The 1,153,433-nt window shown below is 39.2% G+C and overlaps 10 protein-coding genes across 24 annotated transcripts; 7 read left to right on the top strand and 3 right to left on the bottom strand.

Moving 5' to 3' along the window:
- Positions 1 to 10,504: 10,504 nt before the first annotated feature.
- Positions 10,505 to 15,100, top strand: S100P (S100 calcium binding protein P). The gene is made up of 2 exons (XM_058024978.1): positions 10,505 to 10,642; positions 14,951 to 15,100. Exons 1-2 carry the CDS (start codon positions 10,505 to 10,507, stop codon positions 15,098 to 15,100), a joined length of 288 nt encoding a protein of 95 aa, XP_057880961.1.
- Positions 15,101 to 56,244: 41,144 nt separating this feature from the next.
- Positions 56,245 to 120,609, top strand: KIAA0232 (KIAA0232 ortholog). Of its 2 annotated transcripts, XM_058025366.1 has the most exons (9): positions 56,245 to 56,397; positions 74,258 to 74,761; positions 87,689 to 87,826; positions 100,770 to 100,836; positions 102,173 to 102,254; positions 103,490 to 106,787; positions 114,459 to 114,540; positions 116,888 to 116,985; positions 117,965 to 120,609. In XM_058025366.1, the coding sequence occupies exons 2-9, from the start codon at positions 74,531 to 74,533 to the stop codon at positions 118,142 to 118,144; spliced, it is 4,176 nt and encodes a 1,391-aa protein (XP_057881349.1). In that variant the 5' UTR covers positions 56,245 to 56,397; positions 74,258 to 74,530; the 3' UTR covers positions 118,145 to 120,609. The 2 variants fall into 2 exon arrangements, with proteins under 2 accessions (XP_057881349.1, XP_057881348.1); XM_058025365.1 differs by having other exon boundaries at positions 116,888 to 118,056.
- Positions 120,610 to 127,386: 6,777 nt separating this feature from the next.
- On the top strand, positions 127,387 to 191,629 carry TBC1D14 (TBC1 domain family member 14). 2 transcript variants are annotated; one of them, XM_058024585.1, is made up of 14 exons: positions 127,387 to 127,530; positions 132,800 to 133,529; positions 148,980 to 149,100; positions 164,288 to 164,406; positions 167,011 to 167,093; positions 169,155 to 169,272; positions 170,774 to 170,880; positions 171,733 to 171,813; positions 173,232 to 173,326; positions 174,354 to 174,425; positions 175,703 to 175,831; positions 178,768 to 178,877; positions 186,751 to 187,009; positions 188,245 to 191,629. In XM_058024585.1, the coding sequence occupies exons 1-14, from the start codon at positions 127,488 to 127,490 to the stop codon at positions 188,308 to 188,310; spliced, it is 2,133 nt and encodes a 710-aa protein (XP_057880568.1). In that variant the 5' UTR covers positions 127,387 to 127,487; the 3' UTR covers positions 188,311 to 191,629. The 2 variants fall into 2 exon arrangements, with proteins under 2 accessions (XP_057880568.1, XP_057880569.1); XM_058024586.1 differs by lacking the exons at positions 127,387 to 127,530; positions 132,800 to 133,529; positions 148,980 to 149,100 and adding an exon at positions 160,191 to 160,277.
- Positions 191,630 to 193,465: 1,836 nt separating this feature from the next.
- Positions 193,466 to 198,450, top strand: TADA2B (transcriptional adaptor 2B). Its single transcript, XM_058024554.1, has 2 exons — positions 193,466 to 193,735; positions 194,945 to 198,450. Exons 1-2 carry the CDS (start codon positions 193,466 to 193,468, stop codon positions 195,935 to 195,937), a joined length of 1,263 nt encoding a protein of 420 aa, XP_057880537.1. The 3' UTR covers positions 195,938 to 198,450.
- A 2,917-nt stretch (positions 198,451 to 201,367) lies between these two features.
- On the bottom strand, positions 201,368 to 207,734 carry GRPEL1 (GrpE like 1, mitochondrial). Its single transcript, XM_058024552.1, has 4 exons — positions 207,635 to 207,734; positions 206,302 to 206,470; positions 204,743 to 204,824; positions 201,368 to 202,283 (listed from the first exon to the last, which is right to left on the bottom strand). Exons 1-4 carry the CDS (start codon positions 207,703 to 207,705, stop codon positions 201,937 to 201,939), a joined length of 669 nt encoding a protein of 222 aa, XP_057880535.1. The 5' UTR covers positions 207,706 to 207,734; the 3' UTR covers positions 201,368 to 201,936.
- Positions 207,735 to 257,072: 49,338 nt separating this feature from the next.
- On the top strand, positions 257,073 to 792,518 carry SORCS2 (sortilin related VPS10 domain containing receptor 2). 6 transcript variants are annotated; one of them, XM_058023756.1, is made up of 28 exons: positions 257,073 to 257,181; positions 431,060 to 431,127; positions 560,190 to 560,289; positions 681,456 to 681,620; positions 686,321 to 686,394; positions 696,055 to 696,119; positions 698,551 to 698,669; positions 701,857 to 701,946; positions 711,777 to 711,956; positions 717,132 to 717,278; positions 718,643 to 718,745; positions 727,810 to 727,886; positions 735,082 to 735,173; positions 736,640 to 736,747; positions 749,132 to 749,252; positions 750,527 to 750,660; positions 751,237 to 751,365; positions 753,099 to 753,270; positions 755,699 to 755,885; positions 759,748 to 759,881; positions 761,022 to 761,145; positions 762,849 to 762,961; positions 764,579 to 764,704; positions 769,283 to 769,382; positions 770,889 to 770,991; positions 779,388 to 779,491; positions 781,654 to 781,733; positions 782,072 to 792,518. In XM_058023756.1, the coding sequence occupies exons 1-28, from the start codon at positions 257,152 to 257,154 to the stop codon at positions 782,093 to 782,095; spliced, it is 3,069 nt and encodes a 1,022-aa protein (XP_057879739.1). In that variant the 5' UTR covers positions 257,073 to 257,151; the 3' UTR covers positions 782,096 to 792,518. The 6 variants fall into 6 exon arrangements, with proteins under 6 accessions (XP_057879739.1, XP_057879735.1, XP_057879734.1 ...); XM_058023752.1 differs by having other exon boundaries at positions 779,388 to 779,533; XM_058023751.1 differs by having other exon boundaries at positions 779,388 to 779,545.
- Positions 792,519 to 797,725: 5,207 nt separating this feature from the next.
- Positions 797,726 to 910,779, bottom strand: AFAP1 (actin filament associated protein 1). 2 transcript variants are annotated; one of them, XM_058024614.1, is made up of 18 exons: positions 910,680 to 910,779; positions 859,311 to 859,439; positions 854,164 to 854,261; positions 840,069 to 840,177; positions 837,330 to 837,541; positions 834,149 to 834,328; positions 824,840 to 824,932; positions 823,272 to 823,356; positions 819,535 to 819,684; positions 816,124 to 816,335; positions 814,524 to 814,669; positions 810,970 to 811,087; positions 809,342 to 809,599; positions 807,403 to 807,517; positions 806,021 to 806,185; positions 805,262 to 805,452; positions 804,386 to 804,547; positions 797,726 to 800,045 (listed from the first exon to the last, which is right to left on the bottom strand). In XM_058024614.1, exons 2-18 carry the CDS (start codon positions 859,435 to 859,437, stop codon positions 800,019 to 800,021), a joined length of 2,448 nt encoding a protein of 815 aa, XP_057880597.1. In that variant the 5' UTR covers positions 859,438 to 859,439; positions 910,680 to 910,779; the 3' UTR covers positions 797,726 to 800,018. The 2 variants fall into 2 exon arrangements, with proteins under 2 accessions (XP_057880597.1, XP_057880598.1); XM_058024615.1 differs by lacking the exon at positions 809,342 to 809,599.
- Positions 910,780 to 920,950: 10,171 nt separating this feature from the next.
- Positions 920,951 to 1,051,796, bottom strand: ABLIM2 (actin binding LIM protein family member 2). Of its 7 annotated transcripts, none has more exons than XM_058023895.1 (22): positions 1,051,709 to 1,051,796; positions 1,015,198 to 1,015,341; positions 1,003,332 to 1,003,515; positions 993,101 to 993,216; positions 989,160 to 989,286; positions 987,024 to 987,117; positions 971,428 to 971,515; positions 968,765 to 968,823; positions 965,704 to 965,781; positions 960,996 to 961,142; positions 959,121 to 959,153; positions 956,391 to 956,511; positions 954,594 to 954,692; positions 949,099 to 949,200; positions 947,765 to 947,818; positions 944,379 to 944,431; positions 943,638 to 943,770; positions 938,268 to 938,326; positions 936,266 to 936,320; positions 934,889 to 934,953; positions 934,637 to 934,717; positions 920,951 to 922,702 (listed from the first exon to the last, which is right to left on the bottom strand). In XM_058023895.1, exons 1-22 carry the CDS (start codon positions 1,051,722 to 1,051,724, stop codon positions 922,589 to 922,591), a joined length of 2,022 nt encoding a protein of 673 aa, XP_057879878.1. In that variant the 5' UTR covers positions 1,051,725 to 1,051,796; the 3' UTR covers positions 920,951 to 922,588. The 7 variants fall into 7 exon arrangements, with proteins under 7 accessions (XP_057879878.1, XP_057879879.1, XP_057879881.1 ...); XM_058023896.1 differs by having other exon boundaries at positions 944,379 to 944,428; XM_058023898.1 differs by lacking the exon at positions 954,594 to 954,692.
- A 17,522-nt stretch (positions 1,051,797 to 1,069,318) lies between these two features.
- Positions 1,069,319 to 1,091,858, top strand: SH3TC1 (SH3 domain and tetratricopeptide repeats 1). The gene is made up of 17 exons (XM_058024825.1): positions 1,069,319 to 1,069,520; positions 1,071,785 to 1,071,859; positions 1,073,967 to 1,074,094; positions 1,076,524 to 1,076,629; positions 1,076,812 to 1,076,955; positions 1,077,605 to 1,077,779; positions 1,078,096 to 1,078,169; positions 1,078,984 to 1,079,179; positions 1,080,141 to 1,080,268; positions 1,082,897 to 1,082,938; positions 1,084,464 to 1,086,149; positions 1,086,522 to 1,086,702; positions 1,088,532 to 1,088,700; positions 1,089,781 to 1,089,903; positions 1,090,186 to 1,090,336; positions 1,091,212 to 1,091,408; positions 1,091,628 to 1,091,858. Exons 1-17 carry the CDS (start codon positions 1,069,319 to 1,069,321, stop codon positions 1,091,856 to 1,091,858), a joined length of 4,008 nt encoding a protein of 1,335 aa, XP_057880808.1.
- Positions 1,091,859 to 1,123,162: 31,304 nt separating this feature from the next.
- HTRA3 (HtrA serine peptidase 3) lies at positions 1,123,163 to 1,148,498 on the top strand. Its single transcript, XM_058024444.1, has 9 exons — positions 1,123,163 to 1,123,898; positions 1,131,974 to 1,132,073; positions 1,133,808 to 1,134,030; positions 1,134,659 to 1,134,853; positions 1,137,459 to 1,137,491; positions 1,138,168 to 1,138,282; positions 1,144,519 to 1,144,567; positions 1,146,190 to 1,146,285; positions 1,147,532 to 1,148,498. Exons 1-9 carry the CDS (start codon positions 1,123,475 to 1,123,477, stop codon positions 1,147,695 to 1,147,697), a joined length of 1,401 nt encoding a protein of 466 aa, XP_057880427.1. The 5' UTR covers positions 1,123,163 to 1,123,474; the 3' UTR covers positions 1,147,698 to 1,148,498.
- Positions 1,148,499 to 1,153,433: the final 4,935 nt, after the last annotated feature.

Here is a 1,153,433-nt window from a genome sequence, read left to right as displayed (position 1 = left end):
CTCGAGAATTTGATTTTATATACCTGTGGGAATAGGTCTTTGTGTACATTTCAGGCAGATCTTTAATTCTCATATTTTGCTAAAGAACTTACCTATGTATGTTTAGGAATAGGATGAGTTTTGCACTGTCCAGAAGAGCATCTGAATACCACAGCAGTGTGCTAGTTTACTGCATCAAAAGAGCATCCATCCAGAGGGAAGAGTATGATGGAGTTTTTTCGAAATATCAGAGTTAAAAGATTAAGGGGGTAAAAACATTTTCCATTTCAGTTTTCATAGAATCTGATCTGAACTTGACATCTTTAGTATTCTAAAAAGTATTTTGTGCCTGCTGCCTAATTAACGAAGAGAATTGAATCTGAACATAGGAAAGCTTTTCCTTTCAACATTAATACGGAAACATTCATTTCCTCTGTGATTGTAACTTCATGGCCTATGTTCCTTTGTGTTTCCAAGGGCTGTGCTGTGTTATGGGTAAAAGTTCATTTTACATCTACTTTATGGGTAAAAGTCTTGACTGACATTGTCTTTGCTTTTTAAGGCTGTGTCTTTGCTTTATGAATCACTTGAAATTTTATGCAATGAATCAGGAAGAAAAGATGACAAATCCGCTGCAACTATTGTGTCTAATGGAGAAGATGAGCAAATCCCACAAACTAGGGCAGCTGAAAAGTCTAGAATGAGACAAGGATCTACCATCTACTTTGACATTCAGAACTGAACAAAATATGGCTAAATAACTATGAAACTGAAAAATACGATAATTTGCTGCTGCAAGATGGATTACGTGTTTCCTGTCAAAAGCTTGTCAGTGGGACAATACAGAAGAAAAACAGTTGGCTCTAAGCAGTTTTTGAATGTTTTGTCACTAACAAAATATTCTAAGGAGTCTGAATTGGGAGGATATGTCATCTAGCAGACTGCTCTTCCTCTGGTCTCCAGAAATTCTCTCTTTACCACACTTTGAAAAAAACTTCTGGACTGAGCAACATTCTCTCAACACAAGCATTTCTTCAGGAAGCCCACGGATAAATAGGAGATGATGGAGACAAAAATGCATGGAGTCTGAGCTCTGAAACTGTCATCAGTTCTGACCACATTATAGACAGAGAGGTATGCCAGAAAGGATTATATTCCTGTTATATATAAAGGAACTGTTAGTGTTAATTCATTCACAAACTAGGAAAAGTCTTCCAGAGAAAGAAGTCTCCTGCACACAATGAAATACTAGATTGAAATGAAGATATATACATATATGTATATATATATATAATGTAAAAATGTATAATCCTTGTCTAACTGGTTGAGGAGGGCTGTACTTGAAGGAGATAGGGATGATAGTGCTTGTTCCACTTTTGCCAGCTTTAAAACTTTTAAAATAATCACTAAAGAAAAACCAAAGTTGAAAAAATTAAGGAGAACCTGGCTTCCAAGGTCAGAACACGGGGGAAAAGTTTTGACAGCAAAGCTAATGGCAGTTGTCCAAGGGCTGCTGAATGCTGAGTGGATATCTGAAATGTGAATGTGTTTATGTATCAGGGTTATGTCATCTTCTGTTAATGCTTTTTTCAGAGCTTAGCTGGAGGTTAGAACATCTTCCCATCAGTGCAGGTAGAAACAACTTCACTGCTTGAAATTTTTGTCCAGCTTGTACCTGGACAGTGCAATAGACACAATCCAGCTTTCCCAGAGCCCTTAAAAACTGCTTGTGTAGTCTAAATGTGTGACTGGCTTCCTCCTAAATGTTGTTAATGAAATCTTTGTGGCCACGCAGCACGGCTCATGGTGTGGCTCAGTCTGTGCTGTACTGACTGCAGTTCACAAAGCTACCTCCCAAATCACTGTAACTCAGCTGGGCCTCACTCTGGATCCTCTTTCCTGGATTACTCTGTAACCTCCCCTGAATTCCCTACTGCAATAAATATGCTGCTCTCTGAACCAGACTGTAATCAGTGCTCTGTGATTATGTCTTGTATGAGAGAAACTGTTACATCTTATGGTACCTATGTGTATTACTGCGCTTGTGTGGGTCGCAGCTGGTGAGAGAGAGACGGTGAATTTTGTTTCTTGAATCAGAAGGCTGTATTTATTTAATATAAGATATAATACATTAAGACTATACTAAATAGAATATAGAGAGAGGTTTGCAGAGCAGCTAGGCTAGCTAAGAATAGATAGAAAGAATTTATAACAAAGTTGTGTTTAAGGACTTAGTCTTTTAGCTTGCACTGGTGATTGGCCCTTAATTATAAACATAGAACATGAACTAATCACTAATTAAAATAGATGCTTCTGTTGCATTCTTTAGCAGTTGATAATAATTGTTTATGTTCTCTTCTGAGGCTTCAGCCTTCTAGAAGACACAGAAATCTGAAAGAAAGGATTTCTGTGAAAAAATGTCTGCGACATATGTGTAAATTGAATAAAGCAAAATAACATTCTTTTTCTCTTTTTAAAGTTCAGATGTTTTAAAATCCTGGTGGGATTTGCCCTGAAACTCACTATTACAGATCCATTTCCCTTACTGCATGGTGAAACTCTGTCATGTGCCATATTCCTTTAAGGATCAGAGATGGGGCTGCCCTGGATTCCCCCAAACCCTGTAACTTTGTTTGCCACACAAGAAAGTCATAATCTATAAAATGGCGACCTTCAGCCCAAGTCCCTGTCCAAGGAAGCTCTCAGTTATGCACGAGAGCTGTAAGTGGGTGCAGTAAATTTTGGTCTTTCTATATACTGCTGCTTACTTTTCTGTTTAATCACAATGAGATTTACAGTTTGCAGGAACAATGTTAAAGAAAACCACAGCATAACAGTCTTCAAATCTTATTTTCATTACAATTTGATTAAATGTGGCTCCTAGCAGCAAAGAATGCTGCCTTCTTAACAGCTGCACACATTTTGTATGTTAACATGGTCATTTCCAACATGTGTAGAAGATTACACCCAATTTATCATGAGCTATTTTTATCTGTGGCTGACAGTGGTGGCTATGAGCCAGCAGAGTATTTTTAGAGCTCCAGCTTTTGACACCTCTGCCTCAAATATATTAACTTCCCTGCTTCTGTGCCACTTGGGAAGCAATAAATCCTTCTGTGTCTTAATTCTTCTTGGCTGTTTTGTTAGCTTTAAAACAAAACCAGTGCTCTGTAATTAACCTCAGGTCACGTTCTAGCATGCAGTATGATCTCAGTTTTAACTGTCTGTTTAGCTGATGAGAATATAATGAAGGCATCTGTCTAATAATAGAACTAGAAGAGAGTCCTGGGCCCTTGCTTTTAGCCATTTTATTGGTTATTCCCTTTTGAACAAGCTGCTGAAAAATGATGGTTCCATTCCATTTAATTTGATGGCCAAAGCACAGGCTGAAATACACTGATTTAGGAGCAAGTCTGGCACGATGAATTCAAAAGCCTTGTGTGTGTTCTATGCTTTTAATGTCTCACCAATGTACTTGGCTTAGTCACAGCCCTACAAATGAGGCTCCCTCTCTGCTTCTGACCCTGGTTTGCAGAGCTAGTGAAATCTACTTGAGCCTGAACTCTCTTTCTTCCCAATCCCTTGCAAAACCATGCAAGGAGTCCCATCTTATTTACCCTACCAACATTTAGGTAGCTGCTCTTGGTGACTGAGTATGATCTAGCTTGACCTGGACATTTTCATCCAAGCCCAGGACTGGGGTCCCTTCCTCACGTTGCATCCATGGAAGAAGATCATGGAGCAGGCATTCCTGGCCCCATGACACCAAGGACCTCAGTGGCAGGCAGGATGATGAGGTGTCCCAATGAATGTACGTGCAGAACAGCCCTGTTTGTATGTGGTGCTGTGCCTGATGTTCCTGTGCCTGATAACGGGGCTGTCAGAACAGCAATGATGTTGTGAATTAGCCCTGTCTGGCAACTGAGCCCTGCACAGCCACTCACTCCCTCCTGCCTCCCCTGTGGTTACAACGGGGGCAGCTCTAAAGGGCTTTTTATTGTTGTTTTTACTAAGAGCTCTTCCTCAGTTCTTTGTAAACAGGAAACTGCAAATACAACTGACAAATACTCAGATCAAAAGAATGTGAAGCAGTTTCTCTAATAAAGAGAAAGGGCAGGTGATCATGTGTCAATGTTTCTTGTTTTCTACCTAATGTGAAATGCTGAGATGGGAGGAAGGATTTTTATGAACATTTAAATAAAACAGTTTTGGCTAAGGTGCTGTGGTCTGGTGCTGTATGCCAGTGAATTTTGCTGACAATGTGACAAAAATTAGTTCCTTGTCTTTTTTCCAGAGCAGAGTCTGTTGGCAGGGCTTGGCAGTATCTTATACAGCCGAAGGTGCCTTTTGTAACCCTGTTTCAGGAAGTATTCAACTCCACAGGGGTGGACGAGTATAAAGAGTGTAAGGCAGAGAGTCAACAAGTGCAGCATCCGTGTTGGGTATTATTAATGGACTTAAGACAGCCAGAGATCAGAGCAACAACTGAACAACTTAAGGGTTTGAAATCATAACAAGGAACTGGACCTGTCACGAACATTTGCTCTGAAATGTTGTAAATTCTTTTATCTACTGATGCCCTTGTCTTGTCCTAAACTTGAATGCTCAGCTCCACAAGCCAGGAGTGCTATATCTGTAAATTGCCAGGCCTAAAACAACTGCAGTCCATGGTTAGGATTTCTGATACTGCTGTGGAAATAAATCATGAGAGCAACTAATAGGTGTTGCTCCCTCCTTTACTTTTTAGCTTTCAATTCTGGAGAGAGGAAAAAACCCATAAGCTTCTCTAAGAAAGACAGCACAAACTGGTCAGGTAGTAGGGTGAAAGACACTTGAAAATTATATATATTTTTTCTTTTCTCAGATAGAAAAGCTCTGCTTTTTCAGTTTAGCAGCTATACAATGTTAAAAGGTGTCATTTCAAGTTCCTTTTTTAATACAGAATAAGCTTAATCTAAACTGCAGATCTAATCTCAAAGAGGGGCTGCTATCAAGCAAGAAAGGAAATGGAAAGAGTAGTTACCATTTAATTCCAACTGGTTACCCCTGGATAGAAAGGGTTCCAACATCTTTCTCGCCTCACCTTCAGATGAGCAGTGTGGCCCCAGAGCTGTGTGAGTGCTGAGCACGGGGACATCACACAGTGCAGGCTGTTCCCCAGACACCACAGCCAGAGTCCTGGCATAGCAATGTTAACACACATACCAGGCTGGGCATCTAGATAGGTATAAGCACATTTAAAGGATAAATTTTGGCCATAATAATGCAGTTCCTGTATTTCTATTTGTGACCACATTTCCTCAACAGAGTCAAGCATCCTGTCTTCTAGGTGAGACTCTATTCATGGTTGGATTCCCTCTCCAAAGCAAGGATTCTCTCACTTCTGTGCGGATGATTTTTTATTTTCCTATTTGTTGAAAGCTTTCTCTTTTCCTGATGAGTGAAATCTGAAGTTAAATGTTTTGTTACAAAAGCAGGCTCTAGTTCCATTTCCCACCCCTGCTTCCAGTATTTCTGAGCCCAGCATTTTCTGCCATTAGCAGTGGCAGAACTGCTAAAAAAGCCCCACTCCTTATCAGTTGCACTCTGTGATTGCTTTCAGGAAACTGCAAGCAGCCAGCTCTGTAAAATGTGTATGCCTGGGGAACTTCCACTCCAGCAATTTGCCTTGTAAATCTTCCTGGAGGCATCTATGGATATCACCTCACTTTACACACAGTCGTGGGATAGTAGGTCAGTCCGACCCATATCCTCAGTGTACACATAAATTCATATTTCAAAATGAAAAAAAAAAGTTTATTAAAAAGGGAAATGCATAGGTGTTTCTTTGATGTGTTTCCTGTGTGGACACCCAACACTAAAAAACTTTCTCTGAGGTATTCCTTCCTCTCAATTTTTTTTTTTTTTTTTTTGTACAATGAAGGAAAAAGTATATTGCTAAATTCATAATTAAGCATGACAGCTAACAGAGCCAAAATATTCCTCCCTGCATACAGAAGTCTCTTTAGAGCTTTGTTGGAATTGGCTTATTCATTTTTGCATATTTTATCTCTCTATAACAAATAGGAACTTCCTTTAAAAAGTTTACTCAATTGCTTTAATGTTGCAAAACTATCCTCCCTCCTAGCTCTTTTTGGGCCTTTCTGATTTTTCCTCTCTTATTCTTTTCCTCTTTGTCTTTCTTTTCCTTTCTCTTCTCTTCTTTTTCCCCTGTTTTTCCTGACCATGCAATAGACCAACTTCTTGCTATGCTCACCACAGCTCAGCAGTATTGGCTGATAGCTGAGAGGGATTTTACACAAGTGTTAAAGTAGAGCAAATGACACCTGGGTTGCTGGTGAGAGACTGGCTGAGGAATCATGGATTTAGAAGCTAGAGCACTTGTGTGGACAACATTTGGTTACCTTAGGGTATGACCTCTTTTTCTGTCATTAAAACCAAAAATAAAAAGTATTCTTTGAAGATTTAACGTAAAGAACCTTAAAACTGAAGTATAGAAGAACCCTGCAAAGAATGGAATCCAGGAAATTATTCAAACAAGGAGTAAAAACAAGACAGAAGTATTTACCCTGCAAATATTAATTTATTGGCTGTAAATATATTCATTGATTTTACAGTCTAATGTGGCTGTGTCTCGTGCACTAATAAATGTGTTTGATTAGAGTCAACATGCAGTGCTGAAAGTGAGTTTCCCATGGCACAGCTCTGCCAGGTGACAGTGTTGTTGCTCCAGCTCTCAGCTCAGGAAATCACGCAGCCAGATAACTGACCTCAATCTTATGATTTCACCTGCCTTTAAACTTCACTGAAATGGTATGTGAGATTATTAATTGCATTTTTTAATGCAATGAGGAGTAAATGCTAATAAAACAAGGAAAACTGGTCTGTCTGTAATAACAGAGCCTATCCAATGTGTCACTGAACACACTGGGCTTGTATGAACTCCTCTTCTGCCTGTGCCCCACCAGTGCCTGCTTAGTCTGCTCTTGTTTTACTTTCTCTGCTAAGCAATGTAGTAATTGCATTATTTAAATAAATTCACTGTGTATTGTGGAAATGAAATTATCTTTAAAAATTTAACCAGACTTTTAGAAAATTTTGAGAAGCAGTGCGAAGTAAATGAAGTGTGTTTATGCTTGAAGTTCAACAGACTGTCCAGGACACTGGAAAATTCAGGGAGTTTGATAATTTTATCTCAATGTAGAAAATGAAATGTTTGTTTGTTGTTCAAATGTTACTCTCTAGATAAGAGGAAAATAAATTTCTTTTCATATTGGTGCCAAGAAACCAGAAAAATAACAAGTTCATAATTTCAGGTTATATTTTCTTCCTCCCATGCTTCTTCCACCCAGATACACCCAGATTTATGGAAGTTGTCAAAATGTCCTTCTCATGTAGCTTCCTGCACCTTTAGGAATAAGATAAGGTGTAAGGGATGAAAAGCTCTAGTAGAAGTTTACCATTTCACCTGTCCCATTTCAAGTGTTCATCTGGCTGTGACACAAATGGACCTTTACAGTACAACTGAAAAATGTATTTCTTCAGACTTTTCCAAAATTGACATTGCTGCAAAGAGCATGGAACAAAATTTATTGTCCATGAGCATATCAGCACAAGGTCACACAAATCTTATGTAGGCCTGAATATCTGACCGAATGCCATAAAATTGGGGTACACCTGAATGGGTTTTGAAAATTTTGCATGTCCACATTTGTATCACATATATAATTTAAAATTTTGGTCCAAGTTAGGAACAGCAAGACCTAATTCTGTATAAACACTCAGTAAATGCTCATCCAAACTGTTGCCTATACCATTCTTCAATGAAAGAAACCTGAAAGAAACAAATAACGAGTATTATTTATATTATATTTATAATACAAAATTTAAACAAGCCCACGGCTTCTCTCACTGGGGAGCTGGACAGATGGATTAGCATCAAAATACTGCCAGCTCTCCTATGTGGGCTTTCTATTTGTACTCTGTTTTGGTTTTGCAAACAGCTGTAATAGTCTGAGCTGTGTGCACAAAGCTGCAATTCTTAATGACAAACAAATCATAAGGAAATATTTAAACAGTACAGAAAGTGTGAATTGAAAACTCTGAGCAGTACTGATGTGTGTGCACGTGCATGAATTCAGATAAAATGCGCATCAGAAATAAACAAACCCAGCCAGGCAGCACTACCATGGTGACCTTTCCGTTAGTAGAAATTCAAGCTCTGTGGTTTATTCTGTGTTTTAGCACTTTTGCAGCCATATCATCAAAAACTGTGAGTCACCCATGTTTGCAGGGGAAAATGTGTGAGAACACCTTCTTGCCACATTATGTGGGAGAGTTGTGGACATACTGACACATCCTGTTGACTGAAGCTGATCTCCCTCTCTGCCCTTTTGGGAACTCTTTCTTCCTTCTGTGTGGCTAACACTGATGTTCATGATTCAAAGTCATAAAAATGCATAACATACACATTTTCATTTTAATTTTTTTTCCTTTAGATGCAGGAATTTATTTTTCTTTACTGGCCATGTCTAATATTCATGTTGCAGACACATGTCAGAAAAGGACAAAGAAAAGTTCCTGGCGCTTGACACACCAGAGAGAGCCACTGTGTGGGTGTGTGCAAGGAGCAGATCATGTTCATAGCTGACCAGGGCCAGTTATTTGCTTTATTCTTGTTTCTTCTTCTGAAGAAACCCCACAGATTTCAACATGCACTTTAATGAAAAAATTTGAAGCTTCACTTAAAACCCTTATCCCTGTAATGCAAATCAGTTGCAACTATGTCATAAGGTTGAAGTCAGGAACAAATAATTCTCATTAACTGTTTGGATATACAGCCTGAGGTGCTGCTGTGATTTTTGGGAAATGCAAAATCACTTGTTTGGAAAATGTAAGATGGAAAATCACAGAGGTATTCTTTCAGAACAGTTCTAGATTTCTACATATACAGGATGTGTAGTCTTGCTCGGAGATATTGTTGATGTTAGAGGAGAGACTTTGCCTGGGGAACAGGTGGCTATAGGCATTTGAGAGAAAGGAGTTTAATTTTTAAAGTTTTGCTGAATTGAAAACCAATTTTTGCTAACTCATCTCTAGCATATTTTGAGTGGAAAGTTATCTGCAAGCATCTTCAAGGATATCCAAAGACATCCAAACTCAGGTTTAGTTTTGGGAATCCACAATCAGGGTCTTCTACAGAGAACACACCACCCTGAGGTCCATCAACATTATTCATGCACAATGAATAGTGAATGAATAGTGAATGGCCTAGTTTTGACGGGTTCCCCCAAATAATGTGCTCAGAGTGTGTCCATTCTGTAAACTCCACCTGTCACTCACCTCAAATGAGCTCCTCCAGGTCTGGTGTAGGCACTGGGAGTTCACAGAGACCAAGTTACCCTGTGCTTGGCCAGAAAGCAGAACTTGTACAAAACTCAGCATGGCTGGAGCTGATGAACTTCCACCAGCTGTACTCCCCTGTCCAGGAGCCTCCCAGCTCCCAGCACAGACCCTCAAGCAGCTCTGCTCTGGGTAGCTGTGAGCCCAGCCAGTTTGGTGTTTAATGATGGAGGACCTCAGTTTACAGGCAAGCAAAGTCCATCAAAGTTCATCAAAGGCCACAGAGGGACACAGGACTTGAAAGTGACTTTTTGTTTTCAGTAAAAGTCACTTTATTGCAAAATTTGTGCTGCATAAAGTAAATAGCAAGTTATTTTACTGCAGATGAAGATGGATTTTGATACTGGCTGTTTGCTCAAGTATCAGATTTATTGCTTCAGATATCTCTGCCTGAGCAAGTGTTTTGTGGAGCAGCTCTGCAAGGCTCCCTTTGCTGGCCCTGGGCAGATGCAGGGCTCCTTTTGCTGCCTGTGGAGAGATGCTGGTCCATAAGACCTGTTTGAGATATCTGCTATGGCCTGAGCACAAGCCCAGGAGGACTGTGGACGCTGTCTGCATGGCAGATCTCTACTTTTCATCCAGAGAATCCACCCCAAGTGTGTGCTAGTGATTGATGTAGTTTGTAACAAGGTCCTGAGTGTGGCAGGAGGGCAGTCCAAGCCTGCAGCCCCTCACAATCCCTAACTGTGGTGGTGAGGTACAGGTGAGATGCTCAATTTCCTCCTGAAGAGGAAGCTGATCCTGCACCAAAACTGGGCTGCCAACCCTCTGCTCCCAAGGGATATCTGAAAGAACAAATCTTGAGCAAACAGCCAATAACAAAATCTGATTTTTTTGTGTTAGTCACGCTGTGTACCTTAAAGGAGAGGCTGGTTTCTACTAGTGAGCAACTGGTTGTACCAGTCACACCAGGACAATAAACCTTGAGTTTTGCAAAGGTGTTGTCATGGAGGTGTGTACTCCAGATACAGGTGTTTGCTAATGGATGGCTGTCCCCTGGGTGCGCAGCCACTGATTGGAGGGGACAGATGCATAAAGAAGCCCAGAAGCAGAGCAGGCTCCATCCCCCAAGAGAGCCCTGGGGCTGTGCCTGCTCAGGAGAAAGCCAGGCTCCAGAAGCAACATGTCTCAGCTGGAAACTGCAATGGGAATGATCATTGCTGTCTTTGACCAGTATGCAAGGTCTGATGGCAACCGGCAAACCCTCAGCAAAGCAGAACTAAAGACTCTGCTGGAAAAGGAGCTCCCAAATTTCCTCGCGGTAAGAGAAGAGCGCGGCATCGTTTCTGTGTAGCAGGTGCAAGAGCAGCCTGCAGAAACTGTTTTTAGTACATTTTTAAGAACATTATATACAAGAATATGCAATGGTTTGTAGGAAAATATGAAATTTAAAAAAGGTTTTGCACAAATCGGTAAAACTGGTTTAATATGCAAGGCAATTCTCTGTTTGCTAAATTCATCACTTGAGATATCAGGAGAATGGATTTGAAATAGATTTGGTTTCAACTTCAGAATTCATTTACTTCTGTTTATCCCTGGATTTATCATCTCACTTCACGTCACAACTTCTATGAAGGTAGTTGTGCTGTCAGCAATTGAGGATCTTGATTGCAGATGGGGAATCTCTCTAAATATTTATACATTTACCTTCTCTAGGTATTTATACTGCATACTCAGTATGCTCACCAAAATGATGCATAAATCAGAACAACAGAAGAACTCAGAACAAACTGTTTGGCATTTGTCTTTAACAGCAAAAGAAAGACCTGGATATATATTGTACAACATAGATTTTTATGTAATCATAAAGTGCATCTCAGTAGGTATTCAAAGGGCTTAATATGCTCTAGTAAAAGCTTTAGCTGCCAGGGAGACAATTTCAATTGTTTTTTTAAAATTTGTTTCCTTTACTAAAAATCCAGAAAACACTTTTAAAAACATTGTTTTTTCCACATTGGAGTAATATTTGTACTGTCTAGTTACTGTTCTAAATGTTACTGTTTTGTTGCTATTCTAAATGGCAAAAGTCTATAACCAAATGCTCCTTGTGTGGCTCTCAGTTTTTATATCCAGCACTGTTCAGTTTGATAACAACTATTTCAGGGCACTGCAGCCAGGGCAGTTGATACAATTCAGTATCTTCCCATGCAAACTTTATGAATTCACCACATGAAATCCACACCTGCTCACAATTATGTCTCACAAATTAAAGAGATGCAATATTCAGAATGAGGACCTGGGTGGCTCAGGGGGGATAAATCCCAATGTTTCTGAGAAATCTCTGTAAGCCAGATGAGTGCTCGTGACCCAGCAGCATCACAGAAGGGTCCTGCTCCTGAGCATGGAGCTGTGTGGCACCCACAGCACTTCCATGTAAAGAGAAACTAAACCAACAACAAAACCATAATTCTGTGACAGCATGGAAATCCCCCAGACAGCTGGCATTTGGTCTAAATAAGACTGGAGAGCCACTGCAGTAAGCAGCTACCAAATGGGATGGTGCTCCCAGGTCTGTCCTGACTGTGGTCTGGTGGCCGGGCACCACCTCTTCCCCACAGCTGCTCTTACTGGCTATTTCCTACAACTGATGGGGAAACTAGAATTTTCCAGGAAGATAATTAGCTAATGGTCCTCTTATATTACAGTCTCCATCTCCCTTTCCTGCTTTATCTCTCCTCGGAAAAATAAAAACAAAACCAAAAATTCCAATCCTCCCACATTTTCCTGCCAATATTTTGAACAAATTTAAACCAATAATATTCCTTGTTCCTGTCTTGCCAAACTGATAACTACAAGACAAAAACCTCAGAATATAAGTCTGACTTCAGAAAAAGTTCTACCTGCATTTTCCTGCCATTTATATATGTATTTTTTCATTTTCTAGAAAATCTAGGGAACAGTGTTTTCTAATTTCTTGTGTTTACTTTTGGCCCTAGATTTGGTTATAGCTGGCACAGATCACAGCTTCCTGGAAAGGTCTTGAATCCATCAGGCATAAATATCACAGGACTGAAGGACTGGACTCAGTTATAAAGAATTTCCAAAAAACAATTTCCATTTTTGCATCTCAGAAGTAATTCAGATGCTACAACTTGTTCATATAATTCACTAAATTATTTGAAATATTAATTTATAAAATTAAAACAATGTAATTTACTAATTTAAAATTAATTAAACCTTCCAGATGCATTCATCTGTCAAATCTGAGGAAATTATTCAATTTCTAGCCATTTTAAAAGGTCTACACTTAAAGTGAAACATTAAATTACAGGATGAAAAATTTTGTTAATTAGAACATGATCAAAAAATGCCTTCAGATTTAAATTTAGATAGTAATAGTTTTAAATTGGTGGAAATTTTTCAGAAGTTGATATAATTTCCTTCTAGTATTGTCAGGGATTTTTTAATCGTCTGCAAAGGCCCCGCGATTGTTTCCTAGATTTAACAGGTCTGTGCTGCCATCTCCTGCTTAACGTTGCAATTGCAGCTTCGAAAATCCCTGTAGATTACGGGCGCCGAAAAGCCCTCCTGTAAATTTCTTTACTTTCTAATATATTTTGGCAAAATGAAAAAAAAAAAAAAAAAAAAAAAAACAAAAAAAAAAAAAAACAAAAAAAAAAACCAAACCAAAAACAAACAAAACCAAAACAAAACATAACAAAACAAAAAAAATCATACAAACACTTGTAAATTTGATTATGCATTTCTTAACGTCAGCCTTGAGATGCAGTGGTTCCCAGAGTCACAGAAGCACAGAATGTGCTGCCCACAAAGATCATTGAGTCAAAGCTCTGCCCCTGCACAGGACACCCCAGGTGTCACACCATGTGCCCGAGAGCATTGGCCAAACTCTTCCTGAGCTCTGTCAGGTTCGTGCTGTGGCCCCTTCCCTGGGGAGCTATTCCAGGGCCCAACCCTCTGAATGATGAACCTTTTTCTGATACCCAACCTAAACGTCCCTTGATACAACTCCAGGCCATTCCCCGGGGTCCTGTCACTGTCACCACAGAGCAGAGATCAATGTCTGCCCTTCCTCCTTCCCTCATGAGGAAGCTGTACCTGCAGTGAGGCCTCCCCTCAGTCTCCCCTTCCCCAGGCTGCCCTCAGCCATTCCTCACACAGCTTCCCCTCAAGGCCCTTCACCATCTCCACTGCCCTCCTTTGGACACTGTCTAACAGTCAGTGATGTTTCTTGTATTGTGGTGCCCAAAATTGTCCTCAGCACTCAAGGTGAGGCCTCCCCAGTGCAGAGCAGAGCAGAGCAGAGCAGGACAATCCCTCCCTGGCCTGGCTGACAATGCTGTCCCTGGTGTCCCCAGGATGGGGCTGGCCCTCCTGGCTGATTCACACTCAACTTGCCACTGACCAGGAACCCCAGGTCCTTTCCTGGCACTGCTCCCCAGCATATCATTTTCCAGTGTGTCCATACATCCAGGGTTGTCCTGTCCCAGGTACAGAATTCAGAACTTTTCTTGTTCCCTTCATATGGTTGGTGATTGCCCAGCCCTCTCATTTGTTGAGGTGTCTCCACAGGGCCTCTCTGCCTTTGAGGGAGTCAGCAGCTCTTCCTAGTTCTGTATCATCTGCAAACTTGCTCTGTATCCCTTCCCCAACTCATTTATGAAGATGTTGAAGAGCACGGGGACAAGGATGGAGCCCTGTGGAACCCCAGCAGTGACAGGTCCCCAGTCTGATGTCCCCCCATCATGCCCCACCCATGAGCCAGTTGCTCAGCCATCCCATGATGTCCAGCTTGTGCTGGACATTTTGTCCAAAAGGATCCTGTGAGAGGCAGTATTGAAAGCTTTACTGAAATCCAAAAAGAAGACATCAACTGGCTTCCCTTGATCAACTAAGGGGGTTACTTTATCATAAAAGGGAATCAGGTTTGCTAAGCAGGCCTTTCCTCTCATGAAGCCCTGCTGGCTGTGACTGATGATGTTCAGTCATTCCATCAGAACAATGGCAACTTAGAAGGATAATGGCAACTTAGAAAGAGATTTGCTGTGGTAACTCAAGCTCAGAATCCCACAGGCTTCACGAGGCACCTGTGGGATTCTGAGCTTGAGTTACCTCACCTCCTGTGAGCAGCTTCTGCTGGGCCATAAGGCCAGTGGCAGCACTCAAAGCACTTTCGAGGCTGTTTGCATATTTTCTGGGGTGGAAGTATTCAATGAAGCTTAAATTTTACATTTGCCCCAGGAAAGCATCTTTTTGCAAAACTGCGAACTGCCAGTGCTCCAGCTGAGCCAGGGGAATGGATGGGGAACTCATAGCATTTAATTCATCTGGGTGTTGTCCTCAGGGCTTTGTGCTATATAGTTTTAATGGTGATAAATGTTGTTTTAAATGTAGCAACCATGCCTCTCTGGGACAGCGCCTGACTGCAGCTCTCAGGTGTAATAAACCCAGAGGCACATGGTTTTAGCACTCCCTGTTGCTGTGCAGACAGTGGGAGCACGTGGCACCTTTCCAAGTGCCCAGAGCCCAACCAAGGACCTTGTCTGGAGAAGTTGCTGCATTGGGTTTGTGCACCCTCTCACCTCAACCTGCTCCTTTTCTTTTGCAGACTGGGAAGGACAGGAATGCTATTGATAAAGTCTTCAAGAACCTGGATGAAAATGGAGATTCCCAAGTGGACTTCAAAGAATTTGTCATCTTTGTGGCAGCTCTGACTGGCTGCTGTCACAAATATTTTGAGCAGAATGCAGCCAAATAGCTGTCAAACTACTCACAAAAGCTGTCTTTGCATGTGCTCCATATGCCAGTGATATGGATCCCTTCACTCCTTCCATGTACTGCTGTGAAGTTTGCAAGCATGTTGGACTGTAAAAATAAACCCTACTGAGCTTATTCCCTATCCTGAATGCTAATTTCTTCTCATTTGTGGAACAGCCTGGGTTTAATGACTCCCACTAACTCACACTGAGTAGTTTCTCCCTTTCTCTGGTTTTAAAATTCTTTTCTTAGCCAAAAGGTTCAATGCTCATACCAATGCAGAAGCTGCACAAGAAGAAGGGCTGCTGGAGCCATGAATCAGCTGGAGGCTGTTTGATACACCCGCATCTCTGGGAGGCATCCCAAATCCACACATGTGCCAGCACAGCTGTACAGGACAGGCTCACTGGCACTGTCTTTGAGCCTGTTTGGTACCCTCAGCTGTGTGGCTGTTGCAGAGCTGCCTTGTAGGTTCTTTCTTGGTTAAAACAACAAAACCACCCAAAATACCTTTTCTGGGGTTTTTTCAGCATGGAGGATTCTGTGCAGTTTTGTGTGCTAGTGAGCCACCTCACCCAGATCACATAGATTTATTTTCTCTGACACCATAAGGCTTTTGTACCAATATATTGATATTACTTTAAAATAAATTTAAATATCCTCCCAAATAGTGTGCCATAGTACTTTTGCCTGAAGCAAAAATGGCAGCAATCGTTACTTCCTTAGCTGAAAAGTGTCTGTGTGGGGAAGTGGCAGAATTTGCTTTCAGAGGAGAGGCAACAGACATCAGCTGAACTCTGCAACTGAAGCAAGACTGTACACAGAATCAAATCTATATTTTGAAGCACTTTGCCGGTGAGCATCCCAATACAAACTGCAAAAACATTAAATTTAGTTCCTTTATCTACAGAACAATATTGTTCAGTGCTATTCCTATGCTATGCCAGTAGCCAAATATTTCCCTGTCCTACTGTGTGTGCAAATGTGCTGTGTAGGTAGAGGTGCCACAAGTCCCTCTGGAGCCCCTGAAAGATCGTGCAGCACAGCAAAAGCAGGAACAGCAGCTCAGTTTCACTGTGTTTCCTGAATCTGAAGTTATACCACAGGTTTGATCCAACCCTATACAAATATACCTTGTTTAGGTGTATTCATCTTCGGGGGAGCTTGATGGGAAATTTTGGTCTTATTAGATTATTTCAGCCTAGTTCATTTCAGCCTGTTTTAACCATTACAGGTTTTGTTTCATCTAGCTTGCTCTGGTGCTGGATGGCTGGAGATGAATTGCAACACATCCATTACAAGTACCATTACCTGTCTCATTGACAACAGCAATATTTTTCTGCAGTACCTGAGCAAGAAAGCTACTCATCACCAAAATGTGCAAAAGTCTTCCCAATCTGGAGATCCCAAATTAGCTTTTTCTTCAGAGACTGCTCCATATTACTGCCATTTTTGAGATACCTTTACAGCTCTAATCCAGCATGGCTCTGCCCTGTGGCTGCTGTGCCACTTGCAAGGGCCAATCCCACTATCACACCTCTCACCATTTTGTCAAGGCAATAAATGAGCAAAATACTCTTCTTTGCTGTTGAAAAGCAAGCTAATTCTAAACACAGGGTCAAAAAATTCCTATATTGCACATTTATCTAGCTAGTGGTACAAACCATCCTCAGACAAAGAAATCTTGGTGATACAGATCACAAATTGATCAGTATATCCTAATTTTTTTAAATGTATTTTTACTTTTACAAGTTTAGCATTAACACCTAATGTTCTGCATTGCTTCAGAATATCCAGCCTCACTGTATTTTTTTGTTTTTTACCACTATGTGGCACTAAATGCACCCTTTTTATTGTTCATTGAGCCCAGAAGTCCATGCATTATTATAAAATGGAAAGAATCTGTGCTAAGATTAGAAAAAAAATCAGAAGTGTTCATAACATGGCAATAAAATGGCAATTTTATGTCTGGACAAATACCTTATGTCCCATCCAGGGCATTCTAGTGATTGCAGTGGAAACAGCAGGAGCTGAGGACCAGGTAGAAGTTCCATCTCCTGAGCTTTTGGAAGGGTTCAGCTGCACCTTCCCAATCTCACCCTTGTGAAAGTGTTTCCCCTTAGCTGTAAATTGCAAACCCCCTGTGCAATTTATGGCAGCATTGTTCCCCACAGCATTGAAATTGCTTTTAAAACATAGCTCCTAAAGAGAATGTTGGTGAAAAGCTCTACCAGTCTTGTGAGGCAAGGGATTCACCTTGTTACTCCATTTTATCAATCTGATCTCTAAAATTATGTTATTGAGCAGTGAGAGCTGTGACATACCCTACATTTCACTCTTGTTTCATAAACTCCCGGCCCCCAGTCCAATAACCACATCATTTCACTCACCCATTAATGCCATTTTGTCCATTTTTCTGAAAACCTGCAGGTTTTTCAGTGCTGGAGGGCTGCTCACAGCAGTGCTGGTCCAGCAGCCCAAAGCTGCTTTGTAACCTCCCCAAAGGGGCTCTGACTGACCATGGTGAGCTCAGGTACCTTTGTGTCCTTGAGGGAGTGCCAGGGCTGCCCCTCACTGTTCTCATTGTTTCTGCAGCTCCAGCCCTCAAAACTCTGACATTTGTTCTGACCTCTTGGTCCCACATGAGGAGACACCTGCAGAGCTCAAAGCCCCTGCCCAGAAGCACACGGATGCTCTGCGCTGCTTTGCTAACCCAGGGGAGCTGTGCCTGTTCAGAGCTGCATGAACAGGGGGAAGAAAAGGGGTTCAGGGCTTCTTCTTCCTTTTCCCTACAGATTTTTCAAAAGCTGTAACTCTGTGATGAATATTCATTTCAATGTAGTACTGAAAACTCAACTTGATGACACCTCAGAGAGAAAATGATCCAGGAATAAAAGAAATTAACATATAGCTCCCACCTTAGCATAGAACAAAAGTGACTTTTCAGAATATATTATTTAACCTAAAAGCATCTGAACAGAGTCACTTTAGTATCTTTCAATCCATTAATTTTCTTTCTCAGTATTATTAATTTTCACTATGAACATACAGTTTATCCAGAATATATTGTGTATTTCCTTCCCTCAGTAAAATTTTGTAACTCAAAGTTCAAGCTACAGAGATGGTAGACCTGTTTTAAACCTGCCATTTAATTTCAATTTTTAGGCCTCAATATCTTATGTATGATGAGATAATTTAAGAAATTATATAGGCAGGTAGGGGAAAAGAAAAGAACATAAAAGAGAGCTTGGAATATGTAAGTTGGCAGTTGTGGCTTGTGCACATTTGACCTAGCTATCTGAAAGGGAAAAAATATATGGGAAAATTTGTTACCATCAAATGACAATATGGGAAATCATCATTTGTGATGAGTTACAAATTAAGCAAGTCTTAAAGGCAGAGGTGAGAAAGTCAGCTAAGCAGCAAATCAGCCAATAGGTATTTTTGCAATACAGAAAAAATATAAATTTATATTAACATCAGATCAGTTCTATGGATTAAAATACTCTAGTATCTGCAGTTGCCATTTTGAAATCTAGTGGGCTACTGTCAACAGTCTTCAATTTTTAAAATGGCATATTGAAATCGGATTTCTGAGTGTGCATACAGGAGAAAACAAGCATAATGTTACCTAACCCTTAAGTCACTCATGGCCACTTACGCTGCAGTTTTAGCTGGGAATATTTCTCATTATTTTACCTTAAAGTTCAAGGAAAAAAATTGGAAAAAAATAATTCATCAAGTCAAGTACACTGTTTATGTCCCCAGTAACCCCAGTTTGGGGCTGAACACAGGAAGATTTCTTTCCCCAAAACCTCTGAGCATCCTAAACTTGTGCACTTTCAACACTTGACCTGGAGTGCCAAGATCCAGTTTTTGACAAAACACATTTTAGCTGCTGGGTTCCTTACAGAAGGCGGGCAGGGGAGGAGGAGGAGATGTTACCTGTCTTTTATGTAACAGCCTCACTGTGAAATGCTCCTGTAAGAGCTGGGAAATTGTGTTCAAACCTTCCCCTGAGTGAAACCCACCCACGCCAGCTGCGTGCACCAAACAGCAGGAACCCAGGGCACCTGACAGTGACTCCCTCCATCGTGGCAGGTGCTCCTGGGGCTGAGGAGGCCTGGAAAAGGGCATGAGAAGCACCCTGGAAAAGGGTGCATGAGAAGCAGCACATCTCTCTGGCCTGGTAGATGGAGTGTATGGCCAGTCCTGCAGGTATCTGTGTCCCAGAGACATGGTAAGGACACATTCTGTACCTTAGTCATTTAATACAGACTATTTAATACAAAACACACAGCTGGCATAGTTGAAAAGATGTTTCTTGCCAGGTGAGTTCCCAAACCACTGAACAGTAGAAGTATGATCATTGCTCTGGTCCTCTCTCTTGGACAACGTTCTCTAAAACAGGCTGAAAAGGTGACAGCAGAGAACAAGAGGGAGCACCTCCTCCATCATTTTCTCCTCCTCCTTTTCCTTCTCCTTCTCCTCCTTCTTACCCTCATGCTCTTCCCTGAGGGACAGCCTCCTCCTCCTGCCATGTGAGGCAGCAGGTGATGTTCACCACCAGCAGAGTGAAAGTCCTCCTGGCACATCTCTCTCACCTTAACCACTCAGCAGTGCTCAGAGAAGCTTTTAAGTAAAAATTAAAAGCTGACTCCTGCTCAGGTACCTGGAGGGAAGGATTGAGGGCTCTGTTTTGCTGAAAAGGTTCATGACTGCAGCCCAGGGGAGGTTCAGAGCTTGCCTGGCCTCCTCTGGTCCATGCCCCATGCCTGTGTCACAAAGCTCCCCAGCAGATGTGCTCATGCTTTTGGGTCCCTTGCTGAGGCACTTCTCCCACGTGCTGGGAGCAGAGCCTTGGGGCTTAACACAGGTTTCTGCAGTCTGCTCAGATCCACCCACCCAGAAATTAGTCATTCCAGCAGCTAATTGACTATGCTTTTGTACAGCTTTTACAGGCCATTTTCTTCCCCAGAAAAATTCCTTTCTTTTTCCTTCCTAGTCAACAATTTTTTCTTAATCCTGTACCAGCCTCTAAACCTCTGGGTCACAGCTCCATTCTGGAAGCTGTTCATTATCTGAAAGGAAAGAAAATTCCATTTTTTTAAGGATACAGCTCTGCTGCTCTCCAGCAGTTGATCAATAGATGCATACACTATATTATACTGCAGGACTAGGTACCAGAATATTTTATACTGGGTTATATTTATAAATAGATTTGAGTTTGTCTTTTAAATCTTTCCATTGTATCCAAATAAGTCTTTTCCTCCTGATTTTATAACTTTCTATTGAAATGCAATTGCCAGCAGTATTTTCTTTTGTTTCATGACAAGAAGAAGCAGGTCTCTGTAGTATTAGGTAACTATTTACTGTTGCCTTCAGAAAGAACAAAAGATTCCTGGAAAGAAATGGATAAGAAAGCTGAGCAGAGATCTGCTGTGAGAGCCAGAAACTTCCTTTCCAGGAGGAAAGTAGTGAACACAGAGACTGAAGAAGCCTGCAGGTCCCTGCTACAGTTTTAGTCATGCTATTGTAAGCCTTCATCAAACCTGATGAAGGCTTGAAGACCCAGGATTGTGGGTTTGTTTTGGAAGCCTTTTAATGTTCAAGTATTTATTTCTTTAGCCTGCAAAATCCTTGTTGTAATGATTATAACTCTTTTCTTTCTCCTCATTTCCAAGCCCTACTCTGCAATTTAAGTCTGATGCTTTGACCAAGTGGTTTCAGATGGAGATGTTCTGGAAGCCACCAATACAACACAAAAGTCAATTCTGTGTTTCTGAATTAACTTACCCACCTGTGCTGACCTCAGTCTCCCCATAGTCTCTGTGAGATTTCCTACCTGTCAGTGCCCAGTTAATATGTTTAAAACACTGAACAGTATAATCTGCAGAGCAGGCAAAAGGTCAAAGACCCAGTGCCCTCTGTTGTTCTTTCTGCAGGTACTAAGAGGGCTGTCTGAAATGAATATTTAATTTTCTATGAGAAAACCTACTTCTTCCTTCCTATCACTGACTTCCCAACTGAAATGGATGAGAAAAAGAGAAAGCCCAGAGTTGCAGCTGTAGGGGAACTGGAAAGGCTCTAAAGTAATTAAAAATCCCAAGTAAGGCAGGGATGATGCTAGGCTTGTCTTGGAGGGCTCTCTAGTTGGTGGTGAACATGTGTGCCTTGCCTAAGGCTCAGCCTGGGACTCAGCCTGGGACTGAGGCTAGGAGAAAGAGAAAGCCCAGGCTGCAGTTTTAGAGTGCTGGAAAGCACCTTCCAGAGCCAGCTTGAGACTGCTGCTTGAATGTTTGGTCTGAACATGTAACTGGGTGCCCAGCCTTGTGCCACCTTACCGAATTCACAGGCATGCTGAAAAACACATACTCTTTAGGCTGGTAGTGCCCCCAGCCATCATTTCAGGGGTAGGTTCTTTTAGTCTGGTTCTTTTTAGTCTGGTTTTGGCAGGGATAAGTGCAACTCCTGCAGATTCGGGTACTGGATCTTTTGATGGGGAGGTTCTGCTGGCTCTCCCTCGTGCTGAGGCAGCAGCAGGTGCTCACTGACAGCCTGGCCCTGCACAGGCTGCAGGCACATCACCTCAGCTCTGGGAGCTGGACAGGCAGGGGACACAGCAAAGGGCCAAAGGCAGCAGAGTGGGGTGAGGCAGACCTGCAGGACAGGACACTTCCCTATAGCCTTATTTTTCCCTGCTTTTCATGCTTTCCTTCTTTTCCTTCCTATTTTCTTCCAGCTTCAATATGAAGGAGCCTTTCAGCAGAAAGCTACTGTGTGGTTTACTCTGTAAATTACAAACCAAAGCATTTCTGTCCCCCAAAGTCCCCCAAAGACAAGCAAATGAGCTGTCCTCTTCTCAACAGAGGCAGCTCTATTTTGGCTCATAGTCCCACCCTGCTGCATGGCAGCTCAGCCTTTCAGCCCTCAGAGAATGAGCACATTAGGGGCTGAATATAAGCAATGTGTGAGTCCAATTTGCTCAGGCTATGCCCAATTACTTTATTAATGGGCTGGTTTGCAGCAGGGTTCAGATACAACAAAGCTGTGCTTTAGGCTGGGTTTTGCAGGCCTCTCAGTTTTAGAGCAGTAAAAGTGAAGCAATGTTAACCTTCTTTCTGGAGGATACTGTCTACAGGAGCATGAGCTGCAGATCTCTCCATGGGCAGCCTGTCCTCTGCAGAGCTCAGTGCTAATGACAGCAGAAGGACAAATAATTTTATTTTCCTGATACCTTTAATTGGGAAATGATGGTTCTTCAAGAGACAGTTCAACAGTACTAAATAGCTGTTTAATCTTTATTTCAGAAAGTGCAGTGCCAAGCAAGTCCAGGGTCCATTTGGCTCTGTCTCCTCCTGCAATTATGCTTTTGGATTAAGCTCTCCTCCACAGGAATGTTTTAGGTAATCAGGAAAGCTGGGGAAAGGCTTTTTAGAGAGATCCAGGGAAGCTCTGGAGCAGTTCTCTGAGGATCAGGAACAGAGCTGCTGACACTACATGCAGGTATAATAACCACATGCTTCAGGAAAAGCTGAGCAAGGAACCCTGCCAACCCTGGACAGGAAGGGGAGAAAGGAACCACCCCCACCACCCACCTCACATATGAGGTCTGAGTCCCAACAAGATGACAGCAAGAGGAGGTTTACATGGGTTTCTACCATTGCAAAGCATAATTTTAGCCACATCCATACTTTAGTTCTCAGAGATGAGAGCATCTCTGGGCTCTCACATTAACTGGGCTTGGAAATGTTTCCTGTACAATCAGCACAGGCAGAACCATCTCCTATGGAGCAGTAGAAGACACAGAGATGTAGAATCACAGACTCTGCAAGGCTGCTGTCCTGAGGGATGATGATGTCCAGGGCCTGCTGTAAAGTGGCCCCATGCCTGGACTGAGACTCAGCAGCTGCCCCACCTGTAACTCCAGGAGGTCATCTATAATCCAAAGGTTTTAATGGTGATCACTAGCTGCTGTACTCTGTACATGCTGGTATGACTTCACCCTTTCTTCTAAATCTACCTATTCTTGGAAAGAATAATCTTCAAATTAAAATAAACCAATTATTAGTATATTTTACCATCCTGTGGGGCCTATTATTGAATATTGTTTTTTTAAAGTTTTCTTAGATTTCAAATTTTTAAAAATGAAAAAATTATTATTTCCTTAAAGACTTGGGCTTCATATAGTGTCGTAAAATAAATTTAAAATAAAAATTTTTTGAAAGTTTTTTTAAATCTCTGAAAATGTACATAATACTGAAGCACATCTAGAAAAGAACATGAAAAGAAAAGCAGAAGTACCGCCCTGGTAAATGTGTCACAATTTATAGCCACACGATCTTTCCAAACAGCATCAAAAGTCAGCTGTACTTGGACCAGAAGTGGTGACCCTCCTCCTGCCTGGCTACAGGAATGCTGATATCTGGTCATCAAACTTTGGACCTTGGCATAAACATGTGGGGATTAAGATTTTTCATTGGAAAAGCCCTTAATGTGATTTGAAAAAAAAAAATGCTGGGTGCCCAAATCCAGTGGATAGCAAAGAGTACTAAGTTTCACAGTTTGTCAACAATATGGGGTGATAGAAGACAATTCATGATAACACACAAAAGAGCCTTAAATGCTTTGCTATAGGACATGGTTTGTTCTCTGTTTGCATAGTGCCTTTGTTTCAAAGTACAAGCGAAGGATAACAGTAGTGAAACAGAAAGCAATACTTGACAATGAAAGTAAACAAGCATCAGCTCTGGACCTCAAGTAAAAACAATAGATGGGCTCACAGAGGAAAGAAAAGACAAAGACAGTGGGAGAAGCAGCATAAAAGGAAGGAAATAGATTCCTATGACTGTATTTAGAGCTGAAATTGTGAATGATAAGGAAATACGTTTTTTGCTGCATCTCCTTGAGGGGAGAAGCAGAGACCATGTCTACCTTTCTTTCAGACCTCTTGTAGTGTTCTGCTTTGCTCATGATGGTGCCTAAATCTGCAATACCCCATTGGAATGGCTGCCACGAGTTTTGGATTATCTAGAGTCTGCCTACCTTGCACAGATTTATCTGACCTTCTGAGAAGCATTGAAGTACTGAGCAAAATCATTTTAGCTTTGTTTTTGTCCCTCAAACAGCCAAATTGCCCATGCCCTTTGCCCTCTTCTCCACAAAGGGATTCTGCCTCAACCTTGTCATTATCCACCCTCCACTAGGAGAGCTGGAACCTCTACTCTCCCCTCCCATGTGCCATGCAGTGCTTGTCTGCCTCTGCTGGGCTGCGAATCACAGCAGCCCCAGCAGACAGCAGAAGATGATGCAGGAAGAATAAAAGGTACTTTTATAGAGAGTGTGGGGGAAGGATGGAGATGGCAGGAGACTGGGAAGGGTGTGGAGAAATCACTTCTCAAGGCATTAAAGCAAGCCTGCAGTTACTCTTTCAGTGCAGGAAGGATCCAAGCCCTTCACTGTTGTCCCAATAAAACCAGATGTATTAATTTCACGGGTAAAGAAATGCAATGAACAACCAGCAGCTGAAGGACTAACAGTGATGTCTGTGCTGCTCTGCAATCATTTCCAGCCTCTTGCACTGCACAGGAACAGACTCTGTCTTCCCAGTCCAGCCTGGGAAATCTTGAAAGCAAACATTTTGGGCATATGGAGAAATTTGAGGCCTGGAGATAAATGAAGATTCTGCAAAAGACAGGCAGTGTTAGCAGACACATCACAAGAAGGTTTTGACCTTCTAAAAACCCAGGAATTAAAATTATAATTAACAGCTGTGCCAACAGGTTTTGGCTCCATTTAACATGATCCCTCCAACCAAGGCTTGAGCCTTCATTTTCTTCCCAGATTGGCTTCTGCAAGATCAAGGACTATTTGCTCCAACAGGCTGGCCACTGACCTACATAGAGCAGCAAAGCTCCAAGAAATAAAAGGAAAAGCCAGACTTCCTTTTTAAAAATAATCTAAGTTTAGAAACAATTTAGATGCTGATGTAGCTGTGTGGCTCCAGAAGCTGCAGAGCCTAAAGCTGGTGGTTTAATCTGTACCTGGCTCTTGGCAGATCCTGTTCTGCTGCTGATTTTCCAGCTTAAAAAATCCCTATTTAAGGAGTTATTAGTTCTGAGCAGCACAGACACACATGGAGGCACAAAGCAACCATATTTCTTAATATGTAACAGTTTCTAAACATAGTATTTTATATTCATTTAAAGAAATCTGCTCTAATTTATGCATGATGCTCAAAGGAAGTTCAAATTCCTGATCTAGGTCCTCAGGCAATTTGACAAGAGAAATAAAAAGTGTTAATAATATCTCTCATTATGTCTCTAGTTGCTTACAAGTCTTCTAACAGCTTTCAGAGCTGGGATCTTCCAAACTCCTCAGTGTTTGTCTAACTCCAAGTTGTTGCTTCCAGTGATTGAAGGATTCATTCAAAAGAGATCCCAATATGAATATATAGTTTTGAATGTGGAAGTAAATTTATTTCTATTCTTATGGGGTAGTATTTTGATGCTTAAATCACATTGAGTCAATCTTCTGTCATCCCTCATATAATTTATCCTGGTAGAGCCTATGTTCATCTCACTCTTGTTGAAAGTGGTTGATGTTTGATGACCCAAGCACACAGTCAATCATATAATTTCTTAATTTGTGTCAGGAGATTTTAGAAGTACAACTCATAACATATCTCAGCAAAAAACCCCTTACATGTGACATATTACTGGCCATCCATTTTGTGATCGAACACATACAGCAAGATTAGTTATCATCTGTAGCTCAGCTGTTATTTTTACTGGGTTTTCAAAGCCATGGGGAGGATTTTGTAAAGCTATTTAGCCTGAAGGAAGGGATTAAAGAGGTTTCTCCCCATGAAACATCTGTTGCATATGTACTTTCTAATATTCAGAACAGAATGTTAAAATTAATCAGAAAGGGCAGGAGTCTCTTCCCTGGTCAGCAGCCGTGCTGTGCTCTCTGCTCAGCCATCCCACTGCTTATTTCCCAACCCAAACCAGAAGCTGCTCCCAGCACTATGGACCACAGGACTTCTTTGATTGTTGTGCCTTGATGGGATACTTCAACTTTTTCCATAAGCTCTCCTCCCTTTTGTCAATTGATGAGCAAATAGGACTTGAAGTGACTGTTACAGCCAGAAAGTCCAACCATCCATGAGCTCCTTCCCTTCCTGCCCTAATTCCCACACTCTCCATGTGCTTTTGGTACATGCACTTGCACACACTTTTTTTTCCGAACAGGTACCTGCCGGAATAATGCATAACCATGCCTACTTTGATTATTTTCCCAAATGGAGCCTTTCATCTAGAATCCCCCTGTGTGATCTGTGTGATTTTAAAACCAAAATAAAAGACTAGAGAATTAAACAAACTTGGATACTGGCACTTCTGATACTAATATTGCCCAAAAGCTGTTGTCTGTACCTTTCTCCTCCTCACACAGGGCCCACTCATCTCAGCCCCAGAATAAAGCCTGTACTCCAGGGGCTAGGATAACTTTTTTCTCTAGTAGCAGATAGGATTAGACTCTGTTTTTGTAGAAAGCAGTGAAGGGGGAAAGGAAATATCTGGTAATAAACAGGCATATTCACTATAGAGCAATATATACTGAGCAAATTCTAGTGCTAAAAGAAGTTGGATAAAAACAAATTCTCAGTTATTCTTCTGGTTTGAGCAGAGGAGATTTCCAGAGAAACTGAGGAGACCCAATTTAGTCTTGGTGCTTTCATTCATTATTAAGTTTAAGAAAATGGTCTGGGATTTTTTTTCAATATAAGTGGGGAAAAAATTATGAAGTCATGCTTATAAATGCTGGGCTTAATAAACTGAAGCCTCAGGATGGTGGGGGAATGGCTTACTGTAGCATCACAGCAGTATCCTAGTCAGAGCCATAAGCGACACTGATCACCCTGCATTTCTGTCCTCAGTTCATCCAGACAAGCTATGGACCCTTTAAAACCACAATATCATTGCTGCTGCTGCCCCTGGTGCCCCATGAAACACAAGAACAGCAGCAGCACAGCTATGGAGGCTGAAGAATGCTTGGCAGGGCAGAGCTGTCCCTGTCCCTCCATGCCCCCAGCTCAGGGGCCAGGCTCAGCACCAGGAAAGGCAGTGCCAATCAGGCAGTGCCTCATTCCCTGGCCAGGCTCAGCACCAGGAAAGGCAGTGCCAATCAGGCAGTGCCTCATTCCCTGGCCAGGCTCACCTGCTGCCAGCAGATGTGGGTGCAGAAACAGTGCTGAGGGTGCACCTACAGTGCCTGTGCTAAGAAACAACACAGCAAGGATACTAAGGCAACAAATCCTAAACCTGGATGCTTGGGGACCTCCCAGGAGAGCTCTGACACTCTGTAGTCATCTGGGAGTGGGAGAGATTTATTCTCACAGAGCCAGGCTGTGCTAAGTGAAAGGAGAACAGGCATTTTTAAAGTACTTGTTTCAGGCTGATCTATGGGAGAGTCAGAGAGAGAATTTCCAGTGCTGAGCATGAGGACAAGGTTGTAAATAAGAAGGCAACAGTAAAGCTCCAGCAAATGGCTGTACTTACTGCTACATTGCTGAGCAGGAACACTGAGGCTGTGCCAGAAATCCTGGTGAACACATCCTGAAATCTGAGAGGATACAATAACTGAATGGCCAGGATTTCTTTCCAAGACAATGAGGAAGTCTTTTCCCATCATTTATAGGCACAGGCCATGCTGTGATAATTTGTGAGTCCACCTTCAGTGCTTTTTCAGACCTTGTAGCTGACAATAAAAAAAAAGTGAAACATGTGAGCTCCTGCCTACTAAAAACTGGAATAAATCCAGAGCAATGTCACAACAGGCCATAAACCAGCCTGTAAATAACTGCTGAAAACCTGAGCTGTATTAAAACTGGTGATATGTGATTAAGAAAAGCTCTTGTTCCCCTCAGACTCTGTGCCCACAACAGGGTGACATGCTGCCCCCTCCGTGGGGATGGCTGGGACACAACAGTTGACTTGGCAGCTGCTGCTGTAATAAAATATTTTCCCTCTGGATCAGAAAGCAATAAAAACATAGTGACAAAATGCACCCTGCATTTTTTCTCATGTAATAAATCTGCTTTTTATATTTAAAGAACGTGCTTTTTCTCCTGGGAGGCCACAACTATGGAATATTTCTCTCTTCAGAATACATCATAGCAGCCCCATTTCTGTGTAAAGGGGTGATGCAGAAGTGCAAAAGAGGGGTTCTGTGCAGGCTGCTGCTGACGGAGGCACAGAATATGTTCAAGGGACATCCATGGGCTTTGCTGGAGATTCTGCAAGCAGCAAGCCATTACACATCTTGCTGGCTCAGCTGGCTAATGCAGGACAGAGGTCTGCCCAAGCCTTCCTGACCTTGGGAAGGACAGTCGAAGTCTGCCACTCTAACACACTCCTGAGGATAGCCCATGGCAGGTAAGAGCACTTCTGTGTGCTGCAAGACCCCTACAGAATATGTGCAGCAGTTGTGACCTGCTCTGAAAGCCTTTTGACTCAAGATATTCAGATAATTGCTTTTGTTCAGGGGTGGGTGTATGAGAAAGGAGCTAAAGCAATTTCCAGGAACATTCTGCCTTAGGGGGCCCCTGCCTGGCTTTGGGGGACATGAGCTGCTGCCTGAAAGGGGTAACTAGAAATAACTGCAATCTTACATGGCATCTGCAGCCAAATCTCAAACACCTTGCCTTGAATATATTCTTGGTTTTTCTATTTAATAGAGGTATCTATTCACTAATTACCAGCCAGGTTTATACAGCCTTCCCAAGTACAGCAGAATCAGGATTTCTGGTGTGCATGGCAGCTGCCTCTTTTCCTACATTTTTTGCAAAATAAAGGCATGCAGTGAGGCAAGCCTCTGAAACACATTTAATTAGATAGGCTGAATCTGCAATGTAGAATTTGGAAACTGTCCAGACTCAGGATGGATAATTCAGTAATCTGGCTGGTGATAGTGGACCCTGCTGATTTGTGTGTGAATCAGTTAGTGCTCTCCTGGCTTCCCCCTCCATCCCAGAGATGCATTTGACCAACCCTTCTCCCTCCTATGGGTTGTGGGGTGTTTCACATTGACATGCCTCTGCCCTGAAACACAAACACACACACACAAACACACACAGGGGAGTGGAGGAGTGGAGGTGAACAGATGAACTCGCACAATATTCTGATCTGGACCTCAAGGTGCCTGTGGTCCTTGCCCAGCTAACTGCACCCAAACTATGGAGTGCTGAAGTTAATTCACAATGAAGTTAATTCACAATGCTGCTGAAGTAATTCACAATTATCCCAGCCACCATTATTTAACATTGTCTGAGAAGAGTTGGAAATGTGCACATCCTCTGCATGCCCATTTTTGGGGCCAGAGACAAAACCCCATGGGGTAGAGGGCACTGGGGAAGGGGCAAAGCTCCAAGTGATGGGTCCTGCTGCTGGAGGAAAGAGGGAGACTGAGACCTGGGGGGAATGTCTTCAGTGGAGGACAGAAAGCTCCAATTCTCAAAGCTGCACAGCAAATTAAAAAGAGGACTCATTGCCGGGCATTATCTCTCTCAACAGCAAACTGCTGGCCAGCTACTGGGAAAGAAAACTCATCAAATTGCTTCCAGTGTCACCTGGAGATCTAAAATAATTCTTAACTAGCTTGAAAATATTTGAGCTTAACTGACTGTGGTAGTGCTGGAACCCCATGAAATAATATGGTGAGGAGGGGGGACACAGGCTGAAAATGCAGGAGAATGCTGTGTTTGCACAGCAGGCTGCTGCTCCCCTGGCTGCCTGGCATCACTCCCTGCTGCTCAGAGCAGGTGCTCCATGTGTGCCTGCAACACAATAACACAATAACACAATAACACAACAACACAATAACACATCTGTGCTCCAGAGGATGCCTCAGCTTCCCTGGCCTATGAGCAGGGATCGAGGGATGTCTGACAAATGAAGAATTTGAAAATGACAGATCACATGAAGGTTGATTTCAGAGGGCTTTGTGTGCTTGACTGGGTGATTATGTGTGTAATAAGGTGCAGGCAGTGATTGAAACATTTCCTGCAGCTCTCTCCTCCCTCCTGTGAGCTCCCTGGTACTCACTAGCACATTTGCTTTCACAGTATAATCTGCCTTACTGTGAGGAGTGCTTCTTTTCATCTGCCTCCCTGACAAAGTTTTGCAAGGCTGTGAAAGCAGACCAGCTTTGAGACATCTAAGACTCAATTCCTTTAGGTTGAAAATTTTGGGCTTCCATTTTGGGAAAACAGTTGTTGTGTAGCTCCACTGCAGGAGACCTTTTTAAAAGCCTGATTCTCTTTCAATTAATCACACTTTTGAAGACAGTTTATTTTATAGGTCAGAGTTAAACAAAAGTGCACATATATGCAGATGCAAATAAATTACCTGTTCAATTCCAATAGCATCCAAGCCTCATGAAATTCCTTTGCTGGTAGCTGGATGGATTAGCTAAGAACATTCTGCATGAGTATAACTCTTCAAATTAGAGCTTAACCCATTGTTTTTGGTGACAGGGCAGTAAGGAAGCCTGTGCTTTACCACCTTTAATAAAAATTAAAAAAAAAAAAAAAAAAAAAAAACAAAAAAAAAAAAAACAAACAAGAAACCACAGGTTTTTTTCCAAGGTTCTCCAGTGAGTATTTTTCATTACAAATATGTTTACTTCCTTCAAGGTAAATATATTACTCTTTTGCTGGTAGAAAAATGAAGCCAAAGAATCTATATTAATCTCATTATTTTAAGCTGAAAAAAGCCACCTGTATGCTAAGAAGCTAAGAGGAATAAATGGTTGACCAGCATCAAGGTTTCCACTCTGATTTGACTCTTGTTCTGCATCTGCTGTCCAGATAATTCCTGAGCTACAGAGGCCAAAGTCAAAGTACTGCCTTTATACTGCACAAGAGCACTTCAGCTCTAAGCAGGTTTAGCTGTGGGCTAAATTCCAAGTCCATTTCTTCCAACAAAGATCTCCCCATTTGTCTCCCCAGCACATACCAGCATCTTTTCTGCAGAACAGTCACTACCACTGCTGGTCCTGCATTTAATGTTCACATCTGTGCAGACAAAGAAAGAAACTGAGGAAGTCTCAAGCTAACTTAAATGGCATAAACTCCAGTACAGGAGGAATTTGGTGAGACTGGAATAATCTAATTTACATTTAACAAACCAAATTCTGGCTAATTTCTATCAAATCTGATACACAGCTCCAGAAGTCAATGAGAACTGAGAGAGAGATGAAAAAGCAGACAGAAGGTTCCCTACAAAACCAGGAAAAATAAATCACCCAGGGACTCCTTTGTCTTGTTAGGCCTCAGCTTAGAGAACATACACCACTCACATGCAAATTCACAAAAGGGCAGGAAAAGCTTCTTTAGCAGGTTGAAAGTCATGCTGACATGCCGCCCTATGTGCATGTCTTATTGCATGCACAGATCTTTTCCAAAAGACACCTTCCAGCTGTGTTCCTATTTCTATGTGGGACAGATGCTTGGCCAAAGCAGTACCTTTTGCACAAAAGTCCTATTCTTACCCCACTGAATTTACCAAGGCTTAGAGTTCCAAAGTGTGTAGGGGTAAAGGCAGCCCAAGACTTACTGTGGTAATTCTTCTCCTTTGGAAACAGCCAAATGTAAAGACAGAATGATCTTGCAATGTGCTACAGATGCTTTTTACCTCTTGCACAGAGAGTGTGACTTATAAAACAAAAATTTAGGATTTATACATGTCATAAAAGGGAGGTATTAAAAACAAATAAAATATTATTGAACAGATTTTTATATTTCTTAAATCCTTCCCACAGTCTCTTCTGCACCAAGACCAGTCTAAAAGTATAAGGCCCAAAATATATTTCTCTTAATGTGCAAAGGTAAATCCTTTTATCACATCTGATGTAAATGTGAAATTCAGGGCAGCATGTTGTCCTAGACATTTTCAGGCACCAGCATCTCATTTACACTAAGATCCAGTGTCTCAAGGGTGCACCTCAAGCAGTGGCACTTTCACTGGGATGGAACAGCTTAGCATGACTTTAGAGAAATCACAGAGCTTCTAAGGAATATCAGCAAACACCTACAATGGTAAAGGTTGTGTGGCACAAAGAGGGAACTGTGGAATTCAGCCTTCAGAGGATCATTCTGGCCACAGATGCAATCCAGGTTTAAAGGAAAATCTATAAGGGCCCCAAGACCCATCAGAGTGAAATTAAAACTGATATGTACTTCAAAGGAATGAAGAGCTTAGTTAATTTTTTAAAATGTCAATTCTAGCCTGATACCATGAAAAAAAAATTATATTAAGGTGTTCAGAAGTTCTTTATTGAGAAGTACAAAGATGCCTTGGTCAGAGGAGGCCTAAACTCAAGTGTTATTAGTAGTTGGATGGTTACATGCGCTTCCACGAGAGGATAAAACAATGTTGAAAAGTTTCCACACTGAAAATAACACTAATATATTAGGATGGGGTTTAGAAGGAATTATTTATTTTTAAAAATATCTAATGAAGAAACAGAGCTGCTAATCAAAGTGATGACCAGCCCCAGCTGTGTGACACTTTGTTTGGGTGCTGTACCAAGATAATTTTAAGATTGCAGCATTTTCTCCCAGGTTAAAATCCACTGTCCAGGTGGACTGTCAGATTAGCCCCATTCCTGAGCAGATTTGCCTTTCCCTTTTATCTCTCAGATTTCACTACCTTCTGCCTTTCCCCATCTGATCAGATGAATTATCAAAGCATATTTTTGCTGAGCAGAAAACCTCATCCCAGTGCAGCATGGACAGATTTTCAGAAGAACACAGTCTTGGTTTTGATGGACAGAGAAGATGAAGCCTGATAGTCCATGCAGAGTCCACCAGGTGCTCCTGGAGGTTCACCAACGGGTTTCATTTCTCTGAAAAGCCTCTAAGACTTTACTGTTTAAACTCAGGCTCCATCACTGTCACCTGTCTGTCTCCACACCCTCCTCTGCACCTTCCTGCTGCCTCCTTGCCCTGAGCTCTTGCTGACATCTGCCACTTTGCCTTGTCCCACACCTCTCCTGCAGCCAGGGCTGGAGCCAAGCCAGGCAGCCTTGGTGGAGTTTATCAGCTCAGGATCTGCCAGCAGCAGGGCTGGAATCCCTCTGGGCTGGCATTCCCTGCCACCAGGGCGTGTCTCTGGCACTGGAGCAGGGCAGCACTGAGGAGCCTCAGTGTCCCCAGGGCCAGCAGGGACCTGCAGCACTGTCCCCTTCAGCCACGCCAGGCTGCACCAGGAGTCTCTGTGCAAATCACAACATCTGTGCATGGCTGGGCCCTGCCTGGCCCAAACTGCACCTGTGGTTTGCAGAGGGTACAGGGCTGCTGCTGCTGCTCCTGGGCTAATGAGCACTCACTCCCAGCAGGGCCAATTAGCCTGGGGAGGATGACGAGTTAATTCAGTCACAGCACTGGCTCCTTTTCTAGCTGTGACCTTGTTTGCCTCTAATTTGGGTACCTTGTTGTCACACTGCATCCTCAGACCTGGCAGCATCCATACTGCTTCAGAAATGCCACTTAGTCCTCCACTTCATATGAGCTTCATCACGCTCAGCAAAGCTCTACATAAATGCATTTTAAACATCAGGCACCAGCACACTTCTCAGGTGTTTCAGGAATCCAGCCCACACAGCCATTTAATGCCAACCTGGGAATGGCTAATTGCTGCTTCATGCAAAACCTGGACTGACATATTTTTTGCTGCATCTATCACAAAAGAAACCAAAATGCAGCATAGAATACAATAATCAAATTAAAATTCTAGTGATCACCACTAGATCAAATTAAAATTCTAGTGATCACCCTACTAGTTCATGTGAAGAGGGGACAGCTAGAATGGGCACCTAGAAGGCTGAAAATGCACAAGAAAATCTAAGTTTAATGACAAGTCTTGAGAACTGATTACATTTATTTGAAGAATGAAATCCTGTTCTGTCTCCCTCACTTGCTCATGAGGGAAGAAACTAACACTTGAAAGTTGTACATAAAGCCTTCAAGAAAACATTTTAAATGAGGTGACTGTCTTCAGTTTTACTTTCAAAATAAATTCCCTTACACTGGGCTCAAAGTCACAAGGCTCAAGGCAATGGTAGCAAAAAAATTTAGTAGGCCTTTACCATAAAGACATAACTTAAACAAAAAAAAGAGTTAAAATTTTTTAAAAATCATAAGAAAATTACTCATTAATTACATTGCAATAACCTGAATTATTGTACCATACACATATTTTAATTTTACCTAGCCATTCAGGTTCAAATATCATGTTATTGCCATACTTCTCCAAGTTACAACTGTATTACTAAAGACATTGTGAGAAAAATATGGAATTTTCCCGATTAGTAGAAGCAGTGTAGCAGGACCAAAAAAAAAAAAAAAAAGGAAAGAAAGAAAGGTTTTATTCAGTATGTTTGAGACATAGACAGAAGCAAATTTCTGTCAAATTTTCTCTTTCATCTGTCAGAAAATTGAGCCTGTAATTACATTTTAGATCTTGGTAGAGACTTCATATTTATATAATTGTTATCCAGTTCTTCTTTAGATGTATGTTAATGTGCCATTTTTTCAGTTTTCATAATTTTCATGTATAGATGATTCATGTTCAGCAGCAGCAAAGGAATCTTGAAAACGTTAATCTCTTTTTTCCACACATTTTTGCAAATCCGGCCATAGCTCTGCATGGATGGGAGTTTGTAACCGAGTATTTTCAGGCTGCATATTTACAGAGACAGCTCTGCAAAGTTAACACAGAGAGCTGTGACAGGCTCCCTGGTCCTGCAGCTCTGAAAGGGGATATTGGGAAGGAGGTGCTGTGCAGAAGAACTCTGTGAAACAGCGAATACAGATGTGGTGGCTGGGGAGCCGCGATTAGCGGGGCCCGGCAGGGACAGGGTTATCACCCCGGGGATCCTGCCAGGTCACGGGGCACCCTTTCCCTGAAGCACACAGGCTGCCATGGGACTTTAGCCATAATAATAAACCAGGATAAAGTCTGTTTTCGTCAACACGGAGAGGACGCAGCCCAGCACTGCAAAAACAGCTGTGAAAACTGTCGGGGTTTCCTAGTCTGATTTTATCAGCTTCAACACTTTAGATGCTTAACCCTTCATAGAGCATTTGAACAGGAATCAGGGGCCATGAACAAAAATTTAGGGTCTGATTGGGGTGAACATATTTTCAATATGTTGTTTGTACAATATGGTGTTTGTACAAACAGAAGGAATTGAAGGGGAAAAAGGAACTAAACTTTTTTGTCAGACACATTTTCCCACAGGATGATCAGCGAAGCACAGACACTCGTTTCAGTATGTGCAATAGCCAGTTTAGGGAAGTGTGTGAATATCACAAGGGGAGTTCCAGAATTAAATGTCAGGATCTCTCAGAGCTGGATTCTGCACAGAGAAACCAAAAGGGAAACCTCAGGCACTGCTGGCACTTCCAAGATTGCATCAATAGCTGTGTTGCTTCACTCATGGCATGCTTGCTGCAGGGTGGTATTTTTGTCTGCAGTTACAAAGCTGCAGCACAGTGATAACTCACTGGGAAAGTGTGTGGGGCTTCACTGAGTGGTTTCCTCTGTGCTTGGGCTGATCATTCAGTGCCTTGGCAGGACTCTGGGTAGCTCTGTTTCACACTATGTCAATGCCTTTTTTTTTTTTTAATTATAAGAGCTTTTCCTCATTTAATCCTTAAGTCCAGCTCAAATTTTAGAGATTTGTCAACGGATAAAAGAGTTGCATGTGGGCACCTAAATGTTTGCTCCAGCTCTGTGTCTATTGCTAGATGACTTGGGCATTACTCATATACTCCTGTACAGCTCAGAGAGCTTGTGCTCACAGTCCTTGCAGGGCTGGGGCCACACTTCATGAGTTAAGAACAGCTCTCCACGCTCAGCCATGTTTGGCCTTGGCATGTTGCATTTGACAAGGCCAGCTGTACTCGTCAGGGTCTGGGCGTCTAATCAAGCAGAAAGAGCAAGCAGCTATCTCTGGCGGCCTCCCCCATTCCCCAGCAGAACACATTTTTCCAGAGCCACTGATACCCTTGCAGCAAGTACCACAGACTTTACAGATTTCTGACTAGTGCCCTCAGGAGCTACTGCAGCGTTCCTACTTAATTTGCTAGTAATAGTTACAGTAGCACAAACTGATAACACTTACAGAGGATCTTTCTGTAAATTACTGGTATTTACAGAAAAAAAAATTCATTAATATTTCCTTTTTATTCCAACATTCCATTCTGTCAATATGTGTGCTCCTGCATTTGTATAAAAATATCCTCAAGATACTCATGCCCAAAAATCACTGAAAAATGCACAAATACATATATAAATTTACAAGAGAAATACAGTATGGGAATTAAAGAAGAGAAATATACTCAATATACTCTATCAGAGAAATTGCACTAAAGAAATACCTGTTTTAAATTGCCCACTCAGCCCACACACAGTCCAACAACTACCTTGTGCAGTGGGAAGGTCCCCTCCGCTACTTTCAGCTGAAGTACACAAAGCTCAATTTAGCAATTAGATAAAAAGGTTCAGCTAGTTTCTAATTTCCACATGTTCAAGCACATGACTCAATGAGCAGAAACATTTTGTGGATTAGCTTTTGCAAGCCCTGCTAGGGGGGCCTCATGTTCTGAGCCTTGCTGGAACTGCCCACGGATGAGCTAATGCACAGGTGAAACCTGCACAGCCCCGTGCTGCTCACTGGAAACACTCTGCATGTGGGGGCAGGCTCTCTTCTATTCTCTCCAAATGTTTCCAACATCTCAAAATCAATTGTTTGATAGAGGGCAGTGAAGAAAGGTGAGAAGGGCTGTCCCTTTGACCCCCAGTGCAGTGCACTGCAGCAGCACGCAGCAGCCTCGGGTGGTTTTTATGCCCAGGATTAACAGGGATTGGGAATGATGCCGAAGCAGGGTGCTGAATCAAGGGTCAGAATCGCTTTGCAGGGCAATTTTTCTGCTAAGGTGAAAAACAACTATGATTTCCAAGTGCAAGTAAACATCCTAATGCCCTATTTCCAGAATTTGTTTATTTAATCTCAATTTTTGTACAATAAATGATGCAGTTAAGACTTTGATTGGATGATCTAACAATGTTGTGTTTCAAGGCACACAGGCTTGGCTGCAAGTGACAAAATTATCAGAAATTTTGGGACAAGTGATGCAAATAAGTTTGTTAGACTTTGACAGCAAATGAGAGAGAAAACAGGACATATTTTCAATCAGAGACATGATATTATGCCCTTTTTTTCCTTATTAGGGAAAGCAGTGAAGCATTTCTACTTATGCTGGACTTGCTTCTGGTAGCTGTGGATACAATTACTTTAAAATATGCATTATTTTTAAAAATCTGTATCTTCCAACTCTGTATTGAACTTCAACAACAGCAACAGAAGAATCTCTTGGATCCATTCTCAGTCAGATGGATTTGTACCTCTGCCTTTATTTTCCTCCTTATGCTCATTTTGGCCATTTGAAAAATTCAGTATTAGGGAAGGTGAAACATTTCTTTTGCTGCCAAGTCCTTTGCTCATAAAAGGATCATGCTTTTTTTTTCCTCATTTTTGATCCTCTGTGTCTTTGTTCCATTTCCTCTCCATGGTGTCCAAGCATCACAAAAGCCAAAATTCTCTTTTCCCTGGGTTTCCAATAATTATCTCTTACTTGTTTCTACAATTTTTCTTCTATTCCCCCTTTAAAAAAAATTGCCAATACTCTACAAACTGCATATTGAATAATAAAGAACTATTATTGCATGCATAGCTATAAGCACGCTTACAAATTATTATTTAAGTTTGATTGTGAATGAAGATTTACATTTAACTTTGCCTCAGATATATACATCTATTGAGAATTTCAGTAATGTATGTTACAGACAGAAATGTCTCCAAGTTTTCTGGGACAAGAGAAAAAATCCTGTCTTGATTTATACTATAGCAGTCTCAAGAATATGACTGTGGAAAATAAAAGTGCTTTCTTCTTTACCCTTAACTGAAGGACAAATTCACAGTTCATCACGCCGAGCTAATATATTTATGGTCCAAAGGGTTCTCCTCACTCCCAGACTTCAGGCTTCCAGTGGAATCCAAGGTATGTAATGATGATATGAACATGATATACTTCACTGTAACCTGTGCCTCAGGCAGCTGTTAATGCCACTCTAGCTTTCTGCATCTTCAGCCAAAGGAAAGCTGTCTGCAGCACATGCACAGCTCCAGTCCTGTGAAGTCAATGGCATCCTGAAGTAGATGCCACAGAAGCAAACAACCATTTGTTGAAATTCAAGTTTCAGATGTTACCATGTATTTGGGATCATTTCCCTGCCTAAGAAAGAAATTAATTTCCTTCCTGCCAAATTAGAATTGCAGCAGTGTCTAAAGTCTCGCATAAAGACCCAGAGACACATTCTGCTAAACTTTATGGGAGAGATGGTCAGGCTCCAAAGAGATAAAAGTCAAAGGTGGCAAAAAGGTCAAAACACCTTTCCCAGAAAGGAGAAACCAAGAACTTCAATGGGAAGGGAAACAAAGAGAAATATTGACCTCTTCACTCTGCTGAGCAGATCAAGAGCAGAAGGATTTGAACTCAGGCTGTGGGTACCTAGGCTAGTCTTCTATTGCATGCTGCTGCTTGTGACAGTCTGGCTCAGGAGGGACATGCCTTACTCTTTCAGTATTGCCCAAATAATCTCCTTTTAAGTTGTTTTTGTTATGCAGACCCTTATATACCCCTAGTGGACCAAGTAGTTTGCAGATGACACTAAATTGGGAAGAGCTGTTGGCTCCCTTGAAGGCAGAGAGGCCTGCAGAGAGACCTTGAGAAATGAGAGGACTGAGAAGTCACCAACCATATGACTGGAACAAGGAAAAGTTTTAGATCTTCACCTGGGAGGGGGTTAACTCTGGATATACAGACAGCCTGGGGAATGAGATGCTGGAAAGCAGTGCCAAGGAAAGGGACCTGGGGTTCCTGGTCAGCCAGAAGTTGAATGTGAATCAGCAGTGCCCTGGCAGCCAGGAAGGACATCCCTGTCCTGGGGACATCAGGCCCAGCATTGCCAGCCGGGCCAGGGAGGGAATTCTCCAGCTCTTTTCTGCTCTAGGGTGGCCTCTCCTCAAGTCCTGGGGGCAGTTTTGGGTGCCACAATAAAAGGAAGACATGAAAATATTAGAGAATGTCCAAAGGAGGGCAACAAAGACGGTGAAGGGCCTTGAGGGGAAGCTCTGTGAGGAGTGGCTGAGGTCACTTGATCTGGTCAGCCTGGGGAAGGAAGAGGAGACTGAGGGGAGGCCTCACTGCAGTTACAGCTTCCTTGTGAGGGGAAGAAGAAGGGCAGACATTGATCTCTTCTCTGTGGTGACAGTGACCCTAGGCAATGGCCTGAAATTGTATCAGAGGAGGTTTAGGTTGGATATTAGTTAAAGGTTCATCATTCAGAGGGCGGTTGGGCACTAGAACAGCTTCCCAGGGAAGTGGTCACAACATCAAATCTGACAGAGCTCAAGAAGCTTCTGGACAACACTCTCAGGCACATGGGGTAACTTGGGGATAGTGCTGTGGAGGGCCAGGAGTTGAACTGGATGATCCTTGTGTGGGATCCTTTCAATTCAGAATATTCTAACATTTTACAATCCTAAATTTTGAGCCCCAGTTTATGCAAGTCATGTGTTGCTTTATTAAACAGAGATAATTTTTTTTTGTGAGTGCAAATGCTTTCAGTGGCACTCAGGTCAACAATATCCTACTCCCTTAGTGGTTCTGGTCCTGAGCTGTCAAGGAAGGGAATCAATCAGTCTTGTTGCTTGTCCTTGGACTCCTGCTCTCATTGATCTGCAAAAAACAAGTACAGGATCAATTTTGAAGTTTAAACATTCAGAAAGCTAAGTAGTGTGGAAGGATTATTTGGTTTTATTTACATACAACATTTCTTCTATGACATCCTCATAGGATGTTTATTTTTGTGCAGCAGTATGACATTGCTTACCTATATGTTGTATAGGTATATGTGCTCTTTTCTCTTTTTCCCTTCTTAAAATATTTTTTACACTGAACTGCTGTTGTTAAGCAGTTTTTATTTTCAGATTATTAATTTTAATTCAGTAACATTAAATGATGTTTATCAGTACCTAAATGTATACCACAACTATGAAAATACTAGGTGAAATATTATCAAAGGCTTCATTAACCTCATCACATATACTTACAGCTTCTCCCTATACTCCTACTTATGAGCATACATTAGTGAAAATAATGGCACCATCTATTGATTCTACTATGGATTAGATTTTAATTATTACAGCTCATGGAACAAAGACATCATTAAGTTCATGCAATGCACAACTGTAGGATAACTTACCTCCTTTGCAAAATCTTCAACAAATCCATTTCCCTATGATGCTTTTAATCACACTCACAAAATATAGAACTCTGTTCATAGTTCAGGTGCTGAACACCAAGTGCATCTTCAGTGTGGGGGTCTCAACAACTTTTTGGAGTGGAGGGGCATCAACCATGCTTGCAAAGAGGTGAAGCTGAGCTATGGTGCAGCTATCACGTACATCTGAATTTCTCTATTACAGAGCCACCTATTGAGGCTGCATTTGCATGCGCACAGTGACAGGCAGACTTTGTGGACAAGGGAAGATAAGAAGGTGCAAAGTTTGCAGCTGATCAATGTGGACAGCACAGACATGCTATTTATCTTCCCAAAGCTCCTTGGAAATGGTTCAAGGCACCTTCAAGGGCATTTCCTCTTACAAGAGAGAAAGTGAGTTCCTCTGTGGCTAAACTCCCTAGTGACCTATGAAGGATTAATTGTAGGATGAAACAAGAACAGCCAAAGTTGAAGAACTGATTTTTGGCTGAGCGAAGCACTCAAAAACAGTACAGAATTCATAGCAGCAGGCAAAACTGATTTCTTGGATCTAGTGCTGCACTGAGTTATGGAAAGGGTGTAGACAGGAAAAGATGACAGCAAGACCACAGAGCAAAAACAGAGAGTTAGTAGCTGGCTGCATGTTAAGAGGAGATGGAAAAGAAGGCAGAAAAGATATTAATGTAAATTTTCTTTCCCTAAAATCCACATATTCTACAATTTTTTCAATTATCCTACAATTTCCATGAATGGTACCTGCTCATTCCAGTAACAAATCTAACACATAGTTTCTAGATCCCATTATTTAATGAGTTTTTGTAACATTGTAATTTGATTACTTGCACGTCTGATTATTTGTAGGTTTCTACTGAAGTACTTGTCTGTGTGACATTCTGATCACTACATTCATCACAAAACACACTTTGGAGTAAATGTGACAGAGGGGGTTTTGCTTGCCAAAGCTTTTTAAAAATTAAAATGCAATTCCAAACCAGGACCTAACCTGCATGTGCACCATCATAAGACTGCTTTAGCATCCTTCAAACATGTTTGCAAAGAGCAAAATTAACCATTTGAGCATGCTGATCAAGGCATTGATTCTGCAAATACTTACTACCAGGCTTAATCCCTTTGAAAGCACGGGGACGATTCATGGTCAGAAAAGCTGTGCCTGTGAGTAAACATTTGCCTCTCTCAGCCCTTGAAAGCGATTGCAGGCAGTATTTTTCCTCTGGATGGACAGTGCTCTCTTGTTGGCAGTCCACAAGTATGAAATGACATATAGTATAATTGTGAAAATGATACAGGTCTGCCCCTAATCACAGTGTGCAGGCAGCAATTGGCTCGGTGGTGAGAGAGAAGCGCTTAGTCATGCTGAGAGGCAGGCAGGAAATGTCGAGATGGACTGGCGCAATTAGACACGTGTTATTAGTATTTATTAAAACACAACTAGTTACACTGGTTGTGCACATTCTGCAGGCAGACCTTGTGCAAACCCGAGTAATCTGGCCTTAGCTGTGCAATAGAGACCTTGTTTACAACAGGGAGTTGTGCTGACCTAACTACATTAGTGCACTTAAAGCTGTACATCTCCAGTTTAGGAGCTGGGTAAGAATAGCTTCTTTTTCCTAGCAGAAGTAAAACCAGTGTCAGTGTAAAATACCTTCATACCAGTATACGCATACATCATTTTAAACAGTATAATTAAATGGGATGAAAAAATTCACGTAGCTAACATAGTTAATTTGGTATATGATGTATGAAGAGACAAGACTCACTATTTCACAAATAAATGTCAGTGGATGAATCTCACTCCTCTTTCATGTGAGAAGGAGAAGTGAAAATAACCAGTGTTTACGATAGAACCTTTTTGTCTGAGCAACTTGTGACCTAACCAGCATTTGCAAACTCAGGGAAATGCAGTGTATTCATTTGGTGGCTGCCTGTGGAAGCACTTGAATCAGTCTAAACTGATTCTTTGCATAGGAATGAAGAGGGAATCACTAGGGCTGGATGGAGTAAGGCTGCTCATTTAAGAAAACAGTAGAAGATCACAGAAGAATAAATGTTTCTGGCAGCATACATTTTACTATGATGCTCTAGTTTCTCATCTTGAAAATGGAAGGGATTTTCCTTCAATTTTTTCTTCCATTTTCACTCTTCCAGTCAGATAAAGTAACACCTATACATGAATAAGAAAAGGCCTGTGCTATGGCAAAAGCTGGCTCATACTCTCTGAAGATTTCTTTTTCCCAGTGATCACTGATGAGCACCATGGTGCTGGTGGACAGATGGCAGAACCAGGCAGCAGAGAATGGGCTTCTGCTTGGGCCCCTGACTCTGGCCTGCTGTAAACCTTTGGTAAACCACCTTCTCTCTCTGAGCCACAGTCTTCTTTAAAAAATGAGAGAAAGTCAATTTGCAAAGCAATTTGAGAAGTAGCAATGGCAAACAACTGCTCTATATTAGTTGGGTGGAATTCTTACTCACTTCTACACCTTCTTTTCTTGTGCAAGAGCCACCACTGCAGACAGAAACTTCAGTTTTGCTTATTAGATAATTTACTAATTTTGGATCTAAATCTGAATTCAGATTTCAAGTAAAGATGAAAGTTTCAAATTATCAAATGTGTTTTTTCATTTTCCTGTTAAATAAAATGCAAACTTTCATACAGAATATTTCAATAAAACATTTTGTTCCTACTTATGATGATGAGTATCAAAATGGAGACAAACTGGTTCAGCAATCTTTTGAAGACTCCCCTCACTATGTATTTATAGAGAAATTGATCCAAACACTACCAGTAATTCCATTAGGTTGAATCACTGAGTAACCTTGTTTCTGACACTATACGCAGATATATCACATGAAAGTAGTGAACTGAATGCATATACACAGGGTGGCTCCTGAGAAAGATATACTGAAACTTAGAAAAGATAAAATAGCACACAAATATGGGATCCAACAAACTAAGCAAGGATTTGGAGCCCTTTGTTCCTTGCTGTATCTTACTAGTAAACTCACTACAATTACATTGACAACAACAAAAAAGTTTTGATTTGCATAATTACCTGTAATGTGGCACATCTTTTACATAAACTCTAAAATATGGAAATGAAACTATTTATGTGTCAAAATATTTTCAGGATGAGAAATGATACACAGTCATGGAATCATAGACTATTTTGGGTTGGAAGGGACCCTTAAAGCTCATCTAGCCCAACCCTTTTGCAATGAGCAGGGATATCTTACATTAGACCAGATTACCCAGAGCCCCATCCAGCATCCACTGCCTCACTGCGCAACATGTTTCAGTGTTTCACCACCCTAATCATAACAAATTTCTCACAGCTAGTCTGAATCTCCCTTCTTTTCATTTCAAACCAACAGGTCCATGGCTTTTTTCTGCAGAGGATCCCAAGCAGGATGCAGTACTCAGGGGGGAGTCTCACCAGAGGGGAGAGCACAGGGGCAGAATCAGCTCCCTTCACTTGTCACCCACACTGCTCTGGATGCAGCCCAGGATACTTCCTGAGCTCCAAGCACACACTGCCAGCTCATGTCCAAATTTTCACCCACCAGCACACCCAAGTTCTTCTGCACAGGGTTTCTCTCAATTCATTCATCCCCCAGCCTGTAATGACACCAGGCAAAGCAGGTGCAGGACCTTGCACTTGACCATGTTGAACCTCATGAGATAGCCATGTGCCCACTTCTTGAGCTTGTCCAGATCCCCTGTGCTTAACTGAAATTGTCTCTATTTTTTTTATCATTGTCTCTATTTTGTATATACTAGCTAAATTTATGCACATTGATCACACATTTTACATTTGAAATATTTCTGTTGGTTTTTTGTTGATACAGCACAGAAAATAATCTAAGGCATACATTTTAATACATTCTTTGTCAAATTATTGAATCTATTTCATAGTGGACCACTCCTTTACTTTTTTATTTTCTGTGGTTTTGGTAAGTGCAAGAAATTCTCTTTATATGCCATCAAATCTATGCATTATAATAATACATTATTTTCTGCAATATAGAAACTCTGTTGGTATGAAAATGGTTCATTACACAATTCCTGGTAAATTTTGCCAATATTTAAAGGAATGATCCTGAACACCGGTGACCCAGACCCCACTGGCTTTATCAATATGAATTTTTGTTGAGCTGTTTGCCAGAATGCACACAGTGATACATGCTAATAGCTTTTGTTTTGCTAATAATCTTTTGGGTATCATCCCAGCATCTTCTGGGCATTCCAAATCATATTTGCAAGAGATGGGTTTGAAGCAATTCTCCAAATTCAATGACTTCTCAGCTCAAATTCAGAGGCAGGCTCTGATGTACTCCCTTCTCTTACCAAACTCTAATTCTGCCCAGATTTGTATGAAAATGGATTTGTAAACATGCACATATGGATGACAAGAGCAGTCTAGGAGCTAAACAGGTTTTCTTCTTCAGTTGTAAACTATCTTTCTGGCTCTAACTCAGGAAACCACTTTAACCTGTGATTAAATCCCAGTGAAATCAAGACTTCAGCACACAGTTAAGGCTCTGCCTACACTTCAGTGCTTAAAGGGGCAGATTAATAACATGCATTCCTGAAAGAACATTTTCCATGGTAAGCCATTGTTTCCCCGTGATTGGAAAACACCAAAAGAAATTTATGAGATCATGAGACACTTGAAAATATATTAAATAACACTGAGACCACTTAAATATTCAAATGTGTGAAGTCTGACGTAGTAAGTTTGGTAGCTCCACCCTTTCCATACCCTGCAAGTGACTCCTGGCGTTATCTCAGTCCTCCACAACCCCCACTCCCTTATCATTCACCTTCAAGAATTCAGTTTATCTCTTGAAACATGCATGGAAATGATGTACACTTATACTGAGAAATGCAGAGATGTACCATTCACCACTCCTTGCTGAAAAACTCATGTAATTTATAGACATGAATATATAGTAGCATATGCACGTATATTTATGGATTTCTGCTTTCACTTTTATGCACCTCTGCAACAAACTTTGCAACACCAGTATTTTCTTCTTTCTAGGGAAATAAGGACTTTGTGTACATTAACCAAGTAAAGGTAGATTCATCTCTGTGTAGCACCTTACCTGACATCTGTCTGAACTGCAAATTGGCTGTATCAATGTTATTCTGTGCTTTCTAGAAGTCCTTAACTAAGTTGCCAGCATGATGAAGGTGGGAGATTATTAGAATATTCTATATATGCTATATCCTGTCAAAATATGGCAGAGCTCATATGGTCCTTCCACAGACACCTTCCAGGTATAGGATTTTACAGGGTGGATTCTGATCTGACAGAACCAAATGTACACCACATTGCTTAATGCAACTTAAATATTTTAACTAATGCTTAGTCTTCAGAAGCAGGTTTTCCTATGTCTTATAAATGGAAATATTCTGTGGTGGCTTCTTGTGAAGGACCTCACATTGTAGTTGTACAAATGTCTCTCTTGATCATTCCATGACATGGAAAAGGGACTGAATGTGAAAGAAACAGTCCTAATTCAAGATGAAAGGAGCATTCACAGTTATGTTTTATAAAACCTTCCCAAAAAGATAAATTATGAAACTTATTTTTTTTCATTGGCATTACATTAACTTCTTACCAAGACAGTCAGCCACTGCAAACAGCAACTGATACTGCCTGCAACTATCATACACTACCATGGGTGTTGTTCCAGCCAAATGAGACAATTCCTGTCATATCACCATTACCATCTTGTACAATCTTGGGCTGGAGATGAAAGGAAATTACTAACTCAGGAGGTGCATAAATCTCAGCAGAAGTTGCTGCTCCCTGTTGTCATCATAGCACAAGAGTTCTATTGTCATTACATTGCAAGGGTTCCATATTGCTAGAGTTTCATACCTCCCTTCCTTGATGTTTCTTGTAGGCAGCTCCTCCAGGCACTGACTCTTCCTTGTCCTCACAGGACCCAACCGACTCCAGTTCCCCTCAGCCAACCAATCCACTCTTTTATAACGCTCTCCTTATTGGCTACAGCTGTGGCCTGTTAAAATCAGGCCTGCTCCTAATCTTTAATAATTAACCCAGCTGCAACTCTTTAGGGGACAAGATTACTTGTTCTACTACCTTTATTTACCTATATTCTATTCTCCTACAGCTCCCACATGAAGGAGTGATTTGCTATTGCTTTGCAAGGAAACACTGACATATTTGTCCAGCAGCTCAAGGGTTACAAAAGTGGAGGAAGCAGGAGCATGAGCCTTCATAAATCTTTACACCTTCTAAGAATGGGGTGCTGCTGCTGCAGTGACCCTGTCTGTGGAGTGTTCTGCCACCATTCCAGTGAGTGCAGAAATGTTTTGGTAGAACCCTTCTATTCAGCCCTGGGTAGCCTGAGAGCCTGGTAGGGCCAGTGGAAAGACAGAGCCTTTACCAGCAGAGCAGCACCACACTGTGCCAAGGATGACATACTCCTGACAGGTGGTAAATCATGTCAACCTCTCCAGCTGCCATAATGTTTCCATTGTGACCATATCTATGCATCTATGGTGATGTTTTATCTTGCAGATTTTAAATATAATGTATTAAAACATGGTGCAGAGTAATCCAAATGCAATTAAGCAAGTGACTGTAAAAGCCAAAATTAGGGTACAAAGAACAATGTATTTCAAGTTAAGTGGGAACAAGATTATTTGCTAGCTGAAAATAACAGGCACCTTCAGTGCCTTATGGGTATGCAAATGACAGGTGAGCCAAAGGAATATAATCTCAGCTGGCATTACAAAATCCACCACCATGAAAAATAAGAGCAGTGCACTGGAGAATCTAATCACTATGGAATTAAAAGAAAAATCTCCCTAAATCACAAGCAAAGAAGAATGTTGATTTAACATACAACTGCATAAACTCAAAACCTACCTGCCCCCAGTGAGACATGACTCGAGTGAACATCTAAAATGGGGTGGTAAGCAATTAAAATGTTCTCTGCATCTATAGTTAAAAAAAAGAATTACTAAATCTTGTTATCATCTGTACGATAACTGTATGATAACTGTACATAATTCTGTACAAAGCAGAATAGTTAATGCAAACAATCACACACTCCAAATTTGAGACCAATCACAGAAAAATGTAAGCACTTACCATTGACTTTGGATGAGACCAACAGCAGCAGTAAAACCAGGCAGTTATTAAATTTCAGCTGAGCTATTGCTAGGATTTTCTTTGTGAAACAAATGAGGAGATACTTTTCATGTACATTGGAAGTACTTTCTACCACAGCTCACGGAACAGTTTTCAAAACTCCCTTGTCACAAATAATGACAAGCAGTGACTGTCTAGAAAAGTCAGTTAAGGAGTTTGCTGAAAAGAAATTGCAGCTGAATACCTCACTTTCACTGCTACATTAGAAAAGTTGCAGCTGAATGCTTCACTTTCACTGACACATTACCAGGCAGTTGGTGGTGAATCTATGAAACAAGGAACATGGACTATAGTATCATATAGATGGATAATTTCAGTCACAGAAGGAAAACTACACAGACATACAAAAAATGTATCAAATATCTTAAGGAGTTGAATCCAACCTACACAAATTTACTCCCTTGTTTAAAATTAGGTGATTGTAAGCAGGGAATCTGCCTTCTTTACTTTTCCAAATGTGCATGTCTTGAAGATGAGAGGGCAAAAAACATGTTTCAGTTATAAGAGCCTATTTCTGCTCCTTGGTCTTCCTGCTAGTTTTGTAATAGCTCCAGTCTGCACAGTGTCTAAAATCCAAGAGAGCTATCCAGATCACCTAATATCCATGGAAGAGCTTAAAATACTAAGTCTCCATATTGGACTTCAAAATTTTCTATATAGAGCCCACCCCCCCCAGATACTTAAAAGTATCCCAAACTGAACTCTTAAAGTTGTAATTGAGAAAGAAATGCCTAAGTTCATCCCCAGAGAGGCCATTCCCACACCTAACATCCATGAGTAGCTCTGAATTTAGCCCAAATTCCATTTAGTACTCCCAGCTGACATTAGCACTCTTATCCTGCACGTGGAGTGAGCTCTTCCAGAAGACTGCTCTAAGCAGTAGTGTAGAGAATACCTTGGGATGAGGTTCATATCTCCCTCCTTTCAGCTCTCAGTAACTCACTCATGAGATAGACACAGTATTCACAGTTTGCACTGCAAAACTGGGTAAACTGCATACATATAAATGGAAACAGAGTTTGAATCCCAAGACTTTTAGGCTTGTCATTTCAAAAGAGGATCTTCAGCAACAAGATAAAGGGAGTTTAGGTCTGGTTTTATATTTTTCTTGCTTCTGTCTTTCCTGTCTGAACAATAACCTAGCTGCAACAAGAGGGATGGAGAGTAGCTGTAGCCTTGGGCATGCTACCATTTGCTCATTCCTTGGGAAAATCAGACTTGGTGGGTTCAACTCACTCAAGACTGAAAAGGTCCTAGACCTGGAAAAAACATTTCTGTCTTCCAGGATAAATTCCCAAAACTACAGGTACCTACAGGACGACATAGTACCTAACTGTCAGCACAGCTGCCCAGCATCACCAGGAGGTTGCACAAGCCAAGAACCATCTCTGACAGGAAACCTGGATGGAGCCACACTGGCTTCAAGGAGTGGGAAGAGAGAACAGTCATGCGGATGTGACAGTGGGAGCCTCTCATGGCTCCTACTTGTAAAAATGTCTTGGTGTCAAAAGTTTGCTCTGGCAAAGCCAAACCTGCTGACTCTTTAGATGATTTTCAAAAATGTTTTGCACTGATGAGCTCTAAGCAGTGCTCTGTTTCAGCATGTGGGAGTGCTGGATCAGCTGGCAGATGTAGGCAGTCAGAGCAGAGGAGCTGGTGCCTCACACAGGTGCCCTGAATTCCTTTTTACAGGGCCTTATAGTTTTCCATTGACTATGGAAGAAATGTTGTCATAATATTTTTTGCCACGGCAATACTTCAATTCCAAATACAGGAATCACTTTTATGCACCAGAGTGAAGCATGGAATTTTCACCTGGCTTCTTAAGGATATGATTTCCTACCTGGAAAAGTTCAAAGTCAAATACTGTTCATTGTACAGAAGAACATGCATCTATGAAAGTATGCTCCCAGGAATAAAAATCTATAAAATCAAAACATTGCAATAAGCTAGAAAGCAATGCCTTTGGCTATCAATTCTTATTCAATGCCATGAATACTGACATTTACATTTAAGAGGAAAATATTTATTCTGAGAAATAAACTATTCTCTTATTTAATGTGGCTGCATTCATTTTACCCCTTTAACAAATAATGTTCAAATGATCCATCTTGTAGGATTATGCTCCCATCTGTGATCTGTACTTGTGGCCCAATCCTGCCCCCTAATATTCTCCTCTGCTGTACCACCCTGCATAGCTTGATTAGCTTGGTCTTTAGTGCCTCCTCCCTATGTAATGTGAACACAGTAGGGCCTGCAGTCAGCCTCAGAGAAAAAAAAAACTTTCTCAGGGGAAATGACCCCTACAAAAGAATGCTCTACACCTGGAAAAGCTGGCTAGGATTAGGCATTTAAATGTTCATTTGTTCATTTGTTTCATGACCTCTTCAACTGCCAAAATGTGTGGGGGTTTTAACTGAGATTGCTGTCTTTTAACACCAAGACAGCAATCTCTGTTCAGCCAGTTAAAGCTATGCCTGCCTTTTTGTTTCTTCACAGTTGATATTGAAATAGTATAAAACTCAAAAGGCAACCCTATTTTAACCAAAAAAAATGCTAATGAAACCAGAAAACAAGTAGTTTTCATGTCAACAGCGATAACTCTATTGAGAGAAAACACCTTTTTAAAATAAACACATAAACCAGCCTTGGAAAGTGAGGTAGTTTTCTTCCCATTAACAAGTTCCAATGAGTAACTCTTTAAATGAGCATCTAATCTAATTCAGTTTGAATTACAAGCCAAAATATCATGAAATATACTTTTGAGAGCATATCAGTCTAGTTAGAGAATATTGAAATATTAGCTACTTCTTGACAGAAAAATACCCTCTCCTTCTCTCGTGCTGCTCAAATGGTTTCTATTTCAGGCTGACAGCCCTGCAGTCAATCACAGCAGCTAGAAATCTCTTCCTAGAGCAGCTTTGGAAATGCAGATACTAGAGCTCTGCATGTACTGCCAATGTTTTTCCCCTTAATATCAAAATAGTAGTATATTTGGTTGGGATTCAATACCCGTTTTTAAATGATGCTTTTTCCAAACCTGACTTTTTCCCCTATTGTAAATGAACTCATTGTAATGGCTACTGGTATTAATCAGCCACTTAACAGTCCTTTGGGATCTACAGAATGAGCTATTTATTTCTAATGGCAGCACTTCCCAGCCTATCAGCTCTATCGGAAAGCAGCAATGGCCATTTTGCAGTTTGCTTCCACATAGATTAAAAAAGTTCTCGCAAATAAAAATACCAACATTTTTATTATTAAGAACAACAATAATAATCTTACCACAGTCTGTAAGTCGTGTATACAGATTCCTTCACTTTCAAGTCTCAGCTTTCAAACCAAGTTTGAGGAGGTTTTTTTGGTTTATTTAAGCATCTGAAAACATGCAACCTTTTTGCTTTGCAGTTTTTTACAACGGGATCAGATAAGAAAACTTTTTGGTCAGTCAAAACATAATGTCAAAGTGCCAGGATAATAAGCCATTAATACACAAAGGATTACTTTTATTACCAGGGTCTGCAATAGAATATCTAGTTAAGAAAATGCTAAGGAAAAGAATAATACCTTCAGTGCAATTGCTTTAAGAACTCAATAGAATTTCAAGTGTTTCTTTCACCCTTCATTTTTTATAGATCATTAATAAAGACGGTAGTACATTCATTCCAAAATCTGTGGTCAGATCATCAGCTATGAGAATGCATTCAACTCTGCTGTCAGCATTTTCTCTGACTGAGAATAGGGTCAGTATCTGGAGAAAAGAAATGGTGGAAATAGTGTAGAACAATATCGTATCTCTGATGAGCAAGACAAGGATTGGATGCTGATGCTGCAGGCTACTCAAGGATGTTTAATTGTATTCATGAACTATTTGTAAGACAGTGAGCTGCCAAAACCTCAGACATTTCCAACATGGTAATTCTGGAATGGCTGTAGTATATAGGAAAAAACAGATGTCATAATGTGTTTAATCTAGTTTAAAACTTAACATGTAATTAATTTAATAGCTTGACAATAGCTGATGTAGCAACAAATGCAATGCAATTAAATTCATACCTCATTATGACATAAAATTCTTCCACGTATGCATTACAAAAAAACGATCAGATTTTGAGACACTGGTATATTTAATGGTGACTAATTGTCCTTAAAATGCAATCGCATGTAATACTTGCTTTGTATTTCATCACTTGTGAAAATGGTTTTATTTTTGTAACACTGTACTTCCTTTCATTACACCACAAGTGAAAGCTATTCCTTGGTGTATGGTTTCAAATGCTGTATCTAGGTACTTGGACCTTTACATTCATCATGTAGTGTAATGTTTTCATTTTTCTAATCTTTTTGTATTGTTTGGCTTTTTGTCCAAACTGCTGCAGACAATTATCATGGTTCTTTATAATTTTCTCTGAGTACTTTTTACAATAGACCTCAGGTGGTCTGTTTTAGGCACACAGCACCATGCTGAGACAGTCCTGTTCATGCATTACTTTGGGCTGTCCAAGGGTTTCTCAAGGTATTATTAGGGTTTCTCAATTGTTAGTGCTGCAGGATGAAAAAGGGTAAGAGTAACGCTGAAGCCAAATAATTTTTAAAAATGTAGAGTCCTAAAGAAATACCAACACCAAGCCCAGACACTTGTTACAGAACAGCACTGCCTGACCTGCAGTTTCTGTGACAGTTTCCTACATGCAGTTTCTGTTCAAAGAAAACAGAAATACATTTTGAGGTTATAGTGATCAAGTTGGATTAAACAGAAAATAAATTTACTTTGAATTATGTAATTGATTTTTCAAGTGACTCAGATCTTCCAAGCTCACCACGCTAGTGTGTTCCTGTTAAAGATATTGAAACCTCTTTGAGAGGAGTCTGAAGGGAGAAGGGTTGAACTGTGGCCTAATGAAAGCCCCACTAAAATTTAATGTCACATTCCATTCACTGCAGTAGATGAGGTCCTCGATGCTGACAACAGAGTGGTCCTCTGATTCTGTGGGTATGTACAGCTTGGTTTTTGGTACAGCACAGGGATATTATTAGGAAAGAGGGATCAGTAAAAAGGAATCGGAAACCTGATCTAGTGCTGAGGAATGCCTTTTGAATGTGTCATTTGAACCAAGTTATTACTTCTGGGAGGTGTGAACATCTTTGCTCAAAACCTGAAATGGATCCTGAAAAGAAGTAAAAAAGTTAGGCAAGCCTTCATGGAATTAAGAAAAGTAGTTTCAAAGAGATAATTATAGTCTTGAATCTGTGCATCAAGATTTCAAATACAACTCATCATGAGTCTGTTGGATATTCCCTGTTTCAGTTAACACTAATGTCCATCCATTTTCTAGATTTTAAAAACACATTATGACTTTACATATATATTTATATCCTGCACATTTAGATGGTATTTTAAGTTCTTGAACTACATTTATTCCCACATGAATGGTACTGTAGCTGTTTCTAAAATGCTGAATGGGCAGATTGTTTTTATCAAGCATTTCATATGAACATTTTATGAACTGTGAACAAGAGAATTATCCACTGATTGGTTATCATGACTTTCAAAGCTAACTGATACTTCATCCCTGCTCAGGGAAAATCAGGGGATTTTTATTGCACCTACAAGGAAATTTTAGGGAATATTATAAACTGACTGATTTTAAGGAAGTAAGAGGAATGGCTGACAATAAAATGCTTACAAGCTGCGGCTATGTAATACTGAACTGCTGTGCAATTCCTCTTTCAGTAGGTTACTTCAAGGAAAAAATAATATATTATGAAATGGATACATTTTTAGAAATTTACTGGAGACCTTTTTAGCAGGGATCACCATGATGCTACAGGTAAATGGTGCTACTTGCTGAGGCTGACAGCTAAAGTCCATCAGTCACTCAGCTGTGGTTTAGCATTCTTTTCAACACAGATCATTTAGCCTCCATTTTCCAAACAAGTGCTGTCACCTACCATGCACACCCACACAGTTGTTCTCAGGGTGCAGGTTGTCACAAAGAGGCAATAAACAGGGTTCCCACAGAAAACTTCCATCTTTGATAGCACTTCAGAAAGCAAAACCCGCTGATTGCAGCTCACGTGCTCTATCCCTACAGCTTTTTGGAGGAAAAGTTCATTAGCTGCTTTGCATGCCAAGGGACCAGCTGTCCTTCAGCACATGGAGCTACTCTGATTGACCAGGAGGACAAGTGGGAAATAAGCTCACAGCAGTGCCAGCACGGCATATGGTCGTGTACCAGCTGTTTCTGAAATGCTTGCCAAATGGAGACCAGAACTGGGTTGGTTGTTAGGAAAATAAAACCCAACAAAAACCAACAAACAAACAAAAAATTCCACTGTTGGGATCCCTGAGATCTGACCACAAAACCAGAACTGTCAATTTGAAATGTCACACGGCAACTACGTGAATATTCAGAATAATCTGTCATTGGCCTCCATGCTCTGATTTGCTCCATTAGGAGAACACCAATGTTCTGAGCATCTGTTCCTTCTACAAACCTTCAGAGAAAAAATGTTCAGAAAGGGTGAAATAGAATGGATTCGTATGGATGATACACATTACTAGTACATTGAGGATATGTACAGAGGACTACATGGAGATTGATTTAAATTGGTGCCAATTGTTACTACAGACAGATCCCAGGTGCCTCATATTTTATCTTATTCTACCTTGAAAAGGGGAATTCAAATTGTGAGCTCCTGAACAAAAGGAGATTTGATTGCGATTGGCGCGAGTTGTGTTACAGGGGTGGTGAAACGCTTCTGATAAACCCAGGGAATGACTCAGCAGAAAACAGTCAGCAGGATTTTTCCCCAAAGCTTTTCAGTTTCAGCTTTTCATAACAAGAAAATAACTTGAACGGTAATTAAATAGTTCAGAGAACAATTCTGTCCTTTTATCACACAGTTTAAAGCACTATTTTCTCTTTAGATTTCTCCCAAAATACTCCTGCGAGGTCTGGAGAAAGTAACTGATTAACTGCACTGTTCATACAACATCAATTACTGCCTCAGCGACATTTAAGAGAGTGCTGGTAGTTCATGTAGCTACACAATCTTGCATACCTAACTTTTGGCTAGCCTAAGTCAGATTTATGACTAAATTAAGTGCTAAGGATGTTCAAAATTGGCAAACCCTAGGTAAAACAAAAATAAGAAGAATGTTGCTCTGTATCAGGAAATGAGTATATAGGCTGGGAGGCAGTGTTTGCATTCATGCTTCTTATGAGAGGTATTTTATATACAGACTTAACTTGTTGAAAGGCCTAAATGGGACCACATCCGGTACTGGGGGATCATGTTTTCAAAGGCAATCTTGGTTCCATTGACTGAAGATGTTGTGCACAAAAGAAGTAGTATGAGCCAATATGGATGACATACTGCATTTTGGAACTCTAGGAGCCACACGTTGAGCAGTGAACAAAAGGAAGAAAACCTCAGGATTACACAGACAGAAGACTTATTTTGACGTCTTACATAATATTGACTTTCCTCAGGCCCGTATGTGTTCATGTATTTGAGAAATGTGGGGTGGTAGTGTACACCTGAAAAGGGCATCATTATTTTCCCAATTAAGAAGCTTAATGAGTACTTTGGTGTGTCTTGTCATATTTTCAGCCTTACAGTGGCCCATTTTCACCCATCTACTATGCTAAAAATGTTGCCCTTTCATTACTCCACGGCTGTGTAAACAGTTGTGATTAAACTGGCATTTAATCAATTGGAACAAAATCCCCGCGGCTCCCGAGGAGCTCACCTACTAAACCCGACTTTCAATGGCAACAATCCCCCAACAGACGACTTCCCTTCCAGACGGGCTTTCATTGCGCAGTAAAATAAACTTTTATTTGCTAACCTTGCTCTCGAAGTCGCTCAGCGTTTCAAAAGGACCTCACATGACAAACACCGCTACGCTCCATCATTATCCCCCGCTCCCTCCCCCGCATTCCTGCGCCGGCCCTGCCTGGGTGTTCCCCTCCCGGCGGCACAGCCCTCCGGAGGGGCGCGGGAGCTTCCGGCCGCCGCCTCTGCCGCCTCAGCGGCGGCCCCGCGGCCCGGCACCGCTCCCGGCGCTCGCCCGGTGCCTCCCGAGCGCCTCGCCCGCCGCTTCCCTGCTCTGGCAACCGGCGGGCAGCGCGGCGCTCTGCCGGCGGGCGGGAGGCTGTACAACCAGGGCAAAGGACACTTCCCCTCCTCCCCCGCCCTTCCTGCGCCGCGGCCCCGACATGAAGGCGGCTTGCTGGCGCCCGGGCGCTACGGCCGACAGAGACAGGGATGAATACGGCACAGAGCAGAGCAGACCGGTCCCATCATCTCCTGCCCACCGGCGCGATGGGCGCTAGCCCCTTCCCTCCCGCCCGGCTCAGCCCCACGGATCGGGATCAGGGATCCGGACGGCCCTCTGGGCGGAGGGATACGGGGCGGAGCCGGCGGCGCGGTCCGCCGGAGAGCTGAGTCCCGTTGCCGGGTGACGGAGCGGCCGGCCCGGCCCCCTCCCTCCCTCCTTCCCTCCCCGTGGCGCTGGAACCGCCGCCGCCGCCGGTTTACGTAACGCCTCCCGGGGCAGGTCCCGGCTCCGTCCCGCCCGCCTCACTCGGGGACGGCAGCAGCGGGACGGAGTCCGCTGCCTCCTCCGGCTGCCAGAGGCCCCAGGGCCCCGCTCTGCGCCACCACGGCAGGTAAATGCCCGCCGCGGGCCCGGGGAGCAGAGGGAGGGGCAGGGATGAAGGGAGGGAGGGAGAGTGGCAGCCGCCCTGTCCGTGGAACGGGAGGACGGAGCCGGGAGGCGGCAGCGGGCGCCCTTCCCCTCCCCCGCTTCTTTCCCACCGCTGCGTTGGGACAGGCGGGCTGGACCCCCGGGAGCGCCGGGCCGGCGGCTCGGGGCCCGGCCGGGAAGGCCCGCGCATCCCTGCCCGCTCCGCTAACAGCCCGGGAAGAGGAGGAGTTGCGGGGCCGGGCCTGGTCCCGCCGGGAGGACGGGTTCCCGGGATGGCGCGTCCCGCTCTTGGGTTGCGCCTGGCGCAGCGCGGCGGGAGCGTGCCGGGGGGCGCGGGAGGAAGGGGCCGGGGAGGGGGTGACAGGAGCGCGGGGGGCGGCTGCCGGCCGGCGGCGGGCCGGGCTCGGGGGCGGGGCCGGGGGCCCGGCCGGGGTGCCCCGGTCAGAGCGCTGCCCGGGAGAGGAGCCGAGCCCTCCCTGGCTGCCGCCGGCTCCGCGCTCTTCCATCCCGGCGGGACCCGGCGCCAGGTGAGCGGTTTGTGCCGCGGCCGGGAGGAAGGCGCCAGCCTGGAGCGGGAGCAGCGGCTCGGTGCCCTCGGGCTGGTTCACGCCAGGGAGCAGAGGAGGAGAAGGAGGGAGGGAAAGGCGGCACCCCGAACCCACCCGCCGCGGGTGCCGGCCCGCGCCGGTGTCATCCGGCGCCAGCAGACGGCAAAGCGGAGGATGCGGCTGTTCGGGGTCGGAGTAGGGAGATCCCGATCCGGGCAGCGCCTCGCCTGCCCCGCCTGACCCCGCGGTTGAGGTGACGGGCTTGTAGCGCTGCCGGGCCCGGCTGGCGCTCACGCCGTGACCTTTCATCCTGAGCGGGCGTTCAGAGCGCAGCGGCGGCCGCGCACCGGGGAGGGGGAGCTGGGGACGGGCTGGGGCCGATGGAACCGCCCCGGCTGAGCCGCGGCCTCACAGCGCTGCCCCGGGGGCTGCTCTGGCGGGGCTGGCTCGCTCCGCTCCCCTCTTCTTTTTTTTTTTTTTTTTTTTTTTTTTTTCCTCCTTTTTTTCCCCTTCCAGCAGCATTGTCCTTTAGGGCCTATTGAAGGCAAAAGGCAGATAGGAGGGCTAGGGCTGCTGCTGCTGGGGGAGGCGGAGCTGGGCTGATGGCAGAGTGACGGGAGCCGCAGCCTATGGGCGCTGCGAGCCGGGCGCCGCTGGGGCGGGAGCGCCGGCCGCGGCCTCTCGCGGGCGATGGGCGGGGTGGGGGACAAGGTTTGGCGAAGGTTACAGCTGAATGCAGAAGTGACACAAACTGACACTTCGCTCCGGCAAACTCGTTTCCATCTTCTCCTCGTGTCGTCTCGATTAAAAGTATACACGTATTGAATCGCGTTATGAAACTTTAAGAAAGCCAGAGTGCGGTGCTTTTTTTCCCTGTTGTCTTGTCTTTGTTTTAATTACTCATTGCAGTACCTGATACTGATCTGAAGGGTGAAAATAGTACGATTTGCTTGTCCTTCCTTTCAAATAAAACCCATTCCTGTAGTCTGACGTTTTCTGTGTATAAGTGATTTGGGCTGTAATTTATAAGCTTGGGATCAGAGGCCTCTGTGGTATGTGTAGTTGCTTTTCTTCATTCAAGCCCTTTAAAATGTTTATGATTTCTATTGTACACCATATATTTCTTCTGTGTTCCTGAAATGAAGTAGGAATTGCCAATTGACTTTGGCTTCTTAACTGTCAAAAGTGAACTCGTGATGATTCAGTAGATAATTGTGTAAACCAAAGTACTTCACTGCAGTGCTTAAACCCTAGGTATTGCAAACTCCTCACAATCCATGGGAGTCTGTAATTGACGTTTTCCTTTATTATTTAAGGCAAAAATATGCCTTACAAAAGTAAACTTGACTGTTACTTGACATGTAACTGTACAGATTTTATTTTGTACTAATCCTCCCTCTGCCGTTTCTTGTTAGTATGGATATGCTAAAATGGTAGTGTACAATCATTGTCTTCTAGTCAATAAAGTATATCATATAGGTATCAAAATCTTTTCATCATTGAGATATAAGAGGGCATGTAAGTGACTTGAATAAAATGAGTAGCATGTTATCTGTTCATAATGTTATTTATTTTCAAAGACTTGACAGGTATTGGGGAAATCCTGAGACAGGCCATTAAAAGCCTCAGCAGTGCATATCCCCACCATGTTCTGCTTGACAGATATTAAGTTCTGTACAGTGACAGAACTTTATCCATCTGTTTGGGGCACCATTGGGGATAAGACCCTTTGAGTCTATGGATTCTGCAAATTTGGGTTGGGTATATGACCCTCCAGCTTTTCTGCTCATGAGCAGTGGAACTGTAAGGAAAGTAAGGGTCAAAGAGATCTATATGTGACCCAAGAAGAAAAAATGGAGGTCCTGAAGTTCTCTTACCTTATTATGCCTGTTTCATAGGCATATTTCAGCATCTCCCACTGCTTTTGTTGTTGCTATTTGCTTCCACGTAAGAGAAATTCCATAGGGGTAAAATGATGTCAGCATTTTCCTTTGCTCATTTGCTGTACATTCTAACAGGAATTAGGGTCAGAGGAAGATCTAGATACTGTTCAAAACTCCATTAATTGTCCATCTTGAGCATCTTGTTTCTAGGTAAATAAAGCAACCAAGAGGCTGAACAGGTGAATTTTCTTGAAGGATTTTACTCGGTTTTAGGCATAGTGTTGTAAAGTCAGAATAGACACTTTATATACTTAGCTGGAATCCCAGCAAAATCATGTTTCAGTTTGCTGCTTCTTTAAGCAATAGCTAATGACTGAAAGTAACAATACTATAACAGGATAGGCAACAATATCTGGTAAAGCAGAATGTGGTGAAGGCAGTGAGACTTAGGATTCCTGTAGAGTTGGAGAGTTGGCAGGAAATATTCCCATTATCTGCATTGCTAATGGAGCTTGGAATACAAATTATCTTGTAGAAGCTATTTAATATGTTCTGTTTATTGGGATAGTCTGTTTTTAGGATATTCTTCTGTCTCATGGAACAGAGATTGGTATCCTTCATTTTTGTCCAAGAAAAGTGATAAGCTGGTTGGATGATTTGTAAATGGGATTGCAGAAATGAGTCGTGTTGTCCATCCCCATAGTCCTGCCCCAAGAATTTTTTCCAACTAAAGTCAATTACATGATACAAAAGAAAAATATTCAAACGAGTATTGGTGTGCTTAGTTATGTTTCAATACACATACAAAAGGAAAATTGTCTGATTGGAAGGAAAATTATGTTTTTTTCTTAAATTGGAAATAATTTACCAGATTATTCTAGTCAGAAGTACCAAAACATTCTGACTGTGGGACTGTCAGAATGTTTTAGTAGAAAAAGATCTAGATGGGCTAGTTATAATGTTTTACTAAAAAGCATCTTGCTCTACTTTCCTGAAAGTTGGTTGGGTAGGTTTTAATGGATGTTGAGAGATTTAATGTGTATTTTATTGGCCCACAGAGGTGGTTGGGGGTGCGGGGAAGGGTTGAGTAGCTTAAACATTCAGTACAAAGATTATTCTTTCACAGACATCTTACTAGCAACTATTTCTGTAGCTTTATTGGAAGCTACTGAGTATTTTAAATTTTTAATTATCTGCTTCCTTTATAATTTCATATGCAGGATGTTTGGATCTACCTGCATAATACTATACATTGTTTGTTTTATTTCTGCATCTAAATTCTGTTCATAACTTTGATACCAAAGAGAACATATGGAACATGACTTTCCAAGAGATTTATTTCTGAGGCAGTAGTGTGGAAATTTAAATAATGAAATATTTAAATTAATTTTTCACTCTTGTGATATTACATGTGATATTTTAATTATATTAGTGTGGAAATATAAATTATGTATTTAAATTAATTTTTCAGGTCTGATATTTCATGTAAGTTTTATTATATCCTGCTAAGTCTGTGCTCAGGTTTGCTGTAGTGTTTTTAATTTTTACTGTAATTTGGGAAATGTTTAAATTTCTGGGGTTTGCTGTCTTGAGGAAGAAATTTCAAATATGCAGTCTCTGCTAATGTTAATTGTGTCTGTAACTTTCTAGGCCTTATTCTAGAAAGGATTGCATGTGAAAATTTGTACTCTGTGCAAAAATATTTGTTAATAAATAAAAATAAATTGTAACAGGGATGAAATCTGAATAATTTTGTGGAGTTTTTACAGCTTTTAAAAATCTTTCTCTAGTTACTATTAAATTACCAAAGGAACAAGGTTTGCTGGATAGAGTGCTTGGCTGAGATTGAGCAAAGAGACCTGCATGAAGTTTTCTGTCCGCTGTATTACGGAGTGAATTCAAGTGAAATTTCATTTCTGTGTGCTTGTGTTTAAGGTGCTGTATGGAAAGGAGCAGCTGTTACCCCTTTTGTAGGTTGTTAAATTGTGCGAGTTCGTATTTATGGTTTGGTTAGATGGACTAACTTGGTTGTAGAATTTGAAGGGAGACATGATTGCCTTGCCTATGAGATTTTGCATATATGGACTGTGGAAGAAAGTACAGAGAGACAGATAAGGGAGTAAGAGACTGGGGGTGGCTGAAGGCCAGAAAAAATAAAGCAACCTGACATAAGATGGTACAGCTTTAACATCAGAGCAGCAGAGTGGGGTTGCAAGGTCTGTATCCTCTGCAGGGTTATTCCAGGTAGTGTTTGCATAGTCAGGGCTTGGATTGAGATAATAATCATCAACAGTAAAATGGGAAAGCATGATAAAACATGCACAGATTGATTAAAGAAGTTATTTTGTTAATTTAGCATGTGTCATATGTACTTTTTAAGAAAAGAGTGTTTTAATAGCCTAAAGAAAAAGGTCTGCTTGAAGAATCACTAATGAAGAAATCAGTAATGCCTATTGCTGCCACTGGATGAGTAATTAATTCTCACTAGATCCTTGTGACACTGTAATGTGTTATTGTGAACTTGAACCAAAATTGAAGACTGTGGCTGAGTAGATGTGCAACTTTAAAGCATTGCATTGGATTTAGGACACTGGAATGTCCTAAAAGAAATGGAGCCAGCTTCCATTTATTTGTTGGGTTCATATCTTGACTTTTTAAGGTACAGGAAAAGCTTTTACTGTTTCATGATATTTGATTCTGCTCTCTGAAGAGTTTGAGCTAATTACTGGTACTAATTAGCTAAAGACTACTGTTCAGTGAATTCCTGTTCTGGTTCTGTTTTCTGAGGTAGAAGTTCAGTCCACTGTGTATTGAAGTCTTGCATTTGACAGTGAAACTGAATTACCTTTAGTGATTTTTGTTTTATTGATGTTTTTATAGCAGTTTTGATGGAAGTCATGTTGAATTGTGTGAGGTGACACAAAAGTTTTAAATTGCCTCTTTAAGTTCAGATATTAGTTTATCATATGTAGATGATTTTTTCACCAGTCTCTCTGAACTGAATATCTTACTGACTTCAGGGAAACCTCAGAGTTCCAGTTTTTAGTAACTTTGTTCTTGAATTGTGAAAGAAATGCCTTGGTTAACAGTACAGTAACTTCCTTGAAGAGAATTAATGCAATGCTGACCTGCTGTTTTTGTAAGAGGTTTTCTGGTTGCACTTTAGTAAAATGACCTTTTTATCTGTCATTTGAAGTATCAAGCAGCAAATATATTATTTTAAGAGCAATATTAAATTGTCCTACTTATTCAGTTAGTAAACTTTTTTTAATAATTAGTGTTTTTAAACAACATACCTAATCATAAAAATGGAGATATGATAACAAATATCGTCACTGTTTTTATGGAAAAAGCCTGGCAGCCTTACAACATAAACTGAACAATAAATGCCTATGCAAATTCATTCAAATGTTAAAATATAAATTATTTCATGTTGACTTGCTATTCTCTTCAAAATTGCAAAGTATCCTACTTTGGATATCAATTTCATAAATAGAAGTTCATTTACTAATATTTTGCAATAAAAATCAGAGGTGGTAGAGGGGCAGGGAAAAAGTATTTGAAACTATTTGCTTTGTAGGCCTGCCATATTTTATGTGCTGTAAATTCAGTATCTTCTCTGCTGGTTAAGTTTTAGAGCTTGAAAATTCAACTTGTCAGAACTCTGTGTTTACTGAGCCTCCTGTGGCTGACACATCCTGTAAGTTTTTACACTCTTATTAATGAAAACATTGTCTATATATTACTTCCAACTGAATTTAGAGAAACTTCTTTTTATTAAAATAACTGTTGAAAAGGCTATATAGTTAGGTGAAGTTATATTTGTTCTTAAACTCTTTATGAGGCTATTTAAAGCTTTTCAGCAAGATAGTAATTAACTCCCTGAGCTGCAGACCAAGTATAGAAAACATCAATAGTAAGTATTCAGAAAATAATTTCATACAAATTAAAGAAATTAATAAACCAGAGTAAAATATATAGTGTGGTCTTTAACAAGTTTGCTGTTTATATACATATGGATTATTAACCTTGCAAGTATAAATAGCAGGACAAATATCGTAGCCTTTAAACGAACACTGGTGGTTGGATCTTTGGCATTCATAATTCATTCTCCTTTCTTTGCCTGACTGAAAGATGCAGTGTGTGCCTGAGAGTAAATTGTATATTAATTGAAATAAATCTTGTATGGTTGCACTACAAGAGTGGCCACTGGATTCCAGCTGATATGAAGAGCAGTGAATATTTTATCAGGGTGGTCACACTGGTGGCCTGGAGGATGATTCCACCTGGTGGCTGCCTGTTCCTTGGAGGAGTCTGCAGCACATTTTGGGGTACATGGGTGGGTGTCTGTGTCTCTCACTGAGCTGTTCAGAACTGGGGTCACATCTGTTTTAATGCACACGCATGTAACTTCTTGCATGGGCCTCCAAGCATTACCATCCCACTTGGAAATAGAGTTCAAATACAGGCAAGTACTTGTTGGTAGCAGATAGTTTGAACTGCTCTAAAAGTTAAGTAAATAAAGGACATCAGGAGGGCAGGAAAGAAAATGATCAAATAGTCAAGAGCATATATCTTAGTCTTTCCATTACTTGACTGCATCCTGTATTGTGTTTTGAAGTCCTGCATATATGCTAGGTGATGATAAGGCTAGTAAATATAGTGAGATACAAGTAGTAGAAAGCTTACAGAGTTTACCTGCCAAAAATCCTGAAGATAAATGTCTTGGTGAACTCAAAATATGTACATCTGTGTGATTGCAGTTCTGTTTGGTTTTGTAGTCTGTTAACTCCATTAATGTTTCCCTAAACCTGAGGAAGTGTTATTGAAGTATGATGATGGTAATCAGTGATGTGTACATAGTAAAACGTATTGCTTTTGATAGATAGTGTCCATGTGAAGATTCTCATGGGACTGAACAGAAAAGACTGTAGCTATCTCCTCCTTGAAGTTGCATCTAGAAAAGTATTTCTCCCCAGGATCTCTCAGGTCCAGTAGCAGCCCATCCAAGCAATTCCTGTGTAATAAACTGAGCTGAACAAGATACATGTCTCTGGCATTGCCCTGCTACACTGCTAAGATCTGCAAGTTCAAACTGGAAAACTTAAATCATACCACTGTGTTCAGTGGTAAAAGAAATATAGCAGAAAGGTCAGAAAGCTGATGTTAGTGGTACAGAAATGACTGTGATGGTTGGAGGGTAAAGTGTGAGGTGAGGCACTGCCTCCGTGTTTGAGGTCTGCACTACCACACATTCTCCTGGGTTCTCCACACTTGGGTGATCCATCCTGTTCTCAATTAGTTACAGAGCAACACCTGCCTCTCTCCCAGCAAATCTGAAGGAAACAGTAATTTCTTTGTTATCGCCAGGCTACTGTTTGAGACTGAGTCTGCTGGATGTTACGAGTACAGGGTGTGATTGCTTGGGTGCCTAGTGAATTTCTGTAAAAATATCGGAAGTAAATGTCATACCTGTTGAAGTACCTGAATTGGCTTGCACACTTCACGTTCCTTAGAATAATTATTGTCTGAAAGACTTGGATTTGAATTAGCTAAAATGTAGCTTGTGCATTCTGCCTTCCTAATGTTTTCTTGTGATTCTTAAGTGGATCTAATAGTGGGTTGCTGCTGAAAGGGGCAACCCCACTTCCTCTCTTCTGCCACATGTAGAAATTCCGTGGCGAGAGAGCGAGTTGATCACTGACTTGTATTTTTTTAAGACTGGGTTACCAAAAATGAAATCTTTCCCTTTGCAACAAAAAATTGATACAGTTCATCTATGCAGCCACGCAGTGGATGTGTTAAGTACAAGGACAAGAGGGTGGAACATGGAGGAGAGGATGAGAGCAACAGTGGAATGTCTTGTCCTCGCTTGGTGGCAATGTGCAGTTCCTGTTACCCTGACTCACCTTCAAGTCATCCACAGAGGTATCTCTGTCAAAATGCTGCTGCTGTTGTTCTCTTGGAAGTTAGTAACTACTGCTATAAAAATTATCACTTCTGGTTTTTGCAAACTTGTGCTGGCAGCAGTAGTAATTCCTTTAAGTCTATGTATGACATTGTTTTAGTTAATTTTTAATGTGAAAAATATTTACCAAAATTCTTTGTCATTAGATGCTGTATATTTAAAGTTCTAAAAAGTTATCATACGTCTAAGTTATGCAATATGTGTACATTTTTTCTTTTTCAGCCAAGATTTAAAAAAAAAATGTAGTCATGTTTAAACAAAGTAAAATTTGGTTCAAACAGCAGTGTAGACAGTAACAAACTAAATAGGAAAAAAATTCTCATGTCAGTATATGTTTGTTTTTTAAGGACAGAATGGAATTATTAGTACTCTGTTGGTAGCTAGATAACCTTTTGGACAAATTCGTAAATAATGTAATTGTTGCCATTGTTAATGGCAGATGGGCATTTGATAATAGTGAGGCAGCATTTCATTGTCTAGATTCAGGCAATTTACAGATCTAGAAATCTTCCCATTTCTTAAATCTGTTTAATGGACATATTTTTAACAGTTTCAAGTCCTTCTTAAATAGCAAAATTTTTGGAGATACAATTCTTTGGGTTGAGGTGGTTGTAGGTTACAGATGTGCTGTACTTAAACTCATCTGGTGCAATTGCATAGTCTGTGGTACCAGAGATTGTTTTGTCATGTTTTATTTTGTCAGAAATGCTCTGAGCTCCATTCTGTTTATTGAAGTGGTATCTATGTGCTGCATAATGACATGCTTGCTTTTGAGTTTTTTTAATGCAGCTTTAATATTGAGTTGACCTCCTGAAGCAGTTTCCTGAGTGATGCTATGAAATAAAAATACTTCCGTCCTGAAGATAAAATTTGTTTCCCAAATTATCAGGACTCCCACTGAACCATGATCTGCAAAACTTGCCAACTATTAGGCTTATTAATGATTTTTTAAGTCATATTATATATACTGAAGGACCACTTCATTAGTCTCCACTCTGCAGAGATGATTCTTTACGAGCCTGCTGCAATGAGGACCTTTCCAAAAGAGTCCTATTTATGAAGCACATTCAAACCTTGCAACTCTATGAAATGATGTTTTGGGGTGTACACAGTGTCTGCAGGTTTTGTTCTTAGGTCATGCTTTTTCCCTTTCTGTCTTGCCTTTTTTTCTTAGCTTAAACATTTTATATTTTCAAGCTTACATGCATATTTGTTTTGCAGAAGTAAAGAATACACAGATGACAACATTTGGGGTCTCTGATATGCAAGTGACCCCCTAGGGCAAGTGTCTCACCTGCTGATTCTGCTGTCCCTTATGAGCTGTTTCCCATAAAGTCCTGTGAGTTAATAATGTGCAGCCCTGTGAGTGGATCAGCTTGTTGCACTCCTCCAGCAACTGTTTTTTGAAATGTTGTTCTTGTGTGATGGTAAACGTAAAAGTTTTATAAGAACAGCTGTACTGGTTCAGACAAAGGCTTTGACAAACCCTGCACTTGTCTGCAGCATCATCTCTAAAGGAGCAATTAGGGACAAAAACAGAAGAGGGGAAATGATACCTCCCCTAAATTCTCCCTCAGCCATACACTATTTTTAGCCTAGGGGATTTCCTGACCTTGATATGGTTTGTCTAGTTAAAAACTCTCAAGGGATCTCTCTTACTCGATTTCCATTGAAGGCCATCTTTTTTTTTTTTTTTTTTTGAGTCTTTGGTATCTCTTGCAAGGAATTCTGCTGGCTGTTGTGTGAAGTTTTGTATGGAGCTCTTACTATCTCTTTAGTACTTTCTAGTAACAAAAATTAGATGTTGAACAGTCAAGTCTCTGTCCATGGAGGGATTAATAGCTCACAACTCATTGATTTATGCCTCAATAGGGTGGTTATTGTCCCTCGGCCTCATTTCAAGTTTGCCTATGCTGTATTTTGTTTACTTTTTTATTGCCCAGTCCAGTTTCATAATGGCCATCTGTATTTTTTCAGTTGCTCTGAAGTCACTATTCCTGGTCACTTGCTGTCCTTTGGTAGCTTCTAAACTGTGTCACCCATCTTATCTTCCAGGCCACTTAGGATTTTATTAGGTAATACAGGTCCCAGAGCAGAATCTTTCAGAACTGTATTGGTGACTTCCCCTGGTGTCATCTTCATTATATCTGTTCTTTTTCTTTGCTAACCTAAGTAACTAGGGCTTACATGGTAGCTCTTGAATCCTTTGAGTAATTCCATTAAGCTTTTATACAGGATTAGCAGCTTCAGATTTTCATTTGGATAAGTGTTATGAAAAAAAGATTGCAGATTCGCAAGGGAAAAAATCTTGCAGTAACACCCAGGCACTGATTTCTGTCTCCCCTGTAGGTTCTTTGACTTGAGTTACCCTAGAACTGTAAGCCCAGCCTCATTAGACATCAGTTCCCTATAAAGCATAAACCCATTACAAATGGGACTGTATCACTCTTGTACCTCTTGGTAATGCTTCTTAGAAAGGTTGGTTTTATGTATGTTTAAAGTTGATTCACGGAGCTGCTTTTATTTTTCTGACCACTTTTAGTGCTTTGATAGCAGGCAGGTGTTTAATCTCTGTTTCTCATGGCAGGACAATATTTCTGTAGTGTTTCAGTGCCTTGGTCATGAATCAAGCTACTGCTCTTGCTGTTTGTTGTGCATAAAAAAGCTCTGAAGACTACACAGTCAAATTTCTTAGATTATCAAGGAATGTGGTTAAAAAATAGCAACTTCTCTTACTTCTGAATTCGCATGTCTTTTAAATGCTTTTAAATACACAAATTCCATTGTTTGCTAGACTTTATATAGGCTTTGGTTTTGAGCTTTGACAGTGCCTTTTCCAGTGTGTAGCTGCTTGGTTTTTTTCTATTAAGGATTTGTTCATCATTTTTGTGGAAAGAAACAAAAGAAATTAGGGTAAAATTGCAGATTCTTCTACAATATATAAGAACAATATGGAGTTCTGTTGCCATCATATAATTTGGCCATGCTTTTGACTATCAGTTTTCTAAAGGGGACTGAAATTTACTGCACTGTATATGTGATTTTAGTATGTTGTTGACCAAACTTGACCAAGTTTTTATTCTTTTAATATTAATTAGGATTTTCATAATTTTTCCCCACTTGTAGTTGCCAGAGAAAGGATATACTGTTTGCTTTTAATAAAACCATTCTGGGAAAAAACATTTGTTTGAAAAACATTGTTCTGGTTAAAAAATGTGGACTATATATATATAATTTAATTTTTTTTCCCGTGTTCATTTTATAAATGAACAGTGTCAAAGTGGAGAAAAAAAAATTAAAATGAGAACTGTTAATTTAAACTGTGTCATGCACTGGTGTATTTCAAAGAATAATAGAGGAAACTTTGTATAAAACAGCAGTTTTGACTTAACTATTGTGTGAGAATATGTTTAGTCTAATTGTTAGCATGTAGCAGTAGGCAGCATGAAACACTGGAAACACAGATGTTTTCCCTTTTGAGAACTGAAGGAAGGAAAAGTATCTGTGGATTATCCAAGAGATTGGTTTCTTTGTAGAAATGTATCAAAATGTGTGAGGAGTAAATTTGAGGTTTTAGAGACTCACAGGTTGTACAAGTAAACAGTGTATTAGTTTCCAACCTCTTTCAATATGTAATCCAGTAACTTTTTTTTTCTAGTGATAGTATAGACCCCAGTGTAGTGAATTTAAGCCTGCTTCCTTTTCAAGTTACCTTTTATGATCCCCAAGACATTGTGTGTGGACCTTTACCTGATGGGACAATTGTAAGGGGTATAGTTTTTACTTTCTTATTCCAATGTCTTCTACTGCTTTAAGAGTTGATAATTAAGAAAACTTGAAAGCATGTTAAATCATTGTCTTGTTTGGGTTTTTGGTGGGTTTTTTTGGGTTTTTTTTTTTTATTTACAAAAAATGTTGGTTTGGGACTTTGCTGCATGGATACACAATTTTCAGAAACCTCTTGGTGCTGATGAAATAGAGATTAGGTTACTTTAGATTAATTCAGTGGGTTTTGTGGTTTGGCTTTGGTGACTGTTTTCTAACAGTATGCAAGAGAATATGGAGAAAAAAAGCTGTTAAAGACATGGAATTGTCTTGCTTGGCACGAACTTTTAGTTAATCTTTCTGTTGATAGTCCATGCATTAGCACTTTATTGGTGTGCTTGTATCAAGCTTCATTGAAGAGTGATTTAATTACACCTTTCTTTTACTGCATTCTTTGGTAATCTCTGATTTTATGCTATCATCCTATATCCCATAGAGACAACTGCCACAAGAAGTTGTTTGTGTTACTTTGATTATTGTAGTACCAAGACACTTAAAAAAAAAAGTTCTATGTATTTGTTCTGACAGCACCCATATTCCAGTTATTTTATGGAGAAGACTAGATTACTTAGGCTTCAAAAAAGGTTATTTACTATGAAAGAGCAAATGTGTTGTAGGGAACAAACCTGGGGAGCTCCAGCATCACTTTCCATATCATTGATCCTCCTTTCTGTTGCTTGCTATAGGTTATTTAAAGTTGTTGCTTTGCTGTAGCTGGATCTAAGGGAGACTAAGGCTTAGTTATTTTCTTCTGCTGTCTATTGTAGATCAAAAGAGTATTTAATGTCTATCACATGGAATACAATTTTGAGAATTACATGTATTCTAAGACAGTCCGAGCTGAAAAATCAGAGTGTTTATACAATATTGTGTACTCAGTCTTTAGAAGATTCTTCATAACTTGGCCCTTGTGCCTCTACTGGTTAAGCTGCTGACAGTTTAACTAGTGTGACCTTGTTAAGGCCATTGATCAGTATTGCGAAAACTGAAGGTTACTTTAAAGGAAAAAATATACTAAGAAGTGGAGTAAGGAGAAATTATTTTGAAATAGTTTCAACATGTATTTTTTACTTTGTAAATAAAAAGTACTTTTCAGAAAGTATTGATGCAGATGTTTAAATTTGTATTTGGTAATTCTTGTTAAAAGGCATGGCCATCTGTCATATTTTATAGCTGGAAATGGAGAATTCTTTCCGACTTAGTTAAAATAACTAGGCTTCCACTAATTATTTAAGATGTAATGTGCTCGCTCTGTTCAGATTAGCCCTGGCCTTGTGAGGATGGAAAACTTACTTTTAGTGAGACAGTGTGAAATAGATTTAAGAGGGATAATAACTTATTTGTCAGAAAGTGTTATTTCTAAAATCAAGCTTCACATCTGTCAGCAGAAATGTTTGCTCTTTGAGTGACTTGTATTAATTTGATATGGAAAATCTCTAGTACTGGGATAGAAAAATACTCCTTATGAAATTTTGTTAAATTTAAAACATAATGGAAATGCTTAAGACCATCTGTGAAACAAAGCACTTGAGAGTTGTAAAATGAGAACTCTTATATAATATTTAATAAATTTGTTTAGATTTCCAGGTTTTATATCATGTAACGAAATGGTAAAAGAGGTAATAGGATATGATATTCAAAAAAGCTGAAGTACAAAACAAATTACAAACATTTTTTGTCTGATTTCATAATTCCTCTTATAATCTGTCTCTCTCTTGCTGTCTTTTCCCTCTCTTCCCCATCTAATAAAAACAAGACACACTTTAACTGGTCAGCTGAAGTCAGTCGGATTTTGTTAGCTTAGGTCTCAAAAACAGAATTTCTCAAAAGTCTCACTTAAATAAGTGTTAAGATAGAAAAGAGAGGCACCATTATCATCTCATTCATGGAAAAGCTGAAACACAAACTCAGTCCTTACTAGGTTTAGCTAAGGAGCTAAACAATGTGCCAGAGTTTTGGTTGAAGTGACTCAGTATCCAGAAGCTTTGCCATAAAGAATCGGAATGGTTTGAGTTGAAAGGAATCTTTCAAGATCGTCAACGCTCACTTCTGTGGGTGGGAACATCTTTCATTAGATAAGGATGCTCAAAGCCCTGCCCAGCCTGACCTTGAATGCTTGGAGTAGATCATGCCCAGCTTCTCTGGACAAGTTGTTCAGTGTCTCACCCCTTCAATGTAAAAAATACCTTCCTAATGTCCAATCTAAATCTACAAGTTTTCAGTTTAAAACTCTGTTACTACAGACCCTTATAAAAAATCTGTCCCCATTTTTCTTCCAAGCACCTTTTAAGTTCCCTCGGTACCTAGGGGTGCATTTCATCAGGTTCCATGGATTCATGTCCTTCGGGTTCCTTAGATGGTCTCAAATCTGACCTTGTGCTGCAGTGAGCAGTTCTTCATTCTCCCAGTCCCCACGTTTGCCTCCAGGGAGTGGGGCAGTGTCTGGAGCACTTGCTGGTGAAGACCAGGATAAAGAAGTCATTAGGTATCTCAGCCTTGTCCATGTCCTGGGTCTCCTTTGAGATAGGGCCCTTTTATCACTGATGTACCTATAGAAGCTTTTTCTCTCTTCATCAAGCTTGATGTCCCTGGCCAGATTTAATTCTATCACAGCTTTAGCTTTCCTCCCTGATTCCTGGCTGATTGTACAATTTCTCTGTATTCCTCTCAAACTACCTGTCCTTGCTTCCACCCTGTGTAGGCTTCATTTTTCTGTTTGTATTTGTCCAGGAGTTCCTTGTTCAGCCATGCAGGTGGCTGGTGTTTTGCCTGACTTCCTTTGGTAGGCATGCATTGCTCCTGAGCCTGGAGGAGGTGATCCTTCAATATTAACCAGTTTTCTTTGGCTCCTCTACCAAGCAGATCCCTGAGAAGGCCAAACTGTGCTCCCTGAAGTCCAGGGCAATGAGCTTGCTGTGCACCCTTGCTGCCCTGAGGATCTTGAACTCCACTGTTTCACAGTCACTGCAGCCCAGGCTGCCCTTGAGCTTCACCTTCCCCAGCAGCCCCAGCATGTTGGTGAGAAGGAGACCCAGCATAGCACCTTTCCTTGTTGGCTTCTCTAACTCAGGGAAGGAAGTTATCACCATTATCACATTCCAGGCACCTCCTGGTCCTGGATTGCTTATGCTCTGCTGTGTTGCCCCTCTAACAGATATGGAGGTGGTTGAAGTCCCCCATGAGGACCAGGGCTTGTGAGTGTGAGGCTGCTCCTTCGGTCTATAGAGGATTTGATAGTTCAGTCTTCCTGGGTGGGGAACCTTAGCAGACCCCCAGTATAACATGGCCTGTCCCTTTCATCCTGACCCATAACCTTTCAGTCAGCTCCTCTTTTGTTCCATGGCAGAGCTCCATGCACTCCAGGCAGTCACTGACATAGAGGGTAACATCCCTTCCTTGTTTCCTGTGCCTGTCCTTCCTAAACACCCTGTATCCTTCCATTCCAGCACTCCAGTCATAGGAGGCATCCCACCATGTCTTAGTGATGCCAGTAAGATGATAGACTGCAGGCATGTGCGTGTCTCTAACTTCTTTATTTCAATTGTCTTTGCTTCACGTGTTTCCATTTTAGCTGGGCTCCCAATGGAGCCAGCTTGCTGGCTGGAGTGGCAGAAGTTCCTTTGTGCTGCTCTTCAGGTGCTCTCCTGCTGATCTACAATCCCTTTCCAGGCTCTGAGCATCTTTTGGTGGCTCTAGCATCTAACTGGTAGCAGTGGGATGGATTGAGGCTCCTGTTCCCTTGAACCTTTAGGTAGTTCTGCACCATGTCTCAAAAAAGAGATATGAAGAGTGTTAGTTTTCCCATATCTATGAAATGTAGGATTTGGGGGCCAACAAGGGTTATGGCATTGACTTGGGGAGAACATTCATTACACGTTCTACTGTGGAAAGCCAGCAGGACTGAACAGATTTTCTGGAATGTTGTTCTTCAACAAGTAAGATAGTATGGACTTCTGAAGAGTTTGGACCTGTGACTCTTGGATTTGGACTACCTTGGGTCACAATACTAGATTTTACTTGTACTTTCTGTTCTCTAATTGTGTGATGAAGCAGTAACCTCCAGTGCCTTGCAGCATGTTTCTACCTACTGTGTTTTGTGCTTACTTAAAAGATTTTGACTAATTGAAACATGCTGCTGAGCAATATTGAATAATTTTGTGTTTTCTCCTTTCTCAAAATGAGCACTGCAACCAGAGCAGTAAGGTCACTTTAGGAGAGGGAAAGGCTTTTGTAAACTCGATAGCAACTGATCGTAATGGGTTTCTGTTTGGTGATGTTGAAAGTGACTTAGAAAAATCTGGAATATACATTTGTACTTGTGTGGTGCTATAAAGAAAGCTCCTAAAAACTATCATCTTTTGTTGTATTGACATGTATCAACTTTCAGTTTTGTTTGTCTGCAGAACACATGCTGCCCACATGAAATGCTGCCCCCAGTACCTAGTTCAGATAGTTGTATTAGGTGATGGCTGTTGTGTGCTGGTTATCTTGCACCGGGGTTGAAACAGAACAGCAGATTTTGCTTAGTCACTTGAGTCTATTTTGTTTCCTTTCAGTAAAGGGATATTTCCTGCTTGGAGTTGAGCTTTGTTTTCTAATGCTAAGAAGCTGGAGAGGAGAAGGAAGGCCTACACAAATGCCAGATTGGCATGTGGCTGATAAGTAGACCAATCCAAAAATGCCTTTTTTGGGCTGACATTTTCTGCGTTTGAGAGCAGAATGCTGACGTGTGTGGTGCTTGCACCTTCTGCCCCTGGCTTATCAAGATTGATTTGTGATTGTGGGTGGTGTAAGTCTTAGGATAGTTTGTCTATTTTAGGACATGGTTTAGAGTTTAAGCTCTCAGGTAGGACAGGTGTATGCTTTGTGTAAAGAAGGTTAAATGTTAATTTTTGGCACAGATAAATTATGTTCTGTTCAAATTTTGAAGTTATTCCAGGGATTTACATTTTTATAAGGACAGTTTTTGGATGATAAAATGTTTAACTGTCCTGGAACAAGGCAAATAATTGAAACTAAGAAAAAAAACCAAAAACCACCACCGCCAAAACACCTGAACCTGAAGGTAGTAGTAACCATTTAGTAGTAGGATTTATGAAACTCCTGATCAGATGAATTTCATTAATTCAGTGTTTTATAAACAAAACACTTCTATTCTAGAAATGGGTATTGCTGCAAAACAGTAGGATTATATTGTCTTCTAGTGATGCAAAATATGCAGTCTTTATTCAAACTAGCATAGGTTTTTGTTTTTTTTTTTTATAAGAGTGGCTTTTTTCAGCTGATAATGAAAGTAATAAAATCTCAACTTTCCCATAAAGCTAGGTCAGACATATGTTTCAATTGACAGATTACTTGTGAAGTGTTTGATGAAAAAGTCAGTCTTCCTAAAGTAAAAAGAACCTTTTCTAAAAGTCACCTTTAAACTTGTAATAATTCCTGTCACTCCTCAAAATGACACTGAGTAGATGTACGATATGTTTGGAGTAAGCAGTATGTAAATGACTGCTTTCTACTTTGGGTGGTTTTTTTCACTGTTTAATGTTATTCATGTATGGATACATATTGTCACAACTTATCATTTTTTCCTCTTTATAGGTCCTGCTGGGGACTTGCATCTGGCCTCAATGTGAAATTAAGGTAGAAAAACACATCTACATATGTGTTTGCTATTAGGATTTAGTTTATTCACTGGTCATGCCTGAAGAGTGATGTTCGTCTCTAGTCGGCTAACAGCCAGGAAATATAAATGATTGTCCTAGAAGTCAAGCCTCTCTCCTATTTACTGGAGTGAAAATCACCTCCAGATACCGACGGAAAATCAACTCCAGAAAATGCTTCACGTTATAAGGATGCCAACCACCTAGATTCATGCGCCCTATCTGTACAGTTGTTGTGGATGGTTTGCCATCTGAAAGCTCCTCAAGCTCTTATCCAGGCCCTGTATCTGTTTCTGAAATGTCTCTGCTACATGCTTTGGGTCCAGTGCAGACCTGGCTGGGACAAGAGCTAGAGAAGTGTGGCATTGATGCCATGATTTATACTCGGTATGTCCTCAGTCTTCTGCTGCATGATAGCTATGACTACGACCTGCAGGAACAGGTATTTACATATTTTAGATGTTGTCCAGTGAAAGTGAGTTTTTGTATCAGTTATGTTTTGTGTATTATACCTGGGTATGCTTCAGCTGTGGGGATGGTTGTCTTTAAATGTGTGGGTGGAAGGAGGGTATAAACCACACAGGAGTCAGAACTGATGGGTGAACTGAGGTTAAAGTAGTTAGGTTGCTGTATGGGCAATTACATTAAACAATGCTTTCATATGGCTACAATGATATCAGAATTGTTAACACTGGAATATCTGTGTCCTTAATGGAGACCATCACAACTTGTGATTGGAAGCTTAATTTAATATTGGAACATTAGTAAATGAATGTAATTCTTGTAAACTGTGTCAAATTGCCCAGCTTCACAGTAGTTTGTAGACCCCCCCATCACCTCCCATGGATTTCATGTTGTGCTATTTTCAGTAAAAAATAAACACCCCCTCCAAATATTTTTTAGTCTTCAGGTATTTGAAATACATTATTATACATACATAATTTATTCTAAAATAATGTTAATGCTGAATGCTGATAAAAAGCATGCAAGAGAGTTGTGACCCTAGAACATACTGTTCAGTCTCGATACCTTTTTTCTTTTTTTTTCTTTTTTATTTGTCTGCATCATGAACCTGTATAGAAATACTTTTAATAGTGGAGTTAACAGATTCAGGACTCAGAAATTACAGTTTTCAGAAAGGGCTGATGATGCTGTTAAACATAGCCTTTGTCTTAGAAGGTGGCTGTGGTGACAGTGGGAAGGAAGAAAAGCAAATGCCTATTATTTGATAGCTTAATTATTAGTCCTTTTTCATTACTGTTGTTTTGGTTATACTTCAAGCATTGCTGCCTAACTGCTTCAGAAATTCCATTGTCACCTAGTTTATCTTTTTAAAAATCCATCAAGAACAGAGCAGGTTATTGTGAGATAGATGTAAGTGTAACTGAAGAACAAAAAAATTCATGTCAGATGCTGTCAGTGTTTGAACTCTTAGCAACTATTACCATCCATAAAAGCCTTCATGCTTCCCTTGTGCAAACCAGAAAACTTGTATCTGTAAAAGTTTGTTTCTTTTTTTTTTCAAAAGTGTATCTGGCAGCAGCAGGTGACATCAGCAACATCCCCATGATTAGTAATAATAATAAAAATTTAAAAAACCCAGTGTAAGCACTTTCTGGAATGTACCTTAACATGTAGGTCTTGGCCAGACATGAATACCTGTATTTTAGAAGGGGGCAGAAAAAGGTTCCAAATCCTGTTTGAAAGGAGCATGTGGGATGAGGACATTAAAAACGAAACCAATTTAATTCACATGAGAACTTGAGGAGCTTTAGAGATAGGCCAGTGGCCCTGGGGGAAATGAAGACTTGTTTCTTTTCAGTCCATTTCAGACCACTGTCATAACTTTGAAGTTGCTACTGTGATATTTCAAATTACTGAAGTGCCAAAATTAGTTTTCTTTTTATCAAGCTTTGCAAGAAGCAGGGTAACTATATTATGAAAATCTCATTCAGTTTATTTCTCATTTTGATACTTTAACTAGATCCTTTGTGGGTTTGACAACAGAGCTTTTAGGAATGTGTCTGTTCTCTTTCCAAGTTGATTATCTGAACCTAATGAGCCAAAGGGAGAAGAATACCACATGCTGACAGGGTAGCCAAAACCTGTGCTGCTGAGTGGATGCTGTGGTACCGACGTGTCTTCTGAACAGCATTGGGCTTTGCAGCTGGAAGATTTTTTTTCCACCACCTCCAATGTGTTCCTGTTTATAACATACTTTTACCATGTTCACCCTACTTCAAATAACTGTTTTCTAAGTTTTGAGGCTTAATATCCATTTAGTTTTGGGATTATATTCTGTAGTAATGATTAGATGCACCTGTTATGAAACATACTGCTCCCTAATTCCTTCCTCAAATAGCTTAGTCTGTAAAGCCTACAAGTACACATTTCTAACATAGAATTGAGGAAATATTTAAATACATGTGTTTTGTTATTTATTTATTACTGATTTTAATTTTTTTTCTTGTTACTTACTGGTTCTTTGTATCTCCTGACATTTTAAATTAGTTTTGTTAGGTGAAGTTATTCAGAAACAAAAAAATCTTTACTCTAAAACATGTATTTAGGTATAAGAAATTTCAAACCAGTTTTAGTGATGGGTACAATATTAAGACAAAGGGGAAAAACATATACTAGTGTTGCTTACAAGTAGAAGTCAAGGAAGAGAACAGGAATTAAATACCTAAATGAGAAGTAATTTAGGAGTAAAATACTTAGAGTTGTTGAGCTTCTTTAACCCAGATTAATTCCTATTGAAGATTTGGTCCTTGGCATCTCAGGAATTTTTTCACTCATGTGATTCCTTTAATTCTTAAGAAAGATAAGAGAATGTCCATGGAAAGAGCTATTCTCAATAGTGGGCTTTTTGCAATGATTTCTCTCCAACTTAGAGGACAGCTACAGAAAGGACTGAAGCAGTCTATTCTCATGGAGAAGATGAGGGACAATGGGTACATGTTGCGCTGGGGGCAGTTTCATCTTGATATGAGAATTTTTTTCTTTTTCTGTTTTCTTGTAGTGAGAACAGTCATTCACTGGAACAACCTCCTCAGGAATGTGATAGAATCCCTGTTGCTGGAGGTTTTTGAGATGCAGTAGGATGCTAGATAGTCTTATGTAGTCTCCTTTTCCCTTGGAAGGGTAGACCACATGATTCTTTGAGGTCCCTTCCAGCCTGAGCTGTAATGTGATTCTGTGATTCTTTGCTTTTAGAGCTCTGTTTTTGGGGATATTTAGTAGTCATCCCTTTTTTCTCAAAATACAGCAGTGGCTTCTCTTTAGAGCAGGTTACAAGGAATGTATAGTCTCACAATGCATAGGATTATGCATAGGAACAATCCATTGCAGTTTGCTTGTTTGGGGGCTGGGAGTGAGGAGGACTAATTTGGGAAGTCTTAATCTTACAGATACTGTCATCTTCATTAGAAATGTTACAGACTGAAGTTCCACCTCAGGGTGTTGATGGTATCATTAGCACTGTTTTAGTTGCTTCAGGGAGCCTCCTTCAGTGCTTGATTTATAATGTTCTAGTGTCATCAAGTGTGGCAGGGAAATAGAAATCTGAAGTCTGGACTGAGGTTCTGTCAGGTAAGTACAAAAAAATTTAGTGTCAAAAATAAGTAAGAAAACCCATTCCCAACCTTACTAGGCATACACAGATATTTAAGATATAGCTGTTGTCATGTTATCATCACTTCCGTTTACAGTTAAAATAAGAATTTCAAAGGAATATGGGAATCTTGATTGACTATGGGAGTCTTGATTGATTAGATCTTCAGGGTTATTTTTGTAAATAAGTAGGATGTTCCCTTCTGCTCTGTTAGTAATATTTAATATGTGAGTTTTGGTCTTAATTCTGATGCAGTCTTCTTCAGTGTTACTCTGGTGCAGATTTGTGTGGCTTTCTCCAATATAATCTTTTTTTGTGCAGTGAGCTAGTTTGATGTCTGCATAGAAGATAAGACTAAGGATGTGTGTGTGTGGCGGCGGGGGGGGGTTGTGTTGGTTTTCATTCCCCTTTATTTGTATGTATGTGAGGGTGGACTGTTTTGTTTGGGTTTGTTTGTGGTGTTACGTCTATGCCTTGCCCAATTAGAATGGTTTTTGTTGAGTATTGTTATATGGATTCAGGCTCAGTATCACAAAATGTTGGATTGGTAAGTCATGAGTTTTCAGAGAGTTCATAGCAGATTTTTGCAAATACAGAAAACATAGGTGGAAGTAGAACCCTAATACACTGCAACCAAATGTTACTGGAATGTTTGTAGTTTCTATTCTGGCTCATTGGCTTAAACTGAAATAGCTATTAAAATATTGGGAAAATTTATAAGCCAGTATATCTTGTCCAGCTGTATTTCAAAGGAATAGAGAATTTCCAAGAAAGGAATCTTGTTTATGGTAAACTGTACTGTGGTACCAGGGTCTTCAGGACTGCTTTGGTTATACACGTGTTATTCATACCTATCAAGAATTACTCTAAAATTCTCTAAATATACACACTTTAAATGCTTGGTTGTTTGTTTTGAAATACTCAAGTACTGAAGGTAACTGAGTTATTGTTGGCACCTAGAGCACAATTCTTATCCAAACCATGCTTGCTACTTTTGGAAGTGAGTCTCAGAGCTCAAGATGTAAAAGTTCTTAAGAAATACTTCCTTCTGATTGTGCATTCTTTTTTCCTTTTTTTAATTTCCCTCTCCCCTCTGTTTTTGTTTGGCAGCAATGATATTTCTGATGGGAGGATTTAAGTGGGTGGAAGTAGGAGGCTCTTTGGGACTTTTTTCCCGAGTATTGACTGATGGAGTAGAAAATACAAAGATAGTATGAACTGGGTTTGCACATTTTGCTTGATTCTTGTGATACAGTTCACCGAAATAGTTTTGAGGGTTTTGTGGCTAGTTGAGGTTTGTCATATCAGAAGACAAGTAAGGATCTCAGTGGTAGACTTGCCCATTTTTTTCCGACAACTGAAGATATTGCTTGTGTACCATCTTTCTAGAGAAGAATTCTCAAATTGATTTGCACATATATTAGATGTCTACATGGCCTAAAGATTACTAAAGAAATCTCTTGAAACATGCTATATAAGATATTCATTATTTAGGGATTGTGTTAGGGAGTTTACTTGGTTCAGTTTGGTTTGATTTTTTTTGAGGCCTGTCAATGGTCTCTTCAGAATGTTTGGAAATCACTGGTATTTTGTGCTGAGATAGATGACTTTTTAGTGACTTCTGGTCCATTAAGGAAAACCTCATAAAATTCGTGTGGATTTACAGACTGTTTAATGTAAGTAAAGTGCAGAATGTTTCTGCCAAATACACATTTTTTTGCCATTTGCATTTTATTACTGAATTTACTTACTTTGGATAAATTAGGCAAAATCATGAAATTGCTGTCAAGTTTGTAACTTTTGGGGACCCACAGAATTGCTGTTGGTGGAGATCTGAATATTGTGAGACAGCATTTTGACTTAGTGCTAGACTTACTTTTGATCAGAATACCTTGCTCATTGTTTCCTAGTAGCAAACCAAATGGGTGCTTTTAAGATTTGATTGTTGTTTAAATGCTGATAAAAAATATATTTGTAGATGTATGTGTTCTCAAACCAGTTTATGATACAGCAAATATGGCATTAAGATAATATAATCTGTTTGAAGCAGAAGGCGTTGCCTTAAAATATACTCTGTGTGAAACATTATTTCGTTGATTATTCTTTATACAGTATTAGAATCAGTGTTCTGTGTTATATCTTTCATATACTGATTGTAAACTTAACTGATTTTGAATATAACAAATTTATGGTTTAGAGCTATAGATTTGTTCCTGTGGACTGTTCTCCCTTATAGAGCCTTTATTTAACAAAAACCCCAAAACCTAACCCAAACAGCTAGACACTCTGTGAGATAAAGGCTTTGTTTGTAAGCCTTTGGTCGTGCAGCAGAAAGATTGAAATGCATTTGTTATGCCTACTTTCCAAATCAAGTGTCTTCTGTTGCTTTTGATCTACTTCTTTCAACTCATTTTTGGAAGTTACAGTTTTTTTCTGAACCTCAAAAGTAATTTTTTTTTTAAGAGAATGTTTTCCTAACTCTCAGAATTAATTGGCTATTGCACTGCAAACTATGTACTTTTGTGGCCAGGTTGAGATTTTTTCTTTTGATTTTTCAATTTTTAACAGAGAGGCTTTTTTTGCAGGAAGACTAATTATTTGTAGACTGATTTGAAGTAGTTCCATTCAGGTAGTCTTTTATATGGAAGCATAAAAAGTCTTCAGAATGATAGTTACACTTCTGCTGACTCTGATCAGAGTTTTTATTCTTGCTTTTTGATAATTGTCACTTACATATTAAAAGTCCAAAATGTAGTTTTCTTTTTTATTTTAAGAGAAAAAGAGCCGTGGAAGGGACACCTCAGCCCATATGTGATATATCTGAGGGCTTGACCTTCTGGTTTTAAGTCCATAAATGATTTTGGCCTATCCCTCTGCCCTGGGATGGGGATATCATTGCCAGCTTTAGCTGTGTTTGGCTTGCATGTGCTGAACTGGGGATGCATTAGGTTCCCAGATCCAGTGGAATGTGCTGTTAGTTCTCCTGCCATCCCATATTAACCCAGTAGAGGGAACTGATGTCTGGATTTATATTCTAGTAATAGATACTAGTTTTTCCCATGTATATTTTGGGTGAAAGAGGATGTGGGGTTTTGTATGTGTTTTGTGTTTTTGTATGTCTCATCCATAACCTAAAGAGAGGAGGTGAAATCAAGATTTGGTCCTGTGCATTCCACTAACCATGTGTTAAATGTTCATCTGGCTGGTATGCCTATTTTGCAAAAATAACAATGCTGCTTCTAGTATAGTTACACCTATTCTTTTATTGTCCCTAAGAAATGCCTTTGGGTCACTCAAACACATTTTTTGATCAGGCATTAAATATGCAGAATGGGTTCAGCTACAGTGGGGAAATGACTGCTGTACACAAGTGTCAGTAAATTTCAAAGTTCACCAGCAACATGTGGAAATAAATTTCTTGAATGCAAAGCATTTTCTGTTTAGTTTGTATTTGTGTTACTGCTTATTAAGCTGTATAAGCTTAAGCTTATATTTTTAAGCTTATACTGCTTATTAAGCAGTCCTGTAGGAATAATTTTTAAAATTTTCTGACCATAGTTTTTTAGTCAGTACCCCAACTAAGTATGTAAATTTCAAATTGTGGGAATCAGTGTATGAAGAACAGAGTAGGTAGGAGGGGGAGCTGTGAGACCAAGACTTTTAGCTGTACTTTTTTATATGACTAATTCAAAGTCTTTAGATTACTCAAATGCGTATCTTTACAGCAATGGGAATAACCCCCTTCTTCTTCCCATACATAAACATGTAAACTGAAGAAAGGACCAATTAATCATATTTAGAAAACAGTATTATATCTTAATTAATATACCCATAAAGCTTATTCATACAAAAGTTAAACCACTTTTTAAAAACTCAGATAACTAAGTTTTAAAGTTTATAGAGGAAAACTTAGCTGTGGTCCTGCCCTCTATCCCTTTCTAGGAAGGGGGTGCTATAGCTGAGAGCTATGTAATTCAAATTTTGGGAAGTAATTTTTTGTGTGCAATATTAGTTTTTTGAGAAAAATTGGGTGGATATGGATTCTTCTTCACTTAAGAAATGGAAGATGGCTGAAATGTCTTCACTGTAAAAGCATGTGGCTCAGGAAACTGATTTATTGATTTTTAGTTGGCATTTGTTTCGTTAATTGTGCAGTAACTGAACTGTTTTGTATTTCTCTGTCCAGTGACTGTTAGATATGGAACAGGTTTGGAGTATCATGGATTGTGAGTTTGTATTCTTTATTCTGTTTTAGGGGTGGCAGTTGTGGTGGCAGGGATTGGAGCTCAGCTGTAGGCTTGTGCAATCTGTACAGGTTCCAGGGCAGTCAACTTCACTTGTGTGTTAGTGCAGCAGAAAAGCAAGTCATTCTCAAAGCTGTGCTTAGCTGAGAAACTTTATTTCCACACTCTTTGCTGCATTTGTATTGCTGTGAGTGATCATGTTGAGCTGCTCGTTCCTTTTTTTTACCAAGTTGTGACTGCTAATGTATTCTCACAAAGACTTACATAATACAGAGCAGAGGTAGAAGCTCAAGGTTGGAGTCCTCCTAACAGTCAGGATTTCTTTGCAGCCATCTCTGGGCTGATACAATTGTACTGTTTGGATTTCTGGGCATAATTGAGATACTTCCTTGGTTTTCTTTGGGTATATGTCATTGCATAACAGTACACTTGCTACATTTCTCCAAGCATAAACATGTGCTGCCCATTTTCTCTGAAATCAGATGATTACAGTGGTCTGTGATGCTTGACACACAACTTTATCTCTAAAGCCAAGAAAGTAGCCATAAATGTTATGAAATAACTTCTCCAGTCATGACATGCCCCTTTCAGACACCTTGACTCTGTAGTGACAGTTTCTATTGAGTTCCTGGCTTTCTTTTCTGCACTGTAAGTCAGACATGTAAGTAAATGATGCCTTTATAGCTCTAGTTATAGCCTTGCTAAATTTTCTTCTTTCCTGCTTTTACTTTAATGGGAAAAGTCTAAAGGCAGTCTGCTCAACAAACATAAGATTTTAACAGATGCAGCATTTGCATGTTCTCTCATTCTTTGGAGTGGGTGTGACAAATTTCTTCTCCTTAGTTTTAGCCTAGAAGTAACTTCTAATTAGTGAACATCACATAGACTGCCCTTTCAAACTGGTAGGATTATAAGCAAAAGTTTATAATTGACAGAAACTCAGATTACAGGATTTTATACTTGGATTGATTAGTTTTGATAAGGAAGAATTCTTTACTGCCTGCCCTCAGTCCCCAATACCCTGAGGTCATAGCAGTGCATGTTGTGATCTGCTACATTATCAGCTGTTCTTTACAGTCAGGTTCTGCAGGGTTATAATGTTCTGGTTGGGACATCTGGGAATGAGGTGACTTTCTAGTGAACCATCCCTGGTTTTTCATTTTGAGTCTAAGATGAATTCTTTCCATGAAAATACCTGGATTTGGAGTTATTATCTAACATTAAAGAACATTTCCCACTCCTCTCTGTTCTGTGTTTAGCAATGGTTTTTTGCCATGGAGAAAACTTATGACTTGGTGTAGTTGACAAACTTGCTGAGGGAGCATTTGATCCCTCTGTCCATGTCACTGACAAAGGTGTTAAACAGCATCAGTACCAATGCAGACCCAGAGACACACTTGTCACTGGCCTTCACTTTGAGCATCAAGCCATTGGCCACAACTCTGAGTGTTACCATCCAACCAATTCCTTGTCCACTGAGTGGTCCATGTGTCAAATCCATGTCTTTCAGAGGCAAGGACAGCGTCACAAGCTTTGCACAGGTCCAGGTAGTTGACATCATTTACTCTTCCCTTACCCACCAAAGCTGTTATCCTGTCTTAGAAGGCCGTGAAATTTGTGTGGCATGATCTGTCCCCAGTGAAGCCATGTTGGCTGTCACCAGTCACCTCCCTATTTTCCATGTGCTCTAGTACAGATTCTAGGAGGATCTGTGCTATGATCTCGCCAGGCACAGAAGTGACACTGACTGGCCTGTAGTTCCCCAAGTCTTCCCTTTTTTCCCTTTGTAAAAACAGGGTATGTTTCCCTTCCTAATGTTGCCATTTATGTGGATCATGATCTTCATAATGTTTTTATTTCAATCATATGGCAAGGTGTCACATTTGTTTTCTTACAGATAGTAGATATTTCTTTTTACAGCAAATGAAAGGAGAATCATTATCAAACTTCCTTTTTTTTTTTTTTTGCTTCTCCAATTTCTTATAGTTTAGAGGGAGGTGGTGGAAATTGCTACTTTTGCATAGCTGAATAGAATAAACTATTTCAAAATATTTCTAAAATTTGTGCCTGTATCTCAATTTAAAATTGAATTAAGCACTCAAAATAATGGCTTTCTTGAGGCACCACTTGTGTGAAGAATACAGATATTTCATCAATGTTTCTTTAGCCATATTTGTAGTTAGGAAGTTATTCTTGTCAGGAAACTGCACTTTCAGTGTCTTCATGATTGAAAATCTCTAATGAAATTATCTAGTTTTGTAGTAGGTAGATGATAGTAGGACTCTGAAGAGCAGATGTTTGAATAACTGTTTAGATATAAGAACTTGGGTTTTTTCAGTATCCAGAGGACATTGGCTTTCTTTTGATACCTCTAATATTGGAGCGTCATCTCTTGAAAATGTAGGTAAAGGTAGTCTGGTTTAAATATTTGAGCTCTGTAAACAAAATTTTAGGTTTTTCTTCTGTGTATATGCACACTTTTTAAATCTGTAAGTCCAGAGTGGCATTGCTTTTGTGAAAAGTTCAATGACCATTGTAGAGCTCTTGCATTAAAACGAGCATTATGTTTTAATCTCTAGTTCTGTTAGGAAACATGGTAAATGAAGGCATCTAGGAGGTGAAGAGATGAGAAGTCCTTGGTTATTCTTTGCACGTGGAGGAAGTAGTTTTCCTGTCTTCATGCATACAGAATGTTTTGCTTAGCTGCTTTCTTTCCTGTTATGAACTTGATACTTTTCAGTCTAAGGAGTAAATGTACTGATGGGCTCCTGACTGCTGAAGACAGGGAGCAAAAGAGAGGGGAAAAAATTTAAGAGACTTATTTAACCAATTTAAACCATTAAATTTAACTAATTTAAACCATTGGAACTACTGGGTTGTCTTTTTTTTTTTTTTTTTTTTTTTTTTTTTCGACAATTTAGTCATCATAAAAGAAGAGGATCACTCTGTGTCTCATTGTTCTACAAACTCACTCTCCTAGGGTGTATTGCATTTCCTTGTTTCTCAGGCATTTTACTGTAATGTTGGGCTTTGTAAAACCTTTTTGTGCTTGATCCAGAATGGTTCTGATACACAAGAATTATGCCTAAGGGTTTTTTTTCTTCACTGTTCTGTAGGGTTTTATGGGTGTGGTGTTTGAGTCCTCAGTAACATAGGCTCTATCCAATACATATATAGTGCTGATAAATGCTGTAGTTTAGATGAAGATTTTAAATGCAAAATTTCTCATGGAATAGCTGTAATCCATGGTGTTTGCTAGTTTTGTAAAATCTGAGGCTATAAAACTGAGGAGTTTGTCCTAGAAAAAAAATCCAAACCCAAGTTTTAAACTTGGCAGCCAGGTGTGACTGAAAACCATGTCTCCAAAATTTTTTTTTTGTTTGTGTATTGTATGAAGAGGTAGAAAGAAAACAAGGATTCTGTCAGAGCTATGTCCTCAATTGCTGCATCCTGAAGGACAAACCATGTTGTTCTCAAAGTGCAAAAACAACTCACTCTGGAAGGAGGGATGACACCATGATACCACAGCTCTAGGGTGGTGGCCTGAGAGAAAATTCCATTTAGCTTCCCTTCCCCCATTAAAAAAAACTGCATATCTCTTAAAAGAGATTTTTCAGTTTTTAAAAGTTGAAAAAGATCAAAGTTTGCAGACAAGTGTCAGATATTTTTGAAATTACATGTGTGAAGGACTGAATGAAATACTTTGTAAATTTCTGTGAGCATGAAGGTTCTTGCTGCTCTGCTGACAGAGTTGGTAAAGCTGTGATCTATCGGTACAAAGCAAACCTTTGTTAGCATAGAGAAAAACAGTAATACATAGCATTTTGGGAATGTTTTCCTACTGCAGATGTTGTCTTTATGAACTTTGCACATAAAATCAGAATAAATGAAGTTAACCAAGTACAAATTTGCTGGTGTACCTGGATCTTTACCCAGCCTATTTACTTATTTGCAGCTGTGCCCATGTGAATGAGCTGGAGGGGTTTTGGAAGCTGGTGGGGAGTAGATGGTTCTCATCAGTTTGTTTTCTTTCCCATTAATATTGGGAAGAGTTAGAGTGCTCTACAACCTTGTTGTATAAAGAAATATATAACTGCAATTTTGGAAAAGACTTAAAAATTTATTTTTTAAAAACGAATTGTAGATATGCACAGAATTATTCTCTGATTTATTTTTTTTCTTTTCTATTATTTCTTTTGTTATTTCTTCTAATAACAGTACCGTAGCCTGCTCAAATTTTTGGTTTTAAGTGAATTATTGGCACCTTGCACAAGTGCTGGGAAAGTGAGAGTGACTGGTAGCTTTTTGCTCTTTCAACACTAAATGCAGTTCTCCAGTTTTGGTGCTCAAATAAGACTTTAAGCAGTAAATCCAGCAAATTGCTCTGCTCCTTCTCATGAAGTCACAAATGGCAGCCCTTTGATGGCTGTTTCTGAAGATGTTTGGTATCTCTCTTGGCTCCCATTTTTTCCCCCTCTTGTTCTTTGCACAGGAACAATTATTTGCACTGACAACTTGTTTTACTTTGTTTTAAAACCATGGAGAATTAGGAATTCTTTTAAATGAGGGTAGGCCTTAGCCTGGTTTTCTTTGGAAGCAGTAACAGATACATTGAAAACATTGATACAGGTAGGCTGAAAAGTATCAGATGTTTGTGGATCTCTCTGCAGAAGATCATTTTAGACAAGCATACATTTTAAGATGTTAAAGACTATCTCACTGACAGCCAAAATACTTATTTCATGAGATGAATATGGCAAATCATGTATGTGTATGTGAACAGACAGTGAAGAACAAGCAAGTCCGGTAATAAATTTTGTAAATTCTGAAAAGCCATATAAAAGGGATTGCAAAGGATGCTGTCTTCAGATGATTGCATGTAATACAATAGCATTCTACTCTGATGTTATTGTTCTTCATCGTTCTTACGTGTGTAGGAGGCCAACCCCACCTACTCACCCTAACTTCTCAATTACTTGAATTTTCTTCTGAAATAGTTCAGGTTTATTTTATGACAGCTACTGCTATCTCTAGCTGTAATCATGTTCATTTTAACACTGAGTTGGAGGCTTCAGGATCTAACACCACACTTTCTTCTTCTGGCTTGTTTAACTTTCTCTTAAGTTTTATCTTAAGTCTCTGAACTACTTGCTTCTCCTTCTTATTATTTCAGAGATCAGTGAAACTAATGTATTTTGTGTAAATTACAGTAATACATTCAACCATAAGTTGGCCATAAAATTTCCTTTGTGGATATTCTTTGCAAAAATTGGAAAATGTTACAGTGAAGTGTGAGTTGCCTCCATGTCCTGTGAAAGATGCATGTGCTTTTCTGAATAGTAAGTGCAAGTTTTATGTAATCAAACTGATCTTTAATTTGGCTAAAAGTAATTTTTAGCAGATATAATGGGGTTGGTTTCATTTTGCTCAGTATGTTATTTGTAGGCCTCTTCTGCTATAGTACTGAGATACTAATGTATTTAGATAATGTAATTTCTTTGTTTGATTTTAGGAGAATGACATCTTCCTGGGCTGGGAAAAGGGAGCTTACAAGAAATGGGGAAAGAGTAAGAAAAAGTGCTCTGATCTAACACTAGAGGAAATGAAAAAACAGGCTGCTGTCCAGTGTCTTCGCTCTGCTTCTGATGAAGTAAGTTTGGACTATTGAATAGATTCTTAAGGCTTTATGTCCTTCTATGTGCTAGATGTATTTTGCTTGTGATGCTTATATTTTAATTTGTGGCTTCTTAAAGTGCTAGTTTGCCAAGAGTTCTTCAAGAATTGTTTATTTTTATTTAGTGAATCATGATATTGGTGTATGTTAGAATGATTTCACAAGAGATTCTGTACTATGTGGTGTCATGCTTTCCTTTCTGTAAACCCTTCCCTATTCCTGTCAGGGGCACCAGTTTGAGTTGAAATTACCACAAATCTTTGCATAAAGGTAATTCTAAAAATTCTAAGTTGACTTTTTGTTGTGTGTGGATAGAAAGGACTGGATCATGTGGGCAGAAGCCATCTTGTTCTGTGCATGTAACATGTGTAATCCAGAATTCCTAAATAAAAGCCATGTATTGTAGCAAATGTTCACTTTGCAAGTTACATGATTGAGTGGAAGTGGAGTTGAAGTGCACTGACTAGAGCAGGTGAGGAGAGGTGAAGGCAGCAGGTTGAAGGAAGACAGCAGAGGCAGCAGATATTATGTAGATAAACAGACAAGTGGACAAAAGGCGAGGCAGTTGAAGGCAATATTTAAAAAGAAAGAATGATCTGTAGCACAAGTCAAAGGAAGCTCTCCAGGGAGATTTTTCAGACAGCAAAAATGAGAAACTGTTTTTTTTGTAGTTTACAGAACTATAAATACTCTGATCTGTCACTGCTGTAAGAAGAAACTACCCCACCTCTGCAGCCCAGTTGCGTTACAGCTCTCCACACCCTCCTAGTCATAGCTTGTGCTTGCACAAGCATTTGTGGGGTTATGTGCACAACTGGTTTGGGAAAGTGAATCAGTTTCCTGAGATTACCCTGGTTGGGGCAGAGGAAATGTTAACCCAGAGAGGTTTCCTGGTCAAATTTGTGGCACAGGCACTCGTCCCAGCAAGGCTGTGGCAAAGTAATCAAGGAAGTGGGGAAGATGTGGTGGTTATTCCCACCACCTTCAGCTGCATTACCATCACATTCTGGCTCACTGTGAAGCTACTTGAGTATTTGTTTAGTTACTAAATTGCTAATTGACTAACTGGGAGATTTCTGACCTCCCATTTTCCCATTACTTATTATCCTAACAAAGTGATGCAAAGTACGGTTTTGTTGGTAATTTGCTCTTCTCTCAAAGTTACAGAATATTGAGGTCAGCACTCCAACTACCATAGAAGTTAATTTGAATATGAAGCAAATACAGAGAAATAATTGGAGGAAGTAATGTCTTGAGGATATGTTTGTCTTTGTATACTCATTTTATGAACAATAAAATGTAGGTCTAATACATAGATTGCAGGAATACTGATGATTGATTCTTAACTTCAGAAATTACACTCTTGATTCATCTCAGCATAGCTGAAAATCAAGAATCATCACTTAGAACTAAATTTATGTTATATAGAGAAATTTCTTTGCAGAGCAAAAGGAAGGAGGGGAATTTATTAATAATCTTTAACAGAGAAGGGAAGAAACTATTCAACTACAGTTTTGAAAGAATAAAAATACATGAGATCTGAAAGGTTGAAAAATAACTTCACCTTTGACCTCTGTGACACTAACTACCTTGTTAGTGTTCAGCATTAATCTATAATCTGCAACCTGTAGACTTGAGTTATTTCAGAGCTATTTTGACTTCTGTTGCCTGCTCAGACAATTAAGCTTACACATTTTTTGTCATTAATGAAATTGCAGGTCATAATTTTTATAGCGTATATTCACAGAATTGAACCTTTAAACCTTTTAAAAAAAGTTTTTACTTAAAGCTGCTTTGTAGGTAGTTTAACACAAGCATTGCATGAAAGAAATACAGACTTTTAATTTTTCCCCCAGAATTAAAGGGAGGGGTGATCCTACTTAAATGCTAGTAATACTTTAAAGTAACTTGTAAGATATCTTTTATTTCTGATTTTTGAAACACATTTCTGATGTTGTTGGGTTTCTGTATTTAAGTTTGTGTGCTGATCTGATGGGAATAATGAATAGATTTTGGACTGTGAAAGATAATGTTAAAATAATATTTCTACTGAGGCATTCAAGCTGCTTCATACAATGTTCATGGTTTTTTCTCTACAAAATTATAAAAATATTCTGTGAACTGTAGTTGAAATGGTAGATCACTTGCATGTAAGGAGTATTTATCAAAATTATTGAAATGCATATAAATACTTTTTTCCAGGGCCACTTGAATTTTTTAAAATGGTTTTCTGAATCGTCTGAGAAATGTTTACCTGTGATTTTTTTTTTGTTGTCAGATTAGGTAGATGTGTTCATTAGGATGTTCTCTTTTTGCAAATGACCTGATAAATAGTCCACATGGGCAGTTATGGAGCTTGTTTATAGTTTTGCTTACCTTCTGTGATCCCTTTTTCAAAGTAGGCGGATGCAGAAATGCCAATCTGCTCACATGGATATGGAACACTTGCTCTTCCAGCCTAACCTCTGCTTTCAACCTTAGTATTGGAGTTAAACAAGCAAGTTTGAGTCCCTTTAATGGGAATAATTGGGGAACAGTCTTAGTGGATTTCAAGTTGAATGTATTTAATTAAATTGTATTTAAGTGATTGTACTGTTTACCCTGTGTGTGTCTGCAGACAGACTATGTATGTATACACACGTGTGTATAGGCACACACAAACACACGCAAAAGAGCCAAAGCAGGGTGACAATTCAGTGAAGACTTTAGGATTTTGCAGCCTGATCGTTTTAGAGAGAAAAGCGTGCAGAGGATGAAAAGGTAATGTGGGTCAGTAGTAACTTTTCTAACTCTCATAGGAAATTACAGGTATGGTTAATGTAATTTTGATTTTTGCATTTAACTATTTAAACCAATAATGTGTTAAGAAATGGCAGACAGTCTGCCTCCTCCCCTACCAGTAACCAAAAACCTTAAAATTGGGCGATCACTTCAAGAAGGTGCTTGATGAAGAGGGGAAGTGATGAAATTGATTATATGAAAATTGGCTTGATAGCAGTAAGTACTTTTTTTGTCAGACTTTCATTTAGTTGAAACAAGTATTTTGAAATAACCTCTTGTGGGTTTACATTTCCACAGTATTCATTCTTAAGGTACTTCATTTATACATTTATACTTAATTTGTATTTTACATTCATACTTAGGTGCTTCATTTGGTAGCTTAGTTTTGCTTCACTTCTGTTCTTCCTCTTGTGTTAAAAAGAGTAATGCTGTAAAACACTAATCTGAGACAGAAATCCAAGGTTCTAGTTTTAATTTCACAGGGCTGAAAACAAAGATCTGACTTGAAGAAGCCCAAGTTTGGTGTTTATTTCTAAAACATTTCCTACATGGTGGAGAATGAAGAGTCAGAGAAGCTGCTCTGCCTCTCTGTGTCTTTGCCATGGCAGAGCCTGTTGTGGACTAAAGTGTGTTTGTGGGGGAAGCCTGATTCTGACAGGCACCATCTGGTATATGTGAGAATGCAAATTGTTAATGGGTGTACATTCTGAGGACAGTATTTTTTGTTTGACAAGCATTTTGGTGTCTCAAATTGTCTATATTTGTATAAATGAGTCTTTGGCTGCAGATGCTCTTGATGCAGTCAGGAGCAGAGGAAATGTAAGTACACTGCAACTCTCCAGAAAATGGAGACAGAATGATGGTGAGAAAGACTCTAAGACAAGTACTTTAATGCAGCAATCAATTGCTATTTTTACTGTAGTTCTAAAGTTTATTTTTTCTGAAACACTTGAATAAATCGCAGTTTAAAGACATGCTGAAGAATTGCTCAAATTTTGAAAAACTTGTTAGTATTGACCTTGAGTAGAGATTTTATCTTAATTTTTATCCTGCTAAAGTATGGAAGAAATTTTTAAAGGTTGTTTTGCAATTAACTGCTCAAGTAGGGATATCCATTCTAATGAAACATTGGGTAAAAAATCCTAATGGTTAGGACTGGGGAATATTTATATAAAAGATCTATTTATCTATTAAATTTCTTATCTTATTTGAAGATAAGAAATATTATCCTGAAATTACTGCCTCAAATTTTAAGTAAAAACGGCTGATCTGTCAACATTAAATAGCTTGGTGATTAGTTTTATTGTTGTTGTTTGTAGAAACATGATCAGTTTGTTCAGGTGCAAGTGGAGGTTCTTTTTTTTCAACCTCCTAATTCTGAAATTACATACTTTTGTATTTGAATAATGAAACTTGTCATTACTTGTCTTGTTACTGTAAAAAGACAGAATGCAGTATCTTTGAGACTCAGAAATTTATTAAACAAATAGGAGTTTAGAAATTCACTTGTGTTACTTTTTACAAGGTGGATACTGGGAGTAAGGTTGGAATTAGAGGTTACTTATGGAGACTGATACATGTAAGACTTTTCAATAAGTGTATTTCCTAGTAATAATATTAAAGTTACTTATGTGTCCATTGGTTACAAATCCAAGCTTAATTAGCTTGTACCTGACTATTTTTCTGCTAAAATTGGCATTGTTCAATAGAGCGAGCAGGTCTCCAGCTGTGTTGTTGCAGTTCAGTCACCAAACACCTGCAGTGTGCCCCGTGAAACTGCACCCCAAGATGGTGCCAGAGTTTCAGTTCAACCAGTTGCTGTGACCTTCTGCTGAAATGTGGGAGGACTTTTTAAGAATGAGCAAAGGAGACAATTCCTGTGATCTTACTTTCTGCACAGATGAAACCAGTGCTCCAAGACTCTCCTTCTCCCTGTGTAGGGGCCACTTTACCTAAGCTGGTCCACAGCACATCCTGAGACAATCCTAGTATCCAGTGCTGCTGATGTCCCAAGGCCTGCCATAAGAGGGTTCAAGCAGTGTGGTCCATTCTGAACTAACCAAGCTCTCAAAATCTGCTGACATGAAACAGTGTACAATGTGTTAAAGCAAGAGCTCATCTTGGTTGATGGATTCTGTGATGAATTTTGAAAGAGAACTACTCTAATATATTTGACAAGAACACACAGTGCCTTCCATCCCACTGTTCTAAGAAATTACTGCTTGGATATAACATAGAAACATAATTGGTGAAACTTTGTAACTGTAATTTATTTTAAATTACTCAGGTGTGGCATGCTAACAGCACAGAGCATTGGCTTTGCTTATCGAGTCACGAGGGGGGAGTATAACTCTTCTGATACTTGTGTTATCATATGGGGCCACGTAGAGGAACAAGTGTGGCTCTATTGAACGCTTCTGTTAAAAATTTAAAATTATAATTTTATTCTCAAATGTGCCTTGCTTTCAGCACAGAGTTGAGATGTGTCTAAAATAAGATTTTTGTTGAAATTTTCTTAGTGTTTGTCATCTTTCTTACTTGAAGTGCAGAACTGTCAAACTTTCATAGCATCATAGAATCCTAGAATGGTTTGGTTTGGAAGGAACCTTAAAGATCATCTCATTCCAACCTCCTGCCATGGGCAGGGACGCCTCCCACTAGACCAGTTTGCTTGGAGCCCCATCCAACCTGGCCTTCAACATTTGCAGAGGTGGGGCATGCATGCAGTTATTGCAGTTCTGCACATAAATCTTCTTTGATGAAATAATCTGCTAGTCCAGGCCAAATGAATAAATTGGCTATGATTGCACATCTGAGCATGTTTTTATTGATGGGTTACTTTGGCCAGCTATTGCTGCCTCCAGAGATTATGGTATCTGTGTGACATTTGGCCTAGGTCACTGTTGCGTAATCTGCCTTACACTTTGCAGTAGTGATAAAGAACTGAGAAAAATGGACTTCTGGAATTTGTAGCAAGGGAACAGTCTTTCTTTTCTTCTTAAGTAGAATGGCACCTTAACTAGATGATTTAAAATTAATTTTAATCAGTGATTTATTCCTGCTGTTCCCTGCTTCTTTAATGTAAGCCAGTATTAACTAGATAATACACACAGACCACTACACTGGGATATCAGGGAATCAGGTTATAAACATCAGGTGGTTTCTTGAGTGATTTAAATTGCACATTTTTGTATAACTAGAAGTGACATGAATGAGAGTGGTAATGTAAAGATATGGGACATCACAAGAATGAATCAAGTTGTGTAAAAGCCATCTTAACAAATCAGAAAAGTGAAGTGCATGTTGAAAATTTGAATTTATTATAGCAAAAAAATGAAGTTAAGATTCCAAAAGAGCCTTGATGGTTCTTGAAGCATATATGCTGACTAGCTCAGTAGTTAGCATTTTTGTGTGTCTGATTGTTCAGAGTCTTTTACTGGAAAATGCCAAGGCACTTCCTTCACAAAGTCAATGAATATTGTCTTTCCTTTGAGTTGTGTCCAGTTGCCCTTATTGAAAGGGATATACTAGCAGTTTCCAGAACATGCAGCGTTGTTTAGAAAAGAATTTTAAAAATAACTTTAGATACCATATAGAAAATGAAAGTAATTTGTCTTGCCAAGGTAACCATCACAGAATAGATTAATTACAATAAATCAATTTCTTTTGCTTTATGACTATGGCACTAAATAGATATTCAAAATACCACATATCTGATTTCTCTTGTTACTGAAGCCTCTTTGCTGTCAGTAATAGTAACATTCATTGAAGTTGACAAAACTTATCATTATTCCAATTTTTGTATGCATTTTCTCAATATAGAAAAGGTACATATTCCTTGTGGGAGCTTAGTCTACACAAAAGTGGCTTCATAAGCATTATTTCCAATAGTACAGATGACTATCTTGGAGGCTGAAAGTGTGTGTTCAGTGTGATTAAACGTTATTTCACCTTGTATGTGCTTCCAATGAAAATGGGAACAAACTGGGGCAAAGCAGATCTGTCCTCATACAGCTTCTCTGCTAAGCCTGGGACAGAAGCAAAGTTGGCGTATGTATTTCTGGGAGGGAGGAGCAGCACAGTCTTTTAGGCACAAAGGAGTGGCCAGGAAAATGCCAGAGGAGTTGGTTACAGAGCTCTCCTGAATAATGCCCTGTGTTGCCTCACAGAGCAGTGTTATTAGATTATAATTTTCCTTAATGCAGAACAATCATTTTCACCAAAAATTTGAGTTGGGGGTTCATTATGAATTCTTACCCTACACACAAGCAAACTTGAACAAATTTGGCAGAGCACCTGCTGGGGAAAATTCAAGTGTCCTTTCTGCAATTCGTTTGATGCAGAAAAGAGCCTTTGCATAATTGGTGGGAACACACTTTATGAGTTTCTCCCATTTCATTGATGATACAGATAAGAACGTTTTAGGATGGGCAGGCTGAAGTACTGTGATTAAGTGAAATCTCAGCAGCACTGCTTACAAGGATAGCAAGTCTGTTGTGGCTTTGAAGTCAGCATGTTTGTTTATATGTGATGAATAATAATCAGGAAGAATAGTTTCTAGTGAGGAATTATCCTTTCTTGGGGGGATAACTTCTATTTCAGTGTAGCCTGCTATGGGAGGGATCTAAAAGAATTAAGTTTTAAATAACAGAAGTCAGATTAGCTGCTCTAGTAACCTACATTTAGGGATAGCATGTTCATTTGAAGTTAATTTGAAGTGGCAGATGATCTCTTTTATCTAGAATTAGTAAATAACATGTGCTATTTATTATCTCTCTCTCTCTTAGAAGGTGTTGTGTGAAGTGGTGAATCATAGCTCTGAAATCTGAGCCTGATCCTAGTTATGTGCTACATATGTAATTTACCTTCCCTAATGTTGTTTTAATACCAAAGACACAATTAAGAGAGATGTAGGGAAGTATTTTTATTTCCTTGTTGAAGATTGATTGCTGTCTTGTTTCTTAAAATAGCTTGGATTTTTGTGATATTAACTCAGTTTGCTTGGAAATTGATATTCTGAGGTCACACACTGATTGAAGATTACTTTGAATCAAGTATTCATGAGCCCCAAAAAGAGACGTTAATAAATAGAATCTTTTTTTCTGACTGGTCCAATATCTTTGTTGTAAATCATTATGTATTCAAGTGAGCAGATAAAGATTTAATTGTGTTTTTACTTCTAAAGGGTCAAAAAGGTTGTACATACTATTAAATATTTCCTAGTGTCATCCACCTCATTATGATGGAAAAACTTCCATAATGCAAGCTGGAATCTTATTTTATTCCTTTGATCTCCACCTGGGTTGAACACCCCAGAGAAGTTACTGTTTTAATGGATTGATTTATTTATTCATTCATATAGTGCTGATCTTGGGCCAAGATTTTTTTTAGTCTTTTTTCAGTCTGCATTGAGCACCTCTTTTCAGAGTACTTGTAATCAGATGAATTATACTGTGCCAGAATGTTAAAAAATTAAAACCTAGACTTCTAACTTTCTCTCATCATCCTACAAAATATAGAAATAGATGTGTGGTTGCAGTGAATCACATTTTGTGCCTTACTCAGTTCACGTGGCTTAACAGCTGATTCATATAGGAAAGCTGTTTAATCCTGCACTTGGTGACAGGAGACATGCCAAGAAAACAGTCCTGGTTCAATCACAGTGCCATCTTCTCTGGAGAGCCTATGGCCTGTTAAATCAATGATTTGAAAGTATGAATATATTGATTTACTCTAATTTCTAGATTGCTTGAACTTGTATTTTGTGAAAGGAGTGTCAGTGTTCTCTAGGTTATCCTCTTTCAGCAGGAGTTTGGACTAGATGATCTCCAGAGGTACTTTCCAACCTAAACAAATTCTGTATGTTTGGGAAAAGGAAATGAGGATTTGTTTTGAAAGTGTAAGCTAGAAAGCTCTCAAAAGCCTAATAGCAAATGAGTGATTATTTTATTTGTTCAAGTAAAAGGAATTGTAATGCTTTTGCTTTTCAAAAAGATTGAAGAGGGGCAAGGACCTTTCCCCATACCTTACAGGACTGAAGTAACAAACCATATTTAGTAAATATTTGCACTGCACAGTTCAAAGCTTCTGGAGGAAGCTTTTAACTTATGTTAGACTAGAGGCAAAAAAACTGAACATGCCAAAAAAACTAAAGCCAAACGGCATCTCCCTAAAACAACACTTCCCTTTGAGTTGTATAATCTGATGGAATTTTTCAGTTACTATGTCTATATTAATGATCTGTCAGATGTGGAAAATCTCCTTCTAACTACTGACTATCAGAAGTTTGTTTTCCTTTGTTTTGTCCTGAAGGCTTGGCTATTGCATATGTGCAGAGCTGCAGGAAAAAGTATATGTGTGCCTGGCCTTTTTTTGCTGGAAATATGAAACCCATAACCCAATGATATTATTGGGTGATGGGAAGAGGTGAAAGCTCAGTGAAAATGAAAAATTTTGTTGAACAAACCCCTTCTCAGTTCCATTGTATAGCTATGTGAAATAATAGTGGTGCTGTTTGTGATCAAATGCAGGATAACTTTTGAAATTTTCTGGATGGTGACTGTCCTGTGCTTGTTTGCTATATTCAGAAGTAACCTGCTAGCAGAGGTCAATATCAGTTAAGAATTCAAGTGATTTGTCTAGCATTTGAGAGGAGCTAATGTTTCACAGCTTCTTACTCAAAACTGTGAACACGTAGGAGCCAGTGCCCACTGTTAACATAGGCAACAGTTTTTAGTGAATTTCAGTTTGGTGCACATAATACAGGATTTCTCCATGGTTCATGATAAACTGAACATTTTAAATTTATAACAACTACATTCAGAAGTAACTACACTTACAGATTTAATATTTTCTGGGGGCATTTTCTGCTGCTATACAGAGGTGTCAGTGTATATACAAAAGCAATTGGACTGCTTTAGGCTAATGAGTTACCACTTGTCATCTCTGACTGCTCTACTTCCAAAGCAGAGTGTGTTCAAAAGGTCTTTGATTTAATATTTGACATTATATATATCTATGTGCTTGTGTGTTTAGGGGAAAAAAAATCCAACCTCAAAAAAAGTCAGAAGTACCAAACATATTTACAAATATGTATAAAAATTTGTGTGAGCTTTACTCTTCTGTTTTCCTTTTTTTTTCTTTTTTTTTTAATTGGTCCTATTCTTCATTAGGCAGAACTGCATTAATTAGGCTCTGAATAGGGTCATGGTGGTCAGTAAGGAAGACAGTGGTTATTGGAGTCCTGTAACTCCAGCAGTCAGATTGACTGTTCTTGTTCATGCTGGGTGAGTTCAGAAGCTTAATTTATCTGTTAGCACCATCACTCCTATGCCAGTAACATAACACCTATCCTTTATGTAATCCTTCCCTTGCTGCAGCCAGCTGATAAAAAGCCAAAAAGGACAACTTTTGGTGAAACTGGATGTATATTAAAGTAGGGGAAGGAAAGAGAAATATGTTAAAAACAGTAGAAGAGAATAAAATGGGTTTAGGTGTGCAGGAAATATTGTCATGCAAAATGAAAAATATTAATTAAAAATCATGCACTGTCCTTTGTAATTTGAATGAGAGAAATAGGTTGGTAGAAATCTGGGCCAGACAATTTTGAAATTTAAGCCTTTCATGATGGAATTAAAAAAGCAATCGTAATTGGGCACTAAAACTTCCATATTTCAAAATGTTTTAAGATGCTGCAGTATTTGTACTGTATGGGGACTGTCTTTAAATTTGAACATAAGCAAAGTAATTCCAGCAGATCCCCTAGCTTTGTTCGCTAGCTGTGTCCTATTGAACCAAGCCAGTGCCTGGAACATGTTACTTTCAGGCCATGGGGTTGTTACAGCTGCAACGCATTAAGGTAAACAAGAAAAAAAGTAACTAAATCTCATATTCTGAGAACACCAGTGTCACACATTAAATACCTGCCGTGGCATTTGTTAGGTTACGTCTGCAGCACGTTTCCATGTGCTGCAGTGGGGAGTTGAGCAGGGGTCTCTGGAGCCCTGGCGTTGTGCTCAGTGGGTCCCACCCCCGTTTTTTTCAAGCGAGCGCTGTCTCCTTCAGCGCCGGGCAGGACAGCGGGCGGTGTCAGCTGACTCCAGTATTAGTTTCATGGTCCAGGAGGAAATGAAACGTTTGATTCCAAAAGTTTTCGCTTCTTCGGTGTAATGGTAAGAATATTGTTACTGGTTTGGGGCATTTTTTTAGCATGATGTTATATTAAGTAGGTGAATCTGTATTCCTTGGAGTGTTTGCTACAGGTGTCTGTTCGATTAGACAGTTTGGGGAGCTCAGGAAAACCAAGGCCAGCTCCTCCTCTGTTGACCTTTTTTGAGGGAGGAAGGGGGAGTCAAGAGTGGTAAGGGCATAAAGTGACAAATTATTACAACTACATAGCTTTGTCCATATTACTGTCCTGCTTGGTTCTTGCTGAATGATTAAATTTGTACTGGTAAATTTACTGATATAGAAGATGCCTTCTGAAGTTTGATATTGCTAAGTCATCCTCAATTAAGTATGCGGTATAAAGGTTTATATTTAGCACTTCAGTGCAGCAATACAATTGGGAATAGAACATTGCTTTCTTTCTCACTTGGCTGCAAATAATTAAAGTTTAGAGTTAGCATATAAATCATTGCTTCAGTGTATGATTTTTCAAGTGTGTTTTTCTGACAGTGAATTAAACAAGCTAGTCTGACCGAATAAATGATATTCTCTTTTTCATAGTACTTAGTTGTGCTTTAGCGACATATATTCACATTTCTCAGCAATTTCTGGACAGCAATCAGGAGAGATGAGAAACTCTTTTATCTTGGAAAAACGAAATCTTTATACCACCAGGGTGACACAGCAAGTCAAACTCTTTTCTGTGCATTTCTGTAACTTGATATTTGATTGGTGTTGCCTTTGGAGAGAAAACATCCCATAACTATATGCACAATAAGACCATGTTAAATTCAGAAGATGAGATAATTTTCTCGAGGGTTTGTGTAAATTTATCCAAGTATAATGGGAGCTAGACTTCCAACAATGGAGCTGATACTGAGGAAAGTGTGAACAGGATACAATAAGCTGCATGGTCTTCCCTCCTTACCACTCCCAGCTGTAGGATGACATGCAGGGGACCTCTGGGGTCTTCTTCACTAATTCCAGTTTGCTGTGTTTAGCTGTGATTCCAGCTCTGTTTGCTGTTATGGAAAGTGTGAAGTGCAATCTCTGAGCACAATTCCTGAGCATTGAATAATGACAATACAAATACCCACACCTAAGTTTTCCCTCCAGCAGGAAGGGTCATTTCAGGCTCTAAGTTGCTATTTAGTATTTAACTGACTGGAATTCAAATTTTATTCCATTGGAATGACATGGGGTTTTCCTCTGTGGGTAATATATTGGACTATTTTGTGTGTATGTTTGTTATGTAGAAGAATAAAAGAGGAAAAATAGAGACTATAGGAATATGAAGATGTTTATTTTTCCCTCTTCTGTCCTGTGTTGTTAATAACACAATGTTTAAAAAGAAAAAAAATGCCTGGTCATTTTGAATTGGCAAGACTATGGGAGGGTTCTGCCTACAGATGCTGTGGAAGCATTTCCTCTCCCTTTCTGTCACATATGTGGGTACGCCTTCTTACTGTTCTCATTTCCACCTTCATACCTGATTTTCTGTATCCTTTTAACAGTCCCATTCCCACAGGTATAAACTGTGCAGCCAGAAGGATCAGGCCTAGCTTTTTGAAATGAATCTTAGTGATCAGTGGGTCATTGAACTTCTGTGCTGAGACTCCTGGCTAAATCTGCAGCAATACCATGCAGTAAATGTGACATGCTGTGTTTGCACAGCTTTGGATATCCAATGGTGCAACAATGTGACCTGTAGTTTGAAACCTCTTTGTGAATGTATCTTCATGTTCCATGGAATCATTTTGACCTCTAACTAATGTATTTATAGGATTGGATTTATACTAGGAATAATGTTTGTTGATTTTTTCATATGTAGTTACTGTGCAAAAAGAACAGTATGTCTGCTGAGATATGTTTACTGTATTGGTATATTTCTATGACTTTAAAATTCTTTTTAGTAAGTTATGTTTTCTGTTTTTCTTTTCTTTTTTCCCCATGTGGTTTTGTTGTCGTGCAGAGCTCTGGGATTGAAACGTTAGTGGAGGAGCTTTGCTCCAAACTGAAAGACCTTCAGAGTAAGCAAGGTGAGGAAAAAATGTTTAAACTTCTGAGGCCATGTATTGTATTTATCAGCTCTGCAACATTCTGAGACAGGGGTGGGTGTGGGGGAGTAGGCTGTTTTTCAATAGCTTTTAGTACAGGCCATGCAATTTTAAAATACATTTGAATAATTTCATTCAAATAATTTAAGCAATTTTGTATTGCTATGCTTTTTTTACTAAGAAATAGCCAGTCACAAATGGAGCTTTCTTCATTAAAAGCTATAACTATTCATATCCAGCTGTGCCTGCATTTTTAGTAAATATTCCAAATTCAGCATCTCCCCTTTCTACCAAAAGTAATGAAAATAAGGTAGGCTTGATTCTATTCCTTTTGTGTATTGGTGCTTGCAAAGAGCAGGTTTGCCTCAAAATAATTATGTGGAAACAATTTGTGTGAAAAGCATCCAAATAACCACCACTACTTAAAATTTCTGGGCTATAGGGGAATGATAATGGGCACTTTATGATGTCAAGCTCAGGGGAGAGGGAACATAATGTAAAGTTGTATTGTCTCTAGTGAAAGGTCATCACACCTAAATGTTTACTCAGGCACACAGCAGCAGCCTTGGACAGTTAGAGTAAAATTAATATGCTTATTATGTAGTATAAATAGCTGTAAATAAGAGAAACATTTACCTGCTTAAAGCATGGTTTTAGCTGTTTCTATTCCCTGTTTTTGTTTTTAAACTGTAATTCTTAGCTCTTAGTATTTCATAATGCTGTGAATTTCTTCTTGAACCAATGTGATATTGAGCATTTATTTTGGAAAATATAAAATAAAAAAATAGTATGTCTCTTTTTTTTTTTAATTTTAAACATTGGAATATAAAGAATTAGAAAATATTCAGTCACCTCTCACACAGGAAATATGCCTTTACATCCACTCAAAGCTCAAAAATTACTGCTAGGATATTTCCTTTTAGTGGAACACATGAGAAGTGTGTGGCCAGTAGTAAAAACATTTAGTTAAACAGTTGATTTTTAAGAAATATTTTTTGTGTCTGTAGCAATGCAAGAATGAGATAAGGATTTGGACATGGAACAGTTAAACATTCAGCAGTGGGGCATTGCTAGCCATGAGGTTGCATGGAACTGCTGGCTGGTCATGTTTGGTCAGATTTGCAGGACTGGACAAGTGTGAAAAACTTGAATCTTGGGTGGTAATTCATAATTTCTTAATGTTATTTACAGTGTTGTATGGAAATTTTACTACTATTATAGTTATACATCCTGGTGCTTTTTGTTAAATACTGTTATAAAGTGCACAGTCTTTTTTGGATTTTTTCTGTTAAACATTTGGAATTTTCTTCCAAAACAGAGGAGAAGATTCACAAAAAGTTAGAAGGCTCTTTGACTCCTGAGACGGATTTATCTCCCACAGCAAAGGATCAAGTAGAAATGTATGCATTTTTTTTATTATTATTATCTTAGATGCTTTTATCTTTTTATTCACATATTTTAACACAGTGAAGTTAACTCAGTGGGGAATCTGGAGTTTTGTGGATATTAAGAAATACATTTCTTTTCAAGCCATCTTCTTTTGTTAATCTTGTATATTTAAATATAAGCATTTGGTATCATGGGCTAATTTAATTTCTGTCAAAGCCCAGACTGCGTTCATTTGACTATATACAGCATTCAAACCATACTTTATTTTAGTTTCCTGAAGACTAAATCAACCAAAAACCTTTAAAACAACATTAATTGACATGTAGATTTACAAGGACAGAATAATTTGTTTCCTGGATTCAGATCTCGCTGTCTTCTATTGCAGAAATGGCAAACAAACTCTTGTAACCTTTAAACTCTTGATAACCAAAGTGATCTCCTAGTTAGCAAGTACCTGAGTCCATTGTTACTGAACTACCCAGGAGTTTTGTCATTCACCTCTCTTGGAGATACAACTGCTTCTGTATCTCTTAATAGTAGCAACAGCCTGGTAGAAATGTTACTAAATGGATGATTTGTCTACAGGGAATTGATTGTGCTAATGTGCATTTCATTTAACTGACTTCTAACAATTTTAAATAAGTTTTCATTGAAGTATATGTGATTCAGTAAAAAGCTCTCTCCTACCAAACACATAGTACTGTAAATGTTGCAGAAAACCCAATTTTAATCTTGTACTTCTTGCATAAAGCTATTAAGCATCTTAAACTACTCAAAACCTACTCTTTTTTTAATGGCTTTTTCTTAATAACTGGATGATCAAACTATGTATAACGTAACAGATTGTGTCTCATTTCATAAAAGAAAATTTTAAAAACTGAAATTCAGGACTTTTTCATCTAAATCAAACATTTAAGAAGACTGTAGTGAATTACCACAGTATCTAATAAACCTGGAGCCAGTGTTGTCAGCATGTAAGATTTCTCTCTACAGTGATGTTTGGTGGTCTCTGAAAAGGAAATTGTTTTACTTGTATGCAGTATATTTCTAAACATATATTAATATAACCACTTTTAAAGCTCATTTTAATTTTCCTTTTGATATCATTCAAATAGTGCAGTGAGTGGCATGTGCATATGTAATGCAAACTAGATTTTTAGCAATTAGACTGGTAGTGTTTTGCTGTGGTTTTTTAATACTTATCTGAAGCTCTACAATCCAAATGTCCCTTTTGTTTTGCTTTCAGGTACTATGAAGCATTTCCTCCTCTTTCTGAAAAGCCAGTTTGCCTGCAGGAAATTATGACTGTATGGAATAAATCCAAAGTATGCTCTTACTCTAGCTCCTCATCTTCATCCACTGTTCCACCAACTAGCACGGATACATCTTCTCCAAAGGACTGCAATAGTGAAAGTGAAGTAACTAAAGACCGAAGTAATAAAGTATCTGCCACTGTACAGGAAAGAACCCAGCAGAAGAAGAGTAAAAACGAGAAAGAAAACAAGTTCAGTAACAACACCGTTGAGGAGAAGCCTGTTTTGTACAAAAAGCAAGTCCGACATAAATCTGAAGGGAAGATGCGTCCCCGCTCCTGGTCATCAGGATCCAGTGAGGCTGGCTCAAGTTCTAGTGGTAATCAAGGTGAATACAAGGCATCCATGAAATGTATTAAAGTGAGACACAAAACAAGAGAGGTTCGGAGTAAAAAAGGGCGGAATGGGCAGAGCAGGCTGTCAGTGAAATCTGGTGAAAAGGTTGATAGAAAAGTCCACAGCGGAAGCAGCAGCAGCAGCAGCAGCGGGTCCATCAAACAACTGTGCAAAAGAGGTAAAAGGCCATTAAAAGAAATTGGAAGAAAAGAAGCTGGCGGTAGTGATGGAAAAGATTTGTATTTAGACAGTAGAAACGAAAAGGAATATAAAGAAGAGCCCTTGTGGTATACTGAGCCGATTACGGAGTACTTTGTTCCTCTTAGCAGAAAAAGCAAGCTGGAGACTACGTACCGCAACAGAGAAGATATATGTGGAGTAACATCAGAGGCTGTAGAAGAGTTGTCTGAATCAGTGCATGGTCTTTGTATTAGCAACAATAATACTCATAAAACATACCTCGCAGCAGGTACTTTCATCGATGGTCACTTTGTAGAAATGCCTGCAGTTCTAAATGAGGATATTGACCTCACTGGGACCTCAATATGTTCTCAACCAGAGGACGACAAGTATTTAGATGATGTTCATCTGTCAGAACTAACGCACTTCTATGAAGTGGATATTGATCAATCCATGTTGGATCCTGGTGCCTCAGATACGATGCAAGGGGAGAGTCGGATTTTAAATATGATTCGACAGAAGAGTAAAGAAAAAACTGATTTTGAGGCAGAATGTTGCATAGTGTTAGATGGAATGGAGTTGCAAGGGGAAAGTGCAATATGGACTGATTCGACCAGCTCTGTTGGTGCTGAAGGGTGGTTCTTGCAAGATCTTAGTAATTTAGCTCAATTTTGGGAGTGCTGTTCATCTTCTAGTTCTGGTGATGCAGATGGGGAAAGTTTTGGAGGAGATTCTCCGATCAGATTCTCCCCCATCCTAGACAGCACAATGCTTAATTCACACATGCTTGCTGGCAATCAAGAGCTCTTTTCAGATATTAATGAAGGGTCTGGTATAAACTCTTGTTTTTCAGTGTTTGAAGTGCAATGCAGTAACTCTGTTTTACCATTTTCTTTTGAAACACTCAACTTGGGAAATGAAAATGCAGATTCTAGTAGCACTGCTAATATTCTTGGGAAAACACAGTCTAGATTGCTAATATGGACCAAAAATAGTGCCTTTGATGAAAATGAACACTGTTCTAATCTTTCAACAAGAACCTGTAGTCCATGGTCACACTCGGAAGAAACACGTTCAGACAATGAGACTATAAATATTCCATATGAAGAATCCACGCAATTTAATGCAGAAGATATTAATTATGTAGTTCCTAGAGTGTCTTCGAATTATGTAGATGAAGAAATTCTAGATTTTCTGCCAGAAGAAACCTGCCAGCAGCAAGCTAGAAGTTTAGGAGAAATGCCCACTTTGATTTTCAAAAAGAAATCTAAGCTAGAATCTGTCTGTGGTATTCAGCTAGAACAAAAAGCAGAAAGTAAAGACTATGAAACTACACAAGGGTGTAGGGAAAGCAGTCCACATGGAGATGGCTACAGCTCAGGGGTTATTAAAGATATTTGGACAAATATGACAGACAGAAATTCTGCAGCAATGGTAGAAATAGAAGGAATAGAAGATGAATTGTTTTCAACTGATGTAAATAACTATTGCTGCTGTTTGGATACAGAAGCAAAAGTTGAAACCCTCCAGGAACCCAATAAAGCAGTGCAAAGATCAGAGTATCACCTTTGGGAAGGTCAAAAGGAGAATGTAGAGAAGAGAGCCTTTGTCTCAAATGATTTATCAAAAGTAGATGGTGGTGACTATACCACACCATCAAAACCCTGGGATGTTAACCAGGATAAAGAAAACTCATTTATACTTGGTGGTGTGTATGGGGAGCTCAAAACATTTAACAGTGATGGAGAATGGGCAGTGGTGCCACCTGGTCACTCAAAGGGGAGCTTACTGCAGTGTGCAGCTTCCGATGTGGTGACAATAGCTGGCACAGATGTTTTTATGACTCCAGGTAATAGCTTTGCCCCTGGGCACAGGCAATTATGGAGGCCGTTTGTGTCATTTGAACAGAACGAGCAATCCAAGAGTGGAGATAATGGATTAAATAAGGGTTTTTCTTTTATCTTCCATGAAGACTTACTGGGAGCTTGTGGGAACTTTCAAGTCGAAGAACCAGGACTTGAATACTCATTCTCTTCCTTTGACCTGAACAATCCATTTTCACAAGTTCTTCATGTAGAGTGTTCGTTTGAGCCAGAAGGAATTGCATCCTTCAGCCCTAGTTTTAAACCTAAGTCGATTCTGTGCTCTGATTCAGACAGTGAGGTTTTACACCCCAGGATATGTGGTGTGGATCGAACGCAGTACAGGGCTATACGGATTTCTCCCAGGACTCACTTTCGCCCAATTTCTGCATCTGAACTTTCTCCAGGTGGTGGAAGCGAGTCAGAATTTGAGTCGGAAAAAGATGAGGGGGGTATTGCTGTCCCTCCCCAAGTAGATGTATTTGAGGATCCGCAAGCAGATCTCAAACCTCTGGAAGAAGATGCAGAAAAAGAAGGGCATTATTATGGAAAATCAGAGCTTGAATCTGGAAAATTCCTTCCCAGATTAAAAAAGTCTGGAATGGAGAAGAGTGCACAGACATCATTGGATTCCCAAGAAGAGTCGGCCGGCATGTTGCCAGTAGGAAACCAAGATCCCTGTTTAGAATGCAGTATGAAAGAATCTCTAGAAGGGAGAGTGGTGGAGAGCTCCAAAGTAAACTGCAGAATAGTGGAGCCACGTGAGGAGACTGGCAGGTTTTGCAGTTGTAAAGCAGGGTGTCATTTCCCCACGTATGAGGATAATCCTGTTTCTTCAGGAGAGCATGAAGAGGTATGTGGATATATAAAATTACAGAATTTGCAGCTGGCAGCTGATAACCAGCAGTTTGTCATGTGACAGTTCAGCTTAAATGTTTGTGATTGTATAGATCTTTAGAAAATACAGTTTTGTAGAGAAACTGGAGGTTCCATCTGAACATAAGAATAAACTCGCTAATTGTAAGGGTGACCGAGTGCTGGCACTGGTTGCCCAGGAAGGCTGTAGAGTCTCCATCCTTGGAGATTTCAAAAGACATCTGGACCAGGTCCTGGGCAGCCTGCTCTACTGGGCCCAGCTTGAGCAGGGGGAGTTGGATGTGATGACCTCCAGAGTTCCTTTTGAACCTCAGTCGTTCTGTGATTCTGTGAAAAATTAGCCATCTTCAGGTATTTTGGTGTCATCTTGCATACCTTTAAAAATATATGCATGTGTACACTCATGTGACTTTAAAAATCTGTTTACCTTAGGTTTTTAGGTTATCTGATTTACATATAAAATGTTAAAATGTGCATAAATTTTGAGTAATGAAATATTACTGATTTTGATTCAAACATATTTTAAAATTCTGAAGAAAAAGTTCTGAAGTCAGTCTTTTCAATATAGAAGTATACTCCAAGTAGAAGAATTTGGAGTTGAACTACTGGATGTAAACTTCAGCAAAGAAAGACTTGTAAAAAGGCTTAATTGTCAGCATAGAGCCAAAAAGGAATAAAACGTGGATGCAAAATATCCCTCACTACCACAGTACCATGAGAAAGCCTCAGCATAACTGTGGGTTAAGCTCAGAAAGGTTTCTTTCTGATAATAGTAGCCATAAGTTAAGTAATAATCAAGATAAAAAATCCTTTCTAGCCAAAAGTACCCTGAGTTTTTCTTGCTGTGAGCTGCCTCTGTTCTTGAGTAGAAACATTTAACTATCAAATGAATTAGATGTGTGGCCAGCCCAGAGATATTGTCTGGATAGCTATAAGTTACATCTTACATTTTCTTTTCTTTACATTGTACATTTTCTTTTCCTCTTCAGCCTCCTCTTGCACATACTCAGCAATTGTAGTATTTACATTTGGAGGAAGTTTTTCCATTTTCAACTGAAGAGTTGCACCCAGCTTGTGTTGTGCAATTGCATATTTCTCAGTTATAAGTTTGAAACATTAACTCATACATAGGCAAGCTAACCTTTCTCTTGCTAAAACTAAAGCTCACCTTTTTGTTTAACAAAATCAGACTTTCTTGTTTTCCTTCTTTCTTATTTGTTTCTTCTCTCATCCTTCTTTAAATTAATTGCTTCTTTTCCCAGCATCAGTAAGCTGATATCTGCTGCTTGCACAAGAGAATCAAGTTTGTGACTTTTCCAGAACCTTTCTAGACATCTTGGTTCCTGCAGCTCTGTTAAGTTAACAGAGAAGTGGCTTCAGAAATCTTTACTGGAGTTTGGGAGGTTTCTGTGTTTGTGGCAGGCCTTGCAGAAAGAGTCATCAAAAAACTTAATCAACTTAGACTGTAAGTCAGAACAGATTCTGGAATTGCCTTTACCAGGAGTAAGTGAAATGTAACTTCATCATGCAGTAGGGCATAATGAATGAACAAGTGATTTTACAGTTATTTGTGGCAGCAAGAGCCTGAAGTTCCTTCCAGCCCTTTTCAGATCTTCTTTCTGGATGTGTAATGATCTGTGAGGTTGCTTATTCTCATCTTCACTTCAACCACTTATCCATTCAAGTAACTAGTAAGTGGCTGGTATATACAGTGGTGGCATAGCTTATGGTAGCTCTGAGGCTTATAAAAGGTCTTTTGGTAGTGAACAGTGCTCAGAAAGCCCTGGTATTTCATTTTATTTGAGTTCCTTACTGCAAGAGGAAAACTTACTGCTTCCCTTGCTCAGGTGACATGATTTTGTAAGCATTTTCATAGCTTCAAAGTGATAAACCACTGAGAAGTACCAAGGGCCAACAACCCTCTCAGCAGTCTAGACTCCAGTTTGGTTTGCAGTTCAGCTCTTCCTGGGGGGCTTGGGGAGCTTCATTACCCTCTAAGCTCAGACTGCCTGGGTTAACTTGTCCCCCTCTGTCTGCCATGTCTCCAGAAGGTGTGTGCACACTCTAGGCTTTTCTAAGCACCTGTAGTTGGAGTCTGAAGGTAATTGGCTTTTGGGCTCAAGAGTATTTATTTAAATTTCTTATTGTGCTTAAAGGTCTGTAAAAGATGTGTGTGAGCTTTTTTCTTTTAAGAGTGATATTATTTATTTTCATGACCATTAAGCTAAATCAATATAAAATACCTAGAATTAGGACAGTCTAGGAGCAACTTTTTTCATGGACACTCCACACATACATGCATGGGGGAAAAACAGGCACTGTGGTGTGGATTTATTAGTATAGATCAATATTTGTAAAGATTTTTTTAAAATGAAATCTCCTGTGTTTCTGTGCTTGACTTTGGACAGAAATGAAAGTCATTGTTTAAGTCAGTCATCTAATATAAGGTTTGAGTTGTGTTCTGAGATACCACCAGTATTTTTGCAAAAATAATGAATGTGAAAATACTAATATAAACCACAGTGTAATAGTAACACATTCTGGTTTGCATCACTTAAACTTGAGTTATATATGTGCTGTGGAAGCACACATCTCTGAATACCTCCTATTTATGAACAAGATTGTAGGAGAATCTGGTTCAGTTTCCTCCCTCTTACCTTCTATATTAGAGCACTTGCTTTAGAATTACAGTGTATTTTGCAGCAGGAATTTGCAAAAAGCTCCTGCAGAATTTTTTCAAACATGAATGATATTTATATATCTAGCCATAAGATTAAAAAAAACTAAAATTAAACCAACAAGAAAATGAAACCAACAAAACAATTTTTAAAAAAAGCCTAAACCAAACAACCTCTACAAAAAACCACCAGCACATGCCACCCACACAACTACATAAAACCCCACAAACAGAGCTCCCTTGTCCCCCACAAACTACAGTCCTTTTTCTTCTGAGTAAATGCTCCTACTGTTTAGCTGTGGAGTCATGGGTAAGTACACAGTCTGCACCAGGTAATGGCCTGTGAATATACCAACACTGCATCTCCTGTCAAAACATTTTATATGGGCTCCAGTCCAGCAGGTGTGCTCAAAGAATGCTCATCCTGTCTGGTCCTTGAGATAAATAAAAGGACCTCTGGTGTTTTAGGGTCTGAACCTGCCTGAGACACTGGTTTTGGGGATGAGGAAATTCTGCTGTCAAAAACGGTGTTTGTGTATCACATGACTGAATTGGCCTTGAGATTTGGTGAGGGTCTGTGCTGGAGTGGAGTAATGCAGTGGAAGTGCATAACACCTTTGGAAAGAGCTGTCAAGAGAGGAAGGGAAGAGGAATGATTTATAAACATTGGTTATGAGGTCAGCAGGGTAGAAGGTAAGCTTTCATATATCCAGGTAGTGGTAAGGGGGAGACAAAATTTGGAGGTGTCTACTGTGTGCCTTAAAATCAGGGAAATCGAGTGGAGAAAGAGCATGTAGAGTCATCCACATGCAAAGCAAAGGGCTAACTGTAAATAGTGAATAATCTGGGGGCTACCTAAGACAGGACTGGGCCAGATAGTCCTTGGTAAGTGCTGATCATGGCAGGTGATGAAAACACCTACAAAGACTTTTAAGCTCTAACTTTCTAATTATGAGAACATTATTTTGCAGAGATATTGAAGGGATTGTATGAAAGAACTTCAAAAAGATAGAGTTCACAATAACAGTTTAAAAATCATGAGGGAAAAACCTCAAGGTTTAAACAAAGCAAATAAAAAAGATTTGGTACACCTGAAATTCTAGAAGTAAATCAGAAACAGAAAGATGACAGAAAGATATTTTATAAACAGAACTAACAAGCTTGGAAAGCTATGAAAAGGTAATATCCAAAGTATTGATTAGTGCATCTGTTGTCATTTTTTATGAAAATACAGATATTACACTGTTTCAGTGAGTCATTGCAGTATTAACCTGAGTATCATGAAGAGCAGCAACTAATTTGAGAAAAGCCTACTTGTTTGAAAACACATGGAAGATAGAAAATATATAAAGAAGCAAATCTTGTTTTTAAAGAGGAAAATGGAACTCAGGGAAAATGGAACCAATGACCCTCTTAAATTGCCTAAACTGTACTGTAAACTGTAAATGGCCCAAATGAGTGAGTAGCAGGAAGTTTCCAAGTATTAGTTTAGGAGAAAGATTGCACTCTCACAATAACAGTCAGTGGCTTACTAGAGGACAACAGAGATGATTATTTTTTTGAGTATGTGGCATGTTTATGAAAATCCCTGATAATAACAAACTGGGAAGGTCTGCAGGTACACTGGAAGACAGGATTAGAATCAAAAAGTTGTTAAATCTGAACAGCATCTGAAACATAAAATGCAATACTGCTGGGACAACTAAAATTTCTACAGAAAATAATAACCCTCTTTCCTAACACTATGGGAGGAGTGACAGTTGAGGAGGTGATGTGGAACAGAAAAGCATTTTCAAATACATCATAGTTTAGTGTATATCAGGAATGATACACTGCAAAAGACAGCAACATGGAGATCCCTGAACAGGAATACCCTTCTGTAAGAGCAGAGTTGCTGTGCTGGAGTACTGGGCTCCTTGTATGAGGAAGGATGTCTTGAGGAGAAAACACAAAAAACACAAAGGTCACTACTTAGGAAAAAAGAATGAAGGAACTGGGGGTGTTTTTTCTCAAATAAGAGAGACTCTGAGCAGAGGCAGCAGTTTTGCAGAAGCCATGTTCATAGTTAGAGGAGATAAGGGAAAAGCTGTGTTCTCTGTAGGCTCCAGTTAACACAGAGGAACTGGATGTGATTACCTTAAATCACACTGAGGGAAATTGAGGAATGAGAATTGTAACCAGACAAGGAGCATACTGTAAGGCTCAGTTATTTTTTAGGAAAGCAGTGGAAATTCTGCCTTGATGAGACTGAATGAAGGAATAGTACGTTGTAGTTGATTCCAGCTTTGTGCAAGAGTAGAGGCTAGATTATGTCATAGAGTCCTTTCCACATATATTTTCAGTAAAATTCAAAATTAGTTTACTGCCAAATAGGTTTTAAGAATATAAAGTCTAGACTCAGCTCCCTTTGTTCATTTGTGACTGGCTTCTTGAGCCAAGTGTATCTTCACTTGGTGTCTGTTGAACTAAAATTAGGGCCTGATGTTTTGGAATGGGAGTCAATGGGTTCCTTACTGCTTTGGCTTCTGAATTATTCATGTGTTGTATTCTTCCTGATAGTAAGGGCTTGCAGAGCAGGTTCAAAGAAATATTTGCTTACAGATTAATATGATTTTTTCTGTCAGTTGTAACACTTCTGATAATATTCATTCAGGCTATACTGAGGCTTTAGTGTTTATTCTGTTCACATTCTTCAAGCCTTTTGTTACCCTTGTCAGCCATGATCCTTGTCAACAAGTGTTGTGAAGCAGTACAGCTAGTCACTGATGGTGTTTTCCAATTAGTATCTCATAGTCTGGGAGAAGCCTCAGTTACCCTATGCCTAGCTTTAAAACCAGAAAGGAAACCCATCAGTTTTCTCTCTGACCTGCAGCAAAACTGGGAGTCAAACAGCATTGTAGCTGGTTTTGCCTTGCTGTCTATGAGTTTAACTTAAGAATAAAGTAACATGAATATGAATGGTTTGAGAGAGGAGAGACTTCCAGTCACAATATTTATTATCACCATTCTAAATAATAGCTATTTAGATGGTTAGTTGGAAAACTTAATAAAACTTTTCATAAAACACTGGAAGTGTATAGGAGTACATGTGAAAGAGGAGGAGAAGGAGACATAAATTGAAAATCCTGTTTTCAAAAGGAAAGATTGCCAACAAAGGAAGATAGACTCAAGCTATTTGGGAGTGGGTATTTTGTATTTCCTGACTGGGAACGTCTCTTTAATTCACAGAAAATTTCACAGTGTGAGACTGCATTTCTAGGAAACACTTCAGCAACTGTAGGAAAAAACTTTTCTTTTGCAAATGTATAAAATGGACATTAAAAGTGTTCTCTATCCCCTCCCAAACAGAAATTCAGCAATGAGCTGGGAGCTCTCTGGGAGCTGCCCCAGCTCTCCAGGTGTCAGGGCTGTGATGGAAGCACAGGGGGGCTGAAGCAGCCAGTGCTGGTTCAGCCATGGAGCCATCCCAGAGCAGGGGCTGAGCTCTGCTGGTGCCTCAGCCTGGGAAGCAAAGCTGCTGCAGCTCCTTGTGCCCTGCCAGACTCATGCTGGCTTTGCCAGTACCTGCTGAGGTTCATGCAGCTTATCCCATGTGCAGGTGTGACAGCAGCAGGGGAGAGACTTTGAAGTTAATAATACATTGTGCCTATGGAGTTTAGATGCCTCTATCTATAATCAGCACAGAGTGAGGCTTCCATGATTGAATGTATTTGTAAATGCACATATTTCTTACTATGTCCTGCTTATACCCTTGAGCTGCTTCTTTTTTTTTTTTTTTTTAATGTTAAAAAAGGACACCAACCGATGGTTTAAGTTCCTAAGAATTTTTTTTTCTGGAATTAAGGATTTGAATTTTTGGAGGGTAGTTCCAAAAAGTCTGTTCCTGGGTCTTATGACAGGAAACCAGCATGGATAAGTTCAAAGAAGTTGAATCTAGGACATGTCTCTAAATACAGCACTCTTGAGTCACTCCTTTGGTTTGAGAGGGGCTTCTCTTTATTAAGGAGTGAGTGTTTGTCAGTTTAAGTTCTATGAGTGTGTAGTTCTACAGCAGGTTAAGGAGGAACAAAAGGATGCTTATTAATCTTGCATATTTAAACATTCTCAAGTTTACTGAGGAGGAAGCTGGCTAGAAAGTCTGTGTTGAAGCTCATTTGTTCATGTTTATTGTAGGCGTTTGCACTGTTGTTTGTTTTTTGAATCATTCTAATATCTATAGAGGATGTTACAAGGTGGCATAATCTTTTGAAAGCTAATGGGGTTACCTGAGGGACAGCACTGAAACTGGGGGCATGTGTGTTGTGGCAAGCCCTTGCTATTTTAGCCATGTCCATCAATGTCATAAGGAAAGGCCTCTGGTAAAATTAAACTAGCATTAAAATATGGGGAAAGGGAGAGAATTTTGGCAGTCTTAGTGAACGGATTACTTCTACCATAAAGACAAATCATTGATCATCCTCATAACCTCTTTTTCCTTGTGTTTACACATAATTCTCTAATTTTGTGTTTTTCCATTGATTAATTGTTCTGCCAATTCATCCTCCCAAACTTTAAACATGAAATTTTGCCACTTTTTGTCCTCTGTCTTCTCTGTCTTGTGTTACAATGAACTGTTTGTCATGTTGGCTAACATGTCACTGTACTTCTATCTCTTGGGTAGCTCTCTAGATTCTAAAGTGTAGGGCTGGAATTAAAGTATTGTTTTCTGTATTTCTGTAACTCTGTATGGGCAAAGTCTGAGCTCCAGCATGGAGTTCATATTGGCTGTAAGAGTTCAGAGAATGAATGTTCCACTGTAGTTTGACAATCATTTCCCATTAATGTTACAACTTGAGCTGTGTGACCTGTAAGGCTTAGGAAAATTCATTGTAATACCAGAATTTCCTCCTCTACATGTAAGTATATTATTTATGGCAAAATGAAGTGTGATTCTTGTCTAAACACTTTCCTGTATTGAATACTAATCTGCAGAGAATGAGTGGCAGCCAGGAAAAGCAATGCTGGTGGGAAAAGGCGCTCTATTCTCCCCTTTTTCCTGCGTCACAATGTGAAGGTAAGCACCTCTGCCTGTTAGAACTAACTTGCTGTTGCACCCATATTAGAATGAAATGCTCCTTGTTACGGATTAGAATTGCTGCAGATGAATTGGATTTACTGTCTGTATTTTAAAAACCCACACCAGTAAGCTTCCACAAAAAAATCTCTCATCTGAGAGAGAACTGGGATGCTTCAGTTGCACTTGTAGTAGACCTCTAGCATGATTCTAAATTGGTTTTAAAAGAAAGTGGTTTTAAAATAATCCTAACATTTACACATGTTTACTTAATTCCAAAGCCTGAAATTAAATAAACAGGAAATCTCTGATTGTGAAAACACTTTATTACATTTTTTAATGTTTCATCCTGAAAAATACTTCTTAGGTAGATAAGTCTATAAGAATGCGAAAACACGATGATTACCTTTTATGGGTGTGCATAAATAACGTGCCAGTTATTCAGTGAATGTGTGGAATCTCTTTGAGGCTGGGAAGGAGAGGGATTTGCCACTTGCCCACTCCTTTCACACTGACAGACTGGGAATTTTTCTCTCCTGCACAGAGAGCAAGTCCAGTCTTAGTAGGCAGGCTGCTCGTGACCATAGCAGGTGTGCTTCCAGCACTCCCAGGAATGCCTAGCATCTGACAACTGACTCAAGGCCAGGTTTTCAGTGGACCGGCAAGAATCCCAGCAGCATTTTTTGCCCGCATACCAATTCACTTTTTCTGTCTCCAAAGCAAGAAGCTAAACAAGACCATTCTGAATTAGTATCCTGAATTGACAGGATCTCTGGTGCTTTCTGTTAGTACAGGCTCAGGGTGAGAAAGTTTTGATTTGAGACCTGGTTCCTTAGTAGTTTGAAAGAAGATTAGTCAGCTATTATTTTTGAAGCACACCTTTAAGCGCAACCAACTAAAACTGTGTTGCTGGTTCCAGAACAACCTTACTTTGGTGTTTAGGACAGTTTGGGTGACTTCCAAGAACATTTTAACTTTTACTTCACTCCCAGGTGTAGAAGTGTGCCCAGTGCAGGAGCAGATGGATGCTCAGAGCTGCCACATTGGCCAAAGCCGTCAGTCAGTCCGTCAGTCTTCCCACAGGGGGACCAGGGTCCCCCGCCAAGCCGCGGCGCCGGGGCTGCCCCCTGGCGGCCAGCGTCGTGTCAGGGACAGGACAACACCGTGTGTGTCAGGGACAACACCATGTGTGTCAGGGACAGCGCCATGTCTGTCAGGGACAACACCGTGTGTGTCAGGGACAACACCGTGTCAGGGACAGCACCATGTCTGTCAGGGACAACACCGTGTGTGTCAGGGACAACACCGTGTGTGTCAGGGACAGCGCCATGTCTGTCAGGCATAACACCGTGTGTGTCAGGGACAACACCGTGTCAGGGACAGCACCATGTCTGTCAGGGACAACACCGTGTGTGTCAGGAACAGGGCCGTGTCTGTCAGGGACAACACCATGTCTGTCAGGGACAACACCGTGTGTGTCAGGGACAGGGCCGTGTCTGTCAGGGACAACACCGTGTCAGGGACAGGGCCGTGTCTGTCAGGGACAGCACCGTGTCAGGGACAACACCATGTCTGTCAGGGACAGCGCCATGTCTGTCAGGGACAACACCGTGTCAGGGACAGGGCCATGTCTGTCAGGGACAACACCATGTCTGTCAGGGACAGCACCGTGTCTGTCAGGGACAGCAGAGCCACGGTTTGCTCTGTGTGACTCAGTTTTTAAACAAGACCGGGACTTGATCCTCACAGCTGACATTGCTCTTCCACAAAGCTTTTTCTGTATCCAGTTTTCAGTATGGGTACTTTTTATATGTGGGTGTTGATGCATGTGATCCTTATGTATCTATCTACATGATAGATGTTGATGTTCTATATACAAGTTTACTCTGGTAAGTAGAAATCATAGCCATTCACATCAATTGGGGTTCTTGAGTTTCAGTGAGGAGCACGCTACTGTTTCAGTCTACACAGTATGGGTATAGAAATCGGAGTGATGTGGAACACAATGCAATATCAGAATTGAAAAATGGACTGAACCATTTATCATCAAAAACATCATTCTTGTTCTTTGATATTTTAGGTGTTTTCATTAACTAAGTAGCTTCTTCTTTTACTATTAGTTATTCAGGTAGGATTTGATGACGTTTCCATGAGGTATTATGGTGATTTCTTTATGGGTGTCAGACCATAAAAACCCCCACAAGCACAGAGTTTACATGGCATAGAGTGTGAATTCCAAGAATACATCTCTGGATGCTGAAATTTATGGTAAATGTAAATAACAGTGTTCCTCAATTCTGTTTTTTCTTCCTTTGCATCTGAAATACCCCCACAAAAACAATATAAGAGTGCTATACAAATGCCAAGGGAGAGAATGGTGTAGGAGAACTTGCAGATGTAAAGGAAGTATCCAATGACGATGAACATCTTTTAGATTTTAATATGGTAAGTTTGTCAATGGTTTGGGGGAGGAAGTTTATTTCTTATTTTATAAGGGTGGGCTACTGCATCTTTCCTTTCATCACAGTTCTCAGTCTACCCTCAAATGAAATTCCTGCAAAAACCTTCAAAAGCTTCTCTTCTCTTACTTTGTTTTTTAACGTCCTCTGCATCTTGAGCATCTTTCTAAAAGTTCCTCAGGGTGTTGTACTTTGGGGAGTACAACCCTTTGTACAAACAGCTGTGCTTCTAGTAGATAAGCAAAGCCAGTTTCCTTTGGGAATGCTTGCCATTTGCTTGTCATGAGTGTTAAACATGAGTCTTCTTTACCTTCAACTTCTAATTTCAGTAAGTGTAGAGTGAGATGAAGTGCACTATGAGGGCAGAAAGGACCAGCAAATAAAGACATAAAGATACTATATGCTGAATACTGTCCTCATTGCAAGCAAAAAAACTCTGGTTTTTTCTCTAGTGAAAAAATTTCATGTATACATGTGTTTATTGATATACCTTTAAACTTCCGAGTGACGATAGTGCTTAGTTTAACATTGTGACATGCTTGCTATGGCTTTACTCATTCAGATGAAAATATATTTAAAATACATTTGCTTGAAGTTTAGTCAGATCTGTGCTGTGTTTTCCTACTATTTAATACTTACTATCAAGTTTCGGAGATAACTTTTACAGTAATTTTTCTAACATGAACTGTGATAAAGATACATCCTGAGTTCACTTTTGATTCTCTTGCTGTGTTGTGCAAATCCTAAAATTAAGGAATAGGAAAAAATAATAAAAGCACCACCTTTTTTCCCTGCTGTTCTGCAGTCCTTTCTACATAGTGGACTAAGTCAGGAATGAGGAGGACTTGCCCTGTAATCGTGGCATCTCTCTTGGACAACTAAAAATCCATATAACCTCCCAGCCCAGAGAAAAGCAAGCATGTTCTTTATTGTTCCCCATCAACACTGTCAGTTTAAATCCTTAGGTTTCTTCTGTTTATGAAGCAAGATGTGCAGATGATATAAATGCTGAGGCAAAACCAAATGGCTTCAGGAAGAAGATCTACTCCAGTGATAGCTCCAGCTCTGAAGACACAGCTTCAGAAGGTGGAAGCGAATGGGCTGATCCATGTGAGGAGGAGCTTTTTTCTCGAACTCAACTTTAAAAACTGCAGAGTAGAGCAGATGATTGAAAAGTACCATGAGATGGAAAACTATCTTTCTTGAGGGTCTGTAGCTCTAAAACAACAACTTGAGTTTCCTCTTCAGTTAATGGATTCAGATGTGTATTTATCTTTCTCTTCTTGCTTATTTTATAGATGAGGACACAGCTGTCCTGTTGAAGATTTTTTTTCCCAAAAAATACTGTTAAATTCTTGGCTATTTGAACTAGACTAGATTGTGTTGTCAAATCAAGAATGGATGTGCATGTGCTTGTCTTAGTAGTACCACTGCTTTTTTGCATCTTAATTGCAGTTATTTTCTTTCGTAACTGTAGCCCTACCACTATTACGATCTTCTTAGCATCGCAGTGTCTACAACTACTTCTGCTATTCAGAGACTTCAGCTTTCTGCACATTAGGCTTTGTTCTTTAAGAACTGGGAGATAAATACTTAACACTGTAATCTATCAGTGCCTTTCTGAATGCAGGAGAAAAGCATGAATGACTTGTCCAGTCTTCATTCAGTAAATCTCATAACTTTGAAGTAGGAACAACAGGGTTGTGCTTTAGAGACTTACAGAAACTGTGTTTTCTATCCTATGATTCCCCCCTCCCACAAACCAACACTGAGGATACCATGGTTTGTATTTTTGCTAACTGGAGAAGCCAAGGATTTTTTGTAGGTATGGAGGCAATGTGGGTTTTATTTTTTTCCTTTTTTTCTTTTTTTTTTTTGTCCTTTTTAGCAATTTGCCAATGTGGGGCAGAAGTTCAAAAAGTAACACCAAAAATAATAAACCACTGGGGTGATGTGTGGATTGTTGTGAATTTTGTTAATGAGTAATGAGAATGTTGTCTTGTTGCAGATGAAGGCATTCATGTAACCTGCAAAAGCATCCTGTAACTGAACTTGAGCCTGAATGACTGAAACTCTCTAAAATGCTCAGTGTTCAATGTTTTAAATGCAAAGGGTCAGTGCTTCACTTGAAAGAAATCCTGTGGCTGCTGCAGTTAGCTGCTGTTGTGGCTGTAATTTAGTAAATCTCGTAGTTCATTTTGTGTTTCTGAGAGAATGTGTGGGGCAAGTTATGTGTGTGGTGGGTGGGGGTAGGGAAGGTGATGACTTACAACATACATGTGTGATTGCAGTAGTGATTGTTGCTTTATGTGACTTGCTTTTAAATTTTCTTTTGTTAACTTAGAAAGTCAATACATTGTCAAGTTGCATCTGTACAAGACTATCAACTCCTTCTGCTTTTAACACATTATGCAAAATGTATAAGCCAGGAGGAGCAATATTTGCAAAACTAAACATTCTGAGTTTTTAACAACTCCTAGTTTTAAAAAATGACAACAACTAACTAGTCTACACGATCGCAGCATGTCTATAACACCAGGAAGTGCAGAAAGTCCAATACTGACTTGAAAAGCTTCACCATTATTTTTGACAGGCAATAAACCTCACAAGAAACATAGCTGTTTGAAATGTGAGCTGAACTGCCTTTGAAATATGTTCTGCGCTAGAAATGCTTTCTGAGTAACTGGGTTTTGTTGCCTTTATTCAATTGACAGTGTAAGAATTGAAATACGTGGTTGGGAAACCATGCCGGTCTTCGTGCAAGCTTTTGGTGAGATCCTTACTAAAACTGGCTTGGTTGCCCTTATCCAAGGACTTTCTTTTGGTCCTCCTCTTAGATTATGTTTTAGGGTTTGTATTCATACAGCAAATCTTTTGACACTTTACAGTTTCTTTTCTTAATTTATTTGCAGACTTTGAATAGATTTTATATATTTTACTTTCTTCTGGAGCTTCCTTGAGAGGTTGTTTAGCACCTGCACTGAAACTAGTTAACTGTAACATGAAAGAAAAAAAGAACTTTACACACAAATTCTTCAAATCACTACAGTGAAGAATGGAATAGAATTCATTTGAGAACAGGAAGTGACCAAGTGGACATATTTCAAACACAAACTTCAGCTCAGTTAATTCTGGCTAGAGCTTCTTCCTTGGTAAGAAAGGGCTCAAAAGTAACAAAGGTGTTGCTCATAGTTACACTGTGGCATGTAATGATTCCAGCACCTTTGGGGAAAATAAAATCCTATCTTGAGCTTGGGCAATAACAAATTGTCTTTACTCGTTTTCATAGTTTAATGGCTAAAGCTCTAAGGCTTTCAGTGAGAGTTGAAGTGTGGTTTTTAGTTTTTCTATATGGATAGAAACACACACCAACAACAATAACAACAAGAAGAGCATTAAAGGTTGGCATACGCTGAACCGCACTGTGGGATGAAGCGCATTGCATATCCATAGCATTGAAGTATCAGTTTTCCATTCCTGGGCTGAAATTTGTTTCTACTTTTTGCTTCAAGTGGTTGTATTGTTCTGATTTCACGTACACCAGAGTAACTGATTTTGTTTTCTTGTGGAGTTACTTAACACCGAATAAAAATATAAAAGGACAATTGGATGGTGTGTGTGTGTGTCTTCATTTTCTTCAGCTAAGGTGTATAATATAAATACAACATGCAGTTAAGCATTAAATATTCTGAACAAATGGCATGACATACTTAATTTGGGAGTCCTTTTCATTGCTGTAATTCATGTTTAGAAAACATGAGACTTTTTAAAAAAATCAAACCCAAGCAAACCTAGACCCTCTCTCACATAATAGTTACAGAACTTGTATGTAATACGGGATATAACCCAGCAGATTTCTATTTCTGCTTTTAACTTGTGTTCAGCCATCAAGTAACCAGTATCTCACTAATTCCATGGCTGCACCTCCTTTCAGAGAAAGGAAAAAAATCCCCAACAGCTCACATTCTACTTGGTGGAGCCTTGTGCATTTTGGTGCTAAAATCTGCAGGCAAAGTAACCTGGGATTCCATGCAGAATGAATTCTGCTGAATTAGAAGTTCAGTGAAAACAACATGGAAACACACACTGGGAAATAATGGAAGTGCCTCTGTAAGGTCCTTGAGTGAATACTTTTGTATTGGCAGTTAAAACTTTTAAAGGCATATGTTATTTTCAATTATTTCTTAAATACAGCAGAAGTGGTATATTTTCATTGCATTTATAGAAGATACTTGATAAAAGAACTACATTTCATCAGTCAGGTTTTTCAATTCCTGTATCTGAATTAATATTAAATACACATATAGTAAAGAATTAGTTTCCAGTGTAAACAATGCTTCTGTCATGCAAAAACTGCCACTGTATAGTCCTAGAGCAAGTGCGTCCATCAATGGTAGGACAGGCTGGCTGTAAATGCCTGTCACACTGTGCCTTCATGGGAGTGTCTGATGTGAAAATACAAAGGAAGGCAGTGAACCTTTTGGAAAGCCAGGATTCCTTCACAGTAACTCATTCTTTCCCTGCCAGGACCAGCATAGTTAAGTATTATCCCCAATGAATTAGTCATTGCCGTCCATCTCACATAATTTTCTTTTATTACCTGTGAAACTAATAGCAAAAAGACTCCAGAGGTTTGGGACAAAGGAGTCTTTACTGAAACATTTTAGCTTCCTACTGTAAGACTTCTGTTCCATTGTTCAAGTTCCTCTCAAAATGTAGTATTACATGCAAATGCTTAATAAATGTTATGGCCTACCTCTGCTCCAATGGGGTGATAATGGGATGAACAAGAAAACACAGCTGCCAGAGCTGACAGTGGGCCAGTATGCTGCTGAGAAAGTCACTGAGTGACAACACTGGTGTCCCTGCCCTACTTCATATGTGTATAACAACTTCACCTGTAAACAGTGAGGACAGAGGCTGAGCTGAGAGGCTGCCATGGGCACTGCCTTCTGCCTGACAGCCTTCTTGTAGGGCAAATGGTTCTGGAAGAACAGTGTCTGCCATTACTGCATTTGCAGCTAATCCAAGAACCAGGGGCTGCAAAAGCAGTACAAAGTCTCTGTCCCTCTGTTAACAGCAGTAACAGCCATTTAAAGTGCTACAACTGCTTGTCACATAAAGATTTTGGGATTTGCTGATGAAGGGTTAACTGCAATCATTTCTGCACAGGCCTTATTTTACTCACTGCAAGCAGAGACACGGGAGAAGCAGCAACTCTCCTTGTCTCATAAAACTCAGAACATTCAAACTCTTGAATTTCTTCTAAAACCATTTTTACTTTTAAGCAGTAAAAATACTGTTAAAAAGTATAGATGAGTACATTTTCAGATTCATCTCTGCTTTCCTGTTGGTAGCCATGGAAATGCTCAAGCAAAGAAAGTACAGTACAGTAGCAGTACTGAAAGCAAATACATAAGCACTGCCTAAAAAAAGGGATGCCACTTCCACTGCTAGAGATTTTTAGGAACATATTAGACAAATGTGTCAGAAATTATGTAATGACCCACCAACTTGTGTAGTTTTTCCTTCATTCATCCCCAATTTATGTTTGAAAAAAAATACAACTTGTGTATTGTTTAGGCCTACTGTCCGAAGAATAATTTGCCTCATTAATCTCTACCTGCTATGATGGGCCTGCCTGATCCCTTACAGATACAGGACAGAAACTAGTGTTGAATTTTTCATTTTTGCCATTACTTTATTTGTGCAATAATAAATATTAAGAACATCCTTTATGTTTCCAATACCCTTTTAGTAGGATTTTGCCTTTTTACTTTTTTTCTTACATTTCGTAACTTCTAATTTTTTCATTGCTATTTAGCTTCTAAGGGTCTTCACTTTGCAATGGAGTTCTAGCCCTCAATCATTTGCCTCTGGAACCTTCATCTATTTGACAACAAAGTCTTCTTCAGGAAGTCTAAGTTGTCATTCATGGGTTTTAAATATTTTCCCACCATTTTTCCTGTTAATATATTCAGTGCAAAAAAATTAAATTCCTTGAATCACTGCAGTTCCATGGAGGCATAATAATCTGTTACCTGCCAAAAGTGAATGTTACTTAGTTTCCTTCATCCCTACTAGGTCTAGACAACAATTGATTTTTAGTCCAATACTTCATTTTTTCTTTGTAGTGAGTTCCAATAGATGCTGCCATGTTGGTAACTGCTCCAGAATAGATGTGTTATCTTTTGGAAATGTAATTTAAATAGTGCTTGCTTTATAGAATAAATGTAATAGAACTCCAGCTTTGCATTACGCAGCTGTGCATAATAACAACTATGTTTCCTTCTCTGGCATGATTTAATGATGAGTGAAGATCTGTAACAGAGGTACCATGGAGGCTTAGTGAGTGATTATTTATGGGCACTAAGGATTCTGCAATTCTGAGATATTATGCAAGGAGTAATGTTTTTAGTTGATACAGTTTTACTCCTTCACACCTTATTACTCATGTTGTCTTTCCCAAACAGCTTGTAGACAGCGATAGAAACAATCCTGTCACGCATCGTGTTTCAGTAATATCAGTTCAAACATGCTGGGGAGTCTCACACACTTTCCCCTGTCTTTCCTGCTCTTCACTTTCTTGCTGTCTCATGGAGGGAAACCATCTCAGTCTGTTCTTACCCAGTGGTAACAGAAGTGATGCTAGCTATGGATCAAGCTTCCTCATCCTTTATCAGGTCTGAGTTTCTATAGGAAGAGGCAGCCTTTTGGGATAATGAAATAGCATGTTCTCCAGCTGTTCCTGATTCACCCCAAACCTATTACAATGGCCTGGTGTACAGAGAGTCCACCTCTAGTAGGAATACCCATGCAGATGGTGGCTGTGCTATCAAATACAGGCAAAAATAGTTTTGTGTGAACAAAATTCATTTGTTCAATTGATTAATCTGAAGTAAAGAGCATAATATTTATTCCTCAAAAACATCACCATTTGCTTCCAAGGTATTGAATTTTTCACAGAATTATTACCCTTTTCATTGCTACGAGTCAGTAGAAACCTGAATATATTCATTGTTCCCTTTTCTTGTGCCATATAACATGAATGAATTATTTCACCGTGCCTACAGGAAATCCTGTAAAGCAAGGAGGCAAAGGAGCAATGTTTCCTGTATTGCTAACATTTGCTTTTCAGAGAGAGCTTCTCTGTCTCTGATGGATAACATCTGGGAGTGTCCAGCACTGCCACACTTGGTACCCCTGCGCTCAGGCCTGGCTGAGCCAGAACTGCCTTAAATCACAGAGATGGCAAATGGAGGCAGGAGCTGCTGGTCAGCTCACAGTGACGCACAGCTGCTGTACATTCACAACATGCTAATCTTTTCTTTAAAATAAAGAAAAAAACCCTGTCCTCCAGCTGATGGCAGAGAATTACTGACTTTGAGGAGCTGCACAGTGGATTAAAATGAAGCTCAGTTTGGCTGGCTCTGAAAGCTGCTTGCATCACACTTGGCTTGTGATGAATTAAAATTCAATCTAGATGTTCTCATCTAGCTCTTAAAAAATAAATTTGAAGTTGTATCAATTACAAAATTGCTGAAGCTTCAAAACAGAACTGAAAGCCTAAGCAGAGAATGCTTTCTCACATCTACAGGCATAAGAAGCATGACAGAAAATTGCATTTCTGTTCCTTGGCTCTACCAAAACAGAGGAAGGACAGGTATTTGGTGTACTTTTATCATATGTTGTATATTTTAGAGAAATCACCAAGACAGAAGAGAGCAAAAACTCTTCATGCTTTCTTGCACAATACCCATAACCCTGGGATATCAAACCCTACTGGCATTAATATGAGCCTGTATGAGAGAGCTTTTGAACAGAATGTTTTTAAAAAAATTAAATTCTCTAGCACCAGGCTATTAATAGACATGTAGAAGTTTTTTTGCCCACCAGGTGAACATCAATTGCCAGTTTGAGGCTGCTCTATGTAACATTTCATGTCTACACAACAGCTGCATGCAAGACACTCTTAAACAAAACATGATTTTATTCCATGAATTTTTATAAAATTAAGTGTGCTGCAGGTTTACTTGACCCTGAATCAGTGACAAAAGACTGATAATAACCACACTGATTTTATGTGCTACAATTAACTTCTTATCACACTCTGAGGATTTACTTACAACGCACGTGTTTAAACAGGAGGAATTGATTTCCGTGTGCCCTTCTGTGTGGACTTAAATTTTGCACAGCTGCTGCAAAATAAAGGTGCTAAAGGTCCCCTTTATGCTGAGTTATGCTTTTGTACTTCCTGTACCTGGAAGTACCTGTTCTGTTTCCTTTCAGTAATTAGCACATGCCACACTTCATCACAGCTAGTGTGTGACTAGTCACAATGTGAGCCCTTCAGCTTTTCCCCAAACAGAGAAGTAATAATACACAACATTTGCAGACAGAAATTTACCTTACCTGGGATGGAGGCGGCATGAATGGACTGATACTAACTGCTAATGCAAAACACCTTTTGGGAATAGCTCATGACAACCAGAATTGCTACTTCCCCTTTCCTAGGAGTTACACAGCCATTCACGTACAATACAGGGTTGGTTCTTTTATATTGACTAGGCTGCAATTTTCTGTGACTTCCCATATGCTTTGCTTACCACTGAAGGATTCTGCAGCACGTTTTTCTAATTGTTTCTTCAGCCTAAATGATATTAAGCTGGGAGCATCATTATTTCCTGTGCAGGCACTCTGCAGAATTGGAGAGTTCCTGACTATTGCCATTCTTTTATTTACCCTAGGAACCAAACAACTGACCTAGGTAAAATGACACATCATGATGACAATACTCTCTTCTGGTTGTTCCAACAGAAGAATTGATTCATACTCTCAAAAACAGAAGAAAAAAATTTAAAAGGAATTAGTGAGAGTATAAGCTCAAAAAATCTTTTGCATATAAACAAGTTTATAGTGCCTCAAATTGGTTTGTTTTTATTTACCTTTATTTATTTACATTTAACATGGAAGCTCTCTTACAGAGATAGTAATCATTTTCAAAAGAAGATAGGGAAAAATTAGTGCCAATCTTAAATCATTTTATGTTGATACCCATCTTAGAAATAAAGCAGACTAAGAACTGATCCAGTCACAGAAACAAACTATCTGCAGAGGTATAATTTTTGATTGATGGTAGATTTTCAGAGCAGTTTCAGAACAATCTAATTCTTATCTTCATAGTATGGAATTGGTGTCAACAGGGTCATGGTGGCAAGTACTTCTGTACAGGTTTACCTCAGCCTCTCACGATTCATTCCAGTGTAACTTGCCCGTCTCAAAGCTTGAACAATCATGGGTTTGCACCACTTCACAGCGAACCAGCTGCCCCAACACAAGTTCAGATATTTGTGTCTGCTGCCCTCACACTTCCAGCTTCAGTGTAGACAGGAGAGGTGTGAGGTGACGGGAGTGCTTAAATCCTCGGTTCAGATGGGAGCAGCTTTATCTTACCACCATTCTAGAGACATGATCACGACTCTAGGTGCAAAACATGTGACCTCTGCAGAAAACAAAACCGCGCCGAGTTTCACAGCTGATAAGGAAACACGACAGCTCTGCTCCTATCAGGTGCTGACTGCTCGGAAATCAGTGTGGGGGTAGAGCAGGGTGTGCACAGCTCCACCCCCAAAAGGGCGCACTTTGAGACGAAGGTGAAGAGAATGGAAAGCTAAAAATGCGAAAATCGCAATTACCACCCTAGAGCTTCCACTTTTGGCGTTACAGAACATAATTACCAGAGTTCCACAGAGCTAGGGACACACCTGCGCACGCTACCTCCACACGTTCCGCAGCCCACACTTCCACACCCACTGAAGTTTGGTCTTCCCCAACACGAGTGCAGCCTACCCACCCACCTGCTCCCCCGGGCACGGCCAGGGCCGCCAGCCGGCCCCGGCAGTAACGCGGGACGGGCTGCAGCGCCTGGCGGCCAAAAAGTAGCTCCCGCCAAGCCCGGGGCTCCTTGAAATGAGCGCTCTCAGCCACAGCCCCGTTTCTCTCCGCTCCGGGGGCTCCTCGGAACCAGCGCCTAAGCCACAGCCCCGCTCCCGGGGCGCCTCCACTGCCGAGCCGGGCGGGCACCACCAGCGAGCCCGGCACGGGCTCTGAGGCCATTCAAAATGGCGCCCGGCGGCGGCCGCCCCTCGCCCCCCTGCGCGCAGGCGTTCCCTTCCCCGGCGGGCGGGGCTTCCCCGGCGCGCCGGGCAAGGGGAGCGGAGGCGGGGCGGGAGGAGTCCGGGCTGCGGGGGTTGGAGCATCGCCGGAGGAGCCCGGCACCTGTCCCGCAGCCAGGTGTGCGCCGCCGCCGCCGCCATGGGAGGCCCCGCGCTACGCCGAGGGGGCCGCCGGCGAGGGGCGGCTGCTCCGCCTCAGCCGCGCTGAACCCGGCGCTGCTCCGCGGGGACCGGAGAGCAGTGACATGGAGTGCCCGCCGCAGCCGCCGGCCGCCTCCTAGTCCCGCAGCAGCGGCTGTGGGGCGCGTCGGGCATGGCCCAGCGTGACGAGAGAGACGGAGAGCAGCGTTACCCCGGTGAGGCGTCCGGGCTCCTCGGGGCTGTTCCTGCTCGCCGGTGCCGGGGGTGCTGGCCGTACCTGTTGGTGCGAGGGGCAGAGCCCGGGGCCGAGCGGGGCGGGCGGGAGCGAGCAGCCTCAGCCCCGAGGGGCCGCGCTGGCTGCCGGGCTGACTTACCCGGCCGCGGCCACGTAAAAAAGTTAAGAGGAGCAGGTGAGCTGAGCCCTCGGAGTGTTCACCGAGTGGATTGAAGACCGTAGAGAAGAGTGAGCGCTGCTTCCTCAAGGCTCTAGTTGTGGCTTTTTTTTTTTTTTTTCCGGTTGTTTCAGTTTCTTTGGGTTGTTTTGTAAGCGAAGGCCGCTAGCTCGGAACCTTCGCAGAGCGAGTCGGGTTGAGCCCGTGAGAAGGAAGCAACTTTCATCTCGCTGCCTCTCTTCTAGTCGATGTTTCCCAAGCAATTCCCAAAGACCAAACAAAACTACATCTCACAGCAGCTGAAGTTCTTCTGACGTTGCTGCTAATTTGATGTGGCTCAGAGAGTTTTCAGTAACAATGGTGCGGGGAGGGTAAAGCGCTCCTGGAGCAGAGGCTTTAGCAGAGCACTGTAACTTGTTTGTGTTGCCCGTCTGACGGAGCAGAAACAGTCGGAAAGCGGGGAATGGCTTACTTATGATTACTCTCTGAGCACTCCGCTCAGAAGCCGGCTTTGTAAAGCTCACACTTATAAAAGGTCACCAGCTGAGAGTTAGATAATAGTCATCTTAATTAAAACAAAATTTAAAAAATCCCCACTAGTTTCTTTTCTTTTTGCCGGTAATGTTTTGGCAGTACTTTTATAGGTAACCTTAATTGCAGTATCCCATGTTTAGTTGAAGGGCAGACTTTTTCTAGTTTCAGGAGTTCTACACTGTTGGCAGTGCTGTGGCTGTTAGAACGTGCACACAAATGGAACAAAGAAATCTTTAATAAACAAAACTGAGTTTGATGCTCTTGTGCACCAAGGTCACTCAAAGCTGCCCTTGATAACAGCAATATGTTTCTTGGTACATGCAACAAAAATAATAACAAAAGCATGGAGAATATAAGTCATTAATTAAAAAAAATCTTTAAGAAGAAAAAAAGTTGCAACTTTGTAATTGAAGAAATTCCTTGTTCTTAAAAGTTGGAGAAAAAGTCCTAGCGGAAGTAAGTGTTGAAGAGGTAATGTGTGATGTTAGCTCTTAGAGAACTGAGCTGTGTATGCAATCATTCCTCTTCTCATCCCTGTGAGGCAGGAAAATATAAAGCCTTTTTTTGCAAATTATTGTCTTACCCTTGTTGCGTGCCTAAACTGCATCATAACTCTCAGCAAACTTGGAATAACGGGCCTTGAGTTTGCATCTTTCTGGTTTTGTTTTACTCTAATGGTTTGGCATTGCTGTTATATTTAACTTTGATATCAAAGTGGGTTAAAAAGCCATTTTATTGTAGATCTTAGAAATTATAATCAAATATGACTTGTCCCCTCTGTATGGTTGAGTGATATGCAAAGCCAAAATGTGTTTTAAAGCCCTCTGGTTATTGTCAGAACATGCCTTCTTGCATGCTGTGATCAGAATCTGGGGAATGTGAGGCTGTACAGACAGACCTACTGAGACAGATGGAAACTCCACCTGTCAGAAAAAAATGTACCTAGGGGAGAGTCTGAAAGCAGAACTGATGTATGTTGATGTTTTCTTGAAGTTCTGATACTTGCGCTTTAGAGCCTCTCTGAGTTTTGCTTTGCTTAAGAATCATCAGTGATTTTGTATTCCCAAACTTAGATGTAAATTTCTTGCATCCACAGTGTTGTGACAGAGTTGCACAGGTTAGCTGCCCTTTGTGTGAATAGTTGTGTCCTGATGTTAATTTTGAACCTGGCTACAAAACTGTCTTTATCATGTGCTCCTTAGCACTTCAGTTGGAAGTGTTAATGAGTAAATAGCATCTACCTGGTCTCTCATTGCCACTTGTGATCTTGGCTGTGTTTTCCTAACTCCCTTTTCCTTGTTATTTCCTGTGGGATGTTCCCTCTTATGAGATCATGTTCTCGATAAGACATAGGATATTAAGACTTTACAAATATTGATTTTATTTCCATCATAATATATTTAAATAAACAATGGGAATTATGAATCTTGTGCAGACAAAATTGCATACTATTTCTCAGTAGTGTATGGTACTCAGATGATAATGTTTCCACATGGTTATGTTAATAAATGCTTTATGGAAAGAAGTTAGCATTGGAGTACATGACAGAATATTTGACATCAATTGTCAGATTTTGCACTTACCAATGAGGCAGCTAAAACAGAGTATAAATATCACTCCGTCCTTAAAAACAATCCTACAACAACTGAACTCAAAATGAATCAAGGAGTTCTCCTGTGTGTCCCTGAGAGCTGACTGCATCTCAAGTTTTCATTTAAAGCCCTTGATGGGTACACTTCAAAGCCTCCCACAGTTTTGCTGAACTGTGTAAAACCTTTGTAACTTGCTGTTGCATAATTTGCTCCAGCAAGCTGTAGTGTTGTATACTTCTGCATTTCTTGCTTGCCCGTTTAAAGGATCTTTTCCTGTTATGTTTATTGCTTGAAAAAATACCAAGTCAAGTTAAAACAAAATTTCACACCGGGTACAGAAGCTATTTTCACTTTTTTTTTTTGTAATTCTTTTGTTTACAGTATTTGGCCTCTTGAGCTGCTGTAGTTACTGCCTCTGCCAAGGTCATTTGGGTGCTTACCATTTGTAAGCTTGGTTGAGAAGAGCAGTGTAATTAAGCTAAGGACTGGCTGCTGCTTGGGAAAATCATTGAGCAGAAGTAAAGGCAGTCATGGGAGGAATTCATTATGGGAACATGCTTGTACTGTTTACCCAAACATCATCAAAGCTGTTCCTGACAGATTACATTTGTGTTTTTTTTCCTGGACTGCACTTTCTAGATGCATTCCAAAGTTTGAATTCCTGTAAGTCAAACCCCTTGGTTACCCTGTTCTGGAGTGTGTCTGTGTATATGCTTTAGAGTAACAAAAGGGGCTGGGGTGGGCTGTGGGTTTGAAGAGCACTGTGAAGTACATGAAGGAATAAAGGTGAAGATAGGGAGAAGAACAGAGTCAGACTTATGTTAGAAAAATAAGTGAATTCAAGTAAGAAGGTCTGAAAACAGGAGATTCCAGTATATACAACAGTAATTACATCTAATGCTCCATGTTCTGTCTCATTTGTACGTTTGAGCTATCACTGTTGACTCCTGGAGTATAGTTTGTTGCCTGCATTCAAGAATTGCTGTTTAGGGTTTGTTTTTTTGCTGGCCCTTGGAGTTTCAATTTAGTGAATAAAGAATTTATAATGTACACAGTTGGTGTGTCAGCTATTTCAAAACATACTTTAATTGCAGGGGATGTAAACTTTTCAAACCATGGTAATATGAAAAAAAAAAAGTTGCTATAGCAACTCTTTAAGAGAAGACTTCACACATCTTCACAAGCTTTTTAGTCAAAACAATACACTTGAAACCTTGCTTAGGCAGAGGATTAGGCAACTGGTATATTGATTGATTTGGATGGGTAGCATAGAGTTGGTTGTTAAAAAGTTCTGAAGAGGTCTAAAAGATGAAAAATCCAGGGCTGTCTGTCCTCAACTTTTGCCTGTACTTAGGAGTGGATTGAACTGCTGGCAAATATTGTTTGGGTCGTAAGTTAAAGATTTAGCGTAGCATACAAAGTACAGTTGGATTCCTGAACTTTCCACATGACTGAAAACTTATGGAAAAAAAATTCTGTTTGGACCAGTGAGATATGTTTGAAATGAGTTTTCTCTCACTCACTGCCTGTTGGTATCACAATGCTAAGCTGTATTGATGTCCTCAGATCTAAGAATGGACTGTGTGTCAAACCCTGGTGTTTGGCAGGGCTCAGGTGACATTAACCAGGGGTTTAGAACTGCTGTGAGATAGCACTTTTCACAGACATTGGGAATTGACAAGTTTGGGGTTTCTTCTGAGGTACATGTGTATTTGTTTTTTAAAAATAGAATGTGGGAAGGACCTTCTAGAGAACAACCAGGACCTTTAATTGAGTGCTCTACTTGAGAGAGAATAGGAGACCAGGCTTCAGGAGCTGTCTAGAAAGCAGTCTGTTTGCAAGATGGAATGAGTGCTCTTCACTCATTCACACTTAGCCCAGAGTGTTTCAGAGAGAAGAAATTGAAGCAATATGTGCATATTTGTTCTGCCAACTGCTGCAGAGTAGTTGCATCGAAAACTTCAGAAGAGCTGTAGACAATTTACTAGTCATATGGAAAAAGATCTGTGTAATATATAGTGTTCTATAGCTCATATAGTGTTTAAGTGTTTAAAGGGTCAGTAGAAGTTCTGGAAGCCAGGGCAGTACTCCTGTTGGTGTCCCAGATGTATTAAAGTTCGGTGCCTCCAACCTGTAGCTCCTTTTTGACAGCCCTTGCTTTGCAGGTCATTGAGATTCAGACTGGAATTGGGGCACTGACTGGATTAACTGACCTGCTGGCAGCCCCTGGGGAGACAGCGTGGATGCAGGATCACAGTCCCTGAGTGCAGTAAATTCAGTGTATTTGCAAATGTCATTGCTACTAAACGTGCACTGATGAAGTGCATTGTGCATATTGTCAAAACATTGACTCTATGGATAGCTTTATAGCTGTTCAGAGTTTGCATCTCTTCCTTCATGCAACAATGATACTTTATGCATTCTCTTCTGGGACAATTTTATTATCAGTTTATAGTTTGCAAAAGAATGCTGAGAAATTCTGTTTAAATGAACAATTATGAATCTGGTCTAAGTATAAGGAAACAAGTTTTGTAGCTCTCTGACATCAGCAAATATGAATTTATGACTGTATAAAAATAAATCTCATATATTTGCCTCAGTATTGACAGGGAACATTAAAATACTGCATGTTTTATAGTATGTAACTTCACTCCCAGGAGATGTGGAAGGAGCAAACACGGGCACACAAACTGCTTATGAAAAGCTTTTCGTGCTTCACATTCGCTAGAAGCCTAATTTAAGTTGCCATTGTCCTGGTTGTTCATGCTGGGGGAAGGGATAGTAATCATGTCCAAGAGAAGACAAATAATTTTTAATTGAAAGCCTAAATTAGGACAGGACTGAGTGCATTAAAAAAACAAACCAAGAAACAACCATGAAAAAAAAACCAACCCTACAAAACAAACAGTCGAGAACAAACCACAACCTTCCTGCAAACTCCTAATCTTTTCTTTCTTTTTAACCAGTTACCAGCTGGGCCAAGACAACTGATGCAAATTTATCCAACTCTTTAAATGGTTTGTCCTTCATGGGAATTGTGGATGCAAGAGTGAGCAGCAGTATCCAGGGCCTTCAAAACCTGAACTCTGGGACCCCGAGAGATCTCTCATTGCCTGAGTATGGACCTGGCCTGCTGTCCATAGAAGACTGTCATAGCCTTAAGTCAGTGGATTCTGGTATTCCAACTCTAGAAATAGGAAATCCAGAGCCTGTTCACTGCAGTGTGTTGAATGTGAAGAGAAAGCAGTCAGAGCCCGAGCTGGTGCCTGACAGAGCTTTCCAGAGCGCGTGCACGCTGCCGCCGTACGTGCCTCCGCACGCGCCGGCTGCCGAGCACGAGCACGCCGTGCGCAAATCCTCCACCTTCCCCAGGACTGGCTATGACACCGTCAAACTCTACAGCCCAACCTCAAAGACGCTCAACAGAAGCGATGACATCTCTGTTTGTAGCGTGTCTAGTCTTAGCACAGAGCTGTCAACAACTTTATCAGTTAGCAACGAAGACATTTTGGACTTTGTGGTCACAAGCAGTTCAAGTGCAATTGTGAATCTCGAGACTGACGAGGCGCACTTTTCAGACGTTACCCTGAATTCCTCTAGAGACAGCACTGACCAGAGCCAGCAGCAGTATTGTCATGGGACAGACGTGGACAGCAAACGGAAAATACTGGGACCTTTTACAAACTTCTTTGCCAGGTAATGTTTCCGTACAATATATTTTAGTGGACTATGTAAGATCTTAGGAGAAAGGTCCTCTTTGATGTTGTACTTTGAAAAATATAATGCCTTGGTGTCTTAATTTAGATCAGTATTAACATATTTTTTCTATTACGAGTAAATAGGCAAATATTGCTGGGGTCTGAGGCTCTGCATCCTACTCTGTTATGTTCATGGTGTATGGAAGCATCTTAAATCTTGGAACATTCCTTCTGTGTTACAGTAAAAGAATTTCTGAGCAAGGTCCTTTTTCTTCTGAACAGTGGCTTCTCCAGTGATATCTTTTGTGATTTTGGCCAAGGTCTTTAATCTTGTGTCACATAAAAAGATAAATATAGGTCGAATCCATACCTGTGTTAAAGAACTTTGACATCTGAAGATTCATAAGTAGTTTAGTAGTGATGGAGTATTTTATTGATCATTCTAAGGGTATGAAGCTTAAAATACAAATACTTTGCAAACACGTGGTACAACTACTCTGGTCTTTCCAAGTCTCAGTTACTGCTTTTCTAATATCTTAATACCTGAATTTTTGTGTGGAATAAAAACATCTGACATTGTGTCACCCACTTGTTGAAATGATGGCATTGGCTACCCAAAGCAGTTTCTAAATGTGGCCTTTGTATGAATGATAAGGTTCTGAATGCAGATACCCCAGGGAAGTGGGGAATAAGGAAGAGGACTAATCTGCTTTGAGGAGTTGAGCTGTTTGCTAGTGGGTTCTTTTTTTAAAGTTATGTAAGGCCTTCATAATGTTTCTAATTTTTAAGTTATATCATCTGAAGTTTGATATATTTAAAATAAATTGTTCTAGAAAGAAATTTTAGGCATCAAGTGGAGCTGGCTGTAAATAACCTGTTTTGCACATGGCTTCAGCTAGTATCTCTTTCCTCGTGCAATTTTTCTTTTGCATGAGACAAGTGGGCTAATAAAATACATCAAGAATTGGCAGAAAACATTCTTTGAAAGGCTGCCTTATTTGCAAAGCTTAAGAAAATCAGTTTGTTTAGACCTAAGCTGACTGAAGCCTTTGTTGATTTTTATTCTTAGGTTAAAGTACTGTGCAGCAGAGCTCCAGTCATCAGTCATGTTTGAGGTGCTGATGCTTTTGTGGACCCTTGTCTGTGTGTTGCCATGGAACCAGACTTAATTCTGAAGCAGGAGGCTTCTCAGCACTTCAAAGCATAAACTTTTGTTACCCGTTCTGGTAGCACAACTGCTAACTCAAGCAAATGCTGTCCTTCAGCCTGGCAGGGAGCAGGGTGGAACAGGCACATTTAGACCTCACTCAGAGTAGGATGTTTAACCACTTCTCAACTTTTCTTATCCAACACAGCAAAGCCATGTGTCCAAATTCTGTTCTAGTGTAGTCTCTGGTGGTTTTACCAGTGTTGCAGAAACTGTAGTACTCACTCGACTGAGCTTTTTCAGCTGAATCTTTGCAGCAACATTGCATGCCAGGAAACAAAGGCTGTCATTACTGCCTTTTAAATGGGGAGCAGATAATTTTGGTCACTGGATGATGTCATTGTAAGAATATGAGGATTAAGTTCAAACTAGATGATCGGCTTTGAAGTTCCAGGTGCTCAGTCTGTAACCTGACCTTGAATATCCTCCTCTTTGGCATCCACTTCCTGCTCTGTTTTGGAAACAAGAGCTGCCCACTTTTTGTCTGTACTTGCACACCACACCCCCATATTTTATGCACCGGCTCATGTCATGAGGCCTGGTGGTGAGTTTCACAGGTATTGAACACACAGGGAGCCTTGGAGGTTGTTCTGTGCCACAGGGAGTACTATTCATATTTATACTGTCAGCATTGTACAGTTTCAAAACATGCCCTCGCTAGTTTTTGTTGGTGTTTGTAATCTGCCACGCCTGGGTTTGAAAAGTCCCTGTTCCCTGGAGCTCCTGTGGGCTCCTTGGATTCCCAGGACTTATACCAGTACTGAAGTAAATGAACCTGGTTCTTGCAGTGTTTTGTTTGAAAGTAGCTGCTTTCTAGAGGCCTTCCTACTCAGCTCACCCTGTGCTGTGTACCTGGGTTTGTGTGCAGTGTGAGAGGAAGAGGAGGCATTTTGAACAGTATTGTTGAAGACCAGCTTGCTGAGAGGGAGCTTCCTAAAGCAGTTTGTTCCAAGTGCTGCAGTGGTGGGTGTAAACAAAGTCCCAGAAAGGAGTGTGTTCTTAGCGCTGCACTCTGCTGAAAGTTGTGGTTCAGACTTGCATGTTGAGTGCATAAACTTCACTTTAGAGAACCAAATGTGAACCATGGCAGGAGAAAGCCAAATCGTCTTGGCTTTGGCCAGTGGCTGGCACACATGTGTACAACATGGACTAATGAGACCTGAGTGCTTTGTACGCTGCCTTGCAGCAGCCTGATGGTCATGGGGTAAGGCTGCAGTGCAGACTCAGCCTTAATCTGCAGGTTTAGCTCTTTGAGGGCTTCTCTGGGTAATAGGATACAGGTTTGAGCCATTGGGAGCAAAGATGAGTCAGCTTAATTTTTTGCACAGGTTGTTGATATTTGGTAAAAGGGAGAAACCTTGCCTCCTGAAATGGCACCTCTGCTTGTATTGAACCCCATGTGGCCTCTGAGAATGTGCTAATTTCTCTGATCTTATCAGAGTAAACTTGGCCTTGACATGTCAGTTAAGATTTGTGGCTGCCTGTAGAGATAATACTGACAATAATTAGATGCCTCCAGTGCTTGGTCACATGTGCTTAAGCTACTTACATATCAGCCAGGGGTAAGTCTTTCTCAATACCAAGAAAATGCTTAGAGAAGTGGTTGCTTTAGAATATAAAGTTATTTTTTGGCACTCTGTACATTCATTTTTCTTTTTGAGACTGTATGCATGTGTGCATGTGCACTGTGCACAAGGTTGCATATTCCATGTCAGTTCTGTGGTGTGTTATGAAGTTTTGGTTTGAAACTGCATTTACAAAATGAGTTGTAGAAGAGATCAAAGGAAAAGGGAGCACTATTGGCTGATTTCCTTCAGTTCTGGCACCTTCAGGATCACTTGGGAATGGAGTGCTCCTGCCCTGCCTCTTTGAGCACTGTGGTGAAGAAATTTCCCTGGCCTGCTTCTGTGGCTCAGTTTGTGTCTCCAGCAGTTTGAGTATCCATAAGGCCTGCTTGTTTCCTCAGGCTGCATCTTGGGGTGTGGCCAGGAAGATCAAAAGGGAGAAGGAGGCTGCTTTCTTGCTTACACACAGCTTTCCTCTTGGATTAGCTTAAGGCACCACAGGTACAGTGCTCTCATTAGGCTCAAGGTTGGCATATGGAAATGAATTACTGCTTCTGAAAGAAGCTCTAGTGCTGACTGTTGACAAAAAACCCTGACATGTTGATTGTTTTCAAGTGTCACTTGTATCAGCTTTAAAAGCCCAGAGGTCTTTTACGTAATCCTGAGTTGGAATTAATTTCCTTCATTTGAATATATGCAGGAACTTGGGTTGAAAACTAGTGTGAGCAAATAACTGGGTGGGAGACTAAAGAGTTGGTGGCTTGTCTGTTGCTTTGCCTCATTGACCCAGAGTAGTGTGGGTTAATGAGTTTTACCTTTGGACTTTACTTCTGTACAGTACTGCTGAAACTTTTTAAATGTGTGCATCTTAAACAGCTTTGCTGAACCAGGACTGTAGTGATCTTACTGCGGAAGTTTCTCTTTTCATTTATCATTTGCAATTTTCGATTTGGAGACTGAGAATGATGATTTCTGTGCTTACATGGAGAGTGACCATAAAGGGGTCACTTTGTGTAAATAATAAGCCATGCAGTTTGTTTCATTTTAATGGATTACAAGCAGCCTAAGTCTTTACTTAGTCCACTGCCATGCATATTGTCTATTTTCCCAAGAATCTCTATCTTCTTTCTTTTCAAGCTACTCCCAGAAGTTTTAAATCTTAATGTTCTAAGTATTTGGATGTCAGGAAGCCCCTAAGGAGCATAGGGACTGCACATGAAATAAAGGGCTTTAAGAAGAACATTTGCAAAGAATCTCTGCATTTCTGGAAGAAAGCTTCTGGAGCAAGATTGGCATCCTACACCATATGTAGAAATGTACCTGTGTGTTGTGGTGTGCTTTCCAATACCCGTGACCTTACTTGTAATCTGATAAGAAAAAGGTCTTAAATTTCAAAATAGTAGCTACTGCTTTCAGTAAGTGTTTTAAGTCTGAAATCATGTGAATTTAATATGTTTATATTGCATATGTACACCCATGTTTTGAGATTACTGGTCACACGTAATTTGGAGTTCTGAATTTAGGAATTAGGTCCATCAATGGCAAAATTCAGTCATGTGTTAATGGATAATTGCAGTTTGTTGCTTTTAATGAGAGGACAGCTTATTATACTTCTGTAATTTTGCTATTAAAAGGAAGGTGGAATGACAAGGAGCATTGTAGTGCTGATTTCCCACTTTCGTGTCTACAAAAATGGGAATTCACTGACCACAGGAGGGAAGGAAAATTGTGATAATAATTGCAGTTGACTAATCTGAGATATTTGCTATGATGCTGTCCTCTTTTCTATGGAAGTTTCTTTTCAATGAAGCCTGTTAGAGTACTGGCTGTTCAGGAGGAGAGGCTGAGAGCAGGACTCAAGTGTGTAGGCAGAGGAACAGACAGAGCTGGATGCACTGTGGGGGCAGACAGAAGTCACTGCTTCTAACCACAAATGAGCAAAGCCAAAGTGAGCTGCAGGTGCAGCTGTCCAGAAGCTGGTGGGAAGGACTCCAGCCTGTGATGGAGGGAGCCTGCAGGGCCACCCAGCACAGCTGCTGCCCTGCCCTGCTGTGGGCTGGGCTCCCAGGTGCTGCAGTTGCCCCACAGGGTTCCCTGCCCTGTTGGAGGGAAGGGAGCAGCTGAGTGGCAGTTCTGTCCTTCCCTGCTGCTTTCCCTGGGTGCCTTTCTAGCAAATTGTTGCCAACAGCAGGCGGCTAAAAGGGCTGGGGAGAGAGGAGGGCAAACCAGCTCATGCTGCAGTGTGGGAACAGCATGGACACTGTTTAACACAGGATCTGCTTAAGACAGGATGCTGGCAGCAGTCTTTCAGCAGCCTGTGAGGCATTCAGGTGTGCTCATCTGAAAGGTGCTTCCAAAGTGTGGTTTTGGATAGTTCTTCTTTGAAAGCCACTCTCTCTCCTGGAACTGACAGACTAAAAGTCCTCTCCCCACCTGCATTTACTACCACAGCTCTGTGTGGAACAGAAGAAATTAGCAGAATTTTCTGAAATAAACATTCTCTCTCAAAGCAAATCTTGCACAGGTGAAAAGTTGGAGTTCTACGAAGGTAACAGCCTTTGTTTTTGATAAAGGTTGAAAATTGTATGAAACAGTTTTCAGATTTCCTGTCTTATTCAGAGAATGAAGTTTTGAACTTTGTCATGTGGCCTGTTCTCCACTAGGTGTTGAACTGAAACTGTCTAAATTAATTGCAATCCTTATTTTCCCTTTTTGTGTGGGATAATGTAACTCTTTACAATTGCAGTTCTTTTCGTTCTACCTTAAACTTTTCACTAAGTTTTGAGATGTGGTTCTTTATTATAAAGAGTAGTAGATTAATGTCTTAGTTTTGCTGTTGAGTAACTGGAAACAGTTTTACACGAACAAGACTTTAAACAAAGAGGCTTGTTGAACTTATTTGTTCATTATAGAAACTAAACGAAAATCTGCTCAATGACAATTTGAGTTTTGGAGGTTTTTTTAGTAACTACGAAGCTATGCAGTAAGTGAGGACTTAGTGTGGTCTAATTATTACTTCAAAACAGGTGACACATGCATGTTTCTTTTCTAGTGGCTGGAGGGAAGCATTACAGAAATCTGATACTGGCTGGTGAATGCAATTTCTAACATGGATGGGTGTTGAATGTTTCTTGCAGCATTGAGCTGTAATGCTTCCCCCACCCTCCCTGCCTTTCTGGGGTCACAGGTCCTGCCAGCAAACCTGCTCCATCCTGGGCTTCTCATTCCAAGGGGCCACACGTGCTGCCAGGAGCCTCCTCCAGTTCTAACAGGGTCAGCGTCCTTGAGGCACGTGGGGTCCTCCATGGGCTGCAGGTGGGTCTGTGCTCCACCCTGGGCCTCCATGGGCTGCAGGTGGGTCTCTGCTCCATCCTGAACCTCCATGGGCTGCAGGTGGATCTCTGCTCCATCCTGAACCTCCATGGGCTGCAGGTGGATCTGTGCTCCACCCTGGGCCTCCATGGGCTGCAGGTGGATCTCTGCTCCACCCTGGTCCTCCATGGGCTGCAGGTGGATCTGTGCTCCACCCTGGTCCTCCATGGGCTGCAGGTGGATCTGTGCTCCACCCTGGGCCTCCATGGGCTGCAGGTGGATCTGTGCTCCATCCTGGGCCTCCATGGGCTGCAGGTGGGTCTCTGCTCCATCCTCAACCTCCATGGGCTGCAGGTGGATCTGTGCTCCATCCTGGGCCTCCATGGGGTGCAGGTGGATCTCTGCTCCATCCTGGGCCTCCATGGGCTGCAGGGCCCAGCTGCCTCACCATGGGCTGCTCCAGGGGCTGCAGGGGAACCTCTGCTCTGGCCCTTGGAGCACCTCCTGCCCCTCCTTCTGCACTGACCTTGGTGTCTGCAGGGCTGTTCCTCTCACACAGTCTCACTCCTCTCTTTTGGCTGCTGCTGCTGTTGTGCAGCAGGTTTTTTCCCCTCTGAACTGCCAGGGAAGCTACCATTGTCCCTATTGGAGTCAGCCTTGACCAATGGCAGGTTTGTCCTGAAGCCAGCTGGCATTGGCTCTGTTGGGCATGGGGGGAAGCCTCTGAGTGCTTTTCACAGCAGCCACTCCTGTAGTCCCCCACTACCAAAACTTTGCCTTGCAAACCCAGTACAGCACTGCGCACACTTGCTTTGGAATAGAAAGTGAGAACTACAAAAGTTTCTCACAGATGTGCGTGAGACTTTAGGAGCTAATTCAGATTAATGAAGTTAAACTCTGGTTTCATTCTGATTCACTGTCTCTATGAAGGTTTAATGAATGGGTGGGTTAGATGGTCTTTGTATCTTCATTTAATTTGCAAGAGCTTTACTGGTGTTTTCCTTTGTTAAAAGGAGCTATGAGAAGTAGATGACATGAGGAATGGAGAATATCAGCACAATTACTGCTGTGCGATGCTCTATCTCTCCATCTGATCAAAGTACTATTTATTGTTCCGCTGACTTTTTCTTTCCTGAAAAATGCAGTGAGCAAGATGAAATTAAATGGAATAAATATATTTTTTACTCCTTGATGTTTTGATTTACACAGTATCCCTTCCTGTGTTACATAATCTGGAAGAGTTGGAGTCAATATTAACTTTGGTTTTAAGCACATTTTAAAAGGCTCAAACAAGAAACAGTCTGTTGAAGTTTTTATCCTTACATAGAGTTTTATTGACAGAACTGGTACATGGAAACCATAAATTTTCTGAATCCATTCCTTATTTGTGTTAAGTCTCTCTTTTTAGTCATTAAATGCCTCCAAAGTTCTCCAGCCGTATCTTAAGAATAATAATAAAAAAACGCGTTCAGTAAGTATTAGGGTCATTTTCACTTTGGAGCTGACAGAACAAACACAAGAACTTGGGAGCAGTTGGACTCCCCTTGGTGAGCAGGAGCCTCCTGTGAGTGTGGAATCCAGAGCAGCTCAGCTCAGGGGGGTTTCTGGAGCTGTTCCCAAGCTCCTGCTCAGTGCAGGGCTGGCTTCAGCACCAGAGCACATTCCTCGGGACCCTGAGCAGCTGTGAGTGCATCCCAGCTTGGAGCTCGCCTCCCTGGCTGCACAGTTCAGGGTTTATATTCTGCCACTGTGGGTTTTTTTCCTCTCCTTTTATCCATTTGAAACATGCCTCGCAGCAGCTTGGGGTTTTTTCCTCATTGGGGTTTTTCCCTCATTGCATCTCTGAGGATGGTCATCCAGGCTGAATGAAAACACCTTTGTCAGCATCCCTGCTTGTGTGGTGCAGGCCTCAACACCTGGCCATCACAGTGGTCATCCATTGGGCTTCCTCCAGCTTTTAATTCTTTGTTGTAGTCCAGGAGCCCCACACCAGACACACATATGGTCTTGTAGGTACCAGGCAGAGCTTTTATTCACTTTTTGCTTTTGATCTTAATGCAGACAGGTCCATATTTAATTTCTATTGCTGCAAGGTCTTAGAGTTTACTTGGGTTCAGCTTTTTGCTTAGGATGGTATTTCATGTATTCTGTTTTTTTATTTGTGTGCTAATAGTGCTCCGAATCAATGAAGAAATCTACTTTCAAATTTTAGGAATGGAATTTCAATTACTCTGGTAATATGAGAATAACTGGGAATTTGGCCAGCTAGAAAAGGATCATTAATTATAGCTGGTTGATGCTAATATATTAGTTGGAAGCTGGACCTGAGTGTTGATTTTGTGTGACAGTCCTTACTTGCTGAAACTCCAGTTTCTGAGAGTATTCTTATACTTCAGTATTTGCATGGTGGACCAGGACTGTGTGTTATCCATGTGCAAAATAGTTCCTGGCTTGCTGCAGCCAGTTCTAAAGCTGAACTCTCCAGGTTACTGCCTGATTTATCTTTGCATGGCTTGGATACTTCAGAGCAGTCAGCTTTGTTCCCCTGTAAAATGAGGGAAACCTGTAAGAAGAAAGATACATACAGAATACTGTAGTTTTGATAAATATTAAATTTTATGACTATTAGATTATTAAACCCTGCTATTTTCCCCAGAAATCTAGAGAAATTTCCAAGTTATCCTATTGCAAGCTATCAGTTATCCTATACTGCTAACTTATATTGTATTACTGCTTCTCTCAACTGTGAAGGTCTTTTTTTTTCCAGACCTGCAGGTGTTTGTTACACTGTAAAGTGTTATTGTTTTTGATTCTTACTGAAGGTACTGGAATGTTAGTGATTGGAAAACTTTGTTTATAAAGTGTGGTAGGAATTTATAAAACATTGTTCTGTGATTAGTTACCTCTTTCATAGGCAGGTCATCTTTGGCTTTATTTCTGTTGGTTTGTTTATCCATAAACCAAGCATTATTCTTCCTTTAGTCTGACCTTTGGCAATCTTGCAGAGACAAACTTCTGCAAATCCTGCTTTTGTATGTAATTCTGGAATCTTATTCAAAGCATAACTTCTGACTTGTTTATGGAGGTTCTTGGCAGGAGCCAAAGTACTTGAACTTTTTTGATGGTATTCTGTCTCTTGGTTGTGTTGATGTATAGGTTGACTGAGAGGTGATCTGGGTTTGAGAGGAGGGTATGTTAGAACTGCATCTAGTGAATTATTTCTAGAAACCAGCATTACTGGGTACCAGTTGTTGCTTTTCCCTTTGGAGAATGTAGATTTAGGCCATTTCAGGGGACTTTGGTGGGTCTCCTGACAACTGTGCCTTCTCAACTTCATCAGTCTCCAGTCATCATGATTTATGTGTCAGTTTTGTTCCTCCACTAATCAGGTAACAAAAATTCCTTTGATAGAATATGTTGCAGAATTTTCAGGATTTATTTTCTCAGTCTCTGGAAATTGTTAAGATGAGCAGATTAGAAGCATCTAGAGGTGAGAATTTTTCTTCTTTTATTGATAAGTTGCAAAAGTTATGATTAGTACAGAATAGAAAGAGTCATTGGCAGATGAGAATAAAATGATGTTGTTAGGAATGTTTCCTAGTTAGTGATAATTAAATTAGTACCACATCAGATAAGGTGGCTGGACATTTTTGCTGACAATGCAGCAATATTTAATAAAATTTAACTTACTGTATTTTTAGCTTAATAGGTGCTGTATGTTATTTAAAATGTCTTGTTTCAGTGTAGCTTTCTGGATGCCTTGTGCAGTAATGTCTGTGGAGACATGTCTCACAGTGCCTGTGTGCTCAGTGTGGGTTTACCTTATGATAATGGTTCTTATGATTCATATCTGCTTACTTATCTCAATATACAGGGACCTGAGCCTCAGCCTGGCTGAGGGGTTCACCACCTTGGTGCTCTCTCCTTGTATAGTTTAGAGTTATCAGGGGAGTCTCAGGGTCTTCTTTCAGGAGCAGCTGAAATGAGCTCTGACTTGCCTCTGTTTCTTTCTTGCTTCTTAAGAACACATGCCAGTCTGATACTCATTTGAAAAATTGTCTTTTGAGATAAAATTGTTCTACAAAACTGAACCTTTTGAACTTTCTCCACTGTCCTTATTTTACATCTGTTTTGCTCATGAGACTGGTAAGTCCTTCCAGTAGTTAATTTGCATACCTATTCCACTTGTTTTGCCTTCTGAAAATAATCTTAATTGAAAGACAAAATTTGGAGCATGCATCTTGAGAACTGGAGATGTGTGTATTTTTAAAATATGTAACAAAAATTTACATGTATTTGGAAATCAGTGTTGGTTAAATGCAGATTAGAAATTGCAGTTTGCATGAGCTGGGTCAGTTTCTAGACAATTTTCATACGTGTTTCTGTACACCAACCATCTTTTTAAGAGTAAGGAACCCCTTTACTTGGAAATGTAATCTCTGTGTTAGGTCAGTGTAAGTCTATCACAGAGCAGCATTTGCCATCTCACTTTTCTATTGCTTGCAGTTGTGATTCTGTGCTGCGTGCCAGTAGTTCAAGTACTGCAGAGCTTCATCTAAGGAGCCCTGGCAAAACAGTCACATCAGTAAAGTTGAAATTCAGATTTTCTGAATTACCCAGATGCTCTGGTTGTAAAAACTCCTAAATCCTAAGCTCCTCTACCCTTTTGTTTCAGTAAACTGGTTATCTTGGGCATTCTGGTAAAAAGCTACTGTGTGTTGCCTGAAGCCCAGAGGGGGGTGTGTGTGTGCCTGCCTTGCTCAGCTCCCCTCTGACAGCTCCTGTGGGAGCTCATCCTTTTTTCCTGTTGTTTCAGTGACGTGCCAGAGAAACAGTTCCTTGACTCTGGTGGTACCAAACTTCAGAGGTATCTGAATGGGCTCCGTGTTGGGCCTGCCTGGCTTGAGAAGACTTTGAGACTTTTCAGGAAGGAGCTTTGCAGTGACTTCAAGACTTGGAGTAAATTGGCAACAGAAGCCATGGCAGCACTGTCTCTGCTGCTTTAGTGGATAGGTTTGAGTACTGAAGAGGGGGATGTGGTGGAAGGGAGTAACCCCTTAGGAGGTGACTTCACAGAAGTGACTGGCCTTGCATGGAGCAAAGCATAGCTGAAATGTGGAAAAAATTAGTATCTGAGTGCTTGTGGAGCTGCTGCTCTCAACTACTCATGCAGCAGTAATTGCTGGCAGTTGTGTTGCAGACCTCCTGTCTTTTTGGAAAGAAAATTGGACAGAACTAGATAAACTTTCTTCAGTGGTGATGCTTTTTTTAAAAAGCAAAAGCTTGAAAATGCTCCAACAGGTGCAGTATGGATAGGTTTGACTTGATTACTTGTTGTTGATGTTGTTCTAATATCTTTAGAAACACATTTTTTAAATTTGATTGAGGCTTCAGCCTGATCATGATAGCATACAAGGCTACTTAAAGAGTAGCAATATACACATGTGCAGTACATATATTAGCAGCTATTTTGTAAGTTGATTTGAGCAGTGCTTAGAGAACCAAAATGGAATTGTTTCTTAAGTTTTATTAAAAAATAAGATTTTCCTGACGCTGCTAAACTTGCCTCTTGGTGTTAACTTCCTCTTTTTCCCCACAGAAAAGGCAGCTGGGCAGATCAGTATAGAATGGTGATGCAATATCTGTTGGCTCAAGCAAAAGATTGTTCCATCTCTGTCCTGTACCACAGGATGTTCTTTGTATGTAAAAATTAACTCTGGAGTTAGAATTAAATTCTCTTCAGGTAGGTAATCCCTCTCCACAGCTCAATTAAAATAACAAGGTTAAACAGCTGTTTGGTGCCAAATACTGTTTGTAGGGGACTGTGAAAAAACAATTTTCTAACTGAAATTTGATCTCAATTTAACTTCTGTACTTGGCTTTTCTAAAATAAGCAGCTACAAATACTTAGTGTAAAATAGTGGGCATGTACAACAGGAATGCAGATGTGATCCATGACACTGAAATGACTCCACACTAATGAGGCTGCAGACATCATGCATCATGTCAGATGGTCTTGTTACTATCCCTATTGTAAATCATCATGATGTGTTCTGATAGTTTGGAAGAGGACAGTGAAACTGAACTAATGATGATCATGTAATCTTTTCTTTCAAGTCATGTCAGCACTTTTTTACATTCAGGACCTCAAATTTAGTTTCGTTATCTTAAAACACTTGTAATGAAGCTTTGACATTTTTTACCCTAGAATTTCTGGGCTCATCTTCAGAGTAAAGATCTGTTTGTTTAGGGTTTTGTTTTTTCAAAAAGAGAAGTTTTACTTCTTGTTAACGTGCATTTTCTGTTAGTAAGCTCTTCTTAAGTTACCTTTAGTGTGGAATATTTTGAAGTGAATTTGCTCAGAAGTGAAATGGCTTAGTGTTTTTCTTGAAAATCCGAGGGAGCTGTGCAAAAATAGGAGAAAAATTATTCCTTTTGGTGCTGTAGCAGCAGAAAAATGAAAGGTTTTGCTATGAGTTATTTGCTCTGACATATATATGGCAGCAACTTCCTCCTAAGGCAGTTGCATATTTTAAGGGTTTACTTTCAGTTCAGGAATCTTAAGGAGTGGCTTTATCAGAACCCTGTGGTGTTGTCCTGATTTATTTATTGCAAAGCTCTGTAAGAAATTGAACGAGAGAACATTCCATAGTTCTTTTTTGGTTGTGGTGGGGCTTTTTTTGTTTGTTGGTTTTTGTTTTGGTTTTTTTCCCTTAAGTTTTCTCAGAATAGATGAAAATTAAGTTACATCTCTTCTGCTCCTTCCATGCCATCCTGGCATATATTACCTTTGCTGTGTTTCAGTGTGGGGCAGATCAGGGTTTAATGCTGTGTCCTCAGTCAAAGCAAGACCACATTGTAGTTTGCTCTTTTACACAGGTTTACTGATTTGTGGCTGCTGATAATGTTAAGCCTTTGGGGGCCTTTGAGACTTTTTGGAGTTTGTAAAGGGTGTGGACACCAACCAAACACTGGGATTTAGGCCCAGACACAGGGTGGAGGAAAGGGACAGTACAGAATGAAATTTGTATATTGACCATGCCTGCTGCTTTCAGTTCAGTATATATATATATTTTCAATTAGAAGTGAACTGTAGGTCCCTGACATAGTTCAAAGGGAGGAAGAGATGCCTGGTGCCCTAGAATGTAGGGATAGAGAAGAGTGAGCTGAACAAGTGCAGTGCCATCTGCTAGATAAGCTGTAGAACAGATTATTTATTATGACGCTGCTGCTAAAGGGAAAGTAGATAGGATTGTGGAATTGAGTTGAGAGGAAGTGTGTGAGATTGGCTTTTCAGATTTGGTTCATTTTATGCAGGCACTTGCAGCAGAGAACTGTTAGAATTTATCATTCCAATTCATCTTTACTTTGTTCTGAGGGTAAAGACCTACTGCTGTTCTTAAAATCCCTCAGAGGAGACTGGAGTTGTTGCTTGTACTTACACTTGTGCTAGGAACCTTTAATGTGGATAGAGATAGAAAGAAAATTGCCTTTAATTTTTGTGTTATTGTGGTGCTAGTGAAGTGTGATGAAAGCCTTTTACTTGCAAAAGGATTTGAATGTGCACAGAGCTCTCACAGAGATGTGCCTCCTTACAGGGCAATTCCAGTGGCCCTGATGCTACAAGTTCTTGTTTTCTCTGAAGATGGTTTGGAGTCTGGATTTTGCTTGCTTCTGCAGTAATAACAACCTGAAAAAAAACCTTTTGCAAGAACAGCCAGTCTTGCATTGTGTATCCTATTCACATGCAGTAATTTTGTTATGTTATTTTTGCCATGCTTTCCTTTTTATTCTTAGATACATTTTAGGACTTGCTTGAAGCATCCTCTCAGGCTTTAGTTACCTTACAATCTCTGCCTAAGTTAAAGGGTTTGGAGAGGTACAGTTACAGCTTAGCTTTGGCATCAGATGTAATTGACTTGCATGGTTCCTGTACATAAACACTTTGTCCTTATCTTTTAATATGATAATCTGTTCTTGGTTTGAATTTCAAGGTAACTGTACCCTTGTGATACAGAAGCATGTGATAATTTGTATAAATATATGCATATTTAAGGATGGCAGTGCATACTATTAACTTTATAATATATTTCAGCACACTTTGATGTTATAACCTTAATTATTTTTCACATATGAAACGTATCTCTTGTATTCCAGCAATGTTATCTCTGTTGGTATAGCTATGGTATTTTTCATGGCAACTGATACAAAGTGACCAAGAAAAACAACTTTCTAATGCCTAGATTGTTCCTGTTGCAGATGTGTATTCAGCTTTTCTAGAATGTGAAAACAGTTTTATTTCCCAAACAATCACACTTTTTATGTAAAAAACAATGTGTACTTGATGGACCAACACACAGGGCATTAAGGTGGTAACTGTAAGGAAAAGCACAAATGTCAGAATGGAAATGTCTGTGATTTGAAGGTGCTGGAGCTGCCTGCTGATTGCAGTAGGAAAAATGCTTTTGTCTCAGTGGATTTACTTTTTATTTTGATGAGGGAGCAAAAAAACAATAGTCAGTTTCCAGAAAAATCTGCCTTGAGGTGAGTAGGACATATAACTAGGACATAACTAGGACATATTTGAATATGTGATAAACTGGACAGTAGGACAAAAGAAAATTGGTTACTTTAATAATGCAGGCATGCCATGGAGAATATCTGTTCTTGGAGGAGCTGAGTGCTATCAAAATCGTGAAGATTGGTATGTGCTGTGTGTCCAGTTTTGGAAAAGTAGCTGTGATGTGAAGATGCAAGTCTGGCAAATCTCTTTATGATTAAAAACTAACAATGTCAATAAAACTAATCTAATTTTCAGTGGTTTTGTGTCTAGCTTTCTAACTGTTCCTACAGTGTTAAAGCTAAATATTGGACATTTCAGAGAGACTTCAGAATTAATGTGTTTTGATAACTGTTTTTAAGCTTATTTAGAAAAATAATCTTCTGTGAAAGCAGATCAAATACAGCAAAAGAGTACCACGTCTCCAAGTTTTTTGTTTGTTTTGGTAGTAATGTGTTGTAACAGGTGGGTAAAGAATGTTTGTGCAGCAAGAGATTCTTAATTGTTTTTTAAAGAGTGAGGCTGAATGATCTCCAGGAATGCTAAAGAAAAGTGTCCACTTTTAGACGGTTGGAAAATGAACTTTTTTTATCTACTAAAAGTTGTAATTTAACAAAATCCTTTGCCTGGTATGGTGATAATACTGCATGATGTTCCTTTTGAAGCTGGGAAACAGTGTCTGTCAGCAGAACCACAAGAGAAGTTGGAATATATCAGTAGATACATATGGTTAGCAAATGTTCATCCTTCTTCTTATAATTAATCAACCCTTTTTCTTAATAAAACTTTTTTTTTTTTTTTTAGGAATTTGTTTACCAGAAAGCAGAGTGCAAGATTTGAAAAACAAAATGATGTGCGATGGAAGTTGTTTGGAAAAGTACCTCTTGGAGAAAACTTACAGAAAGACCCAAAGAGAATGCAAAAGGTATTTGTTTAATTCTGTGTTAGAATTAGTGGTGAATGAAGAAGCCAGTTAAGTTTATGATCTGTAAATAGGACTGTGCAGCCTGTTTGTTGGAGTTGCACACAATTTCAGTACCAGAAAAGGCTCTTTGTTGAAATTTTACTTGTGTTGCAACAGTGCTGTTCAGAAGAATGTGTTCCACTTGGTCATTACACTGAGTACATGAGGCATGAAGAGCCTCCCTTAGTGTGTCATAAGAGAATAAAAAACCTAAGTGAAACTCACTTTTCTCCAGCATTGTTGAAAGCAACATTTCAGAGAACTGGTTCTACTAGAGATGAACCCAAGCTCTTGTCTAGTGAATCAAATGATTTGTCTTTCCAATGGGGAAGATCTTGTGAAATCCAGCTACATGATCAGTAGCTCATGAGCTGCTCTTTCAGTGGCAGAAAAACAGCCTCTTTCAGTCTGACTTGGTCTGGGATTTTTGGATTGCATGTAGCCTTTTTGTTTGGAGCTTTTTCTGTATTTCAGTAGTCACTTCCTTGTTCAGATGACTGTGGGAAAAGTAATGTTTGCATGGAAAGAGACCATGTAGTGAAACTTTAAAACCAGCTGCTGTGTGTGAAATGCAAATGCTGATTTGAAGGATGGTGCTGCTTAATTCAGGGTAAAGTATTCTGGAAATCCACGTCATGTGACTGTTCTTAGCTGTAGTTAGGCTGTTAAGATGAAATTGAGGTGGCTTTTTGAACTTGTCACTGTACTCAACCATTCAGACTTTCTCTACAGCTTGTCTTGACACAATTAATTGTTCTGAAGTGTCCGCCAAAGATTTTTGATGTCAAAATTGAAGAGGTTTAGTAAGTGCAGTACTCTGACATTTAGCAGTATATTTTGTTGTAGTGCATGTTCTTTATTAAGTGGGTAAATAATTTATTGACATTTTGTGGTTGTTGCTGGTACTGTGAATATTTTTCTTTTGCATCCAAACTATCTTACATTACAGCTTTGAATGATTGTATTTGTTACAAAACAGTCACTATTAAATTAGTAGTGTGGTATGGCATCCAACCATTAGCAAGTTTCTGGCAAAATTGCAGCCTAAAACAATTGTCTGCAGTGCCTCTTGGGTAACAGTAACTAATCCTTCCTAAATGATTTGGTGCTTTTTTGAAGTTATTTTTGACAGGTAGGCTTTGAGTCATGAGTAGTGCTGTAAGGCACCAATTGAGCCTCAGCAGCACCTAAAAGCACAGCCTGATTTAGGTGCCCCCTCACCAAAACAATGCTCAGCCAGGCTTTGTGAGCACATGAGCCTTTCCTCAGGCCCTGTAAAAGCTCTTCTGACAGCACTCTCTTGTTCAACAAGTGTATATACAGCATAGCATCATACTGTAATTTAACAGTATAGGAATTAAAACCACTGCAGCTAAGATGTTGCTTGTCCTGTTTTTGATGCTGAAAATATATGTATTAGTCTTCTGATAGAGAAGCAATACTGGCATATGCTCAGGCTGGGTTGCTTTACTGGGTCACTGAGAGCTTTTTTGTAGTTTTTATCCAGTTAAATGTTTTAAAACTCAGAAGCTGTCAGGATGAGTAATCTTGGAGAAGCTGGAAGTGCATTTGCAATGGAGGTTTGCATGATTAATGTTTTATATCAGTTCTCTTAAGGAATTCTGCTTGAGCAGAACTGGTTATGCTAGTTGCTTTTGCAATTGGTGTTTGAAAATGCACAAAGTCAGTCAGATGACAGAACTTCACCAAGAATAACCACTGAAGTAAAGTTCTCTTCTCTCCCATTAGACTGTAGAACTGAACTAAGCTTTGCAGCCACTGTTTCTTTTAGAAACTCTTTTCAAGCTTGGCAGAAGTATATGTAAATACCATTTATTTGCAGCAACTTTTCTTCCCCCAGTTTTGTTAATGAATGTTCTTCTAAAGAAATTCTTTTAAAATTCAAGAATTAACCAGCATATCATTTGGTTGTCTCTCTCATGTGATCTGTCTTCACAGAATTTGTTTGCATGTGACCAGTCAAGATTTTGTATATTACAAGAATAAGGCATATAGAGGAAAGCCAAATTTTGGCTATATCCTAGAGACATGTTACAGCTTTCATCCCCAGTGATTTTTTTTTTTTAATATAATGTATTTATTTTAATTTTCTTTTCTATAATAGCAAAATCAATTTTTAATCAGCAAGCTTTGGGTTGTTTTTTTTCCCTTTCTAAGTGTGCTTTGACCCTATGAGGGTTGTAAGATTTAGCTTTCACTATATGAATTCTAATCAGAGCTGAATGGAATATCTTTATTTTTTTAAGTTTCAATATTTGTAAAATTCAGTACATATAACACTTGAGGCCTTTCAATTACAATCTTTGATCAAAAATTCAGGTCTAAATGTTTTATAATCTCATTTGCTGATAGTCCATGTTGGAAAAATTGTAATGGTAGTTCCTTAATAACTAAAAATAACTGTGATTTTTAACTTGGTGATTATAATTTTCCCAAATGTTTTTTCTGTAATAATTAGGATATGGCTATATGTGGGGGGGTCAACATTCCAGTCAATTGCCATCAGTTGTACTGAAGAGGCTCACTCTGCAGCACATGATAAAGTGAAAATGAGCTCTTGAAACAGGAAAATAAATTGCTTGGCTCACAGGTGATGCTTTGTTATGGGATGAACAGTAAAGCTTTTGATATTACTATAGGAAAAAACTTTGTAAGTTGAATTGGGTTAATTATAATTCAATTCAATTTTCACTTGATTTAAGCTATAATCCTGATTGATGAAGTAAAGAGATTTTATCAAAGTCTGTTTTCTGGCTTAGATCTGTTAGATGGAAAGGAGTTTCAAAGCAACAGTGCCCAGCAAGAAATATGGAAATAATTTATTACAGCCCATGCTTTAAGCAGAATGATGAACTCTCCTGTTATAAGCAGTGTCTTTTCTCCAGGTTAAAAAAGGCCCAGAGCAGAGCAGAGTCCCCAGAGTGCTGATGTGGGGAGGTGCTTGTGCACCTGGAACAGGAGGAGCAGCTCCCCACACTGCACAGATTCCACCCACGCACATGGAATTTGTGCATGTGAGGAGCTGCTGGAGGATTCTGGATGGAATCTGTGCAGTGCGGGGAGCTGCTCCTCCTGTCCTGGATAGAATTTGTGCAGTGTGGGGAGCTGCTCCTCCTGTCCTGAGTGGAATCTGTGCAGTGTGGGGAGCTGCTCCTCCTGTCCTGGATGGAATCTGTGCAGTGTGGGGAGCTGCTCCTCCTGTTCTGGATGGAATCTGTGCAGTGTGGGGAGCTGCTCCTCCTGTCCTGGATGGAATCTGTGCAGTGTGGGGAGCTGCTCCTCCTGTTCTGGATGGAATCTGTGCAGTGTGGGGAGCTGCTCCTCCTGTCCTGGATAGAATTTGTGCAGTGTGGGGAGCTGCTCCTCCTGTCCTGAGTGGAATCTGTGCAGTGTGGGGAGCTGCTCCTCCTGTCCTGGATGGAATCTGTGCAGCACGGGGAGCTGCTCCTCCTGTCCTGGATGGAATCTGTGCAGTGCGGGGAGCTGCTCCTCCTGTCCTGGATGGAATCTGTGCAGTGTGGGGAGCTGCTCCTCCTGTCCTGAGTGGAATCTGTGCAGTGTGGGGAGCTGCTCCTCCTGTCCTGGATGGAATCTGTGCAGTGCGGGGAGCTGCTCCTCCTGTCCTGGATGGAATCTGTGCAGTGTGGGGAGCTGCTCCTCCTGTCCTGAGTGGAATCTGTGCAGTGTGGGGAGCTGCTCCTCCTGTGCCACATCCACATCTGCAGCCTCTGCTGATGGCCAGCAGTGCTAAAAATACAGAGCTTTTCTGAGCTCTGCTTTGCTGCCTTCCCATGGCCCCTTCAGGGCCTTTGGAGGGGAAGTAGTCTGTTCAGGCTGGCTGCTGGCTGTGGCAGGAGCCAGAGCTACAGCTGTGCATGGAACACTGTCTCCTGTTTGTACAGAGCTTGTCTTTGGGTAGCCTGGGTGTGTCATTGTGACTGATGGCTATAGCTGCCAATGGGGTGAGTGTTTGTATATAGACTTCACTGCCACTTTGAAGCTAGAAAATGTGTAGTGCCTATTTTGTGTTCTGCATGAGAAGTCCAAGGGTGAAAATGAGTCACTTCCCATGTTCTCCACTGTTGGGTTCATTTCTATTTGTCAGCCTTCAGAAAGGCAGGATTTAGATCTGTGGTGCAGAGTTCCTTTTTTTTAACAGGAAGAAGCAAGTGCAGTGTTAGAAGGTATAGTTAGAAAGTTAGTCTAACCTATGTCTATTACTGTTACATTCCCTGGAAATAAAGTTGTAACTAACTTCCTCACTTAACAATTATAACCCAAAAGTTGCCTGAATGCACAGCTCTTTTGTATCTTTCCTTCTGATCCAGTTACAAATACCTTTATTTTATTGTAATAATATGTAAAGGGCATCTAACTTTTGTGAAGGTAAATATAAATAAGGAAAAAAAGAAACCTATTATGTCAATGATGTCCTAAAAAGTCTTTTTTTCTCCAACAAGAACGGTAGTAAATAGATTATTCAGCAATTCCAGTAGGCAGTATTAATCTACAAAGAGTATGTTGCCCTTGTCCTGTCTTGAAAATCACCTGCCTAAAACAAAAATACTATCATATTTAAACAGAAAAAGCAAGAGTAGTAGCTTCCATTCACAGTAAATGAAAGCTATGTCAGGATGATTGTTCCTGAGTATTTTAATAATAAAAGCATTTAATATGACTCAGATATCATAATTTAGCAGAATGTAGCTGACAAAGTGCTGCTTTAGATGCTGTTGGAACTTTTTTCCATATGTTAACAATGTGTGAAAGTACATTATATTACAAGTACAAAAATATACTACAAGCATTAGACTAATAGAAAACAGGTTTGAGTATTGGTTTAAATAGATATGACAAGCTACAGTGTTTTTGAAATCCTTTTCCAGATTTAAAGCTTTTATTTTAGCTTTCTCGCTCTCTAGAATGCTTTGTAAATTGTGGGGATCAAAACCCTGGAAGATGGAGGGATCCTGAAGAGGTGTTGGAGGATAAGTATGTGCTTTCAGGAGTGCAGATACTAAATAGAAATACAAACTTGGTTGGTTGGTGCTGCAGTTACAGTGACAGCTGCTGGTCTCTGCTGCAGGGTCTGTCTCAATGCTGTGGCATGTTTTGGGGAAGTGCAGGAGCTTTGAAGTTGTTCCCTTTGTCGCAATAGGAACAGTTACTTTGTAGCCCATGCTGATAATTAGCATTAACTGGAATATGAATGCTGATAGCACAAGATTATTTTTAAATGCAGGAAGCCACAAATTCCTGGAAAAATGATCAACTTTTGAGTATCAAATGCACAACTCTTTCTAACCCCAAAAATTCAATGCCAGAGTTTATAACTATTCAGCACAGCTGATACATCAGTGGAAGTTTGTTCTCATTTGTATTAAGTAAGAATCCATCATGCAGCTGGTACTTGTGTGTCTTCCATGATGGTAATAGAAAGATACTTAAACACTTACTTCTCTGTGTAGGCAGTAAGTTTTTTTTCCATGTAGTAACCTTCCACTGGCAATACACAGGAGGCTTTCAGGTTCCCCCCTCCCCTTGTGGGTTTTTGAATGAAAATAGATGTCTGAAGAGACCAAGCCTGGAAATAACCTCATGTGCCTTTGGCTGTTGCATTGCACAAACACTTGGCAAAGCATTGCTGTGAAGCAGAGCTGGCAATAAATTTTTGAAAGCAGGTGTGTAGCCCCTAAATATTGTGTTGGAACTGCCTATTCTAACTGGAGACTGGAACATTTCTGTTGCTGACATGTAAAATTGAGAAAGCTTTGCTAGACTTCATTGTGCTAATTGTGTGTTAAGCAGAAGCAAGCTCCCAGGAAACTTGACCCAAAGGTTTTCTTTGTCTGTCTTCCTGTTTATACATCTCAAACTTCATCTAAAATTAAAGAATGGGGATAGATACTGGTTTTGAAAGGCTAACTCTTACCATGCTCACTAGCAGCAACAAATAAAGCTGATTTTCTTTAGCTCTGCAAAATGAATGGAGGTACTGTGTGTTGGTGGAAACCCTGAAGACAGTACCTGAAGATGTGGATGTAAGGATTTTGAAAAGCCAGACTGGTACTTTTTCCTGAAGTGTCTTTCTGAAGGAAGACTAGCCAATTTTATGTTCTCATTCTCTCTCTGAGGATTCTTGGTCCTATTTTTTACCTTGATTTTATTAGAAATTTTTCATGCCTGTCAGTATTTTCACATAATTTTCTTGTGCTCTATTGAGAACTTGTCACTTGAGCATGACAAAGTTCAGTGGAAACAGCTTCATGAATATTAAAGCCTGAAAATAGTCAGCACTTTAAGCCACACTATGAAGGTATGTTGCCTTCCTTCATATATTATATTTGTGTGTAGCTTTAAAAAGCTACAATTTCTTCTTGTCAAGACTGAACTTTAAGTTGTGAAGATTATTTTTTTCAGGAATATTACATTTTTATATAGTTTTTTTTTTTTTAAAGAAAAAAGAATACACAAGGAACTGGCCAAGATGAGAGAAAATATGGTGCACACTCAGTATAAGTACAAAAAAAGCTTTTTATTAAGCATGTAATAAATTGGCATCCATAATGGCTTCAAAGATAATTTCAGGGATCAGAGAAGCAAACATGGGTGGAGAAAAACACTCAGAAGTTTTAATGCAGTAGACTTATTAACTTATTTTTCTGTAATTTCCAAGGGCAGACAAGCATTAAACTTGAAGGGGTCTGAGACCCTTAAAGATACCGAAGTCTTGATGAGGAAGCAGAAGGGAGATTAGCAGAGAGATTTAAAACCAGGGGAGAAGTAGAATATGGTTAAAAGTATCAAGTGAAGTATCTTTCCCTACATTAGTGTGGTGTATGTGCTGGAGTCATGGAGCTGGATACAAGTGTGCACATACTTACCTACAAAGCAACTGTTTGAAACAAAACAGTGGCTGTGTGCTGTGGGGTGTCTCTCAACAGCATAAAATACAAGTTTTTGTGCATTGCAAAGTAGGAGGCATTCTTGTATTGAAGATTACAAGTATTGGTGTTTGCAACGGATTTGAGAACTTGCAAGATGAAATGGGATATTCCTGTGACTCCTTTCCTCTATATCCTGGAGTTAATCTGGATTTTTGGCCATTTCAGAGTGGTGTTAGCATCAGGTTGATGTGGCATGGAGAGTCCTTTTATTTTAGTGTCTCTCAGAATGAGAAACACAGTTCTGACATGATCTTCAGCCACAGTAGAAGTGTTGAGACTAGATAAGAAAGGTAGGCTTTCTTCTGAAACATCAGCACTAATGTGAAATGTCAGAAGGAAACCTTGCTGAGAGGTTCTTTGGAAGGGTATGATGCTGAGCCTACACAGAAAATAAAGGTGGAGAGATCAGTGAGTAGGCATACAGATTAAGTAAAGTTACATTTTCACATGAAGTCCATATCCAGTGGAATTCCAGTCCCTGGAAGTAATGTTAATGGGATATGCTGAAAACAAGTGTTTATAGCATTTTATTCTGGCAGATGCTCACAAGAAAATAGCGGTAAAATAAAACAACCATTTAGCTCGTGTTTTCTTGCTCAGACATTTCCCAGATGCTTGTCCTGCTGGAGGCCTTTCCTGCAGATGTTTCCATTTGATTAACACTGCAGTGTACCAGATAGTGTCAGTAGCTAGGGAAGGTGTGCACACTTTTGTATGTGCAGATTAAATTGTGTCCTTTGCAGGGTTCTAAGCAGGAGGGTGTTGTTTTCTTGTTGTCACTGTGACTCATGTTGGAGTCACTCGTAACATTACACTGCACAATCTGATTGAAGATCTTGCTTTTGACAGTAAAAAGCTGTTTTTTAGCAAAATGGTTCATGGTATGCTTTGTCTCTGAGTACTTCAAATATTTTCCTTCCTTTTGTTTTTTTTTAATGAAGCATGTCACTCTATATAACCAAAACCCACTTAAATTATTTACATATAGCACAAGGGAAATGTGAACCCTGAGGGCGAGAACCACCTGATACACAGCACATTGAATGATTAGAGGCAACAGACTTCAAAACAGCAAGCTGTTATTCTTTTTGGAAGAATTTACCTGGCCTTGTCTGTACTTAGGTTTTAAATGTTCCTTAATCTAAATCTCACTCAAAATATGATGTTATAAAAATATGTATATGGAAAAATTGTTAAAATAGTCCAGTGGCTGGAGCACAGGACTGCAAAACAGAGTATGTGGCTTCTCACTCTTTTGCTTTACTCGTAACTTTCTGTAACATGTATGGATTATTTTTTCAATTAACTTTAGTGTGATTGCGTGGGATCACATCAGTTGCCATCCCAGGTTGTGTGTCCCCTGTAATCTGAAAGAAAAAGTAGCTGCTTCCCAGGGAAAAAGAGGAAAATTTCAGGGCACTTGAAATTATGCCTACAAATAGTGTGAAGTTTTCTTTACAGCCTGGCCATAGTATCTTATCTTTTACATTGCTTAGACATTCCTAATTGGTAAAGTAAAGAACAGGAGAATACTGTGCTACTAAAGATGAGAAAGATGTCCTGGTGGAAGATAAAACTTCATACATATGTTATTACCATCAAGTTCTGTCATGTCATTGCTATCTTCTGCTCATATCCTTTCTTTAATGTAAGAGGATTAAACATAAATATATACACATACAGAGAGCTGTGTAAAGCAAGTAGGGCTGATGGGTTTTGAACCATTAATTATTTTTAGAGCTTGGCAGATCGCTAAAGTGTACAGGTTGGGTGTGCAGTTCTGATTTCTCAGGTTGTTAGATCAGTAATTAATAAATTATTTGCATTTCAGAATAGTTCTGTACTGGTTTTAAAGTTATATGTAAAGATCCCTAAGAAATTGTTTGACAGTGTAATATCTGAACTCAGAAGTATGTATTTATTCTCCATTAAGTTTTGAAGGATAGTCTGATAATCTGATCTTTGCCTATGGTTTCAGTCCCCTTAAATTCTCTTTGATTATTGTAAATATAAGGGTCTTTATTAAAATTATTACTTTCTGGCCTGGTGCCCTATGAAGAATCAGATCTTAGTTTCCCAACCCAAAGACCATAACAAATTTCATTATCTGGTAGTCCTGCTGCATATTCCTTTCCTTTTCCTTTCAGTTTACATTGCCCCACAGCAGGCATTGCAGGAACAGAACAAAAGGTGTGGGTTTGGTGGTGTCATTTCCCCAGTGCAGCAGTTTGCAATCACATGTCTGATTAATGGTGGCACAGAAATGGGGTGGGGGACAGTGAAGTGCTGGGTGTGCACCAGCTAAAATTTGTCTGGTAAACTATTTCATTTAGAAAAGGGAAGAGATTTCAGGTGGAGATGCATTAGACAGTCATGAAACAATGGAAGACAACTGTTGAAGCACTGTTGAGGTAGTGGCAAGATTTAAAAACCAGGAAAAAATAGTTTTCTTTTTGCTTGTGCAATTCTGGTCCAGTTCTTATTTCATATGCTGGGTGAGGCCAGTGGAAAAAATAAAATGTAGTTAAATCTTGTGCACAACCTGTTTAAGTAGTCTCAGATACTGTTGTAAATGCAGCAACCTAAAAATAGTGACTGCTACCAACTCTAACATGTGGCCAGCTGTGGTTTGAGTTACAGGGAGTACTTCACTTTTTACCCTGTGTCACCAGCATCCCTCTCTCCTGGTCTGCTTTGCAGAAGAGCTGCAATATAATTCTATTTTTAGTGGGAAAGCACAGACATCTACTGCAGGAATACCACTGTCCGTCCAAGGGTGCTCTTCCTCAGGAGCTGCTTTTTGCCTGAATTAATAGCTATAACTTTACATGAATGGCTTTTTTGATATGTGTGATAACTTAGTTTGGAGCCTGTCATGTTTTGCATGAGCTGTGCTGACTTTTGCTTTGACATGAGATGTTTGGATGGCGGGTGTCTGCAACTAATTGGCATTGGTGGGAATGGAGCTGAGATACTTTTAAACAGTGAACGAACTGTTCTGTACTTGGTATTGTATCACTGAATCTGTGAAATAGATGTGAAGTCACAAGTTGAAAACAATAGCTGGTATAACACCTAGCAATTCTGAGAAAATAGTTTAGCTTCTACAAAGCCGCCCATTGAAAGCAGAATACTTAAGTGATTGGTTGTTTTCAGATCAGTCCTTGCTGATCATTTTGGGATTGAGGGTCAGACTTTGATTAAAAGATCATGAGCAATTCACCCTGGCAGCTGCAAACCACAGTCAGTGATGCTTAAGAATATGAAATCCTTAGTGCAGAGCTGAGAACATAGCAGCACTTGCAGGTCAATAGGTATTATTTGAAAATGCAAGTCTGCCAAAGATGAAGCCGGAGCAATTTGGGTGTCTCTACTGAATTAAATTATAGAGCCTTTGAACAAATTAAAATTAAGGTTGATAATCTATCCAGATTGAGGTAAAATATTTAGCAGGAGGTAATGTGGAAGTTGTCCGAACTGCAGAAGAGATTTATATATCTATCTCTTATAGCTGCCAGAGGTGGACAGAGCATGAGTGGTACTGAAAAGATGTTTATGCTGAAGGGAAGTATCGCATCCTTCGGTACTGATGTAGGGGTTGGTGAGTTTTAGCTGATCTTGCACTTCGGACAGGTACCGAGGCTGTCTCAGCAAGGCAGAGCGGGACTCGGTACAAGCAAACGCCTGGCTTGGAGCCAGGGACGCGGGGAGGGGAAGCGGCAGTGTGGGAAAGCAGTGAAGCGGGATGTCAGTGTTTGGGGGATGCAGCTGCGTCCTGAAGGCACCCGTAATGCCGAGCTGACAAAGACTGCGGCTAATGCAGACGAGCTTGTGGCAGGCTTGTGTTGTCCGTCACGGCCCCGGATCCGCACCGGGCAGGGCCGGGCTGTCGGGGCGGCCCGGGAGGCGTGTGCCAGGCGGTGCCGTGCGTGCCCAGGCAGCGCTGGGCGAGGCGGAGAGAAGCGATGCTGTGCGGCGGCTCCGCGGGTGATTAGCGCGGCTGGCGGGGCGGGGCGGCCCGGCCGGACCCACCCGCGGGAGGCGGCCCGGGCGGGGCGGGCGGGCGGCCCGCGAGGCCGTGCGGGCCCGGGCGGCGGGAGCCAGGCCCGCGGTGCGGGGCGGGCAATGGGGCTCCGGCGCCGCCGCCCGTGAGGGACCGCAGCGTTCATGGTGAGCGGAGCGGAGCAGCTGCGGGCCGCGGGGGTCGGGGCGGGCGGGATGGGCGGGCGCGGACTTGAACCGTTGTGGGTGAACCCGGCCTCGTCCGCTTCTCAGTCGCCGCGCCGAGTCCGGGCAGAGGCAGCTAACCGGGAAGGGGATTCTCTTTGTGCGGGGCGGGGCTCCGCCGGGATGGAAGGCGGCGGCGCAGCTCTGCCGGGTGTTCGGGGTGTCGGAGCGTGGGGGCTGCAGGCTGGAACCTGGCTGGAACCCGGCCGAAACCCCGGCCATCCCTCCTGCCCTGCTGCCGCCCCTGGAGCCAGAGTCCCGCAGCCCCCGGCGTCTGCCGCTCCGGCAGCCAGCATGAATATTTCATATTCGGCTCCGTCGGAAAGTGGCTGCCTTTAAACACGCAGGGCCAAAACAAGATGACCTTGATAGAGCAGTTTGTGTTATTGTAGGTTCGGTTCTGCCGTGCTGCTGGAGCCTGGGGAGGCTTGGGCCGTGTGGGAAGTCCCACAGCGCTCTCCCGGGCAGAGCAGTCGGTCTTTGAGCGCTTGACCTGGGTTCTAGAGGGTTATTTGTGTCTCTCGGCAGAGATTGTTGAGAATCCCTTTGTAGGTTGGCTTGTCTTTTTTGAAGAATCGCAGAGAATCACCACAGTCAGAGCTTCTTGCATCTTAACTGCAAAGCTGGCAGGTTCCACCCAGAATTAAACTTGGTTTCAGGAGGCGTGTTTCTGTGGGTTTTCTTTGTTTAGTTTGGATTATTTAAATCAGTGCTTTAATCTACAGCACGCTCTTAATAGAACATCTTCAAACCCTTGTTCAGCTCTTGTGAACAGCTGAAGGCGAAACCTGGAAGAAAGCCTAAATGATCCAGTGATAAGGCTGTATTTTAAATTGTAAATGGTCAGCTCATCCTAAATTGATCCTAAAATTAACTTGCAGCTGTATCAGGTTAGTAACCCCTAACTGCAGCATAGCATTTAAACAGATCCTGAGTTATTTGTACCTGTGAGAGATTAGAGTCCGATTTAAAGGAAAAAGCTTAAAACGAGCTATTGTGTAGCCCAGCCTATTGCAATATGCCTGTATGTGCAAATACTTGCACTTGCTCAGTCAGCAGATACTCTTAATATGAGTTTGTGGAGGCTTCAGTGTGCTTCATTGCTGTATCATACATTGTGCTCTGAAATAGCATTCACTTCTCACTGGGGTAAAAGATAATTTTCATGAACTTTTGTTTTCTGTGAATTTTAGGGTGTTGGGTTTTTTGGGGGGGGGGACTGGGGTAGGAGGTTTTGTTTTGTTGGTTTTTTTTTTTTTAATTTCCCCTTAATAAAAAGCAGTCTTGTAGATAGTATCACAAGAGAACATTTTTATTCTTTTTGGCTACCACTGAAAAGGATGAAATTGGTACAAAGGAATCATACTTGTAATCTGATCAAATGTGCCACTCCCATTTTTGTGCTGGTCTGGCTTTTTTACTGTAGGGTAGTGCTGAGTAGAACACCAGTGAATACTTGCTGAAATGCAGGGTGGGCTTTGGCTCTTCTGGGAGGTTTGCGTAATTGTCCTGATGTGCTGATACTGTAACTAGCATCCATATTTAGGAATAAAACATTTTCTTAACCAAGAAATTCTTGTAAGGAGATGTGTAGTGCTGATCTGGAGAACTTTTTGCTTAGATGAAAGGGATTTCCAAATCAATTTGGGTATTCAGAATAAAATTCCCATTGCAGCCCAGTGTGGACATTCTTTTCTCACTTTCCAAAAGCAATTTTGCTCTCCAGTTGGCTTTCAGTGAAAGTAGACCCTGAATATAATTTTCATAAGTCAAAATTAAGCAGCTTTTCTGGAATTTCTGCTATAATAAACAAGGGGTGCATATGTTTTAATGTCAAATTCTGAGATGCTTTAGGGAGTAAGAGAGGTTAATATTTGACTATGTTAATTTGTGAAGAAGGGCTCATTAAAAAAAACAGTCTCTTAATAGAAACTGGGAAAAAGAAAAGCCATTTGCTTCATTGCTATCAGCATAGTGGATTTGCTCTGCAGCTGGTGCAGCTGAAGCCCATTATGATGGTGCACTTACACTCTAGTCACTCTCAGTTGTTTGCTGGTGCAAGTGACCAGTGTAAGCCTGTGCCTTCTCAATATGCTCTCTACCTCAGTATTTTTTATAGTAGTATTTTGCTTATTTTTTTTTTCTGGAGGTTTTTTAGTGAATGGCTTTGTCAGCATGAGCACTGTCTCTTTACTTGACAAAGCTAGGTACTACTCTGTAGTTTAAATGCATTTTCCTTGGTTCTTTTCCTTGTTTTCCAGCTGATGTCATGCATAGCAGTATTAGCTGGTATTAATGAGCCAGACATTCCAAATTCATGACCATGTTTCCCATTACAGCAATGTAGTCATCATAGGATTGAGGCAGTGCCCAGTTAATAGACAAGGAAAAATAGGGATTTTCTGTGTCCTGAGGGCTGCACAGACCTGTACCCATGAGTCCTATGGAAGTAGTTTGAACAAGGATTGAACTGCACAACACAGAGTAGATGACCAAGGCTCCACATTCATGCATCATGTCTTGTTTTCATCCATCCCCTTTTTTAAGGTGTGATTGGAGACAGCCTTTCTGGAAGGGATGGATCCTGTTTTAGTTGCTGAATGAACCTCACTGGTTGGAAACGCTGTATCTCATGCCCAAGGAGGTTTTTATGAAATGGAGAGGTTAGGTTGAGAGAAAGAAAGCAGAACCATCTGAGGAACTCTTTGTGCTAGCAGGAAAAGGTCTGTGGCTGGAGCACTCTTCATAGTGCTCATTGATAGCATACATTTATGTTTTTCTAAATTTTATTTTAATAAAAATTGAATTAAAAAGTTGTGCATTAAAGCCTTTGGGTTTTGGAAGTGGCAAGAATCATTATAAAGTTGAATGTAGAAGTAACTATGTATAATGTGGATGTGATTTTTCCTTAGGACGGTTTGACCATGTTTGTTGTTTGTGTATCACTGATACTTTGCATATTTAATGTTTGCTGTAATACTTCAAGCACTGAAGTACATGGAAGTTGTGTAAAGGTTGTTTTATCCCATTAGGCCATGGTCTTAGTATACTTTCTTTTAAACCAGTGTTTGTAGGGAAAGTAAAAATAAAATGGTACCTGAATGCCAAGTCCTCTGCTGTAGGTCAGGGTGATGCAGTAATTAAGGGTAGAAGGAACCTGAGGGGCTCACTCTCCTCTCAGGACAGAGTCTGCTTTAACCAGGTTCTCAGGGCTCATCCCCCTGAGCTTTGAATGCTTTCAAGGTTGGGAATTTTGTCACAAGGCAACCTCCTCTCCCTGCAAAGCCTTTTCCTCTGGAGGCTGAGCAAACCTGGTGCTCTGGGCCTCTCTTTGTGTGGCACTTGTTCCACACCCTGCCATCTCAATGCCTCTTTGCTAGCCTTGCTCCAGTGTGTCAGTGTCTGATTACAGACACAGGTTAACGTGTTATGCTCTACTGTGATTTAGGATTGTCCAAGGCATTGTACCAAGTGTGGTCTTTCTGTCTAACAGTGATTTTAACCTTTTTTTCTCTCCCCATTGTCGAGCTGTTGCATATGAAAACAGCTTGTGTAGGAGAGATCTTACAATGAGATTTTAAGACATGGAGCTCGTGGTAATTTTTTACTTTAGTTTGAAAAGAGTGTAAATTAATAAAAATTTAAATAGGTCCTATTTTTGTACCTCAGAAAGTACCTGCTGTTTGTAAACTCCTTAGTAATACTTTGGAAAAGCAGACTGTCAGCTAGAGGAACTTAAGATGTGTTTACAAACAGAAAGAATGGAAAAAAACATTTTGTTGGTGTTTTCAGTGTTGAGGTTGCTCTAGTTGAAAAGTTTCAAAGGGACTGTAGTAGGGCTGAGATGTGAAAGCATTGTCTTAAAAATTTCTGTAGATCCCTTTTTAAATTCTCAAGTGCATCATCTTGGTGCTCTGCACTCGTGTAAGTTTCCCTGTCCTTTTCTTCTCTAGGAATATGAAGAAAAAACTGGACGAGCTCAGAGACCACTCTCTCCTAAACAGAATGTGAGGAAGAATCTTGATTTTGAACCACTCTCCACTACAGCACTTATTTTAGAGGACCGACCAGCGTAAGTTTTGGAAGTGCCACAGTGAGGGTCTCTTTAAAACCTAGCAAGTATTTTCTAACTCAGTGTATTTGCTTAGTCTAACCTCAACAGATAATTTAAAATCTAAAGTAGATTTTTTTTTTCTTCAGACTAGTGAATATGAAATTGGGGTGATTATGAGAAAAATTATTCAAACAGAAAGAACTTTATTTTATAATAAAAGCAATGGCTTTTTGTGAAGGGAGTTAATTAGGATATCAAAGTTTTGAGTAATTCTACCTCCTAAACATGATTAAAGGATTATTTTCCATGAGATAACCTAAGCATAAAAACAAAACTGGTAGATGCTAAAGAAATTGAGAAGCAAGAATACAATGTCCTGTTTACACAGAGAAAGGCCACACCTCCATAAATAATGAAACAGTATAGTGATTGCTCTGCAGGGAGTTCAGCATCCCATTTTAAGGGTTGTCAAGCACTTGATGAGTTGTTTCATACCTTTTACTGCAAGGAGATTTTTGCATATGCAGGGTGACTCCAAAGCCATTTACCAGCAGCTGCTTTACCGTGTTTTTCTCCTGAATTACACAAATGCAGTCATGCTTAGTCAGTTTATGATTATGAATGTGAGCTGGCTTTATGGGTATGACATCTGCATTTTTAGTATAACTGTGCATTGATATGAATAACTGGCAAAACATAGATCTGTGTTTTCATCAACAAACCTGTATGAAAAATGCTCACATCAAAGCAGTCTAATTGTAGGGTTACTTAAGGAACTTTCTGGCTTGGCTGATGGACTGTGTGGCAAGACATTGGGAGATGTAGAAAATGTAAGAGTGATTATTTGTTATAGCAGGCAATGTTATGTTATTATGTCCAACTGGAAACAAAGTGTACTAGGTTATCTGTTGTATTTAAAACTTGTCTATTAAAAATCTCTTTTTTGTGGGATAATCTGAGTAGTACAGTGTTCATACAGATGAAGTTAGTGTTACATTACAGGGAATGTTCAGATTTTGCTTTCTTTCCTACTGTTGATAGAGTGGGGAACTTGTAGCAGAAAGGTATTTTTAAAATTGAAGACAATTGAAACATCACTTCTTTCATCTAATGGGAAAACTGCTCTGGACAGCAGTGCTGTTATCTGACTCTTACTAAGGAATCTTTTTTTTAATTGTTTACCTACACTTTGTATACTATTTTTTATGTTTACCTATTAGTCTTAGTTTCCTTTTTAAGGCTTCAGACAGAACAGTGGAGTGAGATTAATTTTTTTTTTCAAAATACCCACTCTTGATTTCACACTCATTTGTAGGTAAAACTTAGGCTTAGGTAAAACTTCACAGTATAAAATCTATTAATATTCCATGGTGCCTCTAGCTTCAACTGGAAAAAGCATTAGTTGAATTTTAATAGATACTAAACACCATCTCACATGTTTGTTGGCAATGTTAAGACATAGAACCAGTAATTTGTGTGGTAGAATTTAAGTTATCAATACTTGTCTTCTTTCATCTGGTTTTCCTTTCCAAACTTCCCCTAACTTAAATAATTTCTAAAGACTTGGATTTAAAAAAAGGATGCAGATCAATTTACCAAAGTGAAGCTGGATAAAGAGATTGGTCTGTCTGGTTAACAAACCAACATTTCACCAAAGTGAAAATTTACTTTTGTTTTTCTACTAACGACCTTGATTTGGAAAAGTACTCGTGGGCCTGTATGAGGTGCTTATGTGTACATTACAGGCACTGTGATTACATTAATAGTAATGCATGCTAACTCTTAATGGTGATGGGGGCTGTCAGCTGCCTGATGTGTGACACCTTACAGGAGCATGAAGGTGAATTTTTGCATAGCTTTTCTATTAACCAGAGATATAAACTGTTCTAGGAATAAAATACAGTGTTCTACAGTACAGAAGAACAAAATAGTTAGTCATTTCCTGTTTTGCTGATGCTGTAGCTGTAAGAGATACACATGGTTATGTTCGTTACAAATAGGATTAGCTGAAAGATCGTGTGTTTTGACATATGAACACATGCATTTGTATGGCAGAGCCTTAATCACAAATCAAAATGTTTTGTTAGTATTAAAAATGGAGAATATTGAGGATGACTCCAGTGCCACTTGTTGCTCTAGAAGAGAAGGGAAAGAGTTAACTCTTTAAAATAGAAGTGGAGTTTCAGAGAGCAGGAAAAGGCTGGGTTGGGGAGTCATTACATGTGGGTAAAGAAAGTTGTGAATGTAACTCTTAAATAAGGTGAACAGTAAGAAAGAATACAGTCCTGTATCTTACCAGTTCAAATCAAAAGCAGCCAGTTTTGTATATACCAGTGGATTCTCTCCATGAAGACCAGCCTGTGGGTTCAGTTGGTTTAAGAATAAAAATGCTGAAATTACCAAACGTAAGGAAATTACTCAGCGTATTTGGTGTATAAACGTAGTCATAGCTGGTCAGTGTTCTTCCCTTCTGCTGACTCTGGCAAAAAAAGATTCTTTCCAAGGATCTGTTGTTCTGCTCTTTGACTGGATATTTTGACAGGAAGCAGAGTGTGCTTTTCCTTTAGAAGTGTCTAGAATTTTATTTAGACAGTCATGCCAACTGTAAATATTGTTTTTTAGGAACCTTCCTGCAAAACCAGCAGAAGAAGCCCAGAAACACAGGCAACAGTACGAAGAAATGGTGGTTCAAGCGAAGAAAAGAGGTGATGAAATTTCTTGTCTTCAGATTTGAAAAGTATAGGGATATTTCTAAACCTGGAATGCACTTGTGTCAGTCTGTTGCTCTGTAATGTGAGGGATCTCTGCTTCCTCTCAAAGAAGAATCACTCCCAAGAGAGAGGAACAAAGGTAGTTTTGTTGAAAAGCCCAGCCCCAAGGTGAAAAGAAAATGGTCCTGGAATCCAGCAGGAAATAATTTTTTAATCCATAACTCTTAAATGAGTGATTGACAAACTCATTATTTATAGGTTTAAAAACTTAGTAGTATATTGAAGTAGATTGTTGGTCAAATTAGTGAAGACTGGACTTGAAACTGCAGGATATTTGTCAGTTTCATGCTGGAAGCAACCTGTTCAGGCTGTAGTACATAAACACATAGTTTTCCACACAGGAAAATGTATGCAGTTATGTTCATTTGATAATCTCACTAAAAATTTAAAGCTTTCTCAAGGATTTGCTCATAATTTCTTGCCTGATGATATTTTTTGCAGAAGTGTCTTAGTAACACTGTACCATGACTATGAGGTAGAGGTGATGGTTGTGGTTTCTTTTGGCTGATATTTTTGACCATCTGGGTTTTCTAATTCAAAACAAGCATTGCAATAATAGGAGATTTGGACTTGAGTTTTGCATCCAATGGAGGCTACTGGAAATATATTTTTCCAGCTGGTCACACCCTTGAACCGTATGAAACAGTGAAAAGGGTATATGAACACAGGACTTGACTGCAGAATGCAAGTGACACACTAATAGAAGTATTCTCTTGTGATCTTGAACATCATGTACCTACCAGTGAAGTTCTGCCTTCGTGGGACTCCTGTTCAATAAATCTGCTACTTTATGTGTAGTGTAAAGGACTTTGCCTGTTCTTTCTCTGCATGTAGGGTGGGTGGATTGGGGAAAATGGGATGACTGTTAGGTGATGGACCAAGTCCTTGTGCTGTCTTCATTGAACTGGAGTATGTCATTCTGCCCAGGTAAATACCATGACAAACCCATTTTCCCTGAAGCCACTCCACATGAACAGCTTTGCAGGGTGATACATTGTCAAGACGTCAGGAGATCAAAGACTGTAAACACCCTCTTGTTGGTTAGAGAAAAATTGAAAACCTGCATTTCAGCAGGCTTGCAAAGGGCTTGTGTCAGAGCTGAAAACATTATGAGGCAGTTGCTATGGTTCTGCTCGGGCACAGTTTCTGTGGGGCTTTAAATTTGAACCCACAGTTTCTGTGGGGTTTTAAAGTGGATCCATCAGGTAAAATGTGTCCATTCCAAAGACCTTGTTCATGGTACTGCTTTTCTTCAGTGAGTTTTGCTTGCCAGGTGAGCACCTCCTCATACTGTAGATAGCATGTGAATGCACACCCATGTCCTGCTGTAGAGATTGCCTGCATTTGTTTGACAAATTTGCCAGTGGAAAAAGCAGTAATTGATAATGCAGGAAGAAATACCGAGTGATAATTCAAACTGCAAAGTACATCTAAACTAGACATGAAATTTGTTTTCTTCCTAGTGAACTGAAGTTTTCCATTTGGTGTGTGTAACATTTAGATTATCCATATGTGAAGTAGAATCAGAAATGTGGCTCTTGTGATTTCATGACAGTATACCTAAATTGTAATAGAAGAATGAAAACAAAATAAAAATTTGTATTAATTTGACCTGTAGTTTTGAGTCTGCCATAAAAGGGGTGGGGATTTATTAGGAAATACTCTGACCTGTTCTACTAGGTGAAGCTGTTGACTGACTGAGGTGTTAATTTAAAGTTAATAGCGTGGTTAGATTTGAAGAGTCAAAGAAGTCATACATTATCTAGTTCCCATTGTCTCATCTGTGGAAAATTAAACTTATAGTTGCAGTTTGTTCTTTCTTCACATTTGCAATCACTGCTCAGCTTGCTGTGTGCCTGGGAAATTTTCAGCATTTGAACAGTCCGCTGTACTTTAGGGTGAACACAGTGTGCTTTACATGGTTTCATAGCCATGACTAACTGAATATTTAGTTTCTGGTTTTATTAACTTGGAGAGGAAATTCCTTTTTTGCAGAGCTTAAAGAAGCCCAGAAGAGAAAGAAACAACTGGAAGAACGCTGTAAACTGGAAGACAGTATTGGCAATGCTGTTTTAACTTGGAACAATGAAATCTTACCCAACTGGGAAACTATGTAAGACAGTATGTTATATTGAGTTTTAATTAAAATTGCAGTGCATATCCTGAAGAGAAGTTGCAAAGTTAGGAAGTATAAATTTTAAATGATCTTGGAAGCTTTTGTTAGAAAATCATTCTTGAACAGCTACAAAAGAAATAAGCAACATCTTTATTTCTACAAGGTGATTGGAAGTGATGCAGTGCTGAGTCTTATTACTTTAATGAAAGCTCAAGGTACTCAGAAACTGTGAAGCACTGAGGAGTGATCTGTGGTAGAGAATGTAAAAGCATAAGGCATAGTACTTGAACATCCATTTATCAGAAATGAGCTTTCCTTGACTGAGCTGTTAATGCAATATCAGTGTAGATGGAGGTATGTGAATGGTTTATGAAGCCTCTAATTCTAGAATGGTTTATATCCTGGGATAATCAAATGATGAAAAAGAGAAATAGGGAAAAAGTTATTTATATTAAGTGCAGGAAGATTTCCTTCAAAGACATGGCAGAGCCAGTTGATAAAATACCTTGGTGATCTTTGCTAGTCATATTAAAAGAGCCAGCCCCCAGTGCTCCAAATACAGCCACCACAACATACCTATAAACCAACAGCACTCAGAACTGCAATTTGCTTAACAATGAAATTCAGTTATCCTGAAAATATATATTAAAAAGACTGACAGAATTTATTGGAAAATGTGTTTCTGGAGAACTGAAGTGTAATAAACTAAGTCTAAACAAATTGTAGATTTACATGTTTGTCTTTAGTATTTGAAGATGCATCTGTTGTGGTTGCTGTAAGAATTAGACCACCTTTTCCTTTATTGGTTTATGAATTCAGAAGTTCCCCAACGTATTCACTGTTTTACATTTTAGTTTTCAGAATCTGCTGAGGGATAAAGGGATTGTTGTGGTTTTACCACTTTTCATTTGTGCTTAGGTGCTATTTTGTTTCTCCTCCTCCTGGGCTCTCAGATTGCTGAATGTCAGCTGCATCCATTTCAAAGCCTGTTTAAGACATTTAAAATGTCTTTCAAGCTCCCACCTAAAAGTTAATCCTTGTCACATCTTTGTGGATTTTTCCAGAGGCACAGAACTGCAAAGATAGGTGGGAAGCTGCATGTCTTTGCACAGCAGGGTGAAGGCAGAGAGCAGACTTTCATAACTTGTTCCTGTATTTAGTCTTGTATGGAGCTGTCCAGTCTTTAGCATAGGCAGTGACATAGGTGTGGAATTCCTTTCCATTTGTTTGCTTTTCCCCTATGATTTTTGCTAATCAAGATTATGTGTATTGTGATTGCTGTGCTTCTGTCAATAGAAAGCCTTTACATTGGAAGGAAAAAAGATTTCCTTTACAGTTCAAAGCAAACTAGTACTAAAGAATGTGCAAATTGTGTTTTACTTCTTGGGCCATTGATGTTCGTTTGGGTTTGAATCCCATCAGCAGTGACAGGATGATACATTTGCAATTCAGCTGGCAAGGAAATGTTTCTCAGAATGAGCTGTTTTACTTTGAGCAGGTGTTGTTCGCGTAAAGTCCGAGAGCTGTGGTGGCAGGGCATTCCCCCGAGCGTGAGAGGCAGAGTCTGGAGCTTGGCCATTGGAAACGAGTTAAACATCACCCACGGTGAGGCTGCTGCTCTGTAGACATTTCTCACTAAGTGAGATAGCAAGGGGACATTCTTGTATCTGTTGTGGTGTGGGTGTGAGGAAATGTTACCTCGTTATGCCTTTTTTGTGCTGCTTTGATGTGTTTTGTTCAAAAATACAGCGTCTTTTAATCTTGTAGCTGTTCTAGGACTGCTGCTGTGAATTGTTTCTGACTATTGCTGTCACTCTCTTGCTTTGATGTTGGATGGAGATGGTCAGAACTAATGACTCAATTTTTTTTTCTTTTTGAAACATAAAATTGTTGTTAATTTTGCAATGCCTATGAGCATGTGTATAGTGTGCTTCCTTTGATTTGAAGTAAGACAACAGATTTGTAAGAGGTTAACAGACCCCTGGCAAGATTTGTACTTTGATTTGTGAAAATAGAAATAATCTATTACTTCTGAGTAGAGAAAAATTCAGCTCTGAAAGATTAACTTATGTAATTAATTCCAACATGGAAATTGGAATTAATTCTGCCTGTACTCCTGCTGTATTGTGCTGCTTTTCTGTGCATTGCTTAGTCACCTTGGGTATAATTCTTACATAATTTACTAGACTTTTCTAATTATCTGTTCGGACTGTAATTTTGAACATCAGTGTTCTGCAAGGAAAAGCAAATATTTGAATGTAAAATGCAGTTTAGATTGCCTTTGCTTTTCAGTTAATATGAAGTTACAGGTGAGTAGAACAGGTCTTTCAAAACTGTAACCCAGTTAGAAGTTCTGCTGCTGTTAATGCCTAGGGCAGCATTGTCCATGTGGTGGGTGATTAGTGAACATGAGCATGTACAAATAATGGACTTGGGTTTATGTTTTTCTTTCTCCAGAACTATATGATATTTGCCTGGCTCGTGCCAAAGAGAAGTGGCGATCACTTAGTACAGGAGGGCCTGAAGTAGAATGTGAAGGTAACTTTTTGTAACTAATTTCTGCTGTGTTATAGAATAAGACATATTATAAACTAGTTCCTTAAAATGAAATCACATATTTTAAACAAACAAACAAAAAAAAAAATCAGCTCTAAAGTTGCGTTCTGGTAAAAACAAAATGTCTTTTTGTGAAAGCAAGGAATAGCTGTATTTTTCTCAGTGAAATTCTGGTGTCATACAAAACAAACTTGTTTGAGCTTTTTTAATAAACAATCTCTGGGTACAGTTCTTACTTTGATGCAAATTTGTAGGAAAACTCGAATAGTAGTTTGGGGATTATCACTGGAATTGGAACACTGAAATACTTTTCTAGCATACTTTTCATAGTTTTGGTATTGCAATTGAGGTTAGAGCAGAAAATTGCATTCTAGTCCCTTATTGCAACTTTGAGCTCAAGTCATTGGTGTGTTTCAGAGAGCAGCAAGTTTTTTTTTTTGCAGATGAAGTAGTTTGAGATTTACTAATTGAAAGAGTTGACTGTTTTTGAGAGATTAGGCAGCTACATGCAAATGATTGAAATTGCCTTCAGTAAGTAATTATACTGAACAGAGAAAAAAAAGGACAAGACAACCTTACATACTGGCATTTTTAAGCAGAAAAATATTTTTGATTGGAAATTGCCACTTTGTTCCTTTGAGATTGTTTATATCTCAAATAAGATAACACCTAGTATGTTTGCAGCTTCCTCTTGCACTTCATTTTCTGGAGTGTAGATGCTCATGTGATTGATGCTCATTGTCTGTTGGCAGCTTGTTCAGTAAACAGCAGTAGGGGTAATTCCCAACTACACAGAACAGACAGAATACCAGTAAGACATCTTGATACCAGAATGAAGACTACTGCTATAGGAATGTACTTGGTGTTGGATCTGTTCCAGTTATGGAGACTGTATTATAGTATCAGTTACAAGATCTACAAAGGCTAAATAAACATGAAGCTGAAAGGAGAGTAATAGACATAGGTGGCATCCATCACAGGCTGCCACTTTAGGACTTCCCTCTTCCACCACAGCTTTTTCACAGAGCCAGCTACCTCAGGATCCACTGAGAAGCCTTGTTGGTGGTGAGGGGTCACAAGTTAACAGGCTTGTATCTGTCCAATGATTTGTCAGCAGATACACAAAAAGTACCTGACCTGCCTTGCCCTGTATCTTTCCCCACTTTGCTTCAAAACATATTGAGGGTCACTGGGCACTGTAGGGTTGCTCTAGGTCAGGACATACTTTCTGTTTAGCCTGTCTGCTGAATTTCAGGAATTGCTCTGCCTGTAGCCTTATTCCCTAGCATTCACATCAAAATACACAAACTGTGCAAAAGGTAAACCTTGCCGGAAGATAAAAACGAGAGCGAATGTTCACTGAATGTTGGTAATAAATGTAGTAACTTTGGCTTTTGCAGATGCTGGTTTTTCTGCAGCTGACAGAGAAGCAAGCTTGGAGTTAATAAAATTGGATATCTCAAGAACATTTCCTAGTCTCTGTATATTCCAACAGGTAAGCAATGCTAACTTTTGTCTTGACATGTTGAGGAAATTAGTTTTACGTATTCTGGCCTGTCCCTTGGTTGGAACAGGCTGTTGAGTTCTGAATGAGCACTCATCTTGAGAGGATGAAGTTCCTAGAGATTTTGGAAAAATAGAAATAATCTAGAGGAGAGTAACATCAAGGTGCATGCAAAACCCCAAACTGTTTGGTAATCTCTGATTTGTCTAACAAAGTTCATGCTGGTTTCTGTCTGATGAAGTGATGCAGGTGACTGTTCCAAAATCAGTGAATCAACATTGCTGGTTATAAATACACAGTGAGAGAGAACACCTCAAACAAATGGGACTGGTTGACCTTTTTTTGATTTGAGGCAAAACTAATTTAACTTGTATTGTTTTTGTGTGCTCACCAAAGTGTGCAAACTGCTTTTGGTTTAGTGACTCACTTTAATCAGATTTTTTCCCTCTATGCACAGATTTCAGCAGCCCCCTAAAAGTTTTAGATTGTGGTAAATTAACAATTTTAGGCAAAAATCTTCTCCCTTTGGAAATTCTCAGTCATTTACAGTACTCAGTACAAGATATGGCAGCTATTGATAGTCAGCAATGTGAAATTCTTTTTAGCTGTACATGTCCTTCTCAATATGCTCATTCTGTGTTATGGCATGTTGTTGTTCATGGTTGACTTTTGCCTCCAGTCTCAGAGACAATTATGTGGTTTGCATTATTGTTTTACTTCCTTGGCACTATTGCCAGAGTGCTGCTGAGCTGTAAGGAATCTCTTAGGCTTGCCTTCCTATTGTATAGGTATTAAATATCTAATCAATGTACTGGATGAACTGTATGTATTTATAATAAATGGGTTTGAACAGTTGTTTCATTCTGTTATTTGGAATAGTTCAGCTGTTCTAAGCTGCATTGGGAAAGAGTATTACTGCTACTTTGTCAGCAGTAATAGAGACCATCTGTAGCACTGAGGGTTTTTAGCATGCTTGTTGTATAATCAGATGTATTGTGCTGTTTCTGTTTAATTATAGGGTGGTCCTTACCATGACACGTTGCACAGTATTTTAGGAGCCTATACTTGTTACAGACCTGATGTAGGCTATGTAAGTAAAAAATTTATTTTTTCAGGGGTGGGTAGGGAGATGTTTTTAGGGGGAGGAAGGATTTAATTAATTAGTCATTTTTAGACCTGTATTAAATGGTTTGGGGGGATATGTGTGTACTTTTTTCTATTCCAGTACATGCTTGAGAAGTGTGTATAACATTTATTTTGCTAGATTTAAGCTTTTTACAGGTTAAGTAATTGGAAAATCCATATTTGTACTGAAAAGTACATAGTTTGAAAATTGGAATCCAAGACAAGGTGTAGTTATGTCCTTATTGTCAGTACCAGTCTTACTGAGACTGCTGTTGAGTTGAAATGATTGTTATTTCTGTCCCTTAGCACTGTGAGTTTCTGGACCAGTCTCTAAAGCAATGCCCATTGAAGCTACATGAGCTCAATCATAGTGTTTGAAGTAGTGATTATGAGGGGGCTGAGTGATTTTGTGTAGTCTCTGTGTGCAGAGCAGGGTTATACAGAGAGGCTGGTTCTTTATTGAGGAGCAGTTTTAGACAAGGCAGGTGTAGAGAGGGAACATTCCTGCTTTGTAGGTAGCACATAATGCTTGGCAGGAGCTGCTGAACATGACTGCTGGGAATGAGACAAAGGGCAGATCAGCTGCTGTGCCTCATGTGGCCCAGCAAGAACCTGTTGTGTTGGGAAGGAGCTTGTTCCTCAGGTTTGCAGGAATGGCAGTCACACCTTGCTCCATGTGACTCACAATGGCAGCACTGCACCCTCTGGGTGAGAGAGCTTTGCCTGGATTCCACACCAGGCTTTGTAGAGAAAGGGAACAATCTCAATAAAACAAAAGTATAGTCTTAGAATGGTTTTGTTTGTCAAATGACTCAGCACAGTTGTTTTTAACTGCTGGTAATTTATTGAAAAACAAAAGTACAGGCTTTGTCTCTAGCTTTCAAGTTCAGCTTTCCTCAAATAAGTATCTAGATGATCCATTCCTGGGAGAAAAGGGATTTCTTTGAAACACCTAATTGTTAATAAAAAAAATCTTTATTCTGTATATTTGAAAGTGTTGTCAACCTAGCCTATCCTAGGACTTCAACTTGGAGCCTTTGAAAGAAGACAACATGAGAATTGTTAGCTTCCATGCACTGAACATGTGATATCAAGGGGCATGTGGGTTAAAAAGCCCTACTTTTCTGAACATTTCTCAAGACGCAGCAGCTCAGTGAGTGCATCAAATACTAGTGAACATGAAGAAAAATGAGGCAATATAATAAAATTACTGCTAGAGAGTAACTCTTCTCCTTTCTTCAGGTGCAGGGCATGTCATTCATAGCAGCTGTATTGATCTTGAACTTGGATACTGCAGATGCCTTCATTGCTTTTTCTAACCTTTTAAATAAGCCCTGTCAGATGGCATTTTTCCGTGTGGACCATGGCCTTGTAAGTATGCAAAAAAACCTGTAATCAACATGCTGTGGATAATAAAAGGGAAAGTTTAGGAAAAGTTTAAAAAAATAAAAAGTTATTATTTCAGTGGCTTAGAAAAGAAGTCAGAATTTATTTTAAATCAACACACTTTATTAAAAAAAAACCCAACACACATATGCAGAATCTCTCAAAAAAGTCAACCCAAAGATCACCCTATCAACCTTTTTGAAAAAGAGGTGAATGAAATTGTTGAGTAGCTATTTTATGATGCTCAGAGAATAGTTATGAGAATATTACTGTAGGTGGTTCTCAACAATGCTGCAGTTGAAAGCTGAAAGCACCTTAATGAAAGTGTCTTGAAAGCACTTTTTATCAGAGGCTAATAGGTTGCTAAAAACAGACTGTTGCAGGGAGAACCAGGTTTTCCATATCCCTGTAGCAGCTGTGTTTGAGTCCCACAGGCTGTTTTTCAGCGAAAGAAACCTCTCACCTCCCAAGTTTTCACTGGGAGCTGATTCCCTTATTTTTTCTACAGTCTCTAAAATTCCATGTGAGCAGATACACTAGCAAAATAAGACACAGCTCCTCAGATGTGGTTTTAATTTACTTTAAAGGTATTTTTGGGTAAAGTATATGGCATTCTGTATTTCATTCTCACCTCTTAGCACTATGAAAATAGGATCTGCCTCTTAAAGAGTTCAAATGCAAGAGAATGAATAATGACAACAGTCACTGTTGTGGTTTAAAAACTAGACAATAGAAATCTTATCAGTATTCCTGCTGGAAAAGTATTCCCTGTTCAGTCTCTGAATTTTGTCAGTTGTAAGTACCATAGGAAAATGTGCCACAGGGCAGCCAGCACTGCTAGGAGCTGTATCAGCTATCTCCATTACAGTACTTGGGTAAGGAGGACATGCTCATGCATTCAGTGTGTAAATATGGCTTTTGTGAAGATGGTTTTGGAATTGAATTGGATAGAATTAGATAAATATTTTTTTAGCTGAGCTAGTGGGGTTTGCAATTCTTTCAGATAATGCTGTTCAGTTCTGTTAGGCTGGCCAAATAGGGATATGGGATAACTGTGTGCTTACAGAGGGCAGAGATGGTGGTACATGAAATATTAATGTCCTGAAATCAAATCCATGATTTAACCACACAAAGAAAATGTCATCCAATATTTCAAAGGGACTAGTGACACTTGAGTGAGACAGTTTTTGCTTTCTGTGGTGAACATACTAATCTGCAGTCTACCCTCATCTATTTGTGTCAGCCTTATAACCAAATGCTGATTTTTTTTTTGTATAGTAAATTAACCAAAAATAATACCATTGTAAGTTAGTTGTGTGAATAATATTAATTTATGCGGGTTTGTCTTGACTTCTTTTGTTGGTTAATTTTATTAAACAGTATTTTTTTTATTACCACTAAAAGGAAGAGTCTTGCTGAATGTTGATTTGATCAAAATACTGCTTGTACTGCTGCCCACATTGCCATCAATAGAAATGACTGTAGCAGTTATGTGTAAGGTCCTGCCTCTGCAGTACTTTTGAGTGTAGGAACTTCAGTACAAGTGTCTTGTAGTGGTGCCAGCAGACTCTTTTGAAAGTAGCACTGTCTGATGCATTACCTGATTCCTTCTTTATACTCACAGGTCTCATAGGTGCTTGGATTTCATGCATTTAACAATCCACACTGGGGAGCTGTTTCAGGGGTACAGTTCTCTAAACTGGGTTCCTGCATTTCTGGTGTCTTGTTTGACATGAAGCTGTTTCTCTGTAACTGAAGTTTCAGAGATTCCAGTAGTTTCAGTTATTTCTCTAGCATGCATCCATCTCTGATTGACTGAAAGCCTTGTAGTGACTGCCAGGCTGAGGTGTTTATTTGTCACTGTTAATGAAAGTAGTCCATCATCTGTCATTCAGAGGAAATGGGAAATACTTCTGTAAAGACATTAAAAAAACTTGGGAGATAAACTCTTCTTTAAAAGGATTTCACACAGAAGTTTCCAATAAGATCCCTTTTCTCTTTACTGTCATGATGTTTTGGGGAAAAATATGCTGTTACAAGTCATACTTAAAAGAAATCACAGCCTTTCTTTATTGCTTTTATTGGGATTTGTATTACTGAATCATTCAAGGACTTTGCTTAGTTTTCCTCCCTATAGTGTTAGGGACAGTGATTAAATAATCTTTTGGTTTTGACTCTTGCTTGAATTGGAAGATATTTTTAACATGTTTTCTGTTAATAAATTTGACTAAATACTTGAATTCTAAAATAACATAAAAGTCTTTGTGTTAAAAACAATGAAGTTGAGTGGTTATGATGTCAGAGAGTTACAAACTGTTTCTCTTGCATAGATGTTTTGTCCCAGTCTTTGAATTTTTTGTGTGAAACTCGTATCTTCCTTTTTGCAAAAGAAATGCCTATTATCTAAATGTAGAATGTATGGTGTTATGTTGGTATTAGACTATTAGAATAGCTCTGCTATTAGATTAGATTGTGAATTATGACTGGAATATACTGGACTCTTCACTGTTGCTGTGGCATATTAACATTATTTTAGTTTTGTATTTCTTTATGTTCCGTTGGGTCTTGGATTTTATTCAGTACAATATTAAATTACTGCCACAAGCATAAAACACCATTCTGTTATAATTATTTTGAGGAATCAGCCAAAAACTTTCCTCCTGCTGCTATTTTTCTTTCCAAAGGAAGCTGGCCAAGACCCAAAGAAATTGTTACATTGTTTAGTATGAGGATCATATATAGAGTGGATCTTAAACTCTTAGTGCTTGCTGATGCTGCCTTTTGTGTAAATGCTTAACTGTTTATAGTATCATGTAATTCATTGATCCTATTTTTGAAGGGTGTTAATCCTACAGCAGATAATACATTTAAGCTTATTAATAACACAGCTAACTGCTTTTCTCCCTGTTATATTTTCCCAGATGTTGACTTACTTTGCTGCATTTGAGGTATTCTTTGAAGAAAATCTGCCAAAGTTATTTGCCCACTTCAAAAAAAATAACTTAACTCCAGACATCTATCTAATTGATTGGTAAGACTTGAAAGAGTAATTACTAATTTGAGTGGTATGCAGCTCCATGTCAGTGTTCATGACAGAAATGGGAACATTCTTACCTGGTTTAATTTTGTTCTGAGATAGAGGCTTTATTTTTTGTTCAGTACTTGAGTTGTCAATCCAAATCATTCCCACTTACTTCTGTGATGTTTAACATTTGCCTAACCTTTATTACTGCACTTGTGTTAAGTTGGAAGCTTGTTTTGAAAGAATGCTGACCTTCTGAGAAAATTTGTCTGTTGCATATGCAGGTGTGTACCAGGGCAGTCTATTCAGAAAATATTTCCAGGCTTGCATTTGAAATGTGTACTTTGTCCTGCACAGATTGGGAAAAGTGTAATTAAAACATGTGACCATACAACATAAAACTCAAAGCTACAGAAAAGCTATTCCACTTAGCAGATGGGCAATTAGGGTCTTTTTATTAGATGAAACTGTCTTTCCTTTAAGTTCTAGTATAGTCAGAATATTTTCCTTAGAGAGGGACAAAGATCTTATTTGCACTTTTGCCCAATTTCAGTGAGGTATTATGCGCTCCAAATTGAGCACTTGCATTTATGCCTATCAGACCTTGGTTTGGGGCAGTTAGAAAGTCTCTTTTCAGATAGACTTCATTGTCAGTTTTGGGATGACATGAAAGGTTTTTTGTGAAAAATTGGTTTGCCCTTACATTGTTGACAGTTTCTTCTATTGTCAGGTATCTGACAAATACCTTAAGTAAGAGAATAAATTCCCAGTGGTAACATTGGGATTTTTCCCCTGAGATTAATGAGCTGTTCTTCTGGAACAGCTTATTATTCTGGAAAATATTTGTAGTGTTAATGTGATTTTACCTGAACATCTTTAGCAATACCATGATCTTCAAGACCAGTCTTTTTCTTCCCTGCAGATGCAGGAAAGCTCTTCTTGTTGTCCTTAATGTCCTTTGGTTGATTCAGCTCCATCCAAATGGACTTCTTGTGCTGCCTTTGCTTGATTTGCATGGTTTGTATGAGGGTGGTGTAACCCTCTGTGCAATAGGCATATACAAACCATGGGCTTTGTGATTTGGCTGTTACACTGGGATTAAACTTTAATGCATCATGTGTAGGGGAATTGCTGGGGATTGTAATGAACAGGCTCATTTCTCCCAACATTTAATGGGAGAAATACCACTGGAAAGAATTTGTGACTGAAAGCTGACAGTATTAAACTGAAGTAGATCTGTGCACAGAGAATAGAAAAAGTACTGGGATAAGACAGAAGGGAAGAAAGAGAGCAGAGGCTGGTGTGTTCAGTGATAAGAGGAAAGATGTTGAAATTGTATTCCTCAGTGTTGTGAAAGCCTGTGTGTGGACAAAGCAATTGAATAAAAGGGACATCAGAATAAGATGACTGTAAACATACATGTGGGAGAGTAACTGGATAGACAACACTGAAATCACCAGGTTATTGGATTTTTAATGGACAATAATGTCAATAGCAGTCCAGAAATTCTCAGCCTGTTACATGACAAGCATAGTCACCTTACCAGCAGGGACACAGACTAGGCAGAGATATTTAATGCTGTCTTCATTTTGGTTTTTAACAATGATGATGGTGATGTGCTTTGGGGTCCCAGAGCCCTGAGCTGGAAGAGCATGGCTGTGAGGATGATAAACTTCCATTTGAACCTGAACTTGTGGGATTTGCTGCTCCAGCCTGATGGTCTGTGGGGCCTGATGGGATTCATCCAAGAGCTGGCAGTTATCATAATGAGATCTCTCTCAACTATTTTTGAACAGTCTTGGGAATCTGGAGAGGTTCTGTTTGTCTGGAAGCTGGCAAACATTGTCCTGATTTTCAGGAAGGCTGTCTCTGGCAATGAAAGGCCTGTCAGAGTCACTACAGTGACTGGTAAAATTATGGAGCCATAAGGTTATTCTGGAACATATTGAAAGACACCTGGAGGATAGCACAGCCAGCTGTGCTTTCATGAGGTGAAAGCCCTGCTTCATCAACTTAATTTCCTTTTATGACAAGGTTACTCCCCTAGTTGGGTAGATGTGATATTTTTAGACTTCACTAAAGATTTTGATAGCATCTCAAAGTAGCCTCTCCAGATTCTGCAGCTGGGATGGACCAATCCTGGATGTGCAGACAGACTGGGGAATGAGATGCTGGAAAGCAGCACCACAGAAAGGGACCTGGGGTTCCTGGTCAGTGGCAAGTTGAATGTGAATCTGCCAGGAGGGCCAGCCCTGTCCTGAAGGGCATCAGGCACAGCATGGCCAGTCAGGCCAGGAAGGGATTGTCCTGCATTGCTCTGCACTTGGACAGCCTCACCTTCAGCCCTGAGGGCAGTTTGGGGCACTGCAGTGTAAAAACCATAGTTTACTATTAGAGAGTGTGCAAAGGAGAGCAATAAGGATGGTGAATGGCTTTAGAGGAAGCTCTGTGAGGAGCAGCTGAGGTCACTTGGTCTGTTCAGCCTGGAGGAGACTGAGGGGAGACCTCACTGCAGTTACAGCTTCTCTGTGAGGAGAAGAGGAGGGGCAGGCAGTGATGTCTTCTCTGTGGCAACAGTGCATGAAGCTGTGAAATTCAAACTAAATATTGGGAAAAGATTCTTCTTCCCAGAGGGTGGCTGGGCACTGGCACAGGCTCCCCAGGAAGGTGGTCAGAGCACCAAGCCTGGCAGAGTTCCAGAAGCTTTCAGACAGTGCTCTCAGGCACATGATGTGATCCTCCAGGTGGCTCCTGTGCAGGACCAGAAACTGGACTCAATAATCTTTGTGGGTCCTTTCCAACTCGGTGTATTCTGTGATACTATGGATTACTAATTGGATATGATGCTGTCATAAATAAGGTGATTGCTGTGTAGGAGGAACTAAAATTGAGCATCCTCATGGTACAGGCATGTTAATATCATGCTATTGTTTAACTTTACATTGTAAAGAAGAAATCCTGAAAAACAGTATCAGAAATTAGAGATTTAGAAAAAAAGATTGTTTTGACAGAAGATTGAAGGTTTATATTCCCTTCAGTAATTTTGCTTTTATAGAATACTCTTTATTTATATTTATATTTCTTGAGTAAACATTTACGTGATTAGTTGTTTTCTCTTAGTACATATATAGGGAAAAAACCCAACACAAAACCAAAACAAACCAAAAGGAAAATGACTGACTTGTAAGTGAAGAACTGAAGTGATGACGTCTGTGTTGAAGTGCTGTTGAAGTCTTGGGGCATATCAGGTCCTCCTTTTGTTACCTCTGTGGTGTCAAGAGCACTTGAAAGAGAAGTCAGTGGGGAGTGGCTGTGGATGATGCTTCTCAAGGTCTTTGCATCAGTGAACTGATAATTAACATTTCTTGCTGACTACCTGCATCCATATTCCAGCTGTTTATTTTAATTCCAAGGACGATTTACTGTGTTCCTTCCCATCCCTAGAGAGTTACAGCACTGATCATGCACAGGAATGTAGGCTCTTTGAGATAGACCTGCCCAATACTGTATTTAACTTTTTCACACTTGTCTTGAACTACACAGCTCATACCACTCTGTCCTTAATTTTATTAGACTGTAAAGGTTGTATGTGTGTAAAGCTTACATATTTTACTTAAATATATGTGTAAAGATATTCGTGTGTGTGTCCTGTAGGAAGCAGATTTAGATTTTTTTTTCTTTAAATTACTACTAAGAGTGTGGCTGCAGTGTATTTAAAGTCAAGGAAGAATATGGTACAGCATTGCTTTGAGTAGGCAGACCTTTTGCATGTAGGTAAAAATCTCTGTGAAACAGCCTTGCTCTGGCATTACTTTTATTTAAATGAACACTTGTTCTGAGCTCCAAAGGGGATGCCTGCTGTTGTTCCAGTGGCTGGTGTGGTTACTGTGCAGGCATGTGTGCAGTAAATCTCTGCTGCTGCCAGCTCTGGGAGGCTCCAGTAGCCAGTGCTGCACACACCAGTTGCTGGGAAGCCTTCCTGCTCCTTCCACAATTAAAATGGAGACAACTAGTCTGCTTTGTGCTTCTTGCTGTCACCTGTGCTGCAGGGAACAGCAGTAAAATTGGTGTGCTTGAATCATTTTTGAAGGGATATGTTGCAAGAAAAAGAAATAGGTGGACCCAGCTGTGCAGGTTTTCTTGGAACTGGTAGAGGACTTAGGGAGGAAAGCCTCCCTGCCAGTTTAGTTCCACTGCTGCCTTCTATGATGGGAAAACTCCAAGAGCTGAGTAGTTTAATTAAAGGTACTGTGACATGATTGTTGGGGATGCCACAGGTAAGGCATCTCATTTAAAAAGGACCCATGTGCTCTAAGCCTAAACTCCAACTGATAAATCTTGTAGAAAGAATTCAAACACTGTACAGGGTTTTACTTTTTTGGTGAGTATAAAGAGGATCAAAAAAAGCCATAAAGAACAATGTGGAGTCAGGTTCACAAAGAACAGAGGGGAAATAGTGTGTCTGAATAGCCCAGTTTTGGCCTCTCACTCTGTCAGCTGATATTCTGCAGGCTCCTGTGAGCAGAGTGGAATGTGGATTTGCCAAGGACACATGCTGTCTATTTATGGCCTGCTGCTGCTATGCAAACACCTCTTTATCCCTACTCAGGAAAATGATTTTGGCAATAATTATAGCCAAGGGCTGTGTTTGTACTGATGGATTGATCAGTGTTCTTTAGTATTACATGGAGTGTGATTGTGCTCCCTGAACACAAAGTTTCTATTGACACCATGTGCTTGTTAGGATAGAGGTCCAGGCCACTTTGTGTGGCCATTTTTGGTGGGCACTTCCAGTAAAGTATGTATAAGTTTGTTTTCTGTTACTTTGAGAAAAGCATAGTCTGTGCCCCCCAGAAAATGCTCTCTTGCAGTCAGCATTTAATTTATTTTCCAAATAAGAAATGAAATAAACACTTATACTATTTTTTAGACTGTAATGATTTTTAAATTTACAGACATGGGAAAGGAATGTGTAGTGCAAGAATACATAAGATCTGATTTGCATCAATGCAATGCTGTGTGTGAATTGCCCATCCAAAATCTGTCCTACCTGTCTGCATTGCTCTTGCTGATATCTTATAAAGACTTTTTAATTAGAAAGAAAAAGAAAAAGGAAAGGGAGGAAGAAAAAACAAAGGGAAGAGGGATGGAGCTTATGATTATCATGGTAGCAGTGCTTTGCTTTCTAGATGACTTTATGGTCATATGCTTTTGCTGTGAGCAGCAAACCAGCCAGGACTTCATCTACCTCAAAGTACACTTTCATCAGAAACAGGGTCAGGGAGGAACAGGAGCCTCTGGTGCTGCTTCTCTTCCCCTTCCAACCAGAGAAAGGCCAGGAGCCTGCATTGCTCTGACACTGCACATCTCTGTGTGAGTTTAGCTGTGTTGTCTGCACCTGCAACACGGAGAGTTGCAGGAGAGCTGCAGACAGAAGTCACCCTGCAGTACAGTGACAGCAGCTCATGTGCAAGGAGTGTGCCAGTGCTGCTGGAAGATGCTGCTGGAACTGCCTCAGTCTAGCAGCTGCTTTATTACCCCTGTAAATTCCAGCAGAGTTCCAACAAGTAGCTCAGATGTCTAATAAAAATGTCTTTCAGTAGGAAATGTTTGAAAGGATGAAATGCTGTATCTGCTCTAGGAATCTAAGCAGTGATTCCTACTGGCCATTCACTGCTTATTCTAGGGGGCCCAGTCTCTGCTGTTAGGTCTTGATGCATCAATTCCATGCAGATATTAATGAAAGGTAATTGTCTTGTTAAGTTCCTGCAAATGGCACTTCCTTCCAAATTATGAAGAGCTCAATGGCAAATACCTGACTTGATGTGACAGCTTTTTTGATGCGAGTAAATCCTTTCATACAAAAGAAGTGTTCTCATAAATAGTTCTGTCTTTTGACAGTTAATTTTCTGCATAGTTGGAGATTTAATACAAATGGGTTATTCAGGTTAGGCCTGAATCATGACAGAATAATTGCTTTTGTGAATAACAACGGGTCTGTAAAGTTGGCATTGTTATTTATCTTTAACCAGGACTTGTTTCTGGCTGCAGTAGTGTTCCCCTGCTACTTGGTAACCAGGAAAGGACTCAGCTGAATTGCTTCTTATTACACTGTTACTTTAAATTGAAACCCTGTTTCTGTTTCCTCTGTGTGTGTGTGTACAGACAAAAGTCTTAATTCTTCCATGTAGCTATTCTGTGGCAGTACTGTTTTATATGGTCTGTGACTGTTCAGAAAGATTGAAAGAGTGTATAAAGTAAATGAAGTCTGCAGTGCAGGATCAGCCAGTAACCCAGAGAAAGAGCTTGTATCATGCTCCTCTTACACCTTCATGTATGTGTGACGAACAAGTGTCTGGGTTTTGCATCCCAGATCTATACTTCTTGTTTATTTTATAATTCTGACTTAGCTTTTTGGAGAACAGGATTTAAAATGTTTCCACTTGTTATAAGAAGATTGCAATGAGATGTAAAAATAGGAAAACCAGTAAAATCCTAAGGATCTTAAACTTGCAATTCACTTGTCACCTGAATTTGTGCAGATGTTAGTTTCATCAGGATGTTAATCAAATGAATATCTTTTCTCTTTTTTCTAAAGTGTGGTGATTCACACAGAAGCCATATACTTAACAACACATCATTCAAATAAATTTTTATATAGTAAAAAGCAGATAATGTAGAAAACTTTTGATTATTAGACTTTGCTGTGAAAATACATTACTTCATATTCTATACCTATGCATATAGGTGTGTGTGTATATATATCTGTTCCATTTTATATTTTTAATGTGAATCCAAATTTCCCAAATAAAAAATTGGAGGGGATAGAGGGTAGTTTTAAACATGTGAACACTACTGTTCAATTCAGCATACTTGAAAAGGAGTTTTTTGTTAAAAGCTTTGGAAAGGTTTGATTGAAATTTGAGCCTTTGCTGACCTCTGCTGGGGAGAGAATTCTTTGCAGTTTTACAGAGATTTTTGTGCAGTGCATCTGTGGAAAAGTTATTTCTGAATTCTGAAGGATAAAACTCCTGTAACTCTTTCCCCTTATATACTGTAAAACAATTCCAGGAAAGATTCTCATCACGTGCTGTTAGGTCATTGTTGGCAGCAATGCTCCTGCTCTGCTATGCAGTGAGATGTTGGATAAAGGAGAGAGGAGGGAGCAGCTTCTTGTTTCTGGCTGCAAGGCTGTCAGCATTTTGGTGAGGGAAGAAATGTGCTCATGCTCACTAATGAGAATAGAGTTTTAGCAACTGGGATGAAGCTGTTGCTTCTGGTATTACCCTCGGAATCACATCTGCAGAGGCACACTGAGCCACCATCTTATCACCACTATCTGCACCTCTCTGGACATCCTGCCTTGCCTGTTTCTCTCAACTCAAGGGAGTTCAGGCTGATCCTTCCTCCAAAACTCATGCTAATATTACTTTGCCTGTCAATCAAGCCTGAAACACAAGAGTTAATTTTACTCATCTCCTTTATCTGAACCACAAAATGCCCATTGCAGTTTGTCTTAAAGTTCAGCTTTTTGAGGTTTTGCAACTAAAACTACATCAATTCTCAGCTCTGAAGTGATGATTAAATAGGCCTTTGATTATAGCTGTGGTCATCACATGCCCATTGTAAAACCATGTATATTGTTTTTTCTGGTATGATCCAAGAAAATCCAACTTAGAGACCACGCTTTAATAGTTGTACAATTTTCTATTATTTCATGGATTGGTGTGCTGCAACTAACAGAAGTCCTCCTGATATATAAAAGGGATGTTCAATGACAAATATTTGAGAAGCCTCAAACTTACTGATGATTGGTGTGTGTATTTCTGTGAGTATCCAAGACTTCTTGTCTAATAAGTGAGAATTTTGTTCTGTCTTTCAGGATATTCACATTGTACAGCAAATCTTTGCCACTAGACTTGGCTTGTCGTGTCTGGGATGTGTTCTGCCGTGATGGAGAAGAGTTCTTATTCCGTACAGCGCTGGGAATACTCAAACTTTTTGAAGATATTTTGACCAAAATGGACTTCATTCATATAGCTCAGTTTTTAACAAAGCTACCAGAGGACTTGCCTTCAGAAGAATTCTTCACATCTATTGCTGCCATTCAGATGCAAAGTAGAAACAAAAAATGGGCTCAGGTAAAGAGGATGCTAATCTTGGTTAACTGATGATTTTACTTTACTCATGAAAATGGGGTTTGGCAACATCTGGAAGAATGTTTCAGCAGAGCTAGTGCTTGATTTTATGGGTAGGTAGGACTGTGAAGCTCACTCCATGCTCTTGGCATACATTGAGATGAGTGGATTCCCTCAGTTTAATCTCCTCTGGAAAGGGAGAGTCAGCCAACATTCAAATTGAAATATTGAGTGAAATTTATGAAGTAAAAAGTCAGACAACTTTGAAATTTTTTTAATTACAAAGGCTGCTAGCAACATTACAACTTGATACTTAAAAGAAGATATCCACTCTTTGGGAGAAGTTGTCACATGTTGTCATATGATAATACAATCATTCTAATCTTCTTGAACAGTACTACTCTGCCTAATTTGGGCTCTGCAGAAGTGATTGCATTTCTGACTTCTTTATTGGGATTTAGCATGTGATTTCAGAAATTGTTTCATCACTGTAATTTTAACTAAATTTTAGTTTAAAGAAAAAAAGATGTGTCATCTGAATTTGGAAATCATTAAGTGGCTGTAGCAGCCATTCATGTTGGAGAGTGGAAACACACCCTTTTTTTTTTTTTTTTTTTTTTTTGTTCAAAGCAGCAATACAGCCCACATTGTGAGTCATTCCATAACAGCTCTGCCCATTTTACCCAACTGCTTTTATGCAGAGAAACTGAAAGGTGGTGTTAAATGTAGGGGTTGGGGCAATTCAGCTGCAACTGGGTGTCTCTGGTTCTCTCCTGGGGTAGCAGTGCTGTAGATGCTGGGGATTGCCAGTTTTCTCTTCAAAATGAGCATTTTAACCTTCACAGCAGGAGTGCCTCCACAGGTTGTTCAGTTGTCTCACCTTCCTTGAACATGTCATGTGTGCATGAGGATTGCATTCCAAATAAATTGCCAGCCTGCTGCTGTTTCCCTTGTGGGGAAGGACAGATAAGGGTGCTATTCTGCCAAGAACCCCAAATAAGGCTTCAAAAGTGTGTGTTGGGGGAGATGGAGTTTAAACCTTTGTTGAATCTGCTTCTGTGCACCATGTCACAAGGACTTACAGGAGAGGTCTCTTGTCAGGGGAGAAGTTTTCTAAATTTAATTACATTAAATAGTTAAAGTAGTGTTGTTTAGACATAATTAGAAACTCTTCAGAATGAATTATTTATTTTTAAAATCTATTGCTTTTCTTCTCTCTCATACCCTGAAATGTCTAGATACTGGCTGCTCTGCAGAAAGATAACCGGGAGATGGAGAAAGGAAGTCCTTCGCTGAAGCGTTAACGTTGGGTTCGCCTCCAGTGGCTCCCAGGAAAAGAGCTAAAGTGGCAGAAGTATTGATTACTGTTTGACATGTATGAGCCTGCACATCAAAGTGTTAGTTCAGAGTTACATTTAGTAGTAGAATAGCCTTAAGGGGGAGAGAAGAAAATTGAGGAGGAGGAGTGAAAAAAAAAAAAAAAAAAGAAGAAAGGAAATTAGGGGATAAACCCCTTATAAATTAAACCTAGGCTTAGCCTTAAACTTTTAGTGGTATGCGCATATGCTGTGGAGAGCATTACACATTCTGTACTTCTAATGAGGGCAGTGAAACAAAATAACACCAAGGGTTTGGGGGGTTTTCTAATTTTTTTTCTTAGATGTTTTAAACAACTGGACATTCAGCAATGTCGGTTGCTTTGACAGCTATTCCCGTTCCATTCTTAGGCAGGATATATTTCCAATACCTGTAAGAGTAGCTGGATCTGGATTTTAGATAACTGGTGCTTGAATTCTAAATGATGTAAGGACCATTTCTTTAGAATTGCTTCTGATTTTATAGGATGTGGGTCCCATTTACCAAAGAAATCATGTAGACATAGAACTACATTCCTTTCTTTAATAAGAAAAAGTTAAGTAGAAAGTAAGCTTGGAAGAGAAGTCAAACTAGCAGTGCAAAACTAATTATTCTTCAAGATGCCTTGGAAATTTATTTTCCAATCTGGATGCATATGGAGGAAATTCCATTCATCAGACTAGATTCTAAACTCACCAAGAGGGTTCTGGTATTAAGGTGGCATAATTTCCCAATTGTGCTTTCTTTCCTCTGTTGAAAGCCAAGGTCACATACCACTGAATGCATGTTTCCATGCATGTGTCCTTCTCTGGGGCACTGCTGTTTCACAATGTTCTTCACAACCTTACTGTGTGCCATGTGTCCAGTCATGGAGATAGAACTGGACTTAGCAGATAAACTGCGAAATGGTTAAAACAGATTTTGGTAGATCCTTTGAACCAAGCTTTGCTCACTGGCAGAACTAAGGAGGAAAGGTTGTAGGGGAGCTGTTAATATTTGCCAGTGTTGCAGCTGAAAAGCAAAGGTTTTGTGGAATCTCCAGAAGCTGCTGCCACAGTGGGAAAGTTATGTGGAGCAGATCCACAAGTGACAGGTGAAAGAAGTTTATTGGGAAATGTGCCAGGCACCATCAGGATAAGTACAAGCTGTCATGTCTGAGCGTTTTATCTGACCTCTGATACATGAGGCAAGTTACAGCGGCCATTACATAAACTCCTCATAGATTGTAGATCCTCTCTGCATTCAGGTGAATGTTGAAGGGCAAATCATGAGTGCCTCTGATTTACAAGAATGTTTATTGCATAGTGTGTAGTGTAAAACCTATTTAATGCTAATGGTGATCAGTGAAAAGGGAAAGGTAACTGAAGCAATATTTGTGTTAACTGTGAACAGGCATTACTAAATCCTCCAGCTGTACGGTCAGCAGTTTCCCAGTGCTCTTCAACTGCTTTATGCTGATTATTTTGGCATTGTCTGAATAAAACCAAGAAGAATAGTTGCCCACTGCTCAACTCAACATACAGTGTAAAGGACTGTGGGACATAATCAAAACACTGTCCTTTGGTACAGACATTATTTCTATGAGGGATAATTTGATTGTAATATTAAGAAGAGTGAGAACAAGATTCCCTGGTAAGTGAGGACTCATAATCACTTTGAAAGATGTGTAATGCAAATACAGCCTGCAAGTCCAATACCTCATTGACCTCTTCTCCTGTCCACTTTGTGTAGCTGGTGTAATGGATGTGGTTTTTGTTGGTCATCTTAATTCCACCACAAGACGTCACCTCGGTCATCACTTACTGAAAATAGACATTAAGATGTGATAGGAAACTTGTTAATTCACTCAGAATTTGTACAGAATTTGTCCTCCAGTGACTGGTACTTGTATGCTCCATTGCTTTGAAGTGCAATAGAAAGCAGGAAGGTCAGTAAGTGTTTTTTAATATCACTTTTTCTATTCCTACAACAAATCTGCCTTTCCATGAAGAATACGAGAGGCCTACCATCCAAACATTTGCACTATGCTTTTAAACGGTTTATGGAACACAGAGATCACTTTTTCCTCAAGATACATGTTTAGGTGGTACTGTACCTGGCTTTGTGATTTAAGTCTTCATTGCAACTACATTTGTATTTTCTTTTAAAGCAAGTCTACAAGTGTGGCTCATTTGTTTGGTTAAAAAAGCAGTTTTTAGCTACTAGGTATCTTGGCAGCCATCACAGCCTGTTCTTTTTCTCTTCTCAATAAGATGTTGAATGTAACAGTGACAGTGGGCATAGTTGTGGGGAAAAGGCCTGCTGCAACACTTGTGCACTGTTTGTTACTTGCAAATGTAATTACTTTGTTTTGTGATTTGATCTGTTCTTAGAAGTTGTATATATTTTCTAAATGATTTCTTTGTGTATATAAGGTATGTTCTTTAATGAAGAAACAGCAATGCAATAAGGAGCTTTGCACAGTTTATTTTCAAACAAAAATACATGTGAAAAAAAATCACCTGCCTAAACATGCAATTATTTCAACTTCTCAATTACTTGATTTGAAGGTAATGCTTGAATTTTGATAAAAACAGAGTTGAGTAGCAATGGCATAGAATTTGTTGCCACTGAGCTTTTCAAGTTTCTTGTAGTATACCAAATCTCTTAATTAGCTAATACAGAAATCTTCTCTAAGAAATTCAGGGAATTGCATTAAAAAATTGACAATTTTATTGTTCAGGTACTTGAACGTATCTGTAACAAGATGCATGAGATCTTCTTTCATGGAGAAAATGTCCCCATCAAGCAAACTTTCTTTTCTTCATGGATGTAAAGAAAAATGGATCTGCTGCAATACGTGAAAAGTACCACTGTACGTGCAGTAGATCAGAGAAACCAGAAAACCCCAGCCAGCTTTGGGATTCTTTACAATCTGCACTTTATAATAAAGCAGTTTTGCAACTTCGATCTGCAGTCAATCAGTAATATTATTTCATTTAGTAAACAATTTCATTTGGGAAAAAAGGTACCTTGTAACAGCTTCTTTTTGAATGTTTTAAAACAAGAATGATATATAGAGAAGTGTTGGTACATCTCCTGTACATCATGTTTAAATTGGGTTATGTAGTTACCACATTTGTTTTGTTTAGATATGTGCATCAAACTGGAACTTTTTTCAACTGTAAATATATGGTTTTGTTAAATAAAGTCATGTAAAGTTATCTTAATCAACTGTTGTCAGTGTAATTCAGATATTAAAAATTCCAGTTCTAGTCTTTTTCTTCACAGGTGGCTTTAGCAATTTTTGTCTGTTCAACAAGAGGACTTTGGGCTATTTGTTAATTGAAGGTAGAGGACTTTTTGCTGATGCTTTTAAGTTCTCATGTTGAAATACCTGTTAAATACCCTGAGACATTTAGAAAATCTGATACTTACTGTGCCTGTGGTTTTATCCCTTTTCATGCATCTTTCTCTGGACTAGGCCTGAGGTCTGATAAATGTATTATGAAAAATAGTTGTAAATAAATATTTATGTATTTTCAGAGTTCACCTCATCCCAGCTTTGCTTCAAAAGAAATCTTAGTTTTTTGCAAGTTTCATAATCACAAAGCATTTTTGTGCTCAAGTTAAGTCAGTGTTGTTTTACTTCTGACATAGGCATAACTTCAGAACTTAAAGTAGAGAAGCTTCCTGTTGTGGAAATGAAAAGAGTTTGAAGGATCAAATAAAAGGGGAGAGAACTCTGGCAGTACCTGTGCACCAAGGGTATGTGCAGAACCCAGGCAAAGCCTTGGCTGCCATGGTTCTGGTTGATCCAGCAAGCAGGTGTCCCACTTCCTTCCACTGCAGTATCTCCTGATGGGCAGAAGAGGAATGTGAAATCAGGTTTGTTCTCTCTAACACCGATTTGATACTGAAAGAGATTTATAATGTATCTGTTACAGGAGTTGCACACATTTGTTCAAAACTAGATTTACTTTGTTATCCCAAATAATAATTTCTTCAGCCATGCTCAGCAAGGAAGGAGGAATTTGCTTTCTGACTTTTCATCTGAACTTCCCCTACAAGCAGGGGTCAGCCCAGCATAGTGACATTTCTGCATTTCCAGCTGCTGGCACAGCAGCTCCTACAGTATTTTTCCCAGAAGTCTGAAGTGATGTCTCAGTTCCAAGCACCCACGTTTCTGCTGCAGTTCCAGGTTGTTTCTCCACTTTCTCCAGAAGGCTTTCAGGTTGTTTCTCTGGCTGGCTTTGTTTTGGTGAGGATATCGCTCTCTGACACCTTTCCATGCCCACCAGTTCAGCCTTTCTGCCTTGGCTTTCAGCTTCCATTAGCTCCAGTTTTTTTCATGCTGAGAATATGGACTGAGTTCAACAAGTTCTTTTTGAGCTTCAGGATTTCATCCCAGATTGTCAAACTCTTCCGTCACGTGCTGGCAGTGCAGGGAGCGCTGAGCCCTTCTCTCCGAGCACTCACGGTGGGTCCAGTTTGGACTTCATGCCTCAGCCTGATGTTTTCTGTGCGGGCTGAGAGGAGTAGAACTAAAAGAAGAATCTCTTTATTTCTTTATTCCTCACCTGCTCGGGAAAAGGTGCTTCCATTTGGGATGTCACACTGACACTGACAATAACACACTGACGCTGGCAATGACACTGACAATGACACACTGACAATGACACACTGACACTGACACAATGACAGTGACACTGACAATGACACAATGACACAATGACAGTGGCAGTGGCACTGACACAGTGGCAGCGGCGCTGACACAATGGCACTGACACTGCCCAGGCTCCTCCCGCCGGGCCCGGCCCGGCCCCGCTTCCCCCGTTGCCGGGCACCCGCCAGGCCCCGCCCCCTGCTCGTGCGCGGCCCCGCCCCCTGGTGGGCGGCCCCTGCGCGCAGCTCCGCTCGGGGCGGCTCCTCCCATTGGCCGCGGGAAGGGCAGACGGGCCCGGCTCGGCCAATCGGAGCCGCCCCTTCGCGCTGACACCCCCCGCGCCCGCCAGGCCCGGCCCCATTGGCCGGCGCTGGCCGCGGCCCCGCCCCCCCAGCGCGCTGCCATTGGCGGCGCGGGCGGGGGGGGGCGCGGCCGCGCGCGCGCGCGGGCGGGGTAAGATGGCGGAACTGGGGAAGAAGTACTGCGTGTACTGCCTGGCCGAGGTGAGCCCGCTGCGCTTCCGCTGCACCGAGTGCGCCGACATCGAGCTCTGCCCCGAGTGCTTCTCGGCGGGCGCCGAGATCGGCCCGCACCGCCGATGGCACGGCTACCAGCTGGTGGACGGCGGCCGCTTCACCCTCTGGGGCGCCGAGGCCGAGGGCGGCTGGAGCAGCCGCGAGGAGCAGCTGCTGCTGGACGCCATCGAGCAGTTCGGCTTCGGCAACTGGGTAAGGGCCGGGGGACGGGGACGGGGGCGATCCTCCTGCTGGGACCGGCGGCCCTGACAGCAGCCCCGGGGCGCGTCCTGCCCTGCGGAGCCCGGGCTGCCCCTCGCTCCCCGGAGCGCACCCGCCGCTCGGAGCTGTCGCTGCTCCACGTTCTGCCTTTGCCTCCCCACAGCCCGTCCGTGTCACGGAGCTGGCACCTGCCTCTGAGCCTGTGCCCCGGTGTGTCCCGGCTGGGGCTGGCTGCTCGCCTGCAGCGGCCCTGCACAGCCAGACCTGGGTTAACTGCAGCAGTAGGAAAGCGTCTCACAGGCACAGAGTGGGTCAGGGCGGAAAGGACTGCAGTGGTCATCCCGGAGCACTTGCACAGAACTGCATCCAGACGGTTCGTGGCTATTTCCAGTGAGGGAGACTCCACAGCCTCTCTGGGTAGCGTGTCCCGGTGCTCGGTCACCTGCACAGTGAGGAAGTTCTTCCTCACGTACCTGTGGGATTTCCTGTGCATCAGTTTCTGCTTGTCACCTCTTGTCCTGTTGCTTGGCACCACAGAGCAGAGCCTGGTCCATCTGACACCTCCTTTCAGATACTGATGGACTTTGGGGATGTCCCCTCTCAGTTGTCCCTTCCTGAGGCTGAACAAGCCCAAATCCCTCAGCCTCTCCTTGTAAGAGATGCTCCAGTCCCTCGGTCACCCTCATTGCCCTCTGCTGGACCATTTGATTCATTTCTGATTTATTTGATTTGTTGTTACTTATGTTTTGTTTCATTAAATATAAAGACTGTTTCAAACCCTTAAAGTGTACAATCATTGCAGCTTGCTTAGGTTCTTAAATAACTAGAAAATAATAAAAGTTATTACTCTTACAGTAAATAGTGTTTATTTCCATGTTGCTCCTCAGGAATGTGATATAAAGAAGAGAAACCCGTGGGGTACAGTGCTGTTGGTGTTGGCTTGGGGCTTGGAAAGCTTCCTGGTTATGGTGAGCTGGCTCTGTGGGAGTCACCATGGGGTGCTGTTTTCATGGCTTATCTGCCTCCATGCACTGTAAATGCTCATCCAGAGCTGAAATCACAGATCTGATAGAAATGTGGTATTGCTAGAGAAGTTTAGGTACTGGGAGTTGACTTTTGAGGTGCAAGGAGAAAGTCATGCTCATTATGCTGGAGATGTAACGGGAATCGTTTCATCACTGCTCCTTTTTTCCTGTTTAGGAGGACATGGCCGCTCACGTGGGCGCATCCCGAACGCCTCAGGAGGTGATGGAGCACTACGTGAGCATGTACATCCACGGCAACCTGGGCAAGGCCTGCATCCCTGACACCATTCCCAACAGGGTGACGGACCACACGTGTCCCAGCGGCGGCCCGCTGTCCCCCAGCCTGACGACGCCGCTGCCGCCGCTGGACATCTCGGTGGCCGAGCAGCAGCAGCTGGGCTACATGCCCCTGCGCGACGACTACGAGATCGAGTACGACCAGGACGCCGAGACGCTCATCAGCGGCCTCTCGGTCAACTACGACGACGACGACGTGGAGATCGAGCTGAAGAGGGCTCACGTGGACATGTACGTGAGGAAGCTCAAGGAGAGGCAGCGGCGCAAGAACATCGCGCGAGATTATAACCTGGTGCCGGCCTTCTTGGGCAAGGACAAAAAGGACAAGGAGAAAACTCCCAAACGGAAGATCACGAAGGAAGAGAAGGAGTTGAGGTTGAAACTGAGGCCTTTGTACCAGTTCATGTCTTGTAAGGAGTTTGAGGACTTCTTTGAGAACATGCACAAGGAGAGGATACTTCGAGCGAAGATTCGGGAGCTGCAGCGGTACCGGCGGAACGGCATCACCAAAATGGAGGAGTCGGCGGAGTACGAGGCGGCCCGGCACAAACGGGAAAAGAGGAAGGAGAACAAGAACATAGCTAGTTCCAAGAGAGGGAAGGAAGAGGGTAAAGAAGGTGAATTTGCTGCCATTGAAAACCTGCCTGGCTTTGAACTCTTGTCGGACAGGGAAAAGGTGCTCTGCAGCTCTCTGAACTTGAGTCCTGCACGTTATGTGACTGTAAAAACTATCATCATTAAAGACCATCTCCAAAAAAGACAAGGAATTCCTTCAAAGAGTCGCCTTCCCAGTTACTTAGATAAGGTACTGAAGAAAAGGATTTTAAACTTTCTGACAGAAAGTGGTTGGATATCCAGGGATGCTTCATGAAATTCAGCTGATCTCAAAAAACACAGCAGAGGCCCATTACAGCCTCAAGGACTTCGTTATTGTTTCCTTCCCTCCCCAAAGATACAGAAACCATGTCGGTTAAAAACACAAAAGAGCAAATACACAAACCTCCAGAGTCATCATGATCCATGGTGGTTTAAGTAGACTTTTGCTTTGGATCATGGAAAATACTTAATTCTGAAACTTCTACATTGGATTTCACTGCTTTTGGTACATTCTTAGAACAGATTTTTTCATGTGAACTTACTCAAGTCCGGTAGTCCCAGAGTAGTTGCTTTAGTTTGTACTATTGGATAAAGGAATATCAGTGTAATCCTTGCTTTTCTCTGAAGGTAGGAGATCGTTTCATTCACTGGAAACTTTCTTCACCCTTTGTTTTGTGGTTTTTTTTTGGCATAATGCTGGCAGCAAAGTGAAGCTTACCAAAGCCCTGTGCTCAGGAGGAGGTGAGCAGGGACTTTAGTGAGCAGTGCTAAGCTTTTGGAACATTCTCCTCAGTAACTACAGCCGAGGCGTGGGGACGCCGGGATGAGAGTTCCTGTTGGGAGTACAGCAGGGCTGAGCCGTGGCAGGGAGAGGAGGGAAGGAAGGAAATGGGGTAGCTGAGATGCCTGCAGGGATTTGTGCTGTAGAGGGGAGTTCTTGAAGAGCTCCAGCTGATCTGGGCATTGTTTTGGCCTGAGTTTCCTGAAACAGACCCCTCTGAAGAGTTGACGTTTCCTGCTTGGTACTGGAGTGTCAGGAGTCCCCAGCAGCTGTGGTGCTCTGCTCCAGAGGAGGGGTCAGCTACAGCAAGGTACCTGGTTTGGGCCAGAAATGGCATTTGGGAGAGTAGGCAGTGAGGTGTTTGGCAGAAGTTGAGAGCCTCAGGCAGCAAAATCACTTTTTCCTTACTGGGGGAGCCTGCTTCTCCTCCTTTAGGATCTTAACCCCTGAGCTCATAGAGCCTGAGGAGGTGTAGCTGCCTCCTGAATTTCGTTGGGAAGTCAGGGAAAGGGAGCAAGATTCTCAAATGGGTTGTGATGGCTGAGATTGGTCTTTAAAAACAAAAATAACAATTGATGCAGATTTGGTCAAAATGCACAAAGTGTTCCTAAATTTGGAGTGCCTAACCAGCCACTGCAGGGTTCTAATTGCACACACCTTGAGATGTACCAGCCCAGGCACATTGAATCTGGGTGTCCTGACAGGGAGAGGGGCTGTGCACCTTGGGAGGGAGCTCCTCCAGTTCTGACAGCTGCTGCCTGCAGAGCTGCTGGAGCCAGCTGGGATGTAGCACAGTGAGAACACAAATGGCCAAGCCACAGTGCTGTTCTAATGAGATCTGGTGATAAATGGAAAGATGTTAAAAGAGGATTAGAAAAAAAAATTATGCCCATTTCATCCTTCTATTCCCTGCTGGTGTTTAACCAAATGAATAAAAACCAGTGGTTGCCACATGGAAGATGGCACAGTTACTTGTGCCTGAACCTCTCTGCTGGTCATGTCTGGAGCAGGAAGCTGTGGCTGGAGGCAGGCTGGGCAGGTCTGGAGTGCAGGTGTACCAAACTTGGAACCTGGCTTCAATCTGACTGCAAGACCTGGAAATGTCATCTTGCTTTGATGCTTTGGGCTGTAGTCAGTGAGGATACCACAAAATCTTCAAACAGTATTAATTCTGCAGTTTGGCAGAGGTATTCTGATCAGAACTGGGTTTCATTTAATACATCCAGCATTACCAAACTAGTGTTACCAGTGAGTTTAGAATAAAAAGAGTACAATTACAAAGCCAGCATTTCTAAGGAAAAAAAACCAAAACTCGAGTGCCTTTTTCTTTTGAGCTTATGTTGTGTCCCTTCAAAAAAGGTAAGGGCTATGTCCTCTGGGGTGTAATACTTTGTTTGGCTTATCTGTAAGTGGTTTGTTGTGGCATACTCGAGACAAACTGTCTCTTCTTGGCAGCAGTGGAGCTAACTGCAGTGTGCTGAGTAGCTTTAATAACCACTTCCACCCTGTATGCATGTACAAGCAGCACACAAGTTCATTAGGTATAAACCCTTGGTTATTTTCTCTGTCCTGCTCTTGTGAGAAGGAAGCTCAGTCTTTCTTTTCAGCATTCTAGTTATGCAATTTGGTTCTTCTTGTAACTTGGTTGTTTAACTGCCATAACATGCTGTTTTGAAGTCTCAATTCTGCATGTAGCTGGGAGTTTAAGAGAATTATTTTGGTTTTGGTTCTTCTGGGGGTTTTTCCCTCAAATCTGTGATTTTCATATTTTGACACTGTTTTGGCACATCTAAGTTAAACTGAAGCAATAGCATAAAGCCCATCTGAACAATAACTTAGGAAAAAATCTAGGCACCAATGAGTCATTTAAATGTTGAAGTGAATTCTGCATTTACACTTTGTAGCTTCTTAATTCCTCAACCCCTCCAAAATGTTTCTTTGGTGCTAGATGTAACTTATTGAACATCAAAATGAATGTAAAATAAAAGTATTTTTAATGTATGCAATATGGATATCAATATTTATTTTGTACTTGCAATCTAACTCAAGGTGGTAAATGTTTGCTTTAGCAAATGTTAGTCCCTTGGAACGGGCTTCCCTAGAAGCAATGTCTCATTTTCAGCTATGCTTTTAATTTTAAAGGTGACTTGCACTAGAGGATGCTGCTGTTCCATATTTCACATGGAACTGATTTAGTCTAAGCATTCCTTTGTTATGAGCTGCTGGTTTTCTGTTTGATTGCTTATAAATTGAGATGCAGTTAATGTTAATTCAGCAATTTACTACAGCTATGCTGCTTCTCTTCTGTGGTGAAGGGGCTGAGATGGCAAAGAGCTCTTTCAACTTGTATTTTGTGTTGATCTGGAAGTGCTTCCTGTACTGTACAAATAATCCAGCCTTCATGTTGCTAATGACAAGGTGTTTTATATGCTTAATGCTCTTGACTTTTCTAATTAAAGTTGTTACTAATGATAGTATCTGTCTTAACACCATTGATGTAAGCCTATGGAAAAGCAACACTCCCTAAGCTGTTGAAAATACCGATTTTGTGCTCTGGGTGGGGCTGTGCTGTGTGTCCCACCCCAGGGCTGTGCTGGAGGGAGCCTCCATCTCCCTCCATTACTGATCCTGTGCTCTGGGAGGGGCTGTGCTGTGTGTCCCATCTCCCACCCTGTGCACTGCCCAGCTGGGCTCGGATGCTGCAGTGCTCTGGCTCCAGCCCCTCGTGCCCCTGCTCCTGGCAGACCCGGCAGGCAGTGAGAGCAGGGCTTGTGACCATGAACTGCCTGGGAAATCTCCCAAACTGAGCTCTGCCCTTGTGCCCCACTGCATTCAATCCCTTTGCGACTGGAGCAGGCTTCATTAACCTGCTGGTTTACTCTTCTCACAAAATGGCTTTGCCTGAGCCCCAGTCACTCCCAAGTGATGACACACTCAATGCTGTGAAGCAAGATACCCCATGAGCATGTTCAGCTCATCAGCTTTTCTTCCTTAAAGGGAATGTTGCATTCATTTGAAGTTTACATTTGTAGCTGTGCCAGACACACAAATCCTGTGCTGAAATCACACAAAGCCTAACTGATGTTTGCACACAGCATTTTACTAATTTTTGCATTGTGAATTGGTAAATAAACTTGTATTAAAGTTTCTTTCCATGACTGATTTAACAATAATGTAGCTTGGGCAATGAGGAAAATGGCTTAAGTCTTTGCAATAACATTTGGAGATGCATTGTAGCTAAATGTGATGGGTGGAAATGTAGTGTATGAGAGCTAGTAATGGTGGTAACTTTGTTAGGTGCCTAAATTTCAGAACCTCCTTCCTCTGTTCCTTGGTTTCTTCAGTGCTCCTTCCTGGGCTAAGGCAGAATGCACAGGTGGTTGGAGCTCTCACTCCAGCCAAAGCCTTTCTGAGGGCAGGGGAACCACTCAAATGAGAGACTCAGCTACCAGCTTCAATGACCCTTGTGCAGAACATTAACAGGAGCCTGTGTTTGAGAACACCCGTAATGAACTGATGTGGCCCAAAAATGACACTTTGTGTGAAGCACTGGGAAGCTCATTAACAAAATCTTCATCTGCTAGGGAACAATGTGTCCCTTTGTTTCAACTCTCTATTACAAAAACTTCTACACTAAGGACATTATTATTACATTTAGTTTAGATCCAGAGGGATTGGGAGGGGACATAACACATGACAGTTCTTTAAAGGTATATAAAATGGAACCTGGTCCTTTTTTGACATCACTGTGAGAACAGGTCCCAATCAAAGTGCAACAAAACCATTTCTTCAATCCTACTTCACACAATTACAGTGTCCCAGAGGAAGGAAAGATAGGTCCAAATTCAGTACAGGGAATCCCCTTTTTCCCCCCTCTATTTTTAAACTTGATCTTTGCATTTTTTCCCTGTACTTGATTAGTTCAAAAAATTTAACACTGTAGTTATCTTCACACATCAGATAATTACTCTCCTTCCTCTGCCCAGTCCAAGCATTCTTTTGTAGAGTTGAGAAAGAATGAATTCTTACATATGATTAACATGACTAACCTCCAAACAGTTTTGTGCACTTAGGCTGTTCCTGGTTAACTGCTCAATTCCCATGAAAGAAACCAGCTCTGGGAAGAATGGCTTAAGGAATGAGTAATCACTTCTCACTATGAGTAGGTCCAGTGTTCAGTAAGCTCTTGGCAACTCTCTATCTGAATCACAAAAAATATAATCAATACTTTAGGGTAAGAAGCTCCTTAATCCACAATAACCAGAAACATGGTAAAAAAACCTCAGAAGTACTTACTTTTTACAGGACCTAGTAACTTCAACTTCCCTAAGTTTGAAGATCCTGTCCTGTGTGTTAACAGTGTGGGCTTTCAGAATCCAAGAGTGCAGATCCTTTGTCAGTTGTGTCATTTGCCAGGTTCCACCCACACCTATCCAGGTGACCAGACAAATGTTGTTCAGGTAATCAGGTGCTGTGTTTTGTGCTGATTCTGCAGCATTGGGAGCAGCAGGTGGAGTCAGACATGGCAAGAGTTGCATGGAGAAAAGTTCTGGTGCAACCCAATATCCAAGCTGAGTAAATGTAAGAAAGCAAATGAAACTAAGTTCACACTTTGGTTTGAGCCACTTACATGCAATGATTTATATAAGTCTGAAAGAAATCATATACCAAACTCTCAGCAATTCACTTCTTTGGGTGTTCTGGCTCCCATCAGGATTGTAACTACAGTTTGCATAACAAACTGATTGCAAAGCTGGAAGTTACAAGACTATAAAAATTATTTAAACCAATTTATACAACATTAAATTAAAAATCCAGAGATAGGATAAATTCTATTGGTTCTTCAATGCCATACAAGTATTAGATGGTTTTCCTGATTCAATGTTAGTACAGGACAAAAAGGTTGAGCAATTACAAAAGATATCTAATCTCCATTGCCATTTATTTACAGTTCAGAATTCACACAGGTTTCAGTTTCAGTTGTTGAGAGATTATTTTTGAATAGACAAAACAGGGCATTTGTCACATCAGTGTGTAAAAGCTGATGGGTGCTTGCAGAAGGCAGGTTCTTTGTACTACATCACCCACTTCTGCAAGGTGAGATTCTACAAAACCAAAGGAACTGTCTGAACCACTATCTGCATTTTCAATCTACACACAGTGATAAACTCGAAATTGCACCACTCTTGTGAGCGTTTCATTCTTTTCAATTTAATTCACCATCTCAGGAGCAATAGTTGTATAAAACATTATCTAATCTAAAGCATTAGAGGGCTTAATGGCTCTCTTCACACTGAAGAAGAGCTCATGGAACAGTGATGTCGAAGGCCACTAAGCAGGAGAATTTCATCGGTTACTTCATTTTCACTGGGAAACCTCAACCAACTCATGTAACCCTCTCAGGGAGCAGAGGAACGAGGGAAGCACGGTGTGAGAGAAACCATGCAGCTGTTTAATAGTGGTACGGCCCCGGAGCGCCCCGGGCGGAGCCGCTACGCGTCCTTGACCACGCCCACGAGGGCGGGCCGCAGCGTGCGGCCGTGCAGCTTGTAGCCGACCTTGGAGACGAGCGCGATGGAGCCGGGCTCCCGGCCCTCGGCCGCCGTGTGGAACAGCGCCTCGTGCTCGTACGGGTCGAACTTGGCCCCCACAGGGTTCAGTCTGAGCAGGCCGTGCTTTTTGAACACCTTCTGGATCTGCATCTCGGTCATGACAAGACCTTCGTACAAGCTCTTCAAGTGAGGGTTTTCATCTTTGATTTCTTCTTTTGGAACGCTTTCTGTCGCTTTCTCCAAAATGTCTGCAACTTCTAGTAAGTCCTTACAGAAGCTCTGGATCCCTGAAAATGTATAAAGGAGGAGAGAATGGGATTAGTCCGCTGAGGGAAACAAGTGTTCAAATCCCCCAACCTCACAACCCCAAAAGCTACAACAATAATCTGCACTCTTAGACTTTTAAGAATATATGAGATACTGTAATCATTTGGGGTAAAATATCCTTTCCAGTTTTGGATGATTAAATAAATTACTATTAGAGATACCTTGAAATCCACACCATCTCCTCTACTTCTATGGAAAACAAAAAAAAAAGTGATTTTAACTCAAACCTAACAATAACAGAATTCTTACCAAAGTTACCAAAACCTTCAGTTGGCTTCAAGTAGTTTCCTCAGGTCTCTCTCATCACCTAACTCCAAAGCATTATGTTGCCCTATTCCTACCCTTCTACCTTTTAATCTGATGTCAGAAAAAGATTTGCAGAAGACAAGCATGTAATCAGACTCATGAGCATTTCAAGAGATGAACAAGGATTCTTCCTTGAATGAAGAGAACTTGCACCTCTCCCTCCCTCTACAAACCTCTTTTACAGAATCAGCAGCTGTGCCTGGCAAATACTGAGCAATTTCCAGATTAATCCCAGTCCTTGTCCTGAGGCTGTTCTGTGGCTCACACTAAGAGAATCTGGACTATTTTCACTTAAGGCATCAGCAGTCAAGAAAAAATTAAAACATTTCAATAAATTAACACATTCCTACAAAGAGGTAAGCAAAGGACAAACAGCACTGGGTTTCAGTTTGGGTTTTGATTTGGTTCTTTTTTAAGCTGGATTCAGCCTTTTTAATTCTAGATCACATTCTGGATGGGGCTTTTTCCTTACCAAGAAGTGATATGACCATTACCAGAGGCCACATCCCTGGTTTAAACAAAAACCCCCCCAGCTGTAGAAGCACCTTACAAGATCTGTGGGATCAGCTAGTTGTCAGGAAAGGGTCTCTCTAAAAACTGCTCAGCTCTGTAGAGACTCAAGCTCTTTATAGAACAGTGACTAACAATGTCCAAGTAGTTCCAAAAATCTGAAAAAAAAAACCTGTCATGGTTTCAAACTAGAAACTAGAGCTGTGATTGGGGCTGAACTGTACCAAATATAGAAAATCAGCTGTCTAGTTATCTGGATCAAACCAAATAACCAAACTCTTCAAAAGATGGTTTGGTTTGGTTTTTTTATTGCATACATTATGTTTGCAAATATCAGTGACTGCAACTCCCAATTTATGCAAGTCTCAGAAATGACTTTCTCCTTTTTCAACAGAACAAGCAGTCATGCATAAGCAGTAAAACCTACAGATTCTATGTAATCTAGTTTTCAAAATAAATTAATTTCTATTGTAGCACCTCTAAGCTGAGACATGACTCCAAGTACTCTGCAGTAAGTAGAACATTAGTCAAACAATGCTTATTGCCAATCAGCCTCAGGATGAAGCACTCAGACATCCATGAAAAGGAATGCAGGAGTGCTGTGTCCTTTTCTTCCAGTACACATTAACTGGAGACCCTTGTTCAGAAATGAGAACTTGAGTACTGAGAATTCAACTACAGCTGTGTATGCTGTGTGGTGAAAAAGAGAACTCATTTTTCAAACACCAGGATAAAACAGCACTCTGCTGCTGCAGCATTTGCACACAACTTCTGTTTTACAGATTTGTGCTGGGAATGTCAGAAAGCTAAATCAGATGCTACTAGTCTGGCTCTTAAAGGAAGATGTGCTTCTAGCACTCCTCACAGCCAGTGATTGTACATTTCTACCACTGAAAAGAATCCATTCATTCGGAGGTATTACTTCTATTTGAAAGCTATCATCTTCAACAGACTGTAAAAGGCTAAAAAAACCCCACAAAAATAACCCAAAATCAAAAAAGGACCAAATTCAAAACACTAAGAACAGAAAACAACAAAAACCCTCAAACAAAATATAAAAACCCCCAACCAACCAAAAAAGCAAAACAAAAAACCTCAACCAACCCAAGAACACCCCCCAAAAACCAACCAACCCCACAAAAAAGCCCCCAAACAACCTAACATCCCCCTCCTCCCCCAAAAAAAAACAAAACAAAAAACCCCCAAAAAAACAAAAACACCCCAGAAACCCAAACCAATATTCTATGTTCTTGGTGAGATCTGAGACCAAAGTACATGAAAAGGCAAACTTCAGGCTGCAAAACTTACTAAAAAAAAAATAAAAATCTACAAATGCAATACACATTGTAGGAAACCAGATACTAAATTTAGAGAAAGTGTCAGCTGTTGACTTCATCAGTTGAAGTCTTGCCCTTGGCTGGGGAGATGGTCACAATTCTGATGCAAACTGAGGAAACTGTTCAGACCTCTCTGTCTCAAACACATTATTTAAGCAAGTAGTCAGAATCATTGGGAAGCAGAACTTGCCAATACAATAATAAGCCAGTCAGTTTCATTGTTCCAGGTTTTGCATTTCCTGGGTCTCACAGTGAACACCACTGACCGTATAACTTTGCCTCCTCCACCAGTTTCTGGCTCCTTTGCCTCACATTTTCTGCATCTGCCAAGGCACGCTTGTACTTCTCCTAAAGAAGAAAAAACAGTAACAGGAGTTATTCCTCCTAGTCAGGCAGCTGACAACAATCCAGCATAGTCAGTATAAAACAGCATTTTAAACAGCTTCATACCCTAAATCCACCATTAGGGGAATCTGAATGAACATGCCAATTATCACCCCATCCCTCCTAGCAAGACTAAAGTTTGCTTCACTTCAGAAGGACAGAAATGAGGGAAAGGAAATCAGATGGTTTTCCAAACTCTTAGCATTTGTCAACAGATTAGCTGGAAAAAATGTTCTCTCTACAGAGAATGAACCCAGTAATTCTGCTTTTTCTGCTGTGGGCTCCCAGAAATCCTTCATCAGTCATGAGGTGCAGTGACACCACAGCAAATCAGATTCAACCCAGGCATGACTTTCAAACCATCTCTTCCCTCTCCACAAACACCAGAGAGTGCCTTCAGTTTTCTCAGCCTTTACAAACTGAAGCCTAACTCCTCTCTTGTTTAGGTCAAGTTTTAGTCTATTCCTAGAAATATGGGCATTCACCAGGAGCTGCACTATGATGTGAAATACAATAAAATTAATAAAATAAAAATTCACACTGAGTGCTTTACCAACTAACCCTGAATATGCCTGAGCTTTGAATGCCAGTGAAGAATCTCAAAACAGAATAAAAATACTCAACAAGCTGCCTGAAGAGCTCCATTAAGCAACCAACAGCAAACTAAGGCATTAAATGACATCTCCAATTTTTCCTGTAGAGCTTTGGGAAGGGCAACAGAAAGCAAACTCAATCCAAGTATGATCCACAGGTGCTGGTTCTACAGAAGAGTCTGGGCTACCTCTTGAAGTCTCAAATGTCAGAAAGACATTTCATATAAAGCACTCATTAATATTTTAGCTTAATGCCACCTCCCACCTCCCAGGGCATCCTTCAGCTGCTGCAGTTGTGCACAGGAGAGAATGCAAGATACACGAGGCAACACAGAAGGGATGTGACACTTCAGCCTCGAGTCTGAAGGGCTCTCCAACAGAAAAGGTTTGAAGCTTCCTAACAATGGCCTAAATACACTATTGTACAAAAGCTAAGCACCATTAACTCTGACCTTTGGAAAGCCAGCAGCTGTTTCCATGAAGTCTACTGTTAACACACAGAAATGCACACACCAGAGACACATTCACACCCTTCCATGGCTCACAGAAATTGCTTCTCCACTGAGCAAAACGTGAAAATCAGTAACCAGTTTTCTGGCTGGAAAAGGTCCAATTCCATCCAGAAACTGGAAAGAAATTATCCAAGATATTCATTTTCAACCAGGGATGCATCCCAGATCTTGTAGGACATGTACTCTTAAGTTTAAAGAAATTATTAAATTGTGGATTTTACACAACTGAACAGAAGTCACATAACCACATCCAGACTGTGCACTGAGCTCCCACTGTGCAGGCTCTTGGGCACACAGCTTGCAACATGTGCAACCTAATAACCCAGGGGCACTTACAGTAACTTCTCTTAGCTGTTCTTCCAGTTTGGCCTTTTCTTCAGCTAGCAGTTTTTCAACAGAGCTGGGTTCCACCTTCTGCTCATTTTGGCTCTGACTCTGGTCTTCTTCCAAGTTCTGGCCAGTATTTTTCTGTTGTGTTGCTGCACAAAGCAGTCGTGGCGATGTTCTAAGGCAAAAAGATGGAAATTATTATTCTGGTGCCTATTTTGTAAGATATCAGAATTTTCTAGATATAAAAGACACTTTGACACATAACATCCACAAATTCCCACATCAAAGCACGAATTCATACAATTCTAAGCTTGTGAATACTGCGTGCAGAACCCGCTGCCAGAAGCAGCAGACCTCCGGCCATTTAAACTGTAGCAGTAAGTAACTGTAGCAAGATATCAGCCTGTAAGTGTCCACTACACTCAGTTTATAGTCACTGAACTTCACAGAGCTTCAAAGGGGAGTGCGCGTTTTCAGCCCTGCGCTCTATGAAGAAACAAATTCCGTGATGCAATCGCCGGCAAGAGCCTCCCAGAAAAGCCAGGCGCAGAGCCGGGCCTGGCCGCTGGAGAGGCACCCCCGAGCCGCCTGTCCCCTCAGTAGAGAGGCACCCCCGTGCCTCCTGTCCCCTCAGTGTACCGGCACCCCGTGCCGCCTGTCCCCTCAGCGCACCGGCACCCCGTGCCTCCTGTCCCCTCAGCGCACCGGCACCCCGTGCCTCCTGTCCCCTCAGTGTACCGACACCCCCGTGCCTCCTGTCCCCTCAGTGTACCGACACCCCCGTGCCGCCTGTCCCCTCAGTGTACCGACACCCCCGTGCCGCCTGTCCCCGCTGTGCACGGGCACCCCCGTGCCTCGTGTCCCCTCAGTGCCTCCTGTCCCCTCAGTGTACCGGCACCCCGTGCCGCCTGTCCCCGGCAAGCAGCGGGGAGCCCGGGCCCGCCCGCACACACAATGGCTCCCCATGCCCCGCGGCGTTCCCAAGGCTGAGCGAGCCGAGCCACCCAAGGACGAGGCTGCGGGACCAGCGCCGCGCTCGCACAAGGGCTCTATCCCCGCCCGCCGCATGGACGCTCCGGGCCTGGAGCCTCCGCTCTCCCCGCAGTGCCGGGCCGAGCCGGGCCCGCTCTCCCGGAGAAGAGCAATGGAGAGCACCGAAGAGCGGCGGGGGATGGGGGCGGCCCCGGCCCAGCCCGGCCCGGCTGTCGGACAGGGTTCTTCAGGGCTTGGGAGCCCAGCGCGGCGGGCCCGCGCCTCGCTCTCCTCCCGGTGCGGCGGCGAGCGCGGCCCCGGCCCGAGTGCCTGGTGTCAGGCGAGCGGCGCGGCGCGGCCCCCTCACCTCAGTGCGACGCTCAGTAGCGGGAGGCGCGGGCGCACCGCTCCCCGCACGCACTGGGCCACGGCCGCCATGGCGCCTTCCTGCCCTCCGGCCTCCTCGGCCCGCCCCCCGCACCCCGCCAATCAGCGAGCGGGCGGGCCGGGAGTGACGCGGTAGAGAGCCAATCAGCAGGGCGGACGCGCCGCCCCGGGCCGAACATGCGGCTATTCCGGGGCGCGGTGGAGCGCCCAGAGGGGCGCGCGCGCCTCGCCCCACCGTGACGCGCGGAGGGCGGGGCCGCGGGCGGGGCGCGGGCTGGCCGCCGGCTGGCCGCCATTTTGTCTGAGGGGTGGGAGGGGGAGGTCGCTGTCTTGTCCGTACGCTCGCGTGATCCCCTCGTTCCAGCTGTGACTGGAAAAGTTTGAAGATTTTAGTTCATTTAAAGTGCTGGATAAGCCCTTTACAAATAACACCTTGTAGCACCCGTCAGTAATTTGCAAATCTCCACAGAGCGGTTTCGATCCATACACATTCACTCTAACTGCTGTGTACACTCGTGCTGGACAATAATTTCATTTAATGAAATCTCGAGCTTTCATTAAGTGGGATAATGTTGCTAATCCACTAGTTCCAGATTGGGCCACCTGCTTGTGCAAGCTGTTTGTGCAAGTGTCCTGTGTCACTGGAGGCCGGGGGAGCCCTGCCCGTGGTGCTGGGATAGCTGAACTCGGGCAGTTCCTCTGCTGCTTTGTCAATGTCTTGTTAAAGGGCAGGGGGAAATAAACCCGGGTCACGTATTTATTGTGCAGCCGTGAGGCTCAGTGCTGGGTTATGCACAGATGCCTGAACGCCAGCTGTTAGCCTGATTCCTGCACACGTTTGTGCACTCTCCTAATGAAATCTGAAGGATAAAGATGCAAATTCTGTAATGGAAGTTTAGTAGTTGTTATACTTAAGTGAAAAATTAAACTGCATACTGAAAGAAAAGGTGTACAGGACATTTTTGGCTCGCTGCATGAGGATCCCGTGGGACCTTGTTTAGTACAGTGGAGCTTTGCCAGAGCGCACCAAGGTTCCAGCAAGGCCTTTATTCAGCAGATTGCTTTGCCTGGCTTGGGCTGTGCCACAGCCTGTGCAGAAAGCAGGATAAATGGAACAGGTCAGTGGCCTCATACCACGGCAAGTTTAGATCCCTCTGAGCCTTATTTTGTCTGTGGCTGTTCTGTGATGTGACACTGGTACATTCCCATAACACAGCAAAGAGGAAGGTTGTGTGCCATGTCCTGTCCACATGGAGTGGTGGTCAGTATCTGCTTTCCAGAAAGTTGATGAGTCACAAATTTCAAGCTTTATCCTCAGAAATACTGAAAGAAATAATTGAGGAAATTTGTTAAGATAATGATGAGAAAGAATCAGAGAGAACAAGGAGAAAACAAAGCTATAAAGGATGATGTCTACCGAAAACCATGAAGAAATGAGACCAAGAAGGCAATTGGATCTTTAGGTCTGATGTTTTTAAAATGTTTCCTGAAAAGATTCTTCCTTGCAAAACCTAGACAAGGAGTCTGTCTGTATCATATTTCTTATGGGTTGTTTTTCCCCACATCTTTGGATGTAGATTCCTGTTTCAGCTTGTCTCCATTTCTTTGCTGCGCACCATCTTTGGAAGTCATGCTTGATTAGTGATTGATCACAAAATCACAGAATTGATAATAAAAGATTGAGAAGAACCCACTGCCAACATATCTCAACAACTGAGGATATAAATTAGACTTTGTATGTCTGGAACAATACCCTGCTTGTATGAGAAGCCATTTACCCCAAATGACATTTCACTGCCCTTCAGCAAGTAACCTTTCAAGGTAAGGGACAGTGAAAATGTATTTTATTGTGAGTCATGCAAATTTCCCAGCTGCCATGAAAAACCTGCAGCTGGCTTAGATGCTGATGGGTCAAGACCAGACAACATCTGCAGCTTCACAAGAAGAACATGCAAGTTTACTGGAGCTTGTTTGCATCCTGGCTGCTGTTGGCTGTAAGTACTGTCCCACTCAAGACTTTTTCATGTCTTGTTTTGACTCAGGCTATTGCAGGCTGTTCTGGGTTTATTGCAGAGTCAGCTCTGGAGTTCAGTGTTTTTATACTCAGCTCCTGAATATTCAGCATCTGTTGCTGGGCCTGGTTGGCTGTCATAGTGTTCAGGAACAAGCACAGTTTTTTCTCATCCAGTCTTCTCCCTATCAAGCAATCTTTACTTCTTCACATAAATACTGGGTTTGAATATGAATTGAAGATAAATAATGCTTATTCTGAATTCTAAACAGTCAACCATCATCCCTGCATAGGCCATTCACTTAAGAGATGGACTCAATGATTCTTGTGGGTCCCTTCCAACTCAGAATATTCTGTGATTCTGTGAACCAGCTGCCACTTTTCAACTTGTGGTTTGAAAGTGATTTTAACCTCTAATTTCTCTGAGCCTAATGATAAAATAAAATAGGATAGCATTCCCACTTCCTCTAGTGATTAACTTTGTGATTTTGGGCAGTTACTAAACCTCATTTCTACATTTCTACAACTACAATTAAGGGCAGTAATCTTTCAGGACCTTACAAGAAAGTTGTGTAGTGAGTACAAAGAAATTTCTATGATATTTTGAAAATTCAGAATATCAACTGAATGTCTCTTTTTATTAATATTGCACTTGCAGTAAAAACCCATAATACTTCAAGATGAGCAATGCCACAAGTGTAAGATCTGTGCTTGAAAACTTAAATGAAAAATTAAGGCATTTCTATTTCTCTAAAAGAAAAAAACCCCAAACCTTGTTCAGAGTCCTGATGCTAGGATGTAGTTTGTTGCTATTCAGGCAGCAAACAGAATGTCATTACATTTGTGTTTCAGATATGAACTTTCTTATTAATGTTTTGAGGGTAAAGGAAAAAAGGCTATTGTATCTTCTCCAATCAAATGTTCTATCCCAGCCAGAACCAAATATTGAGCTGTGGTAGGAGCAAGCTTGGGGTGGGGAGGAGACCACCAAAAATATCTCTGTAAATATTCCAGCAGTGACCTTTCAGGCCAGTAACCAGGAAATACCTAAATCAAATTAAAAAATAATAATGTAGCTGTAAGCCTGTTACTGAACCATACAGCAGTGAAGACAAACATTAGTACCTCTGCCCTTTAGAAAAGATCACAGATCACACCACACAGCCAGAATCTTCCATAGTCTGCTCTGGGAAGATGCCTAGTGGCAAATTAAGGGACTGATCCTTGTGTATTAAATAATAGCAGTTCTTCTTCTGTAAGGGTTATCAAGACTGAGAATCAGATAATCCATGGGTTCATTTCAGACAGAGGACAATAAAGTTGAAATCAGTACTTGAATTCAGAAACTTTTAATCCTGAAATGCAGGTTGGGATGTGTGTGTAGGGAGACAACCTTATTTGCTTTTAATTACAGCAGTACTAAAATAGTTAATCTGTGCATTCAGAATTTATCATTTTTACTGTAAACATTTAAGAAAACTCTCCCAAGAGTGAATGTGTAACACTTACATTCTGCCTGGTTTCTCCCTAGGCTGAAAATACAGAATCATACATCTTGCTCTGATTATAAAGAGTACTTTTGAGCTCCCATAGCCTTTTGCTAACTAGTTTGAAGGGTGTATTTTGTAACCATCTTGTTGCCTGGAGAATGTTGTCGCTGTGTTGGAAAGCTAATAGCTATAGCCACAGGGCTCTGAAGAGCACTAATTAGAGCAATTGAGAATAACAAAAGTTCTGTTCCTGGGAGGACACCGAAGTGTTCCTTCCCCAAAGCAGCATGCCACAGTTTCAGAGGCAATTTATTGTAATGTAATGCATAAGTCATCTGGTATCCCAAGGATTTACAAATCTGGCTATCTGTTACAGTTCTCTTAGCCCTCATATTGTTGTGGACACTCGTGTATGCCTCGTGTAGCATTCCTGGAGTGATAAAAATGGGAAAACTCTGCCAATCAGGCATTGTCTATCTTACTTTATTTAGTTACCAGTCAGAACCAAGCTGTTCAAATGCACAGAAACAATTTACTGTCATGCTGATGTGGCTTTCCACCTTGAGACAAAATTATGGAGCATTGAGAGAAGAGTTGTCAAACCTGTTGTGGTTCTTTGAGTGTGGTATAATGGCTTTTCTGAAGATTTTTTTCATAAAAATCAATTGTTGCCTCTCAGTTTACCAGACCAATTGGACAGAAGGGGAGATCAGCTCTCTGGTCACATTTAGGTTTGCCAAGAAGAGAGCAGTTGTTGGTCTCTATTTCTGCACATAGGCTAACAATGGAATGGTATTTTGACATTCAGATCTACATTTTCCTCTCTTAGTTTTTCTTTAAGATTTGATGAATTAGTTGCTGTGGGCTTTTTTCTGCTGCCTTTGTGTACAAGTGATTTGTATTAGTCAGAGCAAGTGCTGTACAGTGAAGGATTGCCAGCCAGATGCTGGCAAATGGGCTGCCAGTAGCACCACAAAAGCCTGAGGTGGCTGTGGTGTGACTTTCTCCTTTGCTTATGACATATTTTTTGTGATGACTGACAGGATGTTGAACAGCAGGGTTGGTTGGGCTGGTGCAGGGAGCTCTGTTTCATTGCAATGTTTCAGGGCTCAGAATCCCAGTGCAGTCCCAAAGGCTTTCTCTGAGCTCCCAGATGGTTGACAAGGGGGGAATGCTCATTCTGCTGACGTTGTGCAATGGTTTTGAAAAGCTATGAATGAAGGAAGTGTAAGGCAAAATTTAAAAAAATATTATCTTCTGCTTTTATTTAATTCTAGAAAGCAACAAGAGCTTTTAATTGTAATTCTGTGCCTCATTAATGAGGGGGTGAACACTCCTGTGGGACCACTGCTGTGCTCCCTTTAATCCTAATCTGGCTAGATGAGTCTAACCAGAATGGGGACAAGGAGTTCAGCTAAAAATAGCTGTAGTGGGAGGGAATAAAAAGCTTTAAAATTTTGCCACATAAAGAGAATCTGCCTAACACATTTTTGGCGCTTTGTGTGAAGATCACAGTCTCTGAAGCTGGACTTGAACCTGTCCCTAAAATGAATGCTTCACATTTTGTTTGCTTTCCACAAGCACCTCTGAAGGTGCAACTTCAGCCATGTTATAGGAGCTCACATCATCATTAAAGCTATGCCAATGACATTTAAAGCAAGTGTGCCTTTTTGTCAGATTTCCCTCAAAATCATTTGGGTTCTGTCTCTATAGTATATCTCCAGGTTTTGGATGTAAAATTAGAATGTAAATCTCATGCCAGGCAGATACAGACAGAACTTAAGGAAAACACCTAATTACATCCACAGTGTTTGCACCTTGTTCAGAAAGCAAGAACATGGCCGCTTTAAGTTTTTAAACAGTTGTCACACTTCCACTGCTGTTCTAAAGGTCACCTCAGATTCAATGAATCACCTCGGGTTAATGTGTTATTAATCATCAGAAACTGCATGAAAATTACTGGTTCAGCATTGTGAATGCTCTTGTGCTAGATGAAAACAAAATAAAATGAAATAAAATAAAATACCAAGAAGGACATCTGTACTTTAATGATTGGTGTTAAATAGAAATTATTCTGCTGTAGCTGACACCATGTAGTCTTCCCTTCTGGCCCCATTGCCAGCCCCTGGTCTCTGCACTGTTCTCTGATCTGATGAGCTGTTTCTCATTGCCACTAAAACGCATTGCTGGTCCTTGGCTTTTGTTCTTATGTTGTTCTTTCTCCTTCCTCCTCTTTTAACTTCTACTCTTTGCCTTCCATCACCACATCTGCTATGTTTAGAGTGGAAGAATCTCTTTAACACCTGCTTCTGTCTCTGCTTACTCATTCTCAGGTTTGCCAAAGCTGTGTTTCCTTTAGATCGCACTGTGATCAAGAACCTCTTCAGCTTTTTGTTACTGACCAGTGCTTCAAGAGCGCTGCGTTAATCCCTAAAGATGGTGTGACAACACCTGCTGCTCTGCTCCATGGTGTTGGTGTTGGGTGGTAATTGTGCCTGTGCTGTGAGAAAGCATCAAGGTGGAGAATGCCTGCCCCACCAAGGCTTTTCTTTTAGTTCATCATAATTACCAAACAAAGTAGGCTCTTCCATTTCAAAGAAATAGCTTTTCTTATTACTACTGGTGTCTGTATTTTTATTAGACCACTTTGCTTGTTTAATTTGTATTTTGATATTTTAAAAAGTATATATATATATTTCTATTGTGTCTTTTTTTCATGTGTGTATAACTTCTTTATGATTCCCCAAGTGCTTTGGCTGGCAAATAAAATTACTGTCATGTTACAGCTATAAAAATCTGCTCCCTCCTTGGAATGGCACATGCAAGTTTGAAGACGCTGAGGAAACTAAGAATCAGATTCAGATTCAGAATCACTTCAAGTAAAATAGAAATACAAAGGAAAAATATTTGTAATAGAATTGTGCAGTTATGAACTGTTGAAGCGTGGATCTTCCCCATTCTGCATTAAGCACATGTACTGAATGGTGTATTTGTGCTATTTTTATAGTCTTGGCTCTGTAGGACAGGTCCACCCAGACTAACTTGGTATAAGTCGAAAGCTGACAGTAATCAGAAAGTACCAAAGAATCCTGTTCCAGCTAGAAAACCTGCTGAAGTGTCCTGGTACATTGTCATGCTAATTAACTCTGAGCTGGTTGTGCTTTTGGAAAGCTGGAGTACCTGAGGCAACTTCTATCTCATGCAGCTCTACACCGCTCTGCAGATAAATTAGTAACTGTCTACACATTGATCTGACAGTTCTTCTGTTATTTGGGACAGAAGGAGCTGCTTGGCACTGTTGGTTGTTTTTCAATAACTATTATTAATACTTTGGTACAAAGCCAAGAGAATAAAATATGGATAAACAAGAAGTTGTGGATTCAGAGATAACTCTGAGAGCTGTAAATAGATGCTGTAGTTTTCTGCCAGAAGACAGCATGACAAACTCAGAGGATCTGTTCTCATGGTCCTCTGCATTGCAAATAACTGTGTTTCAGAGCCAAGTTCTCCATAAACTCCAGCTAAACTATGTAGATCCTGTTAGCAGTTGGCCAGCACAGCTACAAGCAAGGTCAAGCAAGAACATAGCATAGAAAACATTTATGCTTTAATGGCAATTTTGTTGTTACAGCTTATGGTTTGTTAGGAATAATTTCCCAGCTGGGGGCAGTTCCAAGGCAGAAAGCAAATTTACCCAGCTTCTTGCTTTTTAGATATTACCTGCCTTTATAAGGACTCTGCAGATCACAAAGTGCATGCAAAATGCTGATAAAAGTCAAGTGATGGCTTGAAGTCAGTCTCAGCTTCTCCAGCAGAGCCAGTGCATGGCAGAGACAGGGTACATCTGTCTTCCTCTGGTGACACAATGTGATGCCAGCAACAAAGCACCCACCAGCCCCTCTCTTACACCCTCCCACAGCAGGGTCCAGGGAGAGAATTGGAAGGGTAAAACCAAGAAAAACTTGTGGCTCAAGAAAAGGACAGTTTAGTAAATTAAGAAAAAAAGGCAGTGCTCACCCACAGGCTCGTGCCCAGACAGTGTCTGAGCCATGACTGCCTTGGCAAGATTCCCTCCCCAGCTTTATTGCTGAGCAAGGCACATGGCACGGAATAACCTTCTGGATAACTTGGGTCAGCTCTCCCAGCCATGTCTCCTCCCAGCCCCCTGCCTGACCCCAGCCAGTTTGCTGGGGGATGGAGGGAAAACCAGAAGTGGCCTTGGCACACTGTAAGCACTGCTCAGCTTCAGCTGAAAATCAGTGTGTTATTAACACAGTTTTAACCATGAATCTAAGACACAGCATCTTGCAAGTTGCTGTGAGGAAAATTTACTCCATCCCAGCCAGAGCCAGTACATAAAATAATAGTTATGCCTGGCCTTGCAGTGAGATTCACACCCTGCTAACTCTAAATATGCCCTGATTCTATTTGTGTCTTTGTAAAATTTTCTTTACTCCATGTTAATGACATGTGTCCAGTTGTCATAAAGAAATACCAGTATTTAAACTTCCAATACATTTTATGAAAGCTATAGGCAAAATTTTCAAATGTTATCGGTGAAATTGTGCACTGGTAGCTGATCTTTGCTTATGCACATAAATATTTTGGTCTTCAGACATGTTCTTCACTTGTAGTTCCAGAAAATTTGTGCTAGGCCTAATTTTACAGTGGTTGTGTATTCATTAGTTTTTATTTGCTTTTCATGATATATTTTCATTGTATATTTAGGTGAAATGCTAGTTAAGTAAACCTATAACCTAGATAAATATAAACCTCTGGTTTTCATTGTATATTTAGGTGAAATTCTAGTTAAGTAAATCTATAACCTAGATAAATATAAACCTCTGGTTTTCATTGTATATTTAGGTGAAATTCTAGTTAAGTAAATCTATAACCTAGATAAATATAAACCTCTGGTTTAGAGAAACTTGCTCCTGCAGAACTGTCTCGGTTTTCTTCTAGAAGAGCCTGGGCTGCCCTGTGGTGAAATATCACCTTGTTTAGGAACTTTCTGGAATTTAAGTTAAAACAATCCTCCATTTGACCTGTAAGCACTCCTACTTTATTTGAACTCATGTTTTTATGCGAAATTTATTACATTTATTTCTGGAATTGAAGACTACTTGAAACACAGAAGCTGAGATGACATACAATGTGAGATAGAGGTGGTATTAGACTGGAAACAGTAATATTTTCAAAACCAAGTAATGTTTTGACATAGAAAGGCTAACAGGATAAGGAGACCATCAGGCTTTGTTTTGTTTGTCCAGTGAGACCACTGTGGAACTTCTGTATCTGTCACTTGGGCTGACTGAGTTTTGTCTTTTCTACCTCATCAGTTATGAAGTAAGTGATGCAAGTGCTGAACCTGTGCAGTCCTGTTGTAGACAACTCATACCCCACCTGGCCTCCAGCTGCTGTTCCAGAAGTGCCCAAGTCTTAGTGAGTCCTGCTCTATTTCCACCAGTCCCACACTGATACCTTTACACACCTGTTTTTGGGCACCTGAGTCACTTTTCAAGCATCAGTTCTAGTGGATAAGTCTGCACAAATCCTGTAAGGCACAGTTCTACAGGTGCTATATCAGCAATATCAGTGGTGCTGCTGTACAGGCTCCTCTCTGCATGCCAAAGAAGGGCCTCTCAAAGATATTTGAGACTCTGCAAGTTGCTCTCTGCCTTGTAGTCATCACACAGCTTTGCTTCATTTGGGTTTGTCTGCCTGTGCATCCCCTGTGTTTGTGTGTCTGCTTGGCTTTTGGCAAAATTATTGATGCCCTTTCCCGTCTGCCTTTCAGGATCATCCTGAGGCCTTTGTTTGGCTCAGTCTTCTGGTCTTCAGTCTGTTTTTCCTGGCTCTTCTCTCATCTGCTTCACAGCATTTCTTGTGACTCTGCCTCTTGTCAGTGGTTTACCCAGCTATTTCAGGAGGTGTTTTCAGTCTTGACTCTTCCATTTTGTGCTCTGTCTTGTGAGTTGGAAAGAAATGTGAGGGTCACCATAACCTGGATTTAAGTCATCTGAGTGCATCCTTTTATCTCATATTGAATTCCTAGATACTTACCAGCATGTTCTTCTTGCTTTGAACCCTAAGACAACATCAAAACACAGACTTCTAAATGAAACCATTGGCCTAACAAGGCTTTGTATGCTCCTTAAGATCCTCCTGTAGCTTGGATAACTCATTCCTAGAAAGGGAGATCAAATGTTTGGTGCTTGGACCATGTTGAAAATAAACCCCACTGCATTTCACAATAAATGCTGCCTCAAGTGCCACAGAGAAGTGGCAGCCAGCATACAGCAGATTGGAAAGACCTTCTGTTGTTTTTCTGAAGTTCTGAAATGAAAAGAACATGCCTGTGAATATATTTAAGCAATATATTCTTTTTATACTACACTTTGTGTTCTGTAAATGCCCCTGAAAATCAATAAAAACAAATTGTACCTAATGTATTCTGTGTTTTGCAAAGAGACCAAGCCTTTCCTCCTGATTTATTGATGTTTGGAAAAAAGTCATTGCACATAAAAATCTTATATTAAAAGTACTAATTCATGATGTTTTAATATCTTTTGCTCATGGTTAAGAGTAGGAAGTATAGGAGTATTTTTTTTTGTTGCTCTGAAAATATTTCTATTTTTTGACAGTAACTGCCATCAAGAACAACAACAAAAATAATAAACCATACTGAATATTTGTCCCCTGATGTTTTATGTCTACTCAGAAAAGATAGGATACAGACAATTGTTCACCTGCAGTAAAGTTCTCATTTTTGTTGTGCAGAGCTAAATTTATCCTTGCTGTAATTTTTCTGAAATCAGCAGAGTTATTTCTGCTAGGCAGGAGAGTGACCTGCTCTGATTGTGCTGCTGTTCCAGGAGGGGCTGCACTCCAGCAGAATTCCTTCTCTTGGGTTGAACACACCTGTACAGGCCATTGTGCTTACCTGTTCAGCTGCTTGTAGGATTGCAGCCAGCACAGGCAGGAGTCTTGAATCTGAGCCTTTCAGATGCAGGGGATGAGCTCCTGTTGTTCCAGGGCAAGGATGCTGCTCCTTATCACATGCTTCATCTGAAAAGCTTTACCACAGACATGATTAGGCAGAAGCCTTCTTCAGAATAAAATTGGGGTTAGTACTTATGGGATGTCCAGGCTTGGTATTTTCTAGAGAGTTTCCTGAAATTGAGGTGGGGAAAGCTTTGGTTTTTAAAATAAGCTTCTTGTGTTGTAGCAGAATATTTTGTAGTTATGAAAAAAAACCAAAACAACAAAACCAAATGAACAGGTGGGACAAAAAAAAATAGGCCAAAATAGGAGTTTTCCAAGGCTTCTATTTTAATAAGTATGTCAGAAAGGAATAGAGGAATATAAAGTTTAGACAGAAGTAGGATCAAACTGAGATTTTTACATCCAATTTCTATTTTGATATTATTAATTTTCTCCCTCTTAGAACTGTACAGACCCAAATTGCGGAAGTTCTCCACAAACTGAAAATTCACAATTGACTCTCAAGATTTCATGTTCCGGTCTCCCTTGCATTGATTTGAAAATCTGGATTTTTAATAGAGCTGATTAATTTTTTCATCTTCTTTGGAAGTATCATGTTTCCAGAAATGGATATGGTTCATTTCTGTGCTTATTTTTATTTATTTTTAATGGGTTCTCTCACTCTCATCAGTAGCATATGTATGGTACAGGTTGCCATGGTAAACAATGAATTTTTTATTAACATTGTAAATATTAATTTAAAACATGAGTAGCTGGTAACTGAGATGTTAACACTGCTTTAGAGATTTTCCTGCTCCTGAGTTGACAGAAATTATATACGGAGTTAAAAGTGTGAAAAGCAACGTGTCTTGGGAAGGAGGTTCTTTAGTGATAGTAGAGCAGCCTAAGGGCACAGAAATGTAGGATATTTGGACTGTGAAGCAAAGACAATAGAAAATCAGACATAAGCTGCTGAATGTTATTACTAGAGATGATATGGAACCAAGGCTGAAGTTGTAAATTCCTTCCTTACATTTCTGGGCCTCTTGCTGTCAGTTCTTTGCATCAGAGTGTGACCAAGTGGCTGAGCTGAATCCAGTATTTAAAAAAGAGAATGGAGTGTAAAGTGATGTGATCAGCTTCAATGCAGGGATGGGCACAGTGCTGGTCCCCTGCTGTTTCATTAATGATGTTACATCTATCTTGCTGCTCTAATCAAGTCATTTTAGGCACATTTTCGAACACTCCTTACCCACATTTCAGTTACCCACATTTCACTGAGCTCAGTGGGAGCTATCCGCTAGAACATTCTTGAAAATTCATTTTTCTACACATGGAATATCTCTTAAACTCATGTCCTTCATTCCATTGTGAAATGAGTCCAATGCTGCTTGCTTTCTTGGAAGATAAGAAAATGGAAGTATTTCTGGATAGGAGGTAGTTTTGTCCAATGGCTTTTTTTGCATAACCTGTGGTTCCTGATGAGTTTCTATTCATCCATTAAGTCCTTGGTGACAGGGTGTTAATTTTTCACTGTACATTTGCTTTTGGAGCAGAAAGTTACAAGGTGGTTGCTGTATTGCCTGGGGACTTTGACTCATATTTGATGCTGTCACTGAAGAATGATTTTAGAAGAAGCTACATGATAAGAGGTACTATCTTTCAGCTGATATGTTAAATTGAGGTCGCTTCTGTCAATGGCCCTCTTAAAAATCACCTCTGTGTCTTGTCATTTCCCAGTGAAATTAATTCTAAAAATCAAGGACTGTGTCTGAGATATTACAAAGCCCATAATAGTGGCTCTGTTTGCCCCATCATCTTTGGCACTACTGGTATTTCACTTACTATTTTTGTCAGGACTTATATTAGAAAACTCAATTTTCCTCTGTTCTGTATCACAAAGCAGCATATGTCACCCTAACTCTACTGAGCAGAGTAAGATTACTACATGAAATCTTATATCATCCTGTGATATATATGTACACACAAGATTACTCAGAAAATAACTTGTCACTATTGTAGACACTTCATGGTTGCTGGAAAGAGCACTCCATGCTGAAGGTCACATGTGTATATACACTGATTTAACAGCTCTATTCACCCTTTGTAGAACAGTGCTGGTAGCAGAATGACAAGAGACCAGTAAAGCTTCATACTTGCAAGGAAAACTTTCTGATCTCCTTTGTTTAAAGGGCTGAAGTTCATTATACTTAATACTGAATAAAACTTATTCACTACATTGTTTTGTAAAAGTAAAAGCCCTTTCAACTCCATTTCACCTTGGACTCTATTATAATTGACTCCAGATATGTGACAAATGTTGCTGTACAGAATACCTTATTGATTTCAGCATTAGATTTGACTTTCAGAGTGTTAATTAATTGATTTGAATCATGTTGGGGATTTTTTTTTTTAAGTGCTGATAAACAGTTTGTGTAGTTCAGTGTCTCTTTTACCTGAGATGTTATAAAGCATGGCTCCTTTCAGATTCCTTGTAGTGTGAAATCTTAAAACCCATTCACAAGAACAGGACTTTGGAAAGCTGGTTGTAGTGCATCTCTCTCATCCATATTTTGTTTACTCTCCAAAGGCAAGAAGACTTTCCTTCTGTTGATCTCAGGAAAGCCAGGTAGATTTTGCCATATTGTAACCTATTGAAATGTAACATTTACTATTAGTGTCCTGTGCCTTTGAGGCGTCTCCCAAAAGTCATTCTCTTGGTGTTCTGACTTACCGTGTGTCTAGAACTAAAGTTCGTTTTGCCTATGTGAATCTGGTTGTCTTACAACATTTCATAAAACCACTAAATTTCTTTTACTTCTGTGGAATATATTGGATAAGAAGCAAAAACATTCTACATTCTTATTTTGTCCACAAAAATTATGTTCTGAGTGATTTATTTGACTTCTAACAGACCCACACTCAGTTTCTTTCACAAGGTTCTGATCTGGCTTTGTGTTCATTGATTTTGTTTATGGTTCCAGTGATATCTTACAAAAGAAGAATGTTAAATGTGACCCAGTAGTGTTGTGTTCTTTGTAGTCCGTGGAAGACACCTGAAAACTAAGCTCTAAAATCATTAGTTATAGATATAGGCAAAGGTGGAGGTCACTCGCTGTCAAATATCTCTCCCTGTCCTATTTCCTAAAGAAAGGAAATTCCTATTTCCTATTATAAAGCAGGGTAACATTTATGAAATCTAGTGACAATGCTTATTTTTATATATAAATTAGACAGTACTTGTTGCATTTTGGAAATGCAATGGAAAAAAATCAGTGAGCAAAGTTTCTGACTTGTTTAATAAAAATTGAGGTCTCTTTCTGAATTATGTAACAACTACAACAAATCCAGAAACCTCATTGTGTTCACTGTCAGTGTCTCTGGGTGGAATTACTTCTTGATTATTAAATGGCAGCAGAGTCTCTCAGAAATTTTACAACAAGCAGGCTGGAACCTAAATTAATATTCTACCTCTTTCATATAAATTTTAGCAATTATATAAAATAAATAGATAGACACCTTTTGATATTTATTCAAGTCCTGAATGTTGAATTGAAATGCAGAACTCCCTAGTTATGTCAAATGCTGTCATAAAGAACTCACTTGAAAGCAATTCAGCCATTACAGAGGAGTGTATGGCTTAGCCAGCTTATTTTTCTTTCATTTAACTTGAGTTCTAATGTGAAATTGCTTTAAAAGCTTTGTTTCCTTTTTAAATGTTTTGTGGGCTTTCTTTCTCCACAGAAATTTTAGTTGTCATATTTAATTTAGGAATCTTTCCTTAATGAAATTTGTATTCATAAAAATTGCCAACCTTGTAGGCAAAATGCTGTGTTTATTCTCAGGCCAGATATAGCATAGACAAGAATGTAGTGCTGTGGCAGCTGGGCGTGGTAATTTGGGTCAAGCTGCAGTTTTGGCCACCACAATATAAAAAGGTATTGGGTAGTGAGCAAAAGAGTGCCATGAGATGGTGAAGGGCCTTGGGGAGAAGCTGTGTGAGGAGTGGCTGGGGGCACTTGGTCTGTTCAGCCTCAGAGGACACTGAGGGGAGACCTCAGTGCAGTTAGAGCTTCCTCATGAGGGGAGGCAGAGGGGCAGGCACCAATCTCTTCACTTTTGTAACCAGTAACAGGAGTTGAGGAAATGGCCTGGAGTTGTGTCAGGGGAGGTTGAGTTTGGGTATCAGGAAAAGGTTCCTCACCCAGAGAGTGGTTGGGCACTGGAACAGCTCCCCAGGGAAGGGCTCACAGCTCCAGCCTGACAGAGCTCAAGAAGCATTTGGACAATGCTCTCAGGCACATGGTGTGACTTGGGGTGTCCTGTGTAGGGCCTGGAGTTGGACTCGTTGATCCCTGTTGACCCCTTCCAACTCAGCATAGTCTATGATTCTATTAATTAAAGTCATCCCCACAGCCCTTGGTAATGGCAGCACTGTGTCCAGTGCTCTGCATTGTGCAGGTGCTCTCAAAGCATCTCCTGGAAAAGTCAGCTGAGACATCCAGCTTTGCATTGAAGGAAAGGAAGAATATCTGCTTGTTTCTTCTACTTGCAGAGGTTTGAGGGCAGCAGCCTATGAGGGATAGGAACAACCCTCTGTAAATAATTGATAACTGAGACATTCTTCCTGCAAGCATGCATGTGAACCATTACTTGAACTTCCATTTCACTTGTTCAGTGATACTTCAGGTCTTACTTCGAAGTAGAAGAACAACTTCCAGCATTACAGATGTCCTCATTTTGTTCTGCAACTTTGCAGCATGGCTTGTGATGCAAATTGCCAACACCAGTGTAATGGGAATGAAAAGCACTTTTGCTGTGAGTTAATAACACTGATCACTTCTGCCTTATCTTAAATAGCTGAAAATTATGCAGAGCTATGATCTGTAGAGCTTTGGGATCTTTTCCTAGGGACTTAGTTAGCACAGTAGGGACTTGTGCTAACTATATGATAACTAACATGTAAAAATTGTAATGGTATATGGTATGTACACAGCCTGATTTTCTATAACAGACATAATTTTGTTTGTTTTTAAGGTATTATTTACAAGTAATTGTAATTCTCCTTTTTGAAATGTTAGCTTCTGCATAAGAACTGCTCTACCCACTTTTTTTTTAAATTTTAGCATAAAGTTTTCTACCAGAACCTGCAATTTTGGTTTGAGCTAAAAGGGCACGGTTGAACTCCTGTTTGAATCTTTGCTGAGCCTGTGTAAATGCTGATGAAGTGTGGGTAGACCTGCTATCCAGAAGGTGGGTAAAGGGACAGACACACTTTTCAGCTGGAGGTTGGCATGGCTCTTGCAGAGCATCAGATTGCAAATGATGCAGTGTGGTGCAAAATCAGGCACTGTAGCTCCAGTCAAGACAGGCATGGTTTAGGGTAAGCTTTGACCTTGTCCTGGGGAAATGAGGACTCACATATTCTCACTCCCCTGCTCTAATGCAAAGGGAGTCATTTCAGCCAAGCAATGGCAACATGCAGCTCTAGGGCACTGACACTGCCCAAGGCAATGTTAGGGCAGTAACTGCTCCAGACAGCTGCTAAAAATCTAGTTTTCATTTGTTAGTATTGTACCATAAAAATATACATGTAAACTCCTAGAAACTCAAAGAAGCAGATGTAAACTACGCAGGTGTTAACCAGATTAGATGTAGCACAAGAATGCCATAATATTCATGCATAATACTTGAAAATAGCATTCATTAATCCCATTCAAGTCACAAAGAGATTTGTGGGGAAGGAAAGGTACTGTATTACAAAGATTAAGCCCCACTGTCTAAATCAACTTGTGCATTGAAAAGAATAAATGTCATGGAAAGTCAATAATATTTGGCTCCTGGGTGACCCATATTATTTTAAATGTCATGCTCTGTACTAAATAGTGACTAATTGTATACATGTTACTGGTTTGAATTTTTTTTTTAATTATCTAAATTATCTATATTGGACCAATGTGAGTTAGCCTGTGAAAGGAATAGTCACTCCCTTGCCATCTATTTCTGATTCTTTGATTCTTTAATATTGATCCCTCTGCAAAGGGTCTAAGAGAAGAAGTGATTCATAAACGAAAGATGATTGAAATGCTTAGTGAAGTTCTGTAGCAAAGAAACCAAAGGTGTCAAATGCTGTGTGAATTCTCAGAAGTGTTATGCAGAGAGGCAGACACACTCACAGCTCTTGAAAGTAGTTTGGGTCTGAAAGAGGGTTTCTGGGTGTACTTCAGATTTTCCAGAAAATATTTCACTGAAGTTGTGCTTATGCTAAAATAAACATCTTTAATTTATTGAGGTGAAAACTTTAGTGTTTTCCAGTTATTTCTCTCTCTAAACTGTGCTTAAGTGTCCTCCACGTAATACAGATGGTTTTGATTGCCAAATAGTTGTTAACTTTGAATTCCAGGTTGTTTTCTAGAGGAAAGTTGTTTTTTCTGGCTGTCTGAGAACAACTTCAGATTGAATATATGCTGGTCTCTACATTTCCTTCATATTACTCATGTACTCAATTGCTTATCAAGTGGCAATGAATGGCTTAGTCTAACACATACTGAAAGTTTAATAGGAGCTGGACTTCTGAAGAAAAAAAGACATCTTCTGAGATGAGAATTGAGTTTCCTTTCTTCAATTTAAAATATCTTTCCTGAATTTTTTATGAACATGAGAGAGATTTGAGAGAAGCATCTCTAAGTCTACAAGAGAAGTTGAATAAGCAGAAATATCTTGTCTTGTTTCTGATCTAGCCAGATAAATGATTGATGTCCTCCTATATGACACCATGGAAAAGATCTGGCAGTTAATAGCTCTGTTTCAATAATTGTGTGCTTTGGCTTCAAACAGCATTCCATGTGGAAAATCTGCACAGCAGGTGTCTGCTCAGGATATTCAGAATTCCTCCTTCCTCTGCTGCCACATCAGACACAGGAAACATCGTAAGGATTTTGTGGTTTCATGTTCCACTGGGCTGTTTTCCATTCTAATTGTGTCTATTTTGCATCCCATCTATTGTTCCACAGGTTTATTAAATTAATGAGGTTCTACAGAAATGCAGGCAGGGGCACTGTGTGAACCACAGGCTTGGTAGCGTCTCTCAGTCCTTGAAGAAGTTGTGGAGAAAGTCATGTTGAAAGCTACTTCCTAGCTATTTGAAGAGCAGGAAGATAACTAAGAACAGCCCTGATTTACCAGGATAAGTGATGCCTGACCAATTAATTGCTTTCTAGAATGAAATGAATGCTCTGTTGCAAAGGAGTAGCTGTGAATGTTGTTTACCTTGACAAGTCTTCTGATGTGATCTCCCATGCCATCTTTGGGGCTAAGTTCAGGTGAGACCTGAATTGGGTAGTTTTGAAAAATTGGACTGTTTGCTCAAAGAGACTGCTGTATGGTTTGGACAAAAACTGGCAGGTAATCTTCCTCAGCAATCAGTATAAACCTATGATGATGTAATTCTATAAACATCATCATAGGTTTGTAGAATTACAGAATCATTTAGTTTGGGAAAAACTTGTCATATCATTGTATCCCATAGTTAAACCAACTCTGCCAAGTCCACCACTAAACCATGTTCCTAAGCACCACTTCTCCATGTCTTTGAATACTTCTAGGGATGGTGACTTAACCCCTTCCCCTGGGCAGCCTGTTCCAATACATCAGCCTAAAGGCCCAACGTGCACCCTCAGCAAGTTCATAAATAGTGCAGAATTGTGTGTGTGGAAGGAGAGCAGTTGGTATGCTAGACTGGGGCAGAGCTTCCATACAGAGTGACCTCAACAAATGGTCGGAATGGGCTGGTAGAGTCATCATAATGTTCACAGTACACAGGCTGTGTTCTGCTGTGGAGGGATAGAATGTAAGAAAAGATAGTGCAGAAGGTAGTTTCACACCTGAGGAGCTGCAGCTGTGCTAATCACCAAAGATGAGGAGCAGGCCTGCCCTTAACAGGCCACAGCTGTGTCCAATAAGACGAGTGCTGCAAAAGAGTGGGTTGGTTAGTTGGGAGGAGATGTTGGAGTCTGTTGGCTGTGCTGTGAAGAGAGATGCAGTTTATTGGCTGTACTGTGAAGAAGAAATCGCTGCTGTGAAGAGCTGCCCATGAAAAATCACCGAGAAGGTATGGAACTTTTACAATTAGATGACAGCATTCTGCTAAGACAGATTAGTGCAGGCTGGGGGCCAACTCTCTCAAAAGTGATGCTGCAGAGAGACCTGGGGGGTCCTAGTGGGTGGTGAGGTGATCATAAGTAAGCAGGAACATGTTCAGAGCAATGAAAGCCAGTTGCATACTGGGCAGCTTTGTCAAGTCTGTAGCCAGCAGGTCAAGTGGTTATTCCCCTCTGCTCATTATTTTTAATACCCCCTGTAGAGAACTATGTTCAATTTAGACCTGCTGTGCAAGAGAGAGAGGAATAAACTGGAGTAGTCCAGTAGGGAGTAAGATGCTTGAGAACTGCAGCATAGGAAATTTGGGATAGCGCAAGGAAAAGTTGGGAGCACTGTGGTTGTTTATGCTGGACAAACTAAGGCTAAGGGAGGCTCTAACTGCAGTCTTCCACTACCTCTAGGAGAGATAGAGAGAGAATGGAATTAGGAATGTACAGCAGAAGGGCCAGATGTAATGGATACACGTTTCTGCATAGGAATTCAAAGGCATTAGTCAAATTTCTTAGATATGATGTAGTTTTATTTTGCAGGGAGGGGAGGGTATTTAAGTACTGGAATAGATTATCTGGAGATGTTGTGGAATCCCCATCCTTGTAGATACTGTAATTTGTTAAGTCCTTGGGCAACTCAGTTTCACTTTGGAATTCACCATGTTTTCAGGAAAAGGTTGATCTTAAGAGGTCTTTCTCAAACTGATCATTCCATAATTATCCCATTCTATAGCAAGTCTTAACCTCTGGACACGACATCCTTCTGAAATGTAGGACAGGTAAAATGGAGATGGGAAAGAACTATGAGATTTCTAAGTTATTCTGTCCACTTTCACAGAAGATGTTTTACATCTTAGACAAGTCCTTGAGTCATCTTTCCTCCTGATTTCCATGGATGTATCTTAGAAGTGTCACAGAGCTCAGGCAGCATGGTCCCACTTGGAAGTCTGAGCTGGCTTTGGACTTGACCATACTTTTGCCTTGATAATGTATGAAAGTCACTGGTTTGATTTCCTCTGCCATTCTTTCCCTATTTAGACTGCAAACCTTTTGGCTCAGGAAGTGGATTTTAACTAGCTGTTTAGCGTACAGCACGCCAGGGCCTCATACTGGGTAAGCCTCTAAGTAAAACAGCATCTGAAAGTGAACAATACTGTAAAAATGCAAAATGTTACAGCTGGAATTTCTGTCTGACTACATTGGTCGTTTAACACTGAGAGAAAATGAAAGTCCTCAGTGTTGTATTGCTCCCAGAGAGAGACTTAAATTAACTTGTATTATAAATGGGAGTGCTTGCAATGTTGACTGGAAACTGGGATTGAATTAGAGTAATGTGGAGTAGAGAGGCTAGAGAACCTTGTTACAGTTAATGGGGCAAGACAGGGGAGAAGAATCTATATTTGCTCATAAGACTCTGCTTGTATCTTGGCTCCCTTCCCTTCCCTCCTCCCAAAATAAAAATAAAACCATAGGGCTTTATTTGAGACTGAAATCCTTATGTTACTTGGTGGAAGACTTTCTGTACCTTCTGTAGTGTTAATTCCTGCAAGGTACTGTGAACTCTTGACTTCCAATTAATGTTGATGTAAAGTGCTCACAGGATTTATGAGCAATAATTAAGAAAAATAACTGATGTGGACTGCTGCTATAGTCTGAGATACTTTTGTAGCTAACTTTGCTGCCACTAGAATTGTTTCTGGCAAAGTGCTGCAGCTTCCTTTTCCAAAACAAGGAGATGGCTGATCATGTTTCCCTGCAGCTTCTTGCAAAGGCAGCTGGAGCAGCTGTTGAAATGTAGAGTTCAGAAACCAGTGGACAGTTCTGGTTATGTTGCCAACCACGAGGCTACAGCAGAGCAGCCCTAATGCCCACCCCATGGGCAGGTGAACTCACTCGTGGAAAAGCTCTGTTTTTACTTTCTCCTGGTCTGTGCAGCTGAGGGTACCATCAGGACATGATGGGGTGCTTCAGCAGTGTTAAATGCCTGAGGAGTCTCTCTTGGGTCCTACACACAATACCTGCCACAGCAGTTTCTGACCATTGGGTAAGGGAAGTGTGAACTGTTTGCTGATTTTTTTTTTTTTACCTTTCCCAAACTGAAAGCCAACATCTGAGACAGCTCAGGATGGGCTGAAACTTTAAAAAATATTAGTTCCCATCAGTTCTTTTTCAGAATTCACCCTTCTCATTGAAACAGCAACAAGGATTCTTACCTACTGAGAGTATAAACTATGACTTAAATTACTCTGGAGATGATATTTCTAAAAAAAATACTATTTTCAGGTTTATATTAACTTAGCCTTTGCTCAGTTTTGCTCTGATAGAACTCCTATGAACATACAACAGGTATGTTGAGGCTCAGAAAGCTTTAAATTTCATTTTGTTACTGCTCCTGCTTGTCTCATTATTCCTTGTGAAGTTCCAGGCTGTGATCTATAAGGAATGTATTATTTATTATATGCAACTAATATGGTAATGTTGGTCTTGCAGAGAATCACAGGACTTGATGACAGGAGATATGGGTTTTTCCAGCTTTGTTATCTTTGGGGCCTCCAGAAAAATCACTGGATTTTAGTGTCTCACTGTACCTATCTGCCTAAGTGGGCCCTGTCACTGCAACAGAGACTCAGTACTTATGGTGAACTTCTAATGGACTGTTAGGTGGAAGTTAATAATATGATTTTGTAAGGCTCAACCCAAAATTTAGAGCTCACCCATGCAGTGTGTCTGTTGCAAGCACTGCTGTTCTCAGCTCTGTTGTTTGGAGACTGGGTTAAAGCGTGTGCAAGGGAGGAGGGTGATGATGGCTGAAGTCTGTGAAGAGGCTGCAGAGTACAGCTTCTGCCTTTATGTGCAGCCTCATTGCTGTCCATAGTTACAGTGCTTCTATGATGGTCAGTATCAGAGGAGCTCCAGAAGAGGAACTTACTCAAATTCTTGCCTTTCAGAAGGATGTATCTTGACTAAATATGTAGGCGAGGAAAGGTCTCTTCCAATAGCAAATTTTCTGACAGAAAATTCTTGATCTGTGATAATCCTGGGAAAAACTGATTTATGGTGTAATCCTGTGCACAAAATAGGTTAATAGATGGCCAGCAGTAACCTGATGTCTAAATCAAAGATAACAGTCCTATTAGATTAAGGCTTTTTTGGATGGTTTATTTTGTTGTGGATTATGATAACTGTTGTGCTTGGTGACACCTGACAAAGAGCTGAGTAAAGAGACCATTCTAAAGCATAATCTATCATCTTTAATTTTTTGTCAAAACACATTTGTGATCATAGACTTGATTGTTTTGTTTGCTGAAAAGGAAGGATCTATGCACATAATTCTGTAAAACTCAGTTTGACTTCTATTACTTCTATATTTTTATATGATTTAGAGAGGGAGATGAAGTGATAAAAGAGCCAGAAAAAACAGTTGAACTATACTGATCTCACACTGTGTGCTGGAGTCACGGGTCTGTGTAACTGCAGTATGAATAATTCTGATTCCTGAATACATTTTCTTTGGTCTGATGATTTTAAAAGAAATCTTTTAAAGTTTCTATATTTTTAAGGATTTAGTAGTTTTCTTTAAATTATGTAGGGCTAATGGATTGACTTGTAACATAGAGAAGGCTGAGTAAAATTTTTTCCTTGGGCTTATGATTCTGATACCTAGAAGCCTGTCCTTGCAGCTGATTGAAATTTGTATTGATAAAAAGTTGATTTGAGAATGGATACTACCTTTAGTGTCCTTGACGTACACTCTACAAGGATAACCCCTAACTCCTGTTTTTTGCAAGTGGTCTAATTAATTTCCACCTAAGTGGAAAGGTGTTACAAGAATCAAGAATTTTTATGGGTTTGGGGACTTTTAAATTGATTCCAAATTAGACATTTAGATGAGCTCTGTTCTAAGCTTTGGCATCAAAAGGCATAGCTCTGTGCTGCTAACTAGCTGCTGTGTTCCACTCCATTGTTTGATTCCTCTGTCTGCCTTTAATTATTTGATTAACTGGGAGGTACTATTGGTGTCTGCCAAGGGTTTTGAGATCCACATATGAATGGTGGTGTAAAATTGAAAAGCCATTCTTTGTAAATGCCATAAAAACAGGCATTGCTTTGGATGTGCCCCTTGGAGTTATCCTCAGTCACTCCCTTATCATTACTTGGCTTTATGAAAAAATAAATAAAACAATGGGGTATGACCATGCTCATTGAAAGCATATTTCATTATTAGGATTCCTATAAAGAACGTACTGTAATATCAATTTTTGGCTTCAGCTGTTTGAGAAAAGAGAGCATCAAGGTGCATGAACACCAATATGCACAAATGGTATAGTCATTGATTTTCATAGGACTATGGGAGTCAAAAATGGGAATTGATATTGCAGTGATGACCTGGGTAATTGACCATTTAAGTGATTCAGGAGTAGGCCTGTAGGTAAGGGAAGTGGTGCCCTTCTTTGGTGCCTGTTCCATATTAATGAGTTTCATACTTAGTCTTTTATGCTTGTTTCATTCAGAGTAGAGCTCTAAGTACCTTATCTTGACTTGAGAGTACTTGGCACCTTGCAGGATCAGGAACTGTGCTTGCTGAAGCTTGCTGCATTTAATTCAATTGTATCATTTTATTCACTGTTACTCACTCCATCTGTCCCAAAGGGAACATAGAGAAAGGAAAAGAGAAAGGAAAGAGTGCCAGTAAACCATAATAGCAGAAAGACTAATTTTAAACTGCTTTGAAGCGTTTTTTCTGTAAGCAATGTTGTCTTCCCAAGTGACAAAGTGCTTAATATAGAGGAGAACTGCAATAAACTTTGGTTTCCTTCCAACAGCATAACATAGTGTATTGATAACACCTGCTTATAAGCACTGTCTAAAATGTTTTTTTTTTTTTTAGCCTAGGGAAATTATCAAGTGGGTAGGATGCAAAAAAACAGAGAAATTCAGGTTGTGGTCATAAGTTACAGTCAGGATCATACAGAGGGTCAATAAAAGACTTCACAGATAGTTGAGTAAAAGGAAATCAGCCATTACAATCCAGTAGGTTGTTTATGATCATTGCCTTTAACTAGAGATTAAATTTTCTAATGATGTTGTCAGCCTTAGTATGTAAATCTTATATATAGCAATCTGCACCATCTTTGTAACATTATGCTCATTTAACCTTTAAAAAATATTTGTAAATGAAACCTTATTGTAAGTGCAGCCCATATTTTGTGTTGCTGGTTTCCACCCTGCAGCATGCTGCTTGTTGTGCCGATCAATATTGTGTTATTGCTTCTGTATATTCCCTCATCTACCTATATGTAAGAAAAGAGGATTTTTTTTTTTTTAGATTAGTATCCCCTTGCTCCTGTGGAACTGTGTAAATGTATTTAGTTACACACACAAATAGCACAAATGGCTTCCAAGAGATCAGTTCAGGAAATGTCAGGATGGATGTTACCTGTTCCAAAACAGGAACATGCAACCTCCATGTGAAGGGCTCCAATCTCACAGTGGCTGAAATTAGGAGTTAAGCCTCTGTGTGGTGTTGTACATGAAGAGCTGTTCCTCCCCTTTCTCCTATGCCTTGACATGTATGTGCCAGGACCGGCCTGATGGTCTGTGTGGAAGGAAGATCCAGGCTCCAATGTGTCATTGGTGGATTCTCTGCCAGCCCAGACTAAAGCAAAAGAGTATTTTTGAAGCAGATCTCCTGGTTGTCAACACTTACTGTGCATTTCCGTCCATCATAGAGCAGTTGCAGCTTGAATGACCTAAATTGCTTTCAGAGGAAACTAAACCAGAAGATTTGCTGTGGGTATGTACCAAATATGCCCCAATCCTTAACAATGATGATTGAAACCATGAATTATCCTCAGCCCCTTGAAGGTCTTTAGTATGAGCTGGACACACAGCACAAACAATCTCCTGGGCATTTGGCACTTTGTGCAGCAGCCAGCAAACACCTGCTGTGTCCTCAGTTGGTCAGAGCATGGTGCTGAGAATGCCAGGGTTGTGGGATTGTGAATGACCCTGTGTGGGCCATTCACATGAGAGATGGATTCAGTGATCCTTGAGAGGCCCTTCCAACTCAGATAATTCTGTGATAAAGTCCCACATGGAAATTATGCCTTGATATTTGACTGCTGTTGATCACCTTGACATTTGCTCCATTTTTTTTTCTTTTCTGGGACTCCTCCTTCTTCAATATTGCTTTTTTATTTTTTCCTTTATAAGCATTTTTTTGTCTTGCAGTCTCTCTTTGCTGAACCTTGGTCTCTTACACCATATCTCTCCTTTTTCCCAGCTTATTATTTTAGTCTACTCATGTCTTGCTGCTTCAGACTCCCAGAAGGTCTAATAAGGTACATGCTGAGGCCCCAGGAAAATGGTCATGTTTATTACCTGCATGAAAATGTATTTATTCCTCTTTCTTGACCTGTGTGATAATGAAAAATCAATTCTAATAAGTTCTATATCAATCTGGCTTGTAATGATAACTTAGAATTAAAACCAAGTAATTTTAAATTATTTTAAAAATTTAAGCTAAAACTATTTTCTTTTTAAAATACGTGTTAAAAAACCCTATGTTTAAAACATGAGTATATAATAACTTATGTTATTAGTAAAATATACTTCTAGTTACTTTTTAGTTTTTTATTCCATAGAGGTTTATTATATTGCAAATATTTTCAGTTGTCAAAACACTGGTCACAGAGTAAGTGTTTTAAACCATTGATTACTGAGGCTGGAATACAGGTTTAGCTTAGGTTTTTTTTTGTTCTTTGGGTTGTTGCTGTTTTGTTTGGGTTTTTGTTGTTATTGTTGGGGTTTTTGGATTCTTTTTTTCAAATACAAAAAATTCTGCCTTATTTTGGACTTTTCAAATAGCTCAGTTCAATAATTATTTAATGCTAAGCTGAGAACTTGACCTGTTCTGAAAGAGCAGATAAAGTTGGTTTTCTCTCAAACTGTTGATAGGATGATCAGATCTACTAATTAAACACTTGGTGACAACAGAAATAAGAGAAAATCAGATTAGTTTGCTAATTTTAGATTAGGAAAGCCTTTCCTATCAATTAGGAAGTTTTGTAGAGAAAATAATAGTTGACATTTTTCTTCATGTATACAGCAGACTAAAGATTTTTACTTTTCATTTAATAGCTCCAAATGCTGTGTTATACATTTGGGATGAATCAGAATTTATAATCCTAATTCATTTTGACAGAAGTTACAAAGAGGCAGACTTTAAACAAACAAAACAGATGCTATTCACAGGAGTCTGACTCTAAGACCCTGAAGAGTCCAAACAATTGTGTATTACTCAAATAAGTTCTTAATTTATTTTTGTCAGTACAGAGAAAATAACAATGCATACCAACAATGAAAATTAACTAAGTAAAGAATACAATTGCAAAACAAAAGCGATGATTATTTAAGGTTTTCTACATGGTAATTCAAATTATCATTAGATCTGTGGCAATCAGCATAGCTGCAAATTGCCTGTAGTTCAAAGTCAACAGCATAGCTTTCTTTACTTTTCAGACAGTCTCACTATACAAAGATAGAAATTTCTGTGACAAGACGGGAAACAGGAGAAAGATTCAGTGGCAGTGGCCTGACAATTATGTTTGCAGTAATTCCTTAGTGGCACAAGGCTTACTCAGCAGTTAAAGCTGAATTGAAATGTTCTTCCCTCTATTGAAATGCTAAGTTACTCTGCAGGAAATCCCATCCACTGCAGCTTTGTGTTCAGTTACATGGTGCTTGACCAGTCTGTGACTATGGATGGTCTCTTGCCTCTTTTTTTTTTTGTATTTCTGTCTTCTTATTCCTTGTAACACCTTCTCTTTATTTTTAACTATAAGTACATAAAATAAACTGACCACCATAAGGAAATTGAGCCAACAAAAGCAGCTGTCCTTTGGGTATGAACAACAAAACAAAAGTCCTCAGAAGATCATTAATTTGGGCTAAAATGCTGAGCTGTGTTTTTAATTGTAGCAGCTTTAAATTCTGGGCTGTTACTTCAGGTTGTTTCACAATGGATTTAAATGGTTTGTGATGAATAAAATATTGATTGGTGGTTTTGGATGACAGATGCTTCTAAATCTGAACAAACGTAACTAATATGAAATTCAAATTCCGATCAAACAAAAAATTAATATGAATCTATTATTTTCTTTCTTTTAATAAGCACAGATGTCTTGCCAGTGGCTCAGGCACTTTCAAGCATCACTGCATCACTTTTTGTGGGCTCAGACATGAAGGTGTAGAGCTCTTTCTATGTATGTGCCTTGCATGCAGAATCAAACTGATGGATATTCAAGCATAACTGATGTTGCCTTTCTTGAATGGAGACTGTGGTCCTCATGTAAAAATCCTGAAACACTTTGCTTTTTGGGTACAGTATGTATTCAGTAATTTAGGGCCAGAAGGGTCCTGCCTCATCAGTGAATCCTGTCCTGGTCTTGCAGGTAGTTTGAACATAGAATCCCATAAACAGGTTGATGCAGCTCTGGGCCTCCTACTGACTGACAATGGGTAAAAAAAGATAAAATTGCTGATATTTGTTTTATCTTCTGCCAGGTTGCTGAAGATAACCAATACCCCAGTCTAAATGAACAATCACTTTAGTGAACAATGGAGTATATGAGCACAAGAATTGCCGTGTATGTCAAAGTATCATGTCTCTAGTCTGGTATCCCAGGTCTGACAATGGCCTGTTCCACAGTGAGATTTGAGGAGCCCTTTTCTAAAATCACACAGTGACCTTCCTCTGTAAGGGCTGTCACTGAGAAATCCCCTCAAACATGAAGTTAAATGTTTGTTTTTTTTTTTAATCCTGCTATAAAAATTGTATGTTCATCCTGTTTATATAAACATTTAAGATTTGTTTTTAATGCCTGCTGGTGATGAATTTCAGAGGTTAACTGACAATTTTTGTGTTCAAAATACTTCTGCCTTTTGCCTTCACTACTTCCTTCAGTGAAGCTGTACCAAACCTTGGCTGACAGTGGCTACACCATTGATTATACATGTCCATCATATGTCTCTTCTTGTTGACATCTTGCTGAAGCACTTATTTTCAAAGATAATAGAGGAAAGTAAGATTCTCAGAACTAAATGCACTATTTCAGCTGAAGACATACTAATGGCTAAAATAACACTCAAGTATTTTTTTACATTGATCCATTACAAAAAAATAAGTCTGAGAATCTCAAGTAATCATGTTTTCCCCTCCTTCTCCCATAATTCTACGCATTGTTTGGCTTTTTATTTGCAGTTGTGTGTTGATCAGAAGCTTTTGTATTCAATCTGTTTACAGTAGTGCTCCTGTCTCTATCCTGAAAGCTTCTAATTAATTTAGAATTTATCTGTGCCTAATTAATTCAGACAGGATTAATGTATAGTGAACCATGTCTGGATTAAAACCCTCATGTGTTGGATTGCTGAGTGGACTGGTGAAAGCACACAATGCCTTTCTAAGGCATTTTGATATGGTAATGGAAAAGAAGTTTCACCAATGGGAACAGAAGTTGTGGTGGTGTCTTCTTGTCAAGTTTTTCATAATTGATATGTTTTTAGGAAATCTCCACCAAGAGGCTAAGGCTGGCATGAACCAGAGCCTGTGCAGGTGTCTTGGAGAGGTGGGCAGGGAGTGACAAAGCTGACACTGATGCTTGCTCTGCATTATTGATTCTAAGAAGGCCCAGGGTAAGGGCAGCGAACTATTTTTGGGGTTTTTTTGTCAGCCAGGGACTTAAAGATATTTCTGTCCTTCCCAAAGAGATGTCATGACTGTGTTTTCATAGAAATGATACAATCCTAGAATGGTTTGTGTTGGAAGGAATGGTAAAGATCATCTCCTGCTGCCCTCCCTGCCATGGGCAGGGACTCCTTACACTAGACTGAGTTGCTCAGAGCCCCATCCAGCCTGGTTGCCTTGAACACTCCAGGGATGGGGCATTCTCTGGGCAACCTGTGCCAGTGTCTCACCACCATTACAGTAAAGACTTCTTTCCTAATACCTAATCTAAACTTTGTCTCTTTCTGCTTAAGGCCATTTCCCCTTGTGCTATCACTTCATGCCTTTGTCAAAAGTGCTTCTCCAGCTCTGTTAAAGGCCCCACCTTGGGTATTGGGAGGTGCTGTGAGGTCTCCTCAGACCTTTATCTTCTCCAGGCTGAATAACCCCAACTTTCTTAGCCTGTCTTCACAGCAGAGGTGCTCCAGTCCTCTGAACATCTTCATTGCCCTCTTCTGGACAGGCTCCAATAGATCCAGGGATGCTCCTTGGGTCAATGAGTCAGACAAATGTGTTATGTCATTCCTTTAACAGCCTGAGCAAACTCAGCTAAAGATGGGCTGGTGACTGCAGCCATGGCCAAAGGATCCAGCAGGGATAATGTATCCTGATTGGGAAGCAACAGTGCCTGAGAATTGTAGCTTCATTAGCTGCAATTAGCATGAATAAGCAACATGCTGAGATATGTTCAAGAGTTCAGGATGAGAAAAATCTGAAGAAAATTACATCCCTTGTCCTCAAAACTTAAAATGAACAAAAAATGTATGCCTGTGGAGGAGCAATACAGTGTATAGTCTATTATCTGGTTGAGTCCTGATGTGCATATAGATATGACAATCTCATTTCATGGCAAGAATGTACACAGTGTGTTCAGAGAGTGAAAGGATACAATACACTGGGTACACAAATTAACAATGTATGAGTAGTTACATATAATTTTAGATTCATACAGAGAGTAGATATATAGTACATTGATATATCTAGTATATGTGCATATATATTAGATACAGGAATAAAATATATTTTTGCCTAGTAGTATACATCTGCTATCTTATTAATTGCACACAATTTAGCTAAAGAGCTGAATGATGTGATGGAAAAAAAAGAATTTGTTTCCAGAACTTTCAATTGCACAGCAATTAAAAAATCTGAGGGTTCATGATACACTCTCTGTGGTTAAAAAAGAATCTTCACTTAATGCATGAGTCAACCTGTCATGCTAGGTCTTACCACAGATCCTCAATTGTTACTTCCAAATTCAGCATTCATCCCTGGTGTTCCTCCTTGTGGCAGTGGGTCCATGCAAGGCTCACCTGAGATTCACTGGAACAATGTGGCTCTGTCTTGTACTGAGTTGTTCAGCAGTCTGGCCCTGCTCACCACTGTCAATGTCTGTCTTTCTTGGAGGAGCTGCAGAGGAGCAGGGCTTTTCTCTGTTTACTGCTGCAAGAGGCTGACAGCAAAGTGTCTGGCTTCTAGAGTCTAAGGTTGAAATGGAGAAACATAAAAATAACCAAAAGAAATGACCATTCCATGTGTAGAGTACACATATGCATGTATCTGGGCACACATTTTTGCCAGAGTAAGTAAAAAACCCAACCATTTAGCTTAATTACATGTTAGCTCTCTTCATCTAAGCATCATGGCAGAGGTGCACAATGATAAAAATCTCTATATCAGGTAAATCAATTCTAAAGTGGTAAACCACTGATACTGAGAGACCTGCTGAGGTTAGGAGTGTCATTCCCTTGTCCCAGTCTTTAGGTTTGAGTCCACAGAGGGACCTGGCTGAATTGATAGTCCTCATACAACACAAACTGGGATTTGTTTTTTCAGTGCTCATAGCATTAGGTACCCTGTTCACCTTCTGTGCTCTTTTCATAATGAATTATTTGCAATTAATTATGCAAAGTACAGATGCCCAAACTGGTAATTTTTCATGACACGGAAAGACTGATTTGCTATACTGAATAAGCAAAATCCAGCTCTCTTTCTGCTTTTCTCCTCCTTACATTGTTTCTGTAGCTGATGCATTATCAGCCAGCTGATACAGTACAGTTTTGTTTGTCTTGTTTTTTGCCAGTTTGTCTTCAGATTAGCTCACAGCACAGCAAATGCTGTAGCTACATTTTCTAGTGAGGTATTTTAAAATTCTAATGCAGTCTTGCTGCTGCTCAATATGTCTGCAAACTGTCAGATTGTTCATAGCCTTCACATCACTCAGTGGTCTTCTGTGTAAGGACATGTTGCAGCACTTGAGCAGCTTTCATGCTTTCAGACTACTCACTTCTGCTGCTATACATTCTGCATGGAACTCAGAATTCACCAGCATTTTTAGAAGAAGAAAATAAAAATATTGGGTGGAATTTATTTATATATCTATTTTGTTGATTACATCCTCTTTTGTGAGTATAAATTACAGAATCTACTATTCCTTATATCAAGGAATGGGGATTTTAATAAGGGTTCACCTGCAGTTTGTAGTGAAACTTTTTAAATTTTAAATGCATTTTCAGGTGGGGTCTTTTTTTGGTTGATTGGGTTTTGGTTGTTTGTTTGGTATTGTGGGTTTTTTGGTTGGTGGGTTTTTGTGGAACATAAATTATTTATTATATTTGTCTTATCCTTCTGATGGAGTGTGAAGATCTCAAGATCTTATGGAGCTGTATTTCCACAGTGCACCTCCAACAAAGCTGCTTTTGATTTCAGTAGGTGTCATTGCAACAAGAATTGTCCCTCTGATTTTAAAAGTGCTGAAAAGAATTAGCTTTTATTCAGAGATGTGAAAGTGACAATTCAAGAGAATGCTACAAATTGACCTAAGAAGAATGGCAGCACCAGATGCAGCCATAATGTGAAAGAAGGGATGCTGCTGGATGCTATGGCCAGTATCATGTGCTCCTCCTGGTCCACTGCTTTCCTGGCACCCACAGTGCCTTTATGAAGTGTAGGGACAGAGGATGGAGTGAAGCACCATGCCCTGACTTTGCTCCACAACCACTCTCTCAACACCAAGAAGCTCCTTCCTTCAGGGTCAGATTTTGACATATTAGAAATAATCCTTCCACCCCTTTTTGTAGACAATGCTGTGTTCTTGCAGATGGAGGTTCCACTTGTGATTTTAGCTTCCTTTGTCCTTTGAGCAGCATCAGTACATTTTTTTGAGTCATTTAGTGACAATAAGTAATAACAGCCTCTTTGCTAGGGAAAGACACAGCCAGGTCTGGTTTCACCAATAGTTATGCTTAAATCACCAGAATTTGAAAGGGAGTAGAAGTACAATATTCCTGCGTGTTTTCTGAGAACAAGTTGGCTGGTGAGGGAGGTGTGACCTGTTTGTGTTGGAATAGCTTTGATTTAAATGTGTTCAGGCATCTGTGTCAATCCATCTTGAGTTTTCTTAATGCTAGTAGTTGTTGAAGTACATATTTTAAACCAGAGGAACTCACTAAAACATGGTTTATTTTGATTGTAGTTTATAACTGGAAGGCTTTGTCTGAGAAAAACTGGATTTTTTGACACTTTTCCTGCAATTGCTTAAACTAGACAACCTTTTGAATATACAAGAAATAACTGTTGAAATTGTAAATGTTCTCAATGTCCTTAAAAACTGTTGAAAAAAAATTCTAATTTATTTATTTGTAGAGGAGAGTTTCCACTGCAAGAAGCTGAAGGCAGATATCTCAGCCTCCCTAAGAATCCTTATCACCTCCCACATATTTTAAGAATATACTTTTAGATATAACACTCAGATCCTTATGTTAGATCCATTTTTCAGACTCACAGAAATCAGATACATCATGATGCTTTCAGAATGTAAATATTTAATACTGACTTTTTGCAGGAGATGGAACCATATTGATCCCTTGTTCCTAATCTTTACAACTTTGTCATTTGTCTGACTGAAGTTTGTCTGACTGAAATTTTTGGGGTTTGATGTCCTCTTTCCATTTCTGAACAACCTAAAAAACCCGAAACCATTATGTGTACCATTTTTTGTGTAATTCAGTTTCTCAGCTTTATTGGAACAATGTGTTTTGATTCATTATTGAAATAGACTGCACTTCATAAATAAACTGTAAGCTGAGAGTCCAAGTGTGAATGCAACATTCTGAATTTTATACTCAGAAGGTGTAATTGAAACAACAAAGCAGATATTTTTCAGAAGGAGTACTCATTAAACAGAGTAAAATCAAAGCTTCCAACACTACTTCTATGTTGAGGTTGTGAGTTAGGATAATAAAAGTTTTACTAAAGAGAATTAATTAAATGAAGTTATATGCAGACCATAAGTAAGAGAACATTCACTATGACTGTGATGAGAGGGCACTTGATTTTAGTAGAATCTGCTCTCTTTTTATGAAATTAATTATATATGTTTTCCATGCCTTAGAGCTAGAATTTTAATAAGTAGCAACTAGACCTTAATTCTATTCAGATTGATATTAATTATATGATAGAGACCATAATTTATGGTATTATCTGTTGGTGACAAGGCTTTGCCCAATCAACCTGGAATAGACTTTGCACCTTATTATAATGCAAAGGAGCAGGTAGGTGCCATGTAATGCTCTAGGAGAGTAGGTGATATAGAGGAGATTGGTGTGAGCAAAAAATCTAAAACTGAAGTTGTCGTCCTGCATGAGGCTAAAACTGAATGTTTAAAAACCTAATAGTTTGCAGCTCCTTTTTCTTGGTGAACATTACTAGAATTTTACCATCACTGTGCATTAGGAAGAGTTCAATAAATTTTAACCAAAATTGCTGCTGAAAATGTCTAGTAACTAATAATAATCTATCCAGCAGATGCAGATTTCTTTCTACAGTTCTGTTTTTGCCAATATATCTTTAATCCTATTTGTCCAGAACACATACTCCACTCTACCCTCACAATTTCTAAGACATTACATCATGTCATTTTCCTAAATTCCTCTGTGACTAGATGATGATTTCTTACAATTCAGCAATCTTCCACCACTTCCTTCACTGAAACAGCACATTCCTTAAGAGGGAGACTTCAAGCTTGGTGCTTTTGCACCAAGATTCTCGGGCCCCAGATGTTCACACGGCTGACTTGCTTAATATCTTGCAAAAGTCAATTAAAGGTCATGAAATTAATACCATTTGGACAAGATCCTGGTAGTTGTCTGGCTAGTTTGATAATGCCATCATGTCAGCCATTGAATTTCACATGCCTTTGTTGTTATTTAGTTATTATTGCTTTGTATCTGAGTGTACCTGAAGGGATAGAAAGGTGTGCTTGCTGCTGTGCTCTCCTTTTATAGTTTAGCTACTTTGCATTTAAAAAGTTAAACTGATGACACAAACAAAGCAGAGGGATATAAATAGAACACTTTCTCTCAATATCTAGTAACAGATGGTTGGAGAAAAATAAAGGAAACAGGGCAAATACTGAATAATCTTTCCCTGGTGCCATCCAGCCTTTCTGTAAATTGCAGCTCATGGGCTTTCAGACCTGGCTGGATGTTCCACCTGTATCATGATGCTCAAATGCCTTAATGTGCCATTACCTGTCTCTGCTCTCTCTTTATACTTCTGCTTCTACATCTCATGTGGAGCTTAATTATACTAAGAAGTGTTCCTTTTAAAATGTTTTAGCCTTCTGCATGCCAAATTCATGAGCTACTTTCTCTCTACCAATTATTTCATAGAACTATATTGTAGTCCTCTTCAGTCATCCTCCAGCCAAGCTCAAGAGTCTGACCAGCCTCTTCACATACACACCAGTGTTGCTCAGTTTGCACATTCCCTTCTCCCTTTCAATCATCTTTGCAGGTTCTGTTACACCCTTTGTGAAATGGCAAGATCAGCACTGCGCACAGAATTTCATGGAATCATTGAATGGTTTGGGCTGGAAAGGACTTTATCCACCACCCCCTGCCACGAGCAGGGACACCTTTCACGAGAACAGGTTGATCAGAGCTCCACCCAACCTGGCCTTGAACACTTCCAAGGATGGGGAATCCACAACTTCTCTGGGCAAAGTATCAACACAACAGTGATAGCTGTGTTTGCATCTATTCCCAATTTCTTTTTTTTTTTAATGTGACCATGCTAGGGGAAAATCATGTTTTAATACCTTGTCATGATGTTTACTAGATCTTTACAGAGCATTTACCTTACAATCAGCTGTGCAGTTCATCCAGGAAGTTGTGAGTTTACCCCTTAATCTCATCCAATGCACCTTTTCCTAGTTTTAATGATTTTCAGAGCACCCAAATGGTGAAATTTTCTTCACTGGATATGGCAGGTTCTGTAGGAGATAACTTCTTTGACCTGTACTTTCTTTAGCCCTTTCCTTTCTGAGTTCCACAGCTGCCTCTGACTGCTTCTTTGGTGTAACTGCTGCTCTTTAGGTTCTGTGTGCAAACTCCTCCCCAGATTATACAAGCCAGTACCTGCCATGTATATGCCACACATGTACTGTAAGTATGTACATATACTGTATGTGCTCCTTCTACATTACTTTATCAAGTGATAATTATTACAATTGAGATTATATTTTCTTGTGCCTTAGACACATCTTCAAGATGTCAAAACCCTCCAGTTCTCTGCAGCTACAGTAATAAACATACTAAATAAATTGCTAAATACACAGTAAGGTTAATAACAAGCACTTCCCATCATAGTATTTTATTCACAGGAAGTGCACAGGAAGTCTTTTGTACTCATGACATGATAAAAAGTTATTATTGATAGTTGAAACATCTGCTTTAAAAAGCTACAAAATATTCCATGACTAACAAACTTCTACCTAAGATATATTTTTCTCCTTGTAATCTTAGACCTGTATGTACAACATGTAACGAGTTGTGAGAATAATAAATGAAAGTTGCTGTAGAAATAATACAAGAGTGGTTAAGAATGACTTTTAAATGGTTCGGTGAAGTAGATACTAGAAAAGCAATCTAAATTCTATCAGACAAGGTAATGGAGGGTAAAGAAGCTGGCAAGCAGAGTGACTGGAAAACTAAATGATAATATAAGCCTAAAGCATAGAAGAGCTTTAAAAATCTGTATGCAAATGGGCCAGGAGACCAAGGAATACAAGAAGGTCTGTAGCTTGAAAGGAGTTCAAGGAAAATCTGGTGGAAAAGGGGCGGAGGATAAGCTGAGCCAAAGGTATCGCTCAGTACTTGTGCTCTTTTGAGGGCTAAATTCCTATTTGTGGTGTTGTGGTTTAAAATAAAGCCTGTGCACATATAAAATATAGCTGGTAATGCCATCTGGTGAACCTCTTGGCTCTGAACCAGGGTCAGCTGTACCTCAGCCATTCTCCAGAAAGCCTTGTTCTACTGTGCTTAAACAGGTGCACAGGGATCTGCAGTCACCAGGGGCATTCTCTTCCAAGTGTTGCCAATTCACCTTATGGAACATTTCCTGAAACCTCACCTTAACATTTCTTTCTGCATTTCAGACCCTTTACTTCCAGCCACCTCCTCAGCTGATGAGAATGAGATCTTGCTGCCATTTTAGCTTTAATCTCAAACTTCAGTTCTTTGCTCTCCAAATCATCCCTAATGTCTGTGTGATATGCTTGGGCTCTAGTCTGGAGTGATCTCATTGCCTCTGGAGACAGGGAACATGTGTCATCAACAAAATAGGAGATGCTGCATTTCTTTCTAGTGTATTTTACACAGAAATACTTGCACATTGGCCTGATGTAGCTACTTTTTGGATGAATATCTAGCACTCAATTACAAATTAATGCACCATATTAATCCTGGAAGAAATGCCTGGTTTTAAAAGGAGAATGCTTCTTAGAGAAATCCATGGGAGTACAACCTGGGGGGGAAACATTCATGGCTGGTGAATTCTAATTTGAATATTTTTCATGAAAAGTGTTGTGACAATAGAGTGATTACTGATATCTTTTTGAGAAATGCATACTAAAAACAGCAGAGAGACAAATTCAGTTCTCATATGAAACAATTGCTGAGAAAGGTGTTCCCAGTGCTTCTCTAGATCTAGATAAGTATTCACAGGTTTCTTTAGCAATAAAAAGTGCTCTGAAAAGAAAGCTCAGCACCACAGTCCAGCCAGATGAATCAGTGTATCACATGCCTGTCACAGGAGGGTCCTGTGGGAGTTTCAGAGATTTGGTGTGTATTGATGGCCTTGCTGCTGTTGAATATGGTAAAATAACAGATGCTGTGTTGAAATTTTGTGTGAGGAGAGGACTATTTTTAAGTATCTCATTCAGCATGGCTCCTTGAGCATTTGGGAAGAGGGATGTTCAGACAACATGCCAGATGAATGCCCTTTCTGTACTGGTCAGTCCTACAGCTGCACTCAGTCCACAACCAAGCCTAAGCTCAACACATATGCTGTTTGGCACAATTAACTCTGTTGACTTCAAAGGGGTAAGAATTTGATGTAATTTTCTCTGTTTTTAGCCAGTTGGATAGTGCCATATATTATTTAGTTTTGATTAGCTTTGTGGATGCATAGAGCTAGTACATGTTAAACACTAAAATTAATCATACAGCAGTGCCAGTTACCAACTCTCAGCATTCTGATGAGAAGAGCAGCCAGAAGTGCAGATGTGCAGATGAGGAATGTTGTAGCATTAAGAGCCAAACCTTTCTGCCTCTTACACCTGCACATGTTTGGAAAATAAATAGAGCCAATGAAAGCTCTTCTAAAATATTATTGTCCAGGGATTCCCTACCCAAACCCTTGTGACACACATATATTAAAGAAGCAGATGCTGTTGTGAGAAGTGTAAAGCATGATATTGCACAGAAGGTGAGGTGATGTACTGATGCTCATCAGAACAGCAGGAGGTATTTGATTACCTGCAGAGTCGGGCCCTGACTCAGTAGAGTGGTGTATTCTTATCTAAAAAGCCTCCTCTTGCTCTCTGTTAAACCAATGACTGTGTTCTCATCTTGTTGTCATTAGTGGGTCAACTCTTGGCAATATTTCATGAGATTGTATTCACATTCATGATCTTTCAACTTAAATCTTTGCAAATATCTTCTTTCTTGTTTATTTGTTTTAGGGGAGACAAACTTTCCACCTGTATTCTGTCTTTTTTTTTTTTTGTTATCTTTTTGTAGGTTCATTTAATTAACACAAAATTAGAGGGTCAAACTAACTGCAGAAGTAAGTGGAGCATTTATTAATTAAGTAATAAATGTCTCATTCACAATCTGGATGGCAAAATCTGGGTTTTGTAAGTAAACTTACTCTGAACACTGCTGCTCTACTTTTTTGAAGATGTTGATTCAGAATGCTTTAGAAATTGGCTCAAGTAAATTTGTGGAAACAATAAATCCCATGGGATAATATTCTCTGAAAGTTGCACAGACCCTCATGAAAGTTCTGCTGCTGAAAAGCAAGGCCCTCTTGTAATACAGGATGCACAGATGCCTAATATGTATCTTCTGGAGATCTGGAGGAAATAGGAAGACGAAGAACAGTACAGAGCATTCATAATCAGGGAACCTTTTATGAAGAAAACTGAGATCCTGACTAGCCACTCCAGGGAGCTCCCTCAGGAAAAAGCAAACATGGATGTGAATCTCTGCCTGTGTCCAGTGAAACGTCTCAGGGAGGAGTTGGTGCAGTCTCTGCTGGAGTTTCAGCTGCTAAGGCAGCACTAGCCTAGCAGCCTGGGTGACAGCTGGGGCCAGCACACCTGAGCTTAAGCAGAGCTGGTTGGGCTGTGTCTTACAACCCCATGTGTGAGTCTAGTTTAATGTGTAAAACTCAGGGAAACCACAATTGCAAGATGACAATAATGGGGAACTGGCAGAACTCTTTAAGGTAATAAAAAATAAATCCATGAAGAGAAAGAGTTAAACTTTTTGGAGAGATTCTAAGGATATCTAACTAACTGGAAATAATGGAAAATAGTGAAAAAAAAAGAGTTAGGAAACATATCTTATTTGCATTATGGCTTTAATGGAATCTTTCTTGGAACATTTTCTTCCACTTGAGCTTGTGTAAGGCTTACAGCCACCTGAAAAAGATCCCTGCAGGCTTGGTTGGCATGTCAGTAAGGCTATCTAAGGGTCACCCCCAACATTTATAGTAGGAGAAACAATACGTGGATGGCTGTAGCTGTTAAGACAACATTTAAGTTGATGTATATGTCAGAGGTGGTAAACTTCTGAATGGCCAGAGGCTGCTTTTATTCTCTGGTAGGTGTTTGGTGGCCAGAGGCAGCAGCAGTATTTCTATTGCATTGCATGACCTGTCCTAGATTAGCATCCTCTGTAATATCCATACACTGAAATATCCTTTAATTTGGCTGGTCTGTTGACCTGATGGCACACTTAGGATCCAGGTGTCTCTCAGGTGTCATCCCTCTAGGACCTAAATACCTTAGATTACCAAGTGGCTTCTCCCTTTAAATGTGCTACAAATGGGTTTCCAACCTGGTTTAGGGATCACAGCATGAATAAGGCTAATAAGGTAAATAAGTAAGGTAAATAAAAGGTCCAGATGACCAACATGACAGCTTACATTGAGGCATCAGTAGTATGGGAAATACAACCATGAAGTGAATCCTTCTCTGGAATGCTAATGCTCAGTGGATGCAATCGACCTGGAGTGAATATTTGCTCATTTAAACTCTTTTTAAAAACTCATTAAAGTATCTTATTTCAAGGGATGCAAAGGAAGATTCCTAGTGAAATTAGTAGATCCATTTGCATGATTTAAATGAGTTAAATATGTGTTCAAGGTCTCTGCTGATTTGTGAGCCTTGGTAAAGGATCTTCCTTTACTGGTTTTTTGGTAGGTTTTTTTTTTTTTTTAATTGCAAAATCAGTAATATATTCAATACATTCTCCAGAATTTATAACCTAGCAGTGACAAGCACTGTATCAAATGCTGCTTTGTTGACTGATTAAACTAATGCAGTCCAGCAGCCATTGCAATACTCCACAGCTGAACAAAGAATTAGACTGGTTTTGGACATGGAAGGATACTTGGGCATGCACCTGATTCACAGTAATACTCATATCCCTAGGGATAACTACTAATACAGCTGAAGTGGAAAAACTAGAAAATTAAAGAGCTTTGAAAATAAAGTGGTAGAAATAAACTAGAGATGAGAAATTTTGTAGCAAGATATCTACAACTGAATCTCTTCACTAATATTTTCTGCTGACAACAGAAACCCCATGAGAAGTCTTTTTTTTTTTTATTTTTTTCTTCCAGATCAGAAGATTTGTATCCTTTCATGCAGTTCTCTGCAGGCTGAAACTACAAGAGCTGGAACTACTGCTGGAAAATTGCAGGAACAATGATTTATGCCTGTATCAAAAACTGAAGAGAAAACATATAAACACTGCACTATAGGCACAAAGGGTGATTATTTTTGCCACAGTTTTAAAATTCATGGGAAAAAGTAATTTTTGACAGTATGGTGTAGGTGGTTTCAGTCTTATAAAAATAGCTATGGATGGTTTATTTGCTTTTCTGACTGTTATTTTTGTTCTGCCATTCAGGTATTTTTAATGGCTTTTCTTGACTAAGACTTACAGTAGTTAAGTTTATGGATGGATGAATTTATATGATTACAGCAGACTAAAACTGCAGAATCTTTACAATGGCAGAAACAAATCTGTGGGCTTACTGCATTTTTCTTGAGCAAGTTGTCTTTGAAGAAAAGATATGATCATTCTGTTTGATTGGGGTTTTTTTTAACACTATTTATTTTCAGTGTTTCAGTTCATATATGAAATGAGAGTGAGGAGTGAGACTTTAGCAGTAGTGTTGTCACTAAAATGTACATGAAAGTAATTCTCTGTTTCTTTGTCATTTTTTACAGTTTGGGTGATGCAAATTCAGATTTCAAACTCTCTTTCGTGAGCCCTAGGCGGATTTGTTTTGTTAGGTGTTTCAAATGTAATTTTCCCCAGATTTTGTGTTCTGTCTTCTGTAGTTCAGGGATACAGAATTATCAACCAAAGATGGAAAAAAAGAATTTTAGATTAAGTTCCTTTTTCATAAAAATGACTTTCCAAGGCCAGGCTGGATGGTGCTTTGAGCAATCTGATCTAGTGGAAGGTTCCCTGCCCATGGCATCTAGTCAAAACTGGATGATCTTTAAGATCCCTTCCAACCCAAAGCATTCTATGATTCTGTGATTCTAAGTATCATTTCAAAAGCAGAAGCAACCATCTCAAGTCCAGTAATGTGACAACCACCAAATGCTTTTGCACGTTCAGTCAGGCAGAAGATGGTGAGAACATCATGCTAGACCCTTTGCCACAGCGCTGTGAATGAAAAACTAAAATGTTGAAAAATCATGAGAATGTCTTAAATAATGTAAAATTAACATGAAGTTCTTGATCCCTCTTTCTTTGTTTTCCAGTATCTTGAGTATAGAGGATTAATTTATTCTGTGTTTTCAGTCTTTCTTTGAAGACGTGAGGACTGTCACACTTGCTAAAGCCAGCACTGAGACTTTTATGTAATCTCCTGATCTTACAGCTGGAGCTCTATGAAAAATATCGTGACTATAAGCTGTTGTATCAGCTTTATGTATTAGAATCACTGGATGGTTTGGGTTGGAAGGGACCTTAAAGATAATCCAGTTCCTGTCATGTGTAGGGATCCTTCCACCACGTTCCTCAGAGCCCCATTTAGGCTGGTCTTGAACTCTTCCAGGGGTGGAGAGTCCACAGCCCCTCTGGGGCAAGTGAATTATTTCCCATGGACACACATTTGCTCTTCCTTACCTCTCACATGGTGCTGATTGCCAGGTTCAAAGTACCAGAATGATGTACTAGGCATATGGAAAAAACACAGATGTTTGCCAGACTTCCCTGTTCTTGATAATTCTGAAGAAAACTGAAACAGCCACTAATGCCAAATTTCCAAATGCAAATTCATTTTCTAATGCATATGGGCTCTTAGCTCCCATTGATCTTCCTAGAAATTAGGAACCAAGAACATTGAAAATGTCTACCTGCATTTTTAGACATTTAGACACATTCAAGATTCTGGGTGAAAGGAAACTTCATAGTAGGCCACAAATGTTTGGGACTGGAGAGAAAATACCACATAGAAAACAAAAATGATAGATAAATACTTCACCTTTTCATCCTTTGTGTTTATGTGAGGTACCAGTGATAGGATTTATAGGGGGTTGTTCAAAACAGTATGATATTTATGTACCAGTCTGGTTTTTCTCAGGATAGTTGGGTCATCCTGTGTTCATAGGACAATGACAAAAGGTATATAGTTTATATACCTTTGTTGTCTTGATATAAGTAACCTGGTTTTGTGCATAAAATAAGATTTTTAAGATGTTAAAAATATGGTAGGGTTTTGTTTAACTGCTCAAATGCAGAGCAAGAGTGACTTCAAGGAAATGAATTCTTAAGTGGAGAAATGGAATCGATAAGGGGAGCTTTGGAAAGTGTGAAGTGCTTTGTATTTCTCCAGTTCGTGATTCCAAAGCCCTCCAGCCTTTTACTTACATAAAACATCTGCCTCCAGCTGTTTTGCTTTTCAAAAACAATAGTTTGTAGGAGGAGAATTGGTACCAGTTGTCTATTATGTTTCTATTACTTTAATTTTCAGTATTACTCATACAGCTTTTTTTTTTTTGAAAATTATCTTCTCCAAAATGTGTGGCAGTCAGGTTCCCTGGCATCTGATAGTACACATTTTTCACAGTGCTACGTTATTTCAGTAACTTCCTTTGCTGGGGAAAGACTTATCTCTATATATTCACTGAGACCATGCAAATTTTTATAGCAAGCAAACAAGGAAAAAAAAAAGGACATGAAAAAGAATAAGCCAGCTCAGAAAAAAAAAAAAAGTACCACCTAAACAAAATTCATGTACAGTTCTGTTAATTATTTAAAGAAGACACTCCTGAAGGCTGTTACTTTAAGTAAATCTATTTCACAGCTTAAAAATAGCGTGGTTTTCTATGGTGTTTTAGCTGAATATGTCTTCTGCAGAAAACCCTCTCATTTTTCTTGGTTTGGCTTTGAACCAGCCAATGCTGTATCTGCAGACCTCAGCCATGAGACAAAATTTAGCACACTCCCTGGAAAACTCAGAGCAAAAGCCTACCCCAACCCTTAGAATAGGCATGCAAGACCACACAGTTAGGTCCCAGTCCCACACCCACTGGAGCTTGCATGCTTGCAGTAGAAAGGATTTGTTCTATGGTCAAAAAACATATTAACCATGAATTGGAGCCTACTCACATTTGCATTCCTTGCTAAGCTCTTTCCATGAAGAGTTCAAGGGGACTGAGGTAGCTGTAAACATGTCATACTGACTTCCCACTAAACATCTACCAGATGGGAACATCTCCTCCTAGAAAAATGGTGCCTTTATGTGGTCTCCAGATCTTACAGCTGGAGCTCTGGACCCTTTGCAAAAGACTGATTTAAAATGGTTTGGTTTTAGGTGAGCTTAATATTTATTTTTCTCACACCATTTTCTCAGAAATGCAACTGTATTAGCAAACTGTTTAATAAAATGACACTGATAAAACTACTGTTAAGATTAGATCAGAATTTAAGTGGTTGGTAGGACATTAACATTATATTTGAAATAAAAGGAACTTAATAGACAAATATGCTGATGAATGTAAACCTGAGGATTACATCCTTCACATCACATTGTGATTGTCTAAATACCCAAATATTTCTCAACTTTCCATATTTTGCCAAATAAGCTACATGAAATTTTAGGGCAGAAAAGACACGAGTGAAAGCTATTCTGGGAAAACCAAGTTCCCATAGTCTAGCTGGCCACATAAAATGTTTTGTTCTCTTGTGAGCTCTTCAGGTGTAGACAACTCCCACGTTTTCAGAACTCTGCTCATTAATTGTTGATGAGAAATTATGAAGGTTGCAGATAGATAATCTTACAATAGCTCCCCCCAACATTACACTTCACCTTTTATTTTCTGTTTCAGATTAAACCACTTTGTGGCATAACAAATGTGCACAGGTTAGCTGTTTTTTTTTTTTTTCTTTTGATTGATAGAAGATAAAACCTAAGGAGATCAAGACAGCTTGTATTAATTGTCAGCCTGTTTTCTCAGTGACAGCGATTGTACAACTTGTCTTCCCTTTTATTTTATGAGCTAGAACTAAACAAAATTATAATGTGTGTTTACCTACTCACTAGTAAAAGTGCTGAGTGACATTGAATCAGTGACTGCCTGCTTACAGGCCACTGGCCAAGGGGTGGTTCTGTCAGTTTTTTCTGTGTACATGCTGCTTGCTAACTTGACACTGGTAAAATTGGAAGCTATTTAGTTTTTCCTTAAATCACTTCCAGCTCTTCCAAATTTTTTCTCATAACTGCATGCCAGCTAGTATACCCATACCTGGAGAGAGCTCTCTGGAATAATCAAAGATAATACACTATACTAAAATCCACTCTTTTATATTGTTCAAATTTGAACAGCATAATTGAACATGTACTTTGTAGCTTAGTCAGTTCTTCATAGAACAAAGGCAGTTACTTTTTTTTACATCACAACTTCCCACAGAAGTAGAGTTTTTTTCTTTGTGACAAGGAGTGCTACCTATTAATTAAGCTTTCTTCTGTGGGCATCTGGACTGGCTGCTGACAGCAATGCCTCAATGAATTAATGAGAATAAAACAACCTGACACCTGCTTTGTTTTTTATTCTGTCAAATGTAGCAACTACTGAGAAAAGTGTTAAGACACCTAGATTTGTTGACTATAGAAAGTTTTTTTTTTGGTAGTTGCAGTATACAAATAAAAATTATTTTGGAACCTCAGAGGCATAGCTAAATAAAAGCTCTGCTGTTTGGCATAAGAGTATGGCATTATGTATAATAATTTTCAGAAAGAAGAAAGCATTTGGGTTTTGTTAATTGAGTAATGAGGAAGTAAAGCTTTGCTGTTTATTAGGTTGTTATCTAATGATATGGTCATTGTGAATCATAAGGTGTTTTGGAGGTGGGCATTTTGATAAATGTGTGAGATAAGTTCCTTTCATGCATGAGCATTTTGTCAAAAAACCTGCAGGGCCCTGTGCTTGTAGTGATGTGATCAACATAAACACAATGTAACTGGAAATTGTTTTGTATCTAATGAATAGAGCAAGGTATCCTACATGCACCTTGACACATTAATTAAAATCAACCTTTAAAAGAGGAGAACAATATATGAAGAGCATGCTTAAGTGGGTAATTCTTCTGTGATTTTCCACCATATTGTGCATCTGCAGTCATCTTGATTTATCAAGCTAAGGCAGCTGTGAGGGTGAAACATGTAACAAATTGTTATCAATATTTTTGTTTGCAAACAAAAGGAGTATTAGTGTTGCATCTTGGTTTCTGCCTGAGCAGAATTTGAAGCTTTCTGTAATATTTCCAGTATTTTATCGGAAATTGATGTGGTAAAAATAAAGTGGGTTAATTGAAGCCTTTTAATCTAATCTGACAGTCAGTAAAAATGTAAGTAAATGTTATTAGTATAGCTCTAATAATTCTGCTGCTAACAGGAGAAAACTTGCCTTGGATTTTTGAGCCGTTTCTATTTTGGGATGAGAGGAGCTTAGAGGTTTGTGATCCTCAGTAATTTACCTTTTTGTCTGCCCCTGTGTATTTGCCGAGCCAGAGTTCATAAGAGACATAAAAGATTACAGACATTTAGGGAAGCCTCTTCGTTTTAGGAATTCTTAAACTAAATCTAAACCATTCTTTTGGCACCTCTTAAGAAGTTCCAGTGAAACAAGATTTGAAACTCCTCACTTATCAGAGTTGGTCTCTTACATTGCTTAGCTTGCTTGGGCTCTCTAGAAAAAATTATATTTGCCAGTCTGTCAGTTAGCTTCCTTCCTTTATTATCAACCTTGATGCTAACAAGCCCATAAAAATCAGCAGCACTTCTCTTGTGTTTGCATTTCACCTAAAATAGTCACAACAGAATAAGAAGTAATTAAATATTCTGGTCATGCTTTGGACTAGAAGTGTGTTGTTTTGATTGTCCTTTGCATAACCAAACATTGTGGATGGAAGCTGGATCAACCTTTGTTTCTCTTTTTGTACAGTACCTACCTAAGCCAATTGGGCTCTGACCTGTGATGCAGTCACCTGACTTTGGACAAAATAAAGAAATAATTTTATCTCTTAGGTGACTTAGCTACAGGACTTTGAATGCATTAATGGGAGTTGTATAATGAAGTTTCTTTTTCCAGTTTTGGAAATCTTAGCATTTTCATCCAATCTGCTCCATACTTGTATTTTGAAACTCCACTGTCATTAAGTGTGCACCACAGTGAAATAATGCCATATAGGTATTGGTTCTACAGCATCCTTTGTCTAGAGATACATTTTATTTTTGTGATTTACTGATATATTAAATATGAAGTATTTATTAGATTGCAGTATTCAGTAAGTATGTATTAATCTGGTTGATATAAACAGCCATTGAAGAAGCCAGGCAAATGTCCTTCACTAAGTGCCAGAGACAAGAGATGGTGCAAAGATTTCATTGTGTTGCGCACACATCTGTCTTGGTTATGATAATCTCTAAAGGAAGGAAAATGGAGAAGTTACTTTTGATTCCATTAAATCCTTGACCTCTTAAAAGCCTGATACTAAGGGATTCAATTAGTGACAAGTATAGTTGTAGGTTGAGTGATTCATCCCCATGTATTCAAGTCTCACAATTCGTACATAAGAATTACATCCATTTCTCACAGCTTTAGCATTCTTTAGGTAAAATATTTAATTAACTTGCCTCAGAATAAAAGGCTTGATTAGTCTTTGTCAGTGAGTGATTCATTGGGCTGTGGATTTGTCCATCCACCTTGGCCAGATTCTTCTGAACCCTTAAGACAATTTCAACTAAATTGGCGAACTGGGGGCAATACAAAAATAAATGGCAAGTTTTGTGATTGGGCAGACAAGAAGAACTTTATTAGTGGGTTTGCTAGGTTCCTGTGAAAATCATGGAAAAGATATTGTCACAGTGGGGAAAGACTCGAGCAGACCTTGCAGCTGACCATAAGGTGCAAGGCTGGAGGAAACCAGGCTTCATTAGCTCGGCAACAACTGCTTGGTTTTCTTTTCCTTTTTAAGTCTCATTATGGGAAGTGTCAGTAACTGACAGATACAGAGAGCTTGACTTTTAGGAATGTGGATGTTACCATCTCTTTGCTGCTGCTCTTGGGAGCCCAGCCTGTCAAACACAGTGGTGAATGCAAAATGGATGAGCATGACAAAGTCCAGCCACATTTATTCAGATGAAGTATTAGGTTTTGCATGCCAGTTTTAACATGTAGGGACTTGGGCCCTTCCATCTCTTCTGAATACTTTTAGGTTATTCTATAAACTGTGGGTAATATCCACAGTTACACAGGAGACCGGGCATGATGTAAGAATCAAAATTATTGTATTCCTAACAATGGGGGAAATGACCCCTTCATGTTGGTAGATACAGTTGTGGTTGGTCAATGTTTCCTTAATAATTCTGCATTGCATTTTTCTCTTGTTCCTCTTTGTGCAGAGGTGCAAAAGATGGAAGGTGACTCACTCAGAGTGGAACTGTTATTCCAACAGGAATCTCTTTATGCTGATGTGTCTTCTGTGAACTGTTGAATCACTGCCCACCTTCTGTGTCCCTAAAGAACAGGCCCAAGCAGCAGTGATTCAAACAAGTGTTGGACCACAGCTGTCCTTGAGACCAGTGTACAGGAGTCAGGAGGGTTTTGTCTGGAAAATTAACTTTCTGCTCACTTAAACACAGATGGTTTTTGCTTTACAAGGGTAGTGTTTCAGAGGGATGAGATACTGTGAGAAAACGAAATGGATGCAAAGTCAGTCTTGTCTCACACTCCTGTTTCACATTCCTTAGCTCCCTATAGCTTCTCCTAGGCCTTCTGAGCTTTTGATATTGTCTCCAGAATCAAGATCTGAGACCAAAAATTAACTTTCTCTTGACACAAAATGTACTTCATAAATGAATTTAATCCACGGCACTTCAGGAGTCCCAGAGGCAGCTATTGGTGACCTGGGTCCGTGGTGCTGCCAACCTGAGTTTCTGTCACTGCCTGGGCTCCTGTTGACAGGGTGTTTTGAACAGAATATCCACAACTGGCATCTGGAGAGTCCTAGATAAGGAGCAATATCTTCTTTTGGTTCAGACACTGTGCTGGAGGAACAAGGGGGAAGGCTGCACAGAGGTTGTTTTGAGATGTGGGGCTGTGCTTGGAACTCTGAAAGAGGATTTTATTGGGAGCTGCAGAAAAAGTGCATGAAATTAAAAAAAATTACTATTTTAACTTTTATTCTGCATTTCTTTTGAAATGGAGAGTCATCCTGAATTTGAAACTGCCTTCTGGTTTGAGCTATTTCAGTAATAACAGGGCAGGTTACCATAGGTCTCCTAGCACTGAAGGTGTGCAGCTAATACATAGTCATATAGCTTGCTGGAAGTAGTTTTTACATGAATTTGGTATAACCAGGTCACTTTAGGTCACTGTGGTAGTCATCACAGCCCTGTAAATGGTACAGTTAAACCAGTGGATACTATTTTTTCTATTAATCTTCCTAGAAAAGCCTTTGTAATCCTAATTTTCTAGGCCATTAGGGTAAAGGCAGATTACAGCTAAAGCTGGTTTATTAACTTTACTCACCTTGGATTTAACCAGCCCAGATCTCCTTTGTTGGGTGCCTATACCTGGAGTCATTACTTTTGTGAATGGTCTTTCAAACTTGTTTTCTTACATTTAGGCCTGTGTATCCTTATCTTACCATGAAGTTGTTTGAGCTTCAGAGCTGGCCCTCAACTGAGCAGCAGGTTGCAGGTCCCTGCCAACCTCAGTTATTTTGAGTTTCTAACTTGTGCCCTCTTCACAGCAAGTGAGGCAAAGTCCCAATTTATTCACAGGTACACAGCACACTGCACTGAAGCAGCAGGAGCCCCCAAACTGTGATGGCTGAATCTTCTTCCATCACTTCACCTGTCCGTTGAGCTGAATCTTCTTCCATCACTTCATCTGTCAGTTGAGTGATGCCACTCTGCACAGGTCCAGTCATGGTCCCTCCTGGCTGTGCCCATGCCAGGAGAGCCTTTCTTGGATCAATCCCAAATTACAAGGCACATGTCCCCACAGTGGACAACACCGGGTTAGCAGTTGGCTCTGGACAGTGCAGGTGACGAGCCTGGTGCCACCGATGAGCTGAGGGGCAGAACAATGGACAGATCCTTTTCCCCAGGGAAGCGCTTGTCTTAATGACAGAAATCGTATTTTTGCACGGGCTTCATTTGCTCCTCAGCTCTCAGCTTCTGGCACAGACCTCTTCTGACCGTTCACTGCAGCCTGCTGGGACGGAGGGCCGAGCCAAGGCCGTCCATCCCCGGTGTCCGGAGAGGCAGCTCTAGGTGCTCGCCCCCGCGCCCCTCGGGCTGCAGCGCGGCCGCGCCGAGCGTCTGCGCGAATGTTGCTGGGGCGCTCTGGGAAAGGCTCTGCCCGGAGCTTTCGGTGAAAGTTCACAAGCGGCGGGGGAGAGCCGTGCCCGCCGCGGCTCCCGCGGGGCGCGAGTGTCCGTGTCCGTGTCCGTGTCCGCGATTGCCGGAGCCCGCCCGGCGTTTCGGCGCGGACCAGCAGATGGCGGCGCCGCCCCGGCTGGGCGCGCAGCCCCGCGCACGGCGCTGCCGCTGAGCCCCGCTCCGGTTACAGCCCTCCCCCGCCCCCGCCCTCCGCCGCGGTGTCTCCCTCCCTCCCCGCCACCTCCCCGCCTGTCACTACCACGCCGGAGAGCCACCATGGCGCACGGCGGGCCACGCGTGTCCGCCGCTGCCGCTCCGCGCGGGGCTGCCCGGCTGCCGCCGCCGCTGCTGCTGCTGCTGCTGCCGCCGCTGCTGGGCGCCGCCGCCGCGCCGCGCTGCGCGGAGCCCTGCGGCCGCCCGCGCCCCGTAGCCCTGACCCGCGGGGCGCGCAGCCCCCCGGAGCCGCGGTGGAGCGGCGGGGCGGCGGCGGAGAGCAGCCGCTCCAGGAGAGCATCCTTGGCGGGCGGCCGGGAGCAGGTCTCCCTCATCAGCACCTCCTTCGTGCTGAAAGGGGACGCGTCTCACAATCAGGCGATGGTGCACTGGACGGGCGAGAACAGCAGCGTGAGTACGAGGGGCAGCGCGGGCGGCTTTGGGGTCCCTGCCCTTGCCGTTGCTTCGCTCTTCCAACTTGCGGGGAGCAACCTGCGCTCGGTGCGGCCGGAGCGCGCTGCTCCCGCCTCCCGCTGGCCGGCCCAGGGCGGGGGAGTCCCCGCGGGCAGCGCTCGGGGTGCTGCGGACGGTGAGGTGCCGCCGGGAGGGTCGGCCGGTCCCCGCGTACCCCTCGCCACTTCCCCAGAAAGTTTGGAAAGTTTGCGAGCGCGCATCTTGCAGAGGCGCCGGGTGCGCGGTGTGCGCCGCGCTGCGAGGAGGAGCAGGAGGAGGAGGAGGAGGAGGAAGGCGGCTTAGCTCCGGACCGGCCAGGCGGTGTCCGTGTGCGGCCGGCGTGCCCCCGGGTCTGTGTCCGGGTAAAGGAGAGGCACGGACGAACAGCGGTGCGGGGATTATCTCCTCCAGCCCCGCATGAAGTCCCAGATTAAATTGTCGAGGCTTAATCGATTCACCGCGATTCAGTCATCCCCATGTAATCTCCCCCGCGCCGCGCTCTGCCTCCTCAAGCGCCGGGGAAAGAAAAACCCGAAACAAACGGGAGATGAAATAAAACGTAGCTCTGGGCTTGAGGTGGTGTGAGCAGCAGGAGTGAGAGAGCGGGACGGCGCCGCAGGTGCGTAGGGAAGTCCCGCAAAGGTCCGGAATAGCAGCAGCTCTCCGAGGGGGCTTTTACAGCCACATCGGTGCATAAAAACCTTGCTCTGGGACTAGTGATACTGCATTAGAGCATCAGTGTTCACAACTTTTCACGGTTAAAGCAATGTGTCTTGCCTTTACTATCTGTTTTAGACAGTAACTCTTACAGTGGATGCCGCTAATATTTTTTAAACTAATTTTCAGTTTCAGCTAGTCTTCACTTCTTTATGTATTAATCCATTAATGGTTGTGTATTTGCACGGGTGGTTTCAGGGATTTGCTGCTTCTAATTTATTCTTCACTGAAACATTATATCATAACAGTGGGCGTCATGGGTAAATATTACACAGTACCTTGCACTGTCTGTGTAACTTCATAGTCAGGAAAATATCGTTATGAAAGCTTAAGATGAGCTTTCTTCTGGAGGATTTTAGTGTTTCTGGAAAACTCTTGAGTGTTTTAACTACATTCAGCTAAGCTCCGACTCTGCTTGAACTTTGTGAATTTAGTATAAAGTTTACTTAAACTTGGCTCAGTTCAGAGTGTGTGTGTTATGCTTCCCATAAGTATGTGAATTATCATCCTTTCTCTAGGACCTGAAGTCCCGGGTTTTTGCCTGTTTTGCTAGGGAGTCAGCCAGGATGTGAGCTACTAAGGCTCCACTGATGAGGATGCAGTGATTCCCTGAACATGCTGAGCGCTTATGTTAATGCTCTTGTATAATCGGGTGTCAGAGTTGAAGTCAGCATCATAAAGCTTGACACTTTCAAAGGCAGTTTTTGGTTTCCTCAGGAAGGAAGTGTAAGATGATGGTCATTTTCTGTGAAAAGAAAATGTTGCAAATCAGCAGTATCAGCTATTCTGATTCTGTCCTTCCTCCATTTCTCTGCTATTAGATGGCTGCTGTTTTTTGTGGACAGTGCTTGCAGGCTGTTAGGACAGCTTCCTTGAAGAATTCAGTATTAAAAAGTTGGCATAAGTTCACTTTTTGACATAGAAGGCAAGTAACAGCTTTCATGCAAAGCATTCTGCACTCTAAAATGAATATAGTAGAACCTTGCTAATCCACAGTTATGACTAGCGGTCTCGCCTCGCCTCTCTGCAAAGATTTAATAACAGATGCTGCAGTGAGGGCTTGTATTGCTAAAATGTTATTATTTTTTCACAGTATGCTACAGCTCCCTTGCTAGAATACTACCACATAGTCTCTTCAAAAGCAAAGAAAAATGGCAACTGTCAGAAGAAATGAAAGTGGTTACAGTCTTTGCTGCAACTTAGCTCTTTTTTGTTTGCTTAGTTACTATCTACTAATTCAATATTGCAGAAGGACACAGTCATCATGAATGCCTGCAGACCTACTGTGCATTATTTATTCATTCAATAAAAAATACTTTTGCAAAGTTCCTTACAAAGTATGATGCTTACTCTGCCTGCCATCAGCTGAATACTGTCAGGAAAGACAGTATTTGAACAAGTGACCTGTTAATGAAAGACTTTGCTGCCTTAACCCAAATGAAAGCAGCCAGTCTTTGCACTGGATGTTCTACAATATGACTGTCAGCATTTTTTCAGCTTTTTTTATTGTTAGTTAGCTTTGTTTTATTGCATGCTTCCAGAAGAAGGGCTGATTTTAACAAAGGCTTCCAGAGAAAAATGATTTGTAAAGACAGTTCTTAGAATATTTTTTCTTTATTATTTTTTTTTTAAATGGAAGAAATACGTTAAGCTCAAAGGATGGCCTCCAGAGGATTGGAGAGAATTTTGCTGCATGTCTGTATGTTATATTCAAATAATTGAAAATAAGCACCTGATCCCAAACATATTTAAAGTAGTCTTGAATGTCTATTTCTTTAAGTAGATATGTATGAATTTATTTATATTACTCTGGGTTGTTTGCAGGTAGGAACACTATGATCCAGTGCTTCTCAAACCTGCCACCTTATTCTGTGTTCTTAAATCTGTGGCAAGTTTTTCCTTGTCTTGGAAGTACAGGCTTGAGTGTCAAAACTCTGTTCTGTCCCAGGCACATTGCAGCCAAGGGAAGGGCTGTCATTCCTGCAGTGGGGTTTTGGATCAGGCCCTGTGAACCTCAGGAGGCACTCAGCAATCTGAAAGTGTCACCACACACATTTGGCACCTCATTGGAGGTACTCAGCACTTTGTAAACCAAGGAGCTAAACTAGTTTCTTTACCCTTTACAGCTGTGGCTGAAAATTTGACAGTGATGAGCTCCAGATGATCACATATCCTCTTAAACACCTCACCTAGTAAAATAAATGAAGAAGAAATATGCAATAGGATTATTCCTTTGAGCTCCATGATGAAGAGATAAATAGCTATAAAAGCAGAGGGGGCAGCTACATCCCTCAGGGATGTTCACCTGCATGAACAGCTCATAGAAAGTGCTGCCGTGGAGTACTCGTGTGTGGATCAAGGGCAAGTACATAAATGTGAGAGGGGCAGAGGTTAGGTTGATGTGCAGATGGAGTTTTAAAAAAATAATTTCCATTGTGTAAATTATCCTGTGCTGCAGTAGTAGGGCTGTGAGATTTTTGGTTGCATGAGATGACTTGAGAGAAACTAGGGAGGCTATAAATTAAATTGATCCTCTCTCTTCCCTCTTCTCAGTACTGTAGAAGTCTGATGTTTACTTATTTACTTATTATCCTCTTGTAATGCTGTAAGTTTGGTGAGTTAGAGAAATGGTGGCTTTGGTGGCAAAGCAGAGGATGTGGTTGCATGGCTTGTAAAGTGGACTGGAATCACTGGGAAGATCAGGATACAATTCCTTCCTTTGTCAAGAGAGAGCTGTACTGTGAGATAGGCAAATTGCTTCCAGCTTTGTGTCCTCGTTACTTTATTTTGTAGTCTAATAATTATTTACAAATCCTACGAACAAGAAGCACGTCCCCAACCTTTCTTTGCAGTGGGATGTATAGTCAAAACCATCACTGGTGATGTAGATCTTGCAAAGCCTGTACTTGTCACAGCAAGAATGTATCTGGTTAGTGAATTCCTGCAATTAGTATTTCTGCTCTCTGTCCCCTCTGCCCACAGAAAGCTGTTGTGTGGTCTTACTTTCAAACAAAGGCTCATGCAAGTGGAACTAATTTTCCTGCCAGTCTTAAAATATCATAAACTGAAGGCATGGCAGGTGGGTGGTGCAACACACCACGTACTGTGGGAAGGGCAAGGAATTGCCATCCGTGTAATGATAAATAACACTGAGAATTGGGATATATACAGGTGGCATGCTAAAGGAATAGCCCTTGGTGTGTTAAGCTAAATGTGCATGTGCCCAGATTTACTAAAAATATGCAAGCCTTTCTGATTTGGGGGAAAAATAGTCAATTCATGACAACTTTTAAAAATCCTACTTTTCCTTTGAAGAGACCTTAGTCATCCCAGGAGCTTTTTTTTGGTGCTAGATAAGCAACTTTGTTTGCAAAACTATATTCTTTTTGACCCTCCTGAAGAATTCCAGTTCTGCATTCATACTAGCCAATTAAAAAAAAAAAAAAATCAAAGCCAAAGCAGAAATAGGGGGAAAATGAGACTTGTATTCACAATTGATTTTGATTCAGGGGCTGCTCTTCATGCTGTGTGCAGACTGCTAAAGCAGTGTGAGCAGGACTTTGGCCAGCTTCTTCCAAGTCTGCAGTTTCGTGGTGCTGGTATTTAATTTTTTTGTTTGTTGTCAAAATATTAAGTCCATGCAGGTGCTTATTTGTCCAGTAACTTGATGTCATGATCCCCCATAAACATGTTTGTTATGGAAAATAAATATAAATATGCACATAAATTTTTTTGAGTCCCAAAAAGCAGTGACTTACCACAAAGAAAGATTTATTGCATGTCTACAGATATTGCTACACACAAAAACTTTATCTGATACAGACTTGTTTATATTTGATAGACAGATACTTTGTTTAATTTAGAAACTTTCTCTTTTTGATACAGTTTCACCATTGTGATTTGTAGAGGCTGGCGATGACTACATGTATTCTTCTGGCAGATGTTTTATTTAATTGTTTTTTTGTTTTGTTCAGTTGCAAGCAGTTGTGAGGAAAACTATAAAAAACATTGAGTTCAACATTACTGTAGCAGTATCTGTAATGGTAAATGTAGTTATCTATGCAAACATGGGCTAAAGTCTATTTCTGGTAAGGTTTGGGTGGTGGTTCTGCAGAGTAGTCAGGCTACATTTTATGAAACTAAAGGGAGCATGAGGTCAAAAATCCTGACAGCTCAGACCTTTGATAAATGGCAGATATATTGCAAAGTGAAAAGTAGATTTCCCATAGGGAAGGTTTTTCTTAAAATTCCTTGAGATGATAGTGTGATTATAAAAACAAACAGAAACCAAACCCAATAATCATATTTGAATGGAACAGCAGAATCCCACATGGAAAACAGAATGATTTAAATCTGATTGAAGTAAGGAGTTTAAAATTTCTTTTTCCTTTTTCTTTTTTACTGGTATGAAGTTTCTGGCTTACTTCATCTATTTGCTTCTACCAGCCTCTGTTTTCCCTCTCTACCAGCATTACATCTGGCTGTAAGTCATATTGCTGCCTGCTGAGCTCTATCCTCATCTCAGCAAATTCCAGCTGCTAAAGGAAAGGGAGATAGCCCCTCTTCTCATCCCCTAAGGAGACATTTAAAATTGATATAAACTTTAATTAGTAAATGTGTATTTCAAACATGCTTCAAAGTCCTCCTCCATGAACCTGCAGCCATACCTGGTTTTACCTGGTTTGCTGGTTTGACTGGCATTACCTGGCTTGCTTAGGAACAAACTATGATAACAAAATTACTGTGCTGACACTAGGACAGCTCAGTTTAAATCTAAGAGGGAAATTTGGCAATGTACACTTAGAGAGAGACCAGACTGAAATCCTCCCTGTGATACTGCTGGTGTATTACACGTGCATGATAAACAAAGCAATCATAAGGGATGTGTTTAGGCTGGGGATAGCAGCTCACATATCCCTGCGGGAACATAATGCATTCTTCCCAAGCTGATGGTCTTAGAAATCTACTGATATACATCTTTGGAGAAAGAATTGAGGACATCCCTTTTGACTTTATTAAAATTCAATAGAGTAGAAGATCCTTTTTTTAAAGAATGGAAAGGAGAAATTATGATATTTTCATAAAAACAGTAATTGTTCTGCTAAAATGGGAAGCTTTGTAAAGTATGGACCACCTTATGAATTTAAAACATGAAACTGCCCAGGCTACAGAAGCTTTTATGCCAAGTCCTTTGCCTGTCCAAATATAATATTTTATATTTGTGTCAGTTAAGACCAAAGGTTGTTGACATAAAGGAGAGAGAATGGGCAGTACAATCAAGTGGATCCTTCTGTTGTTCTGAAAATTCAACCTCATTTATGCAAAAGCAGAAAGTGTAGGTTGAAACTATTCTGCAGTATATGACTTGTTGCTGTAGCTCAGAATGAAACTTGATAACCTGCAACATCTTCAGAATTTTTATTCTCAAAGTCTCACATTCCTTGCCAAACATTCCCATCTCCAACTCCCTGTCCCAGTAATAATAATTTAAAACTCTAACAAATCACCAATGACAAAACCACTTTTAAAGAAACAATGTGTGGGATCCTTTGCTGTGCTTTACTTCTTTAGGAAGGAGGAAATTCTCCACTGCAAGGGCGGTGAGACACTGTAAAGAGTCTGGAGAAGCTGTGGGTGCCCCATCCCTGGAGCTGTCCAAGGCCTGGCTGGATGGGGCTTTGGGATACCTGGTCTAGGGGAAGGTTTTGTGCCTATGGCAGGGGGGTTGGAACTAGATGAACTTTATGGTCCCTTCCAGGCAAAACCATTCCGTGATTCTATGATCCAGCCATTAAGTCTAAGCTTAGATTTCTGCAGTAGGAAGGAGATGGGGAAGGTCTCTGTTTGACCCCTGACAATGTTAACAGACATGCTTGAGGAAGCTGGACTTGCTGACTCTAGTGTGATGAGTAGAGAAGTGCTGATGAATCGTGCTGGGGGTCACCAGCCCTGGGTGAGGCTGTTGTGGGAAGAGCAGAGATGCTGAGGTGCTGCTGCCTTGCAGCCTGGCAGAGCTGGTGATGCTCTGCACAGCCCTGTCACCACTTCTGTGAGCTCTAAGCAAGAATTGAGGTGCAGTTGATGCCTGGGGGAAATTTAAGGCTTGGCCAGAGACAGAGCATGAGGTTCCAACAGCTGTAGGATTAAATTGAAGCTGGATAGTAGTGCCAAAGAACTTTTGCCAGTTACCTGACCAGTATCTTCTGAAATATCTCTTGCCTTTCATAGATGATTTTGCAGCTTCCTTCCTGCAAGGTGAGAATAATAGTACTTCTCCATCTCTTAGGATGGCTTTTGTCTAAAAATTAGCTTTGCACTTCGGTATTAAAGTAATGGTTATCACCTAAAAGAGGCAGGACTATCAGATCTGTGACATTTGTTCCTTTGACAGTACAGCCCAGGAATTAGAAATGAAAAGACTCTCACAAGTCATGCAAACTTGTCTGCTTGTTCTGATGTTTGGTTTGATCAAGGCTCCTTTTATTGTGTAGTCCAGTTTAATTTAAATGCCTAGACTCTGGCACTTCAAGATCCTTGAACAGTCTTAAGATTATGTGACTAAAAACAGTATCAGTGAAGCTTAAACTGTATTTAATATGATTTTTCTGCCTTTGTTTAGCAGCTTAATCAAACAACTATGTTTCTTTCTCAGTGTTTGTACTTTTTCTGCTCTTGTAAACTAATAATTATTTCTCGGAATAATATTTTTTTTAACTTTTAAGTTTTCTTTTGTAGTTCGCTTTTTCTAGCTCTTTAATTGCACCATCTGGATAGGACAGTACCTAGATACCAGGATACACCTATTGTGTATCTGATGGGCACGTTTTTAGAAATGTACTTGCACACAGAGATTATTGTTAATTTCTGGCATCCTTCTAATCATCATCATGATTATCTGTTCTCCTAAAGAGAAAATCACAGAACAGCAAATAGTTGTTTTTTTCTTTTTTTAAAAGAAGTCATAGAAACTTAATTTGTTCATTGGCAAAAAAAGCTGGTTTTTTGTGGTTTCTATGGAGTAACACTATTAAAAATTTGTTCTAGTAGATAAAGTAGATGTATTTAATGTTTTTTTTTCCCCCATTCAGTTTATGAACTTTGTCTCTTTGTCACTGGCGGCACAGTAGAGCTGCATGAGTGTTGCAGCATCATATTTGGGAGCACCAACCCCTGTGAGTGTCCTCACTCCTGTGGAGCAGTACACCCCTGTTTACTGGCCAGTGTGTTAAGTTTTAGCAGATGGCAAGCTACACTCTGTGAAAACACTTTTTTGTAATCACAGTAACTGTCTGTGGTCTGGTCCCTGGACTGCAAGTGCCCAGGGAAAGAGCAATATTCCTGCATGTGTATGAGCAAGATGTGTCCTGGGGTTCTGAGTTGGTAACATTTAGGTGCTGTGTAATACCAATAAATAATGATGATGATGATTGAGAATCAAGCTGTTCCACCTGTAAATTTTACCAATGTGCAGCTTGGCCGCCCTAACTGAGCTATGGTGGAGAAATGTTGCTTTTCTCAGGTGGTGAAAAGAGCCTGTTTATAATTAATGTATTCCCATGCTTCCCTCCACCAGCAATTGTCACTGCAAGATAGGTGCCCAAGGGAATGGAGCTGGAGGCTGAGAGGAGGATGTTGGAATCACTCTTTGAGCTTTCAGCACTGTTTCACAGTGGTAAATGTGACTGAGTCTGAAGAAATTGTTGTTTCTTCATTGAAAACACAATTGTATCAGTGGTAGTAGGTTGCCATAAAATCCTCCAGGGGTACAATAAGGTATTTTTCCTGTGTTTGCTAGCAGAAAGATACCTTGTAACTTGGTCTTTTCAGAGGATTGGAACTGTTTGTGAAGTCTGACAGATCTAAATCTGCAGCAGCACTCATTAAGTCTTGCCATTTATGGAGAGCAGAATACGCTTCTCTCAGCTCTTGTTTTATGCTCCCAGCAATTGTTTTGGGTGTTCAGCCTGAGGAGGCACCACTGTTAATGTAGGCAGAGATAAGAGTGTAAGCCTGAGGGAACTCGTGAGCCCCTTGTGTATGGGCAGCTCTATTTATGCATGGCTTTTGAAGGGCTCCATGGATGAGATATAAAACCAGAAATAAACCAAACCAAAGCAGCATGTGAACAGGAACAGGTGGATTAGGGGACTTTTTTCTTGGTGCAGAGATCTTTACTTCAATTACCACACCCCCAATGGGGTCCCAATGGATGTCATGCACATATACAGTGCTCTAACAACCAGCCTGGTACAGAGCTCATGAGGTGAATTCTGGGGAGATTTGTGGCACCAAATGCCTGGAGATTCCCACAGACCTGGCTGGTGATGCTAGAGCAATTGGACTGCTGGAGCAGATGGATGTCATAGAAAGACTGATGCTCTTGTGCCCACCTCACCTCAACCTGCAGTGGTTTTCCCAGTGGAAAAGGAAGTCAAAATCAGATTATCAGGATCTGCTATGCATGTGTGTGTTTGTACTTACTGGCTCTAATCTTGATGATTCTTAACTAAAGAAACAAACCCCTGTATCCTACTCCATGGCAGGTTGGAATCAGTAAATTTCTATCTGTAAGTTCCCAGCTGGTTTTAGCAGGGATCCCTCTCTGCTCCCTCTTTCTGAGCACTTTGTGGGGCCCTGTTGAGAGCAGTGAGGGTTCACATTAATGTGGCTGGCTTACACTGCTCTGCACATGTGCTAAGTGAACTTCATTTCTTCTGACCTCTCTCACTTCACTCTTGTAACCAGCACTCATTGAATTGCTGTGCATGAGGGTTTGGAATCTTCAGTATTGTTGTATTTTATGAGGTTAGAGCATAGAAAAAGCTTTCTTCTCCCAAGCACAGATGCCTCCTCAAAGGCAGTAGGACTTCATCAAAGTTGCAGCTTTTGATGTAAAAGGCCATTTCTTATTTTGCTAATTTGTTTTGCTTTTAATCAGTGGTTTCCTGTGTTTCCCTGCCTGTTGCCCAACCACAAAATGGCTGGTATGTGGAAAGGTCTCATCTGCCTTGAGAGCAGTCCTGAAACTTGTTCTTTGCCCTGAGAAGTACAAGCTGAACAGAAACTATGCAAAACATTTATGCTGAAAGCTGTGTCCTGAGCACCAGTGACAGATTACAGAGGACTGACACTGAACTCTCTGGTTGCCCTGAACTGTATTGGTGCTTGGGGTAGAAAATTGAGAAGCTGTTACTGTTGGTGGTTCTGGGCTTTTCTTTCTCCCTGGGTGAGAGAAGCCAATACTGGTGGAGTCAGCTGAGATCTGATCCTCTTCTTTTTGTAGTTTCCCAGCCTGATAGGAAAAACAAATATGAAAGAATCCAGAGTTTCTTCTTTCCTCTCTTGTATGTGACATCCACCAAGGTCACATGGTGCTGCTGACCACATGCAAGAGAGAAGATGCTGTGTGGATAGAGCAAAAGTGTCCATGTTTTTTGAGCAAAGGTCACAGATACTATTATTTAACACTGTCTAAAACCACTTTAAAGAAGAGAAGCAAAAAATATGTTGCATGTCAGCTGAACAGCATTTTGTAGCTCTGTGAAACCCACTTTCTGATTCACTGATTAAGTTGTTGGTTCCTGTCAGCTTCTGTGAAGTAAGATGCAGAAGGAACACATTCCCTGCATGTCGGCTGAATCAGGCACCTTTGCTTAAAACTTGTAGCTCAGTGCACACGTTTTCAGTTCATAATGAAATACATATGTTCATCTTCCTGCAGCCTCTCTCAAGGGCTACTGGGCAGGGCACTGAGGGCTACTAACAAGATCTTCTTTTCCTTCCTACCTTTCTTCCTCCTCTTCCAACTGCTTTAAACCAGATGTTTTTTTATAAAGTGGGCTTTGTTTAGAAGGCTTTGAGCCTTTTAGTAATCTCATTGCTCCTGGAAAACCCTAAGAGAGAATTTTTAAAATTTATTATATAAGCACCTTGTGCCCTCTGTTCCATTCCTTGATTTAAAAATCCTTGATAGGGAGATGACTGATATCAGACAACCATATGTAATCCATGTGAGAACTGAGTTGTTAGCTGGTAAATTATCAATCTAAATTGCTTTTTTTTTGTGGTGTAGTTAACTGCAGAAAGGCACTTCTTAAACTGACATGAACTGCTACAACATAAGAATTGAATAAAAGACAAGTTTCTTAATCAGTGGGTGAACTTGGTTTAGTTTGATCAGTCTGCAAGCACACAGGAATGTTTAGGGTGCTTTTGTGTGTGTTTCTGAGGCAAGAGATGCTTTATGAACACTGGAGCTGCATGAAAACTTCCTCCACTTCCTGTTTGAATCCATGTCCATCTATTGGGAGGGATTACATCTTGGCTCTAATGTTCCTATAATGTTCCTAACTGTGAAGGCACTGTTCCTGAAGATGGGAATGTAAAGCTACAAAAGGATGTAATTTTTATCTTGTTTGCAGAAACTGCCAGCAAGTCTGGTTATTGCATTGCTGTACTTTGTGAAGTGCATCAAGGCTTCCCTGAGGGAGCAGAGCTCAGCCCAGTGTGATGTTTCACAGGGGTCTGTAGCTCAGAAGTTGAGCCCATTGAGATGAGAGCACTGAAATTCACATTTAGGCATAGACTCTGTGCTAGGGAATAATATAAAGAGTTCATAGTCTTTGATCCACAGTCTGTTGTATGTGGATGGTTTGCACAAAACAGGCAAGCTTTTATTTTGAGACTTATATTTATTAAGTGAACCTGATTGTCACAGTCAGTATCAGTGAGTCAGAAACTTTGCTCCCTTTCAGGCAAGTTCTGCAGCTGTCCATTGTTTCTGTTACTTCCTCATCTGCTTTTTTTTGTATGTCTCATTCCTCCTTCCTCCTTCCTTTGTGTGTCTCCTTTGTTAGTCTCCCTTCATTTCCTTCTCAGTATTAAATCACCTTTCTCACCCTTGAGGGCTTGAATAGCATCACCTTCCCCATTCCATCTGAAAAATAAAGATATTGAAAGCCATGGTTAGTTATGGTGCTGACATGTCATCAGTTTGGGAGTTGTCATTCCCATGAAAATAGATGTTCACACTTGGTCACATGTTGTGTGTAGAATTGGGCACACTCCATGGCATTGCTTAAGGAAATCTTGTGTTCATGGCAGGACCTGTGGCTCTGGAGCATAGCAATAGCAGACGTTAAAAAAAAACAACTGTCCCCAAAATACATCATCTTACTTGAAACTGGCCCAGGAATGTTATATTTCACCTAATGCCCCAAATTGAAAGCTGGGAAGAGATCCCTTAAACTTACCTAGGGTTAGTTTTGGATTGGGGACATACTATGAAGTACACTGCTTCTGTGTTAAGCTTCCAGGTGAGTTTAAATAATCATGGTTAGAAATGAAATACTCAAAATTCCATTTCCAGCTCTGTGATCTGCACATGCCATCTAATAAGAATTTGAAATGACTTGGTTGATCATCCAAGTGTAATAGAAAAATAATCATAATCTATTCAGTGTTAGATGTAATATATAAAAGAGGTACTGTGAGCAAAACACAGCTTCTGAAATGTCAATTGCTGTGGATTTTATTGTCTGGGTTAAGTTCAAATATTAGTGCATGTCATTCTCATACTTGGGTGATGTCATTCTGCGGTGGGACTTTGCCAAGTATGCCTCATTATTATTTTTTGCAGCTGATAGGCAATGAATTCTTTTTCCTTTAAATGAAATTAAATATTTACAAGCTGTTACTTACTGCAGGAATTTAAATGAATGAAGCTTGTTTTGGAAACAAACACAATCTGAGGAAAGCAGAGACAGTAAATGAGTTTGAAGCTGTCACAGGAGGCAACTTTGAATCTCATATATCCAAGCTGTCACTTTATCAGAGCCCTCAAAACACGGGAGTCAGAAGCAGAAACATGTAAGGTCTTGGTTTCTGGCATAGCTTATTTCTCTGATGCAAGTGCACTTGCTGTGTAGTCACTGAGGTTCATGGACTGAAAGAAGATGAACAGATTTAGAGTGCTTTTATCTAACATGAAATTGATACTGTCTTATGGGAGTGACTTCTAGGAAGAACATGAGAATGTCTGTACTAGGCTAGACCTGTGGATATTTAGGGAAGAACATCAGACTCAGATGAAAATTTTGTGATCCTTCACCAGACAGCACTTTGTGGCTCAGGAGTAACTGTAAAAGCTTCTCAGGTGCAAGAAGCACCTTGTTTGTAAACATGAAATGAGAGGGAGGATGAGCTCATGTACTTGCTAGTACTGGATTTCTATTATCCTTTCCATAAAGATAATGAGTAAAAATTTTGGGGTATATTCTATGAGTAATTTATATTTTGTGGATTTGTCTCTACATTTTAGAATTTTAAAACAATTTATTGATTCTTATTGACTTAAATAGTATTTAAAGTCAGAAAAATTATATGAAGTAACAAGTAGATCTATCAACCCAATGTCCAAATGGTATGTTTTTTTTTCTATTGTAAGTTTCTCACCAATATGAGTACTTTAAAGAGTGTTACTTATCTTGAGTCAATGCTGTTTCTGGAAAGAAAGATGCATGGCAAAAGCAGTTTTAGATGTCTTTTTGTTTCTTTGGAATTTATTAAAGCATCCTTTTAGATGTGTGGATGATGGTGCTGTCATATACAAAAAGCACAAAGTATCCCAAATGTTTTCCTTGGTTATTTGAAGTTGAATAAATGTTCATTAAATGGACAACTTCATCTAAGCCAGGATTAATTTTAAATTCAAGCCATTATTCCTTTGGTAAATAACCAATGCTTTGTATGTTGTTATCAACAAGTGAGTCTCATTTTTAATTTATGGAAGCTTACCTGAGAGTATTCAAGTGTCTCACCCCTTCCATGTATGAAAATATGCCTTTGATGTCTCAGCATTTGACTTTAAAACAGCTGATCTTCTGGTGTGCTGTATAATAAAGTTGTTTTGATACATACAAGAAATTCTGCTTGTTTGTTCCAAGTTTGCATGGCACAGTTAAGCTAGGTTTTTGTTCAGTAAAAATTGGTGATTCTTTTGAAATGGAAATCAATCCTTTTCTCTTAAGTTGCTTAAAAGGTTTATTAAACAGACATGATCAAGTTTCTTAGATTTTAAGAAGTGCTGAAGGTGAATTTTGAAAATTTTGTTCATTATTATTTACAAATAGCCCATCATTTTTAAATAGAGATTACTAGTGCTCTCTTTCAATTTTAAAAATTGATTTGAAGGTTGTCAGTAAAAACATTCTATCTATAGACTCTCTGGAAACCTGGGCTGTGATTGTATTTCTCAGCTATGAATGAAGCATCACCATTTCATTGGCTTAAGTTTCATCCATTATGGAAGGATCCTTGGCTTTAATTTGTCTTACAGGTAATGGAATGCTAACAGTAATGGGAAGAAAGAGGTACAAGAGCCTAAAAAATGGACAAAAGTAAACAGAAACAAGTAATAACCCAATATATAAATAATATATATATATTGGGTTATTTTATATATATATATATATATATAAATAATATAATATATAAGTAATAACCCAATATATAAAATTATATTTTAATTGTTGAATTCCACACTGTTCTTCCTCTTCATTTTATTTACTCTAAAATTCTATATTATTGCATTTATCTAGAACAAACAAGCCTCTTTGCATGAGCTGAGGATTGTTGTTTTTTACCTTTCTTTGTCTTACTCTCTCTTACTTCCCTACCTTCCTTTCTATGGATTGGTTAATTGAAATTTTCTAGCTGCTTTGTGTTCAGCATCACCAGGGTCAGCCTGTTACATATGGAAGACACATCAGCTGAAGGAAACTAATATCCCAATCAACTTACTACCAGTGCAGGTAGAGGGAAACCAGCTGGCATCAGTGAATTGATTTCTGCATCAATCTCCTTGCTCAGGCAATCAATTCAGCAGAGAGAAACGAGACCTGAGTCCTCATCACTTCCCTGCAGCAGAAGGCTCCCTGTAGTGGAGTTCCACTGTCCCGAGCTCTGCTGCACTCACTGAGCTGCCAGAGCAGGGCTTCTCCCTCTGGTGTCACTGAGCCCAAGGCTCTGCAAGGCCACAGCAGCTCCAGAGTGTTTTGGGGCAGATCCTTGGGCTGATGCTGCAGCCACAGTGGTCACCTGTTAGTTACCAGCTATTTAAGCCCCCAAAGCATTAGGTGGCTCTCATCTCTCTTTGCTAACAGCAGGAGGCTCATCCTGACAACAAAAGCAGCACCAATTTGTAATTTTTTGTAGCTTCTGAATCACATGCTCATAATTCTGGGGAATGACACAAAAGTAGGCATCATTATTATATCTACATGGGAGAAATAAAAGGTTTTCTTCCTTCGCCTTTTTTTTTTTTTTTTTGTTGAAGGAACAGTGGTGCAGCAAACCAAGTCTGTTCAGTACTAAAAATTTTCAGGGCATTATAGTGTGTAACTTAGGTAATTGCTTAAATAGTCAAGTTAAGGAGAAAATAATTAGAAGGCTAATTTGGGTTCATCCTTCCCTATTACCACTTAAAGATGTTGACTATAGAGTTCTGTTACTGCTTCATTTAGCTTGACTATTTCAATGAACTAACTCCTTGTATGTCAGGCTGTCCTTGTTCAGAGGTGTTGCAGGATCAGAGCATGTGGCACTTGTGGCACTCCTGGTACCATAAAATTAGGAGCAAACAGGCTGACATTGGCTTACACAAGGGAACAGACTTGCTCTGCTTTGGTCCCAAAGGTGTCATTGATTCTCTTTGCACTACATGGTCAAATACTTGTCCATGGTATCAGAGAGGTTAACAAAAGGTTGTTGTAGGGCCATGTTTGTCACAAATAGTGACAATAGGATAGTATAATGTCAGCATGTCGTGGTGCAAATGTCATCATTTTGTGTGACAAATTGTCCCCAAGGACAGACTCTTTAAGAGATCCTAACAGATGTTGGAAAAATGAGTAAGTTTAGATTGATTCTATTTGTGTCATATTCAGGAACAATCAGAAGTTTAGAAAGCAAAGCTTGCAGCAATTTGTATCACTTTTCATTCTTGAAGGGTCTTTGATAATGTCACAAACTTTGGTCATTATATACGTGATGCTTCCTTAGCAGGCAAATTTGTTGATATATCATGCTTCAAGGCAGCTCCAGAGATGACAATTTTTCAGTAATAAATATGTTTAATTGGACTGTTCTCCATTTGTAGCAGACTGGATTTTCCTATTTTAACCACAAAATAGTAGGAGAATTTGGACAGTTTCTAGTCTGTCAAAATTTAAGTGCAATAGGAAGTAAGATAATTTTGTTTGTATTTGTTCTGTCCTTCATTCAAACCTTGTTAGAGGCAACTGTGAAGCATACTAAGCAGTGCTGCTTATACTTTATCTTCAAGGCAAATTCAGCTGGGATGGCTGTGCTGTGTTAACACAACTAAACCCAACCACACGTAATATTTGATATTGCAGTATATTCCTGGGCCCCTCCTGTGTATGCCTGACACATACTGGGAGAAACTGGAGGAGAGGATGCTCAGTAGTTTCCAGAAGACATTTTAAATAAAATTAAGACATACAACATGCACTGAAATCAGGGCCTTTGAGAATGCTGATTGGATTTCTTAAATATGAAGGAGATATTCTGGTGAGAGTGGAAGGCTGCAGCTTTTTCTGTGGAAATAGTAGATTTCCTGTTCTGTAGAAATAGACTAGGTGGAAAAAATTGTTTGTCCAAGCAAAAAATAATTGAATCATACATTTGCTCTTTAGGTGAGGTGTTTCTGGATTTAGTTATGAAATGTGGTCTTAGACAAGCCTAGTCATTCTTCAGGGTGGTGGCAGCATGCAAGGCTGATTCTGTCAAACATGGGTCAGAAAAGCAGCATGTAACAGCACTAGCAGGCTGCATGCTGGCCCCTCTTCCTGAAGAGTTTGTGCTCATTCTAAACTGGACTTCAGGTCTTGTATGAAACTACCTTCCTGTGTGTCCTGGTTCCAGCCAGGACAGCTTTTGTTTTGCAGTATCCAGGAAGGGGGCATGGCTAGGACACAGAGGTTATTCTATGCCACCTCTCGTCATTGCTGGGGTGGGGGAAAAGGGAATCCATTCTGGGGAGAATTCCTTCTGTTCAAGAAACATGGTGGAGGGATCCATCTGATATTGTCTATTATTGAGAGTTTTTATATGTGAATAAATTATTTTCTTTTACTTTTTGTTATTAATATTGTTGCTGTTATTGTTAATTTAATTTTTTTTTCTCATCGCTATTTCCAGCAAATTGTTCTTACCTCAATGAGTGCCTCCAGTTGGAGGTGGGAGGAGAGGGGCACGTGGTTTTAGAGGAGTACCAAAGTGGAGAATATCATTCCTAAACCACAACAGCCTTACTTGGCAACAAAAAGGACTGTCATGGTTTCACCTCAGCTGGCAACCAAACCCCAAGCAGCCCTGATTCACTCACCCACCAGTGGAAGGGTAAAAGCTAGAAAACTGGTGGGTTGAAGATAAAGACAGTTTGATAGGGAAAGCAAGAGCCACACACACAAACAAAGAAAAACAAAAAATTAATACCCTAATTCCCATGTGCAGGCAGGTGTTCGACCACCTCCAGGACAGCCAGACCTACCATGGTAACAGTGACTTGTGAAGACAAATGCCACCACTCCAAATATCCCACCCCTTCCTCCTTCTTCACCTCACTTTATACACTGAGCATGATGTCACATGGTCTGGAATGTCCCATTTGTCACTTTGGGTCACCTGTCCTGGCTGTGTCTCCTCCCAGCCTCCCACTGAGCTCCAACTCCCCTGCCAGAGTGGAGAGTGGAAAAGCAGAAAAGGGTTTGGGCTCTGTGTAAGCTCTGCTCAGCAATAACAAAAACATCTCTGTGTTATAAACCCTGTGTTCAGCACAAGTCCAAAACCCAGCCACATACCAGGCACTGTGAAGAAAATGACCCCAGCCAAAACCAGCACACACTAGGTATGGAAGATCTGTTGAAATTTGTGCTTTCCAAGTCTGTATATTCTCAATTTTCTTTTCACATAGAAACATATTTTATCTTAAACACTTACTCTGCCTATATAGTTTGCAGATTTAAAGTTTGAGCTGCTGCTCTTTGAAAACACAGATTGGTGTAAGTAAAACATAGTATATTCTAAGTGAGGCTAGGATGGGCAATCCTTGGAAAACTCCTCCCCAGGAGCTGGGGAAGCCTGTCCACTCGTGTTGGCTTTAACTGTGACACTAATATCAAGAGAACTGTGCTCCTATGAACTTTCTTGCTGTACTTGGCCAATACTGAGCTAATTCTCTGAGATTACACCTGGCTGTAACTTCCTGTTGAGGTGGAGAAATTGAATGAAGAAAAAAACCATAGTGTTTGATGGATATTAACAATGTTGAACAAACTTCAAACATCTTTCTAATCAAGATATTTGCACATTCGGCTCTTTTTTCGAACTATTATTTCCAGAGCTAATGCATATCCAATCTTTCTCCTCAGTAAGATCCAATCTTTCTCCTCAGTAAGATCCTAAAGTAGGAGATTTTTGCTCAGATTGCCAACAGTGGAAGCCTCTGTCTCTGTAGTTTCTGTCTCAAAACCAGACTTGAGGTGAGTTGTGGTTTCTCTACGAGGACTGCCTGGTTGCACCTTGATGTTTTCCTGCAGAAATGGCAAACAAGGAGGGTCCAGTTGTTTTTGAATCTCTTGGGCTTCAGGACCAGTTTTGGTTTGCAGGGCTGCCAGAGGCTTTCTGTTCAAACTTGAGCAGGTAACTTGAATCTTTCCATATCTAAATGTCAAATATGGAAATCTTGTTCCGCCCTTTGGTCATAAGGGCAACATCAAAGATCATTAAATTGTTGGATATTTTGGAAATTTATCATGTTACCATAGGTAAACAGAAGGGAAATAGTGGCAATCTACACAGGGAAGTTATTTTTCTGATGTTAGTCTGATATGAGGGAATCTCATTTTACAGTCCCTTATCCAGAGCTTTTATGTGGCTTTACATCCTCCCTGGTATTGCTTTTTAAATGCTGTACTGTACAAACAGTAGAGCATTGTGAAAGGTTTTTCATTTTCATAGATTTTTAATGTCTTATACTTGCATTAGTGAAAAATCCTTCTTATTAAGCCACATTTCATTTTGATCTATATTATTTTCTCTCATAATTTTAAAATTCTTGGGAAATGTTAACTTCCTTAAGGAATGTTTGGTATTTTAAAAATTGTTTTTCTCAGCTATATGTTTTTTTAAATTTTAGTTTGGTAAGAGTTATAAATTTATTAGAATCATTGCATACATAATAATTTGAAATGTGTCTGGCATTAGTTCTGTAAAAACAATCTGGATGTTCTCTGATCTGGATATACAGAGTCATAAAATATATATGGCACTGTATTAAGTTTTATAATGCTCATTACTTCACTATTGTACCTGTTGGGTAGAAAATCACTGAAGCGAAGGAAGAGTATTGCTCTTTGGGCAGCAGAAATATTGGAAGTGCTTTCACATGGCCCCTTCTAGAGATGAGTTTCACTGCAGGGTTCAGCAAAGAAATAATTAGAATTTAAACTGTTGGTGAAAGAATATGACTTCTTCTCCTGAAGAAGAATTACAAATCAGTCAAGTGCTGCAGAAGTTTTATTTGAGCTAAAATAATTGCCACATGAGATCTTCAAGTTATAATGAGGGATATCTGTAGTCTAGGAGAGTGAGCTTATAACTCATCATAGTTGGACCTTGTTTTGATTCCTGAATCTTTCAATCTATTATTGCAATTTGGGGCAATGCTTTTGGTTCCTGTTCCACTTCCTAGAGCTGTATTAGTAACATAATCTGTGTGTCTTTAATATTAACTGGGCCTTCATATTTAGTTACTTTCAGGGTCAACTGCTGAGCTACTTAGACAACAAATTTAACCTACCTGATTTGTAATCACTGTAACTCTATTCTGGAAGGCCTCAGGGCTCTACATGTGTTGTACAACATTGACCATTGTACTCCAGCAACGAGGTTAAATATTTAGATAATGCTAGCCAACCTTCTGCCTATAGCTAAAGCCTTCATAAACTTCAATAATTGTCTTGACAGCTTTCATTTTTGAAAGGGATTTTAATTTATATTCTATGATAGATGTATTTATTTAATGAGGATTTCATTTGCATTGCTAATGGTCATAATATGTTTAGTTTCAAAAGATACTTGCTTTGAAATTTACTGCAAAATAGTGTAAGTTCAGCCATTTCCTTGGGAGTGTCTAGGAGAAAGTCATGTTGATATTTTAATTTTAGAATATGTCATTGTAGCATTCCACTTTCATTACTGAAGAGCCAGTTATTTGTTCTCAGGAGAGTTGTATAGGGCATGAAACAGCCCTGTGAGCATGGTGGTGCAAAGCCATCAGAGAAGGTGTAAGTTTGTGGTGAGTGTGTAATCCCAGTGCAGTTCTGTGTGATGAGAGCTTGCACTCTAGATCTTGGATGGAAGCAGTTCCTGAGTGTCAAGCATGGCATGCAAGTCCCATTCATTGATGTGAGTAGCTGAGGTTCACCTGTCTATTGGTGGGTTTAGATGCTTTGCAGTATGTTGAGTTTGCATTTTCCCTGGTTCTAGCCCTCTTCAAACAAACCCTCCAAGCCCAAGATTATTTTTACGTGTGCTGGTGCTTGGTGCAGCTCTGCAGCCACTGTGCTGACACACCTGAGATAGATCTGAGACAGACAAGGGGCAGAGAAAATGTGGCCAAAGCAGTGTGGAAACTGGAATGTTGGGAGAGTGGCTTCACTGCTGAATCAGTGTGTTGTGAAGCAGATTCCTTGATGTACAGTTTGCTACCTGTTTGTCTGGGTAGCAGGGCTGCCTTAAGCAGCGACAGAGTGTTTCCAGACTTACACAAACACTCCCAGCTGGTTTCACTGTAGTTGTTTGTGGAGAACTGAATTGGAGAGAATTTATTGTGATAACAAGAACCTGGACTGCTGAGTTAAACTATTTTCTTTAATGTCTGATTTAAATCTGCTTTGCTTCAGTTTACTTCTCTCCTTATCCACTCCATATGGAGAAAAGTTTATTTCCTGTCTGTTTTCATCAAGCTTTAATATCTCTGAAAGCCTTTATTAGACTTCTCCTCTGTATTGTGTTCTTTAGATTTAATACCCTCAACTTTTTCATCCTTTCCTTGTTGCTTGCTTGTTGCTGCTTTCTGGACTGCTCATCATTTTTACAGTGCTCTTCCAGGCTCTTTCCAATTAATCAGCATTAGTCCTGTGATGCTCTGGCAGGAACACACTCTTCCAACTGTGGTCTTCTAGGTAGTTTTGTTCCTTTTATTGGTAAACTCCATGAATTTAATTCTTTTTCTTGCTGACTAAAATAATGTATAAGGAAATTAATCTTTTAGAAAAATAGGAATTTTTGTATTTCTGTGGCTTTTACTTGTCATGGCAAACTGTAGTTTGAATTAGTGCATCTACTTCAAGTCTTGCATAGTGTCATTGGGTTTTGCATGCTGTTGCCTGGATATTCTTCATTTCTGGCATATGGGCACACAGCATATGTCCTCTCACATCTCCTTTCACCTCTACCTCACTTCACTTTTACTGCTGGGCAGTCTCCTGGTCTCCTGTAATCTGGTTTTTTTGTTTGTTTGGCTTTTTTTTCTTTATTTCTTCTATTTAGTCTTCTGGCACTGCTGGAATTTTCTTTCTATCTCCCTCTACACTTTAATTTTTCAACCTACATGAGCTTCATAATACATTTCTGGATTATAGACATTTTTGGTAAATTTTATATAAGCAATGTACTCAAGTAAAACCAAGTTCTGTTCAAATTAGAAGCTTATGTGCGTGCAGATATACTTATTTATGTCTCACTTGAATTACTTTGTAGGTTAACCTCTGCTTTATTTTCTTCACAGAAAATCATTGAAACGTTTACAAATAATGACCTCTGTTGCTTTGGTTGAACGTTCCCTTTTGTCTGTCACTTTTCCCATGTGACCAGTATGAAATCTGTGCTTCTCAAACAGTACCTTGTATATCCCTTAGATTTTGGTTTTGGAGTAGGGCATATAGATGCCATGGTAAAGCAGGTAATAATATTCAGCAGATGTTAATGCATTAAACATAGGAGTTCAGAGGCAGGATTCTCACTTTTATTATTATTACTGCACAGCTTTTAAGTGTCCCTGCATCTTTCTAGGCAGATAGCTGGAATTTATTGAGTGAAGTAAATTCCTTCTGGGTGTTTACAAGAAAAAGTGACAAATGTGATTTGATAATACTGATGATTGGAAAATTCCCTTTCTGCTGATGAATTCAAAACATCTTCTGAGAGCAATATGAAATTAAGCGTTACCAAGACCAGATATAGAATTAAAGTAAAACCAAACATTGGTTAAACCCTCAGAACTGCAGAATTTCTTGCAGAGACATTCAGAGAACAGAAGAAAAAAAAAACCACCACAGAATATTAAGCTTTACATCTGTAAGAATTAAACTGATTTTTCAGATAAATAGAAGTGCATGACTTGCTGAAGAGACCAAAGAAGAAGCATTTCTGGTGCTTCTACCAAGCCATTGCTACTGACAGGGCAAAGAAATTGTTGAGGAAAGTCTATTGAGGAATAATCAGTGAAACATGGGACACCAGTGAGCAGAGTGTGTCTGCTCTGCACACAGGAGTGCTCTGGGAACTTCACACATTTGAGGTGAAGTTTTTGGTGCAGTTCATGTGCAGCAAGATGCCTCACTGTCTTGCATGTTCTACACTGGAAGCTGAGGAGGTTTCACAGGCTGCTGCTGGCGTCAGTTTAGGTATGAGATGACTGAAAACTGCAGGGCTTGCCATGAATTGTGAGGAAACTGAAGTGCTGAAGGCATGGAACTGTGTGTTTCCCAAATATGTTTTCAGAGGTCAGTGCAGCTTTAGCAGCAGTTATGTATGCTGTCCTGGGGGACCTGTGTTGTGAAGAAGCAGTTTGAGTTGTAATGTAAGAATTACCTCTGGTAGGGTCCAGGACTTCATTAGCTAAGGACAGTACAAAGCCAGAGTGCTAAAGGAAGGCTTAGCATCCCAGAAGCAAGAGGTCTTGGATCTTCAAGAGACATTGTAAAAGATTTCGCTTTCAGTAGTTTCACTGAATATTAAAGATTGCTCTGGATTTGACATTTTTACTGCTTGGACTGTTTTTTAATGCAGTCAGGAAGGTTTTGGAGCTCATGGTGTTCTGGTTGTAGGAAGAAACAAAGGTGAATTGTGTACATACCTAACAGAGGCTCTGAAAATAATTCGGGACCTGGAAACAAGGAGCAAAGGAGATTGGGCCAGTGGGAGTTGCTGTTGCAATTTAAAGTCTGCTGCCTCTCTTGGGATCAGGAAGTTTAGCTCTGGGAAGGAGTGTGGGCTCATGTTGAATGTATTTAGAGATGTGGGAGTTTTGTGATGGGGAGTAGTGATGCCGTTGTCTTCAGACTCAGTTTCCCACTTTGGCTCTGCTACAGCCAGGTTGGATTTTTCAACCCTGAAATCAATCTCTTTCTTGATTTGAATAATCTACATTTCATTTTTATTTTGATGCTTTTAATCTCTCCAGATAAAACTCCAGGGGAAAAGCAGTTTCTTATCATGCATTTCTGTGGCACAAAAGTACAGAGGAATCCCAAATTCGAAGAGAGTTTTGAAGTTCTATAACGCGGAAAGTAGAGTTCACCAAAAGCAGAGTCAATGCCCATTATTTTGCCTGCAGAAGTGTAGCAGATCTTTAGAAAAAGTTTACAGACAGAGCATTGGCTCCACTTGTCTAATAATCTATGCTTCAGTAGTTTGTGATCCCACATATGTTCCGCTTCAGGCTACATAATTAGTGTTGCCAGTGGTTATCTCTTTCTGTGTAATAACTCCTATCTGTCCTGGGCTGCAGGATGAAAAGCTTCTGGTGCATCTAAGGCTTGCTGTGCATCCTCATGCCACTGGATATACAGCACTTAATCAGTAATAGTCTCTCTGGATTTTCTTGCTCTTCCTTTTCTGTGCCAGTGAGCATCTTTCAGGCTTTAAAAGAGAAAGAGTGTGGGTGATACATTTCACTGGGGAATGAGGACTGTTAAGAGCAGGTCATGCTGTGGTATTTTGTTAACTTGGGTAGATAAGACTTCCTTTCATCAGGGACCATATTTTAAACTTCCAGGGTGAGAAAAAATGCCTGTGACTTTGCTTCCTGAGTGAGAGACATGTCATACAGGGCCATGCAGCATGTAGAGCTTAACAGGAATATTTAGCCATTGGTTTGTATCAGCACACACAAAATTAGCCTTTAGAGTTCCTGATGGTGGTGGCAGCTTGTGTAAAGATGGAATTCTCTGTGTCTGGACAGCACCAGTGGCTTGGAATGGGCACAGGTTTGACTCTATGCTCCCAGTTTTCTTGGGAGAAATGTCACAGCATCCAGTTATGACTCAGGAGTAGAAGTGGGGAGCAGGAGATCATTGCCACAATTTCTAAATGTAAATACTCCTTCAGTTAGTCTTTACTCTGTACTGAATCTAAGTCAGTAAGGAATAAGCAATGAGGAATAGGCAGAAGTTATGAGTGAGATGTACAATGTAACTGAGTTCCAAAATGTTTACAAGATCACACTTTGATTTTTAAACAATTGCTTAAACAGATAGTTTATTGATAGAGGGATATTTCTTGCATTTGAAAATGATTTACGGTTTATACAGTAATTGAAGTGGCAGTCACTTCATCACACTTAAGTTTATTGATTCCATTAGTACATTGACCTTCTTTCTGCTGAATCACCAGCTGGAATGTCTGTGCTGTGTGGGATAAATAAAAAGGAAAAGATGTCATTTTTCCTAACTATGCAGGATCCAGTTTTCTGCAATAAATAAGGAGATGAAACAAGAAAACAATGTTTTAAATCTCTCTAATATTTGATGGATTTTTCAAAGTAACTTTGTGTCTATCACAGGGTGTGTTTTTTGCTGGTCAATCATGGGTGCTGAGTTAGTTTGCTGTGTTACAGTGGCCAGCATCTGTATTCTGGCAGCTCGAATCCACAGAATTCCAGAAGAATATGAAAACTGTCATATGAATGGGAGAACAAGGCCAGCTGGAAAATTATTTCTGTGTGATTCCACTTTGTATATTCTACATGTTAAATAACAGTTTCCATACTTTTATTTTTCCCCAGAAAGATTGCTCATAGTTGGGTGACACTCAAAGCTGCAAAACTAAAATTGGAGAGCATTGGCACATGTGAGCTGGAAGACAGAAATCACAGAAAGAAATTGCAGAAAGACAGAAATCCCTCTTTGCTTATGTTCTGCTGGGGCAGCAACTCCCTCCTCCTCTGGCCTCTTTAAGAGCAAGCTGCCTTCTGCACTCCTGTTCAATCTTATCTCTCCTTTGGGAAGATAGTGGTTTTCTGCACCAAACTGCCTGCAAGAGCAGGAATTGCTACCTTGCCAGAAGCAAGGGATTCTTTGTCAGTCCTCCTTGAATTCCTGGCCTTGTTCAGCTTCTGGCAGTTCCCTGGGACAGAGTGCTGTGAAAGCTGCTGCTGCTCTGCCATGACACTGAGGGCTCATCCAGCCTGAGCACAGCACTGAGGAGGGAACATTTTGGCTTGTGCTGTGTGTCCCTTAGATTTGATAGGTTTTCTCTTTCTCCCCTTAATCACTGATGAAAGTCAGCCAGACTGAAAGGACATGTTTTGCTCTTTGTAGCTGGGAAACAGAACAAAACAAGGTAAAGATTTGGCCCTTGGGATAACTGAAATGAGAATAACCCATCGTTCTGTGTCTGTTGGAAGGATAGGTAATATTTTTACCATTGATAGTATATGCTGGGCTAATGGATTTAAAGCTTCCAAAGCTCCTGTAGGATATTTATGGCCAATTAATAATGCAATTCTGAAAAATAAAAGACTTTGATTACAACCAAGGCTCCATATGACACTGTCAAGCTAACGTTCAATGTTCTCTTAGTGCTACTTAGTTAGTGGTAGAAGAGGTATTTAGCAAAGTCATCTTAGGAGCACAGTATTTTTAACAGTATGGTTTGTGCCTGGGTTACCACAAAGTGGGCTTTGACAGGATTCCAAGAGCACCTTTTCATTGGACTTGGCCCAGGCATGCTGTGCTTTCACTGGAATAAGCCTGGAAAAGCTAAAGGGGAGAAAAAGAAATTGGGAGCTGTCATGCGCTTTCCAGAAGATTTTTTCAAGCAGATTTGTTTTCATCCTATTATATCCTATTGCAAGAGGGAAACTTTTGGATGCAGAGTCTGATTCAAAGGGATCACATATTCTTGCCTTTATTAAATTGTGATGTGAGTTGAGCCATATGGCACAGAAGTGGAACAGGGAGACTGTGAAGGGTTTTCTCCAGGGATCCAACTCTCTTTCTGTGACTGCAGTAGATTTATTGCCATTTTATGGTGTAGGCATGCTCAGGTGCTGTGCTGAGAAGTGCAGTACAGAAATCTGAACAGGACTGAATTAATTTCTTCTGTATGACAACAGAGTCTCTGGCCATATTTTGAGGTTGGTTATATTAGTGTTGTTGCTCAGAAGTTTACACGCTTTCTAACAGCCAAGTGGAAAGGGCATTTCTCATTATTGTACTTATGCATGAGACATTAAATGCTTGATGTTGTGTTCACAAATGAGTGTACAGATTTTTGGCAAAACCTAAGAGTCAGATTCAGTCATGCAGATTAAGGTCATATTACAGTCTCTCCAAGGGGGTTATATATACCCAGGTTGAACCACTGGGTCTTTCATGTGAAATAAGGAGTTGGTTTTTGCTAAATTGATACCATTGACATAATATTTTATCGGACCTTTCTTTCTTTTTTTTTAAAATCCATTTGAATAAACAAGAAAACAGGATCTAATTTTTCTTCCTGATTGCTGTAAAAATCTGTTTTACTCACAAATTAGAATTTCTGAAAATTTTATCAAGCAAATGCTTTTCATGTGACAAGGCTGAAACTACAAAGTTGCCAGGAAACCAAAAATCTAGTGAGATGTTAATTAGAGAAGATAGTCTGACTTTTACTTTTGCCATCTAACTCCATTTTTCTATCTTTGCATCATTTCACAAAGCTCAATAACTATTTTAGATTCAGTAGCCAGCTGATTGTCCTTTCTTTAACATTGCATAGCATAAATGAAAAAAGAATTTATTTGCAGAAGTATAATGAAATAGTTGTCTGTGCTACCTATGAAAATGCAGTGCATTTTTCAGATTTTAAGTAGCCTGTGCTTAAATGAGAAAAGGTGGAATAGTAACCAAAAGAGTGGCTAAGAACATATAAACTCCAAGAAAAGCCTTCCTCAGGCTCATTGTTTTCCTTTTATTAGAATGATGATTAGGAACCAATATGAATACTTTGAATACAGAAAGGCTGTGCTTCCCCCCTTCTGATTTAAGGAGATGCATAAGAATGAAATTAAAGCAAATATGCCTGTAATTTGCTGTGTTGTGTGCACTCAGCAAACTTGCTCTTTGACAAGTATCCAGCTTTGTTCAGTGCCAGCTTCTTCCTCACCAAGTAATAGATGGGGCTGGAAGGAGCTGCTCAGCAAATTCTGGTTGAGTTTTGCTGCTGGGTAAAGAGGTTTAAGGGGGCCAGATGCAGAATAAGCAAGATGAGGCAGGATGCTACAGGAGCATGGATGCTGCTTCAGCTGCTTGTTGTAGGCTTTATTTATAATTTTATTTCTTGAAGGATCATTGGTTAAAGTGGGGATAGGGGATATTAAAGCAGTGGATTTATTGTCTGCAGTTGTTTTGTGTATACTTGTGTCAAATGAAGTGATCCACCATCTACCTGGCTAAAGATTGCAGGACTTTCTAGAAGAGGTGATTTTGGATAGATCTATCTTGTCTTTGTTGCTAGCCTGAATATTAGTTACCTTTGTTGACATTTAGTTTTCACTATAGTGGCCTCTCACCTTGTAAAATTTATAAACACCTGCTTTCAAAAATCCCAAACAACAAATTAAGAAGAAAATATGAATTTAAACTGAAGCTTCTGGTATCACAAGGACTGCCCACATTAATTGATCCACAGTGTGGATGTATTAGGACTGCATCTTCTTCAAAGAAAATTAAACCAGATATTAGGAATGAGTTTTTACTGTCCTGTGGAAATACTGCAGGATAGTGTGAGTTTAGACTGTGCCATAAAGTGTATCCATTTTTCCTGGAAGTATTTATATGTAATTTTTTGAAATTTTGGTTAGAAACTTGACTTTAATGGAATCCTTTAAGTCACAGTAAGAGAGATTGCTTTGTGTTTGATGATGGATGTCATAGTCTTGGATCAACAGGAACCAGATCAAAGTGACCAATCCTGGGATCTTGAGCTTCTGCTTTGACTCTGTGAAGTTAGAACAGCAATGGTTCCTTATGTACACGTAGTTACCCTGAAAATTAATTTATTAACCTCCAGCTGCTGCTGGTGGTGGTGTGGGTATTGAGTATAATTACATACACACTATATCTGTGGAATACACAGTAATATTTTTGAGGTTTTCTAAAGTTTGGTACATTGTAGTACACTGAGATGAGGTCAAAAGTGGAATCAGAAGTTCTTATTTTTCTTGAAGACTACTCAGTTCTTGTGACTCTTCTTTGGAAGAATCTTTGGAACCTGAGATTCTGCTCTTTCCAATCATGGTCCAAGTTAAAACAAAAGCAAAATAATGTTTTGCATTGTATTTAAATAGGCACTGGACATGCATTGGATATGTGCATGTGCCTTGATTATGTTATAAAATCATGTAATAGCAATAGCTGTGGTTTGTGTTAGAGAGCTGAGTCCTGCAGTGTGCTGGACACTCCTGCCAGTTCTCACTGCCCTTGCCTTGGAGTGTTCAGTGTGCCCCTTAGGATTGTGGAACCAAGCAGAAACACAATGCAGCCACAGTATTTATGTTTTCATTCTGCTGTTTTTCTTTCTCTCTTAACTGTTTTCTTTGTCAGGCTTTGGGCTCTGAATATTCTCAGTTCCATGGATTGTTAACAGTTTTCCACTACCTGTCTACTTTGTATTCCCCAATGGGAACCCTTCTATGTAAGAGTAGAAACCTTCAATCTGTGAAGATCTGGTGAGCCAAGAAGATTTTTTTTCAGCTAAATTAATTTTTTATGGTGTATTGATTCAGTGTCTAGCTGCTTACATGTCAGAGTGTATGAAAGTCACCATTTGTCCCATCACTAATGCATTTCCTTTGAGCAGTCACTCTTTGTGCATCTTTTTGGTTTTCATTTTTTAAATTCAGGACCTTGAAATGCTCTGGTGCTGCTTTGTTACCTTTTCCTTAGTAAGAGTGGATGTGTTGGCAATCAGGGCATTGGTGAGAAGCTGGGAGTGCAGACTTTGGGATGCTGGTGCTGGGACCAGGTCCTGCTGCTCTTTTACTGCTGCTCCTTCCCAGAGTGTCTGAGCATCCCAGCCAGGGAGCTGAACATCTTTGTTTTGTGTGTTCAGGACAAATAGCACAAAATGGGCTTTGGAGAACAATTACAAATTTGTATGAATAAAATTAAATCTCTAAAATTCATGCTCCAAGTATTTAGATGAACTTGGCTGTTGGTTTGTTTCCAGCAGGGATATTCTGCTTTTTTCACTCTTACAAAGACCAAGGGCCTATCTCCTCCAGTAACAAAAAGAAGATAGCAAAACCAAGTGTTTTAGAAGTGATTAATTGTAATGATATATTTACAGCTATTTAATTATTTCAAATATTTAAGATTTTTGGATACCCATTTTGAGGTTTTTTTTAAAAGGATCATTTGAAAGGACTGAGAACACAATACTTCCTAAGAATCAGATCTACTTAAGGCTGCTTAAAGTGGAGATGAGCGTGAGTCAGTTCACCAGTCATTTTTGAAAATCTGCATCTATCTAATATTGAGGAGCCTAATTTAAGGTTCCTGTTTTGAAACAATGATGCCTTTTTTTTCCCTAGCTTCATTTAATCATTCTGTGCAGGGGACTAAAGAGATGCACTTCATCATATTCTTGTCAGAGTTAATACTTTTGAAAGATTCTGAATGCTTCCCAAATTACACCTCTCAATAGATAAAGTATGACTTTATATATTGTCGTGGCCCCTGGTGGACACATACTTTGCCTATCTGTATCTCCCTAAAATGAGCATGATGGTGTTATTCTGTATTAATTTTTTTTTCTGTGGAGAATGGAAACCAGTTGATGGAGATAGGGAATTTTCATGAGCTCCCCCTTTGCAGGTTTTGAAGCTCAAGTTCCTTGTGCCACACTGCTAGCCCCTTAAGCTGAAATCTTGAGCTATTTCCATCTCTTGTTTTGATGCCTACTTTGTAAAATATTCCTATTAACATCACATTTGTGTCCTGCATTATATCTGGAGCTGCTGTGTAGCTGAGAGATGCAGGCATTTCAACCCAGAGTGAGTTTGTGGCTTGTATTCATATTCAAATTTTGGTATCATCGATCTATGAAATTATTCATCAGATTCCTGTGTGAATGCTTTTAATGGTTTAATATGTTCAGCTGATAACAAACTGCATGCTCAAACCTAATGTTGCTCTTTTTAGACTTGATTAGACTCTATCCTTGATTGTGATTTAATGGCTGTTCACAAGCTTGTTCGCTCTTGCTGTTGCATATTAAGTACCAAAGTATCCAGCCAGGTCTGCCAAAGTCTTTCAAGAGACCATGGTTTCTCAAGGAGATGAAAAGCCCTAAGTAGGCTAACGTTTTGATTCAGGATTTGGATTGTTCTTGATCACCAAAGATTTTGTCCATAAATCCCTCTGGAAATGTTTGAAGTGTTCAAAGACCTGTCTCAGTGCTTAATTTTACTCTCCTAAAATGCTATCTAAACAATCAAACAAAATCTTTTTAAAAGCAATTAGTACAAGCAAAAGCAGTCAAAACAATTCCAAATACAAGTTTTATTCACCTCCTTTTCCCAAATGCCTATCTGAGCTATTGTGCCAGAAAACGCAGGGTATGATCAGAAGTCAGCTTCTTCTCATATGCTTTGTGAATCATCTCTAACCTCACATAGTTGTGTATTGTGGGTACTTGCATGGCCCTGGTTACCAGAATCTTTACTTTTTAGCAACTCAGATGTTTAATGTACTGACCTGGTGCCCCTCTGGCGCTCTACAAGCACCATGTCCTATTAATACGCATGGGATTGGCCTAATACTGGACCTGGGAAATACATGATCTAAAAATACATGTCTTTTTAGATCAGCCAGGTGTGGTACTATAAGGCATCTGAAATTGCACAAAATACTTATTTTAATTCCAGTTTAAATGCCTGGAATTCTTCTGGCTCCATCTATGCACAGTTAGCTCACAGCTGGCTGCACACCTGTGCCTGGAAAAGATACCAAGCCACCAGCCTTTCATTAGGCAGAGGTTTATACTTAGAAATTAAATGCAAAGTTTTGTACATGAAGGAATGATTTTGCAGTAATAAGTAATGTGGTAAATACCAGTTATAAGGGAAAAGCCATAGGAAAGATGCAATTTCAACCACTGGTGAGGTGCTTTTGACTTTTGAAATTAATCTTACAAGGAGGCAAGTTCTTGTATCCTTCTCTAAAATGCTTCCAAAGAGTAAAACCTTCAATATGCCTGTTCCCATCCAAGTGGCTCTTTTCTGCTTGTATTCAATCCCATGCCTTCATCACTGCCTACTGAAATGTCCTTCATTTTTCTGTGGGGAAATAACCACCAGCTGAAGTGTATCAAGAATTACTTTTATATGGATCATACTCAGCAACAAGTTTAATTACAGTTGAAGTGGCAGATATTCCCCTTGTGACACATCCTCCCTTTATTGGCACCAGAAGAAACATTTAGCAGTGGAGGAATTTCTAACTTCCAGGAGAATATTGTGCATTTCTGCTGCTCAGACCAAGTAGCTCTTAGAGCTGCCCATTTCTGCTTCCTTTTAGGAGAGAAGCAATATACATCTTGTGCTTTAATGTGTACCCAGCACAAGGATAGAATATGAAATTTTGAAATCAGCAAAATATTCTTCATACTTTAATTACATGATAGTGTTTTATTAATGCAGCAACTCTGAATTTTGCTAAGATGCAGTGTAGACATTTTAATTTCTTATTAATCAAATCCCAGATATGTCAGGAACATGGTTTTGTTCCTACTTAATAATCCACTAAATGCAAATATTTGATCTCTTTAAACAAGCTAAATATTTTTCAATTGAGCTTGATGAAGCTGGTTAAGAAATATCTGCAATAAGTTGTTTTAGTTCCAGTGTAAACTATTGGTTTAATAAAATAAATTACCACCCCATGGAAGTGTAAAGAGAAACAGTGGAACATAATAAGGGCAAGGTATTCAGAAGACTCTTTGTAGTGGCTTAACTCTGCTCTGTGAATTTTATCCTTCACTTCAAACAGAGGAAGGTGAGGGAAGTACCCAGTGTCCATCTTGCACAGAGTATGCATAAACATTTTTCTTCGGTGTTCTTTCTAAAATGTTTGTTCAGCATTGCTATGAAATCTTAGTTGTCTTGCTAAAATTAAAAGTCTTCTGCCAAAGGCAAGGACAGGTTAAACTAAGTGAGCTGAAAAACATCTGTTAAACTCACTGGCAGTACTTTATTGTCTGTGTCTTGTTAGCTTTTTGTTGGATTTGGCTCAGTTCCTTGAGAAACAATCCTATCTCTTGAAGAAATAAACCTCATGTTACCACCTTAAAATAATATGAAAAGTACTTGATTCTTCTTGCTAAATTCCTCCCATCTTGTCTTTTTAAAGCTGTGTTGTTTGACCTTTTTAATGTCAGATTCTTTCAGTACTGAACCTGATACCTGTAGTATTTTACATTGCTATGCCCTAAAAACTCAAGCATTTCACAGAGCTTGCCAGAAGCCATTCAAGTAAAACACTACCAGATTATGAAATATTTTTAATTAACATGCACATACTCATGAGAAATAGGCTGTATTGAGGACTGTTCAGCCAAACTAAGCATTGTGCTGTTGTTTTTATCCACAGATCTCCCCTCTTTTCCCTGAATCTCTGTTGAATGATAGCATTAAACTGCAGGTCCTTCAGAGGGTGATGCCTTTGGGTAGTTTGCCATGGGGCTGGGCCCCACCCTGCCTTCTGGAGCCTGGGAAATATTAAATATTAGACCATGCTGGGGAAACAATGTGGATCCAATTTGAAGTCGGAGAAGTGAGGATGTTCTGTGGCATATCAGAAATTCACAGCTTTTAACTCACTTTCTCAGGCGTGCTCTTGCCAATGTCCTTGAGAGCACAGCAATCCAACATGACCCACAACAGCACTACCTCAGCTAAACACAATGGAGTGGGGGTGGGCAGAGCTATGAATTTTCCATGGTTTTTCACTTTGAATTTTCCATGGTTTGGCAATAGATGGAGCACAGCTCGGTGTGGGGGCTGATTCACACATGCACACTGTGCATTCTGAAAGGAAGGCACCAGGGCTTCCCTGATGCTCCAGGTGGCTCTGGCCTCCTGGAGAGCAGGACAGGCTTGTCAGGCAGCAGCACTTTACAAGCTTATGAACCAGCAGCTGTTCACAGCCACCTCCTTTGCAGAGCACCCAGATTGCAGCTTTATTAGTTGTTGTTAATGTCCTTCTGGATGGTGATGAAATACAGAGTGAAAATTGGCTAAATGGTAACTGCACTTTCTTTTCTTTTGGATTCTGGCCTTGGATGCATCCTGTAATGTCAGTTGCACACTGAGTAAAGTGAGTAAAGGGAGTAAAATGTCCACTGCAAAGTCATTGCTGGAGAAACTGGATGCGATTGCCTTTGGGAAGTGGATGTATTCATATCAGGACCTTGCTTATTAAGCTTCCATAGAGAAAGCAAAAGAGCTTTCTGTGTGTGATTCTTTTCACACAGATTGTGAGCACCTCTCTTCAGCCCTGCCTGTTGTCTTAGTTCTGTGCTAGCTCACAGATAACTGCATTTGCACATTGAGAAGGCTTTGGTCAGGCAGAGGCCTAAGTGAGGTCCTGTGGTTCATGTCCAGTCCTTAAGCCTGAATGTCTTTGCAGACTTAGGCCAACATTTTTTGAACAGCAATAATGCCAACATTTTTTGAATGTTGATAGCTGAAGTTAGACATCCAAATTTGTAGTTAAGCATAAAGTAGGACTGCTCTGATTTTTATAGATGCTAACTCCCACTGTGTCTTTATGCATTATGTTGTGTGGGGGTTTGCAGCATTACTGAAAAACTAAATGAGGATTTAGGAGTGTAACAGAAGTCAGCCAAGTTTGAGAATGTCAGCCTTGACGTACACACTGGAATTTTTTGCTCCTCTGTTCAGCTAACCCAAAAAGGCTTACCTTGCTGAAGAGGAATGCAGAAGGAATAATGGACAGTGCGTTTTGATCAATGAGTAACTGATATTTTCTAGCATTTATATAAAGACAGTAATTATTACAAAATAAGGAGGGAGATTTCTTCAAACCTGTTGCTCAAACATAATGCAGCTGTCATGTAGCAATCTAATACATTTCTGAATATCAAGAGTGTGCTGTTAAACACAGCCTGGTTTGATCCACCCTCTACCAAAGCAGATGAACTACAGTTTCTTAATAAGTAGTTATACAGCTTCTTAGAGACATGTGCAATGTCATACTGATGAGATAAAGGCTTCTTTGTGGTACTCTGGATTCATAAGTATGCTGGCTTGATGGGTTGGAGCAGAATGTTGGAGCATTTGATTGAAAAAAACATAATTTCCACTGTTTTGGTAAAGTTTTGGGGCCACATTCCAATCTCATTTTCTTGACATAACTCTGGCATAGAGAACAGAAGATCTTGCAGCTACACTGGAATCTAAATTCCTTTTCATCACATGGGGACCAAAGTGTAGAACTCTCCTTTTAAATTCTTCTGCTCAGGGTTTACAGTGGCAAGGCCATGTTAATTTTGCTATATATTAATATAAAGGAAGTGAGTTCTGTGGCACACTTTAAAAGACTAGTTGGGATGTTAGCATGTAAAGTTGTAGCTTTCAGCTTGTTGCAGTTATGTTCCAGAGTGTGCATCTTAAAATAGAAGTTCCCAGTGAATATAGTATTGTTTGCAGGCAGAAGTGTCTTCAATTTTAGTATCTCTCTCCCTTCCGTTTCGTGAGGGCTGTCACAACTCTGCCCCTTTGGGGACAGACCAAAGTCTGATGCCGGTTTGTGTGGAACGTGTATCAAAGCCTACTTTTGTCCTGCTGAATTCAATGGGAATTTTGTCTTTAAATGTAGTGGCAGCCTGACTGGATTTCTTCTGTTGTTATTTATTCTTTAGGGAGTTTATGTCCAAAAGTACTGACTGCCTCTTGCTGTCAGTGACTTAAACATGAGCTGACTGCTCACTGCTCTTGGAAGGTGTGGTTCTTCACTGCAGAAGATCCCAGTTTATACTGACAGACATAATTGCTCAGAAACAAATTTTTCCTCTGCTTTGATGCAGAGGTGTGACAGTGCTTTTCCTGTAGTTGGGTTAACCCTGAAAGTTTTGTCTATTTTGACTATCATGGTGCAATTTTTCCTTTAATGGGTGGAGAACAAATACAGAGACAGTATCATTCTGATTGCCAGAAAAACATTCTTCAAGTAAATGGTTTTATCACATACTTGATCAATCTTTCAAAATCCAGCTGTTGAGCAGAATCAGCTCAGACAATTGTGTTTTTCATAGTTTTAAATAATGTATCAGAAAGGACCTTGACTGTTAAGAAATGCACTGCCTGTGTTGTTTTTTCATTCTGAAGTGATGGAGCTGCTTTGCTCCAATTTGGATTCAAGTGTCTTGTGCAGCACAGGGCTGTGTGCAGTACACAACTGCTGGAATTGTTTCTTTTTTTAACTTAAGTGATTGGCAGCCACTTGGATGAGTCACAATAATGAGCCTAATTTTAGCTGGTATGTATGTGTTGGGAGAATCTACTGGAGACAGTTGCATCTGAAGGGTTGAGAGAGGTGAAGTCAATTTAGTTTTGGGGCTTATTAGAAATCAGCTTTTGTGTCTGAATTCTGTTTCTTCTCTTTTGGTTCTGTACAGTCATATTATATGACCTTTCTGGTGGAATACACCTATTTCCTTCACCTTCAAAGAATTTATCAGGATGAGACAATTTAGAGCGACAACATCAATACTTCGATTGATGCTTCTTTGGTATGTGTTTGACTTGTGTTTGTGTTTTGAACATAATGAAGTGCAGGGTTTAAGCTGCCCATAGTGTCCCATTTATTAATTTGTCCATATGCAGCCTCTGCTGGTTTCCTCCAGCTGACCTGGGAAATAGCATCCAGGCAGGTGTATGGAGTTTGAGAGGAGTTCAGTGTATGCAGTCAGAGCCCTTCAGTCACGAGGGCTGCCGTATCTGGCTGCCAGCACTTACACACTGTTTAACAGCTGCTGCTGTTCGTTTAAGGCAGTTCTGTTGAATTCTCAATTCTGCTCTTTTGGTCCACCTGTATCAAAGAAAAGCAACTTCTGGTAGGAGCTGGTTCCTATTGTGGCAGTCTGTCAGGAAAGCAATGTGCACAGTGATCCCTGCCTTTAAATGCTGTGTATGTAAGAAAGAAAAGGCGTGTGCTTTTCACGGCACCTTGCTGTTTCCTAATGCATTAGTCCTGTTTACTGTGAGGCAAAGGTGTCAGACTGGGTTGTGCAAGGAGATGGAAACCAAGTTGTCATTTAGTGCCTGTGTTCTGAAAGCATTAGTAGTACCCAGGTCCCTCCTCTGCTTTGTGTTCTGCTCAGCCTCTGTGTGTGCCTAGGTAGTAAACTACCATATGTTGTTTATAGAGAATGCAGAGGCAGTGTATCCTTTTCCACTTAATCAGGGGGTTCCTAATCGGGAAATTGCCCAGAGAACTAATAAAGCCAAATGCACTCAATAACTACTGTTTAAGAGACACAGTAATTCTGCTTAGCAGGAACATCCTCAGGTGATTTACAGGTACCTGGCCATGTCCCATTTTTAACTTGAATGTGGCCTCATTTCTCCTAGGAGAGCTTTTAACGTTTGTCTGAGTTACGATGCTCTTTGGGAGTGTCTGTACAAACAACTTGTCTCACTGTCTGATCAGTATTGAAACTCTATCTTTTCTAGACCAGGTGAGCAGAGTGTCCTCACAGTTGCTGCTGTGGCTGGGCAGCAAGCTGGGCTCTTGCCCTGGACAGAGACACTTCTTTCATTGCCCCAGGGAGTCTCAGGCTGTGGGCTGCTGGTACTGATGTGATGGTCCTGCTTAAGCTTTGCTTATGCTGAGCATAAACATGTCCTGGCCCTGGACACGTGTTCCTGATTTGTGCTGCTTCTTGTGTAGTCGTGGCAAACTATTTGTTCAGCTGTGCAGCAGCTAAATCTGCAGCACAGCTAAATCTGCATACTGATCTGGCTGAAAAATAACTTACAGAATAAGGGGGAGGAAAGAAGAGAGGTGTCTCATCCAAATGGTTTTCTAGCCTGGTTCACGATGTGGCTGCACAAACAGCTGTACAAGCACAAAGAAGGGAGTGGTGGGAATAAGTGGGTGAGGTCAGGGAGAAAAGAAGCTATTTAAGCCAGTACTGCTGCCAAAACATTACTTGCCAAATTACTTTTCAGCTCCTCTGTTTTCTTGAACATTTCCTCACATCTGTTCTGTCACAGTAAACTCTTATGGATGTTACTGCTTCTGCATAATAACAGCTGTACTGGTTCAGACAAAGACTTCATCTAACCCAATATCCTGTCTCCAACAGTGGCCACAGTGAGTAGACCCAGGGGGCAAGAAGGGGACAAGCCTGTATGATGTTTCCATGAATGTTCTCTCAGCTTCAGATAATATTTATCTCAGGGGCTTTCTTGAACCTGATATGGTTCATTTACACAGTAACTGTCAATGGATCTCTTATGTACCTGCCCAATTCATGTTGAACACTGTGTAAAATCGTGGTTTTCATGATGGCTTTTGGAAGGGAGTCCCACAAGTTTCCTACTTGGAAATGTAACCATGAAGTCCATAGGCAGGGCAGACCTATAATTTTTATTAATATGTCTTGATTCACCTATGCAACAGATAAAAATATTTGAGAAAAGACTTCCCTGAAAAATTGGAAGAATCATGGGGTTGGTAACAACTGCTTACTCCTGCTCAGTGATGGTGAAATGTTTTCCAGTATGGGAAAGAAAGACGTGAAAGGATGCTTTCCATAAGCCAGTGAAGGGTAATTAAGTTCTCAGTGTGCTAAGCCAAGATGACTGGAAAGGAGTATCAGGATGTGCATTACTGCTCTCTTCTGCTCTGAGATGAATGAGTTGAGTTTATATCTAAAAACATACCAGTCAGTGGAAGAACTTGCAGCCAGCATCAATTCTGTGTGCAAATGAAATTTTTAAACATTTTGATGCTTGTCTAATTTCATTTAGATTCATAATAGATTATAAACTGGGTAACTCTGAATGCCATCCTGAGTTGCAGTGCTGCTTGGGAAGGGTGGAACAACTGAGAGAAGGCTGTGCTGACAAACTTGGGAAAATTTTAAATGTTTGTTTGGGGATGTGTTTGCAGGAGATTATAATTCTTCCTAGAACATGCATACCCATTTACCAGCATGAGAGGGAAAATTACCCATCTTTTTTCCCCTGATGCTCATTGTGTTTCTCTCAGTGACCAGGCCAGGGATGCAGTCCTGGTTGCTGCAGTGCTGCCTGAGCCACCTGAGTTGCTTTGTCAATGATGAACACAGGGACAGAGAATGAAATTACCTGGCACCTATTTGCACAGGAAGATCTTTTTATGAATGGAATGTACAGTGCTTTCTCCTGCCCCCTTGGGATGTGATTGCCCCTCTGTAAGGTGCTCACCATTTATGTAAATGATTGTGATTGCCAAATTAATCAAACCAAGGACAAAAGCTATCACAAGCACTCATCTAGCATCTAGCTCCCACATTAGCTTCTACTTCATTAAAATATATATGACCCAATTCAAGAGCTAATTTGGACAAAACCATTAGGCTTCTGTCCTCATCACTGGTAGAAATCTGAGGTTCATTTTCACACATGAGTGAGCAGTTGCAGCTTTAAGATGCATGAAGGTTATTGCTGTGTATGTGATGCACATGAAAGGGAGAGGGAAAGCAGCAGTGGATGTACTCTTTATTTCTGTGACTGCATCACTTTATAAGGTCTTATTTGCGCTCCACCTGTGGAACTCTAGACAGGATATGAAAATATATGGCCAAGTTAAACACAGGAAAGGAAAATCAAGCCTCTGAGAAGGGAGAGTGACAAGATGATCATATTGCATTGTGTGTTGTAGGTACATTGTTGTGTACCTAATACAAAAATTGGTTGTGATCTCAGTGGAGTCCCTGGTGGAAGATGTGTAGTTGGATTTCCAGAGGTGTTTGGACCAGGTACAAAGAATCTCTACACACTCTGCAAAGTTGCTTGGTTTGGTTTGGATTTTTGGTTGGGTTGGTTTTTTTGGTTTCTTTTTGTTTTCATATTAGGTAGCTGTTTTAAATGCTTATAATTAAAAGAAACCCTTAGCAGAGAGAGTTTGTAAAAATACTTTGAAAGTCCACAGATTCAGAATCTCAAGATATTTTTTAATCCAGCAAATCCAAGTAATTTATCCCCATAATATCCTAGCCTTGGGGAGGACGCCATGCCTAGATGGCGTCACTAATATCTGCTGGCGTGTGTGGCTGGCAGGGGTTGCTTTCCTGGAGCCACTATCTGGGGTATCAAATCGCTCTCCAGACTGATGGATGAGTCACCAGAATCTCTGTTTTGTTTGTGGGTTTTATCAGAGCTCATCAGGTAGCCGTCAGTGTGATTGACTAACTCTGCGCCAAGTGTCAGGCAAAGGGAGCTGAAGTGAAGTAACACAAGTGACAGCTGAAGAATAAGCAACAATCTGTCTTTTCAAATGAGTTGTTCTGTTGGCAATTTGACAAATTGTACGGTGTAACTGGAAGTTCTAGTTAATGTGTTGCATTACTTTATTTCAAAATATTCTGTTATGAATTGCTTACATTTAAATTCTGGCAGTTAGAATGCTTAATGAAATCAGTACAAATACAGTAGAATTGGCATAAAAATACTGAGACAGTGCATGACTTCTAAGATTTATTCCTAAATATACTCACAAAGTCCTGCTTCAGCATTTTTAAAAATAATTTGACAATTTTGTCTTCTACCAAATAAAATGTTATGGGATAGTTCTTGAATATAAATGGACAAGAGAGAGAAAGGGTGGGATTAGAAACAATTTGTTTCCCTGTAGAAAGCCTCCTGCAAACTTTTGTTCAGCAGATTTATTTGAGTGCCACACAACTGTTTGATGTAATTTATTTGCCTTGCATGGGTAATTCATGTTTTTCCCATTCTAAAAAACATCTGACTTTCTTTTTTAAGTTAGTTTCATCAAAATTACTCTGATTCCATGACATTAGGATGAAATTTTAATGGGATACGTAAATAGGGAGTATCTTCATGAAATCCAATTTTGTTGTACAAGTATGCCAGCAATGTTACAAGAATTTTCTCCCAAACCTTTGTTTTTGCTGTCTGGTAATGCTTTGGGAAAACTCACAGCTCTTGTGAATGTCAGTGATGACCCCATAGTTGTATTAAAAATTACTCTCATTGTATAAGAAAGTGTGAACCATGGTGGATTGAGCACTGGCTGCGTTATGACCATGTTTCAAGGTCTTATAATTTATTTCTCACAGGCTGTCCAGTCTGTGTTGTTTTTACATGGCCAGCTTGTAAAAAGCTTTACTGGAAAAATTTAAGTGTGATTTTAAACAATTCCAGATTTACTGATATATGTCTCTATGGGGATATCTGTATTCTACAGTGATTTTTTTTTTATTCCTTTTTTTTTCCTAGGCTGACAAACCAAATTTGTGACTAAATTGAAATAATCCCCTCTGATTTCAGAGGAAGCATCCCCACATGAAGAGCTGCTTGCAAGCAATCAAGTGGTCATATATTAAAAACTTGCTGTGGAAGGGTTTTATATGTCTTTGTTTTATTTTGTATTGCAGAGGACTGGGAGTGTACTCTGTCAGCTACCATGCTCAACTGAGAGTGCTGAGTCAATCACTTGATCACTGAAAATGTTCATTGTATTGTATACTCCATTTTGGGCTAAGATTGTTTGGAGGTTTGCATCAGTTTGCAGTATCTAGGTGCTTTAGGTTTCCTGTCATGCTTGTTAGTCTGATACAGTGTGAAAACACACTAATTCTGTTGGCAGGTTGCAGCTTAAGCACCATTTGTATAGCAGCAGATTTCTGGTTTGTCTTCCTCACTGCTACCTGCTTGTGGTGAAGAGTTACCCAGGAGTCTCCACGAGAGCAAGAGCAGACAGCAGGAACAGGTTTTCATAACTATCATTTCTTATATGAGACCTTGCAGACAGCAGAAGTTTTTTGTTTTTTTTTTACACACAGCATTGCCCAAGTTTTAATCTCATCCGTCCTGATACTGCATGGTTGCAGGGAAGAAGCACAGAGTGCAGTTATCATCATTATGTTGGGATTTGGGACTAATGCAGAAGACAAGGGAAATCTACTTCCTAGTTCCCCTGCTGCAAGCAAGGCAGCACCTTCTCAGTGTCACTCTGGTGGGGCTGGTACTCTCCCTGCTGATGCAAAGGCTCTCCCTGATGTTTTGGTATGGTTTAAGCACCATTGGTGTCAAAATGTGTCACTCTCTTCTAGTGTAGTGAGATGACAAATTTCATCCTCAAAATATGTGGTACTGAGTTCAGATAGTGGCTAGGTGGTCACGGTCTAGCATGGATGAGAAGGAGCAGAGACCTTTTAAATAGAAGATTACCAGCAAGTTATTGCAGACAATATAACCACTACTTGCCCTGAAGATATTTATCTCTTCTCTAATAGCTGAATTTGCAATGACATTGTAATGCCTGTGGAAACAAGAGCCACAAGAACCTTTGCTGTCAGATACCAGCTTCGTGCCTCAGCTTTCAGAGGCAGAAGCTGGAGCAGTGTGTGCTGGAAGCAGCCAGGCTGAGCTGACTTTGGCAGCTCCTGCTGCAGCTGCAGCCAGGATGGGCAGTGTCTGTGTGACTGGTGACCCTCGCTGCATCCTCTGCCTTGGGACTACCTGCTCTGCTGCTGGGGAGGCAATTTCAGAGAGGGGAGGAAGAAAAGGGAGAGCTCTCAAACTTCCCTCTCCCCTAGTCAGCCTGTTTCTGTGCAGGGCTCTCCTCTGATGAGAGGATGGGTTTTTTGGAGGACTTGTACCTGCCAGCATCATTCCAGAAGGACATGACAATGCTTTTGAGATCCATCACGGAAAGCTGTAGGTTGAATCTCTTGGCAAGAGTTTCAAAAAGAAAAAAAAGACAATTGTACTAACCTTGTTTCTCTATTTCACTTTAAAAGAACTTGGATGTTGGCATTTTCTCTTCCATTTTTATAAGGATGACACTAACCCAGAGGTGATGATGGTAATGATTGATGGGTTTACCTTTGTCGTGGAGTGACTGTTGTATTATCTTTTTGTTCCATGGCTTATGATTAAAAGTAAAACTGCTGACAGTTCTGAGAGTGCAGGGGAGGTTTGGCTAACATACATATCAAAATTTTAAAAAATTAGCCTGAAATAAAATCACATTCTTTATTAGTGAGAATGTTTCTTTCAGCCTAGTTTTTCCAAGGTTGATAATAAAATTATTTTATCTAAATTCAAACAACTATATCTAAAATATTTTATTACTTTGTTGGCTGCCTTTTTATTATATATCCCCAGACTTTTGAAACAGAGGTCATCTTCTTAAAGAATCCCACCATTGCCTTAGTTTGAAAATTAACTTCTTGAAATATCAGCTGTACATATCTTGCATTTATTAAATTAATATATTAAAGAAGCTAGGAATTGATAATTCAATTACTGTGAACCAAACATCCTAGTATGTTAGATGAAGCATCAATAAAAAATCTATTTCATCAGCATTTCTTAGCAGTGAACTAGCTGTTTGGGAACAAAGGAGAGTGCACACATGCAAACCCCTCTCTCTAAATATTTTCAGATATGACATGACTGAAACACAAATGTCTTGTGCAGTACATCTGTGTATAATCATGGGATTTGTTGTGTGTGAAATGCAATTTGCATTTCACTCCTGGAAGAAGGTTATATACATTTGTTTGTATCATGTATGTCTGAGTGAGAGATATGGATCCCACTAGTAAGAAACACATTGTAAAATCTACATGCAGAGAAAAAAATGTGTATTTAAACACTAAAACTATGCTGAGTACTGGCAACAGTCCAGAATCAAAACTGTTATGATTTGTATGTGTCTGCCTGTTTCCTTCTTCCTAAAGATTCTTAAATCTTTGCTTGACAGCAGGCTGTTCCAGGTAGTTCATAGAGAGTGCTGCCAAATACTTCTCATATAGAAGTCACACAAAGCAAAACAAGTTTTACTGCACGAGAATGAAAATATGTGTTTATTTTGAGATGTGGACAATAGAATATAATGACAATACAATATAATGAACTTTAGCTTTCTGTTGTTCCATTTGGATTTTAAGCATGCAAGCTCCAGGCCATTGCTTGCCATTGTAAATGTCTACAAAATAATGATTGTGCTGGGCAGCAGTGAAATTATTGCACTTTTGTTGGCATATTTATTTAATAATCTGCAATTTGTATTTGCAATTTGGATTCTTCAGGCCAGGTTTTGTGCTCTTCTAGGTAAGTATCAAACCTCTGATCTTTGACAAATGTTGACTGTGGTTTGTGTAGTGTGCTGAGATTAAGGTCATACCAGTGCTCTTTTTCTTGTGGCTTCAGTAGAGTTCCTTCCCATTTACATCTGAATAACTAAGATCAGAGTCAGCTAATTGGTGTTTGGAGCCTTATTTTTATTTCTTTCTGTATGAAAATCCATGTAATATATTCATCTGCTGGATGAATTTTGAGGAAACCAAATTAAATATTACTTTGTGGTATTGAAGTCTTTCCTATATTTGATAAGTTTTATTTTGAAAATAAAATCATGCAAGCTAATTTTAATGCATTTTGCAAAACTCTGCTTGTGATCTTTGGTTTGTGTTACTGCATATTCTCGTCTAGCCTGAGATCTCCCAAATAACGCTGGGAGAGGTTATAAAGGTAGAAAAATCTCTATTCCTCTTTCTAGGAATCTGTAAAAACTATTACCACCATCACAAATCTACGCAGATGAAGGAAGCAAAGCAAGTTACACTTAAGACAGATTAATGTCCCTCTTCAGCCAAATATTTCAGCATGTATTTGATTACAGACGTGGCTTTAATCCATTTTTAGTCAACAAGTCACTTCAGCAGGTGACCGAGTCCCACTGCCTTCCCGTGAGAGGTGAGTGTGGGTGTGTGCTCCTTGCTGGTTTGGAACCTGTTCCAGTGTGACTGCAGGAGTCTGATGGCGTCGTGTGTGTGACGTTCGTGCCACGGCACTTAGGTGTGAGGCCACAGACTGAGTGTGAATCATCAACGTCACCACAGCAACACAGCTCCTAATACTCAAACCCTTTCTCTCTTGTGAGACACAATCTCTTCCTACACTGCCTTGGGAGAGCATTAAGGAAATTTTTATTGGAACAAGCTGAGCAGGTGGCTTGCATGTGTTGAAGTTCAGCCACCAACCCTGCTTTGCTTTGCCCAGGATATCTCAGTAACTGCAAGTGCTGTAGTTGCCTTCTGGACACTGCCCCAACACTCTCAAGCACTTGTGTAAAGCTGGGCTCATCCCCATGCTGATAGATATGAGGAGAGGAGCACTGCTCCCTGCTGCTCCCTGCATTGCTTCTGCCTGCAATCCAGAAAGGATCAGATTTGGTTAAACTCACAAACAGTTGTGTATCAGCAGAAAGTGCATCTAACTGCACCACATAGGGCCATCCATGAAATTGAATTATTTAATATACCAGATTGTCAACTGGTGAGATGCAGTGCCTGAATTAATTACAATGATGTAAACATGCCAAGGGGAGGACCCATCCTTCTTCCATTTGGCGAGTTTGCTCACTGAAGCAGACATCTGAAGTGTCGTTGTGGGTTTTTTTTTTTTTTAATAGAAGCATAAATTGATTATTTTAAGAGAATGCAAATGTTCAGAATGAACCATGTTTTACCTGTTTTGGGATTTGAATGATTGTTCCAGAAACTGAGGCTGGTATCTCTTCTAGTCTTCAGCAGGATTTGGAGTTTCATGGAATGAATCTGGTGTTGTGCTGCTCTCACAAGCAGGGTTACAAATGTTTCTGTGAGGACTCAAAGAGAAAAGATACTTTTTCAACCTTTGATCTATTTTTCAACTTGATGCTTTAAAATTATTTAAAAACCATGTGTCAAATGTTTTATAAGGCTTTTTGGCTTCAGTATGCTTTTCTTGATATGGATAAAGCGCTTTAAGCTGAATTTAGAGCAAGAGTCAGAAGAGTGGCTACAATGAGGTGACCATCATGGGAGTCTTTTTTTCCCCCTATTGTATTTATTTTGATAATAAAGCTCTTGATGGTGGTACAGAGGAGATTCATGTCTGCTTGTGAGCAGAAAGGCATTGCAGGCATACCAATGTTGGGTACCCATTTGAAGAGTTGGCTGATATTTCATTTGTTGTGATAGTCTGAGGTTTTTTCTCTTCCTGAAAAACAGCAGGAGGCAGAGAATATTAAAAACTATACTGAAAAGACAGAATTATAGAACTGTAAAATGGTTTGGTTTGGAAGAGATTTTAAAGACCATCTCTTGTTACAACTCTCCTCCTACAGCCGGGTACACCTTCCACTAGACCAGATTGCCCAAAGCACCATCCAGCCTGGCCTTAAACACTTCCAGGGATCACACATCCACATCTTCTTTGGGCAACCTGTGCCAGAACCTCACCACCATCACAGTAAAGAATTTCTTTTTCAATTTAAAGTAATTCTTCCTTGTCCTGTCCCTCCTTGCCCTAGTCAGAAGTCCTCTGAGCTCTTCTGCAGGCCCCCTTTAAGTACCACAGTAACTGTTCCCCAGTTGCTGGCTCTTGCATCTGTATGCCTTATACTGTTCTCCACCTCAAGAGGTATATTTGGAGGTAGTAGAGATACCCCTAAATTAAAAAACACAACAAAACAAAATCAACAGAAGAATTTGTTATTGAACGTGGAAAAGAGACGCAAATGTCTTTTTTTTTTTAATGACAGCCCTTGTCTTGGAGGTTGTCTTGTGGGTCTGACTCTGCCCATTTCCCAAAATTTATATCCATCTCTAATCAGAAGTTAATGTGGTAGAGTAATTCCAGTCCTGCTTCTGTGCTCTGCCTCTGAATTAAATTACTTGAGACAATTGGAGGTGAATAGGGGAAGTGCCATCCAGAAGCTGAAACCTTCTCCTTTCAGGAATTAAGAGCTATTTTGTGGGTATTCCCCTCAGAAATAAGCTTCCTTCCCAGATGAATACAGTTCAGTTTAATAATTTATGTTTGCACCAATATCTGTTAAACTAAGATTTTGTGCCAGAAGAGTGCCAGCTAGGGCTGAAAAGCCTTTTCAAATGCTCTGCCCATCTCTTCCAAATGTGCATTGATATTAATATGACACTGTCTGTGGAGTTCACTGACTTCAAGGTGTCATCTGACTTTGGCCTGGCAGTACTTGTATAGTGTATTAAGCACATATTAGCTCTGAGCTTTAGTTCTGGGAACTCTTAAGGTTTGCTTAGTGACTATATTTATAGTTGATATTTTGAATTTTTAAGTGCTACCCTGAATGTGTTACACTGTGTAGTGCTCACTATGATGAAATACTTGTAAAATTTGCTACCTGTCATACTTAGTTTTTATCATTTAAAGAAAAAGAGGACACTAATTCCTGAGAATACTTTGTTCTGTGTTAATAGATGAGATAAAAAGGGTAGAAAAGAGTGTAGAGTAAGAGTCTGTTAACACACAAATGCACAGGAGATTTAGAAAGCATGTAAGAGGACATTTTCCCCAGGTAATATATACCTCTAGCTTGTTGCATTGCAAAGCAGGTGATGTGTTAAGTGTACAGCTCAGGAGACACACTTGCAGAGTAGTTTTTGATCATTTCAACTGGTCATGACCCTCATGACTTCTCAGCCTTGAAGAAATAGGTTGCTTTTTTTTGTCTTGAATTTACCATTACATTTGTAGTTCAGCATTATTTAAGTACTACATAAACTTGCAGAGCTTTCATTTCTCTTTTGATGTACAGATTATAGTAATTTTTGGAGACAGAGTAGTCCTTTCCAATCACAATATTAGAGTTGCTGATTAGTTCACATTATTTCCTGAAATGTTTACATTTCTAGGTATATTCCTGGAGAGGAGGCAAATGTAACATAACGTTATGGTTTTCTTTTCCATCTACACGATTAATTTTTTTCTCATGATCTGGATACAACCTAAGATTTATCTCTTTCAATTTATCAGGTCATAATGGCCTTCTCTCCAGATGTAATATATTGAGCTCAACAGACAGCAGCCTTTTAACATTTCTGCCTTTTAAATTGCTATTTATGTGGGGAATATGAGTCAGTGGAATCAGCTGGAATCACATTTTCCCAAGTCTTCAGAATGGAAGACACAGGAGGAAAATAAACTTCTGAGTGCCTTCTGGGTCTAACTGGGAGAGGTGGGTTATTCTCTGCCTGCCCTAATATATCATAAGTTATTATTTGTGATCCACAAGCTAACAAATTGTACTGTGTGCTAGCAGGGAGTGTAAAATATGACCTCGAGAATTTGATATCCTTTTATATTGAGGGCTAGATAAGACATGGATTCTTTATTTACCATGAAGATTCAGAAATAGTTTCATATTTAGTGGCAGCTATTGATTTACAAGGATTTGGAAAAATGAGTTCTTTTGCTCATGCGTGAAGTCACAGCAAAGATAATTTTCAAATCCCAGACACATCTAAAGGTATATCCCTAAGTCAGCATAAATTGTTAGTCTTTGGATTTCTTGCATTGCTCTGTCTTTCCTGGAGAGGAATCAGAGGAGATGGGGATTAGCTCCGCCCTGTACATGGAAAGGCACTCAGATGTGTCACTCCTGCATCAGCCTGGCCCATGGAAACCTCCCAACCCCAAATCTGGGATGTGTAGCCCATCTCATAGATGAGATTTCATCACTCCCTCTTAAATAACCAAGTGACCTGATCTGTATCACTGCTAAGCACTCATACCTTCTAATAACTTTAAGTAAAGTTTCATGGTGTTCATCATTTGGAAACAAGTTACTTTGATAAATTTTTTCCAGCTTTAGGATGACGTTTTCAGTATTTCAACCTTTATTTTAATGATTTAATCATAGGCTTCAGTGCTGTTTTCTGGAATAGTCTTTTAGGTGCATCATCTCTTTGGCTGCTCTTATCTTCACTCCTTCCTTCTCCTGTCTCTCTCCTTTGCAATCCCCTGAGCAGTTGCAGCTGCTGTTCTTGCACTGCTCTGGGTCAGCTGTCATGGATTCTGCCGAGTGAACACAAAACCATCATTCCTTCCCACCAGGACATTATCCATTCTCTCACTCACAGCTGCCTGGAAGAGCAGGGATGATCTGTGTGTGGGTGCAGTTCAAATGTCTGTCAGTGTTTGCCAGAGTTCTGGCAGCTCCAGGCTATTGTGTCTGCCTGTGTTCAGAGGTTGAGGAATGGCAGTAATGTTCATTTTGCAGCTTCACAATGCAGCAATGTCTTTGCTGGATGCTTCTGTTCATGACCAGTTGATTGCTTGCCTGACAGCAGCCCTTTGGATACTTTGGAGATTTTGCAAGGACACTTTTCCATAGACAACTTCACCCATTCAGTCTTTTAAGGCAGAGAGCACAGGCTTTTTATTTGTAAATTTGTTAATGAGGAATTTATATTGTACAAGTAATAGTTCAGTGATTGATTGAAGTAGGAGATTTTATTTGGCTTTTGTATGTACCAATGTTATTTATTGTCTTTTTGTCTTTTTATACATTCATATGCAAGGTGGCAAACTAAGCTGAAAAAATGAATTTATATAAAGAATAATTTATATAATTGTTTGAGCCAGTAGTTTAGAGGACGAACTCATTCCCAAAAAAGGAATATTTGAAATACATTAAAGAAATTCTGTGCAAACTTTGCAAAACAAACAGTTGAATATCTTTCAGTGAGGGTTGATGTTTTCTCTAGCTTTGCTTAACTCATTGAAAGGATCTGCTTTGTGATGTACCTGAACTCTATATACCTCACTGGGAATTTAATCCACTTATAAAAGACATTTTTATCTATTAGGTAGCTTGGTGTATTCTTAGAAAGAAAACTTCAAGATGTTTGAGAAGGATTTGGTATGTATTGAATGAGTACATGATTTGTATAATGCAAAAGGGGGAGAACTGATATACCTTGTGATTTCTTGCTTATACAAAAGCTTGCAATATGTTAACTAACTTGGGATGTGATTTCTACACATACTTGGAAAGCCAAGCTATTGCTATTTGGCTTCAAATCTAGTAAGTAAATTTTGATTATTTAAATTAAAATATTCGGTTTATGTAATTTCATAATGCCTTGATAACGCAGAGACCTGTGCTGCACACCTGCAATGTCAACTTCACATAATAGCTGCTCTCTGGGAGGAATATAATAGCAAGTAGCAGAATAAAAAAACATATACACTTGCTGGTTTTACCTCTTGGTTACACCAGGAGTTTTACAACATTCTTGTTCTCTAATACATGTTTCATGTATTCTGCCAATACCCTCAAATAAACATAACATTTTTGAAGAATGAATTGTCAATTTCTACTTAAATAGCTCTTCAGACTTCTGTTGTCTGGTTCCATAGTGGGATACTGGCTGAACTTAATGCAAAGCCGTAGCTGTTCCCCACAGCATTTCAGGACAGTGGTTTGTGGCATTTGGGATGTGGTACCATCCAAATGCAAAGGCATATGGCTAAAAATGAAACAGTATTTGTAATACTAGTTTCAGAGCATAAGCATCAGTTCTCTTTTTTCTTTTTTGTTGGGGAACATGGAGGTCACTCAGTGGTGCCTGTTGATTCAGAATAACCCTATTCTTCAATGGACAGAATTCTGTAATTACCATAATGCCCCTGCTGGGTTTGCTGACAGGGCTGGTCTATCTGTAAGGGCTGTGCCTGGAATTGCAGCTGCTTCTGTCTTGGGCAAAGAAGAAAGGAATTGTATTTCTTAGTGGAGATAGTGCATAGCTGTTCTTTAAAGGGGGAATTTTTTAGTGAGCCATAGATATTAATGTAGATTCTGGTTTCTGATAGGGTACTGCCCAAGCAGACAGCCAGGTTGTTGCTTTCTAAGCTTAAGATACTTGCATTGTTGGACTGTAAATATAAAGCTGTAATCAATGGGCTGATCAGTTTTCTGCAAGCAAAGAGAGCAATAGTGTATGCAATAATCACTTTGTGTATATGTACCTTGTTGAAGTGATTAGAAAAATGACGACATCAGCCTTTTTATTACAGCTGTTGGATTAGTTAGGGCTTTGGTTTGCAGTATTATCTCAGAGATAGCAAGGAGATAAAGCAGCTGTTAGGGTAGCTTTGCTTGTTTCCATTTACAAGGAGCTTGCACCTGTACTTGTTTGTTTTCCAGTGTGTGGGAAAAAATGCTGAGAGCATAAAGCCACTAAGTGGCCAGAAATGATACCAGTCCATTACAGTTTTCATGGTTCATATTTTTTACTGTGCTATGTGTAATTAATCCAAGCCACCCATGGAAGCACACATAAACCATGTGCCTCCCCTATAATAGAGTATGGAAATACTACTGTTCCCTTAGTCTCTTGTGAGTGATGTATTCCTCCTGGTTATGTAGCCTTCTTCCATGTTTAACAGTCCTGCCTTAAATGTGATCCTGGCTCAGCAGGACCCTCTCTAGAAGTACAGCTTTGTGTGTGGGAGAAGCTGCTGAGTCAGGCTGTGATTTCTGTTTTCACTTCCCAGGTGCATGGATTTCTACTGCTTATTGATCAAAGGCAGTAGAAATAAATATACCCATGCCAGGATTAAAACATACAGATATCGTGCAATCCTTCCTTTCTTTGGTCATATATGATTTGAAAGGTAGGTTTTAAAGTTTGTTTGGTTTTGGGGTGGGTGGGGTTTTTTTCTTCAAAATTGCTGCTTAAATCCTCCCTGGGCTTTGAAGTACATGGTTTGATTTTCAAAGCACTGAAAACAGAATCACCTGACATCAGACACCAAGTACTTTCAAAGATCTATAGATGAAGATTTAGAAACACAATTTAGTTTCCACTGAGGTATGAATCTTAATATGTTTATTAACCTTTATTTAAAAAAATAAGACTATCAGTATTCATTCCCATCAAGACTCTTATTTCTCTGCATTCACAAGGATTCAAACATGCTTTTTTCCCCTTGTGGGGATGATTTTTATCAATGGTTTACCTAGAGAAAGGTTTCCCCAAAATGTAGTTTATGTTTGGAGTTAAATATCAGTCTTTGGCAAATTTCTTTTGACAAGGACTTTAATATTTGGCATCCAGCCATTGAAAATACGTGGTCCTTGCTGCTTCACTCAAAGCTGCATTGTTTCTCGAGAGCAGAGCTATCCTGCAAGGCCATGGAAAATGAGGGGATTGTAGAGGCAGCCTGGCTAAAGGATTTGCAAATTTAAGACAAGGCTTTAAAATATTTTTGAAATGAAAAAGAAGCATTCATGCACTGCAGAGATGTGTTTGTGTAGGTTCCTGCTTGCCATGTGTGTGTCATCATAGTCATCTACCTTGTCCTAAACATAGACAGATAAAACCGTATCAGATCTGTACAGAAACAATAGGCCACTGTTGAATCTGCTTCAATAAAAATGTCCTGCTGTTGATATTATTAATTAAAAGTAGGAGGCTTCCTTTAACATTACAACACTCTCAGGAAGAAAGGTGATCTTAAAAATAGCTCGAACCTAACCTTTCATAGCTCAGCACCAAGATCCTGAGCTGTATTAGGGTTAACAGGGCAGATACATGGTCTGAAAATTTGTTGTGTTCCTTGTTGACGGCTGCTTTCTCCATTGCTTGCAACTTTTAAGTGATCCACAACTGCTCCATGTAAAAATCAATACAGTAATCCAGTCTGGAGGTCCCAAGGTGTAACAGCAGTGGCAATTATGCTTTGACAATAGAGTCCCTGTGTGTGTGGTATGGCTTCATTACAGTGAATAACTTTAAATATACTGCCAGGTTTCTGATGCTACTCTGATCAGGGCTGAGCTGAAGGGGAGATCTTAAATCAAGACAGCTCTATCCATTAATACCCCAAGCAAAGGGGTATTAATGGTGGCAGCTAGCATGGTATTGAAAATCCATTTGCTTGGTGCAGCACCTATTGCTTGGTGCAGCAGAGATGCCACAAAAGTTTGTCTTCACATGAGTGGGGGCATTATGACTTGTTTAAGGTGGCCAGGACAGATGGTTAAAGAAAATTACCCACCCGGCATTTCAGGGGAACAGGAAGATTTCAGATTATTTGTGCTGTGTTTGTTGCTTTTTTAAAAGTGTAGACATTTGCAAAGATTACTTTAATGTCTACATAGCTATAGAGAAACTTGTAGTTTATGCAAAGAAGGATTCTAACTTGCACGTTTATCTGAGATACAGAAGATATTTAAAGCCACTAAAGAAATAAAAACATAATGATAGAAATAAGCCCATATGGATATGAAATTATTGCATTTGGTCTTCCATTTCCAGCCTTTGGAGTTGTAGTGTTTTGCTGTCTTTTATATAAAGATGTGGCCACTGATTTAGGTGGTCAGAACTGGAAGTTACTTAAATCAGAAATCAGCGTTGCCTGTTGAGACTTGCAGTTGTAGGGGACTGTACTTTCATCGATCAGATCAAGATGGATGGCTGCAAAATTGGATCTCCAGCCTCACTGAGCCACACTGCAGTGTGAAGGATGCAGGCAGAGGAATTGTGCTCTGGCTTGGCCATTCAGCTCCAGCTGTAGCCCCAGGGCTGCTGCTGCTGTTCCAGCCGTGTCTCTTTTGGCCAAACTGCTCCACCCTTGAGGGATTGAAGATAAAGGAATGTGTGTTCTAGTATTAAAAAAAAAAAAAAAAGTGTTTCTAGCTATCAGTACAGTGTGTGTAGCAAGCCTTTTCTGCTCTAACTTCAGGTTCACATGGGAATTAAAAAGGTCAATCTCTTGCAAAGTAACTGACAAGACAAAGTTAAGTTGCTCAAACAGATATCCCTCTGTTTCTCTGAAGCGTAATCTGTCAATCAGTTCTCAGCCTCTTTCTTTGCTGTCATGAGATGATGGAAAATTAATTGTGTGTCTGAACATCAAACTTCTAAGTGCATCTATGTGCTTCTCTGCAAAAATGTGTTTCAAACGGTTTGGCAATTATAATTTTAGTGAACACTGTCCTTCACCCTTCACCTGTTATCCTTTTGAGTCTTTAGACAATCATGGAGAAGAATTTAGCCTGGTTTTAAAAATAATTTTAAGTTTTTAGAAACTGGTGATTATTAACAGAGAAGGATGACTCCTAAGTGGTCTAATCTGCAGAAAATGCAACCATCTCCCTAAGAACTGAAATCTCTTTGTCGCACAGATTTCTCTAGCAAGCTGTCCTTATCAATGGGGAGGAATTTTCTATGGAATTGATTCCCTTGACATTATAGCCGCGATGCTTAAAATAAGTCAAAATACAATATTTCTCACCATTTTTGAAAGGGCAGCAGGCTCCTGTGAGTTTGTGTGCCTAGCTGCAGCAAATGGGGGTCTTGGCCGCCTGTGCACGTGCTGTAGGATTGACCTGCAGAGCCACATGAAAGGGTACAGCTGTAGTTTCATTCGAAAGTGAGCCTTAAAAATCCCATTCTTCCCATTCTTTATTGCTTAAACTGATTAGAAAGACCAGCACCTTTTGCCGGGCATTTGTAAATCCTAGTTCTGTTAAGATAAATATCTAGGTCAGAAGCTAGTGGTGCCATCACCTGTTATTTCAAAGCTATGGTATGTTTGAAAACTCTTTAATAAAGTTGGATTGCTATAAGGAATACAGTGGGTTTCTAAAGGCCTCATTCAATTTAACCTGTAAAACTCGACTTCCAGCAGGTTAGCTGAGGATTGTCAGCTGATGCTTTCATCTTGGCTTAGTCTGACATGAAAATTTTGAGAAAAAGCAAAGAAAAAATTCAGTGTTCTCTTTATCCTATTCACATGCTTTTGGAGCTCTTCTCATTTGGCTCACTTCCTTCATTATGCTGCAAAATGGAGCTTACCTGTCTGTCACTGAGCACACTTGGCCGTGTGTCCCCGTTGTGCTGCTGCTGCTGGGGGTAGCAGTGAGCCCCGTGCTGCCAGGCTGGGGCTGCTGGCACTGGGGACACCCAGCAGAGCAGGAGCTGTGCTCAGTCCATGGGCTGAGCCTGGATGCAGCAGCTCTGCCTGGGTTTGCAGAAACAGGACACCCTGTGTGTGCTGGATAAGGCAGAGAACCTGTTATTCTGAAATGAGCATCTTTGTCCTCCAGGACTTTTTGAGACTGTATGTACCTTGCTGGTGACAGTCTTCTCTCTTTTTTTTTTTTTTTTTTTTTTTTTTTTTTTTTTTTTTTTTTTTTTTTTTAATTTTCTGTTATGAAGTGGTACTTGTTACTTTGGAAGTCAATTTAGAGAATCAGCTGACTGTGACCTCTGCAGAAGATGCATCCTGCTGATATCAAAACACATGAATTCTTGTTTAGATGTTTTTTTCTCTGACTTCAAGAAAAGAAGATTTTTAAGAGCATCTAGTTACTTAAATATTCAGACAGAGGCCTCATGAAATTTTAAAAACAAACCTGTTCATAGCCTGCAGTTACTGTAGGTGCTTAAATGCCTTTAAAATTTGCCCCTGACTTCTCTACTCTACATATTGCTAGAGTAAAATGAAAATATATCCAGGATGAATTCACTAATAGAAAGGGTGTGGCAGATGGGCAGAGTGCTGAGGATAAAAACAAACTTCCAAGATATCAAGGAATCCAAGATATCCAAGAAATGTGAAATTCTCACAATGTCTTTATTAGACCAAAATGAAATAACAGGTCTGACATGGTGGAGGTAGTAGGAAGAACAGGTATTTTTTCACATACACTCTTAAGAAACAACACCCTCTTAATGGCAGAGCTCTGGGGTCCTTCATTTCAGAAAGCAGACTGACAGCATTTGTAGGTTGAATGAAATGAATTAGAGAACGAGTAATTATGTTTGCATGTAACTTTGTTAGGATAATATCCTGTCCATCTTAGACCTGTCATATCAGACATATTTAATCTTTGTGACTCATGGGGTGTTATATTGTGTTTGACACCTCCTAAAGGAAGAAGGAGAGAGCCTGTAATTGGAATGCTGCCATTGGATAATAATGAAGAGCACTTCTCATCTTCAAAGGGCTTTCAGTCTCCCCAGCTAATCCACACATCCGCTGAGTTAGGAAGGTAAATTTGATCCCTGTTTTACAGATGGGGGAGCTAAGATGGAAAAGAGTCGCTGCACTAGAACTTGAAGTGCCTATGTGCTAGTCATCCTGTGTAAAATCAAAATTAATTTTATTTGTGAACGCAAATGAAGTAAATGTGTTGTTTAGATTTGGATTACATGGACTACATTGATCATCCTGACATTTGACCTTTCAAATATAAAGTTGGTCTCAGCTATACCAATGTAACAAGTCTTTTCTAGTAATCATATTACTGTTGAGTTCAATAATCTTTACAAGCAAAATGTTCAGAGTTTGCACTTGAAAGTGAAGATCTCTTCCTGAAAGCCTTCTGGATATAAAATCTGTTTTGTAATTCTGGAACTTCAGACTCTGAAAATTGTGAGAGTATCACTCATTGCACTGGCAAACCTTCCACTAGAGTGAGGAGCTTCCTGAGCAATTTTAGTTGTTGGATTGCCATGTTAAGTCAATTTGAGTTTATTGGTTATTCAAATGATAAAACAAACTCAGTTGCTGAAATGGAATCTTCTTTTCCCAAAAATGATTGCTTTTGGAGTTAAACCACTAGTGCTTTAAAAACAACATTTTCTTTTAAAGTCTTTCACTTACATGTAGAGTTACTTATGGTTCCTTAAAATGGAAAATGTTTTAAATTTATTTTGCCCACTACAGATTCTGCTTTGTATTACAAATTGTTTAATTTCAAAAAGAGGTAGGTCAGTTATCACACATATTATTTTCTGTTGTCCAAACACCTAATAAACATGAAATAAACATTAGAGATATTTACAGAAAGTTTTAATGAGAAAATAAATACTAGACTATTTTCTCCTCATTTCAATTTAGTAAAAATTCCCTAATTTTATTGTACAGAGAAGTCATAAACAAACATACTATTGCCCCTTACTGGAAGCCAGTGAATTAAGTTAATGTAGCTGGTGAGCAGACACGGAAATATTCTGACTGATGACACTACTAATTAATATCTAGGTGGAGAATGCTTCACATATACAAAAACCACAAGCAAAATTTGCAACATTTAAAAACCTCATTAATAAAACTTGAAATACTGTCTTTTCCTTTTTTGAATCATCTTCCTTCATGCAACCATCCTTTTTATTTTCTTTACCTTATTTCTGCAGAAATTCCTACATAGTTCCCAAATAAAGGAAAACATTTTAGTCTTTACCTGAGTTCTATTGGCTGAAATGACAGCACTGTTAAAAATCAATGTTTAGAAAGCTGGATCATTACTGAGGTTTCCCCTTGAACACTTCATAGGCACAGAAAACTCAGGAAAACAGCCTGAGTACACTGCATTGTGATTGATTTCAAGTACATCTGATGGAGTATAATTATCTACCCATTCATTTCTCTTCATTCTCCTCTCTACATGCTTCCTCTTTTGTGATCAGATAATCAGTAGCAATAATGAAAAGCAGTAAAAAAAAAAAAAAAACAAACAAAAAACCAACCAAAACCCCCCCCCAAAAAAAACCAACCCCAAACCCCACAAACAAAGCAAAAAAAACCTCCAAAAACCCCAAACCAACCCCCCCCTTCCCCCCCAAATCCTCATAGAAATAATTGCCCATAAGGTTTGTCTGCAAAACTAAATAGTAGTAGCTTTGCATTTAATTTATGAATTTCTCCATTCCACTATAATATTATCAGAATCTTTGGGAAAGCCCTGACTCCACTTTGGGTTAACTTAATAAAAATGCACACTTGGTTTATATTAATGGTTATGCTGTTAGTGGCATTGAGACTAAATTTTCAAGCATGTCAACATCATCATCAACACCTTCTCCCTCTTAATTTCTTTTGTAATGTGGCAAGAAAATCAATACTTTCAGAGGTTAGGATCCTAACATTTCTGGGTGGTTGTTTGTTTGTTTGTTTGTTTGTTTGTTTTGTTTTCCTGTGATTTTTTTCTTAATTTTTTAATTTATAAAAACATTTCTGGAACTCAAAATGGAATCTCAAGTTCCAATTCAGAATGTGTGACTCTTAACTGGTCTCTTTGAACAGAGCATTAATTGTGGACTATGCTCTGATACCTACTCAATATAAAACCAGATTATTGGACTTATATTGATAAACTTCCTTCAATAGGAGTCCAAATTAAAAGAAATTGAAATTTTTCTCGTATTCTTAACCTTGTAAATTTACATAATCACAAATTCTACTCGAAACTCTTTATATGAGAAGAAATTGTTCCTTTATGATTACCTGCCATGGGCCGTAAATCACACCTTGCTTAAAATGTTAGTCTAGAAATTATTTATGAATTGTATTCTTGCTTTCAGGCATAAGCAAATATCTTAAGGCAATGTTTTGGTTTTCTAAAAAGTATATAATAATACTGTCATCTTATTTATGTATAGGTCCAACATACCTGAAAATTGCTGGTACAGCACTGAAAGGATCTGTTGTGATGAATGCAGGTGGTTTGGGTTCCCCATGAACTCCTTGCTGTAACTGCTCTCATACCCTTGAGGATATTGTCTGAGAACTGGGATTTCTCGACATTCTTTGCTCATGTTGGATGTTACTTTTGACTGCTCTTTAGTTCTAAATTGCTCTCTCAAATAATGCTTTTGTTGGTACATTCTGGGGTTCTATAGTTCCAACTTGTTGATATTTTAAGTATTAAGTTTACCAGTGAAAAACTGTGCTTATTTTTTCTGCCAGACCCATAGACTCAGTTTTGAAATGTGAGAATTAAGTTATGTTCCTTCTTTATCTGTGTGTGTGCTTAAATCCATTTCCAGTAAGAGATAAGCTGCTTGTGGCAGAAGGTTCATTGACTGTTATCAGAAAAGAAAAATCTACTTTTTTTAGATTATGCCTTCAGTGATCTCACTCACTGAAGGTGATGGAACTGTGCAGTGAGAACAAGGTTGTGAGGAATGAAAGTAGTAGTATTTTATTTTGTTCAAGTGTCTTGCAAGGAGCAGATGCTGTGTAAGAGAAGGTGTCGTTCTGTTTTGAAGCTCTTCAGAACAAAACAATACTTTCAAGTGTCTGAAGAGTCACATCTCCTGTCATTTCTACAGGGAGATCATTATACACTTTCTAGCTATTCAAATGGTTTCTCCTTTTGCACTAAGTTTAGGGTGTACCCAAATCCTTCCCTTCTTTCATCTTTACTTTTCACCTAGTTACTTGTGAACCACATTGATGTTTCCTTCTCTCTTCTGCAGCTCATAGGTTTTGCTTCCTTTGCAGTTTCATTGTAGGTGAGCTCCTCCAGCACTGAGGACATTTTGTTGCCCTCTGTGAGAGCTCTTCAGTTTAAAACACCTTTCATTAATACAGCAAATAGAAGTGCTGGTTGGGCAACCAGAACTGTGTTAATACAGCTTGTTAAGAAATGCTTTAAATGTTTTCAGCTGTGTTAACACCTTGATACAGATAAATTTGACCAGTAAAATATTTGCAAATATTTTCGAGTTCTGTATTGCACAAACATTTCTACATTCTGCTCCTATTTTTTTTTACTTCCTTTAGGGATTGCTATTTACTTTTGCCATTTTGGAGGGATTGTTATATCTGTTTCTAAAAAGCATAAGATGACATTATGGAAGAGAAGGGCCTATCCACAATGAGACCTTCAGAGATAGTGAAGTTTTAGAGAAAACAGCAATGAAATGTTTTCTGAAGAGAATTATAATTGCATTAATTAATTGCTTAATTGTATCAATTTTAGAATACAAGCTGACATTGTGTGTCTTTTCATTGTCTCAAAATGTGTTTTCATTTCAATTAAGCAAGATAGCATAAGGCATAACTTCTCTCCAGTTTAAAATAAAGAAAAACATTTGAGTCTACTCAAAAATGTGTAGATTGTGTGTTTGATATCTACCTTCTTGTATTCTCTTGCTTCTTGTATTTCAGGGGAGTTCAGATGTATTGGTATAGTCCATGAAAAATGTTCAGCAAGGAAAATCTGTGGAATTTGACTCTGAGTTGAAGATAAAGTTCCACACACAATTCTATTCCTATATTTAATGAGATTCCAGACTATTTTTTTAATTTTATTCATTATTATTAAGTAGAGATGATTAAATTGCCTTGCTTTAGGTTATTAAAAAAATTAAAACCAACCATGGGCCATGATAAACCCCTTTAGTTACATATCCATAATCAAACAGCCAGTTGAATTCTTGGGAGAAAGATTCTTATAACAAATGCAACAGCTGATGTTGCACGGTGTGACTAATTCACAGGTTTGTTCCAATTGCATATTAAAACACAGGAACACACACTTCTGATTTCATCTGTTTCCAAGCACAAAATTACACACTGTTCCTCATTAATAACATTCTTTTAAAAATAGTACAAGGATGGACTATCTCTAATAATGGTATCCTGGAGCATTAGAAATTCTACAAACTTCTGATCTTGATGTGAAAATGGTGAGCAAATGAAAAATATCTGTTTATCAAGAAGGCAGTGAAGTCTTCCTGAATACTCTAATGTACTTTTTTTGTTTTGGTGGATTTTGATCGATACCACTGTGGTTTAACTCTTGTCCAACTTAATACATTAGTTTCTAATTACACTGCTCTTCAAACCAGCAGAGTTCTCCAGGCTGTTTTTAGAGGTGATGGTTTAAGATATTAACATGGATTATGAATCACAAAAGGTGTTTGTTACTGGACATACAGAACTGTGCTGTTCATAGAAAGGGAAGTCTATCTTGTGCCTATGAAACTTGAGAGACTGAGACTTATTTCTTTATCTTCCACAAATTTCCTGTGCTATTATGGGCAAGTTTTTAGCCTCATAAAAGGACTTGGGTCCTAGCATTTACTACTTCTACTGCTTATTTTCCCTCTTACCTTTTCTTTTTTTTCTTTTTGAGTTGTAAATACCTAAATAATCCATTACATGGGCAGTAGAAGTGTTAGAAAGTATCTCTGTTCCAATCTTTTTAATGGTCTGGCCAGTAGAAGACATTCTACCAAAGCAAGAGGTGCATGTTTCACTGTAGGACCAGAATTGACTAGATAAGTGTTTCCTCCTTTGTATTAATAAATAGAATTGTGAGTAACTGAGAGTTGTGAATGACAGTAAAAAGCTGGGAATAATGAGTGCAAGTACATGCATAACTGAATTAACTCCTTTGCCAGGAAGCTTTGCATTTTCTTTGTTGCTTTCAGTTATTTAAACTTCTCAAATAAAACTTGTTCTGTGACACTTCTAGAGAAAAGAGCAAGAGGAATTGGTTTGAACAAAAGTCTGCCATTGGGATGAAGTGCTCTCCTCAGAGTCCTTGAGAAAATGGTTTTGGGAAATCTACCTTTTGATAGAGCCAAAAAGAAACCATAGAGGGGTCATAACAACAACAATAACATCAGAAGCAAACAAAAGGACATTTTTGGAAAGTAATACAGGAGGACTGAAGAGCAAGATACTGGAGCAGCCTGTCAGAAGAATCATTTTCTTGCTGCCATTATGATTGTGTGTACTAGACAGAGAGGTGAAGGACTAAAACAGAATCACCTGTAAAGAAGACAAAAAGGTGCAAATCTCGCTGGCAGGGACATCATAGCTGATATTTCTAAATTGATGCTTTCAGCTCTGAATACTGCAGAACTGTCAGGGCAGTTGGCTAGGCTGAGACTAGCAAGACAGATCTTTGTAGGGGAAATATATGTGGTTCTTATAGCTGGGAAAGTGCAACTGAGAAAAATGCCTTAAAAAATGAAGCATCCCTGCTACAAAGGCACTATGATTGTCACCAGTTTAGATTGTTCAAAACTCCTGGATTTCCGCTTCAGTTCCTTTTTCAGTGCTTTGTTTTTTCCCTCTCTCTACCAAGGTTGTTTACATTTCATTGCTGTGTCTGGCTTGTAGGCTATTTAGTCTCTATAAAGAACCTGTAGTAGAAAAAGGTCTAATAATGTGAGATGCTCAGTTCTTGTTAGTGCAGCTGCCAGTGGTGCTAAGGGAATTCTGCATGGGTGGTGTAGGTGTGAATTGAAAAAAATGGGGAGGTGTTGGAGAAATCGAAGGCGTTGTGAATGGGAATGGAAAAATTGGATTGTTGAACATTTCTTGTCCTGCAGCAAAAACCAATTATTGATGAAAGTTTTACTCTGCAAAAAATCTGTTTCGAGCTTTGTGCACGCGAGAGTTTCCATTTGATGTGCAGATTTAACTGATGTGGAGAATGCAGTCTCTTTTAGAAAGTATCCACTGATGATAATAGCACTAACCTGGCATTTGTTTCTATTTCCTGTGAGTTAGGCAGAACTGGCTAGAAAAGCACTGAGCATCCTTTGCTGTTCTCACAATGAAGAGAGCTGATCTTTTGCACTGTGCTTTGGGTTCCTCCAACTCTGCTGAATAGATTATCTGTTGCTTTTTCAGGAAGAAGTTACAATAATTGTATTGATTGTCTTTCATTTGACTCTTGACTGAGAGGAATAAAAAGCTTCACTATTATTGATTTAGTTTGCACTCAAGTATGTTACTTTTGTTTTCACTTCCCACAGGACCTAATCCCAAGGCCATTTATGCAGTTGTGTAAGGCCTTAATGCAGTAGAGGCAATGCAGCCTGAATCAGCAGACATCCTGTGTGCCTAGCTCCTTGCTCAGGCATTTATATCATCTCAAAATATACCTAAAATTGATTAGGAGAAGGTGATACAAATGGATTTTTTAAAATTCTTTTTATGAACTTGTCTTTTCTCTTATGCACCCAAATGACTTTTAGGTAGATCTTTGCTGTATCTACCCCTGTCAGTAATCAGTACCAGAGGGGCAGGAACTCAGGGCTAGAGATTTTCAAGTGCCAAGCCTGCCCTGATCTTATTGCTCCTAAAATGCTGTATCTGTCATAGTAGACATGGTCAGTGCATTGTGCTTTGGAACACACTCTAGCAGGACTTGGGGAAGGTTATCGGAGTCAGCACTTAAATTTTAGTGTTTAAATATTATTTTATTCTCCTTACACCCAATTCTGCATCCTCAAACAAAGCAGAGCTCAGAAAATACTGATCCAAATAATTCTGTAGGAAAGGGAGTTGAACTCCATGCGAGCTAGAAAGGAGATGCCCCGCTCAGAGGCTGGAATTAAGAATATTTCTTTCAGTCTCTCAGTGCTTCAGTGTTTGTCCAAAAGTGTCTCATGTAAATGTGTTGAATTTTTTGCTTAATACTGATTTCTCAAATTCTCTTATTTGGAAAAAAAATTAACACAACTTCTTTATCTGGCAGCTTATGCACTGTGCCTATATATGTAGTGCCAGTATGTGCATTACTAAAATCACACAATCCTGTAATGATGCAAATTTGTCTTAGACTTCTTGGACACCTTTCTTCCATCACTTTCAAACATTTTCACAGGAGTTACATTGGTGCTATATCCCTCTGCCACTTTATTTTCTTGATGTTGCAAGTAAAGTTTTCCTAACACTATGAAATTCTTTGGGGCAAAAGGTGCTGTGTTTAAAATTGTTTTATTATATTAATTAATCTTCCACTCCTATCTGAAATACTGCCTTACGCACATCAAAATTTTAGGAAGGCAATTAAATGTATTTAAGCCTAAGTCAGATATGGTCACATGAACAAGGTCCTTTCTCCCAGGATGGTTGGTACCTAATAACAGAGTCAAGTTTTCTAGTCTTAGCTTTCACTTAGTGGGTGGCCTTGGCAAATCTTTTCTGTCTTGTCCTCACTTAAAGATAAGGAGGCAGAGATCCATTGTACAATCCTTTGTCATCTTTTGATGAAAAATGCCATTCTATTTCCAACTTTTTGTTGTTTTGTTACCATCCAAGTCTAGTTGTTAGTATTGTGTTTCCTTGAGAGCATTAAACCCTCTCCAACCTGTGCTTTTTTCCTCCAAAAAAATTGTGTGTATTTACCTTACATCCATGAACCTCCTGGTATTTTGGAAAGGTTGGAGGAGAGCATGTTCCCTGTTTTACAGCTATAACCATGAGGAATCTGTAAGGAATAAGATTCTTCTTGAATAATATACATCTTGCTCAATGGTTTATGTTCTTGTCTCCCAGCAGCTTTAATTGCTGGACAACTTTGCTACCCTTTGTAAGAGAGAGAGGCAGAGGAAAAAGCCCATCTGCTGCTTGTGGTTGCTAGGGAGTCACATGCTGCCCTCAGGTTAGATTGAGCCACTTTCTCTCACATTTGTCTTGGTTTGGACCACTGCTCTGCACTGAGCTGAAGTTAATTTAGCTCTTGGTTTTTAACTGCCCTGCCCAGTCGGATGGCAGCTGGACAATTCAGGGTGGGCTGCATGAATTTAAATGCATAAACTCAATACACACATGCAAAAAGGGAAAACAAATGTAGATTTTGTAAAGTGTTGCTCTTCTACTTTGCTCGTTGTCTGAGGTATGCAGCATGGATGAGGAAGAAAACTGCTTTTACTGAAGAATTCTCTCACCCGAGACACTGGCAGAATACTGAGGTTTACAGAAATCTGTTCATTATGGCTCTGTGGGGAATTTCCAAATGTATTAGCATTTTTAGGTCCTCTTATCAGCACTTCAAAGATAAAGTGGCGTGAGATGAACGCTTCTCCCTTTGTGTGCCGGGTTTTACATACACTGTGCACCCAAAATAGGTAGGAAAGTCTAAAAGGGATTTATAAGCAGATGTTAAAAAATGCAGTGAATGATTTTTTCGGATGGTTTTTAATTATGATTTGTCATATGGCTTCTCATAGGAGCATAACCACAAGGCATATATTCACTGATGATTTATTTAAAGAAAAAAGAAGAGAAGGAAAGGCAGGCTGGGTAGTGTTTTTGTGAGGTACTGCTGTTGGGGGCTCTGTGTGTCTCCATAATGTTTATCTCCCTGCTCACTGTCGTCATGGAAGCTCAGAACCAACTGGAAGATCCTGCTCTGCATGGGACTGGATTACTGACCCTAACACATGGAAAATTGAATGTATTAAGAAGCAGCCGCATTTTCAACCCTAAGGACTTCACAAGGAATTTGAAACAAAAGGCCAGAGACCTCTGAGGAGATTTTCATCCCAGGGGGGAGTCTCATTTTTAAAAAAACAAATTAGCATCACCATAGAGAAGCAGCTTCCAATGACCAAAAATTAGAATACAAAATGAAAGATTTTTTCATTCTCCTGGGTGTCGCCTTCTATCTTTTTTTGCCAGCTGAAGGAGCTCTCTTGTCTTAAATGTAGCTGAGGTGAGCTAAGCTCTGACCTCAATGCAGTCAGTTGCACTCATATTGGAAGTGGGAAAACTAGTGACATCAGAATGTCTTGGCAATCTGTGGGTGAAAGATAAAAGAGACTCATTCTTTTATAGAGAATGTTAACAACATTCTGTTAACAACAGTGCTCTTTATTTATATGTATATAAACTCACTAAGGTCCATGAAAGAAGAAATCTACAGGAATTAATCTAGCAAGGACTGTTAGGTGGATATTTTCCCTCCTTTTCCTCCTTGTGGCAAATATCACAGATGCCTAATAAAAGACAGAATTATGAAAAAATCTGTGAAAGAGAGCTCCTGAACTGTAAAAGCTTGGCTTGCATTTACTAGCAAGTGGAAAATGTGGATATCCTTCAGAGCAGGGGTAGCCAGGAGCTTTGGGAAAAGGGCTTAAAGGTTTGCCTTTGGAAGTGCAAAGGATGGAATGGCCAGATGTAAGGCACAGGCAATGACCGCGTGTCTCCTGAACTGCAGTTTGCTGCTCAGCTGCACAGATTTGTGTTGCAACAACTTTCTGTTGAGGTGCATGGGGAGGTTAATGGCAGATTTGTGTCTCTGTGTGTGAAATGGAGGGCACAGCACAAACCTGAGATGCTTGTTTTGCCATTTTGCCCCCTGGGGCAGTGGCAGCATAGCTTCTGCCAAGGAATTCTGTGGGGACTGTGTGCTGAATTAATGCAAAATGTGTTTCACTTCACTTTTCCTGTGACAGATGCTGTCCCCTGAGTTGATGGTATATGTTTTGAACTCCTCTAAGGAGCTGTTTTAGCCTTGTCATAAATGGTAGCAGATTTATTTGCTAACAAGCTTATACGGATGAGTATTTTCACCTTAGGCCTGGCTATCCAAATGAAATAATACTCTGCAGATTTTTCCCTGAAGGGTGCCTGTGTAGCCTGTCACTTTAGAGGATGTGCATTAAGCCTGAAACAACACAAAGAATAAGCAGATTTTAATGATAGCTGTTGTCATATGAGATTTTGTAAGTGAAGCATGAATTTTTGGTGCAACCAAACCAAGAGCAGACCCAGCAGTAGTCACTGTTTTTTGATTCTTTGCTGTAGAAAAAGACTAAAAATATCTACAGCTATTGGGTTTTATAGGCAAAACACTTTATAATTATTAAACAACTAGTTCTCACCAAGTATACATTCAAAGCCAAATTTGTCAGAAGGCTTCCTTAACTCTCAGATTGTTTCTTAGTTTCTGTCATCCCAGAATTATTTGTGCACATTTGTCCTCTGTGTTGATTTGGTTTTGATGGGATAGTACTGGAGTATAGTAATAGGTAACTACATAATTTACTTTAAAATATCATATGCTACAGCATCCTTTAGTATACTTGTGTATAAGTCTATATGTGGGCATGTGTCTCTGTACAATTCACAATAGTGAACTGACACAGCAGTTTCACCACCAAAAGCTGTGGGTTTAGACACTCTGTAGGACATATTGAAATCTTTTATTGTAAAGGTGGCAGCAAAATATCCTTTTTTTGGCTCTGTACACTGAACACTTAAAGGTCACAGTTGTCAGAAATAGCAACTTTATTTTTGTAACATAAGTGAAGTGTTTTGTACTGGTTTAGGCATTTTACTCTGAGTTGTGGTGTTTCTAATGTGACTTTGCACTGTTCAAATTCAGTGAGTGTTGGGTGACACACTACCCCCAGTGGGGGCTCAGGCAGAGCAGCACCACTCTGGTGTGATTTTGAAAAAGAAAGATGCTGAATCATTGTCTACTGTGAACAAATCTCCTCCAGCAGCACAGTAAAGATAAAAGGAGAGTAACTTCTCAACTGTGATACTGAGTATTTATTAGTATGAGCATGTAGTAATGGTAGGAAGTGGGATAACCAAAACATTGCACAGGGTAACATTGGACAGAGTAAAGATAAATCATGACAGGGGAGAAAATGGAACAGAGATCTTTTCTCCAGTGCCAAAGGTATGTGGGAACATGGCAGAGGGGAGAGGGTGAGAAAGGACATGTGACACCACCCAAAAAAACCAAACCAAAAACCAACAAACAACAACAACAACAAACCAGCAAGAAAGCAGCAAAACTCAAAACAACAAACCCGCACTATGATTAACATGGCATAAAAGCAGAGATGCTGGCATGCCTGTGTGTGAATGAGGAGAAGCCAGTGGTGACAAATGGACCCACGACAGCCCTCCAGACATTTGCAGCTGATTAGAAGCACAAGAGACGAGCAGCTGTCATGCCAATGCAATATTACAGAATGGAAATGAACTTACAGCTGGTTGGGGTGACACCCCTGGTACTTCACTTTTATCACTACAGCTCCAGGCTCCTACTCTTTACCCAGTCAATGAGTCTCTCTATCTCCCTGCATGCATCCCATTTAATTAGGTTCACTTTAAATCAAAATGGGGCTCAATTCCAGCAAATATGTGTTTTCTAAGGTGGTGAGATGTGGAGTAGACTCTAACTGTTCTCCTGGAGCACAGCTGAGATTGGGTAGGTTATCACTGGTACGAGTGATGCTGGTCAGCTAATAGCTGGGAAGGTTTGGAGACCATGAGCTTTCAAAAAATTCTGCTATCACTCTGCTTTCTGCTCTTCATTTATCTCGTCCTTCTTTCCCATGCTCTTTTTCCTCTAGCACTGCACAGAAAGCTTGTTAATATTTTGTTCAGCTACCAGCTAACAGAATGAGGTTGCAAATAAGGGAAATACTTCTGAAGTAGCTTTATCCTTAAAAATATATGCTTATATACTTCAAATGCTGAGCTTTGGTATAGCATGTTTAACATATATTTGCAGATCATTTAGTTCAAGCCATGGTGTGAAAGGTAAGTCTAATTGACTGCTGGGAAATAAGAAGTGTAGCCTCTCATTTTCTGCTTTCAGTGCTGAGCTATTCATGGAATCTGCAACTTTTTTTTTTTTTTTTTTTAAATCTCTATTATTTTTCATTATTCTCTAGATTTAGCGGCTTCTAAATCCAAAGGAATACTCTGGATTTAAAATATTGCCTCCAGGAACAGAAAATCTGTTTTCCTGTAGGATGGATGTTTTGCTCTTGAGTCTATTAATTATGGCCTTTTCTTTCAACAGGAATAATTGTGTTATTAATAGTCTTTTCATGAACAGAAGAAAGGCCTCTTTGGAAGGAGAATGCTTTTGCTTCACAAAAGGTTTCTGATAGCCTTAAGGTGGATTTATCTGGTAGAGCCTTGCCTAGCCTTCATATTAAACAGACAGAAACAGTTTAGGGAATTTGGGGATGTGAAGCAAATTAGAAAATAAATTAAAAGCATTATAGCTCAATAGTATAAATTAATGCAGCTGCTGTAAGCTTCATCCTGAGAGAGTTGTCAATATCTGCAAAGCTCCTGCTATGGGGAAGAAAATTAATGTGTATTTTAACATTTGTGTTTTGCCCCACAAGAAGCAATTTGAAAGAGTCCCCTGTAGCTTTGATGGTTTTCCTTATCTTAACTCTTTCCACACCAGCACCCCGGGTATCCCAGGGGACTGCAGAGGGAAGGGGCTGATAGCCCATCCCAGGCAAAGCGTGTTGTGAGTAAAAGCTGTGCACAACAGCTGCTGATGGCAACACTGATGCCCAGGCTTCCCTCTGCAGATGCAGGTTGTGGCAGGCTTGGTCCAGCAATTTCACCATCTTGAAAATCATTATTTGTTGAGTCTGATGATTCTGCAGAGTAAAAATCTCTTCTGTTCTGCTAATATTTTATCAGTATTGGTGGGAGAAGGGCACTAACCTCCCTCCCCCTCCTGCATCCCAGCCCTCTGCCATGCCATTCCCTCTGCAGCAACTCTTTGGGTCTGCTCTTCCCAACAGAGATTTTACTGGTGTGCTTTTCCTCCCCAGCTCCTGGGGGCACCTGGGTGGAGGCTCTGCCAAGAGATCAGAGAGGGCAGTGGTGTGGCTGTTTTACTTACAGGACAGAATGAGAAGTGCTGGTCATCCTAAGTTTGAATGAGACAAACCTCAAAGCAGAAAAGTGCAATATACAGGAATTCTGTCTTCGGCATGGATGGAGTCATTCAGAGTGCTTACGTGAGAATTGAAGTGAATAGAAAATACATGCTCAATTGCTGATTATAAAGAAGATTTGTATGGTGTTTATTTTGTCTGGTACTCTTAATATGAACAGAAACTGCAAACTGGTTGTATTTATACTCTTGTTGTACTGGGCACTCTCAGTCAGATCTGGTCCATAGTGCTCCAAGAACTGTGCAAACACATAGTGGTAAATGAGAAATGATGTTTCAGGGAGCTTGTGATTTTGATCAAATTAAGATATTTCAAAACTTTTGAAAGGATGGAAAGTTGTGATGACAACCATGATGTGGCCCATGGCTGGCTAGGCAAAAATCAGTCCCTAAGGGTAAGCAGAAGGAGGTAGGGTCCGGCCACAGTTAACTGCTAACCTCTAAGAGAAGTAGATTTGACAGAGGAACCTTTTGAGCTGGTCCTGAGACAGCCTTTCACAGGCTGGATGTGTCAGAGTTGCAGGTGACAGGACAGAAGGTGTTTGAGGTTGCTGGTACAGGAGTGTTTGAGCATACTGGAGTGAGACAGGCAGTGCCAATGTAGGCAGTGCAAAAGCTTCCTGCTGAGGCCAAGGAAGTGTCCTTGAATGAGAGCCAGTGGAGGGAGTACAGTGGTAAGAATGATGTGTCAGAGCTTTATGATGGTCCTCATGGGGATGAGCTCAGTGCTGTGAAAATGTTGAGTTTGCATGCTGTGATGAGAAGGAGAAGGCAATCTGTGGCAGAATATGTCAGCAGCAGATCTGGAGAAAATTTGATACATTTATCTAATTTGCTGATATCTATGAGGAGATATCCTAAAGACACCGCATTCCATGGCTGCTGATAACATAGAAGATGTTTTTCTGAATTTTAGCTTGCAGGGTCTTTTTAGGGTTTTTTGTCCCTTAGTTTTTAACAAAAAAGAATGAGTTCTGTCTTTAATACATGCTGCTAGTCTTTGAGTTCTAGTCCTAGCACTGTGAAATAGATTATAGCATGCTTCTGGTGGAGCATGACTTGCTTCCAGAGCAAACAAGGAAACTCATATCTTGAAAATCCAACCTTTGCTTAATTTCTTCCTACTTCTCTCTGTGTTTCTCTTGTAATTTTCTTTTTATTTAAACCACGAAAAAAGTGCGAATATTGGCTTTGTCTTTCTGCCTTCTTGAAGGTACTCAGTGAACTTTAGATGACTTGTGACTTTCTGTGTAAGGAGAAGGATGTGCAAGGAAGAAAAGGAATTGCACATATGTGGAGAAAGATGAAATATAGTATTTGGAACAATGTTGGACTGACAAATTTATGTTAAATGAAAGCTCACCTAGGCATAACTTTGCATTTGGTATGTAGCCTAAACTTCTCAGAGCCTCTGCCCAAAACTAGAGGAATGCTGTCTGGGCAATTTGTGTGAGCTCCAAACAGTATGAATGGAGCAAGGAAGTCTCACATGTGACAGCAGGTGCTAATATCTTTATTCTGCTGCACCTGAAACCCTGACATTTCCCCTGTAATGCTTCTGAAAATGCAGGTCAATTAATAGGAGTAGAGTTCTCATTTTTGATCCTGTATTTAATTCCCTGAAGCTATTATTGCCTTGAGGGAGTGGGGGAAAAAGTGGAGAAGATAATTATACTTGACCTTGTGCTATGGACTTGTGCAAACTCCTGGATTAGCAATGAACACTGTCAAGGCTTGGTTAGCAAGCAGTGAGGGATACAACACTTTGTAAAGCGTGTTGCTGAATATGAAAGTGACCAAAATTGAAATGGAGAGGACAAGAGAGAAGCAGAAAACAAATATTGAGGCCAACTCTGAAAGTGCAGTTCTGTCAGGAGTTAATGCTTTTTTCTTTCTTGTTGTCAGAACATCAGTGATAATCAGACAAAATGGTACTTATTGGAGAGAAACAATTAAGTTGGGCCTTCACAACCCCAGTGATTAAAAAAAAAAAAAATAGGAATTACACTGCAGGAATGTGTTAGAACAGAACCTGTGATGGCTAAGCAGCAGCTGTGCATCAAATAGATGGAGTAGAGAACTGATTCTTATCACCTTTGCTTTTCTTTACCATGTACCACTGCACTTTCTCTCACATTATCCTACTATTAGCATTACCAGCTTCCATTTTGGTAAGGATTGCACTGTCTTGAAAAAGCCTTTTTTGGGAACCATCTGGCCTCAGATGTCAAAGAACAGCTGTAGATAGAGCTGGCTTCTAATGTAGCTAAAGTTCACATCTCTCTGTAAAATAAAACAGAGCAGTACCCACATTGATGCTGACATAGCAACACTGAGCCTTGGGGAATTCCACTTCTCCTTTTGGTTTTCTTTGCCTTCAGCCTCTTCCTCCACAAGGGATTCTTAGCCAAATCCTGTTCACCTTGCTGTGTGAAAATAGTTTTTGTTATCAGTAGAATTATTTACTTGCATTTTTAGACCATAAAATCACAACCCTAAATGTAGATGTTATTTATCAAATAAGGATGAAAGGAAAAGAAGGTGATATGAAACTCTGCATAGATTTAGAAATTTTGCTATGATTTAAATTTTGCTAAATACTTTTTTTGGTTTGTCTGTGTCTTTGTGGCACTGGCAATCCAAAATCAAAAGCAGTTCAGTGAATTGAAACACACCAGAAAACACTTCAAAGAGTTGGGCTGGATTCTGTTCTCATTTCTTGTGGTGTAAATCTAGTGCAATGTGGACATCTTACAGATTTATGTAGCTGTCACAAACTGTACCCAACCTAGGAAATTAAAGTGATTATTGTTTTCAAAACTGGACTGTGTGCAGGAGGGAGAACTTGACATGATTTATGAAAATGTAGTAATTTTCTGAATTCCTAGGACTTAGCAGGAGCATTACAGCTCAGCTGGAGCTTAATGTGAAGTTAGAAAATTTCAAAAGCAGCATTAACAACCAGACTGCTTCCAAGAGTGGGCACGTGGTTGTTGCATTCCCTGTGCATGGCTCCTCGAAAGGAGAGCAGTGCCATGACCCTCTCCTTTCTTTCCTGCCCCTGGGGCTTGGCACAGTGAGTGGTGCTGATCTGACCCACCCCACTGCAAAGGGATGCAGAGCAGAACATAAAAAGATACGCTGTCTCCATAACCTCTTCTGGCTTTTGAGAATCAAGCAGAATCTAGAAATGACCTGCCTTGCTGCTCATCCCTTTCTACTTCCATTTCAGTAAGTAAAAGTACCTGTGACTGCTGTGTACTGTGGAGCAAGCAGAATTGTATTTGTGTTATTGCTTTAATAATGGGCTGTGCTGTCAAAACAGCAAATGGGGAATGAGCAATGAGAGAGAAAAGTAATCCCCTGTTTATACCAAATCATTTTCCATAGCCTTCTTTGAAAGGAACAAAGAGAGTAAAATAAGGAAAGAGGGTGCTGCAAAAACATGTTTTGATTGCTTTATGAATTATCTGTTAACATTTGTCTTTAAAATTCACTAAGCTTCAGTGATTAACACTGCACTTAACATGGGCATTTTCCTCCAGTGCACCCAGATTACCCTACCCCTGACCTCTTTCCTTTGTTTGTTCTTTTATTTTTCAAGTGAATTTTTGAAAACGAACTGCAAAACAAAATGTGATTCACTGTTTTAAGTGCTCTCTTTATTTTTCTGTAGTCTTTGGCTATTGAAGTAATTGCCTGTAGAAGACAAGTATGTTCATGTCATGAAAACCATTCCCTATAAGTATAGTGTACATCCAAACTCATGTCCTTATCCTGATCAGATTTATTTTTTAGATAAAGTGCCCTTGCATATAGTCTCACATTTAACAAAGTGTCTTGACCAATAAATATTCCAGTGAACATTAAATGAAATAGGTATTGGGCTGGATGAGTTTTAATATTTTGTACTTCCTCCATGGAGTCCCTGAAAGTTAATCCAAACCCTGCTTCCCTTGGGCTGCCAAGTAATGGGGAACAGAAAAAAATGAGGAAAAAAAGAAGAAGAAAATCTTAAGCAAACTGCAGGGTAAAAGGCTATTACAGGAGGAATTAAATACTAAAAGGAGAGGTTAAAAACACTGCCCAGCCACACTGTAGGGTTATATCAGGATTACATAATGAAAGCACAATGAGAGGAGCATGTATGGTATATGGAAATGTGATGTAAATGTAAATTATATTATTATTATCCTACATCTAAGGGCATAGATTAACATTTATATATGAGATACATTTTGATTAAGTACTGCATAGGTGAATTATCTGAATTCAGGGGGCTTGGGTGATGTGCTGTAGCTACTGGGCCAGTTGCAGAGCTGAGATTAACTTTGAGTAACCTCAGAGCAAGGTACTGTGGTGTCTGGTGGATCCAAGAGCAGAGCTGGGATTGGAGCTTCCCTACATGAAATGTCCATCAGGATAAAATTGCAGATCCTACACAATGTTCTGGTCAATTAAGACTGAAAATAATTTTTTTTATTCTTTTCTGTTTCAGTTCTTCTGGCACCTCTCTCAGTGTGTCTGTGGTCCTATGGTTAGGCAGCAGTCAGTGTTCAAGATATATTCATGAGCTAACTTGGTGCTGAGAAGCCAGGTTTTACACTTGTTCACTTCTTTGAAAAAGAAACAGGTTGTGATTCTGAATTACCTTCTGTAGGCTTCTATCTCCGGAGACTTTGCCATGCATGAATTTATTTAAAATTGACTTCTTTCCCCAGGCCATAATTTGCTTTGTGAATGTCTGGAGTCCTGCATGAAGACAAGGGAAGGATTGGTGCTGCCTTAGCTATTTCATGTTCTTTTGTTGGTATCTAACCAATGACTTTCTGGAAATGAGCTTTCTGGAATTGAGTCTCATTTTTTCCTTGCACCATGGTTCTTCAGAAGGTTCAAACTCACCACAGGTGTTGTTAACCAGTAAATCAGCTGAGCCATTGTGACTTCCTTTGAGTGTGTGTCCATGAGGCTCATGCCTTAACTGTGCCCTGACTGCTCCCAGAGATCTCCAGTGAGATGGCAGGGGTTTGACTGGCTGCACTAGCTTGCTATCTGCTCTCCTTGTTTTTCAAAGGTGTTTTAATAATCCTGAATCAGAAAAACGATTGAAGTTTTTGTTTGTGTTAGTCTTTAAGGAAGATTATTTTTTATTCATCCTAAAATTCAGTTCACTGTCTTTTCCCCCCCTCTTCTTTTAAATCAGGATGTGTATTACTTGATAATTTGATCAACTCTTCAGCAACAAAGGCCAGGCAGTGCCTCATTGCATGTTGTGCCCTCTGGTTTGAATAGTAACAGCACATTTTCATGCTGAGTTTAGATGAATTGGCTCCTGCCTGTGTGTGCTGGGTAATGTCCTTTCATATTCTTGGCATTGGTAATGAATAGGATTTTGAACACTGCTGTAGATGTTAAGGCTTATTGTAGGAAAAATGCTCACAAAACTCTAAGCCTCTAATAAGTGCCAAAAGCCAAAGAGGGTATCAGAATTATGGAACTAATTCAGTTGCTATCCGTTGCTTTCTTGATCTGTAATTGCCTGTACATGCACTTAAACTCATTTGCCCATAGGTGATTTCACTTTACATTTCTCGGGGGTTTTTTCCTGTCCTTTTGCCCATACATGTGAGAACTTTGTCAATTGTTTGATAATAGGTCTGCATTCATTTTTAAAATCCCAAATATCTTCTTGAACCTTGGTAGTTTTTTGGCATCTTTATTAAAAAGAAGTTTGACTTGTTTTTTTGGGAAAAAAAAAGCTCTTTTACTGATACCATGGTTTGCAATAGGGTAAAAAAACCCCATCAAGAACCATAACCAAAAACCTGATAACTCCCCAAAACCCCAAGACCCTACTAAAATGTCTTTTGCCTGAAGATGGTCAGAGTATTTGCCACTGTGTGATTTCTTGTTTGGAAGATCGGAAACTTTGAAAATTGTCCATTTCTTATTTAACAGAGTGTATTTCTGAATAGTAGTACAAATTATACACAGCTAACAAATAACAAATTGCCATTTTTGAGGAATTATTGTGATTTTGATATCCTATTTGATTTTACAGCAGAGTAATGCTATTGAAAAGCTGGATTTAACACAGACAGTAAAGAGGGATTCTGTATGTTGAAGGTTTTTTTTATTGTGGGTTTGGGTTTTATTCCCAAGAGAGATGTTTATTTCAGCTGTGGATTTAATCCTTCCTTCAAAGAGAACTGGAGAATAAAGTGAGTGCCAGAGCAGCACTGTGGGTTCCTACTGTACTTTTGTTCTTTGCTACTGCAGTGTTAAACAAGTTTCTGTTAATGTGGTGCAGGTGGAAATGCTGGAACTTCATTAATGGTCCTGCTGATGAAGTGTGGGCCAGAATAAAACCCAGTTCCTCCTCTATTCACTGAGTTAGATTTGCAGGATGAGAAAGCAGCATGCCCTGCTCATGTTATTCCACTGAACAGATTTCCCTGAGACTCTATAGGGGCAGTAGAGTAAAACAAAAATAGCAATAAAAATGTGAAATCTTTATGTAGTCACATTTCTGAGTAAAACCAAACATCTGAGACCTTCCAAGTGATACTTTGCAGGCAAATTACAATGGGTCATCTGTGCTGGAGCCAAAACACACTGAGGAAAACGACTGGAGAATGACACATTAACAAGGAAAAGGTAAGGAAATGAACACATCGTTTTACCTTGAAGTCTGTGCAATTCAGCAAAGTGTCAGAGAAGGGGCTCAGGCTCTGACACAGGCATCTGTGCCTGATTTGGTACCTCCTTAACTCTAGCATGCATAAAATGGATGGTCTTGTGGCCAACAAACTCTCTAGGTCTTAGGAGTAAATCTGGATGAATAATAATGATTCTTCCAATTTCCTAGTTAGAATGAACTAAAATTTGGAAACCAAATAAAATGTTTTAAACCAGTTTAAAGCCATTGTTGTTTTTCCTACTTCCAATTGCTCCCCAACTCTCATATGAAAGTAAATTCAGAGCTATATATATACTGTTGCAATGGATAGTTTTAAGAGCCAGGCAGTGACAAAGAAAGTCCTGTCCAATTAAAGAAGTAGCCAGCTCATTGATGAATTACAGTAGATGTTAAAGGAAAACTTGGTTTTGTTCTGCTTTTCATAATCTCGCTGGTAGAGCTGTTTTCTAAACAATATTTTGCATAAACCAATTTAACTCATGTTAAAGAGTGCCTCAACATGTTTTTTTAAGGGACATGAAGAAATAAAACCTTTTTCAACAACTGGAGTGCGTCTAACAATTCACTGTTCCTAAGTATCACAATACAGAGGAAAATGAAAAATAGAAAATCACAGTCAGGTGAAGATGGCAACAACAGAAATTCTTTAAAAACCAGTGCTTCTCGTCTCTTGGTAATGCAATCAGTATATTCTCTAAAAGATTTAAGGCAGTAAGAGTTTCTTTAAATAGTAGAGTAGATTTGAAATTCCCTTTTATATCTGGGTAGAGCAACATTAAATCAAGAGGCAGCATCATCAAACTTGCTTTGATTGATGAAAGAAAAGGGGTATTGGTTTTTTTTTTTTCTCCAAGAAATCTTGCCAGCTGAAAGTCATTTGTGACAAAAATCAGATTTTGTATCCCTATTACCTTCCTAGGGAGATCTCTGCAGTTCTAACCAGTGCTTTGCCTTTCTCCCTAAAAATCACCAAAATCCTTACAATCCTTACTGTTTTTCACTCAGTCATATATACTGGACACTTTCCTTATTTCCCAGGGCACACTTCAGATGATGCATAAAACTGAGGTCACGAGCACTGGCGGTAATTAAAGATCTGTGGTATGTATGTTCTAGGTTGTTAACTTGGGTATCTGGGCAAAATTCCAGCTTGGGTAATTATGTGCTGTCTCACTGACTTCTGTCATCACCTGCCACTGGGCAAGGTATTGCATTCAAGTCCTGTCGTACAAAAGTGTGTAATGTTATTGTGTGTTGGTGTATGAAATCCTCAACATGAGCTGGCCATGTGCACTGACAGCCCAGAGAGCCAAAGCTGTCCTGGGCTGCATCCAAGGCAGAGTGGGCAGCAGGGCAGGGAGGGGATTCTGCCCCTCTGCTCTGCTCTGCTGAGACCCCACCTGCAGGGCTCATCCAGCTCTGGGGCCTCCAGCACAGGGGGGACAGGGACCTGCTGGAGCAAGCCCAGAGGAGGCCACATGAAGGCTGGAGCATCCCTGCTGTGAACACAGGCTGAGAGTGTTGGGGTTGCTCAGCCTAGAGAAGAGAAGGATCCAGGAAGACCTTCCAGTACCTAAAGGGGGCTACAAGAGAGGTATGGAAGGACTTTTGACATGGGCATGTAGTGACAGGACAAAAGCTAATGGCTTTTAGCTGGAAAAGGGCAGGTTTAGGTCAGATATTAGGAGGAAATTCTTTACAGTGAGGGTGATGAGACACTGGAGCAGGCTGAGCAGAGAATTGTTGATGCCACATCCCTGAGAGTGTTCAGGGCCAGGCTGGATGGGGCTTTGAGCAACCTGCTGTGCACTGGAAGGTGTCACTGCCCTTGACAGGGGAGCTGGAACTAGATGATCTTGAAGGTCCCTTCCAGCCCAAAATATTCTATGATTTTGTGATTCTGTTGATTGCTCAGTCTCCTGGGCATGTGTTCTAGGAGCAAATTTACTCTTTGAAAAATCACTAATTACTTTATATGTCTTGTCTTGTTGCCTCATAAAAACATCCTTATCACTTACTGAAAGACAAGTCCTTTCAGTATTCCTTGTGAAATAAGGCATGTGAAATCACCAGGTATTTTGGAAAAAATAAGCTTTCATCAGAAATTCAACAATTTCTGAGCATGTTTTGTTGACTCCTTTTCCCCCCCAAATATTCCCTCATCTGCCCCCAGTAACACTGAATTTATGAGAATACATGTATCTTAGTGTCAGAGATGAGTCAAGGAGAACTGCAGTTCATGCTATCTTTATGGAAAAGAAGTCAATTAGTAGAAGAGAATTCTTGTTGCTATTGTCTTAATGTATTTGTGTATTCATAAATATTGACATTATGTTCCACTGTCTTATCTGAATGTTAGCTGAAAGCATTTGAATATCTAAATCATTATTGCTGTAATAGATTCTAGTTCAAGGAAAATAATGCCACTTTTTATCCCATCAGATGCTTTGTGAGAACTGTATTTTGTCTTGTTCATGCTCTGCTGGCAATTACTGCTAAGTAGCAAATTCCTGAAGATATTGGAGGTGGAGTTCTAACAGCACCTTATGCTGCTTAGAACAGAGGGCTAAATATAGCTCTGGTCATTTTTATTTTTAAATTTGAGTTTTATCATAAGAATACATTGCAGTAAAGTATCCCAAGGGACTACTGTGATGAACTTAATATAGCAGAGATTTTATGTTGTAACATCACCTGCAGCATACTGTGCTGTCACCAAAAACATTCTGCCATTATGGAAATAACCTCCTCAGGCATAATTTTTTTGATTTTTTTTGAATAACAGAAATGGAACTCCAGAATGAAAATTAAAAAAAAAAAAAAAATCAGAGACTAGCTATTAGTGGGATTTTATATATATAAACACACACATATATATATAATGCCTCAGAGAATAGGATACCCACAGACAGCCTCACCATCTGTAAGACTGTTGACTGCTTACACAGACTTTTCTTTCTGGTCTTTGAGACAATCATAGCAGTTAGTGTCATGGATTCTGAGCTGTCAAAAAAAGCAGATTTTTTTCCTCCTTTTTTTTTTTTCTGCTGCATTTTTTCCTGTTAAAGAGGAGATAAAAATGGAGAGGATACAATACATCATAGGTTGTGATTGGAAACTCTCTTTCCTATTCAGGTGGGACTAGCAGCAGTTCAGGAAAATTCTTGATCCTTTGCTTATGTTCTATAAAGAACATAAAGATATCATTAGATATTAGTATAAACTTTTTCAGCATGAAAGCCATTGGTAGTTAAGCACTACAACAGTTGTCCAGACATGTTGTGGGATCCTCACTGTTTTGCTTGGTACAACCCACAACAGCCTGCTCTGACTTGGTAGTTGACCCTGCTTACATCAGGGCATTGGATCTTATGACCTCCAGAAATCCTTTCCCTTATATTTTAGGATTCTAAATATGCATCTGGATATTTGGATGTGGATTTAGTACTTGTTTTTCCACTGGCTTCACTAAATTATAACTAAAAGATCTGTCCATGTGCTGTTACAGCAGGTGGAGATGTTAATTTTAACTTCAGTTGGAATTAGTACATGTTCCAAGTCTCGGTAGTCCTGTTCTATTGCCCATTAAATCAGACCTTATGACTCTTACTCATTTCTCTAATTTCTCTAATCCATTTATATATGTGACATCTATAATAGTGTGTGGGAGGCAGTTCCACAGTATTACGGTATGAAAGAAACTTTATTTTGTAGCCTAAAAGTTTCGCTACTGTTTTATTTGCATTCTTTCCCATTGATTTCCCTCTGAGGCTTGCTACAGGTTTGTCAGGCCATTTATATGAAGCAGAAACACTAAGAAAAACATCTTGAATAAAAAAAGCTTAGTACATAACACTGGATTGGGAACTGTCAACCATGACAGAAGATGAAAGTGTTGAAATTTAAATAAGCATCCTGGGCAGTGTATTTCTACCTCATCCTCAACACTAATATGCTGTGGCTGTGATGTTAAGACATTCTGCAGGCAGAAGATTCAGCCTCTGCTCAGAGCAGGACTGATGTGCAGTGGATTATTCTTCAGAACTTGCTGACTAGCAGTGAGGGCTTGGCTGGTTGAAGAGCATCCTTCCACCCACCTGAGGAGCAGCCTGTGAGTCTTTTTGCTTCTGAGAGGAGCCAGATTTGAGCTTGTGACCTGGAGGTGAAAAGCTCTGTATCCCATTAGCTTTTCTCTGGGGGTTGTTCAGTCTTTCCATTTTTAAGTGTTGAAGGTTTGCTGGATTTTCTCTGATGGCTGCATTTGGCAGCAGTGAACCGTTGATAAGAAATGAGATCAGACCTGTTCCCCTGAGGTTTCCTCCCTCACCCTCTCCACTTGTAGCTCAACAGTTTGGACAGTGAAGAAATCAGTTATTTACCTACAAGGTATGGTAGTTGAGCAGGAAAATGTCCTCACATCTCTCTAGGAGTCTTTACCTCCAAATTGTGCAAGACACTGCTCAAAGTGGCTGGAAATATGCATGACTGCAGCAAGACAAAAATGGTAATGGCTTTGTAATCAAGTCAAGCTGGGTGGTGTTGGAACCTTCTCAAACTAGTCTGTAAGGCAATTTTCAGGTGGAAATGGGGTCCATCATGTATGTACCTACTTCCCAGACTGCTCTTTAAAGCACCTTGCCAATGGCAGGGCCTCCCTGGGAGATGGGAGAATGTGGCATCTCTGTGTCTATGCAAGAGACAATTGAAAAAAAATAAAAATGTTGGCCATAATAACAAATTAGAGACTTTCACATTAGCCTGATTGTTTATTTCTGGAGGGTTTACAGTATAGGAAATTATTTTAGGCATTTCTGTCTTGAATCCTGTGTGAAAATGAGTGGTCCCACCTGAAAGAACATAAGATAAAAAATGAACAGTGATATTGATACTTTTTTAACAAACCAGCTGGGTTAAATTTTTCTCAGGTGCTTCTCAGTATTATATATATTATAATATATATCCAGCAGCCTGTTATAAACAAACCAAGGAAGACATCTCATGCTATGTATGGAGAATTGATTTGAGCATATAACCTGGAATGTGGGAATCTGCCACTACAGCTGATGTGCCACCAGTGAAGCTGGGTGACATTCCTTGTGGAGCCTGGCAGAAGGCCTCAGTGCAGTGCAGCTCTGCCAGCTGTCTCTCTTCCATCGAGTGCAGCACAGCCCATTTAGATTAAATTTTGTTTTTATTCTTTGATGAGTGTTTAATAACCATTTCCAAATCTCTTCACAGTTGGGAAGTGACGTTGTCAACAGCAGGTGCAGTCAGCTGAAACTATGTGGTAATGCTTGTTGTAACAGCCCTGGGAAGATGTAAAGCAGAAAAGTTTTATTTCCATCAGGGCAGAGTTAGCTAAATGGAATTGAGTTAGCCCAGAATAAAATAGTTACCCTCTTCCTTTGTCTCACTTTCCATTGTGAGAAGAATGGAATGGGATTTTTGGTTAGGAATAAAAATTCATATATTCTTATCCTAGCTTTTAGATCAGCTTGCTGGATGACATTTGAAAAATCACATGGACAAAATTTTGAGTTTATTTTTCTACAGCCAGGTGCTTATATAAGCCACCTAGTTTCTTAATGTAAACCCACAACTCTGCTTTTCATTCTGGAGACCCAACACTTGCTATTTCTGTAATTAACTTTATATTCACACTGACATTCGTGACTGAATGTTTCAGCTTTATGTTTGCTGTAGGAACTCTCTGGGTTTCCAGGAAAATTAGTGGATCTTAGTGGAATATAGAAGCATGCAGTATCTTCTGAAATGTTTTATTTCTTAGGTTTTTTTTCTGATTCAATTGGAGACAATAATTAATACATAATTGCATTTTTTGAGGCTTTTAATCAATTAGAGTTGGGTCCTGCAAGATCCTGAACATTGTAGGCTCTGATGCATATTAATAGCTGATCATGAAGAGCACCTGGTGTAAGAAGGAACCTAATATTGCTCTGACATCTTTGCTTTGAGATGCTTTTCAAGTGCTCAGGCTTATTAAGCTGTATCCTAATGGTAGGAACACACTTCTCTGTCAGTGGGGATGAGCTGTTTGTGGCAATGTTCTTTTATTCACTATATGTTTTACTGCATTTTTTTTGATCTTTTCCACTGACTGTTTCATATAAATGTTTCGGTGAACTCTGTGAGCACTCAAGAGCCTTCCTTCTTGCAACACTCCACTCTTCTTTCCTGTTTTCTTTTTCAGATACTCCACCTTTTTGTTTTGCTCCTTCAGTGCAGCAAAACAGCGGGCACAGAAATCTCTGTCCTCCAGAGAAAAGAATTACAGGGGTTAGATGTTGCAAAAGTATACATGCAATGAATAATTCCCATTAGAAAATCAGTTTGTTGACTAAGGGAAAGTAGCTGGGGAGGCAGGGAAGAGAAGAAAAAGATTTACTTGAAATTAGTGCTCCCTATTAAGTCTTTGTTAGTGTGAACAGCTGATGTCTGGGTAACTCTCTAAACTCCTTGCCTTAACCATGAATCCCCTCTTCATGGCATTAACTCCCTGTTTGCCAGCAGAGGGGTTGCCTCAGTAGATGGCAGTCTCTTTCCTCAGTCAGGACAGGAGCTGCAGGGTGCTCCCCTCTTGGGGAGAAGACACAAAGGCCCACCACACCCCAGTGACTGGGCTCACTCAGGACTGTGCACAGATTCCATGGAAATATGTGTGTTCCACCCCAGTGGCCTATGGCTCTCATTAATTACATCTCATCTTTCCAAGTTAACAGCTGCTCTTTTTTATTGTACCACAAAGTTTGGAAGCAACAGGGACAGGAGATCCAAGCTCTGTTTCACTAGCAGTAGCTTTGCATGGCTGCTGAGCTTTGGAGCTGCTGTTTATTCACACAGAGGAAATGGAAGGTGTGTCAATCCCAAACACACTTAGCAATGTGTTTGCCCAAAATGATGAGAAAAAGCCCAAGAAGGTAAGTAATACGGGTAAAACACTAAGGACAAATGATGTATGAGGAGGTGTACTGCTCCGAAGCAAAGCTTCTCACACAGAGACAGACTGGAAGAGAAACTATTTCTTATTTCACTCACATTATGACAGTTGCAGCAAAAACTGCACCATTTTTAGTATAACACAAAAAATAATTTACTTTGTAATTGTTAGCAATACCTAATTAAATGTTAATATTTTATTAAAATATTTTAGCAAAAAATGAAATCTGGTATGCATTCCTTGTTAAAATATTAAAAACTTTCAGTACTAAATTAATGAATTATTTTTAAATAGTCATTCATGAGACTTAAAAAGAATACAAAATATAACTTGAAGTTGAGAATTTTTGGCTTCTGGGAGAGATTAGGTATGATGTTACTTAAATCCAAGAGAAATTGGTGTGATTTTAAACAGTCCTTTTGGTTTTCTTTATGTTAGCTTTACAAGTCAAATCAGCTTCCAGTCCCAGACACCATCGTACAATGGCAGAAAACCAATTCAGGAGGTTCCAGTTGAGAGTCAAATAGTAGGATAGATTTGAAGATAAAAACTCTGGTGGTTGTTTGGTGGTTTTTGGGTTGGTTTTTTTTCATTTTACTCTCATCAGCAAGTACAGTGTCCAGAGCACCAATGTGTCTGTGAGACAGCAAACCCATTACTAATTGGGCAGCTGCCTCTTACATCAGCTGGAGTCTGTTAGACCTCTCCAGATTTCAGTTCCATGTTGTGTGTGCTGCAGCAGTCAGGCTTGGAGGGCACAAATATATAAATGATTCTTGTCTCCCACCCATTAATACAGAAGGACATACAGGCCTGAATGGATTAGTTACAGAATTCACTCCAAAATGTCCCAGCTTATCATAATTTTTGCCCTCTGAACTTGAAAAATAATTTAAAAACTTTATCTACTAAACAATCCTTCTAATTTTGGAGCCTCTGAATACATTTTAGTTAATTATTTTGCCTCCTGCATTTTGACATACTGTATGCTGTCATAGTGTTACTACAACACCTGCTTCAAATTCTTCTCTCTCCTACCTGTCAGTGCATCACTTCATGCTCCACTAAGTGGTGGGAATAGCAAACCCATCTGTTCATTACTCATGTAGCCATTGTGTGATATATGAATGAAACATCTCATGTCTGAAAGAGTCATTGTCAACTGAGTCCAGCTGCTTTGGCTGTATTCTGCTCAGAGCCTAGAGTCCAGTTGCTTCCTGCAGTTGTGCTTAGTCTCAGCTACTATGCAAGCAAATGTCTAATCTGTTACTCAAAATCCTCTGTTTATTCACCTTCTCCCCCTTGAAGTGTACTTTGGGGTTGAGATCCTTGCTAGGAAATTAACTGTGGCATGAGGTCATTCTTTGATTTTATCCTTGTAGGCACAGATAAGTGAATAATGTATGTGTGCATGCTTACAAATGAGGGAAAGAGATGAACTTGTTATGTACTACAGGAAGTTAATAAATGTTTTAAAGAGCCTGGTTTTCCTCCCACAGTATCTTTACTGAAATAAATTCCATTTGTATCAAAAGTTTTCTCGATCAGCTCTGGAGTTCCATTTCCATCAAAGCTATTTGTACCATTCAGTGGTTTGGCAGAAGGAATTGTTCCTTGGGAAGCCATCATTGTCAGTTCTACAGATCAGATGGCAATGGCTTCTAAAATAGCAGGTTAATATCCCTGTCTGACAGGATTAAATGCCTAACAGTGATTCTTGCTTTTACAGCTATCAGGGTAAGTGATGCCATATGCAATGATAAAGATGTGACATTGTTCAGCTTGTCTTTTGGAGAATGATTAAATGACATGCTCAAATCCTTTGTGGCCTCACAGTCTGCAGTGCAACAGAACAGCTAAACTGTATGTGAGGAACTATGGCTAAGATACCTACCTAAAACTTTTTTTTTACTTACAAGTTGCAGGAAGAAGGAACAGCACACAATACTGTCATTTGTGACTTAACAAAGTGAAAATTGTAAAATCTGTCTCTGGTGCAAAGTTCCCCACACTCTTCATGAAGGCATTCCTCTCTTTGGGGTGGAAAAATTTGGATGACAACACATCAGTAAAACCTGAGCCTGAATCATCCCTCTAGACCTTAGGGTGAGAGTCTGCTTTTAAATTTAAATATCTGAATAGAGTTTTCTACATGTGAAGGAAGCAGTAGGCAAAAATTCTTCTAGCAAGTCAGTAAAGATCTCGTTGTAGCAGTCTAAAGTTATCCAGGCTATGAAGTAACACAGTCTAGGGCTGTTCAGCATTGTGTACTGGTTGCTGGCATCAGATTTAAAAGCAGTGTTTGGAGTGGTAGTTTGGTCTGCTTCCACAGTTTTTTGTTTCTAGCATAGAATTAATTATTCATAATAAGATATTGCTGAAGATAGCATTGGGAAAGAGAAATCTCAAGTGCCAAAACAGTCATCAAAACCCCAAAGTCAGGATTAGCTGTGCCTTATATTTGGAGAAAGCCTTGGAAAGGTGGATCACTGCTGGCAGGTGCTTGGGAGCCTCAGCCACCACTGACATGCTGATAGTCCCATTGATGTGGATTATTTTACAGGTGTTTGAGGGATTTCTCTTCAAGCTTAAATTTTTCTCCAGTATGGAGGTAGGAAGAAAGTACTTTAACTTTGGTGTCTTTTATCTGTTAATCTGTAGTTCCTTAGTGTTCTTCTTTTGAGACTCACCTATTATTTCACATGTAGAAATTACATAATTACCAAAAATATTAGGAATTTGAGAATTCTTTGATTAAATTTTAATATAAGATTATGTTTTTCTTTTAAAATGAGAAGTAACTGTCTGGCATAAACCTTCTTTATCAAGAGCAAAATCTGTGATTGTTCAGTCTCTCTGTTATCTGGCTTTAAGAGATCCCCCTAATGGGAAATTAACCCTTATATAATCAGGCAGCTAACAATTTACAGTAGGATAAAATACAACCTGCAGGATTGCATTAAGTACAGTTTCCAGGCTTCTAGGACATGAGCAGGTTTGGGTCAGTCTTCATGTTAAAAAATGACTCAAAGTTCAGAAAGCTGGAAAGCTGATGGTGTTTGCTTTACTTAATAAAGCAAACTGTAAGCAAACATTTAATCACAGCACTCTGGTAACAGGGGCCCTGTTTTAATACAGCTCTTTTATTGGCCTCTTTGTACTTCAGAAATAATAAAGGCAATCCTGACGGATAAGGTGTTTTCAGTGCAACTCTCATGTGGAACTTTTATTTCCAGACACAGGCCTTGTATAACAATATGAATCACTGATGTGAGAGCTGTTCTGATCTATGGTGGTTTTTCCAGTAGGGAAATAACCTGCTGAGTTTATTAATGTTTGTCTAATTTACATCATTAGAGTAATTTTTTAAATAGCTCTGACTGTTTGCTTTATTGCTGACACGTGTGTGGGGAGGAAGGATGCCAAAGTGGGAGGCTGCTCATTTCTGAGTGGGGTGGGAAGCTCAGCCTCACGTCCTCCTGGGTGCTCCCTGAACAGGGAAAATCTCTGCGGCTTCAAACTCTGAAGGCCTGCACACCCCACAGATGTTCATGTTTCAGTGTGGTTTTTCTGGTTCAACAGACCTTTGTGGCATTGGGAGAGGAGCAGGGCCAGGGGAGGCAGGAGAATGGGGCTGGTGTGCTCAGCAGGGGGACAACACAACACCCATTTGAGATTCAAGATTTTAAAGGGGAGTTGGTGACATTCCTCTTACAGGTGTTACACCTATAAGCGTGCAAAGAGAGATTTTTGCAGCTCTTTGTGTGCTGGTCATTGGCAGTGCACGCAGACCTCAGCAGGATTGTTCTTGTCCTGCTGTGTTGGGAGGGGGCTCAGCAGTGGCCCTGGGGAATGCTATGGTGTATCTGAAGGGCTTGCCCAGCTCCTGGGGAATGCTGTGGTGTATCTGAAGGACTTGCCCAGCTCCTGGGGAATGCTATGGTGTATCTGAAGGGCCCTCCCAGCTCCTGGGGAATGCTGTGGTGTGTCTGAAGGGCCCTCCCAGCTCCTGGGGAATGCTGTGGTGTATCTGAAGGGCTTGCCCAGCTCCTGGGGAATGCTATGGTGTATCTGAAGGACTTGCCCGGCTCCTGGGGAATGCTATGGTGTATCTGAAGGACTTGCCTGGCTCCCACCCTCTCCTCACAGAGGTGGATTGCAGGAGACAGTTCTATGTCTGCTATTAACACTACTAATACAGTTTTTTTCCTTTTTTGCTGAAAAGGCTCGATTTGCAGCTCAGACTAAAATTCTGGGTTTTTTCCACTCCTTGTTCATTCTCGAAGGTGAAAAAAGGAAGGAAAAGGAAATAGTACAGTTGGACTCTAGCAGACCGAGCTGTCATCTTATTCTTAGTGAAAATCTGGAATCTCTCTTTGGTTTGCTAGTTACTCTGGATTTACTACAATGAGATAAGAATTTGATGAAGCTGCTGTAATTTTTGTGAACTGTTTGTAATTGGTATCTGTCTATCTACACATACATAGGCAATATGTGGACAGTTGTCTGTACTTCACCAAAATTGTACTTCATGGTTGTAGTGGCAGAACTAATTCAATTCATCATTTCTGGGACTAAATCTTTTTTACCTGAGCAGGAAAGCTTCAATGAGTTCTCCAGTCTGAGCTGTAATGCCCGTTGAATTTGCCCCCAAGAAGCAGTGAGGTGCTCTGCCCCATACTGCATCTAGCCAGGCAGGTAAAGCAGAGGCTGAGAGTTGGGAAAACCCTGATCATTTCTGTTTCTGAGTTCATATTAAGTTTCTGAGTTAAATTTAACTCTCTCACTCGTACACTGTTATACAGATTGCTTGAAGAATTGTGTTTGAATGACTGACTCTCTTTGTGTAAATACGTAGCAGAATTTAAGGTTTTGAGGTTATTTAGATTTTGGACATAAAGGAACTCTGAAGGAGCTGTTTAATCAGGTACACTGGCTATACTTAGTTCTGTATTTGTAGACTGTAAGGAAGAAGTTACAGGCAACATATTTTCTTCTTTTTCCTGGGTAGGAAATTTTTTTCTTCACTTTGTGTGGACAGCTGCTCAGCTGCAGGTAAAAAATGTTATAGTTTATGGGACTGCCAGCTGGAGCCAATTAAAATCTAATGGATCAGAGTTGGCACTAAAATATCTTATTCTGCCCTAGCAATGTAGAGGTTTGTATTGCTGCTTACACATGATTTAAAAGTTTACATGGCTGCTTACCATTTTGCAAACCAAATCACGTCTGAATTTAAAATCTGACACAGAAATATTATCATTTGGGTTCTTTAATGAGGTCATGGTTCTACTGAACATGAAGAGCTGTGATGGAGGGACTGTCCTTGCCTGACGTCCTCTCCTAAATATATGAGATGGAAGCAGAGAGCTGAAAGACATGCTTTGGTCACACCAAGGGTCTGCTACATACCTAGGAAAAAATGTGGGTCTTAAAATAATCTGTCTTAATTCTGACTGCCTCAAGCCAAAGAAACCTAGGGAAAGATGAGGAGATTGAGTTACAGTGTTGGAGAGCGAAAATCATCATTATTGAGAGTAACGTGGGCAAAGGGAGACATGGATCAGGTGTGCCCGAGGGACAGAACAGAGAGTTAGGGCTCAGCAAAAAGAATGGAGTTTTTGAAATAGAAGTCAGTTCATTTAAACTGGAATGAGCTGTTGTTTGTTCTTGAGAGTAGGATTCAGGCTAGGTTCTTTGTGCAAACCTGAATGCTTAAAAGGCATTTTTTCCCTCTTCAAAATCAAGTATTTTCAAAGATTGAATTGAAACTTTTCCACTTATTTTAGAAGGTGGGGGGATTATTTTTTTTTTCAAAACATACAAAAATTCACAACAGTGTGTGAAAAATGGCTCATATAGGCAATCTTTATATCTCAGAAACCTTTCAATTTCTTTACTTAATGGTAGTTTACATTAATTTAATTTCGTGTTTTGAGTGAGAACATTTCATCCAAGGTTTGTGTGATAAGCAGGAACTCAATTGCATGGGATTGTTTCTCCATGTTCTAAAAGATTGCTCAGGGCACAACAAGAACATTGGCAATCCTGTAGATGCATGAAATAGGAAAGAGATTATTCTTGAGGCTTAATCCTGGAGCATATTGTCCCATGGTTTCTACAAATAAACAGTCTGTGCATTTGAAAGAATGAAAAATGTGAATAGTGGGCATTTGAAAGTGTCCAATTTCTCTGTTTTGCTATTCATGGGACAGATCTAAGCTGCTTTTAAGCATTTAGTCACTTATTCAAAGATTCATGTATTCAAAGATTGGTCAACCGTTGCCACGTTTAATCCTGAACTAACCCAGGAATGGGTTATTCCATGGCTGTGTTCTTCTGTGCTGCAGGTGGACAAGCTGCTCTAGAGGGCAGAGAAAAGAGGATTGGGAGCAAAACAAAAAAGCATGAGAAAAAATTGAGTTTAAAGATAATTGTGTGGAACAGATTATAAAATGCCTGAAAAACTCGTCTATAGATGAAATGCTTCAAAATGTCCAAGGAGAGTCACAAAACCTAGATTGCATAGAGTGTAATGGTATTTACAAACAGTGCTGTTCGTCCTGCTTTAATTTGTCACAGTGTTTCATTGCTTCCTGGGTGACCACTCTGCTTATGGATGAAATAATTTCTGCTCCTGTTGGGATACAGGCAGTTTCTTGATGTCTTGGTGGAATGCCAGCCTTGGATGGGTTTGCACTGAGGAGCATTTATTGTTAGACCACTGTGAGGTGAAGATGTGTAGCTCAGAGAAAACTGTCCTCAGAGGACAGTCCCCAGCCCTAATTCAGTCTTAATTTTCATTTTTTCCATGTTTTTCTTTTTTGGTGAACCATTTCTAGGTATTTTTGAGACAATAAGTTAATTAAAATACAAATAAATTCTTAGAGCTTTGCCTAAGTAGTTTGTGATACGTTCAGTTCCCCTCAGTACTGAAGCCAAGGGTTCCAGGAGAAGTGGAGATGACACAGCTACAGTTTGGTTCTCAGGCACAGGATGAGACACTGTCACAAAACCATTGAAAATAGTCCACAGATGGTATTACTGTGGCTCTATCAAAGCCAGAGCACTTTCCTCTCTGAACTTGTCAATGTGTCACTTAAAATAGACATTAGTATTTGAAGAGACACAAAACTTCATAACATTAATAACAGCTTCATAATGTTAAAGAGAAATATATAACCTAATTGGGGAATGAATATAGACTTTTTTGGCTGCTCTTCAGACAGGAGATTTATTAGAAACACTGTAGTGTTCTAATTCCTAACTTATCTCTTTTCCCTCAGTTCACAGTAAGGTTCTCCTTGCCTCTCTCTCTTGAAATTGAATCTTTTTAGGTACCATTTTTTTAGTGAATGTTGTGGAGGAAAAGGAAGAAGAAACCAATCCAAAGCAGAATCTGGATGATTCATAGTAAGAACTAGTGAGGCTGTAAAAAGCCCTGGTAGGGATTCTGACGAGTTGGCATATCTCCTTCCACATCGATAAATTTGTCACTGGTGAAGCTGTTTATTCCTTTGCAGTTGTATGATTTATGCTGGACCTTTTGTACTGCTTATGTGGACCTATAGCTCATCCTCAAACAGTAGAAGATGAACTCTGACTAATAGATCCAGTGACTATCCTACAACTTATGCAGGATCAGTGTTTTAAAAGAGTAGTGTGCATGATTTAAGTAGGATTTGAGTATATAGCCATGGTTTGTCCTTTGCTGTCAGCAAAGCCATCCTAAGTTCATTTCTTTAAAGAAGCTCCAGGCCAAATGTCAGGAAAAATTAAATCAAGCGGTGATGTAGTCCCATAGGGAAAATGTATTTCAATTGTGAGGTATTCATGGGTATAATATGTCATCCTGTAGTCTGTGACTGTTGGGTGCACTTAGAGGCAATGTGGCTTGGTAATTGCTACTTGTTAAGAAATTTGGGCATGATAAAAAATGACCTGCCAGGGAGAGAGACAGTTTTGTTAATTTTATTTATGAGACTTTCATCAAAATTGGAATGATGTGTGTATGTAGCAGAAAATCCTCTTTGTAACAGCATCTTTTATTAAAGAACATAGTTTTTGTCTTCCAGCAAGGAGATACCGTAATCTTTTAGAGCTTTGATTTCTGCAGTCTGAGAAACAATTTGGACACAAGCTCCTTATTTTGCTCAACCAACATTCTGATACACAATTTACCCTTCCTGAGGGCAAATGTAAGCAAATTTTCCACCCTCCTAACAGATGTGGGACAAAGCTAGGCTTGTTGGATCAGCCTGAATCCAAACCTGGAAAGAATTAATACTATCTTCTGTAGTTTTGATTTTGAAGAAAGTTTCTTCTTTTTTTCCTGGCATATTCTAAATAAACCAAGCCAGAGCCTCCAGTTCAGATTATTTTTTATGTGGATACCTCACCCAGGAGCAAGACTGAGGAGATCATAGTTGGAGGCCTGGTGAGTTGAGATGGAGCCACAAGCTGCCTGTCCATGAGACACTTCCCTGTCCATGCAGCTGTATAAGCGTATTCCCAGCTTTTCTGGGGGCACAGGGGCTTGCAGGAGTTTTCTAGACCATCTTTAATTGCAGATAGGTAGCTCTGTGGTATCAGTAACTATAAGCACTCATGTGTAGCACTCAAGCATCTCTGTCATTCTTAGCTCCGTTATTTGATTACTGTGAAGCATTGCATGTGGAGCACACATATAATTTAGAATCTTTTCAAATGCAAATGGATGTTTAAATCAGAAGAAGCTGATGCACATTTGACAGCAGCATCCTTCCAGAATGGAAAGTTTTATCACCTTTTAGATCCTTACAGAACAATAGACCTAATCTCTCAGCTGGACAAAATCATTGCATTGCTTTGGGCTTTAGCAACTCTCTGACATTAATGATCTAACCCAGTATTGCTCCTGTATCTGAGGAAAAGGGTGATGAAGCCATATTTCAAGGATTTATTTTAAGGATGTGTGAAGTGGAAGAGGCCAGATTCTGCTTCAGTTTGTGTCACCCTAAGTCCAGAAGAGGTGAATTAAAGACCCAAAGTCATTTTAATCAGAGCACTTGTGTTATTCCACAGTAACACTTTCCTAGCCAGCAGCCTCAAACCAATGACAGAAAATGAATGAATCACAAGAATTTCTGAATACTTTCATTGTGCTCTAACACAATGCATGAGATGTTCTGGGTAAAAAAATAGGTTGCACAGAGTTTTGTAAAGGAAAAGTAACTCTCATTTACTTAACCCTTTAGAGTCTGTTACAGGCAGGAAAATTAAGGATGGGCTGTTATCAGGCAGTTTCATCTGGCCCTTGCATGTCTGGCAATCCAGTCCTTTTAAGGGAACATTTTGTTAGTCATGGCCTATTTAAAAAATAGGTATTTTCATATCCGATTCAGCTTTATTGCATTTTTTTTTGTTGTTGTTTTTTGGGTTTTAGTGGGGTTTTTTGGTTTTTTTTTTTTTTTTTTTTGGTGTGGATTTGTTGAATTAAAAAACCCATTAAAGGAAGACAAATTTTTGCTGCATTCTTTTGTATTCATGTGTCGTAGAAGAATCATGAATTACTCGAGTTCTCTTAGAATTCAAGTACTTCAGGATACAGTTAACCAGTGCTTTTCTTCACTGGAAAGGAACTTGGTTCACAGATCAAAGTGCATCTTTTCCATAATAGTGAGCAAAAGATTTTAATCAAGCAGCCCATATGACCATAAGGAGATGATGTCTTTCCCTGAGGAGTCAAGGCTGATTGTGAATTCATTGAATCTTTCCAGAGTGCATTTCATTACAGTGGCTTTCCTTTGTTGTATTGCTGGAATTTGTTGTATTGCTTGGATTTAGGACTTTTTCTCAGGTTGTTTCAGTGTCCAGCCCCAGTGATGCTGTGATCAGTGACGCTGACCCCCAGACATCTGTTTTAACTGTTCAGATTTCTAATAAAGATATTACATAAACCATCGATTTCAGGATGGAAACATGTTTCTTCATTAATTTCTTATATAAATACTTTTTAAACATTGGTACTGTCTGTTTAGACCAATACCTTATGTTCACAGCTCTTGGATTGAGTAAGCATTCATTACCATCCTTTCTTCCCCAGGGTCTCCTTTGTTCTGTTTCACAGCAGTTTTCCTGCCTTTGATATTGCTGCTTGCAGTATTTTTCTCCTTTGTTTTGTCTCCTTTCCAGTTATTTACCACTTCCTTCTTTGGAACCAATATTACTAATTTTTTTCTAGATAATTGATTTTCTCAACTGTTTTTCCTAGTTCCCTCTTTTTATTTGTTTTTTAATATGTTCTCTCTTGTTTTGTTTATGGAGATGCTCTTGCCTCTATCTTAATTATCTTTTATACAGGTAGTTAAAATATATTTCCCCCTTTTACCCTCATTATATTGGACATGAGATTGTGCTCATAGTGGCTGTTACCTCTTGTACAGTGGATCAGCAACACCTGCAGGCATTTCCTTCCTTTTTAGAGACTCATTCATTGCCTGCTGACTCTGGCTGAGGCTCCTGAGAGATGGAAGCTCCACTGAAGGTATGAGAAAAGGTTTGTTAAGAGGCAAAGAAAGAGTATTCTCTAATTGGTAAATGAAGCAATCTTTGCTAAGAAGATGGAAAACAGTACAGTTGTTAGTAATTGTGATTTCTAACTGTTCTCCTGTGACAAAGCAATTCATGCAGATGTTAGAAAAGGATGTTCTAGTGAGGAGAGCACAGCCCAGAGCCCACCTGTGCTGCAGGTGGCAGTGGGACTGAACCAGCTCCTCTCCCATCAGGGAGACTGAGCTGTCCAGGCCTGCAGCTTTCTATTTCTTTGCATTTAGCCTTTGAAAAGTGTGGTTACATTTTTCAGACTCATTTATGGAGTTTGGTGCATAATGATAGATGTGCTTTTTAACAGAAGCCATTTGTAGCACAATGGTTGTGTTACACTGTTATTTCTAAAGACTTCAGGGATTCTTTTCGGGCCATATGACTCACAACTTTGAAGTCACTGAGCAAAGGGTCAAGCCCTTCCTCACTCAATAGATGCTTTCAGCTCCAAGTGCTACTAGTACATTCAGGGCTAAAACTCTTGTTATTGAAACAGCTGTAGCTTCCAAATGTCGTGAAGCTGCACTAACGCTTCATTTCCTGCAGTGAATCATTTTACTTATGAAAGTATAAAAGCCAGGGACATTTAGGGAGAAAAAAAAGACAGAAATAGAAAGAAATAAACCTTCTGTGCTCTGAAATGGATCTTTTTTTTTCCTCCATTGGATAAGTTTGTCCTATCACAGCAGTAAAATGCAATGATATGGAATAATTATATGCTCCTAAGCCTTTCCAATTGATCTACTGTTGTGAAAATATATTCAGTAAATTCACCTAAGTGACTTTGGACAGCAAAACACAAGGACATTATGAATAAAAGAAACACTAATTTGGCTGATACAATGGAGTATTGTGACCACAGGAACATCATTGTCAACCTCTATTCTAGATTAGAGTAGGTTTGTTGTCAGAAAAATCAGTGTGTGGTTCAGAAGGTGACCTCAGTGATTACTTGTGGGTTTCCATATTTATTCCCTCCCTCTACTTTCCGTTCTTAAAATTTCATTTTGATTGGAAAACCAAGCTCACTTATTCCTGTTACTGATAGCAGGAAAGTGATTTTATTAAAAAAGTAAGTAATTAATTAAATTAATAATTTATTTATGATTTTGGCAATACTTCTGGGTGAGGAAACAGGAAAAATAAAGCCTAGATTTCTTCTCCTGATTGGCTTTCTGATACTACTCATATTTAAAGTATAATTTAGTTTTGAAAATACTCAGATTTAAGGGAGGAGATGAAAAGAAGAACGTGCCATTATTAGTGATTTGCATCTATCAGTAACTGTATTTTGAGGCAGCACTGTATTAGCACTGTGAACAATGAAAACAGAAAAATGCAGTGTCATAGATAAGAAGTATACTCATTACTATTCCCCTGTTTTCCTGGAAGTATTCATCTTCTGCATTTGTCAGCCATACTTTAAAATATGAGGTAAAAATTGTTTAAATGTTTGTCAAATGGGGATGTAGGAGTTAGGAAATGCTGTAATGAGAAGTTATTTCAGTACATGAGATAATATATGTTCTTTGTAATAGACACAGTTTGGTATTATTAAGACATTACTGCAGAATTAACAGATTTCAAAGGACACTATGTAACAGCCAATGATTATGATATATTGTAAATAAGGTCATCTTGTTATACAGCTAGAGGTAATAAATTTATAGTGCTCATGATTGTTTTTCTGTATACATTTATCCTTCAGTGGCATTTGAATGTTTTTCTTTGTGTCTTGAAACAGCAGAACTGTTTTATCAGAAGCAATGAAAATAGAAGGAAAATTAAGAAAAGAAAGCAGGCAAAGTGCATTTCAGAGGCTAAGCAGTAGAGGAGAATAAGTCTTCAAAAATACATGTTTATGTATTTTAATTTCAAGAGTATAATTTTAACAAGAGACTGTAACTTGCCCAGATACAGAGCTGCTTTAACAAAGAGAAAAGCAACCCTTTCATGCTTTGAGTTTTTGTACTATTAAAAGTTTGAAAATTTCAAGAGAAAGTTTACATTTTGTGGGTTTTAATTAAGTATTTGAATTTTAAATGCCATTTTAATCTGTCTGCCTCCTACTTTTTGATTTGACTACAAGAAGTGAAAGGATCTGGGGAAAGAAGGAAAAAACCCAACTACAGAAAAAAGAAAAAAAGGAAGACCATAAGTTTTGTCAAAGCAAGTAACAAAATCTCCCAACCTCTCTTCCAAAATGTTGGTATTTTTCCCCCTCTTTTTAATATGAAGTCAATTTTTGTCTACAAACATTTACTTTGAAAAAGTAAAACCTAACTAGTTTTATTTGTTAAATTATTATGGTAGAAGTGAGTGTTCAGAAGGTTTGTGAATGGTGTGACAATTATAATTACCCACAGAGGGAATAATTTTTGAGAGCAGAGGCATCTTCAATCCTGTTGTCAAAGACATGGCAAGAACATTTGGCTGGAAACCAAAGCATGACAAATTCAGGCAGAAGGTAAAAGCACAGGTTTTGAACTTGTGTGTGTGTTACCTATATGAACTTCTGCAGAGCTAATGTTTGGAGTAGCTGAAGAAGTGGGGAGATGGCAGAAGAATTTTGCTTACTTTTTCTTGGCTCTGTATCACTTTGAATGACAAGAACCAGGGTACTGTTACAGATTAGTAGCCTAGGATATGTAGTTCCCATTCACTAAAGAACACAGATCATGGCTGTCCAGAGGATGAAGCAAAGTAATTTTAGGTTTGCAGTGTAAAGCAGGGAGATAGAGACAACCATCTGACCAAGACAGGGACCTGTTTTATGCTATGGTCAGTTGTTTTATGCCATGGTGAGCTGTTCTATGCTATGCTCAGCTGCAGTTGGCTCCAGCTCCTGCTTTGCCCGGATTTGTGCCTGGGTGATGGGGCAGGCAGGGCAATGCTGTCTGCTGAGTTCCAAGTCTTTCCAAGGACAGGAGAAGGGCTGTTGTGTAGAGCTGAGGCTGTGACTCTGTGCCTTCTCAAGACTTGCTCTTGGGAGGAGACAGGAGACTGTTTGGTGAATTTTTTGCATCCCAGTGGATGAGCAGAAAGTATTATCAGGTTAACTTGCATGCTCCAATAGAATTAATGAGTTGAATCGTGATAGATCAGAGGGTTTGTGCAGGATTATTCAGCATTAGTACTGGGCCATTAGGAGTTAAATTGTTTTCTCAGAGTCTCAGAAAGGAGTGGAATTGGAGCCAGCAATTGAAGCCAGGATTTGAAGCCAGGTCCTGTGGATGGACAATGAAGCTCAGGTCTTTTTTCATGGGGTACAGAGCAGCTGGGTAGAAACATTTGTAATATATGAATTCAGAATATCTCCACAATTAAATTGTATCATCAATCCTTCAGCAGTTGCATTTGAGACCTCTGTGGACTAAGGAAGTAAGACTTCAGTAGGTTTTATATTTTCTAAATTGATATTGTAATCATGTTTTCACTATTTAAATTTTTCCCCTGAAATACCAACATTTGATATCCTTCCTCCATCTGTCTCTGTCCAGATTTGAATGGTTTGTGAGGTAAATTTAATGTCTCTGTTGCATCACTAGATTCAACAGCTTCTCAGAATTTCCATCCAAAGCTCTATTATGGAGGTCTTTGTAACTCATCCGTGTACTAGTGAAATTTGGACTTAAATGACTGAGATGTGAGTGGTTTCCCCCCCTGTTGCTTATGGATAATTAAAATAAATTGGTAAGGAATGTATCTTTAAGTTTGAGGAAGACCTAATGTTTAGACAGAGAATTGCTTAGGAGGTTGTTTATTTGCTGCTTACACTTAGGTAACACCTGCCTCATTAGTGCAGATTGCAATTATTGTTAATTAGTCCATGCAAAACAAACAAAGGGGATTGCCTAATTCTTTTCTAAATCTCATCTTTTTTAAACTGGTGTTATTCCAGCTTCTATTATAGAATTAATGTAGATTTACACCTAATGAGTACCATGACATCCTGAATAATGCTCTCCAAGTCAAATGTGTTTCTTGTTTGGTAAAACCTGAACTCTCTGATCTTCATTTGCACTGAGCAGTATCTCAGGTCAAACAAAGGTAGAGCTCATTTCCCTGTACTTCAGGCACCTCTGTTTTACTCCAGGCATTTACTGCTGGAAGCACTCTGTGCCCAGAGGGTGCAGATTTACACAGCTGTGTGCCCTCTTAGATGCAATTCACTTAAGCTATTTGCTGCACTGACACACAGGGGTAAAGAGTTGACCCAGGGCTTGTGGCAGCATGATGTCTGAACTCTGGCTGGCACCTTACTCAGGGTATCCTCACTTGGAATAGGTTCCAACTTTTGCTGTGGTCGACCTTAATTGTCCATCTCATTAGTCTTTTGAAATCTAGGTATGCACAGTGTGTACCTTAAGGACATTAAATCAGCTTTTGAAGTCACAGCTTAGCAATCCTGCCTTGAGTGTTCCACGTGTTCCTTGGCATTATTAGCCCCTTGCTCTAACCAGCTGAGCTAGTTCACCAGGAATGAGTAGAACAGAGGTGAAGGATATGGAGACAAATAAACAAGTGTGGTAGCTTAAAATGTTTTGAAATCAATTGCTCCCTGCATTAGGTATAGCTGGGAGAGGTCTGTGGTGTGCTGGGATGAGCAGAACCTGGACACGATGCAGACTGCACAGTATCTTGTACTAAGCCTGACATCCGAGAGGCAATGAAGGACCATTAGAAAATAAAATCAGGAATTAAAAGTATAAGTAAAAGTCTTTATATGCTTCCATTCACAACATAGAAGGAAGAAACCTAAAGGGAAATCTATTGCTTTTTACCAGAAGGATTTTAAATGAAAGTAGCAGTAATGAGGAATAAACCCCAAACATTTGTGGTGTTGAAGCAGGGGCCAGCCTGTAGCTTTTGTGCCACTCTGCTGCAGCCAGTGTCTGTTTCACCACTCTGGGGGTCCTGCAGGCTCTGGAGGTCCATTGCCAGCAGTCCCATTCTGAATCTGCATTTCTTCAGTTGTTTTGTGCTGCTTGATGTTTGCTTACAAAATGAATCTCCCACATTCAATGTTGGGTGAAATGTTGACTCATCTGAAATCATCTGGGCCAGCACTTCAAGCCAGGTCTTTCCAGTGTTTATGCTTTCTTCTGCTCTGAGAAGGACCAGGGATACTTCCAAGCCTCAGTACAAGAGCTGAATATGAGCCCTTCCTTTCCACTCCAATTCCATGGGATGGTTATTCAGGAATAGTCCTGATATTGTCAGAAATATTAACTGTATATGCCTTTGATCCTATGCAAGCATAAATAACAATTTTTTTATTTTTTCACTTGTCAGTTAGTTGTGTGCACATACTGTAATCCAGTACTCAGAGAAGTAAGAAGTCTCCAAAGTGCTTTTGACTTTTCAAGAATTTTAAACGTTGCAAATAAAGTAACTTTTGGCAGATGTCTAGTATGAAGGGTATGAGTAGAAAATAACAATCATTATGTATCTACTGTCATTGTTTCTGTGTTTGTTGAGAGCTTGGCAGTAAGTAATGTTCTGATTTGTGTTTTTGGGTGTATATTTTGTTTATGGTACAGGCAAGAGTTGCAAAAGCACACTTGTTTGTTTCAAGTTTCAGAGGAGAGGTAGGAAAGGATACTTGTTGAAAAAAGAGATTAAAAATGTGTAGAGGCTGGGACCACAAACCTTCTTGCTTGGATTGGTCCAGCCATTGCCTTGTGTGACTTGTAAGCACATGGACATCTATTGGATCTATGACATTGCACTTGTGTACAAATGGGAAAGAAGAAGGACTGCTGCCTTTGGTGGTGATCTTCCAGATTTGCTGAAGTATTGATAAATTTGTTTGCCAGAGTCCTTTTATTGAGCTCACTGAATTTATGTGCAGAATACAGTGGGCTACATAGTTGCTATGTGCTTGAATTGGTCTGTTTTATGAGGGAATGAAAACTAGGAGCTGAATTAAAACAACTAAACCTCCGAAGAGCTATTCAGTATCTTCAATTAAATTCAGTGGTTTTGTAGTGCAGGCTTGCCTTATGCTGCATATTTTTTCAGTCAAATGAGTGGCATCCTTGCACAATATTTAACAGGTAGAGCTGTGTGAAAGAAGATGCTTCCTTACAGCATAAAGCAGAGAAGCAGAAAACTGGTGATGATGTATCAGTTCAGCTGTGTTCTCTCCCTACAGGCTGAGAAAGTTATAACGTGACCTCCTGGTGAGAGAAGTTATCATTAAAATAGTTAAATTCAATATGGCTCAAATCAAAATAGAGATTTTATGCAGCAGTCACAGAGGGTCTTTGCTGCTGCTGCTGCTGCTATAAATGTTTATGACTAAATAGCTTTATTTCTTAGATGACAACAAATCCAACAGTTAGGGCCAAAAAGAAAAAAAACCAAAAAAACAAAATAGAAATACAAAACCTATGGATATGGTGTATTAAAATTGACCAATATCTTATATTTAAGTAATTCAACTACAGCTTGTATGTGTATCAACAGATTGGTGTCAAAAAACCCAAAGCTGCATGAGCTTATCTTGGTTTCTTACTTGAATTGTTTTCCCTGTTTATCTTGAAAGCTGACATATTTTTGTCATTGATATCTCTGTATTACCAAAATATTTTAGATAACAAGTTCTAACTCAATTTGTGGAACTGGACTGTATTTCTTGGTTTTCTTGGTTTTGCCACTTTGTATAAAGCTTAAACTGCAGATAGGCCAAAAATGAATTAAAGGGTATTAACTGTCCCTTAATAATAACCGTGTATATGGATATTACTAGGGAGTCCAGTGACAGCTGTGGCTCTAGGGACTTTTGGTGGAATAGAAAATTGAAACCAAGGCATTCTGTAATTTGGTTTAGCCTCAGGCAGTAAGCACTAGTATTTCTGAGGTCTGCTGGAATTCTGTAGGAAATTGGAACTGGGGTGAGCGCAACATCAAAGGTGATGGGTGTCATTGTCCAAATCTTTCTTGCACTCTTAAGAGAGGTTTGAAAGAACTCAGAGATGTGGAGGAATAGAATGTAAGAAAATAAAGTAAGAGACTACTTGCAGAAGGTAGTCTCCCACCTGAGGAGCTGCAGCTGTACCAATCACCAAAGATCAGGAACAGGCCTGCCCTTAACAGGCCACAGCTGTGTCCAATGAGAAGACGAGTGCTGCAAAAGAGTGGGTTAGCTGGGTGAGGAGAGAGTTGGAGCTTGTTGGTTGTGCTGTGAAGGAAAAGGAGTCAGTGCTGTGAGGAGATGCCCATGAGAAATCACTAAGAAGGTATGGAACTTTTGCAATAAGGTGACAACACAGAGACTTGGTAAAGGACATGCCAATGGGGCAGTGACGGGAAGATGCTGGTTTCTTTCTGTGTACTTTTAATTTGTCCTGTGTCATTTGTTGGTATTGCTATTTTGATATGGTGGAGCTATTCTTTCAGCTTTATTCAGCTTTTTCCAGGTATTTTATTTCCAAATGTGTGTTTTTTGTCTGTGACAAATGCCACTCTTCCTAAAGAAAGAGGTAGCAGGAGCTGGAGGATTTGGGTAAAGAAAGTACAAGAATTTGTCTTCAGTGCAGAAAGAAAAAACAACAATTTCTTGATCACTGTATTTTTGTAACTGATTTGACACAGGTCATTGGTGACTGGAGCCTACTAAAGCAATGTGGTCACTTCACACAGACAATCAATATATAAATACAACACATACAAGAGAGGCATGGTTTTCTTGGCTACTTGGCTGTTTCTTGACAAGTGCAATATGTAGTGGTCTGTGAGTGCCCTCCTTGCCATTTTCTCAGTGTGTGTGTATGGGTGAGTGATACTGAGAGGTGAAAACAAACTGTTTCATTCCCCTCCTTACATACTTATTTCTCTCTTTCTTTCTCATCTATTTTTTAAATTAATTCTCCTTTCACTTTATATGACATCAAGGAATGGCATTCACAATTATGGGAATTCGGTTAAAAAGGTTGGGAGTTTGGCGTGGGGCATATGCAGGCAGAAAATGTGTGTGTGGCTGATGTTTCTTCTTCTGCTGGTGAGTTTGGCTCCTGAGCTTTTGTATATATCAGAAATGTGAACTTGGATCTGACTTGGCAAAGAGCCCCTAGCTCTTTGACTTAAAACCTCAGGACAGAAGTCTTCTTGGTTTCCCATCAGCTACAGCTTTGAAATGTAAATTAGTTCATATTGATTTTGTGTACTCGTGTGAATGTGTTCATACCTACATACTTCCTTCAACCTCCCTGCCCTCCCCCAAGTATTTTAGAATTCTCTTTTCTGTAATTTTCCTTTCCTTGTGTTTTGTCCAAGGCGACACTGCTACTTCAATACATACAGGATGCTGTGGAGTAAAAATCTGTGTAGAGGTAACACCTTAAACTGACAGTCAGCCGTTTGTGTGGGAAGATGCACAGACCATTTGAAGGCACTCTAGTTTGAAGGAAAGCCAGTTTCAGAGGAAAAGTAATGTCTGAGAAATAAAACTCAACTTTCAAGGACTGGGGCACAGGTTGGATACCATTTGGATTTTTCTTCATCTTATTCTTTCTAAAATATTCTAGTTTTAGGTCAAACCCATGCTTCTTACAGAAATCCAGCAACTTCAAAGTCATTCTTCTGACAAAAGTTTCACAGCTTGGGCTGAAGTTACTGATATGATGGAAACTGCTGTGGGCTTTGAGACCTCATGGGGTGTTCTAGCCAAAATCTCTTGTTCATTAAAAATTGAAGTTAAGAGCTAAAAGCAAACCATAAGAAAGAATATGTAATGTTTTTAAAAGACTACAGTTTTAACATTAATGTATTTCATTCTGTTTTCTCAACGTTAAAAAATGCCATGTGGCATTCAGAACAACCCATTTTACTATTTCTGTAATTAGATTTTACCTGTTCCACCATCAGTTAGTATCTTGTCTGTTCCAGAAATGAACCAAGAAACCATTGTTACTGAAGGGATTCACAGTCTTAACATACAAATATTAGCAGTAGACCGAGAAACATTAGTATCTTACTGTGTAAATGCACAGGGAAAATTAGTAATTTGGGTTTACATCATCTTTATCTACTCAAGACCTGGATCCCTAGGAACAGAGCCCACATTTTGCAAAATCTCTGAAGATACGAAACTGTTTTGTATGACTGGGTGTGCCATTGAACAGGCCAGAATTATTTAAGAATCACATAGAAGGTGGCCTCCCCGGTGGAAGTCTCCCCACAATGTAATTTAAGTGTTGGTTTTCTAAGCCCCATTTCACTGATAGAGAACGGATAGAGAAGTGAAGCAGGTTTTCTGTGGCATTCCCAAAGCCAGATATCTGAAGGGGAGTTATAAGGCTAATGCAAGATTTTCCTTTCTTTCACAGTAGTTCACCTGCTCAAATTTCACTGCTGAGAAATGGGCAGAATCACAGTCCTCATTACTGAATGCCATTGATTAGTTGAAAGGCAGCTATGTGAAGGAGTCTAATACATACTTACACATGATCAAAGCAACTATAAAATTCCACCACTATGCTGTATTAAAAAAAAATTAAGAAAAAGTTGTATCTGTTAGTACTGAGTTTGTCCAGGCCTGGGCTTTAATGAAATTGAACTTTGAGTCCTATCTAGCCTTTTAGTTCTATGTAGAGCTAAACCATATAATATTGTAATGTAATAAATACAACTTTACCTTATGTTTTTTTTTTATTTATTCTTATCTGCTTGCAAAAATCAATTCTTTTTTTTTACTGTGATCTCTGTTAATTGAGCTCAGATTTTTATACATGCTTCCTAATATTTCACTGAGTTGGTTTTGAGGCAAAATAAATTCACCTTTTTGAGAGCAGTTTTCCTTTTAGTTAATCATCTTTGTCTATATAGCAGGAATTGTCTGAATGCTGTTTTTTGTACTAAATGTTTAGTTCAATTAATTTCTTATTATAAAAGCACTTTCTGTAACAGGATTGGCATTTATTTCAACACTACAAAAATGTTCTGTATCATTATCAAAGTAACCACCTGGAGTGCTGTAAGTAATGCACATACATGGAACAAAACTGTGCTTTGTTACAGATTTTCAAATGCAAAGTAGCTGCATGTCAATTTAAAATAACTTTTAATTCAGTAGAGTTTCTCAAGATTTATACATGTGTAATTGAGAACAAAATGCAGCTTCATGTATACATCTAATAATGGAGTAGCATTGCAGGAGAAGTAAATCTAAACTTTATTGCTGTCTAATAAATTATCTGGTAAGCACTATAATTAAACTACAAACCAGTTCATTAGTTGCAGGCGACATCACTAAATTGGGTCTAATAGAAGCTATGTAGTTGCAGAATGTGAGTGTCTGATTGTGAATATTATTGCTGTGACAGCAACAGTTAATTCAAATAATGATGGAACTTTAATGAATGAGGTTGTGTGACAGAATTAGCAAAAGTAGATTTGCTGAATAATTGGTTCTTTCTTGGTACAGTAACTCATTGATTTCTAGTCTCTCTCTTTTCCTCCCTCCTCCTACAGTTGTTATCATCAGTCTGGTCATATGTGCACAATGTCCTGAGACCTCAGCTACAGCTGCAGCAACAGTCTGGCACCTATCAGAGCAGAGCAGGCCTGGCAGAAGAAATGCCAGACCAAATCCAGCACCAAGCCTGCAGGCATGTGGTGCCAGGGGGGCAGGTTGTGAAAGAAAGGGAGGGAAAACTCTCGGGGGTGAGGAAAAGCCAGAGCTGGCACAGCAGTGGGAGCTCTGCTGCAAAGCTCTCCTACCTGTTCCTCACTGTTTTAAGAAATGAAGTTACAGCCTAATGTAGTGCTTTCAAAGTGATAAGTGATGTGTCTGCCCTGCTGATCTGATGTATTTGTTTTCTTTGTTCACCTTTCCTTGATTTGATCTTCTGCTATTTTACTTACAGATCAAATACCTTATCCTTTTCTCTTACAGTGTGGGTACTCATCCATTTATATCTACATGAGCCATGGTAGAGTGTGTGCTTGCATCGGAGCTCAAGAATGTATACATCTATACAGAGCGCATACTACAGTGTTTGCAAAGCTATAATGTCACAGTTTCCCAGCAAATGCTTTCTGGGTGTGTAGAATCACCTAATACATAATCCTGTTTAATACATTTTTTTTAATAGCACCAGACTATGTCTTGTACTGCCAGATTTAAATTGAAAGTAGTTACTGTAATAGCCATATTAAGGAGAAATGAAAAGTATGAGCTAAACCACTGGAGGCAGTCGGTTAAGATGTGGCTTGATAGGCAGGTGTCCAAAGATCAGATGTAGCTCTTGACTCTGTTTTAGAATAAGTCAGTTTTCTTGTACATTTCATCTTTTCTTAGTATTTCTCAGAAAGTTTAGATTTGGAGCTATATTTAGTCCCTCAAGGGCCCTGCTTTGATTTTGTTTTCGCATGCTGCAGGCTTTGATTGGACCTGTGTGTTAAGTTGCCATCACTTGAAGGAAGTGTTACACAGACTCATCAGTACTCATCCTGCCGTGCCCTGACTCCCTGACGTGTTTGCAGCAGGGGGGTGGGATGACAGCTCCCTGCTGCTGATGCCACTGCAGCCTGTGCACTCCTCTCACACACAGATTCTGGCTTTTAATGCCATATAACCGTGTTTAAGTGTTCAGAAATGTGGGACATCTACTTTGCAAACTCTGACAGTGCTGAAACAAGGCTCCTAAATAATTTGTGAAAATAACATTCTCCATAGGTCTCCACACATTGGAGTGACAGGTACAGGCTGTGCAGGCACAAAGAAAGCTGTTCCTTTTCTGTGTGCTCTGTGTCATATCCTCACCAATATTGTATGTTCTGGAATCACAGATGATTCCACATAGAATCTAGAATTCCTCTAATTTTTCATTAACCTTTTGGGTTCTAATTTCATAGAATAGTGAAATATTGACCCAACAACTGATGTAAGTGTCCACAGAGCTGGAGTAGAGATAGAAATTATTTAGATAATACACACATTTTGGTTCCTCTTTTTCTAGCACGCAAAATTTTTATTGGATTCTGGAGAGTTGGGAAAGTCAGGCTTTTTAATCTGCTGTCTGTAGGATACTTGCAGATGTTTTGCAAATACTTTCATACTCCAAGAACTCTGGACTGATCTTCTGCCAAAATTCAGGAGGTGTTCTGCTTTTTCTGATAAAGCAGGCAGTCTTGTTTTCATATCCTGTCAACTGGGATCTAGAGTAGCATAATGAAATATGTGCTGTTGTATTATAATCTTTAGTGATTACATTTTAAATAATTTTCAAATAGTAAACTCAGTTGCAGTTCATCATTATGGCCCCTAAAGATATAGGGTTAGGTACAACAGAGTAAAAGCTCAAAACTTTGTTTAAATATTATCAAATCTGAGGACTTTCTACATCTGTAACTTTATGCCTTAATTCTGCAAAGAATTAAGCATATATTATTTACATTGTGTGCAGAGTTCTATCATTTTCCTTTCCATCTGAGTAAGGTTTTTAAATGACAATGATTTTTGTTTTGTAATAATTTATAATATACCACAGACAATCTGACATTTACCCTTTGGCAGCATTTGGATGCTACTAGAGAGCTTCAGGTTTGACTCTGGCCATTTGTGTTGATAAAGCATTAGTTGCTGTTTAAATAGGTGCTCAACAGAAAACAGTTTTCATCTATTTCCTTATGGACCTTTTCTTACCAGTGCTCACTGCAGCATCCTGTTGAGGAGTGCTGCCAGGAACCACTGCCACTGTATTTTGATAGTCTGCATGCAAGCATCAGACAGCTCTTCATACCAAATTCTTTTCATGTTTCTAGTTTTGCAGTTAATAAAAGAAATGAGCAGGCATTCCCATTTCTTTTGAAGGTCATGGATTTGCCTGCGTTTTCCTAAGTTTGGTCTTTTCTTTCTGGAACAATAATAGATGTAAATTCACCAATGAGAAGATACCTGAAGGAGGTTGTGGCCAGGTGGGGATTGGTCCCTTCTCTCAGGCAGCAAGTGGGAGGACAAGAGGAAATGACCTCAAATTGCACAAGGGAGGTTTTTTACAAAAGGGGTTGTCAAGCACTGGGACAGGGAGTTCAAAGAAGTGGTGAAATCACTATCCCTGGAGGGGTTTAAAAATGTGCACAATTGGGGTTTTGGGACATAGTTAAGTGGTGTTTCAGCACCTGGATTAATTGTTGGACTTGATAATATTAAAGGTCTTTTCAAACCTAAACGATTCACTGATTCTAAGAAATTGTGGAATGGCATGTTATATACAAGCTTTACAGCAATTCATTAATAGTAGCTCCTGAAGGATATTTAAATTTAATTCAACATTTCCTTGCTAGATTAGCTTTCATCTCCTTCATCAGTATAATGAAGGTTTACCTATAAGTTGTATATACAATAATATAATATAAAGAATAATGTGTACAGTTGCTGTTTGAATCTTTGATAATTACTATCATTGGTAATCCTTAAAGATCCAAAAAGTTACGTGAAACAGGTATTTTAGAGCTCTGCTATCCAATGTACTCTAAATATAGTCCACAATTTATTTAAGAATGAGGAAAAATATACACGTGTTTAAATGGACTCATAGTCTTCCATGCACAACTGTTTATTTCTTAAAAAACAGTTGCATGAGTTTAATTAGCATTTAAATGTTTACTTATGGAAATTAAACCTATCTGAGTCAGATATATTTTTAAGGGTGACTGGATGGTGTTCAATGATGCAGTTTGAAATTACATTGTATAGGTACAGACACAACTGAATGTGGAATGACTAATTGGAAGTTAAATTGATTTAAACCATCCCTAGGGATGTTTCATATAAGTATCCACACAGAATGGTTGGTAAGCGGTAACTTCTTAAGTGATTGTAACTCCATGATTCTCAGCAACTGCTGGTACCTTCAGCAGAAACTTAGAGCTTAGACTTGTAATCAGTTTATTAAAGCTTAATAAATGACCTTGCATCAGCTGAGGTACAGGAGTGAAAGCCCAACAACATAATCTACCTTAAATCTTAGTGTAAGAGGTTTGAGCTCCATGGGATTACCTGGCTGTGGGCTGAGAGAGTGCATGAGGATGTCAGAGTTGTGGAAATGTGAATTTGAGATGATAATGAAGTGTGCTGGGATAAGTGTTTGTGTTTTTCCTGGTGCATTAAGATGCCTCAGTGGATTACAGCCACCAGTATGTAAATGAAGTATCTTTAGTAAAATTCTTCCAGTGGTACTGCTCAAGGCCTGTAAAATAATTACATAGGTATTAGAATTTTCTTTGAAAATTCCAGTAAGCTTGTGTTTAGATTTTTAAATTATATACCTTACCGTTTTTCAAAAATCTTGAGCTTTGAAATCGTTGCAAGTTGCTAAAGGTTCAGCACTTTGTAAACCAAGCCATGTGTTTAGGCTTTTAATAAAATAGGTGCATCCTCAGGATATGATCCATAGTCTATTACATTAATAAGAAGCCTTCAGTTTATCTTAAAGATATTAACTCAATCTGTAATCGATTCTGATTACTGCATATTTGAAAGTAATTTATTTTAAGGACTGTCCCATTCTGCAATGGATGGATTTCTGGAGAGGTATTCATGTACAGTGATCACATCTGTGTAGCTGTACAAAACAAACCAGTGACTTGACTTAGAAACAATAGTTCAGGGACTGAAGTCTCTACAATACAGGTCAGCAGGTGAAAATGCAGACTCTGTAATTGGTAGTGGTTTTGTTATTCACAGGTGTAGTGTTTGCTCTGAGTTGTTCTAAAAGATAAAAGATGTTGAAAGCCAATATTTTGATTTGGATTCCTCTCTGCAAGGTGAAACAATGCTCCAAGCTCACCTGCTTCCCAGCAGTGTCAAAAAGCAGCCTGAAGTATGTTCCTTCACTTGTTTTTCATTTAAAAAAGTCAGGATGCCAGGACTGTGGGCATTGTTCCATTGACTTGAATCCAGTCATTTCAGTAATTACAACCAAGTTGCTGTACAGTGCTGGTGTTTTCCCCATTGGATGGGTGGTAGGAAGTAGGCATTAAGACCTGGGTATAGTTCTTCTTGCACAAGCGTTTATCTTGCCTCACAAAGATGTGGCCATGATGCTGCACCAGCTGCAGGAGCCAAACCCAACCATCTTCTGTTGGACACCCTTCAGGGGAGCTCAGAGGGCTGTGGCTGGCCATGTTCTTTTGCACCTGCTTTTTTAATAGCCCAAGGATGGCAGGCTGTCACACTACCATACTGTCCATCTGCATCTCTGGTGTCCTGACTGTCTGAGTGATTGGGGAAGCAAGTAAGTAAAAATCTAAAGCACTCTTTTGAGGCTTCATTAATTTAGGACAACACACTCAGGTTTTCTGTTTCTTTGATTAATCTTCTTTCCAAGTTTAAGTAATATGTGTTTTGAAAATTAAAATGTATAAAATCAAGATTAAGTAGTAAGCTGGAATGATATTTTTAGAAAATTAGCCAAGTTAGAATCTTACTATCATCTAGTGAAATATTTTTTATTAATGTATTTAAATTTTCAAATTGGAAATGATCAATTAATGAAATTGCATTTGATGCAAATTTCGATTCATTGTTACTGTAATCACATTCATGTACATTGTAATAACATCTGTGGACTGAGCTAGTTCAAAAGGAACTCTGCCATGGAATGCATTGATGAGCACAGTTGGGAAGAGACTTGGAATGAGTCAGAATTGTGTATTTAATACTGAAAGATTTCTGTGGTACTTAAGTGATCTGTAAACACTGAGCTTGAAACAGTAGCTCATTAATGAAAACCATGCTGTCTTATGAAGAACAGTATAGATAACAACCCCAGACTGGATAAAGGATAGGCTTTGATTTCATTCTTTGTTTCCAGATTTCACTTTCTCCCATTAATTACTGAACTGAAATATTAGACTGAGAAAAGTTCATTGTTGTCCTCACCTTTTTCAGAGCTGAATATAATCTCAGGAAAAGAAATCTGCACAAACAATATAACATGTTTCTTATTCTGAGGTTAACAAATAAGGAAGAGATGACAGAATATTAAAGAACTAGTAGTTTCTTATCAATCCCTTACTCAGTTTTTGTTCTCTTTACAGTTACACAAATAATTTTTACTTGAGGAGCCTCCAGTAAAAGGCTCCAGAGAGCCTTTTACTTGAGGAGCCTCCTTTCGCTTCTAGCTCACGTTTTCTCTGGCCTTACTTTAGCAGACAGAAATGTACTTTCCTTTTCTTTCTGTTGTAATCATATCATATCAAGGGATATGTTTTATATTAGCATTACAATCTGTAGGAGAAAGGGTCCAAGACACTATCTGAAAGCACAGGTTTAAGAGTATGTGCTGCAAATGTCATTATGTGATTCTCTTGATAGACAGTCTCTTTGCATCCTTCCAAAAGGCTGATGACTTATTTGGATATTATTTGAAAGTAAATTGAGATGGGAGGAAAAACCCATGTAAGTGTTTGTACTGGAAGTGTGAAGGAACTCTTTCAGGACCCCACCTATGAATAACAGTGTCAGCAGTGGAAAGACAAATAGGACTGCCCCTGATGTGTTTCCTTTCACCCTTTATTGTCCTGGATTGTCAGCAGCAAACTAGAGCCTGGAAGATTCAGTGGCACTGTACAGTGCTGTGGCTCTCCTGATGAGCATTTCCCAATGTTATCCAGGTATGAAAAAGCCTTTGAACCCTTTCACAGATATGGCTGAGTGTGACCTTTTGTGGTGATTCTGTTCTGTGTTTTCTTACTCGGAAAGAGGGGCAACTGCCTCTTTTCTAGAAGCCAAGATCTGAAAGTGGGTAGTTTTAGTAGCTGTCTTTCATCATTCTGCTTGGAGGAAGAGGTCAGGCCACTTCACAATGATGAAGACTGATGTATCACGGACAGGGTCAGAAGCAGAATTTGCTTTAGTCTCCTAGAGTTACATTAACTCTTAAAGAGCTGGATTTTGCTCTGACTTGTATTCTGTAGGCAATATCTTCACTGATTTTTGTGAAATGGTTTACAGATAAAACATCCACTGTCAAGCTGAACAGTTAATCTTAATAATAATCATTGCTTATATAGATCTGTTTGTTCCCACCTATCATCACTTTGTGAACAACTGTCTTGCATTTTCCTTCTTCAGAGCTTTTGTTTTCTCTTCAGTCTGCTTTAGTCACTGAGTTGCATAAAATGTCCTCCTTGTAGCCAAGGTAGGAATTATAAAATTCCACTACATAAAGTTTCCTACATGGCATAATGGGTCCATTTATATTGGCAAATTCACTTGTGTGAAATACTGGCATGGAGCCTGTACTAAATCTGTCACTGATGGGAGCTTTGTGAACAGGCCCTTCCTGAGCCCTCCGCAGAGAGAAGTTGGCAAGGTCAGGATCACTTAGTGACCATGGTAGACCAAGTGCTTGGCTGAACCTGGATTTTGCTAGGAATTGTCAAGGTTTCAGAAGATTACTGCCATATGATAGCTGAGCAGTGACCTATCTTACTGCTTCATTTTTTCAAGTCCCTTTGAAGCTAGTGCCTTGAAGAGATGTGTCCTCTAATGCCCATATGCAAGAGCATTGCTGCTCCAAATGCAGAAAGGCTGATGTTGCTGCAGCTTTCTCCACCAGTGCCATGGCTATTGAGTCATTGTTGGTCTTTAATGTTAATGTGTCATGCTTAATAAAAGTAACTACTTCTGCTCTAATTTGATACTTTGACCCAGATCTGACAATCTTGGAATCATCTATCACACAGGAGTTTCCCTGTTCCTTCTCTTGACAGGTTATGAGCTTTTGTTTCAGACAGAGTTGATCTCTCCTCTGATGCAAATGCAGAGCCACTTTCCAGACAGTGTATCTTGGGGGAAAAAAAGTATTAATTCCAAAAGTCCCTCTCCTAACCAATTTGTACTAGCACCATCTTTCTTATCCATTTCCTTTTGGAAAGGTTCATAAACTAGCAGTGCAGTTAAAGGTGAATTGACAATGAATGCATGGAAAGGTGAGTCCCTGCAGGTCCAGAAGGTCCTGGTAGTGGCACAGTGTTCTCGTTCCAAAGATTTTGTTGTTGTTGAATTCCAGTAAATGAAACTTTCAAACGGAATGTGGCTCCTACTTAGAACAGTTTAATCTTTTGCTTTCTCGAATAGGATAATGAAAGAGTATCAAAAGCTTGCTTATTATGCTCATACTCAGTTCATAATGAACCACAGTGCAGCAAATTTTGGGGGTCCATCTGAGGTGGGAATTCTCATGACTTCTGATCATGTTTTTATTGGAGATTGTTTCCCAAGGATTCAGAAATTGTTCTTAATTCCTATATACGTAGGATTACATTTTCAAAAATGTCAATATAGTCTGCTCCCATTGGTTGCAGTCAAGGGCAGTTTTACTTCTGACTTCAGTGATAGAATTATGTGCCTACTCTACATGCTTTTAACAGTCCAATTCCCTCCTTGTTTTAAATTTGTATGTACTTATCCCTGACAACTGTACTTGGCTTAAGAAAATTCCTTCTGGACTTGGTTCTTGACCAGTATAACCTTGCTAATAAGGAATTATAAACTTGTAGGTGATTTCATCTGACCCAACTTTTCACGGCATTGCCTTTATACTCTCACTGTTACTATTTGATAACCATTTTGTCTTCCTTGAGCAAAGACTTTTTGAAACATTTCAAGCCTTATAAGAAATTCAATGGCAAGGGATTTGAAAAAGGTTTCTTCTTGAACATCCCATTAGCCAAAGAATACATGAAGGGAATAGTTATGGTACCATGAGGCTTCATATAAGAGTAATAGATTGGAAGGTAGTATTTTAATGTAGAGATTAGTGCTCTAGAAGAGACTTTACTGAGAAGTGCCTTGCACTGAATACACCAGTAGGTGAGATCATTGTTTAGGTGGTCATAGAAATGATAGGGAATATCTGTCTATTTCCTTGTTATTCTCTCCTTCATCCTCTGCCATTCTTTTCCTCTTGGTCTTCCCATTCAAATTCACCATGCAGAACAGCTGCCCTGGTCCAGCTCCTGCTGAGACAGGCTGATGGGAGAGCACAGATTTTTGTTACTTTTCTGTGCTAAATTGTGGGTGGGTGTTGCACGTAATAAACCCAGGCAAAAAAGAAAAAAAAAAGTAACAAGTACTGAAACAGAACCTGAGTGCTTTTGGGGAGGGTGAGATGGTGTTGTGGGAAAATACAACTGCTGTGTATTGCATCTGTGCCGGCATCTGAGAGGAACGGTTATTAGAGCAGGACCCAGAGCATCACACCTGCAGTCCAGTCTCTGTGGGATCAGTAATTACATGTTAATTAACAAGTCTGGAATGAGTGAGAGTTTGCATGTCAGCAGATAATCTGTATAGTGACTAATAAACTGCAGAATGTTTTCAATTAGCAGGCTTGAAAAGGAAATCCCAGCGAGTGTTTCCTTTGGTTGGGAAAGGACGGAATGAATGCACTCTGTTGTTAGTTACCCTCCAAATAGGAAAGTGGCAGATTTAAAAACTACATCGTAAAGATTAAGATCTGAGAACAGAAATGCTTAAATTACTTGCTACTACTGTGCATTGATGAAATCATACAGAGTAAACTTCAGTGAAATGAAATTTTTCACTTGATTAAATAAGAGCAAACTTGGAAAAAGTCCATTCTTGCATAGATTCCTTCAAGCTTTAAGGTATAAAATGTATTTTTATTGCAAGTTTTTTTAATGGACTGAAGTAAGGACAACTCCAGAACCTGTTCACCAGAGAAACAAATGTTGCATTCTTTCTTTGGCCTGAATTCTGGGAATCATTGACTATATTCCACCTCTCTTAGGCTTTTCATTGTGATCTCCAGGTGTTAGATTCCCTCCATTATAGGTTTACATAGTAATGTAAGGAGAATTTATTTCTTGGTGACCTGGCTTGTCTGTTTTCACTTGACTCTATTTCTGTTCTGTCCATGTTTGCACCCAGAGGCAGCATTTAAAAATGTAATTTACAAAAGTGTTGGAGCAATTTTATAATTTTTAATTTTTTTTCTCCCTAGGATGATATTACAAGAGCAGGCAATTTGGGACCCTGCTTTTTAATCAGCTACAAGTAAGGAGAGGTTATACAAGGGAACAATGATTAAACATTTGTTTGGGATTTACAATTTATAGAAGTGAACTATATAGTACATAATTTTGAACAACTTTCTAGCACTGCAGATGGATCAGAACCATTCAAATCAACCTGAAGTCATTGTTTTGAACTTATTTCTTGATAAGTGAGTTAGGTGATATACATTGTCATGACAGTGATGTATTTAGAATTATTGTTATGGAGATATACTCAAAATATGGATGCTTTTTGGCCTTGTGAATATCCAGAGCTACCTGTCTGCAGCTCTATATTGTGCAGGTGCTTTTAATGTTTTGTCCCAGAGAGATGCTTTTGAGAAAAGAAAGCTGATACAGATGTGCTTTGTGCACTCTTCAACTGCATGGCTCATCTTCAGCTCCTCCCAAGCAGGACTGGATCTGTGTAGAGCCTTGGCTGGGCTGAGCTACAGAAGCAGGATTATAAACTCCACTCCTGTGCTATTGCCACATCATATATCTCTGATAATGAACATTTTGCAGCAAGAGATTTCTTAAAATAATCTTGGAACAAGTGAAGCTTGGATATGAATAATGTCAACAGTTGGAGGTTTTCTTCTTAATAATCATCAGTCTTCAGGTTGGCAGTGAACTATTAGCCTGTCTGAAGTACAGAGCATAGAATCCCCCTTTACATCCTGTGTGGTACATCTTACCCCATTTAACCACTCAACTAGTTGTGCTCAAGGCATGAGTTGCCCTTTTTGGACCTTCTGTCAACATCAATTTCCCTCCCTCTGCCCCATGCCTCAGATTGTTGCTGCCACTGGAAGGGAAGCAAGGCAAAGGCACATGGAAAGGTGCTAGATCTTTTCCACATGGTGAGATGTAGCAGAACTGGGTCAGTCACTTGAAAAATCTGGATGCTGTGAGAAGTTTTCCCCAATTTCTCCTTTATGTTTTTCCTGCATATCCCTTCCTGGCTGCTACACTGAACTGATACTGGATACAAGAGATCTCAATACAATCTAAGGGATCATTTCCTTCATTGCCTTTTAATTAATTTGTATGGTTCTCTGTAGCACCTGTTAGAAATCAAATTGGATTTGGCCAAGCCCCTTCTAAGGCAGTCAGGCAGGTTTTCTGCCATTTCTGATAAACTATGATCCCAGACTTCAAGACTTTTCAGTTCTTACAGGGGCTTATCAGTGCTCACCTCCATCAAGTTCACAGTGGTAGGTTATTCGTAATCAAATTCACAATCTAGTTCACAATCTTCCCCTCCTCCCTTCCTCTTTCCCCCTCCTTTCCTTCCTGTATTTCTGAAGGAACCTGACCTTGCATCTCACTCACATCAGCTTGCAGATTTTTTAGTTTTCTTGTGTCCAATCCAGGGTTGGTTGGAGCACAAGATATGGGTTATGTTTTTCACTCTGAAGATAGCATGCATCTGGAATGATGTCCTCACAGGTAATTGAAGTGCTGCTGTTGTACCAGCCACTTCTTTTCACACTGTCAGGGAAAAGAGGTACTGTGGAAGATTACTAGCACTTCAAATCAGCAGTTGGTGTCTCCAACACATGCAGACCTTCACATGTATTAATGTGACATTTGTATTTACAAACACTAGGCTGAAATTAGAGGTTCTTTTGGATACAAGATGTTATTGTGGTCATCTTGTGTTGATCCCTTGGGTTTTCCACCAGTCTGACAGCTGTCCATAACTCACTGCCCAGAATGTTTGTAAAGGGATACCAAGTTATATTTTTCTTCCCTTATGTGATTTGCTCCAGATTGAATTGATCTAATTTAATTATTTTTAAATTTAAATTTCTCTCCTAATTTTGGGTGCACGTAGAAATTATGTACTCCTCTTAGAGGTTTGCACTTTGACAGGTTATACTATACAAAACGCTTAAATAAAAATATCAGTGAAACAATAACAGCAGGACAGGACTTTTCAATTGCTATGAAATGAAACCACATGGAAGTGGAGTGGAAAGGACTTGACTTAGGTTTTCAGATGTTCAGCCAACCTCATGGAAGTCATTTAATCCTCTGTACCTGTATGTCTCGTGTTTGCTATCACCCATATGATTTACAGTTTCCAGAAATTCCTCTCACAAGTGTCTCTGAAATGCTCTGAGACACCTGGATGCCAAAGAACTATAAATATTAGCAACTAGCCATCCATTTGTATTGCTGTCTGAACTGGGGTCACCACCATACCTTTAAAAACAGCCTTTCAAACCATGCAGTCTGAAATTAGAAGTAGTTTTAAAAAGCTGATGCGTTTCCCAAGGTCTACAAAAGCAGCTAATCCCAAAGAAAAGCTGATGTCCTTAATTCATCTTGCTTTAATTTCTGCAATGTTAATGCCTCTTGTCCAGGCTGTCAGCGTGGCTCCGCGGTGAATCCGTCTGTATCCTGTTTGCAGGGGCTGCTGGAAATGCCGTGGGATTCCTGAGCTGAGCGCCTGGCCAAAATCCTGTCCTGCTGTCTGCTGTGGGAGACTGCATTACCCCACCAGGCAGGGGGCCATGCTGGACCTGCTGGGTTTTTCACTGGGCATCATGAGTCAGACACTTTACTGTTAAAAGTGTGGGGTTTGGGCTATTTAATTATTTGTTAGCCGTAAGAATCTGAGGACTCACGAACCGTCTCTTTTGAGGAATGCAGTGATTTCATCAGATAAATGTTTAAAGCAGGGCTAAGATAGCAGAAAACCACAGCAGAAAAATATTTTTTCCTTTGAGATAACCTCTTAAATATATACATATTTAAAACCATTTTATCTTTTCTGTCTGATTCTAAGCACCCCTTCCATCAGCAGCAGACAGAATTAAAAAGAGAAAACCCTCAGTGGATACCTTTCGTTTTTTTTGTGAAATGTGTCAGATGATAAGCAAAATGTAACTGGGTATTTATTCTACTTTTCACGTGCCCTGCAAACTGTGGAAGGCAGCATGAGATAGAGCAGCAACAGCCTGATAAGCCTTGCTTTTCCCTTCTTGCTGGCTTGCTATTTACTTTACTTCCTATGAGGGAACACTGGGCTAGAGACCAAATGTCTTTACTCATCTGGGAGATTTTAAAGCTGCTGGGAATAGACTGGTGCAAAAAGCGACTCCTTGATTACAAGATTTGTAGGTAAATGTTACCCTTGCAATAATCATTTCCCCTCCATCTCCTCCACAGCACATTCTGTTCTAGCAGTCCTTAACAAACAATAATAGCAAAAATAAGCCATATTTTTTTTTACACTGGTTATTTTCTCTCTCCTTACTGAAAAGGACACATAATGGAATGAATCTGGTTTCCCATCTGTTGCTAGGTGCAATTCAAAGTGGCAGTTTTGACCTATAAAGATTTGGCTGTTTTGCGTCATGCGTACCCTAGAGACAGCCTCTCCCCTTTAATTTCTCTGTGTCTCCATTTTCCATCTGTGAAAAATCAGGATAACACTACTTTTCTACTTCACAGGGATTTTACAAGGACACATTTATTAGCAGGCACAGAACATAGGCTTTGTATTAGACATCATGCAAATATCTATGTCTACAAACTTGCTGCCACCTCAGTCCCACTGAACCCAAGTTGACTGACCTTCATTATGTGACACAAGGTGATTTGTTGTCCTAGGCTGCATTATGGATGTCCATCTTGTAATTTTTAAACACATTCATTATAAGATACTTGCAAGTCATCCAGCTGAGTTTGGTCTTTCCCATTAAATAGTTTGGGCAATCCCAAGTGTAGGAAATTAGCCTATCACTAGCCTATCATTAAGTGTGTTTATATGTTGCACTTGTGGGTCCCAAATAAAGAAAGGGCCAGTGGGAACCACAAACTATTAGACTGGAGGAGGTGTGTGTGAGATACTTAACTATTTGGGAATGTTTCCTCAGAGCAGGTATCTCCAGAGCTGTGGTTGCCTGTTGTATTAGAAGGGAAGTAGTTCTTCAGTCAGCTCCATAAATCAGTAGTTCTCAGGTGCATTTTTGCAGTCACATGCAGGTCAGGTTTAAGCAGTTCAGCATGCCTGTTTGAGAGAAGACATCTCCAGGGCATGTTGGTTGATCAAAGTGATATTTTAGACTTGTACTAAATTATGGACTTAGTACTGCAAGAGTTCAGGGGATGGGTAGGGGTGTTTTGAGGAGCAGTGGCTTTACAGCAGCAATCCTTCAGTGCAGACTCAGGGTATTTCATACATCTCCTATTTCCAATGAGATTGTTGGAATGACAGAATTCAAGCTCAGCAGTGGTAGTAGTTCTGTGACTGAACAGCAGACAGACAGCAGCTTTCCTTGTGGATGATTACAAGACATGGTCCATCAGCTAGATGGACTGTCTTGCTCATTTATGTGGGCTCTGTGCCTACCAGCTCTTTACAACCCTTAGTAAAATCTTTGGAGTCTTATTTCCAGGCTGTGCTAAGCATGGCTGGTGCATATGATGGTAGCCCCCAGTGGGGATATTGGTAGCTATTCCCAGTCTCACAGTGACAGAAAAGATGCAGGCTGTGCCAAAGCAGCACATGGGAAACTGTTACAGGGTCTATTAAAGATCATTGCAGTGTTTTAAGTTTTTCACCATATTACATCTGATATTACTCTATTTTTTCATAATATTATCTTTGTAACAGTAATGAGAATTGACCTTGTTTAATAAGAAACTCTTCTATTAAAATCCATTGCATTATGTGTGTATGCATACACAGGCTTTGCAGAAGATGCAAAGTCTTCTGCAGAGAGCTCTACCAGCTTAAAACCAGGAAAATTGGAAATGCCACTTTACCTCTCTAATCCCCCTTAATTGTATTCTTTGCAGTTATAATAAATGTAGAATTTTATTCTTTTTAGGTTTAGCTACCTTTTAAGAATCTGGTTGAGAGAATTTAGAATAAATAGATAAAAGGAAACTGCAGCAGAGATTTCTTCAACCTGTGTTTAGGAACATGTTACTGTAAGTGCAAATAAGTGGTTAATTAAAATTTAGCTTAAAATGTATTCACTTTAGTTCACTAAACAAAACAGAAGCCCCTTCATGTGAACATCAATGATGTGGAAGCTGCAGTTTTGTGGTTTGGCAGTGACACAGCTTTTGAGAACTGGAAAAGAAAATCAGGGAAAGATAGAGACAGGGCCTCATCCTGCAAGGCTTTACTGATTTGATAGCTCTTCTTATTTCCTTAGGGCATGTTTGCCTGTAGCACTGCATTCCAGTGGAAAGGCTCTTAATTTTGCTCAAAGGATGGGGTCAGGAGGAGGTGACATCTCCCTGCGTATGAGGGAGCAGGCAGGTCGAGCTGCTGAGCCTCCTCCTGCTGCTGCGGCGAGGAGCAGCGCCTGGGCAGGACCATGTGAGCTATCTCACAGCACCTCGTTAGCATGGGATGATGGCTTTATTGGAGGAGCAAGTCATAAAAAAGTTTCCTTCGGTTAAAAATGAGCAGTTTTATTTTAGTGTGATGACAGCCTCATACTGAGGATTGAATTTTTGTGTTGCAGCTAGTTTTGTGTGTGTGTGCAGGCAAGGGAAGGGGGCTGTGGACATACATAGCTAAAAAGCAGGGGGTGAAATCCAAAGAAGAAAAACTTGCAGGGATTTTTGTGTTTTTATTTTTTAAACTTCTGATGTTTTCATGGTCCTGTCAGCTGAATGAGTTTCTCTTTGAGTAGCAAATTGCTTATGTGGAAGTCCTGGCTCTGAATCTCACTTAAAAGAGATCATTTGCAGCTATGGGTGAGATAACGACCAAGGATGAAGGTTTCAGATGTAGTTTTTTTCCTGCTAGTTGTAAAGCAAACATTTAATTGAGGTATTGTGCAGTTCTGTATCTTGTCATCATGGAAACACAGTCTACAGAAAGATTCAGTGTTACCTGTTCCAGGGAAAAAAGCTACTCTAGAAAAATGTGACAAAAATCCTCCCACATAATGTAATACCAGCGTTTAAAAATCTATGCTCACCTTTCATGTGAATGTCTCAAAGTGGTTTTCAGATGGAGAAACTGGAACCCAAATTAATGACATAGTACTTCTGGCACCCTATTAAAATATTTATTCCATTTTTCTTCTGCATGTTGTTACTCAGGAAGGTTTTTGTTAAGGGCTCACACCAGAGAAGTGCCCTCGCCCTGCCCTGGAGGTCCCCAGGTGCTCCTGCAGTGTAAGCACAGCATGCCAGCAGTCATGAGCCAGGCAGGGGTGCAGCCAGCAGAACCCGGGCTCCAAGGCAAGTTTACCCGGACCCTAGACGAGATTGCCTCCCTAGTGCTGGTTTTCATCACTGATATGGATCCAAGGAAAACAGCACAGAGAAGGAGCCAAGTATTGCTGAAAACGGGGTCAGCAGGATTGCTACATTCAGAAGGACAGTACATGCATAGCTCACCCCCAAATACACGCGAATATCTGCTGTCTGTCACGCACTGATATGACTGTCACTGCATAACCCTGAAGATTATGGAAATTCTTCAACAGGAGGAGGAGGAGGAGGAGGCCAGGCCTCTCTCCACCTGCCCGGGCGGCGCGGGCCGCTGCAGCCGGGACGGGCCCGGCCCCACCTCCGGGGAGCGGCGCGTGGTGCGCGCTGGCCGCCAGCAGAGGGCGCCGGCACACGCCGGTCCCGATCGGCGCCTGCCGGAGCCCGGAGGAGCCCGCGCCCATCCCAAAAAAACCCGCCTCGATCCCAAAGGAGCCCGCGCCGATCCTAAAGGAGCCCGCCCCGATCCCAAAGGAGCCCGCGCCGATCGTGGGACTCCATGCCAGTAATGCGTTTCTTCACCCAGCGAGCGCTTAGGGCTGCTGGAGATTGAGTTCTCAGCACGCTCTGCAGACCTCGTGCTCCAGGTCTAACTCCGCTGGCAAGCACAGCGGCTGTGCTTGTGATGGAGGATTTTCTGCTGAAATAGCAAGTAATAGATGCAGATAATGAGTTGGGATATGAATGCATCTGTAATTTGGTATCCATATGTAATAGCCGTATTTAGAGAGTAGGTGGGGAAGGGGAGGAAGTGTTACAGATCTTGTACTGTTCAACCACCTTGATTGGAGATGAACCTCACTGGGAATACTCAATTTCTGCCCTCATTGATTAAGGTTTTAGGTGCAGCCCCTACTTGCCTGGATGGTGTAATGTACAACTGACATACAGACATACTACCTGCAAGGGAGGAACTAATTTAAAAATTATCTAATTTAAGAGGTATTTGGTGTTGTGGGCAGATGAGTAAATAAATTGATCGATTGTATAATCTCAAATTCTCATGTGAGATGCTGTGACCCTAGGGCTCTGGCCCATTCTCTGTCATATGTATTTATCTCTCTTCTATGTATTTAAAATATTTTTTCATGTGATGGCTCCATTTACCTCCCATTCTTTGTAAAATAACAAACACAGTAGTACCCAGGTTATTATCATGTCATATCACACCCAGAGACCCTGGGTATTATCATGTCATGAATAACAGTAATGTCATTTCCACCTTTAAAGCCTGTCCTGACCTCATCATGTTGTTTTATAAATATTGATCTTTAAATGGAGTTCATTGTTACTCTTCAGAAGAACTGAAAGAGGACTATCAGCTTGCCACAGACAATACTGAATCCCAGAGCAAACAGATCAGTTTTGACCATTTTGAGGTGTTTTGGTGCCTTTGTATTCTTCAGGGTAAAGGGCTATATATTCTTAGTGCTGCTGACCTGATTTTAATCCTAGCTAATGTCTTGCAGCCACTGAATGGAATATATTGAGTAGAATAATGAATTCAGTCTTACAGAGTGATGCTATAAGAGCAGTTTAAAAAAGGTCAAAGATGGAATTTATTTTCTCTGTGTTGTTGGAACTCCTGTGTTTGAGTGTTTAGAAACTTGATCTGCCTTTCTAGCAAGGGAATAAATCAGAGAGAAGCTGGAGCCTTACATTGGCAGTTCCTGAGTAGCTTCTCCTTGGAGGTAAATCAGTGAGAGGTAAAAGGTGTTGAATGTCTTCAGCTATTTGTGGATATAGAACAGATCAGAGCAGGATAGAATAGAATCCATCCATGAATTAAGCCACCACAAATTATTTTCAGTCAACACACAGTTTCTGCACATAATAATAATAATATAGAACTATACTATAATAATAAAGAACAGGGGTGGCTGTATCAGAGGTCATAAGGAAAAGCTGAAGTGTGTTAAATGTTCACATCTGTCAATCCTGTTCTTTTTAGGAGGGATGGAAAATAGCTGAAGAAATCATGATGCCTGTCCCAAATTACTCTGTGCATGCTATGGGAGGTCTCTAGGGATGGAATTTGATTCTGAACATACTATATTATCTCATCAGTCATAAAACTGGCATTGCATGTTGTTATCAACCTATTACCCAGTTTTCTGTGAAACACACAGAATCTTCTCAACAAGATAAAGCTCTGGATGCAAATCTCCGTGGCTCACAACAAACACTTGAACAAAGCAAAATTCGTACTCTGGTTTTCTTCTGATGATGTTCTGAGCCCTGTACGTTTAATATACAAACATAGCAGCAGTTGTAATCAAAATGAGAGTAACAGAGAGCCTAAAGACATGAAAATATTTAATGAAATCTAGTCATGAAAGTGAGGATTTTGTAGATTGCTCGCTGGAACTGAAAGATCCACTTCTATGTGATGCCTGTAACTTGACACACGAAGCTTGGATATGTGAAGCTGTTCTTACAGGAGAGGGGAAAAGGCTTCCTAGAGGATACAGTGCAGTTTCTTAAAAGGATTATTGGTGATTATAATTATTTTTTGAGAAATGGTTTTGACTCTACAAAAGTACTTAATCATCTGTGGATTTAAAGAAAATGCTGATGACTGAAGATAAGTATTTTTATTATCTTGGAGACTGGAAAGACTATAGGCTTAATATTAATCTTTCAGATTTACACTGACTGTGGTGGTATAGGACAAAAAAGGATTTCTCTGTTTAAGGAGGAAACCACTTTGGCTTTTTCTCTAGTGCTTAAGGTGTTTAACTTACTTGACATACATGTGCTTTTTGGTTTGTAGATGATATTGTTTATCTTGTACTGTTTTTTGATCTTTCACTTCTCTCAAAGTGAAAGAGGAAGCTTATTTTAAAGATGGTATTTTTAATGGAATCCTAAAAAAGTATCAAAAAGAAGTATCAGAAGTACTTAACTTACACAAAGTTTTAGAAAACATTTGTTCTTTATTTTTTAGATATTATGTCTTCATTCTAAAATTATGGCACTCATCACTTTTGAATATAGACAGAGACAACATAGACACAGGGAAACACAGACAAGGAAGACAGAGAAATTATTCCATGTATTCAGTAAGTTTTTACACTGAAACATACAATTCTTCTGGTGTTGTTTTCTACAGATGGTTTAGAGCATATATTAATGTAGAGTGGAGGCACATGTATGTAAGCCCTCAAAATCTGGAAACAAACTTTCTTATAATCTGTACAGGGCTTTTTAAAAGGAGAAAATTCTCTTCCTTGCTGTTCAGTAGAAGTGGCTGTTTGTAACAGGACAACAGCATTTCTAGCAGAAGTTTTCCAGATGTGTAGTAATGCCTTTGTTTCAAATTGAGAAGGCTTTAAAATGGCATTTCTAATTCAGTATATTTTGATATTCAGTAAATAATTTAAAAGATTCTGGATTAGAATGAATTTTTTTAATAAATGTATTTTAAATTCAGTAGGATTAATTTTTTTTTTTGCCTAGCTCCAAGTTGCCCATCAAGGCAAATTTTTTGTTAGCTTCAGCTTCTTCCCCATGTAAAGTCACAGGGGTCATCAGAGTTAATATATGCAAATGTTTTTGCCCAATGTCATTTTTGGTAATTTATGCTTAATTGCTCCACATAATTACAAAGAGTACTTTAATGGTAGTTTATGAGAAATAGTCTCAATGAACCATTGCTAACACCATGGCTCCACAAATGAAACATTGCATCACAGTCTGCTAGTTCTAGTACCAATTTCTGTGTTAAACAAATGAAAGGTGACATGAGTGGTTCAGCCTGCAAAAAAGAGTAACTTCCCCCACACCACATGAAGATTTCTTGCTCCTTGTATAATTTCCCTGCCCTGAGTGTAAGGGATTCTGTACAAGCCATCCACAAGAGTACCTGCTCAGTTAGGCTGGTGTATTCCTGCTTGGTATCTTTGGGCTATGGATGGGTTGTGATAATGGCACAGTGCTGAGTGTTATAATTGTATTGGAGAGTCTGCTGCTTACAGGTTCCATTTGTCCAGTGCCTGTTTTGCAGGGAGCTGTGTGTTTTAACTTGGGAAATAGCATCTATTATAACAGATTAGGCTAGCTTAAATTGATACTGCAACTCAGAACACTAAGGAGAGTGACACCACTAGTATAGCAATGGTGCCAGGGCCCCAGTGAAGGAGGAATGATGAGGAGGACTCCATTGATATCAGAAGGCTAATTAATTACTTTGTTATACTATATTGTTCTATACATTTGAAACTGAATCTGCCAAGCACTCAGCCCTGCACACCCTGCACTGAATCTTGTGACTGCCACTCAACAGTCTCAACACACGTGGAAACAAAACACCATGACTTTGGGTAAACAATCTTCATATTGCATTCTACTTTTGCACAAACACAGGCACAGCAAATGATAAGAATTGTTTTCCTTTCTCTGAGGTTCGGAGAATGTGAATCTCAGAAATATTCTTGGGAAGAATTGTGCCTTGCTTTTCTCTATGGAGATAAATGTGGAGCTACACATGAGCAGCTGTGGAGTAACTCATATCTGTTTTGTAAGTTATCTAGATGTATCTCTAGATATAAATAATACAGGTGTATAAATACATCTTCTGTTAGTATATAAACTTGCAGTAGATATGAATTCTCTTCTCTTCAGCTAGTCACAATATTTTCCTTCATTTCTCTGTATGGCATGAAGATTTCCAAGGTTTGAAAGAAGCTATTTCCTTAAATATTTTATTTCATTAGTATTATGTAAATACTAGGAATCTGGGGCAAGATTCTGGTCTGCTTTCATTTGCCAAGGTGTGGAGGAACTGCTCAGCTGAACTGTTTTAGACCTGTGTGACAAGGGAGGTCACAGTGTGGTCCCTACCAGAAAACGTGAATGCAGTCTCCCACTTGATTAATGTGCATTGTTCTCATTATCCTTAATGGATGTTTTGGACATATATTAGGAGAATGGGCCCTATTAGGAACTGTCTAAGGAGTGAAATGAAAATGATAATCACTTTCCCTTGGATGAGGTATTGTATTTATTCTATGGGATTTTAAAGGCTATTTTAGTGTTTAAATTATCTGGTGCATTATAGAATGGTTTAGATAGGTTTTGGTTAATTGACAGTGGTGGGTATGTTTTAGAAAATTATTATACACACTGGGACTTCAATTTTGCTGTGAATTATATTATTTTTAGAGATGTAAATTGCAGTCTCTCCCAGGAGAGAGAAGTAATGTGCTGCTTATTTGATTTTTAGCAATAATTAAAATGATGTGTTAAATTAGGCGCAGGTATTGTCATAGAACAGGACAAATCTACTTGTGTGGGGGAGTTCAGAATCCTTGAAAAAGCCATGATATTTTTGTAGCAAAATAAACTGTGTACCTTGTGGTTTGTATCCTAGAAATTGTCCTTCTACATGTATATCATCACAGAAGAAGGCCAAGTAGTCTGGCAAAGAGACAAGGCAGCCGAGCTGTTTGCTGAGATGGAGGGTGGATGCACTCCAAATGGGAATTAAACTAATTGAAGTGGACTGGAGCTATTGCCTTGCCTGACACTTAGCTGACACAGAAGACTGTAATTTTGAATGCTGTTGATCCTTTAATTTTCATCCCTTGCCATTCAGATCAGACAAGGCTGTGACTGAAGCAGTAAGTACCTTCCTGAGGGCTTCAAGGGAGGATTCACTGCCAGCTGCACAGTGCACAGATCTGCAGGTTACATCTCCCTTCCCAGATCACCAGCCTTTGTGCTAGGGCTGTAGGAGGGAACAAGGTTAAAAGAAAAATCATTTTGTCTCCTTGTTATTTGGACTTCATGGCTCCCTACTAGCAGCCCCAATTTAGTTAAGGTTGTTTTTCTCCCCCCAATAGTAGAGAAATAAGGAACATTTGTTACAGCTGATGGGAAGCAAATTGAGTGCAGTGGAGTGGGTGATCTTTATTGAGAACTGGGTGGCAATGTCACATATCACCCTGGTTGCAGAACCTGCAAGCATAAAAATCCTCTTTCCTTCCCAAGCAGAGGAGGGGGCATCACGTTAGATGGATGGAGTGAATGTGTGAGGACTTGGAGAGTTCTTTTATGCTGTAATTGAGAAGAATCTTAGATAAACTGGTAATCTCCAAGGGACAGCAAAGAAAGTTTTATCAGCCAGTTGACAGCTTTGTTAAGAGAAAAAGACTTAAGTGGGAGTACTATCAGTGCAGAATAAGTAGTTTCTAAAGAGGCCTGTGTGTGTCTGTGCACATCCTGAAATGCTCTAAGCACAAGGTGTTCTTCTGAAGCACAGGTGTGGGATTTGGAATAGCATTCCCATAATTTCCTAAATTCCAGCAAAACCAAACCTACCATATCAGGGATCTATGGAATTAAGGCTTAAATTAGTTTCTGTTGTACAGCATTGTCTGCAGATGCTCTATTTATAGTGAAATGTTTTCCAATTTAACCATGCCACTTCTTAATGAGGTCATCCAGTGCTTTGAGACCACTTATTATTCAGATACTGCAAGGAACACTAAAAATGGCTCTGATTTTTTTTCCATTTTTGTCCTGGGCCTTAGCACAGAAGGCTTTTATTCAACTTTATTACAAATCACTTAAGTATTTTTAAAACATGTAAATGACAATGGGTACTCACAAGTTAGGATGTTAAAATTCAGCTGTGCTAGGAACCTACAGTCTCCAGGGTCTCGCATTATATTTCTGTGTTTGTGAAATATAAATTAGCAATGTGGTATTCAAATTTTGTGGAATTAAGGACTATCAACCTAGGCATCTCTCTAAGCAAACTCTTACTGCAACTGTCAGCCAAACACAGGGAGAATGCAGAACTTGCAGTGTAGCATCAAAAGAACTGTGTGACTCCTGTAGTCTCTACTGCTAGGAATACTTGATTTTTCCAAAGACAAGGATAGAAGGTAGCCAGTAATATGTAACTGCCAAATAAATATAAATTTTAACATTACTGAGCCTTATCATATGCAGACTGAAAGAAGTAAGTAGTATTATGTCCAAAACATTATTTATAACATTTGAGTATTGATTGGATATTCTCTCAACCATTGTTTTTATTGACTTTGTGTTCAGAGCTGTTCATCATAGTACTTATTCCTTTTCTCATTCCTTTTCTTTTTCATACTTGAAGGCAAAAATGTCATCTCAATAACAATAGGACTTGATGATTTTCACATTCAAGAGAATAAAAAAAAACTGGAGAGGTTCCACAAATCTTCCACATTCTCAATTTGTATTTTTCTCTGTGACTTTTCCCAGCTTCCTGTGCTTTCATCTTGATGGCCACTTCCTTGGCAAATCAAAGAGTCTTCTTGTTGCCAGAGAAATTCCTTATTTCTTCTATCCTTTGGAACAAATTTTTCACATCTCTCCAGCTCATCAATTCACATTATTGACAGTCCTCTGTGCTTCACATTTTGTCTAAGAGTGTCTCTTTCTCCTTTTTCTCTGTACCTTATTTCTGTATCATTCTGCTCTGTGTGGGTATTGCAGTCATTAAGTATGTATTTTCAAAGTTAAAAAAGAAAAGAAAAATGGGTAAATTTTGTTTGAAAGACTCAAGATGAAATTTTATATTTCCTCTGTTCTGTCAATTCCCGAGGCTGCTCCCTGCAAAAATGTTCTGTAAATGTTCCCTATCAGTTCCCAGCTCTGTCATGCAAAGTTGCATCTTGATGTTGGTTTATCTGTGTTGCTTATGGCTGTGTCGAAAAAGAGGGCGAGCAGCATTATTTTCCTACTGTTTCTGTTAGACCAAATGAGAATCATTCCCTCTCAAAACCTCAGGCAAATATTATGCAGCCATTGCTGTGTAGCACATCTAAAGAAAAGCCATCAAATGAAAATATCTTGACCATGAAATATTGGTACCATTTTTCTAGAGCTGAAATTGTAAGACAGAATCTTAAAAGAAAAGATGTCTGGGATCATAGAGTCCAACCTTTGACTGATCTCCACCTTGTCAGCTGCGTGCCACCTCCAGTTGTTTCTTGGACACCCCCAGGGACAGTGACTTCCACCACCTCCCTGGACAGTCCATTTCAATGTTTAGCAACCCTTTCCATGGACAATTTCCTCCTGATGTCCAGTCTGAACATCTCCTGGCACAGCTTGAGGCTATAACCTCTTGTCCTGTCAGTAGTTGCCTGGGAGAAGAGACCAATTCTCACTTGGCTACAGGGTCCTTTCAGGTAGTTGTGAAGGGTGATAAGGTCTCCCCTGACCTCTTTTTCTGCAGATTAAACAACTCCTGCTCCCTCAGCCACTCCTTGTTGAATTTGTGCTCCAGACTCTTCACCAGCTCTGCTGCCCTTCTCTGGACTTAGTCCAGCTCCTCAGTGCAGTGAGAGGCCCAGAACTGGACACACCACTTAAGTTGTGGCCTCACCACTGCTGAGTGCAAGGGTAGAATGTCTTCCCTGGTCCTGCTGGACACACTGTTCTGGATCCAAGCCAGGTGCCATTGGCCTTCTTGGCCATGTTCAGTCACTGTCACCAGTGCCCCCAAGTCCTTTTCCACCAGTCTGCTTTTCAGCCACTCTGCCCCAGCCTGTGGCACTGCCTGGGGTTGTTGTGACCCAAGCACAGCATCCAGCACTTGGCCTTGTTGAACCCACTGCCATTGACCTCAGCCCATCAGTCCAGCCTGTCCAGATCTCTCTGCAGAGCCTTCCTGCCCTCCAGCAGATCAACATTCCTGCCCAACTTGGTGTAGTCCGCAAATTTGCTGAGGGTACACTCAAATCCCCTCATCCAGTACATCAGAAGAGGACTGGGCCCAGAACTGATCCCTGGGGAACGTGACCAGTGATAGGATGTTCACTGGATGTTTTGCTGAAACAGCAAATTTAGAGCTGAAGGGGGATTTGAGCTGGAGTAAATCCTGATGATGTTTTCACCATACTGAGAATTGTTTTGTACAGTAATAGTAAATGGCCAAAGTGGCCAAAGAGATCAGGGTCTGCCCCAACCACACCTAAGCTTGCTGTGTCTGTTAGCACCCTCATCTGTAAATGCTCTGTAAATAAGAGCATTGCTTGTCTGTTTCCCCAGATGGCTTTGTGTTAAGGAGCTGTGCTGTCCTGTGGGCAGGCTGCATTTCAGACAGTCTTGGCAGAGAGGAACTGTCTGCTCTTGTGGAGGGATGTTTTCCTCTGCTTTTGAGTGTATCATATGTTTTTCACTACAGAATTTCTCAGTCTGGATGTGATGCTGTGGCACGTGGATCAATAGTGTTCCTCTGTGGCAAGGTGTGCTGAATGCCAAATGTCTTTGGCCGTCTGTAATTCGGAGACAAGTTAGAGCCAAGAAGCCTGCACCACCACTTTCATTAGGGGTAATTATCCCTGAGCAGCTGGGATAGGAGCTGGAGCCTGAATGGTAATTAGCTGTCATTGCTAGGAGATGCATTTGCAGGTTTCTGTACCATTTTACTCTCTGTTTGAAGAACTGACAGGGAATTGTGATAAATCTTTAGCCCTTGCTGTTGGAGAAGAGCTGCCTGCCTACAGATCAGCTTAAATTAGGATGTTCTTTGCGTGCCCATCCATGTGGTCTTGCTGCAGTGAGAAATCATCCTGCACTTGGATGGTTTGGGTCTTTGCAGCAGCATGAACATTTTCCTGTATGTTTTCTCAACAGATGTGCTGCTTTATCACATTTTTAATGTTGTAGTAAAGTGGCAACTACTGCAAGTCTATTTCAGTTTTGTCAGAGGCAGAGGTATGTATGCATGTCACCTGTGAACAGAATCAACCGACTGGTAGAAGCAAACACAAATCTCAGTGCAGTGTAAGATCCATGTGTCTCTATCCATCAGTATTTTCAAAATGTACATTTTCAGCAGAAGTTTTGTGCTAGACTGAAATAGAAGAATAACCTTAGAAAAACATTTTCTTCCCCACAACTGTATTTAGTATTATGTTTTGGTATCAGTAAATAGCATTGAAAGAATTTGACAAGAAGTATGTCCTTCCTGCAAGATCTTTTCATGATATGTAAGAATTTTTAGAGAGATGGGAAAGAATTTGTAAAGCTTTTTTCATGCAGAATAAATCTGCTCGACACTTGATGACCTCTGCTTTGTTCGTTGATAATAACAATACTTATCCCTATCTACTCATGTTGATCTTCAAAACTTTTTCACAAGTATTAGTTAGTGAGTTTTTGGAGCACTATTTAACAAATAAAAAGAGGAGGTGCATGATGGAAAACTGAAGATGTTAGGCAATACATACTTGTCCTGTGTTGTATTGTATTTCTGTGTAGGCAACACTTCTTGTTAGACTGGAAGGAAAGAGAGCAACTGAAGGATTGTTCCTGTGCTTCACTAAGGACCCCTGAAGAATTGTGTCAGGGAGAACAAGGGCATTCAGCATGACACTGCTAGATGCTGGGTATGGTAGGATTTGTCCTAAATGTACACTTGTTTTCTGGTTGCCAAATTAAATTTCTCAACACTGGCATTTTTAGTGTACTATGTAATTAATGATTTCTGTTAACGTTGCATATGAGAATAAACAATAACAATCTCTGTTTATTACAGAGTTTTCCATATACCCTTAGAAATACCTTTTATCCTGCAACTTCAAACATTTGAGTTAAGGTTTTTCTGCTTTCTGTTGGAAATCGAAGGCCAGGTTCATTTCCTTCTCCAGTTATAGCAGAATTTCAGTATACAGCATTTATGACAGTATTGAGAATCAGTGATGCATTGCATTGGTGGGCGTGGAGAGGACTTCAGCAGAGGTGAAGGTGTTTGAGGGGACAGACACAGGTTTGATTTTTGCTCTATGCCTTGAGGTGTGTTTTTCAACTTTCTGAAAGCCTTTGTGGAAGTCTGCTGATCTCTGGAGGGGAGGCTGTGCTTGTCTATCTGTTAATCAGTAGAAGCACACTTCATTGCCAGGGATATTTCTTCCTTTGATATTTTTGCTCTGCAAACCACAAAGTCCAGCAGTTCATGTTCTGCTGTACATGTGCTTTGTTAGTGCTGGTATTACATTGGCTGCTGCCAATTTGTATAGAAAAGAATGTGGCACGAAGGCTTGGTTATAATGAAGACTAAAAGAAGAGAGCTCAGAGGATGGAGTAGAGACTTCCTGACTTTAAAATAATGATCCATTTATGAATAACAAAATCTCTTCACATACCTTCCCTTGCAGAAAATCTTCTCCCTGCCTTCTTGCCTTTTTTTTTGGCTGGTCTTCGTGTCCAGAAGCTTATTGCTTGTAGGTTCTGTGAAGTTACAACTTAATAATTGAAATTTCCCTATTGTCGGCTACATATAGGCCCCCTGGTGCCTTGTTAAGTGCTCTGTTACCAGTGAATATTCTTAATTATGTTGGGGAAGATGTTGTTCAAGTCACAAGTCATTTACTCAAGGTTTGGGCCCAGCAGGTTAAACATTTTCAAATTAATTTCAGTTGCTAAACAGGAACAACTTAGATCTCCTGAATGCTGATAACTTACACTTTCTACTGAATTCTGTGGGAGATTATGTTCTGTGTTTTAAAATCAGGCTAATTGCTGGTTGAAGGACAGGATAGGCTGATTCTGGTTTCCAACTTTAGAATATGCTGAGTATGATTCTGCTAGAGAGGTATCTATAAAGTCTCTGATTTACATATTTAGAAGGGACATGAATTATGCGTACTGAAAACAGACACCTGTAAAATTCTAGGAACAACTTCTGTTCATAGATGACTGAACACAAAGCTTTGTTGTTCTTCATCTTACCAGTTTTACATGAAGTAAAACAGTAAAGCTGTCTAAGAATTTTGATCATTCCTTTTTGCATGATATGTAGTATAGCAAATGCTCTAAGCATTGTAGATACTAAAAGTATTTGTAGGTGATTTTTTTTTTTTAGATCATTTTATCTAAGGACATATTTTAGGGATCTTCACTTACATGTATTTTTCTTCCTTTTGTTGGAAGTCATAGAATCTTTCTAATATCCTTGATGTCATTATCATAATCAGCTTTGTCCTCTGCCCTTTTTAATTAATGACAGCCACTAGAAACTCAGACAAATTGGTAGATTGTGTGTAGGATGTAGGCCAGGGCTGCACTGCTGATAGACATCGAACTTTGCAACAGCAGGTTTATATCTGGCCAAAATTAGATGCTGACAAATAATAGGGGAAAGTGTTCCCCTGCCTCCCATACTCAGTTGTAAATAAATCAATAAATAATGCCAGCAAACAAGTAAACTAAAAGCCTCTGAACAGATATAGATCTTTAGCCAAGCTTAAATAATTCAATCAGTTTTTAGTGAAGAAGAGCATCATGACGTCCTGCTGACCAAGAAGGGAATGTAAGGTTGGGAGTTTGTCATGAACATGGCCTCAGTTTATGATGGAAACATGCAACAATTACAATTATGCCTGAATTTCCATAACCGTAATTTCAACATATTTTTGTGAGCAGAAGCATAGATTGTTTTAAATATTATCATGGGTTTCTGTAGCAAACTTCAGCCTGGACATGTTATTATTTTTGTCCCTGGAATTGGGGACTCCTGTTACTGTATCTTGAAGTACATGCAGTTTTGTTTTTTATTCACTCTTGTGAATAAAAAAGTTTTGTTTTTACTCACTCTTGCTGTTGATAACGTGTCCACCTTTGGGAAAGCATGTTAGCTGTTTTAATCTGAGCTAGTAGTGGTGAATATCAATACTTTTCAGTGCTATACTTCAGTTTCCATCTGTGATTTTTTAAGTATAGAACTTCTGACTTCTAGCAAAGTGATCTTAATCATAGGAAGCCTTGAGCTCCCAGAAAAACTGTCAGCCATAGAATTTAATTTTATAAATAGCTGTAATGCTATACTTGTTAAGATTACTTTGGGAAAATACCACTTCAAAACACATCCACATCCACCCACAGTAAAAAAGATTATGGTTTTCTTCTTTTTAGCTAGGTAAAGCCAAAAAATTACTGTCAGATACTATTCAGGTTGTTCTGTCTGAGTTTATGAAGTAAAACCTCTTTATACATAAGTGAATTTATAATAAAAATGTGGACTTTCATCAGTGAATCATGCTTTAAATATTGTACATGGAGGGCATGGATGGGAAACATTAGACCCTGTGAAATGTATAAGAAATAGAGACCCGATGACCTCTCCTGCAAAGAAGTGGGAGAGTTGAGAGGCATCTGACAGGAAAGCTGTATGTGGATGGAGTGCTTAGTCACTGGCAGGTGGGTGGCTCTAAAAATGGGTTTGTGAGACTGGTGGTGTGTATTGAGCTCATACAGGTTGTGTGGGTATTTGACAGCTGGGTGTTGGTGGAAACTCAGGGACTCCTATTGGAAGAACAAATAAATAATGGGGATTTGGCCTACTTTGGACAGAAAAGCAAGTAAGTGCTTAGGAAAAAAGGGTCCTGGGTGCTTGAGGAGTGTAAGGGACAGCTGGATTTGGAAGAACATGAGATTGCTAAGTCAGCAGCAGGCCCCTGAGCTGATGGTTGTGCTGCCACAGCCCTGTGGTCTCTGCTAGAAGTGCAAGGCAGCTGGAGAGGAGGTCTCTGCCCTTTCTCCGGAGCTGGCATGAAGCTCTGGCTCTGCACTTGCTGTGTTCAGCAGCACTTGAGCTATGGGTCAGAAGCGGTCTGAGGTGTGGTGAGGACTTCTCTTCTGGTGAGTGGGCAGTGCACCAGATTTCCCCAAGTGAGCAGGCCAGAAGGACAGGGCTCCTGCTTCAGTACCTACAGGCACTTGGTTACGTGGTTAAAATGAAAAAAATACCTCAGTAGAGCTGACAGGAAAGGCAAAAGCTGCAGACATTGTGGATGTAGTGGTTAAAACACTTATGATTGCTTGATCCTTGTAATAGGGACTTCAGCCTCTTAACTTTTAACATATGGGACATTCTCCTTGTTTCCCTTTCCTCTGAGAACAGAGAGATAATGTGTGTCAGTCAGATTCTTCTGCCCTGCCTTCCTCCCAGGTCAATATAGATAAGAACTTGTTCCTTCTTCCTTAGCCACTGCTGAAATCTGTTTTATAAATAATCCTCAATTTTTTTTTCTTCCATCTGAAGTTCTGTTTACTTCTGAGCAACTTGCCACAATGGAGTTATTCCTGTGTGCCAGATGCCTTCTTCAGTTGTTTTGTCCCCAGAGGATTCCCACTCTTCCCTTTTGCTGGGGATATGAAGTTGTGCCTCTGCCTTTCCTAAGTGACCTACATCAAAAGGGACAGAGTTGACAAGAGTTATGGTGGCTTTCTCTGCAGCATATTTGTCCAACTTGCCTGCTGATCTACACATGGTTTCCTCTTTTGCCAGTCTTTTTTTAGTCACTTCAATGGGACAATGTCTCCTATAATATTCATACACTGATATCAAAGGGTTTATTGGAATTCAAGAAGCAGCAGTTGCTGCTATGTATCAGCAGTAATTAACATTCTTTAACTCCTCATCCATGACAATAAACATCAAAGACCTTGAAGATAAAGGAGCAGTAGCATCTAATGGTGTAGAGACTCTTTTCACCGGTTCATGTATCTGCATTTTAAAGTAAGCATTTGAAAGCAAAACTAGAAGTTCTATTATTTTTATTACTTAGCAGGAATCCAAATACTTTAGCCCATCACATGAGCAGAAGGTGTGTATACCTGCCCACTTGTATGAGGAAGAGCAAAGAGATCATGGGTTTGTTGCAGAAAGCTTCTTGAAGACTTCCCTGAGTAGAGGCTCTGGGTTTATTCTGCCAGTTCTTCATATCTGATACCCCACTGCTGTGAATGAAACATGCTGGGAAGTTACCATACTTTCCTTCCTGCATCCCTGTGTCATGGTTCATCTCCTTCCTTTCAGAGAAACCTGAGATAGTTTTTGTTGTATGAACTCCTCCATGTTTTTAATCACTAAGAACAATCTAATTACCTGCCACAGAGCAACACACCCCTGGTAGCCATTACCTGAATAACTGGGGCTATGAGAGCTGCACTGTATCTGCATTGTGCTCTCCCCCAAAAAAACCCTCTACTGCCCTGGACTGGGGTGACCTTCCTGAGAACACAGTCCTGCAAAACCTACAAACAGAGGCAAAATTATTAGCTAGATCAGTAGGCTGAACTGCTATTGAACTATTCCCGGCTCAGCAGCATTGCTTTCTTTTGGTAGATATATTGATGAGCCAACACTAATTCCTCAGGCTGTTTATACTTTATGCTGTCAGAAGACCATCTAATGCTTTTTTAGTCTCTTCTGGAGGCTGAGAGAAGACTAAGCTGCACTTTTCTTTTCTAGTAGTACACTGAAAGACATGTATTCAGCTAGTTTCAGCTGCTCTCCTTGTGTTTCAATCTCCCCAGCTGTCCTTACTGATCACTTGCACTAGTTTCCCTTGCTCAGCCTTTATCTTTGTCCACCTGGCATCAAAAATTAGTGGAAACAGCAGTCCCAGCTGGAGCTTTTTAGCTTAAAAATGTGCTTCTGGGTTTACTGCAACAATATCCTGGGGGGCATGGCTTGATTAGGCTACATGGAACTTCTGTGGACCACCAAAGGAAGCATTTTAATCACTTAGTAAGCAAGCTAAAAAGTCTGAGAATGAAAGGTGACTGCTTTGGAGGGACATTGGCTGGGACCACCTTCAACACCACCCAAAAGTAAGTTTGCTCTGTCAGTATGCCATGAAGTCTTGTGGTGTGGTCATCAAGGGTGAGCTTTATTTTTAGTACAGCAGTATTAGAAAGTTTTCAAAGTATGTGTGTATATACAGTGAGCAGAGACTTCTCATTTCATTGCAAGTAAATTTTTCCTTGTTGCAAAGGCTGGTGATGAATTATGACTATTCCTTAATTTTTGGATAAGTAAAGGCAAAAAGTCTCCATTCATAGTTCAGGAGTTTTATCTCTGGCATAGAATTGCTTCAGGCCTTGTATCAGACCACACTGTGGTTCTGCAGCATCTCAGAATGCTCAGCCTCTCCATGTGTCTGTACCAGACACCAGCAGGTATCAGGGCAGCATCTTGTGTAGGCTGCTGTGCTAATTGCTGCTGGTTACTCTTCTGCAGCAGCCACTTCTCAGTTCCCTGGCACTGCTTGACTCTGCAGTTCAATCTCTGGTGTTTGTTGACTTCATGTCATTGCTATATGTCAGCTGGTTGGGGACTTGCCTTGTAAATGATCTTTCTCATCTGATCCTCGTGACACCAGTAACTCACTTGCATATGGACCTTTTCAATTTTTTTATCCACTTCCCTAGCAGTTGTTCCTTGAGTTGTTACATCTGGTGTGAAGTAGTTGCCCTGAGGCTAAGAATTAGAGCTGATATCTTTAGGAAAAACCCAGATTTGGAATCTATTTTATAGGTCTGCACACAACACAGTCTGCAGGTTTGTGCAGTGTGTTTGCATTGCTCACCAGTGCATTAGGGAGCTCCTTTAGGAATTGTTTGCAAACTGACTTTCCACAGACGATGTCTTATGTCTTACATCTGGGCACAGAACTCTGGCTGGGATGCCCTTGCCAGGCCTGGCACAGCTGGTTTCACTTCACTTGAGCTGTCTCTAAAGACAACTGGCACGAGGAAAACTGCATGAATGTATTTGCAGTGCATACAAATAGGCATTCTGAATTACTTCTCCTGTCTGCCTTCTGGCTTGCCATCCCTTTCAGTGTTTAAGCCAGTATTAAATGCCTTCTCTCCTCCCTGGAAGAGCTGCAGGCTTGCACAGCTATCTCTAAGACTCACTGAGAAACCACAAGCAACAGGTTTTGGTATTGCTATTGAAAATTCTTATAGATGCAATGCAGCTTTTTCTTTAGCATTTTCATATGCAGAAACAACAGCTCCAAAATATGAGTGCAGATGTGCTTGTTTTGATCAATATGATCAGAAAGTTTACTTTTGTGAAAATGCTTTTGCCTCTGAATCTGTTGGCAGCACTTGTGATTATTTTGAAAGATGAGAATTTTTGAATGCAAAAATCTACAATTTCAGACATAGTTAGGATGCAGCTATGTGTCATCTACTGTAATAGATAACCACTGCATTGTTATCCAGCTTTAATGCTAAGATGCAGATCTGGAAGGTTTTTTGGCTGAGTAGGTATGGTTTTACCTGGTAAATGCAGCTGGCTTGCTGTTCTAGTTCACCCAGAAGTGATGCAGCAGATGATACTGGTTATCACAGCCAATATGACAGGGACAAGGTAAAGAATTTCAGAATGTAAAAGAAATAAGAGGGAAGAATAATATTTTTTTATAAAATATTTTAAAATATATTATTAAAATATGTGATCTCTCTATGTTGCAGAGGTGAAAATGTGATTTGTCTATATTGCAGAGGTGAAAAGGGAAAGGGCCAAATCATCTTTGTCCTCATGGTAGTACAGTTCTGTGGCAGCATAACAGTATTTCCTCATTACACAAAGAGGTCACAACCCAGCCCAGCCCAGTTGCACCCTTATTTTACTATCTATAACCATATAGTATTGGAAATGCTGTACTTTTGGTTCAGGAATGAGCAAGATAAATAAGCCAGGAAAGGCAAGGACAGAAATATGTGTGTTGGTGGTAACTGCATCATTAGCAGTAATACCAACTGCCCAGGGCACTTCTCGTGTCAGGCAGATGAGATCTATAATGCAGTTTTGTAACAAGAGACACCTCACCTTTTACACTCCTAAAAACAAACTAGCCATGGATGGAGTGTTATAGGGTAAAATTGCACCATGTGCTTGTGGGTTGTACTGAACCCCAGTGCAGAAAACAAGAAAATCAGAAGAGTTCTGCACTTCAGCAAAGGCAAAGTAGGTGTTTGGAGAGAAGGCTGATGGAGGTAACAAAATCACTGCAATATTCTGTCAGGTGCCATCATAATGTGGCTTGGTGCCAAGGCTGAATGAGCTTCTGGCCCCATATAACTGTGCCTCCTGCTGCTTCAGGACCCAGCTTGTCTGCACAGCCTGCCAGCATCTCCCTGCAGCAGTGGGCACAGGCTGGCAGCCAGAGGCTTTCCACAGAGCAATTTAGCCTTGAAAAGCTTCATCCTGCCTGCAGTAGTTCAGCTTTGGAGGGCAGAAGGTCTCTGGTTCAGGATGCATTGCCAGTGCACATGGCCTTGCGCTTAGCTTAGCTTCCTGTTTGTGAGGAAAGCATCCTGCAAACCTCATCTATTCAGAGAAAATAAAACCCCAAATGTGAGCATGGTTTCAGCAGTGCACATCTTGATGCAATCCCTCTTCTCTTAAGCTCAGAAGCTGGTCCCACTTTGTGGGGTTAGCACAGGGGGAAACGTGGGCAGTAGGAATTAGCAGAGGCCCAAACCACACCAATTGCATAGAAACTCTCCCTTGATGTAGTTTGCCAACATCTTCCCAAGGGGACCAGGCTCATGTGTTCAGAAAAACACATTGTTGTCCATACCCAGTGATTTACAGTCTCTTGGAATGTTCTCTTTAAACAGGTCTTTCATGCAGGCAGAGGCCAGTGACTTGAAGCTGTCACAAGCTATGGGAGCATGGGACAGGGGTCCAAAGAGCCTGCTTGTTTACAGACACAAAGGAGCTGTTCAGGATTTTTTCTTTTGTTTCTTTTGTTGGTTGTTTTGGTTTTTTTTTTTTTTAACTCATCACATGCTGTAGGTCCTAAATATATTTTTATTCTTTAGAACAATAGACTTAAAACACTTTCTTAGTATTGCATGGCCTTGAGTTCTTAGATACTTTTACAGAGTAATTAGGTAGTTAAGGCATTTTTAAAGCATGTGTAGAATTCAAAAGATTTTTGTTTTTACTTGTAAGGCTTTATATATGCACATGTATGTGTATATGTATGTATATACACGCACAGAGGAAGAATCACTTAAAATTTCTGATTGCATTTTATTGATGTGGAAGTGTAATATTTGCGAGAACTTAGGTGAAATGGGAAGCTTTGAGAGGGTTTTTGGCAGTCTATAGAGAGCTGCTATTATTTTTCCCTGGCTGAACACAGTGTTTCCTGCACATGCAATGACACCTCCCCCTCCTGTTGGCTTTATTTTAGACACTCAGTGCACTCAGCCTCTACACAGGGGATGGAGATCTTGACTCCTTTGAATGAGAAGTATTGAAATCATACAAACAGCTCGTGCACATTGATTGCTCCTATCATCCCAATTGGCCCAGGAGGAACAGCTTTTCCTGCTGGCGTTCAGTGCTTCTCATTTCAGCTGTGAAGGAAGATGCTCTGATGGGAATATCTGTAATGCAAGTTCCTCTCAGGTTCTTATCAACAGGGATCAAGGTTATTGGCATCCACAGCCTTTGAGATAGAAAACAAATCTTATGATCTGGAACTCAAAGAAAATGTTTCTTGGTTTTTGCTTGAGAGCACTAATCCCTCTTTTTAATTGGGAGGCAAAACTTTAACAGGAGGATTTTATTAGACTTCATGTTGCATGAAGTAAAAGAGCGATTTGTACAGCAACAGCTTTGTATTCCAATGGTAGTCAAAGAAATATTAAAGAAATATTTGAAATGGACATAAAGGTTGGCTAGAGATCCAGTTCAAGTGTGTAAAACATCTTTTATGAAAATGTTTCTGGCATGCTGTGTTGTTGGTTTTGTGGGGTTTTTTAGGGTTTTTTTGTGTATGTGTCTGGTTTTGTTTTTGTTTTGAATATACCTTTTCTGGGGGAAAAGAAAAAGAAATATACATGATATAAGTTTAAGAACTATTTCCTCTTGCTGGTTTTTTCATGTTTTTACTTAAAGCCATAGAGCTTTCATATTCTGAGTGTATCTGGAGAAATTGCTGTGCAGATTTTTTTCTTACACAGAAGACCCACACCTTGAGGATTTTCATGGGCCAAGAAGTTCAGTTGCTGGAAATGAAAGATAGTCATTACAAGGACAAACCAGAGTAACTTTGTCATCTTACTGCCAAGGAGAACACTATTTTGGTTTGGGTTAGTCTCAGTCTGCAGGTTGGAAGGGTTGACATCAACTTGTCAGAGTCCATGCTGTCAATAAGTATCCTGCTAAGGCTGGCCTTGTTTTTCCCCAGTTTCCCTTCTTAATGCAGTTGTACTGGGCTCTTAACTTTAGAGCTTGCAATCTTTCTGCCAAGCTTGTTGCAGAAGTGGTGAACTTTCAGCTGTGAAATTCTGAGTGAGGGGTATTGCAGAGACACAAACCCCTGAGGTAATTTCCCCTCGTTTTTCTCCTTCCCCTGAAAAAAAGGGATCAAAGTCTTATCTCGTATTTCTAATGACTTGTCCAGATTCTGCATCTCCCACTACACCTTGCAGTACAGAGTAAGCAGCTGGGACTGATTTTACTGTGGTAGGACATATCTGTGTTTCCAGGGGCAAGGAGAATCTTTAACTTAAATTCTTTAGCAGCTCTATTCAAGTAATTCAAGACGTAGCACATCTCTTGTAGATCTGATAGCTGAACCATGTGTCAGAGAAACACAATTAAATATAATAACATGTAGATTTGAATCACAGTTTGGCCTGAATGTAACCCTGAAGTATGTGCCTTATAGTAATATTTACAATAGATATAAATCATTGCAATTAGTAATAAAACTAATGAGACAGAAGCAAAATAGAAACCTTATTAAAATTCTCATTTCAGTAATGGAATGTTACTCAGACATTTGAAGTAAAAATAGATGCATGCTGATTAAATTTGAAAAATATTCTTTGAGTATTTTTCTTAAAAAAATTCTTACTGCTTGATTGGTCACTAAGCTTTGCGTTTACTTGTAGTGGAAATGCAGAGTTCTGTTAAAGTAAATGGAAGTCATCCCTGGAAGTGTTCAAGGTCAGTTTGGATGGGGCTCTGGGCAGCCTGTTGTCGTGGAAGGGGAGTTGGAATGAGATGATCTTTAAGGTCCCTTTCAGCCCAAACCAGGCTGTGATTCTGTGATCAGGAGAAGGAATAGCTGGAAGCTCTAATCTTATAGCAAGCTCCTGCTGGAACAACTTTGATTATCATTTATCTCTGGGGTTTGGTGTCTTGCAAGTTAGACACCATTTGCATAACCTAAAATTCTTAGGGATTAGGAGTATTTATGGGAGTCCTAAAATGTGATCATGCTACCAGATTTATTCAGAGCATCCGGTGTGGTAAACATGTAGTGATCAAACTACTGGGTTACTTATCCTATTTTAGTAATCAAAACAGCACTTTAAAACTGAAGCACTTAATTTCGTATTGCTCTTATGAATTTTCTGACAACTCAGACAGTAAAAGGGCAAATCCTTCTCACCACATCTTAGCCAAGAAATACATGTTTTAAAATGGATTCTGAGTACTTTCTGCAGCTTTCTCCTGCCAGGAATCCTGAGTTCTGATAATGATTATTATTATCAAGTTGCAGTCATGTTAGTCATAATGATAATAAAAGATACTTGCTACTCCAAGAAAATACCATAAGCTAGAGAATAGAAAATTATTTCAGTGCTGTCTTGGGTTTTGTAAGCTTAACATGTGTCTCATGGCTGCAATTTTTGCAAAACCACTTTTTCTCGCAGATTCTTTCCCAGCTTTTGATCTTAGAGAGTCTCTCTGTCTTCTTTTTTCCCCTCTTCATTTCAGACTTTCTTAATTGCTACAAAACCTAGCTCACAAAAGTCTCATCTGAATGCCTCTTGCAAAATCTTCTTGGCAGTAGCTGAATTGTCTGCCCTGGTTTTGGAGGTTTTGTTTGTTTGTTTATTTTTAAAGCCTTACTATATTAATTAAAGGCTTCATTCTGTTAATATTGTAAGGGTTGCATACAAAGAAATTAATCAGCTTCTGTCAGCTGTAAACCTGTATTTTCTCTTATTAAAAATATTTTCTGTAGCAGGAAATGCTGCTGTTGCCTGATCCTGTCAGCTTTCTACATTTGGTAAGCATGGGGAAGTACAATTGGCAGAATTCTAGGTAAACTGGGATTTTGGAATCACTTCCCTCTGCTCTTTACTATGAAGAATCTCCATTATTCCTTGGTTTTGGTGAGATTCTCCCTCTAGCTCCTCATCCTGGTGTTTAGAGTCTTAGAGAATTTTTTTGTTCAAGTTTGCACTTTCTTTGGCTGGTGAAAATTCTAAGAAGGCCCGGTGAATGCTGCTTTTTCATGTCACATCTGGACTCAATATTTGATTTTGAGATTAGTCTTCTAGAAGAGTGCTTTGTTTTGTTCAGACCATTAACATGCTGGAGTAATAGCTTGTAGAATGAGGAAGAAGCCTGTCATCAGTCTCTTTGGGTGCTCCTGTCTCATTTTGCCAATTGGATCCATAGATGTTTCTTATTCTCCATGTGCACATACAGGTGGTGGCTTCCCTGGGCCTGGGCTGCAGTGAGTAAGAGCTTCTCTGCCTTTGGTGCCTGTTTCATAGCCAGTATGGAACAGGCTAGCCTTGGCATTTCAGCAGAAGTTGCTGTGACTGAAAAAGGGCATTTTTTGACCAAACAAAAACTGAGTGATTCCAAGTTATTTTTGCATATGTGAAATTAATTTGTTTTCCATGCTCCCTCAGGTCATGGGTTAGGCACTCTGGCTCTAGGGTCCTCTAGTATTGGTAAGTCTTCTGTATATACACTTTATATGGGCTTATCTAGACTTATCTTTTGGGGTGGGGATCTTTTGGGCTTGGAGTTTGTGCAGCATCTAGCACTATGGGTTTAATAAGAGACCTATTGTGCAGTATCATCATGAAAGCTAATGCTCTGGTAAAGCTCAGGGGACAGCTGAAACCAAGCTTGTACCAAACTTCAGTAGGTTCACTGTCTTCTCAGGAAATCTTTGCCTTTAAATAATTCCACTTAAATCAAGAGCAGAATATACAGAACAGCTACAGAGGAGATGCAGGTCTCCATACTCTGTTGGTCTGTTCACCAGACTAACCATGCTGACTGTCTTGCCTGGCATTCCTATTCATTTTCACATGCTTTCAGAATGCTTTCATCCTTTCTCACAATTTGAAATACAGTCATTTTCTTTTCTTTTTTTTTTTTTTTTTTTTTTGTCACAACACTTCTGAACTTCCAGCATGTTGTTAGAGCCTCATCATTGTTTTCTTGGATAGGACTTTCATTGCTAACTGGGAATTTGATTGACAGGAGAAATTGTATTATACCTCTCTTCCTGGTGGTTTGGAAGAGAAATTTCCAACACATTGCACACAGGACATACCTGTATATGCATCTGTCACATGAGAAGGGGGGTTTTCCTTGATCCTTAGTGTGGGGAGATTTCTTCAGTCCTTAGTGTTTGGTTTGTCAGTGCCCCAGGAAAGCTGAGTCCCTTGTCCTGACCATTCTGTTGGTGTTCCATTCTAGAGCCCTTTCTACAAGGGCTGAGCATGCTGCTGGAGCAGAGGGGCTTTGACTGACTTAGGGGCACTCCAACAGCAAAAGGGAGACCCCTCTGTGGGTCCTCCCCCTTGTTTGGCTGTTGCCCACTGCTGGCAGCTATTGATGCCCATGAAGGACTCACGCCAACAGCTTATGGAATTACACTTTATAAATACAAAAATGTGACAGGTTAAGTTTTGAGGATTGCTGGTGATAGTGTCTGAATGCAAAAATATAGTCAAAGTAATACACAGACAAACTCTAATCCCCATTAAGAATATTCTGCATCCACAGAGTAGGATTCTTAACCAATAGATGTCCCTATGAGGGAGAGGAAAATTCAGCCCATCAGCTGATCCCAGCAGTTATGGTGGAATCTTCCCTGACTTTTCCCCATTCTCAACTTACTTTTGTACTATTTCTTTGTTTAGGTGAGCTTGAGTGACTCTAGTCATGCATACCTTTGTAACTGCTTGGTGTAAAGTTCTCTGACTTTGCTCCTAAAGTCAATGAATTCAGAGTGCCTGCTCAGTGAGAGGTGGTTTGTACCTTGGAGATGGGCAGCTTTGGTATGGACATGTGTGTTAGTATTACAATTAGGTTTTAATGAACCAAGTTCATCTGAGGAGAGCAATTTGAGCCCTGACTTGCTGGACAGCAGCAGGACGTCTTCCCCATGTCCCCTGGCTGGCAGGCCCTGGGTGATTTCCAGCTACCATAGAGTTCCCCTCCCTGCAAAGATTTCAAGAGCCTGGCAATGGTGCTCCTGCTCTGCTCCACCCTGCATTCATCCTGCTTAGCAGGTACTGTGGTTGCAGGTTCTGTGTGTGGGGAAGCACCATGGCAGAGGTTTTGAGCTGCCAAATGCATTCCACCCAGGGAGCAGCAGCTGCATTTTATCCTATAATTTCCGTAGTGTTGTAACTTTTGTTAGGATGTGAATACAACTTCTCAGTTTCTTCTAATTTTACCCCAGGCCATCTTTCCACACTCTCCCACTGCAGTTCCATATAAATTTGGTCCTATTACTGAAAGCTTTTGTTGCTTGATAGCTACTGCAAGTCATTCCCTCACGGGAAATATTTTGGCACTTTAAATTTTATTTACATCTGGATATTGTGCCTGCAGACTTACCAAAGTAAGATGCTGACTGATTAAAAGTAGTCTTTTTGTATTCCTGTTTAAGACTTCACCATCTGTGAACTGTAATCAGACTTCTTACTAATTAGATGAAACAAAACTGCACAATGCCAAGTTTGAGGAAAAAAATATTAGAAATACAATGTACCGTATGACTGATTTGTTTCTTTAAGTGTTTAACTGTAAATAAAATGTTCCTTTAATGTCCCCAACATCCAGTTTCCCACCCTGTAGGCTTTAAAAATTCCTTTCAGCCATTCATGATACTATGTTGGTTGCTATAGTGATACCAATTTCCTGTCTGAAATTATTGTACTTCAGAGGTACGTGGGGCCTTTTAATCTTCTTTACCCATTTCCCCTATTTCACTCTTTGATTTTACAGATGCTCTTACTCAAGGACTGGAATTCCTATAAAGTTGGTCTATTTTTTCCGCTATGTGATGGAAACCAGAATAAATATATGCCTTTCCCCCATAGGACTAATGAAGATTCCTGATGCCTTATTGGTACTCTCACTGAACATTGCTCTATATCAAAGCCTTACAATATTTATATTCATTTTTTTTATGGATCACTAAGCTGGGGAAGGACAGGCTCTTCACCTTGACCAAATCAAGAACAGCTTCAACCAAGGGAAATTTAAACACTTAGGAGAAACAGCTTGTCAGCCATGATGCTACTGAAAACCAGTATGAGAAGTCCAGTCGGGCCAGGTTTCCATAAGGTGACTTAATGGGGACTGAGCCCTGACTGAGACACTTTGCTGTTCCTGTGATGCATGTAATAGAAAGAAATCCTAAAACAGTGTTAGCTGATCAATATTCCCTTTATCTACCTCTGACAAAGTTTGTGTGGTGGTTGAATTTTCTGTAAGGTTTAGGGTCTTTTTGGAGGGTTGTCCCTGTGCTGCTCTGTATTGCTTCCCCTTCTCAGTGCACATCCCTGTGAGGGCTGTTCTGATCAGAGATGGGTGTCCATTTGACCTATTAGTCTTTTAATGCAGCATTCTTGTTGATTATGACACCTCAGTCCCTCTGAATTTGGTTATTCCCATGATGTAGCATGGCCACTGTAACCTTGATCATTAGTGTATGCAGAATTTGGTACATTTTGTGCGATGTGCAGCCCCAAGTAGGCTGAGTTCAAAGGTCTGTGTTGCTAAATGCCTTTCTGGTCAGGAATCACTCATACAGGTGAATGATGCTGTTTCTGATATAGATCACCTCCTGAAAAATCTGTGGGATGCGGTAGACTGCTGGAGTTTCTAAGCAGCAGGAAAAAAATCATTAGTGCACAGATTCCAGATGAGATTATTGGATATCCAAATGGACAAAAACTGTGTGGGGAGGGTGTGCATAGAAAACATTCAAGGAAGTCAGGAAGAGATCCATGTGGCTGGGAAGCAAGTGATGTATTTCTATTTTAGGAGGTAATACATGCTAAAACTGAAGGAGAAACAGGAAATGAAGAAGATGGATGTGTGTGGATCCTAGGAGGAATTATGATTTCACAGAATTAAGCAGGTTGGCAATGGTGATTGTATAACTGAGAAGAAATGTATAATAAGCTCCTTATGAATGTCTTTCTCATTTGTATATGTGCTATTCTACCCCCTTTCTAATTTAAGCTCTCTTCTGATTTTTGTCCCTTGAGTGGCTCTCTAGTGTGGTGGATTTATGCTGTTTGTTCAGCAACATTCCTACTCTTCTGAATTCTGTCCCATGTGCATTTAAGATAATCTTGGTTTGCGTTTCCACTTGCCTGCTTGTTTAGCTTTTTCTCCCAGGCCATTAGTTCACTTCTGTTTTCTTGTGGGGAAAAGAATTTCTTTCTGTGGTAAAAGTAATTAAGTCTCCTATGCTAAAACCCTCTTCTCCAGGATACTCCAGATTTATTCTATTATGATTCCCTTGAAATCCATATATAATGTTTTGGATTAGTGATAGGAAAAACTTGACTTCTCCTGCTCCTTTTCCTTAGGAAGGAAATTTCTATGGCTGAGCTGGCTGGCAGCAGGTGGGTCCTAAAGCAGTACCTGCACCACACCATTAACAGCTATTTGTTGTGGCTCCAGAAGCTTAGCCTGTGGTGTTGTCTTCTTTTTATTTGTGCTACAGTTCTCAGTTAGCAGCTGCTCACATCGCTGTCTTTTTCAGCTGCCTGCGTGTGGGCATAAAATCCATACAAAGATCACTGTCCTGTGGTTGTAATAGCAGAAAATAGATGTATTTTAATCTCTCAAAAGATCTTTAGATCTTTTCAAAGAGAAGTGAACTGTGATTGTGCAGGGTGAAAAGGGTCTTGTGCTTTTTAACTTCTATATGATGGCACAAGGGACAACTGCATTTCTTTCTTCTTTTTCTGTTCTTTTTATTGATGCTGGGAATTCAAGGCTTCTTTGGCTCAGGGGAATCCACAGGATTTATCTTTTCTTTCTCTTTTGTACTTATTTGACTTTTTGCCAATGATTGGTTTAAAAGTATTTCTATTAGCTTTTTAACATTAATTGAATGATGGTGCTGTTTCTCCACCTCAGCTGCAAGTGTGTGCTGTAACCACCTCTCTGAAACTGGAAGCATATTGTGAAACAAAGTAGAAAGAACAGGTCAACCAGGGTCTGGAAATTTGTAAGCTTTTAATTTTTTCTTGCTTTTTAAATTTGATCTGGGTTAAAAATTATGTAGAATGAGCATTTCCCTAGTTGCAGGAAAGATGTCAAGTCAAGTACAAAGGCAGGAGATCTAAGTATGGGGTGGGGGAACAAGCACAGCTCTGACACAGCACAGGGCAGGACTCTGGCAGAGCTGAAATGAAGATGGCAGGCTCTGCAATAGGAAGGGCATGGGTTGGGCTCCAAGGTGAGACTGACCATGGCAAATAAAGCCTGATGGTGCTTCTCAGGACTCTGAGAAATACAACTTTCTGAAATCATTTACTGGGAGAATCTTATGGCCAAAGTCACTGGGACAAACTAGAAGTGCCCAATAGAGCTGAAAGGTGGATGATGCTGACTGTGTTGAAAACAAGCACGAGAATCTCATGCAGAGTGAATGCTGATTTTCAAATAGAGCAATTATAAGGAAAGATGTAGAGGAGATATCATTGCAGCATCAGCCTGGATGAAGCCTCCAGGAACCTGTGATTCCAGTCCATGCTCTTTTGTAACAAGACTTCTTATACAGTAGAGGAAGAGGACAGCTACAATTCTTAGAACAGATGAAAAAGATGATAATTGTAAGTGATTGACTCTGAAAATAGTCAATGGACTTAGATGACACTTGCTACAAAAGCCTATCCTTCAAAAATATTTTTGTGCTTTTGATCTGTGAAAGAATCTGCAGGGGATACTCAGGTCATGCTCATATCAAAATACCTGGTTTCAGAAAAAAAATCAAGTCCTTAGAACAAAAAATAGTTCAGTCTGTGGTGGTATCATTTCGGTGAACAACATGGATGTAAAAAGAGATGACAGTGGAGAGCCAAGGTCAAAAATAAGACTCTTAATATTATCTGAGTAATATTTGGTTTCCCAAGGCATTTGTCTTTTAAGTAGAAGACTCTTGTGGTAGGGGTATTTTCTACACAATGCACTTGGCCTTCTGCCAACAGATGAGTGCTCCAGATGGATACTAATGAAAGAAATATTAATGCACTGTAGCATGTCAATTATCGTGAAAAGGTCTCCAGCAACCATTTATCACTTAAATTTCACATCTTATAGCTTGGTACCAAATTGTGTTACATGTTAGAATAGTTCTGCCAAATTTGATCCATCATTAACTTTCATTTGTTGATAATTTGAACATGAATTTTTATTTAAGTTATGCATCTTTGTCAACTTGATGGAAACATTCAGGGTTATCATGCTGTCTAGATGAGTAATGCTGTTTCCCAGCATCAGAGAAGGGACTGAGATTTGACTGTATTCTGAAAGGACTTTAAGGGTATAACCCCTGGCAAAAATCCTGAGGCCAGGGACTTTTTGCTGTATTTGAGAGGGATGGGGTAGAGAGGGAAGGAAAAAGAAAAACAAAAGAAAATGAGAAAAATAGTTTTATGACTTAAGTTGTATACTCAGTTGCTGAATCATGCCCTGAAGCTTATGGGTTTGGGGTTTTTTTAAAATCTTATCAGAATGGTGGCTTTCATTGCTAGAGTTACTAGGCTACCAAGCAAGACAGAATAGTTATAAAGCAGAAAAGTAACAGAAGAGTAAACATTATTTATCTAGGTGGACTTCCTGGACTGGGTGATGTATCTCAGGTGCAAGAGAGCCAATGAACCCACTGCAGATGATGTGATGCTGTTACAAGTTTAAGCAAAAAGGAATAGTAATGTCAGTGGTCTCTGACTTCAGATGAAGGCAAAAACCCAGGAGGTCAACACAAGCATCTCTCCCCATTTGACTGGGGGAAGTCCTTTGGAGGATGTTGGACCTGTGCAGTATGAGATGGCTACCCCCACTTTGTAGTTTGAGATAGCACATGGTGGGCTGTGGACATTTGTATGTTTTTGTGTAATATTTCTGTGCAATACAGAGCACTGCAAAGCTCATCAACTTATTTTACCTATACCAGGCATGCTTCATCTGCTTGCCTTTTAAAAAATCAGCCACTGAGCAGGTTAGTTAAGTGCTGTTTTATTAAAGCTCTTAAAATTCTTGGTGGCATGCAGAATTCTGGCCAAGAGAAATCTTGGAGAAGGTTACATGGTAGTTTTTAATCATTGCTTACTATAATTTTCTAATGTGCTCAGACACTGTTTTCAGGAGTGTGGCCTCTGTTTAATAAACAGAATGGAAATCAAAGAAAAAGTGCCTAAGCAGCCAATAAATAATTTAATGAGCTTTTAATTTATATCAGATGATATAAATTAAAATCAGCAAGAAAGAGATGACAGAGGGTAAAACAGAGACTGTAGCTGAATGCAGCACTTTGGAAATGGAAGCAAAGCCTTGAATTGGGAATACACATGCTTTTTTTTTATTTTAACCCTGGAATTGCTGTGTCTGATCAGTATTGTTGCCCGTGTCTAACTGGATAATGGAAATGAATGCTTGATGCAAAGCTCAGGACTGCTGCATGTGTTGTATTTGTGCCTGTGGATGAGCTAATTTTCTCTTCTGAGAAACTGTAGCACTTTAAAGGCCTCAGGTGGCCTTTCTCATCACTGGGTGTAGTGATTAGATCCTTGCATTGTAAGTCAAGAGATCATGCTTGTAGTCACTTCTCTATTACCCAGGGTATTGGGAGGCTGGTGTAGGCTTTGGATAATATGTGTCTTCCAGAATAAGCTTGGAGTGCAGTTTCAAGACCCTTGAACCACTGTTCTAAGCCCCCAGGATTTTGGAAATGCTAATTAGCTCAAGTTGTGAACATGAAATACCTCTGCTCTGCTTCTAGACAAAACCTAGGTGAGAAGCTGCAAAAATGAGTTGTTGCTGCACTTGAGCTAATAAACCTTAGTTTAGTGTGCTCTGTGTGGAGCTGCATCCATAACCCAGGACAGTTAATTGGCACCTTAAACAGTCTGACCATGGCTGGGAACAAGTGACAAAGCTGTCAGCATTTTGCACCTTTGTCACGGTGACCTGACTTTACAGTGACCAGGTTGTCACTGTGTGAGTTGTTCTGACCCCTCTGCAGACCCCTTGTGGGTAGGATTGGCTTTTGCTTGAGTGTGTGAAGTCCTGGTGTGTGACAGAAACCATTGTGCAGGGTAGAGAGTGAAGTTACATTTCTCAGGCACCAGACTGAATGAAAACCTGGCTGGTTTTGGGGGGGTTAGGGTGATGTCTCTTTAGGGAATTGTGGTGCTCCATGGGAGAGTTCTCTTCTGCTTCCCTCAGCCTCTAAAGCTGAAGGCAGTGCTGCTGGGGCAGGCTGGGTTCAGAGGGAGCACTGCTGAGACACAGGGTCAGTTGTGGGGCTGTCACAAATGCACAAATGTCAGGTCCCCTACATTACCTCCTGTTAACATCCCCTGAACACTTAATACATCTGGTTTTAATTTTATGTTGCTTTAAAAGCACCCTGATTCCTTAGTGGTGCATGAAGAAAATCACTAAAATTTGCTTGTTTTGCAGCTAGTTGAATAGTGATATGCTCTGATAATGAGAACGCTTCTTTATCTAACAGTAGGTCAAAGATATCTGATACATTCTTTCTTAGTGTAAGAAAACTTTCAAATTTTCTTAATAGTTTGTTATTTTCTGGTTTGTGTCTACATTATTCTAGAGCTTATCATACAATTTTTAAATGTATTTTGTATATATTTGGTACATCTTTCTGAGTCTCTTGATATTTATAGTTTATTACTTCTTGGTGTTAGTATCTCATCTGCTTAATCACCTAATCTCATTTACATAATAGCATTTAGAGTTGTGCTTCTTGTTTAGGTTTGTTGGGGAAAAAAGCAAATGTGGGCCATCAGAAGAATAATAACACACCAGTCCTAGTAAAAAAGGTTTCTCCCCTTCACTGAAAAAATTAAAAAGAAGAAAAATAAGCATTGACTGTGTATTACAGGTCCTGCAATTTTATATATTGTATAAAGAATATGTATATATATTGTATAAAGAAGGGAGATGTCTCTGAAACAGGGAAGATTTGAGTCTGGCAGTCACAAGAACAATTTTTAGATTTTTTTTTTTTCTAGTGATGATGTATATATTTTTAAAGTGTAAAGTTAAGTTTTAAAGTACTAAGTTTAAAGTAAGTAGGGAAGATTTTGTGAAGCTTATTTGCTTGTTAGCGAAAAACTGTGTAGTCCTAATGTGAAAAACTTCATAGTAGGAGTAAGTCTTTATATTAACAAGCTACTTAGCTCATCAGTGCATTAATGTGACTTGGTCACCCTCCTCTTGCTGTACCATGGAAAGCAGGTGGATACTTGTTGAAACAAGAAACTTCTTGTTGGGGGACAAGTCGTGGGTAGATATAGAGGAATTGTTGTGGAATTGATTTTACTCAAATACTCTGTAAAAAGGAATAACTTAGATTTCATTTGTTATAAGCATTCTGCTTGTTGCCAATGTTAATAGATTTTGCAATGAAATTGGTCCTCAGGGAAAGCAGGAGTGTCAACAGTCACAGTTACACCAAACCTTTGCTTCCTATATCCCCTGTGGTGGCTCTGCTGTCTCCCATTACACACATACATGGTTCATATAAGTTTGTTATTGATTTAGTGTTGCTTTCCCTGCTTAGGAGGCTTTTAGCAAAAAGAAATTTAAATGTTAGGGATCTCTATCAGCATATAGTACCATTAAATTGGATTCAGGAATGAGATCCCAGACTGACAGGATCTAAGTGTTTTCCACTATAGTATTTGCAGGAAGGAAGGAAGGAATGATGCATCTGAGTCCATCTTATCAGAAAGCTAATTAATTACTTTATTATACTCTATTAAATCTATATTACATTACATCTAAACTGAATCTGCCAAGCTCTCAACTCTGCACACACTGCACAGAATCTTGTGACTGTCACACAGTCCTGACACACACACACACACACACACACACACAAACACACACACACACACACACACACACACACACACACACACAAACACACTTGGCCCTGAAAGGCCAAGGAAACAAAACACCACCACTTTGGGTAAACAATCTCCATATTGCATTCTACTTTGGCACAAACACAGGAGCAGCAAAAAGATAAGAATTGTTTTTCCTTTCTGTGAGGTTAAGAGAATGTGAATCTCAGAAATATTCTTGGGAAGAATTGTGTCTTGCTTTTCTCTGTGAAGAGAAATGTGACTACATTCCACTGAATGGCAAATAACCTGGATGGCTGCTGAAATACACCTGCATTTTGCAGCACTGTGTGACCCAGACTGCTCTGGTCAGAATTACACCTGTACACCTCTGCTCAGCCAAGGAGGGCTGGGGAGCAATTTCCCCACATCTGGGGCTGTGCAGTGTGGAGCAGTTGCTGTGAGGCTGTTTCTTTGTCCCCATGTCCACTTTAGGTAAGAGAAATCTGGCTACTGGAGTTGCAGAGCAGGGAATGAGCTCTGACAGCCTTCAGATCCTCGTGACTGAGGTTGTCTTGGTGCACAGCTGTGGGGGAAGGTTTTCCTGCAGGCTCTGGGCATGGCTGTGTGTGCTGTCTTCCCTCTGGTCCTGGGCTGTGCGATCCCACAGGCAGGGAGGTGCTGGTTCTCAGGCTGTTCTGCTGTCCTCGCCAGGAGACTGTTCCTTCTCCCGGCCTGGTGTGAATCAGAAATAAGAGTCCAGCTCCATGATTGTTAATCCCAGCCCAGGTGCTCCTTTATCATCCAGCAGACCAAGTGTGATCTGGAGCACTGCTGTCAAATTAGCCAGGCAGCGCAGCGTGAAATCCGTGCTGGCTCTGTGCCTGATGCTGGAAGACAGATGTTACCTGATCCATGGGGGTGATTGGAGTGGTGCAGGAGGATAATACCTGAGCCAACACAAAGCTTGACAATAGCAAATTAACTTTTCAGCATTCGCTTGTCAGATTTGAGCTGTCAGGCTGAGTTAATACTGAAGCAGTGCTTTGGTGTTTTTTTAGGAGCCCGAGGGGTAGCTCTGCAGTAGAGTCAAACAACAGCCTCACTCCAATTCAACAGCTATTTATGTAAATCTGCTGGTGAAATGTTGAAAGAAAATGAGTGGTTGTGTTTCCTCAACTGCTTTGGAAACCTTACTGTGAGAGAGGTTTGAACACAGTGAGTGCTGCAGCTCTTCTTAACCAGCAATCAGGTTCTGTTCATCTTAGTTTTAGATATAAAACGGGCAGTCTGAACCTGGCTATCCATGTGCTGCCCCAGTGCAATGGCACTAAGTGAAACCAACTGCACGTGAAGCACAATTAGACATAGTGCTGAATACTTTTTATTTCTTATCTCTAAGATTTAAGGACATTATACAATTATTTTGGATTCTTCCTATTTATTTTATTTTTTTTTAAACTTCAGGAGAAGGAGATTACAGTAAAATGAGTTTTTCCTTCACATTATTAGCAACATGATTTGGTTTTCTAATGGTGATGTTTGTAGTCTAGCAGTGTGTTAGATATATAGGTTTCTCTATGTTTCTGTAAAAGAAAGGAATGCTTTGAAATAAGTCTTTCCACCAAAAGAAAAAATAGCAGAGGTGCATAATATACCAATTTATGAGGAAAATCTGATTGTAAATTCATGCAACTTATTTGTGCAATTTTAAGAGCTGTTTGGTAGTTTACAGCCAGTTAATACTCTCCCTTTGAAAATGATCAGCTGCTATGAAGCATCATTTCAACAGATGATGATTTTGCAGTCTGAAGAAAAAGTTGCTGAAAAGTCTTCTCTATGAGATTGATGTTCTTAGCAAGATCTTACTGGTGCAGATAATTTGTGTAAATTTGAAGACTTATTCTTTGCAAAATTAGTTAATTTCCCAGAATAAAATTACAACAACTATCAGATCATTGTCTTAATGAAATACATAGAAATGCATCTTAAAAGATTAATAGATGAAGGCTTCCATTTAATGGTGCTATTTACTATTGCAAAGTAATCCTAAAGGGAGAATTCTTGCTTTAACATATCTGGCATTGTCCTGTTGGAAACAGGCTTTTAATTTTTTTCTAATGTGACCTACAGTGCTTTGTAGTTACCAGATGTTACAACAATAAAATAAATAATATTACTTAAGTTTATTTTAAAATATAATCTACAGGTATCCTGAATGTTGTTTTGAAGGTTTTATTTTCAAGCTATCAGCATTTTCTGTTTGAAGTGAAATTATTTGATTTAGATAAAGAAATGCATCCTTAGCAAGGTATATGGTTTTTTATATATTCATGTATGATCTAAGTGGACTTATTCTGATGCGTCACAATGGACAGAGTATAAGTGATCACATTAATGTGACAGGAGATATTCCTGTAACACTGACTGAATCTGTAGAGAATGAAAACAATAAGAATCAGACCAGACAATTTTGATTTTGTGGAAAGAATTTTATTCTAACTGCAAGTCATATCTTTCACACTGGTACATTCTTGAAAGCAGAATTTCATTGGTCATGAACAGTCATCCTTGTGTCATGAGAATTAGATGCTGAAATGAAGTGTTTGATTTTGTTGTGGTTTTTTTAATAATTTTTTTTTAAATACAAGCCCATGACACCAGTGATACTTACAGAAACAATATCACAGCTTATCCAATTATATGTTAGTACTATAAATAGATTTGAAATACTGGGGGCTTCCAAGGTGCTACAGGTACCTAGGAGATGATCATAGAAATTCTTGTGCTGTACAAAACAAATCTTACTCCATCATCAATAGAATGGGACTATTCTTTATTACAGTAAAATTCAGTCACATTCAAAGAATTGACTCTTATAGGAGGATTATCAGAATTTAAAAATAAACCAATAAAACCTCCACTTTTTGCAATGCATTTTTTCTTTAATTCTAAATTGCAGCTGATCAGTGGCATTCTCTATCCCATTGTATGAATGGAATAAAAGTTGGGATGGAACAAATTGCTGCTTTCTAGGTCAGCAACACAGTCGTCCTTTAGAAAATGAGTGTTAGAAAGTTGAGGCCTTATTTGATGAATACTTGGTATGTGCCTGGGTGCATTGCTGAATCATGGTTTGTGTGCTGGAATTACAGGTTTGGCTCCTCCTAATTGAGTCCCCTTTGGGCTGCCTCAGAGTGTTGGCTGGCAGGGATTTAGATCCTGGGAATCCTGCACACTTAGAGCTTTTTTAGTTGAGGGAATGTCTTGTGCAGTAGGGAGCTGTGTGAACTTGTCCCTTCCATGGGACATCTGATATATTAAACTCCTCCTGTTAAATAGAGGTCTGTATTTCCATGTTTCTAGGGTCATGATTTCTGTCCCTTTTGAGCACCCTGCACAGGGTGGTGGGGAAGGGTCATTTTGAGTTTATGATGAGTATTTGAGAAAGTCACCATTCAGGCTTGGAAAATGTTGCTCACACAACTGAACAAGTCCACACTTGTTGCAATGAGCTGTGGCCACTTGCTGCAGCTGCATTGCTCTTATGTTTTTTCTTTAAGCTATGGTCTTTTTGCTCTGAAAGGTTCTGAGTTCTTTTCTGTGTATTTGTATGCAGTTTAACAATAAAAAGCACTTTTGCAGCGGCTTTTGAATTTTTTTTTTTTTTAATTAGCAGCACTGATTAAGACAGCAGTTGACAATTTGGCCATTAGCCTCCATTGTGGTTTTCACAATACACCATTATCTTCTTTCTTCTTCATAGTGGGCTACTAGCCTGGAACCCTTCCAGTTCTGCTGCAGCGACAGGATGGGCTTAACAGAAATCTCTGGGCTCAAAAAAAAAGAAGTGACTCATCTCCCCTTGCTCATCTGCTCATGTACATCTTATTAAAAAGAAGTTTGTGTGATCATTTTGTTACGAATGTCAGGTAGAGATTCAGTCTTCTCTTTGCAGTCTGTTAAATTTTTCACTGAAACAAATGTGTTCAAAGGAGTTAATGTTATCCTAGAGGCAAGTGAGTGCTCAGGGCAGATCCTGTCACCCACAGCAGCCCTGCTGCCCGTTCTGGCTGCTGCACCTCATTGCAGGAGGAGATGTGAAAGAAATGCTTTGCAGCTCCAACCCTGGTCGCTCTGGGAAACCAGGCACCCTAGCTAAAAATAGGCTCCTCTAAGTTAGCAGCTTTGCTTGTGAATGCACAGCCAAGGGAGGTTGATTTGTGAAGTAAATTATTTCCATGGACTGGGAACCAGGGCTGGTTGGGAAGAGACAGGTAGCAGAAAGAGTTGACAAAATGTAGTAGTTTTAATCCTAGCTCTGGCTATTTATGGAGTGCTTGATATTTCATCCTTTAATTTTGCTAACCACTGTGCATTTCCCTAAGATCTCAGTCAGTGTCAGAGTTTGATCCCACTGAATGCTTTACTTACAGGAGAAAAAGCATTTGTCTTGGAGACTGCAGAGTTTTAGCAAATCAAGGACTGTGTAAAGAAAACAAAGAATTATTGTATCTATTCTCTGGTCATGGTGAGTTAAGTGAAGGAGACTTCTTGAGGCTGAAAATTCACCATCAGAGGAGCTTGATCCGAATTGTCTGTGTTCAGGCTGTGTGCCACCAGAGCAGTTTCCCTCTTCTCCTTTTTCGTGTTTGGCTTGGCCTCACCCTCGCTCTGCAGAGCTCTCTGTGACCCGTCTCCTTTTCAGCTGTGCAGCTGAACTGAGCTTGCCCCGCTCCGGGGGTGATTGCTCTGCTGCGGGGTGAGGCTGTAGGCATCAGCGTTTCATTTGGGACTGAAAATGACTCATTTTATCAGCTAGGGAAGATTTTCAGCTAGCTAGCTTGTGGTACAAGGAGAAAAATAAAAATGAGGGTTGGGAAGTGCAATAGATAAAGTGTTAAGTGGTCACAATTTAAACCTTAAATTGCCAATTGCTTGACTGGCTAGAAAAAGGAAATGTGAGCAGAAAAAGAAGGCAGTAAACATGATGATTAAATGGATCTTACTCAGAGTAAATTATAGCATTCCCAAATGAAAGTCTTCTCCTTTACAGAGAAATCATTAAATGTTAAACTCACACTATTATTTGCGTTTCATTGGGTAGACTTGCATGTGCAGAAATATCCATTTTAATTAGTGTTGAAAAGAAGTCTCGTGTACAGAGCACTGCCTGGTAGGTATTTTTATACTCTCTCTCCGTGAACTCATTTTATATGATGATGATTTCTTCTAATTTTTAATTAACATGTCTAAGTTAGAGTTGGGGAAAATGATCAGTGTTTCATTAACTGCCTCACACTTGGAGATCTATGCAAACTTAATTGATGTGGTTGCTACAGGGTACTTTGTCAAATGAGCCGTCCTGCCACTACTTTTCTCCCCTTGCTTTTCAGTTCTGTGAATTTGAGTGTAAGGCATAATGCAACAGCATATAGTTTTACATCCAAAATGACAACCTATGATGTGGTGTTATATTGCAGTGCAGTGTTTCACCAAGAATATTTTGAAATATTTTATAGACTGTATATTGGAAGATCTTTTGTGTATCACTGTTATATAGTGCCCTGCCTTAGCAAAGAGTGTATATAACAGTGTTTTGGAAAAGCACTGAGAGTTTTTCTTGTTCCTTCTCTGGGGAAAATTATTAGCTCAACTCTGAGCATCACAATTTAAAATATACTTGCTCATGTATAACAAATACCTCATAATTCATAATGTTTAATATCACAAAATATTAAAGCTTGTTGTTGTTATTTATTGATTTATGTGGCCATATATAGAAATGAGTTATAGTATCTCACTGGAAAAAAATATTGAAATGTGTGAAGGCTGCTGGTCTAGTGTTAAAGGAGGTGTCCTTGGCTCTGCTCCCAGCTCTGCCACCAACCTGTCCAATGACTGGCACCAAATCAGAGAATCTCAGAAGGAGTAAAGTTGGAAGGAGCCCCAGTGGGATCATCTGATCGGCCTCAACTGAGTACAACCATTGGCATACTAGAGAAAATAATTTTTGAGGAGGAAGAGGCTGTTATTAATCATACTCCTTAGTAAGTGAGTATATTCCTACTTAGTATTATTCAATGGGTTTAGGTTATTGTAGCTGTAGTGGTACTGTTGCCATAATGTGGTAATGAAAAAGGATAGGAAAACAGCAAAGGCAAAGAAGAGCTGAAACCCAGTGATGTACTCTGTACTTTGACCATGAATTATGCCCAGAAACTGAGTTAGAAATTCTTAAATCTGAGTAGCAATCCTATTCTGAACTTGCTTTATCTAAGAAAACCAATACTTTTTACTGTGTGCTTATCATAGTGATAACAGCTAACTGCAGCAGCAGGGAGGAAGTTGGTAAGTTATAAATTATTCAAATATTTTTTATGAAGTCATTATTAAACGGATAGAAAAAATTGTTTTCCTTACAAAGTTAAAAAGTAAGGAAAGTGGCGATGATATTAAAATATACTTGGCTTCCTGTAAAGTTTTGGACTTAGAAATTTGATCAACAGAACTCTTAAAATATTATATTCACATAATATATTAAGGCACATGAGATTAATTTAAGCCATCCATGTGGCATGGAATTGGTGAGTAATTGAGGTTGGGAGGAACATCTGGAGGTCATCTGGCCCAGCTCCCTGCTCAAGGTAGGGCTCATATCAAAAGGGAGGTGAAGCTGTTAAGGCTCTGTCTGGTTCAGGTATAATTTGAGAACACCAGGGTTAGAGGTTTGTCAGCCTCACTGGGTGACCTACTACCTAATTAATCTCAGGGCGCAATTATTTTTCTTTTTATATCCCCCTGGAATTTACCCTCCAGCTTGTGGTTTTATTTCTCTTGTTCTCAGACCCTGGGAAGAGTCTGTCTCTCTCTTTTCTTTAGGTAGTGGAGGGTTCTGCCTTGGTGTTTTCTTCACTGGACAAATGGAGCCACTTTACTTTTCCTTTTCTGACACGTGCTTCAGCTCTCTCATCATGGTCCTCTACTGGAGTTGCTCCAGGCTGTCAGTCTTTGTTGCAGCAGGGTCCCAAAGAGGGACACAGTATTCTGGATTGTGTATGTTGCTGTTGTAGGGAATTCCTGAATGATAAATATCAATGAGAGGATCCCCACACCTACCTGGTTGTGAGGGGATGTCGTTGGCAGATTTCTCATGAGAAGCTGAATGCAACCATGGAAGGAAGAATGAGTTACTTAGATCTTTGCACATTTTATTCAATTTCTGAGGGGAAAACCAACCAAAACAGGGAAGAAGCCCAGTTTGAAAGAAGAGAGTGCTCAGTTATAGTGCTGATATTAACTACAAATTCTAAAGCTTCATTTTCCTGGAGACGTGATGAAGAAGCAAGTTGCAGAGAGATGAGTGAGAGTGTCTTTTGGCACATTGCTCCCTGAACACTGGAGCCACTTTAGTGCTAAGCATGATGTCATGCAGGGAACAGTTTCCGTTTTTAACTGTTTCCAGTTCTGCAATTAGGAATGTAACGCATTGCGTTATGAGAATAAAATTTATTTTTCCTGGTAGGCTTTTTAGTGTTGGGTAAATATGACAGTTGAAACACATGGTGTTTCCTTAAAAGCTGTGAATTCAAATGATGGCTTAGTGTTGAAATAAGGATATTGGGTGTTTACGATCCAAGGCAGGTCTGTCAGCTACAGAAGTCAGAGCATGTTTTCCACAAGCAGGAATAGTCCATTTGGGGCAAGTGCCAGGAAAGAGGGAAAATCTTCCTTGAGGAAGCAGTAGGGACATAATTCACAATTTTTTGAAAACTCATTAACTTCTAAGCATTCGTTCTGAATCCAGTGCCAGTCAGTATTTCCATATTTTCAATCACCAGTATGGATAGTGACATAAATTTTCTGCTAAGTTTGTAGATAGCACAAAAATTGCTAAAATAATGAAGGTTGTTGCAAACATAATCTGAAATGGTTGATTAGATGAAAATTCAAAAATTCACTTTTATGGAGACAGATGGAGAGCTGCATATGCAAAGATATAAGGCTTTCAGGGTGGAAGGCTGCTTTGGGAATTAACAACCCTGAAGTCAATGTAAGGTTTTTGGGGGTAGCTTCCTCAATGAGTAAATCAACTGAATTGATGGGAAAGAGACCTCAAGCGGTTTGTTCTTGATGCTGATATTCTCCTATATAGGTATTTGTGAACTGAACCTGGAAGATGTTCTTGCTTTCGTTTTTTTTCTCCTTGTCTCCAGCTGCAGACTTTTTCTTGACAAACTTGCTTGCTCTTCTGCAGAAAATCATTGAATTCTGCTGGCAATTAGCCCAGGGAAGCACAGACTAGTTAGAATAATTATTGCTGGAGGTGTAGGGGTAGGTCTACAAAGCCTAAAGCTAAGCAAGAGGAGACAGATTAAAACCAGCTCTTTGGAGTCTGAGAGATGAATAATGTCTGGGTTTAGAAAGCTCTTGAATTTTCAGGGAGAACCTGGTGGGGTCGTTGAAAAAATGCTGATTATTTTTGTATGTATATGTATATTCATTTAGTCCCTCCTCAGCATGGCCTGATTTTATTAGGCATACTTGCCAAGTGAGCTTTCACTTTTAAGGAAAGAAGAACAAACTGTTTTAAGTTAGTTTTCCCATAGCAGAACTATGCTGGCTTATCCCAGAATCTCTGTTACTGGAAACTTGTGGTGAGGTTCCTGTAAAGCTGTTTGTGGGCTGGCCATAAAGGGTATATCAAGATTGAGTAAGAAAATCAACTTGGCTTTGCCTTTGGTAGCTGCTGCTGCTCAGATCTGGTATGGTCACCTCAGAAATGTCCTCAGTTCCGGAGAATATATTCTGAAGATAAGAAGTGAGGGGTAGGGAGATGACCCCAAAAAATCATCCAGATGCTGAAAAGTAAGCTTTGTGAGGTAAATTGCAGGGAGGCCAGTCATTAATCTTATCAAAGAGAAAAGGTCAAAAAGCAATGTGATTACTGTGTGTAAGTACTTATTTATGGAAAATATATTTGTCAGAAGAGGTCTTTTAATCTTCTATAAAAGCACATGACATGATCCTGTAGATAAATATCGAAGGTAGATAAATTTACTCAAGGAATAAGTCATCGTTACTTGCCTGGCTGCATAAATAAATGTGGAACTCATTGCTAGAGGAAGAGGTAGGAGCAGTATATTTTTTAAAGTGTAGATAGCTGCATTTTGTGCAATGTGCTTAAAGTATGTTTCTGATTTGTATGGATTTGGGTCTGGAAGTGTAGGAGAGGAGAATGGACAGAGAGGACTAGATGATCCTTTCTAGCTTTGGATTTAGCATCTGCGATGCCTTCAGTTTACTTCTTTCACTGGAGGGTTGTGTTTATAATGGCTGCAGATCTCTAGCAACATGATAATTACCTGACACCACAGAATATCAGTCTACAGGAGGTCCCAGAAGATCCCTTTTTCTCCTGATCATGTTCTTGGCTCCTCTTGCAGTCGCACCTGCCCACGTGCACCCCTCAACAAACTTTTGTTCTTTCAGGGAGCTGAGGACAGCCACAGCCTGAGCTGAGGCAGTGCCTGAGGTAATGCACACAAAGATCTAGATCTCTGGCTTACCACTTCTTAAAGGGAGCTTTTTTAGGAAATGTCATTGTGTTTCATGCTTTTTGAGGGCCATTTCCACTGTTCAGAAGTGTTCCTGCCTCATTGCTTAGAGACACCATCTTCTCCTTATGCCTGAGTCATGGCAGTCTCGATTATGGGGATTTTGTCCCTGTCTTCCCATCCCAATGTAAGAGCAAAAATATCAAATTAATCAATTGGAATAAATCAGAATGTTTCTGATACATAAGCCTTCAGGAAAAATCACCATATCTTACACAAAATACAGTTTAAGAGTAAGTTAAACTGCAAGTACATCTTAGGAGCTAGAACATACAGTTTAGAGAATCTAAAAGCTACACGTGCCTTTCAGGCTCTCTGAGATGCCTGAGTACAGAAATCCTTCATTTTGCAGTAAAAAGGAACCACTGCCAGGAAGCAAAAATACTTTTTTAGTTCAGGAAAGTATTACCTTCCCTGCCACCCTAGTAACACTTTGTAGCCTTTATCCACTTGGATTCATTATGAATTTAGCCAGAAAACATTTGGCTTTGTGATCATTATCTCCCATTACCTGTTATGAGGACTGTTACATTTCACTGTATCAAACACTATTAGAATTAAGGTTATAGTTGCAGAAATATCTATTTCTACAGATTTGCAGCTCAATTCTAAGCAGGAAACATTTAGCTCCAGGCAGTTATTTAATTTTTTATTTCTGCCTTTTTCCTTTGGTGTTGAAAATAAAATTTTCATAATCTTGGAAACTAAAATAAACAAACTGTCGTGGAAGCTTGCCAATTCCCACCTTCCCCCTCCTTTTTGCTTTTGTCCATCTTCCTACCTCTCTTCTAGCTGCAGTGGGATGGACCCTTTTCTCTGGTCTATCAGGGTGAAATAACCATGAGAGTCACTGCAGAGCTGAAAGGTAATTAATAATTAAAGACAGATCCAGAGAAATGTATCTATAATGCATTGATTTGTGGGGGGAGGAGTAGGTAAGTTGCTTTTTTCTTTTTAAGTAAAAGAAAGAATTAGCAACTAGTCTGGGTTTTGGACACAAATCCATTTTGCAAAATTCAGACTACACTTCTTATTATCCATCCATAATGCTGTTTCTGGAGCTGGGGAGTTGGGACTGAAGTTTGCAGATCTCTGTCTTTGTGTTAACCAGTCTTGCACAGCCACAGACTGTTAGTGTTCTTTGCTCTGAGAAAATAAAAAAAAACCAAAACAAAAAAACACGACGGGAAGGAGGGCCAACCCTAGCTACCAGGATGCTAAAACCAAAACAAAAACTTGCCTGAACTGTGACCAGAGACCCTGCATGTTTCTCTGTTTTTCTTAAGGCACTGAGGAGTAAAAAATTCTTATGGACTGACAGATCTCCAAATAGCGTAACTTACTGAGAAAATAGGCACTGCTTTAATTAAAATAGAAACCAAGAAACAGAATTTATGTGTTTGAGTATCTGTTTCTCCCTTCCTGGGTGATGCATTTCTCTGATAGCACATTTACTGCCTGTTTATTTTATTCTTGGAGGACTTGCATTATTTCCAGATATTGGATAATTTCTACTTCTTCACTGTAGTCCCCTGACCTTTATGTCCATAAACTGGATTTCTTCTTTCTTTTAGGGAATTTTATTTGGATCATCATCTATTGGTAACTTAGTTTATAAGCACAACTTGTTAAGAGGTGTACGTATTATGCCTTCTTCCTGAGAAAGGCACTGCAGACTGTTTGTGTTGTGATTTGGGGAAGGGATAGATAGGCTGCAAAAAAAAAGAAAAAATTGGGTAAATTGCTGTCAATTTGTTGTCACAGAGATTAAAGAATTCTTTCACCGTCTCCAGACCAGGGAATATTGAGGGGGCTTGATTTCTTTCCCTGTTGATATGGAATCAATGCCCCAGAAATTGCTTAGGTGTCTGTGGGTAGTGCTCTGAGCTGGGCAGTTTGTGAACACAGGTAGAAAATCCCTGGACTGAGCTAAAATCTCCCAACGTTGGGCTTTAGCATTAATTTCTCTCTTCACATAGCAGTAATAGGGATACTTATTAATTAACTAGTGTGATTGTTGTCCTTGCTCATTTTAAGTCTCAGAAAGAAAGCCTGAGCCACTTTGCTCTCTATTTTTCCTATATCATGCCCCAACATTTTTGTTGAGACCATTCATACAAACGACTATTAAAAGTCAAATTTGAGCTTAAACAAACTTTAGTTTCCTTATTTTTAACACTCTGTTTCCTGAAGAAGTGTCACTGGTCTTCTATTTGGAAAAAGACAATTCATGGAAGAATTGGCAGGGAAAATAGAAGTTTTTTTGGGTTATTTTTTTTCCCCCCTAAAACTTGGTCAGTTTTGACATGCTTCTGTCTTCAGGAGGTGGCTGAGTAGTCTTGAACAGATGTTTTATTCATTTTACTGTGTCTACAAAATAATCTTCTGCAGCTATTTCTTGGGCTGCACTGAAAGCCTCTTTTTCCTTCTATTTGCCTCTGAAAAATACAGGGCTACTGCCTTGTCTAAGATGATGATGGGCTTGGGAGAGGTTGGAAAATAATTTCTACTGATGAAAAGCTATTTCTCCTTCCAAAGTGGGGAAATGAAAGTAATTGAATGTTGTTTTAGACATATGGGTGATGCATTTTTCCTGTGGCCTCTAATCTTATAAGATTATTGCAAAATACAGTATTAAAAAAAATAACGTGTGTAGTTGATCAGGGATTGACATAATAGGTCTGAGGTAATTTCCAGTAGTTCTGCTTGCTTTCTCTTGTACTTTTTGAGTGAACTTTACTTCAGAAATGTCTATTTAGAGATACCTCTGGCAGTGTAAGTTCACACTGTATGGTGAAAAAGCTTGCATCTTGAAGTTTTGCTCTAGCTATTCTCTTGCAGTGGTCTCATGTCCATTATAACTTGACATTTAAAGTAAAAAATTTGTACAATTACATGCATTTAGTGGAAAATACAGTGTGGTTGTTTTTCCTGTGCACAGAATGTGAGAGACAGGTTTCATCAAAACTGGACCCTTCTCTTCACGTAAGAAATTTCAAGATCTGATTTATTTTTCCTGTGTTTAGAATGGGCTCAATCCAGATTCCAATTGGTTCAGACTTTGGGTCAGACTCTAAGTAAATGCATGGTTATGGAAGGGGGAAGAGGGAGCAACAAAAACATCCATTTGCTAGACAACATTGAGCTGAAAAGCTGCCATTGGTTTTGACTGTAGCTTCTGAGCTCTGGCTATTACTGTCTTTCTGTCATGGCATCACTTAAAACCCTAACTTGAGGAAAAACAATTTGCAAGAATTTAAAGGTTCAGATTTTTTTCTTTGTTTTGGGATAAGTTAATTTCCATAAGAAAAAGACTGTTGACTGGTAAACAGAGAAGACTATTCTCTAAAGTTTCAGAAATAAAATATAAATAGAGACAGGCATTTGTAATTCAAATATAGAACAAACTCATTAGGAAAAAGGATTGGAAAATAAATAGCAGTTCCAGAGAGATGCTCAATATAATGGAGGACAACAGTAAATGTCATGTACACTGTACAAAAGTTTTAACTGTCTCATAGTATAAAGTTATGTTGTAAAGAACCTTGAAATTAATTATATCATGGTCATACCTACCATTTTGAAGAAATGAAATATCGGGGTTTTTAGTAGTTAAAAAATTTAGTCTGCTGCACCTTCTGAGATGATATATAACATTTTACAAATTTCTTCAACTCTTTCCTTTGTTTTTGTAGGAGGTAAGGGAAAAAAGATTTTTTTTCCATATGAAAGATGGTGCCTTTTTGGGACAGTTTGTGTTACAGGTCAAGACATTGGTGGTACAGAAGCACATAACTACTGCAGACCTCCTGGCTCCACATGTGGGTGTGGTGTGGGTAGCAGTGAAAAGGGAAAGGGTCTTGGGACCCTGAAAGCTTTTGGGAGATGTGGGAGTTGGGTCTGGGAACATCATGGATCAGAAAAAGAAGATCCTTGGGGTTAAGCATATGGAATTTAGATGTGTCTGTTGATCCTGCTTCTCAGTTTGTTCTCATTTTATATGATGTTCTCTGCTCTGCCTGGACTTCTATTGCAGCTTATTTAGACAGGGATTCATCCAGACTTTCTGAGAGGGTCAAGCTGGAAGTGTAGGTCCTCAGTATGATAAATCACTAGGAAACACAGTACTTCCAAAGAACTGTTCGCATCTAAACTGATCTCTAGAGATATCTCACTTTCTTCCTATCCTAAAGTTGGGATAAACCAGGGTAATACATCTGTCTCTATTTCTCAACTGTAAAATAAACATCATGTTAAGGGGGCACAAGACTGAAATTACCACATTTCTACAGAAAAGAGCCATAAGTTGTAAGTGTAGAGGTAACTGTTGAGAAGAGTTCTAGGCATGAATTTAAAATATTTTCCTTCCTCTTCTTGTGCTGCTTAACTATTGGATCTATTCTTAAATCCATGCAGACAGAAAACAGTAGTGCTCATGACATGAAGAAAGAAGTACTTAGCATATTTCTAAACCAATCTGTGATCATGGGGAGAGACCAACCATGAAAACCATCAGTCTTTAAGGGGGAGAATTTCACATTAAGGGTTTGTGACTGAAACTGCTTTGCAGCTCTAGGTACAGCCAATTAAATGCTGACATGCAAAAACTGTCTCTAAAGAATCTGTTGAATACCTAAGTCTTTACTGGAGTAAAATAAAGAAATATAGATCTCATTTATCAGGGTCTACAATCTTTCCCTGCTTGTATCTACTTGATCTGAGGGTCATTTAAAATGTATTAGAGGTTTAAGATTGGAATGCGAGGCTAATTTGAAACCTGGCTCTAAGATGACTGATGATGTTATTATACTTCATAGTGGTTAAACTAAAGCACAGTGTCTGTATGACGAGAGGGATCCAAAATGATGTGCTGAAAGAGCTGTTCCTTTTCACAGATAATGCTGTATAATTCCACTTAGCTTTTTTATGTCCCCATGGCTCTTAAAGTAATGGACACCTAGGGCAGAGGCTGGGTGAGGAAACACAAAAAGCTGGCAAAAACTCAGAGCTCACAGATTGGAAATCTCCTGGTTTGGCTTCAGACTGAATGTGGAGAACTTTCCAGCACTCCCTCGGTCGCTTCCAATGTTTTCTTTGACGTATTTGGCCCCTGACCAATTTTCCCAACTGCTCCCAAGCCCTCTCTAATAGTCTCCTAACCCACTTGGATGTTCCCTCTGCTCCTTTACGCCCTTTCCATTGGCACGGATATGAAGTTCTGCTGCTTCAGGAATAATGCTGAAGATAAATGTGCTTTCATCCTTCTTCTCAAAGGGGCTCATTCCCAGTATTTTACAGTAGCTGAATTCTGTTAATGCCATTTGAGGTGTTCCAAATTTATTGTGAATGGGGCCGCAGGGAGCAGGCAGGCTTGGCATTGGGTGGGAATGGTTCCCTCCCACATTACGCTGGGGCAGTGTGTTGGTGCTTCTGAAATTAATTATTTTAGCAACATAAGTAAGATGAAGCAGTTAAAATGAAAGAAAATGAAAGACAGTCCTAGAGAGACTGACTTCCACCCACGAAAAGTGGGCGGTGTTAGGCCTTGTCTATCCCTGTGTGAAACTGCAGAGAGTATGGTCCTTGTTTGGAGAGGCATCCAGGCACTCCTCACTGGAAAGGTGATCAAGCTGGGGGACAAGGGGACTTCTGTTAGAAAGTATCTGGGGTATCAGCCCCAGATCTGTTTTGGGTTATTCCTGTTTTACTAGGCAGCCTGATTTTTTTTCCATTCCATTTAATCCTCCTTACTCTCTTTTTTGTGTAATTTTCCAGCTTTAGAATAAGCAGAGTTAAAGTATCTCTGACCATGTAAATGCTGATTAGTACAACACACACGCTCCACATCACAAAAGGTGTGAAACAAGTTTTGCATCTGCCTCTGCTTTGTGTCTGGTCTTCTGACTGAATTATTAATCAGCATCACTCTGTCACTGTAATAGAACTGCCTTGGTCTTTAGCATGTTTGTCCTGGCAGAACTCCTTTCAGGTAGGAGTGTGCCCATGTTCCACTCTGTAGACCATGTTCCTATGTTTATCTTTCTCATTCATACAGAAAAAACTCAGGCACCTAATATTCAGTTAATATAAATTTCAGTCCTTATTCATGATGAAGAAGGATATTATACAGTGTGGTTCTTTGGCCGATCTTCATGAAGTATCAAAGTCCTTGCTTCCATGTACAATGTTTATAAAGCCTTTTTATGATAGACAATTAGGTCTCATTTAAACACCATTAGCCATTTCAGAGATAATGAAATGTTATTTTGAGGACATTGTAGGTTGATGAAACCTCTGGTAAATATGATGTATTTGGTACAATGATACTTAATCCTGTGGTTCTGGTGAAGACAGAGCAGCTGTGAGGGAGAGTAACCAATATGAGCATGTCTGCCAACAGCCCTGCGTCAAAGGAATGCTCTGCCCAGCTTTTTTCTATTGCTATTTCCATATGATTTTTTAAATAAAATGCATAGTTATTTTTATATGTAAATGCTTTTCTTAAAAAAAAAAAAAAGCTCTGGCCTTGAGAAACTGTTTAGTGATGCAGATTAGAAGCTCAGTTTAAATTTTTATATTTTACTATTGGGCTGTAACACTAAATGAGAGACTGGGGATATTTCACAAACTGCACTTAAAATCTGATTTTTCTTTTCTGGTAGTGAATAGCTATATAATAGTGATGATGGAGGTAAACAGCTTGTTTATAATATTGAATTCTTGAAATATTTGGAAGAGACTAAAGATGCTTTACATATGCCATCTTTCAATGTTAACTCTGCTTCCTCTTGAACTTTCATGGGAATGAAAAAGAATATTCACATAATAAGTTTGGTTCTGCAGGAAGGATTGCTAATTCAATTTAGAATACATTAGTAGGGAAGATAAGTAAAGCTAGTCCGTGTTTAAAAAAGAATCACAGTTAGGGGACTAGAGAGACAGGAAAAAAATATCCTTGCTTCATGCTTTAGAAATTTATTCTTTTGGCATGTTTGCAAATGTGGTTTTAAGAACTTATCAAATGCTATGTTAAATATTTAAACCTAAAAATTCCTCTGGTTGTGTAATAAAAGGCAATGACAGAAAACTGGAGATTTTTGTGTCAGAGGTGACATTGTTTGAGGCTGTTTGAAAAAGAACAGGAAGTTTAATTAAACAACTAGTTAAAATGTTAGACAGTTTCCAAAGCTGCAGATTTGATTCTAATAATTCAGACTGAGTTCCCTCCCATTTGCTTGAGCAAGCTCTGCATCTGCAGCATGCCCAGAAATCTTGGCCCTGCACCTACTGGTTCTAGAAAGGAGCAGCAATGTGAATATGTTGAAGTAGCAGCCCTCCACATTGGCTGACCAGTTCTGCATAAACTTTGATTTTTGGGGTCTGATCATTAATAGTTATATAACAACAGTCTCTCTTCTTGTGTGGGTGGGTCAGGCAGTACCACAGAAACCTGTGCCTATCCAGCAGCCAGCTGCTAACAACTGCACTAACAGCCCAGCTGCCCGAGCTACAAGACAGGAAAATATATTTGGGAAGCCTCTTTATTTATATAGCTTCCCCAATCTTATATTTTTTTGTAGTTTTTTGTTTATTGCTGTTCTAGGTGCATCTATGCCATGGACTTGTGATATCAACTGATATGGTTACTTCAGCCATATGGCTATCTACTTCTCTGTTAAATATGATTGAAATCAGTCAGTTGATTTAGAATTAAAAGGTAGGAATGAGGAGCTCAACCCATACATATGCAGTGTCATACACATGGAGTGGTATCACAGAAACAATTTTCTTAGGAGCTTGCATTGAAAATCTGGCATGAGCTGGTAAAGGTTGATGGTGATGATGTTGAAGACTTGTGTTCTGTGCTTGAACTGTAGGCTCCTGAAAGCAGTAGATTTTCTTTTTGTCCTGTGTTTGTACAGAGCTAACAGAGAATAATCCTGTTCTGTGCTAGACAGTGGATTAAATCTATTTGATACCTAAAGTTACTTTTCTGTATGAATGTTTTCAGGGTCAATGTGTGAAGTACTATGTTTAAAATGGTTTTGAATCTGGAAGCAATCACAACCACTGCTTTTATTCAGCTCTTGTGGATGAAAATACCTCTTAGAGAACAGGAATTGAGTCATTATTGTGTCTTACTTTGAATTATGAGTTAATTCACTGTATGGAATTATTACTAATATTTAATACAAGTGCACTGGTATAGTCAATGACTTCATACACAGTAAGTCCTCTCGTCTCCCAATACAATTTAGTTGGAACAAATAGAAATCTAACTCTTTCAGTATTTCATATTAAATCATGTATTGCTTTTATGAACTTTATTACCAGAGAGGAGTAGAAACTTATACAGTGAATTCTTAATAGCTCAAATAATGGTTTAAATGTTTGCTTTTTTACCTTTTATCATAGTGCTGCAACAGAGTCAACCTAAATGCCCTTTTTCTGTTTAGTTTTCCTAGCGTAATCAAATTATGATGTAGTTATTAAGAGTAGTATGTTAGTCCATATAATAGCCTTGTAGTAATGTACCTCCATATTAATAATTTCCTGAATTTTAGTTTTCTCTTAAGAGTCTTTGTTTTAAATAAGAGATGTGAAAATTAACATTGCTCTTAGCGTGATGATTGAAGAGTCTGCTGCTGCAAAAGTGGAAATAGCTTGAGGGATTGGAGCAGTAGGTGGCTGCCTATAATTTGTTAGGGAGATTTTTGATTATTAGGTGTCAAAAAAGTTTTGGAATTACAGGGGGTGGTAGTGAAAAATTAATAGGATGTTCCTAGAACCTCTTGATCTCCCCAAAATAGTTGTGGTGTACAGTGGAATAGTTAAATAGCTGAAAAGGTGAGTGAGGCTCTGTTCTTGAGCAAAACAGCAGCTTATGTTCCGGTTATACAGGGTATTAAGTGCCTCTCATAAACACTTCTTTGGATTTCAGTGGGTTCATTCACATGAATTAAATTAAGCAGATGCTAAAAAGTTTGCAGAAACTTGAATCTGTCTGAGGAGTTTATTTTCCTGGTAGCTCTGGCTGCCCAGAAGTACTTACAGCATGCTCTCACTGTCTTAAAACTTGAGAAAAGACAAAAACTTGCAATCATACTTATAATTGTACATTTGAAAGTATGAGATTTTTGCTATGAAACTTCTACATAGATTAAAAATATCCCAAAACCTAAAATCAAAAATTTCAGGGGTCAAATAAAACTTTATCTGTAACAATCTGCATGTAGGTAGAAAAAGAGAGATCTTTGTTAAGAGTGGTCCATGAAAAAAAGCATCATGGAGGGAGCATGGGGAAAAAATAAAATAGTTTTCCAAAATTTGATGTTTATCAAAAAGAAAAGGACTTTAGCAAATCCTCCACAGAAAGATAAAATATAAACACCAGGAAAGGTGATTGATCTAGAATTCATTCCTTTTTCCCTTCTCTGCCCCCTTAGCTTGCATGGTGGTGAAAAGAGAGGATTAAAATGGGCTTCTTAAAGCCAAAATTTTATTAGGAAATGATTAAAAGCACATTGTGTCTTGTAAAGTGAAGTTGTTCTCTTTTCAGCCCAGACTTGCTGCAAAGCATTTTCAGAGGAGAGCAACGGGAAAGGAGAGGGGATAAACATAGATCATTCTAACTTTCATTATTCACCGGTAATAATATCTGGAATTTTCCATTTGTTTTTCTGGTCTGTCATTCACTGAAAACCCAGTGCACCCCTGAAGACAGCTCTATATCCAGAAAGAATTTTGGATCAAAACTTATTCAACTCCTTTGTTTGAAGAACAGTTTGGAGCTGTGGCTACTGAGAATTCACACAGGCAGAATGAAGTTATGGAAGCAGGGGAATGATGTGGGAGAATCAAAATTCCATGTGTGCACCCTACTGTCACTCTCCCCACCAAAAAAGGAGGGGGGAGGATGAGGTAGAAAAATTTCTGAAGGCCCAACACAGAGAAATTGACTGAAGCTAGTTATTTCTTCCATGGGAAACTAACTTCTAATGCACATTGCATTTGATTCTTGGAATTCATAAGGGATGTATCTACCATACCATGGCACATAGAGAGAAATACCAGCTTTATGGAGAGGCTTTTACCAAAGGCTTTGGTAAAGAAGCAGGTAATAGAGTATCAATTTTGTGATAAAAGCTGAAAGTTTTCACTTTCTTTTTTTCCCTTTCAGCATTTTTGTCCAGAAGCACCATCAGATATTCACAGGTCCCTAGCACACAACAGTAATCATTGTTGTCATCTCCATTGTCATACTCTGGGAGGGAACTCAAAGAAATATGGGCGAATTTAAGTTTAAATGGTTTAAAATGATTCACGAGTCTCTGGAAGTCTGAATGGAGTGGAGATTTCTAGATAATCCTATAAATTCAACTTAAAGTAAAAAAATCTGATAAATCTTAATTCTCCTTCATTGCCTACATTTAATTTAGCTGTAAAATAATAAGAGAAAAAAGTTAAATTTGTTGTTGCTGTCCATGAGTGATGGTAATTTGAGGTGGTTAAGAATCATATCCTTGATCACTGCTCAGTTGCTGCTGTGTCTCTCCCCACCACAGGCCACCCAAGCACTTTCACTAGAGAGCCATGTGTATGAACCACTGGCTTCAATCCAGCCTGTAAAATCCTCGTAATTATGGAGTCTCATTAAAATGAAATCAGTGAAACAGGCTTCTGCTCTTAAAAATGATGGGTAGAATCCAGAGATCCTGAAGACCTTTATGCTTTTACTGTGAAATAATTCTTTCTGTTCTTTGGATCTATCTATTAATTTAGAAAAAACTGCCATTATGGTCAGCCTGGATCCTGTTTTCAGGATCATTTGAAAAGGTGCCCTCATGCAAAAGGACTGTGCTGTAAAATTTGTTAAATAGATGGCCTCCATTATTCAGATACTGGGATGAAATCCGCTGGCAGAGTTGACATGATGGTCAGCCCCTCAGCAGCTTCATTCTTCTTAATTCATGACAGGAATCTGCTAATGTTATTAGAGAGTTCAGAGATGGTTTCTGATGGCTTTGTTTTTCCTACTAAGTCATTCTCTCCACTTCCAAAGTGCAAAATAAGGTATTTAAATTTTTAGATTAATTTACCAGTCAGATTGGAAAGTATTGACATATATTTTTTCAGAGCTCTGACTCAGTTTACAGCACCAATCCTGCCAGCATCAAGAAGATGTTTTACTGCTTATGGCTGCTCCCCACTGCAGTTTGCAGTTACCTGAAAGCCATTCAGTTGAGGTGTGTGGAACAGCAGTGCCTTTCTGGTTTGGTGTGTGCATGCCCAGATGAACTGCAGCTAGCTAGCAGTACCAGGAGCCTGGCAGTCTTCAACATTCCTGACAGGTGCTGAGCTACAAAAATGGCTTTTCTGGAAGGTTCTTTGTTGATGCATCCATACAGGTTATGCTCAAAGCAGGTAAAACTGAAGATGACACCATAGGATTTTCTGTGTGTGATTTTAACCTGTTTAATTCAGGAACGGAACATTGGGCTTAGCCTCTGGCAGGATGGCTCCAACACACATTGCTGAAAATTATCTGAATTTTAAAATTTCTAATTCTAGGATGTACAGGGATGAAGAAAGTTGGTTCACCAAGTTCAGGATTCAGCCTCCATTTCTGCATAAATGGAAGGAAAGAAAGTAGAATCTTTTGTAATTTTAGGTATTTTCTTTTTTATTTTCATGTACCAAGTATGCATTCTTGTATCTCTTAAAAAAATAAGTTCCAGATCAGTTTTTGTGACTTAAGAGGGATTATACTTGTTTGGAAAGGCACATTCTGAAACTTTTTCCTTAATAATTGGAGCCGATAGATGCTCCCAGTAGTGAAATTTCTTTCTTTTTCTTCTTAACTGCAAGCACCAGTAAAAGCTGTAGTTAAGACACTGATGATACAATAAATAGCTGACCTGGTAGAATGTGCTTGGGCTGTAGCCAGGAATCTCATCCACAGATACAATCTCCTTTAGAAAATGGTTCTTTCCCTTTGCTTTGTAAGTCTTGTAGTAACCTATTATTTTTTTTCTTTTTTTATGCCAAAACTTTTATTTTTATAAGTAATCAAATCCCAAAAAAGTGATCTGGTAAGTTGTGGCTCTTTTGAGAATAGGAGTGAATAATACTTGTGAATTATGGATTGTTTCCACTTTTGCTTATCTCAATATGTGTTGTGAGTTTATTAGGTTTGGCTAACCCTTGAGTGAGACTGGTATTATACCTCAGTTCTGTAAAACACTGAATTATTTCCATGTGATAACATCTTCAGTCTGTAATTCTGTTTTCTTACAATCTTCCGCATACAAGGAGTGCAGCATAAATGTATCATTGGCATATTTAATTATCTGAATAATCAAAGTGAACACCTACAGTTGCTGTTTGCTGTAGATTTCATCTGGTGCCAGGTAAATAACAGCTTGCCCCAAACTGTTTGAGACTGGTGTTGACCCCACACTAAAGAAAGCCTCCAGCTGTGCAGGGGACCAGCCTGTTCTGCCTCTCTGGGGTTGCCATGGGCATGTGGCTCTAAGAGCCACAAATGTGGACTGGCAGCAAATGAAAGAAACCTGTAAAAGATCCAAACATAAACCATAGTACTGAGCTTGATACACTGCTTGTGGACTAGAGCTTTACATTATTTGACCAGTAAATTTGTCACTTGTTGAGCAGATGGAAAATATTTCTTGCTGACTGTTTTCAAAGGATGAAGATGTTTTGTAGATAAAATTGGCTTGTGTGTTTTGTTGGCTGTTGCTGATGCAGATGAGTAATTTATTGAGCACAGAGCTGGTTCATGAAGGGGAAAAAGTGATTCTTCAAGAAATGAAAAGTGATAGCTATGAAAGTTGCATTGCTGATTTTGTGGGGAAGGCCAGAGCTCTTTTTCCCCCTGATTTTTTTAATCTAGATAATCAAAGTTAATCACCATTGTTTAACACTTTGGATTTAAAAAAAAAGTTGTGTCTGTAGAGTTGCCTCCTAAATTTAAACAAGCAACCAGGTTGTTTTTTCCTAATCAGAAAGTCATAAAGATTCCTTGAGGACTGTCTGGTGGTGGTGGTGGTATTTATGTGACAATTCCAACTCCACTGTTTATGTGAAATGGGCAATCTTTCACAGTCACCAGGTTTGCAGAAAATTTCAAGTGCTGAAATCACTCTTCCCAGGAAGAGAAATGAAAAAGTCAGGCTCAAAAGCAAAACTCTAAGAGTTAAAATGAGGTCAAATACTTCTCAGGTTTTCAGAAACCTTGCTTTTGTTTTTCCCAAAATCATGCTGCCCATGTATGTTTCTGTTTCTACATCAGTTTACATATTTAAATCTATTTATTCTAATTTTCTTTTAGGTGATCCTCATCCTTACCAAGTATTATCATACTGACATGGGGAAAGTTCTGGAGAGCTCTTTGTGGAGGTAAGTCCTCTGCTTTTCCTATAATCTTCACTCCTGTCGTTCTTGGAATAGATGCATCCCTTCCTTTTCCAGACTGCTGCTGGGCTGAGTTGGTAGCTGACTGATGCTACTGTGGTAAGATTATCCAGATTGTCATCAGCTCCTACTCCTTCTCTTCCTTGGATGCATTTCCTGTTGTTGAATTAGAGTTTGAAATGAGTTTTAACAGTAGAAACAAAGGATGATGCAGAACACAAGGTAATTTCTTGATGGTACTTTGCAAGCTGCCATGTTTTTCCTTTTCCTAGAAATTGTGCATCAAACTTACTCAAGAAGTTTGAAATGCTTACTGTGTTGGGATGTGTCCTTTGGGAATTCTTGCTGCTTGAGTAGTGTACTGAGGTTAGTAAATAATCCTGCTTTGGAAGTAGTTAGGATTGTCTGGATGAAGTATACCAGCAGTGAAGGTTATATTGTGTTTTATGACACCTGGGAATAAATAGTAATCCAAATAAATTTCTAAACTGATTCTTATTCCCATAATACTTGTGAATTAAGATACCAATATGCTTGTTGCCTGTGTGTGCACAGATTGCACAAAATTTTCCACAACAAATATTTTATGGACCCCTCAGGTACATTTGAAAAGCTAAAGTATTTCACTGTTATCAATAAATGTGATACTACACCAGTATTTGCTCTGCTGGTTTTGCTGGTTATCTCTAGCAGTAGAAATGACAGGAGAGTTAAATTCAAATGTAGATCATAAGCTTTGGGTCTAGAAACAAATAGTTTTATCTAAAACCTCATGGTTTAGGTATATACAAACTTCATGCTGCCCCAAGAGCTTGTTTGGGGACTCGACCTTCAGCTGTGAGTGTAAGGACCTTTACAGAGACAATCCAAGAAAAGGACTGGGTAGGGGAATATGGAATGGGGAAAGTCTGTTTCCAGGACATGCTGCAAAACAGCATTGTTACTTATTTTGAAAGAGGTGGCCTTGTTTTAACTGTGTGGAGTTTCTCAGTGACGGTGCTTCTGTAACAACTTGTTGTCATACCAGTGTCTGAATAGTGCTCAGTCTGGCCAGGGCCAGTGGTCCATGCAGAATAAGGGTATTTCTAGTTATAAGAAGGATTTATTCAGGAAAGGGAGTAAGATCAAATGGAGACTGCCCTTTTTAGGGCTGTGACAGTTTGTTTGTAACTATCCTTTAAACTTAAAAGATGCAAAATTTATTGCACGTTTGTTTCTGTTTTAATTTTTGTCCAACATCTTGTGCAAATAAGACAACCAAATGACAGTTTGGATACTCCCAACTGCGTAAGCTCACATTGCTTTTCTGTTATTTGTCAGTGGCCCTTACAACATATGCAATATATTTCAAGTTTTCCAATTCATACTTCAGAGTATCTATCATAGCCTTTTAAGCATTTTCAGTTGGATTCTTCAAAATAAACTCTTTGGTCTTATAAAATAAACATAAACCAGGCTTCAGATAATGTTTCTTTCTTTGGAGAACATAAACACTTAAAACAAGGTCATCCAGACCTTGCTGACAGCTGGTGTAAAGAACTGGTGTGAACTGCATTCAAATAAAATTGATACTAGCGTGCATCATCTGGAAATCGTGCCTTTTTACTTACAAGAAACAGATGTACCAGATGCTTTGGTACTGGCACAGGTCAGGTCCTGCCCCAAGGGCTGGGCACAGATGTCCCCAGGGCTCTCTCTCAGTGGTGTCAGGCTTTGGGGATATGCTGGGTGCCCATGGCTCCACTTTAGTGCAGCAGCAGGGATGGGACCTTGGGGGACTCTCCTTGGGTATGTCTTGCAATTTCACAGGGCGCAGACCAGCCAGGGTCTGGGCCTCAGGGTGCCCTGGGCTGTCCACTTGGTCAAGAGAGCCCTTGGGAGCTCACTCCTGGATGTGATGATGCCAGAACCTGCTGAGCCAGGGATGGGGAGGGAGGCTGGGACTTGCTGACCCGACCGGCTGGATGGGTTCTGAGTCACCTGGTCCAGTGGGAGGTTCCCTGCCCATGGCAGCAATGTTGGAACTAGATGGTCTTTCAGGTCCCTTCCAACCCAAACCAAACCATTCCATGATTCTGTGGTTTCTAAAACCAAGGTGGAATAGCTGAAAGGAAGTGAGTGCTTAAGATGAGCTCTTGGGCCAGGGGGTGCTACCTGGGTGATCCATGCCTGGCTATGTTCTGGGCTCACCTCCTTCCTCCACCTCTGCCCTCTGTGACCAAGTAGAGACAGTTGTCAAACTGGAAGAGTTACAAAGTGCGGGAAAAGTTCAAATCAGACCAACTATTGCAAAAGTATCAAGTAGTGCCCTCCCTGTTGAGATGTAGCTCAGTATTTGTACTAAATAACTGAATGAAGCTGAAGTCCCTTTACAGTCAAGGGACTTCTGTGTAAAATGGTTGGAGCTTCACCACTTTTCATCCATGTTTGCTGATGGAATTGTGGTGTTGTATTCATATTGGCAGCCTGCCTAGAATGTATAATGTATATATTTTTAAAATTTTTTTTTAATTCTCTTTTGCATTCTTATTTGTATCAAGCAAATATGCCATAAAACAGGTGTGAAAAATGATACAGGTTTTTTTTTTATTAGCAGAGAAATGCCATTAATCTGGTTCTGTGCCCTAGTGGTAACAGACCCTCTCCAGTTATTTCCTGAATTGGCCCAGTGTTTTTGTTCCTATGTTGCCTGGCTAGATAATACCAGAAATCATATTATCTAAGTCATTATGTGACTTAGTCACTAAGTGAAAGTAAACTAGTTTTATGAACTGATCAGTTCTGACTAGGGTAATTTTTTAATGTTGATATCCTGATTTCTCTTTCTGGTCAGTAAAAATTAATCTACCTTGATGTTTAACAGTTATTTTGTTACTTGAAACTGCGTCTTTCATCTTCTAAAACATATTTCCCCTTCATCTCTTTCCTTTTCTCCCATCACTCAAAGAATTTTTTCCCCCTTGTTTAGTGGAACAAAGAATGAGAAGAAATGGTGTAGTGATCCTTTTTTGTTCTTAGTGACTTTGGAGCTGCAGTCAGACTTTGAAGAGTGATGCAAATGGTGAAAAACACCAGTCAGAGGTACATGCCTAGGTGGGGAAACTCTGTGTGAAGATGATGTGTGGGTGGATCTTGATGATGCATTTTTGTACCTCTGCAGAGCATTGTCAGTTTGTGTAGGTAACTTATGCCTGCCCACATAAGTCAGGTTACAGGCTTGGGAGACCTAAGTTTGAATTACTTTAGAATTTTTTACTGTTGAATAAATTGGGAAACTAGTACTGTTAATGAAATTATTAACAGGGTTTTTACTTGTAACAGCCATGTCTGGTTGCACTGAAGAGGTGAAGATAAAATGCTGATGGAAGTATACAGTTAAAAATACCAGACTGTGCTTCTTTAGTCAGCTACTTCTGATGCTTTCTTAATTTGCTTATTAAGTAATTGTCAAGGTGTAAATTGTATAATTATTTTACTCAAAATAAGGTAGGGGAATAAATAGACATAACATTGGTTGCCTCCTGAATATAAACTAAAATTACTTTTTGAGAAGGAGCAGAGCATTGTTTTCAGGTCTACTTTTAGAGTTTCCAAACTGTGGTACATATTGGGGATACAGGTTGGTTGTCATGTTAGAGCTCATTAGCATACTGAAAAAAATTGAGAATTCAAATACTAAAATTACTGCAACAAGTTGTGCATACATAGAAGATACTTTACATACTAGAGCTGTTTGTGTCAGAGTTCACACACATATTTATCCACCATATTTGCAATATGAAGGAGCTGAAACCAACTGACCATTTAGGTTGAGTGTATGTTTGTATATGCTTTATGGACCCATTTGTGCACAAATATGTAGACGCACATATTTTACAACTTCAGATAACTCCTTGCATCTGTTGAATGCCTGCAACTTTCGATATAAGTATTAAATTTTACAATAAAATAGTTTAACTCTGAATTAGTAACCACTATGAAATTAATGGTAATACTTATCTGAGTTAATTAGTCCTAATAATATTGGAAATATAGATTATTATTATGATTCAATTTTATACATGGAACAACGGAGATGGTAATATTGCTGAAGGTTATGCAGTGGTGACTCAGCCCTCTATGGCCACGGAATTACCCTCCAACCCTGTGCTTAGACTGGCTCAGAGTCCTGTTACTGGTAGACATACAGCCTTCCCTTTCTTAGCTTGATCTAAGCAATGAATAATAGATGATTGCTAATAACGTTTTGATTGCATATTATCAAGCTGTAATGATAGAGTAATACTAAAGTGGCTTGCTGTGTAATTGCCATTGTTCCCAATGGCATCACCATGTTGTTGCTGCTTCACCACAGCAAAACAAATGACATTACTTGATGTTAACTGCACTGTTGGATCTGTTGGATCCTCTTAGCTTTGCCTGCTGAGTGCTGGGTAGCCCAAGATGTAGGTAGCCCTAGATGAATGCTAGGTAGCCCTGTTTTCAGAGATGTTGGGTTGTTTTGCCCCATGTTATTGCTAAAGAAATACTGAATGAAGAAACTTCCCCACCTCCTTAAATATTTTTGGATATCCCAGCTGAGATTTCTGGGAGTCCTTACTCCAAAAGCAGCCTGAGGGGGAAGGAAAGTTGAAGAGCTGTGGGAGGTTGAAAGTCTAGATCAGTGGTTGCAGGTAGAGGTGAGAACAGTCTGGAGAGCCTCCCAGGCAGCATCGTGCTTGCCAAATCCCAAGGAGCCAGGAATATCCTGGCTGTGGTGGCACAGCTCTTCCTGTCTGCACCCAAACAAGCCACCTATTCAAGAACAAGGCTCACTTGTGCAAGCCTGCTGGCCATCAGGAGGGATGGAGGCACAGTGACTGCAGGGGGCTTTGGGCATTGACAGAGTGCAGGCCTACACTAAAGTAAAAATCCAGACTACAAAGAGCAGGAGATTCTTTTAAGGTGGATAGAGTGAACAGCATACAGCTCAGGAAAGTAAAATTTCCAGATGGCTCACAGAATGTGTGAAAATGAATATGGACATTTGTTTCCAAAATCTTTGGACTTGTAGGTGAAATTCATTTCAGCTGTTTCCTGAAATTAATTTTAAAAGGAAAACAAAACCCCCCAATATACAGTTCAGTGCCCCAGTGAAATTTTTGGTATGAAGTACTGTTTAATAAATGAGCAACTGTATTCTGCAACAACTTGCACTTCCAGATGGCCTTATACTGTGCTCTGCTTTGAAAAGTGACTTTGTAGAAATGGCCCCAAGGGATGAAGTTATTGAGTCTGTGATTTTCATATCAAATTTTCTCCTTCCAAGTCAAAAACTAAAAAGAAATGACTTTCTAATTATTAGCCCAGTGAACTCAGCTTGGGATCTAATGTCTAGCTGTGCCTTCTGTAGTTAATGCATCATTGTGAGTAATGCAAGTTCTGCAATCAAAATAGAGTGTTCTTAATTATACCTGGGCAGCTCTCTTGTGCTCATATTATATCCTTATTTACACCTGTTCCACTGAGCAAAGGTTTTGGTCAGCGTTGAAAAGACAGTCTTAAAATTAGAATTTTCTTTTTCTTACTGAACAACAGATTTTTTTTATGCTCTCTTTGATCATATTTGCATATTCATGTAATAGTATTACAAAGGCTTTCATTGTCTTTGCTGCAACTTGCATTGTCTTGCTAATACTCAACAGTGTGCCATTATGAATTGAATTGTGCAGGAAAATATTTTAAATTTATTTTGGAAATATAAAATGTGCTGTAAAACCATAGTTAAAAAGTGGATGTAGTGGGTTTCAGCATTTCAGCAATGTTTTATTATGGGTGTCAGAAGGAAAAATATGTAGAAGGTAAAGGAAATTAAATAAACATATCTTGACAAACCTTGGAATGTGCAAGGAATTGAAGAGGTGATTATTGATGTTTTTAATGGGCAGTGGAATTGATTCAGGAGCACAGAGGGTGCTGCTGTTGCCATGTGTGCTCTAAGGGACACATGACCCACCAGTGACTTTCTGAGCCCAAGCCCAGCACAGTGGGTTGGCAGTAACCTTGTCGGTGCCTTGGTGTTCCGCTCATCCTGCCATGTTTTGGCTGTAGCTTTTGGCCTTTCAACAGAGGAATGAAATTTGGCTGTGGATATTTGGGACTGTTCTCTGAGTTGTGACCTGTAGACTCCTCTGAAAGAGATGTCTTTTAAAAGGCTTTCCTTTTCAAAGGCATGGGATTTTGCTGAAGCTGACACTTTTTGGTTTGTGTTGCCATATTAGCATTTAAAAATTATTTTGATGTCTTAGTATGTATGAAGGTCTGAACTGAAAAAAATATATCCTACAAGCAAGTAAAAGCTACCAAATAAGTCTGTCCAAATTTCTTCACAAATATCTCTTGGTTGCAGATGAGAGTGCTGTGTTACAACTACTTTTCCATGTCTTCAACAACTTGGAATAATGATGATGACTTTGAATGTTAACATGTTTCTGCACTAGCTTGTGATCACATAGAGAATATATGACATGCAGTTAGAAAGATCCAGTTAGAAAGCTGTGATTTATGTAGTTAGGAAAGGGCTCTTGCAGTACACTTGTACTTATTGAAACTGATTGCAGCATGGCTGCTGAACATGTTAAATACATCTTGGAGCATGAGACTTTTGCTGCTTTACAGGTTGATTCCTGCCCCCCCCCCCCCCCCTTTAATCCTCCTTCTGGAAAATGAATTAAGTAATTTCAAGATATAACTCATAATGAGTGAGTCAATTTATTGAGAAAGAATAGCCATTTATTTTAAATGGCTTAAGAATCCTTTTCTCTTGTTTGAGTAACTTGAGCCTAAGTAATCGAATTTCTGATTCCTTTAACTAGTGCAGCAGACTTTGTGGGAATTATACCACAGGTTTCTGTTTTAAGTAGACTCTGTTTGGCTGAGACTGATGGTTACAAAATTGATCTTTCCTTCCCAAGACCCATGCAGGTTGGTAGAAGTAGGATGCTTAAAGAAGTTGCTTTGCTGGTGTTTCCTCAATTTTGTCATGGTATTTTATTGAAAAAACCTCCCTACAAGAAATGATCCTCTTTCTTGCCAGCTTCAGCAGACAAGTTTAAGGTGAGAAACAGGAAATGCTGTCTTTCTATGCATTAGTCATCCATGAGGCTTGTGATTTTCTTTTGCCCTCCCTCCCTGCATAAAATAGGGAAGTTTTGCCCATGATCCACACTTCTATGTGAGCAAACTGAGAACAGCAATCTTGGGGCTTTTACTGTGGCATGATTCCTCTGTCCTAAGTTCATATGAAAACAGTTGAGCTGTCAGGTTTTTGGTAATCAGAGGTTCTTTGCTGGATTATCATCCATTAACTCCCACTGTCAGCAGGCTGGCACAGGAGGGAGGTACAGGGTCCATAACCTGGGGCAGATGGAATGACACCATCTCTTCTCTCTCTCTCTCTCTCTCTCTCTCTCTCTCTCTCTCTCTCTCTCTCTATATATATATATATATATATACATCTCTATATATATATCAATGTTTCCTTTGCCACTCTGCAAAATGAAATAAATGAGAAACCACAATCAAAGCAGCTAGTTTCATTGCTCATTGCATTTTCATGATGATGAATGAGGTATAAAACCTGGGATAGGATATTTTTTTTTAAACCTGGAAAGGGTGAAGTCATGGCGCCAGGGAACTTGTGATAAGGTACATGTGGCGTTCCACCCAGCAGCCAGTGATGCTGCTGGTTCCACCTTCATTCCACCATCCCATTCTGTGGTCTTTTTTGAGAATCTGCCCTTACTCTGCTTTCCTCACTTGGTCTTTTGTTTCTTGGGAATACAGGAAATTTGGAGAACTGATTGTGAGATTCCTATCAGGGCTGGGGCTGTAATACTGCATTAACACAAATAAAAGGAAGGTGCTGTGATGTTTATGGATGTTTAATGTTTATGTCCTTAAAGGTTTTGGCTTGAGCCTGAGAAGGACAGGAGTCCATCAAAGAGCATGGACACACCATGAGACTCATCTGAAAATACCCATATTTCCCCTATGAGACAGCTGATGGCACAGTGTCTTTTCATAGCTGATCTTTGAAGATATGCAACCCCCTGTTGCATCTCTTAGAGTTGAGCACCTTGTGCACTGATGTGGTCTGTGAAATGTGAGCAGCTTCACTTGCTCCTGCAGCACATGCAGCCTGCTCCAGAGCATCCACTGTGAACTGATTGCAAATTAATTTGGTTGTTGGGACTGAATTAATGAACAGCTGCATGGTTAATTATGCAGAATGGTATAGAAAAATGTAGTGTTAATGTTTTATACCCTCATTATCTCTGCAGTGTGGAATATATTTTTCAGTGTGAAAATAACAAAGGCAATATTTCCCACATAATTTATTTATTAAGATCATTGTATTGTTAGGCAGCTTTCTCTGCTTTAATTTGGTAAGAATAGGGAAAATTTAAAACTCAATACAGCAATACAGGCCAGTTTCTAAAATGTAAATATGATCTTGAATGCTGAGGAATTTGAGGGTGTAGGTAGATGACAAAAATGAAATACATTTTACAGTAAGATTTAAATGTCTTGATTTTTTTTTGAAGTGGGGGGGCATTCTGAAATACATGCTAGTTCAGGGCTTTTCCTGCCTCTCCTTGCAGCCTCTCATTGAAAAGATGACTGATCATATCGCAATTATTCAATTGAATCTCTGTTCAGGCTAATTTAAAAAAAATATTTTGGGGAGGTTTATGTGTAAGTTGAGTTTGTCCTCTCCTGCTCCCCTTATTTCTCCCTCGGTGTATTTTCCTTCTATGGCATATAGAACAGGAATAGCAAGTTACTATGTTTCAACAAATACCTATTCTTGAGCTAACCTTCAAAAAGGATACTTTCTCATTGATTTTTCTCTCCTAGTGGCCTTTTTTGGCCAGCTGTTATCCTCCCTCTCTCACAGAACTGGTTTGTCTCTTCTGGGTCTGATTGCTTCAGTCTAGAATGGACAAGCTGCTTTTTAGATGAAGTGTGAAGTAAGTTTTGGTATTTTGGCCTAATATATCAACTCAAAACCTGTTTTTTTGAGGCTGTTCCAGAATTGATATCCTTCTGATGGCAGGGCTTTCTCCTCACAGTTGCTTTGACAGACTGTAGGTATTTCAATGACCTGTGAATACATTTTATCCCAACTTTTTATCAGAGGATCTGTAATTGTCATTTTGGACAGGAGTGGGGCAGTACTTGTTATCACCTATTTGTTGAAAAGCATCTCTGTGAGTAAAAAAAGTTTGTTTTTTTTCAAATCTGGTATGTACTTTCTCTACCAAGTGAATATAATTTTTCTTGAAGAGTGTGCATGCAGCTCAAATTAGTCCCCTTGATAAAAAGGCATCATAGTAAGAGTGAAATACAACCATGCCTGGGCAAAACTAGGGAAGCAAGTAAAGAGACATATGGTAAAACATGCTTTGTTAATATCAAGAAACTTAACAATTGGGTTCAAAAAAATCTATGTCATTCAGCCTTTTGATAGTCTGGCTTCCAAGCTTTCCTTTCTGGCAGGAAGGGGATATATGGTTCTGCTTTCTGTGTGATTTAGAACAGTTTTCTGTAATGCTGATCTTTCCTTAGGATTGTTGGCTGTTCTGAAGACTTCAATGTAAAATTATTTAAAATTTTACTCTCCTCCAAGAATTTGGAAACTTATCATTGTTTTATCTTAATTGTTACCATATGCTGTCCAGTCCCTAATTTTGCAATGTCTTTTTGAGATAGAATGTAGAAATCAAGTTGTGCTGTTCTGAAGTACACTGACTACAGTTTGAGATTTCTCTCCCTTCACCCTACTTCTATGCAGTTTCTATGCTAAATACTGGTCTCTCAGGTTTCATTAATTTTAATTTTCTTCAACCTGACAGGTAGAATTAGAAAAATAACAATATTTTACTTTTTAATCTCCATTTTAAAATATTTGGAACCAAATATACATGGGATGGAGTTTTGTAAATATGATGATCTCAGGTACGTAATACTTAAGCTCTTGGTGCTCTTTTGGTGCAGTTTTCAGTACAATTCAGATTTCTCAGTGCTAGTGGGGAGGATGCACCAGTAAAAGATTAAACCTCTGCGCTGTGAAAATGCAGCATATTCTGGCACAGTGTGGAAGCCTGGAGTGAAAACTCCCATACCTCAGCTTTCCATGTGGCCTCAGATGAATATAAGAATCTGTTGGTATTCCAGAGTGGAAAGCATCCAAGAATCATCTTTAAATAAAACTGAAGAAGGAAGTAAAGTTAATTATGTAAAGACCAGAAAAGTATGTTATAAATACGCTTCATAAAACACCATGACCTATCATAGCATTACCTTTTCAGGTCTGGTTAGAGGAGCTCTCTTAATGTGCCCAGATATGAGAAAAGCAGGGTTGGAGTTCCAAGATCTTTAAAGTAATAATAGAACCTGGCTTCTCAAAAGCCTTGTAAACATTTGTAAGGTACATCAATAAATAAATACGAGTGAATATTTAAATATAAAATTATATTTGATTTCCATGCTAACTGGAAGTCTTGGTATATCCAGATACTTGAGTTCTTATGTTTTGGGTTTTTTTTTTTATTCATGTTTGGAATAGATACACAGTGCTGTTATTATAATAAAGATCATTATTTAATTTTTCTTTAGCGTGTTTGTTCGGGCTGGGAATAGCATGTAAGTTCTCTGATATCCAGTTGGTCACTTACATCTCTGCTTTGCTGGCAAGTTTCTACTGTATTGCATTCATGCAGAGCATGATTTAGTTGCAAGGAAGCACAATGGAAATCAAGTACTACCCCTGCTCAAAGCAGGAATGGCTGCAGAAGGTAATCAGGTCACTAGATCTGAAAAATGTCCAGGTCAGAAATCTCACAGCTTTACTGGGCAATGCTTTGCTGCTGTCATTGTGAGGGGTTATGTCAGCTGGCATTTCCCATCCTGCAGCTTGTGCTTGCCATCTATTGCCTTTTCACTGTCTACTCTGACCCTGTCTTATTTAAAACTTCTCTTTAGATGCTGAGTGAAATGAGATTCTCCATTAGCCTCATTTCCTAGAATGACCTAACCCAGCTCCCTCAGCCTTTCCTCGTACATTGTGTGCTCCAGTTCCCAGCATCTTAATGGCCCTCCATTGGACTGGCTTCACATTGCTGAGCTCTTTCCTCAGTGAAGTGACACAGATTTATTATTATTTTTTTTATTATTATTTTTTCATTCCATTTGCAGAACTGGGATTATCTGTTTTCTGGAAGTTCCTTTCTGCTGCTCTCACAATATAAAATAGACTCTTCTATGGTGAATTGTTTAGAATAGTTACCTTATTTATCTGAATGCAAAAATCAGTGTGAAATGGTGAAATCATTAGCAGGGGAAATTCAATTCTTTAGAAATTGCTTAGACACCCAAGTCACTTCATTACCTGTACAGAAAGATAACATTGGTCTTGTTTGCACTGAACCGCTCAGTGTAAGAACAGTGGGGATGCCAGCATTAACTTTTTGTCCTCACTTTTGTTATGCACTATGAATTCTTGATAGGTTTTTATTTAGTTGCTGGTACATAATTTATGACATCTCTTGGCTGCAGCTGCTGTAATCCACAAACCAAAGCCAAGCCTATTATTTCTAGTAATAGAATTGTATTTTGTTGTAGAGCAACTCCCAGGTAATTAGGTAGGATGTGCTGTAATTGGTTGTAACATAGGCTCTTCTAAATAAAGCATTAGTCAGACTGAATGGCAGATTAAAGTATCATTTTTCTTTTGAAGATTTGTCTACCACAGGTAGACATTAATGTGACCACAAACATTAGGTTTTGCCAGGAAAGGAAGGAGAATTTTTGTTTTAATGATCCTTCAGTTTGAAGAGCGTTCTGTCTATTGAGAATATTGAAAAGTGCCAAGCCGAATTTTTTGAGGACTTATGGGATATTGGTAAATCTAAAGTCTTGTTCAAAGGGTGGACTTCATACAGCAGTTTTTATTGCTATTGGATTTGGGTTTTGGACACTTTTGAATCATCTTTTGCTTGATCTATACTTTTGCATGTGTATATTGTTAATTGACAGTGCTTCAAGGGTCAATTTAGACACCTGAAATCTCTGGAGTAAATCTGCTGACTGCTTTAAAAGGTGATTATAAACTGAGAAGTAATTGTAAGAGGTGCAGTTTGGTGGATTTCTTGTCTCCTGGCATCTTCCCATCAAAGCTGGATTCTTTTGTGGACTATGTGATAAATTCAAGTTAACTAGAAATAATTCAAAGAAATGGAATGAAATCCAACATTAACTTTGAAAGTCCAAATATACAGTAGCCACCCCAGAACTTTGAGAAGCTGATGGATTTGCTTCAATTTATGTAACAAAATAGTGAAACAGTCTTTGTCATGAGAACATTCAGAACAGGGGATGGGAAACAAAAGGGAGTCAGGTTGCACTTGTTCTGTTGAAAGTTGTTCCCTTGAACATGCTGTTTTGCAATTGTGTTTTGCTGAGAGAAATGAAAGAACAAAGGGTCAAAACTTTTATGTGTTATGATTCTGTCTTTTTTTGAATCAATATGTTCCATTTGGCTGGATAATGGGGAATGGAGTTTGTGAAAAGGCTCTGGTCTGTTCTCTTGTGTGTAGTCAAGCAAAGTGAATGACTCTGTTGCACATTACAAAGAAAATATTGGGATGACACTGAGGCAGAGCCTAGACCACACAGGGTTTGTTCCAGTTTTCCTTTCAAAACTCCTCACTGTGTTATAAATCCACAGTTTAATTTTCCTTTGCACTGTCTGTACAATCCCCATGAGAAGCAGCAGCTGTTGGTGCTGCTGTGCTCACAGTGAGCAGGATTTCCCCTTCAGCAAGTCACAGGTTGATTACTGCAAAACAGCCACTCCAGAAGAAGTGAGCTGTGTGGTCTTACCCTTGGGGCCAAGCTAACCTGTGTGGCCCTCCATCTTCTCTCCTGGAAAACAAACTGTGTTTTAGGGTACAAATGCATGGGGGACATGAGAATAAAGTGGCTGAATTGGCATAAAGCACTCCAGCACCTTTGGAAACACTGGGGCTCTTGATTTTTAAGGGTTACAAGTCAGGTCCTAAAATTGTACCAATTGTGATTCTTTAGACTGAACATCTGTGCAGTGCATTTCTTATGTTGTTCTGGAAGTAGTAATCATCTGTTCCCATTCCTTTTTCCCTCTGCTTGGTGGCCTCTGAGGAGGCATTTTTTGGATCACTGGAGTATGTGTTTCACAGATGAAGTCCTGCAGCAGAAAAAGGGTTAAGCTCGAGCTCAACAGCAGCAACTTTCTCATCTTGACAAAATTTGTTCAGCAATTTTGTTTTTTTTGCATCATAAAGAATTTTCAATTAGGCAGAAGTTGGGTGATTTTCCTCGGGGTGGGAGAAAGGCAATATTGAATATGTTTAGGTTAGATTAATCTGAGTAAAAACTGTAGACTTGAAAGGCCTTGGGCTGCCTCTGTGCATCTGATAATGATCAGTTTGGACACCAAAATGGAGAGAAACGGTGTGTTAGACCTAAATCTGCTGATCCCCTTATTCTCATCTCCCTGATCTATTCATTGCTCTGTCACAAGCAAGGATCTTTGTTGAGCCTTATTACTCATTTTGTCACTTAGTGTAATGGGCAGAAGGAGGCACACTGGAGGCCAAGTGGCTTGAGTAGATTCTTGGCTCCTGGTTCCCTTCTGCATTTGATAGCAAATGGCAAGAGTCTCAGTGCTGAACTGAGTCCCTCTCCCCCATTAAGTTAACCAGGCTTAACTCAGTCCTACTGGACAGCTGAATGACAGCAGGACAGCCAGCTGCAGAAAGGCAATGGTTTCTTTCAATTTGCTCAAAACACCTCAGCTTAACTCTATATTGGAAACAAGCAAATGGATCAGTCCCAGCTCTGCTGAAAGATGTGAATATCCAAATGTGAGTGTAAGAAAACGGATTGCCTCCAGCTGTGTGGGGCCACTGCTCAGAATTTGGTCAGGGGTAGGGTGCACATGAGGTGTGGCTTCTGGTGGTCTCATTCTATTTTCAAATCAGCATGTGATTCACCAAGAGTACTGTAAGACTAACCAAAGCTGTTAGCATGTGTGTTAAGTTGGGCACTGTCTTTGCCCAAGTGCTAAATAAATTAGCTGAACATTTCTATAAATGACGAGTACATCAGGGCATGTAGCAAAAGGGGAATAGAGCCATGGGAGACAACAGCCTGATGTGAGGGATGCGCAGCCTTCAGATGTCTAGCTTATCAAAGGGAGGTAAAGGGCTGTTTAAATCTAAGGTTCAATTTACAGGAGGGCTTGCTGTTTGCTCTGCTCAACCCTGGATGACCCTTGCTGTAGCCAGCAGGCTTCAGGGAAGTGATGGATGTATTTATTAATTTGTTTTTTCTTGCTGATATTCCCCATCTTACCTGGTTTGACCAAAAATACCTTTCTGACTTCTTGTTCCTTAGCCAGATTTCTCTGTAAATTATTTTTTGTGAGTTTCTTTAAAAAAGAAAGGGAGGTAGTAATTGCTCAGTTGGATAGGTATGTTCATTCTCCAGTTGTTTTTCTACTGGTTGGGTGAAGGGAAGGTCAAAGAGTAGTAGGGAAGTAAGAAAATAAGTACATGGAAGACATTATCACAGTTCTTTACAAAAAGCTTTATAACATTCTGACTTGTCAATAATGCTTTTTAAAAAACATTAACTTAGTTTATAAATTTAATCCCATTTATAAATTAATAGTACATAACAGCAACTGTGCATTGGGAGAGTTGGTAATCTCCATGAGGTTGCTCACAGCCAAGTTTTTAAAGTTTTCAGAAGCCCCAAGAGAGTCAATGATGATTTATGTTCCAGTAGGGAGCTGCTGCAGAAGGACCAGGAAACTGATACAAATGCAGCCGTGAAATGTGCTCTTGAGATGGGGATGATTCAAATTGGAGCTTTGGCCATCAGTGCAATGTTCAGTTTTATCTCCTTTAATGTTTAGTGTCATAAATATTAAGTTTTGAAACTGTGAAATGTTGTTAGTCAATTATTTTAAAGACTGTGTGAAGTCGGAAGGCATCCTCACCTTTGTGCAATAGGGAGGGAGGGACGAGGGCATCCAGACTCATGCCTGGTGTTCACTGAGAGCCTGATTGACTCGAGTGTCTTAGCAAAGTGTGTACAGACCAGGGCTGTGTGCCTTTGGGTACCAATGCACTCTCAGGCTTTTGCATTTCCCTCTGAGAGCAGAGGCAAGGACATTATTCCTGTTTTCTTTACACTTCATCCACGTATCCTGTCACTTTGAATGGGAATGTTTTCCCCAGTGAGCATTAATTGAAAGGAAACAAGGTAGTTCAGATTGAAAGGTTATCAGCAAAAGCTGCATGAATGAAAACATTAAATGAGTGAATCTTTCGTGTGTCTTCTGTGTCAGTTCTGCTTAGAGGAGCAGTTCTGAAAAAGAGACAAAATACCCAATGCCTTAGAGGTAGCATTTAACAATTAGGAATACTCAAATTACCCATGTACTCATTAGGAAAAGGGCTTGGTACTCAGAGGGAGACTTGCTAATTTATGGTGTTACTGAATCATGTAAATGAAGGTTTTGTCTAGCTTTAAATGGAGATGTTATGCAATGGTGTCAGACAGCTTGGATGTGGGGCATTTCTCTCACTGAAGATTGTATGTTTTTGGTAGATTTTAATGGTCAATTTGCCCGGCATCAGTACTGGATAAGCAATCTTGTGTAACTTGAAAAATTATTCAAGTTTTGTTCTGAATTGCTCTATTAAATTTCGATGGATTGAATATTATTATAATTGAAAATAAAGGGGTAGGAAGAGGAAAAATAAATCAAGATGAAATCTCAGTTGGAGGATATGGTTTTGCAAACCCCTCCTATAGATACATTGTGCATGCAAAGGAAGCTGTTTAGGGGGTTATTGTTTTAGGAACTCATTCCCTTACATATTCCCTTCTTTGCCATTAATTTTTTCCTCCTGTTTTTTTTTTTTTTCTATCAGATGAGGAGTGAGGGAAAGTGACATTAAACTCATTGAATATGGTAAGAGTCAGGATGATGTAGTGCAAAGCAATATTAAAATTGTTCTCAGCTACAAATTCATCGTTTTCTGCCCTGTATTCTTTGGTTTGGGATAAGAAGGTTCTTACAAGTCAGTTCTAAGCACCTTTACAAGGAAGATTAGGAGTAAAAATAGATTCCTCAAATGACATAACCTCCATTTATATCCTGGGGAAGTTATATGAAAAGGAGACTCTCTCCCTGGAAAGCTTTTGCAATGTGAGAATTGAATTTAACAGGCTAAGCTTTCCGTGATAATTATTGCACAGCTAAGGATGATGCAGATTTAATGGCTCTAATCAGATGAGGTGAAAGAAAGCAAATATTAGGTTTATGCTTTAATTTGTGATTTGCTCTACTGTTGATTCTTCCATGCAAGAAGAAAGCTGAGTTGTGTGTGCTGTTCTTTCTTCTTTCCTCTTTTTTTTAACCTTTGGAAAATTGGAAAATATTAGTCACATTGAGTAGTCTTCATGAACATAAATTGATTCCATCTTAAAATGATACATTTTACATGTTTAAATAAGAACAGTTTCCTGAAAAGAATTCAGAAAGTGGGAATGACCTTAGGTCACAACAGAGCACTGAGACTGAGCTGAGCAGTCCTTTGCCTTTTCTAGTTGCTCATGGCCAGCTGAACTGCCAGAAGAGGACAGAAGTCTGTAGTGAAGTCTGTAGTTTCCAGAGAGCCACATAATAATTGAGGTTGCAAGGATGCAAGGAATCTCTCAAGATCATCTGGTCCAAGGTCCTTCTAACAGCACTGTAAACCCAGGGCTGTGCTCAGCTGGTTTTTGAACAGTTTCATGGATGGAGCCTCTAAACCTGTCTGGGCCAGCAACCTGCACCGATGTTTGACCCTCTTCACATTAAAAGGTCTTTTTTTTGATATTTATATGCAATTTCCCATGTCCCATCATTGGACATCACAGAAAAAAGTCTCTCAGATTCCTTAAACCCCCCCATCATGTATTTGTGTGTATGAATAAGGGGCCCCTGAACACTCCCAGCTCTCTGTCTTCAGTCAGGGATGAAGGAGAGGTAGAGGTGCTCGTAGCTCCCTGGTTCCTGCTTTTATCCTCTCTAGAAGATGGGAGGACATTCATTCTTGCAGGAACACTCTCTTTGGCATTTTGAAAAATGGTGGAGCACCTTTTTCACATTTTCCCCCCCACAACTATAGGTTTTGAGGAAACAGCTGCTCCACTTTATAATGTAATCTTTAGATTTTGTGGACACTACAGTTTCTGATCCTTGAAGAGGAGTCATTTCACTTCTTTGCTTGTCCTTGTTTCTCTTTGGTGTACTTCCTATGCTTCCCTTGTGTCCTTGTTTGAGTTAAGTACAGCAGTGTTGAACATGTTAAAGGTAAAGGCACTGTGAAGGGGCTAATACAGTGCTATAGTGGTGGTTTCTAAACCTTTAGAGAAAACCTCTTCCTGTTCTAAATATTTCTGAGGTTGTGTTTTTTTAATCACTGCTGAATGGCAGGTTGGTGTTTTCATGTGGGTCATATAACTCAAGTACCTTCAGGTTTGTTCAAAAGCCTTCATTTTGTATGTAATGCCAGAGCATCCCTTTTTAGTGACCAGTAACTCAGCATCATGAGATTCATCTACAAACTTTCATATTTACTGTCTTACTTGATATTTGCTGGTCTTTGTTTTACTCTTTTGAATGATCCAGTGCTATCAGCATACTTTTGTCACTATCTGCCTAATTTCTATAATTATGATAGGTTAAAGATGAAGAACCTGGTGGGTCTCCTTGAGGACTTTTCTCAATAGCAAAAAATTAATCAAACCTAATGTTTCCTGATTTTAAAATAATTATTTCTCCGAATGAAGACCTGTCCTCCTATCCTCTAGCAATGCAGCTTCTTGAGCACATTTTGTAGGGGATCTTTTTGAAAGACTTGGAGAAGACAATTTGGTTGAGTTTTAATTTTATATATTCATTGATTCTGTCAAAAAAATGAGGATATTAACAGGTCATGCATTCCCTTCCCAAAGTAATGTGGACTCTCACTCAGTACCTTTTATTTCTCTGTGTGTCAAATTACAGAGATGGAATAATTTTTACTGTTTTGCAGACTTTAGTGCCCTGAAGTGCCTCTCTGAATTGCTCTTGGAAACCTTTAAGAAATTGGAACCCATATTGCAATGTTCATTTTTCTAATACAAACATTATTTTAAATGAGAAGACACTTTGCAATTAATGGCTTAGTGATTTCATCCTTGAGTTCCTTTAGAACATTTGGATGAAAACCATCTGCTCTGGGCAGATGAGTAGCATTGATTTGTGTAAAATTTCTTTCACTGACACTGTATTATGAGACATTTCTTAATAGAGTGACAGTGAAGAGGAGCTTTGACATGGGAACCTTTCAAAGCAGCTTTGGGATGAACAGAGATGCAAAACATTAGTTTGCTTTCTCTGCTGTGGCTTTGTCTCTGGGTGCTCTTTTCTCACCTTGCTCGTATATTGGTTCCACAGATTGCTGTGGCAGGCTTTGCATCTTTTGGGAGGTTGACAGAAGATTTATTGTTACAGTGTAAACTTTTGCAAGTTGCGTTTCAAAGGTTTTTATTTTGGCCTATTGCATTTTAGGGTTATTCTTCTGAGGATGTTTTCCCCCATTATCTTCAGCAGGTCAAATTCAGCTCATTAAAATTGTGTGTCTTTGTGGGTTACGTTTCTTTTCAATCCTGCCTTTTGTTATCTTTGTTCCAGTTTATGTGGTATGCACTTTCACTTTAATTCAGTCTTATGCCTTTGGAAAGATGTTTCCAAAATTTTACCTTTTACATTAATTCCTTTAGTTTTTTGGGGTCTATTTTCTCTCTCTCTCTCTCTCTCTCTCTTTTTTTTTTTTTATTTTTTCTTTTTATTTTTTTTAACTAAACTTCCTCCTTTTTGTGCAAGAGCCCTTTCCTTGTGGATATTTTGGCTTCCTTACTTATGCACAGATGTTGCATCTACGTCCGTGCTGCTCACGGTTGCAGTGACTGCCTGACAGCCCTGCTGAGACCCAGTGAAGAGTTGCTTCCCCTCAGAGTTTCCTGAATAGCTGCTCACAAAGCTGCTCTGAAAATTTCCTCTTGGCACTGTGCCCTGATACAACATTTAAGCAATCTACATGGGGTTGTTGAAATCTCCCATTAGTTCTGTGTTTCCTGGTCTGGTGCTCGTTGAGTTTGTGGAGCAAATCTCAACAGCTCCCATCAGCCAGCCCAGTGGTGAGATGCTAAATGCTGCCTGCTGTGCTCCCACCCTCTGGGGGATCAACTTCCAGTCCATGGGGGTTCCATGTCACTTCCTACACTTAACTCATTTATTAGATTTAGCTTTCAGGTTTTTCTGATGGATAGTACCCTTGCCAGTTATTCTGGGTTTTTTTTTAGTATTCCCCTTTTGTTTCTTTAATATCTAACATTTATATATAGAAGGACATTGCTTTATTTGTCCTTTGGTATGCTTTTCTAGTTTTTTCATGGTTGTTTAAAGGAGAGGTTTTTTTATCCGACTGCTTAAAATGACCTGCAGTTTCAGTTTTGACAATCTCTCTCCTATTCTTTGTTTAACATACAGTGTTTGCCTTCCTTCTTCAAAAGTTGCATGTCCCAAAATGTGAGTTCTTCTGTGCCTTTGAATGTTCTTTTTTCTATATGTATTTTCTTAATTTGCTTTCTCATAATATGGCAATCAATGTTATTGACTTCAAATGTGGGTAAGAAAGTAAATGGAATTTTCAGCATTATTATTTCGGTTTAAAAAAATTAGAAAGCATTTGATGCTAAATGCGATCACAATATACACAATATATACAATGTCTTTGCTATCAATATATTTTTGGGAGTTCTTTTATTTTCCTCTTTTGTTATGACTGTGAGTTTACACACTGGAAATGCCAAAAATGAATGAGGCAGAACTGTTTCTTTTTAGGGAAGAGGATCATTAACTCAAAAGAATAAAAGAATTTTTGTCTTTCTCCCTCACTCCAGTGGCTTCCCTGGGAAAATTCTCACTAAAGAGTGAGGAAGCCTTTGTAAAATCCATGGCCATGTGTTTTTTGTACATTTGTCATCAGGCAGCCTTTTTTTTTTTTTTTTTTTTTTTTTCCGTTATGTATATTTGTTATAAAACTAAGTTGAAACTAACCAGCATGCTTTGACTTTTCTGGTGAATCAAAACAGAGATAGTAGACATGAATAAAACAGGCTTTGCTTGTCTGCAGCAGCTTCCCACACTGCATCCACCAGGCAGCCAACACTTTCAGCTGGCTTTGCAATTAAACCTCAATGCTTGGCCATCATTTGCGTCATTTAAAATAAAACTGCTGTTTAATGCTTTGTGGACATTACCTCCAGAACATCATTATTTGTTAATTTTAGTGGCTAGAAACAGTTTAGTCATCTGGATTGTAGTTTCTCTCACTACTGCCTGTGCCTGTAGTAGATCCTGCCTGTCAGGGATTTGAGCAGTGATGTTTGGGAGTCCCCTCTTCATTGTCTGTGCCTCTTGCTTATGGCTTCCCCTTTATAGGAAAATATCTGTCATCTTTAAAGTGATCTCTCTTCATCCTCTGCCACCAGTTTTTTCAGGGTGTTTTAAAATATAAGCAGAAGTGTTAGTAACAGGAGACCAGCATGTCTATGAAAAATGATCAAGAATTGCATTTATTAACGTCAATTGTGGATTACATTTCCTAGGAATTTCATTAGGTTTCCAAGCCCTGCCAAATATGATTTCATATATTTTTAAGATAAGAGCTTTTATTTGTTTTTGCAATAGTGAAACTCTGCCTGTGACCTTCCTGTACAACAGAAGGTCCTTTCCTTGCTGAGGAGCCTGTTACAAGAACAAGTCTTTATATCAGAGCTGCCAAGAAAAGAAAAGGAGGAAGCCTTGTCCTCTTGTCCCTCCATTGCTTTTATCTGGTCTATTCTGTGTCTGAGAAAGAGGATAGTAGGAGGGGAAAACCTGTAAAGAAGAGAAAGATGTGGAAGAAACTCCTAGGAGAGTATTTCATACTTTTGCTCTTTCTTTGCGGAAAAAAACTAATGTGCAAATAAATGCTGCAAAAAACTATTAATGCTTATATTGAAAACTATTAATGATTAAACTATTAATCATTACTTTGTCAGCCTGTGTACGCCAACTTGACTATTTAGGGGTATGTCATTGCAGTAGTGCCTTAATCCTGGCAAGCTCCAACCTGGAGCTATGTGCTAAGTGTAGCAGGGAGAGGGAAGCAGGCATTGAGTGACTCATAGTGCTCAAATGATGAACATTCATGTCAGGGCTGTTTCTTTGATAAGGTGCTGAATAAAATCATTATCTTTTATTATTAGCAAAGCTGTCTTTATAAAAAGAGAGGACTTAACCCTGTTAGACTGGACCCATTTCAACTGCTACATGTACATTTTTGGACTTTGTAGAGGTGTTGCTCTCAGGTAATGGGGATGTGATAATCTGTATTTGTGTGTTTCTGCATGCACACATGCAGCCCATTGTGGAGAAATCCACTGTCCTCTCTAGCACAGCAAGTACTGCAGAGCTCTAAACTCTGACAAGAAAAAGGCATGAATAAAAGCAATGGCTGGGAATTGAAGCAAGACAAATTCAAATTGGAATTCAGGAACACATTTTTAATTAGAAGCATAATTGTATGCTGAAACAAACCACTCAGAGTAAGTGATAGATTCTGCTAAGGCTGGGTGGTATTTAGAGAGAAGTGCATTGGTCAGACGAGTTGCTGTCCTCTCACATAGCTGTATTGAGCAAAATGTTCTGGCCAGTTTCATTCAGCAGGTCAGGTTACAGGCTCTAATGCTTGTTCCAGATTAAAACCAAGTGAATCTAAATACTTACAGTGTTTCTGTGAGGCATATGTATTTAAAACTGGAAACCAGCAAACTTAGTAAAATGTAGAGGGGAAAGTGTTTAAGGAAGGCTCATGTTAAATTAAATTCCTAGTTTAAATTTCTAATTTCTAGCTCTGTATTATGATTTTTTCCCCTTCTCATGGGCATGTACTTTACATGTATTGAAAAAAAATTGAATGTAGGAAAACTTTACAAGTTAGGCTCTAACTGGATTTCGTAATGAATTTTTGTCATTGGTTTAACTGAGGGATACTGAGATGCTTTCGTTTTCCAATGAACAGGAAAGAGCAGCAATTTAAAACAGAATTTCTTTTCCTTCCCATTTTTGGCACATTTGACCCTTTTAGCATGTAGAAATAGGAATAACTTTCTCAGTGCTTTTTCTGTTGTGCTGTGGGGAGTGTATTGTTCTCTTTATTATTAATTTGTGGTTTCTATGTCAATGAGAAGGGTGGAGTGAAAAGATGGACTTTCTATCAAACTCTGTATATATGGGAGGTATGAAGAGAAGTAGGGTTTGAACAGGCATTTTAAAATATTTTTCAGTTCCTTCTTGTACCACTCACTATTGTGCCCTGGCAGCCAGGGAATATTGGCATTCCCTGGAGAGGGAGAAGAAAGTCTGCCTTGGTGTTACTTGGATACAATCAACTTTCAGCAGTTGCACGATCTCAGCCACCCGAAAATGCTCTTGTCATCCCTCTTCTTCATTTCAAAGATTTGCTTTTGAGTGCATTTCCTTAAGGCTATAGAAAGACATTATATAGCTCTTACAATAGTATGCAATATCTCTGCAATAGTATGCTAGATTTTATATATGTGGTATTCTAAGAGACTAAGAAATGCATAGGATTTTTTGGAGAGCAACTGTTTCTGTTTCTTTTTTAATTTTCTTTTTTTTTCCAGTAGTGTGCAAATTAAACAGGAAGTAAAAATACTCATTCAAACTATTTTTTTCCCAAATATTAAATAGGTTTAGATATTCCCATGAAGTCATCAGGCACCTAGTTACTACACAAAAATGTGTTCCTAAATGTAACAGGTTTCAGATTTCTGGCTGAGTTCCTCTTTGCTTGTGTCAGAAAAGCCCCACAAACTACAGACAGCTGAAGTTAAACAGAAATAATCATTCCCTGGAAGTGCCTTTACTGTGTTTGGCAAGTGGGCCACAGTTACTTAAATGCTTTTTAGGTTTGTCTGTGTATTTTTGTCAAGACTGTACACAATATTAAGGAGGTTATAAATTTTAAATTGCCCTTTTTGCTACTTTTCTTACAGTCGTGCTTAATTTGGAGTTGAGGAACTTATTAGTAAGGGCTTGAATCCATTTATTCTGCCAAGCAGAAACTATCTAAAATATTTAGCAATGCTACTAGAAACAAAGAGGAAAACAAGGAAAATACAGATATTTAAGTTTTAATGAGCAGAATTGTAACTAACTCCATTTCCCTCTTTTCCTTGTAGGTTTTATTTTTTAAAGGAAGATCTCTTCTAAATTCACCAAGTGATTGTGAGCCCCAGATATTCCCATTAACTTAAATGCCTAAATTAAGTAGGTAGTTGCCTGAGGACATATGTGTTGCTAATGGAGATGAGTATAGGTCTCCAGAGGATGATTGGGAAGATTGGGGTGCTGACCTGACCATGGCAGTTGCCTTTGTCTGCCCACTGATTTCTGTAAGGTCAATGTTACGTGGGATGAATGAGGATCATAAGAGTCCCACTGGGAAAGGTGGAGGGTTCAGCAGGTACCAGCTCTCTCCAGTTCTCTTGGTCTGGAGCTAAGATACATTTAGGGGGAAAGAGGGAAGAAAAAGACAACACAAACAATTCTGGGTAGGTGGGATTGGTGAAGTTCAGCTTGGTGCCTTGTTGAGCAAGAGCCTGTAATGAAGGCGGGAGGAATGCAGTAGGGGAGTGACTGAGTCACAGAGTGAGGAAAACAGGAGCAGATTAAATTGCTCTTTTCCAAACACCCTTCAGATGATGCTTGTGTCTGGTTCACTCCTGTCAGTCCATTCAGACAATTCTGGATAGGGAAAGATTGCTGCCTGTGTATTGTATACTCAGAGGTTTTCCTAGGTAGGTGATGATAACCACAGTTTTAGTGGTTTGGATGGAATAAGGAGATGGCTGCCATCACTTCCTGCCTTGTTCAGTGAGTTGCTAGATTTTTCCTTCTGAGAAGAAGTATCCAAGAGAAATGGACACCACGGTCCTCCTCAACTAATTCCTGGCTGGCTTGATTAAGAGATGGACAGGGAGATTCTCTTTTCTTATGTAAAGAAACTGCTTAGTGGGGCACCTTCATTTGCTGGTTGAACAGATTGGCAGCAGGGGTATCTGAACTGATTTCAGAAAAAAGAATTAACACATTGGAAAGTATAAGTAGGAAGGTAGGATAACACACACTTTAACCCTTACTGAAAAGTGGGATTTAATCAGCAAGAGATGGAAAATTACAGCCCTCCCTTGCATGATCTAAATAGTCTTTTATATTTTCATGGCAGGGATATAATTACATTGATTAATTGCATAAGATATTACTGTGAACTATAACTTGACTGATACTGGCATATCTGTATATTTATACTACTGAAAATATGATTAAATACACATCTTTACTTGGAGAAAGCATGATTTGTTCTAAAATGCAACCTTGTGTAAATCAATTAATTATATAAACTGTACATTTTACAAACTTTGTGTTTAGTTTCTGACAATGTGATAATTTCCTTGTTATCCTTAGAGTGTAAAATGACTTAATTTCTAATTAAAATGTTAATTCCACCTGAAGAAATCAATTACCTGAGTAGTTCTAGTAAATGTGCTCTGTTCTGCACAGAGCAGAGTGAAACTTTCATTTTTAAACTGTTGGTCATATAAGTACTCTGTTGCTGCACTTCATAATTTGGATTGTGCTTGGAGGAGGAACTTAGGAAATGCATTTTCCTTTTGTGACTTTACTACATAAAATACTCTGAGTGGCATGCTGAGAGCCTTCAGGCAAAGGGATTTCTCTGCGTCTCAAAAATGGAGGTGCACATTCAAGGCTTTCCTGAGGCAAACTAGAAACCTTAGGAAGGGTAGAGGTGAGCTGGCAAGTTTTCTTGGCAGGATGACTGAAATAATGTCTTAATGAAATCCTGATCTGTAACTTTGAAATTTCATCATTAAAAGGGGCATATTTACGTATTTTTAATTAGTGTGTGTATATTGCAAGGATGTTCCTGAAGTTTAACTTTTGGACCTTCAATATAATGTTATATTCTTGTTGTTTCACTACTGTTGTTTTCATCTATAGGGAAAGAAAACAAAAGAAAATAACTTCGAACAAAAACAATCCCCAACAAACCAAAAACTCCTTCTATCTTTCCTTATTTTCTGGGAATATGATTACCTTTATATACCTTGATATTGATCTATCCATTTATTTAAATGTGGTTTTTGGGATGTGTGTGTGTGCATGTGACTACATAGAGAGGCTGAGAGAGGCATGAATGCTGAGCTGTGCATTTCAATGGAAAGGAAACCAAAGTGATACAAGAGCAATTACTGTCAACATCTTCTCATGTCTGTGTTTAGAATCATAGTTCTGCATCTGGATGTCATAGTGACTTTTTGATGGGAAAAACAGTGTGACTTAATTCTTTCTGAATTCAATGATTTGAAAGCACTGAGAGTCCTGTGGGTTTCAAATGCAAACAATGTATATTAACCACACAGCTGAGGACAGAATGTAATTAATTTTTTTTTTCTTTTTACTAGAGAGCTAAATTAAAAGAAAGACAAAATAAAACAGTTGTGTTTTAGCATTTTGAAAACACTTGAGGTAGAGGCCAAACTTGCTCACTAAGTAATAAGAAAATTAAAAAATTATTCTTGTAGATATAAATTTAAAAAAAAAAAATAAACCTTGTGCTTTGCTTTATGTACCTCCTCTTCTAGAGTGGCAGAAAATATACTTAGCATTATGTCATTGCAGCATGCAACATTAATAGTTTGGTATTACTAGAAAACATTTCCTCATTACATTAAACTTTGTGAAGTTTTTGGATTTGAAATAACTGATGCTTAGTTTTCAATGTATTGCCTATGAGAAGATCTACCAAAAGCAGCAGAATATGGGAAGGAATTGGTGTAAACCTGACCAGCTATACATTTCTTAAGAGCTGTTTATCATTAGAGTTCATTTCTTCAATCTTTGGTAGCTTGTAAAGTGTGGCTGTGAAGAATATGCATCTAGTATCAGAAGGAATTGCACTTTTCATGAAGTCTCCTATATATGGTTGTCTGATGTGCATCCTGTTACTCCACTTGGGTTTCTTTCCTTTGAGACGGTTTTGCCTTCATAACAATTATTTTCTCTCAGCAAACACACCTTCAATTAAGAGAATATTTCTATCTTAAAAAAACCCAAAAAACAAACCAGCCCAAATAGAGTTTGAATAACCATTAGCAGCTGTGCAACATTTCCATTTTGTGCTATTAGAATATGCAGTGCATACTCTGGCGCTGCAAGCAGGAGAGTATAATACATAGATGAACTTTGAAGAGCAGTAGCAGTCAATCTTTTCGAAGGAAAGTTGATTGTATATTTCCTGATAATGTACCATGACTAAGAACATCAAACCTGTTATTTGTTGCTGCCTGGACTGGTGGAAAATATTTTAGGAATGGTAAAGTCTGTGAATGTTAGGTCAATGGGGCTATCAGTGGGGTTTTGTGCTAGCTCCCACTTCAGAGACACTGACTGATATTCCTTCTTCAGCCTTGCCTACAGGAAACTTAATTAAAAAATGAGAGATTGTTGTATTGCTTCAAGATTTCAAATCTAAAAAAGTGGAAAATATACTCAGAGGGATCTGAAAGGATATGCTGGTATGTCTGCCACAGAAATGTCTGGGTTTGATGTCTTCCCTGAAAAGTAAAATTCATTCTTGCAATACTCCTCAGGCTTTTGAACTCTTAAGCCATTCTTCAAGATGAGATTATTTGAACAAATGACCCATCTCTCTCTAGGCCCTTCCTACAGGGGTGATAACATTGGAGATTTTTTTTCCTTTGTCTTGGATTTGTTTCAAGTTTATATATAGAGCTTTGGTGGTCAAAAAGAGGTTCACTGTGTTTCATGTATAATATACCAAGTGCTTTTTATAAACCCTTCTGAAGGGGAAGATCTAGCCCAAATCAGGATTGCAGCAGGAATTGCCCACTTGCATGGAATCTGATGTCACCTTGGCTGTGCAGGCCAGAGGTAGGATTCTCACCTTTGGAAATGGAGATTAGAATGAAGCCTGAGCTCTGAAAATGAGAATTCACCAGAGGATAACTGTGTTACCTGGCTAAGTTGCAGAACTGATGTATATAGAGGAGTGAAATTTCCTGAATTTCTTTCTATTCAATACCAGAACTGCATGTACAATTCTCAAACTTCTCTTCTTATTGCTGCCTTTCCTTGGAAAGAATTGTGTCCTTGAAGAAGCATGTTTGAAACTGTCAGTGTTACATTTTTAGCCTGCAAATCTTGGGGACCTGCACCTCCTACCAGATGAGAGAGAGACTTCTCTGTCCATGTGCCAGGGAGCACAGTGGAGGCAGCAGGGGCCAGGATGAAGCTGAGCTAAAGGTGCCTCCCTGGCCCAATGTAGGTGCTTTAAGGGGAGATGGCATGGCACACAAGTTTTACATCAGATGAATCTGAATCCCCTTTGTAGGCAGTAGAAACAGATTTGTTTGTTTGTGGTCCAGCCTCTGAGGCTTAATTACCCACAGTTTAAAGCTCACAGGGAGGGGTAAGAGAGCTGCAGAAGCAGGATCATAGACTCACAGGTGTGTTGGCTGGAAATGACTATTGGAGGTTGTGGTGCAGCCTCCTGTGATCTTTGCTTTGGGCAATTTGACCATCAGCAGGTGAGGGACTATTGCTGAGGCATCTTTGGGCTGGATATTTACCTTATACATGTGCATATGTTCTAACAATTACTTCTTTTGGTACTGTTTCTTCTCCTTGTAGTAAAGGTAACCCTAATGAAGTGCATGTGAAAGGGATCAAACCACTGAGGTGTACTTGTATAAGTAAAAACCATTGGATGTTTGCATCCTACAACCTTAGTTGTTTAACCTAAACCACCTTAGTGCCCTGAACAAGAATTTCAGAACTTGGCTCCAAACATTTGACTTTGAATGCAACTGGATTTTGCGAGAGGTTTTTTTTTTGGACAATGGCAAAATTTCATGAACATGTTAGGTGAAGACAGGCTGGTTTTTGTTTGGCCATGTAAGTGCATATATGAAGTGATGAGGGAAATAATGTGGAACTGCAAATCAGACACTGATTCATGGGGCACTCCAGAATTTATTAATTTCTTACACATATATACCTTAGTATTATTTTGAAGATAGATCGTAGTTAGGAACTCCATCTTACTGTGTTTCAGAAATACCTTATGGCTTCTAAAAGGATAAATATTTAAGAAAAACCTTGTGCTTTTGAAATATGAATCATAGTTGGGAAGTAAGGGCCGCCTTTTATCTTCAGAACAGGTTCAGTGAAGGTGATGATAGGAGCTGTTTCTCAGCTCCATGCTGTGGAATGTCCATCTTTAGCAGAGGGAGAGTGCAGCCTCCATGGCTGTTGCCTATGGAATCACTACCACCTAGTGTGTGATTGGCAATTAGTGCTAATTGTGTTAGTAGCTTTTGTGAATCTAACTTTTTCAAACCTTTCATATTGCATTCCTGGATCTTGCTGGAGTATTTAATGTTATCCACAGTCTGTAAGAAGATATGTTGCACTGGTGCCCAATTAGATGGTTTAATATCTCTACCTTGTTGAAAAGTGATGGGTGTGACTTAGGAATACCTGGGTGAAAATAAACACATCCAGGAATAATAATTTGGTTTTTTCTCTTTGTTAGTTGTGGGCTTTTGCACACAGGTGAGATACACAGGTATTAATGAGCCCATCTGCTCTTCTAGCATTTGCCCACCAACTAAAACAAGCCAATCTTATAAGCCAATTGAGTCCATACCTTTGAAGATGTGCCTGCCTCCATCAGCTTTGATGAGTTTTACTTTAATTTCTGTTTTGTAGGGGTTCATTGGGGCATGGTGTAAGGAAGGAAGGGGTGTTTGTGTTTTTATACTTATTACAATGAGGGACTAGGGCTGAGAAGTTAAAGGACAGAAAACAGATCCCAGACTGGGGGGTGCAGCTGTTAGTCTTCAGATTCTTATAGTTCAGGATTTTTCCTGAGTATTTGAAGGATCCCCTCACTGACAGGAGCACTCAGATGAGTGCTCTGGCATATTGCCATTTACTAACTTTCATGTGAGTCTAATCTGCAGAGTAATACTGATTTCTCAAGTAAATGTTTTAAAGCTGCAGAATGTTCTCACACTGAAAGAAACCCCAGGGAAACATCCATTTCCTCTTTCCTGCTACAACAGAGGAGATTATTTCTGCCTCTTTCTTTCCATAGTATTTTTTCCAACAGTATCTCTTGTCCCAAGCCATGCAGTAACCTGTGCCAGAAGTATCTGGCACTGCCAGTCAGAAGTGACCCAGGAACTCAGGGTACAAGTTGTAAGCAGAATGAAATATTTCCTACCCTTGGCAATACAGTAGTGGATGGAAAGAAAAATGCTTAGCTTTAGAAAGCTGAACTTTCATGCTCCAGAGATTAACTTGCTGTGTATTCAGAACTTGATCTATTCTGGCTTTATGTCCTTTATAGAATGAAGTGTAAAATTCTTATTCCATAAAAAGTTGTTACAGTAAGAAGTGAATAGCCTATTTAGTTCATCATTAAAAAAAGATATCATAGAAATATAAATACCCATTGGTATTTATATATGAACAATTTAAAAATTAATTAAGGAACTATAAAGGCAATGAAGTTTTTGTCTGAACATGTGTTTCACAGAAGTTCTTGTAGTGCTTGTTCTTTCTGAGTAGTGATCGATCCAAGATGAAGAATTAACCTGGGATCCAAATGCAATTTGTGAGCATCCTTTCTAATTCCTAAAAGTCAGCGACCCGACCTTAAAAATGTGGTGTTTAAGAGCTGAAGAATGTTCAGAACATGAGCTTGAACCCAGAGAAAGACTCCACTATTGTCAGATTTGACAACCTCTAAAATGCTGGGGTTTTGCCTTGGTTAAGTCTTCTGTTTCTTAGACTTGAATACTACTTTTGTGTCGGGGCAAAAGAAAGTTGAAAGAAATTTATTACTGAAATAAGGGAAGAAAATTAAATTCTGCTGGCTGCCACAAAAGAGTTATGGACAAAGAACACAGAGACAATGATTACTTTTAAAGCCTCCCTGGAAAATATAAAATCTCTTGCTATTAGTTAAACTGCCTCTAAAACCAAAGAAGTCATGTGCAGGGCCTGCACAATTTATTTGTGTGGGTCCATGTGTGATTCTTTGAAGCCTTTTCATTTCAAGTCCACATTTGCAATATTCTTCCCTTTCATTCAGTTAAAGAACTTCTAATGCCTGTTTTGACACACAGAATCAGAATTCCACTATGTAGTTTGTTTATTTTTCACTTTACTATTATGTTTTATAATAAAAATTGCATGGATATCTTGGTTAGCTAAATATATATGTTGATTGATAAATTTACAGTGGGAGCATGTGAATTAATGCAAGCAGTTCCTCCTTTAGAGAGGCTTTTCTGGTCGCTTGCAGTCTATTTGTGCTTTCCTTGGTAATTCCCAGAGATGGGATTTGAGGAAGGAAATGGAGCAAATCTAGATTGAGATTTTGCTTTTGGATCTCCTCTCTCTGGAGGATCAGAACAAATCAGTGAATTTAATTAGGCACTCAAATGTGATGAAAATTTGGATATTAATCATCAGTGGGAACCTGTGTTCCATGCTCATTAAATAGCAAATTTTGGTCAGTGCTTCCAATTCCCTTATGATTTACCAGAATTGCATGTATACACCAAGAAATGTCAGGTCATAATGCAAATTTTCTTGGAAGCAGAGCACTGCATATTGTATTAGCTATCAATAAAATCTCAGATTCCACTTTTACTCGTGTAACTTCAACATCATAAATATGTAAAATTACTTTATCATATGCAATACAGCATTCTCATAACTTTTGTTAATGGAAGTGGGGACTATTTAGAAAGACCAGTTGTTAGAGTCAACATGAGAATTAGATTGAGAATCACATTTCAAGAGTGGGGAATAATAATTCAAGTGGCATTAGAAATAAGTGAAGTCTTCTGACTTACTTGTGAAGTATATATTTTTAAAATTAATTATATTTGCATACAAGAGTAGAACACATAGAAGTAAATACTTGGGGTCATAGAGAACTTTAGGCAATGTCAGTCCTGTACACCCAGAATTCAGAAACAGGTTTCAGTTACTGAACTTTGAATTATTTTTACTTATCTTCTTGCATTTTTTGTCTTTAGAGCTGGTATTTTTAAAGGGTTTTTTCCTACTCTAGCAATGAACTGACTGGTTTTTTTTTGCATTGCTTTAAATAAAGGAAAAAAAGAGAGCTGGGATATTTTAGGTGATTACCTGTCTGAAAAGAAAGGCCACTTAAAAGGAAAACTAATTATCTGAAGTCTCAGGATGATGCCCAGATTTGTCATCAGATTTCACAGTATGAAAAACAGGATAATTCCCATGGCTGACCTGTATCTTGCCTGCTCCTAGAACAGGGTTCCTTTCTCTCTCTAGTGCCCAGCTGCTGGGCTGTCGAGGTGTGTTGGGTTCTGGGGCGGGTATTTCCTGTGCCAGTGGGCTCTCTTGCAGCAGGGCTGTAGAACTCCTGCAATCCAGCTACAGCTCGTGCTCCAGCTTGCTGCACCTGCTGCCATCCTCCCTGCTGACTGTCACACACAGGGAGACAGCACAGCCCACGAGGGCTCCCCTGGATGGTGGCACCGAGCGCTTCTGTGGGAGTGCAGTGTCCAGGTGGGGCTTTTCCACCACCCAGGGTGTGAGAGCTCTTCATGCTCAGCATGGGCATGTGGAGCTCCCCTCGAGCCATTTTTGGTTCATAGTATGGAAGCTGTAGGGGGACACAGCATGGGTAAATAAAGGTAGTATAGCAAGTAATCTTACCCCCTAAAGAGTTGCAGCAGAGCCAATTATTAAGGATTAGGAGCAGGCCTGATTTTAACAGGCCACACCTGTAGCCAAGAAGAAGAATTTTATCAAAGAGTGGATTGGTTGGTTGAGGGGAACTGGAGTCAGTGGCTGCTGTGAGGACAAGGAAGAGGCAGTGCCTGGAGGAGCTGCCTACGAGGAACATCAAGGAGGTACAAAATTCTGATATGGAACCTTTGCAATGTAATGACAATAGAACTCTTGTGATACAATGACACCAGGAAGCTGATGGAAAAATTATTCAAGATCCCTGTGTAGCATCAGAAGGAAATAAAACAAGCAATAAAACAAGAACAGGAAGGATTTTAGGGCAATCAATATAGAGCACTTAGGAGCAAAACAAATCCTTCAGTGAGTTTAAATATGGAAAAACAGCATATATACCAACCCAAAGAAGGTAACTAAGATGTGTAACATCTGAAAGTATTGAGTGCCAATTCTAAAGCTGAATTTTTAGAATACAAGTATGAACTCACAAATACATATGTTTTAAAACATGCAAAAAATCTCTAGATTGAGAAGAAGCAGTTGAATTCATGCTGTTGGATTCCCTGAAAACTGTAAGGATCACATGGGTAGGGTTTTGCTCAGGCAGATCTGGGGCAGGATCTTGTTTTCCTTCGTTCAACTGGCAAGTCTGATGTTTCAGGTTGAGTAGAGAACACTTCCCTGTGATAGCTGGTGAGTTGCATGCAAATACTGCCTTCAGTCCCAAATGCAGAACCCAGAAAAATTATAAACCCCAGTATTTTTAGCTGTATTCCTATTTACTGTAGAAGTTCATGTTTATAAAGGTGAAGTGTTCCAAATGTTAAGAAAAAAGTCAAGTTAAAACAGCATATGCCAGTTTTAATATGTATTCTTTACCAGCTAATATTACTTCAAAACATAATTTATATACATATATGTAAGTTCTTTTTCTATTCATAGAATAAAAAATAAGTTTAAAATTATTTATTTAAAGATTAAGTACCATATTTGTACTTAATTATGTATTAGAAAATCATGTATTAATACAATGTATGTTTTTAATTAAGAATGATACCTCAGAAGAGATTTTAACTTCTCATTCTTTGTTACTGATCTTATGCAGTGGTACTTGAATATTCTTACTTCTCAAGGCTGAATGGGAAGAGGTGTAATGGAATAGCAGTCATTCACTAGCAGCACTTTCTAATAGTTTGCATCTTTTGGCTCTTTTGATTTAAAAAGCAGTTCTTGTTGTAGAAATATTAGCTCTATTTTTATGTTTGTCATGGGTGATGAGCAGCTCTCCTTCGGAGACTGGTCCGAGCAAAACTGTCTACACATTCTTATACTAATACATTTAATATTACATTTTATATAGTCTGCTTAACAAAATCCAAATGGGAGTAGGCTATTCAAGATATCCTTCTAAATCCTGTTCTCTTGTGCAGTTTCCTACTGATCTATGTAATTATTAAATGCAATTACTTGCTCAGTTTGCATTCTTTCCTAAATGTCATCTTTCTGTTTACTTGGTTTGTAGGCAGGGGAGGGCTTGGGGAGAATGTGACCTTATTTATTCCAACCTTATAATAACAAATTTTAGTTTCCTTGTGTACATCAGCAAATGTATGCTCCATGCATTAAAGGAAAATATGAAACCTCTTTTTCTAGTGGAGTTTAGTTGAGTCTAGATTTAAAAACTGAGATCATCTGCCCTGTAAACCCATTTGTCTGTAATTTACTCACTACAAAAGGCTGTTATTTTCTTGTCCTTCCTGTCCTGACTGACTGGCTTGAATTTCAAGAATAAATGAATTTGTGTGCAATGGTTTATTCCATTCTGGCTTTAAAGCTTAATGAGACTGTAATGCATCCAGGCTGAGGTTTCTGTTTGATCTCCTAATAGTAGGAAATGGACAAGTAGATTTCACTAATCATTAGAGATTGCCCATGCATTTGTTCCTCCTGCACTGACAGTATGGCCATTGAGGGCGTGGGTTGGATTTGGGCACATGATAAAGCCAGAAGGGCTCTATTGTCTATTTTATGTAATGTCCCTGGCAAAAAATACACAGCTGGTTATGGAGAAGGCTGGGCATCTTTCATGTCTCCTGTAGGAGCTGAAAATGGAAAGGTCAGTGCTATTTGAAAGAGCAGGATGATTTTATTGGGAACTTCCTCCTCCTGTGACCTGCTCTGCAGGTGTGACAGCTGCACCTGATGCCAGCCAGGGAGCTGGACACCTGCAGTCATGTCCCATGGGAATTAATAGTCCAGAGCATTGTGATGGAACTGGTGGCAAACTTGTGTTGCAAAAGAGCTCACCTTTAGTGTAGTGACTCTGGTGCTCTCTGAATTCATCCCTGAGACTCAGTCCTTTTGTTCTCTCAGGAGTTGGAAAGAATTACCTGTTCTGAAAGAAAAGTCTGAAATGAACTTCCTTTTGGAAAGTTGCAAAATTAAATTAAACTTAAAAGAAATCAAAGAATGCCTTTTGAATATTGAACGCAAACCTTGAGGTTTTTTTTTTTTTCTTCTGCTCACTTGGCCTGCCTTGGGACAGAATCAGAAATGAGGGCTGGAAATGCAGAATGGGAGAGCAGCCCTGAGGTAGAACTTGGGTATTTTGAATGGTGGCCCATCTTTGGAGAAAGCCAAACTGGAAAAATTGCAGAGATGCTACAGGCTCTGAGCTCACTAAGCTTGGAAAACTGCTGACCTGAAAAGCTAATACCAAATGTGTTGTAAAACTTCTGGATGGTGAAGTAACATATGCAGTGAAATGAGGAACAATGGCCTTTTCAGAAACATCTGGATATTCTGAGGGGTTTTTGTTGGTTTGTTTTCTTGTTTTCCTTCATGTTAAATAGGACTTAAAGAATCTGCAATGTATGGAACCTGCAAATTCTCACCATGTGTTGCTGCTAAGTATAAGGATACATGGTATGTGCAACAAGTTCTGTTTATTTATTTCTTTAGCAAAGTATTGGTGTGAATTGTCTGCTTGCTTTGCTTTTCCTTCTGCCTTAGTTAGTGAAGGCTGTCAGCTTGTGGCAGGAGAGATATTAAAGCCATTCCAGACAACAGCATGATGATCTGGGGATGGATGCAGAACCTGCCTGAAACAGAGATCCTAAAGAGAGGGTGCTCCCAGGAGCCTGAAGTTTCCAGCCTAACTTGCCTGCCCAGGTTTCTTTCCACAGCCCCTGTCAGCAACACTTAACTGTGGTGCTGATAAGTACTGTAAAATGTCAGGGATGTTGTCTAGACCCAAATCCAGATGGTGTTGCATTAGATTTGATCTTGGGAATATACATTTTCTTAGAAACAGTTCTGATATTAAAAATAATCTTTCTTGCACCAACAATTGGCTGGCAGCTCTATAGACACTTTACAGTAACAACACAGATGACTTCATTTGCTTTTGGAAGGTTTTGCTGCCTGAGTCGATGCTCCTTCTCTGCTTTTCCCCACCTGATTTTTTTTCCTAAAATAGGACTAGATCAAGGCCCAGTGAGTTTTACTAGAAACCTTATGTTTTTTGGGGACAAAACAGATAAGGAAGTCAGGTGTCTTTTTCTGCCATACAAATATTTGTTGACTGAAAGAAACTGTGTGTGAGGTGTATTCAAACACATGGAGAGAGAAGAATGGCTATGGCAGCTGGGCTGTGTTTTCTAACAATGATAAAGATAAAAACATTCTGGTGTGTTTTTGAACCTGAGAAAATGATTTGCTTGAGGAAAAGAAAGGCATATTCTGGTGTAAATGAAGGAAGCCATATGCACGCTACACTTAAATTCTAGATCAATGATTTCAGGAAGTTGAGGAGCTGCGAGTATTTTCCTTGCTACACAGTGTTCCCCAGGGACATGTGGAGCAGGGTCTCAAATCCCAGGGAGGCTGTAGGAGGCTCTTGGGGATCCTTATGCCTTGTGATGCCTTTTTTTTAAAGGGCTCTCAAGTTTAGGTGGGCTGCTTTTCAGGACTAAGTACTTAGCAATAGGCTACCTTTGAAACTTTTTGGTGTTTAAAACTTTTTGGTGTTTGAAACACTAGGCTTACTTCATGTTCAGACTGTGTTATGCACACCTTGGTGGCATGGTGAAAATATTAGAAGATGCCAGATGGATGATATGACACTGTGGACAAATGAGGGACTGTGACTAAGACTTGTGGTCATCCAGTCATAATGGAGACCATCCATAACAGAGGCTGAATAATTTTTTTAGTGCAAATGCAATGAAGAATATCTCCCTGTTATTCAGAGCATTCACATCCTGTTGAGTAAGCAGATGGTTCTGGAAGCCACCAAATAATTAGATACGTGTCGTATCTGTGACTCCTTGACTCCTGCTCATAATGGTGGTTTATTAGTCTTAGAAACAAGGCACACATTTTCTTTGTTGTTTCTTTTGTGAAAGATTACTTTGCATGTGATGACTAAGATTTTTTTTTTTTTTTTGCCTGGAGTTTTCACTGAGGTTTTTTTTTTTGGTGTATCACAGGATTGTGTCTAGCCCTGAATAGTGAAGATTAATCAGGTAAGAACAAATTGCAGTCTTTGTGCCATGTATTCTGGAACACAGAATAGATGGGCAATCTGATTGAGGCATAAATCCTCGTTTAGCTCAGCTATAAGGTTCATGTGTAGTGCTCTCAAAAAGATTTTTCTAGAAGCTTTTTCTAGGCATCTACAGAGCATCGTGGTGACAGGTTTTGTGCATTTAGGAAACATGAGGCTTCAGGGTCAATTGTGGCACTGGGAATGTGACTCCCTAGGCTGGATACTCAGCTTCTTTCACTGACAGACACATACACTGTGTTTCTCAAATCCCATGCAAAATGCAGACTGCAATCTGATCTTTCTGGAGATTTATTCTTGGTTTCTAATTGTCATAATTTCAGTGCAATTACAATCTCAACCAGGGCTACTTGTTACCTATTTTCACATTATATCTTGGTATGCTGGCAATCACTGTGAAAACTGTGGGAGATACAAGCTCTACTTGACAGGGTTTCAGGCCCAAAGAAACCACTAGAGAATTTAGTTTTTATTTTCTTCAGAGAAAAGATTTTTTTTTTCTTTTTTAACTCAAATACCCTTTTATTCAGATTATAGCTCTTTTGTCTTCTGGAGACTATTCCAGAGAGCAGGAGAGATGACAAAACCTCCCAGTACCTGATACTCTTGGAATGACAGGGAATTTATTAGGTATGATTACATGAGTTCATCAGAAAAGAAAGTTCACAGCACCATTTTCCTAGTTTCAAGTTTTGATTGTGTTTAATCTCTAAGGAAGTAGAATAAGCTAAATAGAATCCTTTCTCTTCTGCCTTTGGAGTAAGTCTAGTTAGGTGCATGAAAGGGAGAAGGTGTTACTTCTGACCTCAGAAGTGGGTGATTTTGGAAGCCCTAGAATATGGTATTTAAGTAAAATTGTCTTTTTAATGGAGAAGAGAATTAAATCTGACTCTTTGCAGAGAAAGGAATCTGGGAGTGAAGGCAAGAACCTGTGAATGAAGAGAAATGAGCAGGCAGAGGGTTTGGAGTCTTACTTTTATAGTCTTTCTGCCTCTGCAAGTCAAAGCATCCTCTTCAGTCCAAAGAATGCTTACTGCAGAGAATTTTTGCAGGGAAAAAAAGGAAGAGAAATATATTCTAGAAGGATGGCATAATTTTCTTTTAAAGACTTCAAGCAATGCAGAATCCCCTGGTAAATATTTCAATTTGGTTTTCCTGGCTGTGAAAGTAATCAAAAGCTTCTTTCAAGGTTTAACTTGCTAATGAGATCCAGTGACTGGAAGTTAGTTATGCCATTGTCTGCATGATTAACTATTTCCATCCTTTTATCAGTTAGCTTTTACGTGTGAAAATACCTATGAGATGATGAAGTCATCTTATAATCTTCTCTTTGATGATCTCAGTATGTTGCACTTCTTAAGTCTCAGATCATAAATCATGTTTTCTAGACTGGAGTAATTTTTGTGGTCCTCCTTTTAATGTTTTCCAGTATTTCCACATGTTTCTTAAATTGTGGATGTTATGCTGGTATTCTGTCAGAGGCTCACAAATAATATAAAATGAGGATGATTTCTGTTTGTCTAAGCTTTATATAGTTATTTTTCCCCCTCAAGAATGTAATAGATGCTTTTTACTAAGAAAGTATTTCAAGAGGTTTTCCTGAAGTTCTCATTCTTCTTTTTCCTTTGACTTATTTTTTTTTAATCTCACTTCCACTGAAACTGTTCTTCAAGTTCCCAAAGTGGGTGATTCTCATGGCAGTGACCAACTGATAACCTTCAGCCATACAACTCTGGAAGGGTCTATTTTTTTCTGTAATTCTGTAAGAAGCATAGGCTCTTAATTTAAAAAATTTGACAAATATCTAAACTAAATTCCTTAAGTAGGCAAGTCAAGTACAATTCTGGACTTCCCATTTGGCACATAAAACCTCCATTCTGAATTCCCCTTGTGTTGTCCTGCATTTGGTTCTATTAAAATGAATTTTGTTAGGTTCTCCATGTAGGCAAGAACTCAGTTCTTTCTCAGGCACCTCATTTTCTTTCCTAACCCTGAGAAACTGTCTCACCACTGTGAACACAGGACATTTTTTATAAAAATAACTTCAGATGAAGAATGAATTCCTTGTCATTCCACTAGAGGAGTTGTTGGTATCAAGAACGTTTTGAGACCTGTGATTATACTACAGTTGAATCCAACTGAAGTGCATTCTGTTAATTCCACGTCATCATTTTTTAATTGAGTTGTCATGTGGTACTAAGTCAAATGCCATGGAGAAATCAAGTGCACTATAGCATACAATTGCCTTTGTCAAGCAGACCTGTTATCTCCTCATGAAAAGACAATAGGTTTGTTTTACAAGACCAGCCTTCCATTAAACTAACTGATTGACATTAATTAGATTTTTAGCCTCTAATTCTTTGTTGATGAAATTTCAAATTAATCACTCCTTTTACTGAATGCTAAATAACTGTTCTAGAGGTCTGTGGCCTGTCTCTTTTATCCTTGTTCAAATATTAGGTCTCCTTTGGCAGTTCTTTTTCTTTGGAATGTCCCAATTTTTCAAAGGTTTGTTTAAAAATAATATTAGCAATTCAGGGAAGCTCCTCAGCATGCCCTTTTAGCACTCAGGGGTATGTGTTATCCAGGCTTCTGATTTGAACATTGTTTAATTTTAGCAGATATTGCTTAACATCCTTCTTTATCACATGTGGCAGACTTCCTATTCCGTCCACAACTTTGCATGAGGTGAATGCGTCCTCCTGCTTCATTCTGAATGCAGAACAGGGAAAAAAATAGAGCATTTCTGTGTACTTTTTGTTCTTTACATCATCTTTTGCAGTTTTGCCACTCACTTCCTTCAGATCTGGTGTATCTTTCTTGCCATTATTATTTTTATGCTCTTTCCCTTACCTTTCTTCAGCCTTATACATCCACATGCTCACTTTTATTCTCATATGTATTTTATATTTTCTGGTTTCTTTTCTGTTTTCATTGCGAATTCCATGTCACATTTTAAGCATGATACTTCATGGCCTGGTTTTTGTCTGAGTAATGATGACTTCTTGAGAATTTAGAAGCTTTTACTTGTACAGACATCCTTGTATTTTGTTAAAACTTACACTTAATGTTTTTGTTTATTTTCAGTTTTAATGCCAGCTACTGTTTTAAATTTTTGAGAAATGATTCTTTGGGATTTTCCAATTTCCTGTAAAATATGTGCTTTGAATTTTAAAATAGAATTTTGTTTTGTGAAGATGATTTGCTCAAGGTAAGCACAGTGAAGTCATCATCATGAATATCACAGTCTGATGTTGAGCATATTTTTTTAAAGTGTTTCTCATTCAGATATGTGAAGCAGATTGTGGGTGAAAGTTATCAGGTTCAAATGTGCTGGTTTTTTGAATGTATGAAGCCAAATATTTGTCTTTGCTAGGACTTCCTTTCCTTTTCTCAGCAGAGTTGAAAAAATCAGCTGGTGCAGAGCCCATGGAAAGCTGAGCTGCTGTGCCAGCACACACACTCAGTGCCATTGGCAAGTTCCAGCAGCCAGTATCTGCAAATATGACATACATTTAACAATGCCCAGTGGTATTTGCACAGTAGTACAGTGAGAACCTTTTATCCAGGCCCTGTGGTATGTGAGCTGTTCTGCCACGTGCTACATCTCCTGCTTGCTGTCCCTTCTGTGTTACAGCTGCAGCAGCATTACTGAGACTCCCTGCTCCCCCAGTGTTTGAGCAGCTGTGGGTTTGGGTTTTTTTAAATTGTATTGGCTCCCTATGGCATCTTCCATGGGCTGTTCTGGCACCCACTCAAAAACACACTTTCCTGCCCTCAAGGACACTTTCCTGCCCTCAAAAGTCTTTGGTGTTTTGGCAGCAAAGAGCTTTGTAACCCCACAGATTTAGATTTACAATTAGGAAATTCTGCAGAGAGAAAGCAACAACCCTGAAGTGGTTGATGCCTGGTTTGAACCCAAGACAGGCAGTGTGGCCATCCTGGAACAGGCTCTGTTCATGATGGGCTCTGGTGGATCTTCTCTCCATCTCCTCTATTGTTCAGCGAGCTCAGGTAGGCTCAGGGTGCTGCCATGGGGACAAAGGGCTGTGGGCAGGAGGGTTTGTGAGGCTGATGAAGAAATCTCCTCAAAGGACATCAGTTGAGATTTTTTTTTTTAGGAAGCAGAGAGGAGCATAAGAACAGGGGCTGATAGTTGAAAGCAGAGGGCACAGGGAAGCTGATGTGCACATGAAAGCTCATCTTGCAAATACTCCCAGCAGGGTTTTTTCCAGTATTTGAGTGCACATCTTTAATATAGATTTCAATTAGAAGTCTCACATATCTGTATGTTCTTGTGAGCCCCAAGAGAGGGATTGGGGATAAAAACTGGAATTTGGAATGCAGAGACTTAAGACACTGCAGACTTGATGTCCTGAGCATAATTGCATCTTTCAGAATCGGACGTGTTTAGCACAGCGTTTTCTGTACATCTCATGCACCTCTTCAGGTTTTGAGTCTAAGTCCTGTGCTTTATTCCCTTGCTCATTAGTACTCTGCACATCTCAGAGCAGCCACAGCTGCTTTGACTGCTGTGGTAAAGATAACTTTATTATGAATACAATTAAGAATGTTCTTTATGGTTTATTTGACCCTTTTTAATCACTTTAATCACTTTGCTGGCTGCTTTGTTTTGTAGCTGCCACTGAATGTGTGAAGACTAAATAACCTTGTACTTCAATCACATCTCCAATGTTTGTGTCTCTAATAGAAAAGTGATTGATCAACTGACTGATAAAACCCAGCTAGGAATTCCCTAAAGTGCTTATTGGCACCAAAGAGGTGAGGAAAAATGGAAAACCTATTTATTCTAATTAACTCAGTAAAAAAACAAATTTAGAAAACAATGCCTGCATCAGTGATGTGGAAACCTTATAGATATAGGCAAAACAGCTCTATATAGTGTTTCTCATTTTATTAAGAGTAAGTTTCTGATTTGCCAGAGAGGGTCATTTTTGTTATACAGGTAAGGCAGAAGAAAAAAAATTAAAACTAGATTCCTGGAAGCTTGAATGTAAAATGTTGTCTTTGTTCTTGCAGCCCCAAGCACAGAATATCTCCTGTGTTGTTTCATTTCTTGCCTCAATGGATATATTTGAAGTCAGTGGTAAAATTCAGCACCTGAGACATGGGTGCAAAATGGAAAGAAGCTACAAGACATCAGCTGCATGATTCTAAATCTGATTGATTTTTATCTCCTTCCTTGTCTAGTAGAGTTCAGGAGAAGCTTTTGCCCCTGCGTCCTGTGTTCTCTGTGAAAATGACAAAAGGGTTGTGTTGGACTGTAAGTGCTTTGGTGTTGGAGTGCTTGTGCATGGATGGATAATTGAGTCACTTTCTACAACTCTTTGTGCAACTCTTAATGTGTTGCATTTTATTCCTGGGGTTAAATCTAGTCCTGTGGCTAAGCTTTTCTAAAGAAAAGCCCAAAACAAAGCATCACCACTATCACCAAGGAACACAAAACACCCTAAATCTAACAACAGCAGCAAAGAAACCCAAAACAAATCAAGCTCCTCTTTCTTCAGTAATTTCTTTTAGTTGTTAGAAGTGCAAACCAGCAACTCTTTGCTTCTCTGGTTTTAAAAGCCTCGCTGCAAGAATAGTCATTAAGAGGTGTAAATATTTATTTCACTGAGATGCCAAAATTAAAAAAAAAATCAAATTATTCTTGCATGGATACCAGCTCTTTGAAGTTTAGTTAATTGTTTCATTGCCTAGATTCGGATGTGGAATAATTAGCTAAATAATATGCTTGATTTTCCAACTCGGACAGCTTCCTCATGTACCTAAACTTTGTAGTATTTCCTCTCCATCTGTCACATTTTCTGTTTTCCCTGTAGCCTTTCCTGACAGGATTTATCATATCCTTCTCCATTTGCAGTGCAAAAGTTTATCCATGTTGCTATTTAAATCTTCAAAGCCATTCAAAGTTACCCAAACATGTTTTAAAATAAAATATGGAAGTAAATGCAGACCAAATCATTTTAGTTCACTGTAAAATTTTATTTTTCATTGTGCTACAAGGCTTTCCCATAAATTGCAGTAAACCCCTGACTCTTATCTTTGAATTGAGGCCATTTTCCCACAGCAGGTGGTGCTTGCATGCAGGAAGGTGGTTGTCCATGTGCATGTCCAGCAGCGGACACTCACAAACTTGAGCTGACATTCACTTCTACCCTAAACAAGATTGTTGTTATCTCCCTTTGGCATCTTTAGCAGATGTACTTTATAGAACGGAGGGAAATGCAGACATTTTTTTCCTAAAAATCTCTGGTTTCTCCCCTCTTTTATGTAGAGGGCTGCTGCTGTTACTGCCTGTACTGGATTGTGTGACAAAGAAGGTTATTCAGTATACCTGCTGTCCATCTGAAAATGCTTTAATGGCTCCCTGGCCTGCTTTGCAATTGCCTGGCTTTTGGAAAAACAGGAGAGTTGTTCTGCTTTGACTAATCTTTCTTTCATAAAAGAGGAAAATCTTAATTAGATTTAAAAAAATACCAAACTTTTTTGAATTTTCTACAAGAAGAATTACTATATTTTATAGCTATATTACAAGTATGAAAAGATTAGGTTTAATACAGAGAGACTGTGGTCTCTTCAAAGAGTTTGACTCATTATACTTCTGTGTACCATGAGTTATATATTGTCAAGTGAGTCTATTGTGTTGTGGAAGTTACAAGTTCAGTTCAGGATGCCTTAGCTCAAATTGCTGCAAACTGAATGGTTCTGGCTCAAGGGTCTGATAAGCTCCTCAAGTCTGAATGTTCTAGCTTGAGATATTTGTATCCCCTGCCTGTATGAAGGTCTGGGTAGTTTGTTCTGCAAAAAGAACAGCTTGAGAGTGCTTTTCTTCTCTTCTACTTTATAATGTGCTAGTGGTTTTGCAGTTTTTTGAATTATAGTTATTTCTCTAGGTTTTTCTTACTTTGCACACTCACAATGCTGTTAAATAAGCAAGTCACACATTCATGACTTCAGTAGGGGTGGAAAAAAACATACACAAACATCAAGAAGCTGAAACTAATTGAATATCCAGCTCCAATTTGACCCAAGTTGTCTCTGCAGTCAGATAATGTGTTGCTTTGTAGCATTGACTGCTTAGCATATAATTAAATCTGTAGTAATTCTAAATTAATTCTAAATCAATAGCTGTAAAAAGTTAAGATTGTCAGATACATGATACATTTGTCACAGGCTTTGAGAGCAATATAAATACTAGTCAGTTTGTGAAATGTTTATATTCTTTAAAATTATGTACTGCAGACTTAGGGCCTTTAAAATAGCATTCATTTCTTACAACTGAAAACCTCTCTGATATGAATATTTAATGTAGGAAATTATATTTGATGTTTGGAATACATTATGAATAACTGATTATTTTAAGAAGAAAATTTCAAGTGATGCTCAGGTTAACCTTGGAAAGTTGGTGTGATGTGTGGACAGTCAGGTGGAAAGCCAGTCCTCTGGGGGTTGTGAGATAGGAGCTCCTGCCCTGAGTTCAGAGTGTTTGCAGCTTGCAGAAGACCTTTAGCTCCTGGTGCAGAAAACATTGTCCATTTACAGCACCCAAAGAAAACTTTGTTTTTTTGGAAAGCCCTTTGTAAGACAACAGTAATGGTGAAAGAGGAAAATGCTCTTCTGCATGAAAACTTTGCCTCAAGGAAATCCTCATCAAATGTATGTCTCCTACAGCTCAGCATTTTCTGCCTTATTTGGGCATTTTGTGTAGTATCATTTACATGTGTTCATGGAATTAAGTTTACTGAAAAAAGCTGACACATTTTCTTTCTTATTAGCTTTCTGATTCTGCTTTCCCTTCTTCCTCCCTATTCCATTAATAAAAAGAAATTCATGTTCTTGGGATTCAGACCCTAAAGGATGAAGTCAGTGTCATATCCTTGCGCATTATCATTATGTCTGCCCATATATAGATACAGATTTTTATTATGACTAAATCTTTCTGATCTTCCAGCATTGTCACTGAGAGCTTTTGCTTAAAAAGGAAGTAAAAGTAAAGGTGAAAATAGAAAGACAAAAGTTGGGCTTTGTCCTTTGATGTCTTACAAATAGGAAGAATGTATCTGGAAAATGACTGCCTTCTGAGGCCTCCCTCTGATACAGCTAATCTTTTAAAATTGATGCTGATACTCACTTTTGTTCAAATCTGAGAATACAACCTGTTCTTGCAATGACCTGTGATCTGCTTCTGTTTTTCTCTGCTCTTTTCTTTGCCTCCCCCCTTTACAGAAAGTCTGCTTATAGTGAAAAAATGGTCAATGTGCTATATACAGCTAGTTTTGAGAAAAATGTAGCTATGTAAAAATGAGTTCACTGTGAGCAAACTTGCCTAAAGTTGCTCTGTTTCTCCATTAATGCCATGCTAGCAGCTTAGTTGCAGGTCCTTGTCTTGATGAGGGTCACACATTATTTTTTATCTTAGGTTTATGGCTTGGAAACATATGAATAATCTAGTGAATGCACACTTATTATCTGTGACAAAATATGAATTGGACACAGATTAAGTGAAATTTGTCTATCTGAATTCTAGGCACAATTCTGAAGCATACACAATTGTGTGCAAAAATGAGCTCCAAGTGGTGGCTGCTATTTATTTTGATTTCTTTGATGTTTGTCTATGTGATTTTACAGCATTTCAGATGACAAAGTTAGTTGGTGAAGGGATCAGCAAGGATCATGGCAGACAGACCAAATTCTAAACAATACTAGGCAACATGGCAACCATGCAAGGACTAAAAATACCCTCCAGTATAGTCTACAACCTGCACGAGTGTGCTGGTGAATAATTCTGTTTTACTGGATTAAATATAAACAATCTTCTATAAGTAAGCCTAGCATTTAATGGGAAACTTTGCATTTTAATGTGCAGACAAGGCAGAAAAGATGGTTTGTATTTAATAGAATTTAACACCACCTATTTCCCAAAAGTTCTGCTCATTTAACTCTTAGGATGTCATCCCTGTTTCTATTAGAGCAGGGAGACGTGAAGGAGGCCTGTGAGTAGTGTGAGCATGGTGGCCTTGCAAAGCAAATGCGTTGAAGTTTGTGGAGATGTTTTCCTTTTCCCTCACTTACAGTTATGAATGCAAAGACTACTTGAGCAGCACAGACAGACACACTCTGCAATTCCTTAATGGATCAGTCTAGGAGACAACTCCTGGTCTGTGAAATTGCTTCCTGTGAAGCCAGAGTACAAATGTTGAAGTGGTTGGGTGTCAGTGGCTGGATTTATCCCTGGGAGGGGAAGATGAAATGCTGTAGGGCAGAATGCACATTGAGGTAGGCTCCCACTTGTGGCCTTTCACAGGAAAAAAAAACAACAAAACAAAACAAACAAAAAACTCGAACAAACAAAACCAAACAAATAGAAACAAAAAATGTATGTTTTGCATAGCTCAGAAGTAGCTGCCTTTGGTAAAAGCTGTTGAAGCAAGCAGAGCATGAGGGAAATGAGAAGATGGTGGCTATGAATTCCAGGAGGAAATTGCCTATGAGTGGAGCTGGGCATGTGAGAGCACAGTATCATCTGCATTGGGAGTAGATACTTTTATATTCCATAGCTTTGCATAAATGGCTTTGTTTCAGGAGTACTATGCATGCTGTCAGCTCTGCAGGGAGGCAGAGTTCAGTTAGAAAATTCAGCCAGATGTTAAGTTGAACAGAGGCAGATGATGACGTTGAACACTTGTTTTTAGATGGATGTTTTGGCTTGTTATTTAGTGTGTTATTTAGGTGAGATTCCAGATGACTGGAAGCTGGCCAATGTGATGCCAATTCACAAAAAGAGCGGGAAGGAGGATCCTGTTTAGGCCAGTTAGCCTGGCCTCAGTACCTGGTAAGGTTATGGAACAGTTTGTATTGAGTGTCATCACACAACACTTACAGGATGCCCAGGGTGTCAGACCCAGCCACCATGAGTTTAGGGGTTTAGGTCATGTTTGACCAACCTGATCTCCTTTTATGATCAAGTGACCTACCTGGTGGATGCAGGAAGGGCTGTGGATGTTGTGTACCTGGACTTAAGCAGGGCCTTTGACACTGTCTCCCACAGTTCACTCCTGGAAAAGCTGCAGCCCATGGCTTGGACAGGAGCACTCTGTGCTGGGTTCAGAGCTGGCTGGATGGCAGGGCCCAGAGTGGTGGTGAATGGTGCTGCATCCAGCTGGTGGCCATTCACCAGTGGTGTCCCTCAGGGCTCTGTGCTGGGGCCAGCTCTGTTCAATATTTTTATTGATGACATGGATGAGGGGATTGAGTCTTTCATTAGTAAATTTGCAGGTAAATTAAGCTGGATACATATATTGATCTGTTGGAAGGTAGGAGGGCTCTGCAGAGAGACATGGAACAGTGGAATGGATGGGCTGAGTCTAACAAGATGAAGCTTAGTAAGTCCAAGTGCCACGTCCTGCATTTTGGCCACAATAACCCCCTGCAATGCTCTAGGCTGGGAATGGGGTGGCTGGACAGTGCCCAGGCAGAAAGGGACTTGGGGGTACTGGTGACAGCTGGCTGGACATGAGCCAGCAGTGTGCCCTGCTGGCCAAGAAGGCCAATGGCTCCTGGCCTGGATCACATATAGTGTGCCCAGCAGGAGTGGGCCGCACATGCTTCCTCTGTACTCAGCACTGGTGAGGACAAGCCTTGAGTGCTGTGTCCAGTTCTGGGCCCTCAGTTTAGGAGGGACGTTGAGATGCTTGAGCACGTCCAGAGAAGGCAACGAGGCTGGTGAGGGGCTTGGAACACAAGCCCTGTGAGGAACCACTGAGGGAGCTGGGGGTGTTTAGCCTGGAGAAAAGGAGACTCAGGGGTGACCTTATCACTCTCTACAACTTCCTGAAAGTTGTCTGTAGTCAGGTGGGGAATGATCTCTTTCACCAGGCAGCACTGACAAAACCAGAGGACACAGTCTGAAGTTGCGCCAAGGGAAATATTGTTTGGAGAGCAGGAGAAAGTTTTTTACACAAAGATTGATAAAGTAGTGGAAGTGTGTGTCTGAGGAGGTGGTGGAGTCACCATCCCTGGACGTGTTTAAAAAAGACTGAATGTGGCACTCGATGCCATGGTTTAATTGAGGTGTTGGGGCATGGGTTGGACTCAATGATCTTGAAGGTCTCTTCCAACCTAGTCATTCGGTGATCCTGTGTTTGTACAAAAACATAACACTTTGTATCGTAGCATCTTCATTTCCCAATAGTTGAGGCTTCTTATATGCCACAGTCCTGATGCAGGTAGGGATAACCATGGAACAAATACTTTCTGTGCTTCAGAAATTGCTCTGATGTCTCAAGGTAACCTTTTCCCATGAAAAAGAAATTTCAAAATCATGAGAAATTTCTCTTTCTTGGAGTCATTTGCCATACAGCCAGTGCTATTCTTGCAGAAGGTAATATTGAATAACTGCAGGTATGGTCACAGCCCTGACAACATTGATCTTAAAAGGTGTCTTAAATTATTATCAGCACTTTTTCTGGATTGTAGTCTTGTTTCTTATAACAGAATTTCTGTCCTCATGATGCTGTCCCCGACTGGTCATAATACCTAAATGGTATTATATAGCAGAAATTGAGGTAGGTGCAGTTTTATAGCAGAAATTGAGGTGGGTGCAGTTTTGTGCCAGCACTGTGCAAGAGAATGACAGTCTTTGTTTGAATTGTGCCCATTTTCATAGAAAGTTTTTTTTACCAAACTAAGGCACAACATATTTAAGTGACTGAAGAAACCTAAATCCGTGTCAAAACTGGAAATATTCAGCACATGGGTTTTTGAAGCCTGGTGTCTTCTTACTAGCAAGGAGTGATGTAGGATGCTTAGGGCAGACTATGAAAACACACACAGATGGGAGATTTAGAGACATCTCCTGCCTCTGCCAGCATTCAAAGTTTCAGATTCATGGAACCACAGGTTGCATCAGGATTACTGTAGCTATTCATGAGTTCTTCTTTGCTGATGAAATACTGAGGAAGATGACCTGCAAAGAGCCACTAAGGTTGAAGTCTGCTCTATGCACATCCAGGATTACTCACTGGCATAGGAATCTGCTGCCTCTGCTATGAGCATATCTTTTGGAAAACTCTCCACCTTTTTTTTATAACCTACTTTGTTATCATCCTCTTCTCTGCATGTGAATTTTGCTGTGCTGCCTCAATGAAAGCTCATCTTGCAAATCACAGTTTTCAAGAGGATTTATCTTTTCTTTAAAGACAAAGTCTTGGCTCGTACAGTTGTATCCCAAGTACTTCATTCCCAACTCTGCCAATTATTTGCTTTGATTTAAGACAAGACTCTTTATCCATTTTGCGGAAGCAGAGATAATATTTTTCTCTAGAGAGGAGTTTAAGATTTTTTAATATTTAAAGATACTGCACTGGTAGGTCCACACTATATCATAATATTTTATTCATGAGCAGGACAAGAGAATGCAGCTTATAGTATACTGAGAACTTGAGGTACTGCTTGGGAGACAGCTTAAATTTACCTAGTGGTGAAAATTTGGTACACAACTGAATATCTCTAGCATTTCAGAAATATATATCTGAAATATATTGATCTTCTTCCTTAAACACAACACTTCATTGTTTTTTTTTAATGTTGGTTTGTTTGAAGTAAGGACAAATTCTTTACATCCTAGTGGTATGTGCAAAGAACTTGACTCCTATGGAATGGAGGTTAAAAATTCTCAGAATTTTTCTATGAGATGTCAACCACCTTTTTTCAGCCTTTTCTTACCATTCTTAAAATATAAAAAAGCCCTTTGATTCCAGCCTTCCCTTCACTGTCCACATTTGGCTGCTTGCCGAACCTGGCATGCCAAACTCAGTTTGCTGATTTCAGCTCTTCTAGAAATTGGTGAAAGAGCTAAGCTGTATTTTTGCCTCAGAACATATAAGAGAAATAGTGATTTATTGCATTTATTTCCAAGTTGAAGTACTGTGCAACAGGCTTGTTTTCATCCTGTTTTCTTCTGGTCTAAAGCACACACTAAAATGTGTGTGTGCTTGCAACGCAGAGAGAAAATTATTCCCATTGAGTGGTGTGACTGGCTACTTGCATGTGGGTGATGCTGAGGAAATGCTTCTAAAATTAATTGCTGAAATGTAACAAGGAAAGCCGCTGTCATGCCATAAAGTTCCTGTAGGAATCCATTCTCCCTGATCTGAAATGTGGAAAGAGTGTTATTACTCTATAACTGCTGCTGCTTCTACCTCGGAGTGTTTTTCTTTTTTGATGAAAGCAGTTTTTTGAAGATTGTGAAAATATGGAATCAGAAAGGAAAGGCACTTGCTTGTCTGGATGTTTTTAAAGGGATATTTATCCTCTGTTGTGGTGTAAATTAACTGAAAAACAGCTGTGCTATAAGTGAATGGACTGCTGTGGTAAATTAGTCAAGAAATATGTTGCTCTCTATGCATTATTCCAAATTATGTGTTTTATCCAATCCTATCCTGTCCTATTCTAGCCTTTTTTTTTTTTTTTTTTTTTTTTTTTTTTATATGATACTACATTCCTTGAATGATAAGAGTGAGTTTAAATGCAGCAAACAATGTGGTCAGGAACAGTGCAAAGCTGCTGCTGGGCCAGTTTTTCTGTGCCAGCTCAGGGCTGAGCTACTCTGAACTGAACAGCCTCTGTTCTCATGTTCTCCATGAACAAAACTGAGAAATGTTTTAGTTGTTGACCCTCAGAGTGAAAAAGCTCATCCATTAACTTATAATGTCTTCTACTATACTATGTTTATTGATTCACAAGGCCAGAAGTGCTTTAACAGCAAATTACTATAATAATCATGATTGTTTGATAGCACCCCTTCCCATTTTCATTCTCTTCTGCAGCACTGTCTCATCTTCTATACTATTGCTGCATTGTCGATCATCAGTCCTCCTTTATAGCGTCCAATGCCAATTGTTAATTCTTCATTAGACAATCAAAGAATTTTGTGTGCACCAGGACAAACCAGGTTTTCATAGTGATGTATCTGCAGTTCTTCTCTGGGTTAAGTTCAATAGCAAAACAAAATACCTCCTGCATACCTCATTTTAGAAGTTGTTTTGTATCTTCAAAGTAGAAGAATACTGTTTGTCTAAGAAATGAGCAGCTGGTGTGGACTGTTAAACTGCCTCTCTTTTATTTACATCCTTGCTCCTGATTTTGGTCTTGGCAAGTTCAGAGCTCTGCAGGGAAAACTTCATAAATGCCCTACAAATCTTCAGTAAATTAGGCTGTAAGGAACATCAAAGTAGTGTTCAGTCTCATTATCTAGAAAAGGCATGGCTTGCTGCAGAATTTAGTGGTGATTGTTGAATTAGATAATGGATTTTATGTTGTTTACTATAATCTCTGGTGATATAGATGGATAAGCTATTATTCAACATGCAGCTTATAGAGATAGTAGATAGCTCAAACTTGGGTGGGAAGTGGTGAAGATATTTGAGGGGGGAGGGGAAAGAAGCTATTGATTAGTGAATACTTACATTTGATGCATTTAATCTTTCTCATAAGGTACATGGTATTACATGGATCTGGCAGATTTTACTTTGTAGGTAAAATGTTTAAAGAAGAAGATGCCCAATTCTTTTAAGCATGAGGGGTCTAAATTCCCACTAACAGGATGTACAAATGCATGTGAACAAAAACCTTGAACACAAACACAACAGTGAGTGACTGCAGCTGCTGTAGGTGACTAAGCCACATTAGAAAACTTCTATAATTGTTTTTTTTATAATTTCTATTGTTTTTGTCTCCTTACGCCTGCTTAAACTAAGTTTTAAGGGTATTTTTTTCCTGATGTAGACAAATGCTTCTTTGTCTGGATTTGAAGCCAAGGCATTAGAGTGTCTTTTTTATCAATAATATTAAAAACCCATAAATTTTTCTCTTAATTCCCTGACCTCTACAAGAAAAGCTAAGCCAAGAAGCATCCATAGATGTGATAGGTTAAAGCAGACCTGTAAAGTAATTGAAAAGGTGATTTACTCACACTTTCAAAGAAACATGAGTTTTTATATGTATGGTGTTTAGGCAAAGTCTGATGTGTAATTTTGAAAACTGAACATCAGTGTCATGATAAGCTAATGAAGAATTTTATTCAAACAGTAAAGAATGAATTTGAATTACTAAATTTCTGGCTGATTGTTCCAGCATTGCACAATAGATTTCTCTCCAGTGAAGAGAATGAAACCAGCATGCCTTGTTCAAGTATGACCATTCTTTACTTCTGGTGCACATGGCTGAGGTCAGGCTCTGGAACCTGTAGATGGCCATTGTGTGCTCACGGAGATGGATAAGAAAGCTAAGCAGAGGTGAAATATGTTCCAGCACTGCTGGGCTCTAGTGCAATCTCACCAGCACAATATGGATTATGTTTCTAGTGCTGTGTGTAGCATGATTATGAATTGATTTATCATAGGCCTTTGTCTCTTTTTGGTTTCAATATATCACTCCAGATACAAAGATGGCTTCTGGATCAATTTTTTTGCAGTTATTTTATTGGCTTTTGAGTTATGCAGTGTGCTGGAGGTGATCTTCATTTTCATGCATTTCTGCAAAAGAAGATAACATTTTAGGACAGCTGCACTACCTGTTAAATTCCTTGATTAGATGTAAAGCAGTTTTACAGACAGTAGAGAAGGAAGTTCTACTAATGGAAGTATTCTGATTCCTTCTTTTAAAGATTTATTTGACTAATGCTGTAATTGTCTGGGCTTGGTCTCTGCCCAAAAGAGTGAGGTTTTTGTTGGTGTGAGGGGGATTTTTATCTACTTTGTAAATGCAAGCCAAAATGCTTTAGTCATTATACAGAAATATGAGAAAACGTAACAATTCAATTGTCTCTGCTGTCATCATGCAGAATTAGAAAAAAATTGAAAAGGCTATATAAAAAAGAGTGAAATCTAGAATTTGGGGTTGAAAAATCCTCCCCTTGGAAGAATAATGGTATATTAATTATATTCAGCAGTGGAAAAATGTTCACTTTTATGTTGACTCATACAGCTGGCTTTAACCTCACTTCAGTGTTCCTCATGAAATCTGGCATGAACACATGCTTGATATCATTCTCTGTGAGATATTGTGAATGTTTTGTGATGTACTTACTCTTGGTCATATTTTTTATGCATATAGAGGGTGTTTTTCTTAGATCAGGGTAAGAAAAATTAAAATGAAAACTTTTGCTTGGCTGTTTGCCTGAGTACAGGGCAATGAGTTACTGTGTGTGTCTAGTTTTCCATGTCTTTTGTTCAGGATTTTGCTCAGGTGCACTTAGAAATGTTCTTCATGGTCCTATGGCAGCAGGGTTTCATTGGTATAAGTGTGATCCTTGAAGGTCAGGGTAGAAGGTGGGTTCTGAAACATCTGCTCCTGCAGAGTCTAAAGAAGGGACTGTCCAGGGAGATTTGAATAAACTCTTTAGGACTGGAAGACATTAAGTCTGAAGATTGCCTCTAGTATGGCAGGCTTCTGGGGTTTTTCAAAATGGCCAAAATGTAGTGAAATCAAAACATGCTTTGCATTTACCCAGTATGTGTTTTCCTAAGACAGAGCTTTGATTTTGGTGGAGGTCTGGGATGTTGTTTGCTTTGATTCTCTTTGACTTGCAGTTTGAGTTCAGTTTGAGAACAGTCAGTTATTGACTAAATGCTTGAGAGAATTTAGACTTAAAGCAACCTAGGAAACCAAGGTATCATAAATGATAGTAGCCTAGATTCTTCAAGCTTTTCACAGAACTTTTTTAAACATGTAATTGAAATCTTCATTATATTATCCTTGTTCTCAAAATAATAATTTCCATTTTTACTACTAGCCTGCAATTTTTACACTGTAACATTATGCTCTGGGTGGTATTTATGAAATGTTTTTAATTGGAGGAACTTGGAGCATTTCAGAAAACATTAATAATCCATGTAACTGCCCTCCTAAAGGAAGTATTTGTAGCCCCATTTTTCATATAAAAAAATGTAAAGACATTGAGTAATTTGCCCTAGGTTACAGACAGGCCAGTGGCAGAGTGAAAGTGTAACCTGTGAGTCCTGATCTCTGAGAACTGAAATCAATCAAATGCAGGCAAATGTTTTTCACTGCATGGGATTCCTTTATAGGAGCAAGGGGAATAGGTGGGGAATAGATGGGTAGTTTTTATGAGTGAGTGCTTATGGAATTATGTACTAATTTTCTTTGACTATTTCTCATAACTTTTTCTTGTGTTTCTTTTTGGAAGAGTAGAAGCCGTATTTGCAACAGTGCTGAGTAAGAATGCTTGTCTTCAGTATGGTATTACAAAAAACAGGAGTACATGCAGTGCTTTTGTGAGCATTTGAATTGTAGATTAGTTTTTAACTGTTCAGTTGCAATGGTATCAAGCACTACCAAACAGGGCTCACACAAGTGATATGGAAATATAGAAGAATGAAATTTTTGCATTTGTGAGGGGATTCAAATCATTAGACTGTGTAGAATAAAGCATATTTGTACAGATATCAGCCATATGAGAATTGCTACTTTTGAGTCAAGCTTATTCTGTGAGTATAAACGTTCTTTATTTACATAACCAAAATTATGCTACTATAGCATTTCTTTCTGTGAGAAATTATTTGTATTTAGAGCTATAAAAATATGCAAGTTTAAATTACTGTTACGATTTTAGTAATTAACATTGTGCTGTAAATCAAGTGTATAGCTTAGTTTAATGTCTGTATATCAGTTTCTTAAATAACAGCTTATAAATTAAGCTTCATATCAGAAGAAAAGAAACTATATTAAAAAGGAAATAGCTATAATGAAGAGATTATGTGTCTGAAGTTTCCTTTTTCATTTAGTACAGGTCATCTTATTCTCAATTTTTACTCAAATAAAAAGATGATTACGTTTCTTCCCATGGTCTGTGCTATATTAGACTAATACTAATAGCTTTTTGCATTTTGGAAGATAACCCCACTGATTGTTGGATCTTCTGCCTTCACTGTTGAAGGAAGGGAGTCCGATGCTGTATTGTTTTCTGACATAAATTGTTCACAAGTTCATGGCATTACATTTTATAGTGATATAGCAGGAAACAAAGACTGTCTTGTAGCCCCTGTTGAGAAAATAGCCTACTCTTTAGGTCCTCAGACCTGTGCTAGCACTAATCTTTTTTCTGCTACTAGTGATTTTGGCAAAATTACTTTGCACTACTGTGATGCTTTGTAAAAGAAAAAATACTGAATTTTTAAAAAATAAGTGTAATAATAACAATATACTTAGTGGTGACTTTGGCCTTTTTATGTAGGGTTGGGCACCTTAATGAAACAAATATATTAAACATACCATAAGTGGTTCTGAGCTGATGAGAAATGAGTTGTTGGTATTACAATTTTCAAAATCAGTATTCAGTCTGCAGTGCTGCATGAAATTTTATAGATTGAATGTATTCTGAGTAAAGCTGTCAGATCTACTTCAGGAGAAGTAATTAATGCTGGTTGCAAGGCATGCTGTTGTCATGACAAAATCCAAACATTTCAGTTGAACACACCTGTCCTGAGCACTGATCTTTGTGCATTCCTTGGAGACTGTTGTGCATTTGTGGCCCACATCTGAATGGCAGCTGTTCTTTAATGGGAAAAAGAACAAAACATTAAAAAAAAAATCTCTTTTAGAGGTACACCTAGGAAGAAAAGTCAGCTGTTTAAGAGCAACAGATAAAGACCGTGGGTAAGCAGAAGAAGAGAATGTGAAAGGGCAAATTTTTCAACAGTGCCATTATACTGCCAGGTAACCAAATTACTTTGTCTTGCTGATACAAGAGAATCTGTATGTTGATCTGCAGGTAGCAGATAGTTACTAGGGGACCAATGATGCAATTAGTGCAGTGTGTAACATCTGAGTACCAAATGCTTAAAGGAAAGTGCAGAATGGGTTGAGAGGTTTCTGTGGTATCTGAACTGGCTGAGACACTGAAGAATTGGGTTCAGGAAGATTTTCAAAATGTGATGGAAAACTTGCCAGTAACTCTAGAAATTCCCATTTTGCTAAATATCATTCTTCTCTACTTGATTTCTTTGTGATGTGACATAGGTGGAAATTTATGCATCAGTTGCTCGAAAAATATTGTTTTGCTTGATCAGGTTTGATTTGATACATTCTTTGTTTCATTCAGAATACCTTGTCATGGTACTGCATTAAATGAAAAAGTATTACAACCACCCTCTGTAGCATGTGCTTTTGTTATACAGCATGCTTATCATTTTACCTCAGTTTTTATCTTAGTAAAATAATCTTTCAGCCTTTTAAGTCACTCTTTTTGAGGGAATACTGGTATCTCTCTATATATTTCCATCTCCAAACCCCTTTTAGATCTTTAATAAATGGATTTAGCCATTTGGATTAAGCATAAAGCAGACTTATTCAGCTAGAAATGGATTTAGACTTGTACTTTTATGTTTTGCTGAACCTTGGCCTAAAAGAATACATTGGTTAATTCAAAAGTCTTTCTTAATTAGGATGCAGACACTGGTGAATGAATATTAATTCCTTATTAGCTATTTTTGGATTAGGTTAATAAAATTATTGAGCATTTAATGGAGGACTGTTTTTAATATTTTTACTCTTGTGCACTGCTGTATAAGTGTGTTAAGATTTTTTTAGGTTCTAAATTTTCTTTTGCTCCAGCACATTTCAGAAACACATTTGCATTTACTGTAGAACCCAAATAACGCAGTGCTAAATTTTGGCATATAAAGGGTTCACGAGAATAAATCCTCCACTTATCAAAGGCTAGAAAATAAACCTTGAATGACCTGTAACTTTAATGTCATAATCATGACTATATAGCATAGAACACCATATAGGATTTCAGGTGAAATCGCTGAATTTATTTTAAAACAGTTATAGGACATTGGAACAAATCTGTTCCCTTTGATTCCAACAAGCCACATGCTGTAGCAGCTTTGTTAATCTTCCAATATATGTAAAGCACACCAGTTTAAATCTTTGTGAGGGATATGTACACATAAACAATAAAATGATTGTATGAATTAGGTGAAAAAATTTTATAACATGGATTTGTTAGGATTAGCTTCTTTCAAGGCCTGAGCTGTGGGAGTGCAGTGGGAAATGTAATATGGTTTGGCTGATGAGCCTCCTTCTCTCCCCCACCCCCTGCCCTTTTTCTTCTGTTTCCAGCCCGAAACCTGAAGCTTTCCCAAATCCACGTTCAGTCCACAGGGATAAGGCGCTGGGACTCTGTTCCTTTCCAGTGAAATGTGCCTGGGCTGGGCACTGACATCTGTGGCTGTGACCTTCCTGTGAACTCTCCAGCAAGTCTATTGCTGTTTTTCTGCATTTCATACAATGTACAGGGCAAAGATTCGCTAATTGCATTTACTGGGCTATGCTACCTTTAAAACATGGCTTTTACAATGTCCTTTCCCCTCAATCACTGGTGTTTTTTGGCTTTTCTGCGGTATCTGGAGAGGATCAAACTGATAGTTGCAAACAGAATATGTGTTTTTGAAGTCCAGATATTTAGAATATTGCTCAGCTTTAATGGTGAAGAATAAGTATATTATTGAGAAATATTGAAGGCAACTGGAGTGCTACTGATGTCACATCTGAAAAATGATTATGCTATCATAAGCACATTTAATTTCCAAAAATTAAATTATGCATATTTTCCAGATTTGTAATAAAATAATTAGTGCCTGCACTTTCTCATTATTGACTGATTTACTCCAATTTCTTTGTGTGAAAGGGGCTTTGACATTGAGTGAGGAGTCATAATATAGTCAAGTTTTACACATTTTATTGTCTCGACTTCAGCTCCAAGAATTACATGTGTACTTGGGAAATGAATTCACAGTACCACAGAGGCTGGCAAGTTTCCAGATTTTAATTGCTTACCAGTGAGGCTCAGGGCAGACTGTTCTTCCTAGGATGGGAAAATGAAAAAGAAACAAACCTCAGTTGTGCTAAAGAAAATGGAAATTATCTTCTTGAGACGAGTAGTCACTGATATGTGAAAAAAAGAACTGCATCAAAGTTGTATATTGAGCTCAGTGGTTGAATTAACAAAATTGGAAAGCTGGAGCTGTCATGGTATTTAGCCAAGTCCTGCTTTTTTTGTAACTAAAATCTTTTAGGCAGACTGAAGTACCTGATAGGGAAAAGGAACTTTAGATCAAAATGCATGGGAAATGTTTACAGGAAGGATGGGCTGAAGACCTCAATTGTAGCAAACCAAAGTACCCTGAGCACATCTGCTATGAAAAGGTGCTGCATGAGGAGCTCAAGTGATGAGATCCTGGTACTGAAAGCCAACAAATCTGGATTTTGATCTCTGGCTCCACAAGAGATCCTGCTCAAGAGGCTCCACTCAAGATGCTGTTTCTGGTGTGCTCTGTCTGCAACAGGGAATAGTTTTTCACCTTTTGCCTAGGTTCTTTCTTTTTCAAAGAAGCATTTTCCATTGTATAGCTTCATGCCATTGCTTTCATATCTCCATCTTGTAAGTGTGCAAGCATCATGATGCCAAAAAACCAGTGAAACTAGATGAAGGGTAAATGTCTGAAGTGAAATAGTAGCTGTAAGTGTAACAAAATCTTTTCAATGTACAGCCATCAAGCTGTCTAGATATTGTCTATAGGTGTTATCTATTTAATACAGTATAGGTACTTCCAGAAGGAGAATGATGTGTTTCACTTGCTGACACAAGTGCAGCAGCTATATAAGACTGCAAAAGGGGAAAAAGAAGGAAAGAGGACACTGTTGGATAGGCTCAAGCCTGAGCTCTGGTAGGCAGATTGATTCTGATGTGAAGTGAGTTTTGTGTTTGCTACAAAATGGGTAGAGAACTAGTGGAACATTACTAGGAAGAATCTTTATTGCATTGTGCATGAATAGATGAAAAATAACGTGCTTGAATTTGGATATGAGCAGCTTGGGATACTGTGGAAGTGAGATGTGGTAGCCAACAGCTGTGGGCAAGCTGGGTTGCTGGTTTGGTGTGGCTGTGCAGGTTTGTGTCTCTGTTCCAGTATTGATACTCGGGGTGTGGGCAGCCTGGCATCTGATTGTCTTCTAATGGCACTTTGAGTCTCAACTTCATTGCCTCTCCTGAGCTTTCCTTTCCTAAGTAATAATTGACTTACACTAAAATTTGAGCAACCTTTGTATTTTCCATTGTTCTTTCCATTGCCAGCCTGGTAAAAGACAGGAATATCAGTTTAGCTGCAGCAAATACATTTCCATGCAGTACAACGCGGACTCTAAAATATATTCACCAAGCAAGAGAAAACTGCTTATATGACTTAAGATCTCTTTATCTGTCACCAATTACACGCTCCAATAGATCTTGTTTAATCTCAAGATACTGATAATATGCATGCTAGGAAGAGTTCTGCTTATATTTGTCAGATCCAAAACTTTCTAAGCCTTGCTATTCATTCACTAATGTTCACACTCACCAATGTTCATGCTTGTTAAATGTAGCACTCATTAAAAATATATAATCCATATTCATCATTTTAGTTATCCATCACTAAATCAGATTAATGGATCACCATGCAATTTTACATTCTTTTTACAACTTAATGGAAATGATCCATTATTCAAATATTGAGCATTGCCCATCTGCACTCTTCGTATTTTTTTCCCTCCATTTGAGTCACCCATTAATGAGTGATAAAATGCAAAAGGTTGACAAATGAGTTTGGATATCTTCAAGTAGTTGTTGCCAAGACCCCTTGTGGGGTTTGGTCAGCTTTCTGAGTCATTACTCTCTGCTTCTGCCTTCTTGTGCATCCTCAGGTGGGGTACTCCTGTTTTGGCAATGCCTCTGAAAGATGGCATCTCTGATTGGATTAATGGATTCCATTATTATGTTTGATGACTTTTCATATTTCTAATTTTAATTCACTTTTTATAAACGGACTCTTGTCTTAGTAGCTTCTTTCCCATGACAGGAGGTCTGTTTTAATCAGAACGCTTGTATAAAAGGCATTTTTTGGAGTAAATACTGCATTGTTTTGCCAGTACTGCTATCTAAATAGATGCATCATTGTGCATTCTAAAATTCTGTGTTTCTGGGGTAGGCAGGATATTTTGTGCCTTTTGGTTCCAGTCTGTGATTTCTAAGTACACTAAGGAGGCAAAAGATAATAACATCACACCTAACTTCCATATTAATCATGACAATAACTAACTACAAGCTCTTCCCTCACAGATGTGTTTCATCTGGATTTAGCTCAAGCAAAGCCTTCACTTTAAGGGATGTCTCCCTCAGGATTTCCTTACCTGTCTCTGTTATTAATTCTTATTGGTTTTGTCTTGAGCAACACTTCCAGAGGAGGTGGCTGCTGAAAACCAGTATGGAGCAGTTGGTCCTGAGACTACAGCCTCTGTCTCTCAGACCTGTCACCAAGAAGTTTGTGAATTGGGTCTGAAAGCTTCTGAGAGTGTTAGCAGCTTCTCAGCCACTGTCAGTGCTAAAGGATGCAATTGCAGGAGAAACTCTCGGCAATATGTTCTGCTATTCAAAGCCAGCAGTCAGCTGTCAGATATACAGTGTGCCTCAGTTCTGGACAGTTCACGTCACTCATACACAGAGATGAGTGATACTAACCAGGCTTAAGAGTTGCATGAAAGTTGCTAAGGGAGAGGGGTGGAAGAGAGGTAAAGCTGGTTTGGGTCATTGCAGAAACAAAATTCTTTCCAGCACCTGTGAAAGATTGTACAGCTCATGATGAGTTTTCTCTCTGTTATGTTTTTTATGTGTGTGTATAATTCCTTTGGACAGGGACTGACAGGTAGAACACATGATATATTCTTTTTAAAAAGACAGTTTAGTAAATCCAGCACATTACCTTTTGATTTCCTTTATCCCCAGTTTTGCCTCAGAGCTGCTTGTTAAGGCTGCAGTTGGTAGGAATGCTGGGCAGGTGATGCACTGGGGGAGCAGCAGGAAACATCTTTTGTTTCTGGCCTTCCCTGGCTCAGCCAGGGCCCCGGAGTGCTCCCAGAAGCAGTGTGCTGCCCTCTTGAACCTGTTCCTTGCTGGGCTGGTGGCCTTGAAAGGCTGTGCACCGAGGCTTTTCTGAACATGCTCTTTTCCTCCCACTTTTCCTTTTTCTCCCTTACCTTGTTTTCCATGTCTGTTCTCTGCTTTTTCTCCCACGCTGCCTCCTGAGGTCTGCTGTTAAGGGGAGTTGGGTGCAAGCTGGGCTTGCTCTCTGTGAAGTGTTTTCAGACAGGAAACTTGTAAGAGGCTGAAAGGTGAGAATTTTTTTCTTTTTCCCCAGTAAATACTTGGAAAAAAAAATAGATTTGGCAGTGAAATAAAACTTCAGAAGTGATACTAGAAGTGAAATTTTTTTCACAGTGTAGGAAACATATTGTGCAATGTGTGTTTTAATTATAGGAAAACAATCAAAGAAACCTGTGAAGGCTGCAGTTTTTGTGATTTGATGATAGCAGCTTTGTGAATTGCTGAAGAGAAAAGTGTTGCCATGCTGTGAAATCATCAGATTCCCCCATGCTTGCCCTATATCTGTAAGGCAAAACAAACTCTACTTTATGTGTTTATCTAAAGTTTAATTGCTGCTGCTGTAAGCTTCTTCACCAACCAAGCCTGGATCTAAGTTACTGATCACTCAAGAGATAAGCACTTTAATAAAATAAAGAAAACAATGGTAGATCCGATATCAATACTTTAAACAATGCAAAATGTGTTCCATACACATCCTTTCCTAATCATGCATTTCACAGCAGATTTTTTGCGTACACATCCACTGATGCAGGTTTTTTACACAACATTCAATTTCACCTGTGTGTGTTTCCAGCTCAGGAGAAGTGACCAGATAACCTGTAGAGATAGGGTGTGAGCTTTGTCCCACAGCTAAAACATGATGAACCAAGTTGTATTGACCTTTCTAAGTATTTGAATAGGCTTTTAGCTAATGAACATTTTCTTCTAATGTTCAGTGGTTTGCTAAGAGTAGTATTTGCATTTCCTGTTTCCATCTCTCTGCCTGCTCTGCCTTTGTATTTCCTTCCCAAATATACTTTTTCTGTGTGTCCTTGTGTCTTTATCTGTCTTTTTTTCCTGTCCTTTCTAACTTGAATTTCTTTCATATTTTCTCAGCATCAAATAGCTTCACCTACATCCTTACCATGATTCTATAAAGCATCTCAGGGCAGTCCTCCACTGAGATCCCCTAATGTCAGAAATTAAAGCAACAGAAAAAAGAGCCCAGCTTAATGCATCTTTCTACATTTCAGTATTTAGCCAATATGTTTTGTTGGGGCTGTGTGCTTTGTTCATACAGCAGTGAAACTTCCTTGGAGAGCATAAAGGCTGAAAGGAACCACTGGAGAAAGCAGTTGGTTAAAGGGGCTGCTATCACATACAAGCACAGCATGTTGGACAAAAAAAAATCTACTAGAAAAGAAAGTTTTGGGGGTTTTTTTGGTGGTTAGTATTTTTTTTAGTATAGTGTGAATGGCAGTAGGGGGTCTTCAGGAGAGATGTGAGCAATGAGAAATCTGAAGATGAATCATTTGCTTAACAGAGCTTCTCATGTGTAAAAGGAGCATTGGAAGGAGGGGTGGGAAGTCATGCTGTCAATGGAGGAAAGAGGCAGGGGAGCAACTTTATGAGAGATCAGGACAGTTTCATGGACTTTGTGCTTCTAGTTCAATGGAGCTCCAAACTGGAACAAAGCATTTTGGATGACAATCTGGCTTTTTCAAAAGATGAAGGGGTTGTAGCCTCCTTAAATATTTAAAGAACACAGGGAGCACTTTGAAAATACTAAAGTATCAAACTAGGCAATTAAAAGAGAGAAGATTCTGCTGAGACCTTGTTTCTGAAGATGTACTGATGATGTAAAAAAGCAGTCCAAATGCTTAGTACACAGAAGACAGCAGGCAGTAATTGCTTAAGTAAATGTGTGCTGTTAAAAAGAAAGTGTGCAATGCAAAAAAGGACAGTGTTCCCAATTTACTGTTGAGAACCTGAGCACAATTGTGCATGGTTGCAGTAGAAATCCATGCATTTGCATGGGAGTGTGTAATACCCCTCTGTACTGCTGGAATTAGGCGCCTTCCAGTATCATCTATCCTGGAAGATTTCAATGCTATGTTGGATGGGGCTTTGAGCAGCATGGTAAAGTGGAAATGTCCCTTCCCAGGGCAGGAGGTTTGGAACTAGATGTTCTTTAAGGATCCTTCTAACTAATACCATTCTATGAATCCATGTTCCTTCTACTTGGATGAAGTTACTTCATTCAGCCTCTGTCCATCCTGTAACTGGGAACTGATGGAATATCCCAAGATACAGATGGTTTTGTAGACATTTAAAAAATAATGGATTTTTCATGGCTGAAAATCTCTCCAGAGGAGTTAATTGTAAGATTTATCAATTCGCAAGAATCCCACCACTCCTAATCCCTGCTGCCACAGGGAATTTAATCCTGAATTAAGGGAATCTTTGATATTACTGGTAGTACCTGTAATGTGTTTTAAAGAAGCATAAATGGGAAAGGCATAGGTCGTTCCATAGCGGATATTCACAATTGAAGGAATCCTAGGAAAATAATTGGCTTCAGAAGACTTTTGATTTGTGATTAATTATTCACAACACAATTTCTCCTGCCTGTCTTGAACGTACACTTTAATCTCTTCAATTTGTCTGGCTTTCATTGGTTTTATTTGTAAGTTCATTAAAATTAATCTTTCTGAAAAAGAAATCTGACTTTGAATATAATGTTGCTTGTGCAATGAATGTGGGTATTTTGCTTTGTTACATGCATATGTATTTTATGGAGCTGCATATGAAAGGGTGGTCATGTGGGTTAGATGAATGTGCAGTCAGTTATCTGAGCATAATCTGTTACACAGCCTCTCTTCTAGAGGATAGAGCATCTGCATGCACATGTGCCACACAGCAGCACTGCCTTCACATTGCCGTATGTTTTTTGAAAAAGACAAGAAAAACCACTACAAACACCTTGAAATTATTTTTAAGTGGACAGGAGGTGCAAGGCTTGGGGTATTGTGTTTGTGTGCTGGGTTGGGTTTCTTAGTCCTCATTATATCCAACACGTATCCTAAGGCTGGAGTTGCACAGGCAATTTAATGATCAGAAACTCCTCTGGTAGAGAAAGGGCAGCTCCTTTCCCTCTCCTACCCCAGACAGAGGCCGCCCATCCCCTGTCAGGGGCTGATGTTGGTGTGGCTGCAGGGAGAGAGGGCAGGGTGTGCCCAGGCTGGCAGCCTTGGGCACAGGAGGAGGTGACAGCCAGGTGTTTTTGCAGCACTTTCTGGATCTGACTCACTCTTCTAGCCCAGGGTTTTGCTATGAAATGGGGAGCCATGGCCTGTGGCAGGGGAGCAGGGATGGGGACAGCCTGTGCATCTAGTGAAGGCAGCAGCAATAGAGAAGCAGGACAGCAGGGTGGTTTGTCAAAGGTGACTGGAGGGGGGGAGAACAACAGTGTGTTTGGGACAACATTAATGCTAAGCCAGTTAGGTGCTCATAAAGATTGGTGAGTCATTTGCTACAGTGGTATTTTAATGTATTGGTTGACAGAAAAAAGAGGTGAAAGAATACTTTAGCAAATTTGATAACCTCATTCCTACATCATCTCTGGTGTATTTGGCTGTAAAGTGGCACAGGATCCCCTCTGATTTGGGTCTCTGTTTTATAACTATTTGTTTGAATTTGATGTGCTTTCTTTTGATCTCTTTAGAAGTGTTTCTGTACCCCTCAACAGATACCTTCTTGATCAGGTAATAGCATTTCATCTGAGCTTTTTTCAAAATTATAATGATGCTCTTCTAGTTCCTATTCCAGAAGGAGTAAGTATCACTTTGCTTTAGTCTTTATTAAATTATTACTTAGATTTTGTCCTCTGTTTAGGTTTTAAACAGGCTTCACAGCTCAGCTGAATACAGTTGAATTTGCTTAGCCCTCTTTTGTGAAAGAATAATAAGCCTGAATTAATATTTCTTAATTAGCCATGCCTAGTCTTTGCTGGTAAAAGTCACTTTGAAATGAATCCAGCCAAGGTTGCTATAGTGCTAGAGATACTCATTAGGTATTTCTGCCCACAAGACTGTTCCAGATGTTCCCCTGCGTTTTACTGCTGCTATTTGGAATGATTGGTAGCAGATGGGAGGAGTTTGGGGAGTAAATCCTTGAAATAGCAGATTTTCAGTTTTGCAATTGGCCAGTTTGGACCAGAAGCCAGTGAAAACAGAGTTTAAGTGTCATTTGAATCTGACCTGAGATTTGAGACCTTTTTCCAAAAGAGCTGTTCATCAACTTTTGCTGATAATATCACTTGGTGCTTTACATGTAGAATGTAGCACATACATTTCTTCTCTTCCTGAAGTCTGTGTCAAAGTTTGTAGCACTTAGAGGCCAAGGAGGAAATCCAAACCTGAAACCCTCTAGAATTAGCCCAATATCTAACTCAGTGTTAATCCTTGGTAATTGCAAATACCACCATAATCATATGGGACCACAGATTAATCTTAACATCTATTTAATTTTTTATTTTGATTTGATTGCTTAAGTACTGTTGTATCTGGAACACAGGCAGATTATTCCTAGTATTTTACTGTAGCCAGAGTAGAATTTTTATTTCTTCAGAGGTTTGGCTTAACTCTTAACTTTTTAGCTTCCAAAAGCTTAGCTGAGCTCTAGGTTCAGAAAAGAGACATGCAACTATCAGGTAGTGAATTAGTTTGTTACAAAATATAGTTATTAGTTCAGCCATTAGCATATTTCAAATGTAGTGTTTAGTGAATATTTAACTTCAGTCATACTTGCTTTGCTAACTGCCTTCATGGACAAACTTTTAAGTTGGTATATTCAGAATTTCACAAATTTGAGGGGTTTTAATTTTTTTGGGTTTTGTGTGGATATAGATCAGACTGGAGAGTGCTTTAGAAGACTGCAGTAGCCTCTGTCTGGACAGCTGAATCTGCTTTATGTGTGACTATGTTTGCAGCATTTCCTTCTAATGGCATGTTTGAAAAAAGATAGATAGTGGAAATTCTTGACTATCCAAACATTAATTTTGCTGACACTTCAGCCTTTAGGTAGTGGGTGGTAGAAGAATGGTGGCTGTTACTTTTCTGGTCGATGGCTCTGTCTCCACAAACACTGCATGTGAATTGCCTCTCACCATGTGTCCCAACCAATCCAGCCAATATCATCTCCTTCCAAATGGGCTGAAATTGGGCAGTCAAATGGAAACTCCTATTCATAGTTTGTGATGAAAAAAAACTAATGAAATGCTCCATTAATCATTTACTTTGCCCTTCATTCCGGCTGCAATGAAGACTGAGAAGCAGCATTAGCCCACCTGAAAGGCTTTAAGCATTTAAGATTGATCTTGAATCGAATAAGACCATCAGTGATATGATACAGGAATTCTAAAGGCTTAAATAAATAACTCATGTCTTATTGTTGTGTTAACATAACAATCAGTCATACACAGTACTTCTAGGTATTGTATTTAAATTTCATTATTGAAATACCTCACTGCTGGGAGTTTTGTGTGCTTGCTGAGAAACTTGGTAAGGCTGCTTATTTTGGCTATTCAGGATTTTATTTCACTACTTGGAATGCTGTGAATGTTAATAGTGCTAAGTGAGGCAGGAATTATTTTTTAATACCTGTGAAATAAAAATACTGCTGCTTTATGAAGAGTTTCCTCAGTCAGTGCTAGCAGCAGTCTTCTCTTTATGCCAGATGATGCCAAATTGAAATCCCCCTTAGACACATGGAGATCAGTTGTCTCAATGTCTTTACATGGGGTCCGGTGTTTTGTGTGAGATGTTGAGCCATATCTGTGCTTGAAGTGCAAATTCTGAAATTACATTCCAGGTATATGGAAACTGTAGAGGAATTTTGAGTACAGTATAATTTTTTTTCCTCTTTTGTTATACTTCTTTTACTACCCTTAAAATTAGGAGAGGGCACCTATGGAAACATGCGTTAGTATTCAAAGGACTTTGCATTATAAGTGTCTCCATTTGGTAAATAAATATAGGAGTCATAGCAAAGCAGTTTGTTGTTTAGCTGTATAGAACACCAGTGATTTGTGCTTATTGAATTTTAAAACAGCACAAAAAAGAGCAAAATTTAGGAAATAGCTATGCAGTTCTTGTTCACTGTTACAAAAAGTTGAGTGATGCATACAAATAGCACTAATTAATTTTTCAGTAGGGAACCAACACTTTGTGCATACTGATTTTTCCAACACTGGCATGAAATTGGTTACACTGTTGCTACACTGGGAGCAAGTGGCGCTGCTGCAGGGGAATAAGTGTGTAGAAAGGTGTTGTGCAATCAGCACTGCTGGGACCCTCAGCTTCATTGACTGAAAGCATTACAAGTGGGAGAATGTATCGTTCTGGATTTACCAGTTACTTACTTTGAAAATTGAAATGCAATTTTCTGATTTTTTACTTTAGGTAAATTAGGCTATGAGCAGTCTGTAACAAATGGAAGGATTACAGTGGTGCTTGAGTTGGGGTTGATGGCAAGCTCTAGGCATCACTAGTCTTTAAATGAGCTGAACTTGTTCCTTGTCAAGCAATATTTGTCAGTAGAGCAGGTTTAATGTGAGACTTTTAATAACAATAAGACTATGGATTCGTAGAATGTTGTTTAAAGATCTGTGGAGTCTCTTGTTTTATTAATGAACAAGGCCAAGTATTTTTTTTCTTTTACCAGGTTGCAATATTCAAGATAATAATAATCCTTTAAAAAATTGTAAATCTGCAGATGTTAATGCTATTCCTTTGCATTCAACTTTTTCACATGCAGTGAAAAGAAACGTTTGTGAAACTTCGGTACACGAGGAAGCTGAATGGAGAGAGTAGGAATAGGGAGAGTAAATTTTCTGGAATGTTTTTACAACAGAAAAATGTGTTAGAATAATAAATGAGTCATGATAGCTAAAACTTCAGGCCCTGGAGGCAATGCCTCTGCATATCTGTATGGTTTTAGCCTATTTTCAGCTTTGGATGAAGAAGCAAAGAAGGTGGAAATGCACTGTTAGTGTCAGAGAGTGAAAATGGTTGGTGCAGGACTTCTCATGGTCACAGTCACTTTGCACTTCCCTTTGATGTGGCTCAACGTACCTCTTCTAGGGCAAAAGTACAGTCTGCAGAATTAACAGATGAGGTTCTTGACTTGCACCAAAGAAAATATTTCAGGAGCTCTTGTATTGAAAAAATGGAACTAATTTAGAGTGGGTATGTTTGTGGCTTTATGAATTGACCATATCATGCTCAAATCTTTGCAAAATGTCTAAATTACAGTCCATGGCTTGGCTGCAGCCTCTGGGATGGCTAGTCCAGACCTCAAATAACTAGAAAATTGTTTATTTCCCCTGCCTATGTCAGAGTCCTTTACTCTTCAAACTGTAACTTATGTTTCATAGAAAGGGGTGTTTGCTGTTGGTATATATCACAGCAGACAATTGGCTCAAAGACTTGAGGATATTGTACAGTTCAACCACAGAATGCAACAACAGCACTGTAACATTTTGGATACAAGATAATTTTTAGAAATTTCACTGGCCGTTACAAATGTAGAGCTGATACAATAGCAATGTTAACATTTCTACCAGTCTCTAAAAGAGCAGTGATTTCTAGCTCCCAGCCTTTCTCTATGTCTTCTTTAGAAAGTTCCCTTAACCAGCCGATACAGAATGCTTTGGAATATTTTGAAAATTTCTTTTGTAACTGTCTCTGGCAACAGCAATTCATCCTGCCAGGCAAAGGGCTTGAACATTGTCACCAAGCTGATATATTTGGAACATTTGTAAGTACAGTGCTTCTGTGAAGCTCTGGAAGCCTCAGGGTATTTCATTTCACAGCTCCAGTGCTCTAATGCATATCTGGGGCTATTTTAATAGGGAAAGACCTTTCTCCAGCTGGAAAATTTGAGCCAATCTGAGGATTATCTAAGTGTTTCTAATGATTTTTCAGCCCTACTTACTTTGTAACAAGACACCCAACTAACAGGCTTACTGGATAATATTACATTTCTTTTTCTGCTCTAGCAAATATTGGGTGTGTTACATGATTAAATGACTCATTCACTCTTTACTCAGTGTGCAAACTACAAACTGCTCTGTGCTGGTGGGGCACTTTGTCCTGATGTAAATAAAGACTGGGGGAAGAGCAAGGTTCAAGTCCCACCTTGAAGAGACACCAAAACATTACTGTTGCTTTTTGATTGCACTGTTTAATATTAGAATGATACAAACAGTGTAGTACAATTTTTATCTGAAAGGGGAAAGGAAAAGCACTCCAGAAAACCAAAACAAAAGTTCATTGTCAGATGATAAGGATGGGCTAAGGTAACACTGTTGAAAGTGATATTTTATGGTTAATGCTAGAGCCTTAATAGAGGTATTGAATTTAGAGTAATCTCAAGAATTCATATCTGTTTTATAAATGCAATTTTATTTTCTCCTAAAGATTTTCGTGAAAATAATTATTAGAGTCAGGCAAAGGGGTGTACCATTTGTGAGAGAGAGGCAGGTTTTGTCATTTCTCTCTGTACCAGGCATCAAAGTATGCAGAGCAAAAAGATTTATTACAAAAGTGAATGTGGCCTGGTGGTTTCCCAGCTTCCTGCCCCTCCTGATTGAGCCATATTGGTATTTTAATGCCCCAGTACATTTTCTGATAGCATGTTTTACACCTCCCCCACTCATGAAATCCTGCTGCTACCTGACAGGGTGTTCTAAATGCTGCACAGATGAGTCTTTGAATAGAATGAATCCCTCTAATGCCTTTTGTGGCCAGCTTTTCCCCTCCTTTCACAACATGTCTCCTTTTATTGAGGATGGCACTGATTCAGACTGTCTGATCTGTTCCTTTCAGACTTTTGTCACTTAGATTCTTCTCCCCAGTGTCTTGTGGCAGATGATTACTAAGGTTATTCTTCCTTCTTTTTTTTTTTTTAAATTGTAACCTAGGCTTTGTAGCTTGAATTTCTCTGTGAAGTGTAGTAGAATATCAGAAATACCTGTCTCACCATGTCTGTATTTTTCTAAGCCATTAACAGTTTTGTTACTGCTTCTGTTTCTCTTAACTTTAGGTTTATGTTATTAGTAATTTTAAAAATATTTTTTGGCTTTTTTTTTTTAATATTGGCCATTTTTAGATTAAATCTGTTACTTCCTTTAGGTGTCTCTACCCCACTGTAAATAATCCCTTGCCAGAAGGAATTATTCTTGAAAGGTGTACTCTCACCTTTCCTGCCAGGTATAAACAAAGCATTTTCACTCCCTTGCCTCTGGGCTTTGTCTTTACAACCCGTTCATTGTTTTGCTTGCCTACTTCAGATTTTCTCTAATTTATTAATGCCCTTTTTGTAATAAGTGCCCAAACTTGCATGCAGTACTTTAAAGCACTGATATTAAATAATTTATTTTCCATGAATAATTCACTCCATACTCTATAATGAACGATCCTGCCTCCACAGAAGCATCCATTGTTCATAAGCATGTGCCAAATTGTTTGTGCAAACAAATGTCAGGTGATGTGATCCTGAATAGTTCAGCTGTTTGATGTTGGTGGTGTAAGACTATTAACATGGGGTCTTGTCTTAGCACAGTCTTCCTTAATCAAATGGGGGCCCTTAATTAAAGGGCTTACATCTTAGGAGGACTTAAACCTGCTCTGAATATTGGTAGTGTTACAGGTTCAGCTCATCAGCTCAATTTTTATCAGTGAAATCTATGCTCTTAGTCCATCACAAATGTGAGATGAGATTTTTGTCTCCCTTTTAGATAGATTTATTCCTAGGCCCTGAGTACAGCTGTTACTGCTCACAAGTTTTCAGCACATATATCTGTATTGCTTGTGTGTCTAAACTTAGTTTACCTTCAGTGTGTTCCTACACAGCTGCAGCTAAATTGAAATAAATACATGGCTTAAGCTGAAATGAGAGCAGATGCACACACCTTGCAGAAGTGCAATGCAATTATGCAATCTGGTCCTGTCCATGGACCTGGATTGCAAGGGTGAAATTTGTCAGTGTAGGAAAATATAATTATAGAGTGCCATTCAGTTCAAAGAAACCAAGTTAGGCCTGCTAAAACAGATAAATACAGGTTAATACCAGAATCCTTCATCTCTTCCAATCTTCACAATAGTACTCATGTTCAAAGAACTAAACCAGTAGCAACATGTAACAACATGAGCACAGTTTTTTGCAGATTGTCAAGAGTAAAATGTGGAGTGGTTTCATTCATGATTATATCATTTTTTAAATCCAAGATTTAAAAATTATGTATCTGAGACCTCATCATTTGTCAGTGAAGGATAACAATGAAAGATAACAGTGCATTACACTTTCAGTTATTAATCTGCTTTCCAGAGTCTTTAGGACTGGAGACATGGAATTTTGACAGGGGCATTGAATCTTGTTACAAGAATGTTCTAGGAAAGTATCACTTAAAATTATTTAATGAGCAATTTTTTATTTTGACTTCATATTCAATAGCATAATTGCCTACACTGTAAGGCATTGTGTCAAGACCATCATCCTCTTCTCTGCTGTCTGCCTCAGGTTGGGGGATACAGATAATGCAGTGACACAGATACACAGTCATACTGACATTCCATGTTAGTTTAGTTCTATGTTCATTTGTATCTTTTTAAATTCAGGCGCTCTTTATAGATTTAAATATTACAAAATGCATTTAAAACAGTCCCACAGCATGTAATATATCTGACTTTAGAGATAAAGAATCTCTAATAATATCTTCTGAGAAGAAAAAGCAACAGGCTTTGGTCCTGAATGTTAGATTTCAACTAGGCAAACCACTTGTAATCCTCCATCTGCAAATTGAAGCATCACTCTGGTCTTGGTTGCTACTTCTGATTTTAGGATTTCTCAACTAAGGAGCCCATCTTATCATGAATTTCAAAAGTAGTAGAAAAATTCTATCCCATCCCTCATGAACTGTTAAAGGAAACGGTATTTCTTTGACTGATGGGCTGATTTTTACTTCTAATTAAAAAATGGATTGCAGCCATAAGTATGAACTCTCTTATTTCCAATTCCCATAAGTGCTCTTCATTGTGTATTAAGGACATGAGATCTGAAAGAAGATTCAGGAAGGAGGGCTATAATTCAGAATTAGCAGAGTATCTGGAGTTATATTCAAGTATTTGATTGGCTAGTGTACAACATTACTTCTTAAGAGTCCATTTAAAACACATTTCTTCGAAATAACCATATGTCCATCACATTTAATTTCTTTTGTGACAGCAATAAAGTGAGTACAAATAATTTTTGTGGAATCGATTGTCAGGAAAGGTTACACATCCCAAGAAGTACCTTGTGTCTCACCTATTGTGCCTGAAACAGGTGTGGATAGCGTATAACTTTTAAAAAGTGTTGACAAGTACACAAAAAGTCTGCTGTCATCTGTAAAGATAAAAAACCATATCAACAAGAGAAAGTGGGATGGAGCATAAAGAGCTATTCACATTTGGAACAAGGAATAACTGAGAGCTGTTCTACAAATAGTTCCTGGGAAACTTTAGGTAGGTGTAATGAAAAGCAAGCACATCAACACTGAATTTTAGCACAAAAGTCTATCTTGGCTTTATCATGTTCTAGCAATTAGAGAAAAGCACAGAAAGTTGCACAAGAAAAAAGGTGAAGCTTTAAGGATTCAGAGATGTCAGAAGTAAACTGGAGAGCAACATAAAAAACCCCAAAAGAACACTTCAAAAAGACTTGCTTTTGCATATATGTGGGGGCTTGCAACTCCCAGCACACTAGCATTCAGCTGTTTTTTGTTTTTTGTTTTTGGTTTTTTTTTTTTTTTTTTTTTAATTCTTCGTGTTTGGTGAAGATAAAAATACGTACTGATAATGCATAGATTTGTGAGAAGGATTATTTGGCAAACTGGTATAAGTAAGTGACAGGAAACTAGCTATTGTACTTGCGGCAAAGCTATTTTCTATTTTTTGCCATTGGGCCCAATTCTGTAGTCCCTGTGGAGTGTAACTGATTCAGTGTCACTTGGGGAATCTTTCAAGGGCAGTTGAACATGGACTTTCAAATGTGAAATGGCATTAATGCAAGATTTTTCCTCTGATTAGAGATAGTATTTACCTAATACCCCATGATTATCTTTTAAAGGCCTATGGACATAAGGATTATTTTCAGAACAAAGTCTTAGAAATTTTGTACTAATTATGTTAATAATGAATTGACAATAACAAATAGAAGCATGTTCAGTAGGAAAATCCATAGCCTTTTTTCCCCTGAAAAATTATATATTCTAAAAGCTAAGCAACTTGAGTCCTCCAGATTAGATGGATGTTAAGAACCCAGCTCAGGAAAGCATTCAGACGAGCTTAGGCATGATCTCTTTAGTTTTCAGTGTTTTAAATTCAAAATCAAACAGACAACAAAACCCATTTACTCCTCCTGGAGCTGTGCACCCTGAAGGCACCAATGGGCTTTGGCGGCCGTGACCAAGCTCTGTGGGGATCATCACGGCCTGAGCCACGCCATGGGTGCAGCTGTCTCCAGCTCTGCTGCCACACCAGGTACGCCTGTCTGGCCTTGTGCTCTATGGTCTGCACTCATCACCAGGACATTGCCTCGCCCTCCAGACTCACAGTTGGACCAGGTCACCATCTCCAGCCTGCCCAGCTCTCTTCACTTGATGAAGCACTGGTCAGTGAGGTTCTTGCCCTAGTGACCTTGGCTTTTGGAGATCAGTCACGCCTTGTTGCACCTTGGCAAATTAAGGATAATTCTGTCTATTTTACAACAGGAAAAATTACCTCTGCATGAATTCAAACAGCACAGCCCAGTGTTTCAGTAGTTGCTTTAGGTTCATTCCATTATAAATCCTGATGAGGGAGGAAAAGAGACAAAATGCACAAATGTTATGCTTTCTTGCCTGCTTCTGAGAAACAATTTAAAAGGAATGTCATGCATGAAAAGCCACTTTTCCTTGTACTGGTAGAAAAACTTCCTGCTGGGAAAAGTGATATGTGTCCTGTTGATTTTTTGGAGCACAAATGTGAGACCAAGGAGAGATCAACCCATCCAGGGAGAGAGAATCGGGGTTGAAGTCTTTCAGAAGATCATAGTCACAGACTTATTTTCCAATACTGAAAATAAATAAGCAGTAAGTACAAAATTGTATCTGTTATGTATACATACTGCCAGGGAGAGTTGAAATTTTCTCCCTACAGGGTATTTTGCCTCTACAAATTACCTGGATGGATGAAGTGATAGCAATAGATAAAGTGTACCTTGACTTTAGCAAGGCTTTTGACACTGTCTCTTATTATAGGCAAACTCAAGAAGTGTGGCCTGGCTGACTGGACAGTGGGATGGTTTGAAAACTGGCTGAGTGATAGATCCCAAAGGGTTGTGATCAGTGGCACAGGGTCTAGATTTCCACCAGGGTTCTCTACTGGGCCCAGTATTTTTAGCTTGTTTGTCAATGCTGGGGGGGCAGATGTTTCCTCAGCAATTTTGCTGGTGACACAAGGCTGGGAGGAGTGACCAGCACCCCAGAGGGCTGTGCAGCCCTTCAGAGGGACCTTGATGGGCTTCTGAGATGGGCAGAGAGGAACCTTCTGAAATTCCACTAGGGCAAAGGCAGGTCCCACACCTGGTGAGGAATAACCCCAGACACAGGCTGGAGCCTGACCTGCTGGAAGGGAGCTCTGCCAAGAAGGACTTCGGCTGCATGGTGGACAAGTTTTTCATGAGCCAGAAGTGCCCTTGTGGCCAAGAAGGCAAATGGAATCCTTGTTTTTACTCTTTATTCTTATATTCTTGAGAAAAAAACCATGGGAATTTGGGCACCCCGGACACTGGCCTAAGATGTGGTTGAGCTTTTCCGGGAGATATGGCAGCTCTTCCTGGCTGGATATAGCTGCTGAACAACCTCGTGGTAGCAGCATATCTTGATCAGTGTCTTCTCTCAGCTGTCTCATTGGTTCTCCATGTGTGCTGCTACACCCTAGTAATAGCAATAATTGTTATTTTTCTAATGGAATTGCTTTGCAGTTTGACCAGTTTTCCTTTTTCAGTCATGAGCTGGGCACACAAGCACTTTCTCAAGCACAGTACTGCCTGCCATGCGAGGGCAGGAATAAGTGGCTGGGACTGAGAAGATTAGTTAAGCTGCTGCAGTCAGTACTGCTAGTGAGTGTGTAATTGCAGCCTGGCTCCCATAGGTTCAGCCCCTGTCACTTGTGCTTGTAGAAATCTGAATCATTGTGTACAGCTCAGGAATAATTCCTATTGTAGACTTTGGAGTATTTGATCTGAGTACTTGGCATTTTTAAACTGATATTTCTGACCTCTTTTTGGTTTGCTTATTTTGAAGTGACCCCCTGAGTTGACGCTGACTTACTTCCTCTACCATGTGAAGGCTGAGATGCATCTGTAATTGCTGGCTCACACAAATGTTTTGGAGGATCTGAGCTGTTGTAAACAATTGCATTAGATGAGCACTTTCCCAGCATGTGAAACCATGTGTAGTCACTTATCACAGCCTGCTCTCATTTCTCCACCTTGGAAGAGCTGAGTTCTTGCAGATTACTGCTGCCTAACAATTCTCAATCTTCCTTTAACTCCTTTGTCCCTGCTCCAGAGGGGCCATGATCCATAGTGTAAGATTACATTCACATTCATGAACTGAATGTATGAAATGTGTAACCCAAAGTGAAATTGAAAAGAGGAATGCAAATTTTGGAAAAGGGGAAAAAGCCTTTCACAGTCATTTAATCTCTTTTGAACTTCATCATTATAAAAGACTACCTAGAAGAATATGTTTCTTTTATTAACCTGCAAAACCATATTACTTGAACCTTATATTAAAAGTCATCCTCTTGCTTTCACTGGGGCTATTTAAGAGAGTAACACGAGTCAGTGTAATGTTGTTTAATTATTGCTGTATGTATTGCTTTAAATTGTATTTCCAAGGTATATTCCTCTTCATCTGACTTGGGCTGCTTTCTTTTGCATCTGACTTGGGCTGCCATATAAACATTTTGTTTTTAATTAGAAATAAGCATTTAATGTTGTTTTCTGAAGCAGCTGTGGAAGCTTGTCATGTGTCTCTGACTGACCCATAAGCAGACTGGAGACCACAGTCTGAAAGCCTATGAGAGTATGTAAATAACTTTTCAAGTTTTGTTCAGAAACTCAGGATGGGATTGCTTATAGTAAATATCTGAGTATTGTTCTGTGGTTTGCTTTATGATCTGAAAAAGTTAAGAAGCAATATCTCAGGTATCTTCATCAAAGAAAAAATGCATTTATAGTCTTAAATTAGTTCAGAGTTTGTTTTTTAATGGAGTTTTTCCATCACTTGCTTGCTGCGTAGGCAGAGGCTCTATCAGCCAGTAACAATTAGCTCTTGACTTTGTTAATTCAGCATATTTGTATTTTGAGCTGAATAATGCTTTGTTTTTTCTTTCTGCAATTTCTTTTAATTGTAAAAATCAGATGGAATAAACTTATTCTAGAGATGGGTCTTAAGGGACCCAGCCAGTTCTTCATTACCACATGCTCTTACATTATACTTAATTCCAATGAAATACATCTGTCAAGGCTTATCTTTCATTCTCTTTTAAATATACAGTTCCACTTTGAAACATAGCATAGAGAGTTTCTCATGAGTCTGACTGGAGTGTGATGGCTCCCTGTTGGCTCATGCAGGAGATGGAAATGGAAATCTTCACACTTTTGTCTTGAGCCTTGGCCAGGGCCTTCAGCCATGGCAGCCTCAGACTGAGGCAGTGCAAACTGCCCAGTGAGTTAAACAAGCACTTTAAAACTAAATAAGGCTCTTTCCAAGACTTAATAAAATCTGGACTTGATCCTAAATAAACATTAAAAAATTTGAAAAGGACATAGTCTCAAGATGTACTTTATGTTTATGAGCCACAGATTTTCATATGGGCCAGAAACAGATTTTGATTAAAGAAATGGCAGCAGTTCAGCTGGTGGTGCTAAGAAATACATTGGTGCCATGTAAGCAAATAAATATGATTAATATGTGGTTTAGTTGCTACATAGTGTCCTTCAAGGCTTTAAATCAGTTATTGACAGAAATGTTTCATGCCTCCAGGATATTCTATCCTTCAGCTGGATATGTATTTATTTGTGATCTAGTAATTAGGTATGCTGAAGTTGTCACATATATTTTGTCATTTTGAGGAGATATAATGTGTGTGTGAAGGAAAACACTTGTTATATTGTAGTAGAGAGGTAGATGAGTTACTTAACTCTTATTTCTATAAAAATATTTTATGGGGCTTACAGCTGAAAGCAAGTCTCCACTGTTACAGATAGTTCCTCTGTAATAAACTTATGATGCTGTCACAGGATGAAATAGATGGGGGCACACAGTTGTGTTGTTGATATTTGATTCTGTGTTTTTTCAAAAACTCACAGCTTGAATTGCAGGCTTTATTGAATTTCTTTGCAGATTGTATGAGAGTAAGTTGATTCCACATTGTACAAAAAAAAACCAAAAGCACCTTTGAAGGAGAAAAGAGAGGGACTGAATATCAAGCACAGAAAGGTTTATAGCAAACAGTAAAAGGAAGACAAGCAAAAAAAAAAAAATTAAGATAGGGAGCTTGTGATAGTCACTCCATCAAACACTGGACCAGACTTGTTCTCCTCCAGCATGCCTGCTCAGTCTGTGCTGTTTCAGGCTACTGAATCCTGTACTTTGTCAAACTCCCAAGGTCTTTGGTTCATCTGTTCTCTCTTTTTTTTTTTTTTTTTTTGGTTGCCATTCACAGTAAAGAAATCTTCTCCATAGGACTGTTGTGATAAATGAATAAAAACAGGGACATCCATCTTAGTTATAATTATGACCTTGCAACTTTTAAGGAGTATTTGAGAGATTTCATGCCCTAAAATTCCCCAGGTATTGTTTTTTTGTAGTAACATTGTTATAAATGAAACTGGCAATGAACTGTTCTAAACACAAGGTTAGAGAATCATCTAATACTAGTCAAGTGTGGAAAAAAGCATTCTCTAATGTAGATGATGTTAGCATTTTACTAGTTTATATTTGTAAACATGGCATTGGATGCCAAATATCCTCGGTGGATTATCATTTAACCTAAATATAAGGGGAAAAAATTTTATTAGTTATGGTTATTAGTGTCACTCTGCATTGTAAGGATGACTAGGGCTGTGCAATATTGAGAGACTGCATCCCTATATAGTGCCTGGGTATGCAGAAAATTTTGCTTTAGAATTGTGTGATACCGTATCTATAGCAGGAGGCATTTGTACAGGGAAGTTACATCCTTCTTGCTGTGCAGGAGCAGCCAAAGGCAGCCTTAGGTCCAGCTGCATCCCCAGCACATTTCAGTGTCTCCAGTGCCTTCAGGGTGCCTCTGAGTGGTGTTCTGGGAGCTCCTGTTCCAGGGCATGCTCCAGTGTGTATTTATTCCTGTGCAGCCTGACAGTCCCCTCTGGCCCTGGCACATGTGCAACAGACCTTCCTGTGGTACTTCTTAACTGACCACCAAGTTTATTTGCCAAAAATGTAGCTGAATTTCAACAGTAGAAGGGATTCAGGCTGTCCGTATAGGAAATGGGAAAGGATGATGCAAGCCTGAGAACAGAAATAGCCAGGGCATCTCTAGTGGGGCCAGAGGCTTTAATGAAATAGAAACAACAATAACAAAGAAGGAATTGGTCCAAGCCTTGGAGTATAGAGGAAATACACAAAGGTTCAAGCTAGACTATTGCTTTTCAGTCCTCTTTTTTTTTTTTTTAATTTTCAATATGACATCTCCTGTGGATATCCACATCCACCATCTCTCTGCCTTTGTAGCTTCTCCCTGGGTGTATTGTCTCCAATAGTTCTTCTCTGTATTCTTCAGCAGAGCTTTCCTTGCTGCCTCTATTATTTGAACTACTTTTGGTCAAATATATTTGTCCAGATAAGGGAATTACTTCATGCCTCAAACCCTAAAGAAGTAATAAAAAAGGCGTACTGGAGAGGGAAATCAATTTTTTTCCCTTACTCATCATATCTGCTAACTCTTCTCCAAGTTATCTTTTCTTTGTATGCATAGTCCTATATTGGAGTAACTACCAGCAAGGAAAAAAAAAAAGAAGAAAAGGAGGAAAAATTCTCTAAATTAAAAAATCCAAGCAGAACCAAACACAAAACCTTCTTGTTACTGATAAAAGCATCTCCAAATATATGGCATGAGTCTGCCTAAACAGAACAAATATAGGTAGTAGCACAAGAATGAGAAAGCAAAATGTGGCAGCAGCTGTACCTTGCACTGAAGCAACCAGAGGTCACGTCACCCACCTTCCCTGCAGTCATTCCAGTAGCAGTAGGGCTGGCTTGGCTAATCTGGCAGCAATCCTTGAGTGTGCAAGGATACAAGGACAGAGAAGAGAAACTTGATAAGAATCACAGAATCACAGAAATTCTAGGTTGGAAGAGACCTTTAAGATCATCGACTCCAACCCGTGTTCTAACACCTCAACTAGATCATGGCACCAAGTGCCACATCCAGTCTTTTTTTAAACTCTTCGAGGGATGGTGACTCTACCACCTCCCTGGGTAGATGATTCCAGTTTTTGACCACTCTTTCTGTAAAATACTTCCTCCTTAATTCTAGCCTGTATCTCCCTTGGCGCAGCTTGAGACTGTGTCCTCTTGCTCTGTCTGTTGTTGCCCGGAGAAAGAGACCGACCCCCAGCTCACCACAGCCACCCTTCAGGAAGCTGAAGAGAGTGATAAGGTCATCCCTGAGTCTCCTTTTCTCCAGGCTGAACAACCCCAGCTCCCTCAGTCGTTCTTCATATGGCTTGTGTTCCAAGCCCCTCACCAGCCTCGTTGCTCTCCTCTGGACACGCTCAAGCATCTCAACGTCCCTCCTAAAGTGAGGGGCCCAGAACTGGACGCAATACTCCAGGTGAGGCCTCACCAGTGCTGAGTACAGGGGAAGAATGACCTCCCTGCTCCTGCTGGCCACACCCTTCCTGATACTGGCCAGGATGCCATTGGCCTTCCTGGCCACCTGGGCACACTGCTGGCTCATGCTCAGCCGACTGTCAACCAGCACCCCCAGGTCCCTTTCCATCTGAACACTGTCCAGCCACACCGTCCCCAGCTTGTATCAGTGCAGGGGGTTATTGTGGCCAAAGTGCAGGACTCGGCACTTGGACTTATTGAACTTCATCCCATTAGATTCTGCCCATCCATCCAACCGTTCCAAGTCCCTCTGCAAAGCCCTCTGTCCCTCTAACAGATCAACACACGTTCCCAGCTTAGTGTCATCTGCAAATTTGCTAATAAAGGACTCTAAACCCTCATCCATGTCATCAATAAAAATATTAAACAGAACTGGCCCCAGCACAGACCCCTGAGGGACACCACTGGTGACTGGCCGCCAGCTGGATGCAACACCATTCACCACCACTCTCTGGGCCCGGCCATGCCGCCAGTTCTGAACCCAGCAAAGAGTGCTCCTGTCCAAGCCATGGGCTGCCAGCTTGTCTAGGAGTATGCTGTGGGAGACAGTGTCAAAGGCCTTGCTGAAATCAAAGTAAACAACATCTACAGTCTTCCCTGCATCCACTAGGTGGGTTACCTGGTCATAAAAGGTGACCAGGTTGATCAAACATGACCTACCCCTCCTAAATCCATGCTGGCTGGGTCTGATCCCTGGCCATCTTGTAAATTTTGCGTGATGGCGCTTAATATAAACTGTTCCATTATTTTGCCAGGTACTGAGATCAGGCTGACTGGTCTATAATTACCAGGATCTTCCTTTGCACCTTTTTTGTGAATGGGTATCACATTGGCCAGCTTCCAGTCATCCAGAACCTCACCAGTGAGCCATGACTGTTGGTAAATGATGGAGAGTGGCTTTGCAAGCTCGTTTGCCAGCTCCTTCCTTACCCTGGGGTGGATCCCGTCTGGTCCCATAGATTTATGAATATCCAAGCATTTCAGTAGTTCTATGACTCCTCTTGGATAATGGGGGGACCATTCTGCTCCCTGTCACCATCAACCAGCCCAGGCGGGCAGGTGTCTTGAGGGCAAGTCATCTTCAAACTAAAAACTGAGGCAAAATAGGCATTAAGCACTTCTGCCTTTTCCTCATCTTCAGATACTAAGTTCCCTCCTTTGTCCAATAAAGAACAGAGGCTGGTCTTACCTTTCCTTCTACCATTAATGTATTTGTAAAAACATTTTTTATTATCCTTTACAGAAGTTGCCATTCTAAGTTCAAACTGAGCTTTGGCCTCCCTAATTTTTTTTCTGCATGCTCTAGCAGCCTTCTTGAATACTTCCTCAGAGACCTGACCCTTCTTCCAACGCTGATACATCCTCTTTTTATTCTTAAGTTCCTCCAAAATCTCCTTGCCCAGCCAGGCTGGATGTTTACTCCGTTGACTGATCTTTCGGCCCACAGGGATGGTCTGTTCCTGAGCCCTCAAGATCTGTTTTGAGGTATGCCCACCCTTCCTGAACGCCTTTGTTTTTTAGAACTGCTTCCCAAGGGACACTCTGAATAAGTCTCCTAAACAGGCCAAAGTCTGCCCTCTGGAAGTCCAATGCAAGAGTTTTACTGGTGCTCTTCCTGACTTCACCAAATATTGAGAACTCTATTATTTCGTGATCATTCTCTCCCAAGCGACCTCCAACCACCACATCTCCCACCAGCCCATCTCTGTTTGCAAACAGCAGATCTAACATAGTCCCTCCCCTGGTGGGTTCACCCACCAACTGCAACAAAAAGTTGTCCTCCATACATTCTAAGAATTTCCTGGACTGCCTCTTTATTGCTGTATTAAGTTCCCAGCAGATGTCTGGTAGGTTGAAGTCACCCACAAGAACAAGGGCTGATGATCTTGAAACATTACCTAGCTGCTTATAGAATAAGTGATCTACCTCTTCTTCCTGGTCGGGTGGACGATAACAGACTCCCAGTATGGTGTCAACCTTGTTGGCCTTCCCCTTTATTCTTACCCATAGACATTCAACTCCATCTTCCTTAGTTTCAATTTTGATGGCATCAAAAGTTTGCTTAATATAAAGGGCCACCCCTCCACCTCTTCTTCCTTTCCCGTCTCTCCTGAAGAGCTTGTATCCATCCAGTGCAGTACTCCAGTTATGTGAGTCGTCCCACCATGTTTCCGTGATGGCAACTACATCATAGCTTTGCAGTTGCACCATGGCCTCCAGCTCTTCTTGTTTGTTGCCCAAGCTGCGTGCATTGGTATACATGCACCTCATCTGGGCTACTGACTTCACCCCTAACTCAGCCTTGCAATTCTTGGGCCTGTTTCCAGATAGCTCAGCTGGTTCCCCTTCCCCCTTCAAACCTAGTTTAAAGCTCTCTCAATGAGGTCTGCCAGTTCATGAGCTAAAAGCCTTTTGCCCTTAACAGAGAGGTGTACCCCATCTGGTTCCAGCAGAGAAGATGCTGTAAAAGTTTCCCCATGATCAAAGAATCCAAAATTATGCCGATGACACCAACCCTTAAGCCACTTGTGGATGATGCGGATTCTTCTGTTTCTTTCATCATTTTCCTATGCCACCAAAGGGACTGAGCAGAACACCACCTGTGCTCCTGCCCTATCAACTACCTGACCCAGTACCCTGAAGTCCTTTCTAATTGCCTTGACACTCCTCTTCTCAATCTCATCACTGCCAGCCTGGAGTGGGTAATAATCAGAGGGCTGAATCAGCCCAGGAAGTCTCTCAGTGATATTTTGTACCCGGGCCCCAGGGAGGCAACAGACTTCCCTGTGGGATGGGTCTGGTCCACATATGGGGCCCTCAGTTCCCTTCAGGAGGGAATCACCTACTATGATTACCCTTCTTTTCTTCTTGATGCTAGAGGTGGTGATCCGTCTTGCAGATGAATCATAATTGGGGGGTTCACTGGGCAGGCAATTCTCTCCTAAATCATCTAGTTGGGTCTCTCTATCCAGGATCTCATACCTATTCTGAAGTGGTACTTGGCTGGATGATGATGGGAAGGGGGAGGACTTTTTGCTATTACCTCCCCGAATGGGGACCTGTTTCCATTCCTCTTCATCTACCAGGTGCCCTTCTGTTACCTGAGAGCGGGAGGCATATAAGCCCTCAGTCTCTTGGTCAGAAGCCTCCCTTAAAGATGGTAGGGCTGAACTCCGCCAGTCTATTTCCCTTTCACTTTCCCTGATACTCCTTAACCTTTTGACTTCCTCCCTAAGCTCAGCCACCAGTGAAAGGAGGTCATTCACTTGTTCACACCGCAGGCAGGTCTCCTCCACAACACTCCCTGAAGCCACCGATAAGCTCAAACACTCTGGACACGGATGGGTCTGTACAGACACATCCTTTTTGGAGGGCCCGACTTGGTCACTTATACCAGCCACAGCTTTTGATCGTGTAGAAACCATTACTGACAAACACCTCAAAAATAACCAGGCAGCAGAAAGACCTCAAACAACACAGAGCACTCCTTACTAGCAAGAAAGCTGGCAACCCTGCCTGCTTGACCTGCCTGCGCGAACTGCCGCGCAAACTGCCCTGTATACTCCCCAGAGACTCACCACACCCCTGTTTGCCCGCTCCTGTTCGCCGCGCTCCAAGAAAACACATCTCTTAATTGAGCTGGGACTGAAAGTAAAGTTTTTATGAAAAAGCCTCTTATTATCTCTGATCAGGTACAAAAAGTGACCTGCAGCACTTTCTGTTGGAAATATTTTCCACTGTTAGCATAAGCAAAGCAAACAACAGCACAGAAGTTGGGCTACAAATGTGCATTGGCAGTATATGCAAATGCTCTAAAAGGAGGTTTCCATTTATTTATATACACATTCTCTCTGTGGTGGGAATTGAAACTAATAATATCTCAATTGTTCAATTGCTTTCTAGATAAATGAAGAGCATAAAATGCAGGAACTTGATGATATATACATTAGTGTTTTAGATGGGGTAATTTTGGTTTTAGGTCTTGTATTCTAGAAGGTGCTTTGCCACTGAAGACACTTGCTCTGTTCTCTGAAGAATTGTCATTCTAAATGAGGCTCTATTTATTGAGATGTTGTAATTTCTGTACTAGAATATGGGGTGTTCCTTTTCCAGGTACTTGAAAGCTTTTTCTCTAAGAAAGGGTGTCCATTACTCAGGTTAGCTGTCCCATTTCCAGCAATGTTTTCTTAATCTGAGAACAAGTCTTGAATTTTCAGGACAGAAAAAAAGAAGGATTGATGCAGCTCAAGCAAGACAAGAAGGAATTAAAGCTTGGCTGCTTTGAAAGATGGATGCCTCCCAGCAGGAGCTCAGAGAAGAATTGCCTGTAAGAATAGAAACTGGGGACAGGTTGCTGGGAAACGGATTAATGAGCTGGAAGATAAATTGAGAGGAGAAATTAAACAGCAGATAGACCCTGCTTTTGGTGTCACAAAGACTGATGTCCAGTTCCATGTAAGAGAAGAAGCTGGGAGAAAAACTGCCATGTTGGACCCTGATGCTCTGGTTTCCAGACCAAACTGTTTCTGTGATCCCCTGTGTTGGTGAGGCAAGGTGGGGCCTGTTGCCCTGCACGTGTGTGCTCTTATCTGCTCACAGGGACTTCAAGAGTTCAGGCAGTGGCTCTGATAGAATTGCATGGGAGAAAGACCAAACTGGGCCCTAAAATGAGAAGAGTCACCAAGGATGCTCTGTTAAATCACATTTGTGTGCATGGACCTGGCTTCTCTTGAGCAGAGGAGAAACCATAATGTTTTCTGACATGTTTTTGAGGAGGGAAAAATGCTTTCTTACTTGATTTAATAGTTTGTCTCTAAAAATGAGCAGAAGACCTAAGTGATTGCCTTTGAAAACAGATTTTTTCAACAGTGCCTGATATGCATTCATTGGTACAGAATCAATTTATCATCATTTTACAGTCTACACATTTGCATCTAAGGCTGAGTCAGCCTTAGATCACTAGGGACACCTTTTACTGTCACGAAAGTCCTTTGTGTTTGGTAGAATAATGGTGCTTGTGTGTCATTATGAACGAGCCAGTGATGGAGCTTGTAAGCGAGAACGAACATTTTGGATATGCATGGGAGACCTGCTGCAGATTCTCAGAGAAAAGAACATATCCCATTCAGAGAGACAGCAGTGCAAAGAGCAGATTATGGAAATGGGTCATGCTCTGCAACAAACTGCAATGCCTGAGGGAGTATCCAAGAAGCGACTAAGAGCTGGAAATGTAATGACAAGGTTATGGATGAAGCAGCTCTGTTCATCCATTGGAGCAGAAAGCAAATACATCACTTTTCCAGAGCAAGTGAAGACAGGTGCAACAAGAACTGAAGGGAATTACAAGTTACACACTGTGTAAGGCTCTCTTCCCTGTGCTAAGACTGTAGTGTTGAGTCCATTTCCCAAAATATAAATTGAATTGAGTTTTTGGGTAAAATCTTAAAGGTCTGGATTATGCTTTCAGTTAACCTGACACAAATTCAGCCTCATCCTGTTTAGCTTGGTAGAGTAACTTGGAGTTTTTAATAAGGCAACTGAAGCAAAGTCTGGCCCCAGTGGATTTTACACATTTGAAAGCAGGAGAAAGTGTGAAATGACGCTCTTGTTAGAGCTTGAGAACAAGAATGTTAAGAGGAAAGAGGTTGTCTTTCTAAGTTTATAAAATTGCATTAAATTGCATTTTCTAAAATTTTGGTCTTTAAAGCATGCTAAGACTAGCACAGTACAGAATTTCATAGGCAACCCATCTGAAAATAGGCTGAGATGACTGTTTACAGAATAATCTTACTGGGTTTTGGCACAAATTAGATCACATTGATGTCACTGTTTCAGTGTCTAGCCTGCAGGAGGCTAGAGGTGGAAATATTATGAAAAGTCTGAGCAACAGCTAAGTTGCCAAATATTTAGGCAATATGGGTCTAGTAGCACAAGAAAAACAAAACAAAGAGAGGGAAGCAACACCTAAGTATATCATTTTTAGACAACATGAAATATTTTACTGCTCTATTTGCACATCTAGGTACGAGAAAGAGGGAAAATACGGGAGTTAATTTTTTTAATTGATCCTACATATATAAAAAGTAATTTTAGGTTTTTGTGATGCTTTGCAACTTGTCAAAATCTATAGATGAGCCTTGCTTGTTCTCCTTGTTCAGATGGTTTATTTACTACCACAATGGCAGCCAAAGGTGGGTGATGCAAAAAAGATTGGCTTTGAAAGTACAAAGACAAAACCATCTTTGGTATTTCAGCTCTCCCAGCCTCCTTCTGGAGTACAGCAAAAGACTGAAGATAGCATCAACTTTTACAGGGTGCTTTCAGATTTCTACATTCTCATAATGTCTGCTAAGTTATGACAGTCATATGCCTGGTGAAGCATCTGGTTAATCTTTAATTCTGTAGTGAATAAATTCTCATGCCTTTAGCACTGATGTGAAATAATGGATCTGACCTTTAATTTCAGACCCTAGTCTTGTGGGATAAAGAGAAGCATAAAGCTTTTTTCACAGCTCCAGGAGGTTCCCAGTATAATATTGGAAGATGTATAGTAGGATCTCATGTCTCCTTATCACTGGCCAATTTTAGGGAATTTAGTAGTAGTATTTAGAACAATAACAAGAGTTCCCCTTTGCAGAAACTTGTGTGCATAATCCTGATAAAACTTTTCAACAGAGGCTCTTATAAAGTGTCTCAAGGCCTATTATTGGGAGGTACCTGCACCACTTTTTCCTCACTGTATCACATATAAACATCCAAAGAACCTCTCCTGCTCTTCAACTGTTTCTGTTTCTATTTTTTTTTAATTAATAAAATGATTAATAAAATATTCACCTTGGTTTAGATGTAAATGAAAAGTTAAGAATAATGTAAATTTGCAGACATGATTCAGAATTCTAAGTTCCCAGATCTCTTATTATGAAGATTAAATTCCCCTAGTGCCATACCAGGAAGTATGGTATTAGGAATAACTTTACTTGAAGAATATGAGAGAAATGCTCAAAGGAAGTACCACTGTACTAGGATAGTAAGAGGAAGCACTATCAAAGGATGTGAAACATAGTTATAAACTTGCTTTTAAGCCTGTAATTATCTTAACAAGCTTCAAAATTGTGAGGCATTAAGAAACTTCAAACTGCAGAGAATTTAAATGTAAATACAAATTTAAAATTAAATATAAACTTGTTGTGTCTCCATTGTACTGTTACGCTTTCAGTCCTACTAATTTGTATAGGTAGAATTAAAAAAAAAAATCTCTTCACACTGATTCACATTTTCCCATTCTCGTTTCTACCTTTTTACTGTTGTCTAACTTATTACCTGTTAAAAATGCAGTCATTTTCAGTAATGCTGATACTGGTAATGTAAATCTCAAGTGCAGCCTATTGTACTGATAAAACATCTTCATCTCTACATCTGTGCTGTTAAGAAGTTGTATTAAAATTAGGACTGTACCTTCTAGTGTTAGTGGAGGTTTCTTTTGTTTTCTGAAATCAAATCTATTAGGGATCAAATTAAAAAGAATTTTTTGACAGTTCCCAACCCCGATGGCTGTGTCCTCTGCATTTCAAACACAGTGGTTATGGGAAAAGACCACTTTCTTTCACTTTTGTTTTTAGAGATAACTTCCCTTATTTCATGTCACAAAATATACCCTTCAATTAATTATACTTGGGGTTTTTTAGTTGGCTAGATGTGTAAAAAATGTGACTACCTTATATATATTTTTTTTCCTATTCTGTTGGAGTTTGCTGTAGAAGGTGATCATAATTGCAAAAGTGTCATTGCTTTAAAGGATGGCAAAATGTCATGTTTGTGAGAGCATATAGGAACCAACAGAGAAAGTCATCTCAAAATATTTTGTTTCCTTTTCTTCTGTTTTAAATGGCTGTTAAGTAGAATTTTCAGTTTCAAAAGGTGTGAGAAGTGAAAATTTGTGAAGAAAATAAAACCTAGAGGATTTCTTCCCTGAAAGCCTGTTTTCCATGAACATGGATAGAGGTGTATGGTCCTCTATCATAATCCCCCAAATGTCCATTATGAATGGAAGTTTAAAGACCACAGTTATAATAATTTAGTAAGAAACATTGATGTTTCCCATTAATTTGAATGTAATTTCAAAAGAATTTCTATTGGTCAGTATATTGGTAAAGCTTTGATAATTAATTTGTTTTCAATTACACTTAATCTCATTTAAGGACATTCCCATTTGCTTGACTGCTGAAACTGTGGGAGATGCAGTTTAAAAATGCCTTGAAGTCTATAATATATCTGTCCTTTTTAGAAGCCTAAATGAGATTTCTCATTAGTTTCAATAGGAATCAGGTTGACGCAAAAATTAGTTTGCTTTAAGGCTAATTTCTACTTTCTTTTAAATAGCCCATATCATGAACTGTACATTTTTTTCATACTTCTCTCTCATTAAAAACCTTGCATTGTTTGGAGAGAGAAGCTCTAATCATTTTGTAGTTAGAAGACAGGAATTCTGCTTCTCAGCACTTAGAAAGAAAAATTTCTATCTGAAGAGACTCATTTGTCACCTGTGATAACATTTCAATTTTGTCACATTCAATAGTTTCAGTTAATATTGTTCATTTTATTGAATTTGTATTTCTTTTCAAGAAAGGAAGAATAACTTAATAATATGGGATGCATAAAAAGATGAGCTAGAAAGCAATAAACTGAGAGTACTGCTCTATAGTGTTAGGGGAGGACTGGGGTAGATATTTAAAATTTTGGTTCCTTTTAAAAATATATAAACAGGTTACTGATTTCTGACTTTATGGTTTCTGAATGGAGAAATGATTGTTCTCTACAGGAGTCTGCCTGCCTTAATCTAATTGGCACATGGGTTTAGAGTCACAACACTCAAGTTTCAAATGAATACATAAATTCAACTAAAATCATATCTGTCTTTTAAACAATGAAAATATAAATCACATTCACTCTGCCTTGGAGAGAAGGGAAAAGTCCATGAAATGTGGGTGGTCAAATGTCTGTGCAACAGACAAGAGCTCTAATTTATACAGAGGTCATGATTTTAAGGAATAAATGTTTATAATCCCAGATGAGAAAAGGTTTTAGAAAATAATTTCAGTCCTGGGATTGTCACTCAGAGAAGAATTACTTTCTTATGGACATATCTTTAGTTATAATTCAGTTAAATATGTGTGTGTACACTAGTAATAATTTAACAAATTCCTTCTGTTATGTCTCACTATGATGAAGAAAGGCTTTAATTCATCAGTGAACTCTCTGTTTTCCCACCTCCATTGGTTCTTCCAGCTGTCTGCTATAGATGCCATAAAATGATAAAAGGATTAAGGTTTTAAGCCATCTGTTGATGTAAGTCTTGCTAGAATTAGAAGTCCTAATTACACATCTCAGTGTAGCACACATTTTCAAGGCTCCCTTTATTCCATTATCAATGTCCCCCTTGTAGGATCTTTTAAGACATAGTTTTTTCTCCATTTGAGAGATCAAGCAAGAGTTCAGTACCTTGGTTATTTGGCAACCAAATATATATATTATAGTATTTTCATCCACGTGTCCTTCAAATAGTAGAATATTTCTGCTATCCTTTTAGTTTTAGTTGTGAAGTATATTCATTTATTTGATATTTTAGATTCATTAACAGCATTTTAGGTAATCTGTCTTTTTACTGAAACATCTAAGGTTCTGAATTTTTAACTGCACCCTTTTGGGATCTCAGCGTGATTCACTGCAAGGTCCATAGAGCTTTTGCAATACAGCGTGATGGAAATGAAATGAGAGTTAAGCTTCTTACACTGCACTTTGCACAGTTGCTTTAATACACGAAATGCTCTCAGTATAACTGAATCAGGCAGCTCACAAGTGGTTGAGAATTGTAATTGTGAAAGCACCCCTGCTCAACTCTTCAAGAATAAGTCACTTCAGGAGTTTCTCCAGACTCCCCAAAAGGAGGACCCCTGCATAGGGTCTGCTAATAGCAGGAGTTTAATATAACACTGAAATATCAGAAAACATGTTATAGAAAGCCATATTGGAAAAATGAATGACTTTTGAATTTGTGCATTTTTGCAGTTTCAAGCTCAGCTGATTCTGTGCCCTGTGATGTTTCTTTCTCAAGCTTCCTTTTAGAGCTGGAGAATTTGTGTTCATTCATTACCAGGAACCTGGGATAAGGCTTAGGATCTGTTTTCTTTGCCTCAGGTTTGCTTTTCTTTTGAATAACTCTACCTTTAAGGATTTGCACATAATCTGATCCATTTCCGTAAATTGCAAGACCATTAGCAAGGGCATTGGCCACATCCTCTGTCTCCTAATAAATCTGGAATTTAGCAAACTCTAAGCAGCCTTTCTTCAAAACATGTATTCTTTTTTCTTTGCTCAGAAAGAGCAGAACAGCTGCTGCTGTGATCAGGGCAAGGGTCCTGCCAGCCCAGTTTCCTTTCTTCAGGAAAGATCAGTACCTTATGGAGATATAGAAAAGATGTGACATTGAAAAGAATCTTTAGAATAGATTAATTTGTTGAATTTATTCTGGCCGCTGATCCAACCAATATAATTCTCTCTTAGCAAATAGTGCTCTCATATATGAAATTGACTTTTTCATGGTTTTAGCAGCCTTGCACAGTCAATAGCTGTTTTATGTGCAAGTGTAATAGGTACTTACTAATTTTCTCGCTAGACTTATATGCATTTCTGTCTGAAATATAAAATTTTGATAAAAATGCAAATATAGCACCTACACACTCCTCTGTTCATGGTTTTTAATTTATTAGGCCCATGTACAATAAATCTTAATCTACTCTGTGTGCTACATACAGAAAATATTCTCCAGCTGTTGAAAACAAGTGTAAATAATGTCAGAGAAAGTAGAAGCTGACATGGATTAAGTGACCTTTCTAATAAAAGGAGCAATAACTGTAAATTAAAGTTTCAATTACCTAACATACCAATGGATCAATATTTACAGATGTGTCTTATGTTGAGGCAATAAATAATGAGGGAAAGGACCTGTATACAAAAACAATTTATTTTTAAGTATCTTCCTTCAGCCTCTGGGAATATTTTTAACCTGTAGCTTATTCTGAAAAATTGCTTTTCTGTCCCCTAGACTAGAACTTCTTTTCCTTATTTTCATTTCTTTGGATGTACCCTTGACCTCTCTGTTTTTGTATCCTTCCTGCTGCCCTCCCCACTGCTTGCTTTCTTTTTCCCTGGATCTCTTTGCTGGCAAAAGTAATGTCATCCATTTATATGCTGCTCTCTGATGCTGTTTACATTTCTGAATTTCTCACCTTCTATTTCCTTAGCATGCTCTTCATATTCAATCATTTATTTTTGGGTTGGCTATTTTTTTATCCAGTCTGAACTTTGATCTCTTATTTACACCTGGATGATCTTCTCCATTCAGGGGGGAAATAAACTCTCCTCTACCCTTTTCTGAGAATTCATCTCCTATGTGTGATTGATACTGATAGGTCATACAAATGATTTTAGGTCGTCTTAAAATGATTTACAGTTAAGGATAAAGTTGTCTTCAGCTCTGAGATGTCTTATGTGCCTGTCTTGTGTGTGATTGTAGCTGCCTTGGGGCAGCATTCCTGTCTTCTTTGTTTTGCATGCAGCTCTGAGCATGTTCCTGTCACTAAATGAGTCATGTTATTACTGACTAATAGATGGGGTGTTGCACTTATCTGTTTTCTTAATTTGAACCTTTGTGGAACATGATTCCCCTTTTTAGCCATTTAAAACCTACCTTACAATGACTTTTTCTCAATCCAATGGAAACAAACAGGGTATTTTCTCAGCAGAAGCATCTTAGTAAAATATACTGTTGGCACGACTCCTAAATTTTAATTTAGAAGATTTTAAAACAGAAATTTTGAATGATTTATAAATGAAATGCAGGGACTGATGTGTTGTGTTTCCTTCAGAGATTGACTGACATGTAATCTAAAATTTCTTCACAGTTGTGTAATTACTACTTTTGAATTTAATGGGAAATTGAAGTCTCCTCTATCAATTTGATTAATGGGGTAATACAACTTGAGACATTAAAAAAAGTTAAATATTGAATAAATATCGGAGTTTCCTAAGAAGTTTAAGATATATTCCAGTTGTTGCTGAAGAGTTACAAAGTCTGGTCACTTGAAAATGTTAGCATGATTTTTAATGTCAGAACTTTAAATGATACTTGTAATCTGAATATTTGTGCTGTTCTTCATTCCATAAAACTTAATGGTGAAATCTTAATCTTTGCAGGGATGAAAAACTTTGTTACATAAACTAATTGGTTTTGAAGAAAGGAAAAGAGCATAGATTGACACATGAATAAAGAGGAATGCCACTCTTTGAAATCAACAAAGTAGAAAAATTCTCAAAAACTTACATCTGCAACAAAAACATGCAAAATTGTGTTGGCCTTTTTAACATTTAATTTTCTTTTTGTGTAATATTTCAATATGGTGCATTTTGATTATTTTTGACAAGAGTGGTAACACAAAATATTTTCCATTTATAATCAAGCACACCATTTTCTGTACAGGTAAAGTAAGAAAATGCAATTATAGAGGGAGAGAGTAATGTCCATATGTAATGAATTAATTTAATATTGTTTTGGTTGTGTAGTAGAGTAGAACTATAATCTGAGAACAATAGTTCTGTTAGCTGTGAAAATAATGTTGATTGCCACATGCTAAGGCAATGTCTGTTTAGGTAATATTTCTTGGAATACAATGATATGAAGTGCTTCTCTCTGGAGACAGAGTCCTCTCTGCCAGTGTGGAATTGTGTGCAGGTATTATGTGTGTGTGTCTGTGTGCAGCTCTAATTTTGTATTCTCATTGGGTCAATAGGAGTTTTGTTTTGGAAAAACCAAAATTTTACCCCCATTTACAGCTGAAAAGCTGGAGAATGGAGACATTAAACAATCTGGGACTACAGAACTATCTCTAGTGACAGAACTAGGACCTGCTGAACCCAGAACTTTCCTCCATAGCAGGAGGGTTATTGCTGTCATTTTCCCAGCTCTCCACTTGTAGAAGACTAATCTTGTCCATGAGACACACTGCAGGGTTATTAAGATTCATATCACAAAATACTTCAGCTTTTAGCAAACACCATTGTCCTCAGTTCTGCCATCTCGCCTCCCATCTCTTCAAGGACTTGATTAATCTAAGCCTGTCTTTAAAATTGGTATTCCTTACAGATTTTGTGTTTTTAATTACCCTTGGTTTGGGGAAGATTGGCTTGTTGTTTCAGTAATCATGTAAATTCTTAATGGAAAATAAGGAGCCTCAAATGGCATAGATTGTGTTTTATCATCCATTTTCTTCAAATAAATTGACAGTTTCACACCCTTAAATACTTACAGCCCCACTCTCTGTTAAGACTGTGAGCAGGCCTGAAGGGATTGATGACTATTTTTGAATACTAAAATATTGCACAGAATGCATGAAAGCAGCAAATGTAACAAGCCCTATACTGTTATTAAAATGTTGATGCACCAGAGACATTCAATGTTGTGGCTAAAAAAGGGCTTTGAGAGAAAAGGAGGATAGGAACAGCTGTGAATGAAGCTTTAAAAGGAGAAAAAGCATGACCTGAAAAAAGTAGATTTAGTAGATACTTCTTGCAGAATGAAAATTTCATCCCTCCCCTTCTCCCCATTGGTATTTTGCTCACAAGTTTTTAGAAATAAGCAGCGACAAGATATCACTTTACACTAATTAACATTTTCTTCATAGAAGACATTAAAGTTTTTTCATTCTTGAAGAATCTAAATTGCATGGTAAAATATTAAAATGGTGTTTTTAAAATTCTGTCATCATCTTCTGCTTTTGACAAATGAGAACCCATTTGCTTCTGTATTTTCACTCATTGCCTGTCAGTATCCAGGCGTGGCAAACTTAGAGGGCTTTCATGTGATATTTTGAATATGGACCTGTCATATCAGGACCCAAATCCAAAATATTTTCCAAGGTTGAAGAAAAGATGTTGCATTAATTTAATTAATATTTTTTCTGTCTGTAAAATCACAGTTCAATGTCCCATGAGGTGGATTCCCATCTTCTTGGTCCTGTATAAGAATTTGTCTGAGACCACTAAGTCTAGAATCTGTACCCAGACAAAATCCATTCTTCAGAGAAGCTGTCAGTGAACTGACTGATGCCATGTGTATGTTCATTTCTACAGGCTCTATGTACTTATGCCCTGAAATACAAAAGTTTTCTTCATTATATAGATAAAATCAGGAACAGAGATATGTGAAAATATATTGCTTTTCTTGGTGTATATTATTCTAGTATAATGAATATTTATTTTTGAGTTCACTGCACTAGCAGCTAGTGATAAAAAAGTAAAAAATAAAGTTGAGCACAAGTATATTTTAACATAGCAGTGAATGAGGTTCTGCTACTGTATCTCTGTATCTAAATGATTTCTTCTTCCTATTTCTATTCTTGGTGTTCTGCATTTTAATGTCCAGATGAACCAGTTTTATGGTTGAGAGGTTATTTTCTAAAGCAAATGATGAAGGTAGCTTTACACAAGAATTTTAATGCAACAGATGCATTCACTTATACAATAACATCAAAGACCCTTTGACATCAAATGAAAATATATTAGTTTGTCATTAAAGGAATTTTGAATTTCTTACTAACTTAGATAAATGCAACAAAATATGTTTTTGACATCTCATTATTTAACTTGATTCCAATGGAGTCATACATTGTTAAACATTATAAAACATAACATTAAGACCCTTGACTGGAAAATACCATACAGAACAAGCTGGAATTGATTTGATTTGGGGTTTTTTTTTCTACACCTTTGTTTTATATGTGGTCCACAAGAACCAGGGAATTTGGGTGTTGATTTTAAAGAGATGGTCTGTTAACAAGGATGGTAGTACTAAATCTTTGTCTGACAGCCAAGAAATAATAAGGTAAGCAGATAGAGCACTTTTAGCAGGAAAAAAAGAGGAGAGCAGTGGGAATGACTTGCCTGTCCCAAAACCCCATTCATAAGTGTAAAAACACAGTGTTTTTACACTTATGAATTTGACTAACATTTATTGTACCTTCAACTGTTACTGTGTTTTATGCAGATGATTTCAACTTGCACCTTTCCAGTCAGTTCTCTGTCTACCCAGTAGTTTCATCAGAAGCATCAGAGAAGAATTAGTTCTTCTTGGGCTCTCCTTGCAAAAGATGTACAGAGTTTATTCTGAGACTGGGATTATCAAATATTTCATGCCAATTTCTGTTTGTAAATATAGAGGGCTACAGCTGTTCTTTGTGAATGTATGAGCACATTGACAATATGTGGCTATTAATATTTTACATTTTAACTTATTGCCAAAGGTAAACTGAGAATAGATCCAGCTCCAGACAACACTGCTTATACTCCTAAAAATTTTCTGTTGCTCATGATCAGATATTTCTAGGTTCTTTTTTGTTTAAAATCACAAGGCACCCAATATCTGTTTCTTAATAATTGCTGGTCATGTTGTCCCCTGAACATCTTTTCCCTTATTCATAAAAATTATTTAGGGAAGAGGTTGGTACATTCTCTCTTTCCTGGGTTGCCCATCCCGCTGGGCATGATTGCTGGAACATACAGTTTCCTGGAGAGTTGGCAGAATGGTGTGTGTGGATGTTATCTCCTGGGAGCTGACTTTCTTCAGGGACAGCTCAGGGCAATCACAGTTTAGGACCTCAGGACCACATTGTACAAATGCATGTATACTTTTTATTTTTGGAGAGAGGAATCACTACAGGACATGATGGATGGACATGATACCTGACTTCAAACTGCTCAAAGATGGATTGGAAACTGCATCTCAATCCTGGTCATACTGACAAGAATAATCCCTTGTGTATGCCCCACATCCCTGACCTGGGCCCTTTGACAGGGCTGCTTCTTGCCTTTTGTAAAGGCCTCCCAAATGCCATGAAGCCGATATTTATCCAGGTCCTTCTTGAGTGTTTCTGTGCTCCCATTTCTAGGAGGATTTCCATTTGCTCACTGTGCCTATGGCAATGCAATGCAAACACCTGAACCAAGCTGGCTTCCTACAGACAGGTGCATTTATTACAGGAATGAGTCTCAAACCTCCCACAGTGTCTGATTATTTGGGGCCTTGCCCTTTTGGGGAGTGTCCCAGTCCCCTTCTTTTACCTTAGATGATAATTAACTCATTGAAAGGTTCTTCTCTCATGATAGAATAGGGTCTCTTTCAGACGTGATAAAAACAATTACTGATGGTGGCATTGAATTATTTATTCCATTGAAGCCTTGAGAGATGTGGAGTGTGGCTAAGGAGGAGATTTGTGTGTGTATATACATTTTTCTTACATTAAGAATATGTGGGGGAACAATTGCAAAAGATGGTGTTGAAATGTTTTTTTGATAGGATTCTGTCTTTTCAGTCCAGGCAAGACTGAATGCTGCTCCAAGTGCATTGTTGAATCTTCCCAAGATGACATAATGTTCAACTAATCTTACTCATTATGTGTAAAATCAGAAAATGAGCAGAATTACTGAAATGTCCATTGCTGAAACAGAGTGAAATTCAGGGGCATGAGTAAAATGCAGATCAATCCAAACTATGTAGGAGTACTAAATTTATTTTTATTCTAGTATAGTTAACAATGTGTGCAGGAGCATGGATGCAATTCCCTATAACACAATTCAATGATTGTATAGCTGATGTTATCCTTTTATATATGTGTGTTTCTAGAAATAAGAAAAATGAAGAAATTTAAAATGACTCAGTCAAAAAATTGGCCAAAACAAAGAAATCAAGCAAAGTAGAGGTGCATAAGGCTGCAGAAAGACAGGATGGACACCACTATAGCAGTGATATGTTTATGGCAAGAGAGATAATGAGCAGGAAGAAATGAGGCAGCTAAATGATAAGGTGGGGAAAAGTAGATGAGGAAAGACTGATGCAAAAAAAGTAAGCTGTTTGGCAAGAGAGGAATTACATGATGGTCTATGAAATTAGAGAGTAAAGAAAGATAAGATGGAGTGAAATTGGATTTAATGAGGTAGAAGAAAGGTGATTAGGGACAGAAAAAAAATAGAATTTAGTGATGAGAAAATCCTGTTAAATTACCCAATAAATCTTCTTTCCACTCAAGCATTTCCCTTTCTCCTCCTCCTCTCCAGGATAATTTCCAGGATGGTTGTATCAATATCTAGCCATAGAGTATATGCCCTTTTCATCATCTCTCCATACAACCAGGAAAATTATAGAAGTGTGCTCCTGGCATGTAGTCATAGTCTCCAGGCTTGTAGTTGACATAGTGTGTTAGCTCTTTTCCAAGACCATGGTTAAGAAACTGGTATCACTTTTTCAAGGGCTCTTTTGTTTAGGGTGGGTTTTGATTGGCATTGTGTCCATTCATTATATGGGACACTTTGTATGCTATAACCATTTCTCCTTTTTTTTAATAATCTCCAGTGCATTAGTTAAATCTCTGGAATTTGTACCATTTGCTTCCTTTTAGTATTGTTTAGTTCTCTATTACAGCTTATTTAAATCCAAGTATAGCAGATAGGAGCAGCAATACGTGGAGCTCATGTGTCATGGTCTAACCCAGGCAGCAGATCAGCCAGGTACTGCACTGCTGATTTCTCACACCTTCCGCCTTCTCCTCGCATGGAAGGATGGGGATGACAATCAGAGAAAAAACCAAACAAGTAAAACCTGTGGTTTGAGATAAGAATTTATAATTGAAATAAAATTCATAATGATAATTATATTGAAAAGGTGGACAACAAAAAGAGAGAGATAGAAATGAATCCCATGAAGAACAAGCACTGCACACTGCAGCTGCTCACCATCTGCTGCCAGCTGCCCAGAGATTCCCTCAGCAGTGCCTGACACCTCCCAGCCAACTCCCTGGTTATTTCCTGAGCACGAAGCTCTATGTGAGGAATATCTCTTTGGACCTTACAGGTTGGGTGTCTGGCTCTGCTCCCTGCTGGCACCCTTCTGGTGCAGCTCCTCACTGGCAGACAGGAGCCACTTGAAGAGTCCTTGATGTGGGGTGAGCACTGCTGAGCAACAGCCAAAACATCAGAGTGTGATCAGCATTATTCTCATCCCAAATCCAAAACACAGCATTCTGTTCTGTGCCATCTTCCAAGGAGAAAATTAACACTACCCCAGCCAAAACCAGGACAGTACAGCAGATAGCTTTCCATTAATTTGACTGAATTATATTCAGAAGGTAAAGTTCACAGATTTTAGGCAGTTTCCTTTTTTTCTTTTTTTTTTCTTTTTTTTTTTTTTTTTGTTTGTTTTGTTTGTTTTTTGGGGTTTTTTTATTTTTAAATGGGTAAAGAGGAAAATTCAACTCTTCATGCCTCCTAAGACAATCCATTAAAACAACAATTGCCACTCTTGACAATTCTTAATGTGTCACCTTTCTGCCTTGGTGTTATGTCTCTGGGACCTCGTTTGGCAAGAATTTGCCTAGAGGTTGAAATTTGATCTATTTGGACAGTAGGATGGAAATGTCAACAAAATTGCTTATTTGCCACAAAAAGTGCTTTAACAAAACAACCCAAGACAGTTCACAGTTTACTGTTCTGAAAAAGGGCTCTTTTCAAGTCTGTGAGCTAGTAGAGATGGAGGACTGTTCTGAAAAAGCAGAACAACGAAATAGTTGTTCTGCAAAATAGTTAAAAAGCACTTTAACTTGCATATAGAAAGCATTCCCATGCAGTTACAGTAGATCTGATGCACCAACTAAGCTTCAGTCTTTAAATGCTGTTTTTTACAGAGGCAACTAAATTGAGTAGAACTTTTGGAGTTCTGATGTTTTAGTCATGACTAGTCACCTGTTATTAAGTTTTTTGCTTTTTCCTTTCTTTAAAGACTATTTTACAGAAAAAGGAAGAAATCCAGGAACTAAAGCTAATGCAGTTGTCATAGAAAAAACCCAAAAATAGTTAGTCAAATCATAAAACTAGGGGAAGTGTACAGTTATGCTTTTCCTACAAACTGGGAATGCAGGGTGGAAATAAATCTTCCACCTCTATGTCCTTCATGGGAAAACATTCTGAGTGCTGCAGTTTTCACAAGTCAATATGTTCAGCTTGAAATACATTTCAAAACTGTTTGGGTCAATTAGATAAGCCTGATGGTTTCTCAGCAAAGTTCCTAATTTTTAGTGCTGTGAAGTTGCAAGGAAGTTCCCTTAAGTGGTAGTCCCCTTGACATGGAAGGTGCTGAAATCCAGCCTGAGCAAGCTGCTCTCCTTTCCTGTAGTCTCTGGCTGATCACCCTGTCTCCATGAATTTGTGTTAAGTTCCCGTTGTCAGCTGAAGCTGCAGCTGGCAGTATTTTAGTCATATAGAATTGTTACCCTCTTCTAAGAGGAGAATCAATATCCAAGCAAAGCCTGTGTATCAGGGTTTTAGAAATCTGTGAGAACGTGAAAGTAAGAGCATTCCTAATGACTATGAAAAAGAGAAAAATGCTGAAGTAATCACAAAATTTAGCAAGCAAAATAAGTGTATACTTCTAGGTCTGTGCTGTATCTATTTCTTAAATACTTGTTGTTATCAGTAAGGACTCTGCATATTAATCCTAAAACCTCTCTTTCTGGGGTGGATGATGCATACAGCTGTTTTTCCACCCATATCAGTACAGTCTGTGTTTTAATGAAGGACCAAACACCCATTCTTTTACTGGTGATTCTTGCATCAGGCTCTGAGCAGGTTCCTGCTGTGTGCGCCAGAGTCAAATTGTTTGTGAAGTGAAATGTGAAAGGAAGACAGCATGAAAGAATTTCATAAGGAATATAAAATAAAACAAGATAGCTGTTGAAAGCTACAGGAAGCTTGAACTGGCAAGAAGAGAGGAAGTATTCTAAATTTATAATGAAAATTAATTATGCATTCATTGCATTTGAAGAGGTCAGACATGATGAATTTAAATAGTACATGAGAATGAAGGCCATCTTTTATATTAAAGGCAGTACAACAGGGTGATGTGAGGAGAGGCAAAGAAATAAAGGAAGCAAATGGGGAAAATTGCAAGACTGAGGCAGTAAGGAACAAGAACATTTAATCAAACAGATCTGCTTTGTGACTAAATTGATTCATGATTTTCAGACAATTCAAAATAATGATAATTTATTAGCCATAAAATTATACTGAAAAAAAGGCTTAAAGCTGTTGGGAAAGTTAACAAAATAAGGAATTTCGAAGGGGATTCTCTCCAGCTTGCAACAACCTTTAAAACTTATATTGAATGGGGTAATTTTTTTCTTAAAATTTTATTCCTTTCTTACATATAGTTGCTATATATGCTTCTTGTTCTTATGGGGGGATTGCTAAATTTTTTCTCTGTTTTTGTGCTATCTCCTGTCGTATCTATCATGTTTCCCCTACCCCATTTCGTTTGTGAATGTAGTATCCAAGCAAAGGGATTCAGCAGAAGCCTGAGTAAATGCTGTGTGGGCTGACTGGCTGTAGGGCTAAAGCAGAGGATGTTGCTCCACTTTCTGGGTTACTGGAGCAGAGAGTTATTCTTAGCAGGGATAGACTGTGCTGAATAACATGGGCAGAAATTCAGCTGAACCTTTTTACTTAACACTGCTTACTGCATGTATTCTGGGATGTATGAAGATACCACATTGCTCAGCCACCTTTCTGTTAGATAGCCAGATAATTTGGAGCTGGGGACTGCATCATTTTCATATGAACTTGGACTGTATTTATGTTGATAGCTAAACTGCTGTCTGACCCAATGGTTTAGTTTGAGCAAGGTATTGCTGTGGAGCTTTAGCATACATAAATAGTTTGTATTTTGGAGTGTGACTGGGAAGTCAGAAACTTGCTCTGGTTTCCCTGGCAAAGGCATAGCTTTAATTGTGGAAATTCCAGGTGAAATGAGTCCTTTAAGAGTTTAATTTCTATGGCCCTCAGCTAAGTATCATTAATAGTAAATGAAATCAGACAGGCTTGGCGGCTAAGAAGAGTGACAAAAAGTTGGAACAGAAAATAGTAAATTGCCATCTGAGTCTTTTACATAACAACACAATAGAGAAGTAGGGTTTTTCCCAGGGGGTGGTTTCATGTACCTTGTTGTCCATGGGGTGCAAGGTTAGCAGAGCAGGAAAGTGTGCTGGGTAATTCTGTTATGGCAGTTGTTATGATTCACTGGCTTCAATAGTATCCCCAGCTTTACTTGAGGGAATTCTCCAGGCAAGCTCCTAAAGCATCACATGGAACCTAATAGCTTTATTGTTTTTATTTTTTTATCACAGGCATATTCTTCATTTGCTTATCGTCTGCACTGAAAATGGCACCATAATTCCTCTAGCCACAATTAGATAACCACAGTAAAGTTTAATCAATACTTATTCTTCTGAAGAATATTGTACTGACATTGTGGAGTATATCTCTCTCTGTCCTGACAAATACAATTACCACTGGAACAGCAGCCTGAAGACCTCCTAATTAATGTAATTGGTTATTTCCAATTAAATATTTAACACATGTGTGCTGTCCTCATAATTGAGAATTCTAGAAGTTCAGTGTGATTATCTATTAATGACTAGTTATTGCACTGTGTTTGGTGAAAATCCTAACAATGTTGGTGATGGGCATTTAGTGAATAGGATTTTTGACACATTTTAAAGTGTATTGTGTTTTCATGTTGCGTTTCCTTTTCCCTTGTGTTTTCCTTATTCTTCACCCTAGAAATGAGTGTAGTTGTATGATGGTTTTATGATATTTCTTCTTACCCTCACCAAAGTGCCCAGGGCTACTGTGAATTGCCCCATGAACAAAGTTCAGGGCACTGAGTAACCAAATTTGAGATAATTCTCCCTCTTTGGCATGAAACTCACCAGTATTAGATAGTTGTGGGAAAATTTTGTAGATGTCCATGAGGAAGACACACTAACAAGAATGTAGTGGGCATCAGTACACAGATCAAGCAGAAGTTTGTCTTAGAGGAGCAATAGATAAAACAGGACCATCATCTCCTGTTTTCAAATTACCATTTTAATGATCTCTAAGGGCTTAATTCAATTCCGGTCATTACTTAAATTTTGCATTAAATTTAGAATTAAAATTTTATGCTTTTAAACCTTCTTTGGAGTATTAAAGTGTTTCAGCATAATTTCTCTCATTTCACTACCTCTGTCCTGAACCACAAGTAGATATTTTTTTTCTTTTAAAAAAGACACAGCAGGGAAAAATCCTTCCCTGCTAGGATCCAGTCCTCATCAGGTTTCCTCATCAGTTAGGTCGACAGCAGGTTTAGTGCATTTATTAATTACGATTGCAATTTGTTAGAACAAACAATATTCCAACCCTTTAGGAGGCCTACCTTGATTATAAATAAATAAAAACCCTGGAAAAATGCTTCAAGGCGAGAGGTAAGCAAAGAAAAAGAAGGGATTCTACTTTGACACAATTCCAGTTAAGTGGAGAGTACCTTCTTTTGAAAAATTATTCCAGATAAGTTAGCAATATGCTAATAGTATAAAAGTGTGAGTGAGTGTGTATATATATATATATATATATATATATATATATATATATATATATATTTGCTTGCTAGAAAGTCATCAAAACAAAATGTGTCATGAACTTGTGTATGAATCTCCTTGTGAAAATCTGTCTTCAGCACTGGCAGTTGTTCTCTCCTCCTTCTTGTGAGTCTGGTTGTATTTCTGGCTTTGGGGCACCTTGATTTTATCAGCAGATAAAATTCTGCAACAACAGTGGTTACTGTTTATTGTGAGTTGGCACATGCTCCTCTTCTTTTTCAAGAGAATGGATGCTTGCCAGGTCCTTAAAGGGATCTCTGGAGGTCATCAATCTAGTCAAACTCCCTACTCAAAAAATGCAACCACGTTCTTCAAAATTACCATCCAACAAAGCTAAGGAAAAGAGAAGGTTAATTTGCAGACATAATTTTCCATGTGGCGCTTATTACCTAGCAGACTTCTTCTTGAGCAGAACCCAAATACTAATCCTGGGGGCATAGTTGTTGTGAATTACTACAAAAGCTGCTCTTTGTGTGCCAACAGATACAAGAGATTTAGATGATTGTCAGCTGTCATGGTCAACTACTGTATTTAGAAAATCTAAACCATTTTGTGTTAGAGGCAGGCAGTGTGGCAATTTAGTTGGGTAGCACTAAGATTAATGATTTCAGATTTTGAGAGGCTTGTTAAATATATTGTGAAGACCAGTATTCATTCATTTATTTTTTTATGGATGGCCATCAACACTGAAACCTCCAAAGTTGAGTGTACAGTAGTGACATGAATAAACCTCACGCTAATATCTTCAAAAGAAACAAATAGCTGTTTATAACAAGCAAAGTCATATTTCCTGTGCTGACTTGGCTCATGTCTCCCTATTTACCCACACTTATGATTTTCACGATTTCCAGTTTTCTATACTGTATTAGCAGTTGTGTCTTTTCTCACTGTCTTGGCATCAGTATTTCTGAATTTTCTTCTATGGCAGGGATTTGCATCCAATAGTTTACATACCTCTATCCATTGTTGTACCTTTGTCCATGAGGAACAGAAAGCAATATAATGCAATCAAATAATCTGCTCATCACTGGCATTAGAACTTCAGAAATGAAAATGTTTTTCATAAGCAATCTGGATGACACTTTTTCAAAGAAGTGTAAGAGCTCTTGTGCTGTGAACTGGACTCACCTCTTTGTTATGCTGATGATAAAAAGGGTTCTTTGGTTGCACTTCTGGGGCAGTTCCAGTGAAAATCAGGGATCTAGTCCAGCTAAGCACATTGTAAAACAGAGCTGGATTTGAGTCATTAACATGTTTTTCTTCAGATGTAAGATTTGGTTTCACCAAAGTGCTGCTATAGTGGGTTGCTTTTGTAACTACATTTGTCTTTTGAAGTTGCAAATATGACAAAGATGTGTTGTCAAGGTATGTCAGACCCATAGAAGTGTATGAAATAGTCAGGAGAAGGATATTGTGAGCTTTGAGAGTCTCTGTGACCCAGAAAGTAGCACAAAAGTGCATTTATTCTGTGTGCTGATGACATACTCACTTTGTTTTTTCAAGAAAAAACAGTTACTAGTTTTCCCACTCTATTATGTTTATTGGACAAGTGCCACATAGTTCATGATCAGCAGAAAACCGAGGTCACACCATTAAAATTTTTTGGCATTCATAGCTAGACATATTTCCCCTTTTAGGAGAACACAACTTTGAAATAAATAAATTTAAAAACCTGAAAGCTGATTGTAGTACCTTGTAGATCAGTGAGTTGTTTTTCCAAAAAATGGTGCTGCCTGACAATACCTGTTGGCAGCTTTTCAGTCATTCTGAAAATCAAAGCATTTGATTAGGTACAACAGTGTAAATACCACAGTCTGACTTAAGTTTTCTGTGTTATTTGGCTGGATCTTTTTCCAAATTTTTAATTGGCTTGTAGTGTGTTTTCCTTGACAAAGAAGTTAACAGCCAGAGAAAACAGAATTCAAAGAGGCTCAGATTGTGGACATTTAATATCTGAGCTGTTCATCTTTGTACATCTGGGAAGTGGCTGCTTTGATCTGGAGGTCTGTGGGATCAGTTGTAAGGCTGATATTTATGTCACTGTTTCAAAGCCCTAAATGCTTTGTGCAGCCACTCCTGATTTTTCAACAAGATGCATTCTCTTTCTGAATATTTCTATCAAAATTCCTGAAGGATCAGATGGTACAGGATTCACTTGATGATTGACTTTGAGGTTGAGCTTGAACTTAATAAGTTGGGATTTCAGTTCTGGTTTAGCTGTGACCATGTGTGGCTTTATTCCACCCCCAATTTCTCCCTCTCTGGCCTCTTCTTGCTTTCCCAGTGACTTGTACTGACTTGAAGTGGGAAGGAGATTGCTCCACAGCTGGGTGATTGCAACTTTTGTTTTGGGTGTGCAGGTCAGGTGTGACCCTTTCCAGCTATAAATGATTGTTCCCCTCTGTCCCTGACCCCTCACAAGGGCCATTCTTCAGGATGTGCCTCAGTCTGTACCAGGAGCTGCTCACTTGCATTACCTTTTCTCTCATTATGCCTCAAAGCATAAAAGCATTAATTCAGCTGCTGTCTGCCCCTGGCTTCAGGCAGAATGGCTCAAGGAAGGTTTCACAGGATTCTCCTGTGCACAGCTGTATTTAATGAATATCTCCTGAGGATTTTCAACAACACTGTATTTAAAATTACCAAAACTCAGTCTTTACAAATGCTTTTGTGAACATTTCATAGCCATACCCAAACTATTCTCCATGTTTTGTGCAGACAAGGAGAAATGATTTCAAAGGAAACATTGTATGCCATTCTGGATGACATCCTGCTGCTCCCCTACCATTTTTTGTTTGCCTTTTTTTTTCCTCTCTGCTCCATCATATATTAATTCCGTCTCTTCCTCCTTCAGAGACAGATGGTGAGCTGGTGGTACTAATGAGCTCCCTGCTGCCCAGGGAAGGCGGATTGAAATGCTTTGTGTTCTGAGAACTAACAGGCTGAGCACCCTCAGTGAGGATGTAACACGTGTGATGAAAGGTTTGATGCACAAATACTGTAGCAGACTTTTTTTCATGGGCACCTATGAACCGTGTTTCCCCAAGAGAAAAACTTCCCAAAGCAGCCTTCCTAATAGTCCAATGCTTACTGTGTTTATTGGAGTATTGCTCTGAATGGTACAATAATCTCTCTCTTTTATGGAGATGGAGAGAGCATTAGGTTGTGGACACATGGCAATTGAACACCCTGCTTCTCTGGCATGAGCGCACCGAGAAATAAAAACAAAGAGCACCTGCTGTTCCTCAGAATGAGTCTTTGAACATTTTAAAAACTTTCTTGGCTGAAAGCCATTCTCTTCTAGGCTGACTTTAAAAGGAATGCAATTAATTATAGGAGCCACAGACCTCTAAGGTAACAAAATGTAATTATCCAGAGATTCATGATGGATTCTGTTATGTCTTGTTTAAAATGTAACAGGATTGTCAAAAATGACTTGTGCTGAGGATGCAATTAAAGACAGATCCAGTTGGCGGGGAAGTCTAATGACTGTAGTCATGTGACCAATTCAAGGCTGCCTGCAAATTTTGGAATGGTAGTTATGTGGATTCAGCATGTTCACGATGAGCGTTTAAAGACCTAATGAATTAAGATTCTGAGAACTTCTAAAATAAATTCATTAAATGTGCTCTCTCCAGCAGAGACCACAAAGATGGACCCTTTCCCCATACTCAGCAGAAAAATTTCAGTGAGACAACATTTCTAATTGAGTGAATGTGAAACATTCATTTTTTTGTACCTAAAACCAAATACATATTAATATCAGAGTACCTGACTTTTTATATGAGATGTCTGCTTTAGAGAGACCATTTTGCAACTAAAATGGAAAATATTAAAAAAAATAAAGGCTTTCTTTTAAATTACTACATAGAGATAGATCACATATGTTTAGGCAATGGATAGTAAATCTAGCTCTAACCTGAGCAACTATTATAGCTGATAAAGAGGTGTGTGACTCTTATCAAAGCAGGTGCTTTGATATCTGTTGATTCAGGATAGTACCCGGTCCACATTTAAGTTAATTACTGTATACTAGCAAGTAACAGATGTGCTACAGATGGCTAGGGTGATTAAAATAAAAAAGCTCATAAATTAAGGTTTTACAGGCTTGGAAGCTAACAATAAATACATGAGTTAAAAAGGACTATATTAAAACTCAAATATTTTAGTAATTGATCTAAAACTATATTCATTTATTTCTTATCAGTCAGTTGCTGTGAATTGGATTAAAACAGAATATTGAGTTACAGACTCATTCCCATTTGACTTTACTTCTACTTTACCAACAGTCACTCTGGGATAAAGTGTGTACTCTGCTCCTGGTTCTGTGCTTTTCCCAGCTTTCAGTAAGAGCATAAACTGAGGGTCAGCCTGAAAGTGGCTGGTGGACTTTATGTTTTTTAATGTGCATATTTACATTTATAGAAATAAAGCTTCTACAGACCTGTACTGGTTTCACCAAGAATACTTTTACCAAAATTTCTAGTTTGTGGCTGGAAATTCCATGGGACCACACATAGACAAACACCTAGCTCAGAAAATGCAAGACTCTGGTCGTGTAGGCAGTGCAGGGTTGAAAAGTTGAACCAAGGGTTCCCACAGGACTGGTATATCGGATATATTGATAAAGGTCTTTTGTTTTGTTGTTCTTTTACCCTTATTTTCATTCTAAGCCAAACCATACCAATATGGAATCTCAAAGATTTTATGACAAGAAAATGGTTTCCTGCCCAGCTGTGCAGGGAGGAACCATTGTAAAGTGAGAAAGATGAAATGTTAGAAGAGGAAATTATACAGTCTCAGTAATACCAGGGTGTATGGATAGACTTACCCAAATTCCAAACTATAATAAAAATGTGTAACACCACATGCATATTTATGTGTGTGTAGATACATATATATGATATTTTATTTGCCAGAAGGTGTTATCTGGGCATTGTTGTGTCCTGTGAGAAGATTAGCACAAGATGCACTGCAGATATATTTCCTTCTCTCATGTATTAAGTTTGCTTCCTATTAATGCTTTCTATTAGTTTTGATTTTTGGATATGGTACAATATTATCAAGTATAATGCATTACTGTTCAGATACATTTAGGTTTGCTTTGTCGCAGACACACCCTTAAAGAATTAGACAGGAAGAAATAATGTTGCCTTTACCTGGATTTGCATTATGAAGCACCTTCTTAGAAATCACTTTTAAATTTCTGTCATGTCATATGAAAAAGTCCTTTCTATTTAATTGTGAGACAAGAGACAAATACCCCACCGCTCACTCAGATGTACAGGAGTAAGCTGAGAAGTATTTAGAATTGATTAAACTTTCTCATTTCAGCATGTGCTGCTGGCTCTGGGGAAACCTGGGAAATTCTCTCCCAGCAAAGATAAATTGAGAGGAAATGCCTCTTCAGTGTTGAATAAACCACCTTAGCTTTAAGTATGGAGAAGCTTGGTTATTTTGCATCCAATGAAACTTATACATGTTGATATTGGAGGCTGTTTCCTTTTGTTAAACTATAGTTCAGTTGTCATACTGTACTGGCTGTCATTGTTAAATTTTCTCTGCCAAAATCCTCTGCAACTCATTGTTTCCCAAGCTGTGTGGATTCAGCTCTTCAGGTCTGTCTTCATATTAGGTTATTCTGTTTTGTTTTAGGATAAACTTTACCTGTTCTCTTTTATTCTTTCAAAATGTCTTTTTTTTTTTTTACAAAATGTCTTACTATTCTTTTACCCATTCTACAGGCATTGATATATGCAATTATTGTGGGCATTTCTTTTGAATATAGTCAGCACAAGAAAAGTGATGTATTTGGAATGTGAGCAGTGAGGAGTGGAGGTCTAGCACAAGTACATACTCTACTGCATCCAGATCATGTTCAAAACTGGCTTCCGAATGCCCCACACTATAATTCTTTTGGCCAGGGGCACAAGGCTGTCATGCATGTGAATCTGATTTCTCTGCAGTCCCAAATCTGAAATCTCCTGACTTTGCACTATAAGGGATTACGCTTGTTACAAATGACAACTCTATAATCCACTATCAGATTTCTCCACCAAACATGTTTCTAGTCACAAGGCCTACTCAAGTTAGTGTCTAAAAGCAAGATTTTATCCCCTGCTGCTGTAGTTTTAAATTTTTTTTCCTGTGGGTAGCATGCAAAGGACTACAGTAAATTATCTCCTTTGCTGTTGTGTACGACATCTCACTTGTAAGTACCAGAATTATGATGTGAATTGTTAATATTCCAATGCTGAGCTTGGAAGTTGATGGAAATCTGGCATGTAGGATGATAGGATTATCAGTGTGAGTTCAGTAAAAGGCATGTACATTTTATTGCTTTAATTGGTCACTTTCAATAAAGTAATTTTAGAGTATCCAGTTCTTTATTTTTGTCCAAAGATTTTGATGGTCTCATGGAAAGCAAACCAGTATCTAGGGGTGAATAATAGAATGAAGCTGCTACAGAGAAGGTGCAGTGGTGGTCTAAAGACTTCTTCAGAGTCAACTTCACTGGAAAAACAGAAAAGTGAGATGAAGGAGATTCTCCTGACAACTTTGTGTTTGGAGTCAATCCATTTTTATTACTGATCTGGTTGATGGAATAGACAGTGTATATGTTTTATCTGTATATCTTGGAATCTGAAAGGTTTCTAAGTGTTTTTGGAAGACAGAACTGATATTCAGTATGATGTTGGCAAACTGAGGAAATGCTAGGAAAACCAGAGGAGATTAATTAATAGGTCTAAGGGCAAACTTTTGCACTTTAGCAGGAATTGACAGCTTCACAGCTACCAATTAAGTGGAAATTTTACAGAAATAAAGCCTGAGTTTAAAAATTAACCACAAACTGAACTTCAGTACTGTCTTTGTGATGGAGAAAAGTCAAACCTCACACTGGAATATATGTATATTGTATGTGTACAAAACACAGATTAGTCCTTCTGGTCCGTTTGTTTTTGTAGGGCATCAGATGGGAGTGAGCCTACAGAGAATCAGGGGTGAAAGAAGATCCAACAATTAACTTGTGACAAAGACCAGAAGAATGTGGGGGTTTCATTTTAAAGAATAGCAGTCACCAGGCAATGTGTCAATCAAATATAATAAAAAATACCAGCAAAGAGGATGCAGACTCTAAATGCATAATGCTAGATGATGAATAGCAGGCTTACATGTCAGCAAAGAAAACACGAGTTAGGAAACAGGAAAAACTTTATAGTGTTGTACTATTTGGATTGTTTGCCTGAGAAAGTTTTAAAATCTTCATTACTGGAGGTTAGTAAATGTACAAACAAACATCTGTTAGGGATAAAGTCTAATTTACCTGCCTTGGCAGTGATGGAAATTAAGTAGGTGTCTTTTGAAAAAACTTGCAGCCCTGATGTCTGCATTTCTCTGTGGGTTTGTTTGTTTGTTTGCTTTTATTCTAATGGAAAATTGATATTATCACAAAAGAAATTTTGGGCTTTAGGACTACTTACTGCTTTGTATACTTTAAACCTGAAAAATTTTGCCTACAGGTAATTAACATTAAATTAACATTGTTAGAGTTTATTGTGTTAGGCAGATCCATACTGTTACATTGATCAATAACTATTAAATGTACCTGTGGTAGGGTAAAATCAGATGTTCTGATCCTTCCACTATGTGGTCAATTCCTTCCACTATGTGTCTTCCTTCTGAAAAAATTCTTTTATGGCCACGTTAAAAATAAACACTTTTATCTGCTCTGATGTCTTTGTGGTAAATGAAACATATTTTTAGTATTTTAGCTTTTTTAAAAGTGTCAGAGTTATCAGAATAACTCTTGTGATCTTCTGAAAGTGGTATTTTTGAAAGCACATTAAGAAAGTTGACTCCAGTGGCACATTGCCCTGGGTGGCATTAGGGTTTGTTATCAGCTTCCATAGCAATGGTGCAATAAAGCAAAACTCGCCTCCATTCCTTCAGTTTCATTGTTACTCTATGCTATTCTATGTGGCATGATACTGTAATTTAAAGTGGCATAAACTCAGATTGAAAAGCAGTGAGACACCTTTATCACCGAGAGGAATAGCCTGCAGCAGGAATTGGTGGGAATTTGAGAGAGGCAAAGGATTCAGTTTCTTGTATCCCTGTAATTGCCTTTGCCAAGGTGGAGGTGGGCATGGCAGAGCAGGCAGAGTGCCCTGAGGCATTTGAGGTGGATGGGACACCTGAAGGAATCCTTTCTAGAGGTGAGTGGTTCACCAGTTATCCAGCAGTTGGCAGCTGTTCTGCCTGCCCCCAGGATGTTTCATTTTTCATGGAGAAAACATGTTTTTAATCCTGAGAGGTGCCTCTGTCAATGTGGATTACAGGTACGCTGAAAATGTGTGTTTAGATCTACTGTTCAGTAATGGAAGGATTGAGGACTGAAACACTTTTGCTGAGTTGAAAGTTATTTTTACAGTACTTATATACAAAATTGAATATTGTATACAAAATATTCTTTTAGGCACTGTGGCAAGAAATTGGAATTTGCTAATTTTTACTGATGCTCAAATCAAGAAGGTTCCTTTAGCTTTTTCATGCTTTGCATATGTTCACATTTCTGCCCTAATGCATTTTCAGTTCTCTTTGTTATCTGAAATATCTTGCAGATCTGGGAGAAGGAACAATTTCTATCAGGCTTGTTTGTTCCAAGTTGCAGCATTTCCTCATGGGTTTATGCTGTCAAATACAGAAAACAGCCCTGTTAGCTCTCTTGGATTCTCATGAAAAGTTCATAGAATCATAGAATGGCTTAGGTTGGAAAGGACCTTAAAAATAATCTAGTTCCTAACCCTGTGCCATGGGCCAAGTTGTAAATGAATTTGCTATTGTACACAGATGTCAGCTCCATAATAAAGGCAGAACACTGGAATCAGATCCCTTTATTGCTGGATTCAATATCCATTTTTAAAAAAAGAAAATCCATTGATGTCTTTGCTATAAGGAGTAGCCCTCTGTTACTGGAGGATGTGAGAACTGTTCATGGCAATACCTGCAGGGCCTTAGCTGGAAGTTGGTTTATATGACTCTTACGTGGTACAGCCTTTTCCACCTGCATGCATTTTCAGACAAATATGAACACTCACTAAAAGTAGGTGAAGAAGAGGAGTGAAGAAATATTTGTGCTACTGACTGATGGCATTTCAACTTTTCCATAGTGAAATCAAATCTTTGTGAAAGCTGAAGTATTCCAAAGCATATTAACCAAGCAATTCCAAGGTTGATATTGAAGTTTTCTGGTGGTAAAACACTGCCAGAAAGGAAGAAGTGCAGACCAGCTAAAGAAGCACTTGTTCTGTGAAGAGGTTTGTTGGGACAGGTACGGTGATTGTTCTTCATCTCCATGCAGCAGAGATCACTTTTGTTTTACAGTTCTGTTCAGTCAAATTACCTGTAATACTTCTGTTCAGTCATTATTAGTTCCAAAGAGAGGAGCAGTGTGTCTGGGGAGTGCTCAGGCAAGAGAGCATTATTGCAGGCATATGCAGTACACAGAGAATAATTGAGAGACTTGCTCAAGGGTATGAAGTTCTGTTACAAGTGGTTCATGAAGTGAACAAAAAAAAACCTCTTGAACTGTTCCCCCTGCACACTTGTGCTGAAATGGTCCCAAGTTGGGGAGGAGAAACAGTGATTTTGATTATGGAAATAACTTTTGCTTTGGATGGGTGCATGTTCTAAACTGAAATGATTTTTAACCACTTGGATAAGCAGATTTTGAGATGAAATCAGTATTTCTAAATGCTTGTCTGTAGTGAAGGGCAGTAGGGAATTAACATTTGCATTATGAAGGACTCTTTCAAGAATGAATTGTTAAGTTAGAAAGTGTTGTTGTTCTGCATCATCAGGGATAGTGGCAGAGAAATGGAAGGATAATGCTGGAATATTTACTTGTGGATGAGCAAGTGGTTTTCCTCATGAGCACAAGGTGACCAGGAGCTCTGGCTCCTGTGAAAAACCTCCACAACTGAGAAGGGCAGCTCTTATTAGATCTTGTCTTCTGCAAGTTCTTCCAAACTCCTGGGTATATTTGGGAGTTTCAGTGTGGCATATAAACAGAATCAGCCCTGATAGGGATTGTTACCATGTATTTCAAGGCATGTAGACCCAATTCCATTTTTCATATCACTTTGTTTCTAAACTGATTGTTGTTCTCTAGGGGCAGACTGGACCCAGTGTGGGTCCTCTGCTTCTGTCTGCAGGTGTTTATTCTGAGGTGAGGAGCTGGCATTGTTTTGTTCTGTGGATGCAATTTGACGGACAGTACGGTAACATTACTCCCAAAGTGAGGATTAAATGCCAAGCCAATACCATCATGGAATCAGAGAAGGTGCAACCCAGAGGAAGATTGTGGCAGTTAAATTTCCCTCAGAAGTCTTCTCTGTATTTGAATGTGTTTGAGATTGCAGTAGAATTTGGTTTCAAACAGGAAGCATATTGCAGCAGGCTGGGGAGCCAGGTCTTGTGCGGGGATACAGGACATCAAAGAAGCCACATGCCTAATTGAGTCTCTTCTTCTGCTTGAGTCAAGCAATAGAATATTGTTTTCTGTGAATATTAGCTCATATTTGAGAATTAATTTATTTCAGTCCTGTCTAGACATGTCTTTTGTTCATCTTCTACAAATAGACTTCAGCAAATGGCAAAAGGATTTTCCAAATCAATAGATTTTTAACTATGCATTAGAGAATTCTTGAGGATGGCAGTCAGAATTTATAATCACAAATGCTCAAGGCAGAACTCTGGCTCTCCAAGTCTCAAGTTGATCAGGCAAAATTAAATTTATCTGTGACAGGGCATAAGGAAACCTTTCATTTTATGCCGGACAAGATACAGGTCAAGAATTACTTGACAAATATTCTGAAGCAACTATCATTGATACTTTGTAAACAGTAATTTGTCTGAATAACATAATAACAGTGTTCTGTGATATATTGCTTTATTGAGATGAATTTAGTGTTCATATACATATAAGTCACAGAGCTTGATTCCAAGTGATTTACTTATGTAGGTGCCTTTTTAAAGGGGGTCTTAAAGCATGAATTGTTTTCTGGCTCCTAGCATCTCTTCCCTTCCTTTATACATCTTTGCAGAATATTTACCCTTTTCAGGAAATGCAAATTATTTCACCATTCTCAGTTTCACCTTTTCTCAGTTATAATGGAAACTAGGGTGGTGAAATGGTGAGTGAGGTCTTCCAAAGCTGTGGAACTGCATTGCAGGTGTGTTGTTTTCAATTGGCAGTGCATAGTGATATTTGAAATATTCTGACAGAGAGCCCCTTATTTAACATTTTTTGGAACCAGTTGCCTGCAGACATAATACTTGATATTTAAGGATTTTTTCTTCTCTTTTCTGAGACAGGACAGTAAATTGACACCAAGTGTTCTTAGGCTGAAAGAGAAGATAATAGAAAATTCCAAGGCAAATGCAAATAGGCCTTCTCTACTTTGTCCAAGGATGCCTGACATTGCTATCAGTAATGTCAGTGATGCTGTACTGGCAATTTAGATTAAATCTGTGCTTAGCATGTCCAGTTTTCAAAGTAAGGACTAATGCATTTCTCTCTCCTTTCTCTGCTACACACTGAGTCTTGTGTAATCACTACCAAGAGATAAGAACGAAATAGGAAGAAAAAGTAGCAAAAAACAATGCTATTGTCATGGGGATGGCAAAGAAAAATAAGTAGAAAAGAAAGATTGTATGTGCAATTAGCGCTGTGATAATAATTGGAAATGCAGTTACTAAAGGTCAGCCATCTCCAAAGGCAAATTTTGCTTTCCTGCTCATAGACTTTGAAGTGGAAGTAGGGGTAGGGTGGGCAGCAGAGGATAACAGATCATATTTCCCTCCTTAGGTCTTCTAATGATGAAGTCACATACATCTCTCGTAATTTTATGCCTTGCAGTATTGCTTATTCACTACAAGCATGGAAGATGCTTCTCTCTTCCTATTGCATTATACTCTGCCTTTGTGTGTCTGCTGCTCAAGGGATTGAGGAACAGCAGAAATAATTCCCGCCCACATTCTTTACCTTTTGACACATTTACTAAAAAAGACAAGGTATTTTTTCCTCCAAATCTGTTCCTAAAGATTTGAAGAGACAATCACACAGCATAAAACGAAAGCCTGGAAAATCTAACTACTATATACATAATCCAATCTGTATTTTCTTTAAGACATTTCATAAAAAATCTTACATAAACATTCTTCTTTTCTTTCCTTTTATACTTGACAGTATGTATGTAAAGATGTGAGAGTCTGAATGTGGTGTTACTTATTGTTGTTATTTAGTAAAGGCACAGAGCTGAAATGAAAAGTAATCCAAACCTCATAATAATAAGTAGGCATGACTCATGGATTACTTCTAAAGTATTTGTTCCATTAATCCAACTCTACTGTGTGGTTTGAAAGTAATTACATTTTGAATATCAGCGTGAATGACTTAAAGATTTGGGATCACTTGAAGTTTCTTATCAATCATCAGCTAATACCCCTTACTTATAATTTGCATTTTTAACAGAATAAGTGACTCAAAGCTACTTCTTATTTTACTTCTTTTTATAGTCGTTTACAACTTCCTTTGATTGTATGGTAATACCCTTCACATTTACATCCTTTAGTGTCTTAGAGGCTGCAAGTATCAGTTAGTTCAATTTTAATGCTTTATTGAGACAAATCCAAAAGTTTCTCTGACCTTTTGTAGTATTTGGGGGAATATGAAACATCTGAAGCTCAGTTGGTTTGAATGCATATTTATTTATCTATGTAAAATATGCAAAATATTAGAAGAATCTGAGACAGATCCAAAAACTACAACAAAGAAAATAATTATCAACTTTAAGTGCTAATCAAAATGCTATCCACACATAGCTGCTGATAGCCCATATGTGGCCAATGCAAATAGGGACGTGATGTGACTGTTCCTTGTTATGCTAGATTAGTCAGTTCCTGGAGGCACACTACTTATATAGAGGACAATTTCTGTGGGATTTGATGGGTCATCTGATTAACATATTTTGTATTATTCTTACTAATCTCGTGCAGTAGAAGAGATGAATTTCCAAGCAGGTAAATAAAGAGAGTGCGACTATATTCACACACAGAATATTCTTATAATATATTCTTATTCTTATTCTCCCCTTGGAAGGGGGACAAAAGGATCTTCAAGTTCAACTCTTAAGTGAGTGGCCCATACAGGCGTCGAAGCCACAACTTTGGACTCTGCTCTAAATTGGAACAAAAGATCACTTTTCTTTCTGAGACAATTATGCAGTTATGCAGCAATGCAAATATTTAGGAAACACAAAACAAAAATATTGCCGTATGCAGTTTTTTAATGTAATAATGATAATGAAGAAAGGAAAGCATTAGCACTTGAAAATATTTCCATCCTCCATCACACTCCTTTTTGTGACTCTGAAGTGCAGAAATGCTGGCTCATGTTAGTGATAGAAAAATTCAGTTCTGTACATTGTACATCATGATGAAAAAGCAAACCAGCTTTGAGGCTGCTTCTCACACTTGCCCAGAGCTTGCTCATTGAGAGCTAAGAAAAAGCTTTTTAGGTTCTGGAACTATTTCTGGAAAGTATTTTGCATCTGTCTTCATCTCATGTAATGTGGCCTGTCTTGGTCTCAAAACATAATGTTCCTCAGTCCAAAGAAACAAAACCAAACCAATAAAAAACCGTAGTTTAATGGTTTTACTTGTCTTTAACTATAAAGTAGAAGAATGAAATTTGTGTCTCTTTCTTAAAGTACATTACAGGTGACCCTACTGTCCAAACTCATTTATAATTATTATAAGATCTTTTCAGAATCGAGATGTGCTGACATCCCGTCTTTAATGCTCTTGTAAATCCTGAAGTAAACAAATTTCAAAGACACTTGACTGGTACTGTAAAGACAAGGTCAAAGGGTTGAATGACACATTCTCCTCGTACAATAAGACTACCTATCAATCAGTTTTACTAGCAAATTCTTAATAAAGAGGAGAGATCAGAACATGACAAAAGTATATCTGGGAAAATATATGTGCAAGATGTCCATTTTGGTATCCTTGGAATAGTAGCTAATGATGAACAACCATTACATGCAACCTGGAAATATGGTTGTCTCCTGTAGGAGAAAGTATTCTGCAGTTTATTACTTCTGAAAATTAGAAATAGCAAAAATCTATTATGTTAAAGTGGTCTCAACTTTTTAAGTAACTAAACTTAAATGTGTACTGAACACATTTAAGTAACTAAAAGAAGTAAGATGATTAAGTTTAATTTAAGAATTATAATGTTTTAGTGTTGGTAATGCATGGAGGGTAATTTACAGGCATTAAAAATTATTTATTTCAAGTACTGCATTCACTGATGATGCATTTGGCAAATACATGCTCAGAAGGTAGGTAAGTTTTTTCTTTCAATATGCTGAAAGATTTTGGCATTTTTTAGCATGCCCCAAAAATGTGTCACTATCTTTCATTTCCCTAAATTTTCTGTAGAACTTTTTCTATGGGGTTAAATGTTAGACATAGGTTAATAAATGGTAATGTTAAATAGAGCCAGTCTCCCACTTTAATAGTAGGACACAGTCTAAAGTTAGACAGATGGCTCTGGAAGAAAGAAATTCCCTTTGCCTACTAAGCAAATATATAAAAACAACAAAATTGTGACTTGAATATCTCATTGTTATTAGCAAGAATATTAAAAATCAGAAAAAATATAAAATGCCTGTATGATAAAGCACTTCAGGTGATTCAGCAATCAAGGAATTATGTGTGTCTTTAAGATATATATATATATGATTATAATGAGAGTCTGTCTCAGTAAAAAGAAAACAATTCATACCTGGAGATCCAGTCTGATCCAGTCTGCATTCAAGATACATTTACATATAAATTTACACATATTTATATTACACTTAAATTTATACACATTTATATACATAAATGTATCTTGTGTGGTGAATTTGGCAGTGCTGAGTTAATGGTTCATTGGTTGATAATCCTGGAGGTCCTTTCCAACGTAAATGATTCTATGATTTTATGAGAAGGAGAGCAGATAGCACTCTGGTTTTCCATGGGATATTCCACAGATGTAGGGCAGTAGGCATTGAGTGACTCCTTCTCACCACCTTACTGTTGGTTTTCTCAGTGATAGCTGGAGTCTGGATTTCTTTGAAAAAACTGCCCTGAAGTGGAAATGATTTGGAAATAAGAAGAGCAAATGTATCTTGGTCTCTTCCCAAATGCTGGCATGTTGAGTTTTAATTCTCTGATGTAAAATCAAGCTGGTTTCCAAGTAATGTGTAAAAGGTATTTAATAAAACATGTTTGGTGGGACTAGTGGCTAGAATTTGGAATCTGTGCATTTATTTGTGGAGTAGTTGTGTCATGCTGAACTTTCACTGTGAACTGTAGTCTTGACCGCATACACCAAAGGTTTGCCAAAGCTTTCATAGGGTAAATTCCCCAAAGTGGGCGTTTAGAGTGGAACCAACAACAGCAGAAAAGGATAAAAAAAGCTTTCCTTGGGCAAATCTGGTTTTTTCTCTTTATTTTAGCTTGACTGCTTTGGGCAGTTGAATAAGACTGCGCTATATGACTGCAAAATGACATTTAGATAAAATGCTTTTGTGCCACTTCAAATGTAGAGTTTGGGATACAGCTATAATTTCAGACTTCACATCCAAAGATTATGCAAGCTCTGTGTTGTAAGCACTTTTCTCATCAGTAAATGTGAAGGTTTCTTTTGTTAGCTTAATCCACAGTGCTGCCAGTTAGTAACTTCTTTGGAACAAGCACACTCCAAGCAGAATTCAGTTCTGCTGAACATAAAGCAAAATAACAAAGCTTTTGGTTTTAGTTTATGAAGTTGTGGATTCCCCAGCAAATATGCAGTGAATTCCTCCTATGACTTGGTGATGCTTTAATTGTGTTGGTTTTCTACAGAAAATTACTTTTGATGCACAGTATCTTCAGCAAAGTCAAATAATGTAATTTAACTTCCAGTAAGTGCAGAATCACAAGTTGAGTGATGTTGGAAGGGACCTCTTTGACATCATTGAATCCAGCCCAGTGATCTAGATCTTGTCCAGTTGACTTTTGAGTATCTCTAAGGATGGAGATATGTCAAGGTCCATGGGCAGCCTGCGGTAAAAAAAAAAAAAAAAGAAAAAGAAAAAATTTTCTTATGTTTAAACAGAGTTTGATATATTTCAGTTTTTGTCCATTGCCTCTTAGCTTGTCACTGAGCACTGCCAAGAAGATTCTGGCTCCATCTTTATACACTCACATCAATTATTTATATACATTGATAAGGTCTCTCCTGAGCCTTTTCAGTTCTCTCAGCCTTGCTCTTTGTGATACATGCTCCAGTTTCTAATCACCTCTGTGGCTTTTTGCTGGGTGTACTCCAGCATGTCTGTGCCTCTCCTTCTGAGGGGCCACAATGCTACACCACATCACTGCAGTGTATCTCAGCACTGCTGAGTGGGAAGGTTTCACCTCCCTTGGCCTGCTGGAAATGCTCTTCCTAATTCAGCTTGAGACACTGTAAGCAGCCTTTGATGCAATTGCACTTTGTTGGCTTAGGTTTGATTTGATGTCCACCATAACCTCCAGGGCTTTTTGTGCCAAGCTGCTTTCCAGCCTGTTGCCCTCCAGTACATACTGATGTGTGGGGTTATTTCTTCCCAGACACCTCAACAGCCTCAGAGCTGCATCTGCTACAGGCACCTCCATCTGAGCTTGAGTAGTAGGTGATAGGGGAAGCAGGAAAACAGGTAATAACCTTCATTCCTACAAAAAAACCTCCTTTTTAGACACTGGGTCACTTTTTTCTCTTCCTAGTCTCCTTTAATGTCAGACAAGAATGTGATTGAAGTTTTCAGCTCCTTCAGTGCTTTGAGTTATTTTGGGTGCTGAGAACTATTCTTATTCTGTGGGGGTTGTTTTAACTTGCATTTGAAATTACATGTCAGTAATTTACAGTGGACCAGGCTTCTGTTAGAGGCAGTTAGTCATCACCAAGTGAATGGATGTATTAGCATGTCACCGTGGTATATATCAACCTCCTCTCCCATAAAGCACAGTGGCAGCTGTAAATACACTCTTAGTGCAGCTTTCTTTTAAGAAAATAGATCTAGCAAGGCATGTATTCAGAAGATCCTTTCTACCAAGGATCATTGCATTACTGTTTTATTTTTGGAATGTTCATTAACATGGTGTGGAGGCACCATGGGTCCATGTGGAGGTGTTAATGGCCATAAAATTGGCTGCTTCCTGTACTTGTTTCTATGAAGTGTGATCTTAGTTTGGAAACTCCTGTGTAAATGCGTGTATTTGTCTTAGGATTCTGTTTCCTAGCAAGCCATGACACAGTGCAAAATGTGCTGCAATTGCTGTGGCTGGCCCTCTTAACCTGTCAGCATAATTTATGGCAACACTTCCCGACACCTTCTGCTGCTAATGGTCTCTCAGAGTCCTGCAGAAAAGGCTAGTTCTGCCTCCTAATTTTAAAAGCCATGATGGTGGCACTGCTTGTCTCTTTTCTGGATCTATTTTGGATTTATGTCTGGCCAAGGGTTTGAAAGAGCTGCTATTAAAGCAGAAACATCTGCTGGGGCTTTATGTGCTGCTGGCTTGCCAAGTTCAACAGGAGGCCAAACTACAGCTGATGGGCTCAGCCCTCCACAGGTGTCACTGCAGTTACAGGAGAATGACTGTAAGGGAAATTGGGCTGCTGAAAGCTCTAAAAAAATAAATAAATAAGTAAATAAAACCCCTTAGCAACTGTAGAATGTTGTTAGGGGATTATGGTTGGGTTGATTAGCTAATAGCAGAAACAAACCTTGCTGAAGTGGTTGTGAGTACCTCAATTCCCTGGTGCCCCTGATTGATGCAGCCCCTGAGATGTGCCTCCTCCCATTCCTACCAGCTTCCCATCATGTTCTGCACGCTGCCAGCTCAGGCAGCACAGTCACTCAGTGATTTTAAACCTATTAGGAAAACCTGATTTTGTTTAACTATCTGAATGTTTTCATGATTCAGGCACATCATGACAATCGTTTGTGGGCAGTCATGGGTGAGGCAGATGATTGTTTTGACATGGACTGTTTTTGAAGGAGAGGAATTCAAAACAATGCTTTAAAATTCCTTGTAAAGGGTTTGTTCTGATGCTGTTTTAGTAACTTGAAATAATCACTCCTTTGACACTGGGCACATGGGAACTCACATCTTGGATGAACTTGAGCTGCATCTGAGCACTGACCAGCCTCCATCCCAGATATGTACTTGCAGTTTCAGAGAAGCATTCCAGAAAACTCACAACAGGCAACAGTGGGTCTCTGATAACATTTCCAGAGTCTATTTTTCTATATTTACTTGTTTAGGATTGTTATTTGTTTTAAAAATGTCCAGTTACTCCCTTAGTTTTGCCAAGCATTTGGATTCAGGATGCAGAATAGCACACTCAAATTACTGACAAAACTTCAGTTGACTTCATTTACCTTTTTATAAAGTGCTACACCTGGCCATATAGTTCATTTTCCCTCTCACCTCCCCTACAGCAATCATAAAATGGAGATCAGCACATCAGCAGGAAAAGCTAAAACTACAATTGGAGTTAAAGAAAAGTTGTGCTTATTGAAGAGTGGGTAGAAGACTGTTATAGTTGTCAGAGCCCATTGCTAGAGGAATAGATAATTCCATGTGAATGTGCATATGCAATTTATTAAATTATTATCAGTTCTTTTTAAATTTAATAGATGTTCCTATTTCAACTAGTTTTATCCAGTGATTACAAGAAAATTTGCTGTTCTGGTCAGAAAGCACAAGGCTAGATTCTCTCATATGTCCCAACATGTTTCTTGCCTTCCAAGAAGCTGCCTGACTGAGAATAAAGTTGTTTCAGAAATATTTCAGCTGTGTTTAGTGGTTTAAATAAAAAGCCTGGGCTATGGGAAATGCCTAGCATTTTTCCATGGTGGAAAATTTTAATGTTCCTTGCAAACCTCAAGAAAATATTCTTGAACCATCTCCTTTCCCCAAAGAACACAAATATGTGAGATAAGAAATGATTCCTTTGTAATTACTCATTTCCCTTCACAACACTCATAAAGGAGAAATCATACTGGAAGTGATATATGTATGGTTCCACTTCTGGCAATATGGTTAGTAAGCATAATTTTGGAAAATTGCATTTTAGCAACAAAGACTTTTTTTTCCTAAACTAAAAAACCCCAAACACAAAATATGCCACCAAAACCAAACCCAACCTTTTTTTTTTTTTTTTTCCAAAGATAGTTGCCTAAATAGGTGTAAGGAAACTAGTACTATGTAGGAAATATTAATTTGTTTTGTAGGTAATAACTGAATAGTTAACCAAATAGTTAAGTCTCTCAAATGCTCCATAATACACTCCATTCCTTGCTAATGCAGTGCTGGACTTGCAGCTGCTGAAACTGAATCTACACAGGGCTGTTTCTTATGAGAAATGCCTGCATACTAACTGCTGGTTACACAATACATCCAATTCAGTAATGAAAGTGTGGTAAGAAATTGATCTTTCCCTATTTTCCACAATTTCATTTTTGTTTTTTACTCCCTCATGTAGGTCACTGGAACTGTTTGTGGGAAGGAACTTAAACAGCATTCCTGAAATGATCCAAGAGCAGGACTTTAAAACTGTTAATTTGACTGTGAATTGTTTCAATAAGTTTGTTTTTAACAGGAACAAATGACTGGGATTGAATGATTGTGGGGGAATTTTTAATTTTCCCCCAAGCAAATTAAAAATTCTTGGTGCCCCTTAAGGGCAGCATGATCCAGCACATGCCCCAGCTCTTCCGTGGCTGCAAAGCTAAGGAAGAAATAACCCAGAGCTTTTACTTTTTTGCAAAAATAAGACATAACCCTGTCTTGCTGGCTGTGTCTTGTCTGCTTTGTCACTGTGACACTGCTTGTTTCATGCTTGAGTGGATTCATCACAAGGATGTGTGTAGTGCGAGCGTGGCTACAGGCTGTACCTTCCGAGACGTGCTGTCAGCGAGTGCTGTTGTTGGTGATGGAATTAATGCACCAAGGCAGTAGCTTCAGAATAGGTGTCTAACCTAAACTAACACTTTCTGAGAGGGTAGGAGATGGCTGCAGCTAATAGAAGCTAATGTGATGTTTTGTCAGCCTGTAGAATATAAAAGCTAATTGTTGCAGCTGTGCAGCAAAGTAATGAGGAGCTTGAAAATGTAACTGATAAGCAGAGTGATTATAGGCTAATGAGCAGGATGTTTGTGCTATATTGAAGGACTAATGAAGGGCTGCAAAAGATAACTGCTATGGTATACAGTGAGATATGCAGAGTGGGAATGTTTAAATACAGCACAGGAAGATATGTAGTAGATACTAAAGACACAAGGCTGCTAACTATTGGAGTTTGAGCATGAGTGTTGTGTTCATTGTGCAGATGAAGCAATTAACCAAAACCAGTACCTGATAAATGCATGACAGAAGATACTAGTAAGGGAAGAAATGATACTGTACATAAATACACGTTGTATAATTCACATATCTCTATCAAGTAACACCCCCATCTGTACAAAGAGCTCTGTTTATCACCATCCATGTTGTCTCATAAGAAAACATGAATGGTTCCTGTACTTGTACGAAGCATTGGGTCTAGACAGCTCTGAGATAGGGTAGTTCCTGAAAAACGTGGACTCAGAACATTTTCTTCAAAGGTAATTGCAATATCAGGGTAGGAGATTGTAGCCTGGCACGCCAGTCTGGGGCCCAGTCAGGCTTGGTACCATGTGGTGTCAGAGGACCGGGCTGTGTGCGTTGCGAAATAAGGTCATGTCTTATTCGTCACTCTGACATTAGCAGCCAGAGCTCCTGAGGAGACATCTGAGGAGACATCCCTAAAGCCACCTGCCATGGTAATCCTGGCTTTTATTGTTGGCCGCAGAGGACTGGTTTTCCTTCCACTGTGGCTAGTTGAATTGGATATGTTTAAAGCTTTGAATAAAAGCCCAGTTCTAGAACATGCGATGTTTATGATCCTTCTTGAGTCTTCACTTGATGCAAATGCAGTCTTTTGGGTTCTTTTATTTTTTTTGCCCATGGAATTTTTGAGGTCAGCAATTTACAATCATTAACACTTGTAATTATTGGAAGGAGTCTCTATAACTGTATGAGTACAAAATTTCAAGTTGCACCATGTTCTGTACACAGCAGGGCATTACAGAACAGGTCACTACAACTAAAAAGGCATCACCAACAGCCTTTAAAAAATCTGTATTATCAGATATGTGATCAATATATGATATCAATAATTGATAAGTGAAAACAGGACATGTTAATCTCTAGTGGTTTTGGAAAAGTAGGTAAACCCTCTATTGCCTAAATATGAAGTTGCTAAAATATTTCATGTTACCTCTAGCCTGTGCCATTGATTCTTTTGTGTAAAACTGGATTAAGGAAGAAGCATTTCTATTTTTTTGGTTTTGGGAGGGAAAATGTGTAATTTCCAAAAGGCTCAATTTTCTGGAAAGTAGAGAGAGAGGTATTTCCAAAAAATACTCCAGCAAAACTGATAGCTGATTATTAATCTGTTAATTGGATTGCTGGGTGTTAATTGGATTGCTAGGGGTCCTATACTTCTACAGTCTTTGAAGAAACTTTCATCCACATGAATTCCTCAATATATGAATTGGGTGTTGGAATTCAATGTTACAATATGTTTGTTCTCTGAAGAAAGGCTTTGGGGCTTTTGAGGCTTTTGGTTTTGTTTGAAAGGATTTTATGAGGCTAACCAAAGCCTCTGCAATTTCCAAATTGGACATGTAAAATCCTTTGAAGGCTTCTGTGCTATTTAAGTGAAGATGATGAGTTAGTTTTCCGCTTCTTTAATGATGCTCCTCTGGTTTCTTCCCTTTCAGTAGGCTTGTCCTGGTATTTGTTGCTGGAACCTGTGATGTATCTGTTTTAGATACTCCATCAGCCAGTTCTTCATTACTCTGCTGTAGTTATCTGTTTTCCTTACACACATTTGAGGTGTAGTCAACAGTGTTGTCTCTATTATTCAGATGAGGGACCAGAGCACAAAGGAAATCCTACTGTTAGATGTAAGTCTGTCACCGAGCAGGAATCTAAAATAATTTATCCTGTATTTTAAAAGTTCATGCTGTAAATCTTGGACTGTTCTGCTGACTGAAAGGAGGGGAAGGTGGGAAGACAACATTTGCAATAGAGTCTGGAGAAAATTAAGTGGGAAGCAGTTGAGTGAGTTTTATGTACAGATCCACTCTTCCTTGATTCTCTAATGTGCATCTCAATTGAATCTTTTTTTCAACAATTTCCCAATTATCTAAACCAGCAGATCTTTTGTATTCTTTTCTTCAAGTAGACTTTTTTTAGTTTCACCAGTTAAGTGGTCCAAGAGTCATTTGAAACCTCTTCATTGTTGTCTTCCAGGATTTTAAGTTAATGGAGCTTGTACAATATGACACATTTGACTAGAATGAATCTTGAGTTAGTCTTCAAGAAGAAAAAGTAGAGGAAATCTGATGAACATGTGTGTTAAGTGTTCCAACCATTCTCTTTTGAATGTGTCTCTTCAATTCATTAAAAAGAAAAGGAAGGAAGCATTTTTTTTTTTTGCAGTTGATATGTTCTTTGAGTATTTTATTCCCATTTTATTTGGGAATGCAACTTTCATCTCTAAGAATCTTAATTAACATTTTACTATATTAAATTTTAATTTTTCTTATATATTTTTAAATATCTACTTGTAAATAAAACCTGGAAAAACAACTAACAATGAGCAATGTTGAATCATAGGTGTGAGTCACAGGGGAGAGCTTTATAATGGTAGTGAAGTTCAGAAAGGCAAACATTTGGTTCATGTCTCTTTCAGTATCTGCTAAATTTCTTCTTCTTTCTCAAAATTTCTGTTGGGAGATATCCAGATCCAATGTTTAGGTACTGTTCCAAATTATGTTAGACACAGATTTATTTTACCTCAAATCTAAAAAATTTCTATTTTTGAGGATGAGACCTAAATTTGCACAGAGCTTAGGGGGCTTTGGGAGTTTGATTTCATGAGAATACATTTCTTTACTTGGACGTTTTCCCTCCGATTTTTTTGAGCTTACAATATTAGGCTAAAAGAGCTAATTATGTCTGTGCTGTAATATCATTGTATGATTTTGAGGACTCTTATCTGAACATGCTGTTCTTTCTGTGAGAACTGATTTTTTTCCATAAAGGGATAAAAAAAAAAAAAGGGGAAGACTAGCACATATTACAGCAGAAGTATGTACCTGACTTCAAGAACGCCACAAACTGTCTGGCTCAGGTTGTGTGATGTCTGCATCAGTATGTGAGTAATCATATTGTTCCACCATCCAATGGTTCTGTCACCTGAGTACTGGAAGATGTGTATCCTGTGAATCCTCCACTGAGTTTTGCTCAGTGAAGAAACACCCTTGTAATCTATAACCTATAGTGCACAGATGGATACACAGCAGCAGGAAGCAGCCTGAGTATAGCTTGCTGTTTCCCCTGCAATGTCTCACATAAAGTCAAAATTCTGATTAACTGTGTCCAGATCACTTAGAACTGCAGATCAGACCCTTCTTTACAAAGGCAGTCTGTACACATCTTGTTCCAGTTTATGGAGTTGTGCTGCCACTTCAAATAAGCCATGGTATGGGAGGAAGTTTTACTCTTCTGATCAGGTATATGTGTACCCTCTTTCCATTAAAACCATAAAGGGCTCCTCCTCTCCTCAATTTTGTACAAGTACAAATAAATGTTGAAATATATATTGAAATAGGCGTGCACTGGGATCATAGAATTCATCTTCCCCAACTGTCTGTAGCTTTGTACTGCAATTAAAGGATATTCTGTTCTAGCTGCATGCTTCAAAATGTTAGTTCTTTCTATATCCAATCAGGAACTTCCAAGTTACATCTTAAGTGAAAAAGTTGAGGTGACCTGTTTTCTCTGCATTATAGTAGATTTGGAAAACCAATTATTTTGCACAGTGCCTGCCTTGAATGATGTCCTTGAGCTATGTCCTCTTGTATATAAATGTCTCAAAGAATAGCTGACATTCCTGGGTTCTCTCAAGTGTGGGCTATAGTAAAAAAGATTTGGAAGTCAGAAGACATTCTGACTCTATAGATCCATAGATCTTCTTCCAATCATGTTTTTCCTGTTTAGGCACTTTTCAGGACATACAGTTGCCTATTTTCTCAGGCTGGAACTGGATTTCTTTTTTCCCTTGAAATTGCTAATTTTTACCTGAAAATTTTTTTTGACTGTATAGTTTTATTACATTTGTCTGAAAATACCATACTTAGTGCTCTCATCCTGTTAAAACTTCATTCATTTTTTGCATTCTATCTATAAGTTATGAGAATTAGAAGGGAAAGTTTTGGACTAGAACTTTTTATCTTGGAACTTGCTTATCTTTTTTGGGCTTCCTGCCTGTACTCTTTTCACACATTGACAGAGTTGCCATGGTGTCCTTCGCATGGTGTCACTCTCCAGTGGTCCCATTGTATTAATCCTGGAACTGCCTCTTCAAAGTAAATTGAATCATCTTTAAGGTTCAGAGAATTATTTCAGGATGTTATTACTGGGCTAGCCACTGACCTGATATTCTTCCCTCGAAGAGAATAGACTAGGTTATGTTTTCATTATACCTACTTGTTCTGCGTGGTTTCAGTACATCTGTCTGAAGTTGATATTTTAAGTCTTTGCTTTAATTTCTTTCTGTCAAATACCACTGGCAAATTAGGTGTAGCACTGTCCATCCTATTCCCCTTAGAATTTTAATTAGTTCTGTGCTGAACACTGCAGTTTTATGTGTTTGATATCTACATATTTATTTGTCAAAATCGAATTGCTATGATTCAGTTAATTCTCTAATACATTGCTATATATCTGCAGAGAAAGCAACATTGTGGGGGGAAAAAAATCCCAGATCAATTCTATTCAGATAACACTATAAAACGGCTAAACTCACAGCTTTAGGCTGGAGTTTATAGTGTTTTAGGCCTATAGTTTATAGGCCTGAGTGTCATAGTGTTATGACCAGTTGGGTTGGACCTCTAGCAGAATTAGTATTGGATAAATACTCCACTAAACTGGTGGAGAAGGAAAAAAAGCAAGGTAATCATGAACCTTTCTAGGTATTCCTTAGGACCTGTTTCAGGCATATCACTGTCTGCCCACTATGCCTGCTGATGCCAAAGACATAGAAAGCTGCTCCATGGCAGCAGCTGAAAGTTCCTGGATCTTGTGGAAGGCTGGATTGGTGAAAGCACAGAAGGTGCCTCTGGCTTCATACAACATGCCCTCCAACTTCAGTGACGTTCTGGGTGACACTGGGACATAGGTGGGATGCTCATGGTGGCCTTCTGTGGGCACCAGCCCTTCAGGGAATAACTTGCCTCACATGGCTAGGAGGAGATCACTGGCAGTGGGCTACTTCTCAATGTGTACACACTCACCCAGGGATTTGGTTCTTCTCTGCTCTCTCTTCTTGTACTCCCACAAAGTTCAGCAGTGACTGCCCTGGGTGAGGAGCATGAGGCAGCAGAGCTTGCTGGGGAGCAATGAACAATGTAGAAAGGGACTGTAGGGCAGAAATCACTACACATGCAGTGCAGCGTCACACTGGGTGGCACAGTCTTGTCATGGTTCGCTTGGACAAGAGAGCTTTTGAGTGCTCCCAATTGTTTGAATGATGCAGAGTTAGGACAGAGTACCTTCAGGCCTGCTTGTTATTCCAGGGAGAGAAAAGGGTGTGTAGAGTGGAAGTTCTCACACCAACAACTCTCTGTCCTAGGGTGTGCTTCTCGGTGAAGAAGGGACAAGTGCCTTAGATGTGTCTGAGTCCCTTTCCAAATGCAAAATGGATAACTGTAAATATGGAGAGGGCATGTGGTACAATTTGATCCTAAACAGAACAAGCAAGATTTCATCCAAAGTGATTTAAATTTGGGTGTGACTTGCTTTGAATTTCTCTAACATTTCTTTATATTAACATTTTACTTGTCCATTTTTTTTGTAATTGAAATTGGCAATACAACTGCAGAGCACGGATGCCATTTTTCACTGGCAGCTTTTCAGAAGTATGGAACAAATTCTGCAGAGTGCCCACATTTAAAATACTCATGGAGATGTCTCTGTGACATACTGATGGCCAAGTACTGACTTTCCTTTTTTTAATTGAAAATTCAGTGATCTTCTGAAAAAGAGCTGGAGGAGTGGATGGGATACCTTTATTCAGTACTAATTCTGCTAGAGATCTAATGTGAATCTTCCAGATCTTGGGCCAAATTCTTCTCTTAAGCAACAGCAAGCTCTGAAGTCTTCTTTTTCAGCATAGCTGAGGAGATGCTGTTAGTGCTTGCCAATGAGCCTGTGCTCTTTATAGCTCCTTTTTTCCACCTTGTGGGTGGTGATGGAAAGGTGTACGTGACAGGCTTCTGTCACTGAACAGAAAAAAAACAAACTAGCACTGCAGAGAATTCAAAGTACAGACAGAACTAGCCATTTTTTTCAAACCTAGAATTTAATTTTCTTCATAGTAGTGGGTTTCTTTTAGTAGCTAATGAACACTGAAAAGAGTAAAAGGATAGCAGAGAAGCATTGAAAATGGACAGTTAGTGCACAGAGAGGGGTTTTCTTTGCAGAGTTTCAATGCTGAAGCCTTTAGAAAAGAGCACTTACAGATGTTTGATTTCTTTCAGGTCTTCAGATTTTGGGACATTATACACAAAGTTGAATCTGCAGCCTGGGATTGCCACTGTTATTGACAATTTCTACATTTGTTCCACCAACAAAAAGAAGGTATGTGGCAAAAAACCATTTTTGTAGTGCAGGTGAGATTCTGGGACTATGTAAAGAGTGTTTTACAGGTTTTCACAATAGAGGAAACTTATTTTCATGATGGTGAAGATCACCTTTGTGCATTTGTGACATACAGAAGTGAGATATTTATTGTTCCTGAATAGTACAGACAGAAAAAACTTACCTTGATGGATATGGGAACATTATGAGATCATTGACTTATATGATTCCTGGAAATCAAACTTTCATAGTGTTTTCCATGAAAATGAAAAATGAAATTCTGTAGGTTTTCACACATCCCAATGGATTCTGGGACTAACATTCAAAGTCTTCATCTTTAATGCACAAGGTTCTTTACATGTTCCTTAATATAAAGTATAGGGATTGGGCAGGCTGTCATTGATAATGATGTTTATCCTGTGTAGAACCTTAACTAAATACATTTTAAAAACCCCTCCCCATGAAGCTTTCTTAAGAAATGTTTCTGCATCATTACTAAGAAAGAAAACACTTCTCCTGGAACCTGGAAAGGTTAAGTGGACTTTATAAGTGAGAGCAAAATCAACCCACTGAGTGTATTTACAATGGATGTTCTATTAGAAGCAAAGGAACAATGATTATGGGGAAAAAAATCACAGTAACAGCCCTTCTATGTCTTAAAAGTGCCTGTGATTTAAATGGCAAGAATTGTGAAGTGCAATGTGAAACATAAGCACAGTGGGTCTTTCATGAAATAAGAATTTTCTCTTGATAAGGGCCTTTTAAATCCAGTGTAATACAGAAACACTGATTTCCAGTAGAGGCCTCTGATTGGAAGAACAATGTTTGTTGTGTTTGTCTGTCTGTTTTGCTTAATCAAAAATCAGTAGAAATCTGTAAGGCTGCCTTGATGATTAAGTACATATTGTATTTCTCTTGAACTTGTCACTGGAATTTTGTGGCCAAGCTGTGCTATGTCTGAAATTGGTAATATATTTTTAATCTACTGCAAAGCCAGAAAGTATTATTTTGTTTCTTAAAGTGGAACTGCCAACAAGCACAAAGTTGCTTCAGATTATGTGTTTCAGATATACAATCTACTGGTGGTTTCAAGTCCAAAAGAATAAAACCAAAAATCTTTACCCATCTCAGTTTCTGGAATAAAAGCTAGAAGGATGAGATGGATGAGAGCCCTATGGAGGATCTTTCCCAGCTCAATCAGCTGCAACATCAAAGCCTGCTCAAGCACAAGTGTTCAGTGACAATATGATTGTGCCATTTGTGTGAAAAAATAAACAGCAGTAAGATCACTGCTAAATTTCAAGCCTGAAAAACACACCAGTGTTCACAAGAACCCTCATCTTAATCCTGTCTAAGAAAAATCTATATTCTCCTGAATTTCACAAGTTGAAGTTCTTAGAGATACACACCTGAGGAGCTGAAGCTGTGCTAATCACCAAAGATCAGGAACAGGCCTGCCCTTAACAGGCCACAGCTGTGTCCAATAAGAAGAAGAGTGCTACAAAAGAGTGGGTTGGCTGGGTGAGGAGAGAGTTGGAGTTTGTTGGTTGTGCTGTGAGGTGATGCCCATGAGAAATCACTGGAAAGGTATGGAGCTTTTGAAACAAGATGACAATGCATATCTCCCTGTCTGTCTCTTTCAGCACAGTTGCACTGGGGGGAGTAGAATATTTTGAACTCTGACTTCCTTTTCTGAGCTGAGCAGAAGTCTTAGGTTTTTACTTGTTCTTGATGTTACTTCAGATCATTATGGTATGGGTTTACTTCCACCAGTTCACATCTTTTAAAATGTGCTGAAAATGGAAACTGGAGTGCTGACTGCATGTACTGGAACTGAGTGTGCACTTTGAATTTAAAGCATAAGTAGTCCCATGCTACCACTTAGCATTTAGTGACTGGGAAAATACATGAAAGCAAAGATAAAATACATTTATGGGGATTTTTAATATTTCACAAAGTAAAAAGTGTTCTGTGATTTAATTTCATTTAGCCATTGTTGTCATCTGTGGAAGAACAGATTCTGCACGTTTAAAGCTCATCATTTCCACCTCAGTGTCATCAGGGCATTAACCACACCTGATTTAAGTTCTATAGAATTAGGTATCTGGTCAAGCTCTCTACCTCTACAATTAAAAAAAAAAAAAACAAAAAAACCCCACAACCAAACAAACAAAAAAACCACAACAAAAAAAAAGCAAAAACAAAAACCCAAACAAACAAAAACCAACCAAGTGACCAAAAAAGAAAACACCAAAGGAGAAATATGGGTATCTCCAGGCAGTTCATACTGTTAAAATCATAGTTCTTTGTGAGAATTCAATGAGAATAAGGAGATCTCTGTAACTGACTTTGTGACTGTTGTGGGTTTGAACAGAATCAAACTGTGGCTTCCTACAAAGACATACAAAGAGATGGGTCATGGTTTAACCCCAGCTGGCAATTAAGTACCACAGTGCTCTTGGCTCATTTCATCCACCAGTTCCCTCAGGGCATGTGGATTCCTCTCATCAAGTCCCATGGACCTGTGCACCTTCACGTTCCTTAGATGGTCTCAAACCTGTTCTCCTCTACCATGGCAAGTTCTTCATTCTCCCAGTCCCAGCCTTTGCCTTCTTTGATTGGGATGGTGTGGCTAGAGCTCTCATGGACCAAGAAACAGATTATTTGTTTTGAAATGCAATTAAATGAAATAACTGCTAGAAGGCTCCAGTCTAGCTCTTGGGCTGACATCATTTTTACAGTTCATAGCTTCCACTATACCAGCTCCTTGGAGTGGCTTAGGCTTTCACTCAACTTGCTCCACTCTGTGAGCTGCAATCATACCAGAGAGAGCAATGGACTTCTAAGTGAGCTTTATACAGTAAATGTGAAATAGTTCTGGAAATCTTCTGTGAATGACTCTAATTTTCATTTTCTTAAGATATACTGAAAATGATGTAGCTGATTAAAAAGTGCATTAGCAAAAAGTACAACAGCACCCTTTTCACATAGTACTATGTGGAAAAAGGATTGTATAAAAACCCCCACAAGGTTATAAGGTGAAATATAGGAATGTTGGGGACTGAATAAGCTGGAGGAAGTATGGAAATCATCTATAAACCTCACTATATTCATTCAAAAAGTGGCACATTCCATTTTGCTTTGGAAATGTGCCATAGCCTTCTATGAACAAGCTGTGGTGAGTACTGTAGGCCTAAGTTAAGAATCTGGAAGGAGTTGTATCAAGGTCACGTCCACACAATCTTTTGCCAGTTGTGGTAAATTCATTCTCTCTGTGTCTTTTTCTGGCTGAAGGCAGCAGAACTCAAATGCAGAAATTGTGTTGCTGCAGTTACCAGAGGACTGAAGCTATGAAACCAAGTTTTGACAAGAAATTATGGTAAATCTCTGAAGATAGAGCTTTAGAGGGCTTTGTTTGTTGCTCTGAATGGACCTTTCTGATGAAATGATGGGATGGAGGTGTGAACTGTGACTGTATTGTTTGTGAGGCAGAGTTGAATTGCAGTCAGCAGCTGCACAAGTAGAAAACATTTTGACCTACCTGCAAATGACCAAGTAGGAACATAGATCATCACCCTAAATGCCATGAAACAGCAGAGTAATAGGCAAGGTCACACTCTAATTAAGAGTTTATGCTTCCTAAGGATGCATTAACATTTGGTTTGCATTCTGTCTGGTTTTAGTGTAGCATAAACCAGCAGCTAAAGACACTGATATGGTTTTGGAAAGCTGTAGACTAGTGAAGGGGAGTTCTGCTATGTAAGCTCTCTGATGCTAACTTCTCCATTTGAAGCACTTTTTCATTGATCTGTGTTATAAAATAGCTTTTCCTTCTGCAGTCTTGAGGGGTTGTGCAGTGATAAGGGATGTCCCTGCACTTTAAACAACAGAATTTATGCAATTATCTCCTTTTCAGTAATTAGCACATGCTGATAGCATCAAATGGTGCAGGAAATCCATCATATACCATGTGCAGGAAATAACTTGCTTTGTGTTCTCTGTTTTCCAAACCAACATTTTAATTGTGACTTGGAAGTGTGATGTGTGTGGTTTAGAGTATGGGATTAAGACTTCCATAGTGTCAATCTGGAATCAGGTGAACAAAGCAAATTCTTTCTACAGAAGAAAAAATTTAGCAGAATTTAATTTCACTAAGCTAAATTATCAATAAAATATTTAACTTTTTTTGGAGCATATATGCTGTTGGATGTAGAAATTACATATTTGATTTTATGTAGTGTTGTTGGGGAGGAGTTGAATGAACACACTGATTTCTTTTTTTTTTTCCCCTCACATCCAGTGCATATTTTAATTTTAATTCATGCTAATGCAATTGGTGCATCCACCCTTCCATTTATATGCTTTTGGAAAACCTGCAGCTATAAGCAGTTTATATTCAGGCTTTTGATATTAAGAGAAAACAAGTATTGATTGTGATACACTAACTTATTAGTTAAATGAGTTGAACACTTACATTTCCCAGCTGTCACAATAACCAATAACTGCAAATTTTTTCAAAAATGAAAGACAAGGTGACAAACATATTCTTGCTTGCCAAACAAGGCAGAACACTTAAGATAGTAATAAGGATGTAGGCTTTTTTTATACACTATTTTAACTCCTGATGATTTAAATAGTATGAATTCTACTTTGCAGAAGAGTATTTGCCAGAACTATAAAAGCACTTCCCAAGATGCAGTTGTTTTGAGCGATGTTTGTAAGCACTTACAGGTAAATACAGTCCTACATAATTTTGACATTTGTCTTTCAGAGCAGAACAATTGGTTGTGGAATTTGTCAAAGTGCAGTATGATTACATTCACTTGTAAGGAATAATTCTACTCAAATATCAGTTTCCTTAGAGACCACAGTAGAACATCTCCAAATATAGAGAGCAGAATTATCTAACACTTTTACTAGTAGTCCGGTAAGGGGTATTCCTTTCAATAAGATGAGTAGTTACTTGAGGAACACTTCCCTGTGAAATTACAGAATATGAGTTTTTATGTGGAGATCTCTACCATGATGTGTTCTTGCCTTATAAGCAGTGTCACCATTCCATTTTATTCCAGTGATGCACCATCAGAGCACTAATGTGACCTGACTGCATCATTTTGCTTAAGGCTTAAGTCCATGACTGTTCAGTTTGTGTTCAGGTATTCTAGATACTACCAGAAATATGCCCAATAATTGACTCTTTTTTCCCCCCACCCATACTTTGCTAGTTGGTAGATTGCTGTGAGAGGCAGTCCTGGGCAGGAATCCCAGGTTTTATTCATACACAATTGATGACCAGTTGCTTCGTTGACAACCCCAAAGCTGCTAAATGCAAGTGGAACTCAATAGGTTAAAACAGTCAGAGCTTTCATTGAGCTGTTAGCTGAAGTCACAGCCCACAGCAGAGGTTCATGCAGCACTACCAAGCCCATGACATATATGGGGAGGATTTGATGGATGCTGTTTGATGGGGTGTGACTATGTATATGTGGAAAAAATAGGATAAAGCTTTGAGAAACAGAGTGGAACTGTTGAAAATTAAAGCTGTGGATGAAACAATGGCTTGGGATCTGGCTATTAAAGAAGTATTTGAGTTATTTACTGGCTAAATGGAGGGTAGGAGTCATAGCTTTCCAGCTGGACTGATTTCTGCTATGGTTGAGAAACCAGGGCTTTTTCACAGTTTGTATGTAAACAGGGCTGCATAAAAAATATATAACTCCTATGTCATTGTCATATTCTAACTCCTTGTAACCCTTTAAATAAGTGGAAGGTAGGAGCAGTGTTACTGCTCTATTTGAGAATATCCTTTCTCCTAACCAGTAGATTATGTATGCATTTTCCTACAGTGTGACAGAGAAAGGTTTAGTTTTGTTTCCATCAAAACTCTTTCGGTGCATTTCTCCATTCTGTTCTTGTATGTGCAAAGCTAGAAGGAATCCCCAGCTCTTGTTGATCATCACAGATTTGTCTTTGAATACCCTTTTGAATGCATGTCTACTAAAACATTGAACCATGCAAGCTGAAAGTGCCTCTGACATTTTTGTGTCAATTCTACTCTCTTGGAACCAATAAATATTCTACAGTCCAGTACCTGAAATACACTGTCATTAAAGGATGCAATTGATATTACCAAAAAAAGAAAACAACCCACAAAAATCAGCCAACAAACCTGGCTAACAATACAAGTGAACAGCAGAATGCCATGACCATGTAGGGTTCCCATGGTAGGTAGATATGTAGGATAATTGCTCATCAAGGTAGGTGGTGTGCTGCATGCTTGAACATTCTTTATTATTCTATCCTAGAATTCATTTGATGCTTAGAGATCTCAATTTAAGTTTTTGAAACTGACCTTCCACTGTGATTTTGTAGCCTAATGTGCAACTTTTGCAATCTTTTGTGCTCAGGCATACAATTATTCTGTGGAAAAATAGGCCTGTCTTTACAGTGTGCTCATTATAGATGCCTTTGTTCTGTTTTTATGAATATCCTGTCTAAAACTCATTAGTCATAAAAGCACACCAACAACTACCAAAAAGACGTGATGTTAAATTAAGTTTACTGTAGTGAAGCCAAAAATAAAATGACTAGTTGGTGGGAGTACAACATAAAAAAGATTTGTGTGAAAATGGAAAAGACCTCCGAGCAACCGTTAAGAGACCATTGTGCATATGATTCTGCTCTTGAGAGACATCTATTTCCCTCCCAGTAATTCTGGAAAGAGAAGGATTCCAAGCATCGTATTTTCAGCAAGGTTTTATTTGCTATTATGATGAGCAGGGGTCATTGCTTGGAGAAATAGGAGCAGTCAATCAAGAGCATGCAGCAGAAAGCAGCTCTGAAGCTGCACCTGGGGGTGGATGTGCTGCTGAGGGGTGGCTGGGCAGAGGGCATGGGAATGCACAATATTCCATGCCAGGGGGGTTTAAGATCTGAGATTTTGATTTGCTATGTTTAAAAATAAGGGTAAGTTAAATTTTTGCAGAATTTAGACCAGATTGTTATTTCAAGCTCATTATTTTAAAATGTAGATTCTTAGGCCCCATTCTAAATTTAAGCCATATGCCAGAGAAAAATATGGAGGGGGTGGGAGGTGTGGATTTGCTGAGCAGGACAGTAGACAGGCTGTGTGTTTCCCTTGTCCAGCCTGCCCATGTGCTCATTGACCTGAAAGTACTTTTGAAATCCTTCTCTGCTTGAGATAACAACTAAGGGGGAAAAGAACCTCAAATAATCAACCACAACTATCTGCAGTAGATCTCTAGACCCGAGTGAGACCTGAATGAGGCTTTTCTGTGTCATGACAGAGAATTTAATGTGTCCTAGCAAAAGCTACAAGGGTCTTCTAATCAATAATTATGAGTACCATAAACATCTTTTTTTTAAGGCTATACATTTCCAGGCAAATATAATCCTGGAAGATTTTCTGATGCAATATGGAACTTGCAGAATTAAATATAACAAGGAGGCAAATCATAATATATGGGATAGTGTCCAAAGGAGGTGTCCATATGAAGAGTGAATAGAAAGTTACTCAATTTGCATGAATTCTGTCACAGATAAAACAAAAAAGGAAGATGTGCTGAATCTTAACAAGATGAAGCCGGAGAAAAGATAACTAAAAATGAAAAATGGGAAAGGATTGGTAACAAGCCTCTTACTGTACTCAGTAAGTATTTAGCTGGTCACCTAATCTGCTTGGATGAAATGGGTACAGGTAAGTCTATAGAACAGAGTCAGGTTTCTGTTGAACTGGCATAAGCAAGGTTTTTGTGACTGATTTAGGTTATTTATGTAAATTTCAATAATCTTGTATATTGAGATTACTTTTGTCTAATTATTTACTGAACATCCCAACATGCCAAGAGGCTGTATCATGTTCCCCATGTTGCAGAAGGGAAGAAATTTGGAACTCTTTCATCTTAATTCAGAATCTAATGGCAGGAACCAGGAGGTCCGTGCTAAGGAGGTGAGGTGAAAACTGCTGAACTGTATTTGACAAGAGATGAGTACCATTCAGGAGGTCTGCAAAGACTGTGAGCAGGTGTATTCCCCAAGAAAATAAAGATGTAGAGTGGGTGAAACATATTCATCATGCTTGCTGATGGTTTTTCTGCATCTCCTGGAGCCCTGTGTGTTTCCTTCTCATGTCTGCAGGGATGGAGTGGGGGATGAGTCCCAGCATCCACGCCTCCTGCTCTGCTAGCATTGTCCAGTCTCCTGATGAGTCTAATCCTACTTCTCTTCACCACTGCTGTTCAACTTCCCTTGTGCTGACCGCACAGGCTTCCCTGGCTCTCTCAGTAGCATCTCTCAGAGATGCAGCAGGACTTTTATGCCCAGAGGTGGCATGGAAGCACAGTGGAAATGAGCAGGGTTTAAATGGTGGCCATGGCCATTTTGCAGGGCTGGCACTGTGCTCAGCCCCCTGAGAATCCCTGCTGCCCCCCTGATCTGCTCCAGCAGGAGTAAAACTGATGTTAAACCAGTCAACTTCTACTATCAACCTGTCATGCCACAAGCAGGATTTCTAAACGATTGTGGAAATTAAGCATTACAGTGATTTTGATTATTCCACTCTCTTTGTGGCATTTACTAGAAGGGGTGAATGTAAGTGCTTGCTTACCTATTTCTAATTCTGAAATGAATCCCGACTCTCAGTTTTCCCAGCACCCTGCAGCAGCAGCAGCAAATGTCTACTGAAAAAGCAGCACCTGTGTGGCAAATATGTTCTAATGCAGCCTGCGCCCATATGTTTGAGCACAGTCAGCAAAAATTCTTGCAAAAATAAAACAAGATTTTAATTTATTTTTCCACACAATGTGTTTCTGCCAGAGAAAGATACTTTCTCCTGGAAACTGGAATCTCATATTTAACTAAGCCATCTCTGAAGCCTTCTTGATGTAGTCTCTTTGGGGCTTGTACTAGAGACAGATTTTTTCCATCTGTGGGAGTAATGCTGCCATCCTTTCATAGTAGCAGATTGCTATGAAATGAATGGTGCATTCTCCTTAATATTGCCTATTTGGTTTTGAGAAGGGATTTTCTGCAATCTTGTTTAAGCTTGTGACTAGCAGCAATTTCTCTCTTCACTGTTCTTTTGGTGTTTTTTTTTTTGTAACCTTTCATCATCTATTTCCGCTTTTCCATTTCCTAATCTCTTTCCAAAACTCTTTCTACTTTTCTTTTTTCCACTTTTGAGCATTACTTCTTCCTACATCTCTCACATAGTTGTGGACCATATTAAAACTTTTCCATAGTTGCACTTACTAAAGAAAAATATTATTTAGAAGAAGGTAGCTAATAGTCTATGTTTCTGTTAAAAAAATCACGGTGTTCTTGGGATGATAATAATAAAAAATCTGCTGGCACATCCTTAACTATCATTCATAAAACAAATCTCTTCAACAGTGGTGGCAGGATGATTCAGTCAGGGAGCTGTTAGCCAGCAGACCTGACATCAGTTTCTATGACCTTGAGCAAGCCTGACTTCCTATTGCCTCATACCTTGTAATTGCATTTGCCTGGTGCAAAACCACTGTGACATGACATGATTTGACACCTTACCTTGAGATCAGTTTGCAAGGTAAGGTTTTGCACAAAGTACAGAATTATTCTGGCTTAGTTTCCTTATTTATAAACTTAAGACCATAATATTGAAGTCTCTAGATCACCTATGATCCCTAAATAAGTGCTAAGTGTTTTTATGAACCCATTTCAAGATAAATGCACATTTATCAGGTATTTTTGGTGTCACACCCCTGCAGTATTCAACAGCATTTTAAGATTTGCAGCATGCTGAAAATAATTGTTATAAATATGTTCCTGTATTTTTAAAGATTGCTTAGCTTTTATCAGTCATGTGTGGTTCAGTACATAGGTAAAAATTTGAATATGATAGTAATACTTTTATTCTCCCTGAAATGAGAAAAGTCAGCTTTTTGCCCCAAATAGAACAGGATTAATTTTTGCTGCAATTGCAGGATCTACAATTTAGAGATATTTTATTCTCAGTACTCTAAACAAAATTAGCAGTCTAGGAGTTGAATTGGCTTTCAGATTTGGCTAATATGCTCTCGTTCTTTTGGAAAGCACAAATCTGTGCAGGGAGGGTGTGGGATGGAGGTTTGTCAGGTAGCACTGGGGAATTGTGGGTGTTTATCTTGTAAAAATCGGTGCCAAAAAAAGACAACTGCAAGTTGCAGAAAAGCTGTGCTTTCAGTGTAACTATGACTACAGGAATCAGCCTGGGATCCATGGGAATAATCAAACATATCAATTTAAGATAGTAAATGCACTAGTGTAGTTTTTTAGTGCTAATATGTGTCCTGATTTTTTTTATTTAACCATACCCATGAACAATTTTTTTTCACAGACTGCATCACTCAGTGTTTAAATGCTTTGACAGTTTGTTTGGGATGCAGTGCTGGCAGGCATAAATTAGTGGGGTTTGGCTAAAGTTACAGTCTGTCCATGAGAATAATAGTGTCTCATACTTTGTTCTTTCTGTAAGCTCCAGGAAAGGCAATGGTTCTCTTACCTGCTGCTGCTGAGGATTTCAGAAATGCTTCTCTGCTCTGCAAAGTGCTGTAGCACTGGAGCAGGAAGTCTGGGTCTATATTATTCTTTTTACATATTTGCTGTGTAAGTCTCAGGGATGCAGGATTTGTGCCGGGCTTTGGGATTGCAAAGCAAAGGCTCCTTAGAAACTCTTACATGCTGTATATTATTGCAAGGCCCAGCTGTAACTTTTCACTTGACTTAGGCTGACAAAGTCTATAAAAGTGTCTGTTCTGGACTAAATTTCCATTCAGGAGGTACTAATGTATTGCTGGGTACGTTGCAGGACCATATTAAAACCACTTGTGTGCTACACTCTGCCATAAGATCTCAGAATTTTACGTGCATGTGGATGACTTGGCGTCTCCTGTTAATAACTTTGGGAATTCCGGAGAGGTTATAAGATTTCCCTTTTACAGATGTGGAAACAGAAAGATGTAAATTATTTGCATGGGAAAGAAATTAGAGAAATTTAATAATATGCCACACATCTAAGCCAGTCTCTCAGCTTGAAGAGTGGTCATGAAAACGAGCCTTTTTCATTGCAGCAAAATATTAATTAAATAATTTACATTATTTCCAGTTTACATAGGAGTTTGGGCTTGTGGAAGGTCTATCAATACCATAAATATCAGTAGTCAAATATATGAAAGTATATTTTGATGACCAAAAACAAATCAGAAAGTTTGTTATTTCCACAATCAAAGACTAAAATTTAGGAAGTATTTTCAATGGTAAGATCATAATTAGCTTTAAGAGGGATCAAGTAGATTTTTACACATTGTATTGTTTTTTAAAAATATATGAAATAGGTGAAGATACATAATTTGATTAAATATTCATCTATCTGTTATCTAATATGAAATATGTCTAGGATGAAAGATGTAACTTCTAAGTCAAATTTCTTAACTTTGTAGAAAGTTACTCCATGAAGATAATGAGTTTTAAAGCTTTTCTAAAGTGTTTGAGGCAATTTGAACTACATATTTAAAAAGTTATACTCAGAAATGAAGAAGAGAATTGAATTCACACCTAGGACCTTAATTCTAGATACTCAGTTGGAAAACATTGCCCCTGTGTTTCTGCACAGTTCACAGAATTCAATTTTTATTAACACTTGTATAAGCCGTTCACCAGGTCAACTACCATTATCACATGGCTCTATAAGGATAAGATCAGAAATTTTCACCAAGACTGAAAAGTTCTGAAGCAAAAAAAATATCTTTACTTCCAAATTAAAATAAAATGCCTGTAAAAGTGTTCATGGTGCTAAGATAAGGAAAATCAATGAGATGAAGTGGAATATTTTGTTTATGTTGTCACCATTTTAAATGTAGTGCTTTAAAATGATGTCAAGGTTTGCTTATAAAAATAATAAATTTTCCTAATTAAAATTAGCATTTGGCGTGGGAAAGTAGTCAGAATTAAAACATGCATTATAAACATTGCCTTTGCTACTTCAGCATTTTCTGGTCCAAATTTATTTTTTTCTGAAAGTGCTTTGACATTTTAATAGCCTGGTAAGTGCCACAACCTTACACATTTTTACTCTGATAAGTGCTAAATTTTTGACTTACATAATATTTATAACTCTGAGTTTACTTCCAAGCTATAAGGGATACTGCTTTGCTTATGTATTTTCCTCTTTTTTTGATTCATCAGTAGCGGCATTCTCCCTTTCCTTCTATTTTTTTTAAACCAAGATCTTAAGAAGCGAATTCATTAGGCTGAAGCTCGCAGTCTACAGGTGACACGGCTCTGGTTTTCTATCTTGTGTTCAGTGGTCCATGATTTAGGTAATTGCCAGTTATTTATCTCTTTTGAGCATTTTGATAGCATGCTGTGTTTTGTTTGTGGTGTTTTTTTACCATCTCTCTTGTCTGCTCTCTGAGAAAGAAACTACTGCAGCTTGTCACTGTTTGAGGTTGGGCACTTTGCTGTCCCTTAACGCTGCTCTGTCAACTGCCACAGCATTTAAGCCATGTTCAGAATATCACCCAGGAAAAAAAGGGACTAAGTCTAAGTTTTTAAGTGTTCATGATAGCAAATAAGTTTATTTAAAAATCAGCAAATGATGTTGTGACAGAATGCCAAGAGTCCCCCTTCCTGCCTTCCCTCATCTTCAGCTAACAAAATTATCCCAGAGAGCATTACAGCTGTAAACTGGCAGTGACATCTACTGTGGCTTTTACCAGAAATCTCCAAACAAGGTCTGTTCTCAAGGCTATAGGCATTTTTTGTAGATCTTAGGAAAATTAAGAATAGTGTAAGAATGCACAGTAAATTTTCAGTTTACTTTTAAATCCAGTAAATATATGTTGATTGCTGCACACTAAAAGATGATTAAAGTTTCCAGCTTATTTTCATTTCTTAAGGAATTGTAAACATCAGGAGGAAACCTTCAATTTAGGGTTGCCCAGTTCTGTGGTAGTATGTTATATGGTAATCAGATGTACTCCAGTTTGATGACCTTTCCTCTAGGCTTGTTGTTTAGCAGTGCACAGTGCTGCAATCTGGCCTTTCATGTGTTTTGAGTATTGATTTTTCAGATAGCAAGAACTGGAATAGTAATCTGGGGAGCTCTGACCTGTTAGCTTTTATTCCTTGTGACTCTAGTCAGCTTCTGAGAGTGGTTGATGGAAATGGCACATCTCTCCCCACTTTCCTTTTGTGAAAACTCCAAAAAAAAGTGTTTCCCTAGTGTCTCTTCCTCAATCTTTCCATTCCAGCTTATTTTCATCCCAATTCTCTTTTAGTCCTCCCACCCTTCCAATTGCAGCTTGACCCGGAGGGGGCTTTTCCTGGCACACTAGGAGCAGCAGCAACATTAGCTCAGCCTGTATGGCTGGGCAGCCTTGCATGGACACTACTAACTACTGCAGCACTGAAAACTGAGGGAGTTGTATCATGGATGAAAATTTGCACATCAGATGCAGTTTTAGTCAATAATCACCTCAAACTGGTGCTCTGCTTTCAGAGTGTCTTATCTGTTTCCTTTGTTCAAATAAATGTCCTGGCATTATTTTGGTCAAACCTCTATGTAAACTCCTTCCCTTCCTACAGCTCCAGGATATGAATCCCCAATTCACACTGGGGTACCATAAAATTGCAGAATTATTTTTATTGGAAAAGACCTTTAAGATTATCAAGACCAACCATAAGCCTAACGCTGCCAGTGCCACCACTAACCCATGTCCCTAAGTGCCAGGGACATGACTCCCATGAAAGGCTCATGAGGCAGGACCGGGCACTTTCACCTTGTTAAACCTCATGGAGTTACCTTGGCCCATCAATCCAGACTGTCCAGATTACCCTGCACAGCCTTCCAGCCCTCTGGCAGATCAACATTCCAGCCCAACTTGGTGTTATCTGTGAATTTAACTTGGTGTTATCTGTGAACTTACTGAAAGTGCACTCTTTTGCCAGGACTAGTTGGATCAGATGATTCCAGAGGTCCCGGCCAACCTGGTATTCTGTGATCACCCATCCAGATCATTGATGAAGATGTTAATGATCTGGATGATGGGAATGAGTGCACCATGGTGATGGGTGGCTTCCAAATTAAATAAGTGTGATGATGGTTGCTGTGAGACTGGTTCTGTGTGAAGAACCCATTATCTGGATGAAATGCTCTTCACATATGAGCAGTAGTGCCACAAGGGGCTGAGCTGGTGGCTGCTGTCAGTACTCAAAGTTTCTAAAATAATGTCACCAGACCTCTTTGTAATCTTGGATATACTTTCTCAAACTAAAAATCTCTTCCTAAATGGTGTTCTCTTATGGGAATGAGGTTACTTACTGACCATTTCAGAATACAGTCTATTGTCAATGTTTGTTCATCACATGTAGTGGTGGGTATGCAGTATTTATAGTCTTTCCATAAGGATTGCTGTTGGGAATAGCAGAGTCACAACTGATTACCTCAGCTGCTGCCTACAGAAGCCAGCTGAATTATCATACCTTGGTTGCAATAATCTAGGCTTGTGTTAGAAGTACATTACCCAGTAAACACAATGCAGTTGATGCCTTTTTGCAGAGACCCCGCTCATTTCAGAAGTCTCAGGAGACAAAATAATTTATTTCTGTGGCTGATTCGCTGAACAAAAGAGAAGCTGTTTATTATCTGAAGTAACAGGACAGCATATGTTTCACTGCAGTGTGGCTGGCAGCCTAGAGCTTTGAAAAATATGTTCCTGTCTTCAGGGGAGCATAGACATCAACTTTGTGCATCTCAGGAGGTGTTAAAGCAACATCTGATGAGTCAAGTTGCAATCAAATGAACCTTGCTAGGGAAGAGCAGGCAATGAAGTCAAGGTTTTGGCAAATGCCATTTTATCTTTACCTTTTATAATCAGAGAAAATCTCCTGTGATTTCTTACAAATTTTCTTGAGCTTTACAATAAAGAAAGATGTCCTGAGCTATTCTCTTTGTCACCCTAATTTCAACTATCTTGAAATTTTAATCAGAAGTGAAACAAAAAGGTAAAGTACAGTTTGTATTTTAGCTTCTATTCACGTTTGTGTTTTAGTTTCTATTCCCTTACCTATTAAAAATTATTGAATCCGTCATCTAAGACTTCCTGAGTTAGTCACCTGTGGAAACTGTCTTTATTCTGGAAGAATAAATTGCAAATTTTCATTTTTATCATTTTTGAAGGCATTTTGACTGCCAAGCAATTATCTTGAAATGTTAGTTCTGCAGATTTATGTAGTCTTCAGTTTGTTGTGTTTGTGTTCAGATATGCCATTCCATCTGTCCTCATGATTATAAGATAGGTGGCCATTTGGGCACTTTAAAGTTTGTATTTTCTGGTAGAAGACATCAATGATGCCCACATTTTTAGCACACTCACACTAGTAAACAGGGAAAATATGGTAATCATTAAAGGCTTTTTGCAACCAACAGCTTGCAAAGCCTTTGAAAAACAGCCCTTGTACAAGATGAAAGGTGTGTGAAAAGGTTTTCAAAGTCTGTATGTTTCTAGCAGGTCAGGCAAAGAGGAGGGACTTCATTTGCTGCTGCTGAAAACAGCCCCAACAAAAGAAATGACAGTGAAGTCTGTGGAGGTGTTATCTGCTTTGGTTGGATCTGTAATTCCATTATGCTGAGTAAAAGGAGTTTCACAGAAGAGCCTGAAGCATGGATTCTTCTCTGAAAGAACAGGGAAAGAGAAACCATATTCTGCCCAGATCTGTCTGGCTGAAGTTGGAAGCACAACTTCTTCTGGTTGGAAGCTGTGGATAGCTCCACAATATCTAACTATGGATGATGCACTCAAAGAGCCTCAGGTGGGACCATGACACATAAATTAACAGAAATCCAAACCCATATCCAAGGCTCAAGCTGTTCTGATCTTCTGGAGTAATTAACAGCTTCATCACTTCACCTTGTCCACCTAGTACAGCTATAAACCAACCAGTCCTTACCCTGGTGCCATGCATGGCACATCCAACTAGAAGCAATTGCAAAAGGGTAGATAACTTGGAGACCTGATCTTTACATTTTGCTTGTTCTCAGTCAAAACTGTTGTGCTTAGTTTCCTACCCTATCCTTTGCATTAATTTTGAATTACTGGTTCTATTTGCTGAACAGGCTGTAAGCAAATGGGGAGACATGCCTTGGGTATAAGGTCTCTCATTTCTGTTTATTTTTTACCTCTGAATTCCTCTTTCCATACAGAAATCGTGTTTATAATGGAAATTAGAAAGGATCTAAGTAAATCCTTTCTTCTTCTCTCTGGTTGCCATGTTAAGGAATTATCACCAAAAGTAGAAACACTGACCTTCTCCTTATTCAGAAATAATAGAGAAAATTAATTCAACCAGTAAAGTTTATTTCAGTACATGTAGGACAAAACTACTTTTTTGTGCTATACCTATTACATCCTAGGGGAATTGTCACATTAGGATGGCTAATAATTGCCTTCCTGAATGATCTTTTATTTTGTTGGCAAACCTCAGGTTGTTGCATGTTTATTTCAAGGTAACAGAGAGATTAATTCACATGACATTGAGTTCTTTTGCCATCTTTATATTCATGTTCTCAGAACCAGTGGTTTGACTGGTTTATGGGTGATAGTAATTAGTAGATTAAAAAGCATAAACAAATCTTTTCAATATTTTTACTACTTTTTTTCTTTTGATTTCTCGATGGCGGTGAGCAACAAGGAAGAGCATCACAGGTAGTGTGTTGCTCCCAGTGGTGCTACAGGATCTAACACAAGTTTGATAAAATGTAAATAAGCTGAGTTTAGTCTTGAGGATGTAAGTGAAGCAGCATTTATCAAAATATTGTACAAAACTTCTGCTATGTTTCTTGTGCCACCTCATATGTTATCAACCTTCTTGGAGCATCAACCTTTAGTCTGGCATTAGAAATGGAGTGTTGAAATAGTTTCTTAGTTGTTTTATGCACTATGACTTTATTTATTAGCAGATTATAGTCTCATGACACGGGTTATAGTTGGAGGTACATGATATACAATATAAATATAGTAAGAAGTGTCACTAAAGCTCATCCTTGATTAAGATTTTATTTTACTCTCCTCTTAACTAGGATTGACTGGATCACAGGCCATTTCATTTAAGAGGCTGTATGTGAGAGCTTTGTTGATTTTTAATTTTCCTCCATTGATTTTCAGCATCCAGAGAGCACTTGTTCTCTAATGGCTCTCTGTGTTGGTGTTTGCTTGCAAATTGAAGTAAAAGATAAATGGCTTTCAGGGTAATATCTCTCCAAGGGCTTCCACTTAAGAGCTGGTGGCTGTTAGCAGAGCTCCATTATGTTTAGAAAAGTTCTGTGCTCAAACAAAAGTATTCTTGAGCCTCTTTACTGTGGTAAAATTGTTTTAAGTCTGGTGTGGCAACAGTCTCTAGCTGATCTATAAATCTTTGCAAGGAATAGCCCATTTGTCCACATTTTTCTAACTAAAATTCTCTGCACTTTTTTTTTGTTTGTTTTAATAGGAATTTAAATATGTTCCTTGCTCATGTTTTTCCCACAGCAAACAATTGATTTTTCAGTAAAAGAGAGGAATAACTGTTGCTGGTATTCGCTTGGTTTTTAACAAGTATTTGTGCTAAAATGCAGTGCTAAGTTGAAAGTTTTGGCCTGCCTATTGAGCAGCAATATTTTTGAAATGGCTATAAATTGACTTTTCAATATCTTTGCTTGCTTAGGAATGTTAACCTCATCAATAGCATAAGTTGCTTTATATTTGTGTATTTCAAGCCATCTTGTACACTGTTGCTGTGATATATCATTGCATTCAGTAATAATGTTCTGTCTTATAACCACTGCTAATGAAAGGGTGCTACTTAACACCCCCTGCCCATTGCCTCCTCAGACCAAGCTTGATTATTTAGAAAATATATATCCTTATTCTAGGCTTGTGTTAGAAAACCATGGAAAAAGAATTGTGAGGCTCTAGGAGCTCCAGGAATATGATCCAATGGCAGCATTTCTTCCCATCATCTTCACTAGAAATGACTGCTATTTATTGCCTCAAAGTCCTGTTTTAGTGCCAGGTAACAGTACCTGCAGCTTGTACACAGAGACTGCAGTATGTGTTGTCGTGCAAATTTCAAAATTGGCCTAATAAAATTTTTAAGAGAGGTTGCCTGTTAAACATATATTTCTTATACAGAGTCCACACGTCTTTTTGGTTAGGGTTTCAGCTCTTCAAATGTCCTGTACAATCAGTAAGGACTTGGCTTAAGGGACCTCTAATACATACTTGTTACTCTGTGTTTTTCGTGCTACTTGTCAAGCTTAATTCAAGCAGCTTCAGCAACAATCTAAAGATTCATATTCAAATGTCTTGATCAGGACTGAAACAGCTTAACAAACTACCCCATTAGCATATGGGTCTGAGAAATTAAAGACACAGTCTGGAACAGAGAAGCTACAAATCCTGGGCTCTTCTCCCTGTTCTGCTGCTGTGTTATTTTATATCTCTAAGATGAACATCAGAAAAGCCTCAGCAATCCCCTCGCCCTACTGAGCATTGGTCACAGTTTCATCTAAACCCTGAATTTCAGGTTGGTTTCTGTGTTCTGCTGCAGCTGAAGTTTAATCTGGTCATGTTTGGCACTAAGCAAGTGGATGATGCTATTGACTTCAGTGCAGTGCTTAAGGTTAAGCATTTGCACAATTGCCTTTGGGAGCTGGGGAATAAGATGGAATGTGAAAAAATTAATCTTTAGTAGAGGAGTGGGACAGGAACCTCTCCATATCTTAATTTATTAATAAGAAGAGTAGTTGGGTTTTTTTGTGGTTTTTTTTTTTTTTCTCCAAGCAAATCAAGTCTCTGTTTTACAGCAAAATGCAATTTATCTGAAGTCTTCTCTTAGCTCTTTTTTTTAAAGTTATAAATTGCTGGTGGCTGTGTGTGTCACAAGGCACACAGAAATCTTTTGCTGGAGGCTTTGTTTCAAGCTTGTGGGGCTTTTCCTTCTCAGTAGTCAGACACATTACATCAGACATGCTTTTGTTTGTTTCACCAATGCAGTTTTCAGGGTGACCTCTGCTGAGATAAAAGGACTAAAACCACTGTGGTTTTTCCTGAAGCAACACCTTCTGCAGTTCATTGCCTTGACAGCAATTGCACACTTCCAAAAAGAAACCAAACCAGACCAAGAGCAGACCTGGCACAGCCACTGCCTTTCTGTTCCCTCCTCTATTGCTTGTGAATCAGAGCAATATTAAGTCTTGAAATACAGTAGTACATGTAATGACTATAGTAATGATTGAGAAAAAACACTGACCTGTTATTCCTTGAGGAATTAAAGGAGTATCACATTGCTGCTGCCTTTCTGGTCAGCTGTTCATTGGAGGCTCTTCTGGAAGAGTTTGAAATTTGGGCTATATCTTCACTGCATGGTTCAGTGCTGTTTAAACTCAGGCAAATGTAGTGTGAAGGGGTTTGAAATTCTGCCAATAGTAAGAGTTGGATTTAAGCTACTGTTATGGAAAGCACCAGCAACACAGGGAAGACGTCCATGTTTAGACCATGCAGAGGAGACACAGCAGCTGGTTTGCTGGTTTGTATTGCAGGGATACTCATGTGCTGGGGATCTGTCCCAGAGCCTCATTTCCCAGTGTGCGAGTTTAAATATGATTTTAGGCCAGCACAGAGCTCTTAGAGACAGATCTTCTCCCTCTCCCTCCCTCCTAAAAAGAGAGTGTAGCAGGTTGGCCTTCAAGGAGCTCTTCTGACAAAGTTATAACCCCCAAATGATTCAAGGGGAAAGACAGCCAAGGGATTTAAGTGAAATGAGTCCTGATGTCTTTTCTGTATGTCTTTCAAATAGAATCTGATGCAGTATCCTTCCTGCAGGAGAGGTTTGTCGCCCAGGATGCTGTGGAGGAGGCTGGCTGTTCCACTCATGCTCTAGGAGCTCCTCTCTGTAGGGATGTAGCAGTTTTTGGTGAGAGTGTAGGGTTGGGTGTGTTTACCTTTGTGGAGCTGTGAATGGCTAATTTGAAAGTCAGGGGATAGAGAAATGAAACCTCCATCTCTTGTGGAAGTGGCAAATCTCTTGTGAAGGTGACTCAGTTTACTCTCATTGCAGTAGAAAGTAGGAGATTTTTAAAGTGGTATTAGACCATATCACAATCCACAAATCAATCCATGTTCTTTGAAATGGAGTGTGGGGTGTGAGGTGTGTGCATGTGTGTGTTAATCAGCAATGGAAGCCCTAGAGCATTTAATTGGAAACAGCTAAAAGTGATATCAGGGAATAGTCCTGGAATAAGACTCAAATGAATAAAACTGTGAATATATTTCATGATACTTGTTTTTAATCAGATGCCTAGCAAGGGAGTTGAAGGAGGGCACTGGAGTGGTTTGAAGCTGAAAATCAAGCATTTTTATGGAAATAGACTCATTAAAACTGCCTGTTATAGAAGGGCAACTGTTTTTCTGTGAACATGGTATTTGTTCAATAATTGAAATATGTTCCTAAAAAGGAACTATTCTTTTCAGTTTTCTTTTTTGTTTTGTTTTGTTTTTTGGTTATGTGATTAATGAATGCCATTTATCAGTAGACTAGATACCTTACCCCAGAATACCTTGAACATATCTACCTGCCTGTTACTGAACTGGTAATGTAACCAACCCAACCTGCAAAATAAAGGTTTATTTCATTACCTATAGATAAATTAATGATTTGAATCAGTAAGTAGTGATGTGGTTCTACATCACAGCTGCATTGTCTGATGTTGATGAAGTAAACTCAAGTAGCTTGAAGTTATTTCTGTTATTTAAAATACTTTATATGATCTAGTAGCTATTTTTGCAAGCTTTTAAAAAAATAGTTTTAAGGGAGTTCTTTCACTGCTTGAGCAGGGGTCTCATGTGGAGGCCTCCTAAGGTCTGCTGGGTTTCTGGGGTGACTGAGTGCCCCACCCATTCAGAATTCACTTTCGTGTGTTTTCCAGTCAGAGTATGATTTAATTAATGTGTATTTATTTTTAATTGTTTAACTTAAATTCAAAATTGCATAAAACTCTTTCTCATACAAGATGAGCAGTGTGAGTCAGCCCGTTTATATATAATCTGGCTTTATATTGCAGAGTCAAAGACACCACGAGAAAGGAAAATGCTGTGCAACCTGCAGTATAAATCCTTAAAATAGATCCTCTGAGTCTTGAAGTCACCAGTTTCATACAGCTCACTGTAGAAAAATGTGTTGGTTCAATCCTCCAGTTGGCCAGAATACCCATTTTAAACATGTATTTATAATTTCCTTGACATCCTTTCTCTTTTGTTCAGTTCCCATCTGAACTAGACCTTTCAAGGTTGCAGCATTTTCTCCCCTCTCCTTCTCTGATGGGACAAAAAGATTGCTCCTGTCCTGTTTCAAGTGAGACAAGAATCATTGCCTTTTTAGGCTGAGAGCATTTCAGTTTCTCCAGGGATGGAAAACCATGCTGTTGTAAGCAAGATGACCCAAGTTCACTTGGTTTGCTTGCATTATGTATATTGATATTGGTTCTTTTGTCACTTGGCTGATTTTTACTTAACAACCTTCCTGTTTTGAAGTCTAGCAGCACGCTGGAGACAGCTGAACCTGAGAGGCACTGGTGATCTACTGTGTGGGAGTTAAGGGTGCCTGAAGCTGTGGTTTGCAATTCAGTAAATGCTGGGGCAGATGCCTTTATTTATGGTTTCCCTTTAGGCAAAAGGTTTGCCAGCTCCTTTTGTAGCAAGTTCACTGATGAAAGAGAAAGACACAGTGTGCACAGGGAGTATTCACCCCTCTCCACAGCCACCCACTCTTCTGCAGAATTTTTTCTTTTTCTATACATTGCATTATTTGCCGTTTATCAATGTTTGTTTTATTTCACCTTTTCAATCTACTTTTGTTTACTATGTGTCTATGTAGGTAAACTGCTTTACACCTTTCACTTAAGTGAAGTTAGACAAATTTGTGTAGGTCATGCCAAATGGCATGTCAGGTGCTGGAATGTAATTTTTCATGGAAAAAAGATACAGAGAAAGCTAGACACCATTGAGGTGGGTCACGTTTTATGTGTGACAGCATCAGGCATTGCTTGCAGAGCCAATTAACTGACAGTGTTCTCAATGTGTAGTTTCCTAGGCATAAATCTCTGTTAGTGGGTGAGCTTCTGGGGGTTTGGCTGAGCACACACGTTATCAATGGCAGAATTTTATAGGAATTTTTTTGTGAAGTTTTTTTAAAACAGACAATCTATGAGAATCTGCGCCATGCCTATAGACAAAGTATGTTCTGTACAGAACACCTGTGACCCCTTTCAGCTTACCCCATAAACTGTAGAGCACCTATTGGTGGCTTTTGTGTTGGCATTTTCATCAGGTTTCTGAAGAGGCAACATTGCTGGCTCGATCAATACACCTCAGTTAGATTTACTGATGACACAATTCTCTTTTCCCGAGACAAACAGCTGTAATTGCTCAGCTTTCTTTATTTTCTAGCAGCTATATCCAACCACACCAGTCAGTTTGCACGTGCCACAGGAAAGGATTCAGATCACTTCAGATCTCTTCTATCACCCCCACTGTTGTGAGCTGGTGGACTTTCTCTGGCAGGAAAGGAGAAACAGGTCTTTTAGGATCTGAGCCCGTCACTGCAGACTTCAGAGCAGTGACCATAATGTGAAACAAATGTTTTGAGATTTTCAGAGGGCACATTCTTAAAGCTGAGTATGCTACTTTAAAAAAGAACTGTCTCAACATAGCACATCAAACCTACGAATCAATAACAAATGAAATTATTATAGTGTGTCCACCTGACCTAATTATCACTGATTTTAGTTTTATTTCTGAATACAAACATAATTTTTGTTGTTTCCAAGACTATGCTTGGAACTGTGAGTTCTGTTATGTGTTATTACCTCTATAAATGTGTACCTGCTCTTTTCTTGTACATTGACAGACGTGTAAGCCTCAAATTTCGGGAATTTTAAGTCTCCCGTGCACGTTAAAACTCTAGGCTCAGTGTGAGTGTTGGGCCTCTTGAGCAAACTGCATGCCAGTCAAGAGAAAGCAGTAGTTAATCAAGCCTATCTGGATATCTGCAAACCTCTGTGCTCCATGTTGATGGGGAAGTCTCTCAAAATGCCTTTTTCTCCCTGGGTTTGGTAAAGCAGTTATTTTTCTCTTTGAAAATGCAGGTCTTCTACTACTTGGGAAATATGTGCTAAATAACACAAAATAGTTAGATGAGACCTACCATTCCTATAATCACATTTTCCCCAGGCTTGCTCTTGCTTTTTAGTAATCTGTTTACTGCTGTAAGAATGCTGCAATTATGGGACCCAGGCATACTTGCTGAAGGACTTTGTAAGTAGCGCTGTTAGAGATATGTTATTTTTCAATTTGGCTTCCTGCTAAGGAATTACAGCCACTCTCTCCCAGTTTCTTTTCTTCTGGTACACAGACTCTCTACTGACATGAACAAAGTTTCATTGATAGCAACACTTGATTCTGAGTCCTTTGTCCTCTATGTCCTCTCCCAATGATATTGCTACAAGAAACTCTTCTCATCAGCTTGCCCAATTTGTTTTGGTAAATATAATGGCTTGACCATCTCTCTTGCTGGGGGTGCAAGCCTGATGTCGATGGAAAATCCATGCAAACAGAAGGAAAGGATTCAGTGAGGGTGAACAGATGAAAAAGATTTCTCTTATGTCTTTTTTCCCTAAAGAATTTTGATACTCAGGGGCTTGAGTGTCTGTTGTGCTGAAACCCATTTCCTGGCTTAAAACTGTGAGGAGAAGCTACAAGCACATGACTGTGGCAATGCAAAATGGAGGCAGCTGGGAAAACAGGGCTGGTTTTACACTGCAAGCAGAAAGGATTTGAGGAACCTAATACAAGGGTTAATAAATGCTCTTGAGGGTAGGAGCAGCCTGAGTTTCCTAATGAGTATTTTATTTTATTTCAGGCAACCATTTCACCAGAATTATCTTCTTTGTTTTCTTTGAAAACAGACTGACCTGCAGCTGAACTGTGCTGAGAAGTTTTAACAGAATTATACCAGCTATTAATAGTTAGCAAAACTCTGTGCTAGACTCACAGCTGCTATAACCTGATGCAATTACATTGTGTTCAGGGGACCTCTGCTTGTCACATCAACCTGAGGGTCTGCTGTTCAGGGTTTTTCTGAGGCTGATGGGCAGCATGTGACTGCTGTTTTTCCTACATGCTGTGCTGTTTTGCTTATTGGGAGGTGGGGAAAATATCTAGGTTTAGTCTTAGAGATTCCTTGCTCAGACTTTGAAGAGACCTTTTTCCACCTCTGATGTTTCCCAGCTCTCAAAAAGGGGCACCATGCCAAGGTTTTCCTAGCTTGGATCAGCCATCACTGTTATGGAACCTCCTTAATGTAGGCAAAAATACATGTGCTTATTTCACAGCACAATGCAGAAGTGCTTAATTGAGGTCCAATTTTGTAGGAGAAACTGTGTTGTTGAAGGTATTCCCATGTGAGCAGCATCTGCATTGCAGTCATAGCCACGGGTTTGAAAAGAGGTGGAAGTAAGGGGATGAAATTGGTGGTCTCATCTTTTCCTGGTTGTCTGTTCCTTAGGAGAACTGTAAATAAGGACAACTATAACTAAAGCTTTGTCCTTTATACACAGATTCATCTCCGCTAGAAGTTGGTTGGTTTTTCGATATCAGATAAAAGTTTTAATTAATTGCTTAATCTCTTTCAGTAGTTCTCTTGTAGTGCTCTTAAATTACACAGTTCCTAGGAGATGGGTGCTATTTAGGTCCAGAGGAACCCAAAAGTATGTTAAGCTGGTTTTGTCCAGAGCTGCATAATCTGGTAATTGTTTACAGTAATGCAATGTCTGTGATGAGATGAGGTTTTTCCCTTGTAATTTTGACACCATAACATAATAGCTCTATAATATAGGTGCTGTTTAGTAGCTCTTGCTTACTCCTATGTCTTCAGAACAAGTAAAAGTAAATAAGTACGTGGTAAAGACATTTCAAACATTTTTTTTTTTTTTTGATGTTTAAACAGGGAATTTTTTTCATATGATTACTGCTTGCCATTTTCCAAAGCAAGGGATTGTCTCCAAGTGCATATGCTGGGATGAGATATCAAATCCACTGTGTCTTTGCTCCCTAGGTAGCCTGATACAGCTAGAGGGAAGGGTAGCCAAATATTAAATTATGTGTCTCAGGCCATAGATACTAATTTCAGAAACAACATTAAACCAGTGAAAACAATTAGCACCCTTCCTTGGGCTCATATCTTTCAATGGGGTAAAATAACCACCCCTCAAAAATCCCCCATTGTTCTCCCCCATTGTAATGCTTCTATTTTTATTTTTCTTGTACCTCCTTTAAATTCATAATGGCCCAAGTTTATTCTCTCTCCCTCTATAAAGTATTTCTTATGACCAAAGGCTCATACACATTCCTTATGAGTAAGATGTGTGGATATGAATTTCTAGCCTGTTTTAATATGGTTTAGCAGGTGGAAGAGGGAGCAGAATTTCTTTCAGGCAGGCAGGTACTCCTCGGTGTAGCAGCAGCAGGAGAACTGCTGGCCCCTAGTGGTAAATGGGAAGTAATTGGAGAGTCTGAGTATCCCTTGCTCCAAGATGGTGTTTTCTGATGTTATGTCATGTAAACTGCACCAAGATTTGATGTATAACTGAGACCATGGCTGTTATTTAGTTTCAGTTACATGAATTATTTAATATGATTCAGATAATCTTTAAATTAAATACTTTTCATTTTAACTAAATGAAGGAAAGCTCAAGCTCGGTGTGAGCACTGGAAGAATAAGATTTGTGTATTAAGGGCCAAGGGTAGAGTCATTTTAAGGGCACAAGCAGTCTTTTTTATAATTTCTGTAAGGAGGAAAAGCTTCTGTCAGGCTGGTTGTGAGAAATAGATGTCATTGTAAAACATAACCATCTGAAGGTAATTATTTGTTTTCCGAGTGACTCCATAAAGAGATACAGCTCTCCCTGGGATATATGGGCAGCTAATGAGGAAAATAATATAAAGGCCAGTTTGGTGGCCTACAGGTAAGTGCTGCGTTACAGGGCTGATCTCTGCCCACCTGGGACAGCAGAAGCCACAGAGGAGACAAGAGGCAACATTCTCATTTTTAATACGTCACTGAACTGTGCTCCAGTCCAGCAAGTGTTACTAGGCTCCTCATGTGATGGAAATCACATGGAAATCGCAGCAAAAACATGCTGAATCTATCCAGAATTCTCCAGGAGAAATGTTCATTATGGCAATACCTTAGAGGGATTCAAAGAAGGGAGAAAAATGCAAACCTTTCAGGACAGTTGAGAGGAGAAAAGCCTCCTTAATCAACTCAAGAAACAATTACTGTGAGAAGTGAGACATTTAGTCTAACTAATTTGTGTGTTGCCAGATGCTTTTACAATGCTTTATTTTCTTTGATTAATGTGTCTGAATTAAAACTTACCCATTGCTCAACTTGTATTTATGCTAGACATAGTTACTCTCAGCTTAGTGCAGTCTTTTTTTAGAGGCCAAAAATAATGGCCCTGAGTCCTAATCACAGAAACTGCTGTAATTCAGAGGTTGAAGCAAAAGATCTGTGCCAAGATAAAACGAGAATGGAATTTGATTTCCTGGCTCTAAATGGGGAGAGACTTTGGCATCAAGGTTCAGCTACTGTTTTCTGGTTAGCCCAGACCAACTGCATTTTCTGCACAGATATTCCCTTCTGTAAGACCTCCTTCATCCTCACCCCTTTTTCCTCTGAAGTGACAGAAAGGATCTGCTTACGCTTACGTGCACCTCAATAACAGTATTTCCCAAACGCTCCCTGGCAGGACATTTTGTAGTGACTAATAGTTTCTCTTTGTGTATTTATTTGCTCCCTTTCCCCCTGCCCCATTCCCCCTTCCCTCCCCAGGACCAAGGCTGTAGAACCCAGCTTCTTCCTGCCTGCAGGCTGGCTGGCAGTATGAATGAAGAAATGAAGAAAGTGGCAAAAGGAAATTTAAAAAGCCATAAACTGCAAGAAGCAGAGCAGCCAGATGTTGTTTACTCAGTGTAGCCTCCATTAAGTTTTTAGCACTGTAGAGATTTTCATGTTTAAGATTTTTCTCTAAAAGTGTCAATTTTTCAGCGGTCTTTTGGAGCTTTTCCCTGGGTGTCCCCACCTTGGAAGAATGTATTACTTTACTGTAACTGCTGGAAATCAGGCTTTTTGTTTGGTTCTTAGTACTGTCCCCCTCATTCACAGGGAGCACTGGCTTGGAAGAAAAGACTGATGCCCCTTCTGGCATTCATAATAGGATTTCCTTCCATTTACAGGGCCTTAACATTACTTACTCAGCTGTGCAGGGGTTGATGTCAGTGAATCGCTGCCTGAGTCATTTTTGAGTTATTTAACATGTTGAAAATAAGCCTGAAGCTGTCAGACAAGTAACATCTACATAGGCTTTTTCTAGCTGCAGCCATTCTCCATTTCTGTGCTATATTAGAGCTCAGCTAATAATAGTACTTTGGGTGATAGTTTGATGGGAAGCTTTGTTAATGCACTTGGGAGGACTAAAGAGACCAGTTAAGTCAGTGCTAGAAGTGTGAGAGAGGCAATGAAGCTCAACTGGAGATTGAAGGAATAGATGGAGCAGTGAGTTGTTTTGCTAAAGCAGACAAAATATGTGTGCAGGCCTTTGCAGCACAATAACTAGAGATAGATACAACAGCTACATTGTCATAGTTACAGCTTTTCTTTCTTTTTGTTTGTTAAAAGTGAGGTAAATTTTATAAATATGAGTACAGGTATTCAGTTCCTTGTTACATGTTAGTAGTCATTCTCACACTGAATCTTTTTTTCTGCGCTAGCCTGTAATTTAGCCCAAGTTAATTAGGAAGAAGGTGAGTGGTACATCATTTTTGAGCTATCAGCAGATGATGTACAGAAGGCACCCAGGTCTGCAGAACCATGCAGCAAAGTAAAGTGGGGCCAACTGCAAGATCATTTGGGTACTGGAAGGTCAAGAGAAGAGTGGTGGCAATGAGAGCTGCATCTGAGGAGAGCAGGGGATGCTGGTGAGGATGCTGTTGTGGCAGAGTTTTGTATCAAATGTGTCTGGTGGGCCAGACCCCTTTTTGGTAGCATTGACAGAGTGAGAACATTTTGACTTGCTGGTTTTGAGATTTTTTTCTCAAGTGACACTTCTATGGGCTTAGAGGTGTGAATTAGCTGACATCCACCACTGTCTAATCTGAGTAAGACATCCTGGTTAGGGAAGCAAGATTAAAATATCTAGTAATAAACAATAGTCACTGCAAGACTGTAACCTTGTAGAAATCATAGATTTTTTTCCTTATAAATTAAGTTCCGAAAAACATATGCTTTGTTAAAATTAATGGTTTTATAATTGTATCAATAAGGTGGTAATAACTACAGTATAATAAATGTTTACTTCAGTGGCTGTGTGTTTCCTTCTGTATGGGAGGAGATGTAAGGTGAGATCTAAGCATATCCTGCCAGAGTTATTTTGTTTACTTCCTTGGATTGTCTTACCCTTTTCTCTCTCCCTGTGGAATAACTGTAATGTATTAGATAAATTCTGTTCATTCTATAAAATTGTATAGATAAGCTTGAAAACTATTCTAAAAAAATACTAGATTCTGTGGATTGGGTTTTATTTCCTTTGTTCATATTGAATAAGGCTCTAGAGGAAGAATTATATGGTATTGTTTGGTGTTAGTAATAGTGGCAGAAGACAGCTTTATCTATTTTTGTACAATTTCCTTATCTAAGCCTGTGAAAGCATCAAGGACAGCACAAAGGAGCAGGACAGGGTGAGAGTAGGAAACATGCTGAAAAAAATGGTGAAACATGAAAATACAGTAATATAAAGAAACTAAGCTTGGGGACAGCCTTTTGTTGCTTTCTGCATAAATGCTTGCCTTTAAGGGGTGAGCCAGCATGTGAAGCAGGAAAACCCCTGCACATGTACTTGCTGCTGATTGCCACTGTCAGCTTGTCTTTGTTACTTCCCAGCAGAGCATTTTGGTACCATTTTCAAACATTGCATAGAGAAACTGTCAGCCAGCCAGGTACAGCAGGCTGGTTTGGGGCTGTCCAGGGATGCAAGGCTGGTGCAGAGCACAGCCCATGGGAGGCTTTCTTCTGTCCTCCCCTGCACAGCTCAGCGTGGCAGCTTTGTGATGGGAACCACAGCACGTTTGACTTTCAGCTGCATGGGTTCTTGTGATTGCAGAAAGCTGGTCAGTGCAGGGTCACAAAAATTCCTGTAAATTACCTCCATGGAGAGTTGTGGAGGCCACCAGTGCACATTGCACTGTGGGAGATATTGTCTGTAATTTATATATAATATACAAAGGGAGCAGAGCCAGGTCTTCCCACCTAGGAATGGCAATTTTCTGTCCAAATTGAACCCTGTTTTGGATGTGAGGAAGATGATGGGGTCAATGTTTTGTGTATCCCCCTTTTTTCCAAGTGTGCAGTTTTCCAACAGCATACATCAGCAGATGTGCTCCTTTCTTGTATTCCTTTTGTTATTTCTTGGCATGCTTTGCTTTTTCCCCCATCTCTCCCTACGTGAACCAAGTGATAAACCTTGAAAGCAAACATGCAAGAATAAACATATTGTCCACTCTCTGTATCCCTTACAGACAGTGCAGACTTTGAAATGCTTTTTGTTTCGGGTAGAAATGTCAAAATAATCAGAGGCTGGAAAGCTACTGCTTTGCATTAAGGGAGAATGTTGACACCATTTTCACTAGCATCAAGCCCCTTAATGAGCAACTGTTAAGGAAGAGAGGACAATACAACACAAGTAATTGTATTTCTCTTTGGGATTACTCTGTCAGCTACAGTTCTTTTCAGAAGAGCAGAATAGAATTTTTATGCTAATTAGAAATGTAATATATATTGAGGACTGAGACTCTCTTTTTACACCTGGAATATGAAGCTTCCAATCATTCTGCAAAATTGAATACCCATTTCTGCCACTGTGTGTTGAGAGCACACTTGCAGATGTGATGTGGGGCTGTTAATGAGTCAATGGTAGATCATTGTCCTAACCTTGTCTTGGTTTCTGAATCATTTAAAGATAAAGTGTGAATATCTTTGGATGGTGTAATTGGATAAGGTGCCTCTTCTTGAGATTTTTAAAACTCACTTGGTCTCTTGCCTGGTACAGATATGCTTGCAGGGACAATGGAACAGGGACATTTTTAGCAGATAAAGCATTGAGAAATGAAAACCAAGGGAGGTAGTCCTGCTTTTGGGATTTTAGCATGCAAAGGCTATTAATACCAATGGTACTAATGCTTTTAAATTCTGCTAGTATTCAAATGTAAAATAATATGCAAGTTAGTGTAAAATATGCATACTTTTTTAGCCAGGATTGACTGAAAACTGACATATTGCTGTTCTAGATTTTACTGAAATTGCTTTAACTTTTATGAAGAAATAGAGCAATCACAAGCTGTATTAAATGGAGGTCATCACTCACTGGTTTCTGTACTGTGTAGCTGTGATGCTTTGTGCTTTCTCTGGTGATTCCACTGTCACTGTTTAAGGTGCAAAGGCTGTTCATGTAGGATCTGTAAGCAAAGTGAAGCATTTTTTTTACTAAAAAGAGCTTTATAAGATAGTTCTGTATAAGAATTGGTTTAATACTGGTCCAAAGTCAAAAGAGAATGCTGAAGTTCAGGTTCCTAAAGACTTCAAAATTTGGCAGGGGAACGAGCTTAAAGATCTCCTTTTTTCCCCTGACAAAAATAATTGTGTATTAAGTATTTAGAAGCAATATTTGTTTTTGTTATAATGGGGTATTTTTGTCACTGTTAGTATAGAAGCAGATTTTTATGGTTAACCAGTGCTGTTATTTTAAGGAACATAAATAAAATGTCAAGGGGCTGAATTAAAAATCTCAAACATTACTTTCTCTGCATTCTCTCATTACTCTTCATCTACTTCCTAAGTGATACTTCCTACTCATACAGTGACTTTAAAGAAGTATCAGCTTGTTGAAATACAAAAAATTGATTTGATTATGCACATCTGAAATATTTACTTTTTTTGTTCTTAAAGATTTTGAATTTATTTTGCTCTGTAATTATATTCTTGCTGAGGGCCTAATTCTAACAGCTATCATTTTAACTGAGTTTATATTTTCGTTGGAGCCTTACCTCTAAAAATTAGATTTAAACCTCATATCAGTATTAAGGACTTGCTTGTTTTCTCCTGAATGCTTTAATTTTATGTCCTCATGTCTAGAAGGTCACAAGTTCTGGCTATTCCTCTGTTTTCAAACAAAATGAGATCCTTTAAGTGCATTTTGTGTTGCAGCCTAACAAATAATATTTGGTTATGTACTTAAAGAAAAAGATTGCTGGTGGATGCTCTTGTGATACTTTTAGTTGTTATCTGTGCTCATTGATCCATGACAGCAGTTTAATTACATGAAAAATGAATATCGATGGATGGAGAAAGAAATAAATCTTTTAAATCTATGCAGCATAGTTCACTGAAATTACTGAGTTTACTGCACTTCCTCAGACTACCTTTAAAAAAGGTTGAAATGGAGCTATAATGTACTCTGTGTCTGCATCCTTCAGCAGCATGTTTAACCTGTCTCTCACTGCTTTTTAAATGAAGGCCTGGAACAATAAGCTGATTTATAGAGGAGAGCTTTGTAGACTTCAGGTGACCTGTCTTTATATGATATCTCATGTTTATATTGGGTTGATTTGCTGTGGATTTATTTTAGCCACACTTAGAGTGTCAAGAACTAACTATGAAAGGGTAGAAAGCAGGCTTGACTCTTACCCAGATAACATATCAAAAAGAGCTATTGACTGAGCTTAGCTTTGTCTCTTAGCTGTCTAACTGGCAACATTTTAGTTGAGCGTAAAATACAGAGTTCATTCTGTTTTGCTGCAAGGAAATGCATTCTGGAGAATTTTTTTGAATATAACATATTGTTCAGCCTGTGAGCTGTGTACAGGTCAGTATCTGTTAATGCTCTCTGAAAAGAACACAGTAGTTGTATAAACTGGTTGTTGCTAATCTCTGTTCCCAGTCTAAAAATTGTTGAGATTTTTGGCTGCATTTTCTGGCAGTCTACTGAATTGCTGGGTGAAAATACAGTAATTTGGAACAATTCAAATTTTCAAACTCTTCTTTATAAGTGAATTTCCCAAAGGTTTTGATAAAGCCTTTAATTACCGAATAGCCATGGAAAAAATACCCATAGGACAATGCAGGTACCATTTAGAGCTCAGCTACATCACCTTTATGGCAATCATGCTTAGTGTCAACTAATGAGCATGGAGCTCATGAGAGAGTAGATATTGACAGGATAACACACACCTTGCTGCAACTACAAAAGGTCATTGGATTTTTAAGCTTTCAGTTAGCAAACAGCTACTTAAATAGGCAGGAACCAGGAGCAGTATTTCAGCCATGGTCACAGTAAAGTCACTTAAATAAATAAATAAAAAAACCCAGTGAAAATCTGAGAGCTTCCACCTCCGTGGCAGTAGGAAGACAGCAGACCTGACCTTGGTGGCTCTTACCTACCTTCCCTGCATTGAGTGCAAGGCAAGCATTACTCCAAGTGGTTCATGTTTGTCCCCAACTCATGCACTCATTGATTTCAGACATTAAATCACAGATTCAACTATCCCTTCATTTCAAACAAAACCCCAGATTTTCCTACTAAGTAATAATCAAACCATTGAGAGACTTTTTTTCTGTTGTCTGCCTCTCTCTTAATGTTATGGTGCTCACTTTTGAAATTGAAACTAAGTGATTTCTCTGAAATCACACAGAGGCTACAATGTGGGAAAAGAAATTATAATTTGAGTCTCCTGGCACTGGTCTGATATTTTGTCTCTTGGGATATATATTTTATATGAGTTGTGTGTGGCCAGTGTTTCCAGCTTGCTTCTGTATTTGATTTTACAGTCCCAGTAATGAATATTGCTCATCTTCGTTCCTGCTAGACCATTTATTGTATTAAAATTTGCATGCTGTGTTATCCTCAAGTTGAACTCAAGGGTTGGTATATAACAATCCAGTGTTTATGGCTCATTTAATATTGCAGTTTTTAAACAGTTTTTCATACTCCTTTGTCCTTTATTCAGACTCACTGCAAGGACTGAGTGTCCTAACTGAGCAAGTGTATTGCACAAAGAATTAGCTTGCAAAATATTAAAGAAAAGATGTATGTGGAAAAAGGAAAAGTTGTTTATTAAACTGTATTTCTGGTTCCTCGTGATTTAGGAAAAGGAGAAATTCTTCAATTGTATATAATTTCTCTTTTAAAGAATGGCTTTTTCCCCATCATAATTCTTAAATTCTGTGACTTGTAAAAAAAAACATGAAAGGACTGCTGCTGTAGTTTTGCAGTCTTGTGCAATGTTGGCCAGACCCAGAAATTATACAAATGTTGGTAATAATTACTGGTAATCTAGTAGTGAGAAAGGTCTCGCTTCCTTTCACTGTAGCAATAAAACATAGGCATTTAGTACGTTTTAGTTGTCAAATTAATAAAAAGCCAATGACATCTCACCATGAAAAGTCATAAAATTGGAATGAGAGATGAACTATATCATTGATTTGCTATAACAAGGTCTATTTAGAGACTGAGGAAATGTACACTGAGAGGCAGATTTTTAGAAATAGCCAGTAAAGATTTAGAATTTGGCCTTTCATTGTCAGTATTGACTTCCTCTTTGTGTGTGTTTGCTGTTAAAACCTTAAGCATCTAATCCTGTGTTAAGTTTGCATTTCTAAATCAATACTAGAAAAAGAAAACTTTTGTTTGAAGAGTTTTTTCTATCTCTGACACAACAAATGAAAACTAGTAATGAGGAAATCCTAATTTCCATCTGCATTTCTGCCATGCATTATAAAATGACTTCAAACTATAGTTAGACGTTATTGGTTGCTCAGTTGTTCATGTCTTCTGGTATGAATTGCTGTTATTCTTACTCTTAAGAATATGTTAGATGAGTGGCTGGGATCTGTTGCTGTTGGTGTCTCTTTGCAGCAAGGGGATTGTTGGGCGCCTCCCAAAGCAATGAGACTTGTGGAACTGTGATGCAGACTAAATTGGTGTAATGAGGGTGCAACAGCACAGAAAAACAGGTGAACTGGAGGAGTCCTTTCCTGCAAGATCGCAGAATGCCTGGAGATGGACACAGTGAGCTGGGGATACCTCTTCTAACTTTGAGTTTGTTAACAGCTGATCTCCTTACAATCCAGGCGTTTTGTCTTTGGAAAAGCTATGTTCTTCCTCAATTGTGTGTGCACTGTCAACCTTCAGGAAAAAATTAAATTCAGAATAATATACACACTTGACAGATTTGAGCTCCATCTCTGATGAAGTGTCTTTTAACACTTCCTAATAGTAACTTGGTTGAGGTTATTTTGGAAAATGTAATAGAAAATACTCAACTAGGTGTGTGACACCATTTTAGATAGTTTTCAATGGCTATTTCCTATTGCTTACTTGGGCATGAAACTGTTTGATGTGTGTTGCTTTAGATGGGCTCTACTGAAGTACAGTAGGTTTTTGAAGACAACAGCTGTATTAATATTAGGGAGGTTTTCCTGCAGACATGGGAAACTGGGGACAATAACAGTTTTGTGTCTAATGTTACTCAAATAGAGATGCTAACAATGAATAGACAAGGGGTCTTCTGATAAAGGTAACTGTATCTGTAGATCAAAACCACTTGCAGGTAATTTTGAGCTAACAGTCTGTGGTGGGCATTGTTTTAGTAGGGTATAATGAGAAAGGTGGTAGTTCTGACAGGAAACTAGGATCAATAATGTATGATTGAAGTAACTGAATTCATTTAGAATTAGCCCTGAATGAAAGTTGCAGTGTGATTAAGGAAGTATTTATGAAGTTATATTTTAATATTATTAATGCATAGGAAGTACTGAAAATTATGAATGTATTTGTAGAACTTGAGCATCTTCCTCAGACGCAAGCCAATACATGCTTTCTGAAATATATAATCAGTGAACTGTTTCAGTGTGGTACCACTTAGATTTGGCAGCAGGTGTGAATATCATCTCACTTCTGAGCAAGTTAATTGTCATTTGTTGAATTTAACACAGGTATTTTCTGCTGAAGGGGAAATATCAGTGTGCTACCTGCTTGATGAGGATATTTAGATTCCATGGCTCTTTTAGTAAAGGTGGATTTTTTTGCTTTCATTGAGAATGTTACCTGCTGAAATCTGCAATTTTTAGGTATGTTCTTTAGCTGTCAGCTCTCACTCTGTCATAGAAGCTTCATTGGCCCTATATGTGACTTAGAATCCTTCTGGGGAGAGCAGAGACACATTATCCAGGGGAATTCAGATCTGCAGAATGTGCAGATCTACATGGGGAACTTTGTGAGGAGCAGTGGCAATAGAAAGTTGAGTATTGAGACAAACAACATTGGCTTTTGACTCTTAAAAGTGTCACAGATGGCAGGGAGGCAAATTAACAATTCTTTGAGAAAACATTTGTGTGTGTTACCAGGCTTTTGACAGATGGGTTTCTGCAGTAAGGCCTGCAAGCTCTAGTTTCCACTGCTGCTGTTGACTTATGAATTCAGGGGAGTTAGCGTTGGATCAATAGGGATTTCTGAAGCCTTCAAGGCCTGTACAGGGAGGTGAGTGAGGGAGTGATATCCTTGGATATTCAAGAGGTTACTTGGTAATAAGTCAGGCAAAGATATGAGTTTCTGCAACAGTGATATGAAAGAATGAACTTTTTAACTTGAAAGATGTTAATTTTTCTCTCTTCAAGAAATGTGCACATGATTGATATTCAAGTTGGTTAAGTCTGGTAAATGGATCAGCTGTTTCTGTGGTGGGGCTTGATCACTGGACATGCTGATTATAAAAGCAGAGTTCTATTATTCCTCCTGAGAGCCTCCTCAAACAAAATCCCTTTGCAGTTTTCCTTGAGGTGGCTGAGCCTGTCAGTGATGCCCCTCTGGAGCTCGTGGATCTGCCCTGCATCCACCCTGTGCCACTAATTTTGAACCACCTGGGCTCCTGGAGTGGGGAAGGAGTTTGTATCTGCCTTAAGAAGATATAAATTGCTACTGATTGGTTACAAAATAAATCAGAAGGGACCTAAATCTAAATATTTGATAAAAAATAGAGAGACAGACCAGGGCAGGGTTGTTGTGTATGCTGATATTATAATGTCTTAAGCTTCTTTTCTCAGATGTCTTCAAATATCTTCTAAAAGGGGGAAAAAAAAGGGCTGGATTAAACTGACCTCAGATCTGCTACACAGAGTCATATTTAACACAGAGGAAAAGTAGGTCTTAAAGAGAATTAAGAGTGTTTATCTGGATGGTTGTAGAAATTTTTGTCGTTTTGGAAAAGAGCCAATGTGCAGAAATTGAGAATTAGGAAGCAAGGAAAAGGCCTGGTGTAAACAGGCTTCACCGAGATGCTGGCTGGGCACTGGAACCAGCTCCTCAGAGCAGTGGTCACAGCACCAAGGCTGACAGAGCAGGAAGTGCTTGGACAATACTTTTGGCAACATTGAGTGACTCTTAGGGGATGGTGCTGTGCAGGGCCAGGAGCTGGACTCAATGATCCTTGTGGGTCTCTTCCAACTGAGGATAGTCTATTCTGTAAGAAAAGAGCACTAGGATTTATCGGTGTCAGAAATTTCAGTAAAAGGCATGTGTCACTTCAGGAGGCATGGAGAGGATTCCCTGGCAGGGTATTTGGTGGACATTTCCTGTAGGATTTGAAGTAGTAGGGCAAATACAAGCCACCTAATGGGAGTTTCAATATGAAGGAAAAAAAATGTAAAAGTCCTTCTGTTAAGGCAATAAGAGCAAATGGGGGGCACAGCAAAGTGGTCAGTGTACCCCCCTACCTGTTCGTGGTCTGTGGCAGGTACCACTGTGTCCCTTTTCTAGATCACCTGTCAGTGGCCAGAACTTCTCTGTTACCAAATAAGTAACCCAATATTACCCTTTGCAAAATCTTCCTCAAAGTCTCAGTAGCACAAGATGGGAAGGCAGATCTATTGGACAGCAGTGATTTTGTGCATAAGTGAATGACTGTGTTGGGTTTGGGAATCCCCAATGTCAAATTTTAACTGAACCCTAATTGCATCTGGACCACTATATAAATCTGCTCTAAAATACAAATGCATTAATTATAATCTTAATAAAAGCAGCAGCTGCAGATGGCATTAAGGTCTTCAGGAAAAAAAGCTTAAAGTATCAGTGTAGGTGAATTTTCATATTTTAAAATTATTGAATATTTAAGTAAGTTTCCAAAGATTTGTAATTCTTCTTATTGCACTAGATCATTCAGCAGAATGTTTAATGCCAGGGAAGTAATGCTTCTGACAGGCTAAAGGAGAGAGGAGAAACTTAGAATTCCTTCAGACTAAGAAGAAAGACAAGTCATTGCTGATAGTACTTTAGGAAATGTTAGGAAGAGTCTGTCAGGTGCATGGGTGAGAGCATCTTCTGGGCATGCTGATAGACAAGGCTAATAAAGCCAGGGCTCAAGAACATGAAAGAAGAAGTGTTTGGCAGGAAGCCACAAACAAAAAAAAAATCATCTCTGTATTTAAAAGTGAATAGAACTGCAATTGAAAGGAGGTGGGAAAAAGCAAGGTTAGATGTGTAAAGAGCAGAAGCAGAGTACTGGTGCTATTTGCACAGGAAACTGAGGCTGGTGACCTGGGGTAAGATTCTATCCCAGTAACTTAATCTCATATGGACATGGACAAGACAAACCCATGAATTTTAAAATTGGTTTGTTTTCGCTGCTACAACATCAGGTCATCTTATTTCAGTTTTCAGCTTGCTTCTTGTCCTTGTTTAGGTAAGAACAGTTTGCTCTTGCTGAACAGATTGAGCTTGGAGACCTTACATGGTAAAGCTGGCTTTTCAGCTCTTAGAGCATTTCTATGGCTTATTTTTTCCTTACTGATTTGTGACATTATAAAATTTTACATTTGAGAAAATTTACTTGCTAAGTATACTCTGCCCCACCTACCTAATATTCTGTATTGATTTTTTTTTCTGTGTGATCATTGATGGTGACAAATTTCTGGGAGATAAGGAACCCCAAATGGTGCTTCACTTATATAAGCTCTAATTGGAGCAGCTGGCTATTTCTTGAGTTGCTTACAAAATATGTAATTGTAATTGTGGGTGAGATTGGCTAGTCAAAGGCTGTTTTGCTGGCTTCCTGCTGGAGTTCATAGCATTCTTCACTTCTTAGCCTGTGGAAGCAAAGCTAAGCAATGAGAGCTTTAGAAAGTCCCACCCTACAATTACAACCAAAAATAATTTTCTAGCAAGTGGTTGTCACTGCTTCCTTTTATTTTAAAGCTGAGCCACCTGCTGGGAGTTTGATTCTCTAGGACTCTGAAGATGATTTGAAGGCGGGGGAATTCAACCTAAAAATTATTTAGAGGAGCTCTTCAATGCCTCAACAAAGACACAGTTGTAGGCCTGTCATTTCTGGGCCTTCAGGACTAAGAAATAAGTGTTGGATGCTTTGGAAAGGGAGTATTTGCATCTAAACATATGCTTGTGTGCTTTGTACATGTTCATAGAAACTCAAACTGTCAATTTTTGCTCTCCTTGGGTTGATTTAGAAGTGTGTATTGAAGAATCTGGACTGCTCTCTTTTCATCATCCTGATTACCTTATTTTAAAATATGTAGTACCCAAAGGACTGCAATTCTCTAAGGCTATGGTTAGCTAAATTTAACACTATGGTTAGCTAATAAGTGATAAAACAGTGAGACTGTTGGTATTAGCAAATGAATCACTTTCAGAAGAACTGCAGAAAAGCTGGATTTTCAGAAGGAATCTGACATGCTGCTTTGTAAAAAAGAGCAGCAAATGTGGGACTGTGTTGTGCTCAGAGTCAATCCCAATCAGCTCCTCTAAAGTTAACAAATCCATGCCACCTTCATGGTGAGAGCAGAATATAAACTGTGCTGTCTCCTGGTTTGCTTTACTCCTGGGTGAATCACCAAGGTTCAGCACTCAGATTGTTGCTGACTTGTGACTCCCAGCAGTGCATCTCCCGTTGATGCACCCTGGCTGCACCATTGCACGAGGCTGATGGAAATGTCACTTGGGAACAAGGTACCCAAGTTCCTGTGTGTAAAAAACAACTGATTTTCCTCCTCCTAGGAGACTGAATTTGTTGGTTGCTTTCACTTTTCAGAGTCTATCTGAAAGTATGCAGAAAGGGGTTTTTTCTGCATTTGATATAAACAATTTGGGAATACAGTGTTTTGGCTTTTCAGGGTGGGTGTTGTTGGTCCTGCAGAGCAAATGGATGGGGATGTCTGCAGTGCTCTGCTAATGCTCTGCTGGAAAAGTAAATTGAAAACCAGGAACATTGCTGATCCTTTCTAAGTTCTCCCACAATGATTTAGTATTCCCTCATTTGTTCTGAAGCATGATTTTTGCATTTATTTTACTTTGAGCCTCCAGTGACACCCATCAAGCCTGATTATACAAAGGGTTTGCAGTCAGACACTACTCAAGAAGAAGGAAGGATATAAACATTACTGCTTGCCTCATAAAGAAACATATTAATCTCACTCTGCCAGGCCTTTGTGAACCTTTGCAGTGGATAAATGATACTGCAGTTCTTCAAGCATGCAGGGAAGGCAAAGCTGGTTACTTGACTTGTGCTGTCAGCTATCATTGGAAACATAAAGTCTGTGTTTCTACAACTGCTGACAGTTTGTAGAAGTAGTGAATAAAAATATGCATTCTTAGTCAAATTGTGCTGCCTAACCAGAATATGCTGTTAGTCGGATATCCTATTTTTGGGTGAAATATACTATATTTGATTGAATAATTCTATTGTGAGTTTAGTATTTCATCTTTCTGTCTGTATTTTCAAGGCTATAAATAAATTCATGAGATAATTTTGATATTTATCTTACAATAAATATCTATGGTAATTCCTGGACAAGAGATAAGAATTATTTAGTTATTTTTATCAATATATACTTCCATATATTAATTGCTATAATATTTTAGTCACCTTATTAAAAACTTGCAATTGCACTCCTAAGACTATAATTTCAAAAAATGTCCTTTCTGGTAGTCAGTGTTAACTGGTGCTTTGAAAAGTAGATTTAAAAAAGATACCTATTATTGTATACTTGAGGTCATAAACAGAATCATAAATAAAACACAATAATTCAAACTCTAATTCATATTTCTTTGTAATTATAGAAAACACGAGTGGCTATTTGTCCTCTGTAATTTTCTGGCTGTATTTCCTATAAATGCCAGCTCCACCATTTTTTCTATATATTTTCATTTTGTTAGCTGAAGGAAAATGTCATTTCCCAGCAGACAGAATCAGAATGCTCTGTAAATAAAGCAAAATCAGAAATGTAAAATGTCAGCAACTGTTTTCATTTAAAGAAGGCCATTTTCTTTGTGTATTTGCATGCAGTGAATAGGGAAAAGAAGGTTTTTTTCACCAGTATTGCCAATAAAGATGATATTTCAAGCAGCATTTTTAATTTGTTCTTCTCCAGGGGCTGACAATGAATTATTAACAGTTTTTAAGAGTGATGCTGCCAGTTCACAGTGTGTCTGTAATCTGAGGTTGAGTACTATCTCCTTGAAGGAGCAATTCTGTGAATTCAGTGCAGTTTCAGCTGGGGTCACATGGCCTTCAGGAAGTACCTGTAGTGGGCTGAGATGGTATCATCCCTGAATTGCTCAACATTTTGCATTGGAAGTTTTGCCAGAAGGCAGCTGACGTAGCAGAATGATTCATCCAAGTGCTTTTCAGCATCTTTTGTGCAAAATAACAATCTCTGTTTAATGAAGGCTCAGTAGCTGTCCAAGTCAAGCCACCCAAGTCTGTGCTGAGGAAGAGGGATCCTTATACAATCAATTCCTCAGTCAACAGCAGGAGGGATGGACTTCAGCCAAAGAATTAGCCAGCAGCTTATATGAGGAAAAGGCTTTTGCCTTGTAGAAACATGGAGCCATTGGAGCTGCAAGCTTTCAGATTTTTCTTGGTTTATTTTAATCATAAAGAAAAAAGTTTGGGAGGATGAGATTAGTACATTGGGCTCTAGCTTAATTCCAAAACCTGCCTAGCTGTCTTTGATTTACCTTCCTAACCTCACTCTTAGTATTTCCTTGTGGCGAGGGCATGGTCTTTGGAGGGTGCATTTCCTTCCACCTAGGATGTGAATAGCCCAGGGTGAGCCTTCACTCACTGTAGAAGGACCACAAACCATGGCATACACACAGTTTAAGTATTACCCTTGGATGTCTACAGTTGGGAGGGAAGAAGTTGGTGCTAACACCTCAGATGCACAATCACATATTGTGTCTGACAAAGTCATGTAAGTTATCTTTAACACTGTGTATTAGGCTGTAGTGCATTTATTTGTGTTTATTGTAATCTAAGGCTGTATGCACTGATGGTTGCCATGGGCCAGGTAATATTTGTTAGCTGAATAAACTATAATAACTGGATTTGGAATCTAATCCCTGGCTGAATGTGTGCATGGACTATTGTTATTGAACTTCTTTATTAAAGTATTTGTGTGCTAAGAAACCAACATTAACAGATGTGGATCTAAGGTAGATAGATGTGATCTGCTTAGTTTAATATCCTGTCTCAAAAGAAATTTGTTTATGATAACAATATCTCATAACAAGGAGTGAAGAGGAAAGAGTTAATGTTTCTTTTTTTTAAAGTATACCACTAGTCACTTTTGTGGAATGACTCTTCTGTCATGAGGCAGAGAGCTAAAGTTCCCTCTCAATATAACTCATTATTTTTGATACATTAATTATGAATCTTCTTGTTTATTTCCCTTCTGGGATAAACACTATCAATGTTTTCAAATCCAACTTCAAAGGAAGAAGCTCTGTTTACAAAGAATTCCTAAAAATATGGTTAATCTTAAAAGCATGTTCCGAATACAAAGTCTTTGTTATCACATGTTATATTTATTAAAGCAGCGTAGAAAAGGATGGAGTCAGAAAATAATGCCCTCTCTGTCCATTAGCCTGACACAATTATCTTTACACTGAAGATAGCTGGAGTTAGTATGAGAAAATCTGCCTTGTTCTGTTTTTCTGTTATGGAGGATAAGGACAGTACAACATAGTTCTTATAAAATCTGCAAATTGTGTATTTGAGGTTTTGAATGAAAGAGCTGCCCAATTTCCCAGCAGTGACTTAGAAATGGGTAAGAAAGGGAAGCATAAACCAGGCAGTGCAGTCACTGGAGGAACAAAGATCATCTACATATTTATGTGAATAAATAAGAACAACTAGTACTTTTTGTTGTCTCAGTGGCTTCTTCCAATTACAGCATCCTTCTTTATCTGTCTTAATGTTTTTCTTAATTAATACTGGTGAAGTCATACTCAATCTATGTTGTCTAGACATTTTTTATATGTAAACATATTAATTATTTAAAAAGTTATGTTTCTAATGACCCCAGCATACTCTGAAATGGCCTGAATACTCCGAGTATCATTTGCCTGAGGCTGTGTTTTGTATACTGAAGACCTGTAAGGTAGATGTGGGTTCAGGCATTGGAATGAACTGCCCGGAGAGATGGTGTTGTTTAGGGAACTTCCCTATCCAGCCATCCAGGAGCCACTCTGGCAGTCACACCCACACCACCTGAGCTGGGGCCGAGGCCACCCCACAGCTACACCCTCCACACTCACCCAGCCAGACCAGGATTCCCACAGCACAGTCTCAGATGTCTCAGTTGTTAAAATTTAGTCTTGGTGCAATAACAAAATAATCTCTCCAGCTGGTACCTCCAAGGAAGGACCTTGAACAAAGACCTCTCACAGTCTAAGCACAAAATGTCTGTGAGTCCTTGGCTCCTGCCCTAAGTGTTCAGTCCCCTGGCTGGTGCCACAGGTCCCTGAGCCCTTTGGTTTTTGAAGGGTGGCATTTCATGGCCTTCTGCCTGGTGCTCAACCTGCAGCTCCCACTGCAGCTGCTCAGCGAGCTACCTGCACTGGATCAGTTCCTCAGAAGTGGAGTCGCCATCCCTGGAGCTGCCCAGGGGAGGGCTGGAGGTGACACTTACTGCCGTGGCCTGGTTGACAAGGTGCTGGTCAGTCAAAGGTTGTCCTCAATGGTCTTGGAGGTCTTCTCCCACCTTAATGGTTCTGTGAACACATAAGTGTTTCCTCTGTAAAGACTTTTTCACATCTCAAAGCTTTAATGTTTCAATTACAAGTTGCTTATGCCAATGCAGCCTTTCAGATGAGTTTTTTTATTTCCTTGAGCACTGGCTCTCAATTTATTATTGCAGATGACAAAGAACATTCAGGAGCATTAAAATGCATGTCAGGATGTTCTTTAAACCAAAAGATTTGTTTAGTTTGCCATTGCACGAGCACAATGATATTATGAAAGGACCAAGACATTAGAGTAATTTTAAATTAGGTTTTACAGCTTCATATATTTCTTACATAGTGATAGGTGACTTGTTTTACAATACAAATAAGGTATTTGGAATTAGTTGAGGGGTATAAAGGTAAATATAAACTTGCTGATTCTTTGCACAATTGTAGTCTAACAATTACTACATCCTGGAAAATTATTAGATGTAAGTACATCTTAAAACTTGTTTTTTAACTTTGGGAGATAGATCTGAGCTGTCTGAGTACTTGATGAAACATATTTTATATAAAAACTGAAAAAACAGGTTTGATGGGATCAGGGTTTTTTTCATGTATCAGCATTCATTAAATAAAAAAGGCCTTCTTATTGTCAATTTGTGTGTAATGAAGTCTTAGTCAAAATGTGGAAGCTGTTATGAAAAGACAGCTCAGAAAGAGGCAACTCATGCCTAGCCCAGGGGCAAGTCAAAAGTCGTTAGTACCTTTGTCTATATATTGCTTAATTGTTGTTTTTCAAGGAGTCAGAGGATGAGGGGGACGTTAATAGCTGATGTTTCTGCTGCCATCCCATAACTGTGTGCAGCAGAGACTGCACATACCTGGTCTGAGGAGTCTTTATGTAGAAAGGAGAGCAAAGGACTCAATTTTTACTGTGCTTTTGAGTATAAACTCTCACCTTAATGAACAATGTGTTGTTTTTGCTACTGCAGAATAACGGAGGTTGCTTGAATTTTTTATTAGGTCAGGAAAATTCAGGTTAAATGGGTGCAAATTAGACCCTGTTCAAAATTATATTCTGTAAATACAATTCAATTTTTAATATGCATTTTTTTAGGCTTTTCATCTTGGTTATATTTATTAATGTTGTCTTGCTGCAAGAAAATAATTCTTGAAGGATTACTAGAGGGCTTTCTCATCTGTCAAGGAAAATAAAAACATATTCAAAATAAGTTTGATGTGGAAGTACAAAATAAATGTCCTTCATTTTATATATAAGGACTGAATAACTGCCAATTTTGCATGTTCCCTAATTAATTCCAATTTAACAAATATTTATTTACTAAATCATGCTCTTCCTTGCTTATTGATATTGTGAATAGGCGTGTGAAATATGTGTTTTGTTCACTACACAAAATTGTACAAATAATTTGATCCATAGCCATTATGAGGTGGTCCATTATTTGGGAAATAGACCATGGCAGTCTGCACCCATATTGGTTCACATGTTTTGGCCCAGGATTTGGGATGACAGAGGTGATGTCTGGCTGCCATTTAAACGGAAGGCTTGGTGTTCCATTGTGTCATTGGAATATGAGCAATAATTGCTATTAAGTTCCCAAGGACAACCAAGCAGCTTTTCAAGGGTTCTAGCTCCCATTAGTGTTGGAGAAATAATTTCAGCTCCACAGGTTTCCCTTGATTGTCTGAGATTTTGTAACAGTTCTCTTAACTGCTCATTTACTTAGTGTTTTTAAAGACACTAAAGCTGTATGGAAGTGCTTATTAAATTAAGTAACACTGATAGTGGGAGAATTCAGTTTTAAGTGTTTTAATAAAGGATGCATTTGACATACTTCAGTATGATAGGAGTTAAGATATCTAAGGATGTAATTATCTTTTTTAATATATTATCTTTATTATATTTTTTATATATTATCTTTTTATTATATTATCTTTTTTAAAATATTCTCCTAAGACTTGGTAATAATTTTTGTAATTTTCATACAGGGCAAAAACAGAGGGGGTTTTTTTGTTTGTTTGTTTAAGAAAAAGAAGAAAGGCAACAGTGATTGGTTCAGCTTAGAGCAGTTTTCTCCACAGCTAGGCAATTTTAAAGTGTCTGAATAAGTTTCTTTTAGTAAAGGCCAACTGAAGAGAGACCAGATCAACAGTGCAACCTGAGTATGAAAAGCCTAAACCTGGTTTGAGCAGACAGTACTTGTTGGCCCCACAACAAGGTGCTGTTTTCTGTTACTCTACTCAAGGATTTCCTGTGTATATGAAGTATTGTTTCCTTCATCAAAATTCTCTCTAAGAAGAGCAAATACCTTTGGTATTTGGTAATATTTGGCAACTTTTGTTTCCTCTTTTTGTTTTTTTTTTTTTTTTACTTTTCCATTTTGATTGCATTAGCGTTTACTTGAGATGATGCACTTGAAGGCCTTCTTTTTGCTGAACTTGGTCAACAACATATTTGGGATTGCAGTAGATGTTTGTTGTATTTTAGTGCATTTAGCTGACCATATTTTGCTATTTATTCTACTCTAGAAGTAAATGCAGGCATGGTTCCTCTAAATCACTATTTGGCAGCAAGGGCTAGTGACAAGACCAACCTCCCAACCAAGTGTTCTGAGCATCTCCTTGCTGATGGCTGCTGCAGACCTGTGAGTTAGACAAGAGCTGTGTCTGTTGTTTGACTGAGGGGTGGCTTTTAGAGCTGGGAGCTGCAATGGGCAGTGTGCTGCCTGCTGCTTTCACATATCCAAAGGTGTTATATCGCAGGCCGTAAATGTGACCATTGACTGTACATCATGATTATGTCATGTAAGTGCAGCTGGAAGAACATTTTTCTGCCATTAAACCAAACCGCTCATCTCTTTCAGACAGCAGCACACACATAACAGTTTCAGATTGTTCATCCATCTAGGGTTTGATATACTGTGAAAGGAAATGCCAGAATTTATGCACATGGCCACGCTGCTGACAGATTCCTCAGGATACTTTGAAGAAATCTGACAGCTCCAATTTAAGTTTACTAATGTGATAAAGTGTTTTTTAAAGGGTATAAACATTTTATATGGGAAGCTGCAGTCTTGCCAGTGAAAGTGTTTGGCTTTACAAAAGCATAAAGAAAACAAATGCCCCTTCATAAAATAACATGGCTTCACGGTAATATCATTAGAGAAATTTATATAGCTAAATCTGCAGAAGGAAGTAAAGGATTCCATAGGTCATTGGGTTTCTGGGGCAAAATCTTGAAAGATCATAAATGTTTTAACAGAAGTAAGGTTATATTATGAGATTAAAAACCCAAAACAAAATAACTTCTGGTTTTCTTTTATTCTTTTTTTTTTTAATATTTGATCCTCTAAATTTTTAGAGAACTTCATTCTTTATGGAAACACCTCTACAAAAGGCAAATCAAGTTGTTTTATCTTTTTAAATAATACTCTTTAATTGATATGAAAGTTTGGACCAATTTCATTAATGCTTTTAACCCAACATGGATGAAATAGATTTTGAACTTGAGCTTGTGAAGAACTTAATTGCTGTTCAGGATAATTACTTGTTTTCTGCTATACTGTACTGCATAATGTTCTTTTTGCAGTAAAATCGCATCTTAGAGTGAAAACACTTAAATAGCAATTACTCTGACTTTATAGCCATCAAAGGAAGGTAAGCACCTCACTTCAGAGTTGCACAGTGAAGATAATCAATTGGTTTGATTGTGTCAGGTGTCAATTTGAAGCAATAAAGACAGTGGAATAAATTTCTACTGTGTGCATTGAGTCAAGGGTTCCTCCTACCATCACTCTTGTTCACAGGGAACATCTGAAGTGACAGGAGAGGAGATATTAAAATGTATTGCCAGAGGCTATTGGTAATTGCCCAGGAGGGAAAAGGAATTTAGGGATGAAATAGCTCTGCCTTGTACCAGTTGATAAAGTCTGATGTGCCACGAGAGCACTAGAAAGTGTGCAATATACCTCATAACTGGGGGGGAAGGAGGGTAAAGATGTGTGATCTGTGAAACTACCCAGTAAGCTCAAGATTCATAACTAATCATTAGAAATAATTTTAAACAATAAAAATAAATAAAATGTATATTGAGGAGTTTCTGAATATTGGAAATATGTCAGAGATGTTATTGAGGATCCAACTAATATTTGGAAGAGAAGAATTTGTTTGACAGTCTATCTGGGTTTTCTGGTGTATCTACTTTCCTTTTTCTACAGCTGCTTTGTGTGTTTCACTGTTGATACATGAGTCTGTGGATGCCAAACATTTGCAATGGTTTAAAAATGGATTAAGAAATGCATGGAAGAAAAGCATGCTTATGCTCTTAAACATAAAGCTGCCACTCTTGTTTTGAAAAGTACTGAACTGTGAACCTTTTGAGGATTGCATTGTATAAAATTGTAGGGCAAAAAGTGTGGAGCAGAGATTTACTTTTCTATAGTAGTTTTTCTCAGAATCTATTCCTCTACTGTCATGGAGAAAAGGCATTGATGTGAACCCTCTGTCATCACTAGTGTGGTTAATCACATGAAATCTGAAGAGCATAAAATTGCAAAAACCCTGTTAAGCATCTGCATCTTCCTCTGGCCACTGCTTCCTGGACTATATAATTTTAAAAAAAAATTGTATATTGTATATTGTAAAATTTAATATTGTTCTCTGAATAGATTACTATTGAATATTTGCTCTTCTATAACTGAATATTCTTAATTAAAAACTGCTTCAGTAGTATATGTATCACACAGTAAATTATCCTGTTCAGAAGGAGATGTACAAGAATATATGTGGATGCTCCTGGAATGATTCAACATACTCTTTTTCAGCCTTCAAATAGAGTTCTCTTATAGCTTTTTCATGTGATATTTGCTGTATATTGTCTTTATTAAGTGATGGATTCAATGGATGAACATGATATTGGGTGCTCAACTTTCTCATCACTTTCTAAATCTTCTAATTTCTTTCAGCAGATAGGAGTGGACACACTCCTCTCTGTGACTGTGACACCCCTCTCTCCCAGCTACTCATTCCTTTGTTGCCTCTCACAGCACACTCATCATTTTTACCTAAGCCCAGCTCAAACTTTAGCACCTAAGGCACCTAAGTACAATTTTGATGAAATCAAAGTGCAGGAGAATAATCCTGAGAATGTCACTGCTGGAAGCCGTGGAGGTCCAGCTCTTTTCACCACTGGAGTTGAGGTGCCTTTTGCTGCCATGAGAGCCCAGAGGTGGCTCAGGCTCAGCTGAGCTGCATGTCCTGGCTTGTGCCTGGTGCCAGAGGCTGTGTGGATCTTGCAGCTGCACTCACTGCTCAGCCTCCCAAGCAAATACTGTACCAGGTGTGTTTAGCACATGTCTAACAGGTACTGACAGTGCTGCAGAGCTGTGGCTGCTGTAGCTGTTACAAATGGGGTCATTCCTGTGTACTTGTGGGTTATGGATAAGAACACCTGTCCAGGCAATGTAATACCAGGATCACAGGACTGCTTTAAACTAGAGGGAATCCAAACCAGAACTTGTGAAGCTCCATTCCTCTAGGAGGGTTTCAGCTTTTTACTCGGTGATCAGTATGATATAAAGGTATTTGTAAACCACTTTCAGGATTTTGCCCTCCCAGATTATTCATGGAAGAGGGGATGTAGAGACAGGTCCTATCACTTACCCTTCTTGGCTCTCTAAATCTCTTCTTGCTGACCCAATGAACAAGTATTAGTGTATGTCTTTGTCCAATTTGGCTTTAAGCTGGTAGGTGTCATGCTCTTTAACCTGGAGTGTGGCTGATCATACAATAACAGCAAATAACAATTCCCACACTCCTTCCTCCAGCTTAAAAAACCCCTGATACTACCCGTGTCACTTAGGTCTGTACAAAATGAAATGCTTAATTTGAGAGGAAGCTGACAATTCCAGTCTTCTTTCAGTATCAAGCTGCAGGCTTTTGCTCAGTGTACAATCTCTAGGAGGAGGTGGTATTTTTTACCATTTTATGTCATTTACTTTAAGTGCACTCTTGATCTTCTGCCCTTAGTGTACCAACAGGAGTTGTATTCCACTCTATATGCCTCAGTCTTTACATTCAGAATAGGGAGTGGATTAAAAAAAGAAATAATAATAGCAATCATTTAAAAGTACCAAAAATTTAACACAGACCCAAGGGAAACCAAATATAAGCGCGTTTACCTTTATTACCCCTGCAATCACTATGTCTGTGCTGGCATGATAGGTAAGTGTCTTTTCATCATTCTGCTTACAGGCATGGCTCAGGGAGCCCTGCCAGGGCAGATGGTTACACAAACTTTTGTGCATCTAAAAAAGCAGGGTTGTTTATTCTGCTTCGGCAAGTAAGGTGTCTTGACTCCCCTTGTGGGTGGGACCAGAGGAGACTGTTGATAATTATGCTGAAATCCAATACAGGTTTTCATCCCCTTCTGCATTTCTAGCCTTTTCTCTTCTGCATTCCCAAGCCTTTTCTGTAAGGAAACTAAATTCAGCTGTGGAAGTTTTAGAAGTAATTACATTGAAAATGCCATGTAGTGGGAAGAAGATTTGAAAACATGGTTCAATATTTTGTTTAAAATGGATTTATAATTACATAAGGGAATTCTTTGCTTCCCCAGTCCTGAATGGGACAGGAGGAGAAGAATGACAGCATGCGTGGGAGTATTGATTTTAAATAACTAGACTATTAAATGATAGCAAAAAATGTATCACTCAGTAGATACCTCTAAGGATGAAATCACTTTCATCTGTCACTGTGGAATGGAAATAAGTTTTAGACTTCAGCTTTTGATATAGATTTTATGGACTTTTTTGCCTGTATAATTGGATTAGTATTGCTGCACTTGTAACCTTTTTAGTGACTACTCATTCAAGTATTGACACACATATGTGTTTTATCAGTATTGTTCTTGTGGCTCAAAGGCTTGGTCTACAAACGAGTATCTGTCTCACAAGATATGTCTCTCAATTACTGCAAACTTCTAGAAAACATCTAATTTATAATAATATTGATTTTCTTTTTTTTTTCCCCCTAAATTGAATGTAGCAGCATCTCTTCAGGCTGACAATGCTGGCTGTAGCAAAAACCGTTTGTTTGAGTTCAGATGGAGCCATAGCTCAGAATCTCCCTGGATGATACTTTAATCATGTTAATCTCTCTGCAAAAGTGTTTTATGACTGTTAGTAGAGTTGAGAGGCATTAAGTTGCCTGTAATAGCTGTATCCAGTGAAAAATGCAGAAATTTGCTTAATAAAGCTACTTTCAAATTTATGTTGCATTAATATCATTAATACACAAGAGGTTGAAAAAAAATGGGCATGATACTGTAAGGTATTGACTTTTTAAATTTAAATTTACCTTTAATGAGAAAGTGAGAAAATGCATTGGGGAAGTGATTTTATTAATGACAGTTTCTAATCTTTTTTTTCCTTAAATATTTGAAAATAAAGGAAACTTGTCTTAGAACCTTTTTGTTCATCAACTTCTAAATCTCTCTAATTTAGAGATTCAATAATTCATTATTAGGAATAGCATCACATAGATACAAAGCCCATTGGAACGAGAGAGCAGACACATATTTCATCTGGAAACATGATGAGAGATTGTCTGAATTTTCACGTGGATGCAGTATGTATTTGAGTTGGTAAAGAAGCAGTTTTAAAAAGCAAATGCAAACCTTTTACCCCAAATGCTTAACTGATAGGAGAGTAATGTTGATCCGAAGGTAGCCCTTGTGATCTCAGAGTACTTTCTCCATGCACAACATGTAATAATGTGATTTTTTTTTTGCTTTTGCTTTTTCTTTTTCTTCTTTTTCCTTTTTTTTCTTTTTTTTCTTTTTGTGTGCAGAAAACCGTATAGCTGTCCTGTATTACAAGGATCAGAACGAATTTTTATTAGAATTTCATTCTAATTTTATTTTAATTTTAAATCAAACTTGCTTTCCAGCCATAAGAGTTTTTTTATGTTTTGCTGAAAATACCTGAACTCAGCTGGGGAAACCATATCCATATGATTAGTCCTGTTAACATCAACATTTAGGGCTAATTATGCTGCAGAATAATTGAACAGTGGTACAGACTCGTTCTCAGGGGGTTCTTTAGGGGTGGGAAGCACTCTTTGATTTTCCCCTCTTCACTCAGTAGTCTGCTGTTTCCAGTGGCTTTTGATGGTTGGTTTGGTTTGGTTTGGGGTGGAGGGAGATGGTTTTCATCCTTCCTTTAACCTCTAAATATGTTTCCTCTTTGTATAAATGGAGCTTTACACACATGAATAATCATTTTTTAATTCAGTGGGGACTAACTGTGGTTTCAAACTGCAGATCATCCTCATTCTCTGGGGCAGGGATTACTTCTCATGAAGTGCAGAGCATATTGTCAGCACTCAAAACAAGTAAACTACAGATAAAGTATGAGGGTTAGATTGATGAGTGTGCAGAAAAGTACAGAACTTTTTTCTTTAATAAAAGACACAACTGCTTTCTCTGTTATGCTTGAATACTCAAAACAGGCTAAGTGAATGTGTCTTAAACTTTCCAAAGTATTTTCCTTTGGAAGGAAGACCTGGCACGATAAAGATCTTAGAGATGTATGCTTTAAGGAGGTATATATGACGGAAAAAGCCCAGTTAGAAATAAAAGAGATGCTATTCCAACTCGACCTTTAATATCCATCCCCAGATGATGCTTGTGAACAGCTCTAGTGGGTTTCACTTTAAAAATCTTGGTTTCCCCTAGTACCTGGCATGCTGAGGCTCTCTGCAGTCCACATTCTCCTGGCTGATACATTTCTGATAAACCAGGCTTTGGATAAAAATACATTGGCAGAAATTCTGGTGGCAGTGCCAGCAATCTGTATTTGCAATGAGAGAGTCAGGTTGTGCTTTTCCAGTGGAGAGCAGAGGTCATTCACCTGGGAAATGTGGATGAAGTGTGGCTGCATTTGTCCTTCTTATCTGTTTATCAGCATGTCTAAGGCGTACATCTCTCACAGGAATGAATCCATGCTGCTCACAAACCAGAAATGACCTCTCACTGAATCAAAGGCAGGCTATCTCCAGAATAATCTCAATCTTTAGACCCTAAAAATGCTTTTTTGAAACAAGGCAGGTAGGCAATAAACAGATGTTTTGTGGATCCTGCTTGTTGTTCACGGGGAGGTTCAGTGCCCTGAACTTTCAGCTGCTGCTTTGGGACTCTTTGGATGCAAACTTGCTTGGATTTCTTGCAGCACATGGTGATGGTGGGAACAAGCACCACCCATCTCTCTTTTTTTTTCTCCTTCTTGATTATAGATTATATACAACTGCAAACTTGGCAGTATTGGCTGAAGAAACTCAGGTTAATCATTTAGGACATTCATGGGATTTTTTAAAATCTTTCTCTTAAATTTGTTTTCAGGTTACAGAAGGTTGCAGCAAGAGGCAGATGGGGAGTTCAGCAGCAGATGATGCCTGCTGCAAAGGGGGCTGAGGATGTTAAATGGGGATAAAGAGAAAAATAAGCTGCAAGTCCCTTTTGAAAGCTTTTGAAGCCATAATCCATCTGTACTGTAGGTTTTTGTGGTCTTCAGAAACCCATGTCAAGGCAGCTTTTTTGGCTTCAGACACTGGTGATGGCATAAGGCTAAATTAAAAAGTGTGAAGTTGTGGTAACTCTAGTAGCAGAAAAAGTTGAAGCCACAGGGGTGAACAACAGCTAACATATCAAAGTGTAAAGTATGTTTTATCTCAGTTCTCAGTCCTTTTGTAAGATATTAATGGTTTATTTGAAATGCAAATGAGAAAGGATGAAATTTTATTGCAAAACCATACTCCACATCAAACTTTGATGTCTCATTATACAGAAAGTGCTTCTAAAGTTTTTCATAGTTTTAAAAGTCATCTCAACATATGCTTAAAGTGCCTACATTTAAGATAAAAGATTTGGTAAGCAAACAGCAGTTGCTGTTTTAAGTGCACATTCCTATTCTCCAAAGCATCAAGCAGGGGAATCATTAAGTCTCCTTTGTTTAAATCGAGTTGAAGGGGAGGGCGGAAGGTGAGTAAAGACATTGTGGTAATTTTCTCAGAGAGTATTTTATACAGCCCTTTGTACCACCTGACTGAGAATCAATAGTACTTTATTGGAAAACAAGCAAGCAAAATGAAAACCCAGGACAGCTCTTGAGCACAGCTGCTGTCATTGCCATTAGAAAACAAAATCTTCCTCTAGCTTTCAACATTCACCCAAAATGACAATGATGCTGTTGGAGTTTTACTTTAAATTTGGGTTCTTTTCAGGACCTTTCTAAGATGTTGCTTTGGGATTTTTGGGGTTTTGTTTGGTTTTTTTTTAACAGAAAGCATTTAATGCTATTTTTGTGGAATATAAATCCTCTATTCTTGTATGTGCTGTGCCAATAGAATAACTTCTACTGGGAAAGATTGAACTTTTCTTTTGTTATTTTTTTTTAAAGTCAGCTCCATGTTTTGTTTTCTTCCCTCTTTTCTTGCTCTGCTTCCATCCCCAACTTCACTTCTCTACAATGACATAAATAGGAATGAAATTTAAAAAAAGTGGAGAAGGAAATTCTTAATTGACATTGTCTCAGGGAAGCTCGATCAATTTGGTTTGCACTTTGAGTGTCTTACTTGTGTGCCCTCCTGAAATCTGACCATGGAACCAACTCAGCAAAGTAGCAGAGAATCCAACTCTGTAATTCAAGCTGGAAGCTGTCAGATGAAATGGAAGCTTTTTTCCTAAAAAGAGAAAGAAAAAATGGTTTGACAATCCTTCGGAAAAATGTGACCAAGCTGTGAGAATTATGAATGGAACAACATTGATTTTTAAGTGTTGTCATCAAGATAAACATTGTTGACCCATTCTGGTAGTCCTCTGCTTCTTTAATTTGATAGTGATGACTTTACAAAACTGGCTTCAGGCCTGGGAGGAGAATGTCCTAAAATAATTATTTATATTTTTTTCTTTCTTAGGCTTTTTTGTTACCTTTTTTCTTTTTTTTCTTTTTTTTTTTTTAATATATTAAAAATATGAATGGATGGAATTGTAAAAATGAAAGATGGTTGATTGGGTAGGATTCCTCAGGCCTAAGGTGTAGATGTCAATATCTCAGTTAATTTTAATTGGTGGAAGAAACTGCATTTTTAGGATGTAGTTCAATTCATAGAATGCATGTCTGAATTTGTGCCTTGCAATGCTTATTTCTCTTTGTTACATAGAGAAGCTTGGGTAACTATTTCAGATCTAGATATTCATGCAGATGTTTAAATTTAGAAAATAATTTTATGCTCTAACTTGACCACACCCAGTCAAAAATAGACGTTGGCATCAGTGTAGACAGCTACATTCAGACTTCCATGTGCAACAGCTGCCAAGGAGTAAAAAAATATTCAAAAGTTGTGACAATGAGGGAGAGGGAAATGCTGAGAACACTATGGCTATGATTTTATTTAAAACCCAAGAAAAATCAGTGCTTTACCCTCACCTGAAATTCTGTTTTTGGTTCCAATTGCTGCATCAGACACTGGAGAGAGACAGGGGTTTAGAGGGAAGATGAAGATTAGGTGTTTATGGAGAAAATGTATCATATGAAGAGCCTGAAATGCCTTAGACTATTTAAGGAGAGATGAATAAGAGGGAAACAGTAAAATTAGCCAAAGTAGTGATTACAGTAAAGAAAATCAGGATGTGAATTTGTATTTTTATTTTTAAAGCTTGAATGGAAGAACAAGGAAACACTGATTGAAACTGGAAGGGGGAAACAGAAAAAGGATGGAAGAAAAGGTTTATTCACACATTGTATAATTAACCCATGCAGTCATTTCCTTAAGATGGTATTGAGGCTAGTGTTTTACCAGCCTTGGAAAAAGTAACTGGAAAAATATATATGGGAGCAATTGAAGCATCTACAGCTATAATAATGTGCAACATCCCCCCTTCTAAAACAATAGTAGCTTGAGTGTTTTCAAAGTAATTTCAGAACTCCTGGACCAGCATGGCTTTGGGATGATTTCAGATTTCACCACTTTTGAGACAAGTATAAAGTAAATGGTTTTGAGGGACTTTTTTCCAAAAGTTAATTTGTTTATGCAAAATAGATGTACTGTTTGAAATCATGAGATTGGATCTTGCTTGGTTATCATCTGCTCTCATTTATTCAACTTTATGCAAAATCCATTGTGGCCCTCTGTCAGAATGAAGGCGTATTTTTGTTTGTGATATATTAAGAGCAAAATAGCAGTGATATTTCAAAAAGAGTGGGCTAAATCAGTTTCAGTATATTGTCTGACTGGGAGATGAGCTCAAAGGAATCTCAAAGCAATTCAAGCAGGTTGCAGCCTTTAAATGCTAATTGGGTTTGTCTGCAATGTTATTGATAGAGCCTCTAAGGAAGGGAATGAGAATTCATTATTCTTGTACGAATAACCAAAGGAAGAGGAAGTGAATTAAAGGGTGATGTACTTTTTCTTCCTGAATTCCAGATCTATCAAACCAATTTCACTCACTTCAATCTTGTGTCTAGTAGCCAATGTAATGTTTTAGATTTAGTTCTGTTTATAGGTCATTAAATATTTGTTGCAAATATTAGGGAGGTTTTTTTACTTCAGCAGCTAGCAAATATGAGAGCTCCTGTTATTGCTCCAGCTGTGGGATGAAATGTGGCAATGCAGTCTGTTTCTGTGCCAGCTTTGGTCTATTACACAGGGTTTTGAATAGATATTGGGGGGAAAATCGTGGAAAGGGTTATAAAGCATTGCAACAGACTGCCCAGGAGAAGTGTTGGAGTCATGATTCCTGAAAGTGCTCATGAAGCATGTGGCTATGCCACTTGATAATCTGTTTAATGATGAATGGTGGTGGTGCTACGTTGATGCCTGGACTTGGTGATCTGGAAGGTCTTTTCCAATCTCAACAATTCTACAATTCTCTGATTGTATCAAGTTGTATTTCTTTGAGTTAAAAACTAAGTTTTCTGAAAGCCCAAGGGTTATTTTAACTAGGACATGCAATTGAGGGGCTCCTTGAACCCTTCCAAGTTCCTTTGTGCCTTTTTTTTTTTTTGACCAAGGAGATCTGGAGTTGCTGTCCTTGCCTCATTGCCCCCTCCTCTTGGTGGCATTACATTCTGCTGTGTGATTCCCTTATTGTCACTTAACCTGGGATGGGGTTTGGGCTATAGAGGATTGGTGTGAAGAGAGAACAGGGCAGCTTTCTGCATTCATTTGTGGTTCATGGGGATAAAGAATGTGGAGACTATTGCCAGATGGGTATGACAAATACGTATGAGGTAGGCGGTGGAAAGCAGCAAGAAAGGAACTGCCTGGAACTAAACCATGGTGGTTTTTTGCTTCCTAATCAGGAATGACATTTTGGCTGTGTGCATGTCTCTCCCCTATCTCAGAACAGTTTACTCTGGTCCAACCCATACCATTGTTGCCAACTGAAAATTTCCAAGAAGCTGCTTCTGCTGTGAGTGTCAAATTGGGTTAGAATGGGACTTAGAATGAGCAAGAGGGAGTTTTAAGCTGGGAGCCACGGACCATATTCATTAGTGCATACCAGCTGCTCTGTTTTGATGTGAAGGGTATAAAAACATCATCAAATCAGGAGATTAAACTGTTTATGGCTGCATTCTCTTACTTTCAAAGAGACTGCCATACTGGGGAATCCCTGTAATTTTGAGACTGGTTTGAAAAAAGGCCATTCAAATTTTAGATTTATTTTGTTAAACCCTGGGAAAATGGATGTCCTTGAGAGGACTAATATTTTTCACAGACTTGCAGTAAAATCTGGAGAGCACCTGTAAAGTCTGTGTTGGATACTGTACATGTGTACCATGGATAACTGTGCCCCCAAGCATCTTAGGAACCATTTGTTGGTAATGATCTTTCTATTCACTTTTTTTTTTTTTTTTTATAAAACAGATTTAAAACAGAGACTTTGCAAATTATCAGATACTCACAGATGAAGTGTGTTAATTTTTTGAGCATTCTTTTGTTTTACTGTGGCACTGGAATAAGCAATATAATTGTGCTCTCCTAAACCAACCCAAAAAAGATTTTCTTGTGGCTGGGCAAAGTTTAGTGACCTTCTCCAGGACACTGTGGACCAGAGCCCATCTGCATTTCTTGGCAGACTCTCTTAAACTTAAATTTAAAACAGCAGAAATAGAACAAAAGTTACAGTAGTATAGATTTTTTTTGCCTGAAATGATTCTGGTTTCCTCCTTGTCACAGCCCCTCCTAGCTGCTTTTCTGCGGTCTCTCCAGCAATTCTGTGCATATTTCTTTCTTGTATGTTTTCATACTGTTGATAAAAGGTATAATGGTGCCTTCCATTGAAAATCCATCCAGCACAATAGGTCTTTATCTCTGTGCATTACAAACCTGTCATTTGGGGCCTTGAGTTAAATTCCTTAAATTCTTTTGTGGGGTGGATGCACAGCAAATAAAGCCTGGATTTGCAAGGGTCCTGAAGAGGTCTTGTTTCTTTGGACTTCCATGGGTTGTAATGCTGGTTATCTCCCCTGAAATCCAGTGCTTGTCTTTCCAGGCCATAATCCATATGTGTTAAAATTTATGGGAATTTCTACTCGAAGTTTTTTAACCTCTGTGCTGCCAGAGGCATATTTTCTAAGGTGGAAATAATAATAATAATAATAATAATAATAATAATAATAATAATAATAATAATAATAATAATAATAATAATAATAATAATAAGGAAAGGAAAGGAAGAAGAAGGATCAGAAGAAGAATATTCCTTAACTTATCCATTCTTACTGCAATATGTATTTAATGTACTTTTGTTTATTATGCTCCATTGTTAAGTACTAAACCTATGTCATTATTAAGTGAAGAATGATAGTTTAAGGTAACAAAATACAAAAAAAAAGTTAAGTATTTCTGCATTCCTATCACAAGTAATGGATGTTTCAATAATTGGTTTGTAAGGTGTAGTATTTATTTTGTAGCTGACAAATGAAAGAAGAGTGGATACATATTTAAACCGAACTTGGTTAGTGCAAGCATTGAGCACAAACAGCCAGGTTCATTGCAGCTCTTTGTGTTACAGTTTCTGAGGAGAAAGTCTGCTTAGATGGAGGAGAGAAAGATGGTCATAGGGTAGGGTTACAACTCTGTATGAAACTAAACTCTCTAACTATTCAGGATACTTGACCAGGTTTTTTCGGTACTAAAGTGTAGGCATGTATTAACAGTGGATCAGTTCTGTCTGACAGGCAATCAGAAGTCATCTCTAATCAGTGTGTTTGTATCTAAATCTATAAAATATTTAAAATTTACATCTGTAACTGCAGAAATGCTCCAGAATGAAGATGGAGGAGACATATATTTCTAAATGAAGGTTGAGTTGAAGTAAAAAACGACCCCATGTAATAACCTGTGCTTGCCATAGGTGTGCTGGGAGGAAATGTGCTGTGGCAAACGTTCAGAATGAGGAGATGCTGAGCAGCCTGCTTCTCTTCAATTGTCAGTGCTCCTCTTTGTACCACAGTGACTGGCCGGTCCTGGGGTGGTCTGTACAGCCAGCAGAGCATCTGCCTCTCTTTTTTCAAATGCTTGTTACTAATTGCTGTGGAACTGAACCAGAACAGAGTTTTTCTGAGGGTTTTTTGGGCCACTTAATATTGAAGCTTTTGGATACTATCTGCCTGCTTTCATGTGTTTTAATGTTCCTTTGGTCCAGTTCACCAGCCACTAGACTTAGAGAGCACATAAAATGCATTTCTTTTTTTCTTCTTTTGATGCTGTTTTAAAATATAAATTATATTAATAAAGATTCAATGAGAAAGCAGAATATTTGTGTATCTTAGTGCCCAGTGTGCCAAGAGGTGCAAACTGAATGCAAGTCTCTTTTAGTGTGAACTTAAGGTAAAATGGAACATATTTCTGTTGTCACCAGTGGAGCACCAGTGATTGTAGCTCTAAATTTGTATTAATTTCCTTTAAAAAATAACAACAACAATATTTTTTAAAAAATAATTAGTCTTGGGAGTGAAAGTATCATTAAAAACCTTTGCTTCCTTTAATAGTTAAGTCTCAGGAATCAGCAGAAATAATTATAGAAATGTTTATGGTGGCATTAATGAAAATTTCAAAATTATTGTTTATTCTCTTTGAAATAGAAGACCAAAGCATTCCTTTACCACCTTTGGCTTTGTCTGCAAGGGAGATAATTTTTTTTCATTGCTTTCCAAAGGGAGACATCACAAACTGGCAACATTAGGAGAGAGGTTCATTAAATGAGAATATGATGGTGTTTCAAGGCATTCAGAATTAGCTGTGCACGCATAAAGTGACTGTCTGCTCTCTGTTATGAACCATATACTGCAATTAATTGTGTGGCCTTTGAGAATATTTTCAGCCATCTGGATGTCTACTAAATGGTGGAAGAGCTTTATATCTTCAGGTTAAAAAAAAAAGGTAAACTTGATCTTAATATCAATTAGGGCTTTAACATCTGTTTTTAGAACTAATAGTCCACAAACATCAGAAATCTCTGTATCAGATGTTAAAGGTTGGAACATTTCTGGGTTGTTGTTTGCAGTGTAAATATTATGCATCCTGTCCTAAAATAAATGTCTAAGATGACTGGTAAAAGTTGCCCTTTCAAGGTGTCTGTCTTGTGGCACAACATTAGAGAGAAATGAGCTTTTTTTGTCTTTCTGGATTGTTGGGGTAAAATCAGGTTAGTTCCAATGTTAGTTCCAAAACTACCAAATTGCTGTTTATTAAAGAAAAAAAAAAAAAAAAGAAAAGGAAAGAAATGAAGGGTTGTGTGAATGGATATCTCATTGCAGGTATAAATCAAGTGGAAATGCTTTAAATCACCCTGACTTTGGAATTACTGCTGCACAGGGAAGGGGCAGAGGAACAGGTGTTTGGCAGTAGTTAAATTAGACAAACAGCTACAACAGAAATGCTAAATTCTTAGGTATGTTTGGTTTCTTTCACTTGCTCCATTTAGGTCTGGACCCCAGTGAGCCATGCAGTAGGGACTCTCTTGGCTGTGTAAATTGAACCAGTTTTTAGACTGATTTTTTACAACTCCTCAAGCGTAGATGCTGATGATTCTGTGCTGCAGGGGTAATTACCATTTTCTCACCTTAAGAGAACTTTCTCTAAATAAATTAGAACACTTCTATATCCATGCTTCTTTTTCAGTGATCTACCATATCCCTAGTGTATTTGAATTGTTTATTAACCAGATGCTACCTAGATTAGAAAGGAAAAAGTAATCTACCATACAACATGACCCAATATTGGCTTAAAAATGAACGAAATTCATTCCAAACCATGGCAAACAACATAGTCTTGTCCCTTGGGCTTTGCATGGAAAATTTCACACAGAGCTTATAAATGTCATCTCTGTGTCCCTATGCAGTTTGTACACATGCGGGCTTGTATAATGAGGTGTCTTGTCAATCTTGGACAAAGTTGAGATAGTGTTGAACCGAAAAACTGCACCAATTTCCTTCCTTCCTTCCCTTTTTTTTTTTTTTTTCCTCTCTTTTTTCCCCCCTTATCATAGCATTAATGAGGAATCAAATAAATAGTTCAACAGAAATTCTGGAATAAGATCTGGCTCCCTTCTGCATAGATCTTTTATGTGTTTAAGATTTCATGAAGCTTTAATGTCACGTGAATAAAACTGCAGACCCTGATTTAGGTTTATAAAGAAGTTAAGGGGTCTGAGGAAGCAGGCAGACTTCTTGTAGAATTTGCATAAATGTTTAAACAACTTGGTGATTAAAACCAAAGTTTAGCTAAATGATTATGGGCACTGCTGGAGCTCATTTTAAGCATGTATTTGAATGCTTTCAGTATCTTCATAAATCTGACTGCAAGAGCTAAAACCTGCAATAAATGTACAATTTTGGTGATTTTTAAATTAAATTTTTTTCATTTACAGTCCACAGGTGCATGCAAACCACTGGAAATGCTTAGGAAAGAATGGCTACTAGGTCAGGAACCAAGACTCACACATTCACTTGTGTTAGAATTTTACATTCCTATGGTATCATACGAAGTATTTAAACTTTACGCCACAGAAGCTACAGGAAAAGACCCAGTCCCCATCTGAGTAGTGTGCAACACACCCAAAAAATGCAAATGAAATATAACTACTATAGGTTTTGTGTGATGACAGTACTAATAAATAACATAGTAGTAAAATAATACGGACCTGAGATACTCTCTTGGAATTTATGTGCCATTTAAAAAAAATGTCTGTACCCTTTGTGCCTGTGTTGTTGTTAAACCTAGCTACAAGCACTGAATTTAATTTTTGTTCTTATTGCCCAGTGTTACTCCTAATTTTTCAGATATTTCCTTTGATCTTTCCTCCTCTCTCTTACAGAGCAAGTAAGGTGTTGATGTGTTCAGGATGAAACCAACATGATGGAGAGGGCTCAGATTTGGTGAAGAGCATTCACTTGTTCTCAACAAAGATAGAAAATAGGATGATAGTTATTATTTTTAAAATTGCAGTATGTGTATATCAGGCTGAACTATTATGTGATTTTATGAATATTAAGTATTATAAAGCAATGCTTTTTTTCCTGGTGAAGTTCTTGTCAACATGCTTTTGTGATGTTATAATCTTGTGTTTTTTCCTGTGGAAAACATAACAGATGGGTTTCTTTTCAATTTTTTTATTCACAAATGTGTTCAATTATTTATAAGCTACTTTGCTTCCCTTCATAGAGCTACTCACTGAACAGATTATGAAGGCTTTTGAGTTTATGAAACAGAATTCTGTTCAGTTTTTCTGTTCTTTTATCTCAAGCCTCTGTCCTCTCATCTGTCCCTACTACTGCTGCTTCCTCTGTGTGGTGCTCACACCTTTCTGACCACCATTTTCTGTCCTCTGCTATTTTTCCTCTTTTCTGTTTTCAAAATTTCTTCTAATCTTTCACAGCCTAATAATGATTTTCACATTTTATTTTGATTCACGGATTTACAAAAAATGGCAAATTTTCCCCCACAGAATGGAGAGAGGTAGAAGTAAAATTTTTGTTCTCCATATAACATAATTCCAGATATTCATTCCCGCTTGACCCCTGTGCTGAGTAGCTGGACATTCAGTTGTATTCTCTCTTTAGAACTGATGTTTCTTTGCTGCTGGTAGTTTTAAGCAAAGTTTCTTTATCCTCCTGGCAGAAATGTGTAGCTTGAAATACTTCAATTTGTACATTTCTGTATTATTTTTTTTTCTGCAGTTTGACTAACTCTCAAGAATTTCCATGGAAGAAATTAAATGTCTTAGAAGGCTCTGCTGACTTGAAAATTAATGAAGTAAAACCATTGATTTTACTGGGGATAGTACCATGCCAATTAAGAAATAAATTACTTTGTTATATAGATAATCTGAGGATGGTGAGAAGATCTGAAATAAAAACACAAGTTGGTAATTTCTTTCTCACATCAGGATGTATACCAGTACCCACAAATCAGCAAATGAAATTTTTCTCTTACTGCAGTACATTGATGGAGACACTATATTGAAATATTTATAAATTAATTTTTGTTAATATATGAACATCAGGAAGGTTCTATTTGTAGCTATCTAGCATCTATGTGATCTTGATATTTAGAATTTATTTGATTCTAAAATGTACACACTAATGAGAATTCCCTTTTAAATGTGTTAAATGCACATGAGACTCTCTACTATATCTGAGAGTGTGAGAGATAATTTCAACAAGGTGCCATTGATATTCTGTTGGCTTTTATTAGTGATCCACAGAAAAGGTTCACAGCAACATCACATATTAGCATATGGGTTTGCTTTGGTTTTCCTTGTATTGAGAAAACCGGCATTGAGATCACAGTTTGATCTAAAACCCATAAATTGTTGACAAGTTTTCACTGTTCATATGAGAGTCAATTAATCAAGAATAATCTTGTCAACCAGGGCTACTGGTTAGAATATTTTCTGAGTCTGATGGTTTGCTGGGTTTTTTCCCCCAAAGACATTTGCAAAATAAGATTGGCTAGTTGGAACTGGGAGCAGATTTCTCAGCAGTCACAGAATGGTGAAAGTTGAGTTAAAAGTACAAGAAAGGAATCTACAATAATGGTTTGACAATGTAATATATTGAACAGAATTGAATCACGTGAGAGGAGAGTCATGACATAACAGTGCCTACAAAATGTACATGCAGGATAGAAAATGCCTTAGAGGAAAGCTGAGTGTGAACCAGGATAAACCAGTGTCATCTTCTAATCCAGAAGCTCTAAAATCGCTGACTTGAAATTTTATTTAATAAGATAGATATTCTACTAAATAAGCCTGTTACTTAAGTGAGAGTTTAGTTGCTTAAGCATGTATACAGTTGAGATTAATACCAAATTAATGAGATCAATTTGAAATTGGTTCCAGTTAAACCAGTTCAATTTCTCATGAAGATTGAATTTCAGATGGGTCAAATACTAGAACAAGGGATTAGGACAGAGTTTTAACACAAAGAGAATTTCCAGATAGTTGGCAGTTAGGAAAATCAAGCTTCACATTGGTGTTTAAATTAAAGGTACAAACTTTGTTCTCTTTTTCTCTTCATCTTAGTGACTTGCCCAGGGTCATTCTGTGAGTCAATGTCTGAGAGGGAAATAAAACTGAAGAATTATTACTCCCAGTCACAGGCACTAACCACAAGACAATCTTTCTCCTCATTTCCCTTTTAATGGACTACACTTGCATTGAGCATTCCACACCAGTCAACAGGGAAAATTATTGGCTATAGTTAGACAAGCGTACTAAAGAGTACCTTGGAGTTTATGGATGAAAACAACCATAAAAATGCTCAGTTTTATTATTATTATTTATTGTTTGCAAACATGGAGATTCAATAAAAGTTTACAGATAAAGGAGGCCCAGTGCAGGACTTAAGTTTCCCATTACTTCTCTTTTGTTCAGAAAGCAATATGCATTAAATATTTAGGTGAAAGTGGTTGTTGCCAAGATTTTTTTTTACAATTTTTTTTGAAAAAATAAATGGAGGAAATCATTATGAAAAATAATCTTAAATTATCCTGTTTCCATTCTTAGCTTCTCCTCTTCACCTAGTAATTGTTATGTGGCTCTCTGCTAAGAATAGAGAACAGGACTTTTTAGTGAAATTAAGAGTACCTGTAGTCTTGAAAAATCTGTGAAGGGTTTTCTGTCATTTTCAGATCATTTTCTTTTGTCAGAATGCCAGCTTAGTTTTCCATACTGAGGTTAGTTCCCCAGGTTTTTAGCTGATTTGCCTTCCTGCTGTTGCAAATCAGAAGGAATGAGTGGTCCAAATGAGCTGTATTATCAAGTACCACTCAACATGGGCAACTCATGAAAAGTAATGGCCATGTTTTTCTTTGGGGCATTCCATTACTTTAAATGTGAATCGTAGTTGACAGCAAACATTTACACTGTGAGCTGAAATTATTGGGGATGGAGATGAAAAGCTAAGGTTACTAGATTATGATCTTCAGAGTCTTACTGCACAAGTTCAGCAGGGATGTCAGAGCATGGCCAGCACACAGGGCACACACACAGCAGGTGAGACAGAAGAGAAGAACCATCTGCTTGAAGACAAAGTCACAAAATAAATGGATCTGCATACCTGGAGGGACCTGGCACAGGTTGTAGGGCTGCAGCAAAAGCAGCTGAACACCAGGCAACAAAGCAGTGCTTGGTTTGTAAATCAGCTGCCAGGAGCTGGAGCTGGAGAGGACAGGACCTTCAGGAGGTGTGTGATAATGGGGCTTGAGGGCAGCTCATCGTGCTCAGGAATTACAAGAGTTCCATGAGGAGGGGACCTACCCCCATGCATTCAGGGTGCTAGAAGAGCAGAGAAGTTATTAGAAAAGTGACAGAGGACATCTATTAAGTTGCTAAACAAGGTGGCAGTGTTATAAAATACTTACTGATGCTTCCAAGGGCCAGATATCCCTGCAGAAGCCAGTGTGCATCTTTTAATTCAGAATCTCAGTACCTTTGTGGAAGCATCTATGAGTGAGCCCATGGAGGTGAAAAGGGGAATTAGTGCTGATAATAGATAAGATGCTGTTGCTGCTAAGAAGAGGTAAATAAATTAGCATGAACAAGCAATCCAGCACTGCCACTGCAAAAATGAGACAGGTACTGTTGAATGCTCCACTATGCTATTCCTGCAAAATGGGGCCAAAATTGCAGTTTTGTGAAGAACTGTACAAGCGTGTTTCTTCCCTGGAACTATGTGGAAATTCTTTTCTTCCATCATGTCCACCCTCTGCTGTTTTTTCAACTTAAAGGATTGTCTTCTCTTTCTGTTTATTTATTTACTACAAAAGAATTAAAAGTATAATTGAGCTCAGCTGGCCAAGAAACAGGAATTTTAAAGCCTTCTACTCTTGGGTCATTAGTGTGACTCATATACTTAAGTTTTGTTTATTCCTAAATGTTAAATCCCAGTAGAATGAGGGAAAAAAGCAAGCCTCAGAACCTAACACAGACTACAGACAACAAGTAGCAGAATCCAATAGCAAATTTCAGGCTTCACTTGTCTTGACTACAAATTAATTCTGCATTCTAACTGTGCTCTCTGGTTCATTAACATTCCAGTTTCTTTTGTGTTTTCTGAGCATTGCATTTAACTCTAACACATCCCTGTTTCTTTCTGCATAACCTCATTCCACCACAACATTCCAGGAGCAGGCACCAGACTTAAAGAACTACAGGTTTTTTTCTCCCTTCTATTGCCTATCTTCCCAAACAGTTCTCACCAACGGAGCAAGGGAGTTTTGCCATCAGCTTCCATAAGGTAGTATTTCACCAATGCTGCATTAAAAATAAGGATAAAGAGTGTAAGTACATAAGTAAAAAATAGCTTTTCCCCCCCTCCACTCCATTAAAAAATATTTTATTTTATTTGTAAGCCATTTGATTCTTTCTCTTAAGTCATTAATATTGTTATAGTACTCTCTAGTCTCAGTAAAGAGACTTAACCTATTAAATAGACACATGTGGTGAGAAGCAGCCTTCAGGATAGCAGCAAAACCAAGCTTGTTTTGCAAGATTCACCCTTTCCACCCCTAAGAAAGGCTTAATTCATAACAAGTAACCTGAAAATAACATGAAGAATATTTTTAATGTGAAAATGAGTACAGTAAAATTTACTGAATGTGAAACCATCATGCACACTTTATATTTAAAGTACAAATTATGTAAAATGTAGAGCTTTGGTTTTGCAAGCTGATCAGCTGGAGTTATAGAAATCTCCTAATCTCCAGGTGCATGAGGTTTTATGCATCCCTCTAAAGCATTAGATCACAGCTGGAAACAGATGAGGATGATCTGTGGCACTTTGTGTAGCAATTTCAAGAAAAAAAATCATTTAACATTTGCAGCTATGAGATGAGTACATTTATTTAATAGATTTCTGGTTTTTTTCTTGGACACATGGTGCTCCAGAAATGAAATGTTTGTCTGATTGCAATACAAAGTGTGATCCAGGCAAGTTTTGTGTGTGGAGAGGGTTTTTTGGTTATCCTTTAATAAAAGGTAAGGGCTGCAGTGTAATTCTTCCACTCTGTTCTCCTTCGTGCACCTCAGTCACAAATGTGTAACAGGAATGTGGTGTCTCCTTCGCAAGCTGCTCCATTGCCAATGTCAGGGGACTCAGACCTGACTTCAGAGCCCTGCTCTGGGCATTTTCTGTTTTCATTGGGTGGCTGTAAAATGTCCAATGCATAAACTAAACAGGGTGCATAACCCAGTTTCCCCCACTTCCCACTGAGTACTCTGAGGACACAGAAACAGCTCACTCTGCCTGCAAATGCTCTGCTCTAATGTGCAGCCATGAAACCTCTTCACCAGACTCTCCTGTAGGCTGTGGACAGGCACTCTGACTTGTACTCCTCCCAGTAAATTCCAGATGCTTAATTGAAATGCCCTGAGGTGTTCAGGTTCTTACCTCAATAATGAATGGAAAGAGAGAAGCAGTTGTTCACTGTTGTAATAAGTCAGCCAAGACTCCATTTTCTTCATGCAGAAAAGCCAAATCTTTATAGGTCATATTTTATAGGATTATCAGAAGGCACAGAGTCACATCTTATTGATTGACAATATACTCACACTTAGTTCATTGGTCAGTACATGATATTTTGCATATAAACTTCTGTATTCTTAGTTAGTTTTCTTCTGATTCTCACGAGACAGCTCCCTTATTATTACAGATTTTATTACTAGGTTGTTTTTCACCTTGAAATAGTTCGTTGTGTTAATGAACTCACTCTCATGATTGCTTTGCCTAAAAACTTGCAAGCTGTTGTTAGCTTAGCTGAACTAGCAGGGCCTAATCCATACTTTATAAGACCTTTCTTTTATAACATCTTTTACCTGTCTGCAACAGTTCACCAAACATATTTACAGATAATTTGCCCATGGGATGTAAACACCCATCTATTCTCTCTCAGCCTGGAGAGATTTGCAGCAAATTCTCTCCAAATTTAGGAAGGCACTTGGAATTAGATGGAAGAAGACTTGTCTCTCTGAGGTATCTGACAGGCTGAGTTTTCTTCTACCCAAGGAAAGATTCTGGCCCCACCTCTTCCATTCCTGGTTATATGTGTTAATCTGCAGGGCACAGTTGTTCTTGTCATCCACAGCTGGACGTGACTTTTAGGTACAAGTCCTGCCTCTGGCACCTGGATCTCAAGTGGAGGGAGCCACCAAGCCCTTACTCAGCTGCCTTAGCTTCTGAATATGGCAGGAATTTATAGACAACCCTCTTCTCATGCTGTAGCTCCTTGTTAACTTTGGAGCTTCCTAGGTAGTTCTTTGGTTCATCTTTTGATGCTGGTATTTTTAATTATTTATTTTTTGTGTGGGGATACAAAGATCTTGGTTATCAGAAAAGCAAGGGTATGTTACTGCCTCTGTCTCTGCACTGCCTCATGTCACAGCCTTGGCTGGATTAGGAAGTTTCTGACACATCCCAGACCCCTTCAGGTCTTTGGCTCTGTTAAGATTGTTCTCTCTCCTACTCTGCAGGAAAATGGGTAATGCTCATCTCACTCCTCCTTCCTGTTTTGGATGAAGGGAGTGAGAGCTGATTGCACCCACAGGAGATTACTAAGCACTTCTGGCAGCTTGGTATTAATATACCCATCACAGCATCAAATCCTCGCGCTGTGAAAAGGAAATGCATCTTCTTAAAGCGCTTAGCCAGGAAAACACAATTTCATTGCGAATAGGGATATTTCTGCTAAAAATATAATCTCCTTTGCCTGGTTTTACACTGAAGACAGTCACCTATCAGCTTTTATTTGCAGTTGTAAGTCTGTAGTAAACTGCATGACTTAAGCATGTTATGTATCAATTCAATACATTAGTCATGGTCAATAGAAAATAAGCCAGATCTTTGCATATGTGAAAATGTTACTCAAGTGAACAGAAAGGTTGTACCTTCATGGTTTTACAGTGTACACATTGAAGACTAAGGGAAATGCCAGTTGTGACCAAGCAGTTATGCCATTTAATAATGTCAAAATTTTCAGGGTCAGTCTAATTGAGCAGGTTCTCCAGGATATTTTTTTTCTTCACCTGAAGATGTGATGGGATTGCAATAGGAACTAAGTTGCAGCAGGATTTTGGTCAATGTAGCAAGAGGTGCCTTGCAGTAAATTGCACTAGAGTGTGTTAAACATTTTCTGTCAAGCAGGCATTTAGGGCTTGCTGAGCAAGGAGATCCTAAGGTAGGAAATTGAAAACTGTTTCTTCTTGTGATGTCCCTAGTTTTGTTTCTTAAACATATAAGGAATGGGTTTTTGGGGTGTTTTGCTATGTTTTTAAGTAATGTGGAAGAAGTTACATGCCTCACAACATTTTATTGTAACAAAATTCTGCTGACATCAATTTAGTACAGCCCATTTAGAGATCTTTTAAATAAAGCAAGGTGAGCACTGTCTCTTAAGTGGTTACAGCTAATGCAAAGCATCACCTGAGCTGCTTCTTACCTCTGTTCAAAGCCATGGTGTGATAACAGCTGTTGGGTCTCCTGTAGGGCAGAAAATACACATTCACTCCCTTATCTTTTGTACTAGGGCTTCAAAGACTGTCCTGAGTTTTGTAAAAACTACACTAATATAAACCTCAGTAAAATCAATCCATTAATGAATTAAAAATTATTGGCTACAGCATGCTGAAACCTGTGTCCCTGAACACTGAGTAGGCTTTTGAGTGTTATGTTTGTACTATGCTTAAATAAGTGAAATATTTGAATAAGGTCATTTTCTCCCAACTCATGAAATGTCACAACTGTATTTCTAAGAAGAAAATATTCTGATATTAGGAACCCTAGGTATTTTAGGTTGCATGGAATTTGAATCAAATAAGCTTTTAAAAGTGTTATTTATTTTAAATTAATAGCTTATACATCCATTCTTCTCAGGACTTCAGCTATTAAGTGAGGTTTTTTACATGCTTTGCTTCAATTACTGGAAAAATACTGGAAGAAGTCACTCAAGGTAAGCTCCTAGAAAAATAAAGGAGAGAAAGGATGGTAAACATACATTTGCCAAGAACAAAATGTGTCAAACCAATTTGATGTTCATCATGTGTAGAATAACAGCCTTGTGGGTAAAGGACAGGCAGTGGGTGTCATATTTTGACTTCAACTAAAGAAATTATTGTAGTTGGATAAAAAACTGTTAAAAAAGCTATAATAGGGGAATGTTATTAATATTTCACTGTCAAAAAAAAAGCCTTTGTGTCAAGAATGTGCTTATTAAATCTATAGATGACACCAACCTGAGGAGTACTGTAAGCACTTGGAAAACAGTGAAGCAGAAGATCAGGAAAAACCTTATAATATGTTTAAACAGGGAGAGATACCTTGCAATGAGTGGGAATGCCTCAGTTTTCCTAAAGTTTGAAATAAATTGTTGCTGAGTACAAAGTATGGCATTTGCTATTTTTCTTGATGATTGCAATTGAAAAATATTTCATTTTCTGCATCCATTTTATTCCCTGAGGTGTTATATTTCCATCTCATGTAGTGGGTGAAAGAGTCCATGCAAATAAAAAGAGACATAATATTTGTTTCAGAAAATTATAGATTTTTATATGAAACTGTACAACCATTTCATATCACAACTGCCTAAAACTTACATTTCAGCATTGCAACTGCTCTACCCAACCATAAGCTTTTTCTTGTACTAACTGATGTTTTATCATTTAAATAATAATACTAGAATTTTTTTGATCTTTTGGAAATACCAGAATAAAAATGCTGTGATGAGGCAACTTTTACCTCTGTGTAACAATGAGAAAACAAATATTCTTGGTAATATTAGTTTAGCATCATATTTGAATCTTGTGGTTAAAAGAATTTTGTCCCTTTTGGTTACTTTGTTTTTATACCCAATATTGCTTCTGATAGAAGTGTTTTAACATCCTTATATACGTCCTAATACACTACCTTGACCTACATCCCTATATGCATGTTAATTTTACCTGAGAGCCTTACATTTTTCAAAATCTTTTCCTTAAACTTTCTTTTAGAAAGCTACTGTTAGTTTAAGAAAATAATTTACTTATATTTACAAGCGAAATACAAGACTGGAACTCAAATCCCCATTCCCTGAATAACATAGTGTTAACTTTATTAAAGAAATTGTGCACTGTGGGGTTAAGCAAAGCTTGCCAAACAATTTATTTTTGTCATATCAAAATTATTGGTCCTAAGTGTTCAAGTGTCAGAAAAATAAAGGCTTTCAAAGTTGGTTTAACTTAAAAATAGTTGTGGAGAATATTTTTTAATAGTTTAGTTGTCATGTTAGCATTTCATTAGTGATATTTCTAGACAATATGTGTTTAAGATTAATCCCATTAATAAAATTTAACATCTATTTCTTATTTTATCTGCACTGAAATAATTATATTTTCTTTAATAAGATGATCATTTAATGTGCTCTTGGCGTGAATTAATTTTTAATAAACCATTAATAAGTCAGATCTGTATGGATTTCTTTCCCCTGAAAAATCAAGCCTCTTCTAGCAAGGAGTTTTTAATAGATTCTGACATTTGAATTTATTTTATTGTTTTCAACATTATTCATAATAAGAAGAAAGGAAAATTTCTGGTTAGTAAGACTGTAGATGGTAAATTTTTTCCCATTTGATGCACTTATTAGACAGTGTAAAAATTCTGTTGCTAGAGAAGCTGGGATATATACCATGTGTTCTAATTTCCTAGCAGAAGCTATTAAAATTGCACATTTCACCTACTTATCTCCAGTGGGTTAAAGCCAGGGACTTTCTCCATTCAATGGAATTTGGAGTTGTAGCTCTGTAACCTCTTGCATGTAGTCTTTTGTTTCTCCTCCTTTCTGAGAGGGGAACATAAAGTCCTTGAGTGGAAGCCTTCTCTTGGATCTTGTTGTGCACCTGGGGTTCTGTTTCGACATGAAGTTGATGAAGTCTTGTTGGTGTTTGCTTAAAACTTACAGAAAAATCAGTTTGCTTTGAATATTAGATTCTCAGGAATTTTAGACTGTTAGGAGACAAGTGGGTATAGAACCAGTTTGTTGAGATCTGCCCTAAGGGAAGAGCTGCCACTGGTTCTGCTTGCGCACAATTTCTTTGAATGGTATTTGTGGGGCACTGAGGTTTCTCTGGCACAGCATTGAGTCATCAGCTCAACTCCAGCTGTGCTCCCAGATCCCTTGAGTTGGCTGGAGCCACTGCCACTTTCTACCTGGCAGTGGGGCAGGTAGTGCCTGTGGGGCACACCTGAGTGTCCCCTGCAGCATCAGGTATCCATAAACAAGGATTTATCTACTTTTCTATTCACAAGATCTCTTATTTTCCCCACAAATAACTGTATGTAATTAATGAAAGGGTGGTGAACCTGACATAACTTCAGCATTTTAAACAAACTTCAGCATTTTAAGGGAACTGCAGTGTAGGCATTTCTCTTTTCTGCAAAACAGATGTGGTCATTTCTTCTTCCATTAAATTATGGAAACGATGTTTTTCTTGATTTTAGGTCATTTTCTGTGATCAGAGGTGTTGCTCTGTGCCTCAGTTTCAGAACAGGAAATGTTCCCATGCTATTGTTCATTTTGGTTGTGTTTTGGAGGTGTTCTCTGCCTAATCCATTGATTTAGGAGGAAACTTTGTTTTTGTTGAATTGAAGAGAAAAGTTTTTAGATTAGACTTCCATGAGGAATGGATGAAACAGCCTAAAGAACATATAATTGTCCTGGATTTATAAATTCTGTAGCTATTTAAATGTTGTGATTACTTCCAGAAAACTTGTCAGCTTTTTGCTTCAAGGGTTTTCAGTTCAAATAAGCCTGCAAACATGCAAATGTTAGCAAGATAAGCTCTCGCTAACAATAAAGACCAATTGATCAGCTGGAATGACAAAGGAGGGCATGCAGGGCTAAACCAAAGTCTGGAGAGGATTCTTATTGCTTTATTTGTATTCATTTTCTTTGCTGCTAAATCCCACATGTATAAGAGGAACACCCATAGGCATTGCTGTTATAGGGTTCTATAATAACAGTGATCATGTCTTTTGCAAGCATATTTTCTAAGTTTTGTGCCTTATAATAAAGTAGTTTCTATCATTTTATTACTTAGCTACAGTACATTTCTATGTTTATGTTCCCTATTTTCCTTCTTCTACCTGTACTATTTCTGTCCATCTTAAAGTAAGGAATAATGAATAGCTTCCATACACTTTTATTTTGATAAGTGTAATCTTCTAGTTGTGATTGTAGTGGGGTTTTTTTGTTTGGGTTTTTCTGGTTTGGTTTGTTAGTTTTTTTGTTTGTTTGTTTTTTCTTTTAAAATTTAAAGCAATGCAGCTTAGAGGATGATTATGGTGATCAGAAATTTGTGATATGCTAAATGTAGTAGGTTTTTGTCACTGTTAGGAAGCAAATTAAAAGTATGATCAAAAGATACCATTAAAAGATATTTTTGTCGGGGGAAGGGTTATGTGCTTTTTTTGACATTTAACTACCTCTCAGGCTATGCTTTCTGAATGTGATCACTGCTTACTTTGTATGGGTGCATTGAGAGAGGTATTTTTATGTATTAGGAAATTAATATAGTATTTTTCTTATAGTGAATATAAGGATTGAGTAAGCATTCTTGCAGTGATATTTTCAGGCATACAGACTATGTCAGTACTTCTAAGTGCATGGCCTCAATCAGTGTTTTTCTAGCGAGGTGAGTTCAGTTTTGCTGATGTAAATAAATTCAATACACTGGGGGTGAAACAAAATACTGTTCTAAAGAGATTTGCTAAGTATTAGGATTGACTTTTAGAATATCTGTGCATAATAATTGATTATTTTAAATATTGTCAATTGTAGTAATTTGGACAGACCACATAATGTGTGGAACCTTATTAGGTACACTCTAGGAAGATGGCAGCAGTCTTTCAGCTGCAGTTTGGAGGGGACTTGAGAAGATATTAATGTCCTGTGTTAGTGGAATATTTGCTTAGGAGGTGAAAGAGACTGGTTCAGTGCTGTCATCAGCATGACGGGCTCTGACTCTCCTGTCCTGCTGAAACTGTCCCCTTATGTGCTGTAAGGCACAAGAAGTGAGAAAGGAAAAATACAGAAGGGTGATGAAGATCCTTATGGCTCAGCTTCTACACTAAGCAAAGACTGTTTGCTATAAAACACACGAGTGGTGTTGTGAGAAGGGCTGCAAGGCTTCATAATCCCTGTTCCTCCCAGCTGCACCCTCCTGAGAGGTAATTTCATATCTGGAGCTGCTTTGATAGGAGACATGGATTTGAATCCTTCCAGGCAGAGGAAAGCATTGGACTTCAAACTTTTACTCTGCCACTGCTGCATTTTGTGCAGGTCTTTATGCTGATGGTAAATGTTTCTCATACTTTGAGAAACCCCACCAGACTGAGGCTCTGTAGGCATATAGGCAAGAAATAATCCAGTTTTTTTTTAACTGGCTGGCCTTTAGTGGCATGATAATTTTTAAACAAAACCTGGTTGAAAAGGGCAAACATAATGCCCTTTTGGGAAGAAGAGCAAGAGGAAGAATCTTGGCATTACAAGATTGTCAATTTTACTAATTTTTTAGAAAAGCATTGGAAGAAATAAATAATTTTATTGTAAGCAACTGGAAGATTATAATTATGCATAATAACTGTAATCAAGAAACCAAGGTTAATCAAGAAAAGAAAAAAGTGCTGTAAATTTACTTCTCTATTCTGACAGCTTAACAGTTTTGATAGATAGGAGAGAAGCTGTAGATGTCTATATAGTTATGCATTAGAAAACCTGTCAGAATGAACAGATAGTTCAAATGGGACTTTTCAGGAGCCCAATTGGTATTCTATATGTTCATTAAATACTTTGAATGAAGGACAGAGACTGCTTATTCATTCTTCAGGTCATGACAAAAACATTATAAAACATACAAGGATGTTTAGAAGACAAAGTCTGAATCCTGTGAATATGAAATCATTTTAGCCATTCTGCTACTGAAACACTATGGGAAAAATAAAATAAGCTTTGCTGTGTGGAAAGGACAGATTTAAGCTTTTGTATTTAGACTGGAATAATTAACTGTACAAGCAGAGGGTGGGTAATGATTCCTTAGGAGTCAGCCATACAAGAAGTGTGCACTAATAGTCAATTTTGACTTGAACTTAGGTAAACAATCTCTTGTCAGTGGTGTCAAACACCATCTGGAGTGTGTGACAGGAACACAGGAATATTGTGTTAAACATCAGAAGGAATTCTTTAGTCCTTGATTCTCCTAAGGTCAAAAAGGATATGGACCAATTTAGAAAAGCTCAGCAAAAAACAAGAGCCCTCAGAAGTCTGTTAAGGAAAACAAAACCCTAATAAGAAAAGGTTGAAGGAATTGGATTTTGAATATATATATTTGGTAGAGAGGTAGGACTGCGATATTTTGATACAGCTTTCAGATATATAAAAGGCTGTTGCAAAGAGGTAGAGAATGCATCCATGGTCTTTTATAGGGAGATCAGTGAAAAAAAGGCTTGAATTGCAGCAAGGAAGATTTATGTTATACATCAGAGAAAAAACTTCTAACAATAAGGAGGGTGAAGCCTTGAAGCAGGTAGCCTAGAGATAAAGTGAGGCTTCCACTGTCTGAGGTTTCAAGAACAAGTGTCTGTTCTTGGTGCTGGGGAAATACAGAGGGAGCAGGGAGAGCTCTTTGACCTAAGGGAATAGATGCATATGATGCATTTAGTATATCTAGTATCTTTATGTTGGATTCTTGGAAACAACATGTTTCCATTTGAACAGTTGTTTCATGTTACTGGTACATGAAAATACGAGGATGTAACGTAGTTAAATATGCATTGAACTTGGAAGAGGAGCAAACTTATTCCCTGGGTCTCTCATTCTTATGAGCAAAAGCATTTCTACATTCTAGTCTATCAAAGGTGAAATAGAGAACAAATTTTGTTACAGATTATTATCCTCCTAAAATGCTGTTTCAGCAGCTCAGAGCACAACACTTCCACTGGAGAGCTGTAGTTCAGTCCTAACCCAGCCCTGCTGGGCTCCTGCTTCTTGGCCAGGGCTTGTTACTGACTTTGATTTTGCAGAGCCTAACAAAGGTCCTGAAAATTTCAGCCTTATTATTGTCTTGTTTCTATGTCTCATAATTTCTTCAGTGGCATTTTTCTTGAACTTCCTTTTAAATTTTTTTTTCCTTCCCCCCACCTCTTGCTAATCTAACCCTGATTAGGATGTTATCAGATGCTGGTCTTAAACATCAGGTCCAAAGCCATCTCTGCTTTGTTCTGCTTTTGTTGGGAAAAGAGCTCTTTTCTGGTTTTGTTTTTAAACAGCAAAGGACTTCAGGTCAGACTGTTTATCTGAAAGGCACTTCACAGATAAAAAGAAGAATTGCTGTATTTATCTTGCAGTAACAGCAACATTCAGCAAATAATGCTGCCATGTCCCTTGGCTCTGGTGCCCGGGACACAAACAAACCCTCTATAGAAAGCAGCCCATGTTGCTATAGACTCTCAATGTAAGCACTGTCTATTAAAGAACTTCTACATGGCCAAATTCTTCTCTTTTTCCTCTCTTAGGAGGAAAAAAGGCCCAGCTGTTTTTCAGTGAAAAACGTTCTCAGTCCCAACAGATGGAAGAGCTGCCATCTCTCTTCTCCTGAAGTGGAAAAAGGACATTCATCAGCTCTTGGAACTGGGTGCAAAAATCAATGGCTCCTATGTTGTTAAAGCCATTCAAAGCTGTAGTTCCAGCATATTTGCAAAACAGCTTAAAGCAGTGAATAAAAAAAGGAAAAGACATCGCAGTAGGAAAACCTCACTAATTTCAGTATTAGCCAGACTATTTGCTATTAGCCTACTTAAATATTAGTGCAGAACCAAACTCTCAGGTTTTTTTCTTCTAATCCAAAACAGACTTAATTTTAAAACCCAGAAGGAACTTCTCACATTTCTTATCTTCTAAATACATACTTACTTCAAAATTCAATTTGTCACCAGCTTAGCTAGTGCTGTGTGCATCAGAAGCTGTGAAGGAATTGCTGGTACACCCCGGGTTGTTCAGAAGTGACTCAGAGGTAAGAAAGAGCTGAATGGGTGCTGCTTCACTGACTGCCTGATTTTGAATGGATCTGCAGGATGTAGTTGAGCCTCTCCTGCAGTATTCCTCCAGTGGTGACATTTCAACGTACTGGAATTAGTCATGGATAAATACACTGAGACTTTGGCAAATACAAACTTTCATTCCTCAGGCCAGGTGAGGGCACCTGGACACACTCAGCAAGAGGGTATTCCTGATGTTCAGAGGAATCCTCCTGTGTCTCAGTGTGTGCTCACTGACTCTGTTATGTCACTGTAAATATCCCGGCTGATAAGATCTCCCTGAGCCTTCTCCCCTCCAGACTAATTTGTCCCATTTATAGCATCACTCTAACACTGTATCACACTAAATTTTACTATATTCATGAAAGCTCATTAATGTTTCTGTTTATATGTCAGTCGTTATTTACAGATCTGAAAGAAATTGCACTTCTAGAAATCCATTGAAAGCAGGGGTTTTGCCATCTTAGTAAAGCCAGGGTTGAGTACTATGTGTTTAAATAAATATAAAATTATTTAATACATGATGCTGTATTTCTGGTTGTGACAAACTTCTGAGCAGTTCAGCTGACTTTGATCTCCCATATGGAGTGAAGGACCAGTAAATAGCTGTGAAAATTCTCAGAAGGAGAATGTAATCTACTATAATATTTTGCAATCATATTTATAATGCAAAATTCACTAAATTTGTGTACTTCAGGATTAGCAGGGATGATCTTTCTTTGTTCAGACAGATTTATCCTATGCTACAGGGAAATCCCTTTATCTTATCACAAGCTTTCTTCTGTGGTAACAAGGTATTATCAGTCTCATTACAGTGACATCAGATTTTGTTTTCTACTGGAGAATAAATGCAGTTGCAGTAGTAGATCTCATTCACTGCATTGTTTCAAGGCAAAGCCGTGAGTTATCCTCCTTGTAATGAGAAACCTGGAAACCTTAGATCTTATAATTTCTTAGGTTTAGTGGAAGTTGTGTTAAAATTGAATTGTGTTAATAAAAATGGTCAAATGGTTAAAGAATTCACTCTTGTAGCTATAACATCTCTTGTGACTTTAAAGATTAAAGGTGACTTGTTAGAAGTCAATTTTGCTGAAAGCTTTGAAGAAAATCCTGGTCCACTATTCAAAGAAGACACAAAGCTGTAATTCTTTCTTTGATGAAGTCCCCACTGTGAGATTTGACACTCAAATCCCCATTGTATTTTGTACATACATGATGGCTTTCTGATAGTAAGTGCTGCTTTCTCATCTGGCTCTATGTGGCATACATGTGAGTATGTCAGAGGACATCTCTAGCCATTCTTGTTGTCAGTGTTCTCAGGAAAATTAAGAGAAGGCCTTCTGAAAGTTTTATCATATAAATTAAATTCTAGAGAAAATATTATTTTTGTGGCTTTTTAATTGAGAAAATGTATTTTTTTAACTGGCAGTAGTATTTAGAAATATACATCCATACTTTTCTCTGAAGTTTATAAAATTTTCCTCAATGTAGATTTTCCTCTCTTCTTTAATACTTGTAATAAACATACAGAATTCAGTTCTGAGTACTAGATATGTGGTGATTAAACATAAAAAATAACTGAATGTACATTAGTTAGATTCTTCAAAAGATCATAAAGAATCTTTTTCTGCAGAGTGATCAAAATCTGATAATGCTTATCATGACTTTGCCTTACATGAGCAATGTTACTGGTGAGAATCAATCTCTTCAACTGAAGAATTTTTTTCTGTGGCTTCTGCATCTTGTTCCTTTTTAAAAAATGAAAAAGTAAGTTTACAAAGGCAGTTCTCTGAGACCAGTGTGTTAAATGATCCTTTTGTGGCATGTACTTAAAAATGCCAGAGTGCAATCTTGTGCTTTTGGCTTATATTAATGTTTTCTTCTTTCAGACATATTGACAGATGTTTTATTTCCTCTCCTCTCTTAACAACTCTTTCCTACTGGCAGAAGGTCCAGCTTCAATTAAAAGGAGTGTGTTGGAGAGGAGTCAAAGGAGTTACAATTCCTTATGGGTATGAGAATAACACAGCTTGTATGACATCACATCTGCAAAAGATATGCAGAAATTTGGATGTTATGTGATTTGATTTCTTGGAGTCTGGATCCGTGATGATAGCTTAATATATCAGGTTAATATCCTGATATTAACCCTTATATCTCAGCTGGATTCAAGACATATACTGAACGTGGACCATTTTTACAGATTGATTAGAACAATGGAAAAATGCATCACTATGCTAGGGGGATACTTTTACACTTGGCTGTTGATAAATTTTCTGTTGGGCATTTGATAAGAGAAGAGGGGTGAGAGAAGTGAGAGAATACAGATGGGAACAGCAGGAAGAGTCAGAACCTGAGCATAGCCAAATCATTTATCAGGAAAATAAGAACTGAATGGGGAACTGGATGGTAGGTGTGCAACAGCTGCAGCTCTGAGGCTGTGGGAGCTGCAGAGAGGAGGAAAGGTGCTAGGGATGTGCCATGAGTGTGTTTGGAATGTCCAACACCAGTTAACAAGGTAGTTGAGGATGAAGTGCTTCAGTCCTGTCAGGTTAACGCTCTCCACTGTATTTTCAAGTGGATTTTGTGAGTTGTTATTGGAACTTCTAAGCATGTGCCCTCATTCACAGATGCAGTTATCCATCCTGGTGATGGCTTCTCAACAAACAGCAGTGCTCTAAAACCTTACTTAATGCCACCAATTAAGGGTTTTACCCAATAGTCCCTTCTTCTCAAACCCAACAAATTCTTTTTCTTTTTTTCTTTCACATCCAGGAGAGATTTTTATATCTTTATTTCATTTGACTAAGACAGTCAGACAAGAGAGGTATCTAGACTGAATGCCTGCATTTTTTCTTTTACTGTAGAGGTAGTCCTCTCAAATGAGTAAAAATCACTACTAATCTCCAATAGTATTTAATGGATTTGTCATTTAGATGAGAGTTTTCAGTTACCTATGGTTCACCTTGCAGCTCATGAGTTCAAGCAGGGCTGGATCCTTCTGCAGCATAGTAAAGAAATCCAAATTGTGACAAATTAGGTGACTTTTTTTTTTTACTGAAAGCTGAATATTTGGGGGAGTTTTGCATATATATGTTTTAAAGAATTTTAAGTACTGCATTTGTTTTTTGAAAGAAATACTGAGATATCATGTGACTGTGGCATGACTACAATTTATGTATATGGTAAGAGGAGGTATTTTTCCAGAAATGCTCAGCCAGGCAATTTAAACTTCATACTGCATGCAAATTTTAATGGGCTGTGACATTCACCTCTTGAGGCACCTGGTTTGAAACTATTGATTTATTCTATAATGTGGAAAATACTGTAGACTAGCTGAATAAATAGCTGAACTTGTGAATAGTGAGTGGTATCACGTAGTCCTAACTGTGCTGATTCCAGGGCAGGAGTGGTGGTGATCCTTTCCATTAGAAATCTGTGAATTGGTGATTTCCCAAGTAATAAAAAAAGCTCTGGGAAAACTAAGTTAATACTTATGTATCAAATTCTTATTAAAATTAAATTGACAAAGTTAGACCAAAAATGACAGTAAACTTTGTTAGCAGAATTAAAACCTCCTTCAGTAGATGTGGAAAAATAGAGAATTTGAAAATCATAAACTTTTCGTGACATCTTGGCAGTTACATCTGGCTTGTCCTATGTTTTGCATCTGAAACTGAATAAGCAGTTGAAACATGGTCTCTGTTTCATCATTTGAAGCTGTCTGTGTCACCATTACTGGACATTTTCCCAAACTTTGTGTCCAGTACTTGAGAACTGACTGAACATTGTGTTTTCAGTTTCAGTTTTCTAGTTCTAATGGTGGAACTATCTTCTCTCTTACTCTTCATTTGTTTTTTCTCAGATTTTACCAACTATGGCTTAAATAGGTGGCTGAAAATTTGTCTGAATTACCAGTTTTAGAAAGTTTCTTCTGGATCTTTTCTGAGGAAAGACTAATGTTAAGACTTGATCATGTAATAGCATGGCTGTCACTTCTCACCCCTAGATGTTGGATCTGATCTCCACTTCTGGGCTTAACTTTCCTTTTTCTTCCCTTATTCTAGAATAGGGCTGTCAATCCATTAAGTTTTGGTCATTTTCTGCTATTCATTTGTGTTTCTTCAAATTGATCCCCCAAAGCAGGGATATTTCTCCTGCATACTGTTGTAACACTGTTGTGATTTATTAGTTGCCTGCTAATTTGTGAATGGTTTTGAACAGCAGTCTTTACTGTCAACCCAATCTAATGCTTTTCACACCATTGGGAGGATTTATTTTTCATTTGTAAAGGTTAAGAAAAGTGATATTAAGTGAATGGTAAGAACAGAATATCCCTGGAGATAACAGACATAAAGGAAATTTCATAAGAGAATGCTTGTGTCTGAGAAAAAGCTATTCAAAGAATGAAATTAAGGGACATCCACTTAATAAAGACATTGAGAGAAAGGGAGGAGGGTTCCCTACCATTTTCATACTGAGTATTAAAAGAAAGAAGAGTTATGAATTGTGACAGAATTGTCTCTTTTGTTTTTTGGAGGAAGACAGTTTTTGACCACTAGAATTCACCAAGTTATCGGGTCACATTCAAACACTTTGGGGTAGAGGCAGCTATTTACAGTTAGTGAAGAATAAGAGACCTAGAATAATAGAATTGTAGGATCATTAGGGTTGGGAAAGATTTCTAAAATCATCCATAAACCATCCATAAACCTACCTTCATCCAGCTATAGACCTACCACTAAACCACGTCTCCAAGCACCACATCTATACATTCAAACACTTCCAGGGACAGTGATTCCCCCGCTTCCCTGGGCAACATGTTCCAACACTTGATAACCCTTTCAGTGGGATTATCTTTTCATAATATCAGATTTAAACCTTCCCTGGTGCATTCTGAGGCCATGTCCTCTTTCTTCTGTCCCTTGTTACCTGGGGGAAGAGAGTGATGGTCACTGCCCTGGGGCTGCTGGCCACACTAGTCTTGCTCCAGACCAGCTGCCATTGGCCATCTTGACCACCTGGGCACAGCTGGCTCATGCTCAGCTGCTGTCACCAGCACCCCCAGGTCCTTTTCTGCTGGGCCTTTCCAGCCACTCTGCCCCAGCCCTGGGTTGGTGCTACCTGGGGTCGTTGGGATTCAAGGGCAGAGCCAACATTTGGCCCAGTTGAACCTCTTAAAATTGGCCTTGGCCCATCAGTCCAGATCCCTCAAACGTGAAACAGTTTGGATTAAGCTGTAACTGTTTTTGTGCTGCTTTGTAAGGGAAGTGCATACATTAATAAATCTGAAGGTCAATTGAATTTCTTTGTAGAATACAGACCACAGGCTGACATCAGTGTGATGAGCTGAAGAGAGCTTGTCTGGAGCCTGTAAGCAAAACAGACTGTTTGCAAGATGCTTTGACTATTATTAAAATATTAGATTATTAAATCAGAAAAATCTTACAAAAATGTTCTGATTCATGAGGCATATAATATCTCAAATGTAAAAGTACTTTGGATAGTACATAGAAGGGTTATAAGACATCTACTGTAGCATGAAACAATAATACTAGCAGCTATTCTTCAGAAAGGGACATTTCCTGCTCATTGCAGGCATTTTGTTTAGGTTTTAAAATAACTTATTTTAATGTTTAAATAGAATTTTATTGTAGAGATTTCAGTTACACAGCATATCTATAATTTTAATGGAAAAAATAAGTCAGTGATAACCAAACAAGAAAGTACTTATTAAAGTGATTTCCTGGTACTGCTAGGCTGTTATGTCTGGAAATTGTCTATTTTGGGACAAAATCAAGTACCAAGCTATACATCTGTACCAAGACATTTTGTGTTTTATTTTTTTGCCTTTTGAATTTATACCAAATCAGTGCTGCTCCCTCTCAGTGCCTGACAACTTATCATTTATTCTTTTCCCCCTTCATCATTGCAGTGCACAGCATTGACACTCCTTTAGAGAAAAAGAATGCAACCTGTGACTTTATGCAAAAGCTTTCTTTCCAACTGCTTGTCATTCTTGACAAGGCTGAGGAGTCTATTTCTACCTAATTGTGGTTGGTTTTAGAAATAGTCTCCATCATTTTTACACAACAGTAGAACCCAAAATACCTTCATGTTGTGGATTATCTTTGTAAATCAAGACAAGCAGGTGAATTGTGAACGTGTGTTGCTGTGTATTTGTCAGTGAGATACTGTAAAATACAATTCAGAAACAGTCCCTTTTCAACTCTGTTGTGCTTCAAGGAGAAATATTTCTATGGGAAACACTGTCAATATGTTTGCTGAAGTATATAATTCTTGATTCCTAAATTCTTGTTTTCAGCTGGGCTCAGGGTTTTATTCATTGTGACTCACTTGGGAGGTTTAAATAATCATGGGCTCATCTCCCTTTCCTCCCCACCTGTCCTGTCTGGCCCTTTCCTCAGACTAATCAGTGACTCAGATGTTTTTATTTCCTTGAATTTTGTCATCATGGTGACTCCTCTGGAGACATCCCTGAGTTCAGAGAATCCGTTTCAATTCTGAGCTCCAGACAAGTGCAGGGGATGACAGCAGGGAGTGATAGAAAATGGCATTTGGAGGAAGAGAAAATAAGCAGTAAATTTTTAAAACCCACATGATGAAGAAGTTAAGGAAAAGAAATAGCAGCAAAAATATTTCCAGAAATAGGACACCTTTTCAAGTCCTGGACTGAGAAATAGTGGGTCAGATTAAGATGTTCTAAATTCTTGCTGCACCTTTCAAACAGATACTGCACACATGGCTTCAAAAAAGGCACTGCAGTGTTAGGTGGGTGAATTCTTAATTAGAGTGATTACTTTTTGATAAGCAAACATCCACTGCTGCCACATTAGTGATGTTTCCCTGGAAAACTCATGAATTCAGTACAATCAAAGCTGCAAACTGGGATATTTTCCTGTACTCAGCTTATTAGTACACCATAGTTTGCGCTAATTGAAATTTTCACAGTGATTTCTAAGTTCAGAAGGTAAGTTTAAATAAATATAGTGATTTAGCCAGCTGGCACTTCTGACGTCTCAAGATTGCACTTGTATCTTCTAGCTGTGTAAGTATACATAATTTATAAAATCAAAATTTCAGGAATGTATTCAGCCTTGTAGTAGGATAGTGTTGCAAGGTGAGCTCAGATGACATGTCACCTCCAATTTTCTTCAAGATCTGAGATAGGTTTACACAGTTGTGGGTGGATTTTTTGGGTTTTGTTTGTTTATTTTTGTTGGTCTGTTGGGGTGTTGGGGTTTTTTTTGTTTGTTTGTGTGGGTGTTTTCTTGGGGGGGTGGGGGGAATAAAGTTTGGCAGTTTTGTTGGCTTTTTTTTTCTTCCCCAGATTAATTGGATGAATCACAAGGAAAGTTGTCCAAGGTCACCCAGAAAAGTTCATAGTTCACTGTCTAATTTTCCCTAGGCTTTTTAGTGTCTCCTTTAAGTATCTGATTGCATATAGAAATCCCAAAGGAAAAAACTGCTGCAATTTGGAAAGTTACAGTGACCAAATGGTAACTTTAACATTAAACAGAAGTGCAGGGGCTTTCCAACACTTTTATTTCAGAAGGATGTAACTGGTAATAGGGAAAAGATTGCTCAGTACTCAAAGGGATAAAAACAGTTGTAAGACATAGCAAAGTGTCTTTCAAGCAGTTACATAGTGGAGGATCTCTGAAATAGAGACTCTTTTCTCCCCTCTTGGATTACCACTACAGCAGTGCCTTGAAGAAAGGAAAAATTGATTATGATGTTTTGATTTTAAACTGAAGAAGTTACTTAGTGGTAGAGTACATTAACAGTGCTTAATACATAAACACAGTGGACATACACAAAAGCTTCCAACCATAAAAAATTCAGCTATGACAGGCTTTGTACTCAAACCTTCAGGAGCGTGAAAATAATTAAGAGTAAAAGTCATCTTTTGGTAATCAAGGTCATGGGACCCATCATGGGTTTGGGTGTTTCATGTGTTTGTGAACATGGAAATATCATATATTTCCTTCCAGTTTCATTTTTGGCACAGACACCCAACTCCTTGTTGTAGCTGGTTTCTTCTGTACTGAGAGGGGAAAAAATTTATGTGTGGGGGTTTGTTTGGGAGCCTGATCAGCCACTTTTGAGGTCAATATCAAATTGCTTGCTCAGAGAAACTGTTGTCATTACAGTTCTTCCTATTTAGTACTGTAAATTCTGGACCAGCCCAGTGAAAATGGGAGCAGGTCCCTAGCAGAAGAAAAGCAAAAAGCAGAAAAGCAATTTTAATTTTAATTTGAACAAGTTTTGAATGCCCTAAAAGGGCAGTGAGGCATCCTCACCCTCATTCCCTCAAAGACTTTTGAGGGAATGAAGCCTTTTGAGGGAATGAGCCTTTTGTGTCACCCAGCAGGTCTGAAGGTTACCTGGGAGAGAATTTGCTGTACATCATCAGTTATTCTTTGAATATCCAGCTCCAGGAATGGAGCCCACAATCCCACCTTCCAGCACATGCTCTTTATAAAACAGATGAGGACTGTCAGGTGTGCAAGATGTGAAGTGTGCTGGACTGTCTGGCCAGCTCAAAGCAGGAGCCAGTTGCCTGGGGCTGCAGGACATTATACAAAGGTGTAGCAGCAGCTGCAGACTGTCAGCAGTGTCATGAGGAAGTAAGGAGAGACAGTGAGATCCCTGAAGAAACATGGTTTGGGGGAGGAGAAAGAAAGAGATCTTCAGCCATCTGCAGCTTAAATAGCAGTGATCCTGGTCCCTCAGAGCCAGCTCTTCCAGCTCAGGCAGATCCCAGCACCACACACAAGCCCCTCCAGCCTCTGCTGCCCTTGAAATGCTGATAACCTGCTCCTGCCCCCTCTGCTGTTCCCAGCCATTGGTGGTGCCACTACAAAACTGAATTGTGCTTAATGCTATTGAAGCCTGGAAATGCCTTTGAGCCATTTGTAAGGAAAATGTGAACAAAGAGAGCATGCAAAAATGTGTCTGTGGCCTGCCTAGAGTGTTCCTGGGATAGGCTTTTGTCTGTCAGGAGAGAGCACAGCTCAGAAATCCTGCTGCAGCTTCTGACTGACTCTGCTCTATGCATTTTATACTCCTTCTTTAAAATAATAAGTAAGTTGTTTTCAGGTGAAGATGTAGTATTGGATCTTGCACTTCCCAGGCAGAGTGCTCAGCCATCACATACTGTTAGGAAAATGTGAGCAGTTCTGCTGTCTTCAGCTCTTCGTTTTATGCCTTTTGGGGCTTCTTGCTGTCCATGCTTGTGGGCATGGGCTGAGTACATCTCCCAGATTAGTAGACACAAATTTTAGACTCATAGATGTCTGACTTGGTGAGTCTGAGCTGGAGCTGTCATGCATTTACAGACGGAGCTGAGGAAAGTCAGCAAGTGTACAACAGCAAACTCAAAACATCCCAGGATTTATTTTTTTTTTTCAAGGAGAAAGCAGAAGTTCTCAGGGACCATTAAATATGGGAGGTGTTACAGTGAAAATTATTTTGTAGCTCTCATGTTTGGACTCTGCATAAATTTTGTCTGATTTGAGTTTTGGATGCCTGAATACTTTTTTACCTCCCTAAATATGGACAAATGAAATATTTCTGTGGAAACCTGAGGAACTCATCATTAGTACTTTTACATTGCAATAGAATGTTTTATGTTAGAAATTCCTTCTCATATCTACAAATGGATTGGCTTTTTTACTTTTGATTTCATTAATAGTGTATTAGGATGCAAAGGAGTTAATGATCTCAAGATGTAATGGACACTGAATTTTGAAAATCAGTGAATATGCAAATTCAATTTTTTAAGAAAGAAAAGATAATGCAACTCAAAATGTATTCTAGTTCTTTATTTGACAAATGTAGATTACTATTGAATTAAAGGCTTCCTAGAATACTAATAAATATTATTTGACAAATTTAAATAATGCTGGAGATTCGTACAGTAATGTATAATTACAAATACAATAAATTGTAAATCTCATTATGTTGGTCTTTAGAAATCCTTTCTGAGAAGAAAGTTGATGATGATTATAATGCAAATTGTAGTGTGCAAACTAAATATTATCTAATAAAGGTGCTATTCTGTTTAGATTTTATTATTCCTATTTCCTCCAATAGGTAGGTCTACTGAATTCATTTTAAAAATAAATAGTGTAACTGAGTTTCTGTGCCTGTTGTAGATTAGGTTAAAGAGCTAATTCTTTTGTTTGCTTGTTTGTTTTTAATTTATTGTTAGTATGATATAATTTAGATGTGGAAATGCAGGAGAGTGCTCTCCTGCACTCTTTTCTCCTGCTTTGAAATTTTTATTTTCAGCAGCGATTGCTTACTCTGGACAAGTGGGAGGAAGGTGATTTGAACTGGTATGACTTGGCTTTCTGGGTTCCCTGGCACCTCCTGTGGCCTTCATTTCATTAGATCAGTCATGACTTTTCTCTTGAGCTGTTGTCCCATCTCTTGTCTGTGCTCTGACACCCCTCCATTACAGCACAGTTTCAGAATTGTAACTTTTCCTTGGCATGCACAGCACAGAATGGAACTGTCTTCATGTCCAGGGTGGATCCCCATGGCAACAGCAATGTGCTTGTGGGAAGGTTAATTACAGCCATGTTGGTAAATGAGGAGCTCCAGGAGCTGTGTGGTAAATAAAGCCATCTACCTGTGCCTGTCACTGAGGAGATGCTTAGTTTGGGAGAGAATATAATTCCCTATGGTTTTGAATTATGCAGCCCATGAAGCAACATTTTTTGCAATGCTCAGGGCAGAGGAAATTTTATCAGTGTTATTTCAATCAGATTTTGACTAAGGCCACAGTACAGGATGCTGCCCCACTGACCTGTGGTCCTACAGATCTACGGGCAGTGGTGTCCTTGAAGGACCTCATGGGATATTTTCCTTGGCCAGCTTGGGAACCTGACAGCAAAAGTTTCTCAATTCTCACTCAATATTTATTGTGAAGGTTCCCTCTGATTTCATTAGTGCAGTAATGTAATGTCAAAATTTATGACCGTTCTCAAAAATAGATAAACAGGGAGGTAACAGCCCAAGGTTTATGAACAGCCAATGTGTTATTCTTTCCTCCCTGGTTGACCCCATCACAAGGAGACTGTAAGGAACTGGGACACAGAGTGAAGAGTTTCAGACCAAATCCTTAGAGACTTACTTGAATCCATGTTATTAGTATCTGACAACAGATAAGAGAAAGTGTAATCTTCGTTTTAGCCTTGCAAAGGTATCAATGCATGATGAATATATTGAGAGAAAACTCTGAAACCCCTTGGAGGGAAATCTACAGCTGTCATCTTCAAGCTGTAACTAAACTTTTCAAGGACAAAAGGGATTGAACTGTCAGGTGAATTTTAATAAATGCATCTTTCAGTTAGTTACTTTTTCCAATTTTACTTGTTGAGTCTCAGATTATGTCAATGGACCCATATGGATTGTCGAGTCCAGCTATCTGCTCCTTGCAGGACTACCTGTATCCAAAGTGTTTGTTACACTGCTCACCATAGTGAATTTTTCAGTTCTTTTGTGGAAGCACAAACAAATTCAGTGATTTTTTTGGTTTTGTGGTGAAAGGTGTGGGTAAAATCCTTAGCCATATAGGAAATAGAACAGAAGGGGTTTTGAGGTAGGAGGCAGCCTGGGAATGTATTCAGATAAGGCCCTGGGATGCTGTTCCACCATTTAGTCTCAGCATGGATGATACCAGAGAGGAGTGTATATTGCAGGGTTTGTACACATTGCTGCCCACCTTTTATCAGGCTGTGACTTTATTTACAAAGAAATGTGGAAAGCAAAGCAAATAGAGTTGAGACAACAAAATGTGTACTGAGCTTAGGAATGCTTTTATCCATTCTCTTTTTATTTCTTTACCTGCTTTGATTTTATGCCTTTCAGAATAGCATCCATCTGTCTGTAGGAAGTGCATTACTGTTTCTTTCTGACACTGTGCAAGTGATAAATACTAACAATATTTCCTCTGACCTGCAATGAGAGTCAGGAACATTTAGAGAAATGTACTTAGCGAAGCAGAAAAGGCCTCATATGATGATTGGAATTTTAGCCTTTGGAAGACTGTAATCACAATTTGCAAATGCATTTGCAAATTTCCTTGTGAAATAATTGAGAAGATGCAGAATGTTAAATTGGATGTACAGAAATGTTTGAATTTTTTTTTTTTTTTGTTTCTGTGTTTTGTTTTGGTTTTTTTTTACCGGGAAATCTGTTTTAGGAAGATCATCTTATAAATATATTTACTATTAAATGAGATGTCACGGTGGTTATTTCTTAGTCCAAGCTTAGATCGTTCCAGTGATGGATGCAGAATAATTAGATATCCTATTTCTTGTCTGATGGAGCCTTGTGAGATGGGATAGCTGTTCATCAGCAGGGATAGCTTGTAAAGTGTTTGAAGGACATGACAGAGGTCACTTTCTAAAAAATCTGTCTACATTCTGTCAATATTTTTGTGTATCCACTTAGTTTATGCTGCAGCATTTGAGTTTGCTTAGTCTAAAAAAAATTTTTAAAAGAAAGAAAGAAAGGTCGTGTAATTAATAAGAGGTAGATATAAGGGGTTTTTTTCTAATTTTATTTTATTTTCCCAATACCATATAGATGACCACAGAAATATCCATGAGCTGGGTGGGCAGGCACTACTACCAGTAATTGTTACTGCAAAAATCTACATTAGTCTTGTTGCAGATAGGCATTTTGGCAGGGTGGTCTTATCCCTTGTGAATTGAGTCAGTCTGACCTTTGGGGAGACAAGGGGGTGAACAGTATTAAATACAGCATCTGCACATGAATAAAACCTGTGGATGAAATAATACCATTCCCCAGCTTCAGTCTGGTACCTGGAGAACAAATGTAAACTCTGTGCTGAAGCAACCTGGGCAGGGCACACCATGGGTTACTGCTTTGTGTGGATAATGTAGATGCAGCGTTGAAGTAATGCTTCTGGACAGCTAAACCAGTATGTAAAAAAATTGTGTATGCTCTGTCTAACAGTGATTTTATTTCCAAAAGCCTTGAAAGTTTCCTTGGGGGTACAGGAAATGTCCAGTGGGGAAAAAAGCACTATAGCTGTATGCTGTTATGATAATAGGGAGTGACTTCAAAGGCAGGGACCCTCGTCAGTAGGTTTTGACCCAAAGCTCCACTTGCCCTTAGTAAGGTTTAGTCTCCAGACTTTTATATAAGGGCTAGAAAAGCACATATGTTTATGCAAAAGACATGAACATTGGCTGCTAAGTAAGTGTCTGGCCTGCTGCCATCTTTGGGAAATCTACTACAATAGCGTATGTTGGCGAGAAAACATGTTTATGTAAATGACCAATTTGTCGACAAGGAATGCTGAGTGGGATTTGTCTTTGAGCATGCCTGAGGTTAGAAAACTGGAAGATTAGCCTCGTCAATAGTAATTACCCTGTCTTCTTCCAGCCCTTGCAGGGAAAGAATGATACCCCGAGCTCTTTGCTGCTCACTACCTGCTGCCATGTGATAATTGCTTTGGCTCAATCAAACCTTAATTAAAATGTTATTGATAATTTGTCTGGAAAAGCAACACTTGCTCACATTTCTTAATGGGAGGTCAAATCATGTCATCCTTTACCTTAATCAGCTAAAAGTTCAACAGAAATGAATTTAAATTTTCTGCGTTGCTTTTGCTTTCCTCTGGAGGTGTTGGACAGTGACACAGGGTACAGGACAATATACAAGGACATGCAGGGATGGCATGGAGAAAAGATGTGTGTGTATACAGATAACACTTTACAAGCAGGATAACATAACAATTAATTAGCAGCTATAGCTGAGATCAGCTAGCTCAGTGATTTTAGTTCTGCACTGCTTTCATGAATTACTCTTAGTTTTTTGTTCTGAAGTATAGCAAAAAACAACTTTCATGTAATGTTCCAGTAGGAAAAGAAACCCCATCGATCTCTTCAGTAAAATTCAAAACTCCTCAACTTATCAAAGTTTGCACAAAGTGCATATATCAAGGGATTTTAAATAAAAATCACTGAGGTTGACTTCATTCAGGTTGCTTCATTAACAAAGGTTTTCTAAATCATAGCAGGTTCCTAATGTATTGTCCTCTGTTTGGTCCTTACAATGTGTAGAGTTGATTAAATAATGAGATTCAGGTTCATTTGATTTTCTGAAAATTGTAGATAAATTTTGTGTTAACAAAGTAGGTAAATTTAATATGCTTTCAAATTTGTTTGCCATGTTAGACCTTAACAACCAATGGCATGTTTTTAAATCAGTAGTCGTCGCATGTGGGTGTTACAGATGCAAGTACCAGCAGAAATCCTCCTGCTTTCCTCCCTGGCAGCTCTGAGTCCCATGTCAGGTCTGTACCTGAAGGGAACATACTTTGGCAAAAAGATAAGTGTGTGCAATGGTGCCAGTGTAAAACAAGGTTTTTATAGTAGCTATTCTTATTGTATACACTTTTTTGATTTCTGGTTGAAAAAACCCTTTGTAGAAATTTGATCATTGGCAATGCTCAGTCTGTCTTATGTGGAATCTTTCAGCAAATACATCATCAACTGTCCTTGATGGATATATTTGGTAAACTGTGACTAGTTTTTGCCCAGCATGTGCAGGACTTTGGATCAGCATCCTGCAAGTTTATAGGACATTGTCTGCCTATAAACTGCCTTTCCTGTGGGTTTCCACATTACATGGTAGCTAATTGGTGGATTTATGTATTGTGGTATTTTTGTTCTGAGGCTAAAAACAAACTTATTTTATTAAATAGCCAAGAAAGAAGAGTAGCTTCATCATGATCTTGATGGAACTGGTGGGTTTGGTTCTTGCAGCAAAAATATTGATGCTGCAAGATAATATTGTAAGCACACTCTTAAATTTCTTCTAATACTTGTACACAAAGGACTGATTCAGTTAACCACTGTTGTCCACAGGTGCATTCTTATGTGTGTATTTTTTTTAATTTTTTTTTAAAGGGCAAACTAGCACATTAACTTCAAATTAAGTTTATTCAGAGCATATAAGCACTTTCAAAAGCTTAATGATTGTGCCCAGGAAAAGCATTGGCTAGGTTCTGGTCTGAGACACCATTATTAATCATTCATTCTGTATTGACATTAGAACTTCTTCCAGCTGTTATTTTAGAAGGCTAGTTTTTTTTAATTTGTAGAGTGATTTTCATCTTAAGCCTCCATCTTCACATCAAAGTCTTAACATTCTGCTTGGTTTCATGATTGAGGCAAGTCTCTTTGGGAAATTTATCCCAGTATATATCTATCAGACAGGGTGGGGATTTTCTTTGCTGTCATAAGTAGATTATGTAAAAGGCCTAAATTGAGTCTCATTAGTGATGGGTATTGGAAGGCCAGTTTCCTCATTCTCTCTGCACAACTAATTAGCAAAAACTATTACTGCAAGCTCCAATATGCTTTTGTGATCTATTTTTTTTGTAGCTGACATAACTGAAATACACTTTACACTTAAATGTTGCTCCCCATTATATCAGTGTGTTGTATTAATCATTTACAGCCCTTATCATTCCCCCTTTTTTTTGTGATTAGAAAGTATTATCACCAGCATCATCTTCTTTACAGAGAAGTGCACTAGACAGGAAAGTGAAGAGGCTTCTTCATTGTGATTCTCTGTCAGAGTCAGCCTCAGATAATGACAGCTTCTGGAGCAGGATTGTGGTCACTGGGGTGCAGTTTGTACTGCTGAAACGTGCTGCCTTGCTGGCAAGAGAGGGAAAAAAGGGTTTAATAAGAATTGCTCAGTGGCCAGAGGCAGCTGCTTGAGGAAATGGGGCAGTATTTATTGCTAGATGCATATAGCTGTTGTATTTTCTTGCCAAGGAAGTGAAAGCATGAACTTTCAGCCAGATTTCTATTTATTTGTATGCGGTTAAGGGGACTATGCTGTCTGTCTGGGGCTAAATTTCTGTGAACAGTGGCCATTTTTAGTTGCAAGACTACTTATTGCCTTCTCCATCATATTTCTGTAATTCCTCATTGCACTAGGCCTACTTGCCTGCTTTGAATCCACCTAGTAGGTGACCAGTTTCTGGACGTATTTTTTGGAAGTGGTTTTGTTTCACCTATAGTGAGACCCACTTTTTAAGTAAGAAATCTGTTTGCATGTTAAACATATTTTGTGACCCCAGTGAAATACTGCTTCAGCATTTCTTCCAATATTCACTTCAGTATTGTCATTGATATTTGAAGAAATAGAGAAGTGAACACTAATGGTATAGCAAAGTCAGGCACTAGAAGTTGGTTTAAAAACTAAACATTTTTTTTATCCCTTCCTGTAATCTTCATTTTGGATATAGTGCATTTTGCTTTTTAATGAGTAACTTTTATAGTCTCACTAATATAAAACAATTACTCCTCTTTGAAAGCAGCATCTTCTCCTTAACTCTTCTGAGGACTGTGGCCTTAGTAGCTCATGTTCATTTGCTCTCCTGTCTGTTGTCTTGTCTGTTTCCAGACTTAAGCCCACTTAATGACATCTAACCAGTTTGGAAAAGTTTTTTCTCATTAGTTGTATGATCTAAACTATTTAACATTTTAAATGTGAATCACATGTAGTGCGCCTTGGGCTCATCTGGTGTAATTTGTATTTCTTTGTGATCTTCTTTTTCCAGCTAAAACCAGATGAGGAAAAAACCTCAATGTCGTGTGTGTCATTGAACTGGAAAGTGAAAATAGAATCCAGAACTGGTGTCCTCTTTTAGCTTAAGCACAAATCAAGCCCAGGCTAAGATAAAAATGACCACCCCTAAAGGGTTGGAAGTTTTGCCACTAATATAATATCCTATTTATATCAACTACACTAGTTATGAAAAAATATTATGTAAATGATAGCTTAGCATAAGTGCTTTCCATTTAGCCTGTTACTTTGAGATTCTGTATTATTAGTCTGGCACTTTTGTGTCCCATCATAGTTTGACCAATGTGACATAGAAGTATTAGCAAATTTCTTGAAGCTGTATAATGTGTTTTTCTGTAAAAGATAAGCCTCTCAAGTGAGTACCATATTAATAGAGAAGATCTGAAGGAGAATATAAAGCTGTGCATGGTGTTTTGGATTCCAGTAGATGAAAAGTCCTAAGCACTTTATATAATGAAATTTTATCATCAAAAAAGTTATCCAGCTGAAATTCTTCGCAATGCCCATGTACCATGTAGCTGTGGTTGTCAGATAATACAGCAACCATCTAGTTCACTCCTTGACAAGCTTGGATGTGTGAGAAAAGTCAAAATAAAGTAAATTAAATCAAGTGGAACCTCCTACCCTTGCAGGTTCTATAATTCTGTAGTTTAAAAGTCAAAACTGTTGCCTAAAATTGCAATCCTGTGTTTGTGCCAGGACAGCTTCTCACACTGTGAGTCAAGGTCATCTGATCTGCCAAATTTCTGTTACATTCAAATTAATAATTTTCTTCATGACAGTATAAAATCTTAAACTAGGATTTGCAGGGGGACATCAATCTATTTCTTCAAGTACTAATCATATTTTTTTTACCAGCTGCTCAGGGTTGGAAGTTGCCTTTATTGGTATTTGTGATACAGTGTTTGGCTTGCAGATAATGTATATAAGTTTTCAATAAGTCCTGTTATAGTCAGCTTTTTTGTGCTCCTTCTAATAGGCACATTCTATTTCTGAGTCAGAAATACAGATCTTCCAATGGAAGGATTTTTACTGCAGTGTTCCCCTTACCTCTTGTACAACTGTCTACTGAAGAAATTTCAAAATTTCCCAAAACAGTCATCACTGAACAAGAAGGGAATGAAAAATTGTTGAAATAAAAGAGAGTAGTAGAAAGAATGTGCAGAAACAGACAAGCTGTTCTTTTCCTCTTCTTGCAAAGGTGTTTTATATTCCTCCAAATATTTTTTTCTTTTTCAAACCTGGCCTTTAGTTGGAAATTTTGTTTTACATAATTGATTTTTTAGGAGGGAAAGCCTAGGTAACATGGCTTATGTTTACTGGAGGACTCTGTTTGATAGTAAGTTCTGCTAGAACATTTTAAAGCATTTCAGCTACCAGGTGGCTGGAAGGGTTTCCAAGAGAACCCCCTTTTTTTGAACTTGAGGTTCTCCCAGTCCAATTGTTATGATTCATGAATTCTGAAAAAAGCTTTGGGGAAGTACACAAGGACAATACTATTTAGTTTAATGCACATACTAATTGAACTTTTCCTTTTTCTATGTACTAATATTTAAAGGAAAGAGTCACGGTGGTCCATTTCAGAATGGGTTGGGTCCTTCATGATTTTTGAATTTTGTGGCAGTTGTTTGGTCATTTTGGAAATAAATGCTGAATTTACAAACTGAAGCTGAAAAATTTAACTATGTTTAGCATGAAGTCATATGCCTTAGCGAGCAGAATCGATGTTCTATCTTTGTACCCTTTAAGAAAAGGCTGTAGTTTAACTGGGTTTTTAATTTAAGGGTATTCTTTTTATGTTAAGGATTTCTGACATTGGTTATTTACAAAAAACCCCAAATGCAATCCCAAATCTCAACTTCAAATATCTCAGCAATATAAGAAGTTTTCTGAAAGTTTGATCATAGAATTATAGAATGGTTTGGTTTAGAAGGCACCCTTCAGATCATCTAATTTCAACCCCTCTACCATAGGCAGGGCCACCTTCCAGTAGAGCAGGTGGCTCAAAGACCCATTAAAACCTTCTTTAAACACTTCCAGTTATGTTATTCCTTTTATAAGTGATTAACTTATCATAGCTAGGAAGAAAAAAGCCTTTACATAGGAATTAATTAATTTAACTATTAAGTTCATTTTGAGTTGTAAAAACTTCATTAAGTAATCACAGTAGAAATTGCAGAGTCACACTTTTTGATTTTTCTATTGCTCATAATTAACCATAGATAAGATAATTTTTAAGGTGACTAAATTACTTACAAGAATATGTATCAATGGAAAGGGTATGCTTAGATACCTTAGAAAAAATATATCCTGGGCTCTGTGACAATCATAAACTTTAGAAATGCATAGGCTAAAACACGCTGCACTCAAACCAAATACCCTGATCCCTTCAGTAATGATTTAGATAAAATCTTCATTTCTCAGAGCATAAGCATTGCTTTAAAATAATTAAAAATGGTTAGATGAAACCTCAAGTTCATGAAACTTGAACATTTTGTCCTCTCTGTGTGATTTGCTGTAACACTCTGGCTGTTGTAAGCAGAACCAGAAGGAACAGGAATGTTTTAAACAGCCAGAGGAGTTGGAACATCCGTAAATAATCGAGAGGATGAAACTGACCTTGACTGAAGTTTGGGTTGTTATGTAGTCTTAAGTTAAACAGAATCTTATGTTTTGCTTTGCTTATATGTGAGCCTGATTCAAAGCTGAATCTTCCCCTATCCTCCAGTGGGATTTGAATAGGTTTCAGATTAATCTCCCATGGCTCTCATGAAGGTTAATAAGTTAATGTTCATGCAGTGAATAGAAAATGTGAGGCAATCCCTACCCAGAGAATATATTGAATTTAGACACAGCTGTAGTCCCAAGTGTAGATGGACAGAAGGGAGGGTGAAAGGTTGAGGCAAGTTACATATCTACACAAAGATGACCATGTCATATGAACCACAAATATATTCTGCTGTGTCTAGTGGTAATTGAGAAGCAATGGCCTCCTTAATCTTCCTTATCCAATAAATCTATCTTGTCTGAAATAAGCCTTCCAAAAAATTTAATGAGCAGCAGCCTCTAAGTAGATAACTGTTTCATGCTCCTTGAGTATGGCCTTCTCTTCTTTAATAAGAATGAACTGCATCTTTGGTAAAGAAGTAAATCTCTTTGAAAAAATATATAGGTAAGATATTCTTGAATTGTGCTAAATATTAGGGATTCAAGGTGAATGCTTCCATTTTTGGCTTTTTTTACCTGCATCTAGGCTAATGATGCTAGTATGGGGATTTTGTCTTACCTAAGGTATTCTAGACTTGCAAACATTTTATTATTTGTCAAAAGACCAGCTGTATGGATAAGGTCACATCCTGGAATGAGATACAGTCGGGTAAGTTCTTTACTTCCAAAGTCAAATAAAAGCAACCCCATTGCATTTGGGTTCCCAGTTGTAATATGCCACCTTTGAATCTGAAGGATTCCCTTTAGAGGAGGAAGCTAAGAAAGAAGGATGATGAAGATGGCAGAGGGCTGGGCTTAGAGAATATTCAGAGGAAACTTGTGCTTTCACATGCTGATTTTGTGTTTAGAATAGTGAGACCTGTTAGTATTCTTGGCTGATAGAACAGTCCCTATGGGTATGTTAAAAGAGGAAAAAAGCATCACATTAATTTTCACTTAGTGAGTTCCTTTAAAGATGTTTGGCTTCTTGCTTTCTCTGACCCTTCCATGTAGAGAGTACCTTAAGAATATGTAGCATCAGAAAAATTCATTGTTTAAACAAATTATTAATATGCTTTTGCCTGGAAGCAGACATACTGTTAAATTTTGCACTAAGCCATGAAGTTCTTCATTTTTGTTGTGAATTTTTTTTAAAAAGAGAATGTTGTTTCCAAAGGGTTGTTGCCTTGTTTTATAACCTGACATTTCCTTGCCTCAGTTTTTCAGTGAAGTTACAATTGAGATCAAGGAGGGAAGTGAACTTTAGAAGTAAAAATCAGGGGCGGCTGCAAGGTATGCTTTACAGCCAAAGAGGATCACTCATCATCTCTGCTTCTAAAAGCCATGGGGTAGCTTCTGTCCTATACATGTCTTTGAAGAAAAATGTAAAGATAGCCAAAGATGCTGAGAAGCAGCCTTTTAATCCTGCCTCTTCCACCAGCTATTGAACAGAAGAGCTTAGGGAATGTACTGAAGTGCTGCAATAAATAAACATATTTGGCAGTGGATAAAGTTGACTGGACACATCTCCCTCCAGATATGAGTAATACAGCCCTGTGTGCAGCCAAGGGGGCCAGTTAAGAATAATCTGAGCTGTCTGGAGCCCCTGGAAGATATTAACAATTGCATTTAATGCTTATGTAGCACATTCCCAATATTTAACTGGATTACTGGAGGCTTGTAACTTAAAGGCTTCTACTGGCTTAGAACACAAGAATAGCTGAAATCCATTGAAATAAGAAATGCCCACAAAGAAGCACAGTGCTCCCTGCCTCAGCCTCCAGCTCTGCATCAAGAACATGATAAAGAACAAATATAACCAGAGGGCAGAAAGCTCCTCCTCCCCTTGGACACATCTTAGGGCAAGAGCACTCAAACAGGAGCAAAAAAAGAAATAGGTCTTCTCAACCTACAGCTTCACCAAATGTGACGCTTGTTATGTACAGTGTCCAACAGGTTATATACTAAGCAATCAAAAAAAACCTCAAAACCCAGAGATGACATCATATTGATAGCCGTGATAGATCTAGAACTTTTTAAACATGGTAATAAATTAAACTCAAGTTCTTCTTATTAAAAATGTAATCTGTCCCTGACATGTTTGTAAAAAGGGCCAATAGGGAAGACATGAAATATATGAAAGGAGAAATATGTCATAGTCTGTAAAGCTGGGAAGAGCAGACAAAAATTTACTTTTTTATTAAGTGGAAGTGAAGAAGTTGGTAAAGGATTTTGGTGGTACAAAGTAAGAATCCTCTCCCTGGGTTCCCTACACACTGATGGAGCTAATAATTGTATAGTACAAAACACTGAGCAAAAGATCCTAAATAAACCTCCTGCTAATATGGGGTACAGACAAGGTAGCAGGGTTTGAAGTAAATCATATCAGACATCTTTTGTAACACATTAATAGCAATACATTATTGCCAGCAGATCCCATGGCAATAGAAAATAAAATGCACAGATAGCAAAACTGGGATCATGTTGCATGTGCTGTCAAAGGGATGATCCAAGTATTTGTGATTGCCATTAAAGTTCCCTAGTATTTCCTAATGTGGGACTTTTCAATTCCTTATAGTTCTGTCTGGCTTTTGGTAAAATTTACACTGAATTTTAATTTTCCATATCTGCTACTTGGTTGTTTTAATATTAGGCAGTAAATGGTCTTTCAAGGTAAATATCGATCTTTTGCCAGGGAATTAAGAAAATATGGGGGACAAAATATGTATGCAAGAACAAAGGGAATGCATGCTCAAAGAATAATTTGTGATGAATACCTGAGATGCTGAGCCAAGGTTGCACAAGAAACTTCAGTGTAAGTTTTGGCAATGACAGCTCCAGCATTTCTGGTCCATATCTCTGGGACAGGAGTGCTGGAATATTAGGAACTGAGTAAACACATCTGTGAAAATGAGTGGGATTTTCTGTGAACAAACAACATGTTGGAGCCCAGTTTCAGTGACTTTACTTGTTGTGTACATCAGCATTTGGCTGCAGGAATAAACCTGCTGGATTCATTGGATCTGCTCATACTGCAAGAGGTCTCTCACCGTGATGGAAGTAGAGAAGGGATTCTCTAACACTAGACTAGACAGATCTGGCAATAAGAAAAATTAATGTTTTCGTGATTTCTTTCTGATGTTGAGTTCCAGCAAGTTCTGCTAAAAATAGCAGGAATTTATAGAAATTTGGAGTGAATAAATGCTGAGGTAGCACATTAAGACTTGGTTTCTTTTGGTAATGTAATAAAGACATATTGTGATACCAAGAGCACGCTGCAAATACAGCCACACGTAAACCATGTGAGCAGGTATGTGCATGGCTGACCAAACAGAATTGTGCTTGGTCAACCTGATTAAATGGTGACAATATATTTCTTTCCAGCAAGACATGATGTGTGGTTTCATCATACACATATAATGTTTTACATGGGTTAGTAGTCAGCATAGAAGTGCTTTTGGTAGAGGAAATCAAGAGGTTCTGTTGTAAATACTAAGGAAAATATATTTTATCTGTATTTCTTGATATTTGTGCATCTGTTTTTCTTTCAGATGAAACATATTACATTTTATCAACATAAAATTGGTATACAATCAAATGTGCATTGAAATTTTATCTTAATCTTAGCCTTTCCTATTCTATGTAACTTGATTTCTTAGCTTTTCTTCCAAACACTAAGCCAGAAGGTTATAATTTGTTTCCAGCACCAGTCTTGAGTTTGGAACATGTATGTATAGAAGCGTATTGATCTCTGTAAGCACAAAACTCTAACCTATGCCCATGGTGATGGTGAAAATTCAGTTGTTGCTTCAGTAAACATGTGCATGAGATACAGTCCCATGTCTGCATGTACTTGCATGTGTAATTATGCATGCAACTTCTTAAAAATTAAGTCATTCATTATGGTTACTCTGTCACTGACAAAATGGTCATTCATCTTAATGTTTCAAGAGCCTGCTTGACAGAATGTCCATTAGTATAATAGAGTTAGCAAGTTTATGATTACAAGAACTCTTCAATCCCCAGGTAATTGGGAGAGCTGATAAATTGTAGATAATGCATCCATCACTGGAAGGATGAGCACCTGAGTCTTTCTGGGCTGAATTCCATGGCCGGAAGCTTATCTGTCCTTTGGAGAACTGCCATTTGCTTAGTTTTGGGGTTTGGAGGTTTTTTACATTAAAAAATTGCAGAAGAATAATATTTGGTTGCCATAGTCCATAATCAAACTGAGAAAAAGGCTAGAATTCTCTTCAGTTCTCTTTACTAGAGGGCTTTTATTAAAAGGACTAAGATAGCCAACATTTTCGAAGTGTCTTTTTTTACTGAAAAACTTTCCTGTGCTGTAAATCAGCAATCTCCAAGACTTGTATTTGCTTAATTTTCTAAGCAATGTAATTTGGCTCAACCATCACACAGAGATATTTTCATGCTGCTGAGAGAAACTTGTAATTTTTGGGATTTGAATCATACATTTGCATCGTTCAAGATGCAAATATTCCTCTTTTTTTTTTTAATATACAGGGTATGGAATTCAATGTTGAAGTTTCTCATATTGAAAATATTAATAATAGTGTTATGACTGAGTCCTTGCAGTCAGGTGTCTTAGTTGCTTCTCTGTATTGCTGCTGTGGATCAGGATAATAGACTGCAGATTTATTTTTCCAATGATTTTTCAGTCTGTTAATGAATATGCTGAAGCATTTTTCATGCTATGCAGTCCAGTTGTTTTCTTTGAACTAGTTATTATACAAATCCAATGTAAATTTCACTGTCTGCAAGATTTTTGAATTGATGCTATTTTGCACTTTGTTAGGCGTCAGATATGTTACTGAGTGTGGTTGTTAAAGAAAACTATTTTACAACATAATTAGAAATTAGTAAGAGAAACAAAAAGTGTGCAAATGCCCAGTGACTTGGTGGAGGGTGTGCCAAAATGATACTTTTTGTGACTTTTTCTAGTAAAATTTTCTATTCAATGGTGGAATCTCCTAGCAGATCTAGAGAAGAGTTTGGTGTCTTAATTTTCATAATCCACACAAGTCCTTCATATTTTACCATGAGTCTGAGGGGTTATCCTGTCTATTGCCAATTCCTTTTTCCCTTGCTAATATAAAATAGTGTTAAAATTAGGGATGATCTCAATTGATTGCAGATTGATCTCAAGCCCTGTGAGGAGGTTATCAAATGACGATTTTCTCTATGGAATTTGGGCGGAAAAAATGTGGTTTAAAAGTTTTAAATCTGTTTCAGAAACAGGCTTCAGGCCAACGTCATGCTTCTCTTCCATCCTCCTAATATCTGCTGAGATGGAATCTTATTTTTATTTCTTCAGTGGGTCTTTTTCTGCCACCTTGATTAAAATTATGAAGTAGCAATGAATTCTTTCAGAATGTATCTGCACAATGTTTGGTAGTAATCATGTAATCTGTCTGATTCCACAGGCTGATTACAAAAGCAGGTGCTCTGACTGATTACATGGAACAGCTTCCCTTCTGTAAATAACTGTCATTAAGCAGCAAATTGTGCAAATTGTGCTCCATGCTAGTTTAATTCCAAAGTCATTCCATTAAAATTAATGGAACAGTTTTGGATTTCAACCAAGGTAAGTTTTTTAGTGAACAGTTCAGATGGAAAACTGACAGCCATACATGTTTGTGATCATACTGTAGTTTTTTTTCCTCCAGTTGTTGTCCTAAAGGCAGAGATAATGTTTTGGTTGCGCAGAGTTCATTTTCTGAGAGACAGACTAAAGGAAGGAGCTATGTACAGCTTTTGTGAAATTTTTGTTTGTTTGTTTTAAAGAGTGGGTATTTCAAGTCTGGAATAAACAAAGTATATTTCACTTTGTTGATGTAATTGATGGGACTGGAAAATTACTTGGAAATAGGCTTCGGGCAAAAAAATACAGCCCATGAGTACTTTGTGAGCCAAATTTATTTGCCACCACTGCCTCTGCAATTCCTAATCTGGTTAAATCTCTTCCTTGACAGCTGATGACCTTTCTTCAGCTGAAATATGATTCCATTTATGCAGAAATAAATGGAGGCTACTTGGATATTAATGGTGTCCCAATATCTTCTGATAAGACCTGAAGTATTCATACACCCCCCCTTCCCCCATGGTGGATTTGTTTGATATGATATTGAATAGGATGGTTTAGAATTACTCCCCCCAGTCCCTCTTGATCTTTGGATTGTTTTGTTTTTTGGCATGAACTACATTTTACTGCAAAAGGAGACATGTTCAGTGAACCCTGTATAGGAAATAAAGTTGCCCCATTTTGAAGGTTTAGATCACACCTGTTTTTCATATGACAAGTATAGGCAGCATAATATTAAAGAGGTAATTAAATCTGGTGAAAATCCAGCAAGCAAGTAAAATTATGCCTGTGTGAAAATGATGCTAGAAATTTACATTACTATCACATGCAGTTTCAGCAGTGTTGCTCCCATGAGAGACTGTTGTAGTGGCCTTTTCCAGACTTAAAAAGTATGAAACTGTGAGGCTTTTATAGTTAGGAAAAATGCAGCAATTGCTCTGCCTTTTTATGGTAAATGACTGCTTAAAATTGTTTGGTGTCAATAGTTTAATACATAACTGATTCAGCTGTTTACATGTGTTTTGCAGGCTGCCTTTTAGATCAATTCCTCCAACAAATGAAAGCCTCATAGCAGCTGTTTTTGAGCACTATCAGGTGCTCAGAGTTAATATTAAAACACACAGCAAAACTTTCCATAATTTTTATAGAGTTTTATTGTCTTTTTTTATGTCACAGAGAGATAAAAGGTTTTTCAGTTAACTGGCCTTCTGAAGCATGCCCTGCATTTGAACAGGAGCATGGCTTAATGCTATCACATCCCCAGTTCACTGCACTGAGACCAACACTGTCATGCTTTGAGCACAGCTGAGTGTGTTCTGTTGTCTAATCTCTGAGTTCACAACCTGCTGTACAAGTGATGGCTTATCAAAACTTGATTAAGAGGTAGAAGCTGGGGAGGCAGGATAGGAATCTCAAGTGTTAGAGCTTTTGAACTCCCCTGGAACCCCTGGTGGCAAATATCTGATAGCAGAGGGTTGCTATCACAAAGCCTTGGACAGGTCCCTAAAGGGCAGTGGTGCACATCTGTGTCAGCTGTGTATCAGTAGTGATACCTGCCTCAATTAAACTTATCTCTGAAGTTTCCCAGGTACATACCACCTTCTTAAAGCTCACTAAGCTAGAGTGTGCCATGCACAGAGCTCAGTAAAAAGTTGACTGTGTTGCATCATGCTGTGCTGGAAAGTTACTGATGGAGGATCTGTAAAGGTGGGTGTGTGAAAGGAAGAGAAAAACACTTTAATAAATCTGCTTGACTCTAATGAATGTTGATTGACTGTGTAACTTTTAGGTAGGTTTGAGTTGGAGTAAATGTCAAATTTAATTCAGTTCACACAGCAGTGTTGAAAGGACTGTTACTTTCCTTGGAGAAAACCTGACAGCCCAACTTTCTTAAAGGGCTTTGCTGTCTTGCTCATTCGTTCTCTCTTCTTAATAAAGCCTTTCACAGCTGACACTTCCCTAACAAAAGGTAACACAGGTCGTTCTATTAAACAGAATATTCTTCCATCAGCAACATCACAGCTGTAATCTGAGATCAGAAACTGTTACTTCTTTTTTATCTGAATGAAAGGATGAGTTGTTACTCATCATACTCATCATAAGATTAGTGTGGTGTTCTGAAGTAGTGTCTCTGTGCTACAGGTGCTTGGTATTAATGACACACGTTGAGAACAGGCATTTAGTTGCCATAAAATATATGCATATTTGAAACTGAGAAATGTGTATTCTTGTATTGAGTATCAATTTTATGTATTAAGTTCTTGAGTGAAACAGAACATGCACTGCATTAATACCCTGTTTTGCAATAGACTTCACAGTTATAGAATTCTTATGGGAACAGATTTGGGGAATGGTAGGCAAGGACAGAAAGGATCAAAATTGCTGAGTGCCTAAGATTAGGACCAGATTTTTAAGGCTTAGAGTAACAAGTTTGGACATAATTGGAAAATTCATGGTGTCACAAAAGGAATTGCTTTATTCTCAGTGTTTTTCCATGGCTTTGTTTACATACTGTAGTAAGAGGTTTTTTTAAAGCAGGTCTTTGTTTTCTCCATCAGTTCACAACATGGAGAGAAATGGTAATATTTTTCCTTTGTCCTTCAGTCTGTTTGCTTTTTTACAGTAAAAATGATAGAATCTCTTTGTTCACATTTCTGAGCTGCTGTGGTTTGTAAAGAGTTATAGAAGTATTCAGAAGTTCTTCAGATACAACAGTTGTATTTTAGCCTTCTAAGACAGGATCACAGAGTCACAGCATGGGTCAGGTTGAAAGGGACCACACTGGGTCATCTGGTCCAACTTCCCTGCTCCAGCAGGGCCATCCCAGAGCACATGGAACAGGTTTGTGTCCAGACAGTTCTTAAACATCTCCAGTAAGGGAGACTCCACATGCTCTCTGGACACTTCCAGTGTTTGGTCACCTGCACAGTAAAGAAGTTCTTCCCATTATTCAAGTGGAATTTCTTGTGCATCAGTTTCTCCCCACTGCCTCTTGACCTAGTGGTTGGCACCACTGAGCAGAGTCTGGCTCCATTCTCTTGACACCTTCCCTTCAAATACTTACATACAGTATCACACTGCTTTTAATTGGGGCTGTTTCTGAGCAGACAGCTGATATGTTTGACAATCAAAGTTAAAAGGAACAGGAGCATTAGCGTTGTACCTAACAGGGAAGGACCAAGACAAGTGGGATTGAAAAAGGATGAGTATCCCTCCAGGGGAAATCAAGACTTGTGCAAGAGCGGGGAGAGAATGGAAGAGCAGCAGCAGAAAGTTGTAGGAACTGGAGATTGCTTTTGACAAGAAAGACTTTTGATTCAGGAAGGAATGTCATATCAGTAATTCAGTCATGTTGGATCAAGGCACCTGAAGTGCTGCTCCTGGTTGAATGCTGGGATATGTGTTAATTCACCACTGTAATAAGGATAAAGAAATAAATGTGTCTGGATAGCAGGGAGCTGAGTTGAATTACTAAGAGCCACTATTGAAATGTAAAATGGTTTGTCCCTGTAAAATGTAGCAAGTTCTGCTGTAGATGTAATTAAATAATTAAGACTTGAGAGTAAAGAGATGATGAACAAGGAAAAATGTACTTGTATTGTTCTCATGTAAGACTGGCTATATCTATAATAATTACTGAAAGCAAGGCAAATGGAGGTCCAGTTTGGTGAAAATTGAGTTGTTTATGTATAGAGTATGAATTGGGAAGAAAAATTTTGTCTGTTACTGTCATGGTCTTTTTAATGCATTTCTTGAGGTGATAAAAAATAATTTTGGTAGCCCAGTAAGATACATTTTCCAGTAATTCCTTAATTACAGCTGTTTGTGACTGGGGACTAGCTAGTGATGTGGTGTGAGTAATGCTGGTATTCCCAGTGATTATTCAGAAGGCAGCATGACTTTTAAGATTTCCTGCAGTTTTTGTCTGCATGGATTGCACAAATGCCACATTTTAATGGCTTTTTAATATTTTTCAAGCAGCCAAATACTGTTCTTCATAGGTTCCTAAAATTATTCTAGTAAATACATTTGCTCTGTAAATAGAGAGCAAATAATTTAAATCTTAGGATTATTTGACATATTTCTCTGCAGTGGTATGTATTCACTCTTGTATTGGAACACACTAGAGCTACTTTGATGTAAGAGTCATACTTGATTTTCATTCATTTGATCCATTTGTCTTTTTACAAGATTAAAATTTCAGGGGGAAATCTATGTTACATACTTATTGTTTTCCAAACTGCTATTCATAATTTAAAGGATATTGGGAAGTAAAAAAAATTCTGATCATTCAGCAATAGTTGTAAATTCTGTATGGAGTTATTTATTTCCAGTGGGGCTCCATGAGTGTTGTAGTTCTGCTTTTCCTTTTACTCCCTAACTCGATGAGGAAGGCTGTCCTTGCAGAAAACAAACCTTTCTTGGGGTTATTTCTAAGGGAATGTTTACAACTGCCAGCAACCTCCAAGCCTTCTCTGCCATCTGCAAGGGGCATTCGTGCTCTTGTACTCTGCAGACTACAGAACTGTGTTTATTTTAATAAGACATCAGATCAAGACTGTGCACAAATGTTTCCTTGAAAAATGTTTTTAAGAATCTTTCTGTGATCAGACTGTATCTAGTCTGTATTCCATTAATTCCAATAAACTGACAGAGAACTCAGCATCCACAAGCACTGGTAACTCTCAGTGGTGATGATTCCTTTTTATTGAGTAGCTCAAGTACAGTCCATTCATATGTTTTATATAATGGTGAGTCCTGTGATTCAGGTCTTTCTTTCAGGGTGGTGAGAATCTGAAGAGTGGTAATTACTAAAACTAAAAATAGGCATATTGGCTAACTTTCAGGTCAGAACAGGTAGATAGGGGGAAATGCAGTGCTAGTACAAGTGTTAACTTCTCACACTGAATTGAGTACTTCTTGATAATATGAAAGTCACAGAGTGCTGGTGTGCTATGGAGGATAAACCAGCTCAAAGGCCTGAATTCTCACACCTCTGAAAAACAAGATGCTCATCACAAATTGTTTTAATTCAACAGATGGTCATGGCAGACCGATTCTGCAGCCTTGCCCTACTTAAGGAATGATTAGTTATTTCTCTAAAATACCTCCCATATTAAAGTGAAGAAGGACTGTATAGACCTCCAACTCTGTTTTTTGAAAGGTCAAAATACATCTGGACTTCATTGTTTTAGCCACAAATTTTACACTGGCAAATGTGATTAAAACAGATACTATAGCGAGAAATTTTATTTCTCAGAGTAAATATTTGCATCTGTTAGACTGAGCTTCAGCAGGTTTAACAGTCTTCATATTTCGCTCTGTCATTTCTACAGGGAGCTATGAAGTTGAATGAGTAGAAGATTCACTTATTTATGGAAAATCTGCTTTTGGGACTCCTTTGAACAGTACAGATGTTTATTTTTCTTCACAATAGTTTTTGTTTTCTTGTTCAGTGGTTACTATTTTGATCTACACTATGCACATTGCAATGAAATTTTTGCATTAAATGGTCAAAATGCCAGCAGAGAAAATGAGAAGAAACCCAGAGAGGATGGAATCTGTGTAGTTATTTTTTTGAGAAATATAAGTAGGGATATTTATAGCAAAGGACAGTTCAATATTAAGGCGTATTTTTATTCCATCACATTAATCCTGCAATGCACATAAGCGTTTACCTACATTATGTTGATGAGTATTATAAAGCTCAGAGAGGTGAGGTAAACACTCCTCCAAGTCTTAGACTGAATTGCTGAGAGAATATCAAATACAGCCTGGGTTCTGTAATGCCTTGTTTTGCTGCCTGTCCATCACAGCACATCTTTATTGGGCTCCAAGAACCATACCCTGGTGAATCTTGTTTAAACTACCAATAAAGCAATTTATCATAATATTCTGGTCTATGACCAGGGCAGGGCTTTTTGCTGTTCCTTTTCTAGAGTGTAACCTTCAACAGAGAGGTTGCAGAGTCTCATCTCAACATACAGTAGAGTTGGCATAGATTTAGGGCCTTGTGTTGAGAGGGAAGGCTTTGTGAGCATGTAATTTTATTACAGATCTTCTATTGAGGAAAAGCTGTGTGGTTTTTGCTGCTGTGATGTGTGTTTGCAGAGTGCAGTGTGCTTTGGGAAACAGTTATTGTACCTTGTCAGCTTCCATTATGTTACACTCTCCACAGCAAATTGTTTTTTTACTATAACTGCATTGCAAAAAATACCCTGAAACTTTTGAAGGTGTTTTTTCCCCTTATATTTAGCATAGTGAGTATGGATTAACAAAGGTCACAGTTGACTGTTTTGATTAAAAATAGCAGAGGATTTGGGACTAGATTAAAATAAATCTTAAATCATTCCTAAATTCTGAAGGCAAGTGTAGGCAGAATATTGACATAAAGCCAAACCATTTTTCATGGGAAGTTAGAGTATCACAGGATCACCCATTGCTATTGAGCTACATAATGGGAGCTACAGACAATCAATGCTTCCCTGGGAGGCCCAGGGAGGCCTTTATACTGCTCCTTTTCTAAAGCTACAGGGCAGGAAGAAATCACTTTAACTGCAACTTTTGATGGAGATGCATATTTAAATTACCTCTAACCTGCACTGCTCCTTCTTCTTCTTTTTCTCCTTCTCCTTCAGTAATATTTTGTCAACTTGCAGTTTCACTTAGACATGAATAATGGAGGGAAATCAAAAGATGTACCTGGGAGTCGGAGGAGCAAAATATATAAATTCCCAGCCTGAGCATGGTAAATCTTGGACACTAGTGACAATACAAACTTGAAATAATGATCTGTATCTCATGAATGTTTCCCAAGCTCTGCAGACATGTAAAGACTGTTCATTTTACTGGTAGAAACCAGAGATAACCAACTTGTGGTATCAAGTTATAGTGTGAACGTGGGGCTAGGCTGCAGAATTTAGCTTTTGCCTTTTTCTGAAAAGTGTCTCAGTATAAAACAGACTTTTTTCAGTGGGAAGTTACTTTATTTTAAACAAGACTTAATTGGAAACAAATCTGCACTACATTGCAGACTTATGGACCCAGTTCCTTGCAAAGAGTCTTTCTGCAGTAGATGTAGGTTCCATTCTCTGTAAGAATCTATGGCGTAAATCTGAATTCACAAATTGAATTCTCAAAACTGAAAGACTAAATATGTGTACTCACTGTAAACTTGAATGTGGAAAAGATAGAAGCAAACAATTGTTTTGTACTAGAACAATCTTGACATCCTGCTGTAGCTGCCCCACCTGGTTGGATTTCTGTAGAATCCTGTGCCCTGCTCAGCAGAGGGACCTGACAGTCCTCAATGTCACTGAGAGAGAGAGATGGGAACCAGATGAACACATCTCACCTGAGGTTTGACAGGTTGGCTATGTTGTTGTTGAGAGTTTGCAAGAATTTAGCATTCTACAGAAATTAAATAGGCCACTCCAAAAACATAGCTTCAGCTTCTTGTTTCATCCTGTTTCAACTGGCTGTTGGCAGTCTGACATTTCTCTGTCACAGCATGTTTTCCAGGGGAGCAGTTCAGCTTCTCAATTGCTTGCAGTGATTATTGTCTGTTAGCATGGTGCCACTTCAGGTTCTTGGGGCATGAACCTGTGTTGTTCTCTTTTGCTCTCTTTCTCCTTGTCTGCAGCTGCTCCAGCAGCCCAGATCACAGCGAGCCTTTCATTAACACCCACAGCCACAGCTCTTTGTAAAGTCATTTGTAGCTTGGGGATACTGAAAACCCTTCCTAGTGATAAACCTTGGAAAAGATGCTCAGAATAGGAGGCTAAGCAGACCCAGGCTTCTCTGTAGGCATAGATTTAAATTCTCTATAAATTGTGGAAAGCATAAACCATGCTGCAATTAGGAATTTCTGATGTTGAGCAGTTTGCAAATCACACCACTAGTACAGTGAATTAAATTAGTGGAGCTGCTTTCTGAATATGACAGAGGAAATGAGGACAGTGTGTAGCTCATGTGAATTAATTTGCCATAAATAATTATTGTTTCTTTAAAAATCACCAAGTTCTCATTTGGGGTTAAAAAAAATGCTTCAAAAAGCACTCAGCTGCTCTTAGCGCTGGGTGTGACCAGTCTGGTTTTTGCAGCTGTATTTGTTTACTTTTATCATTATTGCACCTACAGGCAGAGGTATGATTGAGCTCGGCACTGTCCAGATGGGAAACAGGGAGAGAATCTTGCCCTGGGCAACTTGTAATCAGGCTGACAGAAAAATGGATGTGCTGAAGCCCTTTGAAAACCTAGCTGGGACTACAGGCATGCTGAGCAATATTTAGATGGTGGGGTCTTCTTGCTGCTTTGTTTATGAATGCTAGCATCAGTGTTATTTCTGCATGCCAAATCACCACATGGATTTATACAGGTAAAACTCAGAGAAATTTTGGTAATTTTTATTTTGGTAATTTTTCCTGAAACATTCATATTAGGATCCTTTGAATAAACATACAATATACTGTTTAGTTATCCAAGGCAGATTATTTCACTGATCGTGAAGGTCTGTTTGGAGGCAGTTTGGGAAAACTAGCCATCCCCCTGGACGACAATCTTGCTTCTTGAATGAGGTTTATCTTTTCTCTTGGTTTTTGAGGGAGGTTGGTTGGGTGGGATATTGAGTTTTTTTAATTTTGGCGGGGGGGAAGGTTGAGGGGGTTTTTTGTGTGTGTGTTTGTTTTTTTTTTGTTTTTTTTTTTTTGTAAATATGCCATTTTTGGTACCTTTGGAGTTCTGTAAGCCCTTTTATTTTCAGTAACAATAAATAAGTTATAGTTTATTTCTCTACAAACTTTTTCTTGTCCACTTATCAATTCTCTCAAAGAAATGCCTAGCGAGATGAAGCGAGATAGATTTGATTGTGAGACACTGTCAGGCGAGGGAATAAATAAGGTTTTTTTCTCCCCTTTTTTTCTCCTGCATGTCACTGAACTGTTTAACTTGCAATAAATTATCAAGAACTGTTAGTAAATTAGTTTGCCCCCTGGGACAGGCTGTTGATTATTTTGTGATTTCTATTTACTTTTCTGGAATGGACTGCAGTCTCAGATGAGTGCTTCTCTCAGGAAACTCACTTGAAGAAATGACAAAAGGCCATTTTTTTCTGGATATAGATTATACTGGGAGTTTTTAATTAACTTTTAATTATGTGAAAGAGGCTCTTTATATATCCCAGTGTTTCATTTTTTATGTCTCATCCTTTATGGCTTGCTCACACTGGCCTCCACCCAGTTAGTTGTGTTGTATTATGGTGATTTGATGGTGCTTACAAGTTTTTAGGAGCATTATCTGAAATGCAATCAATAAAAAGTCTGTAAGTATTCTTACATTTTTATCAATGTCTAGCTGTGGTCCCAGGCTGCAGTGGCTTAAAGCATAAGAAGCGAAGAACAAGATGTGTTGGACAGTTATACTGGCAAGCATTTTATAAAAATAAGCAAGTACAGTGTCATTTACAGGGCTAGTGCCAACAAGGAAAAAAAACCAACAACCACAACAAAAAAGTCTCAAACAAAACAACAAAAAACTGCAACCCAAAACATGCAAGAAAAGCCACCAAAACTAATTTATTTTTAATGGCATTAGGCAAATTAAGTTCTTGGTGGGCTTTGGCCCTTTCAGTTTTCTCCCTTCTTAACCTGATGACAACCTTCTTCCAAATGCCATACCTGCTTCTCCAAGGACAGCAAACTTCTAATTTTGTGATCACAGCAGTCTCCCTGTTCCTAAACAGGAGGTGCAGCAGGGCATGTTCCCTAGCTGTGTCCCTCATCAGCTGTGTTGGGAAGTTATCTTCCACACACTGCAGGCACCCATCTTTTAACACCATTAAAAGGACACCTATTTTATTTACATCTTGTTGGTATTGATGGGAAATGTAGAGAAACTGTGATAAATGTAAAGTCTCATAAGACATTCATGTTACAGCCTCACGAGCCACTGCAAAAATCTTGTAAGGGCAAAAGCAGTGATAAGGCTGATGTTTTGTTTGGATTCTGCTTTAGATGGCATCAGTCCCAGGGTCTGCAAAATGGTCACTTTTCAGAGTTCTATCTGACTGGGATCAGAATTGTACCCCAAGACTAACCTTGGTTTCATGTTTTTAGAGCTCTGTGTAGTTGCTTGTCTTAGAAAGGAAAAGAACAATATTGCCTGGATTTTCTTTTTCCATATCAGTTATAATTTGTAGCTGAATCTCTAGCAATGTTCTTGGCAGGAGAGAAAGCTCCTGAAATCTTCCTTACTGTTTTCTGTGTCTAAACACACTGCTAGGAGCCAAGCTCATCAACTTTCCATTTCCAGTAAAATATTATGTTAAAATCAAACAAAATAGCAAGCAAACAAATGCCTGTTTTAATTACAAGCTTTTAAGGAGGATTAAATGTTAGTAAAATGAGAAAAGGGTATTAGTAGAAATGTTTGTTCATTCATTTATTCATGTCTGTATTCACTTTTAAACTACTCATTAAAATGTAGTGGAAAAGAGTCAAAATAACATTCTCAGGAACAGATAGAAACAATAACACTTGCCCCTAAATTTTTCGAATGTAGCAAATGAGCAAGAGCATATTATTTCTATTTCTGAGCTGGTTTGGGTGATGTGCAGCCTTTTCTCTCTCATATGTGTGAGAATGTGTGCAGAATTGCCTAAGGTTTAGTAATAATAGCATTCAACTGGGATGAGGCCAGAACTTGTTCCTGCAATCACACATATGAGTGCTCTAACAACTAATGAACAAAGAGGGTATCTCTGCCCCAACAAATATTTTTAACCACGTGCATAAGGTGGAGCATCCCCAAAGGGAGCTGTTCTCTCCCCCTAAGGCCCTCATGCGCCCCAGGAATCATACTTGTAAATATGATGTAAGTTCTCAGCAATACATTTCAGTTATGGAAAAAAAATATGCTTTTCAATAAAAAAAAATATTTTAAACATTCTCTTCCAAAAGCACCAGTCAACACCACTCCCAAGTACACCCAGAGAAAACTAGAACAACAGCTACCAGGTATGTCTATTTACTGAAATCCTACCTCAACATCAAATGGGTATTTTACAACTGCAAAAAATCTAAGCCCCAGTGGAGAAAGGTTTATTATCTGCAGTGCTGCTACAATCAGCCACAGTAGCACTGTATGCTTCTGAATATAAAAGCTCTATTCTTCAGTGAAGTCCTTTTTCTATTAATGAGATTCACCCTAATGGGACCAAAAATTACTTTAAAAGACATTTTCTTTCTGCTTTTCAAGGGTTTTTTTTCCAGTCCATTTGGACTGGATATCAAAGATAAGGGGAAATATTTCAATAGCAAGAGCTTTTATAATTAAGCTTTGTAGCCTACATAATGGAGATATGGCCAAATTCAAGTGAAAAATAATTACTGTTTTTCCAGCATTTGCCTCTGCTCCTGTCCATTTTTTCTGTCTCCCATTTTCTCCTGCAAACCCACATAATCTGTTGTGACTTAAGTATGAAAGACTTGCTCAGAGCAGCTCTTTCCCCCCGGTTTGTGTTTTCCCTCCTAGTCTAGGGGAGAAGACCTGTTCAATCTTTAACTATACCCAGACCTCCTTTCGGGCGAGTTCCTACACTTTTCAAAAGGGATCAGGAGCTTCCTGAAGGAAAAGAACTTTAACAGCTCATTTCCTAGTCCCAGCTACCCCTTTAGGTGTGAAAATGGGCAAAAGCAAAATACATGTGAGACACTTCTGAAGCACTTTGCAGATGATGCTAAGACAGGCAGGATATTTATTGTTTTCCAGTCTTCAGGAGCTCCCAGTCACTGAGTCTTTCAAAGCTCTCAGTGATTAGAGTCAGCAGCTTCAGCAGCTTTGGAGGTGGCCCATCTGGTTCCTTGACTTTGTTTGTGTTTGCAAATGTGTATATTCACACTCACACACACATACACACACATTTCTTACCTACAGGTTTGGAAAATTCTACTTATTCTTCATAACTTCTGGCAGAGTTATTAATTACCTTGATCTCCATAAAAAGTGCTCCATAAAACTGGGAGAGAGAGGAGTAGGTGTGCTTGAAGTTGATGTCTCAGCTGGTGTTGGGGGTGTCTTGGGTGCATTATGGGAAGACCTTTGCCTGTGAAAACACCTGATGAGTATTTGGGATTGGAGGGGGGAAATTGTGCAAAGAGAGATTCCCCGGAGGAATGTTTTGAGAGCTCATTTTTGTAGTCTTCCCAGAAAATTCTTATACAGCCTTATAAGAGAGCTGAGATTCATAGTAAAGGACCACAAAGCATACCTTTAGTATTTTTAAGACAGAAAAGTGTTTATCTATTACAGAAGATGATGAGGTCCTGATCAATCCTGTATGAGTGATAATTTTAGCCACCACAATTGCCTTTTTTCCTTCATGTTTTCTCCCTGTCACTAATTACCATCCATGTAATTTCTCTTTGAGCTTAGTGCAGATTTTGCTGTTGACAAATTAATGGCTGGTGGCTAGGAACTGTTTGAACTGTTTCTTCATTAATTTAGATCAAATCACACACTGCAGTCATTTGTTGTGCATCCATTATCCTGTTTGGAAAGCATTGTTTTATATTTTTGTTCTGTGATGTGTTGAGGCAGAAAATATTTGCAGTTTAGTTGGAGGTCTACAAAATAAGCTCTTGAATTCGATTAATCTGTGAATGCCTAAGCTAAAAAGGTCAATGTGTGCATGTTTTTTCCAGTAAATACTAATGTTTCTGGAAATATTGGTGGGAAAGAGTGAAACTTGCCCATTTCTGCTTTTAATACAACTTTTTTTCTCTTCTTCTTTCTTTTTTCTTTTTTTCTTTTTAACTCTTAGACACAGAAAATGTTTTTGTTTCATAGGCAATATAAAACCAGTTTAGGGAACATTTCCCTGCTGTGACAAGAATTGGTGCTATGCCTTTCCCAGTGCTATTTCCTTCTCAAACTGCTGATTTAGAGCATACTGGAAAAGACCATCTGATTTAGTTCTTGGTACACTGGAGTGCATTGATTTAAACCCTTTAAACCCAAACTTTTGAATATGTGAACAAACCTATATGGGGACCACCCCTCAAAGCATCTCAACATTAAGTTTCGCCCACTTTGGATGTAGGAATCTACAAGGGATACATCAAATGATCACTTTTGCTGAAGAATTAGCAATAGCCAGGCTGACATTGGACTTTGCAAGAAGACCAAAGGACTCTTCTGTTTTTACTGTGACCTTTGGCATATTCATGCCTTTCTCAGTATCTGGCGGCGGAAATTCCTAATTTGCCTAATGTGTGCCAGTTTTTTTGAATTCTCAGGCTGGCAGCATGCTCTGAAATGTTTTTGAAGAGAGCATTTCGCAAGAAAATTTGCACTGTCATGGTAGTCAAGTGGCAATAATGTTTTGGTTCTAGCAGGTTACAGATGCATGAGCTTTGTTCCTGTGGAGGGTTTGGGATCAGCTTATGTATACCTACCCTTCTCTAAGTGAAGAGACTGATGAACTGAGTTGTAATTGCTGTTCCCTAGAGACTTGGCATCATCAGCCCCTTTGAGGTATTTAGTTCAAAAGATCTGGCTGATTTAGTTAGATACAGGTTGCTAACAGGGCAGAAATTTCATTCTGTTCATCAACACCACTCAGAACATTCATAGCTGTTTCTCTGCAGGCATTCATTATTATGATATGTAAGCACCCTCAAACTTGATTTCACTATGGTGAATGCCCTAAAGGAAAGCCATCTATTTCAAAACTATTTTCTTTTATTATCTGATTATATTATTTCAGGCTTGCTTAGGTGCAATGTTAGCCAACTGTGCTCTGTTCAGTTCCTCTGAACACATTTTTCTATTAAGGTTCTAACTCTGATGTTCACTCCCTCTTCAGTATGTCATATATAACCAACTGCTCCAGTTGCTAACCAGCTTATTTTAAGATCCTGACCTCTAAATATTCATTCCACATCCTAAAGTGCCTAATATGTTGCTGATACTAGACAAAAAATATTGCACCTCCTGTTGTGATATTCCAAATGATTAATGAGCTGACCACAACCCAGGGGAGAAGAAACTATGATACATTCTCTCCATTAGCTCCACCAGGACAGCTTCAGATGGGCTTTGATTGTGTCCTGAGATTATGTGATTAGTGTAGCAAATAATTCTCAGGAATCATCCTTAATATTCCCATTTTCCCCTCCCTTATGGTGTTTCTCCTAGAGACTAGTTGCTGTTTTGAAATGCTTCTGTGTGACAGCTTAAAAGGGATTCTTCAAGGGAAAATAACAGTTCTAGATGAAGCTGTGAATGCTTAACATGAAAAGTAAAATACTGTTCTGGGGTGTATGTAAATTCCTTTCTATATGTATTCCACCCAATTCAGTTGGACACAGAAACAGACTTATTAGATCCACTCATAACTTTACATTTGTGAGGAGTGATTTTGTAATGCATCTTCCTGGGAAAATCTACAAGATTAAACTGCTATCTGGGAGCCATTTTATTTTACTCTCAGCTTGGAATGACCTTGGGCTGATTTTTTAGGTATTGTTTTTCACCACTCTGAGAGTAAAGGGACTATATTTCACTCTCACTTAGACACTCTTGAGTTATCAGGACTCTCATACCATCTAAAATAAAAATCATAACCCTTTGCAGTCCACTTTGTGTGTTTTATGAATGCTGCCTGAGAAGCAACATCTCATTTACAAGTGGCACCAGAAGCTTTAGTAATCTTCCTCTCAGCCAAGTGTATCTAATAACACATGAATAACATAAATTATAAACCCAAGACAAATAGATGAGTTAATTAGTCTGAAAAACATTGAGGGTGTGATTGCAGTGCTGTGAAGCTCTGTGAATGCTGCCCTGAGATTGGCACTGCTGGCACAAAGGCCATTTCCCATCAGAGCTGTGCAGGCACAGAGGTCTCTGTGATGGTGTCACCAGGTGATGCCTGTGCTCAGAACCTTGTCTCCAGTTTGGCTAAGCACCTTCACCTAGGCATTAGCACTGCATTTCTTCATGGCTTTAAGGGGAAGGAGGGCAGATTTAGATTGGATATTAGGGAGAAGTTCTTTACTGTGAGGGTGGTGAGATGCTGGCAAGAATATTGTTCAGAGTAGTTGCTGATGAGCCCTCTCTGGAAGTGTTCTATGAAATTATTTGACCTCAGTGGGGATGGCTTATGTGTTCATATCATTAAGGGTTTTTTCCCTGGAGTGGGTCCAGCATTCTTTAGGATTATATCCCCAGAGATGAATCCTTATGTCCAGTGGGAGTTCAGCCTACTGGGGATGGCTGAGAAATGATAGGTTCTTCCTGGCCATGCTTGACTTCTCAGTGCATGTTGCTGTGGGCTTAAATGAAGAGTCTCTATATTTTTTTCATTTCTTACTCTGCCCAAAGGAGGTTTCTTCCTTCAGGGTCAGCATGGAGTTCATTTCTGACCTTATGGAGTATTATAGAATTAAAAAATAGTGTCTCATCTCTCACCACTTACTGCAGAAGTCTCCTATAGCAAGTCAGATGCTGTGAGTGTAGAAATTTATTACTCATGGGCATTTTTACTTTTTATTTTTTTCCTTTGTAACACGAGAGAAATAGAAAGGAAAATAAAAGCTACAATTATAATTAAGATCAGTTGCTGCAGTTGAAAGAGACAGCACAATTGTAATATGTTAGAAAATTGCCTTGTTTTAGAGAAAGTGCTGATTAAGATCAAATTTGTCTTGAGTTTAAATTTTGATTGGACGTAAACTGAGGGGAGGGGGGTTATATTTCAGACACAGTGCAAATGATGCATGTTAATATCCTCTGTTTATTGCCACTTGAAATTGCAGCATAGCTTTGAATTGCTGCCAAATCTACAGTTAAGACTCCCAAGTAATCACTATGATTATTCCAAATCTTCATGGTAACAGTGAAAGAAAAAGTCTGATATGCAGAGAACTGTAGCCTAAACCATCAGAATCTTTTCATTCTTTGGGGCTCAGATTGTGATTCCACTCATAGTAGGAATGGTTAGACAGGCATATTGGCCAATCAGTCTTGAAAGAGTGATTAAACAAATGGATTTAATTATGTTATTTTCAGATTTGTTTGGTTTTTCTGTTAACTCCTGCCTCACTGACTTTTTCTGTAATGAGGAAAAGCATGGCTTTTATTTAGTTTTGGAATGGTTGAATTCCTATATTGGCATGGTGTGGTATTTTCCTTTTTTATGGGATTTTTTTCCTTTTCCCTTTGTTCATCTATAACAGATACTATTTCTACTCTTTGTCTTTACAATCCATAGGGCTGTTTATCCATAGGGCTGTTTATCTCCTTGAAATATATATATATACTTTTACTTCTGTGTAGCTACTGGCAGTTGTAGAGTTACATAAGACCTGAATGTATACACATGTTATTGTGGTTTATTTAGCTGGATGGAAATTATGTACTGAGGTCTGAGATAAACAACATAATATAAAGCTACAATTGAAAAAAAAACCAGCAGAATCTCACAGGAGTGAGAAATGATATGGAAAATGTTTATAAGGAGCTCAAATTTATCTGTGCTTAAAATCTGTTCTGGTTTTTAAATACTCAGTTATTCAAGGAAGAAGTTTATTTTGAGGTAAAGCCATCACTGCTAGCTGGCTCTCCAGACAGTATGTCCCAGTTGCATCCCTTCATCAGCTGCTTGCGGGAGGGTTTTGCTACTTGTTCCACTTACAAAGTAAATAAAACTTGCTATGGAAAGCATCTAATATGGATACAATATTTACTCTGGAGCATTTTCCTAAATAACTAGTGTTAGCCAGCAGGCAAGTCTGAGCACCCGGTGTGTTAGCTGTGGGAGGAAATCTGTATGTCTGACACATAATGATCAGTTTAAACTATTGGAATATAAATCACAACACTGAGGGAAATTCAAAAATATTTATTTAAATGAATTATGATGTGTGTGAATAAAAGAATAGTTAGCAATCCTGCCATATATGCTTGCAAGTCTACAATCTTTGGGCTGTTTTTAAGTGGATTTAACTCCAAAAGATACATAATATTTTTTGAAGGACAGCATTAGCAAATATCACAGTGTGTTTGCATTACATTATAACAAACATTTTTCTTATGATTTCAGTGCTGTTGAGTCCACATTATGAAGCTTGGCCATGCCTATATTTAAGCCTCATTAACAGTGAAAACCATTCCCTATTTTATGCATCTCATTCCTTTATTATTTTGAAGCCATAATTTTGATATCTTTGGAAGTGTAAGATTTATAGGGTCAGGGGAAAAAAAAAAAAAAAAGCAAGGGAGTATTTCTGTGGTCCAGAGATTACTGTTCTGGTCTAGTGCAGTTGATGCCTTTTCTGGGAAGCAGGTCCTTCTCTCTATGTTCTGGTCACGAACCAACAGGAATGAGCACTATGTACCTCTCTCAGCAGGAAAATAGTTTGAATTTATTTATTTCCAAGAGAAAATAGATATTTTAAGCCTAAGTCACAGACGGGAGTCTGGAAAGTAAGTACAGATGTCTGTGCTTGGCATAAACACTTCTTCACTTCCCCTTGAGATGCAGGCACAGGGTCAGGGCAGCACATGGCAGCCACATTAAATTTCAGGTTCATGCCATGCCTGCTGCAGAAAACCTAAAAAATGAGTGTGTCACAAGAATCTCTGAATGCTGTATCTAGGCCACCAGCAGCTACTGGTGGAGTGTAGATAGCAATGAATTAAACAGACACTGAAGGGACAAAAAGCCCAAGAGACAGAAAGCCATTGGATACAATAGAAATAAGAGAAGGCATTTGTGAAGGTGTCATTTACAGAGACTTTCCAATAAAAATGTAATTTGCTTTCTCTTGGGTAAATTATATCATTAAAAATACAAGATTTTACAAAGTAATGGGTTATTATTTTGCTCTTCTTACTGACCTAGTCATGCAGCTAATGGAATAGATTTGCCTTAATATGTGCTTTAGTGTGGGATTTCAGCACTGGATCATGAACCCTGAAGTATCTGCAGTTATCTCTCTTGTTCAACAATGTACTTCAATAAGGGCCCTATTTGAGGTATATGAAAGCCCTAGAAATTAGTGCCACTGTGTATGTGCTTCAAGGAAAAGGGCACATGCTTAAGTTACTTGTCAAATTGGAGCATCTGTAAATGTTGAATTTATAGTTTTCCCCCCAAGACCAATTGCAGTAAAAGCTCAGCCCAGCTGTCATATCTGTATAATTCATTAGAAGTTTCAGAATTTTAACTTCAGCTCTGCTCTAAAACAGTGACTACATTAAAACTGTACTGTTTTTGTTAATCTCTTTCCTTCTCCGTATTCACATTATTGTGATTCTGTTTGCATAAATCATTGCCATTTATCTCTGTAAGCAATTTACAGTCACTGTATCACAGTGATCAGTATTCTGTGGTGTTTTCTGCACCATTTGCTGAATATTCTAAATACATTTTGAATTAAGGATTTTTTTTAATTGTTTTTGAAATATGAGCTAGAGAGAGCCCAGTTGGACTTCAAAAATCCAGTTTGTTTGCAAGCTATCAGTTGATAAAGGCAGATTTTTGAATGACAACTGGACTTTTTTGATCTGGAAAAAATAATCAAAATGGATCCTCACATTGGCAGTTTTAGAACTATGATGTTATAGCAAAAGCTGAAGAAGTTGAAATTACTGAAATTCTAAATAAATTATGTGGGGAGAATTTCTTTGTTGCTTAAAGCTTAACATAAAGAAAACAGCTCAAGATATTATCTTGAGTCAAGGCATTATTTGGACCTGAGAAGGAAATGCAGATGATTTGTTGGCGTATTCTTCTGTGTCAAAGTGAATTGCCTTTTTATTCAAAATTTGTCAGGAAGAGGAGATGATGAAACAATGGAGAGATATTATAAAGAAGTTATTACTCCTCAATCATTCTTCTGCTATGGCAATGATTGCTTTTTCATTTAGTAGCCTCATTAGATAAAGAGATATATTTATATAAACATGTTAAAATAAGTCATTACTGGTATTATTTTTCTTTTTTTTTTTTTCATTAGTCCGGAGATTTTATCATGTGGCCTCATGGCCTTTGTATTAGCACCAAAACCCAAGGCAGTCATTCTGAGTAGAGATGAGAAGCATAATAAGTTTGGTCTGGATTCCAAGAGAAGTCATAGAATGTAACATTCACAGGTTTGGTCAGGGAAGATTAATAAAATCTTAAAATCCTTTTATCTTTGGTGATTTGAGTTTCTTGTCTGCATAATTTTGATATGTAAGATAAGATGTGTACAAAATCTGACATTATTACAAAAAAAACAAGGCTGTGTTTTCTGTTACAGAGAAATCAGGCTTCTGAAGGCTTCTTGTTGTTTTTGTCTTTTAGATAATTCTTGTAAGTTCTTCCCATAATGACCGTGACCAAAGCCTTTTCATAAGCACAGATGAAGGAGCCACTTTCCAGAAACAACCCATTGCTTTCTTTGTGGAAACTCTCCTTTTTCACCCAAAAGAAGAAGATAAAGTACTTGCTTATACCAAGGAAGGCAAGGTAAGGCTTGAAGATACAGCATTCCTTTGAAATTTAGGAATTGCTGTATTAAATAAAGTAATTCTGACATGCTGCTTAGTGTTGGGTTTTATGAAATAACAATTGCCCAGAAGCAAATCATGTAGTGGTTTCTTAGATTTATTTAAATATTTATTTAATTGATGTCCAAATCTATGTGGTTATGGTAGTTTCAGTCCTGGCATTTTCAGTTGTTGGGAATATTTATCCTTCTGCATAATACAGTTAAATAATAATGAAACATGCTCCTCCCTAGAAAGTGACCATAAACAATTTATAGTACAGTAGCAAGTTAATGAAGTTGAAATATTGCCTCCACAGGCTGTTCATAGAATATAAAATAAACTCATACAAAACAAGCTACACACTCACATAGAAGAATAGGATTTGTGGAATCAGTGACTCTGTAGAAATGTACGATAATCATCTCCCTTATAGTGGCTTTATACCACTTTCAAATTCAGGAGCTGTTACTGTTTGTTAATTTTTACCGTCTTTCAGATTTCTTGTGGTTAAACTGTGAAGTCAGTTTTCTGGGTGGGTTGGGCTAAGCACTGACGGGTGTGCACACCATCTCTAAGTGTGTAGCTCATCTCTTTTCCACAGTGCCAAAACTGCAGCTGCAAACTTTCTGTTATTCCAGTCCTGGTAGCAGCCTTGACTCGCCTCTACCATTAGTCCTTTTTTTAAACTTAAATTGGTAAACTCCAGTCCATTTTACCCTCATCATACCTCACAGAAAGTGGTTGTTTATGTGGTGAGATTAGTCAGAGAAGTTGCACATACTGCAGCCAAATACTGCACTGATTCCAGTGATGTTATACCAAGTCACCCTTTTGGACTTGTTTTTGAATATGTAAGTTAACAGCTCATCCCACACCAATTCATGTTTACAGGGGTTTGCAAATAAGGGTAGAACTAGAATAAAAGCATAGCAAACCAAACTAAGTCACAAATTACACCAAATATTTTACTTTTGTTTGGTTTGAAATCCTAGCACAATTACAAATAATTTGAATGCATGTTATGTAAATAAAATGCATCAGGGAAGCCTGAAGTAATGAAAAGCCTTTGTTATGAAAATATTTTTTTTTCAGTTTGGCTTTTGGCTTTTATTCCTGACAGTAGATATAATTACTGAATTTTTTTGTAGTTACAGAGTGGCAGAATCATGAAGTGTAAGAGCCCAAAGGGTATGAACTGGTTGTCCAGCCAACAACAAGTGGGTAAAAGTATTTGTCAGAAGAGAGCATGAGGTAGAAGTACAAAGTAAAGCAGTTGGTTTGTCTTTTGATCAATTAAGCATGTTAGGAAGATTTTTCAGGCATTTTATAATTGGATAATCTCCCCAAAGGACTGAAGTTACTATTTGCCATGATTAAAATATGACTGGACCAAAAAAAAAAAAATAAAAGAGGAACCATAAAAATTATTCAGTAAGGAATAGTTTTGCAGGAGTAGCTGGAAGGGTTAGGTAATCTGATAGACTTTTCTCAGGCTTTCAATGACACACAAAAGAGTCAACCATAAAGACTTCCTTGACAAGTCCTACATCTTTACCTTGGATGTGTAGGAATGAAGGATGCCTTTGACTATAACTGGGTCAGTAACCTGCTTATGTTTTGTATGAAACCTGATCTATTTGGTCTAGAAGGGAGAGGAAGATAAAGTGATGTTTGCAGAGAAGGAGTTGAAAATCAAAATTGCAACTTGACACAAGAAAAGGTCACTGTACTAAAATCAATGATCATGAGAGATAGCGTTGATCTGAAATTGCCCTGAGGAGTCAGTACACTCTAGGTTTTTGAGTTAAGTAACTTTACCTTCCCTAAAAAGGTAGTATCAAAATATAATGCAATCTAAAACTCTAAACTGGAGGAACTATTAGCTTCTGTTACTCAAATAATTCCTTACAAAGGCACTTTGTAAGAGACTGCAAGGAGACTGCAAGGAATCAGGTCCTTTATAAATAGCAGTCAGCAAGGCTTCTTTGTCTACTGGAGCATCTTGGCCTTTTTCACAACTTTTGATTCGATTTAGGGCTTATTTCATATTGCAAAATATGCGTTGTTCTTTCATTCAGAACCCTAGATTCTGTTTAAATAAATCTCTAGCCTCTAGCTGACACCATAAATGAATGCAAATCCAGTCAATGTGGTTGGATTAATCCATTTACTGCCTCAAATCTATACACTCTTTTTCTGGCAACCCCTCAGTTATAATGAATAACAATCATCTATTTGCTGAGCCTACATAAATGCTTCTAGATTTTTTAAAAAATTGTCAAGGATGCAATGGATTTAATTTTTCACTTGGAAGCAGAAAGGATGAAGTAATGGCAAAACAGAAAAATATTTTCAATATTTTTAAAATGCTTCTCCACATATTTATTGAACAAGTGAGCATAGGCAAAATTATAAGACCTATTAGACCTGTTTGCTTCAGCCAGAGATTTTAGCTGTCTACTAATAGAACTGTTTTCACATCCTATCTAATCTCATTTAATAGTTTTATCATAAGTGCCTATAAAAAAATACATATGGATCACTTGGGTTTTTTAATGCAGTAAGTTCAATGTGTACATAAGTTATTTTTTATCTCCGTGTTATTTTTTATATATTTCATATACTGTGTCAGTTAAAATTTCATTTGAGTTTGAATATGCCTTATTAGTCCTACTTCACTCTCCTTAACAGTGAGATTGCAGGGGCCAAACTGTTCACTCAGAAACTGCCAGACTTTGATCTTAAATGTGTGTGTGAGCAGATAGTTTGGCTTTGGGGAAGTGGGGGTGGATTTGGTTTGGCCTTTGGCTTCTCTTGTACAGGTGTCTCTGTTCAAAGAGCAAGAATCTTTCATTTTCTGCTGAAATTCACTGATGACAAAAATATATCCTTTTGTTCATGTGCCAGTGTTGTCCCTAATCCTAAACAGTTCTCTTCCCTCTTGCTGGGAACATCTGAATTCTTGGCTTTCTTTGCAGCTCAGACAACAGGGTTAGGATAGTGCATTAAATGATCATCTCTCCCAGATTTAAGCAGTCCACTGAGGGAGGTTACTCAGTGAGCAGGGACTGTTTAGAAAAATGGTAAACCCAATGGTTGTCTTCTCTGCAATGCCTGTGGCCACAGGTGTTTGAAGAAGTGAGCAGCTCAGGTTCTTCACCCTGCTCAGTCCAGTCCAGTTCATTCACAGCCACATCCAACCCCCCAAGGAGGTTGCTCAGAGCAGGATGTTATAAAATACCCTGATTGCAGCAAATCCTAAGCCACATAAAATTAATAGCAAAAATTTAGCAGCAAATCAGGAGCCTGGCTCTACAGCCCTATCATTTAGATCTGAGGATGAAGAATTTTTGATCCCAAATCATTTCTCTCTGTGCATTGACTGGAGCAATGAGCACTCTGATTGTAGTTTCCTACTCTGTGGTCTGTCTACTTTAATCAAGTGTGCAATGGAAGGAAGCCCAGTTATTGTGAAGTGCAGATAACTGGGAAATTCTCTTTTATCTCTAATTCAAACTTCAGTAAATTTACCCATAGAGTTTATGCTGCATTACCTCAACCTTTATCTTTGCATATTAATATTGCTGTTTTTCTATAATAGAACATAATACAGAACTGTGGGGGCTTTTTATCTTTTGTCATTGAACCTATCATTTTAAAACATAAACATTCCTGACTACTCCTTTTAAGATACTTTCCCCCAGAACATTCAGTTACTGAATTGGTGAATTCTACATCAGAGAAGAACAGTTTTATTTGCCTTTTTATTCCTCTTATTAGATATATCAAGAGAAAACCCATCTTATGTAAATTTGATCAAATAAGAAATGCATGCAGACAGCGGGGGGCTTTAAATCTGTCTTTTCAGAAGTCTGATAGAAACTTCCTATTTTAACTAGAGGAAACACATATTGAAGGCAAATGCTAAAGGAAGGAGATTTATTAAGAGCTATTTTAGATCCCACATTATGCTGGGGGAGAACATCTTTCATCTGCAGTTTTGATATCCATCCATATCATTAGCATTTGGGTTTTTTTGCCAGAGGGGAACTGTTTGTGGAGAAGGTGGAGCTGGAATCCTTCTCCTCCAGGCCATTTTGTGCCTCTGTGCTGAAGGACCACTTCTCGTGGGTTACAAATTAGTGTCTGTGGAGCAAACCCATAAGTGCATCTTTCATCAAATCTCTTAAGCATTTCTGTAATATATTTTGGTCCTATTTTATCAGAGTTTTAAATGCACTGACTTCCTAGCTTAATTAGTTTTGATGGCTTTAAGGCTTGAAGCATAAAGGAAACATTTGTTCTTCTTTGGTCAATGAATGGGAAGAAGGAGAAGTGCCCTTTTTACCATCCCTCTTGTGTAACCATGCTGAGGTAAAAAAAAAAAATCTGACCCTAAATGAATTGTGTTTTCACAGTAAAAAAAAAACTCATTGTTGCAGCATTTTCTTTATTATAGATGATATTTTAAAATAGTTTCCCTATGAAAGGCAGTTACTCTGGAAAACAAGGTACTGAGCTCCTGGTAATGTGTTTTTGGGCTTGTTTCATTTTTTTTTCCTTTTAATTTGCGTACAATTTGTCTTTCTAATAGTGATATAGAGCCTGTCTTTGAAGATGTACAGTATTATCAGTTTCCTAAAATCTAATTTTTCACCTTCTTTTCTCCTTTTCTAGATTTATGTATCTATTGACTTGGGGAAAAAATGGAATCTTCTGCAGGAACGAGTTTCTAAAGATCATTTCTTTTGGTAAGAAGTCTGTTATTTTTGAAATAATAAAATGAGCAAAGAAAGTATTTAATTCTCATCCAGAAGATGTTTACAGAGATATGGATGGGGATGGTGTGAGCCTTGGCATCCTTTGCAGATGATGGCAATGTTTCTGTATCCTCTATTGCAAAGTCATACTCATGCCAGGGATCATGCTGAGTATCAGCACATGGAAGGGTTATAGGTCTGGATCTGTGGAGCCCAAGATTTAAAGAAAGCTGCAGTGTTGAATGAAATTGCTCTCCATTTTACAGGTGAAATTTATCTTTAGAAAGGAGAGGAGTCTTTTTGCAGAGAAAGATCTATAATTTTTTTTAAGAGAGGCTGAAACATACCTACTAACTGTAGTCATATATACACTTGCACCACTAAGGAAACTGGTGAAAATGTGACTTTATTGAGAACGTATATATCTAATTACTTCATTTTCAGCTCAAGTGTTGTGCAGGTATCTCACATTGTGTATATGTGTCTCACAAAGTATTTAAGGAGTGATTTAAACAGGTTGACAAAATGTTTGAAAAGTTATTTGTTATTGTCCTTATTTTAACAGATAATTTTTTTAATGGTATATCTTCTTTAAAACCAAAATTAAACTTTTGATAGTGTTTCAATTAATTTTATTTTTTAAATTGGTCAATTTGACACTCCCACCTTTCACATTTAATTTTGGTGTGTAAGTACGTATTTTTTTATTATAGGTTTAAGTCATACTACACTAAACACTTGTGTTCCCTAAATGGCTTTTAACTTCTAAGTGGACTCTGATCCTTGCCAGTTGTGCAAAGTATAATTTTCCATATGTCTGTGGAAACATGTCCGGCTTTTGGTGGTAATTTTGTGGTGTGCTGGGGGTGTTGCCAGTATTGCAATAGATGCCTGATCTTGGTTTCATCTGTGACCCTCCCAATTTTTCATGTAGTTGTTTCACTCTTGTGTTGAAAAAAATACTCATCCTGGCCCCACTTGAGGTAAAAAAAGCAACAGAACAAAACTTGCACAAACTGATTACAAAGCACACAGAGGTGTTATGGTGCCTGCAGATACATGGCCACTGCCAAAGCATAATTTGGTGAGCCAAGGGCGTGCTGCACGTGTGCTGATGCTGCTGCTGCAGCCAGGCAGGGGGAAGGTTGAGTCTGGGGCAGGGGCACAGGGACGGTTCAAACCCTGACTGAAAGAGCTGGGAGCACAAGACCTAACCTGCCCTGCTGCCCCGTTGGTCTCATTAGCCCTGGGCACAGCACACACAAGATTTTTCACACTTCCAAGTGCCTCATTTTCAATCTGCAACCTACTTATTGCCCATAATTTTATATAAGTAGCCTATGGTTGGGTTGTAGAACATTCATCTGATTTATTCCAGTTGCCCTCAACTTCATCTGCTGAAACAGTTGAGTTGAGCAGACACTTTCTGCTTACCTGCTCCTGCAAAGTATAGATTTGGACAGCTATTGAACAGCTTATTTCTGCACAGCAGATGGAGTTTCATAGGCCATACACTTTGCAGGTCTTTTAAATACCCTGTGGAAAGGTATGATTGTTTTTAAGTAGCACTGTGTGTCAGAAATGTCATATCTGCCTTATAACCAAGATTATATGGGATGTAAATCATGAGGGCATGTGGTTATGTCTTTAATAAAAACATTTTAAAATGCATAAAGTCTGGAAACCATCCAAGTCAATAACAGGTAAGAAATAGTAGTGGGAGCCTCTCTCTCACAGACTTTTTCTATTGGAGTTTTTGCTCATCTGACACTTAGCACACTTAAGTTATGAAAAATACAGAAAGCCACTGAAATGTGTCTCAGTTTTGCTCCAACCCAAATAATTTGTCTCTGTTTTCAGTATGTAAAGATTAAGGCCTTTGAGGGCATGTTTAATATTAAGTCTGTATTTTGCTCTTTCCTTATGTTTCCTTATATCATTTGATAGGAATAACTCCAATGTAGTTCTTCAAAGTCATGGTTGTTCATAAATGTCACATTCCTCACAAATAAGAATTATAAATTTGAAGATTCTGTACATTTATAACCAGTAGAAATATTTTTAGGGGGTTGTTTTTCTCTTTTCTATATCACCAGAGTGATTTCTCTCAAAAACTGTATCAGCCATCAACAGCAAGTGTTTGGAAGCAGATGTGCAGCGCATCACTACCAAATTATCCTTCTCATAAACTTACATAGAACAAAGATCTATATTTTACTTCTTTCTCATATGGAAATTTGCAATTGCTTGCTTTCCAGCGGGAGTTTGTCTGTCGTGTGAGACTTTCCAGTATTTCATGGCCTTTGTCACCCAAATTTTCTGAGTGATAGATAGAAACAAGTGTTTGGTCATTTTCAACAGATGTAAGAATTGGGCTTTGTAATAGCTTGACTGTAAGGACAAGTCTAGTGTTGTTTTCCTGTCAGTGTATATCTGATGTGTTAAAAATATTGTGCCAAACTAATTGTACATCTCATGATAAATGAGGGCATGTCTCTTGCTGATCGTGGTTGCCTGTGCCAAGAACATTTCACTGGGCAGATCTTTAGCAGATGTTTCCTCTTTGATTTCAATTTGATCTTTGCCACTGAGGTTAATAATATAGCCTAAGATTTTTATTTCAGTCTGGTAACTACAAATATTATCAGTCATAATATTTTCCTGTGCTTTGTAGAAACCATTTTTTCTATGTCTCCAGAAGCAGCCAGATCTTCATGCATTTCCTGAAAAAGCTTTTCTTTCTGTTTTCAAAAAGAAATGAAGATCTAAATACAATTAATTTCATAGATGTGTTATGTATTTATATTAAGGGAAGGTCAGTCGAGACTGAGTATTCTAAATATTTATGTTCAGAAACATATTATAGATTTATAAGCAAATATATTACTATCATCTTCAAGGGCTTATTTGCTTTCCAAGTGTTCTTGATCCTTCCTTACATATATTTTTAGATTTTATGTGTGAAATTTGATCTTTCATGATAGTGAAATGGAAATATTATTGGCATCAGTGGAAAATGTATACAACCATCTCTAATTTAGGACCACAGAATATTTTCTTCTGTGATACGGTGGGATCTTTTCTCACACTATCGTAGCTGATTTTTCTATTTGATTCATTTATTCTTTTGGAAGAGAAAGCTGGCTAACCCTTCATAAGAGCTTGTCTTCTCCTAGCATTTTAGGAGGCAAAGGAGGCTTCCCAGAGAGCTGGTTGATGCCCCAGGCCTGTCAGTGTTTACGAGGCATTTGGGCAATGCCATCAACCACTTGCTTTAAATTTTGGTCAGTGTTAAATAGGTCAGGCAGTGGGACTGGAAGGTTGTTGTCAGTACCTTCTGACTGAAATAGTTTATTCTACCCTATTCTAAAACCAAAGAGTTATAAAGCAAAAGCATGAGAGGCAGATTTGAAACTAACAAAAAATACTGTCACACTGTAATTAAAAAGAATTGCATCAACACATAGAAAGTAAATCTTATATTTCTGTATAAATACTAATTAGCAATTTTTTAAAATTTTGAGCAACTTCTTTTTCTGTAAAATTAAGAAACTTTACTTGCTTTGACCAGTTTTACTTGTGCCTACAAACTGCATTTGCCCAATGTGATGATTTCTGTTTAGGAGATGTTATAGCACCCATCCTTTATAACTGATTTTTTTTCAGTTCTTGGTGCATTTGTAGCATGGAATGCAATGATATGAGCTATCCCAGCCAAACATCAAACACCCACCCGTTAGATGGTATATAACTGCTTTTGTGTGTGAAGCCCATTTTGAAAAGTGCTGCATTATGTGGTAATCCTTGAGAAGAAGAAAGAGTAGTGGCGTTTGGGATTCCTCTAGGTCTGCTGCTATTCTTCTCAAGTCCCCAAGGCTTATGCAGCATTGAGAAATCCTTTTGATTTCTCAAATTAGGTCTCAGTGATACATTAGCAAAGAATAGATTGTGAATCAGCTGTCTACACCAGCACAAATATACCCTGGGACGGTAAGAAATGAATTGGTAATTACCAGAGAATTAGGCTCAACACATTTCTTTTATGACTATCTAGAGCCTTAGGAATTCTTTATCCTTGACTCACTTGGATATTTGGATCCTATGCTATGGGCATCTGTTCTTATTTTTAGCTACAGGTCTTCCATTTTCTTGAGAGGTAAGAACATAAAAATAAAAAATGATGAGTTTATTTTGATAAACAGTTGTTCTCCAGGGACAAAGTTCTGTTCTCATAATGAAATTCCATAGAGATACTCAGTCACAGCTGTACCCATTTATGTCAAATGTAGTGGGTGCCTGGCTGTTCAAGGGTCAGGTGAAAGAGAGGATTTCAGCCATGTTATGTCCTGAAGGAGAGAAATGCAAAGAGGATTTCATTGAGCCTTTGTCACTGAATTTTTCACTTGTGTGTAAAGCCAAGAATCTGTATGGGCAGTTATTCTTATGTTTGACTTAATCACTTGAAAAAGGTTTTGTTTTTGTTTCTGTGTGATGAAGCGTGTGACTGGTTCATGTGGCGAGGTTTGGTAGCAGGAGTGTTCAGAGCTTCTGTGGGATGAGATCACGAGCTGCCCTCATGTCAGACAGAGCCAGTTCCAGCCAGCTCAAAGGAAAACTCTCCACTGGCCACACTGAGCCTGTGGGTGAGGCTGGTGGTGCCTCTGTGATAAGAGATTAAAGAAAGAGTAAAAAGTGCACAAGAGGTGTGAGAATATGTGAGAGGAACAGCATTGCAGACACCAAGGTCAGTGCAGAAGGAGAGGGAAGAAGTGCTCCAAGTGCCAGATTAGAGACACCCCTGCAGCCTGTGGTGAAGGCCATGGTAAGGCATTATTCTACCCTGTTATTCATAAGCAATAAATTAAATTACTCTTCCCCAAATCAAGTCTGTTTCACCTGTGACAGTAATTCATGAGTGAGCTCCCTGTCTTTATCTCCACTCTTGAGCTTTTAATTATATTTTCTCTCTCTGTCCTGCTAAGATGGGACAGAGAGAGAGTAGCTTGTGAGCATCTTGTGGCCAGCCAAGGTGAACCTAAGGCAGGAAAAAACCACAGTAGCTCTTCTGTTTGGACAAACATGGCAGGAAAAACATTTTTTAGGCATAGGAAAAAAACTATAACAGAACATGCTGGCTGTGTAAGGCATTGACTGAATCATTAAAGGTGTGTCTTTTGAAGTACATGGGAAGGCAGCAAGGCCTGAAACACAAATCAGCCATAAGCAGATTTATTTTTAGGCAATATGAATCAAATAATAGGTTCTTCTTCCTAAATAACCAGCTTGCCAAGGGTCAATGCCATTTTAAACTAATTAGTGAAAATATTTGTATATTTTTGATCTGCTTTCTAAGCATGGCAGTGCCATTAAGCCAATTGCTAGAAATCAGGGAACATGTTACTTTTTGGATAAACTTTATATTCCAAGATTATGCGAGGAGCAAATTGAGTCATCCAGGAAGTTTTCAGATGGCCTTTTTTTGGGGGCTTCTGCACATCAGCAAGCATGGTTGTCTGGATTTGGTTTTGTTTTCAGATGTCTTGTTTGAAGTTGTCGCTTCATTAATAATCACCCAAATGAACTGCATCAAATGTTTAACAATGAAGGGATCCACTGGAGGTAGGGAAGACGTTTGTCCAGAGCAGACTGTACTTATTAGTGTTTGCAGACAATTGATCCCCTACAAAATGAGCCTGGACTACTGGAAACAAAGGGTTTCCTGCTTGAAGTAAAATTGAATCATAATTATTATTGAAGGGACTGATGCTTATGATTTACATTTTGAGATGTGTACTATTACATTCAGTGGTGATTAACTGAATCATGGTATTCATGATAATAATAATAAATATGGCATAACTGTGAAATTTCAGGTCAATATTGGTGTTTTCCTAATGCTGCACTGAACTAAAGGAAGAAAATATTGGGGCATTTAGGGAAAAACAGAGTTAGTTATATAAAAGAAAAGATGTTATTAAAATAATACCAAAAGTCTCTCATAAAACTTTTAACAGAAAATTCTAAATTCTTAGAATTTCAGTATAGTTATTTAAAACTACAAAATATCTAATGTTTGTACCATGAAATATACCTTTATACACCTACTAAGACAAACACAAAGAGCTTTGCAGTCACCTCCTTTGCACCATTTTCATGCTGATATAATGCTGTTCAGGTCAGTGAAATTACCTGGTGAATCACTAATGCAAAACTTATGAAGAACTAGGTCATAGAACAGCTAATCTTTCAGAAGAACTTCTATAAAGTGTAAAAAACTCATATGCATAAGAAAACTAATTCCTCAAAAAAATTTCTAAAATTACATTTTGCAGAACTATTTTTCCCAAGAGGCTCAACATGGTGTCAGACAAGCACAAGGGAGATAATGGGAGTTTGTGTTCACAGGAAAGGGAATAAGCATATTGAGGCTGCTTTTATTTACACCATCCTGCAGTCAAGTTGCAATATTTTAATTCTGAAGTGTTGTAACCACCCTGTTATGTGATCTAAAGTGTTGGTGTGTTGCACTTGCTTTATCCCACATGGTACACTTGGTCAAGAAATGTTTCTTTTCCTAGAGGAAAGCATGTCTGAGCTGAAAGTTAGTCTGAAATTCATTGGAAAACTCAGCAGCTGAATGTAAAAGATTAAAAAGTCAACCAGAAAACCCTGAGTTTACCTAAGTAAAACTACTAAACAAACAAGTGGTCCCGGACTGCTGAGGTGAGAACATTTTAATTGCAAAGTACTTTGAGAAGATTGGGGGAATTTTAACCAAACCAAAAGTAACCACTACTGAAATTGAGGAAAAAAAAGATAGTTTATAAGAAAATGCTTGTTGTATTTGGAGGGAAAAAATATTAGAACTTATTCTAAAATGTCAACCAAAAAGAAAGAAGCTTTCAGGTTATCAGGGTCCATTGCATCTGTGCTTTATAAGACAGAAGTCCTATCCTAAACCAGCTGGGGAACAGTAAACTGTCCTTGTGAATGGATGTGTGGTCACAATGCTCACACCAGTAAAATGCATTTATGTTGTGGTAGTAGCACGTTTGTAAATGAAATTGCAAAAAAACCCTGACTTTGTCTTACATTCCTCCCTCAAAACTAAAAAGTATGAAACTGAGCTTTCCTTTTCAGAGGGCCACATAAGGTTTGTGTTCCTGTATGCGTCTTGTCTGCCTGGTATTTTCAGAAGCTCAGCAGAGGGCCTTGCTCTGTGTTTAGCCTGCAGAGCATCACACAACTTTTCCTCTGGTTCATGATTTAAGCACAAGTGAAATAACTGTATTATCTTTTAAGTACTGTTGGCAGAGGAGTCCACTGAAATGAGATTAGTTTATTCTTCAGGGATATAGCTTCAAATTCTCTATATTAGTTATACTCTCTTCTGGAGATTTTCTTAGCAGCTGTAAGAGATTTGGTCTTTTTTCAATAAAAGAAGAAAGGACTATTCCTAAGTGTTTTTAAAGCTGGGAAAAGGGACTTTGGAGTTCAGAAACTCTGCTCCATAGCTGACATTCAAAAGTAGCCTTTGAGGGTGTAACATTCTCATTGAGTAAATAGTGTCTGCTGCTAGAGTTCATCAGTACAATTGGAGTAATGAAAAACACAAATAATATTTTTGAAATATTCTGTGTAATTTATAATTAATTAAATAATTATAATTAATAAGAGTCTAAAGGAGAAAAGTAGTCTGGGCAAGAAAGTTTCATTCTGCAGTGTTCATTAAAACAGATCAGTTACATCTTCTTTCTCTGAAAAATTACACTGGAAACAAGATTTGAATCTACATGTGTCAGCTGCCGCTGTTAGGAGGAGCATGTAGAAGTGAGATCATTGTAGTTCTGAGCTGTTGAAATAAAGATGAGAAGGTAAAGATATTGACAAATACCTCAAACTGTGCTTATGAAATCATGTGTGATAAATTATAGATACAAGAAATCATTTCAGAAGTACCCAAAAACTTTCTTTGCATTATTGATGTTTATTAGCATCTCAGTCTCAGGCCCAGAAAATTCAACCCAAAAGTTTCTTTGGTTCAGCTGCCTGAGGTCCAAGACTAAAAGTAAAATATTCAGCAAACATTTTCTTCCCTCAAATTGCTGATTACAGAGTTATAGCAGGTTTGATTTTGAAACACAGATAACAGCATACACAGCACAAAAGTTCACAGATCCCTTCCCTCTGCTCATTTATATTTTCATCAGACGTCAGTGGATCTAAAATCTTCTCTAACCTAACGTATTGCCTCCAAAGTGCTGAAGTAGTTTGTGTTTGAGGGATCAAATTCTTAATAAATGCAAGATTTTTCCATGCATTTGCTAAAAAAAAAAAATTAAAAAAAATCACACTATAAGTTTCTCTGACATCTTATGGCTTGGAGGGGGCTCATCTCTCCCCCTCCCTTCCCTCCTTTGGCCTGATCATTTATCTTACTAGGGAAAAACAGCATATGTGATTATTTCTGGTTGTTATGCAGCAGTGGAAATCATCCAGTTTCTTCCCCCTGGCCTGTGTTCCTGAGGAGCCACCAATTACTGAGTCTGAGTTTTAACCACTCCTCATAAATCACTGCTACTAAACCATTAAACAATGATGCAATTTCAGTCCAAAGTATAGCTTTATGGCACTTGATTGTTAATAATTGTATCAAAATGATAATCTTCTCTTAAGTATCTTAATGGACCTTTTAAATATCTGCATCCAGCTGTACTTTATCACTCAATGGATCTCCTTTGCATGTCTTCAGCTCACATTTTCTGCCTCAATGACTCTTGCCCTGCCAGTGAAGGGCCTTGAGAAAAGTGATGTGGGAGTGGGGCTGGGTTCTGCTTCACATTGTGACAGCCCAAAGCTGGCTCTGCAGAATGTGCCTGACTGATGGCAATAGAAGGGCCAGAAAGAAGCACAGTTGGGGCTGCCATTGCCAGGCTGGGATGGGAGCCCTGAGGGCAGAAAACTCATCTTTTGGCTGAGCATATTTGACATGAGAGATATTGGGAGAAAATCATCCTGTATTCCCATTACACCTTTACAAAGTTAAACTGTACCTTGATCAACTCTGACTGAATTTCTTTCTCAGGATATTTTTCTCAAAATTATTCTTCCCTTTCTTTGTCAAAGCAGAATGTATTCTTCTCTTGAATATGCTAACCAAAGATATATCAATTTGTTATGGAAACCATGTGTCAAGTTTTAGATATTTCTAATAAGAAAGGAATCTAACTCTTTTTTAGCATTAAATCTGCTTTATAGTCTCAAATGTTAAACATAATTGTAAAAAGGTGCTATAGTGCTTGCCAGTGCATGTGAGTGCATATCTCTGTGTGTGTGTGTGTATATCAATTTATGATTCTGTCGGTTTTTTCCCAATTTCATGCATATTTCTACTCTTTTTTTTTCAATTGATTCCATTTATATGCATTTTTTAGTAGAAGAGATTCTAAAGAAATTTAAGAAAAGCATAATGTAAAGTAGAAAAAAATAAGTTGTTTATAGATGTTAGTAATAGGACATTATAAATGGGGTTTATTTTATTCCCAGCCAGAATTCTAAAGCTGGTTGGGATGAAATCCTCTCTTTTCTTCCATCCCTATGATTACTATGCTGTAGGTGGCTGTACATAACTTGATTATATTGTGTTCTCAGGGCTGTTGCTGGAGTTGACGGCGACCTTGATTTAGTTCATATGGAAATCCAGGACCCCAGTGGAGGTATGCAAATGAAAATGTTATCAATTGATACACTAGTATATAGTTATTTCTCTTTGGTTTAGAGGTACTTTTTGGACTATTTTTAAAACTAGTCAGAAGAGAAAATGTGCAAGTCAGATTCTTTCTCTGTTTATTTGTAGTCAGCAAAACTGTCCTGTTATATAAAAATATAGTGTAATTTAAAATCTACTTGTTTTTCACTTTAAGAGGAATTGATGTCAGGATGCTAGGTTCTATTGATAATGTCCATTAATGGTGCAATTTATCCTGGCATTTGAGCATTAAACAGTTTTTCCTTATTTGCAAATAAAACTGGCAATGCAGTGTTAGTGCTGGGTAAATGTCTATTAATGTGAATCATTGCACGTGTCAGGTCTAGTGCAGCAGCCACCATCTCTCAGAATTTCCTCATGTTATAGCATCCAGTATACTTTGAAACTTCAAAAGGGAAATAAATGGAAAAGCAGATTAGTAGTCAGAATGAGCTTAAAGAGTCACCATGATTCCAAATGCTTGTATAGTTTCTTGTTACCTATCATACTCTTGAAAGATAATTTAATTCCTTGAATCAGATCATCTTAGTTCCTGTGCAGTCTAAAAGTGAGCCATAAAGAATGCACAGTTTGAATTGCTCTGTTCCCATAGCTTTTCTTAATTATAGCCCTATTAAAAAAATCAAAGTTATCATGTTAAAAGCTGAATGAAAAAAAGTCTAAATCTTTTAGCAGTGAGGTTTATGAGACATGGTGACAGCTCCATCAGGTGTTTTCTTTAGAGACAGTGTAAGATGATTTTTCAGGGACTGAATGCTAAGGGGGTTTTGGTTGGTGGTGCATTTTGGGTGGTTTTTTTGGGGTTTTTTTTGGTTGGTTTTGGTTTAGGGTGGCTTTTTTAGAGGGGAGTGTGATTGGTTGGTTGGTTTGTTGGTTGGTTATTTGGTGTTTTTTTGGTTCTTTGGTTGCTTCTTTTTTTTGGTTGTTTGTTTGTTTCAGTTTTGGTGGGGTTTTGTTTTGGTTTTTTGGTTTGTCTTTTTTTTTTTTTTTTTTTTTGGTAGGATTCTTATTTTATTTTTTAAGTTTTTTAATTTTTTTTTTTTTTTTAAGCAGAGAAAGAAAAGCTCTCATGAAATATCTCCTGGCTAGATTCTCAAGAAACTGACTTTATGCAATTAGGGTCAATACAAGCATAGCCATTGGTTTTAGTGGAAGTAGCATCTTTGCACTACCCATATGACAAAGAACTGTAATTTTTGTGTTGTGAACTGTGAACACCTGCAAGACTTTAAATGGTCCATTGCTGCACCAAATGTCCTTGTGGTGTTGATTTGGACATAAACTGGAGAATTTGGATTGACTCTAACTGCCTCTTAAACAGATCCAGATTTTAAAACAAATAATTGTATCCAGTGTACTGGTTTGTTCTTCTCTAGTAAAAAGTCATTAAATGTGGGATGCATTTCCCCTCACACTGCAAAAGTAGTGAAGGACATGGGGATACATTATTTGCTCTCTCACACTGTACCTGGAGCGTGGGTAGCATTAGTGATCTGGGCACAAGATTGTGTAAATAACATTTTCCTCACTGTGCTTGGGCAAGTCACTCAACTGCTTTGTGCTCAGAAGCTTTTGACAAAGGATGAGCTGTACAAGAGCTCAGGGAAGGTCTTAAAGAGTCCCAGGGAAGGTCTCTAAGTCACAGCTGGTATAAGATAGTGATTGTTGGCTCTGCTGTCTCTGATAAGAGCAGATTGTATCAAAGATGCAGTGGTGCTGTTCTAAGAATCCAGGGAGAGAAGATAGTCCTTGCTAACTGGAGAGGAAGAGAAAGGCCAAAGCCTCCTCTGATTATAAATCAGTCTAAGCTTTTGCAGCAAGGTATTAACTCTGAATATAGAAATCCTGCCCCAACAGACAAGTTTCAATAGTGTGCTAATGGTGTGTCTGAACATTCTTACAGAGCTTTGAAAATAGGCTTTAAAATTCTGCACACTGTCTATTAAATGCAGCCTGATTCTTTTCTCATTCATCACAATTTTATACTGGGGTTGATCTATTGATTTCAGTTATGTTGTGTCAGGCTGCCATATCTCCAAGTGAATAATTCAGCTCTGTGCATAGGTTAAGTGAGAAAAGAGGCTCCTTCTATTATCCCCACCCATGAATGGCTCATTCATCTAACCCCTAATCTCTCTGGACCAGCAAAATTTGGATAATAACAGGCTGCCTCCAGGGAATGATCTGAACTGTAAGCAGTTAATATATTCTCAGTACGTTGGAGATTGAAAAAGTCTTATATGAGAGTTTAATATAATAATTCTACAACTAGCTCACCTGGCAAAGGCAGCCTTTTTCCTACATGAATAGCATTTAGTACTGCTTGCTTCTTTTTCCCTTGATAGCCCTGTCATATGTTTCTGTCTCTCTTCCCTCAGGTTATCGCTACATCACTTGCCAGATTCAAAATTGTTCTGATAAGACAATGACAGTCCCATTTGCTGGCAGCACTGATCGGGATTCCCTGACTGTGCAGGATGACTACATATTTCTGCAGGTATATATGTACCTCATGTTTCTCTGCCATTTTTGGGAGAGACAGCTCATTTTGGAATTCAAAAATAAAATTCTAAACAGTGCAGCAACACTGTAAGGAGCAGGGTGGAATTAATGAATGATGATTTATGATTTTTTACATGGAAAAAAGCATTCCTTTATCAGTCCAAACAAAAAAAGAAATTTAAAAAAAAAAGCATCTTTAGTTTGTACAACCAGTTGCCCTTTAACTATATGAGAATTTCCTAGTGGATTGTGTTACTTTTTATAAATACTCTTGTGTGTTACATGAAATGCAAACCTTGTGTTCCTGTGATTAGAAACTCTTCTAGGTCCTTTCCAGGACAAAACACAAAACCATTCCCTGGGAAGAACATCCGAGGACAGCCACTGACAGAATAGTTATACAGCTTCTTCACATGGATTCTCTTCTGAAGAGGTTTTGCCAGGAAAGAACTGCTAACATGGCTGTGCTTAGGAAGCAAAATGGCCATTGCTGGGGAGCTTGGAGCAAATTAGCATGGAATCATAGGATGATTTAGTTTGGAAAAGACCTTTAAAATCTAGTCCAGCCACAAACCTAACACTGCCAAGTCCATCACTAAACCATGTCCCCAAGCGCCGCGTCTACAACTCATGGTGGTCCAAATTGCATTGGGGTTGTTTCATTCCCAAATTACAAGACCTGCCTGCAGAAATATGGGCTGGAACTTTGTCAGCCATGTGGCACCAGTACAGCTCAGGCACACTTGTGAGTATTGTTTCAAGCGCGTGGCACTGGTTGTGGTTCGAATCTCTCAGAGCTGCAAACTTCTCAAGGAGCAGTTATGTCCTCCTTGTTTTATTAGATTTTGCTAGGGAAGTTGCTTGTGCTTTCCTTAGTGCTCAGCTGTCATTTTTCTCTTACTTTGATGAGATTTGTTTGCTGTAAGGCTTATCTATTTACTGACTTTTGCAGGAAAGCTATTTTGTGGCAGTGGATACACCTCCCCACCAGTGCCTCAGTGTGCACCAGATTGGCTCCTTTGCAACTTTTCCCCCTTGAGCCTGTTTCTTCCCCAAGGACCTGTAAATTAGCAGGGTCACAAAGGATCTGTTCTCCTCTTGTTTGGCATAGTGGTTTCAAGGACCTGCATGGCTTAGAAAAATTAACATTAAAAAAAACCCCAACCAAACAAAAAAAAACAAAGAAAGCCCAACAAAAACCCATGTACCAACCAAAAGAAGAAAAAAATATACCACAACAATGACAAAAAACACCCCCAAAACTAAAACCCAATGGCATTGGGAAAGAACTTTTGGACTAAAGTAGCCTTTTTCAGATAAGATCTAGCACTCATGGCATGCATTTTGCTCAAAGCTGTTATCTGTGGCTCCCCCAGGCACAGTCTAAAAATCCATTTCATAGTGTGTAGATGCTGAGAACTTCTTCTCACCATGCAAACTTCCAGACTGCTGTGCTCAGCAAAACACTGGCTGCTTCCTCATCAAGGATTTTGCTTTGCTGGATGTTCTGTACAGCTGCATGCTGAGATGTTACTCCCTTTTATGACAGACATCAGCAGGCACAAAATGGAAGTGCAAGGTGGAAACGCACACATAAGTAATAGACAGTTGCTCCTTAATGATGCTTTTGGTAATTTGGTCTCTGGATCTGAGACATGTCAGTGCCAGATGAGATGTTCATGTGTTCCACATATAAAGGGGAAACATCTCTAGTGTTTTTTCTCTGGACTTTTCTGCAGTAAACCATAATATGTAACGTATATCTTATTGCTAAATTGGTTTGCAGTTAGCCATATCTGTATTACTGGAGGATAGAAGGTGACTCTGGGATCCTGTAGTCACATCTGAAGCCCAGCACCCCAGAGGTGTGAGGCAGGACAGCACTTACCTGTTCCAGGGAAACCACACATTTGAGAAACAGCATACTTCTGAAACCATTTATCACTACACTAAAGTACAGTTATATAAGTTATAATCAGACCAAGGACGACTCATGATATCACAGCAATTCCTGTCAGAAAGAGGATGGGACAGAATCCTCTGTGCAAAAAGACAGTAGAGTTTGAGACTGTCTCCCTGCCCCTGGCATTGTTCATATTCCCTGAGCTGTGCAGATGTGAATCACACATCTGCACAGCTCAGGGAATATGAACAATGCCAGGGGCAGGGAGACAAAGTGTTGCAGGTCTGCAGTTGCCCAAATCTATTTTGGAGATTTTTACCACCTTAGAGGAAGATCTCAGCCACATTTCTTTAGTATGCTTATATCCACAAAGATCAGAAACTTTCTAATACTCATTTTTTTCCCAATTTGCACTGACAGTCAGACAGTTTCAGAGGTGATTTGAGAAGGAGGATTAAAGTTTCAACACTGTTCTTAAGCACAGACCAGCCTTTAATACCAGTGAGGCTTGACATGACTATGTGCTTCAAGTCCAATTTTCCTCTGCCTTGCATCATCTCCAGTAATTTAAATGAATGATGTTAAAACATGCATTTAAAAAAAGCCTGTGAACAGATGGGTAAGACTGCCATTTAGCAGTAGTTAAGCAAATGATGAGGTTTTTGGTTTGATCCATCATCATTTAACAAATCACATTCCTAAAGACATCACATTCTTTATACCACAAAAAATTGCATACAATATTAAATACTTTGTTACCTTTAAAATACTCAGGCATGTGGACCTGCTGTCATATATCAACTTTATTTTTACCAAGCCAAGTTTTCATATTTCAAGATAGGCTGCCTTTGAATCTTGTTCCCTTTTTAAACACAAAAATTTAGGAGAAAAACAGTGGGATTGGGGTAGTATTTTAAATGGATTTCCCAAGTCAAAGAAAGAAGATAAGTCTCAATGTGAAAAAAAGGTTAAATATTGCCAAAGGCTGAGTCTTATTTACTGATATGTTCTGGTGGTGCTCAAAGGTTTAGTTGGAATTATGCCAATTTATATACCAGCACATTGGTGTTACATTTTTGATTAGAAAATCCAGGTGAGGCTGTGAGTTGACAATTTTCACTGATGTTTATTTGTAATATTCCTTTTGGTACTTTGGAACATTGCATTAAAAGTAATGGGTACATATTTCAGTTACAGCTTAAATGTAAAGCAGTTTTCCATCCCAGGTTCTTTAGATTTAACATAAGCTGTCACAGAGTTCTGTTTCTCCTTCCTGTAGACAACATCAGCAAACAGGACCAAGTATTATGTGTCGTACCGTCGAAATGGCTTCGTTCAGATGAAGCTGCCAAAATATGCATTGCCAAAAGTAAGTGTGCGTGCTTTTCTTTCTCTTTTTGCATTTGTCATCTTCTCTTTCTACCTAAACTAGTTTTGTTCTGCTCTTTTTCAAACCTCATTATTCTGAGATCAAAAGTTCTCCTTGTAAGGATTTTTGAATCCTTATTTTTATTTTGAATACTACTTTTATTTTTATTCCATTAATGTAGTACTTGTAAATCATAGAGGGAAATAATGTGCAACAGTTTATTTGTCATCAGTTACTGCAACAGTTTTTGAGCTTTGCTTCCATGAGGCAGTGCTATACACCCAATGGCAATGGAAAGATAGAGAGCAAGTGTTCTCTCAAGAATCAATTACTTTTTAATTCCACATGGTGTTGTCTGGTATAAGCATGAATACTAACAGAAGAGAAATTTGCTACTTGATGTTTCTCTATTTCATTAAAGAATCCCAGTACTGACTTTGACTGCTCAATGAAGTTGCAAGACTTGGTGAGAGGTTCCTTCAGTCTACCATATCTTCCTAATGATAGGGTTTCTGTATTTCCATAGTAAATCAGCAGTTAAGCACAGAAATTTAAATATGACTAACTGATGCAGTTGATTGTTTTGTGCTGCACACAGTGTATTTCCTAACTTTGCAGTTATAAGGTTTCTGCAGTCCTGAAGAAAAATAACTTGGAAGTTTGAAAGATCCAGCTGGGTAAAACCCTCAGTAACAAGCTCTGACCTTACAGTTCACCCTGCTCCCAGCAAGAGGCTGATCTGGAGGTCTCATGAGGTTCCTGCTTTTTAATGTGATTCTCTGTGATTCTGCCACTTACTTAGCAGAGAACTTGTTTTCTTTGCATGCCTTGAATTGTATTAGTTTCATTTATTGCCCATCTAAGGATGGACATTAGAGTACAATTTAATTCCTTTTGCTGTTATTGTTATAAAGCAAACATTCTAATATTAGATTTTTTTCATCTTAGACTTTTTTTTATGCCAGTAGAAATGGTGATCTGAGGTAATTTTAAATCACTTCATATTACCAGAATCTCAGATCAAATCCTCAGGTATTAGTTGAACAAGAATCTGAAACTTGGATATGTTCCTAGCAACACTACAGAAATATCTCTCTCTCTATCTCTCTATGTCTCTTTCTTGTCAAGAAATGCACAGTCAGAGACAGGTATATAGACCAACAGTAACACAAAGATATTTCTGTGGTTTTCAGGCCTTCAAGGCAGCCTTTATGCTTTCTTGGGGGAAATTGTAGTCAGGAAAAAAGCAGGAGAATGTCCAGGTTTTGAAGGTTAAAATATGCCAAACATGGAAACCTCAAGGGACTGCAGCCCATTGAACCCTGCACTGGGACACAAATAAGCAATTAAGGAGCAAGGCAGGGAAGCAGAGTGTAAACAAGGAGTTTCTGACACATTCATAAAGTGTCAGCCACAATTCCCTGGCATTTCTGTCATATGGAGGCTGGATTGTTTGAAATAGTGCTGCATGCTCAATTCTTTGCCTTGGAAAATATGGTTTTTGTTTATTTTTCTATGTTTGTTTTTTTTTTTTCCCTTGCTAAGTAGATTACCCCAGGCCTGACGGAATAAATAAATTGGAAGTTAATGGTTTCATTTTGGATAGAGTCTATAGCTACCTAGGAACAGGTTGACTATGTCATTTTGAAAGGGATGGTTTTTTGCTCTTCCTAGTTCAGACAATACCCAACAAGAGGAATAAAGTAAATATTATCTCTTCAGCATTTTGATAATGCTGCCAGGAGATGTTTCTTTGGTATCTGCACAAAACAGTGTTGAAAATTTCAGGAAGAAGGCCTGGAAGCCAGAAAGACATTTAGAATAATGGTGAATATGAAAGATTTTAACCTTTTCTAAGACATTTTCTGTTAAGTGATTTGGTACCTTCAGATTAGAACAGAAATTTTACATACTGAAGTAAATATGAACACAGCTCTAAAATTTTTCACAGTGCTATATTTCAGTGAGAATCATCCAAGTGCAGTAGAATTGGATCATGGAACTTTACAAAGACACAGGATATCAGCAAAGACACTGACACATTAAATGTACATTTAGAACATGTGACTTTGAAGCTGCTTCTTTTATGGTGGTTGGAGATAAACAGAATGGAAGAATTTACAAAGGATGTTTTTTAAGATTGATTGAAACCAATAGCTTTTAAAAGATCTGAGTTTCAGAGAGTTTTAAGTATTAGATTTTGCTTAACCAGGAGATGAAGCATGACTATAACAGGCTATATTTCATTTTTCATATTTCTTTTTTCTCGAAAGCATGAAATGAAGTGTCCAAAAAATCTCTTTCCAAGTAGTCTTTGTACAGAATTTTTGAGCAGTGATTGTATACAGGGAAGGAAAACTGTAGCTAAGTCAGAAGATGCTCTAGACTGGTCAAGGTTGTGTCTAACAACATCAGGAGAGCTGTGCCAAAATGCAACCTCTAGCCTTATGGAACTGGGCTGGATTCTTCAGATGCAATTCTTTTGCTGCATAAATTCCTTTCATTATGATTTTTCATGTAGAGATAGAATTAGTAGTTTCAGACTGAATAGTTAGAAAATGGTTTTGATGTCTCATTTTCCTTTCAATATAAAAAGGTTGGAAATCTGCAAGGAATTTATTCTCTTTTTTAATATTATTTTCATTTGTGCTTTTGTTTGTGTTTGTCCAAATGCATCCCCAAAGAGAAACCTAGAAAATAATGGTGTGTCTTTGGACATATTTACAGTCCTTCTTACTTGTGAATGAGAGGCTGCTAAAAGCAGCTTCAAACCAAGCTTTACCTCTGTTAAGTTTCTGGGCTCCAGCTCCACAGTGCCTCTGAGATCACCTTTTTGTAACACATCATAGCTCTGTGTGTGTACGGACAGCAGAGCCATTGGAGGCCATCAGGGTTCAGATAATTTTTTTAACCTTTCTTCTGTGCTGTTGAGAGATCTTTTTCTTTTTGCAACACTGTGTTTGATACTGGCATTGCATGGAATCCCACAGCTGTCTCCTGCATTTGACAAGTGCTGGCTGCTGCCAGGAAAGGTGGAAGCAAAGGCTGGTGAGACCATATCAAAGGTTGTTTGTATGCTCCCCAAAACAGAAGAGGAATTTGCAAACTACTGTTTTCAAACTGTTGTTTTAAAATTGAACTGGTTTTTATACTGTATTCTATTTTATCAAAAATTGCTTGTTCTGTGCTGCTAAAACTAGATCAGAAGTTAAGAACTCTTAGGAAGTGAATTCCAAAATGAAGCCAAGAGCAGCAGGACAGCATTTGTGTGTCAGCTTGGCTGGTTAGGCATCCAGGAGTGTCCCAGGGGAATCCAGCAATCCCCCCTGGGCTGTTCTCAGCCTGGGGCAGAGGTTCAGCTGCCACAGCTGGGAGGGTCAGTCTGCCCAGAGGCACAGGCTAAAGCCCCATCCAGACTGTCAGCACACTTGTATGCACAAGTTCCTGCAGCCCTGATTGCCCTCTCCTTTAGAAGTGCAATTTGAGGAGGGAGAGAGGGAGCAGTACATTGGGTCTGGTCCTTGTTCAGGTATTTGAGTCATGCTCTGATGTGGGTAACAATAAAACTGAGAACTAGCTCATTCCGAGAGTTTAAGCAAAAAACATTGTTAACAAAATTTTTGACCAAACCAAGGAAATTGCTACAAATTAGGGCAATTTTACCATTGCAATTTGGAATAATTTAATTATTCTGAGTCCTATTCCCATCTCTCTTAAGTAAATCCCATTGACAATGATCTCTCTTTAAGAACTGATACAAGGCATTGATTGATTCTGCCTTCGTTCATGCCTCTTACAAAATCTTAATGACGCAAGAGCTCTATTGTTTGTTATATCCTGCTGCAATTCAGAAAGTTTAGTTCTGAAAATATATGGCATGGGAAAAGCTTCTTTCATCTTTTTCAATCTCTGTATCTATTTTCTATCTTTTGAAATAGGCAATAATGTAAAATTTTTCAGGTAACCAGGATAAATAGAAGTATAGGGTAAGAGCGAACAAAAACAAAAGAAGAAAAAATCCAATTGCCTTAGAAATAGGTTGAAGTCTGTACTTTATTCATGGCAATATGAATCTCCTAGAGATGCCTTTTGTCAGATCCATGTATTTTTTTGGTTTGATTATCACCTAGTCACCTCAAAGCACGCCCACCTCTTCCTGGCTTCAGTCTGAATCACTGTTTTAACATAGACTTACTTCTGAACACAGACAACACTGTTTTAGCCATAGACTTATTTCTGAAATTGTCTGTATCATTCAATAATAGATCTATGACAATCCCTGTAATGGGTCTATCCATTAACAGCAGAAATGGTAGAAGATTTCTGCAACCATTTTTTGTGATGTTCTCCAAAGATTTGGCTGCCTGATGGTTGGATTGCAAACTACTGAGTCTATGGCAGCTCGTTTGCAAGGCTCTTAGTCTCCCAATAATTTTTGTTCTACTTGGGAAGCCCCTTCACCTCCTCTGCCACTCACCCTGGGAAGCTTTGGCTGAGGTTATTCCCCTGTACCAGGCAGAAGAGCAGTTTTTAGTGGCAGCTCCATTCTTCTGAAAGTCCACTGGAATGGCTGTTGAGCAAAGAACAAGAGGGAAGAAAGTAGAAATGCAGGTGGTAGTGACATTTGCTGCAGGGGAAATATTCCTTTCCCAGGCAGTGTCACCACGGCAGCCAGTGAACCTGAGCTATAGCAGTTGTCTGACTTGCTGGGTGTACAAATCCATCTGAGGAGGATTCAAGGAACTGCTCTTTTCTTCACTGTGCAACTTATTGATTTCTCTCCATGAACTTTTTTACTCAGCCATGCAAGGAAGATTAGGAGGATTATCTTTGGGATATATGCCATCCAGTTACCTTGACTGTGCTTGAGAGATTACAGGAGTATAGATGTGGTACACTGGAGGTCAAGATTGAGACTACAGAGCCTTGAGTCCTTACATCTCTTCCACTACTGATACATTTACTCCTCACCATTCTCTCTTTAGTACATTGCTTATTTCATGTTAACATTTTGCTCAACCACAGCATCAAAAGATTGTAAAGGGGCAGAATTTTGGCATCTGACCAAAAATTGTTGGATTTAAACCCCAAGAATTTTGAATGATACTTCCTATGTTATCAGCACATTGTAGACTAAGGAGCCCTGGCAGGCTGTACAATCTTTGTCATCTTTTGTAGCCTTTTGTCTTCAGGCTGTAATTGTACTTATTTGTGTCATACAGTTTCTTATCACAGTTAGTAATATGGTAGACCATACTGAACATTTCTTGAATATAAAATTCTGTAAAGTATTTGCAGACTTATAGACTGGTTAGTTACTGAATGTAGATGGTATGTGTCTGTATACAATGAAAAAAACTCATTCCTCTTCCCTTCCTTCTTTAAACCTCTTTCCTTCTTTCCTGCTATCCACAACTGCCCCACATCCAGCTCTGTTTAATAGCTTTAGGCTTTTTGGACCAACTTTTGATTGGGTGTTCATTCAGCTTTATGTGATAACAGACTTGACTACATTAAAAACAGGGAATTAGTTATGGAAACACTGTTGGTCTCTCTGTGTTAGATGTAAAGAAATAATTTTTAAGCAGTGTTTACAGGAAGAAATACTTGATTGTGTCTGTATACCTGACGGAAGAGTTCTTGGGTGCCTGTGCTCCAGATCATTCAGTTCTTTCAATGCTTTATGTACGCCCTCAGACTCAATGATTTAACAGACCGTGTCTGTTCCATGTGATATGGAGTTTCTTTGAAGTGCTGCTCATCTTTTGGAACAAGTTGGCCTTCTGCAAATGCCTAATTATTTTGGGTATAACTTTGAAACTCTCTTTGTGTTATTTGTTTGTTAATTATGTTCTCTGCTATTGATGCAATACAAACACGGCAGCTTACAAGTCCCTGAGAGAGCAGGAGTGACATGACCTGTCGCTGGATGCCTAACTTAATCATGACAAATTTTAATATGAAGTCTTTGATCATGATTCATTTAGCATTTTTTGTAGAAAAAGTAATTCTGATTCAACAGATCTCCAGCTGTCCTTAATTCTAATTCCATGGGCTGGTTCACTGCTTTGGACCTATGAGTAGTTTCACAGATTTTTAGTGATAAATATACAGATTTCTGTGCTTAGTGTGGTCTAACATTTCCCAGTGAAGAGGGAAGGATGAAGGAAAAATTGTGACAAAGGAATTTTCAAAATAAAGTGCACAAGAAGCACCTTGGTAAACAAAGCAGAGGAATTTCATGGGGGCTTAGAGGTTAAAAAAAAAAAACCAAAACAACAAGAAGTTTTGGGCAATGCAGCTCGTAGAACCTCAGAACTGTGCAAAAGCTTACAACCTAAGAAGAGATAGAAGGAGAATACTGGTATTTGGGAATTACAGACTATGGCTGATACCAGCTGACATTGGTGAGCTTTGCAAAAACAAAGAGAAAGAGGAAAGTGAAAATGGCGAGAGCACGGATACTTGGGTCAGTAAGAGATGGAGCAGAGGAGGCACAGCAGACTTGAGAGGGAAAAAGTAAAGTAGTAGAGACAAGAGAAGGGATGCCCATGGAGAAATGAACATACCACAGAGGAAACAGCATGGTTGCTATGGCAAATTGGGGAGAAGGCTCTGCCTTGGGACATCTGAAGGTCATGGGCTCTCATTTCAGCATGGAAGTGAAAGAAAACCACAAGATCTTAAATACTGAATGCAGCCTGGAGATAACAAAAATCTGAATAGAGACAATAAGGAATGTTCCAAACTCTGAAGATCTCTAACATCAGTAAAGAAGGTCTTTATAAATTAATTTGAATAAATTGTGTGTGAATAGCATAATTACAGAAAAATGTGATGATGATCAGTGGCACTTTGAGTAGCTTGCAGAATGTAGAGAGGGAAAGCAGCAGGTCCAGCAAAAGGCAATTGCCGTAGTCCAAGCGTGAAATCATAAAAGAATAAATGCTTTCCTTATAGGATCTGCTGAGGTTACAGCCTAAGGTTGTAACTGTGTCCATGAATTAGATAAAGCAGTAAAAACGTGCATTCTCTCCATCAAGATTTTTTTTTCCTCGGACATCCTTTCTGGTTAACTCTTAGGTGACAGACGGTAGGTCCTGCCTAGCAATGCTTGCTGATGTCCCCTCTCCATGTGCTTCTCACCTCTTGAGCAGTGGGGGCTAACCTGGGATGAAGGAATTGAATCCATCCCCTGTATTTGCCAGTTAATTTCTTCTTTTTAAATTCACCTTTCAGTATAGGAATAGTAGAAGAGTGACATGACCATTTGCCTTTGTTTTAACTAGATTTTCAGCAGTTTGTGTCAATTGGGATTTTGAAAGATAAGTTGAAGAATTGGGCATGAAATTTGCAGTTTTCCTCATGTTGTCAATTACTTTTCCCAGAAGATTGTATCAGAAAGCAGGAAATGCTGCACAGGATTGTTTCAAGGTAGTATAACTGAAGGACTGCTTTGTTTCTTGAGGGAAAAGAAATCATTCTGAAAGGAAAATAGCTGTAAGGCTGAACTGGAAATCTAAAAGCGTAAATTCTGAAAGGAAGGAACAAAGTTCAAGGCAGTGCAAGGGTAATTTCACTTGCTAAGACCAGGATATGTTAAACTCTTGCCTCAGCAAAGTTGCCAACCAGCAGTCTGAGAGGACAAACATCTTTATTAGTGGCAGCCACTGCCAAGAGGAAAGTGAACTCTGATTTGCTGAGTAAACTTTTGCGTCCAACCTCTCTTTCCCTCTCGTGGCCCCCACAGTCTGTCCGAAATTAATCTCCCTGTCTTTGTGCACTGCACATTTTGGCTCTTTGTGTGTTGTTTCTGGTGGCTCAGCTGCTCCTACCCCAGCCTGGGATGGGAGACCCAGAGCTGAGCCTGTCCCCAGCTCTCACCTCTGCCACCAAGGGCCACCTGAGCAGCCACTGCCACCTCACCAGGGAAAGCATGGAGTGGGACAGCACTGGGGCAGGGAAAGTGCCATTCCTACATTCCCTGGAGGTTTGCATTTCTCTGTGGCACTGTATAAATGTTGTATTGTAATAATGTAGTCATTAATTTTGCAGAAAGCTTCTGGCTTCATGGAATATTAAGGGTTTTCTGGAGGTTTTCACATTAAAAAAAAATATTTCTTTATTCTTTTTGACTCTGCTTTACTTCCATCCTTATTATCAGATAGTCATGGGAACTTTCCATGTAGTATAATGTGGGCTACCAATCCTCATGTTGCCCTGGTTCTAGGCAGGAAATGAAACATTCTGTACATGAAAGAGACTTTTAAAACAACCTGTTCTGATCAATTGCTGTGTTTTCCTGGCATTTCTGGCAGACTCTCTGCTTTGGAGTAATTTTTCAGTACCCCCCCCAAAAAAAAAAAAAAAGGAAAAAGAGAACTATTCCTGGGATGCTAAACAAAAATCTACTTTACTACAAAGTTCAAATGAGAGTCTTTGGAAACAGCATTGAGCTGTCATTTATAGGAAACTTCACTTAGATTACTTTGTGTTGAGATGTGTCACATATGCAAAAATACTTTAAATTTAGCTAAACTATTAGTATTTAATAACCCTCCTCTGTTCATATTAAAAATCTTTCCTTTGCATTATTTTACTTCTATACATGTCTTTTTTTAAATGTAAGTGTCTCAGTCACTGTGCATATTGCCTACAGTGTGACTGCCGTGCTTTGCTGAGTACTCAGTGTTCCTCTGTTACTCATTCTTTCTTCAGTCTTAACTGGATTCTTATGAAGCTGGTTTGTCTCCTTGAGTTCTACGAAGTTGTTTTATTGATTTCCTTTTTTTTTTTTAATTTTTAATCCAATTAATTCTAAATTCATATTGTATTGACATTCTGGTAACTTTATTTAATATTCACTCCATTGCCTTAGTACTTTTCCAGTAATAAGGTGACCAGAACTGAATGCAATATCCCAGTTAAGTTCCAAGGTCATGAAGAGTTTACAAGCTTCCAGTCTCTGTCATTTCTGATGTCATTTCTTACATAGCCCCAACATCTGCCTTTTTGCTCCCAAACCATGTTGCCAACTCACGTCCCTTTATTCTCCTTCCTAAGCTTAGTTCAGTGTTGCTACTTCCTGATTTATTTCTTCTGTTTGATATTAGTGTTAAATTATTTTCCCCAGCTGTGCTTTTTTTTTTTTTTGTCTGAGACATTTGGAGTGAAGAAGCTGGGAAAACTGAAAGCAAGATGTAGCAATATCCATGCCTGAAATTCTTGGGAAATGAATGCAGAATATTGACTCTCCTGTTATTACTGTTGAATATTTAAGTGGTTGTGTAGACATAGATAGACAAATTAATGTAATCTATTACAATGCACAGGAGCTGTGTGCATGATAAGTACTATATCCCATCTGAACTGCTGTAAAATGGATCTGATCCTCTTTGTGATATGCTATTTTTTTACCTGATTTTCATTTCTCTATTACTTGAAGATTATTTTTTAGATTACCTTGTTTCATTCTTCCATTGACTCCTATCCAGATTTTAGAAAGTCAGTCACTTGGGTTTTATTTTCCTTTCCCTATTTTTCTTTTCAAGAAATCATTTCCTGCTGAAGTCAAAGCAGAGTACAGATATTGCACATTCATGATTTTTTTCCTTCACAAGGGCAGTTTGCACTGCAGTCAGAAGGCAGTGAGGAACCACTTTGGAGCACTGGAATAGGCATGCTGATTAGTATTATTTTGGGAGGTTATTGTTTTTAAACATTCGGATGTTTCCCCTCCCCCCCAGTATTAAACACTCCTGACCAACTCACTGTTTGTACTATAGAAATTATGTAAAAAATCAGTCATTATGTATCTTATTTTCCTACAGGACTTACAGATAATCAGCACAGATGAAAACCAGGTGTTTGTGGCTGTACAGGAGTGGTACCAGACAGACACATACAACCTGTACCAGTCTGACCCACAAGGTGTTTACTACTCCATCCTGCTGGAGAATGTCCGGAGCACGAAGCAGCCAGAAGAGAATGTCCTGATAGATATTCTGGAGGTAGGTCTTTATATTTCCCATTATGTGTAGTCTGTGGGGAGGATTTTTTTTTTTTTTATGAGTATAATTAATTTTAAGTAATGTATTTTCACAGTTATATTTAAATAGAAAGTCTAGGATTTCTGTCTTATTTGTAGCACATTGTTACTACTTACATATTTCCCTCTTGACCTACTAATGTGTTGTGTACTCTAACTAGATTCTTGGGATGGGTTTCTATGGATGTGCAAATCCAAAACTAAGTTCTCTTTAAGATATTGAAAAGTGAATCTGACAGTACAATTTATTCTTGAAGTAAGAAGTTATGCAGCTGTCTATGTACAGCTTTTTTCTTCTAGGTGACTCACTGGTGCTTTTCCTGGCTTAAGAGCTGGACATCTTTTAGCCAGTAGGGTTTTAAGTAGTAATCCTGCAAGCCTTGTGCTAGGTTGTGTGAGCTCTGAAAGGCTAAGAGCCAACAAAATTAGATATTGGACAGCAAATTCACTTGCTTTCAGTACATGTTGTGCCAACAGCATTTTCTATGAGACCAACTCGGCTGTGAACAAATCTATCTTGTATTTTAACATCAGCGCACTTGGCAAAATAAAAGACTATAGTGTTTTGGAAGAGTATCAGAGGCTGTTATCAATTCCATTCCTGTTTAGGGAATGGAATTTCAGTGTAATGAATTTCAATGTAACATTTGCTCTAGTTTTGTTCTTTCTGGCCATTATCAGAGCATTAAACTGGCTTCGGTCTGACACAGTTAGTCCCATTACACGTAATTTGCCTGGTGTTAATTTAAAAAAAAAAACCAAAACTTTTAAGGTGCACCAGATTTCTTTGGCAAAGGTTTGTAGTAATTCTGGATACAAGGCACACACTGACAGAACTGTTAAATGACTGTAATTAGACTCTTCTTGGAGGGGGAAAATGATAGTGTTTTCTTCCTCCTTATCTCCTCCATCTTTCTTTAGCTTTTTCTTTCTAAATGGCTGTGGTAAAACAAAATGGTCTCTCATTACTAGTGATTATTTTCTAGACTCAACCTTTTTAGAAATGAGGCTTCCTAATGAGTGAAGCTACACATTGTGTGTAGCCACGTTCCCACAGGGTGATTTATCGATAGCATTAATTTGCAGCGTTTTACTCTTGGGCACCCCTGTGACCAAGCAAAGCTAAAAAGCAGTCAGGTGCAATCCCTGCTCCTTGCATCACCTGTAGCATGTAATTTCAGATAAGTTGTACAGAGATGCTACCCCTGGCTATCCTTTTGTCTACAAGAATTATTAACTTAATTCAGTTACACTGATTGTTTAATAATTTCCCAATGTTGCTGAGGGCATATTAGATAATGCAATTGTAGTTTATTGTGTGCTGGATCAATTTGTAGGGTTACATTAAAAAGGAAATGTACACATGATAAGGACAATACAGGTGGAGCCATACAATTCAATTCTTTTAAGCTATTTTTGAAATTGAGTTGCTTTATAGGAGAGCACTGATGGCTTCTAGATAGCTTGCATGATAAATAATTAGTGCTCATCTTGTTTACTAGAATGGGATCAAGTGTCATAATGTGTGGGTTGTTTACTCAGTATAAAATTGCTAATAAATAAAACACATATTGCAGCCCTTGAGGGTGGGTTTTTTAAATCTAATCTCGGTTTTCTCTTCTGAGCATTTTAATGCAAGTATCCCATCTTGGGAAGGGGAACCTTCAGTGCAGAACAGAGACAGTCCTCGGTGGTGGAAAATTTCTCTTTCTGCCAGTATATAATTCTCCTTAAAATTTGTGCTGTTCATCTTTGTTATCTTCTGACTGCACTTAATCTTTTACTTGTACATATACCACAAAATTTTTAATAGGTATCTGCCTGTCTGTATTAATTTTCCTTTCTATGCTTTATCTTTTTTTGCACCATATTTCTTCTCATGTTGCGCACCTAAAAGGGAACAATTTACAAATACTTGTTTAAAGAAGAGAAGAAAAAAAATTTAAACCCTAAATGACTGTCCAAAAGGAGCATGCCTCTGAATTATGTGACTGTATACAAGGAGCATGTCCTTGAAATTGTGTCAAGTGCTGCCAGTGTGAAGGATTCACAAATTTGACATAAACATATTTGCAGAATGGGCATACTAATGCAATACCTCTGCACTGGTTCCTGCTGTGACTCCTTATGTAGATAAGAGCTACATGAGTTGCAGTACACTTTCTTCATGCCTTTTTTCCCCAAACAAATTATATATATTTAAATTTTAGTCACAAACATATATGATATAGCAGTAATTTCTACATTTCAGTAACTGCTGCTAATAAACACTGTGGGACATCTGAACTGTGCTTCTTGCTACCAACTAAACAGAATATTGTTGGGATGAAATATCAGAAATGTAATAAGGAGCAATTAATAAGTCACAGCAGAAAGTCTCAGGAAATAATTTTATAAGGTACAAAGTGCTTTTCTAAGAGTACTGGGGAACAACTATCCCCTGAACTGTAACAAAATGGGTACTCTGAGAACTAAGCTCAAAGTTCAAAAAAATCAGCAGAAAGGTGCTTTGAATTTCCTCCTGTTCAGCTGTCTTGAGTGGTTCCTGGACTGTTCATCAGAGTAACTGAGCACTGCACAATGTTAAAATGTCTTCTTTTCCATAGCAACTTACTGTTAATGTGAATCTTTTCCTTTCTTGATAGAAAGATACTCATCTTGCAATTTTAGATTAGGGAACTAAGTCAAGGAGTAGAATGTACAGAGGAATTTGAGTGCCTTGGCATCACAGTCTAATCCATGAGATAGATTAGACACACTTCATTTCCAGTATTTACAGAGTCGGGTGTGTATTTGTATAGGCCACAGGACAAATGAAATGGAAAATGCTACAGCAGGGGTGGGATGTGGTAAAGATGCCATTTTTTACACACCACAATTTTGTGTTAGTTATTGGGTTTTAGATTAATGCACCACTCTGAACATGATATTTCTGAACTTGCTCTGAAGATAGATGCCTGAAACCTATTTATTATTTCAAGCAGGGTTTATGCCTTTCATTCAAAGTGCAACTGCTGTGAAGTGCTGGTTGGCTTTTATCTTTTAAAGCAGCAGTGAGAGAAGTTAACTGAGACACTGGAAGAAATGTTTTCATAACCTTTCAATGTTTGATAGATTCAAACACTTGTGTACCATATTCTTGAGAGGAGAAGTTACCCTAGAGCTTGGTTAGATTAGAGATGGGAGTGGCAATGGAGAAAATTTTAGCTTGACTCCTATTTGATGATTATATGGAATTATTAAATATTCATTAAACGAGTGGGTGGGAAAGGGAAAGAGAGGAGAAACAAAAATAATCATGATGCAGCACTGGTGTTGCCATCCACAGATGAAGAGGGAAACCTCAGTTGCAGTCTCTGATGTAATTATTGTTTAAATATTTAATATTGTGTTCCCTGGAAGGAAGACATGCACAGAAATTTTACCCCAAGTCTGCCTTCCCACGTAAATATTTGAACTGCCAGGCTTTTCAAGGCTGAGCTGTCTCTTGAAGGTAGACTATGCAAAAAATCCTCAGCAAGATTAAAATGCTTTCAAAGTAAAGAAAGCAGGTTCATAATTTCTTATCCTCCTTTCCTTTTCTCACCTGCACTGCAAATAGTTGACTTTTATGGTATGTTTGACTTGGAGGTGGTTCTGAGCTTTCAGCATCCTGGATAGGTAACCCAATCACATATGCGTAGGATTTAAGGAAGAAGGAGCTTGTGAGGGAGTAGAGTATTTGAATGTTTATACAGATTTTTTTTATATAAACTTATATATATTTCCAAGTTTTAGGCTGTTACCATAACCAGCAGAACATTCACATTCCCTGTAGGTTTGGATCAGTTCCTTCCTGTATTTATAAACAGTGAGTATCCAATCTGTAGCCTGCTAGTAGGGATGCCTGCTTTTCACCTTCAATGCAGACTTCTGCTAAATGAATGTTAAATGGAGTTAAGACCTGGCAGTTGGAAAAAGAAAGGAACAGTAAATATTTCAAATGAAAAAGAAAAGTTCAGAAGTGCGGCATGTTATCAGGAGGCAAATATTCCTGATCATTCAAAGAGCTATCTATCTTGTGCATTTATTTGTAATGAATGGTTCAGTTTTGTTAAGAGTCAGCACCCAAGGAGATAAGCAAGCTGTACTGTGCTAGAAATGTGTATCAGTTTGTATATGTTGTCCAGAATTTTCCAAAAATTCAGGAAGTCTTATAAATAGTGGCAAGGGAACCAAGAGCACTCTTAAGGAAACCTTCACTTTTAATAGAAGACCTTATTTTGTGCCCATGGGTGGAATATACATGAATATGTTAATAATTTAAATGTTAGGGCTATAACTAAACATATTAAGTTATAATTACTGTCAGGCTGCTTCAAAAATTATACCCATTAACTCTGACACTTTGACTTGTAGTAATTTTCTAATACAGGTTGTTTTGAAATAAAATAACAGGCCAAGAGAAGAGGGTCATTTTTTGTTATTATTTTTTTCTCCAGAGGTAAAACTGGTGAAGGGTGGAGTGTGGAATCATTTCAGATGCTTGAGAGGGTGATTCAGCCCTCAGAGTGTCTTCCTCAGATGAACTGCCTGTATTTATTTCCTGCAAAGGACAACAGTGCTCCCCAAATCAGTGTTATTTTAAAGGACATGATACTGGGTTGTGTTACTTAACATATTTGTGTGATATGGGCACAGAAATTCACGTTAAAAATTAGATGGTTGTTAAAAATTGCTTTCATCATTTGTAGAACAGCATTTTAAAGATGTCCATATTTAAAGAAAATGGGGAAATTTTATTGGTGAGACAATGCTACCATAATTTTTATACTTTGCTATATAAATTAATGTGTTTTGCTATATTAAACATGTATTTTAATTAGCCTTCTGACATGGAGAGAACTGCATATGCTTTTTAAATACATTTAGAAATAAAAATCAGTTTGTAATTGTCATTGCATTTCCCCTTTCTCCCTTTCCTCTTATATTTTTGCCTTCCTCACATTTTTTTAAGGTATCATCCACTTTCAGTTTCCAGGAGAAACTACCTGAGATACACAGTTCAGAGCCACAAAAGAGCAGCTAATCAGGGATAATCCTTGTTGAAAAAAAACGTGTATGTGCTGGATGTTAGCTTTTCTTCTCTATGCTTCAGGTCAGAGGTGTAAAAGGAGTCTTTTTGGCCAACCAGAAAATTGATGGGAAAGTTACAACCCTGATAACCTACAACAAAGGCCGTGACTGGGATTTTCTAAACCCTCCAGACATCGATATGAACGGCAAACCCACCAACTGCAAACCTGTAAGTGGCTCTTTTTGGAGTATCCTCCCTCTAAAGTCTGCAAGAATTACCTGCATGGTAGGGTGTGGAGTAGTTCCAACAGCTCAAGAGCTTTGTGCTGAGTTTAGCAGCCAAACTAGCAGGGAAATGGGCTTGCATTGTATGAGCTGTGGTTCCATAGGCTCTTAGTTCAGTCATCATGTAGAGTGAGGAGTCATGGCTTTCGGGCGCACTGCATTTCATATTTGAGATCACTTTGACACAAAGAGGGCACATTTCTTGTGTGTCAACCATACAACCCAGTTCAGAATAATCATGGCAGTAATTTGTGACTGGATATATGGGGCACATCATGACTCAAACACAGATTACCAATGATTTTTCTCTTTCCATCTCTTCATATTTTTGTTTCATAATAAACCAAGGTAACCTTTGGTTCCCTGTTAAAGGGAGCTCCTGACAGTTCCTTGAAAATGAATACCATGGTAACTTGCATAAAATATCCCTTTCTTTTTGTAAGATATTATTTCTGTTTGTTTAGATGTCCCAAGTGCCCATAGTATTTTATTATTTGCAAGGCTTTACTGAAAGCCTTGTATTTTTCCCACTGACTTTCTGCTCCTGGGGAGTCAAAGCTCTGCCTTGGTGGGCAAAATAAGTGTTGTAGTCCTGCCACTGCCAGAGCTTTGCTCCCTCTCCCCATGGCAGAAGTGGAGGGCTGGAGCTGCTGGCTCCCTTTTGGAGAGTTCAAGGCTGTGCTGCAGGGCTCCAGCCTGTGGGGTCTGGTGCAGATCAGTCTGAGATGAGTGGGACAATGGCAGTGGCAGCAGCTCCCAGGCTGAGCTGGCCCCTGGTAAAGCTCCTGGTCACATTGCTGTGAACAATTTGACCTTTGAGTGCACTGCACAAAGGGCAAGAAGCAGTAAGTTGCTTAGCAAGTAGACATGATGTGTCCTAAAGTCATTATGCTATTTTTCATACCACTTTTTTACTAAAAAAGGCATTTCAGCCCAAACAGTTGTTTTTAATAATAACTTTACTATTTACCTGGGACCAACAGACATGCAATACTTGTTGCAGTTAGTTAAAATTTTTAAGCAATTATTCTGTCAGAAGGAGGTTTGTATAATAATGCTGACTTCATTGAGTTTGGAAATCTTTCTTTGAGACAGTGACACACTATGCAGACATCACCAGAGACTTTTGATATAAAGTGAAGACTGATACTTCAGACTGTAATTTGGCTCCATGGGAAGCAGCTATTCTTTTTCTTTATGAAGACATACATTGCTGAAACTGCTCCCTGTCTGGGCTTTCATTTATTCTAGGAGCATTATTGGTAGCAGTGATTTTTAAAACCTGTTCTCTGCTTCTTCCCCCACAAGCCTGATTGTCACCTCCACCTGCATCTGCGGTGGGCAGACAACCCCTATGTGTCAGGCACAGTGCACACCAAGGACACTGCACCAGGGCTCATCATGGGGGCAGGTAAGTCCATGGCATTGCTTTTGAACACCTGAAATCTGGCAGGAGTTCTTTGTAGAGCTAGTCTTTGGATTTGTAAGAATACCATGCTAAAAACATTGCCAAAATAAGGCTTTCCTGCAGAATAATCCTCTATGGAATCTTTGGATCAAGAAATTCTATATATAAGTTAATGGAAGGTCCAGAGTTGTGTCTTCTCAGACACAGATCTATATCAGATCTTAATCAGTCACCTGGGTCTATCATGCTCTGCTGTGATGTGCAGTACCACCTTCCTCATTCATGTGGAGGTGTGGTGGTGGCTGAAGGACATGTCCTGCATTCTTTTTCTCTGGAAGTGATGTGCAGTCCCTTCAGCATCATGAATAACCCAGAAAAACAGTGGTCAATCCTTTGTTCTTTAAGCCTGGATAATTTGTCTAGCAATTTTTATTAATTCCTTTCTGCCTAAAGAGAGAGGAATTGAAAGAGGCAGTGTTGGGAACAATGCTGGTTGTGGCTTCTCCATTATAACTTACATATGGAGTTATGTCAGTGTGAAGTGGAATTTAATAAAGGAAATTCCATTGCAGTGTTGAGCACTCATCAAGAAAAATATTCACATAACTCAGTTTTGCTTTGTATCTTTGTAATCCATCTATTCATTTTATTTAACCTTCTGTTTATTTGTTTCAAAATTGTCTAAATGTTAACGACACTGAGAGCTTTTTAAACTTGTATTATTTTATTCTTATGTTATGGATAATGTTTAGGTGAAATGCACACATGTAGGCTTCTCTTTTCATAAAAATGCATCTGTTTTTAATGAATAATGGCTTCTACTTTATCTTATATTAGTCTCTGACAAACAGCTTACTAAGTTGAAAGTTTCCTGAGAATGTCAAGGTGAGAATATTTGGTGCTTAAAGAGAACGACAGCTGCCAGTACTGGTAATTTTTAATATAACTGAAGACTTCAAGTTTTTCTGTAATGTAAAGGGAGTTCAAAGTATTTTACTGGAGACAGATATACCTGGTGAAATGCTATTATGTTTTTATTGGTACAAATGAGACTAAGAATTTGTGCAATGCCTTTGTAGATAGATTCCTAATATGACTAAAGGTCAAACTTCATGAATTCAAATGTTTAAAAAAATATCTTCCATTTCAAATATCTTCTTTTTTCACTAAAGCACTCAAAATGTAGATTCTTAGTTTTAGCCTTATCTTATCATGCTTAAATGCCTTCCATTAGCAAATTAATCAGTGAGATTTAATTAGTCCATTATTCTATTTCATTTTTCTTTCTGTTTGCACTGTAATCTGATGTGTTGAACTGATATTTGTTGAGATGTTGGGCTGTGTTCTTTTGTTTGGGGTTTGTAGATGTTTTTTAAATGTGCTGTTTTCTGAGATCACATTAGGGAGGGCAGGTTGTAGGAGAGCATTTTGCCCTTAATTCCTTTCTAGAATGGGGTGACATTTATCACTCTGACATTGTCTTACTCTGCCAGGTAGAGAACTTGTCAACAACTTTCCTCAACATGATCAGGAGGAAGTGATTTTGATAACATTCTGATGTCACGAAGAAATGAACTAATATGTTAAATTTGACGTGCCTGTGGAGCAACCAGTAATGTAATGGGAATGGTAGAAGGCACCCTTACTCAGTTGCAAACCACCTTGCTGTTGGCTACCTACCCCCTGGGCGAGGTGGTGGGAAAGTGGGAAAAATTTGAGTGCAAGAGAGTGCGTCCTTTTTCTGGTAGAAGAAAAACTTCTGTAGCTGAAAACAGAGCAAAGGGATCTATTTTGGAGCCTTAAAAAATACTATAGAGCAACTGCATCCCCTTGCCAAAAGATGACCTGAATCAACTCTGATTTTGACTTGCATTTACATTTTTTGAATGCCCAGGTCATCTGGATTCAGTGCATGTGTTCAGTCTTATCTGGCAAACCTGATACCCTTGTAAACTTACACTTCTTATCAGAAATTCTTTACATAGAGTGAGCCTGAATTTCCTTTGGCCTGATCCTTGAAACTGATAATCCTATATGTTGATTCAGAATCCTGAATCAACATAAGTATTAGGTTCTTAGTAGATCCAGGAATCAGATTATTTGAGCCACATCACACACTATTGGAATTTTACTGTTAGATTTAGGGAGATCACATCTTCTGGAAATGACTGAAGGTGATAAAATCCGTGAATGTCAGTTGATCACAGCATGTCTAGGAGTCATCAGTGCCTTGTGCTGTAAAAAGCAAAATTATTCTTGGTGTGAAATAGGTAAATAATTGCCAGCAGAGAGAGGGAATTATTAATACTCTGGCAAAATACTGTACAGTGACATTATTAATACAACTGTGTACAATTCTGATAATCAATTTTCAGGACCAGTGAGCGGGTGCTAAGAAGGTCTCTTTGGCAGTTGATGGAAATAGAGAATATTTACAAGAAAACCCCCATTAGCTGAAAAACTAAAGGACACTAAAGAATATGATTTTTTTTTCCTGGCAGGGTAACCACAGGGTAGAAACAAACAAGTGATGCAGACAAGTGGATAAGAACTGGAAATATGGTTCCTAAGCATAAGAACCCTATCAATCAAAAAGCAAAAAAAAATCTCTTTAAAAAGTGGATTTTGGCTTCTTTCTGGGAAGCTTATACAACACAGCTGCTTTTGGTAATGGAAAAGCTATTCTGTGACTTAAGTAAAGTTTTGATATGGAAAATGCTGGAAAAAATCAGAGATCAGAGACTACTGAATATTGTTTTAATTTAAAAAAAAGGAATCATTAACTGGTGAACTGCATTTAACATCTAGAAAATTGGGAAAATTTAACCTCTTTAATAAAATGATAACATTGCATCCTTTTAAACTCATGTTTACAAATAAAAACCCCACTCTGTTAAACTTGCATAAATAGTTCTCAGGAACTCATATTTTTAACTTCTGTCTATATAAAAATTGTTCAGACAGAATATTAAATTTTGTAGCTCCATACGAGAGTGGTATTTTAAATAACTGCTTTGCTCTCTTTAAGAAATGCAATAGGACTTTGCATTTACATTTGATTTTTGTGCATTTTAATCTTGGCAACGACTTCTATTTCTCACAGCATCAGCTATGAAATGTGTGTCAATTGATGTGTAAATTTTTACTATAAACTTGCTGAGGACTTTTCTATGAAAAATGTTTAGAGTAGTGTAGCTTTTTCAGGTGCTAGTTTACAATAATTGCCTGCTTAGCTTCCAATCCAGATGGTAAATCAAGCAAGCAGTAAATTCTGCACATTCACACAAATTGAGGAAGTACTGGAGAAGTTCTGTTTACTTTTTCTCATATCAGGGCCAAATATAATTGCATACATTGTGGTGAATTTCTATCATTTTTCACAGAGGTAGCACACTAGGATGCCTCTATCAAAAAAGGGTAAGGGAACAGGGAGATGATTGAGCATTTTTCAGTACATTTTGGAGTGAACATCCTAAAATTCCTTTAAATTTTTGTCACATTCCTCAATTCTGATTCCCCACTCCCTCATCTGAACACATCTTCAGCTTGCCAGGCAAAACTGTGTGTCTGGGAGATTTAAATACAAATTGGTTGTATGTTTGTTCTATACTGTGACTACAAGATTGCAAACCATGAAATTTTAACTTATTGTGCATGGCCCAAGGGATGTTACAACTGTATTAATTACCAGTAATCCAGGCAAGGCACATCTCTCTTTTTGGAGTAGGTGTCTGCCTGTATGCTCAATTTAAATGATTGGAAAAGATTTTCCATATTAGAAGGATTATCTAAGCATTGCATATGGGGATTATTTCTTCTTACTGTAAACATGTTCAAAGTCACATATAAAAATATGGGTAAACACAGTGATAACTAGCACTTGAAACATGTAAATTGATGGTAAATTTTAAGTGAAGCAATCTTCCATATTTTTTGTGATCCAGTAAGAACCTGCAAAAATTTCCCTCTTGAGATCTATATTGAGAGCTGTGTTTCTCACAGCTGTACCCCTTTCCAGAGAGCTTTGCTGGCCACCAGACATCACTGAAAAACATTGATTTCTTTTACATCCCTGTGCTACCAGCTGCTAAACTGTCATGTGCAGAGGTATAGAAAGCTTAGAAGAAAGCTATGTTGAACAGTTGTTAGTGCCTCTGTATTCCAGTTTTTGGTACTGCCACCCTGCTAGGATGGAACACATGATTTTATGCAGTTACTTAAAATCAGCCTTTACTCACACAAGTGAAAAAGCAAAAGATTTCATGTATCGCAAAACACATTTTGAAAAGGTTTCTAAGAATGCAAGTAACAGAAGTGAAAAATTACTGTTCTTAATCAAAAACTGGAAAAGGCAGGCCAAAATATTTCCTTTTGCTTCTTGAATAGAAGCAGTGTCGGAACATAACAGCAGAGCAAAACTGACTCAGGCTGAGTCCATCTAGCAGAGTGTCCTGGCTGTGTTGGCAAAAGCCTTTGGGAGAGTGTTTAAGGACAATTCAGGTGTGTATCATCCCCCAGGCATTGGAGAAGACACACAAATGAGTCATTTAGTCACAAAAAGAATACAAAATATTGTAAGACAAATTTGAAAAGTTTCTGTATTACAAACAAAACTTGCTGAAACTGGATGGCAAACACTCTGTATTGTGTCAGAGGAGTTTTCAGGGCACTCAGATCAGAAGTCCTGTGAGAATGGTACCATTTGTAGCTGTGGCTAGTAAAACCTTTTCATGGTTTAAGTCCAGCCAGCAACTAAGCATCACACAGCTCTTTGCTCACTTCCCCTGCAGGAGGATGGGGGGAAGGGAATTGGGAGTGAGGAAACTCATGGATTGAGATAAGAGCAGCTTAAATAACTTGAAATAAATAAAAATAATAAATTGAAATTAAAAGAAAAATGAGAGAGAAATGAAATCCAAGAAAAGGAAGTGATGTGAGAACAGTTGCTCACCTCCAAACACCTGGTGCCCAGCCTGTCCCTGAGCAATGCCCCTGCACCAGCCTCTCCCCCAGTTTATTGCTGAACATGCTGACACGTGGCCTGGAATATCCCCAGGTCAGCTGGGCTTATTTATCCTGGCTGTGCCAATTTCCAATTCCTTGGTCACCCTCTGCTTTCTCACTGCTGGAGTCGGGTGAGGAGCAGAAAAGGCTTTGACTCTGTGTAAGCAGTGCAGGACTGAAAACACCTTTGTATTGTCACCAACACCTTCTCAGTACAGGTCCAAAACACAGCTCTGTACCAGGTGCTGTGAAGGAAATTCACTCTACCACAGCCCAAAACAGCCCATGCCTGCAGCTGAGTCCCCATTCCAGTTGCAGTTACTTTTTCAGTATGAACCTGAGTTCCCTTCAGTGTATGAGATTACATTTGCATGTTTCCCCAGATGGATTTTGACACAGACAAACTAACCCACCAACATGATAGAAAAGTTTCTTTGCTGTAGTGGCACACCTGAGGGGTTACTGCAGATATTTACAACTGTAATAAGAAACACAAATTTTGGTGTGGCCCACCAGGCAAAGTAGCTCACTGATATTTGGGGGGTGTGGTACAATCCAAACACTTCAGGGCATGGTGGGAATTGTACTCAAACATTTTTGGCTTCCAGTCTTGGGCTGGGCATAATTGTTTCTCACCTTCTCCTGTCCCTTGGTCACAACAATAACAGTTGTGCTCACATGTTATTGGGTGCCACACTTACCACAAATATATTTTATGAATCTCATCAGATATGTCATGGAAAGGTTCAGAATTTCTCAGTTCTACTTTGACTGCTGCTGTGGCTTTGTAGTTATTTGTTTGCAGTGTTATTAATGTCAGGATTTTTTAGCATTTCATTTGATGTGAATTGGAGCTGTTGTAAAGGGGTTTATGGGGTGCCATTACATGCACTGTGTTAAGTTAGCTGGTTTATCCAGTAACACAACATTCTACAAGGTAGCTAGAGTTTAAAATTATGCACTTTATTTTAAATCTCAAAAAGAACAAAATGCTCCAAATCTTTGAAGTTATTTTTTATTAGCATATTGAAAAATAAAGTTAAAACAATGTAACTTTTTAAATAGAGAAAACTCATAACTCTTTTGTCACACATGTTAAATAGAAAGGTTTGCTAATAAAAGTGGAGGGAGTTCTCTTGAATCTTTGAAGGACTTAGTTTTATTCCAGTTCTACTTTTTCAGTCTAACAGCTTTCAGAGTGGCTTTTCTGTGGCTTATAAAACTTATGCATCATTATGTGTTCCTGTGGAAGTTTCCTTCTGTGTGTCACATGTCAGGTTTGGCTGCTTGGGTGCTTCCCTCTGCACTTTGCAGGAGCCTGCCTGTCTCCCGTGGTGCTGCTGCTTTCCTTCTTTTGGCCTTGCCTGCTTTTTCTGTCTGAATCCACTGATACTCTTTTTCAGCAGGCCATGGTCTATGGTACCCACAGAGAAAACTTCACTTGCGCTGAGAAGTTTTATCCTTCCTTACAGAAAAGTGTTTTATGGGTTTGGGGTTTTTTCTGCTTGAAGACTTTGTTTTACAAAGTTTACAAAATTACGTCATATAAATGTGTGTCCCCAAAAATCTGGAAGTAGTGAAAATTACAGCCTTCATTAATTACACAATTAAACATTGTGTCAAAAGTCAGCAGGACTGCATGCACCACTTCTGGCCTTCCACCCTCGGCCTATTGATGGCTTCTCTTCAAAGGTCAAACATCAGTGAAGTCCTTTTTCCCAAAGCAGTGTCCCAGATTCTGTTCCTGTTGGCATCAGTTATGGTTTAGGCAGAATGAAAAGTCTCTGGAATTATAACTGAGCCCACCAAGTCCTTTTGCTCTTTTATTAAGAAAAGACAGTAAAGGTAAAATCAGAACTAGAAAAAGTCATGTCTGTCTTTTAACGGAGCCGCAAATACAATGTTGCTAATGTCATTATTAAATCAGCTGGATAGAAAAGGCTTTTTAATGAAGCACAAGTAGATGCTGTTTGGTTTACAGAGTAATTTTCCATTAGCAAGGCAATTTACCACTGAATTCTTTAAAGAGCAGATCCCTAGCAATGCTCAAAATAAAGGCCTGCTCATGCAAGTAGAATTCAGTAAGTGGTGAAAAGAGGTAGAATAAACAACATTTATTCAGGAGCAAAACTAACACTACATTTATTAAAGTTATCTGTGTAAAGAAGAGTGTAGACTGATGGGAGCATGTTAGATTCTAGCAAGCAGATAAATATTTCTGTTTTCAGCTATCCTATAGAAAACATTCTGTGATTAACTTCAGTAGCACAAGAATATGTCCATTTGAAGGTGATACAGCAGTGAAAAGTATAACAGAGGAAAGTAAGAATAGCAAAAGAAATGTCTTTTGTATATGCAGTTTATCAAATCTTCCTTCCCTTCCTTCAGCCCTGAGCAGGTAATTTCTCATTCATATATCCTTCTAGTGATCAGATTAATCTTAAAGCTGTATTTGGGGAGAAAATATAACTGAATTAATGTCTTCAGCTTTCCTTTTGGAACTATTTCATTTGTTTATATTCATGGGAGGTCTAGGTTAGATATCAGGAAAAGGTTTTTCACCCAGAAGGTGATTGAGCTTTGGAAGAGGCTCCCCAGGGAAAGGGTCACAGCATCATGCCTGCATGAGTTCAAGAAGCATCTGGACAATGCTCTCAGGCACATGGTGTGATCCTTGGGATGTCCTGTGCAGGGCCAGGAGTTGGATTCAATGATCGTGATGGGTCCCTTCCAAGTCAGCATATTCTATGATTCTATGAGCAACTAAATCTTTATTGAATTATGTGATAAATGAGGGAATGTGGAGTGTGTTGGAAAGATGAAAACCCAAGAAAAACCCAAGAATGAGAAGTGGCATCTTCTGAACTGTTAGATGCAATTTAAAGGAATTAACTGACTCCTATAAATTCCCTGATTCAATATAAGTATTCCAGTCCTGTCTGGGATGTATTTAGAATTAAAGGAGGTAGAGTTATCTTATTAAAGAGTGGAGCACATGCACCCTTGATGGTCTAAATAGAGTGTGTATTTTGGGCAGTGGGTGCTGTCATTCCTCTTGGGAACCTTTCAGCAAGCACACTCTGTATAAACAGATCTGGTGTAGTGGTTTAAAAACAGCTATTTATATAATACACAAGTGAAATTTCATAGTGCTGTTCTAATCTCAAGTGTTTTCTTTCATAATCTCTTCTGCTTAAGAGGATCTGATAATTTTCATCTTATTTCTACAGTGAAAACATTCAAACCATATATTTAAGTCTAAATCCCCAGGAGGATATCATTTTAAAGGAATATTGTGCCATGCATGATTCTCCCCTAGAACATTAAGCTGCCTGATGGTTTAATAATTTGCTATTTGAAGTACTGCATGTTAAAAGATGGAGATCTCTGTACTTGGGACTGCATCTGCTATCATCTTCCCTAAGTTTAAAACTTCTCTTAACTTTGAATTCAGTTAACTGAATTCCCCTCAGTGCTATTTGTCAATATATTCAGTAATTTTCTGCTTTATATTTAGGTAAATCAAATAATTCTGCTTTCAATTATTTTGTATTTACTCTTTTTCAAAAGCCCTGTACCCTCTTTTTGTGTTGCATATTTCACCAGATTCTAGTCTAGCTACCACTTCATCAAGTTTTAAAGATAAAATATTTCATTTTAACAGTTTGAGTACAATGTGAATAACTTCACAGAATATTATTAAGGTCAAAGCTTCTGAATTTATGGATGTTTCATACTTACATCTTAAATATATGTTGTTTCATAATAAATTTTCAGCATGCAGGAACAAAACTAAAATGTTGGTCTCACTTCTGCATTTTGGTATTAGAATCAAGCCTCATTGCTTCCACCTATGGACAACCTAGCAATGAAAAGGAGGACTTTGAAATTGTACATATGTGTTTGTAAAGGATTTTGCTGGTTCTACCAGAAATGAAGTAAGCCTGCTGTGTTTAGTTCTTGCTCTGACCTGGAAACTTCTGACTCAGACTGGCATCAGGACTAGATCCAATCTCTCTTGCTCATGTGGATGCAACCCTTGTTTTCTCCTCTTTTGTGACAGGTAACCTGGGGTCCCAGCTGGTTGAGTATAAAGAAGAGATGTACATAACATCTGACTGTGGCAACACGTGGCGTCAGGTAGGAGGCATAAATCATCAAAGGAACCTGGAAATAATTCTAATGTACCAAATGTGATGAATTATGTAATGCTTAACTAATCTTTAGATACTCACTCTTTTGAAGGAGGTGGTATTATTATCTCCAGTTTGCTTGGAAGCTAAGAGATTAAGAAGGTGATTTTCTAGGACTCAAATTGATCAGGCTGTCAGGTTCTGCTGAAGTTCAAATATTTTGGTCTTTTTAAAGATCCTATAAGTATCTTATGCAAAAAACATAGTGTCTGTTTTGGTTTTTAATAATTTAAGTAATCTTCCTATGCTAATGATGAAGTGGACTTGGACTAGATCTTGCAGTACAAACATTCTGAGCTAAAAGACATAGCTTAGGTACAGGGGCAAAAATTCTTCTGCTTCATAGTCTGAAAGCTGTTACTAATGCATAAAATTTTTCTTCATTGAAACGGAGACAGTTAAAAGATATTTTCAAAAAAAATAAAATTTTTTAAGTCGTTTGGCATGATTTAATAAATTCAGGGACTACAAATACCAAAGTGTTAAAAAGAGAACAGTGATATCATAATGCTACTTGAATTCTGGATGGCTTTTTCTTCCACTGGCTAGTGTCAGTTCAAGCATTTCACCTTTCTCATGTGTTGTTTCCTAAGCTGCTCTGTCTCAGTGTGGTGGGTTTGCCCTGGCTTGGTACCAACCTCTCTCTGTCACTGCTGTCCTCAGCTGGACAGGGGAGGGAGAATATAACAAAAAGCTCATGGGTAATTGGTTGGTCACCAATTACCATCACAGGCGAAACAGACCCAACTTGGGGGGTATTTATTTGATTGCCAATTAATAGCAGATTACATCTTACATCACTTCCCCTTACCTCTCCCTTCATCATGGGCTCAACTTATTAATTTTCTACCTCCTCACCCTGAGCCACACAGGGGGATGTGGAATGGGGGCTGTGGTCGGTTCAACACACATATCTCTGCTGCTCTTTCCTCCTCACAGGGAGGACTCCTTACACCCCTGCTCCAGTGTAGGGTTCCTCCCACAGGAGACAGCTTTCAATGAACTTCTCCAACATGAGTCCTTTCCATGGGCTGTAGTGAGTTCTCCAGAGTGGGTGTTTCCCATAGGCTGCAGCCCCTCAGGAGCATGCTGCTCCAGCATGGGTGTCCTCTGAGATCATAAGTCCTACCAGCAAACCTGCTCCAGCATTGGCTTCCTGTGGAGTCAGAGCCTCCTTCAGACATCCACCTGCTCCATCCTGGGCCTCCATGGGCTGCAGGTGGATCTGTGCTCCATCCTGGGCCTCCATGGGCTGCAGGTGGGTCTCTGCTCCACCCTGGGCCTCCACTGGCTGCAGGTGGATCTCTGCTCCATCCTGAACTTCCATGGGCTGCAGGTGGGTCTCTGCTCCACCCTGGGCCTCCACTGGCTGCAGGTGGATCTCTGCTCCATCCTGAACTTCCATGGGCTGCAGATGGATCTCTGTTCCACCCTGGGCCTCCATGGGCTGCAGGTGGATCTCTGTTCCATCCTGGGCCTCCATGGGCTGCAGGTGGATCTGTGCTCCATCCTGAACTTCCATGGGCTGCAGGTGGGTCTCTGCTCCATCCTGGGCCTCCATGCATTGCAGGTGGATCTCTGTTCCACCCTGGGCCTCCATGGGCTGCAGGTGGATCTCTGCTCCATCCTCAACCTCCATGGGGTGCAGGTGGATCTCTGCTCCATCCTGGGCCTCCTTGGGCTGCAGGGCCCAGCTGCCTCACCATGGGCTGCTCCAGGGGCTGCAGGGGAACCTCTGCTCTGGCCCTTGGAGCACCTCCTGGCCCCTCCTTGTGTACTGACTTTGGTGTCTGCAGGGCTGTTCCCCTCTCATATGCTCACCTCTTCACTCCTGCTGTAGTTGCTGTTGTGCACTTCTTAAATACATAATCCCAGAGGTGCTACTGCTGTCGCTGATAACTCAACCTTGAGTTGAGTCAGTGGACCAGTGGCATGTCCATCTTGAAGCTGGCTGTAGGATGTGGGAAAGCTTCTCTAGAAGTGTCTCAAAGAAGCCACCCCAGTGGACTTACCTGCTACCAAAACCTGGCTGTGCAAACTCAATGCACTCAGCATAGGGTTATTTTCTTTCTCTGTATATGTATATAGAAACAATACACTATATCATATCGATTCTACTTATAATAGATATCCAGGATTTAAAAAAGCATCCTCAAAGGACCAAAGTGTTTTCAAAAAATAATTTAATTTCAGTTAGTTCAGCTGAAATAAAATTTTGTTATTTTTAAAAACCATTAAGTGTGAAAATATTCTCAGTAGTGTTACTGACTGAGCTTGGGGAATTTGAGGTTAAAAGGGAAAAATACAGACAGTTACTTATATTGCTGTTGTAGGGTTCCATTAGTATTCTGCAGAGTACTTTAAAAAGAGTTGGGTTATTTTTGTAATGATAATGTACTTTGATGTTTAAAAGATAAAATTTTATACCAAAGTCCATCTTGAAATCTACTATACAATAAATAGGTGTGTAAATGCAAAAGCCTTCCAGGATTTACAGTGGGTACTGTGTTGTTTAATACTTCTCAGAGGCCTCTCATAATTTCTTGTCAGCATTTGCCAAAGTTTTATAGTTTTTCTGGGGTGAAAAATAAGAAGAAAAGAGGAATGAGATCAAAATAATATTTTTACTGCTTTTTATTTGTAGAGACACACAGGTAAATGATATATGTTACAACATGACCCTGAGGTGCCTAATTATGCTGTAAAATCAACCACAAACTGATCCCTCATTGTGACAGTCAAAATGGCAAACAACATTGCTAGCTCTGTATTAATTGAAACTCTTCTGAAGCCCTTGAAAGAGCTTGCTAAATTCTAGTATTTGTGATCAGAATGAAACTGTAAATTATTTTATGTATTTCGTGGCTTCGCTGTGCACAATTAAACAATTCTTTTAGAGGACAGCAGCACATTTCCTTTCTCTGCTGGAGTTCTTACAACAAAAGAGAAGGCTTCAGTCAGGTGATACAGGAATTTAGATAATTCAGTAAATTGCAGGTCTTGTGAGCTGGTGAAATCCTGTGCTTTGGCACAACACTTTGTCTGAGTTTAAGTCTCAGCCTTGGAGTCTTTGTGGTTGTCATTAATGAGGGCCTGGCACCTTTCTCACAAGCTCACATGATGTTACTGAGCTGTGTACAGAGGAGGAGAGGAGCATTTTGTGCTTGGGTAGAGAGACAGAGAATGAAGAAAAGCAAACATAAGAGACTTTGGGGAAATTGTAGTGCAAGGAATTAATTAAACCTTTATTGACATAATAGCAGCATTGGTTCATAGGACTGTGGATTATAGGACTGTGGGGAAGGTCAAAGATCCTGTAATTCAATGATGTGCTCTGAGAATCAAACCTTCCATAGCTTGCATTTGATGTGGTCATGTAAGGGTTCAGGAAGACTTACCTATAAACACAGCCAGAGTTCATAGACAGAAATGAATGCTTAAATAAGAGGTTTTGAAATTAAGTAAATTCTGGTGATAAATAGAAATATCCAGGAAAAAAATCAGAAGGTTGGTGAGGTGGACTGTAAATACAGTCAAGTGATATGCTGGTGTCAAAACCCACAAATATAATATTATTAATTTTTTTGACCTCTGTGTTAGGTCAAACATCTGTGTTTAGATAACATAGGCCTGTGATAGAGGCACAGTATCAAACATGCTTGAGATCCCTGCTCTGCTGCTACAAAGACCAAAGCAGAGTGGTAAATTTGTCTGTTCAAACCCTGCAGTACAGCAGGCTGGGTGATCCTCTGGCATGCACTGAGCTCTGCAGTGTCTGCATCCCCACTTGTATGTCTTTGCACAGGTGCTGCTTCAGGGCTCCCCTGGTTGGCCAGGTAATGGGGATAAATTTATTATTGCATTTCATCCATGGTTTTGTGGTTGTTCCTGCATCCTGCCTGTGTCAGCTCATACAAGGAACAAAACCAAGAATTGTTATTATAAACAACCATAGTACCACTTGTGCTAGTTTCAGTTGTTCTTCTACCTTTCTGTTGCATAGCTGAGCTGGTTGTTGGTGTATCTTGAAACCATCACTCTTTTGTTTGAAGAAAACTGAAAATTGTGGCAATGTACTGTACAACATTGCCCTGTAAATAGCAGTCGTGCTTTAGGAGATGATTGGCAAGCAGCTTAAACATCCATGCCATGAACTGGACTGTAGAAGAAAGGAATCTCACCTTGACATTATCATAAAATACATAGGCTTAGAGTCATAGAATCCTTAGAAAATACACTTAAGATCACCAAGTCCAACTGTGAAGTGCCTAGTGGACCATGCAGATGTAGCCTAAGGTGAACTCATGTTTATTTGAAAGATTTCTCTGTCTATTACACCAGGAGAACAATATAATAAAATGTGTTAATGAACATGAAATATTAGGATACTCTGTTAAGTGCTAAGGATTACCTTATGTATACATATGAGTGGTTTTATTTTATTATAATACTGGTATCTGTTCACAAGTCTGGTTGCTGTTATTATGTTAACAGCATCTGTTACAACACTGTACCTGAAATTCAGCAAAGTATTTATACACTAAAGAGTAAGAGAAAAGTCTGGATTTCAGAGGAAATGGCATAAATAAAAGGAAGAAGTCAGCAATAATAAACCTTTCACATTTGATCTGCTACCAGAGTAGCTCTTGCAGCAACAAAATGTTCAGCAAAACTAATGAGGTTGCAGAGAAAGCCTTTTGGATGTCTAGGAACTAAATCTAGATCTCTGGAGCTTTAGTCTGCTGGTCTTTTGTTGGAATGTTATTTATCTGTGTCAAATCCTTGTGTATCAAAGCAACTTGGAAAACCTTTGGTTAAGTGAGAATACATGTTTTCCTGCAGGCATTTTAGGAGATAGATGGTAACACTTATAAGCACAACAAAATAGGATGTAATTCCAGCATTCCAACCCTGAGGATGTCCAACTGTGGCTCATTCTCTGTAGAAAAGCTTCTGTTTACAGATTTAATTTAGTAATGGATATCACTTGAAATAAAAAAGTAATCTCAGGAATTTTTGTTTATTCTTGCAACTTCTGTAATGCAAAGTAAAATTGCATGGCATCTATTTTTCTAGGAGCACTTAAATATGCTCTCACTGGTTTCATGGAGCTGTCCCAATTTCTTCCAACAGATATTCTGGGCTAAAATAGCTGCTGCAGTGTTGGGACAGACGTTGAAAGGAAAGCATTTACAGCTAAAGGAAAAGGGTAGAATAGGAGTTGATATTGTGATTATAAAGCACAAAATGTGCACAAAAAATTACAGAAATAGGTTATAAAAATCTTTTGCTGTAGTGGCTGGCTAGTAGTAAGGATCAGAATAAATTAATTGCCTGCTTTAGTTAATGAAGAGATGTTTATCAGAATTCGTGGCCTGCTGTGAACCTCACATATCTCATCTTCATAGATCTGAACTTCATCTCTCATGCTGGCACCACCTTTGCCTCAATCCTTTGCAAAATGTTTGTCTTGGGCTTTTTTACCAGAAAGTAGAGATAAATATTTACCTTTGTGATAAACAGGCATGAAAGTGTTCATTCTTTTCAATGTATTGAAGATGAAGAATTATTTTCATAAGGCTTTCATACATTTTGTTTATAAAAAAATTGAAATGTGTGCAAGAAGAGCATGAAATAACAACTGCATTAATATGCCTTTAACATGTCCTCTGTGCTTTATAGTGTGCTAAAGCAGGGTTATTAAAATGAAGAACCTACCATGGTGCTTTTCTGGGAAAGGCTGATTTGCATTAAGTGGTGCAGGTATCAGCTTCCTTTATCTTTGATGCTGAAGCTATGGGAGACTTAGTGTCCCAGCACCTCCTGTTGCATTTTGGTTTGAGGGAAAGGTCAAATAAAGTTTAGAGGAGGATCAAAACTCTGCTTGCTTATCTGACTCCAGCTGATCTCATCCTTTTGAAGTACATCTAAAATTAATGTCTGTCCTTTACGGAATTCTCTTCTAAAATACACAGCTGGGGGAATGAGTAGGTTGGACTATAAATGCCTCATATCAGGGGTTTGCCTGTAAATTGGCAACACTGAAAAACTGATCAGACACTTGAAGCCCTAGGATTCCCATAAAATATATTCTTACTAGATGAGAGGAAGACTGAGTTCTCAACCCAAATTAAATGCTTCCTATTTTTCAAGTAATTGTGAGTGTTGTGCTGTTAGATATTTTCACCCCAGCTCCAGCTCAGTCTTTCTGAGAAATCCTCTAAATAAAGCATTTCATTTTGCCAAAAGAAGAAAATAAATTACTATTGTCAGTATTTTTTCATTTACAAGGCAAAGTAAAGCTAACCTTTATCATTTTCACCTTTGCTTTGTGAAAGCACACAGGAGACTGCATGTTTGTCTATGAAGGCTAAGTGTGTATAATTCTCACATATCACTTGGTTTTGTGTTTAATGAACTACAGAGGTTAATTACAAAAGTAAATCCTGTCTTAAAACAGATTTTAGATGTAAACCAGGAAAGGTATCTACCTGTGCTTTTATTTTAGTACTGCTAGTAACCTCTAGAAAAGGAATTAAAATAATTTATGAAGTTTTTAATCCTTTGTACCATTAAATCAATATTACATGTATCTTGGTTCCAAACTCACAGTGGTCTCCATGAGACATCACATAATATTTGAAATAAAATCACTGACACTGGAAATGCAGAAAACATGCTGGCACCAATTATTTCATGTTCTGTAGGTTCTGGGGAATATGTGAGAAAGTCACAGACAGCAGTACTTTTTCTTTTTTTCTTAGAATTAGACTGAAAAGCATTTTATTCTGCAGGATACACAGAATAAGGCAAACACCAAAGTAAGGTGATGGGTCACTTGGTGATATATAACAGGAAGGAATGCAGAATGGATGCTATGAGAAATATAAGCTTGGGCTAAAATCACTTTAGGCAGTTTAATCTGACTGTGATTTGAACCTGAACATTTTCTGTTTCAGCTTCTTAATTTTCTTTTCTTTTACAGCTGGGAGAAATATAAGACTTAACACGAATTTATGTTCTTTTCAGTTTGAAGTGTGGACATTATAAAGCATAAGTCTCCTAATTCTTGTTTGCTTGTTCATTTTATTTCAGCTGTTTTGTACATTTGCTTAGCTGACCTTTCTTTGTCTGACTTGTAGGTCTTTGAAGAAGAGCACCACATCTTGTACTTGGACCATGGTGGAGTTATTGTGGCTATCAAAGACACCTCTATTCCTCTGAAAATACTCAAGTAATTCTACAGTCAATTAGAGTAGAGCTGTTGTGTACTCAAGACCTCAGGCAAAGTTCAGAGTTTAAGATAAGCATTTCATTGTGATCATGTATGAAGCACAGGTGGAGTCAACTTAATTTAACATTCATTGAGTCAACAAAAATGCAGTTGGATTTTTACTTTAAGATTACTCCATGGTGCTGAAGATACCATGGTGTCATGCATTAATCATAATAAAATTTTCTTGCATCAGTGTACGCATTTTTTGCTTAAAAGACTGTTCTGGAACTCTACAGCAGAAGCTGTGTTCAGCATAATTGTTTATCTGCTGCTGGCTGGCACCAGCAGTGCATGTTAGTGATGCTCAGCCTGTGCTGCATATGTGGCTTACGTGGGCAGTCAGGAGAGTTCATTGGGACTGTTAAGTTTCTGTCCTCTCCAAGGGCCACAGGGAAATTGGAAAACAGCCCTGAGTTTCTCTGGCAAGAGCAATTTAATGTAGAGTGTGGGAGCCAACAGGTGAAGGACTTATTTGCGCTTATGTGCTGTGTAATTTGGTGTGCCAGAATCACAGCTCATCTGAGATATTCATGCACAAAGTAACTGCAGTGTGCATAGATCTTCTCATAGGTGACAGTGCAGCAAATGGCCTTCTCAGCCTGGAAGGCAGGAAAGGTTTGTTGCAAAGCAGTTTGGTATAGAATATCAAGTTTTAGACTGCATGATAGTGCAGCAAAACATGGTAACCTTGTGTAATGGCACACAGAACTATAATCTTCAGCATAAAAATACATCCTTAAAAAAGACATTAAAAGACATAAAAAGACATCTTTATCACTTGTGAATTGGCTCATTTTTGCAGACCTGTGTTATATACATGAATAGGAACTAGGCTCTGTACCTGTACCTAGGCTCTTTTTTATCTGGACTGAAAGCCATCATTAACCTACTGTCCAAAAGACCTGAAGGAAATGCACAGAAAAAAAGAGACTTTGGGATGCACATTAGAAATATGTTTTGCTGATTCATCAGTATCTTTTGCAAATGTTTAAGTGGATGGTAGCAGCCATGAAGGGCCATCCTCATACTGGTGCCTGGAGTTAGTGCACCTCCCATGTTGTACCAGGTGGCCTCATGTTTCACTGGCCTCTGCTTAACAGGCCTTTAGCTCAGAGACTACTAGAAAGAATGAAATGTGAATTAATTAGCTTTTGAATCTTCAAGGTAGCAAGATAATTTGTTGACAAAGCTGTTTTTAATCGACCTGAGGAATTTTATTTTTGTGGAAAATTTATTACACCTTCTCATAAAAATTTGAATCCCTGGATAAGGTGCTGAGAAGATCACATTAATATCATGCACGGTCTAGGCACACTCTATTTTGTGAATGAAAATCATAAGCTTTAGTAGTGAGGGGATTTTTGAGTGCATTCTGCTTTGTATACCAATAGCTGTAAATTAAAGCATTTTCTGCTTTTTTCCAGGTTCAGCATAGATGAAGGCCAGACCTGGAGCACACATAATTTTACCAGCACTTCTGTCTTTGTAGATGGACTACTTAGTGAACCTGGAGATGAGACACTGGTCATGACGTAAGGTTTTGGTTTCACCTCTGTTTTCAGGGCTCTCTCTCTGTATGCATTTGCATAGATTTTCAACTGTGCATGTTTGAGATGATCCTTAAGTCAGTGGCTTTTGCTTCTCACAGTCACACAGACACTTACAATAATGTCTGAACCTCCCTGGTATGTAACCTGTCTTTGAAATCATCTGACTGCAGTATTTCAGATTTTAAAGATTATGTTCAAATGAAATCTTGCAAAGTTACCACTGGGGAGAGTGGAATAATAGGACTGCTTTACAAATCTGAAAGATGCAGGGGAATAAATAACTATTTCCTCTTGGGTATTTTTGTTTTCTACAGATTTTTAGTCAGATCAAAAATGTTAAATATCTATTGTCTTCACTGTGTAAATAACTATAGTATTGTCTTAGTAAATAGCACTGCAGTACTTGATGTAACCAAGCACTGTGCTATCAAATATTTGTTTTTATTCTGTGCAGTGACAGAGGCAGATGCTGTGAATAGAGTTAAAAATAACCGAATTCTGCAACTCAGAATTGTTTATCCTGTTTATCTGTGTTTTTCCAAAGGAGCAGGGACATCTGGATCTGAGCTGCACATTTTGCTCCATCTCTAGGATAAATGCTAGTATTTTAGAAGTGTTTGAGAGTAAAAAACACCTGTCCAGTAGGGCAGAAAGGCACATGCTGCCTGCAGCCAGAGAAGGGAGTGCAAATAGGTTGTTGTGTGTGCTTCTGTTGTAACAGTTTGTGTGATTCTTTATATTCAGCTCAGTGTGTTCATGACAAGCTTTTTCTCCCAGGAGTTACAAATAGAGCTGCCTTTGACATGTGCTGGTAGCATTTTCCTCAGGGAAAAATAAATTAATAACCCAGTGTATAAAGGACCCTCAGCAAAGCAGAAATCCTACTGTATGTAATGTACTTCCAAGGGTTGTGCCAAGTTCATAACACTGTGCAGACGTGGGGTTTGGGCTGTTGGTTGTTTCTCTCTTTCTTCACTGCCCCATTTATCCTTCCTTATGCATCTATAACCTGAAAAGAACAGTATTATCCCATATCTCTCTCTTTTTTTCAATACAGGTTTATTTATTATATAATGTATGCCACATGGAGACACTTATGCCTCTGAATGAGGGATTTCCATTGATTTCAGTAAAAGTAGATGGATCAAAAGCTTATCCCAAACTGTACTTAATAGCAGATAAAGTGATGTGTGGTGACTATATGCTCTGGGCTTGGGTTCTTTCCTTATTAAGTATCATTAAAAACAGTGATTCTGTGAAGATGTGCTTAAATACCTGGCTGAATGGGCTAAAGAGCTCTTGTAAAACATAATGCCTGTCTAAAATCATCTATCTAAAGTACATGGAGCTGCAGCTAGATTTGGTGCATGAACCCAATCTGACAACAAAAGCATCGTGTGACTTGTATATATCCAAAGGCACAGCAAGAGTCTGACTCTAGTGTGTCATGCCAGGCTTGTGGGATCTTACTTTTTAGCTAAGTTTACTGAGCATGGACAGCATCAAACATTTAATAGCACAAACTGGCCCTGAAGATTCGTGCAAATTTCCTACCAGATTCTAAAGACAATGAGAGGAATAAACCTGCAGTATGTGTTCCAGTGTTGCCATTGTACCAACTTCCTGGTCTCTCCCACTGCTTTTGACTGTTTTCCCTTCAGGGTGATGTTGTCAGCCCAGTGGTGCTCTGTCTGACTTTATGTCAAGACCTTGTGTCGTTCTGTCTGGCTTAGTCCATTTTTCCTGAAAACCTATTCTTGTACTAAATTATTGTGCTTGATTTAATCTACAGTGATTTGTTGTTTTTGAGAAATACACATTCCCTGGAAAAAAAAACCAGAAATCAACTATTCTATATTTTATGTTGTTAGAAAGAATTTTCTTCCTAGTAGAACATGGTAAGATGACCTTGTAAATGGTAATGGAAATAAATTAATTGAGGAATCCCCAAATCCATTGCCAAGGACCTAGTCTGATATATTTTCCTAGTACGGGAATTTGATTTTCTTCCTTTGGTATGGAATGTGCTTGAATAAAGACTTTGAATAAAGAGTATGATGTCAAAATCCTCATAAATTAGTAGAGATAGCATAATTCTGAAGTGGGAAGGTAATAACTGAAAAAATGTGCAGCAAAATTAAGGAATAGATAGTATTTCATTTAAAGCTTCTAGAATAGATTCACAAAAGAGTCAAAAGAATATTTTACATGTCCTGAAATTGACTGTTCAGGTAAAATCCTGGTTCCACTGAAGTCAGTCTGTGTGTAAGAGACTTCTCATTCTCCAGCATGGTGTCTGGGATATTGACTGGTCTTGTAAGTGGCTGGCACTTGAATTCCAGTTCTGTCCTCATTTGTCCAAAATCACAGAATCATAAAATCGCAGAATGGTTTGCGTTGGAAAGGACTTTTGAGACATTTAGTTCTATCCCTCCTCTCATGGGCAGGGACACCTACTAGAATAACTTGCTCAAAGCCCCATCCAGCCTGGCCTTGAACACTTCCAGGGATGGAGCATCCACAGCTTCTCTGGACATGGTCCAACACCTCCACATCTTTCTTGTGCTGGGGACCCCAGAGCTGGATGCTGCACTATGGATGGGGTCTCATGAGAGTGGGCAGAGTGGCAGAATCCTCTCTCTTGCCTTGTGGCCTGCAGTGCTTTGGATAAAGCATTCCAGGATAAATTTGGCTTTCTGGGCTGTGAGCACACACTGCTGGCTCATGTTGAACTTCTTGTCAACCAAAACCTCCCACTCCTTCTCATCAGGGCTGTTTTTAATTCATTCCTCCACCCATCCTGTATTTGTGCTTGGGATTGACGCAAACCAGGTGCAGCATCTTGAATTTGGCCATGTTGAACTTTATGAGGTTCACACAGGCCCGCCGCTCAAGGCTTCAGGGTCCCTCTGGAGGGCATCCCTTCCCTCCAGTGTGTCGATTGCACCACACAGTTTGGTGTCAGTGGCAGATTTTCTGTGGGAGGACTTGATCCCACTGTCCATGTTCCAGCAAAGGTGTTAAACAGCACTAGTCCCAATACTGACCCCTAAGGAATGTCACTCATTACTCTTTTCTATGCCAAAGTGAAGTGGTCTAGTAGACTTTACTGAAGAAACAGGAAAATGTGAACCTGGTTGCCTCAAGTCTACGTTTCAGAAAGTTTTGTGTTTTCTCCAAAACAGAGAGGAAAGCCAAATGTTAACTTGTCAAAAGTTTTCATAAAACTCTGTTGTCATCTGTCAGTCAACATTAATCTAAATCATTCATCGAAATCCCCTGCAGTATTCAAGATATGTACATACAAATGCTAAGGAAAATATGTTTTATTCCATTGTGCTCTGCAAAAGACTTAGTTAAGATTTTTAGGAGTTTTAGTGGTAAAGTATTCAAAAACTTTAGGAGACTCATTCTGTTTTCAATCTGTCTAGATTTCCATTTCTAAAGAGACCTAGTTAGGAGTTTAGAAAAGATAAGCAATTAAGTATTCATAAATTTTAGGGAACTTGATCTGTGTAAAAATCAACCTCTAAGTGAGGAGCTCAAATCCAGTATTTATTGCTAAATTAATAAGTAAGGTTTGCTAAGAGATTTTCTCAACTAGTGTATTTTCATCAAAATAGTGCATGGACTAGTAGGTTTTATTTTGTTCTAAATTTGTAAGAACGAAAGTTACTGCAAGCCCATTGAACAATACTTAACAATATTTTATAGTTGCAAAAATTACTTGCTAATACTGGATTGAGTAATGGCCTGACTCAGTGCAAAAGGAAGAATTTTTGTGTGTCTGAAATATTGATATTCCTCTCCAGAGGAAATAGTTAATGTAATGAAAGTTTCAAACCTGTTTGAAATGCTTCTAAATCACATCTCAGCTTCTGGGAGTGTTTCCCAAACCAGGTTATTTAGATTGCAGTGTAAACCCAGTAGGCACAATAACATATGGTACCACAGACCATAGCCCCTTTTCAAAGGCCAATAAGAGGTTACATAAAAGAACTGCTTTTCTTTATGTCAGGTAGAATTAAAATCTTCCTTGTGGGTAATTGTATTTTTTCCAGAGGGCTATTTTTTTGTATTGTCTCACAGAATAACAACTTTGGATGCTGCTGGGAACTTTATGGCATCTCTGAACTCCTGCATACATATTTTGCTGTCTGGAATGCCCATTGTGTTCCTTTGGGCTCCTGGGTGATCATGGAAACAGGAAGATAGTCTAATTTTAACTTACTCAAAACCAGGTTAATGTTAATAGGCGTTAGATATTAGGTAGAGCTGTCTGGATTTTTGTAACTGTTGATTCTGCTAGGAATGTCAACCTCACCTTTAACAATGTCAATAGCAGTCAGCATTACATGTACTTTTTCGGACCTTATTGTCACACATGGCAGGACATTCGTTTTCCTGTCCTCTGAGTATCTTACTAGGTGAAGGTACTTCTCTGTGTTTTGAATTCTTCTCTACTGACTTGCTCATACTGCAACACTTATAAGAGGTAGATAAAGGTAGAGAAAGCCTCATTACTATGGAGAATAGCTGATTTCTGAAGGCAAATTCTGGGTTTTCTTTTCAGCTAGTTAATCTCTTGAATGAGAATCATTGCTCAGTTGTGAAATGGTTGTTCTGCTCTTTGCTTAAGAAGGAACATATCTGAGAGTAGATAGAGGAAATGTGGTGAAAAAAAGCATTGAAAAACAAACTGCTTCTTCTGTTTCAATCTAATCTAGATATCAGCTAATGCAGATGTACAGATCTCTGTTTAGCAGCGAGCCTAATGCTTTTGCTGTCCCCTCTGTGGACACAGATGTTAGCAGAGCAAGTCACAGCATTGCAGTGTCACCACCAATTTGTGACTTTGGAGTCAAGACCTGGTACTGCCCCAGTCTCTCACTCTCACTCAAAAGAAATTTAGTGGGTAAAGTTTGTTCTTTAAATTTCTTTCCTTACAGTTTCATATTGTAGACAGAAGCACAGGAACAGGATGCTTTCAGTGTCACTTTAAAACCCATATTTAGTACATTTTTAGGACAGATCTGTTAATATATTTGAGTAAGAGGAACTGAAAAGTTAGGAATTCATGTTCTGTAAGAATCTGTTATTACCTTGTCCCTATTTACTGGAGGAGAGGACAGAAAAAGGTGATGAGAATTTTTCATTCAGAATAGGTTTTGTGTAATTTTAAGCCCTTTTCACAGAGAGAGTGCCTGAAGCTTTGATCCTCTAACTATGCTTCCCTTTTGGTTTCTATTTCAAATAAATTACCATTGCAAACTTAGACAACAACTAATTTTTTTTAACACTTTATTTGCTTTTGGTTGGGGCCTCAAAGTATATTTTGCTCTCAAAATGAAGAAACCACAATTTAGATGACTGTAGTGTATTAACTCCAGCTCTGCTAGGTGAAGTCTGAATAAAAATTTCTAATTGTGAGAGATTTTTCAAATATATGAGTAGGAAGAGTATTAACTAAAGAATCCTAACATTTTGCAAGTCTCCCAGATTAATTTGATCTCTAAGTAAGATGAAAACAGAGAGTTGAATTATGTAAAATCTATCCTCTACAGTGTCATATGTTTCTCTTTAAACAATTTTGTTCACTGTCCGCCTTGTATTTACTTCTGCATAAGACATTAGGCTAGGCACTAAATCTGCAATGTTTTCCAAACAGCATACGTGTTAAAAGGTTGTTCTTGGACAGGAATTTATCAAATAGATGGGAAAAAATGTTGGATGTAATTCACAAATATCATGGAGCCACTGAAATCCTGGCTGAAGTGGAAGCACCCTGATTCTGCTTTTCCCCAGCACTTCTCAGAACCTAAGCATTCATTTCCATTCTTTTTTCCCCAAAAGAGCTAAAACCAAGATGTTTTGGCATTAAAGAATGAATGGCAATTATTAGCTTATGGGAACAGGAAACAATGAAAAAACATATTTTGGTTCAATTTCAACTAAATTGTTTCCTCCCTTCATTTTTCACTTTGGCAGCCAAAAAAAAAAAAAAAAAAAACCAACCCCAACCAAAACTCAAAAAAACCAGCCCAACCCAGAAACCCTACTCTTCTCTTTAGTGTATTAAGTATATGCATGTGTTTGTAGTTTAAGGCATTTAAATCATAGATGTCTCAGCATATTTGCACATGATCTCCTGTATACACAAGCACTTTTTATGTGCAGTTGCTTTATGTAGGCAGGTGTCTAGTTTTGCACATGGAAGCATTCATCATTTCTGTAGCTGCAATTTAGGAAGGCCACTGAAATGTGACCTCTGTTATGTTCTTCTGGAGAATTAGAAAAATATGCTGAATTATAATCTTGATGTGTAACAGACTGCAGCTTGAATCTCACGTTACTTGCAGCCATTTTACCAGAAGGAACCCTCTGACTTGTTTAGGTTTTTGTTGATTTTACTATGGTGTAATGGAAGCAAAGACAACTGTTGGAAGGAAAGCTCATCTAATAAAGATTCACTTGTCATTTTCTCCTTTGAAAATAATAGGCTTTAAATGTAAGTGTAGGACATATTCATGGCTATCTCTGCCAACCCAAATTCCCTTGGAAACTCTTTCAATAATAATAGTATTCCTGTGAGTTAAGAAGAGCACTACCTGTTGTCAGTGGCTATACTGAAGAACATCCTTCCCTGCCACCATCTCATCACTTTACTCCTCAGCTAGGTATTTTCTACACAGATTTTGGCAGGTCTTGCTATATGTTCAAAGACACTGTAATAATATGAACCACAACAGGCAGAACAAAAAGAAGATTGTCACATTGATTTGCTTTTTCAAGGATATTTTCATCATTCACTGTAAAGGTCTATGTGAAGCAAAGGACGCAGCTCTTTGAAGTCACCATAAATTGACAAGACTTCTAACTAATTCTTTTATGTAGAAGATAACTGAGAAAGATGCTGGTTTTTTAATGTAAATGGTCTTTGATATCTAGTGAACTGTAAGGTAGCTTGAATATTTAATCTGAAATTTCAATAGTCTTATAAAAATTAGCAGAGAGGTCTGAGAGTTAAAAAATATAAAAAACATGAGAGTTAAAAAATATACAAAACCATTCTATTTCCTTGTCATATGAGAGGAATACTGCTGGAAAGGAGACCTCCTATTCGGAAAAAGACATTAATATAATTTTTTGACCTTCTGTGACTGACATTTTGACAATTCTGTGACTGCTTCCATTTAAAAGGAGATAGAAAGAATTTTTAAAACAATTAACTAGCATCTCTCATAGTGTGATTTCCTTTCCCACCATGATGATATACTGACTGTTAGCTACTGAGGTTTAGCTCTGTAAAGAATTTTGGGTACATGCTTGGACAGCTTTGCTTAGGTGCTCTCCAGAGGAATTTAGACATATTATCCAAGAGAGAGCCCTTGAGATGCTCATCTCACCTGTATGTGGGGCCCTCAACTAACCCTGATTCAAATCCTAGGCTTTACTATCTGTAGCTCTATACTTTTGAAGTCTCTTTCAAAAAAACTGGAGGCCACCCCCAAGTGGCAAATGAAATGAGCAGAGTATGCCAACAGGGCAGCTCATCACCGTGCAGACGCTGTGCAGTGTCCTGTTCTGAACATCACAGCTGATGGCACACTCATACAGAGGAGAGCAAAAGCCAGTGCAGCACTTGGAGATTAAGGCAGTGAGTCTAGAATGAAAGAGGCTTCTGATTTCAAACAAAGGGACTGTGCATCACACAATTGTTCTCTGTAGTCCTCAGCACAACTGCAATAGTTGCACAGTTTTAGTTGCTACGTTAAACATCTGAATAAATTCCCCACGTGACCTTTGTGGCCTTGGTAGGAAAATCCTGCAGGATCACTCCCACCACGCTGAGGTCTTTGAGTGTTCTCAGGTATTCATGAGTAAAGCAAAACACAGGGACAGGAGATGACACAGCTACTACTGCTCACCTGAGCAAGGAATCTCTATTGAATAGGTCTTGTCTATTGAACAGAATTTACTGGAAAATATTATCATTGCATATAATTTCTGTTAAATTAACTCTGCCTGATTATGAGCTTTATCAGGAACAGAAATAACTAGCAATCCTCCAGCAAATAGTTTAAATGAGTTAGCTTAAAAACTGCATTAAACTGTCTTATCCATCAAATGATGCAATCAAATTAAAAAATTATGTGCTCATAAATGAACTAGGAACAAATGTACAAAGTTGTTATGGCAACTGAAACACTGAAGTTAAAATTATGGATCCTAAATCCTTGCAAATAAAAGTAAATTAATTTCCAAGGTAATTGGAATTTCTTCCAAAAATTATTTATCACAGCATCATCTTTTATAGTTTCAACAGAATTGATTTGATGGCTTTCTAATGAAATATAGTTAATCAAGAGGAAGGTTTTAGTAGCTTATGAATTGCTATCATCTTGATATATAACTTCTAGTCATCAGTTACACTTGCTGCACCATTTCAGTTTTTTTCATTCATATTATTTTATTAATCATAAATATTATATATTTTGCACCTGAGCGATTATATTGTGATTGCTGTTATGTATTGCTTTATTGTAGCTCATATTTTTGTCTAATCCATTGAATCCTACTTAATACCTGCCTTAGTTACTTTGAAAAATACTTCTTTTTTATTCTAGTTATCTTTAGCAGCACATTTAAATGTGCTCATGTGAGGTGTCTGCAACACATGCTACTGCAGCAAGAGCATTAATAATCATTAAGACTTTTTTTTTCCAACAGTTTGCTAAAATGGATGTGTGTAAAATGCTTCATTCCTTGAAAAATTTTCTCTAGGAGTTACAAAGCTGTGTGTCTGCATTTTTAATGGAGTTTGTGACTGTATTGGGACACTTTCTTAAATCTTTAGGATTTTATTTAAGCCAGGGAATGTTGGGAACACTGGTGTCGGTACTGTGCTCTGTGAGAACGTCATCTTCAGTCACAGCCTTTTGCTGGACTCCCTCCAGTCATTCCATCTCTCTCTTGTACTGGGGAGCCCAGAACTGGACCCAGCACTTCACACGTAAGCTCACCAGTACTGAGGAGAAGGAATTAGAGAATAATGTGGCAGTATCTTTTAAATTGATCCTTGTCCTTGGTCTTTCTTGCCCTTCCTCTAGGTCTCTTTGAAGACAGCTCTTTACTCTATAACAAGACTCTGCAAACATTTTGTTGTACAGCTTTATCTATTCCAGTGAAAACCCCAATTCTTTCAATCATTCTTCATTGGTTACATTTTCTAAGCAGCTTATGAGTCATTTTGCCCCTTTTCAAATTCATTTTTAGTGGGTCTGTAAATATGCATATAAAACCCAAAATTTGACATATTATTTTTCCAGAGGCTTTACCAGTGCCAAGTTTATCAAAATAATTACCTCCATGTCTTCTGTTTTTGAGTTCTGAATACTAGCTAGAATTAGTCTTCCTTATTTTGCAACATTTCATTCTTGTTTTAATTCCACAGAATTACCCATGTGTTTTATTTGATATTTGAAAGTTATTTTCCATTTTGTTTCCACCTTTGATATGGGTTTGGGTTTCTTTTTTCCCAAGGAGTACTTTTTGCTTGGTTTTGGAGTATGTCATCATATTGATTTCTGAACATTGCTTCCATCATGTCCACTCCCTTCTTTGTGTGTTACCGGCAAAATTTTTTGTCTTTCTTATTTGATCACAATTTTTAATGAAAATATTGACTGTGGACCCATCATATCTTTGTGATACATATCTCAAAATATTCTTTATTTGACAACTAACTTTTGAAAATGAATTCTTCTGATTCAATATATATTTCCATTCCTCTTCACAGTGATTTTATCTGCACTGTTTTCTTTTTTACATTGAGACAATGTCAGGTAGAAATGTGTAACAGTTTTAACAAAGGTCAAAATATGCTACATTTTTTTTCTTTCCTTTATCCACTAAGCCAGTTACCCTGTAAAAGGAGAAAATTACATTAGTTTGACATGATTTGGTTTTGATAAATCCGTGGTAGCTGTTTGTTATCATTTTAATTATCTCCAAGGTGCTTAGAAGTGGATAGCTCAATAATTTTTTGGTATCTCTGTGGATATCAAAATTAATCTCCAACTCTCTGAGCTCTGTTTTTCTCTTTTATATCTCTGGTTCTATGTACACACATAACTGTGTATGTGTGGTTGTGTGTGCATATTTGTATATATAAGCAACATCTTTTCCTTGCCATAGTTATTTGGAATCATCCTCTTGAGATTTCAAAGATGATTAATAATAGTTCAGAGATTATGTTTCAGGAGAATGTCATTATTCTGTTCTGCCTTGAACTCAAAACACCATCTCCTTTCTTCCCCTTTCCTTGACTAATCTGCCTGAGATAGCTGACATGAATGGAGGAAATTTCATTTGTTCTGTAGAAAATACTTTTCTTGAGGCAGGAGTGAAGCTTTAACAGGTCTTGGCTACTTGCACTTGCATGTATATTTTTATGAATGAGTTAATAAAAGAAATGTAGTAAATTTGTGAAGTTTTGTGATGCCTGGAGCAGCAATCACTGAGGTAGGTAGTTGCATAAGCACATAGTGAAGTCTGCCTTCTGTTAGTACCTTGTACGGGGAAACAAAGATTTTAGAAAAAAGGTACAGGACATTTTGCATACAAAAGACACTTCATGTCTGTCAGCAAACCCAGTCATATTGAAACAGGCATTGTGGAAAAAGCAAGAGACCACCTAAGTAGACACTTTATTGAGTATGTAACTACCAGTGAATAAGATTATATGGTGACAGCAGCTCTTAGGATCCAGCTGAACCAGAAAAAAGAACCAAACCCTTAGGCTCAATGAGAGAAATGGGACCACACACCTATGTGCACATACAGCCAGTGGACTGAGCCACATTTCTTAGTTTGTGTGCATTGCTTCTACTTCTGAGCCATAAGTACGTTTAGAAGGAAAGGGATTAGATGATCCAAGTCCTTTAATCTCAGAGCCTTAAAAGAAAAGAGTAAGAAATACAAACTAAATGCTTATGTTTGTGTTTAATTAACTGCACTGCTTGTGGTGTGGTTTCCTGTGAGCATGGGTTATTCAGTCATTATAATGGGAGCAGTGTGAGCAATAACCCATTGATATCTACGCCTCTCTGCTATGGAGGAGAAGCAAAGGTATCAGAAAGGAAAGGGGGAAATCACTGCACATCTTTAGTCTCTGTGAACTGTTTTTCAGCCTTTTTGGTAGATTTCAGAGTTGTAAGCCATTTACCAGGGAGCATGCTTTGTGTATTGCCTCTGTGCTGTAGAAAATCAGTCACTTCTGGTCCACTCCAGTTCCAATCTGAACCTGGAATTCAGGACAAGAGAAATTACTGGGCACTGCAAAATGATTTTAGTAAAACTGTACTGTTCCTGCTGTGCCTGGATTTGGACTAAACTGAGGGCAAAGCAAAAGGAATTAATTACTTTGGACAATGATACTAAAGCTTGGAATATGAACTCTGTGCAGTATGAACAGCACAGAAATTGTTGGCTTCAGAATTAACCTTAAATTCTTTGGCAAGTAAGTCATATAAGCTGATACAAACCACAAATACATTTTACTTTTGCCCAAAAAAAGTCTTTATCCTTTCTGATTTGTTGCTGGATGTCATATGTACCCATTTTGTTTTGGAAATAAAGATCCTGACTTAAAAATGTTGTCTGCTTTGAAAGTGCAGCTTGTTTTTTAAAGCAATGAGATTTCCTTTTTTTTTTTCTTCGCCCCGCAAATTATACCATTTGTGGCTGGTTTTTGTTATACATTGAGCTATCTGAAATGAAGAGACTCTGAATTCTCCAGCACACTGTGAAGATGTAGTGTATTCCTTAGAAATTAATCAAATATCATGATAATGCTGTGAGTTTAACACTAGCACGTTGCCATCTGAAGACTGTAGAAATTAACACAAAATCCCACAAGAAAAACAACTGAAAAAATTGCAAATCATAAGGAATGAGCAACAGAGCTGGGAACTAACTCTGGTGATCTGGGATTCTGCTCCCTGATCTGAGCTTCCTGTCAAAATCTGAGAGATCTGTCTGTTTCACGTAGCAAGATAATAGACAAAATTTTTTATTCCAAATTAGAAAATATTATTCCCTATTTAATTTCTGGACAGTTTGCTAGGGAAAAAACTTTTAACATATGAGTTTTATCTCTTCATTGTAAAGTTTCATACAATTGACAAATGTTTCCTAACTAGACTCATTGTACATAGAAGAGGAATAAAAGTGGAAGAAAAATTAACCTGGGACCTTTTAGCAGAGAATTACAACTGTGGATAGGAAAAGATAAGACTGAAATTTTGAATCTCAGCTGTATGGTATTTCTTTGCAGTAAGAGTTTCCTTTTGGTCTTTTGTTCAGAGTCTTTGGACATATCAGCTACCGTTCAGACTGGGAACTGGTGAAGGTGGACTTCAGACCGTCCTTCCCCAGGGAGTGCACTGATGAAGACTATGAGTCTTGGGAGCTCACAAATCTGCAGGTATTCATGGTTTTATGTTAATCGACAACATTTTTCCATAGCTTTCAGATTCATATGGAGTTGTGTGCTAAGAAAATGTTTCCAAATTGAATTTGGATGCTACACCCACAGCTTAGTCTCCTTATGCTGATTTCGCTGGAGTTTAACGTCAGAGAGGATTTTGTGTTCCCTTTGGTACTGTGATCTGTGTCCCAAAAAAGGCAGAAGTATAGCTGGGGGGCTGCCATAATAATAGGTGGTCCTGCTGGGTTGGGAAGCATGTCCCATAAAGTGAAGTGTGTAATATTGATTGAAACAATTTCAACATGCAGTCATGTTCTGCCAACTTCCTGACCACATACCATATTCATATATAAATTGCCATAAATGAAGTCCATTCCAGAAGTAATTTAGGATCTCAGTGGACCAATTGTGTAATGGAGTCCAGTTGTTTTGGGCAATACCCTTTCTGCATAGTGCATTAAGGCTGTGCTAATCATGATGCTCTGGCCAAATCCACTTTTCAGAAGCTAAATTCTCTGTACAAAGTACTGATTAAAGAGACCAATATGTGGTGGGATTTTTTATTAAATGGAACACATCATATTTATTCATACTCATTCTGATTTTTATGTTTTACTTCTTCTACCGGGGTTGGTTTATTTTTTTCATACTACTCAGTTTTCCTCCAGCTCTCTTTTTCTAATACTCATGCCTAATTTTACACCTCCTGTTTGGGACTGCTGTGTGTCTACAAAGACTGTTACACAGATCTGAACCTAAAGAGTAACAGTATCTTGGGTTATTGGCATTGAAATATCTTTCAGAAATTAGAAACTGCTAAAATGACTTTGACAGAGTACTTCCAGCTGCCCATTTACCAGTGGAGTGTGTATGGAGAGAGTTCATTCTGTGTCCTCATGGTTGGTGCTTCAAATTGACAGCCAACATGAGATATGATGATTTAGAGAAATTCAGCAATCTTCAGCCAGATGAAATTTTTAAATGGCCATTATGAGCTTTGCACACAGGTTGGGCACTCATGAAACATAAATTGCACTTGCATTTTCATCTGCATCTTCAGATTTGTGTCCTGGAAATATAGCCTCTGTTACAACTCTGTAATGACATGTTGGTGGACAGCAGTGGATATGAGGGCTTTCTCTACCTATAGATCTGATATCAGAGGGTTGATAAAGTTTATGGTCTTGTCAGCAAGAGCAGCCTTTCTCAGGACAGCACAAGGTTTGTTTGTGGAGGTTCTGTTGCAATAAGTCCAGTGCTTTGATATTCAGGGTGATCGTTGCATCATGGGCCAGCAGAGAAGCTTTCGGAAGAGGAAGATTTCATCTTGGTGCATTAAAGGGAAAAGTTTCACATCAGCTCTCACATCCAAAGTCTGTGAATGTGTGAACACTGATTTCTTATGGTGAGTCTGTCTTTGAGTCTTTTTACTTATTTCTAATAAATATTTACAGAGAATTTGAGATGGGTTTATTTTCCTCCTTTTGCCCCTGTTCCCATAGCCATGTATAAGCAAATGAAAAACCTGTTATTGAATAACAGCTTTCTTTTACGTTTGCCTTTGTTTAAAAATGTTGCTATGTTTAAGTATTTGTTTCACCTGACTGAACAGATACTGATGTTTTTCTCTATTGATCAAGACTTGAAAAATGACCATTGAATTAATTTTAAAGAAAAAAAAACAAAAACAAAACAAATGAAATGGTTTGTCTGAGTGTCAAAGGAAACCTTAAAAAAATCTTTTTTTACCAAGGGAGGTAATTTTGCAAAACTGACAAAGTAATTGCTATCAGTTTTTCCCCCAAGTGTACACAACTCCCACTGAAGTTAGAACAGAATTGGCTTCATCAACTTGTATGTTCATCTAGTAGAATAACACTGAAAAAATATATTGACTTTGAAAAATGTAGTTTCATTCACCCCAAACTGGATTGCAGAGTGAAGTGGGGTTGTAACATGTTTGGTGTTTGGTGTTTTTCAGTGATTACGGGTTTGAGCGCTCTGCACCTCTGAAGCTGGAGTCCAGCAAATGCTTTGCTGACTTTTGGTTTAACCCAGAAGCACCTCCTGAAGACTGTGTGTTGGGGCAGGCATACACCAGCAGCACTGGGTAATCTGAATTTGCATTTCATGGGCTTGATGAGGCTTCCAGAGAGGGGTAGAATATTTCAAGCAGCAGTCTCAAATGTAGTTTGAAAGAAATTCACATTTAAATACTTAAATGGAGTCTATGAGGGAACTGGAGAGGGACTTTACACAAGGACACGTAGTGATAGGACGAGGGGGAATGGCCTTAAACTGAAGGAGTGGAGGTTTGGACTAGATAATAGGAAAAATTTCTTTGCTATGAGAGTGGTGAGACACTGACACAGGATGCCCAGAGAAACTGGGGATTCCTCATCGCTGGATGTGTTGAAGACCAGGTTGGATGGGGCTTTGAGCAACCTGATCTAGTGGAAGTTGTCCCTGTCCATGACAGGGGGATTCATAGAGATAATCTGTAAGGTCTCTTCCAACCCGAACCAATCTATGATTCTATGAAATGTAAATTAGGCAAACTGTAAAAACAGGGAAATGGAAAAGTTCTGATTCTGACACAGAGCATGAACAGAAACTTCCTACAGACTAATGAAAGGGAAATGTTGCTTTGTGTGTTCACGGCAGTTTAAAAACTAATCCATTTGAGAAGAGAGTGAGCTGTCTTTTCAAAATTCTAATTTTTTTGGTAATATTTTTTATCTATTCCTATCACTTCTGATAGGAATGTTCATGAGGCTTTTAGCTCATTTCTTGGGTTCAGAGTAATTTTCAGTTTGGATCCATCTGAGGAACTGACAGCATCTCACAGAATTTCCAGGTTTCTCCCTTCCATAAGGGTAAGGAGTTCTGTGGAGAAAAGTTTCTTTTCCTGACCATATGGGACACTCAGAATCAAAGAAAAGCTTTAGTAACTATAAACAATACTGCATAGAATATACACTACAATGTAGTCTGACGTCTGTGCTGAGAATAACTTGCAGCTGGCATCTATTCTGGCTTATCATAACACCATCACAGTCAGTTGTGGAGATGAGAACCAAATGCTGAAATGTCCAATCTGGCAATAGAATCTCAGTCTCTGTGTGTATTTACCTTACAGAGGAAAATGCTGCCTTTTGGGTTGTGGATGACAGCTGGGATATACAGAGTGGGAATTCAAAAGAAGGAAATGTAACTCTGATTGTAAAGGATGTTTAAAAATGACATACCTGTGTGAAAGTGATCTGTAAATAATTACTGTATACATCTGACCATTTCATTATTAGCACTTTAAAAGTGTGAATCCTTTCACTCTTTTATACAGTTGAATTAAACAAATGCTTTAAGTGTTTTAAGAAATGAAGAGATTTGGAAGCAGCAGTTAAGCAATTAGTTCTGGGTTAATGTAGAAGCTGTTTGGTCTAATTTCTTCCCAATCTGTGGGATTTGAACCAAGACCTGTAGAGCATTGAAGACTTGGATGCTAGAAAAGGGGACGACGGAGAGAACAGCAGACTGTCTAGGTGCCCGAGGGCTAGTCAGGCATGTTTCTAAGTTGGAAAACACAGACTCTTCTAATGCATGCAAGTGAAATTCTCACCCATGCTCCACGCCCTTCTTCAGCAGGTTTCCCCAGTAAAGGCAATGAAAGTACCCTCAATGAGAGTACTTGTGTTGTTAGTTGGCTTGGATCATTTGCAGTCTTCTCTGTTTGTGAACCCAAAGAAAAGGCAGTAGCCTCAATCACACATGCATTTGGTGTCTTTGCTGGCATTCTTTTGTTTACCTCCAATTCACTGTGCCCACTGTTTACTGTTTTTGCAGGTACAGGAAAGTTGTTTCTAATGTGTGTGAAGGTGGAGTAGACCTGCAGCAGGACTTAGCACACCATATGTGTCCATTGATTGCTCCCAAGGGACTTCAGATCAGCATCAGAGAAGAAAGTCTGGCTGTAAGGCCTGGGGAAGACATCACCTTCATTGTCCAACAAGAGCAGGTAGTAATAAACATTGGCCACATAAAAAGTGGAAGTTGAATTGCTGATTATAGGGTTAGTTTCATTCCTACCTGTTTTGCTGCTGAATGAAGATTAATTTGTGCTTGAGGCAAAGATTAATAGCTTTCTAAATATTGAAATGTGATTTCAAGTGAATAAGATAAGCCAGTAAACTCAGTGAACCTCCAAATTCCACCCGCAGAGTAGGATTTGTCCTCATCAGAAAAAGCAGTGTTTTCTTGGAAAGTCAGAGTAACTGGATTACCAAAGTCATCTTGAACTGAAAATTCCAACTGCTGTATCAGAGAAGAACAAAAATGGAGAGAACCTTTAATACTTGGGTTTAGATATTTTTGAGAATCAGCCTTTCAGAAAGGAATGAGGCAAAGCCTTACAGAAATCAGCAAATAGCTCAGCATTAGAGTATTTTTATATATTAGTTGTGTTGCCAAAGATACAGCGTTTTTTTTCTGTTTATTGAGAGACAATTCCCTAAGGCCCTGACCAACAGCAGCGAGTAACTCTTGGATGAATTGTTTGCCATGAGTTTGTTTTCTCTTGCTTGTTTTTTAGCATTAAGCTATAACTGCTCTGCTCAGGTTACCAGAGTATTGTAATCCTGGCTAACCCCACTGGTTTGCAAGAACTTGAAGAAAGTTCACACATTTTGGCAAACCTGTGCTGTAGAAATCAAGCACTTGGGATTTATTTCTGTAATAGAATCAAGAAGGTTACGTGCAGAACACTGGGCTGCTTAATGCTTCACAGGCTCTGTCCCAGTGCGTGCAGTGCCCCAACAGTTTGTGTGGCAAGTCCTGCTGCCTTCTCTTTTTAAAGTTTGTTTGGAAATGTTTATTGTAAGCCTAGAGCATTTGGTTACAATTTGGACTCTTAATGATTTTGATTGGCAGTTTGACTTTCTTCCTACTGAAGCTTTAATGAATCTCTGTGGCAATATGAAAAACATTTAAAATTATTCAAAAATCTCCAGAAATAAGGGATCTTGAAGAGAATCCCTTGCTGTGTCTTTTGGTGAAGTCTTCGCTCCATACATCAAAGAGGAAGACAGACTTAGAAGAAATATAGCAGTTTGGTGCCCTCTATGGCTAAGAATAATATTTAAACTCAAATGTTCTGAGCACTGCTTAGGACTTAATCTGTATGACAAAATCAAATAAGAATTCGTAACAATTACTGAGTTTAAGAATCAGCTCTACTACAGCAGACCAAAACATATTACTTTCTCTGGTGAACAAAATTAATTTGTTAGTTTCTGTAAATGCATGTTGTTAGGTGCAGGAATACAAGACATCAGAGAGGAAAGGAAGCAGGCTTCTGGTACATTTAGGCAGTTTGCAACTGTCCTTAGAAATAATAATAAAAAATAAATACACCATCATGGTCATAATTTTCCCCAAATTTTTTTGACTGAATATATGAAAAAATAATGTCATTACAATCTTCTATTTTTTATGGAGGTGGATGTACCAATTCCTTATAGATTTATCTGCCTTTTCCCTTTGTCTCTGTTTTGCTTTATCTCCATACTCCGTCTTTACTGGTCAGGAAATCGAAATGCCTTGATATTTTGAAGAAAGCACCCTCATCTTTACACTAGGGAAGTTAATAGAATAAAATGTTAAGAGAACCTTCCTCTACTGTCTTTCAATGCTGGTTTCTGTCTCACCTGAATTTAGGAGCACAGTGTCACTTAAAGGAACACTTAAGAGAAGTATTATGAATTATAAATTCCATGAGCTATTTGACATGATAGAATTATTTGACTGGACTATTAAACTATTTCCCAAACTCTGCTTTATTAAGCATGCATCAAATTTTGTGCTAGAGCATGTTAACTCTTAACATGCTGGTAGCTCAGTGCAATGCTCTACAACTCTGTGAAGATCCCAGCTTGGGTCTTAAAGGCCACATGGTTGACAGTGAGAGGGTATGGCTGGAAACTGCTGTGAAGAACATCTAAGCCAATTAATTTTACTTTATAACTGCTAAGGCTAGAAGCTTGTGTGATGAGTAGGAAATTACTAAATCTTCAGTTGCTTACAATCACATGAGCAGCACTTTTGAACCTGGGGCTGCCCTGCTCCATTATGTTAAATAATGTCCAGCTGCATTAAGAGAAGAGTGATGGTTTCTGTGCCATACAACTTGGCCAGTGGTCTGGGGTATATAATTTTAAGGTAGCATCTTGCTCTCTAAACATGGTATTTTCTCTGTTAGTGCACACAGCATCTGTTGCACTAATGTAATTGCCATGGCAGTAGTGGTTTTACTGCAGCTGTTGCAGTTGGGTGAAGATGTCTGGCTGGGGCTGAAAACGCTGTTGTGATTCCGTAAAAGGTTACAAACATGTGTCCTGTCTATTTTGGTTGTGACCATTGCAGATATCTTGGATGTGTTTTCCTTTTAGGGTGATGTATTGAGTACCAAATACCAGGTAGATCTTGGGGACGGCTTTAAGGCGATATACGTGAACCTGACAATGACTGGAGAGCCCATCCGTCACCGCTACGAGAATCCCGGGATTTACCGCGTCTCCGTCAAGGCTGAGAACGTGGCTGGGCATGACGAGGCTGTGGTGTTCGTCCAAGTCAACTGTAAATCCGCTCTTTGGTTTTCTTACTTTGGCCACTGTGTACAGACCTCGTGTCAGCTATGAAAGAGGAAAGAAAATTGCTAGTCATAGTTAGGAAAGACCGTATTTTTTCAATATCCTCATGCAGTCTTGCAGTGTTGTGTGTTGTTAATGCAGAGGCTTGTAAACCTAATCCAGTAGGAGGCCAGAATCAGTTTTTGTTTGGATTTGGCAGAAGGATGGTTTATTAATCTTTTAAATAATAAACATGCCTCAGTATAAATTTCAGGTTTGATCCATCTTCCTGATTCAACACCCCTTGTCAGCCTTAGCAGCTAAAATTTAATACTTTGAGCTATGTCTTTGTAGAGCTTCCAGGTGCAGTGTAAAGTAAGTTAACAGACGTATTGGGAAACATGAGTTCTTGTATGATTCTAAAAATTAGTCAAAATCTCAGTGGTTCTAAATCTAAATTTTAGGTAGTTAATTGTCACAGATTTTTAAATGGTGCTTGGATATAACTTCATGTTTGCCAGCAGTATTACTTGACTTGCACTTCTCTTCCTCTCCTTAATTAAGACTGAAAAATCCCAATCAAACAGATATAAAATAAAGAATAGCATGGCCCAGGGAATATCATGCACCATTGCAAGCTTAATGTACCTCAGTCATCTCATAACTGAAATGAAGAAGGAAACTCAAAAGTGGAACTGATTTCTCCTCTTCCTTTGAGATTCAAGACAGCTATTGCCTGTTTTCAGATGCGTCAAAAAATTCAGAAACGAGTAACATCAAAGGGAAAGATACTCATCTTGCATTCTCCAGGTGTCTGTTTCCCTCTGTTGTCAGTGGTGTGCCTTCCATCCTAATCCCAAAGCAGTGGAAATCACTGGAGCCATATACCAGGTTATGCACAGAGCCATCTGCTTTATGTCAGCTTGTCTAGTGACTGCTGATATTTTTGTATTTTGCTAGTGTGTCCTTGAGTTCAGAGTTTCCAGTTCTTCTTTGAGTAGCACACAAAGCCAAACACATTCATGCTGAAGACCAGTCTCCTGTTATTATCAAGCAGAAAGAATCTGAATCAAATTTTACAACTCAGTTTCATTATCTGTTTCTTTGTTGTGTTTGTTTTTTAAATCATTTGACAACTCCAGAGAGTCAGATAAATTACTTAGGGCTTCACTGTTACATTTGAGAAGCTTCTAGGTGCTGAGAAGTGGAGTAGGCAAAGAAATAGTAGATCTGTACAAGCAATGAAAAGGAAAAAACTCTGTGTGACGTTCTTCTCTCCAAGAATAACTTCTAACCCTTCAGAGAATGACAAGCAGTAGCAAGCCCTGATGGAAAGCAGAAGACTTTCTCAAAGTGTGCTTTTAGCATGGCCTATGTTAGAATAAACAGTAAAACTAAAATATGTAGATTCTCTTTTATGCAGCAGATTTTAAAATTGCAGAAAGCAGAATTTTTTTACACAAGTAAATGAGTGGTGCATTAGGGGGGCTTCGGTGCAGAAGTGCAGAGACAGCAGGGCACTGAGGCACATGTGATCCCTTCCTGAGCCTGCCCCTGGATGCTGCACAGGGACTGGCAGAATGGAGGTGTGTTACGCAGTCTGCTTGAGTAAATGCTTTCCACGTGATTAGCTCTGTTTAATTTTTTTAGGTAAATTACAAGATTTGAGGAAATTAGTTGCACTAATTAAACTGCAATTTCTACGTTCTAGTGAAACACTGATAGCCATTAAGGGACATTTTTCACTGTGGAATACCATGAAAGCAGGGGTCTCAGTAGAGTTCTTCTTTCAGGAGTCAGCAGTCTTCAACTGATGCATTATTCCCAGGGAATTTTTTCAGAGGCAAATGGTAGAGGAAATCTTTCCACTTCTGCCAGGTTGCTATGTGATACTCTGTAATGCAGGACAATTATAAGAATTTTTGCCTGTCGTGCAAATCATACTTTCTGATCCAGATTAAACAATCTACAACTTTCTAATGAACTGCAAGAGAAATTAGAAGTTAGAATTAGCAAAAATGTGAGTAGGCAACTGTAGAGGCCCAAGAACTCAGAATAAAAAGAACTAAAGAACTGCATACATCCATTAATGTATATGCTGCATGCATTTTATTTTTCATGGAACCATGACCTGTATAGTGTGGAACTTTGGAAACTATTGAAATTTTAACTTAGTTAAATAGAAATCATATAACTTCAGTCTTAATTGTACACACTTAAGGGTGCCATGAAGCTTGTTCAAATGCATTATGGAATTGTGCAACAGAGACAAGCAGAAGGATTTGCAGTAATTATTCTCAGCTCTTTAATATAAAGAAAGAACAACCTTGAAATTACAGTCATCATTCAAGTACCAAGCAACTTGGCCTCTAAAAATTTTGGAAAAGAAAGTAATCTTCTTCAGGAACAAAACCATATCTCAAAGTAATCAGTTTCCTTTGTGAAAACACAGATTTATGGCAGAAGCTAAAAGGTTTCTCAGATCCTTCGAGAAGGAAAATATATTTCTAGGAGGAACAAATTTAATGAAATTCCTAACATTTCTGGATTTTCTTCAAGACACCATCACCAGAGAAGCATTTTTACTCCTCTGGAAGCTACTGAAGGAATAATTTTTAAAGCACCCAACAGTTTTGAATTCATCTAGGTGGTTAGAGAGTTATTGGAGAAAATGCAGAGTAAAATAGCGCTTTACATTCAGATGAAGCACCACACAGATCAAGTGAAGTGAAGTGGAAAAGGGCTTTGGACAACTTGCTCTCAGAAGTTCAGTCAGTTTACTCAAAGTGAAATTAGAAGTGAACCAGCAATGATTCACTCCCTGATACAAAATAAGAGAAATACTTTAGACCAGTGTTAATTGCTATTAAATTTGCACTGAGATGAAAAACCTTTGAATGAGTTAAAAGATATTTAGAATGGAGCAGAAATGGATGGGTTAGTATTCATTTCATTCTATGTGAGGAATGAGTTTTGAGCTCTACAGTGGTTTCATATCCCAGGTTTTTGGTGCAGGTGAAGAAGTTAAGAAATTCTAGTTACCGCATTGTGCTGTTAAAAAGCTTTTACCTTCAGACATTCTGATAAAGATATACTGGGAAACCTCTGAGGGAAAGATTTTCTTTCAACACAGTTATTGTACTGTGAAACAGCACAACACTAATAAACATAACACAAGCAGATAAAACCGTTGTAATGATGCATTTCTTTTAAACAAATAGTAATGTTTATGGTTTTAGTAGTTCAGAAAGGAATAAACTTACTCTAAGGCACATTTTGGAGTCCAGAGGTTATCTATTTTGATTTGCAAATAAATGGTCCCCTGATGTACAGTTCTATTTTAAAGCATGAATTAATGAGATTTTTTATGTGAGCCTAACAGCTGATATTTTATAATGAAAATGAGTAGTCAGCAGCATTCTTTTTCAGTTTTCTGATTATCCCTTAGCAATTTGAGACTTGTTAGATTTCTATTCATTTGATCTTTTGTTACTGAGTTTAAAAAAAGAAGGAAAAAAAAAGCTGAGATTGCCTTTTCCAGTTTTTAACTGGAGTATTTGCTTATGTGTCTGGAATTGGACATGAATGAAACGAATGGGCCATGAGAGAAGCCCATTTTGTTGATATGTCTTATTGCTTTAAGATATGGTTTGAGGGGTTTTGGGGTCATCTGGGGGATGCTTTGTAGTTGAAATGAAGTCTTTCCAATTATGTCCATAGCTTTCAATATGGACGTAAAAGAGGAAGGAAAGGAGGGAGGGAAAAATGAATTCAGGACCTTATGGTGAACAGGTGGGAGGCTTTTGGGGAAGGAGGTGTTAATAAATTGATGGATTCTTGTTCAGTGATGTTTTTGGAACTTTGTTCAGCCCCACTCCAGGCTTTAAATTTAGAAGTGGTTCCAGTCATTGGGAGAAACCAGGAGGTGAACCTGACAGCCATCATCCTGCCTAAGAACCCTAATTTGACAGTTTTCTACTGGTGGATAGGAAACAATCTTCAGGTACACAAATGGTTTTGATTATTTCAAGAGATAATTTCAATCTCTTTCCAATAAAGGTTTTTCCTTTCTTTCAAATTTTAAACTGTTGGCTTTGTGGGGGGGAAACAACATTTTCTTATACTTCATTACCTGTGGAAAAAACCCAACTTTTAGAGTGGAATGGATTTGGGATCATAACTGGTGAATGATGAAACTTAGATTTATGCATTTCCAAGCTAATAACAAGTGATGTAAATTGAAGTGCTGAACAAATATATGTATAGGTTGTTTGGGTTTTTCTCATTGTATAGATAAATGTTTTCTGTGAGTCTAAAATAACTGTCATATCAAAAATAAATGTGTTATCTTAAAGGATATCAAAACATTGAGAGCACTCAAACAATCTAGTGTTATTAATTTGTGGATCAAAGTCTATATACATGTCCTAGAGCATTAAATATCCAAGCATTTCTGCTGGGGAGTATTTATTGTATAGCTGGGTTAATTTCTTTTAAGGTCATTTTTAAAATAACAGATATTTTCTTTATGAGGCAGACTAAGTGTGACAGAGGAATGCTTCAAATAAGTGCAGTGAACTTTCTTCTTGTGAATGTGCTGTCTCCCCTAATCCCAGCCTGTATCTGTTCATCATTATTGACTTTGCCATTGCAAGAAGAGGTGCTGAGGGTCTTGTGAAGGGTTTTGTCATTCTTAAGGATGTGGTCAGGGAGCAGAGTATCTCAGCTCCACCCTAGACTGTGACTGTGGGCTGGTGCTCTAAGTTGACACCATTAATCCTTTTGACCCTGACATACCCTACATTTTTTGAGGCAAATGATTTGCTTCATATAATCTTGTAGAGATTGTTGAGTCTCACTCAGACTCCACTAATTTTAGTGGGATCTGACTGAAAACCTAAAACTTGACTGATTACTCTAAAATAAATATTTTTCTCATCTGGCTGCTTGATTGTGTAAGATCCTTTCAAGGAAAGAAAAATTCTCTATTGAAAATTGTAGTTGATCGATTTGATAAAATATTGAAAAATTTAAATTTTATGTGAAATTTTTTTGGTGATATTTTATCAACAGTCTTTTTCAGCACTGTTCTCATGGTTCTTGCTGAAATTCTGTTTCCAACTCTTCTTTGTTTTTTTTAAAGCCACTGCTTACATTGGAGAATTTTCTGGTGACAAAGTTTGCTGAGACAGGTGATGTCAGAGTTACAGTGCAAGTTTCCTGTGGGAGCTCTATGCTTCAGGACTCAAAAGTTGTCCATGTTTTTGGTAAGACATTAGTCTTTTTCCTTTTTTTTGTTTCATATGTAGTTTTATTGGATGTCTAAAACCAGCCCTACCGCAAGTGAACCTATTGTAAAATTAAATCTAATGCCAGATTTAATTGTTAAAATTAGAGGCATGAACAGTCACTAAATAACTCCAGAAAGCTCAACAGTCAAACATTTTCCTTTGCTTATTTTAAATGTTACTGTCGTTCCCAAATGCTATATGTATTTGAGTTGTATTTTGGCCAGTGACTAGAAAGTTTCCCAGAATTTATAAGTAAAGTAGTCTAAATACCTCTGAAAAAAAAAAAAAAAAAAAAAAAAAAGAAAATGCTCTTGCTCTCAGCATTGAAAACCATGTCAAATAATTGCCTTTCATCAAAATATATCACTGTTACCTTGATGTTTATCTGAGATTTTGGATCAAATATAGCTCTGCTGTAATTTTCAAATTACCCCTCAGCTCTTGTTCCATAATGTGTCCTGGTGTGGCTTTTTTGTGTTTTATTATGTAGTGACAAGGCAGAATATACTGTGGAAAATGCAGTGCTGGGAAATTATTTACATTTGTATTTGCACTGTCACATGTGGGAATTATGATAAGTATAAAAGCTTTTATTTTAATGCAGAGCTAAAAGCCTTCAGCTATCATGCAATACAAGACGTGATACATCTCTGTTGTCTGAAGAAGATTCTGTTATTTTTGCTTTTATTATACTTACTGTTTTGAAATAATGGCAAAACCCCCACTTTTGCTAAATGGAGCTTTTATGAACCTTCTCATTTTCAAGGATAAATGCATATAATATTTATATTGCCACTTATAAATGCATCAGCTTTTTAAGAAATCTTTAGAAGTATAACTCTCTTAGTGTGAGTACATCAATGGCTTTATCATTCCAGTGCTTCTTTTGCCAATCCTGATATCAAGAGCATGAAAATACTGGCCATCAAGAAAATAAAGAAACTTTTGAAAAAGAAAGCCATGTTTAAATAAAATTCTGTTGGAAATAGTGAGGGGAAGCAGGTTTGACTTGTGCATTCCAGAGGTTCTCTATCCCTGCTTTGCATTAAGTTCCCTAGGTTTTCATCCAAGGATCCTGTAGGGAGAAAGGGAAGATTTTAGAGACTTCTTTCTGAGGGTCATCCCATTTCTAGTATTTCAGATATTTTTGACAATATCCAAAGAAATATTGTACCTTTGTTTTATTTTTTCTTCAAAGAGGGAAATAGTTAGCCTTTGCAATATAATTTCTGTTCTTATTTTCGTATCTAATTTATGGACTAACGTATTCATTTTATACAGAAAACAGAAACGTGTAGTGGAAAAACCCCCACATGCTTATGATTCAGTGAGAATAAAATCTATTGGTACATTATAATTTCAAATAAAAGAAACCAATGACTTCTTTTCAATACTCCCTTATTGAGCTAGGGGAAAATTATCTGGAACATTATGAGCCCAGAGCATGTATGTGAATCTGCTTTGTTTCCTTTTCTTCCTCCTCTCTTTAGTCTTTGGGCACAATTTTGATGGTGTTGATGAAAATACAGAAAGAAATGGAATGCCTGACAACAGAGAGCAGCAGGGGTCCTAGATACTGCAGTGCTGCACAGCATAAAGTGCTAAATAGAGACTTTTAGTTCTATCAAACCCCTTTTGCAATCTAGTTTATTTCTTGCTATTTATTTTTGTTTTTCTAGATCATTTCCATGTTCTTCCTCTGAAGTTTTCTAAGGACCTGGACATGTACAACCCTGACATACCAGAGTGGAGGGAAGACATCGGGCGGGTGGTGACGCGACTCCTTGCGAAGGTGCTCCTTCAGATTGGTCATAAAATGTTCCCTCACCAGTTGTAAAGCTTGAAGGTTAAGTTAATACCTTCTCATTTAGAAGGTATTTTGAAATGGAGGCAGAGCAAAATAATAAAGTGAACCTCATGAGCCACATTTCATGCAAGTTTGAGACTAGTGTCACTTTTAAGTGCAAGCTGTTGACGATGATATTGTAACACGGACAATTTAGGTCTAACACAGCCTAATTGGCAATTAATGCTAAATATTGCTCTCTGGGATTAGGGGTAGACATATTAGCAAACACTGATGACTCCAAAGCAGGAAGAGTTAAGTAGCTTAAGTGTGATAGATTTAGAAGCTAAGCAATGAGTAATATAAAAGACATCATCTTTGTGTAAAAAAAAAAGCAGAAAGAAAGAATTTCCTATGCTTATTCTGTAACTTTGAAAATTACATATAATATATAGGCACTCAATTCATGCAGTGGTTTTTCAGAGCGTGTTCACAAAAGAAATCTGGATTTCGAACAGATGAATCCTGTAGGTTAAATCAAATACAAACTATGAATTAGTGCTGTGGCATTAGATCACCTCATGGAAACTTTGGGCTCGAGAGCTCTTCAGGCGCACATCCTGCCAGCAATTGAGGGTGCACACACTGCTTTCATGAGAGTAGTAGCACTGAAGTACAGCTTGATATTGTTTATAAAATATTTGAATTTTAAATCATTTTACTCATCCTGGATTTGCAATTGTGCAAATCAGGTTCTAAATTTCTTGACTTTATAGAGTTTCCTGCTTTTTTTTCTTTGAGATTCTTATCAAATGACAAGTTAATTTCTTGCTTTTATCAACTTAAATTCATTCCACAATGAGTTCCACTAGTGTCAGTCAAAAAATATTTTACTCCCCTATAAAATAACTCTTGCATTTTAATAATTACTGAAACATTTATCAAAGTATATGGACAATTTAATGGAATTTCAGAATCTCTTTGAGGAAGGCCAAGGAAAGTGCCTAGGGTATGGTCACTAAAATTGTGTGGCTACATTGTACAAAACATGGACAAATTCAGGACTAAAAGCCAAATTAGCACAAACTATTTTACAAAGAGATGTACTTGACTTTCAGCAGGGGAATGAAGGTATTCATTACAATTTCAGGAGCTGAATCTGAGTGTTCTTAGTCTCACATTGAAGAACTTCTCTCTGTCCATTAAGCACCTTCCTAAGCAACCTTCAAAAGCTAAAGTTAGCTGTAATGAGTATTCACTTCTAAGTCTACACTGTGTCTGAATGGCCCACAAAGGATCCTAAACCACTTTGAATTTTTTTTTGTATGTTGCCTCAGAAGTGCTCACCCATTGCAGTTTTTATAAAACCTGAAAACCTCCTCATTTTGCTTCTTTTCTTAATGCCACTGAATTACTTTAATGTGATGACAACACTTAGGTCTTCCAGTATTCAAAGAACAATGCACATTTCAGTACATTTATGTTTGGCTTTGTTCATGTTTCAGCTTCTAGTGGAATTCCCTTTAGATATTAAGGATCTGAATAATGAATTCTATATGCCATATGTGGAATTCCATATGTGTTTCATATAAAACACAAAGTGTGCCTCTGTTGTCTTCACAGGAGACCAGTATACCTGAAGAAACACTCATGACAGTTGTGAAACCTGGTCTGCCCACAGCTGCTGACTTGCATGTGCTACTACCAGCAAATCAGCCAAAAAAGAAGAGAAGCATAACAAGTGATAAGGTAACCAGAGCAATGCACATCTGCTTAGGACAGCCTTCATCCTGTTTTGCACTAAGTGGCTGTAGTCTCATTGCCTTTATATGAAATTAAGAGGTGATCCCTGCCTGTGTAAAGATCTCACTCCTATCTGAACAAGATACATGTGAATGCTACAGCAGCTATGTCTGATGTGTTTGACAGTGTCCAGACAATCACAATCTACTTTCTGGTATTAGTGTGTTTCTCAAGAATATTTAATATTGGTCTGTCTTTTAAACAGAAATAGCAGTGATACTTGTCATTCTGTGAAGATCCAGTAGAGCAAAGAGTCTCTGCACTGTCTACAGAAGGAAATTAGATTTCAGGTCCAAACAAACCCAGAACCTTAGTCATTGACCCATAATGTAAAGAGCATCAAGCAAGTACTTTATGCCCTTGTAAGAAAATGTCATTTTCAATTGGTAAAAAACAAATTTAGTGAAGACAGGATTGAAAATCAGAGATTAGTTTCTCCCTAGTTGTTTTCAAACAATGTTTCATCCATTTTTAGAGACTTCATGCCCATTGAAAACAGAAGACTGTTTGGCACGTACAATTTATTATATTTGTGCTTTGGCTGTGATAGAGAAGAAACACATCCTAGCTCTGTGCCTGTACTTTGCAGTTCATGTCCTGCCAGTTAGAAAGAATCAGTGTAAGGTGTCCTTAACTTTGAAGGGCATTTTAAAGCTTTCTAAGACAAGGTCATGGTCTCTGAAGAGCTGGGGCAGTAGGCAAGACAAAGCTCTTCATATTAACATAAACCAAATAGGTTGTGTTTGGAGTTCATGAGATGTACTTTGGAAGGTCCAAAGGAGTATGTTGAAGTTATCCAAGTACTTGAACAGGTGTCTATCATTGAAATGTGTGAGCACACAAAGCTTTCTACTTTTTTGGCAGGCACCCTTACTGTTCTCCCATGTAATCACAGTGAGAATTCCTGGGAGTCTGAATTCCTGATTATGTTGCAGGAAATAGTTAATTTTTGTAGGTTGTTTCTTTTGTAGAGACACATTCATGGACTAAGACTTTCAGCCAGGGGAATATTGCCACTTCAAAATTATTTGAAAATGTGCATTTCTTGAGGAAGCAAGGTGAAGTTTCTAAAGGAAATTCCTTATTCTGAGCCATTGGGGACTGGATATGTTCAATAATTTAAGGAAACTAATGGAGATAGATTATTTTGGTTGTACAAACATTTTACTTCAGTGCAAAGTGTTATGCATATTAGTTCCCTTTAAATCTCAATTTCTATTTTAGTGCTGTACTTCAAGGCAGCTTAAAGAGTATCAGTTAAAATCAATGCTGTCTCAAGGTTGTGCTCATGTTTGTGTATGAAACATCATGTGAGTTACTTTAAAGCATAAAGAGGAGCAATCCCATGCTGCAAATGATTTGGAAAAGCTGCCATTCAGTGGGGCCGTAGGGATGTCCCAGTAGTGCAGCAGGACACAGTTTTGTAATTAGTTCTCCAGTAAGACCTTGCAAAGGTTTTCTGGAGCTAGAGGAGCAGGGGAAGGGGAAAGAAGTTGTATAATCTGGAGAATTTGTGTACATTTCTGACATTGTTAGGATGAACCAGGTCAGACCCATGGCTGGAGCAGGAACAAGGGAGACAGGAGCAATTACAGCAGCCTTTGCTGTGCTGTGATGATAAGTCAGGTACACCAGTCTCACATCTCAACACTGACTGTTTTTAGAGTACAGTGCTGTAGAGATGTACAGCCAGTCTTCTTGTGACAGCTGCCTACATTTCTGGTTTTATATTACTGCTAATAGACATTGTTTTAGCTATTGGTATGTGCATATAAATGTGTTGCTTTAGACTTGAATAGCAAAAATTTTGATAAAATGTGTTATATCAGAATCAATTGTGACTTGAGAAATATCCTGAAAATATATCCTATATAAATAAACTTAGAAGCAATAGCTTCTGGTAAGTCAGCAGGAAAATACTCATGTTGTCATATGTTTAAAGATTCCTTACATTCCCTTCTGTTACTAGAAGAGAATCTTGAAGATTTTTATCATGAATCAGTGAAAAGATGTGCTTTGTCACACTGCTTATGCCAGTTCTCAAAGTCAGAGTTGTGACACTTTTGTGAGAACCCAGCAATGCAGAATGTTTTCTGCACATTGGAGGTGTCCCTGATACCTTTAACTTAGACATAGTTATAAAATGTCTTTTCTTAAAGAGAACCTCTTTGTTCTTGGCTGAAAGCCTTTTAGATTTGGGAATATTACATTATTTCAGAAAGATTAAAGGCAATAATTTCTTGCTCAGGCAGGGAACAGCTGCTTGCTGGAGTTTTTATTGGTGCTTTACATGGAGTGTTGGGATGTGATGCTGTTTATTAGGTTAGTCATGTAGAATATGAATCATTACTGATAAAAGTAGCAATCAATAACAAAGATGGTAAGTAAGCTGTCAGTGCAGTAGGAGGAGCCCTTTGGAAATTCTGAAATTTTATTCCACTCTGACAAGAGCCCTTTTTGTTTCAAATATATGCAGAGAGAAGTAAAAGCTGACTGTGATTTAACCTGCTTTCAAGAACAGAGAAATTTCAAAAGTTTTCCTTTCTAATTATTGACTCCAGAGAAGACTTGGTTGCTTAATTTATGCACATCTACTGCATGTCTAATGTCAGGTGGGATAAGTCCAGTTGAAAGAGTCAATTAAAATATAACTAAACTATAATCTGGAAGGCAGGGGCTCTGAGGAAGATTTCTATCCAGACAAACTACTTCACAGTAGTAGAAAATTCCCAGTGAGTTGCTTTGGCAAAAAGGGAAAGTCAGAACCCAAGATGTAGATGTGGGTAAGAGTTTGAACAGTGTCATTATTTTTCATTCTTTTACATTCTTATAATGCAGGAGCCATTGTGTTGACATGTTCAAATATTGTCATTGTAAAGGATATAAAAAAAGAAGATGGAAAATTCAAATGCTGGTATATGAACCTTCCACTTAAGTCTAGAGAGGAGCTCAACAAATACCTTGGGACAGGAAAAAACACCCATGAGCACTGAAAAATACATTAGTCTTTCAGTGAAATAAGTAAGCCAGAACCTTTGGCTGGATTCACATGAGATTCAAATTTTTTACCTCAGGACCTGGGGACATGTTCTTCCTATAGATTTGGGTTCAAATCCAGCAGTGGGGAGTTAAATAACAAACAAGTCTTAATCACTTAAGCAAAAACCACACCAAATGTTGGGTTCCTTATGAACCTGCCAGGAAAATATGAAGAATCAAAAGTTATGGAGCTCAGAAATTTCATTTACTGGATGTAAGTCAGATTAACTTAAAGTAGCTGTCTCTTTGGCACTGTACACCATGAACTCATGAATGACCCTGGATTGATACAAAGAAATTTTATTCATTGATAGCAGCATCACTTATAAGCCTCCTAATCCTAAGGAGGAGTTACTCCTAAGTGGAGTTTTCATATCCATTTTCTTTTCAGGCTTTAGGCAAAAAGATAAATACTTAGGAGATGTCTGCTGTAATTGTCTTGTGAAATAACTGAAGCCATGATTACTTCACCATTACGTTGAGTCATTCCCACATAAAAAATATTTAATAAAATCAGTGGAATAGCTTCAGAAGTTAGATATTCCTCAAAAAGAATGATGATATTTGAACTTTTGTATAGTGCCTGTCCATAATATGAGAGGGACCACAGGGATTTTTATCCATTATACTTCAAAAGCTTGTCAAAGATGAGCACCATAATTGATAATATCGTAAAAGGAGTTACTTGTGAAGGTTTCATGGATGTAAAGTAAATTTCTAATTTGGCATCCTCTGGGAAGTCGTGTCCCAAATTATAAGGCATAGAGTATAAAACTAGCTTTGATCTTTTAGAAAATTGACCATGTTGAAGACACAAGCAAGTAGAAAGTATAATTCAGACAATTTGTCATCCGGGGTTAGGATGTGAGGGTATATTTAATGGTTCTGCTCCATAAAAATATGAGAGACCATATTTCACTTTGCTCTATTCACTGGAGGAAAATGGGAGGAATACTGATTTTTTTTTCCACATGAATGAATGTATCTATTTCTATGGAGTATTGTTAAAAATTAGCTATAAATGGAATTTATTCCATTCTAGGTAAGGAGGTAAGGTAAATTATGACATGGAGTTCATTATTATGTAGTAGTTAATTTTCATGGCAAAAAATCCAAAGTTGGCATCACAGGTTTTCTTCTGATAGGTTAGAAGAATGGGGGCTTTTAATATGGATTATGCATTGTGTGAGTTATGGCCCAGGTAAACCCAATAGCATGTGCAAATTGCTTGCTGTCTGTCTCATAGTGGGTAAATGTGAAGACTTGGGTAATCAAAAAGAAAGATTTGTCTATAAAATTGTGATGTTTTCAGCTTTTATGTCTTCTGGAGTTTTGCTTGATTTTTAAATATTGAATTTCTTTTAGATTTCAGCTCATCATTGACAAGTGCTTTCACCATTTAAAGAACCAGAGGTTTTCCTTTTTAAAACATTGAATGTCTAAAAGTGGAACAGACATCTGACCTTCTATCTGTTGTATTTTCAGAGAATAACAGCTATAAAGCAGGCCCTGAATGCACACAACATCAGTTTCTTTCTGAGGGGAGGCTACTGGGTCTTAGTGACTTTAGCTGACTCCAGTTCAGGTAAATATATAAATAAAACTATCAATGGACCAACTTTTGGATGCCTGTTCAAGTGTTGATAATTTAGGGAGAAAATCATGTATGTGTACATATAACACATATGTATATATTTACTTGGTACTCGTTACATATAAATAAACATAGATGCATATATTATTTTACAAATGTTTATTTTTGTATATATGTGTATATATGTATATATATGTGTATATATATGTACACATACATTTTCATTTGGTTGTTATTAACAGTCACAACCAAATATTTTTTTTTAATGTTTGCATTTTGTCATATCTTGTGATTTGTATCACGTACTTCTTGCTTTTTCTGTGTAACCACAACATAAAGTAAATACCTCCACTGTACAAAAGAGTGTTCTGAAGGAAGACGCAACGAGGCTTCAAAAACTCATCTGGTGATCTAAAAGCACTTCAGGTTGCACTGGCTGCTAAGAAAGCAGAATTTCTTTGCCTTTATATCAGCCATTAACTGCTGCTCTGACTACATGGGTCTAACAAGGCTTGCTGCATCTCTGCCATGTATCTCTGATCTTCTGATCAGCTAATGGGAAGGTTGCTGTAGGGTCTCCACATTACTAATCCTGTCCTGAGATAAATTGTGTTTTTTCTCTATTTAAAACAAATGGAAATGGGGTGGGGGCAAGGGGAATTGGCATTTCCTGCCTCCCTGGATTCACTGTTGATGGAAAGTGGTTGAAGAGAGTATGTGTGTATTTTAAACAGGGAGATGTTAAAAGGATGTTTTAACCATAAAGCCTAGCTTTGATTTAAATCTTTTATGAGAATGTCCTGTGATTTTTGTTTGTGTATTATCTCCCATAATATATCCTTTATTAATTTGTGTTGTGGGAGAACAGCTTTAGCCAGCCATTATCAATTTTTGTAAATTATGGTGTGATATTTTATCTGTCATCTCTCTGTAGAAAACAAAGCTCTTTTATCTAGTTTCTAATGTAGAACTGTGCTACAGTCTCACTGTGGTACCTTGTCTGGTGTAAAGGATTGACATTTGTTTGCCAGCACAAAAGGGATTGAAAGAAGTCCATGTTCATTCTGCCTTTAACAATGCATGACCTTGATGAGCTCATTTGTTGTTCAGAGCCTTAGTTTCTCCATCTGTGAAATTAATACAGCCCTGCTTTTGCAAAGCAAATACTTAGGGTGTGTGATAACTTTACTATGATAACTTTAGATTCCCTGAAAAAAACCCAAACCACCACTGAGTACCCAAATAATTAAATCTTCAAGATCTTGGGTTTTGCTGTTTGTTGCTTTCTATTTTTTAAATGTGTCCTCTGTTCTTCAGTAACAAGTCACCAACTAATTGTGTGGTTTTGCCTTTCTGAAGAAGCCAGATGGGGTAAAAAGAGGTTGAAAAAACAACAACCAATGTTTTTGACCTGATAATTAAATAGAAAAGAATGCTCAAGAATGTGAATGATGTGGAAGGGGACATGCAAAACTGTTCTTTTATTTTGTGTTTCAGACTCTCAGAGGATTGGAGGAGGCAGTGGCTACTGGGCTATTGTGGTTCTCTTTGTTGTTTGTCTAGTTGCTGTTGGGGCTTTCATCCTCTACAAGTTCAAAAGGCAAGTAAACCCTAACCAATAGATGCATTTTAATAATTAGATTTATCCATAGATTAGCAAGACAGAGTTTGTCATTTATAAAGAAGATTTCTTGAAGAATTGCAAGAAGTGCACCCCTTTGAAAAGTCATATTTTTCTGAACTTTTCAGACATCAAGGTACTGAACTGTTGCTTGTTTCACTTACTGTGATCCAAAATAAATATCAACAATATAGGAACTATGGAGAGTTTGTTCAATTTGTCTAAATAATACCATCAAGAATCATAGCTGAACTAAAATATCATTCCTGATTAATTCCCTTCTCATTACTCCTAACAGTTATGAATAAGCTAAAACTATTGGGACAGGGAGTGCATCTGCAATGCTGATTTGCTTAAAAAAGTAGTTTTATCAAAGCATGTAATGCTCTGGGGCTTCTCTTTGCACACATTACATTTTAATTGCTGAGGCAATGTCATGGAAAATGACTGACAGAAAGAAATTAGCGTTAACTTGGCACTAGACTGTGTGGAGAGAAGAAATATTTCTGCAGGAAATATTTCTTCTGTGAAGGATATTCTCAAAACTGAGCAATGCCAGCCTTGGACAGTCTGATACATCTGTAGACTGCAATTAATTTTAATCTGAGCTTCTCTGTAATTTAAATAATTTGTTGTTGTTCACGGGACAGTGTTATCATTGTCTATCCTATTGGCATTTCTGTATCTCTGGGGCATTCAGAAGCTGTTGGGTTAGAGCATACTGGAAACAAGCCATCATCATCATCATCATCATCATCATCATTGTCATCATCATCACCACTCCTGTTGTCCTTCCTCAGTGAGGATTCATACTGATTTGCCTTATTTTTAGGGGGTGATTTTTATTTAAAATAAATACAAGTTTATAGAACTACTATCAGCATTAAGTTTGTGACAGCAGTAAATGAAGCTAGCATTAAGTAAGAGTTTGTTTAGCTAAAGGATTTTTATGTCAATAGAGAAAAACCCATTTTTCTTCAAGAATTTGAGTTTTTTAGAGTTCATAGTGACTGATTGCTTTAAAGGACAAAGCACAGAATACTGAATCAGCCTGTCTAAAATGGAATAAAAATCCGTTTTGCTCTTTTAGGTGCCTGAAGCAAGGAAAAAACATAAAAATGGTTGATGTGATGTAATTATATTATTTCAATAGCAATACAATGGAGGATTTTCTGTTTGTGTTTCGATCATAAAATTTCCTTGTGATATCTTTTAAAAGCTATCAGATTTATATCTTTTATTAGCTCTTAAATGAGAGCAATTAAATAACAGTCACAATTACTGCATGGTAGAAGAATTATAAAATATTCAAGAAAGGAATAGAAACATATTCTTTCTTGAGTTCTTTCTAAAATGCTCTATGAACCATTGCTTTATAAGTGGAGCTTTTATTAAGGAGGAAAATACAGTACAATTTCCAAATTGTGAGCTTGAATGTCTCTTGCACTTCTGTATATAATTCATGAAAATAATTTGCATTTACATTTGGGGGCTGGGGGTTATTTAGATGCAAGTGAGGACTATTGTGAGATTTATTCAAAAGTTTGTCAGTAGCTTGAAAACTGCTGTTAGCATTGATGAATGGCCGTGCAATAGTTTTCAATTTTAGTCTGTATCTTATCTGTTTCTGAGATATTTGAAAGAATCCTTTTTAAATAATACTGCTAAGCTCTTCAAAATTGACAATTTTTTGGTTGCATCCTTCTTTTGCAATTTCTTCTTCAAACAATATTAAGCACCTAATCAGTGCTATGTTTCAAAAATCACTTTTTCCTCATGGGCTCCCTGTGAACTCCTGTCCCACCAAAATCTTGAATCCTTTTTAAAAATCTTTCCTGTGTTGATGGAGATGGTTGATGCATTGCTGGATCCCTGTGGAGTGTTTGTTGGGAGTACAGTCCCTTTAAAGTCAGGACAGTGAGTATGTAAGTTTACAAACTGGTCCACAGGGACTGAGGCTATGAAATGAGTGTCCTTTATAGATATAAAAGTTGAAAGTTATAATACATTAAGGAGACTTTTCACTATTATATGCCTGGGTATTAAAAATTAATTTGCTGAAAGAATGCCATAGGCAATAAAAAATGTTCAATTTTAAGTGATAATTTCAGAATTACTGTGGCTTATGGTAACTCAGATAACTTGGGGAAATAGAAGTATTATTTAATTCCACAGAGAAATTACAGATGTGTAAAGTGTTGAAATGACAATACTGTCCATAATTATGATGTATGATTTACAAACCTAAGGAGGGGATGGAAGACATTTGGTGGTGCCTTCCCGTCATTCATGGAGATTAATATAAGGGTTAAAACTCCTTTTTCCATACCTCAGTGAAACTTTTTTGGATCTTGGTTTTATCACTACACTGAATAGGGTCTAGAGGACCTGCAGCTAGCCTTGGAGCACATGTAAAGCAGGTGGTTTGCAGGAGACTGCATGAACAGGTCTTGGGCTGCTTTCTCTCCCTTTGCTGGCTCGAAGTTAAGTTTGATACCTGCAAAGATGCAAGATAGAAAAACTGGCTTGCAAAATAAGATGGAAACTGGATTGGCAGAGAGGTTACAGCTTCATACACGAGAGCATGTCATCTATTTACAGTGACAGAATTCAGACTTGTGACGAAAAAAGCAGAGAAAATAGCAGGCCTTTTTGTAGACCTACAGCTTTGATAGAAAATGGCAAAACATGGCCAAACTGCCCCATGGATTCTGAGTGCTGAAACATCTTGTCCCCAAGCATGCCCAAATTATTCCTGAAGTCTGTAATTTTATGATCTGCTGGATAACCAGAGCTGTTATGGCTGTCTAGCTAATGATTGGATGACTGTAGGTCATATTTTATATGCTCTAATCCCAAATACTTAGGCATTGACTAGGAAGACTGCTGCCCTCTGTTTTTACATGGTGTAAAATTGCAAATGTTTATCCTTCCATGTCCCCATTCCTGAAATTCATGCACCCCCCCACTTTATCTGATGGTTTCTTTGTGCATCCAGACACTTCCAGAAAAACTAGTGCTGGAGTCCCCAGAGCTCAGCAAGTGACTTGTGGCAATCCCAAGCCATGGTTCATTGCTTTAAACAAAGGAAAAAAAAAAAGAATCCAAAATGTTTTCAGAAACACAGAGGTTTGATCCTTTGTGATCAGAGTAGATAAGGACTTCAGATTAGGGCTATTTTTACTCTGTATAGGGCAAGTAAATTTCAAATGATAAATGTGATGGGTTTTTAAAAACTAATTTTAATGGTGTTCAACAAATGAGCTGTTTGGTTTATCTGAGCTATTGGTTTAGAAAGTTTAGGGGAGGAATTTTGAGCGTGGCAACAAGGAGCAAGGGGTCATTCCTTGCAGGTGAACCAACCTTGCCTGTGCAGGAGGAGCAGAGCTGCCAGCAGCTGTGGGTGGTGGGCAAGCTACGAGTGAAGCAGTGCCCTGCTCTGCTCTGCTCTCACTTGCTGACTATGGAAAGCACCACAGAGTGGGTGCCTCAAGCAAACAACATGTTGCAATACTCACTAGTATGCTCCAGTTGTTTAAGCATCCAGGTAAAATGGACTGCAGCTGCTTATTTTGCCCACAACAATATGAAGCAGCTGGAAAATCATTTTGAAAAATCCAGGGCTGTTTCCTAATGCGGATCTGGGATCTGCGTGTATTTTTTTATACCATGCCATCTTTACTAGATTTGGTTCAGTAAAAACACATTTCTTCCATTCCCTTTGAAACAATGTTTGTATTTTTTTTTTTTTTTTTTTTTTTTTGTGGTTTTCAAGCTGCCATCCAGAAAAAGATTTCTTCATCCTCTCAGAAGAAGCTTTATGGTGTGGGATCCTGGGCAGCAGTATAGAGAAGGGAAATAGCACTGTCTGCACCAGGCAAAGTGGAGGAAAGGAAAATTATATTTTAGCCACATCAAAGCTGCCATGTAATCATCATGCTACTAGAGGAAGATCTGAAATCATAATTTTCTTATTTTTCATTTGTGTATAATAGCAGGATATTAGAGTAGCCAAACGAGAGCAAATAGCTGTTTTTTGTACTTATGCATTTTACCTGGCTAATTGCAGCAAATTCAATTCTCTGAAAGAGCATGAAAATCTTCACCTTTTAATTTGTATGCAAAGTACTGCAAACTGCTTTACTACTTAAAGTTGCATGCATTGTTTTCACAAATCACCATGAATTGTCTTCACCCAGATTTATCCCATTTTGTGTGTATTCCTTTTTTGCCTGCTACTATCAGGTACCAATTTTGGTAAATGAACCCCCTCTTGGGTCATTTCCACAATCTGGAGCAGAACTGTGTTATCTTTCTGCCTCATTGACTTACTGTCTCATTTTCAGTCTCTGAAGAAAAGCTATCTTTTTTCCCCACCTTGCTTATACTACTTTTATGTTCCATGAGAGCAAGCTTAGTCCCAATCCATGCCTTTTAGTGATAAAAAAACAGGCACTAATTTAATGTTCCATAATATTTTATAAAAACATCCTCAGAAATCAAAGTAATAGCATGGAGAAAAGATTTCAGAAATGAAAGAGGCAAGTATATCAGGAGTGCCTTAAAGCACAAAGAAATCAGTCATCTGAACATTTATCCAAACATAATAAAGTCAACACCACAATAAAGTATTCTATTTAATGGATTATTATTAATTTTTTATTTAAGTTCCAAGAAAATGCTACATTATTCCATACTCTTTGCCATGTGAATATCTTCATATTTTTATAGTAAACTGAATTTTAATCAAGCCTTTGGAAAATAAATGAAGTTTCATAAAGGCGAATGGATATTTTTTCCACAAAGAAGGAATTGAAGCCAAATAAACTAGAGCTTAAATGAGTAGGAATCAATATCACATCCCCCTCCTGCTGTTCCTTCCTGCTGAACATTTCTAAGTGCTAACAGTTTGGGGTATGGATTGATTAGATTTTGTGAATAAAGGAAGGAAAACAGAGTACTTCCTGGAATAGCTTCTTAAAGGTGTGGGACCTGGAGAGCTTGGTGAGAATCATGTGCTGTGATGTTCTTTAGTAGTGGTCTGCAGAATTACATCTCTAGCTCGTATTTGTATGGTCCTCAAAGCAGGCATAATATTTCTCCTTTTTCATGATTGAAATAAAATGCTACAGGAAAAACAAAAGGAACTAAAAATGTAAACCATGGAGTGCTGCTCAGAAGAGGTAATTGTCTCCAGTGATGGATGTGAAGCACATGCATTTTGCAGATGAGTTAAACTCCCAAAGAAACTATTGCATAATCTTCTTGTCTGTTCTTCTAAATGTGCTTTCAATTTTCATATTGCTGATACAAATCTCTTGGGTCAAATTTCGTGTCTTGTCATGTTTTCACAGTAGTCTTTTATGTAGACCCAAGAATTTCAGCTCTGCCTGCTTCAAACAGTTACATTGGACTCAAAATTAGCCGCTTCTTGAAGAAGAGCAAAGCACATCAGGGTACACTAGAGTTTTACTCTGTGTGAGTAGGGGTGGCAGCCTCCTTCCTGCATGTTCAAGAAGCAAAATTGCCAGAATCAGGCTCATCTTCAGCAAGGCTCCAGTATCCACATCCTATTTCATCCCACAGTGTGGTCATCCCCCATAAACAGAATATCCAGCACGTGTGTTAAAAATGCCTCTTGAAAAGGCTTGGACTATCATTCCTTCAGGGTGGTTGAGTGTAAAACTGAACCACCATGAAACACAGAGAGATCTCTGTAGTGTATAAAAGTTCTAATGCCTACAGTGCATGTCTTCTCAAGGCCTGTGATATTCTCCTCCCTCCAATCCATTCAATGTTAGTCTTTTCCAGGTAAGTGTGAGAAGCAAAGGAAAGAGTGGAAGTATTGAGTACCCCAGCTTTATAACTTCCCCAAAACACCTGCACTTAGCAGGATTGGGCAGGCTGTGGTGAGTGAGAAATAACAGCTCACTTTTTTTTTTCTCCTTTTATTCCTAAACCATAAGGAAATGGTCTTAGCAAAAATACATTTAATGGTTGGTTGTGAATTTGAGAGGTTTCTTCATTCTCCCCAAACATCTTTACTAGTATGAGTTCTGATAATGGTATCTCTAACTGGTAAGTCATGAAGGAGCTGCGAGTTGAAGCCTCAGGATTTACACCAAAGGACACACTTTGTTAACTTGGTTTCATAGGCAGTAGTCACACTAGCAGCTCTTCTCCCTTTACTTAACTGCAAAGGTCTGATGTGCCATATGGCTTTGAGATGCTTAACATTTTTATTATGTCAAAATTGTTTTGATAATGCCATCGATGCTTTTCCAATCTGTCAGAAATAGTTCAGAGAAGGTTATTATAATTATTGTAGAAACATATGTGCTAATTCTGCAGATGTGTTACAGAGACATTCTTCTGGGTTTTGTCTCCCTTAGGCTTTTGATGGTGGACTGAAAGTGAACAGTTTGACAGGTTTGATGCAGGTCTGATTGAGAGAATAGTTTTCCACATGACCAGTTTCATTACCAGACACATTAAAAACAGTCTGGAGTTACTGGCCCTAGAGAAACAAAATCACAATTAATTACCTAATGTATTTGTTTTGGTTATGAGGAATGTCCTTCCCTCTTGCAAAATGGCTTTTTTTAAAAATTCATATAATGAAAGGAGAGTGATGCAGGGCTTGGCTTTACGAGTATGTTTTTGTTGGAGGAAGCCTCAGACCTGTTGAAGTGATCATAATAACACAACATTGTGTCATCAGACCTTCTTTCCATCCTTGTCCTTTTCCTTTTGGTTTTGTACTACTTATAAATAATGGGATAAAATACCTAATTTTGATTTAGAGATGTAATTGTGTGTGTGTGTGTATACACATACCTATACAGATATGTGTGTTTGTGTAGATATATAGGACTCAATTTATCTTTTGGATTGCTCAGATTAAAGGAAAGAGATTATCTTCAGTCATCTTTAATTTTTTAGTAAATTCCATTTATTTTCATTACTTTGATGCAATGGAAGTTGTTTTTCAGAATAGTTTGTTGCAGTTCGTTTTTTTTATCTCAAATTAAAATGGTGCCCCTTGCTAAAGACACCTTCTTGTGAAATGGCATTTAAAACAGATCTACTTCAAAAGCCTAGAAAAAATAGAATAATCTGTATATTTATCCAGATTTTAAACTGCTTCTGTAATATGGAGCAGGAGATGGTTCCTTTTAGAGAGATGCCTAAAAATTAATGTCACTTTTTCTATTCTCTCACTGTCTAAAGGGGCTCAACAGAAACCACAGCTGTTCAACCCTGATTTTTCTCTTCTGCTCGTTGTTTTTCTTTTCTGCCCACTGTAATAATCTGGCTTTAAGCACAGACTTTGACAGCCATGATCTGCTGTCATGCTGCTCAAGCTGTCAAGCAGCTTCTAGCACTGTAGGAAATGGAGCTTAGAGCCTGCAGCTCCCTTATCTGAAGTGTCTGCTTGGTGCTTGGGAAAGGATGTCCCCATGTGCCTAGGCAGTCTGCAGGTGAGCACAGCTCCAGCACAAAGGGTATGGCTCTTGAGGAATGTTTAAACCATAAAATCTGCTGCAAAGCTACCAGTCCCTGATTTTTCCCTTTGAGTTGACAAAGTCTAATTTAAATTAATCTAGTTAAGAACCCCTTATCTTTATTAAGTCTTAAGCCTCTCAGTCTCAGCCAGGGTGATAATTTAATAAGATGCTTTTTGTTTCTCTAGATTCCAGTCAGAGTGAGTGAATTATTGCCTCTTGTGGAGTTTGTCTAATTCATCAGTTCCCAGTCCAAACTTTATACTCTGTCTCCTCCAGTGCTGCCTGCTAAACTTAACCAGCCTCTGTCTTGTGCTTCTATTGATGCTGTTTATGTTCTTACACCTTCCCCCTTGGTCCTGGCCTCCTGGCTCTTCAGTCTGCTCCTTTCCATTCCCTGTTTCCTGGACCTTTCTCCCTGTCCCTGATTGGCTATGAGTGCCATCTGATGCTATCACACTTCAGTGCTCAGGGAGATGAGATCATGATTGTAGCCCAGCTTAATGTATGTGAAGACACCTGGGATCCACAAATGAACATCCACTGGGCCCTTTTATTGCTTGAATTCTTAAAATAGATTTTCTGTGGCTTTAGTAATTTTTTTTCAACATTGTCTGTTAATCTTAGAAATGCATGCTTAAATATTATGTTAGTTTGAAGATCCTGATAAGGCAGTTATATAAAACTGTTACAGAGAACAAAGAGTTGGTAAATTTAGGTTATAATCACAAAATTAAGGAAGGATGGGATTGGTGATGATGATTTTTTGTTTTGGAACAGCTTTGCCCTGCTGAAACTCTGCTCTGATGCCCATGTGTGTATGACACAAAAGAATTCCATCCCAAAATTTTTTCTTCTTGTCCCATTTAGGAAACTGCCAGGCAGAAATGTCTACGCCCAGATGCACAATGAAAAAGAGCAGGAGATGACAAGCCCTGTTAATCACAGTGAGGACACCCAGAACATCATCCAGGGTGAGGAGTTTATTGATGATGATCTGGACTCTCAAACACTAGGTAACGCAAGAGGTAACTTCGTTTTTAGCTTATACATTTTCATAAGTAGTTGATTTTAAATTGATGTTTGTTTTCATTTTAATTCTTTTTCATTTTCTGTTCAGTCTCAAAAAGATGCAAATGGTAACATCAGTAACAAGGGATTATCTCAATCACCTTTTGGCTTGCTTGAGATACAGGCTAATGTATGGATGATGTGCTATATAGAGCATGAGTGCAAACATAGTAGTTTAATGTCAGGAGACTGACTTAGACAGTTTTAGAGATAAATTAGACAGTTTAGAGATAAATTATATTTGGGATATAATCTGCAACAGTTGAATTCACTCAGTAATCCTCTGAATTAGTGGAAAATTGAGTTCAGGCCAGAAGGATTTGTAGAGTCAATGCTTCTGTGATTTCAGATGGATTGTATGGAGATCCATTGCTTTATTTGCCTTCATACTCCAGTGGCATTTAAAGTTTTTGTTATTAGAAACACTAAATTTATTCATATATTAAAAGTATCATAAGTCTTCCTTAATTTAGCTGTTGATTTTCTAGTATTCATGAGGTGGTTATAAAGAACCCATGAGGGAAACTTTCTGTGAGTATCTCAGTGCAAATGATTTCAGTGTCAGGTGGAAGTGCATATCCTGGCACCCTGTGGTTAGTTTTAATGCAACATGGAGTTCTGATCTATAATACATTGTCTTCAGACTGCTTTCAGGTCACAGTCTGAAAACTGTAGGACAATGTAAAGAACACCCAGTTCCATTTCTGGAAATTTTTTAAAATAAATCAGATGATCCAAAGCTTTTGGGATTTGTAGCAGTAGATTGATGGTGAAAGGCAATTGTAATGTCTTTGTGAACCCCAAGGAAGAAGCTGCACCCGAGGTAGCCTGGGCAAGACAGAACCTGGTCTGACGAGAGATTTTTTGTATTTTGGGTTTCACCTTTTCTGTTTGTTGTCGATGTCTTTATTTTCATTTGCAGAACTCTGTGTGCTTCTAGGTTCTTGGAGGTGTTAGCTTTGAACACAAGGGAAGAATCCAGCCTCTTGCTTTGCTTTGTGTATTTCTATCTCTTCTCTGACAACCTTGTGTATGAGTATCACTGCTTTCATTCTAATTTTGCAAGACGACCTTTGCTGCTCCCCTGACTTTACCGGAGTTAGTTCCAAAAACAAACCTGGGAAAACAAAGTCTAAGTTAAATTTGTTTGGTCATCTCGTCTCCAGGGTCTTTAGAGGAGAAGCTGAATGCTAACAAGGTCCTTGCAGACATGCCCATTAAAGTGGAGCATTCAAACACCTCTAGTACAAAAGCATAACTTCTTTTAATGGTAGAAAATCCCTTGTGGCTTATTTAAAGAGCACAGCTTGGGATGCTCTAATAAAGAAATGCTACCCTGATTTGTAACACTTTTAGAATTAATCTCTGCTTGCCCTGCACTTGTTACTCAGAGGAAACAAAAATCTTCCATCTGAGCAGAGCATTATTTTTGGGTTGAAGAGTACAAGATATGATGTTTTGATGACATAAGAATGAGAATGTGATTTTGAGGTGATTTGTGCTTCAGCCAGGTTGTCTGCAGCAGCAGACTTTCCAGGAGAGTGTAAAAAGCTCATTTTTGTGGATCATAATCATTTGTATTTGCCAGCTACTGTACAGCCTTTAGACAGAAGATGTTATTTAATACATAAAACTACACTCCTGCTCTCTCTACTGTTTTGTTATTTGCAATACTTTCCACTAGCTCCGGTATTGCTCAGTACTGCCAAGAAAATATTCCCATTAATGATACTCTATTTTATCTGGTTTAGACTATGAAACATGTTATAATCCCTGCTTTATATTAAATTCTGGTTTACTACATTATTTGCAGAAGGTTCCTATGCTATGGAGATCCCTCCTAGTTCTGGTGAGCTTTCTCCCTCCCTCTTGGGAGATGTCCATGCGCAGCAGGGAGTTACAGGCCTGGGTTTCTGTTTGTTCTCTCTCTTCTCATAACTTTTGAATTTCCACAGTACAGTATTTCCAGACTCACCCATCCACTTTTTTTGTTTTCTATATATTTTATGTTGCCTACTTTATCGCAACCCCCACCTTGGGACTCCTCAACACCATTACCTTGCAGTGACTCCTTCTGGGAGAAGTGGCAACTTGAACAGCTACAGAGTTCCCTTATTGCTGATGCCGGTCAGTGTCCAGTCCCAGGTCAGTGGCATGTCGAATGGACGCCTCAGGTTCCATTCTCCTCCCTCACCTGCACCCCTCGAGACAACTACACCTTTATAAGCCACAAAGAGAACCAACTTATGCTGTCACTGGGATAGAAACCCTAGGAATTCACCACAAATCCACCACCATGAGCAAAAGCTTTGTGCAAAAGTGTGCTGTAGGTACATGGAGCTGTTGCACCAACCTTCACCTGACCTGTTGTTTGATAAAGACACTCTCTTATGCAATTTACTTGTCTCTGCAATAAAAGGGGGATTTATTGTGGAGTACCTGAAATGCACTAATGTTGGCCTTTTGTTTCTGTATTCCCCTAGGCAATCACTCAGGCGTGGTTTTGAGCATCAACTCCAGAGAGATGCACAGTTACCTGGTTAGCTGATATTTGCAGCTGAACACAAAACCCGAAAGACTCTTCACTCTACCGTTTTATTTTTCCCTGGTGATGTCCCAAAATTGCAAACATGGCTGTAAATGCTGATGGAGAGGAGATTTCTTATCAGTCCTGTGGAAAAAGCATCCATCCTCAGTTACCAAGGGCGAAGGATAACATGTCTTGTGCTCACTCGATGGCCTGGGAACTCATTTCGGGAACTCATTTCGACTGAAACTCAAACTATGGTAGCAAATTTGTAGCCCTAGGCACCTTCAATGCCACCTTGTTTCTTTTCTGTATATGCTCTATTTCTTTATGTTTATTTTTAAAATGATTGACTGTAACTTTTTAATTATATTTTTAATTGAGGTTTTCAGTGGAAGGCTGGGAGTCTTCAGCCTGAAAAGGTGATTTTTACACAGTGACTAGACCAGAAAAGATGGTTGATCACAATGACAATTTTTTTAGTAGGCCAAGTGTTTCTGTACTGGGAAAGGACTGAGAGAGAGACAAATGCACTCCTAGTTGAGACCAGCTCTTAACTTAAACACATGTGAGACAATCTAACAAATTTAGGTTTAGGCCCTTCTGAGGATTAAAGGAAATAAAATGTTAATTAGGATTTCTTGTAACATACAATAATACTCTTGTAAGTGTAGCAAGTCCTGAAAAACTATCAGCAGCAGTATCTCCCCCCATCCCATCCCATGTGAAAGAAAAACACCAGCTTGATGCTATTTCCAGACCAGGTGCCTTCACTTGCAGACAGTCATTTTAGTTGCTCTTCTTTTTTTTCTCCTGAGTGAGCCCCTCTAGGATGATGGCAGCTGCCAGATGAGTTCTCCTATTCAACCCTAGGCTGGTGGCCTGTCTCTTTTTAAATTTGCAGAGAGTGTAAATACCTCTTTTAAACAGTTTTCTTTGTATGGTTATTTTTAAAAAACTTCCTATAAGGGCAGCTGTGCTGGGTGGGTCAGAGCTCTGCTCTGGGAAGGGCTGGGTAGCACTTCCATCTCCTTCCCAGGGCATCCCTGTTTGGGATTTCCCCTGGCATTTGCCCTTGCTGGTGGCAGTGGGCAAACCCCAACCTGACCTTTTCCACGGGGGTTGGTTTGACAATCCAAAGGGTCATGGGGATGATGGGCAGGGATTTAGGGTTTCCTGATCCCTTCCCATCACCAGGGGTCTTTCTCAGTCCTACCACCACTGGCCCCTTTTTCTGCAGGGACAGCAGGGGAAGGGCTTCTGGAGGAGCTGCCTGCAGAAAGGTTTGTGAGTCAGGTCCTTGTTTCCTAATCCCAGTTTTGTCACTTAGGTCAGAGTTTCCTAGTCCTGACCTCTGCATGCCTAGGGAATGGCGATGCAGTGAATCCACACTCCTCTTGTCTTTTCTCTGTGGTTTATTTTAGCCAGGTAGGAAAACAAGTGCGGTGCTGTGTGGTGAGTTTAAATGTCTGGCATCCTGTGTGTCACAGCTGCCTGGGATTAGGATGCTTCTCTCAGAAACCTTTATAATCTCTTCACTTTTTGCCTTTGATAGAGAATAAATAACTCTGTACTCACTGAATGTCATACTGATGCTAGTGACAAGCTCGCACACCACCTTGTTTGAGGATACAGATAGTGCATCATCCAGAAATGCAAACAGAAAATAATGAAGGCTAGTCAAATAGAAAAGAACTGTCTTAAAAAAAAAAAATCAGTGTATGCATTGGAATCATTCTTCCATGTAGCTGTGAATATAGAGCATATTATCATCAAATGCAGCGGATTGGGAGGTAGTAACTCACTGTAGTACTGTAGGCTCCCATGAACCCCCATAGCATGTATGAGTAAAGCACAAGAAAATCTAGATTATAAATTTACTGTAAGGAGCTAGGTGGAGAAGTTAGAGTGAAGATTCTGAAAAGCACTTGCAAACCGCTCAGGAAAACAATTACAAAAATTGTTCTAAGATTTCTGCCTATTTAGTTGTACAGTGCCATGTAAACTTATTAACAGAGAAGCAATGCCCTGGCTGACTGTTGTGTGCCAGACTGTGGAAATCCAAGGTCTTAAATGTATCTGAGTCTGGGTGTTTTGAAGAGAGGTGCATATACAAAACATGCTATAAATTGGAAACTCTTGGGATCGTTGCACCAGGGGCTTTCTCTTCTCACCAGCTCTTCTTGCTTTTTCTAGTAGAAATGAGCTGGAGCAGAGAATAAAATAACATTGTGACCATCTTACTTGTTCCTGTGAAATAAATCTGAAATAGATTTTTTGTATAGGGCAGGTGAGTGACAAACCAGCTTCATAGACAAGGAATGGGATGGAAGCTCCTGCTTGGGGTTGTTCTCACATGGTGAGTCTGACTGGCAAAGGACTCTGTTGGAACTAGGTCACACAACTAATTTATGCTTTAACAGCTACTTTGATACATTCAATTCAGGGTGATTTGTGTCTCTGATCACAGGAGTCTTTTGGAACTTAGAATATTTAACTGCTTGGTTCTCTAATTAACACTTAGCACAGTCTAGTACCTGTAATAATTTTTTCCAGTGCTTATTAATTTGATTCATACAGCACTCCTGTGAGGTTGGTTTGTCATGTCTTAAAAACAGTTTTCTAAAGACATGTTGGTGTTGCCATAACTGTATTAATAATACCCAGCAGATAATAAAGGAAGCCTTTGATTTCCTTGCAAGAATAATTTTTAAATGAATTATTTTAAAACTGAGAAAGTATTATTACCATTTTCTCATTCATGGTGTCTTGGTTTATCTGTGAATAAAAAGACTCACTAGTGCTAGTTCTAAAATCTCTAGATACATATAAAGAATAAATATCTTTTTATTCTTTATATGTATCTAAAATCCTGACACATGAATATTCAGAAACACAGAGGTGCTTCTGTGCACAAGTGCTAGTCACACATGTGTGCATGCACACATGCAGTATTTGTACATATTTTAGTTATCTTTTTTAGTGGGGAAGGGTGATGTGGTGGCTAAGAAACAGAAGATGACTGTCAGATACCTGGATTCTGTACCCAGACTTTGAGCAATTTACTTGCCTTGTATGTGCTCTGGTTTCCCCAACTGTAAAATGGGACTGATAGAAATTACCTACCTCACAGGGGTATTGTGAGGCTAAATTCATAACTGTTTGTTCAGGATCATCAGAGCAAAAGAATTTTGTTACTATAAATTATTAATGGTTTCACTTTCTTTGTTTCACTTGTAATTATCATTGTTCTTAAAAGTTCTCTCTTGAAACCAGCTGCAATTATGTATAAATGTAAAAAATGCATAATTCAAAAAAGATGCATCACTGGTAAAAAAGAAAAAAAAGTAATTTTATTTAAACACTGCTATTGGAACATACTGTTATGTGGTAGCACTGCAACATTGCCTGTGAATTTGCTGTTGCGCACTAGTATTGTGAACTCACTTCTCTGCATTGTTATTTGCTCAAAAACCTTATAAAAATGGGTACAGTGATATTTATCAGCACTGATATTGAGCTATACTAAATCTAAACAAACTGGCAAAGTGCTGGCCTCATTGGCATATTTTGGCCTTTTTAAAATCTGATGTATTTGCAATTTCAGTAACACTCTGTACTTTTCAGAGTGCTCCAAGCAGTATGATCCGAAGCATTCTAACAGAACCATCAAGATTTACAGCTGTTGTCTTTGCTTTCGCTTTTGACATTAAATGTTTTATATGCCATTGGAACAGCCCATCCATATAAAATACTCAGAAATGCTCAGAGGACATTTAGGGAAAATGCACACAGTGTTAATTAATTTTTCAATAATATAAGCAATATAAACCAGTGTATATTTTTATACTCTGTTGAAGAGGGTGGTGGAAATGGCTGCGAAGAAACAGACGGCCTGAGGCGAGATGTTGTTGTTATCCACAATTCACATCCAATTTCTTGGAACTCTTTTATGATATTCTCATTGAATTAAATCCTTCTTGATGCATTTTCTTCTTTCAATGACTGGTGTAATGAGGAGTGAGCTGTTTATTCATATAAAGTAAATGATTTGTTAGCTAACTGTCCTGTAGAGAAAGACAAATCATTGCTTTGCCGTTAGTAGTTCCTAGTGCAAAGCAGGTTTCATCTGACATGATTATCATGGTTAGCTGTGTTTTCAGTCCAATGAGACCTTCTCTTAGTGGGAAAACTCTACTACTGTAGGCTGTATCTTCAATAGAGATCAATAGAATGGAACTGCAGTAATTTCCATCCTCGTTACACAGATACATGCTGAAAAAAAAATGTTGGAGAAAAAGAAAATCCTTATAAGTAATAAAATACATGCAGTAGCTTTTTGATGATGAACCAGAGGTTCTGATAAGTTTTGAATTTCTAGTGTTATTTCAAGTCAATGTTTCTAAGTAGATATAATCAATGACAATTTCAGTCATAGATTTTTTTTCTATGTTTCCTATTAAAAAAGTTTTGTAATTTTTTCATTAATGAGACTTCAGGGGAAAAGAGAGACTAAACATTTTATTTCATTGTACAGTTCCTTCCAGTTGGAGTTATTGTAGTTGTTTTATTGTATATTGATTGATACCACTATATTGTTTCCATATTCATTTTTATTTCAGCATTTTAGATGAAAGTAAGTGCCCATTTCTCTCAAAATATTGGATTTCCACCAGGACAAAATTTATAAGCATTTACCCTTATAAATCTTGATTTTTGAGATATAAAATTTTGTTTTGTCTTTTAAGTCCATCCAAAAAGCTTCCTCCTGGCTCATTTTCTCTGTTTTAGTCCCAGTTGCACACTGCTTCTACAACTTTCTTCAAGAGACTGGCACATAGCCAGAACTAGTCTGAGAAAGCCTAAAACTTTCATTAGAATGGCATTTAATTGACTATAAGTGAGGTATGCTCAGACAATCATCTTAATGTTAAGTTTGTATTTTCATGTTCTCTATTTCCTTTCAATTTCTTAGCATTTGCCCTCTCAGTGCCATTTAACTGCATTTTTATTCCTGTAATGTTTTTGACTTATTTTTAGACTATAATCATCAAAGTGACAAATAAGTCAGACCCCTGGTTAGCTTTTGCAATTAATAGCCTAACCCTGCAGTCTTTGGGAAATGTCAAGCTGTGGTCTCTCATATTTGTATTCTTCTGTGCCAAGCCAGCCCTTGTCCCCAGCTGATGATAGATAGCCTAGAACAGCCCATTTCCCAAATCTGGATGGGAATGTCGTGCAGAAAAAGTTGCTATTTGTTCCTTCTTTTCAAGTGTATTGCAGAAGCAGAGAGGGTTATTGGGATAAGAAGAGCCTGTAATGGTACTTCAGGCTGCTCTGGAGGGTAAAGAATGCATCCTCTTGGAATATTTTTCCATTGAAATAGATATGTACAGCAAGTCAGTTTCATGATTTTTAATATGAGATCTCGTTTCTGTAAGTCTTCAGTCCCAGCTTTTTTCCTCCTGTTAAATGGAGTAGCAAATTACTTAAACTATGAATTGTGGAGCCATGTATGACTTCCATTCTTTTCATCCCTTTTTTTTAATATGTGAAGCTTATCAGTATTACTGTTTCCAGCTAGTGTATATGCTGGTAGCTGTGATAATCTTCTGTTTCTAACATAAGAAATACTGGAAGGGTTAGAAATATGTACTCTGAAATACAACAATATAGCTGTGTGAAAAAATCCTTATCAAAGAGCTATTATGGTTTACATTAAATACTTTTTAGTAGTATCTCTAAAAATACATACTCTTAATTGCAAACTCTTTGCCTCTCTTCCTTCCAGATTGATTTTCTTTTAGAAGAACATTTACTAGCCCTGTCAGAGAGCCCTGCATTCTTTCCCTTACACAAGTAATTTTGCTTAATATTTTTTCTTTGCAACACTTGCATTTCACACAAACTTCATTTGTTTTGATCAGCCTTGATTTCTGAGTTTCTGTAGAATTTGCATCTTTACTCTGATTACTTGCAATACAGTGGACATAAAGCCCTGTTAGGCAGCAATAATACAAGCAGCAGTACCTGGCACTGCTTAAATAATATGCCTTTTTTGCACATATTTTTAATGGTATAATGAGTATATTAATCACCAGGAAGGCCAGGCATTCCAAATAACTTTCTTAACATGTCTTAATGTTTCTATGTTATTTGTTGCTAATTTTAGCCAGCTTTTGATACTTATATTTAGTTCTTTCTGACAGTGTCTGCTCTTGCAGATCAAAGCAAATGAATTGGCTTATTCGCTTTTTAGAAAAAGTATTAATTCACACTGCCTATTGATTAAAAGAGTTTAAAAATGAAATCTTTATGAAATGGTGAAAGAGATAGTTTTAATGAGGGCAGCTCATACAGGAAAACAGCAGGCTTATATCCATGTGGCTTTTGAGATATTCTTTTTATGGATTTTGAATAGAAAGGACTGTGCAGAGGAACCGTGACCTCAAACATCAGTAACATGGTAAAACTATTCCAAAGGAGAATATTGTAATACACCACCTCTATGTTTCAGGTTCACATTAGGGCTTTTAAATGGTTAAAATTACAGAATATCTTCACAAACAAACTGCCCAGCAAGTTTCCAAATCCATTGGCTCCATTTACTTGTAAATACACTCCTGTCTTGGGGGTTAATCTTCTGCTATGCTGAAGTAGCAAAGTGACTGTTCCTGAAGTTACCTGCATTGTTTAATGCTTCCAAATCTTTGCCAAGTAGCTTCTGAAACTAGAAAAAAAAAAAAAAAAAAAAAAAAAAGCCGAATTTCCACTCTTTTCTGTTTCTCCTCCTTTCCCCCCACCCCTGTTTTGTAGGCCTTTTGTTCTCTTTCATTATTGCTGCTGTTTGTGGCTCTGCCTTGCCTGGCTTCTCCAGATGACAGCTTTCTACACTTCACTTTTTCTTCCTTGCTTTTTGTTCTGCTTTATGTTTCTGTCTGTGTTTCTATTTGGATATGCACCCTACTGTGTCCCAGCTGATAGCAAGAATTACAATCTTCCCCCTCCCTGCCTCTCCTCTAAGCTCTGCTGTATTGTCTGAGTCGATGAGGTTCCCTGTGCTTTGTGTCACTGCAGTCCATCCTTCCTGCTTCTTTCCCACTTCAGTATCTTTTAATCCTTTCAGCTTTAATTTTGGCTCCCATTTTCGCTGAACCTTTGTGGAATTCCTATCTTTTCCTTCTCAAGAACTTCTCTCAGATGTTCATCCCAGAGAGCACATGCTTGTAGTTTGAGATGTGGATGGGTATTATGCTCCCTGGAAGAATAAAACCCAGCATTCCCTCTCTCACCAGTGTATATGTTGGTTTTGCTGTTGGTCTGTAGTAATATTATGTATTTAACTGGCAAAGATGGTTATCTGTTATCTCACATATATCTTCCTCTGCCTCCTTTTGGGTTACAGGCTGAGAGATGGTGTTCCCATGAATTTCCTGGAGCACAGCAAGGGCTGGCTTGCTTTGCCAACCCTGCAGTCTGGCAGGTACAGAATTGCAGCAGGGGTAGAGCACCTTGCCAGACCACTGGGCTGCATTTGTATTTCAGTATGGGAAATGCTGAGACCCATGCTGAGACACAGCCTTTCGAGAAATTGTTACAACCCAAAGATGAACAATAGGTGGAGTAAAGAGAATTCTTTGTTAATAGAGGGTCAGGAGCCATTTGACTTGACAGGTTTATGGAATGGGTCTGTATGAAACCTTTACTAGAGGGTGGGGAAAATGGCTTGGATTCAAGTTCCATAAAATACAAATTTAAGCAAAGTCACCATACATATTTGGCAGAATCATCATGCTGGAGGAGCTTGGAGAATGTAATGGGAGTAAGATCATTGAAAAGCCCAGTGGTATCTTGGAAGAGTACAGCCTGTCTTAGGGAGTGTAAGTGAGAGAGATGCGGAGGGAAGGGAGCACAGGACTAAAGAGGACAAGGAAAAGCAGGGAGAAAGTCAGTGTTACCAGTGTGTATGGTTTTACACATTGTTGATTTTGTTTTGGTTAAGTCTTGACACTTTGATTTATGATGGCAACTATTTTATTTTGTTAGTTGCATTCAGAGACTTTAAACCATGAGTCTAAATTGATGCAGCACGAGCAACATGCAAAATTATCACCATCTCTGCCTATAATTTAAGACTGATCTGACTTGCAGCAACATCCCACCTGAGATGCATGGAAAAGATGTTGCTTTAGGAGTCAAGATGCCTCTGTGAGTGCTCCAGATGATTGGGGGTCATTTGCTAATGGTGTTCCTCCCTAGCACAGCACTGAGCTAGGAGACAAGGGAAAAGAATTATTTTGTAGAGTCTGTCTCTTGCATTTATACTGTTGAAATGTAATTTGCTAGAATGCCTGAATGAGCTGTAATTTTATAATGTTTAAAGAAGATGAATGGAGCTGGTGTAGTATTCCTGAGGGTAAACGCCAATGACTGGAGTTTACTGAACATGTGACTAGAAATTTTAATTTTAGGAACAGAGAGTTCCTCCATTTCATATACACACCAGGCCTTTGAGTACAGATCCTTTTTTTTCATTTGTCACTGACAGGCTGTGATTTATTTCCTCATGGGTGTAAAGTCATGGGTTGTGCTTGCTGCAGTGCAGAAGGCTCTGGAGGGAAAACATAATCAAATGGAGAAGTATACTTGAATTATCCTCTCTTGATCCCAGTCTGAGTTGTTTTTCTCTGATTGTCATTCTGTCAAAAAACTGGGTTGATGTTAAAAGGTGATTAACTAATTTTCATCCTCTTCCATGTGGCTGAGGAAAAATAAATACAAGAAGTTTACAGAGGAATAGCAGATTGGAAGAGGGTGGGGAAATGGATCATCTGGCAGAGTGCTTTAGGAAACTTCCACTTTTTTTGTTTTACCTACCAGTTGTTTTAACAAATATGTACAGCATCTGTGATTTATCTTTCCATTAAACTTTGGTAAGTTTCTTTGCAGAAGGTGGTTTTAAAGAATACCACCCTAGTGCATTGCAAGTGTGGGTTTAGGAGGCATCAGGAATTGCCCTTCCTCACCTAACTGAAATTAACTTGGTGTATATATGAAGCAGCACTAGCAATATTGCTTCATCCTAGATTGGAGGAATATTTTGAGAGGTGAGAGTTGGAATAGGAGAATTTTCCTTTTTAAGAGCAAAGGATGGAAGCTAGCTTATTTACAGTGCATCTGTGGCTGTTCCAGCACAGGTCTCTTAATCCAGGTACAGACAGACAAATATAGATTTTGCTGGCATTACCCATGAAAACAAAAGAGGAATAAATGGTAATTAAACCAAGCCAAAATAATATTTCGGGGCTAATTAGTGCTGCAGCTCTTGGTAAGTATATGAAAGGCTAGAAAATAAAAACTAGACTTGATATGTGTCTTGTGAAGATTCACAGAGCATATGTTGCTACCCTGTGGTTAATGTGGAACATTGTTTATTCAGCATTGCAGGGCCAAATTCTACCCTCATTTAAGGCCATGCAGTTCAACAGACATTATCAGTTCAGCTTTATGTTACAGAATAATTTCATCCACAGTGGATTTGGAAAGCAACTGCAGGACTAAAGTCAGTCTTCTCAATGCACCTGTTACTCACAGGTTACTCATTGATTTTCACCATAATTTTTATTCCCATTGCTAGCATGAGAGTTCTTTGGATAGATTTAAGCTAATTACAACCAAGGTAGAACTGAATTTTTTTTAACTGCTTATGACTGCTGGGTCAGCAAATGCTTAATTTTTGACCAGGGGGTTATTCCACTCCATGTGAAGGTTCTCAGCAGTCATCAGTATGCTCTAACCCCTACCTTTAACATACATGGCTACACAGCCCTCTCCCTCTGCCTTTGCACATTCTATATTTGTGAAAACAGAGAACATGCCTTCTCCTAATTTTGTTTCAGGTGACCTTGACTTTAAGCAGGTTTCTTTGTATACAGTAACAGGGCTCAAGTGAAGAATGAAATAAATCCATAATTGGTGCATTGTCAAAAATGTGGAAAAGTGTTATTTGTATATTTTTGTAAATATGTAACATTTAATGGCAGTTTTGTAGTGACGTGCTGTTTTTGAGAAAAGGAGACAAATATATGTTTGAATATGCTTGACGTAACACTTAACTGTGATCCAATTGCACAAGTAATAGCTTAATCAAAAACCCTTGTGCAATATGTAGTGCACACACATAACCAAGTATCTGTTAGCAATCCACAAGCAAATTTTTGGCAAATTTTAACAATGGTGATGAACTGTGCAGTACAGATTATCACGGTCTCTTTCAGCTTCCAAACATGTAGCAGGCAAACTACTGTATACGTACCTGTGTACTCCACTGCATCCAAAGGTATGCATTTGTCCTGAGAACCTGCACTCCAGGTTTTTCTTTAATAAAATTTGGTTCTAAACTATTGATTGCTTTGTTTTTCTTTTGAAGCTTCTCATGGGGTTTGTGGAGGGAAAATGGTTTAACCAGTCCCCAGAGTTTGTGTGTCTGTATTTAGCAGCAAACGACTCAGCTCTGCAACACTGAGCTCAAAGGCTGCAGCAAACCTTCATTCTCCTCCTCTTTAGCCACTCCACTTCATCCTCTATCATTGCAGCTCGACTCCATTCCTAGGAAAAGAGGGAAAAGTCCTTTTGCCTTTTCCTGGGAGGTGTCTGCAGTGTAGCTGGTGGAGGGTGACATCCTGTGGTGAGACAGAAGCCATGCAGGGCTGTTCTGTAACATCAGAGGCTGAGCGTGTCTGTCCTGCTGAAGAATTCCATAGGGCTCAGCCTTCATCTCCCTGTGAGAGAGCAGAACAGAGGAATGTGTGTTCTGCCCTGCCCGTGCCTTTATTCCAATCTCTTCTTTCCATTAATTGCCCTTCCTTGATCCCACTGTTTTCCTAAGGAGTTGCCTGTGCTGTAGAAGCTGCATTCTCTTTGCAAAATTCAGGGGTCTGCAAGTCAAATTTAGCCCTTAAACTAGATGTAGCCATGTGTAAGGATCAGGCCTTGACTCAAAATAAAACTAAGCTACAAACTATATTCAATCATTTACAAAGCCAGGAAAACCAAAATTCTCAGAATTATGCCCACTGGACATGCCCAGCTGCTACATATGATATTTACTTCACTCTGCTACAGTCTTTGGAAATTAAATGCATAATTATGTAGTATATTTTTATGAAGTCTTGCCCTTAATGTCCTAAAGATTTTCTCCTACTGGTCCTGGCAAGTGTTCTCTGTCTTTGCAAAGGTCACTGAATTGCTAAAGTTAGAAGATGCCTTCCATCCCTACAGCTTGGGCATTCCTTCCTGCTTCAAACTTTAGAGTTGAGCTGCTTTTGGTGCAGCTGTTATTTTCAGCCTGGAATAGAGTTTATGGTTTGCTGAGAGCTGCTTGCTGCTCTGTAGCTTGGTGCCTTCCCAAGGAAAGTCTGAGACTGGTAGAATAAATACTTGATGTTCTTTGCACTGCCTGCTGCCCACAGCAGGGAAAACCAGAGGTGCTCTAATTGTTGTGGATGTGCAATGTGAAGTCTTATTAAACCTCATACTGGGATAAAACAGCAACATGGATTATCATCTACTGATTTTTTAATTAGCCATACAAATTTTATAGACTGCAATGAAGTTTTAATAGGACCACAAATGGATTATTTATTCACAGGGTGGATATATTTTGAGGATCCAAAGATGGATAACTAAAAAGAAAAATAATTCTGATGAGATGAAACTGAATTTTCCCAGTCTGCCCTAGCTGAGCACTTTCCCAGGGTGCCTGCTGGAGGAGCCCTGTGGCGTGGGCACTCTGACCCTTCCCTGTGGCACACCATGCTCAGTGTGAGGCTGGATGCAGGAATGAAGCTTGTGCAGCCCAGCTGGGAAACACTGCAATTTGTCATTTTAGGTTCTCTAATCCTATACTGTGGCTAGCTGAGACTTTAACGGCAATTTATCTCTACAAAAGCAGACTGTTGAATCTCAAATAACATCTCATTTTCCAAATTTAGTGCTCTGATATAAATACAAGCAAAACTCACAGAAATTATAAAGTTACTTCTAATGATGTTCCAATAGTTCTTTCCAAGGAAAGCTCCTGATTTGGAAGGTCGGGAGTGAGAACAGACACAGCCAAGCTGTTCCCATAAATGAGATACCAAATAAAATTTGCTAATATCTAACCTGAAGGGCTACTTTACTTCAGAAACTGATTTCTGTGGAAAGAAAAGAATAATTGCTTCACTTCTGTTTCCCTTGCTATTGTCATCAAAGTCATATTAATTGCTATATTATTTTGAAGCTTAACTGATTTCAACATCATCATAAATCATGTCACTAATAAAACTTTTGAGGCATAAACAACAGGCAATATTTTTGCCTGTTTTCCATTAAGACACTGATTTCTTTTCTTTTCTTTTTTTTTTTTTTTTTTTTTTTTTGTGATTTATGCCTTGAAATACATAAATTTATGCCTTGAAAGACGTTTTGCTGTATGTGATTTATGCCTGGAAAGAAGTTTTGCTTTCTTACGGATCCAGCTGCTGTGGAGAAAATGTATGTACTCTGGTACAGTACATTTGAAACATTTCTTTTTGAAAACCTCATGGTTTTCAAAAGCTGAAGCAAAATAGTGCAAATGCTGCACGGTGTATTTTGAAAGTGATAAAAGGATCCATTCCTGCCATTACAGTATCATAGCAAAAGCTGATTTAAAAAAAAAAAATCAGAATCAGTGATACATGCAAAAACCAGACTAAAGAAGTAAAAATTCTAAGGAATAACTCAGTGAGGGCACTTAACAGTCTATTTAAAAATTAGCAATTAAACCAGAAATTAAGCTTATGTTCAGCTCAGGACCATGTAACTGCAACTCTACTGGTTCTGCAAAATCTAATAGGAAAATGATTGCCTTGTAATCAGATTACTGATGAGGAACACCCTTGATAAGATTTTTTTTTTTTTTTTGTTATCTAATAAATTGTGAAGGAATAATTTTGCATTACCTTGATCTTAAAAGAGAGGTTCTTGCTTTAGAAGTCAAATTGAAAAGAATAGGATACATGGCTTTATTGAAGGGAATGTTTTGTAACTGCTGGTGTAAAAAAAAAATCATTTTTCTGTGAAAGAAAACAGCTTCATTTATCAGTAGTAATATGTCAAGAGAGCAGGGGAAGCACACAAGGACACTTAAACAGAACACACTTCCAGCCTCCCTGGAGCTGGACTTTTCTGTTTTGAAGCAGGGAGCTTTGTGTTTGATAGTTTTAAGTAATTACTTTTTGCCATGAATTTTGTTTATTGTTTATAGACCCATATAAGATTTTAGCATCGATAAAATTCTGTGACAAGTTCTGCAGCTGAATCGGGCAGTTGTTTTGAACCTGATCATTGATTCAGATACCCTCACTGTTTGTACTGTTAGTGGCAGGGAATATTTTCCCCATTTTTATAACCTGTTAACACAATCCCCTCCTCAAGATTATTTTTTTTTTCCACACTGGAATGACCTTATCTTTGTTTTTCCCTTGAACTTCACTGTAATATGAATAGGATTTTTCCTTGTCTGGAGGGATTGCTGTGCCCTTGTACCATCTCCCATAGAGTTTATCTATTTATGCAGTCAGAGCCATTTGGATAATGTAGTATAGCTACAAATGCAGATAATTGAGACACCAGCACTGCAGGTGGTTTTCTCGTTTTTGCCACTTGCTTCTGCAAGTCTTGTGAATCAGACAGAGACTAGAGATACTTGCTGCATTTTAGACCACAGGATTATAGCAGGTGTTTTTTTTTTTTTTAATTTTTCCTGTTGTGTTTTTAGGTTAATTTTTGTTTGTTTTCATTTATTTTTTTGTCTTTAGTTGTTATTATGCAGTACATGGACATACCTATTAAAGCTTCATTATGATCTTGGAGGCTGTAACTACAGGAAAAAACCCAATTAACTACTTTAGAATACTGCTTCCCTCAGTTTGGGAAAATAAAATGCATATTCTACTTAAGCTTTTTACTTTATAAATTTGGTAATAATTGTGGTGTAACAGGAGCAAGAGCAAAATCTAAGAAAAGCAGCAAGGAGTAATTACAGCTTAACACTTCTCAATCTCATCTGTCAGTCATCTACAAGAAATTGCTACATTCATCTTTAAGTAGCCTCATAATCAGCTCAGTTTAATTTTAATCCACTTTCCTTTCTTAGAGGTAATTTTTAATGTTTTACATATTGCATAATTTATTAGTGGAGTTGACATCTAAGCAAGCTGGTGCAGATGCAACAGGCAAGCAGGAAGTGCTGCTATGAGCTCTAAATACATCAAATTCCACATTTCCATTGCCAAGAGAGTCCTTGGACATTCAAGTTGCAGGAGGTCACTGCTCAGTTAAATGGGGATACAACTGATGCCAAAAAACACTCATGATAAAGTCCAAACATTTTTAAACTGACTGGCATGGGAGAATGGTTCTCAGGTGAGCTCTGACTATTGTGGGAGAGCTGCTAAGGTGCCACCTTAGGGTGCCTCTGGAACTGACCAACACCAAGAAACAACACTGCAAATCCTTTTTTTGACAGGTAACTTTATTAATAATGGTCTCGGATCTGTCGCACCCACCAGGTGCCAGTCTTTTTTCACACTTTGCAAGACTTTCTGAAGAATAAACTAGAAAGGCATAAAGTTAGTTGAAGCTACTAAGACACACATTTGAAGGTGGGTCTATTTTGGACTTTTGTTTTTTTTTTTTAACAGAAGTGTCCATGAATGTGTGTCAGAAAGAACTTAAATACACTGAGAAATACAGTAGAAAGGCTATATTTACAGTCAATTAAAATGGGCACTGCCAACATATCCAATAACAAAAATAAAACAAAACCTTTTTTTTCATGTTTCTATCATGCTTTTTTTCACAGAGATTTTTTTTAAATATGATTTTGTTTTTTAAAAAATACAATAAGGAAATAATTACATTCTTAATATGAGAACATTATCATACAACATACACCCTTGGCCAATTAATTTGAAAGTGTCTAACAAAACTTGATACTAAATTAATATTCTCCATTTGAAAAATCAAATTGCCACAATCATCTCATTAAAAAAACACCCTTGATCCCCCAAAGTTATGATCTGGGATTTTATAAAAAAAGGCATCACCCATTTAAAAAAAAAACCAAACAAAACAAACAATTTTAAAAAAGCACCTGGTACAGTAACAGGCATTTGGTGAGGAAGTACAAGTGTAACATTTTCTTAGATGACATAGAAATGGTTCAAAATACGGGAGTTTTCCTTTCAAACAAAAGTCATGCTGCCCTATGGCCGAGTTTGCCTGGTGATCCTGGAATCTAAAAACAGTGAAAAATACAGGTTCTGTTGCTCTTTATAAAAAATTGTGCAGCAATAGTGCTATTCAAGGCAACAGAGTACATTTCACAGCACTGAGAGTGGTCTACAGAGAGGTTATTTCCCAAGCTTTTTGGTTTTCTTCCTTTCAGAACCTTGGCTGTTACACAGAGCAGACTAAAGTGTGGTGGCTTTGTGGAGCCTTTGCTGGAGGAAGAGTGGAAGATGTTTAGATCAGGGGGCAGCCCTGTGCAGCAGGCACCACAGGGGCCCAGGAAAGGGCAGGAAGGCTGCACCACACAATTTCCATTTGCCTGGGCAGAGATTTACTCACATCCACCTCAGGCGTAGATTAAAACCTGTCCTTGCCAAGGAATTTTTCTTTTTTTTTTTTTTTTAACCATGGGATAAGGGGGTGGAAAGAGACAATGCCAATATTGGGTAAACAAGACAAGTGATGTGGCTTTTGACTACTCTGCATTACTTCATGTGGGACCACTTCTTAATGGCAATTGTTACATCACTGCTAACCTTGACTAGAAGCCTAATTTGCATTATAAATATGTACAGATATAAATTAAATATTTATTGAAATATACAAATAAATAACTTAATTTGAAATAAAAAGCCTAAATGAACTTACTTTTGCTTCAAATTTGTTTCTGCTATTATTTATGGGAATTTGATGCTGTTTAGTCCATAGTCACAGAATACAGAATGTGCCCTCGAGTTAGAGAGTTAATAAGTAAGCGACCTAAACTAATATTAAAAAATTGTGTTTTCAATGAAAACCACACTGACACTTGCTTTCCTACTGTATCTGCATTCCTGTGGCCCTTTGTACCAAGAAGCAAAGAGCCTTTTCTCATGCTGGGCCCATTTCTACACTGCTAAGGTCAGCGGGGTCCCTGCCCTAAATGCATTTGGGAACAGGACACAGCCCCATCTCCTGGCAGCTGTCAGGTCTTTCTGACAGATCTGTGCCCTCCAATCCCACAAGCTCCTGCAGGAAGTCCTCTGGCATCCAGCTCAGCTGAGAATCCCAGGGTACCCCCCAGGAGTTGCACACACCCATTCCTAAAGGTAAGAGATAATCTGCAGGTTTGGCCACAAAGGGATGGGATCCTTGATAACTGCTGTCTTGGCAGCTTCTGTGATTTTAATTGCAGTCTTAACTAATTATCAAGACTCCAGCCCTAACATCTGTGATTAAAACACTACTCATATTTTGAGGTAATTTTTTAAATTAATTTTCTACTCCTCACAGTTGAGGAGGAAAAAAATCTTGAGAGTATGATTGAAAGCTCTCCAAAGGCCTAAAAAAAACAAAAGAGAAAACTTAAAAGAAGCCATCTGATTTATACATTCTCCTCCAACCCCCTTCTGATTTTCAAAAACCAATCTTGAGATTTTGAAGGGCTTCAGTGGCAATTTACTGCATGTAATTTCTCAGGAATGACATTGATAAGAGACAAACAGATTTTTGTAATTTTACAGACTAAAATGCAAGATGTTATTTCCTAGTAATCAGAAATGGACCCCTGTTTGGGAAAATCCCCAATTATTTGTTAAACTGTTTATAAGAGTCTGAAAATTATTACCTTTTCAGTCCATCTTCCTCAAAAATAATAGCTGAGGTCGGAAAACAGACAAGGGAAACTAAGTACAGCAGTGTTCTATACCTCAAGTTTAACAATACTATATTATAAAAAACAAAACAAGACTGACTGCATAAGTAATTCTGAGTCGCTCTTTTCTGTTGAGGACTAAGTTCAATTGTTTTCTTTTTCTTCTTTAAAATGTATAGAAAAGAAGCAGTATCTAAAAATACCTGTTAGCCTTTAAAAAAAATCAGGAACAAGTCATAGTTCAAGAACCTGACCTTTGAAAATGACTGGTGCTTCAGAACAGCAATAAAAAGAACGTACAAAAACGCATCTGTCTCGAAGTTTGGCAGCTTTTTATCTCCCCATGACAAAAGCATCTGTCTGAAAATCGCCCAAAAACGCTTCACCAGAGTCCTTGTGGCCCTGCAGAGCTGCTGGGCTGAGCAGGCACTGCTGCCTCTGCAAGCACTTTTCTTCAGGTTTGCTTTGCCATGTGAGCAGCCACCAGCAAAGTCTCTGCTGATGAGTTAGACCTGCTCTGTGGCACAGTTCCAAAGGCAGTTTTAACCTGCAGGAGTCAGGATTTCCCACCAGTCTTCAGCAGTGTTCCAGCTGTCTGATGCACTATAATTAACATTGCTGGCTCTTTGCTGCTTCAGCAAAGTAAACTTGCAACTGTGACTTTATGCTCCTTTTTAGTTCCTATGGTTGGGTTTTTTTTGGTTTTCATTTTCTCTACCAGTGAAGTTGGAAACAAGGAGTTACAGCTAATAAAAAGGGGCACACGTAGTTACACAGCAATACAGTAGAGGGAATACAGGCAAATTAGCGCCAAGCTACCATTAACTTAACAGAGTTATAAAACTTCTCATGTTTTATCACTTGATGTGACCTTCCAGGTGAGTCCTTTGCAGCCTAAGTCTTGGTCTGTAGTAGGTAAGGCTTTTATGGAAAGTGACTGGCTTTGTTATGTTTATGTTCCATTTTTCATCTCCCATTCCTGGAAAGGGGGAAAAAAAAGATACAGAAAATGTTAAGAAGAAATCAGGATAATTCACTGATGTCATTGTATCTGCTAATCCACAAGTGGGTTCAATAACAGTTTTTTCATTAACTTTGCTGGATTCAGCCCAAAAATTAGTTAGGGAATGATAACAAGTATGTTCTGATAGTCTGTGCACAGCATCCACCCTTCCACAACTATGTACAAAATATTTTCTAGTGCAGTGCAAATAAGCCATGTTTGTATTCTGCAGAGGGGACTTCTGGAGCAATTGACACCCCACAGCTGGTGTAAAGCACTCAGCTCTCCCTGAGTAAGGGAGAGGCTGATTTAAGCACACAAGGCTCTCTAAATGACTGGTGTAAGACAGCAGGAAGCCCTCAATATCTCTCAGAGCTGACACCAAGTGATTGCTTTACAGCTCTTCAATTTTTTTATTATAAGACTCATGGCAAACACATAAATTTATAACTAAAAAGAGCAACTTAGCAGAGAGACTGACAGGCAGGGTTAAGAGAAACAAGTCAGTTTGCATTGCATTTGTTTCCCTTATAGATAATCCAAACTGAGCTATTGCCTAGCAAAATAAAGAAATTGCTTTGACTTTTCTGTGCCTCAGTTTCCTCACCTGTTAGCTGAGGACAAGGACAGCATCCACAGCAAAAAAATGTAACCTATAATGCTTTTGGTCACTTGTCTCAGAGCAAGGTACTGCCATTTCTTCTGCCACTTAAGTGAAAATCATGAGATTGTCACAGCTGAGCCCCCAGGTCAGTAAAACTTGTGGCCATCAAATGACACCTGGGCTGAAGCAGGACAGGCTCACCTCAGGACATCCACACTGCACCCCTCCCTGAATCCCACCCTTTCAGCCATCAGGAGCCACTGAAGATCCCCAGGGATGGCCTCTGGCTCCAGCAATCCCCTTAGAGGAAGCCCCCAGCTGCTCCTCGCCAGGCACTGGGGGCTGCAGATTCCTCTCTGACCCACCGGAAAGAGACACTCTGCAGGCAGCCTGCTGACTTGGCTTCCAAATTGAATTCCTCAATTTAACACTCATTCCACAACATTTAAGAGCTCTGACTGAAATCCATTACTTATGCATGTAAATAGCTGTTCCTGCTGCTGAAAGCAGTAAGAGCATTAGTTTGGCTCAACAGCTGTATGACCATGACACCTCTTCAGCTGTTGTAAAATAACAGTAAAGGTCAGAGTTGATGGCTGCTTTAGCAATATAAGAAAAAAATATCCATGGGTTTAAAATTAGACAATAATTTACTTTGTTTCAAAACTTCTGTTTGGTTTTTTTTTTTTTAAATTTAATTGGTGCTTTTACTAAAATTCAGTGTATTTTAAATATTCCATTTTACTCTTCAAATTATGTTAATTTTAAAGTTAAAACAGTACTGGTAGAAATTAGATTACTTTAAAAACTCTATTAAATCTGCGTTCTCTATAGATATGCTACCAAAGCTATAAAGGAAGTCCTTGGCTAAGCAACTGGGAGGAGATTTTCTTTGAAGTGTTAAATAAGGCTTGAAAGCAGAAGCTTCTTTTGCAGGTGCAAAAGGAACTTTTTGTTTCTTTCCACTGCTCCTGCAGGTTCACACCAAGGAAAGAATGTCTCAGTCAACACTGACAGCCTGACTGGGAGCTGGGAAACTGGGACAGCTCCTTTTCTTCTCCAGTCCTTGAACACAAGTGAGATGTAAGATGCTGACATCCACCAGCCCACTAGTTTCAAAACCAAATCAGAAATACTAATTTCAGTTTTCTTGCTACACATAACAATTTGGCTTTAGAAACTAATTTGATATTTAAATGAATATGTGAAATGTTTAAATAATTGCTGTACAGAAAGGATATTTGAATCTTTTTACTTCTCTAGGACTACTGACGCAGAATATTATTTTCCATATTTTAATTGGAGTTTCCATTTCTAGCCAAGTACAGATTAGACAAAATTGCAATTAAAATGCCTTCTGGCTTTTTAAAAATATACATAATTACTTTCTAAAAAAAAAAATAAATTAAAGATACTTGTAAAAAAGCGAAGTTAAAAATTCAAATTATGTATGTGTAAGTATAATGTGTGTCCTGAACAGCCAATCCCCAAATTGCTGCTCTTTCTTAACACTAGATCTGTCTTACTGCTTCTCTCTGTATTTCCTTCTAACGTTAGACCATCTGAGAGGAGAAAGCTTTTGGTGGCAGAGCTTCCAAAGCTGCTGTCCCAGGCGCGCAGGGCACAGAGCAGCAGCAGCACTGCTGCCTGGTGAGCATGGCCGTGACACAAGGCTGGCAGGCAACAGGCTCAGCATCCTCCATGCAAGGAAAAGGCCAAGGAGGGAGGCATTCAGTGCTTTCAAATACACACCAGGAGTAAAAACCATATTCTGATATTTTTAACATTTATACAACTCCCTCATAGCACTGGGAGAGGTGCCAGCTGCCAGAGATACAAGCGGGAGCACAGGCGTGGGATCAGTTTCACTCCCACAAACTGCACTGACATCCACGCCTGGAGAGCCAAGTCCTGCTCTGGGATACTCATGTGTGACACCCTTTCCTGAGCCTGGGCTCCACGAGGCCTGGGCTCACTCACAGCTGCAAAAGGCCAAAAGAACTGAGAGCCAAATTCCACCCCCGCACACGTACAGCGACCCCCGAGCGTGGGGCGTGCTGCAGATGTGCACCTGATGGCAGCTGTGGCTGCCAAGGGGCTGGGAACAGATTGGGTTGCACTATCTAATTCAGCAAAATTTCACTCTTAATATTTAGTGCATGAGGTTTTAGGGGAAAAGCTGTTCAAGCTGAATTGGATACTTTGAGTTGTTTTTCACAGCATGGGAAAAATATGCTTAGTTGCTCCATATCCTTTTTGATTAGCCTAATCCTATATCCAAGATTCCTCTGCCAAAAAGCTTGACCAACTTATGGTGCCATCCAAAGCACACCGACACCAAACACAGGAGGGCTTTTCCTGCATGGTATGTGCTGAGCATAAAAAATATACTACAGGAAGGTATTCTTTACACCAAAAATATTTAGGTTTTTATAATGCCCTGGCTTCTCCAGCTGTAACGATTAGATGTCTGGATTTAATGTGCCTGTCCAGCACAAATCCATGCACCCATTTCCAAGCACTGTGCTCTGCTAGACCACACTCCCTGAGTATTGCTGAGCTACCATCCACATCTAAGACAAAGTGTACAGTTAGAGATGATATCGTTATGGCACAAATTAGGCTATAATTGGAAAACACAGATAAGCTTTAGAGCACATAAATCCTTCCTCAGGTTTGAAACACAAGCTGCAGACTTCAAAGTTGATTAGAACTAAAACCTATTATGCTGAGTGTAATTATTCTTAGTTGGATTTAAATGAATCAGGCTAACTGGCAGGAAAAAGCAGTTGATGTCCATGCAAAGGGAGTAGAAGAAACAGTGTATCAGGAAAAATAATTATATTATGATAATTTAATAATAAAATAATTTTTTGAGATGCTGATTTTTCAGTATCTACTACATTTAGGTTCCAGGCTTATGCTCAGACACTGGAAATGTATATAATCAATGAATACATGTAGCAAAAGTTACTTGAAGAAATCCATCAGAAGACATCAATGAAAAAAGGAAACAGCCTTCATGAACGACAAGTGTTTATGATTATTGCTGTTTATAATTACAACTAGCAGTGAACTACTAAATAAACAAAAGCTTGGGCCCAGCACTATTACTGCCACCCTTGGTTATGTGTTGCCCACATGTTTATGCTGCCAGCAAATTTAGCCCAGAAGAATGGTTATACAAATCCCACTTAAACTAAACCACAAAAATTAGAAAACTGTAACAATACAAGAAGACAGCAAATTTCAGCTTGGTACTCGCAAGACAAAATTGAAGTCATTAAACTTTTACTTTAAATGTACATTGAGCAGATACTTGCACAACACATTGTCATTAATTATAATGTTCTTGCAGTGGCTGGAAAAGGTCAGACCCAATCTTGTGCCATTTCTAATCACTCACTGTAACAGTGCTCTTTTAACCACTTCTCTGCTATACAGAGTAGTGGACACATGGACTGTCTACACCACAGACTACTTACTTTGCAAATCAAATCAAAAAAGCAACAGAGAAAAACATGGAATCAGAGTAGAGTCAAATCAGTCTCCCAAACTTACTTACCAACTCTTCTGCAGAAGGTTCTCCAAATCAGCAGTACTATGTAGTAATATGAATAATTTAGATATTCTCTTCTTAAGGCTAAATAAGACTTTGTAAGAAAGTATGAAAAAGCACAGAAGAAGACAATTAAGACACGAGTGCTCTCACCTTTGCTTTTCGAAGCACATGGCCCCGACATGGAGAGTTGTTTGATGAGGGAGGTCTCTTCAGAGCTGCTGCACTGTTCACAGGGATGGAGCACTCAGTATCACTGGTGTCACAGCTGGAGATGGGAGAGTTTTCCAAAGTTCGGTGCTTGAAAATTGGAGACTATAAAGAGCGAAAAGCCTATATTGAGTTTCCTCCAAGTAGTCACATGTACAATATTTTCTACTTTAGATTCAGAACTGCAGAACTCTTTTTTAAAGAAACTATATTCATAATGATGACTAGATGAAAAGGAGATTAGAACACAGGAAACAAAACAAAGTGCATGTGTGTTCTGTGATGAAAATTGAAGTTTCCTTTCTGTTAAACAGCTATGGGTCTGATCAAACAACTACGGATAATCCAGAGGAATTGATGTATCCCTCTCTGATCTTTCTGTGATGGCTGCTTCAGACATAGATCTGTAGCACAAGCTCCACCCCGAAGGTGTGAGATGCAGCCCTTGCAGAGTGTGACACAACTGACAGGGGACCAGCACAAGCAGATCTTCATCACTGCATGATGACTTGGTGCATTTAAATCTCCCTGGGCTGGAGCAATGTCTTGGTTGCTGCACTTATACAATCACTGAGGACAAGGTGCTGGCTTTTTGCACATTATCCTAACATATCCTGCCTGTGATTCCCATATCTACCTGCTCCCTGCTGCTGCTGCAGGAAATGCAAATAACACAGAAAGGCATTTAATTCTGCTCTTATTTCTCAGGCTTAAAAAAACATTATACTTTCAGTTCCTACTCATTTTTTGCTGGAGCTGGGAAGGCTGAGCACTCCCAGCCCATTAACTGGGATTTGCATGTTCAATGGCTTTGCATACCTGTGGACTTGATGTTCCTGACTTGGGCTCAATAGCCAAGCCCAGTGTGATGCCACCAGCCAAGGCTTTCTTAAGGCTCTCCTTCACCTCAGTCAGTTCCAGCTCCAGATTTACACGCTCAGCCTCCTTCTGCTTACATTCCTCTTCCAGCTTCTTTAACTTGTCTTCAAGAATCACTTGGGTCTTCCTGCCTGTCATTCACGGCAATTTTATTATTTCAACAATAATAAAAATGTTAAAATGACACTTAGAGAAATTCTTTTCTTTCTAAAAAGTAAGGAAACAAGGTCTCTACGTATCAGTGACATAAAAAAAATTAGTTACTTTATATAAAACGCTTGAAAGTAAGAAGTTTAGTAGCATAAATCAAATGCTTTCTATCAAGTGACATTCTTAGATATCTAGTCTGGTTTCAAATCAGTATTGTTTTCTTTATTTTTCTGTATCATGAAAATATAATTAGCTAGTGACAAAAAAATTATTCCTATGCTCTTCTTACCTGAAGTTCACACCAGTGTAATTCCTTAGGTATGTGTGTACATACACATGCATATATAAAATAAGGACATACACATTTGTATTTTTATCTTTTATGTTTTTTATCTATATAGAAAGCAAATATAGACATTATAGAGCACTGCTCAGCATCAAAACCTAACCTTGTTTAGGGTGGCATGTCTTCAGCACAGAATACAAAGCTGTTTGAATAACTAAGCCTAATTCTCAGGTGAGAATTCAGCACATAAAAGCACCTCCTACCAGCATTGACTTCAATGGCAGCACGCAGATCTTTCCTTTCTTTCCGGAGTTGGGCCAGCCTGTTCCGAAGGGCTTCTTTTTTCTTCAGCAGCTCCTCCTCTTTGCTTTGTAACTTCTTTGCATCTGCCTCCACACGATTCTTGCCATATTTGTACTGCTCTGCATCTGCATGTATCAGATTGTAGCTAATTAGGGTTTAAATTAACAGCACAACGCTGAACTGGTCCCTGAGACTCCACATGACATGAAGCATGTCACGGCTCCCCATGGCAGGGTGTTGCAACTGGATGATCTTCAAGGCTCCCTTCCAACCCAAACCATTCTATAATTCTACGGTTTGAGGAAAAGGTTTGGCCTTCCTTCTCAACTGGCTCTTTCTCAATGTCCATGATTTCTGCCAAGTTCTGCAGCACAGCTATAACAATGATATGGGATAGAGTATGTTCTTTATATTTACATGAGGAAAATGAGAAATACCAGTTACTTTATAGCACACTGGTTTTGAAAAATGGCCTTGCCTTTCTCTGTAGTTCAGAAGATGGAAAGGAGGCTCCTCTCTAGCAATGAACCCCTCATTTCTAATTGAAAGGGTCAGAGGAAAAACCACCTGCTTGGCCTGACTTTCATTCCTACTTCAAGTGCACATCTTTTCTCATCTTACATAAGAGAATACAAAGATGTTCACACTTCTTTGACGTCTGGCAGCTTTCTTTTTCTTTTTTAATTTCCCATACAAATGCTTTCATTTTGTGGCTGACATATATTTGTGGTCTGATTCATATCACAGCCCCCTCTACAGCTCTGCTCCAGCTGCAGACTCAAAGAAGATAGGTCAGCTAAAAGATCACTTTGTCACATACCCAAAGGCACACTCTATGATATGAAATAATTCCTGACAAACAGTTGTTAAGCCAGTTTTAGTCAGTTAGAAGCTATTTACTTTAGTCCTAAAGTCTAAACCAATTTCTCTTGTTGCCATTAAATCCACGGCTTCTTAAATAAGACTTCATTAATAAGTCCACTTATGAGCAACACAATGTTCTTACATCTATACCAGCTCCTCATCCTCCTTTTCCAACATGAAGATAGAATTCCTCTCTGTTCCAAATGAGGAATCATTATCCTTCTTTTTTACCCTGCTGTCCTCATGACTTCACAGCAGCCAGAGGTCCACATTTCATATTTATCCTTCTCCCATATGAGCGGCACCCTTTTCTCGTGTGCCATGGCTGGAGTTAAGTCACCAAAGTATCTCCTGCTCAGTCTTGGCATCTCCTCCTTGGCCTCTCAGCTCACAAAACCACACTGGTGCTGTACCTTGTCCCCAGCGAGGCAGCAGTGAGGACAGACACTGAGAGGCAGCAGTGAGGACAGACACTTACTGGATGCCGTGCGCTTCACACAGGAAGCCGTCTCGGATTTCTTGGGCTGGCTGTTTAAAGTCCTCGCTTTTCCGGCGATCCCATTAGCAGTCACAGGAGGCTTCTTGCCTTTAAACTGTTTGAAAACAAAAGTACAAATGGGCTCCAGCTATTCCCGTGCCACTGGCATTACTTTCACCCTTTCATCAAGGGCAGAGCTTGACAGAAAGCTGCCTGCTACATCAGAGAGCCTTAATAGAGCACATTGATTGAGCTGGAGACGGCGCTTCCTCCAGAGATGCCTCTGGGAGCTGCCTGCTCAGCGGGAGCCATGCCAGCAATCACAGGATAACAAGGGGATGAACTCCCTGTTTCTGGTGGCATCATGGTTTCCAAGGCATTTAGAACCCTGGCATTTACAGTATTAAGAAAGCCACTGCAAGGCAGAAAAAAATGTATATTTTAATTTTTTTTTTTACAGTAAAGACTCTTGAAACACAAGTTTTTCAGAGTTAATTTCACACAGTATAACCTACCAGGGTTTGCCACACAAAAAATTCAACATTATTTCTTATTTACTGTATGACCTTGCCATCCTTGTGGATTTTTTTGAAACAATATGTTTATTACATGTTTTTAAGTGCTAGGAGTTAAGATATTATTTTCCCCTTATACAACTTCTAGCTACTACTTAAAAGCTTTTCTTACTTAAAAAAACCCTCTCATAATGGCCAGACAGGCTCAACAGATTACCAGGAACAGAGCATCGCATGTTCAAGGGGTTTCCATTTAGAGGGCTCACAGCAATGAACTGAAGCCTGGGAAGATAACCCACTCCTACTCATGGTGTCTCCATGGAGGATGCTCCAGCCAAGCACAGGGCACATGTGTGCCATGCTCTGTTCTCCTGCTCCCAAAGGTGTGTGCGGACTGAATTGGGAATGCACTGAGAAGCTTGCTGCTGCAGTAATTTATTGCTCATGTCCACCTCCAATTATGCATTGTACTGAATTCCAATATTCCAATATGAAGTTTTTGTAAGGGTTAAGTGAGTTAACACACAGTATGATAGGTACCTTTTACAAGGGAAACATTTATCTTAATTGTTCCATGTCAGATTAGATTGAAAACTGTGCATCACTGTGATATATTCACACTGTGATGCATTGGTTTAAGCCAATGACCACCTTTCAGAGACCAGCTAAGGGCTCTGAGAAGGTTCCTGGCATGGCTGTGAGCAAGGCTTGCCCTGCTCCCCTGCTGGGCTGTGCCCATCTGCTACAATGCTGAGCTCACAGGACTTCATCTGCTCTGTAGGTTCATGTTTGAGGTACAAAAGCCTGCAGTCACCCTCAGAAAGCAGCAGAGAAATAGCCTCTTTTTTTTTTTAGGGGAAGAAAATAACAGGCAGCAATATAAAGATGTCATTTATGAATATATACAACATAATTTACTAAATATATAGCATCAAGTTATTATACATATGCATATTCATAAAATGTATAACCAAAGTATACATGATATACAGAAAAGTATACATGATATATACATTAGTATATACACTAATATATACTAATTTCTAAAGAGCCAAATTTGCTGTCACAGTCAGGTCACATGTCACCTATCTTTTTTTGGGTTTTCTCCTAAAACATCTCTGCCTGAGGAGCCAAAAGGTGGCTCGACATGCATTCAGGTTAGGTGTGGAAGGTCACATTGATTTTTTTGTTATTATTCACCATCTGTAAATCATCAAGACCATGCTGGCAAAGCCTTTTCCATGTACCACTACTTCCACATTGGAATTTACACCTTTGCAAACTTGCTTCATTTGCAGTGGGCTCATAACTAAACTCCAGGCACTTCAGTGCTAACACTAAGGGACTCTAAAGAGTTCCTAGAGATTACAACCAGATAAATAAAACAAATAACAAGCTTTGTTAAGTATTAAACAGTACAGTACCTGCGAGCCAGATCCCCTCCCCACAGCAGAGGTATTAGTGACAGACTGAGCAGAAGACAGATTGGATGAGACAGGGTGTTTGTAATGGTTAGAGGAGAGTTTGTCAGCAGATAACCTATTGGCTTTCCTGTCAGCTGGCGGATAGCGCGCAAAGATTTTTGGAGACGGCAAGTTATCGTACAGGCCTGCGTTATCATAAAGCATTTCTTCTCCAATGTTCCTGCTACGAGAAGAAGGAAAGCCATCTTCTGGTTCCCACTGCAACACACACACCTCGGCAGTTAGTGAACAATGCACCATGCAGAACCCCATAAGTGAAATTAAAACATTAGCGATGCTTTGGACTCCAGCAAGCCCACAGTGCTTAGCGAGCATACATCCTTACTACTGACACTACTTAGAAAGTGGCGGGAGGACACTGTGTGGAAAACAAGCATTGCATTCCATGGCTCAATACCTCAGCCCTGAGTACAAGCACACCTAACACTCTGACTGCACCCAGGGGGCAGAGGCAGACTGTGTTAGCAGGGCGATGCTCACAGTTTGCACAGATGAGTCCATGGGATTACATCTGGTACATGAGTTGTTAAAAGTAATACAGCCTAGCAGTTGTCAGAAGCCAAGTTTTTTCTAGCTTGTTTTTTTAATTTCTTCAGGTTACACGTCTTTCCCATGCATATCAGCTGCTGGTATGCTTGCACATTTGATTTGACGGAGATTTATTATTCTGAGCTACAAGAACTAAAATAGTTCCTTTTTTTGTTAGTTTTTAGAAAAATGGGAAGCTCAACAATAGTACTCCAGTGGTTCATCTGATTAATCTTAAAAGAAATCCACCTGACTGCTAAATATCCTTCCTTAACCCATCCTGGCCATGGCAGTACACTACTCAAACAAAGGCATGAGCACATCCAAGAACTACGTCAAGACTGCTGTCCACAAAAGTGATCATGCACTGTTCCCAAGAGGGGATTTCTAACATCTTTTGGACATTACCGACATATTGGAGGACTCAATGTCCAGTTAATTTCACACTTTGAAACTATTAATTTCCTTTGAGTTCGCCCTTAGTGGGGCCTTTATACAACAGCCCAAATTAAGAGCTGACATAGGCTGCAGCTCCCCTGCAAATCCTCTTACATATCTGTCTACGACCAGCTCTGCACTTTATGAAGATGGAAGTGAGCACTGTGGTTCTCCTTTGGGACAAGCAGCACCTGTAACCCTCAGAAATGCAGCCACAGGGACTGAGAAGTGTTTGGGTGTCGGTGTTTTTTCAATAGACATCAAAAAGTGCCTGGTGTAACTGAGTCCTTAATTTTGCCCTTTCCAGTCTGATCTAAAAAAATACCTCCTCAAGTGAGTATTATATTCAAGGACTTGGCAACAAATCACCAACAGGCAACTGCTTTCTAAATGCACATTGGCTCACATGCAGGTTAATGTAAACAATATGTCCCATGCCCTTATATTCTATAGGTGTGAGAGGAGTCTGGAACCCCCAATCAAAAAACCATGAGTTCATCTGGAAACTGCCCAGCGAGGATCTTTAGATAATACAATTTTCAGATGTCCACATGGCAATGAACACATGCAAAGCATTTTCTGTGTGCAGGCTGAGCTCTTACCGATCCGTTGATGCAGGGAACATCGTCGTAGTGGAGCGCCATCCCGCTGGGGCAGGCGTAGCCGTTGGCAGTGCTCCCCCGGTACGGGCTCGTGGATATCACCCGCCTGTTCATGAAACTGCACAATGCAAAGGGGAAATAATGAAAACCAGCACTCAAACCTACGCCTAAATGATGATACAGTGGTATACTCCCTGTGCCCGATTATGTAGCCTGGAAGCACGGAGCTTCTCGCTTTCCGCAGGGTGGTTTTTTCTTTCTTTGCTACTCACACGCTGCTGCTACAGCCAGGAACACAACATATGTTCCTGTTCTCCATTCTTGCAGCGGGGATATGGCTGTGTGAAGGCCAGGAGGGCAACAGCTGTAATTGCTCAGTGGCATGTTTACATAGGAACCTGCTGGTCTCTGTTACACACCAGCCTGACAGGGTCCCAGAAACGCTCCCTTGCTGTCTGCACTGGGGAGAAGCAGGTGTTTCTGTGTGCATGCACGCCCAAGGGGCTGCAAACTTAGGAAATAAGAGAAATAAGAATAAAATCCAGCAGAAATGAAAAAAAAAAAAAAACAAACACATAATTTCAATGAAATCCAAGTTAAAATTTCTATAAAAAATTCCTGAATAATTACTTCCTCAAAACCTGGGAATTCTTCTTTTCTGCATCAGGACTTTTGGCTGGCTATGGCACTATGCTTCCCTACTCTTTATGGGTAATTGTACATGCAAATACTCTATATGCTCATTCTTGCTCTGTTACACATGGTGGGCCTGAGTCCTCTGGAAACTTCAAAAGGGATACACATATATTTAATATTTTAATTTTTCCCCCTTTTCCTGTTCCAATCAACACTGTTGCTTAATAATGACTCCAAGGGTGAGTCTTCCTTTGTAGCAACTGCTGGAATTGAATAAGGTATAGAGTGAGATCCAAAATAATTCCATTCCTACAGTTTCAGGTGTACTTAAATGGGAAAACAATGTTTTCCATCCCAAACAATGGAACTATTCAGAGTCTGTGCTGACATTCATAAAATATGATAAAGCACTGCTAAAGCAGAGAGGGTCTTCTGTAGTGCTGGCAGGAGCTCAGGAATGCTGTGGTTTCAACAGTTGTTTTCTTTTTGGCTCTGGAATAACATGGAGTCCTTTGAGTTTCTCATTCAGAGGGAGAACTGGGGCTCACCTGAGCCACAGGAAACCTGGGCTCACAGGAGGGATGAACCTGCCCAGCTCTCTGTGAACCCTTCAGGGCAGTGTGGGGATGGAAAAAACATCAGGCAGAAGCTTTTCTTACTTCAAGCAAACTAACAGCAAAAAGCCCAGGAAAACCCCATGATAAAAAACGTCTTTAACCTTATCATAACTCATACCTTGTTAGTCATTATTAGAGGGCTGCATTTGTTTACTGTTCTTAAAGAAGAGCATTACACAAATGTTTCTGGTTGGTGTGAAGAACTGAGTTTGGAGTTGTTGCTCTATTTCTTCCTAGTGAAGAGGCTCCAATTACAGCAATATACAAAAACCATGTCTGAAAACTGGGATATTCATTAGTGGCATCTGATGCACCTGTGGTAACTACTTCCACCACCAAAGGAAGGCAGGATTTATCTCCGTAATTGCAAACAATTCATAATCATTATTTCAATAATCCTCATTAATCATGTTTTCAGGTGCATCCATGCAAATTAATTGTATTCAGAAACTGCTAGAAAGAAAATTTGCCTGGAAGCACTTTTTCCTCAGCTTTTCCTCCATACCTAATGATTTAGGTGAAGGAAATTGATGGGACTGTTAATGAGAAGCTGATAGTTTTGCAAACCATCAGTCATAATAAGTGGATAACCAATAATCTAAAGCAACTGAGTGATAAACTAAGCTTTAATGATAACTGCATTTTATCTGGAATACTGATATTCATTCTATAAAGGGCAAATGTAGCAGTTCATTAACATTTAAGTACCATTGTAATTTCTCCTCATTTTCTAGCAGTTGTTGAAAATCAGCAGACAGCTACTCTATTGCTTATCAGCAAGCCCTCACAGGCTCTTAAAGACACCCAATGAATTTTAATTAATTCTTAACAGGGAAATTCTGCTATTTTGCAAGTTGTTTGACACTGCTTTCTAACATGTGGTCTAGTTTCATATGTTTTTTCACTTGGCTCCAATTAGTACCACATTTGTGCAGAAAAGGAAAGCCATGCAGAATTCATGAGGAAAAGGTTACCATTCTATTGCTCTTAAATGTGGTTATTGCTAGATGCTGACTGAAGCAAAAATACATGTCAACACAGGAGAAATTTTTGAGCCCTATTACCTTCTAAACAAATATTAACGTTAAGTCTGAACGCTAAGTGCATTTTAATTCTATCAAAATTATTTGGTTTTCACAAAACTGGGCTTGTGTTAACACTGAGTCACTTTGATTTCCATCAGAAACTGGACTTTCATTGAAGCTGGGCATTTTCCCTTGTTAACTTCTTTTGGAAGCTTGCTAATGGCAATAGGATCCTCTTTTGGAAAACTCCAAAGCTTTTTTCCATTTTTTTCCCCCTTCATTTTCTATCTGTTCAAACTCATGATGGGCAGATGGGGTGTGATTCTCTAATGTATTAAGTCACACAAATTCCAAATTAGTCTAGGGAGTGTCATCTTGCAGCAGGATGAGGGATGATGCCTTTGCCAGCTGTCTTCTCAGGCCACCCACTTCCTGACCACAGGGAACAACTCCAGCAGGGCATCCCCCTGTCCCCACTGTTTCTTCACTCCTGTTTATAAAAACCTCATCTAGCCAAGGAAAAATGATGGCTTTTCCCACCAAGGGCTGATTTAGTGCCTCAAATGATTTGAACGTGTAAATCACTGTATCTGCTAAGTACACATTTCTCCTTTTAGCACAAGATCTGTAATGGGGAATTCACTCTATTGATTTGCAATTTAAACAGTTTCCATGCTGCACCCTCTATGCACTTTCTCAATTTCCACCTCCTATACTAAACCCCAGAAATTAACTGAACTGGGGTGAGTTTGATAAAGTTTTTAATTAATCAGAAAGAACATGAGAAGGAAACAGGGATTATGTCACTGTCCAAGATTTAAATTTGCTATATACTGTGAGTATATATATATATATATATATATGCAGCATATAACATACAATATGCTGTGTATTTCCCTGTATGTACTGCAAGTACAGCCAATAAATGTGAATTACGTAGCTGTATATTTCGGAATATTTGTTCTCTTCCAGGAATAGCTCTAAGACTTTAGGTAAAATAGAAGATTAAAATATAGCATTTGGTAAGGAGACTTACTGAAAAAAATCAGTAAAGATTTGAGTAAAGTTGCACAGTGCCTTGCATCTCTTACAGAACTTAGCAGGATTCCAACACAATAATCACAAACACATCTAACATGCTGCAATGCTGATCCACTTCAGGAGTTCAGTATGTGGCAAAGGGGGAGGTGGATTTTGATAAGCAGTGCTGGCAGAGGAGCCAACACATGGCTGTGAATTCCCAGAGCCCTGGGAGCAGCACTGGGAGCACGCTCACCAGAAGGTCTGCTTGGCAGCCTGGATGACGCTTGCCGTCATTTCCACGTCGATGTAGTCGTAGTGCAGAGCCCCCGGGTCTGTGGAAGACCCCGTTTCTGCCAGCAGAATTCCAATCCATCTGCCCATGTCTTCTGAGGAGGAGGCCTGTGAGGAGAGGGCAAGAACACAGGTCAGGTCTTGGCTCTGCCACTGGGCTGAGCATGATTGCAAAACGCGCATTCTTCTCGGTTGACAAATCGCTACCACATGGTATGAGAGGCTCTGGTTTCATTCTGCTGAACTCTTAAAAATCCCAGGATTTTATATTAAATCTGCTTTGCTAGAAGGAGGGCACTTTAACTAAGCTATTGCTCATCATTTATGATGTAATACAAAGTGGGCAATCCACTAAAAAGATGAAAAAATAATCATTTAAGGCCAGTGGATTTAGATTCAAGTAATGCTTATTTTAGACTACAGAATATTGAAAGCTTTAACATAATTATTTTCTTATGTTAGGCTGGAGGATTTTTGGATAGCAACACTCCTGAGAAGAAAGTGTTACTGTTAAACAGAAACAAAAGGGAAGAGGGAACAAAATAGTGAAGAGATTTTAATGTTACTTTTTGAAAAATTTTGCTACATTTGTCTAAATGATGCCGTTCATCTTCCTGATAACACAAGTAAAAGCATTAATGCTATTAAAATAATTGAAGTTTTTTTCATATTTTGCTTCAAGTCACCAATTCAGAAGTTAAACAGCAGCAAAACAAATATTGGATAGAAATAGTGGGGGAAAGGCAACAATTTGTCATTAAAAAATATAGGGGCTTCTAAATTTCTTATTTTTACATATTTCACTGCTTTTCACAGTTCCTTGAGCTGTTTTCTATTTCCAAATTCTCTGAACTGCTGTCATATAACAGGCCTCGTTGCAAGGACAGGAGACTTGATGTGTAATCAGAAACCCAAAGCAGTCAAAGTGCCTGTCCTTCTGAAAGTAGAAGGTTGCTTCCTGCTCATTATACTTGGCTTTAAGTGTCTTCTCATTTTAGGTTTTAAATGGTGATGAATAAAGTCCCCATAGAAAGCCTGACCCACCTAACACAGACAAAGGTCTGTGTATGTGAGGAGAATCAAGAGACACATGAGGCTGCTAGCACACTGCATTTTCTGAAATGCATAATTGTATTAATACGGACACAGACTGAGCAAAAGGAGTTCCCATAAATAGCAGACAAATGAAAGTTAGGAGTTTTCGAGCTCTCATCAACAGCGATCCATTATTTAATTATTGTGAAGTTATTTACCCCAAGTGACTATATCCCTGATACAAAAGTGTGCCTAGAGAAGGAGCAGGGATATTCTAGCACCAGGTCAAAGGGAGGTCAGTGCAGAGAAAAGTATTTTACTGAGAAGATTTCTGAACTACATTTAATCTCAGTTCTTTCTTTGTCTGCATCATTTACTACTTCTTTCCTCCTTCCAACATTTATTGCTCAGCTCTGCAATAATATTATTCCAAAGATTTATTTTTTTTTTTAATGGACAGACACAGGTTGTATGAAAGTGCTTCTCTAATTCACTTTGTGTGAGCTGCTAAGTCACAGCCACTGTACCTCAAGCACAGCAACCTCCTGCCCGTTCCGGAGCAGGCGGAAGGTCAGGGGATGCTTCGAATCCAGCCCCAGGATGACTTCACAGCCTCGGAGTGGGATGGAAACAATGTGTGTCTTCAGGTCTGTCCTGTCCTTGTGGAAAATGAGTTTATTGTCCTTCACTCTGCACCAGCGCTCGCGCCAGCGGTTATTAGAGAGCACGTTGAGATATCCTGCAATAAAATGAAATGCGAGATATTTTACTCCTCACTTTTTCTGAAAAGGGAGAAAAAAAGAAACTCGCTTCTCAGTGTAATGCTAGCCTTTAAGTAACTTGTTCCTCTTCTAATAGAAAGTCCAGATGGATCTTAGGAAGACAAGTAAATGACCCTGCCCTGCTTCTTTTAATGAAAACTTTCACTGTGCCAATAACCAAGAAAAAGCATATAAATATGTGATCCAAATGGCTGTTCTGTGTCAGTGCCTGCAGCAGCTGCATGTGTAGGAGCACACAGGTCCCAAGGACTTCAGTAAGAATGGGAGAGGACACTGATGAAAAGAGTAACATACACAGCCAATGTGCTCACTCCGCCTCTCTGTGGGTAATGACTTTGGTAACTGTGTCTGACCAACATTTCTGGGAAAATCACAGCTCATATTATGTAAGTATGTATTGAGCTACCTTGTGTAACATCCAAAAGCCGTGTTTAAATGACCTAGGAAGTGTTGATGCTCTATGTTCTAATTACATTTAGAAAGAAGAATGCACATCTGGATTGTGGCACTTGCAAACCAGAACTTAAAAGATTGTTACCTTTGCAAATAGAAAAAAAATTCATGTTGATTTAAAATTCAGGAACTAATTATGATACAGTATCCTTACATATTAAAATGTCATTAAAAATTTTCTTTTAAAACCACCCAGTTTTCTTACCATGCTCTATATCAATATAGTGGTATATAATATCATTAAACAGCCAGATTTTTGTGGTTTTCCTTCTCTGTGCCATAGCAACAATCATTCCAGACTCAAACATTACAATCAAAGCAATGCCCTTTTTCCTTCCTTAGTAGAGTTTGGAAATAGGAGGAAAAAAAAAACACCAAACAAAAACCTTTTACTTTTGCTTCCACATTACAAATGGTACATGAATTCAGCATGTTGCTGCTTCCAAACAGGCTAGGAGGGAAATAAATGATATCTTGCAAAAGCCAGAAGTGAGGTTAAAAAGCTGTCTTCTATCTCAGACATGATTTTAATTTAATTCTGTTGGAGAGCTCTCTCTTTGGTTTTCATTAAAACTATGACTTATTATTCATTTTTCTAGCTCTTCCTTCCAACATTATGGTTCCAATGTCAAAGTGTGATCCAACAGGATATAGCAGATCAGGATTGTGCACATCTTGGAAGGTGCTATAAAAAATGAGGATGTGCTTAATCCTGTGGTTTTGGCTCCTTGTGATAATCACACTCTTCAGCTCTCCTCCCTCCTCCTGTAACAAAACCCTGTATCACTGTGCATTACATTACAATCCCTAGAAATGAAAAAACCCTTCCCGTGCAAGCCAGATACAGCTTGTTTTGGAGTGAGAGTCCTTTTTTTCAGACAGTTTTTCCCCTCTGCTCCCAGGGCACCTCTCCAGAAAGCTCTTGCAAACCTTCCTGCTTCAGAGCTGAACTACACAGGATCCCACATCTCTGCTTAAACCTTCACAGGCTGACCTGACCAAAATGCCTTGAGTGTGTTCCCCTTTGGGGCATGAGCACGTCAGCTTGGTGCAGGCACTCCAGGAGCAGTGGTGAGGAAGGCAAGAGCTTTGCCAGGACTGCAAGTGCAGGTGGGTTTTAGTTTCTACACTAGCTGGGTGACACCTGCAGCCCTGTTGGGATTTTCCCTTTCTTCATGGGAGGTAGAGCCTTCTGAAGTGTAAAAACCTTCAACTATGGAGCAGCCTCCCAGAGGGCACTGAACTGAGCCAAACTGCTGGTGGTGAGAAACTCCTTCTAGCCAAGACTTCCTGCAATGACCAAAGGCTAGACTTTTATATATTTTCCTTTAAAATCTGCAAGTGGTGTTGAGTAGAGCCAAACAGTAATGGCTGAATCTGTATTTATGTCCTTATCCAAACTAATGATAGAAATTCGAGGAATTAGATTGTACAGCAGTGGTTAACTTCTCACATAGTGCAGAATAATCAATGGAGTATGAGAGCCCAGAAGTTTGAGCCCTTATGGAGGCCAGATGCTCTGGACAATGCCTCTGGCTGGACACAGCTTTCCCCAGCTGCTCTTTTGGTCAAAAAATCACATTTGTACTTAGCTGATGTATAGACACATATACATGCACTTACTCAATCAAAGTTTGCTGATGTGAATGATGCCCAAAGCGTGGCTTGAAAGCCACCTGTAATCGATGAAGTTCTCTCTGGTGGTCCATGGACCTGCTGCCACCACCTTGGGCAGGCATCTAACACACTTCATGCCCCAATCAGTTCTGCCAGCTGCTCCCTAATCACAGACTTCTGGGTTTCCCTAAGTTTTTCTACTCAATTAAAGGGTAAAATCCAAACTCAGAATCTGGTGCAATTGCTTCAAAGCTTTCCAAGGAAATTTGTCTTTTGAAGGAATTGGGTGAAGGTGAGTTCAATCTTATTCATGTGTAAATGTTACCTAATACTGGAGCACCAAAAGATAAACTGGAGAATGTAAGTACACTGCATTGTTATAAAACAGCAGAGCTGTGAGGACATCAGCTAAGTGCATTGCACAATGTCTTAAATTGTGAGCAAATCTTAACAGTTATGATACAAAACACAAGTATTTTCTGCATGCCATTTTATACACTTCTTTGTGTACTACAGCTGTCATATGGAATGGGCAAAATTAAGAGTTAAAATAGCTTACTAGAAATTTGTTACTTCATTTTGTCCAATATGTACCACTTTAGGAACCCATAATTAAACTCAAATCATTTTGGTTGAGGCCAGTTGACTGCTGTCTGCTATTCCATAAAACCTTAACCACAATCTACTATAAAAGACCTGATCACTTTCCAAGAACCTTCTTCTACTTTGTAGCCTCATTTTATTTCATAGTTCAGCCTATATTCATTTTATAACCATCTGTTTGAGAACAGCACTTGTCTCTTTATGCTTCTTTTTCACAATTTTCTTCCTCCTCTTCCTCACTTCTGCAAAGAGCAGTGATACCTCAGCCTGTGTTACTGTTTTATTTTAAAAGTCAAATTATTTCAGTCTCTTAGCAAATGACAAACTCCTGATTACTCCTCTTGCAGTTCTGGGTGCATCCTTCCAATGCTGGGGAAGAATTATTGCAGTAAAAGTAAATTTTAGAGAAACTCCTAAGCTAGAATGCTATAAAATTTTAATAGCAACGTGCATTTAAGACTCAAGGAAAAAAAAAACACTTACCACATGTTGGAACATCTTCTTCAGCTGATGAGGTCTGTTCATCTGTTGATGGCTTTTTCTTTCCTAAACCAATGATCTTTGTTATTTTTTTCCCTGTTACTTTAGTCACAGTGCCCTTGGCTTCCGTTTTCGAACTTTTTTTCCTCTTCACTATTAAGAAAGCAGAAGTGTGTATTTAGTAGTGTGTGTACACCAACCAAGAAGAGAACCTGAATAAAAACAGAAGTTCAGACAAAAAAATCCTATGCAAGACATAAAGAAGAGCAAAGACGAACAATTGCACCAAAGTTGCAGATTTCAATGAGACAAACACTATATTACCCAGTAACCTCTGTGTTATAAAAATCACGGCATTCTGAAGGATAATACAAACAAAAATCAATCTTCCAACTTTATTTAATCTAATCAAGCTTCAGGTCTCTTTCCACAGCAGTCATCATCTAATTTAGGAGTATGACTGAAGTACCTGTATATAAATTTAGCTCATATACACAGCAATAAAAATCCAGTCAGACACTTCCTCAGTGTTTTCTTCAATGTTCCTAAACATTTTTCTCAAAATATTTCAATTATTAGGTACACAAAAAAAGACAGAATATGCTTGCTTAGCAAAATGACTTCTGTGAACAATTAGATTAAGAGATCTTATCACAATGGACATTTTAGAAAGACAAGACTTATGAATTAACTGATAAGAAATTAGTGGGATCAGTATGAATATTCAATAGCTATAGTTGGCCATTTATGTGACCATTGGAAAGAAAAAGCTGTGCTTAAAAGAGGTATGTTGCTAACATCCAGTCTATGCTTCCACTATCTTCATTTGATAATAGGAATATTACCACTCTGAGAACTGAAGCAGGTTCAGCTGCTGGGTGCAATATGGCAAAGACTATGGATATGGTGTTTAGAAGTGCCTACCTGATTTAAATACAATTTTTTTTTTAAAGAAGAGTTTCTAAGACTAAACAGATTCAGAAAAAAAAAAAACAAGATTTTCTTTGCAAAAACAGAACAAACAAAATAAGCTTCAAAAACTGCATTCAGCGGCATAAACTGGATGCTGGCAACAGAGCAAAAGTCTCTGCTAACTGACAGGGCAGCAAAAATTCCATCAACTTGCCCTGATGTGTGATTTTAATGAACAATTAATTTTAAATAGTTACTAATTGAGCTGTTCTATCTTTATCCCCAACATATCAATTCCTTTTGCATTAGGGAACACTTAGTGGTTATGGACTTGCACAAACTGAGGGAAAAATTGGACAAAATGTTCACATGAGAAATGAGTGTATGAACTGATGGGCTGGGAAGAAGAATTCATGGCAAATAGAGAAGCAGTTTGGGACTCACCATGGGATAATTTATCATTTAGTTTAATTGTTAGCAATCACGGAACATTATTTAGAAATTCTATCTGTGGCCAAGACTGCACAAATCTGCCAGTGCTGAGGGGGAAAGGCAGCTCTGCAAGTGCTGCCCCCCAGCCCACCCCAACACATCCAGGTCTAATTATCTGTTTCAAGGGAAGGGTGCTAACAACTGTGCTCTCTAAACATGCATGAGGCTCCCTTGTTGGAGGGAGGAAGGTCACCCTTCCCATCAGGTCATGAACCCTTTTCTGGGGTGTCGCAGACATCTTTTTATGAAAATCTTTCCTTAGGATTTTTTCCCTTCTGAGAAGGTAAGAGGCCTCAGAGACAAAATGTAAACACTGGTTATCTGCTGCTGTGGAATGCAACAGGTGGATTTTTGATTGGTCCATCTTGGATGTTTATAATTAATGGCCAATCAAGGCCGAGCTATCTCAGACAGAGTCCGAGACAGCTGGCTTTCGTTATCATTCTTTTTGGCTTTTCTATTGTTAGCTTAGCTAGCCTTCTGAGATGAAGCTTTTCCTTCTATTCTTTAGTATAGTTATAATGTAATATATATATAATAAAATAATAAATCAAGCCTTCTGAAACACGGAGTCAACAGTCTCGCCTCTTCCCTCATCCAAGAACCCCTGTGACCACTGTCACGCTGGGGGGCACAGCACCTGCCCTCACACAGGTTTCCATCCCACACAAGAGCAGCCAAAAGCTGACTCTGGCTATTGAGGGGTACATGAAAAGCATTGAAAAAAGCCAGACAGAAAATTTCATTTCTCTGAGACAGAAGCCAAAAAGAATCATTCCCACAAGCATGAACAGACAGTGGAATAAGCCCATTCTAGTGTTTGTTTTCCTGTCCTGTCTTCCCTTCACATTGCTGACTTTTTTTTTCCCTGCAGAACTGAGAGGCAGCAGAAATAAGGCCTTGATGACTTAATCTTTTTGAGTCTAAAGAATATACTAATTGCCCAATTGCCAGTGATTTTTTTCATAAAAGCCTTTTATTCTCACTTCCTTCCCCACAGCAAAGCAAGCAGCTGGTTTGGAGCAGAGCAGAGGCTGGTGGCTGGTGCCAGCTGGAGATGATCATTCACTGAAACCTCCCTTCCCATCTACTCCCTTAAACACTTCCTATCCATTTTAAAAAGGCATGGCATAACTTCACCAAGCACACTTCAGTCTTCTTGCAGTCATTAATGCCCCTAATTTCTCCTACTATGTATTGAAAGTCAATTTTCAAAAGCCACTGGTACTTTAAATGACCCTCCTTGAGGCACCTAAGCTGGGTTGCTTTTCACCACACCTTCTGCAGGGTACGGGGGCCACCTGGTGTTTCTGGACATCGTGACCAACACAGGTTTTGGGTCACAGATGATTCTCCACAGGTTTCAGAGTTTTAGGAAAGCTTAACAGAAGATTTTAAAATGTGAAAAAAAAAAAAAGTAAAAATGTACCATGACTTTCAGGAAACCAGCAACCATGACATTGTCCCATACTGTTCAGAGATATGGCCAGGAAACGCTGGAAAATGAGCCAGGCAGGAGATAAGGGACAAGATCAAAAGGTGAGACAGTGCTGGCACCAAGGCCAGTATTGACATTGTGCTCTCTGCAGCTCAAGTTACCTTCACTAACAGCAGCAGGAAAATGCTTTATCTAACAGAAAGTGAAGGAAGGCACAGAATTTCTTCTGCTTTGTAGAGGAGGGAAGGGGATAGAGCATAAGGGTTGAGTGTATTAGAAATAACTTGGCCAGAACTCCCTCTGGGCTTGGGGTTTACCTTTGCTGGTTTATAAGGACTACAGAAAATGCATGGCTCCAAAGTAGTATATGCAAAATTATAGATATGTACTCAAAAGCTCACTAATATTTCATGACTATATATGTTTTTATATAAATAATAATATGTAATATGATAATTTATATATGAAGGTATCTGTGCACACACAAGCATATATTAAAAAATTATATATATATGCATGGCTCTCTCCTTCCACTATTTAATGATTGCTTTTTTGCTTAGAAACTTTACATCACTACTTATATTGTCACTATACAGTTACTAAAAAACCTGTTATTTGGCTAGAGTGGTCACCCAAGCTCTGAAAACCAGTACTTTTGAACACAGAAAAGGCCAAATCAAAATTTCTATATTCAGTTTCCTTATACTAATTATATTGATGTTACCTGCCCAATAACCTCAAATGTTGCTGCCAAAATTGAAGGAATCCTTCTTGACATAGCTCAGCTTTCATGTTAAACTGAATCCTAATAAAACCATTCAAAAACTTTACTTTTTTGCAAAGATAAAAGTGAGGTATTCCCCTTTCTCTCAGCACACATCACTTACACCAGACATACCTTGCTCTTTACCATTGCACACAGTAGTGATGCCATTCTCCACAGCACCTTCCCCATCTGAGCTTGGCCTCTCAAGTGACAACTTCTGCAGGGGAAAAGAGATCAGCTGACATACAATGTTTGCACCTTCATAAAAATCAAATGTCATTAATTCCTTCAAAAATAGACTCACTATGAAATAAAACACACTTTCAAGCTCTCATCCACTTGGAAGCGAATTAGGAGATAGCAAAAACTTCAGTTTTAGAGGTTTTAGAAAATCACAGAACCAATAAAATTGTATATATTTGAAAGTGTATTAAAAATCAGTGAAATATTCATAATTCACTATATGTATTTCTAGGCTCTAAATGTTGCAATAAAGAATTACATTATCAGCTATGAGTAGGGTAAAAGCATTTTTAAAGTATCTTTAAAAATGTTTCACACCTGGAACTGCAATTATAACTTATTGGAAAATAGTGCATTCCTACAAGGTCCTCCAGTACTTTAAATATGTGTAAGAAAGGCTTTTAAAATAAATTTTTAGCACTGATTAGTCTGTAATGGTTATGCATGAAGTCTGGGTTCAAGTAGACAGAGCTTGTGACAGCACAGTTTTGATGATCACATTACTCAGAAGTGGGGAAGCCATGAAGCAGATGTGCAGAACACCACAAAAAAGAATGGATGTCCAGATAAACTGCACCTTTTCATGGTGTGTATTTTAGAAAAAAAGAACATATTTTTTAACATTTTAAGTTGCTTTGTCAATACTGTGCAGACGTGTGCAAACATACAAAGACAACAGCATCTGGCTGTCCTGGAAAAGTTCTCAGGACCAAAGCAACACCACCACAGGCAGTGAGGCACTTCTGTACATTACATGCACACCACAGGGGTGGCACTTGCCATCAGGAACTGCGTGATGAAGCCCCTGTCAGGGGGATTTTTAAGCAGGGGCTGCAGAGAGATTGGCTCACCTGGATGCCTCAATGGAGCAGGGGCTTAAACTGGTGCTGGTAATGCACCAATCATTCCCTGCAAAGCTGCTCACTTCCCTAATTCCTGCTCTCACACCCTGCTGAGTCAAGGCAGTGCAGTAGCCAAGTACCACGCATGAGTAGCCAAGTTTCTCCAGTGAGAAATGAATGCTTGGAGGAGTCTGCCAAAACAGTGAGCTCAGCATGCCCAGGGAGCTCTTCAAGGACTCAAATCCCCAAAATAAGAGACTCTCCCTTAAAACCCTGGTATAATCTTCATCCATTCTTCCTCAAGAGTGACACCCCTGCTTGCTGTCTGCATTTGTTGGAGACCATCTCTGCATCTCAGCACGTGTACCAGACCCATTAATCTGCACCCTGCTGTGGCTGAGGAGAAGCTGGACCCAAGCCAGGCTGCTCCTTGCTCATGGCCAAACAAACTGACATGGCAGAAACCTCAGCTCTGCAGGATGTGTGCACATATCCAAACAGACCAACACAGGCTCTGTGTGCCTGAAACAGCAACACAAGGCAGCAAGGATTTACTTCCAGTGTCTCACTGAGTAATCACAGGAAATTTTGCATTCTTAATTTTGATAACTTTACCTTTTCCAGCTCCACTTTGTGTACTGGAGAACTAGACAATGGCCCATCAGAGTCTACAGCTCCCGTGCAGTTGCTGCACACATCTTTTATAACCTTAGGAGACAAGGCAAAACTTATTAATTATTGATAAAATACAAATCAGAGAGATTAGAAATTATATATGGATGTGAAAGGAGATGGGAAGAAGAACCACACAGACATTTACTAGGCTGGCAGGTGTCAGGCAGGCTGACACCACAACAACTTCTCCATGCTCCCTCCCTAAGTCATCTCATATATGACCTGAAGGAGACATGAAGTCTAGAGGTGGAAGGTTTCAGTTTCTAAGCAGACTAAGCTCCAAGGCTCTCCTAAGTGAAGAAACCAATAGCACTGCTGATTTCCATGAGCTAATTCTGCTATATGAACTCAGCTGACACCACCAAACTAATTTCATTACAATGATGAGAAAATGGAATCCAAGGCACCTCAAGCCAATAGACAGGAGTTTTATATAACACACTTCACAGATGCTCTTTTTTTGCTATCAGAAAACTAATGAAGTGCTGATAAGCTTAGGGTTAATATTGCACAGTGGTATTTTGAGGCATTTTTGTATTAGATTTGCACATTAACTCAAGAGTTAAAGGTCAAAGTAATTGTAAATACGTTTGTAGCAAATGGAAATGGCACTTTCTGTTCTAAAAAGTTAAAGAAAAATCTTGAAGTGGGAATTTGCTGATATTTTGATGGAATTTGAAGAACTTAAAGACCTCAAATTACATAAATGTAAAAATACACAATGATAAAGATGCTTGATGATTCCCCATGGCCAAAGCTAAGGGTTTTATCTCTTGTGAAGTTATCACCAGCCCATTATCATCCTGAAACTGCTTGTGCTGATGAGAACAGGCTCTCAATCCCAGCTCATGCTGAGTTTTAAACTGAACAATTTTGATGAGGAAACTACTAAAAAGCAAAGGATGGCACCAAACAGTCCTTTCCCAGCACTTAAGCTCCCTTTAAGGGCAAAGCTAAAACAAATCAAATTATTACAGACTTACAAAGACCCTTATGCTAACTCAGGAGCACATCATAAATTACAAGCATTATACACCATAAAGAAAGGAAGAGCACCAAAACCCCATTTTACAGAGGAAGAAGCCAGGAACAAAAGAATGATGTCAATGACGCACAAAAAAACCTAAGCAAAGCTGGGAGATGTACCTACATTTTTATTTCTGAGCTAAAATGTCAAAACACTTCAGCATCCTTTCCTGACTGTCTGAACTACCCTACATTTTGTTCCAGAAACAAGATCAGCATTTCATGGCACTTGCTGTCCTTTGTAACACAAAATGTAGATGTATCTGCAGCAGAGCACCTCAGAGTTAAGAAAAGCCCTGAACTCCCCAAAATCATTAGATTTTTTCATGTGTCTGGTTTTTTTTTAATCAATCACTGGTGCTCAGTATGGTGTAAATACACTGTCGTTTTCTTCCGAGGGAAATGTGACTGTACAGCTTCTGGGAACATTCATTTCTGTCTCCTGCATGACCCTGATTCAATGGCTTATGTTTTCAGCATCTGCTCACACCACACAGTTAGTTAATTTTGGCAAAGGCAGATTGTAATGGGAGTTACAGACAGAACAGAGGGAAATGATTTGGCAGCACTAACTCAATAGTATGTGCTAAGTCATGCACTCAAGTAAATCCGGTTCTTATCATACCCCACATATTTAAGGAGAAGCTGAAGTGCTTAATTGGGCTGTAATTAAATTTTGATTTTAAAAAATGACACATTGTCAAAAGGCAGTTGGTGGCAGGATCTAAAGTAAATGCATACTCAAGGGTCCAACACTTCATTTGGGTTCTAAAGGTTCACTGGCAAAGACTTGCTCATCACCTTCTATGTGCACTATAATTGTGTTTAATGCACAGCACAAAATTCATTCTCCTCCACCTTACCAGGATGAAATGTCTTTAATATATTACGGTTGCCTGGATGCACTCTCTGTAATTAGGTTTGCAGATAGCTGCCATTAAAAATCTAGTTTTCACATGCATATAGCTTCAGCTCAAAATTTGAAGGATAAAACATTCCACCAGTATTGCCAACTTGCATAATTTCAATCATAAGGCTGAAAAGTTTTTGTCAGGTTTTTCTATGTTCCATCTTCTGGAGCCATATGAAAACAAAAGATTACTATTTTCATTAAAAAGTAATTGTGAGTGAGAGTGAGGAAGGAGTGAGTGAGTAAGTTCAGCAAATTTTTATTCATTGCAACTAAATGCCTAAAAATAAGAATAAATATATCTCAGTAGCTCCAAAAACAGAAAGGGGGAAAAAAAGGAATCCCCAAAAGTGTTATTTTTAATAAAATGGCATCATGTGGAAGGGTGCACTGAGAATACCTTATAATGGCAAATATTCCATTATTAGCTTAAGTTTTCTCACACATTAGGGAAAGGAAATAACTCCCTTTTTTTCACCACAAATGCCTTTGTACATTACATGTACACACACACAGTGTGATCTGCCAGGTAAATCAAACTGACATCATAAACAGACTATCTATTCAAATATTTAAAATCTATGAGCAAATGTAATCAGAAAACTGAAGATACTGTATTTCTTTGGACAGCCTCAAAACCAAATGCATTTAAAATAATATTTTGTTATTCCATAGCAAGAATCTGAATTACCACAATTACCATTACAATATTACGATTAGCAGACCTGGAAAAAGCTTCGGCAACCTGACCTGTATTATTATTCCTTATTTATAGAATTATAGACTCATTTAGTTGGAAAAGACCCCTAAGACAGAGTCCAACTGTTAATCCATCAGTGCCAAATGCACCACTAAACCATGTCCCTAAGTACCACATGTACACAGTATTTTAAATATCTCCAGGGACTGACTCCACCACTCTCCTTGGCAGCCTGCTCCTTTCAGCGAAGAAATTTTTCCTAATATCCAAACTAAACCTGCTCTGGTGAGACTGGAGATCATTTTCTCTTTTCCTGTCACGTTACCTGGAAGAAGAGACTGATCCCCACCTGGCTACAGCTGCAGAGAACACAAAGGTCTCCCCTGAACCTCCTTTTCTCCAGGTCAAACAGCCCTAGCTGCATTAGCTGCTCCTATGAGACTTGGGCTTCAGACCTTGAATCCCCAGGTGGATCAGGATATAAGTCAGAGTACAGCATTGAGCGCAGTGACATAAGGCACAGAGGAGAAATATTTGTAGGTAGGAAGCTGGAAAGGTTCCCTGCCCTGAGCCATGGGTGAAGTCAGTGGAATTTCTACCACTGGTGTGTCTGGAATATTTTTTTCTTTAAAACTATCCTACTACAGAAGCACTAATATTTACTATAAAAAAGTTCATATCTCCATACACCTACACATTTCTATAATTCTTGTATCTTATTTTAAAAGACACACCAGGACTGGAGGCAAAATACTTGCCTGACATTTATTCTACATGTGAAATCAGAAAAAGTAAATTAGATTTTTCTGGCTACTTTAAAGTTCCAAGCTCCAGATAAAAAAAGCAGTGGCTCTGTAGTAAAACCAGAAAGCCAGCTGCTTGTCAGCCAGTCCCTGCCACACAGAAACCAAATAAATTCTGAGTAAAAGTACATTTGTAGATAGTTCCTTATGGCTGATCCCTTTGGGACCTGTTAAGGAATAAGACTCAAAGTTGTTCTGTGCTTAGGAGCCTGCAGACGTCACTCCTGATGGATACCATGGATGAGCTCGAGCTACAGCCTCCCTACCACAGGGATGTGATTACAGCATTTGTATCATCCCGTGCTCTCAGGGAACTCCCATGAGAAGCTCACACTTTTAATATAATCAAGCTCAAGACAGAAAGCTCACAGCCTGACTGCACATTTGCTTTACTTTATGTAATCAGGGTAAAAATCCAGCCAGCCAGCCACCCACCCACTTGTCCCCCTCTGCCCACATGTTTCACAAATACTGGAATTGCTGGGAATGGGATGGGCTGTGTCCCTTGGCTCTGCCACTTAACTCTGGAAATAGGAATGTGGCAAAGCTGAAATCTGCTTAAGTACAACACAGCACAGGGAAAAGGGTTTGGCTCCAGCTGTAAGTCAGTATTTCCCATTCCTGAAACACTCCTTTTTCACTGCTGGAAGAGTACTGACTTTCTGGGACTCTCTGTCCTTTTGGCATGACTAAATCCTCATTTTCTCCTTCTTGTGGACTGTTTCATATGTTAGTGTCAATACTCTCCTCCTTAGGTGAGCAGCAGAACTCCTGTTAGTATTTTGCAGAGAAGAAATGCCCCGAGGAGTTCACATACAGGAAAATCTTAGGCTGGAAAGGCAGAAATTATTCCCCTCACAGGGAATAACATGCTTTAAGTCTCAAAAAGAAACCCCCTTTACCTTCTGTATTGGAAAATATTATTCTCAGGTATCCCTTAGCCTGGAAAGATTAATCTTTCTGCCTTACTGCCATTTGTCTGAGCAAAGTGAGGATGAGATTGTGGCAGCCTAGCAGTCAATAAGCCTGCCCTTAGTGCCTGTGCATCCCCTTAGAAACACTTTTCTGACCTACTCAACCAAGACAAGCCCTGTATCATTTCTCCTGCATTACTGCCATGAAGCCCACTGCCATTTATGGCTGCTGGATCAGGCAGAGCCCAGGGAGGAGGCACTCTCCAGAGGCTGGGGAGGGTGGCAGGAGGCAGAGGTGCCCTGTGCTGCATCCCCAGCCTGGGTGCTGAGGTGATGCACATGGCACTTTAGGCCAAGAGTCTGAGCTAGGTGTAATTTAAATGATTCTCCATCCAAAGCTGCGAGTAGGAGAGAGGAGGAATAATATGTAGTGGTGAAAAGTCTCAGCCCTCCTGGGTTCTGCTCTGACTGTGACAGCTTGCATTTGTGATTTTAGCCAGGAAACACCAAAGAAAAATTATCACTGAGAAGAGAAGTAAATAGGATGTTTGTGGCTCTGTACTCGTGGGTGGTTTGGTTGGAGCTTTTTAAATTTACATATACATCTGGTTCTTTTAAATTATGTATTGTTTTCCATGGTGCTGGTCACACACACACACACACAGACTCTGGCTCAGAGCCAAGCTGGGATCCTCCAGCTCTGCCCACTGGCAGAGTCCTGCAGACTGGTCAAAACTCCCACGTGAAGTTTGGTCTGTCCCCTCTGCAGGTGAGGCCCTAAAGAGCTCTTATGCAAACTCACCGACTGACCTTGCTGTGACTTGAACTGAGGTATTTTAAACCATCTGACTGAGACAACAGGGGTGCAATTCCTGGGAGGTCTCAATTAGTTTGCACAGCCTTTGCTGCTGGTGATGATGGGCAGTAGAGGAAGAACCTGGCCTGACTGCTGTGGGTCACAGTACATCCTTTAAGTTAATGACAAATTAACAAACACTGCATGGAAATCACTAGTACCAAGTATGCATCCCCAAAACCACTTTTTTTGTCCATTTTAAGGCTTGACCATTCAGCACTTGATTCTACTCAGCTACAGAATGGAGATAATAACCTCTTTGGGGACGTATTACATAAGCCAAGAAAGAAATGCTTGAAGTGTTGAAGATCTCTAGCTGGAAATTCCCATAGAAAGCAAAAGCAGCCACACAGTGTTTACAGTTACAAGCTCAATTTTCTGCTGATATAAACTGGCTAAAGAACAGCTCTGTCAGTAGTTTACTCTTCAGTAAAATTGTCCACATAAAGACGGTGGGTCAGAAGTTACTTGATTACCTTCACTAAACTCAGGACAGTGGAAAAAAGAGATGTTTTCATAGACTTTCATAAGAGAAAACATGCAGTAAATCAGAGAGAAAAACTGGGTAGGTGAACCAGCTAAACAGCCCTACAAGGAATGCTGCAGAGCCTTTGGATGACTGGATACAGTCCCAACCATGATTTTATTCTCTCTTCAGGGCAAAATATCCTCCTTATTATGACAAGTTCAGAACTGGCTGAGCATTGTCAAAATGATAGATGAAGCAATGTCTCCCTATGGCTGGAAGATTCACTGCTCAATTACAGACCCTCAGCTGGAGAGATTGCTGCACAGTGGCAGAGCACCAGAAAATGAAGAGAAGTTAACTAAGGGTGCCTAATGTTAGGGAAAAATGAAAATCAAGGCCAGTACTCCGAATGATAGATTACACCTCATGCATGATAAATCAGAAATACATTTTTACAGGAGGAATGTTAGGAGGAAGAGAAGGCCTTGGGATCAGTCACTGTGACCATTTCCTTCTTCTACCAGTCTTCTACAACAAGTTACCTCAATTTCTTTGGCTTCCATGTATTTCTAATACTGAGGGCAGTTTTCTGTGGCCTAGTCTGAGGGTTCTGCACACAGAGTACATTCATCTGTACAAACGAAGCCACTGAACAAGCAGCTTCTTGTAAGGTCATGGTCTTACCAGTCCTTTTATTTTTAATGCAGCATTTCCCAGGGATGCTGACAAATAAGTGTAGTTTTACCAGTCTATTGCATGTGCTGAGACAAACAGGAAAATTTCAGACCTCACTTGACCACAAAATGCACAGATGCACATACACTCAAGCACGCATGGAAAAAGATAATTTTTGGGTCAGAGTGTGTAACTGCACTCATTTTTTTCTTGTACATTTTTGTGGGAACATTTTAGGACTCCAGTCTGGAAAATTCCATCACTTTTTGTTGCCCACCATATTACTGAGATGATCTCAGCTCTAGCCTGCATTTATACTAGCTTTGCTCCTTCCTCTGAAATCCTGACAGGCTCTTTGGTGACATCAGCTATCTGTTTTCATCAAGCATTTGTTAGCTGGTAAATCTGAAACTCCCTTTGTGGTTTCCAGTCTAGACTTCAATTTGCACTATGTTTATCAGTTGGGGCTTTTTTGGTGTCATCTTTACAAAAAAAAAAAAAAAGTCTGAAGTATTCTACATCGATTTAGAATTTGTCTTCCAATATATATTTTAAAATTATTTACTTAAACATATTCTGTACTGATTATACACATGAACTGGAAAAAAAACTGGTTTAGCTTTCAAAGGACAATCTGGTCTCCAAAAACATTTTTGAGCTTTTTAGGATGAACTGTAAAGCTTTAATGTGACAGTTTACATTTGATTTCATGAGAACCCATTGCTCCTGGGTGATAATCTGCCTCAAGTGGCAAACACTGGTGCAGTATCTTTGACCAGGAAGGCATATTATGCTCTAAAAATGTGGTTGCAGATTTCTTTCTCATTGTCAGTCTCTGGATCTTTCCATTTTATTAACTACAGAAATCACATGTAAGGGACAGATCACTGGGAGGGACCCTGGCTCTCTGACTGACAGGCTGGGAAAGCTAAAATCTCCCAAGATTTAGAGCAGTGACCTCTTTCATAGTGTAAGAATGTCCTACACAAAGCCACACATGATTTTCAGAAGCTAATTTTGAGTAAGGCTTCAATGATCCAAACATAATTGCTTATATAATTAAAAAAAAATCCTTAACTTTTGGTGTATTTTAAAAAGCACAGAAAGCAATGCTTATTTTATTTCTCCAAAGGCCGTACTTTTTTTGGAAAACACTGGAGCTGTTGCAAGAGCTGCACAGATCTTTTCTGGTTAGCTGTGGGAAAGGATCTGTACTGCAGAAGCAAAGGGCTGAAGCAGCACTGAGGACTTGGAAATTGAGTACAGTAACAGTGCCATGTACTTGAAAGATTTCATGAATAGAGAGCTTTGCAGCATGAAGGAGCTAAATAAAGTGCTGTCAGACTGTCTCCAAATGCTTTGCAGACACACAGAATACACAACTGTGTGAACATGCAACTGCACAAAATCCCTCTTTTTCTTCTCAATTTGAAGCAGCAGGAATGCATCTGGGACATGGAAAAATCTAGTACTGCTCTGCCTCTGTGGGGATGCTTTATATACAATTTAAAAAAATAAAACAATTTTTATGAAAGAACGTCTGATAGATGCCAGTGAATTCAGAATTACTAAATTGAGAACAACACAGGAAATAAGGGTGAAGTTCCTATGATCTAATTACAGCGGAATTCCCTTGGAAGGGAACATGACTTATGAACTTCTCTTCATTCCAATCAGTGGTTTTGAACTGCTAGCTGAACTAGTGGGACACTTGCATGATTTTAAAACTTAGGACAAGATATTAATGTTAGAAGAAGCCTAACAAACACATGGCTGGATTAATTGCCATTAAAATGACAATAGAGCATTTTCTAAGCCAGGATACAAAGTCACAGTCAAAACCAAACACACATAAACCTCAAACCCCCAAAAGGTATATTCAAATATTGCAAAATAGGAAATTACAGATTAATTTTCCATTTAGTACATTAGCCCACAGCAGAATTTATACTGTTTAAGCTGCATTTTATGTCTCCCTCTTCTGCAGAAAAACTATCTGCCATCAGGAAATTCCTATGTGTTTAATTCAATTGTATTTGGGGAAATACAATTTATTCTCAGAAAAATAAGTACCATATAAGGTTAGATCACAGCACAGCATGGAGAATGCCTGATGAGTCTGATGCCTTCAGACTTATACATGTATTTAAAAGGCTGGATTTCAAGGTCTTAGAACAGCTGCTACTGCAACTGCAGTGATAGTTTCCCACACTACTTCACTGACCTCCACCTCTGAGACGGGCAAATCCAACATAAATACTTGTAATCTGGTTAGGATCTGTAACTGCAGCCCTTGCCTTGGGATTTTCCATGTCTGCAGACATTGAACAGAGAGCAATGGAAGATGACAAAATCCTGTTTTCTCCGAAGTCTGCGTTCGCAGGAGAAACCATAACAGATGATACTTTGCTAAACCAGAATTAGGAAACTTGAATGGCCTTTAGAAAGCTGAAGGATTTTTTTCCATCCAGGTATCTTCTCAGAGAATCTTCTTTTTAGAAAGGTGACACCGTGCCAAAAAATAATATGGGTGCCAGCTACCTCCACCTGAGGAAATTTGAACCTTCCACTCACCAAAACTGTGCCCTAACCACCAAATCTTTCTGGAAAATGAACTGGAGAAGAAGATGGAAGGGAATTTGCCACCTCTCTTCTCTGCACCAGATTATTGTGCTATTAGTGAGAAAACCATCACAGCAGCAGCACTGGGTTAACCCTGAGGAATTGCTTCAAGGCCTGAACCTAAAGTCTCTATTTCTGCAGTCCCAAATTAGATGGGATTTAAGTGGTCTGGATTTGTCTGGAAGTTGCTGTCTGTGTCTCAGTTTGTAACAGCAACAGAGCAATGTGAGCACTTTGTGGGTAGAAAAACTCCTGGTCAGAAATCCCCCCTTACCTTTAGCCATTGTTCTGCCTGCTCTTTGCTCTGCACTGCCAGAACCAGGGCATCTGCTCCCTGGTGAGAGATTTTCAGCTCGTGCTTCTTCTTTTTGCTGTCTTTGGGAATATAGGTGATACTGCAGTCATTCAGGAACAGCTCCATCTGGGGCTGCTGGTCCTTGGAGCTTTTGTAACACTAAATAAACATAAGGGAAGTTCCAGAGTTAGATATAATCTTTCTGAACCTTGAGGGGAAAACTCTTATTATGTAGAAATGCTATATTTTTAATTCATCAAATTTTGAATATATTTTACACATCCCTTTACCACATACCACAGAGTTCAGCCAGAGCAAACTCATCCACTCTGTAAAGCAAAATTACTTCCAGACTGACAATAATAGATATCTTTTATTGCAGGACAGGTACAACATATGGAGAGCATTAAGTGTGTCTGCATTATCCTTATGACTCAACCTTGACCTTGATCAGGTAAGAAGAGGGTGATTTAGGATATCTGTTCACATGTAGCAGCAGAATAAACTTGTAACTCAACAACTTCAAAGGCCAGATGTTTACCTTGCCCTTCAGTCACAGACCAGCACATGAAGGCAAATCTACATCAGTGCCTACACACTTTAATTGCAAAGACACTGACACATGCTTTACTCACCTGCTCATTTGCTTGAGGTAAGTAAAAAAAAAACTTCATGGAAAGTGGGTAAAATCACACTTTTTCAGTTAATACAGTCTAATAGTCCCTGCACAAATTTCCAAGTTACTTCATTTTTGCAAGCTCCTGGCTACAATGATGTACTTACATTTATTTCTTCCCTCATCAGTAAAACCCTCAGCCATTTCCTGCTGGGTCACTGATGGCCTGTTCTCTGCTGGAACTGGTGATCTGAAGACAGAGGGCTCCCTCTTTACATCACTTGTCCTACAGACCCAGGCTCCATTCCCTCCTTCCAACCCATCACTGCAGCTGAGGCTCCCAAAGACTGCAGAACAATGTTTAACTCTCTATACAAATGTCCAGTTATTTTACATACCTAAGTAAACCGGTCTTTTCCTCATACAGATAAGCACTAAGGCTGAAAAGACATCTGATACTAAAGGGGTCTCTGACAATCTAGACTAACTAGTATCATCACACAAAGAACAGCTGAGCATTTATGTGAATAGAGAAAAGCACATGAACTTCTGCATGTCTGCAGCAGTATTCATGCCAGGAGGCAATTGTCAGGAAGACAATTGATGAAAGTATGTTATAAACACTACAAATTAGGCTGAGCAAATACAGCCAATTCTAAACCAGACTCTGCAGATCACTGACAAGCCTTCCCTCTCCAAAGCCCATTACGCTAAAGTTTCTCCAGTTTGGTCACAGATTTTTAATTAGCAACATTTAAAAAATACTAACTTTCCAAGCTATGAAGTCTTTAAGAAATACAACATTATTCACTTTAAGAACCAATAAACAGCTTGTAATTCCTTTTATATTAATCTAAATATTTTATTTAAAATTATACATTGCTAAAACTGAAGTATGTATATATTAAAAGACTTTAAATGAAATATGAGTCCCTAACAGACTTTAAGTGAAAAGTAATTCCCTACTAAAAGTTATTTCTAATGTCTAATCCTAATTAAAATACTTTTGTTTTATGATGACAGCTGCATTTATGACACAAGCAATTACTAATCCCTAAGAACACATATTTGTTTTACTTGCATATCTCATAAGTTAACTGTCCAAGTCCTCCTTCAAACAATAAACCAATCTTGCGTAACTTGGTCATTAGACTCTTATTGTGACTTTTATTTTCTTAATCCACATTATAGAATTACTGAAAGATGATCCCTCTAAGGAAAAAAAAAAATAGCTTTTCGGACCACACATGTGGGTAAAGGAAATGAAAATATAAAAAATAACATATTTTTATATGGAACGATAAATGTAATTGTAGAACAAATGCTGTATGACTTCAGGGAAAAATCTGGTTCTCTGCCTCTTCCCTTCCTTTCTTCAAGCTATTATCAGCTGGTCCTGAAATCTGATATGATACTAATGTATGGTGATAAAAATGTGCATTAAGGATAATGGCATTATAAGAATATAATAAAAGCTGAATCAGAATGAACTTTTTTTTCAACACTTAAATACAGGAAGGTACAAAAATTAAAGCTACTGCAAACTAGCAAATTCATTCCAACTGTATTTTCAGAAATCTCTTACCTCCATGTCATATCCTGCTATTTTCTATACTGCCATAAGCACAAATGTACTTGGAAAGTGAACACACCTAAACTACACTGTACACTGTAGAATAGAGAGGTTCTACACAAAACGTTCTATAACTTGTTAATCAGCTTTTAACACTTGGGATAGTGCAGTAATTGTTATGTAATTAGGTACAATGGCTGGAAGCACCCTATCAGAAGGCAGGAACACTGAGGACCCCAACTTATTGATTAATACAAGCATTAGTTTGCTCATAATGAAACACAGTAAATGCCTCCCTGAATTAAGGTCTATTTTCAGAAAACAAAAATACATCTGTGAGCAGATAATTCATGGAATCTTTCACTGGTGCCTCCAATCAGAAAGAAGCATAACAGATTTGCTTAAGGAATAAATATATCCACTTGTTTCTGTCCCTTTTATAATGCAGCTGTGCATCATGTGAATACTGCATCATAATTACTGCAGAGCAGATGGCAAAGGTTTAGTTTAAAGTGTGTACATTACCACAGCATATGCTGCCAAGTGAATTCTCAGTCCAACAAGGGGCTTTTCTCTCCAGCAGTCTGATCCAACAGTTCACACACAGAGCTCCCTATGAGATTTTTTGTCCGCAGGGAAATGAAAGACTGGATTTATAGTTTCAGCAACTATTTTTTTCCAAATTAAATATTTTAGAAGATAATGGGCCAGATGTTCTTTCCAATATCAGAGAACTGCTGGGGTTCAAGCTGAAGTGAAATAAAAATCAAAGTTCTAAGTGGTGAAATGATACACTTATAATTTCAGTGCTTTTCTGCTTCTTGGGTAAATCACGACCAAACTCTTTGGTAAGGTTACTACAGACTTGGCCACTGTTTGCAGAATATATTCCAAAAATCACATTCCTGTAAAAATAAATACATAATTTAAAAGGTACAATGAAAATATAGCTAGATAAAAATAAGAATTACCAGTAGTTTGTTTTCTTTGATAACACACAGTAGTTTGGTCCATTGCCCAAATCGTTTTTTTCTAAGAAGGAAGGCACAGATTTTGGCATCCTTCACCAGATCCATAGAGGCTTCCTCAGAAGGCCACTGATGTCTCATTTTCTTCCCCTTTCCATCCTCCTCCTCTTCATCGTAGGATTCATAAGAGCTGCTCATGGCATCTGAGTCATAATCTTTAATAAAAGTGTAAAAGTGTTAGGTTAAAACACTTAGCCATGAAGCACACTGCAATAACTGAAAACCTCAAGAAGGTTCATTTTAAGTGAAAGCTTTGGAAAATCAGCCAAGAACACATTACTGTTTCAGCGCTCAGTAATATCAATTCATTACATTAATTAAACATAAGATACTTTGCCAAGACTCAGACAGACACCTTGTGAATTTTAATGAAACAGGAAGCTGGCAATACCTAGCTAGAATTTTAGATAGTGTTTCATTATCTTCAAAATATTATTTGACAGATAGCTTCATTTTCTGTAATTCTTTCACACAGAAACATCTTCATCTTGCTTTAGTACATCACATCAAGAAACAAATAGCCAATATGGTAAAGGTCATAAGAATAGATTATAGGGCAGGATCTACCCACCACAACATTTCATATAAAACCCAAATACAGACAAGTAATTCATACACACTCTTGTGTGCCATCTACATGCAATCACTTATTTACAAACCAAACAGAGGGATTTGGGGAAGTTAGAGATATTTCATTTTCATGATTATGTTCTGAAATTTTCTTCAGTGCTTGTTTACTTTTACAGGTAAGACACATGGTATGTAAGTCTCCTTGCTATTAATGACATTACAAAAATATTCCATGGGAATGTTTACTTAAAATAATTATATCTATCCCAACAGATGCATTCTTGCACTTCTACTTCAAGCACTTTTTCTATTGTCTTCTCCATCTCAAATACTCCAAACAGCTAAGGTTATATCTTTTAATATACTTTGGTACCTGATTTGAATTACCACAGAACTGCATTTAGTGGACATTTTGCATGAGTGAAGACGTATTACTAATTGCACAATTGAATTTAAAAACAAATTCATTAACAGTGAAGAGAGGAATTCTTTTAACACAATTTTTAAGATATGATAAAGTTCAGAACATAAGAAAATATAAAAAAATCTCAGCGAGTGAAATCTCAAGTCACGCTAACAGTGCTTTAAATGTCTGTGTGTGTATATATATATATATACACATATATATAATTGAATTATGGAATTATCAAAGAACTTTTAAGGCCGATATCCTAAATATTTTTATGTATTTAAATGTTTAAGTACAATAAGAAATCAGCTTCATATTTTTTCTTGTTTTTCCCTAAGTGATTTTTTAGCAGTGCTATTAATATTTGCATTATTAATAGTTTTCTGCCTAAGCATGGCTCTTGTTCAACAAAACCCAAGTCAGAAGTTCACTGGGTTACAAGGTGTAGCAGGACCACCCTGTAGCATTTCAAGGGAGGAAATGAAGAGAAGAGTGATTCTGCTGCTCTTCTAAGTCCATATGTTCTTTCATTTGCTTTCCAGCACATGAAACTCTTTTCTTACCTTGAATTTCTTAGGTTAATTAAAAGCTGCTAGATAACATCAGTTTGTGCAGTATACAGATGAATAGTATTTACTTTTAAGGTGACTCCTATGCATGTTTTAAGAACAGAGAGATAATTTAAAATAATTAAAATGGCTATAAAACAGGGGAAGATAAGCCTTTAATCTTTGGACCATAGAAAATAATGATTAGTGATAAATCAGCCCTACACAAGTAATAAATTACTCCAGCCAATAAAAAAAAGCAGCAAAAAGATGGTACATAAATGACCCTGTGTAAAGGTCACAGTAGTCATTGCAGTGTTTCATCAGGGTGCTCTCAGCACAGCTCCACTGAAGTGCACAGCTCTTTGGGGAAGTATTAGGGTGTGAAAAAGAACATTTGGGTGTTGGAGAAGGACATTCTGGTAGACAGCCAGAAGCAGCCCTCTGCCTACTGCCCTGAAGGAGTGGGCACAAAATACTGCCATGGGCATCACACATGGCCTGTGGGAGCTGCTGTGACCAATTCATCCCTTTCCACAATGTGCCATCAGAAATGCTGCAAATCACATCTTTCCAACTGTTCCTTCCCCCCCCCCCTCCTTTTTATTTGTCTATTTTAGCAAGCAATTCAGTGCAACAGAGGCACAGCAGGCAGATGTGCAGGTCAGTACCTGCACAGAAACCTCCACATTCACAGTGTGATCAATTTAGAGAGGTCTGGGCAATATCTAGCTCTGGACTTCTGGTCCAGGGCCCCCATTATCTGTGGTTCAAATAAGTCCAAAAGATTAATGGCTAATTTGGACCCTCTGTCTGCAATAGCTACTGAAACCTGTTTATGTGCTCCTCACTTGAGAACCAAATTTAGTTTTCTGTAAAAGGAGCCTGGTTTGAGCACACCAAAACAGTTCTGCAAACCAGTCCAGCACACACCCAAACAGTTCTGCAAACCAGTCCAGCACACACCCAAACAGTTCTGCATACCAACCCAAGGCATGGCCAGCGAGGATAACCAGAACTGGCCCAAACTGTCAAAGTAACTCTCACAACACAACGCCACAGCACCAACAGAGATGAAGTTCTCAAATACTAAAAAAGCTGAAGGACAGTGGAATTACCAACTGCTCAGAAACAGCCTGGAAACATCTTACTCACTGGAAGTGATGTACTCAGGAGCCTTCCCAGGACTAAGTGGCACTGCCTCTTCATAATAGCCTTCAGGAAGGGAGGAGGTTGGCAGTGGTGGAGGCCCATTGTCTGGTGGCTAAAGAAACAAAAAAAAAAAAAAAAAGAAAAACTGATTACAGACCAACAAGGTGTTAAATTAAACATGGACAGAACATCTGCTCATGATCAGTGCCAATGCAACCAGCTTCATAAACCCTGCTCTTGTAACTATTCCTTATGTTGACTATCTCTAAAGGCAAGGCTTTGGAGGGCTCAATTAGATGCTCTGCAAGGCAGCGTCTTTTAGATGAGAAGAAAGTCCAAATCTCAAGTTCCTCATATATTATTATAATTAAACAATAGAGACTTGAAGCAGTAAAGCAACTTAATTATGCTTCATAACATTCTGACACATTTTTAAATGTATCATTATTGTCCAGACTTTTACCTCTGCCACGATAAGGAAACAAAACCTTCTTACGTGTCCTCCAACTGAGTTCTTTAGAGATGATAAACACTGTAGAATCCTACTTGTCATTGCTAAGGATGACAAGATCAATGCTACAGCTACATTAAAAGAATTTCTCTCTAAAACAGCATTAAGTGGTAAAAATGCTGAAAAGATATAGTTCTCCATTTAAATCTAATGGGTCTATGTAGGAAAGAGATTTCTATGCATATACCCTTTTACAGTGTTAAGGCTAATTTATTAGCATTTTGCACCTAAAATAATTCACATTAGAGCAGCAAACAGCAGTTTGGCTGCACACTGCAGAAAAGTTAAATAGCCTGGGCTGGCAGAGACTAAGGACATAAAATTGAACTATATTTTCATGACAGGTGTTTCTTCAGTGGCAAATCAATTCTTAATATACATATTAATGTTTATAATGCTATTTCTACATAGTGAAAAGTGATCTACAAACAAGGAAAAGTTTGAAAAATCAACAAACTATTACATGATAAAATAAATATGTCAAATATAGGTCAAATTCTAAAATGCTTCTTTTAAATATAAACCTGTTTTTAATTTAAAACTAACCAACTGGTGGTACGTAGATATAATAACAAACTAAATGTAGTACTCTGTGACTTCTTCCATAAGACTTTACTGTCCTATTTCCTTAACAAGTACCAAAACAACTGTATTTTATGGAACCCATTCATATTTGCCCCAGGTTTTTAGTTTCCTATTTATGTTTTATAGAAAATACTGAAGCCTTTTCTTAGCACCAGTGGTTTATTTCATGATTACAAAAATTAAACTTGCAAGCAGAGTTGCATTTCTGCAGTAAGTTTTTCAAGATTTTTTTTAATGGAATGACAGAGATGCATTGCTGTTTGTCTGCACTGGACTGAGTGTAAACTAAGGGAATCAAGGGAGATACTGAAGTGAGAACCTGGTCAGATATAGAGATAGAGACACTTCTGGGCTGTACCTCAGGTGGGCTGACCAGTCTAGCATAGCCTTCTTCCACATCTCACAGATGAGGCCACAGGGACTGTGCTCCCCTTTTGCTACAGACCTGAAGTTACCTGGGAGGAGCCTGAGCTCTAATAACATGTGCCATTAACTGCAGTGAAATTACTTCTGTGGGCACTTTCAGGGCTGGATTCATCTTTGAATATTTCAAAGCTAGACATCTCCAAATCTCACTGCTGATTACACACCTACACCAGTCACCCAATTCTTGACACCATCACTAAATGAGTCCCACCCTTAGAGTGCTCCGTAGTCCAATTCCCATCAAGGAGGTTATTCCACCCTGCAGGTAAGTGCTTGTGCATTCCCAGAGTGCACGAAGGCAAGGAGCTAGTGACTAACCCTGCCCTTCATCCAGCATGGACTCACCTTCGCACACCAAATAAAATGAGAGACTTTTTCACAAACAATGAACTGGTTCACAACTGAGCACAGAAATTCCTGGTCAGACTGAAATTTACACTAATGTTACTTCCATTATCAAATGTACAGCCAACTTCTTATGTCACAATCAATTACAAATTACAGTTGGCAATTACTGTTACCTATAATGCGAACCAATGAGATTTCCTCACATACCAGATTTTAGAGAAATCTGGTATGTGAGAAAAACTAGAGAAATTATCTGTCAAAAAAGCAAAATAAAGAAAAAAAATTATGACTTATAGTGTAGTGATCCTGTAATTTTGCTGAAAAAAAATCAAACTGACAACCTGCACATCGTGACAAAATAAATGAGTCTTTCAAGGTCAGCTGCTGCTATACAACAGCCATAAGGGACATTAAAAATTATTACACGTTCATTACTATCGGAAAACTGACAGCAATTATGAATTGCTCTACACATATCACCTCTGTGTAGCCTGAAGTGCTAAACACAAGAGGCAGGACTGCCTCCAAAGAGTTGATTTTCCCCCTTCACTCAAGTGGGTAGAAGCTTGTTCTCGTTAGCTGGGGTCACAGTTTGTTCCTGGGGCAATATACATTCATACCACCCTTTCCATTAGACAAATTAATTTCTTGGTCTAGCCTTAAACCATTTTTTCCATCACCTGCATATAATATATGAAATTCCTATCATTATTGGACCTCATTCACCCAGGAAATACATGAATACATGTCCTGAGTAATTCCAATTTTGACTTGACACAGCACCAAGGTTTCAAAGCTGTATTTTATCCCGGGACAAATGAGAAATCCCAATAAAGATCAGGAGAAAAAAAAATCCTTGTTTTTAGACAAAATGTTACTCAGAAAGAAAGAAAAAAGGAAATGAAACACAAATGGTGCTTGTCTGATTCCGACCCTGCTGGAGCACCAGTTACTTCATACAGCTGGGGCGGGCTGGGCTCTGCAGCCAAGGTCAACACAGATGGAATCCATTGCTGAATTAACTGGGCCCTCCTCTCTGAAATGCATTTTGCAGTGCTTGCCACAACAAAGTTGAAAACAATTATAAAAAATATTTTTTTTTAAAAGGGAGAAACAGAAACATCCAACATTAAATTCTTTCTGATAAAAGTGAGGCTGCTTTAATATTAAAAAAACCCACAATTGATTAAATACAAAATAAAATTGCAAATCTGTACCATAAACAACTACATCTTTTGGCAGATATACAGTTTATGAGTTTGACCACCAAGATATGCAAAAACATATATGTGTGCATTCTGGTATTAGTTACTAATATTATAGTTCTTTAATGTTTTTACTATTGCTTGTTGTATAGTTTCATTCTTTCCACTCAGCAATTTTTAGTGGAAGAATTTTGATGAAGTTATGAATTATGATTTAAGTCTTTATCCAATAACTTTTCTATAGTTTACCTGAAAATATAAAAAGGCCATAAACTCCACAAAATTATTTATATATTCTGTAAAAAGATTAAATAACAAAAAGACCAGAACATATGTAGCTTGAGCGGTATCAGGAGGAAAGACCTGGCAACCTGCAAGGAAGGCATCAGCATGAATTTCTCCTTTTTTATTTGTTTTTTTTTTGCTCTGTTTTAATGAGAGGCAACAGAGAAAAAGCCTAGAGAATGTTGCCTCTTAAGATAAACCACCCCTCTCAGTCACAGGAATAAGAACCGAGAAGAGAAATTGGCATTACCTTTACCTCCTTGGAGGAAAAAGGACAAAAATGTAATGTGTTGTTGTCCACAATAAGAAGAGCAATAATGAAACAGTACTGATGAAGACATTTGTCAGGTCCTGGGTTTGAGACCAACTGAGAGCTGCTTTAATTGAAACCAAGAAGCAGATGAGGTGATCATTACAGAGTTGAGATCTCTGATGAAATTAGAGACTGGATTGGGCACGGGATGCCCAATTCCAGCTGACAGGATTGATTGTTAAGAGAAAGAAACAAAATGGTAAAATTTGTTATCCTACTGGACTCTGAAGCAGACTTGTATGGACATTTTAAATTAATGGCATATTATGATTTTCCCCTCTGCCTGCCCTCCTGTATTCCACAGACCACAAATAAATTATTTCCTCCTTTATCCTAAAAGATACACTACCTTTTTCCCCCCTTCAGTACCCTCAAGGGTACTGAGCCAGACAGACAGTAATTTTTATTTTATGGATGGTCTATCTGATAATCTGGTGACAATATGGAAAGCAGTCTGAAAGACAAAGGAAAATAAATGTCAATGTATAGAGGCCTGAGGATATAAAATCACCTTATACCGCAAGGAAGAGTTACACTCTGTAGAAAATAGAAAGAAATATGTTCCTTTATGCAATGATTTAGGATGTGGAGGTTCCAGTGCAAAGCAGTGAGTTCAGCAGAGCCTGTCAGTAACCTGTGCTGCAGGCAAACACTGCCAGCAACTCAAGTGCCACTCTTGGAGCTGTGTTACTGCATCAACCACCAGTTTGGATGCAGCTCATACACAGCCCCTCAGTGCTGAAGGCAGCAACACGAGAACAGAAAAGGGGTCACACACTGGAGATGTCCAAGATCTGGGCTCTCAGGAGCAAACTTTGGGACAGGCACATGCCATTGGCTCTGGAGCAAGCTTAGACCTGACCTCTGCACAACCCCACTGCATCTTCAGCCTGGAGGCCGGGGGAAGAGCAGCACACATCTATGATCCCTAACTCCCTAAAATGTGCAGAAATGGATGCCCACAAAGCAAGATGAACCAACAAACTGGGTAAAATGCAATTCACAAAATTACTGAGCATACATTTCAACCAGGCTTTTCTTGTAACACTGTAAGGGTTGGAAACTGGGCATTAGTACTTGCCATGTGCTTGGTATGACAGCCCTTAAATAATTCAAAGTTCTGCTAAAAAGAATTCACTATTAATTTTCAGCAATTGAGAACCTGGATGGACCTTGGATTTATTCAGGACAAACGTGCTGACTTTGTGGGACATTAAGATCACTTTAAGCTGTGCAATATTATCCTGAGGGTACACAAGGAAAAGCTGAGAAATATTCTTCCTTTGACCTCTGCTTCTTATTCTAAGTTTGTTATTTCTGAGCTTGTCAGTTGGAGACCACAAAACCAGGAGCCAAATAATGTGAAGGAAGTCTAACAACTTACCTTCCCAGCTTCTGAGCACAAAAGGCAGCAAAACCAGTCAGACAGCTATAAAGCTCAACCTTTTGGAATGGAGCAACCCTGTCAGTCCCACCAGAAGGGGGATAACAGGGCCACATGATGGGCTGTTGGTGTAGTCCCACCTGACCATCTCTGACTGCACATGCAGTTACAGCACACACCTCCACAATGCCGGTGCTACCAGGAAGAAAAACTGGAAGGAATTCCCTGAAAAACCAACAACCAGATTTTGACATGATGGGAGGCCCAGCAATTTGAATCCCATGAACAGCAGAACTGGTCACCCACTCTAGGGAATTTTGCTGCTCAGAGTGACCCCAAAATAAGTACAAGTTTCTTTTCCCAGCCCGGCAGTCGAAGAACATGTTAGAGCTCTTTTGTTCTCGTTCTTAAGGTTGTTTATTGTTTCTTATCTACAAAATTCTTTCTCTGGCCTGCTGAGGTTTGTTCAGCAGGTCAGACAGAGGCACTCTGCCTGCCCCCAGGGTGGTGTTATCTTTTTATACTAAAAACTACATGTACAATATTTACAATTACTTCCCAATACCTATCACCTATGTTAGACAGTGAGCTTCTACCTTAAATCAATCCACAAGTGTCACCATCACACCAGAAGATGGAGGTCAAGAAGAAGAAGAATAAGAAGAAGGAGAAAGGCTGGACATGCCCAGATTCTTCCATCTTGCCTCCTGAACCCCCATTCTAAAAACCCCAAAAATCTATTTTTCAGCCCCTGACAAACAAGCTATTATTCTACTTAGACCTTCATGGCTTGCAGATCCTCATATAAGGTTGGTAATTTTTTCCATGGGTCATAATCAAAGTCTAACAGGCGTCTTGGGCTCTGTGCCAAGGCCTCTTAAGCCCCCTGGCAGGGGTTCGAGACATCCAGGACAGGCAGAGGGAAAGAAGTGCAAGTGATCACCAGACAGAGGATGAGTATAAGCTCAAGTGGAGCTTCTCCTTAGGAGGTGATCCTGAACAGGGATTTGAGCAGGTTTAAGGTCAGGAACAGAAGGCACACACTTGGCACGCTGTCCTCCAGGGAGTGGAGGAACATCTGACACAGCCTGAGAGCGTGTCTGCTGACTCGGGGGTGAATGCCTAATTAAAGGTATCACTGGAAAAGTGCTTAGACAGTGACTACAAACAGATCACAGCCTCAGAGAGCACAGCCTGATGATGGGAAAGAGATCTGAACAGGCTTGCTCGCATTAAAGAATGAATCAGGGCGTCCTATGGCTCCACAGTTTGATCTGAAGATTGTCTGGCATTTACACCTGTACCTCACCAGGATCTGAACTACTATTTCAAAAGGTACAACACACCTGCTCACATACCTGAATAACCCCTTCACCTAAGAAACAGGAAGGCAAAGATGACCATGAAGAGGACCAAGTTTTCTACTCTACTGACCGAGTAGAAAACCCAGTTGGTTCCTGCACCTCTGATGGCACTCAGTCCGTGTCCAGACACAAATTGTCTCAGTTCTTGCTGCTGTATGTAATTACATACATATTATTTGAGATAGTAAATAAAACCAAAAAGACTGGAGCATGGAATGCACCACTGAAAAGACAGGTAGCTGGAAAGAGTTACACCCAAACTCTGTGGAAGACTGCAGTGAAAATAAACTCCTGACTCAATGGAAAGAACAGAAGATCTAACAAAATAATTAAAAGTGAAAGCGAATGAGCCAGAAACAACAACAAGGTATTTCTGTATCATTCATAATTTATAATAAAAGATTATTACACAGCCAGTTGGAAGCATCACTCAGACAAAACAATAGACTTGACTCATGTCAAGCAAAGGGTCTGTGTGTACCAAGAAATGAATTGGGCCTTAATTAATGCTAGGGAACACTTTCATACATATTACATGAGAAGGATTAATCTGAATTTTAAGCAGCATGGGGCTCTCAGAGTTGTTTATTCTGACTGTGCTCAAAGAAGTGTCTGTACGGCCCAGAAAAGACAAAATCACCTTTCTCTTCCAGAAGTAAATAAACTCATCCAAGTGTGTGACATGACAGTGAGGACAAGGCAGTACAGTAATAAAAGTGTAGGCAATGCCATTTCCACTGGAACTATATTGTCTAAGGGCCTGAGCATTGCATCAAATTACAACAAGAGAAGACTTGGTCCTTACTGGCCTAATTCCTTCCCCATAACATTAATGAGCATGATAAGGAAAGCAAAAAAAAAAATTTGACCCCTAACTATCAAGACAGAGATAGGGTTTTATGGACAGGTATAGCATAGAAATAAGAAATGAAAACCTGAGGTCAGAAGTGCGAGCATTCGACAGTAAATGGTGGGACAATATCCTACAAAATCTGTGCAATTAGCAAGTTAATAATTTTCTTGTAAGAAGGTCAAAGATCATCAGTATCTAGTTAAAGACAAAAAGGCAAATAGCTTCACAATGATCATAAAAATAATTTGGTAAAAGAGTTCAATTCTACTCTAACTCATGCAGTTTAAATGTAAATTCCAACTAAAGGCAGCTGAGAACAGCTCATTCTGGCAGCTCAGACATGAGGAAAGTTTTGAAATACGGTGATGTGTATTGCTATAAAGGTATACCATAATTTAACTGAGAAGGTAATTGCTTTAACTAAAACCTTTCTGTGGTACCATTTGCAAATGTGAAATAAATCATCAACAATAATTCACCAGCCTCAGCCGTGGAAAACAGAAATGGCAACTAGAGGGTCCTGTAAGATATTGCTTGGACAAAAAAGAGGTGGCATACATTTCTTCATCCTTATTCCTTATGCTATGACATATTATATTGCACAATCCCAGTGTGCCCAGGTGGCCAAGAAGGCCAATGGCACCTGGCCTGGATCAGCAATGGTGCGGCCAACAGGACCAGGGCAGGGATTGTCACCCTGTACTCAGCACTGGCGAGGTCACACCTCAAATCCCTCTGGGCCCCTCACAACAAGAAAGACACTGAGGTGCCGGAGTGAGTCCAGAGAAGGGCAACAGAGCAAAGGGTCTGGAACACAAGTCTTAGAGGCTGAGGGAACTGGGGTGTTTAGCCTGGAGCAAAGGAGGCTCAGGAGAGACCCTGTCCCTCACCTGAAAGGAGCCTGTAGCCAGGTGGGGTCAGTCTCTTCTCCCTAAGAAGAAGCAACAGGACAAATGCCAGGTAATGACAGGTAACAAGCAACAGGACAAATGCCACAGTCTCAAGTCATGCCAGAGGAGGCTCAGATATTAGGAGAGATGTATTCACCAGAAGGGTGGTAGAGCACTGAACAGGCTGCCCAGGGAAGCAGTGAAGTCACCACCACTGGAGCTATTTAAAGTCACACAGATGTGGCATGTGGGGACACGGTTTACTGGGAGCTTTAGGCAAAGAGTTGGACCCAATGATCTTAAGGGTCTTCTCCAACCTGAATGATTCTGATTCTATGTCCAGAAGACTGTCTGACTGACTGACTGCTGTTCTGGTCATTTATGATCAAAGTACATGATCCTTACAGCAGGTGCTTGGGGAAATACTTGGGGATATCATTCACTGAACCATAGCTCAGAATGAAACTGAGAGCACCTTTCTTATACACAGTGGAATGAAATGAAAGCTGAGGGGAAATATAATTGGGATTACAAAGGATATCTGAAGCACACATACCATGGTGAAGGGAAAAGGACCTACTTAAACACACAGACAAAGACTGACAATGAACAGTTGCCAGTGGAACAACTTTAAAAATGAAACAGTGGGTTAAAAAAACTATGTGGAACAACTTTAAAATTGAAATAGTGGGTTAAAGAAACCTAAGTGCTAGTGAATAAATTTTAGCTGGTTTATGAAAGGGTTAATATTTTATCATTGTCTGCAGTAAGAGTAACTGCACTGATAATTTAAAAAGGTTTCTTTCCTTGTTCCTCCATTATGGAAGAACTTGCTCAGACCTGTTGAAGCTGAAGGTATAGCCAGCTCTGAATGAAACAAATGAATATTTGTTAAATTTATTTTTGTGGCTTTCAACTCTTCTTTTGACTGTGCTCCAAGAAGGAAAGAACCTGAAAACTAATACTGCCTTAAGATCATCTTTAAAGAGAAACAGAGAATAATAATTGTTTTTCAGTGTTAGAAAAAAAAGTAGATGAAACAGAGATTCCCAAATACCCACCTGACACATGGACCCCTTGCTTCTGTTGTGGGACTTTTCTCAAGGCATACTTTAGAAAAAGCTTAAAAACTGTCACTTTTTTATTTGCTATGCAAAGAATGATTAATTTAATTAGTGATATATCACCTCAAGAATCCTTTCAATTTCCAGGTGATTTTTCTTCTTCTCCAAGGACACTGTCTCATTTCAGCATTTCCCAGTAAATATCTAAGAGTTTACCTGTCAGGCAGCCAGAGAAAGGGAGGCTGTCAAATGATCTCCCCACAACAGGAAACCCATTTATATGAAGCACTCCTACAGAGTGAATGTGTATTGTGCAGGAGTGGGTTGGAGGAAGATGACCCATTCTTTTGATTCATATCTGCAGGGTTCTGGAATTTTGCTGAACCTTTGCTGCGGTTAAATAATTATTAAATTGTCAATATTCCAAGAAAAACAAAACACACACTCGATTTCACTGTGAAAATCATGCAAAATAGCTAAGTGTGCTGTTTGTGTTTGATTTTGTTGGACAGCACAGAGCAATGAAATCACCAACTGTCAGATGTAACACGGCAACCAAATGCTTGGAGGCTAGAAGTGTTCTGTCACTGTCATGCTGTGGCTAATTCATGCCAGGAATCCTCAGGCACATCTGAGCAGCGGGACACAGCGGATATTATCCCACTGCCTCGGTGGAAAATGCTCTTCAAGGCAGCTTGGTGATGGTGCAATGATGGGATCCCAGGTGTTAAACCACCAGCAGCACTCTGAAGCATGCACAGAGCCTTGGCTGTGTTATTCCTCCATACCCATCATGGAGCAGTGCTTGTGCAATTTAGTGGAAGTTTTTTGCTGGGCTTTCATGTAGGCTTTAGATCAGGTTATGCAATTGGAGCAGCCTGTGAGATAAAAAACCAGTTTTCAAAGACTCCTTAGAACTTTAAGGAGCTTTTGCCTAGGATCTCTGTTAAAGGAATGGGAATCCCACTTGCAGACCCACCTAAGGTGGCACTTGCAGCTACACCTTCTGGATAGCAAAGTCAAATCCAGCATATCTGGACTAACTCCTGCTTTTTCACTGATCTGCCTTCCTGACGAAGTCCCTTCTATGGGTGAAGTAGATGCTGGAACCAGAATTTTGGACCAGCTCTTTGCATGGGGTGTCTCCCCAGATCCCTGCACAGGTCCAGCCAATGGCCTGGGCTGTGCAGCAGCTGCCCCTTGGGATGGGGAGGAGATGGACAGACCTCCAGGACCTGGTGCATGAAGGGCAGGCAGGCACGTGGGCACCCATCATGTCTAAGTTTCCCTCCTTTTGTTAATTCTCTGTATGCCCATCCAGAAGGACTAAGATCAAACAGGACTCCATTTCTGACACAGTGACCTCCTGCTCTGCAGCTGACCCAAACAAAGCCTCAGAGCTGGCACTGCATTCCTGCTGGCAAGCTCAGAGTAAAGCACCCAGACAAGAGGTGTCTCAGCTCTGCAGAGGGTCTCAGAGCTGCCCTTACGCCTCACATCCTTTATCTGCAGCATTTACCTTGCCAGCCAGCTAAAGGAGCTGCACACACAGACTAAAGCAAGAGGGGATTTGAGCTTTCCATACCTCACAGAAAGTCTGCTACACCAGATGCAGCCAAGGAAATGGATACAAAAGAGAATTACTAGGAGACTGTGCTTAGTGATTTTCTTAATTCGAGTATACCTAAGGCCCAACTTTGTCCCTCAACTTTGTCCCTTCGAAGCCCACTGAGTCCAGGAAAACTCTCCAGGCTCTAATGTGTTTTAATAATTTGAGACTCCATTTAAACTATTAACAGTATGTCTCAATAAAATGAATTTTATACTTTTAGTTCGTGGGCTGATGAATAACAAAACCGATAAAAGATTTGGCCTGAGCAAATATGCAGGTCTATTTACAGATTTACAAAGGAAACCTTGCACAGCACCTGCCCACACATAATTCTGGCTCCTGGCACTACTTTAAGGAGTATTGAATTCCTTCCCACCCACACATCTTTACATAAGTAGAAACTTACACACCAATTTAGACTAAACATTTTTGAATGTAGAAACCCTTGAGCGACATGAAGAGAAACAGTGGTGTAAATGAACCTTTAATTTTCATCACATTCAATAACTGATGGGCTAAACCCAGAGATTTTAAACAGTGTACAGTTTATTTGAAGTTACTGATTCCCACCTCCAGTAAATTCCTATGCTCCATCAGCACAAAGTGTTTTCATTGGAGGCTGAGACCATCACTAGATGTTACTTAGCAAGTGGAAAAAACTTTCTGTCCTGAATAGCTGTCAAAAACAGGTGCCATAGAGAATGACTTCCAAATTGCCACGTGAAGAAGGGCAACCAGCAACAGGATATTCCAGCCTCTGGTGGGCCAGGGAATTTTTTCCACTCAGCTATGAAAACACAGTCTATGAAAAGTGGCAAGGAAAGGTAGCTCAGTATTTATATCACTGCAATTATGTACAGTTTTCATAGAGTTTGGCATCAGCTACAAATTTTTAGGACTCCATTGACTCAGGATGCATTGCAAATCACCATGCAAGAGCAGTGATGGATGAGAGATTAGATCTTGGTCACTGTCACTAATGTCCTGTGTATGAAAAGAAAGATGACAGTCTCTGAACATATCAATAATAACAAGGGTTTAATAAAGAGACACCTAATAGTGAAATGTTTCCAAGAAATTATCAATTATATAGTGACCAATTCCACTATATCAATGTGACTTCAGGAGAAGAAGTCAAAGTAAGACTGGGCTCTGAGCTTACCACAGTGTTCAAAGGACAAAAAGCTGATGGTTTTGTCTTTTTGTTCAGATTCCTCCTGGTCTTTTGCAGGACAGCAGCAGTCTGTCATCTTTTTCACTAATTACAATGTGATACCATATTAAAATATCACCACTTGTAATGTGTATTTGGGTACTGCAAGACAATGAGAGGCTTGGGGCACGTCCTGGCTCATCTCATAGTGGCACTGAAAGGCAGATGAAATCCACCACTGCCTGAGAGCAGCAACAGAATTGCAGAAACACTGGCAAAAATCAGCTTCTAACACTACGGAAAAACTCGATGAATTCACTGAGGTGAAAACATCCACAGTGTTACAGGCAGGTCACAAGGGAGGGCCATGTCCAAACTCTACTCTGCCAGGCTCAACAAGGGAACACCACACTGCAGACCAGCCAGCTCTAACTGTGTCAACTTCCATGGTAATTCCCACAGTATCTCAGAGAAATATTTTTGTTACTAAAAATCCAAAATTAACTACTGCAAAAACCAGAGCTGACCTCCTGGACCTAATTCATACTTCACACCATTTAACTTGCTGCAGCTGTACCAACTTCAGGGGAATTTACACATTAGTGTATGAGAAAGGAAAAGGAGATGGGTTGTTCTAAGAAAAACAACTTGAATCCTCAGAGCCAAACTGAACCTACACAAATATAAAAGAATGAAGATCTTAGTTGGTTTCAAGTTTATGAAACCTGAAGTACCTGAAGTCTAGATTTCAAAGGCATGTTCATTTTGCATAATTTTCCTGCCTCTTCTGAACCCATTCCCTTGTAATTTATGCTCTATGTATTTTGCATTAAATAAAAATAATCAGTTTCTGGCACTGTTAACCGTGAAATGAATTCTCTAAGTTTCACTGAATATTAATAACACTTATTTTGCATCCATTAAATATATGCATAATTAATCTACTGTCACAAACCTAAAGGTGGCATTGCTTAGAAAGAAAGTAAGATTAAGGTATTCCATACAATAAATGTTTGCTGTGTTTTTTTATTTTTTTTCTGCAGTCCACGGCATTTTATAAAAGGCTAGCCAGGAGTTCCATGTCATACATTAGTTCTTATGTTCATAAGATGCTTATATATCCCTCAGGCCCAGGCATAAATGTGTTAACAAAACACCACACTAAAATGAGGCAAAACATCAGCCATCCATTTCCTCTGGCCCTGTAAGCTGCATCTGTGCTGATTTAATGAACCTGGATCTCCATGGATGGTCCTTATCTCTGCACAAAATTTCCCACCCAAGAATAAAGAGATGGATACTTTATCAGTATCAGTTCAACAGGCTAAACCACAATATGCTTACACTTCTCCAAAAAAATGTTGAAAATGTTTTCTTCATCATATCTACTGAAAAGTATCTACGAGAGAAGCACTGACACTTGTTTACAGTTTTTTTTCTATAACAAGACAGCTGCTCCCAACTGGAGGACTGAATTACAGACCTCAATCAGTATCTTTGCTATAAACACCTTTAAGAGTCAGTGCATCTGCTTGATCTGAAGGGAATTTCCTATCCAGAGACTGGGCAGGAAAGGCAACACCATGAAATGAAGGAAGAATACTCCCTTTTTTATGAATAAAGTCTAAAGTCTTTATTAATAAAAAAGGAAGTATTCTTCCTTAATTTTAAAACTCTGTATCTTCATTTTTCAGCTGCTGAAAGGAGTCTTCTCGTTAAGCTTGCTCCAGGAAATGTTACCAATAAAAGTGTAAGAAACTGTCTGGGACCTGTGAGCTTGGCTAGGCCAACCTCCAACACAGGACAGGTCAACCTTTGAAATGAAGGCTATGTTGCTCAGTCTTCCGTGAGAATTCTGAAAATCTCCATGGACTGCGATTCCACAGCCTTTGTAGGTGACCTATTCCCAAGCTTATCTCACTACAAGCAATTTTTTGATGTCTCTTCTGCAGGCTGAACCGAATTCCCTCAACCAAAGCAGAGGTGAGAGGAATAATTATTTCCCTGGACCTGCAGGCTCTTCTCCCTTGTAACCATTTCTTTTAAGACTTACCATAAATGCATTCTCTCTTGTACATATTTATATAATTAACTACAACACTCACCAGCCACTGCTGAGGTATTTCTGGCAGAGGCATTTGAGGAGGCGCCGGCAAACTGTTGGCAACTTCTTGCTTCTGGACATGTTCTTTTATTTCTAAACCTGTGGAAGGGCAACAAACATCACTTAGTACCGTGGTGGATGCAAATGGGGTATTTTTTCCACACGTGGCTCCCATGTCTGACTGTCACACAGTGAAATCTGGCATGCAGTTCTGATCACAGCCCACCTCCCAAGTGCAGTTACTGACGCCGGACTGGAAGAATGCTGGGAATTCAGGAATTTATTCAAGCAGAACAAACACATACTTGCTCTATATGATAATGACATATATGCTGTTTGGATCAACAAATACCAGACACTGAAAAAAAATTACAGGAAATCATTCTGAACTGCCCATCCATCTCAAACTCAAAGACTTGAACAACATTCAAACACGCTGCCAGGTGCCTGCCAGATAAAAACGTTTATTGGGGGAATATGCCACATTTGAAAACATCCCAGTGGCACCACACAGTGAATAAAACACAGCCTGTGGGCAGTACATGACCAGCTGCCTTTCTGCAATGGAGATGATCAACACCTGTTTCCATGGCACATTCTGGATGGGCAAGGCCATCATGGAGAAACAAGCCCAAACCATCTTTCATGACAAAAGAATGGAGAAGAGGGTGGAAGAAGAGCCCCTACCTGCCTGCTTTTCCTGGAAGTGATGGTGACAGCTCTTTGGCCAAGCTCACATTGCCCATGTTGCCTGGGACCCTGCTGCCACCACCACCTCTGATCAGGGAGCTGAGGCGTGAGTCTAAGCTGCACAGGATGCTGTGACACCCCAGCCTGGAGCACTGCTGAGGGACACTGCCCTAACCAATTCACCATTAACAGAAATGCGCACTGAGCATATTTTCCCACCATGTCCTTTTTACTAATTTTTTATTTTAATAACCTCATAGTTTTCCAGGTGAATTTGATAAGGGAAAAGAATGAATGTGAAAGCTGCTTTGACGGTCCTTTGTGCCATTGTTGCATCTCCCTCACAGGAGAAAAGAGGAAGGACTGACTCACTCTGTGTTTTTGGCACAATAATTTAAATCACAGTTGAATTCTCTTCATAGAAACAGGATATTGTTTATTCTTCTAAATATCAAAAGAAGATTAGGGTGCATCTCCTCAATGTTCTGGCAAACATTCAGTCCATGGATTGTACCCTGCTTAACCCCAGATGGAATTTAGTTCCTAGTGTTTAGTTGCATTTTTAAAATATATATTTACACATCCAAATGGATGCCTTTCGGTGAAGATCATGTAATTCTCAAAAATGTAATCAATGATGAAATGTTTCTTGTCATAATATCCCAGTCCCACTGGCTGTGAAGTCATGGCTTGAAAAACAACACTGATATATTAAACTGTCTCCAAAGACTACAGATTCTTCTTTCTTCCTACAAATCAAGAGAGTGATTAGTCTTGGGAAACATTCCTTTTTTCTTTTTTTCCAGTGTAACTTTCACTCATTGCTCTTCACATAGGATGAGTGGTGAGTCCATATTATGACTGCCATCCATGTCCAAGTCTCCCATGCTTTCCATAATAACCAGAAGTCATATATGAAGGGATTTTTACTGAAAAACCCCAAACTATTCCAAGTAAATACTATTGACTCTATAAAACTATTTTCCCCAGTTTTCATGTGTATGTTAACAAGAACCTGCTCTAACATTTAATTTCTTCTACCAATGTATACTGCAAAAGGAGTACAACAGCTTTAGGGCATCAGATCCTGTTAAGGAAAACAGGCAGTGTTGACAGTTGTATTTAATGACTAAATCCAGCAACAGTTCTTACTCCAAAATAAACTCTTTGTGTCTTTGTTTGTTAGAAAAAAGTCTTGAGTTTTAGAATGCAATGCCAAGTGTTTTCTTCAGACCTACACTCCACTGGGCATGCCAAGGCTCAGGAAGAAAAATAAGGTTTATAGTTTTGCCAGCTATTCAGAGTAACCACTAGTTTGGATGCAGGGCAAGTTGAGGCCAAGCAGCTACGACCTGAAGAACACATCTGCCTGGCCCAGTTCTCTCTGCTTGATAGATATTAGATGAAGAAAACAGTGCTCATTTAGGGTAGATGGAACAAAACAAGGCAAAAGATTTCTAAAGAATCCCCCAAGTAAGAACTCACTCAGTTTAAAGTGTTTTACTTCCAGCCCATCACTATAATTTCCACACCTTTACAAAGAAAAACATAATTGTTCATTTCCAGACATTCTAACAAAGCCAGCCAGTTCCCAGTTTCCCAGATCCATCATCATCATTCCCCATTGATCTTACATGGTTTCCTACAGCAATCAGAAAATGCTGTTGGATTCACCCTGTTGATTTTTGCAAATGCAACTAAAGAGCTTGAACTCAGCATAGTCCTCAAGCCTCTTAAACTGTGCCAGCAACCCAAGAGCTCTCGTGGAGCTGTGTGGGTGGAGTAAAACAACAATCTGAAAAACAGACTCCAAATGATAGCTCATCTTAGTTACAGAGTACTGTGGGTTTATGCATCTTTTATTGCTTTTAATTTTAATGAAGAGATGAATAGTTTCAAAGGGATGGGAGTACTGAATGTTATGACTGATAAAAAAAGGAGCGGGGTCGGCTCCAGTAAAGTACATGACTCCCTGGGTAGCTCCACACACACTCCAGGCCAGGATGTGATGGCAGAGCTCCCAAGGAGGCAGTTCCTCTCCTTCCCTGCCTTGTTCCTGTCCCTGCCCCAACCTCTCCTTTGAGCCAGCATAAGCATGTGTGTGGCCTTAGGATGAACCAGACCAGGGAAGTGACACTGGTTAGGACTAAACCAGCAAAACAAAGCAAATAATGTTTGTGCTAGCAGAAAGGAAGAGGCAATACATGAGTAGCCTGGGGAGAGAAACTGGATGCTTTTTTAGAGGCCATGCTGGCTTAAATTCCACTCAACTACATAAACTAAAGTTTATAGATATATAAAGCATAGTCCTATGATCTCTTATTTAACTGAACTATGAGGTTTCCTTAACTCTGGTTTGAACTAGAGCATATCTTTTAGCAAAATATTCCATTTTGATAAGATGCCAGCAATGGCATGCAGTTCTCTTGCTAAGTTCTTCCATTAGTTCATAGCTCCAATGCTCAAAAGGTGCTTTATTTCCACTTTGAAACAAGCACTCAGCCATTGCACTTACTCTTGTGTAAGTCTAGGAGCTTGTGCTCAGTCACTACTTTTCTAAATAAAGATTAATTATGACACCTCATTTTGGTTAATTTGAAGGTGTATTTCTGGATCCTTTAATCACTTTTACAACTTTTCTTTGAAATGTCTACATCTGATCTCCTTGAAGGAAGGCACTAGAGGTGAGTAAAATGTTCCAGTAACAACTGCACTGAGCAAAGCCCTACCACTTAAAACACGGATCTCGTAGGGATCTTGGTGATGGATGGATCCTGTAATTGGATGAAATGGATCTTGTTACAGAGCCTAATAGGCTTTAAAACCTAAATGGTAGGTGCTGATTAGTGGAAAGCTATGGTTCTGGGGTCTTCTTATCTGTCACCACATGTAGAGACATAGACTGGACACACCCAGGAAGGTGCCCTGGCACACAGAAATTGATATTCACACAGTTAAGACCTCTCACTCTCAAAGTGATTTTCATCTGTCTAGAGGGAGCAGATCTTTGCCCAAGCAAACTCCCACATCATGCCTAGGAACTGATGGAGGACACAAGTCTGCTCAGGCCAAACCATGACTCCACAATTTAACAGCATAAATAATTGAGCTCTAGAGTCCAGAAACATACTCAGCACTGTGAAATGAAGGGTTTTTTTGTCCTGGAACACCATCCACAATTCCAAAAGAAAGAATGTGACAATCTTTCCCCATGTTTTCAAAATTGGCAAAAGAATGACACCTGACTTCTAGAACAAATCAAATGCTTTTCTTAACACATCTAGTTGTAAAGATTGCAAGAAGAACATGCAGTGTCAGCCCAGCATTGCTGAGGTTATTTTGAATGCCAGTAAAATATTTATGTTTCTAAACATAAATTGCAGGTTCACCTCTACAGATTTTTGGGGAGTTTGCTATATTTTGATGAAGACTTTTGGAGCATGAAGACTCTTTCCACAATATGAGAAATTGGTATCTACCTCGTTCTCTCAGTGTAAGGTAGAAATAGTGGTGGGTCTTTAAGAATGTTGAAATGGAAAAGAGGACAATTATTACTTTAAAGATCTCCATGGACTTGAATCTCACAGAAAAAAACCAATTTCTTTAATAAGGGGGCAACACTGCATCAAACATGACCACATTTTTCTAGCACCAAAGAAGAAACAAATCAAGAGAAGTACAGCTGCTCACAATGTGGCATTTTTCTTCAAAAAACTCTGGTATTTTTCAAAAATCTAAACTGGGGTTTTACACTGGCAGTACTTCTGTCAGATGCAGTGGAGACAGAGGTCTTAGGACCCAGATGTCACTGCATACAGGAAAGTGTGGTAAAAAATGTAAGGGTATTGTTAGAAAAAATAGTGAGGAATGTTCCTCACCAAAGCTCTGTGGAAAGGTTCCTGTACACAGTGAATCATTTATGCTGCACTCAGTTCCATAATCTTGATGGAGACAAGAAGTTGTGCAACAAAAATGGTTTTAGATAGGAAAAAAACAAGAAAGTGAGTCTAATTGCAAAATGCAATCCAAACATTCTGACAACCATTTCCTATCTCTGGCTTGGCACTCCTGTATCAGTTAAGCACCAGACTCCACCTCAGTATCAGGGCTTTTGATGGATTTGGGTCATTTGACACAGATGAAACAGTGCTGCGGCCAGCACTCACTCCCTGGCATCAAAACTCACAAACACCATCACTGGCACAAATTAAATGAAGCAGCCACTCTGCCAGCAGAAGTGAAAACTTTCTACCTAGGCAATAATTCCTAAGTGTGCCTGTAGCTGTATTTCACTGCTGGACACAAAGCAAAGCATTCAGGCAAGTTACACTTTGGCTTCACCCTGTCTTTCTGTCTTGCTTCAATTTAGGGCTTGTCTTCAGCTCTTAAAAGTTATTTCACTGAGCACAGACTTATTCTGTGCATTCTGCAAGCAAGAAAACACACCCCAGCACTGACCTTTTGATGACTGTATCCTCAGGAGAATGTTAGTTATTACTGCCTTCTTCTCCCTGACAGTGGAAGTTAGATATTCATGGTCCAGAAGTTCAAGAAACAGGCGCAGCTCAACTATTAACTCTTCCATGGCTGAAAGACAAAAGAAAATAATTACTTTTCCTGAAAAGTCCCATTGGAAAAAAAAAAGTTAATTCTCATTAATCTACATTCATAGTTTTTTCTAGTATTTCTTAAAAATGTATGGTCGTCCCTGATGAAAAGAAACTTTAACATTATTATACATTAAAGAACCAACAGAATAATCCATTAGTGAGTGCTGCTGGCATTTATAACATTTATTTCCAAACTGAAAGACATATCTTTTCACACGCCACACGATGAAGCCAGCACCAGACAAATTATGTGCAGGAATGGTGGCCCCTGGCTTTTCTATCTGTGTCACTCTGGTTCCCCTCCCATTAACAAACTGCAAAACAGCAGAAAAAATTTAAGGCTTGCTAAAGCTTCCAGACACCACTGGTATTTTAATGAATCTTTCCTTCATCTTTTTTCTTCTGTTTGCTGCGGTAGGAGCAGGTACTCATTTCTTTGCAGTGATTTTTCTTTTTTATGATCTCCAAAGACAAGCTCCCAATCTCTCACATGTTTTTTTATCACTCCCCAGATTCCATGTTGTGCATTTCACATTTCACCCTATTCTATTATTTCAGATCTCAAAGCTTTCCAACTCCAGAAAAAATTACATTTCTTCTCTCTATTCCCAGTGCTTCTCAATTTTTTTATCAATGAATTTCATAAGCACAGTTCTCCTTTTTTCCTTTCAAGTTATCCCTAAAGTCTTGCATCATCCTAAGAACTTCAGTAGCTCAGACCATACACACAAACACTTTTGTTAGCCTGATCATATGATCTCTTCAGCAGGTTTCTGAGGAAACCCACGATATTGAAGCACACTTTCATGCTTCAGTTCTCTCATAATTCTGAGATTCTCTGGTCCCTTTGCTTAAGGGGATGTACTATTTATAGTTTTGTATCCTCATTCCAAAATGCCTCCACTTAAATTTTTCTCTACTTAATCGCATTTGTTTTTACAGTCTTTTCCAGGCCTAACTGGGCAACTGCTGCTAAGCCCTTTCAGACCTCTAAAAGGTACATTCTTTGCTGCTTACTCCCTTACCAGCTCTTCCCTACTCCTAAAACCTTTCTGATACAATTGTTTACCCAAGTGAACGTGAAATCCTTTCCTCCAATTCTGAGAATGTGTCAGGATGTTTAAACAACCCTTGTTTGAGGTGCATTTGCTTTATCCCACAGATATCAGCTACTCCTGCAAGGGACTCCTGGCCTATTTTTGTCTTCAAGAAATGCAGATTTTCCCATGCATTTGGAGACTGTACCTATGCTCTGACTGCTCCGGCAAAGCCAACAAACTCAAAAAGCCAACAAACAGAAGATGTGCCAGTCAGCAATACCAGGGCATGAAAACATCTCAGCACAGAAATCCCTGAAGAAGTATGCTTGGGCAAGTATTTTCATAGAATCATTTAGGCTGTAAAAGACTTTTAAGATCATCAAGTCCAACCACAGCACTGTCAAGTGTCGCAGCCATCTTTTACGAAAAATCCTTTCCTTAGGATTTTTGCTCCTGAGAAGCTGAGAGGCCTCAGGAACAAAATGTAAACAATGGTTGTCTGCTGCTGTGGAATGCAACAGGTGGATCTGTGATTGGCCCATGTTGGATGTTTGTAATTAATGGTCAATCAGAGTCAGCTGGCTCGGACAGAGAGCCAAGCCACAAACCTTTGTTATCATTCCTTCCTATTCTATTCTTAGCTAGCCTTCTGATGAAACCTTTTCTTCTATTCTTTTAGCATAGATTTAACGTAATATATACCATAAAATAATAAATCAAGCCTTCTGAAACATGGAGTCAGATCCTCGTCTCTTCCCTCACCCAAGAACCCCTGTGAACACGGTCACAGCCAAGTGCACCACTAAACCCTGTCCCTAAGCACCACATCCACATGGTTACCAAGGACAGTGACTTCACCACTTTCCTGGGCAGCCTGTTCCAATGTTTGACCATCTTTTCACAGAAGACATTTTTCATAATATCCAACGTAAACATCCCCTGGTGCAAACTGAGCGCATTTCCTCTTGACCTGGGGTAAAAAACTGGCACCCACCTCCCTGCACCTCCTTTCAGGCACTTGCAGACAATGGCCAAACAGAATCCCATTTCCTCCAGTCTGAACAATCTCAGCTCCCTTAGATACTGCTCCTTAAGACTTGTGCTCCAGACCCTTAACCCTTAATTTTCTCAAAGACTCTATTCATTTGTACATATAATTCCACCCTGCCCAAGTTTTTCTTGGTGATGATATTCTTTTATTCAACTGAGCAGTAGTACTGCCATTGCATAAACTGCCAACATTTTCAGGAACTGTTTCCCAAAGATTTTCACAATATATTGGCAGAAAGAGGGTTTTTAAAATGACAGGAAAACTGTCTGTGTTGCTTCACAATGTAGCTCATGAAAAACATCCCATGGCTACAATGGTAATTTTTTTGCCATCATATTTGTAGCTGTCTAAGCTCTCTAGAAATCTGTCAGAAATCCAAAGTATTTCACAACAACCCTATTACTTCCAGAGTTGTTCAAATTATGAAACAACATGTATACAGCATACAGCTTTCTGAAGCACAAAGGCATAGGTTCAGATTTGCAAAGTGGTAAGTGATAACAAGACTCTAGGAGAAATAAAAAGTCCATATGACCAAAGGAAAAAAGTAACACCCAAATAATCAGCTCTTATCTTCTTCTCAAATTATAAACTTGAGACAAGATGTATACTCCCTTCTGTGTATAGTGGTCTCCAGCTTTTAAGTATGCTCTGAATATAAAATGCATTAATATTGTTCATTTTAGTTACAGAATATATGAATATTTTAATAGTTACTTGATATGATACATGCTTTCAAAAGCTATCATTATCATACAATCTGGACAATCATTGTGAAACCTCATCAGTATGCAGTACAAGAAATGTGTATTTTTCATGTAGTTCTACAGACATATTTATTGTTAGTAATTGCAATTAGTAATTGCATATATTACTGCACTGATATTTCTCTGCAATGCCATGTTTCCTGATTTCTTTATGGCAGGGGACTGTAAATAGGCTGGAAGGGAGCTCTGCCTTCACCTCTTCACCAAAGAATACTGTATGCCACAGTCACCTCATTTCTTTGCTGAGAACCTTCACTTCTAGGAAGGGAAAAAAGGATGAAAGCATCAGATACCTTTGATATGCAAAGCATACACAACTGTGTTAAGTTATTAAAAATTATCAGAGCCTTCGTCTCAGGATCTTATAATCTAATATAAACAGATGGATTGCACAATGAGAAATGAAAACAGTGAGTTACCAGGGAAGGAGGCAGGGAAACAAGAGGACAAGAGATAGGAAACCACAACTGGAGAGACTTCTGGGAGCTGCACCAGCCCTCATCTCTCCTGACTGTACCAAATATGTGGCTTTTCTCTATGGCTTTGGAGGAAATCTGCATTGCAGTCCCTGGTGACCCCTTCCCATCGACCTACAGTGACAGGCCCACCAAAGGTACTGGTGTGGGAAACAGTAAAGGCAAGAAGATTTTCAGCAATTTAACTGCCCAGCAGAGGATTTTAAAAACAAAGCTTTGGTAAGGATGGATAAAAGGATGGGAAGATGAACCTGATACCAGTGAGGCAATACCTGAAAACACACCAAAGCACTGTCCTGGCAGCACAGTGACACTCACTGCATGTGCCCTGGGCCAGCTGTCCAGAGGCTCAGAGGTCCAGCAGTGGAACACAGAGCAAGGCCAGACTGATGCTCAGAGCCTCACCCAGAACACAGAGCAAGGCCAGACTGATGCTCAGCACCTCGCCCAGGACACAGAGCAAGGCCAGACTGATGCTCAGCACCTCGCCCAGGACACAGAGCAAGGCCAGACTGATGCTCAGCGCCTCACCCAGGACACAGAGCAAGGCCAGACTGATGCTCAGCGCCTCATCCACAACACAGAGCAAGGCCAGACTGATGCTCAGCACCTCAACCAGGACACAGAGCAAGGCCAGACTGATGCTCAGCACCTCACCCAGAACACAGAGCAAGGCCAGACTGATGCTCAGAGCCTCACCCAGAACACAGAGCAAGGCCAGACTGATGCTCAGCACCTCACTGAGAACGCAGAGCAAGGCCAGACTGATGCTCAGCACCTCGCCCAGGACACAGAGCAAGGCCAGACTGATGCTCAGAGCCTCACCCAGAACACAGAGCAAGGCCAGACTGATGCTCAGAGCCTCACCCAGAACACAGAGCAAGGCCAGACTGATGCTCAGCACCTCGCCCAGGACACAGAGCAAGGCCAGACTGATGCTCAGCACCTCGCCCAGGACACAGAGCAAGGCCAGACTGATGCTCAGCACCTCACCCAGGACACAGAGCAAGGCCAGACTGATGCTCAGCACCTCACCCAGAACACAGAGCAAGGCCAGACTGATGCTCAGAGCCTCACCCAGGACACAGAGCAAGGCCAGACTGATGCTCAGAGCCTCACCCAGAACACAGAGAAAGGCCAAACTGCTGCTCCTCCCCGGCCAAGCTCACAGGTGTGTCACACTGACTTCAGGCAGGCAGCCAAAAATGCTAATTGACAATTCTAGTGTGACAACAGAATGAAATTGTTAGCAGCTGCTAAAAAATGCTAGATGTGAACACTTAGACATTGTTTCTACCAGGAGTAAATGAGAGATGTATTTTCTTTTGTGAGAGTTAATAGCATCATAAACATTGAAGTGTGAAGGGGGAAAGTTCTGAATTTCACCTCATATATGCATTGACGTCAAACATCTGAAAAGAAAGAAGGGAAACACTGTTCCCAGCTAGCAAGAACACTCTTTCACATATCCTAAAGCATACTATCCTCTGTTAGTACTTTTGCTGCTTAAGGAAAGAGCAGAAAATACTGCCATGGAGTGCATTAAAATAAAGTACTGAAAACTCTTTTTTCCAAGACGAACTTGTATGTTCAGAGGAAGAAACAAGTTTCCCTGTTGTCAGTCCTTGGCTGATTTTCTGGATTAAAAAATCTTATTTTCTCCTTCCTAGAAATGTGAAGATGCACTCACAAAAAAAAAAAAAAAAAAAAAAAAAAAAAAAAAGGAACTGAGTAACAGAAAAATCTACATATTTTCAGTAAGCAATCATTATTTCTTAAATGGAGACTGAAAAAGTGTGGGTGATGCAAGCACCAAAGAAAAACATACTCCTCCAGTGAGAGACTACCCTTGGAAATCTGACATCACCACAAAGAAAGAATAATAATCAGAAGAAGGCTCTCAAAAAGGGGCCAATTTATTTGACAGTACTGGCTGTATTCTCATTGCCAAAGGAATTACTGGTAAGTGGCAGGTGGTGAAAGGCAGGGTGGAGCCCAGGGATGGTAATCACAACAGTAAGCTGATTTTAGCTGGACCGAGGAACAAAATCACATTCCATATTAAATGATGAGAAGTCCATTCTATGCTCAATAGGAATTATAGGCCCCTAATGGGCTGCTGTAATTGCCATGCACAAATAAAAAAACAATGATAAATCCAGAAGGGTTTCCAAGACCAACTCTCAAAAGAGTTTTAAACTTTTTCAAATGGCAGCACATAAAAACTATATACACCAGCCAGCAACAGAACACACCAAGGCAAAAATAATCAGAAGAAGGCAATTACATCACACTGCAGGTTTTGTTCCAAACCAGAACTAAAACCAAATGGGAATAAAAATGCATAATGATGCAATTATTCCAAATCTATGTTTACAGATACTAGCTTATAACCATTCTTTAAAAGAATATAGTTTTCACTTCCAGTTGATTTGAAAAAAATTGCAGGGACAGTTCTGTATCACACACATGATTTCAAGGTTGCCTAAACCAGAAGAAATTACAAGAACGAGCTCATTAGAAAAATGGTCAGATTGTTTTTGGTCAGTCCTAGCAATTACAATATTTCTTAACCTTGTCACAGCAAAAATGACCTGAAAGAGTTTTTCAGCTGACTAATATACACTAGTGAACTTTTAAAGAAAAAGAAATGCAAGTCCAGGAAGGAGGAGAGGAAGTATGTTTATTTATTATTGTCTGGTCCATACAGCACAAACCTCCCACACAGAGTAACTTCACCTCCAGGCTTGCGTGTCTGTTATAAATGCATTTATGAAAATACAAAAGTATACAAATCTATCACAGCAACATGAATTTTAATTGAGCTTCAGTTTTTTAGAAGATCCTATTGATCAGTTCCTTGAACATTGCTGAATCAAATTTCTCTGTGCTTATGTTTTTTGTTCTCTGTTTGGTTTGTCAGTTGCAGAAGTTGAAGGCTAGAACAGAGACCCACTACAAGAAATCACCTAATCTGACTTTGTATACAATACAGGCCAGAGATTTTCACCTTACTACCTCTCTGTGGAGAGAGGTGTATTTATGGGAAGTGCATCTTCCAGGAAAGCAAAAAATCTATGTCAGAATCTTGAGCCCTAGTTTCATGGGGACAGGACACTTCCCCAAACAAATCTGACTGGATTAATGGGTAATATTTGAGGCCAATCTTCAACCTATGTTTAAAATCTTCTTAAAACATAGTGACTCTCCCAGTCCTTCAAAAAAACCTCACTGGTATTTGGTACATAAGCAACATTGTAGAAGCCAGACATATGTTCTCATTTAAGATAAAAAGCAGAATGTGAACTTCATGCTTATATCCATTTCTCTTGAAATAGTGTCACTATCCTTAGTTTTGGATGCTGTAATTTGAATATTTTATTAAAAACCTCGTAACAGACTACTGCTGAGGAAACCAGCAGTTTTTTATAAAGCTATAAATATCAGGGATACTACAATGAATGCAGAGCCACAAGGAGACAAAAATCTTTACGAAGAAAATTACAAAATCACTTTGATGCACTTTCACTCAATCCTATAATGCCGTTACAAATATCCTGTATCCAGCAATTAATAAAAAAACTCTTTTCATTACTATTTTATCATTATCCAGGAAAAGATTTTCACACAGAAGCACACAAAATCTGAAAGCAGGCAGTAAGAATATTTAGCAGCAGGAAAAGTTTTGAATTTTTTCAATATGCCACCAGAAACTAGTTGACGTATTTGAAAATTGTATTGGAATTCCCTGCCCCAAGAAATAAAAAACTCTTGCTGTTTGAGGAACAACCAGTGAGGAGACAAGATTCTCACTTGATGAGTTTTCTCTTGGTTGTACTCACCTTTCTCTGCTGCCCATAATGTACATAATGAGAACCATAATGTACAAGGTGTGATGGATTCTACCTGATAAATATGGTAAATCCTGCATCAGAAAGTGCAGATGATCAGCCTGGGGATACATGGCATTAGAGCAAAGAATGGTAGTGTGTTAAAAAGGGGTGAACCCTAAACAGTAAATAAAGCCCTAAAGATGAAGAACCAGTATGATGCAAGTAAAACCTATAAAAGGATTTCCATCAGAGTGTTTTAACATAAAAATAATTACACCCCTCTAAAAACTGGCAGAAAACTATATTTTGTTTAAAATTTGGCACTCCCTGGTCTGTCACAAAGATTCTCTCCAGATTGCTTGGGGCAAGAGAGGCAAAACAAATCTACTAAAAACTCCTCCTGTCTTATGCATATTTATGATCAACCTCAGGGGATCACTTCACCCACAACCCACATGTATTCGTCTTTCTCCTTCTCTTTGCTTCAGCTCTCAAGGAACTGGCTTTTACAAAACCAGCTTTCCAAAAAAGCCATCAGAGCTCCAAATGCTACTGTTTCAATACCTGGGTGATAAAACAAAAGGTGGGAAGGCATTAAGGAATGTTTGGACAAGAAACGAGCTGCCAAAAACCTTGCTCCATCACTGAATCCTTCAGCCATGCCAAAAATCCTACAGCCATGCAATGAGTGACAGCAATGCTGGGGTGTAATCCATTAGCAGTGTGGGTGGATAAAGCATTTATTTTTTTAAGTGCAGACCAGTGTTTAAGCAATGCCATAAACTTTGTAGAGGAATCTCTATTTTTAAGCAAATTCACTGACTCATAGAAGAAAAAAGAACTAAAAATAAAACAGAGAAGGAAAAATGAAAAGAGGAGAAATAAAAAAGGGGAAAACAATAAGAAAATAAAAAAATAGGAAACAAAGGAAGAACCAAATAAGGAAGAAAAAAATAATTAGTGTTAAAGGTATTTCTTTTTATTTAACATAGGACTACATGGAACCCATAATATGCTAACCAAAAAGAGAAAAAAATGCTGATAACTAACTAAATAAACTTACAGTGGACTTTTATGAAGTTGTTAAAGACTTTATCTGAAAGTATGTTTTCCATATGAGATTTCTTTTGTTCCCAAATTAAATGTGAGACACTTTGTAAAGCACATGAACATGGATTTCACCCTCACTGGATGTGAGAAAGTCTCACCCTCCTGCCTCTGTGCTCTCTGTGGGCACTCAGGTTCAGTTTTCATTTTGGACTCCCATTATCCCTCTGCAGCAGGAAACTGGAATTTCTTGCATTTCACCACCTCCAAAAGTTATCAGCTGATATTGTCCCATCAGGACAAGACATTCCAGGTCCTGTCTGCTGGCTCCTGCGTTATCTCACCTCCTCCCTCCCTCCCTCCCACCACAGATAAGCAGCCACTACAGAATTAATGAACAGGCTCCAAATCCACAAGAGAAAAGCACTTCCCTCTCATGAAGAAGACAGAAAATCTGTGGTAGGAGGTGAAAGTCTGTGCCTGTCTCCAGATCCCAGGGGAAATGGGGCTCAGATAAGGCTGAGACCACAGTAACAAGTGACCTGTGGCAGTAAAAACAAAGAGAAGCACTGCAGCATCCCCTGTGAGTTCTTCACTCGTGTCCCCAGCTGAACACAGACCCCTTCTTAGGGTAGAACTTCTTTCAAAGTTATGAATAATTGCATATCCAGAAGAAACGTGAGACAGTAAATTAGGGAAGTTAATGGAAGGGAGAAACAGAATAGCAAAACAATGACAAAGAAATACAAATATGGCAATGGTAGGAATTGAACATTATGATTTGGAATTTCTGTATTGAGCAACACAATTTTACTATCCATATTTAAAGCAAACTTTAAAATTGTTCAAGTCCAGAGTTTGTTCAGGTCATCCATATGAGCAGTACAGCTGAAGACCAGTTTTCACTTTGAGAATCTGGTGCTCCAGACTTCCAGTGTGCAGCTAAATTAGAGCCAGAAATGAGATAATATTGCATTTCATAGGAATAGATCCATCAGCTCTCACATTTTGGATGCAAAGATGGAAAAGAACTCCTTTTTTCTGTCCTACAACACTTTTTGTATGACAGTTCTCATTGCTGGGTTCATTATGCAATGAGTAACTTCTGCCATACATTGATTATTGTCTGATGCTTTCCCCAAGGAGAGAAGTATGTTGTGCTTCTTCTGTCAGGCTTTTGAAAATTTCTATTAATAGATGCACACATTGATACAGATGACACACATGATCCATAAATGCATGAAATATATTCTCTATTGAAAACAGCAATATATGCCTTTCAACAGTGGATTCAGCTAGCAGTGATAAGGTAGAAAAGATGTAATTCTAAAATGGGGAAATTCAATTCCCTCTATCCTTCAGGTTAATTCTCTGAAATACACCAATGTCTCTCTGATTTTTCCTCCTTCTGGTTCTCCTTCATGGTTAATAGGAAGACAGGAAAATTAAATAAACTTTTAATTTTATGGTTTCTGAAAATAAATAAAAAATAAAAAATAAAATTAAAAAAAAAATTGAGCTCAGCCAGCCTGAGGCAAATTAGTCCTCTCAGTTGCTGCCCTCAGCACAGCTCTGCAGCATGCCAATGAGCCAGACCAAGGCTCACTATGGAACCCTGCCGTGGCCAGCACAGAGAGTGCTGGGAGCCTGGGTTCCATCCAGGTGCCTCTGAGCTTGGACAGAGGCTGCTGCAAGGGAGGGCAACAGCAAAGACCCTGAGCACAGGGAAGGGATCAGCAGGAGTGGGACCCACACCTGCTAATGGAGCTCCACAGAGCAACCGACCTTCAAGGGCCCTTCTCTGTCTCCATTGTTACTAACTGACCAAAGGTTATTCTCTAAAAGAAGATAAAGTCAGAAAGTGCATTTCAGAAAGCTATGGAAACCTAAGTCCCTGAAAATAAGTTGTATTTTCTTACAAGAGGAGAATCACAATTCAAATAAGTGCACTTTCATATATCTGTTAGAAAAGAAGAGGTGCTAAAGAATATACTAAGTTGGTCCAATAAGTCAACTGAAATGTTGCCACTTGAGGGATTGTACTGGAATTCAAAATGCTATTTTGTCAGAAAAATCCCATTTTCCAATCTTTAAAATAGACAGAAACCTCATTATTTAAATATGCTAGCATGGAATGCTGGAAGTGACAGTGGGAGTTCTAAATAATGGCAGCAGTACATGGGAGGCTCATTGCCCTGGCAGGACATGGGCAATAATACTGTATTTATGGGACTTGAAACTGAGCATGCTGAAGAGAGCAGCACAAACACTCTGGCACAATTTTTGTGACTAGATTTAGACCTCACAAATCTCATGTAAGAACTTGTCACCGTATCTCCAACATACCAGGTGAAATACACTAACTGGAAAGCTGAATTGTTTTCAATATCCATAGTACTGATAGATGGGGATTTTCATCTTTGGTACTGATCAGCCAGAAAACAAGACATATTCAGAAAACAAACTAACAAAAAATTATCCTTGTAACAAAAAAATAAAGGAAAAAACCCCTTCATTCAAAACTTTGGGTCTTTATCTGGTGTACTTCATGCAGTTTCACTAAAGCCCAAATAAGCCCCATTGCAACCTTGGACATGCAGCAAATACTTGTATTTTACAGAGATTTCATTTTAATTATGGACATGCTCTAAATTTATCATGAAACCAGAAAACATATGTTTAAGAAGCAGTAATAAACTCCTGTCAACACCTTTCTCTCAGGCTGCTCCAGCCACCTTTTATCTTCTATTCAATCAGCCCTGCACCTCTTTGGAATACAGACTGTGCTAGACAGACTTACCTAAAAGATCCCAGGGAAAATTTACCTCCGTGACTTGCACTCCCCTTGCATCATTTTCTGTTTTCTGGACATTATCTGGTTTGTTTTTTTTTTTTTTTTTTACCACTGGTCAGACTGCCCCAAATGTTTGGAACAGCCTCCCTTTTCCCTGCCAGGCAGCCTCCCTCTCTCCCATGAAATCCCTCTTTCTTTCAGCATTCCCTTCAGCAGTAATCCTCACATTCCCCTTGACCAACAGTTGCACCACGTCTCGTCATGCAGCTGGGTTTTTATCTACCTTTGGGTCAGACCCTGCAAATGTTTTCCCATGGTAAAAAAACCTCCCAGTCCTTCTGATCAGTTTCACTAACCAAAGCAGCAGGATGGGTTCAGAGAGAGGGGGAAAAAAAGTGTTATAGTTATTAACATCTAAAAGGCACTAAGTTCATTCCAATGCAGAAGGAGCAAGGCAGACAGACAGTGAGATGTCTGTTCCTCCTGCCAGCAGTGGGAGAATGCAGCTCTGAGGATGGGAGACCAGGACAGCTGGCAGAACACATCCCTGGCACCAGCATGGGCACTGCCTGGCCAGCTGTGCCAGCTCCATCCTCTCCCTCACACCTGGCCCTTTCCAACACAGAGGTGGTATTTGGAAAAAATAAAACTATTATTCTGTATTCTAAGAGTATTTCTAAGCTCTCATGATGTATGTCCAAAATGTTACCAGTGGCTCTCACTCACTCTGAGTCTGGCTGCGTTTCTTCAGGTCAAGGAGATAATTTATTGTTTGTAAAAATGCTGGGACCAAACAGCAGAAGTAACATCAGCCCCTCACTGTTAAAGCATTTAAAAACTTCCTATCAGGCCACAGGAGAGAAGAAGAAAAGCACTTTACCTACATCCTTAGCATATTCTCTCTGTGACTGCCCACTTATATCAGCTGATGGATACCATAAAGATATAAATGGACCACTGGGTTCAGAACAAAATCCTATATTCAAACTACACAGCAAGTACAAATTACCTCTGAGCACACTTCAGTAGTATCACTTGGTGAGGGAACTACACTTTATGACTCAGAGGTTCACTCCATGTCCATTTGTCCTCACCAAACTTCTGTCACAGCTCAGGGGATGCCCTGATCAACATGGGCTTCACCAAGAGCTGGGTGTGCCATCGATCCAATGCCTTGTTTGTCTGGATGAGATCCTGGATGGTTTGCTTAGCCACCTTTGCCAAAAGGTGTTCCCCAGCTTTTCCCATATTCCTGAGTCACAAAGAAGATGCACTGCCAAATGTCCTCCCACTGAGATCTCAAAGGCAAAACCCCAGCACCCTCCCTCAGGAAAAAAAGCAAAACAGCAACGATCAGAGTTTGTAGCAAGTTTGCACATTTTCCTGAGTTGATGCGCTTTGTTTTTCCCAGACTCATAACCTAACTAGGAAACCACAGCCTGATGCATCTGCTGGTCTCGGTTATTATCACAAATGTGCTGACTCTCTATAAAAGTTATCCCATTGCCTCAGAGCACAAAGAGCCAGGGTCAGGCTCTGAGCCCCTGAGGATCCCTCCTGGCTGGGCTGGCAGTGACCAGCTGGGCTGGCCAGGCAGGGGCTGAGCCCTGCCCTGCACAAACACAAAAGCTCTCCATGGCAAGCATTTGCATCCTTGCCTCATCTCACCATCTGCTGCTGCTGCTGCTCACTTGAAAATTAATACAGTGGCTGCTTGAACCAGAAGCTGATGTTACATCTGTCCTCCTTAGATCATTATTAGACCACACATGCAACCCTCTTTGCAACTCAAACGGGCTGACAGTGGCCTCTAATCTGACAGCATCTGTCCTCCATCAAGAGAGACCAAATTGTAGATCCTGAAATAAATTGGATTGACTCTTCCTCCTAGTTTGTGCTCTTTTACTCTCCCCTTCTCCTTCCCCCATACATTTTTATCAGAGTTACAAAGTAAACTAATAAAGTACATCTCTTCCAAAGAACATAAGAAGGTCTTTCCCAAGCAAAAGTACAGAAAATTCAGGACTGGTCTTGCAAGTATAAATTACATTTACCCATCCAATTTCTAGGGGCTGTTCATGGCTGTTAAGAAAACAAGCGAAATTGCATTTTATCATCTTGATCATTTATTCCTAATAGTTTCCTATTTGCATCTGATTTGCACTGCATGAAGAAAAGCAAAATGTGAGAAGAATCAAGCATATTATTGAGGTTACAATTCTCATACAAATCTTAGTTCTGTGGCCTTTAATCCAGAGAAAGTCTCAAAGAGACATTTCCTATACATAAATTGCAACACACTGATTTTATTGAAGAACTAATTTCACAGGCTTCAAGGGCAATAATCTGAGATAGCAATCTGCTCTCTTCTTTTCCATGGAAGACACACTAGAAACTTCCGGGAACATCATCAAACTGAATATTTTTAAAAGCCTCCTAGCAAAATGCATTTACCCTACATGTATTTTTCATCATTCAATTTAGAAATTATTTACAATAAGAAAGCAAGCAGTCAGATCCACTTTAGCAGGTTTTAGGGAAATTCTAGAAAAATTTATGTATCTACATAAAACCAAAGCCCAAACCATTTCCCTTCTGTTTAAAGCACTTTGAAAATGAAGTGAAGGAACTGCTAAGCTGAATGTTTGCAACCATTTTTGTTCTTAAGCTACAGTTTGACAATCACGGCTATAGCTAATTTAGTTCTAAAACTAAAAAGAAAAAACCCCAAAACCCAAACCCAAAAAACATTAGAAAGGACAAAATGTTTCATCATGTCCTAGTCCCTTCTAGATCTGTCCCCATATTTGTAGGGGCTCAGGACAGATAAATACATTAGAAATAAAATAATGCCAGGCGACCTTGTTGACCTCCTCAAAGACAGAAAATTGACATACAACTGGCAAAAGGCTGAAAAGACCAGGAGAAAAATATAAACTATTTAAATAAGCCCTTATTTTGGAGCATTTGAGAATGACCAAAAGGTGCTTCAAAAAAGCCAGGTGGTCCTGATGAAATGGAAGGAACATGAGAAGAAAAACAAGAGGAAGATGGGTCATTCACAATCCATGAACCCTTACAGCATTCTTTGAAGAAAAACAGAAAGATTTATCTCAGTTAAATAGCTTGTTTATAGGAAAAAATACAAATGTGTGCTTGGGGTAAGTTTTTTGTCTTCTTTGCTTATTTAATCTGTTTTCTCATCATTACTTTTTTTTCTTACCACTATTTTCCTTAGGAGAAATATGAAGAAAGGCAGAATCTGCTTACACTTCCTTTTCATTCCAGATGGCAAAGTGATGAAAACTGACTAACAGCTAAATCAAGAAATCATTATGATGAAGGCATGGATTCTAAAAAAAACCCTTTGCAATTTTTCAAGTCAGAGAAACAGGAGAGCAAATATCTCCTAACTTTTAGAAAGCAATGCTCATTCTCAAGGCACTGGAGACTACTCCATTTTCCTCCCATCCTTTTGGATTGCAAAGCAGCACTCTGTGGTTTACAGATGGGAAACTGAGGCAGGCTGAGTACCACAAAGACTGTCACAGACCATAACTCGGCACTGCCACCAAAAGAAGCAGCTTTTCCCAAACCCAGGCTGTCATTTCTGCCTCTGCTCTGGGCTGGCATGTGTGCTTGTGCAGCCACAGGATGGACTGAAGCAGGGCTCTGATAAAGCTTTTAAGAGCAATACCCAGTCATGGTGGAGTAACTTTATGGTGAAACACAACCACAGACATACTTGTACCTAAACTAATGCTTCATGAGGCTCATAGGGCTGTAGACACAAACTCAGGCTGTTTTGAAATTCCTTTTATGCTAGGATCAGACAATACTGGGGCAATGAAAGAATCATGCTGTCCTCTGTGTCCTGTTTCCACACAAGGAGTGACAGGACACATTGAGGGCTGGTGTCCCAACCACACCGCATGCCAGGGCAGTCCTGCGCACACCCTGGTACTTCCCTCATGGGGAGACCAGTGAAAAATGGGAAAAATTTTGTGTTCTGACATTCTCTAAATCCACAAATTTGGTGTTAATCTATCTGCTGTGCTGCAACACAAAATTAGCCCTACAGACCAAATATATACATGTTGAATGTGTACATACACTGAATGTTTGAGATGGAATCTCAGATCCAAAAAGCCTTTTCCAATGATTCCCATTAATGGTAAAGTTCTCCCAGTGCCAATGGGTGCTGAGATAATCTAACTCTTAGCACATCTGAAAATCCAAATCAAGCTGTGGCCCTCTCCAGATAATGTGACTAATTTTATCCTTTTTTGACAGTGTTGTTTATTTTTGTCTTTGGCTTTGTAATGAAAATGTGGATCTAAATAATGTGACCTAAATGCAGTGGAAAGTTCTTATTGAAGAAGAGAAATGTCTTGTTAATCCTAAAAAAGCCCAAACTCCTATAAAGCAAATCATTAAATATTTGCATTAGAAAATTATTAAGTAAGTTGTTAAAACCATACTATAGAATTTACTACAGAATAGTAAATTCTATAAACTTTTATAATGTTAAATTTTATTAAGAAGTTTCAACACAACTGTGCCAGTTTCCTTGACTTTGCAGGACTGTGAACAGAGGCAGATCCCACTGGCAGGAGCTGCCTCTGCACAAGCCACAGCATGGCCTGACCAGATGTGCAGATGTTAATAAATAACAATGATGATGATGATGATGATGATGGCAGAACCATGTAAGCATTCATGACTTTCTGGTTTCCAGCCTCTCCTCCCTCTCCAATGCCAAAGTTGCTCAGAAGGCTGGCGAGGAGTCAGGGGCTGAGATCCATCCTGGCAGTGCTCGCAGCCCCGGGGCCCCTCACCTCATTATCCTGACATGGAGCTGAAGGATGCTGAGCCGCTGCCAAGGAGGAGGTGCAGCCTCAGAGGGACACCCAGACTCCCCAGCCCAAGGAGTCTGGCCTGGAAGGACAATCACAGGTCACCCTGGGCCCCAGACTCACATTCCTGGCTTGCACTAGCCTGCAGGCAAACGGATTACCTAGGTCCAGGAGCAGGGAGGCAGAGGACTGGATTGCAAGCCAAGCCAGAGATTATTTGCAGCACGGATTAATTAGAACTACTCGGATTCCTTTTTTAACCTCTCATACTGAGAAAGAATAAATGCCTCAGAATAAAAATACTCAACCATGCCAGCACATCATCCCCACTGGTGGCTGCAGATGCCAGGGCACAGTCTTCTGTCACCCTCTGACACAATGACATTAGCAAAAAATTACATCACAGGCTACAGTGAAACTGCATCCCACTGTAACAGCTCATCCTAAATGCCTGAAACAAGAAGAAAATGGAGAAATAAAATCGATAGGTGAAAATTATCATCATATGTAAGTAGACTGCATGCACAACTCTGAAATGTTCATTATTAAATTCCAACGTTCTCAGTTCCACAGCCCTGAGAGACTATATGTTGAAATAATGAAAGAGCAAGGGTGGAAGGGGGCTTAGAATGCAAGTCAGCAGGTGTAATTATTATTTGGAAAATTCTTAGGCACTTACTCTTCAGAGCACTGCATGAATATTCATTAAGCCTCCCAGTTTAGGAGGCTTCAGGTTTGAGTGTTGCTATCTTCCCTTTATGGATAAAAAAAACAACGCACAAAAGCACAGTTTCAAACATCTAAGTGGAACATGAGGATTTCTCTTTCTCATCAAGCCTTTTAACAATTATTATTCTCTAAGGTTAAAAGAGCAACAACTAAGTGACTGTGGAGAAAAGCAATTGCCCAAGACCACTACAAAAATAAATGGTAAAAACAGAGATGAATTCAGAACTCTGCAAACTCAGTCCAGTACCTTGCTCCTTTGGGAGCACTACTTAAGTGTAGCAAATGGTAAGCTAATAATATCACTCTTTGGAGCTCTGAAAACAGTTTCCCAAGGCCTGCTCTGTGAGGCCACAGCTCAGTGATCCATGGAGCAGATCAATGGAGCAGTGCTGTCAGCAGGGCTTCAAATTAAAACATAAAAGAAAAGGGTTCATTGAGCTCTTGACATAACTTCTAGGTTCAGCAGTGGTGCCTTAAAAACACTGCTCTTTGGCAATCATCACAGTCAGATGGCATTTTTCAGAATATATATATCAACTTTGGAAAACATTTTGTCAGGGAGTGTCTTGCAAGCCCTGTGTGTTCTGATTTGCAGCATCTGCAGCTGAGGACCAGCACAGCAAATACCTCCTGGCACTAAGTCAGACACGGGCACCTATGCAGGGGTAAGCCAGAGAACCTCAGCCACACACCAGGGCAACAGTTTTGCCTCAAGAAGCTTCAATACCATCTCAGAAACCTATTTGGAGAATAAACACTCCTGGCTACAAAGCCCGCACGGAAAGCCTAGGAAGCAGACAGATAAGAGCTGTGCCCCAACACCTCTGCTCCTCCAGAATGAGAGGGCTAGGAGAAAGATACCAGAGAACTAAGCAGCATGCTTCTGGTTCTTCATGCACCCATGAGGTGCACTGAAGTAAACAATACCTCCTCTGGGGCTTTTTATGGCCTTGTCATTGGAGATAAAAGGAATATTGTTTATGTCTTTTATAATACATATATGGAAGCAACATAAGAATTCTTGTGTATGCCATCCAACTGTTAAGTGGTTTCTCAGCTACAGAAATCTGAAAGCATGACAAGAAGTAAAATGTAAGCAGAGTATGATCCCAAAGGCCAGCAAGCAATCCAGCCCTTCTGTCTAATTTGTTCAATCATTTCTAACTCTTCCTGCATAAGACAATAAGGAATTGTTATTTATCCTTATTTACAGTATATTCCTTTGAGTGAAGGACACAGGACAGGTCACTGGAACATTGGCAGGGTTTAATCTTCTAAGTGGTCTAAGTGATGGTGACGTTTTTCCTAATGAACAAATAAACATATATCTTCTAGTCTTTCCCACTTAAACAAAGGAACTAAATAACATAAGAACTTTGAAGAGTGTAAACACAATTCAAAGAAAACAATTGATATAATATGAATGGTAGAAACTTGAAAAATGAAACTGAAAAGTACAAACAGAAAATATCAGCAAGGATGCAAGGAATGCATCTTTTGCTAGTAATTCTGTCCATGGGGTAGGACACAGGCCAGACAGGGTTATCTGTTTCTCAGGAGTTAATAAGAAACTTCCAAGAAGTCTGCTTTTGCCAAGGTGACCATAAAGATGGGATGGGGCACACTCTTTTTGAGCATTTGTTAGAAAGCTGGATCTCTGGCAACAGTGCACTCAGACACGGACAGAGAGGAGGAAAGGGCTGCATCTGCTTTGGCAGAATCTTGGCAATATTTGATTCCATCATCACAAATTGTTCCTGTTTCTGCCCCTACACTGGAGCATGTCTTGGTGCCAGTGAATCAGCAGAAAAGTCAAGGGCAAAGTGGAGTTCAAGGAATAGTCTGGGTCATAGTTTACATGCTTATTATTTTGGGTTTCACTTAATTGCATGAAATTCTTTTCTAATTTACACATGTTTTCCAAGGGCATTGAATCTTAATGTTTTCTTACAGGTTTAGCACTTCATAATGAGCCTCTCTGCTGCCTTTCAGCTTTGGACAGGCTGCAGCCTTATCTATTTTCTCAAAATTTTATTTATTCTCTTTGCAAAATCTTATTTATTGTTGGACACTGATGTTGAGATCAGCCTCCTTAGAAAACAAGTGTGTATACACAGCCCAAACCACTGTAGAGTTTACAGTCCAAACATTCACTCAGCACAAAATCCTCATTAGCTCTGTTTCATCCCTGTCTCTTACCCCCTATTTATTTTGGCATTGTACAAGAATATGCTGAATTCCTGAAAACAGAAGTCTCCTTTATAGCAGGATTTAGGTACATTAAAGCAGGTAAAGTATAATTTTGATGAACATTCATGTAATAGTCTGGTGGGAATACAGCTGTCCAGGTGTGCTTTCCACAAAAAGATGCTGAACTGTGTGCCAGAGCCACCAGCTTCACCACAGCAGCAAGCGAGGTGGAAGCAAAGGAGCTCCCATCCCAGAATTGTGAAGTTTCCCTGTTTGCAACACCACATTGCGGTTAACTGAGCACTTGTGAGAGACCCCAGAGAAAGGAAGTTATGGAACACAGATCACTGCCAAGGGTCAGCTCTGATGGAGTTATGTCCTGGTGTACTCTTACTAGGAGAAGGTAAATGCCATTTCCTCAGCAAGAACCAAATGCTACAATGAAGATCCAGTGCTCTTTTGCACCTCCTTGACCATTCTTCTCTCTTCTCCTCAAGACCATGAGAAACTGCCACACCAAGAGGGGAGATTTGCAATATGCCAAGCACAAACACCATGTGGGGCAGTGAGAGATCCCCTCTGAGAACCAAAGACCTGTTCAGAAGTCTTCTATCAAGAAGAAATGTAAGTGTCCCACCACTCAGATAAGGTCCTCTCATTTACAGCCAGTGCTTCAGAGCCATTTTTTAATGCTTTAAAAGCACAAGAACATTTTATTACACCTCAGAATAACACGATGTTTTATGTTAGAAAAAGATGCCCTGGAAAATTACCACAAAAATTACCGGCAAATATCCACTTCTTGGCAGCCCTGTGCATTTGGAGAGGTCTTTTATTTAGTTTAAAAAAAAAAAATTACTAAATAAACATACACGTTATTACTCACATCCAGGAGGAAGTGTGACTTTTCAGGAAAAATGAACTTTCTGCTCAGGCAGTTTCCAACAAGAGCTCAGAAGAATGAATATAATACAAGTCAGATTTATTAGAAGTAAATTAAAATCATCTGTAATAGGAAACTTCTTTTTTTTTTCCTCTAAACTTTTGTTCTGAAGTAGAAATAAATTCCAATTCTATTCAAAATGACGTAAATAAAAGCTTTTGTAACTTGCACTATCTTCTCAATTGCAGTATTTATGATGAACACAAGGTATTTATTTTTGGAGGGAAAAAATGAACTGCTATTATTTTAGTCTGTTTTGTGCCTTTTTAACAGCCATGCATTTCATTCTTTTCAAATGCCTAATTAATTTTTGGCATTAGAATTCCTTGAAGTAATTTTGTTAATAAAAGGACACTTAAGTCTGTGTCCTTACATAATTATTTCACATACTTTCCTACACATGCATTTAGTTGATTCATTTCTAAAATCCCCAAGAGCTCAAATTTTTCAGCACTTTTGAGAGAACTGGCCCTTATTATCAGTTAAAATATCATTATGTATCAACCTGCTTGGAAACCAGAGCCTCTTCACTTAATCATAAACACTACAGCTAAAATCTGACCTAAGTAATCTGCCAAATGCTGTGCAGGAGCTGGTGCCAGTTAGGATGACAATCTAATTCTCTCTTTTTCCACAGCTGGATTTTATCCAGGGGACAATTTTTTTTTCTTTGAGTTATATTGTTTCTAAGCTAATTGGGGGCATTTTGCCTTTGGCTTGGAACATTTTCTAAATAATACAACAACATCAATTTGGACACAGTGTCAATGCCTAATGTACTACTTTTATACAGTTTCATATGAAAAACAATCCCCGTTACATCAGAGATAATTGTAATAAAAGAAACAGTGCTAAAACACCTTCTTGCTTTCAGACATGTGGGAAATGTCACTCTGAACAGACCTGCAGAACCGAGAGCAAACACAAAAGTTAACTTGGATCCTTTTCCTCTGACACATCTGGCTAGAAAACGCAATTCCTCGCCCCTACCCCAGCGTGAATGTGGGTTGTTAAGGGTGGAGCTGCTCTGTCCCCACTTTCTGCTGTGGGTTTCTGGCTTTTCCCCCATCAAGAATTAAACTAGAAGTGCAGTGCACCTCGATTGAGTGCAAAAGGAAGGATTCCTTTTCCTTGAGTAAGGGCCATCTCACCCTGCAGCTGCACAACTGCCAGATCTGGTGCATTCATCATGAATCCAACCAAGTCCCTAGTAAACCAATCCAGTCAGGTGCTGTCATCCGCAGGGCTACTGACTTTCATTTTAAAATTACTCTGGAGCAACTCAATTTCCAACTGCTTTTTGTTCTTCTTGCTAATGCCTTACTCTGAGGTTGAAAATACAATCTTTCAATAGTCAGGTTTAATCACAAAATCCATTTATATATTCAACAAGTCAATCCTATTTCAAGAGAATGCTTTGCTAACATTAAAATGCAGAAAATTCAGAGCTGTCTCCATGAAAGGGACTTGTAGATTTTCATTAAATACTTCCTGCTAGTGCTTTTATATTTTTAGGCCACTGTCTCTTGGCACGACAGACCTGATGATGGCACAGGTCACATTTCCTGAGGCACAAAACAACTCTGCTGGAAGCTGAGCCTCTCTCCTACAAACCCTTCCGAGCACTTCATGTACAAAGGCACAGCCATGCCTTGGAACCTCCCTTTGAACTGCAGGGTCAGTGCTGGCTTTTTTTTGACAGTGATGAAGCTGCTGAGGAAAATAAAGGAAAAAAAAAAAGTTTTCTCAAAGTGCAAACCATCGTTTCAAAACAGTAACAGAATTAGATCTGAGAGGTTTTGGGGGAGACTTGCTGCAGGGTAGATGACACCTGGGGAATTTTCACCCTTATCAGTTGTTAAGGTTTGCTCCTACAAGATATTAAGCAAAATACACCAGTCACACCCCTAATAATCTGAATTCATGTGACTAGTCATTTCAGAACATGCTCCTTCTGGCCTTAGCTACTCAGAGATTCAGACCTTCTCAGGGGTCCTCAGAAGGCTGGTACATGTCCTGGCAGGAAGGTGTCCTTTCATCCAAACAGCAGGACACATACTGACAGATTCACTCCCATTCTTTTCTCCAATCACCCTGTCTGCTCCTCCTCACTCAAGGAGACAGAGCTCGATGCTCTGCATGAAGGTTTTCCCCATCTCCTTTAGTCTTATTGGCTGAAAAGATCTCTCTGGCACAGAATAATAGAATGGTTAGGGTTGGAAGAGAACTCTAGAGATCCTCTAGTCCAATTCAAGAAGCATCGCCTTGTTGTCATCTTATTGCAAAAGTTCCATACCCTCTTGGTGATTTCTCATGGACAGCTCCTCACAGCACTGACTCCTTCTCCACAGTACAGCCAACAAACTGCATCTCTCTCGACAGCACAACCAAGAAACTCCAACTCACTTCACAACAGAACCAACAAACTCCAACTCTCTCCTCACCCAGCTAACCCACTCTTTTGTAGCACTCTTCTTCTTATTGGACACAGCTGTGGCCTGTTAAGGGCAGGCCTGTTCCTGATCTTTGGTGATTGGTACAGCTGCAGCTCCTCAGGTGGGAGATTGCCTTCTGCACTATTTTCCTACATTCTATCCCTCCACATCACCTAGAGCAGCAGGTTGCACAGGGTTGCACCCAGGCAGGTTGTGCCCATCTCCAGAGAAGAGACCACAAAATTATTTCCCTGTTTCAGTCCTCTTTCAGTCTCAACATAAAGAAGATTTTCCACATATTCAGATGGAATTTCCTGTGCTCAGCCTGTGCCTGTTGCCCCTACCCTGTCTCTGGGCAGCACTGAAAAGAGCCTGACCCCACCATCATGACACCTTCCTTAAGATATTGGCATGCACCTTTAAGATTCCCCTCAGTATCCTCAAGGCTGAACAGGCCCAGCTCCCTCAGCCTTCCCTCAAAAAGGAAATACTCCATGCTCCAGGGAGATGATCTATGGCTGTAAAAGATCCCAGCCTGTTAAATAAACTTAAATTTCTAAAGACATTTAATTCTACATTTTTTTGCATCTACAACAGCAAATGTGGGGGGTGTTTATAAGTTTAATACATTTAAGTTCATTTAACTGAATTATGAACAGAGAACTTTCTGCAGAAGAAACACATCTGCAGAACAAGTCTTTTGATGACAGTTGCAACATATTGACAATACTTTTATTATTTTCATTATACTAATACCCAGAAGATTGCAAAATTGTGTGAAATGAACTAAGGCTTTACTATAGCTACAAAGACAGTGCCACTACTTGCAGGACTAGATGCTCATGTTGGCTTTTCCACATTTAATCTCATCTGCCTCTAGTACTTATCTTAATGTTAGGAGAGACACAGTTCTTACATCCCTTCCATTCTGGATCAAAGCTACATTCATCTCAAGGTTTCATCCGCACACAGACATTGTAATTATACTGAAGGTTATTCTACCATATCTGAAATACATCTCAGTCATGAAAACTGAAGTCTTATTTCCAAAAGACCAGCAGGCATAATAATGTAAGGGAAAACTCCAAAAGATATTCTCCACTAGAAGAGTTCAAACAATGATTCAGACAACTTTTTTCCTAGGTAAAAAAAACCTTTTTACATCCTAGGAATGCAAAATTTGTTATTTATACACTTAATTATGCCCACTACATATATATTATCTGCATCAGTCACAGCAAAAGCATTTTATTATAGATGCCTATCAATAGTTAGATAGGACTTCCAGCTCATTTCACACTAGCTAGAAACAGCCTCAATCATGCTAATGACTTTGAGGTTGGCCGAATTTCAACTAATAGCCTAAAGATGAATAGACATACATATCCAATTACTGTGTCCCTTCAAATGAAGACTAACAGAATACTTATTTTTGTATTCAGAGAGGAAGAGGAAAAATATTAGCCAGGTTGGCAGAAGCGATTTATTTGGCATCTGTCTGAACTAAACAGAAGATTTATTTGTTTAAAGAATAGTCTAAAAATTAGGATGGCCATGAAGTCAAAGACCCATAAACTTGTAATCCAATTCCGAATTTCTACTATAATCTTTTAAAATGTGACAGTTGAGTCATGCATGTAATTTCAAAGTCCAGGAAAGGCTTGGTAGCCAATCAAAAGATATTTAGTAAAAGCAAGCTGTTATACAGCATAATAATCCTAACAAATGCCAATGATGACTGTGTGGCCCAACTTTCCTTTCTTTTTCTTCAGCATCTACTGAAAAAGCACACAAACTATTTCACATTCTGTATTGAAACAGGGAAATAATTTATGAGTAAACAGCTTTTAAGAGAAAAAAAAAAAAAGTATTTGGGAAATATGAAAAACCTGCAAAGATTGTTCACGATGTGACTGCTAGTTAAAGTAACTGCTGGTTTTATGGCAGCGGAAGTGGAGAAATCAAACGTAAAAATACAACAAAAAATGAAGAGATTATGATCTACTGATAGATATTTTAAATGACAAATTTTGAAGTAAATACAGCTTTTTTCAAACACTAATAGATAGTCCAAGATTGTCCACTCTTTTGTTTTGCCTAACTTAATTTGTTTCAAATTCATGAAAGTCTTGCAAATTACAAGATGCATTCCCTTCCTAATGCTGCAGTGAGAAACAAGCTACCTATCCCATGTTAGGATACAGAAGAGTACAAAATGGTAATTAATAATTTATCATCATAACAGGACTGAAGGCATTAACAATTTATGACAAAATACTAATATGCTATCCCTGCTGTCCCTCAAAACAATGAGCAAACCTTGTTTTTCCCTAGAGTTCTGTTACTTAAAAAAAAACACAAATGAGAAACAACATCTCTGTATTGCATAATTGTGCCCATATGCATTCACTGCCCATGAAGCCCAGGCGCCTGCTGCCTCTGCTGTCCCTGGCAGATGGGACACCTGCCCTGCAGACCAGAGTTACAAGTGTATTTTAATGCCAGTAGCACATGGGAAGGTATATCAAACCCCAAAGGCACCCTATATGTGTCCCAGTGGCACACATATCAGACAGATACCACTTAACAAGAAAATCAAAATCTCAAGGTTTTTGTTCAGTCTCAAGGTCTAAGACAGCCAAAGCAGGATAATTCCTCTGCTGGTAGCCAAGGAGTGACCCTCAGTGACAAGAACTCAGTGTAACTCCAGCTCTGCAAGCTGCTCCAAATACGGGATAACCCTGCTGAGCTCCTGGTGGTTTTCAAGCTTCATTACTCTGTAAATCAGGAACCAGTGGCCTCAATGATCAGATAGGAGAGGCTGGAAATTTAGATTGCAACATCTTAGTCTCAGGTTCTTCACATTCTTCCAGTACAGACACTGTTGACTTTATCTAAGGTCTCTCACCACTGTGACACACCGACACACTTCTTTTCACAAATGCTGCAATATGGTGAAGTCCTCTGATTACTGATGGAAGTGGTCAGACTCCCAAGGTGCTTCTTCAAACCACCACAAACACTTAACACAGCCTGATTCTCAGGAAGGACACCAGAGCCAAACCACTGACAACATAACTTCTGCACAAACAAAATGATCCGACAATTCCCGTACAAACAAGCCCTCATGCGCCATGTTAGCTGACATAATGGAGTAAATACACCATAATGGAGTAAATACACAACACAATCAGACCCTGACTTTAACCATATAGTTTTCTGTTAACTTTCATGCATTTACTCCTTACTTTACTCTGATTTACGAGAAGATCCAGCTATATTCCTAAAAAACTTAACACAATACTGTGGCAGCAAGATAACAGTTCCTTAACCATTTGTACTTATTTCTTATCCCAGTCCTTCTGGAAAAGTGAAGCATCAGTGACAAAATTCTATTGTTAGGAATTGTTAATGCTTACTGCCAAAAACCACACACATATTTTGCTAGGCGGCAAACTCAATAGAAAAAACATCATGCTATTTATGCCAGAATCATGTTGCCCACATTAAGCATTTTGACATGGTGGTTCACTGACATTTAAATATTTAAGAAAGAGGGGTGAGAATTTTTTGATGTTATTACACTCTCATAATTTCCAGGGAGCACTAGGTACCTTCTTGGCCCTTATGTTAAAGACAAAAACTCTATCCTAAATTGTCTATCTGTTACTTCCCTGAAAACCTAAGCTTGATATTAGAAAATCAATATGTATTTATAACTGGTTTTTGCAATTTTATAAGGAAAGAGACCACAAATTTTTCAATTATTTATAAACAAGTTTATCTAAACAAATATATTAACAAAACAGGACAGTCCATTTCTTCATATCAAATCAAAACATTCATCTCCATGCAAATACAGAAAAAAGTCAGAAGGTTCCTGATGGATGACTCCTTCCTCATAGAGAATCTACCATCTGAAAGACAAAACCTACAGGAATCTCCCAGAGAGTGAATATCCTCTAACTATTCAAATAAAAATTAGAATCCTACTTTTTGCAACAAAGAAAAATTTATTACTTTTACCTCATTATTACTAAGATATTAGTATGGCTTTTTCAAGACATTCCAGTGGCCTTCCAAACTGCAAAACCTGCCAAATTCTTTGACTCAGTTGCCATAAAACATTTCTAAATTGCTGGAACCAGATCCAAATTTTGTTGTATAAAAGTATAAAAAGGATATGAGTAAAACTGTGAGTCGATTCATTGTGAATGTAACATATGTTAAAGGGTTTCTGGGTCCTGTTACTCATTATGAGAAAATAGTGATTCAGATATGCAGATACATTATGGTGGCTCCACAGATTTAGTCTCATCCTATTGTTTTTGGTGGTTTTCCCTTTCATCTAATCATCTGCATCTGGGTTTTCCCTAAGTAAACCCATGTATTCCAAAACCAAGTAAATGAAAGCAGTTCCATCAATAAAAGTGTGTACTTTCTCTAGTAATATTAACCACACGCTTTTCTCTTTGTCAATGGAGCAAACTGGACCACAGAGAAAACAAACCTTTGGAATTCTCAACAATCCAGCTATTTTACTTTGAAATTTGGAGTGTTTTTATCATTTGAGAAGACAATAATGTAACTTACAATTGAATTTATACCCAGGTTGTACGAAGAGCTAGAAAAGATTCTCAAGGGTTTTTTTAATACTATCCAGAATTTTTCTGTTTCCTGTGACTTTTACACTAAGTAAGTATTTACAGGCTGTTCAGTAATTAATACCTTCAATAAAATCAACCAAGCAACCACCATGATACTCATACTTAAATATTTGATAAAACATATCTTCTGCTTCAGGAACATCTGCTCAGTGGATTAACCCAGTTCAGGTATGGGATTTCTATCACATACACATAAGATAATTCCTGCCTTTCCAGATGGGCTTTGCAAGAGCTTCTGGGAGCACATCTCCATAGGTTCAGTCTGCCTTCAGGTACACGGAGGAAATTCTGGGAATGCACAGGTAGAGTCACAATTCCTCTGCAGCTCAGCCCCATCCATCCAAGAACAGCCGCCCTCATTAATGACCCCTCTCAGCTCTTCCCTTATCAGCTCATGTTGAGCTCCTTGCCTACCCTGAAAGCAGCTCCAAGCTCTGCTCAGAGAGTTTTGGGAAGTGTGTTTGGGGAGTGAGTGAGACAATACCTGGGCAAGTGTAGGAGTGAAGCCTGCAAAAGGATAGCAGCTAATTCATGTTCATCTACCCTTCCTCAGCAGTCCCAGAGCTGCAGCTTAATGGAAGGTAACACATGGCTCAATATTTGTCTGGCACAGTTGGGTTTTTTTGGGTTTTTTGGTTTTAGGTTGGTTTTTTTTGTTTGTTTTGCTTTGGCTTTTTTGTTGTTTTGTTTTGTTTTGTTTTTTTTAAACCAAAGGCTAGAATTACAGACAAGTATAAAACAAACTGCATTCTTATTACAGATTGTGATGTTGATGCAAAATGCAACTGCGTTTTCTGACTGGCAGCAAGAGCCTTTCGGAGAGTTCGAGTTTGGGTAGTGCTCAGGGACTGGGGGCTGTTTGGACCTCATTTGCACAGAACAACACTTCCATGTTTTACTGTCAGTTTGCAAAAAAACACAGGGCCGTTGTTTGTTGCTTGGGCTTTGTCTTGGTTTTTTTTTTTCTAGTTAGTATTTTTAACTTTCAAACAAAGCCGAAAGTGATCCATTGCTTTGGAGCACTGTGTGGGAGGGAGGAATTGCTCAAAAATATCCCAAGAGCTTCCTCAAAATAAACCCTGCAATCTCTTCTGCCCCACCACTTGTGGGTTTGTTTTTGCCAGCACGATGACTTTTTTTAAAATGATTTTTTAGTTTCTTTTTTCCTATTTGACTAATGGAGAACAAATATTTACTCTCAAACAGAAACATAAAGCCAATGCATTCTTTGAATTGTTTTGCTGACTCCACTCCTTCCTCAACATAGTTTGGTTTTTAATGCTCACCACCCATATCAAGCTGCTTTTAGGCAGCAGCACAAGAAACTTCAGGATTTCACTTAATATTCAGTATTCCTCTCCTTAAGGAACAGTGGTGTTATATTTCAGCTTTTGCTTTGTATTTCCCATTGTCATGTGTCTCTGTGTGTTTTTTAAGACACAATTTAGGCAGAATATATTTCTGTGGGACTCAGAGCAGCAAATATGTGCTTTTAGTGAATAGAAAAGGATGACAACAGGGAAAAATGAATGGAAGAACCAAAAAAGGTTCTAGGAAGCGGGGTGTGATTGTCACTCCAAATTCTCATTTTCAGTCTAAAATGTTTATAAAAAGTGGAATCTTAGCAATTATATCTGTGTGTTTTTGTTTTTGTAGCTAAGTGATTATATTTGACATAGCTTGAAGCCAGTTATGTTTATGCAAGTGTGTGGGTTTAAGATGGAGAACCGAAGTTTGCCAAAGGCAGTTGAACCATAAAAGTCACTGGAAGTTTTAATATTACACCAGAAGAGGAGAAACACAGATACTGGTGCTGTACTCTACCCAGAGAGCTGAAAAAGAAAGCTGGGTTTTTCCTGGACATATTTTCTTAGAAATGGCATTTCCACAGTACTTCAAAGAAAACCCTTTTTGTACTAAAGCCACTTGTAAAGCAGCAGCCATCAGAGGAAGCAGGATGAGACAGCAGAAGCAGGTGAGGGAAGGACAGACCGCAGTGCCAGAAGATGTCTGCTCTGTCAGAGCCTCTCCAACATTCCCTCCTTTAAACACTCAGTTGGACATTTTCCTCCTGGAGACTTCAGTACGACAGAATTCTACACTACACCACCCTGCCTTTTGCAAGGCGGGCTGGCTCTCAGGAGAGTGGAGCTGACTCAGGACAGGGATGTGCTCTCATCAGGGAGTGAGAGGTGCCAGCAACCAAAAACTGAAAGGAAACAGAAAGCACGTCCCAGCCTGACAGCAGATGGTTTTCAAATTCTGGCCATTTGAGAGGCAAAGGGGAGGGAGAGAAAGGGAAGGTATTGCTGTTGAGAAGAGGTGACAAAGCAGCCAATTCTGCAGCTGCTTCCAAAGGTGAATAGGTGAAGGACATGTCAATTTTGCTATGACTGTAGAACTGAATTTCAACGCAATAAAAGTAGAAAAGAAGAACAGAATAATTCCAAATATAAAGTTCTATGGAAGAGCAGCTTTGGGTGAACATGAAACTGTGATTAGAGAAGAACTATGAACAGCATAAGTGTCACGGTTTGACACTGGCACAATGCCAGCGCCCCCATGGAAAGATATGCTCCCTGGGGTACACATCATGTTCTTCCATCTTTTTGCATTATCCACCATGTGCAACTTGGGCCTTGAGCAAAACAACCCCACAAATGGGTTTGTCTGTACTCGAGGCAGAATTAATCAAAACTGTCTTCCCTAATAAACCTCTGACATGTACCACTGGGACTTTGTCTCCATCTACTCTATGCAAAGGCTCAGATTGGGCAGGGCCCACTGTGTTCTTAGAGGTGTATCCATGTCCTCAGTGGCCACACCAGGTGCCAATATTCAAATCTGAGCACCTATTGGTTTGACCACAGCATGCAAAAAAAAAAAAACAAAACTCACTTCCTTTTCAAACCAGGACAATAAGTGAATGGTATTTTAGCATTTAAAGCTTCCAAGAGGTCAAACCTATTTTTCATTAGTTATTTACTGTATGACCATCATACTGTATTTAAGATGGGGAAACAAGCTGTCAGGTCACTGAAGAGAGCAGCCAGGAAATCCAAGCTACGCTCATGGAAAATGTCCTTTACTATTGTTTAAGCTTACTTTGCTTAGACATTATTAACCATTAGCATGAGGAACAATCAATCTTTTGCATGGGAAAGGGTTAAAAAGGAGAATCCACACAACATAAATAGTTTTTGTTCATTCAAAGAATATGGCTGAAAGCAACATTGAGGAAGTGATGCTGTTTATCATTTTCATCCTAGGTGAGACCAGCTATCTCACTCCTCAGGGAAATCAGTCCAACCTTTTACCTGGCAATCAAACCCAACCTTCAATCGATTAACCTAAGAAATTGTGCTTCTAACATGCATTATCAATCTTCTTTTTTGAGTCTTAAGATCATTTGCTCTGGTTCTACCCACAGAATATATGAGAAATACCCTGTTTTTATTGCAGCCTTAACATACCTGAAGATTATTATGATGCCTCCCCTCAGTTTTAGCTCTGCTAAACAACTAAAATCCTTTCCCCAACCTCTCATAAGCTGCAGCCTCAGAACTTTTGAACATTCCTTTTGCTTTTGTACTGAAGTCTCTTTCATGGTCCAAATTATCCCTAAAGTAGAGTGCCCCACATGAGACACTGCTTTAGATGAGGCCCTCTCAAGGTTATTTGGGCCCTGAGGATTATTTGACATTTCTTGCAGACAACACTTCCAGTAAAGTGTTTGCCTGTTACCCTGGCAAAGGCTTTGCCATCAGTCCTTCAGCCTTTGCCAAGATGTGGCCACCACTTCTCACACCTTGGATTGTTCACAGTTAATTGATTATTTTACAGAGTTAATTGATTACTGCTGTAGGTAATGCAACATGAAATGTTAACACTTTTACCTTTACACATGGGTAAGGGAGGCCAAGAAGCCAGGAATGACATTTTATAATGTTACTGGCCTTCAGCCTCTGCATAAGCAAAAAAAAAAAAAAAAAATCTTCAGGGTTTCATCACCAAATTTATCATAGCAAAAATGAAAAACAAGTGGGGAACATTCACCCTAATTGCCTAGAATAATAAACCTTTCTGTCATCTGGGCATGAGACAAGATGACAAAAAAGCTGCAAACATCCCAGCTGGTGGCAGTCTGAAGGAACTGCTTTCCTGCAGGTTCAGAGACCCTTTCCCACACGCCAAGATACTGCAGAAGGCTTGCCAACTCCTCCCTCATGTTCTAGCAGTCAGTTTTATGAAAAGCAGAATGATGGAAAGGGAAGGATTTGCAAGCAGATGATACAAATGATGTGCTTAGGAGTCCAGGAACAACCTTCAGTTGCTCAAGCACTGTTTGAGTAACAGGGAAAAACATGACATAATCCAACACCTCCTGATATTACTGCACATCACTTTAATCAGAGAAATAGCTCTCTGTCTGCCTGAAGTATTAGCAGTGACTATATATATATATATATATATATATAGTTCAGCTGACCTTATCCTTTCATGATTAAAAAAAGTTGTGACGAGGAAACACAGCTTTGCTAACTAGGAGATTGTAAAGAAGTGGCCAAGACAAAGCCACTTCTTTATGGAGCAGCAATAATGGGATTTTGGCTCCTTTGTATCAGACCTGAATTGTTATATTGTTATGTAAGTTCAGGCAGGAGACAAAAGGACAGGAGGAAGAGACACTATACAGGCCCTTCACAATCAGCTCACCTCAACAGAATGACATGGATCTCTCAGGGCTTGAACAGACCTTGGCACAGTTGCCAAGGAATCCCTCTCCCTCCTCCCCATGCATGGGAGCTGAACCAGCCTTGCCTCATCTGCTGAGCCACTGTGCCTGCAAGAGTCATGCTAATGCAAAAGATCCCTGTTTCTTGTTAGTATTTGAATGCCAAGCAGTTCAGCAGCTGAATCCTAAGTAGCTCAGCCATGCATGGGTAGAATTAACTTCAGCTGGCCAAGAAGGGTACACCAGAGCTCTTAACTAAGGGTTTGACGGGCTTAGCAATAAAGAAGTCTGTGCAGAGCTTGTCCTAAGGTCCTCCTTTTCTTTCTTCTTACTTCTCACAGAAAATGTGATAAAATATACAATTATACAATACAATTTTCAACACAAATAAAATAAAATTTTCACAGGAAATTAGTGATCCTCAGTAAAGATTTAGATCTAATTATGTTGAGTTCTATTTAAGTGGAAAAATATCAAGTTCTTAACGAACCTCTTTGATGCATGTCAAGGAGTAGCAGTTTATTTTAGAGAGTACCTGTAACATACCATCCAAATAATAAAAAACCTGGAAAAGTTAGGACAAAAGGTAATTCTGACATTGCTAAGAGCTTAAATTCCAAAGGTATCCCTCCTACTTCTCTTTTTAGACTGGCATGAGATAAAACCATATATTCTGTGAAAGGACAAGATGTTCAATTAAATGTAAATAAAAAACTCCTGCTGATGTGGAGTAGAGAGGAGCTCCTCCTCTCTACTTCCCCCGTTCCAAGATGCTTGCAGGGTGCTTTCATCTTTACTATTTCCTGATTAGAGAACTTGCTATCCCTCAGGCCAGGCTGGATGTTCTCCTTGAAATGGGTCACCAACACTGAGAAAACAACAACTGGAGAGTCACTTTCTGAGATACTGAGATGACTTTCAGTGCAGTTTGTGCAAGTGAAAGAAGCACACTCAAGTGTGCAAGTAGGTATTTCAGATCAGATGGTTATTTCTGGGTTTCTTTTTTCATCCCTGCCTTTTCTGAAAGTTGTGGTTTTACAAAAAGTTAAAGTTAACTCAGGCTGCTGCTGAGAGGGACTGATGTCATCCCTGATCCTTCATTTCCATTACTTCCTTTGGGCCAAAATTAGCATTTTTGGGCCATGGATGAGCCAGAGGAGGGCATGGAGCCAGCTCACCACATGCCAGTGAGATCCTCTATTGGTGTCCCTGCAGGGCAAGAGCAAGGAAGGGAGAACGAGCTGGATCATATCTTGTAACAGCAGCCTACATTTAGATTTAAAGTCACTGTGAAAAAACAGCAGTTTCTGGTGTAGATGTCACCATGGTAACACACATGGTGTAGATGTTACAATGGTAACACTGCACATGGTCTACTCCTACATATGTGTGCATATAAAAATGTACATACATATATATACAGCTATACATGTACATATACATATATATATATAGCTATACATATAGAGCTATATATATATATATATACACACATAGCTATATATATATATATATAGCTACAACTATCCTCATGATGCTGTGGGTGGAAGCATGACAGCTACCAGAGGACAAGTGCTGGAAGAAAACATCTCAGTCTCCTGGGTCAGGCACTCAGGGCATGGCAGGAAGGCTGCAGCTCCCTCCCAGCTCCTCAGAGAGCAGCCCCTATTCCTGAGGGATTCCCCTTGCTTATCTGAAGGACTCAGTAGCTATGTGGAAGCAGAAACAAGGCTGGTTTTATTATCAGTACACTCAGCTTCTTGAAACGTGCATGATTCAGACAGAGAAATTTGGGGCTGCATAGGAATACCTGAAGGAAAAACACCTGAAGGAAAAACATCTGAAGGAAAAAATAGTAATTATTAAAAACATATGCAAAATACTTCTGTGTATTTCATGTGAAAGAGACTCAGACGCTCTAACCTGCTGGGATTATCAGAGGCACTGTCACCAACAGCTTAAATGTCATAATCATTTTCAAAACAAAGCAAAGCTGCAAGCAGGCTCACCTTTAGCTTTCTCCTCCCTGGGGCAGTGCATTCCTAGCAGGGGTGTTTTCCTGCAGCTCTGTGGAAAGCATTATCTCCCCTGCTAACAATGCAGCACTGTGCTTTTAAGGACTACAAGGCAACCATGCAAAGAGTGGGAAAGTTCATTCTGAATAATTCTGCAAGAATTAAACAGTCCTGCAGACTTTCATGTGTTACATTAGGGACATTGTTTATTCTGCCTTCTGAAATTTGGTTTAAGGTCAATAAATACAACATCAGTAGAGACTATATTTGCTTACATAAATAATGATCCAATGGGCTATCATAACTACCATTTCCTTTTTGTATTTTTTGATTTGTGCTCCTACCTGATAATTAAATAGAAGAGAGTGCAACTGGATAAGCAAAGGTTTTAACAGAGGAATGCACACAGTTCTCCATATCTCACATTCCAAAGAATTATTTAATTCTTTGATGTATTTTAACCGTCAGGACATTGTTCTCCAGGTGAAATTGAATACATTACAATTCCCACTAGAGTCTCTTTTCCTAGGAAGTAGATTCAAGCATATTATTCAACCCCTAGTGAAGCAGACTACATACATATGCTCACATTGTAAGATGAATTTAATAAAGATATTTATTGGAAAAATTGTTGACAGGTATTTTGATCTGTGCTGATGTGTGACAACCAAGAGGAGTGACCAATTTTAAAAATACCTTCTGGCAAGGTTTTGAAATCCACAAGCAGCATGGCAAATGAAAGCATTAAACAAAAAACAAAACAAAACCAAATCCCACCATCACCCCAAAAAACCAAAAACAATAAACCCTGACACTCAAACAAAGAGAAAGAACCCATACTTTTTAAGGATGGAGTATGGAAAGGCAGTTGGTGTTTCCAGTTTGTGAGAAAAATGGAAATGCATCTGAAGCAATAGGAAGAAATCTCTCCTGAAGGCTTTTACAATTCCCCTGCAATGGGTTATTGTACTGCATTTCTATAAATTGTATATATAATACATGTATAAATGCATGTATTGTATTTATATATGATGTGATCTCCATAACAGAGTTTAAGTTCCTGTATCTTTTCTACCCCACAACTCACACTCAGCTAAACCAATTCAGCATTGGAAGCACTACCTAGTTTACTTAGCGTTTCTGTTTGTATATCAAAATCCAACAGCTCAGGAAAAGCTGAAAATCCTCACCAGGGCGCAGTAAAAGTGGGCAAGCTTCCCCAAATTAGGCAGAGAAGCCTCAGGTCCCCTGAGGAGACCCAGGGGTGTGTGTCACACAGGAATCTCAGTGCCAGGGATGAGGCACTACAGGGAGACAGAGACTGGAGTGTCCTTTCACAGCGCGGCTTCTCTCAGACATCCTCCACTGACACAAGAAGAACAGCTGGTATACACCTTTATGTATATGTACATATATATAAAATAAATATATATAATATACATAATATTTATATATATGTATACGTACATACGTAGTGAGATAGATAAATAAAAGCACATTCTGTAAAATATCACAATAGCAACAAAAGGAGTAATGGGTACCAGCTAGTTATCTTTAAAGAAGGTGAGGTCAATTCTCCCCAGATCTGTTTGTGATCGGCAAATGAGGTTGCCTGAATTAAAAAATTTAGAAGTTTCCACCATTTTGCAACTGAGAGCCTCTCTCAGTGTAGGCCTGTGGAACAGTATGTGGTTTTATTTCAGAACTACACCTGCAATACATTTCACTAGATTATGTCAGACCTCACTACTTTGGAGGGGAGAAGACCAGTTAGAAATTAGTTTGAAGTCAGGAAATCCTACTCCATGTTGTATTTGTTAACATCCTAGTGAAGTGAAGAGGTATAAGCATCTATGTGCTATATGGTTGCTAGTAGAAACCAATTTCTTCTAAATCGAGGTCAATAGATAAAGGGAGGCATCTCCAGAGCTCCTTGCACTTAAAATCCTTAATCCCTGCCCCATCCTTTACATTTTGTTGCATTTAAGGTCTTTAACTTTCAAAGAAATCAGCAATTCTCTGGACAGAAAGGTAAAGAGAACTGTTTAAATACATTTACAACTGATCTCTTCCTAACAACACCTGCAGCACCTTGTGGTATTTTGCTAGCGATCTTGGATACAGTTTTGAAGAAAGCAGAGAAGTATTTACCAAGGCTCTCATTTAGTTCCACCTTGCCTCGCCTCTCTGGTTAATATAGAAAGCTAACAAAAACTCCAGCTGCTCAATGTATCACAAGCCTTTGTAAAGAACACATAAATGGACACTTGCCTAAATTAAACAGCAACCACGTGGTGGTCTGCACTGAGTGAATGTGATGTGTTTATGAACAGCACTTTCTAAAATACACTCTACTTCTCCAACTTCTAATAATATTTAACTTATCTCTTTCTTTCAACAAAAACTATTTAGGTAAAACAATACAGGAATAATCATCCTGTTCCAAACACTAATGAATCTTTCTGGGAGGTCACCTACCATACAAGCAATTATTCAGCCTGCAGCAGTGATGAAGAACTACATTCCTTACAAAAACAGCTTAAGCTAATTATTAAGTCTTTGAACTATTTTTTGAGACTTGAACAGCAACAAGAAGTCGGGCAAAGGCTGATACCAGTAAACAAATATCAACAAGAAACAGAGAACACGGGTTGTGTGCACCATCTGCCTTAGGGGTAAATGAAGGAGCTTCACAAGGTGCTGCATCTTCAGAGGTCTGCAGCTCCACTGGGACTTTTGGCATGGAAATAACATATTTAACTCTCTGAACTTTTCCACTGGATTCAATGCAAGGACACGTGTGTAACAAACTCTGCCTGATTGCATCTCATCTCAGAAGTGGGCAAACCCACTTTTACAGGTGTTCATTTCCCACTGGAGTCATTTGAGTGCTGTTGCAGGTTTTCAGTTTCCAGTCATCTCTATTTAAATTTTTTCTATACTCTATGGAAATTATTACTCTATTACACTACCTCAGAATGATAAAGATATAAAATGTATTCAATATGTAATATGATAGCGTATATAATAAAAAACCAAAACAACTGAGTTTGATTAAAAAGCAGCCTTTAAGGAAATCACCTTACAATACAATATTTCATATAGATTTCTGCTGAAGAAAGTCATACTTCTCAATTATCTATTTCTACACTTCCTGGCCAAACCTGAAATATACTTATAAAATAATCAGGTCTTGGAAATAAATCCAAGCCACTGGTCCTCCCTGAGATTCCTATCAAAATCCCAAATTCCTGATACTATTTAAATGTAAGATTCATTTTCAAATGGATTAGTAATTGATCAGTTAAACCCAGACACTCCAACTTCCCAAAACTGCAATCTCTAGCATGCACCTTTTTCAAAGACACAAGGAAAAAAATTTTCCCAAATTCTATATGTAGTTTCCCATGTGATGCCTTCCAAGCCACTACACAATCAGTTTCTTTTCCTGCCTTGAGAACATTTTATTTCGATGGCATTTATATTTGTTGTTTTAAAATTTTAAACAGTGGCAATAAAACTAATTAGTTTTTGTTTATTGAAGATTAAGAACCTCAGTTACTCAAATGCAGGACATCTTAATTAGTTAAGCATGGAGAGCATCAGCCTACATGAAAATCTCACAGCTGAATGAACTCACATTTGGCAAGCAAATAATTTTCTATGCGACCAATATGGCAAACTACTCATAAATCAGAAAACTGAAATTATAGAGCAATGCCCAGAAGAGCACCACTAAGAATTTTATATCATAAACCTCATTTACTGAGAATCTGTCTCTTGCATTTCCAGTTTCTTTCCAAAGATAAGCCACAAAAGCTCTGAAACAGCCATGCAAAGATGTTGTGACAGCCCTTTTTGTAAGCACTAACTAAACCCAGAGTAGGAGTACACTACATGCAAATGCAAAGAATGATTATCTTGTTTTCAGCCTGCAAATAAATTCCTTTAATTCAGAAGAATTACTCGTTTTATAGGGTTGAAAGGTGAGGCAGGCCATTTGAGCTTTAGCAGTGCCATTGCTCTGACTGAACGCCAGTGCTTACAAAGCATCATTTGTATCTCAGCTACCTGCCCTAGGCTCCATGCACAGCCAATGGAGAAATTCAGTCTTCCTAAAATAGATGTCTGGAATAGATCAGATTAATCACATCCTGGAGAAGCCAGTTTGCATCCCCTGATTGTACAGAATGTCTGCTGGGAAGGAGCTCAGCTGTAGACCTGCTCTGCCATGTGTGGCTCAAGTCAGGCAGAATGCATCCCACTCTAAGTACCTATCAGATTTCACATGCCTTTCATTTAGAAATCTGATCCCATGTTTACTAAAATGAAAGTGAAAAAGAGCTTTTTCATTACAGTAACATAGGCAGAAAGTTGTTTAGTGATATGTTATACTCACATATATTTACTTGTGCTATTATTAGTTACTATTTTCAGGTCATCTTTTAACAGTGCTTAACCAGTTTTGCTGAGAACAGGAGTGAGAGAAATATCTAGACTTGCATTTTCTGAAGAACCTATTAACTGGCACCACAGAGAGCCACAGAGGAGATCCCACAGAGCCTCCTCAGTTTCAGACTCACTCAGCATTCACATGAGGCTGCTCTTAAAGCACCAGGGACAGGAAGGATTTGTGAACATACAATGACAGTTTCATATTCCCATTTTCTCAACAGATGGTCTGAGTGAGTGCTTTTCTTAGTGCCTTGCAAGTACCAATAGTTGAGTACTAATTTAGATGTGAATAGATTAAAACAAAATGTTTATCCTCAGCTAAGAAGCACATTTCCAAATGCTAATCTTCACAATCAGTAAATGTAACATAACTTGATAAAAATACATTCTCATTTCACTTTAACTTTGACTTCCTGCTGTCACAGACTTATCATGGTCTTTTTCTCCATGCCTCAAAACATGAAAAACATAACAGATGTGATGTATAAATGAAAGATTTCATCCCACTGTCTTAAGAAAAGGGAGGATGGAAAGAAAGCATTTTGGCTCATAGCTGACACCCATCTATCAAGAACAGCAAACGTGACAGGCCATCACAAACACAGTGAAAATGGTCTGAACAAACAGCAAGCCTATTCCCACAAGTCCCACAGATAAGCAGGGCTTGCACTACACTCAGTACCTTTGCTTTTCCTAACCTACCAACACCAGTTCAGCTGTAGCAATTTAGTTCCAGCCTCAGAGTACACTGAATAATGCAGTGTACCCCTCTGGATCCCACTACTGATCTTCTACAACTGATTTAGTCTTATTTCACAGGTTTTATTACTATTTGCAACCATTCATATCTTTAATCAGTGTCCAGGTTGGTTGTGTTCTGTTTCACTTTCCCTTTGGTTGCACATGTCAAGTTGCATTCTGTCTCTGAGGCATTGAAAGTGATCTGAAAGTAATCCATAATGAAATCCCCTACATAACTTCTACCCATGGTCTTCTGATAAGAAAGGAGACCCAAACAAGTTCCCATCAGCAACAGAGGGAGTGAAAATCTCCATGATGGAGCACCCTGGTCTCATTTCTTACAATGGGGACACTTGCTCACCATTTGTCTTCTAAAGCAATTTGTCAGGATGCTGACCCTATCCGAAACTCATCACAAATGAAAATTAACAACAGACACGGGTACTCAATCAAAGAGTAAGGCAAGGCTAAAAAAAAAGATGGCAAAAATCATATATAGGGGATAGGGTACCATTCAGACATGGACCCAAAATATCTCCAGTGTGGGGCAGACTGCTGCTTAAGAACAAACATAAGCATAAACAATAACTAATATGGTTGTTTTGGGGTGGGATATTTTCAAGTGAAGAGTGCAGACAAACCAGTTTAATGTTTTTCAAGTCCAGCAGATATACTGTCATCTTTGGACGTGCAGCTAGATTAAGGTCATTCTATGTTGCTAAGTGCCCTGTATGAGTAGATGCTGATAGGTGATCACTTGGAAAAGCAGCTATCAGTCACAATCAATACATCATTCTAAATCTTCCCTTCAGAAGTGACTATTTTTAATCTGGAAGATGACACCAATGTCACCTAACAAGTAAAAATCCTATAATAACTATATGGCAAAACAGCAGTGGCACATTTTTTTATCCAGAATACACATTTCTTGTTTGGAGAGATTCTGAGAATGGATGCAGGTATGAAGAAGGTAGGAAAAAGCCATCAGGGAAGATAAATAAGCTAGGACAACGGGAAACTAGCCAAATTAATCCACTTGCTAGTCTTAATACACATTTTACAGTTGTTTTGCTAGGTTAGCAATGCTATTTCTTGCCCTCACACTGAGCAGAAGGGATGCAGCCCTCTGGTCCTTAAATTAGAAACCATGGAACCTCATGCTGACAAAATGTTTAATCATCCAGGATGCAAAGTCTACCACAGTCAGAATTTTAATTCAGTGACATAATTCCATGGTGTGATCAGATAAAGAGAAGAAAATAATGGGATTTTCAAAAGCCCAGATTCTAGTAATCTTTTTTACTAGTAACAAGCTGGCAGACAAGCAGAATGTAAAACAAGATAATGGCAGCAGACAATGAAAATTCTCAATTCTCTCCACTCAAAGGCCTCTCTGCTGGTGTTCAGTGTTTCCCAGCAGTCCCAGTATTAGGGTCCTAAGTCCCTGATCCTTCTGGTATTAGTCAATGACAAAAATTCACTTGCCTACAGGCAGACAAAGTATTATTGTAGACAAGAATGTTGATTCTGAAGCACAGGAAGGAAGAGGCATCAGCTGGTTCTAACGCCAAATTAAAAACTGAATAAAATAATTTAATTCTGTATCGGGTTTACTACAGTATAAATAATAATTCCAGAAGAAAATGCACTTTACATGCGAAATCAGCAACCAATGAACATTTATTTTTCCAGGTGGCCTTTATAAATTCTGTACTTAACAGTTTGAAATGGCATTTTCCCCTTCTGCTTTGGATGACTTCCACTGGTGTATGTGAAGTTTCCTCCTCACAAAAATCTCACCAGGAAGAAATTCTCACTTTAATAAAGAAACAGTGGCAAAAGGACTTAAACGTTTTCCTAGGCAGGCTTACTTCAGATGGTCCAACAACCACAATTTTGGAGAATTGTGCCTCTAATAACAATTTCTTCAATCCAAGCAAAAACCTTCTTGCCATGCCCTTTGTCTGCTTTTATGTAGCTACACCCTGGCAACTCTCACCACAAGGTGCAGTTGCTCAACATTACTTTTATATTACTGAACTATACAAAAATGCTCTTTATTAGTGATTATTACAAAACAGCCCCATGAAGTGCTGTGGCACACACAGAGCCACCCCTCCTAGAGCTGGTAAGAGCCCTCTGGAATTATACACACACTTTTTGTTCTGCATCCAGCTGAAGTGGATAGGGGAAGGATTATCTTGGCATGAACTGAAGTGATCCAGACTGACCCTGGTGAAGGCAATCAAAGAGGAGTGCAGGTACATGTGGAGGTCTCAGCACATCCCACATCAGTGAGAAAACCTGCACAGCTTTTCTCTGCAGGCTCACTGGGAGAAGGGCACAGGCTGTAACTTCAATAGCAAAGAGCAGAGCATTGAGTGGCACCATTCATGCAAGCAGTGTAAAACATCAGGTGAGATGTCTGCTGTAGGCTGCTTGGCACAAGGGGCAGGTGAGGCAACCCCTGCAAAACACAGTTCAAAGGTGCTCTGGCAAAAAGTCCTAGGGATGTAACACCTGGCATTATGTCAGAAAGGTTTCCAGGTAAAGTAGGTAAAAGCTTGTTTATCCCAGAATTTAGGAGTGGCAAAAGGTCTTAGGGATGTAACACCTGGCATTACGTCAGAAAGGTTTCCAGGTAAAGTAGATAAAAGTTTGTTTATCCCAGAATTTAGGAATGTTCCTGAACTCATTAGCATTGCAAGAGTTAAAAAGAAAACTTACAAAGCAGGGGTGGCAACACAAATAAATGGAAAAGATGCTAGAGGATTCTTACATGCTTCTCCTCCTTCCTTGCACTTCATTAGAGAAGATTGTGGGTTTGTACTGCAACCTCAGGAGTGCTGAGGCACTAGCAGGGCTGATGAGAGAGGTGACCAGTGTACCAAAACCCTTACAACTTTATTATGCTTCAAAAGCAGGAGTGGCAACACAAATAAATGGAAAAGACGCTAAAGGATTCTTACATGCTTCTCTCCCTTCCCTTTCCACCCTGAACATCTGCCATTTCCAGTTCCTACTGCTTGTCCAATTTCATGCAGTCATTAGATTTTAATGAGTTATTAACATACAAAGAGCTGCTCTAAGGTACCAAGTGCTTTATAATCACTGATGACAACTTGCTAGAAGGGCCCTGCTTCTTTTGCTGTCTACACATGGCTCAAACTACAGCTTGGGCAAGGGCACATTCCTGCTGCGCTGCCTGCTTTGCTCCTGGCTGAGGATGGGCCATCCAAGGGATGCCTCCTGGCCAAGAACTGCTCCACAATCACACCTTGGAAAGCAGCATCGCTTCATGCATCTTTATTTTCACATTATTTACATGGAGGTCTTGCTCTGGGTTGTTCAGATGCTATCTCACAGAGGGAAGCACTCAGGCCTTAGCAGGAAACAGCCCTTCCCTACAGCAATGTGCAGGGAAAGGCCTGGACTCGCTCACAAGTGCTGCTTCCAAGTTACCTCCCTGAAGCAGAACAACTTAACTGGTGTCAGTACAAAGACTGAGACTAGTTAAAGCACACGCAAACCAAGCTAAGCTTTGATCCCTACTTGCCAGAGTGCTTTTCCTTTATTTGGTAGTTTTTCTTTAAAGCTGGTAGAAAACCCCGCAACAGCTGGGTTTCTTGTAAGAGCTGTATGTCAGGAAACCTAGCCCAAATGACCCCAAATCTTGAAGATGGATTTCACCCTTTGCTCCCATAAAGTACAAGAAACTTCAGGGCAATCTGAGCTTGCACTTATATCCTAGAGCCTGTGGGTGTGCTGAGCAAAACCAGACTGGAATCCCAAGTGCAAGAACAGCAGAGCTAGTAATGCTAGTAATGCTTTAAAAGATGTTACTGTGGTAGAAAAAAAATTTTTTGGAAGGATTTAAAACGGGTTGAAGAAGTCTAGAAATCCCCAAACATCATACCTCTTCGAGGCAACTTCTGCTTTCCTCTGAATCTAACCAGTATTTTAGTCACTTCTTTGGGACAGTCATTCATTTGGGCTTTCCACACACACATCCATTTGCCCTTGGGTTGTAGAGAGAGCTACTGTTTTCAGACAAGCCTTCACTACAACTTATTTTTTACACTCAGACAACTTTGAAAAGTTACATAGTTGGACTATAAGCAAGAAGACAGAAAAATGAGAGATCCGAAAAGAATGAGGTCAAAGGGGGGACAGCTCTCAGCAAGATTTTCCACACATGCAAAATGGAGACTCGGTGTCGTGCAAACAACAATAAAGAGGAAGATCCAAAGGGATGTGAAGGAAATTGCTGTGTTGAGAGGCTGTGAGGCTCAATCATTGTAGACAAACAGGAATAGTAGTCAAGTGGAGACTAATGGAAACTTGAGTCAGACTAAAATTAATTGTTACATTTTTGGGGCTTGTTGAATACAGTTTGCTCCAGATTAGCTCTGGAATAATGCTCAGGATGTGGCTGTCACAAGGGGAAAGGTGTCTTGATGGCCACAAGCTGCAGGGGTAGAGGGCAGTGCATGCTGAGCTGCACTCAATCCCACTGCCCTTGTCACTGACAAAAAGTTAAACAAGACTGGTCCCAAAACCAAGCCCTGAGGAACAGCACTCGTCATTCATTTACTTAAAGTCTAGTGCTTGCATAAACACTTTTCTAGGCTCCAGGGAAAGAAGACCAAGAAGCTGAAAAAAGCAAACGAAGGACAGCAGAAAGTCCCAAAGAAGATGAAAAGTTCACAAGCCACAGGAACAGGCAAATTTTCCCAGAGAGGGAACAACTCTTCCTTTCCCCAGAGGACACTTGTTTTGTTTATCTGAGGTTTTTGCTGTGTGCTTTCAGCTGTCTGCATGTTTGGGGGCTTGTTTTCATTAATTTCTGAAGTGAGAGACTTTTAGATTTTTTGATTTGGGTTTGTTTTTTTAAGGTCTCAACTGTTTTTTTTTTTTCCTTTTAAGTGAAACCTTACTTGTTAAATATCCCCTTTTTCAGCAGAAATAGCAAACCTTGGAAATAGGATTGTTTTTGTAACCAGGTGGGGTCCCACCCATCTGCACTCAGCATTATTCATACTGGCCCTCATCCAGAATTTTCCCCAAGACTCTTCAGGGTGGACTTCATTCCTGTTAAGCTCAAAACAAAATGCTGTGGCCTAACCCAGCCCCTTGTCTCCTCTCAGCCCTCCAGGTTCTTCCTGAAGGAGCCACCATGCACCCATCACTGCCCCTCTAAGGAGACTCTCAGCTGCTCCTGGTGCTAATGACAAACACATGGTGCAGACACGGCTCAGGCAAGGAGAACAGCTCTGAATATTCTCAGAAGCTCTTCACGCTGAATACTTTTTCTCCCTTCCAAGAACCAGATCTTTTCATTTTCCAACAGGTACTCTTTTGATAATGCTGTGTATTAACAGAGCTTAGAATCACTGAGCTTCCTAACATTTTCAGATATTTACTTTCTTCAGCCTGATCTCTTACAGCCAGTGACAAATCCAGTATTTCACTCCATTCCCTAGCATGGACTGCATTACATGAATAAATCCCACTCTGCAAGGGGCAGTTTCCTTCTGTTTGATCTGTGCTAAGACGCAGCAGCAGAAAAGCATCAGAGTGGACCCTGAGCAGCTCAGCTCCCAACCACCACTGCCCTGGTGAGACTGAGCAGCCCTGCTGGAATCCCTGCTCCTTAACTCATCCCTCTGCCTTTTGCATTATCTCCTATTTTAATACCTTTTACATTATCTCTCCTGTTTTCAGCTCCTGCTGTTTTATGTCTTCCTCATTACTGCCCACCTTGTTTTCAGGGCTGAAACCATGTCTTTTTGTTTGGCCTGACCTGGTTTGCTGCATCCTCCTGAAGCAGGAGCCCCCAAACAGTGACACAGGACTCAGCATCTCAGACCAACTCCTGCTGGCAGCTTTCCCTCTCCTCCTCATCCTGCTGCTGAAATGGGACTGCTCAGGGCTTTGGGCTCTTCAAACCTCTCTCCCAAGTGTTTGTGCCTGGGGCCTGGCTGCTGGAAGCAGAAGATGGACAAGAGGCAGTACAGTTTTGGGCAGGCTCCTTGCCCCTCAGCTTGGCTGGTCTGTGGGCAGGGACGAGCACTGCAGACCCTGCCCTGCCCAGGGCCAGTGCAGCACCTGGGGCCATAAAACCTGTCAAAATGACACAGCACACACTGAGCAAAAACACAGAAGTAATTATTTCCATAACCAGCTAGCCAGTTCTTTTTCCCTGATAGAATAGATAACCTTTTGCTAAGTGTATTTCACATTTTATGTGCATTTTCCTTGCACCTGCTCATTTCATATGGCATTTCAAACTCCCTTGCCCAGATATGGTACCAAGATGGCTTCTGCCAAGAACTGGCTGGTTAAAAACTACAGAAACTAAAGATCACACCCTGCTGCTGGCTATCAACATTAGCAGCTTGAAGCTCAAGGCCTTAATCTTTTCCTCAAAAGTATAACAGTACATTTGTTTATCTATTAGCCATTTTTCTCAAAAAACCTGCGTGACCAAGGCAGCTCTAACAGATCACTTACTCATCTTTATTTATCTATATACATCTCCACCTTTATTTGTATATATCACATACACACACAGACATATCACCATGAAGCAGCTAGAATTACGCATACAGTAGCAATCCTGCATTTCTTCTTCCTATCCCATCTACCTGTCAGCAAGGACTGTGCCTGAAAGCAAATCAGGCACAATGTGACAACCTGTCAAAATGCCACTGTACTGAGCACAGGAAAGGAAAGCAAGAAAAGAAGAGCAGAGGAATTTGAGAATGGTAATGAACTTGGTGTAACAATGAAAAAATGTAAGAAACAAAATGTTTTATATTTTAGTAAAACTCCATAATCAGACCAAGGTAAATAAGGAAAACAAACCAACAAAACAGAAAACAAATCAGCCACTTACAGGGTGTTAATAATGTTTTGCATGCTGAAAAGGGAGATGCTGCAGCTGATCAGCTGCCCTGGGCTGCTACATTATGAACTTGCCTCGGGGAGAGACCTAGAGTAGCCTGCAAAGGCACACATGATCCCACCAAAAATATATATATAGCAAACCACTTAATCTGAGAAAGTTATGCTATTTCATATAAGAATCAGAGAGGTCTGAAAACACTTATTTATTCTGTAACATTTACCTGTGTAGGAAACACCTGAATTAATCTAACTACATAAATTCCTTTGTAAAAATAATGCTGAGGGTTAGAATGGGATTGAAAAGCATCGCCTGAGAAATGCTGAAGCCGCAATTCACATATTTGTGAATGAGTTGCCAGTGCCATTGAAATGTAGTGAAAATCTCTTCCACTGCTTTACAACCGTCATCTTTTATTAATCAGCCCAACAGCACACGGCAAAACCAGAAATCTGCCTACAAAGCTGGCACATATGGGAAAAGCTCACTCCTGGTTGTTTAATTTTAAACAAACCCCTACAGTAGCTCCCATTGTTTGTTTGTTTTTCCCCCCAGACCAGACAGCATGTGGCTTACGAGCCACACTGATAGATGTGATAAAGCTCCTGCCAGATCTGATTGATGATGGCACTAGGAAGTGCTGTGAAGGTCACGGTGTAATTCTCCCTTTGCAGCTGCTCCTGGCAAAAAATGGTACAGGAAAATAAAATCTGGATCCGCTAATTGCTACTGACAGGGAAATTCCGTCCTTACCTGGCCTTCTCCTCTCTTCCAGTTTCTAACAGGAATGCCCTAAGCAGGTGTAACTGATGAGAGACCAGATAAGTTTCAAAACATACTTAAAGATCCTTTAATGGACCAAAAAAAAAAAAAAAATCTATCCACAGTAACTGGCCAAATATCGAGCCTTTATACTTTGAAGACAGTGCAGAGTAGTTTTAGCATGAAAGCTGCACATGAAAGAGCTTTAACTATTTGCTCTTCTGCAAAACTGAGATAACACAGCACTCCATATTCCCTGTGAAGGAGTGCTATCTCTGATGATGTGAATATATGAACTAAGCTCCTTTCCCAAAGTCTATTCATTTTAAATAAACAAGGCAAGCATGCTCACTGGAAGCGGCTAGTAGCAAGCCAGAGCACCAGCCACTCAAGTGGGACATCAAAATCATCTTTTCCATAGATGTTGAGATACTGAGGACACTGATAAGAGACTCTGGGGAATTCACAAGCATGATATAATGACAGTCCCCTAATGAATAATATATATTCAGAGTAAGTCATAGCAATTACCTCACATACAGTGTTGTATTTCTTGGGGGTAAGATGTTGTTATCTTTGAGACATCAGCTACATTACAGATTAAATTTGAAACCACTTGTGTACTCTTTTCTGGCACTCACTATTTATGGATGGAAATATTTTTACACAGCATTTTGTACTCACAAAGATTTTGGCACAGTAAGGCCATTACCAACATCTGTCTTAGAGAAAGATAGTCTTTATCACTCAACTCAAAACTACATAATGGCAGAGAGATCTTGGCAGCAGGAATCCCCCAGACAGTTAAAAAACCCCACCACTATGTCACCATAAAAGGAATAATACATTGATTTTTATTTTCCTTTTCCAGTTGAGGAAAGAGATTTAGAAAAGACAGGTCTATCAGTTTCCTCCTTTTACTGCCAAACATAAACAATCAATTTTTAAAATACCAATACAAGTAAAGAGCAGTATCTATACAAGATCCAACTGATTTTAAAAATCCTCTTAGGAGTTTTCTTTCCTAGATTTCTTGATGAACGCTGGCAAAATATAAAAGAGCTATTGATTTATCCTTTCCACAGACTCCTGTATTCTCCAAGGCATACTCTAAGAGAGGTAACCACCAGCAGCTCATTTGGACATTGCTCTGTTAAGGCACCTCTGGCAGTCAAACCTTTCTATGCACACTGAGCCACGGCTGACTTTTTGCTAGGATGGCAAAGGGGAAACTGATGGCAGTGTTGCCATTCAGGTTTTAATTACTTGCCATATCTCTGGAAAACAGAGGTGATGTCCCAAAAGACTGTTACCTGCTATGAGATATCCCCCACTGCACAAACCCAAGTTATGATCCTGCAACACTGTTCATTACCATTGCTCACAGCAGCATGTCTTTTATGACCAGGAGAGTCAAGAGTTAACTTCTGATCACAGAGTATCATAGAACAGTTTGGGTTTGGAGGGACCTTAAAGATCATCTAGTAGAGAAAAAGCAATTGAATAGACACAAAGTGTTTTAGAGCAGTGATGCACTACAAAAGGCAGACCTTCGTGTGTGCATGGACAGGTCGGTGCAGTGAGACTCCTGTGCTGGTGCAACCCCTGCACTCTGAGCTCAGAGTCACTGCCATTGCAGCCACATGCCTTCCTACCTGCTCATTCTGTGCTGACAGACTGCTCTGGTATGGCTTCATGCAGACACTCCCCAAAAAGACATCTGGTATGGTCTTGAAAACTTAAATTGCTCTAAGGTCAGCTTGGGGTGCTTCACAGTAGGAAAACTAATTCCTCAAATTCCTCCTAGACAACCTTTAGAGATGGAGGGGCACATTCAAGATCTGGCTTTTTCAGTCCTTCACTAAAAGCTCAAGAGTTCACTGTACCTGCAGTCCTCAGATTGACTTCCACATTTCTATTAATTGTGTTGGTTTTGACTATTAGGAGTTCAACTGTGAGCCTAAGAACACTTTATATTACAATGAAGTACATTGATCTGGAATAATACCTACCGAGTGTGTAACCCAGTCACCCGCCCAGGCCAGACAGACATTTTCTACACCAGCTGAAACACTATTTGTCAATGAAGTGATGAGTCGGGAAGTCAGAACCATACCAGTAGCTAGGTGTCATTCACACCTAAAACCAGTTGAACAGCACACCTGGAAGGGATGCATAATTTTTTTGGAAAATTGCCACAGTATGCTTTACTATGACTAACCCACAACAGCACAGAGTAGACTAGGCTGTACAGGAGTTTGAGGTGCAAGTCCTTGCATCCCACTCTCCCACCTCAGCTGGAGATCTGCAAATGAATATAAAGTACATCTCCTCCTCCTCGACCCCTCCTCAGGAAACAAAGAGCACAGCTTTGAACAAAGCAGTTAACCAGGCGGGCTCCTGGATACCACACTCCCCCTGACTGATCCATCAGACACAAAACTTTTGAAAATGCATGGAAATTAAATCAGTCGACTCCAGATAGCATCAACCAGCCCTGAACCGCTGGCTCTTTGTCCTGAGGCAATGTCACAAGGGAGACTGCAGCAAGCAGCAGGGCAATACGATTCCTGGTCATACAGCAAGTTGTCTTTGCACCACTGAAAGGAATAAGCACAATTCGTCATACATGTACCAAATACAGCCTGTTCCACTGAGACTTCAATATTTGCTTTTGGGATTTATGTTTCAGACAGTATCTTTTCAACTCTGAGAACTTCAGGAGAGAAAAAAGAAAAATCATCCTTAACTAAGACGGTAAAATTTTAAAATAGTGTAAGTGGTTGATCTATTGAAGTCTTGCATTTTACCCTGTCTTCGCTGGCACTGCTTCAATACTTCAGTTTCAACCCCACAGACCTTCCAAACCCCTTCATCTAAAAATCTACCCAAGCCACAGGAACACAACATAACACTTTGACTTGTGATGACAAATTTCCTATGAAACACCAAACATGCCACATATCACCAAAGGCAGTGAGTATCTGCTCATTGTTCTGTTTGCCGGCTTGTCACTGCAATCACTGGCTGATACACAAAGAAAACTGTAGATCCTTCTTTTTCAAATCCATTTCAAATTCTTCTTAAACCCATGTGGGGCCCTATAGCCCCACATGGGTTTAAGACAGGATGCTCTCTCCCTCTTGCTCTAACATAGCATTTGCTCTTCTTTTACAAGGGAAAAATGGTTTGTTCAAAACAAGGAAGTAATTGTGCAGTTCTTCCCATGGAAACCACCAGGAGGCACAAGGGATGACGGAAAGGCACCAAGTGCCCATATTCGAGAGCACTGATGGATTGATCCATCTGGCTGCCAAGTGCTCCCTTGTGCCCCTGCACCGACCATTCTCAGAAAGGCACACAAAAAAAGGTTCACAACACTATTATTTTCATGAAAGGAAAAGAGAGGCCCTGCAACACTTGGAGCAAACAGTAGCAGAGCACCTGCAAGGGCAAGACACTAGTTATGGAATAATCATTAATTGTTATGGATACCTCTAAGAACTGAACCAAGCTGTGCCATGACATTTTTTTCCCCATGGAACAAAACAAAGAGCTGCACAAAGAACAGCAGAATCTGTCGCCTTAAGAAGCCCTAGACCGAAGTACATGATTTAATTGGATCTCTCTGGTTTTGAGATTTATCATTTCATAGTTGGACCGCAGCCGCAAACTTCAGTAATACAATAAACAGAACAGGCACAGGCACATCAAGTGTTTGCATCAAAATGATCATAAAGGATCCAGAGAGGAAATGAGCTAAATACTTCTCTGTTTCTCATAGGTGCCTTATCTTGCCTTTCAGAGTGTGCATTTACTCAGCTGCACTATCCTTTAGGGCAGGTGAATGCCTGGGTTGCCGAGGGATGCCTGCCTGAACCCACTCACCTCCTGCCACTGCAGAGCTTTCAGCTTATGGAGCAACTCCCGGTTTTGGCAGTTTATCTGGCTCTTTTGCCGCCCATTATTTTCCTACCGCCTAAATCTTTGGCAGGTTTCCTCTAAGCCCTCCACACAAGACACATACCGCGCGTAGGACCGACAAACTCGAGTTTCCAAAAAGCCTCTCAGTGGAAGAAATCGAACCACGTCGCTGTGAGCGGCTCCCCCCAGCCTCCAATGGCAGGCTGCTCCTCAGCCCAACAGGAAATCAAGGAGGAGGTCGGCCCGGGAAGCCGAGGGGATGGATCTGGAAAGATGGTTCTGTTCGCCCGTGCCCTGACTGACTCCAGGACTGTAACATGATGCAATGTCTCGGCTGTGATGAAACAGATCAAATGGCCAAGCCTGCGGGGAGACCACCTCTGCCCACCCCACAAGGCAGAAAATAAGGAAGCTCGCAGCGGTACAAAGCAGCAGCGCGGCTGCGGGGCCGGTGCCTTTCCCGGGAAGGGACGCGAGTTTCGGGATGGCGGACAGACAGAGGGCTGCGTTCCCGAGGATCTCGGCCGGGCTCCTGCCCTTCCACAGCCCGGGCAGGGGCCGCCACAGCCCGATAACCGGGTTCCCTCCAGCTCTTTCCATGTGCTGCTCCCGGCCAAGAAAACGAGCGAGACTTTTTTTTTTTTCCTATTTTTTTTAGCTTTTTTTTTCCCAGTAAACCCACAGCTTTCCTAGCACACGGCTGCCGGGAGCAGCAGCGGAGCAGCGCCTGAAAAAGCCCATTTCTGAATCCAGCCCTTCCCCTCCCTCTTTTTCCCTCCTGTGCTCTCTCTCCGCCCGCGGAGCTCGGCAGGGATGCTGCCCGGGGCGAGCGGGCCCGGAGCCCTCCTACCTCTGCGGCCGTCCTGCGGCGGCTGCCGGCACAAAGCGGCCGAGCGCGGCTCCTCCCGCGGCTCCTCCCGCAGCCCCGCTCTGCCGCGGAGCGCAGCCAGCGCCGCGCCGGCAGGGGACAGCGGGGAGGGGACAGCGGGGCGGGAGCAGCGGCCCGCTCCCACCGCCCTCGGGCCGGGCCCGCCCCGCGGGGAGGGGACAGCGCCGGGGCGGAGCCAGCGGAACAAAGGCGGGGGGCGCAGCAGCCCCGGGCAGGGGCAGGATGGGGCAGGTGTGTGCAGGTGTGCGCAGCAGCCCGGGGCAGGATGGGGCAGGTGTGCGCAGCAGCCCGGGGCAGGGGCAGGATGGGGCAGGTGTGCGCAGCAGCCCCGGGCAGGATGGGGCAGGTGTGCGCAGCAGCCCCGGGCAGGGGCAGGATGGGGCAGGTGTGCGCAGCAGCCCGGGGCAGGATGGGGCAGGTGTGCGCAGCAGCCCCGGGCAGGATGGGGCAGGATGGGGCAGATGTGCGCAGCAGCCCCCGGTGCGGGGCAGGATGGGGCAGGTGTGCGCAGCAGCCCCGGGCAGAATGGGGCAGGATGGGGCAGGATGGGGCAGGTGTGCGCAGCAGCCCTCGGGCAGGATGGGGCAGGATGGGGCAGGTGTGCGCAGCAGCCCTCGGGCAGGATGGGGCAGGTGTGCACAGCATCCCCCCGGCAGGATGGGGCAGGATGGGGCAGGTGTGCGCAGCAGCCCCCGGGCAGGATAGGGCAGGATGGGGCCGGTGTGCGCAGCAGCCCCCGGGCAGGGGCAGGATGGGGCAGGTGTGCGCAGCAGCCCCGGGTGCGGGGTAGGTGAGCCCAAGTGCTCCTTGCGAGGCAGATGCTGGCAGATCAAACTTGGGGTCTTGTCCCAGAGTAAAGCCTCCCAGGAGCCGGAGGCTTGTTCCCCGAGTAAAAGCTGGAATACTGAGAGGTCACAGCGGGAGCCTCAGCGCAGCCCATGCCCTCCCTATTCCTGCCCAGGAGACGCTGTGACCTGAGCACTGAGCAGAGGAGGAATAACATGGATTTGGGGCATAACCAGCAGGTCTGCATTTATCTAAAATTTAGGCTCTTTTGTTGAAATGGTGTAAAATCATGCACAAACGCAACACCTGGTTCTGTCATCTTAGTTTAGCTTAATATAAACCAGATCTAAATCAAAGTGAGATTTTTTGATTAAACTGAGACTTATATTGATTAAACCTGCAGGCTTCAGTTTGTAACAAAATTGCTAAACCTGGGCAAACTTACATAGGGGCAACCTGAGTAAACCTGTTCCAACTTTAAGATATCCAAATATATATATTTATATATATAAATACATATATATATTTATTATTCTGTATTTATATATCTTTCTTTTCCTCCCTGTCCACACAGAAACTGAAAATCTGAGGTCACAGAAGAATGTCACTAAAGGAAGAACATTAGTTAAGGCAACTCTGTCTTTAGTCCAGCTGGGTGTTAAAACTCCTTTAACTTCAGCTAGATGCACAAGTGTGCTCTTAGAAGAAATATTTGGGGAGCATTGGACATGCAAGCGCATAATTCTGTAGGAGCTTGTAGCTTACTTTGTACCATAGAGTATGCAACTTGTTAAGCACCTTAAATTTTGATTAATAAAATTTGGGTTGTTCTGGCCAGGTTTAATGTGCTCTTCTGTCCTGTTTCATCATCCTCAGTCATCCAAGAAGGTCATATCAAGGATAACAGGTTTGACCAGGGAAAATTCTATTTAGTCAGCATATACACTGTGTGGCCACTTAGGATATGCATGAGATCTCTGTAGCCCAAAATAGGAGAGCTGAATTCACAGCCCAACCTTTTCAGCAAGTATTACTTAGCCTAAATGCTCACTTTCAGCTGTTCTCTTTCTTGTGTGCCTTTGGGTATGGGCAGGGAAGGACTTGCCTACTGGATGAGCTATTACAGCAGCAGCCTGCTCCTACCTGCCTTTTTGTATTCTGCTTGTTGAGAGTTGGCAGGGAAGAGCCTTGGAGTACTTAGAAGTAGTGATTTTTCAGGCAATAGTAAAGTGCTTAGCTGGTCTTGAAAAAATTAAACCACAACTCCTCTTCTCCATGGTTCAATTGCTTGCAGCTATTGCTCTCTTTGAGCTATTTAATTTGTATCATGACCTGTAAAATATGATCTCTAGGGAGAACAATCCAGTACTTTGCTGTAAAACACAGCCCTTGGCTGCTGTGGCACATGCAGTACCATTGATTTGTATGCTTGCAGTGAGCACTTCCATTATTTGCTGGCTTTATTGACTCTAGTTATATTGTTTGGGTTTTTTTAATTTTAATGCACACATCACATTAAGTAACACTTCAGCCTCTGCCTGCCCTAAGACACTCTGTGGTCTGTAAACAGGGAGCTTGGTTCTAGCAACACTTGAGAGTATTTCTTCCACAGAAATGTCCTGAAGAAGTTAGGAAGCTGATCAGCAGAGAAACAGAGATCAGAGAAAGTCATCACAAGACCAGCAAGAAAATAAGCTCTTTGTGCCCTCTGTCAGATATGAAAGTGAGATAACTTAAGGGTTTGTCCTTAGGCTGTTGGAGAGAGTGGTAAAGGCTTCATGTCTTGTGGTGGTAACTCCACAGGGACTGAATAATGGGTCATCTATCACAAAGACAATCACCAGACAGCACAAGCTGTTCCTCATGGACAAGCTCTCTCTCAGGCTGAAGGGCTCAAAAGGACTTTTTTCTTATTTGAATTTTTAGTTTTCACAATGCTACACTTCAAAATGGCATTACTCCCACAATTTTTCATTTGTACATATGCATTCTATAAGCTACTTCAGCTGCAAAATACAACTTAGTGATTAATTGAATTTCTTCCCCATGGATCTTTAATGACGCTACTTAAATACAAATTCTATTTTATAGAATTAAAAAGAACAGCATATAGTTCACCTAGAACACAATATCATCAAAATAAATCAAGTGATTCCTAAGGAATTGCTTGCAGGGAAACTGAAGTCACATCATTAATAGGAAATCTGAGGTCCACAGTAACTCTACGTCATACTTTGCACCCAATAAAACTTCTTAAACTAATCATCTTTTAACACAAAGCAGCAGAAAGCAAATCTCTGTAAATGTCCCTATTTGAAATACATGTCCTCCAGCTTGAAAAAGCAGTTTTTAGCTTTAAGACCAAATATTAATGCAGTGTTTCAAACTGTCTTTATTCTCAATAATTCATTATAAAGTTCTACTCTATCAAGGTAACTTCATTACTGTAGAAATAATCTTCACAAGCTTTAGGCACGACTTGGTGAAGCTTAGTCATAGGGATCCCCAATCTGCCTATAATCTTCTTAGCACTGGTTATCACAAAAGAAAAGAAAATAATCAGAGCAAAGAAAAACAAAACAGTCAAGTAGTCCCAGCACTAAGGTATCCAAATAGACTTGTTTACAAAACTGGGACTTTAACCATCAGATAGTCTGTGCTGTGTTGAAACAGAGAAGTCATGACAATGACAGACCATATTTGTTATCTTTAGGATGTGCTTAAAAGAGTTATTTAAAGTTTTTTTCCCCCCTTGGAAAATCAACATTGGTTGAAATCTGAGGAACACAGGCATGAGAAAAAAAATCTCCAACCATTTGTTGTGATTTATGTCTTGTAAGGTACTCCAAGCAATTTGGATTTGGCTCACTTAAGTAATGTAAAAAGGCAGGAAAACAGTACTTTAGGCATTTAGAAGTATGGGTCAGTTTTTAAAGATACACTCAATTCCACTTCAAATCTGCCTTGGACTGAGTCCATAACCTGACAACTCACTAGTTTAAGAGGCCCCAAAAATTCAGCAACATTCTATTGAGGAAAAAGTATAAGAAAACCTATTGGATGCTCTAAGTGATGACTGGTATTCCCTGAAAGTCTGCTCAATACTTTTCAGTAAGACCTTTCAAGGTGCCTGTACAAGATTATGTTGGTTATTTTCAGTACATTAAAGTGAAATCAAAGCTGTGGGGAAAAGCCTGTATTTTCTTGATACTTGGTATCAGACTGTAAAATAATTTGCCTCTTTGGATTGTTTTCTTGTTTTTCTTGGAAGGGGGGTTGAGCAGACAAAAAAACCCAAAAATCCTAGAATTGGCAAAATGTTGACTTCATGTGAGACCCCACACTGCCCTGTGACACTGGTGTGTCAGGCAGGGCAGGTCAGGCCCTTGGAGCAAGCATCAGCTGCCTCCTGATGTGTCCAAACTCCTGCCCTCATATTGTGCTGCCAGGGGGGAATGGATGGTCTCAGGGAAGAGTGAAAAGCAGGCAAAAATCCTGTGCAATCTGGGCTGTCAGGAGATGGAGTGACATTGCAGCAATTGCCACTCTCTTCAGTAAAACATAATGATGTCAGGATTTCAAAAGCAGGAGGCCAGTTATGCCTTTTTAGAACAGAAATCTTCTGTTACTTTGAAACCATAATTTTTCAGTAAGGAAAACATCACTTTTTCTGAAGTTGTCTCAGACACTCAAGGCATTTACAGACTAGGAAAAAACGTATTTTACAAATAGAAAAAAAGTTCTTGACAAAGATAGGGTCTTTTGCCCTTGCTTATCATATACTGTGATCCTGTTACAGAAGAATCTATTGTTATTAAGAACCTAATAGCATTTTTAAATTTTTTTTTAAAAGAGTATCATGAGTTATTTCTTCTTGAGTCCCACATAATTTCCAGGTCCACCGGGGGAAAAAGTAATTATATTTGAGACAACCTTGAAAAATTTGTTTCAGGGATCTTATAGTGCCGAGTCCATGTATGTCCCAAAAGGACTTACACAGCAGAAATGCCATTCACCCTTGTGCAAAAAGCAAATTTGAAAAAGTGTGCATTATAGAAACTTCAAGAGCAGGGATTGTGCTCCTTTTCTACAATGCACAGGTCTCTCCTTACTCTCCACACAGATAGGTCATCTGTGTAACAAAACCATCTGCAAGTAAATTCACAGAGATGTAAGTACCTTAAATTAGGTTCTTGATTTTGAATCAGAGCAAAAGAAGGAACATTAAAAAAAAATGAGAATATACATTTTATAGAACCTTATTGTGCAGGTAAAAATAGTTACTTCCTACTTATATTCCGCTGTTTGAACTAAACATAGGCAAACAATCCTTCCTTGTGATTTGAGTTTTGGAAGAAGTTGTGTATAACCCGACCTTTGCGCTCTGTGCAGGTACGAGCGCCAGTGCTTTCAGTGGGATTAGCATTTAGTTACTGACATTTTCAAAATACTATGCTAACATCCTTTTATTAAATGGATATTAAACCCTCAGAATCTCTGTAAAGTAGCTCTGCCTTTGGATATTACTAACTTGAAAAAAAATCCTATTCTTTTAATTTTGCTTCTTATGAATTTAGATTTTTATATGAAAGTGGAATACAATAGGGGAAGATTTCCTCTAAGTCTTGCTTCCTTGCCCCTGCTTTCCTTGAATTCAAGCAACATTGGGCCAAAAATGGAATCTTATTGAAAGATAAATTTTAGCTTCTATTTTGTATTTGTCTCCTGTGCCATTTAAAATGGAGTAAATTATTTCAGTAGTCTTTGATTGCACTATAAAAATAATCAGTTATCATTCTGAAAAAGGGATTAAGAAAAAGAAATGCAATTTGAAGAATTTGGTCCTTATACAGCAACTCATACAGTCCTCCTGGCACTTCCATCTGTCAAAAACTAATTGTCAGATGAAAAATTGGGAAAAAATGGGGAGCTCAAAGTGTTTATGCTCCACATCCATAACTTGAGAGAATTTTTTTCTAAAGTCTGACTAGCAAAATTGTCAAGTCACATGAATTTTAACCCTGTTCCTCAAATGAATTATTCCAGGTCAGAGCACTGAAAGGAAGTTCAGACACACCATTAACAACCTCAGTTGTTTAATCTGCTATCAATCATGGTGCTTTCTTAATTATCAGTTAATAGAAAAAAATTTATAGCAGTAAAAATAACAATGACTCATGTCAGAGTTCAGAATCAGGTCCACTTGAATGGAAAAAAAACCCCAGCAATTTGTAAGAGTGAGGTTAGGTCAAGCAAGGCATCAGCATAATGTAGACTTGTAATAAAAATAGTCAAAGACATTCTCAGTTTTCTTCTTCCCCACCTACCTCCCCCCCCCCCAAAAAAATTATATAGTTCTTGATGTAAATGGCAAATAGGAAGCCTTTATCCTGTCAGACCATTCCTGACCACAGGATACAATGGGCTGAGAGAAATTTGCAGAAGAATTATCACTGGCAAAGAAATGTTTTAATCTCAAAAGAAATAAAACATATTTCAATTTTTAGTGGATAGACAAGGTAGAGGATGTAATAAAAGAATGTATGATAGCAAATGGAAAAAACAGATCAACAGCAAATCATCCATGACACAAATGTAACCAGACTGAAAACCAGAAATCAACGGAATCCAGACTTCTAACAAAAGGTAAATACATAATAGCTGGGACACTAATGCCCAGATTGGGATACATTTACCTGTGTGGGACAGGATGCTTTTGCCTGGATTTGGTTTCCTCCTGATCCCTCTGGAGCTGCTGCTTGTCCAGACTGGTAGGGAAGGACTGGCTGTCCCAACAGCCTGGGTGCTGCAGACGTCTGTCCAAGCATTACAAACACGGAACCCACCTGCTTTCCTGTGGGCACAGATGTCAAACACCAAGGGGAAGGAGGAAAAATGTCCTAAATCATGAAAAGTAGCAGCATTTAGAACTAATTTCTCTGAGCTGTAACTCACAGAGATGGTGGTTGTGAGGAGGGAGTAACAAGCTGCTGCAGTAACACAACAAACTGCAATTTGCTGAGGGTTCTTCATCACCTGGGAGTTAAAACTGCTGAGATCTTGCTTTTCATGGCCATGTACTTTGACTGAGTACCACCTTTTCTAACATGGCTCTTCACAGACTAGAAACAGTGAGAAGGGATTCAAAGACTCCAAAAGCCTGAGCCAGCATCTCCTATGAGCCTTTAAGTATTTACCCATACCTCAGAGGCAGCTTGGATATGACGAGGGGATGCAAGCCTCAGTATAAATTTACATGTACAAGAGAGTCACATCTGTCATTCTGATATTAATAACAGCCGTCTTTTTTTTATTTTTGAGATACTCAAGATATATGAAAAAAATGGTAGCCACAGCTGTAACCTATCAAGTAATCACATTGGTCAAAGGTCAGTTGAGGTCTTAGGAAGCTTATAAAATGATCCTGTCCTTTTTCTCGCACACAAATCAAAGGGGCAGAAGAATATGAATGTAAGGACACTCTGAAGATTATTCGCCAGAGTTGAGTGCCAGACAGAAGTGCCTGGGATCTCATCCAGCTCATCTGCAAATAACAGAACAGCATTTTCCTGAAGATATGTGAAAAAGTTAGTAAAATAATTGGTCTGTCTTGGTCACACTGGGGAAATGTCAAATAGATGGCTTCTTAAAATCAAAATGTGGAATGTAAGACCAGGCATCTCTCTTGGTCTGGACCATATCTTTTTGCCCATGTAAAATTAGCCTTGCCTCAGAGGATTATTAGATTCCAGGTACTGTCTCACAACTATGCATTTTCTTGTTTCTGCAATTACAGGTTTCAGAGTTCTCCCCTGAACCATGAGGAGAAGAAATAGCAGAAGGTCAGACAAAAATGTCCAGCCTTCTCAGACAGCTATAATGGTAACCTGGCATGCCTGGTTTCCTAGCTGGAATTGTTGGTAAGATATTCCTTCAGCAACCACAAAATCCCACATATTCCTTTGTCTCAAAGACTGTGATGATGAAATGCTGTCTCTTTCATTGCTGAGTTTGAGACATGTCTTCTTTAAAATACATGAGGTGAGAATTAGGTCATACATAGGGCTGACATGAGCAGCTGAGACATGCAGCTCAGACCCAAGAATGAAAATGAAGTCTCTGACAGAATTTCCCTGCTTCTTGTATACATATCAAAATAAGTTTCTCCAAGAGCTATATTGATCCTTTTGAGCTGCATATCCATATCCATACTTACAAAAATGCTGAAAGGCAGCATGTCCTTGAAAACAAGACTACAGAACAGGAACTTAATAACCCTAAAGAGCATTATCTGAAAAACAGCCTATGATTTGTTGAGACTCAGTTTTTTACTGCCAACACCAGACCACACTATCAGATGGAACATTCTGGCAAAGTCTTATCTCATTACTCTGAATGCCTTTTCCATTTCATAATCCTACATAAGATTAGCATATGGAACCCTATTAAAATAAACCTGAATATTTACTACCCACATGTCAGCCTATCCACATTTAATTAGACACTCCTGAAAAAAAAACCAACATGCCTGAAATTAAAATTTGCAATTTTTAAACAGGGAAAACATGATAAGATTTTAGAAACAGGAATCTTGTATTCTCTGGTATACTATGGTTTATGGAGTTTAGGTGATGTACAGACAACTTAGTGAAGTAAATTACAATGCTGCTCACTTTAAGGTCCTTTTACACTGGTACATTTAGCTGGTGCCAAATCCAGCACACAATATCATACTGTAAATGTGAATTTAGGTAGGCTGGAGAGCATAACTGAATAGGTCACTGCACCATGTGACAGTAGATGCTTTAAATATAGGGTGATACACTGGCATGTATAACGTGAAAAAACGAACAGCTTACCAAGCTGTGCCACCTTTGCTCGGAACAGACATCTACAGACCATCCAAACTTCATGGAAATGAAATAAGGACACACAAGAGTACTTGTTCATCTAAAGTCAGCAAAGGTTTTGTGTATGGAAGCCAAAATTCCTTTTTGGTTTTGGCTGGTAGTAGGAACGTAAGTTGATAAACTGACTGTCTTCTAAAACATTTTTGCGTGTTTGGCATTGAATGCATGCCTGTTTAGTGAATAGTATAATGAACACAAAAAATTACTGTGTTAGGGAGTTTTGTGAGATCTGTGCAACTCAAAGTATTTTCCTGATTGCTGGAGAGGGATTTGGCAACATGGTCTATGAACTGCCAGCGGTTTTAAGACTGGTATTCTACCAATTGGTAAAAACTGGCTTATTTCCCTCAATAGACTGTAGGTATAGAATTAATTTCATCCAAGATTAGGTAGCCTGCAATATGTACTTCTGCAGAGGCATTGCCTTCTTTATATTCAGTGGACAGCAATATGATAGGGGCAATTCATCTTGCATTTTGAACATTAGGATATGAATGAAGTTTTTTTTCTCTTCACTGACCATAAAAGGAAGCACAGAATGATAATCTGTAAATATAGAAAGAGGAAGGGGGACAACTCCTAATAGAGTTGGGCATTATGGTAAGAACTGATGCTTGTGAGCTAAAAACTCTAGATGGGGGTATGAAAAGCAAGAGTTGTACCTGATTTAGCTCAGGTAGGACAAAGACCTTCAAGAGACACTTTAAAGGCTTGACATTGCAAGAGATGAACTGTCTCAAAACAATGTAAATGGGTCAAACAGCTCACATGAGCTCACCATCGTCACCATCACTCACAAACACATCTGCTGGTGCACAAAACAGTAGAGCAGTTGATTGCCCATGGTGCTCAGCAATGCACTTTTTCCTTACAGCATAGGTTGAATCCTATACCTATCCTATGCTGTGGTTAAGAAAATGTCAAATAATTTATGAAAATCCATACTGAACCTGATCTGCACTGATACATGGATTTCTTTGATCAACCTGAGATTTTCTTAATCACTGAGAAGATGCCTGTAATCTATATGATGTCCCAGGGACGTGTGAATGAGAAGAGTGGTCATTGCCAATGTCAAACTTCCTCATAATAGTTCTCCAACCAATTGTTTTCCCGGATTTAGTTTTTCATAGTTGCAATGGACCCTGCTGGTCACATTTTGGATTGGCCCACTTCAGTGGGCTGCCAGTTTTCACAAAATAATGCAACAAGCTACTCTGAGGTTGGAGTGCATTATGGATGTGTTCTCTACATGTGATTGGGAACTCTCCTTTGACACTGGCTAATGATTCCCTACACAGGCTGGTGGTTCTGTACATCACCAGTGAAGCAAATTCTGCTTGCTGAGATGTGACAGCTGCTTGATTGTTTAAATCAAGACCAACTTTACAGTAACTTGACATTCAGAGGTACCCTCAATGCTCTCCTCAGTGAGCAAACAATGCAAATTAGATATTATTTACATTAACATAATGGGAAGACCCTATCCAGAGCAGCAATATGATCTAAAAAATTATACACACATTAGCGAAGTCATTCAGTTATGTCTTTGTTTTAATGAATTTTTTTAAACATTTGTATCATCAGACAAAACATTTAGGTAATGAGAAAATATTTATTTCCCACAGCATGGACTTTGAAAGTTAGTTGGAAGAAGGCATGTTCAATGCTGATTTTTCCAATGCTGGGTCAGTTGAAATAGTGTGTTGTAGTGCATATATTAACCAGTTACCTTAAAGAAATGCGAAAAGACATAGTGAACTAGGAGGTGAGTACAAACATCCAAGGCAGTAAAAATGCAGAATACTGACACATGGCTGAAAAATGTACTTTTTGTAATGCTCATTTAGTATCACAAAAAACTAGCAACTCACTTTAAAACATTCTTTGTCAGCAACCATACCTCTGACCAAATGAAACTATTAAATTTAATACAGTCTTTCAGCTGGAAGAGATATTAAGGTCTAACACTTATATCAAATGCTTAGATTTTGTTAGCTTTGCTTGTTATTTAAGATAGTTTCAAGGTACTGCACCAGTATCACATAGTTAGTTTTTTTTCAAATTGACTTGTACAGAAACATGCAAATAGTAATGCATGAGGGTTTTATGGATTTGATTCTAATTGTCTGTATTACTGATAGAGCACACCAAGCTTTTTTTTGTTACATTTTATGCTGAACTGTTCCATTTCCATTACCAAATGCCATCACAGTTCTCATGGCTTACTGTGTAAAGATGGAAAGTTGAGAAAGTAAGAATGCCTTCACTTAGGACATATATTAATGAAAATAATTCTTTTATAGATAGATATATCTATCTACATAGTAATTAAGATTACATGGTATTTTATCAGCATGAAATGTAAAAAAACCATTCTTCAAACACCCCAGGCTAACAGGAAAACACAGTCAACTGGCACAATACACTCTTCAACCAGTTTTGTATAAGGCTTCAGTTTTCCTGATGAATGGAACTAAATCTTAGTAGGTCTGTATACATTTTAGTCATTATAACCGTTTTATGTCACAATATATTCTTAATAAAATAAAAACTCTGGTGTTGTAATTAAAGATAGCTAGTTACCTTCTAGACAAATATGATCTTTTAAAGAGTACACTGTGTTTAAATATAAGAAGTAGAATTAAGGTGCTTCCATATTTCTGCTTTCATTCTTAAAAAGTACCACAGATAAACAATTGCAGTAATTGCTTGCAGATATGCTTTTCTTTGGCTTTTACCATATTTTTAACAGCATCTGATCCCCCACTGGCAAATTTCTATAATAATTACTTACTTGGTTTTGTAAAAATTGCATTATAAAACTGAATGGAACAAAATGTTGGATGCATTTCCTGTGTATAGCTACACTTTTTTCTCTTCCTTTCAGAATTTCCATTTGCATCAAGCAACGAATGCAAGCAACAATAAATTTAAAGCTAGATTTTTTTGCACATTGTAAACTGGGTAGGACCAGGAGTTACTGACAAAACCAGCTGGAAATGCAAGATTAGCAAATTCTCCGTATCCCAACACATTACCATCTAATCTGTCTTGTTTCCCCGACACATACTAACACAATGAAGCTGGACAATGGTTCAACAGCAAGTGCATGTGATAGTTCTGGCAAGACTATTTTTGTTTTGATTAAGCACATATTTTATCCGGGAGGGTTTAGAAAAGCAGGGCCTTTTTCTTCAGGTCATTCCGCTTCCAAAGTGCCAGACGATCAAATTCCTCAATACTCATTTTGAAGACTTCCTGGAACTCTTCAGGGGACAAATGCCTCTTGAAAATGAAAATACAAAAGATATCATTAAGCTTGTCTGTGCACAGGAATATTTCTGCCCTAAGTTTTAAAACACACCACAAAATAATGCATTAGGGTTTGCATTTAAATTCCAAAATTGTTTCTGGAAAAGACTGCATTGAAACCAAATGAGCTCAGAGTAGCTGGGAAATGAAATTATTGATGGCAGTAGTGACTTTTAAAAAGATGTAATCTTTTCAATATAGTTCTAACTGAACAGAAGCTATGGTTTTTGGGAGAAAGTATGTTTATCCAGGGTGTCTGATGACAGGGCATACTGAGACAAATTGAAGTTATTCCAGGACTTTAAAGAGATTGATAACAATGCAATTTCAGAGCTGGATTTGTTTTGTCTTGATCTTTAATGAGAGCACTGGACACCACACTGGCCCACTAATAGCAACCTTGTAACTAAGGAGAGAGCATACTGCTAAATTCTGAAATCCAAAATGTGCTTATCTATGGGGAGAGACTCTAGTCAGAAGTTCAGGCTGGATAAAGTAGGGGATTTTTAAATGTCAAGAAATACGCTCCTATTTGATGTTTTCATGCTATAATATTTAAAAAAAAAAAAAAAAAAAAAGAGATGAGAAAAAGGGAAGAAATCCAACATAAAGAACTGGAAGGAGGTAGGATAACAATTCCCTAGAAATTATTAGCATCCACACTGAGAAGGTAGAAAAAGTAAATATGTGAATGAATTTAGAAGCAAAATTTCACTTTCCATTTACCAACAAAGACTTCATCTTTGTAATGTAATTCACTCAAGAAAACTAAAGAAATTGTTTGTAATGATTCATTATATATAATTACTTTGAATGGTTATCATGGGTTCTTGTTTCTTAAGAAAGGACAGACTTGGTTTTTTTAAACAGGACTTGTTTTTTTCCCTTGAGATTCCACATATTCAGAACAACAGTGACTAAGATCTTGGAACTGAGCCTTCACTTTTCATTTGACAAATGACAGCAACCCACCATAAGCCCTGCTCATACCATGGAACAAACACACCATGCATATTTAGCAAAGGAGATAATTTTTCACATGGAAATGAGCAACATCTGACAAATGTATTCTAGAAACAATCTCTCACTGACAGAATTTAATTCTATTTGGCTCAGAAAGAAAAAATAACTTCTCTCTACATTGGTTTTTTAGAATATTTTTCTGGTAATCCAGTGGACAAATGCAAGTAAGTTTAGCAACTTCCCACAGCAAGGAACACATCTGTAGGCTGTAGGGATGAAAAAGAAGTCTGGATGTGAAATATTTTATTTTATTTTACTTCCTACATTATGGAGAAGACTTAAGACTCAGGAGAAAACAGTGGCAAACTGTAGTTCTTACTCAGAAAATGAGAAAGCCTATATAACCTTGCAGGTAAAGCTACCTTGCCAATCTTCCAAAACCATAGAAAATAACATAAAACTTTAAAAGGACTGTGTTTTCACCATTTTTCTTTTCCTGAGGTAATTTTTATATTATGAGAAACTGTTATGGTGTCTCATTAGATCTGTTCCAGTACTGAAGGTCAGTGGAGGAGAACTCAAGAAGCCCTAAATGACCCCTTTCCTCCAGAGTGCCAAACATTTGCTGCACCTTCCCCTCCTAATGAAGCTGCCACCCATCTCAGCACAAGCTGTGCAATTCCCCCTTCCCTCTCCAATGTTGTACTTTGCCATTTATCCTTTTGCTTTGCCCTCAGGCTCAGTGAGCTGCCCATCCACATGCATCTATCCAAGGCAGAATTAATCAGCTGTGCACTGTGCTCCTCTGCCTGTGCTCAGATGACACCACCTTCATTCTTTGCATAGTTTTCTATCTCTTATACCTCAGTTTTGTTTTATAACAGCACCATTTTTTCCTCCTTACAGAAGGTCTCATTTGGTGCTGCCAGGTCCAAAAGCAGGTGACAGCTTCCAGCCCAGGGACAAAGTGACTGAGATGGGGAAAGCAAAAACTCATTTATTTCCACATCCATTCAATTAGACAGTTTCTTTGCTTTTAATTTTCTTCCCCATATACCGTTACCTCAAGGACTCACAAACTGACTTCCAAATTAGCAGTTTCTTATTCCATCAAGGCTTTTTTCACATGCAAAAATAATTCTGGTAGAAGGGAACATTTTCCCTTTGGTCTGAACTCTGAGAATGCCAGTATAACATATTTCCTGCTGCTGTCCCTGCATCTTAGAAGCTTTCACCATATCCTTCTTTAGCACCATGGGCTCTAGATTTGGGACTGACCCTAGAAGCAGCAACGACTTAAGTTCTGTCTTCAAATTTGGAATAAAACCTTGGTCCCAGAAAGATGTCATCAAACTGGCAAAGCTTCAGATAAAAGCAACTAAAGTAATCATGGGCTGCAGTTTGATTTATGAGGAAACACTAAAAGGCCTGAGTATGTCTAAGCTCAGCCAAATGATGACTAAGGTAAAATATGGTAATATCTACAAATATTTGAAGGGTCTAAATACCAGGGGAATGCACCAGTGTCAGAAGTTTATGGTCACACTTTTCTATGTATATGTGATGCTACATTTTGCCTCCACTATTGTTGGGACTTTTCTAACAGCTTTTCTTAAAGCTTTAAAACCTAGAGCTCTTCCCAAACCTGAAGGCAGAAAAAACGCACCAGTAAGAAATCCTGGGCTGATTAATCTTTCTTCTCAGCTACTGGAATTTTAATTTGCCTTAACTGAAGCGTTACCTTTTTCTCATTAGTGAAACAAAAGAAGGGAAATTGAAAACTATGAGCAGGGAATATGAAAGATATTAATCTTGAGCTATGAGAGAATATGGGTGAAGCTATGCTTTACAAGGCCAAGAACATAATTTCCTTTTTATTTTTTCAGTAATAGATCAGCTTAAAATATCCAGCTATGTTAATAATGCATCACTGGGCTATTAAAGGAAGGAATGGCCAAACTTACTAGTAAAAGCAACACTCATTCCTTTTTTTTTTTTTTACTAGAGTTGGCCTTGTTTACATAGGAAGTCTGGGTGTTTTACAGTGTGCTAGTAAGTGATTCCTAATTCCCTTTGTGACAGTTTGGCCATATTCAGGCAGCTTAACTCAATCTCCTTCTCTGCTCTGCATCAACAGCAAGGCTGGGCACGTTGCAGACACTGGGGAGAGAAGAGAAGGTCCTGTTCTGCCCACACTCTCAACTCACTGCATGTCAGTGAGGTCATTTTGGAAGCTACATAATGATGTTAACATGGTGCTACCTGAAAACCTTGCTAAAAGATAAGGTAAGCAATTTAAAGATGATTCTTCACTATGATGACTGCTATAGTCAGAGAACCAGAATATCAGCTTTTGTGATATAGTTAAGTGTGATAATGCTACAATAAGAAAGGACTATGGCATCATGTTGTTTTGATAACATTGTACTAATCTGAGGCTTTTATTAGGATACACAGAACTAAGCAAGGGCTGAGCTAAACCCCTGCACTGCATTGCAACCACTAGAACAGAAAATCCTCATCCTCTGTGAAACACAAACATGAAAATGAGCAGTACAGACATGACCTCATTTTTCACTCTCTCAGAACAAAAGTAATTAATTGCACATTCAAATACTTGCTCCACAGTGTTATCTCAGAAAGAAGTGGTGCTTTTCATTATCAATTAATGAGGCTTGTCTCTATTTCTGTGGTCTGCTAAAAAGCCAGTAATAATTCTAAATAGAGTTATAATTTTTATTTAGTTCAATGAGATTTCTTTTCTTTTCCCCAAGAATAATTTAGCTCTCAATGAAATTCAGAGATGCTCAAAACCAATACATAGTGTCATGATTTCACTGCAGCTGGCAACCCACACAGCCATTCACTCAACTCCCCCACTACTGGGATCAAGGAAAGAATTGGAAGACTGAAAGCTGGAAAACTCATGTGTTGAGATAAAGACAGTTTAATAGGGAAAGAAAAAGCCACACACACAAGCAAAGCAAAACAAGGAATTAATTCACTGCTTCCCATGGGCAGGCAGGTGCTCAGCCATTTCCAAGAGAGCAGGGCCCATCACACATAGCAGCTACTTAGGAAGACAAAAACTCCAAATGTTCCCCCTTCCCTCCACCCCCCACTTATACACTGAGCATGATGTCACATCATTTGGAATATCCCATTTGTCACTTTGGGTCACCTGTCCTGGCTGTGTCTCCTCCCAGTCTCCCATTCACCTCCAACTCCCCTGCCAGAGTGGAGGGGGAAGAGCAGAGAAGGCCTTGGCCCTGTGTAAGCTCTGCTCAGCAATAACAAAAAACATCTCTATGTTATCAACCCTGTGTTCAGCACAAATCCAAAACACAGCCCCATACCAGCCACTGTGAAGAAAGTGACCCCAGCCAACACGAACACTTAGGAATGTGGCATTAGTATGAATAGGTCACAGGAAGATAAAATTGCAGTTCACCTGCAGCCATCCTGCAGTACCTGGTGGCCAGGGGGGGCTTCACAGGCACCCCTGTTCTGTGTCAGTAATTGGATGGGAGTCCTCATGTGCAAACCTGCTGATGTAGGAAGCTCAGAGGATATCCTACTTCCTCATGAAGTAAAACAAAATTGAGCCAATGAAAGAACTCAATGGATGGCAGCAGGTGAGGAGTTGAAGACCAGAAAAAACAAGGTCCTAAATCCTAGACGAATTTAAAACCTCAGGTTTGTTTCTCTTTTGCTCTTTGTTTTGCTGTATCAATAGGAAATGACAGCTGAGCACCACACTGCCTTTGCTTCAGTCTGTGGTGACTCTTTCAGCCAGTCTCTCTGAGGCACTTCTGTGCACTCTGTTCTACAGAGTGAAATTTTAAGTAGCTGTCTCCTCCAATTCGTTTTTATTCAAAATCCTTGCAACACTTCCAACTTCTGATTCACATAATCCAGAAATAAAAGCTACAGGATCTGCTCCAGAGATTTCAGTATGAGAAATACTCAAAATAAACAGGGATTTATTGAGAAAGGCTTATTCAAGTGAGCATTCATGTAAATAACCAAGCCTCAGCTCTTCAAGTTGGAGCACAAGCTTTTCCTATAGTAAGACTCAGGACTGTAGAAGTATTTCAACACTTAGAAGATAATAGCTCCTTCCCTTCTCCAGTTTTTCTCTTCTTCACTGCCCTTCCACTCCCTTCTCTCATGCTTCCCAAGGTTAGCCCAAATAAAACTTTCAGATGGCCAATCAAAATTTGCTGGAATTTTTTTTCTATTGACTTTTGAATCCTCATTTTGCTTTCACAAGGTTTGCACTCTTCACCCCTCTTTCTGTTTCACTGCTGGGGCTCAGCAGGCTTTTCAGAGGTTTCTTCTAAGCCTGCTGCATGGCTAATTACAAAGCTGTAATTAGCCATGCCCCACATTCCCAAGGGAGTACTGAATGTTATGCTCATCTACAGCCTAATTAAGCTTCATGCTCAATAAATATTTGAAACTATTAAGTAATTATGTGATTGGGGAGGGAAAGTTAAGAAATGGCATGAATTGCACCTAATGAACTTTAAAAGGTATCAAAGGATCACTAGGGCAGCTCTGCTGATCAGAGGATAAGGCACCTGCAGTTACCCCAGGTAAGGGCAATTATTGGTAACAAATAGTAGAGCCCTTGTGCAGCCAAGCCTTGCAGGGGCTGCAGATCCCCCTCCAAGCAGCAACGTGGGTGCCCAGAGGGGTTCCCAGGGAAAGCAGTGAAATATGAGCAGTGAGGAAAGGAGTCTGAGACCCTTCCCCATGCCCATGTCACCCCCAGCACCTCTGCAAGGCTCCTGGATCTGGGGCTTTTTCTCATTCAGAATTTCAGGGTACCATGAAGTCTCCTAGAGAAGCTGCATTCCCCTCTACACTACCACTGCAGGGTGCTGCCATTCTAACCTCCTGGGAAGCATCACAAGGCACACAGAAAATCTTCTGTGGGAGCACTGGACAGCCAGGATTTTGCCCAGCTGAATCATCCATAAAGGTACAAAAATCTGGGACAATGTATTTTTCTCAGGTATGTGAACATATTATCTAAATAGCATACACACAGAGTATCTCTGATGATAATCTATGCCACCATCCTGTCATTCAAATGAGCTTTTTCATTGACATTGACATAAGGCATTGCCTCCAGCTGATTGCTGCTAAAAAATTCTGTATAATTAAGAAAATAAATAATAAATTAAAAAAAAACAACTAACATCCATAATAAATTATGAAAATATAAAGAAGACAATGAGTTTCAAAATTTTCATTTGTTTTACGCAAAAAATACCTTATTCTTAAAGCAGATTTTGCAGCTTCCCTTAGTTTGGACTTAAGCGCACCTGTGATATAAATGTTCTATACCTAATCTCTGTTCACTCCTACAGTGTTTCACTCACACAGAAATTACTTTTCACATCATATCCCATCAATTCTAATGTGTACTTTCATTTTATAATGGCTTCTTTTGTAAAAGGCTTTGAAATCTGATATAAACATGCATCACTGATCACAACACAAGCACATGCCTAGAATGAGAACCACCACCCATGTATTTTTCAAGTTTAACAGTGTGAAATAGTTCTGCTGAAGTCAGTGACCGACACTTTTCCACCCCAGGTTATGAACTTTATTGTGAAGTCAGCTTGTAACCTCAAACCCAGCCCCAAACTGCAAACTGAAAAACACACAGCAGTCCAGTCTTGCTCTCATTTTCCCCATCTGAGCTCCAGAGGAGGTGGAACACACAATGCTACTTGCATGAATGACATCCAGGAGCTTGGGCTCTTAAAAATTCAGCCTCAGTTACTGGAAACAAGTCCTAAAATTGTTGAAGCCCAAATGGCTGGAACCCAGGGTTATTGTTGAATGAAAAGTAGTGGAAAAAATGTTATCCCTAAAGCAAATCCAGACAAGCAGTTCCAGGAGGATGTTTGATTTAAAGTGAGTGCTCTGTTCAAGTAAGGCCATACCCATGTTTAAATCACTCATTTCTGCTTACAGGAGAACAAGGTGGCAAATGAAAGTTTGCTACTTGACATTCCAGAGTTCTTTTTCCTTAGCAATTGTCTCAGTTAAACAAAGAAGGAACAGGCTCAAACAAAAAGTGTAATAATTTACTTTCTACTGCATTTGATAGGCATGAATGGATAATGCTTTCAAGCCTTGACATTCAAAAGGAACAGCTAAAAAAAAAGTTAAGATACATTAAGATAAGGAAATCAAATGAAAACATGGTTTCCAAATGGTTTCCAACATGGTTTCCAAACATAACTATATTGGCTTTCAAAACTACCAGCCTGTGACCACAAAAGAAATCTTATACTCTGTGATAAAAGCTACTGCAGCAGGAAAAAAAAATAAATCCAAGCAGCTGGGCATGAGCTACCAATATGAATGTGCAATGTGTGCACTGAACCACACTGTGTGACTGAAGAACAGGCAAACAATATCCAATCTAAGAGAAAAGTATCAAATGCATGCTTTTAGGGGCACAAAGCTCAAAGTATAAAGGTATTCAAGTACTTAAAAGAGGTTGCAAAATATTTGAAAGTGTCTGTAAACTCAACTTCCTCTGAGAAGCATCAGGTAAGGAATGTGCAATGTGTACCATCCAAAGGGGATGTCTTAGTCCTGAAAACTCAGGACTTAAGTTGTCCAAAATGGGGAAGTTTGGTTCAGAACACATATATTTAACTGTTGCTTTAAAAAATAAATAAAAAGGGATAAAAAGTTCAGAGATAGACCAAATTTGCTATATTTTTTCAAATGCTATTGCAGCAAACTCACCAAATAATCCTGTTGTGTAATTATACTATATCTTCACAGAATATACCAATCTAGGCAAATTAGAGACTTACAGAGGTCTTCAAAGCAAGGTCAACTTTAAGGACCATGAAGACTATAAAGACAAAACAGACCATGTTCCTCAAGGTCTTTTCCAGCTAAGTTCTGTATGCCTGCAGGGGTAAAGGTTCCACAGCTTCTGGGGCAACCTGTTCACTGCATTACTCTTCCAGTGAGGAACATTCCCCTTAAATCCAATTGTAATTTCCTTTCCTGCAGCTTATGACTGTTGCCTCTTGGCTTTCCAGTGCCACCCTCCGGGGTGGGTATGACCTGCCCTATAATCCCTTCAACCACAAAGGTGAGCTGCTGGTTCATCTTCAGCTTGTTCTCCATCAGCATCATCAGGTGCTTTTCCTCAGAGCTGCTCCCCCATCTTGTCCTGATGAATTGTGTTACTTGGTCACAAGTGCAAGGATGTGCATTTATCTTCACTGAATTCCATGAAGTGTCTGTCAATCACTCCTGCAGCCTGGCCAGCTCCCTCTGAACAGAGGCTCTGCTCACCTGAGCATCAGCTGCAGTTCATGTCATCTGCAGACATGGGGAGCGTGCAATTCCTCTTCTCCACCCAGGATGGATAATCCACCTGTGTTACTGCTTGGTTGTTCACATAACTTGCACTGTTGTGTGAATGAATTTGTTCTTCACCCTTTCCTGTTAGAATAGCTCATGGGAATGCTGCTCTGCTCATCTAACATTACAATAAACAGCACTGTGGTAGAGAGAAACTCCTAAAAAAAATTCCTTGGGCAAATCCTTATCTACTGTAAACTTCTTGTATTTCTAATCAGCTTATACAAAAGTGAGATCCAGGCTATTTATTCAAAAACCAAAGTGCCAGAAAGGTATTTAAAAATCAGCTGGCTACTCATTATAACCAGTTCTTGGTGCTGCATGTATTAGTTCACTGTTGGCAAAAACGTCTCCTTGGAAGAGCACAAGGAGCTGGGTACTTCTGTCTCACTGCTGAGTTAAGACAAGCAAACAAAAACATGCTGAGTGTTTCTGTGCTTAGTTACACGTACTTTTGAGGAAAGAATGACTATTATTTGAATGCATTTATTACCAGTTGAGCCATCCTAATCTCTAGATACCTCTTGGGCTTAGAAAAATATGCATTTTTACAGGAAAATATTTTTTATAATCCTTAAAATAAATTTCTTGCACAACAGTGTAATCTAAAAAATACTCACAATGGGAGTGAAGTTAGGAAAACACTACCACCCATTAAATCCCCACCCTCCTGTGGTCCTGGAGCATTAGCCAAGGTTTCGTTGTAGCCTCCCTTAATTTGACCCCAGGAGCTAATATCATTGACTTGAGTTCACTTCTCCTGGTAGGAACACTCAGTGTAGGAGACTTTGCTTGGAAGAGTGACTCATAGACAAACAATAATGCTCCTTCCATGACACCTATGATGGATCATTCAAAGTTCACAACTAACTGTTTCACAAAGAGGAGGCTGCTTCAAGACAAATTGTGAGATGGCTCTTAAATAAATCTACCTCATGCAAACTTAGTTGACCTTATTGCTCCAAACTGGACCAAGAAGCCAGAAACATCATGAGTGAGAGAGATATTTTGTTGATACCAGACACAGTAAGCCTGTTTTCAGGCTTGACAGCTGACGTGAAGCACAGCAGCTCCAGGTCTCCTTTCACAGACACCACCTGTACCCTTGGCCACAGCCATCACGCCCAGGAACTTCCTCTGCTTTGCAGCAGCAACAGCAAGGTGAGGCTTCAGCCCACACAATAATCAGAATAAAACTGGTGTATTAGAACGTGGATTTTTTTTCTTAGGAGATTTTCCTAGATATATCACTCTACAGCTTGGATAATACATGGACCTAGCGCTGCCACCATTTCTGTAGGTGAAATCCAGCCCTTTCACAAGTGACATTGCATGTGCAGGATGAAAACAGAACAACAGCTGGAAACCAATTCAGATTTGAAACAGCACTTGCCTCTTAGGGACCCCAAGCATTGAATCATACCATCTAGGAAGTGTAAATGGACCTCAAGAAAGGCTGAAATATAACCTTAGTAGATGCTTTCAGTATTCCCAGTGCTGTCCTCAAAAACTTGGAGATACCAAGGTATCAAGGCATGTGAAGTGAGTCCTCCACTAACAGACAGCAGTCTATATCCACATTTCTAAGCCTGGTCTGCTTCTGTGCAAACCTAAAAACCCACATAGTCCTGGGCTCCCTGAGTCCTGGGTCCTGCCCAAGCCTGAAATCTGCTGAGTGCACAAGTCAATAATTAAGTTACTATATTCTACTTTGGCCACAAAAGGGAAATAATGATAAGCTGCTTTTCTATGCAAAGCTACTTATTTCCAGGAATTCTGTAATACAAAAGAAAGGTTCAGGAATGAGGGAAAGAGGCTGACAGGGAAGGCAATGGTTTGTGCCTGTCACTCAACTCTACACATGGTTTGAATGTGTAGATGAGCAACTGCCTCTGATTTCACAGTAGTTACAGTGCTATTCAAACTCTGCTAATTTAATTGTTTAACAAACTACCAATCCCTATTAAATGTAAGAGTCTACAAAGGAGTCCTTCCTGCAGACACGTGTTTAGCATAGTGCAGCAATCAGCAGGATTGGCCTGGTCCCCTCACTGCTTTTCTGGTGCAGGTTTGAAGCAGATCTTGTTTATTGTTCTTTTTTGCAAACCTCTGTGAGATCTTTGAAGTGGTTGGGCTCCTTGAGCCAACAGGCCCTGTGCTGCACCTGGTGTGAGGCAGACTGAACAGCTCCAAAGTTAAACAAACAGCAATCCCAGCTGAGGATGGTGTATGAGTTTCAGATAATGGCAGCCAGGGCAGGCATGGTCCATCCAAAGCAAACTCTGTGTTGTCTCAACAAAGCAATTTAGAGGTGCATTTGCTATTCAGACTGGTCTGCTGTGTTTAAACAGAGACTCTGGTCTTTAACACACACATACACACGTGTGTGTAAATATGTACATATGAAAGAATCCTTTACAGGATGTGTCCAGAGGAGCATCCCTGCAACTCCCTGCTCCTTTTTCCAGACTCATCATGCTTTTTAGTATTGCTATCATGCCTTGCCATAAACCAGACTTAAAAAAGCTCATAACTGAGGCTACTTTTTTCCTTACAATCAAATCAACACTGATTGACTCAAGGAAATCAAGTGACAAGCACATTCAAGTATTCAAGAGCATAATACCAATTTCAAAACATAGTACATGTATGCAAGTCTGGTAAATTATTGTTTTTAAAAACTGATTTTAATCAGAGGAACTTTCTGCTCCTTCAAAGTTTTTCTTCTTTTCTTGTTTGAAAAGTAATTTTTTCTTTCTTCTTTTCTTGTCATATTACCAAATTCAAAATACAGTATATTTATTAAAATATAAATATTTCTAAAAGTCCAGTACTGTTATCACATTTTTTTTGTTGAGCTATCTCTTCTTCTTAATACTAGTTCACAGAAAGATAGGTTACCTAAGGTGAGTTTTTACTCAGTCCTGTCATTGATCAGTCAAAAAAATCAACTTTGGGAATTTTGCCTGAACATCAATTTCAGAATTTGATCTTTGGATACTCAGCTTTCTGTAATGATAAATTATATCTACATTTCTCCATCTTAAGCGAGATGTGGATGGTAGAGCAAAGCTGTAGTAGAGTGACCACAGATCACACAGCCAAAGGAGAGGCTGAATAAGACAACAGACTGAACAGGGGTCCATGTATTTTCAGGATGAATTGAGCCTTTTTGTAATATTTAGGTTATTCTATGAGGATGTTTTTTATATGAATTCAAACCAAAACAAACTCCACATTTTCCCACTCCCCACCTGAACTTCCAATACCCTGTAAAATCATCCAAAACTGATGGGTTTTATCAGTATCTCTGTAAAACCATTTGGTCAGACATTTGCCAGGTTTTAGGTAATTTTTTAGTTAAATTGCCTACATACTGCCTTTTTTGAGAGAAAAAAACCACAATACATAATGTCATTGTTCTCACTTATTCTTCTCTCTTCTTTGTCGCTATTCCTGAGGCACAGGGGTATGCAGCATAGTAAGAAAACAGAAGAAGTACTTGCAAAACTGTTGAGCAAACATTCCTACCTCCAGCCTGGTCCTGTCCACATCCTTGGGCAATTTCACACGAACTCGGTTTGTTACAATAAGAGTTTCATAGGGATAAATCTGTTAAAAAGACAAGAACATATGAACTCCAGCTGAATCCAATTCTGATGCATGGAAATGGTGGTATGAGGAACTTACTAAAAAATGGTACATACTTGCATCCTGATTTGACAAATATTTCACTGGGACAAAAATTAACAAAATGAAATAAAAGAAAGGAACCCATGTAACCTTGCTAGGAAGTGCTGAATCTGATTGTTCTTCCAGTGCTGGAAAAGCCCTTCTTACCTTGTATTCTGCAAAAGAATGAGAACAGGTTCAGAGTTTAGAATTTATAGCCGTTTTTTGGTGTCACCACAACAAACATTTAGGTACATCACAAATGTGCTATGCTACTACATTTCTCCCTTCTCAGTAGCTGTTGGATAACTGCATGCATAGTAAGAACTTGACCCCCATGCCCTAAAAGCCTATAACACTGTCTATTACCAAAGCAATTGTCCTGGAAATCAAAGGCTTATTACAGAAAATCCATCTCCCGATGCCATTGGGTTACACGGTGAGTATGTCTGGCAATATTGGGGATCACTTTTTATAGGAGGCTTATGTGCAGAGTTAAGTCAGTCTGTCATCCAAAACTCCTGCCCTTATTGTTCTTTACTGAAAATAGTTAAAATATATGGATTATTAAAGGCATGTCAGTTTGGAAACATAGATGAAAACCACTGAGATAATATGATATTACAAGATGCTGACACCCTGCACTTGGGCTGACTGCGCTGGGAATAACAACAGGGAAGAAAAGATGATTTGAGGATGTGGTAACAATAACTCCTGCATCTACACTAGCACAAGGGAATTGTAGTTAGGTCAGTGTATGACTATATATGATATAACCACACAGTGTTATCTGTTCACAATGGTGATTAAACACAACCAGGAGAGCCAAAATGTTTTCACAGACCTCTTTATGGTCTGAAATAAAATCAGAGATTGAGTCTACTTTTCAAAATCTTTACTTTAACCTATTCAAACATTGAGACAAAGATTTTTATTAACACAGAGTCATGAAGTGAAGCATTAGAATAAGATTTTTATAATGAGTTAAAGTGTCTTGGAAATAATATTTTTCAGCTCCTTTGAAAATTCCAACCCAACTTCCATATTACTTAAAACTGTAAAAAAAAGAAAATACTGCAAATAAATTCTGCATTTTGAACTCTGCACTTTTTAACCACACTGTAGCACAACCAAGAAGCACAATGGACTTTTTCCAACTAGACTTGAAGGAAAGATTATCTTAAATTTTCTCCTGTCTTTGATATGAGACTAACACCACAAAGCTGTTGCCACATATCAAGGATCCTGCTGTTGACTCAGCCTGGTTGCACCACCCTATGATGCAAGACTTCTGTCAAGCCTTTAGGTTGGGGTAAGTACAAAATAATATTCTCTGTGATAAACATGACACTGAGCTGTGCCTCTGGCTAGTCATTATTATGTGAACTACAGGAAGAGCTCAGAATAGTAACCTTTATGGCAATATGTTAATTAAAATCCTCAAAGGGTGAAAACACAAGGGGAAATGATATTGCAAAAAAAATGTACCTTTCATCCCCCAGCTTGCATCCTGGTCCGTTTCATATTGGCCCATAGTTTCAGGCTGACAGAGAAAGAAAGAAGCAATGTAACAGCAAAATACACAAAAATCACACTCTGAATATTGTTGAGAGAAAAAAGAAACACACAGAACCCAAATACAGATCCTTGTGTGAGAGAAAGAGAAATAAGTCTCAATCAAATTTGACCTAATTGCTCAAGTAAGCAAGGTAACACTGAAACTGTCACATGCTGATGTGTTACTGCCATCATCACAAATCTCTTCTGCTGCACTGCAACTTTTCTCCTTCTGCTTCACACTGCTGATGCCACTGACCAGGGAGAACTCTACATGTACCATATTTGTGCTTTGTTTGAACCACTGTCTTCTTCCTTTGCTGACAAATGCTATGACGAAAAACAGTAGAGGAAATCAGAAAAGCACTATTATATGATTTTTTTTTCCCAAATCTCATTTTTGCCTGCTAGGGTATCATGGTGTGCGCAGCTATGCCCACAATAACCCGCAAGGCTCCTTGCTTGCTTTTGCGGTTTTATTTACGCAGCACTAGCACGGCTGATTAAAAATAACAAACCACAAAAGCTGGTATGAATGAACCTACAATCCAAACAGAGGACATCCATTCTGAGAGGAATTTTGGCCTCAAGGATTTGACCACGAGCAACCTTTCCAACCCTCATCCAGGTTTGGGGCTCTTTCTAAGGGACAGACGCTGCCATCTGCTGCTTTCCCAGCGCACTGCAAGGCACCCGGAGCGCTCTGGGCTCGGGAAGCCTCGGGAGGGCTTTGGTGCCTCACCAGCCTGGCAGCGGCTGGGCACAAGTCAGCGCCTTGCTCACTTCGGGTTACTGGCAACACCTATTCTGAACGGTCAGAAAAACCTCTTGACTCATAGGTGGGATTCGTTTGTTATGGGCCCTTTTAAATTTCTAAATGTTATTTGACAAAATTTCAGTGTCATTCCTTTCTTCAGAGAAGAATTCAAGAAACCAGGTATTGAAGCAACACAGACATAATTAGTCCTGTAATATTAACTCAAAGGGATGGACATTTCAGCAGCTACTGAAAAATCCATTTAGCCACTCCTTGATAATTTCTTTCTTATAGCTCCTTCCAAATGACTCTCACTTTGACTCTTGTCACTGGGGAAGTTCAATCCTCCTCATATGATTTTGCAGGTTTCACATCTTCCTTTGGAGTAAGAAGGGAATTTGATCGAGGTCCTCTCCATGCAATTTGGACACAAATCAATTCTTGAAAAGGTAGGTGCACAGGCATCTATGTATTGCTCACTACTATAAACCATAGTGGTTTTTCACTTAATAGTATAAGCCGTGAACTGAGAATCCATAATGCTAGATGCCAGACAGGCCACATTGTCAAAACTTACTTTTTAATAAAAATTAATAAAAGTTGCAAAGAAGGATTAAAAAATAATTTGGAGTCCGTTCTAATCATAATTTGGTTAGACAACTTTCTTTCTAGATTGCTCCTTGTCATTCAATCTTCGTTGATCCCTCCCTGCCTTAAAATTACAATGGCTGTATGTGAATACACACACCCCACAGAGACACACATTTACACTAGAAAAAACAGAACAGATATTTCAAGGAATGCAATGGATGTGGGGTGTTCCACCTTTGCTCTAAGATCATTACTTGCCTAATTATAGGCCTGTCTCTATCATTAATTCAAGCTATCCTATGACTAGTATGTGCAGCCTGTGCAGATTTTAGATCTTCGTTTGTTTTGGGAGGAGAATCAAGATTCCCAGTGCTCATGATGCACACAATTAAAAGGAGAAGCCTCAGTCAGTCTCACTCTTGCAGAGAGACAAACTGCAACCCACTTAGGGAATGAATCTGTCAGACAGGGCTGGCAGCCAAAACACCTTTGAAGTGTTATTACTGTGTAGATTTTCAACTAGTTACTGAGCTGTCTGTTTATGAGACCTTATTCCCTGGAGAATGGATTTAGATGTGTACCTACCTGATGTAAGCCATTCTTTCCATAGCCAGGTAGAGAAGCAGACTTAGAATATGGAAATCCTGTAAAAGACATAATATACAGCTAAATCTTTCACAGCCTACTAAAACAGGGAATCCGAGAAAACATCCAGAAACAGCAATTACAAGATCAATGCAAATATTCTATCAATGAGATGAGATATAACTGACCTATGCTCATCTTTTCTCCATATTTCATGCACATGAACATGTGTAGCAATATCTAGAAAGAGCAGCATGCCGGGGCACCATGTGGAGGGAGTTGTGGGGTGAAATCTCTGCCTTCCAGATTGGTGTTAAATCAGAACTTGAAACTGGGAATAAAGGGACTTAGATCATCACTTCTGAATGTGCTATATGAGTTCTGGGTTATGGTTTTGTTTCTTAAAAAAAGATGGGTTGATACCCTACCACTCGAAAAAATAAAAACTTTTTTTTTTCCCCTGTAAAACATCTCTTGGAAAAATGCAGAAATGAAGATACAGCAGTGGATAAAGTAAATCAGACAGAGTATATACACGCAAATGAAACAAAGTTTTAAGATGGAGAAAACTGGCAAAGTGGTGTTACCATGAATAAATGATGTGATACAGTGATGAAACTGAGTGTGGTCATTATGAGACAACTGAAACGCCTTAATTTTAGTATTATGACTCTAATAAGAAAGTTTAAAAGTTAAACAATAGAAGAACAAACACACGTGTAATAAACATTCCTGACTCCAGTATAGGACATTAAGTAAAATTGGTGCAAAGAGTTACAGAAGTCAGATGGCTCAAAGAACTGAATATACAATACTTCTTTCTGTCAAAACTGTTAGCAGTCTCTGTCCAAAGAGGAATGCAGGAAGGGAATCCAGACCCCACTGGATTAATAAATACCCTAAGGAGATTATTAGGAATAAGCATGCAGAAAGAAAAAGCAAAAGATGGATCAGCATAGGGCTCAAAATGTGCTGAGATAAACTGAAAACTGCCAGAAGTCAAGCTGAGCTAAACACTGAAAATGATATTAAAACAAATAGCAAAAGTTTCTCCAGCTATCCAAATAAAAAGAGAACAAGGCAAGAAGAAATGGGATCAGCGGGAGTTGCACTGTGTCAGTGCTCAGAACCCAGCAAAGGTGAAAGACAGCCCAGGTAGGGCTTGAGCACTGAAGGAGCATTTCATCCAGGGAACACAAAGGGCAGCAATGAGCAAGGACGAAAAGCTAAAGGAGTAAGGGTAGGCCAGTGAATCACTGTCATGGCGGGAAAAAAAAATTCAAAGCACTGAATGTACTTCAACAGGGAGCAACAGGCTCACATTGCATTGCAAACCAAATACCTCCTACCATTAGAGAAGGGCAACTACAGTTCTTATACTTGAGAGAGGAAAAAATAACAAAACAAAAACCTTATAATTGCCTGTTATGTGAACGGTAGTGCCAGCAGAGAGCAAAGAGTAAAATAATACCTGTGCAACAGAATGCCTGTACCTGCAACAAAGCTGCCATCTCTGCTCCTGCCTGGAAAAAGCTGCTATGTTGGACATCAGTGTGCATATCAATCTTTTGGCTACAGAGAAGATGGGCGAGTGAGGTTTGTTCTGTCGCTAAATAACCCTCGGTCACCGAGGAGCATTGCCCCAAGGTAAAGAGGAGTTGGCAGCAGAGCCAGGCGGGCGCGGAGCTGGCCTGGAGCTGCCGGGCTGAGCCGGAGCTGGCCCGGAGCTGTCAAGCTGAGCCGGAGCTGGTTCGGAGCTGCCCGGAGCTGGCCCGGAGCTGCCGGGCTGAGCCGGAGCTGCCCCCAGCCGGCCTGGAGCTGCCGGGCTGAGCCGGAGCTGGTTCGGAGCTGCCGGGCTGAGCCGGAGCTGCCCCGGAGCCGCCCCGCAGCCGGCCTGGATCTGGCGGGCGGAGCCGCAGCCGCAGCGCCGGCGACACCGCGCGGGCGCCCGGAGCAGCGGAGCGCAGAGCGGAGCCCGAACGGCCCAGGCACAGCACTGAGAGCCGCTGATCCGGCTCCGCTCCTCTGTGGTTGGACACTGTTTGAACAGGTACCCTCTGCAGGGGTACGGCTCCTGCTTCGTCCGGGCTGAGGCTGCCTCTCAGCACATCATGGACACATCAACAGCAAGGGTTACATGCCTTCCTAGATGATGCCTGCTTCCTAAATACTCAACACTTAAAATCATGAATCATGGTAAATGATAAGCTATTAGACATCTACATAGACAGAAACAAGACCCATTTTCACAGGTGGATGTCAGGAGATGCAAGCTCCACTCCTGCCTGTTGATTGCACAAGCCTCACACTGATGTGCTGTTAGTTGTGTTCTTCTGGGCATTTAAGTAATGTAATGTGGAAAAATTTCTTCTAGAGCAAAACAACCCTACTCTGGTTTGCTCAGAGGCTGGACAGAAAAATGAAGAGCTTTTTGCTCAGTTTATCTGGAAACATCACTACCAATTCACAGCCTGCTAACTCCCTCCACTCTGTATGTAACCACTTGGCACCAAACCTATGCCTAACAAGTTTATTTTCTCTGATAGTCACTGACTATGCCACGGGACGGAGCTGAAAGCCCGAGTTCTCAAGCAGAAATGCAAGAGGTAGAGATGCTACTCTTCTGTGGCCAATGGAGGGCATATGACAGACTATGAACATTCAGAACTAAATAGGGAAACACTGAATAGAAAAGGAATTAATTAGGATGTCCACAGGTATTAAAACAGTCAGGTAAGTGAATAAAAGCATAAGGAAAGGCATAAATTTCAGGAAGACAAAACTTCCTCTGTCATTTCTGTGTAGTTGCTAATTGGGTAATGGAGTCAGCTTTCATGAGGGACAGAGAAATGCTGATAAAAAGCAATGGAAAATGAACTACAGAACCTATATTGGCACAAATGGGATATTCACCCTGACAAAGAGGTGTGAATTATCTATTGCATTTCTAGTTTTAATAGTTCCACATTCCCAAGATAATCAAAAATATTAAAGAAGTGCCAGTATAGCAGAGTGACAGATATAGCAACATTCTCAGGGGAAAAAATGAACCCCATATGTTGTTCCTGTATAACAGTTCTTGGTGTGCTACATACTCCTCCCTGCTGAAAATCTGCACTTAAGGACTGGTCTCTCAAAACGTGTAGAAGAGCATCAGATCTACTCCATGAAGCTTCCAGACATACCCCATGTGTGTATGACAATGAAAGGTTTCAAAGGTGCTCATTTGTGGGCTACGATTTACAGATGTTAATCAGCTGTTAGATGGTCAGACTCAGTTTCCCCTGCACAGGGAATCCTGCAGTACACCTTTGTGATTTCCAGTGAGGATTAAGTTAACAAATTCCTTTAAGCTAGCCCAGTGAGACTGGTGATGATCTAAAATAAGTTTTCTTCTTTATCTTGTTACAGCCTTGTGACAGACTTTGTAGCATCTGTTTATCCTTTTCCTTGCATAGCTAAGCCATAATTTCCTTAATATAAGTTGATGGAGCCAACTATCACATTACCAAAATGCCCACAACACTGACATCCTAGCCATGCTGCCAGACATGCCTTGCATTGGGTGCATTCTTTTGGAAAACTGCTTCCCCAGCTTGCTTACCCTGGATGACCTGCTACTGCAGCATGGGGTAAAGTGGAGAAGGCAAGGAGAGTAATGTCCCAGTTATTTCTTAGAATTCGCTAAACTTAATTTTTGTCATGTATGTAACTCTAAAGTAAAATTCAGGCCCAATAGTAATGCTTCTGACTTGCTGAAATGTGTAATAAGAAATGTGAAGAACATGCTTTTGGTACTGACAGCTAGCATGGGAATAATTCAATTACAGAATTATTCCCTTTCCCACCTGGAATATTTCTTATAACTGAGAGTGATAACAAAAATAAATAAATGGCTAAATTAATCTCTGGAGCAAGGAAATCTTGATAGAGAAGGAATGGCTCCATCAATATTCAAAATACATAGTTTGTGTCAGGGACTAATAATTAGCACAAATGAAAAATCTGCTTGATACACTACCATCCTGTCTACTGAAAATAGGTATCATATAAAAAATGGGCACTTTTATGAGAAGTGGGTTTTTGTGGAAAGGAATCTCTGCTCTCCAAAGAGACAACAGTTCTTTTACACAGCCAGTGCTGTGTCACTGATATATTTTATGAAAAACCCCTTTGCCAGGGTCTTTTATCCTGAGAAGCAGGGAAGCTTCAGCTTCTCCATGTTTTGCTACTTTGGAATGTGATTTGGAGAACTGTTTACTCAGCATGTGAATGGTTTTTACTTGATGACCAATGACAGCCAGCTGTGTCGAGGCTGTGAGCAGTCACAAGATTTTATTATTCATTGCTTTCTTTGCTAGCCTTCTGATGTCTCCTTTCTCTATCCTTAGTACCGTTTTAGTGTACCATTTTCTTTTAATATAATATATATAGTAAAATAACAAATCAGCCTTCTGAAACATGGAGTCAAGATTCACATCTCTTCCCTTGTCCTGTGAACCCTCAAACACCACCACAATGCTGCTCCTTTCACTAATAAGAAACTACAAATAGTTTCACCATCAAAGTCTGGAGGCAGTGAATGCTCACAAACCATGGCACAACAGACAGATGGGTGTAGTTGTGGCAGAGACAGGCACAGAGGCAGCCAGGGAGCTGTGAGCTGGGCTGCAGCGCAAACAGGGAGCTGTGAGCTGGGTGCAGCACTAACAGGGAGCTGTGAGCTGGGTGCAGCACTAACAGGGAGCAGAGTCCCTGGGTGCAGCACTAACAGGGAGCTGTGAGCTGGGCTGCAGCACTAACAGGGAGCTGGGTCCCTGGGTGCAGCACTAACAGGGAGCTGGGTGCCTGGGTGCAGCACTAACAGGGAGCTGTGAGCTGGGTGCAGCACTAACAGGGAGCTGGGTGCTGGGTGCAGCACTAACAGGGAGCTGTGAGCTGGGTGCAGCACTAACAGGGAGCTGGGTGCTGGGTGCAGCACTAACAGGGAGCTCAGTCCCTGGGTGCAGCACAGACAGGGAGCTGTGAGCTGGGTGCAGCACTAACAGGGAGCTGGGTGCTGGGTGCAGCACTAACAGGGAGCTCAGTCCCTGGGTGCAGCACAGACAGGGAGCTGTGAGCTGGGTGCAGCACTAAGAGGGAGCTGGGTCCCTGGGTGCAGCACTAACAGGGAGCTGGGTGCTGGGTGCAGCACAGACAGGGAGCTGTGAGCTGGGTGCAGCACTAACAGGGAGCTGGGTCCCTGGGTGCAGCACTAACAGGGAGCTCAGTCCCTGGGTGCAGCACAGACAGGGAGCTGTGAGCTGGGTGCAGCACTAACAGGGAGCTGGGTGCCTGGGTGCAGCAGCCCCCTGGTGCCCCAGCACTCACGGCAGTACGGCGTGGCCGTGCCCTCCTGCGCCCGGTCGCTGCCAGCGGTGAGTGACAGCGAGCGCGTCTCCGAGTCCGGGGAGTTGGTTCTGGTCTCCAGATCCCCTTTCAGGATCAGCCAGCTGCTCTTGAGCTGCAGAGAGGAAAAGGCTGTTATAGGATACAGGATTTAACACCTGGAGGCAGTTCTCCTACCTCGGCTGTCTCACATGCCTTGAGAGCTGCGTGTCTGTTAATGCTCACTGACGCTCGTACCATCCTTTATCAAATTACAAAAGCTGACTACATGGTGAATTAGACATCACAGCTACCAGAAACTTTTAATTTTCAGCTGGGCTGAGGATAGTTTCTCTGTTCATGAAGCTGCCCACTGTGCCCCACTTTAGAAGATGCCCTATGTAATTTTATTATAATTAATCTGCTCTTGACATTTTTCTTCTAGGTTGATATGCACCCTATGTCTGCAGGATTAGCTGAATCACCAATGTAGATATTGAGACCCAGTGAAAATCCATAGTTTATTGTTCTTAATCTCAATATCCCTACTTCTCTTTACTGTAGAATGTACATTCTAAACTCTTTGGGTGAGAGATTAAGCTTTTCTATGTCTTTTTGGAAAGACCTAAAAGTAGTAATGATTATTTCAATTATTTAAAAGAATACCTTTACATATGAATGTGTTTTAAAAACCAGTTACTTCAAGAATGATCAATACTTCCTTTTGTTCTTTTTGATCATTACCTTCTTACTGTCCTGATCCAAGCTTCCATCCTCCCCTTCTGATCTTCTTGCTGCTGTAAGATTAAATTAATTTAAAAAATTTGAACAGAATGCATCTTATTTTTTGTCTTCTGTTTTGACTGTAGTTATGTTCCAAATATTTTTAAGAGGGGAGAAAAATCAATTTAAAAAAACAGAGTTTGACAGAAAATTTGATGTATAGAGCCATGGTTTCACATAATTAACTGAAATAATTTTGAAAGTATTACAGTAATCCTCATCCTTCATGTATACGGTGAATTTTGAGAATCTATTCCTGCTGGATTTTGAACTTGCATTTTCAGGACTAAACTACTTTTGGGGAATGATTGGTGGGAAAAAGAATTGTACATCATAACTTAGGGACAAATTTCTAAGGCCACCACTCACAGGGAAGCCACTTCCCCCTTCTGTGCTACAATGACCATGAAAGTACAAGTAGTCACACAGATATTTTGTAGTCAGCACACCTGGGTCTCCTGGGATCCCAAAGAGGGCAGACAACCATGGTAAAGAAAATTTTGAAAAAACTTGGCATTGCCTCTTTATAAAATATGCATGAGAGATTGTGTAAGACTAAAATTCAAAATTCTTGACCAACCAATTTTTATGACTGTATTTTCCACTTCTGCCCATATTGTCCTGTTAAAGAATGTTTCCCAAAAAAAGTTGCTGATGTTTTACCATTGGGTTATTTCCTTGTAACTTTCCAACTTCCTGAGAAGAGAACTGAAAACCTCAAAGCTCCTCATTAGATAGTTCCCAACCCTTGAATGTGTTTGTCCTTGTCTTTTATTTCCCAGGGTATTGTTCCAGACACCAAGTTACAATTGAGAATCTTACACAAAGTTTTGTGCCAAATCTCACACAATTTCAGGTAAGTTCTTAAAATTTGAGCCCTACTTGCCTTTGTAGCCCTCTGGGTAGTCTGGGGAGAGTTTTAATGGTGCAAAACTGGAATAATGGAAGGACATAGCATAACTTTAAGCCCATGAGAAATGAATGTGAAAAGGGGGTTGTCTGCAGTGCCTGAGAAAAATGGCCCTGGTGCAATGCAATGTAGACAGAAAATGTAATTATTATTAAGAGAAAGAGTACAATAAAGTAAAAGTTAAGGCTCAGATGAGATTCTTAGAGACAGAGATGGAGAAGAGATTAAATTGCACCATTAGAAATGCTGGAAAACTCCCAGCAAGCTGGGAAAAACTCTGCCCTCTCCAGTTCTCCAGCCATCGTGTCTTCAGAGGATCTGCCCCGTGCCTAAACAACACAGGCAAAAGGCCACCACCAAAAGCATTTCAGTGTTATTTTGATGCAATTTCTGGTGCCTTTGCACAGCTCACATCCAGACCTTAACTGGTTTTGCTGAGGAGGTGGTAGATAAAAAATGACAAATTGCCATAAGGGAAATATCTGTAGGTTAGAGGTGAAAGTCTGGAACTGTAGAGGGTTTGGCTGCTTCCTCTCACTTCCATTTAGTATGGAAAAAAAAATAAAGAAGCTGGGTTACAAAATGTGAACAGCATTATGAAAAAGGTTTTCACAGTTATCTCATAGCACTCTGACAAGGGTATTTCCCCATGATGGCAAGCTGCTTCTCTGAGGAATAAAATAGGAAAGAATATTCAAATATGACAGATGATGAATAAAGTCCCTACTCTGCAAGAAGGACCTAAACCTGGTTCACAGATATTTTTAGGAGCACACCCTAAACTGCAAGTCAATAAGTTATTCCAGGTTATGTGAACAGATCTGGCTCTCATTAAATCAGAAATCCTTATAGAGGATCTGATGCATTTCTGTAAATTTTACTTTTGTTCCAAGACATTGATGTTTTCAAAGGAAAAACACCCCATGCTTGATTCAAGATTTCTATTCAGAAATTTCAAGAAAGTTCCACAAGATCTTGACAGCATCTGCCTTCAAAGAGATGCAGAGGATTTACAGCCAAAGTCAGCGAGGGCCATGAAGGCCAGCCCCTCCCAAGTTCCTGAGAAGGCTTCGTGTAACACATTGCTGGCAGATAAACCCAAGTGCTCTGAATTTCATCAGTACTGAGCACTGGCTTCACCACTACAAGGGATACGCTGTTCTGAATCCCAACGTGATTTCCAAACTTTTTTAGTAACTTTGAATAATGTTCAAATATTTCTAAAACACAAATACACACACACAACCATGCAGGCTCCTACACTCTTCACTCTCCAGCCCCAGCTCTGAGCCTGATCTCTTGCATGTTCCATTCTTCCACCACCTTTTTCTCATTCTGAAGTTGGTTGTTTATAATAGAAACACAGAAGCTGTGGCTATAGCAAATCTGTTGGGTGCTGATGTAACTAAAATCTTTTAAACCAAACGTTTTGGAAGAGCTTCTTGCACTTCTTGTTTTAAAGAACATTTTTGTGCTTGTTTGTTCAAACTTGGTCTCTTCAACAAAGGAATGTTATCTGGCTCCTTTTCAGCATGAATTAGTTCAGTGTCCCATTAGCTTGAGGAGCTGAATCATCAGCTGCTCATGTGTTCATGCTTTAGTCTGGGAGTCTTTCCAGAACAAAAAAAAAATAAATATTTTTAAATTTGATATTCATTAGTATTATTTTTATTGGAAGGAAAGTTTATTGATTTTTGTTGCTGTTTCGGAATATTATGGTTTTTGGGGATTTTTTAGTTAGAGTAAATTATGTTTTGTCCTCTGGCAGGAAAAAAAAAAAAGTATTTCCAAACACAATCTTTCAGAATGTCTATAATCTAGAAAAGAAAGTTTAAAACATATATTCTTGTTAACCTATTGAGATTGCTGACTTGCTACTTTAATCCTCTGCTCACTTCAGTGATTACAAGGACAACTCCATACAGCAGTGCAAAACTGACATAATTCAGACTTTGACAGCCAGCAAACTGATATAAAAATGGCCAGCCTGCAAATATAAAGCTGTTGCTTAGAATCCTCTTTAGAAACCAAAAGTATCTATAAAATTAGGTTGCACAGACAGGATACAGGATATCAGAGTCCTAACATCAGATTCTGTAAATGAGTGAAATGATGCTGACTTACACTGGATGATTGTTACTTTGCATTTGTTCATGATTTTTCCAAACACCATTATAATATTAAACTTTTTTAGCTGTCTTTTTTTTTTTTGCTCAGCCTGAGAAGTTACATGTAATGATTTATATTGAGGACCAGCACAGAGAGGCAGGAGAGGGCAAACAGGGCATGGAACAGCAGTCAGGGTGTAGCACAACACTTTGTGTGGCACTTATTAGCAGCTCTGAATCATCACAACATATCAAAATACCAGTATCCCACTTCAGGAGATAAAACTGCACACATAGATAAAACTGCAACAGAGAAAAGCAGACTGTACCATGCTGTTTGTAGATAGGAGGTTTCCTATAGATGTTATCTTTTACGCCAGTGTCTGAGGAACAGGAAAGAGAAAGGAAAGAATGAAAGAGTAAGCAAGAAGTTCAGACCACACTGCTGGTTTCCTCTCAGCAACAGTAACAATGCAAAAACTTCAGCAAAAACTATGCGTTCATTCAGTGGTTTGACATTGACTGCTTATTAAAAGAGGATGGAACTTTATCCATCATATGCCGAAAACCTTTATACCTACCTGTGCAACATAATTCCCCTAAGTCCCTGAAAGTGCTCTAACACAACTTGAGTGGCATCCATTGGGTGATATGTAGGTGGTTTCATCTGCACTACCAGAATATACTTCATAATCAGCAAAAAAGAAACTGGCACACTTGCCACTATTGAAAATTCATATAGGAGTACAGCAGACTACTACAACTGTCACACTTGGAAAAGGATTTTCTCCATTATTTATAAATAAAGTGTACATGTTCAGGTATGAATGTTTATACTGTAAATACAAATTATTCTTTTAGGAAATCCTATAATTTGTCTTTATTTTGACTTGGCCTTCCAGGAATTTTCTGGAAGCACTCAGAGCCACAGTCTAGGGTTCCCAAATCACAGACATCAGATTTACTCAGTACTGTGGCAGATAGAATTCCTAATTGTGGTCTGTTTACAGAAACATTAACCACAGAAGCTAAATGTGAATAAACAAAGGATTACAGTGAGGATGTAGATGTGTTTAGCAGTCAAAAAGCTAAATGGTGTGGATGTAACTTTAATGTGCTTGTTGACTGAACTTGAAAACAGTAGAGTACGTATACAGAGATTGTCACAATGAACCCCCTCAAGTCTTCCAGCTTCTTTTAAAGTTTATGTTATTATTACTTAAATTCAGATAACAGACTGATAAGAAAAAGAAAAATCAACAACCAAAAAACAAAAACCCCTTCAGTCATTCCTCCTGCACACAAATTCAGTACATCTATGCAGTTATGGCACTATAAATCATAGGATCTTAGAATCATTAAGGCTGTAAAAGACATCTAAGATCGTCTAGTTCAGCCACTAACCCAGTGCTGCTGTAACTTTGTGCTGTTGGTAACATTTTTCATTCTGTTCCTTCTGTCAAGCAACTTTTTTAAACATATAGGTACACGAGCACACAGCTTTCTTTTATTTCTGAGAAGTTTAACAACAGATATTCACTAGGTAGATATTTTCTCTTTCTGCACTTCAAAATTCACAAATCAATGCAAAAAAAATTACATTCAGAAGAGAACAAACAGGTGCTAGAAATTGAAGATCAAAAGCTAAGCAGTTAATGCCTACCTGGAATATGGAAATGCCTAGGAGCCTGCTGATAGACAGAAGGTGAAGATTTGCTGTCAGAGTACATGGATAAGCTTGGAGTGCTCCGACCACTTTCACTGCCTCCAAGGGGAAGAGCAAAGAAAGCAGATAAAAGAAAAATGGAAAGCAAAGTAGAGTATTTCAAGCATAAAAGCTTGTTCAGAATGACTTGTTAATCCAACAGTTTCAAATATATGTTTTTGTAAAACCCATTCTTTTTCAACATATTATATTGGCTCAGACTCCTAACAACTCATCAAAAATTACTATCTGATAGATATCAGATTAAGATGCTCCACTTTGAAGTGAAAACTTCTCTTTTAATGATGCTTTAAAAAAGAAAATCAAAGGATAAGAACATCAGAATTTTTCCATGTGTTTTGCATAGCCTTAACTGAATAATCTATTGATCAAGTGTTTTAAATGTTAAATGCTATGGCTCGTAGCCTGCCCCTGAAACTAGTAATACATAATTCAGTAGTGTTTAAATTATCTCAAAGCAGGACCAGACAAAAATATAAACATTATGGTTAAGTCAAAAAATCCTGCATATATCAGTGACAAAAATAGATGCTGAAATTCGGCTTTCAATTGCAAACTTTCCCCACAGGTAACATGCCACAGCATTTTTATGCAAACAAGGTTGGATTATCAAGTCATGGATCTATAATGCCATAGTCACTTCACCAAATTCCAAGACACATGTAGGATTTTTCCTTATTCATTTTTCCACTTCTTTTTTCAAATGCTCATTATGTGTCATTCATCTCCTCCGGGTTTATTTCCCTGAAGCACACTCTATGGCATTATAGTGCTGCTTGGCAAACAAAAAAGTAAAGTTCTACTTTTTTGGGACTTGTAAAATCCTTTTAGTTTACAGCACTGTTAAGCAACTGGAAGCAAACATGACATTTATTCTTACATCAAATGACTGTTAATTTGCTGTTATTGTTTTAGTGTGGATGAAGCACAAATTTAATGGCTGGTAATGATGATGGCGTAGCAAGTTTCTCTGGGGTAAAGAAAGTGCAGCAGCTCAGGGCATGAGTTGTGCCTTCATGAAGGGGATGTTTCATAACCACAGAGCTGCTGGGTTTCCAGAGCTGGCAAGGCCATGCCTGTGGATGGTCTCTGCTGACACACAGTGGGGGCATGGCCACCCCACTGCCGCCAAAGCCAGCCTTGCCATGCACCACTGAGGCCAAGGGGACAGTGCCACCCAGCTCAGTGGGAGCAGAGACAGGACAGACAAGGTCAGAACAGTGTGCTGTGTTATCTCATGACAATACACTGACTAATCCATCCTAATTTTTGCGTCTGTTGTGTTCAGAGTAGACCAAAAATTAAACCTCAAAAGCCGTTCAGCTGCGACCACTCAGCGATTTCTCGTTGGAAAAGTGTAATCTGGGATGTTGAGAGACTGAAATCCCAACTACAGCTGCTGATGGCCTATGGTCTCTCCAAGATGTTAAGAAAATTATGGAATTCCTAAGAATCTGGTGCATTACCATGAGTTTGAAGGCAAGTAGTCCTCAGACAAGAAACCAGACAGTTATTCAGTTTCTTGAATCCCACTTTGCCCTTGGAAAATAGTGGGGACAGGTTTTCACTCCACCTTTATGAATTACCCCTTTCTTTGCTGCTTGCTGCCCAGATTCCTGCCTATCCCTATTAAATAGAAGAACCCTGAATGTCACTGGTAGATACCTACTAAAATAAGGTCCATTACACCTCCAAAGTTCTTAAAATTTTTGTAATGCTCTTCACTCAGATTTGATATTGCTATTGGATTTTTCTAATTTAAACAGAAAATGAAGGTTATCAAGCAATTTCCACAGTGTATTAATTTCTCATTTACTTAAAAATTAGCATATTATTAAAATCTCTATTCAGATATGATTTGCATGAATAATCACTTCACTGAGCAGTGACCCAAGGTGCTGGTACTGTACACACACAGAAAGTCATTCTTCAGACAGGGTAGAGTGTCAGCAAGGAATCAGGAAGAAGCATTAATTAAGAAGAATAAGCTTGCAGGAACACAAGATGTAAGTGCAAGTACCAGGGGACAGGGAATCTAAAAATGCCTCAGTGCAAGGATCATCTGTGTGGAGCAGTTTGCAAAGCCATTACCTCTAACTTGCTCAAAATGGAAGAATTAAGGATGAAATGATGGAAAAGGCTCTTCTTGGACTCCACTTACACAAACTGATGCACATTTGAACTTTCATTCTGCCACTGATTCAGATAGACATGTGAGTAGTTGTATTTCACATTTTGCATACCAAAGTAAGTGTTTAATAATAAAGCAAACTGAAGACCCATGTAGAAAGTTAATGAGTAGGAACTACAGTCAGTCACTTAAGCTAGGCTATAATTTAAATCTCTAAAATGATACTTTGCCAATAAACTATTTCTTTCAAGGTTTGCTTAGCATAGACTGAAGAAGAACTTCAAATAAATTCTCAGAGAAAAGACAACTACCAGAGAGAGCAATTTTTAAACTTTTGGGTTTGCCTTCTGCCATAAGCAGCCACAGGCTGTGATCTTCTCTACTGATCAGTGAAGAGCAAAAAACCAGAATCTTGAACTCTGCCCTGCATGTTGTTTAACTTGGAAAGAATCTGGGAAGGCTTACTTTGAACTTGAGTGCAAACCACAAAAACTTCCCTGTGTCTTCTGGTTGCTGACAGGGCAGGCTGTACTTTTAACCCTGTGTGTGTAGAGCCAACTGACCAGGGCTCAGACCGTGCTCCATTTTCAAGGAAAAGTAAAATATTGCTTATATCTCCTACTTAATCAGCTTCTATCTTATCTGTGAGGATGGGAAATTTTATAGTAAGTTACAGCAAGAGCTGTCTAAGTTCAGGACTGAAGAACAAACAGATGCCACTGGTTGAATGAGGGAGCTGTCCAAGCCTACTCACAGAACAGGGCCCTTTATTATCTCTGCCCATGGTGCATTAAATTAAAAGAAGTTTTCTGAAGTTTGATGACTAATTCTTTTCAAGTGTTCAAAGACAAAAAAAGGAGGCTGTGCTCCTGCACTACAAAGGCAAGATAATTCCCACTATGTTTTAAGCAAACGTTTTTTCAGTAGGGCTCAGCACATTCACTCCACCACCTCAAGAACTACTACACCAAGCATAGGTGCTTGGAATATCACACCTATCACTTGCAGTGGCATGAATTGTGAAGCTTTCTTGAAGTGAGGTTGTCACAGAATTTATTTTGAGGACAAAAATCCTTAAAAGAGCACAACCAAATCATCTGCCTTCATGATAAATAACAGCTCATCCCATTACACTTCATGGGAGCTAGACTGCAGAACACTGATGGAAGAACAGGAACTTAGTAATCATATTTGTCACTGGAAAAAATTATGAACCCGGTCATTCTCAGGAAGAATATGATGCAAACTCAGTGAAATCAAAAGGAAGATTTTGCTTGTTTTAATTTCCCTAGGGTAGTCATGTATCTGTCTACTGGAAGTGTAAGGAAATCTCTTTTATGACATATGAGGAGTGCTGGTTTTAAAAAGAATACTTCTAGTATAATAAAGCAGTGTATTATTTTTGGATCTTATTTTTTTTTTAAATAAGCAAGATTTCACTTTCTTAAAACTGAAGTGGCAACATTAAGGCTGGTCTGGATACAAACCAACTATTGCTACAATCCCACTCTTTCCACACTAACCACTTTGAAGAGGAAAAAAAGAGCACATCCACATCATCAAAAGGCTCCTTAAGATAAGGAAAAAACCACATTCTGAAACTCAGAATTTAGAGACCCTGAAGAGGATGAAGCAAATATTTTGATTTATTTTTGGACAGAGACATTAACTCTGTGTAAACCAGTGAATAATCTATTCAACCTTGGCAGAGCCCAGGATTACCTACTTAGGAAAATTATAAAAATGTTCACCTGCCTACCTGCCTCACAGGAACACTGTGAGGCACTGTAAGGTACTGCCTGCAAAATATTTAACTCCTTGATAAAAAAGTGCCTCAGAATTGCAAAATATTATAATTTTGATCACATTACTAATAATTATTTGGGCACAAGGAGCTACCACTTAACAACTCCTTCATCCAAACAGCAGCACTTAATAATTGCTGCTGCTCTGAGAAACTGCAGGTAGCACTGAGCAGAATTCCATTTGCACAGGAGTGCTGCCAAGCAGCTGCCAACAGGACTTTGAGGAAAGGCTTTCCATACACTGAAATCATGTGCTGCAGCACACCAAAGAAGTTTCTCTTACTCAGTACATCAGGTTGGATAATACCATCCAAAACGAGAGGACAGATACAAAAACAGTTCAATCAGTGCCTCAGAGAATACCAGGGATTGTGCCAGCCCTTCAAGAAATGTGTGGGAGGCTGACTGCTTCAGGTTGTGGAAAGGAGCTTTGCAGGTAGCCTCTAAAACAACAACAAACAGTTTAATCTCATCAGCTCCTTCCTCCAAAATTTTCTCTCGAGGATTATATTTGGATGTCTCAAGCTTGATTCTGTTTCTGTTTATCCCAGTGAAATTCAGCTGACTTTGGGGAGCATCAAGGCCCAAAAAAAGATTTATTAGTTATTATTCCAAAGGCAATGAGTACCTGCTATTCACTTGATGTGCAAGTCTGTCTCCTGCAGAGGGTCATTCCCTTCTCTTTACTGGTTACAACCTCAAGAACAACACTTTCACTTTATTAAGTCAGAGAGTATATGAGAGTCAAGGAACAGGCATTCAAAGTGTTTGCCATTCACATGGCCTCACAGCTCATATTGTTACTAGAGAAGACAGACTCAGGGGAAGACGAATGTGGTAGGTGAATGCCTTCTCTCTCAGACATTTACCAACTGACTAAAAAAAAAGCCTTTGTCTCAAGGGTTCTTGGTATTCCTCAGCACTGCCTCATTCACAACACGGAGGTTGCTAGAAGTTAAATCCACTGCAAAAAAACTAATGGCAAGAAGAAGAGATTCAGTTCCTGTTTTGTAAGATATAGCACAGACTAATTGAGAGTCAGTGTAGCTGCACTGATGTAACCAGCTGTCATAATTTTTGGCAATGCCAAAAATAATATGAAGAATATCTAAATGTAGGTTGGAAGGTTAGATAACTGATCATCCTATGTTGTATCAAATGTGTAAGCTTATTATACTATTTAGCATCACCAGAAAGGGTAAAGGTATTTTAGAACTAACAGAGTTTTAAATATTTTCCTTCCTCAGTTTCATTATAAAAGCAAATTCCTTCCCTCTAACCCTTTGAAAGACACTGAACACTCATTGAAAAAGCAAAAATAAAACACCCCATACTCACTCAGTTTGTAAAACTTATACAGTACATCAAGGAAGCATTTGCACAAAATTAAGACAAATTTTATCCAAGTGGAAGCCATGCTTGCACAGACATAAAAGTGAAACACAGCTGAATAAATCTACATTATCACAGCACGGTTTTGCATTCCTGGACCTTACCTTTGAAGAAAGGGATGTAATGATGTCTGAATGTAGATGTAAGGCTTGGGTGTTGGGGCAGGGAGATGCAGCTACTGGTACCAAGACTGTGAGTACCAGCTGGGGGCAACAGAGAGTAAGTGAAAATAAACTATTTAGTTCACTTACTGAAAGCCACAAATTACAATGCCATCCTTTTTTTTCAGGAACATTTTCCTCCTGATGCTTAGAGAACATACAGTTTACATTTAAGTCTTCCTCTTTCTCTGGTTATTGCTAAAAACATGCCAGTGGCCACACCATGGGGTCAGCCAAGGGACAGGGGCTTTCTGCAGACAGAAAGGGCATCACCCAAACCACTGTAAGGCATCAGAAAATATTCCAGAAAAGGCACCACAAAAGGCATGGCTGCACTCAGGGGAAAACCTGCACATTAAAAAGCTGCAAGAGGGAATGAGAAATGCTCATAATGGGTCTAATGAAATGAAATGGGAAGAGCCTCTCTGTCTCTGCCGAGAACTGTGCCACAAGTGGGTCCAGTTCTCACTGTTGGTGCTGCACACTGCTAGGATTTTGTTCACAATGCACAGGACACTCTAGTGCATGGCTAATTTAAATACTAGAAGAAACATCCTGAAGTTATTTGAGCTCTGAAAGTTACATATGTGATTAAGTACCTTGAAAAATACTCTCAAGTCATCTCTGCTTTGCTGCAATGATATCCTGATAACATCATTTGGAGGATTAGTGGCAATTATTAAAAATGGTGATTATGAAGATTATCTTCTAAATTTTAGAGCATTCAATTTTATTTGGAATTCCTTTTGTCTTTCCTGCTTGCTTTAGCATTGTGCTACTAAGATGAGGTGTGACAGCTACCAGACCTTCAGCAGAGATTAATGTCACTCTAATAGATTTTTTTTTTTACTCCACCTCATATCCACTTTGTCAAAGACTTTGTGTAGTACAAATATTCAAATCCTGTAAAAACTGTTTCTGTTACCTCTAAAATCTTCATTTCCCCTGGAAAGATTAAGAACTTGCATTTTCCAAACTAGTTTAGAATTATAATGTATCCCCAATGAAATTAAAAGACAACAAAAAATAATATAAATGCTCTGTGTTCTTCACCTAAATGATGGAGTAGAGAAAAAATACAATTAATTTTGAGCAATTTCACCAATTATTTCCAAGGATAAAATCCTGTACAGAGCCCAGATATGAATGGGGTTTTGTAAAGCATTCCCATGCAAAGGTCAAAAGGAGATCATCCCTCCTGTCTGTGTGACCAGAGCACCAACACAGCTGCTATTACAGCTCAAAGCTGCAAAACCCACTTTGTAAACTTCTCAACTAAAGCAACTTGGCCTTCAAAATTCAGCCATCAGAATTGGTCATTCCTCCAGCTCTTGCACTGTGGAGAGGGGACATGAACCATGGCCCTGTGGTACAAGAATGTAACACAAGGTCACTCCATCTCCCTCCTGGGTTCTGTGCACTCACTGTTACTGCACCACAGCTTGGAAGAACTGTGGAATGAGTGTACATCTTCAAGCAGGATGAGATTAAGTCCCTTAAATCCTCCTATCTTGTGTCTACACAGAATCAATTTTTTGTAAATGCCTGGTTTTGTTTTCTTGGATGCACATTCCTGAAGCACTTGTTTCCTTTCTCCCCATGGAACTCGCTTTTCACTGTAAATAAATCCCTGCAAGGAACTGCTATTCCCCTTAAACCCCCGACTGCTGAAGTCAATTCTACTTACAACATAATACAAAGTAATGGAAAAATCTAGAGAATAAGTAAGGTTGCTTTTACCTGGTCTGCTGTAATGCTGAGGAGAATGGGAGGTGGGGGTGTACCGACCATAGCCCAGGGAGCCAGCAGAGCTAGGACTTGATGTCCTGTACTGCTTGAAAGATCTGTCATCTTGGTCGCCCTTGGAGGAAGAGGGAAAACACATGTTATTAGGGAGGAGAAGTAACTTCTCAAACAGGCAGAATGTGCCACCTCATGTGTTTCTGTGCTGTGTAGAGTCAATGCTGTGGGAGTCAATTGTGGGAGTCAATGCTGTCCTAAGATTCCATGAAATCCTAATGAAATGAGGTGGCTTTCACCACCTCCACCTGCAGAGTGACTGAAAGAGCTCTGCCAAGTCCCAGAGAATGGTCATGTTGCCAGGAAAGTCAGCACAGACATAAATTTAAAATTACAATTTAATTTGAAAAGGGCTGTAAAAGTGTTGCTTCAGGACAGTGTAATTTCCTGAACAAATGAAATTGGGTGGAAGATGAGCTCAGGTCAGCATGACAGCATTATGGTCACTTTTTACCCATATGAATAGACGCATAATGGTTGCAGACAACACAAAAATCAGCATTTCCTGGTTTCACTACATCATGAAACTGATTGTGTATAAATTGCCCAGTGTGGCACACTGTAACATGATCATTAGCCTAAGAAACCCAATATAAACACATCAGCATTAATACTGCACCATTGTGCAGAGCCATTAATGCAATCCAATTCCCACTAAATCCTCAGCTTCAACCAGTCAAAACCATGTACACCCCCTCCAAGCCACTGATTTTTCAACAGTTAGTTAAACTGCAACTGCAACTTGCAAGTAGAGTCTTCCTAACAGTAAAAGCACTACTGAGTGAAATAGATAGGGAAGTGACTTGTGTAAACTTGCTATAAAAGAAAATTCAAATTTCCCCTTTTTTAAAACACATGAGAATTGGCTTAAGTTCATTGAAACAAATGAATGTAACCTGCAGATGCTCTTTTATGGAAAGTCATACTCAAAAAAATGCTTCCCCTCTCCTGTTCCAGCAGAAAAGAGTGAAGATATCCTACACTGTATCAAGTGTCAGTCTCTTATCATGAATATGGGGATGCCTTTAGGAATCTGTGTGATTCCCACTGGATCATTCATCATTTAAACAAACTATACATCCTATTAGCCCTACCATCATCTCCCAAACTCGTATCAGAACAACTTAATTATGTCCATACATTCATCTTTAGATGAATGTAGTAAATTTGGCTTCTCTGGGACTATCCTTGACTCTACAGAGATGTACAATATTCTCATATCTTCAGGTTTATCCTCCAGACAAGATATGCTCCGTCCCTTCAACGTCACCCCAGAACTACCAGCCACATTTTCAAAAGGGGAAAATCAGCTTAGTATAGTGGCCAGCAGCATTATTGCTTTAACATCCAGTTCAGAAGTAGTTTTACAAAAAGCAAAGAACAACTGATGCCTTCCCAAGGGTGCAGTGTCCTGTAGGAATTCTGCCACCAACTCCTCTCAACATCCAGCTCGATATGTTTCCTTCCCACTGTACCCACATGTTGTAATACCCACTCTAACCTTTGTGGAGAGAATTACAAGCAGCATTGCAATGGCTCTACAAGTCTTGTAATATTTAAATACCATATGAGTGTCAGCTAATGGTCTGTGATGCGTCCAATTGTATGACACTGTGCAACTCTCCTCTAACGTAAAATCCCTGCAACAAAGATGGTGACAAGTTTGCAAATGATGATGATGCCCAAGCACCTGATCACAGATTCCTTAAAAAGAGACAGCAAGCACAGAGAAGCTGGGTAACATGGGAGTATACACAAATCATGGCAGTCCCAACCTCCACACCAGTATCTCTTCTGGAACTTAATATTGGCAGTTTGGTAACTGAATTTAAAGGATATTGTTATAATCTTACAAAACATCAAGTTTTCATATTGTTTCAGTCCTTACCTTTGTGTACCTTGTGTCTCTGTAAGGAACAGTCAACCTAGTCCATGTCACCAAATATTACATGAAACATGCTTTTATTTTTAAATTATCAAAAAAGTTACATCTCTACTGGTTAACTTCTCTGTTAACCAGTTCTTAACGTCCTTAATTCTCCATGATTATCAAAATTTTGCAGTGCATAAAATTGGGATAATGGAGAAAATAGCCAGACCCATGATATGGAAGTGAATTTACTATCTGGGAAAATACATTAAATGCTTTCACTGCTTCCAAAGTGATGTTTCTTGAAACAATAACTAAATTAATGCACATCAAAATACCAGACCTAGAAGTTCAGGTATGTGCAAATGATTTAAAAGTAGGTGCACACAAATAGTATAAGTAATTTAACTATTTGTGGAATAAAAAAATGAGAATAATAAAAGAAGAGAAATCTATGCCGAGCACTAATTTGAATCAGCTCACACTGGCAGCTTTAAATGTGAACATAAATCATATTTCCCAATATAATTTATTCAGTAGAGCTTGAAGAAGTGACCACCATACAACCTTTATTTTGGAAAGCAGAAACACGGATGACAGTGGAGACAGATGCATACAGATGACAATCCAGAAGCAGAGCACATACTGAACACAAGTAACACTCTGAAAATCATAAATTGTAAACCCCATGCACTGTAGAGGCAAGGGGCAAATCCCACATTTCAGACACTGCTGGTTATTAATATGGTTATGCATCACAAAATGGGTCAGAAGAGGAGAACAAAGGCACTGGGGATTACCTCAGTAGGTGTTGGAGAGAGCAACTGAGGTGACTGCAAACAGCAACACACAACAAATTAGTGATACAAATTCATGCATGATGTTACTTGTGAGAAGAATTACTCTTAAAATATCACTACTCATGTATAACACATGATACAGTTAGGAAAAACACCTGTCAATTAAGTTAGGGCATTTTTTAAAATTATCTGTTTTAAATTAAGTACATAAGAACTAATATATAAATAACTTCATATTTGTCTTTCAGTGATTTCTCTGCTACAGAATCCTGGGGTATGGTGAGGCCAGTCCTGTGGCACAGAGAAGGGCAATAGAGAACTCCCAGTTAAAATGCCTGAAACTACACGCAAACCCTAATTAAATCTGCACTGAAGGACCTCCAAAATCAGGACTAGAACTGACAGTTTTAAGGGAAAGAAAAATACCTGCACTATTTATTTTCAATTAAACATCATGTAATTTGACAATCTGCTGCTCATTTTTTTTTCCAAATCAAACACTATGTTTGGTTAGGTGAGCAAATAGACTGAAAGTATTGCAGCTGCAGGTAAGAAGCCAGGATGCTGAAATTTGGGAGACAGGATTTTTTTTTTTCCCCTGGTAATATCAAGGATAATAAATAGTTGGAGCACCAGGAAATATGTTAGATTGCAAACACAGTCCATGTTTGGTCTGTGCACCTCTGCCAAGCCTGGATGTCAACAGGCACTTGAGGAGGGCCACAGCCATCAGCAGCATGGAAAGGAAGTGATTATGCTTGACAGGTTCAGGGTGAGGCAGCAGCTTTCCATTTTGTGAAATCAGAAACCTGAATACCATTTAAACTCTTTACCAAATAAAATTTAATTATTTTTGAATGCTTTATAATGGAGCTATCATAGTTCAGCACTGTGGGCTTGGAAGAAAGTCTGCAAAATCCAACATAGGAACTGCACTTCACCTGACAGTGGTACTGAGACCTTAGTGGTACTGATTCAGTGTAAAAGGTGCAAGTGATAGCATGACTAGGGCTTTTATAAATATCGACCATTAACTATTGCATTTATTTCTGCTCACTTACTGACACCTGGAGAGAACAAAGCAGACTTCCATGCTACACTGTATGTATATTGCTCATATCTAACATATTGTAAAGGTTTAATTTGTAAAAATTTAGCTTAAAGTAGAAAAGCAATCAGAAAGTCAAATGAAATGCAGGTACATTCAGAGAAGAAAAGCTAACTTGCATGACAGGAGTTATATACAAGTATGATTCACAAAGCCCAGACTTAGTATTAGTTATTAGTATGTTAGTATTGTGTCAAATCAGATTTCATTAGCACAAACTGTATCATATTAGCTCTGCATATGAAAAGGCTGAAGTGCATGCATGACATGAGGATGAAGTTAAGTAAGGGACAGTTGAAAGAAATTTGTACACAGGAAAGTGATACCATTGTTTTGTTACCAAAAGAACATGGTACACTTTGTTTAAAAACAAAAATCATGAAAGACATTTGGCTTTGCTTCTCATTTTTGCATTATAATTAGCAATGGCTCTTGTTTCCTACCGCATGCAGAACTACTCCCATGGAAAAATATTTTAATTACATGTCATGTCTTTAAAAAATGATCATAGAAAGCAATGTTTTAATTTTTACAAACTAAAAAATGAAAATAACAGAAATTAACATCTTGGGTTTAGTTGTTATTCTCTTTTTTTTTTTTTGGAAGTCATTGGGAATGAATGGATGACATGACTCAATTAACTAGAGCTATAAAAGTTACATTAAAAAAAAAACCCGCTATGCACATGTTAATAGTCTTAAGCAACATGTTCAATGATGCACATAAAACCTGAAACTCAGAGTGAAAAAATACCCATGTTTCAGTACCTCCCCGTAACTATGCCTGTCATCTGAAGAGTAACTGATATATGGAGAATAGGAGATCATATCTGGGCGGTCAATGTTATAGATGGCTTTATTTTTAGGAAGAGCAGCCAAGTCCCTGTAGTCAAGAATTTCATCTCCAAGCTTTGCCTAAGAAAAGGAGGAAAGAAAGCAGTGAGAATAAGGAAGAATATGAGCAGGATGCAATCAGACAAGGAAAGATAAATGTAGGTAGGAAAGTCATAATCATAATAAATCACTTTTTTTTTTGTTTGTGAACATTTAAATCTCTTGTATTTACTACACTATGCTAAATATTAATGCTGTTTTCTTTTATATACTGTTGCCTTTACCTTGTCACTGGCATTTGGCTAACAGGAGTAGCGTGGCATCATTCCAATTCCCTGGTTATAATCCCACTTACTCCTGGATGCACAAACAGATATAGGGGACAGATATTGTAGTCTTTTTTTTAGACAAAACACACTGAATTTTGAAGTGGTTTTGGTGTGCAGAATTACCCTGCTGTAAGCAGTAGTGAATAATCAAGTACGTATTTCCAGAACTTACTCTCCAGATGCTGAAAAGCATTAATCAGCTCTTTGATCTCTCCCATTCAGTTGTGTCCCACAGCTTCACCTCCATTCCTGACTATGTCTGAACAGCCCTTAATTATGGGTCACAAACCAGCAGATGATGGATTTGCACCATGGGGGGAGATCACAGATGCCACTCAAGTAAAGTTCAAATCCTCTCATGAGGCTCACACAACCAACAGAGGGAAAGGACTCTGCTGGTCCCTGTTCTCCTCCTACTACACATATTCCAGAAGAGTCATTTATTACCAAGCTGCCACATTTGCACAGATTACCCTTAAGATAATTGCACCAAAACTGTCTCCAGCACACACTGTGTTGTAGAGATGATGACAAGTTGGCCACACTGAGAGTGGAGAAATGGGCAGCATAATGGTCTCATTCCCACTTCAAGCTTTCAGAAGGATAAGCTCTTTGATGGCAACAAAATGATGAGTGAATCTTGCTGTGCTCAGAAAATCTCAGTACGATCATCTATAAAACTGTAATAATGTTTTCCACATGCAAAAATACAAAAATATCCAGGATTTATGTGTGCCATAATTCTGTTTTTTCTTGGTATAAGCTAAGAAAAGTTCAATAGATTTTCCAAGGAAGTTTTCTATCAGGTTAATAATCCAGGAAAAATTTAGTCTGACAACTTCCAGATACCCCTTTTTCTAAAAAAATACATGAATTTGTGCAAACATAAACTGCATGAAAAGAAGGAAGATTACTCTTAAATAAGAAAGCAGAACCAAGGTGCCATCACCATCATATATTTCCATCCTCAAAACTAATGAAAAAATGTGTTTTAACCAAGTACATGATTCTTCAGCCATCTACAGATCTCACTCTCTTTGGAGCTCCTTTAAGAAGCTAAAGAGCAATGAAATATCCCCTTAATGAAAGTAAGTCCTTCCCTGCTGAGAGGGCAGCAGAAGCTCTGATGCAGAGACAGGTAATGCAAAGGTAAAGAATCTGTCTGTCCCATCTGTCCCAGAAATATTTTGGGCAGCAATATACCTACAAACAAGGCCAAAGAGGCTGTGATTTCAGTTAATGTACCCAAGTTTTTGGCCATTATTCTGGTGAATCCAAAGTAGTTCAGAATTGGGAATATTTAAATGTGAATTACAGTAATTTTGGCTCTCTATCTAGATGTAAAACTTCCCATTAGATTTCAGATGTCAGAGAAGTAAAACTTAACTTGTTATGCAATTCCTTTCAGTTTAGATATAACAATGTGGGCAAATTTGGATGAAGAAACACCTTAGGGATCCAGTTGCTTTCTAAACACTCAATTCTTCAAACATTGAGTCTACACTGTATTTTTATTTTATTTGTTTCACCGACATTCAGTTATGTGAATGGAGTTCAAATTACAGCCGAGAGGCTCCAAGCCATTTCTTCAGTAATTTGGTATTTAGGGTTCTGGTAAAACCCTAAATATAAGTATAGAGTATCTGTTTCATTTGGAATATGTAATTTTACAAACATATAATTGCGAATATGATCTGTATAAAAACATAGTGTGATTTCTATTCCCTGTATGCCAGCACATATAACACAGCTATGTAAACTAATGTAAGCCCTCCAGTTGGATATATTAGGTTGGAGCATCTAATTCTGCCTTAATAAAATAAGGCACACTATAAAGCAGGGCTTTTATTTTAACCTTATTTAATGGCATAATTTAGAAATCAACAAATTTTTAATTAGGGACTCCGAGGGCTAGGGCAAATTTCAGCCTGGATATAATGAAGTCATCCCTACAGGTCACGAAAAGATGCCCATTACCTTCAAAAGGCACTGGCCTGTGTCCTCTCTCAGTGCAAGAAGACACCAAATTCTGTTATCAGTAGATGAAGAAGTGATATGGTTTTAGTAAACCATCTGTATGAGGCAGATTTACATTTATGTCAAAAAAAAACCTTTTTTCACCTTTCCCTATGTGACCACACCACCATGGCCCAGAGGCACAGCTGCCCTGCCATGGGGTGGTGCCCATGATGATGCTCAGCACTGCTCTGACCACAACATACTCACAGTTCCTAAGATGGAACTGTTTTCTCTAAACTCTTCTGTCCATGAATTACTCCACAGAGCTCACCAGCTGGTAAGGTACAATTTTACTACAACTTTAATGACTGGATCTATGCTACTGCTGAAAGCTGCTGCCCTGTGTGCACCATCCCACCCTGTTCTGCCGTCTACACTAGCATTAGAAGTCATGTAGACAGCTAGGTTGGGCTTTTTTATTTTTCTTTTTTTAATTTTTTTTCCTCTTTGGTTGTCTGGAGGTTTTCCTAAGTTATTGTTTAGCTCAGTCTGGCCTCAAATTTGACTGCATATCTCTGTGTACACACTGGTATTAGCAGCAAAGAGGGTTGGGAAGGCACAGCCAGAGAGGGACAGGGCCATGTGCGGGTGGGACCTTCCTTTCAGGGGCAGCAAGAATTTAGGTTTGGCAAAAAACTGCCACAAAAGCACACAAGACAGATCTTGAGCATGTCTGTATGTCATAACACTCCTGTAACAGAAAACACATGTAAAAACAGATAGCCAAGGGACCATTGTGATAATATAGAAGTCTCTAACATGTTTTTAATTCTTTTTACTTTCCGGTTTGTGAAAGCCAAAATAGGATTGATTAATCAATCAAAATCAAGTTTTGACAATTAAGCAGTGAGAGATGGGACAGACAGAACAAGAACTAGCACTCTTCTGGGTAATCTTTTTTTGTGACCGACTCATATTGCTAGACAACTTTATTCTTTCCTAGTCTCAGCTGTATATTATAGTAAAAAACATCAGGGTTGTGTACTGATTTAATGATAGCCTTTAAAAACAAACAAACAAACAAACAAAAACAGAAAAGGAGAATGGAGGTTCATCCTTGACTTTTAAGAGCCAGTGAAGCATGTTTAAAGTTGTAACACAAACATCAATAAAAACAGTGTCATCCTGCAGTTAGATAAATGTCTCTAAAAACATATAAATCTTACGAGAATTCTCATGCTTAAAAACACAATGAGATGGTGCCTGCCTGAAAAAAAGAGCTCATCTGGCCAAAGAAAATGCTTATATGATAATAGGCTCCCAGCACAATGAACTGTGTTCACAATGACATTTCTTGGCTGGTAATATAGCACTGGTATTCAGCAGCAGTCAGAATCACTGAGAAGCATCTAGAGAAGGGGCACTTGTTCCACTGCAGGTTCCATAAAGTGCACGTATTGTATTCAAAATAACTTATATTTGAGGAAAAAAGACAAGTTTGTATCCAAAGCACTCTTTTGCTTGTCTCTATGCAGGAGATAAAAGCCCTTATTATTCGTATAATAACCTGTCTGGAAGTCAATTGCATCTCCAGCAAATTTCTCACTATATGGCTCTACCTGATGGGGATGACCTGCACACCTGAAGGATACTTGGCCAAGAGAAAGAAAAGCCCTGGAAATGCTCAAGCCCTGCAAGAGATATCTCTGTGGATCATACCACATTTGCATTTTTTATCTATTGCGGGTAGCCTTGAGAATTTGGCCATGATCACTACACTACAGAAATTTTGATCTTGTATTGAAAAAAAGAAAAACCCTAAGATTTTATTATACTTGTTATTTTAAATTCTCTCAATGAGCTTTTCAGAGTGTTTCATAAACCATAAACACATCAAAGGTCCTCTGAGTGAGGGACTGGCATTTGGCACAGGCAGAGTCCTGCAATCACACACATGAGAGTTCCCATAAGCAATCAGATACAGGCTCAGGAGCTCAATTTAAACAAGTTGTGTTCAAATCTAAGCTTGTAATCTACCTGTGGGATGTACTGTTTACTTAAACTTTTCTTTTCAGAGAGAACTGTGGTATTCTGCATGCTTTGGTATAAGCCAGCTCTAGCTGTAGTGTAAGTGCTACAAATACACCACAAAATATAGGAGGAAAAATGCCAGAATTCTGTAACACTAAATACAGTACTCAAATATTTTAAACTTGAGAAAATAATTCCATTTTAGAGGAATCACCAACTGCAGTGGTTTAGAGGCACTAGCTTTCCACATAAAGTGCTACACTGTAGGAGGAAGGATGAGGTTTTCCCATCCCACAGAGAAAATTTCACTGGGAAATACTCACATAGATCACACGGCTTGGGGAGCCTGATGTACTTGAAGCAGGTACAGAAATAATACTCTCAGAGGAAGTCCTAATTTCCTATGGCAGGAGAAGTGAAATAGATAGGAAATACAGGAGAGTCAAAGATAATGTAACAGTTATTTAAAAAAAAAGCATACAAGACATTTAATTTAATTCAACTTCTACCACTCAAAAATGACATATTATAGAGAGCTCAAAATATGGAGTTAAAAATAAAAGAACACTTGCAGACAATCAATTTAACCTTTTAAAAGTGCAAGAATTGTTTTACACATGGCTTTCTTATCCCTTCTTCAGAACAAAATGGCCCAGAGCATTTCTGGGGTGGCAGGACAGCCTTTGGGCACTCTCAGAGACAGTTAAAAGACAATACAGCAGCAACATTTTTACTCCAAATTTATGCCATCAAACCATTCTACAATGTGACTGGACATGTCACACTGCCACGCCATTTACTCACAGTGAAACATGGAAAAGGATCATTTAAGACAGACAGTATAATTAAACATCTCTTCTGCATAATTAAAGCATTTTTCAGTTTTCCAGAACTTGTGTAAATGACTTGAAAGTGTCACTGATACACTAATGTCACGTACAAACCATATTTCTCTTTCATGAGGTCCCTACAGGACACTCAATGCAGAAGAGAAAAATAACTTTAGAAAATTACATTATTCCAATGTTTTGAACCCTGTTAAAGTCAAATAACAGTTCTGGATTCTCAGAGAAAGCTTTAGGGCTTCTTTCTGTGTCCTGAGAGCATGTTCATGGGCATCTGGCCCCAAGGCAGCCAAGCTTGAGCAGAGGGGTTGGACAAAATGACCTCCAGAGGTTCTCTTGGAGCTCTGGGTCTTTCCAAGGACAGACAAGAGGTGAGTCCTTTTTTCCTTGGAAGAGCCCAGTCATGGCTTTCCATTGGCATCAATGTCACTGGAGGTCCCAGCATGAGCCTTGCACATTTCCAGTAACCTCTTTGGACTGCCCAAGTGGAAACCAGTAACAGGTGCTGCTCTTCAAGGGTCCTTACAGGGAGCAGGAATGCTTAATATCTCCCTCCATGACCAGAGAGGGGGATTGAGCACATCCCTGGCAAACCTACAGATGACAGCCAGCCCTGTGGTGGGGACAACACGCTGGAGGGAAGGGATGCCATCCACAGAGATCCTGATAAGCTTGGGAAGTGGGGCCATGCAAACCTCATGAAATTCAACAAGGCCAAGGGCAAGGTCCTGCACCTGGCAGGGGAATCTACTGTGGAGATTCCTTGTGGAGTAGCACCTCCACAAACTGGGTGGTGAAGGGAGAAGAAGGACTTGGAATATACTCGTGGCTAAATAACTGGATATGAGACATGCCACATCTCACACATGTTCTTTATTCTCTTCATGATCCCCTTTTAGCATCCCCATCCATGCCTGGTCCCCATAATCTCCCAGATTTTTCAATAAAACCTCACACCTTTGTTGACTCTATTGCCTCTGTTAGTTCATTTTCTGTACTACACATTTTTCTTCTTCCATCTACCTCTTTTCCCTATATGCCTTTTTATAAACCTTACTTTCCCTTGCTGCTTTGATTTCTCCTGTCTTTTCCAGCATCCTCCCTTCTGCTTAAAATCTCACTCTCCCATCATCTTTCTTTATGCTGTCACTCTCTTTCACAACTTCTTTTTCCCCTCCACTCCATCTCCAAAGTTTTGGAGCATGCTGCCACTTTCTCCTCTTGCTTTTATCACCCACTTTAATTACATGCTGCTCATATATCTATATATAGGCAGATAACTTGAAAACAAAAAACTGCAAGGTCGACCAAGTAAATTTACTGCAAGTAAATTTCTCAAGCAGTAGATCTCGTTCCAGACTGTACAAGTTATGTTGAAAAGTTCATTATTACTCTCTTAAAAATGGCATCCTTCCTTCTGGTTTTATTTTTTCAATAGTGAACATAAAGATCAGAAAATAGGAAAAACTCCAGGAAAAACTGCTAGGCTCAGGAAAATTATTTGATATTCAGGGCTTGTCATAAACAACACCAAGCAATCACTTCTCAACACATGGGTACAAAAACTACAGCAAAGATCCTTTAGGGTAAAGCCCAAACAAGGTTGGTTTTTTTTTTCAAGCTGTAATTTAGTCTAAGTTGGACTTTCTGACACACCAGATTTAACAATCTTTTTATGGATGCTGCCTGCTGTTCTGACTTGTCCCATGTGCCTTCCTCCAAGACTCGAACCAAAGCAGAGCTTTTTTGAACAAGGATACCAAGGGTAACACTTGGAGCATCAGAGAACATCAGAAGTGAAAAACCCACACTTGGCCTCTACATTAAATGAGATAGTTGTAACTCATTCCCACCACTTCAGAAGGATCATTAATTCTTCATTCCTAGGGACAGCTTATTTATCTGCTAATCTTCTGCCAGAATTCCCCCCCTTTTCCCTTTGCACACAGAGAGGTGCACAATCATCCAACTTAAGGAGGTACTTAAAGCCAGGGATTAAATTAAATTGTGGCTGGCTTGCCAACATTTTAGAAAAAAATAATGAAACAGAAACTCCAAGGAAATTTTTTTTGTAAAAACAAATAAAGTCCTCTGATCTTTTAAGTTCAGAGCCATATGAGAAGAGAAGAGGTCATGAACTGATAACATCATAATCAGACAGAAGTTTTTCTTATTCATGTTTTCACATTTTTACTTACTCAGCTTATATATATATATATATATATATATATATGCTAAGAGTTTATATATATATAAACTCTTAGGCCAACATTCTCCTTTATCTATAGCTTTAATCACTGATTAAAAGTAGAGTACTTATATTACATGATTACATTTCATTAGCAAACTGGATTCCCATTATTTAAGATTTAAAATTACAGTAGGGAAAATTTTCCAAACCCTCCCATCCATGCCTGGCGCAAAAAAAAGAAAAAAAAAAAAAGAAAAAAGAAAAAAAAAAGCAAAATGAAAGGATAGAGAATAATAAGAATAATATGGCAATCAAATAACATTGGGTAAAAAAATACAGGTTTTTTACCTTGTTTTTTTCTTCAGCCTTTGCAGCCTGTCTACAAACTGGATGCCAAATGGATGTTCCTGCAAAGTAAATTTAAAGTTCTGCTTAATTCAGTTCCACAATAACAATCTTAAAAAAGTTCAAAATAAGAACCTTATTAAACCCTCCTAAAAGGTTTTATAAGACATAGGTTACTGACTAATTCCCCTGCTAGTGCAGGACACTTTCAGAGGTCAAGAGGACAGCCCCTCAATCCCATTGAGCCTCATCACAGACATTTAAAAGACTTCAGAAAGCTACATGTACCTCGATATGGCAGATCAACATCACAATCTGATTCCTAAGGAGCGTGATATGGGATCTCTGGAGCTCCACCAGTCCAACCTCCTGCTCAGGGAGGTCCCATTACAGCAGGCAGGGCTGTGTCCAGATGGGCTTTGCCTCTGTTTCATGGTAAATTTTGTCTTTATATATAGTTAGAATTTCCTACACTCCTGTAATACATATTCTTGTAGCAGTAGGCTTGGCTCATACACAGCATGCCGTGGTGGGATGGAATTGTACACAGCATTGTGCCATGTAACTCTAGCTGAAAATCCAGTCTATCATTTATTCACTGCTCCAATCTTGCTCTTCTCACATGTTTGTCCAAGTACACTTCTAGCTACTAAGGAACTGCATAAACTCAGGGGAATGTCCATCGTGGAGGAAGCAGGAGATACCAAATGAATCAATTCTTTCTTGCATACAGGTATTGAATGAGCATCTTAATGAAAGTAAACAATGAGTGTGAGACAGAAACTTGAATAGTTTTGCACTAGCCACAAAGGAAAAAACTATTTCAAAAAGTTGAACATGATGCTTAAAATAGTGTTCAGTAGAAATGGAATGTGCGTAATGATTTAAAAAAAAATAATTATTTGCAAGTCTTAATAGTAAGAAGAAACCTTTATGGTTTTGCCAGTCTGAGCTCAGACACACCACAGATTAAAGGTCCAGAGGTGAACAATGTGAGTGCACTACAACTTCTGCCTGACTAAACTGGAATCTGAGAACCTCTGCATAATAAACACTTAATGTTTATACTGGGTGGGGAGTATCAAGAAGAGTTATTGGAAATGCTTTGTTTTTACAGCAGTTTGATAGTTTCCTAACTAGTGGATTTTGGAAACAAGATGGAAACAGAATCTATTTCCCAGAAGACAGATGGAGATCATTAGCATTTATTTCACAAAAATAACTCAGATGAACCCAAACTCTTGCAGTAAAAGAGTACCTATAAGAACAGACCAGATAAATTATGTTTACTAAGTTACTGGGATTTTTTGTTACTGAACGACTAAGAAACATTTTTATAGCACCTTTAAATTTAATGCTAAGTTCTCTTCCACTTACAAGTGGATTTGAGTTTCCATCATTTGTCCCATAAATTGCTTCAAATTATCCCAATGGATTTAAGAAGCATTTAGATTTTTTTTTTTTTACCCACTCCTGTCTCTAGCCAAGTAACACTGTCTGGGAAACGTTTTCACACTGAATAAAAAATGTCCTTTCACCCAAAAGCTGCCTGTTGGATGACCACTGAAGATTTCTGTTAAGGAACATGCAACACCTAAAACTTTACATTAGTTTATTAAGAGGATGAAGGACACATTATAAAACCCTGAGCTCCAACTTTTTTTTATTACTTAACAGGTTAGACAGTCCAAATAACTGGTTATAGATCTTTCATGGCATTAACACCAGTTTCTGATGGAAACTGCTCTACATGTGAAGACAAAAAGGGTATGACAGCGAGCTGGTCTAAACATTCCATGCATCAGAAAATACAGTAAAATGGATCTAAATTAAGAGAACCTGAGCATACCTTGCTATTATTTGAACGAATAATCAGAACAAATCCTAACAAATATCCGCCCTTACAACAAATGGAACTTAAAAAGAAGATTGACTTGCAAACAACTTTCAGAACGTTTGAAATCTAGAAGCAAATTTGTAGTTTGATGTACTTTTTAAAAGCATTGATTAATTATGGGGTTTTAGCACAGCTAAGATCCTTTTCAAGTAGAAGAACTTCAGCATTTTCTGGCTCCTGACAGAAAATTCATGAGCATAGACAAGTATCACTGTGTCCTTTAATGAGCTAGCTCTTGTTGCAAACCAAAGTGACAATGAAAGTGTCATTTAAAATAAAATACTAAACCATAATTAGATCTTACTGAGACCACTGCTGTGTTCTACATAAAGTATAACTTTTCCAGCTTAAGGAAAATTTTCCAAGTATACTTCTAGAAAACCATGGACAATTGAGAAGTTGTAAACACAGTTCTGGGCAGGCATGTGATTTTAGGATAATACACCAGCCGCGCAGTCCCACATCCTACTGAGTTTCTCTTTTCTGTTTTACTTTGAAAAGATACTGCCAAAGACATATACAGAAGCCTTTATTTTTTCTGGTGTTTTCCCCTGTATTTAACCATGTAAGCAGTTTTCTTTGATCATTTTAGTAGAGCTGGAAGTTGCTACACATGAAGGATTTCAGCTCATATTTATGTTAAATGACTTTTTTTCCCATTGCATACTTTATTGCACAACTCCTTCTGTAATACTGAATTTCTCCTGTGCAAGCCTATGGTGTGGGCAAGAGAGCCAAGTGTAACTGTTTTATTTTTTGATTGGTTTACCTTGAAGATACATTTCTTCTCCTTCTGCAAACATCTGATTGCACCTGACACATCGTGCGCAGGTTGGGTGATAATGCTTCTCTCCTGCCTGCTCAGAAAGAAGGGACAGATGATTAATATTGACCAATTTAGCAGTTTTTCTTCATCCTCTTGAATATGAATAATTTAATTAGTTCAATGACAATTAGTTCAATGACAATTAGTTCAACAGTCTCCTACAACCACAATGCTGATTTGTCGTTCTAGACAATTCATGCTTTAAAATGTAATTACGGTCTTGCCTACACAAAGCAAGAAAAGCTAATGTGCAAAAGTTAAGTCTCTGAATTTACAGGACAGAAACAAATTTATGCAATGAACACATCTTCCCCGTAAACCTAGTGCAGGGTAGCTTAGGACTTACCTGCAGGAGCAATTTGGGAGACTGAGCACAGATTTGCAACTCATAAGTTCATCACACATCAACTGAATACATAATCTTAATGCTCAGCAAAAACCATTCTGTGCAAAGAATGTTTGTAGCTGGTTTGCAAGTGTCTTGCAGGTAACTTGTACAAAACAGTTCCATGAGGAATGAGTGTAGCCTGCCTATAGGACAGTAAGTCCCAGATCAGGCATCTTTGGGTACTGTGCACCCACACTCTCACACAGACAGGCCAAGAGTTTTGCCATCTGTTCAGAGACTAATCCACATAATTTAATATCACTGTTTTCATTGACTGGAATGAGAACAGGACCGAGCCCTCAATTTGCTCAGAACTGCTTAGTAACTTACCAATTTTAATATATTTAAATTCTCAATTACCTGCAATGTTGGCTTGAGCCAATGACAATAACAGCACTCATGGAGTTGTGCTCTGCTGAGTGAACGACATGGGCCAGTCCCTCCAAACTGCACTCCCATCCCATCTTTCAGATGGCACTCACAAAACAGAGTTCAAAGTCCCAAAGGCAGCTCTTGCAAATGCTCCCAGCACTCAAAATCCCTACAGAAATTAAGGAACTGAAAGCCAGATCCTGGCATCTCCCTTCCCCTCTTTGACCCCACACTCTTCCATGCCAGACAGAATTGTCCATGGTTTAAATGGCTTAAGGTAAATGCCACTTCCACTTGGAATAGAAGCCAGGAGACCGAGTAACTCTACAGCTTGGAGCTAAAGTAAACTAGGTTTAACTTAAGATTAAGCTAAGCCTGAATTTAGTAGAAATTCTCCTGAAGTTAAAAAAATGCAAATGTTGGTCCATGTAGAATGTCTCATAATTTGCTTACCTGAAAAACATTGAAAGTGCTGCTCGGATTGAGGATGCCTTTAAGAAACTACTATCAACTATTTCCTCACTGCATTCAGCATGCAAATAGGCTCTCACACTGCAAATCCCCTACTGTCAATCTAGAAATTTAACCCTGTTACTACAAAGGTGACTTTTCTAGCTCTTATTCACTGAATTTCAAAGCTTTCAGAAGCATTTACATTAAAGAATGTAATCTGTGTGTGGGGGCTATTTTGCCATTCACAGTACCAATCACAGGAATGCAGTAAATCTAGGTTAAAGAATCTCTGGTTTCATTGCATCAATGTTAACTTGATTCACTCCTGAAAACCTGCTGCAGCATTTCAGATTGGCAATAAAGAGCAACACACCGCATCAGAATTGCCATTTTGAAAACAGCTCTGCTCCAGCTCACTCTTTTTGTTATCATTTGTGCAGATTTCAGAGTGATCTTTGCAATTTTAGACATGGAAGATGGTCACTACTACCTGTGATAACACCTTTAAAGTACCAGACAACAAAGTATCAGCATTGAGCTTAAACTTCTGGTTTAAAATTGCTTGCCCTAGTGCAGGTGTTAAAGCACAGAAGAGTATTTAATTATCACCAGGCAAACTTATGTTTGGCATATCAAACCGAAAAGAAATACAATTTCCCTTGGAAGTGCACAAGCATTGCTAATGGAATGCATAACCTCAATAACTCAACTGATTTAGCACAGATGATACGATTCCCAGGCTAACAATCTCTAAGGGAATTAAATTACCTCTTTGCTAAAATAAACTGCCAGGAGAGATTCTCAAATAACCTGGATGCATCACAGAACAAAGTCTATTTCCTTAAATTTAACAAAACAACCAAATATATAATTTTAATTCACTTACTGAATTCACTTGCATAGTCAGTAATATCAACTAGGTATAGAATGGCACAGAAAGATCTCTTTTATGACACAGACACAACTGTAACAGAAAAATTAGGGGAAGAAAGTACAGTGATTCTTTTGCTGATGATCACACCAGGAGAACTCCAATGGATTTTGCATAAGTATCTCTGAATTAAAATGGCACAAACTCAAAAATTTTCATATAAGTCTAAGTGCTGACAGTGACTTTTGTTGCCCCTTTTATTTTTTTTTTTGGTCCTTCTTCTAATCAAAGCACAGAAGACAAGACATAGCAGACACTTCAACACTTTGAAGCATATAAAAAAGACCACACCATATTTCTAAATGAGAGGTGCTAGCTGACCCTGAGGCTGGGCAGCCGATGCAGGAATTAAGTAACAGTATTTATTGATATGTGTATGCAGTTACCCTGATTAGGCATCATAAATTATATTCAAACCTAGCCCCTGAGTCTGAATCATAGAGTCCCTTGGGTACCAAGGAGGCTTTCACCAGCGCCCCTTTCTCCTGTCCCTTCATTTCAGGGGCTTGCTCTCACAGATGAACAATTGGTTCCAGCAGAACCCAGCTATTTTATAAGCTTAGAACAGCAAATATTATATAGTTTTGGTTTATTTGTAATAAAGGCTTAATCATTTTTTTTCTCTTCTTGCTTATATTAATGTGAGGTAGTTCAATGCAGAAAACAAATGCCTAACCATATGGTTACTCCTTCCTTGCACAGTTTGAAAGCTTAGTTTGACAGATTGTTGTCTCAGTGTTTAATAAAACACCAACACACTCAGGGCACAGAAGAAGCAACATTCATCTCTGAGAGATCTCTTACAGTTCAAGTGATGGTTTTGGAAAAACCTCCTCAATATCCTACATTTGCTTCAAGACTGCACCAGGTCTTTGTGCCTAGGAATCCAGATGTGAAGATAGTATTATTGTGAAGATAATTTGAAGACTAATTTTCAGCTGAGATTACCTCAAACCTGAATAGCAAAGTGTGTTCTTAGTAATAACACAGTACCTATACCAACAATTTAATTTTTCTTCAACTGACCATGAACCAGCTTCCCACAATCACCACGTTGCACTCTTAGTGTGCAATTTAAATTGAGTCAAAACAGTCCTCAGCAATCTGAGACAAAGTTTTATGAGTTACTTCTTTCCTTTTAGGTACAAGAGAACCATTTGAATGTGAAGGATTCCTCTGCAGAGAAGGAATTTGGGCTGATCAACACAGACCTCCTGCAGTCCTTGCCCTGAGCACAAAAACTATTTCAGCATTGAAACCTGTCCCACAGCACATTGACAAACTCATCTTCACTTAAAGCAGGACCAGAGAGCTCTGCAACAGAGTACATACAGCCACCTTTTCTCATTTCTCATAACTTGAGGGCTTGAACTAAGTAAAAGGAGAATTAAGCTGATGTGGCAAATGTGAATTGCATTGTTCAAAGCACAATTTGGAGACAGTAAGGGGGGTTACTCAAAAATCTTCAGAACAGTAGGATCACCAGGCCTTGAAAACATGCAGCTCTAGCAAAAAAACTCTACAGCAGTTCATACCAAAAGGAATAGCCTTAACTAGTTAAGTTTGAGTTTTAAATTAGCTGTCATCACCCAGGAAAAGTATATTACATTACTGCAGACAGCTCAGCAAAAAACTCTGCTCATTTTCTGGCTATGGCTGCCATAAGTGATGAAGTAGTAGAATGTATAAAAGATGATATGCACAATAACTGTAACTCTACCATAATGACATTGCTTGTCTGATGTCTCTTGCTGTTTCTAGAAGTGTCATTGATATAATTTTTTACTGAGGTTTATGAGCGACAATTGCTTATGGATTGACACGGGAGAAACTGAGCAGCCTAAAGCTCAGAGTGAGCTGAGTCCTGGGAGGAAGACTCAAGATTTCTGATGTCTGATTCATCACTGAAGTCTGAGTACATCCTCATTGCATTACTCAACGAAGTAATTAGTAAAGGGAAGATAGAAAGTACAGAAAATCGTTTCATATACTAGATAAACTTACAACTATCTGACTCTTTTCCTGAGAATTAAAAGCTATCAGCAAACTTCTTCCTGTAAAAATGAAAATTAATAACAATTTTAAAAATCTATCTTATTACCAAAATGCATAGGGGTAATTGACAGATTTTATTGCAGGGAGTAAAGAGTTTGTGGAAGTGACAAAAGGTTAAATTGCTGCAATGATTCAATCATATCAAAGCATATTTTCCATTTAGAGTGTATAATACAATATAGTTGCTATAATAGTTCCTCATTACCACTAAGTGTTGTTTATTGAAGTAGATCCAAATCCTGCCAACCTCATTTTCTAAAATTCCCAAGTCAAGTCCTAACTGTACCCTACCCTGAATAGAAATAATGAAAAACAACCTACAAAACACTGAGCTGAGGGGTATGCCAAGGCATGGTGCAGCTGCCTGACCCACAAACAAAGCCCTCAGAAGACTGGTATAAAGCATTCTTAGTTAAAAGCTTTTCACATGGAACAAATTTGTTGGAGAGCTGTGTCATCACCAGACAACCACCTGTCCAAGCAAAGGGAAACAGAATAAAGCACAAAACCACTGACAGGCAATAACCCTTCCCATCAGGCAGCTCCTCAATCTGAAATGAAGCATTAAACATCTTACAGAAGATATGTGACTTGACTTCTGTTGCTTTTTTAAGTGGAAGGAAGCTACTCTTTGTATGGGATGGGAAGGGGAAAAATACTTCGGCAATGCAGGGATGGGTGAAAGTGTAAAACTTTGATTACACAATAAATTGTTCTCTTTTGTGTATTTTGTCTCCATTTCCTGACTAATGTCCATTCATATGGACATTCCATTTGTTCATTAAAGGACACTGATATTCCTTCAGTAAACTTCATAGAACAGGCAATAGAAATAGAATTCAGTTTAAAGCCAGGAAGTGTGCAAGCGATCACAAAATGATAGAATAATTCATCCAATCCAACCTCCTGCTCGAAGCAGGATTGATACTCAATTCAGATCAGTCTGCCCAGTAATTTTTTTCAGTTGAATACTGAAAACCTTCAAGGATGGACATGGCACAACTTCTGAGAACCTTGCTCCAACAGACAGTAGTTATTCTTAGTTATTAATAGTGATTTTTTTCCCTTTTTATCCAGTTAGAACCTCACTGCTTTAAATTTATAACAGTTGTCTCCTGCCCTCCCACCATGTGCCTCAGTAAGGGGCTTGTCTCCACATATTCAAGGGCCTCCTTACAGGTATGGGAACAGCACAGTTCGGTCCCATCAAGGCCATCGCTTTTCCTAGGCTGAACAAGTTCAGCTCCCTGAGCATCTCCTCAGGATATGTGTTCCCCCTCAACTATCATAGTTTTCCTCCACTAAAATCACATTGACATTTCTTGCACTCTGTGGAAGACTTCCTTTAAAAACTGCTGGCTCTGTTCTGCTCCCCTTATCTATAATTTCATACTTGCTTCATTATCTATCATTTTAAACTCAACATTGAGGAGAATGTACTTTCACTGGGAACATTTTTTTTCAGAGTACATAAATAAAAAAGGTGGAAAATCATTAACTTTAATGGATATTTAATTCATCCTGTTTATACTTCTTCATTCATTCCCCAAGTGATTGTTTTTACTAAGATATTAGGCCATTATGTGAATGAATTGTGATTTTTTTAGGTGCCAGGAATGTACAGGAAACTGATAATGAAGCACAGGTATAAAAAGGAACTCCACATATTTATCTTCATGAAATTTAATAAAGTTTTTGAATGAATACAGCATTTTGTTGTAAAATAGCCTAATCAGTCACTGCATTGATTTATAAAGGCAAATTCCCAATTTCTGTTAGTAAATGCAGTTCCCTGACTTTGGCTGAGATAAGGTTTTAATTCTTGCTCCTATAACTACATCAGATATCTAATAATTCTCTGACCCAACAGCACAGAACTGGCTTAGAAAATTTTTCTATCAAGTCAATTAGACAAAGCCAATCAGGGGTTGCTCTTGCTTATTCCCACATGTTAATACAACCCTCCTGCTCTTGGCCAGTGCTTCAACCCACATTGCAAAATGTGCATTTAATCCAAAAGGCTGTAAAATCTAGGGCTCAGATGTTTGTCCTGTCTTTCTCTCAGGAGTACCATGAAGAAGGTGCACAGCACTGCACCATCAAGTGTTATCAATGGATGCACACACTGATAACTCTGCCATTGCACCCACCTTGAGGCACACTAAAAGGACTATACTGGCTTCCATAAACTGAATTCTAAGGGGTATATTAAAATTAGAGTGATGGCATTCAGACAATACCCTTTGTGCTTGGAATATAACACTCTAGTCAGTTAGCAGGCTTTAAGTGGAATCACATAAAACATCCACTCACATTTCTAGCAAAGCCAGAGTCCTGCATATGCAGAAGAACTCAAAGAATTACTCAGTAATAGTTGTACACAGTAACGGAGAAGTTAGTAAACAGCTGTCATATCATCTACTGGGTTTGAAGGGACAGGTAGCATTGTAAAGGCAGAGGTATTTGGCAAAATGTCTATTGTTTATGTCATACAACAGTGTTGAGCAGAAAAAAAGTGTGAGAGCCAGAAGTTAAAGACAGAATTCTGTGGAGAAAAACTCTCCCTAATTCTCTTAGTCACAGTGGACCTGACTCACCACTGACTCACTTCAACAGTCTGCCAGGACAAATGAACCATTTTCATCAGGATTTACACCACTGTAAATGCAGTGTAATGTTCAGTATCAATCATTCTCCTCATCTTCTCCATACTGGATTAATTTTTCATCCGCCTGGATGCCAAGAAACAGTCACATGAAACGTTCACTACTCACACCTGCAGCATTACCTAGAGCTTTAGCAATCTCACATGTACAGTTATTTCATGTTGTCTTGGTTCTGGCTCATCCTGCTGTGCTTTGCAGAGCCTTGAGAATTCCCTCCCACATTTGAGTCATTTTAATTGCTTCCCACACACTCCTTATTCTTTCAGGTATAAGGTGTAAATCAAATCAACAAGAACATTTATCTCAGAATGATAACAACTTACTATAAAACCGAACTCGCAGAAGAAGTTGTTTCTAATTGTTGTGGGAGAAAATAAAATAAAAGTAATTAAAAAGCCATATAGGGGATAATTGAGAAAAAATAAATAATAGAAGGAAAACTAGCACTATTAGAACTGTAATCTCATTCTGTGACATCTCCAAACAAGTTCTGGCTCAGGAGCAAATTCAGCCCTGCCAAAATCAGATAAAATCTGGAAGAGGACAACAGTGCACCTTTTTCTACAGAATTTTGTAAATGTTCTTGTAAATCAAAACAGTCTGTCATACCTAAAACCACTGATTTTGCAGTCAGTTGTTTCTGTTATGGAGTGAGTGACCTGCCTCTTTTGTCTTTTTCTTCTCAGCTTTGCAATTTTTCTTGCCACCCACTGAGACTGGAAGAGGCTTCTGTTTTCCATCTGCTCAACAAATCTCCTTTTCCCACCCCTTAAAATCCACCTAGGGGCCAAGACAAGCTGCAGCTGGCTCTCACTTATGCCAGCTCTTGATAGGAGAGAGGGAGTGAAGAAGGAGAGAGATGACTTGCAGACATATTCCCCTTAATTTTCAACTTTGCAGCTGTGTATTTAGCACACCCATTTCAGATGGAAGAATGAAGCTCAACCAACACTGAACAGCCCTGGAGAAAAAACCCAAGTTACCAGAGGAAGCCAGCACAGCTCTTTTCAAGCTGAATGTGGTGATCTGGGCTGTAAACATCTAAGAACAGAAGCTGTCCTGTCTCTCATTCTGTGTTCTGGATCACTAGATTTACCCGGGAGTGGAAATGCTGCTGTCACATGCAGAACTGACATTAATAATCCTTCCTGAAAGTAGGAAGTTTCTACTTTCAGACATATTTCCAGTTCAATGTACCATTCAGAAGTTCTCACTTTGGGGGAGGAAAAAGAAATTTGTAAAAGCACAAAAAATGCTGAAGGTTAATAGGATGAAAAAATCTTAAAGCTAGAAGAAATGAGTCACAGGCTGCTCTCCCTGCTATTAGCTGACATGCTGAACTGTTTTCACATGGGCCAGAGCATCCTGGAGACACTTTATCAACAAAAGCAATTGTCACTGAGTGCAGCCACTGCTGCAGCACTGCCATGGTTACAGGACAGAGCTGGAGGCAGGGCTTGTGCTGCTGACAGGGCAAGGGAGCTCTGGGGCTTTGCAGAGCTGTGCAACAGCAGCATTCCCCTGATGTGGGTCAGAGCACCACCAGGAATGAAGGAATACATGAAATAACTGGATGAGGGGCTGAAGACATCCATGAGGTGCAACGTTTCACACTGTAAGAACACCCAAACGGCAAAAGGCACTGGATGTTAATGCAGCAGCACAGCAACACATGGCTTAGGGAGGAAGGGTAGCTGCACACTCTGCTGCTGGGGTCTGAGGCTCAGCAGGACCAGGGTGACTGCTGGAATCACCCCTTTGATCCTTCAGTCAGTCAATTCAGATAATCTGAGGCAGTTAACTGGTACTACATGTTTGTGTGAGGAAAGGCAATGGGCACCATGAGTCTGCCAGGCTCAAAAATCACACTGTGCACTAAAACTAACACAAACCCACACAAGCACAAACGCACAGCAGCACTGCTGAGGACTTTCCCCACACATGTGGGAGGAACTCTCAACATGAAAGCAAATAAGCAGCTGAGAAAAGAAATAAAAAACCCCTCACAAAACCTGGAACAGTCATTCTTTCTTCTCTATCAATCGGTTTCCCTCAAATCCTAAACTTTTCTATGTTATTCAGAAATAGTTTGCAGAAACCCTTCCTTTGGTAAAAATATAAGTCTTAAGCTATCATCAAATGGCACTCAGTGCTCTTCAATAAACCTAACAAATTATTTACAGGGTAAAAGCTATACAAAGAGTTTGGTTTAATGTATAGTTTTCTCCTGACACATTAACAATTTGTGAGTTTGTAGCAGTTCAGACAATAAGGACAGATAGGCATGGACCTGTATTTCTGGAGAGAAGAGGTGGCTAAAAAGGGAAAGGCTGAAAGTGGGAGAAAGATGAGGTAAATTCATCTAGACCAATATAACTGTGCTACAGAAAAAGCTAAAAGATAAGGAAAAAAAGCATTTGCATAGCTATTTATCTGCTTTTGGATAGTATTTTTAATTATGCCTGTTTTAAAGCAGAAAGTCTAGGTCAACTGTCAACACTTACCCAGCCAAATTCAGATAAATGCACTGATGATTAACCTGCTTTTGCAAGCCAGCAGCCCCAGATAAATGCAAGTGGCACCAAACCAGAGACCATTCCCAAGCTGCAGAATGCCTTGCATCTCAGCAAACATAATGCACTGAAAGGGCTAGTTAACGTTTCCTACCTTGGATGGTCTCCTTTTGCAAAAGCTAATGCTGATTTATTTAGATTTGTCTTTCCCACAGTTTTCTTTCTTCTCTGTAGAAGGGAGAGAAGCGCAGAGAGCAGTTTCTAACGAAGGCAGCACTGACACTTGGATCCTTCTGCTGCTCTGACAGCCCTCCCCAGGCTGCCCATGCACAGGGAACCCTTCACGCCCGCACACAGAGCTGCCTTTATTGCATGTTTCACTATTAATGCCTATGTAATAAGCTGCTCAAGCACCTTTCACACATCAGTAGGTCCTGTTGTTAATGAAACAGCAGGGCAACAGACATTGCAGAATGAACCATTCTTCCACACTGCGGGCAGAAATTTGTACTCCCTGCTCTAAAGAATTAGTATCGTCTCTCTGATATACTGAGACTCCTGCAAAGGGAAAGGCAATCGATTTACAAAGTAGATATGGCTGCAAACAAAATCAGCTCAACCCTAGGGCAAGGCAAAACACAAACTATGAAAAATAAGATTCATGTTTTAATTAGTAAGTCACTGTGACTTTGTCATAAGTGACATTTAATTGACATATAAATTATTGACATTTCTAGTCTCATTCCTGCCTATTGCCCACTGCATTTGTTCCCTTATTTCAAAATAAAATAAGGCTGTGATTAATAGATTTTAAGAACATACATTGATTATGTTTTTCTAGACATTTACACATACATGTAAACAAGTAAAATGCTAACTCTTTCATCGCCCACATAAACTGAAGTGTGCCATGCTGCCGTGTTAGGATGTCAGATACTAAACATAAAGATGATGGCTCCAACTGCTGTGATTTTCAGCAGCCACATTTACACCAGTCATGTAGCTGTGAATCATAGGACAGTTGTAGATAAAATTGAGTGCTGAAAATACCCCTGAGGGGCATTTTGGGCACTGATGGGACACAGATGCCTATCTAAGCAAATGTGACCCCCTCACAGCCTATATTGTGTTTGCCATTAAAACATACTCAGAGGGTTATTTCTGGATAAGGAGGCTTCCTCTAACAATGGAGGAAACCACCAGCTGAAAAAGCAGATGAAGAGAACCTCTCCCCACAAAGTAATGTCTCAACATCTTGCCATGAGCTGTCAATGTTAAGAGAACTCACAGAAGAAAATTGCACCAGTGTGGGACACACCAGGAAAGCACTTTCTTTAGAGATGGTGGAAGAGGTTACTATCACTGCACAAGATAGTGCTGAGGCATTGTCTGGAGTACAGTGTCCATCCATGCTGGGAGAAGGTGGCTCCAGTCAGGAACCCACAGCATCACCAGAAAAGCCTGGAGCTGACTTTACCAGCAGAGGAGAACTGGGTTCACTCTGTTTTGTAAAATAAAAGTTGAGAGGAACTAAAACTACTCTCTATAAGTTCTCCTTATATTTCATCAATTGGAGGGGAAAACAAAAAAAACCCTAAAAATCATTCTTATCCAAAGCATTTTTTAACTCTTTTAATGTGGGCCACTTTAAAATAGAAAGATACTGGAATTGAGAGGTATGTTTGTAAGTATCAGATGTTAAGGAAACCCAGACATGCCTCCCAGGAGAGGACAAGGAGGAGTCATTGGCTGTCACACAGCTTTGTCATGAACCTCAACAGCTTTCCAAACCTTTTACACAACCTGCTATGTGGGAAGGACTGAGAGACAGACTACACATCTCTGCCTCCCCCAGCAAAATGCAGCTGAAAGACTCATTAAAATAAGGAAAGAAATGGAAAGTGTTTTCTTGAATGAAAGGGGTTTAAAGCAGGCTCTGTATTATCATAAGATATAGAGTAATTAAAAAAAATTTTTAGGATATGCTCATTAGCACAAGTTGAAATTTAACTAATAAATTACTGCTTGTAATAGAAAAAAGGAGAAAAATATTTTTAGTGCTAAGTGCAGAGAAATGGATTGCAACATGACAAAAGGGAAATGGCTGGCCATAAAAATCAATGGCTTGTTATTTTAAGATGTGTGCTATTGCATGATGCTAACTATTGCAGTATTGGCAGCAGAGACACAGCATGAGCATGAAGTAAACCCTTCTCTCCCTAGAGGTTTCAGTCACAGTGCATTTTAAGTCAAACTACAAAAGCAAACTCCAGCAACTTCCTGCTCCTCACTTAAGTTGGCAGGTTTATCAATATATATGGTCAGGGATAAAATAACACAGCTTCTAGGAGAGGATTGATTTGCATTTAAGAGTGTTCTGTATGCATCACAAACAAAGCAAATCTTGCCCATAAATGCACTGGTGAGTAGGGTTTAAAACAAAAACAAAACTCAAAACAGAAAAATCATTGCTTTTAAAAGTAATAAAATTTATCATCTCCATAAATGAACTTCTCAGCCCCTTTCATAGCTTCTCCAGTGCAAGTTCCCTGGGAGAGTGGGTGCAAGCCAAGGTGGACTGGAGGGGAAGAAAGAAACTAGAAAGGAATTATAAACAAAGCTATCCTGTGTCTAAGCCCATTTACTACATTGAATGAATCTGGTCCTCAGAAAATGGGATGAGAGAAGAATTTAGGTAACTAAATCATCATTGTATTTGGCTGAGGACCTACAAAAACAGCCATATTTTATAACTTATCAGTAACTCACACTAGTTGACACTCCCTTCCTTTCTGCTGAATAAACACTTAAAATGAACAAGTGTTGGAAAGGGAGACAAAATTATAAAATCTAGTCACAGAATAACATTGGAAGCAGCTGTCCTCCTGACATTATCACAGAAATCAGAGATGGAAAAAATCCTATTAGGTCATATAGTCCCTGCCTTTGTCATTGCAGGACTGTTCCCTAACACAGATTTTCCAGGGCCTTGTCCAGTCTTGTTACAAGACTCTCAAAGTGATAGTTTCCAGCAGCTCCCTTGGGAGAGCATCCTCCTGCCTAATAATTACTGCTGTCAAGATTTCCCCCCAATTTAAGAGCAATTTGCCCTATTATTTCTGTGTTTTCCCAGATAATATTCAAAATGGTAAAAAGAAATACTGATGTTTTGAAAAATGCGTTAATATTCCAGACAACTCCACTAATAATACATCCTACAACAAAGAACAGGCATTGCTACCCTGTATTTTCTCTGTCCTCCTGACCAGGAGATACACAAACATATCAATTAGCCCGCTAGGGACAAACAGACATGGAGTTTGATACCAAGACCAGAGAGAGAGAGAGAAGATCAGCCCAGTTCCAAGCCTTTAGAACAAGCCAATCTGCTGCACTCAAACAACAAATAACCATGTTAGCTATAGACACACCCTCTGCATCCTTTTAAATCTGTCTGCTCAGACTGTGACTTTTTGTCTGTTTTCCTTCTCAAACAAGGTGCGTGCATTGCCTCCTCACCCAGCTGCCTTCCATGGTCCATACTGAAACTCAATGGCTGTTTCAGTGATCCCTTACAGAGCTCCAAAGAGTCGTGGAAACCCAGGCTGATCACCATGGGAGAAGGCTCACAGTGTGAGTCACTCCTTGTGAACAGGCAGCAGGAATGCACAGAAAGCTCTTGAGATGTGTCATGGAAAAACTGAGGGGATGGGAGCAGATATCTTGGGAGATGTCATGAGGAACAGGACCTACTGTGACAGTCTGCTAGGCCTCTTTCTCCGGGCGACAACAGATAGAACAAGAGGACACAGTCTCAAGCTGTGTCAAGCGAGATGTAAGTTAGAATTAAGAAGGAAATATTTCACAGAAAGAGTAGTCAGATACTGGAATCATTTACCCAGCGAGGTGGTGGAGTCATCATCCCTTGAAGAGTTCAAAAAAAGACTGGATGTGGCACTTGCTGCCATGATCTAGTTGAATAGTTAGAACATGGGCTGGACTTGATGATCTTATAGGTCTCTTCCAGCCTTGAACTTCTGTGATTCTGTGATTCTGTGATATGTGACATGCACTCATGCTTAAGCTTGATTAGCTTTGTTGCACATAAACCAACAAATTGTTTTGTACAGTTCTACAGAAAAAAAAAATCAGATCATAACATTTCCAGGTTGTTCCAACAAGTGTCCAGACATTAAATGTCCTTGTAACTGTTCACATCCATTTCCTGCTCCATTCTAACCTCAATCTATGCTTCCTGTTTCACAATTATACTATCTGTGCTTTTACAGATGATGAAAGTCCTTTCTCCTCACCTATTTTTTTAAAAAGGTTTTGCAATCTTGCATCAGTATTTTTTTCCACAGTTAAATGCCACAGACCAATGAAAGTAGCTCTAAGCCTGAACCAGTCCCAAAGCAAGATGAGGATCAGTGGTACAGAGCTGTCCTTAGAGCAGCACTGGGGAATGGAGAGGAGAGGGACACACACACACACACACACACACTGACCAAAACCATCATATGTAATCTGTCATGGTAGAATTCCTACAATAGCTTTCAAAAATTAGCTTTTCCCAAGTTTGTTACTGGCCCATCTACAATAAAAACAAGGAACTGTCCTCCTATTCAGTACACTCTTCCCAAGCAGTCAGAAGAACCAACCATAGTCACACGTGCTTCCAGGTCCCACAAATCACAGTTGGTGTTACTTTGCAGAGCTTTACAGCTTTTATTTTTTCTTTTTATTACCCATAGAGACAGTTAGGACCCAATTCTTAATCATACCACACCACATGCTATTGTTTAACCATACTGCAGGTAAAATATTACCACATAAAAAGGGCATTCTTCCACATATTTCAAGGCAAGAAAAACAAAATATTGTGAAGCCAAGAGTCAGTACAGAAACTGGAGCTTCTGTCCTTCTCTTGTCTCAGCATTAATCACTCCTTGTAAACTGCTCTGAGTAAGTGCACTCCAAATTTGCCACAGCTTTAACTCTTCTCTCTGCATTCACCTCTCTTATTTACCTTCACTTTCAAATCTCACCCTTTTACTCCCTTTCATTCAGTGTCAATGCTTGACACCTCTGAAAACATATAAACAGCTTCCATGGTCACCTTTTACATTTTTGAAGGTTTTAAGACGTTTTCTTTTGTTTTGCCTCTTCCAGTTGAGACAACTGTGCGAACAAAAAAAAAAAAAAAAAAAAAAAAAAAAAAGAGAAAACCGTCTTTATACTCTTTCAAATTCCCTTTTAGAAAGCTCCTTTCAGAAAGGTCTAACATTTGTTACTGGAAAAATCTCTCATGCCTATGTTAACACCCTATCATCCCATCCAAGACAGATTCCCATCTAGTATGGATACTTGCTCATCAGCTCCTAACAAGTTATCATTGTCCACCACTTGGACAGTTAAGTCTTTGTGTGACTCCAAGCAGATCTTTCTCTGGTGGAAGCCCTTTGGGATTTCTCCAGGCTTTCTTAGCTGATGAAGAGAAAAGAGTGATCTGAGCAACTCTTCCTAACTCCAAGTACTGCTTGGACTTCACAGGAAAAAGCAGAAAGAAAAAGCAGATGATCGATGACTGACAGGGTAACAATACACTTAAATCCAAGGATAAATTTTATTCTGATCAAAGGAATGTATTCATTTTGTGACATTTGGTCAGCTATATGGAAATTTTTGCATAATGCATAAACATAACCCTACACTAAACAACTTCCTGCTTCTTAGAACAACAAGTGCAAAAAAATCTCTGCCACACAGCTCATTTCTGGTTGCAAAAACACAGTTCAAATAATTCATTTTACTTTTCAACAGCTTCATCCTATCTTTGGGGAACATAAAAGAGATTAAAAAGCAGACATTGCAAATGAATTTAATGCAAGTTTTAAAATGTGCCTGATAACACATTCATTTATTACTTCTGCTCCCTGAACATTCTCCAGTACCATAAATATCCATTTATAGAGTTTGTGTATTACCAAATCATTAATAGAAGAAACAAAAATCCCGATTACAGACAGAGTTCCTAGTATTCAATAAAAGTAACATTAAGCTGTGGCATTAACACTCATTTGTGAGCACAGGACCAAACCCAAAAGAGCTTTGGGTTTTTTGTACACTTTGATATGTGCTTGAATGACAGTTCTCCTTACCTCGAGCACTCTTCCTGTGATGTACTTTTCACAGTTGTCACACCTGATCCCAAACTTGGCGTGGTAGTCTGTTTCACAATATGGAACCCCATCCCTAGGGAAGAACAACAGGCTGTACAGATGCTGCTTTATGTAAGCTTACAGTTCACTGGGAGATTATGCATCTAAAATGTGTCAATGTTTCAAGTACCCAACTTCACAGGCCATTTATGGGCTTTCCTGCCTCTCTCACAGTCATTAATGTTGTAAAAAGCTGAACAGTAATGAACAAATATTTTGGACCACTTCTCTCCTTTGTTGCTAAACTCAGCCTTGTAGTAACACTCAGCCTCTGAGACCCTCACACCACCTGTTTAATCATGTTACCCATTAGCTTCTTTCACGTGTTTCCCCCTCTCTGGAAAGTTATTTCACCATATTACTCTTCCCCTCTTATCATCTAATTCATCCAACTGATGTACTATCTGATATATGTATTACCTAATCCTTTAGCTGAGGCTGCAGAGAGCAATTTCTCAAACATCTTGTCTGTAAACCAAGTTTTGATAAACATTTAAATCTACTGGCACACTTGACTGGACTTGCTTAAAGGCAGTCATGGATCAAATGGCTTGGGAATTGCTCCACAGAAGCCAGCAATGACTACAGGAATTCAGCCTGAGCAGCAGTGTGTTCATGCATGATGTAAGCAGCTATTTCACCACCACCAGTGAGTTAAGATACAATTTAGAGATATGAAGAAAAAAACTGGAGTCTTAGCTTTTATTTCAAAGTGACAAGACCAGAACTTTTGGACTATTGCCCTGACAAGAACCTCTTAATTTTGCGTTTTATAATTTTACTAAATTGTACATGTAGACCATTAAACTGATGAATGAAAATAAATTGCTCTAAGGAGAAACTGGAGACTGTTCTCATGCTTCAAAGTTCAAGTTAAACATAGTTAAATATGTTTTGTTTGTTATACTAAAACAGCCCATGATTAGACAGATTTATCAGCAGAGGCATAATTTTATCAGACATTTCCCTGGAGAAACATAGAAATTAATGTTATAGCCTGGAAGTTGGATTTCTTAGAGACTAACCTAGAAGTTATCACAATAATTAATTGAATTATTTAAAGACAGGATATTTCCTCTCTTGAGTTATTTTGTTTGGCATTTAGCCTTTTTAAAAAGACAATTTTGCAGTAATTATATCTTTACAATTTATGGGGGGAGGTATATTCAATAACAAGCAAAAAAAGCACTGTACTAAAATACAGCAGATTAGCCCAACACTGAGACAATGAAAAACCTTATTTAAGAACACCCTTTTAATAAATATTGTTCTCCAGTGCAAGCTGTGAAATTAAATATTGTATTTGAATTAATTGAAATCTAAAGAATTTTTGAACGTCAGGGGGACATAGGCTCTGAAACCCCATCATCTCCGGGCACTGGTGACTGAGTTATTTTGCTGCTTAAGAAAATTCCAACATAACACACTTCTCTGAAGCAGAAATTAATCCCAGGTGCCTGTATGTCACTGGCCTGATCAAAGTGTTGACACGGGACATGGTCTGCGTGTGTGCTTTGTGCTGTTTCTCAGTGCTGCCATCACATTCAGTCAAATCTGACAGCATGAGGGTCTGGAGCTGCACAAAATCATGGCATGTACATCCTTAACGAACTTCTGACTAATATGTAATGCATACAGAAAGAACAGTACCTGCCTGTTTACATTACAGCATCACAGAGAGCAAAACCATAGGTAACTAAGGGCACACATTTGGGTCCTCGAAACATATTCCACCTGCTGCCTCTCTGTTTTGTCAAGTCCCATTCCAGGTAAATGGAAAAATGTTACTTCTACTTTTTTCCATTTTATTTTTCTAAATACAACTTAGGTAATAATTTAGACAATAATCTCTAATATCTTATATACTTCTGAATATATATATATATATATATATATATATATATATAAGGTAATGCAATATGCATTAATATATTATATTAATTATATTATTATAATATATACATTATATTTCTATATTATGCATTACCTTTAAATCTTAACAATGCAAATAAATGCAATGATATTATTTGGCATTAAAAGAATGACTAAAAGAGGTGAAAATACTCCTCTACTTACTTGCTGATATACTCTGCATTCAGTAGCTTGCCACATGTACTGCACTTAAAGCAGCCCAAATGCCAGTGTTTGTCCAAGGCGACCAAGGACTGACCATTTTTAATTTCTGAACCACAGCCGCCACAATCTGCAAGAGAAAAACCCCAATGAGTGAATCATATTCTTTAGGTCATGCAGCAGTAGGTTACAGCAGCACAAGGATCCATCAGTGCCCCAGTAACAGCTCACAAGGGCTCCACTGCTCACTGATGGATGGCAAGTGTTGCTGCCCTTGGAAAGACCTGAAATTGCTACAACACATGCATCATTCAAAGAAAAAAGCTGATGACTTCCATTTCCTAGTGACTTAGGCTTTATTTTAATTCATTTATACTGTGTTTTAAAAAATGTTTTGCCGATTAATTTTTCAAGCGTCACGAATCTGCCTGATAAAAGAAATAAAAAAGACAAATAGTAAAAAACTAATTCTTCATATTAGCCTTTGCCTTGGGATCTGCAAGCTCCACTTATTTCAAAATTGTTTTGCAACCATGAAAAAAATCCAAGCTGAAAATCTGGTATGAAATTTTCCGTACCCAGTAAAACACACCAATACTTAAAAGGCATTAGTGACATTTCAATATGTGAAAGTGATGGCCGTCTATGTATTTATTCCCTATAAAAATTCACTTCTATTAAGTTTCAAGAGGTGCTAACAAAAAATACATGCAAAACATGCAATAACTGGTAACAGAGGTTAGTCTGTGTTGGTTCAACAGGTTGTAGGTAAGCTTGTTCTACTCCCCAGAAAGAGTAACAAGAGTAACTGAGAACAAGACTGTCTGGGGATTTGGTTGCCTTTCTTTTTAACAATGGAAGTTTTTGACTAAGCTAACAAAAGCCAAACCTACAATCAGTTTCTGCCCTCTTCAGAGATGTTATGTACACATGGGATTTGGATGTGGCTGTCAAATGAACCCTCTAATACCCTACAAGGTCCATCTCTCATTCAGTCTTCACTCTACAGATTTCCTGTCTATGGATGATTTTCTTACTAAATGTTAAAATAGTAGAATATGTGGAAAAAAGGGATAAATGCCAGTGATAAATTGATTCTAGTAGCAATATCTCAGTAATCTTCTAATGCTCCATAAAATATCTTCCATCTCAAGTGGAAAAATACATAGTATTTTTAGGCATTCTTCAGGTATACCAATAATTTTCTAGAGAAAAGATAAAACCTGAAAGACACTTAAGCATTCAGAAATGCCAGGAGAGAAAATAAACCCATAACAATGTCTTAGATGGAAGAAAAAGCTATGAAAAGCATTAGAAAGATTTATCAAGTTATTAAGAAAGAACTCTCAACCTAGGATCTTATTAAAGCATTTAAACAGTCTTCTTAAAAACTTTCTGACTTAAGACAGTATTTTTATTGGTTACATGACCCTAATGAGACAGTGTAAGTGAAATTGTAAATGTTTCACTTCTGAGCACACAATGATAAGGCACAGTTTGTATTTTCCTTTAGTGGATTTGGAATGCATTGAGGGAGCAATAACGTGGCTCTTTAATGTTACCCTCCAGAGCACCAATACCTGGAAACAAGCCTAGCACAAAAGCATGTGCACTACAGATCAGAACATTTCAGTTTTGCTAATAATAAAGAACATTTGGGTGTGCGCCCGGCTTTAGTCCCTGCAGTATTCTACAGTATTTGTTGTTCAACTGCAATCAGAAATTTGTTTGTGATCTCCCCTGTACTGGGGATTCATCTGGAAATCTAATTTAATCCGACTGCTTGAGGGTTTATTTCACAAATTGAACACAACATCATGTGCTCAAATGTCATTCACCTTTCATTCGGTTTAAGCTTGGGTGGGCAGAAATGCAGCAGTTTGTGAGTTACTTTTTTTTTCCCTACTGCTGCTTTCTCTGTAAAGTGCCAGATAATTACAAACAAATATTGTGGTTGCTATGCCAACAGTGCCTACTGATGCACGTCCTTGTCTTCCCATCTTGGATGCAGCATCCTTTGGTGACTCAACTAATTTCAAGCAATAACTCAGCAGAACACATCAATTTGCTGCTCCATGTTAATATTCTTCCTTGAGTACTCTCTCAAAATCAACACTGTCACAAGAGGTTTTCAGAGCTATTGTTTTATAAAACAAAACAAAACAGAGAGGTAGGTACTTATATAATAAAAAAATTCAAGGACTCAGGCAGAAAGCAAGTATTTTACATTCTTCATTTCTTCCAAATGGAATGCGTGAAGGAGGTTAGAAGCAAAAGGGGAGGATGAAAATAGAAGGACTTGTCAGAGGGCGCAGTGATGCTGGGAGCTCAGTGAGTCCCCAGGAGATGTTCTGAAAGCACTGCTGAGATAAACAGGCTGGGGAGGAGCACACATGGTACACATCAGACACTTCTGAGACAGGAACAAACCCAGTGTAACAGAGGGTCAGTGTACTACTCTTTCCTTGAAAAAGTTTGCCTGAGGTCATGTTTTTGTGCACTACTAACAAGAGTTGCTCATTTAAAGCAACTCTTTAAGATTTTTTCCAAGAAAGCTCTTGCCAGGAGATACACCATTCACTGGTCTATGCAATGTGGGGAAAAGGTAAACTTCTATTTTCCAGGGTCAGGCTTTGCCACAGAGATGTGCTTGCTCCCAGTGCTGTCTCCCTCTGAGGCAAGGGGTTTGCTGAGGTTTGCAGGTATCTGGGCTCTGGGAAGGCTCAGTGCAGACCCAAGAGAGCTGAGGAAATACAAATGACAAGAAAAACTCTCCAGTGTGTGTGTGCACAGAGAAAGGGAATGTAAATACATTAAAGGATTCTGTGCCACAGATAATCAAATTAACTTGTCCTGTCAGTACTCAACCAGGCTAATAATGTCCATTGTAGTCAAAGGCACTTTTCACATATAACAAGGAGACAGCAAAGATGGCCAAGGAGGATCCATCTCAGGAATAAGTGACAAGAGAAAGCACCTAACAGAGAGGGCCAACCTATCCCCAAAAGAGAGTGGCATTAGCAAGAGGGATCCATAGAGTATCTCACAGGGCATTCACACAGCAGGTTTGACTGATGAACTGTAGAAATGAGATGGTGAAAACTTCTGTGAAGAAATGTTGGGGGAAAAAGAAAACAGAAAAAAAAGGAGAAATTTCTCCCAGAAGTGGGCTAGATTTCTTACACAGGAAGATGAGCAATCCACAGCGCCCTTCCTCAGCCATGCTGAATCCAGCTTGATGTAACAGTCATTAAAATTTTTTCTGTCTTGGCTGTTTAATTGCATTGCTGCTGCTGTTTAATTACATGAAGTTAGCAGTGGACTCTTAAAGCATGGCAGCACTTTATAAGCAAAAGAGCAGAGGAATGGAGTTCAGAGCTACACCACCCCTCTATGGTTTACTGCAAAGAAGTTGGTGTGAAAATATCACATTTCTTTCCCCTACTGTTTGTATTTTCTGATAGTGCACAACAGTCTGAGGTCAAGGTGAATGCCCCACACTTCACACATTAAACTCCTTGCTGTGTGGTATTCGGCCATGCAATCCTGACACTGATATTTTCTGAAGCTGGAACTGGAACACCTAAATCATTAAATCTCACCCTGGCTTTTATTTCAGATGGACTTGGACTAAATCCTCAAAAATATCAGCATCTACATTATGTTTTTCTCCAAATAATTTGATTTAGTTTATTTTAATAAAATCTTTGAGAGGTTCTATGTATTGTTAATCCTATAATAGCACCATCTGTGCTTCTTTTTAACATCAGACTTTATTGAAAAATCACTCTATACTTTTTCATGTGGCTACTTTGTATTTCATGACACCTCTTATGCAGCAGAGTAGTATAAGTTCCAATAGTACACACTGGTGTAAAATTATGTTATTTAAACCTGTGCAGACTAAGAAGCACTGACTGAAAAGCGCAGAAATCCATACTTACTTCTCAGGTTCTGTACAGGGAAGGAGCCAGTGCTGCTGGAAGGGGGCAGGGAGCATTTCTGGCAGATGCATTCCTTCCCATTGAAAGTTACCCGGTCACCCGCAGGGAAAGGCAACCTGCAACAGCAGAAACAAAAGCAAACTGGTTACAGTCTCATGCCTTTATCAAAATTAAATATCTTCCCACAAAGGAACTGATTATACTCTGGCTTCTTTGTCTCTGCTTGCACAGTTCTCATTCAGTTTTCCAGCCACTTAGAGGCTTAAGTATCAAAGGGGCAAATCAAACAGACAACTTCAAATGCAGATGGTTACAGCTTCTTAGGAAAAATAATAATATCTAAAGCTACAAAAACACAGTGAGCACTCAAGTCCAAATTGTTGTGTATCTAAGAAATGTAGTATCAGCCAAAGTTCATCACTAACAGGATCAGTTACAGAATGAAAATAAAATTGGCATTACAGGGAGTTAAGTAGAGGCAAATGCAGCTGCTTTTATGTTGTTAAATAGCTGCATAAGAGTGATGACTCTTATACATTAAAAACCAGCACTTGTCCCCACAACGTTTATCACATCAAAGTCTTCCTCTTAATCTATGTGCTCAGAAAGCAAATGTTATTGAACTCTCAAAGGGAAAAAACCTATCCCAGTTATGAACCCCACAGCGTCTACATTATTTGTTTTCCCTACCCAAAACCATCTCTCCTTACACTTAATTAAACCATTCCTTTTAATCAATGTTCTTAAAACAAAAGCTCTCTGCTGTGCACTTCCTTGTCTGGGCACAGAAACCACTGAGGCTTTTCCTCTAGGAGAACCAGATGGACAAATCACTTCATATGCAGGAAAGGATGGTGAGGATTTAGAAACACATTTCACTCCACCCAAAGCTCATGTCCAACTAAATCCCTACCCAAGCTATCAAAATATGGCTTAATGGGGCATAAATATAACATACACCTTCTGCTCCATGGTGAAGTCCATCTGACCAGACTATTTCATTAGCATTTCATTAAAACTCATGGCATTCTCCCACACATGCTATCAAATTCATACCAATTGTGAGGTTGTCTCCGCTACAGAAGCTACACAGATAACTTTGTGCTAAACTTAAACATTATTTTGCTCCTTAAACTGCCTAAGAGATGTTTAGTCTACACTTGAATTACGCTTAAAGTACTTTTTTTATTACTTAGAAAAAGAAAAAAAGCAATGCTGTCGTTTGTTCCTATACAATGTTACTAAAATATATTTGAAACCAGCTAAGTGCTGGTTTCCATCCAACCATCCATTTTGGACCACTGGTGATAATTTAAAAAATCATGAGGAGACAGAGTGTAAGTATTATTATCTTTTTTGATATCTGATAATGAATTCTGCACTTCACCTTTTTTTTTCCTCTTTCTCAAGTTTTTATAGTCAAAAAACTTCCTACCTTATCACTTACCTAAAGTTGTGGTAAGGAAAAATACTTTATGGAAACAGCCTTCTTATAGTGCCTTACTCTCTGACCCAGCTAAATGATCCGTGTAGGACTCTGGTACAACAAGGCCCAATACCATGTTATAAATTCAGGAGGTCTAAATTTCCATCTGTTCCAAAGAGGATTTTGTACCATTAGTTTTACTCAATAACCTAGCCGGAAGACAACACTGTTTCTATTGAGACAGGCAGGATATGGTGGAGCGGCACTGCAATGAGCAAACCTGTCCTGTCTTGCAGCAGTAGCAAGCTTCTGTGTTATACATTCAAAAAACCTCCCAATGCTATCTTTTTGGGTCACAATTGTTGTCTGCAACAGATTTTGGTACTTTTTAAAGTCAGAGATACTTCTAATACACAGAATGATAAAAGAGCTTTATGAACTCATAGAGGAGCTGAGGCTGGAAAGGAGCTCTGAAGGTCATGTGGACCAACCCAAAGCTTATTTAAATGAGCATACATACATTTGAATAAAAATTAGTAAATGTGATACACTTCTATATAGATAATAAAAATTCATAACTAATTACCAAAACCTCTCTCTAAAATGAAGTCATACAATCCAAATGCTGTCCTAGTTTTCTACTGCAAATATGAATGAAACCATTTAATCACGTTTTCATTTTAAAACAATATTAAAAATCAAGCCTAGAACTTAACACTACTAATTGACCTGGAAAGACACAAGCCAAGGGATTTCAACCATTCCAGAACTGAGACAGGAACTTGCATCCAATCTCCTGCATGTTTTCAGGAAGAGATCTCATCTTGACTTACAGATACACACAGACTTATTATAACCACTGGTAATCTGCCCCAAATTCACCCCCCACAAAAGCAGCACCCTGCTCCACTGACACCAGCACAGAAGCACCTCTCACTCCAATGCACAGCTGCATGCCCTGGGCAGGACAGATCTTCAACTGTGCTTTGCCATGGGAACCAAGGCTGGGCTCAGCCCATGACCCAGCTGGGCTCTCCTGACATGTCTCAGTTGAACAGCAGGGTTTGCACCATCAATAATCCCAGGGATGGTCATGTGCTGGAGCTGTGAGCAATTCACTGCTCTGAAGAATGACTGTGACTACTGAACAATCTTGTATGCAGTACATAAGGAGCAGTAGGGAGAGGTGAGGTGCATCTTATAAATACATCTTCCTGACTTAGGGATATACCTAATAAAGATCCAGCTGAACTTCCAACTGAGCACAGAAGCTCCCCTCAAACAGATGCACCAAGTAGCAGCTAATGTAGAAGCAGGGAGTGCCCACTTTGAATTGGCTCATCTCATCATTGTCTGAGCAATCAGACAATTTAAAAGGAAGTAAGTTAAAAGTAGAGGAGGAGAAGAGGAATATTCACTTCCTATGGCACAAAGACAGAAGCAGGCAGCTGACACCTCCAAACATGCCAAAGCTCATAAGCACCTCAGCAAGTCACAGAGCCTCCTTAGATGGGAGAGCACTTAGGGGTTTCCTAGCCAATAAAAATACTGAACTTGGTCTGTTTTCTAATGACTCAGTAGCTAATCACCGTGCCTTTCCATTCCAATGGGAAAGAGCAACAATTTTGATTCTTTATTGTTCTCCAAATATGCAAGACACCTTGTTCTAAAAAAACTGCAGGGAAATATTCCTTGGAGCTGTCCACTCCAAGGTATAGACAAACATTTCCTCCCCTCACAGCTCTTCTAAACCTGTAAGTCCCAAAGTTTGTTTCACTGTCTTGTTCACTGGGAATTCATTCCCCACACATTTGTCAGTTTTCCTGTCCCAGCTGACCTCTCCCTTTCACAAGCAGCCCTGCTCAAGCATTTCAGTGCCAGTATGAGTGAAGGCACAACAGAAGGTGGTAACAGCCAATTAACAAGGTTTCAGTTTCTGAGCTCTCTAAGTTGTGAGCAGGACTATATATAGAATTTTAGGCTAAGAGCAGCATATCTGCCTTCAAATACAATGATATCTTACCACCAGTCACCCACTGAACACTGCGAGGTATTGCAAAAACCAGGACAGGGTTTTAATTAGCTACTTATCCTATAATAAATATTCAGTGAGATTTTCACAGTTGGATTATCTATTTTTAAAATGAGAATTAAGAGCATTTTAAAAGCAGCTCTCTCAAATGACTTGCAGAATTTTAACACATCTATGATTAATTTCCCAACAAATTTTGTTTTACCACCTGCCTACAATATTTGCAAACCCAGAATAAAATCTGGAGGTGACCAACAAAACTGTATTGTAAAACATCAAATTACCATCAGCCTAATCCAGGCTGTGTGCTGATACCAAAAGATCTTGTGCTGATATCAAAGGTCTGGTCCTTCTCTGCACCACACCTCAATCTATGCAGCTGTGGGCAAGTCATTCAAGCTTTCTGAGAGGGACAAAAGAAAATGTTTGGTTTTTTTTTTTTTTTCAGAGCAGATGGATGCCCATCTATTCTTTAAATTGCTGATCTGACTCTGTGGCTGAACAGTCAACTAAATTTGATATATGAAAATTAAGACAAGCCTGCGGTCAGGCTGTTGAGAGAGCAAAGCTATTCATGTCAGTAGGTGGCTGCAGTTTCACCAGGTCAGGTGTAATGTCAGACAGCATCCTAAGGACCAGCAGGATCAAATTCTGCTCTAACTTGTACCTGGTATGATCACATCCCTCAAGGTGCTCCATAGGGATGAATCCTTGTGGATTAAAATGATGATACAAAGCAGACATTGAGTGCTATCTACCACCTACATAAATTTTAGTGAGGGAAAATGCTAAATCCGGCAAGCAGTGAGGAACAACCCCATGCACCAGTGCAACAAGGGGTTAATCAGCTGGAAAGCATAAGATGATGTGGGGTCCCAGTGAGTCACCAGTGTGTCCCCACAGCAACTGAACAGCCACAGCATGGGAGGCATTAGTGCAGCCAGCAGGTACAGGGATGTGACCCTCCCTCTGTTCATCATTTAGGACACTGGGCAGTGATACAGGATGTGATCTTCCCTCTGTTCATCGTTTAAGAGACTGCAGCAGGCACCATTTTGGGCTTCTCAGGACAAGATTTACTGGAGGGACATGAGGGAAGGTGGTCAGATCCAGAGTGCAGCACAGGACACATGGGCAGGCAGGGGCTGCAGCAGATGTACCTGCTCAGGGGAGATTGTGTTACTGTCTAAAACTACCTGATGGCATGCACACAAAATTGCAACCATGCTCTTCTCAGAGGTAAAGAGTGAAAGGACAAGAGGGAGCAGAAATAAGCTGGAACATGGGAAATGCCAACTCAATATAAGGAAAAGAATTTACCATGAGCTTGTTGAATGCTGGAACACACTGTTCAGAGAGTCTGTTGGAAATTTTTTAAAGAAATGCCATCAGCTGTCTACTCAAACTGGACTTGCTTTGAGCCAGGGGCTGGACCACCAAAAATCCCTTCCATCCTACATTATTCTAGGGCTATAGGGATGTTCCATATAGAGCCAAAGAATCCCAGAATAACTAAGGTTGCAACAGACCTTCAAGATCATCAAGTCCAATCCTTGTGACCAAACTCCACCATGCTCATGTCATCACATGTCTACTGATTTCATGAAGACTGCCAAAGATGGTGATCCCATCACTTCCCTGGGCACCCTGTTCCAATGCTTAACCCCCTTTTCAAAGAAGAACCTTGTCCTGATATTCTATGTGAACCTCCTCTGGCACCATATAAAGACATCTCCCTTTGTCCTATTTCTGGTTTCCTGGGAGAAGTAACCCACCCTCAGCTCACTACAACCTCCTTTCAGGCAGCTGTAGAGAGCCTTCTTGGAGCCTCCTTTTCTCCAGATAAACAACTCCAGTACCCTCAGCTGCTCCTCACAGGACTTGCACTCCAGACCCTTCCTCCAAAGAGCAGGAGACCTAAACCTGAAGAGCAGCACACCACCATCCCTTTGTTCAGGAAGAATCACTTATTGATAAATACATTTGGTTTAGAATCAAAATGCCAAGAACACTCAGGCTGATTTCAAAATCGTGGGCTCAACACCTTGTAGGTTTCTACAATACCTGGAAGTGTTCAGTGGGTGACTGGTGGTGAGATGAAGACCACTTCATGAGATGCCTTAAGAAGCATCAGATACTGCTTAGGTGGAAACCAAACCCTTTCCAAATTCAGCAGCATTAAATTTGAACAAATAAACCGGTTTAGCACATTCAAAAAGTCTGTAATGACTGTTATGTTTAAGAAGAAACTGAATTTGAACTTTAAATTTTCAGTATTATCCTAACTTCTTAAGACATACATAAACAAAAGATGTCAGTTCTTTCTAGAAGTAGCAGTGCTATATACGTAGGATTACATATATGTTCTTTCTAGAAGTAGCAGTGCTATTTATGTAGGATCTTCTTCTGAAAAAAAGAAAAGAATTTAAGCTTTCTGATTTTTTATATTCAACTGCCTGGCCAAAGTGAATTACCTTCTTGAAGACAGTAAAAATACAAATGGGTTGGAAGAGGTTTTATAGCTGGATTTGGCAGGCAACCCCTTCTGCCTCTTGCCCCTTCACATACTATTCACCTCTACATGGCACACATTCAGCTTCTGTCAAGATGCTGTTTTAAAAGAAACTTCCTGATCTCAGAAAGACTTAAATATAAAAATTCTGTAAAGCAAACACAAACCTGTTTCCTTATTAACACAGAATGTATGTGCTATATCCCCCGCCTAGGGGTCAAGTTGTCCTCTCTTTATCATTTACATGCCACAATTTTTTTCCAACTTTTAAGTACATGAGTACTGAAACTAAAATGGTAACTATTACATACACTCCTCCAACTGGGTGGATAAACACCAACCCCCCAACCTGGCTAATTACAATAATACCCATAAAAATCAAATCTCTGTTTTTTTGTATTCAGTGAACACGCAGCACACAAGTAACAGAAATCGTACTCTAGGTGCCACATTAGACAGACCATATATCTTAACATATTCTTACTAAATCTATAGGAATTGTTAACACACTAAGACATCTTCTGAAAATTCCATTTTTAAAGCATTATCACAGGTATGATAACCCATTTATTTCTGAAATACTCAATGTCCTGCCCTTTCCCATCCTACATAAGAGCCAAACTGTCCTGACTACAACAGCCATGCAAGAAGTATGTACACAATTTTAATAAAATTAAGCTTCTATTGCTACAGCCAGCCTCAATTTTCTCCTCTTTCTATTTCACTTTTACAAACACATGAAGCTTTTGAAGGAAATGTCTTTGGCAGCCCTCTGGAGGACACAGCTCCTTCATTACACCTGGCATTTGTCAGCTCAGGAATTGTTCACCTGGGGACACACTCACTGTGCCTGGACAGCACCTGGCAGCTCCCCTGGCAGGATCTGGGCAACAGGACAGGGCACAGCTCAAAATCCCTTCTGCCCCAGCACCACAGTCTGAACTCACCAGGCTGAGGAGGAAGAGAGGAGCCAGGCTGGAGTTGGGAAGGATGGCATAAGCCTGGACATGTTAATGAAGCTATAAGAAGATTGCTCAGCCACTTCCTGGGAATATAGAGTAAGCATTTAATCTGCAAGTTTTCAATTTATGTTGTTATTCTTCCACTCATTCCTAGTTTTAGGCATTATCATCACAAAACACCACAGCAGAAAAAAGATTTCACTAGACTATGAACAGCACTGGAAGAAGAAAGGATTAAGGTTTTAACCTTTATTCCAGCAGAGCAAACATGCATTGAAACTTGATTTTTTTTAAGAGCCACTTGGTTAACACAAGATAGAGAGAAACAAATAGGATGGCACAACATATTGTACTTCTACCAGTTTTTCTCTGAGTACTAATTAATTATTTTTTTTTTTACTTTAGCTTGTGGCAGCCCTGGGCAGTAGCATCTGACTCTCAAGAGATGCCCAGGGATGAGCTGGATTCCTGACACTCCAGCTTTTTCACAGAGCAGGGCAGCAGGTTATAAATGCAGTGCAGAGGGTACAAGGAACACAGCTCCCTGTGACACTGAGCCATGTGGCATCCAACAGTAGTAAAACAGGAGACAACTGAGCTTGGATTGCTGACTTTTCCACACTGCTCCCGCTGGCTACGTTTTCCCACTGCTGCTACCATACACTTCCCACATGTTTCTATTCAAACCTTATCTTCTCTGAAAATAAGGGGGAAAAAGGACTTGCTACTGGCACTGGTTTACTATGCAATGTAGAATCAGTTCAGAAGTGTTACTTCAGCAGCTACAGAAATAGGGGCTGCAGAAGTGTTCATTTAAAAGAATTTTAATGATCCTGCAGCATTCTGGAGAAGTGTGTCATGAGTGCAAAATGCCTTCTGCTGCCAGTGTTTTCATGCTGAGGATGGTAAGAGCCTGGCTTGGTTTCCATGAGAGTGGGAACAGCCCCACTGGCAGGCCGTCACCACTTCTCAAATTCACACCATTCTGGAGGTTAGATTTCTAACACAGCACCCACACTGAAGTCTGGCTGTAAAAGGTAATGCCAAATGCAGTTGGCATCATCCAGCAACTACTACTGACAGTGTGCCTTGGTGCAGTATCTCAGGTTTTCACTCATCTGTAAAAAATGAGGGTACAAATGGCTCTCCTGACTCTCCCCACCAAGGAAAATACTAAGGTAGAGAGCTTTACACCATTACACCATCCCCCCCACCTCTTTTATCATTACTGTTTCTTAAAAAAAAAACAAGTTCTTTCTTTTGGCTTAAACAACATGTCTTTACAGCCTACCAACCTTATTTTTACTGAGAACATGACTCAAAATAAATGCTGATGATGTTTAGATAGGACACCCTTTCCCATAAAAAACACAGGTTATGTCTGGCTTGCAATGACAGGGATAATTGAAGCTGATTTAAAGCATACAAACACATGACAGGATTCTTCTGCTGCTCTGCACCACAAATCAGTGTTACAACCCCCCTGGGAGACACTAATTGAATCCTGCTAGTCAGCAGGGCATTTGCTGGCTCTGATGAAGACAATATGAATTTGTGTGTTCTTCCAAGAAAAGCAACAGAAGCAGATCTGGGTCTCAACTGAACGACTAGAAACAGCAAAAATAGCATTACATACAACTATCTAGTTATACAGAAGGTTAGGGAACATCTCTGATTTTATTTTTTGCATGATGTATTATTGTATCAGGAACTTCATTTTTAAAAGCTTTACGACATCTTCATCACACATTGTATTTGCAGCATAAATAATTTCACAGTGCTGCAATTTAACTCATCTGAATTGTTAGGTACTTAAAAATAAATATTTTAGTCACAAGGAAAATTATTCCAAATTTCCAGGGAGACAAAATAAACTGCATCATCAAGCTCTAAACTATGATTTACTAAATAAAGCAGGAGTTGGTATTTCTAATGGCCTGAAACCCAAGTTGGGTAGCTTCTAAGTACAGTAATACATTGTTAAATACATTTCTGCTAAGCTCTAGTGGTGTGATTGAGGATACAAGCATGTGTAGCCAGAAAAATGAAATCAACCATTTTTTTTTGTTTCTCTTAACTGAAGGAATACCTCACTTTACAGAAGGTACAAGTGCTGAGAATAAAGGTACCAAAAATTAGTTCTGCTCATCTCTAGAAGAGATGTAATACTGCCAGGCTGCAGGCCAATAGCATGTGCAGCCAGCAGTTAATTAATGAGATATACTTGAAGTCCTTTTCCTTTACTATTAAAAGAAAAAATAAAATATGAAAATAATTTTAGGATTTTTGTTATCTTTACTCTCCACATTTGTTTTAAGTATCCAAAAGGAAAAATTGCCTATTAAACAGATCAGAACTTAGACAGAATTTAATCTAATAAAGGCTTGTCCAACTCAGAGTCTCCCCTCAGCTATTATTATTATTTGTGCAATTGCTTTATTTAATTGAGATTCTGTCAGGAGCCACAGCTGCTCTGGGGTTTGGAGTCCTGCTCCTGCATCAGCACAGGAGGATTTCTGAGCCCCATGGGCAGGGCAGGCTGGGCTGGCAGACAGCCACAGTGGCATGGCCATGCTGGTTTGGGACTGCACAGTCACCAGCACACAGAGCACCTGAGCTGTGCTGCACCAGCGCCTTGCTGGGCCCTGAAACCCTGCCCTGAAACCCTGCCAGAGTGGGGCTGCTTTTCTTGTACTCCTCAAAGCTCAGGTTTAGCCAGAGAAACTGTGGCAGCACTTTCATTTACTCCAAACTGCAAAAACAGTGTGTTTTCTGAAGGTTTAGTGCACTTTGAGCTTCTTCATGAAGTCCTCAATAGATGTGTTTGTGCAATTTCTACACTAGGGGATTAAGATGCAGGTCAAAATGACATCAGTCCCTCGTATTGCTGAGTTTGTGACCCATGTGGGAAATGATCCCACTAATCTACACTGGGCTTTAGTAGTAGCCTGCTGAGGATTCAGCCACTGGCACTGAAATTCTTTGTACCTTCAGGCCAACAAATGACAAAGCAGCAGACGCCAGAGAAATTAGGCAAGACTTGGTGCAAAACGTCATACAACAAAGACAGTGGAAGTTTCTAAAGCACTTTGAAAACATCACACATATGATAACATAAAAAAGAAAAACACATTTGGAAAAAAGGGAGGCACTCAAAATTACAGATTTTTTTTTCTTTTTAATTCTGCAATTTTTTAAGGTGTGAGTGAAAGGAAACCTTGTCTCTAGGCTATAGGTTTGAATGCCTGGCATTCAGGGCATTCTGGCATCAGAAACACAACTTCATGTAGAAAACCTACCTGCAGACAGCACACACAAAGCAGTCTGGGTGATAGGTTTTGCCCAGTGCTGAGACCACTTCTCCCTCAATGAATTCATCACAACTGAAGCAGCGTGTGCCATAGAGTCTCTGGTAGTCCAAAGTACAGATGTAGTCTCCCTGTCTCACAAAAAATCCTCCTTGAGCCAGGTCACATCCACAAGCTGCAGAAAGAGAAAAGGCAGACTCAGAAGGCAAGAAACAAATGTTCTAAAATTAGGCTGACTTTTTACCTGTGATCTGAATGGTTCATAGTGGAGTACTTAGGCACTGCAGTGTATAGGCTTATGATCACAGAGCAGATGTGCATCTGAAAGACACTACTCTTACAGTAAATTACATCTGTCATGTATTTCAGACACTAATAGCCTGGACTTAATGTAAAAACCTCAGTGAGCAGCTGTGAGTACAAAGTTAAAGTCTGTAGGAGTTGAGTTCAGGGTTACCATATACAACATCTAACACATGTAACAGGTTAAAAGAAATGCATAAAGGGTACAAATCTTTAAAATCTAAAGCACCAGTGTCGCAAAGAAACATCTCTGGCAGATTACAGGTGTTTGATATTTTCTCCTTGATGCAAAAGGGTTAACTAGTGCTGTCTCTAAACATGGGGGCTGATACTCATGGCAACTGCTCCAAGTTTTCACAAGTTAAATCAGTATAAAGCACCTCTCATGTTCACCTGATGAACACCACTCATCGTCTATGAACTGGAGGCATCTCCAGGTTCATCTGCTCCTGGCAAAAGTAAGGTTTTAATTCTAAATGTCAATTTTTATTTTTTTTAACCAAACCTGTAGGAAAGGGTTAAAGTTGATTAACCAAAGGCTTGTGAGACTGCTCAGGAGTTTTCTTCCTTGCACCAGGGAGCTAGCTGGAGTTCTGAGAAAGTATAAGATGGGAAAGGAGAGATACAATGGTCTGGTGAAGTCACACAGAAAGAGCAGACATGTAGAACATAACCACCATCCACATTGGCCAGAATCTTTGAAAACAGACTTGTCTTGATTTAAAAGAGAACTGGACTTCAAAGTGGTGATTCTGCTGCTGTGTTGACTACTCCTTTACAGCAAGTCACAGCACCACACTTGTTACTACACACTTCTGCTCCTGGGGATGTTCACGTGGGAATGTGTTCCCATCAGCAAATGGTGTTTACAGTCAAACCACGCTGAACCACAGCAGTGCCACTACTCACATACAGCCCACAGAAAAGGAGTGGGAATGTTGCTTATTAAATTTGGGTTGCATGTACTAAACATCGCAGAGCTGCTCAGTGCCTTGGTCTCAAAATAGCAGAAGCATCCATGCTTGTAAAATTCCAGATTCAGATTTACACTTGGGTACCTGAGAGCCCACAGGCACTTTGGTTTCTAAATGTAAAGCCTGGCAACTCACACCCAAAGGTGTTTGCAGTGTCAGAATCAGTCATCTTGCTCCTAAACTACAAGAAAAATAGTCCAACAGAGGTGCCCAAGGCACAAAGCAACACATAGAGCACAGAAACCCCAAGCAAGCAGAGGAGATCTAGATCATTCATTCAGAATTACACCCAACCACCCTCCCTCTTCTATAGTCTTTGTTAGCTGTAGTACAGGAGGCCTGGGCTCAAGGCTCTCCTTGAACCCTCTGAGGGCTCATCCCTGTGTGGGATTTCAGTGCTCATCATTCTCCCTGGAGATGGCCCTGACTGCTAGGAGTCAGAAAACAACAATCATGCTAGAGCTGTATTAGTGTATGGTCAAGAACTGAACAGCTATGGGTCCTAATCTTTCCTATAATTCAAAATAATTCCAATAATTCCAATTATTATTATTGCATGTGTCATGGACAACATGGATTAGATTATTTATATTTGAATATAAATTCAAATATTTATTTGTTCATGTTCTCTATCTCACAGGCTTCACACATTTGCTTTAGCATTTCTCTTTCTCATCCGTGCTCTCATTTTTAGGAAGGACAGCCTTCTTGAACAGACTTTCCAAAAATCTGGCACAACTTGCTGGATATCATGAGTTTCTTTCAGCCTATGTATTTCAGTTACCGACTGGTGTCACAGAAGCAGAGCTCAGCTATGGATTCAGGATGATGCTGAGCTGATACTGATGCACCAGAGCAGCTCCAAATTGCATCATACAGTGTTTGAACTTGAAAAATGGATCATTAAATAAAAAATTAAAAGGACATAACTGCATTTCTGAAAAGAGGAGAGAGGGGTTATGTCCCTAAATAAGTTTCTTTATGCTGGTTGTGGCACTCCTGACTGCAGTGCACCTGGACAAAGGCAACAAGAGCCACTTGGAGTCACTGGTTAACACATTCTGCTGTGCACCATCACAGAGGGACCTGCAGCTGGGCTTCCATCACCAGAGGAAGATCACTTGATAGCGTAGCCACAAACTATTTGCCGCTGCACTTTTGTCCCTGTTCACCTGCCAAAATGAGAGATAAGCACAAGCAGATCTGTATTTATAGGCCAAATGGAAGCCAGGCAGGCTCTCACTGCAGCTAAGAGAGGCCTGGTGCAAGGCTTGGGGCACATAGGGTCAGCAACAGTTTGGCATTTGGGGGCACTCTGTCTCACCCTGAGGGTATTGGCCTCTCTTTGCTGCCACTAAAGCAGACTGCACTAATGCACTTAATGACTTCTCAGGAAACCCTGCAGTGAAACTGCTCTCCTAAAGGGAGGCAGAAAAACAAGTTATTGGGACTTCAAAATAAAAGTGAGCTCAGCATCCTCTCACCAGGTCCCTTCTGCACTGCCATCACTTCAGCCTCCTCCTATGCAAAGAGTGGCTGAATGAGCATCCCCACCAGCTCTGCTCCACAGGCCACACCTTGAGTCACAAACCCTTGCCTGCTCCTTCACTCTCTGAACCATCTGATCCAGTTTAACTTGACATTCAGCTGACCAGAGAAAAACAGAAGGATTCCAGTTAAATACTGGCTTGAACATTAAAACAGTCATGGTTTGAAGCTGAGCAGAGCAGCTCTGAAAAGAGACCCACTGGCCTTCCCTCAGGTGAAATGCTGTGCCCCTTGCTGGCTACTTGTGTGGACAGAGACACTGCCCACCTGAGATGATGCTGCAGAGACAACAAACTGGGAAGAGAAAGCTGGAGGAAGTCTAGGGAGAATATCTGAAGGCAGCTACCAGATCTTACTCTCCTAGGACAGGAAATTAGCATTGTGTCACATCCACTCCCACCTAGCATTTGTCTTCCAAAAGGAGTATCTGGAGGAAGGGTTATTTTTAACCCAGAAACAGTTTTCAACAGATTCTGGAGTTCATCTTGGTGATGAGAGAAAAGCACTGAAAACAGTAATTATATTAATGAAGAGACTAACACAGAGTAACTCATCTTCTTGTCTCAGTATTACCTTGCATACAAGGCAAAGAAAACTGCCTTTTCCTGAGCAGTTATAAGCTTTAGGAGGACTTTTAAAGTAGTGAATAAGTGTTTGTCTCTTATTCTTATGATATTTAGGAGCAAGTCAGTACCTGGATGTGCTATGGTACTTGAGAGTACCATAGATATTATCTACACCATTTTTAGGGATAGTATCTCAGGGTAGCATTTCTTAGAGCTGGATAATTCCACTTTTCAAGACAGTTCCTGACATCAAATACTTCATGTATAGATGTGAGGGGTTCCCCTACTGGTTTAGAAACTGACTACTTTTTTCCCTAGCACGGCATCTGCAACAGCACCTGAAGAACTGGAATTTATGCAGTGTATAATGGTAATGATTTTAAGCTAAAATAGGTGCAATTTAGACAGGATATATGGAAGACTTTTTTTAAAGTGAGACTGGTGAGACACTGGAACAGGTTGTCCAGAGAGATGGTAGATGGTCCATCTCTGGAAACATTTAAAGTCAGGTTGGAAAGAGCCCTGACCAAACTGATTTGGTTGAAGATATCGCTGCCCATTCCAGGGGAGTTGGGACTAGATGACCTTTAAATGTCCCTTTCATTATGCTATGATTTTATAAAAATAAACAGCAGTAAATCAATTAATCAATGCAATTTAAGCACATTGCTATTCCCCTACTGCATGCCATCAGTACGCCATTTGCAGTGCACAAATATAAAATTCATCTGTTTTCTGTGCTGGCAAATGAGCCTACTGAAATTAGATTAATTTTTTGGCTGTATGCTGGGCCTAAAAACCAGCTGTGTCCTGAGCTGCTTGGGGGATGCCATGCTCTCTGTGCTGCTGCACATTGCAGCAGGCTGCAGCAGGCACTGCAGGTCTGGCCAGCCCAGCAGTGCTGTTCCGCTGCCAACGTGCCAGACAATCAAGCGGTTTGCTTACATGCAACTGCACATATCAAGTCTATATTTTTCCCTCCCGTTTTCTGCCTGATGTAAGTTAAATAAAATTTTTCTCCCTCAGCACCATGGTTTTAGGTCCACTTTGGTATTTTTCCTCCGTCCATGAGATGGATGCTGCTGGCTGACCACGATCCCAAGAATGACATGTAGTACACTGCTGATATTACTCTCTTTTGGCAGCTAAATTGTATGTATTCATACATCACCAGTGAAGCCTGGGGTCCCATAATCCAAAAGCCCATGATCACGTGTGGAACATTTCTCCTGGCCCCTATGCCTGTGAGAAGGAATCAGAACCACCTGGCAAACTTCCACTGCTACAGCTCTGACTGAAGTTCAAACTGAACTGCAATTAATCTGCAGCAGTCTAAGCTCATTCCAGCAGATGGCTGCGACTCTGATACTCCTCCTTGCATGGTCTGGTGTGCTAAGTCCAGATAAGCTTTTCACAAAGCTTTTGGGGAAGTCTTTCCCAGCTCCAAGTTTGCTGGCCATACAAATAGTGGCACGGGGATATCATCTCAGTTAATTCACACCTCAACCTTCAGTCTATAGGTGAGCAGCAGTAAGACAGAAGGAACCTTGCAATGGGGTATACAAACCATACAATTCAATCACTCTTCTGTGCACAAATGATCATATCAACTGTCTTTCCAAACACATCTGTGAAATCAAGAACACTCAAGCCTGTCAGTCACTGGCAGTGTATTAGCAATAATATCCAAAATACCATCTATTATCTCAAGGACTTGAATGACACCTCATTTTGTTACTATCCGGGGCAAACAAAAGCAGCATGCAGCCCCAGAAAAGTCCTGGACAGACCTGCTGGTCTCTTCTGCAGCTTCCAACCAGGAAATGCAGGAAGGCAGACAGGTGTGATGGAAGAAAACCAGCAACTTTCGGGAGCAGAAAGGACACAGAGAACTGTGGGGATATATCATATCCTGCAACACTGCACCATGCACATGTAGCACTGATGAAGCTATAGAGGATAGAGAGTACAGCACCTACACAAGCTCCCTGGCTAGACTGGCCATGATGCTCACAAATTAATTTGTGGAGTAAACACTTCAGTGCAGGAAAACCCTTTGAGATTCAGAATACTCTTATGAGATGGACAAAACATTAGAGTATACCAATTAAAATGAAGGAGAGTTTTGGAAATTTCCTGTGCACAATGTACCTTGAATGCTATAATAAATGGGAACTACACATTGAATAATGTTTCATTAGAACATATATTTCCATTTTCCTTCTGGAGAGCATAGTTTTCCAGTAGCTTAGAGACAGTGCTGCTGCCCTGTAAAAGCATAGTCTTAGAGGGGAACAAGGTCCTCACAGCATTAGTTACATGGCTGTTTCAAACTACCAAAATAATCCGCAGGAAAACTGGAAAAAATGTCTCATTTATACTAATTTCTTATTTTAAGAACTCAATCTGGTTATTTAAAATTTACAAGTATGCTAAAGAAATTTAAGAAAAAGAGTAATGTGTTTTAACCAATTTTAAACCTAATAACAACTTAAGTGTCTATCATAAAATACTGCTGTCATTAGCCAGACTAATTAAAACAGGTTTTTAAAAACAATAAGAGACAGTAAAAGCCACAACCCTAAAGAAACCCCAACATGCAAAGCAACAACACTAAATATTTTCAGATTTTCTTTAACAGTGCTTTGGGTGCCAGTTCCAGGTTTGCAAATGAAGTCCCTGCTCTATTCACAGATATGGCAGATGGCCTCGTGTTAATGAGTCGCAGCAAGTGGGAGGTAGAATAACACCACTGTGGCAGTGATGAATTTTAGGCAACAACTCTCTCTGGGTCTCAATACAAGCATCACATCACCTTAATGCACTGAAATGCCCAGTAGCTACTCCACAGTGCTGCTGTATCCCTGCTGTGTCCTCAAGGGAAAAGGCATCACACAGTCTGCAAGTCCCCTGCAGAAAGGCATCCCTGCACTGAGTTGTTTTTTTCTGCACAGGGAAAACCTTACCCCAAAAGAGAACTTGGGTAATTAAAAAGACTTACAGGCTTTTTTAAATAGAAACAATTCTGTGACATTATCTAATGTGCATTGAAACTATGTATAATGTTCAAAACTTCTTTATATGAATAGCATCTTTACTGCCTGCAAAGCTTACACAGATTTGAAAATCCTATCCTCTAATGAGCACTTATCTTTCTACTATAACTATAATGTACTGGAAGGATGCAAATAAGGAGTAAATAAATTGCAAAACAGAAGCAACAGAGGTTTGGCCTCCTTTGGTGAGTAGTTAGCTACTTTCTATTGGATGTTATTAAGATATTCCTTTACCAATACTCATAACCATGATTTCTCCCATTTCACCATGCTTTACTAATATTATGTATTTATTAAATAAACTCTTAAATACACCAGATTCTTGTTGAAATATATATGCTATGTGCTAGAGCGCTGGTCTGATATGTGTATGGCCAGGATGTGAGGGGCTGCAGAAAGTTCTTAATGAATACAAAGAAAGGTTGTAACAAGAACATGATTATAAAAAAAGGAAAATTATCCATTGCTTTGTGATAGTGCAAGTTAGTTAACTGACAAAAATTTGTTTGTGCTTTAATTGTTGTTTTTAGAAAATCAGTAATTAAATATTTTAATGTTCAGCTTTTAAAATCCCAACATAGAACCATTTGCTGATACATTAAATTACTTTTGCACCAGCAAAAGTGATCATATAAAAATAAAAAATTACAAGCTAAGATGACATTGGTAAGGCAGCCCTAAACCTACCACACTCTGCAACCTTGGTGAGCTTTACACTGTAAACAGTGTTTCCTGTTATACTGAGTCAATATGATCAGGGATTGCAAACTCCTGAAGGACTCAGGAAGTGCTGGACACGTTGCTGGTCCCTACATTAATCCCCAGTGGCCATGGCAGCAGAAATACCAGAAATTGCTACTGCCTGGCAAAATCTGGGACTGGGCAATCTCACAAATGAGCTTCCCGTAAGTGACTCCCATTTTGAAACGTGAAACCCCATAGCTATGTCCAAATGCAAGTCCCTCAGATTACTCAGTGTAGCTTAGAACTTATTTATATCCTAGCAAATGCATTTGATCTAACAAAGACATAACTCCTATTGCCAAGTTACTCCACGTTTTTCATATTTTCACTGAATATTTTGTCTTAGCCCTCCTCATTAAGAGGACTTCCCAATAAATGATGTAACTCTGGGTTCTGTGGCATATTCTACTGAGAAAATGGTATAGAAGTGATATATGCAGATCTGGGGTTTTTCACAATTCCCAGGACACTGCAGGGTCACAGCAACACTAATCCCCAGAACCACATACCCAATTCTAAGGTGAAGATGTGATAAATTCTAGCAGATTAATTAAAAAAAACATGAAAAATAATGGGAAGCATTGCTGCAAGTACTAATGAAAATTAACACTTGTAACTGCTAGCTGTGCCAGCAGGGAAGACTGCATGTGCTGTACCCATAACAAGACAGCAATCAGGAGAATTTTGATTAGGGGTAAAACAAGATACATACGAGATACAATGCAGCAGCTATAGCACATAGGTCATGTTTTCACTTCTGTGGCTCAGACTGGAAATTTATTTCCTTTCATGGGGACAAACCAGGAAAGGACACAGATGTTAGTTATAGTTCTTCTCACATATGTACAAAGAACACTCTTTAGCAAGATGGTTCTCCTGTTTAAATTGGTCACTGCAACTCTGGAAATATTAGGATACTATCAAAATACCCCAAATTAAATACTAATAAAACAGGGTAATTTCTATCCTTATCAATGATCTAAGAGGCTACCCACGATAATATAATTACAGCACCTGCATCTTCCTATCTACAATTCTATGCTAACCTCTCTCCTGGGTATACTCAAGCACAGCCATAAGCAAGCTCCAAGTTAATATTTGTCTAATACCATCCACTTCATTAAATGCAGTTCTGACCTGACAGACACCCTCAGAATATTTTATATTCAACACTTTTATTTTTTAGTTTGACAGTCTAAGTCATAAATATTTTATTGCAGTGCTTTTAATTACAGTCCTTGACACTTTTATTACAGTGGTAACAAACAAAAAAGAATTAGCAAACATGGGAACCAAAGCCCATGATACTTTGCCTTACTATATCAAAGATATCAGCTTCATTATAACAGTACTTCTATAAAACCTGATTAAAATGGGATATATTTTAAATTAAAAATTAAGTAAAAATTTGAAGTGAGGTTAGATGGCATGTTCCCTACAGAATTTTATTAGCAGATTAGACGTGCAGCTGAGCAGGAAATAACACATTTTAATAGATAGGAGTACAAACCTTATTTATAATGTCTATTTACCTCCCTAGGTATACTTTGCTACTGAGCAAAACCAGCAGATGCTCCCAATACTGCTGTTAAATTTTTTAATCTGGATGTGTCTCTTAGTCTTGAATAATAAAGGAGTTGTTTGCCTTTTAAAAACTTGGAATTGTTTAGAATCATTATCTGGGGAATATAAGAAGAAATCCATGGGAATTAGTGACTTTATACTAACCTTCCTTGGTTATGTGATTTAATTTGAATACAAAAGGCATCTATATAGTTGCTGTTACCATTCTGAAATTCACAAGGTTGCCCAGAAGAGTTGTGGCTGCCCCACCCCTGGAAGTGCCCAAGGCTGGATGGGGCTTTGAGCATCCTGGTCTAGTTGAAGGTGTCCTTCCTCACGGAAGGGGAGTTGGAATGAGGTGATCTTTTAAGGTTCTTTCCAACCCAAACCTATGAATAATCAGACAGCAGTATGGCAATACACAAAACTACCTTTCTAACCTAAAAAAAACAAAAGGGAAGAAATACAGAATTCAATGTGTTTGACCCTCTGAAACCTCATAATTTATCCAAAACTATCAAAGAATTAGTTTCAAATTTCACACATATTCAAAAAGGTGTAACTTTTTCCAGTGTAACATCATCTGTCACTGATGAGGTCATTCAAACAGACCTCAAATACCCCTAGACACCACACCATGGTCATTTGTCATTCTTATCAATTTGCATTTTCCACCACTGCACAGCCATAAATTCTGCGAGAGGGATCAAAATTTCCTGCAGCTTTATAAATATTACATGTTTTCTGATGCAGGGTACAAGATGGTTTAACACAGAGGCAGTCAACCAAGCAGGCAGGCATCTTAGCAGGGTAGTGCAGCCAGCCCACACATGGGATTATCTGTCCTGGACAGTCCTGCACGCTGCACACACACCTCGTTCCATGCGCTATCTTTGGTGCATGAGATGAGACAGGACAAACTGCATTGCTGAGTGGCATTGAAATAAATGCACCACAGGGAGAAATCAACAATAAGATAAATATATTCCCAGAATCATCACCCTGCCCTTGAACAGCAGAGGTCTCCTCCAAGGCTAAAAGCAGATTGACTGATCAGAACTGAACACCATCTTTTTGCTAAATCCTAACATGTGAACTGTATTCCTTCATCCATTAATTTAAAAATCAAAGTCACATTTGCCTAACCTGCTTTTCCTCCTTTTATGTAGCTAGAGAAATGTATATTCAGTGTTCTGCTTGTTCCAAAGCTCTTCTCACCCAACAATATGGCAAATCCATATTACAAAGCAACTTATGCCTCTTAAGTAACAAATAAAGCCCAGAAAGAAAACAAAAGCAAATACCAGAAGAATGCCAGAAAAATTGATGGAAACTCTTGAAAGGTGATAAAAGAAATTAAGACATATAAATCATGAGAGAAAACCCTCAAAGCAATCGTGTGGGAAAACTAAGCAAAATGATTAGTAAGGAGGAGTCCAAGAGCCTTGACACCTAGCAGCAGTTTTAGCACACCTCTGACACTCCTGTGCCAGCTGAGAGACTGACAGGTGGCTGACAGATGCTACCCACCTACCTTGTTAACATTGTCATTTTTTTTCTCATTTTATCCAAGATCTGCCAGAAGCAGAACAAACTCCTTCTTATCTCTTACAGACAGATAGGGGCAATGCAATTCTACAGTGCATTCATCATCTTCCTCTGCATGGGGGTGGGAAAAAGTCCCCTGCACTGCCTAAATTTGGGATCAGTGAATCGGTTCAGTGACCACATGCTGCATTTGTTGGTGACCTGGCATCATCTAATGCAGATGGCATATAAAACCAAAAAATTGGATGTACAATTCTGTCTTTCTCCCTCTGAAGAATTTGTCTCTTCTCATAGAAAATCTATTAAAAATAAAGAGGGCTTGGACTTCATAAAGATAATAATATAGAGTAAATACCAGAATGTTACTGGTTCATGTAGGAAACAAGACTCTTGAATAACAGATCAGCTGCTCTTTTCTGAGATAGGTCTGAAAAACTGATCTAATAGTCAAATTTGCCATGAGAACAGCTGGCTTTAAAAGAACTTAAAAGATGAATGTATGGGCTGTGGTCTGCTTTAAATACTAATCTCTTCTGAATAGATGACCAAAATATTTTTGCTGTTTAGGAAAATGCAGTATGCTTATTTTGCTTGTGGTGCAATTTTGCAAAGAACACAATTATTGAGCTGAACATTTAGTCCTGTCTGCCTAAATCATTAAAGATTGCCTCAGTTTTTAATAGTATGGATTTTTAATAGTATGGATTTTAATAGCATTGGATTTTTAAAAATATCAGTATAGCTAACAGATAGTGACAGTTTTCTTTCTATTATTTCCTCTAAAGAGGAGTAGGAATAGTTACAGTAACACATCTAGAACCAGAGACATGCTCATGTTTCTAGACTGGGCTACAAGGTTTAATAAATGTCATTTATTAAAAGCACTGGTAAATAATGGAGTAAGCAGGTTGTTTAGTCAACACCAGTTAACATTTATGTACCTGTACATTTAAAACAAATTAGATCTTTGCAGCTTCCAGACAGGTTCTTAAACAAGCAAGTATCTACAGAAAGGCTGTTGTATCAGATAATTCCCTTTTCCTGGGACCACCCTTCTGCTATTCATGTGACAATATTAGACCACCAGGCACCAACCTGGAGCAAACCAAGTCATTCCCCCCAAAAAATGGAAAAGCACAGAGGGTCACACTGGAATTTAAAGATCACAGTCCAGCACAAGAGAACCTGGACAGATGTGGCCATGATGTGCCCTACAGCAAACATTAAAGAGCTGGGAGAGAGGAAACCTCGGAGTTTCTTTGCAAATGTTCATCCTTTCCTAGTCCTGCACTGTTCTCCCAAAGTGCTGCTCTTCCTGACATCCCAAATCTACAGTAAACTCCAATATGGATAAAAACAAGTTTATATCCATTGAAAACATTCTCCAGTTTTGGGACCTAGGTTACTTATTATCTTACAATAAGGAGTCAGGGATTTCACAGTAAATCTTTTCAGGCATGGACTGGATTGTAAAATATGCTTGAGAAGTTTGCAGGGTCATTAAGCCACACACCATTGCTAATGCCCCACTCATAGAAGCAGCAGTCACACTTACCTTTGCAAACAAAGCATTTAATATGGAAATATTTGTTCTGAACTCTCAAAACTTCTCCTTTGCATGGTTTTCCACAGGTGTTGCAGAGAATTGCAGTACTGGATGGCTTCTCCAGCTGGCTATGTACAGCCTGTGGTTGTGAAACTGCAGGAGAAAACAAAAAGCAGAGCATTTTAAAGGCCATAGATGCATCTTCTGTAAGATCTACAAGCGATGACAATTAACACCTAGGACAAATCAGCTCAAGCTGAGTAAAATTTTGACTTCTGGGATTGGCCAGCACAGGAGAAAAGATCTGCCAAAAGGAGTTGAGCCAAGCCAACCCTGTTATTTCATAACTTTGAAAGCTTTTCACTGGACACACTTCAAACATAAATCAGAATTCCCTTTAGAAGAAAGAATCCACATGATCAAGTCTTGAGTGCCTCTGCCTGAATTTCAAAAAATGCTTTGTCATATTTTCTCTTCAAGAAATCAAATAATAGAGATAAAAGCTATAGTTTTTATTCAAAATATCTTCAATGGGACTTGGTAACTCTTACACTGTGAGATACTGATCTTTAAAGTTCATAGTAAATGCCTTTTTGTTACTGATTTTAAAGCAGAAATACAGCTCTGTAGATGTTTTGAATACTTCTAAACATTGACATCCCTGTAAATAGCAGGCATATCTGACCACTAACCAAAGTTTTCTGTCATTTTGCAAGGAAACCACAATTTCAAGAGGTTAGGTTAATCTAGGTTAGTGAAAATTAAGTGAATTAAAAATTTGCTGCCATCTTGTGATGTAAATTAGAAATTGCATTTATTGTGCTGTTGATAACATGAGATAAGTAGAAATCTCAATGTGTTATGTGGAACAGGTGAGATATGACCTTATTCTTGCAGTCCTGCTGCAGCACTTGCATCAATATTTTATCAGTGTACTTAGGAGTCAAGAGAGGAAACATCAAGGCAGTTAATTATACAGGAGCTGCACCGTAACTCAACACATCTGGCTTTTTCCCTGGGTGAAGAACTAATAACAGGAAAGCATATAAAACATTTCAAGTAAATGACATATTTAATGACATTTTCCTCTGTAATCTGGCATGCTTAGTCAAAGGCTGGATTGCTTATTTCAAAGTGATTTTGTTTATATTTTAGCTACAAAATAAACTCACCAACCAACCACTCAAGATGGAGCAATGTCTCATATGCCAACAGGCTTAAGCAAAAAAGGCCTTTCCACATCCACTGAGTTGAAGGAGTCAGTATTTCAGTAGGATGCTAAGCTTCCCTCCCACACACATTTCCAGGGGACTTGCTGCAAGTTTTACCCAAAACAGCACTTTCTACTCCTGCAACTAAAGTGGTTTGGGTTTGTTGTTTTACCCAGAAGATACATGAGCTTGAGCTTCTCATGACATTATTCACCACCCACTAGCATTTTGCCTTGTCTGCTAAAATTACACATTCTGTGATGGTCAAAAAGTCCTGCTCAAGGCATTGTGAACTTTGGAGCAATTACTGAAGGCCTGGTTATAATTAAGGATATCTCCAATATAAACAATATAAGCATGACAGGCAACTGGAAGTTTACAGAAAGGCAGATGCTCAAACTTACACAGAGCAAGAAGTACAGATCATTCAGGCTACTATGAGGGTCTGATTTATTCCTCAAATAAAAACAGAGGAAACTCTGAACTTTGCAATACTTTACTTTTGACACAAGAATCTCTCTGTACTGTAACCTGCCCAAAACAAACGACCCACCCTGAAAAAGAATCAACCCTGTAAGAAACCAAAACAAAGTATTTTCCTGAGTTAGTTACTAGAATAGCAGCTAAAAGCGCAACTGTAAATAAAGATTTGCTCTCTCCAGATTTGCTAACAAGTATCAAATTTGTAGCATACATTTCATGAAAGACTTAAAAGGAGCCAGAATATTCGGGCCTAAACAGTCACATTTGAAATATAAAATTCTGATTGGAACAATTAAAAATTGACTTTTCCTCTCACTCAACTATTGCCCTGTTCCAGCCTTTCAGAGCAGCATCCCTCCAGAGGCATCTGTGCCTGGCCAGCACTGAGAGCTGCCAGCTCACGCTGTGCTGAGTCCCACAGGGCAGAGAAACCCAGCTCAGGAATTCCAGGCTCAGGAACTCCAGCCCAGGGCACAGCAGGGCCAGGAGGAACCAGAGCCCTGCCCCCCAAACATCCCCTCCCCTAAAGTGGCAGCAGCCTCCCATTTCCAGAGAAAACACTGCTTTTCTATTTGCTTTCCTGCCCCTGGGAGTCCAATGCTGCACTTTTTGCAAAGCGGAATAACACTGAAAACTGTTGCAAAGTTGAGGTTTTTTTGGTTTCTGGCAATGGTTGCAAGCTGAAAATATGACAGAAAACAGAAAAATTTGTTTCCCATGATGTATTTGGTGCTCAGTATCCAGAGCTACAGGGCAGGACTTCACACATTTCCTTCCCTTTGTGTTTCTAAATTAAGGTTTGGAATTAAAGACTCTGTAACTCAGCTATAAAAGAAATTTTAAAAGGAAAATATTTAGGTTTGGGTTTTTTTAAAAAATTCTTCTTTGAAATTTCTTCTGGAATTTTTCTATTAATTTTGAAGCAACACAAAGCATATTTAAAATATACACTGCAGACAAAGAAGTAATTATTTTTCTTTTCTGTCAGTTCAGAACTGAGCTACTAAGTACTTCACACAAAACCCCAGTGGGAATACAGTGCCTCTGAGATCATTACAAAGAGGTCCTTCTGCAGACAGTTTGAAACACTTACTCTTCCATCTAGCAGAACAAAATAATATAATTAATCAAATATTAGTTTGTATTTTAAGACATTGACACATAATATGGTTTAGGTTGAAATTTCAACTGCTGACAATTCTGAGAAACTAATTCTGTTAGGGAACTTCACATTTTAACATACATTTCAAACCATATTTAAGGAGATAAGTTTACATGGCAATTTTCAGCACTCTACCTTTATGTCTTTATGTATCAAAATCAGCCTTCGAAGCAGAAGAAACAATCAGCATATTTAATAAGTGAAATAATTACTGATGGAATGTAATGATCTGAGACTACTCGTCAGATCATAACTAACTAAAGTGTTCATTGAAAATTAAATACTTCCATTTTACCCCAATTTGTAGAAATTTCCTTCTTAACTTTATGCTACTTTTTCTAAACCAAAATACAACTGAATACCTGATTCCTCTAAATTTGCCTTTCTCCCAGACTACATATTGCTCCAGCAGAGGTGTCCTCATTAATCCTTAAACCCTAAAAGGATCTGACTGCACTCACTTTTTGACAAGGACAAAAACTGGCAAGGAATGAACGATTTCCACAGTTTCCACAGGACTTCTTTGTGCAAGACTTGTCTGCTGGGGACATTACTGCCAATATTCTTGCCAACTGTCCAGTGCTCACACATCTCTGATGTCAAGACTCAGACTGTCTCCACCAGGCTATACAGCAGATAATTCTGCTTAGCTCTGGACCAAGTGGGGCACATTAGCCAGCAACAGTTTGCTGAAGAATTGTCAGATAAGATAAACTCCTCAGGCTCACTTCTATACTGCTTATTCTAGAGGTGCACTTGCTGCATGTACCATGGGGAAGGAGGGACAGTGGCATTGCTTATTATTAAAGCTGCATTACACACCTTATGGCTGCTGTAAAGGGGTGCTTTCAGTGTGCTTATAACTTTTGCAGATTCACAGAATATCCTGAGTTGGAAGGGACTGACAGGGATCACCAAGTACAACTCTTGGCCCTACACAGGACCATCCCCAAGAATCACAATATTTGCCTGAGAAAGCATTGCCAAACTTTACCCATTCACATGAGCATTACTCACATTTGATGATCTCAAACTCATTTCTTCAGGGAAAATTTCAGACAAAATGTTTAAGCTTTTTATAAAGGTGAAAAAAGGTTAGTATACAATACATTGGTTTTCAACATGAAAAAGAAAGCAGAGCAGCTTGCTTTTGGAAGTATTTGGATCAAAGGCTGCAGCCTGACCTTGGTGAACATTGTGACAGGTACACCGGATCCAAAATCCACAGTTTGTGGTAAAAATCCATCCCTTTGACTAAGCCCAGCTCCTGTGTCATTGTCAGACTAAGCAGGATTTAACAGCTCTGGGGACTGGGTTAAGGTGCCAGAGATAAGGAAAAGATTTAGGTGGGACAGGAACACTTTGGAAGCAGAGCAAGAGAAGCTGATGGTGGTGACAGAAGGGAGAGGATCCACAAGTCCCTGGTCATGCTCTGCTCAGGAGCCTGGGATAGAAAATGTCACCTCCTCTCTGCTGTGAGCAAACAGCCCAGGGAAATCAAATTTGTGGCAAAAGAGCCAGTCTAGGATTGGTCTGTGCAGAAGACAACAAACACGTTTGCCATCAGGCTCTCCAACAGCTAAATGAGGAACCTTCATGGCAGATTACAGACCTGATGAAGAAACATGTCCAGAAACTGCAGAATTCGACACAGGCCTAATGCTTTTTCCAGTTTGTTGTGTTTTGTTTCAACTCTGCACAGGAGCCCGCAGAAGCCATTCCTGAGCTTGGAAATCAAGTAGTGAAAATTAAGAAGTGTCATGCTTAAGAATGTACATTTAATCTGGAATCAAACCTCAACTTTAAAGTTTAATAATACAGACTTCCACTTTCTTTGTTTACTATACAGACATAGTTAAGGCTACATAACTCATTTGTGTCACATTATTTAACTCTGTTCTAAAAAAAACAGTTTAATAGATTTACTGCTCTTGGTGATTAAAGAAGCCCAAAGTGATAGAGGGCCAAATGACACAATTTGATAGTATAATCTCAGAATCCTTGAATGATTTGGGTAGGAAGGGACTTTAAAGGTCACCTAGTTCCAACCCTCCTGCATTGGGAGGGACACCTTCCTCTACACTATGTTGCTCAAAGCCCCATCCAACCTGTCCTTCTGTGATGTTGACATTTTAAGGAGTACTATGACCTAAAGAAAGATGGAATTTGAGTGGAGACACAAAATTAATGAGAAAAGAAATTTTATTCCTAATATTTGCAATCCCCCCAGTTACCTTTCAATGCAGGGAAAGCAGTAATTCCTTGGTAATTCCTCACCAAGGTTCCTGGAAGGATAGTGCAGAACCAGAGCCTAAAGGCAACAATGAAAGGAAAAACAAAGGGCCTGGGGGGTGGGGAGGCACCTTCCCTCTCCTTTCTGTGGGTTATTCTCGTGCTTTTATTATTGTGTTCCGGAAGCTGGGATAAAAAAGTGCAAGCCTTTCATTTCAGGCTCATACAAATAAAGTATCATTGCCCTGCAACAGCAACCGTCCATCAGCAGAAAAGATCAACAATTTTCATTAGCAACTATCAGCACTACAGGTCCTCTGTAAATCCACCACCTTTTGTTTCATGAGATAAAAACATATTTTTGAGTGGAAAAATATTAGACATCAATATTTTAAACTGTAATTATAAGCTGTTTAGTTCATAATAATGTTCAGTTTTTTCAATAAAGGCAAAGGCCACATTCCAACTCTGAACCAAAACCACACAGCACTGGTAAGGGATGTTATTCTGCAAGAAGGTATTACCAGCAAATTATCTTTGCATTGACACACAAACCTTTCAACTCTATAACTACAGGTGGCTACTGAAAATCAAAATAAACAAATATGGGACCCAAATTCCATTTACTCACTAAGGATTTGAGAAACAGGACAAATTATGGATTGCTGTTATGCTCTATCAAGTGAATTGGGGAGGGTGAGGTTCACAGCAGCCCAGAGGGGAATTAAATTTGCAATCTTCCTGGAGCAGGATTAAAGAAGACGCACACAAGCACTGCTGGAATTAGAGATTGGAGTTTAGATTGTTGTTTTAACAAACCCTTCTTGTGTCAACTGAGTCAAAACACTCAGGGTTGAATTTAAAAACATACAGATAAAAACAAAGGAAAGAAGCATTTAAGTGCTTCTATATAACTGAGTGAAGCATTATTCCCACTGCAGAGCTGGCCTCTGCTCTCTCCCTGTCTCGTGTCTGTGTTTAAAATCCAGTGACGAGGAGCTGTGCTGATGTGAGGATAACACAGAAATATACAATACAGTAATACATGCAGTGATCAGAGAGCTACATGCATGTCAGCTGTACATTCAATTTAGAAAAGGGGGTTGGTTGTTTTTTTTCCCTTAAGAACCAGTGATTCATAATGGAGCCTTCTGGGGGCCTGAGACCCCAGCGGTCCTTTCCACAGAAAAGATGAGAAAAAGAGTAATTGTGCAATGGGAACTCCACAAGCTCTTCCCATCCATCCTGCCCGCCCCACTCAGCCAGAGCAATCCCCTGGCCCAGCCCTGCCTAAGGAGTGGACATTTTAGATGTTCTGGAACAGAACATTAAGTAACTGATGGCAACCTGTGTTACCCTGTTTCTCAATTAGCGCCTTGTGTTAAGTGACTTCACAAATGTGTTTCCCTGGTTTATGGCGCCTTCTCAATAAAATGCCCTGTTCTTCTGTATGTCTCACGAGAAACCAGAAGATCAGGAGGATAAAGGGAAAGAAGTTTTGCTGTCAGTGTCCATAGTACGTGGTCCCTTAAGCCACCCAGCTGACCACACAGAGAGCTGAGGTGTCCCCAGGCCAGCACACAAACTCACTCCCTTGGCCAAGAGTGCTTCTCTGCACCAAGAGGGTCTGGGCACACCCCAGGAGTGCTCACTGCTCTTTGCAAGACCTCTCTGGGGGCTCCTACAGCAAAGCACTGTTACTTCTCTCTTTAGTTCCTCTATTATAAGAAAAAATATCCACCAAATTCAATAAATTGTTACGTCATTATGTCTCAATTTAATTCTTTCACACTGTCCAAAATTACAAAGTAAAATGCTCGAAGAATCATGTCCCTTTTTGAAATGTATACCTCCTTCTAGTAGATAAAAGCAACCACTCCTACAGTGCCTTTCCAAGGCATCCCTTTTCCAGCACTTCCTACTCATCATCATCAAAACAGAAACCCACAGCTGATACAGGACAGGCACACAGCACAACTGAGCTGACCTCTGCTTTTTACCACCAATCACAGAGTTTTTGGGACCAGAGGCAAAAGAGAGGTGTTTCCAACAGGATGTGAGTAAACCATGCACAAGAGGTGCAACACAGCTCGAGTATTCATACAAGAGTTTAAAATCTCACCATATGCTCTGTGCTAAATTCATATCACACAAACAAACCTAGCATAAGCTAACCTCCTGCCCTCATTATTATAATAAAATATTTACTGAATTCAAACACAGTTCATAAAAATCTCTGCTGAGTTTGAATAATTACAACTGCAGTATTGTAAAGGCTATTTTTGTACAGGTTTAGGCAGATTGCAATAAGATAGGATTAGAAACAATGCTCCAAGATAACTGCATAAAGAAATAGGGGCTATTTTCACATTATAGTCTAATATAAACTCTGAAGTCAATTTCAATTTAAAAAAACGAGGTAAGTTTTCAAATTGAGCTGTCAGCTAACTACCAGAATCAGTATAATTTCCAAATCACCATTCATATGAATAAAAGAACACAAAGCACAATTTACAATTAACCATCTTTTCCCAGTCGGCTGTGTTTCCAGATAAACACCGAGCTGCTATTCTCACGGCAGCATCAGTGATTCAGTTACCACAGCCCCAGGTGAAAAACTGGAGTCATTTCAGGTCTAGGCTGACCAGAATGCCACCACACTGTACCTGTATCTTCGGGCATTCCTGCATTAATTCCCTCCCAGAGGAACAATTCCCGCAGGAGCGCTGCTGCTGCCGCGGGGAGCGGGATCCGCAGCGAGTGCTGCCACCGCCGCTGTGTCACCCACTGCTGCCACCACCGCTGTGTCAGTCACCCACCGCTGTGTCACCCACCGCTGTGTCACCCACCGCTGCCACCACCACTGTGTCAGTCACCCACCGCTGCCACCACCGCTGTGTCAGTCACCCACCGCAGTGTCACCCACCGCAGTGTCACCCACCGCAGTGTCAGTCACCCACCGCAGTGTCACCCACCGCTGCCACCACCGCTGTGTCAGTCACCCACCGCTGTGTCACCCACCGCAGTGTCACCCACTGCTGCCACCACCGCTGTGTCAGTCACCCACTGCTGCCACCACCGCTGTGTCACCCAGCGCAGCCGGGTCAGGTGGCGCCTGCCGCACCCCCGCACAGGCGGGAGCGGGGCCAACCTCGCCGTCACCGCCGGGCAAAAATAGCGACCTCCAGAAGCCGAAATATTGTCACGTCCATGGAGGGGGTGGCACCGCTGTCCCGTGGGGACCGGATGCGGGACGTGCCAGCAAGGGGCCAGTTTGCATCAGGTGACAGCATAGCCCCGGACAGCTTGCTGGCCACCTGGGGAGAAAGAACTAAATCCTGCAAACTCCTTGTTGTAAATTATAAATGCAGGCTGAGGTAGCAGGGAACCCCCTTAGACAGCCCCAAACACAGCGGTCCCTTCCCCCGGTGCAGGCGGGCACAGCGCTGATGGCAGCAGGAGAGGATGAAAGCAGTGAGATGCTCCCACTGTGCGACACCTGGCAGCCAAAAATCCCCTGCTTGCTCAGATGGAGTTGGAATGTGTAGCACTGGAATAACAGTGATGTGTTGAGCTATTTAAAGCACTTCATGGGAACAGAACGAGCACTTCTATAAGTACTGCAACTTCAGGAATCTATATGGTGAGGACACCACTGCCCTGGGCCATGCCAGACGTGGTCTATAACTTTAAATAGCCCTCAGCTGACATGGCCTGAGACCCAGAGCAGAGATCTGAAGATCCCAGGTTCTATACACTCAACCAAAACTATGAACAACTCAATTTTAAAAAATCTTCTATATGCATTATCTTGCAGTAACTACCTTTTGACGTGAAACTCTTATGTCAGCTTTTTATTTTGCTCAATATTGCTGTGCTGCCTGCATGAAGCCAAATCCATCCTCACACTCTTTTGGATCACCATCAGCCACCCTGGCTGAGCTCTCCAGATATTTGCAGGATTTGGCCTACTTAGTTTTTCCCAGCGGCTACTTCAGCTTGGCAGAAACACAAAAGGCACTTTGCTAAATGGCAACACTCTGAAGGCACGTAAATTAATAGGCAGGAAAAGTGAAAAGGCTTTCACTCTAACACAGCCTTTTCCCTCTGCTTGCCAGGCTCCCAAGGCTAAATGCTTGGTAACTTGCATTTTAACATTGTATGGTCACAGTGCAGTCACACAGTGCACTGATTTGTATTTACAATTTGAGGTGCGATCCCTGAGCCTCCCCTGCAGTCTCGCCACTTGGCTACAGCAAAGGAGGAGCTCAGAGGGTTTTCGTGGTGTTTCTGTTTTGTGCCTGTGAAGCCCATGAGTGGTGATGCAGTTTCTATTGAGAAACTCCATCACCACTCATGGGCTTCACAGGCACAAAACAGGAGGCCATTGCCCTTCATTAGCATGATGGGCTGAGTCATGATGGGCATGACAGGGGACAGCAGTGGCAGCAGCACAGGCAGAGATCAGAGACCTCCTGCTGCAAATGATCCAGAAAACCATGTCACTTTGCTGTCATTATATCACAAGAGTTCCATATTACCAGAGTTTCATACATCCTTGATGTTCCTTGTAGGCATCTCCTCTAAGCACGGCCTCTTCCTTGTCCTCACAGCAACCAGCTGACTCCAGTTCCCCTCAGCCAACCAATCCACTATTTTATAACACTCTTCATCTTATTGGCTACAGCTGTGGCCTGTTAAAGTCAGGCCTGCTCCTAATCTTTAATAATTAACCCAGCTACAACTCCTCAGGGGATAAGATTACTTTCTATACTATCTTTATTTACTTATATTCTATTCCCCTATATAGCTTAAACCTGATTTCTCACATCAACACAGACCAAACACCTGTAACTCCACTGTTTTAACAGTAATATCAGCACACAACCCTTGCTACAGAAAAGGACATGACACCTGGCTCCTCTTAAAATCTCAAGTGAAGTCCTGGTAGCCACAGCAGTGCTCTCAATCATCCTTTCTTCCAAGTTTGCTTTTTCCAATGTTACGTTACCCAGGTCAATGCTGTTACCAACATCTTTGCAAACAGCAAAGAATTTAGGCCACTCTGAAATGGATGAGCTGGCTGTAAAATCTTTATAACCTGTGGTATCATGAATTATAACGGACATTTTAAAAAGATTTCAGACCTGTTCCTAATTAACTCACACTTTTTTCCTGTACTCACTGCCCTCTTCCCAAGTGTAAGCTAAAGTGAATGTCAGTAGTAACTGGACTAGTTATAGTTTAGTTTTAGGTAGTTCCTGCAAGGAACAAGGAGTTAGACCTGATGATCCTCATGGGTCCTGTTCAGTTTGAGGTATTCCAATAACCCCATTCCTGTTCTTCATTAGGCCTATTTTGAGCTTTTTTCACAGAACAGGCTCTCAAACACCTCTATCCTCAAGTCCATGCAAGAGATAACACTTGTCATTAACTGCACAGCAACGAGCCATGTGCAGTCACCTTTAATTGACACACGTGTAAGCAGGGCAGAGACAGTGGGCTCCTGTACAAGGCACTGAAGTAAAGAACCTGCTCTAGCAGGGAGCTTGGACTGAATGAACTCCAGAGGCCCCTTCCAACCTCAACCACTCTGTCATTCTGTGAATCCTGCATGCTTATGAAGCAGGAAAAATCAGACTGAGGATCCACTCTGAGCTCTGACAGGGAGCAGGCAGCTGTGTTTGCTCCAGAGGTAACTGGGTCATGAGTCCTGCTCTGCTCCTTGCTATCTCTTGGGAATAAAGAGCTTCTTCAGCCCTGAAATCCATGATGACAGCCCTTGACTGCTGGCCAGCAAGTTGGATGAACAAAAGCAGAACTTCTCCCTCTCCCAGCTCCTTTTTCCAGGGGGGACCTCTCTCTAGATCCAGACCAAGCTGGCATTAGCCCCCTGTGCTCCCGCAACTAGAATGAAAGCACCATCCAATATTCTTCAGAAAAGTGTGCACCCAAAAGAGTGAGCAGAAATCAAACATAAACCCTACAAAGCCTTTAGCAGAGATTTTATAACGGGAAATGTGGTGTATCAAACCTAAAAACAGGGTGCAAGAAAATGCTTAGAGAACTTAAAAAAACCAAACACTGCCCCATAATGAAGTGAGAAGACATTCAGAATGCAAAAGTGACTCAGGTCAGAGGACAAAGGGATAGGGTCTGGTCAGCAGCAGAGAGGCAATGAGAGGCACAGCAATGGTCCTGCAGGTCACACCCTCAGGAATGATCCCGCCAGCCCAGGACTCTGCTGACTTTATCAAACTCACAGGGACTGCCAGTAAAATGGAGCAGAGCTCAGATAAGGAAAGATCTGCTGAAGTATAGGTCAAAGGCTACAATTTAGCTCAGAGAAAACCTGTCATGTAATAAGGATAGGGCAAGTAATTAACAAAAGGTTAATCAAAGGTTTCTAAAAGGCACTACAAAGGACTTTTCACAGAAAGGGCTTCAGAAAGCAGGAGGGAAACTTTACACCCGGTGGTGAGCTAGGATAATGGGATGTATTGTATTAAGGGATGGCATCCTGGCTGCAACAGAAAAGGTACTGTAACAAGAACCACCCAAGAAAAAACTCACATTTTATGGGAGGGAAATCAGAGAAGCAGAACAAGGCAATAAAAGTCAGTTGATGTGGCCAAAAATTGCACATGGTAGGCATGAGAATCAGAAAAACTCATTTATATCTTTGAATACAGGAGGATTTAAACTACAATGTGATTTTGGCCTTTAGGGGATCATGAGTGGTGCAAGAAAGATGGCACTTTGCAAAGTGCAAAGATGCCAAAATAATTTTTTGGTATTTCTTTTGGGACTAAATTAATGCATGGAGAAGGTTTTGAAGGAAAGATTTTTCCGTGTGGGATGATGCTACATTCACACAAAGAGAGAAATAAATTACTAAATTTTAATTAAATATTATTAGCAATATTGGTTAATAACTAATATTAATATTATTATTAATAATTAGCAAATAATAATTTAGTTCATATATAAAATTATCATTTAAATTGTTTGGATTTTTAATCAATGGAAATTTCAAGTGCTTAAATAGAGAGTAAACAAAAGTATTGCCTAAAGAATTAGATAGACTTAAAGGACTTCACTGGACTGCTCTCTTCTGAAAAGTAACACAGACATTGCCATAGTTCTTCCATCACCAGCTACCTAGCTTACAAAATTATCAAATGACAATGTGGGTTGCATGCTATCAGGGAAAAAAAAAAAAGATTCAACCGCTCATGTGTTTCAATTGGAATCAATACATTTAACTTTGAAGGTTTCTTACCAAAAAAAAAAAAAAAAAAAAAAAAAAAAAAAGAAAAAAGGACACAGTTCTCCCCCCAGAAGTCCCATTTTGAGAGTTAAGAGGCCTGGACTGGATCTATGTCTAACAGAACTCGTGTGCCTGAATGGGCCAAAGCTGCAAGGCTGGAAACCCCTCCTCGACACATCCAAAGGCAGGGCAAGCTGATTTTCCACTTCCCACCTCCCAGCTGTCCAAGGCTGACTGTGGGAAAGCACCTTTGGCTTCCACATGTGGTGGAAACAGCTGTGCGTGCTTGTTTGTGCTCGTGTTCGTTGTGAGTGTGGGGAGCAAGGGCTCAACTCAGCGTCACCCTGCAGATCTGAGCAGTTTCCATCTCAAGAGTTACCTCCCTTGTTTTCCAAGAAACAACAACTCTGTGACCATAGAGACCTCTCTGAATCCTTGTCACATTTGTTGGACGCAGTCACCCCACAAGCCTGGGATGCCTGTCCAAACCCTGCAGCTCAGTCCTGCTATGGTGATGGCACACCCAGGACAGTTAAGAGACGGCCATGCAGAGACAGAGACCACACTGTGCAAAAAAGTCTGACTGTCATCTTCAGATTGGGGCCACCTGAACAAGCGGCAAGGTGAGCTTAACACCAATAGATACAAAAAGCAACCATGGGTGCAAATTCCTCTTCCTCAGAGGCTCAAGCAGCTGCAAGTCCAACCCTGGTGTTTGGACAGATAGCTCTGCTTAGGTTTACAAAGGAGAGAGACACTGAAAATCATATTTAGGATCTGGAATTTAAATCCCAAGTGAAAAGCCCTGAAGAAGCAATTCTGCCCCAGAGGGGAGTGGGGATTTTAGACACATCCTCATCTGCAGCTCTCTGTGTCCTGCTCACACACACAGCTCCCAGTACTTTAATCCTTGCCTTCAGCCCACAGGGACCATGCCAGAGAACATTTTTCTGCCTGCTTTCCAAATCCCATTCTCTGTGAAGGGATGTAGCTGCAAAGCAGCAGGTCACATTCAAATCCTACTTAAATGCATTCATTTTGGTTGATGATCACTGAGGAATTTGTCAACAATGTGGAGTGCTGTTTTGAAAGCAAAAAAGAAGCCACCACTGGAAATGTGATGCTGTTACACTTAACCCTATTCCCAGTAAAGTCCACCAGTAAAACCATTATTGATCTGGGTTAAAGACTTTCATCAGCATTCATTTCCTAATTCTATCAAGTTTTGATCTTAGCAGCTGACTCATCACAACCAGAAAGTTCAGCTTTTCCCCTCCTTGCCTGAGGTTACAATTTCCCACATCCGAAATGCAATTATGTCTCTGAGCTCACTTTAATACCAAGAAACAAAGCAGATTTTTTTTTCTTGGAGTGTGTCGAAATTAATGGATATTCTTTATTGCTCAGTTCCACCATAAGCAGCTCCAAAATCTTAAGAATCAACTAAAAAAAAAAAAAAAAAAAAAATCATTGGATTCTCTATCTATTACTGTTCTGCACCTCCCTGTCTGCCTGATGATCACTTCTAGCACCTCCAGCAGTTACCCAAACCATATTCCTGCCAGTCCCCTCATCTTTAGGGCATTCTTTTTTGGAGAGCCGTGACCCAATACCAGAAACTGTCACTGTGGAGATATTTCCTGCCCCCAGGTCTGCAGCACCTGCTGGGTGCACCCCTGCTCTGCATCACTCTTCACTCTGGCATCTGCTCCATCTGTATCCTCCAAGGGGAGAGAGGGACAAGCACATTCCCTGGCCTGGAAATGAGCAAATGTTTGCAACTGGGGAAAAACAGTGTACAAGGAATTTCCATGGCTCATTTGTCTTTCCATTCCCTGGTACAAACAGAGTAATAATAACAACAGTGATGCCTGTTTGTTACAGCAACACTAAAAAGCAAAAGCAAGATAAAGTAACATAGAAAGCAACAGTTCATTTTGCTAAAGTTCATTTTGCTAGACAAGCCACAATATATCACCCCCAATCATTAATAAATAAAATTTACTACCTTTCCAGTATATGAAATATATTTCTGAAAGAATTACAATTTGCAAAGGCTCTTCCAATTTTATGTTGTAGTCTACAGCATAAAAAATGTCTAAAATAGTTACTCTGAAATATAAAATTGAACTCCTGTTTTATTTGCTCTGCTTAATTTGGCATTAGAAAGGGATTAGTTCTTGTTTTATTGCAATCATAGAGTTAATTAAGATCTACATAGATATTGATGTTACTGTAGTTCTGGTGCTAAAAGTCACACTACCTCAAACAGTGCAAATTAGTTATCTTTGGTGAATTTTTCACAGTGTAAGAATCTCTTCTTAGATTCAGTTACACCCATACAAATCTAATTCTGTTTCATCCCCATCAGACAAAGCAGCACGTTGCCGCCCTTTTCACATTCAGGCTACACAATTTCAGCAATTATCTCCCAACACTGCATTCATAGCAGAAATGTGTTACTTTCACACCAACAAGACTCCAGAGCCTTCAGCTACAGTGCTACTTCTTGCACAGTTCTGCAACTAACAGTTCTATTATCAACAGGAACATTTCTGAGCTATCTGTACAACTTGCTTTTAGACCAAGTTTTGAGTTGTTTAATTTGCAAACCACCACCTCATTCAGACAGCAAATGGGTTTCAGTTCAAAATAAATATTTTGTTCTGAAGCTTCATATTCACCTTTTACAGACAGAAGGGGAAGCAGCAACATCATCTGATAAAATCATATCTTATGTGTAAAAAGAAAGATACTGCACAGCATTTTTCCCAGGTAATGTACAGAAATGCAATTCAGGGAGCACAGATGAAAATCCAATGCAAAATTCCACACTAACCTCTCTCCCCTGATTTCAACAGGGTTGAAACACAAGGTATCTTTATTGTGTCCAGTGAACAGCAGTGTGGTCAGGAGATCCTGAAGCACACTATTCCCCATCCAGCCACTGAAGCTGGTTAACGCCTCACACTCGACACAAAACATACAATTAATCAAAAATTGTAGCCAAGGCCTGGTGAACACGGAGAACCTTTACTTCTCTCTATCTCAAGAGAAGCCTTTACCTCTGTCCCTAACAGAGAGCCCTAGCAAGCCACTGCAATGTGGAGCTTGGCAGTCCCCTGGGCAGATGTAGGTCACTCCTCCTCCTCCCCCTCACAAGGGCAAGGAAACCAGGAGTCTCATCTGGCTGCAAGCCGCTCCAATTGCCAATAATCCCCCCAATTTGGGTCTTAATAACAACCTGCTAAGGCGGCAGTGACGCAGGACGCTGTCCCCTGACCTAGATGCCACCGGAGCCAGACTTGGGCTGCTGGGCCACCACAGACATGGCTCTTCCAGGACCCAGCTTGGGCCACAACACATTCCAGCACATCCCCTCCTTGTGCCTGCCCAGCTCTGAGGCTGTTTGCATGTCAGAACTTAGGACATCTTTCTGGCTGTCTAGAACGGCCGAGACCCCTGCCAGGGGGCTCAGAAGCCCTGGCATGGAGCCCAAAACACCTGTGGTTTTGATTATAACCCATAGAGCAAGTTACCAACGTTATATGAAGATCAGCAAGCCACAACAGTTTAAGTAGAATAATAGTGAAGTTATCACGGGGTGGAAAAATAGATTTTGGAATTTCTAGAATGGGAGTTCAGGGAGCAAGATGGAGGGATCTGGGCGTGTCCAGCCTTTCTCCTTCTTCTTCTTCTTGGCCTCCATCTTCTGCTGTGATGGTGGCACTTACAGACTGGTTTAGAGTAGAAGCTCACTGTCTAACATAGGTGATAGGTATTGGAAAGTAATTGTAAACATTGTACACGCAGTTTTTAGTATAAAGACATAACATTGCCCTGGGGGCAGGCAGTGAACCTGGAACTATCCTGCTGGATGGACCTCGGTAGGGCAGGAAAAAGAATTTTATAATTCTTATAAAAGATAAATTATATATATATAATTTATATATATATTATATATATATATAATTTATATATATATTATATATATATATATATATATATATATATATATATATATATATATATATATATATATATATATATATAAATTCTTATAAAATTCTTATAAAAGATAAGACACAATAAACAACCTTGAGACCGAGAACTGAAGAGCTCTGACTCATTCTTCAAGTGCTCAGGCTGAGAAAAGAGACTTTTAGCGTTTCTTGACCAGCTAAAGATCCTAAGATTTGCACTCCCAACACTCCCACCTTAAGCACTTCAGGCTCCCTTCCACTACCCCCATGGCTGCTCACATATGGGTTTGGTCTTGGCACTGACAGCTGCTCTTTGGGAACTTGGCTTTGAGTAGAAGCAGGACAATTATGCACATCCAAATCTGGGGAACAATGGGGTGCAGGGATGTGTCAATACACAGCCAGCGAGGAGCCCAATAAGCACATGAAGCCCCACCAAACCCACACACAGTTTAAGAACAGAGGACAAGCTATGGTCTTGAGGTGCTGGGCTCATCCAGAGCAAGGTAACAACCAATGACTAATTTACTTGCTGCCAGGTCCATTTACAATTTAGCTCTATTTTCCCACAAATGCTCCTCCCTGACTGCCATTAACATCTCATTTTCCCAACTTCAATCCTTCTCCTGGACATCTCCCTTCTCCTGGGCACACAGTTTCTTCAAACATTCCCTCCACTGTGTTGCTGGAGGAAGGGAGTCTCCCTTACTGTTTTCCAGGACTGAGACACCTGGGAGCTCTGTTCACCCTTTCCACTGCTGACCATGTACCAAAGGAGCAGCAGAGCCCAGTCTGGCACTGCTCTGCTCCCAAAAAAATAATGGTTTTAATTAAACAGAAGTCCAATTTTAGTTTAATGCAACACACAGAAAGAACAAGTGGTCCATGCTACCACAGCACATTTCCAGCGTTTATTTCCAAAACAGAAAATAAACAAAGAGTCAGTCCAAATACTCCTGAAGTACATGATGACTCAGATGGTAAATATCCTTTCTACCATGTCCCACTTCTCTCTATCATTTGGAGTGACAGCCCTGCTGTCACTGAATTAAAGAAGACAATTCTGCTTTGTAATGAATGAAATCAACATTCTCTCCTGTATGACTTGTTGTTCTGCACTGCTAAGCACTATCATTATGTGGAGTTTAAAACTCCTTCATTTTAATAGTGTTTCTGTAGAAACAGGCCTGAATTTCAAAAAGTGCTTTTTGAGGGGCTCTCTTAAAATACAGACGTGATTGTAGCACTGAGTGAGGTGCCTAAGAAAAACACAGCCTAATAAAGTTACACTGATCAAGCTGGAAGCAGTGAGCATTAATTTCATATGCAAAGCACAATACGCAACTCCATGAAAAGACTGATGGGTTCCTCAGGGTTTGAAAAATGATATGATGCAATTGAATTTTCTCAGCAATAGAGTTTCTTACATAAGAGCTAGGAAAAGGACATAGTAAGGGCTAACATGTTAAATAAGCAGAGAACTAGGAACAATTCCTTAATGCAATCCAATCCTTACCACTGTAATAATTTTAGCTACAACTGTCACTGGGGTTGTGGAAAATGTGACATCTTATGGAAATGCTTCTCTCTACTGACAACCAACTAGCTCACCCAACCAATGAGACCTTAAATGCCAAAAGCAGAAAACTCTGAATTAGCCACCGTGACTTGCAGAAATCCTTAATTTGACCTGGCTTCCAGACTCAGTCATTCTGACAACATTTTTCATGCTGTCAATCACAAATCAGTCCCAACTCTTTGTGAGTCTATTAGTAACATTTGCGGTGTCACTAAGCATTAGAAACTCTGCTATCTCTATTTCAGTCCCTCTTCCAATGCTGAGCTGAAATGGAGTTGAAAACTCAGGTCTGAATTCCAGTCTGGCACAGAACAATGAACTTCCCCTTATGCTCCAAGCCATACAAGCTTGATGACCCCATCCTGACACAGGTTCCCTCTCTGACACCCAGCTAGAGCCCGGGGCAGACAGGTTTTAATACCTTGCATTGCACCACTGAGTTGATAACAGCAATGCTTTTAGACACCTTCGTATTTCCAGAGCACTGTAGGTCTACCATGGCATCTTTTCAATAACAGATGTAATTTTCAAAGGAACAAGTTTTCAGTTCTTCCCTCTATGTAAACATGAGCTTTATACAAATAGAGAGACCAGGTAACACTTCAGTCTTCCATTGTTTGCTGAAGTTTCCTGAAATGCTACTGCCAAGAGCAATGCCAATTTTATCACAAGAGTTAGTAACTCCCAAGCAAAATCACTCTGTGAGAACACTGTATACGAAACAATGTGCAAATACATTTTATTCAAAGCAAAGATATAATATTTAATGGTTTAAGTATTTCTCTTGAGCAAAAGTTAACAATGTGTGGTATTGCATAACAAAAATGAAACATCTTTAAACTCTAGCTTTAAAAGTAGGCACTAGAAGAAGAAATTCACTGATTATTTTCAAAATGTTACAAACTCTTACTTCCAGATGCTGATTATGCAAGCTCAGGATATAACCAAATATTAAATAAATGTGCAAACTGTATGTTTAATGTAGACTCATAGCTACAAAACTTTACAGACCAAGTGAAAACCAAAGGAAGGAGAAGAAAAAAAAAAAAAAAGAAAAAAGAACTAAGCTGCCTCTCTTAGGGGAAGATCTGTAAAACAGTAAACCCCTGCATACAAATACCTGGCAACTGCCGGCCAACACAGAAGTGGTCCTGAGGAAAGAAAAGGACCAGGGGAAATGCAAACCCCACCAACTACTATCTTCAATAATAAGAGAAAAACAACAGGTTCTCTAGAGTGGAGAAATAGCAGGAGATCTCTGTCTGATCTTGGGCCCTGCTATTCACAAAAAATAGGCCTTTCTTCATATTATTTTCTTGAGAAAATGTTATTTTGCAAGGAATATCTGCTGTTAATTCTTCCTCTTAACCAAAATAATAAAAAGTGCCCCAAAGACTAGCTGACCATTTCGAAAAAAAAAAAAAAAAAAGAGTGATACTGTATCATTCTACAATTGTCATCTAAAAAATATAGGATTTTTCAATAAATATTCTTTTGCAAGATGGCATCATGGAGGTTTTCTATACACACAGCAATAATATTATCTTGTTGAGAAATTCACCACTAACACAAGGCCATTCAGTATGGCTCTTCAGAAAGCAGCAGAATCCCTGCACCTCTAGTTCAAGAATGTTTTCTGCTGCACTTGATAATTTGCTTCTTTTAAACCTCTATTGAACTTTCTTTCAAATTACAGGTCAAATCTGCCACATAATTCCTGCTTTCAGCTCCATCACTGACAGTCTGCTAGGGTGATTATATCCATACAGGTGTAATCAACACTTATTTAAAAATTGATTAGGTTAATTTCAGCTGTGAGTTCCACTTAGCATCAGGTAAGGGTAAAGGAAAATTGCTGGATGTCATCTCTTTGTCCTCCAGACAGGCAGCCTAAGTGCTCAATTCTCCACCACTATAGCAGCAGTCCCCAAAGATGCTCCAGCAGACTGACAGATTTCCCACTTCCATATTTGGTCTGTTAATAATTACCAGAATTAGAAAAAGACAGAAAATAAACTCATTATTATCCCTCTGAAACTACTGAGATGGAGTTCTCCATTATTTTTGTATGTTTTCTGTTCAACCAGTGAGACTACATTTGTACAAAGGTAGAATTATAACAATCACTTTAAATTTTATTATTCTACTCACACAGTAAGATTTAATTTATTCTATTTAAAGCACTAATCCAAAACCTTTCAAACACACTCAGACCTACTCAAAAGCCTTAATACTTATATGCTAAACCTCAACTTTGGCACATATCAATGCATTTATTGGTTGCATGATTAGTTACAGACATAATTAGAAAATGTAATAAAATTTGCTTCTTTTAACTTTAAATTGCTCTATCTTTAAATAAAAGCTCCTTTTTCTCAGTATGTTTTGCTATCATTTTACAGACAGTTTTATCTTACTGAGATTATACCTCTCCAATCTAGGAATTTTTTTTTATTTTTAACATCCACTCAAAAAAATAACTTAAATCAAGACACTAAATCAAAATTGGTCTAGCTGTACTAACAACATATTAAATTATAATGAGAAGCTGTGTACTCTGCTGTGCATCAAATCCACAGACTATTAGAAATTTATTCTCAGGTCAGCTGTACAAGAGATTAGATCTTTTAATTATCTGTCACAGAATGGGAGTTAGGAGCCTCAAATCTATTCAGCTGTTCAGTTTGTGACCTGCAGAAATAAATCTGACCTCTTACAAAGCACATGTAAGCACCACACACACTCTGAGGCACAGCTATGGTTTTAAAATCACCATGTAACTCTGGTATAACACTGTGCTTCAGAACAACTGAGCTTCCCCTGGAAATATATGTGAGCCTGTGTTTTTTGGAAGTGCTGCATAAGAGTCCCAGAAGCATTGTCTTGCTGTCCTGCTTTAGCTTTAAATGTAATTTTAATCATGCCAAAGTCAAGTTTAGCACTCCCACACACTATATTTAGAACCAGAATAATTTAGGTTGGAAGGCACCTCTGGAGGTCACTTAGTCCAGCCTCCTCCTCAGCACAGATCCCACTAGATCAGGTTGCCCAGGGCCTCGTCCTTTCCAAATCTCAAACCCCCAAGGATGTAAGGCTGCCACCTTCCCTGCTCCAGTGCTTTACAGTCTTCTTGGGAATTTTGTTTCCTCTTCTACTTAATCAGAATTTGCCATGTTGCAAGCTGCCATGGGGTTGAGCCCTGTCCTTTTGCCCCACACCTCTGAGCAGAGCCTGGGTCCATCCTCTCTCCAGGCCAGCACTGGGACATGGGGACACTGATGCTCTCCCTCAGCCTCCAAAGGAGCCTGACTCCAGCAGACCATCCTTGAACATCCACCCTCTGCCCATCCAGCCTGTCCACAGCCCTGCTCCACCTCCCCCAGTGCCAGAACCCTGGCATGGCAGCAAAGCAGAGCTCTCTAAAATCCCTCTCTAACGTGAACACCATCACAGCTGATCAAGGACACATATTTAAAGCAGGGTGATTAAAATTAGCCTTCCAAATCCATATTTGTATCATTTGAAAGCTGACCCAGTGTTCAGTGCTGCTGAACACCTGTAATTCACAGCATTTTGCCCACACAGGTTTTTTTTCATAGCCACTTTCCATGTATCCTAAGTAACAACCCAAAACTCTTCTATCTGGATCTGCCATAAAGGAGCTTGGAATGCCCTGAAGGGAGTGTCAACATTTCTCATCTGCAGTTTTAGACCACTGGATTCTAAAAGAATAGAAACTAATATTATGCTTAAATGTGTAAATAAATGCCTTTCTTTTAGATATAAATGCCATAATTAATTTATTGTCCCACAGTGTTACCAGTCACAACAATATGTAGATTTGCAGCAGTCTGACCTGAGGAATGACCCTACAAACCAAGTACTAGATACACTGTGACAATGGTGATTCCACCACCAAAAACTCACAGCAGAAGTAGAGCAGCCAAATAGTTTTTAAATCTATGCACAAAATAAACATTTAAAGAAACCAGGGCAGTTTACAAAGTTTAACATTTGACATTGCAATTCGTCTTAGAAGTGGAGATTTTGTTGAGACAATAAATACCAATCCCACCTAACAATATACCCTCAGGATCACAGCCATTACTGCACAGGTATACAGTTTCCAGCCTCTACACCCTGCCCAGGCTCCTTGCAATTTAAAGAACAGACAAAGTGATTAACACTGCTAATCTGGCTGCACTGTGAATTTTGGCTGACTCTTCCATATGGGAGCTCTGGGAGTTTTGACTGCAATATAAGAAGTATTGTTAAGCCCTCAAAGTTCTATCACAGCCTTGAAATACTTGTTGTTTTAAATTAAGTACCATCCCTCAGAGATATGTGACTGCACAGCAATCTGTTCTTCAGGTTTTTATTAGATTAATTTGGTTCTAGTTGTCATAGTTGCAGAGAAAGGTTAGAAGTTTTTAACTTTCTCTAAAGTCTTCTCATCCCTTTCCAGTATGAACAACACAAACAAAATGCAAATGGTGAAAACGAGGCTCCACTTTCTGTTCCATCTTATGATTATGGATGCCACTGCTTGTGATTTTTCCCTTAATGTTCTTGAGCGTGTACATGGCCTAATTTATGGATCTCAGGAATATGCATGAGATTTTGTCTTCTGCTTGTATACTCTCTAAATTCACGATACTATAGTATTTTTTAAAAAATATAAGTATTTATTGAAGTCCTAAAGATACACTATAATATCTTACTCTGGAGAAAGAACATCAACCACATGAGTTTTGAAGGGACCTTCCCAGGGTGTTGGAAAGAGCTGATAGGGCAGTTTCACTCATCATTGTAGCTCCAAGAAAAAGGAAAAAACATGCAGGGGGAAAAAAGAAAAAGAGAGAAAAAACACTCCCACGGTAAGTGATATTCCTCTTGGAAACAGCAGGAATGGCCTCTTTGTCCCACTGACTGATTTCATGGCTGTGGTGGGGGAAATGGGACAGGGGCAACAACGCCAACAGCTGAGCACATTGTACCAAACCCAGGCAGGGGCCAAAGGCAAATCACCAACCTGGCTGGTGCCCAGAATTGGCCCCAAGCCCTCCAGCACTCAGAGCAAATCCTGAGCTGCTGGATCCATCTGTGGATCTTTTGCGATAACACTTCATTTTCCAGCCCGTAGGCAACTGACAGAGCAGATGTCGCTGAGATGACTTAACGTATTAAGCTGCTATTTGTTTAATTCTGATGTGGAAAATGTGTCACACTCTAAATAGTTTAGTATGTTAATGTACCACTGCAGCAACCTACAGCAATCTTTAATCATTTTATTTTAGACTTATTTGCTTATTTTACTTTAAATCATAATTAAAACCTGTTTTCTTGCTTCCTTTTAAGTGTACTTACTCTTAACTTCACCCCCAGTTTCCTCAAGCTGAATAAACAGAACTGTTATCACAAATAAACATTTCATGTCCTCGGATATTTTATCTACAATTTATTTGCATTAAATTATATAAGACAGATGCAGATAAAACTTTCAGAATAATATATTCCATTACCAATCTGCAGCACAATATTTCATAAATGATGGGGCTCTGGGAGTTTAAGGCATAATAGCTTGATTTCTGTGTCTGCATAAGAAAGCTGACCAAAGCTGTATTTGCAATGAGTAATAATATTAAAATCTGAAATCTATATATTCTTATTTGAATCAAACTTTTTCAGAAAATAATCTTTAAAATTTTAACTCTAAGGTAAGAGCAGATTTTAATAACTACAGATTGAAGTTTTACTTCTTATTTCTTATATGAACACATAGTTCCTTACGATTCAATGGGATTATACATGACAGTAGAGCTAGTCTTGAACCTGAAGAGTATTCATCTCAAAAACTTTTAAGGATTCAATTTTAGAATAATTTTTTAAACATTACGATGAGCAGTGCAAACAAGGAATTCCAAGCTGTAAAGATGAACGCTGCACCTTTCAAACTGAAATAGCAATATGAAGTGTACTGAACTTTTCAGTGCATTCACAAGAGATATTACAGAGCCTCATTAGCCTGACAAACTCTAAGCATGTATTAGTAAAAATAATCCTCTTGCATGTAGCTGCAGCCCTTTGATAAGTCAGCACCCCTTGCATTAGCACTTCTGGTTTCTTGAGGCTCTGGGTAAGACACATTTAGCTTGCCAGTGCCTTACCCTGTTGATTTGGATCGGGCATTGTGACAGGGTTGGGCACTGTGACTGTGACAGGCCTTTCCTACAGGCACTGCAGGGCTGGCTGCTGCTTCAGCAGCGGGGTCATGTCAACAGCTCTGCAGAGAACCCTCATGAAACTCTTAAACCGTAATGTAAAATCAAAACTGTGGAGTGCACTTTTAAAAATACAGCTTCTGAAACATGCTTCTGTGCTTGTAAACCCAGTAAAAGGATAATGTTGCATGACAGTGAGGAATTCCTGCAAAGAAACACTTGTCTGCATTTTTCTGTACAGCAGGCTCATCTGACTTGATGGTGGGCAGACAGCCACTCCTCACTGGGAATGCAATGGTCCATTGCACAACCCACTGTGAGACACCTCTGGAACACAGGCAGAGGTGTCAAAAGGCTTCTAACCACAAAAAAGCTGGAAGGAGCGTGTTCAGCAACATTTCTCCTCAACCACCCTGCGCTGGTCTCCAGCAGGCACCCCCAACATGGCCTGTCTGCTCCACCTCTCCTTGGAATTGTTCTCATCATGCATATGCCTTTCCCCCAGCAATTAAATTATACCAGCAGCATATTAATATATAATTAATTAATATAATTAATATATTATATTATTATATATAAATTATACCATCACTCTTCTGCAATGATGAAATTATCAAAACCTGCTGACAAAGAAATGAACACAGGAATCTGATGCTTCCAAACAGAGAGCAACAGGACACAACCAATGCAGTGCACTTCGGCCAGATTTCTTTAAGATGGACTTGGTTGTCTCTGTCTTTTGAAGAGGAGTGTGGCTTGGAGCAGGTTCCCTTTATCTAGACAATCATACTCAATAAAGAACTTTCACTCAGTACCAGCCCTCAGAGCTGAAATAATCTTCACTCCAATAACTCATCCTTCAGGTCACAACAGCTCACACATGCTATCAGTGTGACCTGGAACAGATCACAAATATTTTCTAAAATATCTATTGAATCCATGTGATTGTAACTGAGGAAAGCTGCAGAAATTGAAAAATTGGAAAGTTGCCTCAAAGCCCAGCTTCCCTACCCAGCTGGGAAAGGGAGATGGGTGAGCACAGAGAAACCCGGAGCTTTTCCACTTTGCTGTGCTTACCCATAGCAATGGCCTTTGGGGGAATATTAACTTAAGCCTGCCTCTAGGGGAGAAAGCTGCACGTTATCTCTTTGCCACGTTATGCCACCTTTAAAGAGCTTTAAAGAACTGGCAAGTGACAGTGACAGCTGCTGGCAGGGGTGTGCTGGGACAGGCTGCACAGATTCCTTGGTGGGGCTGCATGCTCAAGGCTTGGGTGCCAGCACATGCTGCTTTTTCCTACCATGTAAAAATAAAAAAAATTTAAAAAAAAAATTCCAGGGTTAGGTTCTAAGGATTTTTTTTAAGTATTTTACATGTGAAGTTTTTTCTGATGACATCAGCCACAATCTTGGTTGTTTTTTGAAATGAAATCTCCTCATGGATATGATCCAGAGAGAAACAAAAATCAAGGGCAGGAATATTTAGGCTGCCAGGGGCATGGAGTTAGCAGCAGGAAACTGGCTTTGTTACAGTTGGTTTTCTCAAGCCCAACTCTTCCCTCCCTTCTTGAGCCACTGGACAAGCTAAGGACCAGATATTATTTTCAAAACTTTAGGGAAGATGGCAAAAAAATTAACCTTTCAATTTCCACTCTTTGCATCTATAGACAAATGTCAGCCACTCATGCCAGTGCCAAAAATAACCCAAAATGTATTAAGTCTTACACATGTAAAGTCAGAGTGACCTAACAGAAAGAACATTTAATTCAAACTTTGGTATTTCAGACTCCTCTTCTCTTGACTAATCCTACCCAACACAAATCACAAATCTCTTCTCAGTTCTGCACAAGCAAATCCCCTCCTCCTGTGAGAGCTTTGCAGTCAATTGACAGAAAACACTATTAGAAATCTAAACATATTTACAAAAAAATGAGCACCAACATATCACAATGAAATTCTACCAAAAAGAAACTCTGACATGAGATAACATAAATGTCATACATCCTACCAAAAAAGGAAGGGGTTCCTGCAAAATATGGCAAAATTTTCCTAAAGATAAGATGTTATCTTTTAGTTTGGGATTAAAAATAGTACAACTGTTTACCTATGACACAAAGCCAAAGACAACATCTCCTCCAAACAGTTTGCAAACGATATAAACAGCAGTCTGAAAAAATTCAGGGAATATTGATATAACAGCAATTATTGTAATAATTTCATTATTTGTATTTAAAAGTTTTCATGATATTTATTGCATTATTGCTTTCTTTAAGAGATACCATTTCAGGATGCTTACAAAGAAGTATGCAATAAAAGTTGAAATAAATTGATGAAAAGAGATTTTAACACTGACAGTGAGATTCAAGAGCCATGTTGGAAGCAGCCTAGAGACAGGAAGGAGTGGAAGACATAGGGTGATTTGTTTATTTGTTTGTGATTTGTTTAAGCCATTTTGTCCAATGGATTTGTGGATGTGCAGCTCCTACTGCCCACCCAAAGTGCTCCTTCCCCACTGCTCCAGAGCTGCCAAGATGAAATGCCAGGTAGCCTGTGACCAGTCTGGCTCTTTAGTAAGTGTTAATTCTTAATGGTACCATAATATCAGTGCAGTGGAAATAATGTCCATGTAATATTATTTTTCCACAGCACAGTTGCAATGATGTCCCTAGAAAATTCACAGGGGCTATCTAAATTTTAGTCCTTTGCCTTCCAGCACAAGAGACATGATCTGCCTTTCAGACCCACAGCAGAGAGCCACAAGGCAAGCTAAGGGTAGGAATCTTCCTTTAAAATGTCAAGGTTTGTTGTTTACCCACTGCTAAGGTCTCTCAAAAAATGGATGTGCAACTCCTTAAAACAGATCCTCAGGCTCACCGGAGGAAAAAAGAAAATTATTTTTTTAATTTAAAAAGTGCAAACCAATACAGCATTTTCTAAGCATGCAGTGTAACTGGCACAGAAATGGACTATCAGGAGAAGGGATATGTTCAACACCTTTTATTGTCTTGAAAGAACACATTTCTGCTTTTGCAAGCAACTCATTATTGGGATATATGAGTGAAAACAACCACATACAGAAAAGTAGGAGAGGATTAGATGGTTTAGCAACTGAGTTTGACCTATAACTTAGGCAGTGTCTCAAAAATGGTTTATGCAAGTAACTGGAATTAAAGATGGAATGCAGAACTGAAATATTTGTGCTTTTTGATGCTCATGGTGCAAACAGCTATACTGAAAGCATCCATCACTGTAATAAATACATAATTACTGACCATACAAAACACATGTATGATAGCAAAATTACAAGGATGGAAACTGGGAATTCATCCAATGTACAGGATTTCTATATAGTTCCAAAAATACTATTTACCCTTGTATTTAGAAAGGGCCTGAGAAGCTCCATCTTTCTAATTCTGAGCAGGACAGGTAAATCGAGCATCCAACCAACATTGTGACAGTTTCTGACAGCTTCAGCTTAACAGCCAGGCTTCTCCTGCCAACTTAAATTTGCAGCTCGTGCTGCTGGCTGCCTTCTAAAATAGGCACGACTATGGCATGCTTCTAGATCCATGCAGACCTTATGTGCTTCAGAGACAAGACACAGAAAGCTCAGCTGAGCATCTCCCCAGAGCTGGCAGCACTCCCCTAACATCAATCTCATCATCAACTTCACAGGACACAGCCTGAGCTGTTCCCATCAAAAGTCAGCTTTGACCTTGGGAAAAAACTCAGATGTATCACGAGTTAAAATTATAGATCTATGGAAAGGAATACAAAATGTGACTATTGCTTCAGCAGTTTCTCTGAAAATGTATCACATGACTTCAGACCAGAAATTTGATTTAACCCTAAAGTTTAGCAGTAACAGAAGTTAAGGGTTCCCAGCATAACCTAGGCTTTAGTCTTAGGTAAAATCCTATTAATAATATAGACAACCAAATCTGCAGCAGTGCCAGTGGGCAGCTCTATTAAGATATAAATAGAACTTTGTTAAGCTGGCTTTATGCATTTAATGAAATTTAGGCCACACTACCAAAAAGAAGCTAAAATTCATCATCTGCGGTGATGATCCCTTAGTACCACCTTGAAAAACATGTCCAAGATGGACACAGCCACTGTCATTGTTAGCTCCCAGATCAGGACAATGGGCCACACAAGCACTCAATCCAAGCTGGACAGCCTAATGATCTGAAATAACGACAATAAATGTCAGCAAACTGAAACACAATCTATTATGTTTTATCATTACTAAAGGTCTCATTGCTCATACACACGTAAAGAAGATGCTAGAAAAGCTTTGGTTATGCTCTCACTGACAACACATTAAGGCAATCTGTGGATGCTTGTTACCTTAGTTTGGTACCATGAAAACATGTGGCTATTAGAACAAAGATGCTGAAATGATTGCACCTAATTCTGTACAAAGGCACATAAATAAATGCCCTAGTTTCAAAGAGATAAAACACTGCAGTTCACAGTGATGGGTGATGATATTTTAAGATTTTCACACCAAACTCCATGTCCCAGCTGAGGGGCTCTGCAGGTGCACATACATAACCCCAGGACAGGTTTGCATCTTTAGGCAATTGTTCAAGAGATCTGTGATACATAAGCCCTGTTCCTCCACGGGGTCTGGTTCAGGAAAGCTTACCAATGTTCATAGACACAGCTGACACTAATTTTTCTCAAATTTTCCAAGGCAGGAATAAGGCATCAAAACATGTCCAGGAAGATTGGTTGGTAAATGGCCACACAAAACATTCAAGATTAATCTGCCTTTGGATCTCTGTAGCAACACAACAGATGCTCTTCAGTCATGGGTAAGGACAAATACCCACCAAAAACTTTGGACCAGATGCCCAGAGATCCAGCTGACTGCAAGCCAATCTTCAGTTTGGCAAGTGCTGGAGCAACCTGGCCTATTAAATTTTGAAAACCTCAGAGGCTGGATACTTCACAGCCCCTCTGCTACCCTTCTTGATTCCCTCCGGGGTTCAAGCACTATCACTGGGATTTCACTCTGCCTTACAATCAGCATGAACTCCTCCTGCTACTCCTGACTGTTGCTTCTTGCCCTTTTTCTGTGCCCTTGGGAGAGGAGCTTGGCTTCATCTTCCCTTCGTCAACCCTTTGGGGGGATTGAAAAACACAATTCAGTTCCCCTCTGTCTTGTCTCTCTTTTCCAGGTGGATCAAGAGCAGAGCTCTCCACTCCCTCAAGGGAAGCACAGAGCAGCTTCCCCCATCATGCTCACTGCACCAATCCTGGCAGGTCCACTCTGCTGACCAAGTGAGTGGGAACATCACAGCTCAGTTACACTATTAGTCATGGAAAGGTCAGTGAGAAGCAACTCTCCACCCTTATCACCAGTACTTACCCATCCCCTGCACCCAGGAATGTTCCTGTCACTGCCTGAAGCCAGCAGCAGAGCACAGGGTTGAGCTTGGTCTGAGCAGGGCTGGAGCTGCCCAGCAAACCCAGGGACAGAGCACAGGCAAAGCCCTGGACTGGCAAGCCTGACTTGCAGCCAGGCTGACAGACAGCAGAACAGAGAGCATATGTGCAAGGCACAGGGTGAGGTGCCAGGGCCAGTGCCAGACACTCACGGCACAGACAGACAGACGCAGCCCCAGCTGTTCCCGTGTGTGTCCCAGCTAAGGCACTTGGCTGCAAACTCTTTTCCATTCCCATCTTCTTCTCATCAAGGGTAATAGTGGTAACACAGCCATTTCTATGGTTTACTTTGGTATCAGTATACAACTGTGTATGTGACCTTAAAGATTAGATCCTCTGTATCTGTGTTGCATCTAAAACTGTAACCAGGTGATTGCCTTCATGCTGCTGGTATTGCAAAGCCAAAGGAAACATCATAGAAAATTCTACAAGACTCAAAAAGCCAAACTTCCCAGCTGAACTCAGTCAAATATCCTCAGAGGGGTCTTACAAAGTGAAGAACAGAAAAGCCTGCTTGACTTGCAGGTTCCAGCTGTTTCCAATACTGAGAATACCAACATGAAAAGAGAGGGAAAGAACATGTAAACAGAGCAAAGCAAATGAAGGCAACTGAGACAAAAACAAATAGGAAAATGCAAAAGTATTTTTCATGACTTCTAGGGCATTCACATCATTTTAAACTGCAAAATTTACAGCAGTCTAGGATTTATAAACGTACCTCAGTAAAATCTCGACAGAGGTCAAAATAAGTAAAGAAAAAAACAAAGTGGTCCCTGATCAAGAACTCTCCAAATGAATCCTTGCATACAAGGCTGTCCATTCATTCAGTCCCACTCAGAGTTGCTCAGCAAAGATCCCAGTATATATTTAGACATCAACTAGTAAACTGCCTTATGAATCACTTCTGAAACTCCCTTTATCCTAAGTCACATACTGTATGTCATATAATCTCTAAGTCATATACTTAGGAGGAGAAGGAAGTATATGACCTATTTTTTAAAGTGACAAAAGCTCTTGCCTGACACTTAAGCAGAACAGGTTCTGTGGCTTGTTCTTCATATGATATGCATCAAACTTTAACTCCTACTTCACCATGAATTTTACCATACAAACAGTATGACAGCAATTCAATCTTACTTTGTCACTCCCTGAAATAGACTTGAAGGAACACAAGCACTGAATGCTCAGTGCTCCCTTTTGTACACCACACCAGCTATTTCACTCCATAAACCAGTACAGGTGAGGGATTTTTCTCCCAATGAATCACAAATGAACTTGGCAAAAGGGAAGAGGAACAACCATATTTCATGCTCCTCTGAAGTATCACAGTGCCTCATGCTAGAAATGAACTGACAGAAGTGGTACCTAAAAACTTCCCAAGGAACTGGATGCTGTATTTGTGAGCAGCTACTATGCAGTAACAACCAAGACTACACATTTGTTCTTCATATCCACCATGAGGAGCAACTGCAATCTGTTACTGTTTTACAATGACAGCATTACTTAAACCTAAAAATAGCAGTTTCTAAGTAGGAAAAAACCAGCCTGCAATTAAGAACATTAAAGTATTTTCAAAGCATCACTAGTGATCTCCTGCAATTGAGGAATTTGTATTTTTCACGGCCACCTGCACTTAGACTTTGATTTCTTTCATCTACAGATCAAGAAATTTGTCCCATAAGATCAGGAGAGTCTTCAATATATAGTTAATGATCAATTTGACTAATGCCAGTAGAAAGATTTGATTTTAAAGAGAAAGGGGAAAAATTGGCTCCTAAAGCTACAGAAATATTTACTGAACAAAGTTTTTATTAATCTCACATTTCTTATCTGAAATGGAAAAATAAGTAACCACACTTCATGCAGAACAACACTCCATCTAGATTTCAGAGCACGAACATCAACTAATAAGCTGTGAAAGAAAACATTCCAGTGTTTTAGATGGTAACAGTTATGGACCTTGACATGCTGCTAATGGATCTTGACACAGGGAATAATATAAATTCAGAAATGTTTGCCTTAAGGTTATATTTAAGGATGCAGAGAGCAAGCCAGCAAATTGTCCAATAATCTCCAAGGCCCATGCTCCACCCTCCATCTGATGCTGGGCTTGTGCAGAGACCCAGCTCTGCTGCCTGGGCCCCCTTTCATCCTGGCACTTACAGAGCTCTGTTTCTAACAGCCCCATGCAGCACAAGCCCTCTCAACACAAATGTGTTTAATTCTTTACTGTGAGTGCTGGGTGCTTGGTTGGAGAACCCAAGGTCCAAAGGTGAGTTAATGGTACCAGCAAACCCCCAGAGGACTGGAAAATGCAGCAGTGAGCTTACAATTAACAGCAGTCAGGAAAGAGGAGTTTCCACTGCTAAAGCCTTAATTTGTGTAGAGATGAATTGTTTGTCAAATCGAACAAAACTAAAATCAGGATTTCTTCATTTCTTCTTGAATGTTGGCCATCCCATTGCACAGAAGAAGAGAGATAAAAGCAACCATGCTGGTAGTTCTCAATTGTCTCTACATTTCTTAGAACTCTATTGTGGTATTTTCGGGGTCTCCCATGGCAGGAAGGAAATGATGAATCTGACTCCATGTTCTTAGAAGGCTAATTCATTATTTCATATACTTATATTATATAAAAGAATGCTATATTAAAGCTGTAGTAAAGAATAGAGAAAGGATACTTACAGAAGGCTCAACAAGATACTAATGAAAAACTCATGACCTCTTCCAGAGTCCCAACACAGCTAGCTGGCTGTGATTGGTCATTAAGTAAAAACAATTCATATGTTGGATAAACAATCTCCAACCACATCCCAAAGCAGCAAAACACAGGAGAAGCAATCAGATAACTATTGTTTTCATTTTTCTCTGAGGCTTCTCAGCTTCCCAGGAGAAGAAATCCTGGCAAAGGGATTTTTCCAGAAAATATGACAGTGACACTCTATGTTTTCATGTCAAAGATAATTCTTGGTGATAAAGTACATAAGCAATAATGTCCTGAGGAGCAAAACTGAAAGCAGACTGCTTGTACCTGGTACTGCAGGGGCAGTCAGAAGTGAACAGACACCAGCCCATACCAGCCCAGAAAGGTGCTCAGTACCAGGCAGGTGCTGCACTGCAAACAGACAAATGAGCAAGGAGGAGACGTCACTCAGAAAGCCAAATGTCTGGATTCTGTTAAGCAGAACCATTCACCTTTCCAGAGATGGGCTGCAGCACCTGGGCAGCACGGGAAGGCCACCAGGAGACAGGATGTCCTGCAGACAGGAGTGACCAGCCGATGTGACATCACTGAGAATCTCTTCTGACCTACTTCACCCTCTCCTAACTGTGCTGTGCGTTTCTACCATCCAAGAACATGCGGCCATTTAAAAGATACATGCACTGAGCTGAAACCATTTTCTTAAGAGCTGTACAGAATCCCCCAAAACCTTAACAAATCCCAAGATACAGTTTCCTGATTTTTACAGTCTAAGAAATTAAATAGACTCTTTGCAATTCAACCCAATTTTCAGGAAGAAAATACCATCAGGAAATAGAGGTTGTTGGGTTTTTTCAGGGAAACCTGGCTAAAATGGCAATGAAATGAAGTAGTTCTACTCTTGTTTAATTATGAAACATGTAGGATTGCACCTTATAAGGTAGCATGTTCATTAGCAGGCAAACTCCAAAGCAAGCTGACCTCCTGGTGCTCCTGTCTAGTAATTCAATGCTCTTTTACCAGTGCCAAGAACGAAGGGCTGAAAGAAAAATTCTGTATCTAAGTATAAAATATAGCACAGTCTGAAACAATCATAACTTTTGTCTCTAGTGAGGATCCTTATCAGCATAGTTGCATGTGAACTTTGAAAAGGAATTAATCATCTCCAAGCTGAGCTGGACCCTGTGTGACCAACCTGAGTAACCTCTTTTGTAACCAGAGCCACTACATTCCTGCTCCATTCGGGCTGTGACACTCCATTAGCTGTTCTCTGATCCATGCAATCAAATTGCCCCTTTAATATAATAGTTTAAAGACTAAATAGCTGTGTGAATTTGTGTCATGACATTTAATTTAATCTAATCTAAGATAACTCACCTAGTATGTAATTAGCTCTGTGATTCCCTTTTTGCACTTAAATAATAGACATCATGTTACCCTATTTCTGGAAATTGAGGAGAACCTCATTTTCACAATCTCAAATATTTAACCTATTCTGTTCTTCTTGCTATGGTTTCAAGATGGCAAAGAACTTAATTACTAGACTGAAAAACCGTATTATAAACTCTTAAAAGTACCTTTAGTATCCTGAAAGCACAACCATTTCATGCAAATCTCCCAGGTATAAAAATCAGTGAATAGGCTCTTTCTTAGAATTAGTCTCAGCCAAAACCAATGGTAAGTATATATAGAAGGCAGCTGAGGAAAATCATGTGTGGAAAAATCTAATTACAACACACGTAATGATGCATCTGAGCTGTGTCTTACTATACCAGGTGATCATATGCTTTCTAGATTTAAAATTATAGCCTGAGTCTGCAGCCATTCATCAGGACAATGGCTCAATGCATGTACTACTGAACCATTTCAAATTGTATTACCTTTATCAATATATTACAAACTACATCACCCTTACCAAATATAAGCATTTCTGTATCTAATGCCAAATGTTATGGTAAAGTGGCAAAGCAGTGTCACAGCACTGCCAGAAACCCTCTTGATGCAGACAGTGAGTGATGTGCTGCCTTGGTGCAAGAGAGGACACACACTGAGCAAAAGTTTCTGGAGTAATAAGGCAGATTCTCAACTGTTTGCTCCACCTCAAGAGTAAGAGAAATACTGGGAATTTCTCCTAGATTACCAAAACATGCAGCAGTTCATTGGAACTTATGTGAGGCTGATTTTATCACACCACTGCATCCTTGTTTTCTTTGCAGAACTAGAAATATATTTCTGTTAGAGTAAACAGCAAACTTTGAATTAAAGCCTTTCCATAGTAATTTTGGTGGAAATCTTTTGGGAACAGCAATTTTAAACAAACCATGGCACTGAATTTGTTGTACAATACATGACCCATCAATGTTAATGGAAAATTTCCATTGATTTCACTGAGTAGATATGGGCTTCTCCCATTTAATTTATCATGAGAATTGATTGCAGGTTGTTTACATAGCCCACACAGAGACACAAAATCAAAATCTGTGAAGATCAAAGCTAACCCTATACTTAAAACCAAAACTCCTAAAACTGCCAGTTATTCTTTCAAATTAGACCTAAGAACTCTCAGGGTTTTTTTCCACCCTCTTTTTTCCCAGGATGTTATTTTTATCTTGGCACTGTTCTTTTTTGCTATTTAATTTACACCGTGTTTGGAGCAATTACTGAGATAGAATTGTGTCAAGTCTCTTCTGCACTAACTTTTCTACTGGGCTAATAACTTCAGAATATATTTAACTGACATTTAAAATATTATAGAGAGAAAAATTTGCACTCTAGTATTTCCTCTACCAGGCTCAGTTCTACCACAATAGAATTTAAACATTTCCCAGTGTTTCATGTTCTTCAGTTCAACATTACATACAGCCAGGCGACCAAGGAGAGGATTCCATACCAGCATTTCACCATTGCCAAAGGAGATGTTACCATCCTTGTTAATTATCCCGATGCTCTTTAAAGGCAGGAAACAGACTGGGGATTTCTATTGTAGTTCAAACACCCTGCAACACATGCCTTGCTCTCACCTGCACACCTGCCTTGGCCTGGGCACTTCCAGAGAGAAGACCAGCATGCTGGCAGTCCGTGTTTCACCCACAGACCATGTGAGGACGTGGACAATCAGCACACACGAAAGCACTTACACCATCAACAAACACGAGGAAATGCCAGACTCGGCTTTCAGCTGCAATCTGCAGCAGGTGCCTGACCCAGGTCACTCACTGTCCTAACCGGAGCTCGTTCTCCTCTCTGCTTGCAGCAGGCTCCCCTTTGGCTCGCTGCGAGGATGTGGTATGATTAAGCATGTTGACATACAGAGTCACCACATAATTGTAGCTATTCAGCCTCTCCCTGTTGTTGTGGTAGAGCGTATATTTAGCACTACAGTTACCCTCACAAACGAAATACACAACCACCTCCCACAGTCCCCTCTCCTCTGTGCACAACCCTGCATTTGCCTTAAGGACTGTAATATTTTGCAATCGGCTGTGCTCTGAAGTAACCACCCCCCGCCGACACTCAACGCAGATGAATGCTGAATCGCTAAAAAATACAGTTCCAAGTCAGTTCTCAAATCCTGCATGTATCACAGGATAAATTAGTTTTGTATTGCCCTGGGCAACTGGATTCCTCCGGGCGCCAATCCTAGCTTGGGCACCGTGGCACATCCCTGACATCCACCTTCTCTACCGCCACAATATCTCACCCAGCAAAAAAGGCCGGTTTTTAACCCAAATATCCCCGTCTGAAAAGCTGTGTGTTCCCACCCGGGATGCCGGGGCACCAGCTGATGCCGCCCGCGCCGCACCTCGGCTGCGGGGCCGCGCCGATCCGCTGGGTACCGGCAGGGATGGAGCCGGGGCGGCCCGGCCGCGGCCGCTCCAGCCCGTCCTGAGGGCTCCGGCCGGGGCTGCGGGGAATGCCCGGGGCTGCGAGCTGCGGGCCGGGGCTGTGGGGGACGCCCGGGGCGGGGGCGGCTCTGCCGGAGCCCCGCGCTGGGTCCGCAGCCCCTCCCGCCCGACAGCGCCCGAGGCTCCGGCAGCGCCCGCGGCTGCGGCAGCTCCCCCCGCCACAGGCGCACACACAGATTCTCGTATTTTCGGGTGGCTTTAGGTGAGCAATTTTTATCCAGCTGCCGCTGCCCGCACCCCGCGCTGCAACGAGACGGACCCGAGCTGGGCAGCGGCAGAGATGCCCCGGGGGGTCCCGGCCGCCCCCCGCGCCCGCCTACCTGTGCCGGTGCTCATGGCGCTGCCGCCGCCGCCGCCGTCACCGTCACCGCGCCCCGCGGGCGGCTCCGGCTCCAGCTCCGGCTCCGGCTCCGTCCCCGCCCGCCGCGCAGCGGGGCCGCGCCGCGCTCCGCCCCCGCCGCCAGGTGCCGGCGCCCGCAGTCCCGCCGCGGCTCCGCTCGGCTCGGCTCGGCACGGCACGGCTCCGCTCAGTATGGCACGGCGGCACCTTGGGAAGTGTAGGCAGCCCCGCGGACTACATCCCCCTCCGTGCCTTGCTGCGGCTCCGGCCCCGCCGCTGCTGCGGGCAGAGCTGCTGCAGCACCCCCGCCCCGCAGAAACTTCTGCCCGGGTCTCGGCCCCAGCCGCAGCCCGCTCCCACCTGCCGGCAGCCACCGCTCCGCCCGGCCTCCCTCGCCCTGCGGCTGAGATCTCTGAGATCTCCCTCTGCATTTTCCTGTCCCGCTGGTGCTGGGCTCGTACGATGGCCGGGCAAAGCCGTGAGGTGCACCTGGGCTCCGGCGTGTCCCCGAAGCGCCCGGCAGTGACCATGAGGATGCTTGCACTGTTCCCCAGCGCAGCCCGGACTCCCAGGCAGCGCTGCACCGCACGGAAGGTGTTGGCAGCAGGTCTGGGCGTTCAGCAGGGTAAAGCAATGCTTTCTGGAGCAGGTGAACTTTCACTGATCCTTTGGATTTGAAAGTACAAGCGCACACAATTACTATTAAAGCCATTTGCTTATTAAATATCGATTTATTCAGTATTTCATCTATCTGAAAATCTATTTTGTTTCTGTGAGAATTGATGGGATGTTTTTTTAAGAAACAAACATCTGTGTTAACAAATACAATAGCAGCCAGCGTGGTTGCATAAGCGTGCTGTACTGCACAGCTGCTCTGATGCTGATTTCAGACTGTGCTCAGGGCAGCTTGGGGTTACAGTAACAGCATGAGGAAATAGGGATGTGAAGACTTGCTTTGCATTAATATCAGCCTGCTCTGTTCCACTGACAGTTGCCTAAAAGTTATAACTCAATTAACAGTTGTAAGCACAAAACCTACACAGCTTTCCCAGCCTCCACCTGAAACTGAAGAGATGAGCTCTGTAGCTGTGCTTACACATCACACTTTGATAGAGAATCGTGGTCCTTGGCCCTGTGTAAGAACGGCAGTACCTTATGGCTCTCATGACATTTGTCTGCTGAGCATGGGGAACCTCTGGACATAATCACTGCCCTCAGGAAGAATGACAGTGATTATGTCCAGAGGTTGTCACCTGCAATCTGAACAGCCACAGGATCAGACAATCCAAACAAGTAACATCCCATTCCTGACAGCCACCATCAGTGGGTATCTGCTGAGGGATTTCCTGAGCCAGATGTGTATTCTTTGTTTAGAAGAACCTTCTGTGGATTTTCTTCTGTTGTCTTGTCCAGTTGTAGGTTCCAACCTACACACCTGTGTAGGTTCACAGAGAAAGTGAAAGGGAAATGTATGCTTGCTATCTCTTCAAGAATGAGCAAGCATACATTTCCCTTTCACTTTCTCTGTGCCACTTATGAGTTTACACTGCTCCATCAGATTCCACCCTTCACTCCTACTCTAGTTAGTCATTCCTTAAAATGGGTGACTTGCAACTTCAGTACCATGCTGCTGTCACTTTCTGTCATTTGTTCTGGAGTTTTGTTGTTTGATTACCAACTTTGGTTTTAATTATGAAGTGTCTTTGCATATAATAATCATCATAAGTTCAAGGCAATCTCTGACTGATGTTAGTAACCCTGTGGCTATGCATAAGTGTTGCTTTAAAAGCTAAATTTGACAGAACTCTTGTCTTGGATGTGGTGGGTGTACAATCCATATTGGAGGTAATGAAGAGGAAAGAGCCTTGGGCTTGAAGGCTGCTAAAAGACAGTTTGACCCTTCTGCTGGGTGGCAAAAGGAGAATGTATGCTAAAGTCTTTCAAAATTCATTGCAGTGGGAACCCCAGGGCCACAAGAGGTTTTGGAAAATTTTCCTACAAGTCACAGAGACAACTTAAAGGTCAAGGTTACTACACAATTGCTCAAAGTGCCCTCACAGAGCCAGATCTTAGGAAACACTGAGAAACAAGCCATGGATTTCAAATTTCCCCTTGTTTAGGGTAATGCCACCTGCCACAAGCTTGATTAAAAGTTCCCATGAACCCCTGGAAAAATCACGGTCTGCTTCTGATAAGATCTCCTTACTCCAACCAGTGAATAAGGGAGTGATCAGCACTTGAAAGGTCTAAAAAAGACATTTCCCAAGCTTATCCAGAAAAAACCCTGCTTCAATGACTTTTGGAGGTAGTTCAGTATCATGGATGACACAGATGACACAAGCATTACTTGGGAAGAGGTCACAGTTCAGTGGATGAGTGGTCTGTGGCAAAAAGAGTTGCCAGAGTTTATTCTGAATTCTGTTGAATTTGATGTTATCCTTGCTCTCCAGAAAAAAAATTATCTTCTTCTATGATAAGCTGGCCTGGAAAGGGTTGATAGCAAAAGTGTGGTGAAATTGTTAATTTCACAGTCAAAGTGAAACTGTCCAGAAAGGGTTACCAAGAAGGCTTATACTAAACAATTTAAACTGAGCACCAAGTCACAGAATAAGTAGCTCAAATCTTTAAGGACAATGATCTGTCCTGAGAATGGGCAGATACACTCTTTGGAGCGCTGTAATATTCAGCCTCTTGTTACCAATCTCAGGCTAGTGGGCAGTCATCTCTTGATTTTCATTTTTGAAAGCAATCAGCTTGTTCAGCTGCAGTGAAGAAGACTGAAAAGTCAGCCTTTGACCTGTCAGCACTTTGCACCACTTCTGTCATTACTGGGAATTCAATGGGCACCTGACAAATCTGATGATCCTGTCTCTTCCTTCACATCCTCAGTGTCATCCTTAATTCTTCTAAGAGCATTGATTTTGAAAATGCTTGAAAAATGTTATGCTAGACAAATGCACTTTCTAGCATAGAAGTGTTTTCTAAAAAATCTCCACCGGTATTATTTGGATAATTTTATGGAAGAACTTTACATTTTACTGTCCATATGCATTTAAATTCTATGTCTTTCTTAAGTACATCTTTGTGTCTTTCTCTATTGTATTAGCTGTATCAGGAAAATAAAATCTTCACTATCTACTGAATCCCAGTTATCAGAAATGCATCCTCCTTACATAAGGGAATATATATTTATGTGTCTTCCCTGGGGTAAGGGAATATGTTTTGATGTAAAAAAAAAAAAAAGGAATGAGCACTGTAAATGTAAAGAAACAATTCAATATTGTGTGTCTTGCATTAAAAAAGGTCCAGCTGAAGCAAGAAAAAAGGATTGTTTCTAATATTTCTGAAGTTTCCAACTTCAGGGTGGTCATGGTCTTCCAGGACAATAAAATTATTACTTTTATTTGATTATTTGTCTGAAAGTATTTTAGGTCATTGCCATATGAGAGGGGTCATATTCTAAAAGTACCTCAATGACGGAGGGTCCAGCAAGAGAGAGAGAGGAACTAAAACTTCTGCACTGGGAATGAAGCAGAACGTTTATGTCTTCCAAAAATCCCCAACAAAACAAACCAACACAAATCAACCAACCAACCAACCAACCAACGTTCAACAACAAACAAACAAAGCAAAACAAAACAAAAAAAAACTGTGAAAAAGCCATTATTCATCCACTTGCCAGAAGTGTTTTACATGCTAATCCAGACTATAGAAAACTACAAATCCAAGCAGCTGCTTAACCTTCCAAGGGTTAAATTTTCCCTTGGCTTTATGTTCAAAGCTGATAAAGTATCACGAGATTTTCAGGTCAAATACCAACTTGGAGTGAAACTTAAAAGAGCAACTACTTTGTGCCAGCTATGCTATTAGTTTTGAAACCCTTCTGAAGTTGTCCTAAATAGATATGTCATGGAAAAAAAAAATCAGAAAAAATTGCATAAATTAGACCTGCTTTTGTGAATCTTACTGTGCAGATCTGTATTTCATGCCATTAAGTTCTATTGTATAGTCCTGAAAACTGAATTTAAGCTCCTAAGAATCTACGGTAATTTTTACCTTTTAACCTGAGATCTACTTTATAGGCTGATTTTCAATCTAAACTGCTGTCTAATCTAAGTTGCTGTCTTTTGACAGGTGTTAAATCTTCTGGAAGACAAAAGAAATCTTGCAATTTACAGTAATGTATTTTTAAATGCTTATGTTTTAAATGACAAATTATACTTCAATCGTGTTCTATAAATTTACAGAAATATGTCATTTTCCTATTAATTCAAAAATAGAAATTCTTTTGTATCACAGAATATTAAGAACCTGAAATGACATGCTATCATGACCCCTCTTTGGTTTTTTACTGATTCTCTTTTGTGTGACGAAAGCTCCCTAAACATCTCTGTGTTAAAAACATTCCTACTTTTATTTTTCTGGTGTCATATATCTCTTAGGAATTCAGGGCTGGGCTACTTTGCCTGGGTTACAGTAACTAGACTTGAACTTCTGTAATTTTATGACTAATTCCATATTGAGGTATGAGCTTTTTGACATTAAAATTACAATATCACAGAACTACTTGTACTGGGGCAGTTGCCAAAATAAGCCATCCTTGTGTTTGCAGCCAGTGACAGCAGTTACCTCTCCACCACCTTACTCTGTTTGCTGTATTGGAATGACACTGGTAGTAAATAAAATATAAGGCAATCTTGAAGTTCCAGAAGAGTAACAGACTGGGATCTTAAAATGAGATTCTGGGTATGGGAATAAATTTCCAGCTACTCACTGAGGCAGAAGCACACGTGTTTATAAATAATGAATTAGTGTGAAGCAGCAGTAATGAAATAATAACATGGCACTATATTAAGATGTCTGAGTTGCACTATGAAGATGTCAGCAATAACTTTTATACAAAGCTCCTCTCACACCATGGGAAGAATATAAACCCTGCATCAGCAGCTATAACTTAGATATCCATTACCCATTACAAACTTAAATGCATTATGATCAGTAGGTCAAATAAAACTCTCAGGCAAACTTTGAAAACAGCAAGCGTGAAATAACATCAAAGGGAGCAATGGCTGAGGATGAAAGGAATCTTTGTTACAGTGAGACAATCAAAGACTGTTCTCTCAAGTCAGCAGTCAGCTTTGGGAAAGTTGGTCAGAACAAATAAATTTTGGTATTGCAGGCTGCTGCACGTGGCAGGAAGTCTAGCAGGTAATGATGAGCATCCATATAGAATTCATACACAAGGATGACAAACTCCAAGGTCACAGCAATGAAATGGGCAGAAATACAAATGCAAAGGGTTTGGGGAAGAGCCAAAACAAAGCATGAATAATATAAAAGTCACTACACTTGCAATAAACATTGGCAAAAATTTAATTTTGGTTTGGGAATGGCAGGTGAAGCTTGCAAGGATTTCAGCGCCATGTCACACAGTGTGTGTAACCACTGATATCAACACTTACATCAGTAAACATGTAAATAATGTTGTCCTTTCTGTAGTAAACAAGAAGGATAATGAGGTCATTTTTGTTGCAGAGAGGTTAATACTTATTAAGTATATTGTGATCCCTTGCAAATGTGACTCCTTGGAAAACCACTCTTTATGTGAAGCTGCAGCCTCTCCCTTGGAGTAGATGATATTGCAATTCATGGCCCTGATTCAATTTAACTCTGTTTTGCAGCCCAGGCTGATGTGTGCTGATTTCCCATTCCCTATCCTACACTGCATAGCTAACACTGTCCTTATGTAAAAAAACCCCATACAACACAGCCTCATGCCAGCAGAATATAAACTCTTCTGAGGTGATAAAATTCTCGTGTAGCACTGTCTGTAAGTGAGGCTTTGCCTGGAAGATGTGTGACAGTTTGCAGGAACTTTCAGCCCACGCTGGCAGTGAACATCCCTGAGACATCAGGCCCTAGAAAAATGCAGCTGTGACTGATGCTCCTCTCTGTGTCCTCAGCTGCAACAAAGCCATCCTGGATTATCAGTGTTGCTTTCCAGGCTTCACTAGGGGAAGGTTTCAGTCTGTGTGAAATGGCCTGGACCCAGCCCACTTAAATGAGGACTTAAAGTTTACATGGGGATTGTGGATGATGTATGCACAGATGTCAACTGGAAAAAAAGAAGGAATGGAAGTAATATTTTTTTTCAAATGTGGGAAAAAGTGGAAAAAATATCACTGAATGTAATTAATGGACATTTAATGGAGTGAATCCAAAATAAGTTTATGCTTATTAAAATTTTTGTGTTTAGCTGCATAAACTTAGAAATCTTTTTATACCATCCCCCCACACATTCACACCTTAACACGACTATTGTCTGTGGTTGCCAATGCAAGTACAGCTGATTTAATCAAAAGTCCATAAATGGAATTTAAAGATGGTTCCAAGGCCAAATTCTGGACAGGAAGCAGCTAAAGTTTTCATGATTTTCAGATCTGTATTGCCAAAAGTTCCACTGTCTCAGATTTTCCCTGATAAATAGAAATCTTTCCTCATATTTCTCAAGACTGAGGTTTGGACTATACCTTTTAAAGATTTTATTCTTCTTATAAGAAGTATGAACTCAAGCATACAAGGCTGGATACCTAAGCAGAAAGTGTTGTGCTTGTTATGTTTATAAACACCTTTTAATATATTTAGTTCTGGTACCTGTGGCCAAATGGTCTAAAAAGATAAATGTGAGAGGAAAGATGTTACTAGAAATTATAACTTAGATCTGCAGATAAAGCTGTAAAAAATGGACAAGTAAACCCTTCTTCGGGTCTCAACTAGAGGGCAGCACTAATTTGGAAAAATTCCAATTATTTTGCTAGTTCTATGTGAAGACAATTTGTTGAAGTTAGAAGTATCACTATAGGATTTTTTCTACAGTGGACATTTTGGTGGCTGGAAATGGTAATCCCAAACTATAGGAAGACAGTATTTTTGGGCTACCTCGGTCAAAGAGAAAACTACTGACAGTAAACCAAGTTGCACTTAGTGAATGGAACAGAGCTTATAGGATGATAAATTGAAATTCTGTGGTTGTTTCTATCCTGATGGCTATCTATTGCTTTTGATCTTCCAGATATTCCCTCAGGCATGTTCTTCCGCAGAGCATTAGGAAAGCCAAAAGCAAGATTCCATTTCTACTGAATCCATATTGAAACATCTTTTCTCCATTTTTGAATGCTTAAGGAAGTAAAAATTTACTTTCTCAATGCCAAAACTAGCTCAGGAGATATCTGTATTCCACATATATTCAAGCTCCTATAAATAAATTTCCATGGCCCTGCACTTTTTAGCACTAAGCAGAATCACCAAACAGATGGGTAAAATTTCAGTTCTGCAAATTAAGTGTTTCAGTGTGTGGTTAAGGATTGTAAGTACTTCTTTCTTGAAAGTCTTTTTATCCATCCCAGAAGTGCTCTGGCATGCTAGTAAAGAAAAGAGTTGAATATGTACATAGAAAGATAAAAATACATTTCAAATAGTACACATTTATGCAAATCCTAGGAAGGCAGAAGGAATTGAAGCAGAACTAAATATTCATTGCCGCTGCTCCTCCCCCTTCTTTTTTAAGATCAAGGAGCTGTGGCTTTCTACTCCACTCCTCAGAATAAACAGTTTTAGATATACTGACATAGTTTTCTCTGCTTTAAAGGACAGCAGAAAAGCTGACAACCTCAGCAAGAAATCTTATTCTAGGAAAAAGCCTTGAGTGATGCCTTTTCCTAAATGTTTAATGTGGGACTAGATGCTCTTGAAGGTTTCTTCCAACCCTGATGGATCTGTGACCTTGTGAAAAGAATCCTCTGAAGGAAAAGAGATAACAAATCCATTTGAACAGGATAATAAATAATCTCTACTCAATATATGATTGTGATATATGATTATTTGCTGGCTACCTATAAGAAGGTTTCCTTAAGAATAAGGAAACTACCTGAAAATTTCAAGCAGCTGAAAATAGTTAACTTTTAATTAAAAATCCCTTTGCCTAATTATAAAAGGAAGTACCTGTTTTTTTCTTCACTTCTCCTGTAATGCTGTGAAAGGTGAGGATTTATCCTGTCAAGGGGAAAAAAAAGCCTTTAAAAAAAAGGACATTCTGTGGGAGTTTAAGTGTAAATTGTCTGGCGTACTGATTTTTTACTCCCTCCTTTTAATAGTTAGAAGCTTTTAGATGAACAGAATTATTGTTTCCCTGTCAACATATATTTCCTATTTTCTTTATACTTGAATGTTTTAGGGGCTTTATTTGCCAAGTGGTTTGTTAATTCCAGTAGATAAGAGGAATTTAATTCTACTTGCAAGATGAAAGCAAAATAGGGAAAGCCCATTTCCCATGCTGAAGCTTGTGAATGCAAACTCTCAGGGTGTTTGGTTTGGGGTGATTGAGAACTCATGTGTTTTCTGTGCTGCACAGGACTCCAAAGTTTGTGCTTGATTTGGGAGGCTGTTATTCCTATGGGGAGAAAAGAAATTCTGCTCAGTCATAAAGTAAAGAAATGAAATGATTAATCTAAGGATTAGTGATTCTAAGTGATAATTACAATTTTTATTCTGAGCTGATGAGACTCTTCTAGAAGTTTTCTCCTTCTCTGCTGTGGGAGATGGAATTGTGAATCCAATCATGGCTGCCTCCCCTTTTGCCTGCTGAGATTTCAATATGGGCTTCCTTGGTTAGGAGGGTGTCGGCTTTTTGGTCTGCAGATAAAAGTGTTTTCAAGAGAGTAGCAGTGGCACTTGGGAGATGCTGAACTTGGGAGGAAGCTCTGTCAGGTGTGTACCATGGTGCTTCTTGTGCTCAGGAATAACAAGTTGAGTAACATCTATTATTAGCATTTTAATTATTTAATTTATTATTATATTTATTAATATAATATAAAAAAATAGAATATTAAATATTATAAAATAATATTATATTTAATATAAGATCAATTAATTTAATATTCTATATTAATTTAATATAAATTTAATATTCCCATTAGCAGGGTAACTGTAAGCAAACAGCCATTATTTGGTGGGCTGTGTAAATAGCTCAGGAGCTGTGGAAGTGCTGTCACAGCTGGATGCTTTGACTCAGCATTTTCCTGCAGACTAGAAGGCGACAGCATTTCCTTACAGATGGGTGACAGTGTGTTTTTCTGTTCATGTTTTCTGTTTTTCCTTTCTGAACCTGGCTATGGAGCTGGGATGGTGTTTTTTTAAGACCTGGGGGAAAGTAAAGCTATCTGGTTTTCAAGCAGGCCGATGCAAAGATGACAGGAGATCAGCAGAAAGCACTTTAGCTAGTTCTGTATGCAGTTGCTGTGGAGAAATAACATGCTAAACAAAAGGAAATGAGGCCAAACCTATTTCTGTGGAAGCTGTGTGTAATCATAGCACGCACATAACACAACTAATATCCATGCATGCTGATAATCTGGCTAGAATTAACATAACTGGGTAAGTTTGCTAAAATGTCACCACTGTGAGTTTGTACTTCAAGCTGAATGTTTTTCACATCTAGGGGCTCAATTGTTTTTTTTTTTTTTTTACTTTGTAATACAGATTGTATAATATTACATTTCTTTTTAGTGGGTGTACCTCAATTACTAGTTGAAAGAGGAACGAACAGAGAGTAATTTAGCCAAGACAGCAGTCAGTATCTTGTGTGATTTCAAATTTGCTGTGCTGGATGTAAATAGTGGAGAATACCAGAGTCAGCAAAACATGCAACAAACAGGATATTTTTATGATGGGTTCCAGCAGGGGACAATACACTTGTTAATATATATTGGACTTGGGACAAAAGAAATCAGACAGGAACTTAGTAAAATGTGTAGAAATACCCCTTATCACCTAAAACTGGCATTTCTGTCACTTACCAGTGGATAATCAAATGAGTTTTGCCTCAATATTTTTACAAGTTAGAGTTAGTCCCTTTGGCAGTGGACTGTTCCTTCACAGGTATATCCCCAGCTGTGATGGGATAATAGTTATACCAGAAGGTATAAGTCAGCCTTAAAATTAAAATGTGTTGTTTTCCCTAAAACAAGCTGTTGAAGTGAAAAAATGGTCAGAAAAACATGCAGCTGCAGAAGGGCAGGCAAACAGGATGATGAAAAGCAATGCCTGAGAGAGACAATTAGAGGAAGTGCTTTGTATCAACACCCGGTGTCCTCCCCAGCCTCCTGTTAGCTTCTTTTAATAATTCTGAAGAAATCAGGGACAACTCAACATAAACAGGACCATCAAGTCTTCATGCAATTTTATTAGTTAAAGAATTGACTAGAAGAAACAACTTTGCACCCGATTTTTAGCAAAAGGAAACCTGAAACAGGTAGCACAATTCATAGTAATTAGAATGTAGAAGGGATGTGATTACTAATGTGGAAACCAATCTGTGCTACCTCTGCTTTTTCCTGTTTGCTGCAATATATTGGTCTCTGGAGTTATTTCATGAGAGCAGCTGTCCAATAAGGTTATTCACCTAAAGTTTTGTAATGCAGATTAGTGCTGTTCCAACAAGACAACAGGAAATACGGGACCAACTTTTGATGTCATTACTTTAAAATTGAAAACTTTTTTTTTCTTCTTTCCACCCAAACTACATGTCCATATACACCACCAAGAATTGAAGTACTGGCTGTGGTGTGATGAAATACCATGGAGCATGGCTTCAGAGTAAAATCACAGAGGAAGCTGAAGATTTCTGACCTAGTTGAAGATTGCAGGGAGGAGTTGGCTAAGACAACTTTTAAAGGTCCCTTCTAACCCAAACTGTTTTAGGATAGGATAGAAAATGGAGATAAGGAGCCTGGAGTTCAGTTGGTGCTATTTTGTTATGTGTTTCTTGAAGTGAGTTCATCTCTCCTAATTTCAGTATTCTAAAATAAAAGTTAGTTGTATCTTTTAAGATTTTAGGGACGTACTAATCAGTGGTAGATTCTGCAATGACTGGGACTCAGAAATAGGGACTGAAAGATTATTATCCATTGGGAAAAATATAGGCTTAGATGTCTCTTTGAGGTTTTTTTTCAAAGCTATTTTGAATCACATAAAAAAAGAGAAATACCAGTGAAGAAATGGTGTAATAAAATGTAACCAAAATTATCTTTAAATAGACATATAAAATAAATGTGTTGAAAAGAGCTAGACATTTATGAAACTCGTGGAAAATCAGTGAAGTGGTGACAGAAATATGGTACTTCATGCTGTTGGCACAGTAGCTACATAAATTAATTACTCCTGAAGTGGTATGCTTTATGTACTGCATTATAGTGCAATATCAAATTAATTCCCTCTGGGATGATTGGTTGGTTGTAATTTACACAATTACTTGAGTACCTTCCAAATGCATAATTTCTGGGAAGATGGAGAGTTCCTGAGCACACTGCAGGAACAGACTGCCCCCTCAGTGTGAAGTAGCATTTCTAATTCCTGTTTATGTGGGGTGATGGGATGAAGTAGGGTAAATGAGAGCATGATTTATAATTAATACCTGATTCTAATGTTTAAAAACAGCTCTCAAGTGCATGTTCCTTGAGGTGGGCTGGCAGGAGTCATAACTAAGGTCTCAAGGGCACCTGAAGGGTCTGGTTTTGGTACTCCTGATGGTAAGAGCTGTAGGAGGGCAGCAGTGCAGTGGGGACAGACCATCACCTTGAACCCACTGCTTTTGTGGGTCATTTAGGATATGGCACATGGATCAGTCTTGTCACACAGAAAATAAACTCTCTGTGCATTCCACAACAGTCTTGCTCAACTCCCCAAACTGATATTTAATGCTGCATAGATCTGCTAAATAATAGACTTCTGCATTTAAACCTGAGCATATTGGTGTAAATTTTTTGTGAAAAAATTTTTCATCAATGTTTTTGCAGCTGTAATGACAGCAAGAAATCTAATTTTGCAGTCAAAAGCAAAAGGGTGACAAAGTCCTGTACTTTATCTGAAGGATTGTTTGTAACTTTTTTCTGAACAACGGTTTTTTAAGACAATGCCCTGGATGTGTCCCTTGGAGATTCTAGCCACCAATGCAAAATGCCACAATAAATTATTGCCATGAAAAGCTGGAGTGTGTGAATGAACCTTCCGGCACACTGGATACATTTCTGCTTTGCATAATGAACTTTAGTAGCTCAACTCCTTTCTCAGGAATGTTTCTTTCTCTAAAAAAAGTTTTGGAATTAACAGTATTGGTTAATAGACAACTTTGTGTGCTGGCCACATCCAAGCCAGGCCGTGCAATCAACAGGAAAGATAAGAAGGTCAAACAGGAAGAGCTGAGCTGGAGTCAGTTTTGAGCAGCGCTGAGGAAGGCAGGGACCTGCCTGCTCTTTACCAGCATGGTACAGTGGATCAGACCTGGAAAAGGTAGGGCAAGTCCTGGGCTCTGTGTCTGCATCTCCCTCTTTTGCTTTACTTTAGGTACTTGTGGTCTGGTATTTGGCTATGTTATTGTCAATGTGTTGGAACTGCAGCCAGTTAAATGGGTAATTTCAGTAGTGTTCTGTTCTTTAGTTTGCCCATAATGAAATCACTGGAAAATATGTGTAAATGTGATCTGTCACAGTTATGAGAACCTGCTGGGATTTTCTGTGCTGCTCTGTTTCTCTCTTCTAGGTAGTGTGCTGTCAGCTGGGCTGTGATTCAGTAGCAACAGCTCCTGCTTTATTTCTCTGCATTATCTGCCACAGGCCAAGTTCTGTCACATCTAGCACTCAGAATGAAGTACTGAGATTCACAGATGCCTTTTATAGTTTTCTAACAGTGATCTGATTTTTATTTTAAAGCATCTCTAGAGTTTAAGCTTATTTTTAAGCAGTTATGAGATTGTGGATTTTTTTCTCCAATTTTCCATATCTAAACTTGGAAATTTTGCATGTATGGTGCTTTTAGAGCTGTGTTAAGGATGGAAAATATATTTCAGTGCTACTGAGATATAGAGAAAATTAATAATAGAGAGGGCTAAAGCTTTTAAAGGTATCTGTTGGATCTCTGAAGCTTGCTAGGGCTGTTTTGTTTGTAGACCAGCTGGGAACAATGATACCTATTGCAACATTGTTTACTGAGAATTGCTAACCAAACTCAAATTACTTCTGCGATAAAGGAGTCAATCGTCCATTTTTGGAAAGCACTCAGATTCCTAAGTTTGTGTACCCTGATTATAGATTTGCTTACCTTTATGTGGAATACATAAAAATTGCTGCCTATACAGAACCTAATATGGATTTTTTTTTTTCTTACATTCATACCTGTGACTGAATTTCATAGAGATCAAATCTGTGATTTACTCTCTAAGGTAAAGGTTTGTAATGATCTTGGCTTTAAGATGTTTGTAGCCTAACACAGAAGATGTGAAATGTTAGTTGGAACTGGAAGGAAGGGATAAAATAACTACTCTAGCATCAGTTTGGGGAAATGACCTAGATTAACTTAATGTTGTACAGTTGCAAGAAAGGTCCTTAGTAAGTCATTAGTACATTTTCTTGAGGCTCCTAGACGGAAGATGATGAATGAAAAAAATATTGTATTGCATGCAGGTGTTAGGCAGCTAGTTTGAATAAAGCCCATTTTTGTATACCAGGTCCTAGTCTCAGAAATACATCTTTAGAGGGAGAAAGAGAATCTGGTTCAGTGAATGTTATTGGTTTTCTCCTTCAACACCCTTTAAATGGGAATGACTTGGTGTTCCTGTCATCCACAACACATCTTAAAATAATAAAAAAGGCAGGGGAGAAAAACAACCCTCAGCCTGCATGGAAAATCTCAAGCTATATGTTTTTCTTCTGATTAGCCGGGCTTTGAAAACACTGAGCAAAAAGGAAGCAACAGCACACAGAAAGGCACGATAAAGGAATTATTCTGGTTAACTTCCAGAAGGAAAAATAGTGTCTCATTTCCCCCCGATGTCCAACAGCTGTTGGATACTGTCCCTTCCTGCCTGCTGTGACCTGAGAAGGGACAGAGAAGGTGCAGTGACCTTCTGAGCCTCACAAGCCTGGACAGGGGCAGCACACAGAGCCCTTGGACACGTTCCCAGTGCCCAGGGAGACTGGGCCATGGGCAGGGAGGACACCAGAGCACCCAAGGTGTTGAGCTGTCCAGCATCTGCTGCTCCTCCCTCTGCTGCCTCAGAAACTGAGCCTCCCCCTGAGCAGTGCGGACAGCCACATCTTGGCTGCGTGGCTTTTGAGTAGAGGTTGGTTCTGGGTTCAGAAGAAAAGGTTGATCAGGAAGTTTTATGGCCAACATCCTGCACCAAATATGAATTTCTGGTGCAAAAATACCTCAAAAAGCATGAGAAAAATAGGGGTTTTTTCTAAATTATAAATAAAATGCGTAGTCAGCACGCATAGTCTACACATAAATGTAGATTGCAAGAACAAGTTAGAGATGACAAAATTTATATGGTGAGTGATCTTTGCTCTAGAAGATGTTTAGATCTCATCAAAGATATTTTCTTGAAGATCTTAATCTTGTATTTGTTGCTATCAACAAATGCTTAGTTGCTAATTTACCATTATACATGCTAGCATCATAGGTTTAGGAAGAAATCTGTAATAATGAGAGGGACTCAAGCAGTGAGGTTTAGTACTCTCTAAAGCTGTTTTATAGTAGATGAATGTTTCTCTGCCATTTAATCTGCTTTAATTTGTGGTGGAACAATTTAATAATTGAGAAAGCATCAGCATAATAAATAGGATAATTATACTCTAGCTTTGCTTATGTGTCTTGGGGTACTTACATGATAGTTAAAGGCAAATGATAAAAGTGCAGGGATTTAATGTAAATTTCTATGAATTCTTTGTCGCTTGGGACCAAATTTGTGTCAGTTAGGATACATTTAGGTGCCAGGTAAACATTCAAAAGGGCCTAGGTAGACAAGGTCCTAGTTATGGGAAAGTTTACTATTTTGTTCTCAGTACTTACACAAAGCCACATGGGTTGACGTTTGTTGGTAAGGCAAACAGTAAGAATGGAAAAGAAATCTGTAGAGGAGAACATGACTACTAAAAATGTTTGAGTTTTTCTTCTGTGCATCTTGGAAGAACCCAGAGAAAATATACATATGGACTTACCTGTTTTGCTCTTCTTTCAATCGTTCTGATTTTTCCCCTTGGCTTAGGCTCTATGACTGAATCTTCTTAAACAGATTATATCCATTTTGATTTGTTCAGATGTCCTACTTGCTCTTGTAGCACCAAGCTTTCCAAGTTCATTCACAGATCTGCATATATGTTACTCTTACCCACAGAAGCTGATGCAGAAGAGATGAAAAATTTTATCAATATCTCTTCTCCAATTCAGCTGAATTCTAATAATTCCAGTCAGAGTATGTTTTCTTCCTAAGTTTTGTGCAGGAGGGTATTTTTGCTTGTGGATAGGAGCTTGTGGGGAAAAAAAATGAAAAATCTGAACGCTGAATTTAATTTCTGGGATTAAGAGTAATCCTGATCTAAAAATAACAACTGGCTTTGGATTCATAGAACAATGTAATTTAAACAACCTCTTTAGGAACCAAAGTATCATTACTACCAAAATATTTACATCATCATCATCAGGACATACTAATATTTACAAAATATAGGCAGAAAAGTATTTCATTTCTAAGTGTGAAAATCGGAATGCATTTCATGTAGTCCTGGTACAGTAATGAAAAGAATGGTGTTAGCTACTCTCATTACTTCAAGGAAAAGATCAGCTATATAAATGGAAAAACAGATCCCTGGCAAAGTGAGTTTGGCCTTGGCAGGCCTGTATTTTTAATCATTTATAACTAGGTCATCAAGTCTGATAGGCAGTTTTTCAGTGTCAACCAAATATGACAATTCAAATGTTCTTTTGTGAGAGAAGGGAAAAAATTACTTGTGTTTGAGTTACCACCTCTGTTTTGTAGGTGCATATATGAATTTTTACACATAGCTTTATATAGAGAACTGTGATGCAGCACCAAAAGCATCTTTTGAAATTCAGCTTCAGCACTCTGATAGGTACTTTTGAATAAATGGCAAAATGGGACAATGAAAACATTAAAGCAAAGTCCAGCCTAGATTTCTTCATACTTCATTAACTTGTGGTAGATCTGGTTATGATTTAATTCTCTGAGCTGGTCCTCCAACCTGTAACTATACCTCATTAATTTTCTATAATTGCATAACTTGCCTAGGTCTATATATAGTTCACTGTTTTTTCAAGAAGTGCTCATTTGGGGCAAAGGTTTCAATGACTGTAAAGGAGTAGGAAAGTTGTGCAGACAGATCCTGCCTTGTCCCAGGTACCTGCTTACCCTGGCAGGCTGCTGGCAGGTTGTGCTGCTCGTGTTGGTGCTTGGTTTGCTCAGGGTTAGGGATCTATGATGTGAAGCTTGGAGGGCAAGAAGTGTTGGAAGGCAGGGTTGTGAAGAAAAAAGCCAGAACCATGTGCTTTGGGACACCCCATTGCATGGTAGATGGAGAAGTGGGACATTTCTCGACCAGAGTAAAGGCAGATCATAAGTGGGTCCTAGGTGACCAGGCACTAGTCTGAGGCTTTAGCAGAGCAGAAGAGCATCTTTCATCTACAGCTTCAGATTTAACCAATTTCTGTTGGAAAAAAAATTAGATGAATTTTCCGAAAGACTGCAACCTTGGACACTCATCATGAATGTAGCTCGTTAATGGAGTATGGCTGGAGTAAACACAGAGGAATTCAGATTTAATCCAAATGACAGGACTAAAGCAAAATCTATCCTTTGCCTTTATGAAATCATTTAGACACATGTGAAAGCCCACTGAGGAAAAGGGTGTAAATATCAGTGGGCATGTTCTGGCTCCTCGAGTCACATCCTTTGCAGATGCTTTGGCTGGTGGTCTGGCTGCATCTTCCTGACCCTCAAGTAGCTTGTGCCCAAGAAATGTCATTGTAGGATGCCTTGCCTCAGGGACTGCAGGGAAGCTTGCAGCCACTTGTGCTCTACTGCCATTTCTATTCCTTCTTCCTGATCATGCCGAATGGAGTCTTGCTGCCAGACTCAGCCTCTAGCTTCAACAGGGCTTCTTTTTTCTGCTCTGCTGCAAAGTAATACTTGGCTCTTTGGCTGCCTGTCTTCCTGCACAGTGGGTTCTGTGGAGGATTCATTCTTTAGCTGAATTTATATAAACCCTCTTTGTTGTTTGAATTCAGCATGCAGTACTTGTCCTGTTCTTGTCACCTTTAGAAAATGATGTTTTTCCCCTGCAATTCCTCTGTTGATGTGAATGATGTTATCCCTGGGAGGCTCTGCTTTATAGCTGGCCAAGAACAAATAATTAGCAGTGGGCACAAGTACATTTCACTTCAGGCCTTGGATTGTTGCTGTTAGCCAAGTCTGTTGCTTTGTTCCTAAAGCAATGATGCCACCTCATTGCAGGAGTTTTTCTGGGATAAATTTGGGTGTTACACAACAGTTCCTCTGAAAAAAGCCTATAGCAAAATTCTTTAATCCATATTACAATTAAAAATAACTCCTGAAGGAGAGGCACAGCTCTTGAATGTGTTCATCTTTTCTGATGCTTTTTAAAAAAATGTCATTGATTTTTCTTTTTCCCTTTCAGGTTGTTGATAATGTTAATTGTGTCACTGTGAGGAACGTCAAATCATGGAGAGTTTGGCAGGTGGCACATCTATGCTCAACACTAACACCATTGCCCCTGCTCTGGAGGGAGAGCAAGACAGGAACTTGGAGAAGGAAGGAGCAGAGCAGGAAATGTGCAGGTGTGACTGCAAACATGTGGAGAGCAATGCTGCCATCAGCACCCTCAGGGATGGAGCTGGGATGGACACACTGCAAGAACAAATGGGTAAGACCTCAAACAATACATCCTGGTGCCTCTGCTCCTGACTTCTTGTGCTTGAATTATTGTGCTTTTTAAATGGTGCACAAGCTGAGAACTCTCATGAGTTTTTCACAGAATCACAGAACCCAGATGGGCTTCTTTTGGAATACAAAAAGCAGCTATGTTTCCTCCATAGAAATGCTGCATAGATTCAATCTACAGTGAAATTCACTTGGGGCAGGCAAATGGATTATCTTTTAGTAAGATAAGAGGAGATGAAAATTATCAGAACCCAAGAGCCAGGGTACTGACATATAAGTTCTTTTTCTAGCACTTTTTGTTATATCTGTAAGATTCAGAAGCCAAGTTTCTATTTTAATGTTTTTTAGTTCCTTTTTCATCAGAGGTGTACTACTGCCTTTGTGCAAAAGAAAATCTACTTTGTGGGGTAAAATCATACAAGTCAGAGGGACCTTTTGGGTAGAGGAGTGGAGGGACATAGGAAGGTGGCAATTACCAGGCTCTTAGTTTACAGTAGGCTCAAGAGTGTTCTTAATGTGAAAACACTTCAAAAAATCATGGACAAAAACCTGCTTAATTTAAAAGTGTATGTCCTGTGACTTGTACAATATCTTTCTGTTCACAACTGCAACATTTCTGACATCAAAGACCAGGTACAAGCATCCCAGGGCAGTATAAAGTTTCTCTTTAACTTTCCAAGAAGTATGCAAGACATTCCACCCAGCAGGAGTTAATATTAAGTTTTTTAACCAAATTATAGTACTTTAAAAACTTTAGACATCATAGAAATACAGTTTGAATAGCTCTTACCCTTTCACTTAAATTTAACAGCAAGCTATTATTTGAAATTAAACTGATAAGTAATTCAAATGCTTGCTGATATCCATTTCTGTGACTTTTAGGAAAAGGCAAAGGCTGTTAATGTCTTGATAACTACCTTTCAAGAAAAGTTAGTTTTTAATATCAAAATAATAGTGATAATAGTTCACATATCAAAAACATATGCTAATTTATTGTTCTTGTCAACTATTAAATGATTATAAAAATAATAACATGTTGTCAAAGTTTTGACACCTTCTGTTTGTTATTGTGACTAAAACCAGAAAAAGCAAAACTACAGGTAAGTCTGGTCCCAGAAGATCTGGGGGACTTAAATTTAGAACATTTCCTAAACACACTCAGCTGGCTCTGTGGTGAGCTTATTATTGAATTTCTAGTTAAAAGCAAACATCATATAGTCCATATTAAGAAAATAAACCCCAACCCCAAAGTTTCTGTCAAGCACTCAATCAAGACCCTATAAAACTAAAGTGTTTGGGGATTTCAATTTCTAGTTTGAGTATCTGATAGGCCTTAAAGACCATGTTTTTAGTGCTTCCTTTCTTTGTGAGATGGGAAAACTCTTTTTATGTATCCTTACTTATTTGCATGACTTTGTTCATGTAACATTCATAGATGCACTTGAGGGAAGATGCAAAAAGACTTTGAAATTACCATGCCCTGCTATATTACAGGGTTTATTTTAAAAGCAGAGCTTCATAGGGTAATGTCTTGGGATACAGGAAAATTGCCTCAGAAATGTTCTAGAAAAAACAGAAGATCTATTTCTCTTTTATTCCTAGAAATATGAAGACTGGAGAGAATAGAAATGGTTGTTTTATCAGCACAAAAACATATAATTCCCCAAAGGATAGGAAGAAATATGGGTTAAAAAAAAGGCAGATTACTCTTAATACAAAACATACCTTATTTGTGATATTTTCCTGAAACTTCAAATCACTTGATTTTACAGTATCCCCTCACAAGTATTACATACACATATAACAGATGAAGAGTTGTTTTTCTCCATGTATTACTTGGTACAAGGCATAGCAATTTATTCCACTGAAGCATCAGTGGGAGCCATTTTTAATATAGGTGTAAGGGAAGAGAAAATTAGGTCTGACCCTTGCTCTCTTCCAAATGAGAATTGCTTCCTGAGAACCTTTCTTTCTACCAATTCCCCATCTTGAAGTTTCACATCAAAATGATGCAATAAAGATTTAAGTTCCCCCTCCAGTCCAGGAGGAAAGAAATATTCTGCAGATAATTTTTGTGGGGTTTGGGAATTATATAGCAGGAAGGGGAGAAAATAGTTATTCTGTCTTGGAAATTATCTGATGCGTCAAATGCTTTGAAAGCATGGGGTATTTTGTTGGGGGTTTTTTTCAGAGTATTTTGTATACTTAGAAAATGCACATAACCATTCCTTTCATTTATCATAATAGAGTGTTCTCAAAGTGAAAAATGCATGAATGTCAGTTCAAGGACCCTTCCCAGTCAGGCAGAGAATTTTCCAACTGGTAAGGCATTTTTCTCCCATCCTATCTTTATAATATAATGATTTTCTCACTGCTTACTTTTTATTTTTGAGATAACTCAACTATGTCAATATTTGCAGTCAGCAGTCTTGTAAGTTTTATAATGTATTTCATGGCAGCTGTGAAGTGACCAACTTATGCATAAGATTTGTTGAGGATTTCTCACAAAAAGACAGAGCAACTGCTATAAAAACCAGAAATAATTTATGTACTATATTATACTGGTTACAAAAAAATATAAAGAGAAGCAAATAAAAAAGTTCATAGCTTATTTTACATATGCCTTTCAATCCTTCAAATGTCTTATCTTTTTAAGTTTGTGGCCTTTCCAAGTATCTTTTTTTCTATTGTTTTAATGCTATATTTTCAGTGAAGTGTCAATTGAGTGCAGTTTTTCAGTAAGTGGGTTCAGCAGGCTTCACCTCTGGAGGGCTCATGGCAGGCACTGTGAATTGAGGGTCTTGGCACATTTCCATTCTTGTGCCATCAAAGCCAGCACTGAGCTGTTCCTGCTCTCTGGCCTGACCTGACAAATCACTTCAGGGGCAGGCAGTCTTCCCCAGGCGTATGGTTATTTCTACTCAAATTATTTGTGCTTTATGTACCTGCTCGTCTTGCTGTGTACAGAATTTGGGTCTCACAGACTGCTTCTCACGGAAGCAGACTGGAGATTATAATGGGGTTTTAGATCATATTTCATCTCTGAGGCATTATTATAGGGTCTTTTTGACATAACTAGCTGTATTTCTGTTGTTTTAATTAAATGTAAGAATTATTTCATTAACTTTCTATAAAAGTTAGATTGTGTCTACTATTATATATATATTCTACTTCAGAACCAATTTGGTTAAGTAAAATGAATGTGTATATTTTAAAGTCAGTCTTCTCTTGTGCCAGTATGTTTTATATTTTTATGTTTTCAGGTAAAATGAAATGTCTTTAGCAGTCAACACTTAAATGTCAACACTTTAGCAGTGATCTGAACAACATTCAGAGACTCTGTTTTGTATTCTTTCTACTAAAAATTGACTATATGACCACAGCTTAAAGGGAGAGGACTTGTAATTCAGTAACACAGGTTTATATTTCTGAGATGCACTTCTTGACCTTAAAGTAATGAGTAATTTATGCAAGTCATGGTAAAACTGGAGATATGCATAGGAAGCCCTGTGAAAACAGAGCAAGATACAGCATATTAGACTAGAATGCGAAACTCAGTGGAGGTGGAATATTTTAGTATGCACAACAGTCCCATATTGCTGGGAGTGTGACCTATTTGCATACTTTGCAGTTGGAATTCTTCCTGACTGGGTATTATTGGCTTATATGTGCCCATCTGTGTGTCTGAAAATTTATGGTTAACTGCTATTGAGCTAAATTAACAAATTAATTTTGAATAAAAGCAGCTTTATCAAAGATCCTCTTTATGTGAGAGAAGCTGGCTGGAGCTGTAGTAAAAGCTTCTCATAAACAGATACCAAGAGCTTGGGAATAGGTATCTAGCTGCTGTCAGATGTGCTGGGAAAATTATCTAAGTGAGCTTTTGGTTGGACCATTTAACTTGGTTGGTACTGTTCAACCAGCTTAGTTGAGAAACAGCTTTTACAATATTTGATTTATAAAAGCCTTCTGAAGCAGAGGGGGTGACATATCAGATGCTGTAAATTTAAAATTAGCATGAAGGGTTGTAACCTGCTCAAGTATTTGTTGTTGTTCAAGTGGGTTTTTTTGGTGATGGCAGTATCTGTTTGCTTTGATTTCTGATATGCATAGAATATCTGGAAATCTGAGCATGTTTCCAATGCCCAGAGCTGTCTAAATTGACAAATTACCAATCTACTTGCTTTTACCTTTTTTTTTTTCCTTCTCCATCCATAAATATCAGTTGCCTCTCAAAATTGTTTCATGCTAGGCTCCTATGTCTACAGGATAACAAAAATGTAAAAGAACATGCAATAGATCAGTGTACTGTGTGCCTTTCTCTGAAGCTGAAAAAAATGTCTTAATGTGTATTCTAAGGCTTTGAGGTTTTTTCTGGTTCTCCAAATTCACAAAGCTTGTAGTACTGAAAATGGATATCCTCCTGCAGATATCTCCTTGAAGTTAACAATGGTCAAAAGAGAGAGTGGGTGTCCTGATCCCAGGCTCCAAAGACAGCTCAGAGGGCACCTCCGTCTTCTGGAAAATGACAGCAAGGAGGTGATGACTGTCTTCAGTGTAAGTCAATTGCTTGGAAATTGTTTGATTTATTCAGATAAACCCCCCCACCCACCCATGCCACTGAAATAATCTGCAAGGTATTTGGGTCCTATTTCCATCTACATGCTGGGTGTTTGAATTTGAGTACCAGTTTCCCATGGCCCAGAAACATTTAGGGGCTTTAGAAATATTGAATTATTGAAAAAGACTGGAACATCAAATTGATGTAAAATAAATAAACTCACCATAATAAGTAATTGAATGAGTTTATTTTTAAAATTTTCTGCTTTCATTTCCATCAAGGGAAATAATGGGGCTTTGATTTATTTTAATTTGCCCTTGGATTGACTCATCACTTTAGCTTCTAGACACCTGGAGTTATTTTGCATGCTAATTTCCTGGGAAGCTCACTGCTAAGCCAAAAAGGAAGTCTGAAAGAGAATAGCCTAAGCATTGGACTTCCTAGGGCTAAATGGTCATGACTTTAAATAGCATATGATTGTTGGCTAAATTTTATTACTCTTAAATTTTTTTTGTACATGGGAAACCTGTCCTCTACAACCAGGGGGGTTTACTTTCAATATAGGTTTGTCTCCTCCTTTGTCTTGAAAAAAAAAAAAGATACCATTTAACCCCTGGTGTGTCTTTTTTTTGTCTGTGCCACAGGTTCCAGCCTCCTCCACTAGCAAACCAAACTAATGAAATCTTAATTAGCTATGGGTTTTGACTAATACAGGCACATGTTTCTACACCATTTTCTTTTCATGTGTTGTGACCACCCTAGAACCAGGCTGCTGACCTTGTGGCTGTGCAAGCAGTCTGTACTTCTGCTTCTCTGCTCTGGGCTGTGCTTAGAGGGAGGAAGGGAGATGGGATTGGGAGGCAAAGGAAAAGAGCAAACAAATGGACTAGATTAGAAACAGACTGGAAAAGGCTTTGAAGGAAATAAGACTGATAATGTTAAGTTTCGTTAGAATGTTGTTTTGATATTCAGCAGTGCATGAAGCCCCTGAGGCTGACATACTTTGGCATGTGTTGGCAATTTATTAATAGATTTCAGGCTCTCATTAATATGTAATCTGGTGTAGAAAGGTGCATGGAGAAGATCAAAGCAGCGATGAGACACGCCTGATGAAGAATTCTAGGTTGAACTTTTATATTTTAATGTGTTCAGATTGTGTGAATTAAAAATATGGATGTTCTACAGAATTAATTCAGAGATTTTTAAAATTGTGCTGTAACAGTCATAAAATCAGTGAATCAGCTCCATCTTACTCAGATTATAGAAAAGGTTTGAGGGACAATTTCCTCCCTGCTACCTTGAGTTAGAATCAATTTCTTGATAAGTCCTTCAATTTTTTTGAAGTGTATTTCAATTTTAACATGATGGAAGCAAGGGTACAGTAGCATCATATCTGTTAGCTTTAAGTTTGATTTATTGTCTGAGATAGTGAATCAGATATTGTCTCATAAATTACATAGTTCTCTGTATTTCCCTGAAAGGCAATAGCCAGCATCACTGGGGAGCCCTGCTTTTAAGCTACAAACTGGAGTGCAACCAGACTCTATATTACCCGTCTGTCTAGAATCCATCAAAATGTGGTTTTCTTTCACCTATTTGAAGGTTTATGTAGTTGTTCCTCTTAGCATTTCTGGAATAACTTAAAATTCATCATCACCACTTAAAATAATCTTTGCTTATCTTTGTAAAAAGTGTAATTTAATGCTATTCTAGCAATGTGGACCAGTACAAATGAGGATAAAAATATCCTATTGCATCTTCAAAAAAAGAAAAATTATACTTTAGTGTATTTTGTTTTGACCAAAAAATGGTAAACTTGGAAATAAATATTAATAAATAAAAATTTTATAAAGACTGACTATATGAGGAAGCAGGTTCAAAGTTGCATCAAAGGAGCTGCATCTTTGTGTGTGTACAGAGCTCTGAGAGTTTTAGTAGAAACTAAAATTTACACTGATCAAGGGAGAAATTTCAAGTGAAAGAAACCTCCAAATCAGCTCCTTTCCACTATTTAATATTAATGCCCACATGTCTGGCAAAGGCAGTTCCCATGCTGTAAACCACTCTGTGTGGAGGATATTCTTAGAAAGAACTACTATATGCTTGCCTATATAGACATATTTGACTATATGGTTATGCATGTGACTATACACAGACATTTCTGAACTAGACAAACCTTCAGTCCCACCCAGTGTAGTCTTTATTTCCTCTGTAAATTAACCTCACTGAAACTGTTGGTACAATTGCTAAGCAAGAGTTAGATTAAAATTTGGCTCCCTGTATGTTGTATGTGTATGTTAAAGAACAGGTTACTCTTACAAATAAAATTCTGGATTCTTATTTTTTGAATCTTAAGTATAATCTAGTGAGAAATTGTGCTTAAATCTGGTGTAATTGTAATTAAAGTATTTGTTTTGATTTTTAGGAGCTTTCTGCCAGACTCCTGTCTATTCACAGTGATCAAGATTTAATAGTGGTGACATTTAAGACTTTTGAAGAAATATGGAAGTTTCTAACCTACCACTCCCTGGGTAAAGTTGTTTCACTATACAATAGTTCAGCATGTTAATTTGTGTTGAATTGCACACAATTTTGTGATTTATACATTGTGCATTAAGTAATAATAGAGTAGTCTCTAACTCTTTGAAAGTTTGTATTTTTGTGTAGTACTCTAAAATGGCAAAGAAAACATATTGGGTTTTCTTTTTCCTAGGTTTTATAAATCATTGCATGGAGAATTTATTCCTAGACCAGTCTTTCTGGCTACATTCCCAAGAGGAAGAAGATACAGGCATTGAAGTCTGTATAAATGAAAAATCATTAAATTTGATGTACAGAAGTCTGCTAGTACAGGAAGGTAAGAAACACTGTACATACTAAGGCTAGGTTCAGGGAAGAATCTTTATTTAAAATCCCCAAATCAGACATTAAGACCTATTCAAATACTTAATGGAGGTGAAGTTTAAATTTACTCACTCCAAATGCACATTGTAAAGAGAAAAGAAAGGAGCAAACACAGATTAGGTTCAGTGAGATCATGAAGGGATTGAAGAAATTCATGTGCAGCTGGTGCATAAATGGATACAAAAGGATTAGGGAGTGATGTACATTCCAACTTGCTTAATATTATTGTAGTCTCTGAAGGATGTGCAGGAGAAGGATTATAAACAGTTACCAGTGCTTCCCCTAAATAGCATCACCTGCTGGTACTGCCAGAGACAGGATGTCAGGATAGGTGGTGATTTATTTCTGCAATAGGAATGTGCAGAATTGTAGCAGAGGGCTCTGTGCTTCATTAAGACATCATCTCTACTTTTTTTCCCCTATGGAAAGACACACTAGACAGAAATGTATGAATATCTGACAATCAGCAAGAAAATTTTTGACAAAGATCAGATTTTCAATTTCTAAATTATTATTACTGATGCTCTTGAAGCCAGTTTTAGGCCTTATATGACACTAAAATATTACATAAAATGACATCTGCTCAACTGCTTTTATTTTAGGATCTTTTTTTGTTTTATATCCTGATAATACGATAAGAAAGATGATGGTTACAGACAAAGAAACAACTTCTTTTGAGACTGGGGCTTTTACTGAAGATGTGACAGCTGGATCTGTGGAAAGTGACATGCCCATGTGGTCTAATGCTTCCCTGGAGCCTTTGGAGCCTTTCCATCAGTAGGTACCTGACTCTACGTACCTATTCCATACACATCTAATTCACATCTGCATGTCTGCCTAGGGATGCCTCTACCTGGGGCAGGGAAAAATAGCAAGACTTTCTCAGTTTGGTTTGTTTTCCTGAAGTAGCAGTACTTTTACTACTAATATTAATGAAACCACAAATGTGTCTGAAGTGTACGGGCAGCGCTGAAATTGAAAGCTAATTGTGGGAGGGACACATTTCAGTTTTCATATGTATTTTAAATATGACTGTCACAACATTAAGTGAAGTGTTCCATACACTAACTTCAATTTCTTTTTCTGCTTTCAGGTGGTTTCTTAAAGGGTATTCTAATCCCATTGATTTTTCATATAAAAATGAATCTAAATCAATCAAAGAAGTTGGTAAGAAACTTCATTCAAGCATCAACATTAGAATAACCCCGAATTTACTCTATGCTTCTGCTAGAACAGACTCTAAAAAGTTCAATAACTTTTTGTCCATTTTATTAGAGTGGGCACACAGCTTTCAAAATTAGTTTGCAGTAAAATTAGTGAGACTATATATTTGTCTAAGATTAAACTCCAAAGAGTCAAACTCTAAAGTCTTGTCTTTCTCCTTTTTCCTCCTAAGTGCTACACAAGGTAGTACAGAGTGACTGAGTTGAGGATGCCTCAGAAAGTACACCAATGTAATTGTGGATCTTTGATACGTGTGCTGCTTTTTTTCATACTGCCAGAGAAATAAAACTTATAGAGATGATGTGAGGTTAAAGAGCAAATATGGCTTATTTTCTTCCATTATTTCAGTTTTAATACTGTACTGAGTGGTATAGAACCACATTTATCACATAAGAATTATTTTAATTGGTTCAAAATTGGTTCAAGTGCTTTATTCTGGCCCAAGTTCAGAGCCCTTTATAAGAGGGAAAATAAGGACTTAAAACATTTCTTTTGCTCCATTATGAATTATGTTAGAATTGTGAGACTATTTTAGGCTTTGCTTTCTAATGGGAAATGAGGATTTTTATGCTATTTACAGATCTAATTATCAAACCAATGAGGTTTGGATGCTTTAAGTCTTGTCACAGCAGATATTCAACTCATAGGTTCCAGGAATGTCTTTTGTTAAATATATTCTGCTGAGTTGCTGTTCTATTAAGTGTATTTCTATTGTTAAATGACTTTATCTGCAAATATTTATCTCCTTATTACACAGCAATGGGATCCTGTCTAGCTGTGATGAATTATGAAAGTATTGTGTCAGAAGAGCTGAGTTTCCAGGAAGGGGACAAAATTGAGATCCTTGGCTACTTCATTGAATGCATGGAGTGGTTTCTTGGAAGACATGTGTTTACTGACCAAATAGGTTTTGTAAAGACAGGTCATGTTAAACTGGACTTACCAAGAAATAAGTGAGTAATACATATTTACCTCTCATAAACAAAAATAACCTAGTTTCCTACTCTCAGTTTTGAAATGCTGAACATGAAATTCAGGGTGTGGTTCTGTTTATTTTGGTCTTTTTTTTTTTTGGTGGTTGGTTTTCTTGTGTTTTGGGGGTTTTTTTGGGGTGTTTTGGGGTTTTTGTGTTGTTGCTTGTATGTGAATTGTCATAGCATGTATCAGTCAAAACTGCAAAGGAATTGGAATATCAAGTCTACTTAAATATTGCAAAATATTATCAGTCTGTATCTGAGTTTCTTCCTGGGAAAAGAGGTTGCTGTACTTATATAGGTTCAGTTTCTACTCTTTGGCTCACAAGATCCAAGCAGCTTTACCCTCACAAAGTATTCTCTTGCTGGTCTCTCAAGATCTATGTTAAAGCATCCAAGTTCTGTTTTTTTTCCCAGTGCCCTTAGTTATATGCCTTAACTTGCTTCTAATGGGACCTCTGCAAACAGTTGCTAATAATGCAGACTGGTGTCGAAAAAGGGTGTATTTCATCATGCATTGGCACCATGTAAATAGGCTGCTCTTATTAATATGCCTGAACTGTTTGCATGCTGAAACAAGGAGTTCTTAAATGCTGCTTGCAGGTCCATTTCATATGTAACTTGAAGCTTATATTACAAAATCAATACCATAAAGTCCTTCAAGACTCATGCCACTAATAAATGCTCTCATAAAATGTCATCCAATGACATTGACACAAAGCTTAGTCTGATATGGCAGAAACTGTTAGTTGTTAGCATAGTTACTATCACTTTATATGCAAATTTTATACATTGACAGAAACTAATTTTGAGCACAGCACTACCAATAATGTAAAGATTGTATTAGTTTCTCTAACAAGTTCATATGTGACTGATGCAGAGAGCCCCTTAAGCCAAATCTGCTTTCAGGCACCTTTAAAGTCACTCCTTTCTTTGCTAGACCGCAAGATCTGGATTTTCTCGAAGCTGAAGAGCTATCCTTTTTTTCAAAAGAAAAAAATTTGGAAGAAGTAGTACATTTGTTGAAACAAACCTCCATCACAGATGTTTGCTCTGTGTACAGAATGGGTAAGTATGAGTTTTACTTTTTACTGCACAAGGTACATTGTGTAGTTCACAAGGTGTAGTTCCTGTACCCCAGTTATAAAATTATTTCTTCAATGATATCCCAGCATTTACACCTATTTTGAAATATCCTCATTATCAATTGGATCTTTGATATGGCATGTAAAAATCCTTTATATCATCTTTGCTATTTTTCTGCTGTTTCAAGGCTTTTTCCAGCAAAGGATTTGTAAATATTTTGTATTTTTTTTTCTTTTCCCTGAATGAATTTAAACAACAGGCTTTTAAAAACTCTCTTATTGTGCTGCACAGATCTCCAAGCTTTTACTTGACTGAATTACAAATTATAATTTCACATGACTGCATTGTATAAAGCAGTATGTTCACCCAAACACTGCTGGCTTTTTGTCTTGGGAAAGGTAGCACAGCCTAATAATTATTGACAGCTCATGCAAACACACACCTCTTCATGCTTGATTTAATTTTCAAAGATATAGAAAAGTAGCAAAATCATAGTCATGGTAACATAATCTCTGATACAGCTGTTATTTCTCTGTGCTGTGCATAGGCAATTGGGGTAACTGGGGTTTCACCTTTATATACTTACTGCAAGGCAGGGTGATGTAATGATGCCTTGAGAAGGCCAACCTAGAGCAGAGACTGGATGGAGCTAAGGAATAAAGTACATGTCTATTAGGAGGCCTCAGTAGTTTCACCTTGGGCAGCATAAGAGCCCAGCCAGGGTTACACCCCAGGTGAACTCAAAATAGTCACAAAATGGGTGACCAGTCAACGGTTCTCATACTTTTATAAGTTTTGGTCCATTAGCATATTGGAGTTAATTGTCCAATTGAAGCTCCAGCCCATGAAGTCCCATCCTTCTTGTTTTCTCTCTTCACTCCACCATTGTTTACGCTCTTGGGCCTGAGATCTGGATGGGTTGTCCTTGGCCCCCAGCTAGAGAAGGAATTGTTTTGTCTCACTACTCTCTGAAGAGAGCTTACTATCCCCTAATATGAAGCCCAGACCCACACACTAAAGCAGTACAGAATCTGAAAAATAGAAAAGCTAAAACCTGAGGCATCAGTAATAGTCTTGCTGAACTGAGGAGAGGCAGTGGTTTCTTATTCCACCACAGGCTGTTGGTGATGCATTTGCTTGCCCAATACCTCAGAAAGTTTTATCTCCATTAATGCCATCCTGAGAGACAGAACTGTAGGCTCCAGGTTGAAAGGAGCTGCAGTGTAGGTTGGAGTCAGGCATGTTGGTTTCATTCTGCAAATCAGCAGGGTGTGTGTGTGAGTGTGAACAATAACTAGGGTGTGTCAGACCTGCCCTGGCAATGTGCAAAATGCCTGCACATCTCCCTCCTGTGCCCTAAAGAAAAGCCTGGGAACCAAAGCTCAAACTTCTAAGGTACTAAAGCATGTCATGGGCTTAATGGACATACTGCTATTTTGCTGCTGCACATTTTTCTCTACATCTCCTCCCTAATATTTGTAAGTACAAGCTTCTTTTGCAACTTCCCAAGCTCATAGTATCATCTTTGCCACTTTTCTCTTAAACAGCTCAATTGATTCTCATAACTCATCCAGAGCAATAATTTTCAATATTCACTTGATATTTTGTTTTGTGATCTGATTAAATGGATTTTCACTTCTTCCATCTACATCAATTTACTGAGAAGTATTTACTTATGAACACTTCCCTGATTAAATATTTAGAGTATTAAGTTACAACCACTGTAAACATCTGTGGCTTTCATCCACCAGTCAGAAAAGCATTTATAAAAAGGACTTCCAGAAGTAAACAGTCAGTGAGAGGTCATTCTCAAAGGCTAGTAAAGTAGCTTTTCACCAGCTTAAATAGAGCTTAAATAGGTCTGTGAGCCTCTGCTTTTGTATATATCCTTCCTACCCTCAGTACCACTTCTATTGCATCAAATGTATGAAAGACAGTGAAAATATTCCTGAAATGCATCATGACAACTTAAATTCTTTGAGAAATATCTGCTACTCAAAATAGTAATTCTTAAATGCTCCACAGATGTGCTATGTTTAAATGTAAAGCTAGATCTATAGTTATAATGTCTATAGAATCAAGCTACATTTTCTAAAATAAGAATGATGTTTTTTTCACCCACCTGTTATTGCAATGGCTACAAAAGTCCAACATTCATCTACTAAAACAACCCTAAATAACTTCCCCTCCCACCTCTATCTCCATTCCCTGGGAGTCACACTAAAAGTATTGAGGGCTCCTTGCTACCTCATTTAATGAGCAGGTTGTGGAGAATGTTCACATCTTTGCTGCCCACTTGTATTTTAATGCAGCAGAAATGCCACCCTCCTGCAGGACAGGTTGGCTTCAATTCTGTGATGTGCTCCCCACCTTCCTGAGCAGAGGTAACTACTTGATGATAGCCATGCACAAGCAGTGAATTGTGTCAGCAGGAGGGTAAGCTCCTGTTAGCTTTGGGTCAGAATATTTATTTTCTTCTAAATTTCCAGGATCCATCAAATTCTTCTGACTTAAAGAATTATCAACTAAATATAGCCTTATTTTAGGAGATTTGAAATTGAAAAATGACCAAGATACTATAGCTAAGATGATTTTTTTTCTTTCTTACAGATGAATTAGAAGAACCTGAATTTCAGAAAGCTTATGAATGTGGTAATACTTCATACACATACAATTTTTACAGAAAATTAATGAGACTTCTGATATTTTTGATGTCTTTGCCAGCTATTCTCCTTCTAATGTCTCTTCACATGTTAATTTATTTGTCTCATTGTTTGCTTTCTGAGATTTTGCTTTAACCCCTTCTTACTAGGTTTTCTGTAAGACATTGTGTGTTTTCAGTGATAGCAAATGTCTTTCTTTGGACTTGCTATCAGCTGTAAATTCTACGACTGACTTCCACTGATGTGACACATTCACCATCTCCCAGCCCCTCCACGTTGTTTATCAAGGCAAAATACTGCTTATGGGGCACCTGGCAACTGCTGAGTTTGAATTCCAGCAGATTTTTTTCTTTTTTAGAAAACTTCGACCCAGAAATAGATTTCCCAAAGGAGATATTTAGTTGAGAATGCAGAATTATTTCCCTTTAGCATTTTGTTGCTAAGCTGTCACTATCATTACTCATATTGTAAAACATTTTCCTAAACAACAGTTTTTATATTTGCGATTCTGCTGCAGTGTCAGAAATGAGATTCTAAGAGAATTGAGCTCTAAATCTGTGACTTCAACAAGCTCCTGTTGATCTGCAGCTGTAAATTTAAGAACTGACTATGACTGTATACTCCATCCCTAATCCCTGCCCTATTAACTGGCCTGGAAAACAGTGGGAGGATTAAGAATTGATGGCATATCTGCCTTTATTATATTTGTAGGTATTCAATGATGTTGTCACTAGGACAATTTAGATCAATGGCCAAATCAGTTGCCACGAATTGGTAATTTTGTGAAAGATAATCTGTGCCAGCAGAGAATCAGGGCTGATGTTTGATAGATAGAAGAAATCCTATTACACAAAACACTGGCCAGGACAGGGCAGGAGAACAGAACCTTTGCAGGCACCCCCAAGCACGGTGAGACTTGACCAGCTCAAACAGCACAATCCTACTCCCTGCCCTGGCTGCCCTGCCTGAGCATGCTGTCAGGACACAGGCATACCCTTACTCTACATGCATGGTTTCCCATTTCTCTCACACCTTAAGTCCAACTATGCCCTGACCCTAGGCCCCTTATCCGGCCTCCACTTCAGACCTTGGATCTTCCTAGATTTCCTTCTGCTTACCAGCTAGTCTGAATTGTGTTTCTTGGGCAGAACAGAGAATATACACTGACTGTATTTTTGAGTATACACAGACAAAAGGCAGTTTGAATTAAGGCTGAGTTGGATTAGTGTTGGATCAGGCCCAGGGCCTTGCTAGACAAGTGTACTGATCATTAACCTGCTTACATGAGGCACATTGTGTTTATTCCCACTTCTCCAGTCTCCCACACTTCTCCATCCTCCTTGCTATTTTTTACACCTTTGGCTTTTCTCTAGACATTCTGTTAAGAAATCATGGTATGTTTACATAATGTTTTTGTAACAGCATCTTCACTGACAAATGTTTTAGTTTGTCTATCAAAGGCCTTTGTGTGCATGCATACAAGAATTGATCTGTAATTTATTTTTAAATTTCAGAAATTGCACGCTCACCTTCTAGCCCAGGATCCACTAACAAGAATGGCAAGATAGAAGAATTGCTGAAGAACTTCAAGAATTTGGAGGCCACTCAAACTGAAGAGCCAGCTGCTGAAGGGAAGGAATCTGCAGGCTCTACAAAGACTGAAATATTTCCTCTACCTGAAGGGCCTTGCTTCCACATATGTCAAGAAGATTCTCAAGCATACGACATATTTGAGCCATTGTTACTCTTCTTAAATAGGAAAGAGTATGAGAGCAACTTCAAAAGCCTGTATAATTCCTCTTATTCATTTACAAATAGCATGTTTTATGGATTTTCAGAAGAAGAAGAACTGGTTAATTTTTTAAGATTAGCAAGGGAAGCAGCAAAGAAAGCAGGTCTGTCCTGGGCACTAGCTAGGCTATGCTTTCTCTTAGGCAGGCTCAGCGTCAAAAAGCTGAAGTTTTCCCAAGCTCGTGTGTATTTTGAGGAAGCAATGAGAGCAGTAGCTGGAGAGTTTAGTGATTTGTACTTTGTGATTGCTCTTTATACAAATCTAGCAGTCATCTACTTGACCCAGAAGAACAAAGAGAAGTGTACTCATATTTTTGACAAGGCTGCATCTCTTCTCATGGGAATTCCCAACTACATTTGCAGTGCTGACCTGGAATCAGATATACTGAAGTATGCTCTGAAGAGGACAATTTTGAGCCAGAATAAATATGCAGAGGCAAGGGCATGCTTTCTGCTGGCAAAACATTACAGTGCACGCAAACAACACCAAGAGGCACTGCCATTCTTGGAAAGATTTCAGCTGTTGCTCAATGACCTGGGTTTACAAAACAGTTTATCCAACCACTGTTACTTCAAACTGGCAGAGTCCTACCATGAAAAGTGTTTGCCACACATTGTACTAAGTTGCATAAAGGTTACCTCTCCCCAGAGCTCCAGTACCTTAATGGATTCCCTGAAAAGGATTGATTTAGTCATCAAAAATGCTCCCAGACTATATGGCCTGAGAAAACTCAGACAAATATTCCCATCTCAAATTGCACCTTACCTCATACAAGCACTTTCTGCTGTCTTTACCAATGAGGAGGAAGGACTGTGCAGCACTATCTATCTCAGCTTAGCAAAGCTGTACAGCCACCACAAACAGTATGGAAAAGCCATTGCTTACATGATGAAAGCACTGGACTCTGCTTCTGCTAGGCCAGAGGAAACTATCAACTATTTGGTTTCACTTGCTTGGCTATACATTCTTTACAAGCAGTATGAAGTGGCTTTAGCCATTTTAAATGCTGTTGTAGGCTCTGCATGGAGCAGTCCTCAGCAGCTTGGCATTGCTTACAACATGCTTGCCATTGCTTTGAAAAGGACAAACCACACAAAAGGAGCTGCTGAGAGCTACTACAAAGCACTGCGTCTTTCGGAAGAGACTGAGGTGACCCATAACCAAGCCATAGCCCTGGCCAACTTTGGGGCACTCTGCCTGCATGCAGCAGCCAGCAAGCTGGCAGAACATTATTTTATAAGGGCAGTTAAGCTATTCTCCAAGCTTCCAATTATGGACTGTGGTCAAGATTTTATCCAAGTCCTCCTTCAGCTGGGACGTTATTATGTTGGTGGAACCGAAAGAGAGAAAGGAAGGTTTTACTATGAATGGGCTTTTTTAGTTGCAATGGAGACAAGTCATCTGGAGAGTAAGTATGTCTCTTAGAAGTCACAAAATGTACTCTGGTTGGGAATGTTAGTTATACATATGTGTTATATCTGTATTTAGAAGATTAATATATTACTTTGTTATTTTTCCTGCCATAATTGAGTCAGCTAATGCAGGTAAGGTGACTATTACTATTTTATTTTGGAAACAAAGGTTGAAGTAACCTCTAGCATTTGTGAACTTTGGGGATGAATTAAATGGCAGTGGGATTATTCTAGAAATCATTAGATTCCTATATCTTTCATGATCTGTGCTGTAATTTGTGAAACAGTGGAAATGAATAATTTTAAAATTAATTCACTTTCATTTTAAAACAGAGATTCATTTTTGTTTTTCCAATCTATTCTCCTAGGTCAGCTGCAAGCAATTAAACTGCTGTGTCATTTCTACAGTACAGTTGCTCCCAATGAGACTCAGTGTGTCATCTACAATGAATATCAACTATCTTTAGCCAGAAAGATGTCCAACAAAGTTCTGGAGGGACAAATTTTAGAAACTATTAGTCAGCTCTATCTGTCTTTAGGAACAGAAAGGTAAGACATGCTGAATGACATTTCTTGCATTCTGATTTTAACTTTTTCATCCTGCAAAGGATCTCAATTTTTCTGCAAAAGCTGAATGTGACTGATTGTTTTTTTTCCCCCTCTCTCTGCTTGGTGTAATACACTTTATCAGAATTCAAAAGCCCAGTGCTAATGGAGAATTTTCTTGTTTCTTTTTAAGTAACTGTAATCTCTCAAGGGAGACAAGATGTTCTGAAAGGATTAGCACTACTTCAGAAACCAAGTTATTTTTAAAATCTTTGTAAATACATTTTAAACCTATTATGTTATGCAGCTCTTGATGATTGCTATATCAGGTGATTTGTTTTCAAGGATTTTTGCAAGACTTTTTTTTAAGACACCAAAGGACATATTCCAAACAGGTCAGGCATTAAATTGCCTCTATGTAAGTGTTCCTCTTCGAGGAAGGGCTTTTTTCAAAACTTGCATAAGTACAAACCAAAGTGGAAACCTGCATAGTTTTGCTCTTCTGCAATTTCCATACTGCTTTTATTTTCCAAATACCAAATTTTTGCTCTGACCTATTGAATAACAAACCGCACAACTTAAATTATAGTAGCAAGTGCTGAGGAAACAGTTTTCTCTAATAATATTTAGAGTGTTTTTTAAGGCTGCTTTGTCTGATTATTTTTTTTTCTTGCTGTATTTCAAGGAGTTACTTTTGATTCAGATATTTTCAAGCTTGCCTCAGTAAGGATGCAAAAAAATTTCTCAGTCAGGGAAAGAGAACAGATACCTATTTTAGCTTTAAGTGCCTGTAGTCTGAGCATCTAACATGCTTAGTAGGTCACCCAATTTATTTTGCTTTGTTAGGGCTCTTTAATGGTATAATTGGTGACCATCCTTTGGAGACACTGAAGACAAAGGAGTTGGTTAAGATTTCAAGCTGCCTGGAATTTGCAGAAGGACTTCCCTAGCTGGAGAAGCCGCTGCTCTGTGTGCTTGTAGTAGATGTTATTTGTATATCCAGACTGGCTCCCAGATGTAGACTGTATAACCTTAGCATGCCACCAGATAACAGCACAACTCAATATGGGGTTAAACCACAGTACCCCAATATTCCTTGTATTAGCTGCCCTGAGTAACGAGGAAACTCAGCTCTTACAACACCACAGCTGTGCAGCTCATGGTCCATTTTAATATGTTTGTGTCTTGTGCTCAGAAGAAAATGCACTGGGTCAAGGTGATGGGAGTCTAACACAAGATGGGGAAAGATTTAAGATTTCTGGGTTTTCTATGTCTGGTATAAAGCACCACAACATCAATAAATCTGGTAATTTAAGTGCTTCTAGAACAGATCATAACATGTCCTATTCTCCTCTGCCCTACCACTCTTTCCCAGTTTCTTGGTTTTTTTTCAACAATTGCTGATTAGTCTCAGTTACACTTAAGTCAGATGTATAGATTATAAAAAAAAAAGATGTGATTTCTTTGACATTTTTGATAAAAATCCATTAACGATGGAGTTAAAGATGACCGAAGACTTTTCTACTTCTCACAAGTTTGAGGTAGAGCAAGGATACATATAACCCATCTTTAAATAATATAAGATATAATAGGAAAAACGTATGAATAACATAACAATATATATTCCGTTTTATATATATAACAATATAATAACAATCAAACAGGCAATGTAGATGGAACAAAAGAGGAAAAAAAAAGAGTTCTTTAGTTACTAGTGTTATATAGCTGAGAAATTATAATTGTGCCCTAAGTAGGGGAACAGAATGTCTTACAACAACATTTCTTGCTATGAAGAAAACTATTTACAATTCTGAAGAACTTCTTGTGATTAGCACTTTTCCTTGTTTCAGGGCCTACAGGTCAGCTCTGGAATATACCAAAAGAAGCCTTGGAATATTTATAGATCTCCAGAAAAAAGAGAAGGAGGCATATGCTTGGCTCCGGGCAGGAAAGATCTATTATGTTCTGAGGCAGAATGAGCTTGTGGATCTTTATATTCAGGTACATTGTCCACACTTACAGGCATGCACGTGGTATCAGTGTTGCGCATGTTCTGATTATTTAGTGCCACCATTCATGTAATGCTCAGCAGGAGAAGGGGAAAGTCTCAGCATTTTCCTCTGCTAATCCATTTTAATCTGTTGCTTGATTCTGGAAGGATTTTGGGCAGTGACATTTCTTAGTTCCTGTTAATTCTGTGTTCCTTCCTGCAATTACATGACACAGGCATGCTACCTGCTGCTGGGTAACAGAGAATAATCACCTTAGCATGCTGGCTTGTGGGCCAGATTCCCAGGAAAACAGAGGAGCTTCTTTAGGAAGCATTCCACAGCATCTGAATTTTTCCTGCTGTGGCCATGCCTAGTATGACACAGGGCCAGCTGGAGCTGATGTTGTCTTTTCACGTGTGAGAGCAGAGGCATGTGTGCTGCACACCTCTATGCTCAAGTAGAAAGAAGGACTTTTATTAACTGAATGCAATTTGGAAACTAAAGAAGACAAAGCCAGAGCAGGATTCTTAACCTTGCCTTTTGTAAAAGGCACATTTTTCATTTTTATTTTCTCTGTCAATAACTGAGGATCCTGGTATTCTTGCTTTGCATGCTCTGTCATTAAATCCTTTTTGCTAACAAGATGTATTTATCTATGAGAACAGAGTAGTGGACCTGCATTTATTTACAGAAATCAGCTTACAGGCCTTTAAATCTGCTGTTAGCAATATCTAACTTGCAATTTGAAGCTATTTCTATGATATGTTTGATCTAATTCAAATTCACTACATGACAGCTATCAAATACACTGCTGTTCTTAGAATGTAATACGCTGACAAAGATAGCAGGATACTATTGCTAGAAAATGTAACCACATTTTTGTTTCTTCTTTAGCACCTGCCATTGGCTTGTTCAAAGACAGGGTACCAAAAAGGGGCATGTTCACATCAAATAGTCTTTCTCATCACTATAATAGGAGAGAAAATAAAAATATATTTTTAAAATTGCTAATACTTATGATTTTTTTTAACCATGGAATAAACAAGATTTAATTTTTTTCTTTCCTTCCCCATTCTTTTTTATTTTTCAGGTTGCTCAGGATGCTGCTCTTTGCACAGGAGATCCAAATTTAGGAATGGAATTGTTTGAAGCTGCTGGAGACATATTTTTCAATGGTACTTGGGAAAAGGAGAAAGCAGTGACTTTCTACAGGGTTTGTGCAGTTTTTCTGCTGCATTGATAGTTATGTACCTCCCACCATAGCAGGTATTCTATAAATGCTGAACCAAAAGATGAACCTCTCAGCAAACTCTTCCAGTGAGTACTTGTCATGGTGTTAGCAAATATCACCAGTTTCAAATCCACTTCTGGTTGCAAGAACTGTTCTAAGCAAAGAGCAAGATGAAACCAGAAATTACTTGATTTAATATAAATGAGAGCCGTCAGTGCACATCTTGGGGTTCAGCCATACCTAAGCTGATGTTGTGTGTTTCAGGACAGGGCTCTTCCACTTGCTGTTCAGACTGGCAACAAAACCACTGAACTCAGGTTATGCAATAAATTGGTGGAATTGCTGATGAATCTGAAGGCTTATGAAGAAAGTCTGGAATATGCAAGAGTAGCTCTCATCCTCAGTGTAAAATTAGGTAAGAACAATTTCCATTATAGCTGAGTATGAGTGATACCTCTAAAAATACAACAGAACTCTAAATTTAGTTTTCTTCCTTTGCATTCAGTAATTTCTTGCCAGGATTTCATAACACTACTATAATTACTATTTTTTGCTTCTATTCAAGAATAAGCAATTTTTTTCTTACTCTTCTAACTTGGGATCAAATGGAAAACCTTTGGTAGGCTACAGAATCAAACCTGGAATTTTATGTCCAAACTGAGTGTTCTTCTAAGAGCTAAGATACAGTACTCATTAATAAAATAGTCCTAAGAGGCCTTTGAGAGTACTTTCAGATTTGCCCAAAGCTCTGAATGTGAACAACATAAGATGGAAAAATCAGAAATTATAGGTCTTGTTTCAAAATGACTGTTCAAGTTTGGTAGCTGTTCAACTGATTAAGAACCTTCTTAACCCTCTGTACAAGCACAGACAGGCCATTTTGATAAGTCTGAAAATGATCTTTTTGTCATAAATTTTCATGTAAAATATATATTGGAATGGTCAAGGGAGTCTTTATTCCCATTAACGTTTTCTTTCATAATAATTCATTTGTATTCTTTGTAAGTATGCACAGTGTGTATATATATATATTATAATAATTACATTCATCATTAATGTATATATTTCTTAAAATCCCAGGCACTGTCAAATCCAATGGGAGAAAATTCAGAAATTTCATAGAATTTTTCTTGAAGGCCAGGTTTTGACCATGCATCTCTTAAGCAAATATGTTGGGTTTTTTTTTTCAATAACAGTTCAGCAAATTCAATATAGAATTTTTAAAAAGTAGCATAGATTTGAGTAGTCTGTCTCTTTGTTTATATCCTGACTTCTACGTTATCTCATTAGGAAATCAGCTAAATGAAAGAATAGCTTACCATCGCCTGGCAGCCATCCATCACCATTTGGGTCACTGTGAACTGGCTGAACACTTCTATTTAAAGGCCTTGTCCCTCTGTTCCTCTCCTCTGGAGTTTGAGGAGGAAACACTCTATTATGTCAAGGTGTACTCAATCTTAGGAGATATTATATTCTATGACCTTAAGGTAAGAAATTTTAATAACTTGTGTAGCAAATTTTTATAATGAGTAATATTTCATAGAATCAGGTTTTGCCATTTTCTAGTTTTGTGTGTTTGGAATGTAAACAGTAAATTGGGAAAAACCTCAAAAGCTCAGAATCTATCTTATTTATTAGATACTTACAAACCTGAGTTCTGCAGTCCTCTTGCACTGGTTGTACTATCTTTGAGCCTCTTATTTCAGGACCCATTTGATGCAGCTGGCTATTACCACTTGGCACTCGCTGCTGCCATGGACCTGGGCAATAAAAAAGCTCAACTGAAGATTTACACCAGACTTGCTGTGATCTACCATAACTTCCTCGTGGATAGGGAAATGTCTCTCTTCTTCTACCAAAAGGCAAGAACCTTTGCAACAGAGCTGAATGTAAGGAGAATAAATTTAGCTCCTGATCGGTGTTACAAGAGTTCATAAGCATTTTTGGAAAATGCAGCTGAACTACTGCAGAAGTACCTAAGGAAATACTGCATTGGCTTTGTAGGAGGATGCAGGCTGCATTCAATGACTCATTATCTGTGTGCTGTAAGGTTGAGCTCCTCATCCCAGACTAAATTACCAGTTTATATGACAGTGAATTACATTTCATTGCCTTTAAGATACACAGTCTTGTACTTGTTAAGGATTGGTCTGTGAACTAAAACCAAAACCCAACACTCTTTTTTTTTAAACTACAATTTTCTTCACTATATCTTTCTGCCTTGATGGATATTGGAAAATGATTAATGCATACATGCAATGAAAAATATTTAATAAAGTGTTACAGTGGAAAAACCACACAATATGAATTGTGGCTTCCTTTGCCTGACTTAGTTTTATTACATTTTTTGACATCAAGTAAATGCATCTGTACAAGCATGTTAGATGGGCTTGAGAATTGGTTTGACCCAGTTCCCCAGACACCACTCCTCATTTTCTGTCAAATTCATCTACTGCAGTACTTATGGGAACTAGCTTTATCTTCTAATTCAAAAAAACTTACATATTGTACTAAGAACTAACTGGTTTGTAGAACTGAAGGCTCCCATAATATGAGTAGTAGTTTTGTGGATTTCAGTGGTGATGTGAAGGCCTTCCTCCCCTATTCGCAAAGACAATTTAAGTGCCCTTTTCAGAACTGTCACTATTGTCTGCAATGACTTATTACAGCTTTTCTTGTTGTGTTACATAGAACTAAATATTTTTCAGAAAAAATTATTATTTTACTTTAGTTACAAAAGAAGTCAATTTTGAGATGATGCCTTTTTAATCTCTCAAGAACTCTACAGAAAATGCTGATTTGTTTTATATTTAACGGATACTACAAAGAAAGGAAGTATGAATGTTTTTGGAAGTTGCATGTACAGTCTCAGAAACCAGATGGGGCTGTTGGCTACATATTATGTTTGTTCATATTGTCAGGTCTGGGGAAAGGTAAAAAACACACCTTCATTTGTTTTTTTTCAGAACTCTATAGCTATGTAATCTATTGCCTTGGTTTTTTGCCTAACAATCTTTCTAAAATCTGTCATTCAGAGCATGCTCTGAATTCTTTCTATATATACATTCAGGAATTTGATTTTTGCTGTCTTTTTGACCTTTAGAATTCTTTGTCAGTTTTACTTATTTCCTACATGGAGAGAACATATTTATGTGTGTGTATTATATATTATATAGATGTGTGTATGTATTATATGTATATTACATATCCATGTCTGCATATATAGATCTAGATATAATTGAGATACTCTCCAGGGAAAGGGGAAGTGCATCTTTTTCCTTGGTCTTTCCACAGTCTATATAATGGATAATTGCCACTATCATGTTAACTGTGACCTTTTAATTACCTTGAAGCAGTGTGATGACAGAGCTAGTCACGGTAATTCACTATGGTCCTGCTCTGAGCTCAAGGTCCAGAAAGCAAAGTGGCATTTTAGATTAAACACTTTGTATTTGCTTTTTCTAGAAGGCACAATAATAATTGTGTATTATTTTACACAATAAGCATGTTGTTTGCTTGTTTTCTCTTCTGACATAGTAAATTTGAAAGTTTTAGTGTAATGGTGTCTTAGGAATGACTTGATGACAGATTCATGCTGGTGTCATACTGTCCCATTAAGCATGGAAAATTAATTATCCCACATGCTCTTGACCTGAAAACTCAACAGAAGGTCCTGTGTGGAGGGATAGAATGTAAGAAAATAGTGCAGAAGGTAGTCTCACACCTGAGGAGCTGAAGCTGTGCTAATCACCAAAGATTAAGAACAGACCTGCCCTTAATAGGCCACAGCTGTGTCCAATAAGAAGAAGAGTGCTACAAAAGAGTGGGTTGGCTGGGTGAGAAGAGAGTTGGAGTTTGTTGGTTGTGCTGTGAAGTGAGATATGGAGTTTGTAGACTGTGCTGTGAAGAAGGAGTCAGAGCTGTGAGGAGCTGCCCATGAAAAATCACTGAGAAGGTATGGGAGCTTTGTAATAAGATGAAAACAGTCCTGTATCATTTCTTCAGAGCTGTGAAAGTTGCGGATGCTGCTCTCTGTTCATTAGCTTGCTATTCAGTGCTTGACACTCTATTTTCCATTTCATTTGGTTTGCAGACTAGCTAAATTTATAACCTCTTGCTGATTTTGATTGCAGCAATCATAGGCTGTCTCTGTATTCTGGGAAGGGAAGCTGCACTTTATCTGGAATTCAATTCTGCTGATAAGGCCTATCTTCTTTCTTGCACAGCTACTTCATCTTGTTGCCTTGATTCCACAGAATTTTTGCTTTCATAGCAATCTTGTTCTACATTATTAATAATCCTTTAGTGTTAAATTGTGCTTAGGCAGTGTATAGTACATGGAATTTCTTAACCATTCCCTTGAAACCAGTAGAGCAGTATAAAAAATGTATCTGGTTTTTGGAAAGGCAGGATCTGAATTCTCTCCTTGCTCTGGTGATGTGGGAATTCTGTTTTGCTGCTGCATGTGGTTAAAGTACATCACAGACAGAGCATTTCAAAGAACTGCATTTCTATTATATATATAAGTGGCATGGTTAATTTTTAAAAGCTTCTTCAAAACCTGTTTGATCTTTAAATACATCTTTTCCTCCAGGGAGCACAATATCATTTTATGATTCTGAGATAACAAATATAATTAATGAACTTGAACAGCAAATCTGGAATTTGAGTTCTGTGAGGAACTGACTTTGGATAGAAGGATTATACTGATAAGTCCTGTTCATCCAGTGAGGAGTGGTAGGATTCATCTTCCCTGCAGGAGACACCTGTTAGGTGGCCCTAGTCTCCTTAGCATCAGAGAATGTTCTGCAATATGGAATTCCAAAGGTGTGGGAGATGAATCTTACCTGATAAGCTTCCTGGTGCAAGTCTTTATTGAATGGAAATCTGATTATTATAAAACTGTTTTCCCATAGCTGTTAGGTAAATGGTCAGTTTTGGCCAGATAACTGGTAGAACATTCTTCCAGCATAGTGAAGCAAAAAGGCTGCATAGCCTGGAGTCTAGATACCTCCTAGATAGGGTATAAAATCAGATCTCTGCAGAGTCTGTTTGTTAGAAAAGACAGTGAGGAATGGGATATTTGAATGATAAATGAAAAACAGACATAGGATGTGTATGAAGATTCAGAAGGCTTCCACTCAGAATAAGTTATGTAGCTGATCACAAGTTTTGATACTCTTAATGAGCCAAAAAGTGCTGCTGAGCTGCTAAAAGCTCTGCAGGAACTGACACACTGTAGGTATTTCTCCTTGATTTGAAATAACAATTTTCTGCTTCCTGAACTGGCACAAACTGGTGCCTGTGAGCAGCTCCATGTGCAGAACTTTGTAAGATATAGAGCCAGATGCTTGTAGTGCTTTCTCATCCAGAAATGACATGTTCCCAACTATCACCCCTTCACTTTTAAATGGGATTGAACAGAAGGAAATTGTAGTGATGGTACCATGGTACAGAATACTTAATTATATAAATATAAATATATATATATAATATATATTTATATATATAATGTATATATTATATATATTATATAATATATATAATATATTATATATAATGTATATTTTATATATATTATATATATATATAAATATAAATACTTAAAATACTGGAAACGATGTCTTCCTGTAGAAGCTCGTGTTTCCAAAGAGGTAAATACAGAGTACTGTACTCAAGCAGTGAGGGGCCTGTCCTCTCCCTCTCTCCTGGTTCAATAAAAGGACACTCCAAACTCTGCATGTTCTGTGTGTGTTTCTGCAAGGTAGGGCAGTCTTGTCCCCTCTCATGGATAAGCAGTTCATTTTGGAGTAATAGATGTCAGGGCTACATGTCCCCATTTTTGCAACTTTTGCCTGCTTGGCGAAGTTGAGCCCCCTTCATGTTTTTCCAGGACCCTGAAGCTCTAATTAGGTGTGAGCACTCCGTGTTTTGCAGTCAGCCGAGCGACTCTGGCCACGGGGTGGCAATGTGTAGCTTCGCACCAGTGCCTTCCTGCCTGCCGGCTAACCAAGAAATCCACCAACTTGGAAAAGCGTCCCACTTTCTCCAATACCCTTCCCATCCGGCTAAAATTTCTTATAACAAACCAAAAGACAGCCCTAACAACACCATGACTCACTCAAATAAACCCTCTAGAAACGGATGAGCTAAAACTTGTCAAGACCCTTTACCAGGGCAAGCAAAACAGAGCTTTCACCAGTCAGCATCTATTGCAAGGGAAATAACACTCTAAGAAAGCAAAAGAGCATTTGCAGGGAGTAAAAAGAATGGAAGATAATAATTCTAAGCTACTTTGAAACGCCTTTAACTGACTTTTCCACAATCTAGAGAAAGTTATTTGCAATGAGCTACTATCTGCAGAGTTATTTTGTGACAGGAAATCTGCTGTACAAGTGTGGGTTACCATGGTAGAGAAGAAACCTGCTGAATGCAGGTACATGCTCAAAACTCCTGGTATTATTTTTAAGTAAGGTCAACTTTTGGCATCTACTTGTTTTGCCAAGAGCAATGCTCCATGCATTTTTTGTATGAGCCTGGTGGAAGTACAGGCAGTGACATTCAAAATAGGGAACCTAGGGAACCAAGAACTTTTTCTGAAGCTGTATGAAAAATATTGGTACGTGTTATTGGTATAAATAGCTGCTTTCCCAGTTAATAAAAATTGCTTGCCTGGTGTTACTCTTTGCTGAGTGCTCGGGAAATCTTCCTTTAAATATTTTGCTCCTAATGCTTTGCTGCCTTCATTTGGCCATTTCAGATAATGAAGGTAAGAAAAATGTTTAATTTCACAAATATCTGTCTTGCTCTGGCATTTTAATCCCTGGGTGGCAGGTTAAGTTGCCTTTGCACTGACATACTAAAGGGATTGTATCTTTCCATGAAAAGACAAATTAAACACAATTTCTCTGACTTACAATATTATCTAAACTTGTATGCTGTTTAGATGCCGAATTACTCTAGAGAGTTACGTGCTGGGAAACTCTCAAAAATTGTCAGCAGGTGTTTTTCCTGATGTAGCAGATGTACAAAATCTGTTCAAAGTAGCCTTTCTTTGCCAAGTCAACAGAAGGGAATTTCACCATTGCATGGAAAATATCTAAATTTTGGAAATTGGAATGAGCATAATAAATGGAGCATTTTTGCTTTTCTAAATATAACACTGGTTCTTTCTGAATCTTTCCGAATTATATTTAACACTATGAGCTGGTAATAGATACTTTTGTTCTAACAGTCAGGTTATACACTGACAGAGACTTTTCAGGATCCAATCCATTCCCAAGCTGGGGAAAGACTTTAAAAAGAATCATGGACTATTATCCTCCTGGATGGAGGATAATGGTCCATTTTGCTTAAGATGAAGATACATTTTTGTGTGCCTGCCTTTCCTAATATATGCCATGGGTGTGTGTTTGAGATAAAACACATCTGTTTCTTTCTCTCCCTCAAGAAGAAGATTTAATCCACTGCCAGTATAACAGTGTGGATTTTGTAGTATCAAAACCAAGAGAGCAAAAGCAGATGGGGATTAGGAGGTGCAAGTGAATACCCAAGAAATGACTGAAACTGAATGTGAATTCTAGTGTTGGTTCCTTTTCTGGAGTCCTTGTGCACTTTGATCTTTGGTCATGAATGGGGGGTGGGTGTTTTTAGGAGAATTGGGGACCTAGGTCTGGGGATACACCAACTCCCTAAGTTATTTTCTATATTTTTCTGTAATTTTTCTTTAGCAATTCTTATCCATATAATAACACACAAAACCTTCCAAATCCAGGTACACTGCTCTTCAGTGACAATGCAGCAAAGCATCTGTATTTCCTTAAAATTCAAGTGTAAATTAATAACTTTTAATCTACAATCCTTCAAAAGTATCTTTAGTCTTCAACAACCTGTTGTTTATTGAGGCAATTTCACTCCCAATTCACAGAATCACAGAATTGGTAGGATTGGAAGGGAACTTTGGAGATCACCACTCCAATCCCCTGCCAGACAGGGTCACCTAGAGCAGGTTACACAGGAACATGTCTGGGTTTGGAATGTCTCCAGAAAGAGACACTCCATGACCTCCCTGGGCAGCTGTTCCAGTGCTCTGCGATCCTCAGCATAAAGAAGTTCTTCCTCGTGTTGAGGAGGAAGTTCTTGTGTGGTATTTCATGTCCATTTCTTCATCCTGTCACTGGGCACCACTGTAAAGAGTCTGGCACCATCCTCTTGGCACCTGCCTTTGAGATCTTTGTGTGCATTGATCAGATCCCTTTTCAGTCTTCCCTTCTTTAATTTAGACTTAGATTTTAGCATAAATGTAAAATGTGGCCAGGATTTGTCTTATGTTTTCAGAGTTGCTATTCACACAATCACAGAATGGGTGAGGTTGGACATGGGGCATCTGGCTCAACCTTCCTGCACAAGCAGAGTCAACAGAGAGCACATTGCACAGGATTGTGTCCAGACAGTTCTTGAATATCTCCAGTGATGGAGACTCCACATCCTCCCTGAGCAACCTCTTCCAGTGCTCTGTCACCTACACAGTAAAGAAGCTTTTCCTCATATTAAGTGGAACTTCCTGAAAATTAGTACTAACCATACAGAAACATCCAAATTGTACAAACACCAGGTAGCGAAATAAATACATCCACACTATCCATGAAGCTATTCTCTTGAAATTATTTCTTTTTGACTTTTTAATTCTTGGCATAAATCTGTAGCTATTTCCTTGGTAGATTAAAGTGATATGCACTGCATCTTGATATGCGTATCAAGACTTACATTGTGTAAAGACATAGTTAAAATCATGCATTCTGGTGCTGATGAATTGAAGTCAAGAGAAAACACTAGTAAATTGCTTACTGAGTAATCTGAAAACTGTTTTTCTTTTATGCTCTGCTGTAGGTCTGTCAATTATACACTGTATAAAAGTTCTTTTTTCTGTTCTTCCTGCATACCAGAGATAACAGCAGTCTTACATGCAAACATACAGCTGAGTAAATAAGTTGTTCAGCATGAAATAATGATAATTAGATTGTTATTATTCTTTCTTTGTTGTCCAAGATAGCCCATTTATTTTAACTTATTGATAACTACAGGTTTCTTAAAATCTTGAAATATATGCAACCACGGGAAATTTCAAGAAAATGGAGGTATGTGTCAAGGAGTATCTTAGCCTATAAATCTGTCCGTTTCTAATGAATTTTAATTGATGTCATTGTTTCTGACATTTTTTCTTCTTTCACAGTGGAATTTTCATGTAGAATCACTTTACTGTTACATATTTCCCTTTTCTGCCTACCAGTTGATCAATGTGTATAAAGTTGCATCTGTGACTTTCTGGGTCATTAAAAACATGACACACTTTTACTAAATCAGAGAAAAGTTGTTCATATTGCATCTTTGGCCAATTATGTTTGCTCTGTTGCTTTCCTTTTTTAGACATAGTTTTTACTTTTATGCCTGCCAGGCTTTTCATTGCTCTTGCTGGTTCCTGGGTGTCTGCCACATACCAGTTAAAGTTGGAAAAAAATCAATCTTATTTCTAAGAATGAGTCTAGAGAAAAGTGTACTAATTGGTCAATGTTTATTTTAGACTGCGGAAAGTCGGGTTACCTGTTCACTATTAAGCTTTAGTGACCAGGAACACTGATTTGCCAGGAAAGCCAAGGGTTTTTTTTAACAGTGTGTTTCCTCCTATTCAAAATTATTCCTGTCATAAGCTTTTAAAAAATTTTAACTTGCATAGGAAAGATGTTTTGAAGCATGTTACCAAAATTCTGTGCCTGCTGAGCAAGCTTTATCTACTTGAATCTTTCAGGGGTGAGCAGGCTCTGCCATGCGCACACTCTGTGCCCTGAAAAGGGTGAAGCAAAGAAACCAACAAGACTTCTAAGAAAAAATAATACAAAAGTTGTGATAAGTATGAAAAAGGCTTATCCTCTGCCCAAAATGAGGAAAAAGCCATGGGAACAGCTTTTGAAGATACTGCTACATAATGTCCACTCTCCCATATTTACAGCAATTACGTGGATTCAGAATGCTTTGCTGCTTTTTGTTATACACATCCTTTCTAATTGGCAAGGGGTAAAATTCAAAAGCAGTGCACTGAGCACATTTCTCTATGGTTTTATTCTTTGCTAATTTGCACGTATCTGCAGCTTTGAAAACTGCTTTTTAGTGCTCATAACTTTACTTTAAAATCTACACCATGATTACCCAAATGTATTTGTTGATCTTTTCTGAACTGTGTTCTATTTTAAAATTATTTTTTAGAAAATAATCCTGTATTAAATATGCTGGATATAGTTTATAGCAAGTTAAATCTAATATAAACTTTGAGCATTTAAAAATATTTATATTGCTGCCTTTGGACCTCTGTGTTCACAAGTTAAGGTTTTATTTTACTCAGTTGCTGAGACATGGAATTCTGATTTGGACAATAAGCCACATTCTCAGTTCACATAAATCAGCCAAGGTCCATTAAAATAAAGCTGTAGATCTGGGTCAAATTAAGAATTTGAGATTGGCTCAAGGTCTATATCTAGCACAAAATTCCCTTGCCGTGGGAGATGAAAGCTGAATGCTGAGGTCCTGCAGAAGGGCTCAAGTTGAATGGAATCATGGAAACAGTGAATGTGGACTAGGACTGGATCTTCCTCCCATCTGGGAGCAGCTCTGGTGTGTGTTTTCCCGTGTGAGAGTCTGGAGAAGTGGGTTACGTGGGCAGGGATGAATGGGAGAGATTTCCTCATCCTTGTGTTTGCACTAAATCGTGAGGAGCACTTCTCCACAGGATGTAAAAGTTTTGGTGTATTCCTACACATCCTTCTTACTTGTCCTTTCAGTGACCTCCCCCTCTCCTTTACTGCTCTACAAAATATTAGAGGTTCTACTGGAAAGTGGGCTGCAGAGTGGAACACATTTTACAGGATCTGGTTTATAAGACCCATTAGAGAGGCCTGATTTTGGAAAAAGATCACAAGTGCATGTTTTAAAACCAATCTCACACTTTCCCTATAGTTCAAGACCTTACAGGATTTTTTTCTCTTCTGAAAAAAATCCATTATCCTTTATTGGCTAATTCATATTTCTGTAATTAGAGTCTTCTCCCATTCCAAAATTCCTAAGCCAAGTTACTGACTGCTTTGTTTACTCTTCCACAAAGCTAATATTTGGAAGATTTCACAGGATTATGAGTTGGACAATTTCTGCTTGGATTCTTCCATAATTTGTCATCTTGTCATAAACCTTCCACAGTTAGTCTATCAGTTATACTTCATGAGAGACTATCAATGACAGGATAATTTGATTCTTCATTTAATTTTCAGTACTGGGGAGTCAGGAAATTTTAAAATTAAGCCCTCAGTTTTCCTGAATTACAGGAAAATGTAAGGGAAACGGAATGATTTTTATTTCCCAAAAGTTGTATCATTCTTTTGTAATTTCAGAAATTTTAACTTAAAGCAGAAACACCTTAATACAAAGGTTTTGATTAGGCAAGTATATGTATTTTCGATATCACTCAGGTAATTTAAAATACTGGAAAGATCTAACTTAATATGCATCTAGGCTTTAATTACAGTATCAGTGTGTGTGGGATATTCTCCACTATAGTCAAAGTAGTTTGAAGAATTCCAACATAGCAGAACCAGTCTTGTGACACTTGCAGATCCTCTTTTTTAGTATTATTTTTTATCTAACACTGTGTTACTACACTGCTTTTAATGACTTAATTTCTATTCTGCAAAAAAACCAACCCTAATCCCTAGAACAAATTATGCATCCAGTTCTTTTAGAGGAAAAAAAAATCTGTTCATTGAACAAGCACAGGACAGCAATGAATTTTTAATATCTTCACTGCATCTTCAAAATTTGTATTTTTTGTCATGGTGTTGCTTAGTTATGCCATAGCAACTAATAATAAAGCCATTAAACTTACTCCTGTGCTATGGGTAACTCAAAATGTGCATCCCAATAAGAGACAAGAATTCATTAGCTACATTCCCATAGGAAGTCCTCAGTAAAAATTCCATGTATCAAAAAAGTAATAAATGTACAAGAAAAGTACCAAAAGAATTACTAAAAGATGGAAGATTGCAGAATTAAAATGATGTATAATATGCCTATTTTCCATTTCTTGATTACTTTACTGCAGATCACAAGATCTTCAAGTTTTTATTTTTTGCAAACATAAAATTCTTGTTAAGATTTTATTCCTGTTTTTATTTTGCTTAAGTTGACTGAAGAATTTATTTTCATACAATGCAAGGAAGATTGGGACACCATGGAAGATACAAGATAAAAAGATAATTACTTGTTAGACCTCATGGAATAAAGCACCAAAGACAACCTTTGAGTTCCCCAGATCCATAGGTTCAGTGAGCTGAGTATAAATGTCTCAGATGTGTTCACAATCTTGGTAAATGTCTGAATTCAGGCATAAGAAAGAAGAATGTATTGATTTTTACTATCACATTTACTTTCTATATGCTGTATTACAGTGCATGGTGGAATATCAATGTTTGAAATAATCCATATCTTGAGGCAATGCGTCTAAGTAAATGGTGGAAAACAAAATGGGTTAAATTTATATAATTTTAAAGAATATTAGAAACCAACCTGAAGCTATTTTCTTCCTTTCAAATTCTCAGTCTAGTAAGGGGAAGGTGTAGCTCTTTGCTGGGTGGAGTAAAGTATAATTTTTCATTTGGTCCATACTCTTCTGCGCATTAAAATCATGTTCAGTCTTTAAATTAATCTTTCATGAATGAAAAAAAACTAATAAAATCTCTGGAATAAAGCACCATGCAAATAAATTTTCATTATTGTTGAAGCCCATATCATGACTTAGAAGGAGGTTTATGTATTTATAATTGAACTTATTAAAAGAAAATATCTTGTAACAAATTTATTTCACACATCCTTTTCCAAAGAACATATAAATTTGTTACAATCCCAAGATCCTACTCTTTCATGGAATTCTTTATTATTATAGAGCCCAGCAGAAAAGCACAAAGTCTTTGCAGTTTAGATTTGACAACAATTTTGCAATTCTTGGATTGCTGTTGTTTTTATAGTTCGAGAAACCTGTAGCAGCCAAGGATCTCAGAAGTGGGATTTAATAAAACAAAGGTATAATATCTACCACTGGCATAAAACTGGCAGTAGGAAGCACCAAGATGATGGTAAAGTGTCCTTGAGTTCACATCAGAGCTTCCCAGGATAAGTGCTTTAATGGGACAGTGGATGAAGCCATAAATGACAAATTTTGTAAAACAGTGTCACTTCATACATCCTCTTTTAGAGGAATACATGATGTAAATATGTGATTTATAAAGAATTTGAAAACAAGCAGCTGGGACTTCACACTATCAAAATAGAAAGGATTTCAAACATCAACATTCTTTTGAAGAAATCTGGATGTATATAATTTGCTTTTAATGGCAAATTGGAAGATGCTAAATGCACTACTGAGGGTAGGATCAGAATTCAAACCTCTTTGAGAAAGGAAACTTTTGTTAAAGGCCTATGTTATGGAAAATATATGTGGAAGGGGAATAGCTGACTGGGTAACAGGCAGATGGGGATTGTGATGGGTGGCAACTCAGACATTAAAAAACGTTTTGGCTGCAGTACAAAAATGGCAAGTTTCAAATCAGTAGAAGTGTCATGGACAACAGAGATAAATTTATTTTCTGTCCAGCGAGATCTTGGGACTGTATCACAACTCAACAGAAGAAACATGTTGACAAATTAGAGCACAATTAGGAACAATAAAACCAATAAGAAGTTTAGAAAATATGAACTTTGTGGATGGAGCAATGTTTGTTTAGTCTACAACAGATTGAGGGCAGATATAATAGGCTTGACAATGTAAAAGCCTTTTACAAAGAGGATAGCTCCTCTCATCTGCAGGGGAAAGGAAAACAATTTATACTGTATATTTTCATAATAGAAGGAGTACTTCATTAAAATACCAAGATCTATCACACACAGAGGGTCACATTCATTGCACTTTTAAAAAACAAATTAGATGAATATTTTTTTAATATTTGGTGTCCTGGCTGTAGGTATTTCTGCCTAAGGGCACCAGGGTTGCACTAGATCCCTAGGGATCCATCTGATCCTTTGCATTTGCATGCTTTCAGGATTTAATTTGACAAAACAGACCAGCTTTAGCAGAAGGGATCAAAAGCCTTCCATCTGTAAATGTCCCAGACTATAGTGGATAGAAGCCAAAGGAGATGGTGATTCAGATTCTTTCATGTCTATTTGTCAAACCCCCTAACTAAAAAGGCACTATTTCACTTGGTTGTGCTCTGTAGGAATAAACCATGCTTACATCACTAGAGCAAGAGATAGGGGAAACCTGTTTTCTTTCAGATTTTTTAGTCTGTAGCCGTATTTTTGGCACTGTCAGTGCTAGTGTGCTTCTGACCAGTGACAAAGCTGTGTCATGGCATTTAATCAGGTTGAAGAGCTCAGGAGAGATTTTGAATGGTGGTTATACCAAAACACTGGATAGATGCTTAGTAAGGAATGACATATCCTACAGTGACTGCATGGGCTTTGGTAAACCCAAGCTAAACAATAAAAAATCTTTTTGGAAGATTTAACTTTTCCATTGTATTATTCTTGTGCTCAGACAAGCTTAGTGCTTGTGAATGAAAGTAGATATGACAGCAAAAGAGACAGACATAATTTCTTTATCTGTACAGGCATAGCACAGGCACAGCATGAAATACATGATGCTAAAAGGCTTTCTCAGTTTATGGGAGGATAGTTTAGTCTCCAGGCTGATGCAGAAACAATTACTTACCAAGACTGATAATTCTGCTATGGGTGCCTGTCCACTGGGAAATGAGATTGAGAGGAGTGTAGGCTAATGAACAGCTGTCACTAACATTTTGGACTATAAACCCATAATTTAGAACAGAAATGTTACATCAATCACACGTTCTGGTCTGCCCAGAAATTCATTTCCACTACTAAAACATTTTTATAGGTAGAATTATTTCATATGCAGATTTTTATTTCAGCTGAATGTAATGGTAACTGAAAAATGAAGCTACTTGCAAAATTTTACAATATTTATCAGGAAGAATCAGATGTAGTAGTGGGTGAAGCATGACACAATATTTTCCAGTAATTCTTTTTGTTATTTGTTTTTTCTGGCTTACATCTCTTTTCTGTCTACTGCCCTCAATAAAAATACTTTGTGTGAGCTAGACAGATGAATGGTCAGATGCTCAGCACCTGAAACCAAAGCTCCAGAACTCCAAACTCATGCTTATCAGCTGCTTAAAGCAATCTGAAGCCCATAGACACTTATAATTTTGGCCATTGGATTCTCCTGACTGATGTTCTTTCTGAGGTATAATCTTTGTTTCTATATCATGAATAGCTCAAACCTCAAATCTAAGTCCCATCAGAATCTGCTAACAAGATGTTCTTATTTTGTTAACAAGATATGCTAACAAGATATACTTATTTTGATTGACATCTCAATCCAGAAAGCAGTTTCAAACTTCCTTAGTAAATCAGTCTTTTAAAAAGAGTAACAGCAACATGTCGCCCTCCCTAATCATCAGGCACTGTTAATTTTGGGGAGGAGGTAAAAGAAAATGGAGGAAGTTGTAACAGAATGTTCCAAAAAGGTCAGTAAGACTGTGAAATCACACAGGGCCTCTCTGGATTTGTGGTTTCCCACAAACTGATGGATACCATTACACAATATCTTAGTATTTATCTAAAGTATTTATATGTGGGCTTTGCAGTTCCAAAAGCAGGTCCTTATTGGAATAAAAGTTTTCTTTTGGAAGAGGAAGTCCCACCTGTAAAACAGTGGGGCAATTTCCATATACCTACTTTTGCTGGGTCTCACTTGTGTGTGAAGCACAACAATCCCAGTGTTGGAAACTTCCATTACACATCTAATTGACTTTGTTGATTGTCCTATATTGGCCTTTCAGCTTTGGGCACTGTGGTTTGAAGTTGATGAAAACTCAGGCAAGCACCCGGAAGACTAGAACACAACTGCTTTTCCAGTGACTACAGTATTTCTCCAGTAACACTGCAAAAGTTATAAAGGTGCATGCAACCATAACACAGTATCAAATCAGTAATATGTACAATAAATTATTTGTATCACTATGTAACTCCAAAAATCCAGATTAATGAGAGCCTTCTCATGGTTAATTGGCAGAGCTCATGCTACTGTGCTAATTTTGTCACCTGAGAGATTTGTTGTAATTGTTTGGTGTGCTATTTCAGGTATAAACCAAGAAATATACCCTAGAAAGTACACCATTTTTAGTGACTCAGTTTATCACTTTCATTGCCAAGGATAATATTTTCAAAATTGAAAAACATGGAGGCTTTCTTCTCATACTTGCTGAAAAAAAAATTTCCACTGCTGCACAAACACAAACACACCAGCGAGCACAAATCCTCAGTGAGGTAATGGCAAAGCTCAAAACCAAGTCTGCAAGAACTGAGACTTGCTTATGTGAACAAAAAATGTTAAATTTATAGGCTGGGTGATGACTGCTGTCTTCCACAGGTGCTAGACATAATTTAGCAATAGAATTTTTTTTAATGACGGCATACATTTTTTATTTCTGTTTGCTGTTATTTATAGAATATGCCTGTCACAAGACCTTGATCCTAATAACTATATGCTGATCACTCTTTCTGAACTAATTTCAATGGACAGCCATATTTTTGCTTGAGACTAGTGGACTGAAAAGACAACACTAAGGCTATGGTTTCCCACCCTCACGTTTGCCCTTCCTTATGTGCCATAAGACAGAATGTGGTCCTGGTCCTGTTATTAAGAATAATCAGCCCATTACTATAAGCAGTACAGATTGGAAATTATTCTTAAAATATTATTTTTTTTTAATTAAAAGTTACTTTCCTTTTGGCAAAAAAGTAAAGTATATAAAATACTGGGAAAATGAAATATTTAGTATAATTTTTAAGTTTAGAAATGTGCAGAATTCTTCTTCTTTTATAGGACTAGCGATGTAGTGAGGAAAGAGAAGTGAGATCAATAAGTTGTGTTTTTATTAAATTTTAAATTGAAAATTCAATAGTTCCAAATGCACCTCGAGGCAAAATGGCTATTACCATGCATATAAAAGGAGATGACTTCAAGAATATTTTGTCTGTGGCTTTCATAAAAATGGATTTCTGAGGTAAATTTATCTCTCACTAACAGAAAACTTCTGTGGATTTATGAGCCATTTTGAGTTATGAAATGACACCAGTGCTGATACTATTTGTCCATGGAAAATGTTGACCTATGTCATGAAGCCCAAGGGAAAGCAAAACAAATCCCATTTTTCTGTAGGAGAGAATTAGGAAGCTGGTTGGGAGAATAACAGCTTGTGTAAATTAGTTTCTAACCGCTCACATAAACAGCTTCTGGGATCTCTACCAGTGTTACCCGAAGTGTAACAGAGCAGACACCACAGAGAACATATCCTCAAAGCCTGTAAAGAGAACCAAAAATGGCTCCCAGAGGTCTGAAAAGAAATTCCTTCACACATATGTCTATATACTCTCATGTGTGGAGACAAAATTATCACTGCAGAATGAAGACCATAAACCTCTTCCCTAAAATGTTATAGTCTAAAAGAAAGGTGACAGAACTACAAAGAATTAGAAAAAATAGCTAGTGATAGATCGGCCACAGAAAAAAAATCACACCATACTGAAGCTTCTAAATGAGTAAAAAACAACATAATTAAAAAAAACCCCAACCAAACAAACCAAAATAAAACCCCATAAAATGATCATCATAAGTACCATGGAAGTAAGCATGGAACATAGCACTTTTTCACAGAAATTTTCTGGCCACAGAAATTCAGTTTTGTTCTGTCTTTCCATTCAACAGTCTGGACATCGTTGACCCAAGTTATGCAAAAATATTTTTTTCAGGAGCATTTTGGGGAGGAAGACAAAGACTCTTTCCCTATGACCTTACACAGTGATGTCCTAAAAATGCTTCCTGTGAACAAAGCTGTTACCCTATGGTTCTTTGGGAAATAAGATATCCTACATTGTAAGAGTCTGGGGTGTATTGTCATGTAACCCTGTCTGATTGGTTTTCTATCTGCAGGAAAACAAGATATATATTGACTTAGATATGTGTTGAATTGAAGCTGAGCCCTGCTTTATCAGTCTCTGAAAAATGAAGAACACGTTGCCAGTAAGTTAGAGATAATGTACTTCAAATTTTTTTAAGATAATCTCTGCCTTCCTATGAAATCTATAGTGATAGCGCTGGAGTAAGGGATAATGAGACTAACATTAAAAAAAAAAATACTGAAAACCAGCTGCTTGAGCTTATTTCAAACAACATATACAATCAAAAAATGGTAACAATTTATCTGTCTATAGCATGTCAGATAATTTCTAGGTCAAAACCAAAATGAAAGAGTAGAATTCCTAATACAGCAAAATTTTCTGCTATGCTCCACTGTAGCATGGTAATTTCTTTGAATTATTATTGCATAGAATATTCTCCTATCTATGAGAGTTTCAAACTCATCATTGAAGAGGCCTGACCCAATGCCAAATGGAAGCAGTGTAAAAAGTACAACAAACTTGAGTGAGTTCTTGAAAAGGAAGCCTGTTGAGGGAACAAAGTTGCTTCCTTATGATATGGCTTCCCTTGAATAGAAGCATATTTCCACAATTAGAAGTTTTCATTAACAGCTACAAGCCTTAATGAAGCAGACAAGCTGAAGGCCCTATACTACCTTCTTTGCTATATGGCAAAAGCAAAAATCTCTAAATCTCATGCAATCTGCTGATGACTATTTCCTGAAGGACTTTTAGTAACATTCTTGAAAGAAACAGAGAAAAGAAAGAACAAATATTTAGAATTAAAATGTGTATCAATGGATATCAACTGAGGGTATTAAAGGGAAAGTTGGGAAAAATAATGCAAATCTTGCTTGTGTTTTCTATAGGAGAGAGAGATCAGAACAGTTCAAGGTCCTTAATTTCATACATATACATTGAAATAATTTTATGTTCTTCCTTTCTGAAATTATACTTTCTTCCATCCCACAATCTGAGTGGTATCATCAATTTGATGCTGGTGCAGTGGAATGGAATTGATGACACGGAAGGATCCTTGCCAACCCGAATGAGTCTATGTAATCAATTTTTAGCTAACACATATTTTTCTGCCTCTCTGCTAATCCTTGCTATGCAGGATATGTTCTTTTCTTAAAGGAAGGGATATTCCTTACATTTTAAAAAACACAACCCTTTGAATGCAAATAAAATGACTAATACTTCTTAAGCTCACAGTGGTTCCATGCAGTAACTTAAATGAGGGGCTGTTAGTTCATCTGTGACTGAAAACCAAAACCAGATGGATTAGCTTGTTAGAGTTCTCACAACACATAGCTATGAGTTATGATCATGGTGGGGAATATATTTCTTTTTCAGTTGCCTTCTTTTAAGCTTCTCTTTCAGCTGTTTCATTATATTGGGATTTCAGAAAATGGTTGCATCTAATCTCTTTCTAAAAAGACTTACTGAGAAAGAGGGAAGGAGCAGATGTTATTTTCAAATCTGAAAACCTAGCTGAAAAGATGAAACACAAGTTTGCTAGTGACAATTCATAAACCCCACACACGTTCTTCAGTTCTCTCTGCTGTCCAAGGGAAGCCAAATTTGAAAAAACAGCTACAAGGAAAAGAGGTATTGGTCTCCTTCTAAAAGCATATCCTTCAAGTCTTTGCATGAATTTAGAATAAATTAATTAATGTAAGATGCCTGATGGTCACTGTTCTCTGTGTGTACATGAGATGCCTAGTGAAACAAATGCATCAAAAAAATTTGGCATGAAGATACCAACAGTGTGGATGGTCATGGGCTCTATTAGAGAACTGGCAGCTCGATATCCAGCTTGGCCAGAACAGGACAACTGCATGCAAGCCAAGAAGCAAAGCCTTATATGCATAAGGAAGTTTAAACAGGAAAATTACATGTATTGTATTGCAACTCATAAATGCACAGGTTTTTTTTGTAAAGAGTTTCTGCTCTGAGAGTTCTGGCAGCAGAAGTGGGCTTTGAGTCCCTCTCCTGTTGATGCTGGAGTCACCAGGAATGCCTCCAGTGCTATGAGAGAGTTGATATGCTGGATTGTCCAGCATGCTTTAGGAATGCTCTAGACCCTTCTCCAATTTCTTTGAATCTGATAAGCAGTGTGGATGCTCAGTGTCTGACAAAAATTCCTGAAAATGTTAACCAGAACCCATCACAGCAACATCTTTGCACTGTACAACATTTCTCCACCGTAACTTCTGTGGTGTCTACCCTGTCCCAACCCTCAGCTGTCAATTGCCAGACCTGCTTTTCCTTTACTGGAACTACAAAGTAACTTCCCACTACAGAGCTCTGGAGCTCACTAACGGAATCAAACTTCATTGGCAGTATTATAAAATCTGGATCTTGGATACATATCTAGAATCAACTACACCAGTTTTATCAGGGATGCCGATATCAATCTAGAGGACTGAGACAAAAACCAGCAATTAGATAAGCATAAGATTTGATTCTGACCAGCTTTGCTTTTATTTGCAATGAAATAATGCAGTCTGGATAGTGTCAGTTTGGAGGGCTATTCAGTCTCTACTTTATGTAGCTTACCCGATTCCCATCTAAACCAAGGGAAAGATTGAGGGTGTCTTCTGTGAAAGGTGAACTAAAGCCTGTTCAAGCTCTCAAATGAAACAAGACACAATGCATGTGATTCCTCTCCCCTAACTTCAAGGTCTGAATTCAACTTTCTAAGTATCAGTGCAGATTATGGTTTTTAGCACTTTAATATATTCAAGATGTTTGCAAGGCTGCCAGGAAAAATGGGGTCTATAAGACAGCTATGCTCTTCTGCAGTGCCAGTGCCCTTTTGCAGGCCAGATAGAATGCAGCTCAGATGGCAACAGATCCATATGTGTGCAATTGGACTGAGCCATAAGTAGTTGCAAAGGACACGTCTACATGTAATTCATGTATCCAGGCTAATCTCAATATTAATGGAGTTAATATATCAGTACAATGCACAGAATTAGTTCTCTAATCTGAAAGTAGACAACCACATTTGATGAAATTAATTGTACCTTGAATTCAAGGGATGATATTCATGAAGTGAACTAAATGTTGTGCTTGTCTTGAACTAAAGATTCTGCTGTTCTATAACTCAAAGTCCAAAACAATAAAAAAGTCAAAGAGCCTCTGTCTTGTGTTTGATAACGACCACTGAGTTGAAGTTCTCATTTTTCTGCCCGTGCCTCCAGGTTGATGCATAAGGATTTTCTCTCCTCAGAGAACTGTAATGGCTCTCCAGATAATATAATTTTCTATATTTCCTGCAAATTTTGTGAAACTGTTTCATTGTGACCATAGACTTAGGTATCTAAGAGGGAACTTTCAGACTGAAGAGACAGACTATCTAATATGACATCTAAGTTCCCTATACACTTTTACCTTTCCACTGGCTAACTCACTTTCATCTCAAGTTATGTCTTGAAAGCTGTATTTGTACTCTGGAAGTTGTGTGTATTGTGGAAATTTTAGCCTGCCTGCATAGTAAAGAATCTACTTATCAGCCATTGATTTAAAGGTTTCTGAAATTGTGAGGTGCTTTCAACTCAGACACTACACCAACTTAGGTTATCATCTCTCCAGATTTGGTAGAGAAGTGCAGGCTCAATGCAGAATGGCTAGAATCTGGATGGCAGCTGTTATCTCAAAGGACTGCTGGATGCTGCAGTGAAAGAGTGGTAGTGATTCAGAAGACAGCAGTCTTCCCACCAAGTGCCCAGTATGCTTCAAAGAGGCCCTGTACTGCTGCCAAAGATAAACCTGACCCTCGGTGGCCTGTGGGCAAAGATCTCATTGAAAATTTCACCAGGGAAGACACTGACCTCAGTGTCCTGTTATATAACCTGGACAGGTTATATAACACTAGTAAGGCCAAGTCCAGAACATTGCGGGTCTAGTTCTGCATTCCTCACTCAGTGTTAGGTGCCAGGATTTCTCCTGGTGTGCTCTGGATTCAAATGAACTCTACAAACTAAAGTTGCATTGGACTTGGCCCCAGGTTCAGCTCCCTTCTAGCTCTGCTGTCAGCTGTGCATTGGGAATTCACCCACAGCAGATGGGCTTTTGTTCTGGTTTGGTTTTGATGCTGTCAGGTGAGTGGGCGTTTTTTGAACTCCAAAGACTGAAGTGGAAATCAAAAAGCAACAAAAATCCCAAGTGATCCTGTCCATGAGCAGATGTTTTTAGACCACAGCCATCAAAAAGCACGTATAAGAAAACATTAGCTACAAGAGAAAAACAGATTGTTGGCACTTTCTGCACGTCAAGAAAAGAGAGTGACAAAAATGGGGAAAAAACATTTTGGTGTTGCTAAATCATACTTATTTACTAAATATTGATACCAGATGACTCCGCATTTGTTGATAAAAATATTTCAACAAGATAAATGCTTTCATAGAAAAGGTTTTTTTGAAACATATGAGGAACACTTAACAGGAGAAAAACAATAGGAAGAGCAGGTAGGTTTATATAAGAATAAGCAAAATGCTGAGCATGATATGTAGGGACAACCATAATTACAATTCACTGGGTTAGTTATACCCTCTGGATACAACAGACAGACTTGGTTGCATCCCCAATCCAAATACAGGTTGGAAGGAGAATGGATTGAGAATAGCTCTTAACTGAGTTAAGTTCATCACACTCAAATCAGATATCTGGTGTAAGAGTCACCTCTTTAAATGTGGGAGGTGAATGAGACAGGATGAATGGAAGAAACGAGGGAGATTCTTCAAGAAGCCAGATGAGGGACAAAGGTACCATAAAACAAAATAGTTCTGATGAGACAACCTCTCCAGACTTGGGGAAGTCACTAGTGACAGGTTAGATGGAGAGCCAGAAGGAGCTTCTCTCACCCTCTGAGTGAGAATGGCACACAGTTTTTTTCCTTGCTTTCAGGATGAGTTTTGCAATCCTTATACTGCTATATAAAATATGACTAAGGCTTCATCTCCTTCAGATCTTCTGAAGAGAAGATTCAGGCCAATGTACAGTCAGGGATTATACCCAGACACCTCAGTGCAGAAGCTATTTCAGTCCTGGGTTTGCTTTCCTGCAGTGACTCCCACCTGGCAATGTCACATTTGGCCTGTTTTGGGGATTTTCAGCCACCTGGCTGTGAGAAGTCCATCCCCTTTCAGTTGCTCACGACTTTGTAGCACTGTGTAACACCAAACACCTCATCTACTGCCTTGGAAAACTAAAGCTCATCTTAACCCTACTAAGGGTGCAGTGCCTTCATCCTTCTGTAAGGACAGCAGAAAGGGCTGGGGAGAGTGGGACTGGAACTTTGAGGCTCTCTGGCCTGACGGAACGGCACTCCAGTGGAGAAAAGCACATTTGGGACCTGAGTAGTTCACTGCAGTTGTTCCTGAACACCAAGAAATTGGCAGAACCGTAAAAGAACTGTCCTTGCAACTCAACCTGCCAAAAATGTCCAGTGTTAAAAGAATTGTCTGCAAAAAATCTTTATGAGTCTGAACACCAGTAGAGGGAATTTTTGAATCCCTGTTCTTCCTTGCAACAATGAACATTACTTGCTTATTTTCAGATTTAATCTCAACTGAAAATACAGATAAATTAATTTTGTTTTCTTCCATATGTAGTCACTGCTCTTTCCTAACAACTCTGAAATGCAGCTGCTCCACGACAAGTAAAGGATGAGGAAACAGGCATGCATGACTCCTTGACTAGTAAAATTTTCCAAAATCTGGGCCAGCAGCATACAGAAGCCCTGGGGATAGCAGTAATTATACATTCCCTTGGGTTCTTTGGAGTGCAGAGAAGACAAGCATCTCCTCTTTTTCCTCTCTTACATTAAAAAATATCCTTAAAACGTGCATGTTTCCAAACATATTTTATGCTCCAACTTCACTGTAGCAATATGATTCAGTAATTTCATTCTGCAAATTCCTCTAATTTAGAGTGCCTATTATTTATTCTTCTTTTATCCAGTCATCACCAAAAAAAGCCATGATTGTTTTAACTTATTCAGATAAAGCTGATAAAAGAATTTGTGAGAATACTGATTAAACACATTATTTTATTCAGCATGAAACATTGTGGGAGATTTCCTGTACAAGGCAGCTCTTGGCTCCAAATAGGAGTGTGAAGCAGACATGGAAAAGCTCTCATCTGTCTTTCAGTGGGGCTTTGATAACAATACACAGAATTTCAACAGGCCTCTATGTGGAAGGGGTGGCAAGCAGAAATCCTTGTTGTGAGCACTGGTGAGTTTTCACAGATAGTCATCCATGGATACAAACCAGAGAGAAGTGATTAACAAACTGGAATAGCACGACCTTGAGGAGTACTATAGTTTCTGCTACAACGTTTCTTCACACTGCACACATCTGTCACAAACAGGCTCATGAAATCATTTGCTTTATCTGCAGAGACATTCTTTGTGTGCTGACATCACACCAAACGTGCCAGGGTAAGCAAATGCAGCCCTGTGGCAAGCAGCTTGGACCAACAGTAGCACCTGTCCTCTTAACTTGCTCTGGCCAATTATTTCACAGGGCTGAGCTAATGAAAACACCCATAGCTTGGGTGAGAAGGTGTAACAATCACCTCTGCAATCAGCCCTTTCGCTCACGGCTGTTCTCATGCACATGGTTGGGCTGAGAATTCCAGTTTAAAACAGTAATTTTTAAAGTAGATGTGAGAAAACTGCTGCTTCCTAATCAGCAGCACCATCGACCATGGGAAGTGCCACTTTCCTTACTTTGTTCCAAGGACCTGTTTTAAGTCACCATAAATGAGAGGACATTGGCCCTTTGGACCGACCTTATCTTCTCCGTGCTTGTTCCCATGCTCTCCTCTTTATGGTTTCCCTCATCCTATCAATCTCCCTACTCAGATTTTGCATTCTGCTAGCTCCTCTCTTCTGCCATCGTTCTGTCTTCACAGGGAAAACTGAGGCTGCTTCATAATTTTCCTCATTGTGCTTGTGTTGCTTTTTCTTTAATTCCTCAGAAGTAGTTCTACTTACCTTTAAGTTTTAGGCCTCCAACTTAACCTAAAATTTCCAACTCATAATTTTAGGGCAAATCTAGAAATTTGTGGTATTTTTCTTCAAACATTAACTACAGCAGTAATTTGAGCCTTTCCATTCCATAAGAAAACAGTTCTCCAGTTCTCATTTCACGGAGGGAAGCTCAAAAACCCAACGCCCAGGCTTATAGAGAAGACCATAAACACCCCCCCCCCCCCACACACACAAATGTAGGCTATTAGTTTTATAATTCATAACTAGAAAAAGGCTCACGAGTTTGAAAACCTGAGGCTGGAAAGGCTCCTAAACCCACCTTTTTTCCGCAATCTTTCTTTGGACCGGCCATTTAATTAGAAAAAAAAGATGAGAAAAGCATCATATACTCTAGGCAAAGCACCATTTTTATGGTAAATAACCTAACCCTTTCCAAGTTAAATTGAACAATTTATCCTTTCATGAATTAAAGAGAAGAAAGGTTTCTTCATAAATTTAAACTTTTAACTTTGATTTCTAGAATTAATTCTATATTTGTTTCTCTAATTAATTCTAAAGTTCTGTTTCAGTCTTCCAATCCCCATCCCTCTTGGCACCCACCCTGCAGACCCTCTCACAGAAAGATTGGCTGACATCCAGTCACATCCACACCATCCTTCCACAAAGCCAAGCCACCATAAAAAGATTCATAAAATCTGCAGGCCCCTGAACCTTGTTACTCTGCCAAAAAGGAAAAAGCCAGTCACGTAAAATGGGATGGTATCAAGGAAAAAAAAACATTAGGGAAGAAATGGAAAACTGAAGAAGGTTGATTTTGGGATGTTTTAGAAAATATGCATAGTTATGTACTGAATGCAGAGTGATACCAATAATGATAGTACAAAGGGAGCAAGTTGGGTTAATACATGGAATCTGCATTTCTAAAACAGTAACTAATTTACCGTTTTAAAAAGAAGTCTTTTCTTACTTGCTGAACAGAATTTAATGTAATAGAGTTAGTATAGCTCTATTCACAGTATATCCTCCTCTTGGCAAGATTCTCTAATCTTGCCAATCCTTCCAGGAGATAATACGTGCCATCTGGAGGAAATGTTTCTCTTTCCCCCACCCTCCCATCTGTTATATATTTCTCTTAGATCCCCCCACCCTCAGCACTTTATCCTCTGATCATCCCTAGAACTGAGACTCTAGCTGTACAACCATTTTCACTTTCAGTCCCGCTGTACTTCTCTTTGCATTTTGCCTTGTGTTTTTATCACACTACTGAAACTCCAAGTCTGCAAGAATCTTAGTGGAATCCTCCTTCATCCCCAATTTCAATCAGTCTTTTTCTTTCTTTTATCTTGAAAATGTGAGTGGGCTCCCTGAACTCATTTAAGGACTTCTGCTATCCAATCATATATCCTTTAATCAGGCTGATTGTTGTTGTCATTATATCACAAGAGTTCTATTGTCATTACATTACAAGGGTTCCATATTGCCAGAATTTTGTACCTCCTTGATGTTTCTCATAGGCAGCTCCTCCAGGCACTGACTCTTCCTCATCCTCACAGCAGGCACTGACTCCAGTTCCCCTCAACCAACCAATCCACTCTTTTATAACACTCTTCTGACTGGCTACAGCTGTGGTGTGGCCTGTAAAAATCAGGCCTGCTCCTAATCTTTAACAATTAACCCAGCTGCAACTCTTTAGGGGGTAAGATTACTTGCTATACTACCTTTATTTACTTATATTCTATCCCTCTACAGATTGTCTGCATTATGGTGAGACAATCAGAAATAAAGTAGGATGGGAGTTCAAAATTCTACCTTTCCAAAACAGGATCTATTCTTTCTAGAGAAATTTCTGAACAAAGACTATATAAGCTTTCTTATTAACAAGGTCCTTAAAAATAGAGATTCCACATATTGTCCACAAACTCAGTTTCAGTTCTTTGCTATCTTTATATTTAAAAATACACTTTACACTGAAGACAATCTTTGTAGTACCAGTCCTAACATTTCCTAGCGGCATTTTGAGTCTTTTTCTTCTTGAGCTATCCCAGTGAATAAAAATAACAGATTGTTACTCTCTTTCAGCAACCTTTTATACATTTGAATACTCTTACCATGTCCTTTTTCTATCTTCTTTTGTCCGAGACTAAAAAATTTCAGGTCTCTAAGGTTTAGCTTTAAGTCATATTTCTAAAGGTCTGATGATTTTACACTCTCATGGATTTTCTCCAACTGATTCATGTACTACTTTTTAAGCAGGAAATGCAAATCTAGGCACTGAATTCCAACTGAGACCTTACAAGCAGTGAGGAAAGAGGAAACAGGAGAGGTGAGGTGGTGGGGCCTCTCATAGCCCTGCAAACTTACATGGGAACTGTACTGAGCCAGTCAGTTTCACTACTGGCTTGCTCATTGCTTGTGCTAAGTGTAGCACTCTGCAGCTGCTCTTATTGAATTGCATCTTATTTACCAGAAACACTTCTCCATTTAAAGAAATAATTGTAAATTTCAATTTTTCTATTCTTTTGTCTTGCAGTCAGCTGAAGGAACCATAACAACAGTGTTCAAAATGTGTTCCTATGGAAACATGCAACATAATTTGTGATGGACTTAAAAGGACTGATGACTATTTGGGCAGCAGAATTCCAAGAAGCTGTGAATTGTGAAGTTTTACCCAGATGTTAATTTCACCATTTGCTTACAAAAATGTGATCAAAGATATTAGTAATAGTATGTAATTGTGTGACACCCACAGCTTTTACACAGTCTACAATACCTATTATTCTATTGTAGATGAAATTAGGCTTGTGAGACAAAGTATGTTCTTAGTCATAATATCTGTTTATTACTTTATGGTCTTCTGAAGGCTTATAAAGTGATTTTATGTTCACTGTACTGTGAACTGCTCTTCTAGGTTGATTTTGGCAGTTCATTAAGAGCATCCTAAGGTCGAACATATTGGCCCAGCCAAGTAGAAAATCTCTAAAACTGACTCCTTTAACTCATTCCTCAGAAATTAAGTCCCCTTTAATGCACTGCATCCTTTTTGATGAGCAGGATGTTGCTCATTAACAACGTCCTGTTTGATGAGCAGGACATGTATATTCACAGGGATACATCAGCTGGGATTAAGTTATTTGAAGTTCTAGGCAGTTGTTCAAGAGCAAAGCAGCGCACGGAGTGGAAAGAAGCAAAATCCCATTTAGGTTTGTGTTTTCCTTCAATTCGCAGTAACCATTTATGACAAGAATAAGGAGTTTCTATGAGTCACAACCATTTCCATGTGGCTGCTGGTTCCACAAATTCGAATCACACACACACAAATCAATGAGCTAGAGCAGATGCAGCATGGGCCTGGCAACATGTCTTGTCTGAGGAAACCAAAAAAGTTTGACTTGAAGGAGATTCCTCTTTCTTTCAGATAGTCCTTCCCATACTAAACTGATAGTAGCTGGTGTCACCATTCTCCCTTTGGAGGCCAGCAGGAGGTAAGGATCAATAGATCAGTATTTTTAAAGAACTACAAACTTTGGTATTCTGCTGAGCAGTGACTCTGCCTTAGGTCTGCTGAGTGCCTCAAGCCCCCTCAGCAGCCACTTCAGCATGCACAGTGCAGCAAAGAGAAGGGGCTGCAAAGCAGGAAACCTGCACTCCTAGGTGGCTTTGATCTTTCCTGTCTTTTTGCTTCTGCAAAAAACTAAAAGTTTCTAAAAATACATAAGAAACTGGATTTGCCAGTGTAAATAGAATATTTAGCTGCAACACCAAAGGCAAGTCCCTGTTCTTGACCAGAAAGATCAGAGAATTGAAATTGTCTCCTACAGCTCAGAAAAAAAGCCTGAAATTTTGCTACTTGGATTTCATGGAGGGAAAAAACAAAGGTCTTTTATTTCCTTCTTTCCTTCTCCATTCTTCCCTGTTCAAACACATATTTTGACCTACCCTTGTCTCTTTATAAACAGCCTCACACATCAAACAGCTCTTCAAAACACAAATCCTATTGCTTTCTTCCTCTGGAACCTTTCATTTTTATGAATCAGTATTTTCCAATAAAAAACACTCTTATTTTGTTCCTAAACACCTGCTTAAAAATACACTGCAGAATAACTTAACAATAAAGTCTGAGACACAATTCCCCCTTCCACAACTACAAAAACCATGTTAAGACAGTGGCAAAATTTATAGCTTATGATTTCTAGGCCAGTTCTGTTATTAACAGTTTCAATTTCCTCTCCTTAAACATTTTGTTATTTACAAACTGTTCTTTTGGCTGGAAAGGGAGTGAAGAAGAGAGCAGGCTGTGGCATTTCCTTCAGATCATACTGTCTCTGGGCCAAAAACCTACCTTCTTTCTTCTGCACCAAAAGCAATGAGTTCAGAATAGCTGAATACATGTTAGAGGAGAAAAAGCTCTGGATTTTTTACTTTCAGAGCATTCTTGAACAGACTTTTGGATTCATTAACATTTCCAAAGGTTATTTATTGGCATCAGTTTCAGGCAGAACATGAAAAAGAAAAAATTACCTCTGCTTTTCAATTACTATTAGGGGATGGAGAAAAGAGAAAGAAATTTTTCCTTAAAAGTATATTTCTAGGGCACAGCTTGCCTGGCTTGCCTGGAAGACAGCTGAGAAAGTTCTCACTTTGTTTGAACTGATGTGTTTGTGAAAGTCTTACTTCTTCTCCCACCTCTTCTTTTCTTCTGCAGCGTCCAGTCTTGAAAACAAACTGACAGATGTTCTCTTGGATCAGCTTGTGAGACTTGCAATGTCAGGAGTGCAAACAGACTTTTGCTGTTTAGTCCAGGAAATGAGATGCAGACAATCTGATAAATAAACAGTGTTTATTACTCCAGTTTAAAGTGTGCTTTGGATTTCTTTTCAAAATACTCCTACGAGGAAGTGAGGATGAATATTAAACATGTGCTCCTAATTTAGAGACCTCAATGGCAAGGTTAGAGGGTCTTTTAATTACACAATTTGTATAGTTAGGTCGTAACAGCAGTGAGTGTTTCTGATCTTTAACCATATTAAAGAAACAAGAAGAAATTTGAATAACATAGAAATTCTCTCCAAAGAAACTTACAAGACTTATGAATACACCAAGATTAATTAGAATAATAGGATTTAGGACTGTGTGTGAACTGGAATGCATTGTGACTTTTATAATTAAGAGACACATAGAGATTTAAAGAGATGGCACATAATTACCCAGTATGGACTGGGACAAGACAGAGTGGAAAATATTCTTCTACTCGAGCTGTTAAGTATGCATTTTAATGATTATGGGCTCATAAATTTAGATTTAGATATAATTCAGATGGCACTTCCATTATCAACAGCATCTAGATCCCCAGAAGAGCACTATAGCATCATTTAACTTTTAATTCTGTGCAATGTCATGTGCCACCCTGTTTCTCTGTCATGGCTGTGTGGCCTACCCAGCACAGAAGAGCCCAGCATCCATGGCTCTGGTGACACATATGCTGCCAGGCTCAAGTGGGAATAGCCAGGGACCTGCCCTGCATGTATGCCAGGAGATGGAAACAAGCAAGCACAAAAGGGCAATTAACTTCATAAAAGGGCAACAAGATTTTCTTTCCTATTGTGAGAAAGAAAAGAGGAGAGTTCAGAATGCCGTAGGTGAGTTTTGGAGCTAAGTGTTTATATTCAGTTAAGGACTGAATGGTGACTGCTTGCTCTGCTGTCCTTTGGGCTTGCAAAACCACAAGTTGGCCCTCAAGAGAAAAAACAGAGACCCACTGAGTCACCAGTAACATTTGTTGCATTGCTTTGGATTCGTCTTGAGGCACCTCCCTTCCCTTCCAGCTCTGCAGTAAAGCATCATTTCCACCAGACAGAGGTGATTCAGAACCCATGAAATGCTCATTTTTCCAAGTCATGGAGAACTCTTACTGAATGAGTTATCATTTAAACAGCTTTTAGTTCCACATTTGAATTCAGAATGAATTCAAATTCTAGTGAAAGGTGTTCAACAAGTGTCATTGAGCCAAGAAACTTTACTCACTGTTCCCAAGAGGAACACACCCAATACTTGTTGTGAGTCTCATTTTTATTCCTAACCTTAATATCTGCATCACTCTCTTTTTTTTGGATTAATGAGTTTTGGGGGGGGGAAGTATCCCATACTACACCTATGTTTGTCTGAGACAAATAATTTAATCTGTTATATTTTGGATACAAGACATCAGATAGCAAAAAATGCCTTTCAGATTTTTATATTTATTTTTAATCCTAAATGAACGAGATGCAGACTGATAAGCTAATTATGAAAGATTCTGTGAAACCTCTTACACTCATTTTATATGCCAAACTCTCTCCAATTAAGGTGGCTGTATTTACCTGTTGATAGTCATCCTGTTTTCTTATATTGTTTGCAGTTTCCAAGTGTGACTACAGAGATAACAACAGGAATCCAACAGAACTATGAAATAGTCTGTAGTCCAACACTAGCAACAACAGTGCCTCACAGACTATTTTGTATTTACTACTTTGTAATTTGAAACATTTTTCCCAAAGTCTTCCTTGTAACTCTCATTGTAAATAACAAAAATATTCACCTTACCTACACATAGTGCTCTTGTTTCCTTCAGATCCATGTTTCAGGCCAAACACTTTTCACTTTTATTAGTCTGTTTCCTTAAAGGGCAAGTTTATCAAAACACTGACATTTTTCATATTTTAGATAGTGCACTATAAAGCCATTTAGGTAAACTTTACCTTTTCAAAATGTGGGAAAATGTACGCTACAGCAAAATCACAAGACATGCCACATCTTTAGCTATGATGTATACCTTTCTTTTTGTCATGAGTGAGACTGCTGCTGCTTGGAAAATCCAGGCCCGGACCAACTCTGCCCCTATAACAGAGGGAACACAAAACACTAACTCACTGAGTGTCATGGGGGATTCTGGCTGCTGACTACTGCATTCAAGAGGTCCTTAATTAGAACACAGTATGGTGATTTCAACCCTACAGCCTGATGCAGCTCAGTGAATTGTGCCTACCTAATCTTAGCTCACAGGATCCCATCAGAAGGCTGGAGGTAGTACCTTGCAGGACTACATGAGTTTTATCCCTTGTGTGAATAAGGGGGAAAGGGGAACTGCAGGAAGAAGTCAAGGCTGGATGTGTCATATACAGCAAGCAAGACTTCCAAAGTTTGGTATAGGCTCTGGGTGACCTATGTCAGACATCCTTTTTCTGTAGTCAGCTTAACTTTTTTGAAAGCCAGGTCAACCCATACTTGGATTAATTAATTTTAAAGTTACGTCTAGTAAAAGTTGTGATTACCTTGGAGTAAAAGTGAGTATTTTCTTGATAAAGACGGCATGCATGGGCAAGATTTACTCTGCATGTTATAAAGACCGTAGAGGTGACTAGTTGAGAGCTCAACAGATGCACTCTTCCACCTGATAGTCTTCCTGAATATGTGCAATAGCAGATTAAAACCCTCAAACCTCAAATATTAAGGCTTTGGCAACACTTCCAACTACTATTATAGAGAAGCTGCCAAATCTTTTGTTGAAGCAAATGACGGTGTGGAGCCCAGCAGATCCCCTTTGGCAGCTGGAAAGTGTCTCGTACAACGTGCAATGATGCCTTGCAGAGCGACTGCCTACAAGCACTGTGTCCAGCTACTTGTGTCTCTGCTCTAACACGGGCAAAGAGGGATTTGTGCCCAAGACCATGTTTAATATTACAGCAGAGACCAACCAAGAGGGGCCAAACTTGATTACTTTTCGGTGGCAGTGGCGACAAACGCCCTTATTACTGCTGACATTAAAGACAAGCATGAGGAAAGGCAAAGCGGCTGCCGGCTCTCTGCCCCTGCACCCACAGAGATCACAGCCGCTCAGATGTAACAGATTCGCCTTTGTTTATGCCACGTCGGGCACCCACAGCCGCTGGTGTCCTCCCGCCGGGCTCTCCCCGTTCGGGGCGGTGATTTACCAGCAGGCGGGCGGGGAGGCTCAGCCCCGCAGCGCCCAGCTGAGGGGACCGGCCCTCCCCGCTCCGTCCGTCCCGCCCGGGGTGGAGCCTGGGCAGCTGCCGGTGCTGCTGGAGGCGGCGGGCCCGTCCCTCATATAACCCTGCAGCGCTGCCGCCGCCTTCCCAGCGCTTCCCGCTCCGCCTGCCCTCGGCGCTCCGTGCCATGGCTCGGCGCCTCAGCCCGGCCAGCTGAGTCCTGGGAGCCGCCGCGTCCTGCGGGGACCGAGCCAGCCGTGACTCCGCGGCCCTGTCTCCGGCCTGCTGCCCTCCTCCGTCCCGCTCGGCCCGCAGAAGCGCTGCCCGGGGCAGACGGCACCGTCCTGCCCGAGTGTGCATAAAGCCCGCCTTTCCCTTCCCTCGCCGCGATCGCACCTTCCCGCCTCCTGCCCTGGGGCTGGCCGGGCTCGCTCCCCGCTCTCCGCCGCCGCTGTCCCCGCCGAGGATGCGGGTGTCGCTGCTGAGCCCGCTGCTCCTGCTGTCCCTCAGCGCCGGCCCGCACGCCGCGGAGCTCCAGCACGGCCGCGCCAAGTGCCCGGCCCGCTGCGATGTCTCCACGTGCCCCAGCCCCAGCTGCCCCAGCGGGTACGTGCCCGACCGCTGCGGCTGCTGCCTCATCTGCGCCGCGGGCGAGGGGGACTCCTGCGGCCGCAAGGAGGACCCGCCCTGCGGGGACAGCCTCGACTGCCGCTACCCCATGGGCAAGCGCTTCGCCAAGGGCGTCTGCCAGTGCAAGCTCAGCGCTCAGGTGTGCGGCAGCGACGGCCGGACCTACGACAACATCTGCCAGCTGAAGGCGGTGAGCCGCAAGGCGCTGCAGCACGGGCTGCCCGGCATCGCCCAGGTCCAGAAGGGAGCCTGTGAATCGGGTAGGAGCATGGTGGGACCTGCCGCGGGGCGCGGGGTGGGACACCTGGGTAAAGAAAGTCACGATTTTTAGTGGCCTGGGAAGACTGGGTGGATGTAGGTACTCTAAAAACCTCCAGGGATGTGGAAATTAATGACACCTGTGGCATGCGGAATGGATGCTCAGGTGCTTTCTGACCAGCAGAACTGCCGGATGCTCAGGGTGGGCTGGGGTTTGGGAAGGGTTCCCCCAAACCAGCAGCACGGCTGTGGATGATGCCTCGCAGTGCTCCCGGGACAAGAGGCGGGCGCGCTCGCCAGGTGGGAGCGAGGTGGGTGGAGGTGGCTCGGCTGCCAGGCCAGGGCAGCGGCAGAAGCCATTCTGGAGGCAGGGCAGCGAGCGGCAGAAGCCATTCTGGAGGCAGGGCGGCGAGCGGCAGAAACCTTCCTGGAGGCAGGGCAGCAGCGCCAGCCCGCTCCCGTGCCGCCGGTGCCACCTGCGCTCGCCGCGCCGGCTGCGGTGGCGGCCGTGCTGTTGGGTGGCGGTGTTGGTGCTGGTGGCATCCCCCGTGCAGGCACACAAACAGAGCGGGACCCGGGAACACCTGAGCTCCGGGACCGTCCCTGGGGCATTTTGGGATGTTAGCCAAATTGACCCGACAGGTGAATCAGACAATACCTCTCTCTAAAAGCCCATCAGGGCAAGAAAAGCGCTGCATATTAGATAAACTACCTAGAACATAGTCTTTTGTCTGGTTTGTTTTCTTCACCAAGGGGTTTTGTAGTCTTGTAGAGCCCTTGCAAGGAAAAAAGTCTTGTAAGGAAAAAAAAAAAAAATCTGAGAAGTTCTTTTATAGTGTAAAATATTGATATTCAGGCTATCAAATGATCTTGTGGTTGTAATAAAGTGTCAAGGCCTTTGCTCAGAGCCTGTGATATGCTATGACACACAACTTCAGGCTTGGTGATTTAACTTTGGAAAGTTTAGTAATCTCTTAAGCTAGTAATTTCCTTTTAATATTAAAATGTGTCTTTTTATGGAAGTGTTAATGCTGGCAGTATCTTTCCACATACTTACTGGTATATTATTTTTTAAAGGCTTTGCTTCTGCTACATTTCCCATAGAGTTCCTGAAAAGAGAAAAGTGCTATGCTTAATGGAGTTTTAAAACATGCATTAATGTTTTCATTATGTCAGGTAAATCACTAACCATCCTGTTTATTCACAGCAAACTGGCCAAAATGATTGGGAGGGTTCAGAGGGAATAGGGGCACTGTTGTAGCCTTTCTGTGAATAGGGGGCCTTTCATATATATTTTGATCTTTGGAAAGGCTAAGCCAGTTCAGAGTGGGAGGATATTCAAATGATGTTCCTGGAGTTCCTTTCAGAGTATCTTGTCAGAGCCAAGAATTGTTTCAGATGCCAGCCTGAAGCTGCAATGTTCCATCTCTCCAGTATTTTGTAGTTATAAATTGTTTTTGCCTGTGCCTTTTCACATCAGCAAATGTTAACTTTAGTACTTCTAAAACTTAGTTGAAACTGATCCATGTGAAATAATCAAAATGTTTAACCAAAATGAGTGAACTAGCCTGCATCTGAGAGCTTGCTGAGTGCTTGGCATTTGGTATATGTGACATTTTCTTTAAGGAATCCTCCTGAATCTAATGCTAATAGGCTTAGGAATTTAGAGCTGTGAGGCAGAAGAGATTTTTTTTTTCAAGCAACTATTTTAGTGTTTACTTTATTTTGGCTTTATTTTTTTTTTTTGTCTCAGAAAACATCAGCTTAGATGAAGCATCTGGTTTTCAGTTGAGATTTAATTTTTTTTGTTCAGTTCTACAGCTGCACAAACTGAAGCTCAAAGAAACCGCGTGTCTTGCCCAAGGTCAGGTTGAGTTGGTGGTTGAGCCAGGAATAGAACTCAATTATGGGGTTTTTTTGTTTGTTTTGGGTTTTTTTTAAACAATAACTTGCAATGGCTGTAATGAGAGGCTTGGAAGAAACTTGACAGTTTAAAATTGTTGTCAAATTTCTTTTTCTCCTGTTCTTGCCTGGCCTCAGATGACTCAGAATTTGAAAGGATAAGCTGGTTATGAAGTAAATGCAGTTTTACTTAACCATCCATATATTAAAACAATCTCAGATAACAGAAGCATCATATAGTATGACTAAGGCTATATTTAGAACATGCACAGACCTAGAGTGGCTCCTGAAATGTCTGCTCCTCTCCTTTTTCAGCTGCTTGTGTTGATGCTGAGTTGGATTCTGGCTGTGATAAACCCAGACAGACTGAGAAACTTAGCAGTGGTTTCCTGGTGACAGCAGTCTGGTGAATAGGGATACATGAAACAAGGATGCAGGAAGGAAGGGAGGAATGAGGTGGCCAGGGTTACTAAGTGATAATTGAAAAGTTAACAGAATTTAAAGTGTTTTTGTCCTTGTTGAGGTCCTGGATGAGGTTGAGAAGCACCATGCCAAATTGCAAGTTCTGCACACAGTGTTCTAAACGGGGTGCGCACTGCATGGAGGTCCAGGGGCTCCATTACTGATGCTCTGCAAGGTACCAGTGCCCAGGGGCCTCTCAGAGATACCAGTGGGAGCAGTCTGCAGAAATCCTGTGCAAAGTTAAACTCCCTTCTACAAATACTGGGGGGTTTTTTAAACTTTTTTCAACAGTATATACCTTTATATATGGGAATATATTGTCAAGCTATTTTTTTCTGCCTTCTGTCACCTACTGTGATAACAACAAGCTGTTACAAGCTAGCATGTAAGTAATGGGAGAAATACTTTTGGAGGACAACCTCTGTAATCAAAGATCTATTCCTACAGAGCCTTGTTTCTCAGGGCAGCAAGTGTAAGTTTAACAATGCCATGTATCAATCAACTAAGATATCAGACATCTCAGTGCAAGGATTCACTTGGTCACCTGCCATCGACAGGTCAACCTGCTTGTTTCTTGAACAAAGGACTGGTTTTGATCTGTCAGTACAGCTCAGTACAGTTAACTTCCCTTCTTTTGATGTTTACAAATGTCAAAAGATTTGTATTTTCTTACCTAAGACATGGAGGCAATTTTTTTTTTAAATACTGGTGCTCTTTTGTCAATGGAACTAGGAAAATTAAAAGTTTAATGAGAAAACCTTTGATGATGGACTTGACACTCACCATTTAGTGTACTCTGCACTGTTAACCTGAATTCACTCTCAGAAAGGGGTTGTGATGTTGACTCACCCAAGTCAATCAGATCTTTGAAAGATATGAGCCTAAAAGTTCATATTCCTAAGAGAGTGTTTCAAACACAATTAGTTCATAAGTCATTGCACACACAGGTTTGGAGTGTGCCTGTACATAACCTTGAAGATACAGAGGAACAGCTGAGTGTATGATTATGTGCATTTCTGAGAAGCTGGCCCAGTGAGAGATAGAAGTCTCCTGCTGGTGTTATTGCCATCAAAGCCTTAAAGCTGCCTGCAGCTGTATTTAGGGAAATGTACTGTGAGATATTAGCTGGAAACACAAACTTTGGTCACATTCCTGTGCTGGTTGTTTTCCTTATGCCTGAGTTGCTTTGAGTTACTGCAGGTGAGGATGGACAGAGTACAGGAGTTGGTATACAATTCAGAATAGAGCACTTGACTGCTTTGTAAAGGATGAGTAACAGGAAAAGGCTGTTCTTGTTGTATCTCCTCCTGAGGGTCACTTGGAAAGGAGGGATACCAAGCATCCAAAGTCAGTGTGGAGTCTGTGCTAGAAAGCCTGTGCCAGTCTGTCTCTGTCTGGCCCTTGTGATTGCTACATTGCACAAGAAAGCCACTTTGGTGTTGGTTTACCAAATTGTTTTCATCTGTGCATGGTAGACATCCATTGTATAAACAAGTTGCCTGAACCATAATGTGGCATTAAACTCACCAAGGCTTTATGGTCAGTGCACAGCTATGCAACTTGATCTTAATGCTGAATTCATCAGAAAAGCTGCCCATGAACCTATGCTTCCAGCAGATGTTTCTGTTTTTTAAGCAGAGACATTATAATCTTTTATTTGTCTTTCATTTCTTTCCATGAAAGCACAGTAGGGACAGTGTTTATCCCTGGTGATCAGATCTGCCAGGTTGCAGTCCTCCCTTAGACATAATAATTTGCTGAATGCACAGATCTTTTCTGAAGCTGGATTTAAAAGGGGGATGGGGAAACAACCTTAAAAGAATGAGTTTTCCAGGCTCACATATTCTTAATGAATATAAAATTGTGGATTTTAATACAATGTATTGTCTTTAAGAAAGCAGTGAATGTGATTTGATTTAATTCTACAGGGACTAAGTTGGCAGATATTCAGAAATCTTCAGTCTTTTGCAAATGTAAATTGGTCTGGTTTTATTGTCTTCAGTGGGATTATAATGATTATTTCTGCTGAATTTTTTTTCAGTTCTCTTCATACTAAGTTAACTCTACAGATTTGTTGGCATTGTTCCTGGTTTACAGCAGTGTTAATGAGATTGGAGTCTATTGTCTCAGCAAGAAAGTAAATAAACCACTATTAAATGGACCCATAGCCTGTAGATAACACCACTATCCAGGGAAAATCTTAAACTGATAATAAGACTACTCCTACCTGAAAGGCACTCAGTTTTAGTCATTTAAATTCAGTGTAGTTGGAGCCCATAAAATTGGAAGCATAAGGTCACATTTTAGAAAATATGCTGAAAATCTTTAGCTCCATGCACTTAAATTGAAATATGAATTTTAAGTGTTCTGCAAGGGGAGCTGGAGACCTGAAGATCTAATCACTTAGATGAAATGATAGGCTAAAAGTTCAGGGCTGCTGAAAATCTGGTTGATTTGTGGCTATGGAGCAGATTGGGGAAATCTAGTTTTTTTTTGACTAAGAAATGCATAGACAGCTAAGGACTCATACAGCAAAACATTAGTTTTATTTCAAATGCAACCTGGATGCAGCACCTTTGAAATCTAGGTTATGCAACACGTGGCTAATTGGATTAAATTATGTTTTTTTGCCAAGATAAATTAGATTTTGTTAGTGTGAGATGATTCTGAACACTCAGTAATAACATGGAAAATAATTGAGAGACCTTTGAAAAACTATGTGGCAAATCTCAGAGGGTCAATGGGTCAAAATCCACAAAGGTTCTGTGGGCTCAGAGCTGTTAAATGCTCAGGGCAGCAGAGATCTGAGGCTCTGTGGGGCTCTACAAGGCAGCAGAAATATGGAGGGGGGAGATACATATTTAACTTTCTCTTTTAGTAAGGACAGTAGCAGCAGCTGGTGTCTACCAGCTAGTGCACATTAAAGGATAGATTCTTCACTGTATATAGACATTATACAGCGTACTCAGTGCTGGATGTTGCTTCCTTCTTCAGTTTCCCAGGCTTCAGTTCCTCCCTTTTGGAGTATATTGAGGATTTATGATGAAAACCATCAGTTTAATAACTCTGCACTAAAATGCTGTTAATAATGACCAACACTTCAGTTCCCTTAAATAGTGCTGAGTTAATGCAAGTGTGCAGTTACACCTTCCACGTCTGTAGCTTGAGTTCCTGGCACATCATATAATGTGTTTAAAGGTTCTCATCACTGCCAGCTTGCAGAAAATTATTCAAGAAAGATCAGGTTTGTAAGTCAGTTTTCACCAGTGTTTGGTCCCCACCAGACAAGAGAAAAACTAGCTCATCTCTGATCAGCCCAGATCTTCAGACATTCCTTTCATACAAAGCCTGAGTGTCTGTTATTCCTGATCCTCCTTTGTTACAGATTTCTCTTTAATATTGGTGCAGATTTCAATTTTATTTCAGGTTTGAGCGTTCTTGTCTTCTAACCACAGCAGGGAGGTTCTGGGCTTCTGCTCAGACAGAGAAATGTTTTCACTGTTGTATGAAAAGAAGATAAACATTGTTTCAGTTTTAGTCTCCTCTCTGTATTGCTGCATTTTATTTTCCTCCCCTTTTTTTCATGCTGCATTCACTACCTCTTTCAGATGCTTTCTCTCTGCCTCCCCCAAATCCTAGCTGGAAAGCCACTGGCACCCATGATGTTTGCCTGGTGGCTAGTCAGGAGTGAGGTTTTTGAACAAGCATCTTCCTGTGCTTGTGGCCATGTACAGTGCTGCATCCATTTGGCCTGGGCAGAACAGTTGAGCGCTTAGAAGATGCAAATGGATTTAGTTGCCCTGATTCACACAGAGCTGTGCTGATTTACACCAACTGAAAGACTGCATTCATCCCCAGTTTTTCCCCAGTTCTGTGCAGTTCATCAGCTGCCTTTCACTGATGCATGGTCATGTCTATTAGGGTAAATGTGATGGCAATGGTGTATCCTGTCAGTGAGCCCTTGCTGTGTAGGCAAGTGTTCAAAGTCTTGTCACTAGACTTCAAAGGATATAATGCATAATCAGGCAAGCTGCTTGGGAACTGAAGGTAAAATAACTCTTCAGTGGCCTTGTAAGCAAAATAAACACCAGTATATTGTGCTTACATTTGACTGTCCTCTGTGATTCCTGTTTGCTGTGTCTCTTTTAAACTGAGCACTAAAACAAGAACATTCAATTGGCTGGAGGGATTCTTCAGAGTGTGTGAGAATGTACATAGAAATAATAGACTGACCCTAGTCCTGCCAAGCTTTTCCTTTTGTTTATTCAGTATCACATAAATCTAACTTGCTACATTTAAGCAGGGTTTCTTTTCATTCAGAACTAAATCCCATGTCCAGTAACAGGATAAAGAACTTGCAGACTTCTGTGAAGAAATTCCTAATCTTGTTGGTCTGGTTTTTTTTCAACTCATTTGCTCCCTTTGGTAGATCCCATAGTTAATTTTGAAGCTTCAGGCTGTGAACACAAAAGAATGCTATTTGAGTGTGGGAATACATCCCCTACATATGCTTTACATGTGTGGTGATATGGCTCTGTGTATCAGGGACTGCAGAGAACATGACATTTAGCACAAGCAGTGCTATTCCCTTGGGGTGTTGTGGTGCTAGAAGCCAGGGTGCTGTGGCATTAGAAGCCAGGGTGCTGTGGGCTTTCCCCCCACCTCTTTAAGATCTTAACTTCACACTATTTTATTCACTCTTAATGAATGCTGTGTATAGTGCTGTTTAATGTAGTACCATACTGGCTTTTGTCAGACATTTTAGTAGTCTATTGCTAGGCCCTGCTGCTTATGACAGCTTTAAATGTGAATTTGCAAAAAATTTTAGGTGCAAAGGTTGTAATTTAAGTCAGGTTTCTAATGTGTCTACTTTAAAAAAAATAGAACTTAAGTTTGAATTGTGACTCCCAAGTTCTGCAGCTGTGGTACTCAGCACTTGTCAGACCACATCTGGAATACTGCATCCAGTTTTGGATCTCTCAGTACACAGGAAAGGCATGGACAAACTGGAGTGAGTTCAGAAGGTCATGAGGATGGTTGGAGGAAACTGGACATATCTCCTGTGAGGAGAAACTGAGGGTACTGGGCTTGTTCAGCCTTGGGAACAGAAGGCTTCAGGGGGAGCTGAGAGCAGCCTCCCTGTGTGCCAGATCCATACAGAGGTGCATAATGGGAGGATGAGAGACAAGGGGCATGAGTTGGAACATGAGCTCAAGAAGTTCAGACTTGATGTAAGAAAAACCTAGACATCATGAGGGACAGTGAAGCAGTGGGAAAAGTTTCCCAGAAAGTTTCTGGAATGTCCATCCTTGGAGTTTTGCAAGTCCCAAGTCTGTTTCCCTTTGCAGCTGATGCAGCTTTGAGCAGGAGGTAGAACTAGATACCTCCAAGGTCCTTTCCAGCCTGACCTATCATGACCCTGTGTGTCTTGGATAATAACAAGTAGTTGTCTGCAGAAAAATGCTCAAGACAGAGCTTATAGATGTCCAAAGAAAAGAATGTAGAGCTAAGTGGTGCTGATGTTTAATTTTCTCAGGATCACACAGAATGCTATGTAAGTTTTGAACTATCTTAATGACTTTGATTCCCTTTCCAGTACTGTTTGGAAACTGTTCTGGTACGACAAACAGATCAAATCAAGTCAGGTTCATCTTGCCTACTTAATAAAAAAGTATTGTCTTATTAACATATCCAATTCTTTCTGCTAGTATAGGTCACCTACAGTCGAGCAGCCCAAGATACAAATTCAACTTCATCGCTGATGTGGTGGAAAAGATTGCACCTGCAGTTGTGCACATTGAACTTTTCCTCAGGTAACACTTTCAATTCTTTTAGTTACATTGTTTAACAAATATCTGCAGTGTAGTAACTTTCCTTTTGAATTTGAGGTTCACAAAATATTCTAAAATATTACAGCAGACCCATTTCTCCAGAGAACCACACATTTGTGGTTTTTGTTCCTGTTCAGTAGATCTATTCTAATGGGTTTACAGTAATATGCAATATATACTATCCACCCTAAAATAAGTATATCTCATCTTTGGAGGTATCTTCAGCCTTCACTAAAATGTTCTGCTTTTTGGACTGTCTTTGTTATCTCAGTTTAAATACATACATATATATATGCACACATATTTATACATATTTATATGTGTGTGTATATATATATTCAGACACTAAGCTGGAAAAAAATGGCTTGTTGTTACTTTTTCAACTTTGAATGAGAGGTGATTTTATTTGGGCAAGAAGAGCATTAAGAGGTAGAATGTCAAGGAGATGTAGCCTATCTAAACACAGAAATGGCTCCTGACAGGAAAGAAATGTACTAAATTTCTTGACCTGCACATCACCAATATTCAGGATGCTGAAGCTGGACCTGAGGTGGCAAGATCAACACTGAGCGTCAAAACAACCTGGGAGGTTTAAATAAGTCCTCAGAACAGCCTGCTGTCAGAACAAATTACTGCAAATATTGCATGAACTCCATTATGTGAATACCTTTCTTTCTAGAGTCCTCTCAATTTCCACAGATATAAGTATTTCTTTGAGAATTTTTGTAGGCTTTTTTTTTTTTTGTAGGCTTTATCTTGATTTTACAAAATCAAGATAATCAAGTATATCAGGAGGCACAGTTTTAAGCACATGGTGATTGGTCCTTTGAGAGGATGTTACAGCTGAAGATCCTTAAGATCTTTGCATATGTAGTTGAGATTGTTTCTTCCTTCCCTACAAGTAAATGTTTGCCTAGCAGCTTGCTGGGTGCTAATTTTGATACTACTTTTTTCCCGGGATTGGCTCCAGTTGTTTACTGCTAAATAGTCCAGGACTTACAAATAATATCCTAACCAGGGCCATGTCTGGGAAGAAAGACTTTGTGGGCCTTTTCTTGTCTTTTACTATGCAGACACTTTATATTCCCCAACATAAGGTCATTACAGCAGTTGTTCACAGAGAAAATTTGTAATGCCTTGAACAGTTTGTAAAATCTTTTACTGGTCTGTTTTGTAGCACATGTTGTTTCCCACCAAGCTTTACCCATTGTTAGTGTTTTCCATTTTTTTCTTTCACATTCCTAGTAATTTTGGTTTCAAGACATGCTTTTTCCAGTCTGCACTTGGGCTTCATGATCTCCTTAAACCTCATCTCTTCCTTTATGCCTCTGTCCAGCTGCGAGGTTCCTTTCCTTCTTCCCCTTTTCCCATTAGATGATCAGTTAATTTTTTAGCTTTATTTCCCCCTTTCAGTATGTAATCAATAACCAGTGGGATCAGATGGGCTCCTTCTCCTTCATTTTTTGTCACCTACCCTCTGTGCAATGAAGTTCATAAAGACAGAATTGGAAATCAAAGGAAAAGGATCCTGCTAATTGTCTGTAAACCTCAGTTCCTGTCTCCCTGACTGACTAAAACCAGTCACAATTTTCAGGAAGGGATCCTTTCTTTGTAATTTTTGAAAAAAAATTGATTCTCAGAGTGAAAGGTGGTGATGTCTAATATAATCTTAAGTTGATTTTCCTTATGATGCAAAATTGCTTGCTTTTTGTACAGGCACCCTCTCTTTGGTCGAAATGTCCCCCTTTCCAGTGGATCTGGGTTTATTATGTCTGATTCTGGTTTAATTGTGACCAATGCCCACGTGGTGTCAAGCACAAATGCAATATCAGGGAGACAACAACTGAAGGTACAGCTCCAGAATGGAGATACCTATGAAGCAACCATCAAAGACATTGACAAGAAATCTGATATTGCAACAATAAAGATTCACCCTAAGGTGAGTGACATAAACAGGAGAATGCCTTCATTTGGGCAGTTTCAGTTAGTACAAAGTGGTTGACTAGAATATATGTTTAAGGATTCCTTAGAAAAATCTGTGGAGAACAATGTACTGAAATACAGGCCTGGAAATTTTTCATATCTTGAAATTAAATTACTTTGTCTTCTGTGTTAGGAACTGTAAAAAATGAAGAAAAAAAATTCCACTCATTTATTATGTGGCAAAATCATGCTATCTTTCCTAAATACCCAGGCTAATGTTTTTTAAGCTTTGTGTCAGTATGCATGGACTGCAAGGTGGGCATAATGCAGAGAGAGTGGTAGTCACCAGTTAGTCAGTGGTTGGTTTTTGTGCTGTTTCTAAGAGGAGGCAACAATCTGCTGGAAAACAGGGAAATTTTGATGCCCTTCTTTTCTCAGTGAAATTACAAGGGACTGGATGTAGCTGTTTGTTTTTGAAGATGGTTTAAAACAGCATAAGTTTTGGGTATAGGATAGTGAGTGGCTCTTTCATTAATGTAATGGAAAGTCTTTGTTCCTAATTTTTGCTGGTTTTTAATCTTTCCAATCAGAATATTTTCAAGTATGAACTAATGCTTATTTCTTTCTCTCTCTGTTTACTTAAGAAAAAACTACCAGTATTATTACTGGGACACTCAGCTGATCTGAGGCCAGGAGAATTTGTGGTGGCAATTGGGAGCCCATTTGCCCTACAGAACACTGTGACCACAGGTATTGTGAGCACGGCTCAGCGAGACGGCAAAGAGCTGGGCCTGCGGGACTCGGACATGGATTACATCCAGACAGATGCCATCATTAATGTAAGCACCAGGTGTGGGATGAGCTCCACCTCACAGGCTGTCCCCGCTGTGCAGCATGGAAGTGCCTGCTCTGAGACATGAATCCAGCAGCTTTGTCTAACATCAGTGAAACTCTTCTTTTTCAAAACTCTGTGCAGTGTCTGTAAGGTGTGTTCAGGCAGTGTTGTGAAGGGAATGATGAGTAAAAGTTCTCCCGCTGAGGTTGTCTGTGAGGATGCTGCATAAGTCAGATGCTTTGAATTCTGTAAATCTCATGCAGCAACATGGTTGTATCAACCAGCAGTAAATTAAAACATTTCTCTCTCTGTCTGCTGAGTTCCTCTGGTCAAGGAAGCTGTAGAATAGAGCCAAAATTTCTTTCATCTCCATCCTTTAGAAGCAGATAGAGTAGTCAAATTGAGAGTATGTGCTTCAGTTTAATGACAGGACACCCAGGTAAGAACATAAGGAGAGGACTGGGGCTTTTTGTTGCTGTTCTTGTTTTCCCTTTGCACACCACGTAATCAAAACAAGAATCGAGGTGGAAAATAGCAAAGTTTGAGGTATGGTTTGGAGCTAAGGGTCCTAGCATTGCATCTTGTATAGAAATACATTAATGTTCCTTCAGAGCATCTTGGAGTGATCCAAAGAGCTTAAGTGAAGTGCTTGGGTATGTGTTTAGTTTGTACTGCTTCTAAAATGACCATTGCACACATATCTGAGGTGGAAAATGGCCTGAAATTTTATACCTTAAATCTGTTACACATTGAAAGGAAATTATTTTTAGGATTTGTTTGTTGGACTTTAATGTCAAATTTGTCATAACAAGAAATAAGTGTTTTACGCACACAGAGTGCTTCACAAATCATTATTGTCACAGACTTGTTAAAAGAAATCGTGTAGGGAGGAAAAAAGAGGAGAATTATTTTTTGTGCTAAGATATGACATAAAAGTGAGCTTTTTCAAAAAGCTTTTGTGTGACCCAGGAGCTGAACCTCTCTTAGACCTTTAGTTGGAATTACTCTCTTCAGCTATGCAAGGAGAATAAGGAAAACTTAGGCAAGATGGGTTACTTGGGAGCACACACTGAACTGGTAGTGGAGACAGAATTGGAACATGGGATTCTTGACTTCTTGCCTGTACTCATTTTTCAAGCTCAGACTCCTTCCTTGTGTATGTATTTAGACATTTGCTGCCTTCCAAAGCTAATGAGCAGTTTTAGACAAGGATAGCAGAGTGTGTCAGATAATGCTGGACCAAAGAATGGTAGCAGATGAGGTGAGGAAAATGACACTAAGTTTGAATTGCTTTGCCATCTGGGACTGCAAAACATGAAGATGGTCCCTGGCATAAGGATGCTTTGTGCTTAGCTAATGCACTCGTTTTCTCTTGAGAATGGGAGGAGTTTGAGAGTTTGGTCTGTTCAGAGCATTCCTGTGGCTCAGCCAAGACTTTCCTGCAGGAATGTGCATGCAGCTGCCTTTTGAGAAATGCTGGGACAGCAGTAACATAGGGCAGGAGAAAACAGGGCCATAAGGTTCTAAATGGGGCTGTATTGCATGTGCTGAAGGTCTTTCACATCCTTCAAGCAGAAGACAAGTGAATGAAAGACTATGTGCTAAGCAAGGCTGAAAAATCATTATTTTGGTTTCTTTGTGCCAGTCAGACATAAAAATCACATGTGCAGCCTCTGGTGACTGGACAGATACAATATAAGGAACTTATCTAATTGTTCAATTTGAACGTTGAAGCTGTTTGATAAATTTTAATGTCTATTTTATTCTCCTAAGAATCTATAAGGTTTGCCCAGTGCTATCTAAGTGTAAACAGTTGGTGTCTCACTTCTCTGTCATACATTTAGCTTTTGTTTCTTTTGAGTGGTAAGTTGCTGCTTTTGGCTGTTTGCTGTTCTTTGGCTGGAAACCTACTCTAAAACTCTGGCCTCAGTCAAAAACAAATTGTTGAGCCAGCTTGAAGATGGACAAGCAACTTCCCCAACTCTCATTTCCTGTGGTCCTGTTGCATGTTTCTTTTAAGGGCCATTAGGTATTAGGTAATTTTGGGCTGGCCAGAGCTGCTCTATGCCTTCCCTAGAGAGAGGCATATGTGTCTGTGGTTACTAAATCAATGCTTATGTAGTAGCTACCTCATAGCAATATGCTGTGATTAAATATGCAAACCACTGTATTCTGCTCCAGTGGAGAATGAGAGACTGACAGTGTTACAAACCAAAGTGATGAGTGAAACAAAAATTGTAGAAGCACTTCACTGAAGTATAACTTTAAATAACAATTAATTATTTCAAAATGTTGTTCTGACAGGCTTTGGAAGAATCAAAATACTAGTTTTAACTATTCAATGTCTTAAACTCAGCGTCTGTCTATTTGGAGTGGCTCCTAACTTAATTCCTGCTTCTGAAAAAAGCCAAACAACTATAATCATGAGAGGGGTGGAAGGGTAGGATAAGACCTACTTTTAATCTTCTGTGATCAATGTGTCTGTCAGTACTGCCTAAGAAATGACCTCCTCTCTTTCATTTACTTACAAAACCAGTGCTGTTTGTAATGAGAATTGCATTTCCAATAGTGAAGTATTAATTTATTGTTCCCTTATGTCATTTTTACAGTATGGCAACTCTGGAGGACCTCTAGTTAATCTGGTAAGTCCATGTGACTTGGTTTGGTTGGTTGGTTTTGTTTCAAGAGCTAGTTTCAAGTTAGTGGGAGAATGTTCTTTTGGAAAGATTCATGGATCATTCCAGCTTCCATTCACTTAGCTAATGGTAGGCAGATAGCCTGTAGCTAATGCAGAATATGCAAATTTGGTCTCAGTTCACACACCATAGGAGAACATTTCCCCATTGAGCAACAATTTCCCCAGAAAAATTTACCTAGCAATGAGGAATATTGGATCTGGAGGGAGCAGTTACGCTTGTTAGTTCACACTGTGGAACCTGGGATGCACAGCAGAGATGGAACCTGGCTACCCCACACAACTCTTTCAAAATAGACTGCTTTAAATCAGCACCGGTGTTGTGGGGCAGTGGTTGTAGTGGTAGTAGTGACTCCCCTGCCCACTTGGCAGAGGGAATGTCTTGCTGAGTGTTGGGATGGACCTTGGATGAACACACTGTACTGTAATCTCTCTGGCCATCACAGTTAAATGTGAAATGGATCATGAATCAAAGCCCAGATCCTCCCTTATAAGTAGTGTTTATTTCTTGAGTGATTACAACACTCTAGAATTTCTTACACCAGCTTTTAACATGAAATGCTAGGCAGGGAGCTGAATCCTGTACTTAGGAACAAATTTAATTGGGTGTTGTCTCTCAACAGGATGGTGAAGTGATTGGGATTAACACCTTGAAGGTCACAGCTGGAATTTCTTTTGCAATTCCTTCAGACCGTATCACTCAGTTTCTCACAGAGTCACATGACAAACAGAGTAAAGGTAAGGTCTGCAAGAAACAGTGACATCTTCCAATTATTATCTTGATCCAGGTGAAGTGCCAAAAGACATGGGTGTGGGATCCTATTACTGAAAGGAGCAGCATCCTTCTCCATTATAGGACATCACAGACTGGGGAATAGAAAACAATCTCACAGAAGTGGGAGAGACTTTTTATTACTCACACCCCCAAAGAGCAGACTGTGTATAAATATGGGAAATAGGGCCTCTGAGAATAGTGAGGACACGGATGAATCATCACTGTCTCAACTGATCTTGAGAACAGATGATCACTTGTTTAAGGAGTTTTTATTGTCTTCTTTTTGTTTCTTGTCCAAGCAAAAAATTAAGGTATATTGTGGAAAATAAGGTAAAAACCTTTTAAAGCATCTACAGGTGGGATGTAGTCCATAGAAGCTGACGTGTATTTTATCATGGTCGTGTATGTCAGTGCTATATAATCACATATTGTGACAGATTCTCAGGCCCTGGTGGAAGAAAGGCTGTTACTAATTTGTGAAGAAATACGTGGGAAGATGGGAGAGAGGCAGAAAGAAAGGCCTCTGCACTGGACAGCATATAAATCTAAATATATTGGCAATGACAACTGCAGTACTTTAGACTTTTTTTACATGCCTGCACCATATCTGTCACCCTGTTCTAGATGTCATACTATAGGCTACACAGCCAAATCTGATCTAGTAATGCTGCATCCAGGCCAAACCTTCCTTACTCTTTCTCTTGCCAATTTATCTGTCCACACCCTACTACTAATCTTTTATCATGAGTGTTGGCTGCTGCTGCTTCTTCTCTTGAATCTTTTTGTTATTAATCTTGTCTTCTCCTGAGTTCATCCTGTTCTGATGCCAGGGTTGTCTCCCTACACCACTGTCTTCTCAGATCAATGTTATTTTGGAAACTTCCCTTAGTCAGTGGTTTTAAAGTGATGCATCTGCTTGTATGAGAGCATCACAAACCTGATGGGTCCCCTCATCTGTGTTTTGCTGAATTCCACAAATCATATTGTTTTCACTGTTGATTTGAGGTGAGGGGGAGGAGTAGTTGAAGAAAAGTTGTTAATATATGCTGAGAAGTGCATTTCAAAGTAGCTGACCTAATTTTGTTTCAGTCAGCATGTCAAAAAAACTTGTGTATTCACCCTGGTTACTAACTTATTGTTGGTTTCTAAAACAAGCAGGTGTCTCATTATTGATGTTACTCTTTAGAACCAAAGTGCTTGTCCCAGTCCAGGGAGGAGCAATGACTCAGCCTGCAGGCCTGGCTTAGAGGCATGAACTCAGGCTTTGTGCAGAACTCACCGCCTCCTGGTAACTGGGGCTGGAAATTCAGTGAAGGTCAGAGATGTCACCACTGAAATCAGTCACCTTGCTCCTTCAGGCACCTTTACCTCCACAGCTAAGGACTCAGAGACAGCTTTAGCCATGGAGGAAAAAACTGTGAAAGATTCAAGTTTATACCATGATTGTAGCATACACATTTTTATTTTTAATCATGTCACGTGATTCCCTAATCAAAAAGATTTATACTTTCTTTTAGTGTCAGTGTGACTGTCACTGCTCCAAAAATCCTGGGGCACAGGAAATTTTGTTATTTATTTTTCCAATTTTTTTTGCTTTTGCTTCTCTGAAGTACATCTTATAATTTTGCTATAGCAGAGCAGTCATTTACAGCCCTTAATGCATAAAGAAAGTTTCTAGGAGATATTTTCACCACATATTTGGGACTTAGTTTTCATTTTTTAGGCTTTTAGTAATAATTCTCTGATTTATTGTATAGTTGCTATTTTTTGGCATAATGAATTTATGTAAGCAGAATTTTAGGGATGTTTTTATGATGTTTTCTTCCAGTTATGTTTCAGTAGTTTCAGTGGGATCCTCCCTTATGGTAATATTAGGTCATAGAAAGACATTTATGGGTATTACCATTTTGCTCTTAATATCATTTTGCCTGAAGATGATAACATTCCCTTAGGGGATATCACTCTTTCCAGATTTATTCTGACATAGGAGATACTCAGTTGTTTAATAAGTTGGACATTAGTCTTTCAAATCTCAGTTGATTAGATAACTGTTTTATATAGAAGGCATATATTTTTTAAAGTCTTATTTATTATATATAACTTCAAATATCTGATCTATTGAAGAACAGGAGTGGAGAGTGGGGGGAAAAGTAGAGGATGTAATTTGAATGAAGAATTTGCACTGGTTATGTTTTCTGTACATTCTATATTACCTAATGCATTCTTAATGTATAATAGCACCTAATGTATTTTTGACCAAAGATTTGTCACAACCTTCACAGACATGTTTGTCTCTTGAATGGTCTGAAAGCCTTTGCTAATTTTGGGGTTACCAGTAATAAGGTTAATGTCCTTTTATAGTTAGGAAGTCTTAAATTGCTACATAAAGTTAAGTGTCTCCATCTGTATCTCAGTTTTAACCAGCTGTGTATTCTGTGTTTATGTCTGCAAGTTAACTACATACTTAAGCATTGATTGATTTTATTTTTAAAATTTTTTTAGGAATTTCTCCATTTTGGTCTTGGCTCTATCTATTCCTGGTTTAGACTTGAGCAGAACAGTAAAACTAGGAAGTCCTTTAGATGCTTTAAGGTAGAAGTCAGTTAGTCAACAATTTGAGAAAAATATTAAAGATAAAATCCATCCTAAAAGGTCAGCTTAGCCTCTAAAAGTGTCAGCAGAAAAGTGAATAAACCTTGTTTCAGATGGGCAAGGGGAAATGGGGGAGTTCTGCATTGGCCACACCAAACAGCTCATTTACATGAATCCTCATTTTACATCCCCAGGACCTTGTATTAGTTGTGTTGAATCAATATTCTTACCTTTGTGTTTGAATGATTATTATCCATAATAATTACCACAAATCATGAGGGTTGCTTAGGAGCCTTGCTGAGTGTAGATTCAGATCTCTGTTAAATTCAGCCATGCAATTTATATGAAAGGGACTCTGCACAGAGTCCAGCACTTTAGGCTTGAGCTGTTTGCATGTTTTCTAGTAGGCAGTAGAATACCTTTCTTAAATGCTTTCAGGGCTGTTCATGTAATCTGCAAAATGAGCTAGGTGAAAAAGGAATTATCAGAAAAGTAGAAGCTGGCACTTAAGTAAGAAGTGAAGGGTTAGTCCTGATGATATCCTGGCCCCACTGAAATCAGCTGCATTGAGTGTAATTTTGCACCACAGTTGCTCAAGCCCATAGAAGTTTGAGTACATGACCCCTTAATTTGGATTTATCAGTTCTTTTTGCTACAGTTTATAAGTCGTAAGCATTTCTGCCTTCGGTTGGTGTTTATCTGTCTGGCTTTTATCTCTATTATTGCAAGCATCAATAAATAAAGTTTAACAGTAAGGCAAGTGCTTTCCTGACTGTGAAACAGAAATTTCTGGGAATAGTGAGCTGCATCTAGATACTTGGGGTCAGCTGCTTGTGACTTTCTATTATTACTAAGCAGATTTAAGTTTAGTCTTGTGGTTGAGGTTGGTTTGCTTGGCTTTGTACCCCTGGAATCAGTGTTTAATCTGGTCTGGTGTTTACAAAAATGAGATTTGAGTCTTTTTTTTCTAAGCTGTGCTCCAGCTTTAGGCCACAATGGTTTCACATTTGCTAAACCTGATTCTTCTAACGTATGTTAACTACTGGAGGGACTGCACCCTTGTGATGACATCACTTTATTCCAGTTCTCCTAATTATTTTTTCTTTTCTTTCATGATTGCACAAATTGCCAGAATGACGGGTTTTGAGACTTTCTATTCACAGAGCAGATGTAATATGACAATGGTAGTTCCAGGTGCCACACACTGTTCTGCCGATGTGACTTCGCCCCAACATCACCATGCCTACACTTTGGGAATGATAAAACATTCCTGGTTGTCTGTGCCTGTTCAGTCTCTGCTGATACTTCAAATACAGACAATCATATTCCCACTAATCATTGTTGAAAACTTTGGTTTTTGGTGTTTGACTTGGGTTCAATTCAGTGGAATGGACTTCTATGAAACAAAAGGACTGATTTTTTTACTTGTATTCTGACACACAAGAGAGAGAGGAGAAAGAGAGGAGTGTATACTCTGATGCTAAAGTAACCTGTGGCTCATAGTTTTTAGTTTTACTTTATGAAATAGCCTGCTACTGTTTGCAGTATGACAAACCTACTGCAGAGAGAGGGCTGAAGGCCTTTTTGAACTTCAGTGTGTGAACAGAAGTGAAGTAATACTTTGACCTGCCCAAAGTTGAAGATAGAATTAGAATTTTGATTAGGAGTAAGTCTGTAGTTGCAAGATTTTGTTTTTTTTTTTTTTCCCAAAAGCTTTATGTTTACATATGTCTTTAGCCACTAGAGAAATAATTCTTTTTATCACTAGTGTCATTTCTCCTGTGATTTTTCATTCTTGCAGTTCTGTTTCTTCCAAGTCAATTTCTTTTGTCTCCTCTTTTATTTTCATTTTTCTTCCTGTAAACATTCTTAACTCAGGCTCCAGAATATCTTCATGTTTTTGCAAATTTCTGCCTCACAGGTGACGACCAGCATCAAATTTTTTAATGGAAAGAGAAAAGTGTCATCACAGATGCTGTCACTGAATGGAATTTCATAATTTAACTGTCCACATTGCATGGACAAGGGAATTGTTTTTAGAGGGGAGAGTTATCATGTCTGAATATTTTTAAAAAGTGAAAAATTACATTTCTGCCATGGAAAGTGGAAGAGTGCCATGAGCTAGTTCATGGTCATGCCCAAAGCTCTTCAGACTTCAAATCTGAGCAATTGAACTTCTTGACATTCTTACTATAGCTGATTTTGATCTTGCTAGTTTTACTTTAAAATGGAGGAGAGCCCAGCATTTCAGGGCAAAGTAGGGATGACAGTTATAGATGCCTGATTTTTCAGAGTGTAGTAAATCCAATGTTTAGTAGTCAACATTTTCAGTGACCCCAGTGGGAATATTACCCCAGTGTAATATTCAGAACTAAGTCTTTTACTTGGGAGTGTTTTTCTTGGAAAGAATGAGAGCTAGAGAAGACTGTGTGCATCTCCTTTTCCCTCATTTGAGAAGCTGGAGAAACTCAAAGATCTTGTGAAGTCATTGTGCTGGAACAAGTAAGGGAAATATTGTTTCATGGCGGTTGTGACTGAGTACTGCAGCACTCACTGCAGGAAGTCATCAAACTGCATTTTTTTTCATAAGCCAGCTGTGCAATATCTTGGCTTAGTAAAAGCCAACTTCAGAAATGTGTTGTTCTTCCTAAAGGAGTGATTTCTCACCATTTAAAATTCCACAGAATCCTGGCGAATCATAGAATTATAGAATAGTTTTGATTGGAAGGGACCATTAAATGTCACCTAGTCCAACCCCTCTGCAGTGATCAGGGACACCTTTCATTGCATCCAACCTGACCTTGAGCGTTGGCAGCTGGGGCATCTACCACTTCTCTGGGCAGCATTTTCCAACGTGCTACAACCCTCATAATAAAAAATTCTTCCTGATACCTACTGCCAATCTACCCTCTTTTAGTTTGAAGCCATTTCCTTTTGTCCTGTCTTATAAGCTCTCTTTAAATACTGAAAGACCTCATTAAGGTGTCCCTGGAACCTTCTCTTCTCTAGGATGGACAACCCCAACTCTGTCAGCCCATCTTCATAGCAGAGGTGCTCCAGCCCTCTGAGTATTTTTGTAGTCATTTTGGCAAAGGTCTACATGTTTTGGGATTTTTTTAAACTTGCTTTTTATTCTTTGGGGTAGAAATAACAAGCCATTTGCACTATAATGAGTGTGAACTTTTTGATTGTCCTTTCTCTGAAAATTAGAAATTTAGATTTGTTTAGATTTCATTTCTACATTTTAATGAAACCATCATATGATGAAATGGTCTTGACCAGTTTCAGATTAAATGCTAGTTGGTTATTAAATTTTCTATTTACTGAATTTATGTGATACTAAATCACAGTAATTTATTGGAGGAAAAACTCTTAGAGAGTGTAAATGAGCTTTCTCTCTTAGCCTTAGTTGCAGGGAGAGGGATTGTCATTCTGTACACCAAAGCTAATAAAAAAACCCCACTTTATACAGATGTGTGTGATTTTGTTTAGTTTTGTTAAAATCTGATAAATTCCGTTTTAATTTTCAGGTATTTTGGGTCATCAGAGCAGTTATTTTTGTCAGTGTTTACCTAAATTTCTTAAACATCCTCTGTGTTCCTTTTAGATGGGAAGAAACGTTTCATTGGCATCAGAATGCTGACAATAACACCTGCGTAAGTACCTTAGAGAGGTAATGGTTTGTTCATGCACACAAGATGTGGCCAGCAGTGCTTCAGAAATGCATTCATCTTTCTCTACAAATCTCTAGAGATCCCAAAGTGGGCATTGGCTTCTAGGAAATCTGCAGGCATTTAAATTATATAAATGAAATTTATGATCTGAGACCTGAAAATTCTCTAAATACTGATTTTAGTTCTTGACAAGGACATCTGGAGTTACACCAAGTTTTAGGTGGGATTTAAGCAAAATGGTGCTTTCAGGTGACTCTGAGTGCCAATGGCAGATCAGCTGATGGAGGGTGTTTTATCAGTGCCAGTGGAGGCCATATGGTGTGAGGTTTGGTGTCTAACCATTAACTAAAAAGAGCTGCTAAAGTGCCAGACTAAAGCTTTGTGTCTCTGTGTTAACAAAGCCAGAAATGGACACCCTCCCCTGGCTCTTTACTCCCTTTTCCCTCTTACATTGCTTTGTGTCTTGCTGTTACCCAGATATATTCTTGGATAATAAATGAGGGCTCTTGTGCTGATGTTCTTTCCCAGCAGTAGGCATGTTTCCAATGTGGCAGTAGACTGCAAAATTAAACAGGACAATTTCCAGCTGGGGTTGTAGTAAAGCCATCTTTTTTTCTTGAGTTACTCTCCTGCAGTCCTCCCTGAAGGGTGAGATCCTCAGCTGGAATGAATCAGTGTAATGGCATTAACATCACTGATGGAGAGACACTCAGGATGTTTCTCTGCATAATTGTGAACACGATGTGAGATTTTACTGCTTTTGGAACATCTAAGGAAGCCATGTAAGATGTCTGCAGGCCTGTTTTCAGAAAAAGACCACTTCCTTTGTTGTGTTTGCTTTAGTTATTCAATTGTTAGCTTCCTCAGTACTAAATCAAATAAAGAGAAGCTATGTAGCGATTTTGGCTTTGTTTTCCTTCTTTGGGACCCCAGTTTTTCATGGCAGACAGCCCAGTGATCCATCCTTGGTTTAAAAGCTTTCTTTCCAGAAATGGGTTTTAACCTACATTGTACACAGACCTGAAATGATGTCACTATCTTTGAAATGAGGGGTTGTTTGTAGAGGCTCTGTTTTGCAGGAGGTTCCTGTCTTCTTTCTTTAGAAAGTGATCCACAACAATTGCTGATGACAACTTGAGGAAACTGAAGTTTCCATCTCTGATCTGTCTTCTCTCTGGAGTTATCAAAAACCCAATTGGTCTAGATAAACACAAATTAAGAATGAGTAGCAAAATGATAGAAACAAAAAAAGTTAGCAAATGTCTGCCCTGTCACCAGCAATGAGTGTTTGGGCAGAAAAACCTTTTGTCCCTGAGAGTGTTTCTGTTCTTGTCCTCATGAACAAGGCCCTCTGTGCTACTGCTACAAAGAGCCAAAGTCAGATTCTTGCAGGTACAAGACCATTAAGTTTAGCATGCTTTGCACAGATAAGGAGTTTTGCCTCTCTTAAAATCTATGTAATTTGTTTTAATCCAAGTTCAAATCCCCTACATTTTCATCACAAAACAACAGGCAAATGAATAATTAAGTCTTTTACTTTTTGTCACAAAAATTCTTAATAAATAAGAATATTTATATTCTGTATAACTTTGTTCTTCTTTTAGCTTGGTGGAGGAACTGAAGCACAGTAATGCTGATTTTCCTGATGTCAGAAGTGGAATTTATGTACACGAAGTTGTTCCAAACTCACCTTCTCATAGGTAGGTGGAGCACATTATTTTCTTCACCACAAATAAACCTCCAAAGGGATACTAGAAGGTAATATTTCTTTTTATATTTGAGTATTTCCTCATACCAGGCTTGGTTTGTATTTTAAACAATTAAAAATGGTGCCCTTAGGTTTAAAATATTTGTACTAAGATTCTGTTCACCTCTACAAAAATTAAGCATTTCAGAACTATTTAAATCATGGAATTGTTTAAGTTGGAAATGATCTTTATGATCATCAAGTCAAACCATGAACCCAGAACTGCCAAGGCCACTAGTAAACTGTCCTGCACTGTAAATGCCACTTCTACATATTTTAAATTCCTCCAGGGAGGATGCCACCACCCCTTTGCTGGGGAACCTCTTGCAGTGTTTGAAAACCCTTTCTTTGAAGGAATTTTTCCTATTATCCAGTCTAAACTTCCCGTTGGACAACTTAAGGTTATTTCTTCTTGTCCTGTCACTTGTTACTTGGTAAAAGACACTGCCACCATCTCACTACAACCTTTGATGACATTATGAAACACAGTGTGCAAATAAAAAAAACATCCCAAATACAATGAACTAATTTGAAGAGTTTTGTGAAGTATGTTGAATATTAATGAACAGAAACTTGGATTAAGTTTAAGCAGGGAACAGAATAGTGTTCATGTAAGGCACTGTCAGAACTGTTATCTGAGACAGTGCTTAATCTTAAAGGAAGAGGCTGTTTGACAGAACAGTTGCAAAGTAAAGAAAATATTTCTTAAAATGATTTTAGGAAGACGAAAACCAAAAGTAATAAAAGCAACTATTCAGGATTACATTTGAGCGGCAAGAGAGAAATAATTTACCAGTACTTTAGCTGGTGTCCCTGTCTTGAAATTTTGAGATTTAAATTTTCCGTTCTTGAAATACATATTGGTGGCATAAAAGCATGGTCTTGCAAATGGACTGAGTAAAGTGAATCAGTAATAGATAAAAGCCTTTTTTTCTTTTTCTCATTTGCTGTAGGTTTGTAGAAGACATCAGAAAATTCTTTTTGTTGTTTAAGAAAAAATCCTCAGTGAAATAACCTGAGCCTTGTTTTGCATTTAGCAAGTGCCACCGGTTATTTCACAGTCAGGAGGCTGGAATTTCCCTTCAGTGGAGACTAAAATGAATAAAAATTTATTTCATTTTCAAAAGGGGGGGTGAATAGCCTTTGTACTTTTCCTCTGCATCGAATGCATCCTTAGTGCCTTTTTCTTGCCTTTGCAGAGGAGGGATCCAGGATGGAGATATTATTGTGAAAGTCAATGGGCGTCCTTTGGTGACTTCCAGCGACCTGCAGGAGGCTGTGATGAATGAATCACCTCTACTACTTGAAGTCCGAAGAGGAAATGATGATTTGCTATTTAACATTGAGCCTGAAGTTGTCATGTAAATAGAATTGAGGGAGATCTCACCATAAGTAAACTCACTTATTCTGGAACACTAGATACCTCCTTTACAGCTACAGTAATTATACTTCCTGTTGACTAATGACAAGGTGGACTAACTTAATTGCCTGAGCCATTTCTGTACATAGTAGCTAGAATGACTTCAAAGATGCCATTTATAGAAGATTTAAATTTCAAAAAAACTTAAGTACTGTGTTCTGGGGAGGAGGAGAAAAACTGATTTTGGGTAGCTTGTAGAAATGGGTCCCACTTCCTGTAGCTGCAGAGCAGATTCAGTTCTGCACGTGGATAGATCCAAATACTACTGGAAGTGAGGAAGTATATAAAAGAGAGAATTATTCTCAAACTACAATCATGGCTGCAGCAGAACCCAGGTTATTGCAATGCAAAATTGAGCTTTTTTTTCCTTTTATGTAACTTTTCAATGTGAACCTATTATTGGCAAAGCTTGTTCTTAGTGCTTCTCTGTTCCATGTCAATGCAGGTAGATGAAATCTGTAAATATTGAAAGGAACAAAAATGGTGTCAGGCTATAGAGTGTTACACCTAGGTCATGCGATTTTTGGAATATAGTAAATGATTCTTATAGAATTAATGCCTTATATATAAATCAAAACGATGTGCTGAACAAAGTTAAGTTTGAGAAAGTGCACAATTTTTTAAGAATTTGATACAAACCTGTTTTGCATTTTTACTGGTAAGCTTTGCTGTAAAATTGTTACACTACTTTTGGCTTTGACTGTGTATGTTTCTACTGTAAGGAGATTAAAGTTTACACAAATAATCTGTTGATGTAAACCTCTTTTTAAACAAGTATGTCTTCTCTGCTTCTTCTGTCTCTGGAATAAGATCTCCCAAGAGAAAATTTTCTTACAGAAGATTCAGCCTTTTATTCGTATTTTATTTTGTTATGAAAGCCCTTTGCATCCCTACAATATAATTATTCTGCCCTTATTTAGACTTTGTTTAGAAATGCTTTGCACACAAGTCATTTATTTACACTGTGTTTTTCCATATTTATGAATTGTGCTTTGATGTCAGCTAGAGAGTATCAAGTTGGAGTCCTGTTGTCCTCAGTTCCCTCTCTCTGTGATGAAAAGCAGAAGGGAAGCACAACAGTAACTGTTTTACAGCTAGAGCATGTGAGACTTCTGTGTAATAAACTCAGGAGAGAAATTGCAAAGAGCTAAATCCAGATCTCCTGGGTACCCCAAACCAAACAAGTATCTTCTCCCTTGGTGAATATTTCTTCATTTCCCAAAGAGGCAGAGGAATGTTTCTATCTGGAGCATTTTTCATATCAAGCTGTGCTTTCCAGACCTGTTTTTTGTGTCTTTGTTACATGGATGCAAAAAGGAAATTATCTTTGGAGCAGTACCCTTGAGGTTGCCATCATGGCTAGACTTTCTGGTTATACCAGCTCACTCATGTGTGACAAGCCTTGCATCTTCAGGTTTGTTCAGTGCCAGACATGTGGAAAAGCACAATCTGTTGCCTCCTTGCTGGCTGACTGGGACTGCAGCTCTGAAGTTCAGAGGTGGATGGGGTACCTTCCTCTTAAATATGAACAGCGTTACTTTCCATCACAGAAATGTGATGTGCCTGTAATGATGGCTTCACCCCCCTGCTGTCACTAAACAAAGAGCTGTTTTCACACCACAAACAAAAGATGGTCAGTGTTACTTGTTGAATATTCCAATTCCTTTATGTTAATATTCAGCCTTAGCATCCAGGCTTGCAAAAAGCCTACTTGTGTTCTGAAATCAGGGTAGCTGTGGCATGTAGATGGATGCTCTCATGGCCAAAGTTAAGCCTATCCATCTGTGTGTACCATGTTAGTACCAACATTTTACAGTTTGTGAGGGGTGTCTGTTTGTAACCATTGATTAATACAAAAGAAATTGAAGTATTTCTGAATTTGTTGCTATTTTTTCAGGTTTTGGCCAAGGAAATGTTTGCTAAAGAAGACCCTTTAGAGAGTGATTAGCTTCTTTTACTGTAAAATAAGCTTTTTGTCTTCCAGTTAAAAAATTGCTGATTTTGAAATAGATTGCAAAAAAACTCCTAATACAGCAAGACTGGATAGAGACTGGAAGTGATACAACAATATTAAAAATTGAAAACACTGTTGTTGATGCTTGCCAAATGCCTTGGCTTTTTAATCAAGTCAGTGTGTGGGGAGAGAAAGGCTATTTCCTTATTCATCAAAAAATATTGCATTCTACCAGCAGTTCCCAGGTTTTGTAAACTGTTTCTGAAAACCTTGATGAACTCACACATCACATTCAGTGGTCTGCAAGTGCTGCTGTACTGTCACAGATCTCCCTCCAAGTCTACAAAGGCCAGCTGAGATTCTTTAGAAAGAAAGCACTGTCATTCCCTTTGGCTGCAGGAGCATTGTGTCATTTCAGCGGTGGTGTGACCCTTATCTGCTGAGATATGAGTGGGCTTTATTAATTTCCACTTGTCCCCCTGGCATCAGCCAGAACTGCAAAGGGTAATTACTCAAAGATAGGGTCAGCGTCTTCTAATGCCAGCAGTTAGCATCAAGTTTATGACCCAAACTTGATATCTCTGTTTCTTGGATAAAAGGAAGTAAAATGGCAGGTGGTGTCTCTTTAAAACAAAATATTCTGGCAGTCTTCCTGTTGTAAGCAGTTTCTGGCTGTGTCTCTTAGGGGAAAAAAAGTAAGTGATCTTGATTTCTCAGAAGAACTGGACTGGCAGCTACAGCTTTTTCAAGTCAAAGTGGTCATTGACCTCATTATTTCTGCAAGGCCTAATCAGCAAAGTAAGGAAAGAGGGAGACCACCAGTCACTGTAAGAAAGACATGAGTATTTCAGGACACTTCCAAGCTGCAGCTCAGCAAGGTCATCTGTGGTTGCTGCTCAGCCCTGTGGGGAACTCCCTCTCACCTGTCCTGCTCGTGTGTGCCCACGGGGAAGCTGAGCAAGGCAATGAAAACTTTTCAGGCTCAATGTTTGGTACAAAACAGGAATGAGGACACACCATGCACAATAAAATTCTATCCATAAAGGTTGTGGCTGTTAGGAAGACAAGGTATGGGTGGAGCAGGAAACAATGAACACACAACAGAAAGAAAACCATATCCTGAGGAAAAAAAAAAAGAAAAGAAGGTATGTCTGTTACTTACTTTCCTATAACTAGATGGGCATGACACTGGGCCAGCTGCTATACAGCTGCCAAGTACTTGAAGGCCCCTTTCTGCAGGGATGGCACCTTATAACTCTCTACCCTCAGTACAGGATTGTAATATCCCAGAACATCAGTGACTCTCCCCAAGAAGAGTCATTCCCCAAGAAGCAGTAATGGGGAGAGAGCCTTTAGGCTGTAGTCAGTGTGCCACACACTTTGTCATCTTCCCTGAGCCTGACAGAGCTGCTCTGATTGTAGATTCTTTTTGCAGCTCTCTGTTCCCCCACTAAATGAGTGCTCTAACACATTTGTACCTCTGATACCAGCTAAAAAACATCACAGGGAGGAGAGAGAGAGGCACTTTGTGTATGCAAACAAGGAAAAACAAGGGAATCCAGCACCTGTCAAGGAACTATACAGGACTCAAGGTGTGCATGAGCCTTGGGGTTTGCCAAGCTTTTACACTTTTCTGTAACAGCAAGCTGTGATTTGTAGGCTGCGGCTGCTGTGTTGTCCAGAGCACTCTCATGGTCCTGCAGTTGTGTCTGCTGCCACTGCAGGAATTTTGCCCTGAGAAGATCTGAAAAGGCTTGAAAAGGCAGCAGAAATATGAATTACTGGGGAACCCCAGTGTCCACACAGAAAATCAGTGCAAGTCAGCTCTCCTGCACAACCTGCTCTCTGTGTGCTGTTGTGTACATTCAGCGCAACCACACCCCAGCCAACAGTCCCTCCTTTCTCTGCATGTCCTGGGGCTGCCTCTGCATCAGCTATTCTGTGCAAAGCTCTTCCCCACAGCATCTGCCACAGAGCTTCCACACCTCTGCATTTTGCCCTCTGCAGCAGCTGCTCTGTTTGCTCTTCTCCCTTTGCACAGCTATTCCATATCTCCATATATCCCAGGGAGCAGCCTCACACTCTTTAAAGTTTGTTTAGACTGCTTGTTTCTTGCTTGAGGCTTTGTTGTTTTAGCAGAAATAAGGAAGAAGGAGGAATTTTTATTTCTTTCTTCCCAGGCTCTGGAGTCTGGAGTGCTGTGCTGAGCATTTCAAGTCCATAGGAAAATACTCAGGCAGTGGGTGATGAGAAGTTTATTTAACCACAAGACACTGCAGGATATGGGAGATGCTGCCTCTGTTTAGGCACCACCAGGCAGGAGCTGGTGTTTGTAGACATACAAGGCTGAGGGTGCACCCCAGTGTGTATGGGCAGTATGGGTGTGATTTCTGTGCCCACATACAGGACTAAAGTCGGAGGATTGCTCTGAACTAGTAAGAAATTTTAAAAGGGAAGAAAAAGGGTGTTGAGCTGCTTTTTTAAAAAATTTATTCCCTTTATTTACTTGGCTAGATATAATCTTCATTTAATTGGACATGCCTAGGGAAAGTCTCCAGGTCTGTGTTTATTCTGATCCTTATTCCAACAGTAGCAGGTTGTTTTTGCAACTTTGGTGTTCTGTAAATAGTAGATTTAGTCTTTTATCCAGGCTTTCCCTATGTCAGTGTCAGCAAAACAGCTTCCTGCACCTTTGCTATAGAAGAATTTGCAGGTGATGCCATGGGCTGTAAAACGAGGCAGAAAGAAGAACCTCTGTCACTTAAAGTGTAGTTGCTTAGGAGACCTTGTTGGTTGGTCCAATTCTCTATCTTCTGTCAAACATTAGAGAAAATACTTTATTGCATTTTTACACTCAAAAATGCAGATAATATTTACTAGCAGTGAACTTATGCTCAGGGAGAAGAGAACACGGATGCAGGAGAGAAACTTCAGTTTGCAACAATCAGAAACAACCACCAAAAAAAAAAAAAAAAAAAAAGAGAAATTATATATTTGGGTTTTTCCTCTTTTGATTTTTTGATTTTTATCTTCTGGGGAGAAAGGTCAGACAGTGCTCCCCCATCCCCCCTTCCTCTTCCCCTCCCTTTCTCTCTTCCCCAGAGACTGCGAGAATATGTCAGTATTAAACAGCATTTTCCCTATAAATATCTCTGGAGAATAACAGAAGCAACTTCTTGCTCTTTCTTTGTTCAACAAACACCAGCCAGGCCTTCACAAACAGCCAACTGAAGCATAGTCAGGAAAAAACAAGTTCTTAAAGGCAGCAGTGGCCAAGGAAAATAATTGGGCAGTGTGAGGGTTTTGGTGATGCAGCTGCACAGCTGCTGAGTTCAATGACTCGCAATTGCCTCCATCTGAAGTTGTGCTCCACTCTTAGAATTATTTTTACCCCATTACTATACGTAGTAGGGCAGGATGCTTTGCTGCTTGCAGCCCCTGAAGCAGCTTGGGAAAAAAAACCCAGAACCACAACCAAACCCTAAAAACTGAACCAACACACAACAGAAGAATAAAAAGCCTTCAAGTGTCTTCTGAGTGAGATCCTAAATGTCAAAGAGAGATCATGAAGCTGTAGAGTACAGTGCTAATGCTTTTGATGATGATTTTATGACATCTTTGTTGGTCAAGAAGATGTGCAGCAGTGAAAGAGTTGTGCCAACTGCTCTGTTCTCCTTCTGTAGGAAGAATTCTCCCCCAGGGCTGGTGCCACATAGACTGCTGGTCA

Source organism: Melospiza georgiana, chromosome 5, assembly GCF_028018845.1.
Source record: "Melospiza georgiana isolate bMelGeo1 chromosome 5, bMelGeo1.pri, whole genome shotgun sequence".
In the NCBI taxonomy this organism is placed as follows: Eukaryota; Metazoa; Chordata; class Aves; order Passeriformes; family Passerellidae; genus Melospiza; species Melospiza georgiana.
This window is presented reverse-complemented; position numbering and strand designations above follow the sequence as displayed.

Coding starts and splice junctions, on each gene's coding strand:
- GRPEL1 (XM_058024552.1), bottom strand. CDS start 207,705: ATGGCGGCCGTGGCCCAGTGCGTGCGGGGAGCGGTGCGCCCGCGCCTC. Junction 206,471..207,634: donor CTACTGAGCGTCGCACTGAG/GTGAGGGGGCCG, acceptor TTTTTGCCTTAG/AACATCGCCACGACTGCTTT. Junction 202,284..204,742: donor GGAGGAGGCAAAGTTATACG/GTCAGTGGTGTT, acceptor ATACATTTTCAG/GGATCCAGAGCTTCTGTAAG.
- S100P (XM_058024978.1), top strand. CDS start 10,505: ATGTCTCAGCTGGAAACTGCAATGGGAATGATCATTGCTGTCTTTGAC. Junction 10,643..14,950: donor AGCTCCCAAATTTCCTCGCG/GTAAGAGAAGAG, acceptor TTTCTTTTGCAG/ACTGGGAAGGACAGGAATGC.
- SH3TC1 (XM_058024825.1), top strand. CDS start 1,069,319: ATGGAGAGTTTGGCAGGTGGCACATCTATGCTCAACACTAACACCATT. Junction 1,076,630..1,076,811: donor TCTAACCTACCACTCCCTGG/GTAAAGTTGTTT, acceptor TCTTTTTCCTAG/GTTTTATAAATCATTGCATG. Junction 1,077,780..1,078,095: donor CCTTTGGAGCCTTTCCATCA/GTAGGTACCTGA, acceptor TTCTGCTTTCAG/GTGGTTTCTTAAAGGGTATT.
- SORCS2 (XM_058023751.1), top strand. CDS start 257,152: ATGGTGCACTGGACGGGCGAGAACAGCAGC. Junction 718,746..727,809: donor AGGGCTCATCATGGGGGCAG/GTAAGTCCATGG, acceptor CTTTTGTGACAG/GTAACCTGGGGTCCCAGCTG. Junction 770,992..779,387: donor ATCCTCTACAAGTTCAAAAG/GCAAGTAAACCC, acceptor TGTCCCATTTAG/GAAACTGCCAGGCAGAAATG.
- TBC1D14 (XM_058024585.1), top strand. CDS start 127,488: ATGGCCCAGCGTGACGAGAGAGACGGAGAGCAGCGTTACCCCG. Junction 164,407..167,010: donor ATTTTAGAGGACCGACCAGC/GTAAGTTTTGGA, acceptor ATTGTTTTTTAG/GAACCTTCCTGCAAAACCAG. Junction 170,881..171,732: donor CGAGTTAAACATCACCCACG/GTGAGGCTGCTG, acceptor TTCTTTCTCCAG/AACTATATGATATTTGCCTG.
- HTRA3 (XM_058024444.1), top strand. CDS start 1,123,475: ATGCGGGTGTCGCTGCTGAGCCCGCTGCTCCTGCTGTCCCTCAGCGCC. Junction 1,134,854..1,137,458: donor AGACAGATGCCATCATTAAT/GTAAGCACCAGG, acceptor TCATTTTTACAG/TATGGCAACTCTGGAGGACC. Junction 1,137,492..1,138,167: donor GAGGACCTCTAGTTAATCTG/GTAAGTCCATGT, acceptor GTCTCTCAACAG/GATGGTGAAGTGATTGGGAT.
- ABLIM2 (XM_058023895.1), bottom strand. Junction 943,771..944,378: donor TGGATCAGGACAGTAAGAAG/GTAATGATCAAA, acceptor TCCTCTCTGCAG/CTCAAGAGCAGCTGGCTGAT. Junction 934,718..934,888: donor ATTCAGCACTTCCTAGCAAG/GTTACATGGGTT, acceptor TCTTTTTAACAG/ATTTATCCCTATGAAACTCT.
- KIAA0232 (XM_058025365.1), top strand. CDS start 74,531: ATGCGCCCTATCTGTACAGTTGTTGTGGATGGTTTGCCATCTGAAAGC. Junction 74,762..87,688: donor ACTACGACCTGCAGGAACAG/GTATTTACATAT, acceptor GTTTGATTTTAG/GAGAATGACATCTTCCTGGG. Junction 106,788..114,458: donor CTTCAGGAGAGCATGAAGAG/GTATGTGGATAT, acceptor ACTAATCTGCAG/AGAATGAGTGGCAGCCAGGA.
- AFAP1 (XM_058024614.1), bottom strand. CDS start 859,437: ATGGAAGAGTTAATAGTTGAGCTGCGCCTGTTTCTTGAACTTCTGGAC. Junction 807,518..809,341: donor GGAGGGGATCTGGCTCGCAG/GTACTGTACTGT, acceptor GTTTTCAAACAG/TTTAAAGGCAAGAAGCCTCC. Junction 804,548..805,261: donor CAGGAACATCAAGTCCACAG/GTATGCAAAGCC, acceptor CGCTCTTTATAG/TCTCCAATTTTCAAGCACCG.
- TADA2B (XM_058024554.1), top strand. CDS start 193,466: ATGGCGGAACTGGGGAAGAAGTACTGCGTGTACTGCCTGGCCGAGGTG. Junction 193,736..194,944: donor AGTTCGGCTTCGGCAACTGG/GTAAGGGCCGGG, acceptor TTTCCTGTTTAG/GAGGACATGGCCGCTCACGT.